The sequence below is a fragment of the Heptranchias perlo genome, chromosome 9 (assembly GCF_035084215.1).
Source record: "Heptranchias perlo isolate sHepPer1 chromosome 9, sHepPer1.hap1, whole genome shotgun sequence".
Lineage (NCBI taxonomy): Eukaryota > Metazoa > Chordata > Chondrichthyes > Hexanchiformes > Hexanchidae > Heptranchias > Heptranchias perlo.
This window is the reverse complement of record NC_090333.1, coordinates 63,274,556-64,427,988: the sequence shown is the minus strand read 5'-3', so window position 1 is coordinate 64,427,988 and position 1,153,433 is coordinate 63,274,556. Positions and strand designations below refer to the sequence as shown.

At 42.9% G+C, this 1,153,433-nt stretch overlaps 4 protein-coding genes and 3 long non-coding RNA genes across 8 annotated transcripts; 4 read left to right on the top strand and 3 right to left on the bottom strand.

Moving 5' to 3' along the window:
- Positions 1-211,737: 211,737 nt before the first annotated feature.
- On the bottom strand, positions 211,738-788,475 carry LOC137325483 (potassium channel subfamily T member 2-like). Its single transcript, XM_067990641.1, has 29 exons — positions 788,148-788,475; positions 613,455-613,534; positions 608,460-608,559; positions 599,856-599,900; positions 599,001-599,049; positions 592,004-592,063; positions 580,979-581,053; positions 578,907-578,990; positions 578,360-578,454; positions 526,557-526,737; positions 510,795-510,959; positions 509,064-509,200; positions 505,503-505,566; positions 490,887-490,995; positions 485,643-485,751; positions 483,126-483,182; positions 482,844-482,993; positions 481,098-481,327; positions 477,116-477,332; positions 475,147-475,252; positions 471,630-471,802; positions 435,479-435,613; positions 420,120-420,231; positions 398,169-398,270; positions 391,502-391,585; positions 364,680-364,808; positions 295,726-296,032; positions 220,588-220,672; positions 211,738-215,916 (listed from the first exon to the last, which is right to left on the bottom strand). The coding sequence occupies exons 1-29, from the start codon at positions 788,240-788,242 to the stop codon at positions 215,799-215,801; spliced, it is 3,453 nt and encodes a 1,150-aa protein (XP_067846742.1). The 5' UTR covers positions 788,243-788,475; the 3' UTR covers positions 211,738-215,798.
- LOC137325048 (uncharacterized) lies at positions 365,562-370,283 on the top strand. The gene is made up of 3 exons (XR_010963791.1): positions 365,562-365,777; positions 366,731-366,984; positions 368,788-370,283. It is a non-coding gene; the product is annotated as an uncharacterized lncRNA (long non-coding RNA).
- On the top strand, positions 682,823-748,580 carry LOC137325484 (uncharacterized). The gene is made up of 3 exons (XR_010963884.1): positions 682,823-682,938; positions 742,614-742,796; positions 748,323-748,580. It is a non-coding gene; the product is annotated as an uncharacterized lncRNA (long non-coding RNA).
- A 48,244-nt stretch (positions 788,476-836,719) lies between the features above and the next one.
- Positions 836,720-931,515, top strand: LOC137325047 (complement factor H-like). Its single transcript, XM_067989747.1, has 17 exons — positions 836,720-836,825; positions 848,666-848,842; positions 857,557-857,662; positions 862,025-862,101; positions 863,598-863,795; positions 867,695-867,862; positions 875,160-875,330; positions 891,442-891,600; positions 896,614-896,793; positions 899,846-900,019; positions 906,110-906,274; positions 908,869-909,051; positions 915,913-916,101; positions 924,703-924,810; positions 926,333-926,550; positions 929,343-929,437; positions 930,847-931,515. The coding sequence occupies exons 1-16, from the start codon at positions 836,753-836,755 to the stop codon at positions 929,412-929,414; spliced, it is 2,418 nt and encodes an 805-aa protein (XP_067845848.1). The 5' UTR covers positions 836,720-836,752; the 3' UTR covers positions 929,415-929,437; positions 930,847-931,515.
- Positions 931,516-958,821: 27,306 nt separating this feature from the next.
- Positions 958,822-964,072, top strand: LOC137325046 (uncharacterized). Its single transcript, XR_010963790.1, has 3 exons — positions 958,822-959,038; positions 961,236-961,328; positions 963,614-964,072. It is a non-coding gene; the product is annotated as an uncharacterized lncRNA (long non-coding RNA).
- Positions 964,073-968,764: 4,692 nt separating this feature from the next.
- Positions 968,765-1,036,893, bottom strand: aspm (assembly factor for spindle microtubules). The gene is made up of 29 exons (XM_067990640.1): positions 1,036,589-1,036,893; positions 1,033,098-1,033,238; positions 1,029,052-1,030,369; positions 1,027,845-1,027,949; positions 1,020,361-1,020,507; positions 1,019,785-1,020,033; positions 1,017,109-1,017,176; positions 1,016,749-1,016,890; positions 1,014,440-1,014,570; positions 1,013,259-1,013,434; positions 1,011,840-1,011,985; positions 1,011,658-1,011,743; positions 1,010,844-1,011,062; positions 1,008,494-1,008,698; positions 1,002,992-1,003,137; positions 1,002,617-1,002,745; positions 1,001,072-1,001,266; positions 991,556-997,999; positions 990,804-990,953; positions 987,865-988,031; positions 986,734-986,893; positions 983,258-983,467; positions 982,187-982,336; positions 981,156-981,347; positions 980,648-980,840; positions 973,680-973,834; positions 971,481-971,657; positions 969,356-969,528; positions 968,765-969,221 (listed from the first exon to the last, which is right to left on the bottom strand). Exons 1-29 carry the CDS (start codon positions 1,036,862-1,036,864, stop codon positions 969,119-969,121), a joined length of 12,153 nt encoding a protein of 4,050 aa, XP_067846741.1. The 5' UTR covers positions 1,036,865-1,036,893; the 3' UTR covers positions 968,765-969,118.
- Positions 1,036,894-1,049,582: 12,689 nt separating this feature from the next.
- Positions 1,049,583-1,087,957, bottom strand: zbtb41 (zinc finger and BTB domain containing 41). Of its 2 annotated transcripts, none has more exons than XM_067990637.1 (11): positions 1,087,901-1,087,957; positions 1,074,339-1,075,663; positions 1,073,572-1,073,779; positions 1,071,140-1,071,209; positions 1,070,831-1,070,978; positions 1,068,175-1,068,304; positions 1,067,701-1,067,796; positions 1,064,815-1,064,921; positions 1,064,260-1,064,365; positions 1,058,078-1,058,166; positions 1,049,583-1,054,291 (listed from the first exon to the last, which is right to left on the bottom strand). In XM_067990637.1, the coding sequence occupies exons 2-11, from the start codon at positions 1,075,477-1,075,479 to the stop codon at positions 1,053,642-1,053,644; spliced, it is 2,745 nt and encodes a 914-aa protein (XP_067846738.1). In that variant the 5' UTR covers positions 1,075,480-1,075,663; positions 1,087,901-1,087,957; the 3' UTR covers positions 1,049,583-1,053,641. The 2 variants fall into 2 exon arrangements, with proteins under 2 accessions (XP_067846738.1, XP_067846740.1); XM_067990639.1 differs by lacking the exon at positions 1,087,901-1,087,957 and adding an exon at positions 1,087,473-1,087,799.
- Between the last annotated feature and the right edge of the window lie 65,476 nt (positions 1,087,958-1,153,433).

The window sequence follows — 1,153,433 nt, the reverse complement described above, 5'->3', positions numbered from 1 at the left end:
AGGAGGCACTACCCTCGCCATAGGGTCTACAGACTGAGGTTCAGCTTCCTGGGCCTCTCTGAGGAGCAGTGCATCCGGAGGCTCAGAGTGAGTCGCCAGGTAGTCGCGGACATCTTGCAGCCTCCTTTATGCCGAGCTGCTCCCGCCTGGCTCGAGTAGCATTTTCTTACCTGTCCCTGTCAAAGTCACCACTGCCCTCAACTTCTTCGCCTCCGGATCGTTCCAGGGTGCCACTGGGGACATTGCCAGGGTCTCTCAGTGGTCTGCACACGAGTGCATATGGCAGGTCATCGACGGCTTGTTTTGCAGGGCCTCGTGTATATCAACTTCCCCATAGATGACCTCAGCCAGACGGAGAGGGCAGTGGGATTCCACGCTGTGGCTGGCTTCCCACAGGTGCAGGATATAATCGATTGCACCCATCTATCAATACGAGCACCTCCACACAAGCCAGGACTGTTCATCAACAGGAAGGGCTATCACTCCATCAACACTCAGCTCATCTGTGACCACCGCAAGAGATTCCTTCACGTGTGCGCCAGAAACCCTGGCAGCTGCCACGATTCCTTCATCCTCCGGGAGTCCAACATCCCGCCCCTCTTCCACTCACCCAACACCCACAAGGGCTGGCTCCTCGGGGACAAGGGATACCCCCTACACACGTTGCTCATGACACCTCTGAGGAACCCCATCACCGAGCAACATCGTCGATATAACGACAGCCACATCACTACCAGGTCTACAATTGAGCATGCTATATAGGGCTGCTCAAGATGCGCTTCAGGTGCCTTGATCATTCTGGGGGAGCGCTTCAATATGCACCAGACAGAGTGGGATGCATTATAGTCGTCTGTTGTGCCCTGCACAACATGGGACAACAGGGAGGGGTGCTGCTGGAGGAGGACCCATCCACATCTGCCACTCATATTGAGGAGGAGGATGAGGAGGAGGAGGCCGAGGCGAAGGAGGCCGAGGAGGAGGAGCAATCCATGGGCAGAACAGTGGCTCAACTGGCTGCTTGTGAGGCCAGGGAGTCACTGATATGTGATCGGTTCTACTAACATCAGACTGTGTGAAGAGTCCAGTCCTCATCACCTGGACAGAGGAGCGGCCACACCAGCCCCCTCCCCCGCCCCCTGCACAAAATAATCGCGCAACTACACCTACACCCACTGTAGAATGACCCAATGGGTGGCATCAAGTGTGGGTGTTCATGGTGAACCTCATGAAAGGGACTTATTACGCAAGCCAGTCAAGAATGGCCAAGACGAGGCAGTAGTGGTGACAATAATATTATTTAATGTGCCATTAACAAAAATCAAATATAAATAAAAAACATGACAAATCGTCAAACACCCTTGTGCATCCCCTTTGTGCTCACAAAACCTTCACCTTACGCTTACTCCTATGTGGTGCATCCCCTGTGGCTGGGGCAGAGGTAGTGGTAGGTTGCTTTTGTTCATGCCCTGACCGATTAGATGCTTTGGGCCTATGCCCTCTGGGTTTCAGTGCCCATGAGGGCCCCTCCAAAGACTGCTCCACCTGCACCTGTGCAGGGGCAGACTCGACCACCTGGAGAGGAGGCAGCATTGTGGCTACTGGTTGAGAGGGGGGCAACGGGTGAGACGTGGGAGTGCTTTGAGTGGCGTCCCCACTTCCATGTCCCCTTTCGCCATCATGCTACTCCTGGGCCAGGCCCACATCACTCCTACCACTCTGCTGGACGACAGTTTGGAGGACATGTGTGAAGCCTTGTAAGGCCAGTGCTAGTGTATCTGCCTGCCTGTTTAAGGTGGCAGAAAGTTACTCACCCTCAGTCCCAACGGCCGTTGTCAGGGCCTCAGTGGCCTCATTGTTGAGCCGTGCTTGAAGCTCGATGGAGGCTAGCCTTCCCTTCATCGCAGACATTCCCGCACTTACCCATGACACTATCTCAGAGATGCCTTCACGTCCTTGTGACAGTATCTCAGAGATCCCCTACTGTACCTGTGCCACCATTCCACTCATGCAGGAGTTGGACTCCTCCATCCTCTGCGCAATTGTGGAGTGCGCGTGGCACCTGTTCCAGCACCTCACAAATGTGCTGCTGCCCCTCGATCATTCTGCTTTTCATGGATGGCCCCCAGGGTTCAGCATCTGTGTCCAGCTGAGCAGAGCCTGGAGAAGAGTGCTCCCACCGATGCGGACTCTCCAAATCTGCCCCTGCCACCAGTGTCCGCTTGTGCTCACGTGTGGTGACTCACCATCTGCAACCCCAACTAAGTGAGGACGGGGTCTCATTGAGGTGTGTGTATCTGCGCAGGTGGATGGCTGGCTCAGATGTGACGGTGCCCCCTCAGAGGCCGGCAGGTCCTCTGAGGTATCGCCCTCCGCCATCACGGCAGTCGCTGAAGGCCCTGTAAGAGAACAGAAGACAACATTAAGCATGATGACAGATGTTGAGGTGCTGAAGATGGCAAGGCATGTTAACATCATTTGCTATTGTGAGTGCTGAATGTTAAAGTTCTGTCACCAGCTGTTTGTCGGGTGGTGGTCTCGGCGTCCCTGACGGACAGGCACTCGAGGGTGCAGCTCAATTCGAGAGCCTCCTGCTCTGTGTCCGTGAGGACGACCTGATGTTGCGGCCCCCCCTCCGGTCCTCGCCCTCTCCCGTGCATTCTGGGCTCTCTTCTCCTATAAGGGGAGAAAGTAGAGAGGCACGAGTGAGGGATGGTGACGTGGCCAACCGCTGAATGCATTGGTTTGGGTGAGGCTGGCCGTGAAAGAGATGCATCAGAGGGTGAGTATGAGACAGAGCCCAGACATTGTATGAGGATTGGGTTGAGTGGTAGTGGTGGGATGAGTACTGGGGAGGTGAATAAGTGCAGGTAAGTTGAGGATGAGGTTTGAGTGGGTGTGAGGAGTGATGTGATAGAGTAGTGTTGGCGGTGCAGAAGGAGATGTGGGGTAAGGGCGGTGATGTGGCAGACGGAGTGTAGGAGAATGAGTAAGTGTACTCACTGTGGCTGACTTAGTTAGGTCATTGAAGTGCTTCCTGCACTGGATCCAGCTGTGGGATACATTGCTGCTGCTGCTGACCTCCTCTGCCACCTCGAGCCAGGCCTTCTTAGTGGCAGAGGCAGTCCACTTCTGCCTGTTCACCTGGTAGAATATCTCTCTCCTGCTCCTCACCCCATCCAGTAGGACCTGGAGTGAGGCATCATTAAACCTGGGAGTAGCCTATCCCCTGGGCTGCTCCACGCTGCTCTTTTGGTTGTTTGCTGCAGGAGCAGCATTGTAGGACTGCCCCTTTAAATAGGACTCCTCCAGCTGACAGACTGTGATGCAGGTGCGCAGTCCGCCCACTGCGCAGGTTTCCAACGGGAAACTTGGAAGCCACGGTAAGTGCCTTCAATTTACCCGTGATCGTGTGGGGAACACACCGACTTTACTGGGCGGGTTACCCACACACCCAGTCGCCTCCCCGCTGCCAATCCGCCTCCCTGGTAATATCGGGGCCTTAATGTCTAATAGGCAAATGGAAAAGTATAGCGATAGGGTTGGAATTGATGCTAGCAATCAAGCAATAGGGTTGGGAGTCTTCAGCATACATTTGGAAGCTGATCCAATGCTTGCAGATGATATGGCTGATTTTAACTTTCAGCGGTGGGGGAAAGCGGGTGGCTGCGGATCGGCTGCCCATTATACAATAACTACAATAGTAAGGAAAATCGTGTGAGCTGTATACGGGTGATCAATCCGCTGCCACCCGCTTTCTGCCACCTCCGAAAATTAAAATCAGCCCTGAGGGTAATACATAGATGATATACATGTTATTCCTCAGCAATGTGCAAGGAGGAAGCACTATGGTTGCCATGTGTAGCACCCAGAATGCATTTTGAATGCATTTATGATGCCACTACACATGGTGATGAAAGCAATTTTTTCCCTCCAGTTTGCAAGTTGCAATTTTGCAATCCTTTGTGTATCCGGTAAATTAACGGGAACGCCTTATACATTGATGTAATGTCTTCTTCAGTGTAGTTGTTTTAGGACACAGTTACACATTCGTGCCTCCCTATGCCCTGAAGCACGGACAGTTGTCAAAGGGCCTTTTTGCTCTGCCCTGTTGATTGAAGACTCACCAACTATTTTTCTCACCCTCCTGAATCAGCCCATTTCTGGCCAAAAGTGCCCTTGCCATCACAAAAAGAGAAAACTGATATAAGGAAGTAAAGGAACATTTGAAGAGGTATGAAATAGAGAGATAGTTGGAGTAATTTGCAGCCAAACAGATCCTGACACATTTATAATTAATTTATTTACTGTAATAAGTAATGTACATCACAGTTACAAATAATGGTTCAAACTACTTGGTCCCAATGCTTCCAATTACTTTGGAGGATGGGTAAACTTCATGTAATCTGGATTTTATTTAAACTGAAAATGTCAGGGGAAAAAAAACTCAGGTTGATGAAAAATTAATATTAAAGGTCATAAACTTATGTACAGATAGTGCATTTTCCTGTAATTCATTGTTAGAAATAACTAGGCAAACTGCATTTATTGGGTCTTAAATTTAGTATGCCATTATATTGTACATTATAAAGCTAACATTCAGGTTATTGGGTGTGCAGTGTATAAGAATGTTGTCCTCTCATCTCTGGGATGTAGGCTCAAATTCAGCTAAGACTGATGGGAAGAATACCTCATTCTGCTGATGTTTTGAAGTAAAGTGAGATTGGGTAACATCAGCCTATGTTAGTGGATGCAGATTCACACGACAACACTGTTCCTAGTTTAATACTAATTAGCACTAAGTTGGGCCTTTCGCTCAGAGATGTGACAAGAAGTGCTGGTGATGAAAATAGAAATGTCACAATGATGTAGTGGTTGGCACTCTTCCGAGTTTAGGATTATGACCCATTGTTACAGGAGAGTAATCTGCACTTAGGGTATAGTAAATCTAACCTGTCAGTGATTGATATGATGCTGTATGCCAAAAGTGGAAAAGGGCAGTATTCCCCTAGAATAATGGCCCTCAACAACCAATGTCAGGGTTTGGGCACGTAGTATGAAACACTTGAGATTGGATTCCAGCCATGTTATTCACCATGAGGCATCTATTACCTTTATATATCATATAGGTGGTCTGGTAACTGTGAAGTTAGTTTTCATGTTTGCATATGATACCGCTAAGATACAACAATGTTTAAAAACTTAATTTTACTCTTTGGCGTAAATAGATTATATGTTGGCTTGCAAAAAAAAAGGGGCCAGATTTTCCTCTGAATATAATTGCAAGGCTAACAGGCCTCATTGTTATTTCTGTGCATCTGGTACAGCAATTTCCAGTGACTGCACATGCTCGGTTAAACATGGAAATCTGGAAGTTGCTGTACCAGGTGCTCTGTTCCTCCGTAAACTCTGTGAGACTGACATCTCGCTGGCTGCCTCACTGTCCAAATGAATGGAACGGCGTGGAGTTCCTCTAGAGCCCTGATGGATACGATGTAATCTCGCCAAAAAAAGGTATGTCGAATCATTTAAGTCTAAGCACACTGTGGTAAGTCTTAATTACTGCCAAACAACCTCTCTGGCACTGAAAATTAACTTTTACAAGTGTGGAGTCTCATTCATTCAGATTTTAATTGTTGTTGGACATTTAAAAAAAAGCTATTTTTTATTTTTTTTTTACTTTTTCTTTCGGTCTCTCATCTCTGTCTCTTAATTCGAAATTTCTTACTCTCTCTTTATTTTGATGACTGTACCTGATCTAACATTGAATTTCATTATTCTAACTTACACTTCTTGGTTCAGACTCTTCGCTGCTCATCAGATGCTTTAATCTGATTGGTTGAGTGGATAGACAGTTGCTTACCCTGTTCACACAGGTCCCAGATGCCGTGTAGAGGGTGCCGTTTTGGATTCAGTGCCCCATGAGAGGAACTTGCCGTGAATAAAACCAAGAAAAGTTTATGGGTAAGTACAAGTCTAATGAGCAGCGACTCACACTTGTAATAGTTAATTTTCAGTGCCAGAGAGGTTGACTGGCAGAAATTAACACGTATCACATTGTTAAAAGGATACTTACACTTGAAATGACAAGACCTAACTTTCTTGGTGGGTTTAGTTCGTATCTACCGTGCAAATACAGGAACTTTACGCCATTCAATGCATTTCAATGGTGAGGCAGACAGCGAGATGCCGTTTTCGCGAAGCTAACGATGGAGCAACGCAACTTGGACAGCAACTTCTGGACATCTGCGTTTAACTGCGCATCTGCCCCTCGCCTGAAGTTGCTATACAATAAATAATGGGGAAGGCCATTAGCCTCACTGTTATTTTAACAGCAAAATCTGGCCCATTATGAGTTACACTGTTACTGCTAACTACAGATCTAGAGAACCATTTAAAATGGTACAAAAATGGTAATGGTCACCCTCATAGCACTGAATTACTCATGTTGTATATGATCAAGTTTTTTTTGTAAAAGTCAGGAAGGAAAGAATATTTTATTTTCACCAGGACACTAAGAGGCAGAGCTCCCTCATGCCATGACCTAACTGAATTCCTGCGTCCAGGAACAAACAATTTGTTTCAGCTCTTAAACCACAATATTTCCAGTGTGAATACAGCCGTGATAAACCCTTAATCTAGCAATGTACTCCTCTCACATGAAATGAAATGACTTCATGAAGTAAATACAGTCTACTCTTCCTAATTCCAATCATCTGATAATTCAATTTTACTAGCCCTAAATTCTCACTTTTCTGTGTTATTTAAGGTGCTTAATTTGAATTATTGGATAATTCAATTTTTTTTTAGTTGAAAAAGAAATAACTTTGAATTATCAGGAGTAGACAAAGTAAATGGAAAAGAAACCTTTAAGAAAGCAAGGAAATGAAAGTCGGTAGAGAAAATGCTGCATTAGTGTCATGAAATGTAACACAACCTGCTACATTATTAAGTAATCGACACCTTGGGAGTAATTTTGACTTTGGGCAATAGTGTAAAACAGGCGATATCGGATCAGCTGCCCGTTATACTTCTCTCCCGATTTTAATTTCCAGTCAGCCAAAGTCAAAATCACCCCCTCGTTTCATAACTCACTGGAAGGTTAGTCACTGTTATACAGCAGAGGAACACACAATGTTGTGTAGCATGAACGTAAAATATTTTCATTTTCAGCAGTGTTAATTAAATATTTACCACTACAATGTTTCCTACATTACAACAATGACTCAGAAGTACTTCATTGGGACGTCCTGAGGTTGTGAAAGGTGCAAAATAAACGCAAGTCTTTCTTTCTATTATTCATGGCTGTGGAACAAAAAGAATACTTAACACGAGGGATACACGCATGCATGTCAGTGAAATACTTCTGGAGAAATTCTAAGTGTAAAGAGATAATAAAATTAGATAACTCCTCGGTAAAGAAGGAAAATGTAGCCAATAAATTTCTGGCAATGTTGTCTTCTGAATAGGTTGCCAGTCTGTTATACTGCAAGCTCACCAAAATTTCGCTGATAAGATTTTGCTTTTTCATTATTTTTAGTCAAAAAGGGATGTGTGCAATTCTCCATGCGTATTCAAAAGCCATGCAAGTATGAGTACAAATAGAATTTTTTTTATTTACTGCAATATTATTGAAATGGTTTTGCATTGAATGTGTGCTTTGACAATCTTAGATTCATTAGCTTTGCTGGATGATTGTCATTTCATTTACACAGAGAATGACAGTGCTGAGAAATATAAGATTCATTTGTCCAAAGCAATAAGTCACAGAAGATGGGACTGCCAGAAGGTATCAAAATTCAGTGTGATATACTAGCTAGGAATTTTGTTCATTACCATGGAATTTCTATTAGCAAATGCCAGGGGATCCTTAGTTATCTGCGTGTTGTAGTTCTTCTTTGTTTTTTTTGTATTTGCTAGAATTATTGGACTGACAAAAATCCCTATTGTTCACTAGTATCCTTGTATGTCCAATATTGTATTTACTGTTCTGAAAATTAAAATGATACTTCACATACATGCCGCATGAAGTGCATGTTTGTCTGCTGTTTAAATAGTTAACCTACTTGGGGGTTAAATTGGATAAGGCAACAAAATGGGCACGGGTACCGCGATCCTCGACTAACCCGCGCCCGGTGCCTCCTGCGCAGGCAGAATGTGAACTTTGTGCTGCCTGCGAATTATAATGATTCCTCCGTGCAGCCAGCGTTGCCCGTGCTGCTGAGACCGCACAGAGAATCAGGAAGCCCGAAATGGGGCGCGGCTAGCGCTCGTCACAGACAGCCTGTACCTCTTAAAGGTGCAGGTGCATATTTTAAAATGATGTGGAGATGCCGGTGATGGACTGGGGTTGACACTCACCTGACGAAGAAGAAAACCTCCGAAAGCTTGTGATTTTCAAATAAAACAGTTGGACTATAACCTGGTGTTGTAAGATTCCTTACATATTTTAAAAGGCAGGTACTCAGTCTACTGGGAGGAGGAAAAGAAAGCAGGAAGGATTGCGGGACTGGTATGAGAGCAGGCTCCACACTTCTCAGACAATGCACTGGAGGCCCTGGTGGAGGGGGTGGATGAAAGGAGGGCCAACCTGTACCGTAGGGTGGCAGGAGACCCTCCAGATTCCAGCTTCGCAGGCATTGGGAGGCTGTGGCCCAGGAAGTCAATGATGGGAGCATGGCACCACGCATGTGGGTGCAGTGCCGAAAGAAGTTCAATGATTTGACACGAGCGGTCAAGGTAAGTGAATGCAAGTGTCAAGTGGCACATCCAACCAACTGCAGCACTGCTGCATGCATGACACCCCCTGTCACCCACTCACCAACAAACACTGCCCATCCATACATATTACTGCACTTGGCATGCTGCATCTCGTTTGCACATAGTACCACACTTGCAGGCCACACAACCATCAGTCACAGGTCACACACACTGGCAGCTATTCAACCATGACCGGCACATCAACCAGACACCTTGCAGGATACTCACTGACACACTGCCCTCTGTCTTGCAGGAGAAGGTGGCGCAAAACAGCCAGCAGCAGAAGGGACCTGAGGATGGACGGGGACGCCTACATGTCCTGACCCCCCCGGAGAAGACCGTGCTTCGGATCATTAGGCAGGCCGTCGCTGCACCCGTGACCACATGCCTTCTGGAGGTCCCGATAAAGAGGTTCTCTGCATATCTAATGCTCCTTCTCGTTTTCCACATCTCCCTCCTCCCATAATCCTTTCTGACTCACGCGCTGCAGATGCTGTCGGCACGCACGTCTTACTTGGTCCTCTCCCCGCTCCACAACTCAACCTGTTTCCCTTTGTCATTGCAGACACCCAAGAACATGTCCCGGCACCGTCACTCGATCTGACACTCGCATCCACCAGCTCAGAGACTGACACTTTAGAGACTAGGAGAGACTCGGGGTCTGCACGTGGTGAGACACTGAGCACAAGTACACAGGAGCTGGGGCGGAGGAACGGATACCACAGGTGCCAGCTCGTCCGAAGGCGAGGTCGCTCACTAATTCTGCTGCAGAGGAGTCGGATGAGGACTTCGATGGGCCAGGCTACAGAAGACGGCTGATGGGTGTACACCACCAAATGCTTTGTACACTGGAAAGTCTGCCAGAAAGCCTGCGCACAATGTCAAGGGGCATGGAGGAGTTCACCTCAAACTTGGCACAGGGCTTTGCGCATGGAACAGGTGGTCACCTCCATCAGCACAACTGTGGAACCCACCATGATGCAGCACCTGATGGCCGATGTCGTGGCTTCCACTGCAGCACAAACAGCTGCCATTGCAGCACCAAGCGATGTGATCAAAGGTCGGCAAGCTACGGTTGAAGCTCCGACTGCTGCTATCGTGGCTTTGGGTGCCCCAGTGGAACGGGGCTCCCAGGGCTTCACAGCGCTCCAGCAATCTGTTCTCCAGCTGATCACCAGAATTGCTGAGGCGCCGCCCTGGGAGAGTGGCAGTGACGCCATGGTAGTCGGACCTGTTATCCTCTCTCTGGATGACAGCATTCCTGCTCTCACCCCTGCCACTCCACCAGTGCCCTTGCTGTTGCCTAGCAGCCAGCCAGGCCAGACTGCTGCAGTCCATGCTGAGATGGTGTAGTCTGAAGCCGGGCCCTCCTGGCCCAGAGCTGCTCGAGGTCGTCCCCCAAGGCCATCTGCACACTTCTCAATTGAAGGCCTTCCACCACCCATGCTCCAGCCACTGGGGATGCACCTCGTAGGAGCACTAGGGAAGGCAAAGGCACACGAACAACAGGCACTAAGGGAATGCTCAAGGGTGAATAGTCTCATTTTGTTTGCATAATTTAATTTGATAATTAATTAATGTGACTTTGAATTTGCATTTGGTGGTGGTTTTTATTTCTGCGATGAGCTGAGGGAGAAAGCAATGTGTAATCAGATGGAGGGCGATTTGATGGACATGAGGGAGAGGACAGGTGGGGAGTGTAGGACTGTTGGTGAATGGGGAGATGTCGCTCACATTATCGATATTGCTCACAGATCAGGTGAGCACGCAGAGCCCTTGCAGACAAGGCGTGTGTACCTTGTTGCCCCCTTGCGTCTTCCTCCACTTCCTCCTCCTCAGCTTCTTCCTCCTCTTCCTCTGGCTCAGGGTCTTGCTGGATAATCGGTGGCAAGGGCTAGTCCCTCATAATGGCGAGGTTATGCAGCATGCAGCATACTACGACGAATCTTCCCACCCACTCAGCAGAGTACTGCAGGGCTCCTCCAGAATGGTCCAGGCAGCGGAGGCGTTGCTTTAGGATGCCTACAGTGTGCTCGATGACGTTTTGTGTGGCCACATGGCTCTCATTATAGGCCTGTTCTGCACATGTACGTGCAACCACACTGGAGTCATGAGCCACCGCATGAGGGGATAGCCCTTGTCACCCAGTAGCCACCTTTGATTTGCCGAGCTGGTTGAAAGATAGCTGGCATGTTGGACTGCCACATAATGAAGGCATTGTGACTGCTCCCAGGATAGCGGGCATTGACCTGCATGATTCAATGTGTGTGGTCGCACACCAGCTGCACATTCAGGGAGTGGGACCTCTTTAGGTTTATGAAGATGGCCGAGTTGATATGTGGAGCGTGCAAGGCACTATGCATGCAGTTAATGGCACCCTGCGCCATGGGGAATCCTGCAATGTGAGCAAACCCTAGTGCTCACTCGTTCTGCTTCTCTTAATCAAGAGGGAACGTGATGAACCTGTTGCGCAGCTCGTAAAGTGCCTCCGTGATCTCCCTTATGCAGCAGTGCACTGCACACTATGAGAAGTGGTACAGATTGCCAGCAGAGGCCTGAAAGGATCCAGAGCCATAGAAGTTCAGCGCCACGATTACCTTCACAGCCACAGGCAATGCTGTCCTTGCCCTGCTCTGAGGCTGTAGTTGTGGCTGCAGCAGTTGACAGATCTCTGTCACTACCTCTTTGGTGAACCTCAGCCATTGTATGCATTGATCGTCACTCATGTTGAGGTAAGAGTATTGTTCCCTGAAGGTCCTAATGGGATATGGCCTCCTGCTCAGTGCCCTGTACCTCCTCCTCCTTTTCCCTCTCCTCATAGCTTGACCTGCTCTGCATGGCGCCTCTGCATGCTCCCAGTCATGTTCAATGCTCGCGGGAGCCCTAGCAGACCACCCATGGTTGCCAGGAATCTTATTCAACCACTGTTTTAACTTCCCAACCGTAAGGCAGTACCTGCCAAACCACTCTCAAATATACTCTAGCAACTCTCAGTAAGTATAGGGAGCTTCAATAAACACTTCCTATTCTACCAGCAGCCAGAAGCAATAATCCAGCAACTAACCTGCAACACCTGCATGATCCTTTTAAATAGCACTGGTGGGGGTCCTTCAGGCACACTAAGACATGTCCAGCTGTGCATGGATAAGTGCAATGAGTGGAGCGTTAAGTCCCAAAATGGTGTCTATCACTTTAAATCAGCGTTGCACACTGATTGTACGCATTTTCTCCTTACTTTAGATGATGCAGGCGTTCGCTCTCTGTGCATGCGCTAATCCCTTTACCAAGATGGTGTCTGGCGCAAATCACGCTAGAAACGTACGTGCGCATCCAAGATGCCATCTTTGAACTCCGGGAGCCGCGTAGCGCCGAAATAATGGCAATTGTGTCAAAACAAAGGCACAATTGCCTTTGTCCCGAAACAAAGGTAATTTAGCGCCCTTTATGTTCTGTGATATGTTATTTTACGTTGAATAATGTTCAGGAAAATAGAATAAAAAGCATATTATAGAAGTAGCAGCACCAGTAATAATATTATCACTCAATGAGTTATTGACTTCTCACAGTTATGTGATAAACCCAGTAGTGAACTGTTACTGATATAATACCTTATAGCTATGTTTAGATTTCTTTTGTATAATGTTAGCAATTTTCCTGTAACCTCATACGGAGAAAAAAAAGCCTGGTAATATTGCAGGATGTTCCTCATAAATCTAATGTACCTTTAGATCGAGCATCAGAATTCCAATATATCTTTAGGTCCTATGCCATAAAATCAATACCACTCTTTGTTCTATGTCACCTACTTCCATCTTCAAAAGGAAGAGAAATATGGAACTAAAATTGTCAAAAAAAAAACAGACAGCCATCTATAAACAATGGATCTTTCTCAGTTAATTTAAGACACCTATCCAATCTCAGGGTTTCAAAATGAAATAATATCAAAGATTCACCATCACTAGTTTAGCTCGTGACATCAACTAAATCACTTTATTCGATTAATTTTTCGTAATTTAAATAAGAGTTACCCATTTTCTTCTATAGCATCGGTTCTGGAGTAAAGTCAAATGTTGAGTGAAAACTGCAATGTCAAACATACTGGGAGAAGTTCTATTCCATTCTGTGCTGCCATGCATGTCATTAGTTTATGTCTGGGAAAAGAAGCTTGCAAATTAGATGCTTAAGTTGAACCAAATTTTAATTTTAATAAACTGCATGCTGAATAGTATTGACCTATGTCTGCACTGCCAGCTTCATTTTTATATTTAAGCATTTCATAAACATTATATTTTGTGATTTAAATAAAAATAGAAGCAGCATTTGAAGGATTCGCCAATAACTAATAAGACAAAAGAAATAATCAGTGGTAAGTTCATTACAAGAACTTCTAAATGCAAGTATTATTGTTTAATTTATGTAATTCCTTATCATATCATGTTCCAAAGCTCTTCATACAATTAATTACTTTCAAAGGGCAATGACTGTTATGTAATTGTTAGGCCATTCTACATCAGTAACATCTCACAAACAGCAATGAAAAAAAGAAAGATTTGCATTTCTATAGCACCTTAGGACATCCCAACGCATTTTAAAGCCAATGACATACTTTTGAAGTGTAGTCACTGTTGTAATGTAGGAAACACAACAAGGTCCCACAAACAGCTATGGGATAATGACCAGATAATCTGATTCAGTGATGTTGGTTGAGGGATAAATATTGGCCTGGATACTGGGGAGAACTCCCCTGCTCTTCTTTGAAATAGTGACATCCACCTGAGTGGGCAGACAGGACCTTAGTTTAATGCCTCCAACAATGTAGCACTCCCTCAGTACTGCACTGTTAGCCTAGATTTTGTGCTTAAGTCACTGGAGTGGGACTTGAACCCACAACCTTCTGACTCACAGGTGAGAGTACTACTAACTGAGCCCATGGCTGAGATGAACATTTGGTGATTTTGGCTAAGCAGGAATGTTGGCCATGACATCAGGCAAACTACCTGCTCTTCTTTGAAAACTGACATGATATCATTTTAAAGCACTGGATTTAATACCTCGTCTTACAATTCAGTAATCCCTCAGCACTGATGTCTGTGATCACTCTGTGTGATCAGATCTGAGTGAAGGAATGATCTGAAATGCATGGTGGAAAACAATTTATGCATTCAAGAATCTCATTTGTAATGTTTGATCTCACACCACTTTTGTTGGTGTGAATGGGAAAAAATGAGCAGCACTGTTACTGATGGGTGTTCCTTGCTATTGCTTTGTTTATTCTTTAGTTATCTATTTTCTGAGAGAAATTATAGTGAATCACATTTTAATAATTAATAAATCAAAACCGTACAAGGCACACGAGGCAACCCAATTCTTCCTCTGCTTTATGTCCAGCAGATTGTGCTCTGGGTCGTTGCTGTGACGAATTCCCTTTTTGTTTATATGTGGACAGGTTGCCAGCCGGACTCATCATCTCCTACCAGGAGAACCGGCCAGCTGCAATGAGGGATCACCACTCCACTTCCATCTGATGGGATTACCCCGCTGGATGCCAACCGCTTAATCATAGGTCAGAGATCTGGTCCCTTGCTCGCTGGGACTATGATGGGGGTGGGGAAGTTTGCCCCCCTCCCTTGGGACGAGATTACCCCACTGGATGTCAACCCAGTATTCATAACCTTCTGACTCAGAGGCAGGAATGCTGCCACGGAGCCAAGTATTGCTCCACGCATGGTGACACACTTGTGGTATAACTTTGGTTGTCGCAGAAAATAAAAAATAATGCTAGAATGGGGAATGATTGAAACGGAAGCTTTCACCCGAGCAGCTGTCTACGGCAAGAAATCAGTCATCAACTCGCTGATATTTCAAAGTTACAGAAGTACACTGGTAGAGAAAATTGGTTATTAGTAGAACTTGCAATAATATATGCTTCAGTATTGTAAATGCTACTTCTGATGAATTCATTTGGGTTATTGTATTGTTAAGGGAGAGGCTGGGCAGCTTATTCTGGTAGTGTAGCAATTCCATTAGAGAGGATAACAGTGAGGATGCATGTGAATAACTTGGAGGAACAAATTGCTTTGGGCAAAACAGAAACTTTGACGTGGGTCCGCACAACATTGTTGAATTCTGCAATTTATTTTAGAAATTGACAAAGATTTTGCAATCTCTCAGTGTGGTAAAACAAAAACACAATGAAGGGACAGCAGATTATTATACTTATAATGTGTTTAAATCCCATCATGGTTTTGCCCCTCACTATCTCTGTAACTTCTTCCAGCTCTGCAATACCCCCCCTGCCCCTGATCTCTCCGTTCCTCTGACTCTGGCCGTCTGTGCATCATTCCCCCCTCCCACCTCGCCCCACCATTGACGGCCGAGCCGTAAGCCGTTTAGACCCCATGCTCTGGAATTCCCTCCATAAACCTCTCCGCCTCTCCACCTCCCTCTCCTCCTTTGAGACCCTCCTTAATGCCCACCTCTTTGACCAAGCTTTTGGTGATCCTTTCCTAATACCTCCTTCTTTGTCTCTGCATCCATTTTTTTCTGGTTACACTCCTGTGAAATGCCTTGGGATTTTATTCTATGTTAATGGTGCTATAAAAATGCAAGTTTTTGTTGTTGCTGTTATTCTGGAGAACATGATGTGCTCAAAATATTATGCCAGGACTGAACTTAAAAACTAATGAAAAGTAGGGAAGCACTACTTATAACTGGCTCAATGTTAAGGATTTACTGCTGGTGGAAAATAGTTGAATTAACTGGCGTAGGTATTCCACTGATGATGGTAAGTCCTCTTTTGCATATTTAAGTTTTGCAAAATCAATATTCTGACATTATTATTGAAAAAAGGAAATACTTCCAACAGAAGGGTGAAAGGGTTAGGGCATCTTTCCCATCAGTGAAATGTGAGCTGGATGTGCTGCAAGTATTTTGCCTGCCTCATGCAAAATATATTATGTAAACAGTGTACTGACAAAGGCCCCACACCTCCCATCTATTCTCTCCACAGATATTGACTGACCTGCTGAGTGTTCTTAGCATTTTCTGTTTTTGACCTGAGTCATAACCTGCTGAAGACCAGATGCCAACCATTACTGAACGAGCTCTTTCTTTAAAGTGCAACCTCTGGTTGGGCTCAATGCTGCTGTTCATGAAACAATCGAAAACTTGCACAAGATTTATCCCAAATACCTATTACTTTCAGCATGGCTGCCAGAGGGAATACGTGTTTACACTATAGATGCTATTACTGCCCAGTAAACCCACTCCAAAATAGGCTAGTTAATGTATCATCCACTGTAAAATGCAGCCCAACGATCTCTCAGCCCCAAGGTTTTGTTAGAAATTCACACGGATTAAAAATGGACTCATAAAGACAGTCTGGTGAAAATAGAGAAAGACCTTGGTTTAAATCTCTTGGTTCTTGTGAAGCTTACCATAGCCTGCTCATAATATGCACAGTGCATCTCAGCTTTTCTCGGCCATATGTATGGGAAAATCAGCAGCTCCATCATCCTATGAAGAGTGAAAAGATGGCTTAATCAAAGACTCATAGAATCATCAATGAAGCCATTCAGCCCATTATGCCTGAGCCGGCAGTCTGAAAGAGCTATCCAATTAGTTCCACTCCCCTACTCTTTCCCCATAGCCCTATAAATTTATCCTTTTTAAGTAGAGATACAATTGCCTTTAAAAAGTTACTATTGAATTTGCTTCCACTACCCTTTCAGGCAGTGCATTCCAGATCATAACAACTCGCTGAGAAAAAATATTTCTCCTCATCTCCCCCCTGGCTTTTTTGCCAATTTGGCTTAAATCTGTGTCCTATGGTTACCAACCCTCCTGCGAGTGGAAACGGTTTCACCCCATTTACTCTATTAACACTTTGGGATCGTCTTTTCTCTCTCCAGATGCTGATGGACCTGTTGTGAATTTGCAGCATTTTCTATTCTTATTTCAGATCTTCAGCATTTGCAGTTTTTTTTCTGTTTATCTCTACACGGTAGAATTTCCCATTAGGAGCAGTATCACTTTGGCTAATGCCAAGTGAATCCATTTTATATTTAGATAGATGTGAGGACATGCCTTCCAGGGTTTCTTGCAGGTTAAGATTCTGTGCAGCCCAGCGATTCTATCTTCTAGCTAGAAATTTTGGAAGATAGATAAAAGAAAGAAAGACTTGCACTTATATAGCGCCTTTCACGACCTCAGGATGTCCCAAACTGCTTTACAGCCAATGAAGTACTTTTGAAGTGAAGTCACTGATGTAATGTCGGAAATGCGGCAGCCAATTTGCACACAGCAATCTCCCACAAACAGCAATGTGATATTGACCAGATAATCTGTTTTAGCAATGTTGGTTATGGGATAAATATTGGCCAGAACACCGGGGAGAACTCTCCTGCTCTTTTTCGAAATAATAAATAGGTTAAGAAAAGTCAGAGTCGCACAGATGGGCTAAAACAGAATGATGTTTCTTTGGCAGGTAGCAATGACTTTTAAAATTGTGACACTCAAAGGAAGCAAATACCAAAACGTTATTTCTTAAAGCTAATTATTTTTCAAGAGAAATGCTTTGTTTAGCTTTGTTTTTGTGGATAGCCCAAATAACAGTCATCTAGTCTTTGAAAATTGCACTGTCGCCCTTTGTGCATTTTTGTACTTATCAAAGTGATGGATGACATTGTTGGAGAATAGAACTTTTTTTTTCACTTTGTGAAAAGTGACAACATCAAGTGTTCCTAGGTTAGATATTGCATACGTCAGAAGCAATTTAGAATTCTCTCGACATTGCCCTGAAAATCCAACCATCCAGAACACCCTTCATGGTGCCAATGTGAAATTCTGCGTTCCATTTTTTTCACTCATACATTCTCCCCATATGTTAGAATAGGTCTGATATCCAATTGAGGTGAAGTCATAGGCATTTCCTTTCCCTAACTTTATGTGAACCATATGATAAAAAGAAAGACTTGTATTTATATGGTGCCTTTCATGACCTCAGGACGCCCCAAAGCACTTTAGAGCCAATGAAATACTTTTTTGCAGTGTAGTCACTGTTGTAATGTAGGAAACACGGCAGCCAATTTGCACACAGCAAGGTCCCACAAATAATAATGACCAGATAATTTGTTTTTAGTGATGTTGGTTGAGGGATAAATGTTGGCCAGTGTTAGCGTGGATTTTGGACTGTTGAATTAAAGGCAACGATGAAGTCAACAGTCCAAAATCCACGCTAACAGCCAGGACACCAGGGAGAACTCCCCTGCTCTTCTTCAAAATAGTGCCATGGGATCTTTTACGTCCACCTGAGAGGGCAGATGGGGCACTGGTTTTAACATCTCATCCGAAAGACAGCACCTCCAACAGTGCAGAACCCCCTCAGTATTGCACTGGAGTATCAGCCTGGATTTTGTGCTCAAGTCCCTGGAGTGGGACTATGAACACACAACCTTCTGAGTCAGAGGCGGGAGTGCTACCCACTGAACCACAGCTGACATCCTGTAACTCAGTGGGTAGCACTCCCCCAATCTAACTGTGACCCCAATCTAATTTCTCTGTTCTTTTTCTTGCCATTGTTTTCTAACTGAAAGAGTGAAAGTGAGAGTTTTTTTCTGCTTTGGAATTGGTCATTCAAATATAGCTTGTAGTTTCTGCATTATTATTCCTAGCACCCTCTCCACCTATACTTGATGGAAGAAGCTTCAGTGTCTATACATTTCTCCACAACAGAGAATTTATTTTACTTTTACAAAATTCCTTCAGTATCCAAATTACAGTTATCTTGGTACATGAACACACCAGGTTAAAGTTCCATATTTTTTGTCATTGAGCCAGCAACGAAGGGCTATCAAAATTTTTCCATTGCCTTTAATGAAGGCTTCAAAGAGTGCACCTTTCTGGAAGGCCACTTTCAGATGAATTAAAGTTTTGCTGCACCCTCATACACTGGGCATCAGCCTTTTGAAATGGGTCTATAGTCCAAATCTAAACAAAAAGCACAAACAATCTAGGTCACAGAGGAGAGAAGGATTTTTTTTAGCAAAAGAGAACATCATGATTGGCTAAGGCAATGGTAAAAAACCAATGATTGTAGTGAGCTGACCAACTCATATGGTATGGGAGAAAAAGTTGGCCTCGTTTACTTGGTCTTCCTTCAGATCTTGCCTTGTCCCTTTGTTTTATCAGACACTGCAGCAGCTCTGATATTATGTGCTGCCAGAAGATTTGCTTCCAAGTCTTCAAGAGAAAGGGTTCAAGTGTCATTCAGGGTGTTACATTTTTGACTTTGGACACTAGATATTTTCCTTGGGTTCATTGTCACTGACCACTCTCATAAGTGGATCTCCATCTCCTATGAGCCAAAGTGTGCCTTTACATACCTAATTTATCCAGGTAAATGTAACAAGACCTAGGGGTGGAATAGGGAACCCTCATCACTGTACCTGGGATTACTGGATTATATTGTGATCTCCTCATCTTCAGTAGGTGGAAGAATATATACTCAATCAGATATTGGCTCAGGTTATAAAGCACTAAACAAATTGTTATGACCTGGAATGCACTGCCTGAAAGGGTGGTGGAAGCAGATTCAGTAGTAACTCTCAAAAGGGAATTGGATAAATATTTGAAGGGGAGAAAATTGCAGGGCTATGGGGAAATAGCAAGGGAGTGGGACTAATTGGATAGCTCTTTCAAAGAGCCGGCACAGGCACGATGGGCCAAATGGCATCTGTCTGTGCTGTAAGATTCTATGATTCTATAAACAGGTAAATGAGTGGTATTCAGTATCAACAGTATATTCAGAATAGTTACAAACTTAACTCATCTCCTCGAAATAACAAAAACAACAAAGATGTTTCTCCTGTCTTAGCCCTCAATATTAAACTGGCCATTAAGTGGTTACTTCTTATGTAGCAAAGTGATGGAAGGTGTCGTCGACAGTGCTTTCAAGCAGCACCTACTCACCAATAACCTGCTCACCGATGCTCAGTTTGGGTTCCGCCAGGACCACTCGGCTCCAGACCTCTTTACAGCCTTGGTCCAAACATGGACAAAAGAGCTGAATTCCAGAGGTGAGGTGAGAGTGACTGCCCTTGACATCAAGGCAGCATTTGACTGAGTGTGGCACCAAGGAGCCCTAGTAAAATTGAAGTCAATGGGAATCAGGGGAAAAACTCTCCAGTGGCTGGAGTCATATCTAGCACAAAGGAAGATGGTAGTGGTTGTTGGAGGCCAATCATCTCAGCCCCAGGACTTTGCTGCAGGAGTTCCTCAGGGCAGTGTCCTAGGCCCAGCCATCTTCAGCTGCCTCATCAATGACCTTCCCTCCATCATAAGGTCAGAAATGGGGATATTCGCTGATGATTGCACAGTGTTCAGTTCCATTCGCAACCCCTCAGATAATGAAGCAGTCCGTGCCCGCATGCAGCAAGACCTGGACAACATCCAGGCTTGGGCTGAGAAGTGGCAAGTAACATTCGTGCCAGGCAATGACCATCTCCAACAAGAGAGAGTCTACCACCTCCCCTTGGCATTCAACGGCATTACCATCGACGAATCCCCCACCATCAACATCCTGGGGGTCACCATTGACCAGAAACTTAACTGGACCAGCCATATAAATACTGTGGCTACGAGAGCAGGTCAGAGGCTGGGTATTCTGCGGCGAGTGACTCACCTCCTGACTCCCCAAAGCCTTTCCACCATCTACAAGGCACAAGTCAGGAGTGTGATAGAATACTGTCCACTTGCCTGGATGAGTGCAGCTCCAACAACACTCAAGAAGCTCAACACCATCCAGGACAAAGCAGCCCGCTTGATTGACACCCATCCACCACCCTAAACATTCACTCTCTTCACCACCGGCGCACCATGGCTGCAGTGTGCACCATCCACAGGATGCACTGCAGCAACTCGCCAAGGCTTCTTTGACAGCACCTCCCAAACCCACGACCTCTACCACCTAGAAGGACAAGGGCAGCAGGCACATGGGAACAACACCACCTGCACGTTCCCCTCCAAGTCACACACCATCCCGACTTGGAAATATATCGCCGTTCCTTCATTGTCGCTGGGTCAAAATCCTGGAGCTCCCTTCCTAACAGCACTGAGGGAGAACCGTTACCACACGGACTGCAGCGGTTCAAGAAGGCGGCTCATCACCACCTTCTCAAGGGCAATTAGGGATGGGCAATAAATGCTGGCCTCGCCAGCGACACCCACATCCCGTGAATGAATTTTTAAAAAAGCTATATGTTACCACAGGACTGATAACCTTCCTCTTCCCTCACCAGATTTCAGGCTGACTACTCTCGTTGTACAACACCGCCTGAGGTATAGTTCCAATTTTTTTTTAAGATAACCCAGAGCAAAAGAAAAAATTAAACTATATTTCCCTTAACAACATTTGATGGTTAGCCATTCACCAAATGCTTGTAATTAGATGGTTTGGCTTCACTCCTGCCTAGGAAACCTATTGATCTGTTCCAAACATTTTGAATGATCTATAAGAATAGTCTCGACCTGAGGGTAATGGCAACTCCATGCATATCAATGCATATTTTATGCAGCTTGCAGAAAAAGCTAGCAGTAACCAATTTTAACCCCGTGTGTGCTATTACCAGCAGGAAAGAATGTTATAAATAGTCTATCATAGACAGAAATGGCTTGTGCCTGGAAAATGGGTGCAGCTGTAGTTGCTCAGGCCTGCAACTGTGTATTGGGCCTTTGAGATCATGGCCTTCTGGCTGCTGATGAAGATCCTAACAATCTGGGAGGGGGGAGGGGGGGAAATCTAAAACTACAAAGTCAGACGCACCTGCCTGTCTTCGGTGTATCTCCAGAATCCCCTGCAGATGCTGCTATTGCTGGGTGTCCAAGGGCAAGGTATAGCACCAGGTTTCACTGGACAGTGCAGGAACATGAGAGGGGAGACCAAGAATGCCCCCTCCCACCTCAATTAAATGTTTGTGAAAGCCCTCTGCTTTCTGCAGACACAGGCTTAGCCCTGCCCTTCCTCCCCTGAGGAAGTCTTGGAAATTCCAGGGCAACATAAGGGGGACTTAGTCCTGGTGAAATGGGCCTCCAGATCTTTAGCTCGACCTTTGTACCTGGGACACAGATATTCCTTAAGGGTAAAGGTCAGGAAAATCAACCACTTCCCCAAAAGTGTCTGACGAAGTCACTTAGAGCTTGGCTGTTGGATCTGTTAGAACTAAACATCAATCAATTCTTTCTCAAAAGTCCAGACCTTCTGTTTTATATGGACAGTTAGATCATGCACACTCCCTTTCAGAACCTGCAACAAAAAGTTCATCTCTTAGAGGGGAAGTCCTCTAACCCTCCATATCGAACTTCTTGGTGTTCAGAAAATGTTCTCTAAATGCCAAATATAATGCCAAATAGAAAAGATTTATTTTCTGGTGTTAGAGAAGCACTTCACTGTTCTAGGTTGAGATGTTCTGACAGCTGTTCTTTATCTGGAATACATATTTGACAGGTGCCTGAAATGAAGGTCATCAGAGTTCATCTGGCAGCTAATGCATTCCACAATCTCTTTATGGATGTGAAAACTTTAGGACAACACCTACTGGTGCCGATGTTTCTAAATAGGGACTGGAAAATCAGGTCTTGTTCTGACTCGCAAAACAAGCATGAAATTTTAAATTCTCTGTAGGCAAACATGTAGATTGGAAATTAAGAAAATACACTGAGATAAAGTTTTTCGTCTATTAAGCCCTTTGCTCCTACATGCTATGTACCATTTGCTTTATCAAGGAACCTGCCAAAGATTGAATCTCCTGAGGGAGGTGACTAACCACAGGTAAAAATTTTAAGACGTTGAGGCTTTGTGAAATATTCTCCAGACTCCCTGCGGTGATCAAGCAAACTCAAAAATGTCAATCTAGCATAGCAGGCTACTTTGTTACAATCCACAGTTGACATTTCAATGGTCCCAACAGCACTGAAACTTGGTCGACATATTGCTGAATTAATACTACTTATTGCAATTTTAGGGCAGTTTTATACTGTGTACCGAGATTGCCCAAACCAATTTTACTTATGACCTTTTACAGCTTTCAGAGAGAGAAGGCCTTTACCCTTGTGTGGGCTGAGTTTAAACCTAGGTCTCAAAGTTAAAGGAACACAATGTTCTAACGCTGAAACACCTAGCTTCTTAATCGACTGCTTTTCGTGCACACTTCAATTCTTTCTGTAACAGTCCGATTTATTTTCAGAGTGGGTTATTTAAATTTGGTGTTTATTATTGGCTTTAAAAATCCAGGACTAGAAGTATAACAATTTTTCACGTTTTGTCATTGTTCGTCTGTGTTGTGCATTTACCTTTTTTTGCCATCAAGTATTGTTTGAACAGAACGTAATCTCCAAAAGCAAACTCATTTCGCAGTCTGATTTTTAACGTGACATTTATAAAAGGTCATTAAACTATATTTCTTTTGTTGTTCCCCATTTTTTGTTTCTGTTCTGTGAACTCATATTCAGATTTACCATGGAAACTTGTAAATAGTGCACTACAGTCAGCTCGCTTTGTCACTAACAGTAAACATATTTTATCTTTATTTTTTGTTGATTAGTATTGAAAGAGACATCCATGATATTGATTGGTAATGTCAGAATAGATCCATTTTACCAAATTATTTGAAATATTTTCACTTCAGTCCTTTTCAGGCTGTGGTCAGACTGTTCAACCATTTGAAAAAGAAAATTAAATTTTATGTTCGTCTGGTAAATATTATCAACCTTTTTGTCAACGCTTTCTTTTTGAGTAAGATGTGTTTTGAAGGGCGTAAATATATGTTTGCCCTGCAGTCTTTCTATGTCATGCCATTGAATTTTTGTGTGAAAAAATGCACATAAACAAATATCAGTATATTTATGTCAGCAAATCAATAAGCTCTAAGAAATATTAAATAAGACAAATTGCAATAATTTCACAGAAGTTTGAACTCAATGCTTTGCAATAAACACTGATAAGACACTGATCAGATTTACAGCTGTGGTTATTCAATGTTGTTGGACTTTCTCCACAGGTAGAGCTAAGGTGATCTCATCACAGATTTTCCTGGTAGCATCTTCTTCCATAAAGATATTCAAGTTTTCTCAGGAGAAAGTTGGTTCCAAGAAGATTCTGTCTGCACGTTTATGGCACAGACATGTGTTCCCCATTCCCGGACTCCTATCAATCACAGAACTCAGCACAGAGAGCAGTAGTCATTACATGAGAATGCAAACTTATGTTTCTGAAACTAAACTCAAAATCTTCAGACTTGGTAGGCTTATTTAGTTTTTATCTATGTGCGATAACTGTGAAGGTTTGAAGGCATCAAAGGTTTATGTAGTCGTGTACAAGTATTGTCATCCTGGTTTACAAATCCCTCCATGGCCTTGCCCTTCCCTATCTCTGTAAACTCCTCCAGCCCTACAACCCTCTGAGATCTCTGCGCTTCTCCAATTCTGGCCTCTTGTGCATCCCTGATTTTAATTGCTCCATTATTGGCAACCGTGCTTTCAGCTACCTAGGCCCGAAGCTTGGGGCACCGCCTCCCTCCCCCCCCAAACCTCTCCGCCTCTCTGCCTCTCTCTCCTCCTTTAAGATACTCCTCAAAATCTATCTCTTCGACCAAGCTTTTGGTCACCTGTCCTAATATCTCCTTATGTGGCTCGGTGGCTAATTTTGTCTGATAACGCTCCGATGAAGCACCTTGGGAAGTTTTACTACATTAAAGGCGCTATATAAATGCAAGTTGTTGTTATTTGGACTGTCCTAGCAGATTGATGATTGGTGAAGTCCTTTTTCATTTCTCACACCTCAAAAGTTCTACAATTTTAGTTCCTTATTTTGTAATTTTGTTTTTAACCAAACATGGGAACATTTGTACAGATTCATCGCTTCTAGTAGAATTCATTATAACATCACTTTAATATCAACATATATCCTTTGATTGCTCTTGAATGTGCTCTGTTGAAAGTTGGAATTACCTTTTGTCCAGTCATCTTTTAGTTATTTACTTGTTGGGCATATACTGCCTTTTAATTTGAGAACCTCTGTCCCTCCCACAAATCTGCAGGTATGTTGGTCAAAATGACTTTATGTGTTATAGTGTCAGCGGTGACTCAGTGGGAACACTCTTGCCTCTGAGTCAGAATGTTGCGAGTTTAAGTCCCACTCCAGGAATTTGAGCATAAAACCTAGGCTGACACTCCAGTGCAATACTGAGGGAATGTTGCACTATCAGAGGTGCTGTCTTTCAGATGAGTCGTTAAACCAAGGCCCATCTGTCCTCTCAGGTGGACATGAAAGATCCAGTTGCACTATTTTGAAGAAGAGCATGGGTGTTCTCCTCGGTGTCCTGGCCAACACATCCCTCAACCAACATCTCTAAAAACAGATTATCTGGTCACAATGACATTGTTTGTGGGACCTTGCTGTGCGCAAATTGACTTCCGCATTTCCTACATTGCAACAGTGACTATACTTCAAAAGTACTTCATTGGCTGTAAAGGCGTTGGGATGTCCTGAGGTTGTGAAAGGCACTATGTTTCTTTCTTTTATGAGAACTTGGACTGTAAACTGACAAAACTCATCATACACACTGCTACTGGATTTATAAATTGAAAGAAAATATATCTGTGTGATGTAGAAGAGATACAGCCAAGAACAAAATAATATAACTGTTCTAAAATGAGGAAATGTATTTAGTGCAACAAAACAAAAGGTTTAATCGAATAAGTAATGCCTTTTCTTTCAGAACAATCTGTAATGTCTGACTGTCTAATAGTATACCTCCTTCCAGGCATCCTCCTGTTGAGCTCAGTTAGAACTGTGATAATGTTATTGATTGTGCAATTAAAACTAGACGTGAAGAAGCTGTTACATTGAAGCATCATATAATATTTATACAAAACCTGATTTCCATCATTTTACAGTCAGCATTAAGAATTAACCTTCAATGTAACATTGCTTACTAAGCTTATTATCTTTTATTAATCTCCAAATGTATTGTTCTATCTTGTAAGGACATGGATTTCCATTAATTTATGTGCATTAATAGGTTTCATTTTGAAGGTAATCCAGCAATCCAGATAGATTTAGTAACACAACCTAGAAAACTTCCATGTTTGAGTATGCAGTTTTGCCCCTTACCTGTGAGCTGGGATAGTTTAAGAGATGATTGTGGCTTGTTAAGGGGGACAGGGATGGATTGTCCACAAGGAGGCCCACTCACAGGAGAGCATCACTTCACTTTGTGCACCGTGAGAGAGATGGGATGTGTTACAACTCGTGCTTAAACTGAACCTGTAATAATGCCTTACTGACCAGGCAATTAATAACCTGGAAAAGTTAAATAAACTAACAGAAGTGTGTCTCCTTTTTTTGTGGGGAACTAAATGTTCTTCAAGTCACTGCATTAACTTACAGTTGTAATGTCAACCATTCTGCTTTTTTCTATTTAAAACATTGCACCCTATGTTAAAAAAAATAATGCTCCTTGTTCTTTTTAGGTACTTGTCATCATCTGCAAAATACACTGACTACTGGAACAGGGCAGTCATTTCTGAATGAGTTCAAATTACATGGCCCAAAGGGAGGTAATTGGTAGGAGTGTAACCTGTTACTCGTACACAGGACATGCAATTATTTAATGTCTGCAATATTGGGCATGCCTTATAAACTTGAATACATAATCATGATATCTGTGAACATATTATTTTGTACTGTCAGTAGCAAAAAAGTGATAAAGCATGCATGTATTTATGAACTTGCAACAGCATTAGCCAGCTCCTGTGCTCAGCTCAGAAAGAGTCATGCTGAAATGTGCAACCTGGGAAAACATCTGATGCTCAGGCATCCTTTTTTTAATTCTTATTTTAAATACCTGTCTCATATCAAGCAGCAAAATTCAGTCCTGCCGCACAAACAGCAGGTTGAACGTCAGCAAGTGTAATAAATTTCAGAAGCATTGATAGTGACATCCCGATCTTCGCTCACAATGCCAAATTAACAATTCAACAGAATTGTGCAAGCCTTCTGTTTAGCTCTATTTTCTCTGGTCATTATCTCATTGTTGTTTTTGAGACCTTGCTGTGTGCAAATAGGCGTTCCCAACATTACATCAGTGACGACACCTCAAAAGTACTTAATTGGCTGTAAGGCACTTTGGGGACATCCTGAGGTTGTGAAAAATGCGATATAAATGCAAGTTCTTTCTTTCTTTCTTGCGTCGATATGCTGTATCACAGAAACATAAATCATGTCTTTAACGTTGTTGTTACCACATACCCTAGGCATCCACTTCTGCCTTAAGAAGCACTTTCCAACAGAGCCCCTAATGATTTTTGTTCACTTGCTGTGTCACTTTATGCATTTATTTTAGCTTCCATACGCTGGCTTTGTCTGTCACTTTACTCACCTGCCTGTTCATTGCAGTGCTTTAACGCAGCTCTGAGCAAACATCATTTATGCTTTTCCATTAAGATTCAAACCTTGGGAAGTTTGGAAGAACATCTTCAATTGCTCCTTGACCTGCCTTTAATGAGCAATAGCACTGTTAATACAGGATCTTTGAGTTAATGTATATTATATCAAGCAATATAGAAAGAAATAGTAAAGTATTCTACAGACACATAAATGACAAAAGAAAATCAGGATAAGGGATAGGGCCACTAAGGGATACACACAGGTAATAACAGCGAAATGGCAGAAATATTAAATAATTACCAGGGAGACTAACATGGTGGGCATGACATTAGAAAGTATAAAGATATTTAAGATAGAAAGGAGGGAGATAATTGATAAACTAATCAAACTTAGAAAATAAAACCCCTGGTCCGGATGGATTGCATCCGCGCATACTAAAAGAAGTTAGGGAAGAGATAGCAGAGGCACGATTACATATATATAAAAATTCATTCGAAAAGGGAATAGTGCCAGAGGACTGGTGAACAGCTAATGTGATTCCTATATTTTAAAAGGGAGATAGAACAAGTCCTGGAAACAATAGACCAATTAGCTTAACGTCAGTGGTAGGAATCCTTACTCAAAGATGTAACAGAAAAACATCTAGAAACTGAAAATATAATAAAGAATATTCAGCACGGATTTCAAAAGAGCATGTGGAGTCAGGGGACAGCTAACAGAATGGATAGCAAGCTGGCTACAAAACAGAAAACAGAGAGTAAGGGTTAAAGATAGTTACTCAGACTGGCAAAAGGTGGGAAGTGGTGTTCCACAAGGATCGGTGCTGGGGCCACGGTTGTTCACCATTTACACAAACGATTTGCACTCGGGAATCGGAAGTACAATTTCAAAATTTGCAGACGACATCAAATTGGGTTGTATAGTTAATACTGAGGAGGACTGCGACAAAATACAGGAAGACATTAATAAACTTGCAGAATGGCGTGTAATTGACAAATGAATTTCAATATAGATAAGTGTGAGGTGGTACATTTTGGTAGGAAGAATAAGGGGGCCACATGCTCCTTGGAAAATAAGAGTCTAAATGAGGTTGAGGAGCAGAGGAATCTGGGGGTACAGATGCACAAATTACTAAAAGTAGCGACGCAGGTTAATAAGGCCTAATAGAAGCAAACAAAGCATTGGGGTTCATTTCTAGAGGGATAGAATTGAAAAGCAGGGAAGTTATGTTAAACTTGCATTAGACCACACTTGGAGTACTGTGCACAATTCTTGCCTCCATATTATAAAAAGGATATAGAGGCACTGGAGAAGGTGCAAAAAAGATTTACTAGGATGATGCCAGAACTGAGAGGTTCTACCTATCAGGAAAGATTGACCGGCTGGGGCTCTTTTCTCTGGAAAAGAGAAGACTGAGGGGTGACCTGATGGAGGTCTTTAAGATTATGAAAGAGTTTCATAGGGTAGACATAGAGAAGATGTTTCCATTTGCAGGGGTGACCAGAACTAGGGGCCATAATTATAAAATAGTTACTAATAAATCCAATAGGGAATTCAGGAAAAACTTCTTCACCCAGAGAGTGGTTAGAATGTAGAACTCGCTACCACAAGGAGTAGTTGAGGCAAATAACATAGATGCATTTAAGGGAAGCTAGATAAACACATGAGGGAGAAAGGAATAGAAGGATATGTTGATGGGATTAGATGAAGATGGGTGGGAGGAGGCTCGTGTGGAATATAAACACCGGCATGGACCTGTTGGGCCGAATGGCCTGTTTCTCTGCTGTACATTCTATGTTGTTCTATGTAATTCTATGTAACACCTGTTAATTCTTAGGAGCAATTTTGGGAGGGTGGGGAAAAGGTAGCATTGGCTCTGTTTTTTTTATTCGTTCATGGGATTTGGGCGTTGCTGGCAAGGTCAGCATTTATTGCCCATCCCTAAATGTTAATGCACCAAATTGATATAGTTTAATGAACACTTAATCCCTTATCCCACACAGAGCAATCTCCCTCCAGTGTTCTTTTGGTACCATACCTAGAGGGGCTCATCTAGCTCTCCTGGGGGGCTGAAATTCTGCTGTGTGATATTTTTAGCGCACTGATTAATGCACTTGTGTAAAATTCTTATATGCTCTATTTTAACAAAGTCACTAACCCATTTAGAATTAATATGAACAAGCACATGAGCCACTGAAAACCATGCACAAGATACAAAAAAAAATCAGCTCCAAATAGACCACGCTTTGTAATTTTCCTGCTTCCTTCATCCTCACTTTGTTGAAATCAAGACTCATCGCAATGTTTCTTACTCTAACCCATTCTTCCCTTGGACATCACAACTGTGTGGGGCAGACTTTCCTGTTCCTTCACCCGGATATATTGGATCACCTGGGCACAGAGGAGAATTAGGCAGGAAGGATTGCACGCCCATAAGGGAGCCTAGCCGATTCATTTAAATGGATGAAAAATCAGGCAGGCTCACTTACCGACATGCGATCCTCCCTGACCAATTTTCCGATCCAATACACTTAAAATCTGCCCTTGTAACTCCTATCTTTTCTGAAAACCACAGCTTTCAAAACCCAAGCTTGGCAGAACCTAATCACTGCTACTTGATTTACCTCAGCTACTTTTCTAATTTCTTCTTTCAACCATGGTAGTGCCATCCTATGGGCCTCAGCCTTTCACTTAGGTTTTTCAATGCAAAAAGATATTCATGTATGAAATCTATATAACGGTGATTTAACTTTAATTACAGAGCACATACTTAAAAGACTTATCACATTTATCCACTCACTCACTTCCACGTATCTGTAAATATAATGAGGTAATTTGAGCAAGCAAATACCCTACAGACCTCATTGCCAGGCTGGAGCATATTGGAATGTTTTTAAAGTGAAGTATGAGCATAAGGTGAAGCAGGAGTCTAATGAATGAAAATATCATGCCGTATAAGAAAAAATTCCTATTAATTGTTTGAGAAGTATGCTATTTCAAAATGATCGTGTGCTAAACTGTCCAAATTTAATCCCTGGAAAGAGATGCTTTCTCCAAATAGACTACGAATAGATTTTACAACCCTATTTGCAGATGAGGAGAAAAAGATTTGATGCTAGGAAGTCATTTGCATTCAAGGCTAACAAAACACTTTGGCCTCAAAATTACACTGTTCTAATATGCACAAAATGTTTAATATGTCTCTATAAAAGTTCTTTGTTATTTTAAGGGAGGTGTTATCTCATTTAAAATAAATGAGCTAATATCTCTACTAAAATGGAAAAGAATTTATTATGAATACATTAAGCATTTGTACAGTAGCCTACTTTTAAGGGCATTGACTTTTGGCACTTAAATGTCCGAGTCAAAGATAAGTACTGATGGGAGAGGCCATTCAGTCCATCTAGCTCATTATTCCATGGCAACCTATCACTACCTCACTACAGGATATAACTGCCTCTGGAATGACTCCAGAGTTTTGTCCTCCACTATTGTATATAGAATCACATATCATACAGCACAGAAGGAGGCCATTCGGCCCATCGTGCCTGTTCCAGCTCTTTGACAGAGCTATCCAATTAGTCATACTCCCCTGCTCTTTCTCCATACTTTTCCCTTTTCAAGTATTTATCCAATTCCCTTGTGAAAGTTACTATTGAATCTGCTTCTACCACCCTTTCAGGCAGTGCATTCCAGATCATAACTCGCTGCGTAAAAAAATTTCTTCTCATCTCCCCTCTGGTTCTTTTGCCAATTACCTTAAATCTGTGTTCTCTGGTTACCGACCCACCTGCCAGTGGAAAAAGTTTCTCCCTAACTACTCCATCAAAACCCTTCATGATTTTGAACACCTCTATTAAATCTCTCCTTAACCTTCTCTGCTCTAAGGAGAACAATCTCAGCTTATTGGCTCTGCAGTACAGCTTTTCTATCTGCTTTCCTCTCCAAGAGACCCTCAGTGAACCCCATATGTTGTGGCATTGAATGATGCAGGAAAGTTCCAGGTCTGCATTGGAGATAAGTCGTTTTAGATCTCAAGAAGCAGTAACAGGAAAGGGTATTCAAACTACCAAGGCCACCCCTTTCACAGACCATATCATCTATTCTATTATGAATTCCATCCCATCTATTTAAGCTCATGAAGGAAATTTCAGCATAAATACTTCCTGGTTCTTAAACATAATCAAATAGAATTCTAGAATAAAAATAGATAATGCTGGAAACACTCAGCAGGTCAGACAACATCTGTGGAAAGAGAAACAGAGTTAATGGCCCCGATATTACCAGGGAGGCGGGATGGCGGGGGCGACAGAGTGCATGGGTAAGCCGCCCAGTGAAATCCATCCGTTCCCCATGCAATCGCGGGTAAATTGAAGCCACTTACCGTGGCTTCCGGGTGTCCCGTCGGAAATCTGCGCAGCAGGCGGACTGCGCACCTGCGTCAGCTGTCAGCTGGAGGAGCCCTATTTAAAGGGGCAGTTCTTCGATGACTGATCCTGCAGCAAACAATGACACAGGATCATGGAGCAGCCCAGGGGAAAGGCTGCTCCCAGATTTACTGATGCCTCACTCCAGGTCCTACTGGATGGGGTGAGGAGGAGGAGGGTTATTTTCTACCCGGCGGACGGGAGGAAGTGGCCTGTCTCTACCACCAATAAAGCCTGGCTCGAGGTGGCAGAGGAGGTCAGCAGCAGCAGCAACGTCTCCCGCACATGGATCCAGTGCAGGAAACGCTTCAATGATCTAACTAGGTCAGCCAAAGTGAGTACACTTACTCATTCTCCTACACTCCGTCTACCACATCACTGCCCCCACCCCACATCTCCTTCTGCACTGCCAACACTACTCCATCACATCATTCCTCACACCCACTCAAAGCTCATCCACAACTTACCTGCACTTACTCACCTCCCAGTACTCATCCCACCACTACCACTCAACCCAATCCTCATACAATGTCATGGTTCTGTCTCATACTCACCCTCTGATGCAACTCTTTCATGGTCATCCTCACCCAAACCAATGCATTCAGTGGTTGGCCACATCACCATCCCTCACTCATGCCTCTCTACTTTCTCCCCTTATATGAGAAGAGAGCCCAGAATGCACGGGAGAGGGCGAAGACCGGAGGGGGGCCACAACATCAGGTCGTCCTCACGGACACGGAGCAGGAGGCTCTTGAATTGAGCCGCACCCTCGAGTGCCTGTCCGTGGGGGACGCCGAGACCACCACCCGACAAACAGCTGGTGACAGAACTTTAACATTCAGCACTCCCAATAGCAAATGATGTTAACATGCCTTGCCATCTTCAGCACCTCAACATCTGTCATCATGCTTAATGTTGTCTTCCGTTCTCTTACAGGGCCTTCAGCGACTGCTGTGATGGCGGAGGGCGATTCCTCAGAGGACCTGCTGGCCTCTGAGGGGGCACTGTCACATCTGAGCGAGCCATCCACCAGCGCAGATACACACACCTCGATGAGACTCCGTCCTCAATTAGTTGAGGTTGCACATGGTGAGTCACCACACACGTGAGCTCGAGCAGACACAGGTGGCAGGGGCAGCTGTGGAGGGTCCGCGTCGGTGAGAGCACTCTTCTCCAGGCTCTGTCAGCTGGACACAGATGCTGAACCCTGGGGGCCATCCTTTAAAAGGAGAATGATCGAGGGGCAGCAGCACATTTGTGAGGTGCTGGAACAGGTGCCACGCGCACTTTCCACAATCGCGCAGAGGATGGAGGAGTCCAACTCCCGCATGAGTGGAATGGTGGCACAGGTACAGGAGGGGATCTCCGACATACTGTCACAGGGATGTGAAGGCATCTCTGAGATAGTGTCGCGGGAATGTCTGCGATGGAGGGAAGGCAAGCCTCCATCTAGCTTCAAGCACAACTCACCAATGAGTCCATTGAGGCCCTGACAACGGCCCTTCGGACTCAGGGTGACAACTTTCTGCCGCCTTAAACAGGCAGGCAGATACACTAGCACTGGCCTTACAAGGCTTCACACATGTCCTCCAAACTGTCGTCCAGCAGAGTGGTAGGAGTGATGTGAGCCTGGCCCAGGAGAGGGATGATGATGAAAGGGGACATGGAAGTGGGGACGCCACTCAAAGCGCTCCCGCGTCTCACCCTTTGCCCCCCTCTCAACCAGTAGCCACAATGCTGCCTCCTCTCCAGGGCCCCATCAGTGAAACCCACATATGGCCTTTTGGAAGTCGACACGTCTCACCTCACTCAACATACTGGCTGTTACTGATAGGCTAGCTTCCCTCCCACGGCCAGGACGTGGAGTGCTGGGCTTTGGGTTTTCTGGCCCCTGGCTCATTTTCCCCGTATGGGTCAGATGGAAGTTCTGCTCCTTACAAAGAAGCCAGGAAGCACTCAAAGACAGCACAGACCTCATATTACTGTGCCTTTACCATTGACAGGGAGGTTCTGCCAGTCTCATGCCAGGGGCACTGCTGGGACTCCATAGGAATTTCCACTATTTCTGCGTACGTTGTCTGCAAGTGAAGCGAGAGGAGATCAACCAATGTTAAAAATACAAAATACAAGCCATGCACTTGCAAAATGTTAACTATTATTTTTTTTAGTAGACTGTATAATGGCAAATTGAATGCAGCAAATATAGTGTGTATATTGATCTGTCATATAATTAAACCTTGTAGTGGATCAGAATATTTGTATACCACTATTAATTTTAATTATTTTTTAATTCAGAGGAGCAGTTGCTCAAATGTTGTATATTGTTGTTCTATGATCTATTATATTTTTACGTTATAGATAGACGTGCACAGCCTGTAATCTTTGATTAGTTGCCTTGCAGCAAGACTATAATATAAATGGAATAGCTTCAACCTTTATCAATGTCAGTAGCCAGAGTCAGTTGCTGTAGAGTCCAATGGATATCAAATTGTATGTTTCATTCTATATAAGCAGGTTCCAGTGGAATTTGTGGAAAATGTCAATAATACATAAATGCGTTCAAATAGTGAGATGGTGCTGATGGAGGCTCCAACACTGCCCTCCAAGCTTCAAAACCGGTGAATCATTTGAAATCTTCTTTATAAGATGCCTGGTCCTCATCAGATGAAGAAATAGCCATAGTTTTTCTCCAGGAGAAGGGGGAGATGCCAGTTGGAAAAGGAAGAGGTCTTAGGAACCCTGGACGAAGATAATTTTCCGTGAATTAATTTAGTATCTGTTTCCCAATGCCACTTCCCTGTGGACAAAGGTAAAAGTACAGATAACTCTCCTGACTATGCTTCAGTCAAGGTATGTAGAAAATGAATGAAATTTTCATCTACTTATCAATTTTCTGACTTTCCTCCCTCCAGGATTTAACTTCAGGCAATCTACACTTCACTTGTTGTTTTATGTACTGGTGGTATCCATATAAGTTTCACAATAATATTTTTTAATTGCTAGTCATGCAGTGTTATGGTAACATTCAGCATGGAGAATATTGATACCTAGTATCTAAAAGTGCAAACATCTTTCAGGACTCAGTGTCAATGCTATAGGAATATTTTAGTGCATGGTGCTCTCCTACTACTGTATTACAACAATAATACGCTTTAAAATAGAAAAACTTCCCAAGGCACTTTATAGAAGCATAAGGAAAAAAATATCTCTAGTATTCCTATTATAACAATTTTCAGAGAAGCCTTCTGGATTTACTTTTATCTTCCTGTTGTTCCACAATAGAATCTTACAGTACAGAAGGAGGCCATTTGGCCCATTGTGTCTGTGCCGGCTCTTTGAAAGAGCTAGCCAATTAGTCCCACTCCCCTGCTCTTTCCCCATAGCTCTGCAAATATTCAATTCCCTTTTGAAAGTTATTATTGAATCTGCTTCCACCACCTTTTCAGGCAGTGCATTCCAGATCATCATAACTTGCTGCATAAATTCTTTTTCCCTCATGTCGCCTCTGGTTCTTTTGCCAATTACCTTATATCTTTGTCCTCTATAATATGAAATGCATAGAACTGGGCTGTCCGTCAAAACATATTTGTGATATTAATTATCAACATTGAATCTGACTGTGTTATACCATTTAATTTGTGGTAGTTCCTGCAAAATAAAGAACATCTTTCTTTTAGCACTGATTGCGCCCAAGGTAATAACGATCCCCCCCAACATAGGCTTTAATAATTGCACTGCTGGATATCAGAGGCAGTTACAGCAGTTCCAGGGAAGCAGTCCTCAGTCTGTTATATTCTTCTAATCTACTCTTCCAGAAAGTTTTAATCTTTGCTCCAATATTTTCAAAGAGATGAGGCCATTTAATCGCTAAATAGGAAATTTTGCGATGGTGCGCGCCAGTTATGCCTGTGTGACCAGCCTGAGGGAAAGAGCAGGTCAATCCTGGCAGTGGGCCTTACGACCTACTCTGCACTGGGATCACTGAAGTGCAGTTTTTATGATGGGGCTGCACTGCTGCTGCTTGAGCTCCCACTGCAGGAACAGCACATTACAGGCGCAGAAAATATGTAAATGAGGATAAGGCTTCCTAACCCCTCATTCTTGTATGGCTTGTTCCTGAGAATTGACGTCTTTGCTTTAGGCAAGTTAGTCTCTACTGGTTTTCTTGACAGGTTTTTTTGACATATTTTGGAGTGACAGATTTTTCATTTTATTTTTTATTTTTTTGGGTTGAGTTAGCTGGATTTTTTTGTAATACACCTTACCCTATTATTTTGCAATTTTAAAAATATTTTCAGTTTCTTCTTACCGCTGGAGGATGAGGGAGGTATTCAACAGGAATGTGCAGAGGCAGGTCTGCCTGTATCTGAAGCGGTCTGTCCTGAGTCCCAGTTATCCAAGTTTGTTGGTTCACAGAACTACTTAAGAGAGATGAGCCTTTGCCACCTACACTTTGTCAGATTATGATTGTCCCCTCGAGATGACATTCTGTTGTACAGGCAGAAAAGTAGCCAGAACATGCTGAAAGCTGAAGGGCCTCATGCACCACGGCAATACATGTACTCAACCTACAGGCCAACCTGGGGGTCTTTTGTTGCACTTAGTTAGCTGCATTTTTTGTAATAATTCTTATCCAGAAACCAACATTGATATACTTGCCACCTGACATTGTAGGGTGACTAGTTACTACAGGAATTACAGAACACAAAGATTTTAAAACAATTTATAATTTTACTGGCATACACAAATGCTATCAAATCTATTTTGCACTCAGGTATGGGCCCATAGTGCCTTTCTTAAGTGATCTCTTACCTACACTACTACTCCTACTCCGTCTTTCGGATAGGGCGTTAAACCGAGGCTCCGTCTGCCCTCTCAGGTGGACGTAAAAGATCCCATGGCACTATTCGAAGAAAAGCAGGGGAGTTCTCCCCGGTGTTCTGGCCAATATTTATCCCTTAATCAACATCACTAAAACAGATTATCTGGTCATCCCACTTATCTTCTGGAGGGCAGACTATAAGACAGCTATGATCGACTGAAGCCCATATCCATTCAGTCTCCCAGCCTGTCCAAGTTGGAGAAGATGATGCAGCCCAGTTCCTGCATGGCCCCAGTATGAGCAGCTCTGAGAAATGCTAGCACAGACTTCTGAAAGGAGGGTCCAGCTGCAGCTTCTATTGAGGCAACCACATGTTCCATGTTTGACTGCAGAGTGTCAATGCCACATAACTGAACCCCACACAAGTTTGATGCAGAATCCTACGCCATCTCCGACATGTGGCAGTAGTTCCCTGGCAGGCTGTTCAATACACTATGCAATTGCTGGCACGCAGAAGACATTTTTCTTTTACAGGCTGGGCCCCTAATGTCTGACTCTCTGTCCTCAACAACAGAGTTAGAACACAAGCTTGCCCCCTGTTGGGCCCTTTCCTGAGCTGTCCTTTTCACCTGCACTTGGTCCTGCTCCCTGTGCTGAATGAATCGCTCTGTGTTGATCCCTCTAATGGACTATCAATATCACCCAGAGTACCGATATCTGTGCTGGTCTTGGGAAGGCCTGAGTGACTGATGGTGTATCCTCAGGATACATTATTTGCATAGCTGCAGGGCCTGAGTTGTCCGAAGGACTTAGGAAAAGGGCAGACACACAAGTGTTAGGATGTACTAACAAGGGCAAGCAGTAGCAGCCCCAGGCTGCTATGCTGTGTGTCTGGGAACCAGAGAGTTAAGTGGAAAAAGACCTCGAGCCCCACCATCTCCAATGCTGCGTGTCTTCCCTCTGCCTATGATGTTGATGGCGGTGTCCTCCATTGGAGTGAGAGTTTGCAATGTGGTTGCACCTCCTCCAGCTCTTCCAGACACCCTGCGTGCAAGCTTGTGCTGTAAGAAAAGTGGGTGTGGCCTATTGTGCTGGCAGCTCACCCCTCCTATTTAAATAAGGCATAATCACCAAAATAAATTCAATCTCCCATCAATATGATTGATATACGCTGCAGATGAAAACTGCCCCCAGTATTTGCCCCTATATGCAACCACTTACCTTTAACTCTATACATTCCTTTAAATTTTGCTAAATTTTGCACATACCCTATTAGGCTAGTTCCTTGGCCAGGACTAAAGCTATACAGGCAACCATAAATAGTTATTCAAATGAACTGACCCCACAAAGGATAACAAAAAAAATAGGAAATGCAGGAAGTTCTTTTTTTACTGAAAGGGTGATAAGCATGTGGAACAGATTAACGGATTAACAAGAAATCTCAATGGATTTCAAGAAGGAATTCGATGGATTCTTGTCAACAAATGGGATTCTGGGCTATTACAAATGCACCAAGGGAATACCGGGGATTGGTGGGCTGGAGGGAGCAGGGATCTCCTATCTGAAGCGGTTACTATGTTATAAAATAGTGGGCAGTCAGCTCACTTCACCATTGGTTGCTTTGCACCAGTAATAAGGCAGAAAAGCCTAAATCAGCTTTATTTTCCTTTTTGTAGATATCCAATCCACTATAAGCCTATTTCTTTCATCTGATTATCGATGTGATTCCTTTTTAGGTTATTTAAATCATTTCCATTTAACTTGCAGTTTGTGTGTAATGTAAGAAGGAAGAGAATCAAATATTGTTACAGTCTGAATTATTTGGCTTTTGGGTGACAAAAAAATGACTGGAATTTCCATCATAAGATTATGTGCTGATAGTCTATATCAAAGTCCCAGGGCTACGTTGCAGATATTCTTTCTATAATATGCAGCCCAGATTTATGCTGAAGGATATTATTTTTACCTATCCCTAAAATATTATCTTAAATTCTCATGCAACAAGAAGAAGGGAACTCATACAGGATTTTTCTGTGAAAAACGATCTAACTTAAGTTGCAGATTTCATCAGATATTAGAGATGCCTGTAATTACTAGACAGGTGTTCAAAGATGTTACATTATACACAGAATTTAGCTAATTAGGACACTAAAGCTTCAGTGAAGCAGTTACAAAGTCATAAAAAATTTAAACTGGCACATCTGCATTCCTTTTGCCCTCTCCAGAGAAAAAATTAAGATGTTTCAGACAATTTAGCATTTTAAAAATAGTTTTCTTGCCAAATGTACAATAGAGAAAAAAATACAAGTGTTCCAAATGTGAATTAGTTCGAATCATAGAATCATAGAAAATTTACGGTTCAGAAGGAGGCCGTTCGGCCCATCGTGTCCGTGCCGGCTGAGAAACGAGCCACCCAGCCTAATCCCACTTTCCCGCATTTGGTCCGTAGCCCTGCAGGTCACGGCTCTTCAGGTGCACATCCAGGTATTTTTTAAATGAGTTGAGGGTTTCTGCATCTACCACCCTCTCAGGCAGTGAGTTCCAGATCCCCACCACCCTTTGGGTGAAAAAAAAATTCCTAATTTCCGCTCTGATCCTTCTACCAATCACTTTAAATCTATGCTCCGTGGTTATTGACCCCTCCGCTAAGGGAAATAGGACCTTCCTATCCACTCTATCTAGGCCCCAGTTAAAAAGGTAAACTGTAGAGACAAGATGGAGGGCTACTAAACTCAGATCTCATTGCAAGCTTCTATAAATCTGATTCTTTGTAGTTTGAGAGGTGAACTACTGATGAAATTCTGATATGCTAGTCTGCCTAATTTCTGGTGCAAAGCAACCAATGGTGAAGTGGTTCTGCCCACTATTTTGCAACATTGTAACAGCTTCAGGAAGGAAAAGATCCTTGAGACCTCCAGCCCACCAATCCCCAGTATTCCCTTAGTGCATTTGTAATAACCCGGAATCCCATTTGTTGACAACAATCAGCTCTAACCAAGAGCTTGGGAGATTTTTTTTGAAGTCTCGTTATTAATGTGCGGGTAATTAGAAATTAGTAATGACAAAATGGATACAGTATGGGTCCTGTTGAGATACCATCTGCATAACAGATGAGCAATAATAGGGGATGAAGTTATGCTTTAGGCGCATTGGTCGTGCGAGCATACTTGTGCTGGTGTATTTTGTACGACCAGCCCACCGAGGGGACACCCCTGGTTTTCCGTTGTCCCCTCATTTATATAAGGCTTGTGTACTCCCAGCATGATTTACATCATGTGCAGGGAGTGCAGAGGCTAGGGGACAGCAGGATATCCTGGGCAGGGGCAAAAGTACGCAGGCACAGCTTCTCATTTGGACACGGAAGCAGTTGGGTACAATTTATATTAAGATTACATTAAGTCAAATTTAACTCTCAACCAGCTAGAACAGTCATGCCACAAGATGTGGATTCCCATTCAGATGAAGAATATATCCAGATTACTTGAGGCAATGGAAGTTCATTTGAAAATTACCAATCATCAGCACCTACTATTGTTGTGATGGTCCTATTTATTTAGGCATAGCAGGAGATAGCTTCGAGGTGGCTTGCACCCAGGAGGATATTTTAATTGGTAATCGATTGGCTGGCCCACAGATAGGGAGTGCATCAGATATCAAGCTCCTGGTTTCCTGTCTAGCTAGAAACACAAAAGGCAGAAGCACACATTTCTTATGGCCAGTTCTAGAAGGTTTACTGAGAGTGACAGACAGGGAATAAGGATTCTTTAAGATAGAGCCATCCTGATCCAGAGGAAACCTTGATCATAAAAGTTAATTTAGCCTGTGGCATGTTTTGTTATTTTCCACACTACAAGAAGATTTATTGAATTAAGTTGAAGTGACGTGAGATTTCCTCTTGTTACTCTCGAATGTTACTCTTCTCATTCACTTAATTGTACTTAAGTAATGTTGATGATTTACATTCAGCCTTCTCCCATGAAAGTGTGAATCAGTCCACCTTTGAGAAGATTGCAGAAATGTACATTGAGGCATGTGTAAGATTACAGTATCCAGTTCATATAACAACAGGTTTTCATTGTTACAATCTCCTGTGTATATGACCAGATATTGGGCAGTAAAGGTAAACTCCTGATCATAAAGGATACAGGATCCACTTACAGTAGTGACCGATGATGCTGAACCCAAGAGAATATCTAGAATAGACCTGAAATTTGTAACACCCTTACTCCCCATATCAGAAGATTTCAAACAGGAGAGTCTCCAGACCCTAAGGCAGGGAGTCCAGGAGATCATTCAGCCACAAGTACAATGCTTTGACAATCTGTCTTCTACATTTTCTAAGAGGGGTTCCATTTCTTGACTTACTAGTGTATAATTTCTGTTGGTATATACTAATAAAAACTTTTTTTTTTACAATAATAGAACGACTTTCCTGTGAGTAGCTGACACTGTTCTTTGGAATTTAGGATTGGGGATCACCAAAGGATGTAAGCTTGGTTAATACTCCTGGCTCTGAGTCAGACATCATGGGTTGAAGCTTCACTCCAGGACTTGAGTACAGAATTTAGGCTGCGGGACTGCTGCATTGTTGGAGGTGTTGACCTTCAGATGAGATGTTAAACCATGGCCCTTTCTTCCTGTAATGGTTCTGCTGGATATTAAAGGCCTCATGGCACTGATTGAGGAAGACCAGGCAATTCTTTTAATGTCCAAGTCAACATTTCTCCCTCAACCAGCACCACCAAAAAAGATTATCTAGTTATTCATCTCATTGCTGTCTGTCGGATCTTGCTGTATGCATAATGGGTTGGAATCTCAACGGGCAGGGCGCACCGATCTCCCACCAGAGCTCTGGTGGACGATTGGCACAAAACGCAAACTGCAAATGGTTGTTTGTGCCGATTCTCTGGGGTTTCTATCTACTGTCCACCAAAGTTGCAGGGAGAACCGCCATGGAAATTACTGGCAAATGTGTTCATCCATAAAACAATAGTGACCACATTTCAAAGTAATTCATTGTGTGTGGAATGTTTGAGATGTGTCAGATGTGAGACAGGATGCTATATACATTCTGTTTTAATGTTTTGCCTTTTTCTGAAATTTGAAAGAGGAGTAACAGCAGCAAGGTTATTCCAGGTCATTTGACACACTGCGTGATGATTGAAAATAGTATTGTGAGAAAATATTATTACATTGCAACCCAGGTTTCACCTTTACTGGAATTTCAAACACTGTGGGGCCGATTTTCAGATGGCCGAGCGGGTGTGTTGGGGGTGGGGGGACTCCGAAAATGGCGGTATCCCAGAGCGGGTTTGGAAACCCGCTCCAATCCGCTCACTTCCGGGTTCCCCAATGACGCGTTCGGATGCGCACGCAGCTCCCGGACGTGGGACTCCCACCGGCATTTAAAGCCGGCGGGCTGATAATTTAGATAGTTATTTAGGTAGTTGAGGTACTTGACAGAGTTAATTGAGTGGAGCTTTTGGCAGGGGTGCAATTTTGAAGGATCCTCAGCATGTTTCCCGTGCTGTGGGAAACACTCCCTGTTGGAGCAGACATGTTTCAGCCAGCAGCCAGTGGGCGATGCAAAGGATTATTTGACAGGTGGGGGGAATACCTCATTTATTGCAGCAGGACACTTTGTCACTTCAGACAAAGTTTTGGCTGCAACACCTTTGTCTTTCCACTCAAAATTATTAATTTATACCCTAAATTCTGCTGTGCTAATTTGCGGACCCCCTCAAACTCACACCATCAGGATGGGGGGACGCCATAGCTGCATTCATCACTTCATCCGAGGACGAGCAACATCACCAGCCTCGCCAGGCATGCCATCCACCTCCGCCATGTGGAGCTCCACAACACACCTGCACAACAGCACGGAGGGCAACAACAGAGAGAGCGGCGTCGCAGGAGGCACTACCCTCGCCACATGGTCTACAGACCGAGGCTCAGCTTCCTGGACCTCTGAGGAGCAGTGCACACGGAGGCTCAGACTCAGTTGCCAGGTAGACGTGGATATCTGCAGCCTCCTTTATGCCGAACTGCTCCTGGCTGGCCCGAGCAGCATCTTCTTACCTGTCGCTGTCAAAGTCACTTCTTCGCCTCCGGATCGTTCCAGGGTGCCACTGGGGACATTGCCGGGGTCTCAGTCATCTGCACACAAGTGCATAAGGCAGGTCACCGACGGCTTGTTTCGCAGGGCCTTGCACGATATCAACTTCCCCATGGTTGACCTCATCCAGACGGAGAGGGCAGTGGGATTCCACGCTGTGGCTGGCTTCCCACGGGTGCAGGGTGTAATCGATTGCACCCATATAACAATACGAGCACCTCCACACGAGACAGGACTGTTTTTTTTTATTTATTCGTTCATGGGATGTGGGCGTCGGTGGCGAGGCCGGCATTTATTGCCCATCCCTAATTGCCCTTGAGAAGGTGGTGGTGAGCCGCCTTCTTGAACCGCTGCAGTCTGTGTGGTGAAGGTTCTCCCACAGTGCTGTTAGGAAGGGAGTTCCAGGATTTTGACCCAGCGACGATGAAGGAACGGCGATATATTGCCAAGTCGGGATGGAGTGTGACTTGGAGGGGAACGTGCAGGTGGTGCAGTTCCCATGTGCCTGCTGCCCTTGTCCTTCTAGGTGGTAGAGGTCGCGGGTTTGGGAGGTACTGTCGAAGAAGCCTTGGCGAGTTGCTGCAGTGCATCCTGTGGATGGTACATACTGCAGCCACTGTGCACCGGTGGTGAAGGGAGTGAATGATTAGGGTGGAGGATGGGGTGCCAATCAAGTGGGCTGCTTTATCTTGGATGGTGTCGAGCTTCTTGAGTATTGTTGGAGCTGCACTCATCCAAGCAAGTGGAGAGTATTCCATCACACTCCTGACTTGTGCCTTGTAGATGGTGGAAAGGCTTTGGGGAGTCAAGAGGTGAGTCACTCGCCGCAGAATACCCAGCCTCTGACCTGCTCTCGTAGCCACAGTATTTATACGGCTGGTCCAGTTAAGTTTCTGGTCAATGGTGACCCCCAGGATGTTGATGGTGGGGGATTCAGCGATGGAAATGCCGTTGAATGTCAAGGGGAGGTGGTTAGACTCTCTCTTGTTGGAGATGGTCATTGCCTGGCACTTATCTGGCGCGAATGTTACTTGCCACTTATGAGCCCAAGCCTGGATGTTGTCCAGATCTTGCTGCATGCAGGCTCGGACTGCTTCATTATTTGAGGGGTTGTGAATGGAACTGAACACTGTGCAATCATCAGCAAACATCCCCATTTCTGACCTTATGATGGAGGGAAGGTCATTGATGAAGCAGCTGAAGATGGTTGGGCCTAGGACACTGCCCTGAGGAACTCCTGCAGCAATATCCTGGGGCTGAGATGATTGGCCTCCAACAACCACTACCATCTTCCTTTGTGCTAGATATGACTCCAGCCACTGGAGAGTTTTCCCCCTGATTCCCATTGACTTCAATTTTACTAGGGCTCCTTGGTGCCACACTTGGTCAAATGCTGCCTTGATGTCAAGGGCAGTCACTCTCACCTCACCTCTGGAATTCAGCTCTTTTGTCCATGTTTGGACCAAGGCTGTAATGAGGTCTGGAGCCAAGTGGTCCTGGCGGAACCCAAACTGAGCATCGGTGAGCAGGTTATTGGTGAGTAAGTGCCGCTTGATAGCACTGTCGACGACACCTTCCATCACTTTGCTGATGATTGAGAGTAGACTGATGGGGCGATAATTGGCTGGATTGGATTTGTCCTGCTTTTTGTGGACAGGACATACTTGTTCAATTTTCCACATTGTCGGGTAGATGCCAGAGTTGTAGCTGTACTGGAACAGCTTGGCTAGAGGTGCAGCTAGTTCTGGAGCACAAGTATTCAGCACTACAGCCGGGATGTTGTCGGGGCCCATAGCCTTTGCTGTATCCAGTGCACTCAGCCGTTTCTTGATATCACGTGGAGTGAATCGAATTGGCTGAAGACTGGCTTCTGTGATGGTGGGGATATCGGGAGGAGGCCGAGATGGATCATCCGCTCGGCACATCTGGCTGAAGATGGTTGCAAACGCTTCAGCCTTGTCTTTTGCACTCACGTGCTGGACTCCGCCATCATTGAGGATGGGGATGTTTGCAGAGCCTCCTCCTCCCGTTAGTTGTTTAATTGTCCACCACCATTTACGACTGGATGTGGCAGGACTGAAGAGCTTTGATCTGATCCGTTGGTTGTGGAATCGCTTAGCTCTGTCTATAACATGCTGCTGCCGCTGTTTAGCATGCATGTAGTCCTGAGTTGTAACTTCACCAGGTTGGCACCTCATTTTTAGGTACGCCTGGTGCTGCTCCTGGCATGCTCTTCTACACTCCTCATTGGACCAGGGTTGATCCCCTGGCTTGTTGATAATGGTAGAGTGAGGAATATGCCGGGCCATGAGGTTACAGATTGTGCTGGAATACAATCTCTGCTGCTGCTGATGGTCCACAGTGCCTCATGGATGCCAGTTTTGAGCTGCTAGATCTGTTCTGAATCTATCCCATTTAGCACGGTGATAGTGCCACACAACACGTTGGATGGTGTCCTCAGTGCGAAGACGGGACTTCGCCTCCACGAGGACTGTGCGGTGGTCACTCCTTCCAATACTTTCATGGACAGATGCATTTGCGACAGGTAGATTGGTGAGGACGACGTCAAGTAAGTTTTTCCCTCGTGTTGGTTCACTCACCACCTGCCGCAGGCCCAGTATGGCAGCTATGTCTTTCAGGACTCGGCCAGTAGTGGTGCTACCGAGCCACTCTTGGTGATGGACATTGAAGTCCCCCACCCAAAGTACATTTTGTGCCCTTGCTACCCTTAGTGCTTTTCAACATGGAGGAGGACTGATTCATCAGCTGAGGGAGGACGGTAGGTGGTAATCAGCAGGAGGTTTCCTTGCTCATGTTTGACCTGATGCCATGAGATTTCATGGGGTCCAGAGTCAATGTTAAGGACTCCCAGGGCCACTCCCTCTTGACTCTATATCACTGTACCGCCACCTCTGGTGGGTCTGTCCTGCCGGTGGGACAGGACATACCCAGGGATGGTGATGGAAGAATCTGGGACATTGGCTGAAAGCTGTCCCACAGACTAGTCAGGCTGTTGCTTGACTAGTCTGTGGGACAGCTCTCCCAATTTTGGCACAAGTCCCCAGATGTTAGTGAGGAGGACTTTGCAGGGTCGATTGGGCTTGGTTTGCCTTTGTCGTGTCCGGTGCGTAATGGTCCGTCCGGTTTTATTCTTATGACTTTTCGTAGCGAGATTTTACAACTGAGTGGCTTGCTAGGCCATTTCAGAGGGCAATTAAGAATCAACCACGTTGCTGTGGGTCTGGAGTCACATATAGACCAGACCGGGTAAGGACGGCAGGTTTCCTTCCCTAAAGGGCATTAGTGAACCAGATGGGTTTTTATGACAATCCGGTAGTTTCATGGTAGTGTGAAGAGTCCAGTCCTCACCACCTGGACAGAGGAGCGGCCAAACCAGCCCCCTCCCCCGCCCCCTGCACAAAATAGTCGTGCAACTACACATTCACCCACAGTAGAGTGATCCAATGGGTGGCATCAAGTGTGGGTGTTCATGGTGAACCTCATGAAAGGGACTTATTACACAAGCGAGTCAAGAATGGCAAAGACATGGCAATAATGGTGGTGATAATATTTAATGTGCCATTAACAAAAATCAAATATAAATAAAAAACATGACAAACCGTCATACACCCTTGTGCATCCCCTTTGTGCTCACAAAACCTTCGCCTTATGCTTCCGACTACTCCTATGTGGTGCTTCCCCTGTGGCTGCAGCAGAGGTAGTGGCAGGTTGCTCTTGGTCATGCCCTGACCGATTAGATGCTTTGGGCCTACGCCCTCTGGGTTTCGGTGCCCGTGAGGGACCCTCCAAAGACTGCTCCGCCTGCACCTGTGCAGGGGCAGACTTGACCATCTGGAGAGGAGGCAGCATTGCGAGTAGTGAGGGGGGCAAGGGGTGAGACGTGGGAACGCTTTGAATGGCGTCCCCACTTCCATGTCCCCTTTCGCCATCATCCCTCTCCTGGGCCAGGCCTACATCAGTCCTACCACCCTGCTGGACGACAGTGTGTGAAGCCTTGTAAGGCCAGTGCTAGTGTGTCTGCCTGCCTGTTTAAGGCGGCAGAAAGTTGCTCAGCCTGAGTCCGAAGGGCCGTTGTCAGGGCCTCAATGGACTCATTGGTGAGCCGTGCTTGAAGCTCGATGGAGGCTAGCCTTCCCTCCATCGCAGACATTTCCACACTTACCCACAACACTATCTCAGAGATCCCCTCCTGTACCTGTGCCACCATTCCACTCATGCAGGAGTTGGACTCCTCCATCCTCTGCGCGATTGTGGAAGGTGCGCATGGCACCTGTTCCAGCACCTCGCAAATGTGCTGCTGCCCCTCGATCATTCTCCTTTTAAAGGATGGCCCCCAGGGTTTGGCATCTGTGTCCAGCTGAGCAAAGCCTGGGGAAGAGTGGACTCTCCACAGCTGCCCCTGCCATCAGTGTCTGCTCGAGCTCACGTGTGTGGTGACTCACCATGTGCAACCCCAACTAAGAGAGGACGGGGACCCACCAAGGTGTGTGTATCTGTGCGGGTGGATGGCTCGCTCAGATGTGATGGTGCCCCCTCAGAGGCCAGCAGGTCCTCTGAAGAATCGCCCTCCGCCGTCACAACAGTCACTGAAGACCCTGTAAGAGAACAGAAGACAACATTAAGCATGATGACAGATGTTGAGGTGCTGAAGATGGCAAGGCATGTTAACATCATTTGCTATTGTGAGTGCTGAATGTTTAATTTCTGTCACCAGCCATTTGTCGGGTGGCAGTCTTGGCGTCCCCGATGGACAGGCACTCGAGGGTACGGCTCACTTCAAGATCCTCCTACTCCGCGTCTGTGAGGACGACCCGATGCTGTGGCCCCCCTCCGGTCCTCGCCCTCTCCCATGCATTCTGTGATCTCTTCTATAACGGGAGAAAGTAGAGAGGCGTGAGTGAGGGATGGTGACGTGGCCAACCGCTGAATGCATTGGTTTGGGTGAGGCTGACCGTGAAAGAGATGCAAAAGAGGGGGAGTATGAGACAGTGCCATGACATTGGATGAGGATTGGGTTGAGTGGTAGTGGTGGGATGAATACTGGGAGGTGAGTAAGTGCAGGTAAGATGAGGATGAGCTTTGAGTGGGTGTGAGGAGTGATGTGATAAGAGTAGTGTTGGCAGTGCAGAAGGAGATGTGGGGTGAGGGCAGTGATGTGCAAGATGGAGTGTAGGAGAATGAGTAAGTGTACTCACTTTGGCTGACCTAGTTAAGTCATTGTAGCGCTTCCTGCACTGTATGCAGGTGCGGGAGACGTTGCTACTGCTGCTGACCTCCTCTGCCACCTCGAGGCAAGCCTTCTTGGTGGCAGAGGCAGGCCACTTCCTCCCGCCCGCCGGGTAGAAAATCTCCCCCCTCCTCCTCCTCTTCCTCACCCCAACCAGTAGGACCTGGAGTGAGGCATCGTTAAACCTGGGAGCAGCCTTTCCCCTGGTCTGCTCCATGCTGCACTTTTGGTTGGTTGCTGCAGGAGCAGCATTGGAGGACTGCCCCTTTAAATAGGGCTCCTCCAGCTGACAGCCTGTGATGCGGGTGTGCAGTCCGCCCGCTGCGCAGGTTGACGATGGGAAACCCGGAAGCCACAGTAAGTGCCTTCAATTTACTCGCGATTGCAAGGGGAACGGACGGATTTTACTGGGTAGGTTACCCGTGCGCCCAGTCGACCCCCTGTGCCATTCCGCCTCCCTGGTAATATCGAGGCCTGTGTGTCCCCTCCCTTGGTGCAAGAGGTGGACAGAAGGAGAGACATCCTATATTCGCGGTGGGGGGGCGGTGGCAAGAGGCCCTCCAGATATATACCCAAAAGGCAGTGGGAGACAGCAGGGGATGAAGTCAATGCCAGGCACACAGCATCATCAACATGAATGCAGTGCAGGAAGAAGTTCAATGCGCTACATGGCCCAATTTAGCACCCATCGTCTTCACCTGGGAGAGATAGAATTGACACATTTCTCAAGCACTCCAAATCTTGTATTTCTAAACTGAATATTTTTTATATGCTTTTTTTAGTTATAAAGCAGCTTAATCACATTTCTGTACAGTATTTCATCTCAAAGTGAATATTGTGCCTCAAATTGAATGTCATGTCTTAGTTTGTGTAGGCCAAAAACCATTACTGCATCCAATAAGCACTGCAACTTCAATTAACATAGGTGCAAATATTGCATTGACTAAATAAATATCCCATTGACTAAATGAGAAATAATCAATAACCTAAGGTATGACTAGCTTACAATCAGCAATTAACAACCCAAACAAAATGAACCAATGAAAACACTCAAGATATTTTGTAATGTTGTTTCGGTGGCCATTTTGGTCTACAGCTCATTGCACTATATACAGCTAACAAGTACATTAAAAACACTACATCAGTTACCAAGCTTTTGCATTTGAACTCCTTGCACCATGTTTTCCACACACAGTCCTACCTCTTGTAGGGATTCCTTATTTTGTGAGATTCTTGGACACTGGACAAATAGTCAAGCAAAGAAAGTCATCCTTACTCATGGTAGTTTCTTTAATCAAAAGTAATTATTTAATGATGCTATCATTCTTATGAGCATTCATGAAGCAAAATCAAACCATACAAATAACTTTCCTTTATAAAATCCCGCTACACACTTAATAATTTGCAACATTATTATGTAGTGACTTAACAATTCATACACACATCAGCTGAATCATTAGTATATATACAATCTTTATACCAAGGCTTTTGCTCAATGGGCCTGAAGGTTGATCAGCTCTTCAGTACTCGAGGTCCTCTTCTTCTTCTTGCATGATGTTCAACTGCAGTGTGCGTTCCTTGTGACTGCCGGGTGGTGAATAGGCTGTATTTCTCTCAAAGTCTTTTTACATTGTTTTACCAATAGGATGTAGGATTGGCAAGGGCAAATTCTTTTTGTCCAATCCCTCCCTGTTGCTCTGCCTCAATTATTAACATACTTCAATGATTGACAGTTTAGGCTTTCATCATGTGACTGGAGACTCTTTGATGTAGACAAGACCATGTGCTCGAACGATGGGTTGTAAAAGGCCCCTTTACATTTCTATGCCCAGACATTCTAAATGGTCCTTGCGTCTCCAATTTTGATTGCTTCAGTGGCTTCAAATCCATTCCTTATACCATTTGACCATATGCTGGGTGCAATACTATTTGATGTTTTACAAATCCCAGTTCTTTTGAACAGATTACCAGATAGGAATGAGAGGCCTATGTTTTTTTCACACCTATCATTGCTTTCCTGATCCGAACCCTTTCATGTATGTCCTTGTTGCCTTTTCTTACATTACCCCCTGCTGTGTTGAAAAGCTTGTGCTTCCAAAAGCCTATGTGTTTTGAAAGCCTGACAAAGCTTTAAGCTCAATATTATCCATCTAGCTTATTTATCTAATAATCTAGATATCTATCTGTAGTACAATGTCTTTGATCCCGAAACTCAGACTTCTCCAATGCCATCAGCGTCAGAGAAAAACAGGATTTGCGAGAACACAGTTTACCATATTACTGTGTTTGCAGGTTTTCAAATGTCTTTGTTTAAAAGGGGTACAAACAACCCTTTCCTTCAAATATCTTTTGTTAAAGGGATTTTGAATCCCACATTTCCTCCTCAAGTGGGTCTGTTGAATCTTTCGGCTGATCCACTTCATATCCTGAGCATTTTCCTTGGTTATTAGGTTTTTATCATTGATTCCCATTTAGGATGGGTTTGCCATGACATATGCAAAAAGAATATTTCTTTTCCATGTTTTCTGATTAGATGCCACATTACACATAAGCAAATTATCATAATAAGCACTAGTATACATTGCATACATATCATAACCATACTAATCATTCTAACCCATGGATGTTATCCCACATTATTCAATGTTTCCCACCGCTCATGGTCTCTGAGCATTTGTACTGTTCGTTCTATAAGCGCATTGGCTTGTTTCATTTCAACCAGGTGGTGAAGTGAGATTAACATGAACCTCCATTGCCTTGTGTGGTCGCATTGGCAAGAGAGTATTCCCTAACCCGAGTAATTTCCGCAGGGGTGAGAAAGTGATAGGATAGATAGTAGTACCATGCCTGAATGTAACGTCATTGGTGGTCATACAATATTAACCTTGGGTTTGATAGGCCACATGGGTTCCACCCACCTCTTGATAACTTTCACCAGGCATTCAGGGTCCTCATTCCCCCTTATCCATCCCTTGTAAAATACCCTTCAGTTTCCGCATTGATCTATCATGTTCCCACATTGATTCAACATCTAATCTATTCAGTGCTGAAGTGCCTGCAGTAGCCCCGATACCTATCCACTCAGCTACACCCCTTTTATGTATTTTATGGCCTGGTTTGTGAGGTTGTGGGGGCCATGCTTGGTTTAAATCCTGTCCTGCATTTCGTTGGTGAAAGTTATGTATTATCTCTTGCAGCATTGCACTATGTAATTTACTGTGGGCCTGATGTCATAGTCCTGGTAGAAAGGCTATCTCTGATAGAGATATCAACACCGGTACCAACTCATAACAGACATAGTTCCCTGTCTAAAAGAAAAATAGGAAATCCATTGTAGCTCCTCTTGAGAGCTCAAGGGGTTAAAAATAACAAATAATTCATTAAATGTCTTCAGTCACCATTTATCCTGGGACCAGAAAGGACTCCAAGCACATTTCTGTGAATTAATCTAATTACCTCACTCCAGAAGGAATAGTCAACAAAGGGAGCACACAAATAATGCCCAATATCACGTGGGGAAATAACCACTTAAATTAAGAAACTTAAAAATCTTATACGCTTATCTAAAGCACGACGACAATAGCACCAAATGAAAAATGTGTCCAGAGGAAGATGGGAGAGACTGGCTAGCTTTTCTGTCACTCCCAAAGTTTCTCTCTCTTAGAACTCATTAAGGGATAATAAAACTGCATATGAGTCAGCAGATGGAGTGGAGGAGGAGTCAATCACAATAGCAATTTTTTTTAGTTGTAATCCCTTTAAAACACAAGTGCTTTAAAGAAGTTCAAGTTGGTCTTTTCCCAAAAAGTCTTTGTGCTTTTATAACACTGAAAACTTGCACAAAAATCCTAATACAGTTAAACGTTGGATAATACATTTCAGCGTCTCTGACATCCAATTTTCAAAACATGAGCCATGAAGGCACAAAAGATTTATCAATTTTATCCATCCGTAGTAATTGAAAATCTGTTAAAACAGCAGAAATCAATAGTATTCCCTGCTATTAACTTTAAACATTCTATGAAACAATTCTGTAGTACAATCTAACCACCCCTCCAGATTGTTATCACAGAGATAGCAGAGATCTTTTAACCATTTGTTTTTCCCCTTCATGGTTACCTTGTTATGACCACCATCAATCACAAGATCAAAGGGTCAGTTTGCTAACAGCTATCACATTTCACAACCAAGATGATTAAACACATAGAATCACTTCAAATGTCTCAATATTTTAACACATCAATTTACGCTCACCAATACTCAACACAACTTAAACTTCAAATCATTAAAGCATTTCAGAAATTCAAAATGTCAGTTTCTCATGTGATAATCTCATGTCCGGAATTTGAGACACTCATTGTTTTATAAGAACCAGAATTTTAAGTGGCCACAATAAAAGTCTGGTTTTCACAATTTAATAGGATAGTTAACCTCGATAATTCAGCAACATCAAAATTAAACACAAGACAGATCAGATAAAGTTATCAATATAGCACGTGCTTAAATTACATCGTCTTTCGTTTAGTTCTTCAGGCATGCCTTTCCAAAAAACTGTAAAAATACTGGAAATAACTGCTTTCACAGCTAAACAAAATCTTTGTTACATTACACAAAAGAAGAAAACACATAACAAGCATTAAAACGGGACCATAGTCCAAAACAGCAAAAAGAAAGCACTTACAATGAGGTCAGGCTTTTTAAAGAGGCAGTATAGCCATGCAAGCTTTTAAAGAAAACAGTACACAGTACACTGAAAACAAGAGAACACATTCTGTAGCTTGTAAAACAGTACAAAAGGGACAGGATTTTCCCCTTTCTCCTTCTCTATTCCATCAGACTAATTTATCCTTGATACAGTTTTTCATGTCTGCCAAACTGGGATAGAACTTGACTAGTTCTTCCCCTGCCCCAGGTCCTGCCTCCTTGCAGTGGTGCTCCACTGTCTCTGGCAAAATGTCCCTGTTTACCACAGTTGTAACATTTCTTATCAGCATAGATGTTTATTCTGGGTCCCTCTTTTTTAGGACCCTTATTTTCCCATGTTGGAGCTTGCATGGTGCTTACTTGCAGGGCTTTTCCTAATTCAGTTATCCTATGTTTACAATGGGAATGAGATATTTCTGGCCCTCTACAGCTTTCTTTGTTGACGCTCATCTGTACTTGCATGGCTGCCTTTAAGTTGTCCCTCTCTAACACTTCCAGTACACTTTGTTTCAATACCTTACAGCTTTGACTTCTTTCTTTCAAAGCCTCCGCATAGATAACATTATTTGCCCTAGCCAATGTAAGATGCTCTAACAGCTGCCCCTTCTCCTCCTGTTCCTTCTTGGAAACATCTTTAAACCTCTTACAATCTTTCTTTAGGTTAGCTACTTCTGTTTCTAACTCTTTTTCTTCTCATCACTTTTGTTTTGTTTGCTGATGGTATGTAGCCATATTTCAGTCTGTTTTGTTAGTTTCCTTGGTAACTCCTGTGCTATGCATTTTTAAATTACCGCTTCCATTGTTATATTTCACCCGTGTCTACCTGTTTCTGATTCTCAAATGTTGTCCTTTAACCTTCCTATTATACCTTCCACCCCTCCCTGCCCAGAAAACTATGTTTCTGTCTAAATGTTAGCTCCAGTACCGTTCTGTAATACCTTCCACCCGTCCCTGCCCAGAAAACCATGTTTCTGTCTAAACGTTAGCTCCAGTATTGTTTTAACTCGTTCTGTTATACCTTCCACCCGTATGTTATCTCCAGTATAACCCCTTATGCTAGTACACAATATTTTCACTTTCGTTGTCTGACTATGTCAGTGTCCCATCTGTGGTGCCATTAATGTAGGGAATCCCTTATTTTGTGTGATTCTTGGACACTGGACAAATAGTCAAGCAAAGAAAGTCACCCTCACTCATGGTAATTTCGTTATTCAAAAGTAATTATTTAATGATTTTATCATTCATACGAGCATTCATGAAGCAAAATCAAACCATACAAATAACTTTCCTTTATAAAATCCCGCTACACACTTAATAATTCACAACATTATTATATAGTGACTTAACAATTCATACACACATCAGCTGAATCATTAGTATATATACAATCTTTATACCAAGGCTTTTGCTCATTGGGCCTGAAGGTTGATCAGCTCTTCAGTACTCGAGGTCCTCTTCTTCTTGCGTGATGTTCAACTGCAGTGTGCGTTCTTTGTGAATGCCGGGTGTTGAAGAAGAGAAGGCCTGTTCTTCGCTTAAAGTCTTTTTATATTGTTTTTTTACCAAAAGGATGTTGGATTGGGGAAGGTCATTCTTTTTGCCCAACTGCTCCCTATTGCTCTGCCTCAATCATTAACATACTTTAATGATTGACAGTTGAGGCTTTGATCATGTGACTGGAGACTCTTTGATGTAGAAAAGACCATGTGCTCGAACGATGGGTTGTAAAAGGCCCAGACATTCTAAATGGTCCTTGCGTCTCCAATTTTGATTGCTTCAGTGGCTTCAAATCCATTCCTTATACCATTTGACCATATGCTGGATGCAATGCTATTTGGTGTTTTACAAATCCCAGTTCTTTTGAACAGATTACCAGATAGGAATGAGAGGCCCATGTTTTTTTCACACCTATCATTGCTTTCCTGATCCGAACCCTTTCATGTATGTCCTTGTTGCCTTTTCTTACATTACCCCCTGCTGTGTTGAAAAGCTTGTGCTTCCAAAATCCTATGTGTTTTGAAAGCCTTACAACACTTTAAGCTCAATATTATCCATGAAGCTTATTTATTTAATAATCTAGATATCTATCTGTAGTACAATGTCTTTGATCCCGAAACTCAGACTTCTCCAATGCCGTCAGCGTCATTGAGGGAAAAACAGGATTTGCGAGAACACAGTTTACCACATTACTGTGTTTGCAGGTTTCCAAATGTCTTTGTTTAAAAGGGGTACAATTAACCCTTTCCTTCAAATATCTTTTGTTAAAGAGGTTTTGAATCCCACACCCTCTTTCTGGGTCATGGAATTTCAGTTCTGCTCTCTTCCTGGAATGAATAGGAACATAGGAGTAGGCCATTCAGCCTCTCAAGCCTGTTCCACCATTCAGTTAGAATATGGCTGATCTGTACCTCAACTCCATCTACCTGCCTTTGATCCATATCCCTTGATACCCTTACCCAATAAAAATCTGTCAATCTCAGTCCTGAAAATTTCAAATGTCCCAGCATAACACAACCTTTTTTGGGGGGGGCGAGGGGGGGATTCCAGATTCCCATTACTCTTTGTGTGAAAAAGTGCTTCCTGATTTCCCTCCTGAATGGCCTAGTTCTAATTTTAAGATTGTGCCCCCTTGTTCTGGATTCTCCCACCGGAGGAAATAGCTCCTCTATATCTGCTTATTGAATCCTTTTATCATGTAGATAAGGTGGTTTAGAAGGCATACGGGATACTTTCCTTTATTAGCCGAGGCATTGAATATAAGAGCAGGGAGGTTATGCTAGAACTGTATCAAACATTGGTTAGGCCACAGCTTGAGGACTGCGTCCAGTTCTGGTCACCACATTACAGGAAAGATGTGATTGCACTACAGAGGGTACAGAGGAGATTTACAAGGATTTTGCCAGGGCAGGAGAATTTTAGCTGTGAGAAAAGATTGGATAGGCTGGGGTTATTTTCTTTGGAACAAAGGAGGCTGAGAGGAGATTTAATTGAGGTATATAAAATTATGACGGGACTAGATAGAGTTGATAGGGAAGATCTATTTCCCTTAGCAGAGGGGTCAGTAACCAGGGGGCATAGATTTAAAGTAATTGGTGGAAGGATTGGAGGGGAGCTGAGGAGAATTTTTTTCACCCAGAGGGTGGTGGGGGTCTGGAACTCACTGGCTAAAAGGGTGGTAGAGGCAGAAACCCTCAACTTATTTAAAAAGTACTTGGATGTTCACTTGAAGTGCTGTTACCTACAGGGCTACGGACCAAGTGCTGAAAAGTGGAATTAAGCTGGATAGCTCCTTTTTGGACGGTTTGGACATGATGGGCCGAATAGCCTCCTTCTGTGCCATAACTTTCTATGATTCTACCTATGTCCCATTGTAACTTCCTGCTCCCATTTACACAATTTACTGTTCCTCCTAACTTAGTGTCATCTACAAACAATCTACAACACTCTATTCCTTCATCCAAGTCATTGATATAGTGGTAAAACTGAGGGTGTGTCATTAATTAAAATGCAACAGGTAAAAGAATAGTTGTTCATTTTATACCTCCAATTGCTAAAGCAATTTGCATGTATTTTTGCTTCTTACATTTTTCATGATTGATGATAGTGACTCATGGTAGGATATGGTTCCACGGGTGTTGGCAAGTCTGGATCAAGTGAATATTCTTAATGTGTAAATCTTGCCAATACATGTTGGTGGGCAATTTGATTGTGGGGTCATCAAAGTTATGGCTAGTCCTGCCTTTAGCTGCATATGCACTTCCAACAGGAGTCACTGTATAAAGGTCAGGAATGGGAAGCTTGGCAATTTTATTTTCCCTCTCCCTAGCACAGAGATATTGAGACCAATTATAGTACTCCACGCTGCCTTGGGGGTGGGTATTCATGAGCGACAAGTTGAAAGACGAGATAATCATTGGTGAGACATAGGAATGTAGGAACAAGAGTCTGTATGCTATTTAATTAGATCATGGCTGATCGGTATCTTAAATCCATCTACCCGCCTTGGCTCTGTAACCCTTCATACCCTTACCGAGCAAAAATCTATCGATCTCAGTTTTGACATGTTCAATTGGCCCAGCCTCAACAGTTTTTTGGTGGAGAGAGTTCCAGATTTCCACTACCCTTCGTGTGAAGAGGAGCTTCCTGACATCACCCCTGAACAGCCTGAGACCACACTTGGGAGTACGGTGCTTAGTTTAGTTCAGTGCAATCATTAAAAAATTTCTGACAGTCAAAAGTGCTCACAAATGGCAACAGAATTGGTGGAAATGAAACACTTTCTTACTTTGGCCACGATGTCAGCACCAAGTCCTCAGATAGAATGTTGTCAGATGGAAATAAAACTTTCCTATACTCTGCCCCAACAATGAGACTTAGCTCCTGAGGCAGAATTATACATCCTGTACTTTTGTGACCTTATTCACTTCCTCTGTGGCCTCTCTAATTGAGACAATCAACTTAGGAACAGTTTGTGCTGTGAGCCATTGCCCATTAGGAACTGAATTGATACAGTGCAACCTCATTTCTACAGATGATGTGGAGATGCCGATGATGGACTGGGGTTGACAATTGTAAACAATTTTACAACACCAAGTTATAGTCCAGCAATTTTATTTTAAATTCACAAGCTTTCGGAGGCTACCTCCTTCGTCAGGTGAACGATGAAGGAGGTAGCCTCCGAAAGCTTGTGAATTTAAAATAAAATTGCTGGACTATAACTTGGTGTTGTAAAATTGTTTACAATCATTTCTACAGGGCAGAGAGAGGAGACCCTCATTCCTTCTGCTCCAGTGACTGTCCTTCACACCTCTTCGGATTGTCCGTGGTTCCTCTTTCATTGACTTGTTATGTACTGCAGCTGTTTCTTGGGTTGCAGGTTGTGGGTGCCATTGGCTAATTCAAGGATTAACTCGTCTGTCTTTTTTGATGGCATTTCCTCCATCAAATGTCCAACTACCCTCCTCCAAGCTTTCATCTGCCCAAAGCCATTGGAACTTTCTGGAGAAAGCCAGGTTGACCAGTCACGGGTAGAACCGTCTACTGTCATTACGGTAGTAGGTTTTAACACATGACCTGAAGTGTTAATTCGCCCTTAATATTTATTGTTTTTATAGGCAATTTCACTTTCAGTTTTACATTTACTTCTCAAATCAATAAAATATTAAGTGAAAGAATAAAGATTGGACTTACTGAAAATTGGAATGAGTAAATTATCTTCTGATGAATATGTTGTCAAATTACTGTTATAATGCATTCAGAGTAGATATTTCCTCCCTTTGTGTTTTCTTCATTGCCAATACAAATTGACAGTCAGTTGGATACACATAAATATTTTAAAACTAGAATTGAACAAATTAGTATTGATCACTCCATTAAGGATCGTGCTATAAGCTGTTAAGAAGTTGTGTTAACAGATACATATGAATTACTTAGGGTGTATACAAACACTCTTTGGTACTTAGCCTGAAACTAGTAATACAGTACAATAATATTAACAGTCAAGCTACTCCCAGGGCCTGGGTTAATAATATTAACTAGTGAAGACCATCACAGCTTCTATAAAATATTCATGCAGTCATGAAGTAAAGTCCAGAATGCCATGTAACATCCTTAATTCTAAACTGTTTGTGTTCTACTCTTGTGCTCCTTAAAACCTACCTCTTTGATCAAGCTTTTGGTCACCTGTCCTAATATCTCCTTTTGTAGCTTGGTGTCAAATTTTGCTTGATAACGCTCCTGTGAAGCGCCTTGGGATGTTTTACTACGTTAAAGGCGCTATATAAATGCAAGTTGTTGTTGTAAATAGGGCATTCCTGCTTTTGTTCAGTCAACTTGAATTTGAACTTACCTTGATTAAATGGCAATTTCCCCTTGTTCCACAGGAGAAAGATGAGTTGAGATCCAAGTGTTTTCTTTTATCTTTATTATGAATAATGCGTTACTCTGCTTTAGTTATTTGTCTAATAAAGAAGAATCAAAGTGTCTGGTGTTTTGTTTTTCTTTCATGTCCAGACTATACCTTTGAAGTTATTATCTAAAATTATAGGACTATCTTAGGAATCTTTTAATCATTGCTAGGATAATTGATGGAAAATGACACTTTCTACAAATATTCTGCTGCTTTCTTCTATGTGTGGTGTGTTTGCTTTTTTTTTATCTAACTCATAATATTTGTAATATCTTTGTTTATCATTTCTATTTCATTTTTATGGCCATGAAATTGATTTATCTGCCCAGATGTTTTGTATCAGAGCATATTTCCCTTCTCTCCAGGGTGAATTATATTAAAACACTAGGCTCTATTAAATTGGATTTGGACAATTGGTTATATGATCCTCTCTCCATGGATGAAAAACAATGAAGCAGTCTTGCTGTCTCTTTGGTATTTTACTATTATATTGACATTTTATGTCTTTGCCAAACTTTTCCTTTTTACATTTTTCCAATATGTTTCTTCATAACCATGTCAAGCCATGTCCTTATTTACTTCTACAGTCCAGCCCAGATACGTTTGCAGTGTGGATATTTTTCCGGTTGAAATTAAAATGAAGATAGCCAAAAACCTATTTTACATGTAATTATATATCACGACTGATCACTGACAGCCTCTGGGCAGGATTTAAACGTTCTACATCTTCGACTCATGTAAGACTATATGGGCACTAAATTGGGCCATGTAGCCTCTGTTGTTTTGGTACTACGCGGCCTCCCTGAGATCCTAGATGGCATCTTGGATGCGCATACACACTTCTAGCATGTGCGCCGGGCCATCTTGGTAAAGGGTATGGCATGTGCAGAGAACGAACGCCGGCATCATGTAAAGTAAGGAGAATATGCATTTGATCAGTGTGCAACGTTGTTTAAAAGTGATACACACCATTTTGGCACTTAACACTCCACTCAACGCACTGTCTTAACCGTGACCTTCTAACCATGTCTTAGAGTGCCTGGAGGACCTCCAAACAGTGCCATTTAAAGGGACCATGCAGGATTTACAGGTTAGTTGATGGGTTATTGCTTCTGGCTGCTGATGCATTTGTACCTGTTTTTGGAGGTCTCCTATACTTGAACACTAAGACCAGGGGACATAGCCTAACATTTAAAGCCGGGATGTGCAGGAGTGAAGTTAGGAAATGCTTCTACATGCAAAGGGTGGGAGAAGTTAGGAATGCTCTTCTGCAAATGGCTGTTGATGCTAGCTCAATTGTGAACTTTAAATCTGAGATTGATAGATTTCTGTGAACCAAGGGTATTAAGGGATACGGGGCTAAGGCGGGTATATGGAGTTAGGTCACAGATCAACCATGATCTCATTGAATGGCAGAACAGGCTCGAGGGGCTAAATACCACCGCGGCTTGCTGCTTCCTGTTATGCGCCATCTTCTCCTGCAAGAAAGCGGGAAGTGTGTCAGGGTGATGTGCCTGGCATGGTTGAATAGCTGCCAGTGTGTGTGGCCTGTGAGTTTTGGGTGGGTGGCGTGCAACACTGGTAATGTACAAGGGTGAGAGGAAGCATCTGATTGGAAGAGTAGCATACTGATGGAAAGTTTTTTTGGTATGAGGGTGATGGGGGGTGTGGTGCATGGAGCAGTGGCTACGCCATTGGTGCAGTTGGTAGGAGACGCCACTTGACAGTTGACCTCACTCACCTTGACCACTCATGTCAGGCCATTGAACTTATTCTGGCACTGTATCCATGTTCGTGGTGCTATGTGCCTGGCATTGACTCTGTCCCCTACTGCCTCCCATTGCCTTTTAAGCATATGTCTGGAAGGCCTCTTGCCCCACCCCCCCTCACCTCCCCTCACCCCCCACTGCAGATATAGGATGGTCCTCCTTCTGTCCGTCTCTTGCACCAAGGCCTCTAGTGCATCAACAGAGAACCTTGGTGCATGCACTCTCGCAGGCCTGGTACCAACTCGGACCGGTAGATTGGTGAGGTGTGGCATGCAGATTGGAGAATGTGGGATTTAGTACTGCATGACCTTTATTCAATGTTTTAACATATCTCAACAGTTTGTAAACATAGGGACAGGACCTGCATCTGTGTTTTACGCGTGCGATGTCTGATCTCCGTTCAGACTCCGTGCAGACAGCAGATTGTTATTTTTAGCAAATAACAAGTACCAGCTACCTTTAAGAGATTTTAAGAGACAGCCTGCCTTTAAGAGATTCAGGCTCCCCCTGCTGTTGGGAAGTGCAAATATCATTAAATCCTTGTGGCAACGCTGGTGTGGAAGGCTGCATTCAGGTGAGTGTTCAGCCTGGACGAATGCCTCGTCCTGCCTGAGGCAGAAGCACTGGGTGCGGGTTAATCGTGGATTGTAATACCCGCGCCCAGTTTAAGGCCTTATTCAATTTAACCCTCCTTGACTGGAATGAAGCTCCTCATTCTATTAATAAACTGGATGGCAATGAAGTTACAGTGGGGTCACTATCTTCGCACTCCTGGTGAGATCAATAAACTTCTACCAGAACACTGCACGGTCGTGTTAGCAATTACATCATCTGCCTAATGTTTTGATCCACTCTTTGGCCCTCCCAACGCCCATCATAAGAGAACCTCCTTACACAGCCATAATTGTTCCGACAAAACTTCCACTATCTCTTCAGAGAACCAGAGGGACTTGCTGCTGCTGCCAAAACTGAGTAAGCATGGCCCATTATAGCACTGGTCCTTCAAGCCACTGCAGGCCCCCTAATGGGTGAGCAACCAGTGGCAGTCATTAACCATCTCTGGTGCTCGCCCATTCTTTGCTAATGTGCTGAACTCAGAAATACAGGAGGTTTTGATGCAGGTCATGTCTGATATGGGCAAATACTAGACTGCCCAATTATAACTGGTCTGCCAGGTGGATAAAACTTAATTTTGATGTCAGTAATGCACCTTTAAGTGTACAATTATACTATCATTTTTTGTCACTGCAAAGCTGATTCTGCTTCACGGCAATGCAAAAAATTGGCAGTATAACTACAGTTGTGACACTGGATACAACCCCGTGGGACTCCCTCAAGAATGTTGACTATGATTGCTGCACAAGTCAATCACTGCTGCTTTTGAGCCACACTGAATCCTACAACACCCCTCACTTGCAGATGCTTTCTGTATCCTTATTAGCTCACAGATTGCTCCTTACTGAGTTATGCATCACCATGTCACGCATCATCATGCACCAACTTGTCACATATAGCTTGCCATTCATCACTTCATTTGCACAGGTTTGTCACGGGCCACAATCTCCTTTCTTCATGCCTCATTCAGAAAATGGCCACACACCATTCCTCAAAAAACCGTATGGAAAAAGATAGGCACTTTTATTTGGATCAACTCTGTAAAGTAGATCATTTTAGATGTAAACAATATCCAATGCTGAGTTTCTGGCAACTTAAATGGTGATTCTACTCCTGCTCAAATGGTTTGTTTAGAAGCAGTTGACAATCATTTCTCGATTATAAATGTGCAGAGGCATTTATTGCTGCAGTGAAAAATGTATTCTGCTCACTAAATGAACCATTTGGTCTTCCGTTATCTTATTTAGGGTGTACTTGGGTGTCGACACTGTACGCCAATCTGTACACGTTTTTATCTCCTTGGGAGGCAACAGCGGATTTGGTGCCTCAAGTAATCTGGCCAGGAAACCCCCGCTGCTCTGCTCCTTGATGATCTTTTCATTGGGGGGTCCCAGCTACAGATCCTACCTGATGCTACTGTTTTGCTCTTGGAGCGACCATGATAGATCGGGAATTCCCGCCCACAGCAGAGTCCACTCCTGGAGTGAAGCAATGGTAGCAGGTGGGAGCTGCAGGCAGGACTTTCAATGAGAAGATCATCAAGGAAGGAAATTACCTCTGAATCGGAGTGGGAGGTAGTTGGGAGAGAGTAGGATGCTCTGCGCATTGCTTTAGGTTGCAGGAGGCAGAGATGAACTGGAGGGTTGGAGTGTGAAGAATGCCATTATGATATGGGGGGAATGCGTCTTCATAAACTGGAGTGTTACAGTGGGACGGTGCCTCTGTGAAGTGGGGAAGGTTATTAGAGGAAAGTGTGCCTCTTTGAACTGGAGGGCAAGGGGATTAGAGGGGAAGAGAGCCTTTGTGAGCTGGAGAGTTTAGAGGAGATGAGTGCCTCTATGAAGGGGAGAGTGACTGCTCAGGTCGCTTTTGAAGAAGTGATGGTTTGGTTAGTATGTCGAATACCGATAAACCCAAATGCCATTTATCTTTTCTATAAATTTTTCTGTCAATCTATCAACTGTGAAGTTAATAAGTTTCTAAAAATAACCGGGATGTACCATTTTTTAATATGGAAAAGTTTCTCGGGAGCATACCCTGGACTCGCCCAGTGTGTTAGTGGGTGTTAGTGGATGTAGCAGAGAGCAGGAGCAGCATTTGGAAGGAGTGAATACAATGTGAAATATACTGCCTGCAGGCTTGATGTTATTATGCACTGCAATTACTAAAGTGTCACAGCATAACAAAGACCAAATTAAATATAGTGAGGATTTTTTGTTTCTAGTTATGTCATCTTAAATAACATGTGCAGCTGAAAGTCAAATCAACAAAATAGTTATTAACGAGGCAGAGATATTTTCAATTTGATTTGATTTGTGATGTGTTTAGTACATTGTGTATCTCCTAATCTTTTCTTAGTATTTCATCCCAAAATAGCATAACTTTATGTGTGAATACATTTTTTTATTATAATGCATCTTTGTTTCTCTTTCAAGCTTTCCTTTGATATGCAAGTCAATTGTTTTGAATGGAAAACAAAATTAAACTATCCATTTGGCATTTAATAAAGTATAAAGTTACAGGAAATGTATTCTTTGAATGAACAGACAAAAGTAAATACTTTTTAATCAGACTGAAGCAAAACAAAGTATTGTGCATGTCTGTACAAATGAGTCAGAATAACAACTTCCTGTATGCAAAGGAATTTGGCTACATTGGCATATAGAAAATGAAGAATCATCACTGTTTCTGCTTATTTTGAATTATTTCTTTCTTTCAATCTTGACTTGTTCACCTAATTTTACCTTCCATGTTAAGCATTCAATTGAATATTAACCTTTCACTGCAACACTATTAAATTACAAAGGAAGTGACAGGGAGGGATTTAATTTCTAAATTGTACATATTTGCCAGTGCTTATTCTTTCCGAGAGAAAATCATTATTTTGGTTAAATAGTTGTTCACTGTATTCTGTAGGCCCATCTTCAGCCAGAAGTGCCGAGTGGATAATCCATCTCAGCCTCCTCCCGATATCCCCACCATCATGGAAGCCAGTCTTCGGCCAATTCGATTCACTCCACGTGATATCAAGAAACGGCTGAGTTCACTGGATACAGCAAAGGCCATGGGCCCCGACAACATCCCAGCTGTAGTGCTGAAGACTTGTGCTCCAGAACTAGCTGCGCCTCTAGCCAAGCTGTTCCAGTACAGCTACAACACTGGCATCCACCCGACAATGTGGAAAATTGCCCAGGTATGTCCTGTCCACAAAAAGCAGGACAATTCCAATCCGGCCAATTACCGCCCCATCAGTCTACTCTCAATCATCAGCAAAGTGATGGAAGGTGTCGTCGACAGTGCTATCAAGCGGCACTTACTCACCAATAACCTGCTCACTGATGCTCAGTTTGGGTTCCGCCAGGACCACTCGGCTCCAGACCTCATTACAGCCTTGGTCCAAACATGGACAAAAGAGCTGAATTCCAGAGGTGAAGCGAGAGTGACTGCCCTTGACATCAAGGCAGCATTTGACCGAGTGTGGCACCAAGGAGCCCTAGTAAAATTGAAGTCAATGGGAATCAGGGGGAAAACACTCCAGTGGCTGGAGTCATACCTAGCACAAAGGAAGATGGTAGTGGTTGTTGGAGGCCAATCATCTCAGCCCCAGGACACTGCTGCAGGAGTTCCTCAGGGCAGTGTCCTAGGCCCAACCATCTTCAGCTGCTTCATCAATGACCTTCCCTCCATCTTCTCGAGGGCAATTAGGGATGGGCAATAAATGCCGGCCTCGCCAGCGACGCCCACATCCCGTGAACGAATAAAAAAAAAGCTCTAAATTCACTGCATCGCCGGGAGTAAGGGTTTTATTAGCACAAAGAGTGAGACAATTACAATCCTGAAACGATCCTTATACCAATAAAAATCTGCACTGATTAGATTCCCTGATTGTCTCTCTGCTCTCTTTCTTTGCACTGTTTATTCAGTATTTGCTGCCACTTACTAATTACAAGCCCATATCACCGATTATTTGTGTTCATAAAAATCTCACTCCTGGCAAAGGGCTGAGGATGGCAGCTGTAACCCAGCAAGACAAATGCACTTTTCAAATAATTTCCCCAGATTGTAACTGCTGCTGTGTGTACATGCATTCTAGATTCTATAGTCAGGAAAGGACTAGTGTCCCTGGTGAGATCTTTTCTTTTGACTCCAATAAATTGCTACCGAAACTATCTTTTAAGAATGCACCTAGGGATTCTTTGGTCTTTATAAGCAATAATTTCAAATAAAACATTTGTTTTTTTGTATCTATTATTGTGTTAAATCACCAAATTATAGGAGAATGCAATTTTAAGTAGTATGCATGTGTCCTTCAGTTCAGTTCTCCATTTTGTTCACTATGGCTTTCAATTTGATTACATTGTAAATATTTACTTTAATTATAAATGAGTTTCTTCAAATGCCCTTCCTGAAATGCTTCCTAGTAAAACGGATTATAACAACAAGAAGTTATTTTTTATATGATAGTTACATTACTAAAAGTTAAAGATACTGAAAGGTAACTCTGAATCCATCCTTGCCAATGTTTGCATTCTATATTTCTCAAAAGATCCCAAATTCTGCCACGCTGTATGACCACATTGGGTGGGAGACAGCATACAATAAGTACCAGGCAGATGTTTTGAGGGGTTACTTAAAGCTTCTCCAAGCCAGCCAAATAGCAGAATCAGAAGTGGACTGCATTAAAAGTCCTTAATGTCACTGATCCTTGATTGAACCTCAGTGTAACTATTCTCTGCAGGAGCTCATAGTTGTACAAAATGGAATCATGAGCTGTGACTGGATGCCTTATCTGTAGTCCACTGAAAGTCAGCCAGAAATTCTATCATTTTTCTTAAATAACCTGGACAAAACTGATTGGATCAGAATGTCGGAGTCATTTCTTAACTGACATAAATAGGCATTCAAAGAGAACAGAAAGATGGTTAGCAGCAAAACAGGTCTGTGCTTTTTTTTTTGCATGAGAGAGACCCTCTGTTGCACCTGGCTCTTACTCCCATCACCAGGCTGTACCCATCCTCCTGGACGTCTTCCTCTGACCCCTTGCCTTCTCTCGATCTTTTTGTTGAGAACTGCTGCTATGATATCAGCCATCTCGGTCTCTTCACTCCTGACCTCATTCTGATCTATCTCCCTCTGAGCTTGCAGCACTCTTTTCCCTTAGTTCTAACCCCATCATCATCAAACCGGCCGACAAAAGGGGCAGTGGTGTTGTATAGGGGAAGGACCTCAATCTTGCTGAGGCCAAACACCAATTCCCTGAGGTCAAGCTCCTGACTCCCATCTGAACCATGACCCCATTATCAACACCAAGCTATTATTTCTCAGGCTGTTACCAGTCTCACCTTTTCCATAGATTGTTCTCCCATTGTTTCTGACCTTATAGTTGTCCAACTCTACACACCTCCCCAACACTGTCCTGGAAACTGATTGTTTCAACCTGTTTGTCCCACCAAACTAATTTCCCCTTATTTTGATGGTCTTCATCCCCTCCCGTCCATTCTCTATCCACCTACATCTGTGACTCTTCCAATGCCCTCTACCATTTGATCAATTTCACATTCTCTGGCCCCAATCACCTCTTTTTCACCATGAGTGCACAGTCTTCTGAACCCCATTCCCTCACCAGGATGGTCCATATGCTCTCCACTTCTTCCTTGAACAATGGTCCAACCAGTTTCCATTCAACACCACCCTCCTCTGCCTGGCGAAACATGTTCTCACCTAGAACAACTTCTCTTTTAACTCCACACACTTCCTTCATATTTTAAGTGTGTCACTATGCAAACCCAGCTATGCCTGTTTCTTCGTAAGATATGTTGAATACTCTTTTTCCAGTCCTTCTCAGCCCCCCCACTCAGACCTCCCATTCCACTACACTGATGACTGTATGGGTGCTGCTTCTTACTCTCGCTGTGATCTTGAGAATTTCGTTAACAGTGCTTCCGCTCTCCACCCACTGCCCACCTTCATGTGGTCCAGCTCCTGACTCTTCCATTCTTTTCCTAGACCGTTTCTGGTAATGGGTTTTCCACAGACATCTATTACTAGCCCATCAACTCCCACACCTACCTGGAGTATGCTTCTTCCCACTCCGCTTGCAGTGAAACTCTTTTCTCCCAGTTTCTCCATCTCCATCCCATCTGTTCCGATGATTCTACCTTCTGATCTACAGCTTCTTAAATGTGTTCCTTTTTCCTCAGTCAAGGATTTCTTTCTTCTCACAACTGTGACAGAAGACTCCAGTCCTCACCTTCTATCCCACTAGCTGCTGCATTCACCAGGTCATCTTCTGCCACCTACAACGTCATCCCACCACTAAGTACACCTTCCACTCCCCTCCCCTCTTTGCTTTCCGAAGGGACCATTCCTTCTGTGATACCCTGGCTCAATCGAGCACCATACCAAATTCCAGCTCCCCTTCCCTGACAAATGTATGGAGTCGTACAACACCAGGTTATAGTCCAACAGCTTTATTTGAAATCACAAGCTTTCGGAGCTTTCCTCCTTCGTCAGGTGAGTGCAGGGTTCCATAAAGGCATAGCATATATAGTCAGAGAACAATGCCTGGTGATTATAGATAATCTTTCCAACTGCCCGTTATCACACCTCGGCAGAGAGATAATCACAGCAATCAAAGGAGTGGATGGTGTTCAGACAGGGGAACATTACATCCAAGAATACTGAATACACAAGCGGTCAGATCACAAAGACAGAGAGAGAGAGAGAGAGAGAGAGAGAGACACCCGAAAGGCAGAGAAAGAGAGAGAATGACCAGTTGTATTAAAACAGATAACTTTTTTTTTGCTGGTGGGGTTACATGTAGCGTGACATGAACCCAAGATCCCGGTTGAGGCCGTCCTCATGGGTGCGGAACTTGGCTATCAATTTCTGCTCGACGATTTTGCGTTGTCGTGTGTCTCGAAGGCCGCCTTGGAGAACGCTTACCCGAAGATTGGAGACTGAATGTCCTTGACCGCTGAAGTGTTCCCCGACTGGGAGGGAACCCTCCTGTCTGGCGATTGTTGTGCGGTGTCCGTTCATCCGTTGTCGCAGCGTCTGCATGGTCTCGCCAATGTACCATGCTCCGGGGCATCCTTTCCTGCAACGTATGAGGTAGACAACGTTGGCCGAGTCACAGGAGTATGAACCATGTACCTGGTAGGTGGTGTCGTCTCATGTGATGGTGTGATGGTGGTATTTTTTGAAAGCTTTTTTTGAAAGCTGCGCTAGTCAATCAGTATTTAGGTGATGAGAACAATTGCTGTGCACCTATGGGAGAGATATTTGAAAAAATAGCAAAAGATTTAAATATGCTACTAACACACTCAGGACTTGCCTAACTATCTATTCAGCTACTGTACTTAGAGGTAACACTATAATGGAGTAATTCAGATGGTTACTGAGTTAAAAATAGAAACAAAAAGTTGGAGGAATTAAGGGCAGCCTCACCAATGACAGATGTTGTATTGGTTGAAGTACAGCTATTGTGTATTAACAGTAGCTGGGAAGGAATTGATAAGAGTTAAAGCCGCAACAGAAAGAAAAAGTTAAATTACGAGACCGAGCTGGAAGAATATTATCAGCAGCAAATTTCATCATTGTTTGATTAACATGTCTCAGTAGTTCTAGGTTGATTCCCCCAAAGTGGTTGTGGATGTGATGGTATGTAATGCACCTTTAATCTGTTAAAAAGACTTGTGAGGATCATGTACAGGTATTGACAGCTTGTCATATGAGTCATTTATACATCCCCCCCCCCCCCACCCCCGGTACTACAGCACTGAAGAACATCTCAACACGACCACTTTGTTACTTTTAACTAATGATCTGGGATTTCGCTGAAAAGTCTCTTGACATAAAGAATCTCTTTGAGAATAAAAATCCTCTAATCTGAGAGCTGCCGTTTCACAATCTTAACTCGGAACGAGGATGAGCGGAACCTCACAAACCCTGCAAAGTCCTCCTCACAAACCCTGCAAAGTCCTCCTCACTAACATCTGGGGACTTGTGCCAAAATTGGGAGAGCTGTCCCATAGACTAGTGAAGCAACAGCCTGACAGCCAAACTCACAGAATCATACCTTTCAGCCAACGTTCCAGACTCTTCCATCACCATCCCTGGGTATGTCCTGTCCCACCGGCAGGACAGACCCACCAGAGGTGGCGGTACAGTGATATACAGTCAGGAGGGAGTGGCCCTGGGAGTCCTTAACATTGACTCTGGGCCCCATGAAATCTCATGGCGTCAGGTCAAACATGGGCAAGGAAACCTCCTGCTGATTACCACCTACTGTCCTTCCTCAGCTGATGAATCAGTCCTCATCCATGTTGAGCACCACTTGGAGGAAGCACTGAGGGTAGCAAGGGCACAGGATGTACTCTGGGTGGGGGACTTCAATGTCCATCACCAAGAGTGGCTCGCTAGCACCACTACTGACTGAGCTGGCCAAGTCCTGAAAGACATAACTGCCAGACTGGGCCTGCGGCAGGTGGTGAACGAACCAACACGAGAGAAAAACCTACTTGACCTCGTCCTCACCAATCTATCTGTCGCAGATGCATCTGTCCATGACAGTATTGGTAGGAGTGACCACCGCACAGTCCTTGTGGAGATGAAGTCCCGTCTTCGCACTGAGGATACCATCCAATGTGCTTGTGCGGCACTACCACCGTGCTAAATGGGATAGATTCAGAACAGATCTAGCAGCTCAAAACTGGGCATCCATGAGGTGCTGTGGGTCATCAGCAGCAGCAGATTTGTATTCCAGCACAATCTGTAACCTCATGGCCCGGCATATTCCTCACTCTACCATTACCAACAAGCCAGGGGATCAACTCTGGTTCAATGAGGAGTGTAGAAGAGCATGCCAGGAGCAACACCAGGCATACCTAAAAATGAGGTGCCAACCTGGTGAAGCTACAACACAGGACTACATGCATGCTAAACAGCGGAAGCAACATGCTATAGACAGAGCTAAGTGATTCCACAACCAACGGATCAGATCAAAGCTCTGCAGTCCTGCCACATCCAGTCATGAATGGTGGTGGACAATTAAACAGGAGGTGGAGGCTCGGTAAACATCCCCATCCTCAATGATGGCGGAGTCCAGCACATGAGTGCAAAAGACAAGGCTGAAGCATTTGCAACCATCTTCAGTCAGAAGTGCCGAGTGGATGATCCATCTCGGCCTCCTCCCATTTTCCCCACCATCACAGAAGCCAGTCTTCAGCCAATTCGATTCACTCCACGTGATATCAAGAAACGGCTGAGTGCACTGAATACAGCAAAGGCTATGGGCCCCGACAACATCCCGGCTGTAGTGCTGAAGACTTGTGCTCCAGAACGAGCCGCGCCTCTAGCCAAACTGTTCCAGTACAGCTACAACACTGGCATCTACCCGACAATGTGGAAAATTGCCCAGGTATGTCCTGTCCACAAAAAGCAGGACAAATCCAATCCGGCCAATTCCCGCCCCATCAGTCTATTCTCAATCATCAGCAAAGTGATGGAAGGTGTCGTCGACAGTGCTATCAAGCGGCACTTACTCACCAATAACCTGCTCACTGATGCTCAGTTTGGGTTCCGCCAGGACCACTCGGCTCCAGACCTCATTATAGACTTGGTCCAAACATGGACAAAAGAGCTGAATTCCAGAGATGAGGCGAGAGTAACTGCCCTTGACATCAAGGCAGCATTTGACCGAGTGTGGCACCAAGGAGCCCTAGTAAAATTGAAGTCAATGGGAATGAGGGGGAAAACTCTCCAGTGGCTGGAGTCATACCTAGCACAAAGGAAGATGGTCGTGGCTGTTGAAGGCCAATCATCTCAGCCCCAGGACACTGCTGCAGGAGGTCCTCAGGGCAGTGTCCTAGGCCCAACCATCTTCAGCTGCTTCATCAATGACCTTCCCTCCATCATAAGGTCAGAAATGGGGATGTTCGCTGATGATTGCACAGTGTTCAGTTCCATTCGCAACCTCTCAGATAATGAAGCAGTCCGTGCCCGCATGCAGCAAGACCTGGACATCCAGGATTGGGCTGATGAGTGGCAAGTAACATTCGTGCCTGGCAAGTGCCAGGCAATGACCATCTCCAACAAGAGAGAGTCTAACCACCTCCCCTTGGCATTCAACGGCATTACCATCACCGAATCCCCCACTATCAACATCCTGGGGGTCACCATTGACCAGAAACTTAACTGGACCAGCCACATAAATACAGTGGCTACACGAGCAGGTCAGAGGCTGGGTATTCTGCGGCGAGTGACTCACCTCCTGACTTCCCAGAGCTTTTCCACTGACTACAAGGCACAAGTCAGGAGTGTGATGGAATACTCTCCACTTGCCTGGATGAGCGCAGCTCCAACAACACTCAAGAAGCTCGACACCATCCAGGACAAAGCAGCCCGCTTGATTGGCACCTCATCTGCCACCCTAATCATTCCCTCCCTTCACCACCGGCGAGCTGTGGCTGCAGTGTGTACCATCCACAGGATGCACTGCAAGTCACACACCATCCCGACTTGGAAATATATCGCCGTTCCTTCATCGTTGCTGGGTCCAAATCCTGGAACTCCCTACCTAACAGCACTGTGGGAGAACCTTCACCACACAGACTGCAGTGGCTCAAGAAGGCGGCTCACCACCACCTTCTCAAGGGCAATTAGGGATGGGCAATAAATGCTGGCCTTGCCAGCGACCCACATCCCATGAACGAATAAAAAAAGAACATGCAGCTATTACATTGGTTTAAACCTTTTCCCTTACTTCACCGGCATGACGGAATTCGGGGGGCTAATCCTCTCAGTTTTGCTTCTTGGTATAATTATAGCATCTCGGAAGCCAAAGTTAAGAAAAAATAATTCTGCTATTAGTCATCCTCGTGATTTTCTTTCCTGAAGCAAGGCTTGAGATAATTTATCATCACACTTCCACTTCATAAAGGATTGCCTGACTCAGCCGTACACTCTGATAGAAGTTTACCTGGCTTTCATTTGGCAAACAATATATTTTAATATAATTTTTCTCTGCTAGGATCTGCTCCTGACATAAAATCTTGTGAAATAATCACCAAGTATATGATTAATATCTATGGGATTTATTATCTATTTTCTGCATCATTTTCAATATTTGATGTGATTGCATTATATATTTTATTTGTACATCATCTGCAATTTCTTTGCCTTATTTCGGTTCCCTTAATAGAATGTATATGTTCTGCAAAGAACAAATTCAGAGGCTGTGGTAAGTTACGGAAATGTGTATTTCTTTACTTTCGAAAAGGATGTATTCAGCACATTAGTTCTTTTATTTCTGCTTCGAGTTGAAACTATACACAAGTGACAATAGCAGATTATTAAATTCTCCACCCCTCACAAAGCAAATATTGTTGGAGGAGGCGGGGAAAGCAGAGCCAGAAGTGGAGACTCCTTAATCTGGGAGTTCCCATATCCCTGGCTCAATCAGGACCCTGAGTAGTCGTGGAGGCTGGGATGCCGAGCGAGATGAGGTATTCTGGTCTCCAGTAAGGTGAAAGAGGGTTCCACCGGGAAAGTCCAGATCAGGCAAGCAAGATCAGCACTGTACCACTCTACCTGATCATGCCGCAAAGATTTTTGGGACCCATTTATTTTCTAATTAACCATCAAAAATTACTTTTTTTATATCTAAGGATACTTTGAATAAACTTATTTCTAAATTCTTTCATTGCAGATGCTCATATCTCCCCCACTTCTCACATCAATACGCCCTGACTTGAATAGAATAATCTCTAACTCACCGTAAGCAACGACACAAGAGATCTACTGATAGTATTATAGAAACAGCATGTTGTCATGTATTTGCTGTTATATCACACCTTCTGAATCAGACTTTGGGCATCACATTTTAACATCACGCCATCACGGCTCACACTTCAGGCACAGGTGTAATTGTTAATTGTTACATTCATAAAACGTCAACAAATCACAACTCAATATGTGGAGAATCGCAAAGGAACGAATCAAGTATAAGCAGGGAGGAAAATCCATCTATAAGTAAAAAGCAGAAACTGAACTAATCAAACCACTCAAAATAATTTTAGACCAGCATTTTTGGTTCTTCAACCAATCTGTATCTTTGGCAATATAAATGCTTTCCTTTTTTTCAGCTGACTCTTCACAAGCAAAAGTCAGTTCAAATAAGATTTGTAGCATTAGAAAGACATAAAAATTTCACAGTAACATGATTAAACTTATCTATAAAATTGTCTTTTGTGCCTTTGGGTATCTTCATTAACATGGTAACTCAAAGTCCACAGCCTCTCTGAAGAGCTTAGGACTTGAATTGATAGTCTTATCACTCTCCAGCTGAAAAGAGGTAACAATTACACCTGTGCCTGTAATTCCCTAAATGCCACAGACTGAGTGCATCAGTATGTTTCTCTCAGTGCAAAAACTGTAAACATACCCTTCATCAGCCTCTAACATAATTATGAGTTTGTTTGTCCAATTACTTTCAAAACAATCTGCATGAACTTGGAACCTTTTTTCGAGATAATAGAGGAGATTTTCCTCTTTGTTGGGCCTGGGGCTGCTCAGTTCCCAGTTGTGTCATGTCATGGCACATGTTCCCAATACGCTGCCCTGGGATTTCTGAGGCTTCCCTCATTGAACAAAACTTATTCTGTGCCTGCAGTCGGCACAGGCCTAGTGTGAGAAGGTTAATCTGGTGGGAGAGTAGGTTCCCGATCTTCCACCTCGTTTCCTCATCGTTGACCCTTTGGATGATAATATGCTGGATGCTTCTGAGCTAGAGACTAAAATTGTCAAGTACATTCCAATTTGCAAAGATCTCGAACCAAACAACATTTAGGCGTAAAACGGGCACAAAGCACATCAATTTAGCAGTGGGATGTCCTGGACCCAATCTGCACAGGCGTTGGTCCCACTGCTAAATTTGTGGGGAACCTTTTTTAGACATCAAGGGGCTAATGCCTATTAAGGACCCCTGTGTAAAATTTGTTCCCGATGAGCAGGGCAGGCCCCCTGGCTGCCGCCGACTAGAGATGAGTTTAATTTTAATATTTTTTAAATGGCATTTTCTGTGGAGCCTGGAGGAGCAAGGTCTTCCTGACTCCACAGTACTGCCGGTCGGCCATCCCGTGACTCGATCCCAACAAACCCCCCTCCTGGGACTTACCTGAGGGCCACAGCTGAAGGCCCGAAATTCAGTTTTCTCATGGGGTGAGCTGCCTGTGGAGGCACCACAGGTGTCGGCAGCTCACCACTAAGAGGCCCGATGCACAATTTCGTGTTCGTGCAGCACCGAGTCTGGGCCTATAAATGGGGCCAGACTGACAAATTTCTACCCCTTAAACTCTGATTCACCTGAATCTATTTTTACTTAACAATAGTTAGAATTTCCGGTCTTAAAAGAATGCAGCTTCACCTAGCAGAATGAGATATTGAACATTACATGATGTAATATTTTTTGTCCTTACAAATCAGCGTAAGATCCAACTTACCATGAGCAACATCACAGGAGATCCACTAGTCTGTGTTTAATGCTTGACTTCCTTAGTTTATAACATGCTCACTCCATTCTCTTCTGCTTTAGCACTAAAGTTCTCTACATTCATTGCACCATTTGCCAACCTGAGCCATGCCTTGCCTTACTATTCATTTCCAATGAGAACAGATTTGAATCCCTAAAATTTTCTTCTATCCTTCTCTTTTGAACTGTTTCCAGTATTTCTGACTTTTCTTATGTCCCTCATATATGATGCGTTTTGTCCCTCAGTGTAAACATGTTGCCTTTTCTTCTAAAGGGAAAGGTGTTTAAATTAGGTAAAATTTAGATTTTCCAATAAATTGAAACAGTTTCCTTTCACACCAGTTCAGATTGGATATAGTACTTTATTCCCAGAAGTCAGTTTCTGTTTTATTTCTTGGGCAGCTTTTGCAATGGCACTATATCAGAGTAAAACAAAAACATAATGAAAATAGTGCTTTGTTATTAAAGGCACTTCCTTACTTACGGAGCAATGAAAAGGAATATTACATTTTGAAAAGGATTGTTTTATGACAGACCAATTACTCCAGTGTTTCTTGTATGTGAAATCTGTTGTTGGATTAAGGCAGATGCTTGAAAGTTGTTCCAGCACTGATCATTTCAATGTTGTCTTTATACTACCAGCTGCCTTCCCATTTTTCAAAGGATTATTAACAAATTCATGTATCTTGAGGGGGCTGAAACAATTCTGACATTAACAATTTGTTTTAATGCCAGTTTGTAGTACATAATTTGTGTGCATTAGGCCAGTGATCTCATAATGTAATTGGGGATGATTTCATGGTTCGGGATGAGATTGGAAGTTTATATTTAGATTTGGATGGTCCAGATTTGAATCTGAATCAAAAAGATAAATGGTCTAGTGGAAAGGAAAATCAGCTGTGAAGAATCATCTTGCATTGTCAGGAAATGCATGGCTTGTTTCTAGAATTGTGCCCTAGATTTCAACTGTACCTCCCTCCCCTACCACCTCCACCTGTAGGCAATGTCATGGGGACACCGTCACCTCCAGGTTCAAGTCACACACCATCATGATTTGGATTTATATTGCTGGGTCAATAACCTGGAATTCCCCACCTAACTCAATTCTGGGAACACGATTACCACAAGGCCCACAGTGGCTCAGGCCCACAGTGGCTCAAGCCCACCACCACCTTCTCGGGACAACTAGGGATGGGCAATAAATGCAGCCCTGCCAACAGAACCCTCATCCTGAGAACAAATATTTATAAGAATAGATACCATATATAAGCCGGTTATAAGCCACAAAATGTGTGGTGTAATTTGAGTTTGAAGTTTTCCAGATTGAATTTAGATGAGCAATATGAGTCTATCTTGAGACATATTGGCTTGGCTTTGTGCCAGTTGCGATAGAGCTGCAACTGGAATGAAGCAAACTTGAAAAAGTTCCCATGTAACCCGTTGAACTACCTGGGAACTTTTAAAATGCCATTTTAATTACTTTGCTGTTTGTCTCACCACTTAACATTAAAATGTAACTGGCATTTGAGTGGAGTTCCCATGCACTGAACTCTGTTGTCCTTGGCCAGAGTGTAATATGGAACCGCCGGTATAGATTGGGGCTGTCAGCCCATCACCATGCTTCAAGCTGGAGCTTGTGGAAAAATAGCTTTCCTCAAAGACAAAAATTGAACAACTTTGATAAACACATAGATCAACAATGAAATGGATACCTCCGGACTTCTTACTGCCAATATAGCATTGTGTACATATACAATGGGTAAAATGAGATAAATTACTTCAACATCTTTTTAAAGAGAGAGATCCAACACAAATATATGAATCAGCATGTATTGAACTTCAAATCTTTATCACAATCAAAACTGATTGGGGCTGACTTTTCTTTCCAACACACCTGGGGAATGGTGGGTCTTTGCCAACCTTTATTGTGCCCTGATATTCCTGGGGATTCGAACTGCAGTGTGCCTGCGTCTAGGGGCGGGTGCAGGCAAAGGGCAGCCATAGAAGTGAGACAGGAGAAGATGTTCCTTGCCCTCCTGCCTCATTTTGAGAGGCACTGGTAGAAGCTCGAAGTAGGCCTTGTGTCTGGCTCACCTCAGATAGGAGGATCTGAGAGGGGCAGTCAGCAAGGCAAGAGAGGCCTTAGAAGGCAAGTAAAACCTTTTTGACATTCTCTCCGTGGATCTTTGTGCCTGAAGGCCTTCTGGCCATTCTTTTTGGCCAGCAGCCAGAAGGCCCCGAAGCTACCAACCATTCCCGATGCTACAGACCTCTCAGACCTGCAGCAGGAGCTCCATTTCTGTCCCTGTTTTTAGGTTCAAGGCCCTGACAGCGGGCAGGCCTGCACCGAAGGCAAGTTGCCTGAACTTGGAAGTACAGGCGGGTTCAGGTCATTACAGATAGAGTGGACTTTGGGAGCTAGGTGCAGGAGGGACAAAATAATTGGTCCTATTGTGCTTACCATCATCAATAACAGAAACAGAATAGAAGGATTTTAGTAAAATGCTTAATCATGTTATCTATTCAGTGGCAGACTGTGCAGTAATGGCTGTTATATATTACATGTAAACAATTGGGTGCTCCCAGCGGGTGCTGGTGCTTGAAGGGACCATGACTTGGCGATAGGGCTAGAATCCTGTAGTGCCAATTCTCTGACCTGCATTCCCTTAGAGCATGGCTTCTTGCTAAAAGCATGGGAACAGTGAATCTACCCTTACATGTTGTGTTATATGTAAGCTAGTTTAGCATTAACCTAAAATCGAGGTAGAGTGCTGATGCCTGTAACAGTTTTTTTTCCACAAGTAAGTAAGTGAAACCCCTCACTATAACATTAGTGTAGATTTTCAGCTTGTGCATAAAATGGGTGCTGTGGACTGCCGCAAATTATAGGAGCAGGAGTAGGCCATGCAGCCCCTTGAGTCTGTTCCACCATTCAATTAGACCATGGGTGGTCTGCACTTCAAGTCCATTTACTCACCTCTGTACCATATCCCTTGGTACCCTTACCTAACAAAAATCTATCAATCTCAGTGTTGAAAATTTCCATTGACCCAGCATCCACAGCCTTTGGAGGAGTGAGTTCTAGGTTCCCACTACCATTTGTGTGAAAAAGTGCTTCTTGATTTCACTCCCAAATGACCTAGCTCAAATTTTAAGATTGTGCCCCCTTTTTCTGGATTTCCCAACCAGAGGAAATAGTTCCTCTGTATCTACCTTATCGAATCCTTTTATCATGTTAAATACCTCGATTAGATCACCCCTCAACCATCTCAACTCAAGGGAATGCAGCCAAGTTAATGCAACCTGTCCTCATAATTTAGCATTTTATGCCCTGGTATCATTCTGGTGAATCTGCGCTGTACCCCCTCCAAGGCCAACATATCCTTCCTGAGGTTCGGTGCCCAAAACTGAACAGAGTAACCAGATGGGGTCTGACCATGGCTCTGTACAGCTGAAGCATCTCCTTTGAGATAAAGGCTAACATTTTTTGTACCTGTAGAGAAACCACCTGATTTTCCTTTTCTTTGATTTCAAAGCTGGGCAGTTTCTATAATGAGCAGCCAAACAGCAACACCAGTTTTACACCTAGGCAGCAAGTTGAAAATTGACCCCACTGTTTCTCCATTAGTTGGGTGTTATAGAGAAATGCTTTTGGGTTTTTCTGCTGGACAGCCTGTAAGTAATGAACATTTTGTTGAATGTCCTGGTATATCAGCAGGCATTTACGGTGAGGTATTACTCCAGTCTAAGACTTACCTTTAATTACAGTATTGTATTAATTTGACTCATTAAAACATTTAATTTTAACATGGATTGAAATGTTCAATGATTTCTCATACTTCTGCCAGGTATCAGATTCAAAAGGTTAGTTGGGTTTAATTAAGCAATAGAAATTCAGAGAGAGTTCCTACAGGACATTTTCTAAAAACATTCATTTAAATGTTGGGCATAAATTCTTTCTTTTGCTGTCAGGCCAGCTGAATAATTTACCTAGCATATGGCAAGAAAATTATGAATCCAAACAACTGTTATGCAAGGATACCAGCTGTCTAGTTGCTGTTTTGTAAAACACCAATCTTTCACAAAATATTTTTATCTTTAATTCTATACAAAGTACGGCACATTGAGGTGTTTGTGTGGTCGACGATATTTCCTAGAGACTGGACCACAGTGGGTTTTTCCAGTCTCATAACTTTCGATGTTCCCATGGAAATATTTACTGGAAAATTTAACGAATATCTGTTGTATAATATATTCACTTTATCCAAAGTCCAATCCTTGATCTTTATACTGGATTGCATGCTAATGTATACTGATGTCATAGCTGGATACTAAAATAAGAAATGAATAATTTTAAAATGCATTTACTGATCGAGCCATTTTCTCAAGATGTGGAGCATATATCTGCCTAAAGTAAAAAGACTAATCTTCCTTGCGCTTGCACACAAAATTGATTCTGTCCTCTGTTTCCTTAGAAACAGCAAGTGGTTAGAGCTGGTTGCCAATATCTTCACTTCAGATTAAACTTTCCAGATTTGTCACCCACCCTCCCCATACTCTGTGCTGCATGTTTGTGAGGAATATTCCTTCTCCACAACTTGATAGGAAGCTTCCATTATATCCTTGTTGTGGAGGAAAGCATTTCATCCATAAACATGACATTTATTTTCCCTTCTTGCCTCTCGCTATTACCCTGGTTCCTCCTTAATGCAGCATGGAGACATTTTCAGAGCTGTAGGGATATTCATGACATCAAAACTGTTATGTGACTATTTGACAGTAAGTGCACTGCTGCAGGCCGCCAATGGTCTTCACAGCTTCTGTTGTTCTTAAGGGAGCACTCCACTGCCACATAGTGCTGCATCTAGCAGCCTGACCGTAAGATCCTGAAATCTGCCTAATGAGGACAAATTAGACTGAATGACATGTAAGGTTAGAATTTAAACTTGTAACCTTTCCAAGCTCGAATTTCTGCTGTTGCCAAGCTACATTTTCAGGTAATTACCGCATATTTCAAGCAGGTTAAAACAACTATTACATCATAGTCATTTTATTTTGGTTTGCAATAATATGATATTTTCATCTAATACTTTTATTAGCAGTAAATTGGGGGTGGAGGTGCGGTGGTAGTGGTGGGGTGTGGTGGGTGGAGGAGGGAGTCAGGGTTTATCAATGACAATACCTGCTCAACCTTCATTCAAATACTATAAGGCCACTGTGCTTTAATTTGCCTCTGCTACAAATGAAATGATAGGATCTTCTACATTTTTGAAAAACACAGACCACAGTGATACAATAATTTGCCCAAAGACACTCATTACAACCCTTTTACTTTCCATTGTAAAACCTATATCAAAAACTAGATCTCATTTGGAAACTTACAATTTATTCAAACTAATATCGCTTTTAGATCCAATATAATGAATTTTAATTGGCAATGAATATAATGTCTCACATAGGTGTCAATGGAGACAAATTGTACATGCCAGCAGTAACTTGGAAATAGTCGTCTGGTTCTTAAATTAAGGGCCAAGAATATAATTGGAACACGATCCAGAAGATCAACTGTGAAAATGTTCAACAGTAGTAGAATGAGGGAGGGTCTTTTCCAGAATATGTAACTGTGAATAAGATGCTAAGCAGCGATCAGAGCAATGCTAAAAAGGAAGGTGAACAGTTTAATTAAAACAGTAAAAATGAGTGTATTTCAACCTCCACACCTGTCCTTGCAATCTCCATTGCTCAGTCTCCTGTCCAACCTCTCAATCACCATATTTTCAGAACTCAACTTTTCACTCCTGTGAATGCCCCTCGGTATCTGTTGTGTCCATTTCGTGTTTTCTCTACCCTACATTTTAAATCATTATATTCCTTGATCTTCTCTGCTTCCCATTTCAGCTTAATTTCACCTCCTATCTTTGTTGTCTGGTTCATGCAGGGTCTCCGTGGTTATGCTTGATAGGTGCCTACTGTATAACAGAGTCCACAATGTATCATTACACAGTCACTTTGTTCTGCTACAGTACATATGTTGAAAATGGACAGTGACTTAAAACAAGCAATTTTTTTTCCAGCTTTTCATAACCTGCAGGGTCACTAAGTTCCTTGGAGCTTCTATTATTGCAACTACTGGTCAAAAGCCACATAATGATGATGTTATGAACAATAACTTTATGAACAGGTGGTCTGCATCACCTTGCTGCACATTAATGTAATAGTTCAAACCCTCAGTATAATACAGTTGAGTACTCTATCACATATGTCAAATGTCCTTATACATTCCTCAGTTATATGCAGTTCAGTAACTATCTACCTTAATTCCAGACCTGGACTAACCTTCTTTTGAACCTACAGATCTCAGAATCTCTCTTCTATCCAAGCACATGATAACCAGGTGTGATTTCCACATCCTCCCCAAACATGGATGAGCTGTGGTAGGCTGGTAGGCCTTCTCACTCAGTACTTCAAGCTGTCAGACTTTGTTCAGGACTGTCTCACTCTCTTTCTTTCTCTCTCTTTTTCTTTTGCTGTTCCTTGCTGACTTTCCTGCGGTAAAATAACATAGGGTTGGATTCTCTTCACCATTGTTGGTATGCAGTGAGGGTGGAGCTTCCACACACCCACATGACTCACTCAAGCTTCTTTACAAGGGTCCCTAATTATGTTGGGCTGAATGTCAGTGTTTAAAGCACTGGCCATTGAGTTAGCTCTGCTGCTTGGTTGTGGGGGAGGGAACAGAAATGGAGTTCTACAGCTGATTAAAGGGCACACCACCTTTACTAACTGGGGGAGCTGGAAAGGCAACAATAACTGAGGGAGGTGCTGCATAGGGTGGGGGGATGTCAGCTTCAGGAAGGGCTCCTAGGTATTTTTGGATTTATCCATTGATAGGTTAATGGAAGAAGTAAGGGTCACATAACACAGACTCCTGGGACTGAGAACAGAAAGCCACATAAGAGGATGGTGGTGGGAGATTGTTGAGTCAATCAGTGCAACTTCTACCACCCCCAAAACTGCTATACAGTGCAGGAAGAAGTTTATAGGATCGGCCAAAGTAAATGAAGGCTCTGTTTCCCATGCACAGTCTATAGCACTTTTATAGACATGTTCCTCTCTCTGACCTGTCATTCCCAACTTAGTGTCATAAACTGGGTGAAAGGAAACCTGCACTGTTCACAGGGAACTATCAACAATTCACCTTGTTAACTCTATATCACTATCTGAAGTCATTTGCCTGCTATGAGGGAGTAGTGATGCTTTGAAAGGAGATGTGCTTAAAGGGAGCCAGCATCTGGAAGCAACTGAATCATTGGATGAATGCAGATACCTGGGTGAAAAGAAGTGTGAGTGGCAATCACATTCTTCTAACTTTGTGTTCTCTCTTTTGCAAAGTTAAAGGTAGCACATAATCAGCTCCAGAGACCTGCAACTGAAGGAGGAACACCAATCCTGAAAGGTTTGAGTGCGCAGGAGGAGGAAGCTTTGGAGCTCGCAGGCAGGCAAATGGGAGAGGCTGTAGGAGATGTGGAAATAGGAGACAAGGTGCCAAGATCAGGTTAGTAAAGGCAAGGCAAAGGGTGTGCAGGCCTTTTCAGCTTCATGTGGACTGTCAAAGTACAGGAATGGCCATGCTGTAATGGCCGCCAGTTCTTCGAACTTTTGTATTTTTTGAATACTAAGTGGTGCCATGATGTTGGAAAAGGCCTGAAGCTCAGGTGAACAGCTGGGCTCATCAAGATCCATAACTTTTGCCCTATCCTAACCAACTCTGTTATGCCATCTTACCTGTCCCAGCAGCAACCTAATACACCCACTTGGGAGGAATTAGTTGGTGAGTCAGTAGGGTTTTCACAGGGTGAGACAGCAATCACTGGTGAGCAGGAGGACCTGGGAGAGTGGAGAAATGACCACCCTTGGCTGAGGAGCCTATGGACTCAGATCTCACTGGGGGGGAAAGGAGAGGTGGGGGGGGGAGGGCAGGGGAGAGGGAGGGTTGGGAGGATGCAGTTTTCAAAAGAAGAATGTTTCAGGAGCATAGATCTCATATGCAGGCAGTGGAGACTGTTTCTGTGCATATGGTCGAGAAGATGGATAAGTGGGAGGAATCCACTGTGTATATCTGCAACGCTTTGCAGGAAATTTCTCTTGACGTGCAAAACAACTGGACAGAGTGAAATTCCAGGAGATTTTAATGGCTGCAAGGCACCAAGAGCAGGTCTAAGGAGTGGAGATGAGATGTTACAGGTTAGTAAAAGCAGGGCAAGGGAGAGCACAGTTAATTTCAGTGGATTGTGGATTGAAGTATAACAATGACTATGCCCAGAAGTTCCTCTGAGCTGCTGGCCTCGTCCCCCAGGATATCCTCTAGGATTTCTTGCAAACACTTGCAAGACCCCTTGAAGAAATAATGGTTCGGAGCTACCACTGCTTCAATAGATGCTTTGAGAGTGAGCCTGAACACAACACTTTCACAAGGCTTCCGAGACTTGATTGGGATTACTTGGTCTTTAATGGCGCTGAGGCTGAGCCCGTGCCCTGCACCAGTGGGCTGCAAAGAGTGATAATAATTCTGTTTCTCATGATAGTGACATTTCTTCAAGGCCCCTTCCAATGTTACCACCGAAAGGAACGTCAGACCTGAGCCCAGCTCCCCTTGACAATGCAAGAGAATCTTAGCCAGAAGTGGGCCCTTCAGGAACAGCAGCTTCACCGAGACAAGAGTCACCTCAGTTCTTGAGAGCTCCAGGAGAGCTTTGCCAGTCACCCACCTCACACCACTCATGGAACACCTGATACAAGTAATAGATTAGGAACTAAGATAGCTAGCTCAAAGGGTATAGACCATAGTAAGAAACAGTTGCAGCTGCAGTATACAAAATTATTTGAAGCTTTTGGTGAATTTTGTTATTTGACCACATTGATTTCAGAGTTCATTCCTGTGGCTGTCTGCAACCTAGTGGACTTGGATGATAACACGATAGTTTGACTTCTCTATTATTGAGGGAGGGCACAGAAGCCTCTGGGAATGCAGCTCCTTGTGAGGCAGTTGGGGTGGGGGCAAGTACAGGCGGGAGGGGGATTTTATTTGGTTTCATGACTTTTAATTACTGAAAGCACTCAGTTATAAGCTGCCTCCTTTCTATGGCAGCAGGCTGATGGCTCTTCTGCTCCATCTCCTCTCCTTCCTTTGTGCCTACCTCCTAGAGTGAGGATAGAGGGCCTTCTCCCTCTTCTTCATTATCATAATCCCTTTCAGCTTCATGAAGTGCTAATCCTTTCTGCATGGTGATATCATGCAGAAAGCCGCAAGTTACAATGATTCTGGAGACTCTTGCTGGACTGTATTGCACTTAAAAAAGCCTGTGGTCTGATCCATTAAATTTCTTATAGTCCCATGGGCCTCATTATTGTTCGGCCTCTCTATCAGCAAATCCCTTATTGGAGTTATAAATCGTAACTGCAGGGGAGATTTCTGATCAGCAATCCACCATCCTGATACAAGGTGCTGAACCATCAAAGCTCATATGGTTGGTGTTGAAGCAGCACGACAGCTTCTTGCATGCATAATAATATGATTGGCATCACATGCTAGCCGTATGTTGATAGAATGAAAGCCTTTTCTGTTCATGAAGTTGAGGGGCTTGTCATATGGAGTTTCAAGGCCATGTGTTGATCCCTACATCTGTGGGAATCCTGCCAGTCGATAGAATTGGACTGTTCTTTCTCTTTCTTTTACAAGTTCCATAAAGAAGGTAATAAACTACAAGACCCACCTTAATAGAGCCTCAGTGACCTTCTTTATACAGTAGTGTGCTGCATTTCCTATAGTTTTCTCTTTGTCTTAAGGATAAAGTTTTGTGGTGCCCCTGACCTCTTGCCCACTACAGGGCCATCCGGCCTCTGTTCCTCTCCCAGGCTGAAGTCCTGAGTGCCTTCCCTCCTGAATCTGCCTGCTGGTCTTTTGCCTCCTGTTGTATCCCCAAGTCTCAAAGCCCGGACCTCTTCAGCTGATCATATTTGAGAAAGTAGAGGGTGATTTTCTGGTCTGATGTTGTAGGGCCCTAGATATCTAAATACAGCCCTAGGTCGGGGCTCGAAGATAAAAAGGAAGCAAACGAGCAATCAAGAAAGAACTTGCATTTATTTAGCGCCTTTCACATCTCCTGCTTCACAGCCTAGGACTTAATTATAAAATGTAATCACCATTTTGTGGATTAAATGTGGCAACCAATTTGTGCACAGCAAAGTCCCACAAACAGCGATGAGATAAATGACTAGTTAGCCGACGTGTCTTTAGAGTTTAAGTAACAATAAGGGAAAAAATATAATTAAAACTTAAATAAAACAAGTCAAAATACTCTGTAGTAAATTACAAAGCCCCGTTGCATATCTTATATTCAAGGTGGAAGGTTCAAAATAAATAGCAAAGGTCAGATACTGGACAGAAAGAAATCTGGACTAACAATCTATTTGAAGTCTGCTTCACCTTTCACCTTTTGAAATAAGGTTAGAGAATTTTTGTCCTGTACTCTGCACAATAAATCTTCTATCATTATGTAACACCATTTTTTGTTGTTGATTTAAGCACTTTAATGAATAAGATATACATGACATAACCAGGTATGGGGAGCAGAGTCTGAAGATGAAGAAAGACTGAACAATAACTAGTATCTTTTTAAGTGCATTGTCTTGAAATCTATTAACTTTTGGTCACCTTTTTGAAATAGTTGAAATTAAGCAGTAAATGCTGATGATACCACTGGCTTGGAAAGGGTTCTGAGCTCAACAATGAGGGTGCTGAATAAACATACAGCGTTAATGTGGAATAATCCCTGAGTGTACCACACCAGGGATCACATAGGGTGCCCACTACCTTCCCCTGTCGATGACAGGTGATAAATACCATAATGTCAGATGGCTACATTAAAGCTAAAACTAAAAATGTTTGTCATTTCTAAATCACGTTTACCCTGTATATCTACGGTCACATAAAACATAATATAGAAGTCTCCCAAATCAGCACACTCAGTATCTAAACAAAAATGTTAAATATGTATGCGTGCACAGAACAAAGCAAAATAATGTTAATGTCAATTATAATTCTTTGCAACTATTTGTTTTTTTTAACAGTCCTGATACTGTGACTCTTTAAATCTGTACTGATAGTATTGAAATATGACGATAAACAAGGACCTATGGAGAAAAAACTCCATTAAAACCATAGTTTATTTATTTAGTTCAAGTTGATTTCAGCATTAAGGTTCCCATGTCATTTCTTGTTTATAAAGGCTTTGTTTGACTCCAGGCTGCAATCTAGATATTACTATTACTCAATCTATAGATAAAGTGTATGTACAGGTTATTGTTTTTTATTGCTACATTTTTAACTTTTAAGATTATACCTTCTGAATAATTCCCTTGAAGAAATGATTCCCGATAACCCTCTAATTTTGAGACTTCAGAGACACTCGCAACTCTTCGATAAGCATTAGCTTAAATCTTGGAACTAGCTGGAGGATGTTCCAAATCCTGTTACCTAGTGATGACAATGGCCACTCGACAATATGTCCGTTGCTGATGCAGCCGAAGCTGCTTAGCATGAGTCATTTGATCAGTGAGAACATATTTAAAGGCACCCCCCTTGTACACAACTTTACCTTTAGCACGGTCACCTCTTCACGTGAATTCAATTGGTGCAATCAGTTCCCAGACAATTTACAGCAAATGGAAGCAAGGTTTATGCATGGATTCTGCTTGTGGTTTCTTTGCACGTAGCCAAGTTAAGGCATTCATATTATTCATTAGGCAGCATGAATGAATGCAGCAGGATCAATACAGTACAGAGCAGTATGCTATATAAATATGTGTTTAAAAAAAACTTGGTCATCAACTCGATAAGAAATTTGACATGTAGAGGAAAAGCGTTGAAGGTGAGAATCCCTACGTGGTCAGTTTTTGGTAAAATATTAAAATGCCTACGTGGCAAAGAAGCAGAATGCAAAATGGTTAGAAAGGGTTAATTAGTTAGTAACTGAGATTGGTACAGGTGGCCTGGCCTCCTGCTGGGCCATATGTTTGCGTAGTCAGCAGGTTTGTATTGTCTTATCAATGTAGAGTCTTTGATGTGATTCAAGGACTGGTCTGAATGTCTCCATGTTTATGGCAGATCAATATAGGCCAGAACAATATAGGTAACGAACTTAGCCAAAGTTGAAAGACATTCCAGGTTGGGAGATAAGGAACAGAAGGAACAGGGAAGAACATTCCAAGTTGGAAGGTGAGGAAGTATCCCCTTTGATGTCTAACAGCAACATGGTCAGCACATGGACGATCTATGATTGGCCGGCAATAATGTAACCTCGCATGGCAACCTGTGCCCAGCTTATGATTGGTGTTGACTCTTGTGTTAATGATGTTCCAACCCCTATCGATCTGTATAAAGGTATGAGTTTTTGTCTTTGTCTTTGTCTGCTTATTCTGTTAGAATCGTTCGGATTCTCTCAGGAATCTGAATTGAAGCTACAGACTAAGACCTGCTATTAAAGTTGTGATGAACTTTAAAATGTATTCGACTTCAGTTTTTACTGAACCAGACTGAGGGGAAAGAATCCAGATCGTCATAGGTAGCCCAGGTTTAGGTCAGGGGAAAAGGCCTGGCAAGCTAGTCATTTGTAGCACAAATAGACTGAAAGTAGTGTTCAAGATAGATTCCAACTTGTACGAGCAAGTTTATCTTACAATCTTACAGCACAGAAGGAGGCCGTTCGACCCATCATACCTGTGTCAGCTCTTTCCCCTTAGCCCTTGCAAATTCTTCCTTTTCAAGTATTTATCCAATTCCCTTTTGTTCTGGCCTCGTTTTGTTGGCCCAAACAAAAAAAGGACGACTAATGCAATCGCGATGAGAATTTGGAAGCACCTAAGAGTTAGTTACTCTGACGGAGGACAGACATAGGAACATAGGAACAGGAGTAGGCCATTCAGCCCCTCGTGCCTGCCCCGCCATTTGATAAGATCATGGCTGATCTGTGATCTAGCTCCATATACCTGCCTTTGGTCCATATCCCTTCATACCTTTGGTTGCCAAAAAGCTATCTATCTCAGATTTAAATTTAGCAATTGAGCTAGTATCAATTGCTGTTTGCGGAAGAGAGTTCCAAACTTCTACCACCCTTTGTGTGTAGAAATGTTTTCTAATCTCGCCCGTGAAATGTCTGGCTCTAATTTTTAGACTGTGCCCCCTACTCCTAGAATCCCCAACCAGCGGAAATAGTTTCTCTCTATCCACCCTATCTGCTCCCCTTAATATCTTATAAACTTCGATCAGATCACCCCTTAACCTTCTAAACTCTAGAGAATACAACCCCAATTTGTGTAATCTCTCCTCGTAACTTAACCCTTGAAGTCCGGGTATCATTCTATCACATTGATTTCAGAAGATCATACAGCAAGTGAGCAGACAGATTGCGTTAATTGGCTGAGATTTGTTATTGGCAGCACTGCGTACTTAAATATATGCTTACTGGGATACCGCCACTATTTTGGTAAAGAAAACAACTCAGGAAAAACCTTGTACATTAAGGTGACTGTCCATATTTGTGAGGCAACAAATTAAATAACGTATTGGGCCAGAATTTACTGTAGCCGGCGAATGAACGGCAGGACTTGCCCTCTCCTGTAGACTTTCCATGAGCTTTTACGCTGCATGTTGCTGTAAGTTAGAGATCCAAACGGTGTAGCGCCCTCTACGGGGCATCTGGGACCTACGTGAACAGGGCAAGCAACTGTGTATCCCCTTAACCAATCAGATTGAAGAATTGTTAACGTGCCGCGCAGAGTCAGAACCAGGAAGTGTAAGTTAGAATAGTGAATTCACTGTCTAATCAGGTACAGAAAGGGAAATAAAGAGAGGGAAAGAAAGATTGGATTAAGTGAGAGAGAAAAAAGAGACAGAAAGAAAAAGTAAAACAAAAAGTTATTTAATTTTTTTTTACATCTCCAACAACAATTAAAAGCTGAAGGAATGAGACTCCGCACTTGAAAAAGTTAATTCTCAGTGCCAGAGAGGTTGTTTGGCAGTAATTAAGACTTATCATGCCGTTAAAAAGGATAATTAGACCGATAAGGACAAGCCCTAACTTTGTGTGGCGAGTTTAGTTTGTATCTACCGCGCAAATACAGCAAGTTCATGCCGTTCAATGCATTTGAATGGTGAGTCAGACAGCGAGATGCTATTTTCACCAACCTGATGGCAGAATGGCGCATCTCAGACAGCGACTCCTGGATTTCCGCATTTAACCTTGCATCTCCGCTCGTCGGAAGTTACTGTCCAGTTTGCGCATAAATAACGGTGAGCGCTGTCAGCCTCACGTTATTTTGACGGTAAATTCTGGCGCAATAGCATTTTGCTAATACAATGATGATGTGAACACAAAGGCCTAGAAATTGAATCAGAGCGCGACCCCAGTGCTGTGCACGTGCCCAAACAGGATGGTGGTGGGACTACAGGAAATAGATCCGCCGGCCTCATCTGTTTATTGTATGTGCTAGTCATGGCCCCAGAGGCTGCTCACTGGTCTCTGGAGGCACCAATATCGAGGTCATTAGGAGACTCCGGGGAGAATGGAGGCAATCGTCAGGGAGGGGGTGGAGCGAGTGACGGCCGGTAGCGGCCCGCAAATTTAATGTGGAGCCGGGAGGAGCCGTCCACCACATTGGATACTTAGGCGCCCGCTTTATGCCTGTAAAACGGGTGCGGCACAATCAAATTTCTAGGCCACTGTTTATTGATGTGAATAAGCTGATAGTGTCATGTATATGCAAAACCAGAAAAGTATGTCAGTGATTTAATGGAAAAGAATCAGCATTTTATTACTGAGACAATACTTGAGGGACCTAACATTCAGAGGTGAGGATTTCTCCAGATATAAAATTATCAACACTTATTTGTTGTAATTAGCATTGAAAAAACATCTGCAGGTTAGAATTTACGCAAATCAAAATGTTAGGATAAGAGGCTTTTAATGAATGATTTAACACTTGGGTGCCCAGCTTGCTTACAGTAGATGAAATATTGCCTCAACAGTGGACAGTTGTTCAATTTACCAATCTAATACGCATCTGTCCTGCAGTTGATAAGCCCAGCGTTACTTCCACAAGTATGAGTTGAAATTACATTGTAGAATACTTGTGTATGAGCACTTGGTATATCCATTTGCAACATAATTTCCAGGCCTCTGCTTATTAAATGTCTAAACTACTGAGCATGAAACATAACCAGCAATCACTGTACAGAAAGCAAGTAGTCAGGAAACCAACAAAAATAATTGGTAATGTGTAAATATATTTTTTCGATGTGATTCATCTGTTTAGGCTTATGTGGAACAATGCTCAAACTAGCATAATTGTGAAGTGATATGAAAAAATACAATTCAAAGTGGTTCTCATCAATGGGGACCAAATTGAAGAACCAATACACCTGCTCACCCCTATAAACCTTATCACAACTGAAGAATCTTAGGGTTATGTGGATGCAGGTGGGGGTGTTCTGTCTATTGGCAGTGATTTCATAATCTCACTGAATGATCAATAGAAACCCGTGAGCTTAATGTGACGTTAATTCCCAGCGCAAAGACAACAAGATGGCCACGATGGCTAACAGGATATGAAAAGGGCAAAGAGAGAGTGTGAGAAAAGATTAGCAGGTAATAAAAGGGAACCCAAAAATCTTTTATAAACATAAACATAAAAAGTAAAAGGATAGTTAAAGGAATGGCGGGGCCAATTAGGGACAAAAAAGGAAATCTTCTTGTGGATTCAGATGGGTTGGCTGAGGTACTAAATGAGTACTTTGTACCTATCTTCACAAAAGAAGAGGATGAAGTTAATGTCGCAGTAGAGGAGGAGGGAGTAGAGACATTGGATAGGATAAAAATAGATAGAAAGGAGGTGCTAAATAGGTTGGCATCATTCAAAGTTAATAAGTCATCCAGTCCAGGTGGGATGAATCCTAGGTTGCTGGTGGCGATAGCAGAAGCTCCAACCACAATCTTTCAATCCTCCTTGGATATGGGAGTGATGCCAAACCACTGGAGGATTGCAAATATTACACCCCTATTCAAAAAAGTGGAGAGGGATAAACCTAGTAACATCAGTGGTGGGAAAACAACTCAAGACCATTACATTGTCAAGGACAAAATTAATTCTCACTTGGAGAAGCATGGGTTAATAAGGGACAACCAGCATGGATTTGTTAAAGGCAAATCATGTCTGACTAACCTGACGGAGTTCTTTGATGAAGTAACAGAGAGGGTTGATGAAGGTAGCACAGTTGATGTTGTATATATGGACTTTCAAAAGGCATTTGATATATACCACATAAAAGACGTATTCAGAAAATTGAAGCACATGGATTAAAGGGACAGTGGTAAGTTGGGTACCTAATTGACTAAGGGATAGGAGGCAGAGAGTAGTGGTGAACGGATGTTTTTCTGAGTGGGGAGAAGTATGCAGTGGGGTCCCCCAGGGTCAATATTAGGACCGCCTGGCTGAACTTGTTCTTACGTTGAACAACTTCTCCTTTGACTCCACTCACTTCCTCCAAATAAAAGGGTCCCAGTTATGCCTGCCTTTTTGTGGGATATGTAGAACATTCCTTGTTCCAGTCCTTCTCAGGTCCCCTCCTTCACCTCTTTTTCTGGTGCTTGATGACTGTATTGGAGCCATTTCCTGCTCTCGCCCCGAACTGGAAAACTTCATTAGCTTTGCTTCCAATTTCCACCTTTCCCTCGCCTTCACATGGTCCATCTCCGACTCGTCCATTCCCTTCCTCGACTTCTCTATCTCCATTTCTGGGGATAGGCTGTCAAACAATATCTATCATAAGCCCACTGACTCTCACAGCTACCTCGATTATACTTCCTCCCACTCCGCTTCCTGTAAGGACTCTATTTCCTTCTCCCAGTTTTTCCGTCTCCATCGCATCTGTTCTGACACTTTCCACACCAGTGCTTCCGATATGTCTTCCTTTTTCCTCAACAGAGGATTCCCCTCCACTGTAGTTGACAGGGCCCTTGACCGCATCCGTCCTATTTCCTGCACTTCTACCCTCACCCCTTCCCTTCCCTCCCAGAACCAAGAGAGGGTCCCCCTTGTCCTCACCTTCCACCCCACCAGCCTCGACATTCAACATATCATCCTCCGCCATTTCTGCCACCTCCAGCGCGATCCCACCACCAAACACATCTTCCCCTCCCCTCCCCTTTCAGCATTCCAAAGGGACTGTTCCCTCCGTGACACCCTGGTCCACTCTTCCATCACTCCCAACACCCACTCTCTTCCCCATTCGAGCGCAGGAGATGCAACACCTGCCCCTTCACCTCCTTCCTTCCCACTGTCCAGGGCCCCAAACACTCCTTCCAGCTGAAACAGTGATTTACTTGTACTTCTTTCAATTTAGTGCACTGTATTCACTGCTCACAATGTGGTCTCCTCTACAATGGGGAGACCAAACGCAGTCTGGGTGATCGCTTTGCTGAACACCTCTGCTCAGTCTGCAAGTGTGACCCTGACCTGCTGGTCGCTTGCCATTTTAATTCTCTGTCCCAGTCCCACTCTGACCTCTCTGTCCTCGGCCTCTTACACTGTTCCAATGAAGCTCAAGGAACAGCACCTCATCTTTTGATTAGGCATTTTATAACCTTCCGGACTCAACATTGATTTCAATATATTCAGACCATAACCACTGCTCCCATTTTTTCGGACAGCAGGTGCCGTTAATGGTTCTGCTGTTGCCATTAACAGCGACTCCTGATCAATCTTTTGTTTCTTTACCTGTCCCATTACCACCTTCCTTGCCTTGCACCATCATCCCTTTTGTCGTTTAATCACTTTTGCCCTCTACCTTATCACAGACCTTCCATTTTGTTCTTTCCTTCCCCCTGCCCTTTCCCTGGCTCTGTACTTGCTTAAAACTTTAACTCTCTATCATCTTCCAGTTCTGTCGAAAGGTCTTCGACCCGAAAAGTCTGTTTCTTTCTCCGCAGATGCTGAGCTTCTCCAGCATTTTCTGTTTTTATTTCAATATTAGGACCATTGCTTTTCTTGGTAGATATAAATGACCTAGTAAAGGTATTCAAAATTATGTGGGGTTTTGTTAGAGCAAGTAAGGAGAAAATGTTTCGTCTGGCGAGTGGGTCGGTAACCAGAGGTCATAGATTTAAAATAATTGGCAGAAAAACTAGAGGGGAAATGAGGCGAAATTTTTTCACACTGATGGTTGTTAAGATCTGGTCCTGCCTGAAAGGGTGGTGAAAGCAGATTCCATAGGAACTTTCAAAATACAATTGGACATGTACTTGAAGAGGACTAATTTGCAGGGTTATGGGGAAAAATCTTGGATATGGGCCTAAATTGGACAGCTTTTTCAAAGGCCCGGCACAGGCACGATGGTCCGAATGGCCTCCTTCTGTGCTGTAAGATTCTATGATTCTATGAATGTTTTGATGTCCATAAGGTGGTACAAAGAAAAAGGGAGTGGGAAAGTAATTCATGTTCTGTCATGGAATTTGAATGGGTAATACTATTCCAGGAAGGCAATTATAAAAGAAGATTTTTTTTTCTCACCAATTTTCTCTTCTCTTCTCTCCCCTTCTCTTCTCTTCTCTTCTCCTGAAGGTGTTGTATTCTTGCTGGGGCACAGTTCCAGGGGCCCTAGTCTCCCTCAGTTACTTTCCCAAGTGGCAATTATTCATTTGTGAACCATGATCAGTTAGTGTTGGCAAATTAGTGGAGGCCTCGCAGCCTGAAATCCATTCCATGCGCATGCACTTCTAATAAGGTTTGCTGGCACAGCGATCATGAATTGGATCTCTGGCCGGCTTTCCACTCCCTCACCCACAGACACTGAGCCCAATTATAACTGCCTTACCCCAGCCCTGGCTGAGATCAGGTAATTCCGCAAAGTCAGGGAGTGGAATCTGGAATCCACCTGGTCTTTTTGGATGTGCAAGTGGGCAGAACAATGGCAGATTAAATTTAATGCAGAGAAGTGTAAAATACGACACATCGAAATGATAAATAGATGACGAGTACTTGGGAAGTGGTGTAGAAATAGGTAAGGGTGAAGCTGAGAGAGACCTAAGAGTCTTAGTAGAGTCAACACTTAACATGTCCAACCAATGCAGAGCAGCAATCAACAAAGTCAATAGGATGTTGAACTATACGGTCATAGCATTAGAATATACGTCAGAGGAGGTAGTGATCAAATTTGATAGAGTTCTGGGTGCTAAGAAACAAGGAAGACATTCAAGTGCTGGAGACAGTGCAGAGAAGAGCAATGAGGCTGATCCTTAATGTCAGGTCAGAGTTATGAGGAAAGACTGAAGAAGCTTGGACTTTTCAGCCTAAAAAGGAGGGGGGTAATTTTGACTTTGTGTGACGGTATAAAACGGGTGATAGCAAATCGGGAGCCCATTTTACACCTCTCTCAATTTTTATTTCCAGTGACTTCCTATCATCTGCTCGATGATATTTCTGGTGGCAGCATAGCTCTCGTTGTAAGCCAGGTCTGCGTATGTGGCCAGGTTCCTAACATGAGTCATAAGCCAAGTTTGAAGGGGCTAGCTCTTGTCGCCTAGTAACCAACCTGTGGCCTGATGGCCTGGTTTGAATAAAGGTAGCACAGAGGACTGGCGCAGGATGAATGAATCATGACTGCTACCAGGAAACCGGGCATAGACCTGCATTATGCACTGCCTGTGGTCACAAACCAGCTGGATATTAAGGGAGTGGAATCCCTTTCTATTGAGAAAGATACCAGGATGGTGATGGGGGAGCACGCAAGGAAATGTGGGTGCAGTTTATGACACCTTGCATCCTGGGGAAGCCTGCAATGTGGGTGAAGCCTAGTGCTCTCTCGTCCTGCTTCAATCTATCAATTGAGGAAGTGATGTAGCTGTCCCTCCTGGTGTAGAGAGCCTCGGTGACCTCCCTGATGCAATGGTGCACAGCAAACTGGGAGATGTCGCTGATGTCACCTGCTGCAGCCTGCAATGAGTTTGTGGCGTAAAAGTTTAGGGTCACAGTGCCCTCGACTTCCACAGGCAGTGCTGTCCATGCCATGGTTTGTGGCTCCAGTTGTGGCTGCAGCAGGTGACATAGCTTGGTGACAGCCTCCTTGGTGAAGTGCAGATGCCTCAAACATTGCTGCTCGGTGAAGCTGAGGTATGAGATGTTCTCCCTTAAGACTCGCTATGGGTATGGCCTCCTGCATGATGCCCTCCTCCCCCTCCCTCCTCACCCAGCTGCCCCTGCTCGCTCCTGTCTTCTTGGCTGCTCCCGCTCGTCCTCCAGCCACAAAGGCAGGCCTATCAGACCACCCATGACTGCAATAAAACTGTATTCAAGGCAGGCAAAAACAGTCCAGCATCAGCAAGAAACTGTTAGCACGAGTCAGAATTCAGTTGTTGAATGCAGAAATTAGGCAAAAAATGCCTGGAATTAACCAGCAGCTGAATAGGACAAACCAGCAACTAACCTGTACACAAGGGATGATCCCTTTCAAAAGCACTCCTGCAGGGTTCAGGCAGCCTGTTAGTGCCGTGATTTGCTGGGCGAGTAAATCACGTGGCAAGTAAGGCGCTGAGGCAGACCAATTTCTCAAAAATGTTCCACAACAAGCATAGGACCGTTATTTATATATTATAATGAGTCTTTTGAATGCTTCTGGTGCGCACCGTGGATGCCTTTAAAGGAGCCTGATCACATATGGCAGGCGATGCAATTCTGGTGCGGAATGTGCGTTCGCACGCCGCCCGCCCTATTGGACCCTTCGGTGCCCACTTTATACCTGCAAAATGGGCACAGCTTGATCGAATCTAAACCGTCCTCTGATAAAAGGCCAACTACTTAGCCTCCTCTTGGTCTGATGGGGGCCTACAAATATAGAACCCTTTCCATCTTTTAAACTGGCTATATTGATAAAATATCATTAAAATTTATGTCTTTCCATGTAACTGTTCTTACTATTAAAATAACTCAAGCTTTAAACTAAATTCCAAGAACTTTGCATGGTTAGTGTACCTTGAACATTATGGGAAACATAAAAGATAATGGTGTGTAAGTTTGTCTGAAGATTGTTTTGATGCTAAAACTGTCTCTATCACCCAAAGCAATAACTTGTTTTTCTTTTTAATAACCTTCCCTTATTTTTCTATGATATTCTATCACATTGTCGCTAACTGTCACTCTGAATATCTTGCCCTAAAAGGATTTCATTATCTGTGCAGTTTCTATAAAGGCAATCAAATGTAATAAGAAATATGGCCGTGCAAAAGGCAAAATGAGAAAACAGATGGGGACTGTGCAGCACAATGAAATAGAACACCGACTTTTTACCATTGGGAGCAATCGGAATGAACGTCGACACTGTCCTGACTGTAAGTGAAATGGGTTTGGTGCAATCTCCACTCAATTCCAAATGGCCATGAATTCACAGCAAAACTGTCCACAATTCCACGCTAATTAGTAAAAGAAATAAAGGACTCTCCTTTCATGACCTCAGGACGTCCCAAAGAACCTTACGGCCAATGAAGCACTTTTGAAGTGTAGTCGCTGTTGTAATATAGGCATGGCAAGCTCCCACAAACAGCAATGTGATAACGACCAGTGTAATTTGTTTGTTTTTTAACAGATGTTGGTTGAGGGATGAGTATTGGCCAGGACATCTAAACTTAATTGTTTCACTCAAGCCACAAGAATGACTTGCGATGAGTGTAAAGAATACATTGAAGAAGCAGCTGCTGTCCTCAGTTAATGCATATTGTTTGGGCAGAGGAGAAAGAATTCTGCTCTGTGTCTGGCCCACACTGTACCTGACCTGCGAGTGCTTGAACCTTGCAGCTGTTCCTTAGAAGCCGCCAGACGGTAAAAGAAATACTTTGAGTAATCAATTAGGTTAAAACATAATCATGTTTTTATACGGATAACAAAATAAAGAGAGGAAGAAAAGCATTTTTATTGTAAAGTGATGATTACTGATCCAGGATTCTTTTTTCTTTCTGACAGTGTTATTTGCCCTTATTATATAGAATTAAACAAGCTCAATTCAAGATGGTGGGCACATGGGATTTTTGCTGCGGATGATTTTGTACAAATCCGGTAGCAAGAATGAATACAAACTGACCAATCCACGTGAATCTGTAATAATCCTCCTTTTATACATCTCAAGTAGTTAAATTGCCTCTTCCCGTGGAGCACATAAATTGTTTGAAAATGAAAATTTTCATGAGTCTGCTGCACCGATCAAATCTAGAGCATTCAGAAAACATGAATTTATTGGGCTGGGCAGGCAGCGCTTAAACATGGGCCAGACACAAGAGACTGGTAATATGTAACAGACTGGTTATACATCTTTCCAGGTTTCCATTTCCATTGACTTCAAGGAAATGAAAATTGAGAGAGATGTAAAGTGGGCGGCTGATCCGATATTGCCTGTTTCACAATATCGCCAAAGATCAAAATTACCCAGTGTTGGCCTAAGGTTTCTCGAATTATAGCAGGATCCAGGAAATGGATAAGGCTGGTATTGACGAGTCTTACAAATAACCATCATGGAGGGATTCAAAGGCCTCATAGAGGCCCACTGTCCTACAATGAGAAACATCAGTGAGTGTCTGAGGGAATAGTTACCCAGTCGATGATGTGTGAGCAGTACAGGAACACCCAAGTGACAATAATCTCCACAACAATTTTGGCCACTATATTACTCTTCATAAGTGGCTAAAGGAACCAGCTCAAAAAGCAATGTGTGTTCATTGAAATCAGGATAGAGAAGACTCATCAACATGAATTGCAGATATTGCAGTGGGCCCCTAAAAACACCGGCAAGTTGCTAGATGGATCTGCAGTTGCCTAACACTGCTAAGCTCTCAGATACGGAAGCAACTTGCGAGTTGGTACCTGACCAAGCAGTACATAGAACTACAATAATCACAAGGAACTGATGCAACAGGAAAACATCATAGGATTGATTTTCCAAGTCCTTGCCACTGACATGGTACCTTGTATGCTGTGAGTGTGCATCAGAAAACTGTGGGCAAAGGGCCTGTGATTTTCCAAAGATTGGTCCTGGCATGCTTTGCACACACCACAAGTGAGGACTAGGAAATGCACCCTCATAAGGCCTCAAATACCACAGGGGCTAAATTGGGCCACATAGCGCCCATTGTGTAGGTGCTATGTGGACTCGTAAGCCTCGAAAATGGCGTCCGAGATGCGCGCGCACACACTTCCGGTGTGACGTGCGCAGGACGTCATCTTGGTAAAGGCATTTGCGTACGTGCACCTAATGAATACCGACAGCATATAAAGTAGGGAGATTATAATGTTAACCAGTGTGCAACGCTGATTTGAAGTAGCCTATAGCATTTTCAAACTCTCCACTCCAGCCAACGCACTGTCCTATCCTTGCACAGCTGAACAGGAGTTAAAGGGCATGAAGGACCCCCCCCCGCCCCCCGACAGCAGTGCTATTTAAAGGGATCATGCAGAAGATACAGGTTAGTTGCTGTATTAGTTATTCTGGCTGCTGGTACAATTGAGGGTGTTTGTGGAAGTTTCCTACACTTGGAGAAAGTTGCAATATTCTATAGAGATTGGTCTGGGTGGTCGTGCAGTACTGTTAGTGGCATTTAAAATAGTGTACTGAACAAGGTACTTCCAGACTTGGGTGGCCTGCTAGGGCTTCATCTGGGAATTGAACATGATTGGGAGCATGCAGAGAGGCCAGGACAAGCTGCAAGAGGAGGGAGGAGGAGGAGGAAGTGCAGCAGGAAGTGGAGGAAGAGGCAGGGAGGCAACAAGGTAGACAGGGCCTGTCTGCCAGGGCTCTGCATGATCAGATTATAAATGCACGATACCAGTAACCTCAATGACACCTCCCCATTCATCAACAATCCCACACTCCTTACCTTTCCGATCCCACGTGACCATCAAATTGTCCTCCTTATGATTACACATTGCTTTCTCCCTCAGCTCATCGCAGAAATGAAAACCAACACCAAATACAAATTCAAATCCAAATTTATAAATGAACACGTAATAATTCAAACAAACTGATACTATTCACCCTTGTGTATTCCCTTAATGCCTGTCGTTCGTTTGCCTTCACCTATCCTTGTGCTCCTACAAGGTGCATTCCCATTGGTTGCAGCATGAGTGGTGGAAGGCTGCTGACCTTCAATTAAGGAGCGTGCAGATGGCCTTGGAGGACAACCTTGAGCAGCTCTGGGCCGGGAGGGCCCGGCTTCAGACTGCACCATCTCGGCCTGGGCTGCAGCAGTCTGGGAGAGAGTGGGAATAAGGTATTGAGATAGAGGATCGGCCATGATCATATTGAATGGCGGAGCAGGCTCGAAGGGCCTACTCCTGCTCCTATTTTCTATGTTTCTATGTTTCTAAGTGTCCTGTTATCACATCCTTTATAATAGACTCTAACATTTTCTACTACTACAGACGTTAGGCTAATCGGTCTGTAGTTTCCTGTTTTCTCTTTCCCTCCTTTTTTAAATAGTGGGGTCACATTTGCCATCCTCTAATCTGCAGGAACTGTTCCATAATCTATAGAATTTTGGAAGATGACAACCAATGAATCCACTATTTCCATGGCTACCTCTTTTAGTACTCTAGGATGCAGATTATCAGGCCCTGGGAATTTATTGGCCTTCAGTCCCATTAATTTCTCCAGCACTATTTTTTTACTAATATTAATTTCCTTTAATTCCTCCTTCTCACTAGACCCTTTGTTCCCTAGCATTTCTGGGAAGTTATTTGTGTCCTCTTCCATGAAGACAGAATCAAAATATTTGTTTAATTGCTCTGCCATTTCTTTGTTCCCCATTATAAATTCTCCCGTTTCTGACTGTAAGGGACCTACATTTGTCTTCACTAATCTTTTCCTTTTATATACTTGTAGAAGCTTTTACAGTCCACTTTTATGTTCCTTACAAGTTTACACTCATACTCTATTTTTCCCCTCTTAATCAATCTCTTGGTCCTTTTTTGCTGAATTCTAAACTATTCCCAATCCTCAGGCTTGCTACTTTTTTCTGGCAACTTTATATGACTCCTCTTTGGATATAATATTATTCTTAATTTCTTTTGTTAAACATTGTTGGGCCACTTTTCCTTTTGTGTTTTTGCACCAGAAAGGAATATATAATTGTTGCAATTCATGCATTCATTCCTTAAATGTTAGCCATTGCCTATCCTCTGTCATGCCTTTTAATGAAGCTCCCCAATCTATCATAGCCAACTCACTCTTCATACCTTCGTAGTTTCCTTTATTTAGATTTAGGACCCTAGTTTTGGATTGGACTACTTTACTTTCCATCTTAATGAAAAATTCTATCATGTTAGGGTCACTCTTTCCTAAAGGACCCCGCACAACAAGATTATTAATTAACCCATTCTCCTTGAACAATACCCAATCTAGGATAGCCTGTTCCCTAGTTGGTTCCTCAATGTACTGGTCTAAAAAACCATCTCATACACACTCCAGGAATTCATCCTCCACAGTATTATTGCTAATTTGGTTTGGCCAGTCTATATGTAGATTAAAGTTACCCATGAATACTGTAGTACCCTTGTTACATGCATCTCTAATTTTCTGTTTGATGCCATCCCCTACATTACCACTACTGTTTGGAGGCCTATAGTCAACTCCCACCAGTGTTTTCAGCCCCTTGGTGCTTCTTAACTCCACCCAGACTGATTCTACTTCTTGATTTTTCTGAGCCAATATCCTTTCTCACTGTTGCTCTGATTTCATCCTTTACTAATAATGCCACCCCACCTCCTTTTCCTTTTTGCCTGTCCTTCCTAAATATCGAATACCCTTGGATATTCAGCTCCCAGCCTTGGTCACCCTGCAGCCATGTCTTCGTAGTCGCAATTATATCATATCCGTTTACATCTATTTGCGCTGTTAATTCGTCTACCTTATTACAAATGCTTTGTGCATTCAGACACTGTCCCTTAGATTTGTCTTTTTAACATTTTTAGACATCTTAACATTTTTTTGTACTATGGCCCTATTTGTCTAATTACCATTTTTTCTTACCCGGACCCTATTTGTGAGTGCACTCTTTTGTTTGTACACTCTGTCCCTTCTTGACACAATCTGGTTATCCTTACCCCGATCACTTTCCTGCACTGCTTCCTTGTCTTTTCTCTTTAGCATTCTAGATTTCTCTCCACCGGGACCCTCCCTCCCCCTTATTTAGTTTAAAGCCCTTTCTACCTCCCTAGTTATTCGATTTGCTAGAACTCTGGTCCCAGCATGGTTCAGGTGTAGACCGTCCCAACGGAACAGCTCTCTCTTTCCCCAGTACTGGTGCCAGTGCCCCACGAATTGAAACTCACTTCTCCCACACCAATCTTTGAGCCACGCATTCATCTCCCTGATCCTATTGACCCTATGCCAATTTGCTCGTGACTCAGGTAATAATCCAGAGATTATTACCTTTGTGGTTCTGCTTTTTAATTTAGTCCCTAGCTGCTCAAACTCTCCCAGCAGAAACTTTTTCTTAGTCGTACCTATGTCGTTGGTACCTACGTGGACCATGACAACTGGATCCTCCCCCTCCCACTCCAAGTTCTTCTCCAGCCCGGAGGAGATGTCCTTAACCCTGGCACCAGGTAGGCAATATCGCCTTTGGGACTCATGTTCCTAGCTGCAGAGAACAGTGTCTATCCCCCTAACTATACTGTCGCCTACAACAACCACCTTCCTTTTTACTCCCCCAACTTGAACGGCTTCCTGTACCACGGTGCTGTGGTCAGTTTGCTCGTCCTCCCCGCTGTCCCCGCACTGTCCACAAAGGTTGCAAGAACCTCGAATCTTTTGGACAAGTGCAGGGACTGAGGCTCCTGCAATACCACCTCCTGGATCCCCGTACCTGCCTCACTCACAGTCACACCCTTCTGTCCCTGACCACGTGTCAGTTCTAAAGTATTTAATCTAAGGGGTGTGGCTGCCTCCTGGAGCAAAAGGTCCAGGTAGCTTTCTCCCTCCCTGATGTCTCGCAATGTCTGCAGCTCGGACTCCAGCTCCTCAAATCGGAGCCGAAGTTCCTCGAGCCACAGACACTTGCTGCAGATGTAGTCGCCCTGGACAAAAATGTCCACAAGCTCCCACATATTGCAGCAGCAACACATCTCCTGTTCTCCCATTATTTTATTTATTTAATTAATTAGTTTAGTGTTAATCAAATTATTTACCTCGGTGCTTTCCAGTACACCGAGCAATTGGTTGTGTACGCCCATCAACCTTCTTCTGTAGCCTGGCCTATTGAAGTCATCATCTGACTCCTCTGCAGCAGAACTAGTGTGCGACCTCGCCCACCAGTGAGCTGGCACCTGTGGCACCCGTTTCCCCCCACCCCGGCTCCTGCGCACTTGTGCCCGGTATCTCTCCACATGCAGATCCCTCCTCTAACCTAGCCTCTAAAGTATGAGTAGTGTCAGTCTCTAAGCTGGTGGCTGTGAGTGTAAGATCAAGTGATGGTGTGTCTGCATTATTACTGTCAACTTCCTCTGCCTCCTCTGATTGGGCAGGTTCCAGTTCTTGGGTATCTGAAATGACAAAGGGACACGGGTTGAGTTGTGGTGCGGGGAGAGGAGAAAGTAAGACGTGTGTGCTTACACCATCTGCGGCACATGAGTCAGAAAAGATTGTGGAATGAGGGAGAAGTAGGAAGTGAGAAAGCGGATTAGGTATGCAGAGACCCTCATCATCAATCCCTCTAGTACCGCCAATGGCCATGGCTACAGCAATGGACCGCCCAATGATGGACAGCACTGTCTCCTCCATGGGGGTGAGGACATGTAGGCGTGTCTGTCCTCCTCCAGTTCTTTCCTGCTGCCTCCTGTTATGCCTCACCTTCTCCTGCAAGAAAGAGGGAAGTTTATCAATGATTGTCCTGCAAGATGTTTGGGTGATGTGGATGTCATATTTGAATAACTGCCAGTGTGTGTGACCTGTGAATTTTGGGTGTGCAGCTTGCAAGAGTGGTACTGTGTGATGGTGAGATACAGCATCTGATTTGAAGAGTTGCGTACTGATTGAACGAGTTTGTTGGTAGGTGGGTGATGGGGGGTGTAGTGCGTGGAGCGGTGGATGAGGCTAGTGGTGCAGTTGGTAGGAGATGCCACTTGACAGTTGACCTCACTCACCTTGACCACTCGTGTCAAATTATTGAACTTCTTCCTGCACTGCATCCATGTTCGTGGTGCAATGCTCCTGGTATTCACTTCATGCATGACTTCCTCCCACTGCCTCTTCAGCCTATGTCTGGAGGGCCTCTTGCCCCTCCTTCTGTCCATCTCTTCCACCAAGGCCTCTAGTGCAGCCTCAGGGGAGTCGGGAGAATGGCAAGTAAACAAAGGAAATTGGGGAGAGCTGGCAGTGACCAAAGTAGAATGGCCAGCAGCCATGGGAGGCCCTCAGTGTCAATTCACTACTTGTCAAAAACTGGGTAGCCCAGTGGTGAAGGATAGAATACTAGAGCCTGGTCTTCAGTTGCTTCCAAGCCTTTATTCACAGAGATCCAGACGGTGCACCCCCTAGATAAGCCCACATTTAAATGGATACAAGAGTCCCCAATTGATACACACTACCTGAATACAATTAACACTAATTGATATGGATACAATTAACACTACATTGCTGATTCCAAAAGAATGTGCAACCACTAAACATCTTCCCCTCTTCTACTGGCAATATGCTTTGGGGAGGCAAATCAGCTTTTGGTGCACCGGCTGATTTTGCTCCCCAAATGGGAAAAAATTATATGCACATTTGCATACAGTGTGTACGCCTATCGACGTGGTGGACAATAAGACCCACTGTCTTCCCATCTATTAATGCTTTGAGTTTTCAAGTGCACATTTTGCTCGCACTCTCTGATAAGTGACAGTTCAATCTGATGTGAAGTGCAGGTTCGAAAACTTGTGCGTAAATCGGTAATTAGCCCGCTTCATCTGACAGGCCAAGCAAATCCATCAGCCAACCTGCTGTACTGATCCTTGGTGGAGACATGGAGGACCATCAGGAAATATTTAGATAAGACCTTGCAAGGAGCAGTATGACTTCCGACCTGATCTAAACTTACCTCTAATTGACTCGATACAACTTTGCTTCCAATTTCCACCCTTCCCTCGCCTTGCACATGATCCATTTCTGACTCTTCCCTTCCCTTCCTCGACTTCTCTATCTACATTTCTGGGAATAGGCTGTCAACCAATATCTATTATAAGCCCACTGACTCTCACAGCTACGTTGATTACACATCCTCCTATCCCACTTCTTGTAAGGACTCTATTCCCTTCACCTAGTTTCTCCGTCTCCGTCGCATCTGTTCTGATGATGCCACCTTCCACACTAGTGCTTCCGATATGTCTTCCTTTTTCCTCAACCAAGGATTCCCCTCCACTGTATTTGACAGGGCCCTCGACCGGGTCCATCCTATTTCCCGCACTTCTGCTCTCACCCCTTCCCTTCTCTCTCAGAACCATGATAGGTTCCCCCTTGTCCTCACTTTCCACCCCACCAGCCTCCACATTTAACGTATCATCCTCCGCCATTTCCACCACCTCCAGCACGATCCCACCAACAAACACACCTTCCCCTCCCCTTTCAGCATTCCGAAGGGACCGTTCCCTACGTGGCACCCTTGTCCACTCTTCCATCACCTCCAGCTCCCGCTCTCCTCCCCACGGCACCTTCCTGTGCGAGCGCAGGAGATGCAACACCTGCCCCTTCACCTCCTCCCTTCCCACTGTCCAGGGCCCCAAACACTCCTTCCAGCTGAAACAGTGGTTTACTTGTACTTCTTTCAATTTAGTGTACTGTATTCACTGCTCACAATGTGGTCTCCTCTACATTGGGGAGACCAAACGCAGACTGGGTGATCGCTTTGCTGAACAACTCTGCTCAGTCTGCAAGTGTGACCCTGACCTGCCAGTCGCTTGCCATTTTAATTCTCCGTCCCACTCCTACTCTGACCTCTCTGTCCACGGCCTCTTACACTGTTCCAATGAAGCTCAATGTAAGCTTGAGGAACAATGCCTCATCTTTCATTTAGGCACTTTACAACTTTCCGGACTCAACACTGATTTCAATAACTTCAGATCATAACCACTGCTCCCATTTTTTTTTGGTCAGCTAGTGCTGGTAATGGTTGAGCTGCTGCCATTTACAGCTACTCCTGACCAATCTTTTGTTTCTTTACTTGTCCCATTACCACTTTCCTTACCTTACACCATCATCCCTTTTTTCATTTAATCACTCGTGCCCTCTATCCTATCACAGACCTGCCTTTTTGTTCTTTCCTCCCCTCCCTCCACCCCGCCCCCTTTCCCTGGCTCTGTATTTGCTCAAAAACTTTAACTCTTTTAACATCTTCCAGTTCTGATGAAAACTCTTCGACCTGAAATGTTAACTCTGTTTCTTTCTCCACAGGTGCTGCCTGACTTGCTGAGCTTCTCCAGCATTTTCTGTTTTTATTTCTAATTGACTCTATACACTGTTAACTACCTGTATTTTGACAGCTGACTGTTAATTTTTCTAGCTGGGTGCACAGTAAGCTCTGGCATCTCCAGGTAAATTTTCCACTGCTGTTTATCCTATAATGCAGTTGCCAAATGTCAAACAGAACAATGGGGGTGAATTTCCTTGTCACTTTCAGGGCATTAATGGTGTATAAATGGCAAAGCCAATTATCTGAATGAGGAAAATGAGTTGGAAATCATTTCTGCCCGTTGTGTGCCTTTATTACACTTCCCCTGAGTTCCCTCACGCATTCTGAACCTTCCCGCGATTCGCCCGCCAGGTCCCCACTAGCCTTTGTGGTGAATCTGTAGTGGGGAGGGAGTAGAAGCTAAGAATGGGTGAGCATTACCACTTGGGACTAAGGAGACAGAAAATGAGCGAGCAAGGTTTGGTCTGTCTGGTGCTTCGCAGGAATGCCGGTATAGGTGTTCAGTCACTAACGTGGCACTGGCAAAATGCTGCTGACCTCATCAGAGCTGAGTGAGTGTCCACCAACTCCATGGTCTGCTCCTTGAAAGGAATGAGGAGTTTAATGGTAGGAACACCCCCTCCAGTGGTCCAGCTTTGATTGGCATTGAATGCCAATTTTGCCTGAAAGAAGGTAGAGTAAATGAGGGTGAGGCTAGCTGTTGGAGAGTATGCGCACGGGAGTAATGAAGTAAGAGATGCAAGGGTATGAGGTGGTGAAAGCGGAGGAAAGGGGTTATTAAGGTTGTGCGTGCAAGTAATTGGTATTTAGAGGAGCTGTGTTGTCATAGTGCAGGCTACTGAGTTACAGTCACCATTAACCATTAGAGCACTTTGAAGGGTTAGTTGTGCAAATGGTGCTGTTAGAGGGTGAAAAGTGTGTTGGTGCCCAGGGTAGGCAAGGAAGGAAAGGGTGAGAGTGCCCAATGTGTTACCTTCCTAGCCCTGGTGAGATTGTTTAACTTTTTGCAGTCCTGTGGGTGAGCGAGTTGGCACTCAAAGCCAGTGCCACCTCCCTCCATGGTAGCATGAGTTATATTCATGGCAGGCTTGGTGACACCTGCCTTCAATCTCTTCGAGGAGGGCTTGGAGGTGTGTATTGGTAAAGTTTTGTGTCCTTCGCCTGGATGAGGCCACGTCATGCTGCCTTCTGGGTACAGAGGGTGCTTGAGTGGTCATTATTCTGTACAAGTATAATAAAAACGATAAGACACATAGTGAAGTTATTTGAGAGTGAAGTGAAAGAGCCAAGTACTGTTCCTCACTTACCCGTCTGACCCCAGTCTGCTGCTGAAGAATTCAGGCTGAAATAATCAAGGCTCAAAGCAAGGTTTCTAGCACCATAAAAAATATGTAAATTACATATTTCACAATAACATGCTCAAACAATTATCCTTAGTATCTAGCGTACTTTTATTAACATTTTGCTAAGATGCCTCAGTCTCTCTGAAAAACCTGGAGTTGGATTTGATATAGTTCCCAGAGGTATCGCTCTGTCATCTACACCTATATCTGAAGTTCCGTGGATGCTGCAGTGTCGGATGGAAAATTTCCCAGCATGATGATTCTCGCTGTGAGTAACTCAAAGCATGTCGTCTTTAAGCTTTAACAGTGTTTAGAAGTTTCTGTTTTTCCAAATGATTTGGAAACAAACTGGAGGGTGAATTTTGAAAGCTTTGAGATTCAGGTGCTTATTTTTATTTCAGTGAGCGAGGTTGGCTCAGAAAGGCAGACAGACAGAGATGAATGATTACCAGTGCTTTGCTTTTGTTTATATTGAGAACTTAAAACCAATTATTGTTTACGTAAACATTTATTTATCCAGTTGCAAATGGGTAAGGAAGATACCAAATTATTTCCGGGAACCAATTAAACCAGTAACCAGTAACATTCGTGCTGCCTGATGATTTCAATGATTGCTGCGTGCAGCCAGCGCTACCTGCACTGTTGATTGGCTGCACGCACCAGCAGGGGGCCCCGATATCAGGAGTGTCTAGCTCTACTTAAAGGCAGTCTGTACCTCTTAAAGGGGAAGTGTATCGTGGCTGCAGGAAGAGCTGGAAATTGTTTGGCAACTAACTCTGTGCTGCAGGATGGTGAGGAATGGCTGCGCTTGCAAGAGAGCGTGCAACAAGGTTCTTGGACGGTGCACTAGAGGCCTTGGTGGAAGAAGTGGACAGAAGGAGGGGCGTCCTTTATCCACAGCAGGGAAAAGGGCCTCCAGACATATGCTGAAGAGGCAGTGGGAGGATGTCGCACACAAGGTCAATGCCAAGAGCATCGCATCATGCATGTGGATGCAGTGCAGGAAGAAGTTCAATGATATGACACAAGTAGCTAAGGTGAGTGAGGTCAACTGTCAAGTAGCATCTCCTACCAACTGCACCACTAGCCTCATCCACTGCTCCATGCACTACACCCCCCATCACCCACCTACCAACAAACTCTTTTAATCAGTTCGCAACTCTTCAAATCCGTTGCTTCCTCTCACCCTCACACATGACCACTGTTGCAAGCCACACACCCACAATTCACAGGTCACACACATTGGCAGCTATTCAACCATGACAGCCACATCATCCAAACATCTTGCAGGACACTCCTGACACACTTCCATCTTTCTTGCAGGAGAAGGCAGCGCATAACAAGAGGCAGCAGGAAAGAACTGGAGGAGGACAGGCACACCTACACATCCTCAGCCCCATGGAGGAGACAGTGCTGTCGATCATTGGACGTAGCCACTGGTGGTGCTGGAGGTATCGATGTTGAGGCTCTCTGCATACCTAATCCTCCTTCTCGCTTCCCACTTCTCCCTCATTCCACAATCTTTTCTGACTCATGTGCTGCAGATGGTGTGAGCACGCACGTTTTACTTTCTCCTCAACCCGTGTCCCGTTATCATTTCAGATATGCAAGAACTGGAACCTGCCCAGTTAGAGGAGGCAGAGGAAAATGTCAGTAATGATGCAGACACACCGTCACTCAATCTTGCAATTGCAGCCACCAGCTCAGAGACTGACACTGCGCGTACTTTAGAGGCTAGGATAGAGGAGGGATCTGCACTTGGTGAGACACCGGGCACAAGTGTCACAGGAGCCGGGGCTGGGGGAATGGGTACCGCAGTTGACAGCTCGCCAGAGGGCGAGGTCGCACACTAGTTCTGCTGCAGAGGATTCAGATGATGACTTCGATGGACCAGGTCACAGAAGAAGGCTGATGGGCGTATACAACCAAATGCTTGGTGCATTGGAAAGCCTGCCAGAAAACTTGCGCACAATGTCAAGGGGCATGGAGGAGTCCAGCTCCAACTTGGCACAGGGCTTTGTGCAGAGCTTGGAGCCCATCCTTTCTCACGTGGAACAGGTGTTCACCTCCATCAGCACAGCTGTGGAACCCACCATGATACAACGTCTGATGACCGATGTCACAGCTTCCATTGCAGCACAAACATCTGCCATCCAAGGTCTGACTGCTGCATTTGGAGCTCAGATTGCTGCTTTAGAATCTTAGACTGCTATTATAGTGGCTCTGAGTTCCACTGTAAAAACAGGGCTTCCAGGGCATCACAGTGGTCCAGCAATCTGTTCTCCAACAGATCACCAGGATTGTTGAGGCGCCGCCCCGGGAGAGTGGCAGTGGGACCATGGAAGATGAATCTGCTGTTCTCTTTCAGGATGACAGCATTCCTGCTCCCACCCCTGCCACTCCACCAGTGCCCTTGCTGTTACCTGTCAGCCAGCTGCAGCCCATAGCGAGATGGTACAGTTGGAAGCTGGGATCTCACGGCTGAGGGCGGCTCGACGTCGTCCTCCAAGGCCATCTGCACTCTTCTCAATTGAAGGTCAGCAGCCTTCCACCACCCATGCTCCAGCCACTGGGGATGCACCTCGTAGGAGCACTAGGAAATGTAAAGGCACACGAAAGACAGGCACTAAGGGAATGCGCAAGGGTGAATAGTCTCAGTTTGTTTGAATCATTTGATGTGTAAATCTATAAATGTGGTTATAGAATTTTTATTTGGTGTTGGTTTTCATTTCTGCGATGAGCTGAGGGAGGAAGCAATGTGTAATCATAAGGAGGATGACTTGATGGTCACGTGAGAGCGGAAAGGCAAGGGGTGTGGGACTGTGGGTGAATGGGGAGGTGTCATTGAGGTTACTGGTATCTCTTATTAATAATCTGATCATGCAGTGCCCTGGCAGACAGGCCATATAAGACCACAAGACCATAAGAGATAGGAGCAGGAGAAGGCCATTCGGCCCCTCGTGACTGCTCCGCCATTTAATGAGATCATGGCTGATCTGATTTTTACCTCAACTCCACTTTCCCGCCCTTTCCTCATATCCTTTGACTCCCTTGCTGATCAAAAATTTGTCTAACTCAGCCTTGAATGTATTCAATGACTCGGTCTCCACAGCTTTTTGGGGTAAAGAATTCCAAAGATTCACGACCCTCTGGGAGGAGAAATTCCTCCTCATTTCCGTCTTAAACGGGCGACCCCTTATTCTGAGACTATGCCCCCTAGTTTTAGATTCCCCCATGAGGGGTAACATCCTCTCAGCATCTACCCTATCGAGTCCCCTCAGAATCTTGTATGTTTCAATAAGATCCCCTCCCAATCTTCTAAACTCCAATGACTTTAGACCCAACCTGTTCAATCTTTCCTCATAAGACAACCCTTCCATACCCGGAATCAACCTAGTGAAACTTCTCTGAACTGCCTCCAATGCAACTATGTCCTTCCTTAAATAAGGGCACCAGAACTGTACGCAGTACTCCAGATGTGGTCTCACCAGCACCCTGTAGATTTATAGCATGACTTCCCTGCTTTTATACTCCATCCCCCTGGAAATAAAGGCCAATATTCCATTTGCCTTCCCGATTACCTGCTGCACCTGTATGTTGACTTTTTGTGTTTCATGTACGAGGACACCCAGATCCCTCTGTACCGCAGCATTTTGTAGTATTTCTCCATTCAAATAATATTTTGCTTTTTTATTTTTCCTCCCAAAGTGGATGACTTCACATTTTCCCACATTCCATCTGCCAAATTTTTGCCCATTCGCTTAACCTGTCAATATCCCTTTGCAGAATTAAGTGCCATGGTTACCTTGACAGCCACAGGCAATGCTGTCATTGCCTTGCTCTGAGGCTGCAGTTATGGCTGCAGCAGTTAACAAATCTCAGTTACGACCTCCTTCATGAACCACAGCCATCGGATGCACCGATCGTCGCTGAAGTTGAGGTAAGAGAATTGTTTCCTGAAGGCCCTCGTTGGATTTAACCTCCTGCTGAGTGCCCCGTTGCGCCTCCTCTTCCTCCTCTTTTAGCATAGAATCATAGAAAGGTTACAGCACAGAAGGAGGCCATTCGGCTCATCACGTCCATGCCGGCTCTATGCAAGAGCAATCCAGCTAGTCCCACTCCCCCCGCCCTATCCCTGTAGCCCTACAAATTTTTTCCCTTCAAGTACTTATCCAGTTCCCTTTTGAAAGCCATGATTGAATCTGCCTCCACCACCCCCTTGGGCAGTGCATTCCAGATCCTAAAAAAGTTTTTCCTCATGTCACCTTTAGTTCTTTTGCCAATCACCTTAATTGTGCTCCTTTCCAAATTTTTTCACCCCTCTCTTATTTTTACACCTGCAACCTTAGCCCAGAAATTGCTTAAAAAAAAACAATGAGCTCAACAGCGCTGACTGCTGTTAGTGGCGAAATCAAGGAGCGTTCGCACATGGGCAGTCAAAAGTGGAAATCCGGAACTTGCTCCTCCTGGCTCGCTTCGAATTAAAGTGATATTGGCGGTTGGAATCAGTGGAATCAACGAACCAGAGCCAACTTGCTCTTCTGCCCAGCTGGATAGTTACTAATATCGCCACAAAACAGGTATGCTTACAATTACCAGGTTTAAATTAAATTTTAACAGCGCTGTAAGTCTTAATGACTGCCAAACAACTAAAAATTAACTTTTAAAAATGTGCTGTCTCATTACTCCTTATTTTAATAGTTTTTGGTCTTTAAAATTTTTTTAAAAAAAGAGTATTATTGGTTCGCAGCTCCGAGCAATTTCTGGGCCAATATAACAGTTGGCTTATCATGAGCATTGCTGTAGGAGATCTGGTAGTACATTATAAAAACAGTGCAACTACATTGCATTCCAGTTTGTCAGTCACACATCTTGTGTCACACTTGGGCATCACATTTTCTCATACACAAACTTCTTCCACCTGCTTCTTATTAACTCATGATCATAAAACAATAACAAATCACAACTCTGTAACTGTGCACAGTGAGGACAGCCTACCATTGAAAAAGCAGAAACCGAACCAATTCACTCAAAAAATGTCAAAATTCTTTTGGCCACCATTTCAGTGTTGAAATTTCTAACGTTAAAAATAAATTTTGTAACATAATAAAAACATAAAAATACATTTTTCACAATAAAACTTACCTATAAAATTGTCTTTTGTGCCTTTGAGTACTTTCATTAGTTTGTTTTACTCAGAAGGTTCAGCCTCTCTGACAGGCCTTGATGTGAAGGTGGTATCCAGGTTGTGAACTTCTAGTCACCATTTTAGTCAAAATGGTTTTGATTTGTATTTCCAATTAAATAGCTTGGACCAAAAGTCCAAATATTCTGATTGGAACTTTTGAATCTGCTACTGAGTTGAGCAGAATTGCAGGATAAAGGTGACCATTACCAAATTCCAATGATGTCTGTAACCAGTCTAAAATATGGGAGGGACTGAAATGAAGGGTAAGAAATAATAATAATTTAGAGGGTTCCAAAAGAGCCTCTTGAAGTCCCCTAATCTCTGTAACAGCTGGAAAGTATTGTTTACTCATTACCAGATATGATATAAATGCTAGGTCTGTAAAAGATGTGCTGCACACTGATCGCACGGAATTCAGATGAGCAAATCAGTCCTTATCCTGTTTAATTAATTAATGAGTTGCAGCTGTGTGGTGGAACATTTCAAGGAAGTTGTATTGTGCCAATATAATCGAAGATAACAGGAAGACTGCAAATAACGGAAATACCAAATCCACTCTCTGCAAAGACTGAAAGTGTTTATTTTTTAGAGTTTACCACGAGTAAGTCTACTATTTTCAATGAGAAAAGGTTATTGACAAAACATACACCTAGCTGTATGCGACATTTGGTTAGTTGTTCATAATTATTAGTGCCTAGTGCCTAATTCTACTTCCATTTGAATGGAATCTCCACAGCAGTCCAGTCCATCTTAGTTTGACTGCTGGCTTTGATTAGCAGTTGGAAGCTATAATGACATGGCCTGAACCAGCTATTGGGTATTTCGAGTGGATTTGAATTCCCTAATTCAATGAGCTGGAATTCTAACCAATTCAAACTTGACGAAACAGAACCAATAAATACTCCATGACATCCCATCACCAACTGATTGGGGTATAATTCTCACGATGTCTGGAACAGCTTAAAGTAGCCCAGGCTGTTTCTAAAAGCATCATGTGGAGTGAGTATGTAGTAAGTAGGTCGGATCAAACAGGGAAAATCTTAAAATAGCAGATGCCTCTAACAGACTAGATCGTCCAGTAAGGGGCATCCCATAAGTATGTGCAGCATGTCCTGATCTCTCTCGCAACTAATGTAATTTTTTAATCAATAACCAAAGGAAATGTTACTATCAACTCTGCCAGTATCTGGCTGATTTACTTTTTAATTCTGATGACCTGGAAATGCAAAGTGGCGGCCTTTTTGTTCCCTAGTTTAACTGTCCCTAGGACAGGACAGAACAAGCCCATTTATTAAACCAGATTCAACCACCCACCCTGGACCCGGCAGGAAATGGTAGCTGGCCAGTGGGCTGGAGCGTTATCTCGTGTGGCAGGAGGCAGCTGTCGAGGACCCAAATGAATGGTCCCCGGCACTCAGGTAAGTGGTTGGGTGGGACCGAGGGGGACTGAAGCCCCAGGGCACGGGAGGCCAAAGGTTTCTTGGAGGGACAAGAGGAGCATTCCAGGACAACAAAAAAATGCACTTACCTTTCTGGGCCCGGCTTCTCTTGCTGCCAGGATGGCCTGGTTGGGAGGACACAGTGCCGTCTCTGCACAGGCCTCCAGTTAAAATTGCAATCGGGTCCAATGATGTCATCGAAGCCCAATGTGCATATTTAAAGAAGGATCCCGCTGCCTTCCGGCGAGTGCCCCTCTCGCCTGCACAGAAGAGCAGGTTAATATCGCAACCTGAGAGAAGGCAGTGGGATCGGGACGGGTAAGTTGCATGGGCCATTTTAACTGCCCGCACGTCCAGTTTCCACTGGCTGGACAGGGTTAAAATTGACCCTTTTGTGCCTGGATGGTGGGAGGGTGGGGGTGAAGCAATTTATTAGGCACCAGAAAAGCAATGGTTCTCAGTACAGCAGTGCCAACAATATGTGTAAATCAGGGCTTATTCAAACAATAAGCAAGAAATTTTGAATAAAATAACCACTATATTACAATGGCTACACAAGAGCCTAGGATAGGGAGGAGACTCAAACTATAGACTGTCAAAAACCCTCCACTATCTATTCCATTACTTGCTTGTTCCCAGCAGTCTAACCTGAAGGTTAGCAAATTGTGAGGACAGCCCCTATTGAGATGATTCCCTATTCAAGCTACTTTTCCAAAATCTACTCCCATGGTAATACTGGGTGGATGAGAACCAGCTATCTGTTTTTAACATTTCTGTATCAAGAGCAATAGGGCTTCTGCACCTCCCCTTTTCCTCCAAACTGCGACATTAACCTGTTTTGCAGTCTCTTCGGGAAAGAGGTGAATAAATTCAAGCTCTTTAGATCACAGCTGTTTTGAGGTATTCCATTTCTTTGAATTATTAGTTTCACAATTGACTATTGTATCTGGACAGAGGATCTCTGTCCTCCAAGGTTACATTATCTAGCTGTAGTGTTTGCAGTTATTTAAATGAAATATGAGGCTATTAGATCAGTTACTAGTGTGCTGCCAAAAGCATTTTGCAGCAGTGTTTTGAGTTTAGCCAGAACATTGAGGGTAAGTAAATACATTTTGGATGTTACAACGATTGGGTGCATTTGCTATCAAGAGAAATGCCTCAAGTGTTTGCCTTTTATTGTAATGTTAGGGTTATTGGAACATACAAACAGGAATAGGCCATTCAGCCCCTCGAGCCTGTTCCACCATTCAATTGAATCATGGCTGCTCTGTATCTTAACTCCATCTACCTGCCTTGGTTTTATAACCCTTAATACCACTGTTCCCTCTAAGCTGCGTGGGTGTGTGGCCACGCAGCAGTCTGTTGTGGGCCACGCATGTAGTAAAAAGTTCAGCTGAATAAATACATAATTATATTAACTGTAGTGTGTTCTGTTGTTTAATATTCAAATGCTGAGTTTGGTTGTTTTTAAAAAAAATTATGCAGCCTGATAAATTAAATTAAATCAAATAAGACTCCAGGTATAACGCAATCAGTTCAATTTGTTGTTTTAATTTATTAGGTTATGAGACCATGATACAGAATCTAGGCGTGCATATTTATGGGTAGTCTGCATTGCACCAGTTAGACCAATCAGAGTAATTATTAAGGCAAGGGGAATCATCATCATCATTTACTCTCTTATAATTGGCAGTCAACTGAACAGCATATCAGAAAAGAATGTGTCACATGCAAGTCAAGGTCATCTGGGGCCATTAGACGTGCTAGTTGATAACGGCTCAGACAAGCCCGTGAGTCACCAACACCACACCATCGTACCCATGTTTAAGTGGAAGGCAATGGCATCAGCCAACAATGGAGCCAGCGCTAAGAAGAAATCCTGTCTCACATTCAAAGAACAGTGGCTAGATGAAATTGTAGAGACAGAATCTCATGAATTAAGAAGCAAGATCTGTGTACAACCGAGGGAGATATTCCAATATAGTGCAGATGTGGGCTTGATCTGCAAAATGTGTGCTGGAGCAAAAAAATATCAGGTGATTTCTCCATTGGCAAGAAATGGGAAGACGGATGGAAGTTAGACTATATGAAGAGACATTTATCAAGCAAATCACATGAATCTGCTGTGGTTGTTCTTCGAGACAGAAATTCTCGCCTACTGGGATTTGGCTTGCGGAAAATGTTAACAGAAACTGCTGCTGACAGAGAGAATAGAATGGACCTGACGGCAAGACAGCAATCGAAGCCAGATAAAATAAAGATTCTCAGACAATGTACTGCTCGGAGTACAAATGAACAACTCCATGCACTCTGTGCAACATATACACGACCACATGGCTAAATATCTCCAGGTACCAGCGAGCTGGCGTAGCAAATACTATGCCTTTGAATTTTTGAAATCAATCAACAGTGTCGTCCATGCAGAAATTATGTCAGAGATTCGCCAGCCTTTATTTCATACACTAATTATTGACACGAGCACGGATATTTCAGTCAGCAAGATGCTTATCATTTTTTCTAAGTTCAGGAAAGCAGCTTCTACAGTGCACAAGACAGTGTTCGGTGGAATTGTTGTTAACTTCTTGCAATGCACCGGCTATTACAACGGCTATTAAGGACTTCTACACTCTGAATCAGCTGGACGTGATGAAAGTGGTGATGTTCACTTCAGTTGGTGCTTCTGTCATGCTGGGAAAAATCAATGGCATTGCCACACGGCTTAAGCAGTCTATTCCACATTTAGTAGAGCAACACTGTGTGGCCCATCAAGAAGATTTGGGAATAGTTGATGCCTGGAACAAAGTACCAATGATAAAGGAAATAGAGTGGAGATGCCGGTGATGGACTGGGGTGGATAAATGTAAGGAAATGGAGACATTGCTGAGAACCATTTATACAGTCTTCTGCAGATCTTCAGTTCGAAAAGGACAATTTGAGGAAATTGCAAATGTCAGAATGTAAAGCTGTGTCCCATTGACCTCTAAATGAAGTGAGATGGTTCTCGAGACATTTTGCTGTTAGTGCTCTGATGTGCAATTACGATGCTCTTCCTCAATACTTTGAGCGTGAAAAAACAGAGGACAATGACCCAGTTGCCAAGAATTGCCTGAAGAAGCTCTCAGACTCTACTTACCCTGTCATCATAGAGGCATTGAATGATATTCTGTGTGAGCTAGCAGAATTGTGCAAATGCTTTCAGAAGAGCTGTTTAACAATATTCGAAGCTGTACAGTTAACAAGAGCCAAGATCTGCAGGATCAGAGGGCAGTATCTCGGCGAGACAGTCTTCTGGTGCAACACAGTGAAAAATCTAATTGCATCATGCACAAAAGATGAACAATTCAAGGGAGATTCCATTCTGACATTTGTATCCCTACTATGTGATCATCTGGAAAAAAGTTTCCCAGAAAATTAACTCAATGCTTTCGATTTTGCTTCACTTGCACCCCAACAAATCAGCTATGAACTTGGCACTGAGAATATTGAAAAGCTGATTGAGAAATACAGACAAATCCTGCATGAAATGGAGCTCATTGTGAGCCAATACAATGACTACAAGTACTTAATTGCAGAGAAGATTAAAACAAAGTCATTGAAAATATTTCAGGGCATGGTGACTTTCACTCTACAAAATTCAGAACGGTACAATGTGCTTTCACAACTAGTGGATATATGTGCAACATTTCAAGCTTCAAGTGCTGATTGTGAGCGTGGCTTCAGCCTTATGAATAATATAAAAATGAAATCACGTAATGGTTTGAAAGAAAATCACCTTGAGATGCTTATGCTGATCAAATCTCATTTGTCAAGTGGTAGAGAAGTAAACCTGGACAAAATATATAAACACTGGAAGAGAGGGAGAGACAGAAGAGAAAAACATCCGAACCAGAGACAGTCACCTTCTTCTCCATCATCTGGCCTGTCATCTACAGACTCTGGGTCTCAATCAGGATGTCCTCATTCCTCTGGTGGTAGTGTTTACTTCTGAAATTTCTATAACCAGTTTTGTTTAATTAAAAATCCGTGACAGCTTGCCTTGTTAGGTGGCGCACACAGCCTTCATATTAGTGCACTAGCCCAAATTCATTCTGCGCATGGCCGAAAAATATTTGTGTGAACATAGCTTAATACCCTTGCCTAACAAAAATCTTTCAATCTCAGTTTTGAAATTTTCAATTGACCCCTGGCCTCAACAGCTTTTTGGGGGAGCGAGTTCCAGATTTCCACTGCCCTTTGTGTGGCGAAGTGCTTTCTGACATCACCCCTGAACGGCCTAGCTCTAATTTTAAGGTTATGCCCCCTTGTTCTGGACTCTCTCACCAGAGGAAATAATTTCCTTCTACCCTTTCAAATCCTTTAATCGTCTTAAACACCTCGATTAGATCACCCCTTAACCTTCTATACTCAAGGGAATACAACCCTTGTCTACGCAACCTGGCCTCATTATTTAACCCTTTTAGCCCCAGTATCATTCTGGTGAATCTGTGCTGCACCCCCTCCAAGGCCACTATATCCTTCCTGAGGTGCGGTGCCCAGAATGGAATGCAATACTCCAGATGGGGTCTAACCAGAGCTCTGTACAGCTGTAACATACCTTCCACCCCTTTGTATTCCAACCCTCTCGAGATAAAGGCCAACATTCCATTAGCCTTTTTAATTATTTTTTTGTACCTTTTCACCGGCTTTTAGTAGTTTCTGTACTTGGACCCCTAAATCTCTCTGCTGATCTACAGTTTCTCATCATTTAGAACATACTCTGATCTATCTTTCTTAGATCTAAAGTGGATGACCTCACACTTCCCCACAATGAGCTCCATCTGCCAATGCTTTGCCCACTAACTTAATCTATCAATGTCCCTTTGCAACCTTCTGCTCCCATGTACACGTTTACTGTGCCACCTAACTTAGTGTCGTCAGCAAACTTAGATATACGGCTCTCTATTCCTTCATCCAAGTCATTTATAAATATAGTGAAAAGCTGAGGCCCCAGTACAGATCGATAGGGGACACCACCAGTCACATCCTGCCAATTTGACCATTATCCGTACACTCTGTCTCCAGCTCCTAACTAATTCCTTATCCAAGTCAATAGGTTACCTCCAATTCTGTGCACTCTTGCAATGTTATTTCGATGAAACTTCTGCAATTTCTTGGACTAACTCACTCTCTCCTGGGTGTTCTGCATGTCCTGAGAAGTTTCCAGCAATGTTTCGTAGATGCCTGTAGTGGAGTCCTCCCACTTCTCCGTCATATTAACCATTTGTATGGAAACCCATTTCCACTGCCGGCACGACATCTATGCTCCCTAATCACTCCTCTCTTGAAGATCCTGAAGGCCCCTGAGATCCTGGTCCCTGGGCTACTCAGCTGAGGGTGGTCCCCTCTCCAACCCTTTGTAGAGGAACAGCTCTTTCCTCCTCTCCCTGCCTTTCATTCCTGGGCCCTCTTGCTCACTAGTGCTTGGAGCTTCACTCAGTAAAAACCCTTCTGAGTCACTAAATGCCTCCTGCCAAGTGAGTATATCTGTGCTGGTGCTGGAGCAGGTAAAGTGGTTATAACTGGGTTGGCGAGGATGGGACAAGAAGTAGGGATCCTGTTGAGATTGGCTGTTTATCTGAACAGCTGGACACTTTCTCCATGACATCCACTCAGGGTTTCAAAAACGCAGAGGTATATAATCTGGGTAAATATTTACATGGCTTCTTGAAGAAATGCTGGCTGAGTACATGGCAACTGCTGTACTTTGACAATCCACATAAAACTGAAATGACCTGCACTCTCCCCTTGCCCAGTCTTTGCCAGCCTGATCTTGGCATTTCATCTTCTGCTTGCACATCTCCTGCAGGCCTCTTCTGTTTGTCTTCCTATGAGCTGAAAACTTCATCCTTGTGCAGACTTTTCAAGTTTGGTGTTCCTCCTCTGATAGCAGTGCTGTGGTGCTGATTTTACCTTTATCCCTTGCGATGAGGTTATGCAGAGTTAAAGGACTCTGACTGGTAGGGATACTTGTTATCACTTATATATCTGCATTTATACCAATATTATTCAATTTCAGGTGTAGACTCCATTTAAATACCTCTCCTTCAAGACTAGCTAGCCCCATTGTAGCAGGCACCCTGAATTCCCACAATGGTTCAGAATTCACAATGTACATTATTGATTCCAGAGATTCCCTGCATATAGGTTAGCTTTCCTGTCACCCAGGATAATGAAACCAAGAGGGTGTGATCGGTAATGTCGTCTGTCATGCCTCTATCAATTCTACAGGATATTGATGAGGTACCTTGATCAACATTGTGAAGTCATTAAACCTCTTCACACATTGTGTAGCGGCTCATGGGGTGGTGGAGGTTGCACTCGCTGCTTCTGCCATCTCCTGACATAAAGTCTAGGCCAACCCTCTTATGGGTCTCCTTGCCCTCAGTCCCCAGGTGACCTTAGGGAAGATTTTTAACTCTTGGTTGGCTGGCTGGTAGAACGCAATGGCTGGAGGCCTGATCTGTCTGGTGGGAGGCCTAGAAAATTTTGAGGGATTGCCTCAGCACTTACACATAGTCATCCCGCCACCATGTCCTAGATCTAATTCCAGCATATCTACAGCGGCTGAAGAATGCATTCGGAATAAATACACTTTGCACTTAGCAGGGTAAATTATCAATGCAACCTTTAATTGGATGAAAGCCTTGTTGCCAGCTCCGTGAAGTAGAGTTCTGCATCACTGCATGGTAGGATATGAGTTCACTCTCATGGTTTTCAGTCTCGTAAGTTCCTGACTTCAGATGTGACACCCTGCAATGGAACCATCTTCACAACGTGCCATGGGCACAGATTTGACAAGAGAGTAAATCCTGCACTCCCGCTGGTCGAACGCTGTGCTTGTGTGGTGTCGGAGAACCTAAATGAATCGGGGAACAATCAACGAAAAGCTCATCACCTGAATGATTTTGCTGGCCATTCTGTATTTCAGTGAAGAGGTTTACACTGAACAAGAGCTCTTTAGATCAAAATACTTGTGCAAGGAAAGGCTGCGCTGCTGCTGTGACGTTTGTTCTGCAGTGGATATACTTTAATCCTGTGTCTGTTCCAGTGGGCTCGATTTTAAAACAAAAATTTGGGGGCGGGGGGGGCAATGAAAATCGGCTTTTCGAGGAGCGGGCAGAAATCCCGGCTCCAAGACACTGAAGAACGCGTACGATCCAAAGCCATCTGGGTCCGCACACCGTTCCCGAATCCGAAAATCCCGCCAGCAATTAAAGCCAGTGGGGCGATATTTAAAGCAGCATTTCACCTAGTTAAAGTCATTAAAAAATGAATAAATGTAGTTTACAATGAAGGCAAGCAATTTCAACACTGTCTCAACGTGTTTCCCGTGCTGTGTGAAACATGGCATTGGGAAGTCGCTGGGTTTCAGTCAGCAGCCATTTGGCCATTTAAATCCTGTTTGACAGATGGGGATAAAAGGTCAGTTATTGCAGCAGGGCACTCCGTTCTCTCAGGCAAACTTTTGGCTGGGAGATCTTTGTGTTTTGACAGAAAATTCTTGGTTTCCACTCAGAATTGTTCTGTTTACACATATTTATCAACTTTTCGGACCCCCTCAAACTGACACCGTCAGAATGGGGGGCGCGATGGCTGCATTCACCAGTACACCCGAGGACGGGGAACATCACCATCCTCACCAGGCACGGCATGCACTTCCGTCACGTGTAGCTCCACAACACAGTGCTGCACCACAAGAGCAGAGAGGGCAACAACAGAGGGAGCGGTGTCGCAGGAGGCACAACCCTCGTCAGTGGGTCTACAGACCGAGGCTGAGCTGCCTGGACCTCGCTGAGAAGCAGAGCTTACGGAGGCTGAGAGTGAGTCGCCAGGTGGTTGCAGACATCTGCAGCCTTCTTCATGCTGAGCTACTCCTGGCTGGGCCTGGCGGTATCTCATTACCTGCCACTGTTAAAGTGACCACTGCTCTCAACTTCTTCACCTCTGGATCGTTCCAGGGTGCCACTGGTGACATTGCCAGGGTCTCTCAGTCGTTTGCACACAAGTGCAAAAGGGGCAGGTCACCGACGGTTTGTTTCACGGGGCCTCGCAATACGTCAACTTCCCCATGGACGGCTTCAGCCAGACAGAGAGGGCAGTGGGATTCCACTCTGTGGCTGGCTTCCCCCGGGTACAGGGTGCAATCGATTGCACCCATATAGCAATCCAAGTACCTCCACACAATCCAGGACTGATCATCAACAGAAAGGGTTATCACTCCATCAACACTCAGCTCATTTGTGACCACCACTAAAGATTTCTTCACATGTGCGCCAGATTCCCTGGCAGCTGCCATGATTCGTTCATTCTGAGGGAATCCAACATCCTGGACCTCTTCCACTCACCAAACAGCCTTAAGGGCTGGCTCCTCGGGGACAAGGGATATCCCCTGATCACGTGGCTCATGACACCTCTGAGGAACCCCATCAGTGAGGAACAGCGTCGATACAACGACAGCCACATCGCCACCAGGTCTGTAATTGAACATGCGATAGGGCTGCTGAAGATGTGATTTCGGTGCCTCGATCGTTCTGGGAGAGTGCTTCAATACGCATCAGCGAGAGTGGATCTCATTATAGTAGTGAGTGTGTCCTGCACAACGTGGTGCAACAGAGAGGGGTGTCGGTTGATGAGGGCCCGTCCCCTCATCCACCATCCACATCTGCCATGAATATTGAGGAGGAGGAGGTGGAGGAGGAGCAGGAGAATAAAACCCATGGGCAGAGCAGCGGCTCACCTGGCTGCTCGTGAGGCCAGGGAGTCCCTCATATGTGAACGGTTCTCATAAGATCAGAAAGTGAGAATAGTCCAGTCCTCACACCACCTGGAAAGACCAGTGCCAACACCAGCTCCCCCCCACCTCCCTGCATAAAGCAGTCCTGCGACTACACATACACCCACTGTAAAGTCACCCACTGGGTGGCATCAAGTATCGCCATTCATGATGACGCACATGAAAGGCGCTATCACAAAAGCCAGTCAAGAATGGGCAAAACGTGGCAGTAGTGGTGAGAATGATAACATTTAATATGAATATAATAAAAACCAAATATAAATGAAAAACATGACCATCTGTCAGACATCCTTGTGCATACCCTTCGTGATCACAAATCCTTAGCCTTTCTCTTCCTACCACTTCTACGTGGTGCATCCCCTATGGCCGCAGCAGAGGTAGTGGCAGGCTGCTCATGTTCATGCCCTGACTGCTTAGATGCTTTGGGCCTACACCCTCTGGGTTCTGGAGCCCGTGAGGGCCCCACCAAAGACTGCTCCACCTGCACCTGTGCGGGGCCACACTCGGCCACGTGGAGAGGAGGCAGCATTGTGGGTACTGGTTGAGAGGGGGGCAACGGGTGAGACATGGGAGCACTTTGAGTGGCATCCCCACTTCTGTGTCCCCTTTCGCCATCATCCCTCTCCTGGACCAGACTCACATCACTCCTACCACCCTGCTGGACAACAGTTTGGAGGACATGTATGATGCCTTGGAAGCCCAATTGTCAAGTTTCGGTCTGCTTGCTTAAGGCGGCAGAATGTTGTTCACTGTGTGTCTGCACGGCTGTTGTCAGAGCCTGAATGGACTCATTTGTGAGCCGTGCTTGAAGCTCAATCGGGCCTAGCCTTCTCTCCATTGCAGACATTCTCATGCTTACCTGCGATACTATCTCAGACATTTCCACAGTTATGTGCGACACTATCTCAGACATTTCCACAGTTATGTGCGACACTATCTCAGAGAGTTGCTCACGTCCCTGTGACACTATCTCAGATACTCCCTCACATACCTGTGCCACCATTCCACTATGCAAGAGTTGGACTCCTCCATCTTCTGCGCTATTGTGGAGAGTGTACGGGGCACCTGTTCCAGTACCTTGCAAATGTGCTGCTGTCCTTCGATCATTCTCCTTTCAAAGGATGGCCCCCGGGGTCAGCATCTGCGTCCAGCTGAGCAGAGCCTGGAGGAGAATGCGCCCACTGACGCGGGCTCTCCACTGCTGCCACTGCCACCAGTGTCTGCTTGTGCTCACATGTGTGTGGTGACTCACCAGGTGCCAACCCAACTAACTGATTACAAGGATCCACCGAGGTGTGAGTATCTGCGCTGGTGGATGGCTCGCTAAGATGTGACGGTCCACCCTCAGAGGCCGGGAACTCCTCTGAGGAATCGCCCTCTCCCGTCACTGTGGTCGTTGAAGGGCCTGTAAGAGAACAGAAGGCAATATTAAGCATCATGTTGTGATGAGCATACTGAGGTGTTCAACATGGCAATCATTGTTAACACCAATTCATGTTGTGTGTGATGAATGTTAAAGTTGTGACACCAGATATTTGTGGGGTGCCAGTCTCGGTGTCCCCGACAGACAGGCACTCGAGGGTGCGGCTGATCTCTAGTGCCTCCTCCTCCGCCTCTGTGAGGGCCACTATTTGTTGTGGCCCCCCTCCAGTCCTCGCCCTCTCGCGTGCATTTTTCGCTCTCTTCTCCTAGAAGGGGAGAAAGTGCAGACGTGTGAGTGAGTGATGGTGAAGTGGTCAGCCGATGAATGCATTGCTTTGGGTGAGGCTGACTGTGAAAGAGGTGCATCAGAGGGTGAGTATGAAACAGAGACATCACATTGGATGAGGATTGGGGTGAGTGGTAGTGGTGGGGTCACAAATGGGGAGGTGAGGAAGTGCTCAGGAAATGCAGGTAAGTTGAGGATGAGCATTAAGTGGGTGTGAGGAGTGATGTGATGGAGTAGTCTTGGCAGTGCAGAATGATGAGGGGGGAGGGAGTGGGTGATGTGCACCATGGAATCCAGGAGAATCAGTAAGTGTACTCACTTTTGCTGACCTAGTTAGGTCATTGAAACCCTTCCTGCACTGGACCCAGGTGCAGGATATGTTGCTCCTGCTGGTGACCTCCTCTGCCACCTCGAGCCAGGCCTTCTTGGTGGCAGAGGCAGGGCGCTTCCTCCTGTCAGTCAGGTAAAATAGTTCCCTCCTCCTCCTCACCCCGGCCAGTAGCAGCTGAAGTGAGGCATCGCTGAATCTTGGAGCAGCCTTGCCCCTGTGCTGCTCCATTGGGTCTTCTGGCTCTTTGCTCCAGCAAAATCCAGTGGAGCAATGGCCCTTTAAATCTAGATGCTCCAGCTGGCAGCAGGTCATACGGATGCGCAGTCCGCCCACTGTGCAGCTTTCAGACGCCAAACCCAGAAACAAGGTTAATGGCCAGCAATTGGGTCGCGATTGCGTGGGGAACGGTAAGTTTTTATTATTTGCATTTGCCGTGTGCCCATTGACTCCCCCCACCCCCGACTGCCATCCCACTGCCCTTTTAAAATCATGCCCAGTGGGATAGAAAATGCAACTCTCCTGACTGGGCATGGAATAATAAATATCAATTTCTATTGGAGTAGTTGTACTTGAAGGAGTAAAGAGATGGAAGAATATAAAGTGTACTTTTTTTATTGGCGGTGGAGGGAACTGGGACTTAATTATCTAAATCAATTAGGAAAGACAAATTACAATCACTTTGAAAGGAATACTTATGATTCCATAACCATCTGGGGCAGCTGCATCTTCTATCCCATTGCAACAGGCAGAGGATTAAAATGTCTCTAATACACAACAAAGGTTGCAGCTGCAGTATCACGTTGTCATACACAAATAGTTTGATTAAAGCAACATCAATTCAATGTTAACTGATGGAGACCAGCCAAGTGTTTCTTATTTTTTAAAAAATATAAAGCAACCATCTTATCGAAATTTGAGCTGCTTTTCATTTACATGTTTATTTTTCCAACGCTTGAAAAAAACCCGTGTCGTTTAATTTGGTTTCTCAGTTTTATTTTGCTCACGTGCTGCAATCATGTCTGGGAAACGCTGGCACCAGACACTTCCAGTGAGTGCCCAAGCAATTACAATGATATAGTTTGTTATGTCAGAGCTAAAATTCATTACAAGTGGTGCAGTGGGACCCTGTTAATCTGCTTGTCATAAGTGTTTGTCATAATGAAGTTTGTCAACTGAATTAAAACTTAAAAGAAACTTTAGAAAGGATGAGGAAAAACTTGCTTGTTAAGAGTCACATGGTGATTTTGAAGTTTGTGAATACTTTGACGCAGAGATTTTAGATTCTCTGCATTTAACTCTGTGCTCTATTTTTTAATCAAATTGTTTTTTTAAAAAACATGTCTACATCATATAGCGATGCCCACTCCAGCCACGGTTCAATAGTAAACCTAGTAAAGGTCAGAAAAGAGTAGTGTCCCACGTGCATGTTTCCCACTCACACTTAGCCCGTGAATTTAGTGTGGATTAGTCACTAATCCTACAAACATGGAAAGACACATATTCTAGCTCGGAAGAAACTGCTCTGTTATCTGTGAGCTCAGGGGGAGAAAGGCCATGCAAAGCAAATGTTGCCAGGGAAAGGAAAACGTTTGGGAGGCTATTGGGAAATAAGAACTGTCTCTGCAGCAGGTAAATTCATTGGTGATTAAAGACATGCTGGAGGAAGCTTAAAAAACAAAGATCACCATAAGTTCCCATAATGCTGAGTTTGAATGGAACAACTCCTCCCTGAAGCAATTTCCCCGTACTTGCTCTATTTATATTATGGAGTGGTTTCTACAGCAGCTACATGGGAATATAGGAATTGCTAGACCAAAAAAGACGAAGGCCCATCTAGTTCACCTTCTACCATCCTGGTAGTCGCAAGATATAATGATCAAGGAGTTGTTGACTAATCATGACAATAAATCTCTATCAATTAGTCTATAACAGACCCCGACATGAGGTGAGGAAAACCCCAGTGGTGGAAACCTTTGGGAACCATGGCCTAGAAATTGTTCCTCACAGCGCCCGTTTTTCAGGTGCTACTAGGACTACTAAGGCTACAATATAGCGAGCAGGAAGCATGCGCACATTTCCATCCGGAAGTGCGCGCCTGCCATATTGGGCAAGGATATCTGGGGAGCCTCGGGCCTCACCATTCGGGCACAGGGAATGCACCCTGCGTCACCCCCCACAGTAGCTAAAAATGGGCTTGTCCGAATTTCTGGACCCATAACTCCAAATGCATCTGTTTCTCCCAAGCTGGATTTGCTTTAACACATCCTCCGCATGGACTGTCATCTCAGGAGTTGCAAACAGCAGTTATTTTGCAGGGACAATGACTTCTCAAATGACTGGGGAAGATCGATCTGCCTTTGGCCATATTTTATGGCAACTTTTTGTAAGCCACTTTGCATTTATCCAGCTGTCAAAGACGTGAATCGAAACCATCAATTCTGGTGGAGTGTCCAGCCTCCAGTCACATCACTGTCCACTTTGTTTATAATTCTTGAAGTTTCTGTCAGCAGCAAACTACAAACATACTGCCTTCATGTTGACGATCCACTTCAGGAAATGGTTCTTCAATACCAATAGCTGCTTCCACTACCCTAGAAATTACCCTGATCCTTTTTTGGGGAGCTGGAGCTTGTTCAGCAGCTGGATCCACTTTAATATGACTGCACACCGTGCAAGCTTCTCTGTGAGCAGTTGAATCAAAATCTCAAATACCGGGGAAGGTCCTTACAGGCCTGGAATTATGAAGTCACTTCAGTGGTCAATACCAAGGCCGGTGGGAACATTTTAGCTGCTTAAACCACTGGCAATCATCACTTTTGACTATGTCTTCCAAGCTGGTTCATGCTCGTGCCATCAATATGATTCTAAACCACACCAGCAGGAGTGCCACACTGTTTATATTCAAAGTTTGAAACCACCTACGGTGATCCTATTATAGCAAACTATGAATATAGATGGGTTATCAGGAACTAGTGGAACAAGAACCTCCTGTGGTTCTTCTTTTAAAAAAAAAGATCATGGGCACAATGCGAAGAAAGATTAAACAGGGCAAGGACCCTATAAACCCCAAATAACAAAGGTGATTAACTTGCTGTGACTGTGTAAGATAAAATATAAGAAACAATTCAGCTGAGGTAAAGTAGAGTCGCCTAAGCAATGCAGGAACATGCACATCATATTAAGGAAATCAAGATATGCTACAGAATAACAAAGTACCATAAGCATCGGTATTCATAGAAAAATACTGTCAAACCATGTTGAACGTGTGTGTTCCATTCTGCTTGTTTTAAAGACTGTATCAACAACCAGAACCTGCTTCACAGATTTCTTCTCCACAGCTCTCTTCCATTCCACTCCCCAGATAGATCAATGAATGTAGCAACACCAACATGGCCCTCAAAAAAGGGATAAACAGCAATATGCCCCCAGTAGCCTCCTCTGCCCATGGTCCGTATCAGTAACATAATCAAATAGTCCATTGGAAAAACAAAACGATAAACAACCTCGAGCAGTGATTCTGATACTTCGAAAGAAAAGGCGGAATGCTGCAGCATTGATCAGGGGAGTGCTACAGTATAAATCTGGGGAGTGCTACAGTTCAGATCAGGGGGAGTGATACAGCACAAATTAGGGGAGTGCTACAGAACAGATCAGAGGAGTGATTCAGCACAGATCGGGGGAGTTTTACAGTGCAGATCAGGGGAGTGATTCAGCACAGATCGGGGGAGTTTTACAGTGCAGATCAGGGGAGTGCTACAATACAGATCAGGGGAATGCTACAGTACAGATCAGGGGAATGCTACAGTACAGATCGGGGAGTGCTACAGTACAGATCAGAGGAGTTGCTACAGCACAGATTAGGGGAGTGCTACAGTAAGATTAGGGGAGTGCTACAGTACAGATCGGGGGAGTGCTATGGTACAGATCGGGGGAGTCCTACAGTACAGATCGGGGGAGTCCTACAGTGCAGATCAGGGGAGTGCTACCGTACAGATCAGGGGAGTGCTACAGTAAGATTAGGGGAGTGCTACAGTAAGATTAGGGGAGTCCTACAGTACAGATCGGGGGAGTGCTATGGTACAGATCGGGGGAGTCCTACAGTACAGATCGGGGGAGTCCTACAGTGCAGATCAGGGGAGTGCTACAGTAAGATTAGGGGAGTGCTACAGTACAGATCAGGGGAGTGCTACAGTAAGATCAGGGGAGTGCTACAGTAAGATCAGGGGAGTGCTACAGTAAGATTAGGGGAGTGCTACAGTACAGATCAGGGGAGAGCTACAGTACAGATCAGGGGAGTGCTACAGTACAGATCAGGGGAGAGCTACAGTGCAGATCAGGGGAGTGCTACAGTACAGATCAGGGGAGTGCTACAGTACAGATCAGGGGAGAGCTACAGTGCAGATCAGGGGAGAGCTACAGTGCAGATCAGGGGAGAGCTACAGTGCAGATCAGGGGAGAGCTACAGTACAGATCAGGGGAGAGCTACAGTACAGATCAGGGGAGAGCTACAGTGCAGATCAGGGGAGAGCTACAGTGCAGATCAGGGGAGAGCTACAGTGCAGATCAGGGGAGTGCTACAGTGCAGATCGGGGGAGTGCCACAGTACAGATCAGGGGAGTGCTACAGTGCAGATCGGGGGAGTGCCACAGTACAGATCAGGGGAGTGCTACAGTGCAGATCGGGGGAGTGCCACAGTACAGATCGGGGAGCAGTACAGCACAGATCAGGGGAGTGTTACAATACAGATCAGGGCAGCGGTACAGTACAGATCGGGGGAGTGCCACAGTACAGATCGGGGAGCAGTACAGCACAGATCAGGGGAGTGTTACAATACAGATCAGGGCAGCGGTACAGTACAGATCGGGGGAGTGTTACAGTACAGATTGAGAGGAGTCCAGTACAGACAGGGGGGGTGCTACAGTATAGATTGAGGAATGCTACAGAATAGATTGGGGAGTGCTACAGTACAGACAGGGGGAGTGCTACAGTACAGACAGGGGGAGTGCTACAGTATAGATCGAGGGATGCTACAGAACAGATTGGGGGAGTGGTAGAGTACAGATCGAGGGAAGTGCTACAGTACAGTAAAGGAGGATGCTACAGTACAGATCAGGGGAGTGGGACAGTACAGATCAGGGGGAGTGCTATAGTACAGATTGGGGGAGTGGTACAGTACAGATCAGGGAGAGTGCTATAGTACAAATCGGGGGAGTGGTACAGTACAGATCAGGGGGAGTGCTATAGTACAGATCGGAGGAGTGGTACAGTACAGATCAGGGGGAGTGCTATAGTACAGATCGGGGGAGTGGTACAGTACAGATCAGGGGGAGTGCTATAGTACAGATCGGGGGAGTGGTACAGTACCGATCAAGGGAGTGCTAGAGTACAGATCAAGGGGAGTGCTAGAGTACAGATCAGGTGAGTGCTGCAGTACAGATGGAGGTAATGCTACTGTACAGATTGAGGGAGTGCCACAGGACAGTACAGGGGAAGTGCTACAGTACAGATCAGGGGAGTGCTACAGGGCAGATTGGGAGAAGTGATACAGCACAGTACAGATCAGAGGAGTGGTACAGTATGGATTGCGGAATTCTAAAGTACAGATCGGGACAGTGCTGCAGTACAGATTAGTGGAGTGGTACAGTACAAATCAGGGAGGTACTACGGTACGGATGAGGGGAGTGCTACATTGCAGACCAGGGGAGTGCTACATTGCAGATCAAGGGAGTGCTACAGTACAGATCAGGGGAGTGGTACAGTACAGATTACAGGATGCTAAAGTACATATCGGGGCAGTGCTAAAGTACAGATTAGTGGAGTGACATGGTATGGAAGAGAGGAATTGTATTGTTACAATTCAGGGGAGAGCTATAGTACGCATCTTGGTGAGTGCTGCAGTACAGATCAGGGGAGTGACACTGTATGGAAGAGAGGAATGCCACATTACAGATCGGGGGAGTGCTACAGTATAGATCAAGGGATGACACAGTACAGTTTGGGGGAGTGGAACAGTATAGATCGAGGGAGTGCTACAGTACAGATCAGGGGAGAGTACAATACAGATAGGGGAATGCTACAGTACAGGTACAGCAAGCAATTAGGAAGGCAAATGGCATGTTGGCCTTTATTGCAAGAGGGTTGGAGTACCAGAGTTAGGAAGTTTTACTACAATTTTACAGGGCTTTGATGAGTCCTCACCTGGAGTACTGTGTACAGTTTTGGTCACTAGATTAATTCCTAGGATGAGAGGGTTACCTTATGTGGAGAGGTGGAGTCGATTGGGCCTATACTTTCTGGAGTTTAGAAGAATGAGAGGTGATCTCATTGAAACTTATAGGATTCTGAGGGGGCTTGACAGGGTAGATGCTGAGAGGTTGTTTCCCCTGACTGGAGAGTCTAGAACTAGAGGGCATAGTCGCAGGATAAGGGGTCGGCCATTTAAGACTGAGATGAGGAGGAATTTCTTCACTCAGAGGATCGTGAATCTTTGGAATTCTCTACACCAGAGGGCTGTGGATGCTGAGTCATTGAATATATTCAAGGCAGAGAGAGACAGATATTTGGACTCTACGGGAATCAAGGGGTATGGGGATCGGGCAGGAAAGTGGAGTTGAGATTAAAGATCAGCCATGAACTGATTGAATGGCGGAGCAGGCTCGAGGGGCCGTGTGGCCTACTCCTGCTCCTATTTCTTATGTTGTTATGTAGGGGAGTGCTACAGTCCAGATTAAGGGAGTGCTACTGTACAGATCGAGAATATTGATTTGATCTTTGTTGTTTAATTGGTGACACTTTGATATGGCAACATTAAAGAGTACCATGGAACAACTTGAGCATACCTCTGCATTTAGAAAGATGAAGAGGTGGCTAAGGACATAGGTATTGTGCACCTGTGATAGTCCACTGAAAGTTTACAGTGAAAATCAATAAAGATACTTTGTAAGACAACCTATTAAGATGTTGTCACATGTTTGCTAACTTACCTTGCGCAACCTTGTGAAGCCCAGAAAATCTCTGCCACATCTGCTCCCAGTTTTGGGCTACAAGTGAGATTGCATTGACACGCTCTATCACCTCCAAACAATCCACTCTCATGGTACTCTTTATCACAGGGTAGCCCTCTCATCCAAATAGGTTCACCTTCCGCTGCAGTACTTCCAGCACTTGACAGCTGAATCAAGCCCATTCTGCCCTTAGTTCTTTTTCAGACTCAGTAGAAGCTCCCTTCTACTTGCTGTCCTTCGGATGAGACGTTAAACAGAGGTCCTGTCTGCCCTCTTAGGTGGACGTAATAGATCCCATAGCACTATTTCGAAGAGGAGCAGGGGAGTTCGCCCTGGTGTCCTGGATAATATTTATCCCTCAATCAATATCACTAAAAAAAACAGATTATCTGGTCATTATCACATTGCTGTTTGTGGGACCATACTGTATGCAAATTGGCTGCCACGTTTCCTACATTTACATCAGTGACTACACTTCAAAAGTATTTCAATGGCTGTAAAGCGCTTTGGGAAGTCCTGAGAACCTAAGAACATAAGAAATAGGAGCAGTAGTAGGCCATACGGCCCCTCGAGCCTGCTCCGCCGTCCAATCAGATCATGGCTGATCTTCGACCTCAACTCCACTTTCCCGCCCGATCCCCATATCCCTTGATTCCCCTAGAGTCCAAAAATCTGTCGCTCTCAGCTTTGAATATATTCAATGACTCAGCATCCACAGCCCTCTGAAGTAGAAAATTCCAAAGATTCACAACCCTCTGCGTGAAGAAATTCCTCTTCATCTCAGTCTTGACTGGCCGACTCCTTATCCTGAGACTATGCCCTCTAGTTCTAGACTCTCCAGCCAGGGGAAACAATCTCTCAGCATCTACCCTGTCAAACCCCCTCATAATCTTATACGTTTCAATGAGAAATTCCTCCTCATCTCAGTCTTGAATGGCCGACCCCTTATCGCTATACCCCTTGTACTCCAACACCCTTGCAATAAAGGCCAACATGCCATTTACTTTCCTAATTGCCTGCTGTACCTGCATACTAACTTTTTGTGTTTCTTGTACGATGACACCCAAGTCTCTCTGAACACCAACATTTAATAGCTTCATACCATTTAAAAATATTCTGTTTTTCTATTCCTCCTACCAAAGTGAATAACCTCACATTTCCCCACATTATACTCCATCTGCCACCTTCTTGCCCACTCATTTAATTTGTCTATATCCTTTTGCAGACTCTTTGTGTCCTCCTCACAGCTTACTTTCCCACCTAGCTTTGTATTGTCAGTAAACTTGGATACATTACACTGGGTCCCTTCATCTAAGTCATTAATATAGATTGTAAATAGCTGAGGCCCAAGCACCGATCCTTGTGGCACCCCATTAGTTACAGCCTGCCAACCTGAGAATGACCCGTTTATCCATACTCTCTGTTTTCTGTCCTTTAACCAATCCTCTATCCATGCTCATATATTACCCCCAACCCCATGAGCCCTTACCTTGTGTAACAACCTTTTATGTGGCACCTTATCGAATGCCTTTTGAAAATCCAAATATACTGGTTCCCCTATATCTATCTACTAGTTACATCCTCAAAAAACTCTAATAAACTTTTTCAAACATGATTTCCCTTTCATAAAACCATGTTGACTCTGCCTAATCATATTATGATTTTCTAAGTGCCCTGTTACCACTTCCTTAATAATGGATTCCAACATTTTCCTGACGACCAATGTCAGGCATACTGGCCTGTTTTCTCTCTGCCTCCTTTCTAGAATAGCGGAGTAACATTTTTAGGCCCATTAGTTTGTCCAGTGCTTTTTCTCTATTGATATTAATTGTTTTAAGTTCCTCACTCTCATTTACCCCTTAGTTTCCACTATTTTTGGTATGCTTTTTGTGTCTTCTACTGTGAAGACAGATACAAAATACTTGCTTAACGCATCTGCCATTTCCTGATTCCCCATTATAATTTCTCCTGTCTCAGCCTCTAAAGGGACCAACGTTTACTTTTGCTACTCTCTTCCTTTTTAAGCTTTTGCAATCCATTTTTATATTTCTTGCTAGTTTACTTTCATATTCCATTTTCTCCCTTCGTATCAATTTTTTGGTCGTCCTTTGATGGCTTCTAAAACTCTCCCAATCACCGGGCTTATTACTCTTCTTGGCAACATTACAGGCCTCTTCTTTCAATCTAATACTCTCCTTAACTTCATTAGTTAGCCACAAATGGATCACTTTTCCTGTGGAGTTTTTATTTCTCAATGGAATGTATATTTGTTGAGAATATTGAAATATTTCTTTAAATGTTTGCCATTGCTTTTCAACTGTCAAGCCCTTTAATTTAGTTTCCCAATTTTACCTTTGACAACTCGCCTCTCAAACCTATGAGGTCGTGAAAGGCATTATATAAATGTAAGCCTTTCTTTCTTTTAAGGGCAGCCAACGCCTTTAAAGATCCGCAGGTGCCAGAAATCTCTGCGCTCCCCCAGTGTATCATGCCCTTAAGTTATTATTGGGTGAGGTCAGCCTGTTGTCCTACGTGCGTGGGCAATTCCCAATGCACAGTGGTCTTGATGCCGTCGTGCTTGGATTGTGACATTGGCACCAAGATCATTGTTAGATTCATACATTGCACATTTTTTCGTTTATCCTTTGATTGCATGTTTCTCAAAATCCTCAAAAAAAAGTGAGATTATGCCGTGGAAAGTATGGAAACAAGGAAATTGTTATGTTGGTTTAATAATAGTAGTACTTGGTTGAGACTAGCATTCCTCTTTAACTCACAGTGCCACTTTCACAATGGGTGCTATGCATTGAAAATGAATGGTTTAAGGCTTGGCTACATCCACATGGAAGATACAGAGACTGTAACATCATGATTATACAATTTACCACAAGCTGCTGTTAATAGGCAACTAATGGCATAACAGTACAAACCCGTTCCTCTTGATTTCCATTTTACTGCTTTCTATTTAGGAAGGTGCATTTTCAAGTAAAATGTACAGATTTCTTTCGATCTGGGAGTACTGTATTTAAAAAAAGGCAAACTCTATCCATTATTGTTCAGATTGCATATATTTAGTTATAATGCACATACCACTTATGAAATAAGCCAGTTGTTTTCAGACAGAGCCCATGCCGTCCTCCAATTAGTCATTTGCATTAATATCATCAGAGAATGAGCACAATCCATAGTTCCCATCAGTGTTTGGTGTAAATTGCACAGTGAGGATAAGGTTTAGTGATTGATACTAATTTTATGGCAATGTTGATGGATCATACAGCTGGATGGAGTCATAATGTTGGAATAAATCCAGTTTTATTACTAAACACATTACCGTAACTCCTCAATTATCATTAACTATTAAAAAAAAATGGCAGTAATAAAGAAATAGCAAAATGTAATATTTCCTTTCAATAGCTGTTTGGACTGTTTAGGGAGTGGTTAGTGTGTTGACAGGTGTGATGATAAATGGCTTTCTATGGTATAATTCTTACAGTTTTGCATTGGGCATTTATTTGCATTATAAAAAACATGATATGATCAAAATTATATGTGTTGCAAGGGACAATGATACATCAAGTTAATGTACCAGGTAGGTCATATGTCATATCTGGGGATAGATTTTCAAAAGACTAGAAATGCCATGAGGCCTTTTGTGACTCACATATAAATCACAGGCCAGCCTTGATCTATTTTGAGATCTGCATCCTAGTTTGAGAGAATGCATTTATGAGCTTACAAGAGATAACTGACATTTTAGATGGGAGTAAGGGGGGTGGAGGGGGGTGGGGGGAAGGAATGCAGCACATTTCTCTCAGCTCCCCACAAGTCACAATTTCATCTGCAATGTGACGAGAATAAGTTGAAGCCTGTGATAAAGGATCTGCCAAAGGGGGAAATATGTTTCTATGACATTGCACTCATTTGAAAGAGACCTCAGGAAATCTCCCTGATTATCCTGGTCCCAGTATGGGAAGCAAGTGCTTAAACCTTATATTGTAGTTAAGGTGTGACTTCTGTATTTTACCACAGTGTATCCAGGGGACAGTAATATTGATGTGTCATGTAATATTTGTTACACTACCACATATTTTATATGGGAGAATGTTAGCATTTGTCTTACGCAAATATTGCAAGTGTACTGAATATACCATTCATTTTAGATTGTAAATCATACTTACTTAAATGTCATGCCCCTGAATTTCTTACTACATAACTGGTTTAAAAAACAACTTATCCCTTTTTATGCCAGCCATATTTGCCATTGCAAATGAAATGTACAATGTTCGGCCTTATCTATCGCTGCTTGAGGTTCCAGCAAAGAATGACACTCAAATATCTCTGCTAGATGTAGAATAAATTTGGTCAGTTTTCAGACAGGCTGCCAGAAGAAAGATGCTTTACTTTACAAGGCTGGAGTGTTCCGTCACAGTGGATCAAGTGCCACTCTGACCCTTTTTCCCTTCAGTAAGCAGATACTCTTGTCTTTTTAGCTGTTTAGTAGCATTTGAATTCATAGTAGAGTCTGTCTGTGGCCTTCTGAGTTAAAGGAAAATGTGATGGGGAAAGGAAGAAATAGTAAAAATACAAATGTATACTCTGCTTACTTTTTAATGGAGATCAGATACTCTGGGTATTTTTCTCAGGTCTGTATAAATAGGATAGAAACCTGGTTTACAGTGCAAGGCTTTGATCATAGGGTGGATTTTCCAATTAGTTGCACAAAAGCAGATTGGAACAGCGGGATCTGAAAATTGGGCTAGCAGGCCTTAGGCATGTCCCTTGCACGATTCCTTCTGCCTGTAATTTTCCGGCAAGCTGCATTTGGTGCTGTCACAAATTTTGGATTAGACTTTACTAATTAGTGGTCCTGGTGCAGAGCCTCATGTAATAGAAGTGCATATTGGGAATTCGTGGTGCAGATCAATTTTTAAAAATGTAATGGATGGGAAATTGTGCAGATTGCACTGACTTCTGCGATTGAATTCCCAATATGTGCTCCCGTCGTGTGAAGGCCAATGCTGGAAGTGCTAATTCATGAAATCTACCCCTTTTTTGCCATTGCCTCATTTAGGCCACAGAATTTGTGCAAAAATATTTAAATTAATACCTGACACAATTTCTCGGTTTTTGCACTGAGATTGCATTGTTTGCCTTCAAATTATTAATGGGCTGTAGGGAAACTCCATTTGCAGTGGAGACCTTAAAGAGGAACAGGCTTTGTATGATTTTTATTCCAATTTTTACAGTACCTTTTTAGTAAAGTGTCGTTTTTACCAGAGAGTTTTAAAAAAATTTTATTCATTCTCCTGATGTGGGCATCACTAGCAAGGCTGACATTTATTGCCCATCCCTAATTGCCCTTGAGAAGGTGGTGGTGAGCCGCCTTCTTGAACCGCTGCAGTCCATGTGGTGAAGGTGCTCCTACATTGCTATTAGATAGGGAGATCCAGGATTTTGACCCAGCGACGATGAAGGAACAGCGATTTTTGTCCATGTCAGGATGGTGTGTGACTTGGAGTTGATGATGTTCCCATTCACCTGCTGCCCTCGTCCTTCTAGGTGCGGGTTTGGGAGGTGCTGCCAAAGAAGCCATGGTGAGTTGCTGCAGTGTATCCTGTAAATAATACACACTGCAGCCATGATACACTGCGGGTGAAGGGAGTGGATGTTTAATTTTTTATTAAAAATATGTCCTTTTGCAATAATATTTTGGGGAGGGGGACAATTTTTATTTACACCTAAAGTAATTTTTTAAAACAATGTTATTAACTACTAAGCCACTGTGGACTGTAAGTAGAACACCCAGAGGATTTTAGCAGAACAGGAATAGGCAAAAAAAAAGCACATTCTTCCAAAACCAACTTTCACAGGATCTCAGGGAGCCGAGCGGCCACAAGGAGAAAATGCCTGAGTTCATATCGTGGCCAGCAAGTGAAAGTAAAGCTAATCATAGGACGTGTTTCGATATGCCTCAAAAGTATATTTCATGGTGAAAATGGTGCAAGATGAGAAAACACATCAGGGAAAACAGCTGGCATCTGAGCACACTGGCTGCCCCTGACATCAACCATCATGGTATGTGGCAGGCTTGATGGACTAGCTGGTCTTTTTCAGCCTGTCAATTCTGTATGTTCAAAGAAAGCTTGCATTGCAAGATGATGTACGTGACATTTGTGAAGTTGCATGTTTACCCATGTAGGATTGGGTGAGAAAGGGACACGAGATGAGGGCAGGAAGATGCTAGCTCCAAGCTTGGGCAAGACCTTCAGCTTCACCTTTTCCTACTTCCTCCATAGGTCAGGATGCCCAAGGTGATCTTTTCAAAGGGAGTCAAGGGTCAATGGACTTCGGAGCCCTCCTTCAGTTCAGGCATGTTCTCTTGAATTATGTGCCATTTTGTTGTGCAAGCAGAGAAACACATATGTAGTGAGGGACGTGTGAGCATCCTGCAGGTGATTCTGTAGGTGACTATGCATCACGCAGCTAGGTTGTATTATAATGATTTTATGTGTGAAGTCCTTGAAGATATGAGTATGACAAGACTTTCAATTGTAAGTTGCATCTTTACTGTGTGCCCTGCTGAGGTATGGGCATGGATGAGATGTAATGAAAAAGCTGTATGGTTATGTGAGGGTTTGGGCAAGCAGTAACGTGGAACAAATGGACAAGTAACATTTTGTGTCATCCAGTCTAGGTCCGCCTACTTGATAAATGGTGATATTGTCTCATCTTATTCCATCAGATTCCTTAAAGTGTGCCATGTTCTCCACATCTGTTCTTAGGCCCTACAGGTAGAGTACGCAGCATTGAGTTTGGCTGTTATCTCTTGCCAGCCATAGTGCATTGCCATGGAATCATTATAATACAACCTAGCTGCACGATGCACAAAATCAGGGTGGAGATCAGAAGGCTATCAAGGAGGGGATTGGAGAAATTGGCCTAGGCTTTCCACTCCCAACCTGGTGGTACTTCTGTACTTCTAGCCGTAGGAGATGGGCTCCCCAGCTTCTGCTGGGGATTTGTGCCAGTCTGAGGATGCAGAGGCTGTGTTTCCCTTATTTTCATGTTATTAACATATGCCCACCCTTATGTGGGTGGGTGTATTGTACCAACATGACCAGCCCCTGGAAAACTGCAGGGTATGCCTCCAAATAATTTTCCACCTTCTTCCGCTTCAGATCCATTGGAAATCAGCAGGGAAAGGCAGAAAGCCTTGGCCATCGAATCTAGAGGTGATAAAAGAATGGGTAAGTAGATGTAAGGTGAATGTGGAGGCAGGCAATGTTATGAAGGTGAAATTAAGCAGTTTTGGTGATGGAGAGGGTATTGGGTTCAGCTCTGGATCAGACAGGTTGTCTACAGCCTGGTTCAGGGAGTCACTGACAAGGGTGGAGAGTTTTTGGCAGGGGCCATAAACAACTTTTTTAATCTCCCTGATATTCAGTTGGAAGAAATTCTGTCTCATTCATGACTCGATGTCAGACAGGCAATCTGCCAGCACAGTGATGGTCATAAGTTTGAGACAAGTGATGGACAGTTAGAGCTGAGTATTTTAAGTTTACATATAGAAGCTAACCCCCCACCTACAGCATGTAGTTGAGGAAGAAGAGAGGGCCAAGTATGGGTCCTTAGGGAATTCCAGCTGTGACTATGCTGAAGTGGGAAGGAAAGCCATTGCTGGGGATGTACTAGCTGCATTGTGACAGGTAGAACCATGTAAGGGAAGTCCCACCCAGGCGAACCACAGAGGAGAGGCAGTGGAGGAGTATGGCATACTGAATTATAACGAATGCCATGGGGAGACTATGGAGGACAAGGAGGAATAATGCTCTGAATTGCAGTTACAGAGGATGCCTTTGGTAGATTTGGGAAAAAAAAAAGAGGATTTGATTCCTCGAGTTTCTTCTGGTCACTCATTGCTCATCAGTACGGTTTTGTTACATTTTGATCTGTTCATGTTTAGTCAACGAGACTTTTAATTGGTAACTTGACAGATAAGTGCTTGTTTGAGCCAATCACAATTTTGTGCCCTACCAGACATGTGAGACTTGGAAGGTGTGGCACTTTCAAGACGTAGCTCCCTGCGACGTGTTACGCCTATGAGGCCACACTTTCACGTGTGACGCCTTTGAGAGTTGTGAGGTAATGGATGCCCATTGGATGCAAGACTGTTAATTATACTGACAGATAAGTAACGGCTTAGAAATCAGTGGGGTTAACAGAAATATAAGCAGTATGGAATTTCTGCCTTTTCTATAAAAGTCACTCAGCTTTACAATCAATGTTCAATGTTCACTTGGGCAAGGGACAGGATGACTGCTGACTCCCAAAGAGCCACATCCCAGCGAACAATCAATGCCTTCAGGAGGGGTGGGGAAGAAAGGCAAGAAGAAAAAATCTACATATTGTTTAAAAAATAACAATTCCTGTATCGAAACAAAAGCTACTAAGCTAAGAATAGTTTTACAGTCTCACATACAATGGCTGGTGCGATAGTTAATCATTTCAGTTCACCCAGTCTTAACTTTAGCCTTCATTTCTATCTAAATTACCAATAAATTGCTTCTAAGATGTAAAATCAGGAACAAAGCATCCTCAACACATTAGGTATGTGCCTTACAATAAGCCTCTAAATTATTTCTGAATAAAATACTCAATTGACTGTTCAATTGCCTTTTAATGGATTTTTATTGATATATAAAGGAGGGGTGGGGCAGATCAGCTATCAAGAAGGAGATCTACTCATGGAGGCAAAGGGCATGACCGAGGTACTAATTGAATACTTTGCATCTGTCTTTACCAAGGAAGAAGATGCTGCCAGAGTCTCAGTAAAGGAAGATTAGTTGAGATACTGGATGGGCTAAACATTGATAAAGAGGAGGTACTAGAAAGGCTAGCTGTACTTAAAGTAGATAAGTCACCCGGTCCAGATGGGATGCATCCTAGGTTGCTGAGGGAAGTAAGGGTGGAAATTGCGGAGGTACTGGCCATAATCTTTCAAACATCCTTAGATATGGGGGTGATGCCAGATGGACTGGAGAATTGCAAATGTTACACCCTTGTTCAAAAATGGGTGTAAGGATAAACCCAGCAACTACAGACCAGTCAGTTTAACCTCGATGGTGGGGAAACTTTTAGAAACGATAATCTGGGACAGAATTAGCCGTCACTTGGACAAGTGTGGATTGATTAGGGAAAGCCAGCACGGATTTGTTAAAGGCAAATCGTGTTTGACTAACTTGATAGAGTTTTTTGATGCGGTAACAGAGAGGGTAGATGAGGGCAATGTAGTTGATGTGGTATATATGGACTTACAAAAGGCTTTTGATAAAGTGCTGCATAATAGGCTTGTCATCAAGATTGAAGCCCATGGACTAAAGGGGGCAGTAGTAGCATGGATACAAAATTGGCTAAGTAACAGGAAGCAGAGAGTAGTTGTTTTTCAGACTGGAGGGAGGTGTACAGTGGTGTTCCCCAGGGGTCGATACTAGGACCTCTGCTTTTTTTGATATATATTAATGACTTGGACTTGGGTGTACAGGGCACAATTTCCAAATTTGCAGATGACACAAAACTTGGAAGTGTAGTGAATAGTGAGGAGGATAGTGATAGACTTCAAGAGTATATATAAACAGGCTGGTGAAATGGGTGGATACGTGGCAGATGAAATTTAACGCAACAAAGTGATACATTTCGGTAGAAAGAATGAGGAGAGGCAATATAAACTAGAGGGCACAATTCTAAAAGGGGTACAGGAAATAAAGGATCTGGGGGTATATGTGCACAAATCGTTGAAGGTGGCAGGGCAGGTTGAGAAAGCGGTTAAGAAAGCATACGGGATCCTGGGCTTTATAAATAGAGGCATAGAGTACAAAAGCAAGGAATTCATGATGATCCTTTATAAAACACTGGTTCGGCCACAACTGGAGTATTGTGTCCAGTTCTGGGCACCTCAATTTAGGAAAGATGTGAAGGTCTTAGAGAGGTGCAGAAGAGATTTACTGGAATGATTCCAGGGATGATGGACTTTAGTTACATGGATAGACTGGAGAAGCTGGGGTCGTTCTCCTTGGAACAGAGCAGATTGAGAGGAAATTTGATAGAGGCATTTAATATCATGAAGGGTCTAGACAGAGTAGATAGAGAGAAACTGTTTCCATTGGCGGAAGGGTCAAGAACCAGAGGACATGGATTTAAGGTGATTGGCAAAAGAACCAAAGGTGACATGAGGAGAAACTTTTTTACACAGCAAGTGGTTGGAATCTGGAATGCACTACCTGAGGGGGTGGTGGAGGCAGATTCATTTGTGGCTTTCAAAAGGGAATTGGATAAGTACTTGAAAGAAAAAAATTTGCTGGGCTACCGAGATAGGGTGGGGGAGTGGAGCTAGCTGGATTTCTCTTGCATAGAGCCGGCACGGACTCGATGGGCCGAATGGCCTCCTTCTGTGCTGTAACCTTTCTATGATTCTATGATATATTTACATAGGAATTTTATTCTTAATAGGTTCACTCAAAACTGTAATCATATTGAACTTAAACTTGAATTCTCAACAGATTACCATTTCCATTACCCTTGCACATCAATATCAGAACTTATTTTGACAATTAACAATACAACTCAAATTAAATCCTACATTCTGTTTCTTTGGGTTATCTTGCTCTTTCTTTCTTGTACAGCAACTTGTAGCTTGTTATGAAAAGCTAATTTGATGGAACCTTTCATTATTTTTGTTGCTCCAGTGTTGCACGCCATGTAGACTGCTGTCCTTCACCCCCACCGCCCCCCCACCCCTGCCGGCTTTCTTGTGTTTGTTAATATCACACGAGATCCAGTCTTCTCGTTTGAGAAATAAATTGTCAGCACAAGACCTTGAGCTTCTGCACTTAAAGCAATGCAAAGGCCTAATTTTACTGCAAGCAATGAGCCCTGGTGATACAAAGATAGAGGAGATTAGAGAAGATGTCCTTGAAAACCGATAATGGAAGTAAGTGAAGTGCAAGGAACCAAGGTTAATCACACCATACGGATAACAATACAAAATCAGTTCCAGAATCATACCGGTGAGCAGAACTCAGCGACTGTTTCAACCACATGGTTAAAGTAGCCCTCTTTTGTAGTTTAAACAAGCGTGTGGTTGCTGTAAAAATCTGTAATACAGTTTAAATATGGATATTCTTTTTTTTAAAGATTGTTTTGTTATCTGATAAGAAGCTGTTTCTGTTTGTCGAGTGGATGCAGTTCTGATTTGGGGTGCTTTATTAGATAGCGACCTTGCCAGACAAAAGTTAGATTTAATTAAGTTCTTCACCAGATGTTGAATATTTACGGGCTACTATCATGTGGATTAGAAGGTAGCAAATTTAACCCCGCTATTCAAGAAAGGAGGGAGAGAGAAAACAGGGAACTATAGGTCAGTTAGCCTCACATCAGTAGTAGGGAAAATGCTAGAGTCTATTATTAAGGATGTAGTAACAGGCACTTAGAAAATCATAATATGATTAGGCAGAGTCAACATGGTTTTATAAAAGGGAAATTGTGTTTGACAAATCTTTTAGAGTTTTGAGGGTGTAACTAGCAGGGTAGATAAGGGGGGACCAGTGAATGTAGTATATTTGGATTTTCAAAAGGCATTCGATAAGGTGCCACACAAGAGGTTGTTACACAAGATAAGGGCTCATGGGGTTGGGGGTAATGGATAGAGGATTGGTTAAAGGACAGAAAACAGAGAGTAGGAATAAACTGGTCATTTTCGGGTTGGCAGGTTGTAACTAATGGAATGCTGCATGGATCAGTACTTGGGCCTCAGCTGTTTACAATATACGTCAATGACTCAGATGAGGGGACCAAGTGTAATGTATCCAAGTTTGCTGACGATACAAAGCTAGGTGAGAAAGTAAGCTGTGAGGAGGACGCAAAGAGACTGAAAAGGGATATAGACAGGTTAAGTGAGTGGGCGGGAAGGTGGCAGATGGAGTATAATGTGGGGAAATGTGAAATTCTGGTCGGAAGAATAGAAAAACAGAATATTTTTTAAAACGTGAGAGACTAAGAAATGTTGATAGTCAAAGGGATTTGGGTGTTCTTGTAGATGAATCACCGAAAGTTAGCATGCAGGTACAACAAACAATTAGGAAGACAAATGGTTTGTTAGCCATTATTGCAAGGCGGTTGGAGTATTAGAGTAAGGAGGTCTTGCTGCAATTATATAGGGCTCTGGTGAGACCACAGTTGGAGCACTGTGTACAGTTTTGGTCTCCTTACCTGAGGAAGAATATACTTGCCTTTAGAAGGGGTGCAACCAAGGTTCACCAGATTGATTCCTGGGATGAGAGGGTTGTTCTATGAGCAGAGATTGAGTGGAATGGGCCTATACTCTCTGGAGTTTAGAAGAATGATATCATTGATACATGTAAAATTCTTAGACGGTTAGATTCTTACAGGGTAGATGCTGAGAGGCTGTTTCCCCTGGCTGGAGAGTCTAGAACTAGGGGTCGTCATCTCAGGATAAGGGGTCGGCCATTTACAACCAAGGTGAGGAAAATTTCTTCACTCAGAGGATTGTGAATCTTTCGAATTCTCTACCCCAGAGGGCTGTGGATGCTCAGTTGTTGTTTATATTCAAGACAGAGATCAATAGATTTTTGGACACTAAGGAAATCAAGGGATATGGGGATAGGAGGGGAAAGTGGAGTTGAAATAAACGATCAGCCATGATCTTATTGAATGGTGGAGCAGGCTCGAGGGGCCATATGGCCTACTCCTGCTCCTATTTCTTATGTCCTTACGTTCTTATGTTACAGACCCACCATTCAATTTGAAAGCTCTGGCCGCACTCTGAGAAACGAGAAGTACATTTTTGATTTGTCATGGATTTCAACGCAGATCTACACAAATCCATGAAAAAGATTGCTGAGCATATTTTTTAACAAATAGTGTTGTGTGTTGCCAAATACTGTGTGTTGAATTGATTTCTGAGGAAACTAATGTATTTGTTCAAATCCTTTGACGGTGGAGTGGTGTTTTCACAAATGTGGTTTTCCTGCACCATATTTTGTTCAAAAAGTGAAAGATAAGCTTTGCTCAACCCTCTTACAATGAAAAATAGCAATTTAAATGAAGATCAATTCAAATTAGTGCCTTGCCTGCGGATGGCATATGCTTACAACAGCACTGCATTAGAGGAATTAACCATTCAAAATTACTCATGCAGTGGAGTACAAAAGGTGATGTCGACAATCATCACTTTTTTTCCCTGATAGCGCACCTTAAACTTTTGGTACAATTTATGCTTTTCAGGGTGGGAAGGAGAATGGAACACTTTCCCCCCCCCACAATTTGCACTCTCAATGGATACATGAAGCACTCCAAGTTAGATGTAGCATGGGTTAAATTGGAAGCAAATCTTCCTCCATTCTGTGTATGCTAAAGTGTACCTTGACCAGCATTATAATAACGGCCATGTGAAATTTCCATTCGCCCCTCCTGGGAGGGCTTGATTCTGACACTGAGTGCTAAAAGTGGAAATGATTGCCAGTATTGACATCCCTTACCTTCCCAAGCACAAAAGTTCACAGAAATAAAATAAAAATATAAGCCCTTCACCAATGATCAGTAGATCAGTAATCCCTCCGTCACATCATGAACTCCACAACCCACAGTCCCATCATCCCTGTCGTTATTAATCTGCCATCATCTCCAGCCCTCAGTCCTAGCACACAGTCTCTACTCTTTTTGAATCTGGTCTACTGTGCCGACTCGGTGACGGTGGTTTCAGCAAGCAGTCCGCTGTATTCTGGTATTCTCCTCCAAAAACTCTCTGCTTTGCTACCTACCTCTCTTCCCACCTCTTGCTTCCCTCCCCAGCTGCTCTTCCCCCCCCCCGTTTGTCTTCCCCCGTTTGTCTTCCCCCGTGTTCCTTCCACCGTGTTCCTTCCCCGTCCTCGTGTTCCTTTCCCCCCCCCCTGTGTTCCTTTCCCCCCCCCGTGTTACTTTCCCCCCCCCACCGTGTTACTTTCCCCCCCCCACCGTGTTCCTTTTCCCCCCCCCCGTGTTCCTTTCCCCCCCGTGTTCCTTTCCCCCCCCGTGTTCCTTTCCCCCCCCGTGTTCCTTTCCCCCCCCGTGTTCCTTTCCCCCCCCGTGTTCCTTTCCCCCCCCGTGTTCCTTTCCCCCCCCGTGTTCCTTTCCCCCCCCGTGTTCCTTTCCCCCCCCCGTGTTCCTTTCCCCCCCCCGTGTTCCTTTCCCCCCCCGTGTTCCTTTCCCCACCCTCGTATTCCTTCCCCACCCCCATGTTCCTTCCCTCCTCCGTGTTCCTTTCCCCACCCCCGTGTTCCTTCCCTCCGTGTTCCTTTCCCCACCCCCGTGTTCCTTCCCTCCGTGTTCCTTTCCCCACCCCAGTGTTCCTTCCCTCCGTGTTCCTTTCCCCACCCCCGTGTTCCTTCCCTCCGTGTTCCTTCCCCACTCCCTAGTTCCTTCCCTCCGTGTTCCTTTCCCCACCCCCGTGTTCCTTCCCCCCCCATATCCCTTCCCCCCGTGTTCCTTTCCCCACCCCCGTGTTCCTTCCCCCCTATGTCCCTTCCCCCCCCGTGTTCGTTCCCCACCCTCGTGTTCCTTCCCCCCCCATGTCCCTTCCCCCCGAGTTCCTTCTCCTTGTTCCTTCCCCCTGCCTTGTTCCTCACCCACGTGCTCAAAAAGCGAAGGACTTGATTGGGTGCAATCAATGTTGTGAAGATTCATCCGATCGAGAATGGCAAACAGTCTGGTCTTGCTTCATACTGGCATTGTGTCTTTTTACAGGCCTCCCTCCAACACAAGTTTGAAAACCTTTAGCAACTTTGTGCAGAATTAAACAGGCACGCAGTTGCGGTGAATCATTTCGTTGCGTACCATTGTCAATATACAGTTGCAGATTCAGTTTGTACATTCTGTGAGGTTGGCTGCAGACAGCTGCCAAGCCGAGTTCAGAGTAAGAGAGCATCACCGGATCTCAATCTACGAGGTTGTCTGCAGCACTCACTCTGATGTACAAGTCTGAGTACGCTACTGCATTCGAGCTGAAAGATTGAAACGTTTGTAAGGAGTGTCACAGTGTTGGGAGAAAAAATTGAAGAAAATATTTTGACTGCATCATTGTGTCATTATACGTTTTAATTATGTATAAAATAATTTGTCAATTAATGTATTGTGAAGCGTACTGAATAATGTGGAGGGAGGGGAATAACAAGGAGATAGCAATATCTAGCAACATTTGAGTACACTAGTGTAAGGTAAATAACATACAAATGGAAATAATGGGGCCAAAATTGCTCAGTAACTCTCACTGTAACTCTGACGAAAGGGCCTGAATGGGTCAGAGCCTGGTGCATGCTGAGGATTCCCACTCGGCCTTGTAAGGGGCAAGCTTATTAAAATTCCAATGCCTGTGAGTCTAATGGTGTATGAATGTAATATTATATGATCGCAGTGTTACAGTGAGCATCTAAAATTGCTGATTGGTCCATGCTAAACATGCAGCCATACCAGTTCCTCATTCCCCCCCAAGGATAATCCTCTAACCCAGTATTTTACCCACTCTTCTTTGCCTCTGCCTCCCTCCAAATGCTCAAGCTCTGTTTTGTTTCCTCCCGCACCTCCCAGACCAACCTTAGTGCTCCATTTCCAGCTCCAGTCTTCTTCCCACCTGAGGCCTTCCCTGAGTGCTACAATCCCTCACTGCTTTCCATCTCCAAGCCCAGCTCCCAATCCCAGGCCAACAACCTCCAACTTAACCCCCTGCCCCCAACACACACTTGCATCCCTCTCCCTGATACTGGGAACATGAAGATTCCCCCTTGTAAAAATGTATTTTAAAATGCCTACTTATATCAATTTAAGAATTTTTTTTATATATCATGGTCAGTAACTGTCATGTGTGTCCTGCAGCCAATTTAAGAACCTGTTGTGATTGTTAATGTATCTGCTTTTATGCAGCCTTATTGAATTACTTCCAAGTGAGGCTTCATTTAATTAACACTAAGGATGAGTGTTTAAAAAAGCATTAAAGGTGCAATCACATCTGCCGTACCAATAACTTAGGAATAACTCGTAATGTGCTTTGGATGATGAACCTTATCACCATTGCAATATAGTAGAAAGACCAAAGTTTCAAAAGGAAATTTACAAAGACTTCTCTTGTGTGACCTTTTAGGAGTAAGACAAAGAGAAGTCTTTTTGGAGGTCCATTTGTGGTTGTTTGTCTGCCCAGGAGATTAAATGGGTTAGGTAGAGTCCAAAATAGAGCAAATTGTATACAATATGTGGAGGGAGGGGGCTTGATGGGTCAAATGGCATTTTTCATTCCATATGTATATTCTTATCAAAGCAGTTTGTGACAGTTTATGGGTTGGAGTATTTCCTGTTCTTGCGGGAAGATCTATGTTTTCCACTACAAACAAAAAAAACTGTTTTTTAGGAACATAGCAACATTAATATCAGGAGTGGGCTATTCAGCCTCTTTGGCCTGCTCCGGCATTCTATTAGGTCGTGGCTGATCTAATTTTAACCTAGCTCATGTATTTTTTTCTATAAAATGAATTAGCGGATTATGTTTGCAGATATTCTAGCAAGTATTTGCTGTATTGCATTAATTTTCTATACGGCAGCTGTAGCAAGTGATAGAATGCATTACACACCAGGGCTTAGAATTTTGGCCGCACAGCACCCATTTTTCAGGCGCTAAACGGCCTTCTAAGCCTCCACTATGGCGGGCAGGTGTCGCAGCGGCCCGATCTTCAGTCCCACTTCGCTGGCGAGCTGCCTGTTGCTGTCTGCAGCTCGCTGACTCGATGGTAATGAGGCCCTAGGCCCAATATCAGGTACACCTCGGGCCTTGCCATTCAGGCGCTGGGATTGTTCCTGCCCGCATACCCAAAACTGAGCGTGCCCAAGTTTCTAGGCCCTCGAGTCCCACGACCTTGTGAGCAAGTTGCAATTCCCCTGAAACTGGTGTGAATTCCATAAACAGTGTATAGTTGGGACATTCTTTCCATTATGCAATAATTTAAATGGTATGTATGCAGGAATGCAGAAGTTCTAACGTTTTCTGGGCACTTTGAAAACGGTAATTTTGCAGATTTCCATGAACGAAACTCCATGCAGATGCATTTTGCAAACAGTGCTGGATTGAAACTGTTACTTTTATCACATTTAGGAGGAGTGAATTCCTTTTTTAAAACAAAAAAAGATGAGTGCCAACACACCTTTAAGAACAGAAACATGTACCATGCAGCAAGCCACCAGAAGCTGTATGATGCTAAATGTTCTCAAGATGATGTCACTGCCGCTATATTCTAGCAAACTGTTATCTCACTGAGATGTTTAACAGGAATTAGATCATTACTAATTTACTTCTGAATAAGGCAGCTCCATCAATATTCACCCCTTTTGTCTGTGCTAGATTTTGAGTCAATGATACTGTCATGACTTTTTTTCTCTCATGACAGTAATTATGTACTCAGGATCGGACTGCTAACTTCACTGAAAAACTGAGCACTCCTCTCCTCCCTTAGCTGCAAATAAATGCATTGCACCACCAACCATATCATTGAGAGGACAGCCTGGAAATTCGATGCACCGTACCCGTTTTTGAGTGAAATTTGGCAGCTACAGGTCGAATATGATGAGTAGTGTATGAGCACCCGTCTCGTGCCGGATGTGTGCCGCCTGCCATATTGGATTGGGCTGGGGAAAAGAGCGTAAGGTATGAAGAAATCCATGACTGACTTTTAGGTTCCCTTGTCCTGCTGGTATTTTGTCCTCTTCCGCCACTATTCATTTAACAAGTCTGCCGTTTTCTTATTGTCCATTAATGTCTCACCTGCATCTGTCTTTAATGGGCCTACATTCCCCTTTACCATGCTCTTTTTCTTAATACATTTATAAAAAAAGTTTTGTGTTAGCTTTGATATCCCTTGAAAGTTTTTTTTCTCATTTTCTCTTTTTGCGCCTCTCCTTACTTTTTTTGTATCCCGTTGTTACTTTTAATAGCTCTCACAGTCCACTAAATGTTCACTTTTCCTTGCATTTGTGTAAGTCTTTTCATTTAGCTTGATACTGTCTCCTACCTCATTTGTTGAACGTGGTTGCTTAACTACACAAGTGGAGTTTTTACCTTTTAGGGGTATGTACTGGTTTTGTATTGTACCAAATACTTCTTTGAATGCTTTCCACTGTTTGTCTGTAGGTTTATCCATTACCAGCTCAGCCCAGTTTACTGTGGTCAATTTATTTCTCACCCTTTCAAAATTTGCCTTACTTAAATTTAAAACCTTGGTTTGTGACTCTCCCTTCTACCTCTCAAACCTACTATCAAATTCAATGATATTCCCGAGGTCTCCCCTTTTCATCAGATTGTTAACTAATTCTGGTTTGTTACTCATCCCTAAATCCAATATGGCCTTATCCCTTGTCAGTTCAAAGAAGAGCAGAAAGTTTACCCAATGTCCTGGTGAACCGTCCTCCCTCAACCAACACCACCAAAAATAGATTTGCTGGTCATTCATTCAGTTGCTATTTGCGTGACCTTGCTGTGTGCAAAAGTTGTGGCTGCATTTGCCCTCATAACGACTGTGACTGCACCTCAAAGTAATTCATTAGTTGTTAAGCCTTTTGGGACATCCTGAGGAAATGATAAGCTGCTTTATAAATTCAAGTCCTCTTATTTTTTACCCTCCAGATATAATTGTTTCATTATGAAATGGAACAAGAATATACTTAGAGGGTTAAACATTTTTTTTGCACTCTCAGGGCATCAATTCCCAGATGGTCAGTAGGCTGCTGCTCTGACCTTAGTTGGGTGGATATAGAAGGCTGTATTGATTAATACACTGGCCCTTGAATGACCTGGTGAGAATTGCATGTCAGTTGATGGTTACTTTGGGATTCATGAGACTTCTGATGGGGCATTTTGGTCTCTGTGTGGGACTACAGAGGTTTATGATGGCCCTGGGGTGTCCGCTGATGGAAGCTATTGATGGAGTAAGTATTTCAAATTCGTACAATCCTGTTGTCTTTACTGTTGCTTGACTAGAGATTGTCATGTAAACTTGGAAACCTGTTCTTGACTGTTTTACTGGGCAAAGTGGTATACTACCTGCCTCTAATTGGTTCCTTGCTTCAGGCAGTGAAAGACGTCTCTTCCTGAGATATTAAGGAGTCACGGCTAGACATTTGTTTGGCTTTACTGATGCTTTTGATTGTTTTCTGACTGGCTGAAAATGTCATAACAGCATTCATTAGGTCCTCCATATGACATTTGCACTAGACCCGTCCAGTTAACCTGTCCAGTAGAGAATATCAGGTTTTTTTTCTTCGTTCTTTTTCAATTGAGTTTGGATTTTCATCTGCCAAATAACTATAACCTGTGAAGTGTGACTTCCCTGAAGAGAATCTTTGTATCATCATAACCAAATCCAGCTTCGTTGCGTTGAATTAACTGGATGAGGTTTTAATTTTCGAAATCACCCAAAGTCGTATAATCTCAGTTGTTTTTCCAGCTTTCTAATATGCTATACAGTTATTCTCTCCTGGTCATAAAATATTTCAAAATAACCACAGTGCATTATGTGTTTGTTTAATAAATTTGTTAAAGGCTGTTGGTTATCATCTGGGCGTTTTTTGTCCTATTTTCTACAACAGTTTTATGACCTCTGCGAAGAAGTTTTTTGTGGTGCTGAACTGCTTTTGTCTGCCTTCAAAACAGTGTCACTGCAGTCATGGGTAGTCTGGTAGGTCTGCCTTTGGGGCTGGAGGATGAGAGGAAGCAGTAAAGAAGACAGGAGAGCTCAGGCGCAGCTTGGAGAAGATGGAGTAGGATGGCCCCCTGTGCAGAAGGACATACTCACAGCACTACTCTTACTTTAACTTCACTGACAAACAATGTGTCAGACGTCTACACTTCACCAAGGAGGCTGTGACATGTGCTACAGCCACAACTTGAGCCTCAAATCAGGGCATGGGCAGCATTGCCTGTGGCTATCGAGGTTGCCATGGCCCTTAACGTTTATGCAACAGGCTCCTTCGAGGTGACATCTCTCAGTTTGCTGTTCACCATTGTCTCAGGGAGGTCACCGAGCTCTCTATGCCAAGAGGAACACCTACATCTCATTCCCAATGGACAGAGCAAAGCAGGACAAGAAAAAACTAGGGTCTGCAGGGTCCAAGATGCCATAGATTGCACCCACTTTGCCTTACCTGCTCCCCATCACCATTCTGGCATCTTTCTGAATAGAATGGGATTCCACTCCCTAAATATGCAGCTTGTTTGTGACCACAGACAATACATCATGCAGGTCCGTGCCAGTCCTATGTGCCACCTTTATTCCAAGCAGGCCATCAGATCACAGGCTTGCTACTGGGCGACAAGGTCTATCCCCTTCAGACATAGCTCATGACTCCTATTAGGTACCCGGGCACAGCTGCAGAGGTGTCCACCACACGAGAGCCAGGCCACCACCAGAAACATCATCGAGCAGTCGGTGTGCTCACGCAACTCTTTCACTGCCTGGGCCATTTGGGAGGAGCTTTGCAGTGCAGCCCTCACCATGTGGTCATCTGATGCATGCTGCATAACTTTGAGATAATGAGAGACCAGCCCTTACCACCACAGCAAGAAGTGACCAGGAGGAGGAGGAGGAGGAAGAGCAGTAGGAGGAAGAGCAGCACTAAGAGGAGGAAGAGCAGGAGCAACATCAACCACCAGTGACCCTAGTTGCCAAAGCTCTTACAGAGCATCTCATTCAAGAATGCTTCACATGAACCATCCATCCCATTTCCATTACGCCAACAATCCTGCAATCCTCATCACCACCATCCTTAGTACGACCATCCAATTGCCTTCCTTCAGTCCAGCCTTACGGGCCTTGCTTTCACTTCACTGCAAATATTAAGCCATAATTTGCTGTCAAAATAACGGTGAGGCAAATGGCACTCGGCGTTACTTATGTGCAAATGTTACAGCAACTTCAGGCGAGGGTAGATGCGCGGTTAAAAGCGGAAATCCAGAAGTTGCTGTCCGAGATGCGTCACTCCACCGTTAGCTTCGTGAAAACGACATCTCGCTGTGTGCCTCACCATGGAAACACATTGAACGGCATAAAGTTGCTGCATTTGCGCGGTACATACAAACTAAACTCGCCATAGAAAGTTAGGGCGTGTCCATTTCAGTCTAAGTACCCTTTTAACAATGTGATGAGTGTTAATTACTGCCAGTCAATCTCTCTGGCACTGAAAATTAACTATTACAAGTGTGGAGTCTCATTCCTTCAGACTTTAATTGTTGTTGGAGATTTTAAATACAAAATTTTAAATTATTTTTTTTTTACTTTTCCTTTCTGTCTTTTTTTTCTCTCTCTCTTAATCCAATCTTTCTTTCCCTCTCTATTTCTTTCTGTACCTGATTTGACATTGAATTCACCCACTTTAATCTACACTTCCTTCTTAGTCCTTGTGCTGTTAATTTCTCACTCCTTCAATCTGATTGATTAAGGAGATACACGGTTGCTTGCCCTGTTCACTCAGGTCCCAGATGCCCTGTTTCCCTCACTGCACCGTTATCAGCTCACACTCTCAGCAACTTGCCACGCAAAAAATTTAAAAGCCTAAGCATGCAAGGGCAAGTCTAACTAATGGCAGATACCATTAGATGCTCTGCCACAACAAATTATGGCCCATTAATACCAACATCAAACCAAGAACAAAAAAAAATTATCCAACAGCTCAATTCCATCTGTGTATAATATTTAAAAGGAATAATTATGAATCACCTTATGCAAGCCCTTAGTGCCTGGCGTCTGTACTACTGCTCCTACGAGGTGTTTCCCCACTGGCTACAGCTTGGGAGGTGGAAGGCTGCTGAGCTTCCATTGAGGACACTTCAGATGGCAGTGTTGGGCGACCTCGAGCAACTCTGGGCCTTGAGGGCCTGGCTACAGACTGCAGCATCTTGGCGTGGGCTGGAGCAATCTGGCCCAGCTGGCTGTGTGGCACTAACAAGGGCACTGGCAGATTGGGTGAGCATACAGGCTGTCATCGTGGGAGAGGACAGCAGGTGTCAAGGCCTCTCTCCTGGGTCTGTGCCTCACCACTCCTATGGCTCTGCACGAGAACAGAGTGTAGGAGTGAAGTGATGCTTTGCAAGCCCCCGTCAACACTGGCCCCCAGACCCAAGAGGGTAACAGTCTGAGTTTCCATGGCAGCAGTGTGAGCTGCCATGGATTCTGTCAGAGTTGTCAGCAGCGGCTCCATCATGGTGGGCACCTCTGTCGTGTTCATGGAGCTGACAACTAGCTCTATATCTGACAGACTGGTATTTATGCTCTTCACAAAGGCCCGACACAAGTTGAAGCTGGACTTCACTATGCTTTGCCTCTTTGTGCAAGCTTGCTGACAAGCTAAGCAGTGCACCAAGCATTTCCTGGTAAATGCTCATCAATCTTCTTCGGTAGGCTGGGCCCTCAAAGTCACCATCTGAGTCCTCTGCAGCATAACTATTATGTGATCTCACCCTCTGGCGAGCTGGCACCTGTGGCATCCTAGCTGCGTACCCTAGTTCCTGCAGACTTGTGGCCAGTGATTCACCAGGTGAGGACCCGTCCTCTAGCCTAGCCTCTAAAGTACACATGGCGCCAGTCTCTGAGCTGGTGCCATTGTTTCCTCTCTTTGGCTGTTCTAAGTGAATTGAGTTTGGGCACTCTCAATCAAGCAGCTTTTAAAATTCAGTACTGACTAATACTAATAAGTGATTATACTCAGAGAGGCCACAAAGGATTGAATATGGGAAAGGAATATCACACTGCGAGAGATTTGGGTGCTTCACATGCTTGGGGCGAACGTACATTGTCAGAGAGAACACCTGGCAACTAACATGGGAGCACTTGATCTTGTCAATGAGTGCAAAGTTGACAATTAATTTGTGGCTGGATAATCCCTTCCCCCTAAAAAAAATCTCCAGTTCACCCATTCCCCCCACTAAACATAAAGTATCATTAATTATATGTTGAAACAGGGATTCATTAAGAGACGCTTAGTGGTGAAATGTTTATCACAAGGTAGTCATGCTGGAAGGGGAAAGTAGCTACCGTGAGAGACCATGCGTATTAGAAGAACTATCAAGGAGCCGAGTGTGATGCTGCTGTTATGGTAATGAACTCTGCTGTACTGAAATCTTCATGTTATGCATTTTTTTGTTGGAGTGCACAGCTGGATATTTAACAACTATCAAGCAGGAAATAATTTTTGAATTTCCCAGCTTCTTAGCAATGAGTCAGTCCGTAAAGTTGGGAGTAGTAGCTCAGAAAATAATCGTTAGTTTTTGTTTATGGCCTTGTATAAGACTACAATCGGCAGCTCACTCATGTACTTTTGTTCTTAATGGAATCCTGGCAGTAACATATGAGAGGAGCAGCAGAGTTGTCCCCAGTAATGAATACCATTGCTATGCTGTTCAACAACTGCCTCATGCACAAAAATGGAAAGAGATAAATTATTGCAACCACATTCTTCCATTGGAATGGTCTGTTCTGGGCCCCTGGGATTGAGTGTGCAATCTGTTGATGTACTCAGCAGGCCCCAGTGCTGCTGGATTCCCGCAGCACGAGTCCAGCGCAGTAAGACTGCAAGGTAAATGTAAAACTGCTGGGAACCTGCGGACCGGATGCCAGGAAGATCCATTTTTAGCCGGTCTTGAGGGCCTTGGTGAGTCCTGGCAGTTTTACACTTGGCTTGCAGCCAGCTGCACCAAAGCCGCATTAGTGCGATGTAAAAGTTCCCATAGCTCATTCACCCAGAAATAGTCTCATCGCTCTCCCACCACAGGATCCAATTGTTTCTTAAATGGTTTTAGGATACACACTGTGAGCTATGTGCTGATGCTTTGGTATTACTGTGGCTGGGGTGAAGGTTTTGCAACACTTAATACTTTGTAGGAGTGATAAACCATGAAATAGAACACCTTTCTGTTCTGATGATGCTTCTGTGAATTACCTTAGGACATTTTTTTTCTATGTTAAAGGCACTATATAAATTCACAGAATCATAGAATCATACAGGACAGAAGGAGACCATTTGGCCCATCGTGCCTGTGCCAGCTCTCTGAAAGAACTAGTCCCATAGCCATGCAATCTTTTCCTTTTTAAGTATTTATCCAATTCCCTTTTGAAAGTTATTATTGAATCTGCTTCCACCACCCTTTCAGGCAGTGCATTTCAGATCATAACAACTTGCTAAGTAAAAAAAATTCTCCTCATCTCCCCTCACCTTGCCAATTATCTTAAATCTGTGTCCTCTGTTTACCGACTCTCCTGCCAGCGGAAACAATTTCGTTATACAAAGTAGTTTTCCGGATCTCCCTTTTTGATGACATTTATAGGGGATCGCCTCTCAGTCACTTCCTTTTCAAGATTGCAGTCATTCCTCAATGCTCAGTCCGTATGTTTCCTCAAACTTTCAATAAGTTAGTATAGTGCAGTACTCACGTCAGAACTCCAAGCAAATGGACTGATTTTAGTGACCATTAACAAAGGTCTCCTTTACGATAAAATTGAAACTGATGCGTAGCTGGTTTTTAAATCATAAAATATAATATTTCAACTGCCAGAAAGCTACAAAGCTGGGGTCAGCTTCATTTGAATAATGCGGGCAAACTCTCAGCACTGAAAAGCCTGTAGCTGGGAGAGCTCTTGTTGGTATGGAGAAAATGGTGGGCTGCTGCATGATTTAAATGTCTGCAGAAGCTTAAAGGGCCAGGCAATGTTGGTTTGGCCAATTTGGAACACAGCATAATTGTTTAAAAAAAGAGCAATGGCTGCAAGGAGTCTGGGAAGTAAGAGAGCATCTCATTTTTCTGATAAGGCCTTTGAAGATTTCCTGAAGGAAATGAGTTAGACAGGCACAGATCCCCGAGAAGTGCAGCCAGGGAGAATGGAAGGAGATGCCCAACAGTGTTAAGAATAACATCTGGCATACCTGAAAGCATTGTAGAAAAAGCTTAATGACACTGCCAAATCAGCCAAGGTGGAAGGCCCATCATTTCCTTCCATTGATGCTGTGTACTAAGCATGTATGGCACTTAAAATTACCTCCCCTTCACATTGTTTCAAAGTACTTTCAAATCTTACCATGGTGTCCATTACGCAACAGGGTGCACTTTGAACTCTGGCCTTCACCTGAGCCCAGTCCTCAGATGAACCCAATCCAGTCCTCACCCAGTAACCACATTTGCAATGATCAGTAGTGAGAATCCTGACCAAGTTTCCCCTCCCACGTCAGGGGCACTGAGACCAATTATGGTGCCGCTATCTCTGCCCAATTGAGATTAGCTAACCCAGCACAAACCAGAGATCAAACCTAAGATCTTCCTGATCTGTATTGCTCAGCTACTCGCTGCTTTATCCCAATTTCATATAATTTTATTGCGAAAGCTTTCAAATGTAAAACTGCATCAGGCAGCTTTCCTTCTGCAAATTTCAAATGATTTCTGTTCGCATGCTGAGTTTTTGCACAGTCAAATGACTCCCTTATTGTTCGGTGTCAGTTAAACAGCGGTGAGGCCATTTCAATGTCCCTATGCAATATTACATTTTTATACTGTCATACTAATGAATGGCAAAGCTTGTTAGATGCATTCTGAGAAGACTAAGTTAAAGAAGAAGGTATTTTTATTCTATCATTAAAGAATTTTCTAGATATTCATTACAGCAGCAGAAGGACCATGAACAGAAATACTTAGCTTCAGAGGCCAAGCCCCTGAGCAGTTTGTTGTATGCCTTGGCTGCTGCAGCTTTCTGCTTGCACTTAGAGATTAGCGTTGCTTAAAAAGAATCTGTCATCATTGTGAATATATTTCAACTGACTGGGCTAAGGAACCTGAAAAAAAATTCCATCAACGTAACTTGAATTGATTGGAATTCTGACCTTGTCCAAAGCAGAATAATCACTTGGATTGCTGAAACACTGACTAGCACGCTGAAGTCTGATTCTGATCAGTGCTCAGCTATCATCAGTTGGCAAGTCGCAGCCAAACTCAATGTAATACAGCAACTGAAGGCACAGAGCACCAGTTGGAATCAAGGTGACTGTGAACAAGTCACACAATATTTAAGCCCAGAATTATTCTTGATTACAAGCTCCTCCTTAACCACAAAAGAAACTTTGGAAACTGTTGGAAGCTGAGAAATGCTGCCTGTTTGTCAGTAGCAGCACATAACAGTAGGCACTTCCTGTCAGTGATGTCAGGCCTTGTACACAGCCGGCAACTGCATTAAATTTACGGCATATGTCAAAAGTAGTCTGGTGTTGTGTAATTTTCTTGCACTTTATCTTTTGCGGTTTTGCAGAGGGTTTTACAAAAAAAAGTGCTGTTTTAATGGTTATACACTGGCAGGATTAATAAAGTGTGCCTCAACTAGAACTGTAAGGTGTCCATTTTGGAAACATCTATGTTTATGTAGTCAAGAACGACAGCTATTCAAGAGTGGTCAAGTATGAATGAGGGCAATGGCAGGGAAATAGCGTTTCGCATAGCTATTGGGCAACATGCTGTTGACAGCTGTGCATGGGATATTGGAGGGACTTAAGTGTAGATATCATCAATGAAAGTATGTTTCTCAAAAGGGTCATTAGCTAGGGCCTTAGTTTTCTAGTAGTTATCCACCCAGTGCTCCTGCCCTTGAAATAATGTTGGCACCATCATTGCCACAAAATGAATGAATCATATAGCAGGCATTAATGTGCGTGATTCCTCTCCTCGTGGTCACATGCCAACTGCATGTAGATGGAATGGAAGTTCATACAGGGGCCAGCAGTGGGATTCCGAACCTATATGGTGATATGAGGGCGATCAATGATGGCCCAGAAATTGCTCCGATCAACGAACCAACACTGCTCGCTGCATCTATACTAACCCACTAACTTACCGCAGTCTTTTCTGCAGGCACTTCCTCTAATAGGAAGCGGAGAAGAGCCCAGCTTTAGCTCCAGTGAAGCTAGGACCCATGGGAGAAGCGAGAGGGTCACCCTCAACCGGTCAGATTGCAGCATTTTTGATAAGCTGCGAAAGGTTTCTGCAAGCTGGAATGTAAAATCCAGGAAGTGAAAGGTACAACATTTGTAAAAGCAATTATAGACGGTGAAAAAAAGAGAGGGTAAGAAATAAACGGATTAAATAAAAGAGACAGAAGGAAAACGTTTTTTGAAAAAATGTTTTAATTTTTTAATTTTTAAAAAACAACTTAATGACCAAAAACTATTTAAGTAAGGAGTAATGAGACTCCACATTTTTAAAAGTTAATTTTTAGTTGTTTGGCAGTCATTAAGACAGTAACAGCTGTGGCTCAGTGGGTAGCACTCTCGTCTCTGAGTCAAAAGGTTGTGAGTTCAAGTCCCACTCCAGAGACTTGAGCGCAAAATCTAATCTGACATTCCAGTACTGTACTTTCGGATGAGATGTTAAACTGAGGCCCTGTCTGCCTCAGGGCAGATGCGGTGGTTGTAACAGATCCCTTCACACTGTCTCGAAGAAGAGCAGGGAAGTTCTCCTTGGTGTCCTTGCCAATATTTATCCCTCAACCAACATTACTAAAACAGATTATCCAGTCATTATCACCTTGCTGTTCATGGGACCTTCCTGTGTGCAAATTGGCTGCTGCATTTCCTACATTACAACAGTGAACACTCTTCAAAAGTACTTCATTGGCTGTAAAGTGCTTTGGGATGTCCTGTGGTTGTAAAAGGTGCTATGTAAATGCAAGTCTTTCTTAAGACTTACCATGCTGTTAAAAGTTAGTTTAGACCTGGTATTTTTAAGTATTCCTGTTTTGTGGTGATATTAGTTATTCTCCACCTGGGTAGAAGAGCAAGTTGGAGCTGGTCTGTTGTTTCCACTGATTCCAGCCTGCACTATCCCTTTAAGGCGAAGCTGTCATATCGCCGGTGAACCTGTGGGAGCAAATTCTGGGTTTCCACTTTTGACTACGCATGTGCGAACGCCGGAACTTGCTCCCTGATTACGCTACTAACAACGGTGAGCCATTATTTTTTAAGTAATTTCTGGCCCAATATCCTGCCCTTTGGGGGAATCCATCCAGATGGTAAAAGTGAAGTGTTCCTTCATGCTTTTAGCTGTTGTCTGTGAATAATTAATGAATAAACAAGGCATCTGTGTTTTGCATGATATACCGATGAATTACAACTTGGGAGCTTAGGCACAGATCTCTTCCTGCCATTGTTTGGAAGGACCCTGTGGCAAAAAATGAATTCAAGGCAGCCTTCACCTTGACAGCTACTGACAGTGCCATCACTACCCTGGAAGTGAATTCCAGGCCTGGCAGCAGAAGATGATACAGTTTAGTCATGGCCTCCATTGGGAATCATAAGGGATGAAGTTCTTTGAGGCTTCTCCCACTCCATCACTGTAGCTTCTGTGGTGGTTCAGCAACAACAACTTGCATTTATATAGCACCTTTAACGTAGTAAAATGTCTCAAGGCGATATACAGGAGCGTTATCAGACAAAAACTGACACCGAGCCACATAAGGAGGTATTAAGACAGGTGACCCAAAGCTTGGTCAAAGAGGTAGGTTTTAAAGAACGAATTGAAGAAGGAGAGAGGGATTGAAAGGCAGAGAGGTTTAGGGAGTGAATTCCAGAGCATAGGTAGCTGAAACACCTTTTATGCACGTAAACAGGGTTTCAGCTGAACCTCTGCCAAAGTTATGGCAGCAGAGAGGAAATTCACCCCATAGTCTCCTAAGGCAGATCTCCGCATCCATTATCCACGTAATTCTTCTTCGGTACGTATAAATGATTGGCATCATAAAGCTAGCTCCTTTAGTGATTGTCTACGATGTCCCTGCTCTAAAATCTGTGGGTACAAAGGGATGCCCCTAACTATTTAGGCAGTAGAACTGTTTTTGCTTAGCACTTACAGGTGGGAGAGAGGTAGCAGTTTTAACCGCCTGAGAAGACGTGCAGTATGGCAAACCAAGTAAAACAACTAACGAGCAGTCACTGAGTCAAAGCACAGCTCCTTCCTATAACAAACGAGTTGAGTATCCCTTATGAAAAGAGGGACACAACATGCAGCACTGGTCAGGTGCTCTGAATGCAGTATTGGGCCATGACTTCATTACATTTTTTCACGGTGTTAATGAGGCTTGTGCATTCCTGGTATAAAGTTCCTCAGCACCACCAACACTCCCCATTGCATTGTACTGGCTGTCTCCACTGCACGCCTCAGTGCCCAATTACGCAGGCTGCCCACCCCCAGTGTACCATCTGCACCCAAACAGCACATTGTTGGTCCCTACATATCCTACTGGAGAATAAAGAAAATAGAGAGGAACATGATCCAAGTACTTAAAATGCTGAGAGACGAAGATAGTGTAAATATCAGCGAGTTTTTTGACTTGGACTGTAAGTGTAGAACTAGAGAACGCAAACATAAAAATAATGGGCAAGATTGGAGATCAAATGAATATTTTTAATTCTTCACTGGATGAACTGAGCAAGAGCCAGCGAAAGCTTTCATGTCGGGATTTTCCTTGTGGGTACTCCCACTTTACCTTCCGCAGAGGATCAGTGGAAAGCCTGCCTACGCCGTGTAAAGAAGAAGAGCAGGGGAGATGTCCTCGGTGTCCTGGTCAATATTTATCCCTCAGCCAACATCACTTAAAAACAGATTATCTGGCCATTATCTCCTTGTTGTTTGTGGAACCTTGCTGTGCATAAATTGGCTGCCACGTTTGCTACATTACAACAGTGACTACACTTCAAAAAAGTACTTAATTGGCTATGAAGCGCTTTGGGATGTCCTGAGGTTGTGAAAGGCGTTATATAAATGCAAGTTCTTTCTTTCTTTCAAGTTTATCCCGTGAGTAGCTGAGCCATATAAATCAGGAAGGTCCCAGGTGAAATATTCAGTCTGTGCTGAGTTAGCTGGTCTCAAGCTGGGTGACAATAGGGGCACTACAATTGGCCGCAGCACCCCTGGGTTAGGGAGGGGAAAGTCATCCACACTTCCCGCTCCTGATTGTTATTCAGCTGGAAATACCTGTGGGCGTGGATAGGGTGAGGCTCAGCTGTGATGCCTCCTGTCCTTGAATAGCTTGCTGATGCTCGCTCACTGTTGTATAAATAAAGACCACCTGGGTGAGGTACCACAGGGCAGCCAGCACTTGTGGAACTAGATGCCATCGAGGAATCAATGCCTTTAGGAGAGTAGGGAAGACTATCGGTGAGATAGAAAAGAGTGCATTGGTATAAACCAACCTCTCTGGAGCTACTTATTCTTAACATTCAAGATATCCATGAAGGCATCTCTGCCCTGTAGACTGGGTAGCTAGGTGTTAGACCGAAACACCTGGACCACCTTCATATTAGTAGAATTGGTCTAAATGGAGCATGGGGGCGAGGTCTAAGTCACCAAATAACAGATGAAGGATGGAAGGGAATAAAGGAACAACCATCACTTACAGTAGAAGATGTAATGATCAAATCAAGCTCTTAAACTGAATGTACCAAGTAACACATAAGCTTTGTAAATTCTAGCAGTGCCAATCGATGATTATGGTGTGGAGATGCCGGTGATGGACTGGGGTTGACAATTGTAAACAATTTTACAACACCAAGTTATAGTCCAGCAATTTTATTTTAAATTCACAAGCTTTCGGAGGCTACCTCCTTCCTCGGGTGAACGATGTGGAAATGAAATCCTCGAAATGAAGTCGCATTTATAATTCACTTGGTGATTACAGACAGTTTTTTCAACTGCCCGTTGCCAAGGCAATCAGTGTGCAGACAGACAGGTGTTACCTGCCAGGTCTCAGAATATACAAATCACCAAAAAAAAACAACAAACAAAAAAAAACAGAGATAGAGAGGTAGAAACATAGAAAAGGCAGCAACTGACCCGTTATATTAAAAACAGATAACATTTGTTCGCTGGTGGGGTAACGTGTAGCGTGACATGAACCCAAGATCCCGGTTGAGGCCGTCCTCATGGGTGCGGAACTTGGCTATCAATTTCTGCTCGACGATTTTGCGTTGTCGTGTGTCTCGAAGGCCGCCTTGGAGTACGCTTACCCGAAGGTCGGTGGCTGAATGTCCAGAATGTCACCCGAGCACAACGCAACGCCATCAACACTCTCAAGACCAACCGGGATCTTGGGTTCATGTCACGCTACACGTTACCCCACCAGCGAACAAATGTTATCTGTTTTTAATATAACGGGTCAGTTGCTGTCTTTTCTATGTTTCTACCTCTCTATCTCTGTTTTTTTTTGTTTGTTGTTTTTTTTGGTGATTTGTATATTCTGAGACCTGGCAGGTAACACCTGTCTGTCTGCACACTGATTGCCTTGGCAACGGGCAGTTGAAAAAACTGTCTGTAATCACCAAGCATTGTTCTGTGAATTATAAATGCGACTTCATTTCGAGGATTTCATTTCCACATCGTTCACCCGAGGAAGGAGGTAGCCTCCGAAAGCTTGTGAATTTAAAATAAAATTGCTGGACTATAACTTGGTGTTGTAAAATTGTTTACAATCGATGATTATGTAGCCAGAGTGACAGGCTGATACACACACCTTCTGGTCCTGCCCCTGCTCAAACCCAACCATTCCAGTCAGCAATCTAGGGTGCCACAAAGACAGTGACCAGCACTGATATTCCTCTCCCTGCCTGCTAGGCCTGTCTTCATGGGTGTGAAATTTGCCTGAGATGCACAGACCGGCAAAACTATCACCAAAAAGCTTGACTAAAATCTTGGTCAAGAGGGCTGAGGAGAAAGAGAAAAGGAACTAGAATTAATGGGCTCGGATCCGGAGTGGTAACCAAAAATGCACACACGAATGAACGCAGCGGAACTTCAGGTTACATAGGCATGGCAAAGATTAGGGCAGAGTGTGAATATACACCAGGGCCTTGAAATTGGATCGTGCCTGAATGGGGGCAGCGTCCCATCGCAGCCCACACTGCACGTGCCTAATGGGGCCTTGGCAGGACCCTGGCAAATTGGTCCACCGGCCTCGATAGGATCGTTCCAGCGAGCTGCGGGTGCCAGACACGGCCCTACAGGCAGCTCGTGCATGGATGGGAAGCAAATTCGGCCTTTGGATGTAAAACGGGCACCCAATCTGATCCAGTCAGTTTCCTGTCGGGTGGGTTAGGTTAAAATTACTCCCGATCAAATACAGCACGGATTGCAGTAGTCAACGTATAGCTGGGAGCGTGGAAGCTTTCAAGATTTGAATAAAGGACGTAAACGTGCTGATGGACACTGTGAAGTTTTGCAAGCGGATTTCTGCAAATCGTTCTGTCGCCAGGTTAAATAATCGGGATAGAATCCACATTAGGACGGATTGTTCATGGTCTGCTTGATGGGCTGAATGGTCTTGTTCCATGATTTCTTATGTACTTATGTTTTCATATTTCAACTTCCAAGACATTAAATGCATAAAAAAATATTGGCACAATGGTTGCGATATGCACATACTTTCTGCATGCTAACTCCACATAAACACTGCAGCAAGAATTTCTGTACTTATTCAGATAAGCTATAATGTGATTGACTCCAAGTTAAGCACATATGTTGGTCTGTGATTGTTTCTGCAGGGTGCATAACTGTGTAACTGTTAGGTAGCAGATCCTGTTGATGTTCTTATTGTCTTCTTCACGTCTCCAACTCCCTGTCAAATTAACACCAAATTACTTGTTGTGCCTCATTTAGTTTCCACTACAAAACAATCATTAACCACAGTGTGAAAGAATCCTTTATCTGATCTTCGAGGATTGCAATTGCATTTCTGCAATATAACTTCCTCATCTTATTTGAAACATGGGAAATACTCTGGTTTAGAAATTCGATCACCCTAAGCCCGTTTTTCAGGTGTAATATGGACACCTAAGGGTCCAATATGGCAGGCGATGCACATATGCCTGTCTGTCCTGTGGTGGAAATGTGTCTCCCAGCAGGTTGGATCGAGCTGCTCCGCAGGCGTCCAGGACACGTGCCGGAACGATTCAGCAAGATAATTATAATATTTAAATAACGGCCCTATGTCTTTTGTTGGACCCATTAATGAAATTGGTCTGCCCCAGCACCGGACCTGCCCCGTGATAAACTCACCTAGCAACTCATGGCGCTCACAGTCAGCAAGGAACCTGCAGGAGCGCACTTTAAAGGGCTCAGCTACTTCATGCAGGTTAGTTGCAGGTTTATTCTCTTAAGTTGCTGATTAACACCTGGGCCTTTTTTTTTGGCTATTTTCTATTTTCTATATTCCACGGTGAGTTCTGACATCTGGGAACAACTTTGTGCTGGTGCTGTACTGCTTTTTGTCTGCTCTACAAACTGTTTATTCCAGTCATGGTTGGTCTGGTATGTCTGCCTTGGGGTTGGAGGATGAGGGGGAGCAGCAAAGAAGGCAAGATTGGCCTTGGAGGGGGTTCAGCACAGAATGATACCGGGGCTAAAAGGGTTAAAATATGAGGACAGGTTGCATAGACTAGGCTTGTATTCCCTTGAGTATGGAAAATTAAGGGGTGATCTAATTGAGGTGTTTAAGATGATTAAAGGATTTGAAAGGGTAGATAGAGAGAAACTATTTCCTCTGGTGGGAGAGTCCAGAACAAGGGAGCAAAATCTTAAAATTAGAGCTCGGCCATTCAAGGGTGATGTTCGGAAGCATTTCTTCACAAAAAGGGGAGTGGAAATCTGGAACTCTCTCCCCCAAAGAGCTGTTGAGGCCAGGGGTCAATTGAAAATTTCAAAACTGAAATTGATAGATTTTTGTTAGACAAGGGTTTTAAGGGTTCAGGCAGGTAAATTTATTTTTTATTCCTTCATGGGATGCGGGCGTCGCTGGCGAGGCCGGCATTTATTGCCCATCCCTAATTGCCCTTGAGAAGGTGGCGGTGAGCCGCCTTCTTGAACCGCTGCAGTCCGTGTGGTGAAGGTTCTCCCACAGTGCTGTTAGGAAGGGAGTTCCAGGATTTTGACCCAGCGACGATGAAGGAATTGCGATATATTTCCAAGTCGGGATGGTGTGTGACTTGGAGGGGAACGTGCAGGTGGTGTTGTTCCCATGTGCCTGCTGCTCTTGTCCTTCTAGGTGGGAGCGATCGCGGGTTTGGGAGGTGCTGAAGAAGAAGCCTTGGCGAGTTGCTGCAGTGCATCCTGTGGATGGTACACACTGCAGCCACTATGCGCCGGTGGTGAAGGGAGTGAATGTTTAGGGTGGTGGATGGGGTGCCAATCAAACGGGCTGCTTTGTCCTGGATGGTGTTGAGCTTCTTGAGTGTTGTTGGAGCTGCACACATCCAGGCAAGTGGAGAGTATTCCATCACACTCCTGACTTGTGCCTTGTAGATGGTGGAAAGGCTTTGGGGAGTCAGGAAGTGAGTCACTCGCCCCAGAATACCCAGCCTCTGACCTGGAGGTGGTTAGACTCTCTCTTGTTGGAGATGGTCATTGCCTGACACTTGTCTGGCACGAATGTTACTTGCCACTTATGAGCCCAAGCCTGGATGTTGTCCAGGTCTTGCTGCATGCAGGCACGGACTACTTCATTATTTGACGGGTTGCGAATGGAGCTGAACACTGTCCAATCATCAGCGAACATCCCCATTTCTGACCTTATGATGGAGGGAAGGTCATTGATGAAGCAGCTGTAGATGGTTGGGCCTAGGACACTGCCCTGAGGAACTCCTGCAGCAATGCCCTGGGGCTGAGAAGATTGGCCTCCAACAACCACTACCATCTTCCTTTGTGCTAGGTATGACTCCAGCCACTGGAGAGTTTTCCCCGATTCCCATTGACTTCAATTTTACTAGGGCTCCTTGGTGCCACACTTGGTCAAATGCTGCCTTGATGTCAAGGGCAGTCACTCTCACCTCACCTCTGAAATTCAGCTCTTTTGTCCATGTTTGGACCAAGGCTGAAATTAGGTCTGGAGCTGAGTGGTCCTGGCGGAACCCAAACTGAGCATCAGTGAGCAGGTTATTGTCGTCGACAGTGCTATCAAAGTGCCGCTTGATAGCACTGTCGACGACACTTTCCATCGCTTTGCTGATGATTGAGAGCAGACTGATGGGGCGGTAATTGGCCGGATTGTATTTGTCCTGCTTTTTGTGGACAGGACACACCTGGGCAATTTTCCACATTGTCGGGTAGATGCCAGTGTTGTAGCTGTACTGGAACAGCTTGGCTAGAGACGCAGCTAGTTCTGGAGCACAAGTCTTCAGCACTACAGCTGGGATGTTGTCGGGGCCCATAGCCTTTGCTGTATCCAGTGCACTCAGCCGTTTCTTGATATCACGTGGAGTGAATCGAATTGGCTGAAGACTGGCTTCTGTGATGGTGGGGATATCGGGAGGAGGCCGAGATGGATCATCCACTTCTGGCTGAAGATGGTTGCAAATGCTTCAGCCTTGTCTTTTGCACTCACGTGCTGGATTCCGCCATCATTGAGGAGGGAATGTTTGCAGAGCCTCCTCCTCCCGAAAGTTGTTTAATTGTCCACCACCATTCACGACTGGATGTGACAGGACTGCAGAGCTTTGATCTGATCCGTTGGTTGTGGAATCGCTTAGCTCTGTCCATAGCATGTTGCTTCCGCTGTTTAGCATGCATGTAGTCCTGAGTTGTAGCTTCACCAGGTTGGCACTTCATTTTTAGGTACGCCTCGTGCTGCTCCTGGCATGCTCTTCTACACTCCTCATTGAACCAGGGTTGATCCTCTGGCTTGTTGGTAATGGTAGAGTGAGGAATACGCGGGCCATGAGGTTACAGATTGTGCTGTAATACAATTCTGCTGCTGCTGATGGCCCTCAGCACCTCATGGATGCCCAGTTTTGAGCTGCTAGATCTGTTCTGGATCTATCCCATTTAGCACGGTGGTAGTGCCACACAACACGTTGGATGGTGTCCTCAGTGTGAAGACGGGACTTCGTCTCCACGAGGACTGTGCGGTGGTCGTTCCTACCAATACTGTCATGGACAGATGCATTTGCGACAGGTAGATTGGTGAGGACGAGGTCAGGTAAGTTTTTCCCTTGTGTTGGTTCGCTCACCACCTGCCGCAGGCCCAGTCTGGCAGCTATATCCTTCAGGACTCGGCCAGCTCGGTCAGTAGTGGTGCTACCGAGCCACTCTTGGTGATGGACATTGAAGTCCCCCACTCAGAGTACATTCTGTGCCCTTGCTACCCTCAGTACTTCCTCCAAGTGGTGTTCAACTTGGAGGAGGACTGATTCATAGGCTGAGGGAGGACGGTAGGTGGTAATCAGCAGGAGGTTTCCTTGCCCATGTTTGACCTGACGCCATGAGATTTCATGGGGTCCAGAGACAATATTGAGGACTCCCAGAGACACTCCCTCCTGACTGTATATCACTGTACCGCCACCTCTGGTGGGACGGGACATACCCATGGATGGTGATGGAAGAGTCTGGGACGTTAGCTGAAAGGTATGATTCTGTGAATATGGCTATGTCAGGCTGTTGCTTGACCAGTCTGTGGGACAGCTCTCACCAATTTTGGCACAAGTCCCCAGATGTTAGTGAGGACGACTTTGCAGGGTCGACTGGGCTTGGTTTGCCTTTGTCGTGTCCGGTGCCTAGTGGTCTGTCCAGTTTTATTCTTATTATGACTTTTTGTAGCGAGATTTTACAACTGAGTAGCTTGCTAGGCCATTTCAAAGGGCAATTAAGAATCAACCACATTGCTGTGGGTCTGGAGTCACATGTAGGCCAGACCGGGTAAGGACCAGATGGGTTTTTACGACAATCTGGTAGTTTTATGGCCACCATTACTGATTCTAGTATTTTCATTCCAGATTTTATTTAATTAATTGAATTTAAATTCCCCAGCTGCCGTAGTGGGATCTTGAACTCAAGACTCTGGATTACTAGTCCAGTAACACAACCACTATGCTACCGTACCCGTATGGAGTTAAGATATGGATCAGCCATGATCTAAGTGAATGGAAGAACAGGTTTGAGGGGCTGAATGGCCTACTCCTGTTCCTATATTTCTGGGAAAGAGCATGAGCAGCTGGGACAAGATGGAGGAGGAGGAGGGCATTGCGCAGGAGGCCATCTGTACAGCCAATCTTCAATGAGTACTTTTCATACCTCAAGTGCACCGAGGAGCAATGTGTGAGGTGTCTGTTCTTCACAAAGAGGGCTACCATTGGACTAGGTCACCTGCTGCAGCCACAACTGGAGCCTCAAACTGGGGCATGGACAGCACTGCCTGCGGCTGTCAAGGTCACCGTCCCGCTAAAGGTTTACTGCATGGGGTTGTTCCCGGCTGCAGCAGGTGGCGTCAGCGATATCTTGCAGTTTGCAGTGCACTGCTGTATCAGGGAGGTCACTGAGGCTCTACGCCAGGAGGAACACCGACATCTCTTTCCCCATGGACAGAGTGAGGTAGGACGAGAGAGCGCCGGGCTTTGCCCACATTGCAGGCTTCCCCAGGGTCCATAGACTGCACCCACATTGCCTTGCATGCTCCCCATTACCAGCTTGACATCTTTCTCAATAGAATGGGATACCACACCGTGAACGTCCAGCTTGTTTGTGACCACAGGCAGTGCATCTTACAGCTCTGTGCCCGGTTTCCTGGCTGCAGTGATTCATTCATCCTGCGCCTGTTCCTCCTTTACTCCTTTACTTAAACCAGGCCATCAGGTCACAGGCTGGTTACTTGGCAACAAGGGCTATCTCCTCCGGACATGGCTCATGACTCCTGTCAAGAACCTGGTCATAGAGGCAGAGCTGGCCTACAATGAGAGCCATGGTGTCACCAGAAACGGCATTGAGCGGGCCATCAGTGTGCTCATGCAATGATTCTCTTGCCTGAACCGTTCGGGAGGAACTCTGCAGTACACCCCTGACTGTGTTTCCGGATTTGTGGTTGTCCGCTGCATGCTGCATAACTTCACTATACTGTGGTACCAGCCCTTACTACCACCTGGGCAGCAAGAAGTGGAGGAAGAGCAGGAGAGCATCAACTACCAGTGCCCCGAGCTGATCCAAGAGTGCTTCACCTGAACCATCCCTTTGATCCCCAATACACCAACAGGCCCGCAATCCTTATAACCACCATCTGATTGCCTCCCTTCAGTCCAGCCCTATAGGTCTTGCTCTCAGTTCACTACAAATATTAACACCAACACCAGATCCAGAACAAAAAAGTTACTCCAACAACTCAATTTATATTTGGTTAACTTGCTGAATTAAGAACACAGCGCCTGTCTTGTGTTTGTTTATCCTCCTTGAGAGGGGAGAAGATGTGCAGACAATGTCTGGCTTTTCCGGTCGCCTTCTGCTGTCTCGTGTTGTGGGCAACATTGCCCCGCAAGAAGGAAGGGAGTGTGTTCGTGACAGTCTTGGGAACTGTTTTGAGAATGTGCCTGTTGTGGTTGAATAGTGAAAATGTTGCATGCAAGATGTGAGGGTTGCCATAGTGTGTGAGTAGGAGGAGAGAGAGGTGGAGTGAAGTGTTGTGTCGTGATTGTAGGAGAGTGAAGGGAAGAGGGTGGGGAGTGTTGTGAGTAATGAGGCTGCAGGTGATGGCGCTGTGAGGAGGAAGTAATTAAGGTGAGAGGTAGGATTCTTACCTTGACAACTCTGCTGAGGTCATTAAACTTCTTTCGACATTGCAGCCATGTGCTGGGAGCTAAGCTCCTTGAATTGACCTCCTCAGTGATCTCTTCACATGGGTGGCAGAGGTGTTGCCTGGAGGGCTTACTGTTCCCCGAGGGGAACAGGATCTCCCTTCCCCTGCCCACTGCCTGGACCAGGGCCTCCAAAGCAGCATCGGAGTATGTGGGGGCCCGTTCTACAGTTATTTCAGCCATTCCTTTGTGTACAAGCGTTCCATCCTGTTTGTAGCCACAGCGCAGGCTGCCTTGTCGTGATGTCAGAGATGTCTGATTTTCTGCCCCTCCCAAAACAGGCTCGCAGCCAATGAGCAGGGCCGGTAGCGCTGGCTGCATGCCTGATCTATGATACTCAGGTCCCAGCGCGAATTTCACATGGTCCGTGCACCCCACCCCCTCATACCCGATCCCCTGCCCACTCCGCCCCCTTTGTACCACATCCCTGCCCACTCCGCCCCTTCGTACCCCACCCCTGCCCACCTCACCCCCTTTGTACCCCACCCCCTTCGTACCCCACCCCTGCACACCCAACCCCCTGCCCACCCAATCCCCTTCATACCCCACCCCCTGCCAACCCCAACCCTTCATACCCCACCCCTGCCAACCCCACCCCCTCGTAACCCAAACCCTGCCCACCCCACCCCCTTCATACCCAACCCCCTGCCCACTCCACCCCCTTCGTAACCTGCCCCCTGCCCGCCCCACCCCCTTCATACCCAACACCCTGCACACCCTACCCCCTCACACCCCAACTCTGCCCACTCCACCCCCTTCGTAACCCACCCCCATCCCCCCCACCCCCTGCCCTCCCCACTCCCTCGTAACCCACCCTCTGCCCACTCCACCCCCTTCGTAACCCACCCCCTGCCTGCCCCACCCCCTTCATACCTAACACCCTGCACACCCTACCCCCTCACACCCCAACTCTGCCCACTCCACCCCCTCGTAACCCACCCCCATCCCCCCCACCCCCTTCGTACCCCACCCCCTGCCCTCCCCACTCCCTCGTAACCCACCCCCTACCCACTCCACTCCCTTTGTATTTCATCCCCTGCCCACCCCACCCCCTGCCCACTCCACCCCTTTCGTACCCCACCCTCTGCCCACTCCACCCCATACGTACCCCACACCCTGCTCACTCCACCCCCTCGCATCCCAGCCCCTGCGCACCCTACTCCCTGCCCACTCCACCCCCTTCGTATCCCACACCCTGCCCACTCCACCCCCTCACACCCCACCCCCTGCCGACCCCACCTCCTTCCTACCCTAGCCCCTTCGTACCCCACCCCCTGTTCACGCTGCCCCCTTCATACCCCGCCCCCTGCGTACCCCTCCCCCTGCCCATCCCACCCCCTGCCCACCCAATCCCCTTCATACCCCACCCCCTGCCAACCCCAACCCTTCATACCCCACCCCTGCCAACCCCACCCCCTCGTAACCCAAACCCTGCCCACCCCACCCCCTTCATACCCAACCCCCTGCCCACTCCACCCCCTTCGTAACCTGCCCCCTGCCCGCCCCACCCCCTTCATACCCAACACCCTGCACACCCTACCCCCTCACACCCCAACTCTGCCCACTCCACCCCCTTCGTAACCCACCCCCATCCCCCCCACCCCCTGCCCTCCCCACTCCCTCGTAACCCACCCTCTGCCCACTCCACCCCCTTCGTAACCCACCCCCTGCCTGCCCCACCCCCTTCATACCTAACACCCTGCACACCCTACCCCCTCACACCCCAACTCTGCCCACTCCACCCCCTCGTAACCCACCCCCATCCCCCCCACCCCCTTCGTACCCCACCCCCTGCCCTCCCCACTCCCTCGTAACCCACCCCCTACCCACTCCACTCCCTTTGTATTTCATCCCCTGCCCACCCCACCCCCTGCCCACTCCACCCCTTTCGTACCCCACCCTCTGCCCACTCCACCCCATACGTACCCCACACCCTGCTCACTCCACCCCCTCGCATCCCAGCCCCTGCGCACCCTACTCCCTGCCCACTCCACCCCCTTCGTATCCCACACCCTGCCCACTCCACCCCCTCACACCCCACCCCCTGCCGACCCCACCTCCTTCCTACCCTAGCCCCTTCGTACCCCACCCCCTGTTCACGCTGCCCCCTTCATACCCCGCCCCCTGCGTACCCCTCCCCCTGCCCATCCCACCCCCTGCCCACCCCGCCCCCTGCGTGCCCCGCCCCTGCCTACCCCTCCCCCTGCCCACCCCACCCCCTGCGTGCCCCGCCCCTGCCTACCCCTCCCCCTGCCCACCCCACCCCCTGAGTACCCCACCACCTGCGAACCCCTGTTTTCGGGCGAGATTGAATTTCCATCCTCTGAGTTTCTTGGATTTTCTCCTTTCAATTCAAATTAACAATTTTCCTTTTGGTCGGTGTTGCACTAAAAATGGAAAGATGTCAGTGTTTTAAAAGCAAAACGATCTTTCAGCAACCAAAAGGGTTAAATTGAGCGTGCATTGGAAAGTAACTTCAAATGATGCAGCCAATTCATTTAAATATTTCATGAAAACCCTAACCTCAGTTTATTAAATAAATATCATTTTTGAAGATTTTTCACCACTGACACACAGCAGTATATAATCCTTAAATATTCAGCTTGAAACATGACTAGTGACAGTTGTGATGTCCTATGATTATAGTTTCATTCTGGCTGACCTTTGGTAGCCGTTCCTGTCATACACTGACAGGATCGGAGTCATCCTCCCAACTTCTCCATATCCCCGCAGCATGTTTATTAGGGTTTTAGTCCAGAAACACCACAAATCCCTTTCTCTCAGATGTCGGTGGTCACAAAGGGGCATTTGTAAGGGAATTAAACCGTATAAATTATTCACTGAAACTGCCACTGCTTATCCACGATGTCAGCTCCTGCCTCTGCCAGGAGCTAAAACTCTGTGACCCAATTCAAATCATTGCTTAAGTTCGATACATGGAAATGCGGAGAAGATTGGTGGTTAGAGCAACTGAATTATTTATAGAAGGTATTTTTCAAGGACTAGGACAAAACATGCACACATAAGATTGCATGCACATGTAAGTAGTTTGATTTGTGTGTAAAAAACCCACAAATGTGATTTTTTTCCCCTCTTTCTTGTTTTAACAACCCGGAGAGACACACAGTGCAGCCGTTTCTTGATCAGAATTAAGTCACAGTGTATGTGAGTGGAAAGCAAAAGCTTCCGATGCAGAGTTTTATTTTTCATCGTATGCTGTGAAGCAACAAAGATTAGAGAAAGAGGAAAACCGTAATTCTGGAGCGTCTTTGGCATCAAACTCTACGAAATATATTAGGTACTCCATCAGAATATCACCAATTGTAATTTCTGCAACAACTACTTGTTGTTTATATAATGTCTTTAATGTTAAAAAAAAGCCCCAAGTTGCTTTAAACCTAAAGAAAATGGGTGTCAACTCAGACAGAGAGAGAGATTAGGAAGGGTCACCGAAAGCTTGGTCGAAGAGATGGGTTTTGAGGAGGTTTTTAAAGGACAAGAGAGTTGGAGAGGTTTAGTGGGGGAGTTTTCTAGAGAGTAGGACCCAGGCAGCTGAAGGTTCTGTGACTGATGGTGAGGTCGAGGGAGATGGGGGATAGAGTGTTCAGGATTTGGGGATAGAGGGCTGATAAAAATAAACATTTCCTCCAACATATATTCTAAAAGCTTCTCCTTGTTAATAGCAAGTTAAAACAAATACTAAAGAGTATAAAATGGGGAACAAGTTACAGAATACCAGCGAACTGTGAAAATGAGGCTGAAATTCTTCAGGAAATAGTTTACATTTCTATTAATTTTATATATCTTTTTTAATTCATTCATAGGATGTGGGCATCACTGGCAAGGCCAGTATTTATTACCCATCCCAAATTGCCCTTGAGAAGGTGGTGGTGAGCCGCCTTCTTGAACCGCTGCAGTCCATGTGGTGAAGGTTCTCCCACAGTGCTGTTCGGTCGGGAGTTCCAGGATTTTGACCCAGCGACGATGAAGGAACGGCGATATATTTCCAAGTGGGAATAGTGTGTGACTTGGAGGGGAACATGTAGGGTGATGGTGTTCCCATGCGCCTGCTGCCCTTGTCCTTCTAGGTGGTAGAGCTCACTGGTTTGGGAGGTGCTGTCGAAGAAGCCTTGGCGAGTTGCTGCAGTGCATCCTGTGGATGGTACACACTGCAGCCATGGTGCACCGGTGGTGGAAGGACTGAATGTTTAAGGTGGTGGATGGGTGCCAGTGAAGCGGGCTGCTTTGTCCTGGATGGTGTCGAGCTTCTTGAGTGTTGTTGGAGCTGCACTCATCCAGGCAAGTGGAGAGTATTCCATCACACTCCTGACTTGTGCCTTGTAGATGGTGGAAAGGCTTTGGGGAGTCAGGAGGAGAGTCACTCGCTGCAGAATACTCAGCCTCTGACCTGCTCTTGTAGCCACAGTATTTATGTGGCTGGTCCAGTTAAGTTTCTGGTCAGTGGTGACCCCCAGGATGGTGATGGTAATGCCGTTGAATGTCAAGGGGAGGTGGTTAGACTCTCCCTTGTTGGAGATGGTCATTGCCTGGCACTTGTGTGGCACAAATGTTACTTGCCACTTCTCAGCCCAAGCCTGGATGTTGTCCAGGTCTTGCTGCATGCGGGCACTGACTGCTTCAATATCTGAGGAATTGCAAATGGAGCTCCAAACTGTGAACATCTCCACTTCTGGCCTTATGATGGAGGGAAGGTCATTGATGAAGCAGCTGAAGATGGTTGGGTCTCGGACACTGCCCTGAGGAACTCCTGCAGCAATGCCCTGGGGCTGAGATGATTGGCCTCCAACAACCACTACCATTGTCCTTTGTGCTAGGTATGACTCCAGCCACTGGAGAGTTTACCCCCTGATTCCCATATACTAATGGGCCAAGCCCATGGTTAAATTACTAATATTGGTCCATGTGTAGAAAAGATTTTAGGTGTCGCAGGATGGAGGTGAAATAATTAATGTAAGCCTGGGGAACTTTCAAGTGACTTCATCCTGTTTTGTAAGACTACAAGAATGTGGCACAGCAAACCATCAGCTCATGTCGGGGTCTGTTGTAGACTAATTGATAGAGATTGATTGCTATGATTAGTCAACAACTCCATTATCGTCATATCATGGGATTACCAGGATGATAGCAGGTGAACAAGACAGACCTCGGTCTTTTTTGTCAAGCAACTCCGATGTTCTTAAATCACTGTTATGGCAGATGTTGGTGTCAACAGGGACAGAACTTGATTGCTGGAATTTTCTCCACTCACTAATATTAGCAAAATGAAGTGGGCATGGATATAAAGTGGGTCACACCAACCTTTTGCACTAACATCAGCAAACGGAGGGGAATATTCCCCGTGTTTTTATTTTCAGATATCAGTTTTTAAAATCATCCATTTTTTAGAAACAGCAGAAATACTCCCAATAACGGTCCAGAAAAAACAGAACCACATAAAGGACTGTCCCTCAGGATCTGTATCTGAGAATTACATTTGTGTGAGAAGCTATCAGAAGCTGCACAGCTTAACCATTGTCCTTTAATGAGTTGACTAATTGTACCAGATGCCATGAGACATATCATTTTTGCAGTTGAATTGAGTGTACTCAACTTTAATTTATTTTGTAGGACTATTATTCCTAGTAATACTGCTATAGATGTATTTATCTGATCAGTACCACCCCTTACTCGTCCCATTTGAGAAGGGTATTTTATGGGGTTCTTCATACAAGATTGAACAATATGAAAATGACAGGTGGTTGTTGGGAGCCCAGAAGATGTGGATAAATTGACTGAGAGACTTCCCATAGCTTTATGTATGCTCCAACAGCCTTGACTCTACAAGAAAATGCTAATTTTGCATTTGAGCAACATCATACAATATACAGAGTTTAAAAGCTTAGCAGACACTGTGAGCAAGGCAGAGGTGTAATGATTTGTCCGGAGGCAGCACACATCTGAAGCAAGAGGCCTGAGGATTAATTGAAATTGGTCCTCGGGTGTCATCTGGATACTTGGGGTGAGCTGCCAGCACTGATCATGCCTCCACAGGTAGCTCGCCCGACGGGAGACCTTAATTTCAGGCCGCCTGCAGCAACCCTCGGGTAAGTCCCGGGAGGGGGGATGGAACGGGCTACGAGATGGCAGCGGGGGGGTTGATTGCGACGCCTGTGGAGTCATGGGAGCAGTCCTGGCTCCATAAGAAGGTGGCTTTTTTTTCATTTAAAATTTAAAACACGTGGGCCACTGAAGAATCCTGAGCAGCACAGGCCCGACTCCTGCCCCAATCATCGGGAACTCATTTCTCAACAGGTCCTTTAACAGGCATTTGGCCCCTGATTAACATATTTAAGGGGCCAGCTGCCTGTTTTAGCTATCTGCCCACCTAAACAATGGGCCCCATGAATTTAGCAGTGGGCCCATCGCCTGGTATTTTCCCCAGAATTCCAGCCAGCAGTTTTCCCTCAACCAACATTACCAAAAATAGATCATCTGGTCATTTATTTATTTGCTCTTTGTAGGACCTTGCTGTGTACATTGATTGCTCTGTTTGCCGACATTACAACAGTGTATTTAAAATGTAATTAATTGCTTGTATAGAGCTCTTTGGACAGCATAAGTATGAGAAAGGGGTTTGACATTTAAATGCAAATCCTTTCCTTTTTTCTTTCTCTCTTTCTCTCGCTCTCTTTCATCTATGTCACTGGGCTTTTCCTTTGTTGTAAGGCCTGAGTCATTCTGGAGTATGAAATACACAAACATCACCGTCAAAGGTTGTGGAAAGATGCTTGGAGACACTTTGAACAGGATTATAAGGTTTATCTTAAATGCTTGCATAAATACCAGGTAAAGATGCCTGGACCATACATATAATTTGATACTGGGATATATTTTAGCATGTGAAATGGCATTTATTTTTGTGGTATCCATATCTTCAATTTATTATGTAGTCTGAGAAGTCATTGAACAAATAACCTACCAGCCTTTAGTCTCACGTCAAAGATACCAAAGAATTAAATATGTATTTGTTTTCTCACGTTCGACATCCTCTGAAGAGATCACTAAGAATCTAACAGAAATGTAACCTATTGATGGGGACTGTCATAGGTTTCATGGACACCAAGCAACAGAGCAACAACAGTAAAGGTTACAGGTTCCCTAGCAGTTAAAGATCAGCTCCAAATTTACTTTTGTCCAAACTCCGTGCTGCTAATCCACGCATTTGTGGCGTAAACTTGAGCTCATCCAAAACTCTGCTGTCGTATCCTAAATCGCACCAAGTCCCGTTCACCCATCACCCCTGTTCTCACTGACCTACATTGTCTCCTGGTCTGGCAATGCCTCGATTTTAAAATTCTCGTCCTTGTGTTCAAATCCCTCCATGGCCTCGCCCTCCCTATTCCTGTGACCTCCTCCAACCCTACAACCCTCCAAGATCTCTGCGCTACTCCAATTCTGGCGTCTTGTGCACCCCCGATTTTAATCGCTCCACCATTGGCGGCTGTGCCTTCAGCTCCCTAGGTCCTAAGCTCTGGAATTCCTTCCCTAAACTTCTCTGCCTTTTAGTCACTCCTTAAAACCTATCTCTTTGACCAAGCTTTTGGTCACCTGTCCTAATATCTCTTTAAGTGGCTCGGTGTCAAATTTTGTCTGGTAACACTCCTGTGAAATGCCTTGGGATGTTTTTACTATGTTAAAGACGCTATATAAATGCAAGTTATTGTTGAAAGAATGGAGACAAGTATGTCAAGGCGCTGACAAGATGCATCCTGCGACTTTCATGTTACATTTCTCTTGAGTTTCAGATCAAGTTGTGCTTTGACTTCCTATCTGTATTAATAATTTTAGCCTTGGGCTGGGTTTCCATGGTTTTAGAAAGTGCTCAAACATTTTTCAGTGATATATCCTTGAATCACTCAGAACTTACAATAAAAGAAATACTCTCTCTTGGCACAAAACTCAAAATGCATTTAAATGGAACACCTAGTGTGTCTCATTCAGTGAGATTTGTCATTAATTTGGTAGAGTACCAGCTGTTTGAAAGTGTACTTTCAGGGACTGGATTGCAATTCTAAATTGGATGTTCTCAAACACACTGAACACAAGGGGTTCAATTTTAAAATCAAATTTTGGGGGCGGGGGGTGGGGGCTGCGAAAATGGCGAAAATCCCAAGCGGGTTCGGAAGTCGACTCCAACCCGCCGATTTCTGGGTTTCCCACAGACCCGCCTGTGTGCGTGCGTGCTTCCTGAATCCGGAAGGCCTGCCAGCAATTAAAGCCAGAGAGATGATAGTTAAAGAACCAATATATCTCATTGAGGTAGTTAAAGTACTTTATTTCTGACATAGTAGATAGTTAAAACGATTTTAAACTTACCTGGGCGGGTTTCCCACGGCTTCCGATTCACACCTGGTGAAACCAGGGTCGGATCAGGCAAAAATAAATGAAATAAATTAAATAGAAAAACCATTGCACAAATTTAAAAAACAAAATATACCTACCTTTCCACCCTGCTCCGATGTCCGATGTCTCCCTCTTCGATGTCCCTCTTAGCCCCCAATGTCACCCTCTCCGATGTCCCCCTCTCCCCCCGATGTCTCCCTTTCCGATGTCCCCCTCTCCCCCCTGATCTCTCCCTCTCCGATGTCCCTCTCGGCCCCCGATGACTCCATCTCTGATCTCCCTCTCCCCCCCAACCTCCCCCTACCCCGCAATCTTCCATTCCCCACCTGATTTTCCATTCTCCCCCCCGATCTTCCATTCTCCCCCCCAATCTTCCCATCTCTGCCTGATCTCCTCCCTCACCCCCCATCTCCCCCTCTCCCCCCTTGATCTTCCCCTCTTCCCCCTTGATCTCCCCCTCTCCCCCCTTGATCTTCCCCTCTTCCCCCTTGATCTTCCCCTCTTCCCCCCAGATCTTCCCCTCTTCCCCCCCCGATCTTCCCCTCTTCCCCCCCCCCTGATCTTCCCCTCTTCCCCCCCCCCTGATCTTCCCCTCACCCCCGCCCCAATCTTCAACGCCCTCCACTCTCTGTTCCAGCGCCGGATGACGTCTCTCTCTCTCTCTCTCTTTCTCTCCCCCCCCACCCCGGCGTTGCAGCTCCTGTTGGCAGCCAGTCTGTCGATCAGGCTGGCTGCCAGGTGTGAAACCCGGAAACAACTTTAATCACCATTAATTACGTCGCGATCACATCGGAAAAGGTAAGTTTTCTTTATTCGGGTTTGCCATGCGCACCTTCACCACCGCCCCCTCCCCCCACCGCTGCCAACCCACCACCATTTCAAAATTGAGCCCAAGGGCTCACTATTAACTGCAGAAGCTCACCAATGAATAGAAGTCCAGCCTCACTTTAAGCTCAATAGTTATTAAATCAAATTTATGAAATGTGCATCAACTAGAGAAATGTATTGTTCCAACTCAATTTAAATAAAAAGCTTATCAGTGCATTTGGTTTGAAACTGTTGGTTGGATTTGAAATACTAATAGTATTCCATACAGCTCTCCGAGATCTCTGTGCTCCTCCAATTGTGCATCCTCAATTTATTTTGCTCCACCATTGACAACCATGCCTTTAGCTACCTAGGCTCTAAGCTCTGGAATTCCTTCCCTTAACTTCTCCGCCTCTTTACCTCTCTCTCTCTTCCTTTAAGTATCTCCTTAAAACCTACCTCTTTGACCAAGCTTTTGGCCACCTGTCTTAATATTTCTTTATGTGGCTCAGTGTTAAATTTTGTCAGATGACTCTCCTGTGAAGCACCTTGGGGTGTTTTACTACCTTAAAGATGCTATATAAATGCATGTAGTTGTTGTTGTTGTTCCATGAGCGACAACCAGATTATTACTCTGAATTTTTTCTGGATATAGCTATTCTGAACCACTTGATACGCTGAGGGCTTTAATTTGCTCTGTAAGTTCGAGCTATCCCATGTGTCCATTGTGCATCATGGGTAGTAATGTTGTGATTTACTATTAACTTTTACCCCCACTCCACATGGTGAAATATTCCGAGTGTACATTAATGCATAAATCTGCCAGTAATGCTTTATTTTGTTTCTTTGTTATTTGCCTGTTAAGTAACAATTGTTGTGAAATGTGTAAAATTACTCTATTCCTACATCGTGTTTCATTTCTCTCATTTAAAACAGGCATTAAAACAGCGGACGGAGTCGCCAAAGTTCCAGTGGTGAGGAGAGCAGAAGATCTATTTATGGAACAGACTCCCTAAGAAGACAGTGGAAGAAGTTAGTATCGATTCATTCAAATGCAAATTGGATAGATTTTTTTACAGAAAATAATATTTCTAAATACAGAATAGGAGTAATTTGAGACATGACATCTGGTAAGTGTAACATGCTTGGGGGGAACAGGTGACTTTGGACCTATGGTTCCCAAAGCTCTCCACCACTGAGGTTTTTCTCACCTCTTGTCTCAGTCTGTTGTAGACTAATTGATAGAGATTAATTGCTATCATTGAAATAAAAGATGGATTGAAATAAAAGATCAGAAGGGATCAATCATGCTAATAGGGGTAAACGACAGACCACATAATAGTGGAAAGGAGGTAGAGGAAGAAATATATAAGCAAACATGTGAAATGAGTAAAGGACATAGAATAACAATCATGGGAGATTTTAATGACCCAAATAAACTGGCAAGAAGAGGTCGGTAAAGGGATACAGGGAATGGCATTTTTGCAATGTGTGCAGGACTCCTTTCTTGCTCAGTATCTAATAGGCCCAACAAGAGAGGAAGCACTGCTGGAATTAATAATAGGAAATGAACCAGAACAGATAAGAAAGGAGAAGTAAGTGTAGGGGAACATCTAGGCAATAGCAATCACTACATAATAAGGTTTAAGAAAAAGATTGAGAAGGACATAAGTAAGACAAAGACCAAAGTAATAAATTGGAAAAAAGCTGATTTTAAGGGGATGAGAATGGAACTCGGAAAAATAAACTGGAAAAATTTACTGATAAACAATGAAATAGAACAGCAGTGGGAAACATTTAAAACTGTGATCAATGGAGTCCAGGAGGAATATATCCCACTAAAAAGCAAGAACAAACTAGCCAGTAATGACACACCATGGATGAATAAAGAAATAAGGGCAAAACTGAAACTACAGAAAAATGCATACACGAAGTACACAGACAACAAAGGAGAGGATGACAAAAGGGAATATGAAAAGTTTAGGAAAGAAGTCAAAAAAATAATAAGGAAGGCAAAAATCAACCACAAAATTAAATTATAAGGAATATCAAAAAAAAATAGTAAAGTGTTCTACAGACACATAAATAACAAAAGAAAATCAGGCTAGGGTCACTAAGGGATACACACGATAAACTGACAGGTAATGACAGCGAAATGGCAGCAATATTAAATAATTACTTTGCCTCAGTATTTATCAGCGAGACTAACATGGTGAGCATGACATTAGAAGAAGAAACCAAAAAAGATACAAAGACATTTAAGATAGAAAGGGGGAGATAATTGATAAACTAATCAAACTTAGAGAATAAAACCCCAGGTCTGGATGGATTGTATCTGCGCATACAAGTTAGGGAAGAGATAGCAGAGGTACTATTACATATATATATAAAATTATTAGAAAAGAGAATAGTGTCAGAGGACTGACGGACAGCTAATGTGATTCCTATATTTAAAAAGGGAGATAGAACCAGTCCAGGGAACAATAGACCAATTAATTTAACGTTGGTGGTAGGAAAGATAATGGAATCCTTACTCAAAGATGTAATAGAAAAACATCTAGAAACTGAAAATATAATGAAGAATAGTGAGCACGAATTTCAAAAGGGAAGGTGACTAACCTTACTGAATTCTTTGAAGAAATAACAGAAAGTGTAGGCAAAGGCAAAGCAGTAGATGTAATATATTTGGATTTTCAAAAGGCCTTCGATAAGGTACCGCATAGTAGACTCATGACTGAGGTCAGAGCATGTGGAGTCAGGGGACAAGTAGCAGAATCGATAGCAAGTTGGCTACAAAACAGAAAACAGAGAGTAGGGGTTAAGGTAATTACTCAAACTGGCAAAAGGTGGGAAGTGGTGTTCCGCAAGGAACGGTGCCAGGACCACTGTTGTTCACCATTTACACAAACGATTTGAACTCAGGAATTGGAAGTACAATTTCAAAATTTGCAGATGACACCAGATTGGGGGGTATAGTTAATACTGAGGAAGACTGTGACAAAATACAGGAAGACATTAATAAACTTGCAGAATGGGTATGTAATTGGCAAATGAGTTTCAATATCGATAAGTGTGAGGTGTACAGAACCTTAGTTAGACCACAATTGGAGTACTGTGAACAGTTCTGGTCTTCACACTATAAAAAAGATATAGAGGCACTGGAGAAGGAGCAGAAAAGATTTACTGGGATGAAACCAGAAATGAGAGGTTATGTTTATTAGGAAAGATTGAATAGGCTGTTTTGGGCTCTTTTCTCCAGAAAAGAGAAGACTGAGGGGTGACCTGATAGAAGTCTTTAAGATTCTGAAAGGATTTGATAGGATAGACGTAGAGAAGATGTTTCCACTTGGGTGGGGGGAGACCAGAACTAGGGGCCATAAATATGATAGGTAGTTGAGGCAACTAGCATTGATGCATTTAAGGGGAAGCTAGATAAGCACATGAGGGAGAAAGGAATAGAAGGATATATTGATAGGGTGAGATAAAGAAGGGTGGGAGAAGGCTCACATGGAGCATAAACGCCGGCATGGACCTATTGGGCCGAATGGCCTGTTTCTGTGCTGTACATTCTTTGTAATTCTTTGTGATTAGTCTACAACTCAATTATCGTTGCATCATGTGACTACCGGGATGGTAAAAGGTGAACTAGATGGGCTTTGGTCTTTTTTTGTCTAGCAATTCTATTGTTCCTATGAGATATTGCCTGAAGGAGCAGTCTTTTGGTGAACGGTGCATCATAGGGGTCTCATCAAGCCCATTAATGTTAAATATTTTCAAGGAGGAGGATAAGGTGGTGGAGGAGTGGAACTACAGGAGATGAGGATATGGGAGGTTTAATGCTGTTGAAAGTGAACATACAGGACTCATTACCACTTGATGCAGTATGAGTGCTGCTGATGCATTTTTATATCATGCCTCTGTGAAACAGCTTGGGACTTTTTCTACATTAAATGCACTAAATAAATGCTTAATGTTCTCGATTCTGTTTCTTTACTTCCCCAGACCTCAGCGAGAAACAATCTGCCAGGAGACTATACCTTGGTATACAGATGTTATCTCAGAACTATGCCTAGAACCAAATCTGCAGTCGTGGAGCAACATACTGAATCATGGAATCATACAGCACAGAAGGAGGCCATTCATCCCATCATGCCTGTGCCAGCTCTTTGAAAGAGCTATCTAATTAGTCCCACTCCACTGCTCTTTCTCGTAGTCCTGTAAAATTTTCCCCTTCAAGTATTTATCCAATTCTCTTTTGAAAGGTGCTATTGAATCTGCTTCCACCACCCTTTCAGGCAGTGCATTCCAGATCATAACAACTCACCGTGTAAAAGAACTTCTCCTCATCTCCCCTCAGGCTCTTTTGCCAATTACATTAAATTTGTGTTCTCTGGCTACTGACCCTTCTGCCAGTGGAAATAAGTTCTCCTTATTTACTCTATCAAAACCCTTCATGACTTAAACACCTCAATTAAATCTTTCAAATATATGGTGTGCGTGAGAGAAGAACAGGATCATTTAAAAAAACACAATTACATTGAGGGCTTGTCATTGCAAATGTTGGAAATTCGGGAGGGGGGTCAGCAATTCATTTCTCCATCTTCAACGATCAGATCCTGTCGCATATGGTGGGTGGTAATTCAATGCATTAATGGCAGTGAGAAAACAATTTTTTCTTTCAGTGGGAGTTACTGCTAAGGTCGTTGAAGAATCAAACGGTTCACTTTATTGACAAGAAACTTCTACTTCTTAGAATTTAAAGAGGGTTTTTCACACAGACGTCGGAGACACAAGAAAGGAATAAATTATACTAATCAGGAAACTTATGGACTGGGTCAAAGGCCAAGTGAAGGAAGGAACATGTCGTTGCTGCCTGATTGCTTGGTGATCATTCCAGTGTAACCGTACTGAAGGTGAAAGGCCAATGATACTGCTGAGATTTGAAAATGCAAATAGTTTCTCCAATCAAGTGCAAAAATAATTTGTGTAACTGATGTGGCAACCATCTGTAACATCATGAAATTAAAAACCACTCTGTGGTAAGGAGGGTAGAGAACCTGAAATGCTATTTCATTCCGTGTTTTTGTTTGAATTAGAATTGCCAACTATTATCTATCTTTTAATCATATTTTAAACATGGTCCAATAAACAATTAACTATCAAGGGCCCCGGATTGAAACGATGAAACAATAAAATCAGCTCTAGGGAGGTAAAAAAATATATATGTAATTATCATCTGAGTCGTTCCGTGAGTACCTGTTATTAGCTGATCGGGGAACTGCAGTGATGTCTGGGCTGGATTCGAATTAAAATTGGCAGAGGCCACAACAAGAACTTGAAAAACTGAGGACCGCATGCCTGGCGCAGGCTCGGCTCAGTGCTGATGAATTTGTGAAAGAAGTCCTGAAACACACTTTGCTCAGAGAGTGATGAGGATGTGGAACTTGCTGCCACGTGGAGTGGTTGAGGTGAATAGCATAGTAGCATTTAAGGAGAAACCAGACAATACATGAGGGAGAAAGGACTAGAAGGATATGCTGATAGGGTAAGATGAAGAGGGGTGGGAGGAGGCTCGTGTGGAGTACAAACACCGGCATAGGGCTGAATGGCCTGTTTCTGTGCTATAAATGCTATTTAATAGAAATAGGTTTTTGGCCCCTCATTAGCATTTGCAAAGGAGGCAGGGATAGCCCCAGGGGACTCCTGCTCTGCCTGGCGGTCACCCATTTCCTTTCTGCCTGCGTAATCTTTACCTGCGGTGTGACCACCTCACTGAACGTGCTATCCACGATAATCTCAGCATCGCGGATGCTCCACAGTGAATCCACCCGCAGCTCCAGCTTTGAAATGCGGTTAGCCAGTATCTGCAGCTGGACACACTTCCTGCACACATGGTCGCCAGGGACGCCTGAACTATCGCCTGAGCCAATATGGCATTGGACATTTTTCAGTCGCCTTTTGAGCGCAGGACATAGCCCCATGAAATTGGTCATTTTTGCCCCCGTTTTATGCCCAAGAGACGGGCGAAACAGATTCCAATTTCTCCCCCAGTCCCTGACTTTTTAGCTCCTTTTCAATTTGTACTACATTAATCTAGGATGTACAACTGAAGACTACACTTAGCAGTAAGTATTATAGAGCCTTTGCAATTTCACCATTCAATCTTAATTTTATCATAGAATCATAGACGTTACAACATGGAAACAGGCCCTTCGGCCCAACATGTCCATGTCGCCCAGTTTATACCACTAAGCTAGTCCCAATTTCCTGCACTTGGCCCATATCCCTCTATACCCATCTTACCCATGTAACTGTCCAAATGCTTTTTAAAAGACAAAATTGTACCTGCCTCTACTACTGCCTCTGGCAGCTCGTTCCAGACACTCACCACCCTTTGAGTGAAAAAATTGCCCCTCTGGACCCTTTTGTATCTCTCCCCTCTCACCTTAAATCTATGCCCCCTCGTTATAGACTCCCCTACCTTTGGGAAAAGATTTTGACTATCTACCTTATCTATGCCCCTCATTATTTTATAGACTTCTATAAGATCACCCCTTAACCTCCTACTCTCCAGGGAAAAAAGTCCCAGTCTGTCTAACCTCTCCCTATAAGTCAAACCATCAAGTCCCGGTAGCATCCTAGTAAATCTTTTCTGCACTCTTTCTAGTTTAATAATATCCTTTCTATAATAGGGTGATCAGAACTGTACACAGTACTCCAAGTGTGTCTTGAAAAAGATACCAGAAGGTGTTTTCATTTGGTTAAGGGTCGGGGTTGGGGGGAAGCGAGGATGGCATTTCCCTTTTGTAATATTTTTGAACTTCATTTCGTTCCATGGTTCCCGTAGGAGTCACCTGTTGTCACCTAGTCTGGGGGGTCCACGGCTAATCTTTTTTATATATTGAGCTGACACTGTGCTATTGGGAGAGGTGAGCGCAGCGTAAAAGGAGAGTCTGAGAGCGGGAGGAGAGTCCGAGAGGTGAGCACAGTGTAAAAGGAGAGTCCAAGAGATGAGCGCAGTGTAAAAGGAGAGTCCAAGAGGTGAGCGTAGTGTAAAAGGAGAGTTCCGAGAGGTGAGCGTAGTGTAAAAGGAGAGTCCGAGAGCGGGAGGAGAGTCCGAGAGGTGAGCGTAGTGTAAAAGGAGAGTTCCGAGAGGTGAGCGAGTGTAAAAGGAGAGTCCAAGAGATGAGCGCAGTGTAAAAGGAGAGTTCCGAGAGGTGAGCGCAGTGCAAAAGGAGAGTCCGAGAGGTGAGCGCAGTGTAAAAGGAGAGTTCCGAGAGGTGAGCGCAGTGTAAAAGGAGAGTCCAAGAGATGAGCGCAGTGCAAAAGGAGAGTCCGAGAGGTGAGCGCAGTGTAAAAGGAGAGTTCCGAGAGGTGAGCGCAGTGTAAAAGGAGAGTCCGAGAGCGGGAGGAGAGTCCGAGAGGTGAGCGTAGTGTAAAAGGAGAGTTCCGAGAGGTGAGCGTAGTGTAAAAGGAGAGTCCAAGAGATGAGCGCAGTGTAAAAGGAGAGTTCCGAGAGGTGAGCGCAGTGCAAAAGGAGAGTCCGAGAGGTGAGCGCAGTGTAAAAGGAGAGTTCCGAGAGGTGAGCGCAGTGTAAAAGGAGAGTCCAAGAGATGAGCGCAGTGCAAAAGGAGAGTCCGAGAGGTGAGCGCAGTGTAAAAGGAGAGTCCGAGAGATGAGCGTAGTGTAAAAGGAGAGTCCAAGAGATGAGCGCAGTGCAAAAGGAGAGTTCCGAGAGGTGAGCGCAGTGCAAAAGGAGAGTCCGAGAGGTGAGCGCAGTGCAAAAGGAGAGTCCGAGAGGTGAGCGCAGTGTAAAAGGAGAGTCCGAGAGGTGAGCGCAGTGTAAAAGGAGAGTCCGAGAGGTGAGCGCAGTGTAAAAGGAGAGTCCGAGAGATGAGCGTAGTGTAAAAGGAGAGTCCAAGAGATGAGCGCAGTGCAAAAGGAGAGTCCGAGAGGTGAGCGCAGTGTAAAAGGAGAGTCCGAGAGATGAGCGTAGTGTAAAAGGAGAGTCCAAGAGATGAGCGCAGTGCAAAAGGAGAGTTCCGAGAGGTGAGCGCAGTGTAAAAGGAGAGTCCGAGAGGTGAGCGCAGTGTAAAAGGAGAGTCCGAGAGGTGAGCGCAGTGTAAAAGGAGAGTCCGAGAGATGAGCGCAGTGCAAAAGGAGAGTTCCGAGAGGTGAGCGCAGTGTAAAAGGAGAGTCCGAGAGATGAGCGCAGTGTAAAAGGAGAGTCCGAGAGATGAGCGCAGTGCAAAAGGAGAGTTCCGAGAGGTGAGCGCAGTGCAAAAGGAGAGTCCGAGAGATGAGCGCAGTGTAAAAGGAGAGCCGAGAGCGGGAGGAGAGTCCGAGAGGTGAGTGCAGTGTAAAAGGAGAGTTCTGAGAGGTGAGCGCAGTGTAAAAGGAGAGTTCTGAGAGGTGAGTGCTGTGTAAAAGGAGAGTCCGAGAGGTGAGCGTAGTGTAAAAGGAGAGTCCGAGAGGTGAGCGCAGTGTAAAAGGAGAGTCCGAGAGCGGGAGGAGAGTCCGAGAGGTGAGCGCAGTGTAAAAGGAGAGTCCGAGAGGTGAGCGCAGTGTAAAAGGAGAGTCCGAGAGGTGAGCGTAGTGTAAAAGGAGAGTCCGAGAGGTGAGCGCAGTGTAAAAGGAGAGTCCAAGAGGTGAGCGCAGTGTAAAAGGAGAGTCCGAGAGCGGGAGGAGAGTCCGAGAGGTGAGCGCAGTGTAAAAGGAGAGTCCAAGAGGTGAGCGCAGTGTAAAAGGAGAGTCCGAGAGCGGGAGGAGAGTCCGAGAGGTGAGCGCAGTGTAAAAGGAGAGTTCCGAGAGGTGAGCGCAGTATAAAAGGAGAGTCTGAGAGCGGGAGGAGAGTCCGAGAGGTGAGCGCAGTGTAAAAGGAGAGTCCGAGAGCGGGAGGAGAGTCCGAGAGGTGAGCGCAGTGTAAAAGGAGAGTCCGAGAGCAGGAGGAGAGTCCGAGAGGTGAGCGCAGTGTAAAAGGAGAGTCCGAGAGGTGAGCGCAGTGTAAAAGGAGAGTTTCGAGAGATGAGCGCAGTGTAAAAGGAGAGTCCGAGAGCAGGAGGAGAGTCCGAGAGGTGATCGCAGTGTAAAAGGAGAGTCCTGAGAGCGGGAAGAGTCTGAGAGGTGAACGCAGTGTAAATCTAAGGCAAGTCAAGGCAGCAGAGCTCGCCCCCATGATATGCTCCTCCTGCACTATGTGGGAAGTCATGGACACTACAGGTGTCCCTGGCGACCATGTGTGCAGGAAGTGTGTCCAGCTGCAGCTACTGGCTAACCGCATTTCGGTGCTGGAGCTGCGGGTGGATTCACTGTGGAGCATCTGCGATGCTGAGATTATCATGGATAGCACGTTCAGTGAGGTGGTCACACCGCAGGTAAAGATTACGCAGGCAGAAAGGAAATGGGTGACCGCCAGGCAGAGTAAAAGGACTAGGCAGGTAGAGCAGGAGTTCTGGGGCCATCTCACTCTCAAACAGATACACCGCTTTGGATACTGTTGGGGGAGATAGCTTATCAGGGGAAAGCAGCAAGAACCAAGTTCGGGGCACCACAGGTGGCTCTGCTGCACAGGAGGGGAGGAATAAGAGTGGCAGGGCTACAGTGATAGGGGATTCAATTGTATGGGGAACAGATAGGCATTTCTGCGGCCGCAAGCGTGACTCCAGGATGGTATGTTGCCTCCCTGGTGCTAGGGTCAAGGATGTCATGGAGTGGCTGCAGGACATTCTGGAAGGGGAGCCAGTAGTCGTGGTCCATATCGGTACCAACGACATGGGTAAAAAAAGGGATGAGGTCCTGCAAGGTGAATTTAAGGAGTTCGGAGATAAATTAAAAAGCAGGACCTCAAAGGTTGTGATCTCAGGATTACTACCAGTGCCAGGTGCTAGTGAGTATAGGAACAGGAGAATAGACCAGATGAATGCGTGGCTGCAGAGATGGTGTAGGAGGGAGCGATTTAGATTCCTGGGACATTGGGACCGGATCTGGGGAAGGTGGGACCTGTACAAGCGAGACGGGTTACACCCGAGCAGGACCGGGACCAATGTCTTCGCGGGAGTGTTTGCTAGTGCTGTTGCGGAAGGCTTAAACTAGAGTGGCAGGGGGATGCGAACATGAGCAGGGAGACAGAGGAGGGGGAAACAAGGATAGAAATAAAAGATAGAAAGGGAAGAAGCAATAGTGGAAGGCAGAGAAAACAAGGGCGAAAAACAAATAAAGCCATAGTGCAAAATAAAACTAAGATGACTAGGAATCTTAAAAAGACAAGTCTAAAGGCATTGTGTCTTAATGCACGGAGCATTCGCAATAAGCTAGATGAATTAACAGCGCAGATAGATATTAACGGTTATGATCTAGTTGCGATTACGGAGACATGGCTGCAGGGTGACCAAGGATGGGAACTGAACATCCAGGGGTATTCAATATTTAGGAAGGACAGGCAAAAGGGGAAAGGAGGTGGGGTAACGTTGTTAGTAAAGGAGGAAATCAATGCAATAGTGAGGAAGGATATTGGCTCGGAAAATCATGATGTGGAATCTGTATGGGTGGAGGTAAGAAATACCAAGGGGCAGAAAATGTTTTTGGGGGTTGTCTATAGGCCCCCAAACAGCAGTGGAGATGTAGGGGAGGGCATTAAACGGGAAATTAGAGACGCATGCAAGAAGGGTACAACTATAATCATGGGTGACTTTAACCTACATATAGATTGGTCAAACCAAATTAGCAATAATACTGTGGGGGAGGAATTCCTGGAGTGTGTATGTGATGGTTTTCTAGACCAATACGTCGAGGAACCAACTAGAGAACAGGCGATTCTAGACTGGGTATTGTGCAATGAGAAAGGATTAATTAACAATCTTGTTGTACGGGGTCCCTAAGGGAAGAGCGACCATAACTTATAGAATTCCTCATTAAGATGGAGAGTGAAGTAGTCGAATCCGAAACTAGGGTCCTGAATCTAAATTAAGGAAATTACGAAAGTATGAGGTGCGAGTTGGCTATGATGGATTGGGGAACTTTACTAAAAGGGATGACGGTGAATAGGCAATGGCTAATATTTAAAGAACGTGTGCAGGAATTACAACAATTATTCATTCCTGTCTGGCACAAAAATAAAACAGGAAAGGTGGCTCAACCGTGGCTTACAAAAGAAATTAGGGATAGTATTAGATCCAAAGAGGAGACATGTAAAATTGCTAGAAAAAGCAGCAAGCCTGAGGATTGGGGACAGTTCAGAATTCAGCAAAGGAGGACATAGAGATTGATTAAGAAGGGAAAAATAGAGTATGAGAGTAAATTAGCAGAGAACATAAAAACTGACTGTAAAAGCGTCTATAAATATGTCAAGAAAAAAAGGTTAGTGAAGACAAATGTAGGTCCCTTACAGTCAGAAATGGGGGAAATTATAATGGGGAACAAAGAAATGACAGAACAATTAAACACATACTTTGGTTCTGTCTTCACAAAGGAGGACACAAATAACCTGCCAGAAATGTTAGGGAACCAAGGATCCAGTGAGAGGGAGGAACTGAAGAAAACGAGTATTAGTAAAAAAAATAATGCTAGGGAAATTAATGGGGCTAAAGGCTGACAAATCCCCAGGGCCTGATAATCTACATCCCAGAGTACTAAAGGAAGTGGCCCTGGAAATAGTGGATGCATTGGTAATCATCTTCCAAAATTCTATAGACTCTGGAATAATTCCTACAGATTGGAGGGTGGCAAATGTAACCCCACTATTTAAAAAAGGAGGGAGAGAAAAAACAGGGAATTACAGGCCAGTTAGCCTAACATCAGTGGTGGGGAAAATGTTAGAGTCCATTATAAAAGATGTGATAACAGAACACTTGGAAGGCATTAACGGGATTGGACAAAGTTAGCATGGGTTTATGAAAGGGAAATCATGCTTAACAAATCTACTGGAGTTTTCTGAGGATGTAACTAGTAGAATAGATAGGGGAGAACCAGTGGATGTGGTGTACTTGGATTTTCAGAAGGCTTTTGATAAGGTCCCACACAAGAGGTTAGTGTGCAAAATTAAAGCACATGAGATTGGGGGGAATATACTGGCATGGATTGAGAATTGGTTGACAGACAGGAAACAGAGAATAGGAATAAACGGGTCTTTTTCCGGGTGGCAGGCAGTGACTAGTGGGGTACCGCAGGGATTAGTGCTTGGGCCCCAGCTATTCACAACATATATCAATGATTTGGATGAGGGAACTAAATGTAACATTTCCAAGTTTGCAGATGACACAAAGCTGGAGTGGAATGTGAACTGTGAGAAGGATGCAAAGAGGCTCCAATGTGATTTAGACAAGTTGGGTGAGTGGGCAAGAACATGGCAGATGCAGTATAACATGGATAAATGTGAGGTTATCCACTTTGGTTGTAAAAACAGAAAGGCAGATTACTATCTGAATGGTGATAGATTGGGAAAAGGGGAGGTGCAACGAGACCTGGGTGTCCTTGTACACCAGTTGCTGGAAGCGAGCATTCAGGTGCAGCAAGCAGTTGGGAAGGCGAATGATATGTTGGCCTTCATTGCAAGAGGATTTGAGTACAGGAACAGGGATGTCTTACTGCAGTTATACAGGGCCTTGGTGAGACCACATCAGGAGTACTGTGTGCAGTTTTGGTCTCCTTATCCGAGGAAGGATGTCCTTGCCATGGAGGGAGTGCAATGAAGTTTTACCAGACTGATTCCTGGGATGGCAGGACTGACGTATGAGGAGAGATTGGGTCGACTAGGCCTATATTCACTAGAGTTTAGAAGAATGAGAGGTGATCTCATCGAAACATATAAAATTCTAACAGGACTAGACAGACTAGATGCAGGGAGGATGTTCCCGATGGCTGGGGAGTCCAGAACCAGGGATCACAGTCTCAGGATACGGGATATGCCATTTAGAACCGAGATGAGGAGAAATTTCTTCACTCAGAGGGTGGTGAACCAGTGGAATTCTCTACAACAGAAGGCAGTGGAGGCCAAGTCATTAGGTGTATTCAAGAAGGAGATAGATATATTTCTTAATGCTAAAGGGATCAAGGGATATGGGGGAAAAGCGGGAACAGGGTACTGAGTTAGACGATCAGCCATGATCATTGTGAATGGCAGAGCAGGCCCGAAGGGCCGAATGGCCTACTTTTGCTCCTATTTTCTATGTTTCTCTGATTCTATTAGGTTTTACAGTAGTGGAGATCTGGAACTGATCCACAAAACTGATGAGCTGATGCAGCAGTTGATTCTGACTATCTTTGTGCCAAAGCTGGAATCATTCATTTGTATACATGGCCCAATATATGGCTGCCCCATAAAATCATAAAAATGACAGCACAGAAGGAGGCTGTTCAGCCCATCGCTCCTGTGTCTGTGCTAGAGCTATGTGTCCTAATCCCATTTCCTTGTTCTTTCCCCAGATCCTTTCGTATTTTCCTTCTCAGATTCTTATCGTTTCAAAATGATGTTATAGCCTCTACCTCAGTAGCCCCTTGTGGTAAGGCATTCCATGTTTTAATGCTCCAATGTGTGAAAAAAAAATGCCGTAACTTTTGCACCGGGGCGAAGAAATCAGTATATGTTGCATCCATTTCTCAGGCGAAAAGCGGGTACAAAACATACCAATTTAGTAGTGGGACGTCCTACACCCAAACTGCGCAGGTGTTGGTCCCACTGATAAAATCGTGGCTGGGAGGCGGGGCGGGGGCACCTAAAACAGGCATTAGGCCCCTTGGATATGTTGATTCGAGGCCTAATGCCTGTTAAAGGACCCCTGTGTAAAATGAGTTAGTGATGAACCGGGGTAGGTGTCGGGTCTGCCCAACTCAGAATTCTTCAGCAACCCTGCGGCCACCAACTAAAGGTAAGTTTCATTTTATATCTTTTTTTTCAAAAAACCTTTCTGTGGAACCAGGAGGAGCAGGAGTGCTCCCCCCGACTCCACAGTCTTGGCGATCAGCCACCAATCCCCATTGCCCACTGTAATCTGCTCCTGGAATTTACCTGAGGACCACTGCCAGTGAGGCGGTTGGTCTAAAGTTGATTTTTCTTGTGAGGCGAGTGGTCTGTGGAGGTGTGCCAGGCTCCGGCAGTTCGCTCCGAATATGTAGATGAGGCCTAAGGACCAACTCCTGGCTATTCTCGGACCTCTTGGTTTGGGCGCGAGCTGCCTCAGCAGCACTGAGTCTGGGCCCAAAATCTACCCCAAGTCTCTTATGTGACATCTTATCAAATGCCTTCTGAAAATCCAGAAAAAAAGACCCGCCACATTCAATTATAGTTAATTGTTCAGTGTTTTTAGTGCTTATTATATAGTGGTTAGTGTCTTTAGTGGTTGGTTAGTGTTCTTTAATGGTTAATGTTTTAGTGTTAGATAAACAGTAAATTATGGGGAATGGAACTATCTGGATTGTTCTTACAAAGAGCTGGCACGGGCTCAATGGGCCGATTGGCCTCCTTCTGTGCTGTAACTATTCTATGATTCCTTTATTCAAATCAGTCTGAGATTTCCTCAAAAAATTTAATTGGATTAGTCAAAACATGAGGCAAGATTTGTCCAGAAATGTATTAAAACTTGATAGCACATTCACAACCTCCAAAGTAGGCAGCTTAATTAATCCAAAAAAGGATGATTCAATGAACAACAAATACTACAGCAATTCCATAACTAATAATGGCACCCCCCTTTAAGAGTGCTATGGCTGAAAGGTTAAGGCAGAACCCATTTTAAATGGGTTTTAAATTACTTCAATGCATTCCTGGTTCTGAACACACATAATTATTTAAAGCTTAATAAAGAGGCCACATGAAAAGCGTGATTGCCCTCTGCTCTCAAATCACAGCCTGGCCATTGACTATTGCTCTATGTGCTTTGGGTGCACCTGATCCCATCATCAACCACATGATGTGAAGACAAGACATTCCCTCATGGGGAGAAGGGAAGATAAATGGGCATCATTCACCTTACTCTCATGGCTGTTACCAGGTAATCTCATCATAGCAGTGACAGTAGGTCTGGGAACGTTTGATTTCCAGATGATCTCAGTTTGGTGCAAAGAGAATGTGCAGTGGTAAATAACTGGCAAAGGGAACATGAGGAAAAAGAACAAGCAGAGATAATACTGTAGTAATAAAACAAGAAATAATATTGTTGAGTATTACAGTGGAATGCTATGGTTACATTCTGAGATTGTCCAAGCAATCGAGATGCAGATCTCCAGTGTGGTAATTTATATGGTAGCCTATCACCAAAAGGGAAGAGAGTTCCAAAGACATATCCTTCAGCTATTGAGAAAAGAAAGGATGCTGCAATTCAGTGATCAAGATAATGCTGTCCTTGCCAGGGAGAAGTGCCAGACTATAAGAAGAAAATTAACCCCACCAGATGCTATGCAGACAATTAGGAGCTGGCAGACATCCGAGGTACCTTATCTATACATCTCCACAGAAGACTGATTGTATATAGCAACAAAACACTTCAGCATTTAGCTGAGTGATGCGTCCGCATCATTGGGATTGTACTGCAACAGCCTTGGCGATTAACTTAACTCTTGGGTTACTTTGTTAAAATGAGGTTTAACAATAAATAATACTATAATTCGCAGTAAATATTTAAAATGTACTAAAACTTTACCAGCAAAACTGTTGAAAAAGTTGCATTACCATCCAAGCACATTAATAAAAAAGTGATGTTTCCTGTTTAATTAGGTAAATGAAGTTAACATGAGGGTGGGGGGGAAACATTGACAGGATCTAAATGAGGCCTTGGAAAGATTTATAAGAGTCCACTAAGTCTGAGGCATGTTTAAATGGGTCTATCAGTCATTTTGTTTAAAAGAATGTCCTGCGTATTATGTCTTAAAAAGAGATAAACCGGCCAAAGAGCTCATTATGAAGGATGAAGTTTTTTTTTACATTGGAGAATAACACCCTTCTATAGTTGTAATAAATAAGGCTGAATCACTGTTTTTCTTTCACTAAAAGCCATATTGTAATAATCTAAAGGCAGGTATTATAGCTTTCTTTGACTTAAATATTGAATTAACTTTAGTTTTCATCCCCATTTTCCCCAGACCTTTCCCACTGAGGCTCTGTCCCACCAGGTAGGGTTTCTTCAGGCAGGAGAATGGAACACTCTGGAGCTCTGGCCATCACCAATGTCGCTATCTTGTCTGACAGTAAGAAGTGCACTTACTGCAAGGGAGATCCAACCATGCCCAATCTTTCTTTCCCTCACATCCTGCCAAGGTGAAGTATCACATTATAATCTGGTTGAAGACCAGCAAACCACACTCTGAAGCCAAGTTTCGAAAATTCAAGTGACATTCACATTGGATTCACACCCATGACTAGCTGGGTGGGAGGCAGGTGACTTACAAGATTAAAGGACATGCCAGATCATCGACACAGATACCACCATCACACGAGAGGACACCACCCACCAGGTGCATGGTTCATACTCCTGTGACTCGGCCAACGTTGTCTACCTCATACGTTGCAGGAAAGGATGCCCCAGAGCATGGTACATTGGCGAGACCATGCAGACGCTGCGACAACGGATGAACGGACACCGTGCAACAATCGCCAAACAGGAGGGTTCCCTCCCAGTCGGGGAACACTTCAGCAGTCATGGACATTCATCCACCGACCTTCGGGTAAGCGTACTCCAAGGCGGCCTTCGAGACACACGACAACGCAAAATCGTCGAGCAGAAATTGATAGCCAAGTTCCGCACCCATGAGGACGGCCTCAACCGGGATCTTGGGTTCATGTCACGCTACACGTTACCCCACCAGCGAACAAATGTTATCTGTTTTTAATATAACGGGTCAGTTGCTGTCTTTTCTATGTTTCTACCTCTCTATCTCTGTTTTTTTTTTGTTTGTTGTTTTTTTTTGGTGATTTGTATATTCTGAGACCTGGCAGGTAACACCTGTCTGTCTGCCAACTGATTGCCTTGGCAACGGGCAGTTGAAAAAACTGTCTGTAATCACCAAACATTGTTCTGTGAATTATAAATGCGATTTCATTTCGAGGATTTCATTTTCACATCGTTCACCTGACGAAGGAGGAAGCCTCCGAAAGCTTGTGAATTTAAAATAAAATTGCTGGACTATAACTTGGTGTTGTAAAATTGTTTACAAAGATTAAAGGACCCACTTGCATTTTTAAATGCTTTAAATCCAGATTTAAATTTTGACAAATCCCCTCTTGACGACACACACACACAAACCTCTATCTTGGTTCTGCGTTGTTATCTTCTCACATTTGTGTAAGCAAAGAAAAAATAAGTAAAATAAAATCTCATCTGGGAGACATACTGTGAATTCAGTGCACGTAGTTTAATAAAAAAGAAATTTCTTCTATTGAAATGTACTAGCCGACAACAAAAGGATGAGATAAAACCTTTTCCTCTATTGCAGGTTAAGGAAAATGTAACTGTAAAGTGAAGCTGCGGTCTGTGTATGAATCATACCTTTACAAAGTAATATCACATGATCATCCTTTATCCTGCACTACACGATGGTCCATGCTGAATAATAAAACAGGCAGTACAAAGTTTCCTGATAATGTGCAATACACATTTATTCACATCTACAATTGCACAGTTAATGTATGACTTGGTGTATGAACGCATATAGATTTATGCTGGAAAGTGAGTAATATATTTAAGAGCAGGGCCAGTTGTATTGGTGGTGATCTAGTCTTAACTTATCAGATGGTCCGACTTGTGTAAAAGTTTTATGAGGATGCAACTTCAGTCATTGACGATGGCTCAAATTTGCTCGGGACTCAGGGAGTCTTTTAGGCCCCAGAGACATTTGGTTGTCGCAAACCCTTCCTTTGTTCTGTTAGATACAAAATAAAGCAGAAAACTCAAGCGATGAGATATGTGCTTGCAGGTTAAACACATGGGCGTGGTGGAAGACCACAGGGTAACTCTTGGGGGGGACTCCAAAGGTGCAGGGGCCTATTTTAGTGTCCAGTATGCCTCATCTGTGCTCGAAAAAAGGCACAAATGGGGTGGTTGCCAAACCGTGCAATCAGGCTGCAATCAATTCCCCATGGATTGCTACCTAATTTGGGCTGCACACCAATTTCCAGTCAGGCCTGGAGGAGGTGTTGGAATTTCCTGAGCAACGAAGACAGAGGTTATATAAGAATTCTGGGAATTCCACCTTTTCCCTGAATAAGTAAAACTTTGGCCATTGACCAAAATCCTAAGATGGAAGGATAGGTGAGAGGTCACCAGACGAATCAACAACACACACTGTGGAATGTGGGAGAATTACTGCTTCAGACATGTCTCTGTTTTAATGCAAAACCTACAGCAGGTGGTCAATGAGAGGCAGTAGGCCATTGAGAGAGGCAACTGCTCCAGACATGGTGGGGCCATGTCTTTGTTTTAAAGCAAGACCGATCAACACCTAGGATGTTGGATATGAAAGGAGCCTTGTGTGGCAAGTGCTCAACAAATCGGAATGAACAATGGCCCATCGAGAGTAGCAATTGCAACATGATGAGAGACCATCAAAAGCCATCAAAGATTCTACAGGACTTTGTAAGAACTGTTTAAACAGGCATGGAAGTGCCTAATTTAAGTGACGAAGACCATTGTAAGAGAGGGGTATATAAGTGGAAACTCAAAACCCCTCTCTCTCTTCTTCTGCTCCTCTTGTTCTGCTCTCTTGTTTTGCAGTCTTGCTTTTGCTCTCTCTTGTTCTGCTCCTTTTGTTCTGTTCTCTTGCTTTTGCTGTCTCTGGTTCTTGTTTCTTATCTCTTTTCCAGCTCTCTCCCTCTCTCTTTCTCTCTCTTCCTCTTAGTTCCTGCTCTTTCTTTTTTTTTCACCCGAGCTCTCCAGGTAGGAGAGCAGCTTCCAGCAAAACCAACGAACCCTACGTGAGAGAACCGGTCAGCCAGAACTGCAAGTGCAAAGGATTGGTGAGCCTCGACCATACGTGTGTGTGTGTGATAGGTGTCTCCAGGGTCCCCACCAACCTCTTAGTTTAGCGGGATAAAGTACTGTAGTGGGTGTGTGTAACTCAATGTACGGTGTAGGACCGTTTGTATCGTTATTTTCTTCGTGTTGACGGTATAATAAAACCAACATTCCAATTCAATTCAAACACCGAGTTCTCTATGCTATTCGGCTACGTGATCCATCACCGGGTGTGTTAGCTTAAGTCCCGTTTTCCTGAACCCCCGATCCGTGAGGTATCAGTGTTCCTTGGCTAGACCGGGGACCAGATATCCGCACGTTTCAATAAGGTGAGAACAACCCCAAAACACCCTACATTACATTAGTTTATTGAAAGGGGATGGAGAAAGGGCATTTTGTGGCTGGCACACATGCTGAATGCCAAGTCCCCAACACACCCAGAAAGCCTGGTGGGAAAGGGCCTTTGGGGTGAGTTGCTGGAACTTAGACTTTGATGAGCCTTTCTGCTACTTAATTCATTATTTTTTTTTCCCTCAGCTCCCTTTCCTGGCAGAAATGACCTGAGTTCACAAACGGTTTTTCATATCGCTTTATTTTGACTGTTCCTGTGCCAATATAATATGAAAAGGCAAGTAGAGTGCAGTTATACTGTCGTTCTTGCTTGGATGCGAAGCAAGTTCTACCACGGGCAGGTGATCTGCTCTGCCAGATTACCACCCAGGCAGTGAAAACATATACTGTAAATATATTTGTGATATGTGAAAAGTCTTGCTTATCACATGCACTTCCTGTAAAAAATGCACTTAATTTCTGTAAAATTTCAGATTTTGCTATTTCCAAATGCAGGAAGGCCTGTAGCTTCCATTTTCCTGTACCCCAGCCTCTTAAATACTGCCAGACTCTGGACCCTCTCCCCCCATAGTACAAGACCCCCCCTTCCAACTCAATGATCCCAGACACCCTTCTCTCTAATCCTCCCCCACCATCAGCCATGCTTGAATACTTTTTTTGCCACTCTCTGTCACCTTTTATCCATCACACTCTTCCGTCACCATTTTCTGTCTATCACTATTTTTAGCCCTATTTCTTCTACTTCCCTCTGATTGGCTCATTCTTCCCATAAAATTCATAAATTGATGCTAAGGTTTTTCATTTATCCAAATTTTTTGCAGTCGATGAGTGATACCTAAATTTATTCCACATCACATAAATTTCTTCCAACCACTCGGATGGCATACAAATTTATTCATTGGGATTTACTCGTATGAATTTATTAGATAGTCAAATCAGCCAATCTGTCAAAAAAATTCCAAGTAATTTTGGCCACCTTCTTTAATCTCAGTAATTGAAATTTCTAATATCCAAAGTAAACTAAACCAAAACATCAACCCCGATTACCAATTTCACAATAACATGAATAAATTTGCCCATAGAATTTTCTCTTGCATCTTTTAATGTCTTATTTCAAGGCCTCAGGTTCTTGCAAACACTTGATTTCAGAGTTTTCACTTTGACATTTTAGTGGCTAACATAAAAGGGAACCCAAAAGTGTTCTTTCGGCATGTAAACAGTAAACGGGTAGTAAGAGGAGGGGTGGGACCAATTACAGACCAAAAAGGAGATCTATGCTTGGAGCCAGAGGGCATGGCTGAGGTACTAAACGAGTACTTTGCATCTGTCTTTACCAAGGAAGATGCTGCCAAAGTCACAGTAAAACAGGAGGTAGTTGAGTTACTCGATGGGCTAAAAATTGATAAAGAGAAGGTACCAGAAAGGCTAGCTGTACTTAAAGTAAATAATTCACCCGGTCCGGATGGGATGCATCCTAGGTTACTGAGGGAAGGGTGGAAATTGCAGAGGTACTGGCCATAATCTTCCAAACATCCGTAGATACGGGGGTGGTGCCAGAGGACTAGAGAATTGCAAATGTTAACACCCTTGTTCAAAAAAGGGTGTAAGGATAAACCCAGCAACTATAGGCCAGTCAGTTTAACCTCGGTGGTGGGGAAACTTTTAGAAATGATAATCCGGTACAGAATTAACAGTCACTTGGACATGTGTGGATTAATTAAGGAAAGCCAGCACCGATTTGTTAAAGGCAAATCGTGTTTAACAACTTGATTGAGTTTTTTGATGAGGTAACATAAAAGGTTGATGAGGGCAATGCGGTTGATGTGTATATGGCCTTCGAAAAGGCGTTTGATAAAGTGCCGCATAATAGGCTTGTCATCAAAATTCAAGCCCATGGAATAAAAGGGGCAGTGGCAGCAGGGATACAAAATTGGCTGAGTGACAGGAAACAGAGAGTAGTGGTGAATGGTTGTTTTTCGGACTGGAGAGAGGCAGACAGTGGTGTTCCCAAGTGGTCGGTGCTGGGACCACTGCTTTTCTTGATATATATTAATGACTTGGTCTTGGGTGTAAAGGGCACAATTTCAAAATTTGCAGATGACACAAAATTTGGAAGGGCAGTTAACAGTGAGGAGGATAGACTTCAGTGCAGTGATAGACTTCAAGAGGACATAGACAGGCTGGTGGAATGGGTGGACACGTGGCAGACGAAATTTAACTCAGAAAAGTGTGAAGTGATACATTTTGGTAAGAAGAACGAGGAGGGGCAATATAAATTAAAGGGTACAATTCTAAAAGTGGTGCAGAAACAGAGAGATCTATATGTGCACAAATTGTTGAAGGTGACAGGGCCGGTTGAGAAAGCGGCCAAGAAAGCATACGGGATGCTGGGCTTTATAAATAGAGGCGTAGAGTTCAAAAGCAAGGAGGCTATGATGAACCTTTATAAAACACTGGTTCGGCCACAACTGGAGTATTGGGTCCAGTTCTGGGCACCGGAAAGATGTGAAGGCCTTAGAAAGGGTACAGACGAGATTTACTAGAATGATTCCAGTGATGAGGGCCTTCAGTTACATGGATAGACTGGAGAAGCTGGGGTTGTTCTCCTTAGAGCAGTGAAGGTTGAGAAGAGATCTGACAAATTTATTAGAGTTCTTTGAGGAAGTAACAAGCAGGGTGGATAAAGGGGAACCAGTAGATGTAGGGTATTTGGATTTCCAAAAGGCGATAAGGTGCTACATAAAAGATTACTGCACAAGGTAAGAGCTCATGGTGTTAGCAGTAATATACTGGCATGGATAGAGGATTGGCTAACTAACAGAAAAGAGAGTCGGGATAAAGGGGTAATTTTCAGGATGGCAATCTGTAACTAGTGGGGTGCCGCAAGGATCATGCTGGGGCCTCAACTATTTACAATCTATATCAATGACTTGGATGAAGGAAGCAAGTGTACTGTGGCCAAATTTGCTGATGATACAAAGATAGGTGGAAAAGTAAGTTGTGAGGAGGACACAAAGGGGTGATTTTAAACCCCAAGAACGGGTGGGTTGAGGGCGGGTGGGAGTTGAAAATAGTTGTTTTGGACTTTGCATTCCCAGTGGGAAGCCTGTACTTTTACACGCCAACATCAAACCCGGAAATAAAGCCAGGTTGTGGTCGCGACCCAAAAAACAAATATTTTCAACTCCCACCCGTCCCCAACCCACCTGTTCTTAGGGTTTAAAATCACCCCCAAGGTGTCTGCAAAGGGATATTGACAGACTAAGCGAGTGGGCAAAAATTTGGCAGATGGAATATAATATGGGAAAATGTGAAGTTTGGGAGGAAAAATAAAAAAGCAAAATATTATATTAATGGAGAAAGACTTCAGAATGCTGCGGTACAGAGGCATTTGGGTGTCCTCGTACATGAAACACAAAAAGTTAGCATACAGATACAGCAGGTAAATGTGAAGGCAAATGGAATATTGGCCTTTATTTCAAGGAAGATGGAGTATAAAAACAGGGAAGTTTTGCTACAACCGTACAGGGTGCTGGTGAGACCACACCTGGAGTACTGCGTACAGTTTTAGTCCCCTTATTTAAGGAAGGATATACTTGCATTGGAGGCGGTTCAGAGAAGGTTCACTAGGTTCATTCTGGGTATGGAAGGCTTTTCTTATGAGGAAAGATTGAGCAGATTGGGTCTATACTCACCAGAGTTTAGAAGAATGAGAGGAGATCTTATTGAAACATATAAGATTCTGAGGGGGCTTGACAGGGTAAATGCTGAGAGGATGTTTCCCCTCATGGGGGAATGTAGAACTAGGGGGCATAGTCTCAGAATAAGGGGTCGCCCATTTAAGACGGAGATGAGGAGAAATTTCTTCTCTCAGAGGGTTGTATACCTTTGGACTTCTTCGCTCCAAAGAGCAGTGGAGGCTGAGTCATTGAATATATTCAAGGCTGAGTTAGATAAATTTTTGAACAGCAAGGGAGTCAAAGGATATGGGGAAAGGGCGGGAAAGTGGAGTTGAGGCCGGAATCAGATCAGTCATGATCTCATTGAATGGCGGAGCAGGTTCGAAGGGCGAAATGGCCTACTCCTGCTCCTATCTCTTATGTTCTTATGTTCTTATTTGATAGAGGTATTCAAAATCATGAAGGGTCTAGGCAGAATAGATAGCGAGAAACTGTTCCTATTGGCGGAAGGGTCAAAAATCAGAGGACACAGATTTAAAGGGATTGGCAAAAGAACCAAAGGCGACATGAGGAAAAACCTTTTTACACAGCGAGTGGCTAGGATCTGGAATGCACTGCCCGAAGGGGTGGTGGAGGCAGATTCAATCGTGGCTTTCAAAAGGGAACTGCATAAGTACTTGAAGGGAAAAAATTTGCAGGGCTACGGGGCTAGGACGAGGGGAAGTGGGACCAGCTGGATTGCTCTTGCATAGAGCCGGTACGGACTCCATGGGCCGAATGGCCTCCTTCTGTGCTGTAACCATTCTATAATTCTATGACCTTGCGCAGTCATTGTGTTAGCTTCAGGGAAGTACCACAGCCTGACTATGTGTGGTGTGAACAAATTTCCACCATGCATCAGTATGATTTCCCCACTGCTGATTATACCGTGAGACGATCTATGACTTTCTTCCTTTAAACGATTCCAAAACACACTGAAGAACAATTTTCAATTTTTATCTTCAGGCAATGTTTACCTTTAGCTGAATAAAACAGTTAAATCTTACCTTTGAGAGATATATACAAACAGCAGTGGCCTTTCTGTTATTTATAGTTAAAGCCAAATAATGAATTTATTTATATTTCTCAGTGGAAAAATCTTTGCCATTGTATTTTAGCTTCACGTATAGTTCTTTTTCTCTTTTCAATTCAGTAAGCACCAACAGTGGAAAAAAACTTGAAAAAAGTGTAAACTGAAGTGTCAGCCGCAGCTCTGTGGGTAGCACTCTCGCCTCTGAGCTTGAGCTATATCTTCAGAAAGGCTGGTCTCCTCTTCCTGAAATAGCACAGGGGCCTCATTATTTTCAGTAGGCTGACTCTCCAGGGAGTGCTGCACTGTCAGAGGTGCCATCTTTCCGATGAAAAGTTAAACCAAGGCCCTGTCTGTCCTCTCAGGTAGAGGTAGAAGATCCCGTGACACTATATTGAAGATCAGGGGAGTTCTCCTGTTGTCCTGGCCGATTTTGATTCCTCGACCAACTCCTAAAAAAGATTATCTGGTCATTATCACATTGCTGTTTGTGGGATCTTGCTGTGCGCAAATTGGTTGCCACATTTCCTACATGACAACAGTGACTACATTTCAAAAGTACTTCATTAGCTGAAAAGCACTTTGGGACTCCTGAGATCGTGAAAGGCACTATATAAATGCAAATTCTTTCTTTTATCGAACAGGCAGGGAGAGAGTCATGGCCGTGGCGAGTGGCAATGTTGGAGGAGATGTCGCGAGGGGTCTCTTCACACCTTATCCCCTTTTCCCTCCTTACTTCTGTCTCACCCTACACATGCTGCATGACAAACCACAGCTGCTCTCTCTCTGCTCTTCCTTCAGATTAAAAGCTAACCCACATCCCTCTCTTTCAATTCAAGTTCTGAAAATAATGAGGCCCCTGTGTCAGTTCAGGAACAGACCAGCCTTTCGAAGATAAAGCGTTACTCGATCTGACTCGAGCACACACCAGCTCAGAGATTGGCACCACACGGACATTAGAGGGTAGGCTAGAGGAGGTGTCTGCATGTGGTGAATCACCCGGGCACATGTGTGCAGAAGCTATGGCAGTATATAGGGCACCACAGGCTCCAGCTCAGCGGAGGGTGAGATCAATTCTTAGCCCATCTGCAATGGACTCAGATTCTGAGTTTGAGGGCCCAGCCTACAGGAGAAGGTTAATGGGCATACATTGGGAAGTGCGTTAGGCAGCCTGCCAATGAGCGTGCACCACATTGTGTCCTGGCTTCGCGCAAAGCATGAAGACCATTGTGTCGAACGTAGAGCGGGCGGTCAGCGCCATGAACACGGCAGTGACGCCGACCATGATGGAGCCTCTGCTGACACGTTCTCATCTTCCTCCTACTATGCTGCCCATTGCTGTAGTGGATCTGCAGCAAAGGAGGACAGAAGTTGAGAGTGGGTGAGCACCACCCCCTTGGGATTAAGGAGATGGAGAAAGGGCTGGAACGCTGTGTCTGTGTGGTGCTTCACGGGGATGCCGCGCGACTATGTAGTGGTGCAGTCGGTAACCTTGTGTGGGCGAGATGCTGCCAATCTTGCCATCTCCCATCGCAAGAGCTGAATGTCTCCACACGAGCTCCATGACCATATCCTCAAAGGGGGTGAGGGGTTTAAAGGTAGGAATGGCTCTCTGGTGGCCTGCATTTGTGGGCCATTTTGTGCCTATTTATTCTGCAAGAAGATAGAGTAAATAAGGGTAAGGCTAGCAGTTGAGGAATGTGCGCCAAGTGGTATGGGAGAGGTAAGGTAATAGATGTGGGGGTATGAAGTTGTTAAAGTGGAGGAAGAGGTTTTAGTTTTGTGTATGTGCAATAGAAAAATTGCAAAGACAATATTTTAAGGTAATTGGCAAAAGAGGTGAGATGAGGAGAATTATTTTTAAGCAGTGAGTTTTTATGATCTGGAATGCACTGCCTGAAAGGGTGGTGGAAGCAGATTCAATAATAACTTTCAAAAGGAAACTGGATAAATACTTGAAGGGGAGAAAATTGCAGGGCTATGGGGAAAGAGCAGGGGGGTGGGACTAATTGGATAGCTCTTTTAAAGAGCTGGCACAGGCACAATGGGCCAAATGGCCTCCTTCCATACTGTATCATTTCTATGATTCTATGGTTTCTATGATTCTACATGCAGGGGCAGTTATTAGAAAGTGAAGTGAAAGTGCCAATTAAGTGCTGTTTCTCTCTCACCTGCTTGCCTCCCCGACCCCCCCCCAAAGTCTGCTGCCAAAGATTTGCAGACTGAACTGTTCCCAAGTAGATCAGCTGCTTACACCTGTTTTACATGGATTTTACACCAGTGCCAACACGAATGGGAATGCAAATGATCAGACCCAGGAAACTCGTGTGACTCTCCCTCGAGAGACTACTGATGAGAACAACACTTTTTTCTAAAAGTGCAACAGTGTAAGTAATTTCAAGGAATTTCTAGGCCTGTTTATCTTTGGTTTATGGCAAGTAAAGATCATGCCAAATTATTAAGGTGCTGATTACCACCTACCGTCCTCCCTCAGTTGATGAATCAGTCCTCCTCCATGTTGAACACCACTTGGAGGAAGCACAGAGGGTAGCAAGGGCACAGAACGTTCTCTGGGTGGGGGACTTCAATGTCCATCACCAAGAGTGGCTCGGTGGCACCACTACTGACCGAGCTGGCCGAGTCCTGAAGGACATAGTTGCCATACTGGGCCTGCGGCAGGTGGTGAGCGAACCAACACGAGGGAAAAACTTACTTGACCTCGTCCTCATCAATCTACCTGTCGCAAATGCATCTGTCCATGACAGCATTGGAAGGAGTGACCACCGCACAGTCCTCGTGGAGACGAAGTCCCGTCTTCGCACTGAGGACACCATCCAACGTGTTGTGTGGCACTACCACCGTGCTAAATGGGATAGATTCAGAACAGTTCGAGCAGCTCAAAACTGGGCATCCACGAGGCGCTGTGGGCCATCAGCAGCAGAATTGTATTCCACCACAATCTGTAACCTCATGGCCCAGCATATTCCTCACTCTACCATTATCAACAAGCCAGGGGATCAACCCTGGTCCAATGAGGAGTGTTTTGAGCATGCCAGGAGCAACGCCAGGCGTACCTAAAAATGAAGTGCCAACCTGGTGAAGTTACAACTCAGGACTACATGCATGCTAAACAGCGGAAGCAACATGCTATAGACAGAGCTAAGCAATTCCACAACCAACGGATCAGATCAAAGCTCTGCAGTCCTGCCACATCCAGTCGTGAATGGTGGTGGACAATTAAACAACTAACGGGAGGAGGAGGCTCTGCAAACATCCCCATTCTCAATGATGGCGGAGTCCAGCATGTGAGTGCAAAAGACAAGGCTGAAGCGTTTGCAACCATCTTCAGCCAGAAGTGCCAAGTGGATGATCCATCTCAGCCTCCTCCCGATATCCCCACCATCACAGAAGCCAGTCTTCAACCATTTCGATTCACTCCACGTGATATCAAGAAACGGCTGAGTGCACTGGATACAGCAAAGGCTATGGGCCCCGACAACATCCCGGCTGTAGTGCTGAAGTGTTGTGCTCCAGAACTAGCTGCGCCTCTCGCCAAGCTGTTCCAGTACAGCTGCAACACTGGCATTTACCCGACAATGTGGAAGATTGCCCAGGTATGTCCTGTCCACAAAAAGCAGGACAAATTCAACCCGGCCAATTACCGCCCCATCAGTCTACTCTCAATCATCAGCAAAGTGATGGAAGGTGTCGTCGACAGTGCTATCAAGCGGTACTTACTCACCAATAACCTGCTCACCGATGCTCAGTTTGGGTTCCGCCAGGACCACTCGTTACAGCCTTGGTCCAAACAGGGACAAAAGAGCTGAATTCCAGAGGTGAGGTGAGAGTGACTGCACTTGACATCAAGGCAGCATTTGACCGAATGTGGCACCAAGGAGCCCTAGTAAAATTGAAGTCAATGGGAATCAGGGGGAAAACTCTCCAGCGGCTGGAGTCATACCTAGCACAAAGGAAGATGGTAGTGGTTGTTGGAGGCCAATCATCTCAGCCCCAGGGCATTGCTGCAGGAGTTCCTCAGGGCAGTGTCCTCGGCCCAACCATCTGCAGCTGCTTCATCAGTGAACTTCCCTTCATCATTAGATCAGAATTGGGGATGTTTGCTGATGATTGCACAGTGTTCAGTCCGAGCCCACAGACCTGGACAGCATCCAGGCTTGGGCTCATAAGTGGCAAGTAACATTCGCGCCAGACAAGTGCCAGGCAATGACCATCTCCAACAAGAGAGAGCCTAACCACCACCCCTTGACATTCAACGGCATTACCATCGCCGAATCCCCCACCATCAACATCCTGGTGGTCACCATTGACCAGAAACTTAACTGGACCAGCCATATAAATACTGTGGCGACGAGAGCAGGTCAGAGGCTGGGTATTCTGTGGCGAGTGACTCACCTCCTGACTCCCCAAAGTCTTTCCACCATCTACAAGGCACAAGTCAGGAGTGTGATGGAATACTCTCCACTTGCCTGGATGAGTGCAGCTCCAACAACACTCAAGAAGCTCGACACCATCCAGGACAAAGCAGCCCGCTTAATTGGCACCCCATCCACCACCCTAAACATTCACTCCCTTCACCATCAGTACACAGTGGCTGCAGTGTTTACCATCCACAGGATGCACTGCAGCAACTTGCCAAGGTTTCTTCGACAGCACCACCCAAAACCGCAACCTGCACGTTCCCCTCCAAGTCACACACCATCCCGACGTGGAAATATATCGCCGTTCCTTCATCGTCGCTGGGTCAAAATCCTGGAACTCCCTTCCTAATATCACTGTGGGAGAACCTTCAGCACATGGACTGCAGCGGTTCAAGAAGGCGGCTCACCACCACCTTCTCAAGGGCAATTAAGGATGGGCAATAAATGCCGGCCTCGCCAGCGACGCCCACACCCCATGAACGTGCAATGGCAAAATTGGCGACAAACGCCATAAATTAGGTGGTTGAGCGCCCAAAACCTCCAGTGGCGAATTTGCACTAATATTTGCTGGAAAACTAATTAGAATATGCAAAGCAGCGAATCAGAAGCGGTGCGGCCAATGGCTAATGTTCAATGTTTATCAGCCTTTAGTACTTGCAAGTTATATCAGCCTTCAATGTGCTAACCTGCTGGTTTATCGCAAGTGTAATTGTTGCACTTGTGTGTATTTTTAAAAAATTATTTATGTATTTTCTCTTCCACGGGATCTCCCTAAAACATGCTTGCAGTGAATAATTTTGTATTTATTAGCTGAGGCGATGGTATCAAGCATCTTGAAAGTTGAGGAACAACGTTATGGACTGATGGAATGTTAAAACATACGCCAAAGTTGTTCCAAGTGTTCAGGAAGCTCAACCCCATTCCACAACCAGGGTTAAACTGGAGCTCGGCAGTCAGAAAGTGTATATAACTTGTTACCTTTTGTTTTCTTTGAAAGCAGTGACAGAGTGATCGCTGGGACATAGAACAGCAGAGTCAGCACAGAACTGAACCATTGGGACCCAGAGGTTCTTTTAACCCTAATAAGGGGGATTGCATTAATTTTTCCTTTTGATGTTCTTTTAAAATCAACTATTCCTTGAGCATTGTTCACTAAATAATTATACTATGTAATTTACATGGCGTTTATGCAAAACAGGTACAAATAAAAAAATAAGGAATTTGGTTAACATATAAAAAGTAGAAATTAACCTTGTGATGGCAGAAAAGGAGAATTGTTGGGGTGGATTTTATGAAGGAGAGCTTGCAACACAGAGCTTCACATGACAAGAGCAAGTACTGGAAATTAAAGCATAGAGTTGAGTTCCTAGCATGATTTTACATTCTTAATGGACTGAAAGTTGTGAGGTGGAGTAGGGGAGGCGTACTAACCTCTGTGTCCTAATTCCCAATTTCGGCTCCCATTGTGCAAATCTCTGTGGCACTAGTACTAATTTGAAAATCTACTCCATTATGCCAATGTCAGGGAATTGTGGTAAGACCATTGGTTGACGGGCCTGGCACTCACCTTCTCATTCACTAAGACTGTTCAGAAAAGAATGGCCTGTGTTATATTTGCCACTACATCTCGAGATATTTTTGAGAAACAAAATTAAGTTGTAGCCTGCCTGCGCTTTCCAGGTCTTTTCTGCATTTTCATATGTTTACCTCCCTTGACAGGAGGTTGAGTTGGCACAATTTATGTTGATGATTTCATTTTTGCCTCTGAAAATTTAAGCCAAAGTTGAAACTCCAGTACAGTTACTATAGTTCAGCGCAAGGGAATCATGTATATTGAAGTCGGATAATCTTGAATGCTTCTCTAATGTAAGTTCAATTTTTTGCTATGGGGATTGTTTTCCATCCTTAACAGAAGTGAGCTGTGACACCCATAATAATCTCGGCTTGAATAGCTTTTCTTGGTAAAAGATGCTTCTCATTGTTAACAGAATGTAAGGTGCAATGCAGACTGGAATTTGCAATATAACCAGTAAAACGGCAACATAATATAGTGGAATAGATTATTACACTATTGTTTCACACGTCCCAGTCTTTGCATTTTGAGGTTAGCCAAATGCAATGATTAGGACACATGAATGACATACTATAATATATTCGTGTATACCCGGATTGGTGGAGAGCGAAGAGTGACTGGAATACTGAGAAGATTTCTCATGGAAAGCATCATCAGGCTTGGGAGAGCTTTTCTCATCTGCAACCCCTTCTCGTGTGGGGGCTTTGGCTATTGTTGAGTTGAAGAATACTGATACGAAGTGTAGATAAAAGAGTCTGTCATACTCTTGAATGATCTTAAAAACTTTTATTTTTATTATGGGGGAGAGGATTTGCTTAATCTGCCGTTTATAGACAAACACAATTCTGATTCAACAGTTTTTGGTAAACTAGTTAATGTTTATCAGTTAAATATATGAGGATTTGATTGCAATTTAGCACATTAATGTGAATTGAAACTTTATTTTCATAGTTACTGAAAATAAAATTCTCACTGCTGGATCAACAATGAAAAGAAAAGCACTACATGAAAAAAATTCTAATTTCTAATACTTGCCCTCTATTTTACAGTCTTCTTGAGGCTGAGATTCTCATTTTAAATTGCAGATAATTGCCAATAAACTTTAACTGGTTTTCCAAAAATATTAGGCCTGATTTTAACCAGGGGCGGAAGTGCGGCAGGAGGAGACCGATGGGGGCGGCAATCCATCTGTCCCCCTGCAGGGTGAGGCCTGGGAGATTTTAACTCCCCCAAGCCTCATTTAAATGTGACTTCCGTCTGAAGCTGGCGGTGATGACATGGAGGCCAATGGACGGGAGTGGGATTTTGGGCAACAGGAGGCCGCCATTAGAGACCCAATGGGACAGTCCCCGGCTGTAAGGTAAGTCAATTGTTTGCGGGGGGGGGGGGGGGGAGGAGAAGGGGGTCCTGAGGTGATCGTGGTCGGGGGAGGAAGGCCCAGGTCAGGGAAAACCCAAGGTTTCCTTGTGGGGCCCAAAGGAGCACTCCTCCCGGCCCACAAGGAAACCTTTTAAAAAAAAAATCAAAAAATAAAACTTACTCGGGCCTATTTTGGCCATAATGCTGCCTGCTGCCAGGTTTTAGGGCAGGTCTGGAACTGGCTGGGCCTTCATCAATCTGGAGTTAAAATGGCGTGCATGTCTGGATGACATCATCGGAGTGTAACTTTACCATTGTAATTCGGCCCCCACTTGCCTCGGACAGGCTTGTCCCGAAGCAAAATTAAATGAATCACCAGTTAAAATAACGGCCGACGTAAACAGTTTGGGAAAGTTCCCAAACCCGATTTTAACCCCCAGCACACAACGTTCTCGCTGGGTAGGCAGGGTTAAAATTGGGACTATTGTGGATAGATCAGAATTGTGCTTGGATCATGATTTCTATAAACTGCAGATCAAGCAAATCGACAAACCTTTTAAGTAGAGCACAGTCTTACCCATTTATTCATTAACAATTCAATCTGAAAACAACAAGAATGTAATTTATCCAAAGATTCCTCGATTAATAAAATGGCCCGCTGTCTCGAGGTGCAGCTTGGTGGTGGATGAACTGTGTAACATTTAGTGTGATGAACATTTTAAGTGGATGTTCAAGAAGCATTGAAAGAATAATCAATCAGGATTTATGATTTGAGCGCTCTACTTTTGCATGAGGATTCTGTACAATAAGAGTGAATTTGAAGTGGTTTGTACATTGGAATTCTATGCAGGAAAGAAAGAAGAATTCACATTTGTATAGCACTTGATCACATCTTTCTAAATGCCCCAAAGCACTTGATTAAATTACTTTGAAGTGCAGTCACTATTGTTATGTAGGAAAATGCAGTAGCTCTTTTGTGCCCAGTGAGGCCCCTGAAGCAGCAATGAGATAAATAACCAGTTATTCCGTTTTTGGTGATTAGGGCCCAGACACCAGGAAAATTCTTTATGCCTTAATGGGATTGATAACATATATTTGAACAGGCAGATGGGGCTTTATTTTAACAACAGAAATTCCAACAATACTGTACTCTCAACATTGAGGTCTCAGGCCAAATGCCAGCAACAGTGCAAACATGAGTGCTACCAAACTTATGTTTTGAACTGAATGCTGAAATCAAGTATGTGTGCATTTGCACTCATCTTGATGAATATCTGCTGATATCCTTCAGGAATTAAACAACTGTAAAAGAACAACAGACTGAATGATTGTATTTGGAGAGGGAGGGTTGGGGAGAAGGATGGTGATGATGGTGTGCAGAAGTTACAGCATCACAGGATGGGACATGCTCGTGTCCCTTTACATAGGTTTGTATTAAGCTCTGTGGATATTGGCAGTACATGTCCAGAGTCTCGTGGCACGGTGCCTATGCATTCATTTTGAATGCCTCACCCTGCCAACGCCCATTTCTTGTGCCATCCAAGATCCATTCCCTTCATTGACCTATGCTTACTCCGAGATCTTTCCACCTACATATTTACACCCCCCCTAAAATTGCCATCTAAAGTTTCATTCTGATATACGTTTTTTTAAGGATTCAATAATGAATATGCATTGAGCTGATCATAAATTTCATTCATTTTGAATTTTAATGGCAAAAAAAAGAAAAACTGATAAACCAGTATACTGAACAAATACAGCAAAAGATGCAATATGTGATAGACACGTGCAGTATAAAATTGCATTCAGTTGCAAAAACAAAACATAAAATAATTTCTACATTTGGCAAATTGAATATCTTCTCAACATATCAATATTTCTTTCACAATAAAAAAGGCCAGAAAAAAAATGACAGACCACAGACACATGTATCAAAACATTATGTCATGAATGAGACAGTACAATCTTTTAGACACCAAAGTTGCATTACTCTTTAGATTCCTTCATAAGACTATAAAAGAGCATTCCAGACAACACCTTGAACTATTGGTGCTTTCACAGAGTCTGACATTGTTTAAACAATTTCATTAATGGACATTTTTGTCAGATATATTTGAATACATTATTGACATCAGTAGAGAAACAACGTATCTTGTAGTAGAGATTTGGGTGCTTTGAAATGGACTTAAAAAGCTACAGTAATGGCTTTAGGGTTCAAAATTAACACTGATCTGCCAGATCAAAGCAGATGTATCCTATAATGGAATGATGACAGTCGGAAGGCGACTGATTCAATAGGCCAGTGAATTCTGTCTGTTGTTCCCATATGCAGCAAGCTTGCTGTGTAGGCTCTCTGATCACAGCCTCCCGTAGACAGCTGTGGGAATGCTAGTCACATTTTTTTAGTTTCTCTATTATCTCATCTCGAGTGCTACTTAATGTGGACCAGTGACTCTTGCCAGCCACTGGTCCTGTTGTCTAATGGCTCTGTTAGCTTTTATTTCCTGAATGATGAGAATTTGAATGCACCCTGTGCTGTTTCATATATAGTTCCATTCATGTTTGAAGGTTGCAGCACATTTCCTGCTTTTCCTCTCTACAACCCATTTGTGTTATCGAGAACACTTGATCTGGTCCGAAACTGCTTTATAAAATTCAAGTGCTATTGTCGCCCATTTATACTGCAAAATGACTGGATATTCCATGACTATCTTTGCCAGTTCCTTTTTTCTGCTCGTGTATGCGACCCCATTTCCTTTTCTTCAAAATTAACTGTATCACATACACTTTGATAAAATCACACACATTTTCAGGCTCTCATTTATAAAATAAATGGGCCAGGCTGAATGCTCTTTATTTTGCAGTGTATCAGGAGGCACAAGCACAGGCATTAAAGATTCTGACATGTTTAGATCAACACCAAAGCACTTTCAGTACACTAACGGAGGGGTAAGTGCCCATTCTGGTTTTACTACATGTATTTCAACTGTGTTGGTGTTTAGAATGTCAAGGTAACAAGCTAACATTCCACCGTTCCCACCCCCCCCCCCCCCACTTCAGCATTACTCACCTGCAAATCCCTACTGGACTTCTACTTTACTAGGCCTATGGCTTTCAAATGTGAACAAGCTTACAATTGTTTTCTTTATTTGGAGTACACTGCAAATTAAAGGTATAGCGCCTTTGTGAAAAAGTGTTTGGCAAACCTTCCTTTACAACATGAATCATGTGTACACTTTGTGTGCTTATAGATAAGTGGAAAATATGATTTGCCTGTCCCCAACCATTTTTTCTGAAGATTGTACAATGGTCCTATTTCTGGAATATTCTGACAGTGCGATTAGGGATTTATCAAAAATAATTTGTAGAAAATATGAATATTTTGAAAACTGCAGTGGCAATTCAGTACTCAAGGGTTAATAATGGGGGACAATAATTAAATCCCTTCCTGACAGCACTGTGGGAGAACCTTCACCACATGGACTGCAGCGGTTCAAGAAGGCGGCTCACCACCACCTTCTCAAGGGCAATTAGGGATGGGCAATAAATGCCGGCCTCGCCAGCGTGCCCACATCCCATGAACGAATAATAAAAAAAAACAATACCATGCTTCTGAAACTAGCACTTTCCAGTTCTTTCTAATCAGACAGTGTACATTCTATGTGGCAGCTATTGAAATGGGATTTAAAAACAACAAAATTTTGCCTATTTTAGAAACCAAATAATCAATTAAAACGAAGAAAGTTTCTTTTCCCCCACTCCTCTCTAAAATTACTCACTCTTGCTCGGGTAAGGTTCCAGGGTTAAAGCGGTCCTGTGTTTCCTTATCCAAGTGGTCATCCTTCATGAGTGAACTTAAACATGTATGTTCAATTGGTTAGTCAACTATGGAAGGCATCACACCCGCGTCTGATCCTGTTTCTACCTGACATACACGTGCTGGTACTTTCCAATAGGGTTACTGGATAACAAATCAGAAGCAGGATTCCTGCCTGATTTTCCCCTCTCTCATCCAGGACCAATGAGGCCAATCGTACTGTCCAAACAACTTTGCTGAGATCAGCTACAGAACCATAGAACTATAGGTCTGACTAGCTCAGTACTGCACCATATCAGTTATCCACTAAGCCATCGGGAAGTTTTAACAATTTACCCATCAGGGGTGGAATCTAGCATGTTCTGTTCTGTATGGTCCACTGCCACACAGTGAGGTGCCTTTACCCACTTAGTCACAATTAGAGTGCATTCTTTTTTAATATTTATACTATAATTTATATTATAGTTTCTCTGCTTTCCTTTTTCATAAATTACATTGTTATTGTATACTTATTGAATAGAAAACATGTTAAAGAGTAGTTCTCTCACAAAGATTAAAAAGAAATACATTTCAAATGCCTATTGTACTTTAGTTAGCCTTGGTTACTCTCTGAGTTCATGGAGATGCATCTAGTTTTATTATGTTAAATTCACCCCATAGCTGTTGTTATTGATAGCTGCTTAATTAGTGGTCACTGTCTTATTAAGGTGTGCCCTTTAGAAACATGAGTGGGCCATATTCTAACCCTGACCAATCAAAAATATGAGGCTCAAATTTGCACTGCTAATGCCCAAGCAAATCAGCATAATTTGGGTGGGCAATGGTGTGAAATGCAAATAGAACATGTAACATTGGGTCCCTGTCCCTTTTTCCATCCACTCAAAATTTGGCCGGAATTGGTGACAGCCACATATGATGTCTGTGTCCCTCGTGTCCAGCACCAGTAATGACTGGGAAGAGGGAGAGAATTTAAATAATAAACGGTTAATTTTGACGATGCAGTGATCGACTGAATTACTGAAACTGGTAGTCAACATCCCGGGGAACTTTGAAACACTTTTTGCAATGTTAATGAAGGACTGTGTGACCAGTTATGCTGTGGCAGGGCCCCATAATGATTTTCACAAACCATTACCTCTCCCAGCTGTGCCGCAAATAGGACCTGACCCTGAGAAATGGGCTGGGATTAGGGAACTGGCAAGATGGGGGGGGTATTAAATTCCAATTCACGCAAGATCTGTCTGCAGGAAGTCCCCTGAGGAGTTTTGACCCCTGAGGTGCTCATCAGTCTAAAATTATATTTCTTTGTATCTTAATCAATAGAATGATAATTGTTTTAGTATGTGTAAATCAGCAAGGCCATAAAACAGAAACCTATATCTTTCAATTGAGTTTTAATTTACTTATCTGTACGGAATCATTTATACATTAACCCTTGAGTACCCTTGAGTACCAATGCATGTTAACCCTAAATTGACTTCCAGTAAACCTACTTTTTTTCCACTAACAGAATTATATTCTCAGTGTATATTAATTGAGGAACTGTTAGGTGTTAGACTTCAATATCTCTGCAACAGATGGACAGCTGGAAGTAGAACTCATTTCTTCTCAATTCTGTGCATTTTCAAAGTCATTATTAATGACGTTTTAGGAAATAGGTCCACACTGATAGCATAAAAGGCTAGGTACTGACGAAAAGCTCCAAGCTTACTTGAATCATTCTGCAATTTCATCAGTGAGTCAGATTGATCGGCACTGCATGATGCCATACATTGATTTAATTGATTTAGTCACAGGTACGGTGTTTCCAACAACTCCCTAACACAAGCGTGTTTGTATCTTAGCCAGTTTCTTAATGTGATGCTGAAAACTGTAATACTTCTTGTTGAAACTTGCGTTGAGGTTTTTTCCTACAGTGTCGAGTGATTAATTAAAGCTGGGTGTCGTCCTTCGTGTCCCGCCCGCCTCCACTATTGTTACAGACATTGCTCTTACGATTGGGGTTACTGTTTGGGACGTAAGCCAGAGGATCAGGCCGGATCAGGTAGCTGTAGACACAGAAAAAAGAGAAATTTAATTGAAAAGGGACAAGGAATAAGAAGGGCAGACTGAGAAAAATACTTTAACAGGAAGAAAGCTGTGAAATTCAATGTAACACTTGATCATGTAGAAACTGAAGATTACTTTAACATTTACTATTCATGCACAAACTAATTCTAGCATCTATTAATAATGCACACCTCCTTGTTCATAGTGGTTAATTGTATTAAACAATATAATTGAAATCTTTATTTGCTCTAGACTAAAATCAATCAAAACTTTGTGATCTTAGGTTTTATGAAACAAGGTAATGTACAGGAACTGGAAGACATGGCTGACTTTTTAATTCTTTTCCTTCCAATAAAAGTAATAATATGATGAAGTTATATTTAGCTCTTAGGATAAGCGCATCATTGGATTCTGAAAAGACCCATAGAAATCATTAATACATTTGCTAAAGTCATTTGCAATCACTTCGCATGCTTCTAATAATTCAATTCAATTCTAAAATTCGATCATTTCAAAAGGCCATTTTCAAAAAAATCTTGTTATTCATTGTCTTTATTACTAGATAAAAACTGTTCAATTAATCCCAAAATTTTAAACCAAACTCAGGTTCCAGTCACAGTAGCAGAGCCGAATGTGCTTGACCATTCCACTAGACTCCCGTATTACTCCAGCGGGATTTGGCAGAATGAATCGGGGAAAGGCCAAGATTCTGTCGTCAGTTGAAAATCCCACTGGGCCTTGTAAGCAACGCAGCCTTTGTCCGACTGTTAGAAGCTAGCCATGTCGGAGGGGGTGGGGATTCCTTACAATGGGAATTCGCACTTCCCAAACCCAGGAAGCCGGTACACCAAGTCAGATGAGGTGTGCTGGCAGAAGTCCTTCCTAACTTAAGGGGGGGGGAGGGGGTTGCGGAAGAGGTGTCCACTTATTAGGGACGCGACCTGGATCCTGAAGATGGGTAATTACAAAAAAAAAGTTTTGCATCAGCCCCCAAAAATGGAAGCTAAAGGCAGCATAGAATGGGATCTTGGGGAGGGGGTGGGTGGGGGTTGTGCAGCGGTCCTGGGCATCACCCCATCTGGCCACCAGAGTTTCTGGCAGTGTGGGACAATGCCCGAGATGCACCCAGGTTACAAGCGGAGGGCGAGTGCCATCCTGGCACAAGGAGTGCTGGAATTATGGTCCATGTATTTTTGGCCTCAGTCCCATGTTGACCCGGAACAATTAGTCATGACCACCAAAGGTCAGAACTAAAATCTCTATTATTCCAATTAGTTTGTTTATTGCTGCAGCTGTTTCTGGCATTTGCTCAGAGTCAGTTTCACTGTCATGAAATCTTTCGTAAAGATGACAACATGTTTCTGGGATTTGTTTTTTAAAATTGAATAATATTTTCAGAGCATAATTATTCAAAATGCTTTTTTGGGATCGTACATTAGAGAAGTTAACATAAACAAAAACCAACGGTGTATCGCAAATCAGGACGAAGAAAATCTTGACCAATTGTTGCAAAGATTTAGAGTTCTTGTCTGCACTTAACTTTGGTAAATCACCAAGACCAAATGAATTCACATTATTTAGGTTTCCTAAAAAACTGTACAACTCCTATCTCAGCATTCAGAGTAAATCTAATGTAACATAACATGACAAGCATATTATACACATGATTTTGTTTCAATATAGCGTGGGTGATTTTCTCAGTACGAGCTGCAGGTACTATTACCCCCACTATTTTGAAACAAAAATTGAAAATAACCTGCAGCGTGTTGCTGAAAAGACCAAGGGGCTGCTTTGCATCCAGGTTATGCTCACTTTCCAGGCACTCCCTCAGTACTGCTTGTAAGTGTCAGCCGAAATTACGTGCTCAGGTCTCTGGAGTGGGGCTTAAACCCACGACCTTCTGACTCTGAGGTGAGAGGGCTACCACTGAGCCAAGGCTGACACCTATAAGTGCAGCGTTGTGCATGTGGGTAAAGTGCTTTGGGACATCCTGAGGTTGTGAAAGGTGCTACATAAATGCAAGTCTTTCTATTTTTTTTGATGGTGCAGCCCTCCTTCAGCCCTGCCCCTAAGTGTCAGCCTAGATTACCTGCTCAGGTCTCTGAGGCGAGGCTTGAATCCATGACCTTCTGATTCAAGGGCTACCACTTAGCTGAGGCTGACACTTTCCAGGGGTATTCCTCTCCTGGGAGGGTGTTGGGGTCTTAAAATGACCTGCCGCTGTAAATATGGGAGTGCACTGCCGAATTGCGCTCATGGGGAGGCAAAGGGAGATAGACTTCCAAGTCACTAGGAAAAGCTTTTTCTTGGAAAAGCTTTGACTGTCCACCCACCTCTCCTTTGATAAAAATGTCCGTCTCTTCACCTTAGTAATCGTACGCAAGCGATGCTGGGGTAAATTGGTGACTAATGAGTTCTTTACCTTGCAGCGCTGTCGCTGATGGTGGCCCTGACTATAGTGGCAGTGCTGTGAGGTAAATGAGATAGAACGGCTGTCTGTGGAGGAGGTGACAGTCACCGTAAGATTTTCCCAGAGGCAGCAGCACTGCTCGTAGTGAATAACAATACTGTTGGTCATTGATTTATCTGGTCTTGGACGAGTTATACGGCCGCTGGAGAAGGATGGCAGCCAGAAATGAAAGCTTTATTGCTACCAGAGCTGTGGAATCCACCTGCAGAGTAAAAGGACCAGATTCCAGGAGCTCCAGCATGTTATAGAACTGCTTCTGCTTGAAGTAGTTCGTTAATATAAAGAGGGTGATAAACACCAGCAGGAATCTCTCATGAAAATTCAACCCTGCTAAACATTGTTAACAATATCAATGTTCTAGAAAGCTTCTGCCTACTGAGTGCTGGGATATCGAAGTCGTGCACGCCAGGCTGCAAAAGGAAATCATCTATTGCTCTTAGACTCGGTAGGGTGGATAATATGCTCGGGGCTGTGTGCACCTGCGCATAAATTAGCTGAGCTCACTGCTTAACATGAGGTTAGCTCATTTACATAATGTTCTGGCACACCAGGGCCATCAGCTCATGACAATCCGGGAGTACCAGGGTCAGAATATCGGGCACCAGTGGCCTGATCTACACTAGATGATTGTACGGCATGGGCAGGGTGGGGGTGGGGGGGGGGGAAGAGGGGAGAAGGGCACCAGGCTCAGGGGTTGAGGTGTGCCACACTTGCTGATTTTCCTCAAACAGGAGCCTCCCATTCAGTGGGGATGCCTAATTTGAATGAAGGTCAGGGGCCGAATGAACTTTGCACACAGGCCTACGGTTGGCCTCGAGCCCCTGTGTATGAAAATATAGGGACCATATACCCAGTGGGCTTTAGACATCATATCAGATAGAATTACACAGAATGTACAGCACAGTAACAGGCCATTCGGCCCATCATCCCAGGCTGAATGAGTTCCGTTGAGTCACTGTCGTGAAAAGTCAGGGTATATCTTCTACAATATGACTGGGCACTCAGTGCGATATAAATTCATAAGCAGAGCATCATCGTAAGCATTTCTAGAATGTGTTTGACTTCTAACTGGATTCCAGGAACTTGGGAGCTACTGCATTAGGGTTAGGGTAAAAAAAAACAATTCTAATAAATTCTGAAAGTGGTTCTGCAACACCAGCATCAGAACTATTTATTCGGGAAGCGACCTGTAATCTGAAGATGGGTAATTTAAAAAAAAGTTTTGTATCAGGTTGATTTCTATTGTTATCGACTCTGCTATAAAACCACTGCGTGGTTTGTGGATGTAGCTGGCCCTGTGCCTGCTCTAGTTGCTGGACAAGATCCATACAGGTCTGTGAGTGCAAAATCAGTTCAATGGTCGGGGTGGGTGGATTGAGATACTCAGCCTTTTGGCGCCTAAAAGCATTGCCCATTCTGTCTCCAAGGTTCGTTCAGTTAAGAGTGTACTGCTGCTGAGTGTAGAAGATTGAGGGGTGATCGGATCGAGGTGATTAACATTTTTAAAGGATTTGATAGGGTAGATACGGGGAAACTATTTCCTCTGGTGGAGGAATCAAGAACAGGAGGACATAAACTTAAAATTAGAACTAGGCCATTCAGGAGCAAAATCAAAGCAGCACTTTTTTTTTTAAACACAAGGGGTAGCAGAGTCCTGGAACACTCTTCCCCCACAAGGCTGTGCATGTTAGGACAATTGGAGCTTTCAAGACTGAGATCGATAGATTTTTTTATTAGGTACAGGTATCAAGGGATATGGGGCAAAGGCGGGTAAATGGAGTTGAAGTGCAGCTCAGCAATGATCTAAGTGAATGGCCAATAGAAATCAGCCCTTTAAATGCTGCGCTTGAACTCCAGAAGCAGCAATACCCCCTCATTTACATTACTGATTTGTTGATGGCAGAGCTGACATGGATGGCTAACTAATAAGGTAAATGAAGAATATACTTCCATGGACCTCTTCTCATCATGTAAGAGTTGAAATATCGAGCTAGCCATTGTCTGCTGGATCATTTTTCTGGAGCACGAACTGGACCAGGAGATGAGTCCAAGTTTGCCCTCTGACACCCCAGCAAAAATCCTCTAACCCTCTTTTGGCACTCAGTTCAATTTTGTAAGATATCTGCCCTTAGTTGATTGGTTGGAACCTGTTGCTATGCCACCTAATATCTTAAAAATCCAAAATATGTGAAATACTCACACAACATCATTCAGTTCCAGTCTTGTATCTGGTGAAGGATTGATGAGAATATACGACAGAGTGTTCTGGTGATCATTCAGTTCATCTAAAAACAAAAGTAAGGACATTTTCAGCTATATATGCTGGTCAAAGTGAGCAGTTCCCCTCGACCTTACTTCAACAGTACCTTCCTCCCCCCTGTGACCTCTACTGCTCAAAAGGACAAGAGCAGCAATGTGGTGGGAACACCATCACTTCCAAATTCCCCTCTAAGTCAAACGAACATCCTGAGCTGGACACATCTCATGTAAAAAGGAAGAGATTAGTGAAAGTAAACATGGGTCCCTTAGAGGCAGAAACAGGAGAAATTATAACGGGGAATAAGGAAATGGCAGAGACTTTAAACAAATGATTTGTACAAAAGTCATACCAGAAATAGTGGTGAACCAAGGGTCTCATGACAGTGAGGAACTTAAAGTATTTAAGATTAGTAAAGAAAAAGTATTGGAGAAATTAATGGGTCTAAAAGCTGACAAATCCCCTGGACCTGATGGCCTACATCCGAGGGTAGGGAAATGCTAAAATCTATTATTAAGGACGTGGTAACAGGGCACTTAGAAAATCATAATATGATTAGGCAGAGTCAATATGGTTTTATGAAAGGGAAATCATGTTTGACAAATCTATTAGAGTTTTTTTGAGGGTGTAACTAGCAGGGTAGATAAGGGGGAACCAGTGGGTGTAGTATATTTGGATTTTCAAAAGGCATTTGATAAAGTGCCATGCAAGGGGTTGTTACACCAGATTAGGGCTTATGGGATTGGGGGTAATATTTTAGCATGGATTGAGGATTGGTTAATGGACAGAAAACAGAGAGTAGGAATAAACGGGATATTTTCGGGTTGGCAGGCTGTAACTAGTGGGGTGCCACAAGGATCAGTGCTTGGGCCTCAGCTGTTTACAATATTTTACAATATGTTTACAATGACTGAGATGAAGGGACCGAGTGAAATGTGTCCAAGTTTGCCGACAATACAAAGCTAGATGGGATAGTAAGCTGTGAGGAGAGCGCAAAGAGTCTGCAAAGGGACATAGACAGTTTAAGTGAGTGGGCGAGAAGGTGGCAGATGGAGTATAATGTGGGGAAATGTGAAATTATCCACTTTGATAGGAAGAATAGAAAAGCAGAATATTTTTTAAAAGGTGAGAGACTAAAATATGTTGGTGTTCAGAGAGATTTGGGCGTCCTTGTACACGAATCACAGAAAGTTAACATGCAGGTACAGCAAGCAATTAGAAAGGCAAATGGTATGTTAGCCTTTATTGCAAGGAGGTTGGAGTACAAGAGTAAGGAGGTCTTGCTTTAATTATATAGGGCTCTGACGAGACCACACCTGGAAACTGTGTACAGTTTTGGTCTCCTTATCTAAGGAAGGATACACTTGCCTTAGGGAAATGCTAGAAATTGCTTAGAGGGGGTGCAATGAAGGTTCACTAGATCGATTCCTGGGATGAGAGGGTTGTCCCATGAGGAGAGATTTAGTGGAATGGGCCTATATTCTCTGGAGTTTAGAAGAATGAGAGGTGATCTCATCGAAATGTATAAAATTCTTAGAGGGCTTGACAGGGTAGATGCTGAGAGGTTGTTTCCCCTGGCTGGAGAGTCTAGAATTAGGGGTCATAGTCTCAAGATAAGGGGTCGCCCATTTAGAACTGAGATGAGGTAAAATTTCTTCACTCTGAGAGTGGTGAATCTTTGGAATTCTCTATCCAAGAGGGTGTGAATGCTCAGTTGTTGAGTATATTCAAGACTGAGATCGATAGATTTTTGGACACTAAGGGAATCAAGATATAGGGATAAGGCAGGAAAGTGGAGTTGAGGTAGAAGTTCAGCCATGATCTTATTGAATGGCGGAGCAGGCTCGAGGGGCCTACTCCTGCTCCTATTTCTTATGTTTTTATGTTCCTTCATCATCATTGGGTCAATATCTGGGAATTCTCTACCTAATACCATTGTGGGAGCATTAACACCACAAGGTTCAATTAAATCAAGTGATTCAAGGGCAAACAGTGATGGAGAATAAATATAGCCCTGCCAACATTGCCCACATCCCGATAACAAATAAAAAAGAAAGACGGTAGTAAATTGCTCCCAAGGCATTCACTTTTAAGATGAGTAATCCATAGAACACTGTACAGTGCAAGAAACTTTAAAAATAAATTAACTTTATTGGATAGCTGTTACACAATTGACACAAAGGGGGAAAAAAAGGTGCTTAAAATTACTTCCTTTTTCTACCAAGGTTTTACAGCTAAAGAAAGAAAAATATTCTTTTTACAAGAGGAACATGTTACTTCTAACTTTGTGTCAAAGTAACAATTAAGAGCTAATCCATGCAAGGAGCAAACGTCTTCATAAAGCTGCGGTCCTTGGTAAATACACATTAGATTTAATTGGCAGCTTCCCTTTCGCTATGGCAACTGCAATTTATGTTAAAAAGTACCTGAAATCCGAATCATGGAGTATTCATCCCCCAGCCCTGGTCACCTGTTCACCATTCTGAGTAAAGTGTCATGGAATGGCAGCTTGTATTACCTCCTTATGACCCTTATGCTGCTGATTAGTATGCACTGATCATCATTTCTCATGTCTAGCTTTTGTGCTCCAATCAGGACAAGAGACACCACACTGCAGATTCATGAATTATAAATTTATGAACTAAATTAAATACTCACCTATTCACACTGAAGGAAATACAAATCTTCATTTGCACTCTTTCATAGAGCCTGTCAGCAGACAAATTTCACAAAAATTCATTTAATTTTTATGTATTTTTAGAACTACCTAGGCGTACTCCTTTCAGTGGAACAGTGAATCTGGGGGAAATTGAATTCCATATTGTAGATATAGACATTAGGTATTCATTACATGCTCTTGCTACAGCAACCTTTTAACTTTTAAAAACAAGTTTGGAATTGAATGTTTATATTATATTACTTAGATTAAAAGGTGCCAGAACCACCTCAATTCATTACATGTGTCAGTATCTGTGGTATCCCAATCTGTTAACAACAAGAACCACCTCAATTCATTACATGTGTCAGTATCTGTGGTATCCCAATCTGTTAACAACAAGATGTGTCGCGACCTTTCCTTGGGCCATTCCTACTGCCTTGTGTTATTTAATACATTTGCAAGTGAGTCCCCAAATCCCACTTAATACATTCCCAGCATCCTCTGCAACAAAGGTCAGGCTATCATCTGCCTCCGAGCAAAGAATCTGCTGAATCAAAGACCCTGCTGTAGGTGCTCAGCAATAAACATACGTGAGCTGGGCTAACAGCACTATTCACAAGAGCCGTTTCTGCTACATCTGCGATAGAGGCTTTGTTACTCCAGTAAAACTGGAACAGTCCTTTAGAAGAGTTAATTTTGGTACGCAGATGAAAGTAAGCAATATAGGCTGTTTTACTTCAAAGTGAATCAGATAAAACCAAGTCAAATTCGTGCAGAAATTTCTTACGTTAATATCGATAGGATTTCATTTCTGTTAAGAGGAAGCTGAACATTTTAGAAATACTTCTTTAATCTGGTGGAGTACACTACAGTAAATTTTGAAGCGTTTTGAGACGTCCTAAGGTTGTGAAAGGTGCTATATAAATGCAAGTTCTTTCATTCGTTTGCTGTTTTTTAAAAAAATTTGGTACCTTTCTTATGGGACACAGTTATACTTCAAGTGTCACAAAATATGTTGGTAGACTACTATTAAGCAGATACAGTCCATATAAAATTTGCATTAAAATCACCAGCACTGAGCAAAAAACAGAAGCTTTAAAATGCGAGACAACAATCTGATTTAGAACAAGTAGGGGGTGAAATTGTTTTTTGGTGGTAATGCAAAACGGGCGATAATGAATCAGCAGCCCATTCTACACCCGCCCGATCTTCTTTCCCATTGACTTCAATGTTAAATGTCTGGCTGTATTATGCTGAAACTTGGCTGCTGGCATTCATTTGGCTCAATTTTAAAAATGGAGCCGGGAAGGGGGCGGGGGGGGGTCAATTTGAGGTCGGGAAAACTATTAGTACGGGTTTCCAGGACGTCCTTACGATTTTGACGTAAGGACATCTTTTATTTTTTTTGTCGGTTTCCCGTCCGACTGACTGGCTGATTGACAGGCTGGTCTCAGTCGGACGGGCGAGGACGTCTTCAGGTAAGTCTGCAGGTAAGTCTTTATTTGTATGGATGGGGGGGTGTGAGAACAGGGGCGGTGGGAGCATGGGTGGGCGGGAGCATGGGTGGGCATAGGGCACAGGTGGACATAGATGGGCACGGGTGGACATTGGTGGGCACGGGTGGACGTTGGTGGGCATATCGCGAGTCACTGGGAATGGGATCAGGGGTCATCGCGGGATCCGTGATCGTTGAGGGGGAGGGTCTAGGGTCGGAATGGTCGGGGGTCGGAGGGGGAGGATCGGGATTGGGGGGGTCGGGTCTGCGATCGGGGGGGAGGGAGTCGATGCAGGTAGGCTTGTTGGGCCTGGGGGAATCACTCCTGCTCCTCCAGGCCCACAAGCTGTGCCTTTCTAGGCACTTACCTGCAGTCTCGGGCCTTCTCGCCCCCTTTCACGAGACATAAAACAGAAGGCCCGGGAATCCTGGCCCCTGGGGTTGAAATCAGGAATTGGTGAAAAATGGAGGCCTGAAGCCTGCTTGAAAGGTTTTAAGGCCCAACCCACCTCCTGGGAGCGGGTTGGCAGCCCGCCCCTCGTCCCGTCCCCGTGAAAACCGGAAACAGGTGGGTTGGAGGCGGGTCTGAAATGGTGGCAATTTTCAGTGCCTCCCTAGCCCCAACCCACCTGTTTTTTACTTTTAAAATCAAGCCCATTGTGTATGAAATGTAGGTGCTTTTTTTTCAGTGGCACTTTAGTGGGTTCTATCTATTTTTCACTGTGGTAAAGCCACTAAGAATTTGTTTGGAGTGGTTTGGGGAGTACGTACCTCTGTTTTCCTGGTGGTCCAGTGTTATACATCTGTCGGAGCAGGCACACTCCACAATGTTAGTTTTAGTTTTAATCTGAAACTGTTTCACACTGTTGCTAAGTTTGGAGTGTGAATCAGGTGCGGAAGCCTGAATGTATTCTGAAGTAAAGGCAGGATTCGGGCTGCGTTCACAGTATAACCATAGTGTCGGTGTTACCAGTGCGACAGATATAGTGCAAATGCTCCATAACTCCCTTGTGCAATGTAAAGTACATTGCTTTATTAAGTCTCCAATTGATTAGTGTGAGATGTCCATGGTTTTGACTGTTGGTGGTCCCTTAGGTGATATAAACTGAAGGTTGCGACAGTCTACTGGAGGCTCTTCCATGCTCAAACACTAGCCTCATTAAATTCAAACTTTGGACTCATATGGTACAATTTTTGCACTCTCTAAATTTGTTATCTGAATTTATTCATATTTTCTTCTTCAACAGCAATCATCATTTGTTACGCAGTTTAGGCAAGTAGGAGGATAATCATTAATGAGGTTACTGCAATTGATGTCATCACACCATCCATTAAGAGCCATTTTGAAGAGAAGCAGTAAACTGCTTTTCTTCTTCCGCTGATCAACCTTGAAGATCCACAACATAAAGTGTTTATAAATAAATTGCAACGTGGGCCTTTGTTGCCACTAATGAGCATTTGTCTTAAAACTCAACAGAAATATAAATTCTGAAAATACAAAAAAGAAGCAACACTACAAATTTTATAAAAATATTTGGCAGAAGTTGCACTCAGTTTCCTGGCACTGATTATACTACAGCCATTATCTCACTGGTAGTTACGACCTGATTCATATTATAACAACCAAGTGAAAGCTTGAAACCAGGTTAGTGTATAAAATTTATCACAGGACCGCTGTGAACAATTTTTTTTAGACATCATGAAAATATTGCATAAAGTTTGTGCCTTAAAAAATGAAAAACTGACTCAGATGTTGAATACCTTTGAAATTCAACTTTTTTCGGTTAGTATTTTAAGCTCAACACATAACTCACTAGACACCTTGCACGTTAAGTAGGCAGCAGACTAACTGACAGCAGCAAAGTCATTACCAAAGAAAGAACATTAGTTTGCTTAGAACGATGGTGAGTCAGGAGTATTTGTCATCCCTAAAGGGAGACCATTTTCAATTGCTTTACAATGAATTATTGTTCAGATGCATATCACTATAGTGCAAATTTGTCCTATGCAGTCTCTAAACAGTAAATACAAATGCACCCTTCGTAAAAGTGATCAATGTTTTAAGTGAGGCGTGCAGCTGAAATCCTTAATTGGGCAAAATAGTTTCATGTCTAGTGTTCAATGACCCAAAATGTATCTTACTGAACATGCCGTGACAACAATGTGAACAAAGAATGTTTGCCTGAAATCATTCAGCTAGTTGAATTTAAGGCAGGAGCAAGCACTGCATTACAATAAAACAAAATCTTCTCAATGTTGCTTGTGTTGCTTGTTTATTCCCACAAATGATAACTGGCATTGTACATGTCTTAAATTTCAGGAAAGGTATGTTTCTATAAATGTAGGAACATTTTTACAGTCCACATAAGGCAGAAAATCAGGTATGGGTTTCTTTGATAGAACGGCACAGAACAAATTAAAGCCTTTGACCTCTTGCTTGAATTCAAGTTCTCAACACATATGAAATTTTAAACACTTTGTCCCCTAACATGAGGTGCCAATGACCCAATGACCCTCTCAAAGAGATACATGTAGAATATGTGAAATTTCAGTACTTTTTTTAGCATTGGAAGCACTGGGATTTCATCGTTGTGAAGTGAATTTAGTAAGTAATTCTGGCAATGGACAAAGACCACTTTATCCTTTTAAGAGTGCTCAGTTGCGACCATTTTCCCTTTGCACTTTGCAATGACAGGTTGAAGTAATGGTGATTAAGAAAGTGTATTATCAGATTCAGGCGAACCAGACATGAGTGAAAGTGAAGCCATGTTCGCAACCATTCTCTATCGATTAACTGGTGGATACTGAGAATCTTTAGAAAATAACACTGCTCTGAAGAATTCAATAACATAGCTACGTCCAATCAGTTTTATTCATAGTCTGTTGTCCAATCTTCAACTGATTCGGTTCGCAGTATCAATGTTGCAATTTGGGTTACTTCCTACTATCTTTACTTGGGCTTAGTGCAACAGAGCTGTCAATCAAACTCAGCCTCAAAGACACAAAGGAGTATTTTGACCATGGCACCAGCTTGATTGAATATTGGTTCACATCTCGTTCTGGTGTAGCATAAACAAGTTGATGAAGCATAATTGGATTAAATATGGAGAACGCTGGCTGACCTGCAGGTCAAAGCAGAACATGCTGGAAGCACTCAGCAGGTCAGGCAGCATCTGCGGAGAAAGGAAGCAGGGTTAATGTTTCAGGTCTTCAAACCTTCAGTACTTGCAACATCTGAGGGTCAAAGCATCTGGCTTTTGGTCTGCAGACCAACACATCTCCAGCATCAAACAGAAGGGCAAGAAAACTTGCACATGACATAGTTAGCTGAAAGTCGTTCACATTTCCTCCAATTAAAGTAGTCATCATTGCCCTTTCAAAAGATGCACCATTTGATTAGCTATAGGTCAAAGATTACTGGAGTCCTGAATCAAACAACCTGGTAGGCATTCTAAAAAGAAAAAATCTGCAAATGCTGGAAAGTGGAAATACACAGCAGGTCAGTCATCATCTGTAAAGAGGAAAGACACGTCATCGATGACTCAAGTGTGCGACCGTTCATCGGAATTCGAAGGCTAAAAGACAAACAGCAGGAAAGGGTGGAAAAAAGTCAAGAGAAAAGGATGAAGGAATATATGATGAGACTAGAGGAGCTGGGATTGTTCTCCTTAAAGCAGAGAAGGTTAAGGGAGGGTTTAATAGGAGCGTTTAAAAATATAAAGTGTTTTCATAGAGAAACTGTTTCCAATGGCGGGTGGGTCGGTAACCAGAGGACACAGATTTAAGATAATCCACAAGAGGAGGGATGAGGAGAGATTTTTTTATGCAGCGGGTAGTTATGATCTGGAATGCACCACCTGAAAGGGCAGTGCAAGCAGATTGAATAGTAACTTTCAAAAGGGAATTGGATAAATACTTGAACAGGAAAAATTTGCAGGGCTATAGGGAAAGAGCGGGGGAGTGGGACTAATTGGACGGCTCTTTCAAAGAGCTGGCGCAGGCACAATGGGCCAAATGGCCTCCTTCAAGCTGCAAGATTCTATGGATTCTATAAAAAAGGGGCAGGAAGTGGGAGAGAATGAATAGATATGGCAATCATAGAGAGAGAGGGTACATGGGTGGAATGAGCTGCAAGCTGCTTCATAAAAAACTATTAGACAATATAAAAGATCATCAGTGAGGTGATACAAAGACATAAAAAGGACAACAGAATGTGCACATAGTGGGCGGCAATGGGGGGAGGATGTTGGTGGGATGACTGAAAAGACATGGGAGAAATAAACAAATAGATGTCAAAATAGGGAACAATAAAAATAGAGAAAAAAAAGCCAAGCTGCAAATGCAGCAGATTTGAAGTTCAAACAGAAAAGGCAAGCAAAACACAGAGGATCCGTCAATCCCAAGAACAGAAAAAACAGATCAATACCATAGGCTCATACCCCTGCCAGCACTGTGTTCTGATGAAAGGTCTTCACCTCGAACATCAGCCTGCCTCCCCCCCTCCACCCACCCCCCCACACCAACTGAGAACTAACCTAACCTAGATCACAAACACACACTGCTGCCAAGAAAATGGAGGCTATAGTTAAGTCTGAAGTTACTAAAGTCAATGTTCAGACTAGAGGACTGCAGAGTGCCCAACAGAAAGATAACAAAACCAAAACAGAACACGTGAACATAAGAACACAAGAAATAGGAGCAGGAGTAGGCCATACAGCCCCTTAAGCCTGCTCCGCCATTCAGTAAGATCATGGCTGATCTTCGACCACAACTCCACTTTCCTGACTGATCCACATATCCCTTGATTCCCTTAGATTCCAAAAATCTGTCCATCTCAGCCTTCAATATAATCAATGACTGAACATCCACAGCCCTCTGGGGTAAAGAATTCCAAAGATTCACAACCCTCTAAGTGAAGAAATTCCTCCTCATCTCAGCCTTAAATGGCAGACCCATTATCCTGAAACTATGACCCCTAGTTCTAGACTCTCCAGCCAGGGGAAACAACCTCTCAGCATCTACCTGTCAAGCCCTCTCAGGATCTTATATGTTTCAATGAGATCACCTCTCATTCTTCTAATCTCCAGAGAGTATAGGCCCATTCTACTCGATCTCTCCTCAGAGGACAACCCTCTCATCCCAGGAATCAATCTAGTGAACCTTCATTGCACCACCTCTGAGGTAAGTATATCCTTCCTTAAATAAGGAGACCAAAACTGTACACAGTTTCCAGGTGTGGTCTCATCAGAGCCCTATATAATTGCAGCAAGACCTCCTTACTCTTGTACTCCAACCTCCTTGCAATAAAGGCTAACATACCATTTGCCTTCCTAATTGCTTGCTGTACCTGCATGTTAACTTTCTGTGTTTCATGTACGAGGACACCCAAGTCCCTCTGGACACCAACATTTAATAGTTTCTCACCATTTAAAAGATATTCTGTTTTTCTATTCTTCCTAACAAAGTGAATAACTTCACATTTCCCCACATTATACTCCATCTGCCACCTTCTTGCCCACTCACTTAACCTGTCTATATCCCTTTGCATTGGTCACTCATTCCATTGCTGTTTATGGGACATTGGAGTGCACAATCTGGCTGCGGTGTTTGTAATAGTGACTGCACTTTAGAAGTGATTCTTTAGCTGTGAAGCACTATGGTACTATCCTGAGCACATGAAAGCACTATATAAATGCAAGTTCTTTCTTCCATTACACTTCCAACAAAGCTCAGTGAAAGGTTCAGGGAAAGTATCTTATCTTTGGACTCGGGAATCAGAAGTGCAATTTCAAAATTTGCGGACGACACCAAATTGGTTGATATGGTCAATACCGAGGAAGACTATGACAAATTACAAGAAGACATTAATAAACTTGCAGAATGGATGTGTAATTGGCAAATTAATTTCAATATAGATAAATGTGAGGTGGTGCATTTTGGTAGGAAGAATAAAGGGACCACATACTGCTTAGAAAATAAGAGTCTAAATGGGATAGAGGAGTAAAGGCTCTAGGGGTACAGATACACAAATGCTAAAAGTAGGTAATAAGGCCATTAAAAAAAAAGCAAAGCACTGGGGTTCATTTTTAGAGGGATAGAATTGAAAAGCAGAGAAGTATGTTAAACTTATATAGAACCTTCGTTAGACCACGCTTGGAGTACCGTGTAGAGATCTGGACTCCATATTATATAAAAAAAAGAGGCACTGGATAAGGTGCAAAAAAGATTTACAGGGATGATATTACAGCTGAGAGGTTATACCTAGCAGGAAAGACTGAACTGGTTGAGGCTCTTTTCTCTGGAAAAGGGAAGATTGAGGGGTGACCTGAAAGAGGTCTTTAAGATGGTGAAAGGGTTTGAGAAAATGTTTCCACTTGTGGGGGAGTCCAAACTCGGGGCCATAAATACAAGGCAGTCATTAATAAATCCAATAGGGAATTCAGGAGAAACCGCTTTACTCAGAGAGTGATTAGAATGTGGAACTCGCTACCATAAGGAGTAGTTGAGGCGAATAGCATAGGTGGATTTAAAGGAAAGCTGGATGAGGGAGAAAGGAATAGAAGAATATGCTGATAGGGTGAGATGTAAAGGGGTGGAAGGAGGCCCATGTGGAGCATAGAAACTGTCATGGAGCAGTTGGGACGAATGGCCTGTTTCTGTGCTGCAAATTCTATATAATTCTTTCTGCTGGGCTCTCTGTAACCTTATGGTCTGAAAATTGACTTTAGTAATTTTGGCCAATAACCTTTTTTTCTCTTTACAGGTGCTCACTGACCTGCTGTGTACTTCCAGTTTTGTCGGTTTTTATTTCAACACTAATTAAAGTCATATAATCTATCCTTATTTTTTTCCTAAAATTCAGTTTCATATTATTACCTGTTCATCTGTTGTACATGGAGAGTCTAGACCAAGTGTAATCTTTAGGTGAAACTGGGTTTGAAGGCAGGGCATAATTGGACCATTTTAAAGTCATGTGCTCTGTTCTGTATAAACATGGTGACAGCCTTGGCTCAGTGGTAGAACTTTCATCTCTGAGTTAGAAGGTTGTGGGTTCAAGTCCCACTCCAGGATCCTGAGCACAAAATCTAGGCTGATACTCTAGTGCAGTACTTAGGGAGCGCTGCACTGTCAGAGGTGCAATATTTCGGATAAGGCATTAAACTGAGGCCCTGTCTGCCCGCTCAGGTAGATTTAAAAGATTCCATGGCACTATTTCAAAGAAGAGCAGGGGAGTCATTATCACATTGTTGTTTGTGGGACCTTGCTGTACACAAATTCACTGCTGTGTTTCCCACATTAAAACAGTGACTACACTTCAAAAAGTATTTGATTGGCTGTAAAGCGCTTTGGGACATTCCTGAGGTCATTAAATGCAAGTCTTTCTTTTATAATATCTATTAATAATATAAAATTAAAGTATCAATAAGGTAAGGCAATTTGAGAAGCAGAGAAGTGGAGTTGGTTGGAGCCGAGGAGTTTCTCTGCAGTACAGACGGAGGAACGGGGAGGTGCAAAACTGAGCAGTGCCTCCACTGGTGGGAGGATATAATTAAATGCCTAACAAGTTTGCTTAGGCAGTTTCCATTATAAATGTTGACATAAGAACTTATAATGGAAAACGTCAATGGGAAGTGCGTGTAGGCATAAGATCCAAGAAATTGGTACCGTGCCAGAAACCGACGCAAAGTGAGCGGTGTGTCTGGAGCGTGCACCTGAAGTTGTCGACCCGAGGCTCGCTGACAATTGGGCCTCATCTACTGCCGCCCGAAATTCATCCACGCCTATAAATCATGCGCGACATGGACCATCTTCCCCTCTTCCTCCATCCACCCCCCACGACTTTTTATATATATAAAAAGGTAAGAAAGACTCGTATTTATGTAGCATCTTTCATGACCTCAGGGCATCCCAAAGAGCTTTAGAGCCAATTTTTGTTTTTGAAATGTAGTCACTGCTGTAATGTAGGAAACACGGAAACAATTTGAGTACAGTAAGGTCCCATAAACAGCAATGAGATAATGACCTGATAATCTGTTTCAGGGATGTTGGTTGAGGGATAAATATTGTCCAAAACATAGTTAAAAAGAAATACTTATGGCAGTTTGGGAAAACAGAAATAGACAGTTTCCTAGAAGTAACGGGAATTAGGGGTTACGGGGAGCGGGCAGGAAATTGGACATGAATTTAGATTTGAGGTTAGGATCAGATCAGCCATGATCTTATTGAATGGCAGAGCAGGCTCGAGGGGCCGATTGGCCTACTCCTGCTCCTATTTCTTATGTTCTTATGTAGGAGTGGAGTTGGTTGGAGCAGAGGAGTCTCTCCACAGTGCAGGTTGAGGAGTGAGGAGAAGCAAAACTGAGGTTCTATACTGCCGCCACTGGCAGAGGAATGTAATTACATTGTGTCAAGTTTGCGTCGGAGAGCTGATTACATTCAGCAGTGGCGGAAAACGGGCAGTAGCGGATTGGCCGCCTGTTTTCCTTCAGTTCACATCAGCCCTGGACAATTTCCATTATAAATGTGGATATAGGAATGTAAAGTTGAAAAAGTTGACGCATTCAAAGAAGGGCAGGGGAGTATTCCCAGTGCCCAGCAAACATTTATCCCTTAAATCGTCATTGACAAAAAGCAGATGAACTGGTCATTTATGTCATTGCTGTTCACGGGATCTGGCTGAATGCAAATTGAGCTGTTGCATTTGTCTACATAACAAGAGCGGCTGCATTTCAAAGTGCTTTGGGCATCCTGAGGACGTGACAGTCGCTAAGTAAACGAGCTCGGTGCAATTCCAAATAAATTGAAAAGTGTTGCAAAAAACATGGCAGCAGGATGTAGGGATTCAGAGTCTGAATGTGCACGTAAATGTAACATTTTTAATATATCGTGAGTCAATTTCCCATGGAGCAAGAAGAGGTGCCTTTTAAAATAAATACAGGGGTGTTACCAATAAAACATGATTGGAAAGTGCCACAGGAAGAGTGACACTTAAAGGAATGCGTATGATATGTCAGACTTTAAAATATGTAAGAATATGTGGTTACCTTTAGTTCTGTTTTTTGTAATGTAGTTGTATTTTTATATAAGTATCTGTAACAATTACGAGGCAAAAAACATTTTTAAAAACCCAAGGTCCATTTAGGGGGAAAAAATCTGCACAATTCCTCTCCATCCCCCTTAGGCGATCAAACTAGTCCAGGAGCCCACATTAACCAGGATTTATATTACTAAGTATCCCACCAATGTTTTGTTTGCTGTAATTTCCACGCCAGCCAGGAACTGGTCCAGTTCCCTTTTGATGGCATGGTGAGTCAGCACTCAGCACGCAATCCTGTTACGGTTTCCTTAAAGTAGCACTCCATATTTATCTTTTCTATATGGTTTATTATCTTATATACCTCAATGAAAGTTTCTTTTTAGTTGCTTCCTTTCAGGGCTAAGGAGCTCAAATTTCTTCAATCTTTCCTCCTGACTCAATCCTCTGACACTAGGGATGAGCTTTGCTGCTCTTCTCTGCACCTGCTCCAGGACATGAAAGTCTCTCATCGTCAAAACTACCCACAGCACCAGAAGAGCAGTCTAACCAGACCATTGTACACATGGAGCATGACAGCAACTTATTTATGTTCTACTGATTCAGCAGTATATTTCAGCATCAATGTTCCCTCTAATTTTTTTTCGGCCATGAATTTGGGTTTGTGCACCGATAGAAATGCTGTTTAGAAAACATTATTCAGGGTAAATAACAAACAGAACAATTGTACAAAATAATGGATAATTGTAACAATTTAATGTTATATTGGCTGATAAATTTATATAATTTATGAAATGGGTTTCTTAAGTTGCACTAGGACTGAGCAGACCAGTCTAATTATTTTGTATTAAAAATTATCTGATCGGTATGATTCCAATCAGCTTTTTGTTGAATCAGCTTAATGACTCTGATTCAAAATGAAATACATCATGTGCAATCAGAATTTTTAAATTGAGTCAGAAATACAAAACAGCTGTCAAATCAATCAGTGTGAATTTGGGAATAGGGAACAGTTTAATTAAAGTTCTCCCCCCTCCACCTCCATTGAATCCTCAGCAGGGTTTAAAAATGATTGCATTATAATTGTACATCTTGTAGGTCTCATTAGTTTTGGCTGCTTCGATGTAAGGCAGGGAGCACTTTGGTTCCCTCATCTGTGATTGGGTGAAGGTGCCTGGTCTGTGATTGGGTGGAGGTATCTGGTCTGTGATTGGGTGGATAGTTCCGGTCTGTGATTGGCCACTGACAAACGCATGGGTTTTGATTTTACTTCCTGGTCTGTTTTCCGTGCAGCCAATCAGCTGCTCGCTGACAGCCTTTCCTACCAACGTGGTAAACAATGTGGTGGCTGGGACCGGAGTCACGGGATCGAACATTCGGATCTCCGGCAACTCGGATACTCCCCAGCACCAGAGGCTCAGCAGCCCGCCTGGGGCTGGAGCACTGGGGATTGGGGAGGCAGAGCTGGAGAAGGGCCTGGGGTCCAGGCACTGGTCAGTGTGAGAGAGCAGCCTGGGGACTAGTCAGTGTGAGGGAGGGGCTGAGAGCACTGGTTTGGTGCGCGGACGGAACGTTTAAGCGCGCGGCCCACAAAAACTGCTGTGCGGCCATGTACGCGTGCAGCTTAGAGGGAACAGTGTTCAGCATTATATTTGTTTCTTTGATTGCTGCTCTGCAGTAACTTGACATATTATTTGCTGTGTCTACAAACAGTCTAAAAAGACCTCTGGCTGTTTTGCTGTCCCTTTGCCATTATTATGTGGAGAAACTGGAATTTGCAAGCAGAGAAAGAATGGAAGCCTCACATTACCATTCACTGTCTTACTATCTTTGGCTGTTCCAGCCAGGGTTCAATACCACATCAAGGCTCGATAATACAGTCACATATAACACGCGCGTCAGTGTTAAGGCGATTAGCCCGCTATAAACATTGGACGGTAAAACGATAATAGGTTGGTTGTAACTATTACCAAGAACAGTCCCCACTATTTATGAGGCCTCCTCACTACTCGTGAAAGGGTCCCTGGGGTAGATTCAGCAACATTTCCTGTGACGGATTCTAGTCTGTCTATCACTCCACTGATCTGAACTCAATTCCCGATCCAAACGGTGTGTCGTCTTTTAGAGACACCGAGAGAGAACGGGAACGGAGAAAACAAACGGCTGTCTGGATTCCAATTCGGTCCCCACGGTTACTCCTTCATCAACTAATTGTAAGGCAGCATCTTCTTCTCTAATCAATGTTTTTTGAACAGACACGGGATGAGCCAGGACACTCCTTTTAAACAGACTACCCAAAATAGAGCACTTAAAATGTTATAAACGGCGCCTTTCTAATTTAAAAAAATTCATTCATGGGATGTGGGCGTCGCTGGCGAGGCCGGCATTTATTGCCCATCCCTAATTGCCCTTGAGAAGGTGGTGATGAGCCGCCTTCTTGAACCACTGCAGTCCATGTGGTGAAGGTTCTCCCACAATGCTGTTAGGAAGGGAGTTCCAGGATTTTGACCCAGCGACAATGAAGGAACGGCGATATATTCCCAAGTCAGGATAGTGTGTGACTTAGAGGGGAACGTGCAGGTGGTGTTGTTCCCATGTACCTTCTGCCCTTGTCCTTCTAGGTGGTAGAGGTTGTGGGTTTGGAAGGTGCTGTCGAAGAAGCCTTGGCGACTTGTTGCAGTGCATCTTGTAGATGGTACACACTCCAGCCACGGTGCGCCGGTGGCGCAGGGAGTGAAAGTTTAAGGTGGTGGATGGGGTGCCAATCAAGCGGGCTGCTTTGTCCTGGATGGTGTCGAGCTTCTTGAGTGTTGTTGGAGCTGCACTCATCCAGGCAAGTGAAGAATATTCCATCACACTCCTGACTTGTGCCTTGTAGATGGTGGAAGGCTTTGGGGAGTTAGGCTTTGGGGAGTCAGGAGGTGAGTCACTCGCCGCAGAGTACCCAGCCTCTGATCTGCTCTTGTAGCCACAGTATTTATATGGCTGGTCCAGTTAAGTTTCTGGTCAATGGTGACCCTCAGGATGTTGATGGAGGGGGATTCCGCAAAGGTAATGCCATTGAATGTCAAGGGGATGTGGTTAGACTCTCTCTTGTTGGAGATGGTCATTGCCTGGCACTTGTCTGACACGAATGTTACTTGCCACTTATCAGCCCAAGCCTGGACATTGTCCAGGTCTTGCCAAATGCGGGCACGGACTGCTTCATTATCTGAGGGGTTGTGAATGGAAATGAACACTGTGCAATCATCAGCGAACATCCCCACTTCTGACCATATGATGGATGGAAGATTATTGATAAAGCAGCTGAAGATGGTTGGGCCTAGGACACTGCCTTGAGGAACTCCTGCAGCAACGTCCTGGGGCTGAGATGATTGGCCTCCAACAACCACTATCAACCTCCTTTGTGCTAGCTATGACTCCAGGCATTGGAGAGATTTCCCCCTGATTCCCATTGACTCCTATGCTATGGTACTGGTAAATGGCCAGCGCTATTTGCCCGATACAAGTGGCTGCTCGTGGTAAGCGTGGACGGCATAAGTGGTGGGGGCTGTGATAGATTTCCTGACTGCCAAACTGATTCTGAACAACATATGTGCTCAATTAGATGTGCTGCATGTGTGCAATTATGCGAGCTGGAAATGGAATTCATGTGGAAGTACAGGCAAGAAGGACTGCTGTCCAAATTAAAGACAGTGATTGTCAACAATAACCTGACAACAAAGGTGGTGCCGGAAATCACAGGTCACATTCCTGTTTGCATTCCCACATTTCATGCAGATTGTTAGCAAGGCCAATGAGTGCGTGGAAAATGGCCTTGTACTTGTGACATTAGTGGTGATTACTGGCAGATCAGCCTTGGCACAGCTACTGGCTTTCTACGCAAGCCATTCCTTTGCAAAGACAGTACCTGTTTGACCAAGCTTTTAGTCACTGCATAGTGTAGCTATACTTTTTCAGAGCCTATTCTCTCAATACCTATGCCAGAACCTCGGAATGGGTACTTTATCCTGCTATTTAAATGGCAAAGAAATGCTGCACGTGGAACCTACATGCTGAATCCTTTGATTTGGTTTCTGTATCACATGCAAGACAATAAGGCACCAGTGACTGTTGCTTGATAGACTTTTATGTTTGATCTCCATTTCTGTGCCTCGAATGATTAAACACCCGGCTCATAAGATACCCAAACGATGCACATGTTTATTAGTGCAGCTGGTTAATCTTTTGATCAATCATCCAATCAGTGGGGAGGACATGGCCCAGCTATGTAAACTGCTTGATCAGTCCAATGGGTTTTGTTAATGGTAAATGACAATAGTGAGTAATCTTAAGGGTTAAGTGTTCATACATTAGAAAATCGTAATTTTCAGCCTCACAGACCTTTGCCATTATCCTGATATTGCAAATATGATTTAATATAATAGACTACATTTAAAAAACTATCATTGAGTGCAGTACATAAAAAGAGTAAAAAGTGAGCAAATCTCAACAAGTTTGATATGGTTGGAAATTGCTCATAAAATAACGGTGAGCCTAACAGTGCTCACCATTATTAATGGGCAAATCGAAGAGCAAGTTCCGGCGACCGCATATGCACAGTCAAACATGGAAATCCAGAACGTGCTCTTCCTGATTCACTGGTGATCTGAAAGCTTTGCGTTAAAGGGACCTTGCCGGCTACAATCAATGGACCAGCGCGGACTTGCTCTCCTGCCCAGCTAGAAACTAACTAACCTTGCAACAAAAAAGGTACGCCGAGTTTTTTTTTAGGATTAAACTAACTTTTAATGGTGTGGTAAGTATTAATGACTGCCAAAGAAACTCTCTGGCATTGAAAATTAACTTTTAAAAATGTGGAGTCTCGTTACTCCTGATTTTTATAGTTTTTGGGCATTCAAATTTGTTTTTTAAACTTTAAAAATTTCAATTTTTTTTAAGAACTTTTCCTTTCTATCTCTTTTATCTTAGTCTTTTAATCTTACCTTCTCTTTATTTTGCTTTCTCTATCTCATTTTGTAGTATATTTACTAACCTTATCGGACACTTCCTGCTTTTTAGTCTGTGCGGTTTGTCAATGAGTTTCACTTCCTGGATCTTAGCATGGCTTGCTTCAAGCTGATATGTTGAGGGACACAGAGCTCCTTTCCACGCTCACACAGCCCGGGAAAGAACACAGCTGTTTTTTGAACAAGGAAGTTGCCACCAAAAAAGAATGCGGTAACTTAGTGAGTGAATATAAATCTAATGAGCGGTGAGCACTGCTGGTTCGCCGCTCAGAGCAATTTACGAGCCAATAAGTTCAACTAAAATTGGTGCACATCAAACAATGCACTGCGTCCTCTGACTGAACAAGCCCCTTTCCTAGATCAGATTTCATTACCAAAGACAAAAGCATAAAATCAAATACCTTTGCCAACGAACTTCTTCGCTGGAGCCAAACTGTCCTTAATGACTCCAGTCATCCTCTGTTCCATCCACAAGCCACTGAATATCTTTGTGGGTCTGGGAGCTGACCTGTGCTTACCGATCTTAGTCACCCTCAGCCACCCACAAACCATCTGGAAGCTCGGGTAGCTGAATTCTAAGCGCAGCTATGGCAGCAGGGACCACAACGAGGGAGTGGAGCTGATGCCACTTAAGGACCAGGACATCGGCTGGGAGAGGCCCAAAAATTGGGAACCGGACAAATGGTGGCTCCAGGCATCATGGGGAAACCTGCAGAGAAACAGTGCATTGGCTGGGGGTGGGGGTGGGGGGGGAGTAGGATGGCCTGAGAGATGGTTAAAAAGACAATATTTAAATTTCAAAAACTTATAATTAATATACATGTAAAGGTACGAAAATGTAAAAAAAAATTTAAAATGTAAAAAAATCAAAAGCCAAATATTTAACATAAAGCTTCAGCAGCCTTAGGAGAAAAACTAGATGGTGGCAGAGCTCTGAGAGAGATCAAAAACTTCCTCCATAACCACCTGCAATTGTGGGCACAGGAATTATAATGGGAAAAAGTTGACATTAAAAGTGTGACAAAACAATGTGCCAATAGGAGGTCAAGTGCTGCAGACAGGAGGTGTGTGCAGACATAAGATTTTTAACATAGCTATAGATGTATGTGTTCACTCAAGGATTCCACCATCCCCCATCCCCCCCCAACCCCCACCCCCAACACACACACACACACAGAAATCTCTTCCAGAAGTCAATCAACAGAAGCCAACTCTAAATTGTTACAGGGCGGATCCTAAATCCATCACAGTCAGTGTCAAGCAAATAAGTTGAAGGCAAAATTGGACTAACACTGATTAAACTCACTGCTCCTACATTTCACAGAAATATTAATCTTAAGTCATTACCATTTTCCATATAGTCTGATTAGTTATGTAAGATACATTGACTTTATCCTGAAGGTGACATAGCTGCATCATTACTATGGACAAGTATCCTATGTTACTGAGAGACCACACAGTTATCATAAACGCGGTATTTGTAGTGTTTATATAGACTATAAATGCTATATTATGATAGCATATAAGGTATTTTCTAGTAATCCATTACTGGGAAAGATTGTCATCTTCAGGTCTATATTACTAGAATGTTTAATACCCACTGCATATGCCATGCTGCTTCAACCTCATTTAATGCAAACTAAAAACTGATGGAGTGTTTGCTTCATTTGATGCCATGGCTGATTTTGCCAGACCAGATGCGATCTCCATGCCTGCCACGGTAATGTTTGGATAAATACAGAAAAGTATGGTGTGCTAAAATAAACTGATCAGAATGTATGCACAGAGAAGGTATCATAAAGAGCTGGAAAACCTACAGTAAGGATGTGATGACACTGCAGTACAGTACAACTCTTCAATAGTGAAATCTTGTTTGCCACAACAGAATGCCACTATATCAGAAACTGGTTGACTGAACATTGCTTCTAGTTTGAGGAAATGAAAAACAGAAAATATAAGTTCAGGTACAGTAAATACTCAGCTCACCTTGAAATTGCTGCATTTTCAACAATGATTCCAAGAAGGATTAAAACACTACTGCTGAGTAGTACTTCAGAGTACTAAAGGAAGTGGCCCTGGAAATAGTGGATGCATTGGTGGTCATCTTCCAAAATTCTATAGATTATGGAACAGTTCCTACAGATTGGAGGGTGGCAAACGTAACCCCACTATTTAAAAAAGGAGGGAGAGAAAAAACAGGGAATTACAGACCAGTTAGCCTAACATCAGTGGTGGGGAAAATGCTAGAGTCTATTGTAAAGGATGTGATAACAGAACACTTGGAAGGCATTAACAGGATTGGACAAAGTCAGCATGGGTTTATGAAAGGGAAATCATGCTTAACAAATCTACTGGAGTTTTTTGAGGAGGCAACTAGTAGAATAGATAGGGGAGAACCAGTGGATGTGGTGTACTTGGATTTTCAGAAGGCTTTTGATAAGGTCCCACGCAAGAGGTTAATGTGCAAAATTAAAGCACATGGGATTGGGGGGAATATACTGGCATGGATTGAGAATTGGTTGACAGACAGGAAACAGAGAGTAGGAATAAACGGGTCTTTTTCCGGGTGGCAGGCAGTGACTAGTGGGGTACCGCAGGGATCAGTGCTTGGGCCCCAGCCATTCATAATATATATCAATGATTTGGATGAGGGAATGGAATGTAACATTTCCAAGTTTGCAGATAACACAAAGCTGGGGTGGAATGTGAGCTGTGAGGAGGATGCAAAGAGGCTCCAATGTGATTTAGACAAGTTGGGTGAGTGGGCAAGAACATGGCAGATGCAGTATAACGTGAATAAATGTGAGGTTTTCCACTTTGGTTGCAAAAACAGAAAGACAGATTATTATCTGAATGGTGATAGATTGGGAAAATGGGAGGTGCAATGAGACCTGGGTGTCGTTGTACACCAGTCGCTGAAAGTGAGCATTCAGGTGCAGCAAGCAGTTAGGAAGGCAAATGGTATGTTGGCGTTCATTGCAAGAGGATTTGAGTACAGGAACAGGGATGTCTTACTGCAGTTGTACAGGGCCTTGGTGAGACCACATCTGGAGTATTGTGTGCGGTTTTGGTCTCTTTATCTGAGGAAGGATGTCATTGCCACGGAGGGAGTGCAACGAAGGTTTACCAGACTGATTCCTGGCGTGGCAGGACTGACGGATGAGGAGAGATTGGGTCGACTAGGCCTATATTCACTAGAGTTTAGAAGAATGAGAGGTGATCTCATCAAAGCATATAAAATTCTAACAGGACTAGACAGACTAGATGCAGGGAGAATGTTCCTGATGGCTGGGGAGTCCAGAATCAGGGGTCACAGTCTCAGGGTACTGGGTATGCCATTTAGAACCGAGATGAGGAGAAATTTCTTCACTCAGAGGGTGGTGAACCTGTGGAATTCTCCACCACAGAAAGCAGTGGAGGCCAAGTCATTAGATGTATTCAAGAAGGAGATAGATATATTTCTTAATGCTAAAGGGATCAAGGGATAGCGGGAAAAAGCAGGAACAGGGTTAGATGATCAGCCATGATCATTTTGAATGGCAGAGCAGGCCCGAAGGGCCGAATGGCCTACTCTTGCTCCTATTTTCTATGTTTCTATGAATGTATATTCTGCTTTCTGGGGTTTTATGTGTATGAATTGAAAAATTTCACTGCATATTTCACCAAAATACTCTAATCCTAAAATTGATTGTCTCCCATGACTGCACTGGACTAAATGATAATTGGCTGCTCAGTGGCATATCACTTTAGTGTACTGAGGTGCTATACCAAAAGGTTGTCGGGTAGAATGTCTCTCCTTCATTCCTTTACAAGCTAAAGCATTCAATCAATCAATCAGTTGAAATGTGACATATGTATCGGCCAAGAAACAGTTTGCACTCCTATCCTCTTGCTTGGGTAATGGTTTGTACCTTGAAATTAAATCCATTAAGTGAAGGATCAACTGGGTAGAATTGGAAAGAAGTTTCAGACATTTTTTTATATTCGTTCATGGGATGTGGGCGTCGCTGGTGAGGCCGGCATTTATTGCCCATCCTTAATTGCCCTTGAGAAGGTGGTGGTGAGCCGCCATCTTTAACCGCTGCAGTCCGTGATGGTTCTCCTACAGTACTGTTAGGAAGGGAGTTCCAGGATTTTGACACAGCGACGATGAAGGAACGGCGATATATTTCCAAGTCGGGATTGTGTGTGACTTGGAGGGGAACGTGCAGGTGGTGTTGTTCCCATGTGCCTGCTGCCCTTGTCCTTCTAGGTGGTAGAGGTCGCGGGTTTGGGAGGTGCTGTCGAAGAAGTCTTGGCGAGTTGCAGCAGTGCATCCTGTGGATGGTACACACTGCAGTCACAGTGCGCCGGTGGTGAAGGGAGTGAATGTTTAGGGTGTCAATCAAGCGGGCTGCTTTGTTCTGGATGGTGTCGAGCTTCTTGAGTGTTGTTGGAGCTGCACTCAAGTTGGATAGGCTTTGGGGAGTCAGGAGGAGAGTCACTCGCCGCAGAATACCCAGCCTCTGACCTGCTCTTATAGCCACAGTATTTATATGGCTGGTCCAGTTAAGTTTCTGGTCAATGGTGATCCCCAGGATGTTGATTGTGGGGGATTCGGCGATGGTAATGCCGTTGAATGTCAAGGGGAAGTAGTTAGACGCTCTCTTGTTGGAGATGGTCATTGCCTGGCACTTGTCTGGCACGAATGTTACTTGCCACTTATCAGCCCAAGCCTGGATGTTGTCTAGGCCTTGCTGCATATGGGCACGGACTGCTTCATTATCTGAGGGGTTGCGAATGGAACTGAACACTGTGCAATCATCAGCGAACATCCCCATTTCTGACCTTATGATGGAGGGAAGGTCATTGATGAAGCAGCTGAAGATGGTTGGGCCTCGGACACTGCCCTGAGGAACTCCTGCAGCAATGTCCTGGGGCTGAGATGATTGGCCTCCAACAACCACTACCACCTTCCTTTGTGCTAGGTATGACTCCAGCCACTGGAGAGTTTTCCCCCTGATTCCCATTGACTTCAATTTTACTAGGGCTCCTTGGTGCCACACTCGGTCAAATGCTGCCTTGATGTCAAGGGCAGTCACTCTCACCTCACATATCTGACACCTATACACCCAGTCAATTAGCAACAAGCCTTACCTAGTTATCTAAGCAGATATTTTCCCTACCCTTTATATGTTTGTTACTTTAGACTGTCAGCAATAACTTGCATTTATATAGCGCCTTTAATATAGAAAAACATCTCAAGGCACTTCACAGAAGCGTAACAAAACAAAAATTGATACTGAGTCAAAGAAAGAGATATTAGGACAAGTGGCTAAAAGCTGGTCAAAGAGGTAGGTTTTAAGGAGGGCCTCAAAGGAGGAGAGATGTAGAGAGACGGAATGGTTTAGGGAGGGAATTTCAGTGCTAGACGGCTGAAGGCATGGCTGCTATTGGTGAGGCGAAGGAAGTGGGGGATGCGCAAGATTCCAGAGTTGGAGGAACACAGAGTTCTCTGTGGGTTGTCGGAAGTTACAGAGATAGAGTGGGGTGAGGCCATGGTGGAATTTGAACAAAAGGATAAGAATTTTAAAATTGAGGCATTGATGGATCAGGAGCCAAAGTAGGTCTGCGAGCACAGGGATGATGAGTGTGCGGGACTTGGTGCAAGTTTGAATACAGGCAACGGATTTTGGAATGAGGTCAAGTTTATGGAGGTGGAAGATGGGATGCTGGCCAGGAGAGCACTAGAACAGTCAAGTCTGGAGGTAACAGAAGCGTTGATGAGGGTTTGAATAGCTGATAAGCTGGAGCAGAGGCAGAGATGGGCAGTTATGGAGGTTGAAGTAGGCAGTCATTGTGATGGATACGATATGTGGTCAGAAGCTCAGCTCAGGGTCAACTAGCATGCCGATGTTGCGAACAGTATAGTTCAGCCTGAGACAGTAGGCAGGGAGGGGGATGGAATCAGTGGCGAGGGAACAGCGTTTGTGGTGCGGGGCCGACCACAATGGCTTTGGTCTTCCCAATGTTTATTGGTGGAAATAGTGGCTCATGCAGGACTGGATGATGGACAAGCACTCTGACAACGCAGAGGCATGGAGGGGTCGAGAGATGTGGTGATGAGGTAGATCTGGGTGTTATCAGCGTACATGTGAAACCTGACATCATGTCTGCAGATGATGTCGTCGAGTGGCAGCATGTAGATGAGAAATAGGAGGGGGTCAAGGATGGATCCTTGAAGGACTCCAGAAGTAATGGTTGTTCTAAACTGGATAGCCCGGTGAAGGATGGAATACTAGAGACTGGTCTTCAGTTACTTCCAAGCCTTTATTCACAGAGCTCCACACAACACACACCACACCCTAGATCAGCTCTCTTATAAATGGATACAAGAGCGTTCCCAACTGATACACATCACCTGATTACAATTAACAATAATTGATATAAATCACATGGATACAATTAACAGTGGAGTGGGGGCAGTAAGAGAAGCCACTGCAGGAGATTTTCTGGCTACAACTGGATAAGTAAAAGTGGAACCAGGTGAGGGCCTTTCTACTCAGCTGGACAACGGAGCAGAGGCGTTGGAGGAGGATGGTTACATCGAGTCTACAGCACAGAAACAGGCCATTCGGCCCAACTGGTCTATGCCGGTATTTATACTCCACACGAGCCTCACCCTCCCTACTTCATCTAACCCTATCAGCATATCCTTCTGCTCCTTTCTCCCTCCTGTACTTATCTATCTTCCCTCTAAATGCATCAATGCTATTTGCCGCAATTACACCTTGCGGCAGCGAGTTCCACATTCTTACCACACTGTGGGTAAAGAAGTTTCTCCTGCATTTCCTATCGGATTTATTAGTAACTATCTCATAACGATGACCTCTAGTTTTGGACTCCCCCACAAGTGGAAACATTTTCTCTACATCTACCCTATCAAACCCTTTCATTATCTTAAAGACCTCTATCAGGTCACCCCTCAGCCTGCTCTTTCTAGAGAAAAGAGCCCCTGCCTGTTCAGCCTTTCCTGATAAGGATATCCTTTCAGTTCTGGTATCACCTTTGTGAATCTTTTTTGCACCTTCTCCAATGCCTCTATATCCTTTTTATAATATGGAGACCAGAACTGTGCACAGTACTCTAAGTGTGCTCTAACCAAGGTTCTATACAAGTTTAACATAAATTCTTTGCTTTTCAGTTCTATCCTTCTAGAAATGAACCCCAGTGCTTGGTTTGCCCTTTTTATGGCCTTATTAATCTGCATCACTACTTTTAGTGATTTATATATCTGTACCCAAAGATCCCTTTGCTCCTCTACCCCATTTTGACTCTTATTATCCAAGCTGTATGTGGCACATTCGTCCTACCAAAATGCATCACCTCACACTTATCTCTATTGAAATTCTTTTGCCAATCACATGCCCATTCTGCAAATTTATTAATGTTTTCCTGCATTTTGATGCACTCTTCCTTTGTATTAACTACACCCCCCTAATTTGGTGTGGTCCACAAATTTTGAAATTATATTTCCGATTCCCGAATCCAAATCGTTAATGTAAATTGTGAACAACAGTGGTCCCAGCACCAATCCCTGTGGAACACCACTTCCCATCTTTTGCCAGTCTGAGTAGCTACCCTTAACCCCTACTCTCTGTTTTCTGTTTTGTAGCGAATGTATGGTCAACTGTGTCAAAGGCTGCAGACAAGTCGAGAAGGATGAGGAATGATAGTGCACCATGCTCACAGTCACAGAGGATATCATTTGTGACTTTGATTAGGGCCATTTCAGTTCTGTGGCAGGTGTGGAAACCTGATTGGAAAGGTTCAAACATGGAGTTATGGGAAAGATGGGCATGGATTTGGGAGGCAACAACACATTCATCGACTCTGGAGAATATGGAGAGGTTGGAGATGGGCTGCTAGTTTGCAAGGACAGAGGGGTTAAAGGTGGGTTTTTTGAGGAGGGGATGATGATGGCAGATTTGGAGATGGACAGTGCCTGATGAGACATTTACAATATCAGCTAGCATGGGGGCCATGAAGGGAAGTTGGGTGGTCATCAATTTAGTGGGAATAGGGTCTTGTGGACAAGATGAGTTCAGAGAGGGCATAATGGGAGATAGGAGAGACAGATGTGTTCAGGGCTAAGGCAGGGGGGAGCTTTGGAGAAAACTTGGCTTTGCGGTCAAGGAGAAGGGAGGGTGCAGCAGGGGCAGTTGAACAGATGGTCTCAATCTTTGTGACAAAGAAGTCCATGAGCTCCTTGCACTTGTTGTTTGAGGTGAAGGTAGAGGGGGCAGGGGAGGGGGGTTTAAGGAGACAGTTGGTGGTGGAGAAAAGAAGCCGAGGGTTATCTTTGCATTGCATGATGATCCTGGAGAAGGGAGCAGTGCAATGCAACAACTCACCAAGGCTTCTTTGGCAGCACCTCCCAAACCAGTGACCTCCACCAGGACAAGGGCTACAGGTGCATGGGAACACCATCACCTCCAGGTTCCCTGCCCAGTCATACACCATCTCGACTTGGACATATATCGCCATTCCTTCATTGTCACTGGGTCAAAATCCTGGAACTCCCTACCTAACAGCATTGTGGGAACACCTTCACCACACAGATTGCATTTGTTGAAGAAGGCTCACCACCACCTTCTCAAGGGTAACTAGAAGTGGGCAATAAATATCAGCATTGCCAGTGATGCTCACATTGGGAAAATGAATTAAAAAAATTAATTTTGCTAAACATTGAAAAATCTTTGTAGTCACTAGTTTTTTATGCAAAATTTTTCATCTTAAATATTTCTATATGCAAAACTATATTGAAGTGAATGTCAGCATGTAGTCTGTCAATTTTTGGTCTGGCAAATTGAAAGTGATAACAACTGGGATCCAATTAACTGATTTCTATAGCAATGGTAGTAATGATTTCTATAGCAATGGTAGGCAGACTCACAATTACAATGCCATGTTATGCACATATGTCTGTACAAAATCCCACAAAAGCTCACGCAAACAGAAGAATCTTGTTAGTGACTGGTGGTCATAAAACAATCAATTTTGTATCTAATTATACACAGTTCTGACATTGGCAATCTTTTTTTTTAAACCGAACTACACAAGTGAAATGCATTGGATATCATATTGTGACGTATGCAGAATGCAAGTATGCACACTACACGCAAAGCCTACGCTTAAACTTACCTACATTGGAAGGTTGGTTTAACTAGTGAGATGACTATTTGAGAAATAAGCAGCTTATACTGTCATACCACTATAAAAAACAAAAATATTAGGGGCCCGGTAAATTAGAGATCTTGAGCGTTAAATTGGGCAGTGTAGCACTCGTTGTTTCGGTGCTACGCGGCCTCTTGAGGTGTCAAGGTGGCATCTTGGCTGCGCATGCACGTTTCCAGCATGATCTGCGCCAGACGCCATCTTGGTATAGGAGTTAGCGCATGCGCAAATACCAAATGCCGACTGCATGTAAAGTAAGGAGAAAATGGATGCAGTCAGTATACAACACTGATTTAAAGTGATAAGTGCCAAAATGGTGTATAACGCTCAACTCAACGCACAGTCTAAATCCCGACCATCTGAACATGTCTTAGAGTGCCTGGAGGACCCCCACCAGCGCTATTTAAAGGGACCATACAGGATTTACAGGTTAGTGGCTGGATTATTGCTTCTGGCTGCCAAAACATTTGTACCTGTTTTTGGAAGTTTTCTATGCTTGAATACTAGGACGCGGGGACATGGCCTAACATTTAGAGCCAGGACGTGCAGGAATGAATTTAGGCAATGCTTCTACACGCAAAGGGTGGGAGAAGTTTGGAACGCTCTTCTGCAAACTGCAGTTGATGCTAGCTCATCTGTGAATTCTAAATCTGAGATTGATAGATTTTTGTGAACCAAGGGTAATAAGGGATATGGGGCTAAGGCGGGTATATAGAGTTAGGTCACAGGTCCTGCCTCCTGATATGCGCCACCTTCTCCTGCAAGAAAGCAGGACGTGTGTCATGGTGATGTGCCTGTTATGGTTGAATAGCTGCCAGTGTGTGTGGCCTGTGAGTTGTGGGTGGGCGGCTTGCAACAGTGGGAATGTGTAAGAGTGAGAGGAAGCATCTGATTTGAAGAGTTTGTTGGTATGTGTGTGATGGGGGGGTGTAGTGCGTGGAGCAGTGGATGTGGCTAGTGGTGCAGTTTGTAGCAGATGCCACTTGACAGTTGACCTCATTCACCTTGACCACTCTTTTCAAAGCATTGAACTTCTTCCTGCACTGCATCCATGTTCGTGGTGCTATGCGCCTGGCACTGACTTCGTCCTCTACTGCCTCCCACTGCCTTTTGGCCATATGTCTGGAAGGCCTCTTGCCCCCACCCCCGTCCCCCTGTGGATATAGGATGTCCCTCCTTCTGTCCACCTCTTGCACCAACGCCTCTAGTGCATCATCAGAGAACCTTGGCGCATGCTCTCTCGCAGGCCTGGTACAAACTCAGATCGGCAAATTGGTGAGGTCTGGCATGCAGATTGGAGGATGTGGGATTTAGTAGTGCGCAACTCTTATTCAATGTTTTAACATAACTCATCAGTGTGTAAACATAGGGACGGGACCTGCATCTGTGTTTTACATGTGCAATGTCTGATTTCCGTTCAGCCAGCAGACTGTTATTTTTAGAAAATAACAGGTACCAGCTACCTTTAAGAAATTTGAAGAGACATCCTCCCTTTAAGAGATTGGGGCTCCCCATGATGGTGGAAAGTGTGAACTGCATTGAATCGATGTGCAAGGCCTGGATTTGAACGCAGCTTGACGATGAGTACTGAGGCCGGACGAAGTTCTTGTCCTGCTTGCGCAGGGGCCATTGGGGGCGGGTTAATAGTGGATCACGCTACTTGCACCCAATAATAGGCCCTATCGAATTTTTCCCCCATATCCTTTATCTTCTAGCTACAGGATTTAAATCCAACTCAAATGGATAGGGTGAAAAACTAATAATTGGTAAATGCCCTGAAGTAAATTTGTTTGGGCACTGAACATAAATCCGCAACACAGAAATGACCCTCAAATCCATATTTGGCACAAAATATGTAACAAAAAATAATTAAGGGGAAAAATATCAATAGTTTGTGATGTTCCCCATGTAATTTGTATTTTAGTTTATTAATGTGACGGATTGGAATAATTCACTTGTGCCTATAATACTAATTAGTTATTCAGCCTTCAAAAATGTAAAGTAAAAGGCCAGATTACACTGCACGTTATCCTCTATGTATTTAACCTCTGGATACCAAGGTACTAAAACAGAATAAAGGAAATATCTGATGTTATCCTTCTCAGTTCTATTAACATATATAAAGCAATAATAGAAAGCAAAATGAGTCCTCAATTCATTTGAAATAGATATTCATTGTTCTAATTAGCATAAATAGATTAACAAGACATCAAAACGCTATGGCAGCCAATACTACTGCATTATGCTGGAAATTATATTGCAGTCAGAAAGCACCGTGGTTTTCCCAGGGTAATGAATCAGATTTAAAAGGAAGATTCAGCAATTAGACAGAACCCAAATGAATTCCTACACCACATCAATCACACTAAATCTCCTGAGTAAGATGCTCACTAAGCATGCCTCAATTAGTGGTGTGCACATTTCCAATTAAGGGTAAAAGGGTGAAAGGGAAATGAGGTATCATGTAAAAAAGCCTCATTATAATTTTGTATATGCTACTTGAATTTAAAGGCACTATAAAGAGGACACATTAAAAATTATAGATGCTGACCAACAGGCAAGACCGATGCTCTTAAGCATTTTTAAATTATCAGCAGAATTTAGTTTAAAAACTTTTTGACAACTCAAGGTCAGAAACATACATGATACGCTGTGTGTTCTTACATTCCATTTGTCAGTAGTAAATGCAAGATTTCAAGAAGGAGAAGGTAGCAATCTTTTGTATTCCTGAAGTAGTGTTTCAGACCATAAGGTACACGAAAGAATATGTATATGAAAGAACACAAAATTTAATCGTGAGAATTTTCTATGAAAAGGTTTTAGTAAGTGAGCTTCACAGCAGCAGGTGAATGTACTTTGAAGGATTCATGCAGTTACTATGACATACAAAAAGAAAGGAGTCTCTGTAAATGTCTAAACTTGAGTATTATATTTTCTGAAAAGCTATCAACCATAGCACATCTCTTTATTCCATTCTGTACCTAGAAATGCTATTCATCTTCATTAACCCAAACTTTTCTATGATTATGTAAATTGTACCTGCATTAATTATCTTAAACTATTTCACATTCAAAGCATTTTGAATAAAAGAAATGAGTGTAGCTGTATTTATAGCTTTTCTTCAGTCCCATTGACCAATGGCCATCTGCATCTGGAATTTTATGATGCCTAACTAGATGTTGGATAATTCTGTAAGAGATGGCATTTCCCATTCATTATGCCTCTCTAAGGATATATATTTATATTTTTACCTATAATTTTATTACAGTAATGCAAAAATTTTAGAAGATTTCATTTCATTTCTGCATTTTCTATTGTTGCTTTACAAAATATTTACCAATGTTATACCAAAGTTAGATTGTTCACAATCATAAGTAGGATATTACTGCCTGTATTGAGAGTACAGAAAGGATTCTGGATATCAATAATTTAAGTCAGAGAAAATGCTTAAGAAGTTGGGATTGCTCTCTTTTGGGGAAAAAAAGGTTTCAAGATGACCTAATTGAATTTTTCAGATTTTGAAGGAAATTTAAGTGATCAATCCAAGAAAATTGTTCACTAGGTGAAGGTTTCAAATACCAGGGAACACAAGATAAAAAAATTAGCAAGTTAGAAGTAAAACGTTAAGTCAGGCAGAACTTTTTCATCCAAAAGGCAATGGACTTGTGGAATCATGTACCAGAAGTGCAATTGCAGCAGGCAATATTTTGGGTTCAACAGAAAATTAGAAGTGTTTCTGGAGAGATAAGGGATTGAGGGACAGAGTGAGAAGGTGGATAGGTGGGACTGATCTATCAAAAAGGGCTGAGCTTGTTGGCCTACTGGATTTGTTTATACTTAAGACTCCTTATATAGCGGACAAGTCAATAAATTAGACAGCAAGCCTATTGGATATATCAACAGTCTAATTCATTTAACTTATTACAGACATGCTCATAGCTTTAACAATGATTCCAGACACATGTACAACCTCAGCATAGTAGAGTTGATTGACTCTACTTCCTCTACGATGCTGATGTCAGCCCCCTGGAATATCAGAGTGGTGAACCTCCATCTGTAGATATGATATCTGTTCAATTTTAGATTGTTCCTGGGGAGATCCATCTTACAAATTGGCAACTATATTTCGACTAGAGCTAGCTCAAATCTCACTTCTCATTCTCAGGGAAACTTCTTGTACATCCAAGTGACCCATTTAATGTCTGCCTGTATCTGGCTTATATAGTCTGTAAGTCTCTAAATTTCTGTAACTTCTATTGCCTTTTTGGAAAACTCTAGGATGCTCACATGCACCCATAAACACCCATAAACACTTTGCATCAAAACACCATCTCATATATCGTTGATACAAGTCAGGGGTGTGATGGAATACTCTCCACTTGCCTGGATGAGTGCAGCTGCAACAACATTCAAGAAGCTCAACACCATCCAGGACAAAGCAGCCCGCTTGACTGGCACCCCATCTACCACCCCAAACATTCACTCCCTTCACCACCAGTGGCTGCAGTGTGTACCATCCACAGGATGCACTGCAGCAACTCGCCAACGCTTCTTCCACAGCACCTCCCAAACCCACGACCTCTACCACCTAGAAGGACAAGGGCAGCAGGCACATGGGAACACCACCACCTGCACGTTCCCCTCCAAGTCACACACCATCCCGACTTGGAAATATATCGCCGTTCCTTCATCGTCGCTGGGTCCAAATCCTGGAACTCCCTACCTAACAGCACTGTGAGAGAACCTTCACCCCTCGGACTGCAGGGGTTCAAGAAGGCAGCTCACCACCACCTTCTCAAGGGCAATTAGGGATGGGCAATAAATGCTGGCCCTACCAGCGATGCCCACATCCCATGAACGAATAAAAAAAACCCAGCCTGTCCCCAGATACTCAAGTGGGGAGCCTGGAAGCCAAATGATTTGCTTCGCAAACTGTGATCGCAACTCAATTGAAGGTGAGTATTTGTGTTTCCAGGTTTCCCATGCGCCAGGCTGCCAAATTGACAGGCTGGCTGCCTGACGGAAGGGACAGGAGTAGCAAATCAGAACGGGGGGAAGGAGGAAGAGAGACAGATATCATGGGCCCTGGATCAAATCGGAGGGGGGAGGTGGGTGGTGAGGCGGGTGGACATGGATGAAATTGGGGGGCCTTGAAGATGGGGGGGGGGGTCCAGCTTCGGAAGATCGGGGGATTGGCCATTCGCGGGGTCATGTTGTGCCAGGTGAGTTTGTTGGGCCTGGAAGAAGCACTCTTGCTCCTCCGGGCCCACAAGAAGTGCAATAGAGGCATTCACCTCATGGATCCGGCCCTTCCCGCCTGCTTTCACCTGACGTGAATCAGAAGCAATGGGAAACCCGAACAGGTAAGGTTAAAGTTGTTTTACTTTTGTAATGCACAAAAAATTAAGTATCTCAAGTATTTCAATGAGGTACATTGCCCCTTTAAGTATCAGCCCACCGGCTTTAAGTGAGGGCAGGACTTCCAGGTGTCTGTTGTATGCACGCATCCAAATGTGCCTGGGTCAAACCCAGAAGTGGGCACATTGGAGCCGGGATGCGGACCGCTCCAAAAAGCTATTATTTTAACCTCCCACCCGCCCCAACCCACCCGTTCATGGGGGTCAAAATGACTCCCCTTGATACTAAATATCTGACATAGGATCAATTTCAGTTACATAAATTGCCTCCTGAAATATGTGTAAGGTTAAGTAGCAATGTCAGTGTTTACTGTAATCCCGTAGTACTACATTTTCACAATAGGGCTGACGTGTTAACAGGATCTGGTAACCAAATTTTATAAATAATTAAAATATCAGTTACCATTTAACCATCTGATTTCCTTTAATTACATTTTTTTTAATTGTTTAAGTCTAATTTTCAAACTTGTTTTAAGCATATATGCTTTTGCTGCCAAGGTTTCGTCAGCTTAAGGACATGCTTTTCTAATATGGATTTCAATTTCAGAATGGTGATAAGTTATATTATGGGGATGATTTTAACCCACTCTGCCCGGTGGGAACGGGGTGATTGCACAGTTAAAATTGCCTCCGAAAACTTACTGCACCGTTATAGCCTGCCTGCCGCCGCCATCTTAACTGGGTCCTTTTTTAGGGTGGCCGAAGCGCTCGCCTGACTCAGGTGGGAACCTCATTAATACATGGGGACCTTTGATGTCATAAGGACCCTGATGGCATTTTAACCGGCGACTGAGCAAGTCGCCCGTCGTGCCACCCTGCTCGGTGAAACCTGGCGGAGAACAAGCGGAGGCCCTAAAAGGTAAGTTTTAAACTAAAACAGGACTGCTCCTCTGGGCTCCACAAGGAAAGTCTGTGCCTCAGCTGCTCCGGACCCCTGCCCACCCCACCGTGAGACCCTGCCGTAACCCCTCTCCTCCCCCCCCCCCACCGTGACTTACCTGCGTTACCATGGCCGCCCGATCTTTGCCTGCAGGAAGCCGGCCAGCTGCCTCTTCACACCCATTTCAGGCAGCCAGCTAGCCGGTGGGATGCAAATGAGGCCCAGGAGTCAGAATAGCCTGGGCCTCAAATTGATGCTATTGGGGGGAGGGAAAATTGATGCTTGTCCCGGCCCCCCAACCGCCCGAGACCCCCTCCCAGTTAAGTTAGGTGACTAACTGCCTCTGTCTCTGGCTAGTGAAGCATTATACTTTTAAAAAGATGTTGCATAACTTCTATCCAACAATAAAAGATCTGCCCATATGAAGACAAATGGCCTGGCATCATTCACAAACTGCAATTCTTCAAAAATAAATACAAGTTATATTCCACTGTTGCCAGTCAACAATAAAAATAACTCACATTTATGTAGTGCATTTAATGTAATAAAATGTTCTAAGGTGATTCATGTAAGAAAGAATGGACATTGAGCATCAGTAGATGAGTTAGGAGAGAAGACTAAATGCATGAGTGAAAAGGCTCTGAAGAAGCTTTTAAAAGCGGGGAGAGAAGTGACAAGGCAGAAAGTTTTATGGCGGGGATACCAGGCAATAAGACCGAGATGGCTAAAGGCTTCAATACCAGAAGAAGAATGGTGGGGGGAGGGGGAGGGAGAGAATGCAAAGATATGCTTGGACTGGGATTTGGGGCTGGAGGTAGTGAAAGGATTTGGAAACAAGGACAAAAATGTTTAATTCAGTACACTGGGGGACAGGGATCCATTTGAGATTAATGAGGGCTGGGGTGATAGGCCACTGGGTTCAGCGTCCCTGAACATGAAATGGATGGCTTTCTTTGCCCCGTGTGTGAGATCCAGAAAAAAGCTATGAAGTGGCTGTGTGACAAAAAAGGCAAAAAGCTATATGGAAGAAGGGTTCGGGTTGCTCAGTTACACTGGAAGGGGAGCGAGCCATGCAGCAAGCATTTCTGTTTGCCACCCAAGCCTCTGGATGAAGCTGTTGACAATAACAAAACCTGGTACACACATTAATCTTGGATGTCTAGAACATCAAGGTGGCTGGCACATTGCAAAGTGTCCTGCAAAAGTATTTCTCTCATGTTGAGATTTGGGATGACAGCTGCTGCAAGGCACCACCTGTTGGCTAGGTATAAGAATATGTACTCATATATCCAGTGCTCAATGCCTATCTACCATGACTGGTTTGCAGAGAGGCAAGCAGATGCTAATAAAGATCTGCACCTCTAACTGGTAGAACCACTGTTCAAATAGGGTATGTTGTCTGTCCATGCTGCAATTTAAAGGATGTTGGCAATATGTTTACAATTTTTATGGTCAGTTGTGCTGTTTACCATGTCACTCTTGAGGAGTTCCTGGTATCTGCTGTCTGCTGAATGAGGGCTTAAACTAATGATTTAATGACCAACTAGTGATAATCCTCCTTGGGTGGGAGGAGGTTGGAGGTAAGTAGGCTCTCTATGGTGTTTAGATAGCACCAAGCCTGCTGAAGGAGCTTTGGAGCCTCGTCAACCCTCTAAGGCGGACTTGACAATCCAATACCTGAAAGAGGCAGCACACTGCTGCTGATTGAAGAGTCGGCCAGGTTCATTAATAGGGCGTGGAGGGATGTGCCCATCACTGGGATTCTTCCTGCTCAGCTCCAGATAATCTTCATTCATAGCACCGGGTAGCTGCACTGGGGAAAAACCCCTGCAAATATTCCCACGATGCACACCCTCTCATCCAGTTTCTCCTCTCATTGGCTAGTTTGTGCTTTCTCCACTGCCACTGTCCAGATTACCAAAGGAAAAAATAAAATTCACGATATATACATCCATAAATGTAATGAATATTCACTTTCAATTCTTTCAATTAGTTAAACTACTTTTTTTCCAGCAAGCTGATGTGGGACAGAACACTAACAACAGAGAAGGGAGGAAACAGCAACTGAGTAGTAACAACGTGGGAGAACTAACTACCCTTTCATACTGGAAGATATTTACAGAACCATCTGAAACCAATTTGGATGTAGAAAATTTGGCACGATTGTAGTGGAGAAAGGAAATTGGTTCAACTTTCCCATTATAAGTGAAGCATGGCAAAAATAATTCTAACTGCATATTGAAGGTTCCATAGATGGGCAAAACTTTGAGACTCTGTGCCATTGACAGGGCCTCACATGGAATGGGTGGCCTATCAGAAAATGCACAACCTGTGATTTCCTGATGAGCTATCCACTCTGTGCGAGGCCTCGCCATGATATGGGGTCTCAGAAAATTATGCCTCAAGTTCCCTGAAGGGAATTCTCACAGTGAGATACTTTAATTAGGTGGAAATGATGATATCAGCACTTTATAGTATGGATTCAAATTATCAATGAAATAGCCACAAGCAATGCAGAAGCTAGTATTATATCTCTTCATCTTTAAAAGCCAGAGAAGTTAGTTCAAAACTTAATAGAAGGGGAGATGGCTAAAAATATTCAACTTTTTTTTTCAACAAAGCCATAAAGGTTATACTGGAATTTATCAGGCAAGTCACTCAGTAAGGAAAAAATATCCTTGTGCAGGAGAAAAGCAGATGAAATGCACAAGTGGGCTGACCTTAACAAAAAAATAAATTATTACCTGAATGCTCAACAGACAAAGCCATGATATCCACTATTTCTCACTCCTTCATTAAAAATTTGTAACTTAATTGGAAGAGATGTATCATATGACATCTGCTTGATAAGCGATAGACTATCAGCCACTAATGACTCAACATCCTATTCAGATAGTATCTCATTTATTTGGCACCAAAGCTGGTTACGATTTGAAACCTTATGCTATGTTTATAACTTGGATACCCCACAGATTCATAATTTTTTTGATCACTTAGGACTGAGTGAACCACACTGACCGAGAAGAGAAAATATGTAGTTTGTTCAACTATTTTGTCAACGTAGAAGACTGTCATATTACTGGTCATAAACTTTTGACATCAGTTTGTTCATCATGCGAATCATATAACATACAGTGCATTTGATTATTGAGGTGCAGGAACAATTTTGAGATAAGTTGCTTTTTGACTATTGGCTTGAATTCTGTTGTATAGAACGTATGATTTGCAAAGACATCTGAACAGCATGTAAATATGCATAGCTCTTCTTTCTACAGTTATTTGATTACATTTTACAATATTATTGCCAAATCAGTAGTATTTGGCACAACTGGGAAAGATATTTGTGATGAAGGACTAAGGTTTTTAATATTTGCTTTTAGTGGGACATATGTGAGAGTGAAATTAATTTTATTTGTAGACCTCAGTTTTGTGATCAAGTGCAGTACCATAATATGTGGCACTTTCCACTCAGCCATGATTATTCATTTCCTTTTTAAACTCATGCAATAGATCACCTCTGAGCAAATAGTAATAAATTTGAGAGGAGGATTCTGCTACTTTTAATAATGATTTTATTTCCATAGTTTCTCAAAATAATTTTTTATCGTAATATTAATCTGAAACATGTTTTTTTGTTGCGGGGGGGGGGGGGAAAGAGGGGAGATAATCTAATTTTGTTGCCGTTAAAGTGAGGGACATTATTGTTGGGATATGGAGCATTGTTCAAAAGTTTTGCACTCAGAATCAGCATCACGCACTTCCAGATCAAATACAGCAAGGACAAATACAAAGTAAGTCGCCCTTTACATTGCCCAATGTAAAATGAGTGAAGGAATGAAGGAATGGTCCGCATCTTAGAAATTTTGGTTTAATTGACACTGCAAGCATAACATCAGTGCGACGCGGTTTCAGCTTTGTACCAACGCTAAACTTCTGAAGTGTAAATCAGGTGTTAAGCCCTCAACTGACTGTGAAGCACAGCACAGTGAGTCTCTCTTCTCCAGGGAGTCTCACTGTGTTTTGCCCGAACAGTAGTTGCATTTACACTATAACTGCAACATCAGTATGAAGCCATACTGCTTACACTGACTACAGTTGTAGTGTAAATGTACCCTAAGAAAAGAAAACTTACTGCATATCAATCCATTTCCCATACAAGTTATCGTGGTGATGTCTGAATAAGATTGCCAATTAGTGCTGAATTGTGACTGTTGACTCATGCCCCTAAAAATTGAGTTCAGAGTACTTAAACCAACATCGCTTAGGACCTTTGCAGCCCGGGGGGAGGTGGGGGGGGGTGGGGGGAGGGGTGCGGGGGAGTCTTTGGTCATATTATTTTGGATGAGATTGATATCCAGAGGTGGAAAGACAATGTTCTATCATGCTGCACTATACCAGTCTCTGGTCATTTAGCATTTATGTGTGAAGAATGTTTCGAAACTCAAATGCAGTAATGGTCAGGAAATTACTTGGAGCTGCTTCCGCTCCGCTGCCATAACTCTGCCGGCTGTGCGGTCGAAACTCTGTTTACGCCCGTAACCATGTTTACGCCCACTTCCGGCAAAGTTACGGTGGAGGAGCGGGACCAGTTCTGAGGAATCATATAGAACAGAAATCACTTCCTGTTTCTAACATTTGTAACTGAGAAATAAAAAAAATAAATATGTACTGACAACAAGAACTTGCACCTTTAACGAGATGAATGTCCCATGCTGCTTCACAGATGGTGGGTCAGACCCAAGCAGGAATAGAGAAATGGGTTTGGGTAGTTGGCCACACTGCCTGAAATTGATTTCCATTTATTTTCTACTTGTCATTCAGCTGCAACTTGGAAATGAGGTTTAGCCAAATCTACTTTCTTTTCATCATCTCCTGAATGCTCCCTCAGTATAAACGTGGTTTAATTGGGTATTGCTGGTACCAATATAAATCACAAACAGCTGTCAATAGTACAGTAATAGATTACAAGTTTAGAACATTGCAATGAAACTTTGTGAGGTTCAAACATTATATGAGCCTTGCCAAACTAATTTCCGGCTTTGATCTTGCATTGATGGTGGTGGGGGGGGTGAGGGGAGAGAGCGGAGTCCAGAACAGGGAAGGCCTGGGGGGTAATTTTAACCTCCAAGAATTGTTGGGTTGGGGCGGTTGGGCAGTGAAAATAGTTATTTATTGGAAGGGGGCCACATCCCAGCTACTTCCTGGTTTAATCCAGGCGCGTTAGGATGCGCACGCACAACAGAAACCCAGAAGTCCCGTCGCCACTTAAAGCTGGAGGGCTGATATTGAAAGGGCCAATTCAGGTAGTTGAAACACTTTAGCTACTTAACTTTTTGTGGATTCTGCAACAGAAACGGATTTAACTTCTCCTGAACGTGTCTCCCGTGGCTTCTGCAACACGCCATTGAAATTGAGGCGAGTTGCAGCCAAAGCTCATTTGGCCCTTTAAACCAATGTTTGACACATCTCAATAAAAGGTCAGGTATTGCAACTGGGCACTCAGTTCTCTCAGACAAACGACTGGCTGGGAGTTCTTTGTGTTTAGACTGAGATTTCTTTGTGTTTAGACAAATTGACCTACATTTTGGAGCCCCACAAACTGACAAGATCAGGATGCGGGGTGGGGGGGGAACAATGGATCTATTCCACAGTACATCTGAGGAGGAGGAAAATCACCATCCGCGCCAGGCATGTCGTGCAGTTCTGGGATCTGCGCATGCACAAGACAGAGGTGCACAACAAGGACCTGGAGAACAGCAGAGAGGGGACCAACGGAGGGGCCGAGGTCACAGGAGGCACTACCCACGCGAGAGGGTGTACAGGCAGAGGCTGAGCTTCCTGGACCTCTCTGAGGAGCAGTGCCTACGCAGGCTGAGATTAAGTCGGCAGGTGGTCAGAGACATCTGGAGGCGCCTTCATGAAGAGTTGCTCCCAGCTGGACCTGGTGGCTACGCAATGCCCGTCGCAGTTAAGTCACCATTGCCCTCAATTTCTTTGCCTTCGGATCCTTTCAGGGCGCCACTGGTGACATCTCCAGGGTCTCTCAGTCATCTGCACATAAGTGTATAAGACGAGCGACGGATGGCTTGTTTACCAGGGCATCCGACTGCGTCAACTTCCCCCGTGATGACATCAGCCAGATTGAGAGGGCAGTGGGTTTCAACTCTCTGGCTGGCTTCCCATGGGTGCAGGGCGAAATTGATCGCGCACACGTAGCAACTTGAGGACCTCCACGTGAGCCAGGACTATTCATAAACTGAAAGTGATATCACTCCATCAATGCGCAGCTGGTGTGTGACCACTGGAAGAGATTTCTGCAGGTGTGCACCAGATTCCCTGGCAACTGTCACGATTCATTCATTTTGTGTGAGTCCAACATCCCAGACCGCTTCCACACAGAAGACAGACTTAGGGGTTGGAGACATGAGATACCCACTTTGGACGTGGCTCATGACTCCTGTGAGAAACCTCACCAACAAGGCACAGCAGCGGTACAACCAGAGCCACATGACCACCAAGTCTGTCACTGAGCAAGCCATGTTGAAGATGCACTTCAGGTACCTGGATCGATCTGGGGGAGCCTTTCAGAATTGCCGGAGCAGCGGCGCACATTGCTGCTCATGATTGCTTCATCCCTAACAGGTTCTCATAATGAGATGAGCAAATTGAAGACTTTGAAATACTCAGGCTGCCTGGAACAACCACCGCCAACCACCACCACCACCCCCCCACTCACCCCGTCTGTCTCAACGCATACACCCATTACACACGCGTCCAATGGGTGGCGGAATGTCTTGACTTTCATGATGAAGCACATGAAAAGGCAAATTCACATTAGGGACTCAACAATGGTCAAGACAGTGGTGGTGATAATTATTAAATTTAATGTGCCATAACAAAAAAAATATATAAATTAACAACATGACAGCTCACCACCCTGGTGCATATGCTTGGTGAATTACAATTGCTTAGCCTTTCCCTTCCTACCACCTCTACATGGCGCATCCCCTGTGGCTTCAGCAGAGGTATTGGCAAGTTACTTAGATCTCTGCCCTGACTGCTGAGATGCTCTCAGCCTACGACCTCTGGGTTTTGGAGCACGTGAGGGCCCTGCCAAAGATTGCTCCACCTGCACCTGTGCAGGGGCAGACTCAGCCATTAGGAGACCAGGTAGCATTGCGGGTACTGGTGAGACAGGGGGGCAACGGATGAGATGTGGGAGTGCTTTGAGTGGAGTTCCCACTTCCATGTTCCCTTTCACCATCGTCCCTCTCCTGGGCCAGGGCCACATCTCTCCTACCACTCTGCTGGAGAGCAGCACTGTGACGCGTTCCAAGGCCACGGCTAAAGTATCTGTCTGCCTGTTTAAGACGGCAGACATATTGGCATCCAGAGTCCGCACGGCCATTGTCGTGGCCCTGAATAGCCTCATTTGAGAGCTGTGCTTGAAGCTCAATGAAGGCTGCTATTCTCTCCCACACTTACCTGCACCACCAGCCCACTAATGCTGGAGTTGGATTCCTCCATCCTCTCCGCTATTGTGGCGAGCGTGCATGACACCTTTCCCAGTACCTCGCAAAGGTGCAGCTGTACCTCGATCATTCTCAACGATGGCCCCCAGGGTTCAGCATCTGTGTCTATCTGAGCAGAACTTGGAGAGGAGTGCACCCCCCCGACATCGACTCTCCACAGCTGTCCCTGCCACCAGCGTCTGCTCGTGCTCACTTGTGAGTGGTGAATCACCAAGTGACAACCCAGCTAACGGTCTAACGGGACCCACTGAAGTGCCAGTATCTGTGCTGCTCCATTGTTGTATGTCATGTGACGGTGCACCCTCAGAAGGAATGAGCTACTCTGAGGAATCGCTTTCTTCCATCACTGCTTCTTCCTCTTGCCCGGGAAGACAACAGAAGCCGATATTAATTATTCATCAGAAAATTGACAATCTTTCCAATGACCATACTGAGGTCAATCATTGATGAAATCAATTCATCGTGTGTGTGAAAGATGATAAAAGTTCTGTCACCAGCTGTCTGCGGGTTGCCAGTCTCTCCATCTCCGACGGCCAGGCATGCGACAGTACAATTAATGTCCATGGCCTCCTCCTCTGCACCTGTCAACTGGACTACTTAAAGGCTGCACCTCTTAAAGGGGAGGAGCACTGAGGCCGAAGGAAGTGCTGGAAGTCAATTGCGAAGTGAATCTTCGCTGCAATATATTGAAGAATGACAGCGCCTGAGAGAGGCCGGCATCAAAGTTCTCAGATGATGCACCAGAGGCCTTGATGGAAGAGGTGGACAGAAGGAGGGGCATCCTATATCCGCAGGGAGGGGGCAAGAGGCCCTCCAGACATATGCTCAAGAGGCAGTGGGAGGAACTAGTGGACGAGGTTAATGCTAGGAGCATAGAGCCATGAACATGGATGCAGTGCAGGAAGAAGATCAATGATCTGACACGAGCGGTCAAGGTAAGCGAGTTCAACTGTGAAGTGGCACATCCTACCAATTGCACCACTAGCCTCATTCACTGCTCCACACACTACACCTCCTATCACCCACGTACCAACAAACTCTTTCAATCAGTACTCAACTCTTCAAATCAGATGCTTCATCTCACCCTCACACGTTACCACTGTTGCAAGCTGCACACCCGCAATTCACAGGTCACACATACTGGCAGCACATTCAACCATGACAGCCATATCACCCAAACATGTTGCAGGACACTCACTGACACACTTCCCTCTTTCTTGCAGGAGAAGGTGGCGCATAACAGGAGGCAGCAAGTGGCAGTGGCTCCATGGAACATGAACCTTCTGTCCTCTCTCAGGATGACAGTATCCCTGCTTCCACCCCTGCCACTCCGCCAGTGCCCTTGCTGTTGCCTGTCAGCTAGCCAGAACACTCCCTGTAGAGTATTGAAACTTGATCCAAGTATAGGAAACCTCCAAAAACACATACAAATACACCAGCAGCAAGAAGAAATAATCCAGCAACTAACCTGTAACTCCTGCATGATCCCTTTAAATAGTGCTGGTTACATCCTGTTAAGCTGTATGAGGTTAATACAGCACATTGTCTGGAGTATGGAGCATTTCACTCCCACTCTCCCTCCTGCTTCTCACTGCAGCCAGGACTGCTCTCCTGGACTCAATTTCTCCTTTCTCCTTCAAAATCTATTCTTGGACTGGCCCTTTAAATAGTGGGCTTTAAATCACGTCATTCGGGTGCACAGTGGGCCCGATGAGCAGCTTGGAGACGCGAAACCTGGAAGCGAAAGTAATTGCCCGCAATCGAGTTGCGATTGCAGATCTAAACGTGTACTCTTGACTTCTGGGTTCTCCACGTGCAAATCCACCCACTCGCTGAGTTCCCGGCTCCAAGTTAAAATCCTGCCTCTATTCTCTCCTTGTAGGGTCTGGGGAGGAAGCTGGGTTTTCTGGCTAAAGATGGGATTCTTTTCTCTGTTGCCACTTTTTTTTAATAGCATTCAGGAAACTAGCTAGGCCCCTATTTCCATGATGGTCCAGTAAGTATACCTGCATCATGCTCACCAGTAAAGAGGGGTGTACAGCCCATGTAACCAGGTGTCCCCCCTCCCTCCCCAGCCCATATATGCTACTGTGTTGCCTTCCCAGGCTCAGGAACTTTGGGGCCCTGTCTGCCTATTCTGATGGCTCAGATGGACATGACGTTTCCACGGCAGTATTCAAATAAGAGTGGGAAATTCTTCCAGTGCCCTGAATAATATTCCTTCCTCAACAAATCCCACCAAAAAAAAAACATTAACTGGCCATTCATCTGATCTCATTGCCATTTCTGGAACATTGCTCGTGCAATCATGGAATGGAAAAGTAATTTGTTGTGCGAAGTTCTTTGAGATGCAAATGTTATTTATTTATTTACAATGTCCAATTTGGAGCAAATGCAATTCGTCACTGCCTCTTGGCCATCTTTGCCACACATGGAAAGATTTCCCTTCCTGCTCTTCAGTTTAATTTGGGAAAGAAAAGCTTTTCACAAATGCCTATATCAAACAGTGGAAATGCAGGGTAGATGATGCAGAAAGGCAAGAGATCTTTCATGTTTCATCTACCAGCTTGGCTTGGCGAAACAGTGATTGATTGTTGCTTGTGAGGTATCCAAAATATTTAGTTATCATCAATTGTTCCATAGTTATTTATTTTAATCTGCTGTGATGGAGGAAGTACATCATCAGTGATGTTCAGAGTACTGCTACGTTCTGTGATGAAGTGTACCTCCACTCCCGTTATTTTAGGGCACCATGTGGAGTGGATGGTGACAGCCAGCAACGCTCCCAATATGTCATCACATGATTAAGTAAAACAAGGAAGGGTGTTATAAAACCCAATAGCCCAGATTTTGCTACTAAAATAACGGCGAGTTTAATACATAGGCTATTACTGATGTGTAAATCGTCCAGCAATTTGTGGCAAGGAAGAGATACCCCGTGAATTGCGATTTGCCACAAGTTGCTGGACGATTTGTGCCGCTTCGCCATTAGCATCACGAAAATGCCAGCTCGCCCTCAACGTCCCTTTGAGCTTCAAGAAATTGCTGCATTACCAATTAAACTCACTGCAGAAAGTTAGGGCTAGTACTTAACAGCATAAGGACCCTTTTAATTAGGAGATTTACGTTCCTGCAAGCCACTCAACCTCTCTGCCCAAAAAGGGAACAATTTAAACTATGGAGTCTCATTCCTACAGGTAGTAAATTGTTGTTAGAGATATTTAAAATTATGTAAAATTTTAAACATTTTTTTTGCTTTTCCTTTTTGTCTCTTTTATCTCTCTCACTTAATCCAATCTTTCTTACCCTCTCCTTATTTCTCTTTCAAATCTTCCTGATTTGAATCTAATTCACCCTATTTCCCTCTGCATCCTTCCTCTTTTTTTTTTCTCAACCCTTAAATCTCATTGCTTAAGGTGATAGACTGTTGACCCCGTTGTTCACCAAGGTCCCAGATGCCCCATTGCCCTTGCAGTTATCAACTCGCACTTCCAGCAATTTGCAGGGCAAAAATTTTTTGAGCTGAAGGAAAATGTCTAACTAACGAGGCACACTGCAAGATGCCCCGCTCCAGCAAATTCTGGGCTAATGTTTCAGATCAGGGGCAGACCTTCAGGGAGGAGAGATAGAGGTCTATGATAATTGTGTTTTTGTCTTTGTGAACCTAACAATAAAAGTACCAGGATCGTTGAACTGCCTTTAGTTGACTAGGTTGAATTGGTGTCGAGATACAAGTGTGGGCCATCCTGATACAAGAAGCACTTGATCACACATCCTTTAAACTTACTGAGACACTAGAAATTTGATTTACATAAACCAACAGTCCTCTCTATAATCATTTTGATGGAAGTATGGTCTTCATTAAATTTGTGCTCTACCTAGAACTGGGGAAAAGTACAGGGATATAATGAAATTCATCAGAGCATATCCACGGTTTCCTACAGGATTGATGAAAGAAATTATGTGCTTGAATTGTCCACTGTACAGTAGGATTTATACCGTATGGAGCTGAATTACTGCACTGCGATTTAAGCTGAACTAAACTCGGGCCACTAAATCCACATCTGAGGTGAATTAATCTGAGCCTGGTATCTTAATGAAAGTGCATGCAGGGGTGAGTTCAATTATTTTGTTAACTATGCCTACCATTGAGTTTCCTGTTATGAATTAAAAGTAAAGTTTCACACACAGCTAAAAGTCACGATTATCTGTGTTGATCTATAATAACACTAATAACTTACATTTACCCAGATAAAAGGAATTATTGGGATATTAAATTATGTTTGCAATTTTTGCTTTTAGCAATAAAACCTAACCCATGGCTATTGAGTTTTTTTTAAAAAAATCAATAAGACATAAAAAATACCCCTCGCATTTCCTCCCTGCATTAGCAATGCTGCAAACCTTCAGAAGGGATGTTAAACAGAGGAACTGTCTGCTTGTTGTGGGAGTTCAGGTGGACATTAAAGTTCCATATATTATTTGAAGAAGAGCAGGGAGTTCTCCCAGTGTCTGGGCCAACATTGTGGGAGAGACTAGAACTAAGGGACACAGTTTAAAAATAAGGGGTCGCCCATTTAAGACAGAGATGAGGAGAATTTTTTTCTCTCAGAGGGTCATGAGTCTGTGGAACTCCCTTCCCTTGAGAGCAGTGGAGGCAGGGTCACTGAATATTTTTAAGGCTGAGTTAGATAGATTCCTGATTAACAAGGGATTCAAAGGTTATGGTAGGTAGATGGGGAAAGTAAGGTTGAGGTCACAATCAGATCAGCCATGATCTCATCAATTGGCAGAGCAGCTCGAGGGGCCGAATGGCCTACTCCTGCTCTTAATTCGTATGTCTGTACATATGTAACATTCTTCCCTCAATCAAAATTGGTAGAAAAAATCACTGGTATTACCTCGTTGTTGTTTGTGGCGCATTTTTGATACAATGAGGGAGAAATTGATCTCAGTCACTTTCATTTTTGGACAAAAAATTAGAGTTGGGAGGACCAAATTCAGGTGCAATCTTTTGTGCCTAATCTCCCCTGGACTGCCAAATTGGAAGCTGCCGACTTCCAGGTGTCCAGAGCAACTGCCTGAAACAGATATCAGGCCCACTGAATATGGTCTTGAGGGTCCCAACGTCTGTTGTAGGACCTCTATCAAATTTGGCTCCACTTCTCCATGTTTACAGCGGCTTAGCCAGCGGTCCTGAAAGAGACTGCTGGAGGCTGCCGATCAAAAGGTAAGTTTACTTTTTATTTACTTACCTTTACATGAAACCAGGAGCAGCGGGAATGCTAATCTTGGCTCCACAACAGTAGTGCAGGCTGCTGCCGGCCTGAGCTTGCCTTCCTCCTGTTCACTTCCCCCCCCACCCCACCCAGGATTTACCTACAGGCCGGCTCAGCATCGGAGCCAGACGAATTTCCCGAGGCCCCAATCGGTAAACTGCATCAGGATGTCTGATTGGCGTCCAATGCGGCTGAATTTTGAGTAAGCCTTGGGCTGATGTCTTTGGACGTACGTTCTAGGCACGTCACCCACTTCCCGCAGGTTTCCAGCGCTACGCGGATTTCTCTCCCATAATGGCCACCAGGTTTGCCTACGTAACAACAGTTACTGGACTTCACATGTAATTAACTGTGTGTGATACTTTTAGCCGTTTCAATGTAATAAGGTGCTATATAACTGCAAGTATACTCCTTTCTTTCCGTAAAGGTTTGTTTGCTTTTTCCTACCCTGATTCTTTGTGTTTCTCTTTCTCTTCAAGTCGTGTTGTCTCTCTGTGTATGGCTGCCACACACTTTTTTCATTGTGGTGCCTGTATCTCTCTGTGTCTGACTCTTTTAGGAACATAGAAACAGGAGTAGGCCATTTAGCCCTTCGAGCCTGTTCCGCCATTCAATGAGATCATGGCTGATCTGTGACCGAACTCCATATACCCGCCCTAGCCCCATATCCCTTAATACCTTTGATAGATTTTTGTTAACCAATCTCAGATTTAAAATTAACAATTGAGCTAGCATCAACTGCAGTTTGCGGAAGAGAGTTCCAAACTTCTACCATCCTTTGCGCGTGGAAATGTTTCTTAACTTCACTCCTGAAAGTCCTGGCTCTAATTTTTATACTATGTCCCCTGGTCCTAGACTCCACAACCAGCGGAAATAATTTCTCTCTTTCGACACTATCAGTTTTCCTTAATATCTTGAAAACTTCGATCAAATCATCTAAATTCCAGGGAATATAACCCTAGTTTGTGTAATTGCTTCTCGTAATTTAACCCTTGGAATCCAGGTATCATTCTAGTAAATCTACGCTGCTCTCTCTCCAAGGCCAATATATCCTTCCTAAAGTGCGGTGCCCAGAACTGAACACAGTACTCCAGATGTGGTCTAACCAGAGCTTTGTATAGCTGTAGCATAACTTCTAACCCCTTGTATTCTAGTCCTCCAGATATAAAGGCCAGCATTCCATTAACCTTTTTGATTATTTTCTGTACCTGTCCATGACATTGTAATCATAGAATCATAGAAAGTTACGGCACAGAAGGAGGCCATTTGGTACATCGTGTCCGTGCCGTTCTATAAAGAGCTATCCAGTTTAATCCCACTTTCCAGCACTTGGTCTGTAGCCCTGTAGGTTACAGCACTTCAAGTGCACATCCAAGTACTTTTTAAATGAGTTGAGGGTTTCTACCTCTACCACCCTTTCGGGCAGTGAGTTCCAGACCCCCACCACCCTCTGGATGAAAAATATTTCTCCTCGGCTCCCCTCTAATCCTTCTACCAATTACTTTAAAACTATGCTCCCGGTCACTGACCACTCAGCTAAGCGAAATAGGTCCTCCTTCTCCACTCCATCTAGTCCCATCATAATTTTATATATCTCAATTAAATCTCCCCTCAGCCTCCTTTGTTCCAAAGAAAACATCCCAGCCTATCCAATCTTTTCTCATAGCCTTTGTTCCTCCCATTTATTGTGAACTCCCTTGCCTTGTTTGCCCCCTCCAAATGCATTACCTCACACTTCTATGGATTGAATTCCATTTGCTACTTTTTTGCCCACCCGACCAGTCCATTGATATCTTCCTGCAGTCCATAGCTTTCCTCCTCATTATCAACCACACAGCCAATCTTTTAATCATCTGCAAACTTCTTGATCAAGCCCACCACATTCAAATCCAAGTCATTAATATATACCACAAAAAGCAAGGGACCCAGTACTGAGCCCCGCAGAACCTCACTGGAAACAACCTTCCAGTCGCAAAAATACCCATCAACCATTAATTTTTGCTTCCGACCACTGAGCCAACTAGCCACTTTCTCTTGGGTCCCCTGGGCTTTTACTTTTTAGGCCAGTCTGCCATGTGAGACCTTGTCAAAAGCCTTGCTAAAATTCATGTACACTACATCAAACGCGTTACCCTTATCGACCCTCCTTGTTACCTCCTCATAAAATTCAATCAAGTTAGTCAGACACGACCTTCCCTTAACAAATCCATGCTGACTGTCCTTGATTAATCCATGTCTTTCTAAATCACGGTTTATGCTGTCCCTCAAAATTGATTCCAATAATTTGCCCACCACCGAGGTTAGACTGATTGGCCTATAATTACTCGGTCTATCTCTTCCTCAACTTTTTAAACAACTGACCTCCACTGTTTTGAGCTTTTCACCATTTAGAAACTACTCTGATCTATCCTTTTTAGGTCCAAAGTGGATGACCTCACACTTGCCTACATTGAAATCCATTTGCCACAGTTTTGCCCATTCTCTTAATCTATTAATATCTCTCTGTAATTTCATGCTTCCATCTACATTGCTTGCAATGCTGCCTATCTTTGTGTCAGCGGCAAACTTGGACATGTGGCTTTCTATCCCGTCATTTAAGTCATTAATAAATGCAGTGAATAGTTGAGGCCCCAACACAGATCCTGTGGGACACCACTACTCACATCCTGCCAATTTGAGTACCTGCCATTATCCATACTCTGTTTCCTGCCGCTCAGCCAATTTCCTAACCAGGTCAATAATTTGCCCTCAATTCCATGAGCTTCAACTTTGTCTAACAGTCTCTTACGAGGGACTTTATTGAATGCCTTCTGGAAGACCGTATAAACAACATCCATAGACATTCCCCTGTCCACTTTAGTCACCTCTTCAAAAAATTCAGTCAGGTTCGTCAGGCACGACCTACCCTTAAAAATCCTTGCTGACTCTCTCTGATCAACTGAAAATTTTCAAGGTGTTCAGTCACTCTATCCTTAATTATAGACTCTAGTAATTTCCCAACAACAGATGTTAGACTAACTGGTTAATAATCCCTTGGTTTCCCCCTCTCACGTTTCTTAAATAGCGGAGTGAAATGAGCAATTTTCCAATCTGAATCGAGAGAACTTTGGAAGATTATATTTAAGGCTTCTGCAATGTTCTCACCTACTTCCTTTAAAACCTTGGGATGGAAACCATCTGGTCCTGGTAATTTGTTACTCTTTAATGTCATTATTTTCTTCTCGACTGTTAATTTGCTTACATTAATAATGGTGAGTCCCTGCCCCGATTCAAAATTATTTTCCTTGGGGTGTCCAACATGCTATCCCCTTCCTCTACTGTAAATACTGATGCAATGTAATTATTTAACATTTCTGTTTCCTTATTTTCATTTACGATACCAACTTTTTGTAAGTCTCTCTTTTCCTCTATCTTCTCTTCTTTCTGTATGTCACCCAGAGACTCACACATGTTCCTTTACTGATGTACTCAATTTTTATGTCTCATCTTTGTTAAAGGCCAGAATATGTAACAGGATTGTAGCCAGGACAAAGCAGCCCGCTTGATTGGCACACCATCCACCACCCTAAACATTCACTCCCTTCACCACCGGCGCACTGTGGCTGCAGTGTGTACCATCCACAGGATGCACTGCAGCAACTCGCCAAGGTTTCGTCGACAGCACCTCCCAAACCCGCGACCTCTACCACCTAGAAGGACAAGAGCAGCAGGCACATGGGAACAACACCACCTGCACGTTCCCCTCCAAGTCACACACCATCCCGACTTGGAAATATATCGCCGTTCCTTCATTGTCGCTGGGTCAAAATCCTGGAACTCCCTACCTAACAGCACTGTGGGAGAACCTTCACCACACGGACTGCAGTGGTTCAAGAAGGCGGCTCACCACCACCTTCTCAAGGGCAATTAGGGATGGGCAATAAATGCCGGCCTCGCCAGCGACACCCACATCCCATGAACGAATAAAAGAAAATATATAGTGGCTTCAAGGTGAGTACCAGGATTTTGTGGGGATGGAATATGCTGCACCTCAGGTAGACCAGAAACTTAGGCGTTGGGACTAGGAGCTGAGACCAGGAGGATGCATGAGGGGATGGGGTCTGGAGTTGACATGCACAATTGAATAGGCAGAAACAGGCAGCTGAAAGGAAATGGCCTGCTGGAGACTCTTGCTCGGATTTGGGACCAGAGTGGGTAGTTTGGGGCTTGGAAGCACATGGGAAGGGCAGAAGGTATTACTGGTATTTGAGAAAGGATCTGGTGCCAGGCAGCCATCAGTTGGCTGGATAGAGAGTTAATTTCGCCATACATAAATATGTATTCTTCTAATTGTCACAGGCTTCAAACAAGGTGGACCATGCTTTGAGCTCAGGAAAGCCAAGCCAAACCATGCAAGCCCTGGAAATGGGTTAGAACTAATGCCCCAGGCCCCAGAGAACATGGAGGACCTGTGTGGAAGAAAGTTGTTGGTATTTCTAGGATGAATTTAATTTTTGAAGTTTGCTTCATATCTAATGCTTTATGTCATCCAATCTAGAAATGAGCTACAATTTCCCCCAGCTAAACATAGGGAAGACAAAGCCATTGGCCCAGATTTTCCTGCAAGGGCGAGATTGGTGATGTACACCATAGCTCTCACCGTCTAGTGCACTGGTATTGCCGTTGCCAACGTGCTCAAAATTCTGCTGGTTTTCTAATTAGAATATGCTGCAGTGAGCTTAGTGGCAAATCAGTGCCAAACTAAGAGCTGAAATGACGGCACATTCACCATCTGGAGCTGCGAGAGGGTTTCAGTGAACGCAAGTGTCACTTCTTCAATAAACTGTCATCTACCATTATTTTAAGCTGTGGCATACCTAGGAGTTCAGGCCACCCCAAGTCGCTACATAATATATTATTAATAATTTAGGAATAAAATAATTAGCGACTTTTATTTTCGTGGAGTACGAGGGCATAAAATGAGCTAAGCAAGCCAACCTTGAATTTTTAGCTTATGGAAAAGTTCTGGGTTTGAATGAGACTGAAGATTGCAAAAGTTTGTGTGAGGATATGCTGACTTTCCTCTGAGTACATGGGCTTGAAATGTTTTTGAGGTATATGTACATTAAGTTACTCATAACTGATTGAAACAACAGAGATTAATAGGCAAATGGAGAGTTATTAGAAGAGTTATGTTTGTTGTGTTAGGGTCTTTAGTGCAGTTGAACACTGAGAAAATAGAGAAAGGGCCATTTAAATTCTAAAAACAATCTCATAAATTGAATGGGCTCCGAACATATGGGGCTCAATTTTCAAATGCAAGTCCGGGTGCATTGGGACGTGAGGGTCAAAGCAAATCGCAAAAATCCGGAGCAATTAAAGCCGGCGGGACAATATTTAAGCAAGCAAATGTACCTCATGGTACTTAAGGTACTTTATTTCTTACATATTGGCCACTTCAAATGATTTTAAACTTACCTGGGCGGCTTTCTGACGGCTTCCGATTCGCGCTCGGTGAGACCTGTGAACCGGTAAAACCAGGCGTGAAGGGCCGGCTCAATGAAAAATAAAGTAAATAATTGAAATAAAATAACATTTCACAATGTAAAAAAAAAAAAAACCTACCTTTCAAACGATGTCACCCGCACCCCTCCTTCTCCAATGTCCAATGTCTCCCCCCCCAATGTCTCTCCGATGTCCCCCACCCATGACTGTGTCTCTCCGACGTCCCCCTCCCCTGACTATGTCTCTCCGACGTCCCCCACCCTCGACGATGTCACTCCGACGTCCCCCACCCTCGACGATGTCACTCCGACGTCCCCCACCCTCGACGATGTCACTCCGACGTCCCCCACCCTCGACGATGTCTCTCCGACGTCCCCCACCCTCGACGATGTCTCTCCGACGTCCCCCACCCTCGACGATGTCTCTCCGACGTCCCCCACCCTCGACGATGTCTCTCCGACGTCCCCCTCCCCTGACGATGTCTCTCCGACGTCCCCCACCCTCGACGATGTCTCTCCGACGTCCCCCACCCTCGACGATGTCTCTCCGACGTCCCCCACCCTCGACGATGTCTCTCCGACGTCCCCCTCCCCTGACGATGTCTCTCCGATGTCCCCCTCCCCTGACGATATCTCTCCGATGTCCCCCACCCTCGACGATGTCTCTCCGATGTCCCCCACCCTCGACGATGTCTCTCCGATGTCCCCCACCCTCGACGATGTCTCTCCGATGTCCCCCACCCTCGACGATGTCTCTCCGATGTCCTGCCCCCTGATCTTTGTCTCCCCCGCCCCCAACACTCTCTTTTGCAACAGCTGATACGCCTCTCTCTCTTTCTCTCCCCCCCACCCCCCGGAGTTGCGATGTCAATTCCATTCAGTTCCATTCGCAACTCCTCAAATAATGAAGCAGTCCGAGCCTGCATGCAGCAAGACCTGGACAACATCCAGGCTTGGGCTCATAAGTGGCAAGTAACATTCACGCCAGACAAGTGCCAGGCAATGACCATCTCCAACAAGAGAGAGTCTAACCACCTCCCCTTGACATTCAACGGCATTACCATCGCCGAATCCCCCACCATCAACATCCTGGGGATCACCATTGACCAGAAACTTAACTGGACCAGCCACATAAATACTGTGGCTACAAGAGCAGGTCAGAGGCTGGGTATTCTGCGGCGAGTGACTCACCTCCTGACTCCCCAAAGCCTTTCCATCATCTACAAGGCACAAGTCAGGAGTGTGATGGAATACTCTCCACTTGCCTGGATGAGTGCAGCTCCAACAACACTCAAGAAGCTCGACACCATCCAGGACAAAATAGCCCGCTTGATTGGCATCCCATCCACCACCCTAAACATTCACTCCCTTCACCACCGGCGCACTGTGGCTGCAGTGTGTACCATCCACAGGATGCACTGCAGCAACTCGCCAAGGTTTCTTCGACAGCACCTCCCAAACCTGCGACCTCTACCACCTAGAAGGACAAGAGCAGCAGGTACATGGGAACAACACCAGTTGCACGTTCCCCTCCAAGTCACACACCATCCTGACATGGAAATATATCGCCGTTCCTTCATCGTCGCTGGGTCAAAATCCTGGAATTCCCTTCCGAACAGCACTGTGGGAGAACCTCCACCACACAGACTGCAGCGGTTCAAAAAGGCGGCTCACCACCACCTTCTCAAGGGCAATTAGGGATGGGCAATAAATGTCGGCCTCGCCAGTGATGCCCACATCCCATGAACGAATAAAAGAAAATTGGCCTCATTAGGGTTGTGATACGCCTACTTGCCTCCCGGGTTTGGCGCCCGCAAATTACCCTCCCCCCCCCACCCCGCTGCCCTTTGAAAATTGACCCCACGGTGTAACAATATTAAAATCGAAGATCCCAGGTGCAGGAAATGGATACTCAAAGATCCTAGTTGTTTAATCTTTGCAATAGTAATACATTTTTCACAGCTGGGAGTTTAAACCCAATCCTGAAGCAATAAATCACGCCACTGCCAGGCTACTTGGACCATTATTTTGCAGTCTAAGTGGAGCTGGGTGAAAACTGGCTTAAATGCAGGAAGATAGTGATCATCGTTGATTTTAATGGGGGTGGAGCTATGACAATTACCATCTAATTGTAGTCAGTGAGGGTAATGGCAGATCTGCGCAAAGGTCCCAGGAAAATATGGAGTGAAGTAATTGAATGCGCAAGTTATTTATTCCATAATTTCCTCTTTGTGTGGTTCCCTACAACATAGTGCAAGTCCCAGGAAAATCTGAACTAGACTGACCACAACTTCGGCACCTTGTTCGACCCTGAGCTGAGCTTTTGACCCCATATCTTCTCCCTCACAATGACTGCCTACTTTCACTTTCCCATGTATTTACCCATGCCCTATGGACATGTTGGACGCAAAGTTTTTAATTATACACTAGTACATTGACTGTGATGTTGCCCATGGTCAGCAGATGAATGTGTTTTTTTATTATAAATTTTATATTATATTTTATATTAAGATGGTGATGGAGTTGGGAGAGAGATAGAGACTTCAGGAGCTTACTTGACAGAAACACCTAGTGGCCAACGGCTGTAACTGCACAGCTGACATAGCAAAATTGAAAGGTAAATGATGATGCATTTTACAATGTTAAGTGACCAAATAATCTTAACAACAGGAAGTATGGTTTGTGGACAGGGACTGTGTGTCCGACACAATGTTTTAGAAATAGAACAATACATAGATGTGCACATGGTCATCAACGCTGTTACTTATCTGATATCAGAAGGCATTGATAACTTCCCCACCCCAATATAGTATTAACAATGTATATCATAGCAATACTAAAATATTATAATTCTGGGGTGTGTATTTCCAAAAAGAAAAATTATGGTTACATAAAATTAGAGTCCATGAAAGTAGAGTAAACCTCTGCATATTTCAGCCATAAGAAACAACAAGCAATTGTGAATAATGTCATGTGAACAGGTCGTCATGGAGATTATGACAAAATCAAATAAACAGCTAAATTACTAATGTTTGGACGAACATATTGTTGCTACGTAAAACCTAAACTCCCTGGTGGGATCACATGAATGAAGCCAAACCAGTATTTCACTCACTCTCATGTGCTGAAAACTAATCTGCATCCCCAAATTTATGTTATGGATTTAACTTTTATTCAGCTGAACTTAAATTAATCTCAATATCTGAACATATATCACCCATAATTAAGTGCCAGCCATAGCTCAGTGGTAACGGTCTCGTCTCTGAGTCAGATGGTGATGGGTTCAAGTCTCACTCCAGAGACTTGAGCACAAAATCTAGGTTGACACTTCAGTGCAGTACTGAGGGAGTGTTGCACCGTCGAAGGTGTTGACTTTCGGATGAGATGTTAAACCAAGGCCCTGTCTGCCCTCTCGGGTGGACATAAAAGATTCCATGGCCCTATTTCGAAGAAGAGCAGGGCAGTTCTTCCTGGTGCCCTGGTCAATATTTTTCCCTCAACCAACATCACTAAAATACAGATTATCTGGTCATTATCACATTCCTGTTTGCGGGACCATGCTATGCGCAAATTGGCTGCCGCGTTTTCTACATCACCAGAGTAACTTCACTTCAAAAATACTTCATTGGCTGTAAAGCACTTTGGGACATCCTGAGGTCATGAAAGGCGCTATATAAATGCAAGTCTTTCTATAAAGTTAATCCTTCTCACATGCTGCTCCTCGCTGAACTGCTCGGATCATGAAAGGTGCAATATAAATGTAAGTCTTTCTTTCCTTTCTTCTTTAATTCCTCTCAGGTTAAATAGTCAAAACTCCCCATAACATGGCACTACTTACTAGTGCAAGTTCAACCCCTTGGGGTTGGCCAATAGATTCATGTTGGCCAGTGAATATACACATGTATGGTCAAGGAACAAGATATAAACTTGCATTTTTCACTCATTTTGGAAGTTCTGGCTTCTTCTGAACCTTACAGTACCACTGCATATGTACAGGCATAATGTGTTTACGCAGTAGCACATGCACATTGAGTTTCAGAGGAAAATAAAATGCCCAATGCGTGCTGAAAGTTCAACTTAGTCCAACATGAATTAGGTGTTGTTATTTATTTTCAGTCATGCTGTTCAAATGATTATTAAAGTACAGACTCAGGCTAAGGTGTGGTCCCACAGGAACTGTCCACCCTTCAGTACTTTGACAAAGAGGCCAATTTTCATGGGTGTTAGTAAACTATACCACAGGGATCGTCAAATTTAAGTCTGATCCTGTCCTCACCTGCCATTCAGATACGTCCTTTCCAACAGAGATCAGTGAATTGCAATCATGATTAGGAAACCAGGTTGATTTCCCCCTCCCTCCCTCAGGAGAATCAATATCAATTATAGTGCCACTAACATTGTCCTGGCAGACTAGATATCTCAGCACCAGTTTTCCTGATCTGCATCGCTCAGTTTCAGTCTGAATGGTGCTGAACCACCTCAGAAGCTGTTTTGGTTTTAACTATGTGGCTGAGCAAATATTAGAATATTAACTGCTAAATAGTTTTACATGATAGTTATAACTGTCAAATCATATACAGGTTGATCATACTTTGATAAAATTCAACACCTTGATAGGGAATTGGATATTAGTGGCATTATTCCACCGCTTATTTAAATCACCTTGGGGACAATGCTATTGTCTGTACATCACAATTTGCAGTGTACTTCAGTGCAAATAAAGACAATGGTACAAGACATTGATTTGCATTCTCTCAGTGGTAGTATGCAAGGTTTGTGTTGCACTGCTAAGGAAGGGAGCAATGTTACTGTGATGTCTAATGGCTAATTATTTCTTCATTGGCCTACGAGCTTCAGTCCCTGCAACATCCTTTTTCACTTAACATCAGTGAAAAGCAGCACACCCTTTTAACTTGCACACATTGGACTTGAAGGGTTCAGAGGTTCTCATCATGAACAATATGATCATGTTCAATTTTTTTTATGCTGGCGGCTCCAGTCCACAGAAAGGGAACATCTTATTTAATCTGATGACACCACAAAAGACAACTTCCTTCTATTGTAATTCTCAAGTACTTATATGAAGGAGTGCTGGGAACGCATTACATGAAGTCATTTACTTTTAACTTACGGTGTGAAACAGCTGTCTTCAGACAATGTTAATCAGGCTAACTGCCAGGGCATGACCATCTCTGCTATGACAGATTCTCTGAATGCTGGAAAAGCATTTCGACCATGTAGGATAGATTTTGACTTTGTGCGATAGTGCAAAATGGGTGATAGCGAATCGGCCGCCCGTTATACATCTCTCCCAATTCGCCATCGCCTGTTTTGCGCTATCGCACAAAGTCGAAATCTACCCCGTAGAGCGAACACTGGGGATAAGGAGAAAAGTCACACCGCGAATCTGAACTGGGCCAATGCAACATGTCTTGTCCAACAGGGCAGAAGGGCTACCTCCTCGCAGGTTTATGCCAAAGCTGCTTTGTAATGTCCTGCTGTGCGATGCCTGCGATAGCTCGATCTCTCCTTTTTACTTCTCTGTCCCCGAGGGTCATGGCACCTTCTCCAAGAAGTGTGGCCAAAATAAGGAATTTGGCATGTGAAGAATCAGAGGAACAAGCACGGATCCCGTGTCACTCCGTGAAACTCCTTATGCCATTTTTATAAAGTGGAGTAAATGTGTCTAAGGTTCCCAGGAGGTCTAGCATGGATATGCATCAATTTGCATTGTAGTCTAGAGATGGGGAGGGATAGTTATTGATTATGTATATAATGAAGCAATTGTGTGTATTTCCTAAATAAAAATAGAAAATGCTGGAAACACTCAGCAGGTCAGGCAGCTTCTCTGGAGAGTGAAAGAGCTTTTGTTTGTCTGTCCTTTCCTCTTGTCTGTTTCATTTCCCACCTCGCACTAGAACATAAGAAGAAACTCCAAAACAAATTTCTGTGTCACAATTGGACCTGATTGGCTACAATTCATAAAAGAGCAACAGATCTCAAATAAAGAGGTAGGGAACAGAAGAATCAAGTGGACGGATAAACTTCCAATAAGGAACTAAGGACATATGAAAACAATAAATCAAGCATGAACAGGTAACAAAAGCCAGTAGTAAAAGTAACATTAATAATAAGAAACCCATAAAAACATGAAATAATTCTAAATAAAATGCTTCTAACTAACTTATGTTTCAGGATTTCAGACTATATCTCCATGGGGGATTCCTGGGTATGTTAAAATTATACTATTGAGCTAACTTAGCTCTCAAGGGGTCAAATTCACAGAACAGCAGGGCCTGTAGGTGTCAATTAGTTTTCAGATGGGACATCCGAACCAGCATGTTGAAGACATAGAAAGATAGTTTGACATTCCAGTGATCGTTCACAGTCATTGCCGCTACGTCAGCTCAGTTTTTTCAAACTCAGCAGGCATCATTGTCAAGTAATGCTGGTGGATTCCACTCTGGAGTGCAGGGTGGGGAATCAGACTGACTAAAAGCTGATGCTGGATTCAGACTTTTTAAAAATATGAGAGGTGCTGGAGCTAGTCAGGCAGCAAAAGGCTGCAAGATGGATGGAATAAAGGAGCAAGCAGTTGGAAAATTAGCTTTAAGTCAAGCAGGACGACCCACTGAAGTGTTCATTATTTTTATACTATTACGTGAAGACAAGTTGTATTGATGGAAATATGTGAATCCATTCGCAACTGTTATTCTGTATGTTTAGCTGATGGGAAATAAAACAGCTCAACGATTCATATCAAGTCTCTCACCAAGCATTTGCCTTCAAAGAGATTGAAGAAATATATGTGCAAAAGACCTGCGTATCTGGGCCAGGTCACAAGGGAATACTACTGTTACGCCTCGAGTTATGCTATTGTACAAGTGGATATAGAGCAATGTGAGTCCACGACCAAAACGGTAAAATGCTCAGGCCATTGAAGGGAGTGATTGATGCTACTGAACCCGAGAAAATATCTACAATGGACCTAAACTTGTATCACCCGGTGGGGGGGCAATATAAACAGCCAGCAGCTTTCCGGCAGGAAACTGCTGGTTTCAGTTAGTTTCCCCGTTGCCTATGGCAGTATATGGCCTCGGCAATTTTAACCACCGGGCCTCATTAATATGATGCCAGCCTCCGGAAAATCAGGCTGCCCTCGACCACCCACGACACTCAGGTAAGTGTGGGAAAGGGGGTTCTGGGGGTCTTGCGATAGGGAAGAGGGTGGGAAGTCCGAGATAGTGGATGCCTAAACTTTCCTTGTGGCGCCTGGGGGAGCACTCCTGCTCCTCCTGGCCCTCCAAAGGAAATTAAATCGCTTTCCAATCCTTTGCACACTGGCCTTCACCTGGTAAGAAAATCACAGTGGCTTCCCTGCTCAGGCCAAAGTTAAAATTGCTGTCGGGGCCTGATGACATCATTTTCATGACCCCAATTAGCATATGTGAATTAGGACCCCAACAGCTTTGGGCAGGCAGCTTAGCCACCTGTCTAAAAGTGTCTGTTAAAAATTGGAAATGCCAGGATCTGGGCATCTTTCCAGCATTGGAGCATTTTAATTACCCAACTGCCTGGTTTCCAGCGGGTGGGTAGGGTAAAAATCACCCACCTAGAGTTGCCTGCTCAGTTATAAATTCCTGGAAATTATTTTCTAGGAATGGGCTACTCCTGTGTCGTGAGTCTGAGGGCTTAACTTGGATTACTTAGCTGCAGATTGAATTCTTAGTTTGGGCTTTCCTCCCCATCATTTCTGTAAATACCTCAGCTCCTGCTGATTGGCTGCTGTCCACGTCAATCATACCAAGTCTCTCCCCTTTTCATTTTGGCTCTAGGAAGTTATCCTTCCCTTCTAAATCTAATGAACATTTGCAAAGTGTGTCAACACTTGCTGTTGGTCAGCTCTGGTGTCCTCTTGCCTAGTGGAAAGACCGGGAAGTCTGTGAAATAACTGAATTTTTTCAGCATAAAATCCTCAAAACAATGTGAACCATGACATTTTGGGCTTTTTCTTAGCTTATGTGAATAACTACACACAAGGTTTTTTTTAAATTTGTTCTCTGGATGTGGTTGACGTTGGCAAGGCTGAATTTATTGCCCTGTGAAGGTGGAGGGGCGTGGGGGAGGAATGGGCCTTCTTGAGTATCAATTGAGTGGCTTACTAGGCTACTTCAGACTACACTAAGAGTCAACAACCTAGCGTGAACTAAGTCACTTGTAGGCTGGAATGAGTAGGGTGACAGGTTCCCTTCGCTAAAGATCCAGTTGGGTTTCTATCACAATCTGGGAGTTTTCGTGGTCATTTTTTCACAATCAAAAAAATCTTGCTTCACTGTTACTGGGAGATCTCTTACAAAATTCTTTGCAAATTCTTTCAAAGCAGGTGCACATCTGCCACCCCATCCCAATTCCAGTCCTCTCCTCCTTTGTAACAGCATAACCTGAACTCAATGTGAGCAATGCCATTGGAGATCTGCCAAAAAAATAACATTTTTGATCCAGGCCATGTTTTGTCCAACACATTCTTTGAAAGTGGCAGAATATCACTCGATGTCTCATTTAAAAAGTTTGAAATAGGAAACAAATAATTCATTAAGTAATAAACAAAGCAAATAATCTAACTTGGATATACTAGTTACAAATTTACCATACACTGTCTTTTATCTACCTCAAGTAATTAAAACATTTTTTAGAGTTGTAATTTTTCATCACTTAGAACTGACATTGAAATACATGTCGTATTGCTCTATCTTTCAGGAATATTGATTTTTTTTCTGATTTCTGTCCAAATTCAAACCAAATTGTCTCTTTTACATCCCTGAAAAAGGTTACGGGGGTAGATCTTGACTTTGTGTGACAGTTTAAAATGAGCAAGAGTCAGCCTCCGTTTTATATCTCTCCCCATTTTTATTTCCATTGAAGCCAATAAAAATAAAAATGGAGAGAGTTGTAAAACGAGCTGTCGATTCACCATCACCCCTTTCACACTAACACACAAAGTCAAAATCTATTCCACTGGCTTATGAATACCTGATTCCCAAATTCAAAAGGGGACTGTCAGTCAAGTACAGACCGCCAATCAGAAAGTTATTTGAAATCAAACCTGTTACTAGGGAGAAAACAATAAATCTTACAACATTGTACCAGTATGAGCATTGGCTGGCTGCTAAACTTCCTTTGCCCAATGATTGAGCTTTAAAGTAACAGCTACCAAATATTAGAGATATTAAACAGTGGAGGGGGGGGGGGAATGAATTTCCATGGGGGTTTCCCGCTCGCCTATTCTAACTTCAGTGGAAGAGCCCCAAAAACCCCAGAACAATGACCCTCGTGGAAATTCACCCTGTCATTTTTGTCACAAGTTCTTTAAAACTTTCTTGTTATATATAGATTCTTTTGCTGTTCGTTCACTCGGTGTACTTCTTTGACCTGGTGTGACTCCTTCCCTCCACTGTTACTTCAACCAGGTTTCTCACAATTAATTTTCCTCTCAGTATTGCACCTTCCTGCACTTTTCCTTTTTTCTGCTCATTAATTACAGTCACTTTCCTCTTAGGCCTTGGCCCTTATACCAGTTCCCTTCTTGTGCACCATCCCACAGAGCTAACGACTTCTATCATTGACTATGTTCCTTTCAGCGGATTTTGCTTTTGATTAAATCATGCATAAAAAAATGTCTTTGGCTAGGTCTCTCAAAGCATTTCTTTTTTGGGCCAGGTTTCTTACAGCAGATTTCTTCTTTGACTAGGGTCTGCACAAGATATTTCTCTTAGATACAGAAAGCTTGCTGCAGTTTCCATCCTCATGATAGATCTAGGTTTGTTCACTGACACAATACAATGATATAAACCACATCAAAATGAATCATTGCTCTAACAAAAATCATGCACAGATCTTTTGAATCATCTGCATCTCCAAATTATAAAAGGCTTGCCAAACATTTTGATGATGACAATGCTTTTTTAAGCAATTGATTATGTATCATGTTATTCATTTACTTTCTGTCTATCCGTATTTTGCCTTCTTTGATGCAAAAGACCAACATGCACTTTCAAACTGTTGCTATGCAACATGCACCATGCACTATTCCTTACCTAAGTAGGTCAAAAACAAATAAATCAATAAATAAATGATTTGATGCTGAAATTATGTTTTAGAAAAGTATTGTGTGGTTAATGAACAGTAACATTCCAAAATGTTGCTTCATAACATCTCTAACATGATTGGACTTTATTGTCATATTCTTCTGCCACATGTCATAAGATAAAATTATGCCACAGGCACAGTTTACTTTATTGATGAATATAATTGCAAACAAAGAAAAACGATCAGGTCTTGGAGGAGACAGGGGCTGTGTGCACAATAACGCACCGACTACACCAACACCTACAACTGCCTAAAGAACAAGCTAAATTATTTCAGTAGCCCTGACTTTTAAATACAATATCAATCTACAGTATTGGTATTAATACTTTTGACTTTATTTCATATTAACTGTTAATTTTAGATAGGATCATCAATAATTGTAGCGGGAGGGGATGAAATGGGATAAAATGAGAATGCCAAAAAAAGGTCGTGACAACCATTAATTATACTTAGTGAAACCATCAGTTGCTGAACATAGTGGTACCTCAAATGCTGAGTAACAGGATGTTATATTCAACAGTATAAAGATTTGACAGGATTGAAACCATGGTCTAAATCTATTACTATTTAAAAGTGCATTTACAATGTTCATACCAGTCTCAGACCAGCAGTTGCAGTTTCAGTTTCAGTTCCAGTATCTCTTTATATTTAACTTAACTTAACTCCAGGTAAGCTTTACAGTGACACTGAAGTTGCTTTATAATCACAAATTATGAATAGGTGTCCTTCATAAAAAGACATGCTGTTAAATAAAATGTAAAAACAATGAATTTGCAGCTAATATAAAACATAGTTAACGCATGTTAAATAAACAAAGAAAAGTACAATGTTTAATAACAGGACAAAGTGTAAACTTATAGTAAATCTAAATGTACTACAAAGAGCTGGACTAATTCTAGCCTATTATGAAACCTATGGCTGCACACACCATTCACCACCTCTCTCTTTTTGTCTCTCACACTCTGGTTCACACAGCTGAGGTTATGCTTCTATTTCCATAGATTCCTCAAATTGTACCCTGCTCTATGTCAAAAATAAATGATCAACTTTTCAACAAAGAAATCACCAACACAGTCACATTCATGCTCACTCAATCATCATCACTGCAACCCATTCCTGCACACAACATTTACTGCTGTTTGTGTCGCTACTTTATGTAACCATAAGTTGAAATGTATCAAAATAGATATTATTTTTATTTTACATCATCTGCACTGAAGAACATTTTGAAGTCATCCCTTTTTTTGCTTTGCAAGGTAAGTACTAAGAGAAATGAAATAATTCCAAATAATTAAGGCAGCCAGGTAGTAAGTTCTTGCTAGCCTCAATAAAAATGTAAAAGAGCAATTCAAATCGTGCTATCTATATTACAAAAAGAAATAACAAAACAGAAACAATCAAAAACAATCTTTCATGAGTGTTAATAAAAAACATAAATTAGGAAGACAAGAAGAGGGAGTTATATGGGTCTTTCACACGGGTAAGGGATTTAACCGTTCCAAATTGTTAAACTATTTTTGATAAATGTGATTGAATTCTTAATTAAAATATGAAAGTGTTAAGTATACATTTTGAGAGTTGTTTAAACCTGTCTCTTACATATCAATAATAGTGTACACATGCAGTTACTAGGGATGAAATCAAAGATCTAATGCCGATCACACCAGATTCCTTAGAGTAATGGTTATTACAGATGCATTCATCTGGCAGCACGTACATAACCAAGATTCAGACATCTTCCTCTCAGTCCAATCAACAACAACTTTGTTTCGGAAAGCAAATGTATACTAAGCTATTAGACCACCAAGGAAAGTGAACAAACGTTTGCTGCCATTGTGCCAGGGATCCAGTTCCTTCCTCCCCATTCCCAGCCCCATTGGGCAGCCAAGGATCAGATGTCTTCCCTCAACCTCTGGAGCAAAATGAAAAATAGATGTAAAATCGTAGACTGCCTTGGGCACCCTCTCCTTCATCTCCCTTCCCCCACCAGCCACACTACCAAAAGAAAAAGGACAGACCTGTAACTTATTAGGTAATAATAAACATTAAAGTTTTAATATAACCATTAAATTATATTTATGCTTTTTGTTATGTTGTCAGTCAGAGAAAACAGATACTTGCTTCACTGCCAAACAGCCATTCACCATATCCTCGCCGTATCAGTTGTAAGTAACATATCTCCCATGATTTTGGAACCCACAACAAGGCTGCCTGTTGGCAGTGTATTGGAGCTCTTCATTTCAGTCCTGCTAGGTCCACATCAGAATATTATGGAAAACAAGTGGATGTTAAAAACCAGAATTATTTTATTATCTAAAAACATTTTAGTGCAGAATAAGGAATTAATTTAGAACCTCCAGGATATGCTATTTTGAATGGCATCCATATTAAGCATAGTTCGGAAGACTTTTTATTCAATTGCTACCAGAATCACCAGCAGTTTTTGCCGTCCATGCTTGGCCTATTGCCTGGCTTTCTCTGCATTCTTTAAAAACTTCCTTCCCTGCACATGGTGATCTTTTCTAGCCCTCATTTTCAGCGTCCCTGGGCTTTCCCCGCTGGAAATCTCTTGCCCTTACCACAAGCACTCCCTTTCTTTCCTACTCGCTAATTATTGGATTTGTGCACTGGTGTGTATTAAGAGACCTGCTCCCTATGTGTGAAACACCTCAGACTTTTCTGCTGTCCCTTTCTTTGTCAGTGGAAGTTGCTGTTTGCTTTCCTGTGATATTGCTGGATGTTCAGTGTTGGGCAGTATCTTTCAATGCCCTTTATTGGAAGACCATGGGCCAGATTTTGCCTTAGGTTGGCATCTAACACCGTCTGCCATTAGTTAGGCTTGGCCATGCACGTTTAGGTTCTTAAATTTTTTTTGCGTGGCAAGTTGTTGGAAGTGTGAGCTGATAACAGCGAGGGAAACAGAGCATTTGGGACCTGAGTGAACACGGCAAGCAACTGTGTATCTCCTTAACCAATCAGATTGAAGGACTGTGAAATTAAGGGCGCAAGGACTGAGAAGGAAGTGTAAGTTAGAGTGGGTAAATTCAATGTCAAATCAGGTACAGAAAGAGAAATAAAGAGAGGGAAAGAAAGATTGGATTAAGAGAGAGAGAAAAAGATACAGAAAGGAAAATCTTTTTAAAATCTTAAATTTTACATTTTTAATATCTCCAACAACAATTAACGCCTCAAGGAATGAGACTCCACACTTGTAATAGTTAATTTTCAGTGCCAGAGAGGTTGATTGGTAGTAATTAACATTTATCACATCATTGAAAGGGTACTTACACTTGAAATGACAAGACTTAATTTTCTGTGGCGAGCTTGGATCGTATTTACCGTGCAAATACAGCAACTTCATGCATTTCAATGGTGAAGCAGACAGTGAGATGTCGTTTTAGTGACGCTAACAACGGAGCGGCACATCTCGGACAGCAACTTTTGGATATTTGCATTTAACCGCGCATCTGCTCCTCGCCTGAAGTTGCTGTACCATTTCCCCATAAATAACGGCGAGTGCCCTTAGCCTCACCATTATTTTGACAGCAAAATCTGGCCCTATTTCCTCTAACGTCTCTGGAGCCAGCCACTTTTGGAATCACTTCAGTTGTACTGTAAGTCCAACCCCTTTAAAAACTGAACTTGTTCTGCTGTTTTATTGTTGGAATAGCTCCTTAAATTCTTCCCAAGTAGTAAAGAAACCTATTTTATAAATAAATAATCCAGATGCTCTATGGAAGCTATCTTTGTCTCAGTTTTCAAATTAATTTTTCTGGATCCTCACGAAGCATTACCGCTGATGAACCTGTGCTGCTTCATAGTTTTTATGACAAACCGCATATTCCCAGGTCTATTCTTATTGTCTGCAGCCGTCTGGTTGGTAAGTCATTACTATGCAACAGTGTTGATGACTTTCAACTCTATTTGACCCCAAGTCTTGGATCCAAAATGACTATTTATATACAGCAGTAAATAGGAAAGAATTACTGGACAAGAGCAAAGTACTGCAGATGCTCGAAATCTGAAACAAAGACAGTAAATACTGAAAACGCACAGCAGGTTAGTCAACAACTATGGAGAGAACAGAAAAAAAGGCAGACAAGTGTATCGATACAATCAGGAAAAGGGAAAAAAAACCACAATCCAGAGAAGAATCATGAGTGGAAAATAGTAATAGATCATCTCAATTAAGCAGTGGACAGAAATATTAAGACATCAAAGATACAAATAGTTAAAGAAGTGGGAGGCCTGGGGAAATTTGAGAAAATGGGAGATATGGGAAAACCTGGGGGGGGTGTGGGGTTAGTTTAAGATTTTGTATACATCCATCTAAATAATTAAAAATCTTGCATCTCTCGCATGTCCACAGTGCACGGGAAAGTGTACGGTATATACTTGTGTGACACCTGCAAAACATTACAGGAGAGGTTTTACCATGCGGAAATGGGGCATTCGCGGAGTTAAAATGGAGGCGGTAGACTTACCATCTCGTTCTCACTCCATCAACATTTTTCCCGGGGCCGAATGCTGGGCGGCCGAGGTGCCCAGGCAAATCAGGTGGGAGCCTCATTAATCTATGCAGATCCGGGTCCCATGACTTACATAGCACCCCAATGCCATTTTAGCTGCCTACTGGGTGGAGCGTCTGCTGTGGAACAGAAGAGGTCCTTGCAGGTGAGTGTAAAAATAATTTTTGTGGGGCTCCAGGAGGAGCAAGGGTGCTCCACCAGGCTCCACAAGAATAATGTGGGCTGCTGCTGCTGCCGCCACAGGCTACCCAATCCCCACCCCCCTGCGATTATGACTCCTCTCTCCCAGACCTACCATTTTCCTGGCCAGGTAGGGCTGTAGGTCGTCTGATACTGCGCTGGCCTGGAGCTGACAAGCTGCATCAGGATGCCCAGTTTGGTGCCTGCAGCATATTTGTTAACGAGGCCCGGCCCTCCTGCCGACGCTATCGGGCGATTGGCCGGCCAGTGGGCTCTGAGAGTTAGAATCTACTCCTACAGATGCAAAGGGGGTGATTTTAGGAGACAAATGCAGGTGCGTTGGGGGCGGGGGGCCTCCAAATATCGTGCAAATCTCGTTCGGGTTCAGAAGCCAGCTCCAACCTGCCAGCTTCAGAGTTTCCCAGGGACCCAACTGTGTACGGGCGGGTGACCCGAAACCGGAAGTCCCGCGGCAATTAAAGCCGGCAGGATGACAGTTAAAGAGCCAAACATGCCTCATTGAGGTACTTAAGGCACTTTACCAGTGACAGATGAAGGGATTAGAAAGATTTTTAAACTCACCTGGGCGGCTTGCCAACCGCTTCTGATTCACGCCTGGTGAAACCAAGCGTGAAGGGATGGATCAGGTAACAAGAAACAAAATAAATTAAATAAAAAAACATGCAATGAAGTGAAAACACTAAATGCACCTACCTTTGAAACCTGCTCCGATGTGCGATGTCTCCCTCTCCGATGTCCCCCTCTTCACCCTCCTGATGTCCTCCCGATCTTCCCCTCTCCCCCCACCTGATCTTCCCCTCTCCCCGGTCTTCCAGTCCAGCACCGGATGACGTCTCACATCTCACGTCTCACATCTCACTCTCTCTCTCTTTCCCCCCCACCCCCCGTTGCAGCTCCTGATGGCAGCCTGCCTGTCAATCAGGCTAGCTGCCAGGCTCGAAACCCGGAGAGGACATAAACCACTATCTATCAACGTGCGATCGCGTCGGAAACGGTAAGTTTGGTTCATGCGGGTTTGCCACGGGCCCAATCGTCCCCCCGCTGCCATCCCGCCTCCCCGCTAATATCGGGGCCAAAGTGTCTGTCACACCTACCTGATTGGCTCCAATACCCACAATGTGCCAAGTCAACCATGCTGATTTACTGAATTACAGCCAGGTAGGAAAAGATACCAATTATTAAGCAGCAACTCTCCCACACATACAATCGTTTTTTAAAAGCTACCAGTCAGGAACCAACAATTGCCACGGAACAAATCAATCAAATTGCTCAAATAATTTGTTCATGCTGTTTTCAGTCTCCATTTCCCTTTTACACTCAGGTCAGTATAAACAGCTAAAAATAACATTTAGAACAGAGCAAACACATTAAATGTTACATAATTTGAAAAAAAGGTTCCCAAACTAACCAAAAAATTAATAATTTAATGCCAGAAGTTTCCCCTGAATACACCCACCCCTCTCCCTGGGGCTAGAGTTCCACGACAGTTCTAGAATTAGAAATTTTACACAGACCTTGAGGACTGGTGATTTCCAGCTCCTGTTAACAAATTCTGCGTTTGTGTGTGTGTGTGTTTGAGACAGAGAGAGATATACATTGTGGGAGTTGCAGTTTTCAATTTGTTTAAATGGGTCTACAACACCCAGAATGCACCATGGTATGTCACATGACAGGTGAAAACTTTACAAAGGACAACTGTGAGGCATAAATGGCGAAAAGAAACATTTTTAAAAATAATTTTTTGTTCATTGTTTTATACACTTATACATAAATAAAAAATCATGATAATTCTGTGGTTGGGGGTGAGAATACTTTCGTGTTACTGAAAGTACTGATGTTGGAACCAAGGCTGGAGAGAAATGTTTATCAGGCACTTTGATACTGAGCTCAGACTCTGTGGCTGAAGTCAGTCAGTCAGGGCCCGTGCATGTTTAAGGTGCTAACATATTGGTGGGCCTCGGGCCTCATTTCCATAAAACTGGCAAGCTACAGACACCAATCAGGTGTCCCAATGAAGCTTGTTGGTCGAGGTTTCGGGAAACGCAGCCAGCTCCAAACCAGCCTGCAAGTAAGTCCTGTGAGGGGAGGCGAGGCCGTCAGCAGCCTGCAGCACTGTTGTGGAACTAGGAGGATCACTCCTGCTGGCTCCACATAAAGGTAAATAATTAAAAAAAGGAAATTTACCTTTAAGTCAGCAACCTCTTAATGGCCCCTTTAAGGGCCACTGGTTAGACCGCTCTAGACCTACAAAAAACTGAGCAGAGCATGCACGGCACATATTCTGGAAGGAAAAGGAAAGGGAAAGATAGATTTGCATTTTTATAGTGCATTTCACAACCTCAGGACATCCCAAAGCACTTTACAGCTAATGAAGTACAAGGTTCCACAAATAGCAATCAGATAATGACCAAATAATCTTTTTTAATGATGTTGGCTGCGGGATAAATATTGGCCAGAACCCCGGGGAGAACTCCTCTGCTCTTTTTCAAATAGTGTCATGGGATCTTTTATGTCCACCTGAGCGGGCAGACGGTGCCTCGGTTTAACCTCTCATCCGAAAGATGGCACCTCCAACAGTGCAGCACTCCCTCAGTACTGTGCTGGACTGTCAGCCTAGATTATGTGCTCTGGAGTGGGACTTGAACCTATAACCTTCCGACATAGAGACGAAAGTGCGACCATTGAGCCACGGCCGACTCCATAGGTAAGGTGTGTAACACTGTTACGTTGCGTCGGTCATGCTATAGTGCTTCATTTAAGAAACTGCACCCCAAATTTTAGATTACCCATCAGCAACACCATGGGAGGTCAATAATTTTGATTGTATGAATATGATAATTAATGTGGCCACTGAAAATTAAGAGCAGGTTTTCCGATCTGTGCAATTTTAACGCTAGCATTAACATGCTTAAAATAAATGGGTTAATACTGGTGTTCAAACAACACTAATTGGAAAGTCTAGGCTATTTTGTTTATGAGTAATATTTTATAATAAATCGTGCATTTTGTATTTTTGGAGAGTTTGGAATGGACGCTGCTCCTACTAAAAACCCTGGCAAGCTGGTCTCTACCCAGTTAGGAACTCAGAAGTTGTCTGCTGCCAGGGTGGGAGCACTCAATTCTCCATAGAATTTGCGTGTGTGCATTGAAATTGAGGGTCTCCTGTGGATTGTGTGTCTCCAGTTCCATTCTGTGACACTAGAGTAACTGACAAGTTATCGACTATGAAGGAAAATTTTTTTAAAAATCGTTGAGACTCCCAACAGAGAAGATGCTTTTCATTTTATAATCTTTCTTACAAGATATAACTGAACAACAATTCTGTTATTTTTCAGATATATCTTCACTAATATTTCTTATTACTTTACAAAAAAACTTTTAAATATATATACATATAAACATATTTAAAATATGCTGAGCTTTGATCCAATTCCAGAAAATTATATCTGTCTCACTGTGACAGGCAATGTACAACCTGTAAGTTATTAAAGGAATCAATATGTGCTTGAAATATGTTTGAGAACCTCACACAATAAATATAGGATAATAGGTGCCTGACAGTGAGTTACAAGGCAGTGATTCAATTGAGTGATTCTGTTGTCATAAACCATGAGATCAACCTCCAGCAGTTTCTGAACATCAGCAGAACTGCTCAACTGAACTCATGGCTTAAGTTTCCTCTGTAATAAATGATCTACACTTTCACTTTATCTTTTTACTTCCTTTTTGACATCATGGGGCAGATGTACTGAACATGGTGGCTAAAGGGTAATAAGCTGACATTGGATTCAACTAAACAATGCAATTCAAGACATACCTGTTTGAGAATGTACTAGTAACTTATATACCTTATTAAAGCCGACAAATAGGAACAGGTGTAGGCCATTCAGACCCTCACGCCTGTTCAGCCATTTAATTAGATCATGGCTGATCTGTACCTCAACTTCCTTCACCCAACTTTGCTCTATGTCCCTTGATATCCTCACCTAGCAAACATCTATTGATCTCAGTCTTGCAAATTTCAGTTGACCCAGTATCCACAGCCTGGGGGGGGGAGATTTCCACAGCCCTTTGTGTGAAAAAGTGCTTCCTGATTTCACTCCGAAATGGCCAGCTCTAATTTTAAGATTAAGCCCCCTTGTTCTGGATTCCCCAACCAGAGATAATAGTTTCTCTGTATCTACCCTATCAAATCCTTTCATAATTTTAAACACCTCAAATAGAACACTCAAAGAAATACAAGCCAAGTTTATGCAACCCCTCCTCGTCATTTAACCCTTTAATAACTTGTTTATATTTGTAGAAAATACCTGAAAATGATCCCGTTATTGTGCATAATCATGACTGTTGGACCATCAATGAGTACAAAATATTTCCAATTAACTATATACACACAACTTTAAAAGACTGCCCCTACGTCTTAAAGACAGATTGATTATATCCTATCAGTGCAGCCTCGACAGCAGCCTTAACCTGGACACAACTCAGACAATATGTTTTCCTGGTACTTCAAAACATGCCAGTCAGTTTCAAAACCTTTTTCGAGGGTGAGAATTCCTCTTTAATAAGTACTTTAAGTTTTTTTTTTATGTTTGTTATAAATTATGGGTCTGCTGCAGATACCTACTCAGGTTCAGTGGTGTCAGTCGTTCCCATGAGCGGATCCCGTGTGAGGGTGATTTCCACCTGCCATCCAACTGTTCCTTGTCTGTAAAACAGGCAGCCAGCAGAGGAAACCTGGGAGAGGAGGGACCTCAGATGTTACTCCGGCTGCCAAAGCCTGCCTGATGCAATTTTCAGGCGGGACTGTAAATGGAGACAGTGTGCCCACCTGTTTTGGGCGGGAATCTATTTAACAATGGAGATCAGGACCCTACGCCACTGTAGGACCCTGATTGCAATTTTGAATTGCAAATGGCGGAGGGTGCACCACACACACTCCATCCATCGGTACCAGGCCTAACCAGCTGTCCTTAAAAGGACAGTCAGTAGTTGCTCCACAAAGGGGGCTCCAAATCATATTTCACCTGACATTGCTGCAGGAGTTCCTCAGGGCAGTGTCCTAGGCCCAACCATCTTCAGCTGCTTCATCAATGACCTTCCCTCCATCATAAGGTCCGAAATGGGGATGTTCGCTGATGATTGCACAGTGTTCAGTTCCATTCGCAACCCCTCAGATAATGAAGCAGTCCGTGCCCACATGCAGCAAGACCTGGACAACGTCCAGGTTTGGACTAATAAGTGGCAAGTAACATTCGTGCCAGACAAGTGCCAGGCAATGACCATCTCCAAGAAGAGAGAGTCTAACCACCTCCCCTTGACATTCAACGGCATTACCATCGCCGAATCCCCCGCCATCAACATCCTGCGGGTTACCACTGACGAGAAACTTAACTGGACCAGCCACATAAATACTGTGGCTACAAGAGCAGGTCAGAGGCTGGGTATTCTGCGACGAGTGACTCACCTCCTGACTCCCCCAAAGCCTTTCCACCATCTACAAGGCACAAGTCAGGAGTGTGATGGAATACTCTCCACTTGCTTGGATGAATGCAGCTCCAACACTCAAGAAGCTTGACATCATCCAGGACAAAGCAGCCCGCTTGATTGGCACCCCATCCACCACCCTAAACATTCACTCCCTTCACCACCGGCGCACCGTGGCTGCAGTGTGTACCATCTACAGGATGCACTGCAGCAACTCGCCAAGGCTTCTTCGACAGCACCTCCCAAACCCACGACCTCTACCACCTAGAAGGTCAAGAGCAGCAGGCACATGGGAACAACACCACCTGCACATTCCCCTCCAAGTCACACACCATCCTGACGTGGAAATATATCGCCGTTCCTTCATCGTCGCTGGGTCAAAATCCTGGAACTCCCTTCCTAACAGCACTGTGGGAGAACCTTCGCCACACAGACTGCAGCAGTTGAAGAAGGCGGCTCACCACCACCTTCTCAAGGGCAATTAGGGATGGGCAATAAATGCTGGCCTCGCCAGCGATGCCCACATCCCATGAATGAATAAAAACAACCTCTCTTTCTTTTAGTCTTGCAGACCCAGGAGTGCTGCCTCCACAGAAATACTCCAGCCTGCTGCCACCCCCTGCTTGGTCCCCTCTGGGATCGGCGGCCCAATCCCCAGGCCCGACCTGCCGGCCAGCTCAGCATGCCAATTTACCGCCCTCCCATAACTGTCGAATCGCAGCAGAGCACCCGCTTGGCACCTGCAGCTCACCGAGTGTATTCGGGCCTTGTGACACCGGCTTTGCGCAGGTAGTGCAGTCACTCAGCCAACTTCACCCCCTCTTTTTAGGTGGAAATTGAAAATCCCCCCCCACCCCGCCCCGCCCCGGCAATGTGTCTTACATTCTGGAGTTGACTCACTCTGCCCAATATCTACTTATACGATAGTGTAACCCAAGGATGTAACAAAACATCCTCCCAGACAAACAAACTGGACACTGTGAACCCACATGTGCCCCCACTTAGAATCATATAGCACAGGAGGAGGCTATTTGGCCCATAGTGTCTGTGCCCCCATTTGTACTACTCAAATCTTTCAATGGGTGGAACTGATGAACACACTGTTAACACAAGGTTGATGACAAATCGAGAAGATGGTTCATTTTGCAGCATAAACCTGGCAGAACAAAAGTAGCAATTCCCAGATATTTTAAACTTCTCCTGCACAGCCTATTACAATAGAAAACAAACAAACATGCTATGCTATACTGAATAATGGATGGAATATTTACTTTTTGTTTCATTTCCTTTTGGGCCAGCATCTGGCTCGGAAAACTGAGCTGCTATATTTTAATTCCCAGCTAAGGCCAAGACCTACCTTCTCCCAGCCTTTGTTGGGCCTGACTGACCCTGAACATCGTGTTTTCTCATCTGCTTGTTAATTGTGATTCCAGGAAGTGGAATGTCACTTTGGCAATTAACCCCTGCTGACCTCAAATGACTCCAGTTATCACAACCTGAATAGACATGAATGATCACTGAAATGTCCTAACTAACTTTCCTTGAAGCATGCTGGTTCCAACACCCCCATCTGAATCTTAACGTACATCATCTCCCAGCCCTACTGCCCTGCAAATTTAACCCCTTGCGAACTGAGTTGAACCCAATAGCAGAAGTTTTAATGTATTACACTAACATTGTCCTGTGGCGGCATAATCAGAAATCCCAAAAGGTGACTGGGGTGGATTTTTATCTTACAATGCTGAGCTGAAAATTACTGGTAGTGGATTAGCCACCCATTGTACACCCCGGCCGATTCTCCTTTCCATTCGAAATTTTAATTTTCCATTAGGTTTGCTAAGTTCACAAAATGAATATTTCCATTTAACTATTTTGCAACATTTATGATGGGAACAGTTCATTGTTCATTTTCTAATATTTTCAGAGAGTGATAGCTCTGTAATTCCCCAAAATGAGTACAAATAGGACAATACGATGTCAACTCCTACAGAACCTGTAACCAAATGTAAACCTTGATTTGTAATGAATCGCCCAATCTCCAGCAGAGCAATAGCACGACTTTGGTCTCAGAATTTCCAGATTAGAGGAAAAAGTTCTTGATTGCCATCCAATGATCCCTGCTGGAAGTGTGCATAGATATCAGGTGAGACCAGGATTGGGCATGGCTGTGACAGTCCCCACAGTTAAGCAGCTTAGACTTGCTGTCCAAGGTCACTGATGAAAAATAGCCACTTGGTCATGGTACCAACCGGCTTTGACCACCCATCAGGACAGGACAGGAAGAGAGAATCAGACAGAAGATTGAATAGAGCGTCATGTCTGGAGTTAAAATGACAAATATAATGAAAATACAACAATATAATTCAAAGTGTGAAAGTGAAACTCTTCACCTAAATATTGTGCTACACCCTCCACTTGGTCCTAAGGATGTATTAATTTCTACAATATAGACTATATTTTTTGCTCAAAGCGTTCAAAGTTGATTGATTTACCATGCTTACCTGTGACTTCATTATTCCTTGATATATATGCCAAGCTGAATGCTATCAATAAAAGGGTATTATAGCTCTTTGTGATGCAAGTAAATTCAGCATTACATTATATGATTGGTAAAGGATATAAACATGTTACATTCTTCAGCATGTTAGCAGGTTATCATGTGCATAATAAATATCATAATAAAACAAAGTAGTAGTAGTAGCAATAGGCCTTACCATAACCAGTCGCTGAAAGGCCTAGATGCTTCATTCGGGTTTTTACTAGTTCAGCCAGTTCTTGTCTCTCTGACCTTTTGCATAACGTCATGCGCTGACGACTAATCCTTTCTGTTACTTTATTGGAGTGTTTTGGGGCTTTTCTGCTAAGCCGCCTTGCCCACTGCATGCTTTTACGCCTCAGTAAGGGATGATCTGATTGGTCACTGGATGTAGAGTTCCGGTGGTAGTGATTGGTGCGGTAACTCATGTGCTCTTTGGTATCTTTCGTATCTTCCCAATCCTCGGCGCTAATGGATACTTGAGACTGAAAGAGAATCAATATTTTAACTAAGTAACATAAAAAAGATATATCTCTACACTTCTCAGAATTTTTAATCTTTGTTAAAAGTGCATACGGGGTGGCAAATCGTGTAGGCCCGTTTTCAGGCCGAGAATAGACATGATGCTGACAGTGTGACCCTAATCATGTGGGCGGGACAAGACTGGCAAATTGGTCGGGGGTCCTCATTATAATTAAGTAGGGGGCTGCCAACGTTAGTCCCATTGTTGATTAGCAGCTCTTCTTCAATTTCCAGCATTCCTGCCACTAATTAAAGGAAGCCCGCACCTCTTAAAGGGGAGGTGCACTTCAGCAGCAGGCAACCTGAAGGCAGCTCAGGAGATAGCAGGAGAAGCAGATACATCAAGGGCCCCTCACTTTTCCAACACTGCAATGGAGGCCCTCGTGGAGAAGGTGGGCAGGAGGAGGGTCATCCTCTTCCCATTAAGCGGCAGGAAATTATCCTGCCAAGGGGCTCGGCAGCAGTGGGCACAGGTGGCGTAGGGCATCAACGCCACGGACCTGGCTCCAATGTAGGAAGAAGTTTAATGACCTGACCAGGGTTGCTAAGGTAAGACTACTAACTCCAATCCAGCATCTCTCTCTGCACAACCCTGCAGTAACTAAAATCCCAGCACTCACCAACCTTCCCTCCCCGAGTACCAGCAAAATCCTCCATTTACTCCACCTCCTTCTGCTCCTAATGCTACACTTTGCACCTCCTACTCTCCTCACTAATACTGCATTCACCTCCTTACACCTCTGCCACCTTTCACACACCAGCACCACTATTCAACCTTGATGTGCACATCCTCAAAGCACCTCACTAGGCGACCAGTAACATGAATCCTACTTTGTTTGCAAACAATAGTAGAGAGGATGTGAGGATAGGAGGAGAGAAGGCATCTATTCAAGCCCTCTCCCCACTCAAGGAGGAAGTAATTCAGAACATGGGGATGAGTCGCGTCAGGGGCGTCACCAACAGCCAGGCTGAGGATGCATCCTGCAGGTTATCTTTCGCTCTGTCCCTTCTCACTGAAATCTCACCCTCACACACTAAGCATCACGAAGTACAGCTGCTTCATGCAGCCACTCATCTGTCTCTGCTTATCCTCCAAAAAAAAACCTAATCCTTGACCGTCTCCTCCCTTTCAGGTTAGGTAGAGCGCCCGGAGGAAGACGAGTGGACACAAAGCATCACCCAAGATGACACTGCGTCACTTGACCTTACTTTACCAAGCACCAGCTCAGTGGCTAGTACTACGCATACAATAGAGTGTAGGCTAGAGAAATCTGCACTGGGGACTCACCAAGCACTAGTGGCAGGACAATGGGCAGAGGCTGGGATGGCCCAGGAAGCAGCTAGCCAGAGGGAGTACACATCCTAGCTCTGTTGCAAAGGGCACAGATGAAGATCTCAAGGGCACAGTCTACATTCAAAAACTGATCCATATACACCAGGACCTTTCAAGTGCAAGGGGCAGCCTGTCAGAGAGCTTGCGTACAATGGCATAGAGCATGGAGTCCAGCTGTAGCTTGTGTGGGGTCGACCAGCAAGGCATTCAGACCATGCAGTCAACCATGGAGCAAGTGGTCGGCTCTATCAACACTGCAGTGGGGCCCACAATGATGGAGCCTCTGGTGACAGCAGTCTGAGCTGGAAGCTCAGACAGCTGCTATTATTGCTCTGGGGTTTAGCATCTCCTCAACCTTTCAATCCATGAGGAGAGCATGGATAGGAGTGTGGAGAGCATGGATAAAGGCCTCCAGAGCATCACAACACTCCTTCACTCTGTTCTCCCACAGAGCAGTGGGAGTGTAGAGACGCATCCCATGATAGTGGCTTTGGCTCCACAGGAGAGGCTTGTGCTGTCCTCTCTCAGGATAACCTCACGCCTGCTCCCCTGACCCAGTGCCTTTATTGGTCCCACCCAGCCAGCTGTCCCAGACTGCACCGGTGACGCTGAGACACAGCAATTTGCAGCCGGGCCCTCAAGACCCTGAACTGATCCACATCAGCCATCACGACCATCTCAAGTGGATGATCAGCAGCCTCCCACCTCCCAGGCTCCTGTGACAGGAGAATCATCTCGGAGAAGCACTAGAATAGGTCACTGAGCACAGAGGCCAGACACTAAGGGATTGCACTAAGGTGATTTAATGTCAATATGAAGGAGGAAAAAGTTGTAAAATACACAATGTGCATGTTGTAACGTTAAGGGTTTTTATTTGCTTGGCTTTGCTGTTGGTCTTCATATCCAGTTATTTAAGAGGGAGATCAACGAGGTAGTAGTGTTGGAGAGAATTCACGTGGCTGGCAAGAGTGGGTCAAATGGTGAAACTGTTGATGCATTGGGTGGAAGGTTTGCTTAGGGGAATCTCTCCTCAATAATTTGCTGCCTTACAGCTCTGGCCGCACTGCTCGGCCTTGTTCTTCCTCTTCTTCTTTCTCGTCCCCTTCCTCCTCTTGCTCCTGCACTTCTTCCTCCTGTGGTGGCTGCAAGACTTGGCCCTTCCGAATGGCATAGTTGAGCAGCATGCATCAAACCACTACAAATCTGGAGACTCTTTCGGAGCTATACTGCAGGACTCCACTGGTACTGGTCCAGGCACCAGAACCTCTGTTTGAGGATGACTATGGTTTGCTCAATGAGAGCTTTGGTTTGTGTGGTTCTCATTGTACCGGTGCTCCATGTCTGTGCCCAGGTTCCTGACAAGACTCATGAGCCAGGTGTGGAGGGAATACCCCCTTTCTCCAAGGAGCCAGCCTGACATCCTCTGGCCTGGGTCAGAGACAGGGTAGAGTGAGGACTGGCATAGTGGCATGAATACTGCCAGGATAGCGGGCACAGTTTAGCATTATTTGCTGCTTGTGGTCACACACCAGCTGAACATTCAAGGAATGGAACCCCTTCCTGTTATAAAACATGGCTGGTTCGTGATGTGGAGAACGCAGGGCAATGTGTGTGCAGTCAATGAGACCTTGCACCTGGGGAAATCCAGTGATGCGGGCAAATCTGAGAGCTCTCTCCCTCTGATATTTCTTATGATCAGAAGCCTCTATGGGGAAGGTGTTATATTGATGTATTCTTGAAAAGAGGGCATCCTTCACCTGCTTGATGGCTGTATGGACAGCAAACTGACTGATTTTGCAGCCTGGAATAAGCCTGTGGCATCGCAGTTGAGAGCCACAGTTACCTTTACAGCAACAGGTAGCACTGTGTGTACTCTGATGTTTGGCTCCAAGTCCTGCTGTAATAAGTGACATAGTTCAATGACTGCCTGCCTGCTTGCTAAAGCATAGCCTCCTCACACACTGCCCCTCTGACACGTTGAGGTACGACATCTTGTTCTGGAAGACCTGCATGCTGGAACACCTCCTTGGCCTTGCCTCCTTCTTTGACCTGCCACAGGTCTTTGCTGCCATGCTTGCTGCCACTGTTGCCATGCAATGGCAGCCTCAATGGTAGTCCTAGCAAGATTCCCATCTTTTCTGGCACTCCTGCAGCCAATGAAGTCAAACAGTGCAGCTGCAGCCAAAAGTCAGCATTCCAATTGCTCTGTAGTCTGAACTGCTGCCAAAACAGCCAAAAAGTGGCTCCAAAAATCCCCAGTAGCCAAAAACGACTTGCCAGCAACTTACCTTAATTGAGGTGGAGATCCCTTTAAATAGCAGTGCTTCTGGCAGCTTTCCATGCCTTTGTTACCTCTAGACTTGACTATTCCAATGCTCTCCTGGCTGGCTTCCCATCTTCCGCCCTCCATAAACTTGACCTCATCCAAAACTCTACTGCCTGTATCCTAACTCGCACTAAGTCCCGTTCACGCACCACCTCTGTGCTCACCGACCTACATTGGCTCCCCGACCGGGATCCCCTCGATTTTAAAATTCCCTTCCTTGTTTTCAAATTTCTCCATGGCCTCGCCCCTCCCTATCTCTGTAACCTCCTCCAGCCCTACAACCCTCCGAGATCTCTGCGCCCCTCCAATTCTTGCCTTTTGCTCATCCCCAATTTTAATCGCTCCGCCATTGGTGGCCGTGCCTTCAGCTGCCTAGGCTCTAAGCTCTGGAATTCCCTCCCTAAATCTCTCCGCCTCTCTCCCCTCCTTAAAACCTACATCTTTGACCAAACTTTTGGTCACCTGTCCTATTATCTCCTTATGTGGCTTGATGTCAAATTTTGTTTGATAACACTCCTGTGAAGCGCCTTGGGACATTTTACTACTTTAAAGGCGCTATAAAAATGCAAGTTTTTGTTGTGATTTTCTGGGCGGGTATCGGAAAATGCGAATGAAAGGCTCCCAGGCACCAATTTCGTAAAGGGTCCTCATTCAAGTGCAGGACCCCATTAACATAATATGACAAGGCCAGCATTCATTTCATGTGGCTGCCAGGGACGGCTAATGTCCACCTTTACCAATATGACAGCAGCCATTTTTGTGCGCACTTCCAGCGCAGATCGTCTGACGGTGAAATTTGTAAGTCTAAAACTCGGCTGGACACAAAAGGATTTCTACCCCTATGTGTCTTACCCCTTTTATTGTTTTTAAACAAATTCTTTATCTGCTTACAGTATAAACAAGTCACATAAAAATGTGTTCCGAAACAGATAAAACACTCCAGATCATTCCTCCACAATTAGGAGATATGTGCATGTAGAACTTTTAATAAGAAACAATGGGGGTAATCTTGACTTTGTATGACAGAGCATCAGCAGCCCGTTATACATCTCTCCCTACTTTTATTTCCATTGAAGTCTATCAGGAGAGATGTAAAACGGGCTGCCAATTTGCTATCACCCATTTTACGCTATTGCGTAAAGTCAATACCTACCCCAATGATTCACTTTCAAAAGTCATAAACTGCAGAGTCCTTCTACCAGATTGAATGGTGAAATGTAACTACGAAGACATTTACCTTATTCACCAACTTGCTGAATTTTTACAAGGAGGGATAGAGGATTCTCCTTCAAAATATATCCTCCTGATTGTATGTAGGAAAACTTTAATAACTTGAGAAGAAGGTGCCATTTTCTAATGTATTCCATCTTGCCTTGCATAACGTAAGCTTTATTTACCAGGGAGACAATTACACTCGAGCTTCACAATGATGTCTCCAACTCCTGTACTGCACAACTCTAATTATTTTTACAGTAGTTTGGATGGTCGGTATAGCAGATTGATAATGGTGGTTGCTGGAATTCATGCTGAACTGGTTCAAAATACAGTCACTAATGTTTAATGTAATGGAACCATTTATGGTTATTGTTTCCTAAAGTCAAAACTGCAATCACTATTTTTCCCATGTGATTTGCCTTCTGGAGAAATGTACAACTTGTGAGGCATTAGATCTTAATTTAGCTGTGGCCTAAAATAAACTTATCATTTCAAATATGACTGTTTGACAATAAAAGAAACGTCTATTCAACAATTTGTGTGTTGTATTATTCATATGTCAAGCAATTACTTTCTATATGTCACAATTGATGTATTATACAACAACACTTGCAAAATCATAACACAATATAATAAATAAAGGTTCATAGCACATTTATCTTTTTCATTCTTTATCAAATTTAGTCAACTTTATTTCCACATAACCTTCTTTTATAATGCCACCCTTACATAACAATGGCCTACTTTTATAGGACTTCACTCTGAATTTCACTCATTAAAGTCAAACCAGAAACAAGATGTGAAAATTACCATTACTGTATTTTCAATTAAAGGTGAATGTAATAAAACCTAAAAAAAATGGTTCTGCAATGTCAGATTTTATGACATATCAACAATCCACTAAAAGTATAGACAGCGCAACATTATTTCTACAGCTATACCAAAACTTCTTATTTCCACCTATCTTTTAAAAGGGATCATTTATTGAACACTATTTGCTGATGTGAATAAAACATTAATCTCTGCCACTGTTGCAACCATGCATCAGGTAATCCAAAACATGAAAATTAAAACTGCTCAATACTGTACCCAAAATGAAATGTAAATTTGTAGTAATAATTTTATTCTTATTAAGAACAAGTTAATTTAATGACATTTTTTGAAGGAGGAAAATCTTAGTTCTCGTGCTCTTGGTGGGTACAATTCGTTTACGTGAGCATTGCCCTCTAGAATTTGTAACTACGTTTTATTACAACAGTGACTACACTTCAAAAGTAATTAATTGGCTATGAAGTGCGAAGGGACATCCTGAGGTTGTGAGGGGTGCTATATAAACGCAAGTTCTTTCTTCTTTCTTTTCATTTCTATGCCAACTCTTTTTTTTTCAGTTTCTGAACTTCGTTCTCCTCTCATGCTGATAGGCACCCGCAGCTTGCTGCATGACGATAAGGCTAGAGGACAAATTTAGGGCGGTCCTCAGGCCTCTCCTTCTGGCGTGCCCTGGCTGTATTCTGCACGGATCACATCTGGTTTGAGGCACTAATGAATTTAGGCCCCTTTTTGTTCAAAGTGTTTCCCCTTTGCTTATTCTTAAAAAAATAAAATGTGCCTTGATTTCTGTTTACATCTTTTTTTACACCTCAATGGACACCAGTCATTCAGAGCCTCCTTGCATCCAGGTTTCTATGATGATATAACTGATGGGGACTATCCTTGGGCATTCCAAAGCAATTCCATTGATTGCATCTGAAGATGTGATCACACCTGTCTGAGAGCCATTACGGAGCCACCTGACTTTGGGAAAATAGGCTACCAACGGGATGCACTCATACCGAATCATGCCATTTTATAGTAAGGTGCTCCAAGCTAAACATAGTATTCTAAATGTAGTCTTGCAAGTTCATTTTACAAGGTTAAGAGGATCATAAAAGTCTTCAATATCTATCTGAATGTTAGAGGATGGGTGTTCTTACTTATAATTTACTCCTCAAAATAATGGGATTCACGGGATTAAATGTCAGATGTTCACCGATTTATTAAGCATACAATAATTAAACATACACTTAACAGCGGCACTTATGACAAAACCTTGCGAGTATTAGCCAGAGAATTCAAACACATTACAATTCCAAGCTCGGCTGATCAGACCTTAATCGAATTCCAAAGTATCTGTTCCAACACCCACTTTTTATACCTTTTTTTCAATGTGACAAACCACACGTTACTGCATTATCTAATATAATTCCATATAAGGTGAATTTTAATGAGCTTCTTCAAGACCTCTCTCCTTATGAATGGACAAAGGGAGCTTTTCTGGCTGTATGTGGTCCCTTCTGCAGAGCTAATTAAAGCTCTCTGCTTTTAATTAGGTTTATTGTATAAACTGACCATTGCTTTAAGGTCAGTCTTAATTCAACAGTTCCGTGGTCACTGTATAAATCAACTGCAGTATATCATTAGTAGACTTCAAGACAGTCTGATTAACCCTCTCCTTGAATGAGTACTTGATTAGTCTTGATAACAACATTTTCAGACAAAATGACTACTTTCAGGGAATGGTCAATTAACACTTCTGAGTTACTTTTCAATAACCGTGATTTCCTTGATTCAAGCATTCATTGTTATTTGATCTTTGTGAGAGAAAAATTAAAGGAATTTGCTCTACTGAATCATTAGGGCCCGGTACAAGGGCTCTGATATCACTGGAGGTGAACGTTACTAAATCTTTCTTGGGCTGGGGTAGAAATGTTTAAGCCAAATGTGAAGGATTCATTATATTGAAAGGGCTAGTTCTTTGATAATATTTTGCAAATGCTGAGGCCTTTGCATAGGTTAACCTTTGTTGTTCAGACTAGAAATAACCTTCATGGTTTGTCTACCACTGTTAAACTTAATTATACTTTTGTTTAAACTGTAACCAATGTCTGGATGTCATTGGATAAGCCAGATATCTGCAGACATGTGCAGCCAGGCATGACAACATTGGGATACTGCAAATCAAATTGTCATGTGTGCAGTGGTAGTTTAACCATCTGAATGACATGTTCTACTTGGGGCATTGTCATCTCATGAGCTACAAGCACTAGTTCTCAGTTGAAAGACAAGTTGCTGAAATCTCATTTGGTGGTAGTTGTCCCAGTATAGCCAGAAATTGGCCATGTGAGTTTCAATCGCAATATATTTTATGCCCCATTGATTGTAGAATATAAGACTCTGATATGCTTTCTAGATATAATTGTGCTTGATATAATGATACATCAGTCGGAGCATGAAAATTTTTAGGAGTATCCTTAATGTTTTAAGCTGAGAATGAGAATTTATAGAGACTTTAATTAAGCACAGCAAGTTAGAATCAAACTGGAGGTTGTTAACAGAGGCTGAGTGTTGAATTTGTGTTTACATTGCTTGGCTCCTTTTTAATAAACTTTAACCGTCTTATTTAGGGTAGAATTCTGTGTGTACTTGGATGCATGTGTCCATAGATTACATTTCTGTGAAGCACCTTGGGATGTTTTTCTACGAAGGCACTATATAAATATAAGTTGTTGTAGTTGTTGGATGTTTCCTGAATGTAAATTTGTTTTCTATCAGATTGACAGGTCACAACCATAAGAATTCATTTATCATTCGATGCGTGATCATTAGGAACTCTGACAATGAAATAACACAAGAACTACACAGTTGCTACGAGATAATAGATTCAGAATTCTTGAAGGCTGGCTTGAACTGGTTTGCCACAAAATCTTAAAACTACTGCCTGTATTTTCTCTACTTTTATGAATGTAGGAGGCATCACTTTGTTCCCTCAGAGATTCTAATATATCAATTAACAGGAACAGAACCACATATTGTCAAAAGTACTTTGTAAACAGGTGTGAAGCATTTGCTGTGATATACAAATTTCGCCCTCTCCTGTGAAAAGAAACATTTTGTAGTCAGTCTCTTCTTCCAACTATCACTCAGACTTTCCTAAACTTGAAAAGTGGGTGGAACTATACACCTGTAACTAATAGCGTGGCCTGGCTCAAGTAAGCCATACTGTGGCTGGATATGGCGCTCAATAGTGAACTTCGGCCTTGGGAGTGAACTAGCTGTGAAACAATATCAGTGGGGGGGGGAAATGACCAAGATAAATTAAGGACTGAGCTATTTGCATCATAAATGTCAATAACTAGATGCATATATTTATGTTTTGGATTTGGTAGCCCTGAAGTCAAATCAAATCCAGAAACTTCAGAAAATGCTTTTTTTCATCCTGCCTCAGATACCAGTCGAATGTTGAGCACCACATGGGGTTTGGTGCATTTCTGGTTGCGTTGTTGATGTGCTTCACCTGAATATTGTCATCCCCAGTTCATTTTGGGAGTATCACCAAAGTCTAGCTCCTTGGTATATGCAATTTTCTACTTGTTGCCGAGAATTCAAGGAAGAACTTGCATTTATATAGTGCCTTTCACAACCTCAGGACGCCCCAAAGCGCATCACAGGCAATAAAGTACTTTTGAAGTGTAGTCACTGTTATAATGTAGGAAACGTGGCAGCCAATTTATGCACAGTAAGATCCCACAAACAGCAATGAAATAAATGACCAGATAATCTATTTTAGTGATGTTGGTTGAGGGATAAATATTGGCCGGGACACCGGAGAGAACTCCCCTGCTCTCTTTTCGAATAGTGCCATGGGATCTTTTACATTCACCTGAGAGGGCAGATCGGGCCTCGGTTTATCACCTCATTTGAAATGCAACATTCTCTGAAGTGTCAGCCTAGATTATGTACTCAAGTCTCTGGAGTGGGACTTGAACCCACGACCTTCTTACTCAGAAGCTACCACTGAGCCAAGGCTGACACTTTTTACAGATGGTGTATCATTGCCTTCTATTTGGAAGAGAAATACGTGGTTTGACTGAAATGATTCTTTAAGTCAGTTCTTTTCATGTGCCATCTCTTCTATGATGAAAGATAACAGTCATAGAACTTTTTTCTTTTCACCTGCTTCTTCAATCTTGCACTGTTCTCCTTTGTTTAATTACTGGTAATGGAGAAGGATTTTCCACAATCAATGCAAATTTCAAACCCAGCACAAATTTAAGAAAAATTTATTGAAAAGAAAGTAGTTTAAAAATAAGTGAGGCTGAAAAGACAGAAAAAAGCAACACTGTTGGAAGAAAGGCATTTCTTTCAACATAGCAATTGTAATCCTTCAAGGATGATCATAGATGAAGCAGGAATAGAAAAGTCACATGGGTCATCTATCTTTAAGGGCCGATCTAACAAAGGAGAACAAATTACAAAATTGCCTCTGCCCAAAATTGTGGTGATGAAACAATTTTCAGGAGCTCTCAAGTGCCATGTTTCTTATCCACCTTTGAATTCAACAGGCTGGGTTCAGTTCGAGTTGAACTATTCTGACAATTTGAATTGAAGCTGACTTGTTCAAGCTTATTGTCTGCCTAAGTGTTCTAGATATAACACTTCAAATGCATCTTCCTGCTAAGTGTTTACTGCATCAAACCAAATAGAAGGCAACGATGCACAAAGTCTGTAAAAAGTGACACTGATCACCAACAACCTGGGGAAATCAGTGTCAAAAGAGGGATATAGTAAATATGCTGTCAAATGCATGACCTGGCTTACACTACACGTTTGGCTGTGGGCAACAGTCCTATCAAACGTGGTTGATAACTAGACTTGAAAAACTTGTCAGTGGATGTGGAGCAATAATTCAGAGTGTATAAAGGTTTTTACTGCTGTGGTTAATCCAATTGATTGGTAGTGAAAAGCAGTTGTCATCAGTCATTTTACTCACCACTTGGGGCTCACGACACTATTATAAAAATGTCAAATGAATCGAATCTTACAGTACTTTGCACATTTAGCGAAGCTTAAAGCCCTCTAATTAGAAATCACTTAAAAGTCAAGAAAAAAGAGCAAGAAAATAAAGCTAGCACTTGAAAGTAAATAATGCAGGCAAATGATGACAGACAGAACAGATTGAAAAGGCGCTATCAAGGTCCGTGGAGTAGAACGAGCAACCAGTAACTGTGCATTGAGGATTTTAAATTATGGCCTGAAGGTTGAGATCAGGCTTCACCAAAAAAGGTCACTTATCTGTATATTAAGGTGTTTAGCATATCCAAGTAATTCCAGTGAGTATACCAAGAACAACATCCATCACTGTTCCCTAAATCTAACTGCACCATTGTTGACATTTCTTCTCTCAGTGGATATTTGAGAAAAGACTGACATTATACGAACACAGATCCAGGCAGCCAGCTATAGCAAAATCAATAGATTCACTATTTAGAATGAGATGCAGTGAACTTTGTCTGCTGACAAATATCAGCTTGAGTTCAGCTTCAGGAAGCGTTCATTTGATTAGCGCCGTGCACTTGCTGAAGCCCTACCAGGCTGAAAAGTCACTGGCTCAAAAAATTACTGTGCTATCTGACACTGTGAGGTGACTGCTTCCATGGGCAATCTGCCAATGGTAGACTTTCTGTCTGCTTGTTTAATTAATATTGGAAGCCTACTCAGCTGCATCCGAAACGTGGCTGTTTGTCATTTAGTCTTTAGCTCTTAAGTAGTTACTATGCAACAATCGACAATAAATGGGATTTTCAAGTTGGCACCAGGCAACATATAATTCCTTAATGCAACATTTTATAAAATTAACTCTGAGGCAAAGAATAAATTAAATTCAATATCTCTTCCAAGTTTGCTAATGCAACAAATGATAATAAATATTTTGTACATTGTGTACACAAATCTGAAAAGCTTTAATTGTCATATATCACTTTCTGCTTTAATGAATCTCCTTTATTATCCTAAAATAATTCTGTCAGTTGGACTAATTCACTGCTTCACTGCAAAATTAAATATGTATTGCTTTTTAATACCACCAGGAAATTTCTTACGTTATCAACTGATAACAAGGGGGGAAAATAATGGTAAATTCTGCAGAGTGTAAACCTTCAGCACAACATTTCTTAGCTGAAATATCTCCACTCCAATAGGTAAACTCTTATGCTAAATGCTGAAATGAATATAGAGACTATGATTATAAGATAAAGTGCAGAATTTTGTAGCAACAAAATAAACATTTCAGCAGTTACAGATATGCAATCACAGCATTGCTAAAAATCCAAGGTTTATAATTGAGTACAGGATTAAAATGATTATTTTTCTGTTTTATTTCATTTGATTATTTTGCTAGAGTGAATTTTAAGATGGTTGGCACTTCTGCTTTTACCCCATCAAGATAGCTGCCAAAATAAAATTTAACACCTCCAGACATGCAGTTTTAAATTGCTAACATTAACAGACACTATCACATTAGATGTATTTCAGCCAGGCATTTTTTACATTACCCTGTGCCATATTAGCCGACAAATGCTTAATGTGTTTGTATGACCTTCCTTTGCTATTTTACCTGAGGTGTTAACCCATAACAATTTACATTTATATAGCTCCTTTAATGTAGAAAAACATTCCAGTGTGCTCCAGAGGCATAATCAAAAAAAGTTAACGCTGAGCCAAAGGAGGAAATATTAGGAAGTTAACCAAAAGACTGATCAAAGAGGTGAGTTTTAAGGAGGATCGAGGAGAGGGAGACGGTTGCAGAGCACGGGATCTAGGTGGCTGAAGGCATGGCCAACAATAGTGAGGCAATGGGAGGGGAGTGGGGGGAGGATGCACAAGAGGGCAGATTCATAGGAGCAAAGAGTTACGGGTGGGGGGTTGTAACACTGGAGGAGGTTACAGAGAAAAGGAAAGATGAAGCCATAAAGAGATTTAAACACACGGATAAGAATTTTAAGGAGGTGTTAGAGGCATTGCAATAGTCGAGCCTGGGGAGATAGTGGCATAGGTGAAGGTTTCAGCGGTAGTTGGGCTGAGGTAATTGTGGAGGCGGGTGATGTTATGGGGGTGGAAGTAGGCAATCTTTAAAATGGAGAGGATATAGGGATGGAAGCTCAGCTCAGGGTTGAACAGAATGCAGAGGTTGTGAACAGTCTGGTTTGTCCTGAGACAGTGGCTTTGGAAGGTGGAATGGAGTCAGTATGGAGGGTATGGGGCATAATTTTAACTTGGAGCCGGGAATGTAGCAGGTGGGTAGATTCTCGCGTGGGAAACCCAAAAATGAAGTGAGTGCGGCAGAATCTGAGACACGATTCAGTTGAAGGCAATTATTTTTGCCTCCGGGTTTCTGGCGTGATAGCCAATCAGATTGCCAGGCGGGAGGGAAAGCAGCCGGGGAGCGGGTCCAGGTAAGTCTGAGATCGGGGGTGTGAGGAGGGGTGTCTCCGCTATCGGGGGTGGCGGGGGGGGGGGGGGGGGGTCTCGGGGTGAACGTTGGTATAAATCCTAACCAGTAATTTCTGAAATGGGGGTGGTTGGGGGTGAATTAGAGTTTGTGATCCTATGCCAAAGTTTCTGCTCAGTGGTGGGGAGGAGATGGTTTGTTGTCCTATCCTGGAATTTCTGCTGTGATTATGGTCCTACGCTGTGGAGCTGCATTTGGCCTTATGGTCATTTTTTGGGGGGTTGTTCTCGGGATATACTCATTGGCTTGGTTCCCAATTTTTGCTCAATGGGTGGGGTTTGATTTGTTTTTTTTTGCTCAGTTGAGTGGGGGACCACGTTTATTATTGTATCGGGCGATGTAGAAAGTGATGCAATGATGGGGTTGCCGGGTAGATATTTCTTTTCATTGGTCGCAGTTCTTGCTAGTTGATCTCCCATGGCATTGCACATGGGGAGTCAAAACCAATGAAACTTTTCATATCAACCAAAGGAGATAATGGAACCAAGACAAGAAGGGAGGGGTGAGAGAAAGGGAGAGGATGAGAGTGAAGGCAGACTGAGTGAGGGGGAGAGGTATGGTCTGGAAGGGAGTGGTAGCAAGGGAGAGGAATGGGGAGGGGTGGGGTGAGGGAGAGATGAGGGGAGAGGAGGAAGATAAGGGAGAGGAGAGAGGGAAAATGAAAGAGGAGGGGAGGAAGAGAAAGGAAGAGAAGGAGGTGAGGTGGAGGAGGAGAGAAGCAGGCGAGGAGGAGAGAGGAACGAGTGCGAGAAGGGACAACGAGGCAGGAGCTTGAGATTCATCTGATTTCTGGATGGGATGTCTTGGTGCTTCCCAAGAACTCAGCAACAAGTCCGATTGGTAGTTTCCTCGGCAGATCGGAAGTTTGCCGAGCTATTTGCAGGACATGTGCACCCGCTGCCAGCCACAAGTATAATTCAAGTAGGTTTATTAACGAACCTTTTCAATCATATTTGATTGGTTTCTGTGTTTCATGTTATTTGGGATTCATTCTTTGGGGTTGCCTATTGCTCTGAGAATTCTACTATTGATTCTGCGTGTGTTTCTACCATCCTGGATTTACACAGATGTTTCCTCTTTGCAGGATACATACCTTGCTGTATTTTTAAGGTACTCTATGCTTCCTTATGTTTACAAACAACTTTTTTTTTTATTACTGACCATATATTGGTGGAGAGAAGCCAGCAGACAACATATACCAATATTAAACAAGGAAAGACCTGCAGCCAACATACTGAAATTGAGCAGGGAGTCAATGGGAGCCACCAGCATCTTGCAGCCATTGCAGTACATGCCAGTCTGCACTGAGGCTGCACTGGGAAGAGGGCATGAAGAGCTGGCTCCAGATTCAGGCCAGGAATAAGGAACATATACCAGGGTGAGTAGGAGAGAAGTGATTTGATCATCACTGCAATATAAGTAACATTCATTTTGCACTAGCATTAGCATTAAAAGATGAAAAGCATAACGGATGTCCCTGGCAGTTATTTTCTGGTGCACATGGGAAATGTGATCGATTCTATCAAAGGGAAGACTCAGCTGAAGAAAAAGAAGGACCTTCAGGAACTCTGGTGTGGAAAGTAAATTTATTAGAGCAGATATGACAGGGAAGGAGAAAATTAGAGAAAGGGATGAAGTCTTTACTGGAAGTAGAGTGGGAAGAAACACAATCCAAATAGTTGTGGGAGTCCGAGCTTGTAATAAATACTTATGGAAAGCCTATTGCCAAAGATGGAGAGAGAAAGCCAGAAAAAGGGAAGAGATGGACCACACAAGAAGTAAAAAATGGATGAGAATTGGAAATACATTTGGAGTGCTATCATTTATATTAGCAAAAGAGCCAAGTTCCTATTAAATGTTATGATTCTTTCAAGTAACTTGACTGCAGATGAATCACGATGAAGGGAAGTGGAGAAGGAGAAGGAGGAAGTTGGGCTAGGCTCTTCTGCTTCAGGGCACAGGCCTGTTGTTTCAGCCACACTGCACTGTTTCTCCCCTCTTCACCCCCATCACCCCACAACTGCAGAATATTCCAATATTTCAGATTTTGTCATCATTCTTAAAAGTATAAGGTTGTGCACGTACTCAAGATTGATTCAGGATGTTAACAGTTGATTATTTTCTGAATATTTAATTTAATTGAGTGATGGCTGGAAGAGTAAATAGAGGCCCAACATGAAGAACTCTCAGCCAAACGTTTGCCTGAGAGAACTGCTGCAATATCTGAGCTTTTATTGATATGTGTCAATCACAGGCTTAAAGGGCCAAATCAACTTCGGCTGCATCTCGCCTCCATTTCAATAGTGAGATCCAGAAGCCATGGGAAACTCATGTAGTTGAGGTAAAATTCGTTTCAGGCTCAGAATCAACAAAAAATTACCTCTCTCAAGTATTTCAAATAGGTAAATTGCCCCGTTAACGATTCGCCCGCTGGAGGCTGCTTTCCCACGCCATACTCCCTGTCTCCCTCATGCCCTATGCAAAATCCTATTATTTTTCTGCCCTTCAGTAATCGTGCCTGAGTTTGGAGGGAGGGGGATGGTGGAGGGGGAGAGAGAGTGCATGTAAGTGAATCACAGCGTGACTAATGCAGAAGAACCTAGCTAATTGGGAACGCAACTTCCGGGTTGTGGCTGCGCGCGCACATCCAAACGCACCTGGTTTAAACCCGGAAGTGGGCGTGTTGGAGCCAGGTTGTGGTCGCGGTGGAAACCTCCCATCTGCCCCCAACCCACACGCTCTTTGGGGTTAAAATTACCTCCATGGAATCTGTAGTGGGGGCTGAAGATGATGGCTTCAGTCTTCCCAGTGTTTAGCTGGATAAAATAGCAGCTCATCCAATACTGGATGTTGGACAAGCAGCCTGACAGCACTGAGGGGCAGTGGAGGGGTCGAGAGAGGTTGTCATCAGCTTATACATGGAAACTGATGCCATGCCTGTGGATGATAGTGCCAAGAGGCAGCATGTAGATAATAAAGAGGAAGATGTATCCTTAAGGGAACTCCCAACATAATAGTGCATGGTGGGAAGAGAAGCCATTGATAGAGATATTCTGGCTATGTTTGGATAGGCAAGAGTGGAACCAAGTGAGAGCAGTCCCAATGAAATGGATAATGGAGAAGAGGCATTGGAGCAAGCAATGGGTTTCCTGAGGAGGAACTCTGTGCTGGCAAGAGGATGAATAGGTTGGTGTGCCTGTAGGTGCATCTTCTCAGTGTCTCACTTTTTCATCTCATGCTGCAGGAGCATATGCTACCTTTCAGCACACCAATTCTTGTTACTCCTGCTTCTGCAGTTCTGTCTTTCTCTGGGTGTGCACAAGCCATTCTAACCCCTCTTCCTTTTCTGCAGATGAATCACAATAAAGGGAAGTGGAGGAGAAGGAGGAAGATAAGCTAGGTTCTTCTGCATTAGTCACGCTGTGATTCACTTACATGCACTCTCTCTCCCCCTCCACCATCCCCCTTCCTCCAAACTCAGGCACGATTACTGAAGGGCAGAAAAATAATAGGATTTTGCATAGGGCATGAGGGAGACAGGGAGTATGGCGTGGGAAAGCAGCCTCCAATTTTGTAAAACAGAGCATCGATGACCTGACAGATGCAGGCACGAGCTGCATCCTGGCTAATATTGCACAGGTCCCTATTTGCTGCCTGAAAGGAGCCAGAATCCTAAAAATTGGTAGCTTTTGAATCTTTGACTGCTACTGGCAGAATGGTGTGTGCATTAGATGTGGACTATGTCCAGAAGGTGGCACAGACCATCCGAGGCTTCCTTGTTGAAGCACAGTCTCCTGAGGCACGACTGTTGAATGCCATTCACAGTGCATAAACTCACACCAGAGGGGTAGGGGTAATGGCGGAAGAGGCTCAGCCTTTGCTCCCTGTGCTATCTTCTTCAAATCACTCCAGAAACAGAGAAATTGCAAGCAAAAGTATAGTCAGGAAAAAGCCTTTAAAACTTACTTGCTTTATACAAGCATATTTTACAATGATTCTAATTGGAGCGGAAATGATGAGAATTATGAAGTATGCCATCTTATTATCGAGTCATTTGACACTGTCTGCTGGAAAACGGGTGGATCCAGCAAGTGCCCATTCCCACTTCTCGTAGAAACTTTGCAGCTGCAAAATGGGATGGAGACCAGGTCCCGCTACAAAATCCACTCGCTGATGTCCACCTGCCTCAATAACGCCCACAGTGCGCCAAAATCTCAGAGGAAATTTGGAGCGTATGCATTCATGATGGTTGCCAACATGGAAATTAGCTGCCACATATCAGATTCTGCAGCTTTCCCAGAGAGGGGTTGTCACACTTCAGTTGGAATATTTGCACAATGATTTTCTCTGGCCTTGCTAGTAATTTCTTTTACAGCCAATTGGTCCAGTTTCGATCTTTCCGCTGTGCTCTAATTTACAGCTTGCAGAATATTTAAGGTTATGAATTTCCTTGCAACAGTCATAAGCATTTCTGTGGATGTTAGAGTAACAATTCATTCTTCTAATGATTCTGGGTCATGCCTTTGCATCGTAATGTGACAGACGGAATAGCTTTGCTGCCTAGTAAAGATTATTTTCCTTTTCTGCATTTGATAATAAATATATAAACTTCCTGTGTTGCTTCTTGCCAATGATGTTTTGCACTAACTGCCACCAGTGTAACAAGAGTTATTTTGCAGATGTCAAATAAATCATTTCAATGGTACAAGTATTTGATTTGCATAATGCTCATTTGCATCCTATTAGATGGATTGAATTTATACCAACATGGTGATGAAGTCCAGGGGAGCGGAAAATAGGGTCTGATCAGTTGGTTACTAACAGAATAGAATTGACAACACAAACTACATAAAATGCCTTTACGTCCAAAGGTCTGATAATAATGTTGTAATTATTTATGCTAAAGCACCCAAATTTATATCTACAAATTACATCAGAAAATATATTCTGAAGAATTCAAAACCTGTTAAAAAATATTGTAGAAAATAAACCCCATTTACAGATACAGGCAAAATCTTATTTAAATGTTTGTTACACAAGTGAAGTAACATGGTGGTCGGTAAGAGGTCCCCTGTTCACTACTTTTAGCCAAATCGTAAATGTGCTCTTTACAAACGGGTTTTTATGATTGCATTATAAATAGTGCTTTAATTGGCTAGGACATCATTTATTTGCAATCCTAAAAGTTGTAGTGTATGTCAGAATATATAGCAGAAGATACTAAATGCATTAACGTGAAATCCCTCTCGGCTATTTTAGAGGATGCTTTAATCCACTTAAAATAAATGGCTTAACGCCTCTGCTAAAACAGCAGACAGAATAAGACAAATGCATCAAATGTTCCTTCAAATACTAGAAATAATGGCATTGGTCAGTAGTGTACCGGTTATGTTACTGGACTACTAATCCAGAGGCCTGGAGTAATAATCCAATTTGAGAATATGAACTCAATTTTAAAAATCTGGAAATTAAAATTTGGTATGTAAAAGTGATCACGAAACTGTCGGATGATCATCAATACCCAACTAGTTTACTAAAGAAATTGGCCGTCCTCATCCGATCTGGCCTATATGTGACTCCAGTACCACACCAACGTGGTTGACTCTTAATTGCCCTCTGAAATAGCCACTTAGTTGTATCAACCTGCTACACAGAACAAGAATAAAACCAGACGGACCACTCGACTGTGATCTAGGCATCACATTGGGACACAATGAAGGCATGCCCAGCAGAGTCGACCCTGCGACGTCCTCCTCATTAATATCTGTGGATTGACGCCGAAGTTGTGAGAGCTGTCCACAGACTAGTCAAGCAACAGTCTGACATAGTCATACTCTCAGAATCATACTTACCAATGTCCCAGACTCCTCCATCACCCTCCCTGGGTATGTCCTGCCCCACCGGGAGGAGAGACCCATCAGAGATGGGGGCACGGTGATATATAGTCGGGTGGGAGTGCCCCTGGGAGTCCTCAAAATTAACTCCGGACACCACGAAGTCTCATGCTTCAGGTCAAACACAGGCAAGGAAACCTTGTGCTCGTTACTACCTACCGCCCTCCCATAGCTGATGAATTAGTACTTCTCCAGGTTGAACACCACTTGAAGGAAGCACTGAGGGTAGCAAGAGCACAGAATGTACTCTGGGTGGGGGACTTCAATGTCCACCACCAAGAGTGGCTTGTATCCAAACATGGACACAAGACCTGAATTCCAGAGGTGAGGTGATAGTGACTGCCCTTGACATCAAGGCAGCATTCTACTGAGTGTGGCATCAGTAAACTCTCCAGTAGCTGGAGTCATACCTGGCACACAGGAAGATGATTGTGGTTGTTGAAGGACAATCATCTCAGCCCCAGGACATCACTGCAGCAGTTCCTCAGGGCAGTGCACAATATTTGTGGTGAGGAAGAGATGCCCTGTGAGTTGCGAATCACCACAAATTGCTGGACAATTTGCACCGCTCTGCCGTTAGCTTTGCAAAAATGGGAGCTCACTGTCAATCTCCCCGTGAGTTTCAAGAAATTGCTGCATTTGTGCAGTAAATAGCAGTTAAACTTGCCACAGAAAGTTAGGGCTAGTACTTAACAATGTAAGGACCCTTTAAAATGATGAGATTTATGTTCCTGCAATGCCACTCAACCTTTCCAGCCCAGATAGGGAACAATTGAACCTGTGAAGTCTGATTCCTGCATGTAGTAAATTGTTCTTAGAGATTTAAAAAATTTTAAACTTTAATTTCTTTTTCTTACTTTTCCTTTGTCTCTTTTTTTTCTCTCTCTTAATCCAATCGTTCTTTCCCTCTCTTTATTTCTCTTTCTGTACCTAATTTGACCCTAATTTACCCTATTTCCCTCTGTTCTGATCCTCTGTTTCTTTCTCAATCTTTAAGTCTCATTGTTTAAGGTGATAGACTGTTGGTCCCGTCATTCACCAAGGTCCCAGATGCCCCGTTGACCATTATCAGCTCGTACTTTCAGCAATTTGCGACGCAAAAGATTTTTGAGCTGAAGGGTAAGTGAAAACGTCTAATGGGGCACGCTGCGAGATTTCCCACTCCAGCAAATTCTGGGCCAATATTATACAATTAGAACTGGGTTACAAGAGACTCACTAGTCCAAAAGCCTGGGGAGCCAAAGGAATTTTCTCTGATTACCTAATCGTTTCCTCATTATAAATATACTTGATAAAACAAATACCTGACATAGTCAGATATAGATATAATCATCAAATCTTATTGTTCTTGGTTTGTTAAACCACTCAATTTTCAGATGGCAAGATGTTGGAGTTTTAAAGCATTTAAAATCCTGCAGTAAAACAGTTTGCTGTATTCAAAAGACAAGTGCTTTTGTTTTGGTAAAAGAGAAGTCTGTCGAAACCTCTAATAGTCCTGCATTTACTAAACACAATAGAAAACACAATTGATATTTACAACATTGCATTTTCTAGCTTGTTTAATGTATTAGGGCACAGAGCACATATTGTTGACAGATACTGTAACTAGCGGGCATTATATTTAGCAACGCACTCCACTCACCAGCACTTTAAGCATTTAGAACTGTTTCTTTCACGAATCTTAGCATTAAAAGCACTGTTTAAAATTAGTACTCCTTTTCAAAATTAAGAGCTCAAAAGTGAGTGGAGCATGCATCGCTGGATGTAACCGCAGCTGCTTATATTTACCAATCCACAACATTTGCTCTGCTACACTACACTTTAACAAACTCGGAGATACAATGCTGTACATACCAAAACTGTTGTCTCATGTTCAATAACTGCTTGACTGCAAGAAAATTTGATAAACAGACTGTATTTAATTTCTTGAACCTGGCTTGAAGTTTGTTCTCTTCTAGCACTATTTTTATTTGATTAATCCGATGATTCACAATCTGTAAGAAAATTGGGCATTATTGACATATTCAGATGAACCAGATCTGACTGTACACAAATGATAATGGCTGGTTTCTACTGTACCTATTTCTCTGAATCATAGTGAATAGCTAGGATACTATGAAAGGCGAATAGCCCTGTTTTTGCACTGAAGAAAATTAGCACCACAGAATCTTATTTTGTATTACTAATGTGTAGATATCTTACATGGCATCCAGAACTATTGCTTCAATGGCACAAGAAAGAAACAGCGATAACAGAACAAAACTGCTGTAACTGGCACCTCCTGCCAACACTTGCACACGTTCTCCTCTTCATAGTACAGCCTTGAGCCAGACCTATACCAAAAAAAAACAAGTGCCAAAGTAGTCTCTCTCACTTATTCTTTTAAAAAAAAGCTTCCTATAAAGATGCATCACAGCCACCATTGGCTTTAAAGAAGTTTCAAAGTACCCAACTCTCCCACTACTGATCTAACTCCAGCTGACACAAACAATACCCACCCTGAGCTTAGACAACTCTGTGCTGCCATGATATGGGATTTGAAGTACCAAAAAATACACCTAAGTTAAAAGAGAAAATACAAAAAATTGAAAGTAATTACTTGATAGGAATCTATCTTTGTTGTACTCATGCAGTAGATATGGATAACATTCATGCAATAAACACATAATCACTCCCGTCCATATCAAGTAACTCTTCTAAACATATGTTAAATACATGACTATATTATTACTGACTATAAATGTCATGAAGTTAAACTTCACTAAGGTTGCAACTGGTGATGGTATCGTCACTGGCAATGCCATTTACCACCTAAAACTGCAATAAAATTCTTCCTCTCTTCATGTGAGGAAAAGGGAGCAACCACTGGCATTCAGAGAAGGAAGTGGGTTCACAACACAGGGGAAGGGACCCATTGCCCAATTCTTCCCTTTAATTGATCACTACCATTAGTAAAGTAAACCTGGAGAAGTGCTGACCTCAATTTACTGCTACCAAATGATGAATGTCTCTAGGCTAAGATCAAAGAAATGTTAGCACAAAAGGAGGCCATTCGGTCCTTCGTCCCTATGCCAATGCAAGCTCTTCAACTGGAGCCTCAAAGACATTTTTTTTTAATAAAAGGCACATTCTTCTGGCTTTTTCCTTTTAAAAACTGCATGGTTTTGAAAATTCATGGTGGGGCACATCTCCGTGTAAGGCCAGGATCAATTTGGCCGTCAATGAGGGATGCTGGTACCAATAAAGGTGCATCTTGGGTGCCCATCCCTCCAGAATGAATAATTTCCTACTCCCTCACCTGCCTCATTTGTAGGAGGCCACTTTTAAAACTGTGAAACAAAATTGTGCTCTTTTTCTTCAAGGCTTCAAGCCGTTATGCCAGATCAACCCCACTTCCACACTGGTCTCACCATACAGCGGGTCCCAATGAGGGCTCAAGACATGGAAATCTCTGATGTAGATGAGTCCACGCTGCTGTCCCCGTCTGCTCCTATGCCAATGGTCATGTTTGGGGCAGGTGGAGGCCCTGCTCCCAAAAGGCCATTGAGCAAGCTTCAATGAAAGGCAGGATCCTGCATAATTTCTGATGGTTACAGCAGGAGTATTTTTCAGGTGCTTATATTCCTCTCGTTTGGGTAGAAGTATTGTAACCCATTCACCAATGTTATTGTAAGGAGTGGCTGAGAAAAAACACATTCAACCAGTGAGAGAAAATATTTGGTGGTGACCCTCTATATTGCAACAATTAGTCTGCATCTGGGCAATGCCAGGAGCTTGCTCATATTGGAATTGTACGAGTGTAGATTTAGCTGTACTCATCCACACAAATTTGTAACAATACTATATGGACACTACTTATATTGGGTCTGCCCATGCCGAGGATGATAAGATTTTAACAGTGACATGAGAAGATCAGTAAACTGTAGAGAGAACTGAACCGCTTACAAAGCACAGAGCCAGCGCTAATGAGATATGCCAGAAACAAGAGTCTACATCATGATTTGACTATGGCTCCAATATTGCAATCGTCTGGTAATATCCCTGGCTATTTAAAATGAGTGAAATGTGGTAGGAATCACTTTAGAATTACTAGTCTCTAATGAGGATAACCTCTGCTTCATTTTCACTCTTAATGGCCTGTTGTTTTGTCAAAAACGTTGACTTTTCTTAATGAAAACTAGTTCTATCACATCTATTTGTATGCATTTATTCAGGAAAGATTGACTGGAAGCTGATTTCTGTGTCTGCATTACTGCTAAGCAGGATTGACAAGCATAGCATTTGAACGATGATTACTACATGCACGGATGTCTATTACTGTTTAAATTAAGATTTTAAAAAAAACTTTTAGTAAGTTCACATTCACCTTAGCTGAGAAAATCCACCAAACCTGAAAGTAAGCCAAACCATTAAATGATTGACTTTCTTAAACAATTATTAGAAAAATATAATTAAAGTCCAGACTAGAATTACCACAGATTTATGAATAATCTACTAATAGTGCACATAATGCTACCAAGTTACAACTAATAAAAATATTAAATTGATAACATTTTTAAAAAAAATGTTATTATTGAACAGCTCAAAAATATATTGACTTCTTGGAATATTGATCTTATTCAGCAATCACACCCTGTACAGCTTGATTACCTATAATTTACTGAGAAAATTATAAACATGCTTTTACAAGACAAAATAAAATGACAAATATGTGCACTTCTTTGTTTTTATTGTAGCTGAGGGAAATAATGAGTAAACATAGCTACCCATGGGCAGGCCACTTTCCATGACAATGATTTTCACAGAGTTCGGTTTTATTTATTGCAAACGAAAGAGTAATTTCTGTGATTTATTTCCCTCCCATCACATTTGTTTCTACGCGTAAAACAAGATCCCGACAGAGCAATAAACTTCATATTTGCTGTCCTGCACTTCACATTTTGTTATACTCCCAAGGTTTACCATTGATCTGGGTCATTATCTTTTCCTTTAATCTTTTTTGATTTGCTGAGGGAAGTCGCTTCTTTGAAATGGTGATGAGCATTAAATATATTGCGGCTCTGTGGGCAGTCAGCTAGCAGACACTCACTTCAGACTCTTTCTCTAATACACACTAGCATTCCCCCACAGACAGGAAGGCCAATTTGTCAGCTCCCTTCTTGCTGTCTCGTTAGTGGTGTTAGGAAATATGCTTAGAAAAAAAATATTTACAAATGAAGCGAGCTAGATGGTGCTTCAAATTGAATACGTTAGCTCAAGTCATAAAAACTATTACTTTTATTCTTTTGTACAAAAGTTAGCTTACGTATGTGTATTATTCTACTTCATAGTATGATAATATGGTACGTGACAGAAGAAGGCCATTCGGCACATTGTGTCTGTGCCGGCTTTTTGAAAGAGTTATCCAATTATTCCCATTCCCCTGCTCTTTCCCCATAGCCCTGTAAATTTTTTCCCTTCAAACATTTATCACTGAATCTGCTTCCACCACCTTTTCAGGCAGTGCATTACAGATGATAACAACTGACTGTGTAAAAAATGTTTCCTCATGTCGGCTCGAGTTTGTTTTGTTGATCACTTTAAATCCATGTCTTCTGGCTACTGACCCTTCTGCCACTGGAAACAGATTATCCTTATTTATTCTATCAAAACCGTTCATGATTTTGAACACTGCTATCAAATCTCCTCTTAAACTTCTTTGCTTTAAGGAGAAAAACTCCAGCTTTTACAGTCTCTTTTTTTAAAAAAACTGCCGTCTCAATTTGTCCTCCCACCTTCAAATATTTGTGTACATACATCCCCAGGTCTCTCTGTTCCTGCACTCCTGATGTGGAGATGCCGGTGATGGACTGGGGTTGACAATTGTAAACAATTTTACAACACCAAGTTATAGTCCAGCAATTTTATTTTAAATTCACAAGCTTTCGGAGGCTTCCTCCTTCCTCATTTACCTGAGGAAGGAGGAAGCCTCCGAAAGCTTGTGAATTTAAAATAAAATTGCTGGACTATAACTTGGTGTTGTAAAATTGTTTACAATTCCTGCACTCCCTTTAAGATTGTACCATTTCGTTTATATTGCCTCGCCTCGTTCTTCCGACCAAAATGTATCACTTTGCACTTCTCTGCATTAAATTTCGTCTGCCACATGTCTGCCCGTTTCACCAGTCTGTCTATGTCCTCCTGAAGTCTGTTTCTATCCTCCACATTGCTTACTACATTTCCCAGTTTCCTGTCATCTGCAAACTTTGAAATTGTACCCTGTACACCCAAGTCCAAGCCATTAATATATATCAAAAAGAGCAGTAGTGCAAATACTGACTCCGGGGAACACCACTGTATACTTCCCTTCAGTCTACCAGGTACGGTAGCATAGTGGTTATGTTACTGGACGAGTAATCCAAAATCATGAGTTCAAATCCCGCCATGGTTGCTGGGGAATTTAAATTCAATTAAATAAAATCTGGAATTTTAAAAAATCAGTAACGGTGGCCATGAAACTACCAGATTGTTGTAAAAACCTATCTGGTTCACTAATGTCCTTTAGGGAAAGAAACTTGCCGTCCTTACCCGGTTTGGCCGATATGTGACTCCAGACCCACAGCAATGTGGTTGATTCTTAATTGCCCTCTGAAATGGCCTATCATGCCACTCAGTTCTACAATCTTGCTAACAAAAAGTCACAACAAGAATAAAACCGGATGGACCACTAGGCACTGGACATGACAAAGGCAAACCAAGCCCAGTCAACCCTGCAAAGTCCTCCTCACTAACATCTGTGGACTTGTGCTAAAATTGGGAGAGCTGTCCCACAGACGAGTCCAGCCACAGCCACACTCACAGAATCATACCTTTCAGCCAACGTCCCAGACACTTCCATCTCCATCCTGAGGTCTTGTCCCACCGGCAGGACAGACCCACCAGAGGTGGTGGTACAGTGATACAGAGTCAAGAGGGAGTGGCCCTGGGAGTCCTTAACATTGACTCTGGACCCCATGAAATCTCATGGCACCAGGTCAAAAATGAGCAAGGAAAACTCCTGCTGATTACCACTGACCATCCTCCCTCAGCTGATGAATCAGTCCTCCTCCATGTTGAGCACCACTTGGAGGAAGCACTGGGGGTAGAAAGGGCACTGAATGTACTCTGGGTGGGGGACTTCAATGTCCATCACCAAGAGTGGCTCGGTAGCACCACTACTGACCAAACTGGCCTAGTCCTGAAGGATATAGCTGCCAGACTGGGCCTGCGGCAGATGGTGAGCAAACCAACACAAGGGAAAAAACGACTTGACCTCGTCCTCACCAATCTACCTGTGACAGATGCATCTGTCCATGACAGTATTGGTAGGAGTGACAACCGCACAGTCTTTGTGGAGATAAAGTCCCGGCTCCACACTGAGGACACCATCCAACGTGTTGTGTGGCACTACCACCGTGCCAAATGGGATAGATTCAGAACAGATCTAGCAGCTCAAAACTGGGCCTCCATGAGGCGCTGTGGGCCATCAGCAGCAGCAGCAGAATTGTATTCCAGCACAATCTGTAACCTCATGGCCTGGTATATTCCTCACTCTACCATTACCAACAAGCCAGGGGATCAACCTTGGTTCAATGAGGAGTGTAGAAGAGCGTGCCAGGAGCAGCACCAGGCGTACCGAAAAATGAGGTGCCAAGCTGGTGAAGCTAAAACTTAGGCGGAAGCAACATGCTATAGACAGAGCTAAGCAGATTCCACAACCAACGGATCAGATCAAAGCTCTGCAGTCCTGCCACATCCAGTCGTGAATGGTGGTGGACAATTAAACAACTAACAGGAGGAGGAGGCTCTGTAAACATCCCCATCCTCAATGATGGCAGAGTCCAGCACGTGAGAGCAAAAGACAATGTTGAAGCGTTTGAAACCATCTTCAGCCAGAAGTGCTGATTGGATGATCCATCTCAGCCTCCTCCCAATATCCCCACCATCACAGAAGCCAGTCTTCAGCCAATTCGATTTACTCCACGTGATATCAAGAAACGGCTGAGTGCACTGGATACAGCAAAGGCTATGGGCCCCGACAACATCCTGGCTGTAGTGCTGAAGACTCGTGCTCCAGAACGAACCACGCCTCTAGCCAAACTGTTCCAGTACAGCTACAACACTGGCATCTATCCGATAATGTGGAAAATTGCCCAGGTCTATCCTGTCCACAAAAAGCAGGACAAATCCTATCGGCCAATTACCGCCCCATCAGTTTACCCTCAATCATCAGCAAAGTGATGGAAGGTGTCATCGACAGTGCTATCAAGCAGCACTTACTCACCAATAACCTGCTCACTGAAGCTCAGTTTGGGTTCCGCCAGGACCACTTGGCTCCCGACCTCATTACAGCCTTGGTCCAAACATGGACAAAAGAGCTGAATTCCAGAGGTGAGGTGAGAGTGACTGCCCTTGACATCAAGGCAGCATTTGACCGAGTGTGGCACCAAGGAGCCCTAGTAAAATTGAAGTCAATGGGAATCGGGGGAAAACTCTCCAGTGGCTGGAGTCATACCTAGCACAAAGGAAGATGGTAGTGGTTGTTGGAGGCCAATCATCTCAGCCCCAGGACATTGCTACAGGAGTTCCTCAGGGCAGTGTCCTGGGCCCAAACATCTTCAGCTGCTTCATCAATGACCTTCCCTCCAGCATAAGGTCAGAAATGGGGATGTTCGTTGATGACTGCACAGTGTTCAGTTCCAGTGGCAACCCCTCAGATAATGAAGCAGTCCGTGCCCTCATGTAGCAAGACCTAGACAACATCCAGGCTTGGGCTCATAAGTGGCAAGTAAAATTCGCGCCAGACAAGTGCCAGGCAATGACCATCTCCAACAAGAGAGAGTCTAACCACCTCCATTTGATGTTCAACGGCATTACCATTGCCAAATCCCCCATCAACATCCTGGGGGTCACCACTGACCAGAAACTTAATTGGACCAGCCACATAAATAATGTGGCTACAAGAGCAGGTCAGAGGCTGGCTATTCTGTGACGAGTGACTCACCTCCTGACTCCCCAAAGCCTTTCCACCATCTACAAGGCACAAGTCAGGAGTGTGATGGAATACTCTCCACTTGCCTGGATGAGTGCAGCCCCAACAACACTCAAGAAGCTCGACACCATCCAGGACAAAGCAGCCCACTTGATTGGCACCCCATCCACCACCCTAAACATTCACTCCCTTCACCACCAGCCCATTGTAGCTGCAGTGTGTACCATCCACAGGATGCATTGCAGCAACTCGCTAAGGCTTCTTCGACAGCACCTCCCAAACCCGCAACCTCTACCACCTAGAAGAACAAGGGCAGCAGGCACATGGGAACAACACCACCTGCACGTTCCCCTCCAAGTCACACACCATCCCGACTTGGAAATATATCGTCGTTCCTTCATCGTCGCTGGGGCAAAATCCTGGAACTCCCTACCTAACAGCACTGTGGGAGAACCTTCACCACACGGACTGCAACAGTTCAAGAAGGCGGCTCACCACCACCTTCTCAAGGGCAATAAATGCTGGCCTTGCCAGCAAGGCCCACATCCCATAAACGAATAAAAAAAAAATCTGCCGATCTGATTTCGCACCATACCTGCGAGAATGTGTGCACCAAGGTTCTCCTGCTGATGCACTAGAGGACTTGGTGCAAGTGGTGGACAGAAGGAGGGACATCCTATATCTGCAAGTGGAGGAGCGGCAAGAGGCCATACGCCCAAAAGGCAGTGGGAGGCAACGGGGGACATTCAATGTCAGGCGCATAGCACCATGAACATGGATGCATTGCATGAAGAAGTTCAGTGCTTTGACACGAGTGGTCAAGGTGAGTGCGGTTAACTGTCAAGTGGCGTCTCCCACCAACTGCACCACTAGCTGCATCCACTGCTCCACGCACTACACCTCCCATCACCCACATACCAAGGAGCCCTAGTAAAATTGAAGTCAATGGGAATCAGGGGGAAAACTCTCCAGTGGCTGGAGTCATACCTCGCACAAAGGAAGATGGTAGTAGTTGTTGGAGGCCAATCATCTCAGCCCCAGGACATTGCTGCAGGAGTTCCTCAGGGCAGTGTCCTAAGTCCAACCATCTTCAGCTGCTTCATCAATGACCTTCCCTCCATCATAAGGTCAGAAATGGGGATGTTCGCAGATGATTGCACAGTGTTCAGTTCCATTCGCAACCCCTCAGATAATGAAGCAGTCCGAGCCCGCGTGCAGCAAGACCTGGACAACATCCAGGCTTGGGCTCATAAGTGGCAAGTAACATTCACGCCAGACAAGTGCCAGGCAATGACCATCTCCAACAAGAGAGAGTCTAACCACCACCCCTTGACATTCAACGGCATTACCATCGCCAAATCCCCCACCATCAATATCCTGGGGGTCACCATTGACCAGAAACTTAACTGTACCAGCCATATAAATACTGTGGCTACAAGAGCAGGTCAGAGGCTGGGTATTCTGCGGCGAGTGACTCATCTCCTGACTCCCAAAAGCCTTTCCACCATCCACAAGGCACAAGTCAGGAGTGTGATGGAATACTCTCCACTTGCCTGGATGAGTGCAGCTCCAACAACACTCAAGAAGCTCGACACCATCCAGGACAAAGCAGCCCGCTTGATTGGCATCCCATCCACCACCCTAATCATTCACTCCCTTAACCACCGGCGCACAGTGGCCGCAGTGTGTACCATCCACAGGATGCACTGCAGCAACTCGCCAAGGCTTCTTCCACAGCACCTCCAAAACCCGCGACCTCTACCACCTAGAAGGACAAGAGCAGCAGGTACATGGGAACAACACCACCTGCACGTTCCCCTCCAAGTCACACACCATCCCGACTTGGAAATATATCGCCATTCCTTCATCGTCGCTGGGTCAAAATCCTGGAACTCCCTTCCTAACAGCACTGTGGGAGAACCGTCACCACACAGACTGCAGAGGTTCAAGAAGGCGGCTCACCACCACCTTCTCAAGGGCAATTAGGGATGGGCAATAAATGCTGGCCTCCCCAGCGACGCCCACATCCCATGAACGAATAAAAAAAAACTCTTTCCATCAGTACTCAACTCTTTAAGTCGGATGCTTCCTCTCACCCTTACACATTACCACTGTTGCAAGCTGCCCCCCACAACTCACAGGCAAAACACACTGGCAGCTATTCAACTATGACAGGCACATCACCCAGACACACATCCCGCTTTCTTGCAGAAGGTGGCACATAACAGGAAGCAGCAAGTGGCAGTGCCACTTGGCTTCTCAAGCCTGTTCCGCCATTCAATGAGATCATGGTGGACTTGTGACCTAACTCCATATACCCGCCTTAGCCCCATATCCCTTAATATCCTTGGTTCACAGAAATCTATCAATCTCAGATTTAGAATTCACAATTGAGCTAGCATCAACTGCCATTTGCAGAAGAGCGTTCTAAATTTCTCCCACCCTTTGCGTGTAGAAGCTTTTCCTAACTTCACTCCTGCACGTCCTGGCTCTAAGTGTTAGGCTATGTCCCCGCGTCCTAGTATTCAAGTCTAGGAGACCTCCAAACAAATGCATCAGCAGCCAGAAGTAATAATCCAGTCACTAATCTGTAAATCCTGCATAATGCCTTTAAATAGCGCTGGAGGGGGTCCTCCAGGCACTCTAAGACACATTCAGATGGTCGTGGTTAAGACTGTGTGTTAAGTCTCAAAATGGTGTCTATCACTTTAAATCAGCGTTGCACGCTGATTGTATCCATTTTCTCCTTACTTTACATGCTGCCGGCGTTCCGTATTTCCACATGCGCTAACTCCTATACCAAGGTGGCGTCCGGCGCACGTCACGCTGGAAACATGCATGCACAGCCAAGATGCCACCTTGGCATTTCGGGAGGCCGCACAGCGCCAAAACATCGGACACTACACGGCCCAATTTCTAGCCCTATATCTTTCGTCATCCAGGGAGCCCGAGCTTTGGATGCCCTTCCTTTCCCCCTTGTGGGAATGTGTCTGCTCTGTACCCGAACCATCTGGGAACATAGGAACAGGAGTAGGCCATTCAGCCCCTCGTGCCTGCTCCGCCATTTGATAAGATCATGGCTGATCTGTGATCTAGCTCCATATACCTGCCTTTGGCCCATATCCCTTAATACCTTTGGTTGCCAAAAAGCTATCTGTCTCAGATTTAAATTTAGCAATTGAGCTAGTATCAATTGCCATTTGCGGAAGAGAGTTCTTCTCCTTGAAGGCCTCCCATTGTTCAATTACTGTTTATCTAATTATTTGGTGGCCTATAGCATACACCCAGCAGCATAATAGCTCCTCTACTGTTCTTAATTCTAATCAAATAGATTCTGTCTTTTATTCCTCAACTACATCATCCCTTTCCAGTGCCATAATAGTTTCGTTGATCAATACTGCCGCCCCCCTCCTTTCTTTCATAGAATCATAGAAAGTTTACAGCACGGGAGATGGTCATTCGGCCCGTCGAGTCCGTACCGGCTCACTGCAAGAGTAATCCAGCTGGTCCCACTCCCCCGCCTGTCCCCGTAGCCCTGCAAATTTTTTCCCAAGTACTTATCCAGTTCCCTTTTGAAGGCCACGTTTGAATCTGCCTCCACTACCCCCTTGGGCAGTGCATTCCAGATCACAACCACTCGCTGTGTAAAAATGATTTTTATCATGCCGCCTTTGGTTCTTTTGCCAATCACCTTAAATCTATGTCCTCTTGTTCTTGATCCCTCTGCTAATGGGAACAGTTTTTCTCTCTCTACCGGAATCATTCTAGTAAATCTCTTCTGCACCCTCTCTATGGCCTTCACATCTTTCCTGAAGTGCAGTGCCCAGAACTGGACACAATACTCCAGTTGTGGCCAAACCAGTGTTTTGTAAAGGGTCACCATAAACCTCCTTGCTTTTGTACTCTATGCCTCTATTTAAAATCCAGGATCCCGTATGCTTTCTTAACTGCTTTCGCAACCTGCCCTGCTACCTTCAACAATTTGTGCACATATACCTCCAGATTTCTATGTTCCTTTTAGAATTGTCCTCTTTATATTGCCTCTCCTCGTTTTTTCCACCGAAGTGTATCACTTCACTCTTTTCCTTCCTTAGCTTTCCTGAATACCTGGTAGCCAGGAATATTAAGTACCCAATCCTCCCCTTCTTCGAGCCAGACTTCTGTTATTGCCACTATATCATTGTTCCATGTGGTGACTTGTGCCTGCAGTTCGCCAACCTTATTCACCAGACTACATGCATTTATGCACATGCACTCCAAACTCATCTTAGACTGCCACAGATTTGCCCCATCGGATACCTCCTTTTCTGAACTATTCTTTACACTAGTGCTATTTGTCTCTCCCAGTCCTCTGTGCACCTTGTTTCTCCTCTCTAATGTTTCATTCCAGTGCCCACCCCCCTGCAAAATTAGTTTAAACCCTCCCCCACAGCACTAGTTAACCTCCCCGCAAGGACATTGGTCTCAGCTCTGTTGAGGTGCAACCCGTCCATCTTCAACAGATCCCTCCCGCCCCAGAACTGGTCCCAGTGCCCCAGGAATCTGAAGCCTTCCCTACTGCACCATATCTCCAGACACGCATTAACCTGTCTTATCCCACTATACCTATACTCACTAGTGCGTGGCACTGGGAGTAATCCAGAGATTACCACCTTTGAGGTCCTGCTTTTTAACTTCCTGCCTAGCTCCTGAAACTCTGACTGCAGGACCTCAACCCTTATCCTTCCTATGTCATTGGTTCCTACATGGAAGGGGGGTGACCACCCCCTGAAACGTGCTATCCATGCAACTCTCAGATTCTTGAAGGCACTGTATTGATGCCAGCTGCCTCTTAAGCTCGAGCAGTTGGTGGCACTTCCTGCACATGTGGTTTTCCAGCACATATTAAGAGTTCTGGAATTCTCATGTGGCTCAGGACGTGCACGCGACGGGCCCAGCTGTCCTGCCATGTTAGCTAACAGTTAATTAAAACTTTTTTTTTAGCTTTAGGACTATTTAACAGTTTAGCTAACAGTAAAACACAAACTCTAACCACTAATAAAAACACTAACCACCAAAAACACTAAGAAATAAACAAAATACTTACCTGTAACTTATCCATGCCGCTCCTCCTTGTGTTGTGATGCCACTTTTTGATTTTTCGGCTCCCGCCCTCGCCCCTCCACCCACCGCAATACGCTCGGGTCCCGCCCTCGCCCCTCCACACTCTCGGGTCCCGCCCTCGCCCCTCCACACTCTCGGGTCCCGCCCTCGCCCCTCCACCCACCGCAATACGCTCGGGTCCCGCCCTCGCCCCTCCACACTCTCGGGTCCCGCCCTCGCCCCTCCACACTCTCGGGTCCCGCCCTCGCCCCTCCACCCACCCCAATACGCTCGGGTCCCGCCCTCGCCCCTCCACCCACCGCAATACGCTCGGGTCCCGCCCTCGCCCCTCCACCCACCGCAATACGCTCGGGTCCCGCCCTCGCCCCTCCACCCACCGCAATACGCTCGGGTCCCGCCCTCGCCCCTCCACCCACCGCAATACGCTCGGGTCCCGCCCTCGCCCCTCCACACTCTCGGGTCCCGCCCTCGCCCCTCCACCCACCGCAATACGCTCGGGTCCCGCCCTCGCCCCTCCACCCACCCCAATACGCTCGGGTCCCGCCCTCGCCCCTCCACACTCTCGGGTCCCGCCCTCGCCCCTCCACACTCTCGGGTCCCGCCCTCGCCCCTCCACACTCTCGGGTCCCGCCCTCGCCCCTCCACCCACCCCAATACGCTCGGGTCCCGCCCTCGCCCCTCCACACTCTCGGGTCCCGCCCTCGCCCCTCCACACTCTCGGGTCCCGCCCTCGCCCCTCCACCCACCGCAATACGCTCGGGTCCCGCCCTCGCCCCTCCACCCACCGCAATACGCTCGGGTCCCGCCCTCGCCCCTCCACCCACCCCAATACGCTCGGGTCCCGCCCTCGCCCCTCCACACGCTCGGGTCCCGCCCTCGCCCCTCCACCCACCCCAATACGCTCGGGTCCCGCCCTCGCCCCTCCACACGCTCGGGTCCCGCCCTCGCCCCTCCACCCACCCCAATACGCTCGGGTCCCGCCCTCGCCCCTCCACACGCTCGGGTCCCGCCCTCGCCCCTCCACCCACCCCAATACGCTCGGGTCCCGCCCTCGCCCCTCCACACGCTCGGGTCCCGCCCTCGCCCCTCCACCCACCCCAATACGCTCGGGTCCCGCCCTCGCCCCTCCACCCACCCCAATACGCTCGGGTCCCGCCCTCGCCCCTCCACACGCTCGGGTCCCGCCCTCGTCCCTTTATGATAAAACACTCATATCACAGGAAGGCTCAGTACACCAATGATCGGGAGATGTTTCGACAGTAGAATCTCTAGCTGTCAGAACTGTTGACTTGTCCTGTTTTTTTTTTAAAAAGAACATTGCTTTTTGGTGTTCTTTAGAGTGAGCGATATGGGCTGCATAGTATAATGGAAAATAACATCAATTCCAAGTTAGTTGCACTGCTAATGCTGCTTAAGTGGTGACATATTATTTTGCAAAAACTGCTGCATTGCTTGTTTTGAGCAACGATACATTTCTATCTCTACTTTAAAGTCTGGATCCAAGACTCAATTTCAAGTGCAAAACATGAACATTGTTAACATGATCTTCCCTCCCTTGTAATGAGTGTCATTGGCCTGAAGTGTGAGTGAGAGAATGTAAGTGAGAGTGTGTAAGTGAGAGTGAGAGTGTGAGAGAGTGAGAATGTGAGTGTGAATGAGAGTGTGAGAGAGGGAGAGAATGTGAGTGTGAGAGTGTGAGAGAGTGTGTGAGAGCATGAGTGTGAGAGGGTGGGTGAGAGTGTATGAGAATGAGTTTGTGAGCATGAGCATGAGAGTGAGAGTGTGAGTGAAAATGTGAGACTGTGAGAGGGTGAGAGAGTGAGAATGAGTTTGTGAGTGTGAATGTGAGTGTGAGTGAGTGCATTTGAGTGAGAGAGTGCGATTGTGAGAGAGAGTGCGATTGTGAGAGAGAGTGCGATTGTGAGAGAGAGTGCGATTGTGAGAGAGAGTGCGAATGTTGCTGACCCTCCCATGTTGTCCAGGAATCTCTAGGAATGGAAGCTTAATCTCCTGGGCACTGCTCATAGCAATCCAGGAAAAAGCAGAGTTTGTGGTTCGCACCTGTACTATCTTTGCCTGCTTGCTGGAGGCCTCTGATGACTTCTCGTGCAACAGCTGCTGGAGCGAAACACTTCAAGGACAAGAAAGCAAGCAGCACAAGAGAGTAGCTGGAAACTGGATTCCACAGATCTCCAGACGTTAATACACTTCTCGAGGGCAATTAGGGATGGGCAATAAATGCTGGCCTCGCCAGCGACGCCCACATCCCGTGAACGAATAAAACAAGCTATCTCGGGACATTGCTGATGACCATGCTGAAGGAGATAAGGAGTCACCCCGTCTCAGGAACAGGGTTTGCCAACCCTTTCGGGTTGTCCTGGAGTCTCCCGGAATGGAAAATTGATTTTCCGGGTACTGCTGCTCATATTTTTACATTCTCAAACTATTTTAGAGCATAGGACATAATTGGGAACCAGCCAGTTACAACAAAGTAGCTCTCTAATCTATGCATATTTGCTGATGGACATGGGCAGATTTCCCAATGATTTTGTTGTTGGCCACTCATATTCTGGCACACATGATAAATGTCTTTATGACATGATTCCACAACATTTCGGTCCAAATTGTGCTTCCCAACCCCCACCCCCCCGGATTTACCTTCAGGCCACTGCCAGCAAAGCAAATGGCCCAACATTCATCCTTTTAAAATGGATGAGCTGCCTGTGTGGCAGTCCCCAGCAGCTCAACCAAATAATGTTAACGAGGCTTGAGGGGAATTTCTGATCCAGAGTCTCCTCAACAACCAAGGTAACTATTTTATGTTTTAGGCTCAGTCCAAGCTGTTTTTGTTTGAACACAGGAGATTACGGTGTTGATAGAAGTATGAGATTGTTTCCAGTAATTAAGATAGTCAAGAATGAAATGCAAGAGATTTAGGGTGAAGAGCATGTGAAACTTTTTACACAGAGTGTGGTTAGGCTGTTAAATACATTACTAGAGTTAGTGATTGAAGCAGAGGCTGTGTCAAAGTACAAGAATAGGTGGTTGAAAGAAAAGGAAATCAAGGGATATGGGACCAGGGTGGATACATGGGAAGAGGATTACTGCTTATGAGGAGAATAAATACTAACACGGACTGGTTGGGCCGATTGGCCTGTTTCCGATTGTAATTTCTATGCCATAGTGGACATTGGTGACAACAGTCAATCTTCAATGCACAGATCCATCAAGCAAGTTGCTGATGTGTTGTGTGCTGAGGCAAACAGCTTCATCATTTTCTCCTAGAGACCCAGCAGCAGACTGAGTGATCCTTGCAATTTTTCTCACATCTCAGGGCTCCCCAATGTCCAGAATGTTATTGACAGCATGAATCAGTATTGTGTTACTGCAGCAATAAAGGGCACTTCACTATTAATTGCCTTATCCTCCGGGTTAATTAGTACACAACATCAATTCAGCCCATTAGCGCTTAAAGTAAAAACTCTTCATTGAACAATTTTGTTACGTCTGAAAACAGGCAGTAAATGAGTACTATATTTCTACCCTTCACATTGCTGACTGCTACCTCACGTTGGCCACCAACATCAAGTTTAATACCAATAATATCTAGGGTATTCTGTGCACTCTGACAATTTTAAGTGGCTAAATTGAGCAGCAAAGAAAGATGATCCCTTTACACAAGTCATTTTTATCCTTGATGAAGTAATATTTAAACTATGACATTCAAGATAGGGAAATAGATGGAAGTTTACAGGGTTATCAACACTGTTGTAAATGTATCGTAGGAATTAAACTGTCAGATACCAAAATTGTGTTATGGAGCACTGTTAAAGTACCTGTGGGGCATGATACGTAGCTGGCAGACCTGAGTAGTGGCATCAGTTATGAGCGGCACCCTGCCTATGGAGCTTGGTGCTTGCGTGCAGACCTCAAGTTACTGGTGGGTTACATTTTAAAGTGAGGAATGAGCAGCTGGAAGGTGGGCCCTCTCCCAACATTAAAAATTAAGCTTAAAAGATTTTGAGGTATCCAAAGGAGATCCTCGCAACTTTTAAAACTGGGCTGAAGTTCGAAGGGCTGATTTTCCTCTCTTGGCACAATGTGAGCACAGCACACCGGAAGTGCGGCACACCTGGAGCATGACCACGGGGCACGAGCTTTCTGTCGGGCACAATGTAGGAGTGCGCACTGCGGGCACTATCAGGGGTAGGCCAAAAGGAAGAGGATTATAAAGGCTAAACGATTGTGTGTTATGAGTTTTCTTAAACCTTTAGTAAGAATAATGTCGGCGATGTGGTGGAAATAGCTACGTAATGTCTTGTGAGATGATAGAAAAGGTGGAGCTGCCACCTGTATTTTGAACTTTCTTTGTTCCTGTATTTTTATTTCTCCATTGCACGAAAACGGGTTGTGCTGATCGGCTCTATTTCAAAATAGTGGAAATGAAGTTATTCAACAAAGGATTTATTGGCCAGCCACAGTTTTATTTTATAAAAATTGTTGGAATCAACTTTTGATAGCCAGAATCTAAAATTTGCATGTGTCTGCTCCTCTTGTGTGTTTTACTGGACCTTCCCCTGTCAACCTGCTCATGCTGCTATACCAGGCTGGGGTGGCAGCAATACGGCCAGCCGGAGTCTGGGAGCTCCTGCAACCTGGCTTAGAGGGAGCTGGTAAGAGGGTGCAACATGGTGACAAGCAGTTGGTGGAGGAGCAGGGGATCCAGGCATGAGGGGGAAGCATGATGGTACCGGAGTAGGAGGAGGGTTCTGGTTTGGCTACGAAGATTCTTTTTTATTCCAGGTGAAATGGAGCAGGTGTACGGTCAGAGAGAGGGGGGATTTCTTCTGCTGTCGTGGGGAAATAGATGTTAGTCACTCAGGAGAGGCCAAAGTGAATTATTTTAGCAGCTGTCAAGGGGGCTTGCAGTTGTTTCCCCTCTTCTGACTCTAAATAAGTCATATTACAAAAGGCGGAAGGGAAAGAGGGTAGCGCAGTGCTCAACATAGCCTCCATCACTAAACAGAAAATACTAATAGCATTCTGCAATGAATCTTGAAGCGACAAATCTATTTTTAATTCAAAAAAATCAAAAATGACTATTTATCTTGACAATATCATCCTGATGCTCAAGACAGATAATGGGCTCGATTTTCGGACCTCCAAGCCGGCGGGTTCGTGGCGGTGGGGCTCCGAAAATCGGGGATTCCTGGGGCGGGTCCGGAGCCCGGCTCCAACTCACCCACTTCCGGGTTCCCCAGTGAAGCGATTAGATGCGCGCGCAGCCCCCGCATGCGGGAATCCCACTGGCAATTGAAGCCGGCGGGATGCCACTTAAACTAATTGAGTAGATAGTTCAGGTCATTTGCAGACCTGATTGACATGATATTTTAGGAGGGGTGGGATTTTCAACTCAACTGAGACTGTTTCTCGTACTGGGGGAAACACTCCCAGTTGAAATGGACGTGTTGCAGCCACCAGCCTGTGGCAGCTGCAAAGGTCCATTTGACAGGTGGGGGGGGGGGGGGGGAGGTGGGGAGACCCTCACTCATTGCAGGAGGCCACTCTGTCACTTTGGACAAAGTTTGGCCTACACCACCCTCCTCCTAACAATAAAATTCACAAACTTGGAACTTCAACCCCGGTGTGCAGACACATGTACCTACCTTGCGGAGCCCCTCAAACGTACATCTTCCGGATGGGGGCCGCCATAGCTGCAGTCATGACCTCCTCGGAGGGTGAACAGCATCACCAGCCTCGCCGGCCACCTCTGACACATGGAACTCCACAACACAGTGCTGTGACACAACCATCTGCACAGCAGGAGGGAGGGCAACCACAGAGAGAGATGCGTCGCTGAAGGCACTACCCTCGCCACAGGGTCCACAGACCGAGGCTCAGCTTCCTGGACCTCTCTGAGCAGCAGTGCATACGGAGGCTCAGAGTCAGTCGACATGTAGTCGTGGACATCTGCAGCCTCCTTCATGCCGAGCTGCTCCCGGCTGGCTCGAGCACCATCTTCTTACCTGTCACTGTCAAAGTTACCACTGCCCTCAACAACTTCTCCTCCGCATCCTTCCAGGGTGCCACCGGGGACATCGCCGACGTCTCTCAGTCGTCTGCACAAAAGAGCCCTGCAAATACACCTACACCCACTCTGCAGTGACACAATGGGTGGCATCAGTTGTGGGTCTTCATAGTGATCCTCAGGAAAGGGCATTATTGCACAAACCAGACAAGATTCGCAAAGATGTGGCAGTACTGGTGACAATATATGTAATGTGAGTTGATCAGAAATCAATTATAAGTAAAAACCATGACAAACCCTCAAACACCCTTGTGCATTCCCTTCATGCTCACGACACCTTTGCCTTACGCTTCCTACTGCACATATGTGATGCATGCCCTGTGGCTGCAGCACAGGTATTGGCAGGTTGAGTGAGGCTGACCATGAAAGAGATGCATGAGAGGGTGAGTATGAGATAGAGCAATGAGATTGTATGAGGGTTGTGTTGAGTGGTAGTGGTGGGATGAGTACTGGTGAGGTGAGTAAGTGCAGGTAAGATGAGGATGAGCTTTGAGTGGGTGTGAGGGGTGATGTGACAGAGTAGTGTTGGCTGTGCAGAAGGAGATGTGGGGTGGGGGTGGTGATGTGGCAGACGGAGTGTAGGGGAATGAGTAAGTGTACTCACTTCGGCTGACCTGCTTAGGTCATTGAAGCGCCTCCTGCACTGTATGCAGGTGCACGATACGTTGGTGGTGCTGGTGACCTCCTCTGCCACCTCGAGCCAGGCCTCCGTGGTGGCAGAGGCAGACCACTTCCTCCCGTCCACCGGGGAGAAGATCTCTGTCCTCCCCTTCCTCCTCACCCCATTCAGTAAGACCTGGAGTGAGGCATTAAACCTGGGAGCAGCCTTTCCCCTGGGTTGCTCCATGCTGTAATTTTGCCTTATTTTCTGCAGCATCAGTCAGTGGAGGACTGCCCCTTTAAATAGGGCTCCTCCAGCTGACAGCCTATGATGCGGCTGCGCAGTCCGCCTGCTGTGCAGCTTTCCAGCGCAAAACCCGGAAGCCAAGGTAAGAACCTTCAATCAGGCTGCGATCGCGTGCGGAGCACCCCAAATTCAATGGGCGCGTAATCCACTCGCCCAGTCGACCCCCCGCTGCCAACCCGCCTCCCTCCTAAAATCAGGCCCAATATCTCAACAGCAGCTTGGGAACCAGTAGAGCCAGGTTTTAATGGAAGCAGTTTGCCCCTGAACTGCACCCAGCGCTATTAGAAGAAATTTGGTGCTAAGCCCCCTGACATTCACTTGCATGCAATTTCCATTGCTGTGCTCTCTTCGGGTGGAGTCAGTTGTAGAAGCCAGAAAAGCGATAGGAGCAGTTCATGTGCTGTTCAGGAGCAAAGGAGTAGCACCCATTTTGCTTCTGTCTTGTACCAACTTTACAGATTCTTTTTGGGACCAGGGCAGAGGAATATTGGCTCTACACTATACCCTGTACAAAATTCAGACTAACATTTAGAAATGGTCTCACACCGCTCAGATCTAGCGTGCGTACGAGTCAAATCAGCTCTTGACGCCTGAGTTACATACTGCATTGGTGCTCTCGCGCATCCAAAACAACTTTGCATAATACAAAAGCATTGTTAATTGTGTGCAGGATCCTTAGCCCAAATTACAATTCCAAACAACTAACTTAATCCAATAAAAACAACTTTGCTTTTCATGGTAATTATAAAAACTTAACTGTAAAGCAATTTTTTGATACTGACATGGGGGGAAAAAAAAGTAGATAAAAGTCACTAAAAACATTAACACTACAGAAGGAATGATGATATTTGCAAACAAAGGCAGTTAATATCTCCTGAATATATCTTTGCCATGATGGTGGTATCACCATAGCACTGAGCGGATTCAACTCACACTCCTTTTGTTTCAGTGAACAGCAGTGTGTGTGTAAAGATCTATAATTGGGGTGAGCCAGAAATTTTACAGAGTTGTGTTCTTGAAAGATTTGTTGTATAGTTATTTACTTCCCTTGGGAAATTAAATCAATTTTGAAGAGTGCACAACAGTTAAAATTATATATGCTTCACTGGTAGGAGTGGGCTCACCAACGCAAATGGCTTTTTCTTGTTCCACACTCTATGCTACAAGGTTTTTAAATATCCGTCAAAATGCCAATACCAATTGCTATTGTAAAGTTCTGTTTGTGCACTGTGATTTCAGTATTTTCTGAATCTTTTGTAAGACAGCTTCTAAACATAGTGAGAAAGGATCTAGACGCAGACGATCAGGAAGTAAAATCAGTACAGGTGGAGATAAGAACTAACAAGGGGTAGAAAACACTGTTGGGAGTAGTTTATAGGCCCCCCTAATAGTAGTTAGACTGTTGGACAGAATATTAATCAAGAAATAAGAGGAGCTTGTAACAAAGGTAATGCAATAATCGTGGGAGACTTTAATCTTCATATAGACTGGGCAAATCAAATTGGCGAAAGTAGTTTGGAGGATGAGTTCATGGAATGCATTTGAGACAGTTTTCTAGAATAATACGTTGTGGAACCAACTAGGGAACAGGTTATTTTAGACCTTAGCCTGTATAATGAGACAGGGTTAATTAGTAATCTCATAGTAAGGGATCCTCTGGGGTAGAGTGATCATAATATGATAGAATTTCACTGAGTTCGAGAATGATGTACTTATGTCCGAAACTAGAGTCTTTAACTTAAACAAAGCCAATTACCTAGGTATGAGGGGCGAGTTGGATAAGGTCGTTGGGAAATTAGATTAAAAGATATGACGGTAGATAAGCAATGGCAAATATACATTCCATTGAGAAATAAAAACTCCAAGGGAAAAGTGATCCATCCGTGAAGTTAAGGATAGTATTGGATTAAAAGAAGAAGCTTACAATATTGCCAAGAAGAGTAGTAAGCCTGAGGATTGGGAGAGTTTTAGAAACCAGGATGAACTGATGAACAAAAAATTGACAGAGGGAGAAAATAGAATATGAGAGTAAACTATCAAGAAATATAAAAACAAACTGTAAGAGCTTCTACAAGTATGTAAAAAGGAAAAGAGTAGCGAAAGTAAACATGGATCTTAGAGGCCGAGACAGGAGAAATTATAATGGGGAATAAGGAAATGGCAGAGACGTTAAACAAATATTTTGTATCTGTCTTCACAGCAGAAGACACAAAAAACATACTGGAAATAGTGGGGAACCAAGGGTCTAATGAGAGTGAGGAACTTAAAATAATTAAGATTAGTAAAGAAAAAGTACTGGAGAAATTAATGGGACAAAAAGCAGACAAATCCCCTGGAGCCGATGGCCTACATCCTAGGGTTCTAAAAGAGGTTGGTGCAGAGATAGTGGATGCATTGGTTGTTATCGCCGAAAATTCCCTCGATTCTAGAACGATCCCAGTGGATTGGAAGGTAGCAAATATGACCCTGCTATTCAAGAAAGGAGGGAAGAGGGAAAATAGGAAACTACAGGCCAGTTAGCCTGATTTCAGTCATCGGGAAAATGCTAGAATCCATTATTAAGGACATGGTAACAGGGCACTTAGAAAATCATAATACGATTAGACAGAATCAACATGGTTTTATGAAAGGGAAATCGTGTTTGACAAATCTATTAGAGTTTTTTGAAGACGTAACTGGTAGAGTAGATAAAGGAGAACCAATGGATGTAGTATATTTGGATTTTCAAAAAGCATTCGATAAGGTGCCACCCGAGAGGTTGTTACACACGATAAGGGCTCATGGGGTTGGGGGTAATATATTAGTATGGATAGAGGATTGGTTAATGGACAGAAAAGAGAGCTGGAATAAATGGGTTACATTCAGGTTGGCAGGCTGTAACTAGTGGGGTGCAGCAAGTATCAGTGCTGGGACCTCAGCTATTCGTATCAATGACTTAGATGAAGGGACCAATAGTGCTGTAAACAAGTTTGCTGACGATACAAAAGCTAGGTGGGAAAGTAAGCTGCGAGAAGGACACAAAGGGGGTGTTTTAAACCACAAGAACGGATGGGTTGGAGGCGGGTGGGAGTTGAAAATATTTTTTTTGGGTCGTAACCTCAAAATTTTCGGACTTTGCATTCCCAGTGGGAAGCCTGTACTTTTACGTGCCAACGTTAAACCCGGAAATAAAGCCAGGTTGCGGTCGCGACCCAAAAAACAACTATTTTCAACTCCCACCTGCCCCCAACCCACCCGTTCTTGGGGTTTAAAATCACCCCCTAAGAGTCTGCAAAAGGATATGGACAGTCTAAGTGAGTGGGCAAGAAGGTTGCAGATCGGGTATAATGTGGGGAAATGTGAGGTTATTCACTTTGGTAGGAAGAATAGAAAAACAGAATATTTTTTAAATGGTGAGAAACTATTAAATGTTGGTGTTCAGAGGGATTTGGGTGTCCTCGTACACGAAACATAGAAAATAAACATGCAGGTGCAGCAAGCAATTAGAACAGCAAATTGTATGTTGGCCTTTATTGCAAGGGGGTTGGAGTACAAGAGTAAGGAAGTCTTGCTTCAATTGTACAGGCTTTGGTGAGACCACACCTGGAGTACCGCGTACAGTATTGGTCTCCTTATCTAAGGAAGGATAAACTTGCCTTAGAGGTGGTGCAACAAAGGTTGACTAGATTGATTCCGGGATGAGAGGGTTGTCATATGAGGAGAGATCGAGTAGAATGGGCGTATACTCTCTGGAGTTTAGAAGAATGAAAGTGATCTCATTGAAACATAAAAGATTCTGAGAGGGCTTGGCAGGGTAGATGCTGAGAGGCTGTTTCCCCTGGCTGGAGAATCCAGAACTAGGGGCATAGTCTCAGGATAAGGGGTCAGCCATTTAGGACTGAGATGAGGAGAAATTTCTTCAGTCAGAGGGCTGTGAATCTTTGGAATTCCCTACCCCGGAGGGCTGTTGGATGCTCAGTCATTGAGTATATTCAAGGCTGAGATCGATAGATTTTTGGACTCTAGGGGAATCAAGGCATATGGGGATCGGGCAGGAAAGTGGAGTTGAGATCGAAAATCAGCCATGATCTTATTGAATGGCGGAGTATGTTCGAGAGGCTAAATGGCCTACTCCTGCTCTTGTTTCTTATGTTCTTATAACACAGTTCAGCTAAAAATTGTTTTAAAGACCATACTAATTTTGAAAAGTAAAAAGTAAAAATGTTTCTATGCATTATGGTAATGGTAATTTTGGTTCCTAATGCACTTGCTGGTTTCTTCATTTGTTTACTTACAAACATTGTTTTTATGTTTGGTCCATCAAGCTGATACATCTGTTTTTATTATATGGAGTCAATAAAAATTGCATAATATGCTGAAGGTCTGAGTGCTTGATTTGTGGAAAAGCAACGACGTATTCAGTTAACAATTTAGACTCAAGATCACATGATAAGGTTACGTGACCTTCATTCAAAGAAGTCATCTCTAAAAATTAACAACTTTATTTCGCATTCTATTATTAAATTCCAACATTCCCAATTTTGGACAGCCCTTCCCGACCGATTCAGTTTAGCTGTATAGTGATAAATTGTTGCATTTACTAAGAAAATTTAGCATGCTGCCAATTATTAACCTACTGTAAAGTTTTAATAAAGAGCAAATCTTTCAACTGTAACAGACATCTATTCTATAAAGCAATGTAAATATTTTGAAGTCAACTTGTGTTTTCCTTATCATTTTAATATATCCATTCTGCTGTACTCTTTAGAACTGCAAAGAATTGTGCTAATTTCACATGCACAGAATAATGCTGTTCATTTTAAAACTGTAACCAGATTTTCCAAGCCAGCTTTCAAACATAAGACACATTGGGCTCGATTTTAGGGTCGGGTTACCTGCGGGTTTCCAGCGGGGGGGCCCCAAAAATCCCGATCTCCGGTCACGTGACTGGATCGCGACGAAATCCCGGCCACTTCCGGGTACCCCGCTGACGTGCGGGGCTGCGCGCGCAAGCCCCGCTGGTGGGAATCCCGCAGGCAATTAAAGCCAGCGGGGTTCCACTTGAGAGTACTTAACTTGCTCGTTGTGGTCAGTTAATGAGCTGAAGCAGCTGTCAAAAGAGGAAGTGTGGGATTTTAGGTTCAACGCAGTCAGTTTCCCACACTGGGGGAAACAGTACCTTTCAAACCAGGCGTGTTGCAGCCAGCAGCCTGTGGCAGGTGCCAAGGTGCGCTCCACGGGGGAGAGCCCTCACCCACGCAGGAGGCCACCGCGTCACATAGGGCAACCCCTGCCCTCCACCACCCCCCGCCAAGCCAGAGGACAGACCGACACGAAACCGCAGCCCCAGTCCGAGGACCCACCCACCTACCCTGCACAACCCCTCAGACCAACACCTGCCAGATGGGTGGTGCGTTGACATCGTCGGAGGACGAACAGGATGACCAGCCCCAGCAGCCTCGCAGTCCACGCCGTCCGCCTCGGAGAGGTGGGGCCGCCCAACACGGTGCTGCAGCACACCCACCTGCACAGCAGGAGGGAGGGCAACCGCAGAGAGAGATGCGTCGCAGGAGGCACTACCCTCCGCACAGGGTGTACAGAGCGAGGCTCAGCTTCATGGACCTCTCCGAGGAGCAGTGCATACGGAGGCTCAGAGTCAATCGCCAGGTAGTCGCCGACATCTGCAGCCTCCTTAACGACGAGCTGCTCCCTGATGGACCAAGCAGCATCTTCTTACCTGTCGCCGTCAAAGTCACCACTGCCCTCAACTTCTTCGCATCCGGTTCCTTCCAGGGTGCCACCGGGGACATCACCGGGGTCTGTCAGTCCTCTGCACACAAGTGCATAAGGCAGGTCACCGATGGGTTGTTCCGCAGGGCCTCCCACTACATCAACTTCGCCATGGACGAGCGCAGCCAGATGGAGAGGGCGGTTGGATTCCATGCCATGGCCGGCTTCCCACGGGTGCAGGGTGTAATCGACTGCACCCACATCGCAATACGGGCACCTCCGCATGAGCCAGGGCTGTTCATCAACAGGAAGGGGTATCACTCCATGAACGCCCAGCTCATCTGTGACCACCGCCAGAGATTCCTACACGTGTGCGCCAGATACCCCGGCAGCTGCCACGATGCCTTCGTCCTCAGGGAGTCCGCCGTCCCGCCCATCCTGCAGGCACCCAACGCCGGCAACGGCTGGCTCCTCGGCGACAAGGGGTATCCCCTCCACACGTGGCTCATGACACCTCTGAGGAACCCCATCACCGAGCCGGAGCGTCGGTACAATGACAGCCACACTGCTACCAGGTCTACTCAAGATGCGCTTCAGGTGCCTTGATCGTTCTGGGGGAGCGCTCCAATACACACCATTCAGAGTGGGACGAATCATAGTTGTCTGCTGTGCCCTGCACAACATGGCCCGACAGAGAGGGGTGCCGCTGGAGGAGGCCCCATCCACACCCGCCACCCACATTGAGGAAGGCGAGGGCGAGGAGGAGGAGGAGGAGGAGGAGGCGGAGGAGGAGGAGGCGGAGGAGGAGGACGCGCCAGAGGATGTTGGACGACCCATGCGCCGAGCCGCGACTCACCGGGATGGTCGCCGGGCCAGGGAGGCACTCATACGTCAACGGTTCTCCTAGAGTCAGACACTGCGAGGCGCTCGCATCTCCTCACCTGCACATGCGAGCGGCCATACCAGCCCCCTCCACTGAAGAGTGCTGCCAGTAATCCTGCACCCACAGCAGTGTGCCCAATGGGTGGCAGCAGGTGTTCGCCGTCATGATGGCCTCCACGGAACGCAACTATTGCACAAGCCGCGGAAGAATGGACGAGAGGTGGCAGGAGTGGTGAGAATAGACTATTTAATATCTGCAATGTGACATTATATAAGAAAAAAAGTACAAAATAATAAACACCCTGGTGTATTCCCTTTGTGATTATAAGGCCTTTGCAATTCTTTTCCGGGAACCCCTACGTGGTGCTACCCCTGTGGCTCCAGCAGAGGTAGTGGCAGGTTGCTCGTCTTCTTGCCTTGACCGGGTAGATGCTTTTGGCGGACGGCCCCTGGGTTTCGGTGCCCGTGACGGCACCTCCACAGACTGCTCCTCCTGCACCGGGGCAGGGGCAGACTCGGCCACCTGGAGAGGAGGCACCATTGCGGGTACTGGTTGAGAGGTGGGCGATGGGTGGGACGTGGGGGCGCCTTGAGAGGCGTCCCCGCTTTCATGTCCCCGGTCACAATCATCCCTCTCTTGGCCTCGGCTCACATCACCCCTTCCACCCTGCTGGACGGCAGTTTGGATGGCATGTGTGAGGCCTTGCAAGGCCACCCCTAGTGTATCCCTCAGCCTGTTGGTGGCGTCGGAATGTTGCTCACCCTGAATCCGTACAGACGTTGTCAGGGCCTGCATGGACTCGATCTGGAGCTGTGCGTGACGCTCGAGGGAGGCCAGCCTGTCCTCCACCGCAGACAGTCCCGCACCTACCCGCGACACTGTGTCGCCGGTACCCTCCTGTGCCTGCGCCACCAATGCCCACATGCAGGAGTTGGACTCCTCCATCGCCTGCGCTATTGTGGACAATGCGCGCGGCATCTCTGCCAGTACCTCAGCAATTAGCTGGTGGCCCTCGACGACTCTCCTTTTCACTGGTGGCCCCCTGGGTTCAGCATCTGGGTCCGGCTGAGCAGAGCCTGGAGATGAGTGCTCCCTCCGTCGCGGACCCTCCGCGGCTGCCCCTGCCACCAGGGTCTGCTCATGCTCACTCGTGCGCGGTGACTCACCAAGTGCTACCCCAACTAGTTGGCGAGGGGGACCCACCGAGGTGCGTGTCTCTGCGCTGGTGGATGGTTGGCTCTGATGTGACGATGCACCCTCAGAGACCGCCATGTCCTCTGAGGAATCGCCCTCCACGCTCGCTTGACCCAAAGACGGACCTGCAAGAGAACAGAGGGCACTTTGAGGCATGTGGACCAACTTGACAGTGCGCCTGATGGCAGGTGATGAGACGGTAACTCGCGATCATGGGTGTTGAGTGTCAGCTTTCCCTTACCGGCCGTTTCGGCAGCGACACACTCGCCATCGGCCACCGACAGGCAATGTCGCGTGCGGGCGAGGTCGAGCGCCTCCACCTCTGCGTCGGTGAGCTCCACCACTTGCGGCGGCCCACCTCCGGTGCGTGCCCTTTCCCTATTGTTCTTGCTTCTCTTCTCCTGTGAAGGCAAAACACAGATGTGTGAGTGGGTGCGTCTTGCATCGTGAGACGCATCGAGCATCGGTGTGGTTGGGTTGAGCGTGGCGCGGAACGGATGGGAGAAAGCGTGGGCCACGTGCCCATCCCATTGCATGGGGATTGGGGTGTGTGGTAGTGTTCGGGTGGGGTCAGGGACGGTGGGTACTTGCGTGCACGGCGAGGATGGTGAATGAGTGGCTGTGAGGATTGCTGATGGAGCGCAGTGGTGGCTGTGCAGGAGGGGGTTGTGATCTGCTTGGCGTGATGGTGGGGACGGGATGTGGGAGGGTGCGTTGGTGTACTCACCTTGCCAGACCTAGTCAGGTCATTGAAGCGCTTGCGGCACTGCTCCCAAGTCCTTGGGGTGTTGCCCCTGCTGCTCACCTCCGCCGCCACCTCTGCCCATGCCTTCCTGGTTGCGGCGGCAGGGAACTTGCGCCCATCTTCTGGGAAGAGTGTTTCCCTCCTCCTCCTCACGCCCTCCAGCATCAGCTGCAGTGCCAGATCTGAAAAACGGGGCGCAGCCTTTCCCCTTTGCTGAGCCATCGTCTCAAACCGCTTGCTTGTAGCAGGAGGGGCTTTGGGAGACTGCTCCTTTAACTGGAGCTCCTACATCGCGTCGACGGTACTGCGCATGCGCAGCCGGCCGGCACGCAGCTGGGGAGCGCAGAACCCGGAAGCAGGGCTTAATCGGTCCAATTATCCCGCGATCGCGTGGGGGACGCACACGATTAGCCGTCCGCGTTTTCCACGCTCCCGGAGGACCACCCGCTGGGAACCCGCAGGCCTGCTAAATTCGAGCCCATTATGTCATTTACATTTAAGTCTATTGCCTAACAAATGTTGTGTGTCCAATCTGATTTTGCAGTCATGCATAATTCAATGTGTAATCGACTTCATAAAATGGGCACAGTACAACTTATAAAAGTGACCTACCACAAAGTATGTATTGGAGAATGTGTTTTGCCATCACAGGTCATGAGAAATTGAACATGAAAGTAGAGACTTTTGGATTTTTTTCAAATGGATTATTTTTGGAATCTAATTTTGCACAGTCAACTGTTAACTCAATGTTATCTTTTAACTCCTGAAGTTTACTCTGTCAACTTCAGAAACTCTTCCTAACAGTATCATAGTAGGTACAGCATAGGAGGAGGCCATTTGCCCCATTGTGGCTGTGCTGGCTCTTTGACAGATCTATCCAATTAGTCCCATTCCCCTGCTCTTTCCCCATAGCCCTGTAAATTTTTTCCTTTCAAGTATTGATCCAATTCTCTTTTGAAAGTTACAATTGAAACTGCTTCCATCACCCTTTCAGGAAGTGCATTCCAGATATTTACAACTTGCTGTGTAAAAAAATGTTTCCTCATGTCGCCTCTGGCTCTTTTGCCGATCACCTTAAATCTGTGTCCTCCAGTTACCGACCCTTCTGCCAATTGAAACAGTTTGTCCTTATTTACTCTATCAAAACCGTTCATGATGTTGAACACCACTATCAAACCTCCCCTTAACCTTCTCTGTTCTAAGGAGAACAATCCCAGCTTCTCTAGTCTCTCCACATAATTGAAGTTCCTCATTCCTGATACTTTAGGAAAGATGTGAAGGCCTTAGAAAGGGTGCAGAAGAGATTTACTAGAATGATTCCAAGGATGAGGAACTTTAGTTACGTGGATACACTGGAGAAGCTGGGGTTGTTCTCCTTGGAACAGAGAAGGTTGCAAGGAGATTTGCTAGGAGTATTAAAAATCATGACGGGTCTGGACAGAGTAGATAGAGAGAAACCGTTCCCATTGGCGGAAGGGTCAAGAATCAGAGGACATAGATTTAAGGTGATTGGCAAAAGAACCAAAGGTGACATGAGGAAAAATTATTTTACACAGCGAGTGGTTAGGATCTGGAATGTACTGCCTGAGGGGGTGGTGGAGGCAGATTCAATCATGGCTTTCAAAAGGGAACTGGATAAGTACATGAAAGGGAAAAATTTGCAGGACTACGGGGATAGGGCGAGAGAGTGGGAATAGCCGGACTGCTCTTGCATAGAGCCCGCACGGACTCGATGAGCTGAATGGCCTCCTTCCGTGCTGTAACATTTCTATGATTCTGATACCATTCTAGTAAATCTCAGCTGCACCCTCTCTAAGGCCTTGACATCCTTCTTAAAGTGTGGTGCCCAGAATTGAACACAATACTCCAGCTGAGGCCTAACCAGTGTTTTCTAAATGTTGCATAACTTCCTTGCTTTTGTACTCTATGCCTCTATTAATAAAGCTCAGGATCCCATATGCTTTTCCAACAGCCTTCTCAACTTGTCCTGCCACCTTCAAAGATTTGTGCATGTGGTCTCTCTGTTCCTGCACCCCTTTTAAAATTGTACCATTTAGTTTATATTGTCTCTCCTCATTCTTCCGACCAAAATGTATCACTTCACACTTCTGTGTTAAATTTCATCTGTCATGTGTTTGCCCATTTCACCAGTATCTCTATATCCTCCTGAAGTCCGTTACTATCTTCCACATTGTTTACTACATTTCCGAGTTTCGTGTCATCTGCAAACTTTGAATTTATAACCTCTATACCCTAGTCCAGGTCATTAATATATATCAAAAAGAGCAGTTGTCCTTAATACTGATCCCTGGGAAACACCACTGTGTACTTCCCTCCAATCATCATTACTCTCTGCTACCTGTCCCCTAGCCAATTTTGTATCCACGCAGCCACTGCCCCTTTAATTCCATGGGCTTTAATTTTGCTAACAAGTCTATTATGTGGTACTTTATCAAATGCCTTTTGAAAGTTCATATACACAACATTAATCTCACTACCCTCATCAACCCTCTCCGTCACTTCATCAAAGAACTCAATCAAGTTAGTCAAACATGATTTTCCTTTAACAAATCCGTGCTGACTTTCATTTATTAGCCCGTACTTTTCCAAGAGCCAATTAATTTGGTCCCGGATTATTGTCTCAAAGTTTCCCCACCACTGGCCTGGATGGAGCATTGTTAACACCAGATCCCCACCCATTTCCATGTGTAATTCCTGTTTTCCAGAAGAGGCTCAAAAACGAGTGGGTGTTTTTAAATAAGGCAATACTGACGATGTTACATCACACATAAAATTTTCTGTCATAACTGCCTCAGTAATGCTGAACGTTATTTCTGCCTATGCACAACAGGGCCCCGGTGTTGCTAGGCAATGTGGAACACATAAAAATGTAAATGTCCACACCAGGAAGTTAAATTGATAGAGGGTGCATATATTGCTAGTCCCAAATTGGCAGCAACATTGGTTTCTTCTTGAAGGCCTTTAAGCTACTGCAGTGTCCAAATCTAGCAACAGCCATTTTCCACCCCCCTCCCCCAGTGGTAAGCTCCCAAGGGAATCCAACAAAAATATGTAAACGCAGATGACTCAGGAAAATTCACTGGGGTCATTCGGACGACTTCAGACAGAAAGTCCAAATGACTACAATTATACCATGGATCGCGATAGGGAGGAAATCTCCAGTTATATCCAGGAAGAAAGACCATAGTCTATTGTTATGCAATGATTAATCTTACTGATGATTGGAATTTTTTTTTAAAGTCTGCACAGAATGAAATCTGAGATCCCAATGAAAAACAAGCTACGTCGAGTTACAGTGAAACTACAGCACAGAAACAGGACATCCGGCCCAGCTGGTCTATGTCAGCGTTTATGCTCCACACAAGCCTCCTCCCTCCCACTTCATCTAACCCTATCAGCATATCCTTCTATTCCTTTCTCCCCCATACATTTATCTAGCTTCCCCTTAAATGCATCTATGCTATTTGCCTCAACTACTCCTTGTGGTAGCGCATTTCAAATTCTTACCACTCTTTGGGTAAGGAAGATTCTCCTGAATTCCCTATTAGATTTATTAGTAACTATCTTATATTGATGACCTCTAGTTTTGGACTCCCCCACAAGTGGAAACATTTTCTCGACGTCTACCCTATCAAACTCTTTCATTATCTTAAAGGTCACCCCTCAGCCTTCTTTTCTAGAGAAAAGAGGCCCTGCTTGTTCAGCCTTTCCTGATAAGTATATCCTCTCAGTTCAGGTATCATCCTTGTGAATCTTTTTTGCACCTTCTCCAACGCCTCTATATCCTTTCTATAATATGGAGACCAGGACTGTGCACAGTACTCCAAGTATGAGCTGAAGGGTCCTTTGTTAGATCAAAGGGAAAATGGTTTGAAAAAGGTGAAATAAACCATTGTTTCACAATGGAGGAACATGAAAAGAAGGTCCCTTCACTAGTGATAAATGCATGACTAACTTGCTAAAAAAAAAATATGCTTATATCAGGAGCTCCACATATCCTTGATTACAAAAAGCTAATTTGCACATCTATGTTCTATAGCTTATTTAATTATTCATTCAACAATTCAATTTGAATGAAAACAACAGACAACACTTAGCACAAAGATATTTTGTATGAAAGGAATTAAGGCTTTTAGATTATGCTATTATTTCTAGGCAAAATTTGGCAGTGGGTTGACTTTATTTAGTATGCTGAGCACCACAAAGCAGATAATTGGGGGAAGATTTTATGCTTGGTTCAGGATTTTATATTTAAATGCAATGCTTGAATCAAGAATTCCATGCGATTGGAATAAATGGAGAATAATTAAATATATTGGAACCCTACGCATGTTTTCGAAAGTATGCTCGGATTAAGTCCGTAAATATTTGGAGCCAACTATATTACTTACAACATTTCTTTGGTAAACTTTACAGCCTTGAATTTGCTGTGGAGAAAGACACAATTAAAACATGGAAATTGAAGTTTTGATAAAGGAAAGGAAGACCCTGTTGTGAAAGGTGACACACTGACTCAGCCTGAAAGGGCAGCCATGCTACGGGTTAGTGCCAGCACTATTTTATTTATAAAACCCACACTTAATACCACATCATGGATTCACTTTCAGTGTAGCTGCAAAAATATAAATAAAAAACACACATTCATAACAAAGAGACACTCAGTGGTAGTCAATGCATGAAAATAACAAAGAGTGCGTCCTGTTGCCTGAAGGACAGTCATCTCTTTTAGATCTGAAACTTGTCTTGTGAAGTCAGCTTTGTGGCATTTTCTCCATTTTTGTGGACCAATTATACAGAAATATTGTACACTCCGCAGTAGTATTACACAACTATATATCAATTATACCTGTTAAGTGGCTATTGGCGAACAGTTTTTCCTGTCCATTTACTATGAAATCTGAGTTTCACAAAATCACGAGAAAAATCGTAACTTGCTGTCATTTTGATTGACAGTCGTTAAATTCACAAAAAAAAGGCATTTAACCCGTTTTCAGAAAAAGAGGACAATGCAGCCATGAATTAATTCTTTTAAATGTACTACACTTTCTCACCTCTGGGACCTGAATTGAATCCAGCTCAAACAGATGGGATTAAACTCTCCTCTCTCTGATAAGCTGTACAGGACCAGTCTGAAATGCGGGCAGCCTTAACTCTGTCTCTGTTAGACAAAACTGCCTATAGATCAGCGTTAAATGGCAATCTCACTGAAAGGAGCCAGTTGTTATGGAAAAGGCTACACTGTGCGGTGTGAATGCTATTCTGGGGCTTATTGATGGGATAAAGGAAGAAGCTTCACTTTGCATCTACGCTATATTACACCAAGCTTGGAAGCTCTTGGTCATAACACTAGGATATGGAAAATTGCTCCATTTCCAAGCACTAAAATTTCTCACAACAACTGATCAAAAAAATTAAATGTTAAAATCACTGTGTTAAGTGTCAAACAATTGCTTTTCTCAACTAAATGGTATGACTAGATCTACTCTTAAATGAGTAGGCTCTTCAAATTCCCTACACTTTTCATCACAGCAGCAGAAATTATATTTGGTTTTATCAGCAATAATAATCTAATGAACATCATTTTGTGCAACAAAAATTCTTTTCTTAAAAATCTAAAAATGAAAGACAACTGTTGGAAATCTTCTTTAGCTATCTTGGTTCTCAACTTTAAAATCCACAAATATAAACTGAGTATAATCAAAAACTCTAATGGAGTTTATCTGGTGGATGGCTGAACCATTAAGGTCTTCAATCCCACTCTGTGCTGAGATAGTCTCAGTCCGGGTGGCGGTAGTGGCACAATTGACCTCAGTGGTTATGTTTAGGAAAGGAATAAAATCTGCCAGCGTTCCTGCTCCTGATCCCTATTGATTGAACCTTGGAGGTGTGCATGTGTTGACATCAGGTGAGAACAGAATTGGACTCACTGTGCAGGCTCACACACAACTAAAAGCCACTTAGGCAAGTTATGGGAGGGCATTCAGCACCACTGGAACTGTAACCCAGCAAAAAGTCAACATTGTGATGAATAAATACAACAGAAAAATATGTCCACTTTGAACAAATTTTGCCAGTGATTTTTGAAGATATTCATTTCTCAAACTTTTGTATTAAAATATTTGAGAATTAGTTCAATCTTTTTGCCTCCACCAATCTGAACATCCTGCAAAAACTTTACATCTTTCAATCAGAAGAACGACACATGAAGTATTTTGCCATTAATCATCTTATTCCATGTTCATAAAGCTACATTTCTTAAATTTAAACCTTACTGGAGTTTTTTGACACAAGCTACAACAATGAATAAATTGTTTCAAAGCTAAAAATACAAATTACATTCTTTACCCATATGGGTAGAACTGAAAAATAAGAAGGGAGAGATCACTTTGATAGGATTGTACTACAGACCCCCAAATAGTCAACGGGAAATTGAGGAGCAAATATGTAAGGAGATTACAGACAGCTGCAAGAAAAATAGGGTGGTAATAGTAGGGGACTTTAACTTTCCCAACATTGACTGGGACAGCCATAGCATTAGGGGCTTGGATGGAGAGAAATTTGTTGAGTGTATTCAGGAGGAATTTCTCATTCAGTATGTGGATGGCCCGACTAGAGAGGGGGCAAAACTTGACCTCCTCTTGGGAAATAAGGAAGGGCAGGTGACAGAAGTGTTAGTGAGGGATCACTTTGGGACCAGTGATCATAATTCCATTAGTTTTAAGATAGCTATGGAGAAGGATAGGTCTGGCCCAAAAGTTAAAATTCTAAATTGGGGAAAGGCCAATTTTGATGGTATTAGACAGGAACTTTCAGAAGTTGATTGGGAGAGTCTGTTGGCAGGCAAAGGGACGTCTGGTAAGTGGGAGGCTTTCAAAAGTGTGTTAACCAGGGTTCAGGGTAAGCACATTCCTTATAAAGTGAAGGGCAAGGCTGGTAGAAGTAGGGAACCTTGGATGACTCGGGAGATTGAGGCACTAGTCAAAAATAAGAAGGAGGCATATGACATGCATAGGCAGCTGGGATCAAGTGGATCCCTTGAAGAGTATAGAGATTGCCGGAGTAGAGTTAAGAGAGAAATCAGGAGGGCAAAAAGGGGATATGAGATTGCTTTGGCAGATCAGGCAAAGGTGAATCCAAAGAGCTTCTACAAATACATAAAGGGCAAAAGGGTAACTAGGGAGAGAGTAGGGCCTCTTAAGGATCAACAAGGTCATCTAAGTGCGGAACCACAAGAGATGGGTGAGATCCTGAATGAATATTTCACATCGGTATTTACGGTTGAGAAAGGCATGGATGTTAGGGAACTTGGGGAAATAAATAGTGATGTCTTGAGGAGTGTACATATTACAGAGAGGGAGGTGCTGGAAGTCTTAACGCGCATCAAGGTAGATAAATCTCCGGGACCTGATGAAATGTATCCCAGGACGTTATGGGAGGTTAGGGAGGAAATTGCGGGTCCCCTAGCAGAGATATTTGAATCATCCACCGCTACAGGTGAGGTGCCTGAAGATTGGAGGGTAGCAAATGTTGTGCCTTTGTTTAAGAAGGGCGGCAGGGAAAAGCCTGGGAACTACAGACCAGTGAGCCTGACATCTGTAGTGGGTAAGTTGTTAGAGGGTATTCTGAGGGACAGAATCTACAGGCATTTGGAGAGGCAGGGACTAATTAGGAACAGTCAGCATGGTTTTGTGAGAGGAAAATCATGTCTCACGAATTTGATTGAGTTTTTTGAAGGGGTAACCAAGAAGATAGATGAGGGCTGTGCAGTAGACGTGGTCTACATGGACTTCAGCAAAGCATTTGACAAGGTACCGCATGGTAGGTTGTTACATAAGGTTAAATCTCATGGGATCCAAGGTGAGGTAGCCAATTGGATACAAAATTGGCTTGACGACAGAAGACAGAGGGTGGTTGTCGAGGGTTGTTTTTCAAACTGGATGCCTGTGTCCAGCGGTGTGCCTCAGGGATCGGTGCTGGGTCCGCTGTTATTTGTTATTTATATTAATGATTTGGATGAGAATTTAGGAGGCATGGTTAGTAAGTTTGCAGATGACACCAAGATTGGTGGCATTGTGGACAGTGAAGAAGGTTATCTAGGATTGCAACGGGATCTTGATAAATTGGGCCAGTGGGCCGATGAATGGCAGATGGAGTTTAATTTAGATAAATGTGAGGTGATGCATTTTGGTAGATCGAATCGGGCCAGGACCTACTCCGTTAATGGTAGGGCGTTGGGGAGAGTTATAGAACAAAGAGATCTAGGAGTACAGATTCATAGCTCCTTGAAAGTGGAGTCACAGGTGGATAGGGTGGTGAAGAAGGCATTCAGCATGCTTGGTTTCATTGGTCAGAACATTGAATGCAGGAGTTGGGATGTCTTGTTGAAGTTGTACAGGGCATTGGTGAGGCCACACTTGGAGTACTGTGTACAGTTCTGGTCACCCTATTATAGAAAGGATATTATTAAACTAGAAAGAGTGCAGAAAAGATTTACTAGGATGCTACCGGGACTTGATGGTTTGACTTACAGGGAGAGGTTAGACAGACTGGGACTTTATTCCCTGGAGAGTAGGAGGTTAAGGGGTGATCTTATAGAAGTCTATAAAATAATGAGGGGCATAGATAAGGTCGATAGTCAAAATCTTTTCCCAAAGGTAGGGGAGTCTATAACGAGGGGGCACAGATTTAAGGTGAGAGGGGAGAGATACAAAAGGATCCAGAGGGGCAATTTTTTCACTCAAAGGGTGGTGAGTGTCTGGAACGAGCTGCCAGAGGCAGTAGTAGAGGCGGGTACAATTTTGTCTTTTAAAAAGCATTTGGACAGTTACATGGGGAAGATGGGTATCGAGGGATATGGGCCAAGTGCAGGCAATTGGGACTAGCTTAGTGGTATAAACTGGGCGACATGGACATGTTGGGCCGAAGGGCCTGTTTCCATGTTGTAACTTCTATGATTCTATGACTTCTATGATTGCAGACTTGTTCTCTTAACACTCCCCTGGAGTTTTCTATTTAATTTCCATAAAACTTGTTGTTATTTATCCTGGTTTTAAAAAACAAATGTAAGTTGTGTTGACATTCCTTCTCCTAGCACTGGATCTCGCATGATTGGTTGGAGCACATTTTGGATTAAAAATATTCAAAACAATATTTAGAGTGCAATTTACAGTGATGTAGTCTCAGATGTTGATTGATCTGATTCTTTAATTTCCTTTTTATTTTACTGATGCAACATTTAATTGGAGAAGATGGCTGTGTTGTTAATCAAGATTATTAGCAAGCAACTTTAATGGATAATGTCAATTGAACATTGCCCATGAACTGGATTGTAGGAACATTAATACTGGAAGTTTTGCAGCCGGTTATCCATCAAAAACACTCTCAATAATGTTCATGGCTTTACAAAACCACTTCTGAATAATGATTCTTGCCATTTTTTTTAATATTCTATTCATCAGAAAATAGGAGTACTGAAACAGATAAATTAAAAATTTACCCAGTTTATTTCATGAAATGATTTCAGTTCCACTTGAAAGAAGAGCAGAGGCTCGTATCAGGTCACCCTGGTGTAGGTGCTCACATGGATTAGGCAAAAAAGCCACAGACCTGTTCAGACCATAAGGTTGTTTGAAAGAGTTAGGCTGCTCCAAGTATTGTATTAGAATTCCATACAAAGTGAAACGTGAGAATAGACATTGGTATTCCAGTGCTGGTAACTAAATCCACGTGTGTCAAAATTGAAATACATTAGGATCAATAAATTGATCGATATTGTAAATTTAGCTAATTCAATGCAGAAATTGTTAAAAGCCTTATTTCCTAAAATGCTGTATTTTGTTAAAATTTAGAATTCATTTACTTCCCACTACACGCGGAAGACAGTCAGGAATAACCATCCAAATTTCTCTCTACATTAACTCCAACTCAATCAGAATTCCACCTCTGCATCTTATCCCGCACAAAATCAAACCCATCATCCTGATCCTTGTCGACCTTCATTGGTTCTAAAATCCTCATCTTCCATCTTCAAATCTGTCCTCGCTTCTTCCCATCTTCTCGAGTCTCATATCCTTCCTGACAGGCTGTGCTCTTCTGTGTTATCCCCCTCCCTCTGCAGCAAAACTTGATCTATCTTTCCCCTGTACTCTAGAACTCTCTCCCTAAACCCTCCACTTTATTACTTCTCTCCCTTCCTTCAATAGCCTCCTTAAAAATTACCTCAAGTGATTAACATCTTTGGCTGCCTCTCTAAACGAGTTGACATTTCAGGTATCAACCTTTCCTCAGAACTGAGAGAGGAAGGGTTATATCTGAAATGTCAAATTGATTGGTGTTCTTTTGACAGATGCTGTCTGACGTGCTGAGTGTCTCCAATGTTTTCTGTTTTTGTTTTGGAGCCTTGATTAGGTTATTTCTCACCTTCACTCATTTGAGGAAATGTTGGTGCGAGAGTCACATTAATGTTAATCATATTACATTATCAGCAATTGTATGGATCAAAGCCCAGGGCAAAAGGAAAAGATATACAAATAAATTTAGATCTGTAGTGAGTTCCAAGATTATTCGAAGGAAACAAAATGTTGGCAACTTAATTTGAATATTGGCTTCTCTTACTGAACTCCATGAATGCACAATTTTTAAAAAATTCGTTCATGGGATGCGGGCATCGCTGGCGAGGCCAGCATTTATTACCCACCCCTAATTGCCCTTGAGAAGGTGGTGGTGATCCGCCTTCTTGAACCGCTGCAGTCTGTGTGATGAAGGTTCTCCCACAGTGCTGTTAGGTAGGGAGTTCCAGGATTTTGACCCAACGACGATGAAGGAACAGCGATATATTTCCAAGTCGGGATGGTGTGTGACTTGGAGGGGAACATGCAGGCGGTGATGTTCCCATGTGCCTGCTGTCCTTGTTCTTCTAGGTGGTAGAGGTCGCGGGTTTGGGAGGTGCTATCGAAGAAGCCTTGGCGAGTTGCTGCAGTGCATCCTTTGGTTGGTACACACTGCAGCCACAGTGTGTCGGTGGTGAAGGGAGTGAGTGTTTAGGGTGGTGGATGGGGTGCCAATCAAGCGGGCTGCTTTGTCCTGGATGGTGTCGAGCTTCTTGAGTGTTGTTGGAGCTGCACTCATCCAGACAAGGGGAGAGTATTCCATCACACTCCTGACTTGTGCCTTGTAGATGGTGGAAAGGCTTTGGGGAGTCAGGAGGTGAATCACTCGCTGCAGAATACCCAGCCTCTGACCTTCCCTTGTAGCCACAGTATTTATGTGGCTGGTCCAGTTAAGTTTCTGGTCAATGGTGACCCCCAAGGATGTTTCACACCCTGTCAAATGCTGCCTTGATGTCAAGGGCAGTCACTCTCACCTCACCTCTGGAATTCAGCTCTTTTGTCCATGTTTGGACCAAGGCTGTAATGAGGTCTGGAGCCGAGTGGTCCTGGCCGAACCCAAACTGAACATCGGTCAGCAGGTTATTGGTGAGTAAGTGCCGCTTGATAGCACTGTCGACGACACCTTCCATCACTTTGCTGATGATTGAGAGTAGACTGATGGGGCGGTAATTGGCCGGATTGGATTTGTCCTGCTTTTTGTGGACAGGACATACCTGGGCAATTTTCCACATTGTCGGGTAGATGCCAACGTTGTAGCTGTACTGGAACAGTTTGGCTAGAGGTGCAGCTAGTTCTGGAGCACAAGTCTTCAGCACTACAGCCGGGATGTTGTTGGGGCCCATAGCCTTTGTTGTATCCAGTGCATGCAGCCGTTTTTTGATATCACGTGGAGTGAATCGAATTGGCTGAAGACTGGCTTCTGTGATGGTGGGGATACAATACTAACTTTAGATGTGTGACTATATTGATAATGTGTCCAGAATGCATCTTCCATATGGTTTTTATCCATTGATTTTCCAAGCAGTTATATCCATATTTGCCTTTATTCCAATTCTACCGTAAGGCAATATGAAGTCAGAAAGACGAAACATTTAGTAGACATTATCAAGCATTATACATTAAGTTTTAACAGTTTTTGCTATTTTATAGCCCTATTGATGTTAGTTTGGTTTCAAAAATAAATAATTAAATAACAACAGGGTTCCACTGCAACATAATGTAACTTTCCTATAAAGATAAGTTTTAGTGTTCTATGTTTTGTGATAAAATCACTATTTACATTTTAAAAAATCCTTTTTAGTTTGATGAATGAGTTTGGCGGGGGGTGGGGGGGAATTGGTTGTAATACATTATTGATTGTGATGCAACTGTCAACATTCTTAACAAGACAACAGTATGCTCCATGAAATTCCAGGCCTCCTAAGTAAATCAGGATTTCCTCAATCTTCATTGAGCTATTTTGCATAAAATTATGGACTCTAAAGATGGATTCATGAACTTTTTGAGATATATTCTGTTTAAGCATCTCATTTACAAGTTTCAAACTGTGTATTTGTACAATTTTATTCATGTACAGTAAATGATGATGAAATACAGGCATTTGTTAGTTTTTCTAACAATGAAATTATAGCCTTTAGAGACTTGCATAGGGTTTTTCCTGCCATTTATCTCTATACCTGTGGGATTAATTGCAGTTTAACTAAGAAAATCAGTTGATGTTTGTCACTTTTAGATCTTTTTTTCCATAGAAAGGATTTGAAAAATGACTTTTAATGTTGGGTTTTTAGGAAGAGTGCATCCAGATAAATTTTAAAATGGCTCATGGGTAGTTAAGATGTTAATGAGGTAGTTGTGATACTGTTCCCTCATAGACTGTAAAAAAAGGAATTTGTTAGCCTGTATTGGCAATTGGAAAACAGCACATTCCCATTATATTACAAAGTTTTTTATTTTCTTAAATTTCTGCCTGTATGCATGAGGCCTTAAATCATAAGCCCCGAGAATAACATTTTTTTCCAATATCATAGTCCATATTATTGGCAGGATTGACACAAGAAAATGCTGAGACGCTTTTCCGCTTAATGACATTACAGGTCAGCGGATATAATCACTTTTGTCTCATGTGTGGTGAATGGATATCAATTTAAATGCCCAGATAAAATTATCAATATCAACCCCCTTTTTAAAATTTGGAAGAAGATTTGATTTAATAAAAAGATGGGCCCTGCGTTCTACCAGGCTTGCTGCTGATGTGTATCTCACTACTAGTTTCAGATCATGATGTCACGCTTTCTCTCTGATGCGGTTTCCCCTTGTACTGATATTATTTCTCCTTCTCGCTGATCCTGAATTCACATTGTTCCCTTTCTTCCTGCATTCCTCATTCCTCTCATTCTCACTCTTCTTCTTACCTTCATTGATCTTATTACTGTCTACATCAAACTTTAATTGAAATTCACACTCTTTTAGCTGAAACTCTCTTTTGTTCACTTACTCTTTGGCCTCAGGTTGGCACCATTTCTCCTCGATTGCCAATCATGTTATATCAATTTCTGCCTATTTTGATCTGGTCTACATTTTGAGATATTGCAGATTTTGTTTTCATTCACTTTTAAATTTTAAACTTTGAATCATCTTCATCACCATACACAGACATAGTATCCAACTGCTGTTATTAATTGTTACAAATTTGGGTCTGCCATAGGTACCTTCTCGGGTACAGTGGCATCAGTCAGTCCGTTAATGGTTTTAAGTATCTTACTTTTTGTGGGTTCTGACTCATACTTACCTATATTTACTTGTATGATGGCATATCCTAGGGGTGTAACAATAATACCCACTTGTGACCCAAACCAGATATTCATGGTTCTTGCACATGTACTACAATCTCTCCAAAGACGGACTTAGTTAACATTAGGTGAGCTGAGGCTTCATACAAATCATTAAGCTACTTTATTTCATAGTAAGGTGAACATGGCAAGGCAATAGTGTTGATCAGATTCATTTGGAATAAGTTATCTTCACATAATACTACCAAATAAACATCATGCCATGTTTCCCAGCTTTAATGGGTCATTTAACATGACTTAAACAAGAGGTTTTCTGACCATTCTCCAGCACTTCTGACCTCTTTGCCTCAGTTTCCCATTTATCAAACCTGACTGCCTGTTTAAAAAAAAACCTCTCAGCCTCTAAATCATGTCTCTTTGTTTAAAGCCAAAAAGAAGGGATCAAAGACTTTGCAATATTATGATGTGGAGATGCCGGTGATGGACTGGGGTTGACAATTGTAAACAATTTTACAACACCAAGTTATAGTCCAGCAATTTTATTTTAAATTCACAAGCTTTCGGAGATTTTCTCCTTCCTCAGGCAAATGTTTCAAGATCTCCTTGAAGCCTACGCATTTATGCGTAGGCTTCAAGGAGATCTTGAAACATTTGCCTGAGGAAGGAGAAAATCTCCGAAAGCTTGTGAATTTAAAATAAAATTGCTGGACTATAACTTGGTGTTGTAAAATTGTTTACAATTGCAATATTATGGGTGTGAGGTGTTTCCTGATTGCTGAAAGAGGCTATTTAATTGCTTATTTACTGTTTATGACTAACAAATTAATTTGCACCTTAGCTACCTATTGTCTCAGGCTTAAACTGTGAAAATACACTTTTGTTTAAAAGAAATTGAAAATATTTTTTTCTCAAATCCTTTCTATGGAAAATGATTAAAACATTCTGAAATGTGACAATTCTATTTTAGAGTTCCAGCTAAATCTGTGCTTTGTTTAATTTATTGTTCAATAAATGTGTTTTACTTTCTTTTCTTAAACCCAAGAGCTGCTTTCACTTGTCTACAGCAGCTCAGACACACGATTAAGCTTCTTTGTACAGGGTAATAAAGCAGTTATTTGCGTGTGACTGTTTCAAAAAATATATAAATAGTGGTTTGTTTCCCTAATATGCATCTCATTAGATTGCTGAATGACTCTTGTGCAGTCTGGTAAATTAGGTGGAATGCAGTAAGATAGTCACAATTAATAGGGATTTGCTATTGTATCCAATGGAAGTTATACCACTGTTGTCAAAACCCTCTTCATATTTCAATTCATATTGCTAATGATAAAATTATTTATAATTGAAAGAAATATTTATAATATGAAATTGTAAAACAAAAACATTGTAATTTCATACATTTTTTTATGTTAACAAGTACTTTTTTTTAAAAAAGCAATGTTTTACCAAGCATATTGATTGTTTTGCTTCCATGCAAGGGAAAATAAATATTTGACACTGGACAAGGACATGCATACTGAAGGCCAAATTGCTGCCAAGCAAATTGTGTATAAACTGGAAGGTTGCCAAGGAGGATCCTGTTGCAGCACTTGCTGCAGTTAACCAACTCAAACGGTGACATTTTAAAATGTTAAATTAGCTCTTTTTGTTCACAAATGATTGCACAAAATTTATATTGAACAAGTTGGGTAAGCGAGTCAATTAGTGTACCCCTTGTCTGTCTTTCACTATTCTCTCAGTTTCTGTCTGACTTTTGCTCTCCTTGAATATCTATCACTCTCACACTGCCTTGGTGTCTCCAGCACAGTTTCTTGCAGATGTGCTACCGTTAACAACTTTCAGGTAGCCCATATGACATATAACATTAGCAATGTAATAGAAAAATGCTTTTTTGGGCCATCTAGGAACATTACTACAAAGTTCAGTGTGCTGAGGCATGAATATTGGATCATCGGCCTTTACTGTCCAAACATTCACATATTTCTAAGCTTGGCAGTATCATGCTTGATTAATGTGCATCATCTCACTTCTAAGCTGATTGAATTGTTATCCTTTACTGCTCTTCATTAATATCAACAAGCACTATAATTTGCAATTTAATACATTGAGTCCTGGCCAGAACTCAAATAGCCCAAACCAAGGTTGGCAGCCAGGACATAAACATCAAGAGAAAAAGCCAGCTGTGCAAAATTGCATACAAAAGTAAAAGGCAGCCGCTAAATCTGATAGCTGTCAATGTGTCATACTGTGTACATAATATGAAATATATGCACGCAGTACAGCTAATAGATGCCTATAAACTCACACAGACGCACACCTTTTCCCCATATTGCAATTAGGCACAAACACACACTATAAAATGAAAACAGTTCAAACATGAAAAGTAATTACTTGATTTGCATCCAAATTTTAATCAGATCTGCAGTCAATTCACCTCAATATGAAATGTTAGTATAAACACAGAAAGTCCGGAGAACCTATCATGTTAACAAGAACTTGTGTATTCACACAGAAGCGCACATCAAGCGATCATATACAAATGATCCTCGTTTGGAAGAGTCTCGATACAAAGTGGGAGAAATTACTGGAACAGGACTTCCCATGCACAAGAAGTGATACTGAAGGGAAAAGAAAAGCAAAAACCTGCAGATGCTAGATATCGGAAAAGAACAGAAATTGCTGGAAACACTCAGCAAGTCAGGCAGCATCTGTGAAGAGAACAAATGAATGCAGGAGTTAACCTGTCGGGTGTGGTCCCTTTTTGTAAAACTGGAGGATATTACAGATGAACAGCATTTAAAAAGCCAAGTGAATATTGACACTACTGTCAGCCAATGAGTTGGAGGTGAGGTGAGGCGGGACTTCAGAGTCTCCAGACTCAGGATCAAAACTACAGCAAACAGAGTCTCCCGAGTACAGCAGGATTATTTCTCTTCACTCTGAAAATTAAAGTCCTCCTCTCAGTACTGTTTGTTATTCATATGCCAGCCTGGTTTCAGCAGTTTATGTTGCTTAAAGTATTAATGACTGTCCTGTAACCTCATGACTGAAACTACAGTAGAGTCTCCCAAGTACAGCAGGATTATTTCTCCAGCAAAATGCAGTGAGTGGAGGATAGTTACATAATACAAATTATGTGCATAAACTCAGTCCCAGTTAGTTACTGCGTGATTAATGGGGGATTTTCCCAATCATCTCCATTCTGGCTGGAACTTGTGGTGTTACTATATGCAGCCCTTGTATATGTCTTTTATTTCTCTCACTATGCCTACTATTTTCCAATGTTAAAATCACTTCTGCCACTTAACCATCTCCTGTCTTCCACTTAACAGGTCATCCTGTTTCTTTTATCGTGTGCGTGTTTTTTTTTCCGCCTTCCTTTTCTTCTGTTCCTTTTTTAAAGGCTGCATATAGTGCCAAAGTGGAAAACAGGAGATGGTTAAGTGGCAGAAATGATATTAGCATAGGAAAATAGGAGGCATAGTGAGAAAAATCAAAGAAATGAAAGACATAGAGAATGTGTGAATAGCAGACAGAGGTGGAGGATGAGGCAAGTGGAGCTGAAAGCACAAAAACTGTTCTTGTTTAAGAAGTGACACAGATATTCTAGATAGAACTACATCACCAAGATTTCTTATTTTCAGTTTTCAATCTGCTTTAGGCTCTTGTGTTGCTGTGAAGTAGATTCCATAGTGCATTAAAGTAGCAGGGACTGCGTGTTTCAAAGCCCCTTTGCAATTCTCAGGTGGCAGTAGAACTTTGGTTTCCAGAGTTTGAATGTACAGTAGGACATGGAATGAACACACTGTCATGACATCAGAATGTGATCTCATAATATAAGAAGCACTGCCCAGCAAGTTATAGATTTTTGTATCTATAAATCCATATGTCAGTAAGTTTCTTCCTTAAAAGTATTCACTTTAACTTTCTATTCTTGCATTTGTAATGAACTGCCAATTGTGTGTGTTCACATGCAGATGCCCATAGCATGTGCATTACCTGGAGCCCAGAATCAACTTTGAAATGCAGGAAAAATTCAACAAATCTGAGCAGCCGTATAACTCTGGTCTATGCTGTCAACAACAACAACTTGCATTTATATCGTGCCTTTAATGTAGTAAAACATCCCAAGGCGTTTCACCGGAACGTTATCAAACAAAATCTCACACCAAGCCACATAAAGGAGATACTAGGACAGGTGACCAAAAGCTTTGTCAAAGAGGTAGGTTTTAAGGAGAGTCTTAAAAGAGGAGAGAGAGATACAGAGACTGAGAAGTCTAGGGAGAGAATTCCAGAGCTTAGGGCCTAGGCAGCTGAAGGCATGGCCGCCAATGGTGGAGCGATTAAAATCGAGGATATGAAAGAGGCCTGAATTGGAGGAGCGCAAAGATCTCAGAGTTTGTAGAGCTGGAAGAGGTTAGAAGTAGGGAGGGGTGAGGCCATGGAGGGATTTGAAAACAAGGATGAGAATTTTAAAATCGAGGCAATGCCAGACCGGGAGCCAATGTAGATCAGTGAGTACAGGGGTGATGGGTGAAAGTGACTTGGTGCGAGTTAGGATACAGGTAGCATAGTTTTGGATAAGTTCAAGTTTATGGAAGGTGGAAGATGGGAGGCCGGCCAGAAGAGCATTGGAATAGTCAAGTCTAGAGGTAACAAAGGCATGGACGAGGGATTCAGCAGATGACCTGAGGCAGGGATGGTGATGTTATGGAGGTGGAAGCAAGCGGTCTTGGTGATGGATATGTGGTCAGAAGCTCATCAAGGTCAAATAGGACACCAAGGTGGTGAACGGTCTGGCTCAGCCTCAGACAGTGGCCGGGGGGAGGGATGGAGTTGGTGGCTCGAGAATGGAGTTTGTGCCGGGGACCAAAGACAATGGCTTCGGTCTTCCTGATATCTAGTTGGAGAAAATTTCTGCTCATCCAGCAATGGATGTTGGACAAGCAGCGTGACTGTAGCTTCAAACTTTCTGTTTGTGTGGTGTTTTGCTGCAGGGCATCAGCCTTCTGCAGCCTAGCATTGAGCACAGCCGGGACCTCACACCAGGACTCGTCACCGTCTCTTGCAGGTTTGATCGAAGCTCAACCTGGTGCCATTCAGATTCTAGGTTACACAGTCGCCACCGCCTTTGAAAGACTGGGGGATCACCTGGATAGGGACCGCAATTGCGTTGTTGATCTCCTGCAGCCTACTCCCCAGCAGATCGGTGGAAGTGATGAGCCACATGTTGCTATCTCTCAGAATGACAGTACATCTGCTCTCTTGCCACCCCTCTCAACCAAGGCCTGAAAGCCAACTGTGCCAGATTGCCCCCTGTGCCCCAGAGATTAAATAGCTGACCAATCTTCACCATCCTAGCTCACAGATGAAGAATGGCTACTTTGATGAGGTGCTGGACAGCCCCTATCTCCAGTGTGTGCCTGAGTGGTGCATGTTCATTCATTTTAAAATCCAGCCCGTATGGGCATGTACAAGGAATGCACTCTCATCTGCTCATTTTGTTATACCTTTTCTTCTGACCATTGAATAGCTTTGTGTCCAACAATTATCAATCCTGGTTAATGCCTGATGAAAAAACAGTTATCTAATTGAATTTCTTTTTACTGCTGTTAAGATGCTAATAAAAACATCAAGACATTACTGTGCATGCCTCGGCCCCAGGATATATATATTTTTTTAAGATGAGCTGAAGTAAAATATTAATCCTGATGATATATCTTCTGTGAAACGCAAATTCCACCTGGATTTTTCTATAATCTAATTTCAACAGTAAATAAAATGGATTCTACCATTTAGACCCAATGATTCACCTTTCAAATGGATTAAAACAGATGTTATTGTTTAGTACAGAAACACACAGAATGCTGCCTTTATTTTATAGTTTCTTTTAACTTCAGAAATGTTGTTCAGTTATCTCAATAAGTATGCTGCCAGAGATTGCTGAGTTATCACTGCAACGATATTCAAGGTTTAAAAATAACAAAATAATATATAATTGCAATCTATTCCTGTTAATTCAAGTTCTTTTGCTGGAAATAAAATAAAATAATTCAGCAGTTTGAATTAAACAATTTTAATAAAACAGACTTTTTTGCACACTTTCAATTTGTAGTAACAGATAATTTGAATTAAGAGTTGACTGTACAAATTAATAGATGCACAGCTGAAGCCATACCTCTGATGTTGTGAGTTTTTGTGATTCTGTCCGATAAATACCAATGGGAATGTCTCCTGATGAGGAGCAAAGCTTCTGATAAAGCCGCCCATATGTCCTGATCCATAGATCATCCTCTATGATTTTCATCTGTAATAGAACAAGAGATGAGACTGTTCAGAAACATGATCTTGACATTAGCCTGCAGACTTTTCTGCACTTGTCTAGATGCATTGTTTCTACAGAGTCTAATTAGATATAATGATGGTTTAAGCAGAATCAGAACTAGGGTAAAGGTAGATTAGTGAATAATCATCACTAGGTTACTACATTGCTTAGGTACTTAAATCTGATGATACCTTTTACTTCTGCACAATCACAAGATTGTTTTCTTTGCAAATTACAATTAAACAAACATTGAGGTTTTCTTCCACAATATACCAAAATTTGACCATTCTTAAAACAGCTGCCGACCCGGACTCTTTTTAGAGGATAACTTGGGTTTAGTGGCATCACTTGGATGAATAATTTACAAATATACAATGCTGGAAGGCTTAGCACAATTTTCAATTGATCAACTGTGATTCTCTTCAATCAAACTTTTAATAGTATTATAGTGTAGCCACACAGGAGCTGGACCGAGGGCACACTATTGCATTATTGCAGCTCCAGCCCTGGAGTTCTCTCTTCATTCTTTGAAGATTCAGACCGCAGTAATTCAATAATAAAGATGGAAAAAATGAGCCATTTACTGTAATTCATATTTCAGACAGACTGACAGATCATCAACCAGATAACTATGATTAGTAGCCCGGCTGTTAACTGAAAAGCGGAACAGATATGTCAAGTCATCTCAATCAGCATATTAGCTTGGCGACACTATTTTTCCTATTAAGGCAGTTCACAGCTTCACCCTGGCAGGCCTTCGCTTTGACGTAGGGAGCTACGATAACTTATTTGTTCCAGTTTTTTTATTCTGCACAGCACATAAAATAAAACAGTTTGATCAGGCTGCTGTGTATTAATTGTTGCCAGCTTCAAAACTTAAACTTTACACCGTTCTAGAAGAGGAAACAGGCGACTGTTGCTGTGGGTCTCAGCACCAGCAGTGCTTTGCGGGTAAATTAATAATTTGTTTTCTGCTGCCATTCAGTCTTTTCCTACCACAATTGTGTAGTCCACACTTGGACAAAGGAACCTTGATGTTTAATACCAGTTAAATGACTCAGCAGCTGCTTGAGAAACACTGAAGAAACATTCGGGGGATTCTGCAATCCGGCACTACCAATGGAGAGCAGCGCTCACAGGGAGAGCATCTCAGGAAATTGTAGGCAAGACAGCTCACAAATGTGTCTGCACATTTCAGGATTTATCTTATGCATCGCCTTTTTGGGAAGTTTTGCGCGGGGCATGACGGAGTGAATGGTGTGCAAATGTCCAGTTTGGATGGATTCACTTTTTGAATGAATTGGTTTAAGTCAGTTGGGTTGGGCAGAATAAAACCTAATTTTAACACGGGGCGGGAATCGGGGGCTAAAGTGGGCGGCAAAGCGTCTCTGGAGCTTGAGGCCAGTGAGATTTTAACTCCCGAGCCTAATTAGCATTTCTTCACATTGACTCCTGCCGGCAATGACGTCACTGCCAGTGGGTGGGAGTCAAAATGTGTGTCTGGGGAGGGTGGTGGATCAGGCTATCACTGGGGATCACTGAAAAGTGAGTAAGGAACGATGGGGGGGGATCGGGAAAGTTTGAGACCATGTGGCCCTTAGTCAGGCCCGAGGTTAAAATGGTGTGTGTCCCAATAATTTCATTGGGAAGTGTCTTTGCCATTTACTTTAGGCTCCCGTTGCTCTGGGCCAGGCAGCCTTCCTGTGCTTGAGTTCAGTCTCGTTAAAATGGCCAGGAACATAAGGGGAACGCGGCTTGAACACCCCGCCATCTTAACCCTCCCAGCCCTCACCGTTCCCACTGGGCGGGAAGAATTAAAATTCCCCATAAGTGTCTGTTTTGTGATCAGCAGTGATACTCTATAATAACTTGCTTAGTTGAGATTTCTTTTTCTCTCATTTCAGCTGATTTGGAAGAAAAACGTAGTCAAACCATTTCCTCATCTTTTGTAGGGGAAGATGACCTTAGGCAAAAGCCAGAGAGATCGCACAAGAATTTACTCTGAACTACAGAGTTACTTGAAATCTTGCTTGGCAGCTGCAAACTCAGCTCAAATTCAGACACTTTTAATTAACTACAGCAACATTAAGTATCGAAGAATCTCCTGTCAGAAGAGGTAGCATGGAAAAATGCACCATGGAGAAAGAAACAAGGCAAGGTAACCCTAAATAGTTCATTTTGGACATTATAAACATAAATTTTAAAATGTTTTGGCAAGATGGTATGTGAACTGAAAAATTGATGTGATATGCAGACCCTCCACTGATCATATACTGTATAGTAAAATGGTTGACACAAGAGCTTTAACTGTTAAGCTAAAGATCTTGCCGTTTAACGCATAGAGTAAAACAGGGGATATCTTTGTTGCAGAAAAGGATACTGATGACAGGTTTCGTAAGTAATACACTTCTAAAGGAACCAGATGGCCTTTAATAGCTCACACACTAAAGGCGATTCTGTAATGGATTCTCTAGTACATGAAAAATCCACTATGACTTATTTATTTGACAGTTTATTAATATCTTACTGAAATAGACTATTGCGGAAATGTGGCAAGAACAAAACCATAAATAATTAAACCCTGTGTAGCAAAATGGATATCTGTCCACAGTTTCTATCTTATTTCAAACTAAAGCTGCTGTCATGTGTTTTGTTGCTGCAGCTCTAAGAACAACTGAGGACTTGTTCAGAATTGAGGTGGCTGAGTGCAGTGTCCCAATATAATTGTAGCAATGATGAGGACTCTTGTACAAGACATGTATTTTATCAATTATATCCCCTACAAATAAACTTGAAAAAATGCTTTTTTTTGAGTCTATAAAGTACAATTATATCCAGAATATTTTAGCTAAAAAATTATATGCCCCAGCAATCATGTCAGCTTGGCGCAGTTGGTAAGATTTCTAACTGAGAATCTGAAGGTTGTGTGTTCAAGCCGCACACCAGAACTTAAGCACTCAACTTAGTCTTTACCACAACAATGAAGGAGTGCTGATTCTCTACTGTGGAACTGAAGGAGCGCTGATTTAGAACTGGAGCGCTGATTTAGAACTGAAGGAGCGCTGATTTAGAACTGGAGTGCTGATTTCGAACTGGAGTGCTGATTTCGAACTGAAGGAGCACTGATTTAGAACTGGAGTGCTGATTTCGAACTGGAGTGCTGATTTCGAACTGAAGGAGCGCTGATTTCGAACTGAAGGAGCGCTGATTTCGAACTGGAGGAGCGCTGATTTCGAACTGGAGGAGCGCTGATTTCGAACTGGAGGAGCGCTGATTTCGAACTGGAGGAGCGCTGATTTCGAACTGGAGGAGCGCTGATTTCGAACTGGAGGAGCGCTGATTTCGAACTGGAGGAGCGCTGATTTCGAACTGGAGGAGCGCTGATTTCGAACTGGAGGAGCGCTGATTTCGAACTGGAGGAGCGCTGATTTCGAACTGGAGGAGCGCTGATTTCGAACTGAAGGAGTGCTGATTCTCTACTGTGATACAGAAGGAGAGCTGAACAATATGACGGCTTACAATTGGGGAACTGTTGTAAACAGTTTTTGGTTATTTTAGCTAGTAGATATCGGCTCTTCAATGGCTCAGGGAGTTTTAACAAGTGAGAAGCTAAACCATACAGACCCAGAGAGGTCTCGGGTTTGATCCCTGGTCCGAGCTGAACTGGCTGATTTCAGTCAGGGCAGTAGTTGAGTGCTACAATTTAACTCTGCACCCATAGTTACAGAGAGATAATTGGCCAGAGTTCCTGACTATTATCTAATGACTCGTGCTAGAAGTATTCATATGAATTCTGTGTAAGGATAGGATTAGGCCCCAGCTGTAATTCAATAGCCTGTTGACAATCACTGTCGGGGTTCACATATGGTCTTATGAGATAGAAACAGCCAATTCAAAAAATAAATCTTTGTTTTTCTCCTTCGCATGCTGCCCTAAATAACATTCTCTCTTCCTGTTCCAGACCGATCACAAACCTGGGTCTCTATTCCGCCAGCACTGTCACAGCTGAAAATGTTCTCCTCCTGGTTGTGGACGTCTCTGCTTTGAGCCATTATTATCCCCCATTACCATAATCATTACATTTGGGCTCTGCCATAATCACAACTCCCAACTTATCACAATTATTTCTTCCAGTTCACCGCCACAACTTCCTGACAACCACATGGAGCTCCACCTGCTTTCGGCATAGGATACTCATGCCTTCTTTCATCATTACCAACTGGGAACATCATATCAAATGCACACTGTACCATTTTTCTCTGTCACCATGTCCCAGTGAGTGTTCTATATCTCAGTGTACAAAATTTACAAAAAAATTTAAAATAATTTATCTTAAACAATTTCTTCAAATTTACATTTGTTGTATCAGCATCATGTTGTATTTTATCTCATATTCCTTGATTAATTTTTGAAACTGACTTTCATAACTCATTCATTAATAAATGGTTTTGGAGTTTATTGTGGGGAAGAAGAGAGATGTCCTGTTTGCTATTTGTAGTGAAATCAAAAACACATCTTTTATATAGGCTTTTGCAACTTTGATACACATAGAAAACAGAAAACCTTCCCCCTAAGTTATGAGCTTCTCTCATGGAGTAACAGTTATTTTCAAAAGGATTCCTCAACATATATAATCACAAAGAAATGTTACAATAATCCTTTCTTTTTACAAATGCAAACATTCAATTACAAAATGACATGCTGAGTGGTGGATTTAACAGATATTACTTGACTCAGCATATGATAAGGGCAGAAATTGGTCTCGGCTGGTGGCGCACAACGGGCGGTATTGCATTGGCCACCTGCTGCACGCCTAGCCTGCTATTTAGCTCTACTGAAGTCAAAGGACATGAAAAACGGGCAGGGCATATAACGTGCGTGGCATATAACGTGCGCTGATGCGATACCCTCCGTTTTACGCCACTACCTGAGACGAATTTCTACCCCACAATTTAGGGACAGCAGGAGAAAGGTTCAGCAGCAGAAAGGTTCAGTACGGTCGACTGATGTATGTGAGGATGTCAAAAAATAGAAAGTACATTTGCAAACTGAAATAATGTTGTCTGGATAGTTTGCTATTTAATACATTTAAAGAGTTGTAATATATGGAGCTAGTAGTATTAATATCTATTCTTGTGGGACATGAGTTAAGCTCCATTTTCTTACAAAGAATAATTACTCAGCCAGTAAGTGCCATTCATATTGATTTCACTCTACATTGTATAACTTTATCAAGTACTATCACATTAAAATAATGGACAAACTAATCAATGTAGTAAACTGGCAGCATACAGATTTGCATTCAGTTTTAATAGTGGCACGCTCATCTTAGGCCAGTGTGGTGTCCAATAACGAATGTAGTCTTCTAAGATTAAACACAATGTTATAAATTTATAATAAATATTTGAATGCTATAGAAAAAGCAGCCAAGCATTCAGCATTGTAAATGAACAGCATTGTGAATGCATTTTCCGGGTGCCATTCTTGTACAAGTTGAACAAATTAAAGCTATACTGTCTGTTGATGTAGTTATAGGGGTTGATAATCTCCCAAAGATTGGGCACAAAGGAGTAAGAGCTACAGTATTACCAAGGTGCCTAGCACGCTGCAATGCATGTGCCCAGTGCAAAGAGGGATGGATGCATGTGTGCAAGTTGTGCGCAAGGGTCATTAGGCCCCAACTTCTATTCAAATTCACTCCACAATGTGCCTGAAACACCTGAGCAGCATTCCATTTGCATAGTACCCATTTGGAATGGGAACTGAATGCAAGGCTACCATAAAGATCCCATGGCATCCATGTTGAGTGCTCCCCAGAAACCATTGCTCATGGTTCCCTTGCTCCCCCGCCCCTCTCTGCCATGCCGGATAATTATCCAGTACAGGTGGCCAGCCAGCAGGACTTTAGTGGAGACAATGTGGCCTAAGTCATGTGTAATTTCAAATAATTCGGCTGCTGTTCTCCAAATAAGCATACTGTTTAACTGCTTCTTTCAGTTATTCCCATATGCTTTGTCCACTTGATTATAAGTGATGTGTAGATGTAGCATGTTGAATGAGTGTGAATGGATTTTCTTTACTTAGGCCATGTACTCTCCAATATCACACTTATCTGCCTGTACCTTGATAACAACCTTAATACGCATCCAAGAATTTAATTATTATCAATGGAGAATTGCAAATGTTACACCCTTGTTCAAAAAAGGGTGTAGGGATAAACCCAGCAACTACAGGCCAGTCAGTTTAACCTCAGTGGTGGGGAAACTTTTAGAAACGATAATCTGGGACAGAATTAACAGTCACTTGGATGAGTGTGGATTGATTAAGGAAAGCCAGCACGGATTTGTTAAAGGCAAATCGTGTTTAACTAACCTGATAGAGTTTTTTGATGAGGTAACACAGAGGGTAGATGAGGGCAATGCAGTTGATGTAGAGTATATAGACTTTCATAAGGCGTTTGATAAAGTGCTGCACGGTAGGCTTATCATCAAGATTGCGGCCCATGGAATAAAGGGGGCAGTAGCAACATGGATACAGAATTGGCTAAGGGGCAGGAGACAGACAGTAGTGGTGAACGGTTGTTTTTCGGACCGGAGGGAGGTATACAGCGGTGTTCCCCAGGGGTCGGTGCTGGGACCACTGCTTTTCTTGATATATATTAATGACTTGGACTTGGGTGTACAAGGCACAATTTCAAAATTTGCAGATGACACAAAACTTAGAAGGGTAGTAAACAGTGAGGAGGATAGTGATAGACTTCAAGAGGATATAGACAGGCTGGTGGCATGGGCAGACACGTGGCAGATGAAAGTTAACACAGAAAATTGCGAAGTGATACATTTTGGTAGGAAGAACAAGGAAAGGCAATATAAACTAGAGGGCACAACTCTAAAGGGGGTACAGGAACAGAGAGATCTGGGGGTATATGTGCACAAATCGTTGAAGGTGGCAGGGCAGGTTGAGAAAGAGGTTAAAACAGCATTCGGGATCCTGGGCGTTATAAATAGAGGCATAGAATACAAAAGTATGGAAGTCAGGATGAACCTTGATAAAACACTGGTTCGGCCACAACTGGAGTATTGTGTCCAGTTCTGCGCACCGCACTTCAGGAAAGATGTGAAAGCCTTAGGGAGGGTGCAGAAGAGATTTACTAGAATGATTCCAGTGATGAGAGGCTTTAGTTACGTAGATAGACTGGAGAAGCTGGGGCTGTTCTCCTTGGAACAGAGAAGGTTGCAAGGAGATTTGATAGAGGTATTCAAAATCATGAAGGGTCTATGCAGAGTAGATGGAGAGAAACTGTTCCAATTGGCGGAAGGGTCAAGAACCAAAGGACATAGATTTAAGGTTATTGGCAAAAGAATCAAAGGTGACATGAGAAAAAACTTTTTTACACAGTGAGTGGTTAGGATCTGGAATGCACTGCCCAAGGGGGTGGTGGAGGCAGATTCAATCATGGCCTTCAAAAAGGAACTGGACAAGTACTTGAAAGGAAAACATTTGCAGGGGTATGGGGATAGGGCGGGGGAGTGAGACTAGCTGGATTGCTCTTGCATAGAGCTGGCGGGGGACTCAATGGGCCGAATGGCCTCCTTCCGTGCTGTAACCTTTCTATGATTCTATTCTACGCAGTTGAGGCATATTGATTCTATTTCATGCTTAGGATATTAGCTCATTATTTCTGTATCACATTAGAAAATATATTACTGATTTTAAATTCTCTTAACACATCATCCAAAATATAACAAGTAGAATACTAAAAATGAAAAAAAAAGTTTTGTCTATGATCAGTAGTTTTGCACTAAAGTAAATGTCACACTAGAGCTGCACTGTTTATATACAAATGTTCTCTTTCTTACGTTGCTTTTAAAATATTAGCTGTTCCTCAATGAGATTACTGACCCGCAATTGCTTTTAGTATCCATTATTTTTTTTAAAATCACAAATACTGCCACTAAGCTTAAAAACCTCTGAGCTCCTTCCCCATCAACCTACAAGTAGAGTGGTTCTCCTGGGGTACTGGTTAGTCAGAGAGTATGAGCCAGACAGTTAGTTAGAAAGTATGAGAACAAACAATGGGCCAGAAATCGCTCCCGGAATAACAGAGGAGCTCAACAGCCCTCTCCGTTGTTAGTGATGAATTGAGGGAGCAAGTTCCCGTGTTTGCACATGCGCAGTAAAACGCAGAAATCATGAACTTGCTCCTGATGGTTTGCCAGTGGTATGACAGCTTCGAATTAAAGGGCCATCACACGCTGCAATCAGAGAAATCACTGAAAAAGAGCAAACTTGCTTATCTGCCCAGCTGGTAAGTGACTAATTACGCCACCGAACAGATATGCTTAAAAATACCAGATCTAAACTAAGTTTCAACTAAGTCTTAATGACTGCCAAACAACTAAAAATTAGCTTTTAAAAAGGTGGAGTCTCATATTACTCCTTATTTTAATAGTTTTTGGTCATTATAAAAAATGTAAATTAAAAAATGAAAACTATTATTTTCTAACTTTTCCCTTCGGTCTAAAATTCAATTCAATTATTTGTTTGGCTTTTTATAATTTAAAAAAAATATAGAATGACATCTAGAATACTGCCTTTAAATGAATGAAGTCTGCTTGCCTGCTTGAGCAATGCAGCCAGAATCTGTGGGCGTGACTTCTCTTCCTGACAGATTTTGTGGGCGTGTCTTCTCCTCACAGACGTTTCCAGCCGCACGACAACTCACGCTGCTCAGAGGATGGGTTGATGGCACACATTGTGTTTAAAGTTCAAATTCAAGCAATTCAACGCCACAGAGCCCGCAGTAAGTATTTTCAATAATTAAATTCGCAGGAACTGCGACGAGCGTTGCTGGCCCAATGTATTATTATATAATAGAAGAAACTAACTCACCTCCATGTGTGCTTGGGATATGTTGTGCAGAACTGCTAGAAATCAATAAAAATAACACCCACACACACAAAAGAAATCTAGACAATCCTCCTGTATATGGACCTCATTTATCCACTTGAATTATATGACTGAGCACAAGAAGTGTTTTTCTCTCCTTTGAAAAGATTCCTGGACCTGCTTGCAAAAGCAACAGCAAAAAATAAAACAAATGAGAAACACCGAACTAAAATAATTTTCTCACTAAAAATAAAAACGTGACATTTTATTTTGGTGCTGCAACTGTAGCTTTAATCGAAGAAAACGTGAAAATGTTGAATAGTGGGCTAACCATGAGGATATAATGTTGTGTACCTCCAAGAGCAGTATCATGGCTTTGCAAAGTTCCTGAGGGGATCTCAAAAGTATTGATTGGTTGCTGATTCATTGGGCTATAAATTGGGCCGTGTAGCATCCGTTTTTTTTTTAAGCGCTACGCGGCCTCTTAAGGTCCCAAGATGGCGTCCGGAATGCATGCGCACGCTTCTAGCGGACGCCATGTAACGTAAGGAGAATATTTGTTAGATCAGTGTGCAACGCTGATTTAAAGGGATAGGTACTATTTTGGCACTCAACGCACCAGCCAGCACACTGTCTTAACCACAAGCAGCTGAACATATCGTAGACGGCCTGGAGGACCCCCCCACCAGCACTATTTAAAGGGACCATGCAGAATTTACAGGTTAGTTGCTGGATTATTGCTTCTGGCTGCTGATGCATTTGAAACTGTTTTTGGAGGTCTCCTATACTTGAATACTAGGACTAGGGGACACAGCCTAACATTTAGAGTCAGGACTTGCAGGAGTGAAGTTAGGGAACGCTTCTACACGCAAAGGGTGGGAGAAGTTTGGAACGCTCTTCCGCAAACAGCAGTTGATGCTAGCTCAAATGTGAATTTTAAATCTGAGATTGATAGACGTTTGTTAACCAAGAGTATTAAGGTATATGGGGCATACGGCGGGTATATGGAGTTAGGTCACAGATCAACATTATCTCATTGAAAACAGACTCGAGTGGCTAAATGCCACTGCCACTTGTTGCCTCCTATTGCGCGCCAGTTCCTCCTGCAAGAAAGCGGGACGTGTGTCGGTAAGTGTCCTGCAGGATGTTTGGGTGATGTGCCTGTCATGGTTGGATAGCTGCCAGCATGGGTGACCTGAGTTGTGGGTGTGCGGCTTGAAACAGTGGTAATGTGTCAGGGTGAAATGAAGCATCTGATTTGAAGTGTTGAGTACTGATTGAAAGAGTTTGTTGGTAGGTGGGTGATGGGTGGTGTAGTGCATTGAGCAATGGATGCGGCTAGTGGTGCAGTTGGTAGGAGATGCCACTTGACAGTTGACCTCACTCACCTTGACCACTCGTGTCAAAGCATTGAATTTCTTCCTGAATTGTATCCATGCTCGTGGTGTTATGTGCCTGGCATTGACTTCATCCCCTACTGCCTCGAGAGCATGTCTGGAGGGCCTCTTGCCCCCCCCCACCCCCATGGATATAGGATGCCCTTCCTTCTATCCACCTCTTGCACCAAGGCCTCTAGTGCATCATCAGAGAACCTTGGTGCACGCACTCTCGCAGGCCTGGTACAAACTCAGATCGGCAAATTGGTGAAGTCTGGCGTGCAGATTGGAGGATGTGGGATTTAATAGTGCGCAACTTTTATTCAATGTTTTAACATATCACAAGTTTGTAAACATAGGGACGGGACCTGCTTCTGTGTTTTAGGTGTGCAATGTCTGATCTCCGTTCAAACTCTGTGTGGACCTGTATGTTATTTTTCGCAGAGGTTCAGGCTGCCTTTAAGAGGTACGAGTCACTCACATGACATCTAGGCTCCCCTGCTGGTGAGATGTCACTGAACAATGCAGCTAGGCCTGGCTGCTTGCGCTGGAAGCAGGTAAGTGAGCAGGCAGCATGAATTTCACATGCTACCTCCATCTGAATGACTGGGCACGGGCTAATCGCGCACCGCAACCCCCGTGCCCAGTTTCGGGGGTTATCGAATTTAACCCCCTTTCAGACCTTGAATCAGCCACTGGGAGGTGGTAGTCAGATGTAGAAATGTAAATGCTGGGAGCAGGCTCAGGGAAGCTGGGTTCCCAGAACAGCAACAATATAAAATGTTATCAGGTAATAAGGACATGTATATTGTTGTATGGTTATTTCCACATATTTAACCATGCTGGTTTACTCCTTATCTTTGGAGATCTGAAGTAACAGTCCCGATATAAAGTTTCAAAAAAAATGCAGGACTCCTTATTCCATGTGGTAGACTACAATTTTCAGCTGCCACCATATGGCTAAGTTTCTTGCTCACGTGCAAAGGAATAGGAACTTAACGGTCCTGTCTACAATGCATTCAGGAGAAATAGGGAAGAAAAAAAAGGAGGGGAGTGGCAGTATTGATCATAGATACTGTTACTACCTTGGAAAGGGATGATATGCTTGAGGGTTCAAAGACAGAATCTGTTTGGTTAGAGTTAAGGAGCAGAAGAGGAGTGGTTACGTTGCTGGGTGTACACTATAGACCAACAAATAGTGGGGAGGAAATGGAGGAGCAAATTTGTAGGCAAATTTCAGAAAGATGTAAAAAAATCGAGTAGTAATGATGGGGGAACAATTATCCTAATATAGACTGGGGGATAAAAACAGTTTAAGGAACAAGGAGGGGGAGAAAGGTGGACAGGAGAACTTTTTTTGATCAGTATGATTCCAGCCCAATGAGGAAGGAAGCAGTGCTGGATCTAGTTCTGGAGATTGAAATGGGGCAAGTGGTGCATGCTTCAGTGGGTGAGCATTTGGGAAACAGTGATCACAATGTAGCAATTTGGATAAAGATAAGCAGAGTGTGAGAGGAAGGGACAGAGAGATTAACGTTAATAGTACATCAGTGAATAAGGTCAAACCAGGGAAAAATAGTAAAAAGTAAAAATTAAAGGCGCTTTATCTGAATGCACGAAGCATTCATAACAAGAGAAGGTGAATTATTGGCACAAAATAGAAGTAAATGGGTTTGATCTAATAGCCATTACTGAGATGTGGTTGCAAGGTGACCAAGGTTGGGAACTAAATATCCCAGGATACTTGACTTTTCAAAAAGACAGACAAAATGGAAAAGGAGGGGGGGGGGGGTGGGGGTGGTGGTGGAGACCCGATAATAAAGGATGACGTAAAGACAGTAGTGAGAAAGGATCTTGGCCCGGAAGATCAGGAAGTAGAATTAGTATGGATGGAAATAATGAAATAACAAGGGGCAGAAAACACTGGTGGGAGTACTTCATAGGCCCTCTAACAGTTGTTATACTGTTGGACAGAGTATAAATCAAGAAATAATAGGAACTTGTAACAAAGGTAATGTAATAATCATGGGGAACTTTAATCTTCCTATAGACTGGGCAAATCAAATTGGCAAATGTAGTTTGGAGGATGAGTTCATGGAATGCATTTGAGACAGTTTCCTAGAACAATACATCGTGGAACCAACCAGGGAAACTGGCTATTTTAGATCTTGTCTTGTATAATGAGACAGGGTTAATTAGTAATATCACTGTAAGGGATCCTCTGGGGAAGAGTGATCATATTATGATAGAATTTCACATCGAGTCGGAGAGTGACGTACTTAAGTCTTAAACTTAAACAAAGCCAATTACATAGGTATGAGGAGCAAGTTGGTTAAGGTTGATTGGAAAATTAGATTAAAAGATATGACGCAATGGTGAACATTTAAAGAAATAATTCATAATTCTCAACTAATATACATTCCATTGAGAAATAAAAACTCCATGAGAAAAGTGAGCCATCCATGGCTAACTATAGAAGTTAAGGATAGTATTACATTAAAAGAGGCTTATAATGTCACCAAGAAGAGCCTGATATAAAAACAGAAAATATTGGAGAAGTTCAGCAAGTCAGGCAGCATCTGTGGAGAAAGAAACAAAATTAACGTATCAGGTCGAAGACCTTGTGTCAGAACTGAAAGGTGTTGAGAGTTTTAAAATTTTTGACCAAGTACAGAGCCAGGGAAAGGGGGTTGGGGGTTGAGGGGGGGTGGTGGAGAGAACAAAAGGGAAGGTCTGTGATAGGATAGAGGGCACGAGTGATTAAATGACAAAAGGGATGATGGTGTAAGGCAGGGAAGGTGGAACTGGGACAGGTTAAGAAACAAAAGATTGATCAGGAGCAGCTGTAAATGACAGCAGCAGAACCATTACCAACACTAGCTGACCGAAAAAATGGGAGTAGTGGTTATGGTCTGAAGTTATTGAAATCAGTGTTGAGTCCAGAAGGTTGTAAAGTGCCTAAACGAAAGATGAGGTGCTGTACCTCGAGCTTACGTTGAGCTTCATTGGAACGGTGTAAGAGGCCGAGGACAGAGAGGTCAGAGTGGGAGTGGGAAGGGGAATTAAAATGGCTAGCGATTGGCAGGTCAGGGTCACGCTTGCAGACTGAGCAGAGTTGTTCAGCAAAGCGATCACCCAGTCTGCGTTTGGTCTCCCCATTGTAGAGGAGATCACATTGTGAGCAGTGAATACAGTATACTAAATTGAAAGAAATACAAGTAAACCACTGTTTCACCTGGAAGGAATGTTTGGGGCCCCGGATGGTGGGAAGGGAGGAGGTGAAGGGGCAGGTGTTGCATTTCCTGCGCTCGCATGGGAAGGTGCCGTGGGGAGGAGAGTGGGTGTTGGAAGAGTGGACTAGGGTATCGTGGAGGGAGCGGTCCCTTCGGAAAGCTGAGAGGGGAGGGGAAGATGTGATTTTTGATGGGATCGCGCTGGAGGTGGCGGAAGTGGGAGGATGATACGTTGAATGTGGAGGCTGTTGGGGTGGAAGGTGAGGACAAGGGGGACCCTATCACGATTCTGGGACGAAAGGGAGGGGTGAGGGCAGAAGTGCAGGAAATAGGACGGACACGGTCGAGGGCCCTGTCAACTACAGTGGAGGGGAATCCTCGGTTGAGGAAAAAGAAAGGCATATCGGAAGCACTGGTGCGGGAGGTAGTATCGTCAGAACAGATGCAACGGAGGTGGAGAAACTGGGGGAAGGGAATAGAGTCCTTACAGGAAGCAGGGTGGGAGGAAGTGTAATCAAGGCAGCTGTTCTTTCCTCCCCTCCCCCCTTTCCCTGGCTCTGTACTTGCTCAAAAACTTTAACTCTTTCAACATCTTTCAGTTCTAACGAAAGGTCTTCGACCTGAAACGTTAACTCTGTTTCTTTCTTCACAGATGCTGCCTCACTTGCTGAGCTGTTTCAGCATTTTCTGTTTTTATTTCAGATCTGCAGTATTTTGCTTTTGACTTAGTAAGCCTGAGGATTGGGAGAATTTTAGAAACCAGCAAAGCATGACCAAAAAATTGATAAAGAGGGAGAAAATAGAATATGAGAGTAAATAGCAAGAAATATAAAAATGGATTGTAAGAGCTTCGACAAGTATGTAAAAAGGAATAGAGTAGTGAAAGTAAACGTGGGTCCCTTAGAGGCTGAGACAGGAGAAATTATAACATGAAATCAGGAAATGTCAGAGACGCTAAACAAGTATTTTGTATCTGTCTTCACAGTAGAAGACATGAAAAACATACCAGAAATAGTGGGGAACTAAGAGTCTCAAAAAAGTGAGGAACTTAAAGTAATTAAGATTAGGAAAGGAAAAGTACTGGAGAAATTAATGGGGCTAAAAGCCAACAAATCCCCTGGAACTGATGGCCTACATCCTAGGGTTCTAAAAGAGGTGGCTGCAGAGATAGTGGATGCATTGGTTATGATCTTCCAAAATTCCCTAGATTCTAGAACGGCCCCAGTGATTGGAAGGTAACAAATGTGACCCTGCTATTCAAGAAAGGAGGGAGAGAGAAATCATATTCTATTTTCTCCCTCTTTATCAATTTTTTGGTCATCCTTTGCTGGTTTCTAAAATTCTCCCAATCCTCAGGCTTACTAAGTCAAAAGCAAAATACTGCAGATCTGAAATAAAAACAGAAAATGCTGAAGAAGCTCAGGAAACTACAGGCCAGTTAGTCTGATATCAGTTGTCAGGAAAATGTTGGAATCCATTATTAAGGACATGCTAACAGGGCACTCTCAAAAATCATAATATGATTAGGCAGAATCAAACATGGTTTTATGAAAGGGAAATCATGTTTGATAAATCCATTATAGTTTTTTGAGGATATAACTAGCAGGGTAGGTAAAGGGGAACCAGTGGATGTAGTATATTTGGATTTTCAAAAGGCATTTGATAAGGTGCCAAATAAAAGGTTGTTACACAAGATAAGGGCTCATGGGGTTGGGGGTAATATATTAGCATGGATAGAGGATTGGTTAATGGATAGAAAACAGAGAGTCGGAATAAACAGATCACTTTCAGGATGACAGGCTGTAACTAATGGGGTGCCGCAAGGATCAGTGCTGGGGCCTCAGCTATTTATAATCTACATTAATGACTTAGATGAAGGGACCGAGTGTACTGTAAATGAGTTTGCTGACGATACAATGTTAGGTGGGAAAGTAAGCTGTGAGGAGGACACAAGGAGTTTGCAAAGGGAGATAGACAGGTTAAGTGAGTGGGCAAGAAGGTGGCAGGTGGAGTATAATGTGGGGAAATGTGATGTTGTACACTTCGGCAAAAAGACTAGAAAAACAGAATATTTTTTAAATAGGGAGAAACTACTAAATGTTGGTGTTCAGAGGGATTTGGGTGTCCTTGCACATGAAACACAGAAAGTTAACATGCAGGTACAGCAAGCAATTGGGAAAGCAAATGGTATGTTGGCCTTTATTGCAAGGGGGTTGGAGTACAAGAGTAAGGAAGTCTTGCTGCAATTGTACAGGGCTTTGGTGAGACCACACCTGGAGTGCAGTTCTGGTCTCCTTACCTAAGGAAGGATATAATTGCCTTAGAAGCAGTGCAATGAAGGTTCACTAGATTGATTCCTGGGATGAGAGGGTGGTCCTTTGAGGAGAGATTGAGTAGAATGGGCCTATACCTTCTGGACTTTAGAAGAATGAGAAGTGAAACATATAAAATTCTGAGAGGGCTTGACAGGGTAGATGCTGAGAGGCTGTTTCCCCTGGCTGGAGAGTCTTGAACTAGGGGGCATTGTCTCAGGATAAGGGGTCGGCCATTTAGGACTGAGATGAGGAGAAATTTCTTCACTCAGAGGGTTGTGAATCTTTGGAATTCTCTACCCCAGAGGCTCTGGATGCTCAGTTGTTGAGTGTATTCAAGGTTGAGATTGATAGATTTTTGGACTCGAAGGGGATCAAGGGATATGGGGATTGGGCTGGAAAGTAAAGCTGAGGTCGAAGATCAGCCATGATCTTATTGAATGGCGGAGCAGGCTCGAGGGGCCATATGGCCTACTCCTGCTCCTGTTTCTTATGTTCTTATATCATTAGGTAGTTATGGAAAAGGCCAAGGAACAATCAAATGTGAAGATACTCAGCTGGGAGAGGGCTAATTTCAATGATTTGAAAAGGGATCTGGTCCAGGTGGATTGAAAACAAAGATTGGCAGGCAAGACAATAAATGAACAACAGGAGGCCTTTAAGGAGGAGATAATTCAGGTACAGACTAAACACATTCCTATGAGGGGTGGGGAAAGAAGGACATCCAAAGCTGGAGCTCCCTGGATGACTAAAGGAGGTTTATCATAAATGTCAGATTCATAATACACTAGAGAATCAAACAAAATACAGAAAGTGCAGAGGAGAACTGAAAAAGGAAATAAGAGGAGCTAAGAGAGTGTCTGTAAAAAGATTACTGGGTAACGCAAAAGAGAACACTAAAGTCTTTTATAAACATATAAAGAGTAAAAGGATAGTCAATGGAAGGATGGGGCCGATAAGGAAATCTTCTTGCAGAGGCAGAGGTACTAAGTGAGATCTTTGCATCTGTCTTCACAAAAGAAGAGGATGCTGCCATAGTCACAGTAAAGGAGGAGGGTGTAGAGAAATTGAATAGGATAAAAATAGATAAGGAGGAGGTACTTAAAAGGTTGGCAGTGCTCAAAGTAGAAAAGCCACCCAGTCTGGATGGGATGCATCCTAAGTTGCTGAGGGGAGTAAGGGTGGAAATAGCACAGGCTCTGGCCACAATCTTCCAATCCTCCTTGGATATGGGAGTGGTGCCAGAGGACTAGAGGATTGCAAATGTTACAAATGTTCAAAAAAGGCGAGAGGAATAAACCCAGTAACTATCGACCACTCAGCCTAACGTGGATGGTGGGGAAACTTCTAGAGACATAATCCAGGACAAAACGAATTGTCACTTGGAAGAACATGGGTTAATAAATGACAGCCAACATGGATTTGTTAAAGGCAAAGCGTGTCTGACAAACTTAATTGAGGTATTACATGAAATAACAGAGAGGGTTGATAAAGGTAGTGCAGTTGATGTTGTGTATATAGATTTTCAGAAGGCGTTTGATAAAGTATCACATAATAGACTTGTTAGCAAAATTGAAGCTCAGGGGATTCAAGGGATAGTGGCAGCATGGATACAAAATTGGCTGAGGGACAGAAATTAGAGAGTAATGGTGAACGGTTGTTTATCAGACTGGAGGGAAGTATACAGTGGTGTCCCCCAGCAGTATTTGGCCCACAGCTCTTTCTGGGGTGCAGTGACAGGGAGACATGGGGGCTCATATACCCAAATCTTTAAAGGTGGCAGAACAAGTTGATAAAACTATTAGAAATGCATACAGGATCCCTGGCTTTATAAACAGAGGCAAAAGTAAGGAAGTTATGATAAACCTTTATAAATCACTGGTTAGACCTCAGCTGGAGTACAGTGTCCAATTGCGGGCACCACACTTTAGGAAGGATGTCAAGGCCTTGGAGAGGGTGCAGAGGAGATTTACTAAAATGATCCCAGGGATGAGGGATTTCAGTTATGTGCAGAAACCAGAGAAGCTGGGGTTTTTCTGCTTAGAGCAGAGACGGTTAAGGGGAGTACCCTCTGGTTTATACTGCCTCTTCTCATTCTTCTTCCCAAAATATGTTATGACATACCAAAAAAATGACAGTGCCAGAACATTTGACATAAAGCTTCCTGAGCAACTAAAGAGAAGGAGGAAAGGATTTTTTTTAAAAAAGCAAGAAAGGTTCAGAAATATCCTCAAAGTGCTGCCACAAATCTGACCATAAAGCTCTTTAACAGCACATTTGTAAGCAGCACACTCTAGCAGCCCTGGATGCCCATTCCATACAGGCAAATGGATAATTGAGTGCTATACTGGTGTAATTTTGAGGAAAATGTACACATATCTCAATACATCTTTAATACACTTATCTGCAAAATGGTGAGCCCTTCTGGTGCCAGTACAAAACCTGACTGGAAAATTGGACTGAGTGCTAATTGGATGGCAATTTGATGTAATGGGCATCTGCCAATTTTTCAATCAATTATGTCCACTTTAAGGGGTGGATATCACCACCCCTCCCCCCCAACCTCAAGCAGGCTTCGGGTGGATTACCCAGTATTCCCGGAGGGCAGTCCAGTCCATTTTTGAGGGCCGGGTCTCATTTGCATCAGGACGTGGGGCTGTAGCCAACAATGGAACTTCCGAGGGCAGCCTGCCGACTCCAGGCCACAGCAATATGGGGCAGGAAGATGGTAGGTTAGTGTGGGGGGGGGCCTATATCCGGCCAGGAGCAGGGGAAGCAACAGCACAGCAGGCTAGGATGGTTTTGTGGAGCCTGCAGGAGCACTCCTATGAAAGTAAAGAGGAACTTACCTTCAGGATCCTTTTTGGCCGGTCTGCTGGCTGATACCTGGGGAACATTGCCGGGGCCACAGCAATGGTGGCAATGGGCGGTAGATCATCGCTCACCATTAGAATAATTGGCAAAAAGTCAGGGGTGAGATGAGGAGAAATCTTTTTACGCAGTGAGTTGTTATGACCTGGCATGCACTGCCTGAAAGGGTGGTGGAAGCAGAATCAATAATAACTTTCAAAAGGTAATTGGAAATATACAGTATTTGAAAAGGAAAAATTTGCAGGGCAATGGGGTAAAAGCAGGGGATTGGGACTAATTGGATAGCTCTTTCAAAGAGCCGGCACAGGCATGATGGTCCGAATGGCCTCCTTCCGTGCTGTATGATTCTATGTTTTTCGGGGGGCGGTGTGGCCACTGCCCCATTTCCGCCGGGCGAGAGGCCTGAAAATTCACCCCTATGTTCATTAATGTGCTATAACCAATTACAACATCTACTCCACGACAAATGTTTGTGTATTTTTGAGTGGTTGATGTGAAGTTTGAGCCAAACGGCATTCTCTGTGAGCTTTGAACAGATCGGATGCACGACACATGACTATTAATATATTTTCAAACTATTGACTGGGGAGGAGGAGTTGGCTGTTTCAATTCCAGCGCTACTTACAACCATCCTCCCTGACCCTTCAGACAAGACATATTGGGACATAAAAGCACGGAAGAGATGCATTTAAATTAAATGCTGTACATAAATCCAGAGGCACTGACCTCTGCCTCATGCTGCTGAATAAAATCAATTTTTACACCATGGTGCTGTGGACCCAACTTAGTTTTATTGCTGCTGCAAACAACACAGTTGAAATCCTGCCCTAACAATGAATAAAATTGAATTAATTTCCTTAACATTTGCAGCATATTGCACTAAAATGAGATGACTTGAAATATTATTTCACATTACGTAAGCCAAAAAACACAGCATTGTTACAGGGAATGCATATTGTAATTGACATACTGTTTGCTTCCCATTTTTATGCCACTGGAACAGAATTCTACTCACTGCAAGTTTGCAGTGTCATATGTATGTGAGCAGCTCCTGCCAAGGATGCAGTGCAAAAATCTCAGGAACTGATTGTTCTAATTAATTGACAATTAAGTATATTCACCACTAAATATATCTACATCCAAACTGTTTTATACATATATCCTGCAATAGTGTCAGGAAATTTCACTAGCCTGTGGCATGTTAGATTCCAGCTTGGTGAGGGGAAAAACAAAATTAATCTTGTACAGAACATTCATATATTTATTCTACCATCTATAATCCTTCAGTATTTCTCTGCCCTTTCCTACTGCATTTGATTTGTTTTAGTCTGTAGCAGCTCTGCTATACTTAACTGATGAGCTACTTGTCTATTTCACACATGTAATGCTTTGCTTTCTTTTTGGATTCCTCTTATTTGGTTAAAGTTCAAGTCTTTGATGAGTGAAAAGCTTACTTTGATGCCTTCAATAAAGCCCTACCTGCTGAACAGTGAACGCCACAGAATTTTTTTCCATCCAGCACTGTCAAATACAAACCTAAGTCAATTGTTTATAATAAAGATTCACAATTAAAATGCCCCTTTTTGCATTTGTGCATCCCCAGTTGATAGCGGTAATAGATGTGGGTCTGCAAAACCTGTGAGCTGCATCCCCATGTGGTTAACAGCAGGATTGTGCCTGCTGGCGCCCTACAACGCTGACCCCACTGGAGTTTGCGGAGGTCAGCAGGAGGGCCCTTAATTTGCATGGGGTCAGTGAGTGCTCACGGCACGACGAGTGCAACTCTGGTACCTGCCTATCTCTTATGGCCAGAAAATTACCTACCTGCCTGTCATCGGGGAGGGTTCCGCACCCTCTCAAGATTCCAGCTATCTTCCCATTAACCCCTCATGTAAAAGGGCTGATACAGTTTTAAAAACATTTTTCCTCAATGGGATATATATTTGAAGGGGAAAGAATTGTAGGGCTATGGGGAAAGAGCAGGGGAGTGGGACTAATTGAATAGCTCGATCAAAGATCGCAGGCACGGTGGGCCAAATGGCCTCCGTCTGTGCCATATGTTTCAATGATTCTATGAACCTTTGGGGTGCAGACCGCTCCCACTGGCCTGGAAGCTCCTCCCGCTGGGGCCCATTTGAGTCCATCCTTAGGCCGATATGTCTCATCTGATTTGGTGTACTGACCTCCAGTCTAATGCCGGATCCTCAACTGAGCCAGGGAAGTGGGAACCCTTGGCATAACCCCACCTCCCCCAGCTCCGTCCATGGGGGTCACCTCCAGACACCATTGTCTTTGTCACGGGTGCATGGAAGTCCCACTCCATACCAAGCCGAATGGAAAATACCAGAAATGGTGGGGAGCTGGTGCAACTGGCTCCCTGCTGTTTTCCAGTGGGTTCCACCCGACTCCCACTGCAGTTACGGTAGGAGTCCAGCAGAGCTCCTGAGAAAATTCAGGGCCATGATACCTAATCTACGGGAAGAGAATACGATAAAATGGCACATAATACAACTAAAAATCAATTTCAGAGTTCAGAGCAACTGGATAATGGTAACAAGGTATAAAAAAAATCATTCATAGATTTATAATGGTATCCTGGCCATTATGACAAACACAATCAGCAGACAAATTCTAAGCAATAAAGAGTGAGCTATTGTGGCAGAATTTACTTAGCAACAGTGAAAAGACCTACTAGGACATACTGTTGCTTAGTTACCATAAAAGGCTTACCACCGATTGCTATTGAACCCAATTTCTTATGAGATTAGATCTGCAAAAAGCCATGTTTTGCAATTGCACAAACATTAACACTGAAGGTTTAATAAAGGGACAAGATTTGCCTTTGGTGGTTCTTTCCTTTAAAATTAAGAAACCAAGCTGAAGGGCCAAGACCCGTTGCTTAGTGTGCCACCAGGATTGAAAAGAGTAAAAGAGAAGGTGAGATAAATCAGCAAGTGGTGATAAGATGATGCCAAATTTAAGAGTTTAAGGGGAGATTTTCCACTTCATACTGAAGTGCATTTTGGAAAATTAGGTGTCCTCAGCCTGTGAATTTCCATCCATAATATAGACGGATATCTATCCTTTAATTCCTGAATAAACCAAGTGAAGGGAAAGATCGAGAAAAATTAGGAGTTCCACGGTTTTGATATCCTGGGAAAGACAGAGTTAGATTAAGAGATAGCAATGTGGCTTGATTTCAACACTCTATAGATTCAAAGGAACAAGAGGAAAGGGCAGTGGAGCATCGGCCATAGCAGTATTGATAAAACAGAAGTACAAAAAAGTTGCAATGGAGAGAGAGGTTGGAGGATGGCAAATATTTTCCTATATTCTGTGCAGAAGTGTAAGAGCCTCACCAAATATAGAAATAGCAGCCAAGTCTTGGAGAGACTTGGGATCCATAGAGAGTTGTAGAGGAGAAAAAGACTGGAACAATTGGGTGGTAATCTCAGGATTACTACCCGAGCTACATGCTAATTGGTACAGGGTAGGCCAATCAGAGAGGTGAATGAGTGGCTGAAAGAGTGGTGTGGGAAGGAGGGGTTCCATTTCATGGGATACTGGCACCAGTACTGGGACAGGAAGGAGCTGTACCATTGGGATGGGCTCCACCTGAACTGGAATGGAACCAGTGTCCCAGCAGAAAGGATATAGGGTGGTAGATAAGGCTTTAAACTAGCAAGATCGGGGGAGGGATCTGGTAGCAATAACAAAAACCTAATGATAAAAGAAACAGAAGATGAGTGTAAAGATCAGTCTAGGGTAAGAAGTAAAGATAACATAAACAGCCAAGGAACAAATACAGAAGTATATAAAGACTGTTAAAAATAAAGTAAAACGACCAACAATTAAAGACAAATTAAATTGTCTGTACAGAAATGTACATAGTGTCCAAAATAAAAACGGGACACTGGAGGCAATATTCAGTAGCAAGGAACCAGATGTTGTAGGAATAACTGAAACATGGCTACATAAAGAACAGGACTGGCAACTAAATGTTGCAGGCTATAATATAATCAGAAAGGATAGGGAGGGAAGAAGGGGGGGGATGGAGCAGCTGCACTAATTAGAGATAACATAACGGCAGTGGAGAAAAAGGACACAAATAATAGAAGGATAGAAACAGAATCCATATGGATTGAAATACAAGATAAGAAGGGATCGATCACGCTAATAGGGGTATACGGCATACCAAATAACATTGGAAAGGAGGCAGAGGAAGAAATATATAAGCAAATATATTGGGGCCTCAATTATTCACAATATTTATTAACGACTTAGATGAAGGCATAGAAAGTCTCATATCTAAGTTTGCTGATGACACAAAGATTGGTGGCACATAAAATTACAAAGCGATATTGATAGATTAGGTGAATGGGCAAAACTGTGGCAAATGGAATTCAATGTAGACAAATGTGAGGTCATCCACTTTGGATCCAAAAAGGATAGAACAGGGTACTTTCTAAATGGTAAAAAGTTAAAAACAGTGAATGCCCAAAGGGACTTAGGGGTACAGGTACACAGATCATTGAAGTGTCATGAACAGGCGCAGAAAATAATCAAGAAGGCTAATGAAATGCTGGCCTTTATATCTAGAGGACTAGAGTACAAGCGGGCAGAAGTTATGCTGCAGCTATACAAAACCCTGGTTAGACCGCACCTGGAGTACTGTGAGCAGTTCTGGGCACCGCACCTTCGGAAGGACATAATGGCCTTGGAGGGAGTGCAGCGTAGGTTTACTAAAATGATACCCGGACTTCAAGGGTTAAGTTACGAGGAGAGATTACACAAATTGGGGTTGTATTCGCTGGAGTTTCGAAGGTTAAGGGGTGATCTGATCGAAGTTTATAAGATATTAAGGGGAACAGATAGGGTGGATAGAGAGAAACTATTTCCTCTGGTTGGGGATTTTAGGAGTAGGGGGCACAGTCTAAAAATTAGAGCCAGACCTTTCAGGAGCGAGATTAGAAAACATTTCTACACACAAAGGGTTGTAGAAGTTTGGAACTCTCTTCCGCAAACGGCAATTGAAACTAGCTCAATTTAAATCTGAGATAGATAGCTTTTTGGCAACCAAAGGTATTAAGGGATATGGGCCAAAGGCGGGTATATGGAGTTAGATCACAGATCAGCCATGCTGGCACGAGGGGCTGAATGGCCTACTCCTGTTCCTATGTTCCTAAATATGTGAAATGAGTAAAGGACAAGGAATAATAATCATGTGAGATTTTTAACTACCCCCAAATAAACTGGCAAGAAGAGATAGGTAAAGGGGTACATGGAATGGAGTTTTTACAATGTGTGCAGGACTCCTTTCTTACCCGGTGTGTAATAAATCCAACAAGAGAGGAAGCACTGCTGGATCTAGAAATGGGAAATGAGCCAGAACAGATAAAAGAGAAGTAAGCATCAGGGAACATCTAGGCAATAATGATTACAACATAACAAGGTTTAAGACAAAGATTGAGAAGGACATAAATAAGACAAAGACCAAAGTAATAAATTGGAAAAAAGCTGATTATAAGGGGATGAGAATAGAACTAGGGAAAATAAACTGAAAAAGTTTACTGACAAACAAAGAAATAGAACAGCAGTGGGAAACATTTAAAACGGTGATCAAGAGAGTCCAGGAGAAATATATCCCACTAAAATGCAAGAACAAACGAGCCAGTAATGACACACCATGGATGAATAAAGAAATAAGGGCAAAACTGAAACTACAGAAAAAGTAATTCACTAAGTACACAGACAACAAAGGAGAGGATGACAAAAGGGAATATGAAAAGTTTAGGAAAGAAGTCAAAAAAACAATTAGGAAGGCAAAGTGAAACTACAGAATTAAATTATCAATTAATATGAAAAGTATTCTACAGACACATAAATAACAAAAGAAAAATCAGGATAGGGATACTAAGGGATTCACATGATAAACTCATAGGTAATGACAGCAAAATTTGAGAAATGTTAAATAATTACTTTGCCTCAGTATTTACCAGTGAGACTAACATGGTGGACATGACATTCGAAGATGAAATCAAAAAAGATATAAAGACATTTAAGATAGAAAGCAGGGAGATAATTGATAAACTAATCAAACTTAGAGAAGATAAAACCCGTGTCCAGATGGATTGCTTCCGTGCATTTTAAAAGAAGTTAGGGAAGAGATAGCAGAGGCACTATTACATATACATAAAAATTCATTAGAAAAGGGGATAATGCGAGAGGACTGACAGACAGCTAGTGTGATTCCTTTATTTAAAAAGGCAGATAGAACAAGTCTAGGGAACTATAGACCAATTATCTTAACATCGGTGGTAGGTAAGATATTGGAATCCTTAATCAAAGAAGATAATAGAAAAACATCTATAAACCAAAATTATAATAAAGAATAGTCAGCATGGATTTAAAATGGGAAGATCATGCATAACACATCTTGTTGAATTCTTTGAAGGAGTATCAGAAAAGGTAGACAAGGGTAATGCAGTAGATGTAATATATTTGGATTTTCAAAAGGCCTTCAATAAGGCACAACATATTAGATTCAGGACTATGGTCAGAGCATGTGGAGTCAGGGGACAAGTAGCAGAATGGATAGCAAGCTGGCTACAAAACAGAAAACCAAGAGTAGGGGTTAATGGTAGTTACTTAGACTGGCAAAAGGTGGGAAGTGGTGTTCCACAAGGATCATTGCTGGGACCACCGTTCAAAATTTTGATGAACGATTTGGAATTGGAAGTACCATTTCAAAATTTGTGGCCAACACGAAATTGGTGGAATAGATAATACAGAGGAGGACTGCAACAAAATACAGGAAGACATTAATAAACTTGGGCATGTAATTAACAAATGAATTTCAATATAGATGTGTGAGGTGGTACATTTTGGAAGGAAGAACAAGGAGGCCACATACTCCTCCTTGCAAAATAAGAGTCTAAATGGGATAGAGGAGCAAAGGGATCTGGGGATACAGTTACACAAATTACTAACAAGGCCATAAAAAAGAAAACAAAGCACTGGAGTTCATTTCTAGACAGCTAGAATTGAAAAGCAGAGAAGTTATGTTAAACTTGTATAGAACTTTAGTTAGATCACACTTGGAATACTATGCAGTTCTGGTCTCCATGTTATAAAAAGCCATGATGTTATAAAAAGCCATGAAGCCTGACGAAGGAGAAAGCCTCCGAAAGCTTGTGATTTTCAAATAAAACTGTTGGACTATAACCTGGTGTTGTAAGATTCCTTACATTTGTTATAAAAAGGGTATAGATGCATTGGAGAAAATTTAAAAAAGATTCACAAGGATGATATCAGAACTGAGAGAATATACTTATTGGGAAAAATTGAATAGGCTGGAGCTCTTTTCTCTAGAAAAGAGAAGGCTGAGGGATTACCTAATAGAGGTCTTTAAGATAATGACAGGGTTTGATAGGGAAGACATAGAGAAAATGTTTCCACTTGTGGGGGAGTCCAAAACTAGAGGTCATCAATATAAAATAGTCACTAATAAATCCACTAGGAAATTCAGGAGAAACTTTACCCAAAGAATGGTAAGAATGTGGAACACACTACCACGAGGAGTAGTTGAGGCAAATAGCATAGATACATTTAAGGGGAACCTAGATAAGCACATAAAAAAGAAAAGAATAGAAGGGTATGCTGATAGTGTTGGATGAGGTTGGGAGGGAGGAGGCTCGTGTGGAACATAAACACTGGCATAGACCAGTTGGGCAGAACGGCATGTTTCAGTGCTGTAGACTCGATGTAACACCTGCTTCTGATTGCGATCAAGTCAAAAATCCAGATAATGGTATGCTCAGAAACGGATACTAGACAGGGAACAACCTGTGCCTTGGCTTAGGGACATTTTGAATCATGTAAAGGATTATGACAAAAAGATGTTTTCGACAATAAAATATTACAAATAAGACAAAACAATTTTTAAGGAACCATTTATGCTTCAAGGTTTGTAAGAATGGAAAAACATAACTTACTGCACAGAGAAATCCAGAACCTGGTGTGGTATCCAGCCCTAGAAGCAGCCTTGTGATAGAGATCATATAGTCCTTCACAAATGACTGCAAGCAAAAAAATTGCCATTAAAATAATTCAAAAAATGGATGAAAATGTGTACCACAGCAAAAGTTTACGCTGGAACAAACACATTAATATAAAACCATCGAACAGGCCCCATAAAAATCTCTTAGTGTGAAAAGATAATTGAAGTTCCTCAATGTGCCACTGTCCATGTACACTCATATATCTATAATAGCAAACTGTGGACCCTGGACACAAATGAATTCACCAAGGCATCCCAATGGGTTCGTGAAGTTAGCCAGATTTCAGTGTTTGTTGCCTCACTAGCGTGTTATTTCTGTATACTAATAAAAATGATTTCTGCAGTGATAGCAATTTTCCTTTGAGCAACCAACACTGTTCAAAGTTAGAACGAGAGGGCCAAGGGAGTGCATCATTATTAATTATTTTTACCATAAATTTCCATATTTTTAAATGAGGCATATACACATGCTGCACTCATACACTGTGGCCTGAGGGTCAGTAACCATGTTAACTGACTGATGCTCTCGAAGAGCAGTATTTTGTGCAATTGCTACAAAAAGTGAGAGCACTTTCTGTTATTGTAATAGTCGAATTGTTTACGTTTTTACATTGGGCCTACAGCACAGAAATGGGCCATTCAGCCCAACTGGTCTATTTCAGTGTTTATGCTCCACGCAAGCCCCCTCCCTCCCTACTTCATATTCCTATCAGCATACCCTTCTATTCCTTTTTCCTTCATGTGCCTCCTTAAATGCATCTAAGCTATGTGCCTCATCTTCTCCTTGTGGTAATGCATTCCACATTCTTACCACTCTTTGGGTAAAGAAGTTTCTCCTGATTTCCCTGTTGGATTTATTAGTGACTATCTTATATTGATGACCTCTAGTTTTGGACTCCCCAAGTGGAAACATTTTCTCTTCATCTTCCCTATCAAACCCTTTCATTATCTTAAAGACCTCTATTAAGTCATCCCCTCAGCCTTCACTTTTCTAGAGAAAAGAGCCCCAGCCTGTTTAATCTTTTCAGGTAATTCTATCCTCTCAGTTCTGGTGTCATCCTTGTGATTTTTTTTTGCACCTTCTCCAATTCTTCTATATCCCTTGTATAATATGGAGAACAGAACAGTGCACAGTACTCCAAGTGTGGTCTAACCAAGCTTCTATACAAGTTTAACATAACTTCTCTGCTTTTCAATTCTATCCATCTAGAAATGAACCCCAGTGTTTGATTTGCCTTTTTTATGGCCTTATTAACCTGCGTCACTACTTTTAGTGATTTGTGTATCTGTATCCAGAGATCCCTTAGCTAGCCTACCCCATTTAGACTCTTATTATCCAAGCAATATGTGGCCTTCTTATTCTTCCTGCACCACCTCACACTTATCTATATTGAAATTCACTTGCCAATTACACACCCATTCTGCAAGTTTATTAATGTCTTCTTGCATTTTAACTTGCATTCTTCCTTTGTATTAACTACACCCACCCAATATCATGTCATCTGCAAATTTTGAAATTGTACTTCCCATTCCAGGGTCCAAATCGTTGATGTGAATTGTGAACAACAGTAGTCTCAGCACCGATCCCTGTGGAACACCACTTCCCACCTTTTGCTAGTCTGAGTAGCTGCCCTTAACCCCATCTCTCTTTTCTGTTTTGTAGCCAGCTTGCTATCCATTCTGCTACATGTCCCAACTCCACATGCTCTGACTTTAGTCATGAGTCTACAACACAGTACGTTATTGAAGGTCTTTGAAAATCCAGATATATCACATCTACTACATTACCTTTGTCTACACTTTCTGTTACTTCTTCAAAGAATTTAATAAGGTTGGTCAAGCATGACTTTCCCTTCAGAAATCCGTGCTGACTACTTAGTATATTTTCGTTTTCTGGATGTTTTTCTATTACTTGTTTGAGTAAAGATTCCATTATCTTTCTTACAACTGATGATAAGCTAACTGGTCTATAATTCCCTGGACTTGTTCTATCTCCCTTTTTAAATATAGGAATAACATTGGCTGTCCATCAGCCTTCTGGCACTATTCCCTTTTCTAATGAATTTTTAGATATATGTAATAGTACCTCTGCTATCTCTTCCCTAATGTCTTTTAAATATGCGTGGATGCAATCCATCTGGTTTTATCCTCTCTAAATTTGATAAGTTTATCAATTATCTCCCCTCTTTCTATCTTAAATGCCCTTGTACCTTTTTAAATCTCCTCTTCTAATGTCACCTTGTTAGTCTCTCTGATAAATACTGAGGCAAAGTAAACTATTCAATATTTCTGTCATTTCGAGGTCATTATCTGTGAGTTTATCTTGTGCACCCCTTAGTGACCCTATCCCTATCCTAATTTTTCTTTTGTTATTTATGTGTCTGCAGAATACTTTACTATTTCTTGTTATATTCCTTGATAATTTAATTTTGTAGTTCCTCTTTGCTTTTCTAATTGTTTTTTTGACATCCTTCCTAACCTCTTCATATTCCCTTTTATCATTCTCTCCTTTATTGTCTATGTACTTAGTGTGTGCCCTTTCTTTAGTTTCAATTTTACCCTTATCTCTTTATTCATCCAAGGTGTTTCGTTATTGGCTAGTTTATTCTTGTTTTTTTTTTAGAAGAGGAATATATTTCTCCTGAGCTCTATTGTTCATCATTTTAAATATTTCCCACTGCTGTTCTAACTCTGTCAAAAAAATTTTCCAGTTTACCTTCCCCAGTTCCATTCTCATCCCCTCAAAATTAGCTTTTCTCCAATCTATTACTTTGGTCTTTGTCTTACTTATATCTTTCTCAATCATTATTTTAAATCTTATTATGTTATGATCACTATTGCCTAGATGTTCCCCTACTGTTACTTCTCTTATCTGCTCTGGTTCATTTTCCATTACTGGATCCAGCAGTGATTCCTCTCTTGTTGGGCTTCTCACATACTGGGTAAGAAAGGACACACTGTAAAAACTCTATTCCCCTTTTCCCCCTTCCCTATGTCTTCTTGCGAGTTTATTTGGGGATAGTTGAAATCTCCTATGATTATTATTCAATTTTTTAAAATTCATTTTATAGATTTGCCCACATTTCTTCCTCCACTTCCCTTCCACTATTAGGTGGTCTGTACAATATACCTATTAATGTGATCGATCCCTTCTTATCCTTTATCTCAATCCATATGGATTCTGTTTCTATCTTAATATTAGTTATGTCCCTTTTTTCTATTGCCATTATGTTGTCTCTTTATTTCTTTCAGTCATTTTGGTCCTCAGCTTGGTGGGAACTGAAACACCAAATTGCCAACATGCATAATGATTAGTGAAGGTTCTCTAAGACGAGTGCCAAGTTGGATCATGTCCCATAATTAAGGAAACTTTGATACTGTTATCATGGGCTCGATTTTAGCGTCGGGTTTCCTGCGGGTTTCCAGCAGGGGGGCCCCGAAAATCCCGATATTTGGTCACGTGACCGGATCGCGCCGCGATCCCGACCACTTCCGGGTTCCCCGATGACGTGCGGGGCTGCGTGCGTGGCCCCCGCTGGTGGGAATCCCGCAGGCAATTAAAGCCAGCGGGGTTCCACTTGAGAGTACTTACCTTGCTTGTTGAGGTCATTTAATGAGCTGAATCAGCTGTCAAAAGAGGAAGTGTGGGATTTTACCTTCATCACAGAGTGTTTCACACACTGGGGGAAACAGTCTCCCTCCAACCAGGCGTGTTGCAGCCAGCAGCCTGTGGCAGGTGACAAGGTGCACTCCACGGGGGAGAGCCCTCACCCATGCAGGAGGCCACCGCGTCACATAGGGCAACCCCTGCCCCCCACCACCCCCGGCCAAGCCAGAGGACAGACCGACACAAAACCGCAGCCCCAGTCCGGGGAACCACCCACCTACCCTGCACAACCCCTCAGACCAACACCTGCCAGGTGGGTGGTGCGTGGACACCCTCGGAGGACGAACAGCATGACCAGCCCCAGCAGCCTCGCAGTCCACGCCGTCCGCCGCAGAGACGTGGAGCCCCCCCAACACGGTGTTGTTGCACGCCCACCTGCACAGCAGGAGGTAGGGCTACCGCAGAGAGAGACGCATCGCAGAGGGCACTACCCTCGCCACAAGGTCCATAGACCGAGGCGCAGCTCCCAGGACCTCTCCGAGCAGCAGTGCACACGGAGGCACAGATTCGCTCGACATGTAGTCGTGGAGATCTGCAGGCTCTTTCATGCCGAGCTGCTCCTGGCTGGCCCCAGCACCAACTGCCTACCTGTCGCTGTCAAAGTCACCACTGCCCTCCACAACCTCTCCTCCGCATCCTTCCAGGGTGCAGCCGGGTACACCGCCGATGTCTCTCAGTCGTCTGCGCGGAAGAGCCCTGCAAATACACCTGCACCTACTCTGCAGTAACACGATGGGTGGCATCAGTGGTGGGTCCTCATAGTGATACCCAGGAGCGGGCATTATTGGACACAACGGACAGGATTCGCGGAGACATGGCAGTGGTGGTGCCAATATAATGTGTGATGTTTGTTGCTCTGAAATTCAATATAGGTAACACCCATGGCAAACCCTCAGACACCCTTGTGCACCCCCTTCATGCTCACGACACGTTTGCCTTACGCTGCCTACTGCACATATGTGATGCATGCCCTGTGGCTGCAGCACAGGTGGTGGCAGGTTGAGTGAGGCTCGCCGTGAGGGAGATGCACGAGAGGGTGAGTATGGGATGGAGCCATGAGATTGTATGAGGATTGAGTTGCGTGTTAGTGGCGGGATGAGTACTGGCGAGGTGAGTAGGTGGAGGTAAGATGAGGATGGGGTTTGAGTGGGTATGAAGGGTGATGTGACAGAGTAGTGTTGGCGGTGCCGAAGGAGATGTGGGGTGGGGGCAGTGTTGTGGCAGACGGAGTGTAGGGGAAAGACTTCGTGTTCTCACTGTGGCTGACCTACTGCGGTCATTGCAGCGCCTCCTGCACTGTATGCAGGTGGGCGATATGTTGGTGGCGCAGGTGACCCCCTCTGCCACCTCGAGCCAGGCCTTCTTGGTGGCAGAGGCAGGCCGCTTCCTCCCGCCCGCCGGGGGGAAGATCTCTGTCCTCCCCCTCCTCCTCACCCCATCTGATGATACCTGGGGTGAGGCATCATTAAACTGGGAGCAGCCTTCCCCCTGGGCTGCTCCATGCTGTAATTTGTTCCATTGGTTGCAGCATCTGTCAGTGGAGGACTGCCCCTTTAACTAGAGAGCCTCCAGCTGACAGATCGTACTGCGCATGCGCAGCCCGCCCGACGCGCAGACCAGCGGCGCGGACCCTGGAGGAGCAGGTAATTGATTCCTATTAGTGTGTTGCCTGCTACGATCGCGCGGGCAACCCACTAATTTCACCGAGCGTGTTGACCACGCTCCCGAAACCCAACCCGCCGGAAACCCGCAGGCCTGGTAAAATCGAGCCCCATGTCTTTCCTGCATGGTCGAGTCAAGGTTTGGTGTGGGATGCAGTAAAGAAATGTACTGTCCACTCACCTGGCCTCCTATCTGGGGAGGATGGCAAGAAACGATTAAAAAAATATAGTGGTATGTGGAAATATAGTTAAAAAGCTCAACACTTCCTAGAGTTGTTCCATGTTATCAAATGCTGCTATGTAGAAAATGGCTTAGACAGGGCTTTGTTAGCATGATGTGAGTGCTAATTTAAATGTCAAATGACAAAATTGCAGTTTTTTTTGTGTAATTGACTAAAGCTCAGTGGGGTTTATTAATTTCAACAATTTCCTTTAATGTACCTACATGTTATTATTTTCCTCCCCAATTTTCCCATCAAAAAACCCATGGCATTTGCTGGAGTGTACTGGAAGGACCAGAAATTAAACCTGGACCCAGATATGCTGAGTCCTGGCCTTATTTTGGGGATTCCAAGATGGCCAACTGGAGGTTCAAAATCAATGTGTGACTGATTGTGGAAACTGCTGCCCAAGGTGGTCTCACAGTAAGAAGCCCCAACATGTGTCACTTCAGGACTATAAAATACAATACCGTTTGCAAATTTCTACTATGGAAAACTTCAAAAATGAACTGAAAACCAAAGCCCTTTCCCCATCCTCCAAAAGATACGGAAACAGTACGTCACAGATATATTTTCATAGGGAGTTTGGAAAAAGAGGTGAAAAGAATTATCAATATTTAAGTAGCTCTTTAGCAGCTTAGACAGAGCAACAATAATGACTCTCTGTCTAAATACAGGCACATGTAATATTTATTTGCTCTTTTTGTCTGTAGAAGCTGAAATAAACTCAGATCAAATCAAGCCTTGTTAGGAAGTTATTTTGGTAAGAGTCAAACGCCTTAATCCATTACTTGGATAACTTGATTATATTCAACAGAGCAACAACATTTTGCAGAGTTTGATTTACTAGATGAATGTTAAATCAATATAAATGTCAATCAGCCTGCTTAAAAGAACAGATACTAATTTGCAGAACAGGTAGACATATATTTTAATCCCCGACTTGGCAACATTCCAGGACACATTAGGCTGGTGCCATTATGTATTAAGTTTGATGACAGTCTATTGGAGTTGTGGATTTATTTTATTAATAATAATGAAGAAAAGCACTACCTGGTACAACAATGTATCCAGCATGCTGATGCTGAAGACTCTTCCAGCAGCAAATGGTTGACGGAACATGAATGCCAGATTTGAACCTTTTTCACGTTCTTTCTGTTAGGAGAAACAGATTAGACTTTGTTTTGAATTTCAGCAGAGCAACACTGCCTCTATCTGGGTAGTGTGAGAATTAAACAAAGTGGATCTCAACACAAAGGCTGATAGTTATTACATTTTATTTATAAGCTACAAGAATTACACAAGAGTTGACAGAACCTTAAAGAAAAAAGATAATTTGGTAGAATCTTGCTGATTTATTAGTCATACTTTGATACACATCATATTTTGAATTGTTTTTAAAAAAGATAGCTATAAAATCAATTTGATGCTTTAGTCAAAAATGGTGATTACTGTACTTAAATACAGCAGCTGAGATAGTAAAGGATCTTTTGTTTTTACAGTAGATCTTCAACATGTCATACAATTCATTTTAGCATTGTCACATAGAATAAAGATAGTTGAGTACATTTTTTTTGCAACAAGGCTGCAGTTCAGCGCTCCGATGCTGTGGAAGGGGCAGTATAATGACAGCATTAGTTTGCATCAATACTACTGTATTTAAAGAAAAACATTACTGAAGATACTTTGACTGAACTGCACAGATAAGGTCACCTTGGGGTGGTGTGAAGTCACTGCAACATTTAAAAAAATGTTTTTTTTAAAATGGCAAACACAAGTCTATTTACATTGCACATGACAATTCTATTAAACAATTCCCTTTCATTATCCATTCTTTGCTATTGGTCCTTAAAAAATTCACCAGAGATGCTACAACTGGTGAAATCAAAATAATAAATTGGAAATTCATATCTGCATTATTTTTGATGTAATAGTATTGACCAAGATAAGTTTTTATATAACAGCAAAATAGTTAAATATGATGAGAATATAAAAGATGGTCCTAAAATATTAATGTTAAATATAAAATTGAATATATGAAGCTTAAAAATTAAAAAATGACAAAAACTGACGCTACTTTTATTTACAATATATAAGAAAAATCACAAATGAGCTCTCCTGATGGTTCAGATAGTTATTTCAATGATTAGCTGAGCTGCATAGAGTAGCAGGATCCCAGATTTGATCTCCAGTCTATGAGTTGACTGATCTTAGCTGGGATAAGGGGAAACGTGCTACGATTAGCCATGGCAGAATATTGAACCATATAGCTAAACCAGGAGAAGACAATTCAGAGGAAGTTGTGATCAAACTGTATTGTGCTGACCACATCATGAATACTGTGTCCCGTTCTGGTCACAGGGGAGACATTCATGGGCTGGAGACAGTGCAGAGAGGAGCCATGAGGCTGATCCTTGGTGACAAAGATCAGGTTTCTACCAGAAGGCTGAAGAAACATCAGCGGGGATTTGAACTCTCCCCGATCAGCGGGAAAGGAGCAGTTAAAATGGAGTGGCTCCATATCCTGCTCCATTCTTCTTTAAGTTCTTTACCCAGAGAGTGGTTAGAATGTGGAACTCACTTCCACATGGAGTGGGTTGAGACGAATAGCATAGATGCATTTAAGTTGAAGCTAGATAAGTATATGAGGGGGAAAAGGAATAGAAGGATATGCTGATAGGGTGAGATGAAGCAGGGTGGGAGGAGGCTGGTGTGAAGTATAAACACCAGCATAGACAGTTGGGCCGAATGGCTTGTTTCTGCATTGTAAATTCTGTGTAATCCCCGCCAATGTATGATTTTAACGACACTGGTTTAGGCGGTGGATGAGGCTTTTGTCGGACTCCAGCAGAAGCCTAATTAATAAATGCAAATTGGGGTCCCAGATCATATATGGGGCCCCGATGGCTTTTCAACCTGCGCTGCATCCGCCCCATCAGGTAAAGCTGTTGGGAAGCCAGCGAGGCCACTGAGGTTAAGTGAAAAAGCTTTCATTAGTGGGGCCAGGAAGAGCAGGAATGCCCATCCAGGCCTCACAAGGAAAGTCCAGACCAATGCTTCCCCGCGCACCCCCCGCCCCCCACCCCCGTCCCCTCCAGCCACGAGACCCTCGGAACACTCCCCTTCCGCAACTTACACTGCTGCCGGAAGCCTTCTCCTGGTGCTGGCGAGTGGCCTCCTGATCTTTGTCGCCCAAGGCAAGCTGACACTTTCTGCCTAAAACGGGCGAGCAGCTGAGCAGCAACATTGAAATGAGGGCTGGTATTTAATATCTGCCGGACCTCTGGCTCAAACCCGCGGGCGGGATTGCCGTCCACTCCCACCAGGAGTTAAAATCGCCCCTATGGTCGTTTCCGCTTTAAAAAAAGGGTGCTGAGAGGCAATCATAGGAGTATATATAATAGTTCATGGCATGGAAAAAGTATAGCCAGAAAAGTATATTAAATTAAATTGTGAGACTAGGACAAGGGGGCAGAGATTCAAACAAGTCAAAAGCAAATTTATGACTGACGTCAGGAAATTAATCTTCACACACAGAGTCATCAATACATGGAATCGTCTCCCGGATAAGTAGTGGAAGCAGCACTCAGCATCAAAGGCACATAGATGAATGATTTATGAATATTCAAATACAGCTGTTGTGCTGAATACTATTCCTTTAATGGGAAAGATATCATTTTAAATCTACCTATTTATCTACTTCAATCTTCTTTCAATTAATTCATTTAAAGCAGTTGATTGTGCAGGAGATACAGAACAACTTGGGGAGTGGCATGATCAGTGCTTCCAACAAGAGGCTTCACTTATATTAATTATTAAAGCAGTTCTGAATGAGATTCTGAACATTTTCTCCTTCCACTCATATCTAATTATGAAGTTCATTATTCATCCATGCATTGGTCACGGCATTATAATAATCAGAATTTATCCATGAATTGATACCACAAAAGATGGCAGTTCATTGAAACAGTAAGAAGTGGTCTTCAGTACAAACACATGTTCATGAAGAGAGATAATTTGGCAGCAATTGTGCATATGTAAAACACAATACTGTGTGATTCAGTAACCAGGCAATCTAACAGCAACACGCTGTTCTTGCATTTATGGAATGTATCCATTCAACAGGGGAAATCCTCAAACACCTACACTGCAGGAGATAACAAGATATCACATCCCAGAGAAGGAAACTAAGATGGTTAGGAAGAAAAACCCTGTTGTTAGGAGGAAAAATAACGGTCTAGAAATTTGATGACACTTTCCGTTTTACAGGGCTATAGTGGCCGCCAAAGCATCCAATATGGTGGACGGCATGCGCGCACGCACTCTGAACCAGAAGTGGACCGTCCGCCATATTGGCATAGGCAACAAAAGAGGCGACCAAGGCCCGCACCTGAAACAGGCATTAGTCCATTTGTATGCGCAAGTAAGAGTCCAAACACCTGTTTGATGCCTCCTTTACCATATTGGTTTGCTCTGAACATAGCCGCACCAAGCCAGCTGTGTTTAAGAAAACCAGGTCTACATGCAGCCGATCTAGCAGTCACCAAAAAGGTGAGATTTTTAAAAAATATTTATCGGAATGTGGAGCTGAGGGGGACAGGAGTGCTCCTCCCGGTGCCATATTAAAACCACGGGCTACTGCATGCCGCCACTCACCCACCCTCTTGATAGTTGCCACCCACCGTCTCCCTCTTCCCCCCCGGTCAGCCCCTCCCTGCAGGATTGTTCCCTGCACCCAATTTCTAGGCCAATGTCCCTGTGCAACCACGAGGAGAGTCAGGGGAACCAGAGAAGATCCACCATCTTATCTATATAAATAAAAGACATGCATCTAGTGCATTCCCATACTTTTCTCAAAGTGTGGCATCAGAGGCATCAAAGCTCAAAAATGTCTAACCTCCAAAGAGTAGGGCAACAAATCATTATTTACTTAAATTACTACCTATTTGTTAAGTTATCAAACATCCGATTGACTAAACGTGAATGAATCATAAATAGCAAGAAGTTCCAGCAGAAAACAAACAATTCAATCCCTCAATTCATAAACCAACAACTGCCCCAAAACCAACCAACCAAATCGGGCAAATAATTTCTTCACACTGTTTTCAACTGCTGTTATTTTTCTGCACTTAGGTCAGCGTAAAGGGTTAAAATGAACAATTATTACATAGCATATAAAACTGCATGAATCTGAAAAACACATTATTAAGCTTGCCCATAAAATATGAGCTAATGTTAGAATGGCCTGCAAGATGTTTCCCCAACACTGACTTTTACAAGGGCAGGGGTTTTAGGTGGATATTTCACCTGGGTCTTGGATACTGTGACAATCAGGCAGAAAATTTATAAATAACAACCATGAAGCATAGATGGTGGGAGGGGGAAGAAAACATGAAAAATAATTAATTTTCATTTTTACAGTTTAAGAAAGCTAATAACTCTGATGAGTGTTGGTTCGGAATGAGTTATTTTTTGTGAAGCTGAATTTGACTGAAGTTTCCTTAGTTTGGGGGATGATTATGAGGCAATATGGCACTGACTGCAAACATTGTAGTTGCAGTCATTCAGCCAGCCAGGCCTGAACCACGGTGAATGGCCACCTGTTCAGATGCTGGTCACTGGAGTCTCAGTGATGAGGAAAAACCATCACAAACAATAGCTTCAGCAAGAACTAGGAATTCAGCATGGGAAGTAAAGAGAATTTTTAAAAACTTTAATAATCACGTAAATAACTGAAGAAAAGGAGGAAGAAGGGAAGAGATTGCAATGGTTTTGTTTGTTGGTGCATGTCAGGGGTGTAACAGTCTATCGAAACACTAGGAAATGAATTATTAACTTAATTTGTTTGGCAGATGCAATTTTTACAATGTTACATAGAATGTACAGCACAGAAATAGGCCATTTGCCCCAACTGGTCCATGCTGGTGTTTATGCTCTACACGAGCCTCCTCCCACTCCTATTCATCTGACCCCATGAACATATCCTTCTATTCCTTTCTGCCTCATGTGTTTATCTAGCTTCCTGTTAAATGCATCTATGCTATTTTCCTCAATGACTCCTTGCGGAGGAGAGTTCCACATTCTAACAACTCTCTGGGTAAAGAAATTTCTCCTGAATTCCCCTGGAATTTGCACAAGGTTTCCTCGTTTATCCCACTGTAACCTCAGTGGAAGATCAGCATGGTTTCTATGGGGTTTCCGTTGATCTTCTGCCAAAGTTGTGATGGGAGATCGGGGAACACACCCCATGGAAATTTTACTCCTTTATTTCACCCTGCAGACATTCCTATTGTTCTCTCCCTCCCTCCGGCTCTGGGTCTGCAATCTACCATTGCACCTGGTCCCATTGCATTCTTGGCCTGGAACCTACTCTTCCCTCACCTACTCTTCCCTCCAAGCCTCAGATACCTACTAAATGCTGCCAGATGGCAGGCTGCTCCCCCCACTAAAGATGCCAGCCCCCAGCCCCCAATGAGTGCTGCCAAGCCCTCTTGCTTATTGGCAAACCCTCCCCCCTGCAAATGTTGCAAGGCCCAGTCTCTCCCAATGCTCCCAGGCCATATTCCTCCCTTTCATTAAGTGCTACCATATGCTACCAAGCCATTCTCATCTATGGGTATTTGATTTGGCAGCTAGATGCTGAAAGAAAAATGATTTCCTTTCCTTACACCATCCCTCAGCTCGATAAGCATAAATTCACAAGCATGATCAGAGGAAAAAAATACCATCCTGTTTGCTGAGCCACATTAACTTTGCACATTACATTGGTTCTCCCAGACAGGGCATTTAGACAGAGTTTGAGGCTAGCAATGTGTAAAACCTAAAACTGCTGCAGTCCCTGTGCATTCTTATTGGTTTGCAAGCTGATTTATTGCAATGGTCGTGTTTATTAGAGCATGTTAGTGGTGTGACAATCTATCAAAATACTAGGAAATTAATTCTTGACTTCAGTTGCAATTTGTATTTTTTGAGTCTACAACCACATTAATAGGTCTGAAGTATGGCTTGTATCATAGATTCGGAAGAAAGGCATCATAACTTGTCTTTATTTTCCTCTGCTTCTCATTGTAGAATTTAGGATTCAGACTTATCACTAATAAGGTTCTATCTAAAGTTGTGGCAAATATAATAAACAAACAGCAGAATGCCTGACATTGTGATGCTCTTAGTTACTAGATTCATTTGTGCTTAATTACCACAGGCAATAAAGAATTCCACTGCTGATACCATTTCTCGTTTTGAATTTGAAAGTTTAAAAGCATAACATCAATGGCAAATTCACAGCTGTGGAACTTCGGGCATCTGATGTACCACAAAAAATTCTGAGCTCATTAGCTCCTTGCACATCTTTTACCATTGAAGAGAGCAGAGAGGCTTTTGAAAAATGTTGTAATCAAGAGCATTTTCCACCTCCCTAACCGGACCCAAAAATGTGCAGAGTGCAGGTTATATGCACAACAGTGAGCCACCAGTTTTTCAATTCCAGAGTACGCCTGATACTAGTAAGTAGAACTAAGAAAATGAAACCTAAAAATGATTCTTGGCGCTATCATTAAACAAACACTATAAGTGTTTATATGACATTTCTCTGTCTGCTATTTTAATACATGTGTTAACTTATTTATTTTAATTGGGATATGGTGTCTGCCAAAATAATGGCCAAAGAAATATCATATAGACAAATAAGCATTCGTCAGTTAATATTGCCAACAGTAATGTCTAGGTTTATATATTTGCAAGATGACACCAAAATAATGATTGTACAGCACATATTAGGATCCATGATTAGCTGGAAGGGAAAAAAAAGGCATCATATCTCTATCACATCACACCTGTTATTAGATCTAAATAATACATACAAGACCTATCAGGACTGTCAGAATCTGTTGGCCTAGCTTATGTCTTCATCTTTCTCCACACCCTCAATATGCAGGGATGCCTTCAAAGATGGCTGGAATAAGTAGCATATAAAAATCTTCCACAGAAAGTAGAATTGAATACTATTAATTTGTATGTCCAAGTCTCCAGATTATTCCAAAGAAAAAACTTAAGATCAACTGTTATTAAAATATCAGATAATTCTCTACTGCCTTGGCACCACCTCAGTTTGTATATTAGGCCACAAAGATTGGATTTCACTCCATGTCTCTCTTTTAGTTTATCACTAACCAACTTTGACCTAAAAAGGGGATTTTCCATGATTAGCAGTACTTAGCACTGCACAGAAATTCTTACACAACATTTTGATTTATGGCCTTAGCTTTCTCTGCATTTTACTGACTTTCAATCTTACTTGGTAGCAACAAGATTACCCGATACAGGCATAAGTGAGAAGATAGGAGAGGCAGGTGAAATAACCATGACCAGGAATCCACTTAACAAAACTGTTCACACACCGCCAGCAGGATGATTAGGTACCCTGAAGAGATTTAGAAAGATAAATGGGTGAAAGAAAATCATGAGCAACTCAGCCTATACTGAAAGGGCAAACAGGCACAGTAACAAGATAAGGACATCTTCCCAATAACAGTGTAATAGCACCCACAGATAGCACTCAACATGGAAGACGACCTTTCAAGTTAGAGAAAACTAGTCTGATACAAGATTAAGAAATGCAAAACAAAGAAAGAAAATGCACTTCATGAAAATTAGGATGAGAAAAAAAATCAATGCAAATAAGCACAATAGATTCAAATCAGAAACGCTCACAGCACCTCACAATATTAACAAGAGAATGACTGATATTAATCCATACCTCTCCTATCCAACTTTCCACACCTCATTCAGGACTAATAACGTGCAGTAGATGTATATTTAGACCAGACAAGAAAGTTATTTATCAGAAATGAATACATCACACATGAGTACCTATTCATAATGGAAAGCTCATAAAATAGATAATTGAATCAGACCTACTGTTAGAACTGAAAAAGCTGAAAAATACCTGGAAGAATTTTCCCTGCAGCGCTAAAGATAGAAATGAGGAGGAAATCTAATTACCCATATAAATTCCAAACTGGTTATCTTGTGTGGCCAAGACAGTAACACCACATGTGGACAAGATCGTTAGTTCTGTCACTTGGATATCAATTAGAAATTGAACCTCATTGCGGCGGCCAACCTCATCCGCCCGAACAGCGTTGGAAACACAATAAATTACGTATATTGGTTTGGGCACTGTAAAGGCAGTAAATGGCAGCTGACTAAAACAGGTGTTTTGCCCCTTGAATATGCAAATAAAGGATCTAGGGGGAAAAATTGGTTAAGGGTCCATTCTGGGCAATGTTAGCACAATGCGCTAACACCCCGCGCCCGACAGACCCTGGGCAAACAAGACGCAAGTTTGGTCCCATGGGAGCATTTACCTGCAATCGGCGTTCCTTTCCAGGCCTTGCACGTGAAATGAATTTAATTCACACTTTCCACCACCAGAGGGAGCTCCATCTCTTAAAGGGAAGATGTTTCTTAGAAATCTCTTAAAGGTAGCTGGTACCTGTTATTTGCTGAAAATAACAGTTTACTGTCTGCATGGAGTCTGAACAGAGATCAGACATCACACACATAAAACACAGATGCAGGTCCCATCCCTATGTTTACACATTAATGAGTTATGTTAAAACATTGAATGAAGGTTGTGCATTACTAAATCCCACACCCTCCAATCTGCCGATCTGAGTTGGTACCAGGCCTGCGAGAATGCATGCACCAAGGTTCTCTCCTGATGCACTAGAGACCTTGGGTGCAAGAGGTGGATAGAAGGAGGGTCATCCTATATCTGCAGTGGTGGCGGGGGGGGGGGGCGGTGCTCAAGAGGCCCTCCAGACATAAATTCAAAAGACAGTGGGAGGCAGCGGGGGACGAAGTCAATGTCAGGCGCACAGCATCATGAACATTGATGCAGTGCAGGAAGAAGTTCAATGCTTTGACATGAGTGGGCAAGGTGAGTGAGGTCAACTGTCAAGTGGCGTCTCCTACCAACTGCACCACTAGCCGCATCCACTGCTCCACAAACTACACCCCCCCCATCACCCACATCCCAACAAATACGTTCCATCAGTATGCAACTCTTCCAATCAAATGCTTCCTCTCACCCTTACACATTTACCACTGTTTCAAGCCGCCCACCCACAACTCACAGGCCACATGCACTGGCAGCTATTCAACCGTGACAGGCACATCACCCAGACACACATCCTGCTTTCTTGCAGGAGAAGGTGGCGCATATCAAGAGGCAGCAAGTGGCAGTGGCATTTAGCCCCTCGAGCCTGTTCCACCATTCAATGAGATCATGGTTGATCTGTGACCTAACTCCATATACCCGCCTTAGCCCCATATGCCTTAATACCCTTGGTTCACAGAAATCTATCAATCTTAGATTTAACATTCACAAGTGAGCTAGCATCAACTGCCGTCTGTAGAAGAGCGTTCCAAACGTCTCCCACCCTTTGCGCGTAGAAACATTTGCTAACTTCACTCCTGCACGTCCTGGCTCTAAATGTTAGGCTATGTCCCCACGTCCTAGTATTGAAGTCTAGGAGACCTCCAAAACAGTTACAAATGTCTCGGCAGCCAGAGGCAATAATCCAGCCACTAACCTGTAAATCCTGCATGGTCACTTTAAATAGCGCCGGTGGGGAGGTCCTCCAGGCACTCTAAGACACGTTCAGATGGTCGGGGTTAAGACTGTGCGTTGAGTTGAGCGTTAGACACCATTTTGGGACTTATCACTTTAAATCAGCGTTGCACACTGATTGAAGCCATTTTCTCCCTACTTTACATTATTCCAATGTTTCTTATCTGGGCGCCTGCGCAAATTCCTATACCAAGATGGCGTCTGGTGCATGTCACGCAGGAAACATCGGGCGCTACACGGCCCACTTTAGTGCCTCTAATGCCTATTTTAGGACCCAAACCAGAACTTAGTTTACCTGAACATAGCAGGCGTTGGACTGAGTTATCTGGTCTAGATGAGACCTAACCAGCCATCCTAAAAGGGACTGCTAGAGCCCGCCAACAAAAAGGTACTTTTTTAAAAATGTGTTTACCTGAACATGGAGCCAGGAGGAGCACGAGGCTCACAGTTGGCGTTCCAGCCGGCCAAATGCACTCCTCGCCCCACCCTCCTCCCACAACCAGCAAGCTACCTCGGAGGCCTTGACTGATGGCCACAGCTTGCCGGTACTTTCCAAATGAAGGTAGAGGACTAATTTGCCATGGCCCTGCTGTCGGCCTCATTAGGCACTGGGATGGTGCCCCGATTTAGGCCCAATCCAATGCCTTGGCCTAAAATCTTTAATTGAGGGGAATTGGGACCTAGTGCACTTGAGAACAGTATTGCCAAATTTTACTCTTACAATCAACTGTTATCATAATTTTAATGCAAAGATGTAATAAAGAAAGGATACAAATAAAGTCTCACGTGGTACATTTATGTTCTACAAGTTGACTGACTTCATTACACAGGGATAATTTACAACTTTACCAGTTGGGTGGTAACCTGGCAGTGCCAATCGCCTACCCACTGATTTCAATGGCATGCAAATTGGGCCGGTTCTACAATGGACAGGTGATCCGCTCCACCAGTTTACCACCCATCACAACAAGGTAGCATGCCTGTTAACGTATGAAGTGTTTCAAATGTTGTCGTTGCGTAAGCCTAAATGTGGCTTCATAAGAACTAGTGGCTTGGTCTACATATTGTTAGGTGTGCACAAGTGATTGAGTAATTAACTGTAATTTTTGAAAAAACAAAGGTCTGACCTATTCAGCGCCGATGATAATGATGCACTATGTCATTACGTGATAACAATTGGGAAGTAATCACTGAATTATCAACAACTGATAGGAGGAGAAAAATAACTGAGAAAGTAGCAATAAAAATTTTGGGCACCAAACCTCAGGAACGATACACTAGCCCCTGATGCAGCGCAGATTTACCAGAAAAACACCAAGGCTTAAGGGCTTAAAATATGAGGACAGGTTGCATAAACGTGGCTTGCATTCCCTTGGGTTTAGAAGGTTGAGGAGTGATCTAATCGAAGAATTTAAAATTATAAAGGGATTTGATGGGGTAGATATCGAGAAACTATATCCCCTGGTGGGGGAATTAAGAACGAGAGGTCATAATCTTAAAATTGGAGTTATGCCATTTAGGAGTGAAATCAGGAGGCACGTCTTCACACAAAGGGTAGAGGAAATCCAGCACTCACTCCCCGAAAAGGCTGTGGATGCTGGGTCAATTGAAACTGTCAAGACTGAGATCGATAGATTTTAATTAGGCGAGGGTATCAAGGGATATAGAACAAAGGATGGTAAATGGAGTTGAAGTAAATATCAGCCATCATCTAATAAAATGGTGGAACAGGCTCGAGGGGCTGAATGGCCTACTCCTGTTCCTATGTAACCAGCTTAGCTAAGGGCTAATGGGGCCAACATTCATTTATTCAGAAAATGAACATGAGTTGACCATCTTATGACCATTTTTTAAGAAATATTGTCAAAATCATAAGTGTGTCAGACGGTGTGAGAAAGACTATTTTATTAGCAGGAATCCAAGGCAGCAGCGAATCAATACACATCTGCAGTCATGCTTCAAAGCAGCTTTTGTTCCAATTGATCACTATAAATTTACCAAAAGTCTGAGAGTCTAGGTGGGGATGTACAATTGTGCAGTTAAATGGCTGACTTAACAGCTTAAAGTTGCCGTTGTAAAATATAAATGCAAAAGAAGCTAAAAGGGTTAAATTATGATGACAGGTTGCATAGACTAGGCTTGTATTCTTTGAATATAGAAGATTAAGGGGTGACCTAACTGAAGTGTTTAAGATGATTAAAGGATTTGATAGGGTAGAGAGAGAAAAACTATTTCCTCTAGTGGGACAGTCCAGAACAAGGGGCATAACCTTACAATTAGAGCTCGGCCATTCAGGGGTGATGTCAGGAAGCACTTCTTCAAACAAAGCGCAGTGGAAATCTGGAACTTTCTCCCCAAAAAGAGCTGTTGAGGCCAGGTCAATTGAAAATTTCAAAACTGAGATTTTTGATAGGCAAGGATATTAAGGGTTACGGAATCAAGATGGGTAGGTGGAGTTAAGATCAGCCATGATCTAATTGAATGGTGGAACAGGCTCAAGGGGCTGAATGGCCTACTCCTGTTCCTATGTTCCACTGACACACAGAAATGTTAGCGAGCAGGTTAGCAAGTAAAAGTAGAGTTGAAAATAGCAGGGTTATCCAAATCACATAATAAATGCCATGATGGAAGAGCGAATATACCACAAAAAGGCATTTCCAACAGCCAAATCACTTTCAAGGAAATTTTATGAATTTATGCATCCGGGGCAGAGCTTAACCCACTGGGGGTGCTTATTCGATGGTTGGGAAAGTGACCTCCATGATTTTCCATCACGATTAGCCACAAGCGCATATCAGGAATTAATAAAATGACCCCTTATGTATGAATTCTCACTCCTTTTACGTTTAAAGAAAAAAATGTGCATAATGGATATGCACACATGCAGCAGGTAGTGGGCCCCTTAGACCTAACAGAATCAATCCCACATAAAGAAAAAAATGATGGCATTTTTCCGATAGGAATTTGGAATGTGTTGTTGGATCTGTAGAATACCACAAAGAACTATGGGTAAATACCATATTTAATAATTTATTTGGTACCATATTTAACCAGATATTGTATGATTTGCATAATATGGTACATTCACAGGTCCATATAGGCGGAATACGTACAAATACACAATAGTACACGTAATGATTCATTTAGGGAGGAAGGTGAAATATATGTTAAATGGTGAAACTTTAGAAAGAGTAGAGGAACAGCGACATTTCGGGGTTTAGATATACAAACTTTTGAAAGTAGGAGGTCAAATTGAAACTGCACAGAGCACAAAAGCAAAGAAGCAAAACAGGCAGTTTTAGGGGCACAGGCCAGGGCTACAAGACTAACCCAGGTTCTTGTTGTAGGGAACTCGATAGTCAGGGTGATAGACAGGTCGGCCGTTGCAGAAACGCCTAAGTCCTACATGGTGTGTTGCCTCTCTGGTGCCAGGGTAAAGGACATCACTGAGAGGGTGCAGAAAATTTTGAGGCGGGGGGGGGGGGGGGAGGGGGAGGGGAACAGCAAGAAGTCATGGTCCATGAGGGAACCAATGACAGAGGAAGGAAAAGGATCGAGGTCCTGCAGTCAGAGTTTCAGGAGCTTCAAGTTAAAAAGCAGGACCTCAAAAGGTAGTAATCTCTGGATTACTCCCAGTGCCACGCGCTAGTGAGTATAGGAATAGTAGAAAACAACAGATTAATGCGTGGCTGGATCAATGGTGCAGGAGGGAGGGCTTCAGATTCCTGAGGAATTGGGACCAGTTCTGGGGCAGTAGAGGTCTGTTCAAGATGGACAGGTTGCACCTCAACAGAGCTGGGACCAATGTCCTCACGGGGAGTTTAACTAGTGCTGTGGGGGAGCATTTAAACAAATTTGGCAGGAGGAATCGGCACCAGGGTGAAACATTAGAGAGGAGAAGCAAGATGCAAAGAGGACTGGGAGGGACATGTAGCACTTGAATAAAGAATAGTTCACAAATAGGAGGGATCAGACAGGGAGCAAATGCGAAGCAGTCTATGAGATTGGAATGCATAATGCATAAATGCACATGGCGTAGTAAATAAGGTTGGTAACCTGCAAGCTTAAGTCGCCACATGGGACTATGATAGAGTGGCAATAACAGAGACTTGGCTCAAAGAAAGGGAGCATTGGGTACTTAATATTCCTGGCTACAGGATATTCAGGAAAGATAGAGAAGGAAAGAAAGTGTGTGTGTGGTGGCAATATTGATCAAAGAAACAATTTTAGCACTGAAAAGGGATGATGTAACTGAGGGGTCAAAGACAGAATCTATTTGGTTAAAGTTAAGGAACAGAGGAGCTATTACACTAGTGGGTGTATATTATAGGCCACCAAATAGTGGGAAGGAGATAGAGGAGAACATTTGCAGGCAAATTACAGAAAGATGCAAGAACTACAGAGTAGTGATAATGGGGGATTTATTATCCCAATATAAACTGGGCCAGGAACAGTCTAAAGGGCAAAGAGGGGGAGGAATTCCTGAAATGCGTTCAAGAAAGCTTTCTGGAACATTGTGTTTCCAGCCCAACCAGGAATGAAGCAGTGCTGGATCTAGTTCTGGAGAATGAAGTGGGGCAAGTGGAGCATGTTTCAGTGGGGGAGCATTTGGGGAAGAGTGATCATAATATCATTAGATTTAGAGTAGTTATAGAAAAGGACAAGGAACAATCAAGTGCAAAAATACTTAACTGGAGGAGAGCAAATTTCAATAAGTTAAAAAGTGGATCTTACCCAGGTGGATTGAAATCAAAAATTGGTAAACAAAACAATAATTGGACAATAGGATGCCTTTAAGGAGGAGTTGGTTCGGGTACAAAGTAGACATATTCCTACGAGAGGGAAAGGAAGGGCATCCAAAACTAGAGCTCCCTGGATGAGTAAAGATATAGTGATTAAAATGAAACTGAAAAGGGAGGCTTATGAAGAATGTAAGGTTCATAATACAGTAGAGAACCAGGCTGAATACAGAAGAGATCCAAAAAAGGGAAGAAGAGAGGCAAAGAGAGAGTATGAGAATAGATTAGCGCTAACATAAAAGGGAACCTAAAAGTCTTTTATAAACACATAAATAGTAAAAGGATAGTCAAAGGAAGCGTGGGACTGATTATGGACAAAAAAGTTGATCTTCTTGTGGAGGCAGAGGGCTTGGCTGAAGCACCAAATTAATACTTCGCATCCATCTTCACTGGAGAAGAGGATGCTGCCATTGTAGCAGTAAAGGAGGAGGGAGTAGTGATATTGGATAGGATAAAAATAGATAAAGAGGAGGTAATTAAAAGATTGGCAGAATTCAAAGTAGAAAAGTCACCCAGACCAGATGGGATGCATCTTAGGTTACTGAGGGAAGTAAGGGTGGAAATTGCAGAAGCTCTGGCCACAATCTTCCGATCCTCCTTAGATATGGGGATGGGGCCGGAGGACTGGAGGATTGCAAATGGTACACCCCTGTTCAAAATTGGGGAGAGGAATAAACCTGGCAATTACAGGCCAGTCTGCCTAACGTCAGTGGTGGGGAAACTTTTAGAGACAGTAATCCAGGACAAAATAAATTGGCACATGGCAAAGTATGGGTTAATAAATAAAAGTCAGCACGGATTTGCTAAAGGAAAATTATGCTTGACTAACTTGATTAAGTTCTTTGCTAAAGTAACGGAGAGGGTTGATGGGGGTAGTGAGGTTGATGTGTTTATGGACTTTCAAAAGGCATTTGATAAAGTACCACTTGATGGACTTGTTAGCAAAATTAAAGCCCATGAGATTAAAGGAACAGTGGCAGTGTGGATGCAAAATTGACTAAGAGACAGAATGCCGAGAGTAGTGGTGAACGGTTGTTTTTCAGACTGGAGGGAAGTATATAGTGGTGTTCCCCAGGGGTCAGTATTAGGACCACTGCTCTTTTTGATATATATTAATGTCCTGGACTCTGGTACAGAGGGTATAATTTCAAAGTTTGCAGATGACAGGAAACTCGGAAATGTAGTAAACAATGTGGAGGATAGTAACAGACTTCAGGAAGACATAGACAGACTGGTGAAATGGACAGACACGTGGCAGATGAAATTTAATGCAGAGAAGTGTGAAATGATACATTTGGTAGGAAGAATGAGGAGAGGCAATATAAACTAAATGGTACAATTTTAAAGAGGCTGCAGGAAAAGGCCTGGGAGTACACATATATAAATCTTTGAAGGTGGCAGGACAAGTTGAGAAGGCTGTTAAAAAAGCATAAGGAATCCTGGACATTATTAATAGAAGCATAGAGTACAAAAGCAAGGAAGTTTTGCTAAACCTTTATAAAACACTAATTAGGCCTCAGTTGGAGTATTGTGTTCAATTCTGGGTACCACACTTTAGGAAGGATGTCAAGGCCTTAGAGAGGGTACAGAAGAGATTTACTAGAATGGTACCAGGGATGAGGGACTTCATTTAAGTGGAGAGATTGGAGAAGCTGGAGTTGTTCTCCTTAGAACAGAGAAGGCTAAGGGGATATTTAATTGAGGTGTTCAAAATCATGAATTGTTTTGACACAGTAAACAAGAAGAAACCGTTTCCAGTGGCAGAGGGGTCAGTAACCAGAGGACACAGATTTAAGGTGATCAGCAAAAGAGCCAGAGGCAACATGAGGAAACATTTTTTTGCGCAACCAGTTGCAATGATCTGGAATGCACTGCCTGAAAGGGTGGTGGAAGCAGATTCAATGGTAACTTTCAAAAGGGAATTGGATAAATACTTTAAGGCAGAAAATTTACAGGGCTATGGGGAAAGAGCAGGGACTGCGACTAATTGAATGGCTCTGTCAAAGAGCAAGCACAGGCATGATGGCTGAATGGACTCCTCCTATGCTAGACCTACTATGATACTATGATAAAGGCAGTAACAATATTTGTCACTATATGCAGCCACTTATCGTTAAGTGCACATATCCCTTTAATTGATTGATAATGTGATGAATTATGCTTCATGTAAGAGGTGTGGAGGCTCGAAGCCTGTGACACATCTGGAGCACACATCCCTTTAAGGGACTGATAATGTGATGGTTCCCCATATTATCTGGCATAGAGGTTAAGGCCTGGAATTTGGCCAGTTGCAAAGCCCCCCAAAATGGAGCCAACGATGGTAAAGCATGCTGGAAGCATTCGATTTCTTGATATGCGCCTCTGGGAGGGGGAGGGGGAGGGGGGTGGCGAGGCTCCCCACTGAAAGCACACAAGTGGAAGATTTACAGTTATGTTCCCTGTGCAGCACCCAGTCTGTGTGAGGAATACAATAATATTTGAATGAGCAGAGCCTGTAAGATACTGAGCGGTTCATGATTTATAACCTGCGCATGAGCTGCTGTAGCTTGCCTTTGGTCTAATCCCCATTGCAGCTGATGTACAAATTGTAGCTTCTGTTTCTAATAGAAATGTTATGGATGCCACGTGTGTGGTCATGGTGCACAGCATAATTTCAGCAGTCATGTGATGATCTGTGCATAGCCTGCAAAGGGTGCATCAAGATTCAGACCAATCACAAAAATGTGGCAGTGTTGTGTAAGTTGTCATAATACCTAACCTCACATCCATATTCACATTTATTATCAGAGATCTGGTTTATATATACTGTTATAGACTGAGAGATTGCTGTGTTTCAGGAGCTCTAATCTCATCTCAGGATCTAACTGTGAAGAGCTTAATGCAGATTGTTATAGCCTGTGAGATTGTTGTGTTTGCTTCGACTAAACAAACACAACAATGTTCAAATCAATATTGAGGAAATTGAAAACAGAGAGAGGGTGGTGGGGCTTGGAGATTAGGAGCAGCGATTGGAGACACAGAGTGTGTGTGGCGAGAGAATTAGGTCAAGCTGATGATGGTACAGGGGTTGGAGATGACAGAAGTCATTTGTTCTTTTCTTCTTGACTATGATGTTTATACAATTGAAAAAAAAACAAGAATATATTTAATACAGCTATAAGGTAAAATTTGCTTCATAATTGGTTGACAAGCACCAGGAATTTCCTTGGGGCTTCTCCTGCTCCACTGCCATAGAGGCTCACTCACTTCAGTTAAGTAACATTGTCAAACCAGCCTATTCATGGCCTTGCCCCTCCCCATCTCTGTAATCTCCTCCAGCCCTACAACCACCACCACCCACCGAACTCTTTGTTCCTCTGACTCTGGTCTCTTATGCGCTGTCCTTCATTTGTCTCACCATTGGCAGCTGTGTGTACAGTCGTCTAGGCCCTACACTCTGGCATTCCCCCCCTAAACCTTTCCACCTTCCCCCACCTTCTTTAAAACCCACCTTAAATCTCACTTTTTTGATCAAGTTTTTGGTCACCCCTCCTAATATCTCCTACTTTGGCTTGATGTCCATTTTTGTCCGATTATACGTCTGTGAAGAGCCTTGGCATATTTTTCTACATTAAAGGCACAACATAAATAAAAATTGTTGTTTTTGTTGTATTTTTATCTAAGTCTGCAAGAGCAGTTAAACTACTTTATTTAAAATAACATACTCAAATAAGCATAATTCCAAAAGGCTAATAATGAAATAATATTCCTGTTTATGCTTAAAGAAGATAATCAGTACGTGTTCCAAAGCAGACAGAGCTTTATACTCCTTTATCGGAAATAACCAAAGGAAAAAAAAGAGAACCCCCAATCTTTTAGACCAGATAAAATTAAACGCAGCAGTCACCAAGTTCAATGTATAATAGTTAAGCCCTGTGAATGGACAAAAACAGCCAGTTTCCTTGACAACATTGTCTCACTTCACTCAGTAAACCAATGCACTCTATACATGTTATTAATGCTATTTAAAGAAACAAAAGTAAGTAAAAGTAAAGTCTCTTATAGGTACAATTTCTGTCTAAATTTTGATTAAATGTAAGGTGTCAGAACTAAGGGTTTTTCAAAGCTACATAAAATAGTTTGGTTCAATCAGTTATTGGGAATAAGAATACCTTTGGGAGGTGGCTTGTTATATCTAAAAACTGTTGCAAAAAGAACGTAATACAAAAGATCTTTATAACATAAAGCCTGACTAAGATGATAAAATAAAGCCAATATAGTCCCCATTCTTTTTCTTATTGCCAACTCTGCAGGACAGGGCAGCCTTCATTGTTTGCTGATCATCTTAGAAGGTGGCCAACATTTCCTTATCTGCTTTCTGCTGCTTAGTGTAGAATTATAGTTCTACCATTAAATCTGGATATTGTCAGATAACCCAGAATTCACGAGTAAACTAACATGATAATATGTAAAATGGGGAGAGGAACGATCTTACTCTGACAACTATGCCGCATTACAACAACGATGTTAATTATAACAGGTTTCCAGTACAGCAGAAACATCATTGAAACACTAACTGTAGGTGGAATGAGTGGAGTAAGTGAAAACCAAAGTGTCTAAAACTCAAAGTACAACTGCATGTGGAAAAAAAAATGCTCCTTTAATAGGTTGGATGTCAGTGATTTTAGGAAATGTACATCAATCTCCTGTTTTTTCCATGTGAGGCATGACTGTCCTGTGTAGTAAGGGGAGTGATATTTGCAAAACCTTTTATTTCAGATCATTAGTGGACAAGTCCTTAATCAACAACGCTTATATTCTGAATATATCTCAGAAAAGCTGGCGAGAGGTTTCTCATTCTTTAGGAGCAATATAATCAAGATAGTCTCAATGTTGGACAATTCCAGAGGTAACATTGGCTTTATAGGAGTTTTGTCTTTTACTTGAGTAACTTTGGTTTATAGCAAGTTTGAATATTTTCATTAGTTAGGTCACAAGGGGGCAGATTTTCCACTTCAGTGCTGGTGTTAGCGCTTAGATGGAAAATTGTGAGCAACTTGTGCTAAGTGCTTCTGCCCTATCAAGCTCTTATGCTTGGGTGCTGAAGAATCCTTGACATTGCATATATTACAACAGTGACCAATCTTCAAAAGTACCTCATTGGCTGTGAAACTGTTTGGGACATCTTGAGGATGTGAGAAGCACATTCTTTCTGTCCTTATTTGAGCTTTGTTCACAAAGGGGCATTTTTCAGAGGTGGAACCCAATTAATATTAATGTGCATGCAATAGAGGGCACTTTACTCTGATCCAGGTGAGCCACACTGTTATGAATTTGGGTCTACAATAGACACCTTCTCAGTTCAGTGGTGTCAGTCTCTCCTGCAAATGGTCTGAACATCTTACTTTTATGGGAATTGACTCACACTGCCCTGTATCTACTTGTACAATAGTGGGACCCAGGGCTGTAACAATAAAACCCACATGTCCTGAACTGGATATTCGTGTCTTCTATATATGTATTCCTTCAATCTCTCCGCAGGTGGACCTAATTAACGCTGGATGAGGCGAGGTTTGCTTGAATTATTAAGCTGCTTTATTGCACAGTAAGGTGAATGTACAAAACAGTTACAATCGGATGCACTTGCTTCAACCGATACAACTTATCTCCACATAATAGCATTAAAAAAAATGCTACGCTATCCCACTTCAGTGGGGCATCTTGCTTGACTTAAACAGACTAACTCCAATTCTTCTGCATTTTGTCTTACAGCCTAGGACAGAACCTAGTCTCCCGGCTTCACAGCTTTTAGCTGCCTGATTGTGCAGTACCCTGTTTCCAGAAGCCAGAATGCCCTGTTTGGGACTGTGTCTCTCTTCTTAACCCTCGCTTCACAGAGATGAGAAGGTTTTCCAACACAACAGATGAGGTCTTTCTGATTACCCAAACAAACAAATCATTTATTGTTTAGTCTCTTGAGAAAGACACCTTCCATTTAGCATACTAACTACCCTTCCTCTTGGTGCCCCTCTTTTAAACTCGTGAGAATGCACAGCTTTTTTTTTTAAAAAGCACTAAAAGTAAATCTTTTCAAGCCAATTCTGTGGAAAAATGGTCAACAAGAATCCTGAAATGTGACACACAACCCGATGTTGAGGCTAGGCCTAGGCCTGAATCTGAGCTGTGGCCTGAACCGATACCGAAGCTCTGAGGAGGAATAGTGCTTTGTCAAGGTTGAGCAAAGAGGATTATCATTAGGGAAGCTTGTTTAGTCTTGCACTGAACAATGATGTCATTTGCTGGAGAAAGGGACAAATTCTTCATGTGCTTTAACTATCCATTTTACCTGAGCTTTTCTGTAATTCTCAAAGGAGATTGAAATGAAGAAAAAGGCTATGCCCAGGTTTTCATGGTTAAATCTGAATCTATTAATGACTTCTTCTTAGCTATTGTCACATTCATGAAATCTCATCGTGATTGAAACCCTTCTTATTTTTCTGTCTTTTTAAAACTTGGAATAATCTCATATTCCGCAAAGTTGTGATTAGGAATGAGGCATTGGTGGCAATTGGTGTAGCCACTGAAAATAGAGAGGTGTTCTGCAAATAACCCACAACATAAGATTCACTAATAACTGTAAAATTCTCAAATACAACTTCTACAATCATTTTGCAAAAACCTATGGCTGACAAGTTTGAAACAGGTTAAATTAGAAGTACAAAAAAATCTCCAGTGGCAGTCACAATGGAACTGGTAATGATGGTGGGAGATGTCCAAAAAGGGTGCACTTCTTTAGTGGAAGTGGTTATAAACTCACCACAAAGGTGTTGTCCATCCACAGTCAAACAGGCAGTGGACAATACTCTGAAACAAATGCAATGCTAGTCATATAAAAGTAAATTCGGCGATATTGTGCTCCCGGCAGACAGCTACTTTCCAGGGGAGTGTGAATTGGTGGTAGGGCTACTGTGCTGATTCTCTGAACTGCGTTCCTTTTGAATGCTGAATTTACACTATAATTCCCAGTTCCAATGTGCTTATAGGACATTTTGAATCGAAGTCCATAGGCCTTGTTCTAATTTGGTTTTGAGATGCAAACCAGCGAGGCATTGGTCATTAGTCATTGGTGGAGCCGGAAATAGCAACTTCTACCCACAAGTACACAGATCCTCTTAGAACTACAAACTAATCACTATTGCAAAGTTCTGCTCTATCTACATCTTGTGGATATATGTCCAGGAGCTTAATGTTCAAGGATGTTTAACTGATAAAGGGTCTGAGATCTGAATCACAAAGATGGCAGGCAGCATCCATTTCTAGGATACACATAAAGCAGTTACTAAAATATTTCATCCTTCTTTTATGACCCTAAGCGAGTGCGGAGGTAAGTTTGTCACTTCTTATTGCTGTTTGGAAACAGGCACCCATGAGGGTGATGCATTAAAAAAATAAAAATAGTTATATCAAGAACTGCTATTAAATTAGTGATCTATTCATGTTTTTAAAAACACATCTGTGTTCACTCTTCATTAATGTTTAAAAGTAAAATGAAGATTGCACAAAACATAACAACTTAGAAAAAAAAATCCTCACCTTCTCAAGTTTAGACAAAGCCAGCGAATAGCAGTCTTTGGCCCTGAATTGCATGAATCTCATATTAGCTGGGTGAGTCAGTTCTGTGATAATACTGAGACTGGAGAATAACCTACATGTAGAAGAAAAATGGAGATAGCATAATTGGCAATTGTAGAGTTTCACACATATCAGCAATACCAAAATTCAAATGCAGGTTTCTCTATTAAAGTCTCTTAAAGTGATTCAAACCTTAATTCTGGTGTTACCCGAAGAAACAAAATACTACTGTACCCCAACTATTTATCTAGGTTTGATCAATAATTGAAACTGATAATAGCCATAAATATGCCCTTTATATCAATAACATTTACCTAAGTTGATTATCAAAGTTAACTTCAACAACAACTTGCACATCCTTAGCAATCTTCTGCACAGAAAGATGTCTCACAGCACTTTACAAGGCAAGAGACAAAAAAGGATGGAGTTCACAGAAATGTTGTGGCAAAAATACAATTGAAGAGAATGGCTGTTTGCAGGTTTCTGAAGCAAGAAGGTAGGTTTTTAAGGATGGGGTTCCAGATGGCAGGAGCACAGTGACTGAAGGACCAGCTACTGATAGTGGAACAGAAGGGATAGAAAGCAAAGAATAAACTGCTGTCTTAAGTGTGAAGGGTGTGTTGGGGATGTATGAATGGAGGCCATCAACAAAGTAGAATAGGGTGAAGCTATTAACGGAATTGAAGGTGTATATAGAACCTTGAAATCAATTCATTGGGGCTTGGGGAGCCAATGGAATTTGGCAAGAATGGGGGAGGGGGAAAGAGGGGGTATAGAGTAGGGGTGATAGTAGTGCCGGATTTAGTGCAAGTAAGGGCATAGCTTTATGAATAATTTGTAATTTATGGAGGGCGGAGGCTGGCAATGAAATTGTTGGATAAGTACAATATTGAGGTGATAAAGGTATGGATTAGAGTTGTGAGTGCAATGAGAGAGAGGTATAGAAGCAGAGGTGAAAAATATTTCAGATGGGTAAGAAAGCAATCTTTGTAACTGATTCGATGCGAGAAAGAAAGCTGAGCTTGAGGTTGAGCAGTATACTACAGTTAACTTGAGGTGACAGCCGAAAGTTTGATGTAGTCAAGACTGGAGCGGGGAAGCCACGCTGGCAAGGAGCTTGGGCCCAAGGTAGAGCTACAGCATTGTAACTCTGATCCGCAATCTCTGTAAACATGGCTCCTTGTTGAAAACAAGTGGTTGTGGAGTGACCCCTGTAATGTCTACAATGTGACAAGTATGAAGGGAAAGCAGGTCAGGGCAGTGTCACAAAGATGGACTGTAGAGGAGAGATGTTGGAGGACGACAGTATTGAAGGCAGCATAAAGGTCAAGGAGAATGAGAAGAAATTTTACAGAATCCTGTCTGCAACAAAATCAATCTGTAAAAGATTTATATTTCTATAGTGGTTTTCTTCATGAGTATAATGGTTAAGAAAATCCAGAAATTAGTGTTTTTGATGTCTCTGGCTTGGTAACAGCCTTCAGTCTATAGAATGGGAGATTAGCCTATAAATAAGTCTCTTGCTTTTTATTCAAGAAGGGGAGTAGGGAAAAACCGGGGAACTACAGGCCAGTGAGCCTAACATCAGTGGTAGGAAAATTATTTGAAAAAATTCTGAAGGACAAAATTAGTCTCCACTTGGAGAAGCAAGGATTAATCAGGGATAGTCAACATGGCTTTGTCAAGGGAAGATCATGTCTGACTAATTTGATTGAATTTTTTGAGGGGGTGACTAGGCGTGTGGATGAGGGTAACGCAGTGGATGTGGTATACATGGATTTCAGTAAGGCCTTCGATAAAGTCCCCCACAGGAGACTGGTCAAGAAGGTACGAGCCCATGGAATCCAGGGTGCCTTGGCACTTTGGATACAAAACTGGCTTAGTGGCAGAAGGCAGAGGGTGATGGTCGAAGGTTGTTTTTGTGACTGGAAGCCTGTGGCCAGTGGGGTACCACAGGGATCGGTGCTGTGTCCCTTGCTGTTTGTGGTCTACATTAATGACTTGGATATGAATGTAAAAGGTATGATCAGTAAGTTCGCTGATGATACAAAAATTGGTAGGGTGGTAAATAGCGAGGAGGATAGCCTCAGTCTGCAGGACGATATAGATGGGTTGGTCAGATGGGCGGAACAGTGACAAATGGAATTTAACCCGGAAAAGTGCGAGGTGATGCACTTTGGAGGGACTAACAAGGCAAGGGAATACACAATGAATGGGAGGACCCTAGGCAAGACAGAGGGTCAGAGGGATCTTGGTGTGCAAGTTCACAGATCCCTGAAGGCGGCGGAACAGGTAGATAAGGTGGTAAAGAAGGCATATGGGATACTTGCCTTTATTAGCCGAGGCATAGAATATAAGAGCAAGGAGGTTATGATGGAGCTGTATAAAACACTGGTTAGGCCACAGCTGGAGTACTGTGTGCAGTTCTGGTCGCCACACTACAGGAAGGATGTGATCGCTTTGGAGAGGGTGCAGAGGAGATTCACCAGGATGCTACCAGGGCTGGAGCGCTTCAGCTATGAAGAGAGACTGGGAAGATTGGGTTTGTTTTCCTTGGAGCAGAGGAGGCTGAGGGGGGACATGATTGAGGTGTACAAAATTATGAGGGGCACAGATAGGATGGATACTAAGGAGCTTTTTCCCTTCATTGAGGGTTCTATAACAAGGGGACATAGATTCAAGGTAAAAGGCAGGAGGTTTAGAGGGGATTTGAGAAAGAACTTTTTCACCCAGAGGGTGGTTGGAGTCTGGAACTCACTGCCTGAAAGGGTTGTGGAGGCAGGAACCCTCACAACATTCAAGAAGCATTTGGATGAGCACTTGAAATGCCATAGCATACAAGGCTACGGACCAAATGCTGGAATATGGGATTAGAGTAGACAGGGCTGATGGCCGGCGCGGACACGATGGGCCGAAGGGCCTCTATCCGTGCTGTATGACTCTATGACTCTAAAAAAAAAAATTGAGGCTTGTCATGTCTTTTTTTAATCCAGTACTCAATAACATTGGGCCAGATCTTGCTGGAGTGGGGCATCTCGCGGCATGCCCAGTTAGACTTCTTTTCTGCACCCTTCAGCTCAAAGTGTTTTTGCACTGTAACTTGCTGGAAGTGCAAGCTGATAGTGACACGGCAAGGGCAACAGGGCCTCTGGGACCTCAGTGAACGATGGGACCAACAGCGTATCTCCTAAACTAATGAGATGTAAGGATTGAGAAAGAAACAGAGAAACGATTGAGAAGGAAGGTGAATTAAGAGACAAGTCAGGTACAGAAAGGGAAATAGAGATGGAAAGAACGATTAGAATAAGAGAGAGAAAGGGACAGAAAGGAAATGAAAAAAAAGTTAAATTTAAAATTGATAGTTTTAAAATCTCTAAGAACAATTTACCAGCTGAAGGAATGAGACTCCACAATTTGAACTGTTCAATTTCTGGGCCAGAGAGTTGCTTGGCATTTCATTAACAATTATCACGTCGTTAAAAAGGTACTTATGCTCTTCATTACCAGACTTAACTTTGTGGCAAGTTTAATGGGCAATTAATGTGCTAATCCGGCAAGTTCTTAAAAATAATGGACAGGCTAAGGGCGAGATGCCGTTTGTGTGAAGCTAATGGCGGAGCAGTGTAAAGCGACCAGTAAGTTCTGGAACGCACAGCTTATTTCTTATTAATAACTGTGTGCGTTGTTAACATGCTGTTATTTTTACAGCAAGATCTGGCCCATAATGTTTGATAGAATAGCCACAGCTGCACAGAGAAAGTTCCCACTGTTTAATGGTACCTGGATCAAGAATTATGGTGATCTTGTGACTCTCTATGAAGACCTAACTCACCAAAGGTTAAAACCCTTTATCTCAGAAGTGAAGTTTTGTTAAACTGGAGTTATAATCCCTTCCCCCCTATAGAGTCTGATGGTTCCACAGCGCATACTATGAAAAATGGCTAAAGCTTTTGTTGTATTTAGTTGGTTATTATAAGTGGTCAAAACCATCTATGTAGTAATGGTCCACAGTAGTTTTGTAGCCTACATAGTCAATTTAGTTCATTTCATTTATTTATTTTACAGATTTTTATGTAAAAATGAATTTTAAGGGAAGGTGGGTTGAAATCTTTGCAGAATTGTCTTTTTTTTGACACACTGATAAAATGTAATAACAACTTATACAAGGCAGATAGAGTTGTAAAACAAATTAATCAGGTATTGTGCTACAAAGATTAATCTGTTATAAAGACAAAAGAAAATTCAGCCATCCATCCAATGTTAAAATAAAATATCTTGTTAAGATTTATCAACCTGCTGTGAAGTAAATTAAAACGCCCTTCAAAATAAATTCCTTCTTTTTTTTCCTTAATGCTTCACTTCCAAATACAGAAAGGTTAAGAATGACGTCTCTTTCAAAGCCTGTAACCTACTGCAAGGGACACCATGGTTTCCAAATGCTTGGAGGACAGTGGGTGGTTGACAGTGCAACACAAGGTAATAATCCATTTAGGGCTTCAGATGATACCATAAAATTCAAGCCCAAAACTCTTCGCTCTCAAGGCTTTTCTGATTTCTTGTAGAGTTTTACTGAAGTTAATTATTTTTTTTATTTTCAAATATTAAAGAACATATTATTTTTGCAGTGGGAGTAGCTTTAGACAGCTATATGATAAAACATATCACAGGACATTAGGTTTGTGATGTAGGGCCTCGCTTGATATTGTGCTTTTTGGATGGTAAATTCTACAAAATTTATCTTTACATTACTTTAATATGCTGTTTGCATGAGGCCATGTCAATTAGAAGTTAGAGCAAATGCAACTTCAATAGTAACAATGCAATCCCAAAGCAGTGCTATGTTACAGACTGTAGATTGAGTTGCCATAGCTATTATAAATAATTAAAAACTGTACTATTGAAATATGTAAACTTCACACTGGATGTGTACATTAGGCATGCAAACTCTGTGTGCAATGCAGGCAAAGTACATATGGTTTGGGTGGTTAATATGTAATCACAGCATGAAAGACCATTGAAGACTTATGCTGTACCATCTTGGTTATTATAGCTCATTTAATTCACATCATACTGGTCTAAGAGACTGTATCAACAGTAGTTCCTTGATGTGTTATTAATTTCTGCAATTTTAAGATGAAAAGTTTTGCATCTGAAGTGTATTTGTCTTGATAACTTTACAAATGAAAATATGGCAGGTCATTATAACTGAAGTCTTCAAAACGATTCAATTAAAGATTCCTTTTAGAAATGAAACCAAGAGCATCAATTGCATTGTGTTCTAAATTAAGCACTTTAAAGGTTTCACTTCATCTTTACTCTGTCCTGACTTAGCTGAGTAATTTTGCAGCAATTTGAAACAAGGATATTGTAAATTCACCTTTCCATTTTTGATAAGCAGTGAACCTTAGGCCATTCATTTCATACATTATTAAGTCTCATTTTGTGAGTGACCCATCTTTATGCTTATTGTACAATTTATTACATTATCCCTTTTTACATATTGAATAGGGCTGCTACCAATCTTCTCTAATTAATTCAACAAAGGTTTTCATCATTGTAGCTTGACCTGAACAGTTTGTAAAGGAAATAACAGTTTCAGGTTCAATGAAATTCCTCATGCATTTGGCCAATTTCTAACTCATTTCCCATAAAAGTCTGAAATCTCTCTGTATTTGTAGTTGTACATGATGTACTTAAGGTGATGCATTCAAAGAAACTGCAGTCTGTCCACTGGCCCAAAGTCGTTTAGTGCCTATCATTCTTCTGTTGCAATGGTTTGTGATAAGATTTTTTTAAAAAGGAGAATGATAGGCTATGGGAATACTTTCAATGTGAAGTACTCTCCACTTGCTCTGTTTTAAAAAAAAACTGAAGTAGATGTAGAAAGGATTTTCAATTTAGTGAATCATTGCCCTCCCATGGAGACCTGCCATTTTAGATCTCCACTTACATCTGGAATTGCTATCTATTACACTATGGGGGCAGAATTGATTTTTCCTGGTCTGGACAGAAAGACAAAATGGCAGGTCTCCACGGGAGGGAAAATAATTCACAATAAACCAATAGCTCGAGAAAAGTTCTTCAGTTTTTTTTTCCAAGGCAATACATTTGGGGAGCATATAACAACTTTAAGTATTATGGGGATTTATATGACTTTCCTTTTGATCAGTTTCTGTATGCATAACAATGTAACATTTTGACAATTACCTGTCTATATCAATCACTCCAACCTCAGATTTAGCATGAGCTATATGCACGGTAAAGTTCCTTCTATTACCCCTACCCAATAATATGCCTTAAAGCTAAGCTCAGAACACCTGGTGCACCAGTGTGAATCTTTACATTTGCTCCACAAGGCATTTTAATAGTCTATGAGTGAGATTTTCAACTTAATCCTTATTTGTATCAAATTAAGGATAGCATTGTCCTGTGGACATGTACCTTCTAGGGGCCAGGTTGAGATGGCCCAAATGCAATTCATGTTGGACCTTTATACCCAGCAAGGAACAGTGGCTTTCAGTCCATCAAAACTCAAACTCAGGTGCCAGAGACAAAAGAACAGTCTTACGTTATTTCATAGAATCATAGAAAGGTTACAGCGTGGAAGGAGGCCATTTGACCCATCGAGTCAGTGCCGGCTCTATGCAAGAGCAAACTAGCTAGTCCCACTCCCCCGCCATATCCCCGTAGCCCTGCAATTTTTTTCCTTTCAAGTACTGATCCAGATCCCTTTTGAAGGCTACAATTGAATCTGGCTCCACCACCATCCCTCCCCCCCACCCCCCGGCAGTACATTCCAGATCCTAACCACTCACTGCGTAAAAAAGTTTTTCCTCATATCACCTTTGGTTCTTTTGCCAATCACCTTACATCTATGTCCTTCGGTTCGTGACCCTTCCACCAATGGAAACAGTTTCTCTCTATCTATTCTGTCTAGATCCTTCATGATTTTAAATACCATTTCATGTTACTGTATATTATATAACACCATGAAGAACATTTTCATAATTTCCTGCACTCTAATTTACATTCCAATAAAATCTCTTCTTTCCATTATACAACCCTATTATCAAGCACTTTTGTTGTATCGCCCATTCCCGACATCACCCAGACTGTTCAGTGACTTCTAGGTGTCAGCCGTGTCTCAGTTATAGTACTCTCGCCTCTGAGTCAGAAGGAAGTGGGTTCAAGTCCCACTCCAGAGACTCAAGCATATAATTGACACTTCAATGCAGTAATGAGGGAATGCTGCACTGTTGGAGGTGCTGCCTTTCAGATGAGTCATTAAACCAAGGCCCTGTCTGTCCTCAGGTGAACGTGAAAGATCCCATGGCACTATTTGAAAAAGAACAGGGGAGTTCAATATTTCTCACACAGATTAGCTGGTCATTATCACATTGCTGTTTGAGGGACCATGTTTCCTATATTACAACAGTGACTATACTTTAAAAGTACTTCATTGGCTGTAAAATACTTTGGGAGGTGGAAGGCACTATATAAATGCAAGTCTTTCTTTTTTCAACATGTTGTAGCAGCAACCAGAAAACATAGGTGCACACAAACAATATCTAGAGTATATGTGGTATATAAAGTGAGGAATAATGTTCATGATTCTATAATTTCAAGAATTTTGAAACTGTAAACCGCTCATTCTCCTGGTTTATAAACCTATGTTTTGTGCTATATATTCAAAAGAAAAAGACCTAGGGATATATTTTGCTCTTCTAAGTAAAAGTGTTTTCTTGTGGTATTTTATTCTAGATTTAAAAGCCAAAAATCAAAATGAATTGAATAGTGAGAATGGTAGAATACTGGCCATTCACAAGGCACTTGTAATAATACAACAACTTGCATTTATATAGAGTCTTTAACATAGTAAAATGTCCCAAGGCTCTTTATAGGTGCGTAAGCAGACAAATATTGACACCGAGCCAAAGGAGGAGACATTAGGACAAATAATCAAAAGCTTAATCAAAGAGGTAGCTTTTAAGGAGCGTTTTAAAGGAGGAGAGAGAGGTGGAGATGCAGATAAGTTTAGGGAGAGAATTCTAGAGCTTAGAACCACCAAAGATGGGGCAAAGAAAGTGGGGGATGCACAAGAAGCCAGTGTTAGAGAAACGCAGAGTTCTCGGAGAGTTGTAGGGCTGGAAGATGTTAAAGATAGAGCAGGGCGAGGCCATGGAGAGATTTGAACAAAAGGATGAGAAATTTAAAATCGAGGAGTTGCCGGACCGGGGGCCAATGTAGGTCAGCGAGCACAGGGTGAACGCGACTTGATGAGAGTTAGGATATGGGCAGCAGAGGTTTGGATGAGCTCAAGTTTATGGAGGGTAGAAGACGTAAGGCTGGCCAGCAGATCATTGCAATAGTCGAGTCTGGAGGTAAAAGAAACATGGATGAGGGTTTCAGCAGCAGATGGGCTGAGGCGGGGTGGAGACGGGCGATATTACGGATGGAGAGGATTATGAAGTTGGAAGCTCAGTTCAGGGTCAAATAGGACGCCGAGGTTGTGAATAGTGTGCAACTTAATCACCCAAGTTGCTCGTTAATTTGTATAAACAGCAAACATTTCAGTTATTGGGTGTACAGGGCTAAGTAAAACTTTGTTTTTATGGCTGGCTGCCAAATTCCAAATTTGCAGACTTGAATATGATGGAGATAGCAGATGGCATCATGGTTCTACTCGTCGTGATAAATGAATCAATGAATAACCCTCCTGTCTTCATATGAAGATAAAGGCAATATATGGACATGTATCTCAGTCTTTTCTGTTCATTCTTTTTCTTAAATAAAAGCAACTCCGTACATTTAAATAACATATTTGTTCTTAAAATCCCAAAATGCCATTTTAAAAACATATGTCATTACAGCTAGTACCAGAAACAAAATAGACTATTTTTTAATAATCTACTGGTATCAAAGTATAGTGTTAATATTCATATAAACCATGTCATATTTTTAATTTAACAAAATTAACTGAAGTGCAATAATCGCATTCAAGTATATTTAATTGTAGCTGAAAATCTGTGAGTATTTCAAGCAAAACATACATAACATTTATAGCACTTTTTTTGCATTGCTCTTCAAACCTATTTTAGGCTGTGAGAAAAATTGAGATTGGTGGAAATGACCGAAGGAAAGTCGGTTGCCACTTTTCCTCAATAACTTACATATATCAATTGTTTCATTTCTACTAACACCCAGAGAAAAATATACTTCCTATTGTTTTTAATTCATAGGGGACTGAAGAGTACGCCATATTGAATTACCATTTTCACAAGGGGTGTGGGACCAGAGCATAGCAGTCTTAATAATACTTAACCCAGATTTTCTACCATTAATTACGAATGGGCAGACAATCTAGCTCTATAGATGATAATTGGAAATCTCAAAGCACTTCAGTAAATTCCATGCAGGTGCAGAAGTAAAATTGGTTTAGGTACCTGTGCCTGATAGAGGGCTGTCTGGCCAAAACAAGTTGGTTCCCCTCATGAACTAAGGAAGGGATGTTATCAAGGCATGTTAATCGAATTTCAGTGAAATCTCTTGCTGCTCTCAAACTTCAGAGCCAGGCTCGTAGCAGTACGTCAATTTATAAAAAAATGAATGAAATATTTAAGTTTACTAATTGGTCTGCTGGAGGTAACAAGCAGTCCTTCCTTACCTATTGAAAAAGGCATGGTAGCAGGCAGCAGTTGTGGGGAAACTAATTAGGAAAACAGGTTCACAAATGTAAAAAAAATGAAGAAATTTATAGGCACCCAGTCTTGGAGACTTACACTTATAATTTTTGCTTTTAACAAGAGCTTACGTGCGTAGAATGATAATGATCAATTTTGGAGATTAAAGCCCCTAGATTTACATACAGGCTAGACAGATGGCCTGAAAGTCTACGGTCTCTTAAGGGCCATGAGTAAAATGAGTTTGATCAGTCGTAATGCAATGACTCATCTTAAAACATAGTATAAAATCTGGCAATCCCTGCAGTGATTGCCAATTTTTTCTCACATAAATCACAAGAATACAGCATTTGGGAAATATAAAATCTGCATTTAGTACAGTGGGAGTGTTTTTCTCATTCTCTGGTTGAGGAGCATCACTGGGACAAAGTAAGGAGAGCCATGGACTCCACATGATCCATGACATAAGATGATTCGATTTGAAAAATAAATGTGCATAATTAAAAGCACTTTTCATTAGTGGTGAAATAAACTAAATATCCAGTAAAATGAACAATTTACTAATTAGTTTTAAATCCAGCTCCTGCCAACAAAACACCCGTTAGTATAAATGGATTCAGGAAAAAAAAATAGCTTATGTTACAGTGGGTAATTATTCAATTTCATTTTGAAATATATAATACTTAAAAAAGTTTCCTAAATATCACAATTACTTGGGTTTTACCATTATCTTCGTTTTTTTTTCAAAAAGGTGGAATTTTACATTTAATGCACACTATTAACGAGTGTTAAATTCTCTTCATATTTTCTCAAGAGTTCAGAAACAGTGAAGAATAATTAAAAGCTCTTAACTAGAAGGGGAACTGTAACAGTCAAAAAGTACAACGCAAGAAAAGGTGGAAGTCAAAAACAAAATTCCACTGACACTTTCATGCCAATTTACCAATTGTTGAAAGAGTTATGGAAAAACTTGTTTCCATTATAAGAGGTTCAAGATACAAATTAAATGTAACTCTGGAGAGAAAATGGATGAAGGTATATGGTGAACATACAAACATATGAAAAGATGGGTAGGTGGAGTTGACCCATGAGAAAGGTACAGACATATTGGGCCTAGTGACCTCTTCCTATTCCTAACAATTATATTCTTTGGCCTTTATGTGAATGGAGTACAGTATTGAATATGGCACAAACACATTGGTTTTGAACAAAACAATGCTAAGGAATTAGTGATTATTCACTGCTGATGTGATAGTGTAAATTTTAACTCTTAAAGAATTTAAAAGAATATCTGGGTATTATTATAAAGACTTTTTTTTTGTAATATCCTGTGTTCATCAAGGTGAGGAATATTAATGGTGGGGAATGGAACACCTTCCATTTTAGGCACCCAGTGCCAGCATCAAGCATTTCCAGGTCAGGTATAGCATTGTCAAATACAGCATAAAGCTCCCTCTACTCTGTCCCAACAATGTGTCTCAGGCCCATTGCAGTTATATTGCAACTTCCAGTCTCATGTGACATGTTTTTTCCCCACACTGTGGCCTCTCTGAATGACAGTTCCAAGTTAGGGACAGTTTTACATTGTCAGCCTAGACCCATGAGGAACTGGACTGATGCTGCCCCAATTCATCTCACATAGGCCAACAGAGGAGACTTATCCCATTACACTGTGCTGGATTTGAACTCAATCCTACAGGTGAAAAGCCAGTGAACTACACAGTCGTCTTCATATATATTTTTCAATAAATAGAAAAAACTTCTCTATTTCCACCCTTTATTTACCTGAAGACCTTCTTTAACATTAGAAATAAGAAAATTATTTCTGCAGAGGTAAAGAAACATGCAGACTTTAAAGCTGCAAATGGACATTAAATACTTAAAGTAGTAGGTTTGCATATTTGTATCTAGAAGCCTTTGTGATGGTATGAAGTGTATTAAAAAGGATTAACTAATGAATTACATTGAAGGGGCATATAGGGAGGAGGCCTTTGTGCCAGATCGTTGCTGGAGGAATCCAACACTAATTCCAATCGACTGCTCTTCTCTAAATCGCTGTTGGGCAGATTAATTGCCCAATGCAAACTGAGTGTCTTAGGTGTGGTTTAGGCTGCAGTTATACTGCAACTTCCAGTCTCAAACTGTGGACCGTGAAACCAATAATCCAGTCATCAGACGTGTATTATACAGCCAATTATAGATTGCACTGAGGTCTGTCACAATGGAGCTCTGAATGTGTGCACTTGGATGCACAAGTAAAGCTTTAATCCCTGGGTGGACGATCTTCAAAGTTGGAAGAACACAGCTGGGGACATATTCTTTCCCCTAACATCAAAGGTATTGAAAAGAAAGTTTATAAAGTGCCCAGAAACACCAATGGATGAAATGGGATTTTTAAAAAACAGTTTTGAACTGGAATTATACTGCACACAGTACAAATTCAAACCAATGAAAGTGTCTCCTGGAGGGAAAGGCTATATAGTACACTCAGGAGTCAAATTGGGAACTGGTCATTATCACATTGCTGTTTGTGGGACCTTGCTGTGCGCAAATTAGCTGCCACATTGCCTACATTACAACAGTGACTACACTTCAAAAGTATTTAGTTGGCTATAAAGCATTTTGGGATGTCCTTAGGTTGTTAAAGATGCCAAATAAATGCAAGTTTTTTCTTTATTCTAACATTTCTTCTATGTGCCACCTGAGGGCCAGGGGTCTGAGATGTAGATGGCTGGTGGAAATGACCCTTCTGTCAGGGCCCCCAAGTCCTGGGATGGACAGGGGACAGGCTGACTCTTTGTCATGGGCTCCTTGTTAGCCTGGTTCTGCAAAGATGAAGGGCTCTGCGGGGAGCTGCTGGAGTGCTCCATGTTCAGCTGCCATGGGGGGAAAAGCAGCCTCTAAGGTACGCACACCAGTTCCTCGACTGGTACTGGGAACAGAGTTCTAGTTACTGGTGATCAGTGGGAGAATGGACCTCACTGAATCAGAAAGATCCTTAAATCCTTGAGAGAAAGTCAACTGAATATCCTTTAATCCCTGAGATGCTGCCACAGACACTTTGCAATCTAGTTGACATTGACCCCTCCAGACAGTCCATATTCATTCAGTGTTTCCACATTGAGTTGGCTGACTTAGATCTCTCATGAAGCAGAGCAAGTTTGCAGATGCTCCTGCAGCTGCCAATTTCTGCAGGTTGCCCTGCAATGAGCTGAAACCTTCTCAGATGTTGGTGCACAGGGCAGTGGATTGCACCACTCTCCCGGCCATCTGCTACACACATTGGGAGAGGCCATACACAACCTCCATATATGTTTAATGCTGTGCTAGCATCCTTCACTTCACGGCAGGACCCCCAGATCATCATCCGTGGGTTCTGCAGCCAGGGGCTGACATATCTTATGCCTCTGCTCAACTACATCAGGCTCCACTTCCACATCTGCATCCTCTGGCTTCCTTGTGCTCTGCATCTCACCATGTCAATTGCTTGTTTACACCTTGTACCCCTTAGAGTGGGTGTCTCTGGGCTGCTGAGTACAAGGGCGGGAGTGAATGATAGTGTGGGTGAGTGGTCAACTGTGTTGCGAGAGGTAGAGGAGACTGCAAGCCATTGATCTTCAGCATCTGTATGTCTCCAGTCTTGCAGCATCTGGAGGAACAAACAGTACTGTTAACTTTAGTCTGCTTGAGCAGCAATCTATCTTAATCGGCTACTTTGTGAATTTCTTATGAGGAAATTGATAGCTGGAGAGATTGAAGAATGCATAAAAACATTAAATAAGAAAAGGTATACATTCTTACAAACTCACAGTGATTCCCACATCTCCAACCCCAGCTGCCAGGCCAAAGTTGTGCTAATGGTTGCCACTGTTTCCTCTTGAAACGGTGTTAAATGTCAGATTAGTGTACTTTTTCCCCAGCGGCCTGAGATTCCCTGGCATTGTGTGCAGTATTTTCCTACAAGAGGGATACATAGTGTTAACTGGCTGCTGAGGTCTACATATCCTGCAGTCACAATCAATCAAGATTCAGGGAATGGATGGTACTAATAGTAGGAGTAAGGGAATAAGGACCTAGGATGTGAGACTTCAATGTGCTAGCATGCATTACAGGATGTGATACAATTGACATGAGTCATGCTGAGTGACTTTGCTTCTGGAACAAGGAACATGATGCCATGTTATAGTCCAAAGAGAAATGCTTGACTATTGCGCCAGGCGATATTCATTTCCTTTTCTATGATTCAATTCACTGCTCTCTTATTCATCTGAAAACACCCTTACCTTTGCTGACTTAATGAGGTCATTAAACTTCTTCCAACACTGTAAGGAGGAGGGGTCCTTGGGGTTCTAGAGGTTCCACTCATAGCTACAGCCACCTACTTCCACATGGCCCATGCTGTTACATTCAATGGCTTCTTCATGGCACTCCAAAAATGGCATCCCTCCCTTCTATAACTTGGGACAGCAACACTCCCATATCAGCCTCAGGGAATTTAGATGCTGGCCATTTCCTTCTGTCACAGCAGCCATTTCAGTTTGTCTTCCAAGAGCTCAACCTGTTAACCTGCAGACCTTTAAATAAGGAAGTTGTGCACTTGCTCTTCCCCTTCCTGAATTCTCCACCCCACCCTCCCCGGCATATCTGGGGCCTGCTGCTGATGGGACTCACATCCTTGTCCCGCCATCATTATTGAAATTAGCTGATATCTAGGTCTCTGATGGGGCCAGCTTCCTTGGATTTCAGAGGGCATTAGTCCCACCCCACCTCCACATTGGGCACCCAGGAATTTCCAGACCAATGTATCTTCATTTTATAGGTGCTGAAAGAATCCATGTGGTGGTATAAATAGTTTATTGGTGCCAAAAAATCTTGAATACAAGAAGCCAGCTGTTCATTCTAAAATAGATTTCTTGTCAGATCTACTGACATTTTTAGCAGAAAGGACATTTTCTGTTTACAATGATGCAAGAATGTCAGCTCAAATTTTACAAATGATGTTTCTTGTTTGTCCAAATATTTTATTGATTTGATTCATCCCCTCCCCAACCCGAACTTTGCTTTTATTCAGTTCGCATTTAGCTACTTATGTTGCTTTACACGTTCACTGTACCAAATACAATCAAGGTAAAATTAGACTTATTGCACACCAGTTCCATCAAAATGAAAAAAGAAAATACAGAGCAAGTCCGGCAGCACCTGGATAAAATGTTTCCACTTGAAACATTAACCTATCTTTTTTAGTTTCAGGTTATAACACAACTTCTGTGCATTTCCAGGTCTTTATTTTTGTTTCTGCTTTCCAGCATTTGGGTGTTACTTCTTTCTTTTTACCCTATTTTGGTACCACTACTTTTATCACCTGAATAAATAAATGTTTATGGCTTTGAATATCAAATGCTTTACATTACACAAATTGTAACCTAAAACTACACCTTTATATAACATAAGAACATAAGAAATAGGAGCAGGAGTAGGCCAATCGGCCCCTCGAGCCTGCTCCGCCATTCAATAAGATCATGGCTGATCTGATCCTAACCTCAAATCTGAATTCATGTCCAATTTCCTGCCCGCTCCCCGTAACCCCTAATTCCCTTTACTTCTAGGAAACTGTCCATTTCTTAACAATTTATCACTTACCTAAAAAGCGTTTGTACATTTACTATAGTTTTGGCATCCGCCATGTAATCCTCCTCCGCACTCATTGTGCTTTCTTTGTCCACCACAACCATATTGGCAGCAAATGTCACCCCACACCTTAGCAGATCATCTAGACTTTTGGACAGGAAACAGTTGAAAATTAGAGCAATATATTAACAGTGCCCTGGATTGGTCATGAACCAATATGCAACAGAGAACACTTCAGCTTAAATAAAGTAGTTAAATGAAGGCTAATGACCATTGGAAAGGTATTAGCTTAGTATTTGAACAATATTTATAAACACTTAAAACAATGACCTAATGTGACGATGATACAGCACTGCAATTATGACATTATTTTACACCTTCATGATATAAATGATTATTCCTTCCATGTTCTTTCCTTCAAAAAAAATGTGACAATTGAAAGTTCTATTTTCTGCAATTATTTTATCTTTACTAAATTTAGTTGAATGGAATGTTAAAACCACAGATTTTCTGCACCCACACCATACAATAGTAGACTAACTAGCAATCATAGAAAATGCTGGAAAGACTCAGCAGGTTAGTCAGCATCTGTGGAGAGAACAGACAGGTTAATGTTTCAGGTGTAGACCCTGCATTTGGCCAGGGAATTCAAGGAAATCTGGGACTGAGCAAGCAAAGTTTCAAGTGGATCTGGGTAAATTTGGATGCATTTGGTTCTTTGATCTGGTTTTGATACTGCTCCATACCAAAGACAAATGGGAAGAACTTACAGAAGCGGACACAGTGTAGTAGGATTTTAACTACTGGGCAGCCGACCAGCAGAATGCGTCATTTTGAAGGCAGGGCTCAATATCATGCCACAGGCGGCAGCTGCAACTCGCTGGCTCCAGGCCAGCACGATATCAGGTGGCTCGGAGGCCAACAGAAAGTTAGGTCTGGGAGCGGGTGCCAATTGCGGAGGGGGAGGAACCCAGGGCAGCAGCAGCCCATATTATTCCTAAGGAGCCCAGAGAAACACTCCTACTCCTCCTGGCCCCGTTAAAATAATTTTAAAACTTACCTTTGTGGTCCGCTGTACCGTCAGGTAAGGCTGGACGGAGAGTGCATGGCACAAGCTCTGACCAGTTGTCTCACCAAATGGCAATCGCAGTCCGATGCACAACATAGCACCCCAATTAGCATATTAAAAGGTCCTGAAACAGGTGGGCACTCTGGCCATCCGTTGTAGGCCCCTTTCAGGATGGTGTCAGTCAGATTGGGAGTGATGATGTGGAGATGCCGGTGATGGACTGGGGTGGACAAATGTAAGGAGTCTTATAACACCAGGTTATAGTCCAACAGCTTTATTTGAAATCACAAGCTTTCGGAGGCTTCCTCCTTCGTCAGGTGAGTGTGGGATTCCATAAAGGTACAGCATATATAGTCAGAGATTAATGCCTGGTGATTACAGATAATCTTTCCAGCTTCCATGACACCACACAACCCTGCCACAGCAACCTCTGCAAGACATGCCAGATCATCGACACAGATGCCACCATCACACGAGAGGACACCACCTACCAGGTACATGGTGGATACTCCTGTGACTCGGCCAACGTTGTCTACCTCATATGTTGCAGGAAAGGATGCCCTGGAGCATGGTACATTGGCGAGACCATGCAGACACTGCGACAACGGATGAACGGACACCGCGCAACAATCACCAGACAGGAGGGTTCCCTCCCAGTCGGGGAACACTTCAGCAGTCAAGGACATTCAGCCTCCGATCTTCGGGTAAGCGTTCTCCAAGGTGGCCTTCGAGACACACGATAACACAAAATCGTCAAGCAGAAATTGATAGCCAAGTTCCGCACCCATGAGGATGGCCTCAACCGGGATCTTGGGTTCATGTCACGCTACATGTAACCCCAGCAGTGAAAAAAAGTTATCTGTTTTTACTACAACTGGTCATTCTCTCTCTTTCTCTGCCTTTCGGTTGTCTCTCTCTCTGTCTTTGTGTTCTGACCGTTTGTGTATTCAGTAGTCTTGTATGTAATGTTTCTCTGTCTGACCACTATTCAACTCCTTTGATTGCCTTGCAAACGGGCAGTTGGAAAGATTATCTGTAATCACCAGGCATTGTTCTCTGACTATATATGCTGTACCTTTATGGAATCCCACCTGACGAAGGAGAAAGCCTCCGAAAGCTTGTGATTTCAAATAAAGCTGTTGGACTATAACCTGGTGTTGTAAGACTCCTTAGATTGGGAGTGGGAATGGGAAAGGGGCAGTAAGTTTTTCCTTGTGATTTTCGGGGCACTAATGCCGCATTTCCACTTGGTGGAGCCAATGAAAATATCCCCCAGCAACTGATATTGTTAGAGAGTCAGTGTCACCATCAATGTGCTTCTTGTAATACCATTAGTTCTCTTTGAATCTATTTTTAGTTATGGTTAAACAGTGAAGTCTGAGGACATAATTGGGGAGAATAGTTACTGTGCCTGCTGGTGGGAAGGAGCTTGATTAACAGCAGTAGATATAGTCATTAACCCACAGTGCTTTAGTCATCATGTCATTTTAACTGAATTTGTTAATTAAGCTCCATTGAACTGTCAGGCTCATTAACTCCTCCAAGTCACATCTTCTCATATGTTCAACATTCATTGTTCAAGTAAAAAATAGTAAATAGAGAGAAAACTTGAAAATCAACATTGGACAGAGATATTTGTACATTTTTGAAAGTGATGTTAATGACAAATAAATCAGTATATATGCAGAATGGTTATTGTACAAATCACTAACATAAAATTTCTACACCAGGTCATGTAAAATTAATTTCCCATGCTCCTTTTTTTAATCTTAATAACAAAATAAGTAACAATCTGTAGAAAATCATGGGAACATTATTGATGGAAATAGTCAACAATTGAATCAAATTATTCTCTTCCAAAAGTTGAGAAGTAACTATGAAATTGGTCTTTTCCAAGATTCATGTAGTGTGTAACATATCCTGAATAAATATTTTTTTTAAAAAGCTCTATTAAAAATTAAAACATTTAATATTTAAAAAGCAACTTAGGCCTGGAATTTTCTTGGAGCTGCTCCCACTCCGCTGCCGTTAATTCACTGGAAGTGATCATCGAGGTGAGGAATGTCAGTGCTAGGAATATTTTTCCCACCTAGTATCAGCATTAATGCAGAGTCAGGTACAGCATAGGCCGAATAGAGCTTTCCATACTCTGCTCTAACAGTATGCTTTATTTCCAAACTTGAAATATCATCAATTGCCAGCTGCACCTAGTGTAAATGTTCCCATTTTCCACACCAGCCATCCATGTGGCTTGTTTCAGATTGCTAATTCATGCTGAATTATGGGCAGTATTTGTGCCAGTGACCCACAATCATTTCATATGGCACTCATAACTGGCAGAAAGAAACTTTCATTTTTTCGTTCTGGCCTGCATTTAAACGTGGGTTTCAAAGTTGAAAAGATAGTGTAATAGCCAAATGTGCCACCCACTCCTGAAAAGTATTATTTTTCAAAATATTTATTATTCTATGTCTCTTCTCTGATGCCCTGAAAGCTCATCACTTGCCAAACATGAGATGCATTAGGGTAATGTCAACCATGGCACAGACTTTGGAGTGGAGACTGAACGTGGGCCCACTGGGTTTTCAGCACAGTAAGTCAAGAATAAATATGCAAGAGACAATGCACAAACACAGAACAAAAATACACTGACCCACATGCAGTTCATGCCACAATGTACTTAACCCTTTTTCAAACAAAACTTTTGAAAGAAAGAAATAAAAGGAAACAATGCTCATGCCAAAAATAAAAGGATAAACTATCGCTGTGCACAGATCACACAAAGCTTTTATCATTTTGCCAGCCATGCCTCATAATCTTACATACTTGTCAATAGAGCCAACCATGTAGTAAACCATAGGAAACCAGCAGATTGCTTCCAGAAAATGTACATCTGGCCTGGAGGGAAAGCCATAATTTAGAAAATGTGCTTTATATACATTGTAACTGTGAGACAAGCATTTCTGCAACTAAATGATAACTGTGAGCAAGGATGTGAGTGAAGATTTTGAGAGAGGTTTGAATGCATGAGGGCTGCCTGAGGCATAAATGATACTTGCACAAATATTTATAATGCAAACATTGTATGATTCTTTTTTAAAAACAAGCAGCTTCTGAGAAATATATTTTCAGGAAGAAATGTTGGGAAAGTCAGACTCCTCTTATCCCAATGCTTTATTGAGCGCTTCATATACATGAGGCTGCCACAAAGCAAAGAGCACAGCATGATGATCACAGTGGGTCTACATGGTCCATACAATTTAGCAAATGGTTACCGTATTATAAAAAATACAAGACACATTCTTTTGTATACAACAGAAATATCACTACGGAGCAGAATTTCCTCAAAAGTTTCATCGTAACTATTTCATGGGAGCGCCATTCCGATAAAAATTCATACGAAACTGATTTACGCCAGTTTTGCACTGAAGCAGATTTCCTTGATTGCGCTGCTTCCTAATGATTTCCCACTTCTTTCCCACTTTGTCCACTGAAACTCTCCACTGCTCATTTACAGGGCCCCACCTCCATGCAATAGACCAGCTCACACAAGTTTCTTGATTTGCACAAATGATGCACTGCCATAAATCCACGCCCTAAAATTTAGGCGCAGCACAGCCCAAAGCCATCTGATATCAGCGTAACTGAGATTTCTGGAATCTGATTCGATTTTCTTCGCACTTTATTTGCGAACTATTCCTACCGAGACCTGAACTATACTTAACTAACGTGCTGTCAGTCTCAGTGCACCCAATATTTTTTGGACCCCATCTCATCTGCCCAATGTATTTAGAAGGACTAAGCAACTGTGATGACCTTCCCAATGGATATATCCCTGTTCGACATAATAATGTAACAGGAAGAGGAGTAGAAGAGGCAAGAGGCTCTGAGAGTCAGGCGCTATGGCAGAAGGTGCTGGCAGGGTAAAAGCACCAGCACAGCAACACAATGGCCAGGATTCCTCCATGCTGCTCCCACTATGCTGGCATTACTTTGCCAGAAGTATGGAGCAAACCCTGTTTACGCAAGTCTGGGCAAAGTAGTGCCGATGGTGTGGGAGCATCCCTGAGGAATTTCCCAGCCAATATCTCTCAAAAGTTAAACTACATATGGTTTTCGGAGGGTAATTATGAATAATTCAAACTTTAACTATGTTAACAACGGCTTTTTGACACGAGTGTTGGATGCTGCCCAAATTGACACTACAGTGAACATGTTCAAATTATTTTTTGTTACTGGACATAGCAATGGAGCCACTGCCTTTTAAGTTGCAAGTAGAAATGGGAGGCTAAATCAGAAATAGGTTCCTCTCCAGAAGGTCTGGTGGTAGAATGTCAGGGATCTCAAATGGACACAGTTGAAAAGAAATGTTGGACCAAATTGTTTTTGATGGGCATTTTGGTAATTAGACTTTTTAAATAGCTAGTATGACAATACTGGGGTGTTTTCGGGCAGGCTGAATTCCTAGCCCATGTGGAGTAATGACATACTGTAGATCCTCCAGTGCATTACTGACTTCTTGGTCAACAGGCAACAAATGCAGCATATTCTACAATGTTTATTCCCACTTATGTATACAGTACTGCCTTCAATAATGTACATGCCACCACTGTAATATAAATGAGATAGGATGCGTGCCCCCAGAGGTAGGCAGCACCCACGTGCAGCTGTTCCGATTTACCACCTCATATATCGCTAAATATACCGTTGGACATACCTGTGTCACACAGATGTCACTGCATAATTGATCACATCATTGGTCTATCTTCTTCATATAAATATGGTAAAATGCTCAAGACATATTACTAACAAGACATTGCCCCTTTAGACTGATAAATCATGTTGACACCTTCATCTTTCACTTCACATTAATAGGTTAGTTCTAGGATTTTTTTGTATAAAGATGTGTTTCTCATTTCTGATTTTGAGACGATTGTTTGGGGAGTTCCTACACGCCACCTAACAAATGTAGTTGTGATAAAATACTTCAAATCATGTATCCTAGCCAGGAAGATTCTTTTCGCTAGCAAATTTGTTCTTGATGGAGTAACAAAAAGAAATCAAAATAATGCCCATAAAAAAATGGGTATTCCATGTTTTCAGAACACACACTTCAATTTCAGAACATTGTCATAGAAGTTGACTTGTAATTACATTTGGTACTTTTAAAAAGGCTAGAACTCTCTTTTAGAACAGTGGCCTAAAAACTGGTGTGCATCGGCCTGCTGTTCCCTGCGCCGGAATGGGTAGGCCCAAGGCCCACCCAATATTGGGCCTCAGGCGTCACTTACATCATACCGGCGAGCTACAAACACCTGCTTGGTGTCCCCAGACAGCTTGCCAGCAAAGAAATTACAGTGACCCTCAGGTAGGTCTTGGAGGAGGGGGGGGGAGAAAGAGGAGTGACCGGGAGAGGTGGGCAGGCAGCAACTGAGGGAGGGAGGGAAGCAGTGACCGGGAGAGGGAGTAAGCATTGGCCCGTAGTTTTAATATGGAGCCAGGAGGAGCAGGATTGCTCCGAATCTCTGTTCACCCTCTATCAGTCCAGCCCAACCCTGCACTTTGCCCCGCTCCATTTCTCTCTCCCCTATACCAGCCAGTCCTGTTTCTGGTCACCCCTAAGCGGGTGCTGATGTCACGGAGATGGGGGCTGCTGCTGCGGCACGAAATTTAAAAGGTGCAGTTCTCCCGAACTGTTGAAAGCAGTGCCCAAGTGATTCATGTCCCATTCCAGGAGACTCAGCATTCCTAAGCTTCGAACACCACAGGCCAGATGAAACTGTTCCATAGGCTGGATTCAGCCCGTGGGCTGTATATTTGACACCCCTGGTCTGGACCAGCTGGTTTAGTTAGAAAAGTGGGCCAGTACCTAGAGAGATGGTAAGGAGGATAAGAAGTTGATTGTTCACACTGTGAAAGCAATAGACTGTTCATTGACATATTTTATGTATAATAAACCCATCTGAAGTCATGCTTTGTCTCAACAGTGCTTTTTAGCCTACCTTCTATAAAGAGAACATAAGAAATAGGAGCAGGAGTCGGCCAATCGGCCCCTCAAGCCTGCTCCGCCATTCAATAAGATCATGGCTGATCTGATCCTCACCTCAAATCTAAATTCATGTCCAATTTCCTGCCCGCTCCCCGTAACCCCTAATTCCCTTTACTTCTAGGAAACTGTCTATTTCTGTTTTAAATTTATTTAATGATGTCGCTTCCACAGCTTCCTGGGGCAGCAAATTCCACAGACCTACTACCCTCTGAGTGAAGAAGTTTCTCCTCATCTCAGTTTTGAAAGAGCAGCCCCTTATTCTAAAATTATTACCCCTAGTTCTCGTTTCACCCATCCTTGGGAACATCCTTACCACATCCACCCGATCAAGCCCCTTCACAATCTTATATGTTTCAATAAGATCGCCTCTCATTCTTCTGAACTCCAATGAGTAGAGTCCCAATCTACTCAACCTCTCCTCATATGTCCACCCCCTCATCCCCGGGATTAACCGAGTGAACCTTCTTTGTACTGCCTCGAGAGCAAGTATGTCTTTTCTTAAGTATGGACACCAAAACTGTATGCAGTATTCCAGGTGCGGTCTCACCAATACCTTATGTAATTGCAGCAATACCTCCCTGTTTTTATATTCTATCCCCCTAGCAATAAAAGCCAACATTGCGTTGGCCTTCTTGATCTCCTGCTGCACCTGCATACTAACTTTTTGATTTTCTTGCACTAGGACCCCCAGATCCCTTTGCACTGCAGTACTTTCCAGTTTCTCGCCTAGAAGAGAAACTAGGAGGCAGCATATGCAACATTTCAATGCTGCTTTACAAAGCATGTGTTCTCTGTTGCGATCCCTGGCTCATGTTATTATTTGACGAGATATTGGGCAATAAAAGGTACACTCTAGATCGTAGGGGTGCCAGGTCGGTTTACAGGACTGAACCTAAGGAATATCTGGTCCAAAAACCCAGACACTGTGACACTTGCATTTATATAATGCCCTGTTGCATCAATATGTCTCAAAGCACTTCACACAATGAATTACTTTGGAAATACAGTGATCTGTTTTTGTCTTGAGGACACACAGAGCAACCATTCTGGGTAGCACTGTCCCACAAACAGCAATGAGAGGAATGACCAGTTGAGCATTCTGGACCCCCAGAGAACACACTGCTCTTCTTTGAATAGTGACATGGGTTCTTCTGCATTTACCTGAGCCACTGGAACAGGAAGACTAAGCTTCAATATAATGTGCCATCCCTAATGATAACCTTTCCAACAATGCAGCACTCTCTCAGTATTGCACTGGATTGTCAGCATAGATTCTAAACTCAAACCACAATATAAGGCTTGAATCCACAACCTTAGCCTGGGGTGACAGTGCTACCAAATACAAAAAAAATTTACTTTACATAGCTCCTTATTTCATGGAGTAAATTTTAACCCCCAAGATCGGGTGATTTGGAGGCAGGTGGGCAGTGAAAATGCTAAATTTTCGGAGCGGGACTGCATCCCGGCTCCAACGCACTCCCGGGTTTGACCCAGACACGTTTGGATGCACGCGAGCTTCCGACACCCGGAAGTCCTACCGGCACTTAAAGCCAGTGGGCCGATATTTAAAGGGCCAATTTAGGCATTTAAACACTTAAGGCGATTAACTCTGTGTATTGACTTACAGAAACCATTTTAACTTCTCCTGAACGTGTCCCCCGTGGCCTCTGAAACACGCCATGGAAATGGAGGTGAGTTGCAGTCATTTAGATCTTTAAACCAGTGATTGACACACATGAATAAAAGGTGAGTTTTTGCAGCAGGGCAATCAGTTCTCTCAGACTAACCTTTGGCTGGGAGTCCTTTATGTTTAGACTGAGATTTCTTTGTTCGCAGAGAATTCTTGTGTTCACACATATTCGCCTACATTTTGAACTCCCTCAAACTGACATCAGGATGGGGGATCTATTCCACAGTACATCCGAAGAGGAGGCACATCACCAGGCACGCGTGCAGTTCAGGGAGTTGCAGCTCCACAAGACAGAAGTGCACTACAAAGACCTGCAGAGTAGCAGAAAGGGAACCAATGGAGGGGTTGAGGGCGCAGGAGGCACTACCCACATGAGAGGGTGTACAGACAGAGGCTGAGCTTCCTGGACCTCTCTGAGGAGCAGTGCCTACGCAGGCTCAAATTGAGTCGCCAGGTGTTCGCAGACATCTGCACGCTCATTCATGAAGAGCTGCTCCCGGCTGGGCCTGATGGCCATGCATTGCTCATCACAGTTAATGTAACCACTGCCCTCAATTTCTTTGCCTCCGGATCCTTCCAGGGCGCCACCAGTGACATCTCCAGGGTCTCTCGGTCGTCTGCACATAAGTGTATACGACAGGTTACAGATGGCTTGTTTGCCAGGGCATCCGACTACGTCAACTTCCCCTGCGACATCATCAGCCAGGCTGAGGGGCAGTGGGATTCCACTCTCTGGCTGGTTTTCCACGAGTGCAGGGCGCAATTGATTGCACACACATAGCAATCCAAGGACCTCAACATCAGTCAGGACTGTTCATCAACTGAAATGGATATCACTCCATCAATGTGCAGCTGGTTTGCGATCACCGGACGAGGTTTCTGCAGATGTGCGCCAGATTCCCTGGCAGCGGCCATGGTTCCTTCATTTTGAGCGAGTGCATCATCCTGGTTCTCTTCCATGCACAAAACAGACATAAAAGCTGGGTCCTTGGAGACAAGGGATATTCCCTGCAGACATGGCTCATGTGAGAAATCCCACCGAGGCACAGTACGGTACAATGACAGTAACATCACCACCAGGTCTGTCATTGAACAAGCCATAGGAATGCTGAAGAGGTACCTGGATCGATCTGGGGGAGCCCTTCAGTACTCACCAGTGAGGGTGTGCAGAACAATAGTCTGAGGGATGAGGTCCTGCAGGCAGATTTTAAAGAGCTAGGAAAGAAATTAATAAGCAGGACCTCAAAAGGTAGTAATCTCCGGATTACTCCTGGTTCCACGTGTTAGTGAGTACAGAAATAGGAGGATAGTGCAGATGGATGCTTGGCTGGAGAGATGGTGCAGGTAGGAGGCATTGGGACCAGTTCTGGGAGAGGCGAGACTTGTACAAGCCTGACGGGTTGCACCCCAACAGGGCCGGAACCAATATCCTCGTGGTGAGGTTGGTAGTGCTGTTGGGGAGGGTTTAAACTAGCTTGGTGCGGGGATGGGAACCTGAGCATAGATTCATGAGGGACAGAAACAGGGCTGGAAATGGAAGGCAGAAAATTAGTAAGCGAGTTTGGAAGGCAGAGGAAACAAAGGTTAGAAAACAGACAACGAAGGAGTTTGGCAGTGCTTACTGGTATATACCTCAAGGCAAAGAGTACACTGAATAAGGCAGATGAGCTGAGAGCACAGATAGACACGTGGAAGTATGATATCTTAGCTATTACTGAAACATGGCTTAAAGAGGGGCAGGAATGGCAGCTCAACGTTCCTGGTCACAGGGTTTTCAGACGAGAGAGAGAGCGGGGGGGTTAAAAAAAAGGAGGGGTGGGGGCAATATTGGTTAAAAAAAATTACAGCTGTGAGGAGGGATGATATGTTAGAAGGATAATCAAATGAGGCCATATGGTTGAGCTAAAGAACAAAAAAGGGGCAATAACACTGCTGGGAGTGTACTCCAGACCCCCAAATAGTTAGAGGGAGATAGAAGAGCAAATATGGAGGCAAATTTCTGAGAAGTGCAAAAACAATAGGGCAGTAATAGTAGGGGATTTCAACTACCCTACTATGAACTGGGATACAATCAGCATAAAAGGTATAGAGGGTGCAGAATTCTTAATTTGCATTCAGAAGAACTTTTTTAGCCAATACGTAGCAGGCCCAACAAGAGGGGGACAGTTCTGGATTAGGCAATGAAGCAGGGCAGATGGAAGGAATATCAGTGGGAGAGCATTTTGGTGGCAGTGATCATAATTCAGTTAGATGGAGCATAGTTATAGGAAAGATAGAACAGGAGTAAAAGTTCTAAATTGGGGAAAGGCCAATTTTACTAAGCTGAGAAGTGATTTAGCAGAAGTGGACTGGAAACAGCTACTTGAAGGTAAATCAGTATCAGAGCAGTGGGAGGCATTCAAGGGGTTCAGAGTAAACATATTCCCACAAAGAAAAAGGGTGGGACGGCCAAATCTAGAGCCCCCTGAATGACAAGGGGCATATAGGGTAAGATAAGACAAAAAAGGGAAGCTTATGTCAGACACAGAGAGCTCAATACCGGAGAAAACTTAGAAGAGTATAGAACGTGCAGGGGTGAAATTAAAAAGGAAATTAGGAAAGCAAAGTGTGGACATGAAAAATACTGGCAAGTAAAATTAAGGAAAACCCAAAAATGTTTTATAAATACATAAAGAGCAAGAGGATAACTAAGGAAAGAGTAGGGCCTATTTGAGATCGAAAAGGTAATCTATGTGGAGGCGGAAGATGTGGGTATGGTTCTTAATGAATACTTTACGTCTGTCTTCACAAAGGAGGGGGATCGATCAGAGATTGTAGTTAAGGAGGAGTGTGAAATATTGGATGGGTTAAACATAGTGAGAGAGGAAGTATTAAGGGGTTTAGCATCTTTGAAAGTAGATAAATCGTCAGGCCCGGATGAAATGTATCCTAGGCTGTTAAAAGAAGCAAGGGAGGAAATAGCGGAAGCTCTGACCATCATTTTCCGATCCTCTCTGGATACAGGCATGGTGCGGGAGGATTGGAGGACTGTTAACATTGTACCATTGTTTAAAAAGGGAGAAAAGGATAGACCAGTAATTACAGGCCAGTCAGTCTAACCTTGGTGGTGGGTAAATTATTAGAATCAATTCTGAGGGACAGCATAAATCGTCATTTAGAAAGGCACGGATTAATCAAGGACAATCAGCATGGATTTGTTAAGTGAAAATCATATCTGATTAACTTGATTGAATTTTTTTGAGGAGATAACAAGGAGGGTCGATGAGAGTAGTGCGTTTGATGTAGCTGCTTGGATTTTAGCAAGGTTTTTGACAAGGTCCCACATAGCAGACTGGTCAAAAAATTACAAGCCCATGGGATCCAAGGGAAAGTGGCAAACTGGATGCAAAATTGGCTCATTGGCAAGAAGCAAAGGGTAATGGTCGACAGTTGTTTTTGTGACTGGAATGCTGTTTCCAGTGGGGTTCCACGGGGCTCAGTACTAGGTCCCTTGCTTTTTGTGGTATATATTCATGATTTAGAGTTAAATGTAAGGGGCATAATTAAGAAGTTTGCAGATGATACAAAAATTGACCGTGTGGTTGATAGTGAGGAAGAAAGCTGTGGACTGCAGGACAATATCAATGGACTGGTCAGGTGGGCAGAAAAGTGGCAAATGGAATTCAATCCAGAGAAGTGTGAGGTAATGCATTTGGGGAGGTCAAACAATGCAAGGGAGTTCACAATAAATGGGAGGATACTGAGAGGTGTAGAGGAAGAGAGGGATCTTGGAGTGCATGTCCACAGATCCCTGAAGGTAGCAGGACAGGTAAATAAGGTGGTTAAGAAGGCATATGGGATACTTGCCTTTATCAGCCGAGGCACAGACTATAAAAGCAGGGAGGTTATGCTAGAACTGTATAAAACACTAGTTAGGCCAAAGCTTGAGTACTGTGTACAGTTCTTGTCACCACTTACAGGAAAGATGTGATTGCACTCGACAGGGTACAGAGGAGATTTACAAGAATGTTGCCAGGACTTGAGAATTTTAGCTATGAGAAAAGATTGGATAGGCTGGTTGTTTTCTTTGGAACAGAGGAGGCTGAGGGGTGATTTAATTGAGGTGTATAAAATTATGAGGGGACTAGATAGAGTGGACAGGAAGGACCTTTTTCCCTTAGCAGAAAGGTCAATAACCAAGAGGCATAGATTTAAAGTACTTGGTAGAAGGATTAGACGGGAGCTGAGGAAAAACTTTTTCTCCCAGAAGGTGGTAGGGGCCTGGAACTCACTGCCTGAAAGGGTGGTAGAGGCAGAAACCCTCAGCTCATTTAAAAAGTACTTGGATGTGTACTTGAAATGCCGTAACCTACAAGGCGACAGACCAAGAGTTGAAAAGTGGGATTAGGCTGGGTAGCTCTTTTCCGACCGGCACACACACGATGGGCTGAATGGCCTCCTTCTGTGCCTCACATTTTTCTATGTTTTAATGTGTTGCATCATGCATAACATCGCTCAGCAGAGAGGGTTACTGGTGGAGGAGCTCGAATGAGCTCATGAAGCATCCTCATCTGCCGGCAACATTATGGAGGTGGAGGAGAAGGAGGAGGACAAAGCAGCGGCTGCTCGTGGTGCCAGGGATTCGCTCATATCTAACAGGTTCTTATAATGAGATCTACAAACTGAAGATAATGAACTACTCAGACCGCCTGGAACAACCACCACTAATGCCAGCAACCCCCCATGTCCCCGCTTGCACAATACTGTCCTTCAACCACGCATACACTCATGTACACGTACCCAATGGGTGGCATCAAGTCTTGGCATTCATGATGAAGCACACTAAAGGGTGCTTTCACAAAAGGGACTCAAGAATGGGCAAGATGTGTGAGTGGTGGTGAGAATCATAATATTTAATGTGCATTTAACAAAAACCAAATATAAATGAAAAGCATGACATTCCATCAGACACCCTTGTGCATACCCTTGGTGATTACAAAACCTTCACCTTCCTCTTCCAGCGCTTTTACATGGTGCATCCCCTGTGACTTCAGCAGAGGTAGTGGCAGGTTGCTTGGATTCATGCCCTGACTATTTCAGCCTACCACCTCTGGGTTTTGGAGCTCGTGAGGGCCCCACCAAAGACTGCTCCACCTACACCTGTGCAGGAACAGACTCGGACGTCAGGAGAGGAGGCAGCATTGAGGGTACTGGTTGAGAGGGGGGCAACGGGTAAGAAGTGAGAGCGTTTTGAGTGGAGTCCCACTTCCACGTCCCCTTTCGCCATCATCCCTCTCCCGGGCCAGTGCAACATCACTCCCACCACTGTTGGACAGCAGGCTGGTGAGGAGATATGGCGCTTTATAAGGCGACAGATGAAGTTTCTGTCTGCCTGTTTAAGATGGCAGATATGTTGGCATCTAGAGTCCGCATGGCCATTGTCATGGCCTGCATGGACTCATTGAAGAGCCGTGCTTGAAGCTCAATGGAGGCTGCTACTCTCTCCATCGCAGACATTCCCACATTTACCTGCGCCACCAATCCACTAGCGATGGAGTTGGACTCCTCCATCCCATCCGCTATTGTGGAGAGTGCGCCTGACATCTTTCCCATTACCTTGCAAAGGTGCAGCTGTACCTCTATCATTCTCATTTTCAATGATGGCCCCCAGGGTTCAGCGTCTGTGTCCAGCTGAGCAGTGCTTGGAGAGGAGTGCGCCCCCCAACACGGACTCCCCACAGCTTCCTCTGCTACCAGTGTCTGCTCGTGCTCACTTGTGAGTGTTGAATCACCAGGTGAAAACCCAGCTATCTGCCTAACAGGACCCACCGAAGTGCCAGTATCTCTGCTGGTGCGTGGCTGGATATGATGTGACGATGTGCCCTCAGAGGAATGGAGTTCCTCCAAGGAATCACCTTCTTCTAAGGCGCCTGCCTCCTCATCAATCCTTGAATACCCTGGAAGAGAACATAAAGCAATATTAACAATCATCGCAGAAGTTAGTTTGCAATGAGCATACTGAGGTGTGCAACAGGTCAATCATTGATAACATCAATTCATGATGTGTATGAAGGATGTTAAAGTTCTGTCACCAGCCGTTTGTGGTTTGCCAGTCTCGTCATCTCCGACAGACAGGCCTTCAACCGTGCGGCTGAGATCCAATGCCTCCTCCTCCGCATCGGTCAGGGGCACTATTTGAGGTGGCCCCCTCCAATCCTACTCTTCTCCTGTGCATTTTGCGCTTTCTTCTACAAGGGGAGAAAGAACAGACGTGTGAGTGTGTGAGGGTGACAGGGTCACCCAATGGATGCATTGCTTTGGGGGAGGCTGCCCATGAAAGTGATGCTTTAGAGGATAATTATCAAACAGATTCATCACATTGCATCAGGATTGGGGTGAGTGGGAGTGGTGGATTCACAAAAGGGGAGGGGAGGAAGTGCACAGAAAGTGAACGCAAGTTGACAGTGAGACTTAAGTGGGTGTGAGGAGTGATGTGATGGAGTAGGCTTGGCAAGACAGAGTGAGGCGGGGGGGGGGGGGGTAATGTACACCACAGAATAATGGTGAATCAGTAACTGTACTCACATTTCCTGACCTGTTAAGGTCATTAAAGCATGTCCTGCACTGCACCCATGACCTTGCCACCGTGCTCCTGCTGCTCAGCTCCTCTGCCACTTCCAGCCAAGCCTTCGTGGTGGCAGAAGCAGGGCGCTTCCACCGGTGAGCCAGGTACAGTATCTCCCTCCTGCTCCTGACACCAGCCAGTAGCAACTCTAGAGGAGTCGTTAGAATGAGGAGCTGCCTTACTCCTGCGATGCTGCATCTCTGAACATTCCTCCTTTCTCTCTCAAAATCCATGCTTGCAATGGCCCTTTAAATACTCCAGTTCACAGCACGTCATTCAGGTGCGCAGTACACCTGCTGCGCAGCTTGGAGATGCGAAACCCGGAAGTTACATTAAGGGCCTTCAATTCAGTTGCGATTGCTCATGGTGACGTCCAGAAATTTTTTCTGGGTTTCCCACACGACTATTCACACCACTTCCCTTCCACCCCCACCCCCCCACCGCTGAGTTCCCGCCACCATGTTAAAATTATGCCCCATGTCTCTCAGAAATATCTCAAAGCATCCATGTACAATTAATTACCTTTACAGCTATGCTAATCTAACAGTTCAATTATTGTCAAACTCTGACCCTGATCAGCCACTGAGTCATAGAGCAAGTGTTCAAAGCAAGCTTTTTTTTTGCTGGGCACTCCTCTTTTCCCCCCTGTGCGACATACCTTGGCTATGTTCAGTTAAGTGTCCTGGACTGCAATTGGTTTTCACCACTGGTTTGCATGCAGTGGGGCAACTTTTGTGCAGAGACAATTGAATATTTTTTCAAAGTTTCATTTTAGTTTCCTTCAGCACACTTTTTTCTAATCAGTCTATTTCCTGCCCAGCCTGTTCTGTTCAAGAGGCAGTGCCATGACATGCTCACGGCAGGGTTGTTTCTATTTGGTGCTAATGGCTCATCCACAATGCACCACCATGTTGACGTACTAAGCATATCCATACTGTCTTAGATTTCAATTTAAAAAAAATAAATGTTAGTTTCTGCTACACTATTAGCAATGGAATAGTCAGTAATAGGCTCTTATGAGTTGATTGGTACTAGTCAAGGAACAATTGGAGAGATTGCCTGAAAGGGAAATTACCCACTATGAAGCAACTGGTAATTGTGCCTGAAAGCACAGTTCCCCCACCTTTCAGTGAATGAGAATAAATGAAGGAATATAAATTATACAAGCTCAGATTTGTTAAATGCAATGATCTAATTTACTGCATGAAAAGATCACAAGAAAGTAACACTACTTGTGAAATTAATCGACTGTGGCCACCTGGTGACAAAGAATTAATTGGTTTGGAATAGAAATTTCTCTGGAGTGAATCCACGGATGGACCTTTAGGTGTCAAATTTTGTTTGATAACGCTCCTGTGAAGCGCCTTGGGACATTTTACTATTTTAAAGGCACTATATAAATCCAAGTTGTTGTTATAAAAAGCACAATTAATGTGTTTAAAAGAAAATTTTACAAAGTTTAATGAAAGCAAAACAAAAAAAAACAAAATTAACTTTCGGCAACTCATATGACAAAACGTTAAAGGTTTTGCACAGCCACTTAGATTTAAAAATGAGTGACTATGATGTGGTCTGAAATAGCTAACGTAGATAAATTCAACTTAAAACATTAGATTTTCTTTTTATCATAAATTTAGGAACAGAGGAATGCTTTGAAGAAGTGCTTGCATTTCAGAAGTTGAGCAATTTTAACTGATATTAGTGCAGATTTTAAAGTGCCTAAATGGTTACTTCTCCACACTTATCTTCCTGCTTCTCTGGGTCCAGTTCACTGTTTCTAACCCCTTCATAGACCTCAGGAGATTGAAAGCTGGGTGAGTCATCCAGAGATATTGAGGCTTGCTCCAATTTTGTTCACTGAATGCTTTGCAAGTGTTATGTTTTTCTTTCCCTTTCCTTCTTGTATAAGGGCAGAATTTAGTTTATCTACTATCTTTCCTCCAGGAGTTATTTCATTCAGTGAGGACTGAAAGTTGATGTTTAGTCCCAAATATGTTTGAAGAGATAGACATACAAAGAAGGAAGTGAAAAAATGAGTCTTTTTTTGTTAAAGCAACATGGATTATGGAACAAAATGATATGTGTTTAAAATTTAAATTATTAAAAGATGGGGCAGGGTAGATAGTAGCAGACTGTTCCCAGCAATTGAGAGGTCAAGAATGGGGTGTCACAGATACAAGATTAATTGTAAGAGATTTAGAAGTGAGCACAAGCAACTTCTTTACACAGATTTGTGAGGTGTGGAATTCACTTCCAGGAGTAGTGGCTGAGGCAGAAACCATGTCAACATTAAAGGATAGATGGATGAAGGAAATGGGGTTGAAGGGATAAGGGAACAGGATGGGTAAATGATATTAGAACTATTTGCTCACATGGAGGGTAAACACTGAGATTGTTTCAGCCGAATGGCCTGTTTCCGTGTTGTAACTTCTATGTATTCCATGCAAAAGGTTGCCCTTTAGTTTTGGTGGTTTTTGTCTGTTACCAGAAGAAACTATCTTAGGATCCTTATTTGCTAGTCTGTTGGGTCTTTGCACCAACTTCATTGCTTTGACTGCAGTATAGGGGTTATGGCTCATCTTTATATTGTCCTTATTATTTGCTTCTTATTCTTGCTAATGTGACAATCATTTACATATTAACATTTAAGATCTGCTTACAAAATACTGCTACCTCACTGAAACATTTCACCAGGATAGAAACATAAAATTTCATGTATACTATCTCAAATGACATAACAGTATTTATACTACTTAAATGGTCATGATGGTCTTCTAAATAACATCCCATGACAGATTTGTATCAATATATGTTGAAGTATCAGTAATCTTTGCAATCATCACCCTAGGATCTATTTTGGAGATGGAGCCTCCGAATTTCCATGTGGGTTCTTCCAGATTCCAGCAGAAGCCACCAAAGATCCTAGTTGGCATTGTAAGGGGAGAAATGTCCGCCCTGCCCCTTACAAGGCCAATGACACCAAGGGGGCAGAGCTGGGGCGGGGACTCTCTATGCTACAATCACAGTCTTACTGTAGATGTTGTGGAGGGTGAGCTCCAGAATGGAATAGGCCATCCTAATCAAGTCTACAAGGCTGTAACCTGTATTGCTTCTGGGAGGCTTTCTCTATAACCTATCCAACAGGATGACAAAATCCCATCACTTGGCAGTCAGAGGCAGACGTAGCTTCCTTGAGGATTCCTATTTTTCTAAAAGCTTTCTAACTATCTTCACCAATTGGTCAATCTTTTGCGCTAAGGTTACTGATTTCAACTTCTCAGCACCTAGGGTAACACCCAGTTGTGTATATCACCCAACTGTCCATTTTTAGCTGTATCTGCCTTCAGTTATTTTCTCACTGCTTGTCTCTCAGATGGGGATAAAACATGAATGAACCAGTTTCAACTTCAGTTTACAAACCAGTTGCTGGGACTTATCTTGTTGCTAAGCCAGTTACATTCAGAAGTATTTTGAAAAGTAGATTAATAAGCATAAGTTAATAATGGAATAAAACACATTATTATAGAGTAGTGGTGAACGTTTTTTTTCCGAACTGAAGGAAGACATACAGTGTTGTTACCCATGAGTCGGTACTAGGACCACTGCTTTTTTTTATATATATATTAATGACTTAGACTTGGGTGTACAGGGCACATTTTCAAAATCTGTCGATGATACAAAACTTGGAAGTGTAGTAAACAGTGAGGAGGATAGTAATAGACTTCAAGAAGACACAGACAGGCTGGTGGAATGGGCAGACATATGCCAGATGGAATTTAACGCAGAGAAGTGCAAAGTGATACATTTTGGTAGGAAGAATGAGGAGAGGCAATATAAACTAAATGGTACAATTCTAAAGGAGGTGCAGGAAAATAGGAACAGGAGTAGGCCATTTAGCTCCTCGAGCCTGTTCCGCCATTCAATGAGATCATGACTGATCTGTGACCTAACTCCATATACCCCATTTCCCTTAATACCTTTGGTTAACAAAATCTATCAATCTCGGATTTAAAAATTAACAACTGAGCTAGCATCAACTGCCATTTGCGGAACGGAGTTCCAAACTCTAATGTGGGAAAATGTGAACTTGTCCACTTTAGCAGGAGGAATAGAAAAGCAGTATATTATTTAAATGGAGAGAGATTGGAGAACTCTGAGGTACAGAGGGATCTGGGTGTCCTAGTACATGAATCACAAAAAGTTAGTATGCAGGTACAGCAAGTGATTAGGAAGGCAAATGGAATGGAACATAAAAGTAGAGATATTTTGCTACAGTTGTACAGGGCATTGGTGAGACCACATCTCGAATACTGTGTGCAGTTTTGGTCTCCTTATTTAAGAAAGGACATAATTGCTTTAGAGGCGGTTCAGAGAAGGTTCACACGACTGATTTCTGGGATGAAAGGGTTATCTTATGAGGAAAGGTTGGACAAGTTGGGCCTGTATACACTGGAGTTTAGAAGAGTGAGAGGTGATCTTAATGAAACATATAAGATCCTAAGGGACTAGAAAGGGTAGATGCTGAAAGGATGTTTCCCCTTGTGGGAGAGCTAGAACTAGGGGACACAGTTTAAAAATAAGGGGTCTCCCATTTAAGACAGAGATGAGGAGAATTTTTTCTCTCAGAGGGTCACGAGTCTGTAGAACTCCCTTCCCCAGAGAGCAGTGGAGGCAGGGTCATTGAATATTTTTAAGGCTGAGTTAGATAGATTCCTGATTAACGAGGGAGTCAAAGGTTATAGTAGGTAGACAGGAAAGTAGGGTTGAGATCAGCCATGATCTTACGAAATGGCAGAGCAGGCTTGAGGGGCCGAATGGCCTACTCCTGCTCTTAATTCGTATGTTCGCATGTAAACTTGTACCATCCTTTGAGTGTAGATGTGTTTCCTAACTTCACTCCTGAAAGTCCTGGCTCTAATTTTTAGGCCATGTCCCCTAATCCTAAACTCCTCAACCAACGGAAATACTTTCTTCTCTATCTACCCTATCTTAAAAAATTCAATCAAATCACCCCTTAATCTTCTAAATTTCAGGGAATACTCTCCTGGTTTGTGTCATTTCTCCTCGTAAGTTAACCCTCGGAGTCCAGGTATCATTCTAGTAAATCTATATTGCACTCCCTCCAAGGCCAATATATCCTTCCGAAGGTGCGGTGCCCAGAACTGAACACAGTACTCCAGGTGTTGTCTAACCAGGGCTTTGTAAAGCTGTTGCATAACTTCTACCCCCTTGTATTCTAGTCCTCTAGATATAAAGGCCACCATTCCATTAGCCTTTGTAATTATTTTCTGTGCTTGTCCATGACACTTTGATGATCTATGTACATGGACCCCTAGATCTCTTTGGAACAGAGACACCTGGGGATATATGTGCACAAATCTTTGAAGGTGGCAGGATAGGTTGAGAAAGTGGTTTAAAAAAAAGCATACAGGATCCTGGGCTTTATAAATAGAGGCATAGAGTACTAAAGCAAGGAAGTTATGTTGAACCTTTATAAAACACTGGCTCAGCCGCAGCTGGAGTATTGTGTCCAATTCTGGGCACTGCACTTTAGGAAGGACGTGAAGGCTTTGGAGAGGGTGCAGAAAAGATTTACTAGAATGGTTCCAGGGATGAGGGACTTCAGTTACATGGACAGAATGGAAAAGCTGGGATTGTTCTCCTTAGAGCAGAGAAGGTTAAGAGGAGATTTGATAGAAGTGTTCAAAATCATGAAGGGTTTAGATGAAGTAAATAAACAGAAACTGTTCCCATTGGTGGAAGGGTCAATAACCAGAGGACATAGATTTAAGGTGATTGGAAAAAGAACCAAAGGCGACATGAGGAAAAACTTTTTTACACAGCGAGTGGTTAGGATCTGGAATGCACTGCCTGAGGGGGTGGTGGAGGCAGATTCAATTATGGCCTTCAAAGGGAACTGGATAATTACTTGAAAGGAAATAAATTGCAGGGCTACAAGGATAGGGTGGGGGAGTGGGACTAGCTGGATTGCTCTTGCATTTAGCCAGCATGGACTCGATGAGCCGAATGGCTTCCTTCTGTGCTGTAACATTTCTATGAGTCTATGATTCTATTGGATTAAAATGCCATCTGTATTAGTTTCCCCTGAAATTTCAGTCATAAACTTAAACAAATAATTGCAACGAATAACTAACTTTGGATCTTAGGCTCTGAAGCAGCTTTTGACACTTTGAATGAAACATGAGACAAAATTAACACAGATAATGGCGTAATTCCTCATGTCATACCCCTAAGGGATCTTCAATTATCCCCATGTCACTAAAAGTCTATTTCTATCACTGATACAGCTGTTCAGCAATAAAAATTACACAATGTAATTAATGACAATGGCAACTTGCTCCACCTTTAGTAAATAGATGGCAGAGTTAAATAACAGTTTTTGAAAAAATAGTTTTACTGAGGAGTAAGTTGCTGAAATGACAAAGCATCATATGTGATGCAAGGATAACACTGGACAAACTGAGTCTAGCGGTGACGAATGTGGATAAATTGGATAAAGGTTTCACTGGCAGTCACAGGGTGAAGTAGATGATGTTGTGACAGTAGAAGCAGACTTGGTGAGAGGTGGCATTGGGTGAGGTAGAGATTGAGACAGATGATGTTGTGACAATAGGAGCAGACTTGGTGAGCGGAGGCATTTGAAGCTCAGTTCTGGATTGAATAGGAGGCCGAGGATGCATACAGTCTGGTTCAGCCTAAACGAGCAAACAAGGATGGGGGTGAACTCAGTGATTAGGGAGCATATTTTTGGTGAGGGGCTGAAAATTATTGCTCCAATCTTCCTGATGTTCAATTTGAAGACATTTTTGCAACTTAATGACAGATAATCCCTACGAATGATGACAGCCCTTCTGACGCACTCCCACTATACTCCTGGCTGGCACCTCGGTGCAGTACTGAGGGAATACTGCACTGTTGGAGGTGCCGTTTTTCAGATGAGACGTTAAACCGAGACCCTGTCTGCCCTCTCTGGTGGATGTAGACGATCCTATGACACCATTCGGAGAAGAGCAAGGGAGTTCTCCCGGTGTCCTGACCAATATTCATCCCTCAACCAACATCACTAAAACAGATTATCTGGTCATGTATATCATTGTTGTTTGTGGGATCTTGCTGTGTGCAAATTGGCTACCACGTTTCCTACATTACAACAATGACTACACTTTAAAAGTACTTCATTGGCTGTCAAGCACTTTGGAACATCCCAAGGCTGTGAAAGGCGCTATATAAATGCAAGTCCTTTCCTTTCACCTGCTGTTTTGAACACGTGTTTTACCAATTGAGCACTTTGATATATTATGAAGGCAGAAACTGTGAGAAAAGTGAGTGTCACATTTCTGGGTTTTGTTTAATCATTTTTCCACAGAAAGGATTTTCAAAAAGAGTTGCTATTAACATCAGATTTTTAAAAGCAATGTGTAGTCTCTTGAATTTAAACAAGGGTACCGAGATGAAAATGCTAATCAGAAGTTGTTTTGCCCAGAGATTAAAGAAATAGTGATGCATTACCTTATCTGGGTACTTGGAAAACACCTCCAACCCTTGTATTGGAAAACCTTTTGATTTCTGTCCATCTGTGAGAGGGGGAGTAGAAGAGAGACAGGCTTTTTGACAAAGAGAGAGACTTTTGAAAGAGGATGGCTGCAAGGGCAGTCAATTTTTTGTTAAACAGAAATCTGCGAGGGCCATTGCTAAGGCAAAGAGGTTAGAAATGCCGAAGGATAGTTAGAAGACCCCAGCCCTGAAATTCTCTAGTGGTTCTCCCAATCTCCCACCATTACTTCAGTGTGAGACTTGCAGAACCCCTGGAAAAGTGATGTAAACAGCTGTCACGTACTCCATTTCTCTGGGGGTTCTTCTGGTTTCCCACCAAAGTTATGGTGGGAGACCATCAGAACTTCTGTGGAATTTCAGAGCCCTCTTGTTCAGTTAAGTAAGGTGAAATAGTGGGAAAAAGTGTTGTGTTTTTTTAATGTTGTATCATGTGAATGTAAGTTATACCGATTGAACTAAGGGATTCTGATCATAACTGTTGCTCAGTACGTTTCACCCTACTGTGGAATAAAGCAGTTTAACAATTTGAATCAAGCTTCACCTCATCTCATTTAACTCATTCAACCTTCAGGGAGATTGATGAAATATATATGTGTAAGACACGAGTATCCAGTCCAGTTCACAAGGGAAAGATTTTGTTATGTGCCAGGGTTATTCTCTTTGTACGAGTAGATATGGGGCAATGCGAGTCAACTCCCACAGAACTAAGATGCAACTGACACCACTGAACCTGAGAAAGTAGCCATGGCAGACCCGAATTCGTAACAGTAAAAAACTGGATTGTTACACGGTTCAAGTTTATTTTGAGAATATTAAGGACGAAGACATTTGTTGATTTTATTTTCACAGTGGAATTAGTCAAATATTGACTAGCAATTTTTACAGATGCTCTATGATGAAAATGTGATTCCGTGTTCTCTTTCCGAGGTACTTTGCTGGCATTTTGAAAGCTTCAAAGGACATTTTAACAGTCAATGGATTTGACATGCAGCAGAACAAAATCATAGACTACTACAGCACAGGAGGTCGTCATTCGGCCCATCGTGCCTGTGCTCTGAAAGAGCTACCAATTAGTTCCACTCCCCTGCTCTTTCCCCATAGCCCTACAAATGCTTCACTTATTTTGCTTATCATTATTCTTAAAGATCTCAGAAAGGCCTAGGAAATGTGTTGGTGTGCAAATCGTCCTGTAGTGCTACTTTTTGTCAGTAGATGGTGTCTGCTGCCTGTAAACCAAAGATAACAAAGAGATACATTGTTTTCTCCAAGTAAACATAACTGCATTTTTTGTTCAGAAACTATTCCATCGTTGCTTATAGTATCAATCAACAGATTTAAATAACTAACAAATTTTGCAATAGTTTTATAAAAGGTTCTATTTTATAAATTTCTGATAATGAAGAGGATAATTCAGAAAGATTTACACAGAACAGTTTAAGAAGGCAAGACATTCAGATTTGCAATGGTTCATGTTCCTTTCATTCAGCCTCTAATGAAATTTCTTCCAACAGCATGATCTGTTGATTTGTAAACACTGTATAGATTTTTTTTTCAACAACTGAGAAAATGAATGTAACATTTAATCAAAATTTGTGGCTTGAGCACAGAGGTTGGCAAGGTTAGAGAGTGAAGTGCTAACAGAGTGAGCACTTTCAACTGGAAATTTGGTGAGTGTGGGAATTAGGTGCTAAGTGATATAAATCAAGGAACTATAAACTAATCGACCAACTTTTAAAATTTAATTTGAAAAATGCATAACATTTTTTAAAAAAAGACTAAGACTGAGCGGAGCTTAAAGGGAGCCGCGCGAGGAATCAAAAATCAAGAAGTCGTCCAAAAGTGATGTCACAAGACAAGGAGGAGTGCCGAGGGTAAGTCAGTAAATATTTAGTTCATTGGTTAGTGTTTTAATGGCAATTGTTTTTAGTGGGTTAGTGTCTTTAGTGGTTGGTTTGTGTTTTAGTGTTAGATAAATGGTAAATTGCCTTAAAGCTAAACAAACAGTTTAAATAATTGTAGTTAACATGGCAAGGCAGCTAGGGCCCGTCGCAGGCACATCCTGTACCAAGGGAGGACTCCAGAACACTTCATGTGTCCTGGAAAGCCACATGTGCAGGAAGTGCCGCCAACTGCTCGAACTCAGAGTTTGAGTTTGAGGGGCAGCTGGCGTCACTACAGCGCGTACGGGAAGCTGAGAGTTTTGTGGATAGCGCGTTTCAGGAGGTGGCCACCCCGCAGCTACAGAGAGTTCAGGCGGAGAGGGAGTGGGTGACGAATCCCCTGGGAGTGTAGCACTGACAAAACGGTGAATACCAATAAGGGTGCTGACACCTCAGGGGAGTGCAGTCAGGAGGAAATCCACGGCACCGTGGGAGACTCAACTGCACAGGGGGGGCAAAAGAAATGCAGTTGTTGTGTGGGATTCGACAGTCAGGGTGACAGACAGGTGTTTCTGCCACCACCGACGTGAGTCCCGCATGGTGTGTTGCCTCTCTGGTGCCAGGGGAAAGGACATCACAGAGGCTGCAGAACATTTTTTTTTTGGGGGGGGGGGGGGGGGGAAAGAAGGGGAACAGCCAGAAATCATGGTCCAGGTGGGAATCAATGACAGAAGAAAGGAAAATGGTCGAGGTCCTGCAGTCAGAGTTTCGGGAGCTCGGAAGGAAGGTAAAAAGCAGGACAATAAAGGTAGTAATCTGTGGATTACTCCCAGTGCCACGTGCTTATGAGTATAAGGAATAGCAGAATAAGACAGGTTAATGCATGGCTGGAGCAATGGTGCAGGGGGGAGGGCTTCAGATTCCTGGGGCATTGGGATCAGTTCTGCGGCAGGAAGGATCTGTTCAAGATGGACGGGTTGCACCTCAATAGAGCTGGGACCAATGTTCTTGCGAGGAGGTTAACTCGTGCTGTGGGGGAAGGTTTAAACTAAGTTGGCAGGGGGATGGGCACCAGGATGAAACATTAGAGAGGAGAAACAAGGGGCTCGATTTTAGGGTCGGGTTTCCGGCGGGTTTCCAGCGGGGGGGCCCCGAAAATCCCGATCTCCGATCACGTGACCGGATTCGGACGAAATCCCGGCCACTTCCGGGTACCGCGCTGACGTGCGGGGCTGCGCGCGCAAGCCCCGCTGGTGGGAATCCCGCAGGCAATTAAAGCCAGCGGGGTTCCACTTGAGAGCACTTAACTTGCTCGTTGTGGTCAGTTAATGAGCTGAAGCAGCTGTCAAAAGAGGAAGTGTGGGATTTTACGGTCAAAGCAGTCAGTTTCCCACACTGGGGGAAACAGGACCCTTCAAACCAGGCGTGTTGCAGCCAGCAGCCTGTGCCAGGTGCCAAGGTGCGCTCCACGGGGGAGCGCCCTCACCCACGCAGGAGGCCACCGCGTCACATAGGGCAACCCCTGCCCTCCACCAACCCCCGCCAAGCCAGAGGACAGACCGACACGAAACCGCAGCCCCAGTCCGAGGACCCACCCACCTACCCTGCACAACCCCTCACACCAACACCTGCCAGATGGGTGGTGCGTTGACATCGTCGGAGGACGAACAGGATGACCAGCCCCAGCAGCCTCACAGTCCACGCCGTCCGCCTCGGAGAGGTGGGGCCCCCCAACACGGTGCTGCGGCACACCCACCTGCACAGCAGGAGGGAGGGCAACCGCAGAGAGAGATGCGTCGCAGGAGGCACTACCCTCCGCACAGGGTGTACAGAGCGAGGCTCAGCTTCATGGACCTCTCCGAGGAGCAGTGCATACGGAGGCTCAGAGTCAATCGCCAGGTAGTCGCCGACATCTGCAGCCTCCTTAACGACGAGCTGCTCCCTGATGGACCAAGCAGCATCTTCTTACCTGTCGCCGTCAAAGTCACCACTGCCCTCAACTTCTTCGCATCTGGTTCCTTCCAGGGTGCCACCGGGGACATCACCGGGGTCTGTCAGTCCTCTGCACACAAGTGCATAAGGCAGGTCACCGATGGGTTGTTCCGCAGGGCCTCCCACTACATCAACTTCGCCATGGACGAGCGCAGCCAGATGGAGAGGGCGGTTGGATTCCATGCCATGGCCGGCTTCCCACGGGTGCAGGGTGTAATCGACTGCACCCACATCGCAATACGGGCACCTCCGCATGAGCCAGGGCTGTTCATCAACAGGAAGGGGTATCACTCCATGAACGCCCAGCTCATCTGTGACCACCGCCAGAGATTCCTACACGTGTGCGCCAGATACCCCGGCAGCTGCCACGATGCCTTCGTCCTCAGGGAGTCCGCCGTCCCGCCCATCCTGCAGGCACCCAACGCCGGCAACGGCTGGCTCCTCGGCGACAAGGGGTATCCCCTCCACACGTGGCTCATGACACCTCTGAGGAACCCCATCACCGAGCCGGAGCGTCGGTACAATGACAGCCACACTGCTACCAGGTCTACAATTGAGCAGACCATAGGGCTTCTCAAGATGCGCTTCAGGTGCCTTGATCGTTCTGGGGGAGCGCTCCAATACACACCATTCAGAGTGGGACGAATCATAGTTGTCTGCTGTGCCCTGCACAACATGGCCCAACAGAGAGGGGTGCCGCTGGAGGAGGCCCCATCCACACCCGCCACCCACATTGAGGAAGGCGAGGGCGAGGAGGAGGAGGAGGAGGAGGAGGAGGAGGCGGAGGAGGAGGAGGAGGACGCGCCCGAGGATGTTGGACGACCCATGCGCCGAGCCGCGACTCACCGGGATGGTCGCCGGGCCAGGGACGCACTCATACGTCAACGGTTCTCCTAGAGTCAGACACTGCGAGGCGCTCGCATCTCCTCACCTGCACATGCGAGCGGCCATACCAGCCCCCTCCACTGAAGAGTGCTGCCAGTAATCCTGCACCCACAGCAGTGTGCCCAATGGGTGGCAGCAGGTGTTCGCCGTCATGATGGCCTCCACGGAACGCAACTACTGCACAACCGCGGAAGAATGGACGAGAGGTGGCAGGAGTGGTGAGAATAGACTATTTAATATGTGGAATGTGACATCATTTAAGAAACAAAGTACAAAATAATAAACACCCTGGTGTATTCCCTTTGTGATTATAAGGCCTTTGGAATTCTTCTCCGGGAACCCCTACGTGGTGCTACCCCTGTGGCTCCAGCAGAGGTAGTGGCAGGTTGCTCGTCTTCTTGCCTTGACCGGGTAGATGCTTTTGGCGGACGGCCCCTGGGTTTCGGTGCCCGTGAGGGCACCTCCACAGACTGCTCCTCCTGCACCGGGGCAGGGGCAGACTCGGCCACCTGGAGAGGAGGCACCATTGCGGGTGCTGGTTGAGAGGTGGGCGACGGGTGGGACGTGGGGACGCCTTGAGAGGCGTCCCCGCTTCCATGTCCCCGGTCACCATCATCCCTCTCTTGGCCTCGGCCCACATCACCCCTTCCACCCTGCTGGACGGCAGTTTGGATGGCATGTGTGAGGCCTTGCAAGGCCACCCCTAGTGTATCCCTCAGCCTGTTGGTGGCGTCGGAATGTTGCTCACCCTGAATCCGTACAGACGTTGTGAGGGCCTGCAAGGACTCGAAGTGGAGCTGTGCGTGACGCTCGAGGGAGGCCAGCCTGTCCTCCACCGCAGACAGTCCCGCACCTACCCGCGACACTGTGTCGCCGGTACCCTCCTGTGCCTGCGCCACCAATGCCCACATGCAGGAGGTGGACTCCTCCATCGCCTGCGCTATTGTGGACAATGCGCGCGGCACCTCTGCCAGCACCTCAGCAATTAGCTGGTGGCCCTCGACGACTCTCCTTTTCTCTGGTGGCCCCCTGGGTTCAGCATCTGGGTCCGGCTGAGCAGAGCCTGGAGATGAGTGCTCCCTCCGTCGCGGACCCTCCGCGGCTGCCCCTGCCACCAGGGTCTGCTCATGCTCACTCGTGCGCAGTGACTCACCAAGTGCTACCCCAACTAGTTGGCGAGGGGGACCCACCGAGGTGCGTGTCTCTGCGCTGGTGGATGGTTGGCTCTGATGTGACGATGCACCCTCAGAGACCGCCATGTCCTCTGAGGAATCGCCCTCCATGCTCGCTTGATCCAAAGACGCACCTGCAAGAGAACAGAGGGCACTTTGAGGCATGTGGACCAACTTGACAGTGCGCCTGATGGCAGGTGATGATACGGTCACTCGCGATCATGGGTGTTGAGTGTCAGCTTTCCCTTACCGCCCATTTCGGCAGCGACACACTCGCCATCGGCCACCGACAGGCAATGTCGCGTGCGGGCGAGGTCGAGCGCCTCCACCTCTGCGTCGGTGAGCTCCACCACTTGCGGCGGCCCACCTCCGGTGCGTGCCCTTTCGCGGTTGTTCTTGCTCCTCTTCTCCTGTGAAGGCAAAACACAGATGTGTGAGTGGGTGCGTCTTGCATCGTGAGACGCATCGAGCATCGGTGTGGTTGGGTTGAGCGTGGCGCGGAACGGATGGGAGGAAGTGTGGGCCACGTGCCCATCCCATTGCATGGGGATTGGGGTGTGTGGTAGTGTTCGGGTGGGGTCAGGGACGGTGGGTACTTGCGTGCACGGCGAGGATGGTGAATGAGTGGCTGTGAGGATTGCTGATGGAGCGCAGTGGTGGCTGTGCAGGAGGGGGTTGTGATCTGCTTGGCGTGATGGTGGGGACGGGATGTGGGAGGGTGCGTTGGTGTACTCACCTTGCCAGACCTAGTCAGGTCATTGAAGCGCTTGCGGCACTGCTCCCAAGTCCTTGGGGTGTTGCCCCTGCTGCTCACCTCCGCCGCCACCTCTGCCCATGCCTTCCTGGTTGCGGCGGCAGGGAACTTGCGCCCATCCTCAGGGAAGAGTGTTTCCCTCCTCCTCCTCACGCCCTCCAGCATCAGCTGCAGTGCCAGATCTGAAAAACGGGGCGCAGCCTTTCCCCTTGGTTGAGCCATTCTCCCAGACCTCTTGCTTGCAGCAGGAGGGGCTTTGGGAGACTGCCCCTTTAACTGGAGCTCCTACATCGCGTCGACGGTACTGCGCATGCGCAGCCGGCCGGCACGCAGCTGGGGAGCGCAGAACCCGGAAGCAGGCCTTAATGGGTCCAATTATCCCGCGATCGCGTGGGGGACGCGAACAATTACCCGTCCGCGTTTTCGACGCTCCCGGAGGACCACCCGCTGGGAACCCGCAGGCCTGCTAAATTCGAGCCCAAGGTGTACAGAGGACTGGAAGGGACAAGTAGCACTAGTGTAAAGAATAGTTCAGAAATAGGAGAGATCAGACAAGGGGCAAATGCGAGGCAGTCTAAAATTAGATTGGAGTGTATGTGCGTAAATGCATGTAGTGTGGTAAATAAGGTTGGTGAGCTGCAGGCACAAGTAGCCAAACGGGACTATGATATAATGGCAATAATAGAAACCTGGTTCAAAGTAGGGGAGGATTGGGTACTTAATATTCCTGGCTACAGGGTATTCGGGAAAGATTGTGAAGGAAAGAAAGGAGGGGTTGTGGTGGCAGTATTGATCAAAGAATCTATTATAGCTCTGGAAAGGGATGATGGGGTCAAAGAATCTATTTGGTTAAAATTAAGGAACAATAGAGGAGCTATTACGCTACTGGGTGTACACAATAGGCCACCAAATAGTGGGAAGGAAATAGAGGAGCAAATTTGCAGGCAAATTACAGAAAGATGCAAGAAATATAGAGTAGTGATAATGGGGGACTTCAGTTATCCCAAAAAAGACTGGGACAGTAAAAGTGTAAAAGGCAAAGAGGGGGAGGGATTTTGGAAGGAAACAGCACTGGATCTAGTTCTGGGAAATGAAGTGGGGGCAGCTGGAGCATGTTTCACTGGGGGAGCATTTGGGGAACATTGAGCATAATATCATCAGGTTCAGAATAGTTATGGAAAAGGACAAGGAACAATCAAATGCAAAAATGCTTAGCTGGAGGACAGTGAAAAAGGAATCTTGCCCAGGTGGATTGCAATCAAAAATTGGTAGCAAAACAGTAATTGAACAATGGGAAGCCTTCAAGGAGGGGGAAAGGAAGGGCATCCAAAGCTAGAGCTCCCTGGATAACAAAAGATATAGAGATTAAAATGAAACTGAAAAAGGAGGCTTATGACAAATGTAAAGCTTATAATGCAGTAGAGAACCAGGCTGAATACAGGCAGTACAGAGGGGATCTAAAATTGGGAATAAGAGGGGCAAAGAGAGAGTATGGGAATAGATTAGTGGCTAACATAAAAGGGAACTCAAAAGCCCTTTATAAACATATAAATATAAAATAGGAGTCAAAGGAAGGGTGGGACCGATTAGGGATAAAAAAAAGAGATCTTGTGTAGAAATCGCAGAAGCTCTGGCCACAATCTTCCAATCCTCCTTAGATATGGGAACGGTGCCGGAGGACTAGAGAATTGCAAATGTTACGCCCCTGTTCAAAAATGAGGGATAAACCCAACAATTACAGACCAGTCAGCCTAACGTTGGTGATGGGAAAACTTTTAGAAACAATAATCCGGGACAAAATAAATTGGCACTTGGAAAAGTATGGGTTAATAAATGTAAGTCAGCAGGGATCTGTTAAAGGAAAATCGTGTTTCACTAACGTGATTGATAAAGTAACGAAGAGGGTTGATGAGGATAGTGCGGTTGATGTGTTTATGGACTTTCAAAAGGCATTTGATAAAGTACCACATAATAGACTTGTAAGCAATATTAAAGCCCATGCGATTAAAAGGGACAGTGGCAGCATGGATACAAAATTGACTAAGGAACAGAAAGCAGAGAGTAGTGGTGAACATTTGTTTTTCAGACTGGAGGAAAAGTATGCAGTGGTGTTCCCCAGGGGTCAGTTTAGGACCACTGCTCTTTTTGATACATATTAATGACCTGGTCTCTGATACAGAGGGTATAATTTCAAAGTTTGCAGATGATACGAAACTCGGAAATGTAGTCATCAATGTGGAGGATAGTAACAGACTTCAGGAGGACATAGACAGACTGGTGAAATGGGCAGACATGACAGATGAAATTTAATGCAGAGAAGTGCATTTTGGTAGGAAGAATGAGGAGAGGCAATATAAACTAAATGGTGCAATTTTAAACGGGGTGCAGGAACAGAGACACATGGGGTGCACTTACACAAATCTTTGAAGGTGACAGGACAAGTTGAGAAGGCTGTTAAATCATATGGGATCCTGAGCTTTATTAATAGAGGCATAGAGTACAAAAGCAAGGAAGTTGTCCTAAACCTTTATAAAACACTGGTTAGGCCTCAGCTGGAATAGTGTGTTCAATTCTGGGAACCGCAATTTAGGAAGGATGCCAAGGCCTTAGAGAGGGTGCAGAAGAGGTGTATTAGAATGGTCCTTGGGATGAGAGACTGGAGACGCTGGGGTTGTTCTCCTTAGAACAGAGAAGGTTAAGGGGAGATTTGATAGAGGTGTTCAAAATCATAAATGGTTTTGATAGAGTAAATAAGGAGAAACTGTTTCCAGTGGCAGGCGGGTCGGAAACCAAAGGCCACAGATTTAAGGTGATCGGCAAAAGAACCAGAGGCGACATGAGGAAACATTTTTTTACGCAGCGAGTTGTAATGATCTGGAATGCACTGCCTGAAAGGGTGGTGGAAGCAGATTCAATTGTAATTTTCAAAAGGGAATTACATAAATACTTGACGGGAAAAAATTTACAGGGGAAAAAGCAGGGCAATGGAACTATTTGGATAGCTCTTTCAAAGAGCCAGCGCAGGCATGATGGGCCGAATGGCCGCCTTCTGTGCTGTACCTACTATGATACTATGAACAATTGAGGTTCATGATATTTAAATTTCTCTTAATAACTCTGTTGGTTATGTGCTGATTTGCAGCAGATATCTGCTATGAGAAAAACTATTTCCACATTCACCTGAGGAAGGAGGAAGCCTCCGAAAGCTTGTGGATTTTAAAATAAAATTGTTGGACTACAACTTGGTGTTGTAAAATTGTTTACAATTGTTGGAGAATTGTGTGAGGTGAGAAAAAAAGCATCTGATCTGGCTAGATAATCAGAATTGTAAGTCCAGTCCTCAGCGCTTATAGCTGGCGTGTTGGTGTTAAGGCAATTTGCCTGCTATAAGCAGTGGATGGTAAAACTAAGAAGTGCAGACTAAAGACAGTGGGCCGGATTTTGCTCTAAAAGTATCAGTGAGGCTAACAGTGCTCACCATTACTTATGTGCAAATCGAACAGTAACTTCTGGCGACCGCACATGTGCAGTTAAACGCAGAAATCAGGAAGTTGCTGTTGAAGATGCGATGCTCCTCCAAAAGCTGCGTGAAAACAGCATCTTGCCATCTGACTCACCAATCAAATATATTGACGAGTGTGAAATTCCTGTACTTATAGATGTACCTCATAGATGCGGACTAAACTCGCCACAGAAAGTTAAGTCACGTCATTTCAATTCTAAGTACCCTTTTAACGGCATGGTAAGTCTTAATTACCGCCAAACAACCGCTCTGGCACTAAAAATTTACTATTACAAGTGTGGAGTCTCATTCCTTCAGCTTTTAACCATTGTTGGACATTTAAAAAAGAAAAAAAAAATTAAATAATTTTTTTTAACAAGCTTTTTCTTTCTGTCTCTTATCTCTGTCTTAATTCAATCTTTCTTGCCCTCTTTATTTTGCTTTCTGTACCTGATTTGACATTGAATTCACTATTCTACACTTCCTGGTTCTGACTCTGCATTGTTATTAACGATTCTTCAATCTGATTGGTTAAGGAGATACACAGTTGCTTGCCCTGTTCACACAGGTCCCAGATGCTCTGTAGAGGATGCCACGTCCCACTGACAGTAACTTGCCGTGCAAAAGCTCATAGAAAATCTATGGGCAAGTGCAAGTCTAACGACGGCTAGTGTCGTTCATTCACTGCTCACAGCAGACTCTGGCCCATTGTCAGTAGCGCTCCAGTACCTGGCCTAAAATTGTATCCTGGCACAATTTTCCAGCTCTACCATGTTCACGCAGGAGTCACGAGTATCCCAAAGATGAGAGTCAGGACAATAAAACTCAAGCCCCTACAATGAGTAATCTCATCACTCGGCCACTATTTCACCAAGTTCCCGACACAAACAATGGTAACATCTGACTACACTGCAGTACTGAGGCACTCAGCTCCTACATGCCAGGCGAATAGTTAGGTACTAGCTGAAAGACATTTAATAAACACATAAATTTGCCTGAAATCAGCACAGCTTTCAAAATGGTAAGTAGGTAGGATTAAGTAATTAAGGTCATTACACTTTAACGAGGTGCGAAAAGCTTACTGAATTGCCCAAAATAGCTGACGCGCTTGATATGTTGTAAATGGCACCTTCATAATTGACCTCTTTGTTGTTGGAAAATAGTTATGGGAAATTTCCCGGTATAGATGGTTGCCTGCCATAAGTGTGTGCGGTATCAGTGGTGGGGACTGCATGTGGTGGTGCAGGGCTTTCATACTCCAATACGGTCCACTACAGAAAAAGTAGGAGGCAGGCCTGAAACCATAATCCCTCACTGTGCACTCTTTGTCTCAACCACGCTGTCCCACAAAACAGTAATGCTTCTTCATAGAGAAGAAAAGAAAATGTAGTGGTTGGCCCCTCTCTTGCACCTTCGAACATCCAGTTGCAGAATACATTGGTATCTAAGGTTGCCTACATGCTCCCCTGGATAGGGAATGGTACATAATATGGACAGGCCTGAGAAAGGGGTAGAAAAGAAACTGCAAAATGATTCCTTCCCTAAATAAGTGTAAAACTGTAACCCCCACTGAAAATCGTTTCCACTGTTATGTCAAAGACAAACTAAACTTTATCCAAAATATAAAAGCTAAAAATGAACTTGCATCACAATTGGATGGATAAAAGCTTGTTTGTCAGCATGAATAGGAATTTCAATATGTGTACATTGCTTGAACATTTACTTTGGTTTATAAACTTTAATTGTGTAAATAGTGACTTATTCAACTTTGTCTGTCTGGCAGAACAGATCTACCAAGTTACATCACTTTAAATGCAAGTTGTTTTTATATAAAAACAGTAAGTGGACAAGCACACAAGGTCAACATATCCCTTTCTGCATCTGCTACATTACTGCTTCCTCTTCTTGCAAACAGAGACATAAGAGCTGATTTTAATTTAGTCCGCTGGGTGGGAATGGGACGGTAGCAGCCCTAAAGTCCGAGTGCTGCACTCAACCCCCCATTCCTGCTCCGAATAACGCCTGTCGCCATGATCCGCAGGGCAGTCAAGGCGTCCGCCTAAATCAGGTGTGAACCTCATTAAATTATGCAAATTGGGGTCCTACTACGTCCATGGGACCTCGACTGCAATTTTGAGGTACAAATGGGACTGCTGAAGGCCGCTTACAAAACAGCCCAGGAAATCTCTCTATTTTGGTGGGGTCATAAGGAGCAGCAGTACTCCACCTGGGCTCACAAAAAAAATCCACTGCCCCTCCACACCCACCACCCAAGGTTGTGACTGTCAACCAGTTCAGCATGGGAGCCAGACGATTTCCCACCCTCCCAGAACAGCAGAGAACTTGTTTGGTGCCCTTAGCTCATCAGCGAAATGCAAATGAGGCCTGGGCCTCTAAATGGCTCAGGCCTTCCACTGTCAGGAACAGGCTTTGCGGTGGGCATTAAAATTAATCCTATAATCCTTGGATACTGCACTTAGCTTTCATGATGCGCGTAATGTTCTTACATAGCAGATTTTGTACAACAGTAACATAATTCATAAATAGTGCTTTTATTCCTCAGACTCAAAGTATATCAGTCCTGAAATGGTTAATCAGTTATGTATTACTGAAAGCAAGTTTTCATCAAGTACAAAATTGAATAAGCAAGCTGTCACCAACTATAGGAGATATTTACAAGTTGCACCATACATGATACAAAATTCAAGCAACATTTAAGCTCACATAAATGATTGAACAGTTTTACTCCCTACCGCAAAACATCTTCCTTTATTACCTTAAAATTTGGATGACACATATAATGGTGTTACATAGCAATATGTGCAAATGTCATCTTTCTTTACACAGCATTTGCAAGTCCATTAAATGTTACTGATACTTGAAGAAACCAGTTTTACATGATGAATGCTAAGGTGATTATTCTGATCAAGCTTGAAACTATTGAATTTCGGCAAACCATTAAACAGTGAGAAAACAAGTGTAAGAACTTACGGATTATCCAGAAGTAGTACAATGGGATTTAACTCTTTCTTTGGTCTGTAGTAAGCTCTAAGAGGAACAATAAAGTTGTACAATCCATTTCCAGCAGTTTCTGCAGAAACAATGATAAGTTTGTTCCTGAAACCATATGCTTTTGCATCTTCATAATAATTATGTTGGCACCCCTGGAGGAAAAAAAGATGAAATTCAATTATTTATATCTTTAAATAAGAACATACTTGAAGATGCCCAACATCAAATGAATTTAGTCTGTCATCACTGATGGCCACTTTATTCACTCTTTTAAAAAATAATCTTTTACTGGAGGTTCTCTTTTCAAAACATAAAAATAATACAGGAAGAAAAGAAAAATATAAAATGCCTACATGCATTGTGCGCTTGTAGGAACTGATCATTTCTGACCTGCGGCAGGTGGTGAGCGAAACAACGAGGGAAAAACCTTCTTGACCTCGTCCTCACCAATCTACCTGTCGCAGATGCATCTGTCCATGACAGTATTGGTAGGAGTGACCACCGCACAGTCCTCGTGGAGATGAAGTCCCATCTTCGCACTGAGGACACCATCCAACGTGTTGTGTGGCACTATCACCGTGCTAAATGGGATAGATTCAGAACAGATCTAGCAGCTCAAAACTGGGCACCCATGAGGTGCTGTGGGCCATCAGCAGCAGCAGAATTGTATTCCACCACAATCTGTAACCTCATGGACCGGCATATTCCTCATTCTACCATTACCAACAAGGCAGGGGACCAACCCCAGTTCAATGAGGAGTGTGGAAGAGCATGCCAGGAGCAGCACCAGGCATACCTAAAAATGAGGTGCCAACCTGGTGAAGCTACAACACAGGACTACATGCATGCTAAACAGCAGAAGCAACATGCTATAGACAGAGCTAAGCTATTCCACAACCAACGGATCAGATCAAAGCTCTGCAGTCCTGCCACATCCAGTCGTGAATGGTGGTGGACAATTAAACAATTAACAGGAGGAGGAGGCTCTGTAAACATCCCCATCCTCAACGATGGCGGAGTCCAGCACGTTAGTGCAAAAGACAAGGCTGAAGTGTTTGCAACCATCTTCAGCCAGAAGCGCTGAGTGGATGATCCATCTCGGCCTCCTCCCGATATCCCCACCACCACAGAAGCCAGTCTTCAGCCAATTCGATTCACTCTATGTGATATCAAGAAACAGCTGAGTGCCCTGGATACAGCAAAGGCAAAGGGCCCCGACAACATCCCAGCTATAGTGCTGAAGATTTGTGCTCCAGAACTAGCCACGCCTCAAACCAAATTGTTCCAGTACAGCTACAACACTGGCATCCACCCGACAATGTGGAAAATTGCCCAGGTATGTCCTGGCCACAAAAAGCAGGACAAATCCAATCTGGCCAATTACTGCCCCATCAGTCTACTCTACTTTGCTGATAATCAGCAAAGTGATGGAAGGTGTCATCGACAGTGCTATCAAGTGGCACTTACTCACCAATAACCTGTTCACGATGCTCAGTTTGAGTTTGGCAAGGACCATTCGGCTCCAGACCTCATTACAGCCTTGGTCCAAACATGGACAAAAGAGCTGAATTCCAGAAGTGAGGTGAGAGTGACTGCCCTTGACATCAAGGCAACATTTGACCGAGTGTGGCACCAAGGAGCCCTAATAAAATTGAAGTCAATGGGAATGAGGGGGAAAACTCTCCAGTGGCTGGAGTCATACCTAGCACAAAGGAAGATGGTAGTGGTTGTTGGAGGCCAATCATCTCAGCCCCAGGACACTGCTGCAGAAGTTCCTCAGGGCAGTGTCCTAGGCCCAACCATCTTCATCTGTTTCATCGATGACCTTCCCTCCATCATAAGGTCAGAAATGGGGATGTTCGCTGCTGATTGCACAGTGTTCAGTTCCATTCGCAACCCCTCAGAAAATGAAGCAGTCCATGCCAGACAAATGCCAGGCAATGACCATCTCCAACAAGAGAGAGTAACCACCTCCCCTTGACATTCAACGGCATTACCATCGCCGAATCCCCCACCATCAACATCCTGGAGGTCACCACTGACCAGAAACTTAACTGGACCAGCCACATAAATACTGTGGCTACAAGAGCAGGTCAGAGGCTGGGTATTTTGCGGCGAGTGAATCACCTCCTGACTCCCCAAAGCCTTTCCACCATCTACAAGGCACAAGTCAGGAGTGTGATGGAATACTCTCCCCTTGCCTGGATGAGTGCAGCTCCAACAACACTCAAGAAGCTCGACACCATCCAGGACAAAGCAGCCCACTTGATTGGCACCCCATCCACCACCCTAAACATTAATTCCCTTTGCCACCGGCGCACTGTGGCTGCAGTGTGTACCATCCACAGGATGCACTGCAGCAACTCGTCAAGGCTTCTTCGACAGCACCTCCCAAACCCGGAACCTCTACCACCTAGAAGGACAAGGGTAGCAGGCACATGGGAACAACACCACCTGCACGTTCCCCTCCAAGTCACACACCATCCCAACTTGGAAATATATCGCCGTTCCTTCATTGTCGCTGGGTCAAAATCCTGGAACTCCCTACCTAACAGCTCAGTGGGAGAACCTTCACCACACAGACTGCAGCAGTTGAAGAAGTCGGCTCACCGCCACCTTCTCAAGGGCAATAAATACTGGCCTTGCCAGCGACGCCCACACACCATGAACGAATACAAAAAATCTGTACACTATAAACTATACATAAATCAGAGCCATTGAGTTAACATAGTATCCAGGGAACCAACATCAAATCAGGATTATGAAACTGGACCATTGGAGGGTCCAAAAAAATATTGCTGGGGTATATTCTGCATTTTGACAAGGACCCACGAGTAGCCTGCATTTGACTTCCGTTGGATGGAAATGGCCTTTTTAATCTCAAGAGTCTTGCTACTCGCATCGAGAAACCTATAGTTCACAAATTCTGAGGATATTTTGCATATTTGGTCATAAGTGTGGAAGAGATTTTTTTAAAATTAGTTAATTTGTGTCAGAGTATCTTCATGGTTTTTGCTGAGTTCCAATGTTGCTCTCGAGATGGTTACTAGAAGGTATGACAGAGAGATCAATTTCTCTTTGATTTTCCCTCATTCCATGTGGGAATGCAGATGAAGTAGGATAATATCAGATGAGAGGATATAGTTATGGTGAGACTTTAAAAAAAAACTAAGACACTATTCACCAGAGCGGAGATGGTTCTAATACGGGGATCTAATAGAAAGGTTCAAAGTTTTCAAAGGGTCTGAGGGGATAAATAATGAAAGATTATTTTCACATGCTGCTAAATTGTTAACAAAGGTGGATAAATGGTTGTGATTATAAAAAAAACTGTTACTTTGTTTTTACGGCTATTTCAAACCGGCAGGTCCGTGTCTTGGCAACTGCCTGGGTTGAATATATTTCTCAAGAGCAAACATTCCTGATGCCCTTTTTGTAGAATAAATATGTTCCACATTGGCGTTGTCGAGTTGAAAATCAACACCTGAATTCATACCTTATCTAGTCTAAGACAGCAGAATGGGACTTTCTCCTGCAGTAGATGGCACAAGGTTGGAGAACTTCCAATGTAAGGCAAATTTGGAGGATAGCCTTTAACATACCTAAAACAAATAAAACCAATCATTTTAAATTGGAAAACTAAAACATTTCTAAGCTTTTGAGAAACAAATTTTCCTTTATCATTTTTTCTAGAAATATATTTTACCAAATCAATGTGCGAAGCATAAGTGAATAAACAAGTGGCACTCCTCCTCATCTTCGAGCACTGTTGTATCAAGTAAATAAAAAAACTGTTTTGTATGTGCAGCATAATACTGATACTTAAAATATATATTGCAAGTAATATACTTATGGTATACTTAACAAAAATGCACACAAGAAATGGTTGTGGAGCAGTTACTAAAAAGTCAATTAGTAACCATTAAGTTTAATTTTCTTTTTGAAAAGAATCAGATATATTATTTTGAAGGATGAGGTGCTTTGTCACAAGGAGGGAAGGAAAATTAGAAGAGTCAACCCATACGTTGCAACAGCAACCACGTTTCAAAAAGTACTTGAAGCGCTTTGGGACGTTCTGAGGTCGTGAAAAGTGCTATATAAATGCAATCTCTCTCTTTCATACAGGTTATAGATTGGCATTGATACAAGCCGGAGAATAGTTTGTTTGCTAACTTTTTTTTAAAAATAGTAAACAACAGTGCTTGCATTTCTAAGTATCTATGACACAGAAACATCTCAAAGTGCTTGACACAACAAACTACTTTTGAGATTTTTTTTATTCGTTCATGGGATGTGGGCGTCGCTGGCGAGGCTGGCATTTATTGCCCATTCCTAATTGCCCTTATTATTGGTCAGTTGAGGATTTAAGGTGAATTAAAAGGAGGGTAAGGCATAAATTAAAAAAAACAAATGAATCCCAATAAGAACTTGAGCCAGGTTATCAGTTTTCTGTTCACTATAAATTGCTAATCACTCTTGCTCACAAGTAAAAATAATTTTCTCTGTTGTCTTAAATGTGCATACTGTTGTTTCCTTTGCTTTTGCATCAAAGGGGAAAATGGCTCATCAGGATGCCAAAGACACAGTCAAGTCACTGGTTTGGAGTGAAACAAGACTCCCCGAGAGGAAAAGCTTTCCTTACCATGGCTCCCCAGCTTGCCTGACAATTTAGTTAATGACTGTAATGGCTTTGATACCCTTTGTTGAAATGTTGAAAGGCTTTAACTGTTCAATCCATCTGAGTGAGAAGATCACATGAACACAAGAAGCTAAATTTTGTAATTGGAAACAAACTGTGACTCTAAACAAGATGCATCCTTGTGTTTAAAGTAATCCAGTGGTCAGTTTACCAAACTATGTGCCCCTAAAACTGGGCACATGCCTAATTAGGAGCAACACTATACTATCAGTGCTAAAGGGTTACGGATGTATTTGTTAATCATTGCCTTCTAATCTCTACAAATGGCAGCATGCAGAATAGTATGCCCAGTTCTATTTGAACATGTCTACATTTATTTGCATGGGTAGCTGATTATTTGAAGTGCATTAGATATTTGTAAACAGATGATGCACCAGTGTATTCAGTATTTCCACATCGTAGACCTCTCTACGTAGGTTCAAAGTATGGAAGAACTGAATACGCTCAGGCAGTGGACTAGCTACTTATGAATAACAGAAGAGGAATTAGTGAAGGAACGTTTGAGGAATTATTATTTCTTTTAAAAACAGCAGTATGCACAAAAGAACTTACAAATGCATCCGAAGTAACTTTTTATGGGAGTGTCAGGTAATTAGGTCAGGTTACCCATTCCAAGGTGCCAAAAAGTCAAAATTTCATGTACATAGGTCTCTATTTCCTCTAAATACATCTTTATCCTTCGATTAAATAAATCTAATTATAAAATTGTCTCAAATAAAATTAGTACAACCTTTCCCACATACATCAGAACTCTGTAGAACCTTACTCAGGTGCTGATGATGCTTCCTCATCAGAATGATTTGCTTCATCCTCTGACTGGTCACTTAGAAGGTCACAGGCTTGAATAGATGAAACATCTGCTACTTCTAAAACAGGAGCAATACTGGACCTCCTACTTTCTTTACCTCCATCTGAAGGAAGGGTCAAGGTAGGGCCAGTTGGAGGCCTACACCTTGTATCTTGCAGGTCTATGGCTACTGTGCCTAAAGGAAAATAAGTAATATTAAAACAAATGACAAATAAATTAATATTGGCTATTAATGCTTTTGTATAGTGTACAAATGTTGATTTTATAATCGTCTTAAAACTGTTACCTTAATATAGCAATCTTGTCAGATTTGTAAAGTAATACACTAATAATATTGTTCTTTTGAGCAAAAATACTTAAACTGTAGGATTGCAACTCAAAGGTGGTAATTTAATTCATGTATATATCAGGTTGGTGTTCCAATTATGTAAATGTTTAGTATTAACAGTCTATTACTTAATGCAACATTTAGAAACATTTGTATGGATTTTCCAATTGGGCCTCTGATCTGGTGCAAGTCAGGTAGCCTGTAATTAGCATGGGCCCTGACCATCAACATACCCACTCCACCTGGGATCAATCTAATTAACATTCTATGGTTGAGTTCCTGGCATGATCAGGAAATTGAATGCTGCAGTTCAAAGGGATGGTCTATTTTTGTATATGGTCTATATCGCATGACAAAGCACAAGGAGAATTTTCGAAAGGACTGCTTCTAGTCCTGCTTGTTACAAGATTCCCCTTTTCTTCAGATGTAGCCATTGAAATATTAGTGGAGCAAATATTCCAGAGAAGGTTGTTGAATACCCAGATGAACTGCTCAGGGTATATGAAAGGAGGCGGGCACCAATGTAAATGCACTGTGTACCATTCACCAGATCTGGCTGCAATGCCACAACGACCTCACAAGGTCAAGCTAGGTAGGATAACCTATCATAACGTTGCATGAATACTATGCACTAAACATGCATGGCACAGAGATAATTCTTTCCTCCCCCTGCACCAAGCATCTTGAATGTTGACCATGAATGTTCATTATAGCTATAGTGTGTAATAGCCTTTCCTGATTCCTATTTGTTCACTGGCTCCAAAGCATACACTGAAGCCCAAAACTATATAATGTGAGTATGGAAGTGTAGTGGTCACGTTACTGGACTAGTAATCCAGAGGCCTGGACTAATAATCCAGCGAATGAGTCCAAATCCCATCATGGCAGTTTGAGAATTTGAATTCAATTTTTAAAATCTGGAAATAAAAAAGCTATTTTGCTATCAGTAAAAGTGACCATGAAGCTGTTGGGATTGTCATAAAAATCCAACTGGTTCACTCTTATCCCTTAGCAAAGGAAACCTGCCATTCTTAACAGTCCCACACCAATGTGGCTGACTCGTAACTGCTCTTTCAAGTGGCACAGCAAGTAACATAACTACTGTACCCACAAATAAAAGATGAAAAATCCATGTAGTTGGCCAAAAAGAACAGCAAAGAGGCTTGAAAATAACAATCAAAAAACATACACTTAACTTACTGGCTGTTCTTTTCCATTCAAAGGTACAGCCTGGTAACTCTGGATGCCAAATTTATCTGGACAAAATTGTGAAGGAATGTACTTTGACAACCTAGTGTAATATTAAAATGTAGCTCCCAGCTGTTTGTGGCAGGAGCTCCCTTCACCAATCCAAACGCCCCCCCAGAAATGCACTTTATAAACATAAATCCAGTGTAAACTATTTCCATCCATACTTTGGTTGGTTATGCCCCAATTGCACACATTCATGAGGCATTCCTGAGCTGAAAATCAACATTAATGTGTCTTTCTTTGATCTACTGTTTTCATATTTTTTTTATTATTTATTGTTAAGTTTCTAATTTGTCATAGAATTGTCCCCAGTACAATTGTATATATTCACATATATGCCACAAATCCAATTTATATGAAAAATTATACCTATGCTACTGGGATTAGAGAATAGCTATTCCATTAAATACTGTTACTGCATTTATATTGGAATTTAGGTTTGTTTTTGGGGGACGGCAACAGTAGTTTCAAGCAGAGTCAGTATTTCTGCTACATTGAATCAACCCCGTGGCTGGCCAATCAACCCGGTCTATACAATTACTACCTAGTAAAACCATTGGCACAGAAATAGACAGTAGAATCCCATCAACAGCCTCTACCTGCTTGCTGGGGATTGTAACCAAAGAAGTTCTCCTACTGAGTGATCTATAATTTGCAATTTTCTGTATTTCAATTGACACCAGGCAGGATACCTGCTAAGTTTCAGAAATGGCAAATCTAGAGACTATGATAGAAAATTGTCTGCAAGACCCCTAGACATATGTTTGGTATGAAGAAAAATCAAGGATTTTTTTTTTTACAAATAATATACTGTTTATGTGTGATCCATCAAACGTTAAGTATAGTTACTTCATCATGTGCTTTTAAAAACAAATTTCTCCCCTCTCCGAGGGCGCCAATCCCTGCTTGGCGTCCATTCCATGGGCACCAGCAATCCTCCACCCATATCGTCCAAGTAACCACTTGGCAGGTTATTTACCAGGAAGAGCATCACAGCCAACATCTGCACATTTAGGCAGGGATCATTGAATAGCAATCACGAGAAGGAATCCTGTTTCTCCACCTCCATTTCTGGCCCAGTACAGTGGCACTGAAGCCAACTGTAGTGTTCCAATTGCTGCCTTGGCTGATATTTACTAACTTAGCACAGGTGGAGGGTCAAACCATACTCCTTCTAATCGATATGGCTTAATACCACACCACCGCAGTGCAGTTACCCAATGAGCAATTTACACACTAAAATCTTCACCAATAGCTAGTAGATTCTCTTTAAATCTAAGTTTTAAATGTCTTTTTTCAACCTATCATCTAATGGGATGAGGGCAATGCAAATATTTTAATAATTTAGATATATATGGGCTCATTTTCAACTCACCGCTGTAAGTTCATTTACAATGCAGCACACAATGGATGACTAGCAAAAGTATTCTCCAAAGCTACCGAATATATCCATAAAAACATTGAGAAAATAAGCACTTGTGTCCAAATGTAGAAGTTGGGCGTTTGTTTAAAACCTATTGTATTATCATAGAACCAGGGCCTAAAGGGATGAATTCTTAACGAGACATTTTTGTATCATTCACAAATTGAAAATAGGCACAGTTATTTGGGTAGAACGTTCTAACTGCTCTTAAGATTTTGGATTTATTGATTTCTTTCTTTTTACCAGCAATTCTTCTCCCCTTCCTTCTACTCCTGAAAGCACTGACTCTTTTGCTGAGGTTTGGTTACATGGGTGTCAGTTGAGATCCTCTATCTCATGTGAGTATCTATCCTTCTTGTGAGAGACTAGACAATGAAGGAGTGAAATTCAAATTGGGCAGGGACGCAAAACAGGCGGAAGCGGATCACCTGCCCGTGATACACCTCACCTGCCCGTGATACACCTCACCTGCCCGTGATACACCTCACCTGATTTTCCTTTCCTTTGAAAATAATGGAAAGGAAAATTGGGCGGGGGGAACATAATGGGCAACTAATCCTCTACCAGCCATTTTGCGCCCTCCGCTGAAGTTGAATTTCACCCCCAGCGTTTGAGCTGGGGGCTACATTGCAGCCAAGACCTGTTCTGACCTCAGCAAACATAACATACATGAATACCTCCAGCAAGGGTTGTTGGATAGTGGTCAGAAGTGGGAGCCTTGGTCAATTTTCCCCAATCCAAGAGTGCCAAGGGCAATTGTAATGTCCCGATGCCACCCGAGGAGGGATCAGTTAATTGAACACAGACCGTGGATGAAACCTTCCTGATCTGTATGGCTCCGCTGCTTACTTCCTCAACCAGGTGAGCCACCAAGGGAGCTCAGGTCTTGCATTTATAACAATCAATCAACAGTGATTTGCATTGCCCGTTATGCTTACCCATGCTAGCAATGATGCTGTGAACAGGTAATCTGGAAGTTCCGTGATATATAGTATTTGATATACTATTTATGCTTTGTTCATTTTGCTTTACAAAAGCTGAGTTTTCTTCCTTGGTAATGTTAATATAAAAACAGATGTCTGTAGAACTCATGATATATCGAGGACCTAGATTGAGTAAAATATTTTTGTTTTCTTCCCTCTTCACACCAATCAAACAGGCTCCATACCTAAAGAAGATCATAAAAGGAGTTTCAATACTTCATGTTCACAGGTTTAACTTCCAGTATCTGAAAAATCTTAGTACAAGTATAAACTTATTTCCTGTTCACATTCTAACTACTTTTGCTATTTTCTCCAAAAGATCTGAAACAATGAACCCCAAGATTAGGGTAAAAAGCAAACTTACACCTGTTAAACAAAGGGCATGACTAAAAGGTTAAATGCCTTGTCCGTTACAGCTAGTTTGTTTAAAGCATTATAGAATTTGACGCTAGAGATAATTTTTTTGTAATTAAATTCAAGATGTTGTCAAAAGGCAGAGGACCACATTAGTTCTGGAGGTAATGAGAAATTGCATCCCACGCCATGAACTTTCATAGGGAATTACGTATAAAGGAATATTCTTATACACAGTGGGATGGATGGACAAAAAAGCTTTATGTAAGAAAGAGTAGGATCAGAGGGAAACCAAACTGGAGGGCTCAATTAACCTAAATTAGATCACATGGGTCTACTTAAAAAAATATATCAACTTCAGGTATACTTGACTTTCAGGTATACTTTGAGTGGTGAAACTGATAGTACACATATGCACACGGGTCAAGATGTCTCTCTGTTCATGTACCTGATAACATTATGTTCCATTATTTTCTCAGCTGCATACAATGCTTTCACATAGCAAGTAGGTGGCTACTACCTATTTTTTCATATACACTTTTGTAGTACCTGGTAATCTAGTAAAAGATTACTGGTTTTCTATCGAGTATGGATTGCTTTTATCAGGGTATTATTTGATCAGTGTCTGTATTTGGAGCACACTTTTCCTGTTGGTGATCATGTTCAGGGGCAGTACTACTGATGGAATTTTCCTCCTGGTGGTAGTCGTAAAGAGCAGCAACTACAAGGTATTTTTCTCTGAAAACCATCAACAGCAAGCTCAGAGGAGGCAGCTGGCAGTCAACAATGAGGGCGAGTCAGTGGTATATCCCTCCTGCTGTCTGATTTACTTTTTAAAAATGTATTATACAACCAGATGGAATATGACCTTGATGGAAGTCTATATTCTATATATAGTTAAAGTCTGAAGCACTCGTTTACTATCACTATTCCATATTAGAATAATGGTTCTGTAAATACTTTGGGAAGGGCTGTTTAAAAAATAGCAAAGGCATTATAAATATATACATAAATAAGATGTAATCTAACAATTATCAGTGAGAATTCGGCTGCTTGCTGATTCCCAACACTTTTATTAACCTGTAAAAATGGACACCAATCATAATTTCAAAAATACACATTTAAATGAATCCAGTAATAAATCTAGTTAAATCTGGTTTGAAAACTTTAAAGATTATTAAAGCGTTATTATTTTTCTTAAGGAGTGCCACAATTCAACATTTTTTAAAGTGTCACCAAAAGAAACATTAAAAAATTGGAAATATGCATCGATTGACAACAGCTATATTAACCATCCAAAACAAATACCGCACTTTTAACAGTCAGCGCAATGATTAAAATTCTCACTTTTTATGTGCATGAAAGGAGGTATAGGTAAAGCTCTTCCCCTCATACTCTGCGAAGAACGTGCTTTCTTCCATTTTAACGTGATAGACTTCGTTTCCTGAGCACTTGCCATACATCTTTTGCCACTGTTCATGGGATTGTTGGCCATCCCTGAAAAAATAACACCAGCAAAAATATTTGAAAATAGTTAATAATTTATTATAAATGTAAATTGTTAGCAGCTTCCAGATACGTTAACACACACACACACACACACACACACACACAAAATTTATATTTCACCTGGTTATAGTCTGCTTAGTTCCAGTTAGTTGTCTAAATGCCTCCCATGGTGCTGATCTGAAAATGATCACATGAAGTCCATCAGTCCACTTCTGATACTTGTTCATCTGAATTGAATGGAACTACATCCTAATTATCTAAAGCAAAATAATTCAGATAACCAGTAATCATACTTTTAAAATACATTTTAAGCACTATTAATTATAGATCAATATGAAAGAATAAATGACATACTTTCCAGTTTGTGCATCACTATCCATCAAGAACCATGTTAGGTTTCCAGCAGTCATTTCTTCACTTTCAGTAGATTTTGATTTTACAGCACATACTATGATGTCCTATTTTACCCGTGACCAGGATCAATGGAAATCGCAGCTTGATATTTTTGCATAGTCCAAGCCTTGGAATTCCACATTTGATCACGATCCAATGACCCTCCTGGAAAGTGCATCCTTTGGTCACTTCATATATTCATATTTATGATCTTACAATGGCCCAATTGTTACCTTTTCTCCTGTTATCTGTGGATACATTTATTGAAATGCTTGACTGTCTTTTTAATACTCCCTGCTGTCCTAACCTAATTTTAAGCTCTCCTGGACAGTTTTTAACCTCCTATCTCTTTTCTATTGGTCTCAGTCCAATATGCTACACGCAGCAGTATAATTCAGAAACAATCTTTTTTTGCCACTTATTCCCTAATTACTTGCGCTGTTGCCGACGTAAGTCTTTTCCTTCTGTTACTCTTCGTCCCTAATGGTATGTCTGTTCTGTACTCTGTATGTAGTATTTAAACCAAGCACTGGCGTTCAAAACCAAGCACTGGGGTTCATTTCTAGAGGGATAGAATTGAAAAGCAGAAGTTATGTTAAACTGGAATAGAAGCTTGGTTAGACCACACTTGGAGTACTGTCTCTCTATTATAAAAAGGATATAGAGGCGTTGGAGAAGGTGCAAAAAAGATTCACAAGGATGATACCAGAACTGAGATGATATACATATCAGGAAAGGCTAAACAAGCTGGGCACTTTTCTCTAGAAAAGAGAAGGCTGAGGGGTGACTTGATAGATGTCTTTAAGATAATGAAAGTGTTTGATAGGGCAGAGAAAATGTTTCCAAAACTAGAGGTCATCTCTATAAGATATTCACTAATAAATCCAAAGGGAATTCAGGAGAAAGTTCTTTACCCAGAGAGTGGTTAGAATGTGGAACTCGCTACCACAAGGAGTATTTCAGGCGAATAGCATAGATGCATTTAAGGGGAAGCTAGAAAAACACATGAGGGAGAAAGGAATAGAAGGATATGCTGATAGGGTTAGATAAAGAGGGGTGGGAGGAGGCTCATATGGAGCATAAACACCGGCATAGACAAGTTGAGCCGAATGGCCTGTTTCTATGCTGTAGACTCTATGTAATTCTATTTGTAAAGATGATCCACTTTTCTTAGATGTTTTTCCCCCTCCCACAGTACTGTCCAGTTTCCTTATGTCACCCACCAATCCCTTTAAATCTGCCTTTCTAAAGTTAAATGTTTCTATTGGAACTTTTAACATTTTTATAGATCTCTTCATGTCCTCTGAATGTTCCAGAGCACTTCACAGCCAATGAATTACTTTGAAGAAATGTAGTCGCTGTTGTTTTCTCGGCAAAAGTGGCAGCCAATTTGCACACAGCAAGCTCCCACAAACAGCAATGAGATAAATGATCAGATAATCTGTTTTCAGTGATGTTGGTTGAGGGATAAATCTTGGCCAGGACAATGGGAGAACTCCAATGCTCTTCTTTGAATAGTGCCATGGGATTTTTTATGTCCACTTGTGACAGCAGATAAGGCCTCGGTTTAATGTCTCATCTGAAAGACGGCAATTTCAACAGTACAGCACTCCCTCAGTACTGTACTGAAGTGTCAGCCTAGATTATGTGCTCAAGTCTCTGAAGTGGGACCTAAACACATAACCTTCTGACTCAGAGGCAAGAGTGCGACCACGAAGCCACGGGTGACGGGGTTTGGGCAGTTATAAACTCACAAAGTGAAAGGGCCATAAAAACTCAAAAGACCTCACCAAAAAGATGTGCATTTTGAAAGCTACAAAAAGGAATTTATAATGTAAATCATGCTATAACATATCAATGTACATCACACTACTAAGTATTTTTTTTAAAAAGAGTGCAGTGACTATTGTTATGTAGGAAGATACAGCAGAAATTCTGCACCAACAACAAATGCTAATAAGATGAATGACCATTTAATCTAATTTTAATGTTGTTGGTTAAGGGAGGAGATAGTGCCAAGGGATCTTTAACATCCACCTGAATATGCAAACACAACCTCAGTTTAGTGTCTCATTTGAAAGATGACAACACTGACAATTCAACACTCCCTCCCAGAGTGCCTAGATTCTGCACTCATGCCTGGATGCGGAACTCAAATAAGCTGACACAAACCTTGTGTACTCAAAAGCATAAATTGACTGTTATTTACAAAATATTTGAATATTTCAAAAAAAAAACACTTACTGTCCCCTGGAAGTATGGACAAGCAGAGTAATCAGTGTTGACGTGGCTGGACAGATGCAATTTAGGGCCAGCATGGCATATTTGACTTCCTCTTCACATACGACGTGATCTAAACAAAAGCGCACGTACAGATAACTAAAGTGATGCAACTAAAACTGTATGGATCTGTGTTTTAACAAATCAGTGAAATGCCTATACATTATATTAAGGATGCGTGTACACAACAACTTTGGCATCTCAGCAAGGCAGTTTCCACTTCACTGAAATGCTGATGTGTAAACAGGGATTTACCCAAGTGATCTCATTACTGACTGCACTGGAGCAGTAAAAGTGAAATTCCCAGTAGCCAGGTGTTTTGCCTGCAAAGTACAGAGCTCAGACTGTAGCTTAACATGGGGGGCGATTTTAACCGTACTCGCTCAGCAGAAACCCGACAGATGGGCAGTTAAGATCACCCAGGTTACTTGCCCACACTTGACTCACCCGGATCCCGCTGACTGCGATTTTTACGCAGGCTTCATGGACGGGTGGCTAAGCCACTCTCCCGATGCCAGCTAGGCCTTTCTTTAAATATGCGGATCGGGGTCCGACGACGTCATCGGGCCCTGGCTGCAATTTTAACTCAGGCCTGAGCAGGGAAGTTGCTGTGGCCTTCCCGCCAGGCTGAAGAGAGTTGGGAAGATGAAGAGGCCTAAACAGGTACGTTTTTTTAAAAAAAACTTTTCTTTGTGGAGCAAGGAGGACCAGTACTGTTCTTCCGGGCCCCACAAAGAAATTTTAGGCTTTCTCTCCCCAGACTCCTACAAGACTCTCCCAGAACCCCCTTCTTCACACTTACCCAAGTGCTGGCAGACGTTCATCGGCCGCCAGCCACTTCTTTCGCATATCCCACTCGTTGTAGGCTGGATGTGGACTGGAGGCATGTTAATGAAGTCCAGTAGTTAAAATAGCCAGAACATTCAGTAGCCATGTGCGATGAGACAGTTTGCTTCATATGTTAATGGCCTAAATGCAACTATCTTTACTTGCTTTGTTATGGTTAAATGGAGTCAGAAGCAACAGCAACTTGCATTTATATAGCGCCTTTAACGTAGTAAAACATTCCAAGGTACTTCATAGGAGTGCAAACAGTCACAAATTGACACAGAGCCAAAAGAGACATTCGTAGAGGTGAAAGCAGTCGGACTGGAGGAGGTTACAGAGCAGTCTAAATGGTCGCAATAGGCAGAATTTTAACTTTGAAAAATGGGTGGGTTGGGGGCGGGGTGGGGGGGGGGACATTGAAAACCATACCAATTTCACACCCTCCCCCAAGCTGCCTCCAACCCGCCCATTTCCGGCTTTCACCGGGCGGGACGAGGAGGTGGGTTGGTCACTCAGACCTTCCAAGGAGGCTGCCGGCCTCCATTTTCAAAAGGTTTTTCGATTTCAACTCCTGGGGGCTGGGATTCCCGGGCATTCTCCTTCACGCCGCGCGAAAGGAGTGCTTCTCCCAGCAAGGCGACCCCCCGACGATTGCGGACCTCCCCCCCCCCCCCCCGATCTCCGATTCCCCCCCCCCAATAATTGCGGACCTCCCCCCGATATCAGATTCCCCCCAACAATCGCGACCCCCAATTTCCCCCCACAACGATCGTGCACCCCCGTGATGACCCCCGATCCCCCCAACAATCGCAGATCCCCGCGATGACCCCCAATCCCTCCTCCCTCAAACGATCATGGACCCCCCCATTCTCCGTTCACCCCCACAAAACGATTGCGGAACCCCATGACGACCCCCGATCCCCCCCCAATGATTGCGGAGCACAGTGATGACCCCCGATCCCCCCTCCCCACCCCAGTGACTGACCCCTAATCCACCCCCCCCCACCAAATGACTGACTCCCTCCCACTCCACAAGCCCCCCCCAATCCATACAATGAAAAACTTACCTGAACACTTACCTTTTCACATCATCTTCCTTGCTCTACTCCTATCCAACTGAGGCCAGCCTGTCAATCAGGACAGCCAGTCAGACGGCAAACTGACAAAAAAAAAAGACGTCCTTACGGCAAAATGGTAAGGACGTCCGAGAATCCCGTACTTCCAGGTTTCCGTCCCGATTCGACCCCCGCCCCGCTCCTTCCCAGCTGCCGGTTAAAATTACCCACAATGTGTTTAAAGCTTCTTAATTGCAATGCCTGTAGATTTGATCTTACAGAAGCACTTCCTGATAAATATCTGCATAGTTATCTCTGGAAAATTGGTCATTTATCACCAGTTCTGACAAGAGGTCATTGAATTGAAACGTTAACCCTTCCTTCCTCTCGCCACAGGTGCTGCCTGACCTCCTGTGTGTTTCCAGCATTTTCTGTTCTCATTTCAGATTTCCAACATCTGCAGTATTTTTTTTAAGCTTGTCACCTTGTTTGCCTGGAGACATTGGTCTGAGAGGCTGACCGTATGTCTAATGAACCCCACTGCGTTTGTGTAAATATAGTCTTGATCCTCTTTGGGAATAGATGAAAGATTTGAATTTTCTTCAGGTAACCCAGTTATTGTGGGGCAGGGAGGTCCCACAGGGTAGTTTTGAGAGAGAGGGATTGATTGACAGTTCCATGCCATCAGTCTCAGTTCACCAGTTACTCCTGTACCACTGTACTGCAGCTCTTGTGCAAATAATCTTGTGGAGCTTCAGGGGCCATTCCTTTCCCCACATATACAAGTTACAGCACTTCGCTACTCTGTTACTTTTACTGAACCTGCTCAATAGTCTAATAGCCTAAACCATGGTCTCACAGGATATTCCTTCTTCTATTATCTTAAATCCAGGTTGTTATGAGAGGACTTGTCATATCCAGTAAGCTAAATACAGTTAAAATGGTTTCTATTTGAACCCTAGGCAATGTTACAATATCACTTTGTATGTTGATGGCATCTCATTAACAAAATCTCTTAGAAGACAGCAGTGAAATTTTGACCCTTGCCATCCAGCTACTCGTGCTGCTGTCATGTCTGCTTTGGTGGATGACTGGAATTTAATTGCTATTTATGGCAGACTTTCAGCTTGGTGCATCGCTGCCCAGCTGCTAAAGAGCGTGTGTGCGTGCCTGAGGGAGGTTCCTCTTTTCAGCCTTCCAATGCTACTGCCCAAGTTTACTCCTGGAAGACTCCAAACTGCTGTCTATATCCACATGTGGTGACCCAGGCACTGTATCATACAGAAAATTTGAAAAAAAAGACTGTGTAAGCTGTGGGTATCTGAAGAGACTTGTTCTCCATCAGGTTGACTCTGGCATTTAAGGTTTGGTTATGGCCTGCTCATTCCTCCATGAGGTGGAAGAATTTTACTCCAGCTGATTCCCAACAGCGTGCTCCCATCGCTCAGCCCGTTAACCATCTGAGAGTCAGCGAGAAAGGCTGCATTAAAAGAGCTAACACAAGATAAACGTTAAAACAAAAAGCCTGGGTGAACGGGACTTGGGAGGTTTGACGTACAGACCCCACCTCAAACCAAGCAGATGGGACCTGCTTTCGGCCTCACTGCAGACACAGTGATCAAGCTATGTTGTCTGCTGCAGCTTAATTTACCGATAACATCAAGGACTGGGACAGCCCTTCCTGTTACTATGGCATTAAGCTTCTATACAACAGAATGCTTCATGGCCACTGTAGGGAACATCTACCAGATAAGTCAGTCTGTGGATTATTTCTGCATAAAGCAAGTGACTGTTATCATTGTTTGCCAGGGGAAACAGCGTTAACAGTTTCCCTGTGAAAAGGAGACACCAGCTGGAGAGCGCACAGAATTTTTAACTACCTTGACAGCTTCTCAAGAGTCCAGGGCATCATAGATGTGGCCATCAGGGCTTCCCGTGATAACCCCAATGCATTCACATTCAGGAAGGAATACCACTCCATTAATGAATGGGAATATTATCCTGTATATAAATGCTCATTATCCAAGGACCACCCACAATGCTTAGGATATGCTAACAAATGCAGATGTAAAGAAATATGCTTTGAAATAACTCAACGTTATAAACAGGAATGTTTAAAAATATTTTTCTTGATGCTTCACAGTTGAATCATCAGTGTAACTCAGAAAAATATTTGTATTCTTAACATATATTATACACCTCTAACAAATAAATGTGGGCCAAGAAGATTAACACTGAATTGTTGATAGTTTTTGTTAGTAATATTACAAACAATGAATTTCAATGAGCACTCTTAATTGGGTCACTACTGTTGCATGTAAACTTTGTATGTCTGATATGTAGATATGAAATATTATTTTACTTTGTACTCTCCTTACGTAGTCTCTAAATATATAATATAATTGGAAAATCAATTACAAATATACACTTTTTAAGAGTCATTGCACAAACTGTTCATTTTGTTATCTCACAACATGATTGTACAACAACTGCTTAATGGCAGTTTCTTTATCATGCCATAACAGCACCTTTAATATCCTAATAGTTTCTTTATGTAATCACACACAAGCATGACTGCCTTCTGTGTGTCTGCTCCCAATTGTGATTGTATTAATTTCTGTGCCTAAATGTTTATTTGTAATATAAACAGAATACACAGTGGCTATCAGTAGCTCATGGTGTTAATTTTGCTTTTCAATAAAATCCTCATAACTCACTTTTTACAGTTGTTGGTTATTAAGTCTTGCGTATTCATAGAATAATTGGTTACCCACTGTTGCCCAATGTGTACTCATTATCTACGTACTATACTTGATGTCACAACTTATTTTGATCAAAACAGACCGACAGGAAGCAGGAAATTGCCTTTACTTTTAAGTTAAATGACTACGTTCTTTATGAAGAAGTATTTGGAAACCTTTTTTGTCTTGTTCACAAAAAGATGATGCAATGACAAAATCACAGAGGAATACATATTGCATTACTTACATATGATATGACAAAAAATAAAACAGCTCTTTTCCATACAAGAATTTAAAAAGTTGGCCAAATACAATTTCATGAACAGTGATCCTTTAAAATATTCATATTATGTCACATTTATCATTTAAATACTTAGTTGCAGTAATTTGAAATGGCATTATAACTGAAAAAGGTACATTATGTGTCAAAGTCTAGCAACAATGCTAAAATTATACCATCATTTCTGTAAGTGAAAAGGTAAAACAAATTGTTTACTGAATTAAGAGAATCAACTAAACTAACAGAATTAATATGCTAATAAATTTGTAGCAACTTACTGTTTAGCATCTCTGAACTAAGTTACCTGCAAATTTGACATGGAATTTATTCTCAGGTTTCAATATCTGAACGTAGAGGGGGCACTTTGGTGCAAAGTCTTTAACAGCCCATGCCCTCAGGATAGTTTGGTGATCCTGGTTTAAAAAAAATGCAAAGAAAGTAAGTCTTATTCAGTATTGTGAACAGAGCTGGGAAGATGAAATGGAAGATGATTATGGTGAATGTAGCAATACCAATAGCCAGCTAAAAATACACACACACACTCCTGTGGCATTCCACACAGGGAGTTACGACTAAGTATAGTCTTCTGGTGAAGCGGGGTTACGAGATAATTGGACCAGGGCGCGCTGATGTTAACCAGTCCCCATTATAAAGTTATACATTTTGTCCTTATTTTTCTTTGATTGATAGATGTTTATTCAGAGTGCTTTTCAAGATTCTTCCTTCTAAAATCCAAATGGACTATCCTTTATGCTCTTCCCCTTCCTTGCATCCTCAGTATAGAAATCAAGACTTGATCAGACTGTCTTCTGCTCCATTCAATACAGGCTTTTAAACCCCACCTACTACTACTTGCTTAATCCCATCACTCCTCTTATTCTTTTCAATCTTGGTGGTGTCCTGCACGATAGCCTCTTATCCAGGTTTATCAATATTAAAGATAGAACCCCTGACACTTCTATTGCTAACCTGATGCGCATTCAGCTCTTTTATTAAAGGAATTAATTTACACAGCATTTATTGCTTTTGTTGGGAGTCTGTTACTCATTACTCTGTGGGATAATAAAAAAAATCTCTAATCTCAAGAGCTCGTAAACTATTGGAACCATACCAATATCTTGATATGGAAAGTAATCAGTGAAAGGGAAATAACGCAGGTTTTAAGTAAATACATATTCTAAAATTCCACTTGATTAATTTTGAAAGGGCGCCCATCAGGAGATTAAATAAATTGGAGTTCATGACAAACCAAACTGTACCTTGGCTTGGGGAGCCAAAAGGGCTTTTCTTATTGCACTATTTCTTATGTTCTGACATTTCTTAAAACACCCAGGATGCTTAGCGGTGGCTACTGCACTTCTGTTGATTTCTCCTCAGATTTAAAAGCCTGATTCTGCTACATCTATGGAAAAGAGGTTGGGGGGGGTGGTGGCAAGGGATAATCTCCTGTTTAGAAATAATAAAAACATCTTCATATCACACCAACATCTTCCCATCACTACTTTTTTTTTTATTCGTTCACGGGATGTGGGCGTCGCTGGCGAGGCCAGCATTTTATTGCCCATCCCTAATTGCCCTCGAGAAGGTGGTGGTGAGCCGCCTTCTTGAACCGCTGCAGTCCGTGTGGTGACGGTTCTCCCACAGTGCTGTTAGGAAGGGAGTTCCAGGATTTTGACCCAGCGACAATGAAGGAACGGCGATATATTTCCAAGTCGGGATGGTGTGTGACTTGGAGGGGAACGTGTAGGTGGTGTTGTTCCCATGCGCCTGCTGCTCTTGTCCTTCTAGGTGGTAGAGGTCGCGGGTTTGGGTGGTGCTGTCGAAGAAGCCTTGGCGAGTTGCTGCAGTGCATCCTGTGGATGGTGCACACTGCAGCCACAGTGCGCCGGTGGTGAAGGGAGTGAATGTTTAGGGTGGTGGATGGGGTGCTAATCAAGCAGGCTGCTTTATCTTGGATGGTGTCGAGCTTCTTGAGTGTTGTTGGAGCTGCACTCATCCAGGCAAGTGGAGAGTATTCCATCACACTCCTGACTTGTGCCTTGTAGATGGTGGAAAGGCTTTGGGGAGTCAGGAGGTGAGTCACTCGCTGCAGAATGCACAGTCTCTGACCTGCTCTCGTAGCCACAGTATTTATATAGCTGGTCCAGTTCAGTTTCTGGTCAATGGTGACCCCCAGGATGTTGATGGTGGCGGATTCGGTGATGGTAATGCCGTTGAATGTCAAGGGGAGGTGGTTAGACTCTCTCTTGTTGGAGATGGTCATTGCCTGGCACTTATCTGGCGCGAATGTTACTTGCCACTTATGAGCCCAAGCCTGGATGTTGTCCAGGTCTTGCTGCTGTCCAGGTCTTGCTGCATGCGGGCTCGGACTGCTTCATTATCTGAGGGGTTGCGAATGGAACTGAACACTGTGCAGTCATCAGTGAACATCCCCATTTCTGACCTTATGATGGAGGGAAGGTCATTGATGAAGCAGCTGAAGATGGTTGGGCCCAGGACACTGCCCTGAGGAACTCCTGCAGCAATGCCCTGGGGCTGAGATGATTGGCCTCCAACAACCACTACCATCTTCCTTTGTGCTAGGTATGACTCCAGCCACTGGAGAGTTTTCCCCCTGATTCCCATGGACTTCAATTTTACTAGGGCTCCTTGGTGCCACACTCGGTCAAATGCTGCCTTGATGTCAAGGGCAGTCACTCTCACCTCACCTCTGGAATTCAGCTCTTTTGTCCATGTTTGGACCAAGGCTGTAATGAGGTCTGGAGCCGAGTGGTCCTGGCGGAACCCAAACTGAGCATCGGTGAGCAGGTTATTGGTGAGTAAGTGCCGCTTGATAGCACTGTCGACGACACCTTCCATCACTTTGCTGATGATTGAGAGTAGACTGATGGGGCGGTAATTGGCCGGATTGGATTTGTCCTGCTTTTTGTGGACAGGACATACTTGGGCAATTTTCCACATTGTCGGGTAGATGCCAGTGTTGTAGCAGTACTGGAACAGCTTGGCGAGAGGCGCAGCTAGTTCTGGAGCACAAGTCTTCAGCACTACAGCTGGGATGTTGTCGGTTACAATCTGGTGGGAAAAAACCCTCAAGCACAGGGATACAATTCTGAAAATATGGTGTAAGTGAAGAAATCTTTTGAAGATTCGGGGGGGGGCGGGGGAGGGGGGGGGAGGCGAAGTGAGAAGTGGATAAAACTTTGGAAAAGCTACTTCCAGTCCTGCAATAGTCATCTGGCAAAATAGGTCCCAATTATTTGACATTTGCCAATTCTCTAACCAGTAACAAATCAATAACTCGTTTAAAAAAAATGTTAATTTGATTTGTTGTTTTTAACATGTAACTGTGATTTGGAGACTTGCTTTGCAGCCGTTAAATTCCTGTCATACATTGGGCCAGAAATTGCTCCGAGCGGCGAAGCAAAGCTCACCGCAGCTCCTGCGAATTTAATTAATGAAAATACTTACTGCGGGCTCTGTGGCGTCCAACTGCTTGAATTTGAACTTTAAACAAAATGTCCGCTATCAACCCAGCCTCTGAGCAGCGTGAGTTGCCACTCAGCTGGAAACTGAGGAGAAGACACGCCCACAAAATCTGTCAGGAAGGGAAGTCACACCCACAGATTCCGGGAGCTGCATATCGATAAACCTGGATAAGAGGCTATCGTGCAGGATACCACCAAGATTGAACAGAAGCAGGCAAGCAGACTTCATTCATTTAAAGTTAGTATTCTGTATGTCATTGTAAACAAAAATTTTATTTTTTTGTTACAAAAAGCCAAATAAATAACTGAATTAAATTAAAGAGACAGAAGGGAAAAGTAAAAAAAAATTAACTTAATTTTTTTTTTAAATGACCATGAACTATTAAAATAAGGAGTAATATGAAACTCCACATCTTTAAAAGTTAATTTTTAGTTGTTTGGCAGTCATTAAGACTAACTGCTTTTTAAAAAACTTAGTTTAGACCTGTATTTTTAAGCGTGCCTGTTTGGTGGCGTAATTAGTCACTTTCCAGCTGGGCAGATAAGCAAATTGGCACTTTTTCAATGATTTCTCCGATTGCAGCATGCGATGTCCCTTTAATTCAAAACTGTCATATCGCCGGCGAACCATTCGGAGCGAGTTTCCGATTTCCGCATTTTACTGCGCATGTGTGAACGCGGGAACTTGCTCCCTCAATTCACCATTAAAAATGGAGAGGGCTGTTGAGCTCCTCCATTATTTCGGAAGCGATTTCTGGCCCATAATGTCAAATGTAACTTACACATTGATGAATGAGAAGGAGGTCATGGAACTGGACTTTAAATTATTACATTTATGGTCTTCACTTTTTGATCCTAAGTAATTGACCTTGATTGTAAATGATTATGCCTTACATTGCCATGAACAGAAAGGGGTGCATAGATGAAAGAAAATGATCTTAAGTTGTTTTTTTTTGTTGTGGAATTGTCTATTCAACAATGTAATGTGCCTACTTTACTGGTACCAGATTAGTGCAACATATGAATCCATGTGGAACAGCACATATGAACGGTGAAATAGCTAAGGACATTAATTTGATCCAGATATAATCACATCTGAAAAGGAGGGCTTGATGCCTCAGCAGCATAATATTTATTCCCAGCAAACTTAAAGTAGCTCATGCACTAAAAAGTTGTTTAACATGAATTACACAGGAAAGTTCAAAGACCAAAATGCATGTTTTTAACAGCGCTAGAAAAAAGATTTCCTATTAGAAGAAAAATGTCACTTTTGAGCTGATTAGCTGACTATTGCACCTTCCGTTTTTCTATCTTGCAGTTGCTGATTTATGAGGATTGTCAGCTCTCAGGACTGGCAATATACTGATATCAGAGAGAAAGACACGACCCGCCTGACAGGAATGAAGAGAACTGTTGCAGCACAATGGGCTGTGAAGGCACAGAAGCAGGGGTGGGGTTGGAGACTGGGAATGGAACAAAGGGCTGTGCATCTCACTTAGAGAATAGTAGCAACGCAAAATAAGCCCGTGGCAAGTACAGGCAAGTGGTCAAAGCGGACAACACAACTTGCATTTATATAGTGCCTTCAACGTAGTAAAACGCCCCAAGGCGCTTCACAGGAGCGTTACCAGAAAAAATTAGACATTGAGCCACATAAGGAGATACTGTGGGAAACCTTCACCACATGGACTGCAGAGATTCAAGAAGGCGGCTCACCATCACCTTCTCAAGGGCAATTAGGGAAGGGCAATAAATGCTGGCCTTGCCAGCGACACCCACATCCCATGAACGAATAAACAAAAAAATATTAGGACAGGTGACCAAAAGCTTGGTCAAAGAGGTAGGTTTTAAGGAGAGGTTTTAAGGAGCAGCACAAAGGAGGAGAGAGAGGAAGGGAGGAAGAAAGGTTTGGGGAGGGAATTCCAGAGTTTTGGGGTAGGTAGCTGAAGGCACGGCCACCAACGGTGGAGCAATTAAAGTCGGGGATGCGCAAGAGGCCAGAATTGGCAGAGCACAGTGATCTTGGAAAGTGGTAGGGCTGGAGAAGGTTACAGAGATAGGGAGGGGTGAGGACATGGAGGGATCTGAAAACAAGGAAGAGACTTTTAAAATCAAGGCGTGCCAGACCAGGAGCCAATGTAGATCAGCGAGCACTGCGGTGATGGGTAAACCGGGCTTGGTGCGAGTTAAGATACGGGCAGCAGAGTTTTGGATGAGTTCAAGTTTACAAAGGGTTCGAGGTGGGAGGCCGGCCAGGTATGCATTGAAATAATTGAGTCCAGAAGTAACAAAGGCATGGATGAGGGTTTCAGCAGATCAGCTGAGCCAATGACGGAGACGGGCAATGTTACGGAGGTGGAAATCGGCGGTCATGGTGATGGAGAGGATATGGGGTCAGGAGATCAGCTCAGGGTCAAATAGGTCATCAAGGTTGCGAACGGTCTAGTTCAGCCTCAGGCAGTGGCCAGGGAGAGGGATGGAGTCGGTGGCTGGAGAGCGGAGTTTGTGGCGGGGACCGAAGACAACAGCTTCGGTCTTCCCAATTTTTAGTTGGTGGAAATTTCTGCTCATCTAATACTGGATGTTGGATGAAAAGTATGACAAATCAGAGGCTGTGGAAGGATCAAGGGAGGTGGTGGTGAGGTAGAGCTGGGGGTCATCAGTGTACATGTGGAACCTGATGTGTTTTCCAATGATGTCGCCATGGGGCAGCATGTAAATGAGAAATAGAAGGGGGCCAAGGATAGATTCTTAGGGGGTCTCCAGGGGTAACAGTGTGGGAGCAAGATAGTAAAGATGGCATGGAACAGGCCCATGGCAGCAATGGGAACAGCAAGGACGTGAAAGCTAGTGCAGTGTGCTGCTAGGACTGCATGGAGCACTTGAATTCTCCTTTTAATAACTATAGGGAAGAAACAAAATATGAATAAATAAAAATAAAAGACAAAAGTATGACATTTAAACATTTCAAACAAATTTAACTGAGTAAAGAAATCACTTTCAGAGAAACCAAGATGGTGTCGGAGCTGGGAGCAATAGTTTAGAAATTTGTCTGAGCAATCCAGTGGTCAAATTGTGTAATTACAAATTATGACACATTTACACAGACAAATCCCATTATAAATGTGGGCATAGGAAATTATAATGGTTAAAATATTCATACAAAAATGTGACAACAGGAAGTGTGCAGATGCACAACTTTAGATTGGAAACTACCAATGTAAACGTGTCACACTGTAATTCCATCCTGCGACCCTGGAGCACCTTGGTTTTGCATCTCCTAGCTTCTCAGCCTGCACTGCTGAGAAACCTTTATGCTCCACCCAACTCTACTTCTCCCTTTCCCAGATTGCAGTCATTTTCTTATTTCAATATAATTAATATTACAAAATTAAAGTATTATATAAAAAAGTAATCCTGCCAAATTTAAAAAAGTGGCCCCAAAAATCTGCAATGCTTTAAACAATTTGGGGAGCAATTAGTGTGGGTGAGACCCAGTTATGCTGAGTCTCCGACCTATTTGTGCAGTGCTGGGGTTTCATAAGCTGTTGGAGACAAGAACTTCTTATGTCGGGTGTGATTTGCTGGTGACATCAGGAAGAGGGAGGACTGATGGGATGACATCATCCAGTGGAATTTCTGCCAGTTCTGCCTCTGTTGCCCCCACTGTAATATATCCTTGCACAAAGCAGAAATTATTACATGTCTTGCCAGGATCACAGTCTGGCAGTAGTGGGGACCAATATCGTCAAAACACTGGTTACCTGACAGCAGCAAAATGATTGGCAGTTGATACAGTCAACGGAAAAGTCTTTTTGTATGGCCTTGCCAGCACGCCTGTCCAGTCACTGGCCTTGGCTGCCCCATTTCCTTCCCCCCCCACATATTGGGCACCACTACTGGCAGGGGGGCCAATCCACTTTACGTAAATGCCCATGATCCGAGGAACACAGACGGGGTCAGGAGAGCAAGTTGTCAGTGGACACAAATCCCGATCTGCCTTGGTTTTGGCGTCGGACTAGGGTCCGCAGGATTCCAAGCTCAGTTACTCCAGATATTCATTGTAATGCACTGGAATAGTTACTTTGTTTTCCCAAGAGTTTAAAAGGAAGTTTTACTCTTCAATGTTTGAAAAGGACAGAGATAGAACAGGAGTAAAAGTTCTAAATTGGGGAAAGGCCAATTTTACTAAGCTGAGAAGTGATTTAGCAAAAGTGGACTGGAAACAGCTACATGAAGGTAAATCAGTGTCAGAGCAGTGGGAGGCATTCAAGGGGTTCAGAGTAAATATGTTCCCACAAAGAAAAAGGGTGGCACTGCCAAATCTAGAGCACCCTGGATGACGAGGAGCATATAGGGTAAGATAAGGCAAAAAAGGGAAGCTTATGTCAAAAACCGAGAGCTCAATACTGCAGAAAGCTTAGAGGAGTATAGAAAGCGCAGGAATGAAATTAAAAAGGAAATTAGGAAAGGAAATTAGGAAAGCAAACAGAGGGCATGAAAAAGTATTGGTAAGTAAATTTAAGGAAAACCCAAAAATGTTTTATGAATACATAAAGATCAAGAGGATAACTAAGGAAAGAGTAGGGCCTATTAGAGGCCAAAAGGTAACCGATGTGTGGAGGCAGAAGATGTGGGTATGGTTCTTAATGAATACTTTGCGTCTGTCTTCACAGAAGAGGGGGACGATACAGACATTGTAGTTAAGGGGGAGTGTGAAATATTGGCTGGGATAAACATCGAGGGAGAGGAAGTATTAAGGGGTTTAGCATCTTTGAAAGTAGATAAATCGCCAGGCCCGGATGAAATGTATCCCATGCTACTAAGAGAAGCAATGGAGAAATAGTGGAGGCTCTGACCATCATCTTCCAATCCTCCCTGTCTACAGGCGTGGTGCTGGAGGGTTGGAGGACTGCTAACGTTGTACCGTTGTTTAAAAAGGGAGAAAAAGATAAACCGAGTAATTATAGGCCAGTCAGTCTAACCTCGGTGGTGGGGCAAATTATTGGAATCGATTCTGAGGGACAGCATAAATCGTCATTTAGAAAGGCATGGGTTAATCAAGGACATTCAGCATGGATTTGTTAAGGGAAGGTCGTGTCTGACTAACTTGATTGAATTTTTTGAGCAGGTAACAAGGAGGGTCAATGAGGGTAATGCGTTTGATGTAGTGTGCATAGATTTTAGCAAAGTTTTTGACAAGGTCCCACGTGGCAAACTGGTCAAAAAAAGTAAAAGCCCATGGGATCCAAGGGAAAGTGGCTAGTTGGATCCAAAATTGGCTCAGCGGCAGGAAGCAAAGGGTAATGGGTAATTGACGGGTGTGTTTTTGTGACTGGAAGGCTGTTTCCAGTAGGGGCCCGCAAGGCTCAGGACTTGGTCCCTTGTTTTTTGTGGTATATATTAATGATTTGGACTTGAATGTGGGGGACTTGATCAAGAAGTTTGCAAATGATACAAAAATTGGCCATGTGGTTAATAGTGAGGAGGAAAACTGTAGACTGCAGGAAGATATCAACGGATTGGTCAGGTGGGCAGAAAAGTGGCAACTAGAATTCAATCCAGATAAGTGTGAGGTAATGCATATGGGGAGAGCAAACAAGGCAAGGGAGTACACAATAAATGGGAGGATACTGAGAGGTGTAGAGGAACAAAGGGACCTTGGAGTGCATGTCCACAGATCCCTAAAGGTAGCACGACAGGTAGATAAGATGATTAAAAAGGCATACGGGATACTTTCCTTTATTAGCCAAGGCATAGAATATAAGAGGAGGGAGGTTATGCTGGAACTGTATAAAACACAAGATGGTATGAGTACTGCATACAGTTCTGGTCACTACATTACAGGGGGATTTTAACTATCATATTAACTGGACAAATCAAATTGGGCAGGGCAGCCTTGAGGAAGAGTTTATTGAGTGTATTAGGGATGGATTTCTTGAGCAGTATGTAACTGATCCTACAAGGGGGCAGGCAACCTTGGACCTGGTCCTGTGTAATGAGCCAGGATTAATTAATAATGTCCTAGTTAAGGATCCCCTTGGAATGAGTGACCATAACATGGTTACATTCCATATCCAATTCGAGGGTGAGAAGGTTGGTTCTCAAACAAGCGTACTGAGCTTGAATAAAGGAGACTATGATGGTATGAGAGCGGAATTGATTAAACTGGACTGGGAAAATAGATTAAAGGGTAAGATGGTACATGAGTAGTGGTGTTCATTTAAGGAGTTATTTTACAACTTTCAAAAAATATATATTCCACTGAGGATAAAAGGGTGTAAAAGAAATGACAGCCATCCGTGGCTAAATAAAGAAATTAAGGATAGTATCTGACTAAAAACAAGGACATAGAAGGTAGCCAAACTTAGTGGGAGGATAGAAGATTGGGAAGTCTTCAAAAGACAGCAAAAAGTAACGAAAGGATTGATTAAGAAAGGGAAGATAGATTATGAAAATAAATTAGCAAAAAATATAAAAACAGATAGCAAGAGTTTCTATAGTTATATAAAAAGGGTGGCGAAGGCAAACGTAGGTCCCTTAGAGGATGAGACCGGGAAATTAATGGTGGGAAACATGGAGATGGCAAAAATGCTGAACAAATATTTTGTTTCAGTCTTTACGGTAGAGGACACTAAGAATATCCCAACACTGGACAAACAGGGGGCTCTGGGGGGGAGGAGCTAAATACGATTAAAATCACTAAGGAATTGGTACTCAGTAAATTAATGGGACTCAAGGCGGATAAATCCCCTGGACCTGATGGCTTACATCCTCGGGTCTTGAGGGAAGTGGCAGTAGGGATTGTGGATGCTTTGGTAATAATTTTCCAAAATTCTCTGGACTCAGCAAAGGTCCTGGCAGATTGGAAAACTGCTAATGTAACACCCTTATTTAAAAAGGGTAGTAGGCAGAAGGCTGGAAATTACAGACCAGTTAGCCTAACATCTGTGGTGGGTAAAATTTTGGAGTCTATTATTAAGGAGACAGTAACGGAACATTTGGATAAACATAATTTAATAGGACAAAGTCAGCATGGCTTTATGAAGGGGAAGTCATGTCTGACAAATTTGCTTGAGTTCTTTGAGGACATAACGTACAGGGTGGATAAAGGGGAACCAGTGGACGTAGTATATTTAGACTTCCAGAAGGCATTCGACAAGGTGCCACATAAAAGATTATTGCTCAAGATAAAGAATCACTGGATTGGGGGTAATATTCTGGCATGGGTGGAGGATTGGTTATCTAACAGGAAGCAGAGAGTTGGGATAAATGGTTCATTCTCGGACTGGCAACCAGTAGCCAGTGGTGTTCCGCAGGGGTCGGTGCTGGGTCCCCAACTCTTTACAATCTATAGTAATGATTTGGAGGAGGGGACCGAGTGTAACATATCAAAGTTTGCAGATGATACAAAGATGGGAGGGAAAGTAGAGAGTGAGGAGGACATAAAAAACCTACAAGGGGATATAGACAGGCTGGGTGAGTGGGCGGAGATTTGGCAGATGCAATACAATATTGGAAAATGTGAGGTTATGCACTTTGGCAGGAAAAATCAGAGAGCAAGTTATTATCTTAATGGCGAGAAACTGGAAAGTACTGCAGTACAAAGGGATCTGGGGGTCCTAGTGCAAGAAGATCAAAACGTTAGTATGCAGGTGATCAGGAAGGCCGACGGAATGTTGGCTTTTATTGCTAGGGGGATAGAATATAAAAACAGGGAGGTATTGCTGCAGTTATATAAGGTATTGGTGAGACCGCACCTGGAATACTGCATACAGTTTTGGTCTCCATACTTAAGAAAAGACATACTTGCTCTCGAGGCAGTACAAAGAAGGTTCACTCGGTTAATCCTGGGGATGAGGGGGCAGACATATGAGGAGAGGTTGAGTAGATTGGGACTCAACTCATTGGAGTTCAGAACAATGAGAGGCGATCTTATTGAAACATATAAGATTGTGAAGGGGCTTGATCAGGTGGATGCGGTAAGGATGTTCCCAAGGATGGGTGAAACTAGAACTAGGGGGCATAATCTTAGAATAAGGGGCTGCTCTTTCAAAACTGGGATGAGGAGAAACTTCTTCATTCAGAGGGTAGTAGGTCTGTGGAATTTGCTGCCCCAGGAAGCTACATCATTAAATAAATTTAAAACAGAAATAGACAGTTTCCTAGAAGTAAAGGGAATTAGGGGTTACGGGGAGCGGGCAGGAAATTGGACATGAATTTAGATTTGAGGTTAGGATCAGATCAGCCATGATCTTATTGAATGGTGGAGCAGGCTCGAGGGGCCGATTGGCCGACTCCTGCTCCTATTTCTTATATTCTTATGTGATTGCACTAGAGAGGGTACAGAGGAGCTTTACGAGGATGTTGCCAGGGCTGGAGAATTTTAGCTTGAGAAAAGATTGGATAGGCTGAGGTTGTTTTCTTTTGAACAAAGGAGGCTGAGGGCAGATTTAATTGAGGTATATAAAATTATGACAGGACTAGTTAGAGTAAATAGGGAAGACCTATTTCCCTTTGCAGATGGGTCAGTGACCAGGGGGCATGGGTTTAAAGTAATTGGTGGAAGGATTCGAGGGGAGCTGAGGAGAAATCTTTTCTCCCAGAGGGTGGTGGGGGTCTGGAACTCACTGCCTGAAAGGGTGGTAGAGGCAGGAACCCTCAACTCATTTAAAAAGTACTTGGATGTGCACTTGAAGTGCCGTAACCTTCAGGGCTACAGACCAAGTGCTGGAAAGTGGGATTAAGCTGGATAGCCCTTTCTTGGGCAGCACGGACACGATGAGCCGAATGGCCTCCTTCTATGCTGTAACTTTCTATGATTCTAGAATTTAATTCATTTGCTATCAGTAACTATTCTTCTACCACAATAAAATGGTAGCAGCACATATAACTGCAAGGAAGCTTTTCTTCATGCCATCATCTGTTGGTTATTCATATTTTTTAACTCTCAGTGGTTTATGTAATTATGTCAGAATTGCATCTGAAAAAGTGCATGGTAGGTATGTTTCTTTTTCAATTGAAAAGGAGTGATCTGTCTCTTACAAACGAAGGAAGTCGATGGAAGTTGATGTCATTCTCTTAAAAACATAACTGGGAGATTTAAGTATGCAGGATGTTTTATTTTTATTTCAGATTAAAATACAAGTAACTAGGGCTGAACTACTGCAGTGTTTCCTGTTATAATTAATGCGTACGATCCTTTTTGTACAACAGAATCTGAATAAGATGAATAACTGAGAAATCAATAAACAGGTTTCCGCTTTATCACTTCAGTTACATTTCAGACTGCAAATGAGATTTCCCAACACTAAAGTAAATAGGTAGTGATTATTGACCAAGAGATAGAATATTACCCAATGCTCATTCCTTGAATCAAATCAATTGGAAATTACCCTGGAACACAGGCCCCTCTTCATGAATATAAATAACAATGTGGGAATTACTGCAAATATGTAAACAATGTTTACTTTTCCATCGGGAAATAAAGCTGCCTGTGTTCAACTTGAGCAGGTTTTGTTAGCTAGTGTAATTCTGCAATAATCAAAATGAGACTCTCTCATTAAGTGTCATTAGACATGTTCATTTGCCAAATTTGCTGGTATTATAAAACAAAAATGTTAGCCTGGAATTTACTCGAACTTTATGGTGCAACCACATTGGGGTTTTTTGCCCCCAAGAAATTTGCATGTAACTGATTCACGCCAGTTTTACACTGAAACACCATCATGCACACACACACAGATTTTCTCAATTGTTTGTGCCGCTTCCAAGATACGTCTGCCAAAACACTGCCGCTCATTTACACAGCTCCACCCACCACACAAAAGACCACTTACGCAAGTTCCTGCATTTATGCTAGTAATGCGCTGACAAAGATTTACGCCTATAAACTTAGGCCAGAGGTTACCTGATATCAGCGTAACTGAAATTTCCGAGGTTTGATAGGAGTTTTTCTTGGCGATTTGTTTTTGAATTTTTCTTACTGAGACTTGCACTATATTTAACTAAAGTCAGTGTCACTGCACCTGAAATTTTTTGGGTGCTTACCTCACCCCTATGCGCTCAGAATGAAATGACCTTCCCAATACCCCTGTTCTGTATATTAATGGAGAGGAAAAGCAGAGGCAAGAGGCTCCAAGAGTAAGGTGCCATAGCATGAGACAGCAGATCACTCGCTGTTACCCCTATTGGTGGCACTACATTTGAGCTTCCTTTTACTGGTTTTTACAAATGAGCTCTGTAGGAAATTTCAGTGTAAGTTCCCATCGGCAAGAAGACATAGGAAGAGTCAAAATTTCTGTAATTTCTGCATAATACAATTCAGGGAATTGCAGACCAACGTGGCTTGAATAGGTCGCACTGGCCTTTAAGACGACCCATAGGGAACTGATTTCTCAGAATGCTTTATCATTTTGAAATAAAAAGTTAAGCCATATCAAATGTAATTAGAATAACGGATGTCATTTTACAATAATTTAATCTCAATGCTTCATTATTTGCAGTTTCATATCTGGGTAAACAGTCAAATCATCAAGCAATACCAAGACAGGTGAATAGTTTACGTTTGCATTTCCTGTAAGCAAAGATATCATAAATTATAACCATTAAACCATTTCAGAAGATAATAAAATATTTTCTTCTTATACTTTTACTCACTTAGCTTAATTAAGAGAAATACCAATTTCCTTTACAGGGTGCAGTAATTTGTTTTGTTTCAAAAGAAGTTACAATTCATCATAAACGTAACCAAAGATAATTATCCAACGTTATTCATTCCAGTCACAACATGACATTATGTATGCTAACAATAATAAATTAAGCAAAGTTATGCCAATATAATCAAATTTATGCATAGTTTTTTATTGGCATGAAAATAAATAGTTTGGAAAGTGATTTTCAAGTAATAATTCAGTAAAAGTCCAAATTTGTTTTGAAAATAGTCTGCAGTGGTGTTATAGAGCCGTGAAGAGCACACCTGCTCCTCCCAGCTCCACAATGAGATGTGCAAAAAAAAAACTTATAATCACAGATTAGGCCACATGTAGAGCAGATAACGGTGAACCGAACAGACCTGGCACCTGCTCCACATAATTTCATGGTGGGGTCAGAAACATACCTAAGGGGCTTAAGGCCAGCTTCAGGCAGACACCACTGATACCTGGAAAGCCATTTTCACCAATATTGCACTGCCCGCACCCCAGCCACAGATCAGGCATGGGACGTTGCGCCTCAAAATTGGTCCTTGTAGCCCCGTGTTTTGTCCAGAAAACAGGCGCAAGGACCAATTTCTCCTCATGTATTTTTTTATCTTCAGAAATGGTTTAATACTTGTATTTACTTTATTATATCTTGGTTAGGGATGTCCAAAAAACATTTCTTCAATAGGAGTACAATGGCATGATAAATTTCAAACTTATATAAATACAACTTACAGCAGCTGTCCTGTCAACTTCATATCGACTGCTAAGGATAAAACAGGCTTCAGCATCATCCATTCTGAATCAAGTCATGGGAAGATCCAGTTGTAAAGGAAGGCAGTATTTAAGGACATGGGTTGGCGATTGAAAGACAAATATTTGAGAATTATTAGTGTATTCACTGGCATATTTGCAAATAATACTGGCAGCAAAAATGCATGCAGACCTCAATGTGCAAAATACAAACACTAACATAAATCATGTTACTCTCGCTGTCCAATTATTACGTTAATGACAGTTTCAACTAGTGTGTGTAATGTACAGAGTAATAAACACATGGAAGTGATACACAGCAGAGATATCATTAGGGGGTTTCAGTTGCTGTTATAAACCATGACAACAAAGCTTCTGTAGTTTATAGCCATCGGCTGAATCTGGAAATGAAAACTCACTGAATATCACTCCTATGAATCAGTTATTTATCCTAGATTAATCAATGTGGTATTTGTGAGGGAAGCTTTATTCCATTTTCACACATTTTTCACATGAAATGACAGTTGATATCTGTCACCAGAATGTTTCAATGCAGCCGATGCATGATGGCTTTATAGTTCAAGGATTAATGATTATAAAACAACTGCTGAGGGCGTATTGTGGCTTGCAGTCAGAAGAATAACAGAGTTAGGAGTATATACCATGGAATTGTAAATAACACTATTGGATTATAACCCGCCACAAACTCCGTGCCATAGCTAACAACTCCGTCCCTCTCCCTGGCCACTATCTGAGGCTGAACCAGGCTGTTCGCAGCATGTTCTTGCAGATTTCTAGAAATAGCTTTTATAGACAACTCTTTGTTGTGCCAGATGCAGCCGAGAAAGATGGAAAACGGAGTATAATTATTTATGTATACAGTTGCCTAATTCCAGCCAGCACTGAAAACATTTTCACAAAGTTTCTATAAGTTAGCTACTTTTTATTCGGGTAAGCTACGCACAAGACCATAAAACCGAGCTGCTTCCTAAAATACACAGAACAAAATAGATTTGACAGAACCCCATGTGAAGGCTTTCATACATGGGGCTGGGATGTAGGCTGCTGTGTCTCAGAGTTTTCATTGTCTGAAAGCATCCATTGGACCAGTCTTTCCGCTGATCAGCAGATTATCAGATTCAGGCCCCAGTACAATAATGATGGCTGGAGTTTACTCACGAGGCTGCCGCTTCTCAGCACAGCAGCACATGCCAGGCATCCACCCTATCCGATCAGCGCACCATGCAAGTGGCATGTCGGAGGTGAGACCAGGCTGATCAGGCAATGGGTCCTTCTCAGAACCAAGCTACCTCGAGGGCCTTCTGTACCTCAAGATCTACCTCTCAAGATACTGGTCTACAGGTTGCACCTGGGATAAGCACTAGAATAGGAAAAAGAAAGGCACCCACAGAAAATACAGTGTGAAGAAGGAGTAAGATGGCTATTGATCACTTGAGAATTATTAAATGCCGTGGTGGCTTTCGGAGCCACAGGCAGAGCTGTCCGGGAAGATGTTCTATGTAGAAGGTGGCAAAGCTCCCCTCCAATGTCTTTGGTAAAGCACACTCTTCTCAGGCAAGCTCCTCACTGAGATCTTCATAAAATCTGAATGGCCTGTAAATCCTTTGGGGGTGGGGGTGAGGGTGGGGGAGGGGTGTTGGGGTAATATCTTATAGTGCACATCTTCCTCAAATGTTACCTCACTCTCATTTCCTCCATCCTCTACTGCTCCTACTCTGACATTAAAATAGAGAACAGGGGATGGCCCATTGGGAATCACATGACTTTAACTCAGAATCTCTGTGGTTGGTGGGAAAAATATCCTGGTGGTCTAAGAGCTTCTCAGGCTGTTTGAGAAGAGGTCAGTTCTCTTTAGGTATTACACAAAAAATTGAGTAACTGCTCTTCAAAGCTTCTCCAGGCTGCAGGCTCCAAAGTAAAACACTTCCGCATTAGGCTTCTTTTCATTCATTCTAAGTCTTTCTTTGTGGATTGGGAGTACAGGTCATGGGTTCAGCCACTCCCACACCAGTCTTCCTCACTAGCATTTTTTGAAATGAGCTTCAGGCAGCATTGGCACATGCACCGTGGACAAGCCACAGACCCGATCGGAGGAAACAACAACGCAGCCATTGTGGGATGGAAACAAGATATGAACAGGTTCCGCCCGAAATTTGCAGTCCTCAAAAAGTTAAAACATCATTCCAGTTCCAATGATGTTCTGAAAATGGCATGTAAAGTCAGGGGCAAAATCACAAATGATCATAGAGTCAGTGTGGGAGGTCATGCTTGACTAATTTATTGGATTTCCTTGAAATGACAGACCTAGTAGATAGGGGAGAGAAAGTGGATGCCATCTACCTGGATTTCAGGAAGGCATTTGACACTGTCCTACATAATAGGCCACTACACAAGGTCCAAGCCCATTGAGATAGATGGGAATGTATTAAAATGGATTGGCAAATGGTTGGTTAGTAGACAACAATACAGAGTAGTGCATGGGGAGGTATCTGCTTGGCAGACAGTTAGCAGTGGAGTTTCACAAGTTCCAATGTTGGGACTGCTATTGTTTATCATTTTGATAAATGATTTAGAAGGAATTGTGTCCAACATATCCAAATTGGCAGGCATTATCAAATTGGGAACAGTGGCAATTGTTAAATATCAATGTACACAAATGCAAAAGGATCTTGACAAGCAGGTGGAGAAATGCCAGATGCAATTTAATACAGGGAAATGTAAAGTTACGAGATTTGGCAGAGGCAAGGTTGATGCGTATTATGTGCTAAATGGGAGTGTACCAGCGGTGTTAGAACAGGAACGAGATCTTGGGATTTTAGTGGACAGGTCACTAAAACCATCAGTACAATGTTCTCAGGCTGTTTAAAAAAAGTGAACAGAATTTTGGGATGCATATCATGAGGTATGAGATATAAATCGAGAAAGGGCATTTTAAAACAGTATCTGGCCCTGGTGAAACCACATCTGGACTGTTGTGTGCAGTTTTCATCTCCCTATTTCAAAATTTATATTCAGTTATTGGAGGGGGTACAAAAGAAGGGCTACACAGTTGGTTCCAAAACTTAAGTGAATGATGAATTCACCCTGGGTCTTTCTCTCTTGAAAAGAGACTGAGAGAGTATGTGACCAAAGTTTTTAAAATTAGGAAAGGTTTGGACAAATTCAATCCAAGTAAGCTTTTTAGACTGTGAAGAGAATTTTAGCACAAGTGGTCATATTTACAAATTAAAGACAATAAAAGAAAATGAGATATGCAGGAGGTCCTTTTTATTAAACCAGAAGGGTGGTTAAGTATGTGAAACAGATTGCCAACACAGTTGGTGCTACAAGAAACATTAATGAGTTTCAAGAAGGAACTAGACTGGTTCTAGTCAACAAATAGGATTCAAGGTTATTAGAAATGTACCAAGGGAATACTGTGGATAGGTGGATGAGATGGACAGAAGGTCTTCCCCCGCCTGAAACTGTTACTATGTTATTTTAGGTTTTGGTAGCACAAAGGAAAAGTCACTGTACACCTACTTAGCTCTCAGAAGGTCTTGGTCCTTCAATGCTGATCCCTGTAGGTAAATTACTCTTTGTGCCCACATTGGAATTTGCAACACCCTCCGAACCTGTAAATCCATTTCATTAGGACAAAGGATCACTACATAGTAATCCTGGAAGAAAAATGAAAGGTTACAAATACAATTAGTAGAATATGGGGTGTATTTTCTTCCATTTTCTAACATAAGCAAAATAAAAAGGGGAAATCCTCTTTATACTCATGATTTTTTTTTACTGACATTAGCAAATGAAAGTAATATATCTTCATACCTTTTCTCTGTTACTATTGATTCACCTATCAATGTGCATTCATAATTGATATATTAGTTAATTATTTTGCATTTGGAGTTTAACAACATTTTTAATTTGTCTTGTACAATATTTTTAGTACAGAGATATTGTCATAACAACAATTTAAATATTGTTTTATAATATATGCCAGGCTAAAGCTAACAATAATCTTACAGCTGGTAATGTATGGCTCGTGTATGTCATAGCATCTACTCCTTTATATCTATGTTGTAAACTGGATAAGCGTTATGCTACCATTACAAAACAGTAATTTTGTACGGGAAAAAGCCTGGTTAGTAATGGAAGAACTGATAATCATTCGTCTTGCATCTCAGAAAATGTTTAGCTGCCATACATCTCACAAAAATAGCAAATGACTCCTCAAAAGACTGCATACATTCATGTATCCTACATATCATGTGAGTACTGAGCTAGTTTTTTTTTAAGATGTGCTGTTGTGCAATAGAATTGGATGTCCAATGCAAAGCTATATGTTGTCAGTATTCTGGAAAGTAAGTTTAAAATGTTAAAAAAACATTTATTTTTGTTGATATATTTCTTGTACAATTTCTACAGAATTAATTGCAGATAAAGCAGTGCTCAACGTCATGTTTGGCATTCACCTATATTGATTCATGTTGCCAACCAAACCCATTTTCAGTAATATATTTTTGATAATAAAAGTTGAATTTTATTGCACTAACTGTTCACTACTGATGGAGAGGTTCTGATTTGAGTGTGACTTACACCCCAGATTCATACATCACAAAACTATTTGGAAAATGCAGCATTACTGAAATGAATTAGATCCACCCTCCTATTAATTGGCCAGTGTAAAAAATTTACTGTCCTTCAAAATCCAACAGACAATACCAACTGTGTAAACATTGTAAAATTATATTTAAAGCCTAGATAGCTATTCCTCTTATGGCAGTAAATCAGTGTAAAAATTGCCGCTAAATGGAAAATCACCCACATGATCTTTAATCCTGATATGAGGTGAAAATATTACTGAACTCAATGTATAATTGTGCAATATTTTATTTAGTGGTTTGGTGAATTGATTAGTAACAATTGCAGAATCTGATGTACTGTTAAAAGTTCCCATAGAAACACGAATGGCTTAATGAAGTTTAGTAAATTCAAATACTGACATGCCAAAATTAAAATACAAAAATATTTTCTCCCTCATCTAACATTTAAATGCAGTTCTGCTGACTTAATACATTAAAACAGTGAATTCCTTAACTACTATTAGTAAAATAAGCTAGTGCTGGTAAGTGTGGTTGCAAGGGGACATCATAGCAGAAAGCAGTTGTACTGTACTAAACTTATAATGAAAGGTTCAACTGTACATGTTTTAAACTGTTCCCTTTAATAGACAACTATATGATTAGTACATATATTCTTTATAACCTGCAGCCGGGGATGAGCATAGAATTCATTCAAAAAATCCATTAGCAGGTCAATCTTCAAAGCGGTGACACACAGCACAACATGTTTCTCTGTCTGAGCTCTGTGGCGACTGTAGTTTCCTCCAGATTTCTGTCTCTCCATCCAAAGATAGGCCAGTTGTTCAAACTACAGGACAGGACATTATTTACCAACTTGCACAAGCAAAGTAGGAAGATACAGCACATGATTAATGAAGACAGAAAGGCCAGATTTTTTTTATTACTGTAACTAGTCCAGATTACAATACTGTTCATTTATTGATGTGCATTATCAAATCCAAAATTTGTAGTTTCTATACAGATTGCATAAAGGGAATTATGAAGTCTTGTAAGGTTATATTTATTAATTTCTACAGAGCAGAAGGTACATAAGGATAGATTTTCCAATCAGCTATGTCCAATTAATGAGAGTAAAGTGTGTGTAATCAATGGAAATAATGGGCGAATGATCAGTTATACCCAATTCTTACCCATATAGCGACCCATCCAATTTGCTGGTTGGGCTTTATATTGGTGGCAAAGTTTGTGGTTAATTGTAATAAAATTAGCCTCTGGAGAGGTTACTTACATGCCAATATAATGTCCTAGTGTTTATGCCAGTAGAGAGATCAGTCATCTACCTGCCTATTTAAAGTGGGCAACCAGACCTGTTAGGGTGTGCTGATTACAGAACTGCATTTGAAGAGCCCTATGGAAAGATTTGTAGCAGTATTTTGATGAATTTTTGTTCTCTGCTCCTCTCGTTTTCACTTCATTGTTCAGGAGGCTGCCTGCCAAGTACTCTGGCAATAGTACTTTTTTTGGTATACCACAATCTGGGAGCAATGGGTTTCCGAATGGGAATTCCCCTTTACTTTTTTTTGGAGGAATAAGTGGAGAAGCAATGGAAGGATGCCAGAGACAGACTGCATCCACTTGCCAATAGCCTCCCACCCACACTTACAGACAACAACCATACATAATTGGCTCCACTGGTTCCAGGTCAGGAGACAGCTAGATGCAGAGCTGCACTGTTTGCTGCAAGGACACCTGCAACTAACATGCATCATTGGTCTGGGGGGAGGGGGGGGCTCAGTGACTATGATAATTAATTGCAAAAATCAAGCTGCCTTTCTCAGCCTCCTTCCAGGCATGTTGCAATCATGTCCTGTGGGGATGGTGCCCTGGAGTGGAAAGCAGAGCTCCACTCCTTGATGTGATGAGATTCTGCACCACTTCCACTTCCCATCCAACATGAGCTTTGGAGGGTTGCACTACTCCATCACATCACCACAGACTCAGTTTTCTGCCTCCACATTTATCGTACCAGCTACTGGGTTTTGACAAACATTTTTGTTACCTGAATAATCTTTGTAAAGGCTTAAATAGATACATCAAAAATATCAGCAGCGTTCACTATTGCTACTAAAATTTTTATCCCCATATGCAGCCTCTTATCATTAAATTTGCCCATCACCCTTGTAAGCAGCCATCTTCTGAGTTCCCAATGTCAGGCCCAATATCGTCTGGGAACTCGCCCATACTATGTAAATGAAGTTTATTCTGTAAAATCAGGTGGGGTGCTAATAATGCCAGATAATGTCCAATCAGCAGTCTTATTGGAAATCTCTGATCTGTATCAAAGTTTATGTATACATCAAACTTACCACACTGAACGAAGAGAAATACAATACGGCTTACGCAACAATGGAGCAATGAAGGGGTGAAATCCATCCTGTTTAAGTGGAAAAGTCCATGGATTTCCCATGTTGTACTGATACCAACTTCTTAAGTAAAATTATTAATAGGAGGGATTTCATCTCATCAGACTTTTACACTTATTTTGCTGAACATGGATATTAGAGAGTTGCTGTGTATTTTTAAATGTTTTTTTTTGGTGAATTTTTTGTTCTCAACAAGGTGAAGAATGTCACTGCTGAGAAACAGGTTTCCATTTTTGTACCCAGTATAAACATCAAGCACCAACAGTTCAGGTACATTATGGGTTAGATGCAAAATAAAACTCCTGCTATTTTCCCCAATGTCTTCATTTAAAGAGTACATAGAGCACCGACTGCACCAGCGTGGCATTTCCCATTTCTCCCAACAACCATCCTTGAGGCCTCTCTAAATTAGACTGTCAATTTAGTAGTAGTCAGTACCAAATTAGGGCAGTTTTGCACATTAAGAACTAGCTTGAAACTGTCTAAACCCATTTCACCTGGCAAACCTGTAGCCAGCAGATAGGTAACATTCTGGGCTGAATTAAAATCCATAACTAGGTACGGTAGCCCTAGTGGTCGCAGTGCTGCATGAGCAGCCCAGACAGAGGTTGTGATTTCAAATCTCACTAAGGCAAGGTGTAAAATTGAATTCATATTGCCAGAACTTGCGCAGAGCAGTGTGGCAACGCTTGCTGCAGCTCCTGCAAATTAAATTAACGAGTCTGTTTACTGCGGGCTCAGTGGCGTCGACTTGGTTGATTTTGAACTTTTAAAAAAAAACGTGCGCTATCAACTCAGCCTCTGAGCAGGGTAAGTCGATGCGCATGGAACAGTCTGTGACAATAGAAGACATGCCCACAAAATCTGGCAGGAAAAGAAGTCACGCCCATATGCAGGCAAGCAGACTTCATTCATTTTTTTTTAATAAAAAGCCAAAGAAATAATTGAATTAAAGAGACAGAAGGGAAAAGTAAAAAAAAATAATTCTTCAAATTTTTTTTTTAAATGGCTAAAAACTATTAAAATGAGTAAATGAGACTCCACATTTTTTTAATTTAATTTGTAGTTGTTTGGCAGTCATAAACAGTTAACATGCTTTTAAAACTTAGTTTTGGTGATGTAATTAGTTACTTTCCAGCTGGACGAATGAGAAGTTTGAGCTTTTTCAGTGATTTCAATGATTGTAGCATGCGATGGCCCTTTAATTCACAGCTGTCAAATCACGGGCGGACAAATAGGAGCAAGTTCACAATTTTGGCGTTTTAGTGCACAAGTGCAAACGCAGGAACTTGCTCCTTCGATTTGCCATTAAAAATGGAGAGTGCAGTCGAGCTTCTCTGTCATTTCAGGAGCAATTTCTGCCCCAATATATCTTGTCATTTTGTGGGCTAGCTTGTTGTAAAAACCAAACTGGTTCACTAATGTCCTTCAGGGCAAGGACTCGTCACCCTACCTGGGCTTGCCTAAATGTGACTCGAGTTCTACATTATATGGTTGACTCTCAATGGCCTCAGAGCAAATAGAATGAGCAATTAGTGCCTTGGCCAGATTCCAAGAAGAAAAATATACCAGGGGCAAATTAACAGTGAGATCATCCACAGTACCTCCCAATACCAATCATAAGAGATTTGAGTAACTAAAGCTGTAACTCTTTTCCTTGTAACCTACAGCCACAGTAATTAAGATTAGATTGTAATGAGCATTTTTCTTGCATCAATTTTATTAATTAAAAAATTCCACTCTGTCAGTTATTTGATTTCCGGTGCTCCAAAATAATAAATAATTTTTGCTAAAAAAAACAGCTGGTAGGCAATATTTCTACATTTCAATCCATTGTACCCTGCACAATAATGTAACCAATGCCAGCTGCACTTAGTCAAGTGAGTGGGTGTAACCAGCACCACAGAACACATGGGCCTAGAAATTCGACTGCGCAGCACACATTTTATAGGCGCTAAACGGCCTCCTAAGCCTCCAATATGGCGGGCAGGAAACGCACATTCATTACGAGCCAAAAGTATGCCTCCCTCTATATTGATATAGGCAAAAAAAGAATTGTCTCCCGGGCCCACGCCTGGAACAGGCATTAGGCCTTTTGCCTATGCAAATAATACCTGTTTGAAGCTCCCTCTGCAATACTGTTTTGCCCTGAGGGAAACCAGGTTTCCATGCTTCCCCCTTACCCCCACCGATCGCCACCGCTAACCCCTACGATCACCTCCACTACTCCCCCCTACTCCTAGCCTCAGCTCGCCCTGATCAGATACCCTCCCGACCCCAGTCCCCTACCCTCCCAGTTGTCTTTAACCACTTAACATTCCTCTTCACCGATAAGCTGCCTGGGGACACCAACAGGTGTCCACAGCTTGCCAACTCAATGATAACGAGGCCTGAGGCCCGAGGCCCAATATAGGGTGCTCCTCAGGCCCACCATTCAGGCACAAGGGGTCTTTTGGTCAAGTGGAATGCTTAGAGTGTGTCTTTTCTGATTATGTTCAGCCTTCCAGAAACTAGAGAAGATGTGTAAATTGCTGAATGAAATCTGGTGGAAGGGATTATATAAAAATCAATAAGAAAGAAAAACAGAGAAACCAAGACAGAAGGGCAAACGGGGAGAAAATTGGAAATAAAAACATGAAGGAAACCAGGGTAAAAAAAAAAGAAAACAAAGAATAGAAGATAAGAAAAGAAAATATACAAAGAAAAAGAAAAATGAAAAGCAAGAGAGACACAGGCTAATAGTTACTGTTATGGCACAATTTAGGCAGGAATGACACACTGCAGGAGATCCCATTTACTTCTCATTTCGCTGTTCCTGCCCCATATTTGCTATTAGTATAAATTAGCTAATCCATGCATACGCCCACCCACGCAGCAGGCTGACAGGAATTTAAAGATCCACAACAGCCCTTTAAAATGTTGCACTAGCCATTTAAAGGGATGAATTCTCACTTGCAAGTCAAGAGATAGAAATTAAAACTGCAATATTCTAATACAATGGAAAGTTGTTATCCATGCATGTCAAGTTTCACTGAAGCTATGCTGGAACTCATGCTGGATGGAGTGAGGCAAGGGAGGGCTGCCTTCTTTGACACCTTCCCCAGAAAAGCACAGTCCAAAACACCTGGCAAGTGATAGCTGACAGGATGGATGCTATCAGCAACACCCAGGGGGCTTGGATACAAATGAGGAAGAAGATGTTCACATGTTCTTTTACCTATAAAGCTTAAGTTGTCTATAAACTTGAATGCCAGGATGCAACAGAGTTATACATTTGAGATTACTGACCCATCAGTAGTGTAACATTGTTGCAGCTGGCATTTCAGCCTGGCTGTTTGGGGCTGGTGTTGATAGTTCAATATCCAGAGCCCATTTGAAGGACAGATAGAAACAGGGGCCTTCTCTTAGCTCATGAGTTCCCCTTTTTTCTGTACTGCCATTCAAGTGGATGCAAATGGAAGACTTCAGGAGCTATTTTTTCTCATATATAATGTTTTATCATCCGAAATTATACTGCAGAGAACAGATAAAGGATTCTCGATATTTATTGTTTTGCAGAAGACATTGTGGGATCACGTTAGGTATTCTAATTTAGTGAAATCTGCCTAGTTTACTCTTGCTTCTTTTCAAATTAATTTCTTGATAAACCTAATTCATCATTTATAGTCTGATATGTGACCTATTAGAGTGCTATATGTCTGTCTATCAAAGCGATAGAGAGGCATTTCATCATATATTCAATAAATTTATTAGCAAAATAAAGGGTTTATTGCTACCTCTGAGATTACTTTGTACATAGATTATATTTAGTTCATAAGAAGCAAGGGTTTCCCTTTGGAAGCCTTACTTTGTGCTGGGCATGAGAAAAGATGACTTGCAGAAAAATGAAAATGAGCAGTGCAGCTTCAAAGGATTCATTCCCAGTAGGCAAGAACACACCGACCTTTAATATTCATTTTGAGTGGGCAAGCTTAGAACACTGCAGGAGTGGGGCAAAAAAAACAGCAACTTGACTGCATCCCTCATTATCAGGTTATTTGTATGGAATTAGTCTGGGAAATGAAGGTCTCAGACACTCAGATTGAGAGAGTGCACCACCGACAGGAAACTAGCACAGTGTATGGAGTGGGCCGGAAGCAGACAAATTCCTGAACGTGTGATTTTCTAGCCTCCCACTTGGACAATTCCCATCGACCGAAGACCTTTCAATGGCAGAATGTTTGGATAGTAAGGATGTAAAACAGCAGGAGGGTGAGACAAGAGACACATTTTTAGTTATTATTCACCAGTCTGTGTCAGGGATAACAGGAGCACAACGTGAGGGAATGCATCAGAAAATACACTACCCTGCTCCAATGGGATCAGTTAATTTTTCGAGTTTATATACAGGTTATTATGGCCCAACATTCCTGCCTTCCTCTCTTTTGGCAAAATAAAGCATACATGAGTACAAAATAGTGCAATTAGGAAGAGAAGCTGAACCAGCCTTTCTTGGCCTTATTCTATCCATGGCTAAACGCAGACAATAGAAGAGGTCCGAGAGCTTCAACACCTTGAGAGAGTAGAGAAAATAGATCGATTTAATTATCTTTTATGTGGCAATAACAGGAGGAAGAAAAGAAATCTGAAAAATAGTTTTACACTTCCAGTGTCATAATGAATTTCATTTCAAATAGCTAATTTAAAAAACGAATCAAACTTGACAGATAATAGTTACTTTTTAAAAAATTAATTCATACTCGGATTGTGGGCGTCGCTGGCAAGGCTGACATTTATTGCTCATCCCTAGTTTTCCTGGGAAGGTGGTGTGGGCCTTCTTGAATCAATGGTAGCTGGTTTGATACAATTGAGTGATTTGCTAGTCCGCTTCAGAGGACAGTTAATAGTCAATTACATAAGTGTGGACCTGGAGTCACTTATAGGCCAGACTGGGTAAGAACAGTCGGTTTCCTTCCCTAAAGGACATTAGTGAACCAGTTGGGTTTTTATGATAATCCGACAGCTTTACTGATACCAGGGGCTCAATTTTGAAATTGTGGCGGGTTGGCAGCAGGGGGGGGGGTGGGGGGAGAAGGTGCGAGTGGCAAACTCAAATAAAAAAAACTTACCTTTTCCGATGCGATCGGGATGTAGTTGATGGTGATTAAAGTTGTTCCCGGGTTTCATGTCCGGCAGTCAGCCTGAGGCGGCTGACAGGAGCTGCAACGCAGAGAGGGGCTGGGCGAGAGAGCGAGAGAGAGAAGAGAGACCCAGAACCATCCGGCACTGGAACAGAGAGTTGAGGGCGCTGAAGATCAGGGTAGGTGGGGGGGGGAGAGAAAGAGAGAGAGATGGGGGGGGGGGGGGGGGGGGGAAGAGGGAGAGGGGAAGATCGGGGGGGGGAAGAGAGAGGTGAAGATCGGGGGGGGGAAAGAGAGAGGGGAAGATCGGGGGGGGAAAGAGAGAGGGGAAGGTCGGGGGGGGGAAAGAGAGAGGGGAAGGTCGGGGGGGGGGAAAAGAGAGAGGGGAAGGTCGGGGGGGGGAAGAGAGAGGGGAAGGTCGGGGGGGGAAAGAGAGAGGGGAAGATCGGGAGGGGGAAAAGAGAGAGGGGAAGATCGGGAGGGGGAAAAGAGAGAGGGGAAGATCGGGAGGGGGAAAGAGAGAGGGGAAGATCGGGAGGGGGAAAGAGAGAGGGGAAGATCGGGGGGGGGGGGGAAGAGAGAGGGGAAGGTCGGGGGGGGGAAAGAGAGGGGGGAAGATCGGGAGGGGGAAAGAGAGAGGGGAAGATCGGGGGGGAAAGAGAGAGGGGAAGATCGGGGGGAAAGAGAGAGGGGAAGATCGGGGGGGAAGAGAGAGGGGAAGATCGGGGGGGAAGAGAGAGGGGAAGATCGGGGGGGAAGAGAGAGGGGAAGATCGGGGGGGAAGAGAGAGGGGAAGATCGGGGGGGGGGGGAAGAGAGAGGGGAAGATCGGGGGGGGGGGGGGGAAGAGAGAGGGGAAGATCGGGGGGGGGAAGAGAGAGGGGAAGATCGGGGGGGGGGAAGAGAGAGGGGAAGATCGGGGGGGGAAAGAGAGAGGGGAAGATCGTGGGGGGGAAGAGAGAGGGGAAGATCGGGGGGGGAAGAGAGAGGGGAAGATCGGGGGGGGGAAGAGAGAGGGGAAGATCGGGAGGGGGATGAGAGAGGGGAAGATCGGGGGGGGGAAGAGAGAGGGGAAGATCGGGGGGGGAAGAGAGAGGGGAAGATCGGGGGGGGAAGAGAGAGGGGAAGATCGGGGGGGGAAGAGAGAGGGGAAGATCGGGGGGGGAAGAGAGAGGGGAAGATCGGGGGGGGGAAGAGAGAGGGGAAGATCGGGGGGGGGGGAAGAGAGAGGGGAAGATCGGGGGGGGAAAGAGAGAGGGGAAGATCGGGGGGGGGGAAGAGAGAGGGGAAGATCAGGGGGGGAAGAGAGAGGGGAAGATCGGGGGGGGAAAGAGAGAGGGGAAGATCGGGGGGGGAAAGAGAGAGGGGAAGATCGGGGGGGGGAAAGAGAGAGGGGAAGATCGGGGGGGGAAAGAGAGAGGGGAAGATCGGGGGGGGGGAAGAGAGAGGGGAAGATCAGGGGGGGAAGAGAGAGGGGAAGATCGGGGGGGGGAAGAGAGAGGGGAAGATCGGGGGGGGGGGGGGAGAGAGAGGGGAAGATCGGGGGGGGGGAAAGAGAGAGGGGAAGATCGTGGGGGGGAAGAGAGAGGGGAAGATCGGGGGGGGGAAGAGAGAGGGGAAGATCGGGGGGGGGAGGGGAGAGGGGTAGATCGGGGGGGGGGGAAGAGAGAGGGGAAGATCGGGGGGGGGGGAAGAGAGAGGGGAAGATCGGTGGGGGGAGAGAGAGAGAGGGGAAGATCGGGGGGTGAAGAGAGAGGGGAAGATCGGGGGGGGGGAAGAGAGAGGGGAAGATCGGGGGGGGAAGAGAGAGGGGAAGATCGGGGGGGGAAGAGAGAGGGGAAGATCGGGGGGGGGAAGAGAGAGGGGAAGATCGGGGGGGGGAAGAGAGAGGGGAAGATCGGGGGGGGGAAGAGAGAGGGGAAGATCGGGGGGGGGAAGAGAGAGGGGAAGATCGGGGGGGGGGGAAGAGAGAGGGGAAGATCGGGGGGGGGGAAGAGAGAGGGGAAGATCGGGGGGGGGGAAAGAGAGAGGGGAAGATCGTGGGGGGGAAGAGAGAGGGGAAGATCGGGGGGGGGGAAGAGAGAGGGGAAGATCGGGGGGGGAAGAGAGAGGGGAAGATCGGGAGGGGGAAGAGAGAGGGGAAGATCAGGGGGGGGGGGAAGAGAGAGGGGAAGATCGGGGGGGGAAAGAGAGAGGGGAAGATCGGGGGGGGAAAGAGAGAGGGGAAGATCGGGGGGGGGGGAAGAGAGAGGGGAAGATCGGGGGGGGAAAGAGAGAGGGGAAGATCGGGGGGGGAAAGAGAGAGGGGAAGATCGGGGGGGGGAAAGAGAGAGGGGAAGATCGGGGGGGGAAGAAAGAGGGGAAGATCGGGGGGGGAAGAGAGAGGGGAAGATCGGGGGGGAAAGAGAGAGGGGAAGATCGGGGGGGGAAAGAGAGAGGGGAAGATCGGGGGGGGAAAGAGAGAGGGGAAGATCGGGGGGGAAAGAGAGAGAGGAAGATCGGGGGGGAAAGAGAGAGAGGAAGATCGGGGGGGGAAGGGAGAGGGGAAGATCGGGGGGGGGGGAAGAGAGAGGGGAAGATCGGGGGGGGAAAGAGAGAGGGGAAGATCGGGGGGGGGAAAGAGAGAGGGGAAGATCGGGGGGGGGAAAGAGAGAGGGGAAGATCGGGGGGGGAAAGAGAGAGGGGAAGATCGGGGGGGGAAAGAGAGAGGGGAAGATCGGGGGGGGAAGAGAGAGGGGAAGATCGGGGGGGGAAGAGAGAGGGGAAGATCGGGGGGGGAAGAGAGAGGGGAAGATCGGGGGGGGGAAGAGAGAGGGGAAGATCGGGGGGGGAAAGAGAGAGGGGAAGATCGGGGGGGGAAGAGAGAGGGGAAGATCGGGGGGGGAAGAGAGAGGGGAAGATCGGGGGGGGGAAGAGAGAGGGGAAGATCGGGGGGGGAAGAGAGAGGGGCAGATCGGGGGGGGGGAAGAGAGAGGGGAAGATCGGGGGGGGGAAGAGAGAGGCGAAGATCGGGGGGGGAAGAGAGAGGGGAAGATCGGGAGGGGGAAGAGAGAGGGGAAGATCAGGGGGGGGGGGGAAGAGAGAGGGGAAGATCGGGGGGGGAAGAGAGAGGGGAAGATCGGGGGGGGAAGAGAGAGGGGAAGATCGGGGGGGGGAAGAGAGAGAGGAAGATCGGGGGGGGGGGAAGAGAGAGGGGAAGATCGGGGGGGGGGGGGAGAGAGAGAGAGAGAGAGAGAGAGAGGAAGTTCGGTGGGGGGAGAGAGAGAGAGGGGGGGGAAGATCGGTGGGGGGAGAGAGGGGAAGATCGGTGAGGGGAGAGAGAGAGGGGATGATCGGTGGGGGAGAGAGAGAGAGTCGGGGAAATTCAGGGGAGGGAGAGGGAGAGGGGAAGATCGGGGGGGAGAGAGAGAGAGAGAGGAGAAGATCGGTGGGGGGAAAGAGAGAGAGAGAGAGGGGAAGATCGGTGGGGAGGAGAGAGAGAAAGAGAGAGAGAGGAGAAGATCGGTGGGGGGAGAGAGAGAGAGGGGAAGATCGGTGGGGGGGAGAGAGAGAAAGAGAGAGAGAGGAGAAGATCGGTGGGGGGAGAGAGAGAGGGGAAGATCGTTGGCGGGAGAGAGAGAGAGAGAGGGGAAGATCGGTGGGGGAGAGAGAGAGGGGATGATCGGTGGGGGGAGAGAGAGAGGGGATGATCGGTGGGGGGAGAGAGAGAGAGGGGGGAGGATCTGTGGGGGAGAGGGAGAGGGGAAGATCGGGGTGAGAGAGAGAGAAAGATCGTGGGGGAGAGAGAGAGAGAAAGATCGTGGGGGAGAGAGAGAGAGAGAGAGAGAGAGGAGAAGATCGGTGGGGGGAGAGAGAGAGGGGATGATCGGTGGGGGGAGAGAGAGGGGGGAAGATCGGTGGGGGGAGAGAGAGAAAGAGAGAGAGAGGAGAAGATCGGTGGGGGGGGGGGAAGAGAGAGAGAGAGAGAGGAGAAGATCGGTGGGGGGAGAGAGAGAGGGGAAGATCGTTGGCGGGAGAGAGAGAGAGAGAGGGGCAGATCGGTGGTAGAGAGAGAGAGGGGATGATCGGTGGGGGGAGAGAGAGAGAGAGGGGGGAGGATCAGTGGGGGAGAGGGAGAGGGGAAGATCGGGGGGGGAGAGAGGGGAAGATCGGGGGGGGAGAGAGGGGAAGATCGGGGGGGAGAGAGGGGAAGATCGGGGGGGAGAGAGGGGAAGATCGGGGGGGAGAGAGGGGAAGATCGGGGGGGAGAGAGGGGAAGATCGGGGGGGGAGAGAGGGGAAGATCGGGGGGGGGAGAGAGAGAAAGATCGGGGGGGGAGAGAGAGAGAGAGAGAGAGAGATCGGTGGGGAGAGAGAGAGAGAGAGGGGAAGATCGGTGGGGGGGCAGAGAGAGAGAGAGAGAGAGAGAGAGAAGAAGATCGGTGGGGGGAGAGAGGGGAAGATCGGGGGGGGGAAAGAGAGAGGGGAAGATCGGGGGGGGAAAGAGAGAGGGGAAGATCGGGGGGGGGGAAAGAGAGAGGGGAAGATCGGGGGGGGGAAGATCGGGGGGGGAAGAGAGAGGGGAAGATCGGGGGGGGAAGAGAGAGGGGAAGATCGGGGGGGAAAGAGAGAGGGGAAGATCGGGGGGGAAAGAGAGAGGGGAAGATCGGGGGGGAAAGAGAGAGGGGAAGATCGGGGGGGAAAGAGAGAGGGGAAGATCGGGGGGGGAAAGAGAGAGAGGAGGTTCGGGGGGGGGAAGAGAGAGAGGAAGATCGGGGGGGGAAGAGAGAGAGAGAGAGAGAGGAAGATCGGTGGGGGGGGAGAGAGAGAGAGAGAGAGAGAGAGAGAGTGAGAGAGAGGAAGATCGGTGGGGTGGGGGGAGAGGGAGAGAGAGAGAGAGAGAGAGAGGGGAAGATCGGTGGGGGGAGAGAGAGAGAGGGGAAGATCGGTGGGGGGAGAGAGAGAGGGGGGAAGATCGGTGGGGGGAGAGAGAGAGAGGGGGGAGAGAGAGAGGGGGGAAGATCGGTGGGGGGAGAGAGAGAGAGGGGGGAAGATCGGTGGGGGGAGAGAGAGAGGGGAAGATCGGTGGGGGGAGAGAGAGAGAGAGAGGGGAGAAGATCGATGGGGGAGAGAGAGAGGGGATGATCGGTGGGGGGAGAGAGAGAGAGAGAGGAAGATCGGTGGGGGGAGAGAGAGAGAGAGAGGGAGAGAGGGGAAGATCAGTGGGGGGAGAGAGAGAGAGAGAGAGGGGAAGATCGGTTGGGGAGAGAGAGAGAGAGAGAGAGAGGGGAAGATCGGTGGGGGGAGAGAGAGAGAGAGAGAGGGGAAGATCAGTGGGGGGAGAGAGAGAGAGAGAGAGAGAGGGGAAGATCGGTGAGGGGAGAGAGAGAGGGGAAGATCGGTGGGGGGAGAGAGAGAGAGAGAAAGGGGAAGATCGGTGGGGGGAGAGAGAGAGGGGAAGATCAGTGGGGGGAGAGAGAGAGAGAGAGAGAGAGGGGAAGATCGGTGGGGGGAGAGAGAGGGGATGATTGGTGGGGGGGGAGAGAGAGAGAGAGGGGAAGATCGGTGGGGGGAGAGAGAGAGAGAGAGGGGAAGATCGGTGGGGGGAGAGAGAGAGAGAGGGGAAGATCGGTGGGGGGAGAGAGAGAGAGGGGAAGATCGTTGGGGGGAGAGAGAGAGAGAGAGAGGGGAAGATCGGTGGGGGAGAGAGAGAGAGAGGGGAAGATCGGTGGGGGGGGGAGAGAGAGAGGGGGAAGATCGGGGGGGAAGAGAGAGGGGGGGAAGATCGGGGGGAGAGAGAGAAAGAGAGAGGGGGGGAAGATCGGGGGGGAGAGAGAGAAAGAGAGAGGAAGATCGGGGGGGAGAGAGAGAGGGGAAGATCGGAGGGGGGAGAGAAAGAGGGGAAGATCGGAGGGGGGAGATCGGAGGGGGGAGAGAGAGGGGGGAAGATCGGAGGGGGGAGAGAGAGAGAGGGGAAAATCGGAGGGGGGAGAGAGGGAGTGGAAGATCGGAGGGGGGAGAGAGAGAGGGGAAGATCGGAGGGAGGAGAGAGAGAGGTGGGTGGGGGGGAAGGGGGAACATCAGAGAGGGAGACATCGGGGGCTGAGAGGGATATTGGAGAGGAGTGAATCAGAAGATGTGGGAAAGCCACCCAGGTCAGTATAAAATCGTTTTAACTAACTACTATGTCAGAAATAAAAGTACCTTAAGTACTTCAATGAGCTATATTTGGTTCTTTAACTATCATCCCACCGGCTTTAATCGGCATTAATGAGGTGCGCGTGCACTATGGGGAACCTGGAAGTTGGCGGGTTGGAGTCGGCGTCCTCACCCACTTGGGATTTCCCCGATTTTTGCTGCGCACGCGCAATTTCCTTTGAAAATCGGGGCCCAGATCTTTATTTCCAGATATTTTAAGATGAATTATAATCCTCAAACTGCCATGGTGGGATTTGAACTCACGTTCTCTGGATTATTGGTCCAGACCTCTGATAACCATTACACTACCGGACCCAGACTTACCAGTTACTCAGCTGGTATTATTAAAATAAATACTTTTAACTCTTCTTTCAATCGCAACAGTAAGTTCGAAAAACTAATCAAATTATTTATGCTCCTCTCTGAAACTTCAAATTTGTTTCCATAGCGCTACTAAACGGAGTGGGAAGCAATGTTTGCAAATCACGACTGGGTTTTCCTATCGTCGATTCATATTTTCCTCTTTTTCTTTGTATATTTCTCTGCATGCTCACGAAATTAAAAGTAAAGCAGAAAACAGATGGAAAGAATGAAAATGTTGTAACTTGTTGAACAGTAAATAAATACAATTGCCTGATTGAAGGGACTGCAAATGACATATTCTCCTTCAATGTACCATAGATTAACAGCCTTCATTAATTCTTCTTGCACATCTGTATTTAGCGTTGTTTCCTATAAGACACTGCCTGAGATATAGGAGCAATGGTGACAATTGGAAATCATAATTCAGTCTACTGAAAACAATAAGTACATCATGGAAGTGTAAGTAAGCAGCGCAGTTCAACTTGAGATTATAAAGATGATTAATTATGCAGTTTAGTCTCATTATAGTGAATTATCAAACTTAGAGCTTTGAGGAAGCTCAACAATAGCACTTTCAACCTGCAGCCGAAGTCCAGTTATATGAATCAAAGGAAAGCGTTCTATATATACTACAAATTTTCTATTGTATTTCTTAAGGAGTTGTTCAAACTTAGTTAAGAAAATGCACAAATGGCATGATTAAAATAATTATATTAGTAATTAGCAAGCAGAATACATGAATTTCTAAGTAGATAGATTTTGGGGAAAGTGAAATTATAGGGCATTATATCTTTACAGTAAATTATTTCAGTCATTGTACTGGAAACACTATATAAAATCTGTGCAGAAATCTCTATACCAGCAATAAATTAATCTGTAGAGGATAATTGTACTCCTTGGGTACATAAATGGCTACAGTGGATGTTAATCCCCTCTTCTGGCCTCATACATGCTCCTCATATGTCATGATTAACATTTACTTTTGAAAATGGGAACACAGCTGAGAACTTTCAGTTAACAGTGCAACATGCGATCTATAATCTATGGAATTACACAATTATTTGAAATAAATAGTGAGCCATTTAAAAGTAGATCATGGTAAGTACAGCACAGGAGGAGGCCATTCAGATCATCCTGCCTATGCTGGCTCTTTAACAGAGCTATCCAATTAGTCCCATTCCCCTGCTCTTTCCCCATAGCCCTATAAACTTTTTCCCTTCAAGTATTTATCCAGTTCCCTTATGAAAGTTACTATTGAATCTGCTTCCACCACCCTTTCAGGCAATGCATTCCAGGCCATTACAACTTGCTGCGTAAAAAAATGTTTCCTCATGTCGCCTCTGGCTCTTTTGCCGATCACCTTAAATCTTTGTCCTCTGGTTACCGACCTGCCTGCCACTGGAAACAGTTTCTCCTTGTTTACTCTGTCAAAACAGTTCATAATTTTGAACACCTCTATCAAATCTCCCCTTAACCTTCTCTGTTCTAAGGAGAACAACCTTCTCCAGTCTCTCCATGCAACTGAAGTCCCTCATCCCTGGCACCATTCTAGTAAATCTCCTCTGCACCTTCTCTAGGGCCTTGACATCCTTCCTGAAGTGTGGTGTCCAGAATTGAACACAATACTCCAGCTGAGGCCTAACCAGTGTTTTATAAAGGTTTAGCATAACTTCTTTGCTTTTGTACTCTATACCTCTATTAATAAAGCCCAGGAACCCATATGCTTTTTTAAACAGCCTTCTCAACTTGTCCTGCCACCTGCAAAGATTTGTGCATGTGCACCCCCAGGTCTCTGTTCCTCCACCCCCTTTAAAATTGTACCATTTAGTTTTTATTGCCTCTCCTCATTCTTCCTGTCAAAATGCATCACTTCACACTTCTCGAAGTTAAATTTCATCCACCATGCATCTGCCCATGTCAGCAGTCTGTCTATGTCCTCCTGAAGTCTGTTACTATCCCCCACATTGCTTACTACATTTCCAAGTTTCGTGTCATCTGCAAATTTGAAATGATACCCTCTATATCCAAGTCTGGGTCATTAATATATAATCAAAAAGAGCAGTGGTCCTAATACTGACCCCTGGGGAACACCACTCTATACTTCCCTCCAGTCTGGAAAACAACTGTTCACCACTACTCTCTGCTTTCTGTCCCCTAGCCAATTTTGTATCCGTGCTGCCACTGTCCCTTTAATCCCATGGGCTTTAATTTTGCTAACAAGTCTATTATGATCATACCAGAAATAAAAGGTTTAAACAACAGTAATCATTAAAAATACTTTTTAAATCAGCTTTTTAAATACACACAACATTGAAGGCTATGGATATCATTTTCAAACATACTTCATGCATTCCACTGCTTACCTGTATAGGCAACACTACAAGGGCAACGCAGATCATGATGACTACTAACAATTTGGAGGGCCAGATCTTGGGTGTGACATCACCAAACCCCACAGTAGAGAAGGTGACAATGCAGAAGTAAAGGGAATCAAACAGGGTCAGGTTATTCCCTGCTCTTTCCAAATGTTGTATTCCACAGATGCTTAAAATTTAAAGAACATTAAAGGGTTAAAAAATATTACAGAACACTATTACCACACAACCTAACAGCTACCTTCAGAACAGGAGAATATTTCCATTCTGTATTCCTTAGTTGTTCAACAATCTCTCAAGTTTTTGAAGGTGCATCATCATTTAGGCAATTTTTTTTGCTAATCTCCTGGAGGTTAGCTGGTTCTGTTATTTAAAAGTCATAGGATTGATTTGAAAAGTAAACCTTTTGTACTTTCATGCATTCTCCAAGAGAAAAACATTTTAATGCTTCAACTCTGTGACATCTGTATGTGAAAACAAGGTGACTCAAAAAGGCATTTTCTGGCCAAAATATACCCTGTTTGTTATTCAGAATATTATAATTTAAACAGCTAAATAATTAGCTAAATATAAATAAAAACAAACTTTTTTCAGTGTTAGATGCAAAATTATTCAACAGATCTTCGATAATATTGGAATCAGGATTGCATTTGGTCATGTTTCCACCAATCAAAACATTTGAACATTTGGAGGCTCTATTTGACTTCTGGTCTGAAATTAAATTCAATGAGAGCGCTTTGCTAGCTAGCTCTTGACTAAGCTTCCAGATAAAGCAATTTATGGTAGTGAAAAATTGAAGCCGAGGGAAAAGATCACAAACCAGCAACATATCTACTTTTGGTTGATTAAGGAGTGGCATTGTTGATGGTCACTGAAAATCACTTTGGATATTATACAGTGTTCTGGAGATATGAAGTGTAATACAAAGTGACCCACCATGTTAAAAGTTAAGTGGTCAGGCAAAGGACAAATCTCGCAGCCCAAAATTGGGCATCCATGAGGCACTATGGGCCATCAGCAGAATTATATATGATAACAATATGCAATCTCATGGCCTGACACAACCTTCAATTCTGCATAAGAACGTAAAAAATAGAAGCAGGAGTAGATTATATGGCCCCTCGAGCCTGCACCGCCGTTCAATCAGATCATGGTTGATCTTCACTCCAACCCCACTTTCCTGCCCGATCCCCATATCCCTTGATTTCCCTAGAGTCCAAACAGATAAGAGGTTTTGGATATGGGTCACTTCCTCAAGTAACCCATATCCGAAACCTCTTATCTGTTTTCTTCATCCTTGCTGCCTGACTTGCTGAGTGTTTCCACCAATTCCTGTTTTTCATTCAGGCTATAGATTAGAACTAAGCAGTTCCACACTCAAAGAATCAGACCAAAGTTCTACCATATCCAGTCAAAAATGGTGATTGAGAATCAGGCAACTAACATGACAAAGAGGCTCCAAGAATGAACCCTATGTTGGAACCCATCATGCAAGTGCAAAAGGTGAGACTGAAATGCTTGCAAGAGTCTTCAGCCAATAGTGCAAGTGAATGATGCCACTTGGCCTCCTCCCGTGATTCCCACCATCTTAGATGCCAATGTCCAGTAAATTCAGTTCACTACATGTGAAATTAAGAAGCAGCTGAGTGCACTGGACACAGCAAAGACTATGGGCCCTGCCATCATCCCAGCACTCCAGTCCCAGCTGCTCCCCAGGCCAAGCTATTGCAACTGCAATGCTGGCATCTACACAACAATGGGGAAGATTACTCAGGTTTATCCAGCACAAATCTAGCCCAGTCTCCTCTCAATCATCAAGAATGTACTGGGTGGAGCCATCAATAGTGCCATCAAATGAAACCTACTCAGCAAGAATGTGCTCAGTGCTCAGTGCTCAGTTTGGGTTCCGTCAGAACTACTCAGCTCCAAATCTCGCCACTGCTTTGATCGAGGAATGGGCACAAAAACTAAATGCCAGAGGAGAGGTAAAAGTAACTGTCCTCAAGGCAGCATTCAACCAAGTATGGCACCAAGGAGTCCAAGCATAGAAACAGAGAAACAAAGAAAATAGGTGCGAGAGTAGGCCATTCGGCCCTTCAGGCCTGCTCCGCCATTCAAAATAATCATGGCTTATTGTCCAACTCAGTACCCTGTTCCCGCTTTTTCCCCACAACCCTTGATCCCTTTAGCATTAATATATCTATCTCCTTCTTGAATACATCTCATGACTTGGCCTCCACTGCCTTCTGTGGTGGAGAATTCCACAGGTTCACCACCCTCAGTGAAGAAATTTCTCCTCATCTCGGTTCAAAATGGCATACCCTGTATCCTGAGACTGTGACCCCTGGTTCTGGACTCTCCAGCCATCGGGAACATCCTCCCTGCATCTAATCTGTCTCGTCCTGTTAGAATTTTATATGTTTCAATGAGATCACCTCTCATTCTTCTAAACTCTAGTGAATATAGGCCTAGTTGACCCAATCTCTCCTCATACGTCAGTCCTGCCATCCCAGGAATCAGTCTGGTAAACCTTCGTTTCACTCCCTCCATGGCAAAGACATCCTTCCTCAGATAAGACAAACAAAACTGCACACAATCCTCCAGATGTGGTCTCACCAAGGCCTTGTACAACTGCAGTAAGACATCCCTGCTCCTGTACTCAAATCCTCTTGCAATGAAGACCAACATACCATTCGCCTTCCTAACTGCTTGCTGCACCCGAATGCTCGCTTTCAGCGACTAGTGTACAACGACACCCAGGTCTCATTGCACCTCCCCTTTTCCCAATCTATCACCATTCAAATAATCTGCCTTTCTGTTTTTACAACCAAAGTGGATAACCTCACATTTATCCACGTTATACTGCATCTGCCATGTTCTTGCCCACTCACCCAACTTGTCTAAATCATATTGGAGCCTCTTTGCATCCTCCTCACAGCTCACATTCCACCCCAGCTTTGTCTCATCTGCAAACTTGGAAATGTTACATTCAGTTCCCTCATCCAAATCATTGATATATATTGTGAATAGCTGGGGCCCAAGCACTGATCGCTGCGGTACCCCACTAGTCACTGCCTGCCACCTGGAAAAATACCCGTTTATTCCTACACTCTGTTTCCTGTCTGTCAACCAATTCTCAATCCATGCCAGTATATTTCCCCCCAATCCCATGTGCTTTAATTTTGCACACTAACCTCTTGTGTGGGACCTTATCAAAAGCCTTCTGAAAATCCAAATACACCACATCCACTGGTTCTCCCCTATCTATTCTACTAGTTACATCCTCAAAAAACTCCAGTAGATTTGTTAAGCATGATTTCCCTTTCATAAACCCATGCTGATGTTGTCCAATCCTGTTAATGCCTTCCAAGTGTTCTGTTATCACATCTTTTATAATAGACTCTAGCATTTTCCCCACCACTGATGTTAGGCTAACTGGCCTGTAATTCCCTGTTTTTTCTCTCCCTCCTTTTTTAAATAGTGGGATTACATTTGCCACCCTCCAATCTGTAGGAACTGTTCCAGAGTCTATAGAATTTTGGAAGATGATTACCAGTGCATCCACTATTTCCAGGGCCACTTCCTTTAGTACTCTGGGATGTAGATTATCAGGCCCTGGGGATTTGTTAGCCTTTAGCCCCATTAATTTCCCTAGCACTATTTTTTTTTACTAATATTGGTTTCCTTCAGTTCCTCCCTCTCGCCCCTTCGTTCCCTAACATTTCTGGGAGGTTATTTGTGTCCTCCTTTGTGGAGACAGAACCAAAGTGTGCGTTTAATTGTTCTACCATTTCTTTGTTCCCCATTATAATTTCCCCCATTTCTGACTGTATGGGACCTACATTTGTCTTCATTAATCTTTTTCCCTTGACATATTTATAGAAGCTTTTACAATCAGTTTTTATGTTCCCTGCTAATTTACTCTCATACTCTATTTTTCCCTTCTTAATCAATCTCTTTGTCCTCCTTTGCTGAATTCTGAACTGCTCCCAATCCTCAAGCTTGCCACTTTTTCTGGCAATTTTATATGTCTCCTCTTTGGATCTAATACTATCCTTAATTTCTTTTGTAAGCCACGGTTGAGCCACCTTTCCTGTTTTATTTTTGCGCCAGACAGGAAGGAATAATTCTTGTAATTCCTGCACACGTTCTTTAAATATTAGCCATTGCCTATCCACCATCATCCCTTTTAGTAAAGTTCCCCAATCCATCATAGCCAACTCGCACCTCATACTTTCGTAATTTCCTTTATTTAGATTCAGGACCCTAGTTTCGGATTCTACTACTTCACTCTCCATCTTAATGAGGAATTCTATCATGTTATGGACGCTCTTCCCTAAGGGACCACGCACAATAAGATTGTTAATTAATCCTTTCTCATTGCACAATACCCAGTCTAGGATTGCCTGTTCTCTAGTTAGTTCTTCAACGTATTGGTTTAAAAAAAACCCATTATGTACACACTCCAGGAATTCCTCCCCCCACAGTATTATTGCTAATTTGGTTTGGCCAATCTATATGTAGATTAAAGTCACCCAGGATTATAGTTGTACCCTTCTTGCATGCGTCTCTAATTTCCTGTTTAATGCCCTCCCCTACATCTCCACCACCATTTGAGGGCCTAGAGACAACCCGCACCAACGTTTTCTGCCCCTTGGTGTTTCTTAGCTCCACCCACACAGATTCCAAAATTAAGGTCATCTGGTGGGGCAGGGTCAAGAGGAAATCCCTCCAGTGACAAGAGTCATGCCTAAAACAAAGGAAGATGGTCATGACTGTTGGAGGTCATAAGAACATAAGAACATAAGAAAATAAGAAATTGGAGCAGGAGTAGGCCAATCGGCCCCTCGAGCCTGCTCCGCCATTCAATAAGATCATGGCTGATCTGATCCCAACCACAAATCTAAAGAACACAAGAAGTAGGAGCAGGACCCGGCCACACAGCCCCTGGGCCCTCTCCGCCACCCACAGGGCATTGACCGATCCGAACTCAGCTTCATGTCCAATTTCCTGCCCGCTCCCCATAACCCCTAATTCCCTTTACTTCTAGAAAACTGTCTATTTCTGTTTTAAATTTATTTAATGATGTAGCTTCCACAGCTTCCTGGGGCAGCAAATTCCACAGACCTACCACCCTCTGAGTGAAGAAGTTTCTCCTCATCCCAGTTTTGAAAGAGCAGCCCCTTATTCTAAGATTATGCCCCCTAGTTCTAGTTTCACCCATCTTTGGGAACATCCTTACTACATCCACCCGATCAAGCCCCTTCACAATCTTATATGTTTCAATAAGATCGCCTCTCATTCTTCTGAACTCCAATGAGTAGAGTCCCAATCTACTCAACCTCTCCTCATATGTCCGCCCCCTCATCCCCGGGATTAACCGAGTGAACCTTCTTTGTACTGCCTCGAGAGCAAGTATGTCTTTTCTTAAGTATGGAGACCAAAACTGTATGCAGTATTCCAGGTGCGGTCTCACCAATACCCTATATAACTGCAGCAATACCTCCCTGTTTTTATATTCTATCCCCCTAGCAATAAAAACCAACATTCCGTTGGCTTTCTTGATCACCTGCTGCACCTGCATACCAACTTTTTGATTTTCTTGCACTAGGACCCCCAGATCCCTTTGTACTGCAGTACTTTCCAGTCTCTCGCCATTAAGAAAATAACTTGATCTCTGATTTTTCCTGCCAAAGTGCATAACCTCACATTTTCCAATATTATATTGCATCTGCCAAATCTCTGCCCACTCACCCAGCTTGTCTATATCCCCCTGCAGGTTTTTTATGTCCTCCTCACTCTCTACTTTCCCTCCCATCTTTGTATCATCTGCAAATTTTGATATGTTGCACTCGGTCCCCTCCTCCAAATCGTTAATATAGATTGTAAAGAGTTGGGGACCCAGCACCGACCCCTGTGGAACACCATTGGTTACTGGTTGCCAGTCCGAAAATGAACCATTTATCCCAACTCTCTGCTTCCTGTTCGATAACCAATCCTCCACCCATGCCAGAATGTTACCCCCAATCCCGTGATTTTTTATCTTAAGTAATAATCTTTTATGTGGCACCTTGTCGAATGCCTTCTGGAAGTCTAAATACACTATGTCCACTGGTTCCCCTTTATCCACCCTGTACGTTATATCAATCAATACATCCCCAGGGCACCGCTGCTGGAGGTCCTCAGGATGGCATCCTTAGCTCAACCAACCAGCTTCACCAAAGACCTTCCCTCCATCATAAGATCAGAGGTGGAGATATTCATTTATTATTCTTCAGTTTTCAGCTCCATTCACAACTCCTCTAATAATAAAGCCACCCATGCCAGCCTACAGCAAGAACTGGACAACACTCAGCTTTGGGCTGACAAATGGCAGGTATTGTTTATGCCACATAAGTGTCAGGCAATGACCATCTCCAACAAGAAATGCCCCAAACAGCTACACTGATCTACAATTGCATTAGGATTGCCGAGTGTCCCACCATCAACATACTGAGAGACCCACTGACCAGAGCTTAAATAGACCAGCCATGTCAATACTGCGGGCTACAAGTACAGGCCTGGATACTGTGAGAAGTGGCTCACCTCCTGACTTCTCAAAGACTCCCTATCAGCAAGGCTCAAATCAAGAGCGTGATGAAATAGTCACCACTCACCAGTGGGTGCAGCTGCAACAACACTCAAGAAGCTGTTAGCCTCACCGTTAATTTTACAACAAAATCCAGCCCATTGTGTTCCTTCTCACCCCCTAGATTGTTACAGGATAGTCATAAACAAATATTTGTCTCTCTCCATAAAGTTAACTTTAAAATAAATTTATGCCCCAAGGTAATGGCCCAGATTTTTCTGGAGACTTCTGCCATTTTAATGATACATATCTGTCGTCGGGAACCTTGAACGGTGCAAAAGGAGGAAATTATGGAGTAAGTGACTGATAATGTTTACCATCAGAGGCCTGTACCTATGTCAGAAGTCTCAGCTTGGATTTCAAGTATGTTCCCTGAATAATTACTCTCAGCTGAAGAGAAATATGCAGGTCTTTATATTTTGTAATAAGGACATTCTTCTAATTACAAACATGTTGCAGCCTTTGTCTTGTGTTCTCTAAACTTTAGAAAGTGAAAAAAAGATTAAGATCCAGGAGAGGGGTGCGCAGGCATGAGAGGGGGAGAGGGGTGCGCGGGCGTGAGAGGGGGGTGTAGTGCATGGGAGCGAGAGAGGGGGAGGGGTTGTGTGTGGGCACGAGAGAGGGAGAGGTGTGTGTGAGTGGCAAAAAGTAAAGATGTGTGGGGGAGGGGGAGAGGGAGAGGGAGCTTGTTTGCGTGAGAGAGGAGAGAAAGGAGGGTGCGTGCATTTGTGAGAGAGAAAAGAGTGAAAGAAGGGTGCGTGTGTGTGTGCAGGCGTACGAGTGACAGAGTGAGAGAAAGAAAAAGAGGGCTAGATTTTCAACTCGTCACCCGAGCGTAAAACTGGCTTTATGGATTGGCTGCCTGAAATAGAAACCACCCAATCTGCAAATTAAAAATCTACTCCCAAGATTTTTTTCTTCATTTAATGTTATTACAATTTAAAAATACACCAGCTACTTACCTTTCTTATGTTTTGTTAAGTTAGAAAAAGTCAATGCTAATGGCTTATAGCTGAGACAGAGGTTTCAATGTCTAACTCACATGATACGGAGAGAGAAAGAGAGTGAGACAGAGATAAACCTAAATAGAGAGCAAGGCAGAGAAGTAAATTCTTTCATCATTCTAATTTGATTTAAAAAAACACAACTTGAATTTTGAAAGCAAACAAAGCCTCGGAGAATGAGAATTGAAGGTAAGGTGGTAGGATAGACTCCACCTGCTGAAGACCTCATTATACCCAGCATGGAAAAGCAAAATTGTGCTATGCATCAGGGGGTAGGTCTTGGTGTTGTGACTCAGAAAGGTACCCTTCTTCACATATTGTGGCATTGGCCCTTCTGGGGGACTGTGCCTTTGTCATTAATAATGAACCTAACATATGTTTGTTGGAATTAACACTGGAATGTCAAGTTGAACGGTGTATTAGAATGGTTTTATTTTTGGTACTTTTGGTAGCAACGGAGGTGCTGCATATTCTCACCTATTCTTTGAGAGTATGCAACAGGGAGATTGGCATTTTGTAATGCAGGAAGGTAGAATTGTAGCACCAGATCTGTAAAGGGATGATAATGGCCTTTGGGGCAGAAGATTAATGTTATAAATTGGATAGCCAGGCAATGAAGGATAGAATACTAGAGCCTGGTCTTCAGTTGCTTCCAAGCTTTTATTCACAGAGCTCCACATTACATTTACACCACACTCTAGATCAGCTCTCTCATAAATGGATACAACTGATACACTCCAACTGTATACAATTAACACTAATTGATATAAATCACATGGATACAATTAACAGATTCCTTTCTCTCGCTAAATAAAAATATTAAACTTTATATATACACAATACAAACAAAAATCAAAAACTCCCATACTCTGTACAACTTATACTATACAAAGCATTACATTGTGAGGCGACCCCTAATAATTTCTTCGTACGTGTACTTCTTTTAGTAAACAATCCGACAGTTGATGGCTTGAATCCATGCATTTAATTTTAGAGATTTCCTTTCTCTCCAGCACTTGTTTCAAGCCAGCGAGGTCAATCCGTAATCTTTTCTCACTCGCATTTTTTGTAGAGTGTACATTATCCCACAATGAACGATTGTCTGCATTCAATGGGTATACTATCTTCAGTACTCCCATTGTACAGGATGTCACTCAAAATATTTGCCAAATCGAATCCCATATCCATTGCATTGACAAGAGCCAGTGTTTCAGCAGCCAGAGTACTTTTAACAACCCGTTTTCTTTTCTTAGCTTCCCAAGCTGAAGGACAACTTTTCCCATTCTCACCCATAAGAAACACTATGAAACCAGCTGCACTAGAATACCCATCAGCAAGATTAGCATGTGAAGCATCACTGAAGATCACTAGTTTCATTTTCTTTGGGTCACCTAAGGATGGGAACTTAAGTACACATTTATCTATATATTTTTTTGTAATGTTTTATTTGCCCTCTAAATATTCTCTACGATGGGGTGTTTTGTTGAAGCACTTAATTCCAACACATCAAAACTAACATCTGGTCTAGTCTGAGTGCATAACCAGTTCAACTGATCGATCAAGCTTTGTAATTGCTCGGTCTCTTCTTTAGATATAATATCACCTTTCTGTGATGACCTAGTAAGATTCACCAGGACGGGAGTAACATTCTCATGAATATGTTGCCAAAAGAGCTAAAAAGATTTAACATTATCTTTCCAGCAGTGGGAGAATCCACTCGGACATCTGTATCACCCAGTTTCTCTTCAAAACCCCTAGCTACAAACCTCGCTTTAGCCTTATAAGTCCCATCTGCCGAGACTTTTTCAGTACAAACCCATCCATGCGACAAAGCTGGTTGACCCTTATCTGTTACCTCAGAATGAACTCCAAATTCTTTCCAATTATCTAATTCCCTTTGTTTTGCCTCTTACTCGTTTATCCTCAAGTTTATTGGCAGCCACCAAAACTTCACGATCATGAGGACTTCTGCTTCTAGTTCTATTACGTGGTCTTTGTTTCATTGTCTGACCTAGTCAAGCTACGTACTCCACTTCCACTTCTATGTCTGTAGGGACTACTACTGCGAGATCTCCCTCTTTCATCTCCAGTTCACGATCATTTTCTGATGTGAGATTCACTTCCAGACTTCCTATCACTACTTGTACCCTGCTTTCGTACTCTCCACTCTTCTACCCAATTCTACCAGTCCATGGACCTCGCTGCATGGCCATCATCCTGAACATTCAACTAAAATTTAAACCTACCAGTAGCTTTGCCTGCACGTCCCAAAATTGTCACATCCCTCCATTCATTTGACCCTCTGGAACATATGTCACCCATGTACCCACTTTAGGCAATTGTTCTGTGGGTGTGATAGCTCTGTCTTGTGTTTCTTGATCACTGACATTACCACTGTCCAGCCTTTGATCTACCTCAATCTATACCTCAGGAATCTCATCAAAAGAATCATGAACATCTGAGGCACAAGGTACCTCGTTCACTTCTATCAACTGCTCAGAGACGGAGATTTTATAATTAATTCCAATTAATCGTGAGGAATAAACCTCAGCAGGTTGATTGCCATGTTGGACAAGTACGGTCTTACCATCACGACCTATTACCTTTCCATTCCCTATGACCCTCTCTTTTATAGTATACCAAATCTCCTTAATTAAACTCTATCTCAGATGGTCTAATACAATGCCTCAGTGCTCGACGAATTTTCTCTGATACCTCAACCTTGATAAAAGCTTGTCTCCCTGCATGCATAGCATTTAAATGATCAGAAAAAATGGCACTAATTGTAGTACCTTCTAGAGCAGGAGGATTATCATAAACAATGGAAGGTAATTTGGGATTGCGCCCATAGACTCCTCCAACCATCTGAAGAGAATTCTTTGCATGAACTGCCCATGCTAGGGCAGTTGACAATTTATACTCTGTGCGATCAGCCAAAATTTTATGCACTATGCTATCAATCACAGCATGATTCCTTTCACAAAGACCATTACTAAAAGGGCTCTCAGCTGCTATATTCATGACAATTATATTCATATTCTCACACATATCTCTGAACTCTGCATTAGCAAATTCAACTCCATTATCAGTCAAAAATTTTGCTGGTGTCTCAAGTCCAGTCCCTATCCATTTTTCCATAATTTTATCTAGAATAACCTTCTTCTCCTTACTATATATTAGTGTAGAAATACTAAATCTCATAGCCAGATCAATAACATTTAAGATGAAAACATTTCTGTCTTTGTCCCATACCTATAGATCCATAGCAACTACCTCGTTAAAGTCACGTGCTAATGGAACAGTTACAATAGGATGTGGGGGCGTCCATCTATACTTTTTACAGATTTCACAGTTCTCACTAATCTCTTCTGTGAGCTTCGTATATTCCTCATCTACTACACCTACGTCTTTTAGCAGGATCTTTAAATGTTGACAAGTAGGGTGGGCAAATTGTCTGTAACTTGAAGACACTTGTTTTTTTTCTCTCTTACTCTTATCACCTGATGCCATTTATACTTGCCTAACATGCTGATGAGAAACATTAGGTTTTATTAAGGGGATACAATAATGCCCTGACTGAGTAAACTGCAAATCAACTGATTTCCCAAAAATCATTGCCTCATCGTGTTCCATGCCAAGTTTCATTTTTGCCTTTTTCATGGAAGGTTCACCCAAGAGCATAGGTATCTCACTAGAGACTACATCCATACTTAAAAAGTGGCTTACTCCAGCGAGCTATCTTACATGGAATTACCACACTTGAGTGACCTCAAGGTGTTGTCGTCTCCAAACCTAAAACATGTGGAACTTGTATATTCCTTAACCTTGCATCGATCCTCACTACATAGTGAATCAAGATAACATTTTAACCAATCTACCCCACATACAGTTGAAGTACATGCACTAACACCGCACCACTAAAGGAATCCGCGACTAATACATTCAAAACAGTATAATCTGTTCATATTCATTATCATCATCAAACTCTTCCGCATTATCTTTATCCTCTTCCTCAGAGCTACTTTCTTCGTGCATCATTTCAAAGACCCTGCATCTTCGCTCTGGGCAATTCACCTCATAACGATACTTAGAGTCACATCTAAAGCATCTACTGATTTTTCCTTGGGCATTCCTGGGATTCAATTGCCCGTTATTACTGTCCCAATTTTGTCTTCTGTTGATATAACTGGATTTGCTGTACCTGCTTTCATCACCAATCTGGCTGTCTTTAATCCTTCCGTCATATTGACTCCTACATCCGGTCTCTTGAAAATTTTGAAACCGGGACTGGGGCATGCGTTTAGTATCTGGAACATTTCAAAACCTGGTAATCATCAAATCTTTCATTCTTTGTGTCACAGCTGAAGACCCCATTTGTTGCAGGAAGGGAATGACTGTTACCCCAGGATTTTTTTTTAAGGCAGCAGACATTTGATTCAACTAAGTCTCCTTTTCCGAGAACTGGACGCCAGTTAGGACCAGTTGACTGCCCATATGAGACACCTTCGCACAATCTAGTAATTTAAACGCTAGTACAAATCCAGGGATTCCCAACTGGAACATTATCAATCTTTTGTACAATTTGTTCAAGTCCATGATATACTCTTCCACTGAATGACCATCCGTTTTCCTAAATCTATCAAATGCTGACCAGGCCTCGTAGGCACTTAATAAGTCATCTTTCTTGTAGATTTGATCCAGAAATTCTCTTAGAAAGGTAAAACCTTCATCATTATCCAAAAGATCTGCATCCATCTCAGAAAATACCTTACTTCTGATTTTACCTCGCTCAGGAAGTGACAACACCAAGGCCATGCCTTGTTTTCTCTTTGGCAGAGTAGTAACCCGTGTACACATAATCAACCTAATTCTTCCACTGGTCATACGGTTCAAACTCTGAGAACATCGGAGGGAAATCGTACCTTGATGATGTAAACTTGCTTTCTGCCACTTTCCACAATGGCCACTAAGCTTTCAAGGTTTGTTTTAAGTCCAAAAAAAAATCATAGTTTCCAACCTCCACCTTTAGGCAACCATTCTCTGCTACCATGTTATAAATTGGATAGCCAGGTGGTGAAGGATAGAATACTAGAGCCTGGTCTTCAGTTGCTTCCAAGCCTTTTTCACAGAGCTCCACATTACACCCTAGATCAGCTCTCTTATAAATGGATACAAGAGTTCCCAATTGATACGCACCACCTGAATACAATTAATACTAATTGATATAAATCACATGAATACAATTAACAACTAGGAGGTGGAGTTATTGAGGAGTAGGGTAGGACTTCCTTCTATTATGTTGTTCAGGAACAGATCTTTCTCCTGAGCTCAAGGAACAGGAGAGAGATATGATGGAGGATGCTGTGCCTGTCCTGAGATGGAGCAGAGCATCTGGCTTTTTAAACATTTTGTCCACTTTCATTCACTGTTTTTTTTATTTCTGTTTGATAGGTTAATTATAAAAGGGGAAGTCAAAGGTATGATAGGAGTTCATTGGAATATTTGTACCACATTTTAATGAGGTTAATGTTTTACACGTTGGGCTGGATGTCAGCTTATGTTACAATTATTAATTGTTCCTTATTTTAGTTTCTGCTTCATTATAAAATAAATAGAATTTTATTCACAAAAAATCGGAATGTTGAGAAAATTCATTAAAAAAAATTGACATAACTGTGTTTTAGTACTTTCAAAATGTACCAAAAGTTACATTTTTAGTGTATTCAATTGTTTGGTTTTACAAAGGTTAAAGACATGATGATTCTTCTGCGTAAGCAAATAAAGAACTATTTACTCATCCAGTTGCATAACATTAACATTGCCAGAATGTTAACAGTTTAATCTGTATTTATCAGACTAGGCAATATTGACTTAATCTTCAAGAGGTTTAAACACTTGCTTTACGGTAATATACAGGTTAGTTTCTGTAAATCACGCCATAATATGATATTTATTGCCAATGTTTCAACATGTTTCTGTGAAACATGTTACTGAACAAAGATCTTGAACTATGATTAAGCAAAATCTGAACTTTTTAAAATTCCAATTACCCAATATTACAGATCATTTCTGTTCAGCTTATATTCAAATCAGACTAGCTACTAAATAATTTATAAAAGAAGTTGAAAAGCATACAACATTTCACTTTACAAATTAGGATTTCTTTAAGAGCACAAAAACGTCATCAGCTAATTAAATGCAAAAACAGTGCCTTTTTCTCTTCTTTTGCAGTACCGCATAGCATAACTAATATAAACTTTACATCTTTATAGCTTTGCTTGATAATACAGAACGTGAGAATTTAATGGAGCCACATTATATTTAAGGTTAAGGTTTAGGAGAGTAACCAAGTAAAATATGGTAGTTAAGCCCAACAGAGGTCACTCTATCCTGTTCAAAAACAGCACTCTAGCTTGGTCAAAAACAGAATACAGTGCAGTTGTTACTTTGCTCGGTCATCTTTGGAAACATTCCCAAGACCATAGACAATACCAGAATCTAACTGGAAAATGTGGGAAGTTGCATGGAGGTATAGATGTGGTGGACTGTGTCCATGAGCATGTTTCCACCCTACCTCTCCTAGATCTGCTGGAACAACAGCCGGGGGTGGGGGCGGGGGTTGGATGGTGGAGGCAGAAAGCTGAGGCCTGTGTCTCAGTTTAATAACTTGGTTCCTTTTAATTCTTTTAGTAACAGTAGATACAGTCTTTTTGTCCTTAAGGTGCCCTTTGTAATAATTGACATACGCAGAACCTCTGTGCAGTGTCATCTCGGCTGCTATTCTGTCCCCATACAAGAAACTGCCTTCCTCTGAATGTCTCTACAGTTACAAGCAATATTAAATGGTCATTGTGCTACCAGCATAATGATTTCATAATTATACTGGAGGACCCTATGCAGCACCAGCCTCATTTGTGCTTTTTCCTTCCCAAGAACACTTGATTTTTTTCCTTTCTGTTCTGCTTAGTACCTCCCTGCAGGAGCTCAAATGAGACTGGGATCTCAGTAACACAGTTGTAAACTCATGTTCCACTATTCTTTGATGGAGCATTGGGATTCCAAAGTGTTGCTTCAGTACACTGTTCTAAGTTGAGCTGCTATTGCTTAAATATGGCACATACAGTTTTGACTTTATGCAAACTTAATTGGACTAATAATAGATATTCAATTTCTTGAAAAAGGTTTAACCAGTACAATTACAGCTTAGTTCATGATATTTTTGTTAGAATCTGTCAGCAGACCTCAACAGACTTGTTATGGCTTTTGATTCATTATTGTTACACTCTATGATCCCGATGGATTGAGAGTCTAAGGAAGGCAATCATTTTGTTTTCTAGGGAGACAGAATGAACAAAATAGACAATTATTGAAGCATTGAGAAAAGAATCGTATACATTGAAAAGGTCATAAGTGAAAAATTGGGAAGCTTGAAAGAGAGCATTTCAACGTGAAAGAACGGCTGCAAAGATAGGGGTGAAAATGCTCTCACCTAAGAAAGGTACTCTAACTGAACATTTTAATGTGGGAAGGAAAAAGTGGATGAAAGAAAGAAAAAAAATCTGGACATGCTTTTAGTTACTAAAGAGATTTTTAAAAATGTTAATGAAGTATTATTTCAAATAACAGATGATTAAACTGGAACATTTGAACTGCGTGCTTTGAACAGAACTAAAGTGATAAGCCATGGCAATAAGAATCGATCATCTGAGGCATACAGATGCCCTATAGATTTTGCTAAATCCAGAGAATTCATCTTTCTATAATCTCAAGATACAGGCATTCATTTGGGTACTTCTGTGCATCCTAAAATTGTACTTACCCAGTGGAGCATAACCATTTAGCACATGATGGTTATCTAAAAATGCTATTTGCTCCTGTTCAAAATGGTTGATCGTCCAGGTTATTGTTATTGACAATTGAGTTCAAATAAAATTGAAGAGAAACCACTCTCTTTGCAGGATCACTACCTATGCATTTATAACTTCAACAGCCGTGTTGTAATTGCGACACTGCCCTTTAATTATCTCCATCCCTTTAAATTTCACTTAGGTGCAATTTTCCATTCTAACCACTAGTGTGCCTCCCAAACCTGTCTGAGTCTGCACCTGAAACTATGCTAACGAGCTGACTTCAGAAAATTGAGTGCAAACAGCAAACAGTCAATTGAGTCTGTCTAAAATACACCAGTCACCATCATGGTGTAAATTACACCCAGGTGAGAAAATCCAGGTTTTATGCTCCTGTGAATGTGCACTACAACAAAAATAACACTTCCTATCCAGTACGGTTGTGCCCTTTTGTTTTGGTTTCCATTGCTTAACGTTTAGTTTCTTGACCATGAACTTTGGTTCATTTTCCGTAACTTCTGCACTACTTGCTGATAGCTCATATAACTCCTTAGATCACACTCTCGCTTTAGTGTACATCCAATGCATCTTCTTTGAAGCACAGCCTACGAGAATCTGCATTAGAACCTCACAAGGCACAGTCTGGACCTCTCGCCTCACTGTTTACCTTAATCATGAAAAAAACTGGTCTATTACATCTCCTACATTTTGTTGAATCCAAAGGAATTGGCACTCAGTTCGGAGTCTAGTGCTCTTATTTGGATCATTGTGAGCATATCTTTATTCCAATTCCTGTATTCAAAGTGCCCACATGGAAAAATTCTACAAGGTGGAATTGCTCAGCTATGTCAAAATCAGGTGATGAAGGCCGTGCTGTGCCTCTTATATCCGTGCGCAAAGCTACTTTCGTGCATTGGTGACATTAAAGTAGGAAACTTGTATGAGCTATGCCGTCAGTTGGAGCAGCGCAGAGCCACGGGAATTAGCGGTACAGGATTTCAATGGGTGGATGGTGGAAGCGGCCAAGTAGAGCGAGGGACCTCACGTGGTGATTTCTCAGTCCAAACGTGGCAATAATCACTTGCACGCGCGTTTCCTTGCTAAAAATCAGCACTATGCCATTCATACGGCATATTTATGGTGAAAAATACAAGGAAAGTCCTGGCCATTATTCACATTTCTTAAAACAGAAAAGGAGTAGCCAAAAAAGATTTGTAAAAAAATAGCAGAAATCATAATTTACAGTGTTTGAAAGTTCTAAAAATAGCAACTGTAGCAAAATTTCCAAACCAAATTAAACCTGACTTTATGTAACTGCTGCAATTCAGCACATTCTGCTGCAAACCAAATGCAGAAAATATGTTCTAAATGAAAATGGTTCAACAATTCACTAATAATAGATTTAACAGCAATGCAAGAGGCCCTCTTCTGTTCAAATTTCTGTGCAAGATTAAAGTTCTTAATTAGCAAGATTAAGATGAATGAGTATTATACTTCCTTTGGTAAGTAATGCATTAAAGGCCAGACACTGATGCCTTAAGGTATAAACAGATTTTCATTTGGTATAGGAAAAAGAAATTCAAATAATATTGAATAGACATTTTAAAATTAAATAAAAAACTCAAAAGTACTGAGCAATTTTATTCCCAGCACACATTAACTAACCGAATGAATCTTCACTTATTAGAGACATGAATCTGGTTCTGTTTAATTCATTCATTATTGTAAACAATTAATAGGTTAGAAGATGACTTTTCTTTAGTTGAAATTCATAACATCACTGTGTTAAGATATGGCTTGACAATTGTTAGTTATCAATCACCTGTAGCACATAGTGATCTGCATCCGTTGTCTACAGTGCTTGATTAAACATTTCCCTTGTATATTTGCATTATGCAACAGCCAGTCACCACAACAACCATAGGATTTTAAAACCCTCATCAAGTATAAATTGGTCTCCGGTAATAAAACATTTAAAACTAATTTAGTATTCATCACACCCTCAAACATTAACTACGTTGATACACAGATTTACCTGTTAAACTAAGCTCACTGGATACACAAGTATATTAATAAACATCTTACTATGTTCATATTATGTAAACCTGTTTCTATTTAATACAGCAGCCACATTTTAATCAATAGTCAGAATGGATTGAAAGATGGACAGTTTTCTGGTTTCAACTTATAATTTGTTTGCAACATTTAGTTTTTTGTTTAAATGAGAAAAAAACTGCTGCACTTCCACATATTTTAAAAGCTGTAGATTGTTTTTTGCACAAGTCTTTTCCTTTACTATTAGAGTTAAACATTTTTCCTCCATTACCTCAAGCACAAGTTCAGATCAGAGAGATGTGTGATAAAGGTCAGCTCTCCTAGTTGACAATAAGATAAGTATTGATTTGACAGCACCAGTCTCGATCCCAAGAAACACAAGTCTAAATTATGAAACTGTCCATAAGTCAAAAGCCTTAAGTGAGTAAGAGAGACATACCAGAGTACAGAGTTTATTTTGCACTGCTAAGAGAGGCAGTGATGCCCATTAATGTCATGGAAGTGCAATATACAAAGATTTGGTTCCATGACGCTCTCAACTTGTGCTAAGCACAAATGGAAAAGCAATAGTTCTCTTTTATCAAAGGTGGTGAAGAAAAGCAGATGTGTGCAAGACTTACATACCAGTAAAATCCTCTGATTTATAGGTTCTATCTAAAACTGTGATCCTGCCCAACTAATGATCTGAATTCCACCTGTTCAAGACATTAACAGTTCACATGTTGTTGTTTACTGGAGAAATACCCCCAGCAGTCGGAGCCCTTTACTGAAAGCCCAACCAATTCCCATTCACCAACATCAGAACATTTCCCTGCAGAAGGACAGCGGAGCTGAAGCAAGAGATGAGCCGAGACCACACCACAATCACCATCTGCTCCCAAAAGCACAAGGAAAAGGGACTCAACCAGAAAATACAGAATAGTCGTTGTACATCCATGTCCAACTAGCCCCCCACCCCTACTGTGGCCTCTCTGATTGGAAGCTGATTAAACAACTGTACTGAGATGCTGAATTTTGCAGTCAAACTTGTTATATTGAAGGTATTCTTTAAATGTCATTTCAAGAAAATGTATTATTACATTATCATGAAAACCAACAGATTGTTTTTTTCTTTTAATTGAGAAATGGTGGGTGGAGGGGGGGTTTAAACTCCCAGGTGGGAAACCATGGGCTGACCAGCTGCCTGCTTGAAATGGGCATCCAGAGGCAGCTCGCAAACTTTGAGCTCATGAAAATTGGGCGGCCAGGCCGACAGGTAAGTTGGGAGTGGGTGGGGTGAGGCGAATGAGTTTGGTGGGTTTCATGGATGACTAGAGGAGGGGGGAGCCTGGGGTGGCAGCACTCTTGTTCCTCTGGGCCCCATGAAGATAAGTTTTACATTTTCCTAGCAGGGTCTCCGTTGAGTGCCCTCCAGGTTTTACTGAGTGAGGTAGACGACCCGCTCAGTAGGCAGTTAAAATAGCATCGGGGTCCTATCTGAATGATGGGACCCTGATTCGCATATATTTATGAGGTTCCTGCCTTCGTCAGGAGGGCACCTCACCCTCTCAAGAAAACAGCAGCGTTAAAATAGCTGTAGGGGAGGAAACAAGTGGTAAATGCACAGCTTGGTTTCCGCCAGGTGAAGGGAGTTAAAATTCCCCCTCTGATTTCACTTTATTTGTGGAAATTTGATATTGGCCCAATTTGGACCACTTCAATGTTAAAATGTATTCTATGTTAATTTATTTTTAAAGTGAGTAGAATGCTGCTTGTTCATAGATTGACTAACTATAGTGTGGATTTTAACTCCCAGATGGAAAGCCGAGCGGAGCAGAGTGAATTTCCCACCCAGAAGTAATGGCCGGGCCTCATTAAAATCTCACTGATCAGCTGCCCACCCAAAACAAGTGTAAAGAGGCAGATGGTGAGCTGTTGGCAAATGAATATTGGGCTTCCCAGAGACCACCCGATGGCACTCAGATAAGTTATATGGGTGAGGGTTCCACAGGGTTTCACAAGTGGGGAGTTGGGGGAAGGGTTGTCCAGGATGGCAAAAACCCAAACTTTCCTTGTGGGGTCCAGAGGAACAAATTTTGAAGTCTGGGCCTCATTTAAATCAAACCGGTGAGCTGTCCTGCCCAAATGGGTGTCCCGATGCAGCTCCCCAGATTCAGGCCAGCGTATTATCGAGCGGCCTGGTTTCAAGATAAGTCCAGGAGGATTGTCACGATTGTGAAGGGGAGAGCCTGGGGCGTCAGCAGCCGAGATTATATTTGTGGGCCTCAGAGGAGCACCTTCCCTAAACTCTTCTGCCTTTGCACCACCCTCTCCTCCATTAAGCTACTCCTTGAAACCCAGCTGTTTGACGAAACTGTTGGTCACAGTTCCTTTTTCTGGGCCCCAGAGGGGCACTCCTGCTCCTCCTGGCCCCACAAAAATAATAGAAACCGTACTCAGCTGCATTGCCAGTACAACTGATAGGAGAGTGCATGGCAGAGAGTGGACATCATCGGGCCCTATTTGCATATTAAAATAGGCCTACTGCCCGAGACAAGCCGGCAGATCATTGGCATTAACGGAGTGGTAATTCTAGCGACCCCATTTTGAGGCTACTACCGTTATCTGCCAATTTTGGCAGGTTAAAATTGGCCCCCCCATGAGTGCAGATAAATGAAGTTCTACGTTAACAAAGCCTGTGCAATAAAGCAGAATGCATCCGTGCTGCACAAAAGTATTTTTCATATACTTATGTGCAAAGGGACAGAATGTTTCCCCCTCTATTGTTCCGGTTTCTGTGACTGGAGCAGTATCAAGATAAGCAAAGGATTGATTAAACCTCCAGCTGAAATCAGGAAATTCTACTGCAATGATGAAGGGTTATTTTAAAAACTACCCAGGCATATAACTTCTGTTGATTCCAGCTTATCTCTGAATAGTTGAATGCATATGCATAACTTTAATTGAAAAAATATTCAAAGAATTTGTCAGCAAAACCATGCTAAACGAAAACAAGTTACATTTATATACAGGCCTCTAACATAGTAAATGATCCAAAGGAGCTTCACAGAGGCACAATCAGATAAAACTGGACACCAAGACAAAGATGGAGATGTAAGGGAAGGAATTACAGAGCGTGGAGCCTAAATGGCTGAAGGCAAGGCTGCCAATGGTGGGTCGAAGGGAATGGACGATGCACAAATGGCCAGCATCAGATGAAGTGAGGAGGGGTATAGGGCTGGAGGAAATGATATAGATGGGGAGGGCAAGGCCATGAAAGGATTTAAACATAAGGATGAGAATTTTAAATTTGAGGCATTCGGGGACCAGGAGCCAATTTTGGCCACCAAGGGCAGGAGTGATAGATGAGCGAGACTTGGTGCAGGGTAGGATACAAGCAGCAGAGTTTTGGATGAGCTGAAGTTTACAGAGGATTCAGAATGGAAGGCCGGCCAGGAGAACATTGGAATAGTCAAGTCTGGAGGTGACAAAGGCATGGATGAGGGTTTCAGTGGCAGATGGGTTGAGGCAGGGACAGAGGCAGGCAATGTTAAGGAGATGGAAGTAGGCAGTCATTATGATGGAGAATATATGGCGTCAGAACCTCAGCTGAGTTGGACAACAAAGTGGGGCTGCGCTCGCTTGGTTCCATTCTTAGATATCCGATCGTAGCCAGAACCTCAGAGCAATGGCTTTTCTTCCTGTCCCTATACAGTTGCCTCCAGAGTCCCCCAAGGATCTCTCCTCGTTACCCTCCTCTTTCTAATCTATATGCTGCCCCTTGGTAACTTCAACCACCAACATGGGGTCAGCTTCCACATGTTCGCTAATACCCAGCTGTAACTCTGCACCATCGGCAGAGGATTGCAGTCTGTTTCCTATTCGACCCCGAGGAGCATGGTGTGGTCGACTATATTTAAAGGCTGCAGAGAGTTCAAGGAGGGATAATGTACCACAATCACAGTCAGCTGTGACTTTGGTTTGGGGCGTTTCAGTGCTGTGGCTAGGACGGAAAACTGATTGGAGAGATTTAAGCATGGAGTTTCAGGAAAGATGGGCATTGATTAGAGAGGTCAAAACATGTTCAAGAACTTTGGAGATGAAAAGGATGTTGGAGATAGGATGGTGGTTTGCAAAACCAAAGGGCTTAAGGGTGGGTTTTTTGAAAAAGGGATTGATGACTGTGGTTTTGAAAGCGAGAGGAATAGTACGCGATGAGAGCAATGGTACCCGACAAGAAGAAATCATTTACGTCAGGTAGCTTGGGGGTTGAAAAGTATCTCTTTGAATACTATATTTAGCTGCCCTGCCTACACATTTGGTACTGATGGGAGAAGTGCAGAATAACAAAGGACACGATGAGTCAAAGAAAAACAGACCATCATATTCTTCCATTCTGATTTGGCTAACCTAAACATTCTGAATTTATTGCAATATATTAACTATTTACGGCCAAGTGTGCAGGAAGTGCCCTTTTCGCCGACGTTACAACACTTCTGAAGATAAGTACACCTAACAAAAATGAAGCATTCTTGTCTGTGTTAGGTTACACATTTTTTTTTTGTCGCTGGCCGTAATACGCATGGGGTTAACACTGATTTCTGCTGGGTTTTTCTGCAAATTGTAGGATATACGTTACAGTCTGGGATGTAAAGTTAAAGGTCACTTTGAATGCATTCTTTAAAAGCATTTCCTGACATCTTTCTGTCTAAGATCTCATTCTCGTCAATTTGGTCAGGTACAGACAGGCTGAGTGGTGTCATTGCACATGGATGGGGACTGGCATAGCAGATAATTGAGATCAGTGAATCAAGCCATTTCATTCAATGTCAAACATCCTTAGCGATTGACATTCTGGGATAGTGATTTTCAATGTCAGCTGTATCTGAGGTGAAGACATGGGTCATGTTTGCGAGAAGGCCAAGGCCTCTGATGGACCAAGAGCTTCCAATTGTGGCCAAAAAGTAGGCCACTTGGGCTTAGCTCAGCAATCAGTCTGTAGCCAGCAGAAAGAATGAGCTAAATCAGTAACTCTAGTAGCATTTTGCCACATAAGAAATGAATGATTGTGTTTCAATAATTAATGTTAGAAGAAATGCAGGAGAACATCTTTGTTGTTTTGATATTTTGACAAGTAAAGGTTGCAGCTTATATATATAGGAACAAGTCTCATGGTGCCCTTGCACAGCAGAAGTGTGATATGGTGAAACTTTCACCCACCACTTTGACCTGTTGGAGACCCCATGCCAAGTCCAAGGGATGCAGAAGTCAATGCCCAAACCTGTAATTGCAGTCATGCCAGACTGACGGAAACAGCAAATCTCAGAATGACACCCTGCCACTCAGAGGGGGAGCCAGGGGCCAGGGTTGGGCTGAAGAAAAAGGCAAGAACAATTTTTAAAATATTTTTCCCCCAGGGTAATCAGTCCCTCTGGGATCAGTTGCCATTGGACTGCGCACTTTTGGGTTCTTCACTAGGCCTCGATTGGGACCTACACTTGTTCTCAGCAGATCTAACCCCTGCCAGAGATGTTGGAATGCTTCTTCTGGAATTTCCAGAGTAGCCCAGTAATGCTCCCAGACACGTTCTCAAAATGCAGGAGCTGCGTATGGGGGACAGGCAGACTCTCCCACAGTGCAATTTCCTTCCAAGTTCTCAATGGGAACAACCTGGTGGATCTGGGTTCTGCCCCAAGTTATGTTCTCTCTGCTACAAATAACCCAGAACCGCACTACCCAGATCTCACAATCTTCGGGCTATACTGCTCGTACTGAGTATTGTTCATTTACCTATTTAATATTAAATAATCATATCTATTTGTTTACTGCCTGAAACTTGGTCTGATGGAATGTATATTAATCCACCTACTGAAAACAAAGAGACATGCCAACACTTTGTATATTTCAGAGTGCTGCAGGACCCCAGGTTCTCTGTTCGAACCTGGGGTCCTACTACATTTAGCTTGATAATGGGCTGATAAGGACATCTTTGCTTCATAGGGGGCATGAGGTCTGCTTACAGGAGTGGTCATTGATGCTAACCCCCAAGTAGTATACCTAGCATAAAACCCCTAAAAACATAAAAAGAAGCTTTAAATCCTAAACTGGGCTTTACCTTAAAAATGAAGCTCATCTTTTTGTGATGAATATACAATTTTGTGAAATAGACTTCACATGATTCTGGACCTACCCCTTCCACCACTATTGGTGTTGAATTAAATAGTTTTTTTTAAAATTAAAAGAGTTTAATGCAATAGTTTGATCTCAAATACAGGAGGTCATTTCTTGATTTCAGCAGTGTTGCATGATCCACTTGTAGGATGCAGTAAATAAACAGTTTGCTAAATGGTTCTTTCAAGCGATTCTTTTCTAGGGATAGGATCAATAAATAAGACTTTTTATAGCATCCAATGTACAGTTATTGAACTTTAATGCTCAGCAATTACTGCACATGGATCATGGTTTTATTTATGAACTTAAAATGATTGTGGAATCAATTTTTAGCCTAAATGTCCAGAAGGGAGGGAAACTACACAAAGAATCAAACAGGAAATATTCAGCAATATGGGTTTTTGAAACATAAAAGAAGCCAGATGGGCATTACTTAGAATGAAGGCACAACTCAGGTTTATGACACAAAGACTCAATGCTGGTAACTATGTGAGACAGAGGGAATGAGGAAGGGAGAAGAAAGAAGATTAAAGACGGGGAGGAAAAGTGGAAATGAGAGAATGAAAGAGATGGAATGAAAGAAAGGAGCGAGGGAAAGAAGACAGACTGATAGGGGTGAAATATGGAATTAGAGAGAAGGAACAGAGGACTGAAAGGAGGTAAGAGGGGGAATAAAAGGAACAAATAAAAGAAAGGGAATAAGAAAAAGTTGAAAGGAACTGATAGAGGGGCAGGGAGTGAGGTATCATGAAAGGGAGTCATGAGGAAATAGGGAATGAGCAAGAGTGAGAAAAAAAATGAGAGAAACAGGGACAGAAGAGTGTGAAACTGCGAGTCAGGCAGGTATGGGGACGCAGGATCGAGTGATGGAGGAGTCTCAGCCCTTGACCTTGTCCAACAGGTACGAGATACTTGCTAACTGTATGAATGAGAGCAAAGACTGCAGGGAGGATGGGTAAACTGACCACGGCACTGTGGTACAGGAGGCCATTCAAGTGGGGGGAGTAAAAAGGAATGTGGTAGTGGCAGGGGATAATACAGTCGGGGGATAGACACTGTTCTCTGCAGCCATGACCGAGAGTCCCGAAGGCTGTGTAGCCTGCCCAGTGCCAGGGTTAAGGACATCTCCTCACAACTGGAAAAGAATTTGGAGCAAGAGAGGGAGGATCCAGTTGTCGTGGTCCACGTAGGAAGAAATGACATTCTGGGTGGAAAGAAGAAATAACAAGGGGCAGAAAACACTGGTGGGAGTAGTTTATAGGCCCCCTAATAGTAGCTATACCGTTGGACAGAGTATTAATCATGAAATAATAGGAGCTTGTAACAAATGTAATGCAGTAATCATGGGGGAATTTAATCATCATCTTGACTGGGCAAATCAAATTGACAAAGGTAGTTTGGAGGACGAGTTCGAGACGGTTTCCGAGAGCAATATGTCATGGAATCAACCAGGGAACAGCCTATTTTAGATCTTGTATTGTGTAATGAGACAGGGTTAATTAGTAATCTCACAGTAAAGGATCCTCTGGGGAAGAATGATCATAATATCATCGAATTTCACATTGAGTTTGAGAGTGACGTACTTAAGTCTGAAGCTAGAGTCTTCAACTTAAATAAAGCCAGTTACAAAGGAATGAGGGACGAGTTGGCTAAGGTAGATTGGGAAATTAAATTAAAGGGAATGACAGTTGAAAAGCAATGGCAAACATTGAAAGAAATATTTCAATATTCTCAACAAATATACATTCCATTGATAAATAAAAACTCCACAGGAAAAGTGATCCACCCATGGCTAACTGAAGAAGTTAAGGATAGTATTAGATTAAAAGAAAAGGCCTCTAATGTTGCTAAGAAGAATAATAAACTTGAGGATTGGGAGAGTTTTAGAAACCAGCAAAGGACGACCAAAAAATTGACAAAAAGGGGGAAAATAGATTATGAAATTAAACTAGCAAGAAATATAAAAACGGATTGTAAGAGCTTTTATGAGTATATAAAAAGGAAGAGAGTAGCAAAAGTAAACATTGGTCCACTATAGGCTGAGACAGGCAAAATTATAATGGGGAATCAGGAAATGGCAGATGCATTAAACAAATATTTTGTATCTGTCTTCACAGTAGAAGACACAAAAAGCATACCAGAAGTAATGGGGAACCAAGGGGTAAATGAGAGAGAGGAACTTAAAGTAATTATCAGTCAAGAAAAAGTACTTGAGAAACTAATGGGACTAAAAGCCGATAAATCCCCTGGACCTGATGGCCTAAATCCGAGGGTTCTAAAAGAGGTGGCTGCAGAGATAGTGGATGCGTTGGTTATGATCTTCCAAAATGCCCTAGATTCTAGAACTGTCCCAGCAGATTGGAAGATATCAAATGTAACCCCGCTATTCAAGAAAGACGAGAGAGAGAAAGCAGGGAACTACAGGCCAATTAGCCTGACATCAGTCATCAGGAAAATGCTGGAATCCATTATTAAGGAAGTGGTAACAGGGCATTTAGAACATCATAATATGATTAGGCAGAATCAACATGGTTTTATCAAAGGGAAATAGTGTTTGACAAATTTATTAGAGTTTTTTTGAGGATGTAACTAGCAGGGTAGATAAAGGGGAACCAATGGTTGTAGTATGTTTGGATTTTCAAAAGCCATTCGATAAGGTGCCACATAAAGGTTGTTACACAAGGTAAGGGCTCATGGCTTTGGGGGTAATATATTAGCATGGATAGAGGATTGGTTAACAGGCAGAAAATAGAGAATAGGGATAAACGGGTCATTTTCAGGTTGGCAGGCTGTTAATAGTAGGGTACCACAAGGATCGATGCTTGGGCCTCAGCTATTTACAATCTATATTAATGACTTAGATGAAGGGACTGAGTGTAATGTATCAAAGTTTGCTGACGATACAAAGCTAGGTGCGAAAGTAAGCAGTGAGGAGGACACAACGAGTCTGCAAAGGGATATAGACAGGTTAAGTGAGTGGGCAAGAAGGTAGCAGATGGAGTATAATGTGGGGAAATGTGAGGTTGTTCACTTTGGTAGGAAGTATAGAAAAACAGAATATTTTTTAAATGGTGAGAAACTATTAAATGTTGGTAGTCAGAGAGACTTGAGTGCCCTAGTACAAGAAACACAAAAAGTTAGCATGCAGGTACAGCAGGTAATTAGGAAAGCAAATGGCATGTCGGCCTTTATTGCAAGAGGGTTGGAGTACAAGAGTAAGAAAGTCTTATTACAATTGTACAGGACTTTGGTGAGACCTCACCTGGAGTACTGTGTACAATTTTGGTCTCCTTGTCGAAGGAAGGATCATAGAATCATAGAAGTTACAACATGGAAACAGGCGCTTCGGCCCAACATGTCCATGTCGCCCAGTTTATACCACTAAGCTAGTCCCAATTGCCTGCACTTGGCCCATATCCCTCTATACCCATCTTACCCATGTAACTGTCCAAATGCTTTTTAAAAGACAAAATTGTACCCGCCTCTACTACTGCCTCTGGCAGCTCGTTCCAGACACTCACCACCCTTTGAGTGAAAAAATTGCCCCTCTGGACCCTTTTGTATCTCTCCCCTCTCACCTTAAATCTGTGCCCCCTCGTTATAGACTCCCCTACCTTTGGGAAAAGATTTTGACTATCGACCTTATCTATGCCCCTCATTATTTTATAGACTTCTATAAGATCACCCCTTAACCTCCTACTCTCCAGGGAAAAAAGTCCCAGTCTGTCTAACCTCTCCCTGTAAGTCAAACCATCAAGTCCCGGTAGCATCCTAGTAAATCTTTTCTGCACTCTTTCTAGTTTAATAATATCCTTTCTATAATAGGGTGACCAGAACTGTACACAGTACTCCAAGTGTGGCCTCACCAATGCCCTGTACAACTTCAACAAGACATCCCAACTCCTGCATTCAATGTTCTGACCAATGAAACCAAGCATGCCGAATGCCTTCTTCACCACCCTATCCACCTGTGACTCCACTTTCAAGGAGCTATGAATCTGTACTCCTAGATCTCTTTGTTCTATAACTCTCCCCAACGCCCTACCATTAACGGAGTAGGTCCTGGCCCGATTCGATCTACCAAAATGCATCACCTCACATTTATCTAAATTAAACTGCATCTGCCATTCATCGGCCCACTGGCCCAATTGATCAAGATCCCGTTGCAATCCCAGATAACCTTCTTCACTGTCCACAATGCCACCAATCTTGGTGTCATCTGCAAACTTACTAACCATGCCTCCTAAATTCTCATCCAAATCATTAATATAAATAACAAATAACAGCGGACCCAGCACCGATCCCTGAGGCACACCGCTGGACACAGGCATCCAGTTTGAAAAACAACCCTCTACAACCACCCTCTGTCTTCTGTCGTCAAGCCAATTTTGTATCCAATTGGCTACCTCACCTTGGATCCCATGAGATTTAACCTTATGTAACAACCTACCATGCGGTACCTTGTCAAATGCTTTGCTGAAGTCCATGTAGACCACGTCTACTGCACAGCCCTCATCTATCTTCTTGGTTACCCCTTCAAAAAACTCAATCAAATTCGTGAGACATGATTTTCCTCTCACAAAACCATGCTGACTGTTCCTAATTAGTCCCTGCCTCTCCAAATGCCTGTAGATCCTGTCCCTCAGAATACCCTCTAACAACTTACCCACTACAGATGTCAGGCTCACTGGTCTGTAGTTCCCAGGCTTTTCCCTGCCGCCCTTCTTAAACAAAGGCACAACATTTGCTACCCTCCAATCTTCAGGCACCTCACCTGTAGCGGTGGATGATTCAAATATCTCTGCTAGGAGACCCGCAATTTCCTCCCTAACCTCCCATAACGTCCTGGGATACATTTCATCAGGTCCCGGAGATTTATCTACCTTGCTTTAGAGGTGGTGCAACAGAGGTTCACTAGATTAATTCCTGGGATGAGAGGGTTGTCCTATGAGGAGAGGTTGAATAGAATGGGCCTATACTCTCTGGAGTTTAGAAGAATGAGAGGTGATCTCATTGAAACATATAAGATTCTGAGGGGGCTTGACAGGGTAGAGGCTGAGAGGTAGTTTCCCCTGGCTACAGAGTCTAGAACTAGAGGGCATAGTTGCAGGATAAGGGGTCGGCCATTTAAGACTGAGATGAGGAGGAATTTCTTCACTCAGAGGGTTGTGAATCTTTGGAATTCTCTACCCCAGATGGCTGTGGATGTTGAGTCGCTGAGTGTATTCAAGGCTGAAAGAGTTAAATTTTTGGACTCTAGGGGAATCAAGGGATATGGGATCGGGCAGGAAAGTGGAGTTGAGGTTGAAGATCAGCCATGATCCTATCGAATGGTGGAGCAGACTTCAGGGGCCGTATGGCCTACTCCTGCTCCTATTTCTTATGTTCTTATATTCTTATTTAAATTTCAAAAGGGAGAGAAGATGGGGAACGGGAAAGAAGGTAGAGAGATTGGGGAGAAGGGTGACTAAAATAGACGAAGCAAGTAATCTACAATTACAGCATCGGTCATGAAAATCTGATATATTCCCACTCCTGTTTCAATATCATCTTGTTTGCTAAACAGTTACAGAACAATATTCTTTACTATAGTGATCAAGTAGTAATGTTTTAGTAATCAAAAATATTATATCTGTAAAGCATAGATACATTTTAGGAATAATTAAAATCGTCCAATAATTAATTATGCTTGACTAACAATCCTTGCAACCTATAACACATTTATCCAGATTAACAATACATGATCACTCTGTCACTATTTGCACACTGTGATTTAGGTAGCACTGACAGAAGTGATAATATAAATACTTGCACAAGGAAAATTTGTACCTGCGAATATTTTGGAAAGATCATTAACTTAATATTTCAGACTATTTCAGTGTTAACACTGAATTGTCTATTAAACTCGGTTGCAGGAAAAGCAACAATTCTGATGGATGAATAATCCACAAGTAATTTTGGAGTTAGGGAAAGAAAAAGAGGAGCCAGTTTCCAGGAACTGGTAAATTTTGCAAATACTAAGAAACAAAAGTGCAATGCACTATGAAGCAGCTGTCTCGTGTGAATGAGGTTTCCAGTTTTGAAATTTAAGTTTAAAAAATCAGCTGAAGGAGTTTTCAACAATACCAAGAAAACATCAACTAAATGAGTTTCGACAATCTCAAGAAAAGATCTATTAAGGCAATTAATTAGTGGGTTGATTCAATTAAACAGTTAAAATTTCTAATTTCTTAAGTAGTCTGCATACATGCCAGCTGTACGACAAGTCTCAAAACTGTCGCAAATGGACAAGTGCTTTATCAAATTCAGCAAGAGAACAGCAACGTGAGACTTGCTCCTTCCCTGCCTGCCATCATTTTGTGGAGATGCCGGTGATGGACTGGGGTTGACAATTGTAAACAATTTTACAACACCAAGTTATAGTCCAGCAATTTTATTTTAAATTCACAAGCTTTCGGAGATTTTCTCCTTCCTCAGGCAAATGTTTCAAGATCTCCTTGAAGCCTACGCATTTATACATATTGAACAATAAAACATGGTGTTTACAGACTGCCCCTGCAACTGCCCGTTGCCAAGGCAATCACCGTGTTCAGACAGAGAGGTGTTACCTGCAGAACCCCCGAATACACATTCAACAAAAAAACAAACAGGGAAAAAAAACAGAGAAAAAAAAACACAGAGAGAGGCAGAAACATCCGGAAGGCAGAGAGAGCCAGCAAATGACCCATTATATTAAAAACAGATAACATTTGTTCGCTGGTGGGGTAACGTGTAGCGTGACATGAACCCAAGATCCCGGTTGAGGCCGTCCTCATGGGTGCGGAACTTGGCTATCAATTTCTGCTCGACAATTTTGCGTTGTCGTGTGTCTCGAAGGCCGCCTTGGAGTACGCTTACCCGAAGGTCGGTGGATGAATGTCCATGACTGCTGAAGTGTTCCCCGACTGGGAGGGAACCCTCCTGTTTGGCGATTGTTGCGCGGTGTCCGTTCATCCGTTGTCGCAGCGTCTGCATGGTCTCGCCAATGTACCATGCTCTGGGGCATCCTTTCCTGCAACGTATGAGGTAGACAACGTTGGCTGAGTCACAGGAGTATGAACCATGCACCTGGTGGGTGGTGTCATCTCGTGTGATGGTGGTATCTGTGTCGATGATCTGGCATGTCTTGCAGAGGTTACCGTGGCAGGGTTGTGTGGCGTCGTGGACGCTGTTCTCTTGAAAGCTAGGTAGTTTGCTGCGAACGATGGTCTGTTTGAGGTTGGGTGGCTGTTTAAAGGCGAGTAGTGGAGGTGTGGGGATGGCCATAGCGAGGTGTTTGTCCTCATTGATGACATGTTGAAGGCTGCGGAGAACATGGCGTAGTTTCTCCGCTCCGGGGAAGTACTGGACGACAAAGGGTACTCTGTTGGTTGCGTCCCGTGTTAGTCTCCTGAGGAGGTCTATGCGATTTTTTGCTGTGGCCCGTCGGAACTGTCGATCGATGAGTCGAGCGTCATATCCCGTTCTTACTAGGGCGTCTTTCAGCGTCTGTAGGTGTCCATCGCGTTCCTCCTCGTCTGAGCAGACCCTGTGTATTCGCAGGGCCTGTCCATAGGGGATGGCCTCTTTGACGTGGTTAGGGTGGAAGCTGGAAAAGTGGAGCATCGTGAGGTTGTCCGTGGGCTTGCGGTAGAGTGAGGTGCTGAGGTGCCCGTCTTTGATGGAGATTCGTGTGTCCAAGAAAGAAACTGATTCTGAGGAGTAGTCCATGGTGAGCTTGATGGTGGGATGGAACTTGTTGATGTTATCGTGTAGTCTCTTTAGTGATTCCTTGCCGTGGGTCCATAGAAAGAAAATGTCGTCGATGTATCTGGTGTATAGTGTTGGTTGGAGGTCTTGTGCAGTGAAGAAGTCCTGCTCGAACTTGTGCATGAAAATGTTGGCGTATTGGGGTGCGAATTTGGTCCCCATGGCTGTTCCGTGTGTTTGGGTAAAGAACTGGTTATCGAAGGTGAAGACATTGTGATCCAGGATGAAGCGGATGAGTTGTAGGATGGCTTCCGGAGATTGGCTGTTGTTGGTGTTGAGTATTGATGCTGTCGCAGCGATGCCGTCATCGTGGGGGATACTGGTGTATAGTGCCGAGACGTCCATCGTGGTGAGAAGTGTTCCTGGTTCAACTGGTCCGTGGGTACTGAGTTTTTGTAGGAAGTCTGTAGTGTCACGACAGAAGCTGGGGGTTCCCTGTACGATGGGTTTCAGGATGCCCTCGATGTATCCAGAGAGGTTCTCACACAGGGTTCCGTTGCCTGATACGATGGGACGTCCGGGTGTGTTGGCTTTGTGTATCTTTGGGAGGCAGTAGAAGTCTCCCACGCGGGGATTACGTGGGATGAGAATGCGTAGGATGCTTTGAAGGTCTGGATCGAAGGTCTTGATCAGTTTGTTGAGCTGGTGGGTGTGTTCTTTGGTCGGATCTGCGGGTAACCGTCTGTAGTGTTCCTGGTTGTCCAGTTGTCGGTATGCTTCTTTGCAATAGTCTGTTCTGTTCTGTATGACTATGGCTCCTCCTTTGTCCGCTGGTTTGATGACGATGTTGCGGTTGGTCTTGAGAGCGTTGATGGCGTTGCGTTGTGCTCGGGTGACATTCTGGACTGTCTTCTGAGTGCGGCTGATGAATCTGGCATTGACGCATTTCCTGACAGCTTGAGCATACATGTCCAGCTGAGGGCAGCGACCCTCCGGAGGAGTCCAGTTTGACTCTTTCCTCTTCGGTTGCTGTACCGCGGATCCCTCTGTCTGCTGTTCCGGATCGTCGATTGTCTCATTGGGTTCGCTGCTGAAATCTTGGGGTTTGTGGTAGAATTCCCGGAGCCTCATTCTCCTGATGAATTCCTCTGTGTCCGCCGCGAGACTAGTGGGGTCCATTTTGGTAGTGGGGCAGAAATTGAGCCCTCGGCTGAGAACTTCGATTTCGTCTGGTTGAAGGGTGTGGTCGGATAAATTGACAATAGACTTTCCTGTGGTTGCAACCGTGGTACCAGGGGAAGCTTGGTCGTTGCTGGTGGTGATGCCGAGTTTCTCAAGCTTCCTGCTCTTGGTTTTCATGTAGGCAGCGTAGTTCCGTTGCCTCGTCTGTTTGGCGGTATAACGTAGCTGGTCTGCTGTGTCCTGAGTACAGGTTGAGAGTATGGACTCTATCTTGGTTTCGAGGTTGTGGCGTCTGCTGTAGAGTTGGTGTATGAGATGGTTGCGGAGTGTGCGAGAGGTACGGCGGCAGAGTCTCTCAGCGTAATCCGAGTTGTATGTGGACTTGAGTGGGTTCGTGATCTGGAGTCCTTTCGGGATCTTGTCTGCTTTCTTGCAGCTCTGTAAAAACTTGATGTCTGTGTCTAAATGCGCGATCTTCTTGGATATCCTTTCCACTGTGAGCCGGCAGTTTGTGGTGTCGATGGTAGTCATGATGTGGAGATGCCGGTGAACACCATGTAAACACCATGGTGTTTACATGGTGTAAACACCATGTTTTATTGTTCAATATGTATAAATGCGTAGGCTTCAAGGAGATCTTGAAACATTTGCCTGAGGAAGGAGAAAATCTCCGAAAGCTTGTGAATTTAAAATAAAATTGCTGGACTATAACTTGGTGTTGTAAAATTGTTTACAATTGTCAACCCCAGTCCATCACCGGCATCTCCACATCATGACTACCATCGACACCACAAACTGCCGGCTCACAGTGGAAAGGATATCCAAGAAGATCGCGCATTTAGACACAGACATCAAGTTTTTACAGAGCTGCAAGAAAGCAGACAAGATCCCGAAAGGACTCCAGATCACGAACCCACTCAAGTCCACATACAACTCGGATTACGCTGAGAGACTCTGCCGCCGTACCTCTCGCACACTCCGCAACCATCTCATACACCAACTCTACAGCAGACGCCACAACCTCGAAACCAAGATAGAGTCCATACTCTCAACCTGTACTCAGGACACAGCAGACCAGCTACGTTATACCGCCAAACAGACGAGGCAACGGAACTACGCTGCCTACATGAAAACCAAGAGCAGGAAGCTTGAGAAACTCGGCATCACCACCAGCAACGACCAAGCTTCCCCTGGTACCACGGTTGCAACCACAGGAAAGTCTATTGTCAATTTATCCGACCACACCCTTCAACCAGACGAAATCGAAGTTCTCAGCCGAGGGCTCAATTTCTGCCCCACTACCAAAATGGACCCCACTAGTCTCGCGGCGGACACAGAGGAATTCATCAGGAGAATGAGGCTCCGGGAATTCTACCACAAACCCCAAGATTTCAGCAGCGAACCCAATGAGACAATCGACGATCCGGAACAGCAGACAGAGGGATCCGCGGTACAGCAACCGAAGAGGAAAGAGTCAAACTGGACTCCTCCGGAGGGTCGCTGCCCTCAGCTGGACATGTATGCTCAAGCTGTCAGGAAATGCGTCAATGCCAGATTCATCAGCCGCACTCAGAAGACAGTCCAGAATGTCACCCGAGCACAACGCAACGCCATCAACGCTCTCAAGACCAACCGCAACATCGTCATCAAACCAGCGGACAAAGGAGGAGCCATAGTCATACAGAACAGAACAGACTATTGCAAAGAAGCATACCGACAACTGGACAACCAGGAACACTACAGACGGTTACCCGCAGATCCGACCAAAGAACACACCCACCAGCTCAACAAACTGATCAAGACCTTCGATCCAGACCTTCAAAGCATCCTACGCATTCTCATCCCACGTAATCCCCGCGTGGGAGACTTCTACTGCCTCCCAAAGATACACAAAGCCAACACACCCGGACGTCCCATCGTATCAGGCAACGGAACCCTGTGTGAGAACCTCTCTGGATACATCGAGGGCATCCTGAAACCCATCGTACAGGGAACCCCCAGCTTCTGTCGTGACACTACAGACTTCCTACAAAAACTCAGTACCCACGGACCAGTTGAACCAGGAACACTTCTCACCACGATGGACGTCTCGGCACTATACACCAGTATCCCCCACGATGACGGCATCGCTGCGACAGCATCAATACTCAACACCAACAACAGCCAATCTCCGGAAGCCATCCTACAACTCATCCGCTTCATCCTGGATCACAATGTCTTCACCTTCGATAACCAGTTCTTTACCCAAACACACGGAACAGCCATGGGGACCAAATTCGCACCCCAATACGCCAACATTTTCATGCACAAGTTCGAGCAGGACTTCTTCACTGCACAAGACCTCCAACCAACACTATACACCAGATACATCGACGACATTTTCTTTCTATGGACCCACGGCAAGGAATCACTAAAGAGACTACACGATAACATCAACAAGTTCCATCCCACCATCAAGCTCACCATGGACTACTCCTCAGAATCAGTTTCTTTCTTGGACACACGAATCTCCATCAAAGACGGGCACCTCAGCACCTCACTCTACCGCAAGCCCACGGACAACCTCACGATGCTCCACTTTTCCAGCTTCCACCCTAACCACGTCAAAGAGGCCATCCCCTATGGACAGGCCCTGCGAATACACAGGGTCTGCTCAGACGAGGAGGAACGCGATGGACACCTACAGACGCTGAAAGACGCCCTAGTAAGAACGGGATATGACGCTCGACTCATCGATCGACAGTTCCGACGGGCCACAGCAAAAAATCGCATAGACCTCCTCAGGAGACTAACACGGGACGCAACCAACAGAGTACCCTTTGTCGTCCAGTACTTCCCCGGAGCGGAGAAACTACGCCATGTTCTCCGCAGCCTTCAACATGTCATCAATGAGGACAAACACCTCGCTATGGCCATCCCCACACCTCCACTACTCGCCTTTAAACAGCCACCCAACCTCAAACAGACCATCGTTCGCAGCAAACTACCTAGCTTTCAAGAGAACAGCGTCCACGACGCCACACAACCCTGCCACGGTAACCTCTGCAAGACATGCCAGATCATCGACACAGATACCACTATCACACGAGATGACACCACCCACCAGGTGCATGGTTCATACTCCTGTGACTCAGCCAACGTTGTCTACCTCATACGTTGCAGGAAAGGATGCCCCAGAGCATGGTACATTGGCGAGACCATGCAGACGCTGCGACAACGGATGAACGGACACCGCGCAACAATCGCCAAACAGGAGGGTTCCCTCCCAGTCGGGGAACACTTCAGCAGTCATGGACATTCATCCACCGACCTTCGGGTAAGCGTACTCCAAGGCGGCCTTCGAGACACACGACAACGCAAAATTGTCGAGCAGAAATTGATAGCCAAGTTCCGCACCCATGAGGACGGCCTCAACCGGGATCTTGGGTTCATGTCACGCTACACGTTACCCCACCAGCGAACAAATGTTATCTGTTTTTAATATAATGGGTCATTTGCTGGCTCTCTCTGCCTTCCGGATGTTTCTGCCTCTCTCTGTGTTTTTTTTTCTCTGTTTTTTTTCCCTGTTTGTTTTTTTGTTGAATGTGTATTCGGGGGTTCTGCAGGTAACACCTCTCTGTCTGAACACGGTGATTGCCTTGGCAACGGGCAGTTGCAGGGGCAGTCTGTAAACACCATGTTTTATTGTTCAATATGTATAAATGCGTAGGCTTCAAGGAGATCTTGAAACATTTGCCTGAGGAAGGAGAAAATCTCCGAAAGCTTGTGAATTTAAAATAAAATTGCTGGACTATAACTTGGTGTTGTAAAATTGTTTACAATTGCCATCATTTTATTCAGGGGAAATGAAAGGTTAAGGCGCACAATTGGAGGACTCTCAGGTGAAGATCATAAACAAGGTGGAGGGTCTACAGGACAGAATATCAAACCTTGCACTAACAAGGAGAAGTGCTGAAGGAGAATGAGGCTCTCCAGGGAAGTAATTACTTGAAGTTTGTCAAATGGTAACACGGTGTCCTCTGTGGGTAGAGCTGCTCTGCCTGTGCCTGTGAAGGTCATGGTAATCCTATTGTTTTTCAGTACTGGATCAATCCAATCACTGGGAAGGAGGAGGTTCTCAGGCATTAGCTAAGGAATGTTATCCATCTCAATTCACTAGATCAATGATGCAATGTTACTAAGGGATCAGAGCCTCATGCGTTTCCACATTAATACAAGTCAACAACTAAAAAAACAGCAACAAACGTAAACGATTCTTGACTTCTCCAAGATCTTGGTTGTGTCTGACTGCACACAGAAAGATAAGGGTGCCCAATTAATCTGATGGCCCATAAAAACCTTGTGCTGATGGTTTGTGATTCACAATGGTTCTTAGACATGAATGAACAAAACCCAGAAATATTCATCCTCAGCCAGTCACCACTGGCTACAGTATTTTAATGCAATGACCAGCTCTAAGGCGAATTGTTATGGGAGTTGCTCTACTACCTGAAATTGTATTTCATGAAACTAATGAATAACCTACAGATACTGCTGCGAGCTGCACTTGAAGGGAGTGCTGGTCAGAAAACCAGTGTTTTGTGTTGTAGCCTACCTACGACCCGTGCTTCCTTTTAGTGCAGCTCCCTGCTGGGAGCGCTAGATTGGTGAATTTACACAGTGGAGTTGTGCACTCCATATAGTTGAGTCCTTTTAAGATTATTCCTTATTTGCAAGAGAAAAGTTTAATTTATGAGGATTTAATCAACATATTCTATATTTTAGTATAATAATGAAAAGAAATATTGTCATTTATATTTAATCTTCAGTCTGATTCTTTAAACTAAAAATTTATGCTAATTTCTCACTATAAATGATTGACATATTTCACTGTATAATTTTATACAGTATTTTCAAAAAGTGTATTAATTAATTTGGGTGGGGTAACACTGCACTCACTTTTTAAAAAAATTCCCATTATGGTGTTGAAAATAAAGCATTAAGTCAGCAATATTTTTTCCGGGATATCATATGATCTCGACACTGAGATTGGCCAGAAAGACTGCAATGTTTTTTTACTTGTCAATAAATTTCTACTTCAAAGTTATGTTCACAATACAAAGTATCTAAAAAGATCAGTTTTACTCTTCAGTAGAGGAAACTAATCTCAGCTGATAACTTCAGTACAAATGATCCCCTGTCGATAGAAAATGTAATGGCCCCCACTGCAATTTCTCCAACGGCAGGTGGTTTAACAGCTTGAAGTCAATGTTATTAAGATATTTTTTTATTTTTCCTTGCGGATCACTTGCACATAATTCTTTTCTACTTATCTGTTTAAAATGGAGAAAATTTAAATCCCTTTCTGAATTGTTAGCAGTTTATTATTGTGTGACTGCTTTTATAAATGAATGCTAGCAGGCCATTATTTATATTTACATTTCTTATTCGTTTGAATCACCATGCCTATGACACTCAGAAAATGGATTTTTTTTTGTGTAAACCACTTGGGGAAAGCCTAATAGAATAACTGCAATCATTACCTTTAAGTAAATTGTGCTTGGCTATAACTTTCAACCTACATAGGAGTATAGGTTTGCTTCAATTTTAGAAATGTATATGTTCACTTGAGATAGTTAAAAAAAAATCCCAATATCGTCCTACAAATATATCCTTTAATAATTTCTATCAGGCTACTGGTTATAATAATTACCTTTCATTGTTAACAACAGTCTTTCTGTACCACAAGAATCCACCAATCAACATATTTATTTGCAAGTTGCTTGTTTTTTTTAAAAAAACTGTTCCATACTTAAATTATTAAATGATGTATTTTTGTTAATTATTATTGGTGACTGGATGGCACACTTGATATCCTTTGCATCTGTCTTCACAAAAGAGGGGAATGATGCAGAGACTGTAGTTAAGGAGCAGGAGTGTGAAATAGTGGATGGGATCAACATAGTGAGAGAGGAAGTATTAAGGGGATTAGCATCTTTGAAATTGGATAAATCGCCAGGCCCGGATGAAATGTATCCCAGGCTGCTAAGAGAAGCAAGGGAGGAAATAGTGGAGGCTCTGACCATCATTTTCCAATCCTCCCTGGCTACAGGCATGGTGCCAGAGGATTGGAGGACTGCTAACATTGGACCGTTGTTTAAAAAGGGAGAAAGAGGTAGACAGAATAATTATAGGTCAGTCAGTCTAACCACGGTGGTGGGCAAATTATTGGAATCGATTCTGAGGGACAGCATAAATCGTCATTTAGAAGGGCACGGGTTAATCAAGGACAGTCAGCATGGATTTGTTAAGGGAAGGTCGTGTCTGACTAACTTCAGTGAATTTTTTGAGTAGGTAACAAGGAGGGTCGATGAGGGTAACGTGTTTGATGTTGTGTACATGGATTTTAGCACGGCTTTTGACAAGATCCCACATGGCAGACTGATCAAAAAAGTAAAAGCCCATGGGATCCCAGGGAAAGTGGCTAGTTGGATCCAAAATTGGCTCTGTGGCAAGAAGCAAAGAGTAATGGTTGACGGGTGTTCTTGCGACTGGAAAGCTGTTTCCAGTAGGGTCCCACATGGCTCAGTACTAGGTCCCTTGCTTTTTGTGGTATATATTAATGATTTGGACTTGAATGTGGGGGACTTGATCAAGAAGTTTGCAGATGATACAAAAATTAGCCATGTGGTTGATAGTGAGGAAGAAAGCTGCAGACTGCAGGAAGATATCCATGGACTAGTCAGGTGGGCAGAAAAGGCAAATGGAATTCAATCCAGAGAAGTGTGAGGTAATGCATTTGGGGAAGGCAAACAAGGCAAGGGAGTACACAATAAATGGGAGGATACTGAGAGGTGTAGAGAAACAAAGGGACCTTGGAGTGCATGTCCACAGATCCCTAAAGGTTGCAGGACAGGTAGACAAGGTGGTTAAAAAGGCATACGGGATACTTCCGAGGCATAGACTATAAGAGCAGGGAGGTTATGCTAGAACTGTATAAAACATTGGTTAGGCCACAACTTGAGTTCTGCATACAGTTCTGGTCACCACATTACAGGAAAGATGTGATTGCACCAGAGAGGGTACAGAGGAAATTTACGAGGATGTTGCCAGGGCTGGAGAATTTTAGCTATGAGAATAGATTGGATAGGCTGGGTTTTTTTCCTTTGGAACAAAGGAGGCTGAGGGCAGATTTAATTGAGGTATATAAAATTATGAGGGGCCTGGATAGAGTGGATAGGGAGGACTTATATCCCTTAGCAGAGGGATCAGTGATCAGGGGGCATAGATTTAAAGTAATTGGTAGAAGGATTAGAGGGGAACTGAGGAGAATTTTTTTCACCCAGAGGGTGGTGGGGGTCTGGAACTCACTGCCTGAAAGGGTGGTAGAGGCAGAAACCCTCAACTCATTTTAAAAGTACTTGGATGTGCACTTGAAGTGCCGTAACCTACAGGGCTATGGACCAAGTACTGGAAAGTGGGATTAAGCTGGATAGCTTTTTTGGGCAGCGTGGAGACGATGAGCCGAATGGCCTCCTTCTGTGCCTTACTTTTCTATGATTCCCTTTCACCTCTTTTTATGTTTCCATCAGCCATGTGTCTGACCCACGCAGAAATCCATCGCTATATTGAAGAATGTCCAAACCAAGCTACTGAGAACTTGACACAGGTTCCCTGGTTCTGCATTTACTTAAAAGTTATTCATCTCTAACATCATCCAGTTCTGATGAAAGGTCATTGACCTGAAACATTAACTCTGTTTCTCTCACCACAGATCTGCTGTGTTTCCAACATTTTCTGTTTTTATTACTGAGAAATCTACGTGTATAAAATGTCTGTTTGCCCCATAATCTAAGTCAAGAGAACTCAATTGCAAGTTAGCAGAGCTGGGAATTAAAGGCCTTTGAATATGTGCTTGGGTATTCCTGGAGTTTAATCAGCCATAACTGCACAACCTAACAGCACAGAGTAACAGAAGCATCCTGTTGCTTATCCAACTAAGGCATAGGCTGCATCAATCCTTTTCATCTTTCACATATCTAAGGCTTTGGTTATCCACCAGGCATACGTGTCTTTCAACTGTTTAAACTAGGCCCTCATTTGAGGGGCTTTGGCAAAGAGATGAGGGAGAGCCCGCTCCAGAGTGCTCAGGACTGATTGGTGTGGGCCAAAGCCTTCCCTCCATGTACTGGCTTCCCCTTTTTACTGCAAATCCATTTTATAGTTTGGTCCTGGACCACCTGTAGTATCCTTGGGAAATGTTTAGAAGTACATGCCAAGGCAAACAAGCTATTCATCTCATTTTTTACATGATGGGATGTCTGCAAAAGGAATTTACATGGCTCCAAATATTATCCAACCAGTCAAACCAGGTGTCCGCACTTTTATAGGGTTTTCCCATGCAACTGAAGACTTGCAACTTGGTTTGCTATGCAACTGAAACCTTTACAATAGCTGACCCAGACAGGGCTCCCTTTTAGTCAGCTGTTGAATAAGATGATGTCTTACTATTTTCAAAAAACACTTAGAAACTTTCTTATAGTTTTTTTCTTGACTTCAGTCTGCCTTTCCTGTTACACATGAATGCCTCATACTCAGCAATAGGCAGCTGTCCGTGATAACCGAGGATGGTGTAACTGGTGAGGACTGTACCAAAGCAAGGCAGAAAGTCATTGTCTGCAACGGCCATAACCAGATCAGAACAAGCAGCAATGACTAAGAAACTTCCATAATTTTGTGATCCATTACATGCTTTTGACATAATTCACAAGGTAATTTTTCAAAGGATCGCAAACCACTTGTGGACTCTGCAAGCTGTCTGTTGATGATGACCCTAATGGTAGCTAAGGACAATCAACGGGCACTATGATAAAGAATAATATGGAAGAAGTTGTTTCAGCTAATTAAAATCACCTTTTCCAACCAACTATGTTCTACTGGAAATTTTATAAACTCTCCCAAACATATCCAATTTCTTCAGGGTTAAAATAATTGATTAGATTAATCGCATAAGAGAAAACTTACTGAAATTGCTCCCTGGTGCATTAAGACAATCCAAGATGCTCGGGCATCATTTTGATATTATAGTCTACAGTGTTTAACCTTTATTTGTTGCCACATGTGCTTATCCAGACGCCACATACATCTCAGCTTTCTGGCATAGTTTAGTGCAACCAAATAGCCATTCCAAATGTTAACTGTGGACTGGACTGACTTTTACTTCCTTCGGTCAGTTTGGCACACTCTTGCCTCTGAGTCAGAAGATCATGGGTTAAAGTCCCACTCCAAGACTTGAGCACAACATCTAAGCTGACACTCAAATGCAGTACTGAGGGAATGCTGCACTGTTAGAGGTGCCATCTTTCAGATGAGATGTTAAACTGAGGCTCTGTCTGCCTATTCAGGTGGATGTAAAGATCCCATAACACTATATGAAGAAAAGGAGAGTTCTCCTGATGTCCTGGCCAACATTTATCCTTCAGCCAACGCCACAGACAACAGATTAACTGGTCATTTACCTCACTTGCTGTTTGTGACACTGCAATATGAAAAGTGGCTGCTGACTTTGCCTAATTAACAACAGTGAATAGACTTCCAAGTAGTTAGTTGAATGTGACGTGCTTTGGTGAGTACATGAAAGATGCTACATACACATCCTTAGATACAGGGGTGGTTGCACAGGACTGGAGAATTGCAAATGTGACGCCGTTGTTTAAAAAAGGGTGTAAGGATAAACCCAGCAACTACAGGCCAGTCAGCTTAACTTTTAGAAACAATAATCCAGGACAAAATTAACAGTCACTTGGACAAGTGTGGATTAATTAAGGAAAGTCAGCTTGGATTTGTAAAAGGGAAATCCTGTTTAACTAACTTGATTGAGTTTTTTGAGGAGGTAACAGGGAGAGTTGATGAGGGCAATGTGGTTCAAGTGGTGCATATGGACTTTCAAAAGGCGTTTGATAAAGTGCCACGTAATAAGCTTGTCATCAAAGTTGAAGCCCATATAATAAAAGGGGCAGTGGCAGCATGGATACGAAATTGGCTAAGTGACAGGAAACAGAAAGCGAACTACTCGGATTTTCATTTATTTGGATTTTCAGAAGGTTTATTTGGATTTCCAGAAGGCCTTTGATAAAGTCCCACATAAGAGATTAGGGTGCAAAATTAAAGCACATGGGATCATGGGTAATACACTGGCATGGATTGAAAATTCGTTAACAGTCAGGAAACAGAGAGTCGGAATAAATGGGTCTTTTTCGGGGTGGCAGGCAGTGACTAGTGGGGCACCACAGGGATCAGTGCTTGGGGCCCAGCCATTCACAATGTATATCAATGATTTGGATGAGAGAACCAAATGTAATATTTCCAAGTTTGCTGACGACACAAAACTAGGTGGGATCGTGAGTTGTGAGGAGGATGCAAAGAGGCTTCAAGGCCATTTAGACAAGTTGAGTGAGTGGGCAAATACATGGCAGACGCAGTATAATGTGGATAAATGTGAAGTTATCCACTTTCGGAAGGAAAAACAGAAAGGCAGAGTATTATTTAAATTGTGATAGATTGGGGAATGTTGATGTACAAAGGGACCTGGGTGTCCTTGTACACCAGTCACTGAAAGCAAACATGCAGGTGCAGCAAGCAGTTAGGAAGGAAAATGGTATGTTGGTCTTCATTGCAAGAGGATTTGAGTACAGGAGCAAGGATGTCTTACTGCAGTTATACAAGCCCTTGGTGAGACCACACCTGGAGTATTGTGTGCGGTTTTGGTCTCCTTACTTAAGAAAGGATATACTTGCCTTAGAGGGAGTGCAGCGAAGGTTCACCAAACTGATTCCTGGGATGGCAGGACAGTCGTATAGGGAGAGATTGGGTCGACTTGGCCTGTATTCACTCGAGTTTAGAAGAATGAGAGGGGATCGCATTGAAAAATATGACATTCTGACAGGGCTAGATGCAGGGAGGATGTTTCCCCTGGCTGGGGGTTCCAGAATGAGGGGTCACAGTCTTGGGATACAGGGTAGGACATTTAGGAATGAGATGAGGAGAAATTTCTTCACTCAGAGGGTGGTGAACCTGTGGAATTCTCTACCACAGAAGGCTGTGGAGGCCAAGTCACTGAATATATTTAAGAAGGAGCTAGATAGATTTCTAGACACAAAAGGCATCAAGGGGTATGGGGAGAGAGCGGGAATATGGTATTGAGATAGAGGATCAGCCACGATCATATTGAATGGTGGAACAGACTCGAAGGGCAGAATGGCCTACTCCTCCTATTTTCGGACTGGAGGAAAGCACACATTGGTGTTCCCCAGGGGTCGGTACTAGGACCACTGCTTTTCTTGATATATATTAATGACTTGGACTTGGGTGTACAGGACACAATTTCAAAATTTGCAGACGACACAAAACTTGGAAGGGTAATAAACAGTGAGGAGGCTCGTGATAGACTTCAAGAGGATATAGACAGGCTGGTGGAATGGGCTGACACGTGGCAGATAAAATTTAACGCAGAGAAGTGCGAAGTGATACAATTTGGTAGAAAGAACAAAGAATGGAATTATAAACTAAAGTGTAGAATTCTAAAGGGAACAGAGAGACCCGGGGGTATATGTGCACAAATTGTCAAAGGTGATGGGGCAGGTTGGGGAAGCGGTTAAAAAGGCATATGGAATCCTAGGCTTTATAAATAGAGGCATATAGTACAAAAGCAAGGAGGTTATGATGAACCTTTATAAAAAAACTGGTTCGGCCATAACTGGAGTAGTGTGTCTAGTTCTGGGCACCACATTTTAGGAAGGATGTGAAGGCCTTAGAGAGGGTGCAGAAAAGGTTCACTAGAATGGTTCCAGTGATGAAGGACTTCAGTTACATGAATAGACTGGAGAAGCTGGGGCTGTTCTCCATGGAGCAGAGAAGGTTGCGAGGAGATTTGATAGAGGTATTCAAAATCACATAAATAGAGAGAAACTGTTCCCATTGGTGGAAGGGTCAACAACCAGAGGACATAGATTTAAAGGTGATTGGCTAAAGAACCAAAGGTGACATGAGGAAAAACTTGTTTTTTAAACACAGCAAGTGGTTATGATCTGGAATGCACTGCCTGAGGGGGTGGCGGAGGCAGACTCAATCATGGCTTTCAAAAGGGAATTGGACAAATACTTGAAGGGAAAAAATTTGCAGCGCTATGGGGAAAGTGCGGGGAAACGGGACTTTTTTTTTATTTGTTCATGGGATTTGGGCATCGCTGGCAAGGCCAGAATTTATTGCCCATCCCTAATTGCCCTTGAGAAGGTGGTGGTGAGCCGCCTTCTTGAACCGCTGCAGTCCGTGTGGTGAAGGTTCTCCCACAGTGTTGTTAGGAAGGGAGTTCCAGGATTTTGACCCAGCGACGATGAAGGAACGGCGATATATTTCCAAGTCGGGATGGAGTGTGACTTGGAGGGGAACGTGCAGGTGGTGTTGTTCCCATATGCTTGCTGCCCTTGTCCTTCTAGGTGGTAGAGGTCGCGGGTTTGGGAGGTGCTGTCGAAGAAGTCTTGGCGAGTTGCTGCAATGCATCCTGTGGATGGAACACACTGCAGCCACAGTGCGCCGGTGGTGAAGGGAGTGAATGTTTAGGGTGGCGGATGGGGTGCCAATCAAGCGGGCTGCTTTGTCCTGGATGGTGTCGAGCTTCTTGAATGTTGTTGGAGCTGCACTCATCCAGGCAAGTGGAGAGTATTCCATCACACTCCTGACTTGTGCCTTGTAGATGGTTGAAAGGCTTTGGGGAGTCAGGAGGTGAGTCACTCGCCGCAGAATACCCAGCCTCTGACCTGCTCTTGTAGCCACAGTATTTATATGGCTGGTCCAGTTCAGTTTCTGGTCAATGGTGACCCCCTAGGATATTGATTGTGGGGGATTCGGCGATGGTAATGCCATTGAATGTCAAGGGGAGGTGGTTAGACTCTCTCTTTTTGGAGATGGTCACTGCCTGGCGCGAATGTTACTTGCCACTTATCAGCCCAAGCCTGGATGTTGTCCAGGTCTTGCTGCATGCGGGCACGGACTGCTTCATTATCTGAGGGGTTGCGAATGGAACTCAACGCTGTGCAATCATCAGCAAACATCCCCATTTCTGACCTTATGATGGAGAGAAGGTCATTGATGAAGCAGATGAAGATGGTTGGGCCGAGGACACTGCCCTGAGGAACTCCTGCAGCAAAGTCCTCCAACAACCACTACCGTCTTCCTTTGTGCTAGGTATGACTCCAACCACTGGAGAGTTTTCCCCCTGTTTCCCATTGACTTCAATTTTACTAGGGCTCCTTAGTGCCACACTCGGTCAAATGCTGCCTTGATGTCAAGGGCAGTCACTCTCACCTCACCTCTGGAATTCAGCTCTTTTGTCCATGTTTGGACCAAGGCTGTAATGAGGTCTGGAGCCGAGTGGTCCCAGCGGAACCCAAACTGAGCATCGGTGAGCAAGTGCAACTTGATAGCACTGTCGACGACACCTTCCATCACTTTGCTGATGATTGAGAGTAGACTGATGGGGCGGTAATTGGCCGGATTGGATTTGTCCTGCTTTTTGTGGACAGGACATACCTGGGCAATTTTCCATATTGTCGGGTAATGCCAGTGTTGTAGCTGGATTGCTCTTACAAAGAGCCGGCGGAGGCTCGATGGGCTGAATGGCCACGTTCTATGCTGTAACCAGTCTATGATTCTATAAATACAATTTATTTCTTGGGTTATTGCTATATGTTGCGCAGAACTCCATGCAAATCTGTACCCAACGAAGAATCAGAATGGCGTTGCGCACTATTAAAGCAAGCTTATGTTTGAGGATTCATTACACAGTGACTAGGGGAGACAAATTGAAGCAATTTTCATAATGGAATTATGCCAATTCATGAGGATTTTACAAAGGTTCATATGCACAGCCTTATTTCCCTTCACTATCATGTTGGAAACTTTCATAAAGATATCAAGAATCACTTCAGCGACAGCACATGCCATAAGGTTAAAGGACAAACTGCCATCAGCATTGCAAACAGGTAGCATAACAATGATGTGATGCTTTGTTTGTTGGAATGACCCAAGTACAGGTGGATAATCCTCTTAATAGCTACCTCTTCATTTGAAAGAACATTATATCATCCTGCACCAAATGAATTTGGATGCCTGTGATTCTAATCATAGAAATCATAAAAAGTAAGAATCTACCCAGCACCTGGTGCTGCTTTACACTCAGGTGAAGCTCCATGCTTCTGTGCCCTTTAATTCTTCAACTGCCACCAACAGTTCCCAGAATCTGCCTTTCAAGACAGTGCTCACTGCAATACTGGAATCCTTGGTCCCTTTACCTTTTGCATTCTTGTAGTCCTTTTGCACAACTGGTGCTTGATCTCTGGGTGATTTAACTGATAATTGGATTCAAATTTATTTACTGGTTCCAGACAGGAAGGTGCCAATGATGGATACTTGAGGCATGTCAGAGGTGACTATTCAGGCCGGTAAAACAGTGTAAAGGAGCAGTTGACATTATAAAGGCACTATTGTAATGAGTAAAGGTCAGAAAAATAGGGTTTCAGAACATAACAAGAAACCTGTAGCTTACTGGAATTATTTGTAGGACACCAAAGCCAAGCAGGAAGAAAAAATATAGACTGAGCTAGCTGATACACAGAGGTCAAGTTGGTAAGAACTGTATGGCATCTTTTATTAATTTGCTTCGCACATATGACTAAGTTCTAAGCTTCTCATGTCAGGAATGATGAGTAATATTCTGAAAGAGTTCCTATATAATTCTGACAACAACAGGTTTTGTAAAAAAAAGTATTTCTTTTCCATTTCATCATCAGCTGGCTTAACTTATAGAATCACAGGAACAGGAGTAGATCATTTGGCCTATTAAGCCTGCTCCACCATTTTGTTACCATGGCAGCTCTTATCTGCTTAATCCCAATTCTCCATTCTTTCTCTATATTCCCCAATACCATTACTTCCCAAATACTTACCTCGATTGATTCTGCATCTAAGACCTACTGGGACAGTGTGTCCCATATTCTCATAGCCTATTGTATGAAAAACTTTTTTCTGGATTTGTTCTTAGTCCAAATTTTAAGATTATTTTCCTTTGTTTTAGATTCTCCAGAAGAAAGAGTCATTTCCCATCTATCCTCTCAATTCCCTCCAGTATTTTAAACCCCTTTTTTAGATTAATCCTTAACGTTCTCACCTTCAGGAATATAACCCAAGTTTACCCATTCTTATCATAGCGAAGTCCCTTTATCAATCATCCTGGTCAATCATTATTGGACTTCCTCGAAGACCAGTACATCCTTCTTAATGTGAACGCCATAAGGTGAACAAAATATTCCAAATGAGGTCTGACCAGTACTCTGTATAGTTGCAGTGACACTTCCTTGTTTTATATTCCATACCTCCAATGACAAAGCCCAGTTATCTATTTAGCCCTTTATGCATCCTGAGCTAGTTTTAAATTACTTTTGTACTTGGTCCCCTCAATCCATTTGTTCATCTACCTCTCATAAGTGCTTCCCCATTTAGACTGCATTCCCCATCAGTCAATCCTGTTTCCAAAGTGTACTATCTCACACCTCATCACATTAAACTGGATCTGCCATTATTTTTCCCAATCTATGTTCTTTTACAATTCTCCTGCTCTCTTTATGATTTAGTATGCCAAAGGTATAGATAGCATCCTCTGCAAACTTGGATTATACTCTCCTCCACAACCCAATGCAGTTCAGCCTCAGCATCGATCCCGGGGGAAGGGGAGGCCAAAGCACCACGGGGTAAATTTTAACCCCACGTACGGGTGGACTGGGGGCGGGTGGGAAGGTAAAAATTGTAAAAAAAACTAAAACCCGACCCCAACTCGCCTCCAACGCGCCCACCTCCAGTTTTAACGGAGGCAGGTCGAGGGGCGGGTGACCAACCCGCTCTCAGGAGGCGGGTCGGTTAGTGAAAGTTTTTAAGGAGGCTGCGGGCCTCCATTTTGACAGCTTTTTTATTTTTCAACTCCTGGGGGCCAGGATTCCCGGGCCTTCTGCTTCACGCCACGTAAGGAGGTGAGAAGGCCCAGATCAACAGGTAAGTGCCTTTATTGCACTGCTTGTCAGCCTGGAGGAGCAGGAGTGCTTCCCCCAGGCCCAACAAGCCTACCTGCCGTGACCCCACACACCTGATCAACTGACCGCGCGCCCCCCCCCCGCCATGATCTCCGACCAATCCCTCCCCAATGACTCTCCCTCTCTTTCCCCTCCCCCCAACCCCCCACTATCTAAGACTTACTGCTTCCTGGCTCTTCTCCCGTCCGACTGACAGCCAGCCTGTTAATCTGGCTGGCCTGTCAGGTGGGAAACCCAGAGAAAAAAAATTAAAAGACGCCCTTACGTCAAAATCATAAGGACGTCCGGGATACCCGCACTTCCGAGTTTCCAGTCAGGAATTACTCCCACCCCCCCATCCACACCACCCTCTTCCGGCTCCTAGTTAAAATTTACCCCCACTTGTCACAGTCAATCTGAGAATGTTTCTTTTATCCCAGCTCTCTGCCTCCTACTTGCAACCAATTTCCAATCCATATCACGAAGCTGCCTCCAGCTCCATGTGCCTAAAGTTTAACAAGCAGTCTTGCGTGGAACCTTATCAAATGCCTACTGTACATCTATGCATATAAAATCCATTAATTCTCTTCAATTTACTTTGTCAAAAACCTTTTGTTAGTTGAGTTAAACATGACCTACCCTCCACAAAATCACACTGACTTTCCCTAATCAGCTGATACTTTCCGAAGTGTTCACTTACTCAGTCCCAGATAATGGATTTTTGTAATTTTCATAGTTCTGACATTAAAATGCAGAGGACAGTAAGCTCTTGGTTTGTCTCTTCCTCTTCAATTGAATACCTTGATTTAAGAATACCTTGCCGCGTGACCCTCATTTCTCCCCTGCAAGCCTGATATGAATTCAATCATATTATGGTCACAATTCTCAAGATACTCACTTGCTTCCATTTTACTAACTATTTCTGATTTGTTATTCATAATTAAATCATTCACTTTATAAAAATGTTTGCATCTTCTTCAGTTAGATTCATCTTGACAAAAGACATATCGACAGGGTTTAAATTTTGGTAGATCATTTTGAAAAATTTCAACTAATTCATTTGCCACAGTTGAGAAGCAACTCAAGGCATGGATAAAATGCATGAAAAGACTATTTCATAGAAAGGTTACAGTACAAAAGGAGGTCATTCGGCCCATCGAGTCTGTGCCAGCTCTCTGCAAGAGCAATCCAGCTAGTCCCACTCCCCCGCCCTAGCTCCATAGCCCTGTAAATTTTTTTCCCCTCAAGTACTTATCCAATTCCCTTTTGAAAGCCACAAATGAATCTGCCTCCACCACCCCCTCAGGTAGTGCATTTCAGATCCTAACCACTCGCTGTGTAAAAAAGTTTTTCCCTCATGTCGCCTTTGGTTCTTTTGCCAATCACCTTAAATCTATGACCTCTGGTTCTTGACCCTTCCGCCAACGGCAACAGTTTCTCTCTATCTACTCTGTCTGCACCCTTCATGATTTTGAATATCTCTATCAAATCTCCTCACAACCTTCTCGGTTCCAAGGAGAACAACCCAGCTTCTCCAATCTATCCACGTAACTAAAGTTCCTCATCCCTGGAATCATTCTAGTAAAACTCTTCTGCACCCTCTCTAAGGCCTTCACATCCTTCCTAAAGTGCAGTGCCCAGAACTGGACACAATATTCCAGTTGTGGCCGAACCAGTGTTCTATAAAGATTCATTTGTTTATATAAATACATCAAACTTACTCCAAATAAGAAGAAATAGCAGGCTGAGCAGGCCATACAGCCCCTCGAGCCTGCTCAGCCATGCAATAAGATCATGGCTGATCATCGACCTCAACTCCACTTTCCCACCCGATCTCCATATCCTTTGATTCCCCTCGAGTCCAAAAATCTATCTATCTCAGCCTTGAATACACTCAACGACTCAGCATCCACAACACGCTGGGGTAGAGAATTCCAAAGATTCACAACTCAGTGAATAAATTCCTCCTCACCTCTGTCTTAAACTGCTGACCTCTTATCCTAGACTATGCCCCCTAGTTCTAGGTTCTCCAGCCAGGGGAAACCTCTCAGCATCTACCCTGACAAGGTAGGAAAAGTGGAATCTTAAGCTGCACAAACCAGGATTAGGAAAGCTTGAGCTGCTGACTGTGGGAGTATGGGAGATCGGCAAGTCAAGACTCAGGAATCAGCACTTACACTAAGGAAAAGCTTGCAGAGAGATGGAGTGCCACACCACTGTTAAGCTGAGCCAGAGTATTGATCGGAAATACAGAACCATACATGGGTTGCGCATTCAAATCAAAGAATGCAAGTTAAGCAAATCTAGAAGTTTTAAAATTTCACAATCCCCAAATTTTATATCAGTATCACAAAATTGTGAGAGTCTAGTTAATAAGACTGACAAAATCGCATCACCGAAAATTGTGCAGTTGGCAGAACAAAGTTGATTTCTACAGATTTGAAGAACAAAAGCCATGATTTTTTTTAAAAAAAATTCTCCTTCCTTTCTCTAGGCCATCATGCAATACACAAATTTCCAGGCAACAGGAATTCCTAACAACCTGCTCCTTGGCCACTGCCAATCAATGCCACTTGAAAATCAACCACTGGGAGGTGCATGAGAGCAGCTCACCATAAAGGCCCTAAAACATTATATGCAATGAAATATATATATATATATATATATATATTTATATTTATATGTGTTACATAATAAATATGTACATTTTCCAGCAAAAGGCAAGCATCCTCTATAAGAAGTTTAAGCATATTTCCAAGTGAAATGCATGCACCATAAGATTAAGATTAATTATTCTGATAGCACTAAACATAGCAGTGTAAAGGTTTTAATATTAAAGAGAAAATAATTAAATAACTGAAAATTCTGTTAGAGGCAAGAGCAGCATTTATAATTTGGACCATGAAATAAGGCTATTTACATAGCTCTTAAAAAACTATTGCTGTACATTCTCATTACTGAAACAGAATAGTTTAAGGAATTCAAGTGGGTAAATTAGATGTTTTTGACTTTATTCATGTCTATAAAAGTGTAACAGTAAGTTTTCAATCATATAGCTAAAAGCACCTTTCATCAAACAAGTTGACCCAATATTACTTACCAAGTAAAAATGAGGCACAGCAAAATGGATATAAGAATAAGAACCTGGTTGAACATTGCAGATTGGGTTCGCTGGATAGCTCTGTGAAGATCATTCTAAATGAATGAAAAGAGAATTAAAAATTCCAACTCATGTTCAAAACAAAAATAAGGACAATGGCCTGTTTCTTTTTAATCTGAATGCAATATTTTTCTTTTTTACAAAGATGTTTCATGTGTTATTGACATTTAGAGGCTTAACTACCTAGGAGAAGTTACATATAACAATGCTAAGCGTAAACAAAAAATGAACATGATGTTTGTACTTCTACAAAATTGGATTGGGCAAATTAGTTGAAGCCAAGTATTAAAACGACCCTAGTTTGCATAATTTAGAAAATAATACAACTTTGGGATAATTATCGCCATTAGATTATGAGTTTCTAAATTCTGGTTATTGGGTGTTAAATTTACCTGCACAGATGGATGTAAACGAACTTATGGCATTATTCGAAGATAAGCAGGGGAAATTGGAATGACTATTTCCTTTTTTAGGTTCTTATACTCACAATCATATTCTCCAGGGCATGCTTTGCTAACCAGCAGTTCAAAAACACTGGGATGAATAGATTCCTTAATGGAGACCAAAATATCTGAAAATGAAAACACAGTTTGGTTGAATGTGTGATTTCAGAGAACTTCAAAACAAAACAAAATTAAAATACTGTAATAACATGTTGCAAAATAAACGACATCCCATTGCTGCTTGTGGGACCTTGTTGTGCACAAATTGACTGCCACAAAACAGTGACTACACTTCAAAAGTAATTCACTGATTGTAAAGCATTTTGGAACATCCTAAGGATGTGAAACAAACTATATAAATGCAAATTCTCTCTTTCTTTCTAGAGACAAGTAGATAAGTTGTCTGCTGGAAACAAAGATGATGAATATTTTTGTCTTTAATGCTATTACAAAATGTCATTTCCTTACTTCAAGTTTTTTTTTAAAAATACTACTGCTGCTGGATGTGGGATAATAATTATTTTCTATTCTTGACCCAGAGGGATGTATTTCGAAGAAAAATGTTTTATTTCTCCAAACACAATATCAGGATATGTCTTCAAAGTAACAGATTTTTTTAATATAAGACAGTCCATTATTGTTTACAGTAAACTAGTCCCTTCTCCTATACTATACTCGACTTTAAAAGATGGCAGGTGTAAGCTGGTTCCAGGGACTGGTAGTCAATCAGAATGACACTGGTGCACTTTGAGAATCTGCTCATTTGCTGGCTCTCCTCATTTAAGCAAGGCTTTGGTATACAATGAAACTGGGGAAAGCAGCAATACTCAAGCTCTAGCCTCCAGAGACAGGATCAGACCTACGCGGGGGAAACTTTTTGAAAAAACATTTCCCACTGACACATTCAGCCTGACCAGAAATTATAATGGTGGCTGAAACCAGCTTGAAAACAAAACTGAACAATTTGATTGGTTCATTCTGTAGTGAGTGCTGCTATCATATTGGTTTTGTTAGAAAAAAATAATAATTGAATTGCTTGTTTTTATACAGGTTCCTTGTTCCTGATAGACAGCTTTTTGTACCTGTCTGCATTTGATTAAGAGTTAACTTAACAGACAGTAGTTATTTGAGCCAGAAAATCATGGCCAATGATTTTTCATGCTTTAATTTGCCACCCTATGCATTTAACGTGCGATACCCCTTATGTGCAAAACTTTGAATTATATGTAACGCATAGAGCTATGAAAAGTCCACACAAAGTTATTTGGATAAGATAGTTCACAAAGTAGGAACAAGTTTTACCAGCCTATTATTAAGTATATTACTTTCAAAAATTAATCAAATCAGCCTCTCACCATTGGTCAGTAAATACATTTCTGCCAATTTTGACAATGTTTTAAATTAAAAGTTTAATTGTAAGCACTCGGTTTTCATGTTCCTCAACCTTCAGTGTACCACCTTCACTGAGCTAAAAAAAACAGGATAGAAATATACACCAATTATCCATTACGTCTAATGGGGAGCAGAAAGGAGGATAATTCTGTTGTCACATTTAAGCAGTTTGATACTATCCTGTTTTAATTAAATTCATCATCGGCATCATGCTGCTGAAAATGAATTTGAACTCTGCTTAGCAAACACAGAGTACATTAATTCACTGTGGTAAATAAAATGAACCCTGTCACCTTATTTTACAGCGCATCAGAAGTATGCAAGCTCTCTGGACGTGAATTTATTAATATTTGAAACCTATCCTTTTCTTGTTATGAGCATTCTTAATTTTTGAATTACAGCTTGAACACTTTATAAGACACGCACCACAGGTCTAATTAAAAGTCTTATCAAAATATTACAGAAGAAGCCTTCAATCAGCCAGATGTGACCTTCAAACAACTTGTAGGTAGTAGGCAGCATGGGTTTATTCTCCCTGTGCTTCAAAAAAAAACAAAAGTGATTTTGTTAAAATAGCCATTTGCTATTTTTGGGATGCAGTCCCAGTGAAAAAAAAAGTCACCAGCAATCCGTGAAAAATGCTGCTCACGTTTGAAAGATCTTAACATAATAATCGCTGCCAGCCAGACCTCCACTGAACATTTGATACCACGGACAGACTTACTGTGATGATAAAGGGCAGGGTGTTGATCATCTCCAGGATGAAGGGTATTCGTAGAATTTGTTCCCAAATGTTCCCCTTTGAGAAGGAAATAACCACAGGTAAAAGGTCAGTGACGTCAATGACTTCAGTATAAAACAAACCAAGAAAGTTACTCAATATGAATAATTTAAAAATCCAACGTGGCTATTCTATTTTTCAATATTTTGATTCAATATTGGGTGGGGGGGGTCTATAATCTGCTGATGCCCATTAAGTGTGGTATCCTCATAAAATTGGGCACAGAGTCCTGTGTTCACTTCCATGCCCAATGTGCTTAGGAATTCATAATGCAGTGGACATGTACAGCATGAATACATACAGATTGTGCAAGAGACTCATTATAGTTTACAATTTACAATTGTGAGGTACAAATGGGTGGAGCATGCACAGCACACACTCCGCCCATTTGTACCGGGCATTGAGCGGCCTAACCAGCAGTCCTAAAGGGGCCGCTCCCAAATGGTCCAGGAAATATCTAACTTTGCTTTGTGGGGCCAGGAGGAACTTGCAAGCAGAATGGAAATGAAGGCCAGGCCTTTAGAGAGCTCAGGCCACACATCACACAGCCGTTCTCCACCGGTAGTTAAAATCGACCCTACTGTTTCTACAGCCATAGGTGTTAGAGAGCTCTAAACCTTACAAGCATGGATGTTCCTGTGGGCATAACTCCATATTTGTATGTTGTGGAGGAGTACGTGGACCAGAGGAGGTATGAAAGTCAGGTAAGATTGTACCTTAGATGCGACCTGTGGCCACATCCTTGTGCTGACACCCGTGTGTACAGGACTTCAATTCCTGAAGGATGTCATCACCAAATCTGCAGTCAGACTTAAGAGACGGACTCCTTCCAGGCAAATGCAGGAGATTTCTGTCACATCTACTCACCTTCAATCACAATTACATCAAGTAGATAACTGGCACACTGTTTTCCAGGGATTTCATTACAGTTTCCATGGAAGGCAACCAGCCTTAGAAAGAAGCCTTCACTTCTGCCATCTGGCAGAATTCCTTCAAATGCAGGCCATTGCTGATTGAACTCATATGGCTAAACGTGCCCCTTGGCCAAACGCTGTGCCTTGATGAGTTGGAAGGGCTACCATTCCTTCAAAATACAGGTGGTCCGTGACCACAGCAAGAAAATAATTCATCTAAATGTGTGTTTCCTTGGCAGCTCCCATGTTCATTCATCCTGTGGCAGTCAACAGTGCCAGCCTTATTTGGATGACCAGTATGATTTGTTGGGGGACCAATAACACTACACAGCTTTGGATCATGATAACAGTGTGGTACCCAATGACAAGAGTGCAGGAATGATGCAATATGGTCCACAAATCCAGCAGAGTCATAATGGAACACATCTTTGGCATCCTCACACAGCAATTCCTAGTGCTTGGACCAATTGGTGGAGTTCTACAAGATTGCTCAGTCAAGGTCAGTAAAACTACTGTTAGCTGCTGTGCCCCCTCCACCCCCCTCCAAAATCTTATCCTGCGAGGGGGCCTAACAATGGAGCCAGGAGAAAAAAGATAGCTGAAGAAGACAAGGCCAAGCACGAGAGAGCAGGACTGCCTGCTGAATGGGCTGCTGACACTGCTGCAGTCACTAGACCAGATCTAATAGCACAGACATTCCAAAGTAGCCTTCTCCTATCAGCAACCCACCCCCACCCCCCCACCCCAACCACTAAAATGAGCTCAGTTCCCCATCCAAAAAAAAATTTCCTTCCATTGGGCCCATCTATGTATACAACCTCATTTCTCCCCAACAACCTGAACGGGTCTCAGAACAAAAGTACTGTCAAGTCACATTCCAGTATCAGCCAATGCAACTTATATTAATCCTTATTATGTGCGGTGCAGGTGCATTCAATGTGTTTTACCCCAGTACTTCCCTTCAGTCAAAGTGTATGGGGTGTGTCTTCTACTTCCTAACCTTTTGTTCCTTCTAAATGATCTCCCGGTAGGGGGAGGAAGTGAGATGGATAGCTGTGGGGTTTTAATAGTTGCCACAAGGGATAGAAGTCACACAGTCCCTCCTTCTGCTGGGTCAGAAGATGGTTCTGTAAGTGAAAGTGCTGAAGTATTCTGAAGTGGCTGCCTGGGTTTGTACATTGGGTAACTCTTCCATAGTCTTTTAAATGGGGTGACAGGGAGTTACGGATATGCCATTACCGAGAGACAACGCCATCATCTATACCAATTACTACCATTCCTTTGCTGCTGGGCACTCCTGCTGCATGGGCTAAAGATCTGTCTGAGAACATGTCTTTCGGCATGAATGAGGGAGCTGAAGCCCTGCACTATGACTGTTTCAATCTGATTTTCCAGTCTGATTAATCCAGTCTGCTGTAGACTTGAACGCAAGATCACCATGGCACCAGTCCAACCACTCCTGAGAAAAGCCAAAGCTGAGCTCGGAACCTCTGCTGCTGGGGGCCGTGGAGTGGCTGCACGCTTCATGGTGTTCTGTAACTCATGGAGAGTTAAGCAGCACTGCACAAATGCAGATTGTGGACTTGTCCATGCATGCTACAAACTGTACAGGCTGTGTGGCACAATCTCAAATGACTTCAAGTTGTGCTAATAAAGAACATTTGTAGGCAGGAACTGCGAGATCTGAATCTCTGGATGCAACAGCTAAAGGAGGATTCGTGGCCACCCCTCTGACCAACAGGTTATGTCTCCTGCGATTCCACTAGCACTTTCTACTCCTTACTCATGCTCAGTGCTTCACCAACTGCTTCCTCCTGCAACTCACATGAATAGTAATAATAATTCATGCTTAAGAAGCTGTTAGCACCACAATTCCTACCCTGTGACCTCAAGTGTGCACCCAGCACATCATGCAATATGCAGTGGGAACACCATGAAATTATATAAGTTCGCTGACCTTGCATTATTATGCGAGGTCAGCTGTTGCATGTATGGACGCGCAGAGCCCCTGAACAGCACGAGCCCCTTAGTCTACATTCTGCAAATGGATAATGATACTCCTATCTTCCTCTCAACAGAAACTAATCTGCACAAGTTTACATACCATGGTTTCAGTAAAGCCATCAATATTTTGATTGTGCAAAAATTAGGTTGGACATGTATTTCTGACAATTTAAAAAAACATATCACCCTCCAGAAAAGAGATTCCAATGGTGGAACTACCAACTGATTGATGCTGCAATACGTGTCGTGCTTTATATTGAAATTTAACTCATGGTAATAGCTGTTCACTGTCAAACTGATTATGACTGAATACAATTTTACTTTGATATCCCTGTCTGCAAATAATGTATAATTGAATAGCTGAATTCAGAGCTGGGCCCTATTTATTGGATTTTCTGCTATACAGAGGAGTAAGATAATTGCGTCACATGCCGAAATTCAATTTAGCTTTAATTTTTCATCATACAATTTCCCATTATGTCTGTGCGAATCCTCTCTCTTCCAATAAAATTTTATTGCAATCTCTCTATATTAATGTATTTGACAAATGCACGACAGCATAATTACATTATGGCTTTATATAGTAATTCTGCAGAGAGGCTGACCTCAAAAACAAGACAGTACACTGATAATGTATTTAAGGCTTTCGTTTTTAAAAAAATATTTCCATTCCAAGTTTTTAAAAAAATCCTCCTTCCTTTTGTCATATTTCCCAACAAGGATAAATAAAGACTCAGTATTAACCACTGCTTTGATAGACTGAATCAGATCTGACACTGGTTTTACCTGTTGCAAAATTGCGACTATCTTTCTCGCTTATTAAAATATTCCGAAATCCAGCGAGATGGCCTCATAAAACTGGAGAATACCAGGAAGCCGTGAGTGCTACTTCTGCCTGTGGAGTAACTAGATTTAACAAAAAAAATGTGTGCCATGCATGATTGCCATCCTATGCCACTGAGAACAGGGACTCTGTAATCATATCTGCTGTAACCCAGGAAGCACACTGTTCAGTGGCAGTAAAGACAAGACCAGCTTCTATTAGGCTATGAATCAAATTATGAGCTTAGCCCCTTGTAATTTAATGCTGCATCAAATTATGAATTAAAAATAAAAGTTGCCATAAATCTTGTGACTCCGCAAGACCACTTGTGAAATACTTTGTTCTGTGTTTCAACACTTGGAAGTTGGTGGCCATAATGCAGCCACATTTTACATTGTAGTTAAGGACAAAGTGAAGAAAACATTCCTCGGTAATTTCAAAATCCTTCAGCTGCTGCAACCCAAAGGAAGTGACACACAGTTAGAAGTCTGGCACCTGTCCAGAGTTGCACTACTACCTCTATCACTCTGAGGGAAAATTAAGTTCTCTGCACATATAGAGCTCCATTCACTAGTATCCAAATGCCAGTTCAATTGAGACAGGCAACTCTATTCAAACAATAAAAAGAGGAAAAAATGAAGTTAAAAGGATCCCAGAGTGACTGTTGTTAATTTGAAACATTGCTTCACACCAGTAGTAGTTCCACATGCAGCCAATGCAAAGACAATGCAGAAGTAATTTCAGACTGCTTTCTCACTGCTTACCTAAATTTGATTTAAATGACAGGAGTTATGCCAAAACTGCCTTACACAAGATGAAATGTGTAGTCTATCTGTCCTATTTAACTTCAGTTTGCTGAAAGAAAACACCACATACAATTCTTAGTATTTTTTGACTATTGCCTTAGCCCTGGGAACAATTTGCTACCCATTCTAACAGGCATGATGTGCGACCAGGATTAAAAAAAAGTGACTTTACCCTTAAAAAAAACCTTTCCGTCCTTGATTGCTAATTTCGAACCTCTGCAATGAACTGTTTCCAGAAACCCAAGATGATGTTTGAGACACAGATGAGATGATCTTGTAGCAGTCTCACGATTTAAATACAATTTACATGAATTAATTCAACATGCATGGATAAATTCCCATTATGTTGTTCTAAAACTGAAAATGATTCTTTTGCTTTTGCAATTAATATGCACAGCAAGTTAGGAGTTGCAATTGCAAACCATCATTTTTGAAAATCAGGACTTGCATCTCTGTAAAATTAACATGTTATGTCACAGTATGAAGGTAATCTTACTGTAGTTTTGCAGACGCAACATAAGATGTGAATTTTATTAAACTATATTGCAAAAGAAACTCATGTTTGCTGTGCTATGGGGATTTTTTTTGCTTTCAGGAACAGGGGTGTAAATCTTGCCATTTTTCTTTTATTCAGCATTCCAAATGGGTATACCAATTATTTACACTTCCTGCTGGGTGAATCTGTTCTACACAATTTTGTTAGCCTCAAGGCAGAAACCTGGCCAATCAGGATTTGCCTGCAATAATGGTCACTTGTGTGTGTCTCAAGTGGTTCAACAGCCACTTAACTAGTTAAGCAATGGCCAAGGACATTAGTCCAGCACTGGAGTGGGAAACTGTAAAAACAAAAATTAGGCAAAGCAGCAAATCTGTCAGCCCATTTCACTGACACAATCATTTCTGGATTTGAAGGACATGTAGATCTAAAAGCATTCGAATCAAAGGGATAATTTTAACCCTTGATGCCCAGCAGCAGTTGAGCAGTTAAAATGGCCCGGGTTACTTCCCCACCGGAAAGCCACCCGGATCCGGCTGGTTCTGATTTTTAACGGGCGTTTCTGGACAGGTGGCTAAGCCGCCTCCCCAAAGCCAGCAGGGTCCTAATTCCCAAATGCAAATTGGGGTCCGATGATGTGATTGGGCAATGGTATAGTTTCTAGCTTCAGCAACCACCACTTTTCTGCCAGGTGAAGGCGAGTGTGAAGAGGTTTGGGAAGGAGTTTCTGATCCTGTTAAGTTTTTTTATTTTCTTTTGCAACAGCAGGCGTGCTTCTTTGAGCCCCAGAAGGAATTTTTACGCCTCCCTAGCCTTAGACTCCCCAGTCCCATCCCCTACCTCAGGATCCCAAGAACCCCCTTGCCTGCACTTACCCGAGTGACGGTGGGGTGGCCTCGGGCCATCTGACTTTTCAGAGGTCGGCAGCCTCTTCCTGTCCACTCCCTGCTTGCTCCAGGTAAGAAGTGGGCTGCCAGCATGTTATTGGGGTGGTTAAAATTGCCGTGACCTCCTTCTGCCGTGGGAAAGCGGGAAACTAACTGAAACCAGCAGTTCCCACTGGAAACCTGCTGGCAGTTAAAATCCACCCTCATCCCCAAAACTATCTGCGCTCCAGTTTGCAATCAGCCTCCAAGATCAGAAATGGCAACTTAAATTTAAACTACAATTCAAGTTTTAAAAATTGTGTCCATTGACTTGCTTGTGCAATATGTATTGAATATTACATTTCAATTGATTGCTTGTCCAGTCCTGGCCTTCTTTATACTTGTAGTGGTTTACTTAAGCAACATAACTTTTAACATTTTCAGTTATCCAGCGGACGCCCACAGCCTAAAAGCGAGAGCAGCGAGAGCGAAATCAAGAAATAAATTTTTTTTTAAATCAAAAAGTGACGTCACAACACAAAGAGGAGCGCCGAGGGTAACTCAGCATGTGTTTAATTTATCGATTAATATCTCTACTGGTTGGTTAGTGTTTTCAGTGGTTAGTGTTTTGGTACTAGCTAAACAGTTATATAGCCTTAAAGCTAAACAAACACTTAAGTAACTGTTAGCTCACATGGAAGGACAGCTGGAGCCCATCGCATGCACATCCTGTGCCATGTGGGAACTCCAGAACACTTTGTACATCCTGGAAAACCATATGTGCCGCCAAATGCCCAAGCTCGAGCTCAGAGTTTCTGAGCTAGATGGGCGGCTGGGGTCACTACAGTGAATATGGGAAGCTGAGAGTTTTGTGGATAGCGCGTTTCAGGAGGTGGTTACCCCACAGAAACAGAGTTCAGGGCGAAAGGGAGTGGATGACCACCAGACAGATTAGGAGGAACAGGAAGGCAGTGTAGGAATCCCCTGGGAGAGTGGCGCTCACAAATATTCAGTGTTGGATACCAGTGAGGATGATGAAACCTCGGGGGAGTGTAGTCAGGAGCAAATCCACAGCATTGTGGGAGACTCGGCTGCATAGGGGGGCACAAGTATAGAAAAGCAATTGTTATAAGGGATTCGATATTCAGGGGGACAGTCGTTTCTGCAACCGCTGATGTTAGTCCTGCATGATGGGTTACCTCCCTGGTGCCAGGGTAAAGGACATCACAGAGGGTGCAGAATATTTTGGGGGTGGGAAGAAGGGGAACAGCCAGAAGTCATTGTCCATGTAGGGACCAATGGCATAGGAAGGAAAAAGGTCGAGGTTCTGCAGTCAGAGTTTCAGGAGCTAGGGAGGAAGTTAAAAAGCAAGACCCTAAAAGTAGTAAGCTCTGGATTACTTCTAGTGCCACGCACTAGTCATTGGAGGAATAGCAGGATAACACAGATTAATGCGTGTCTGGAGCAATGGTGCAGGAGGGAGGGTTTCAGATTCCTGAGGCATTGGGACCAGTTCTGGGGCAGTAGAGATCTGTTCAAGATGGATGGGTTGCACCTCAACAGAGCTGGGACCAATGTCCTTGTGGGGAGGTTAACTAGTGCTGTGGGGGAGAGTTTATACTAATTTGGCAGGGGGGGGTGAGCATCAGGCTAAACCTTGAGAGAGGAGAAACAAGGTACTTAGGACTGGGAGAGACAAATAACACCAGAGTTAAGAATAATTCAGAAATCAGACGGATCAGCCGGAGAGAAATGTGAGGCAGTCTCAGATGAGTTTAGAGTGCATGTGCGTAAATGCACATAGCGTGATAAATAAGGTTGGTGAGCTGCAGGAACAAGTAGCCATATGGGACTATGATATAGTGGCAATAACAGAGACCTGGTTCAAAGAAGGGGATGATTGGGTACTTAATATTCCTGACTACAAGGTATTCAGGAAAAAAAGTAGGGGAGGCGGTGGGAGTATTGATCAAAGAAACTGTAATAGCACTGGAAAAGGATGATGTAGTTGAGGAATAAAAGACAAAATCTATTTGGTTAGAATTAAGAAATAAGGGAGCTATTATGCTATTGGGTGTATACTATAGGCCACCAAATAGTGGGAAGGAGATAGAAAAGCAAATTTGCAGGCAAATTACAGAGAGATGCAAGAACTATAGAGTAGTGTTAATGGGGACGTCAATTATCTCAATATAGACTGGAACAGTAATGGTGTAAAAGGCAAAGAGGGGGAGGAATTCCTGAAATCTGTACAAGAGAACTTTCTTGATCAATGTGTTTTCAGCCCAATGAGGAAGGAAGCAGTGCTGGATCTAGTTCTGGAGAATGAAGTGGGGCAAGTGGAGCATGTTTTAGTAGGGGAGCATTTGGAGAACAGTGATCACAATATCATCTGGGTTAGAATAGTTGTAGAAAAGGACAAGGAACAATCAAGCGTAAAAATACTTAACTGGAGGAGGGCTAATTTCAGTGAGTTAGAAAGGTATCTTGCCCACGAGGATTAGAATCAAAAATTGGTAGGCAAACAGTAATTGAACAGTGGGAGGCCTTCAAGGAGGAGATGGTTCGGGTACAGATTAGACACATTCCCACGACAGGGAAAGGAAGGCCTTCCAAAGCTTGGGCTCCTTAGATGACTAAAGATAGAGGGGTAAATTTTAACGTCGAGCAGGGAAGGGAGTGGGGCGGGGGAGAGATAGATTTCTGGGTGCGAAACCAAGAGCTAGCCCGGTTGACAAGCTAGCTAGCTGTTGGGCAAGAAGACCTGTTACAGCAAGCTGCAGCTGGGGATCGGAGGGAGGGAGGGAGGGAGGGATGGACCATGGATCGAGGAACAGATGGCGGCAGGTGGGGGTGGGGGGGGGGGGGGAGGGCCTGAGGAACAGATCGAGGGCCAGGAAGAAGATCGGAGGTAAATGAAAGTCAGTACGGATTGGTTAAAGGAAAATAGTGTTTGACTAACTTGATGGAGTTCTTTGATAAAGTAACGAAGGGTTGATGTTAGTAGTGCAATTGATATGTATAGGGACTTTCAAAAGGCATTTGATAAAGTACCACATGATACACTTGTTAGTAAAATTGAAGCCCATGGGATTAAAGGGACAGTGGCAGCGTGGATACAAAATTGGCTAGGGGACAGAAAGCAGAGAGTAGTGGTGAACAGTTGTTTTTCAGACTGGAGGGAAGTATACAGTGGTGTTCCCAGGGGTCAGTATTAGGACCACTGCTCTTTTTGATATATATTAATGACCTGGACTTGGCTATAGAGGATATAATTTCAAAGTTTGCAGATGATAGAAAACTGGGAAATGTAGTAAACAATTTGGAGAATAGTAACAGCCTTCAGGTGGACGTAGTCAGACTGGTGAAATGGGCAGACACATAGCAAATGAAATTTAACGTAGAGAAGTGTGAAGTGATATATTTTGGTAGAAAGAATGAGGAGAGGCAATATAAACTAAATGGTACAATTTTAAAGGGAATACAGGAACAGAGAGACCTGTGGGTGTATGTACACAACTCATTGAGGGTGGCAAGACAAGTTGAGTAAGCTGTTCAAAAAGCAAATGGGATTCTGGGCTTTATTAATAGAGGTGTAGAGTATAAAAGCAAGGAAGTTATGCTAAACCTTTATAGAACACCGGTGAGGCCTCAGCTGAAGTATCGTGTTTAATTCTGGGCACCACACTTTAGGAAGGATGTCAAGGCCTTAGAGAGGGTGCAGAAGAGATTTACTAGAATGGTACCAGGGATGAGGGACTTCGGTTATGTGAAGAGACTGGAGAAGCTGGGGTTCTTCTCCTTAGGGGAGAGAATGTTAGCAGGAGATTTGATAGAGGTGTTCATCATTAAAGGTTTTGATAGAATAAATAAGGAGAAACTGTTTTCAGTGGCAGAAGGGTCAGTAATCAGAGGACACAGATTTAAGGTGATTGACAAAAGAACCAGAGGCAACAAGAGGAAACTTTTTTTTTTCCCGCAGTGAGTTATGATGATCTGAAGTGCACTGCCCGAAAGTAACTTTCAAAAGGGAATTGGATAAATACTCGAAGGCAAAAAATTTACAGGGCTACGGGGAAAGAGCAGGGGAATGGGACTAATTGGATAGCTCTTTCAAAGAGCCAGCATAGACATGATGGGCCGAATGGCCTCCTCCTGTGCTGTACCATTCTACGATACTATAAGAGAGAAGAAATATACAGCTGAGAAGTGCATTAGGCTGTTAATCATTTTACTGCTCATCTGTTTCGAGTGCTCATGTACAGTGCAGCTCAGCTGGCTGAAGTGCCAGTCTGTGCAGTGAGCTGCTTAAAAAAATCTTAGTGTTAGTAGCTGGGGTGGGGATACGTAGTCTTTGGTGCAACCTATGTTCCCAGTCAGCTCTTTCCTGCCAGTGTGGACATGGAAACCGTTAATGTAACACTCACAGCAAACAAATAACTTGACCCATCATTAAGTTCACTCCAGCTCTGCAAGTGAGCCAATTCCTATCTGGTTGCTTTAATTGCCCCTAGTGGGAAACAGCTGCATCTTAACAAGGTTCACTATCAAAGGCTTAACAGGGTCTTGACATTCTTGTTAGGTTACAAATTTCATTTCCCTTTTTTTGCCCAGAAAAGAATGAAGCTGGCAATTTTAGTTTATCTTCTAGTTTCCCACTAGTTCTTATGTTCATTTCTGAGATGATTGCTGTTAAAAGATAAACAGTGGAAAACATGCCCCTAAATGTGTTTAACAATTTATTGATCTATTCACCAGGACAAGAATTAACATTCATTTTAAACAGTACTAATATATTTTTGTATTGTTTAGAAGTAATGATTTAATCCACTGTAATCCAGCTATTCATAAATCTTGGTGATCTGAGCAAGTGCATCTACTAGTTTAACAGCAGAACTGGAAAAGGCTCTGTTACCACATGTCCATTCATTGTATGCTAATTCCCCTGACCTTTGTTTCATGACCAGCATGGCAAAACCAATCTGACAGATTCTCTGGATGTGCAGAGTTCATGCAAGCAATGGGTTGCCAAGCAACCATTTCAAATGAAAAAGCTTACCTTATAGCTGAGATAAGCCAGCAACATTGTTTCGAAGAAACTTATCAAGGCCACTGTAACCTGAAAGGAAATGATAGAAATTCACACAACTGGTGAAATTAGCCTGGGGATTTTCAACAAGAATTAAATAACCTTTTGGGGCTTTGCAGAATATATTGGCAACTCATTCTAAAACATGCGTTAAATTAGGGCAGAAACATCAGCTTTTCTGTGGTTCTGCTATTTTTTAGTCAAATAAGTAAAATCATTTGCATTGTTGATGCCCATATTTTGGGACCTTGTTAGAAAAACAGTAACTTCCTTCATTTTTTGTTTTCAGCAAGAGAAGGATGCAGATTTGTAGTCCATTTCCCCCACCTCCCCCAGAAATCCGAGTATGGATCTTATTTTTTTAAAGGCTATTTTTTCGATAAATAATAGTTTTCTTTTAGCCGTGCAGATCTACTTGTGTACTGCACTATTTAGGACTTACAGTGTAACAGATGTATGAATGTGTTATATCCAGTGAGCTCCATGGTTGAATAAAGATGTCATTACATAGATGAGCTTGGGGGTTTATCTGTATGTACAGTGAAATATATCAGTGCGTTCAGGCTTTTTAAAAATCAAACTCCTCTCTTGTGTCTAGTTATAATGAGCCATTTTTCTGCAAATTCCTATTGTTGTCTTCCGGCCCTAATAAAAGCTTATTTATGTAATACATTGTGAATCATTCCTGCACGTATCTTTGCAGATTTTAATGAGAGCTGGGGTGGCCAACCAATGTCTCACGGGTTGCATGTGGCTCTTCTGTGCTCTTCTGTGGCTCAAGCCCAACTCTTGAAATGCTTTGCTTATCTGGCCCTCATACACCTCGTCTCGACATCAGAGATGTAAAATACAAAAGAACTAGGATCTGTTGCAACAACAAAAAAAATGTCCTCCTTTCATTCTGACCGACCTATATTTTTGGAATTAATTGAAACATGTTAACTATTTACTGATGGGTGTGCAGTAAGAACTGCTGCCACCTTCAGCCATGTCTCAACATACAAATGGAGACGGAGACCTTGAACTCAGATTTCACCTTTCTGAAAAATATAGCTTATGCACATAACATCCTGCCCCTCAAATGTTAATGTCAAATGAATTTGATAGTTTTGAAGAGTTTGTCGTAATTGCAATATTTATATCTCAAATATGGACACTCGTCTTCCTGATTTCAATAAAGTTCCATGAACTGCTCATACGTTGTAGTAAACTCTTTGCAACTATTTTTTTTGAAGTTTATTCTTTTCAGGGGAGGGAATGTGAATAGATTTTCTGTAGTGGATAAATATTTGAAGTCCTGTGTGCTCCTCTGCTTCAAATTCTAATCCACTTTTCCCTTAAAAGATGCAATGATCTCCACAGCAAAGCATTCCATGCTCCTAACAATCCACTGCATAAAGAAACAACTCCTAACCTCTCTCCTAGTGACAATTTTAAATTGATGACCCACTCGTCATTGACTGCCCAACCAAAGGAACTAGTCTATCCCTGTTCAGCCTATCAAAACCGTTCATAAATTAAAAAAGCAAAATCTCCATTAAATCTACTCCAGGTGAAACAGTCCCAGTGTCTCAAGCCTTTTCTTGTAATTTCAGTTTCCAATCTGTAGCATAATTCTGGTGTATCTACACTGCATGTTCCCTGTAACTTTAATGTCTTTCTATAACGTTAAAAATGTGAATACAGAAAAATATTTTTTGTTGCACTCAAGGCAAACAAGTAGGTGGGGTGGGAGAGCGGGGGGGAGGGGGGGGTGGGGGTCGTCTTCATCAAAACCCAAGTACATCAAGAACAACAATGTTTAATGTGGCATGCGCCAGAAAGGTGGAAAATCAAAAATGGCTGAAGAAAGTTGAAAGGCAAAAGCAAACAGTATCAAAGGGGAGAAAAAAAACCTGTATCGAGCAGCAGTGCTAAAGATATGACAGAGAGCAGATGTTCCTTATGCAAGTGTCAGCATGAGGCTGAAATAATTTTATCCGGGTATTCACATTTTATACATAACCAGCTGTTAGCAAACACTTTAAACAATCCTGATTCAGGATATGCCAGCCTGGTTGCTTTTATTCTGCACATCAAATTGAGTTCTTATGCAATAATATGTTCCATAGGGAAACAATTCAGCATATATTGGTTTCATAGTAATAAATCACTACTTGCTCTGAACTTATCCCTGCTACCCTGATGGCTCAGCAAGTTTATCCAGGAGCTGTGACATACTTACCAGGGAGACCCCAGGCTTAATTCCCAATCTGTGCAGAGTTAGCTCATCTCAGGTGGTGCGATAATTGAGCTCAGTGACCCTGGGTTAGGGAGGAGGAAACTGATTGATAGCCAGCGATCCTTACTGGAAGTGCATGTGTGCAGATGTTAAATGAGGACAGGATCAGGTTGCTAACCACAGCCAAAAAATTGCTGACACTCACCATCAAGGCTTACACATGAATAATGGCAAGTTGAGCTCAGTACAGGATGACAACCAGCATCCGTGGAACTTTCCTTAAGTGAGGAATTAATGCATTCAGGGGAACCAGGGAGGGGAGGAAAAAATGACGGAGAAAATTGTTGAGGGGAAAAAAAAAGCACAAAAACACTCTCAACCATCAGCGACTCCAATTAAATAATCCTTCAATAAGTCCTGCTAATAGTTATATAATTAAAGCCAAAAAACAAACTGTTTTGACCAGGTACTGTTAAGCTGCTCAGTATATTTTGCATGCCCAAGTGCCCATCTTACCTGTCCAAATTACTAATTGGGATGTTGTCTGCTTTTAAAAAAAATTTCCCAAATTATTTAAATTCCAAAATTCTTCCATAGTCTCCTGTAACAGCTATCCAGGAACTGAAGTATCTGAACAACTTGGTAGTGCAGTAACAAGACACAATGTGCTAACCCGAGGAGGTAATTCACTGGGGGATTAAAAAAAAGATAAGCCCCCTATCTGCATGCCTATGTGTTGCTTCCTCCTGATCCATCATTAAGTCAAGGGACACAGTTGTAAAATGGACCTATGCCAACATCTCTTGCACTGTGAAACTGGTATTCTCACTATAGACAATATACTGGCAGAGTATTATGAAATGACAGGGCCAGGTTAAGCGGGGGAGGGTGGACAGGTAAGTCAAAGTTTGGGAGAATTTATAGGGAGACGGAGGAAGAGCAATTATGTTCATCCTGCTGCCAAAAAAAAATTCCTCCCTAAATCGTTAATTGAATTTTTTTTCATGGCCTCCGGTGATCTCTAAGGGATGTTGATTTGGCTACTTTCCACTCAGGAAGCAGAACCCATATTTCAGAGGCGTCATGTATTGGAGAGCTTAAATGGCATTGCGTTCCTATCAACCTTATAGGATCCTGATCTGTAAGGCCCAATGAGGGTCCCGTCAATTTCTGGCGGGAGTGCTGGTTGCCTATTTTGAGGTTACTCGAACAAGGCGGTGGGTGGACCGCAGGGCGGGAAGACAGTGGTAAGCTTTTGTTTTAAGATTTTAGTCTCACTACCGCCCATCCCCATTGGAAAACAGGGCTTCAATATATTTAATGAAAGTCTGCTTTGCCGACATAACAACAGTAACTACACTTCAAAAGATATTCATTGCCTTTGAAGCACTTTGGAGCATTCTGAGGAAATGAAAGGCACCACAGAAAGGCAGGAAGTGAAAGCTGCTAAATAAATGCAACAAGTGAAAGGCACTATATAAACGCAAGTTTTTCTTTCTTTCTAGGCACTAGTATATCAGCATTCAAATAGCAAAATTGCATGGTGGTTTCATAATGATTTAGTTTGGTTAAAGCTGCATCAAGACAAGTCAGACTGGCATCACAGTGATAATATATTACCACTATGAGGCCAGAGTGATGTACCTTGATGAAGACCCATCAACTTCAGCCAAGTTTATTCATAAGAAATGACCTTTTGGGAAGCATCACTGAATATTTGTTTTGTTTCTCTTTCTTGCAATAGAGAAAAGGGAGGGGTGTTGCCAACAGGCCAAGTTATATTTTCCTTACACATAGTTGCTCAGTTTGTTCCCCAATGTGCAGTGTCTGTTTTGTGTCTCATTGGAATGCTAGTGCTATAGCTGACAGGATAGCTTTTATCTGTTGAGGTACTAGGAATAAAGTATAGACTGATCGTTCATTAATTCTGTGCAGGGCTCAGGATAGAGACTCAGCAGTTATAACCCTAGGCTACACAGCCTAATAACAAAAACAAATGGCTAACTGAGGGACAAAAACATTCCCTGATGTTTTTTTGCAGACAGCATAAACGACTTTCAAATTCCAGACAGTAATAATCTGTCTGTGTAGCCACATGCAAGTCAGAGAAAAAAAGAACAGTGAGCCACATTAGATTTGTCTGCTAGCTTTCAAAATTCTGTGAAGTCTGACCTTATCTGCACAGCAGTCAAAAATAAGAGCAAGCAAATGGATAAGAGCTGGTATGTTGCAAGTATCAGTATAATGTTGCCACAAAGCTACAGAAAGTCAGAGAGAATTTATGCTTCCAATAATTTTAAGAAACACTTGTAAAAGGCAATAGCAAGTTGCTTGTAGGTGTGATACCTGTCTTATATATTTTGTGTACTATAATGATTACTTATCCATAATAAATAATGCATTAAGTTCCCTGCAGAACATGGCAAGAATGTGGGAATCATAGAAAATTGCAGCACAGAAGGAGGCCATTCGGTTTCCATGCTACCCAAAAAAGAGCTATCCAGCTTAATCCCACTTTCCAGCACTTGGTCCGTAGCCCTGTGGGTTACGGCATTTCAAGTGCACATCCAAGTACTTTTTAAATGAGTTGAGGGTTTCCGCCTCTACCACCCTTTCAGGCAGCGAGTTCCAGACCCCACCACCCTCTGGGTGAAAAATTTCTCAACTCCCCTCTAATCCTTCTACCAATTACTTTAAATCTATGCCTCCTGGTCACTGACCCCACTGCTAAGGGAAATAGGTCCTCCCTATGCATCGTTTCCAGTCCCGTCATAATTTTATATACCTCAATTAAATCTCTCCTCAGCCTCCTTTGTTCCAAAGAAGACAACCGAGCCTATCCAATCTTTTCTCATAGCTAAAATTCTCCAGTCCTGGCAACATCCTCGTAAATCTCCTCTGTACCCTCTCTAGTCAAATGACATCTTTCCTGTAATGTAGTGACCAGAACTGTACACAGTACTCAAGCTGTGGCCTAACCAATGTTTTATACAGTCCCAGCATAACCTGCATGTTCTTATATTCTATGACTTGGCAAATAAAGAAAAGTATCCCGTATGCCTTTTTAACCACCTTATCTACCTGTCCTCTATCTTGGACATGCACGCCAAGGTCCCTTTGTTCCTCTACACCTCTCAGTGTCCTCCCATTTATTGTGTACTCCCTTGCCTTGTTTGCCCTCCCCAAATGCATTACCTCACACTTCTCTGGATTGAATTCCATTTGCCACTTTTCTGCCCACCTGACCAGTCCATTGATATCTTCCTGTAGTCTACAGCTTTCTTCCTCACCATCAACAACATGGCTAATTTTTGTATCATCAAGCCCCCACATTCAAGTCCAAATCATTAATATATATCACAAAAAGCAAGGGACATAGTACTGAGCCTTGTGGGACCTCACTGGAAACAGCCTTCCAGTCACAAAAACACCCCTCAATCATTACCCTTTGCTTCCTGCCGCTGAGCCAATTTTATATCCAACTAGCCACTTTCCCTTGGATCCCATGGGCTTTTACTTTTTTGACCAGTCTGCCATGTGGGTCCTTGTCAAAAGCCTTCTAAAATCCATGTACACAACATCAAACACGTTACCGTCATCGACCCTCCTTGTTACCTACTCAAAAAATTCAATCAAGTTAGTTAGACATGACCTTCCCTTAACAAATCCATGCTGACTGTCCTTGATTAACCCGTGCCTTTCCAAATGACGATTTATGCTGTCCCTCAGAATCGATTCCAATAATTTGCCCACCACCGAGATTAGACTGATTGGCCTATAATTACTCTGTCTAGTTCTTTCTCTCTTTTCAAACAACGGTACAACATTAGCAATCCTCCAATCCTCTGGCATCACACCTGTAGCCAGGGAGGATTGGAAAATGATGGTCAGAGCCTCCACCATTTCCTCCCTTGCTTCTCTTAACAGCCTGGGATAACCCTTGAATCTCCCCCTGGAATGCCTCCCACTGATCTGACACTGATTTACCTTCAAGAAGCTGTTTACAGTCCACTTTTGCTGAGCCACTTCTCAGCTTAGTAAAATTGGCCTTTCCCCAATTTAGAACTTTTACTCCTGTTCTCTCTTTCCTATAACTTTACTAAATCTAACTGATTTATGATCACTGCCACCAAAATGCTCTCCCACTGATACTCCTTCCACCTGCCCAGCTTCATTCCCTAAAATTAAATCCAGAACTGCCCCCACCGCCGATTCCACCCCCCCACCCCGCCATCTTTGTTGGGCTTGCTATGTACTGGCTAAAAAAGTTTGCCTGAATGCAATATAAGAGTTCTGTGCACTCTATACCTTTTGCACTGATTGTATCCCAGTTAATATTAGGGCAGTTGAAATCCCCTACTATTACCACCCTATTGCTTTTACACTTCTCAGAAATTTGCCTACATATTTGCTCTTCTATCGCCCTCTGACTGTTTGGGGGTCTATAGTATACTCCCAGCAGTGTGACTGCCCCTTTATTGTTCTTTAGCTCAACCCATATGGCCTCATTTGATGATCCTTCTAACATACCATCCCTCCTCTCAGCTGTAATTGTTTCTTTAACCAATGCTGCCACCCCCTCCTTTTTTTTGAAAATGAGGGAAAGTAGCTATGCCAGTCATTTCATTCTGTCATCCAGATCTAACTTCAGCACTCCAGCTCATGATTTTCATCTTATTTCTAATGATCTGAATAGTTTTCTTAACATATAATATAGTTTAATTTGTTGAATTGGTCATATCTTACCTGCAAACCCCATAAGGGAAGACTTCTATCTACCCAAATTATAGGAGACCTGATGGTAAATTAATATGGTAACATTGGTTAGTTTATATTTCAAATATATTTGTTGTAATGTACATATTCACTTGTTTTGAGTATATATGATGGGCAAGGCATTTATGGAAAATTTTCAGAATTACAGAATATGATCCACAAAAAACATTCTGAAAAGTTCTGTAATCCATGTAATAAGAGTACAAATTGACTATTTCAGTCAGCATAAACCCACAGATCAAATTCGGAATTGCCATAAATCATCAATTGCAATACACGAAGTACCAGTAAAAAAAATCCCTGAATCTCATGTTATAATGATTCAGGCATGCAGCTAGTGTTACCTGCGCTATTCGTTGGTTGGGGGTGGGGGTGGGGGAGGGTGGTGGCAGGGGTGAAGAGAGTGGAAATCGGGCACCATTGCAAATGAGCACATTTTGCATAGGAAATTGAGGCAGGTGGGCCACGAATGCTCTTTACCACCTCATTAATGTGAGTATATTCTGCTTGTATTAATTGCCAGCACAGATCCAGGTCCATCCTTTTGGGAAAGCCTCAGAAATTCCATGGCAATATAAGGGGTGCGGAGGCCGGTCATCATGGGTTATGCCCCTTTTTCCTGATCCTTGTGCTCAGGGAATAGGTGTCCTCCTGGCCCTAGGAAAATGATCCCCATTATCTGCTCACAGCCATTTGAAAAAAAAATTGCATTAACATAGCATAATTTTTATGGAGCTTTATGTATTATAAACAATGAAAGACGATGTTTCTTTGCAGTTTAAAAGAGGCATTTAATATATTATTTTACACAATTCCAAAACTTACCTGTCAATCTTGGTGAGGTTGTGGTTTTGATTGGAACAGCCCCAACTTTAAAAAAAACAAATAAAGTATTAACTTCACACCAATCTGTTGGATTTAACTTTATGTGTACACATCAACATATTGTAAACTTTTTTTGTTAAATATATATTGTGCAACTTTTGCTTTCATTGTAATTGTTATTCAAGTAAATGTATACGACACTTATCATGTGCAGTCAACTGATAAAAATTGCAGGGCATCTGTTCTCAAGGAGATATTTAAGTGGACCAACATACTTATTCCCTTGGCTGAACTACATAAACAGAATGCAGGTAACTATAGACCAGTTAGCCTAACATCTGTCATTCGGAAAATGCTCAAATCCATTATCAAGGAAGTAGTAGCAGGACATTTGGAGGCTCATAATGCAATCAAGGAGAGTCATCATGGTTTTATGAAGGGGAAATCATGTCTGACAAATTTATTAGAGTTCTTTGAGGAAGTAACGGGCAGAATGGATAAAGGGGAACCAATGGATGCAGTATATTTGGATTTCCAAAAGGCATTCGATAAGGTGCCACATAAAAGATTACTGCACAAGATAAGAGCTCATGGTATTGGGGGTAATATACTGGCATGGATAGAGGATTGGCTAACTAACAGAAAACAAAGAGTCGGGATAAAAGGGTCATTTTCAAAATAGCAATCTGTAACTAGTGGGGTGCTGCAGGGATCAGTGCCGGGGCCTCAACTGTTTACAATATATATCAATGACTTGGATGAAGGAACAGAGTGTCTTCTGGCCAAATTTGCTGATGATACAAAGATAGGTGGAAAAACAAGTTGCGATGAGGACACAAAGTGTCTGCAAAGGGATATTGACAGGTTAAGTGAATGGACAAAAATTTGGTAGATGGAATATAATGTGGGAAAATGTGAAGTCATCCACTTTGGGAGGAAAAATAAAAAAGCAAAATATTATTTGAATGGAGCAATACTACAAAATGCTGCGATACAGAGGGATCTGGGTGTCCTCGTACATGAAACACAAGAAATCAACATACAGGTGTAGCAGGTAATCCGTATAGCAAACGAAATATTGGCCTTTATTTCTAGGGGGATGGAGTATAAAAGCAGGGAAGTCATGCTACAACTGTACAGGGTCCTGGTGAGACCACACCTGGAGTACTGCATACAGTTCTAGTGCCCTTATTTAAGGAAGGATATACTTGCATTGGAGGCGGTTCAGAGAAGTTTCACTAGGTTGATTCTGGGTATGGAAGGGTTGTCTTATGAGGAAAGATTGAACAGGTTGGGTCTATACTCATTGGAGTTTAGAAGAATGAGAGGAGATCTTATTGAAACATATAAGATTCTGAGGGGACTCGATCGGGTAGATGCTGAGAGGATGTTACCCCTCATGGGGGAATCTAAAACTAGGGGGCATAGTCTCAGAATAAGGGTCGCCCGTTCAAGATGGAAATTAGGAGGAATTTCTTCTCCCAGAGGGTCATGAATCTTTGGAATTCTTTACCCCAAAAAGCTGTGGAGGCTGAGTCATTGAATATATTCAAGGCTGAGTTAGACAAATTTTTGATCAGCAAGGGAGTCAAAGGATATGGGGAAAGGGCAGGAAAGTGGAGTTGAGGTAAAAATCAGATCAGCCATGATCTCATTAAATGGCGGAGCAGGCTCGAGGGGCTGAATGGCCTACTCCTGCTCCTATCTCTTATGGTCTATAAAGGCTGCTATCAACAGTCGTGGGATTCCACATGCCCTGATGCAAAGCCATTATTGGTAGGTTTTCTTCTTAGGGATGAGCACAAGTTTTTCTCTATGGATGCAATATCTGATCATCTTCTCCGAACCAAGCACGTCATCTAGTTTTCTTTTGCAGCTGCTTCTATTGACGCGTGGTCCAACTATAGCTATTGGTGAGGGAATGAGTGCATCTTATCAAGGATTCTTCCACCTGGTACAAAATAGTCATTTGCTTTGTGCTGTTCGGTTTCCAGAACTGTGGGAGCTCATAGATTAACCGCTTAACTTTTGATTCCTTTAACTGAACCACTCCTACTACAATTTGATCAGATAAATTAATCAATTTTAGAGAGGATAAGATCCTTGGGCCTGATGGATTGCATCTGCGCAAGTTAAAAGAAGTTAGGGAAGAGAGGGCAGAGGCACTATTACAAATATATAAAAATTCATTCGAAAATGGAAGAGTGCCAGAGAACTGGCAGGAGCTTGTAACAAAGGTAATGCAGTAATCACGGGGGACTTCAATCTTCATATAGACTGGGCAAATCAAATTGGCAAACATAGTTTGGAGGACGGGCTCATGGAATGCATTCGAGGCGGTTTCCTAGAGCAATATATCATGGAACCACCCAGGGAACAGGCTATTTTAGATCTTGTATTAGTAATGAGACAGGGTTAATTAGTAATTTCACAGTAAGGGATCCTCTGTGGAAGAGTGATCATAACATGATGAACGTCACGTTGAGTTTGAGAGTGACGTACTCAAGTCAGAAATTAGAGTCTTAAACTTAAATAAAGTCAATTACATAGTGTGAGGGACTTGGCTAAGGTAGATTGGGAAACCAAATTAAAGGATATGATGATTGAAAACCAATAGAAACATGGAAAATAGGAGCAGGAGTAGGCCATTCAGCCCTTCGAGCCTGCTCCGTGATACAATATGATCATGGCTCATTCTCGATCTCAATACCATATTTCAGCTCTCTCCCCATACCCCTTGATGCCATTTGTGTCTAGAAATTTATCTATCTCCTTCTTAAATATATTCAGTGACTTGGCCTCCACAGCCTTCTGTGGTAGAGAATTTCACAGGTTCACCACCCTCTGAGTGAAGAGGGCAAACATTTGAAGAAATATTTCAATAGTCTCAACAAATATACATTCCTTTGAGAAATAAAAACTCCACACAAAAAGTGATCCACCCGTGGCTAACGAAAGAAGATAAGGATAGTATTAGATTAAAAGAAGAGGCCTATAATGTTGCCAAGAGTAGTAAGCCTGAGTGTTGGGAGAGTTTTGGAAACCAGCAAAGGACGACCAAAAATTTGATTAAAGAGAAAATAGAATATGAAAGTGAATTAGCAAGAAATATAAAAATGGATTGGAAGAGCTTCTACAAGTATGTAAAAAGGAAGAAAGTAGCAAAAGTAAACGTTGGTCCCCTATAGGCTGAGACAGGAGAAATTATAATGGGGAATAAGGAAATGGCAGAGACGTTAAACAAATATTTTGTATCTGTCTTCACAGTAGAAGACACAAAAAACATACCAGAAATAGTGGGGAACCAAGGGTCTAATGAGAGTGGGGACATTAAAGTAATTAATATCAGTAAACAAAAAGTACTTGAGAAACTAATGGGACTAAAAGCTGACGAATCCCCTGGACCTGATGGCCGACATCAGAGGGTTCCAAAAGAGGTGGCTGCAGAGATAGTGGATGCATTGGTAATGATCTTCCAAAATTCCCGAGATTCTAGAACGGTCCCAGTGGATTGGATGGTAGCAAATGTGACCCTGCTATTCAAGAAAGGAGGGAGAATGAACTACAGGTCAGTTAGCCTGACATCAGTCGTCAGGAAAATGCTGAAATCCATTATTAAGGAAGTGGTAACAGGGCATTTAGAAAATCATAATATGATTAGGCAGAGTCAACATGGTTTTATCAAAGGGAAATCATGTTTGACAAATCTATTAGAATTTTTGGAGGGTGTAACTAGCAGGGTAGATGAAGAGGAACCAGTAGATGTCACATATTTGAATTTTAAAAAGTCATTCGATAAGGTGCCACATAAAAGGTTGCTACACGAGATAAGGGCTCATGGGGTTGGGGGTAATATATTAGCATGGATAGAGGATTGGTTAACAGACAGAAAACAGAGTAGGGATAAACGGGTCATTTTCAGGCTTGCAAGCTGTAACTGGTAGGGTTCCGCAAGGATCGGGGCTTGGGCCTCAGCTATTTACAATCTATATTAATGACTTAGATGAAGGGACCGAGTGTAATGTATCCAAGTTTGCTGACAATACACAGCTAGGTGGGAAAGTAAGCTGTGAGGAGGATACAAAGAATCTGCAAAGATATACAGACAGGTTAAGTGAGTGGGCAAGAGGTGGCAGATGGAGTATAATGTGGGGAAATGTGAGGTTATTCACTTTGGTAGGAGGAATAGAAAAACAGAATATTTTTTTTAAATGGTGAGAAACTATTAAGTGTTGGTGTTCAGAGAGACTTGGATGTCCTCATAGAAGAAACACAGAAAGTTAACATGCAGGTACAGCAAGCAATTAGGAAAGCAAGATTATGAGGGGCTTGACAGGGTAGAGCTTAGCGGTAAATTCCCCGGCTGGAGAGTCTAGAACTAGGTGGCATAGTCGCAGGATAAGGCATCAGCCATTTAAAACTGTGACGAGGAGGAATTTCTTCACTCAGAGGGTTGTGAATCTTTGGAATTCTCTACCCCAGAGAGCTGTGGGTGCTAAGTCGTTGAATATATTCAAGGCTGAGATAGACAGATTCCTGGACTCTAAGGGAATCAAGGGATATGGGGATCGGGCAGTTAAGTGGAGCTGAAGTCGAAGATCAGCCATTATCTGACTGATACTCCTGCTCTTATTTCTTATGTTCTTATCTTCTAATGTTGTTCCTATATTTAAAAAGAGAGAGATAGAACAAATCCAGGGAACTATAGACCAGTTAGCTTAATACCAGTGGTAGGAAAGATAATGGAATCTTTACTCAAAGATGTAATAGAAAGACATCTAGAAACTGAAAATATAATAAAGAATAGTCTGCAGGGATTTCAGAAGGGAAAGTCATGCTTGACCAACCTTATTGAATTCTTTGAAGTAACAAAGAGTAGACAAGGGTAATGCAGTAGATGTAATATATTTGGATTTTCAAAAGGCCTTTGATAAGGTAGAACATTACAGACTCATGGCTAAGGTCAGAGCATGTGTCAGGGGACAGGTAGCAGAATGGAGAGCAAGTTGGCTACAAAACAGGAGAGAGAGACTAGGGGTTAAGGGTAGCTACTCAGGATAGCAAAGGGTCTAACCCTAACCCACTGTTGTTCACAAATTACATCAATGATTTGGACTTGGGAATTGGAAGTACAATTTCAAAATTTGAGGATGACACGAAATTGGGGCGTGTAGTTAATACAAAAGAAGAATGCGTCAAAATGCAGGAAGACATTAATAAATTTGCAGAATCGATATGTAGTTGGCAAATTAATTTCAATATAGATAAGTGTTAGGTAGTGGATTTTGGTAGGAAGAATATGGTGGCCACATATTGCTTGGATAATAAGGGCACAAATTTTAACATTGAAAAACAGGTGGGTTGAAGTGGCATTCAAAATCACAACCATTTCAGACCCACCCACTTCCGGTTTTCACGGAGGCAGGTTGGTGATTAAAACCTTTCAAGGAGGCCTTGGGCCTCCATTTTTGCAGAGTTTCTGATTTCAACCTCTGGGGGCCGGGATTCCCAGGCCTTCTCCTTCACGCCACATGAAAGGCGGCAAGAAGGCCTGATACTAACAGCTAAGTGCCTTTCTGGCACAGCTTGTGGGCCTGGAAGATCAGGAGTGCTTCCCCCGGGCCCAACAAGCCTACCTGCAGCGACCCCCAAACGATCGCAGACCCGCCTCCCCCAATGATTGCGGACACCCCCCCACCAATGACTGCAGACCCCCACAATGACCCCCACCCCCCAAACAATCCCGTCCGACTGAGACCAGCCTGTCAATCAGGCCGGTCAGTTGGAAGGCAAACCGACAAAAAAAAATAAAAGATGTCCTTACGCCAAAATCGTAAGGACGTCTGGGAAACCCATACTTCCAGGTTTCCCATCTGCAATTTGACCCCCCCCCCCTCCCCTTTCTGGTTCATGGTCAAAATCGTGCCCTAAGAGTCTAAATGGGGTAGAGGAACAAAGGGATCTCGGGGCACAGATTCACAGATCGCTAAAAGTAGCGATGCAGGTTAATATGGCCATAAAAAAGGTAGACCAAGCACTGGGGTTCATTCCAAAGGGATAAAATTGAAAAACAGAGAAGTTATGTTAAACTTGTATATAACCTTGGTGAGACCACACTTGGGACTACTGTTCACAGTTCTGGTCTCCATATTATAAAAAAGGATAAGGAGCATTGGAGAAGGTGAAAAAAAAGATTTACAATGATGCTACCAAAACTGAGGATATACTGATCAGGAAACACTAAACAGGCTGGGGCTCTTTCCTCGAGAAAAGAGAAGGCTGAGGGGATGACCCGATAGAGATCTTTAATATAATGAAAGGGTTTGATGGGGTAAACGTAGAGAAAATATTTCCACTTATGGGGAGTCCAAAACTGGAGGTCATCAATATAAGATAGTCACTAATAAATCCAATAGGGAATTCAAGGAGAAACTTCTTTACCCAAAGAGTGGTAAGAATGTGGAATGTGCTACCACAAGGAGTAGTTGAGGCCAATAGCATTGATCATAGAATCATAGAAAGCTTACATTGATGTATTTAAGAGGAAGCGAGGTAAGCATATGAAGGAGAAAGGAATAGAAGGGTATGAATTTAGATTTGAGGTTAGGATCAGATCAGCCATGATCTTATTGAATGGCGGAGCAGGCTCGAGGGGCCGATTGGCCTACTTCTGCTCCTATTTCTTATGTTCTTTGCTTATAGGGTTAGATGAAGTAGGGAAGGAGGATATACACCGCATGGACCAGTTGGGCCGAACAGCCTGTTTCTGTGATTGTAGACTCAATGTAACAATGTAATTAATAATGTTAATTATTGATGCCGTCTCCCCGCACTTTGGGGAGATTTTGAAGCCTAAACAGGGAGGGGGAGGAAAAGAGAGGCACTGTTATTTACCACCCCTTTCCTGCCGATGGTATGGCTGAGGCTATATTCCCAAGGGCCTCCTGCTGGGCAGTCAGAACGCAAACCTGAGTCAGGTAGTAGGCCCTTTTAATATGCAAATCGGACATTGAGCTGAAACTGGGTGAAGCATTTCTGCTCAGTTGAGTCCTAAAATGACAATGGACCCCGATTTGCATATGGATGTGTGTTTTAAAGCACCAAATATTTTCTTCAACAACAATCAAAACTGCTTTCACAAGAAATTCCCCCTGTCATCTTTGATTCATGGGTTTCCAACAGTTATGGCAAGTTTGAGAAAGGCCAAATGGCTAATTTTGAAGGTAATAAAGCTGATTAATTTGTATGATTTAAGACTGCATTTGGTTTAAGTTATTAAAACTATTGCTATACGACAAAGCAGTCAATACCATGTTCACGGTAAATTTACAGCCAAGAGAAAAGGTCTCCCAGGAAAAAAAATCCCGATCGATATGTTCTCAAACTGTACCGAAGGAAATGGTATTCAAAAAACAGTACATAAATTGTACCTATTAGTTCCTGCATTGTGACGCACTTTGAAGTTATTTGGTTTCAAAATTCAAACTAATATAGCGCAGTGGATGAGTCTGGCACAAGAACTATCATTTCAATTTTTTTTCTTTTTAAATGATCATTCAAACACAGAAACCAAATTGATTCTTTTTAACTTGTTCTTTGGCTATTTGGAACACTTCCACAATGATTATTTTATTTGAAATTATCAGACGCACTGAGCATCTGATCATTAATTTTCCTGAAGTTACAATAAGTTCGCAAGTTAAGCATGATGTTTAAAAATACATACTGTACACTTTAACAATATGATGGATTGACTGACTACGAAAAGTATTTATCATTTCCTACAATCCTCATTTTTGATGGTGTGTAAAAAGATTATGTAACGCAAGAGTTGGAGACAGAATTTTAGTCAGAAATGGAGAACATATAAAGATAATACCAGTGTTTCATTTCTTCCTCATAACATGTACTAACTATAATAGTGGAACGTTGTGAATCTGATCCTGTTGTAGATGTGTTTTTCATTCAAACTAAACGTTAGTCAAATTTTTGAAAAAAATCCATAAATTCTTACTCAATGAATGTTACAGAACAGAAACACATATCCAGGAAACAAAAAGATAAATAAAACGTCAAAACAAGCAGTGTGCTGTCAAAACGCAGTACAAAAGGATTATAGACCAATGGGACAAGAGACTGTTGAATAGATGTAGAAAGTACCGACTTCAATAATTTGACAGTGTCTGCGGTTGATTTTGTACAAATGGTGTTCCTGGTGGACAGCCTCCCCCCACCCCCACTCCCCACCATGGTGTGCTCATGACTTTCTATCCATGAACAGAAAATGATCTGGAGCGTGCCTGTGATTTCCCGACATACACTACCTGCCCACAAAGCTCCATGTCAGGAGTCTGATCTTGTACAATTGGCTGTCAAATGTCCAGAATTCTACAATCAAACATGTGTTGCTTACACTTCAGTGCATGATGTAGAATCGTTGTGATAGCGTTTTTACCTAGGGCAGCGTTACATGAAGAAATACAAGCTGGGTTTTGGTTTTCTAGGCAACAAATGTCCATACTTACAGATGTCCTTAGTATAGTTTTTATATACTGTAATCATGTACCTTTTTGAGTGAGAGTGAAGCTTTGTTTTTGCACTTACCATCCATTCCTTTTTGTGGGATCATCAAGTAATACACGAATAATGTACAACAAGCAGCTCAGTAGCTTGAGAGAAAAGTTGAACAGACGTATCCTTAGGCCTGGAATGATTCAAATTAGAATCTCTCATTTTAATTGCAGTCATTATTTTTGTTCCAAGTCATAGATATAAACTAACCTCACAATTCAATGTTCTGAGCACGATAGTTGATAAAGCCGTATGAGTAAAAATAAAGTAAACATATAGAATTACATTCATTATATCTAATGCAGACACTGTTTTTCATAAATATTTTACAATAAACATATAACTTTAAATATAATGATAATCTTAGTTAACTGAAATGAACTGCTTTGTTTTAATATTTTAATCACATAACCAATAATATTTAACTTAAATCAAAGTAATAGACAGGGATAACTTCTTTCCCTCCAAGTAAAATTCTTAAAATAAAAATACTTTTCCAGTACCTTCCCAAAGATAAAAACATATTAAATAAATATTAAAGTCAGGAGCTGATCCTATCTGAATTTAACTTAACTCTTTTTTTTGAGTACAAGTGTTAGGTTACTTGAAGCCAATGCCTTTAATGTCATTTGCAGGTTTTCAGTGCCTGTGGGCCAATGTGGAGAACTTCAAATCTGAATACTACTAATGTTCAGTTATAAAGTAACTTGCATAGTCTAGGAGCGACACCTATGGAAGGGTTGTAAGCATTCCCATGGAGAGAAGCTCAACAGGTAAAAATCAGAGGACAAGTAACTACGGCCTATCTCATCCTCCTCATAAAAGCCCAGGTTGAATGACATTGTCCAGAAGCCTGGGAGGAGATTATGGCTCCGATATTACCAGGGAGACGGGATGGCAGCAGGGGAGGCGTCTGCGCGCATGGGTAACCCGCCCAGTAAAATCGGTCCGTTCCCCACGCGATCACTTACCGTGGCTTCCGGGTTTCCCATCATCAACCTGCGCAGCAGGCGGACTGCACACCCGCATCACAGGCTGTCAGCTGGAGGAGCCCTATTTAAAGGGGCAGTCCTCCAATGCTGCTCCTGCAGCAAACAACCAAAATTATACAGTGGAGCAGACCAGGAGAAAGGCTGCTCCCAGATTTACTGATGCCTCACTCCAGGTCCTACTGGATGGGGTGAGGAGGAGAAGGGATATTTTCTACCCGGCGGACGGGAGGAAGTGGCCTGTCTCTGCCACCAAGAAGGCCTGACTCGAGGTGGCAGAGGAGGTCACCAGCAGCAGCAATGTCTCCCGCACATGGATACAGTGCAGGAAGCGCTTCAATGACCTAACTAGGTCAGCCAAAGTGAGTAAACTTACTCATTCTCCTACACTCTGTCTTCCACATCACCGCCCCCACAACTCCTTCTGCACCGCCAACATTACTCGATCACATCACTCCTCACACCCACTCAAACCTCATCCTCAACTTACCTGCACTTCTTCACCTCCCCAGCACTCATCCCACCACTACCACTCAACCCAATCCTCATACAATCTCATGGCTCTGTCTCATTCTCACCCTCTGATGCATCTCTTTCACGGTCAGCCTCACCCAAACCAATGCATTCAGAGGTTGGCCACGTCACCATCCATTTTTGGAGAAGAGAGCCCAGAATGCACGGGAGAGGGCGAAGACCAGAGGCGGGCCACAACATCTGGTTGTCCTCACAGACGCAGAGCAGGAGGCCTGGAACTAAGCCGCACCCTCGAGTGCCTGTCCGTCAAGGACACCAAGACTGCCACCCGATAAACAGCTGGTGACAGAACTTTAACATTCAGCACTCTCAATAGCAAACGAAGTTAACATGCCTTGCCATCTTCAGCACCTCAACATCTGTCATCATGCTTAACATTGCCTTCTGTTCTCTTACAGGGCCTTTAGCGACCGCCGTGATGGCGGAGGGCGATTCCTCAGAAGACCAGCCGGCCTCTGAGGGAGTACCGTCACATCTGAACAAGCCATCCACCAGCGCAGATACACATACCTCGGTGGGTCCCCATCTTCACTTAGTTGGGGTCGCACATGGTGAGTCACCACACGTGAGCACAAGCAGACACTGGTAGCAGGGGCAGCTGTGGAGAGTCCGCTTCGGTGGGCACATTCCTCTCCAGGCTCTGCTTAGCTGGACACAGATGCTGAACCCTGGGGGCTATCCATGAAAAGGAGAATGATCGAGGGGCAGCAGTGCATTTGCGAGGTGCTGGAACAGGTGCTACGCGCACTCTCCACAATCGCGCAGAGGATGGAGGAGTCCAACTCCTGCATGAGCGGAATGGTGGTACAGGAGGGAATCTCTTGAGATACTGTCACAGGGACGTGAGGGCATCTCTGAGATAGTGTCGCGGGTAAGTGTGGGAATGTCTGCGATGAAGGAAAGGCTAGCCTCCATGGAGCTTCAAGCACGGCTCACCAATGACTCCATTGAGGCCCTGACAACGGCCCTTCGGACTCAGGGTGAGCAACATTCTGCCGCATTAAACAGGCAGGCAGATACTCTGGCACTGGCCTTACAAGGCTTCACATATGTCCTCCAAACTGTCGTCCAGCAGGGTGTTAGGAGTGATGTGGGCCTGGCCCAGGAGAGGGATGATGGCGAAAGGGGACATGGAAGTGGGGACGCCACTCACAGCGCCACCACATCTCACCCGTTGCCCCCCCTCGACCAGTACCCACAATGCTACCTCCTCTTCAGGTGGCCGAGTCTGCCCCTGCACAGGTGCAGGTGGAGCAGTCTTTGGAGGGGCCCTCATGGGCATTGAAACCCAGAGGGCGACGGCCCAAAGCATCTAATCGGTCAGGGCATGAATAAGAGCAACCTGCCACTACCTCTGCTGCAACCACAGGGGAGGCACCACATAGGAGTACGCGTAAGCATAAGGCGAAGGTTTTGTGAGCACAAAGGGAATGCACAAGGGTGTTTAACGGTTTGTCATGTTTTTTTTATTTATATTTGATTTTTGTTAATGGCACATTAAATATTATTATTGTCACCACTACAGCCTCGTCTTGGCCATCCTTGACTGGCTTGTGTAATAAGTCCCTTTCATGAGGTTCACCATGAACACCCACACTGGATGCCACCCATTGGGTCACCCCACAGTGGGTGTATGTGTAGTTGCATGACTATTTTGTGCAGGTGCCTGTGGCGCAGCACTGTGTTATGGAGCTCCACGTGGCGGAGGTGGACGGCATGCCTGGCGAGGCTGGTGATGTTGCTCATCCTCGGATGAAGTGATGAATGCAGCTATGGCGCCCCCCCCACCCCCATCCTGACGGTGTGAGTTTGAGGGGGTCCGCAAAGTAGGTAAATGTGTTTGCACAGCAGAGTTTAGGGTATAAATTAAGAATTTTGAGTGGAAAGACAAAGGTGTTGCAGCCAAAACTTTGTCTGAAGTGACAGAGTGCCCTGCTGCAATAAATGAGGTTTTCCCTCCAACTGTCAAATAATCCTTTGCATCTCCCACTGGCTGCTGGCTGAAACACGTCTGCTCCAACAGGGAATGTTTCCCACAGCACGGGAAACACGCTGAGGATCCTTCAAAATTGCACCGCTGCCAAAATCTCCACTCAATGAGGTCTGTCAAGTACCTCAAGTATTTGACTAACTATCTAAAGCAGCATCCCGCCAGCTTTAATTGCCAGTGGGAGTCCCGCATTCGGGAGCTGCGCGCGCACCTGAACACAACACTGGGGAACCCGGAAGTCAGTGGGTTGGCTCCGAACCCGCTCCAGGATTCCGCCATTTTAGGAGCCCCCCCGCCCCCAACGCACCTGCTCGACCGTCCGCAAATCAGCCCCTACCTGTCTGCCTGCTCTTTTGGGTGAAAAATAATGTAGTGAGGAATTAAAAATGAATAAAAATACATGAAGCCCAAGCTGTGATACTGTGCAACACAATGAAGGATATATAGTTTGGTTCTAACATCTTAGTTTTAAAATTGATGAATGATAAAATTAGAACTTCAAAAATGATTATTCTGAAAACTAAATTAAACATTTGCCTTAAATCATAAAGATACATTCTCCTCTCATATCAGGAAATAGCTAAAAGATCATAATTTCAACATTATTAAAAACAATAAAAGCGAAAGTAGCCAACTATTTCCATTTTAATGTTGTTCCCCAAAGTGATTTAAAATGCACACCGTTTGCAAAAGCAACAGTAATATTTGGGCATCAGGTTGGTGATTTGATCCCAAAGGGTCAAAAAAGTTAACTGGTGTGAGACCACCTCCATTTGAATGTTATTAGTGTTAAACAAATGCAGACACTTCCACCAAGGATCTCGTAACATGAAAATTCAACTAGCCGGTGACTAGAGCCCTGTGCAGGCATGCTTGTATTTACATACAAAGTTCCTTTATTGCTTAGTAGAGTGCGAGTTGCAGTCTAGTTCATGTTTGCTGGCTGCGTATTGCACTCTACATGACACTGGTCCCTGCAGTATAATGGCACCATTATTTTAAACTGGAAGACACAATTATCTTAATGATGGAACAGTTCAATAAGCTTTTATGGATAAAAAATAACGACAAATATAAGAAATCTGAAATGAATAACAAAGATACTGAAAATGCACAGCAGATCTGAACGAAAAGACAGGTTAATCTCTCAGGTGGAAGCTTTCATCAGAGCCGATAAAGCCTCTTGATAGAATTGATCAAAACAAAAAGAAAGAAGAGAGAACAAATTACGAGCAGCTAGAGTTTAAATGTGCAAGGTAATTTGAAAAACAGGCAGCTAATAAGTTTAAGTAGATTTCCATCAAGTAGAATGTAAATGGGAGAATTAAACAGCAAGATCTCGGAGACGGGCGAGGTCTGAAAATGCTTAAGTCAATATGCACAGCAACTGAAGAGGAAGATGTTTTACTGCAGCTCCTGAAGTTCCTTTTTCTCCTTTCTTGAGCAAAAATCTACTTATGAGACAATTTTTTCAAGTTTAGTTGTAGAAATGAAATAATCATGGAAGGTACTTACTTGACCTTTGGTTTTTGATGAAAAACAGCTTTAGACGCTCTTTGAATGTATTTTCATTCACATAAAATTCAACTTGTACCCTGTGAATGAACAAAAAAAATGCAACCAAATTTCAGATTCTTGTAATTAGTCTCATAATATATTAAGAAACAATAAAAATAATGACAAATAGTGCTCACAGATTTGCGGTGGGATTTATAATAATGCAAAGAATTAAAGGATTGCATTTTAATGCAAAGGGAGGTTTTTGCCTTGTAAAAATTCTGAACAATCAACAGTAAAAATAGCATGTGTTATGATCTAATGGAGCAACATCATGACCGAACATCATGATTCACTTATACGGCTCCGGGAAGTGGGAGAAAGGAGGGTTGCCTTGTTTGGTCCACAGGAAATCATTACAGAGTGCCTGGGAGGAGGTAGTGCATAGGGTAAATGCAGCATCAACCATTTACAGGATTTAGGAGTAGATAAGAAAGTTTGCCAACCTGGAAACATCTTAAGATATTAGATGCAGCTTTATATCACAAGTAGATGGGCACAGTCAGCATGCCATAAAGTTATCCTCACACATAGGAACAGGAGTAGGCCATTCAGCTCCTCGAGCATGTTCCACTATTAAATTCGGTCATGGTTGATCTGTACCTCAACTCCATTTAGATAATGTCACACTCTGTCAGACATTGGCTGCTGTTCCATGCAAAGCACTCAGACTATCCTACAACTCTTAAAATGCTTGTAATACATTTGCATGCTATGGCAGAGAACAAATTCAAAGCTGCAACTTACAAGTAGAACTCTTCACACATTCATTTATGAAAAAGGACTTCACAAAGGATTCTTCTAACACAACAGTAACATTCTGAGGTTTTTACCTATCCCTCTGAATTAGACGGGACTTCGGTTTAATTTATATTGCAATGTTGCTATGAATATAGATTCTGTTCATAAAAGATTAACTCCCAGAGAGAGACATAAGTTACCACAGATGTTGTTTGGGACAAATTGTTTGGATTACCAGCCAACTCTGTTTCTCACATACCACATGTGTTTGAGAACAGCAGATCGTCCAACACCTCCCAGAGACCCTTACACTTCAAATGTTGGATTGGTTTATTATCGAGATGCCTGCAGGGGGCTTAGCCGAACAGGTAATGCAGTTGCTATTGCTCCCACACCAAAGGGTAAGTTTCTCATTCAAGGTGGTAGATTTGATTGGCAGCTCGGCTGACCAAGCCTTTACTTACCTAGCTCAGGGAGTGGCCAGAGATCAAATGCCTGTCTGTCTCTCTCTGTAAGAGGCAATCTACAGTTTGAGTCTGGATAGTGAGAGTCAGATAGCAAGGTCTTGCTTTCTAAAGATGGGTACCAGTCAGTTTAGAGGTTGCTGACTTGCTAAGTGAGTTAGACCCATGTTAAATTGCATAATATTTTCTATGATACCAGGAGTAATAGGAAAATAATTGAATCTCATAGTGAAAGCTGTATTCTGTTCTTTCATATATTATATCTTAAATGAATCAGTTAATTTAGAATTGACATCATCTCAGTAGGTTACTTTTTCAGTCCATCTTTAAAAAGGGATGAGAAATGCACATGGTGGTACATGCAAGTTCACAGTATCCAATGCATGAGAAGTCTTATTGTTCTGGGTCACTCAATTGTTCAATTAGATATTGGGTGGAAAACGTAATCTCTAAATTGTAGGGGATGCAGAATCCATTTACAGGAATGACCAGTGACTCTGAATCAGAGAGAAATATCAAGTGCAGACTTGAAATCTATAACAGCAACCTAATTGCATGATGGATGCATTTTCAATCTGAACCCCCTTTCTCCTCCCCATATCAAAAGATTGGTGTTATGTTGGGATAGCTCATCAATTAGTTCCTTTGTTCTCATCCAGCACTACAATTAATCAAAATATTCAGCTAACATAGAATCTTCAACTATGCTGTGTTTGTGGTTTATGATATAGTAAATGGTTCCCATTCCTCAGGTACTGTCCCTTCCCTTTCAAAGCTACCATCACCCCCTCATCTTTGCAGCCTTTGACATGATCGACCACACCATTCTCCATCTACACCTCTCATCCAATGTCCAGCTCAGTGCGACTATCCTCACGTGGTTCCATTCTTACCTATCCTGTCATGGCGGTGCTTCTCCACCGGTCGCTTCTTTTTCTGCCTCTGCCCTATGACCTCTGGAGTCCTCCAAGGATCTATCCTTGGCTCTTCCTTTTCCTCATTTACAAGCAGCTGTTGGTGACATCATCCAAAGACATGATCAGCTTCCACATGTATGCTGATTACATCCAGCTCTACCTCTCCATCAACTCTACTGACCTCTCCATGTCTCTGTGCTGCCAGACTGCTTGACTGACATCCAGTCTTGAATAAGCCATAATTTCCTCCAGCTAAACATTGGGAAGACTGAAGCCATCATCTTTGGCCCCTACCACAAACTCCATATCCATGTCACTGATTTCATCCCGCTCCACAGTCTCTCAGGTTGAACCAGTCTATTCACAATCTCAGTGTCCTATTCAACCCCAAGCTGAGCTCACGTCCCCATATCATCTCCATCACAAACACCACCTAATTCCACCTCCATAACATCACCCGCCTCTGCCCCTATTTCAGTCCATCTGTTGCTGAAACTCTCATTGATGTCTTTTATCACCTCCAAACTTGACTATTCCAATACTCTCCTGGCTGGCCTCCTATCCGCCATGCTCTGTATACTACAATTCATCCAAAACTCCGCTGTATGTATCTTATCCTGCACCAAATTTCGCTCACTGATCACCCCTGTCCTTTCTGACCTATGTTGGTACCCAGTTCCTCACTGCCTCCAATTTAAAATTCTCATTCTTGTGTTTAAATCCCTTCCTAGCCTCACCCCTCCCTATCTCTGAACTCCGCCTTACAATCTCCCAGAACTCTGATGTTGGCCTTTTGGGCATCCTTCACTCCCTATACCTTACCATTGATGGCCGTGCCTGTAGCCACCTAGGCCTCACACTCGAATTCCTTGCCTAATCCTTTCCACCTCCCTCTCCGTTTAAAAGCCTCTTTAAAACCCAGCTCTCATCCATCCTAATATAGCTTCTTCTTTGACTCAGTACCCACTTTTGTCTGCTTACGCCTCTGTGAAGTGCCTTGAGATATGTTTCTATGTTAAAGGTGCTACATAAATGCAAGTGTTGTTGTTCATACAATGGCAAGTATCACGACTTTTAAAAATGTAAACTGCAAGAGATTGTTTACATAGCTAGCCCTTTGAATTGCAAGCACCTCTTGCTTTTTTGATCATGATTTCATTGTGAAATACCTTAATTAGTTACTCCTGTCACTACTGAAACATCACTTCTTGATTGTTCTACAAACATACAAAAATGACTGACACGAAAAGGCCAACTGGTCCATCTATCCTGTACCATATAATTGTGATGCCTTATGCACCATGATACAGGTGCTCCCTACCCACCTGGAGCCAAGCTAGGTTCTATTTAGCTCCTCTTAATATCCTGGTGAGTTCTAAGTAGGAGACAGCTGTGATGAAGTAAAAGATAATGGAATGCTGAGCGGTGAGACTTCAATAATTTGGTGTTTTTGATATAAATTGACTGAAATTTGATGCCTGAACCTGAGTCTAAACATATATTTATGCTTGCAACCTTGCAATATTTTCCTTGTGAAAAAGCATTTCCATCAATATCATCAGATCTCCTGTGGTATTGTTGACAGTGAGTCAGCGGATATACTCTTTTATCCCATCTAACAGAATATATAATCAGGAAAACTGATTTACGGTGGTTGAATTAGTCAAAATGCATTTTTAGTACACAGTATTGTGGGACTGTTAGTATTTATTTAGATCAAATTTCATAATTACGTACATATATGCATGAGATTTATTGTGGGATATCACGTTAAAAAAGATTCAATTAAATTAAGGTCACACTTTGATAATAATAAGGGAAGGAAATATACCTTCAATAGTAAGGTTTGGCAATGTGTAGAGTAGAGATCTGCCATCTTTTGGAGCAAGGTGCCAGATACATAGGGTGCCTTGGCTTGTTTTAAAAGTTTTCAAATGATTTTAGAAAATTCATGAATTTCTGAGTGTTTGAAATTGGTGTTTACCAAAAGAATTAATAATCTAAAATGCTGGATGCACAATGAGATTTATTTTTGTGTTCCTATTGTCCAGACCATGGTGGATATTTTAATCTTTGCCTGCTCAGCGGGATTGAAGCGGACGAGCAGTTAAATGGAGCGGCTCAATTTCCTGCTCCGTTCCCGCTGATTTTTAGATTTTAACACTATCTGTTTGGCGATGGAAGAGTCGCCCGCCGGACTCAGGTTGGTGCCTCATGATTTAATGTGAATCGGGGGCCCAAGACATCAATGGGACCCCGACTGTATTTTAACCCAGGCCTGAGCGGGGAAGCCAACGTGGCTCTCATCAGGTCAAACCAGGTCGACAGCTGACAGGAGGACGAAGAATCTCTCCAAGGTAAGTTAAAAACTTTCATTTGTGAGGCCAGGCGGCCTCCCCTGCCTCGGATTCTCCCTATCCCTCCCGTCAGCACCCCCCACCCCGAAATCCGCTCCCTGCAAATTACCTGCTTACCGGCGAACCTTCCTTTGGTGCCTCCGGTGTTAATTGTATCGTGATTTATAGTGTTAATTGTATTCAGGTGGTGTGTGTCAATTGGGGACTCTCTTGTATCCTTTTTATGAGAGTTTATCGAGGGTATAGTGTCTGTGTAAGGGGAATCTCTGTGAATAAAGGCTTGAAAGCAATTAAAGACCAGGCTCTCGCATTCTATCCTTCACCACTTGGCTATCCAATTGATAACATCCGGTCCCCCGAACATCGGCTCCTCCCCACCAGCCAGCTGCCTCCTTCTGCTTGTTCTGGGTGGGCAACTGACTGGTGACATGCAGAAAGTTAAAATACACCGGGCTTCAAACTTAGGCATGCAAGTGCATTTCGCACCTGCCCCCGGCCACCCAAAACCCGCTGAGCATTAAAGTCCTTCCCCATATGTAAACATATGTGGTGAAAAGAAAACATTCACATCTTTCTCTCTGATTACCAGCAGCCGAGCCTGGCTTTATTGACATCTACATTTTGAACCCATCAGTAACTGATGTGCTAGCAAGAATTGGCAAAACCATTATGACATACATTCCTGCAAATGCGAAAAAGATCTGAATAATTCCTTTGCTCAGTCTGAGATAAACTGTCATTAGGGATATTCTGGCAGCAGAAGTATTTTCTCCCAATTCTCATCAGTCAAAACCATCTGCACTCAGCCTCCATCCATAAAATAAATAACCACTGGAAAAATAAGACCGTCAACCATAGGTCGTCTAATCCAAATATGATAGTTTTACTTTGCTTTTGCACTGTTGTGTTACATTTAGTGAGGACTTCTTTTAGCAAGTATATGTTAATATAAAATAAAGGCTGTAAGATGAATGTCAAATCAGAGATAGATGTCATTTTCTGTCATGTGCAAGTGATGTAGTCATATTCTCTGAAGAATTAACTGATATTTGGTTACAACAGCACAAATATATTACCTAAAACTATTTTAATCACTGACCACACCCTCTTAGTGAAATTACGTTGCGAGTTTTTGCTGTAATATATGGAAAAGGCAAACTTATCAGTTAATAGAAACCAACTTTTTTCTAAAAGCCTTGCTGGTAGAAAAAAAACTTTTGAACAACTGCTAATTGGGAGAGGTAAAAATAAAAGGGGTTGTGAGATGTTCTGTTTCATGGCTGATTGGACTATTGAGCCCTTTAGAATCTGCCCCATTTATCGAGTGAGCTATCCATTTAAAGCCCATTCTGGCTGGCTTTAATATCACCTCTTCATTTGATGTGATCTGAAGGCAAGCTATTCTAATTTGCTACTTGAAGTGTTGTAAGAATTGAATGCTGCAGTTTTGGTTGGCTCCTTTATAAAGTTTCTGAAATAGTAAACAAATAAGCCATTTTTTCTGTAATATAGCTTTTACCAACCACTGCATAACCTAAGCATTGAATTTTGTGTCAATATAGCTTTGAAGCATGAGTAAAGATGAAAAACTTGTATATATAGTCTCACTGGTATGAGTGAGTTTGGGTATTATCTTCTGGAATCAATTGCGCCTCATTAAAAACCACTTTTCATATAAATATATATCTATCTCTCAGAGAGATAATTATTGGCTTCAGAAACTGAAATCACAATACAATTTAAAATCCTGGAAAATGCACCGAAGGAATGTTGAAAGTCACTACAATTGTAGTATTTTGTACAATTTGGAGAACTCCATTATAAAAGCAATGGAAAAGGTGCAGTGTAGATTCACTAGGACAAGGGGTTACAATTATGATGAGAGACTGAGAGTTGAGAAGTTAGAGCTTTTGTCATCACAGCTGAGAAGGTTAAGGGGTGACCTAAAAGAGTTCTTCAAGATTATGAAGGATTATGAAAAAGTAAATAGTGATTGATAACTTCCACTGGAAGAGGAGAGGTTAAAAAATAGCTGTTTACACAGACGGTGGTTAGGATGTCAAATTTTCTGCCACAAACCATTGTTGAAGTGGAATCCATCAATTCTTTTAAAAGAGAATTAGATGGATTACTTGGGGAAAAAAGGATTATTAATGGATTTGGTGAGCCAGCAGAAGAATGGGATCAGACTAGATGGATCACAGAGAAAAGACGTTGTACATGACCAAATGGTCCATTTCGGTGCTGTAACCTTCCATGATTCATTTAGGCCAAGAAAATCAGGCCTGGTAAAATTCAGCGCACAACAAATTGGACGCATGAGGTTGCACACTCGCAACTAGCAAAGCTCTGTGCTGTCAGCGGAACATGTGTATCATATGATCATGTGATCCACACTCTGTACCTGGGATTCACTGACGCTGCTGCTGAATGCAAAACTGGAATTTGTTCCATTCTCAGCGCTGTACTCCTGAACTTTGATCAACTTAACATTTATGTATTTTTCTTAAACTACAGTCAATAGCCAATTTTCTTCAGCAATCACACTTTCACTGAACCATTTGATTGTTGCTTCTTGGCAGGAAAAAGTACATCAATTACAAAATGAAGAACTGAAGCTGAACATGTAGTAATTTAATGCAAACACTGAGAACAGAAATGATTCCATCATCACTTCGCTCACCTTCTATTATATCTGCTTCTAAGCTGCTGGCTGTTAATTTTAATTCTAGCTCCCCTAGCAACAGAAGCTCAGTCTGGGATTCTACCATCTTAGTAGTGGTTTGTAGGGAAAGAGAAATAAGAAATTAAATGAGGGGTCCAGAAATCCACACACTCATACCATTCTGGTTCTATGTCATAAAGCTCTGCATACAGACAGATGGAATTGCTGCAAGGTTTAGTATGCCAGTCAAATTGCCATTTTCAAATGTCCCATCACTTTCCAGGAGTAGCCAAGCGAACTTCACAGCAGCCATTAGAATGTGTTGACTTTGCTCCTACAGCCATTAGAAATCGCTAATGTTTCCCGAATAACTTCTCAGATAGGATGCTTTCTATTTTTCTTCAAATCATCTTCTCTGACACAATTGTGCCAATGGCAGTCAGCAAATATTGGCAAAGTCGTAGCACGTAACGGACATTTTCCTACCACAGACTTGAGCATTAAGCTACCATAAATATGCTGCTGTATTTATGTCACAAGAATCAGTTCTATAATACTCTTAGCTGTGAAACCCACCTACTTGTGCGGTGTTGTAGACTTCATTGTACCAGAACAACAATAATGTTTAGATCACACAGGTAATTCCCTTAAGTGGTGTTTTTTTTAATATAATCTGGGCTTCTGTAGAATATCCTTACTCAGGACAAAATGGTTGCTGCAAACAATTTAAAGTGTTAGAATGCTGCAGGGTCCACCTGAAATATTTTGTTTGCTTCAACATTCCATAATGATTCTGGATGTTCCAAGATATTTTTACTTTCTCATTTGATCCAGGAATGCTCTAACTTCTAACAATATCCCAAAAGATTCATAGGGATATTAAAAGTGGATTAAACACTGTGACTGAAATTACAATAAAACATTAAAATCACTTCTTATTTCTAATATAATTTCACTTTTCAACCCACTCCACTTTCATTTGTTATAATAGTTATATGGACTGGTACTAAACAGCATCAACCTTTGCTTTGTTTCTATGTTTTATAACGCACTCTTAATGGCAGAAAGCCACACAGTGTGTAGGGATACTTCACTGAAACTTGTTCCAAAGATAATTAGGTTTTGTAAATGTGATTTTTACAATATCCCTTCACAAAGCACTTCACTTGCTTTGATGTACTTCGATAAATTGAGGGCAGATGCTTTGATTTGCCTTTTTAGTAGCTGACAACATTATGTCATTGATGTTTGTACTGTATTACGCCTGTATGAATAACAACATGAATAATACTTTGATGTATCTTACTTAAGAGCTGTATGTATTGATGGAAGCCACTTTCCCATGATATTGCACGCAGAGGGGTTGAGTTTGAATGTGGCCACCTGGCGTAAACAGGATGGTAGCAATCTGAAAATGGCACCAGGGCACTTACCACCCCATTCACACTGGCACTCCGGCTGCCGCCATCTTGGTAGGAGGGGCCTTTAGATGAACAGCTGGAGCGCGCGCCTGCTTCAAGTGGGAGGCCACTTTTAATATGTGAATTAGATTCTAACGATTTATATAGGACCCCGATTTCAATTTTGAGGTACAAATGGGTGCAGCGTGTGTTGGACATGCTCTGCCCATTAGTACTGATATTGTGCTGCCTAACCAGCAAACTTTCAAAGGACTGCTGGAGGCCGCTCAAGGAACGGCCCAAAACCATTTTCATCCTTTATTTTTGTGGGGCCGGGGGGAGCAGGAATGCTTGTCCAGGCCCGACAGAAATACTGCGTCTCGCTTCCCGCTTTCGCACAGTTCCCCTGGGGTCATCTTCCCCGCCCCCAACCAGGACTGCTTGGAACTGGCCGACTTCCCACCCTCCCTAACCAGCGTGCTCAATCATAATGGGAAAAATTTGACAAAACAATGTGCCAACAGGAGGTCAAGTGCTGCAGACAGGAAGTGTGTGCGGATAAAAGATTTTTAATATAGCTATAGATGTGCGTGTCCGCTCAAGAACACCATCCCCCCTCCCCCCCAACCCATCACAACTGGCAGACAACTAATGTTATTTCTGTATTTAAAAAGGGAGATAGAACCAATCCAGGGAACTATTGACCAATTAGCTTAACGTTGGTGGTAGGAAAGATAATGGAATCTTCACTCAAAGATGTAATAGAGAAACATCTAGAAACTGAAAATATAATAGAGTAGTCAGCATGGATTTCAGAAGGGAAAGTCATGCTTGACCAACCTTAGTGAATTCTTTGAAGAAGTAACAGAAAGAGTAGACAAGTGCAGTGCAGATGTAATATATTTGGATTTTCAAAAGGCCTTCGATAAGGTACTACATTATAGACTCACGACTATGGCCAGAGCATATGGAGTCAGGGGACAGGTAGCAGAATGGACAGCAAGCTGGCTACAAAACAGAAAACAGAGAGTAGGGGTTAAGGGTAGCTACTCAGACTGGCAAAAGGTGGGAAGTGGTGTTCCACAGGGATTGGTGCTGGGACCACCGTTATTCACAATTTATATTAATGATTTGGACTCGGGAATTGAAGAACAATTTGAAAATTTGTGGACGACACCAAATTTGGGGGGGGGGGGGTGGTGGGGGTGTCGTTAATACAAGGGAAGAATGCGTCAAAATGCAAGACTACATAATAAACTTGCAGAATGGGCATGTAATTGGCAAATTCATTTCAATATAGATAAGTGTGAGGTGGTGCATTTTGGCAGGAAGAATAAGGCCACATACGACTTGGATAATAAGTCTAAATGGGGTAGAGGAGCAAAGGAATTTAGGGGTACAGATACACAAATCACTAAAAGTAACAACACAGGCTAATATGGCCATAAAAAAGGTCAACCAAGTATGGGGTTCATTTCTAGGGGAATAGAATTGAAAAGCAAAGAAGTTATGTTAAACTTGTATAGAAGCTTGGTTAGACCACCCTTGAAGTAGTGTGCACAGTTCTGGTCTCCATATTATAAAAAGGATATGGAGGCATTGGAGAAGGTGCAAAAAAGATTCACAAGGATGATACCAAAACTGAGAGGATATACTTATCAGGAAAGGCTGAACAGGCAGGGGCTCTTTTCACTAGAAAAAAAGAGAAGGCTGAGGGGTGACTTGATCGGGGTCTTTAAGATAATGAAAGAGTTCGATAGGTTAGACAGAGAAAATGTTTCCACTTGTGGGGGAGTCCAAAACTAGAGGTCATCAATATAAGATAGTCACTAATAAATCCAATAGGGAATGCAGGAGAAACTTCTTTACCCAAAGAGTGGTAAGAATGTGGAACTCACTACCACAAGGAATAGTTGAAGCAAATAGCATAGATACATTTACGGGGAAGCTATATAAGCAAACGAGGGAGAAAGGAATAGAAGGGTATGCTGATAGGGTTAAATGAAGTAGGGAGGGAGGAGGTTCGTGTGCAGCATAAGCACCGGCATAGAGTAGTTGGGCCGAATGGCCTGTTTCTGTGCTGTAGGCTCGATGAAACTTGACCTTAGACACCATCTAGAACTTAGCAATTCGGTTGATTGGCACCACTGGCACTTGACTCAATATCCACCACCTGCACCACGGTCTACAGGATGCAATACAGCAACTTGAGCACAGAGGTTGGAAAATACAGAGAGTGAACCTCTAATGGAGCAAAGTGCTAACAGAATGAGGACTTTTAACTGGGAATTTGGTGAGTGTGGGAATTAGGTGCAGAGGGAGAAGGAGGTGCTAAGTAATTTAAACTAAAGAACTATAGACAAAGAGTGAGCGGAGCATAAGGGGAGCCGCATGAGGAATCAAAACAAGGCAAGGAGAATTGCCAAGGTTAAGTCAGTAAGTATTTAGTTCATTAGTTAGTGTTTTTAGCGATTGCTGTTCTTCATGGTTAGTGTTTTTTTTTAAGTGGTTAGCGTTTTAGTAAACAGATAAACAGTAAAGTGCCTTGAAGCTAAACAAAGTTTAAATAACTGTAGCTAACACGGCAGGACAGCTGGAGCCCGTCGCAGGCACATCCTGTACCATGAGGGAACTCCAGAACACTTTGTGTGTCCTGGAAAGCCACATGTGCAGGAAGTGCCGCCAACTGCTCGAACTCAGAGTTTGAGTTTGAGGGGCAGCTGGCGTCACTACAGCACGTACGGGAAGCTGAGAGTTTTGTGGATAGCGCGTTTCAGGAGGTGGCCACCCCGCAGCTACAGAGAGTTCAGGCGGAGAGGGAGTGGGTGACGAATCCCCTGGGAGTGTAGCACTGACAAAACGGTGAATACCAATAAGGGTGCTGACACCTCAGGGGAGTGCAGTCAGGAGGAAATCCACGGCACCGTGGGAGGCTCAACTGCACAGGGGGGGCAAAAGAAATGCAGTTGTTGTGTGGGATTCGACAGTCAGGGTGACAGACAGGTGTTTCTGCCACCACCGACGTGAGTCCCGCATGGTGTGTTGCCTCTCTGGTGCCAGGGGAAAGGACATCACAGAGGCTGCAGAACATTTTGGGGGGGTGGGGCGGAAGGGAAACAACCAGAAGTCATGGTCCACATGGGAACTAATGACAGAGGAAGGAAAAGGTTCGAGGTCCTGCAGTCAGAGTTTCAGGAGCTAGGAAGGAAGTTAAAATGCAGGTCCTCAAAAGGTAGTAATCTCTCGATTACTCCCAGTGCCATGCACTAGTGAGTATAGGAACAGTAGGATCAGACAGGTTAATGTGTAGCTGGAGCAATAGTGCAGGAGGGAGGCCTTCAGATTCCTGGGGCATTGGGACCAGTTCTGGGGCAGAAGGGATCTGTTCAAGATGGACGGGTTGCACCTCAACACAGCTGGGACCAATGTCCTCGTGGGGAGGTTAACTAATGCAGTGGGGAAGGGTTTAAACTAATTTGGCAGGGGGACCAGCACCAGGATGAAACATTAGAGAGGAGAAACAAGGTGTACGGAGGGACAATTAGCATTAGTGTAAAGAATAGTTCAGAAATAGGAGGGATCAAACAGGGGGCAAATGCGAGGCAGTCTAAAAATAGATTGGAGTGTATGTATGTAAATGCACAGTGTGGTAAATAAGGTTGGTGAGCTGCAGGCTCAAGTCCCCACATGGAACTATAATATAATGGCAATAACAGAGACTTGGCTCAAAGAAAGGGAGCATTGGGTACTTAATATTCCTGGCGACAGGGTATTCGGGAAAGATAGGGAAGGAAAGAAAGAAGGGTGTATGGTGGCAGTATTGATCAAAGGAACAATTTTAGCACTGGAAAAGGATGATGTAGTTGAAGGGTCAAAGGTAGAATCTATTTGGTTAGAATTAAGGAATAGAAGAGCTATTACACTGCTGGGTATATACTATAGGCTACGAAATAATGGGAAGGAGATAGGAGAGCAAATTTGTCGACAAATTACAGAAAGATGCAAGAACTATAGAGTAGTGATAATGGGGGACTTCAATTATCCCAATATGGACTGGGACAGTGACAGTCTGAAGGGCAAAGAGGTGGGGGGGGGGGAATTCCTGAAATGTGTTCAAGAGAATTTTCTGGAACATTGTGTTTCCAGGAAGGAAACAGTACTGGATCTAGTTCTAGGGAAGTGGGGCAGTGGAGTATGTTTCAGTGGGGGAGCATTTGGGGAACAGTGATCATACTATCATTACGTTTAGAATAGTGATGGAAAAGGAAAAATCAAATAGAAAAATGCTGAACTGGGTGAGGGCTAATTTCAGTGAGTTAAAAAGGGATCTTGACCAGGTGAATTGAAATCAAATATTTGGTAGGCAAAACAGTAATTGAACACCGTGATGCCTTCAAGGAGGAGTTGGTTCAGGTACAGAGTAGACACATTCCTACGAGGGGGAAAGAAAGCGCATCCAAAGCTAGAACTTCCAGGATAACTAAAGATATAGAGACTAAAATGAAACAGAAAAAGAAGGCTTATGATAAATGTAAGGTTCATAATACAGTAGCGAACCAGGCTGAATACAGGAAGTACAGAGGAGATCTTTTTTTTTTATTCGTTCACGGGATGTGGGCGTCGCTGGCAAGGCCGGCATTTATTGCCCATCCCTAATTGCCCTCGAGAAGGTGGTGGTGAGCCACCTTCTTGAACCGCTGCAGTCCGTGTGGTGACGGTTCTCCCACAGTGCTGTTAGGAAGGGAGTCCCAGGATTTTGACCCAGCGACAATGAAGGAACGGCGATATATTTCCAAGTCGGGATGGTGTGTGACTTGGAGGGGAACGTGCAGGTGGTGTTGTTCCCACGCGCCTGCTGCTCTTGTCCTTCTAGGTGGTAGAGGTCGCAGGTTTGGGAGGTGCTGTCGAAGAAGCCTTGGCGAGTTGCTGCAGTGCATCCTGTGGATGGTGCACACTGCAGCCACAGTGCGCCGGTGGTGAAGGGAGTGAATATTTAGGGTGGTGGATGGGGTGCCAATCAAGCGGGCTGCTTTATCTTGGATGGTGTCGAGCTTCTTGAGTGTTGTTGGAGCTGCACTCATCCAGGCAAGTGGAGAGTATTCCATCACACTCCTGACTTGTGCCTTGTAGATGGTGGAAAGGCTTTGGGGAGTCAGGAGGTGAGTCACTCGCTGCAGAATACCCAGCCTCTGACCTGCTCTCGTAGCCACAGTATTTATATGGCTGGTCCAGTTAAGTTTCTGGTCAATGGTGACCCCCAGGATGTTGATGGTGGGGGATTCGGCGATGGTAATGCCGTTGAATGTCAAGGGGAGGTGGTTAGACTCTCTCTTGTTGGAGATGGTCATTGCCTGGCACTTATCTGGCGCGAATGTTACTTGCCACTTATCAGCCCAAGCCTGGATGTTGTCCAGGTCTTGCTGCATGCAGGCTCGGACTGCTTCATTATCTGAGGGGTTGCGAATGGAACTGAACACTGTGCAGTCATCAGCGAACATCCCCATTTCTGACCTTATGATGGAGGGAAGGTCATTGATGAAGCTGCTGAAGATGGTTGGGCCTAGGACACTGCCCTGAGGAACTCCTGCAGCAATGCCCTGGGGCTGAGATGATTGGCCTCCAACAACCACTATCATCTTCTTTTGTGCTAGGTATGACTCCAGCCACTGGAGAGTTTTCCCCCTGATTCCCATTGACTTCAATTTTACTAGGGCTCCTTGGTGCCACACTCGGTCAAATGCTGCCTTGATGTCAAGGGCAGTCACTCTCACCTCACCTCTGGAATTCAGCTCTTTTGTCCATGTTTGGACCAAGGCTGTAATGAGGTCTGGAGCCGAGTGGTCCTGGCGGAACCCAAACTGAGCATCGGTGAGCAGGTTATTGGTGAGTAAGTGCCGCTTGATAGCACTGTCGACGACACCTTCCATCACTTTGCTGATGATTGAGAGTAGACTGATGGGGCGGTAATTGGCCGGATTGGATTTGTCCTGCTTTTTGTGGACAGGACATACCTGGGCAATTTTCCACATTGTCGGGTGGATGCCAGTGTTGTAGCTGTACTGGAACAGCATGGCTCGAGGCGCAGCTAGTTCTGGAGCACAAGTCTTCAGCACTAGAGCTGGGATGTTGTCGGGGCCCATAGCCTTTGCTGTATCCAGTGCACTCAGCCGTTTCTTGATATCACGTGGAGTGAATCGAATTGGCCGAAGTCTGGCTTCCGTGATGGTGGGGATATCAGGAGGAGGCTGAGATGGATCATCCACTCGGCACTTCTGGCTGAAGATGGTTGCAAACGCTTCAGCCTTGTCTTTTGCACTCACGTGCTGGACTCCGCCATCATTGAGAATGGGGATGTTTGCAGAGCCTCCTCCTCCCGTTAGTTGTTTAATTGTCCACCACCATTCACGACTGGATGTGGCAGGACTGCAGAGCTTTGATCTGATCCGTTGGTTGTGGAATCGCTTAGCTCTGTCTATAGCATGTTGCTTCCGCTGTTTAGCATGCATGTGGTCCTGAGTTGTAGCTTCACCAGGTTGGCACCTCATTTTTAGGTACGCCTGGTGCTGCTCCTGGCATGCTCTTCTACACTCCTCATTGAACCAGGGTTGATCCCCTGGCTTGTTGGTAATGGTAGAGTGAGGAATATGCCGGGCCATGAGGTTACAGATTGTGCTGGAATACAATTCTGCTGCTGCTGATGGCACACAGCGCCTCATGGATGCCCAGTTTTGAGCTGCTAGATCTGTTCTGAATCTATCCCATTTAGCACGGTGGTAGTGCCACACAACACGTTGGATGGTGTCCTCAGTGCGAAGACGGGACTTCATCTCCACAAGGACTGTGCGGTGGTCACTCCTTCCAATACTGTCATGGACAGATGCATTTGCGACAGGTAGATTGGTGAGGACGAGGTCAAGTAAGTTTTTCCCTCGTGTTGGTTCGCTCACCACCTGCCGCAGTCCCAGTCTAGCAGCTATGTCCTTCAGGACTCGGCCAGCTCGGTCAGTAGTGGTGCTACCGAGCCACTCTTGGTGATGGACATTGAAGTCCCCCACCCAAAGTACATTTTGTGCCCTTGCTACCCTCAGTGCTTCCTCCAAGTGGTGCTCAACATGGAGGAGGACTGATTCATCAGCTGAGGGAGGACGGTAGGTGGTAATCAGCAGGAGGTTTCCTTGCCCATGTTTGACCTGATGCCATGAGATTTCATGGGGTCCAGAGTCAATGTTGAGGACTCCCAGGGCCACTCCCTCCTGACTGTATATCACTGTACCGCCACCTCTGGTGGGTCTGTCCTGCCGGTGGGACAGGACATACCCAGGGATGGTGATGGAAGAGTCTGGGACGTTGGCTGAAAGATATGATTCTGTGAGTATGGCTATGTCAGGCTGTTGCTTGACTAGTCTGCGGGACAGCTCTCCCAATTTTGGCACAAGTCCCCAGATGTTAGTAAGGAGGACCTTGCAGGGTCGACTGGGCTTGGTGTTTTGCCGTTGTCGTGTCCGGTGCCTAGTGGTCCGATGCCGGGTGGTCCGTCCGGTTTTATTCTTATTATGACTTTTCGTAGCGAGATTTTACAACTGAGTGGCTTGCTAGGCCATTTCAGAGGGCAATTAAGAATCAACCACATTGCTGTGGGTCTGGAGTCACATATTGGCCAGACCGGGTAAGGGCGGCAGGCTTCCTTCCCTAAAGGACATTAGTGAACCAGATGGGTTTTTACGACAATCCGGTAGTTTCATGGCCATCATTACTGATACTAGTATTTTAATTCCAGATTTTTATTTAATTAATTGAATTAATTAATTGAATTTAAATTCGCCAGCTGCCGTGGCGGGATTTGAACTCATGACTCTGGATTTTAGTCCAGGCCTCTGGATTACTAGCCCAGTAACATAACCACTATGCTACCGTACCCGAATCTAAAAAAAGGGACTAAGCGGAACAAAGAGAACGTATGGGAGTAGATTAGCGGCTAACATAAAATGGAACCCAAAAGTCATTTATAAACATATAAATAGTAAAAGGATAGTCGAAGGAAGGGTGAGATCGATTAGGGACAAAAAATATCTTCTTGTGAAGGCAGAGGGCATTACTGAGGTACTAAATGAATCCTTCGTATCGGTCGTCACTAGAGAAGAGGATGCTGCCATTGTAGCAGTAAAGGAGGAGGTAGGAGCAATACTGGATAGGATAAAAATAGATAAAGAGGAGGTACTTAAGATTGGCAGTACTCAAAGTAGAAAAGTCACTCAGTCCAGATGGAAAGCATCCAAAGTTACTGAAAGAAGTAAGGGTGGAAGTTGCAGAAGCTCTGGCCACAATCTTCCAATCCTCCTTAGATATGGGGATAGTGTCGGCGGACTGGAGAATTGCAAATGTTACACCCCTGTTCAAAAAAGGGGAGAGGGATAAACCCGGCAATTGCAGGCCAGTCAGCCTAAATTCAGTGGTGAGGAAACTTTTAGAGACAATGATCCAGGACAAAATGAATTGGTACTTGGAAAAGTATGGTTTAATAAATAAAAGTCAGCACGGATTTGTTAAAAGAAAATCGTGTTTGACTTACTTGATGGAGTTCTTTGATGAGGTAACAGAGAGGGTTGATGGGGGTCGTTCGGTTGATGTGTATATGGACTTTCAAAAAGCATTTGATAAAGTACCACATAATAGACTTGTTAGCAAAATTAAAGCCCATGAGATTAAAGGGACAGTGGCAGTATGGATGCAAAATTGGCTAGAGGACAAAAAGCAGAGAGCAGTGATGAACAGTTGTTTTTCAGACTGGAGGGAAGTATCGAGTGATGCTCCCTCGGGGTCGGTATTAGGACCACTGCTCTTTTTGGTATATATTAATGACCTGGACTTGGGTATACAGGGTATAATTTCAAGTATGCAGATAACACGAAAGTCAGAAATGTAGTAAACAATGTGGAAGATAGCAACGGCCTTCGGGAGGACATGGACAGACTGGTGAAATGGGCAGCCACATAGCAAATGAAATGTAACACAGAAGTGTGAGGTGATACATTTTGGTAGAATGAGGAGAGGCAATATAAACTAAATGGTACAATTTTAAAGAGAGCGCAGGAACAGAGAGACCTGGGGATGTCTTTGAAGGTGGCACAGCAAGTTGAGAAGGCTGTTAAAAAAGCATATGGTATCCTGGGCTTTATTAATAGAGGCATAGAGTACAAAAGCAAGGAAGTTATGCTAAACCTTTGTAAAATATTGGTTAGGCCTCAGCTGGAGTATTGTGTTCAATTCTGGACACTACACTTTAAGAAGGATGTCAAGGCCTTAGAGATGCTGCACAAGAGATTTACTGGAATGGTGCCAGGGATGAGGGATTTCAGTTAAGTGGAGAGATTGGAGAAGCTGGGGTTGTTCTCCTTAGGGGAGAGAAGGTTAGCAGGAGATTTGATAGAGGTGTATAAAGCTCTGGTTGGACCGCACCTGGAGTACTATGTTCAGTTCTGGGAACCGCACCTCAGGAAGGAGATATTAGCCTTGGAGGAGATACAGCGCATGTGCACCAGAGTGATATCAGGGCTAAAAGGGTTAAATTATGAGGATAGGTTGCATAGACAAGGCTTGTAATCCCTTGACTGTAGTAGATCTAATTGAGGTGTTTAAGAAAGTTGATAAAGTAGTCAGAGAGAGACTATTTTTTCTCTGCTGGGGGAGTCCCAGAACAAGGGGGCATAACCTTAAAATTACAGCTTGGCCATTCAGGGGTGAAGTCAGGAAGGACTTCATCACACAAAGGGTGTGAAAATCTGGAACTCTTACCAAAAAAGCTGTTGAGGCTAGGTCAATTGAACATTTCAAAACTGAGATTGATAGGCTTTTGTTAGGCAAGGCTATTGAGATATGGAACCAAGTGGAGTTAAGGTACAGATCAACCAGGATCTAATTGAATGGTGGAGCCGGCTAGAAGGGCTGAATGGCCTATTCCGATTCCTATGTTCCTAGAAGAAGATGGAGGAATTTTGTGAATTCCAGAGCAGAGCGCCTAGGCAGCTGAAAGCATGGCTGCCAATGGTGGGGTGAAGGGCGGGGGAGGGGTTGGATGTGCTAAAGATTTGGGAATGGAAATTTCAGGTGAAGGGTCTGTAGGGCAGGTGGGGGTTACGGAGACAGGAAGGGCTGAGGTCATAGAGATTTAGAGATGAGGATGAGAATTTTAAATTAGAGTCATTAGGAGTCTGGAAGCCAATGAAGATCACAGATGATGATAGGCGAGCAGGACTTGTTGCAGGATAGGATACAGGCAGCAGAGTCTTGAATAAGCTGGTTTGCAGACGGTAGAGGATGGGAAGACAGCCAGGAAAGCATTGGAATAGTCGCGTCCTGGAGGTGACATTGGCATGGATGAGGCTTTCAGCAGCAGATGGGCTGAGGTCGGAGTGCAAGCGAGCAATGTTATAGAGGTGGAAGAACGTGTTCTTTGCAATGGAGAGTACATGGGGTCGGAAGCTCAACTCAGGGTTGACCAGGATGCTGAGCTTGAACAACCGCCTTATGAGGCAAGACAGATTCAAAACTCTCAATCGAAATCATCGCATTCAAATAGTCATAAAACCACATTTCCCGGACGTAACAGGTCACTTTTCATTTTAAGTCATATACCTGACACAGAGAATGTTATGAACAAAACCGTTGGGAAAATGAATTAAGTCTGCAAACTGTTGAATCAAATTCTTGTAGACCTGCTAGTGTTTTGTTATATTTATTAATGTCAAACACATTCATCCTTTTTTAATCAGTTCAGAAATTGGTGCAACAAGATTAGCTTAAACTAAGGGCAGCCTAGACATGTTATTCTATACTTATTGTTGACAGAGTTTAATAATAAATGACTTCTGTTTTGCTTTCTTGTTCCTGCAAGTCTGAACACAGTTGTCAGCTGTTGTATATTTCATTTAACCCTTTATAATGGATTTTCCCATTGGACAATTTTAATCATTAAGTAATAAGACAAAATTTTCTGTCCACTGCTAATATCATCAACAATAATTTCTAGGCTAGATTGTTTTTTCAGGCGAGTGGGCGGGAAGGGAAGAGAAGAGAAACAATCTCTGGTGCTACCCTGACCAGATTATCCTCTCTGCTGCATCCGAGTAATGGTGCTGGTGGAGAGGAGTGGGTTGGTGGGGGGAAGCAAAGAAATACCCTTATTCTGCTGGAGCAAATGCTCTTCTGTTAGGGGCCAAAAGCGGGTTTGAGTTGGAGTAAAACGTGCACTCTCATCTCAACATTTTAGCCCCGATTTTAACCCGAGACGCGAGTGGAGGTGGACAGCAAACCATCCCGAACTTGGCAGCATGAGGCCCGGGAGATTTTAACCCCTGGACCGCATCTGCATAGCACAACAGGAGGGGTGGGGGGAGGGAGGGGAGTCTGTGGAGTACACGACAGCAGAGGGGAGGGGGGATGCATAGAGACAAATATGGTTTGATGTAGCATATTATTGCTGAGTCCCAGACACTACCTATAAAATTGCATCATGTGAATATTACCAAACAGAAAAAATACAGGAAATATACAATGAGTGGTTGAATTTTTTTTCATTTACTTTTGTTGCTTTGATATTTGATATTTAACTCCAAAGATAAGGGATAGAGTTTTATGATAGCTATTACCCCCGGAAACAATAGTGATGCTAAGTCATCTAATTCACCATGATGTCTTATTTTCTATTTTTGTTTTTAAACCGGGAATACAACTTTGATATTGTTCTTTTAATTTAGAACCTCTGTGCCAGCTCCTGATGTTTCTACTGTTAAGTCTGTTTTCCGTACCCTCGTGGTAGACTCACTGGGCATGATTTTAACATGGAAGCAGGAAGTCAGCAGATGGATAAATAATCACGTGGGAAACCTGGAAGTAATTGGAGCGTGTCAGATTGTCCAATCACAATTCAATTGAAGGCACTTAATTTTACTTCTCGGTTTCGCATCTCCAAGCTGCACAGCTGGCGTGTTGCGGACCCACACGACGCGATTTTAAAGCCCACTATTTAAAGGGCCAATGCAAGAATGGATTTTGAAGGAGAAAGGAGGAAAAACAAAGATATGGAAGGACATAAAGGGAAGGCAGCACTCAGGTTTTCAGACGCATCCCTTGAGGTACTACTGGCTGCTGTGAGAAGAAGGGAGGTGTTATATCACCAGGAAGGTGTGGCTGGAGGTGGCAAAAGGGTCAGCAGCAGGAGCACGGAGCCCAGGTCTTGGATGCAGTGCAAGAAGTGTTTTAATGACCTAACCGGGTCAGGAAACGTGAGTACATTTGATGTTTCACCCACATCCTGTGTCGTGCAACACCCCCTCTCACCCTCACTCTGTGTTGGCATGCCTACCCCATCACATCACTCCTCACACGGAGTTAAGTTTCAGCATTAACCATCCTTCACTTTCTATGCACTTCCTCACCTTCCCATTTATGAACCCGCCACTGCCACTCACCCCAATCCTGTGGCAATGTGATGCATCTGTCTGATAGTCACCCTCTGATGAATCTATTTCATAGTTAGCCTCACCCAGAGCCATCATTCATCGGGTGAATGCTTCAGTCACTCACAGGTCTGTTGTTTCTCATGTTGTAGAAGAGCGTGCAAAACGCAAAGGAGATGACAAGAACTGGAGGTGGTCCACCACAGATAGTCCAGCTCACAGATGCAGAGAAGGCAGCAATAGAAAACGTGGGACAGTTGATCCCTATCCATCAGAGATGGAGAGACTGGGAACCCGCAGATGGCTGGTGACAGAATTTAAAGTCTTTCATGCACATGATGAATTTATCAACTGTGACAGACCTCAGTATGCTCATTGGATAGATTGTCACTTTTCTGAATAATTAATATCACTTTCTGTTGTCTTCCAGGGCCTTCAAGAAGAAATGGGCGAGATGGAAGACATCGATTCGTCAGAGGACCTCCTTCCTTCTGAGGGCGCACTGTCACAGGACATACAACTATGCACCAGCGCAGATACTGGCACTTCGGTGGGTCCTATTAGACAGTTAGTTGGGTTGTCACCCGGTGATTCACCACTCACAAGTGAGCATGAGCAGACACTGGTGGGTCTGCATCAGAGGGTGCACTCTTCTCCAAAAACATCTCCTCACCAACCTGCTGTCCAGCAGAGTGGTGGAAGTGATGTTGTGCTGGCCCAGGAGAGGGACGATGGCAAAAGGGGATATGGAAGTGGGGACTCCACTCAAAACATTCCCATGTCTCGGCCGTTGCAACCCCCCCATCCCCACTCCTCTCAACCAGTACCCAAAATGCTGCCTCCTCTCCTGATGGCCAAGTCTGTCCCTGCACAGTACAGGTGGAGCATTCTTTGGCAGGGCCCTCAAGGGTTCCAAAACCCAGAAGGTGTAGGCAGAGACTATCTCAGCAGTCAGGGCAGGGACCTGAGCAACCTTCTACTAACTTTGCTAAAGCCACAGGGGATACACTATGTAGAAGAGGTAGAAAGCATAAGGTTAGCAACTGTAGTTCACCAAGCGTATGCACAATGGTGCTTGACGAAATGCCATGATGTTCTTTTTTTTGTATAGGCACATTAAATTAATTTATTATCATCACATCCACGTTTTGGCCATTATTGTATCCCGAGTGGGAAGTTGCCCTTTCGTTTGCTTCATCATGAATGCCACGACATGACGACACCCATTGGGCGGATGTGCAGTGGGTGTATGTGCAGTTGAAGGACTGTTTTGTGCAAAGGGAGGTGGCCGAGGTGGGTTTGGTGGTGATGATGATTGTTCCAGTTGGCCCAAGTGTCTCGAGTTCTTAAATTTGCACATATGATTATGAGAACCTGTTAGAGATGAGGGCATCCCTGGCAACAATGTGCACAGCTGCTCTGACAATGGGTTGTCCATCTTCATTCTCCTCCTCCTCATCCTCAATGTTGCCGCCAGAAGAGGATGCTTGATGAGCGCATTTGACCTCCTCCACCTGTCTCTGCTGCGCTATGTTGTGCAGGACGCAGCACACGACGATTATTCTGCACACCCTTGCTGGCGAGTACTGAAGGACTCCCTCAGATCTATTCAGGCACCCGAAACGCATCTTCAACATGCCTATGGCTTGCTCAATGACACACCTGGTGGTCATGTGACTGACGCTGGACCATTGCTGTGCCTTGTTGGTGGGGTTTCTCACAGGTGCCGTGAGCCACATTTTGCAGGGGGCATCTCGTCTTCCCACGAGCCAGCCCTTAAATCTGTCTCCTGTCTGGAAGAGGTCTGAGATGTTGGATTGGTGCAAAATGAATGAACCATAATAGCTGCCAGGGAATTTGGTGCACACCGACAAAAATCTCTTCAGGTGGTCGCACACTAGGTGTGCATTGATGAAGTGATATCCCTTTCGGTTGATGAACAGCCCTGGCTCACGTGCAGGTCCTCGAATTGCTACTTGCACGCAATCGATTGCACTCTGCACCCATGGGAAGCCAGCCAGAGAGCTGAAACTCACTGCCTGTTCATTCTGGCTGATATTGTCGAGGGGGAAGTTGATTTAGTTGGACGCCCTGGCAAACAAGCAATCTGTCACCTGTCATATACACTTACACGCACATGACTGAGACAACCTGGAGATGTCACTGGTGGCGCCCTGGAAGGATCCTGGTGAAGAAATTGAGGGCAGTGGTGACTAACTTCCACAGGCAATGCGGGCCACTAGGTCCAGCTGGGAGTAGCTCTTCCTGAAGGAGGCTGCAGATGTCTGCGACCACCTGCCAACTCAATCTGAGCCTGCATCGGCATTGCTGCTCAGAGGGGGCCAGGAAGCTCAGCCTCTGCCTGTAGACCCTATCATGTGGGTAGTGCCTCCTGCGACATCAGCCCCTGTGTTGGTCCCCTCTCTGCTCTTCTACAGTTCCTTGTTGCGCACCTCAGTCTCATGCACTTGCAGATCCCAGGACTGCACGCCATGCCTACCAGGGATGATGATGTTCCTCCTCCTCAGGTGTACTGTGTAATAGATATATTGCACTCCCCATCCTTCCCTTGCCAGTTTCAGGGCCTCCAAAGTGCTGGTAAAATTGTCTGCGTGCAAGAATTCTCAGTCTCAACAAATAACTCTCAGTCTAAACACAAAGGACTCCCAGCCAAGTGTTTGCCCAACAGAACTGAGTGATCAGGTGCAATACCTGACCTTTTGTCAAGATGTATCAATCACAAGTTTAAAGGGCCAAATGAGCTTCGGCTGCATCTCGCCTCCGTTTCAATGGCGTGTTTTCAAAGCCATGGGAAACCTGTGCAGGAGAAGTTAAATCCGTTTCTGTTGCAGAATCCGCAAAAAATTAAGTAGCTCAACTGTTTAAATTACCTACGTTTTCCCTTTAATAAGCCAGCCACTGGCATTAAGTGGGGATGGGACTCTGGGCTTAGGAGCATCCTAATGTGCCTGGGTTAAACCCGGAAGTGGACGCTTTGGAGTCGGGTTGCAGTTCCGCTGAAGAAATCAACGATTTTTACGACCCACCCAACCCAGCCCACCCATTCTTGGGAGTTAAAATTACCCCCATAGACTCGGGTAACTTAATTTGTGAGTCTGATACAGGTTATGGAAAATGAATGTGACAGCATAAATAGGGAGAGCCAATTCATGGATCCCAGAATCCAAGTTGAAAGGATATGAAAGGTTCGTTGGGTGAATTTTTACATCATCATTTAGATTTCTGTCAAGCAAACTCGTGGTTCCACAGAAGCAATGATGTGTCGGGGTGGAATGGCCACAAGCTGGTAGTTAGAGCAGTTATTCCAACGGGACCATAATGTGCAATGGGTCAGAATTTCAGCTCTGTGAATTCAGCCTAGGTTATGGAATAAAAGTTTCCTTTCTGGTGGTTAAGAGCTCAATGTGAAATTACTTCCAGCAGCCTTAATGCAGTTTTCAATGGACACAGTTGACAGAGCAAAGCGAACTTTCATTTGCCAGCAATCGGCACTAAACTTCCAATCTCACTCATGGTCGCAAAAAAAGGATTGCTGATCTTAGAAATGAAAATGGCACTTCAGTATGGTAGAAGGTTCTCTTCAATAGATTGTTAGTGCAGAGATTCAATCCGTATCTAACAGTGTGGAGCTTTACTGGGATTGCTTGATGTTGATAATCAGTGCAAAATAAATGGAAATGGTCTTCAGTGTATCCGTCACTATGTTAAAGACAAAATTCCTCCTTTCCTAGAAAGAACAATTTATTACCTGCATATAAGATGAGCCAACATTCTTAAAATCACTGCCCGGCTAAGTTTACACACAATTCCCTCTTTACTGGTCATTGATGATGATTTATTTTGACAGCTTTTCAATGTAAAAAAAACAACATCCATTCCTCCATCAGATAGAACCCAATCCAAACCTACTCTCAGGGACAGCTCAACAAAACCCCACCACCAGCAAGAAATGCTGCATAATCATAAAAAATGTTTCATGGCCAGCTGACCCTGCCAGCAGGAGTTGGGCCCACTGAAAACCATGGTCGAGAAATTGGTCTTGCGCCCAAAACGGGAGGCAAGCCAGCATAGCAACTACTTCACACCAGTTCCCGGTGGTTTGAGGCCAATCAAAATTGGGCGTCAGACCTCAATTGCATTAAACAGGCGACCTGATCAAATCCGGCCGGCTCAAACGCCAAGGTAGGTCCTGGGAGGGGGAACATAGGAACAGGAGTAGACCATTCAGTCCCTCGAGCATGTGTCATTCAATTAGATCATGGCTGATCAGTACCTCAACTCCATTTACCCACCTTTGTGGCGTATCCTTTGATAACCTTACTTAATAAAAATCTCAGTCTTAAAAATTTAAATTCACACAGCATCCACAAACCTTTCGGGGGAGCGAGACTTCCACTGCTCTTTGTGTGAAAAGTGCTTCCTGATTTCACTCCTATATGACCAAGCTCTAACTTTATTATGCCCTCCGGTTCTGTATTCACCCACCAGAAGAAATAATTCCTCTGTATCTATCCTATCAAATGCCTTTAAAATTAAGACCTTGATTAAATTACCCCTCAACCTTCTAAACTCACGTGAATACAAACCAGCTTTATACACCTTGTCCTCATAATTTAAACCTTTAAGCCTTGGTATTATTCTGGTGAATCTGCACTGTACTCCCTCCAAAGCCAATATATATGGGCTAGTCTGACTTACATTATGTAAATATTACATTATGTAAATACCTTTGCAACTGGAATGGTAACATTTGGCATAAAAGACATTTAACCCAAAATTGTAAACTTGGTTCTGACTAAAGGTCATCAACCTGAAACATTAACCCTACCTTCCTCTCTCCGCAGATGTAGTATGACCTGTTGTTTCCAGCATTTTCCGTTCTAATTTCAAATTTCCAGCATCTGCAGTATTTTGCTTACTGTAAAATTGAATTTTATTTCTATTGTTTCAATTGGATAGCAACATTAAAATACTCGATCAATATTTAAGTCACATTCAATCTATGTGATTTGTGTTGCTCTGTGAAGCACATCCACATTTTGCAGAGCTCATTTTGTTTTATTTTATTCCCACTATATCTCCTACAAAAGTCAACAAGATGCATGCAAATTAAACCAGCAATGTTTGCTTCAAATTCCTAAACAGAGAATTTGTGTAGGCAGAATGCTGTATATCATGTGGAGATTAGTTACATGGGATCAATTTTAAAGGTGGGTGCAGACAGACACATTAGGGATTCTACCAATCTCTCATGTATCAGGACACTAGCATGGAGTTTGCATTACATTTGACTGAATATCCTCCAAACAACAAAACTAACCAACATGCCAACCTAGGAAACTAGTGGAAGTTGAGAAACAACGCCAAAAATACTGACACCTTAAGAAGGACCCCGATTATAAGTGTATGACACAAAAGCTTGTGTAACTACATGTTTTCATTAACTTAAACAATGTGCTTTCACTTGTATTGTAGGAAAACAAACAAAAATATGAAAGTGTGAAGGAGTAAATCCAAATGTTGAAGACATAAAATTGGTAGGGCATTTCTGGGGAGATCTGGCGGCATGCTCTCCTGTAAAGTTTTGAATTTTTACATTAAAAATGTATTCTGGTTAATTTTAAGCACTTATATTTCACAATTTGATTTTTAAATCTAAAAAAGTGATATTTGGATTTTTCACACCCCAACCAGATTAACAATTTCCCAAAAGCTGCCTCAACAATCACACTCCCACATTCAACCGCTTCCCTGTCCCAGTTCATGGAGGCATTCTACCGTCTCCAAACCGCTTGTTTCATGCTTGCACTCTTATCTCGCACCCACTCAATTCATAGAAACAGGAGTAAGCCATTCAATGGCTGATCTGTGTCTTAACTCCATCTACCCCCCTTGGTTCCTTAACCCTTAATACTCTTGCCTAGCAAAAATTTATCAATCTCAGTTTTGAAATTTTCAATTGACCCCCAGCCTCAACAGCATTTTTTTGCGGGGGTGGGGGGAGAAAAAGAGAATTCCAGATTTCCACTGCCCTTTGTGTGAAGAAGTGCTTCCTGACATCATCCCTGAACTGCCGAGCTCTAATTTTAAGGTTATGCTCCCTTGTTATGGACTCCCCCATCAGAGGAAACAGTTTCTCTCTATCTACCCTATCAAATTGTTTAATCATCTTAAACACCTCAATTAGATCCAACTCAATTTGTACTGGTACACTTCCGCCTCTCTTCCCCTCCCCCCCCCCCCCCACCGCCATTAATGCTCGTAATGGCATTCTGCTTTCCCCTCCCCCCTCAGTTAATGCTGGTATTCTCCTGACCACATCCCAAAGCATTGTTCCAACTTCTGCTCCTTCCCACAGCCTCAACGATGGCATCCATTGCCCTTTTCAATGCCACCTGTTTCCCCCTAATCACAATTTATTCCCCCTTGATTGTCATCCATTCCCCTCCCTTCAATGTCATTCATTCTGGGTTCCCTGTTCCTATCCAAGTCCGGCTGCTAATGGAATGGGTAAATGGAGTTAAGATACAGTTCAGCCATGATCTAATTGAATGGTGGAACAAGTTCAAGGGGCTGAATGGCCTACTCCTGTTCCGATGCTCCTATGCACCGTGGGTCTTTCTCCTCAACCCCACTAATGTCAGTGATTCCGGCTGCTGTACATTCCAGGCAGGAACTTCAGTTCTCATGAGAGTTCCAGCCTACAGTATACAGTGACTGGGATCATTGCCATTAGAGGCATTGAGGTGAGTGGGGCCCAATGCAGTCCACGAGCACTCGGACTCAGGTAGGAGCAGGAGAGCCTGCGTGGGGAGCAAGAAACAGAAGAGCAGCGGTAGGACAAAGAGGAGAGGGGCCCTGTCTAAATTGATTATTGCCTGAAAACACTGACATGCTGATCGGGCCCCCAAAATACTGGCTTGTCAGCATAAAACACCAATGGTTGGTGTGTTTGCTTAACCCTCATGAGACAATTTTTTGATGCTAGTTATAAATGTGGAAAGTGCAGCACAGAAGCAACTATATTAGTCAATATTAGTTAGCGGTGAAATAATACCAATTCAAACCAGCATTACATTGCCAGCGTAAACAGTAGTTAATTCACAGATTTTATACTGACAGCTCAAATTCCTATGCAATCAAGCACAACAGTATTTGCATGAACCCCACAACTACAGCCAAAAGTATCTGTGCATGATAGACATGCTCCTACTGCACAGGAGTGCTCTTTTCAGCTGGCAGCAATTATTTGGGATATAGGAATATCCTCAATTACCTAGTCAGGGCCTTGCAATAACGAATGATCCCCAAGTTAGAGTGGTGGACATACATGCCAACCATTAACTTTTTAAGATTAACAATTTTAAAGATGGGTGTAAACAGATACGTGTCAGCTATGGTTCAGTGGTAGCACTTTCGCCTCTGAGTCGGATGGTTGAGAGTTCAATCCTAAATCAGCCAATTGTAAATCCAACATTGCCTTAAGCTGCACTTTTGGCTTTTTCTCCAGCAATAAAAATGTTAGAACGTTAAGTATACCGGCAGCTTAACTTATGACAAGCCCATGTCCCATTGCACTTGATCTATCTTCTCATTCTCACATGTAATAAGGCCTATATTTAGGGCTAGTTTTGACGTGTCAGCTATTTTGAGGTTGTCCGTCAGCTTTCTAGGTTGGCATGCATGAATTGATTGCCTGGACATGATTAATCATAATGCAGAGGCAGTCAGCCACAAGAAGATGAAATGAACATGACCATGAAAACATAAGAAATAGGCGCAGGAGTAGTCCATACGGCCCCCCGAGCCTGCTCCACCATTCAATAAGACCATGGCTGATCTTCAACCATGCAGTGCATGTGTGTAAATGCACCAAGTGTGACAAACAAGGTTGGTGAGCTGCAGGTGCAAACAGCCACATGGGAATACAATGTCATGGTGATAATGGAGACCTGGCTCAAGAAAGGGCAGGATTGGGTACTAAATATTCCTGGATACAAGGTATTCAGCAAAGATAGGGAAGGAAAGAAAGGGGGGGAAGAGGTGGCAGTATTGATTAAGGAGAATATTGCAGTACTGGAGAGAGAGGATGTCCTGGAGGGGTCAAGGACAGAATCTATTTGGTGAGAGTTAAGAAATAAAAAAGGTGCCATTACACTACTGGGTGTATTCTATAGGCCACCAACTCGTGGGAAGGATATAGTGAAGCAAATTTGCAGGGAAATTACAGGGAGATGCAAAAGCTATAGAGTAGTGATAACTGGGAAGTTCAACCATCCTAATATAGACTGGGATAATAAATAATAAGGGGCACAGAGGGGGAGGAATTTTGAAATGGTTCCAGGATAACTTTCTTAACCAATACATTTCTGGCCCAACGAGGAAGGAGGCATTGCTGGACTTGGTTCTAGGAATGAGATGGGCCAAGTGAAGCAAGTGTCAGTGGGAGAGCATTTAGGGAGCAGTGATCATAGTATCAAAAGGTTTAGAATAGCTATGGAAAAGAACACAGACCACCCCAAATAAAAATACTCAATTGGAGAAGGGTGCGGGTAAATTGGAATCAATGATTGGCAGGCAAACTGTAATTGAACAGTGGGCGGCCTTTAAGGAGGAGATGGTTCGGGTACAGTCCAGGCACATTCCCACGAGACCGGAAAGTACAGCAACATGGGTACGGTAGCATAGCAGTTATGTTACTGGGCTAGTAATCCAGAGACCTGGACTGAAATCCAGAGTCATGAGTTCAAATCCCGCCACGGCAGCTGGCGAATTTAAATTCAATTAATTAATTAAATTAAATTAATTAAATAAATAAATCTGGAATTAAAATACGAGTATCAGTAATGATGGCCATGAAACTACCGGATTGTCGTAAAAACCCATCTGGTTCACTAATGTCCTTTAGGGAAGGAAGCCTGCCGCCCTTACCCGGTCTGGCCGATATGTGACTCCAGACCCACAGCAATGTGGTTGATTCTTAATTGCCCTCTGAAATGGCCTAGCAAGCCACTCAGTTGTAAAATCTCGCTACGAAAAGTCATAATAAGAATAAAACCGGACGGACCACCCGGCATCAGACCACTAGGCACCGGACACGACAACGGCAAAACACCAAGCCCAGTCGACCCTGCAAGGTCCTCCTTACTAACATCTGGGGACTTGTGCCAAAATTGGGAGAGCTGTCCCACAGACTAGTCAAGCAACAGCCTGACATAGCCATACTCACAGAATCATATCTTTCAGCCAACGTCCCAGACTCTTCCATCACCATCCCTGGGTATGTCCTGTCCCACCGGCAGGACAGACCCACCAGAGGTGGCGGTACAGTGGTATACAGTCAGGAGGGAGTGGCCCTGGGAGTCCTCAACATTGACTCTGGACCCCATGAAATCTCATGGCATCAGGTCAAACATGGGCAAGGAAACCTCCTGCTGATTACCACCTACCGTCCTCCCTCAGCTGATGAATCAGTCCTCCTCCAATGTTGAACACCACTTGGAGGAAGCACTGAGGGTAGCAAGGGCACAAAATGTACTCTGGGTGGGGGACTTCAATGTCCATCACCAAGAGTGGCTCGGAAGCACCACTACTGACCGAGCTGGCCGAGTCCTGAAGGACATAGCTGCTAGACTGGGCCTGCGGCAGGTGGTGAGCGAACCAACACGAGGGAAAAACTTACTTGACCTCGTCCTCACCAATCTACCTGTCGCAAATGCATCTGTCCATGACAGTATTGGTAGGAGTGACCACCGCATAGTCCTCGTGGAGATGAAGTCCCGTCTTCGCACTGAGGACACCATCAACCGTGTTATGTGGCACTACCACCGTGTTAAATGGGATAGATTCAGAACAGATCTAGCAGCTCAAAACTGGGCATCCATGAGGCGCTGTGGGCCATCAGCAGCAGCAGAATTGTATTCCAGCACAATCTGTAACCTCATGGCCCGGCATATTCCTCACTCTACCATTACCAACAAGCCAGGGGATCAACCCTGGTTCAATGAGGAGTGTAAAAGAGCATGCCAGGAGCAGCACCAGGCGTACCTAAAAATGAGGTGCCAACCTGGTGAAGCTGCAACTCAGGACTACATGCATGCTAAACAGCGGAAGCAACATGCTATAGACAGAGCTAAGCGATTCCACAACCAACGGATCAGATCAAAGCTCTGCAGTCCTGCCACATCCAGTCGTGAATGGTGGTGGACAATTAAACAACTAACGGGAGGAGGAGGCTCTGCAAACATCCCCATTCTCAATGATGGCGGAGTCCAGCATGTGAGTGCAAAAGACAAGGCTGAAGCGTTTGCAACCATCTTCAGCCACAAGTGCCGAGTGGTTAATCCATCTCAGCCTCCTCCCGATATCCCCACCATCACGGAAGCCAGTCTTCGGCCAATTCGATTCACTCCACGTGATATCAAGAAACGGCTGAGTGCACTGGATACAGCAAAGGCTATGGGCCCCGACAACATCCCAGCTGTCGTGCTGAAGACTTGTGCTCCAGAACTAGCTGCGCCTCTAGCCAAGCTGTTCCAGTACAGCTACAACACTGGCATCCACCCGACAATGTGGAAAATTGCCCAGGTATGTCCTGTCCACAAAAAGCAGGACAAATCCAATCCGGCCAATTACCGCCCCATCAGTCTACTCTCAATCATCAGCAAAGTGATGGAAGGTGTCGTCGACAGTGCTATCAAGCGGCACTTGCTCACCAATAACCTGCTCACCGATGCTCAGTTTGGGTTCCGCCAGGACCACTCGGCTCCAGACCTCATTACAGCCTTGGTCCAAACATGGACAAAAGAGCTGAATTCCAGAGGTGAGGTGAGAGTGACTGCCCTTGACATCAAGGCAGCATTTGACCGAGTGTGGCACCAAGGAGCCCTAGTAAAATTGAAGTCAATGGGAATCAGGGGGAAAACTCTCCAGTGGCTGGAGTCATACCTAGCACAAAGGAAGATGGTAGTGGTTGTTGGAGGCCAATCATCTCAGCCCCAGGGCATTGCTGCAGAAGTTCCTCAGGGTAGTGTCCTAGGCCCAACCATCTTCAGCTGCTTCATCAATGACCTTCCCTCCATCATAAGGTCAGAAATGGGGATGTTCGCTGATGACTGCACAGTGTTCAGTTCCATTCGCAACCCCTCAGATAATGAAGCAGTCCGAGCCTGCATGCAGCAAGACCTGGACAACATCCAGGCTTGGGCTGTTAAGTGGCAAGTAACATTCGCGCCAGATAAGTGCCAGGCAATGACCATCTCCAACAAGAGAGAGTCTAACCACCTCCCCTTGACATTCAACGGCATTACCATCGCCGAATCCCCCACCATCAACATCCTGGGGGTCACCATTGACCAGAAACTTAACTGGACCAGCCATATAAATACCGTGGCTACAAGAGCAGGTCAGAGGCTGGGTATTCTGCGGCGAGTGACTCACCTCCTGACTCCCCAAGGCACAAGTCAGGAGTGTGATGGAATACTCTCCACTTGCCTGGATGAGTGCAGCTCCAACAACACTTAAGAAACTCAACACTATCCAGGACAAAGCAGCCCGCTTGATTGGCATCCCATCCACCACCCTAAATATTCACTCCCTTCACCATCGGCGCACCGTGGCTGCAGTGTGTACCATCCACAGGATGCACTGCAGCAACTCGCCAAGGCTTCTTCGACAGCACCTCCCAAACCCGCGACCTCTACCACCTAGAAGGACAAGGGCAGCAGGCGCATGGGAACAACACCATCTGCACGTTCCCCTCCAAGTCACACACCATCCCGACTTGGAAATATATCGCCGTTCCTTCATTGTCGCTGGGTCAAAATCCCTTCCACACGGGCTGCAGCGGTTCAAGAAGGCGGCTCACCACCACCTTCTCGAGGGCAATTAGGGATGGGCAATAAATGCCGGCCTTGCCAGCGACGCCCACATCCCGTGAACGAATAAAAAAAAAAACTAAAGCCAGAGCTCCCAGTATGACAAAAAAGAGACAGTGAGTAAGATCACTAAAAAGGGGCGTACGACAGATGTCAGGTTGATAACACAAGTGAGAACCAGGCAGAATATAGAAAGTTCAGAGGGGAAGTGAGAAAGGAAATAAGAGGGGCAAAGAGAGAGTATGAGAATGGACTGGCGGCCAACATAAAAGGGAATCCAAAAGTCTTCTACAGGCATGTAACAGTAAACGATTAGTAAGAGGAGGGGTGGGGCTGATCAGGGACCAAAAAGGAGATCGACTCATGGAGGCAGAGGTACGAAATGAGTAGTTTGCATCTGTCTTTACCAAGGAAGAAGATCCTGCCACGGTCTCAGTAAAGGAAGATATAGTTGAGAAATTGGATGGGCTAAAAATTGATAAAGAAGTAATTGAAAGGCTAACTGTACTTAAAGTAGATAAGTCACCCGGTCCAGATGGGATGCATCCTAGGTTGCTGAGGGAAGTAAGGGTGGAAATTGCAGAGGTACTGGCCATAATCTTCCAAACATCCGTAGATACGGGGGTGGTGATGGAGGACTGGAGAATTGCAAATGTTAACACCCTTCTTCAAAAAAGGGTGTAAGGATAAACCCAGCAACTATAGGCCAGTCAGTTTAACCTCAGTGGTGGGGAAATTTTTAGAAATGATAATCCAGGACAGAATTGACAGTCACTTGGATGAGTTGGATTGATTAGGGAAAGCCAGCACAGATTTGTTAAAGGCAAATCATGTTTAACTAACCTGATAGAGTTTTTTTTGATGAGGTAACAGAGAGGGTTGATGAGGGCAATGCAGCTGATGTGGTGTATATGGACTTTCAAAAGGCGTTTGATAAAGTGCCGCATGGTAAGCTTATCATCAAGATTGCGGCCCATGCAATAAAGGGGGCAGTAACAACACAGATACAGAATTGGCTAAGGGACAGGAAGCAGAGAGTAGTGGTGAACTGTTGTTTTTTGGACTGGAGGGAGGGGTGCAGTGGTGTTCCACCAAGGATCAGTGCTGGGACCACTGCTTTTCTTGATATATATTAATGACTTGGACTTGGGTGTACAGGGCACAATTTCAAAATGTGCAGATGACACAAAACTTGGAAGGGTAGTAAACAGTGAGGAGGATAGTGGCAGACTTCAAGAGGATATAGACAGGCTGGTGGCATGGGCAGACACGTGGCAGATGAAATTTAACACAGAAAAATGCGAAGTGATAAATCTCGGTAGGAAGAACAAAGAGAGGCAATATAAAAGGGGCACAACTCTAAAAGGGGTACAGGAACAGAGAGATCTGGGGGTATATGTATACGAATCGATGAAGATGGCAGGGCAGGTTGAGAAAGTGGTTTTAAAAGCATACGGGATCCTGAGCTTTGTAAATAGAGGCAGAGAGTACAAAAGTATGGAAGTCATGATGAACCTTTCTAAAACAGTGGTTTGGCCACAACTGGTGCATTGTGTCCAGTTCTGGGCACCGCACTTCCGGAAAGTCATGAAGGTCTTGGAAAGGGTGCAGAAAAGGTTTACTCGAATGATTCCAAGGATGAGAAACTTTAGTTATGTGGATAGACGAGAGAAGCTGGGGTTTTTCTCCTTGGAACAGAGATGGTTGCAAGGAGATTTGATAGAGGTATTCAAAATCATGAAAGGTCGAGGCAGAGTAAAGAGAGAGAAACTGTTCCCATTGGCGGAAGGGTCAAGGACCAGAGGACATAGATTTAAGGTGATTGGCAAAAGAACCAAAGGTGACATGAAGAAAAAATTTTTTACACAGCGAGTGGTTAGGATCTGGAATGCACTGCCCGAGGGGGTGGTGGAGGCAGATTCAATCATGGCCTTCAAAAGGGAACTATACAAGCACTTGAAAGGAAAAAAATTTGCAGGGCTATGGAGGAGCGCGGGGAGCGGGACTAGCTGGATTGCTCTTGCAGAGAACCGGCGCAGACTCAATGGGCCGAATGGCCTCCTTCCGTGCTGTAACCTTTCTATGATTTTCAACTCCACTTTCCTGCCCGATCCCCATATCCTTTGATTCACCTAGAGTCCAAAAATCTATCTATCTCAGCCTTGAATATACTCAACGACTAAGCATCCACAGCCCTCTGTGGTAGAGAATTCCAAAGATTCACAACCCTGAGTGAAGAAATTCCTCCTCATCTCAGTCTTAAATGGCCCACCCCTTATCCTGCAACTATGCCCCCTAGTTCTAGACTATGTAGCCAGAGGAAACAACCTCTCAGCCTCTACCCTGTCAAGCCCTCTCAGAATCTTATATGTTTCAATGAGATCACCTCTTTCTTTTGAGCTCCAGAGATTTTAGGCCCATTCTACTCAACCTCTCCTTTTAGGACAACCCTCTCATCCCAGGAATTAATCTAGTGAACATCCGTCGCACTTCCTCTAAGGCAAGTATATCCTTCCTCAGATAAGGAGACCAAAACTGTATTCAGTACTCCAGGTGAGGTCTCACCAAAGCCCTGTAAAATTGTAGTAAGACTTCCTTACTCTTGTACTCCAACCCGCTTGCAATGAAAGCCAACATGCTATTTGCTTTCCCAATTGCTTGCTGTACCTGCATGGTATCTTTTTGTGTTTCTTGTACCAGGACACCCAAGTCTCTCTGGACATCAACATTTAATAGTTTCTCACCATTTAAAAAACTTCTGCTTTTCTACTGGACAATACTGTGTGTCTGCCAAGTGGGTTGACTCAATTGCAGATCATGTGCCCAATGATGTTCTTGTCTCTGTCTGAAATCATGAATGCCTGTCAGTTGTTCATTCACTAAACAGGACCTTGTTAAGGTAGCAGTGAAGGAAGGATTGTTGCTGGGCAAAAGTAGAGATCCTTTCATGTGGTACGTGAAGACTCTTTGGAGCAACAACAGTGATTGGAAAATCCAGAATTTTGGTTGATTGAAGCACCAGACAGTGGCCTTCATTATGTAGTGCATTGCAGGCTGCAAGGGTCTTTGGAAAGATGAAATGGGATCAATGAGTTGCGTTCATCCACAAGAGCTTGCAATTACTCAAAAATGATATTAAAGTCTGTCGTCGGTCATAGGCAAAAGAGCTCCTCTGGGCTAATGCCAATGGCTGATAAATCTGGTGCTTTTTAACAATATAAAGATATCCAAGGGTCTGGCAAGGGTATTATACTGAATTGGCATTCAACCTAATGGACTGTAGTAGGGCTGGAACTAAGGTCGGAAGAGTCAGCTACCATGCTGTGCAGCTAGGAAGTCTTAATGAACCAGTTCATAGGGAGGAAGTAGACTGAGCTATGTCACTAGCTAAAGGCAGGGCAGCAGCCATGATTGTTAAATTCCTAAAAGGTGCTCGAGCTGAAAGGAACAAAAATAAATGCACTGTACTTGTATTTATATAGTGCCATATCACATTCACTAGCATGCCAGCTTTCTTTTTTTTAATTTGTTCATGGGATGTGGGCATCGCCGGCAAGGCCAGCATTTATTGCCCATCCCTAATTGCCCTTGAGAAGGTGGTGGTGAGCCGCCTTCTTGAACCGCTGCAGTCCGTGTGGTGAAGGTTCTCCCACAGTGCTGTTAGGAAGGGAGTTCCAGGATTGTGACCCAGCGACGATGAAGGAACGGAGATATATTTCCAAGTCGGGATGGTGTGTGACTTGAAGGGGAACGTGCAGGTGGTGTTGTTCCCATGTACCTGCTGCTCTTGTCCTTCCAGGTGGTAGAGGTCGCGGGTTTGGAAGGTGCTGTCGAAGAAGCCTTGGCGAGTTGCTGAAGTGCATCCTGTGGATGGTACACACTGCAGCCACAGTGCACCGATGGCGAAGGGAGTGAATGTTTAAGGTGGTGGACGGGGTGCCAATCAAGCAGGCTGCTTTGTCCTGGATGGTGTCGAGCTTCTTGAGTGTTGCTGGAGCTGCACTCATCCAGGCAAGTGGAGAGTATTTCATCACACTCCTGACTTGTGCCTTGTAGATGGTGGAAAGGCTTTGGGGAGTCAGGAGGTGAGTCACTTGCCGCAGAATACCCAGCCTCTGACCTGCTCTCGTAGCCACAGTATTTCTGTGGCTGGTCCAGTTAAGTTTCTGGTCAATGGTGACCCCCAGGATGTTGATGGTGGGGGATTCGGCGATGGTAATGCCGTTGAATGTCAAGGGGAGGTGGTTAGACCCTCTCTTGTTGGAGATGGTCATTGCCTGGCACTTGTCTGGCGCGAATATTACTTGCCACTTATGAGCCCAAGCCTGAATGTTGTCCAGGTCTTGCTGCATGCGGGCTCAGACTGCTTCATTATCTGAGGGGTTGCGAATGGAACTGTGACAGCAGAAAGTCAGTTTCCACAAGCAGACCGAGTCCCCTGTAAACAGATACCTGCATCCTTCCGTATGATGTGAGTGAGATTTCCTCCATCAATGTCGCCAAATCTCACAAGCCCCACCCACCCATCCAAACTCCAGGAATAGCCCTCTTCAGTATTCAAAAAACTAAATGTATCCCCTTCCGCACTGCTGCCAAACCACAAGATTTTCTTCCTTCCCAGTGCGAGAGTATTCTCTAATTCACCATGCATACTGACACTGGAGATCTGCTATTTACTATTATACAAACAGTACATCTAAATGATTCCTTTACACCTCTTGTCACACTTTAGCATCAGAACTCATCATCACATCTTCTTGCATGAAAATTTCTCAAACCCTGTAAGTCAGTTTTCGCTACTATATGCACTGATATACGCTTTCTGTTTACAGCCAACAAATACAGAATTAAAGTGTAAAAAGCCCTGAAAAGCGACTGGCACAGGCCAGGGATGGGGCTTCTGAGAATGGAGTGTGGTTCCAAAACCTCAGGACCTCCTTCGCTAGTGCTCCAACATCCCACGACCCTATGTTCACAGTATTGGGACAACAAAGTCTTTCCTCTCACCACTATCAGCGTATGTGATCCCATCCCCCCACTAATGCTAACCACACCTGGGGACCACCCCCCACAGCTGCTAGTTTTGGAAGCTTCACAATGCTCCCAGACCTAAAGACACCTGTTGAAGTATATATATATATTTTGTCTTTGTAATTTTATTCTGAAATCAAGGCAGAATGGCTAATGTAAGAATTGTGAGTAGGATGAAATGTAGCAATATGGGTAAGTGAAGTGGGTCTTTCTGAAATTCTTGACTCAGGATAAAAACATCTTAAGTCTAACTGGAAGCAGAAGTTTCTTACTTTGCTAACATACACAAAGGCACACCACCAGAGACATGTGTAATGAAAGATAGTTAATCACTACCTATACCTTCAGACAATGGAACAGGATATTGGGGAGGTCAGAGCCCTAGAATCGTTTATGTTCTGCCATCTGTTCGATAACTGAAAGGTCATAAAATGTCCAGAAAGTTTAGACTTGATGACCTAAGGGTCACAAGCTGAAACTTATGGACAAGTGAATTGTACAAGTCGCAAGTATGACCAATGAAATGGGTATAAATAAGGGAAAAACTCTTGAAATTTTCTCGGGAGAACAAGAGAAGCATTCAAAGCCAGCCAAGTGTCCCAAGCACGAGTATGCAGTCAACTAGTTAATTACATCTTGATTTAGAATAGACTCTTGTTAACTGTCTCTTAATATTGTGTCTAATTAAGTTTGCATGAACTTTTGACTAAAAGTAATATGTTGAACTGACATTCATGAGTTAATTAGAACCAGAACCTAACAACACCTTCTCAGTATTTCCAGATCCCAGAACACTATATCAATGTTGCCAGACCCCAAGGCATCCCTCCCAGCGTTGCCAGATGCCAGTAACCCATACCACAATGCTACCCTTGGACCCCCTGCCTTTTGAAATGAGTCCCTGGGATCCATCCCTTCCCTGTGTTCCATACCTCAATTGCCTTTCCAATTCACCCACCTTCTGAGATTTGTTTACCACAGTGCTGCAAGATCCTGGTGGTACTTCTCCAATGCAGAGACTCCTCTGAACAGATTTGCAATACTCCAAAACTTCATTTTCATTTCTGCTAGACCTGGGTGTAAAATGGTCTGGGAGCATTAGGAGGTGTCCAAGTTCGAGCAGCAGTAAGATGTTCCCAGCAGTTTGGTAGCACTGTGGGTAAAGGTGGTCCCAGGGCCCAGTACTATTGGTGAGAACCTGGGATCTGTTAGCATTGAGAGAGGAATGGGACCAAACGAATGTGGCCTGATCCTGTTTAAGCCATCAAGCACCCCCTTTCTGCTGCATTCCCAGATCAGCAGCCCAGTTCCTTGCATGAAACTCGTTTTCAGTGTGAAACACACTTTAATATTTGCTGACTATGGTTTTCTGGAGATTTTACTGGTATTTTAGAAATAAAATTCTGTGATTCTGTTTATTTTTAATGAAAACTATAAATCAGTGGACTTGATTATATTTATCTATTCCTTTACTTGTGTACTTGGCAGGAATAGTCCAGTAAACCAAACATCACACTGCCCTTTCCCAGGCTACTAAATCCCCAGATTCTCCCTTTGCTAAATGTTGCTTACCACATTTCTTTCCTGTGTGTCCTGGCCTTAAAAGGGCCAAGAAATAAACATTAAATACATAAAGGAATGTATAATAATTATAGCCACTCATTTATGGTTTTCATGAACAGACAGCTGACCTTCAAAACACCAATAAAAATCCGAGAATATCACACTGAAAACAGCATTTGATTTTTTCAGTCATCGTAAATCAGTAGCCCTTGAAAAATAGTACATGTTACATGGCAAAGCATCTCTGTTGTCACAAAACAGCGTCTCCTCCAACTCACCAGAAGCAACACTATGGGAGATTGCTACTACATATGTGACACACACACACACACACACACACACACAGTAGATGTCACACATTCTATTTAACACCAATGAGTGACTACTGAACAAGGGACTTCAACTGCTTGCAGTGATGGTGCTCCCACAATGGTATTAGGTAGGGAATTCCTGGATATTGACCCAGCGATGTTGACTGGAGGGCCATCTGCATCACTTGGACGAACACCAGACACAAACCCAACTCCTGGCTGGACCATGCGTCTAAAAATCGGAGGATATAGGAACACAGCTGGAGGCCTCCAAGTTCTGTGCCTGCAAAGCTGGTCACCGAGATCGGGGCCCTCTGGCTACTGCAAAAGCAACAGCTAGAAGGCCCAAGTCCTTTAGATCGTCTTGGTGAGGGAAGTGGGGGGGGGTCTGAAGAAATGTTGAAATTTGCCAGTCGTGTCTTCAACCTGCCCAAAGGACCCTCAGATTCTATGGTCTGTGGGCTCCAGAGCAAGCACTATCCCACCATTCTTCAGGTACCCCTCCACGAAGGTGCCCAACAAGCTCTCTGGAGCAACAATGAGGTAGGAGGAAAGCAATGCATCCACTCACCTCATTACAACGGTGTTGATGGAAGACCACAAGAAATTCTCGCGCAGTGCAATGGGATGGAGACCGGGCTGAGTATGTCTCTGCTCCAACTCTCCTCTTCGCTGCTCTTGGGAAATGTCAATTCCTCACATGAAGAAAATCTACCCTCATATCAGCAACAGTAAGCATAACTCCAGAAGAAGGAATGGGAGGGCTTTGTTCCATTTGGTGGTAGCCATGCATTCCTTGTTATCCACTTTCATCCTTCTGCCAAGCAAGCTATCCCACTATTTAATCAGCACGAGGGTGCAAACCACAGAGGTGTTGAGTCACTTTTGAAAGCAATTCCTTCCTGAAATCTGGGATGTGGCGTACTCAGAACGGTCACTCACCAAGCTACCTCAAGTATAATATTTTAATAGATGCATATTGGTGAAAAAAAAGACAAAGATAAACACACGAAGTACAGATATGTACAATGCCAATGACTCAGCACACAAAACTAGAATGCAATATCATTATGGCATGAATTCTCTCCTACCACGCTTTCCATTCAAACACAAACAAAGCCAGCTACCATTTCATTTGAACAAATTACTATTCTTCCATGAGACAAAGCGCAGCCCAGGAACTGAGATGCAATAGCTATAGTAACTTCAAACTGTGAATGTAAGTCAAAAGCAAAATACTGCAGATGCTGGAAATCTGAAATAAAAACAGAAAATGCTGGAGAAACTTTGCAAGTCAGGCAGCATCTGTGGAGAAAGAAACAGAGTTAACATTTCAGGTCGAAGACCTGTTGTCAGAACTGGAAGACGTTGAAAGAGTTAAAGTTTTTGAGCAAGTAGAGCCAGGAAAGGGGGGGAAGGAGGGGAAGGGAAGAAAGATCAAAAGGAATTAAAATGGTAAGCGACCAGCAGGTCAGGATCACGCTACTGTACACAATGTGGTCTCCCTCTATATGGGGAGACCAAAGGCAGACTGGGTGATTGCTTTGCTGAACACCTCCGCTATGTCCATAAGCGTGACCCTGACCTGCCGGTTGCTGCCATTTTAATTCCCCTTCCCACTCCTACTCTGACCTCGGCCTCTTACACTGTTCCAATGAAGCTCAACGTAAGCTCAAAGGACAGCACCTCATCTTTCGTTTAGGCACTTTACAACCTTCCAGACTCAACACTGATTTCGGTAACTTCAGATCATAACCACTGCTCCCATTTTTTTTTCGGTCAGCTAGTGCTAGTAATGGTTCTGCTGCTGTCATTTACAGCTACTCCTGATCAATCTTTTGTTTCTTAACCTGTCCCATTACCGCCTTTCTTGCCTTGCACCATCATCCCTTTTGTCATTTAATCACTCGTGCCCTCTATCCTATCACAGACCTTCCCTTTTGTTCTTTCCTCTCCTCCCTCTCCCTAGCTCTGTACTTGCTCAAAAACTTCAACTCTTTTAACATCTTCCAGTTCTGAGGAGAGGTCTTCGACCTGAAACGTTAACTTTGTTTCTTTCTCCACAGATGCTGCCCGACTTGCTGAGCTTCTCCAGCATTTTCTCTTTTTATTATAAGAACATAAGAACATAAGAAATAGGAGCAGGAGTAGGCCAATCGGCCCTTCGAGCCTGCTCCGCCATTTAATAAGATCATGGCTGATCTGATCCTAACCTCAAATCTAAATTCATGTCCAATTTCCTGCCCACTCCCCGTAACCCCTAATTCCCTTTACTTCTAGGAAACTGTCTATTTCTGCTTTGAATTTATTCAATGATGTAGCTTCCACAGCTTCCTGGGGCAGCGAATTCCACAGACCTACCACCCTCTGAGTGAAGAAGTTTCCCCTCATCTCAGTTTTGAAGGAGCAGCCCCTTATTCTAAGATTATGCCCCCTAGTTCTAGTTTCACCCATCCTTGGGAACATCCTTACCGCATCCACCCGATCAAGCCCCTTCACAATCTTATATGTTTCAATAAGATCGCCTCTCATTCTTCTGAACTCCAATGAGTAGAGTCCCAATCTACTCAACCTCTCCTCATATGTCCGCCCCCTCATCCCCGGGATTAAATGAGTGAACCTTCTTTGTACTGCCTCGAGAGCAAGTATGTCTTTTCTTAAGTATGGAGACCAAAACTGTATGCAGTATTCCAGGTGCGGTCTCACCAATACCTTATATAACTGCAGCAATATCTCCCTGTTTTTATATTCTATCCCCCTAGCAATAAACGCCAACATTCCATTGGCCTTCTTGATCACCTGCTGCACCTGCATACTAACTTTTTGATTTTCTTACACTAGGACCCCCAGATCCTTTTGTACTGCAGTACTTTCCAGTCTCTTGCCATCAAGATAATAACTTGCTATCTGTGATTGTAAGTTGACAATTGAATTTTCTTTTATGTTTCTATCATTTCCTTTTATATTTATATTTTTCTTATCACAGCTATAGTATTTAAATACTTTTTTTATTAAATCAGATGCTCTATTATTAAAATGGAACTATTTATTTTTATATTCATGATATACATTTTCAGTGCCAATTCTGAAAAACCTGGAGCTATAAAGAATAAAAGATAAACGTTTCAATGGCTCACATTTTGAGTGAAAGAGATTTTAATTATGAGATTATAGTCTTCTAACATTCATTATGTGTGACAGGCTTTTGGAACAATTCGTAACATTCTGTCACTAGGCAAGGCTTCAGTGAGTGCGTGACCAAAATTAAATCTTTACTTAAAAATTGAACTGGAGCACTGTGTAGCACAATAGATTAGATTAGTACACTGCCTTTTTACCTGGGTTCTGTCTAGTTCAAGCTGATGGGATGAAAATGTCTTTTGCTAGCTGCAAAGGTATTACAAGTAATGAGTTTAGTGAGTCTCAACCCAGTTGCCAGTGGTTGTCAGGCCACAGCACAAAATTGCAAATGTCACCCAGAAAGGCTATATATATGGGTGCTAGAAAAATAGAAATGTCACATTGGTACAATAGTGGGTTCCCTTTGTGTGATTAGAGTTGACACACGATTGGGGCAGATCAAAGCAAGCTTTACTCCACACCAAATCCATGTCATGTCTGAACTAGGGGTGCTTAATGTTAACCCCTAGAGTTTGAAATTCCTATCTTTGCTAACTTCAGCCAAAAATATGAGCTGAATATAAAGTGGTGAAATACCATGCTTCATTAATATATTCTCTCTTGGATTCAATGTCAATCAGCACTCCTAGAAGTGGACATCAGTCTCCTGTGATCAGGAGTTAACCTAAATTACCCACATCCAGTTATACTTAAGCGTGACCCAGGGGTCATAGCTTTGAAACCCTTCATTATATGTACTGGATACTGCAATCTCGCATATGCATTTCCCTATCTTCCAGAAGGCAGACTGATCAGCATTTCTAATGTCATGGAGGATGTAATTTGTGATTTTGATTCGAGCCGATTCAGTGCTGTGGCAGGAGCGGGAACCTGATTGGAGAGATTCAAACCTTCAGTTGCGGGAAAGATGGGCACAGATTTAAGGATGTGAGTGTAAAGGGAGCTGAGTCCTAAAATTACCTTATAATAGTTCAAACCTGTGCTGCTTTGTTCTACTCCCACAATTTAAAGTAATATTCCAAGTTTACTATTCCCATCCCTCAACTATCTTGTATATCTCCATTAGATCACTCTCCGATGCCTCCTTTATAGACTGAAAAGCCTAACCTTCTCCAGTCTTTCTTCATAACTCAACCTCCTGGCACTAGAGACCAGCCTCATGGCTCTTCTCTTACTGCCTCCAGTGCTTAAATATTTGCTTTGTCTCGTGTTGACCAGAATTGTGTGCAGTATTCAAGGTGCAATCTGACCAGTATAATAATATAAAGTTTGATCACTACCTTCTTTAACTTACATTCTACTGCTTTGGCTACGTAGTTCAACACTGTTGGCTTTGGTTGGACATGTTTAGGGTCGAGTCTATTAAGATTCCCAAGTCTTTTTCAGCTTCATCCTCTTAGGTGTCAGTTTTGGGTAAGTGGTAGAACTCGCCTCAGAATCAAAAGGTTGCGGGTTTAAGTCCCACTCCAGAGACCTGAGCACGTAATCTAGGCTGACACTTCAGTGCAGTACCGAGGGAATGCTGCACCAAAAATAGATTATCTGGTCATTTATCTTATTGCTGTTTGTCGGACCTTGCTGATTGCAAATCAGCTGCTGCGTTTTCCTTACATTACAACAGTGACGACACTTCAAAATACATCATTGGCTGTGAAGTGCTTTCAGACATGATGACATCATGAAAGGCACTATATAAATACAAGTTCTTTCTTTAGCTATTTTAACACCATTCATAGAATACATATGTCACCTATTTTCCTTCCGATATACAGTATTTCACACTTGCCTGCATTAAAATTAATTTGCCAATATTCTGCCCACACACTTAGTTTGCCCAACTCATTCTGTATTTTGAGCTCCCTCTTCTGATTCCACTGCCCTTCCTTGTTTGGTATCATCTGCAAATTTGACCTCTTTCCATTTGAGTTTCTAAATTCAGATAATTTATGTAAATCAGAAACAGTAGTGACCCCACACTAAGCCCTGAGGTACCCCGTTCAATACTTTTCCCTTCCTCCAACATAATTCATCTTACAATTACTCATCGTTTTCTACCCTTTCGTCAGTTTCTTCTCCATTCCCAAGGTTCACCCTAAATACCCACAGCTTTGAGTCTAACTAATAGCCTTTAATGTGGGACTTTATCAAAAGCCTTTTGAAAGTCAAGGTAAACCACGTTACTGGGCTGTCCACAGCCTGCTTGGGCTGTCATTTTCACAAAAGACAAGGAGGTTGGTCAAGCAGGATCTTTCCCTACTGAATCCATGTTGACTGCTGTTTACTAGATTATTATTGTACAAATAATTCTCACGTTTTCTCCCGATAATCTATTTCATTATTTTACGCAGAATGGAAGCATGACACATGAGTCTTTTTGAATATGAACACTATGTTAACCTGTTTCCAATCTACCGTAACTCCCCATTGTCCACTGACTCCTTCATAATGATGACAGCATCTTTCACAAATCTCTCCCCTTAATCTCTCTTTGCACTCAGATAATTATTATCTCTCTGTCAGGATTTATTTATTTTGAGCCCTTTTAGCCTTTCTAAGAGTTCCATCTCATTGGCCCAGAAATTGCTGGAGTGTGGCATCTCATGGCAAGCGGCATGAATTGGATTTTTTACCTTACCCTTCAGATCGTATTATTTTTGCGCCACAAATTGCTGGAAGTGCGAGCTGATAAAGGTGTGGCAATGTCAACGGGGCATCTGGGACCTCCTGAATGGCATGTCCAATGGTCTCTCTCCTTAACCAATGAAATCTAAAGATAGAGAAAGAAACAGAGCGAATGGCAGGAGGAAATAGGGTGAATTAGAGTCAAATTAAATACAGAAAGAGAAATAAAGAGAGGGGAAAGAGAGTGGATTGAGAGAGAGAGAGAGAGAGAAAGAAAAAGAAAGAAAGAAAGAAAAAGGAAAAGTAAAAAAAAAATCAAATTTAAAAAACTTCGAGGAACAATTTACCATCTGTGGGAGTGATACTTCACGGTTTCATTTTCCCCTTTCTAGGTCTCCAAGGTTGATTGCTGTGTCAGGACCATAAATCACATCATTAACAGGGTCCTTGCGAAATGAATTACCAGCCCTAAATGGCCGCAGCGAGATTAATTTGTACCAACAGCGCAAATGCAGCAATTTAATGACACACAATGGGGAGGCTCACGACGAGAGAGTCATTTTTTCGGTTTTGGCGAGGCTAACGGCTGAGTGGCACAAATCGTCCAGCAATTTGTGGCGAATCAGAACTCATGGCGGATAACTCTTCTTTGCCACATTCTGCTGTTTTTTTTTAAAACGCACTAATAATGGTGGACGTCGTGAACTCGCCGTTATTTTTCCAGCTATTCATGGACCAATTATATTAAAGCCATTGATTTCACCAGGGATATCTTTATTTGGATAGGGCATGATGCTCAAATCTTCCCTTGTGAATACTTGGACCAGGTAATCATTCAGAATATTTACTGTCTTATGCTCATCCTCAGTTTCAAGCCTGTTTCCATCTTTTATGTTTTTTACCTCTTCTCGGACTGCCATTTTACAGTTGCAGTATAAAAATTATTTATTTTATTATGTTTAGCCTCAGCTATTATGTTTTTGTATATGTCCCTCTTTGCCCTTCTGATTACCTTTCCATCATGTTTCTGCATTTTTTGTATTCATCCCAGTAAATCCCTTTCCCTTTCTCCCTGCAGGATTTGTAGAGGTCATTTTTCCTCCTCTTCACGCTTTTAATGTGTTTATTTAATCATTTAGAGTCACATTAATTTGTTTCTTTTCAGTATGTACTTATCCTGCAAGGTCAGCATTATATCTTTAAAGGTGATCCACTTGTCTACTACTGAAGTGTTGTTGAACATCTCGCTCAATTCTCTGGTTTAGTTGTTCGCTCATTTGATTGGATTTAGCCCTTTTAAAGTTATGTATCCTGGTTTTAGGTACTTTTGATCATGTTAAACTGGATCATTTTGTGGTCACTGTCCTCCATAATGAAAGAGAAAGAAAAAATTGGGAATGGATTTATGGAGAACTGTACTGCACGGGAAGGACATTTAGTTATTTCAATAAATCAAATATTTTCATGTGAACCACTGAATGATGCAACCATTAGGGAGAATCGATGCAAAGCTGATGCCCAAACAGCCACCCAAGATATATAACCGATCAAAAACTAGTGCTACATAAGATCAAACATACATCAGACATCATAAAACACACCACATAAGCTTATAAGTATGTCCATCTGTTATTCCACAAAGATCTAAATTTGCCATCGAATGCAGAAACACTCCATTAAATGGATAATAAAAACTAACTGAAATTCAGACAGGAGCTTACTGAAGAAATCAACCAACAACAAAAAAACAGAAAAATAAACTATAATAACCACCTCGTATGCTTTTCTTTCTGTATTTTGAAGTCAGCCTTAAAGGAAAACTGCCATGTCTCAACACGAAAATGATTTTGTTCAGCATTCCAACAACTCTCTCAAATAGCACCAAAAGCCATTGTAGTTAGTAGGAAATTGCCAGCGCAGAATGACTGCTGGGTATATCTACATGACAAGAGCCGCTGCTCTTCAAAGTAATTAATTAGATGAATTGCTTTGAGATAGTGACATGATAAGACACCATATAAACGCAAGAGTTATTAATATGTAACTGGCATATACTCATCCTGTTCAGAAGGGCTGCAAAAGTGCTTCCTGAGGTGATCTAAAATTTACATAAAGCATATATGCAGCTCTTCATCTGTTGAGACAAAATCAGCTGTATCTCTTGTGCTGTTCATTGAAAAGAAAGATATCAGTTACGATTGTGGTAATTCTTTAACTCAGGGCATCATGATATAAATTGATGTACAAAAAGAACGCACGGCAGAGAAAACTATGAGCAGCCAATATGAACTTAGTGCTTAAGGAATGGACAAAATCAGTTCATTACAATTTAGTGAAACCCACGCAGCTGGAATCCTACTCCCAGCACAGTTGAGATTTTTATGCCACATTGCCCAGTGGAGCAGTATGCTAACTGCCCTGAATCTTACACTCCAGCTTATTTGAATAATCGCGCATAGCTTCCAATACAGTTTTGCCCTTGTTACAAGAGCTCCCCCAATGGAGCAAGAGAAATTCTGGTAATCTAGTCCAAGTTATAGAGATGTGCGAACTTAAAAGTGCTTGCATATGGGGACCAATATTTACTTCAGCTATATTCAGCTTCACAACAGTTTTCAAATATTTGTAAGCCATGGCCAAGACTGGCAGAGTGAGCGAAGTGTCAAGCATAAATTAAGTGAAAAGAAATTAAGTGAAAAAACTAATTCTGTGGGCAAGTCACTGAGTGGCACAGCACCTGCTCACTTGTTTTAGGAATGGCTAGGTGAACATGCAACTGCAAGGAGAGTTGCCCAATTTGGCACTTCAGGGCACCTTCACTAAATGACAGCAGGGACCATTCTTGGTCAGATGGTCAACACTGTGTACACTCCCTGCAGGACCTGGGAACAGATGGCACACACAAAAAATTGGTAGGAAACAGCATCCAATAGTACCAATGTATGTCATGGACAGCCCACAATTTACTTGCCACAAACATTTGTCTGTTTTACATGTACTCTTCACCTATGCCAAGCTCTCATGCAACCTTACAGCTTGTTCTTTGCATCTCATAACATACTCATACCTCAGGAGCGCATAATTTCAAGATGTAATGTTGAATTGTAAACCTTGCCTCAGCACCAATCTACAAGTGAAGGAAACACTAAGATTCCTTGTTCCCCTAAAGTAACTTCTGATGAATCTAAATGCATGATGACTGACCCCCAGGTTGGCATGCTAGTTGTGTACAATTGTGTGACTGTGCATGGGCTCCTTCAACTTCCAATCTCGAGACCCCAACAGGATGCCACCTTGAGGTCTCAATCTCAACCTGGATGGTGGCATCCTGAGGTCTCCTGTGACATACTCAGGAAGATCCAGTTGGACCTGTGAACCAGCCTACCTAGATGATGGCAGGTTTTGCAACACACCTCAGGTACAGGCATATATCCCTATGATGAATCCTCTGGACATCCTCCTTGTTCGCCAGCTCCGAAAGGGCAAGAGGAAATCTAAAGGAATGCCCATCCTACCAATGGGCTGTTGCAAACCCATGACCCATCACCCAATAGCTGAACAAAACCAAAATAATTAGCGCTTCAAAAATCAATCTAACGGACTAAAGTCACAAAAAAAAAACACACTAATCCGAGGGCTAAAAAGATTTAAGAGGTGCAGGGAGATACTTCCATGCATTTTCGCCAATGACATAAAACACCATAATTTCCGAGGCATGGAGGGCACATCCACAGAATAGTAAATGCATATGTTAATGAGGCTCGCACCAAAGAACAGCACAAGCCTCTTGTGCTCCCAGCAGAAAACCTGGGACTAGCACAAAACTGGTGCAAGGACAAAATCCCAGATTTCAAGCCCCTTCTGAGCCACCAACGCACAGGAGCCGAATTTCAGCCCCCAAGTTCGAAGTCAGACTGGTGGTAAAGGGTAACAGTAATGTTTCCATCTGCACCAGCGGTTCATGTAATGTATATCACCAACTTGATTAGTTATCCTCACTGTGACTTAACATTGGAAATTTTGTAGGTGTCTCTGCTATACAGTGGCAACTGGAATTTTCTGTCCATTGTGATAGCACTACCGATCCAAATGATAAATGAACTGCTGGTTAATTTTGTTTCTGCTTATATTTATGTTTGACCTCGCACCTTTCTGGTTATCGGAATACGATGTCAGCACCAGAGGCTGACCAATATAATAGTTGAGGATTGAGGTGCATAAATGATTGTCCTGGCCGCAAATTAAGCTCGATTATTCAGGGAAGTCCTCCATTGTGATAATGGACATGGTCGTTTAGATTCTCCATCTGTCATTATTTTACCACTGGTGACCTATTTATTTTAAATGGGATAGTACCAGTTTCAAAATAATGGCAGTTGGAAAATCTAGGCGCATAACAGGAAGCTGGAAAGGTATATACCAACCTTCAAAAGAAGTACCTTGGATGCAGTGCTAGTAAAGACAACAGACACTGAGCTACAAAGATAAAGAGCTTTTCCATAAATAAATATTAGAAAAAGTAAACATTTTTTTCTGCTGAGCTGTAAGCTACTCTCTATCTTCTTCAAACAGATGTTAATATAAATCACCTCCAGCTATAGAACAGTTACAACAGAGAATTCATCTGCTACTGAAAGATAGCTATTCTGAAATCAAGCAGCTATTGCATGCACTCACAATGAATGTAGTCACTATGCAAGTTATTTAATGATATACTTCTTTAAGACATGGAGCACATAGATCTTCAGATAATTGATGATTAGATGGAGTTACAGCTTGTAAACGTTTTATATTTTACTGATAGATCTTGCGTGTTGGTACTCACAGATGGTCTGGGAACTGGAGTGCGATTAAATCCAAGGGTCACAGACTTGAACATAAATGGCACGCAACTGGTTTAGCCATTCATCACCAGATCTGGCTGAATCACATCAAGCACTACTGGGGCCCTGCTCTTGTCTGCCAAAACTGCTCACTACTCCAGGATCATCCTGAAATGAAAAGATAACCTCTGACTTCTGTTCTCCACTAATAACCATTTCCTTGAACCCCTCCCCCTGCCCCTTCCACTCTCACCTCCAACGAAGTATGAGGATCTTATGCACTTCTTTGTCACTAAGAATGAGACCATCTGGTTAGCTGCCCCGACTGCACCCTTCCCTTCCCTTGGCCACCAAGCCAAACTTCCCAAGGTTCCGCCCTACCCTAGCTCTGAACTCGCATCTTTCTCTAGTTTCTCTCCCATCTCCCCTCATGCCCTCTCTGAGCTCATCTTGAGACCCAGCTTCTGTTCCCTTGACTCTATTCCCACGAAACTGCTGACCAACTTCCCTTCCTGATATTGTAAATGGTTCCCTTTCCTCAGGTATTAACCCCCTTCTTTTCAGATCTGCATTCATCACCACTCCCCTCAAAAATCCCACCCTTGACCTCTCTGCCCTTGCAAACTACCACCCCATCGCCAACCTCCCTTTCCTCTCCAAAGTCGTTGAATGTATTGTCATCGCCCACAACTTCTCCAATCAAGTTTCTGCTCCTGGCACAGCACTGCACTGGCCCTCATCAAAGTCACAAATGACATCCTCTGTGACTGACCGTGGTGCATTATCCCTCCTCAACTTTCTTGACCTCTCTTTGAGATGGTTGACCACACCATCCTCCTCCATTGTCTAGCTGAGTAAGACTGCCCTCTCCTCGTTCCGCTCTTACCCATCCATTTGTAGCCAAAGAATCTCCTGCAATGACTTCTCTTCTCGCCCCCACACCATTACGTCTGGAGTCCCTCGAGGATCTATCCTTGGCCCCTTATGTCTTATCTCGGTGACATCAACCGAAGACATGACGTCAGGTTCCACATGTTTTTTTTTATTCGTTCACGGGATGTGGGCGTCGCCGGCAATGCCGGCATTTATTGCCCATCCCTAATTGCCCTCGAGAAGGTGGTGGTGAGCCGCCTTCTTGAACCGCTGCAGTCCGTGTGGTGACGGTTCTCCCACAGTGCTGTTAGGAAGGGAGTTCCAGGATTTTGACCCAGCGACAATGAAGGAACGGCGATATATTTCCAAGTCGGGATGGTGTGTGACTTGGAGGGGAACGTGCAGGTGGTGTTGTTCCCATGCGCCTGCTGCCCTTGTCCTTCTAGGTGGTAGAGGTCACGGGTTTGGGAGGTGCTGTCGAAGAAGCCTTGGCGAGTTGCTGCAGTGCATCCTGTGGATGGTGCACACTGCAGCCACAGTGCGCCGGTGGTGAAGGGAGTGAATGTTTAGGGTGGTGGATGGGGTGCCAATCAAGCGGGCTGCTTTATCTTGGATGGTGTCGAGCTTCTTGAGTGTTGTTGGAGCTGCACTCATCCAGGCAAGTGGAGAGTATTCCATCACACTCCTGACTTGTGCCTTGTAGATGGTGGAAAGGCTTTGGGGAGTCAGGAGGTGAGTCACTCGCCGCAGAATACCCAGCCTCTGACCTGCTCTTGTAGCCACAGTATTTATATGGCTGGTCCAGTTAAGTTTCTGGTCAATGGTGACCCCCAGGATGTTGATGGTGGGGAATTCGGCGATGGTAATGCCGTTGAAAGTCAAGGGGAGGTGGTTAGACTCTCTCTTGTTGGAGATGGTCATTGCCTGGCACTAATTTGGCGCGAATGTTACTTGCCACTTATGAGCCCAAGCCTGGATGTTGTCCAGGTCTTGCTGCATGCAGGCTCAGACTGCTTCATTATCTGAGGGGTTGCGAATGGAACTGAACACTGTGCAGTCATCAGCGAACATCCCCATTTCTGACCTTATGATGGAGGGAAGGTCATTGATGAAGCAGCTGAAGATGGTTGGGCCTAGGACACTGCCCTGAGGAACTCCTGCAGCAATGCCCTGGGGCTGAGATGATTGGCCTCCAACAACCACTACCATCTTCCTTTGTGCTAGGTATGACTCCAGCCACTGGAGAGTTTTCCCCCTGATTCCCATTGACTTCAATTTTAATAGGGCTCCTTGGTGCCACACTCGGTCAAATGCTGCCTTGATGTCAAGGGCAGTCACTCTCACCTCACCTCTGGAATTCAGCTCTTTTGTCCATGTTTGGACCAAGGCTGTAATGAGGTCTGGAGCCGAGTGGTCCTGGCGGAACCCAAACTGAGCATCGGTGAGCAGGTTATTGGTGAGTAAGTGCCGCTTGAAAGCACTGTCGACGACACCTTCCATCACTTTGCTGATGATTGAGAATAGACTGATGGGGCGGTAATTGGCCGGATTGGATTTGTCCTGCTTTTTGTGGACAGGACATACCTGGGCAATTTTCCACATTGTCGGGTGGATGCCAGTGTTGTAGCTGTACTGGAACAGCTTGGCTAGAGGCGCAGCTAGTTCTGGAGCACAAGACTTCAGCACTACAGCTGCGATGTTGTCAGGGCCCATAGCCTTTGCTGTATCCAGTGCTGATCCCCTGGCTTGTTGGTAATGGTGGAGTGAGGAATATGCCGGGCCATGAGGTTACAGATTGTGCTGGAATACAATTCTGCTGCTGCTGACGGCCCACAGCGCCTCATGGATGCCCAGTTTTGAGCTGCTAGATCTGTTCTGAATCTATCCCATTTAGCATGGTGGTAGTGCCACACAACACGATGGACGGTGTCCTCAGTGCGACGACGGGACTTCATCTCCACGAGGACTGTGCGGTGGTCACTCCTACCAATACTGTCATGGACAGATGCATTTGCGACAGGTAGATTGGTGAGGACGAGGTCAAGTAAGTTTTTCCCTCGAGTTGGTTCGCTCACCACCTGCCGCAGGCCCAGTCTAGCAGCTATGTCCTTCAGGACTCGGCCAGCTCGGTCAGTAGTGGTGCTACCGAGCCACTCTTGGTGATGGACATTGAAGTCCCCCACCCAGAGTACATTTTGTGCCCTTGCTGCCCTCAGTGCTTCCTCCAAGAGGTGTTCAACATGGAGGAGGACTGATTCATCAGCTGAGGGAGGACGGTAGGTGGTAATCAGCAGGAGGTTTCCTTGCCCATGTTTGACCTGATGCCATGAGATTTCATGGGGTCCAGAGTCAATGTTGAGGACTCCCAGGGCCACTCCCTCCTGACTGTATATCACTGTACCGCCACCTCTGGTGGGTCTGTCCTGCCGGTGGGACAGGACATACCCAGGGATGGTGATGGAAGAGTCTGGGACGTTGGCTGAAAGATATGATTCTGTGAGTATGGCTATGTCAGGCTGTTGCTTGACTAGTCTGTGGGACAGCTCTCCCAATTTTGGCACAAGTCCCCAGATGTTAGTAAGGAGGACCTTGCAGGGTCGACTGGGCTTGGTGTTTTGCCGTTGTCGTGTCCGGTGCCTAGTGGTCCGATGCCGGGTGGTCCGTCTGGTTTTATTCTTATTATGACTTTTCGTAGCGAGATTTTACAACTGAGTGGCTTGCTAGGCCATTTCAGAGGGCAATTAAGAATCAACCACATTGCTGTGGGTCTGGAGTCACATATAGGCCAGACCGGGTAAGGGCGGCAGGCTTCCTTCCCTAAAGGACATTAGTGAACCAGATGGGTTTTTACGACAATCCGGTAGTTTCATGGCCATCATTACTGATACTAGTATTTTAATTCCAGATTTTTTTTTAAATTTAATTAATTGAATTTAATTAATTGAATTTAAATTCGCCAGCTGCCGTTGCGGGATTTGAACTCATGACTCTGGATTTTAGTCCAGGCCTCTGGATTACTCGCCCAGTAACATAACCACTATGCTACCGTACTAGTTCCCTGTCCATCCATCACGCTTGTACTCACTGACCAATATTAGTTCCCTGTCCCTCCATTACTCCTACACTGACTACACCCAGCTCCACCTTACCAACACATCTCTCGATCTCACCACTGCTTCTGTGTTGTCAGACTGCTTGTCCAACATCCAGTCCTGGATGAAATGTAATTTCTTCCAATTAAACATGGGGAGGACTGAAGCCATTGTCTTCAGCTCCCACCACAAACCCTGTTCCCTTACCGCTGATTCCATCCCTCTTCCTGGCAACTGTCTCTCAGGCCGAACCAGACCACTCTAAACCTCAGTTTCCTATTTGACCCTGAACTCAGATTCCAACCACATATCCTCTCCATCACAAAGACTACCTACTTCTACGCCACAATATAGCCAGTCTCCGCCCCTGCCCCAGTCTCTGCCCCTGCCTCAACTTATCTTCTGCTGAAACTCTCATCCATGGTTTTGTTACCTCCAGGTTCAGTTATTCTAATACTTTCATGACCAACTGCCCATCTTCCACCCTCCATAAACTTGAGCTCATCTAAAACTTTGCTGCCCGTATTCTAACCCGCTTATCCATCACGCTTGTGCTCGCTGACCTTCGTTAGTTCCTTGTCTCTCCACCACTCCTGTGCTCGCTGACCTACATTAGTTCCCTGTCCATCCATCACGCTTGTACTCACTGACCAATATTAGTTCCCTGTCCCTCCATTACTCCTGTGCTCGCTGACCTACATTAGTTCTCTGTCCATCCATCACGCCATGTAGAGGGGTCAAGGTGTTCTTTGGGATAAGTTTTTTTTTGTGTTGCTGTGAGGCACTGATGTTTGCAGTGGGGCCAGAGGGGAATGTTTATGAAATGTTTTGATGTTGATCTCAGACAATGTGACTGAACTTGTTCAGCCAGCCAGCCAGCCAGAGAACCAGACCCACACCATGGCGAATGGTCACCTTCGTCAAGTGCTGGCCATTGGAAACTCACCAGTGGCAAAAAAAACACTTCCTCTGGCATTGCTACCCCAATAACAGTTTCAGCAGGAAATGGAAATCCACTGTGGGAAGTGAGGGAGAGAAAAAATATATATTATAATCATGTAAATAACTGTTTAAAAAAAGGAAGGAGAATGAGGAAATTAATAAATAAAATACTTGACCATAAATACTGCAAATCTTCCAATTAAAGTACAGCAATAAAGATTTTTTAATAATATAAGTTAATGAGAACTTACTTGTCCCTTAAGCAACTTTTCTAAAGTGAAAAGTAATTAATATTGCTAATTATCTGTGAGGACCATGTTTGTATCCGTAAGGTATGTAGTATTTTTCATGAGTCAGTCGTGTAAATTTGCTCCAGAAAAGCTTCTATATTACAGCAATGGTGAACTGCTTAGGCTGTGGCAGGACAGCAGTTTACACACAAGAACTTGAATTTATATAGCACCTTTTAGCATTCGAAAATGTCCCAAGGCGCTTCACAGGAGCATAAGACAAAAATTGATACTGAGCCAAAGAAGATAATAACGGGATGGGTGACTAAAAGCTTGTTCAAAGAAGTAAGTTATAAGAGGTTCTTAAATGAGGAGAGAGAGGTGGAGAGACAGGGAATTCAAAAGCTTAGGGCCTAGATGGTTGAAGGCACGGCCACTAATGGTGGGGAGAAGGGAGTGGGCATTGCACAAGAGTCCAGAGATGGAGGACTGTCGGGCTGAAGGAGGTTATAGCGATAGGGAGAATTTTAAATTGAGATGTCGTGGACAGGGAATTAATGTAGGTCAGCGAGCACAGGCGTAATGGATGGACAGGCTACTAATGCCACAGTTCACACTGTCATCACAATTTTCTGAAGATGACAGAAGCTACAGTGTCAGACAATAGGATGAGGTGTGCAGCAATATCATGGTGACCATTTCAGATATATCATATATCATAACAGGAAAGAATATAATACAACAGCATTTTTGCTGCCCTGATATTGCATAGCCATGATCAAAATTTGATTAACAAAAAAATGAATTAGCAACTATCCTTGAGAAAGTCAGCCTGTAAGTTAAGGAGCCCTAATATATTTGCATCAAGAGATTTTTAAACAGGGGTTTAAAAGAGAGTACACTTTTGGCGTTTACAAATCTTCGGATTTTGCTGTGAGCGGCAAACAAACGCGCCCACCATTCATTAGTCTTGCGGTTGCCCATAGATTTTCTATGAGCTTTTGCAAGGCAACTTCCTCTAAGTTAGAGCCAAAATGAACGGTGCCCTCTACAGGGCATCTGGGACCTGTGTGAACGAGACAAGCAACTGTCTATCCACTTAGTCAATCAGATTGAAGCATGTTAACAAGCCACGCGGAAACTGAACCAGGAAGTGTAAGTTTGAATAGTAAATTCACTGTCAAATCAGGTACAGAAAGAAAAAGAGAGGGAAAGAAAGATTGGATTGAGAGAGAGAGAGCAAAAAGAGACAGGTAGAAAAAGTAAAAAAACATATTTAATTTTTTTTAAATGTCTAACAATTAAAATCTGAAGGAATGAGAATCCACATGTGTAAAAGTTAATTTTCAGTGCCAGAGAGGTTGTTTGGCAGTAATTACAACTTACCTCGCCGTTAAAAGGGTACTTATATCAGAATGAACAAGTCTTAACTTTTTCTAGTGAGATTAGTCCGTATGTACAGCATCAGTGCAGGAATTTTATGCTGTTCCATTCATTTGAATGGGGAGTCAGCTGCTGAGGTGCCTTGCTCGTGAAGCTTATGGAGGAATGATGTATCTCGTTCAGCAACTTCTGGATTTTCACGTTTAACTGTACATGTGCGGTCGCCGGAAGTTGCTGACCAATTGCACTGAATTAACAGTGAGTGCTGTTCGCCTCGCAGTTATTCTCATAGCAAAATCCAGCCCAACAATTATGGGCAAATTGTAACTTAACATGCCCGGTGGGAAACGGACACGATCCAGATCGACCACTCGTTTTACACCCCCAACCTCCACATTTTTCTTTCCATTCAAGACAACAGAACATAAAATCAAGAAGAACAAGGAGAGGCAATATAAACGAAATTGTACAATTTTAAAGGGGGTGCAGGAACAGAGACCTAGGGGTTTTTATGCTCAAATCTTTGAAGGCGGCAGGACTTGAGAAAGTGGTTTAAAAAAGCATAAGGGATCCTGGACTTTATTAATAGAGGCATAGAGTACAAAAGCAAGGAAGTTACGTTGAACTTCTATAAAACATTGGTTCGGCCACAACTGGAGCATTGTGTCCAATTCTGGGCACCGCACTTTAGGAAGGATGTCATGGCCTTAGCAAGGGTGCAGAAAAGACTTAGTTGAATGGTTCCAGGGATGAGGGACTTCAGTAACACGGATAGACTAGAGAAGCTGGGTTGTTCTCCTTAGAGCAGAGAAGGTTAGTGTTCAACATCATGAAGGGTCTAGATTAAGTAAATAAAGAGAAACTGGTCCCATAGGCAGAAGGGTCGAGAACCAGAGGGCACAGATTTAAGGTAATTTAAGGAGAAAAAGTACTGGAGAAACTAATGGGACTAAGAGCCGAAAAATCCCCTGGACCCAATGGCCTACATCCTAAGGTTCTCAAAGAGGTGGCTGCAGAGATAGCGGATGCATTGGTTGTGATCTTCCAAAATTCCCTAGATTCTAGAACTGTCCCAGCGGATTGGAAGGAAGCAAATGTAACCCTGCTATTCAAGGATGGACAAAGAACGAAAATAGGAAACTACAGACCAGTTGCCTGACATCAGTCATTGGGAAAATGCTGGAATCCATTATTAAAGAATTGGTAACAGGGCACTTAGAAAATCATAATATGACTAGGCAAAGTCAACATGGTTTTATGAAAGGGAAATTGTGTTTGACAAATTTATTAGAGTTTTTTGAGGATGTAACTAGCAGGGTAGATAAAGAGAAACCAGTGGATGAAGAATATTTAGAATTTCAAAAGGCATTCAATAAGGTGCCACACAAAAGGTTGTTGCACAAGATAAGGGCTCATGGGGTTGGGGATAATATATTAGCATGGATAGAGGATTGGTTAATGGACAGAAAAGAGAGCAGGGATAAACAGGTCATTCTCGGGTTGGCAGGCTGTAACTAGTGGAGTGCTGCAAGATCGGTGCTTGGGCCTCAGCTATTTACAATCTATATTAATGACTTAGATGAAGGGTCTGAGTGTAATGTATCCAAGTTTACTGACAATACAAAGGTAGATGGGAAAGTAGCTGTGAGGAGGACACAGAGTCTGCAAAGGAATATAAACAGGTTAAGTGAGTGGGCAAGAAGGTGGCAGATGGAGTATAATGTGAGGAAATGTGAGGTTATTCACTTTGGTAGGAAGAATAGAAAAACAGAATATTTTTAAATGGTGAGAAACTATTAAATGTTGGTGTTCAGAGAGATTTGGGTGTCTTCATACAAGGAACACAAAAGTTCGTGTGCAGGTACAGCAAGCAATTAGGAAGGCAAATGGCACGTTGGCTTTTATTGCAAGGGGGTTGGAGTACAAGAGTAAGGAAGTCTTACTACAATTGTACAGGGTTTTGGTGATACCTCACCTGGAGTGCTGTATACAATTTTGGTCTCCTTTTCTAAGGAAAGATAAACTTGCCTTAGAGGTGGTGCAACAAAAGTTCACGAGATTGAATCTTGGGATGAGAGGGTTGTCCTATGAGGAGAGAATGAGTAGAATGGGTCTGTACTCTCTGGAGTTTAGAAAAATGATAGATGATCTCATTGAAACATACAAGATACTGAGGGGGCTTGACAGGGTAGATGCTGAGAGATTGTTTTCCCTCGCTGGAGAGTCAAGAACTAGGGGCCATAGTCTCAGGATAAGGGGTTGGCCATTTAAGACTGAGATGAGGAGGAATTTCTTCACTCAGAGGGTTGTGAATCTTTGGAATTCTCTACTCCAGTGGGCTGTGGCTGCTGAGTCATTGAGTGTATTCAAGGCAGAAAGAGATACATTTTTGGACTCTAAGGGAATCAAGGGATATGGGGATCGGGCGGAGAAGTGGAGTTGAGGTCATAGGTCAGCCACGATCTTATTAAATGGCAGAGCAGGCTCGAGGGGCCGTATGACCGACTCCTGTTCCTGTTTCTTATGTTCTAAGGTGATTGGCAAAGGAACCAAATGCGACGTGAGGAAAAACTTTTTTTACGCAGCGAGTAGTTATGATCTGGAATGCTCTGCCTGAAAAGGTGGTGAAAGAGATTTATTGGATGAATACTTGAAGGGAAAAAATTTGCAGGACTACGGGGAAAGGAGCAGGGAATGGGACTGACTAGATTGATCTTACAAAGAGCAGGCACAGGCTCGATGGGCCAAATGGCCTCCTTCTGTGCTGTAACCATTCAATGATTCTGTGTGTAAAACGTGCAGCCGATCTGAACACATCATTTATTCACTGAGCAGGGTAAGTTGAAATTACCCCCTAAACATACACAAACAGCAGTAGACACAAATGGCTGCAGAGTTTAAAATGGCTGATGTGATGTCCTTATTGCCCCCTATTCCAATGGTAAAATTTAAGTTCAGACAAATGTGAAATTAATTCAATAAAGGGATCAGCAACAAAAAGAATACTCTTTTAAACACAAAGTTCACAATGCTGCTTTACAACTGAAAAAATAAACAATGGAATTGCGGTGAAAATTCCACAACTATACTGTCAAACGTCATGATTAGTGGGCAAAGGTGGTGGTGAAGACTGTTGACATTTCTTTGTAGCTATGATTACTGTAAGTGAGGACTTTAGGATCTTTCTGTTCATTTTTTTATGCAAGATGTAGAACAACATCTCACTTTATACAACCAATGAAGCATTAATCAACAGTGAATGTTTCTGCTTTATTTTATCACTTCAGGACATGATGTCCTCACGGTATTTTAACAATAACTTTATTTCCACTGCATCATTAAATAGTATGAAGAAAAGTAAACATTAAATGCACTAACTCAATGCTTGAATGGGTCTCCAATAGTTCAGCTTCAGCTTTTTATTTTTAAAAAAGGAAACTGGCTTCTGCCAAAGTGAACAAATATTTTCCCCAAGTGTGCAATTTCTTCATCAGCTTGCTCAATTCAAAATTGAGCATACAATAATTAAGCAAAAAATAAGATATTACCTGTGTTTGAACAAATTATGCCCAACATTATCCAAGTGCCGCACTCGAAGGGCTGCGTGGCCTACTCCTGCTCCTATTTGCTACATTCTTATGTTACAATGCCATTGATGTTAAAATGACATGTCGTTTATTACCATTAATATCTACCCATCATCTCCAGATCCAGAAACATCTGGAAGTACAGCATAATGCACAGCCTCGATATACCAGCGCCAGAACTGTCCCATGCGGCAGCACAAAAGCTAAGGCAGCTCATAATCGTAGAAAGGTTACAGCATGGAAGGAGGCCTTTCGGCCCATCGGGTCCGTGCCAACTCTATGCAAGAGCAATCCAGCTAGTCCCACTCCCCCACCCTATCCCCGTAGCCCTGCAAATCTTTTCCTTTCAAATACTTATCCAGTTCCCTTTTAAAGGCCATGATTGAATCTGCCTCCACCACCCCCTCCGGCAGTGCATTCCAGATCCTAACCACTCGCTGTGTAAAAAAGTTTTTCCTCATGTCACCTTTGGTTCTTTTGCCAATCACCTTAAATCTATGTCCTCTGGTTCTTGACCCTTCCGCCAATGGGAACAGTTTCTCTCTATCTGGACCCTTCATGATTTTGACCACCTCTATCAAATCTCCTCGCAACCTTCTCTGTTCTAAGGAAAACAACCCCAGCTTCTCCAGTCTATCCACGTAACTAAAGTCCCTCATCCCTGGAATCATTCTAGTAAATCTCTTCTGCACCCTCTCCAAGGCCTTCACATCTTTCCTAAAGTGTGGTGCCCAGAATTGGGCACAATACTCCAGTTGTGGTCGAATTTGTGTTTTATAAAGGTTCAACATAACTTCCTTACTTTTGTACTCAAGCCCAGGATCCCAGAACACTCTTCAAGCACAAATTGTTTAAACTGGTAAAAGTTGAACTAGAAAGGCCAGTAATGGGTCACAAGTGTCCCAAACCAAAGGTCCCAGCAGAGTGACAAGTAGGGATAATGGGCCAACCTTCATTAATACTGCGTTGAACAAATTAGCAAAGTATACAGTGTCCTACATGACTTAATGGCACAATATGATGGATTGGAACGTAATGCTCCAATTTAAAAACAACGCCTATCTCAATGATGAATATCACACCCACTGAGATATTGGCCTCGATTTTTACAAGGGGCAGGTCGGGGTGGGTACGGTGAGCGAGCCTTTTAGCCGGCAGCACACCTTAACAGCAGGGCCTCATTTAAATAAAAGTTCCCGGAGTCCCGCCTGACACCTGGCCAGATTCACCACCTGATCGGAGGGAAGGGCAGAACTGGGGATTTAGCGGGGGTGGACGCAGGGGCTCCTGCACAGTCAGCAGTAGGCCAGGGCTGAGGTGGCCCTTGGACTCCTTGAGTGGTCTGGGGTGGGGGTGGGGGGGGGGGGGGGGCGGAAACTGCCCTGCTCCTCCTGCCCAACAAGTTCAAACAAAAGGAAATTTCTTACACTCACCGTGACCTCTTCTGGCCAGTCGGCTCCTCCCACATGGGACTCCCCCCCCCGTTTTGATGTTAATATTACATCGTGGCGTCGTTGACATTATCAGGCCGTGACTTTTACGTGTTAAGTCGGCCCCCACCTGCCTTTAGCAGGAGTCTCAGGAATGGCCTGAATTGACTCCGTTAATATTATGGCGGCCGGGAATCCAGTGGGTTGGAGGCGGGATCGCGATTTTCAAGATTTTAAACCCACGTGGGGGGTTAAAATCAAGGCTATTGTGCTGGAGCACCACATTATACTATAGAGAAATAACAACCTACACACTGACTGCAAGAGAACGCTCAGTGACCCAGGGACACAAGACATCAGAACCAAGATATTGGGTCATTAGCTAGCATGTCTCCGAGCTTTAATATCACAGGCAACATATTTCCACAAACCTCATGAAGTGGTGAGCCCTGAAGTGACATTTAGAAACAATCTATGACCCGGTGATTTATTCTTCCATCATCTCCACACCCCCCAACTGAATGTCCCCAGTTCAAATGTCACATTCCACCAATAGCATTATTACAATAAGGATGTTCAACTTACGACCCAGGCGTAAAACCGGTATTTTTAAAAATTCGTTCTTGGGATGTGGGCGTCGCTGGCGAGGCCAGCATTTATTGCCCATCCCTAATTGCCCTTGAGAAGGTGGTGGTGAGCCGTCTTCTTGAACCGCTGCAGTCCATGTGGTTAAGGTTCTCCCACAGTGCTTTCAGGAAGGGAGTTCCAGGATTTTGACCCAGCGACGATGAAGGAACGGCGATATATTTCCAAGTCGGGATGGTGTGAGACTTGGAGGGGAACGTGCAGGTGGTGTTGTTCCCACGTACCTGCTGCTCTTGTCCTTCTAGGTGGCAAAGGTCGTGGGTTTGGGAGGTGCTGTCGAAGAAGCCTTGGCGAGTGCATCCTGTGGATGGTACACACTGCAGCCACAGTGCGCCGGTGAAGGGAGTGAATGTTTAGGGTGGTGGATGGGGTGCCAATCAAGCGGGCTGCTTTGTCCTGGATGGTGTTGAGCTTCTTGAGTGTTGTTGGAGCTGCACTCATCCAGGCAAGTGAAGAATATTCCATCACAATCCTGGCTTGTGCTTGTAGATGGTGGAAAGGCTTTGAGGAGTCAGGAGGTGAGTCACTTGCCACAGGATACCAAGCCTCTGACTGGTCTTGTAGCCACAGTATTTATATGGCTGGTCCAGTTAAGTTTCTGGTCAATGGTGACCCCCAGGATGTTGATGGTGGGGGATTCAGCAATGGTAATGCCATGGGGAGGTGGTTAGACTCTCTCTTGTTGGAGATGGTCATTGCCTGGCGCGAATGTTACTTGCCACATATCAGCCCAAGCCTGGATGTTGTATCACGGATAAGCCGCCCATTATAGAAACTGCACAATTTTTATTCCCATTGACATGAATTGAAATTAAAATCAGCTGGTTTCTGTAACGTCAATTTTACACCCCAGAAAATCTGCCCCAATATATCCACAGACACATAGGGCTAGATTTTTGGACGTCCGACACATGGAGCTCCACAGCACAGTGCTGTGACACAACCAACTGCACAGCAGGAGGGAGGGCAACCACAGAGAGAGATGCGTCGCAGAGGGCACTACCCTCACCACAGATCGAGGCTCAGCTTCCTGGACCTCTCTGAGCAGCAGCACACACGGAGGCTCAGAGTCACTCGACAGGTAGTCGTGGACATCTGCAGCCTCCTTCATGCCGAGCTGCTCCCGGCTGGCCCGAGCACCATCTTCTTAACTGTTGCTGTCAAAGTCACCACTGCCCTCAACAACTTCTCCTCCACATCCTTCCAGGGTGCCACCGGGGACATCGCCGACGTGTCTCAGTCGTCTGCACAAAAGAGCCCTGCAAATACATCTACACCCACTCTGCAGTGACACAATGGGTGGCATCAGGTGTGGGTCTTCATGGTGATCCTCAGGAAAGGGCATTATTGTGCAAACCAGACAATATTTGCAAAGACGTGGCAGTAGTGGTGACAATATAATATGTTATGTGAGTTGATCAGAAATCAAAATATAAATTAAAACCATGACAAGCCCTCAAACACCCTTGTGCATCCCCTTCATGCTCACGACACGTTTGCCTTACGCTTCCTACTACACGTATGTGATGCATGCCCTGTAGCTGCAGCACAGGTAGTGGCAGGTTTGGTGTGGCTGACCATGAAAGGGATGCATGAGAGGGTGAGTATAAGACAGAGCCATGAGATTGTATGAGGATTGGGTTGAGTGGTAGTGGTGGGATGAGTAGTGGCGAGGTGAGTAAGTGCAGGTAATATGAGGATGAGCTTTGAGTGGGTGTGAGGAGTGATGTGATAGAGTAGTGTTGGCAGTGAAGAAGGAGATGTGGGGTGGGGGCGGTGATGTGGCAGACGGAGTGTAGGGGAATGAGTAAATGTACTCACTTCGGCTGACCTACTTAGGTCATTGAAGTGCCTCCTACACTGTATGCAGGTGCGTGATATGTTGGTGGTGTTGGTGACCTCCTCTGCCACCTCGAGCCAGGCCTTTGTGGTTGTAGAGGCAGGCCGCTTCCTCCCATCCGCCGGGGAGAAGATCTGTCCTCCCCCTCCTGCTCACCCCATCCAGTAGGACCTGGAGTGAGGGATCAGTAAACCTGGGAGCAGCCTTCCCCCTGGGCTGCTCCATGCTGTAATTTTGGCTCCTTTCTGCAGCATCAGTCAGTGGAGGACTGCCCCTTTAAATAGGGCTCCTCCAGCTGACAGCCTATGATGCGCCTGCGCAGTCCGCCCGCTGCGCAGCTTTCCAGCACAAAACCCAGAAGCCAAGGTAGGTGGCTTCAATTAGGCTGCGATCGCATGCGAAGCACCCCGAATTCACTGGGCGGGATACCCACGCGTCCAGTCAACCCCCCGCTGCCAACCCGCCTCTCTCCTAATATCGGGCCCATAGGATGGAACATTCTATGGTCTCATTGGGAAAGGCCACAAAGTCCACGCACGTTAGGCACGTATAACATGCATTTTATCTTCATAATTATTTGAAACAGTCGTTTTATTTTAAATTTACCATTCTAGAGAGGCTAATATGGGTAATGGTAGTGGCTGAGGGGATCATACAATCCTGACAACCTGTCTCAGAGAGGTGAATATGCTAAACCATTGAATGGCAGTCCTCTCATTATCATTGTAGATTTCTGTTAGCCAAAATGAGTGAGAATAAAGGTTGTCTGGAAACTCCCATGCTATACTACTGGTATTGTATTGTAATACCAATGGTACATAAGCATAGCATGAGTCCATTTCCCAATGATTTGACTTTACTGATGGTGGCAAGTTGGCATAAAAATTACTGCTCACCGGAGTATCACTTAATCAGTCCAACCAGCAGTAGGTTTAAATTCTCCTGTTTCAGACCATAATGACATGCAATAGCTTGAATAGAGAACCCTTAACAGTGTCTGCTACAATAAGTCCTTTTCATCCTCAATTGCCAATTACTCTATAAGGAATGCCTATTTAACATTAAACGTGGGCTAAAGGAAACACAGTAAGATGATGACAACGATGATATTGTTGATGGAGGAAAGTGTTGAAAGGGGTCTGCATTGCAAGTGGCAGTCATCAGTGAGATTGCTGAGTGCCTTCAATAGCTTAAGTTTCAAACAGCTGCATGACTGTCTTTTTAATGTTGTTAATGATATCATAAAGAGACTGCCACTATCACTGTACAACTGCCTATTTTAGAAATCATAGAAATGTCCATATAAGCCTATAAGTATCTTTGCTGCTGCTTTAAATTAAAGCACGGAATACTAATATTCCGTTCTTATTCACTTCTATTGTATGCAAGAGGCTTTTTGACAAGTTATGTGTTTAGTGGGACTCAGCTGCATAATGGTTTTATTCTGCTTCTATGTACTGAGAAGTTCAATCCAAAAGCACCTTGGAGCAGAAAAATGTTCAAATTGCCTTTCATGGCCTGTGACAGATGTTAAGGATTCCCCTCAAGAGCTCTTTGCTCTTCAGATAAACAAGTCTGACAAAGCTAGTAAACCAAAGATAAGATATTGTTCAGACACACTCAAGGTTTATTTGTTGCAGTATAAAATTAACCTTTTGCTCTCCCTGCTTATATAATCAAGATTACATAATCCTCATTTTATTATTTTTAATATGTCATGATACAATGAAATCTGCATCTCACTGGAGTAGCATCAACTAGCTGCTAATAGAGTAGTGCTGTAACCTCTCTTTAATGACCAGAATTATAAACTTAGGAGGCATAAATACTGTACCTTTAATTGTTTATGCATTTCTTTATTGATGACTTCCAATTGACTGTCACCAGCTTGATAGCTTCTGCTGAAAATTTTAGTTCACTCATTCTGTTATGTGCATGCCAACTGTTCTTAATGGAAGACTTGCATTTTTGAGGGGGCAGTAACTACTAATCATGTTGCTTCCAGTGATTTTGTAATCCATTATTCTGGTAGAAGCAGTATCAGCGGAGTTGCTAGCAGGTATCAGATTTTTTCCTTTTCTCCACAAGGCTCAGGAGAGGGCAGTTAAACAGTCTAATCAAGGCATAACTGCTCAAGTGTTGATCTACCACCACCAGTCTAAGTGGCATAATTGTTTGCATTGGCAAAGGAGAATCAGATTATTATTGAAGCACAGGCATGTCCACAGGTATGTATTCCAATTACAGGACACTGATAGTAGCCTCATACCGCAAATACCCATGCCACTAGGCAACGTGTAAAAGGAGTACTGTATTGGGTTCTGGAGCACACCAGTTGCACACTATCACCAAGGGGAAGCACTAGGGTAGCAAACAGTAACAATATACATTGGGCAATAAAATTTGCAGTTGTACCATGTCCAGAGTTATCATGCTGGATATGATGTCAGCAAATGATAGCAATATTATTTTTGACAGTTCAGCAGGAAATTAAATCATTGTAAATTAATGTTGCTGATATCCTTTGTGACAGCCTGGAATGAGCCTGAGGCAAAAACATTGACAACCATTGGCAGGAAGATGCACGCCCTCGAGTTTGACTGCAGCTCAGCTTGCAACATATGACAATATTCAGTCACAACCTCCCTGGGCAATTCTAGCCTCCATATCCATTGTTCCTAAGACAAGTGCACCTTTGCCTATAGTTGGGAGGGTAATGGCAGGTGGGGATAGTCCTCTTATGATGTAATCTGATATGCTTGGCATCCCCCATAACTCCTCCTCCTTCGAACAGTGTAAATAAAGAGGGAACACCATAGAGATGCCCATTGCCTGGAGTAGCTAGTTATCACAAAACTCATCTTACAAAGCACCCACCACAACAACACCGTCAGCCAGTTAGTCAAAAAAATTGCAGCAAAAGTATCAAAACCTAATCTAAGAGCACACTTAAAACTTGCAGACCATCCCCTTAAATAATTTTGTACTTAAAAGCAGCCTAGCAACCCTGTATGCCCAATTTATATGGGTGAAATTAAGAAGTGAACACCAGATTAAAGGCCAGGAAGTGACATTGGTGTCTAAATGATGTCACTTCTACTGCATTACCAAGTTAAAATGAAGCTCCCACCTATTTTACATTGCCTGCTGAAAATTTGTGCTATGCACATCATGCATCATGCTGATCACTGCAGATATTAAGGTGCCATAAGGCACAGATTGCATACATTTATGATTCTAAATTTCATGTTTCTATTGTTTTAGACATGAACCTAAATTGACCTGTTCTCAGGTCACCTTTTTAGTCTCACAGTTTACACTCTTCACTTCATGCTTCTAGCTACAGAACTTGCTCAATGTCCAGGAAGGTCCACACAGCAATGGGATAAACGCATTGCTGACCTATATGGAGCTGAGGTCAGCTGCGCATGTCAGAACAAAATGGCAGTCCCGACAGTAAAAGTCAGCAATATCAGTGATCTACATTTGTTGCCAGTAGCCTTCAAAGGCAGGGAAAAAAGCCTGAGCTGCACTTCTCTGGTCCCAGAAGTATGCACATTGTCTCAATTATACGACAGCCTTGCTTTCAAAGGATATCAGAATGCATTGCCGACAGATTCAGTGGAAGTATGCCAAGCTGTAGAAAACGGTGGTCATTCATTTTAATACCACTGGGTTCATGCAAGCGGATAAATGGTAAAGCACTTACCAAATTTATGACTGCAAAATTACTTGTGCTTTACAGGAATGTAGTTTGTTAAATAGTCATATCACAATAATGCCAAATATTATTTATTTTGTGACACATTTAAAATGGACAGATATGTAGGTAGTTTGCTACTTCATTGCATTTTATGCTTATTTAACCAACCAATTTATTTCACACTCATTTATAGGCCCAATATAATTAGCTAAGCTGTAAAGAATCATTCATTACAATAAGTTATACTAAGGATCATGAAGTTAGCTAAAAACTAAGTGAAAATTGCCATGAAAATCATGATACATTTCCTTTATTTGCAGTGAAGGTCGACAGATATTTTTGAACACTTTGAGTAGGAAATTCCTATCAAAAAGACATTAGCCCAAAAATTACTGTCATCAATATTAGTGCACAAATCCATAACACATTCTATTACATTCCCATGTCTGTTATTTTAACATAGGCATTAGTCTGTTTGTTTTAAATGAGCTAATGCCTCCACTAAAATGAAAGATTGGGTCACATGAATGTATTCCTCCGCTAATATGACTGTCACTTGTCCGTGGTGTTTTTACCATTTATCCACAGAAGGAATGTGAAAATATGAATTACTTCTAATGTTTCTTTAAGGAAAAGTGCCTTTCTCAAGTTTTTTTTAAAAAAGACTCCTGGACGAAAGGTGGTTCATATGCTAAAGGAAGTTGATTTCCCTCCGAGACTAAGCCAGATCTTCAAAGAAGAATGTTCCTAATTTCTGCCTTTTCATCTGCAAGGTAATGTGAACATAAAAACATGTATCTTCACCTCCAATACAATTCAAAACCAGCCATATTACCACACAGGGATGTTCTTAAGCTGACAGGTAATTACATGGAGTCATTCTTCATCTGCCTCAGGGTAAAGAAAGAACAAAAAGCAACTATGCTATTACTTCTTTCTTTCAAAATGCTGACCACTGTGACTGAGAGAACATTACTTTAGCTTATGGCCAAGTTTAAATAAGGAAATATTTTCTGAGTCTTTGCTTTTCATCCACATTCCTCAATAACTAGAAAAAAATCAAACATTATTCACAGACATGGTTGGTTGCTACAGTAATGCTTGATAAAAAGGCAAAGGTTGAAAATACACGTCAAAAGCAGCTAACCAACACATTAATATTAACTAGAGATAGAAATGGCAAAAGGCAAGAGAAATAAAGAGAAAGAGAGAAGACAAAATATACGCATGTTCAAGGACTTACGATGTTCAAGCTGGAAATTTTCGAAGCCGCTAAAAATATGATGAGCCAACTTTATAAATTTCCCATCAGCCTGAATTTCAAGAAGAGGTAACTCCACTCAAAAAAAAGTCATCAATTTTATATTTTAATGACTTTTCTTTAAAAAATATAAATATATAAGGATCAATTTCCTTCTTTTGTACTGGAGGATAAATCATTTAAATCATTATTTTTATGAACAAAGGTTTTAGTAAAAAGTTGGTTGCTATTACTGATGCCTTACAGCAAAAATATGCAATTGATTTTATTAAGAGGGTACCACCATTGATAGAAAGTTGTTAGGCAATATATTTGGGCTATTCTGTAATCAAATATCAGCTAATTCTTGGAGAAAATATGACTATCGCTTACACACAACATAAAATTACATTTGTCTCCGATTTGACATTCCACTTAAAATGTTTATTTTACATTATCAAACCAGAACTCGTTACCCAACTTTCCCTATCCCAGTTTTTAACATTTCCCCTAGTGTGAACATACTTTGTATCCTTTCTACATCTACCGTTCTGTTTCTCTCTTATCCCTTCTAATATTCCTTTTAGTTATTCTCAGCATCAAGGCAAAGGAAAAGTCACGGTAATCTGCTATATAAGATTCAAGAATAGAAACATAGGAATAGGAGTAGGCCATTCAGCCCCTCAAGCTTTCTTCCCAAGCTGTTCTGAATTTGTTAATTTGTTAACCACATGATCAATTGAAATAATGGCCCGGCATTTGCTGAAAAAATAACGGCGTGTGACTGACGCACACTGTTATTAATGTGCAAATCGGCCAGCAACTTGTGGCGAGGAAGAGATACCCCATCAATTGCGAATTGCCACAAGCTTCTGCACGGAAACGGCATCTCACCCTTAACCTCACCGTGATTTTCAAGAAGTTGCTGCATTTGCACGTTAATTGCCCATTAAACTCACCACAGAAAGTTAAGGCTAGTAATTAATAGTGTAAGTACCCTTTTAACAACGTGATAATTGTTAATGACTGCCAATCAGCCTCTCTGGCCCAGAAAGTGAACTATTAAAAAAGTGTGGAGTCTCATTCCTTCAGGTAGTGAATTGTTGTTGGAGATTTTAAAAATGTCAAATTTAAAATGTTCAAACTTTTTTTCCTTACTTTTCCTTTATCACTTTTTTCTCTCTCTTCTAATCCAATCTTTCTTTCCCTCTCTATTTCTCTTTCTGTACCTGATTTGACATTGAATTCACCCACTCCAATTTACCCTCCTTCTCAGTCCTTCCTCTGTTTATTTCTCAATCCTTAAATCTCATTGAGGTTTAGGAGATACACTATTGATCCCGTCATTCACCAAGGTCCCAGATGCCCCGTTGCCCTCGCTGTGCCGTTATCAGCTCGCACTTCCAGCAACTTACAGGGCAAAACATTTTTGAGCTGAAGGGTGCAGGAAAAAATCAACTAACCAAGCATGCCACGAGATGCCCCACTCCAGCAAATTCTGGGCCATTATATATATGATCTTTGGGGGTTTAGATCTGAGAGTTGACCTCAGGCATCCTCTGCTGCAAAAGAAACCAACGCAAATTATTGGCACTATTTGAAGCTCGGCAACTTCTAAGTTTCAGCTGGTACAATTAAGCCATTAGCATTTGACAAGCATCTGTGCATGTAATTAGAGATGGAGATAGTGCAGGAAAGTGGAATTGAGGAGGAAGATCAGCCATGATCTTACTGAATAGCGAAACAGGCTCGAGGGGCCGTATGGCCTACTCCTGCTCCTATTTCTTGTGTAGTGCTATATGTACTGATATGGCATGGGGTTGGGTGGGGGTAGGGGTTCGAAAAATTTCAGTTGTGCTGAGACGGAGACTGATAGCACTTTAGTTAAGTATCGTGCAGGTTTTAGTAAGAACATTTTTTAACGCAGCTGTGTGTTTCCAAAGCTGCTTTATTGTCAGCCTGAGGATACGACATAGAGTGATGTATTATAGGACATTTCATAAAACGCTTATCTTTTGTTTCTGTGGGATTTCTACTTAAAATTAACAAATTTAATGAGAATATAAATTATAAAGAATGTAAAGGGTATACAATTGGGGACTGTAATGTCTTTTGTGTGACAATGATTATTGCACGCCCGCCTGGAGCAGTTTGAAAAAAAAACTTAGCAATTGCCTTTTCTTGCCTCAGAGGATAATAAACTAGATATTTAGAAATTAATTTCTATGCGAACAAGGATGTTAGAAGTATATATGTAGGTGAGAACAATCGGTGCATTTACATTGAAAGAAATCAAACTCAGTGAACTGTCACAACAGCACAGAATTATGCGCATTAACATGAATGAGGTAACACTGGTACATCCCACTACTCAACATATCAGCCCTGTTAAAAAGTTAGAACACTTCCCTCTGTTCCCAACCCCCGTTCACACTGTCCAGTGGCATCATAGCCCCTCACCTCTTCAGCATGAGCACAAGTAAGTTACAATGCTTTATGAGGAGATTTCATTCGAGAGCCAGAAAAGTTGTTTTAGTTGCCAATCCAACAGCTGAAAATGCTGACCACCTACTTGGAAAGTGACGCTTGGGAACTATGGCTGGAATTTCTGGAAATTTGAGGAAACTACGGCGCAAGATCGGAGTTGCGTCATTTTCTTCCAAGGAAATTCGCATTTAATTGATTCACAGCAAAACATCGCCACTCAAGTATTTCCTCGATTGTTTGCGTACTTCCCAGGTACATCCACCAAAACCCTCCACCGCTTAGTTACATAGCTCCACCCCCATGCAAATGAACAGCTTTGCACAAGTTTCCTGGATTAATGCACTGGTGTAGATTTAGGTCACCTGAAATCAGCATAACTGAGATTTATGGAGTGTTACTGAGATTTTCTTTGTGATTTTAACAAAATTTTCTTAATAAAACCTGCACTATACTTAACTAAGTGCTATCAGTCTCAGTACACCTGAAATTTTTCGAAACCCCTCCCCCGCCCCCCACCTTCAAAAGGACTAAGCAGCTGGAACAAACTTTTCAATGGGCATACCCCTGTTCTGCATAATAATGGAAAAGGAAGAGAAGCAGCAGAGACAAGAGGCTCAGAGTGTGAGGCACCCTGGCAAAGGACAGAAGCCCGATATATCTCCCCAATTTGTGACATTGCATTTGCGATTGTTTTACGCCGGTTTTTATGTTCCAGCGCAGACAAACGAGCTCTGCAGGAAATTTGGGCACAAGTTCCCGTGGGCAAGATCAGCACAGAAATTAGCATTCATTTCAGCGTAATTGCGATCCAGGAAATTCCAGCCATATATGTATAAATGTGATACTTATAGAGTATGTTTGAGTAGGGTGCCCTATAAAAACCCAATACAGATGGGCTAAAGATCACCTAAAATACAGCATGAAGTTACTTTTGATGCAAAAAGACAGGTATGTTTCTGTTGAAGTCAAACCGAATTGGGAATTACTCCTTTTTTGCAAATAATTAATCAAGGCAAGAACACTATAGAACCTTTATCGAATAATAATTCATGCTGTTTACAGAAATAGAACTAAACTGTGTAAATAAATGGCAATATAAATGTATACTGTAGCAGACAAAATAATACTTTGTCATTTCTAAACCCATTTTTCTTAAATGAGAAATATATTCTTAATGATTTGCTAGAAAATCCTATATATTATAAAGGAAGATTGCCAGATATTGAATGATGCCTCTCAGTTTTGTTCCAGTGTTTTATACTTCACAATTGCTGGTCAGGTGGAGCAGGGGCGTGGACATTGCATACAGAATCCTCTCTTCAGTTAAAAAGAAGCTGGATAAATATTTGATCGTGGAAGGGATTGATTCCTCCTGGATGTCAATCACACCCATCACTTCTCATGACCACTTCAATATTTTCAGATTGCCTGTCCCACATCAAGTATTGGATGACTCACAATTTCCTTCAGGAAGATCAAAATCATCATTTCAGCGCCCATCATGAACTCCGTTCCCTTGCTACTAAAACTGTCCCCTTCCTATCAACTCGCTTAAGCTGAACAAAACCTTATTGTGTTCAACCCTCAGTCACCAAGTCTATTTACTTCCACTGTCACAATACTGCCCACCTCTATCCCTAACTTAGCCTCCACCCCAATGTCGAAACAATTATTAATGCTTTTGTTAACTCAAGATTCAATTACTCCAATGCTATCCTTGCTGGCCTTCCATCCTGCAACCTGTGCAAACACCAACTTGTCCAAAACACAACTGCGTGCATCCTGTCCCACACTAAGTCCTGCTTGCCCATCAATCTCACCCTTGCTGACCGACACTGGCCTCCCCTTTGGACTCTTTGTCCTTGACAGAAGAACTTTCCTAGATCCAAATTCTCCATACCCATGAAAATCTTAAAGACCTTTAGCATGTCCACCCTCATTATTCTCTTCTCGAGAAAGTGAAGTCTTAGGTTAAACAACCTTTCCTCACAATTCAGCCCACTAAGTTCAGGAATCAGCCTTATAGCCCTCCTCTGGTTTCATTAATAATCATATATCTTTCCTGTAACATGGGTCCCAAAACTGAACATCATACTCCAGATGCAGCTTCACCAAGGCAAGATACAACTTCAACATCACCTGTCAGATTTATAGGTTTAGCTACACATCCTAATATTTTATTTGTTTTCTTCAACATTGACAAACATTGAATCAATAGTTTATACAACTTATCCACTAAAACCCCTGGATCTCGTTCCAGCTCTGTTAACTTAAAGATGTTACCATTTAATACATAATCCACATCTTCACTTCTTTTATCTAATTTTATGACTTCACACATAATCTTGTTGAACTCCATCTGCTTCCTTTTTGCCCATCGATCCACCTTGTCCAGATCCCTTAGTTAGGATTATTGGCCACTGCACCAATTTGCTGACATATTCAAACCTAGACAACTTGGGACAATATTGTGTCCTCTAAGTCATCTACCCCAAGACTAACCCCCATGGAACTCCACTGACAACTAGTATCCACTACCCATTTACCATTGCTTTTGCTGCCTACCTTTTAGCCACATACCAATAGAGTCTGATACTTTGGTAACAAACCTAGCGAATTGTTATATGGAACAGTGTCAAATCCCCTCTTGAAATCTAGATAGATAATATCCATTGCCTTCTTTATCCACCAGATCTACAGTCTTCTCAAAGAAATCCAGTAAATTGGTCAGACACAATCTACATCTTCTGAATCTATGCTGGCTGTCTCTAATCAGATCCTGTCTTTTCAAATGATCCCCTATGCTTCCCTCAATGTCTCAAATGTTTTCCCCACAAATGAGATAAGGCTCACAGGACTTTAATTTAAGGGTGTTTGGCCTTTTTCTAAAAAAAGGTCTTCATGTTTTTATCCAATTGCAATAAGCTTTGAAAGATATCAGTGAGGGGATTTGCAATATCCTCAGCCAAACCTGCCTGCATCTGTGGATTGATGTTTTAAGAGCCTGATGGAGCCTTTAGCTTCCTAAAACTTTCTACAATGCCTTTGCTTGTTATGCAAAAGGTTGAGATTTTTTCCCCTCTCATGCACTCCCTTCTCAACTCAGGCATCTTTCTTTCCCCAACCCATGGTAAAAACAGTCCCAAAATTATGGGTTAGCAATTCCGACATTTTCCTGTGCTCAGACACCACCTCTCCATTGCCGCTGGTAAATGGGGAAATGTCCCTTTGCATCCTTCTCTTGCTCCTGATATACTTAAAGAATGCTTTATTATTGTCTTTTATATTTTCTGCTATATTCCTTCTATGTTTTATAAATTTCATAGCCTATCTCTGCTCAACTCAGTTTTCATCTGCCATTTTTCTTGTTTAGTGAAGTGGTGATAATGAACTAGAAATGACTGTGTAACACATAAAATTACACAATTCTGAAAAAATAAGTAAAAACTTACCAATAAAATTGATTAAAGTTAGAAAATCCCATAAGAAGTTTCCCCCAGGTAGGCCTACTCTTCTGTCTGAACTTTGCCAATTGTTTTGGAAATTTTGGCTTGGGTGCTAAACTTTCCACCTACTTTTGACAAATTTTGTGTATGTACAAAGAGTGAGTGTGTACATATATGTGTGTGCAAAATGCACCATGGGAGTTGAGGTTTGCTCCTGGCTCCTGTAGAAGTTCAATGCCCTGAGTGCACAAGGACAATTCCCATCACATGATACCCAAGTAGAACAGGGCTGCAGAGTTCCAGCTCCTGTGGAGAAATCTGTGTGAGGGAGAGAAAACGTGCATCAAGTGATTTGCAGTTTTCATCCTGCTCCTGTAAAATAAAAAAAAGCGTCCATTTAAATAATGTCTTTCAAGTCATTAGGATGTCCAAAAGTGCTTCACAGCTAATTAATTACTTTTGAAGTATAGTCACTGTCGATATATAAGCAAATGCAGCAGCAAGGTCCCAAAAACTGCAAATGAAATAAATGACCTGATAATCTGCTTTTGAGGTATTCACTGAGGGATGGAACTGTAAGAACTCCCTGCTCTTCTTGGAATACTGCAATGGCATTTTTTTTTTACATTCACCTGAACCAGACGTGCCTCGATTTAACGTCTCGTCTGAAAAACGGCATCTCTGACAGTTGTAAGAATGTGATCAGTTTAAGAATTCCTCAAATATGATGAATTTAGAATGGGCTAATTCAGGAGGAGATGAACTCTGGTAGTAAGAGGTTTAAAGTTTAATAAAATGGAAAGATACTAATCTTTCTAAGTCTTTCTGACCCTTTTGACCTTTAGGGCTCTTTGAATTAAATCATGCAGCTGAATAGACAAGAAGGCTGTAAACCTTGGGAGAGGGTCATCAACTAATTTAGTGACTTTTGTCGTGCTTCTGTGACTATTGGGGTATCTTCACAGGATATAGAAACTGACACATAATTAACTCACCATTTATGAGACCTTTGTTAAACAGTACGTGCAGAGCAGCACATCTTTTCAGATAAAAGTATAAGAGGCTGGCTTTTTGGCAGCAGAAACACAATCAGAAGAGGAACAGATAGTTAGACACATACAGCGGATCGATGCTGGCCTTTGGCCTAATGCTGTGTAACTATCAGGAAGATCACCATCAATGAGCCAAGCATGCCAATTGTCCAATCGCGAGACGCGGGTAATATGAATCTATTATTGCACTGTTAAAGCGATTGTTAATTACTGCTAACAGACTGTAATATAATATAGTCTGAACTACCTTACACAATAAAGTCTGAACAACCTCTAACCAACATGGTGTCAAGTCGAAGCATTGAATAGTGGGAGAGACAAACGTCCCCGCTCCAGAAATTATTACACAGTGAGCACTCTCTCAGTACTGTACTGAAGTGTCAGCCTAAATGATGTGGTTAAATGCTGAAGTGGGTCTCATACCCATAACTTTGAGTCATAGGCTACCACTGAGCTGACACAGTAAAACTACAATACAGCGTGTACTGTGACCTAGTAAGCAATTTACCAACAGCTGTGAAGTGCAAGTGATGCTTAAAAAAACATCCATTTCTGCAGTAATTTGTGTGATTAAACAAAAGCTTTAAGTTTGTATAAGCATGATTTCTGCCCATCTAAATGGAATGTCAATGAGATTTAAAAACTTGACCTAATCTATTCATTAATAAGAAATAACTTCCAGTTACAATGGGTTATCTATTGCACAGTAAAATAACTAAGTTTTTTTTTAAATTATTGTCCTAGGAGTTTCATCATCTAATTTGAAAGCCTTCACCAAGAATAATAATTTGTACATGACAATTAGGAATCAGTTACTGTCATGAAATTATAAAATACTGGATACGTTGACAGAAATGTAATTAATTGCAGTCTGCATAAACCACTTCAGTTTAATCTCTGTTGTGCTGTCATGATTTTATTCCTCAAATCTAACCAATATAACTGTATGTCATTTTAAAAAATAATTTGGCATGAACTCAACATTTACTAGTTGATTTTGAAGGCCTCAGTTGGATCACCAAACTAATCACTTCCCAATATTGGAGCAGTCCGTGTTAAAGAAAATACAAGCAGGACCTGTCTTGTCTATTGAAACCATGGGCCAGAACTTGCGCAGAGCGGCATGGCAACTATCACTGCAGCTCATGCGAATTAAATTAATGAACGTACTTACTGCGGGCTCTGCCCCAATTTTAAAAAATTGTGCGTTATCAACTCAGCCTCTGAGCAGGGTAAGTCGATGCGCATGGAACAATCTGTGAGAATAGAAGACACGCCCACAAAATCTGTCAGGAAGAGAAGTCACACCCAAGTCACAAGCAGGCAAGCAGACTTCATTCATTTAAAGTTAGCATTCTGGAAGTCAATGGAAATAAAAATTTCAATTTTTTTTAATAAAAAGCCAAAGAAATAATTGAATTAAATTAAAGAGACAGAATGGGAAAGTAAAAAAATTAATCTTAATTTTTTTTAATGACCAAAAACTATTAAAATGAGTAACATGAGACTCCACATTTTTTTAATTTTTTAGTTGTTTGGCAGTCATTAAGACTTACTGCGCTTTTAAAGCTTAGTTTAGATCTGATATTTTTAAGCGTACCTTTTGCTGGCGTAATTACTTTCCAGCAGGGCAGATGAGCAAGTTTGCAATTTTTCAGTGATTTCAATGATTGTAGCGTGCAATGGCCCTTTAATTCGTAGCTGTCAAATCGCCAGCGAACCAATAGGAGCAAGTTCACAATTTCCATGTTTTAGTGCGCATGTGCAAACACGGGAACTTGCTCCTTCGATTCGCCACTAAAAATGGAAAGCCCTGCTGAGTTCCTCTGTTATTTTGGGAGCAAGTTCTGTTCCCATTTTTTGTGTCAATGGAGTGACATGGATAAGACTGTGGAGACGTCCTTGATCCTGAAACTACATTGGGAAACTTGATTAGAACAATTACCACATTCACCAAAAATTCTTCTCTCCGCTATTTTGGCATTTAAAATAAATGGGCCGAATGCCTCTGTTAAAATAGTAGAGACAGAGGCACTTCATGCAGACATATTCAGCATTTGTGTGCAAGTCACCCATGTGGTAATTTCAGGGCACTTGCCCCAGACAATATTAAGCTGCTAGCTAACGAATATGTGGAAGTAGAAGACAGCAGTAGAGAACATAAATGAGAAAAATATATAAATAACAATTATGTAAAATTGTATTACACACCAGATATTTCTGCTCAACCATCTCGAGATCTTGTATACTGTTGCACCCATTTCATAACTCTACTAAGTATGACCCAAACCTCTCCACTCAACCCATGCAAACAATAAGTTACTCTCTTCCCAGAGGCTCTATATAGTTTTCCTCTCCTGCATGCATGTCCCTTTCTTCAGGTCTGTATTTTTCTCATTTTGGCTGTCTTGTTTGCCTTTGCTGTAACTCTAATTCCCAATAGTTTTCAATTCTGTTTATTAGATGTGAACAAGACGACCTGTAATTCCAATAACACTGGCAACAGGCCACAGGTTACCAACAACCCCGCTACATGCAACAAAAAAGAAACTTCAAAATAAGGAAAAGTAAACCAAATAAGAACATAAGAAATAGGAGCAGGAGTAGGCCATACGGCACCTCAAGCCTGCTCCACCATTTAATAAGATCATGGCTGATCTTCGACCTCAACTCCACTTTCCCGCCCGATCCCCATATCCTTTGATTCCCTTAAGAGTCCAAAAAATCTATCGATCTCAGTCTTCAATAAACTCAACGACTAAGCATCCACAGCCACTTGGGGTACAGAATTCCAAAGATTCACCACCAAGTGAAGAAATGCCTCCTCATCTCAGTCCTAAATTGCCCACCCCTTATCCTGAGACCATGACCCCTAGTTCTAGACTCTCCAGCCAGGGACAACAGCCTCTCCGCATCTACCCTGTCAAACCTTCTCAGAATTTTATGTTTCAATGAGATCACATTCTTCTAAATTCCATAGAATATAGGCCCATTTTACTCAATCTCTCCTCATAGGTCAACCCTCTCATCCCAGGAATTAATCTAGTCAACCTTCGTTGCACTGCCTCTAAGGCAAGTTTATCTTTCCTTCGGTAAGGAGACCAAAACTGTACACAGTACTCTAGGTGAGGTCTCACCAAAGCCCTATACAATTGTAGTAAGACTTCCTTACTCTTGTACTCCATCCCCTTGCAATAAAGGTCAACATGCCATTTGTCTTCCTAATTGCTAACTGTACCTGCATGCTGACTTTTTGTGTTTCTTGTACGAGGACACCCAAATCTCTCTGAACATCATTTAAGAATTTCTCATCATTTAAAAAATATTGTTTTTCCATTCTTCCTACCAAAGTGAATAACCTCACATTTCTCCACATTATCGTCCATCTGCCACCTTCTTGCCCATTCACATAACCTGTCTATATCCCTTTGCAGACTCTGTCCTCCTCACAGCTTACTTTCCCCCCTAGCTTTGTATTGTCAGCAAACTTGGATACATTACACTCGGTCCCTTCATCTAAGTCATTAATACAGATTGTAAATAGCTGAGGCCCAAGCACTGATCCTTGCGGCACCTTTTGAATGTGCATCATAACTCATTCGTACCTGTGGGGTACTGATGAATCATGCATCTGTGTTGTTCTGCAACCTGATCTGTATCCTTTCTTTATTTCACCTGAAAACAAATGCATCTTATGTGCAAATTCTAACTTATTTTGACTTGAGAATCAATTCTGGTGATAAAGCCAAGCTTCTCTCTTTTTAACTGATTTGCCTTGGCCATTCAAGCTTGATCGTTCCAATAATGGGAGACTTACTAAATTGAAACTGAAGTTTTAGTGAAGTGTTTATCAATCCTGTTCTTCTCTAAAGAGTTAAAGATACAAGGCTGATCATTTGGGCTCCTCACAGCGGAACTATTTGTGACTACTGTGAATATTCTAAGCTAAGCTAATTACAAAACAGCATTCCTACTTATTGCTCCTATCTGAAATCTTTTAATTAGATTATGCTATGCGAATCATCTTTGCAAGGTTTATTATTCCGAAAACACAGGATTGTGACCACACTTTTTTTCCCTCTGGAACATATCTAACTCCAGCCCAGATTTCTGGGCTGAAAGTCGGAACAAAAAAAAAAAAAAAATCGCACACTACGTTGGGTACTCAGTGCAACACAAGCTTCACCTCACCCCTACATTGGGTTGTCAATACAATGTTGGATTCAGCCACACATTGTAAAGTATCAATGCAATATGAATTTTTCTATCATGTGCTGAGTAACAATTTAATCCTATTCCTTTTATATTTGCTGCAGTTACATGATTAAAACTAGCAAACCACTTTAGCCTGTTAGCCAGGACCAAGTTGAATTCTCAGTCTCAATTGACAGCCACAGACCTTGAAGGAGCATTTTTGTCCATCTTTGCGGATCTGAAATAGAGGGGCTCCTTTCCCACAGCACCACTGAGAGATATTTGAAGAAATGCACTGATAAAGACTAACTGTCGAGTTGTCCACTGTCTATTCATTCCTGATTTTCCTACTAAGCAGGGTAACATGAATGCAACAAAGTGAGAAGAAATTAGAAAAGGATGTTAAGTACATAATTGAAAATATACCATTTGTCTTACTATATTAGGTTATGTTGCATGCATGTTTCAGTAAATGGAAAAAATGTATTTGTAATTGTCCCTCATATTGAAGACGGCTGGATTATTAAAATTGCATCCTGCAATGCATCCATTAGTAACAGATAATGTCTATGTGACAATGACAGCAGTTAGGACTGGGAGCCAGAGTTGATTTTCCCCTTCCTGTGGCCAATTACAGCACTTTTAATGCTGCCATGGCTAAGAGTAACTTACTCAGCTAAGACCAGTAAAAATAATTTGAAGAAAACCTGTGAAGTATTTATACCATTAAATAGAAATTAGGAGTGTAATATTCTATAATATTAAAATACACAAAGGTAAATTAGAGAACTTAGCTAATAAATGTGAAAACAGTATACCAACTGAGAAAGTATTCTTCACACAATATTTGGTGGGATGGAAGTTTTGTTTTCCACATTTTGGTGGAGGATCCTCTCCACTGCCCACAAAATAAAAAAATGTTAATTGACACAAGTTCAAATATCTTTTGCTATATTATTTAATCCAATAACTATGAAGTAACAGTTAGATAATGAATGTTGTATCTTAAATGCCACTGTTCAATTGATCAATTGTTTTGTTTAAAGGCATTTTAATATTCAATAGTCCTCACATTTGCAATACCCATCAGTGCAGGTTCACAAAAGTATAGAAAAATCAGCAACAGGCTTCACAGACTAGGCTTGTATTCCCTTGAGTATAGAAGATTAAGGGGTGATCTAATTAAGGTGTTTAAGATGATTAAAGGATTTGATAGGGTAGATAGGGAGAAACTATTTCCAGAGTGGGAGTCCAGAGCAAGGGGGCATTACCTTAAAATTAGAGCTAGGCCATTCGGGGGGAGATGTCAGGAAGCACTTTCTCACACAAAGGCTAGTGGAAATCTGGAACTCTCTCCCCCAAAAAGCTGTTGAGGCTAGATCAATTGAAAATTTCGAAACTGAGATTGATAGATTTTTGTTAGGCAAGGAAATTAAGGGCTACAGAACCATGGCAAGTAGATGGAGTTAAGATACAGATCAGTCATGATCTAATTGAATGGCAAAACAGGCTTGAAAAGCTGAATGGCCTACTCCTGTTCCCATATATTGTCTGGAATGGGAGGATGCGCAGACACCTCGAGAGGATGCCATCTCACTACAACCCCTCCAGATGACTGACTCACAATCTGCACAAGAACAGCCCATAAGTTGTAGCGGATGACATGTAAAGCCTTCGGTTACGGCACTTTCTAAACAATCTGCCAGTCAGTCAAATCTGGCAGCAATAGACTATCAGTAAGTTGTTGAACAAAGTCTCAACTGCGTCAGTCACAGTGCTCGAAGGGGAACATTGTTCTTTGCTTGTTCTGTTCCTGCTCTCGGGCTACCCTGCAGATGCCACTCACTTTCTGTTCTCTGCATCTGAGTAAGTCCCTCTTGCAGATCTTCAGTGATTCTGTAAGCTGCTCATGCCAGCCACAAAGTATGTGGAAAATCCTTTCCGTCTTGCATTAACTCCAGTCTGAAGGTTGGCCCAATATGATAATAATCCCTTGCCCATCCAGTTGTCAGCTGGCATGGGCTCTGCTTGGCCATATCTTTCCTTTTCCTCTCCTTCCATCTTCACTGGCTCTACTTCATGTTGGCTTGTGCTGCACCCAGTGACCAATATAAAAAGACCTGGCTCAGCAAGGGAGTTGGTCAGGACAAAAAGGTGCTGCCTTGGGCACTCAGGCACTTGTTAGCTTTTTCATTAACATTCTCCACATACAGATGAAGGCTGCTCACAAACATCAGAAGTGAGCAAGGATAGTGCTGAAGCAACTGTCCAACTTGGAGATGATCCTCATCCTTTTTGGATGCAAATCTGCAGAGGGCATTGGTGAGGGTGAATTTGAAGGTGTGGTGCCACCACTGAGCAACTATCCTCCAATTTTTATGTTTTTTTATGCACTCACTCCCTATCTAAATCCAGGGGCTAACATTTGCTAAGCAGCTGCATGGAACAACAAATCTTATGACCGTACCTACCATGGAAGCCACTACCTGGGGGATGCATTGTAAATTTTATTCCTTTACTCTTCTCATTTAGATTCTTTCCAAGACTAGGAGCCCAGACGAAGTGCTTTTGTGGCTTCAGGCATTTCACAGCACATTGTGTCAATCACTCTCCCTGCCCCCAGCACCAGCACAGATACTAGTACACCTGAGAGTATAGTTTCTGAGATGGAGGAAGAATCTTTGGGTCAACTACAAATTGTAAGATTTGGTGCTCAGATCACGACTTTCAAATAACTGCCTAATTTTTTTTATTGTGTTGTGCTTCTGAAGGTGCTGTGCAATTCACTGCAGTGTAAATGGACATATTCTACAGCATAAGCACCCCACCATATTACAGAGCATCTACTTCACATTACCATTAGTTCCTTTCACAAACATGTAGAATATAAAGCATTTAATAAAAAGGGCGGTTAAACCTATTTCAGCTGTCCTTCAATGATCCAAATTATTTGATCAATAGACAAACAATTTTCTATGTACCCTCTTGGTTTCAATTTGAAATCCATTAGCTTTAAGTGACTTTCCATAATTGTCTATTTCCCCCCCCTTCCTAGAGCAAAAATATGCCCAACTGTCTTTTAAGTTACACAACCTTGGTGTCTAGTTTGATCCTGAGATGAGCTTCTAGCCATATATCCTACCTATCACAAAGACAGGAGGCTTCCACTTCTGTAACAGTGTCTGCTTTAGCCCCACCTCAACCCCTCTGCTGTTGAAACTCTGTTCAATGTATTTGTTTTAAACTGAAGGCTTGATTTCTCAAACATCCCTCTCGCTGCCTCCCAACTTGCTCCCTATATAAATTTCAATGTATCCCCTCCACAGCCTTGTTTCATCTATTGCTGCACCTTTCTCCAGCCCTACATCCCTGCCTGTGTCCTTCCGTCTTCCAACTCTGGACTTCAGTGCAGCTCCTCTCCCTCTTATTTCCTTTTTCACTTCTCCTTTGTACTTTCTATGTTCAGCCTGGTTCTCACTTGTGTTATCAACCTGACATCTGTCATACACCCCCTTTTTCGACTTCATCTTTCTCTCTCTTTTGTCATCCAGAGAACTATGGCTTTGGTTGCTCTACCCTTCCCCCTCATGGGAATGTACCTATACTGTACCCGAATCATCTCCTCCTTAAAGGCCACCTATTGTTCAATTACAGTTTTGCCCGCCAATCTTTGATTCCAATTTACCCGGGGAGGTCCCTTCTCAACCCACTGAAATTGGCCCACCTCCAATTAAGTATCTTTACTCTAGATTGCTCCTTGTCCTTTTCCATAGCTAAACCTTAGGATACTATGATCACTGTTCCCTAAATGTTCCCCCAATGACACTTACACCATTTCATTCCCCAGAACTAGATCCAGCAATGCTTCCTTCCTTGTTGGGCCGGAAACATACTGATCAAGAAAGTTATCCTGAACACACTTCAGAAATTCCTCCCCCTCTTTGCCCTTTACACTATTTCTGTCCCAGTCTATATTAGAATAGTTAAAATCCCCCATTATCACTATTGTATAGTTCTTGCAGCTCTCCGTAATTTCCCTGCAAATTTGCTCCTTTATATCCTTCTCACTAGTTGGTGGCCTATAGAATACACCCAGCAGTGCAATGGCACCTCTATTGTTTCTGAATTCTAACCAAATAGATCCTGTCCTTGACCCCTCAAGGACATCCTCTCTGCAATATTCTCCTTAATCAATACTGCCATCTCCCCCCCCCACTTTTTCCTTCCCTATCTTTCCTGAACACCTTGTATCCAGGAATATTTAGTACCCAATCCTGCCCTTTTTTGAGCCATGTCTCCATTATCACTGCGACATCATATTTCCATGCGGCTATTTGCGCCTGCAGCTCACCAACCTTATTTACTGCGCTTCATGCATTTACACACATGGGGCTCTATTTTAGCACCTGCTATCGGGTGCATTCCTGGCAGGGGGGGGCTCCGAAAATCGGAGAATCCCGGCGCGGTACCGGTGCCCGCCCCGAACCCGCGCACTTCCTGGTTCCCCGCTGACGCACCGGCGTGCGCGCGCAGCCCCCGCTGGTGGGAATCCCGCAGGCAATTAATGCCAGCAGGGTTCCACTTGACAATATTTATTTACGTATTTCAGGTCATTAACAGACCTGATTAAGGGACTATGTGGGATTTTAGAACAAAGTGGGACTGTTTCCCACACTGGGGGAAACACTCCCAGGTCAAATGGACGTGTTGCAGCCATCAGCCTGTGGCAGCTGCAAAGAAGGTCCATTTGACAGGTGTGGGGGGGAGACCTTCACCCATTGCAGGAGGCCACTCTGTCCCTTGGGACAAAGTTTGGCCTCCACCACCCTCCTCCTGACAGTCAAAGTCACCAACCTGCACACTTACCCCGGGGTCCAGAGATATGTACCTACCTTGCGGGCCCCCTCAGATGTACATCTTGCGGATGGGGGCTGCCGTAGCTGCAGTCATGACCTCCTCGGAGGGCGAACAGCATCACCAGCCTCGCCATCCACGCTGTCCACCTCTGACACGTGGAGCTCCACAACACAGTGCTGTGACACATCCACCTGTACAGCAGGAGGGAGGGCTACCGCAGAGAGAGATGCGTTGCAGAGGGCACTACCCTCGCCACAGGGTCGACAGACTGAGGCTCAGCTTCCTGGACCTCTCTGAGCAGCAGTGCACACGGAGGCTCAGAGTCACTCGACATGTAGTCGTGGACATCTGCAGCCTCTTTCATGCCGAGCTGCTCCTGGCTGGCCCGAGCACCATCTTCTTACCTGTCGCTCTCAAAGTCATCACTGCCCTCAACAACTTCTCCTCCGCATCCTTCCAGGGTGCAACCGGGGACATCGCCGATGTCTCTCAGTCGTCTGCGCAAAAGAGCCCTGCAAATACACCGACACCCACTCTGCAGTGACACAGTGGGTGGCATCAGTTGTGGGTCTTCATAGTGATCCTCAGGAGAGGGCATTATTGCACAAACCAGACAGGATTCGCGAAGACATGGCAGTAGTGGTGCCAATATATGTAAGGTGAGTTGGTCAGAAATTCAATATAAGTAACACCCATGACAAACCCTCAGACACCCTTGTGCATCCCCTTCATGCTCACGACACGTTTGCCTTACGCTGCCTGCTGCACATATGTGATGCATGCCCTGTGGCTGCAGCACAGGTAGTGGCAGGTTGAGTGAGGCTGGCCGTGAAAGAGATGCACAAGAGGGTGAGTATGAGAGAGAGCCACGAGATTGTATGAGGATTGGGTTGAGTGGTAGTGGCGGGATGTGTACTGGCGAGGTGAGTAGGTGCAGGTAAGATGAGGATGAGCTTTGAGTGGGTGATGTGACAGAGTTGTGTTGGCAGTGCTGAAGGAGATGTGGGGTGGGGGCAGTGATGTGGCAGACGGAGTGTAGGGGAAAGACTACATGTACTCAGTTTGGCTGACCTACTGAGGTCATTGGAGCGCCTCCTGCACTGTATGCAGGTGGGAGATATGTTGGTTGCGCTGGTGACCTCCTCTGCACCTCGAGCCAGGCCTTCCTGGTGGCAGAGGCAGGCCGCTTCCTCCCGCACGCCGGGAGGAAGATCTCTGTCCTCCCCCTCCTCCTCACCCCATGTATTGATACCTGGAGTGAGGCATCATTAAACTGGGAGCAGCCTTCCCCCTGGCCTGCTCCTTGCTGTAATTTTTGCTATTTGTTGCCGCATCAGTCAGTGGAGGACTGCCCCTTTAAATAGAGCGCCTCCAGCTGACAGATCGTACTGCGCATGCGCAGCCCGCCCGACGCGCAGATCAGCAGTGGGGAACCCAGAGGAGCAGGTAAGTGGATCCAATTAGTGGATTGGATCCTACAATCGTGCGGGAAACTGACTAATTTCACCGGGCGCTTTACCCACACGCCCTATAGCCCCCCCCCCCGCCGAGAACCCGCAGCCCTGCTAACATCGGGCCCATGCACTCTAAACCTATCTTAGACCTTCTCGTATTCTCTCTGTCTGATCCCACTTAATACTGTACTATTTCTTACTCTAGTGCTAACTGTCTCTCCCAATCCTTTGTATACCTTGTTTCTCCTTTCTAATGCTACGTCCTGGTGCCCATCCCCTTGCCAAATTAGTTTAAACCCTCCTCCACCGCACCAGTGAACCTTCCCTGCTTGAACCTTCATCTAGTTTTGAAAGTGAAGTTCATGTCTATCTATGGATCCTACAAAAATCTATAGTTAAACAATAGAATACGAGATTAAAACGCATTTAGTGTTTGTTTGTTGCTCAAAGTACAGCCATCACTACTCACAGGTACTGTCAAACTGTTCTGGCAATCACATAGCAAAAGTAATATTTGTATGGAATTCAAAGGCATGTTCTGCTTACTATGATCCAAGTACTCAATCATTTTACTTTTAAATGCTCTATCACTTAAGTTCTAAATGAGCTCCGAGAGTCCTGTATTTTATGTGCTGTCATTATCTGCATTCAACTGGATAAACAGAAAATCACCGATAAAGAATATTACTTTCATAAAAGATGGATGAGTTACAATATTTTCTGTTTTCAAGCTGCACTGCTCCGCTTACATATTACATTCTTAATGGAACTGCAGAAGTACAAGCAAGATTACCAAAATCAAACGATGGGCTAGAATTTGCTGTCAAAATAACGGCAAGTCTAATGGTGTTTTCCATTATTTTATGGGTAAATGGAACGGCAATTTCAGGTGAGGAGCAGATGCGCAGTTAAATGTAAATATCCAAAAGTTGCTGTCCCGATTTGCGCCGCTCTACCGTTAGCTTTGCAAAAACCGCATCTCGCCCTTTTTTTTGTTTTCGGAACTTGCTGTATTTTCCCATTAATTGCCCATTAAATGCGCCACAGAAAGTTAAGTCTTGTCATTACAAGCATAAGTACCCTTTTAATGACCTAAGTGTTAATGACTGCCAATCAAACTCTCTGGCACTGAAAATTAACTATTACAAGTGGAGTCTCAATCCTTCAGGTTTTGAATTTTTCAGGGAGATTTTAAAAATGTCAATTTTTTTTTTCTTACTTCGCCTTTGTCTCTTTTTTTCCTGTCTCCAAACTTTCTTTTCCCTCTCTGTACCTGATTTAACATTGAATTCACCCCCTTTAATTCACCCTCCTTCTCAGTCATTCCTGTGTTTATTTCCCAATCCTTCAACCTGATTGATTAAGGAGATACACAGTTGCTCGACCTGTTCACTCAGGTCCCAGATGCCCTGTTTCCCTCGCTGCACCGTTATCAGCTCACACTTTCAGCAACTTTGTGAGCAAAAATTTTTTGAGCTGAAGGTTGCAGGGGCAAGTCTAACTAACAGCAGGTGCTATTAGACACCCTGCTACAGCAAATTTTAGAACAATATCTGCATCATCAGAAATAATCATATGGGATAGTAATGAGGTAATTGCAACTATAGAGTACATGGAGCTCCTAATAATGAGCTGAATAAATTTTGCATGACAATTTCCTGCCAAGCCCATGGGTTGGTTTTCAAGGTAGTTTAAGGTAATAGCAATAAGCAATATAAAGAATCTATAATTCTCTTACAAGATTTTTCCTAAAAATTCATACTATAAAGTATATGTTGTATAGATAAAAATATATTCACTTTAGTGCATTATGTTTGTATCATGGTTTAAACCAAAACTTCATCTCATACTGCTTTTTTTCCAATTTTGCTGAAATGTTACTACAGAATATATGAACACAATTACACTTTCAGGATGGTTTGGTTCACAAGATATAAACAATAACCTGAAGTAAATGCAATAACCATCTTGTTGTATCTTAATTAGAATGTAAATAGTCAAACGAATGACTATTTCCTTGCATCATCAAGCAAGACATAATTCCAAATGGAAAATAAATGTCAGTTCCTTGTGTAACGCTATAGCATCTCTGAAGCTAAACAGAACTAAGAATGCTAATTTTAATCTGCTTGAGGCAGAAAAACGATGTGATTACTAGGTACAATTCATAGTTCATGCATATTTGGATGTTGCTGTGTATCATGCACACTTTTTTTAAAAACATATGTGTCTCCAAACTAATAAGCTGTTATAGGGATTTGTATGACATTGTTGAAAGTATTTTGAACTCTACCGCATGGGTCCTAACTCTACTCCCACTGGCCCAATAATCGTATTCACATCCCTTCCCAGATAGTTCTCTCCCAACATTTGCTGGTCCATTCCCCCTTATCACTTTTCTGATTATCTTTCCCATCAGTTCTTCCTCCTGAACGATCTTCATTCCAAGACCATATTACAAAACAACGCGATGTGAAGCGGTCTAGTAACAACAGACTGCATCCAATGAAAGAGGCCTCCAGCAACATTTAAAAACAATATCAACTTGACAATCATCAAACTCTATTCAACACACCATAAGACACCACAAAAATCTGGAGCAGAGTTACAGTTCAAGTAAAATGATGGAGAGAACAGCAAAAACCGGCACAACAAATTTTCCAGTATCTGTTGCTAGGCAGCCAGCATTGATCGATAACCATTACTGTCAAACAGCCACAGCACAAAACACAATACCTGAATTAGCCAGAATACAGGCGCATGAATTCAAACAAAAAAAATCACTGCAGAAACTATTGATAGCATGCCTACCAGGCACCAAATACCGGGCCTTTTAATTCCACTGCACCTTTAAGGGCCTGACCACAGCCTCAATTTCCTCCTCAATGTGAGCAAGCACCAAATAGAGGGCCTTCATGAGCACGCAGTGTACAACAACTCAATGCTAATGACCCTAACTGGAAATTTGGATTCAAAGGCCAAGGACGGGGCAGAGTGCTGCACACTTGGGGAATGTTCCAAGAGGAAAATGGTCCAATATTAATATTATATATATATTATTATAAACACGTAGCCTTATTATGAACATGGTGCAGGAAGAGGTTAATCTCAAGACTTATTGCAACAGAAGGTCTAAGGAAAATATAGTGAAATCTTTACAAAGAAATTATCCAAGATTTTTGGACTCTAAAGGAATCGAGGGATATGGGGATCGGGCAGGAACGAGGAGTTGAGGTCGAAGATCAGCCACAATCTTAGTGAATGGCGGAGCAGGCTCGAAGGGCCGTATGGCCTGCTCCTATTTCTTATGTTCTTATGTTAAGAAATATCTGCCAAATGGCTGATTACAAAGAACATACCATGTGCAGTTAACACTGACTAATTGGAAGCATTTAATTGGGAATTGGATCAATTTCTAATTCAACAGAGTAGCAGAATATGATTTTGCATAAGGAAAAAAAATGACAAAAAATTCAGCTTGCTCTTTCTCATGTGTACAGTCTTATCCTCTTATACACAATATTTATTGTATGCTTACATGTTTCTACATATTGAAGCATAGATATCCACAAGTTTCCGTTGATATTTGCAATGCATGATACTGGTACTTAGTTATACAGACCCGAGTAGTTTCAGAATCAGTGGGTTACCTGATCTTAGCCAGGTTTGCAGTTAGGTTGATGCAAAAAGATTTACGGTCCTCTAACATAGGAGCATGGAAAATCAGCTTGGTGTTTACCCATCTGATTACTAACTGTTGGAAGCACATAAATGTGGATGGCAGGGACAGACTTGTTGGCAATGACTGAAAAGCCTGCTGATACCGAGGCCTAGAAATTCGATTGCACACAAAAACAGGCATGCAGGGTGCAGGGCGTGCCCGTTAGTCTTGTGCTCCCAGGCAGCATGTGACACCCATGTCTGCAGTCAAACTGTTTATAAGGTAGCCAAAAACAGTGCAATATCTGCAAAATCATCTTCTTAGCAGTCAAATTTAACTTTCCAGAGTCAGAAAACAGGCCAATAAACACCCAGAGGTTAACTAGCAACCTGAAATTAGAAACCAGCAACTAACCTATAAGTACTGCATGATCCCTTTAGATAGTGTCGCTGAAGGGTCATTCCTGCCTGCTGGCACCACGAGTTGCTGGGCAAGTTTAGCACGTGGTGAGTCAGTCGCCGGGGTATGCCAAAATCAGAACAGGGTCCTCCAACAAGCATTATTTACACAAGTTATACATTCCTTTAAAATAGTTCTGGCACGTGAAGAAGCCGGATCCACTTCCAGTTCAAAATGAGCACACGCTTCCTGCCCACCATATTGGAGGCTTATGCACCCGTTTAAAGGGAGGGCGCGATCAAATTTCTAGGCCTGACCGAGCAGGCCCACGCTTGAAATGTGACCACAAGACCGGGGAAAAAAACAAGGGGGTGGGTCATAACTTATTTTACACAACACAGGATTCTTCTGAATAACAGTGTTTTCTAACAACAGGAATCACAAAAACCATGCCTGAAACTGAATCTTTCCATTCAAGTAAATATTGAATAGATACATTATTTCCAAACTAAATGTTGACAGCAACAATATCAATTAGCACAATTAAATGAAAAGACTTTTATTGCTTTATAATAAATATAAAATAGACATCAATTAAGCCTGGTCTAACATGAACGTTCAAGTAAGCTTTAAGCTCTTCTTTTATATAATTATAATGGGCAGAAAAAAAAGCACTTCTGTGGAAAAACAAAAAAATGCATTTTAAATGCCCACTGAAAACTACATAACCTCTGGATAAGGGACAAGCTTTTTCATTGCATCACTGCTCTAGCATCAGAAAATGAAACACTGAAATGTATCTGAATATTAGAAAAGAAACAAAATACATTATATATCTCTCACATACTGATTAAATTAATTTCCAATATGTACAGATGTAAAACATTTAAAGAAATATGCTTTCCTGGTAAACATCAATGACACAATTTACTGTCACTTCGAATATAAAACTATGCAAAGTACAGACAATAATTTCCCACTGCTTAGATGCAGATGGTCATAGTCAGATATGCTTTGGTACATGATGCTGTTTGTGTGGTTTACCTTTGTCCTGCGTCAGTTGCTTTCAAATCATGGCCTTGAAATGCCACAAAGGTAGAACCACAGTGAATAAGATTTTGTGGTTTGCTGGCACTGTGCTGACCAGCATTCTCCTGAGCTGACTCTACCTTGCTCAGAGCCATTTAGTACTATTCAGTCCAGTTTGACAAACAAAAAAATGTGCATATTCCAACCATCTATAGGCATGATACAAATTCCTGTTCTTTGCTCATGCTTTACTACATCCTCTCTAGGTGCTTGAATGATCACTGGTGCATAATTTTATAGGCATTTTTGGCTGAAAGCAGGAAAACCAAAGGTCTAACTAACATAATTATGATACAGCACCACACAATAATTACTATCAAGCAACCTGTCGTACACAGTTTGGAGTTCTCCATTACCACTGTCAAAAAGATTGCTTAAGCCTAATAGAAGTCTCAGTGATCATTCTACATTTTTCTTTACAGCAATATACATATTTTCACTAACAGTGGCAAAATTAAGTGATTTTTTTTAAAAAAGCATAATACCAGTTACTAGGACAAAATGTAAGAGTCATTTTGTTTTCTTCGCATAAGGAACCGATACCAAAAGGAAGCCTCTATACTGCAGCACTAGGAATAGGAAATTAAATCACAGCTATAAATTGGTAAGAGGCAGGAAAGTACTACCACATAAAAAATATAAATGATTAGACAAAATGATGACAAAGAGGGAAGATGATGTATCCAGGAAAGCACAGTACTTACAAAGTTAACCATTCCCTAGCCGTGACAAACAACAGCTTATTAGGAAACAGTAGCGACCATTCGTCCTCTGGCTCTATTATACAGATTATGAAGTCACCTCATTCTCTCATTATCTAGCTACTTACAGTACAAAGAATACGTGGCACAGAGTGTGAGGACTAATTCATTCTATACCCAGAAATTCTTGTACCTAGTTGTTCAACTTGTCGATTTAAATGTAAGAGGAATATCAATAGGGCCCAATGGAAATATTTTATTTTTTAGCAATGTGCATTGCAATATTAGGCTGATATACTTGAGGAAAGGCAGTACGCAATACAGAATATATTCTTACCACCCTATCATTTAATAAAAATGGTACAAAGGCTATTTGGAACTGTTGAATCATCAATGTCAGAGAAACTAAACTTTTTCATCACTTCTGCTGCTATATACACATCAGGATTTTAGGATCTTACTTTCCACCCCTCCCCCCCACCTCGGGTTCAGCATGTGAGACCACTCCTATAGAGGTGCTCTCACTTCCTGTGGCCCAGAGTGTGCCTTTACCTGCACAATATCTGGGTAATTTGTAGCGTGTGCAGGAATTAAACAGAAAACCCACATCACTGTATTTTGGCTTACTGGTATTATCATGTGCCCTCATAAGATATTCTTTGACTTCAGAAGGCGGTTAAATGAACACATAATTAGGCTGTGGTTTAAACTGTATCTACCAATCCAATTTATTAAACAGCAAATGGATACGTAAACAGTACTAATGACACAGTAGATTTTACAATAGTTAGAAGCTTAACTTATTTCTCCTCAAATTGGTCTGCTGCATTGAACTGCAATATAAATATTAATCTTGCATGGCAATTCTTTTCGCTGGCCATCCATGGAGTCTCCCCGCCATATGTCTATCTCTCTCCAATGGCTTCAGACTGACTATTCAAACTTTCAAGACAGGCTGAGGTTGAGAAATGCTTTACAAAAAATGACCCTAAAAGCAATGACAATTAAACATAGGTTTAGACAAAACCAACAATATGCTAGGATTTAAATTGAATGGCTATTCCCCTCCTTCAGATAAACTGGCTCAGACAATAGCACCTGGTTATGTACCAAAATAAATATTTCTGTGAGCAAACCTCCATATGTACCAGGACAGAAAGAAAGAAATCAATACCATGATATCTCAGACAAAAAAATATTTTTTTTGTCACAGCTGCATTATGAATGATTTGGTGATCCCTCCCACAAATGTGTGGCACAGAAATCCTGTATTATGGGTAATAGGGTGGATTCAATTATGAACCTTGCATGCAGCTAAATAGTATTATTGCTGCATACTGTGGCACCAATACAATTTAGCAATATGCAGGCAGTGATATATGCCCTTGCTCATCTTTGCAGGGGAAAAGGCTTTTACTTAAGCACAGAAGACTCCAGTCACTTCCACTGGGTATGAAGAAGAGCTTGTCCCAACTGGTTTGAAGCACAACTCGATTGGCAAGTTTCTTTGGGGAACAATATATTTGGAAAACTGCTTGCAAACTCATGTTGGGCTGCTTTGGGAAGATTTCTGCACACATTATTTTTACAATGATAGAAAATAATTGGTTGCAGGGAGACACAGTGCTTAGCAAGGAGGAAACTCGAACAGACTAAAGATAAGAGAGGTCTAGGCTGGAAGGTTGGTAGCTGAATAAACTACTTGTGGGTAATGTTGCTATGAAAACTATCACAATGAACAGCCCTCTGCAGGGCACTGAAGTTTCAAACACTAAACCAAGGCTTCAAAAGATGTCAAAAAATGACAAAAGAAAAGACAAACACATTTTATTTCAATATTATCCTTTTAAATTCATATTAATTCACATGAAATAGCAAAATGCTCGTCGTCAGAGGTAGCACCACATGCAATATGGGGCCAAAAATCACTCGGGGACGCTCACCGCCGCTCTTGCAAACTAAATTAACGAAATTACTTACTGCGGGCTCTGTGGCATCGAATTGCTTGAATTTGAACTTTAAAAAAAATTGTGCGCTATCAACTCAGCCTCTGAGCAGCGTGAGCTGCCACGGCTGGAAAAGTCTGAGAAGACACGCCTGCAAAATCTGTCAGGAATTCAGGCTGCATTGCTCAAACAGGTAAGCAGGCTTCATTTATTGAAAAAATTAGTATTCTGTATGTAATTGTAAATTAAAAGTAATTTTTTTATAAAAAGCCAAAGAAATAATTGAATTAAAGAGAGTAGGTAAAAGTTAAAAAAATATTTAATTTTTTAAAAAATTTGAAATAACCAGAGACTATTAAAATAAGGAGTAAAGAGACTCTACCTTTTTTAAAGTTGATTTTTAGTTGTTTAGCAGTCATTAAGACTTACTGCGCTGTTGAAACTTACTTTAGACCTTTATTTTTAAGTGTACCCGTTCAGTTACATTCCAGCTGGGCAGATAAGCAAGTTTGCACTTTTTCAATGATTTCTCCAATTGCAGCGTGTGATGTCCATTTAATTCGAAGGTGTCATACCGCCGGTGAACCACTAGGAGCGAGTTCCAGATTTCTGCGTTTCACTGCACATGTGCAAACGCCGGAACTTGCTCCTCCATTTCGCCACCAACAGAGAGCACTGTTGAGCTCCTCCGTTATTTCAGGAGCGATTTCTGCCGCATAATAACGACCCAGAAAAGTAAACATAATAGAGATAGCACCACTTGCAACAACAGGCTTGAAATGTGCTCCTGGTATGCCCTGGTACAATAGCACTTGATGCAGTGCACTGCTGTCCACTTATTACCAAATGGATTTGCACTCCCAGCATACACTGCCTGGCTCAGAGAGGTATGGGTAAATTGCAACTCGTGGAGAAGTGCCTTAAAAGTGTGGATGCTGTGGCACACCATGCGGGGCACAGGAAGTGTCGTTTGGAGAGCTGCTTTGGTGCAAGTGTTGGAAAATGGGTGGAAGTCTGCACCCAGGAATGTTCCCTTTACTGAGAGCCTTGGAAGTTGTGTTGCAGGAGAAGGATTTGTGGGGCACTCTCTTCAACCAAATGCAGTGAGAGCTGCATAGGAAGAGGTGACAGAGCAGGTGAATGCAGTCTCTGAAGTTAGAGGTTAGCCTTCCAGATGAGGAAGAACAAACCTGAAGCAGCTTGCCAAGGTACACAAGTCCTCAAATTATTCGGTTTGTATTGGACTGCAATAACATGCCTGTAACACACACATACACTTTCTCATTTATCAGATACATACTTAACTGGAATGCTTTCTTTTCTTTACACACCCCTTGCCTAGATCCCTTACAATGTTTGTAGGAAGAACCATTGAACACTCTCTCACTAATCTTTTTCATGGGACACCCAATCCAGAAATGCTTCTGCAGGAAGCAATATTTGAAATGGGTTTGGATTCATCTTTGTCTTGTTGCTCAAAAGGTGGTGTGACAAGTCCACGTGCTGTGGTTCTCTTTCTGCCTCATCTGCGTCCCTTTCCTCCGCTGCAGCAGGTCTACTTCCTCCTCAACCTCCATCATGGAAAAAGTGGGTATTGCCGAAGGGATGCCCATGGTGTGAGTCAGTTGCCTTGACCAGGAAAAGTAGCTGGCTTTTCTGAGGTGGGGGAAGTTAACTTCCCAAAAATATGTCTAGAAATGGCAGCTCGACTCAACATTAAAATGGACACAGAAATTTCAAGACCTAGAAATTTGGGCGCGGAGGCACACCGAACAATCTCTGCACCTGAATGGTGAGGCCCGAAGTACACCCGATATTAGGCCTTGGGCCTAATTACCATCGAGCCAGCAAGCTGCAGACACTAAATGGCAGCTCGCCGATGAAACAGAATGGCAGATTGGACTGCTGCGACACCAGGGAGTCGGGTGACGATGGGGGCACTGAGGCCCCATCAGTTCAGAGCATATTCTGTTCTTTTTGTCCAATGAATAAGCTTGTGGGATTGAGCACGTGAAAAAAAGAGCATTCACTTTCGCCCTAGAAACCAAGTGCACTGTAGTGTGAAAAACAACATCTGAAGTGAGATATTTGAGTTGTTCAATCAGATTATTAAATTGCCCATGATTCATTCAGTGCAACAATTTCAATTTAGTTCACAATTCCAAAAATGATCTTCATTATGTTCTTCAAATTCAGATGTTTAGACACCCGCTGCTCACGATAAATGATGCAATGAAACTGGAAAAACTATCAGCTTTACAAAGTCCACGAACCCTCTTAATGACCCTAACATTGCCGATGCCTGAACCGTAACAATGGAAAAAAGTTTGTGAAATTAGCTTGGCTTTCTGAATCAGGGGTCATTTTGATCTTTTAGTGACACAGTGCAATTCTCACACACTATTCACAAACACTGCTAGCTGAGGGTGGGCTTGAAGAGCACAAGACGTATGCAATGCCAGCCAAATACGTACAGCTATAAGGATGTTTGAATGCAGTTCTGCTTCAACACTGCTATTTAAATCAAGTCTCTGTCCTATGTGATTCAATAATTACACATTTGTTTTCACAGTTGATTCTTATCTGGGCTTAGGACAGCAACATCACAAAATGACTCTTGGAGTGAAGCATTTTTGTATGGATCTTGCTCCACATGGCTTTACACAAGACTATAGTCATAATCTCTACTTGTTCAATACATGTATTGAAAACCTCTATTTAGAGTTGATTTTTTAAAGTCTTAACTTTTGAAGAACAAAGTTCAAAAACTTCAGAAAGTCTTGGTCAATGTACTTATAGGTATACCGATGACAAAAAAGATTTGAGTATTTGAACAAAGGGTTCATTTGAACATTGGTATTAGGATCACTGCTCTTCTTGATAATATATTAATGACCTGGATTTGGGTATAGAGGGTATAATTTCAAAGTTTGCAGATGACACGGAACTCGGAAATGTAGTAAACAATGTGGAGGATAGTAACAGACTTCAGAAGAACATAGATGGACTGGTGAAATGGGCAAGCACATGGCAGATGAAATTTAGTGTAGGCAAGTGTGAAGTGATACATTTTGGTGGGAAGAATGAGGAGGCAATATAAACTAAATGGTACAATTTTAAAGGGAGTGAGACCTGGGTACTTAACCTTTTTGATGCCTGCCCTTATTCAGATCCTTCAATCCGAATTGGCTGGGCAAAGCATATGAAGATCATGAAACTCTTTCTCCTCAGCTTTCTGGAAAAAAATCGGTCCTGAGAAGTTTTTGGATAGTGTGCACTACATATAATATTTGCCCCTCACAAGTTGTTGATAACACTGCTATTTTTATAAAACAGAGTGCCTTCCAACTCATCATAAGCAATAACACTGGAGATCTGCTGGTATGAACATTTTAAATGATGTTTGTTACAGATTGTAATAGACTTTCTGTTCTAATGACTTTATAACAGCTCAAATCTCATTTTCATTATCTATAAACAATTAAAATTCCTCAATCATGCCACAGCTTCATATTACTCTTTAGAATATTATACTATCTCCATGAAATCTACATCTGTGCATTGGTTATTTTAATTAATCATTTTCAGGAGTTCTTCTTTAAATGATGTTGGCATGGATGGTGAGCTGCACGGAGCACATTAAATATTGAGCACTTGGAAAGTCATACTGAAGAATCCCTGGAAGAGAGGGAATCAATCAAATTTACTCGTTTTATTATACTGTAGTCATTTTGTTGTACAAAACACATTATAAGTTGTGAATAAACATTTACTAGGAATCATAATATCTACACTTTGCAGCACTTTACAAAACTCATTTTTTCTTCAACAGATTTAGCAAACAACTTCCTTGGGTTTATGTTAAAATTCCAATCAATTCCAGCTTGTAACTTGCTTTCATTTCACCTCCTGAAATCCAAAAGGTGTGACTTTACTGCATGGAAAAAATATTCCACATCACCAAGCTTCAAGGAATCAGAATCCACTGGAAACGCACATTTGATTGTTCAGCCAACAATTAGGATCGGAAATTGCAGTATTTTTCTTGGAAATTACAATTGGATCTTACTTGAAACAAGGTCAAATAAACATCTGTTATGGCTATGCAGTTAATGACAAGGGAATAGCCGCAAAACCAGGTGCAAATCGAGGGTGGATAATTAGTCCTCAAAGGGTACACTTGAATGGACTGTGATATGAGCTGGAGGGTGTCCAGCACTTCTTTACAGATTAACCATCAGAGACATTGCTAGCAACGAGTTACTCATACGACAAAATAGAAATTGCATCTTTTTCAAAAAAACAGAATACAGTAAATTATTTGGTGAAATCACTCGTTGAGTTGATCTGAGTATTGGAATATCACTGCTGATTTTAAGATTGCTAACTGTATATGCTTAGGTCTTGAGATTAGAAAAAAATAACTGCATTTAAATGTTGACAATGATAAAACAGCTCTGAATAAACCTTCACAATCAATTTTAATAATAAGCTATAAAAGGTCAGTTGGAACGATCAACAATTTTCATTTAAATAGTGTCTTTAACAGACATGATGGGCTGAATGAATCTTACAGTGCAGAAGGAAGCCAACGAACATAGATAAACACATCCCAAGGAACTTCTCAGAAGAGTAAGGAAAATAATTGGATGCTAAGCCAAAAAGGAGGTATTAGGAAAGGTGACCAAAAGCTCAGTCAAAAAGGTTAGCTATACGAAGGTTCTTAAGAGGAGAGTGAGGTGAAGCAGTTTAGGGAGGGAAATCCAGAACATGACACTTAGGCCGCTGAAGCAACAGCCACCAAAGGCACAAATGGCTAGAGTCAGAGGAATGGAGAGTTTGAGGATGAGAATTGTAGTACTAGAGGAGGTTACAAAGATAGGGAGGGCATGGAGGATTTAAATTCAAGGATGAGAATTTTAAATTTGTGGCATTGGAGAATCGGGAGCCAATGTAGGTCAGTGAAGACAGAGATGATGGGTGAGCAGGACTCGGTGCGAGATAGAATAAGAGCAGTAGAGTTTAGGATAACCTGAAGTTTATGGAGGATGGAGAATGGGAGGCCAGCCAGAAGAGCTTTGGAATAATTGAGTTTGGAGGTGGCAAAGGCATGGATGAGGGTTTCAGTGGCAGATGGAATAATATGGGGTGAAGGCAGGCGACGATACAAAGGTGGAAGTAGGTAATCTTTCTCAGAGAGGACATGGGATTGGAAACTTGGCTCTGGGTTGAACAGGACACTGAGAGTATGTAGTGTGATTCAGCCTGAGACAGTGGCTATGGAGGAGGATGGAGTTGGTTTTAAGAGTAGAGAGTTTGTGGTGGTGATCAAAGACAATGGCTTCAGACTTCCCAATGTAGAGTTGGTGGAAACTACAGCTCATCTAAGACTGAATGCACAGAGGCAGTGAAGGGGCCAAGTGACGCCACAGAGAGGTAGATCTGGGTGTTATCAGCATACATGTAGAAGCATATCTGTGAATGATGTCACTAAGGATGAATCCTTGGGGACTCGTGAGGTGCAGGGGTGAGAAGAGATGGTCTGACTACCATCCACTAGCTAAGAGGGGAACCAAGCAAGGGCAATCCCACTGAGCTGGACAACAGAGGAGAGGCATTGGAGGAGGATAGTATGGTCAACAATCAATACGTTTTTTGCACTAGAAGGTTAAAAAAACATGAAACCATCAGAGCAACATCTCTGCTTTAATATTTTAGAAATCAATGAGCAGTGCACAATTAGAAGGGTCTTTTACCAGATATGCTGTAAAATTTGCTCTTTTCAGAAGATAGCAAGGATAAAAATCATGGCATTTAAGTTTTCAGTGATGGATGTTTACACATCACTGGCTGTTATTTTATTACTGGTGATTGTGATAAATTGCAACAGTTTCCTCCATCCCAATTGCAACAGTTTCCTCCATCCCAATTCCAACAGGAGCTCAACATTTCCTTCTTCTGTTCCTCTTGATGTATTCCACAACTGCATACAAATAGTATTTTGTGTAATGAAAATGTTGACAACCACCTTCCCACTGTGCAAAACTGTACAGATTTCGTAACACTGGCCTTTAACAAAGCCTCCACTAGGCATTAACAAGTCCTTAATGCTCTCCTCGCACCCATTTTAAGCCATGAGCAAAAATGAGACTGTTGGTAATATTGTAAAAGCTTTGGCTACTATTTACCAATTTAGTTATAGCTACTTTATTGTCATTAACATCCAATGCAAAACACTGCACAGATTTTGAAAAATACTTTTTTCATATTTCTTTTCCATTTCTTCTTCCAAGATTGTTTTGCAAGCATGTTTGTTACCAGTCACTGAATTGAGGAGGGAGTATTTTTGCCCTCCATGAGCAAAGGAAATAAGTTTTCCCTTGTCCTTTACAAAGAAAAGCCAGATACAGACCAGAAAATAACAGGAATAAAAAACACTTGGAATGAGAAACAGCCAATAAGTCCATCAAGTTTACTTCTTCCACATACTACGTTCATATCACCTTGTGGACTCTCGTTCTGCATAAATACTTCATAATTCTAAAAGATAATCAAGCAGAACCATAGAGGTTTACCATATAGAAGGCGGCCATGCAGTACATCGTGTCTGTGTCCGCCCTTTGCTGGAGCAAACTAAAGCTAATCCCAGTGTTCTGTGCTCTCCCAATAGCCCTGTATCGTTCTCTGCTTCAAATATTTATCCAATTTTTCCTTAAAAAGGTGCAATGGTCTCTACCTCAGCCACTCATTGCGGCAAAGCGTTCTACGCTCCAACAAACCACTGCGTAAATAAATTTCTCCGAACACCTCTCATCACTCTCTATGATAATTGTTCATGAATGGTCACCCCAAACCAATGAGAATAATCTTTGCTTTATTCACCATCAAAACCCTTCATAATTTTAAAAATCTCCTAGAATCATAGAATCGCTACAGCACAGAAGGCGGCCATTCGGCCCATCCTGGCTCTTTGTAAGAACAATCCAGTTAGTCCCACTCCCCTGCTCTTTCCCCGTAGCCCTGCAAATTTTTTTCCTTCAAGTATTTAGCCAATTCCTTTTTGAATACCTTAATTGAATCTGCTTCCAACACCCTTTCAGGCAGCGTATTCCAGATCATAACTACTTGCTGCGTAAAAAAGTTTTCCCTCACATCACCTTTGGTTCTTTTGCCAATCACCTTAAATCTGTGTCCTCTGGTTCTCGACCCTTCCAACAATGGCAACAGTCTCTTTTTATTTACTTAATTTAAACTCATGATTTTGAACATTTCTATCAAATCTCCTCTAAACCTTCTCTGCTCCAAGGAGAACAACCCCAGCTTCTCCTGTCTATCCACGTAACTGAAGTCCCTCATCCCTGGAACCATTCTAGTAAATCTTTTCTGCACCCTCTCTAAGGCCTTCACATCCTTCCTAAAATGTGGTGCCCAGAATTGGATGCAATACTCCAGTTGTGGCCGAACCAGTGTTTTATAAAGGCTCATCAGAACTTCCTTGCTTTTATACTCTTATGCCTCTATTTATATAAACCCCAGGATCCCGTATGCTTTTTTAACCACTTTCTCAACCTGCCACCTTCAAGGATTTGTGCACATATACCCCGAGATCTCTCTGGTCCAATTCTAAACAGGGTGGAGGAACATTTAGTTTATATTGTCTCCCCTCATTCTTCCTGCCAAAATGCATCACTTTGCACTTCTCTGCATTTAATTTCATCTGCCATGCGTTGGCCCATTCCACCAGCCTGTCTATGTCCTCTTGAAGTCTATCATTATCCTCCTCACTGTTAACTACATTTCCAAGTTTTGTGTCATCTGCAAATTTTGAAATTGTGCCCTATACCCCCAAGTCCAAGTTATTAATATATATCAAAAAAAAAGCAGTGGTCCCATTACCGACCCCTGGGGAACACCACTGTACACCTTCCTGCAGTCCGAAAAACAGCCATTCTCCACTACTCTCTGTTTCCTGTCACTTGGCCAGTTTCGTATCCATTCTTCCACTGCCCCTTTTATTCCATTGGCTTCAGCTTTGATGACAAGCCTATTATGTTGCACTTTATCAAACACCTTTTGAAAGTCCATATATATATTAACCACATCTTCCTCTGAACCTTCGCTATTCCATGTAAATAGTTCCAATATCTCAAGTCTCTTGTCGTAACTACAGTTTCCTTTACTTTGCATCATCTTGGTAAATCTACACTATGCTCCCTGTGGCTTTAATGCCCTTTCAATAAAGGGGCTCAAAAAACTACACATGGCATAACTATTGCTTTGTACAAATTTATCATTACTTCTTCCCTCTTGTTGTCTATGCCCCTATTTATAAAACCTAAAATGTTCTTGGCCTTTTTTTTTTTAACATTGCTTTATCTACCACACTTTCAGGGTATAATGTATTTGAAGCCCTTGGTCTCGATGTTCACCCACACCCTTCAGTGTCTTTCCATTGAGTGTACACTCCCTTCCTTTGTTTTTCCTCACATTTATCCATGTTAATTTGCATTTGCCATTAGTCTGCCCAGTCCTCTAACCTGTCTACATCTTCCTAAAGCCTGTTACAATCCTCCATGCTGTTTGCATAACCTCCTACTTTTGTGTCATAAGCAAATTTTAAGATTGTAGCCCTATGCCAAGTCCAAATAATTTATATGATAGATCCAGCACTGATCTCTGTGGTATACCACTCCAAATTATTTATCCATCCCCACATCTACTCAACCACATTCTGCTATGCTCCATTAATACCCCCCACAACCCCAACTGTACAAAAATCTTCATTTCTCATTTAAACATTTACGTCTTTGCTCATCGCTATAACTTCCAATTGCATTCCCAACCAAATATTTATCTAGTGTCTCTCAGAAGTATTTAATCAATACAGCATCAATTACTTTTCCTGTGATCCACTACTCTGCGGGGATAAAAATTCTAATCGCAACTCTTACACAGATTCACGGTCATGATTGCGTACACAAAGTATTCCCTGTTTGACCAAGCTTTCAGAGGAGATGCCCAGTGGAGCCTGTGCTATTTGCGAAAGGGATTAGCAATTGCTAGCCAGCTTTGGCTACGAGTGCTGACTTCCTAATGTTTACAGATAGCATTAAGGGAAGCTGAAAACAGTTTGCCTGCTCACCCTCTGTTAGGGAATATCACTGTTGCTATTGGGAGTCAGAAGTGCCAGTGAATGGCAGTTGGCAGCAATATCAGTGACAACATATCAGAAAGTTGTCCATGTACTGTCACAGCTTTACCGCAGTGATACAATGAAATGTGACTCATACTAGATTAACACACTTTTATCACGTGTCTACTAAATATAGAATATATTTATAAAGAAAACACATGGAAAATATTTTTGAAAACTCATCAATAGGTAGAGGATACATTTTTTTTTTAAGTAAGACAACGAGAGACTTCATTATGCTGGGAACAAATTACAGCAAAGAAGGAAGAGTGAATGTGTAAATAATTACCTACAGGGAATATTGACTGCTTCTTCCAATTTGGGTCACAATCCAGTACTATTGCTGTATTAAAATTTAATATTCACCCGCTCACTAGAAATGATTAGTAATCTGGAAGTGATGAACACCCAAGGTGAAGTAATCACTGAATAGCTTTGTTTGATATTATAATTAATGTTTCAGGGTAAAAATAGTGAGACAGATGTGCAACCATTCAGAAGAACAAACACTGGGATATAAGGAGCATCAGAACAAAAGAAATAAGAGCAGGAGTAGACCATACGGCCCGTCGAGCCTGTTCTGCTATTCAATAAGATCATGGCTGATCTTCGATCTCAACTCCACTTTCCCGACCGATCCCCATATCCCTCGATTCCAAAAATCTATCTCAGCCTTGAACATATTCAACGATACTGCATCCACAGCCCTCTGGGGCAAAGAATTCCAAAGATTCACAACTCTCAGTGAAGAAATTCATCTTCAGCTCAGTCCTAAATGGCTGACCCCTTATCCTGAGACTATGCCCCCGAGTTCTAGACTCTCCAGTCAGGGACAACAGCCTCTCAGCATCTATCCTGTCAAGCCCTCAGAATCTTATCTGTTTCAATGAGATCACCTCTCATTCTTCTAAATTCCAGAGAGTACAGGCCCATTCTATTCAATCTCTCTTCATAGGAGAACCCTCTCACCCCAGGAATCAATCTAGTGAACCCCACTAGTTACAACCTGTCAACCTGAAAATGACTAGTTTATTCCTATTCTCTGTTTTCTGTCTGTAACCATTCCTCTATCCGTACTAATATATTACCCCCAACCCCATGAGCCCATATCTTGTGTAACAACCTCTCATGTGGCACCTTATCGAGTGCCTTTTGAAAATCCATAATATACAATATTCCCTGGTTCCCCTTTATCTACCCTGCTAGTTACATCCTCAAAAAACCACAACAGATTTGTCAAACATGATTTCTCTTTCATAAAACCATGCTGACTCAACCTAATCATATTATGATTTTCTAAGTGCCCTGTTACCACTTCCTTATTAATGGATTCCAGCATTTTCCCAACTACTGATGTCAGGCTAGCTGGCCTGTAGTTCCCTGTTTTCTCTCTCCCTCCTTTCTTGAAGGCAGCGTTACATTTGCTACCTTCTAATCCACTGGACCATTCTAGAATCACGAGAATTTTAGAAGATCATAACCAATGCATCCACTATCTCTGCAGCCACCTCTTTTAGAACCCTAGGATGTAGGCCATCAGGTCCAGGGGATTTGTCGGCTTTTAGTCCCATTAATTTCTCCAGTACTTTTTCTTTATTAATCTTAATTACTTTAAGTTCCTCACTCTCATTAGACCCTTGGGTCCCTACTATTTCTGGTATGTTTTTTGGGTCTTCTGCTGTGAAGACAGATACAAAATATTTGTTTGACGTCTCTGGCATTTCCTTATTCCCCATTACAATTTCTCCTGTCTCAGCCTCTAAGGGACCCACGTTTACTTTCACTACTCTCTTCCTTTTTACATACTTATAGGAGCTCTTAAAATCGGTTTGTATATTTCTTGCTAGTTTACTCTCATATTCTATTTTCTCCGTCCATCAATTTTCGGGTCATCCTTCGCTGGTTTCTAAAACTCTCCCAATCATCAGACTTTCTCCTCTTCTTGGCAACACTATAAGCTTCTTCTTTTAATCTAATACTATCCTTAACTTCTTTAGTTAGCCACAGGTGGATCACTTTTCCAGTGAAGTTTTTATTCCTCAATGGAGTGTATATTCATTGAGAATTATTAAATATTTCTTTATATGTTCACCATTGCTTATCTACCATCATATCTTTTCACCTAATATCCCAATCAACATTAGCCAACTCGTCCTCATACCTATGTAATTGTCATTGTTTAAGTTTAAGACTCTAGTTTTGGACTTAAGTATGTCACTCTCCAACTCAATCAGATTGAAGCATTGTGAAATTCTATCATATTATAATTACTCTCCCCCACAGGATCCCTTACACTGAGATTACTAAATAATTCTGTCTCATTACACAAGACTAGATCTAAAATAGCATGTTTCCTTGTTGGTTCCACAATGTATTGTTCTAGGAAACTGTCTCGAATGCATTCCATGAACTCGTCCTCCAAACTACTTTTGCCAATTTGATTTGCCAAGTCTATATGAAAATTAAAGACCCCATGGTCTTTGTTACAAGCTCCTCTCATTTCCTGATTAATACTCTGTCCAACAGAATAACTACTGTTAGGGGGCCTATAAACTACTCCCACCAGTGTTTTCCGCCCTGCGTTTTTCTTATCTCCACCTGAACCGAAAGTACTTCCTGATCTTCTGAGCCAAAATCCTTTCTCACTACTGTCTTTATGTCATCCTTTATTATCAAGGCTACCCCGCTCCCCTTTTCCATTTTGTCTGTCTGGAAGATCAAGCAGGAGTCTTAATGAAAAATATAATGATGGTGGAAAAATTGAAGTTTTTGCAGATTACACTAAGACATGTGAAATGGAAACACAGCACAACTGCTGAGTTCAGAGATAACTGAAAAGGTAAGTTTAAAAAAAAATTACAATTTTCTTTAATACTTCGTCATTTGTTGCACCCACAAGGCGTATATAAATCTTACTGGACTGTGGAACGAACTTTGTTTTGAAACTAACTGTGACATGATGGCAGGTTCAGTTGGCCAGACATTTCAATTAACCATCACGGTGCCAATAATGACTAACCTAACCCCATAAGCTCATATACCAGGTCTACAATCAGGTGTGTTACCTAACATTTTCTTTTGTACATTAGTTTAAAGAATAAATATGTTGTTTGTAAATGCACTTAGATATTAACTACAGCTAAAGTACGTATGGAAAATATCTGGGCTAGTCAGTTTACCCATCAATCACCACTTAAGCAAAAAAAAATTAACATAAGCAAATGAAAGGACACTAACATTTATAATTCTTTGCATTTGTTTGTTTTTTTTTAAAAAGGGATATCGACACAATACCCACTTTTTGATCTTCAGTTTATGCAAAAATTATTAAAACTAGTAAGAATACGATCAGACTTGTGGAACAAAGCAGCTGTTTTGCATTATCCTTGAGTAGGCTTAACTAAACATTGCAATTAATTTTTCCAGTTATGACTACACCCATAAATCTGATTAATAATCTTGTAATTTGATGCTATGAACTTATATCATCGATTTGTCAAGTCACAGAGCAACAATGGTATGAGCAACAAGGATCTCAAGATCCTTTATGCACAATTAGGTTCATTAGTGAAAAGCTGTGAATGCACAGGGTACGGCATAGAGGAGGAAATAATTCAATTAAAATACTTTATACATACTGGGCCATAATTTGCTGTGGCAGGGCATCGAACGGTGTCTGCCGTTAGTTAGACTTGCCCTTGCACATTTAGTTTTTAAAAATTTTTTTGCATGACAAGTTGCTGAAAGTGCGAGCTGATAACGGTGCAGCGAGGGAAACAGGGCAAGCAACTGTGTATCACCTTAACCAATCAGATTGAAGCATTGTGAAATTAACAGCAGAAGGACTGAGAAGGAAGTGTAAATTAGAATAGGTGAAGTTAGTGTCAAATCAGGTATAGAAAGAGAAATAGAGTGGGAAAGATTGGATTGAGAGAGAGACAAAAAAAAGAGGTTGGGGTTACAGTTCAAATTTTCGATAAAATTCATTTGTATAACCACAAATGTAAAATCTTCAATAATTTTACCGGTGCAATGAGGCAGCATAATAGAACGTAATTGTTTCTTTTCTTTCCATTCAAAATATTCCTTGATGTATTTAAGAGTGGTAACCTGATGCAATTTTATTAATATAGCAGAAAATTGCTTTATCACCAAAAATAACCATTTTTAATAAGTGTCCAGTCCTCCACCTGCCCATAACCTGATTTAAAATTGCTGAAAATGACTTTTAAAAACCATTTAATCATTTCATTGGTGTACACTAGTCAGTTTCTTAGTAAATTAAATATTTTTTGATATGAAAAAACTTTTAAAACTTGCCTACTTGTGTCTGTGCACCTAAGAAAATAATGCAATTTGAAGAGCCTTCCATAACCAGTGCAATTGGCGGAATCTTGCAATGTCGACCTGGGGGTGTGGCCAGTTTTGTGGGCGTGGCCTGATCCGGGCAAATTGAATCTTAAACCAGCATAAAAGATTGTGGAAAACACTGGCACAAGTAGTTTTGGGCATAACTCACGTTTCAAATTCCCCAATCTTTTGCGCTAGTTTGGCAGATTTCACCCGGATTGTGCTGATATTACGAGCGGAAACTCTACCCCAATGTATGTGTCTTTTCAAACTGTGGTTTATGACTAGTAATGAAAAAGTCGAGATGTGTAAACAGGTGAGTAAGTGCAGCAATAAATGGAAACAGGCCAAAAGTACAATTACTCGTGTTATTCTGAGTCCTTTGCCTATAATAAGGGACTAAAAGGCAATTAATGGTGGTTTGGGGTGGGGGGGGGGGCAGCCAGTTAATGATGGCGAAGCCTTTGTTAAAGGCCAATTATGCTTAAATTGTGCATCTTGTGTAGGGGAAAAATAGAAACAAAAATTGTGTTCTCTAACTCAGAATAGGAGCTGGCCATATGAACAAAGCTGGAGATTTGGTTGCGTCAACACAACCGGCTAATTATTGAAAATGATCAACCCTGTTATTAAGCCGGCTCCTGTTGACAGTCTTAGCCTGACTCAGCACCTGCTGGCAGCCCTGAACTGCCATAACCCAACTTCTCCTCACTCAACTTGACTCCTATTGGCATAAACCACAAGTTAATTCATTTCAGTTCTAACCGTTCTTTAAAAAAAGGGGAAATTGAAATAAAATAAACTCTTAGAAGTTCATCCTTCACATATGCAATCCTCTTCATATTTAGAGTGGTCGACTTTCAGTTGTAAGTTCATTCATTTGACTACTTGAGATATTACTGGAAGGTTGTGATACATAGCTTGACAAACACAGGGTAACAGGATCACTATGTCCCAGTCTGTAAAATGGGTTTTGCAAAATTTTTGTTAAGCATTTGTGCACTGTGCAGCTTGGTGAAATATTTCTCTTTTATGCCTGTTCTGTTCCAAGTTAGCTGCTTCTGTGGTGTGCAATTAGCATTATTACATTTTGAATATTTTTTGCAATCCCTGTTTTTTAAATTTGTGTTGGATGAAGTAAAATTGTGAAGATATTCATTCTATCAAAACCTCTCATAAATTTGAACACCTCTTATTAAATCTCCCATTAACCTTCTCTCCTTGAAGGAGAACAATCCTTGCTGTCTCGTCTTTCCACTTAACTGAAGTCCCTTATCCCTGGTATCATGAATTCTTCAACTTCAGCACAACACATGGTTTATTTGATTTGTAAGAAATATTTCAGAATTTGCTTCTTTGCAAAACTCATGAAATTAATCCAGATGTGCCAGATTTTTTTTGTGTCTCAATTTTTCCCCCTTCCATTCCTTAAAGTGCAGATTTGTGCTTGAATAGAGTTCACGGGTGGGGGTAATCTTCAATAACATTTAGTGTCGAACTTTAGTGATAGATGTGTTCAGGCAATGAGCTGTTGCGCGTATATTTTTTTAAAATGGACCTCTCAATCACTGCGTGATGTTGGAAGTCACTGAGCAATCGAACAGGAACAATTGCTTGTTGGTTTAAAAATATGTTTATTGGATATTCAGCACTGATACTGACGAATAAGTAATAGAATAGGAAAATAGTGATTTTAAGAAAAAAAGTGAAAATTGAGTTCTAGGTGATGGGAGGCATGTGACGAAGTGAATGAGGTGAAAGAGAAGCAGTGCTACTGCTAAGTGCAATATAAAATTGTGTCTCTATATTCTGGTATAAACACAGTGGCACAAAGTTCTTCATACATGTTTACAGTATCTCATCACTGGGCTGATAAATGCTTGAATGTTAAGTGCCATTCGCGAACCAATAATTGTGCAGTGGTAGAACTCAAATGCATGGCAACGAATGGCTGTCAATTATAAAAGTCTATGAACATTCATGAACTACCATGTGCTACCTGCCTGCCTGAATGATAGAGGAACCATTCTTGGAATTCATCAAAATTATTAGGAGCAATGTATCTCCATGTGTCCCTTCTGACATCAAATAATAAAACATTTTTAAAAAAAATTCTGATAGTTTTCCTTGACAAGTTGAGCCTTAACCAGTTTTTTTAAAAATAGCATTTTTCACTTTTCCCTAACATTAATATATTTAGGAGGATTATGATTGTTTGGAGCAGCGCTAAGCATGGATGTTTTTTATTCATACTTGGGATGTGGGCGTTGCTGGCAAAGCCGGCATTTATTGCGCACCCCCAAGTTGACCTTGATAAAGTGGTGGTGGGCCTTCTGCTTGAGCTACTGAAGCCCGTGTGGTGAAGGTGCTATCACAATGCTGTTAGGTAGGGAGTTCCAGGATTTTGATCCAGTGACGATGAAGGAACGGCGATATACGTCCATGTCAGGATGGGTGTGACTTGGAAGAGAACTTGTAGCTGATGTTCTCGTGCACCTGCTGCCCTTGCCCTTGTCCTTCTAGGTCACAGGTTTGGGAGGTGGTGCCGAAGAAGTCTTGGCAAGTTGGTGCAGTGCATCCTGTCAGTAGTACATGCAGCAGCTATGGTACACCAGTGGTGAAGGCGGTGCAGGTTTAAGCTAATGGACGAGCTGCCGATCAAGCAGACTGCATTTATGTGGTTCTGGAAATCCTAGGGCAAAGGTCAAGAAAGTTGGGTCCTTGTTTTAGCTCAGTGGCTATGGAGAGAAAAAGAGGTGCTGTATTTGTCCTTATGGAGGAAGATAACATAAGATATAAGAGGAGTAGGTCACACGGCCCCTCGAGCCAATAACTAGCACAGCCATGCACCATCTTCATTGCAGTAACATCGTCTGTAAGTGACGTTTTTGGGATTATAGTAATGCACTTTGAGTAGTGTTTGACAAACACCTTATTATTTAAAAAACATTTTCCATCACCTCATTCATAGCTTGTTGTTTTGGTTGCCTCTTTTCAGTAAAATGGCAATTACATCTAAGATTGCACAGACAACAGGAGCCTGTTTGGTTGAAAGATACTTAAGGTAAAGTGTATAATTTCAGCTAAGATGCTTTCTTCAGAGTTCTGTTGGTGGCAAAACTTCCGGAAGCTTCAAATTATATGAAATACACATTCTTATGTCTTTTTTTCCACTCCCCCTCAGCCCTGAGGCGGTGACTCAGGCTGGGATAAGGTCCAGGATGTCAGCAGCCCTTATTTGTCATGTGTGAGTTAAGACATTGAGTGCCCTGTGGCTACTTGATTGTGGTAGGCATCAAGGCCAACCCCAGTTCTGCCTTAGCTAATATCGTGACACAGACTTTCCAGAGGGCTGCAGGATATCAATCAGGAGTCAAACCCCGGATAGTTTTTTTTTCTCCTCTAGCTGAGATTGGTTAACTTGAAACAGACAAGGATCAAACTTGGAATCTTGCTGTCAGTTTGGCTCAGTTAAATGTAGTCTTTACCCTGAGTCAGAAGATTGTGATTGAATAATCACTCCACAACTTGTGCATATAATGTAGGGTGACGCTTTAGTGCAGTACTTGAGGGAGTGCTGCATTGTCAAAGCTGCTTTTGGGTTTGGCATCTAACGAAGACCCCATCTGCTTGTTCAGATGGATGTAAAAGACCTTTTCGCCCTATTCCTGGCCAGCATTCCTCCCTGAACCAATACCACATAAAACAGATTAACTGGTCATTCATCTCATTTGATGTTTGTGCGGCTTTCCTATGCACAAATTAACTGCCACACTTGCCTATACAACAACAGTAATTACATTTCAAAAGTAAGTCATTGGCTGCAAAGTGCTAAAGGGTATCCTGAGGATGTGATAAGGTACTATGTAAATACAAGTGCTTTCTTCTTTCCCGGTCAGTATTGATCAGTGTCACACCAAGCATTCAGTGGCGTGAAGTTGCTGTATTTGCGCGGTAGATACAAACTAAACTCGCCACAAAAAGTTAAGTCTTGTCCATTTCAGTCTAAGTACCCCTTTAACGATGAGTGTTAATTACTGCCAGTCAACGTGCCTGGCACTGAAAATTAACTATTACAAGTGTGGAGTCTCATTCCTTCGAGTTTTAATTGTTGTTGGGAGATTTAAAAATTATTTTTTTTTTTGTCAAGCGCATTTAGGCACAATTTCCCAATTGCACCCAAAGCGGAAACTCTACCCCATTTTATAAGTACTGGTAAATTCGTGTGAATTTCAGAGGAATTTTCTAAAAATCGCAAAGTACCAAGTAAATCATGCAGAACAGACACTTCAGTGCTAAGCACCATATAGGGCTATGGAAAAACTAATCTGATGGTTTTCCTGTTGGATACATCACTTAGATATTTTGAAATATAGCTCCATTGAAAGGCCTATTCTTACTAAATCAGAAAAGGTTAAGCTTGAGGAAATGTCACCAAAATGTAAAGACGTTTTCCGAATAAAGAATTTAATATATGCTTACAACTTTTTTTTTACTAGCAATCCTGCACATAGTAAGATTAAGGATTTGTTCAAAACAAACTAGCAGTTTTGGTCTCCTTACTTAAGGAAGGATATACTTGCCTTAGAGGCGGTGCAATGAAGGTTCACTAGATTGATTCCAGAGACGAGAGGGTTGTCCTGCGAGGAGAGATTGAGTAGAATGGGCCTATACCCTCTTGAGTTTAGAAGAATGAGAGGTGATCTCATAGAAACATATAAAATTCTGAGGTTGTTGTCTGTGGCTGGAGAGTCCAGAACTCGGAAGCATGGTCTCAGGATAAGGGGTTGGCCTTTTAGGACTGAGATGAGGATGAATTTTTTCACTCAGAGGGTTGTGAATCTTTGGAATTCTCTACCCTAGAGGGCTGTGGATGCTCATATTGAGTACATTCAAGACTGAGATGGATAGATTTTTGAACTCTAAGGGAATCAAGGAATATGGGGATCGGATGGGAAAGTGGAGTTCAGGTCGACAATCAGCCATGACCTGAGTGAATGGTGCAGCAGGCTCAAGGGGGCGTATGGCCTACTCCTGTTCCTATTTCTTATGTTTTTATGTCCCGTGCTTTATTCATGGCTAGTCACATGACATGCTATTTTATAATGACAGGAGCATTATATCATATAATGCACAATGTATTATTCTGTTGTCGGGATGCAGTTGTGTTTAACCTGGCCTGTGCCATAAGGATGCATTCTGATGTTAATGGCGATTTAATTCGGTGGGGTCGGTTTGCAAATTTGGAAATTCATGGCTCTCCGTCTCTTTCTTTTAATGCTTTGAAAAGAAAGACAGACTTGCATTTATATAGTGCCATTCACAACCCCTCACAATCCCAAAGTGCTTTACAGCCAACAAAGTACTTTTGCAGAGCAGTCACTGTTGTAATGTAAGAAATGCAACAGCCGATTTGCACACAGCAAGATCCCATAAACAACAATGAGATAATAACTAGATAATCTGTTTTAGTGATGGTGGTTGGGGAAGAAATATTGATCAGGACATCAGGGAGAACTCCTCTGCTCTTTTTCAAAATAGTGCCATGAGATCTTTTACGCCCAGCTGAGAGGGCAGATGTCTCAGTTTAACGTCTCATCTGAAAGACGGCACCTCTGACAATGCAGCACTCCCTCAGTACGGCACTGGAGTGTCGGCTGGATTTTGTGATCAAGTCTCTGGAGTGGGGCTTGAACTGACCGCCTTCTGATTCAGATGCGAGTGTGCTACCATTGAGCCACAGTTCATGTGATGCCTGATGTGTAATGAACTCAAAACGTTATTATATATGCTCGTGGATCTCCTGTGGTATTGCACACAGTAAGTCAGAGAAGAATCTGTTTTATTACACAATGTACAATTTTGCTGCTGAGGTAGAACCGTGCTAGTTTCAGGCCACAAGATCTAATTGCTGTAAACAGGCACATCTTGCAGTCAGTTGGCCTCGTACAGACCAGGGGTCAATTAGAGGATACTGTTTCTCTGTAGATTGGTGGGTGATTATCAGGAAAAATCAGTAGGAAATGACTGTCTTTTTTTAAAAAAAAAGATTGCTTCAAATGTATAATGAAGTGTGACAGGCTCAAAACTGTATAAATTGTGGTAGTTTGAAAATTCAAAATAAAAAAGTTTAAATCTGAATATGAGAATAAACCAATGCTGTGATGAATTTATCTTGACTAAAAAAGTTGCAAAATGACGAAAAATCATTTTGATTGCAATCAAGAACTACTGACTAATAATAATGACTCAAACTCTGCACATTATACATAAAATCCAGATATGAAATGATTACCTTGCAGTAAGCAAATTTATATGCTGATTAGAAAATATGCTTTGCCTCACTGAGTTTAATAATTCCATTTTTCAAGTTCCTCTGTAACCTCCTTGAAGTATTTCATTTGAAAAAGAAGTGAAAATTTAGTTTCCCAGACTGACCGCCATGGGAAACTTTGACATTGTTTTTTTAAACCACTAGTGAAAATGTGTCCAAAGAAACTATCCATAAAGTTGTAAACAATTTTACAACACCAAGTTATAGTCCAGCAATTTTATTTTAAATTCACAAGCTTTCGGAGGCTTCCCCCTTCGTCGTGAACGATGTGAAAAAAAATTGTATTTTTTTTTCACATCGTTCACCTGACGAAGGGGGAAGCCTCCGAAAGCTTGTGAATTTAAAATAAAATTGCTGGACTATAACTTGGTGTTGTAAAATTGTTTACAATTGTCAACCCCAGTCCATCACCGGCATCTCCACATCATCCATAAAGTTGGCATTTTACAGACAAATAGTCATTGTCAGCTGTGGCTCAGTGGTAGCACTCTCGACTCTGAAGGTTGCAGGTTTAAGTCCCACACCACTGTGACCACAGCCCTTTTTCCTAGGCGATTTATTTATACAAGGTGACTTCCCGGTGAGATTCTAGCCACCAAGAGGGAGCCCACTTCTACCAGGAGACATTCCAGTGATGCTTCAGCACTAGAAGGTTCAGCCAGCCACGTAAAGGCGGCCGAAGTACCCAACCAAGAATTCCAAGACAAAGGCCCAAAATGATACTGCATTAGGGCCAAAATGGAGGGAAGAGAGGCCTCTATTACAGTCTCACCCTCCGTAAAAAAAAAATTCAGATTCTTACTGCCATTTTCTCCGGGCAGTGCCAAGAAGCAACAGTAACAAAGGCTGACAGAAGCAAAATCACCTGGAAAGCCAAGGCCCCAACCGGGCAGGAGCAAGGAAAGGAAAGAATCTTGGTGTGGGAATGCAATGGTACGCATTAGCTTCCAATTTTGCCCCCCTTTTCCACCACTATCTTAACCGATTTCGGATGAAACAGCGGGGAAAAATCCAGCTCCTTGTATCTCCGCACATGTACATTTCACACATAGTGGTCTCCTGTTGTTACTTGGAGTTAATTATTCCCCACAAAAACATTGTGTACAATTGGGGAAGGAGGGAATAGGCTGTGCCCTAAGATCTTTCCAAAAATACCATTCCAAAAAAGTCTGGAATATACAATGCCAGCGCTACTTAAAGGCAGCATGCACCTCTTCAGATCAGCCATGATCTTATCAAATGGCAGAGCAGGCTCGAGGGGCCAAATGGCCTACTCCTGCTCTTAATTCGTATTTTTGTATGTTCATATGTATCTCTTAAACTGGAGGTGCACTATGGCTGATGGAATTGTTGTCAGGAAGTGGATTGCTTTGGAAGACATTTTGTGAAGATGTCTCAACCAGCGATAGAGCGTGCACCAAGGTTGTCTGATAATGCACTGGAGGCCTTGGTGTAAGAGGTGGAGAGAAGGAGGGACATCTTGTATCCACAGGGGGGCAGGAGGTCCTCCAGACATATGCTCAGCAGTAAGAGGAAGAGGCTGATGAGGTCAATGTAAGGAGCAAAATTCCAAGAACATGGATACAGTGCAGGAAGAAGTTCAATTATCTGACACGAGTTGTCAAGGTGAGCGAGTTCAATCTTCAAATGGCATATCCTACCAACTGCACTACTAGCCTCATCCATTGCTTAATTCACTATACCCCCATTACCCACCTACCAACAATCTCTATTAATCAGTGCTCAACCCTTCAATTCATATAGTTTACCTCATCCTCACACATTTATCACTGTTGCAAGCCTCACACACTGGCAACTATTCAACCATGACAGCCACATCACCCAAACATCTTTCAGGACACTCACTGACACACTTCCCTCTTTCTTACAGGAGGAGGTCACACATAAGAGGCAGCAACAAACAACTGGAGGAGGACAAGCTTGCCTACACTTTTCAACCCCCCACGGAGGAGACAGTGCTGGCTATCATGGGAAGGGACATCGCTGAGGCCGTGGCCACTGGCAGCACTGGAGGGATCGATGAGGAGAGTCTCTGCAGGCCTAATCCTCCTTCTCTCTTCCCACTTTTCCTTCATCCCACAATCTTTTCTGACTCACAAGCTGCATATGGTGTAAGCATGCACTTCTGACTTTCTCCTCTCCCCTCACCACAACCCAACCTTTATCCCTTTTTCATTTCAGGTACCCAAGAATTGTAACATTCCCAGTCAGAGGAAGAAGACAGTGATAATGAAGACACACCATCACTCAATCTTACACTCAGTCACCACCTCAGAGACTGACACTGCGCGTACTTTAGAGACTAGGATAGAGGAGGGATCTGCACATGGTGAGACACCAGGCACAGGTACGCTGGATCCACGGCACGGCAGGGGGAATGATATTGCAGGTGGCAACTCGCCAGAGGGCGAGGTCGCACACTAGTTCTGCTGTAGAGGATTCAGATGATGACTTTGATGGACCAGGCTAGAGAAGGCTGATGAGCGTACGCAACCAAATGCTTGGTGCACGGGAAAACCTGCGCACAATGTCAAGGAGCATGGAGGATTCCAGCTCCAACTTTTGCGTTGGTGTATTGTGTCCAGTTCTGGGCGCCACACTTTAGAAAAGATGTGAAGGCCTTAAGGGAGGCTGCAGAAGAGATTTAGTAAAATGATTCCAGGGATGAGGGACTTTAGTTACGTGGATAGGCTGGAGAAGCTGGGGTTGTTCTCCTTGGAACAGAGGTGTTTGCGAGGAGATTTGATAAAGGTATTTAAAATCATGAAGGGTCCCAACAGAGTAGATAGAGAGAAACTGTTCCCATTGGCGGAAGGGCCAAGGACCAAAGGACATAAATTTAAGGTGATTGGCAAAAGAACCAAAGGTGACATGAGGAAAAGCTTTTTTATACAGCGAGTGGTTAGGATCTGGAATGCACTGCCTGGGGGTGGGGGGGGGGGGGGGGGTGGTGGAGGCAGATTCAATCATGGCCTTCAAAAGGGAACTGGATAAGTACTTGAAAGCAAAAAATTTGCAGGGCTACGGGGATAGGGCAAGGGAGTGAGACTAGCTGGATTGCTCTTGCATAGAGCCAGTGCAGATTCAATGGGCTGAAAGGCCTCCTTCCGTGCTGTAACGTTTCTATGGTTCTATGAACTGGCACAGGGCTTTGCGCAGAGCTTGGAGCCCATCCTTTCCAACATGGAATGGGTGGTCACCTCCATCAGCGCACCTGTGGAACCCACCATGAAACTGCATCTGATGACGGATGTAACATCTTCCATCAAAGTTCTGACTGCTGCTATCATGACTCTGGGTACCACTGTGGAACGGGGCATCCAGAGCATCACAGCAGTCCAGCAATCTGTTCTCCAGCAGATCACCAGGATTGCTGAGGTGCTGCTGCTGCAGAAGTGGCAGCGGCTCCATGGGACAGGAACCTACTGTCCTCGCTCAGAATGACGGCATTCCTGCTCCCACCGCTGCCACTGTGCCTGTGCCCTTGCTGTTGCCTGTCAGCTAGCCAGCCCGCCCACTCCCTGTAGAGTATTAAAACTTTATCAAAGTATAGGAAATCTCCAAAAACACATATAAATGCACCAGCAGCCAGGAGAAATAATCCAGCAACTAATCAGTAACTCCTGCTTCATTCCTTTAAACAATGCTAGTGGGCATGGAGTGTGGAGTTCCAAAATAGCAGCATTGACTTCAAATCAGCGTTACACGCTGATTCGCTTCATATTCTCCCCATTCTGCCTGCTGCCAGCGGTCGTTAGGTATGTGTGCGCAAACCCCTTTACAAATTTGGCACCCTGCACACTTCCCTTCGGAAGTATGCGTGTGCATCTAAGACCCCATTTTCGAGGCTTAGTTGTCCACGTAGGGCCTAAAAGATGGGCACTACGTGGCCCAATTTCACTCCCAATGTGTCAGATATCTCTGGGCTGTTCAGAGCTATGTGCCCTGTCAAATAGATTGTACAGGAGGAATTGTCTTGGTGACGCTCCTCTATATTTAGTCACTCTGTGGTACTTGCTGTTACACTTTGATATTTTTGTAACAGACCTCAGATCTCCTGTGGTGTTTCTTACCATGAGTTGGAGGATATACTTTTAGAATAAGTGATATTTATGCCACATAGGATAATATGGTCATTGATTTACAGAGACTGAATAAGTCAAATTCCATTTTTATTAAATGGTATTTTTTTTTTTAAAAACTGATACTTTGGAGATTCAGTTCCATGACTGCCCATTATTATGTAAAAATCATAAATTAGCGGCCTTTATTTGATATATATTCCTTTAGTTATCCGTTTAATTTTTTTTAATCCCTTACCAGTTTTAAAGCTAAGAGTGCAGAGCAAGATGGTATTCAAGATGCACCAGTTGAAGGTTCGTATCTGTCAAAGGTATGCAAATTGTGGGAGTTCCCCCGATCCTGCCAACTTTGTCAGGGTCCACAACGGAGGGCCAGGGCACTTACGCCAATATATGCCATCCCACAGATTTACAGGGTCTTAGTAGTAAATATTTTGTCTGCTGCAAAGCTTTAGGTATAACTATCTTTTAAATTATTATATTGCAAAACTTCTATTTGAAAACAGCCATCCTTGCTGAATCCTTGCATCTATTCCCATTGCCAGATATCGGGTTAGGCCTGACTGGAACTCAAAATAATGAATGAATCAGAGGTTCCCAAACTTTTTTTTTGCCAAGCCCCTTTTCAGAGATTCACATCCAAAGCACTACCCCCTCTTTCTAAGGAACAGTGGCTCGGAATTTCCTACAATAGTGATATTGGCGATGAAGTTAGACCATTATGCACCCCGATCCTCCAGTGATAAATTTACACTAAAATTTGGTGGAAAACTGATGAGAATACATCGCAGCGAGCATAGCGATGAATCAGAAGCGGTGCAGCCAATGTGCAGGGAAACGGAAACCAGCATTCCCCACCACACGCACTGTGGTTAGGGATCTGTACCTATTTTAGAGAATAATCTCCCTATTAATAAATGAAGCTGCCACCGTGGGAGCTGAAAAATGCCACTGTTTAATTAGTTTGGATTTGACGTGTCCAAATTGGAAATCAAGAACCAAGATCTATGTCTGCAGGGCAGCACGCAGTTAAGTACTGTCCAAGCTAAATGCCACATTTGGTTTTTAGCACTTACAATAGCAAATGCTATTAAAGTGACATCTCATTTAACATATGCCTCTTATACTCCACGTAGATATAAACAATAAGAGACAAACACACATTTGTAGATACGCAGCTTCTGGATGGTTCATTTTATTAAGTGTACACTATGACATCAAGCTGAATTTGATACTTAATGTGCTGCAATTTATCTCATTTGAATTTAATTGTTTTTTAAAAAACCTTATGCAGCTATCACAAAATCAATCCATAACAAATGTCACAAAATAAATTTAATAAAATTCTCCTATAAAGGTAACTTTACACGCTTAAAAAAAGAATTTAGTTTGGAGCTGTATTCCATGCATTCCGACATCGGAATTATTCCCAACAGATTCCAATAATGCATCCACATGATTTCATACATTGTCATTGGTTGTGAGCTAAAAGCAATTAATAAATAAATCAGTGAATGGGAACTATGTATTTCATTTAGTTAAATTGGTCCTGGATGATTGGAATAAATGGTCAAGAAATGGTTAAAAAAATGTGTGCCAGTATGTGTGTTTTTGATAAAATTGATGTTTTTCCTACCAATGGAAGTATTATTAGCACTGGGACAACAATTTTAACATGCATTGCTTCAAAATTAATGTAATTTAGCTTTAAGGTTTATTCTTTAGAATGGTAATAGCCAAAGAATCTTTGGTTTCCAAGACTGTGCAAACATACAGAAATCAACCAGAACTAATAACATTTACAAAAAATAATTATGTAATTTACTTTTATCATCATCACTGGGAGAAATAACCACATGTTTTATTTTTTAAAATCTGTACATTTTGCACAAAGATTACTGTGATTATACCACCAGTGCCATTCTGCAACATTCTAAGTGACAGCTGTGATAACAATGACACTAATTCTGCAAATTCTCAATCGCCATCAATTTTAATGGGGAGCAGAGCTATGATAATTAACTGTTTCAGCAAGAGAAACGGCGGAGCGGCACAAAAGTCCCAGGAAATGATGGCGTGGCATAAGTAATGGCATCACTTATGCCAAAACTTCCTTGGACTTTTGTGCTGTAAGCCCTGTGACATAGATACACCATTACAATGGTATGAGTCTCCAGGCAATTCTGGGCCGGTATTTTTGTATTAATGTTAATATAGATATAGTTGGTAACCCAGAATACCTCAGAGGTTTTGTCACTTTAGCTGTTTTAATTCTGCTCCCTTACACTTTTGGGTTTTTAATAGGGTCCAATCATTCATTGGAACTCACTCTAGTACAGCTACAACACTGGCATCTACCCAACAAAGTGAAAAATTGCCCAAGTATGCCCTGTCCACAAAAAGCAGGACAAATCCAATTCGACCAATTACCGCCCAGTCTACTCTCAATCATCAGCAAAGTGATGGAAGGTATCGTCGACAGTGCTATCAAGCGGCACTTACTCACCAATGCTCAGTTTGGGTTCCGCCAGGACCACTTGGCTCCAGACCTCATTACAGCCTTAGCCCAAACATGGACAAAAGAGCTGAATTCCAGAGGTGAAGCGAGAGCGACTACCCTTACAATCAAGGCAGCATTTGACCCAGTGTGGCATCAAGGAGCCCGAGTAAAATTGAAGTCAATGGGAATCAGGGGGAAAATTCTCCAGTGGCTGGAGTCATACCTAACACAAAGGAAGATGGTAGTGGTTGTTGGAGGCTAATCATCTCAGTCCCAGGACATTGCTGCAGGAGTTCCTCAGGGCAGTGTCCTAGGCTCAACCATCTTCAGCTACTTCATCAATGATCTTCCCTCCAACATAAGTTCAGAAGTGGGGATGTTTGCACAGTGTTCAGTTCCATTCGCAACCACTCAGATAATGAAGCAGTCCATGCCTGCATGCAGCAAGACCTGGACAACATCCAGGCTTGGGCTAATAAGTGGCAAGTAACATTCGTGCCAGACAACTGCCAGGCAATGACCATCACCATCAAGGGAGAGTCTAACCACCTCCCCATGACATTCAACGGCATTACCATCGCGAATCCCCCACCAACATCTTGGGGGTCACCACTGACCAGAAACTAAACTGGACCAGCCACAGATACTGTGGCTACTAGAGCAGGTCAGAGGCTGGGTATTTTGCAGCGGGTTACTCACCTTCTGACTCCCCAAAGCCTTTCCACCATCTACAAGGCACAAGTCAGGAGTGTGATGGAATACTCTCCACTTGCCTGGATGAGTGCAGCTCCAACAATACTCAAGAAGCTAAAAACCATCCAGGACAAAGCAGCCCACTTGATTGGCACCCCAACCACCACCCTAAACATTCACTCCCTTCACCACCCGCGCACCGTGGCTACAGTGTGTACCATTTACAAGATGCACTGCAGCAACTTGCCAAGACTTCGTCGACAGCACCTCCCAAACCCGCGACCTCTACCACCTAGAAGGACAAGAACAGCAGGCTCATGGGAACACCACCACCTACACATTCCCCTCCAAGTCACACACCATCCCGACTTGGAAATATATCGCCGTTCCTTTATCGTTGCTGGGTCAAAATCCTGGAACTCACTTCCTAACAGCACTGTGGGAGAACCTTCACCATACAGACTGCAGCGGCTCACCACCACCTTCTCAAGGACAATTAGGGATGGACAATAAATGTTGGCCTTGCCAGCGATGCCTGCATCTCATGAATAAAGAAAAACCGCCCAGGAAATTCCTTGGATCTGTTTCTGCTTCGCTGGCATTATTTTGCCAGAAGTGCGGTAGAAATTCTATTTACATGAATTTCCCAGCCATTTGGTCCGGCGTTCTCCTTATGCCCCCATGCCCCCATAACCTCGTCGCGCCCCCCCCGCCCCAGTTTGAGAATCTCTGGACTAAATCATTATTGCAGATCAGCTAAGACTTAGTGTCATTGTGTTGCTGTCTTTAAATCCAGGTCTTCATTCTGAAGCAAGTCATCAGATTTCAAAATAGTTAATGTGCTTCACGGAATAAATGGGTTTTCCTTTAATCAGTCAGTTCTCATTTAGCTGTCCTTCTCAGGATTGGCTTGCCAGCTTGTCCAGAAAAAAAACCTTTTCTATTTTATCCTAGCTAAAAGTTGACACTAAACTATGCTGTGCTTCAAACTACCACAGTGTGGCCATGGTCTTCCCACCACCAGCTCAGTTAACCTCTAGTTTGCCATCAAGTGGCAGAACTGCTCAAGAATTTGGTGCCTCTCAACAAGTTAAAATGGACAATGCTTCTGTTAGGACTTCATTTAATTTTAATAGATTTTTCTCCCTGTTAGTTTGCTTCAGATCTCATCATTTTGGTGCTTTCTGAACTGAAATTAACTGAACTGGTAACAGTGTTGTCCCTCCTATCTGTTAGGTAACCAAAGAGATATCATTCTTTATGGAAACGCTAAGAACCATACATGTGTTACCACTCACTAAAACACTCAATGCTAGACAAGGCCATTATTTTAATTTTAAGCATTGTTAAAAACTATGACAATACAAAACTTGGGAATATAATTAACAATGTGGAACACAGTAACAGACTTCAGGAGGACATAGACAGACTGGTAAAATGGGCAGGCACATGGCAGATTAATTTTTACACAGAGAAGTGTGAAGTGATACATTTTGGTAGGAAGAATGAGGAGAGGCAATGTAAGCTAAATGGTACAATTTTAAAGGGGGTGCAGGAGCAGAGATACCTGGGGGTGCACATACACATATCTTTGAAGGTGGCAGGACAAGTTGAGAAGGCAGTTAAAAAAGCATATGGGATCCTGGGCTTTATTAATAGAAGCATAGAATACAAAAGTAAGGAAGTTATGCTAAACCTTTATAAAACACTGGTTAGGCCTCAGAGTATTGTGTTCAATTCTGGACACCACACTTTAGGGAGGATGTCAAGCCTTGAAAAGGATGCTGAAGAGATTTACTAGAATAGTACCAGGAATGAGGTTACTTCAATTGTGTGGAGAGACAGGAGAATCTTGAGTTGTTCTCCTTACAGCAGAGAATGTTAAGAGGAGATTTGATAGAGGTGTTCAAAATCATGAACGGTTTTGATAGAGTAAATAAGGAGAAACTGTTTCCAGTGGCAGAGAGACCAGTAACCAGAGGACACAGATTTACGGTGATGGACAGAAAAACCAGAGGCAACATGAGGCAACATTTTTTTAAACGCAGTGAGTAGTTATGATCTGGAATGCACTGCCTTAAGGGATGGTGGAAGCAGATTCAATAGTAACTTTCAAAAGGGAAACGGATAAATACTTGAAGGGAAAAAATTTACAGGGCTGAGAAAAGAGCACAAGAGTGGGAATAATTGGTTAGTTCTTTCAAAGACACGGCATAAGCACAATGGGCCAAATGGCCTCCTACTGTGCTGGAACAAACTAAGATACTACGAATAAGTATATGTACCGAAAAAATTGACTAAATTTTTCTTTTGGCTTTTTCAACATCGTTATTAGAAGGACTTAGCAGTAAGAATTAAATTACTACTAAGACAAAGTAATGTAACAAGATAAAAAAAAAATCACTTGTGCTGTAGCTGGGTTCTTTTGTAAATAATCTTTTGTCTCAACCAAGATATAGTCCAACTGTTTTATTTGAAAATCACAAGCTTTCGGAGGCTTCCTCCTTCGTCAGGTGAGCGAGTCAGGTCACACTCGCTCACCTGACAAAGGAGGAAGCCTCCGAAAGCTTGTGATTTTCAAATAAAACAGTTGGACTATAACCTGGTGTTGTAAGATTCCTTACATTTGTCAACCCCAGTCCATCACCGGCATCTCCACATCAACCAAGATGAGCAGTATCAAGAGTACCAGTTTGGAGGAATTATTGAATTAGTATTCACAGTTAAAAGTGAGTGCCCCGGGTTTATTAAACAGTCAAACGGATAACTAGTAGGGAAGATCCTGGCTTTGGGGAGGGAACAGAGGAGGACAACTTAATGAATAATGATTATGCATCTGAACTATGAGGAGAGCCGAAAGAAACTGGGAACATGGGACTGGGATGTTATAGCTATCACTGAAACATGGCTAAGGGAGGGGCAGGACTGGCAGCTCAATGTTCCAGGGTACAGATGCTACAGGAAAGATAGAGCAGGAGGTAAGAGAGGAGGGGGAGTTGCGTTCTTGATTAGGGAGAACATCACGGCAGTAGTGAAAGGGGATATATCCGAGGGTTCGCCCACTGAGTCTATATGGGTAGAACTGAAAAATAAGAAGGGAGAGATCACTTTGATAGGATTGTACGACAGACCCCCAAATAGTCAACGGGAAATTGAGGAGCAAATATGTAAGGAGATTACAGACAGCTGCAAGAAAAATAGGGTGGTAATAGTAGGGGACTTTAACTTTCCCAACATTGACTGGGACAGCCATAGCATTAGGGGCTTGGATGGAGAGAAATTTGTTGAGTGTATTCAGGAGGAATTTCTCATTCAGTATGTGGATGGCCCGACTAGAGAGGGGGCAAAACTTGACCTCCTCTTGGGAAATAAGGAAGGGCAGGTGACAGAAGTGTTAGTGAGGGATCACTTTGGGACCAGTGATCATAATTCCATTAGTTTTAAGATAGCTATGGAGAAGGATAGGTCTGGCTCAAAAGTTAAAATTCTAAATTGGGGAAAGGCCAATTTTGATGGTATTAGACTGGAACTTTCAGAAGTTGATTGGGAGAGTCTGTTGGCAGGCAAAGGGACGTCTGGTAAGTGGGAGGCTTTCAAAAGTGTGTTAACCAGGGTTCAGGGTAAGCACATTCCTTATAAAGTGAAGGGCAAGGCTGGTAGAAGTAGGGAACCTTGGATGACTCGGGAGATTGAGGCCCTAGTCAAAAAGAAGAAGGAGGCATATGACATGCATAGGCAGCTGGGATCAAGTGGATCCCTTGAAGAGTATAGAGATTGCCGGAGTAGAGTTAAGAGAGAAATCAGGAGAGCAAAAAGGGGACATGAGATTGCTTTGGCAGATAAGGCAAAGGAGAATCCAAAGAGCTTCTACAAATACATAAAGGGCAAAAGAGTAACAAGGGAGAGAGTAGGGCCTCTTAAGGATCAACAAGGTCATCTATGTGCGGAACCACAAGAGATGGGTGAGATCTTAAATGAGTATTTCACATCGGTATTTACGGTTGAGAAAGGCATGGATGTTAGGGAACTTGGGGAAATAAATAGTGATGTCTTGAGGAGTGTACATATTACAGAGAGGGAGGTGCTGGAAGTCTTAACGCGCATCAAGGTAGATAAATCTCCGGGACCTGATGAAATGTATCCCAGGACGTTATGGGAGGTTAGGGAGGAAATTGCGGGTCCCCTAGCAGAGATATTTGAATCATCCACCGCTACAGGTGAGGTGCCTGAAGATTGGAGGGTAGCAAATGTTGTGCCTTTGTTTAAGAAGGGCGGCAGGGAAAAGTCTGGGAACTACAGACCGGTGAGCCTGACATCTGTAGTGGGTAAGTTGTTAGAGGGTATTCTGAGGGACAGGATCTACAGGCATTTGGAGAGGCAGGGACTAATTAGGAACAGTCAGCATGGTTTTGTGAGAGGAAAATCATGTCTCACGAATTTGAATGAGTTTTTTGAAGGGGTAACCAAGAAGATGGATGAGGGCTGTGCAGTGGACGTGGTCTACATAGACTTCAGCAAAGCCTTTGACAAGGTACCGCATGGTAGGTTGTTGCATAAGGTTAAATCTCATGGGATCCAAGGTGAGGTAGCCAATTGGATACAAAATTGGATTGACGACAGAAGACAGAGGGTGGTTGTAGAGGGTTGTTTTTCAAACTGGATGCCTGTGTCCAGCGGTGTGCCTCAGGGATCGTTGCTGGGTCCGCTGTTATTTGTTATTTATATTAATGATTTGGATGAGAATTTAGGAGGCATGGTTAGTAAGTTTGCAGATGACACCAAGATTGGTGGCATTGTGGACAGTGAAGAAGGTTATCTAGGATTGCAACGGGATCTTGATAAATTGGGTCAGTGGGCCGATGAATGGCAGATGGAGTTTAATTTAGATAAATGTGAGGTGATGCATTTTGGTAGATTGAATCGGGCCAGGACCTACTCCGTTAATGGTAGGGCGTTGGGGAGAGTTATAGAACAAAGAGATCTAGGAGTACAGATTCATAGCTCCTTGAAAGTGGAGTCACAGGTGGATAGGGTGGTGAAGAAGGCATTCGGCATGCTTGGTTTCATTGGTCAGAACATTGAATGCAGGAGTTGGGATGTCTTGTTGAAGTTGTACAGGGCATTGGTGAGGCCACACTTGGAGTACTGTGTACAGTTCTGGTCACCCTATTATAGAAAGGATATTATTAAACTAGAAAGAGTGCAGAAAAGATTTACTAGGATGCTACCGGGACTTGATGGTTTGACTTATAGGGAGAGGTTAGACAGACTGAGACTTTTTTCCCTGGAGAGTAGGAGGTTAAGGGGTGATCTCATAGAAGTCTATAAAATAATGAGGGGCATAGATAAGGTCGATAGTCAAAATCTTTTCCCAAAGGTAGGGGAGTCTATAACGAGTGGGCATAGATTTAAGGTGAGAGGGGAGAGATACAAAAGGGTCCAGAGGGGCAATTTTTTCACTCAAAGGGTGGTGAGTGTCTGGAACGAGCTGCCAGAGGCAGTAGTAGAGGCGGGTACAATTTTGTCTATTAAAAAGCATTTGGACAGTTACATGGGTAAGATGGGTATAGAGGGATATGGGCCAAGTGCAGGAAATTGGGACTAGCTTAGTGCTATAAACTGGGCGACATGGACATGTTGGGCCAAAGGGCCTGTTTCCATGTTGTAACTTCTATGATTCTATGATTCTATGAATGTTTACACTGGAAAAGAGGCAACTCAGGGGAAACCTCAGTTTTCAAGATTACAAGGCATATATATTCTATATATAACATAAAAACGAAATAAATTGCTTTACAGAGTCATAAACTCTGACTGGAAGGCATGGGTTCAGCCCAGAATAGGGACTGTGAAGAGATACTTTACATTTAATACTTCACACAGCAGGTGGTCAATGTGTAGAACAGATAGCCAAGAGAGTCAGTAGAGGAAGGTAGTGTTGGCTAATTCAAGAGGGAGTTGAGTAGTTTATTTGGCAAAAAATTTTTGAATTTTGGGGCCAATAAAAGGAAACACATTTGTCTCCTGGTTAAGTACATTCTTATTATCTTGACAATATTGTGCCACCCCTTTGCGCAAAGAAGTTCGTGACTATGCCCTGTAACAAGCTAAACTGCCACTGGACAACCTCCTTTTCAGATTACAAATATCCAATAAGATCAATGGATTTTGGGGTTCAACAATTTGACTCACACTACCCAGTATTTCCTTATACAATAGTGTAACCCAGCAGTGTAACAATAGTATCCCTCTTGTGAACTGAACTGAATATTCGCATCTTTCACACAGATGCTTCTGCAATCTTTTGGAAAGCAGACTGAGAAAACACTCAGGAAAATGATGCCAGATACAAATCATTAAGCTACTTCATTTCACAGCAAATGAACATATATAGATAGCAACACCTACGATCAGACTCACTTAGTTGAATTATTATGTGGACGACCCTCAACTTCCACCCAAAACGGACAAAAAGTCCCATTAATCAGTCTGTCTTCCTCAGGATTGGCTTGTCTCATTGGACTGCCACAAATAGGCGCCCAACTGCAGCTCACTGGTTGCAGGAGGGCAGGAAATTGGCCAGTTCCAAAGCTGAGCTAGCCATCTCCTCCTGTTCCCAGCAAAAAAAAGTTTTGTGGGCCATATTGAAAATTGTAATTGGTATCCTATGACTGATAAAGGATCCCAATTTTCATATTTAAGCAACCTTCTGTCTATTTCAGGGAGGTGGGCTGCTCGTTCATTTACAGGCCCACTTGAAAATTGCATCATGCGAACCTTGGGCATCAATGGGGCAGCGGATGTTCCAAAACCTCACCCCCCAGATTTTCAATTGCCGGCTACCCATTTCTCAGGCGCCTTCTACAACTTGCCTTTGAGTAATATTACAAATAATGAACATGCCATGCCTTCCCACATTTGTGGGTTGCCTTACTTGACTTGAACAAAATAACTCTTACCTAACATCCTACATTCTCCTTCTGAGCCTGGTCAAAGCTTGCTGTCACAGCTTTCTGTTTTCAAAATCTGACTGTCTGTTTTTGTCTGCCTCTTTTTTTTTTAAATCACCCTCTGTTGACAGCCAGAAGGGATCGTTTACAACACAATAAGTATGAGGTGTTTATCGAGTGTGGAGGCAGGCTAATGAATTGCTTATTATTTACAGTCTATGGGGAAACAACATCAAAACTTAGCTCATTAGCATGTTAAACATCTATCGCCTCAGTGCCTTTTTCAAGCTTGTGTGAATACATTTTTCTTTTAAAACCCATTGAAAAGTAACTATTTTTTCCAAATCCTATTGCAGAAAAATCCTGAAATGTGACAAGAGGCTGGGATGGGAAGCCAAGCACAATCAAAAAGAAGGATTTTCAGCTGATGTGAGAGCAAGGAGAGAAGTGGCAAGGTGGAGGGAACTTGTTACAAAATTCCAGATGCATTGCTGTGGAACAATCGGCCACCGAGCCAGATGACCAGATTCTCACACCAGGTTAGATTGGAACTTTAATGACACCACCGGTTATACACAGTAAAATAACTTGAAAATTAAAAAAGGAATTGTTCTGGCTTTAATTATGATTTTGTGGAAGCATCTAAGTTAACAGTAACAAAGGGCCCAAATGTCCCAGTGATACACTTAACAGTTGCTTCCCCAATAAGCCACTAACTATACCATGAGTCATTGGGGAATAGGAATCATCAAGTTCAAGCATACAATTATTGTACAGAACTTTTAAGTGCAATCGTTAATCTCTTGACTTCTGTCTCTAGTACAAAACAACTGTCACTAACAACTACCTATTTTTCCCTCCCTTAAATGAATGATAATAATGTTAAGAACACAAGAATAAATAAACCTTATCCAAGGCATGAAGAAAACTACTGAGAAAAGATACACTTAATTCAAACTGAAGAACTATATAAAATGTAAATTTCACCCCTCCCAACAATTGAGGATGAGTTTTAATCAACCAGTACATTACAAAACTCCTCAGGTTCTTCACAGCCACAAATAGGCAGCAGTCCAATTGATTTTTAATCCTAATTAATCAGATTGAACAATTATTTCAGATGGATTTAATTTGATAAATTACATGACCAAAACATTAAGAATAGTGCTTACTTCTTAGATGTTATTTTAATTGACATCCTAAAAAAGTGCACTGTTTTCTGCAGGAATTTTACAATAGCTAAGTAAAATATCCCTACATATATTTTAAAATCACTACCAACTGCTCACAAAATGCTTTCTCGTTAAGTATGTGCATAGGTTAAATAGGAGGGTGCATTCCTTTTGAAATTACAATTGAGCAATTATTTCCCTATCTCATACTGTGACAGATGAAATGACTGCTAAAGTGAATTTTTGAATATACATTATGGTGCTGCACTGAAAGCAACTGACAGCTTGCTGTGCCACTGTCCAACTGATGTACGGAGGTGTTATAAATTATCAAAGTCTTCCTTTCCCTGCCTTTTTCCAGACAGGAGGCACTGCACACTTTAGAAAGTAAATGATGGTGAATCATATTTTTATCAATGATCTTTGAGATTCCCTAAACAACATTAATGAGCAATTTATGAATGAGTTCAACTTTTTTTTGTTAATGACAAGGTGATTCATCATGCGCATTTTCGCTGCATGGTCATTATTAGCAATAAGATATCTCAAATAAAGTTTACCAAAAGGAATCCTATTAGATTTAATGGAAAATACTACTAGGTGTCACATGGTAGTGAATATTTGAAAGACTAACACAAGCTACCTACTGGGCAATGTTAAAATAACCCAGTAATTATGCAAATTTAAATTTATTTTACAAATAAAAAACTATCATACAAATGATCTATGTGAGCACTGTATCGGAGTAAATCACACCAAATTTTCTGGTTCAATAAAAAAGTAAAATCTCACATACATTGTCAAGCAAAACTAAGTTAAAATGCAGTAAGCAAATGTTGCCGTTCAAATAATAACATTTGTAAAATTTGCCTATGTTTATCATACCATCTGAAGTTCTCTCGCGTTGCCACTTTGTATTCAAGTATTGCTACTTTTGTAATCTGGAAACAATCTTTCTTGTAACTATACAAAAGGACAGGCAACACATTGTGGTAGTTTCTGCAAAATAAATCTGAGGGCACAAGGGAACTCACAATGGGAGAATTTCCTGGAATGGCGCGACCATTGACATGCACCGTAGATTATGCTTATTTTATGCTTCAATCTTCCGGTTGTGAATTTACCCTGTAATTTCCGAGAAAAGTTATTTGAATATGCTGCAGCAAGCACAATGGCGAATCAGGGACCTCAGAAGTGGCACAGCCAATGGCTTCCCTATCTGTAACAGTGAACTTATATAGCAGATCAATATGGGCATGACCTGAGTCATAGGATTTCAAATTCAGAATTCTTTCACTACGCTGAACTTGATCACTTGATTTATGAACACGTTGAGTTTTCAGTTGGAGATTTATTTTTTTAACCATTTATTTAGTAGATGACATTAGTAATTTAGACTACCTAAAAAGTCTCAGATTAAATAAACTCTCACTTTTATCAATGGCATGTGCAGGTGCTTTAGTGCCCTATCCCATGCACACAATATACAGTAAACCTAACTCACAATGACAAAGAAGTGTTTTGATAGGTTTTAGCTTATAATTAAATACTTCAAGGTTTTATTTTACTTTAATCAATTATTCTGATCCTGTGAATTTAAATACATTCATAGATCAAATAAATTGATTGAATGGTTTTTGCATTTACCTCGAGAGCTCTGCTTCAGAATGAGCACGATAACTTATTTTTGATGGTGAAATGTCAAAGCCTATTTTTATTATATATACACAAAAGTCCATTCACATGATTCCAGTCGGCACCACTGCTGAGAATCATGTCTGAGCCACAAATCACATCATTACCAGGCGACCAAGGGCCCACTTGAGCTATTATTTTTCAGTCTAAGTGGCTGCGATGAGAAATCTAGCATAAATCCAGAAAATTCACGATCACCATTTCATTGAATGGGGTAGGGGGGGGGGGGGGGAAGAGGGGGAAAGGGAAGAGGGGAGGGGAGCTATTCAACTTTTCACGGGTTCTGCAAGGGTGTCGGCGGAGCAATGCAAAAGTCCCAGCAAATTATGTTGCAGTGTGAATAATGACATAATTCACATACACCATAATTTCCTGGAACATTTGTGCTGGAAAACAGACCCAACATTGTAGTTATGCCATTCCAAAGGCGCAAGTCTCCAGGAAATTCTGGGCCATTATATATGATTGCTGAACAGCATCAGGAGAACCTCATTCACTAAAAGCTGCGTGTCTTCACGATTTTTATTCATAAATACTATTCTTCCCAAATTAGTCTTCCAATTGTTTTACAGGATATTAGAGGAAGATTTCCTCTGTGTGCTATGTGCAACAAAAATAGTAACCCATTTATAAATTGGTTTATGATATTACAAATATCTAACAGAGAAACTCCTCTCCTTATGTCATTAAATATATAGTCACAATTATTTAAGTTTTAACTTGTATTCCAATTATTCATCCCATTAGTCCTCACAGACCCCATCATCAACAGAAAATAAAAATAATAACATTGCAAAGGTAAGATTTGTTTCTAAGTGGACACTTCGATTGTAGTACATGAATTTACCAAATTAGATTGCTCACCCTGGAGTAATTTGCCCAGTTCAATTACTAATTGAGACAATTATTAAGAGCACAAATGGTAAGAAACGGGAAATCGGTTTGAAACATCACAATGGTGTTCCATACCTAAGGAGATTAGCATGGTTATTTAAAACAATCAAGAGCAATAAGTTCAAGATAAATATTCAAATGGTTTTAGATTTGGTTAAGTCTGGATTTTGAGAAGTAAGGGTTAAAGTCCAAAACACTAACGTATGTATTGGTAAGAGGCTATCCTTGCTACCATGTAAAACCAACACATACCACACTAGACCACCAGCAACCATAAGGTGGATCACCAGAGACACACTCCCTCCATAGCAAGCTTGTACTTTGATGAATCACTACCACCCCAGCAGGGCACATGTACACGGAGAACATACCATGTACATGACAACTACAGACCGATTTGTCTTACTACAATCCTATATAAAACAATGGAACTGATAAGGGGTAAGTCTGATTATTTGTACAATACTAACATCTAAAAGCAGTCAACAAGGATTCAGAAGGAGAAGATCTTACCTGACCCAACTTCCTTGGCTTCTTTCAAGAAGTAATATCCCAAATGGATTGTGGTATGCCCTACAATATATCGTACCGACACTTCCAGAAGGCAGTGACAAAGCTCTACACAAAAGGCTATTTGTTAATCTCAAGGGAGTCAGGATTAATCCAGGGTGTAGAAGACAAATTGGCAGAAGGATAGAAATCAACAAGTAGTTACTGGAGGGGCTATGTCAGGGTGCAGTGGCGAGGTTATTGAGTGGGATGCCCCAGGAATCAGTGTTTGAACCACTGCTGTTTCTGATTTTAATTAATAATTTGGACTCAGAAACCGAATGCAAATTTACAGATATGAAATTAGGACCGTCAGTGGAAGTGGAGGCAGCTCAGAAATTACAGAATAAGCTGGACAAAATATGTAAGTGGGCAGAATAATGGCAAATTAAGTTTAATACAGGCAAATATAAAGTACTACATATTGGATGGAAAGATGGGCAACACAAGTATTCCATGAATGGTACTGAAATCACTAAAGGATGAAGTAGAAAAAGACCAAGGGTCCCAAAATTCCTGGGGGTCATTCTGCCAGTACAGATGCAGAAAAGCAGAACCCCTGCCCACTCTCGCTCCAAGCCAGAGACCGTCCCAAATCCCAGGGATGATATCGTTGTCATGGCTTTGCTGCAGAAGCACCGGCATGAACATCAGAGGATTATCATGCCACTCTGACAATGAATAGGAGGCTGAGCAAGAGCCTAAAGAAAATCCGCTTCTTCAGATCGTCTGCTCCTAAAGGATTAAACGAGGCTCTCTGAGGAGGTAATCAGTCCCCTTTGGGATGAACTGCCTTTTCCTAGAAAAAAGTCTGAGGCTTTCTTTAAAAAATAACAGGCCTCAATGGGTTTCACGCTAGGTTCTACCCCAAATTCCTGGTTTCCTCGAGTAGAAATCAGGCTTTCTGCCCTCTCGGACGCCAGGAATTTCAGTTCCTAGGATGGTTGGTAACTCGAATTCACAACATCCACCCAATGCAGAGCAGCAATCCGCAAACCCAATAGAATGTTGAACTACATAGCCAAAACTGTAGAATCCCAGTCTGTCAATCAGGACCCCAGAACTCTTCAATTTTCTATACACATTATTTTCCTTCCATTTAAGTAATTGTCCCATCCTGGATTTTTTATCCCCACGTGAAGCACTTTGCATCTCTACATTTCATCTGCCACCTGTCTGCCTAATTCCCCAAGTATATTCAAATCATCCTGCAGCTTATCCTGTTCAGCTTTGCACTCGACCAACGCACTGGCTACTAGCTCCAGATCAATTTTAAAAGGTATTAAACAAAAGAGGCCCCAAAATCAGACTCGTTTGGGATGCCACTGGTAGCATTCTCCCAGGCTGATGATAATCCCTCTATACCGCCACCCTCTGTGTTCCATCAGTCAACCAGTTATGTATTCATTGTGAAATATTTCCACTGATTCCCACCTTCTTTATTTTCAACCAATTGGATGCTGAGATGAGGGGACTTTGGGGTCTATCTAGATGGATGAGCTGAGATGTGCCACAAGGCCTCCCTCACCTCTAACTATCTTGTGATCGTAAAGAGGCTGCATGACAGGTTATGGGAAAAAGGCACAGATTGGTTCCTCGTGTAACACAGGAACAACATTTTCTTTTTCATAATTTACTTCTTTTCCAAATAAGTATTTTGTTTGTACCACAGTTTAGAGTATTTTCCTGGAGTTCTACATTTGTAGGTTTATATCATCATTACTGCAGTCCAATAACAGCGTCATCTGATTACAGGAATCGCTGTTCACATCAGGAAGTCCTGAACAAAGAGCAGCTGGCAAAATCAAATGGAGATAAATAAAGCATTAAGAATGAAAGGCCCTCCCGCACCCAAAGAAAAACAGATGCAAGAACCGGAAAGTGGTAGAGAAAAATCATTACTACCAGAGCACAGTCAAAGAAGCAGAGGTTGGAGCATTTAACAATTTTTAAAATATTTGTATCAAACAACATCTGTAACCCCAAGCTGTGAACAGAATATGCTGTATGAACACGAGTCTAATTATATAAATTACATTATATAAACATACATTTTATGCTCAATGTGAGTCAGAGGATAGGCTGCTTTGCAACAATAGTGGTGTTTATGTCATGTACAAGATAACATTAGGACTAACAATTTACAGTGAATGAATAATTCAAATTCTATTTTTAATTCCATTATTCTGTTAAAAAAATATATAACTGAGCCTTCTTTATTTATTATGTACATCTGTTATCTTAGTATTTAGTTTTAATCAATTACCAGTTTTAAAGGTGAAAATACAAAGCAAGACAGCATAAAATATGAGTTAGATATCTACGGCTAAAAAAAATCCAAGATCCGGGGATGGGCAGGGAGGGAGGTTGGTGGGGGCTTGCAGTGCAATTCCGGTGGGAGCAACACAATTTTGGATGGAACCTGCATCTACCAGCTTTTCACTGCATTAAAGATATGGTAAGAAACTGCACGCCTGAGGCAGGCGCAGCTTAGTCCTGCCTTCATAGCATTGCAGAGTATGTTTGGCAGCGTGTCTGGGGAGAGGAGTGGGGGCGATCTCCAGCTACCCTAGGAATTCCGCTCAGATTTCCTCATAAGCCCAAGACCTATGCCTTCTGTTATGGGCCTTAAGACTCCCTCAAAGTTGAAAACAAATACCAGTCTCAGAGGAGAAAAAAGAAAAAGGAAGATTTAAAGAAAGAACTTGCATTTATATAGCACTTCTCATGACTTCAGGACATCCCAAAGTTCTTTGCAGCCAATGAAGTACTTTAGAAGTGTAGTCATTGTTGGAATATAGGAAACGCGGCAGCCAATTTGGGAACAGCAAGCTCCCACAAACAGCAATGTGATAATGACCAGGTAATCTGTTTTGGTAGTGTTGGTTGAGGGATAAATATTGGCCAGGACACTTGGGGGAACTCCACTGCTCTTCTTCGAAAAGTGGCACGTGATCTTTTACATCCACCTGAAAGGGCAGACACAAACATATGTTTGAGCATTATAGGCTTTATTTAAATATTTTAAAATGTAATTTTGTAAACCTATCATAAAACTAAGATATACAGTTGTCCGTTAACCCTTGTAAGAAAAAGATAGCTCTGTAGGTGAAGGCAGGATCTCAACCATGTTTTTGCACGAAATATCTCATTTACGGATCATGTCCATGGAGACTGATACGCAACTATTTGCTGCAACAGAGGGTAGAAAGTATGTGTTGCTGTGACATCAGGTATGGGGATCCCTTTGCAATGTTCTCCTCAGAGACCAATAACAAGCAGCTTGTTTGTTTTTCTTTGTTTCAGTCTCCACCTAGTATTTGCTCAGACTTGTTGGAGACGAGGGGAAAATAACTACAAGAGTAGTCTCCATAGGCACCAATGTATCTGCCTGAATGCAAGAGGATCACCAAGCCCTACCTCACTATGCAAAATCTACTCCATGCTGCGCTGCAGAAATGGGTCCAAGCAAATTGATGTATTTTGCAACAAGAAGGACAGGGAAGCATATCCTCATGGCATATTCTCCTCAGACCAGAGAAGGTTAAGGGGAAATTTGATTAAGGGGAGATTTGATGAAGGTGTTCAAAATTATGAATGGTTTTGATAGAGTAAATAAAGAGAAATTGAATCCAGTGGCAGAAGGGTTGGTAACCAGATTTAAGGTGATCGGCAAAAGACCCAGAGGTGACATGAGGAAATAATTTTTTAAACACAGCAAGTTGTTATGATTTGGAATGCACTGCCTGAAAGGGTGGTGGAAGCAGATTCAATAATAACTTTCAAAAAGGGAATTGGATAAATACTTGGAGGGAAAAAATTTACAGGGCTACGGGAAAAGAGAAGGTGAATGGGACTAATTGGATAGCTCTGTCAAAGAGCCGGCACAGGTGAGATTGGCTGAATGGCCTCCTCCTGTGCTGTGCCATACTATGATACTATGTCCAAGTATCAAACCACCCTGGCAGCTGCATCATCAAGTAACAAAGAGAAAAGAAGACTTGGATGCTATCACAAATCAAACTCCACCTGAGGTTGCCAACTCATGTTGGACATATTCCTTGAGGTGTCATCACATGACTTCCTGCCTCCAACCACCCGTCCCCACACTCCTGCCATTAGTTGACTAAAATGACCATACTTGCAGCATCAGCCTTCCCATGCCAATCAGAAAGCGAATAGACTCATTACCCGATTGGATATTTGACTGTCAGTAAAACAGCCTTTTCCCCAGCTCAGATATTTTTATAACTAAAACCAAAGTGCTCAAAGAATTTTTTTTTAAACAAACAACTTTTTATTGCCCCTATGAATTTTCTCCTGGGTAGTTCACAGCAATGTCCTGGAGATTAGTCTTTAATTCCTGGAGCATCCAGGGCAATAATGGAGAGTTGGCAACCCTAACTCCACCCAGCATTCCTCACCGTATCATCTGCCAGAAGTTGTTATAAAACAAATTTTAAAATGAAACTTATTTTTAGGCACCATCAAATAAATTCCATACCATCACAAGTCGACATTATTGCCAAAAATTGAGTAAAGTCTCAGGAGTCATAGGCAGAGTAGCTGAGGGCCTACAAAGATCACCAGTGATGCATTGCCTTACAAAAGATGATTTTTTTTTATTTAAGATTGCAAAAATGCAAGACACTGTTAAGCCCACGAGGATCTCAATGTTTTCATGAACAGAAAAAGCCTTGCTCTCTATAAATGACCAAAGAAAGTCCTGCACGTCAAAGCCCGTTTCCCGTGGAGCGACGGTGATTTATTTATTCTCTAGCAGCTTGTGCCACAACTGTGTTGGCTCTGCAGATTGAATGGCTGGCTTTTTAGGAGATCAGAGTCATCGTTTGCTACCCTGCCATGATACCAATCAGGAAGTCACATGCAAGAGTGTTCATTAAATGAGGCTCATGACACCACCCAAATTAGAGTTGAGCATATCATGGGGACCTTGCAGCAATGCTTGATTGACACCCCATCCACCACCTTAAACATTCACTCCCTTCACCACCCGCGCACAGTGGCTGCAGTGTGTAACATCTACAAGATGTACTGCAGCAACTCGCCAAGGCTTTTTCGACAGCACCTCCCAAACCGGTGACCTCTACCACCGAGAAGGACAAGGGCAGCAGGCGCATGGGACCACCACCACCTGCACATTCCCCTCCAAGTCACACACCATCCTGACTTGGAAATATATCGCCGTTCCTTCATCGTCGCTGGGTCAAAATCCTGGAACTCCCTTCCTAACAGCATTGTGGGAGCACCTTTACCACACGGACTGCAGCGGTTCAAGAAGGTGGGTCACCACCACCTTCTCAAGGGCAATTAGGGATGGGCAATAAATACCAGCCTTGCTGGGAGGGGAGAAAATACAGACAGAAATTACATTCTTCAAGGGCATTCCTCTGGGTGGAGAAAAAATCCTCTAACCTCTGCTTTTGTTCTTTTTGATAATCTTTTGTGTCTACTCCACTTGAACAAGTATGGTTAATCTCTGTAAATATCAAAACTTCCAGGTGGAATGTATGCATGCCAGAAACAGGAGTTCCTAGAACACATAAAACATATTTCTTCCACACTGTCTACTATGCAAAATAAAAAGTCACAGCTGCAGCAACAATTGCTGTCTTTTAGCTAACACTTCTTTGCATGGACAGACTGTAGTTCAAATTCTGTCCACATCTGGGGGTGCTATTTGTCTAAAATATTTCACAATTGTCTCCATGATATGGAGGTCCATATGCACCCTTCATTTCATATAAAAATAGGAGAATCATTTGCCACAGAAATCCGTTCATTCTCTACGTGGATACAGCACCCCCATGATGCTGTCATACTTCACAGCTGAATTAAATACATTTTCATGTGCGGATATTACACAGTGTGCTGAGAGTTCGGTACGTGTGGGAGTTAGGTGAAGTGGGGGAAGGAGGTGCTGCTTTGCCTTGCTTTTCTTGCAGAGCGGTAGTGGACCTGAGAGCGGTGAGCGGCGGGAGAGAGCGAGACCAGAGCGGGGATAAAAACAGCACGGAGAGAGCGAGACCAGAGCGGAGATATAAACAGCGCGGAGAGAGCGAGACCAGAGCTTACTCTGAGAGCGAGACTCTGAGACCAGCGGCAGTTCGGGGTGACGTCACCAGTCAGAAAGTGACGCGGCACAGGGGAGGCAGCTGATTGGTGAGTAGGTTCAGGTGAGTATTTCTACCATTTTACTGTAAGTAAAGTAATAAGAAAGGGAAGATCTGCAGGTTTTATAGCAGATAGTGTTTTTTTTTAGTGAACCTAGGTCCCTAGTATAGTTAACATTTTCTAATTTCAACGTAATTTAAAAGGGGTAACTCAGCTAAGGCAAGTCATGGCAGCAGACCTCGCACCCGTGATATGCTCCTCCTGCAAGATGTGGGAAGTCATGGACACTACCAGTGTCCCTGCCGACCATGTGTGCGGGAAGTGTGTCCACCTGCAGCTACTGACCGATCGTATCTCGGAGCTGGAGCTGCGGGTGGACTCACTGTGGAGCATCCGCGATGCAGAGAAACTCGTGGATAGCACGTTTAGCGAGTTGGTCACACCGCAGGTAAAGGGTATACAGGCAGGAAGTGAATGGGTGACCACCAGGAAGAGTAAGAGATGCAGGCAGGTAGTGCAGGGGTCCCCTGTGTCCATCCCCCTCTCAAACAGATATGCCACTTTGGATGCTGTTGGGGGGGATGACTTATCAGGGGAAGGCAGCAGCAGCCAACTTCCTGGCACCACGGGTAGCTCTGCTGCACAGGCTGGGAGGAAAAAGAGTGGCAGAGCTATAGTGATAGGGGACTCAATTGTAAGGGGAATAGACAGGCGTTTCTGCGGCCGCAACCGAGACTCCAGGATGGTGTGTTGCCTCCCTGGTGCAAGGATCAAGGATGTCTCGGAGCGGCTACAGAACATTTTGGAGGGGGAGGGCGAACAGCCAGCTGTCGTGGTGCACATAGGCACCAACGATATAGGTAAAAAAGGGGATGAGGTCCTAAAAGCAGAATATAGGGAGTTAGGAGGTAAATTAAAAAATAGGACCTCAAAGGTAGTAATCTCAGGATTGCTGCCAGTGCCACGTGCTAGTCAGAGTAGAAATAGGAGGATATTTCAAATGAATACGTGGCTAGAGGAATGGTGCAAGGGGGAGGGATTCAAATTCCTGGGACACTGGAAACGGTTCTGGGGGAGGTGGGACCAGTACAAACCGGACGGTCTGCACCTGGGCAGGGCCGGGACCGCTGTCCTAGGAGGAGTGTTTGCTAGTGCTGTTGGGGAGGGTTTAAACTAAAGTGGCAGGGGGTTGGGAACCTGAGCAGGGAGAGAGAGGAAAGCGTAACAGGAAGGGACAGAAGGTATGGAGTAATAGGTAAAGTGTTAAAAAAGGAAAAAGCAGGAACTAAGCGTCACAAAACAGATTTGAAAGTTCTTTATCTGAATGCACGTAGCATTCGTAATAAAATGGACGAGTTAACGGCACAAATAACTACGTATGGGTATGATCTTGTGGCCATTACAGAAACATGGTTGCAGGGTGACAACGACTGGGAATTAAATATGCCAGGGTATTTAACAATCAGGAAGGACAGGCAGGAAGGAAGGGGAGGTGGGGTGGCTATGTTAATAAAGGAAGGAATCACTGTAATACAGAGAAATGATATTGGGACAAAGCATCAAGATAATGATACAGTTTGGGTGGAGATAAGGAATAATAAGGGAAAAAAAACATTAGTGGGCGTAGTATATAGGCCTCCTAATAGTTGCAACTCTGCTGGAAGAAGTATTAATCAGGAGATAGTTGGGGCATGTAATAAGGGAACAGCCATAATTATGGGGGATTTTAATTATCATATTAACTGGACAAATCAAATTGGGCAGAGCAGCCTTGAGGACGAGTTCATTGAGTGCATCAGGGATGGATTTCTTGAGCAGTATGTAACTGATCCTACAAGGGGGCAGGCAACCTTGGACCTGGTCCTGTGTAATGAGTCAGGATTAATTAATAATGTCCTAGTTAAGGATCCCCTTGGAACGAGCGACCACAACATGGTTGAATTCCATATCCAATTAGAGGGTGAGAAGGTTGATTCTCAAACAAGCGTACTGAGCTTGAATAAAGGAGACTATGATGGTATGAGAGCGGAATTGATTAAAGTGGACTGGGAAAATAGATTAAAGGGTAAGACGGTACATGAGCAGTGGTGTTCATTTAGGGAGTTATTTTACAACTTTCAAAATAAATATATTCCACTGAGGAAAAAAGGGTGTAAAAGAAATGACAGCCACCCGTGGCTAAGTAAAGAAATCAAGGATAGTATCCGACTAAAAACAAGGACATATAAGGTAGCCAAACTTAGTGGGAGGATAGAAGATTGGGAATTCTTCAAAAGACAGCAAAAAGTAACTAAAGGATTGATTAAGAAAGGGAAGTTAGATTATGAAAAGAAATTAGCAAAAAATATAAAAACAAATAGCAAGAGTTTCTATAGTTATATAAAAAGAAAAAGGGTGGCTAAGGCAAACATAGGTCCCTTAGAGGATGAGACCGGGAAATTAATGGTGGGAAACATGGAGATGGCAAAAATGCTGAACAAATATTTTGTTTCAGTCTTTACAGTAGAGGACACTAAGAATATCCCAACACTGGACAAACAGGGGACTCTCGGGGGGGAGGAGCTAAATACGATTAAAATCACTCAAGAGATGGTACTCAGTAAAATAATGGGACTCAAGGCGGATAAATCCCCTGGACCTGATGGCTTCCATCCTAGGGTCTTGAGGGAAGTGGCAGTAGGGATTGTGGATGCTTTGGTGATAGTTTTCCAAAATTCCCTGGACTCAGGAGAGGTCCCGGCAGATTGGAAAACTGCTAATGTAACACCGTTATTTAAAAAGGGTAGTAGGCAGAAGGCTGGAAATTATAGGCCAGTTAGCTTAACATCTGTGGTGGGTAAAATTTTGGAGTCTATTATTAAGGAGACAGTAACGGAACATTTAGATAAGCATAATTTAATAGGACAAAGTCAGCATGGCTTTATGAAGGGGAAGTCATGTCTGACAAATTTGCTTGAGTTCTTCGAGGATATAACGTATAGGGTGGATAAAGGGGAACCAGTGGACGTAGTGTATTTAGACTTCCAGAAGGCATTCGACAAGGTGCCACATAAAAGATTATTACTTAAGATAAAAAATCACGGGATTGGGGGTAATATTCTGGCATGGGTGGAGGATTGGTTATCAAACAGGAAGCAGAGAGTTGGGATAAATGGTTCATTTTCGGACTGGCAACCAGTAACCAGTGGTGTTCCACAGGGGTCGGTGCTGGGTCCCCAACTCTTTACAATCTATATTAACGATTTGGAGGAGGGGACCGAGTGCAACATATCAAAATTTGCAGATGATACAAAGATGGGAGGGAAAGTAGAGAGTGAGGAGGACATAAAAAACCTGCAAGGGGATATAGACAGGCTGGGTGAGTGGGCGGAGATTTGGCAGATGCAATATAATATTGGAAAATGTGAGGTTATGCACTTTGGCAGGAAAAATCAGAGAGCAAGTTATTTTCTTAATGGCGAGAGACTGGAAAGTACTGCAGTACAAAGGGATCTGGGGGTCCTAGTGCAAGAAAATCAAAAAGTTGGTATGCAGGTGCAGCAGGTGATCAAGAAAGCCAACGGAATGTTGGCTTTTATTGCTAGGGGGATAGAATATAAAAACAAGGAGGTATTGCTGCAGTTATATAAGGTATTGGTGAGACCGCACCTGGAATACTGCATACAGTTTTGGTCTCCATACTTAAGAAAAGACATACTTGCTCTCGAGGCAGTACAAAGAAGGTTCACTCGGTTAATCCCGGGGATGAGGGGGCGGACATATGAGGAGAGGTTGAGTAGATTGGGACTCTACTCATTGGAGTTCAGAAGAATGAGAGGCGATCTTATTGAAACATATAAGATTGTGAAGGGTCTTGATCGGGTGGATGCAGTAAGGATGTTCCCAAAGATGGGTGAAACTAGAACTAGGGGGCATAATCTTAGAATAAGGGGCTGCTCTTTCAAAACTGAGATGAGGAGAAACTTCTTCACTCAGAGGGTGGTAGGTCTGTGGAATTTGCTGCCCCAGGAAGCTGTGGAAGCTACATCATTAGATAAATTTAAAACAGAAATAGACAGTTTCCTAGAAGTAAAGGGAATTAGGGGTAATGGGGACCGGGCAGGAAATTGGACATGAAGCTGAGTTCGGATCGGTCAATGCCCTGTGGGTGGCGGAGAGGGCCCAGGGGCTATGTGGCCGGGTCCTGCTCCGACTTCTTGTGTTCTTTAGATTTGTGGTTGGGATCAGATCAGCCATGATCTTATTGAATGGCGGAGCAGGCTCGAGGGGCCGATTGGCCTACTCCTGCTCCAATTTCTTATGTTCTTATGATATCAGTTTTTAAGCAGTTTGTTAGATACTTAAAAAACTGTGCAAGCAACATTATAGGTGCACAATTAGTATCGGTGCACAATGAATACTATCTCTGCTGATACCCCTCCCTCTCTGCCAGCAAAAATGCAAATAAGTATTTTTTTTCTCCCTCTTCATTTCTACTTTTTCATCTGATTGCTCCTTTTCTGTGTCTTTCCTTCACTTAATTTCTTTCTTCCTTTACGTATCTGTGCTTTCACTTACCAGTTCACTGTCCTTTTTCTGTGTCTTATTTCTCCCCATTTCTCCTTCTGAATGTTTTTTTTCCTCTCTTATTTATCACCATGTCCATTTGGAATATATTTAGTGAATAAGATGTTAAATGCAGTTATACTTCAGCATAGAACCTGCTAACTTTTAGTGAATGGTTAATTCAATAGAAGATAAGAAAGTATAAAAGCACTCACTCTTAGCTAGTCATAAAGCCCAGCATAGAGGATATTGCACGGATTTACATATCCTGTTAAGTTATTATAAATTGCACAAGAAATTAACTATGATTTTGTCAAGTTATAGGCACATTGGAACAGGAGTAGGCCATTTAGCCCTTCGAGTCTGTTCCCCCATTCAATGAGATCATGGCTGATCTGTGACCTAACTCCATATATCCGCCCTAGCCCCATATCCCTTAATACCTTAATACCTTTAGTTAACAAAAATCTATCAATCTCAGCTGCCATTTGAGGAAGAGTGTTCCAAACTTCTACCACCCTTTGCGTGTAGAAGTGTTTCCTAACTTCACTCCTGGCTCTAATTTTTAAGGCTATGTCCCTAAGTCCTAGATGCCCCAACCAGCGGAAATAGTTTCTCTCTGTCTACCCTATCAGTTCCCCTTAATATCTTGAGCTTCGATCAAACCAACCTTTAATCATCTAAATACCAGGGAATACAACCCTAGTTTGTGTAATCTCTCCTCATAATTGAACCCTCAGAGTCCAGGTATCATTCCAGTAAATCTACCCTGCACTCCCTCCAAGGCCAATATATCCTTCCTAAGGTGCGGTGCCCAGGACTGAACACAATACTCCAGCTGTGGTCTAACCAGGGCTTTGTATAGCTGTAGCATAACTTCTACCCCCTTGTATTCTAGTTCTCTAGATATAAAGGCCAGCATTCGATTAGCCATTTTGATTAATTTCTGTACCTTTCCATGACATTTTGATGATCGATGTACATGGGCCCCTAAGTCTCTTTGGACCGCCATTGTATTGAGCTTTTCACCATTTAGAAAGTACTCTGATCTATCCTTCTTCGGTCCAAAGTGGATGACCTCACACTTGTCGACAATGAGATCCATTTGCCACAGTTTTGCCCATTCACTTAATCTATTAATATCTCTCTAATTTTATGCTTCCATCTACACTGTTTACAATGCTGCCTATCTTTGTCATTGGCAAACTTGGTTATGTGGTTCTCCATCGCGTCATCTAAGTTGTTAATAAATAGTGACTAGTTGAGGCCCCAAAACAGATCACTGTGGGACGCCACTAGTCACATCCTGCTAATTTGAGAACCTGCCCATTATCCCTACTATCTGTCTTGTAAGAATATAAGACATAAGAACATAAGAAATAGCAGCAGGAGTAGGTCATACGGCCCCTTGAGCCTGCTCCGCCATTCAATAAGATCGTGGCTGATCTTCGAACTCAACTCCACTTTCCCGCCAATCCCCATATCCCTTGATTTCCCTAGAGTCCAAAAATCTATCCATCTCAGCCTTGAATATACTCAACAACTGAGCATCCACAGCCCTCTGGGGTAGAGAATTCCAAAGATTCACAACCCTTTGAGTGGAGAAATTTCTCCTCATCTCAGTCCTAAATGGCCAATCCCTTATCCTGAGATTATGTCTCCTAGTTCTAGACTCTCCAGTCAGGGGAAACAGCCTCTCCGCATCTACCCTGTCAAACCCTCTCAGAATCCAATATGTTTCAATGAGATCACCTCTCATTCTTCTAAACTCCTGAGAGTATAGGCCTATTCTACTCAACCTCTCCTCATAGGACAACCCTCTAATCCTAGGAATCAATCTAATCAACTTTTGTTGTACTGCCTCTAAGGCAAGTATATCCTTCCTTAGATAAGGAGACCAAAACTGTACACAGTACTCCAGGTGTAGTCTTAACAAAGCCCTGTACAATCGCAGCAAGTCTTCCTTACTCTTGTACTCCAACCCCCTTGCAATAAAGGCCAACATACCATTTGCCTTCCTAATTGTTTGCTGTACCTGCTTGTTAACTTCCTGTGTTTCAAGTACAAGGTCACCCAAATCCCTCTGAACCAACATTTAATAGTTTCTCACCATTTAAAAAAATATTCTGCTTTTCTATTCTTCCTACCAAAGTGAACAAGCTCACATTTCCACACATTATACTCCATCTGCCCACTCACTTAACCTGTCTATATCCCTTTGCAGACTCTGTCCTCCTCACAGCTTACTTTCCCACCCGGCTTTGTATCATCAGCAAACTTGGAAACATTACACTTGGTCGCTTCATCTAAGTCATTAATATAGATTGTAAATAGCTGAGGCCCAAGAACCGATCTTTGCGGCACCCCACTAGTCACAGCCTGTCAACCTGAAAATGACCCGTTTATCACAACTCTGTTTTCAGTCTGTTAAGCAATCCTCTATCCATGCTAAAATATTACCCCCAACCCCATGAGCCCTTATCTTGTGTAACAACCTTTTATGTGGCACCTTTTTGAATGCCTTTTGAAAATCGAAAAATACTACATCCACTGGTTCCCCTTTATCTACCTGGTATTTACATCCTCAGAAAACTATAATGGATTTATCAAACACAATTTCCCTTTCATAAAACCATGCTGACTCAACCTAATCACATGATTTTCTAAATGCCCCGTTACTACGTACCTTAATAAAGGCTTCCAGCATTTTCCTGACTACTGATGTCGAGCTAACTGGCCTGTAGTTCCAGTTTTCTCCCTCCCTCCTTTTTTGAAAGTGGTGTTACATTTGCTACCTTCTAATCGACTGGAGTCGCTCTAGAATCTAAGGAATTTTGGAAGATCACAACCAATGCATCCACTAACTCTGCAGCCACCTCTTTTAGAACCCTAGGATGTAGGCCATCAGGTCCAGGGATTTGTCTGCTTTTAGTCCCATTAATTTCTCCAATACTTTTTCTTTACTAATCTTAATTACTTTAAGTTCCTCACTTTCATTATCCCCTTGGTTCCCCACTTTTCTGGTATTTTTTGTGTCTTCTACTGTGAAGACAGGTGCAAAACATTTGTTTGACATCTCTGCCATTTCCTTATTCCCCATTATAATTTCTCCTGTCTCAGCCTCTAATGGACCCATGTTTATTTTGGCTACTCTCTTCCTTTTTATGCACTTGTAGAAGCTCTTACAATCTGTTTTTATATTTCTTGCTAGTTTATTCTCATATTCCATTTTCTCCCTCCATCAATTTTTTGGTCATCCTTTGCAGGTTTCTAAAACTCTCCCAACCTCAGGTTTACTGCTCTTCTTGGCAACACTATAAGCCTCTTCTTTTAATCTAATACTATCCTTAACTTCTTTAGTTAGCCGCGGATGGATCACTTTTCCTGTGGAGTTTTTATTTCTCAATGGAATATATATCCATTGAGAATTATGAAATATTTCTTTAAATGTTCACCATTGCTTATTTACCATCATATCTTTTAATCTAATTTCCCAATCAACCTTAGCCAACTTGCCCTCATACCTATGTAATTAGCTTTGTTTAAGTTTAAGACTCTAGTTTCGGACTTAAGTACGTCTCTCAAACTCAATGTGAAATTCTATCATATTATGATCACTCTTCGCCAGAGGATCCCTTACTATGAAATTACTAATTAACCCTGTCTCATTACATCAGACCAGATCTAAAATAACCAGTTACATGGTTGGTTCCACAATGAATTGTTCTAGGAAACTGTCTTGAATACATTCCATGAAATCGTCCTCCAAACTACTTTTGCCAATTTGATTTATCCAATCTAAATGAAGATTAAAGCCCCCCAGGATTACTGCATTACTTTTGTTACAAGCTCCTCTTATGTCTTGATTAATATTCTGTCCAACAGTGTTAATACTGTTAGGGGGCCTATAAACTACTAACCACCAGTGTTTTCTGCCCCTTGTTATTTCTTATCTCCACCCGTACTGATTCTATTTCCTGATCTTCCGAGCCAAGATCCTTTCTCACAACTGTCTTTATGTCATCCTTTTTTTTTAAATCAGGGCTAGGCTACCCCCCGTCCTTTTCCATTTGTCTGTCTTTTCAAAAAGTCAAGTACCCTGGGATATTTAGCTCCCAACCTTGGGCACCTTGCAACCACATCCCAGTAATGGCAACTGGATCAAACCCATTTATCTCGATTTATGCTATTAATTCATTCATCTTGTTAAGAACGCTTCGTGCATTCAGATAAAGCACCTTTAATTTTAACTTTTTACTATTTTTCCCTGATTTGAACTTGTTCACTCATGCACTATTACCATTGAACTCCCTGTTCCCTTCCTGACACAGTTTGTTTATCTTTACCCAAATCACTATACTGCTCTATGGACTTGACTTTTCTCTTTAGAAATTTATAAATTTAGAAAATTTACCCTTACCTGAACCCTCCCCCTTTCTAGTTTAAAGTCCTTTCCACCACCTTAATCATTCGATTCACCAGGACACTGGTCCCAACCCAGTTCAAGTGGAGCCCGTCCCAACGGAATAGCTCCCTCTTTCCCCAGTACAGGTGCCAGTATCCCATGAATCGAAACCCGTCTCCCTTACCACTCTGAGCCACGCATTTAACTCTCTGATCTGTTAGACCCTATGCCAATTTGTGCGTGGCTCAGGTAGTAATCCAAAGATTACAACCTTTGAGGTTCCACTTTTTAATTTAGAATGTAACTCCTCAAACTCCCTCAGCATAACCTCATTCCTAGTTCTACCTATGTCGTATGGTTCTGATGTGGACCACGACAGCTGGATCCTCCCCCTCATGCTCCGAGGAGTTATTAACCCTGGCACCGGGCAGGCAATACAGCCTTTGGGGCTCCCAGTCATTGCTGCAGAGAACTGCATCTATTCCCCTGACTATACCAACCCCTACCACATTCCTTTTTACTCCCCACACTTCAATGGCCTCCTTTACCACAGTGCCGTAGTCAAATTGCCCATCCTCCCTGCAGTCTTTGTTCTCATCCACATAGGTAGCAAGTACCTCGTACTTGTTGGACAAGGTCAAAGGCTGAGGCTCCTCCATCACTGCATCTGGGGTCTCCTTACTTGCCTGGCTCACAGTCACATCCTCCTTTCCCTGACCATATCTAAACTACTACCTAACCTAAGGGGTGTGACTGCCTCCTGGATCAAAGTGTCCAGATAACTCCCCACACCCCTCCCTGATGCATCGCAATGCCTGCAGCTCCGACTCCAGCTCATAAACTCTGAGCTGAAGTTCCTTGAGCTGCAGATACTTATTGCAGATGTGGCTCCTCAGGATCTCGCTGGTCTCCACCAACTCCCACCTGCTGCACTAAAGACACACCACCTGCCCTGCCATCCCAATCTAACCTTGTTTTATATATTTAATTAGTTAAAGTTTTTATGTAATAAATTGATGGTTTACTTTTAGTTTTAAAAAACTAATTAATTTATCTAGTTTAAACTAGTTTCTTGCTCTAACTCTTTAGTTTTAAGGCTTTTTAATTAATACTAACTGACTAACCACAACAAACACTAATGACACTAAACATACTTACCAATAAACTAAATACTTACAATGACTTACCCTCAGTACTCCTCTGTGACGTCACTTTTTGTCTTGTCTTGATTTTTTTTTATTTCACCGCACAGGTCCTCTCTCCCCGCTCCTTTTATTGGCCCCTCAGGTCCACTCTCCCCACTCCTGTTATTGGCCCCTCAGGTCCACTCTCCCCGCTCCTTTTATTGGCCCCTCAGGTCCACTCTCCCCACTCCTGTTATTGGCCCCTCAGGTCCACTCTCCCCGCTCCTTTTATTGACCCCTCAGGTCCGCTCTCCCCGCTCCTTTTATTGGCCCCTCAGGTCCACTCTCCCCACTCCTGTTATTGGCCCCTCAGGTCCACTCTCCCCGCTCCTTTTATTGGCCCCTCAGGTCCACTCTCCCCACTCCTTTTATTGGCCCCTCAGGTCCTCTCTCCCCGCTCCTTTTATTGGCCCCTCAGGTCCACTCTCCCCGCTCCTTTTATTGGCCCCTCAGGTCCACTCTCCCCGCTCCTTTTATTGGCCCCTCAGGTCCACTCTCCCCACTCCTTTTATTGGCCCCTCAGGTCCACTCTCCCCGCTCCTTTTATTGGCCCCTCAGGTCCACTCTCCCCGCTCCTTTTATTGGCCCCTCAGGTCCACTCTCCCCACTCCTTTTATTGGCCCCTCAGGTCCACTCTCCCCACTCCTTTTATTGGCCCCTCAGGTCCACTCTCCCCACTCCTGTTATTGGCCCCTCAGGTCCACTCTCCCCGCTCCTGTTATTGGCCCCTCAGGTCCACTCTCCCCGCTCCTTTTATTGGCCCCTCAGGTCCACTCTCCCCGCTCCTTTTATTGGCCCCTCAGGTCCACTCTCCCCGCTCCTTTTATTGGCCTCTCAGGTCCACTCTCCCCGCTCCTGTTATTGGCCCCTCAGGTCCACTCTCCCCGCTCCTGTCATTGGCCCCTCAGGTCCTCTCTCCCCACTCCTTTTATTGGCCTCTCAGGTCCACTCTCCCCGCTCCTTTTATTGGCCCCTCAGGTCCACTCTCCCCACTCCTGTTATTGGCCCCTCAGGTCCACTCTCCCCACTCCTGTTATTGGCCCCTCAGGTCCACTCTCCCCACTCCTTTTATTGGCCTCTCAGGTCCACTCTCCCCGCTCCTTTTATTGGCCTCTCAGGTCCACTCTCCCCGCTCCTTTTATTCACCCCTCAGGTCCACTCTCCCCGCTCCTTTTATTGGCCCCTCAGGTCCACTCTCCCCACTCCTTTTATTGGCCTCTCAGGTCCACTCTCCCCGCTCCTTTTATTGGCCCCTCAGGTCCACTCTCCCCACTCCTTTTATTGGCCTCTCAGGTCCACTCTCCCCGCTCCTTTTATTGGCCCCCTCAGGTCCACTCTCCCCGCTCCTGTCATTGGCCCCTCAGGTCCACTCTCCCCGCTCCTTTTATTGGCCCCTCAGGTCCACTCTCCCCGCTCCTTTTATTGGCCCCTCAGGTCCACTCTCCCCGCTCCTTTTATTGGCCCCTCAGGTCCTCTCTCCCCACTCCTTTTATTGGCCCCTCAGGTCCACTCTCCCAGCTCCTTTTATTGGCCCCTCAGGTCCACTCTCCCCGCTCCTTTTATTGGCCCCTCAGGTCCACTCTCCCCACTCCTTTTATTGGCCCCTCAGGTCCACTCTCCCCGCTCCTTTTATTGGCCCCTCAGGTCCACTCTCCCCGCTCCTTTTATTGGCCCCTCAGGTCCACTCTCCCCGCTCCTTTTATTGGCCCCTCAGGTCCACTTTCCCTGCTCAGCCAATCTCCCAACCAGGGCACTAATTCCATGAGCTTCACCTTTAGCTAACAGTCTCTTATGAGGGACTTTATCGAATGCCTTCTGGAATTCCATATAAACAACATCCATAGACATTCCCCTGTCCATTACTTTAGTCACCTCTTCAAAAAATTCAATCATGTTCGTCAGGCATTACCTACCCTTTACAAATCCATGCTGGCTCTCTCTGATCAGCTGAAAATTTTCCAAGGTGATCAGTCACTATCCTGAATTATAGGCTCTAGTAATTCCCCAAAGCAGATGTTAGACTAACTGGTCAATAATTTCCTGGTTTCCCTCTCTCTCCTTTCTGAAGTAGCAGAGTGACATGTGCAATTTTCCAACCCAAAGGAATGGTTCCTGAATCGAGAGAACTTTGGAAGATTATAGTTAGGGCATCTGCAATGTTCTCACCTACTTCCTTTAAAACCCTGGGATGGAAACCATCTGGTCCTGGAGATTTGTCACTCTTTAGTGCCATTATTTTCATTGCTGTTAATTTGCTACGTTAAATTCCTAATTGACCTGTCCCTGATTCAAAATTAGCTTCCTTGGGGTATCTGGCATGCCATCCTCTTTTTCTACTGTAAATACTGACACACAGCAATTATTTAACATGTCCATTTCCTTAAGTAACATTATTTATCATTTCCATTTATTAATTATTGCTTTTCATGTTGTCTTTTGCCCTTTCTGTTTAACTAATGTCACAACTCCGCACTCTGCATTTGCTGCCTCCATCCTTGTGACCTATTGACTTAAATCAGTTCACCAACAGAAGAGCATACAGTTTGTTGTTATAAAAACAGAAAATGCTGAAGAAGCTCAGCAAATCAGGCAGCATCTGTGGAGAAGGAAACAGAGTTAACGTTTCAGGTCAAAGACCTTTCGTCAGAATTGGACGATGTTAAAAGGGTTACGTTTTTCAGCAAGTACAGAGCCGGGGGGGGGGGGGGGGAAGGAAGGGGAGGAAAGAACAAAAGGGAAGGTCTGTGATAGAGTAGAGGGCACCAGTTTGTTATGATTTTTTTTTTATTCGTTCATGGGATGTGGGCGTTGCTGGCGAGGCCAGCATTTATTGCCCATCCCTAATTGCCCTTGAGAAGGTGGTGGTGAGCCGCCTTCTTCAACCGCTGCAGTCTGTGTGGTGAAGGTTCTCCCACAGTGCTGTTAGGAAGGGAGTTCCAGGATTTTGACCTGGGATTTGATGATTGTGATAACCACAAGAGCCACTGCTCATCCCACATTGTCACTGGGTATATTTTTAAAATCGATCTGTATAATTAAAAGTCTGAAATTGAAGTCCAAAGTGTGTGGGAAAATTTACACCACATTTCAAAGCACCTCACATGCAAAGTATCCATCACACTTGCATCCAATTGGCTCAAGTAACCAGTTGCTCTTAAGTGATTTGCTCTATTGCATACAGATAGGAAAGGTTGCCAATTACAAACCAATCATCAGGTAGGAAAAGCTATTAATCCCAAACAACCAACCTACACAAAACCAATGAAATAACAGATTTCCCCCCAATTAGGAACCGCCAGCTGCTAAAAAACTAATCAAATTGCTCAAACAAATTTTTCTGGTTTCTTTCAGCAGCCAAATTGTTTCCTCAACCAGCCAACTGTAAACATACCTAAAAACACAAATTAGAACATAACAAGTATAGTAAAAATTAAATAATTCACAAAAATATTTAAACTTAATGCATCAAATTGTTCAAGATCTGTTGGAAATCTGTTCACTATGTTTTGGCTCCAGATCTATGCTTTCTCAGATACCTGGGACACAACTTGCTCCTTTCCCTGAATTTCCTTTGTACAGCTGGACCTTCTTGATATTTTTTGGGCCACAGCGCACGCAATGCACCTCGGTAACCAGCAATCTCATATGAGCCATTATAGTTTATATTCAACATTAAATTCACAACAACTATTTTCCAGAACATTACAAGTTCACACTTTTCCAGCTGTAACATTCATGGTTTACACCAGGGACATTGTTCAAGAAATCTTGGGAGCTGCTGGAAATTTTGCTTCAAATGAAGTGGATTCATCCTTCTTCATTTCTTTAATATATGCACAACTCATATTTCCTCCCTCCCTGAAAGACATGAACAACTCAGTGTATTGTTTAAAGCACTTTTTGAGAAAAAAAAAACAAGTAATGGACTGCTCTTTATTCAATTTTTAACCTGGTTCCATTCTCTTCAGGCTCCAGATGGGCAAATAACTGAATACAGCCATGTGCAGGGCAGCAGCAAGGCTAAGTCCTAACGCTCAGAGTTGTGTGATAGACTTGGCGTTGCTGCAAGGTACTTGGTGTTGATACGCACTGTTTTCTGCTCAACACAGAGCCAATGAACCAGTTAAAGCATTGTCAACCCAGAAGACTTCTCCTTTTAACAGAAAACAAAAAAACGTCAGAATATTACAGGTCAGTTATAACTACATTGCATTTACAGCAAGATATCACAACAATATTGGAAATCATTTTCATGGAGTCTGAGTAAAAATATTCACTACATACCCTCCACATAAAATTCAATAAGTGGGACCAATGTTTGCTAAAATTTAGAGAAACCTTATCATCTATCAAACCCCACTGTAATGAGAAGGATAAAACAGCTTCATGCCATTGTCTGACCACCTGACATTCATTAGCAAGTTTCGTATTCATCCAACAATCCTCGGCATCTTTAGGTAGTCTAACCCTACCTTCCCCCACACCAATAGTGCGTCAGAGATTCTAAAGGGTCACTGTTAAAATACAATAACTCTTAAGAAAAAACAAAGATATATACACACTATATCTATATGATTTCAAAAGATACATTTATGCTTTTTATGAAGTATACAATAAAAAAAGTCTATAGCACATTGGCTGTTACACGGTATGAAAGGTCATGTCATTACAAAAAAGTGCATCCTCCAACATACCACGAAGATGCCATGGGAGGTCCACTCGTAGATTTAAAACTTGACTTTTACAATGTTGATGAAAATTAGCTGACTATCAAAATATAGTTTTCCATTTCCACCAATGAAACACATTATCAAATAATTCTCTGTATAAGATGGAAGTCATTCTGAATTGTCACAGACAAGAGAACTCCCCTGTGCTTCTTCAAAATAGTGCCATGGGATCTTTAACGTCCATCTGAGAGGGCCGATTAAGCCTCGGTTTAAGGTCTCATCTGAAAGATGGATCCTCCGACAGTGCAGCACTCCCTCAGTACTGCACTGGAGTGTATGCTGCTTAGTTAAAGCATTAGTTTCTAAGGGAGGCAGAACATTAAAACTTGGGCGAGAGGTTAAAAAATATCATATGTATGAAAGAAACCTATCTGACGGTACTGGAGTTGATATTCAAAAAGATTGAAGAAGTATAATCCTCATTATTACACAAACAATAATGGATCTTTGTTTATCTCATTAAAAAGTGGTCTGTAATGTGGTAAACCCCAGAATAGAACTCTTATTCATTTTTATCTAATTAGATCATCCACCCAATTATACAGTACTATCTCAGCATAAGCACTTTCACATTCCTCCAAATAATTTTAGATTAGATTTTCCTCCATTTTATTTCCTTTTCTATAGTGGTATCTTTACAGTTACTTATTATACCACCAATAAATGCTACTGAAATCATATTTACTGCAATGTGACGCAAACACACTACATCAACTATATTACTGTCTATGGTACAAAAATAGATTTAAGACTTACAAAAACAAGAGGTAAAAACAGCACAATGAATATGAATTAAATTTGTCGATTTGAATGACTGTGTAAATTTGTAGTGCATGGCAGACATTTCCAGTCCCACTCGGATGTCTAAATGGAGCTGGCTAATTAGAATATCTCGCTCATTATATCATCAAAAAATAACCGTTGATTGCCTGGAAGTATAATGACAGAGGACATAGGCGAGTAAAACATGGAAAAGTTGAGAGCTTAGCCAAGAAAAACTGTAAACTTTATGATTTAAGATATGGTACCGTTCTATCATAATTGTGAAGAAATAAAGTGACAAATGAGAAAGGCGAGAAAGTTTAACTCCTGACAGCAATTCTAGTTGGGAAAGCCAAGGGGGCACTTTAAACGTCCGCCCAAAACAGGCCTGACATCAGCATTGTGAGGCCAGGTCCATTTTTAGGTTCAGGCCTCATTTGCGGGCAGAAACTTAAATATGCTGCAGTTTGCTGTTCGCGCGAGGGCAGAATATTGGCTGGCTCCTACATTGAGTGTTGCTCTGAGTTTCTGGGGGCAGGGGCGGGGGGGGGGGGGGGGAGAAGAGAGGAGAGGGGGAGGTGTCAATCATAGAAACATAGAAAATAGAAACATGAGTAGGCTATTCGGCCCTTCGAGCCTGCTCCGCCATTCAATATGGTCATGGCTGATCCTCCATCTCAATACCATATTCCCGCTCTCTCCCCATACCCCTTGATGCCTTTTGTGTCTAGAAATCTATCTAGCTCCTTCTTAAGTCTATTCAGTGACTTGGCCGTCACAGCCTTCTGTGGTAGAGAATTCCACAGGTTCACCATCCTCAGTGAAGAAATTTCTCCTCATCTCAGTCCTAAATGTCCCACCCTGTATCCTGAGACTGTGACCCCTCGTTCTGGACCCGCCCCAGCCAGGAGAAACATCCTCCCTGCATCCAGTCTGTCTAGCCCTGTCAGAATTTTATTTGTTTCAATGAGATCCCTTCTCATTCTTCTAAACTCGAGTGAATACAGGCTGAGTCGACCCAATCTCTCCTCATACGACTGTCCTGCCATCCCAGGAATCAGTCTGGTGAATCTTCGCTGCACTCCCTCTATGGCAAGTATATCCTTTCTTAGGTAAGGAGAGCAAAGCTGCACACAATACTCCAGGTGTGGTCTCGCCAAGGCCCTGTATAACTGCAGTAAGACATCCTTGCTCCTGTACTCAAATCCTCTTGCAGTGAAGGCCAACATACCATTTGTCTTCCTAACTGCTTGCTGCACCTGCATGTTTGCTTTCAGTGACTGGTGTACAAGGACACCCAGGTCCCTTTGTACATCAACATTCCCCAATCTATCACCATTTAAATAATACTCTGCCTTTCTGTTTTTCCTTCCAAAGTGGATAACTTCGCATTTATTCACATCATACTGCATCTGCCATGTATTTGCCCACTCACTCAACTTGTCTAAATCGCCTTGAAGCCTCTTTGCATCCTCCTCACAACTCACTATTCCACCTAGTTTTGTGTCATCAGCAAACTTGGAAATATTACATTTGGTTCCCTCATCCAAATCATTGATATATATTGTGAATAGCTGGGGCCCAAGCACTGATCCCTGTGGTACCCCACTAGTCACCGCCTGCCACCCCAAAAAAGACCCATTTATTCCTACTCCGTGTTTCCTGTCTGTTAACCAATTTTCAATCCATGCCAGTATATTACCACCAATCCCATGTGCTTTAATTTTACACACTAACCTCTTAAGCGGAACTTTATCAAAGGCCTTCTGAAAATCCAAATAAACCACCATCCACTGGTTCTCCCTTATCTATTCTACCAGTTACATCCTCAAAAAACTCCAGTCGGTTTGTCAAACACGATTTCCCTTTCATAAATCCATGCTGACTTTGTCCAATCCCATTGATATTTTCTAAGTGTCCTGTTATCACATCCTTTATAATAGACTCTAGCATTTTCCCTACTACTGATGTTAGGCTAACCGGTCTGTAGTTCCCTGTTTTCTCTCTCCCTCCTTTTTTAAATAGTGGGGTTACATTTGCCACCCTCCAATCTGCAGGAACTGTTCCATGATCTATAGAATTTTGGAAGATGACAACTAATGCATCCACTATTTCCATGGCTACCTCTTGGCAGTCTAGGATGCAGATTATCAGGCCCTGGGGATTTATTAGCTTTCAGTCCTATTAATTTTTCCAGCACTATTTTTTTTTACTGATACTAATTTCCTTTAATTCCTCCTTCTTATTAGACCCTTGGTTCCCTAGCATTTCTGGGAAGTTATTTGTGCCCTCTTCAGTGAAGACAGAATCAAAGTATTTGTTTTATCCTTGAGGGGGGCTAGTACGGGCCAGCAGCGGATCGCATTATTTTTGTGGAACCAGGAGGAGCATTCCTGCTCCACCTCACTTCACAAAAATTAAACATACAGAGGGGTCTGGTGCCCTTTTATGGATTGGTCACCAGTGATCCCTGGTTTGGTCACTCACCGGCGTAGGACCTCATTTTTAAACAGCCTCCTACCCGAAGCAGGTAAAACTGTATCAGGCAGGACTTAGACATCCAAGGGGCAACCAAAGTATCCCCTTCCCCCAAGTTTCTTCTGGTGAGAAACGGGCATGGTAGTTGAAAATCACCATATCAGACGACCTGCACCTTAACCAAAATAAAGAAAAAACTGAAAGAACACCTGGGTTAAGCTGAAGCAATTGGTGAGAAAACAGCTGAGAAAGTTAAGACCTTACCCTTGGATCCAATTAGGGAAAGCTTATACTTTTAATAGCCAGGAGCAGATATAGGTGCACCTGCATTGTAGAACGGCTCAGCAGACAAGTACCCACCTAAGCAACTATGTGCATAGATCATGACATAGCTTGCTGGGCGTGTCAAAAAAAACTGTGCCTTCAATGCTTATGTTTCAACATGGAGGCCATCATGGAACGTTGCCATCTCCTGCAGTGGGACCTCCAAACCTCCTCTATAACTGGCACCGCTCTGCCCATGTGCATGAACGTTTTACTGTCTTGAACTTTTAGATCACTGATTCCTTTCAGGGTGCCAGAGGTAACGTATGCCAGCTTCTTAGGTACTTGACATGTACCTGTGTGATACAGCTCTGATGATCACGTGTACATTTAGGCATGGTAGCATAGTGGTTATGTTACTGGACTAGTAATCCAAAGGCCTGCACAAATAATCTCGAGTCATGAGTTCAAATCCTGCAATGGCAGCTGGGGAATTTAAATTCAATTAATTAAATAAAATCTGGGGGAAAAAAACGAGTATCAGTAATGGTGGCCATGAAACTACCGGATTGTCGTAAAAACCCATCTCATTCACTACTGTCCTTTGGGGAAGGAAACCTGCCGTCCTTACCCGGTCTGGCCAATATGTGACTCCAGGCCCACAACAATGTGGTTGATTCTTAATTGCCCTCTGAAATGGCCTATCAAGCCACTCAGCTGTACAATCTCGCTACAAAAAGTCATAATGAGAATAAAAATAGATGGGCCACCCGGCATCGGACCACTGGACACCGGACATGACAAAGGCAAACCAGTCGACCCTGCAAAGTCCTCCTCACTAACATCTGGGGACTTGTGCCAAAATTGAGAGAGCTGTCCCACAGACTAGTCTAGCAACAGCCTGACAGACCCATACTCACAGAATCATACCTCTCAGCCAAGATCCCAGACTCTTTCATTACCATCTCTGGGTAGGTCCTGTCCCACCGGCAGGACAGACCCATCAGAGGTGGCTGTACAGTGATATACAGTCAGGAGGGAGTGGCCCTGAGAGTTGTCAACATTGACTCCGGATCGCATGAAATCTCATGGCATCAGGTCAAACATGGGCAAGGAAACCTCCTGCTGATTACCACCGACCGCACTCCCTCAGCTGATGAATCAGTCCTCCTCCATGTTGAGCACCACTTGGAGGAAGCACTGAAGGTAGCAAGGGCACAGAACGTGCTCTGGGTGGGGGACTTCAATGTCCATTACCAAGAGTGGCTCGGTATCACCACTACAGACCAAACTGGCCGAGTCCTGAAGGACCCAGCTGCCAGACTGGGCCTGTGGCAGGTGGTGAGTGAACCAACACGAGGGAAAAACCTACTTGACCTAGTCATCAAAAATCTACCTGTTGCAGATGCATCTGTCCATGACAGTATTGGTAGAAGTGACCACTGCACAGTCCTTGTGGAGACGAAGTCCCGTCTTCATACTGAGGACACCATCCAACGTGGCACTACCACTATGCTAAATGGGATAGATTCAGAACAGATTTAGCAGCTCAAGACTGGGCATCCATGAGGTAGTGTGGGCCATCAGCAGCAGTAGAATTGTATTCCAGCACAATCTGTAACTTCATGGCTCGGCATATTCCTCACTCTACCATTACCAACAAGCCAAGGGATCAATCCTGGTTCAATGAGGAGTGTCGAAGAGCATGCCGGGAGCAGCACCAAGTGTACCTAAAAATGAGGTGCCAACCTGGTGAAACTACAACACAGGACTACATGCATGCTAAACAGTGGAAGCAACATGCTGCAGACAGAGCTAAGCGATTCCACAAACAACGGATCAGATCAAAGCTCTGCAGTCCTGCCACATCCAGTCGTGAATGGTGGTAGACAATTCAACAACTAACGGGAGGAGGCGGCTCTGTAAACGCCCCCATCCTCAATGATGGCAGAGTCCAGCACGAGTGCAAAAGACAAGGCTGAAGCATTTGCACCCATCTTCAGCCAGAAGTGCCAAGTGGATGATCCATTTTGGCCTCCTCCCGATATCCCCACCATCTCAGAAGCCAGTCTTCAGCCAATTTGATTCACTCCACGTGATATCAAGAAACAGCTGAGTGCACTGGATACAGCAAAGGCTATGGGCCCCGACAACATCCCAGCTGTAGTGCTGAAGACTTGTGCTCCAGAACTAGCTGCGCTTCTAGCCAAGCTGTTCCAGTACAGCTACAACACTGGCATCTACCTGACAATGTGGAAAATTGCCCAAGTATGTCCTGTCCACAAAAAGCAGGACAAATCCAATCTGGCCAATTACCGCCCCATCAACCAACTCTCAATCATCAGCAAAGTGATGGAAGGTGTCGTCAACAGTGCTATCAAGCGGCACTTACTCACCAATAACCTGCTCACCGATGCTCAGTTTGCGTTCCGCCAGGACCACTCGGCTCCAGACCTCATTACAGCCTTGGTCCAAACATGGACAAAAGAGCTGAATTCCAGAGGTGAGGTGAGAGTGACTGCCCTTGACATCAAGGCAGCATTTGACCGAGTGTGGCACCAAGGAGCCCGAGTAAAATTGAAGTCAATGGGAATCAGGGGGAAAACTCTCCAGTGGCTGGAGTCATACCTAGCACAAAGGAAGATGGTTGTGGTTGTTGGAGGCCAATCATCTCAGCCCCAGGACATTGCTGCAGGAGTTCCACAGAGCAGTGTCCTAGGCCCAACCATCTTCAGTTGCTTCATCAATGACCTTCCCTCCATCATAAGGTCAGAAATGGGAATGTTCGCTGATGATTGCACAGGTTCAGTTCCATTCGCAACCCCTCAGATAATGAAACAGTCCGTGCCCGCATGCAGCAGGACCTGGACAATATCCAGGCTTGGGCTGATAAGTGGCAAGTAACATTCGTGCCAGACAATTGCCAGGCATTGACCATCTCCAACAAGAGAGTGTCTAACCACCCTCCCTTGACATTCAACGGCATTACCATCGCCGAATCCCCCAGCATCAACATCCTGGGGATCACCATTGACCAGAGACTTAACTGGACCAGCCACATAAATACTGTGGCTACAAGAGCAGGTCAGAGGCTGTGTATTCTGTGGCGAGTGACTCACCTCCTGACTCCCCAAAGCTTTTCCACCATCTACAAGGCACAAGTCAGGAGTGTGATGGAATACTCTCCACTTGCCTGGATGAGTGCAGCTCCAACAACACTCAAGAAGCTCGACCCCATCCAGGACAAAGCAGCCCGCTTGATTGACAGCCCATCCACCACCTTAAACATTCACTCCCTTCACCACCGGCGCACAGTGGCTGCAGTGTGTACCACCTACAGGATGCACTGCAGCAACTCGCCAAGACTTCTTCGACAACACCTCCCAAACATGCGACCTCTACCACCTAGAAGAACAAGGGCAGCAGGCACATGGGAACAACACCACCTGCACGTTCCCCTCCAAGTCACACACCACCCTGACTTGGAAATATATCTCCATTCCTTCATTGTCACTGGGTCAAAATCCTGGAACTCCGTACCTAACAGCACTGTGGGAGAAACTTCATCACACAGACTGCAGTGGTTCAAGGCGGTGGCTCACCACCACCTTCTCAAGGGCAATTAGGGATGGGCAATAAATGCTGGCCTTGCCAGCGACGCCCACATCCCATGAACGAATAAGAAAAAATGTAACATACATGCTTATAGATTGGAATCCCTTCACGTTCAAAAATGGAGTGGCCTTGGTGAAAGGCTGCATGGTGGCATCGATGAGGTTTTCCCGACAGTATAACTTTCGTCCAGATTGGCAGTATGCCATTTCAGCCAGAATGCAGCACACCACTGCACACAAGCAGCAAACAGTGTATTGTTTGCTGGAACAAATGAGTTCATAAGTTTCCCAAAGAATGAGGAACATCAGCAGGAGAATGCTCTTCACTTTTTCAGAGCAACAGGAAAACCTCATTGTTGTCACCCATATGATCATATGGGCTCCTTTCACCAATGCCACTCTACCACCTGTTACTTCACCTGCCTTCACCCCTTTCTCAGCCCATCTGCCGCTGAAACCCTCATACATTCTTTTTTACTTCCAGGGTGGACTATTCCAATGCTCCCCTGGCTAGCCTCCTACGCTCCACCCTCCATGAACTTCAATTCATCCAAAATTCTGTTGCTCATATCCTATCTTGCACCCATCACCCCTATCCTTGCTAACTTACATTGGCTCCCATTCCCCAATGCCTCAAATTTAAAATTCTCATCTTCGTATTTAAATCTCTTGATGGCCTTGCCGCTCCCTACCTCCTAACTTCTCCAGCCCTACAATGCCCCTCCCCCAAATGCTTTGTTCCTCCGACTCTGGCCTTTTGTGCGTTCCTCTCCTTTTGCCCCACCATTGGCAGCCATGTCGTCAGCCATCTCGGACCCACGCTCTGGAATTCCCTCCCTAAACTTATCACCAGCCCCTTTTCCTCCTTTAAGATCCTCCTTAAAACCCACCTCTTTGACCAAGCTTGTATCAGTTCCATTTCTTTACCCAAAATGACCTTGCTCAGCTTTACTGATCAGTTAAAGCTGCTGCTTGGACAATAAAAACTATATTTCTCCAGCGTCAGCTTGGCTAAGTGAGGCAGTCTTGTGTAGATCAAAAGGTCATGGGTTCAAGCCCCACTCCAGGTATTGGCCTTAAAATCTGCAGTCATGACAGACTTTAAAACCTTATACTCAGAATAGACCTCAATCTGTACGTACAGGACATTATGATATAGGGAAAATGTTGCAGCATTCTATGACCAACAATTTCTACATTGAGTTATCTCTGCAAGATTGAGAGAGTAAACAGAAATATCATTTTTTTTTAAGTTGTACTTTTTGGTTTCATTGTAAATTTCTGTACAATGTTATATTTGGTATTTATGCTCGAGGTTAGTTACTTAATTTAATTTATACGTTTTATATTTTTTTTCTTTGCTGTCTAAAAAGGTATGCAATTGAGACAACCAAGATGAATGATAAAGAATTTTTCCATTTCAAATTATGGTGACTTGTTTTTCTTATACATCTACTTACTTAGGTTCCAACCCATCTGTGGCTTGACACATTTGCCAGGAGCATTAGTTAAAGACAGTTGCAAAAGCTAGTGGGGAGCAGATAGGTGAACACTGGCCCAAGTGTATATGATCTACCTGTGATTCAACAAGATAAGTTTAGAACTGTTAATGAAGCAATGTTTTATTAGCTGACTATAATGAAGGTATAAATGACTATATGCAACTGGCAAGATCTTATAGGGGTGACATATGAAGTTGATGCAGACTGTTATGAATTTGCTCTGGTCAAAAAAAAAACTGCAAGATTGTGCTGCACTCAGACCACTGCCTCTATTTAGAGCAGCAGGAGTTATATCAATGGTTACCTGAAGGACACACAAACTGTCCTCTGAAATGGTGACGAGAATCTCACTCTGCAAGACCAATGTAAAACCGAAAAGTCATGAATAACTAGCAGAGATATTGGGCCATAATTTTGTCAAAATAACAGTGAGGCTATTGGCGCTCACCGTTATTTATGCGCAAATGATACATCTGCCCTCGCCTGAAGTTGCTGTAACTCAACATGGAAATCCAAAAGTTCTTGGTGGAGTAGTGCATCTTGGACGTTAGCTTTGCGAAAACGGCATCTCGCTGTCTGCCTCACCATTGAAATCTACTGAAGTTCCTACGTTTGCACGATAGATACGAACTAAACTCGCCATAGAAAGTCAAGTCTTTTCCATTTCAGTCTAAGTACCCCTTTAACGATGTGATAAGTGTTAATTACTGCCAGTGAACCTGCCTGGCACTGAAAATTGACTATTGCAAGTGTGCAGTCTCATTCCTTCAGGTTATAATTGTTGTTGGAGATTTTTAAAATGTAAAGTTTTAAATTAAACCTTTTTTTTTTACTTTTCCTTTGTCTCTGTTTTTCTCTCTCAATCCAATATTTCTTTCCCTCTCTTTATTTCTCTTTCCGTACCTGATTTTACATTGAATTCGCCCCCTCTAACTTATACTTCTTTCTTCGTCCTTGTGCTGTTAATTTCACAATCCATCAATCTGGTTGGTTAAGGAGAGACACAGTTGCTTGCCCTACTCATTCTGGTCCCAGATACCTGGTTTCCCTCGCTGTGACGTTATCACCTCGCACTTTAGGCAACTTGCCACACTAAACATTTAAAAAACCTAAACTTGCAAGGACAAGTCTAAATAACGGCAAACGCCATTAGATTCTCTGCCACAGTAAATTATAGTCCACTGTCAGACTTCCCAGGATGCTAAGCCACACCATTAGTGCACCCACTGCCTGCTCAATGCTGTTGAGAGATGCAATGCATTTGACTACACTAACCACATACGCCAAATTTCTCTTCACTAATCATCTCCTTTTACTTATGCAGTGCTTTAAATCACTTGTGGTACAATAACAGACAGAATGAAGAATTAGACTGTAGTTAAGAAAAAGAAAACATGCGATAATGTAGTCATCAACCAAACTGATGTTCACCGAGTGAAACCACACTTTAGGAAAGATATCAAGGCCTTGGTAAGGGTGCAGACGAGATTTACTAGAGTGGTATCAGGCATGCGGGACTTCAGTTACGTGGGTAGACTGGAGAAGCTAGGGTTGTTCTCCTTAGAGCAGAGAAGGTTAAGGGGAGATTTAATAGAGCTGTTCAAAATCATGAAGGGTTTTGGTAGAGTAAATAAGGAGAAACTGTTTCCAGTGGCAGAAGGGTCGGTAACCAGAGGACACATATTTAAGGTGTGGGATTCAAAACCCCTTTAACAAAAGATATTTGAAGGAAAGGGTTAATTGTACCCCTTTTAAACAAAGACATTTGAAAACCTGCGAACACAGTAATGTGGTAAACTGTGTTCTCGCAAATCCTGTTTTTCTCTCACTGACGCTGTATGAGTTTTGGGATCGAAGACATTGTACTGCGGATAGATATCTAGGTTATTAAATAAATAAGCTAGATGGATAATATTGAGCTTAAAGTGTTGTAAGGCTTTCAAAACACATAGGATTTTGGAAGCACAAGCTTTTCAACACAGCAGGGGGTAATGTAAGAAAAGGCAACAAAGACATACATCAAAGGCTTCGGATCAGGAAAGCAATGATAGGTGTGAAAAAAACATAGGCCTCTCATTCCTATCTGGTAATCTGTTCAAAAGAACTGGGATTTGTAAAGCATCAAATAGCATTGCATCCAGCATATGGTCAAATGGTATAAGGAATGGATTTGAAGCCACTGAAGCAATCAAAATTGGAGACGCAAGGACCATTTAGAATGTCTGGGCATAGAAATGTAAAGGGGCCTTTTACAACCCATCGTTCGAGCACATGGTCTTGTCTACATCAAAGAGTCTCCAGTCACATGATCAAAGCTTAAACTGTCAATCATTGAAGTATGTTAATGACTGAAGCATAGCAATTGGGAGCGATTGGACAAAAAGAATAACCTTCCCCAATCCTACGGCTTATTGGATAAAAAAAACAATATAAAAAGACTTTGAGAGACGCGCAGCCTCTTTTCTTCACCACCCAGCAGTCACAAGAAACGCACACTGCAGTTGAACATCACGCAAGAGCATCTTGAGTTCTGAAGAACTGATCAACCTTCAGGCCCAATGAGCAAAATCCTTGGTTTAAAAGTTGTATATGTATTAATGATTTGCCTGGTGTGTGTATGAATTGTTAAGTCATTACAAAATAACATTGCAAATTATTAAGTGTATAGCAGGATTTTTTAAAGGAAAGTCATTTGTATGGTTTGATTTTGCTTCATGAATGCTCGTATGAATGATAGCATCATTAAATAATTACTTTTGATTGACGAAACTACCATGAGTGAGGATACTTTCTTTGCTTGACTAGTCATCCAGTGTCCAAGAATCACACAAAATAAGGGATTCCCTACAAAACGTAATTGGCAAAAGAACCACAGGCAAGATGAGGAGAATTTTTTTTAGGCAGCAAGTTGTTATGATCTGGAATGCACTGCCTGAAAGGGTGGTCGAAGCAGATTCAATAATAACTTTCAAATGGGAACTGGATATATACTTGAAGGGGGAAAAAATTGCATGGCTATGGGAAAAGGGCAGGGAGTGGGACCAATTAGAACGCTCAGAGTTGGCACAGCCTCGATGGGCCAAACAGCCTCCTTCTGAGCTATATCATTCTATGATTCTAGGCAGCAAACATAAATTTGCTTACACTCTTCCCAAATAACCCCCAGCTGCATAACCTTGAATTTTTATTGAAAATTATCCATTCTACTTTTAGAATCTTTTAACCTTGCAGTTGATCGAAGACAATTTATGAGAGGTTGGTTTCTGAAGTACATTAAATCATTCAGGGTTATGAGAAGACAGGGCCTATTTATCAATAGTTTGAAAATAAGTAGGGACATAATACACCATAGGCACAACTAATATGAAATCAGAGACTGAATTTGTTGCAAATTTCCTTTAATGATTAAAAAGTGCAGGCAGCTCGACAATTCGAATGGATGGGAGATCGGCAGCTCAGCCATGGAGTTAATCTGGAAGTTTTATCTGCAGGTACGGGGCTGGTAGCACTTGTCACAATGTTTGGTGGCCTGCAACAGTCCCTTTTAAGAACCATTGGTTAGGCTGCTCAATGCCTGGTACCAATGGGCAGAGCGTACACGGTGCCAAGGGAAGCCAATCATGGAGGGTACAAGTACAGCTGGCAACAGGCCACAATATTTTTGTGTTCCTTTCCTGCTCCTCCTGCCCCCACAAAAAATTCTCCCAAAAACTTTTCGGGCCTTTGCTTCAGCGACCACCGGATTTGTATATTTAAGCAGCCTCCTGCCAGAAACAGGCAGGTATGCTACTCGCTTATTTGCATCAGGCAGGCCTGATGCAAATGGGGTGGCTGAAGTAACTTCCCTCTTAAGTTTTAACTGCTGGCCACCCATTTATCAGACGAAAAATGGACAGCGACCAGTTCAAAATCGCCTCAATGTTTTATATTATTTACTGTTCATTTCTCCATTTCATTTAAATAATCCTGTTGGTTTCCAACCAACATCTCAGTCCACTCTTTAGAGAGAGGAGAATCACATGACAGCACGTGATGCCGTCCAGTAGCTGGTATACAGAGTAAGGATTCTGTAAAAAATAAATCCTTGGGTCACAATATCATTTACCTTGATATTGGGCAGGACAAGATACACTCCGGATTGTAGGAAACATGAAGTCAGCTTATGGAAGTGGTCGGTGACACAGAATCCAAGAAAGTACCTAGTGTTAAAATCAAATGTTCAAAAAAACTAAAATAATCTTGCTTTTATTTTTTAAAGTTAAATTTTATACCTCAAGAACAACATTTCGGTGCCTTTCTTTTCTAATACATTGAGTTTAAAAAGGATCCCCAAATGGAAAAGGAGCATTGTGTCACCATGGGGAGATTATTTGAAAATCTTACACTAATGCGGTTGTCAGTTTTTAAAAAATGATTTGTTGCCTTCCATTTTACAGAAGGTCCCTCTCGAGTAGGGACCAGGTCAGCAAGAGAGCAGTGAGAGTAGCCAGAAATTGCGGGGCAGTAGGTAGAGTGACAAAAAAGCACGGGAGGGAGGAGGCTGGAACAAACCAGGGAAAGTGCAGAAGACTGAGGAAAGTGGTGAGAAGGCATCGAAAGAGGGGAGCAGAAAGAAAAATCAATGAGGAGCCACAGGAGAGCAGGGAGAGTAGACACCAGTCATGGGAGTGGAGTGCAGTTGCAGGAGAGTCAGTGCCAGACCATACCATCACTGATTCTTAAAGATGAGGAGAAGAAAATATCTTCCCTACCACCTTTGCAGTCACCAAGATTCCTTGAGGAGGCACTTCAGCTGGTGCAGCATGCATCCATTTGCTGACCTAAAGGAAAACGTTTACACATATTTGCACAGTATGTTCATCTGTCTAAACTAGTGAGTGAAACCCTCCCTTCCTACCAAAATCAATTTCATTCAATAATGGCTTATGATTCTACATAAATGCTATCAATTGCTTTTTGGAGCTTCACAAAATCAGCTAAATTATTGAACTGTCATTTTAGTTGCTCTAGGGTCATAGTTATGCTTGATTGTCCAATGCAGGAGTAATCTGGGTAATACTGTAACATATGGCATGCCGGCTGCTCTCTGCAAAAACCGAGTGGGTAACTGGTATAAGTCTAACATAAAAGTTGAGTGCTTCAATGGATAGTTTCAAAATGAATGAAGGTAATGGAATGTGTTAAAACAGCAATATCAGAGGTGCAAAAATAACTTGAGATTAAGCACAAAAAGTTATTTCATATAACAGTAAAAGAATGGTCAAGGAGGAAGTTAGAATTTACAGAAGCTAACCCCTAGAGTAGTACTAATTTAAGAAAAGTTCATGTGTTTTCCCCCTGCCTGCTTATACTATTCAACATGGTTTACTTTTTTAATTAAACTTTAGTTAAAGCAAATATAGCCTTAAAAATGAAAAGTGACAATAAAATGGAAGAGGATGGAATAGTTGAAATATTAAAAAAAAATTTAAGTACTGGTCAGAGAGGACAGTACTAACTTCTTTAATTTCTGTAACACGCCAACTTTGACATCAGCAAAGCAGAGGTGTTTGACGTTGGATGAAATGTATTCAATGTGAAATAATCTAGGGAGGAAATTTTTCTGGCACTGGCTAGCGTGATGGAGGTAATGCTGGGAATTACTGAGGTTCTACAGGACTGCAACGACATGCTCCTTCTAAATGATTGCCTAGTGGAAGGTGGAGTGCGATGACTGTCTGCATCTCTCTGGATTCATGCAATATAGTACATCCTTGTGCTCGGTCAATGGATATCCCTGCAACTTCTGACCCCATGTGATAATAGTAGTGGTTGCCTGGTCCTACATGTGGTCACATCTGGAGTCATTTGAGTGGAGCAACTGGGTAGCACAGATTATGGCATCATCCTGAGACAAATTCATCATTGTGTCAACTCTTGCATTCCTTGGTGCTCGCATTCTCTAAACATGTCTCATAATTGTGAAGAGAGATCAGTGGGATTCATTTTAGATTGCTTTTTTAAAAAGTGGCATAGCATGATGGGCCAAAAGGCCGCCTTCTGTGCTGTAAACTTCTATGATTGAGAGAACACAAATCATTGAGCAGTTATGAGGTCAATGTAACCCTGCATTCTGGCTCTCAATCTGATTTGCCAGCATGTTGAATCTGGACATGACAGACTACTGTACATTGATGCCCAAGGTTTCCATAATCCTAGTCAGGTGATTTGTTGGTCAAACTATGCTTGCACTCGGGACCTTGGTTAATGGGATCCCATTAAAGCAAAGCCAGGAGTAGCTGCATTTTTCTTAGTACTCTGCAGCTCAGTTAGGCATTCATGCAAAGTTGCACAGATGCAGGTATTGGACTCCCCCAGACTCACCCACAAATGTTGCAAGTTGCTTGGCATACTTTCAAATGTCTCCATGAACTGTTCATAATCACATATCAAACTTAGTTTGTGTGCAAACCCAATATGAGTACTTCAGCTGGACTTCATCCACCAATCTCTCTTCCATTCGTTCCTCTTTGCTAATGCTCCGTAATTCACTAAGTGCTCCCAACTGTAACTCACTAACAGAACTCCATAGAGTGGATATACTTGTGTTGGTGTTTGCCATGGTTGAAATGAGTGAAGACTTCTTGGAAAGGGTAGATAGTGGCTTTGGCAGATAGGACAATGTAGACAAAAACAGTAGGGTTGTTTGTTATGGGAGATGCTGGGGGGATAAGTTTCAATGACCCATCATCCCTGACTTTTCTTTTCCTCTTATTAGAAAAACAGTATTACTATTGGACTAATCCTCTACTTATGTACAATGCCACATTTAGCTTGACAATAGTTTTCACATTGAAGTGAAATCAAATAGCATTGTTGATTAGAATGATGCACCATTTCTGTACACAGCCTCTGTTGCCTTTATTACCTTTTCCACTCCATCCATAACATGACAGCATACCTTGAGGTCATATTGTTGTATGTGATGAGCCATTGAATTGTTTGTTTGTTTTTATATAGTTTGATTCACATTACCACCAGCCTCCAGCTGGTATTAACCACACTAATCATTTGCTACAACCAAAGAAAAAAATAAGGACATTTTCCACCAAATTTCTATTATCGTATTCAGAGAGAAAGATTACAAAAAGTGAGCAATGTCTTAGCTCCAGGGAAACTTTTGGAGATGAAACTAAGACACACAGCAAACACTAGCACAAACACAGTTTGAACAAAACAAAATTAATAAAAAATGGCACTTGTTAGATTTGGTTTCTATGCCCGAGTGAAAGCTTTGACAATTATATTTTCATAATTTATTTTGAACAGCAATGCAGAAGAAGGAGTAAAACTAATTTATTCCAACATACTATATTGATGAGTTGGTAAATTTTTGTGGCATCAGCAAAACTTATTGCACTTATACAGAGCCATTAAAATCTGTAACAACATACTGCTGTCTTATCTTTAGTTTCCACTATAGTTATCCACATTAAAGGGTACTGAATTTTATTAAGATTAATGGTAGTTTAAAACAAGGACAGAACTACGGTTATAGACTTCAACACTTTAAACAAATGTTTCCATGTGTTTGCGGACAACAACTTGCATTTATATACCGCCTTTAATGTAGTAAAGTATCCCAAGGCACTTCACAGGAGCCATGTCCAGACAGCAGCACGCTTCAGCATGCCAATTTTTGTGTTCTACCAGAATTCAGGTAGAGCCATTAGCCTAATCAGAGTTCCATGCCCCTCTGTTTGGGGGTTCCTCAATGGTAGTTTCCAGGGAGTAGCCTTAGTCACCTGGTAGACAACCATCCTGTCTGCCTTGCCTTTCAAATAGTGATGGCTCAGTGGACTGCCACCAAGTACAAGCATCATGGCTGCTGATTGAGTTTTGTGCATTGACTTGCATTACCCTGTTCCTGTGGTTAGACACCATCTGCACATTGAGTTGAAAACCTGAGTCATTTTTGCCACTAGGTTGTGGTTAGGGGCTTTAATTGATACAAATGTGTTATCAATAAGGTCCTGCACTTTTGGAAAGGCTGCCACCTGGTAAAAGTGATGCACTGTCTTCTATTATTGCTCCTTTCCAGGAGAAAATGATAAAAATGTTTGACCTACAAAACAAGGTTCTATGACTTGCTTAATGCATCAGTGAACTAAAGACTGACTACTGTGGCAAATATACTGGCTAGTGTTGGCTTGGAAAGATGTGGTCATGTAATGGGATTACTTTTACAACAATGGGCAGGGCTATCTCAGTGGTAGATCTTCTCTCAAGGTCAGTCTAAAGTAGACAGCATAACTTCATCACAGTCTCCCTCATGTAGCATATACAGTGAAGGCAGGTCACCTCAGACACCCCCAAGTAGATTTGTCTGGGTCTGACAACTTGGACCCAAATCAAGGCAAAGTCAATGCCAGATGCCTGAAGTGCAAGTGCATCTGTCTTTGTTCTCTGGCTGAACTCCTCGCCCTCCTTCAAACCCATCAGTTCCATTGGAAAGCCCACTGGAATCCACATGCTGAGTAGTGTAGTTACTAAAAAGGAAGCCGCTGCTGTCAAGAACTGTGCTGTGGTAATCTCTGCAAAAGGAACCTTGCAATACAAAAATACAGCAGCAAAAAATAATGCTCCAAAGATACTACAGTATGAAAGGTCCAAGAAAATTACAACTTACAATTGGTAATTTGTCACTCTCACATTTTAAGAATCCAAGTGTTGAAAGACAGAGCAGGAAAGCCCAGAACATGGGGAAGCAGCACTAAAGTAGCAAGGAGAGCAAAAAAAAACTTGGAATTTGTCATATGATCAATTTACATACTATGGACTACAATTAGGAGTTTTAATGGAGCCTACAAAATCTGCTTACAAACCCGGCATTTGGGAATACTGGTCTGATACAGTGGAATGTGTGGGTACCCTTTACAAGCACATCATTATGGAATCAGCTTTTAAATCCCCAGGTGATAACAAATGCTCAAAAGAGTGTTTGACAATAATCAAAGCAAACTTGTTTAACCATTTATAGGTCTCACAAACAGCAAATTAATGAATGACTAGACAATTTGTTTTTTTGGTGATGTTGATCAAGACAGATAACTATAGAAAGGAAAACTGAATAGAGTTTCAAATATGACCTTTCTTGAGGTGTTAGGACCATTGGAATTTACTTCCATGGAGGCAAGTGACAGGCCCTATGGTGTAACATGGGAAGTTAGAAAGGTACTCTGGAGCTACACTTGTTTTACCTTGATAAGTAGGGAGAAATTTGGCTGAAATTTTTCTCAGGAAATGTGCTGAGTTACATTGAGTCCATGGTATTGTGGATTGCACATGGGTCTGTTGAAAGAATGGGCTCAAATGGATGAATAGCCTTTTCTCATTCCATGCCCTCTTATGTTCTTATTTCCTATTGACAGAGTAAAATGGTTGGATTACATTTTTATTTTTTATTTCTTAGCTCTTCTTTAGTGACAAACATTAATCCTTTCAACTTCAAGCATGATGGAAATAGACAGACATGCTAGACAGACCACATATTGTTAATGAATAAAGTCCCATTGCTACAAGAGGAATGTAATAATGTCTCCTGATAATCTCCTTTATAATTTTCAATGTCATAACAAATGTTGAATAAGCTAAATTAATGCATACGGCTAACATTTATACACATTCAACTTGCTACTATGATATCATTTCATCTTTACACGTCTGCAATAGAGGCAATTTACATGTTACTGGGATCAGAAACAGAAGTGGTCACATTGATGTAAGTAGCAGTTAATTCAGTAATGTACATTTTTCCATATTTTAAAGAATCAACCATCTTAGGTGAGAAGATTTTGAAAGCAAGCAATACAAACAAGATGCTTTTACAAAGATCTATGAGCCTGCAATTCACTTGGAACTGTTGGAATATGCTTGTCAAAAACATGTCTTACATTTAAAACTAATGTTTTTTTTCAAACTATTATTAGTTTTACAAATTCAAACTCGGGTTGCTGGAGATCTGATATCTTTTTAAAAAGTAGGCATATCAGAAAAGCGACTGATGGTCCAATTTTATTTTATTAAATTAACACATTATTGTACTTGGAAAAAGAACAATAGTTTTAAAGTAGAAAGCTTATTTTAACATGGAGCAAATCAATTTAGAAATTTGAAAATCCATCATATATTAAACATCTTACATCAGCATGCACTTCCCATCAACTTTTTCCATTATCAATTCCTGTGTCCACATTTTTATGTAAACTACCTCTAAACTTGTCATACTGTAATTACACTGCACCAATGGCAGGGTGTAATTACATGACAAGTATACATAGACAGTCGTAAATTTCCATTATAAGTATAGGCATAAGTATTTCTAATAGAAATATAAAAATAAGGACTGAATGTATGACTTTAAAGTGGGGACTGAATTACTTCTGCATGACCAGGTCAAATTACAGCCACCCCGGTCTTTTCAACCGCACTTAGTCCCGACTCCCTATGTACAATACCACAGGACATCAACTGGTCTCCTATATAATTAAAAGTCTTCAGTTCAGTGCATGTCTATATAAATCATACCAGTCTTTTAAGCAAAAAATTAAGATCGGATCAACCACGATCAGGTAAGTTAACCATGCTTGTTAGCTTAAATAATCAACAGACTATATGTGAACCAAGTAAAAACAAGTTCCAATCAGGGACGAGTTCCATTTATTAGACTCCTAGAAAAGCTACTAAATGACCAGCAAACACAACAAAACCATTTTTTTTTCAAAGCTACTATTCACAAACCAGCAAAAGTGTTACAAGACCAACCAATCAATCAAATCACTCAAGCAATTTTACTCCAAACTCATTGGGCAACAATGTTGCTTTACAAGCAATTGACTTGGTACGTCAGAATTAAATTTATAATGTAACAAAAAAATCAAATAAATAATTAAATGTACCCATAAACACAACCATTCTATCTTAGAAATCTCTAAAAAAAAACTTTCCTCCAGACAAATCTACCCCTTTTTTTCTCGGAGGCTTGGGTCTGGAGTTCTAATAGGTTTCCAGTGATTCCCTTACCTTCCTGTGAAAATTTGGAGCATGCTTCATCTCAGTTAGCTGCCTGGGATCAAAAATTCCAGTCTTCCACTGCTGCAATAAATAAACCTCAGGAATTGTGCCTATTTATTTATTTCAATAGTAATAAACTTAGGACTTAGTATTGAAGAATAAGGATAATATGCTGTCAGAGATTTTGCAGTGAAATTAATGTTTCACATCAAAAAGCTCAAAACCTGCAAAAAAATTCCGTACATTGTTGTCTGCACATAAATACAATCCCTTCTTTCTATTGCTATACAAAACAATTAAAGCTAGCTTACATATGGTGTTCGCATAGTTTTCAAAATGATATTTTAGTAAACGTTATTAGGTAAGAATTGCAATTTTTTTTATATACTGTGCGTATTCGTGAATGACTTTACAGTGAGAACACAGACGTAGATACACTCGAGGTGCAGAGATACTTTGATCAGCCGGACAGAGTTTGGATTCTAAATTTTAATTTCTGAAGTATGCTTTTCTAATGTTAATGTATTGGTGAAAGTAATCGTACATTATCGAAACTATTGCCTTCATAAAAGCACATATAAAATAATAACCATCTACGGCAGGTTAACATGAATATGCGGCAAAAAAGGGAAACGATAAACATTCTACTGACAGCTCCGTTAATCAAACCATATTATGAATCTAAATGATTTTTTTTTCTTGGTATCGAAGGTCGAGCTCCTGGTCACCTGAACTGTATAAGCACCTACACATCGGTATTGTATTTAACAATATTTCATCAAAGCAAAGAAACAAACTTTTCAATGTGCGTAACAAGTTGCATTTATATTAAAATTACGCGTCTTCTCCAAGCAACCACAAGCACTGAAATGCCTATTTTTTTAAAAAGAAATCGCCAACTGGACTGACCTGTCATCTGCCTGCCAACCTTGATCTCCAAGGAGCAAGTCACGAAATCTGTACCTTGGAGGAAGAGGAGGCACTTCATTTTCCAAATCCACCATTCTTTCAAGCTATGTAGTGTACTTGCATCAGACGAATATATATATATATATATGTACTTTTTTTTCCCCCCCACAATGTGTGTGGACTCAATGAAAGCAAGGGAGCAAAGTGGACGGGACGTTCACCTCTTTTTTTTTCAAAACAAAAAGGACACACAACGGTTGACTTTAGTTGGCTGTGGGAAGCCTGTCACGCACACGGCACACGGCGCTGAGGAGACGCTGCTCGCTCTTTTGCCCGTCACACTAATAGGAAAGCGCTGAGCGCGAGGCGACACCAGCCGGCAACCCCGGGGCAATCCAAAGATAGAACGTCGCCCGGAGCGCGTGCCCTCGTCAGCTGGAGGAGAACCAGAATCTCCCCGCACCTGTGGGCGCGGCCGCCGCCGGAAACTACCGCATCGGTCTCGGTGATGAGGGAAAATCCCTCCCTCGGGCTGTTTACTGGTTGGCTTTCGTGCACGCGCGTTCCCAGACAAGTCGGTCAGGGAACATCCTCTAATGTCGAGTCGTGTGATTATCGTGGGTGAGGGATGTCCTCACTCCGTGTCCGTCCAATAGGGCAGACAAAGCAACATCTCACACACAAGGACGGCGGATTCCAACCCACCCACCCACCCACCCCGGGAAGTGTCTTTGTGGAGACAGCAAGTTTTATTCATAGTTATGTATTTGAAAATGTCGCAAAGCTTAGCTGTTTATTTTTAATTCATTCTCAGTTTGTGGGCACCACTGGCATTTGTTGCCCATCCCTAGTTGTCCTTGAGAAGGTGGTGAGTGTTGACCAGGGAACAATGAAGGAACCTGTGATACATGTCCAACTCAGGATGATGGGTGACTTGGAGGTGATGGCCCTTGACTTCTAGGTGGAGGTTGTGGGTTTGGGAGGTACTGCTGAAGAAGCATTGGCAAGTTGCTACAGTGCAATGCATCCTGTATGTAGGACACATTACAGCCATGATATGATGATGGAGGGAGTGCATATTTAAGCCAGTGGATGGAGTGCCAGTTTAGCGGACGGCTTTGTTCTGGATAGTGTTAAGCTTCTAGAGTGTTCTTGCACTCATCCAAGCAAGTGGAGAGTATTCCATGACACTCCTGACTTGTGCCTTGTAGGTGGTAGAGAGACTTGGGGCGTCAGGAAGTAAGCCACTGGCTGCAGAATATCCAGCCTCTGACCTGCTGTAGTAGCCATGGCATTTATGTGGCTGGTCCAGAAGTGTTTCTGGTCAATGGTAACACCATTGAATGGTCAAGGGGAGGTGGTTATGCTCTCTCTTGTTGGAGATGGTTGTTGTGTGGCGTGAATGTTAATTGCCACTTGTCAGCCCAAACCTGGATGTTGTCCAGGTCTTGCTGTATGCGGGCAGGGATTACTTCTTTACCTGAGGAATTGCGAATGGAACTGAACACTGTGCAATCATCAGTGAATAGCCCACTTCTAACCTGATGATGGAGGGAAGGTCATTAACGAAGCAGCTGAAGATAGTTGGGCCTAAAACTTTGACCTGAGGAACTCCTGCCGCAACGTCCTGCGGCTGAGTTGATTGGCCTCCAACAACCACAATTATATTCATTTGTGCTAGGTATGACTCCAGCCACTGGAGAGTTTCCCCCCCTGATCCCCATTGACTTCAGTTTTACTAGGGCTCCTTGGTGCCGCACTCAGTCAAATGCGGCTATGATCTCAAGGGCAATCACTCTCACCTCACCTCGGGAATTCAGTTCTTATGTCTATATTTGGACCGAGGCTGTAATGAGGTCTGAACCCAAACTGAGCATTGATGAGCAGGTTATTGGTGAGGTTGTTATTAAGTGCCATTTGATAGCACTGTTGACAACTGCTTCATCACTTTGCTGATGATTGCGAATAGGCTGATGGGATGGTAATTTGTCCTGCTTTTTCTGGACAGGACATACCTGGGCAATTTTCCACATTGTTGGGTAGATGCCAGTGATAAATTAGTATCATAAAAAGAAATCTAAAGACAAAATGTAGGTTGTTTTCCTCATCCGACATGTAAAGAAAGCAGGTAAATGAAGAAATACGATATTGCAATAATATTTATATAAATTATACTTGAGGGTTACATGAACACGTTTTTAACTTTACACACCATTACAGTTGTACCACAAATACTTCCCATAAAGATTTTAGGAGGCGGTGGGGGGGTGGGCTCCGAAAATCGTGGAAATCCCGTTTGGGTTCGGAAGCCGGCTCCAACCTGCCGAACTCTGAGTTTCCCAGGGACCCACCTGCGTGTGCACGGGCGACCCGAAAACGGAAGTCCTGCCGGCAATTAAAGCCGGCGGGATGACAGTTAAAGAGCCAAATGTACCTCACTGAGGTACTTAAGGCACTTTACCTGTGACAGATTAAGTACTTAGAAAGATTTTTAACTTACCTGGACGGCTTGCCCACCGCTTCTGATTCGAAGGGCCAGATCAAGGAATAAGAAACTAAATAAATTAAATAAAAAACCGTGGAAGGAAGTGAAAACATTAAATGAACCTACCTTTGCACCCTGCTCTGATGTCCGATGTCTCCCGCTCTGATGTCCCCTTCTTCAGCTCTCCCCCCGATGTTCCCCTCTGATTTCCCCCCACATGTGCCTGTCAATCAGGCTGGCTGCCGGGCGCGAAGTAGAGGAAGTTAATGATCATCAATCAACATGCAATCGCGTCGGAAACGGTAAGCTTTGTTCATGTGGGTTTGCCACGTGCACCTTCACCACCACCCCCCAACCCACGCTGCCAACCCGCCACCATTGTAAAATCGAGCCCATTGTTTCAACAAGGGTTGCCTACTCTGGCAGGACATATTCCTGGAAGTTTCATCACATGGCCTCCCACTTCCAACCACAGGGCCCAGTCAAATGTTTTACAATATTTTTATAACTAACAAACCAAAGTGTTAAAAGAAAATAAAAAAACACAGTTTTTCTAATGCCCCTATGATTTTTCTCTCGGGTTGCTCACAGCAGTTTCCAGGAGATTAATCGTTAATTCATGGAGACTCCAGAACAATTTTGAAAGGTTGGCAATCCTAGTTCCAACTGAAGTATATATATAAAAAAATTACAATTTGCTTGCAACCCCACCCATGGTCAGAGATGAATCCAAGCTTTCACATACAAATTGGCCAGAGTTGGGAGATACTTCAATTCCCTCCACAGCTCCACCTACTGGTCAGAGCCTGCAACTACACCATTATTGGCGATTGTTTACATACATTAGTTCCATTCTAAATGTTTACGTACAGTTTCAATGATAAATGTTGACATTAAAGCATAATCAAAAATAATGACAACAGAATGCTGGACAGGTAGTGTGTACATATGCAATGAGCCAGAACTTGCTCAGAGCGGCGTGGTAACGTTCACAGCAGCCTCTGTGAATTAAAAGTACAAATTTACTCACTGCTTGTTCCATGGCGTAGACTTACGTGATTTGGAAGTTTTCAAAAAATGAATATCAACCTGGCCTCTGAACAGCGTGGGTTGATTCGCGTGGGAAATGTCTCTGAGCATGGAAGACACGCCCACAAAATCTGTCAAGAAGAGAAGTCACACCCACAAGCAGGCAAGCAAAGTTCATTCATTTAAGGTAATATTCTGCAAGTCATTGTATAAATAAAAATTTTATTTTTTTTAATAAAAAGCCAAATACATAATTTAATTAAAGAGACAGAAGTGAATTTTTTTTTAAATTAACTTTTTTAATTAAATTTTTTTTAATGACCAAAAAATATTACAATAAGGAGTAATATGAGACTCCACATTTTTAAAATTTAATTTTTAGTTGTTTGGCAGTCATTAAGAGACATCGCATTTTTTAAAAGTAGTGTAGACCTGGAATTTTTCAGCGTACCTTTTGGTGCCGTAAGTAGTGACGTTCCAGCTTGGCAGATGGGTAAGTTTGCGATTTTTCTGTGATTTCAATGATTACGGCATGTGATTCCCCTTTAACTCGCAGCTGTCAAATCGCCAGCGAACCAAAAGGAACAAGTTCACGATTTCTGGGTTTTAGTGCACATGCGCAAATGCGTGAACTTGCTCCTTTGATTGGCCGGCAGAGACGGGCGCCATTGAGGAACGGCGTTCACGTGAGTAATTTCTGCCCCAATATTTTTAATAATATACTAATTGATCTCCCATAGCACTTTGGAAGTCAAGGCCAAGTATAGTCTTCAGGGTTAGTGAGTGGAGGATAATTAGACCAGGGTGAAAACATGTAATTTAGTCCCCATTTTAAAGTCATATACATTCTGCCCTTATTTTTATATAATACTTTAATTCTATGTTATGATTTATTTATGCACCTCATGACTTATATCATTATTGTTCTCATTTTGACAAAAGTTGAATCTTGTGTGACTAAAACTGATGTTATAGTCAATAGAAAAGTGGGGAAAAGAACTTGTTAAATATTAGCTGTGATACAGGATGATGCCAACGAACACCCCAATTTACCTAATGTGAGCAACTCTGAACCAAAATTTGCACTGAAATATAGAGAAAACAAAGATACCCACCACATCTCCTAAGGTGGGTTGTTACTATAATATTAGTGTCACTGAGAAGTCGAACTCTGGAATCAGGTCTCAGTCTGGCTCAGAAGCTCAATGGAGTAAAACCACCTCAAGGTGCATAAATTCAAGCTAGATTTAAAAATGCATAGGATTTCCTTTGGACCAGCTGTCACTTTATAAACTGAAACAGAGTTTTTAAAAGGAAGTTTTAACTGCAGGCACTGTTGCCTGCACCCCATAATATTTAACATTTACTAGCAGGAGCAGAGCTCCGAGCCTGCATTCAGCTCTCGAGGCGTTGAGACTGCAGACTGGCAGCCTGGAGCATAAATGCAGTACTGTGAGCTGCAGTTCACTCACTGCAGCTACTGGTCTCGCACCCATATAACAGCAACCTATATCAATCTCAAACATGTAATCTTATTAAGGACAGGATTCCAAATCACACTAAGGGTGTATTTTAACTGCAGCTGCACCAGTCTGAGGCTGGTACCCACTGTTTATGTTCTAGCCAAGCAGAGCTGTGTTTGCATTGCTTGGCTTCTGCCTGGCTGGAACTCTAACTGTCCTGATTGGGAGAGGCCTTTAGCTTGCGTGGATACACGCATACGCAGACCTCTCTTCCAACAGTTGGAAATTTAAATGTTTACAGCGCAGGGAAGGGAGGAACTGATTTCTGCAACCAGCAAGAAATATAATTTCACATTCTGCACATCAAAAGATAAAGCAGCAGACAAATATTTGCACAGGAGAAAAATGGAAGTCTCATTTGCAACTGCTCTCAACTTTTAAGAAATTATTCTGAGCAAGCAGATTCAGCTCCATTAGCCTGTTCTGCCATTTAGTTAGATCATTGCTGATCTGTACCTCAACGCTATTTACTCACCTTTGCTCCATAACCCTTGATACCCTTACCTAACAGACTTGAACATTTCAATTGACCCAGCATTCACAGCCTTTTGGGTTAGAGAGTTCCAGATTTCCACTATCCTTCAGGGTTAGAGGAAGTGACGTTCAGAGGTGTTTGCTTTCACTGGCTCTTCAAAGAGGAGCAAGGGTAATGATGCTACTTAGATGACAACTTGGTGACATGTTATGTTTTGCAGAATGATTGATGAGGAATTGTTCCTCATTGTCTGCTTTGGTTCCAATGAATGACTATATAAATAGGATGAGAAAGAATGAGCACAAAAATGTAGACACAAACCATGAGCAGGAATAGCCTTCTGCTTCCCTCTCCGCTGTTTGCTCTGTGGTCTCTGCAACTTTGGTTCTCTTGTGCCACATCCTAAAATGGTTTGAGAGGATGGAGGCTGAGGATGCTTCTTTGCATTTGGCTTCTCCTCATTTTGTGAAATATTCTTCTGAAAACAGGGTAGAAGTGGTTGAATAATTGACATTTGATGGAGGACATGTAGGGATGCCCATGTATCAGCCATAGTGGATATGGTTAGAGGAACAAACACAATGGAAGGAAAGTCAGGGGGAACAATAGTTCAGGTTGTGAAGAAAGGAGTTGTTAATGGAAAAGGGACGTGTAGCAAAGTTTTTCGAGGTGTATAATGGACACCTTTCATGGGAAGCTTTCAAGGTAGCATAAGACTGTGAGTAAGAGGGTATTGGTCATGCCATTCATATTAGTACATTGCATTGGTATGAGGTTTTGATGGGGTCTTCTACTTTGGAGCACCTGGTAAGGTCATTAATTATTTTGTGCAACTGCAGCCAAGTCCAAAGAACAATGCTGTTACAAATTATATATGTTATTACCTCCAGCCAGGTAACCTGATCCACTCAGCTCAACACTCAATGTCCATCGGTTGGAAAGAGGACCGCTCTGCTCTGTAGCAGTGGCTCCAATAAAATTTCAAGAGCCCTAGCTGAAAACAAGGGTCCCCTGCTGCTCTTGTGACTGCTAATTGACATGACAATCTATAAGTTCACAATCATGCTTTCTTAGGGGGAGAAACTGATTTTTGCCTGCTTTCAGGCATGAGATTGCGCCAGAAGCCAAAGGCCCGAGGCCTCATCACTATAATTCCGGTGAGCTGTAGATGCCAATTGGGCCAGCTGCAATGCCAGCAGTAGCGCTTAGGTAAGTCCTGGAGGGCAGGCAAACAGGAGGGGGACAGCGCAGGCTGGCAACGCAGTATAGCTGTGGAACCAGGAGGAGTACTCCTGCAAGCGGCCTAACGGCTATTTGAGGCAGTCGCCAGGGATACATAAATATCACCCAATTCATCATGGCGTTGCACTTAATTCCCCACGAAAATTTTGCTTTTTGCCAATTTTGCACCCAAAAAACGAGCACAACGGGGTCCAGTTTTGCCCCCCTTATTTTTCCACACAACTGCAGCAATGCCCCTTGAAAGTCTTTCCTGCACACCAATGGTAAATTGAGCTTTGCAAATTTGTTGCTGAACCATAATGACACAGTTTTGTACACTCTGCAGCTGGAGGAACTTTCATTATTTATATCTCTAGGTGAAAAATTAGCTGATTAAGAAGCGTGAAAGGATTTTATTGCATATGCGTTGCGATTGGTTACTTTCATAAAATCAACTTCAGGGCAATTATGCCCAGCCATCATTTTACTTGGCAACTATTAAAATCTAAACAAAACACGTCATTAAGCCTTTCCCAACAAGATGTTATGTAAAGTTATACTCTCAACAAGCTGGTGTTATAATATATTTACTTCTGGATGCTTATCTCGTATAATGCTGCTATACTTCTTTAAAATGATCTAGACTAGTATAGATGCCAGCATTCATTTTTAATTTCTTTCTCTACTTAGATTATTTCAGACCTGTTACCTCACAAAGATACAATTGAGGTACACACTTCAGGTACAATCTGAATACATGCATAAAATTTTGCATCTATTTTGTGTCGATCACGCTTCGAAGTGTCTAAAGTATGCAAAAATGAAAAAAAGATGGTCATTCCCTGCTGTACATTTTCACTTTGATAATTTAGCCCCGCTCAAGGGCAACAGCCACAAAGATGTACAAGCAGCTAACAATCTACAAACACTTTCCTCAACAATTAGCCTCGAATTTACTTACTTACATCAAAAGATCTTCCCCAAATGAACAACATGAGCAGTAACTTTAAAGAAACAAGCCAGGTTAAAACAGTTCTATTTTGGTTTCTGTGAAGCACCTCGGGATCTTTTTCTACGTTAAAGGTACCCTATGTAAATGCAATTTGTTGTTGCTGTCAGAGATTTACTTTTAAAAGTTGCCTGTGAGACCACATGCTTATGGAACACTCTAATAGTTTCATTTATGAATTGCCCGGCAAAGTAGAAATACAATAAAGAATATTGCTACTGGCCACAGTTATGACTATCTCTTCAATTTGAAGCCTATACTGCGGCAAAGGAAGATCAAAAGGAAATCCTTCCCCGGAGCAGGCTCGAGGGGCCATGTGGCCTACTCTTGCTCCAATTTCTTATGTTCCTTCACAATTTAATAAAGCAATCAAATACAAATAGACTTCAATTTCTTAACATAGTGAGAGAGGAAATATTAAGAGGTTTAGTATCTTTGAAAGTAGATAGATCACCCAGGCCTGGATGAGATGTATCCCGAACTGTTAAAAGAAGCAAGGGAGGAAATAACGGAGGGCTCTGACCATCATTTTCCAATCCTGTCTGGCTACAGGCGTGGTGCTGGAGGACTGCTAACATTGTACTGTTGTTTAAAAAGGGAGAAAGGGATAGACCGAGTAATTACAGTCCAGTCAGCCTAACCTCGGTGGTGGGCAAATTATTGGATAAAGTACTGAGGGACAGTATTGTCATTTAAAAAGGCATGGATTAATCAAGGGCAGTCAGCATAGATTTGTTAAGGGAAGGTCGTGTCTGACTAACTTGATTGAATTTTTTGAGGAGGTAACAAGGAGGGTGGATGAAGGTAGAGTGTTTGATGTAGTCTACATGGATTTTAGCAAGGCTTTTGACAAGGTCCCACATGGCAGACTGGTCAGAAATGTAAAAGCCCCACAGGATTCAAGGGAAAGTAGCAAGTTGGATCCAAAATTGGCTCAGTGGCAGAGAGCAAAGGGTAATGGTCAATGGGCGTTTTTGTGACTGGGAGGCTGTTTCCAGTGGGGTTCCACGGGGCTCAGTACTAGGTCCCTTGCTTTTTGTAGTATATATCAATGATTTAGACTTAAATATTGGGGGCATGATAAAGAAGTGTGCAGATGATACAAAAATTGGCTGTGTGGTTGATAGTGAGGAAGAAAGCTGTAGACTGCAGGAAGATATCAATGGACTGGTCAGGTGGGCAGAAAAGGCAAATGGAATTCAATCCGGATAAGTGTGAAGTAATGCATTTGGGAAGGGCAAACAAAGCAAAGTAATTCACAATAAATGGTAAGATACTGAGAAGTGTAGAGGAAGTGAGGGACCTTGGAGTGCATGTCCACAGATCACTGAAGGTAGCAGGACAGGTAGATAAGGTGGTTAAGAAGGCATACAGGATACTTTCCTTTATTAGCCAAGGTGTAGAATATAAGAGCTGGGAGGTTATGCTAGAACTGTATAAAACACAAGATGGGCCACAGCTAAAGTACTGCATACAGTTCTGCTCACCACATTACAGGAAAGATGTGATTGCACTAGAGAGGTACAGAGGAGATTTACGAGGATGTTGCCAGGACTGGAGAATTTTAGCTATGAGGAAAGATTGGATAGGCTGGGGTCATTTTCATTGGAACAGAGGAGATTTAATTGAAGTGTATAAAATTATGAGTGGTCGAGATAGTGTGGATAGGAAGGAACTATTTCCCTTAGAGAGGTCAAAAACCAGGGGACATAGATTTAAAGTAATTGGTAGAAAGATTAGAAGGGAGTTGAAGAGAAATTTTTTCACCCAGAGGGCGGTAGGGGTCTGGAACTCACTGCCTGAAAGGTAGAGGCAGATATCCTCATTGCATTTAAAAAGTGCTTGGATATGCATTTGAAGTGCCGTGACCTACAAGGCTACGGACCAAGAGCTGGAAAGTGGGATTAGGCTGGGTAGCTCTTTTTCGGCCGGCACAGACACTATGGGCCGAATGGCCGCCTTCTGTGTCGTAAATTTCTATGATTCAAAGGTACAGAGATTGCCTGACAGATACCAGCCAAGCAACCCACACTCCTTCAAGACATAGCCAGACTGTGTCAAGACTGGATGTTCAGAAAAGATCTGTCTTTCCGAAACAAGTTCCAAGGTGAAGTGGCCCCTTCCTCTGCTTCATTTCCCCCAGTAGAATTCATGTACCCAATTAGGAAACTGGCCACTTTCTGGCTCCTGCATTTCTTACAGACATTTTTCTAGAGAAGCATTCAAATTTGGAAATCACCACACCTGCCCCTTTAAGCAGCTGCAGGCCTTTGAATCCTGTTGTGATGCTAAGACTGGCCCCAGAAAGTTGCATGTAGTCAGTGCACTAAAGATGCTCTTCACGCACCCCCTGCCCCAACTTCCATTCAAAATATGGCCAATTGGAAAAGCTAGGCTGGAATCTCGTGAAATGAAACAGGACAAATCTCCAATCTGTCACACAACACCTCATTTCTTTTACCACAAGAAAACGAATTTGTGCAGAATTGTATAGATTAAAGTGAATGATACTTTGAAAGTAGGTTTGTAAAATTGATTAAAAGTTTTAAAAATGGAAAGTGATTATTCGGCTTTTTAGTCATATTCAATCAGTGCTTCTGTACTTGTACTTGTATGTTTTACTGTGCTGATTTGTAACTAATCTAAATCAAATGAATAGCAAATAACTACTTATGAAACTTTGGACATGAAATATTTGTTTATATTTTAATAAAACAATATCTTAATTTTAATGTTTCTGTATATTTTGGATCTACGTTGCTGTTGATAGTGAATTTCCTGCATGCTAAGACCTGGAAAGCCCTGGGTTATTGAAATAGCAACATAAGTGTGGCGAGGAGATCAAAAATCTCAGGGTCAACTAATTTAAATAATGTTAGTGGGACAAAGGTGAGAGTCCTGGCAACAGGGGCCCAGAAAGGCTGGGGCAGAGGCGAGAGACCAGAACATTTTGGGAGGGGGCCGAGCAAGGGCATAATTTGTGTACTTAAAGGGTTGCATGCAGTGAAAGGGCTGAGCAGGCTCTTAGAGGAGGGACTGAAATGGTTCATGCAACAGAAGGGAAAAGGCAAGCATTTAACATTTCTGAGGCCAATATAGAATTGCTGCTGTCCCAAATTAGAGTAAGGTGCGATGCAATTGTTGGAGTCCCAGGGAAAAAAGCCATCACATACAACAGCGCAGGCCATATGGAAGGAGGTGGCTGTTAGTGGGACCTCTAATCCAAAGGATCCCCCCTTGCAATGTTGAAAGAAGTCCAATGACCTCACTGGGCCAGCAAAGGTAAGAGTGTTTTCAGACGATTAACAGGGTAGATAACTGAATCAGAGAAGCATATGGATATCCCCGAGCATAATAATCTGATCTCTGACCGATCTTACTCGCTATACCGGGCCACTATCTATGCCTATTGGGATGTCACATGACACCACTTTACTTGTCTCAGAAGCAAAGTCTTGTCAAGTGTCTCATATTCTGTAACGCATGCTAGCACATTGAAGTCTTGTATCCTAGGTCCTTGTTCCCTTACACCTACTATTGCTACCATCCATTCCACAAATTCTGATTGATTGTGACTGCAGGATCTGGAGACTGCAGGATCTGGAGACTGCAGCAGCCAATTAACACTGAATTCCTCCTGCAGATGGAATTGCACACAATGCCAGGGGATACCAAGCCACTAGGGGAAAATGTTCCAACACTCAACATTTAACAGGACATGAAGAGGAAGCAGTGTGAATAATTGGCGTCAACTCTTGCCTGGCAGATGGAGATAGAGACATGGGTGTCCCTGTGCTTCAATGGGTTTGTGAGAACATATACTTCACCTTATTTAATATTCATACGTGTTCTTCAACCTCTTCACCAGCTACCATTTTCATCACAAGGGATCCACAAAGTAGCTGATTAAAATGGAATGCTACTCAAATAGACCAAAGTTAACAGTACTGTTTTTTGCCCCTCCATGCGCTGAAAGCCAAGGGACAACCGAGAAGGATGCTGCAGAGTAAAATCTTGCAGTCCCCTCTACCTCTGGCAACACTGACCCACGCACCCTCTCCATTGTACTCAGTAGCCCAGATACACCTATTCGAGGCAGTACAGATAGTGTAGGTGAGGAATTAACAAGTAGTGAGACACAGAACATAAGGAAGCCAGAAGATACAGATGTAGAAGTGGAGCCTATTCTAGTTCAGCTGAGATGTAAGACATTTCAGCCTCTGGCTGCAGAGCAAGCGGATGATGCTCTCAGGGGTCCAGCTATGCAGAGAAGGATGCCAGCAGACCATCAGACACATATGGAGGTTCTGCGTGGCCACTCCCAAGACATGCGACAAATGCCTAGGATATCAGTGGAGTCCACTGTCCTGCTGTATGCCATAATCTGTGGGAGGTTCAACTCATTGCAGGGCAACTTGGAGAAACTTCATGAGAGAACCAGGCAAGTCAGTCCACTCAATGTGGAAGTCAGCGGATCTTGGGTGACTGGGAAAATCAATGTCAACTGGATTGCAAAGTATACAGAGAGCAGCAGCTCAGAGTGACTAAAGAATATTCGGTTGACTCTTAAGGACTTAAGGATCTTTCTAATTCAATAAAGTCCATTCTCCCACTGATCAGTGGTAAACAGAATCCTGTTCCCAGCACCAGTGGAAAAGCTGGTGTGCGTGCCTCAAAGACTGCTTCCCATCATGGATCTCCGCCAAAGCCTTCATTTTTTTCAGGACTAGGCTGCAAAGGAACTTATGACAAAGAGTCAGCCTGACCCACGTCCATGTCAGGACTTAGAGCCCTGACTGAAGGGTCACCTCAATCCCAAGAGACTCCTAATATTTTTCAGCAGCGGTCTCGATCTGAGACCAGGCCCTCAAGTGACATATAGAAGAAGTGTTAGAACAGGGCAGAAAAAGCTCTCGTGGTCACAAGAGGTGTGCACGGTTACAAAGCCGAGTAATACGTTTCACAGTATGTTACAGCACAGAAGGAAGCCATTCAGCCCATCATGCCTGTGCCAGCTCTTTGAAAGAGCTATCCAATTAGTCCCACTTCCCTGCTCTTTCCCCATAGCCCTGTAATTTTTTTCCCTTCAAGTATTTATCCAATTCCCTTTTGAAAGTTATTATTGAATCTGCTTCCACCACCCTTTCAGGCAGTGCATTTCAGATCATAACAACTCTCTGCGTAAAAAGTTTTGCGAATAGTTTCAATAAATCAACGGAATATTTGATATAAGGACTGCTTCATGTTTGGTTCTCTTGTACAACAATGGGGAACAGGTAATGTGCTGATGTGAAGGCTCAGTATTAGGATGTAATGGCTAAACATAATGAGCAAGGTTTTTACTAAGATCATGGAGGGTTGTTGAGAGGATACGGATCTTTAATGGGTAGAGACTTCCAAATAATGATGCTCTATTAATCTGTGAAGGTGTGCCTAAAAGTCTGTCTTATCGGCTGTCTAGCAGCCGTTATCACTGCATCTGCTTCCTGTCATCGAGGTCTGAGTCTTCAGAATGAGCAGTGTAATCATCAGGCTCTCTGGCACCCTATGGGACATCTAGTATCAGGCCTTTCCCAATTACAAAGTTGTGAAGCACACAATGCACTGCCACAATTCGTAAGACAGTACCGGGCGCATACTGCAAGGCACCTCCAGACCTATCCAGACCTCGGAACCTGCCTTTGAGTTTTCCAATGGCTTGATCATTTCTTATCCTTGTCTTCATGTGTTTCATTGTAATCCTATGAACCATGGGAGTAGCCAACCTTTGTTCCTGCTCTTGGAATGGAGCTGTGACACTATGAAAGCATCATGACAGCTCCCACCATGTCATGAATACACATGCAAATAGCATGCCTGTCATTGCAAATGAATTGCACATTTATGGAAGTTTTGCAGTTCATATGAATATGGAGGTTTACATTTGGGGCATGTAATGCCACATGGATGCAATCAGTGGCTTCCACAAACCTTGTTGGATAGATGGTGCTGGGTTGGTCTGGCTTTCCTCTGGTGTCACCTAATTAATCTGGCTTCCCTTATAGCCTGTTGCTGCTCCCTTTGCTCCAGCATATAAGTCATGTTAAGCAGCCAATTCCCATTGGCTCCACAAAAATTCTCCCAAAAAACATTTTTGGATTTTTACCCGAGAGGCCACCAGCAGTCCCTTTAAGAACGTGTGATTAGGCCGCTGACTGTCTGGTGAAAATGGGAGGAACATGCACGGTGCACGCTTGAAAATTGCAGTCGGGGTTCTACAAGTGATGTGGGACCCCAACTTGCATATTTAGCCAGCCTTACGCCCGAAACAGGCAGGGTTGCTGCTCAGCTATTTACAGGCCTGGCCGAAAATTGCGTCAAACTGGACATGGATGTAATTGGGACAGATGAGGTTCCCACTGGTTTTCAACTGCCAGCCGTTCGTTTTTTAGGCATTGAATGTCAGCAGTTGAAAATCGCTCCTACTAAGTTTTCATTTGACTTTTTGATGAATATTAACAGATTAACATTTGCAAAATATGAGAATGGAGGACAATTAATCTAGCGTGTCAGTGTTCCTTCTATACACAAACTGAAAAGTTGTGTGAAAAGTATCCAATTGCTTTACATGTAACTTCCATAAAAGTAAATGAGAAAATGGTGATTTTATTTTTAACAAAAGAAACTATACCCATAAATAACAGTGGGCGGTAATAGGAAACAAGGCCATGTCAATGCTAAAGCCTTATGGCTCAGGGTTTCGTAAAAATAAAGCCCCTGTTATCCTTTACCAAAAGAAGCTGTCATTTGTTCTGACTTTAATCCACTCTTTTTACACTGGCAACATAGTGTGACAAGTTAGCAAACTAAACTTCAGCAAGATGAACAAGAATGCACAAATATGAAGTTAGAAAGTGATTTAGGCATACCACAAGAAATTATCCCACTACGGATTCATTTGCCTATTAATACATGCTGGAGGGGTGAATTTTTGTACCAGCTTTGCATCAACATGATTTATTTACTTTGTAAAGGCATAAAGTCTTCAATTAAACAATGCGGTTGTGGGTGCAAACAATGAGCATTAGGGATTACTAAGCAGGTGTGCTTACTTTCAACAGTATAAAGGAGAGCATTCAAAGAGATTTGCACCAATTAAATAAATGAAAAAGGATTGTCAATGGATTATAATATAGACAAATGTAAACGTACATACATTTGAATAGGACACATGAACTATGTATCCACCATCCATTTTGAGGACACAGAGCCATAGAAATTACAGTACAGAAGGGGTCCATTTAGTCCAATGCATCTACATCTGTGCTAATTCTTCAACTGGAACTATCTACTCTAATCCCATTTCTCTGCCCTATACCTGTATACTTTTCTATTCTTTCTTTCAAATACTTACCTTGTTCTCTTTTAAATAATATTACAATCTCTGTATCAATGGCTACATGTGGTAAAGCATTCCCTGCTCTAAAACTCTGTGGGGATAATTTTAATGTTTATCACTGGGCAGAAAAACAGGTGATATTGAATCAGCTGCCCAGTTTACACCCTGCCTGATTAGAAAATTGGATGGGATGTAAAATGAGAGGACGATTTGCTATCGCCCGTTTTCCGCCCTGCGATAAAAATTAAAATTAACCCCCCGCCCCCTCGTGTGTGAAAAAAGGTCTAACTTTCCCGTTCATTATTCAAATGATAATTACGAATCTATGCACCGTTGTTACTGATTTTCCAGCCAATAGTAACAATCTTTCACCATTTACTCCCTCAAGACCTTTCATGATCTTGAAAAACTCTGATGTGGAGATGCCGGTGATGGACTGGGGTTGACAATTGTAAACAATTTTACAACACCAAGTTATAGTCCAGCAATTTTATTTTAAATTCACAAGCTTTCGGAGGCTTCCTCCTTCCTCAGGTGAACGTTGTTGGAAATGAAATCCTCGAAATGAAATCGCATTTATAATTCACAGAACAATGCTTGATGATTACAGACAGTTTTTTCAACTGCCCGTTGCCAAGGCAATCAGTGTGCAGACAGACAGGTGTTACCTGCAAGGTCTCCGAATATACAAATCACCAAAAAAAACCCCAAAAAAACAAAAAAAAACAGATAGAGAGGTAGAAACATAGAAAAGACAGCAACTGACCCGTTATATTAAAAACAGATAACATTTGTTCGCTGGTGGGGTAACGTGTAGCGTGACATGAACCCAAGATCCCGGTTGAGGCCGTCCTCATGGGTGCGGAACTTGGCTATCAATTTCTGCTCGACGATTTTGCGTTGTCGTGTGTCTCGAAGGCCGCCTTGGAGTACGCTTACCCGAAGGTCGGTGGCTGAATGTCCTTGACTGCTGAAGTGTTCCCCGACTGGGAGGGAACCTTCCTGTTTGGTGATTGTTGCGCGGTGTCCGTTCATCCGTTGTCGCAGCGTCTGCATGGTCTCGCCAATGTACCATGCTCTGGGGCATCCTTTCCTGCAACGTATGAGGTAGACAACGTTGGCCGAGTCATAGGAGTATGAACCATGCACCTGGTGGGTGGTGTCCTCTCGTGTGATGGTGGTATCTGTGTCGATGATCTGGCATGTCTTGCAGAGGTTACCGTGGCAGGGTTGTGTGGTGTCGTGGACGCTGTTCTCTTGAAAGCTAGATAATTTGCTGCGAACGATGGTCTGTTTGAGGTTGGGTGGCTGTTTAAAGGCGAGTAGTGGAGGTGTGGGGATGGCCATAGCGAGGTGTTCGTCGTCATTGATGACATGTTGAAGGCTGCGGAGAACATGACGTAGTTTCTCCGCTCCGGGGAAGTACTGGACGACAAAGGGTACTCTGCTGGTTGCGTCCCGTGTTAGTCTCCTGAGGAGGTCTATGCGATTTTTCGCTGTGGCCCGTCGGAACTGTCGATCGATGAGTCGAGCGTCATATCCCGTTCTTACTAGGGCGTCTTTCAGCGTCTGTAGGTGTCCATCGCGTTCCTCCTCGTCTGAGCAGACCCTGTGTATTCGCAGGGCCTGTCCATAGGGGATGGCCTCTTTGACGTGGTTAGGGTGGAAGCTGGAAAAGTGGAGCATCGTGAGGTTGTCCGTGGGCTTGCGGTAGAGTGAGGTGCTGAGGTGCCCGTCTTTGATGGAGATTCGTGTGTCCAAGAAAGAAACTGATTCTGAGGAGTAGTCCATGGTGAGCTTGATGGTGGGATGGAACTTGTTGATGTTATCGTGTAGTCTCTTTAGTGGTTCCTCCCACGGCGAGGAACCACTAAAGAGACTACACGATAACATCAACAAGTTCCATCCCACCATCAAGCTCACCATGGACTACTCCTCAGAATCAGTTTCTTTCTTGGACACACGAATCTCCATCAAAGACGGGCACCTCAGCACCTCACTCTACCGCAAGCCCACGGACAACCTCACGATGCTCCACTTTTCCAGCTTCCACCCTAACCACGTCAAAGAGGCCATCCCCTATGGACAGGCCCTGCGAATACACAGGGTCTGCTCAGACGAGGAGGAACGCGATGGACACCTACAGACGCTGAAAGACGCCCTAGTAAGAACGGGATATGACGCTCGACTCATCGATCGACAGTTCCGACGGGCCACAGCGAAAAATCGCATAGACCTCCTCAGGAGACTAACACGGGACGCAACCAGCAGAGTACCCTTTGTCGTCCAGTACTTCCCCGGAGCGGAGAAACTACGTCATGTTCTCCGCAGCCTTCAACATGTCATCAATGACGACGAACACCTCGCTATGGCCATCCCCACACCTCCACTACTCGCCTTTAAACAGCCACCCAACCTCAAACAGACCATCGTTCGCAGCAAATTATCTAGCTTTCAAGAGAACAGCGTCCACGACACCACACAACCCTGCCACGGTAACCTCTGCAAGACATCCCAGATCATCGACACAGATACCACCATCACACGAGAGGACACCACCCACCAGGTGCATGGTTCATACTCCTATGACTCGGCCAACGTTGTCTACCTCATACGTTGCAGGAAAGGATGCCCCAGAGCATGGTACATTGGCGAGACCATGCAGACGCTGCGACAACGGATGAACGGACACCGCGCAACAATCACCAAACAGGAAGGTTCCCTCCCAGTCGGGGAACACTTCAGCAGTCAAGGACATTCAGCCACCGACCTTCGGGTAAGCGTACTCCAAGGCGGCCTTCGAGACACACGACAACGCAAAATCGTCGAGCAGAAATTGATAGCCAAGTTCCGCACCCATGAGGACGGCCTCAACCGGGATCTTGGGTTCATGTCACGCTACACGTTACCCCACCAGCGAACAAATGTTATCTGTTTTTAATATAACGGGTCAGTTGCTGTCTTTTCTATGTTTCTACCTCTCTATCTCTGTTTTTTTTTGTTTTTTGGGGTTTTTTTTTGGTGATTTGTATATTCGGAGACCTTGCAGGTAACACCTGTCTGTCTGCACACTGATTGCCTTGGCAACGGGCAGTTGAAAAAACTGTCTGTAATCACCAAGCATTGTTCTGTGAATTATAAATGCGATTTCATTTCGAGGATTTCATTTTCAACAACGTTCACCTGAGGAAGGAGGAAGCCTCCGAAAGCTTGTGAATTTAAAAAAAAATTGCTGGAATATAACTTGGTGTTGTAAAATTGTTTACAATTGAAAAAAACTATTAGATTCACCTTTAGGTTCCATGAAAAAAATAACTTTGAAGCCTTTCTTCATAACTATAACCTTTCCTTTCTGTTATCATTCTATAACACTGTAGGTTTAGCAGTCTAACATCAGTCATGGGTAAAGTATGAGAAGGCATTCTGAGACAGGGGATTATTAATCATGTAGATAGGTATGATATGGTATGGTATGACATAGTATGGTAAATGGGAGTCAGCATAGATTCATTGGAGGGAAATCTTACCTAACAAATTTACTGGAGTTATTCAAAGAAATTATGGACCATGTTGACATTGGAAATTCTGTAGATGTGATATATTTAGATTTCAGCAAGGCTTTCATTGGGCTGCACACAGTGATTGGTCCACAAGGCAGGTATGCATGGAATATAAGGTAAGATTTTGTGGTACTGTGAAAATTGACTAAATTAGAGTTACACGAATGGAGTTAAATCAATATGGCAAGGGATCGCTACCGGGGTCAGTGCTGGGGACTTTGCTGTTATTGAGTATAGAAATTATTTGAAGCTGGGGACATGAACAAAGGTGTCTAGGTTTGCAGATGACATGAAATTTGGAGTGCAGGATTGGAGGGTATTCCAGCAATAGGTAAGAGGCAGAGTAAATACAAAGGGTGGGTAGGTGGGCTGATGAGTGGAAAATGGCATTTAATGTGGACAAATGCAGGGTAATGAGACTAGGAAAGGGAGATAAAGAGTAGGAACATAAACTAAATAGCTTTAGGCTACAGAACAGGACACAAACACAGGTGAGAGATCTGAGGGTACTGGTGGATATCTCACTGAAACCAAAAAAGTACAGTGTGAGCAGTAAGAAAAGCTAATTGATTCTTGGCATTTATAATCAGATAGAACATAAATCCCACAAAGCAAGAATGAATTCTATAGTTACTAATAGGGTCACACCTGGAACACTATGGTACAATTTGGTTGCTTTACTGTAGCAGGATATCCAGACATTAGAAGCAGTGCAGAAAAGCAAACAGATACTTAGTTTAAGGCATCTGAACTATAAAGAGAGTTTGAAGAGCCTGGGATTGTTTACTCGGAGATGAGAAGGCTCAGTGGAGATACTATTCAAATATTCAAGATTTGTAGGGGAATGGATGAATTGAACTTCAATAATATGTTTGAGACTGTCACAACTTTGAGAAGCAGAGGACACGGACTCAAGCTTAGAAGAGGGAATGCATCCACACAGTTTAGATCGAACTACTTTATGCAGAGGATATGAAGTACAAGTGTTTTCTTCTTCACTGATTGTAGAAAACTTTTCATTTGTCCACGTGAGTATAAATTTCAATTTTATTATAAATCATTATTATTCCATCCCACCTAATCGGAAGTAGCATTTAGTTGTGCAAAAAGGCATAATGAAATTATAGTGTACGGAGCTCACACCCTTCGTCTAAAATACATTCAGTAATCCAAGCACCCATTATATTTGGATTTTGCCTCTCCAATCAGGCACAGATTGTTATTAAAATTGTCCATGGTTCATAATGCTTAGACTAGTAGTCAGAGGTTCTTGCAAACTCTTATCTCTGGAAATGCTTTGTTAGTGCATAACAGAATCAACAATATCAAAAGGTAGATAAGAACCTGAGAGTCTATTAGGCATATTATCACTCATAGTTTTGTATTAATTATAACTTAATATATATAAAAGTTAAAGTAATCATTTGGAAAAGTACTTCAATAGGTATCTCTGAACTTGCACTTGAAAGGATATGAATTAAAGGATCTTTTTACATAGAATTACAAAGACAAAGAAACAGGCCATTCAACCCAACAGGTGCATGCCGGTTTTAATGCTCCACACGAGCCTCCTCCCACACTTCTTCATCTAACCCCATCAACATATCCTTCTATTCCTTTCTCCCTCATATGTTTATCTAGCTTCCCCTCAAATGCATCTATGCTTGTCATCTCAACTACTGCTTGTGGTAGCGAGTTCCACATTCTAATCACACTCTGGGTAAAGAAGTTTCTCCTGAATTCCCTATTGGATTTATTAGTGACCATCTTATATTTATGGCCCCTAGGTCTGGTCTCCCCGCAAGTGGAAACATCTTCTCTATGTCTACCCTATCAAACCCTTTCATAATCTTAAGGAGCTCTATCAGTACACCCCTCAGTCTTCTCTTTTCGACAAAGAAGAGCCCCAGCCTGTTCAATCTTTCCTGGTAGGTATAACCTCTCAGTTCTGGTATCGTCCTCATAAATCTTTTTTGCACCTTCCCCAGTGCCTCTATATCCTTTTTATAATATGAAGACCAGAACTGTTCATAGTACTCCAAGTGTGGTCTTTCCAAGATTCCATACAAGTTTGTGGCCTCCTTATTCTTCCTACCAAAATCTACCATCTCAAACTTATATTGAAATTCATTTGCCAATTACATGCCCATTCTGCAAGTTTATTAATGTCTTCCTGAATTTTGTCACAGTCCTTCTCAGTATTAACTATACCCCCCAATTTGGTGTTAGTTTGTTAGTTAAAATCTCGCATGATTATTATTGTACGTCCTTTACTCATTTCACATATTTGCTTACATATTTCTTCCTCCATCTCCTTTCCACTATTAGGTGGACCGTAGTATACCCCTATTGGCGTGATCGATCTCCTTCTTGTCTTTTATTTCAATCCATACAGATTCTGTTTCTATCCTTTTGTTAGTTATGTCCCTTGTTTCTACTGCTATTATGTTATCGTAATTAGCATAGCTACTCCACCACCGCCGTCCCCTTCCTTCCATATCCTTTGTGATTATGTTACAACCTGCACATTTAGTTAACCAGTCCTGATCTTTATGTAGCCATGTTTCAGTTGTTCCGACTACATTTGGTTCCTCGCAAATAATTATTGCCTCCAGTTCCCCTGATTTATTTTGGACACTGTGTACATTGCTGTACTGGCAGTTTAATTCGTCTTTAATATTTATTCCTTTTACTTTATTTTCAACAGTCCTTTTCTACTTATGTTCCACCACTGTATTTGTTCCTTGGCCGTTTATGTTATCTTTATTCCTTACTCTGGTCTGGCTTTTACACTCATCTTCTGTTTCTTTTATCTTTAGGTTTTTGTCATTGCTACCAGATCCACCCCCCAACCTTGCTAGTTTAAAGCCTTATCCACCGCCCTATTTATTCTTTCCGCTAGGTCTCTGGTCCCATTCCAGTTCAGGTGGAGCCCATCCCAGCGGTACAGCTCCTTCCAGTCCCAGTCCTGTCCATGAAATGGAACCCCTCCTTCCCACACCAGTCTTTCAGCCACACATTCACCTTTCTGATCTGTCTATCCCGATGCCAATTAGCACGTGGCTCAGATAGTAATCCTGAGATTACCACCTGTGTGGTCCTGCTTTTTAATTTAGTTCCTTGCTTCTGATATTCCCTTAGCAGGACCTCCTCCATGTTCTTCTTTATGTCATTGGAGCCGACATGAACCACGACAACTGGATCCTCCCCCTCCCTTTTCAAGTTCTTCTCCAGTTGCTCCGAGGTGTCCTTTACCCTTGTACCAAGTAGGCAACACACCCTCATGGAGTCCCGGTCGCGACTGCTTAGGACGCTATCTATCTCCCTGATCTTAGAATCCCCAATGAGTACAACCTTTGTATTCTGATCCTCCACGGTGCCATGGTTAGCATTATGGGTAGCCTCCCTGCGGCCTTCATCCTTATCATCACAGGTATCAAGTACCTTGTACCTGTTGGATAGGACCAGTGACTGCGGGATCTCTTTCCCTACCTCTCCTAGGCCCCCACTATCCTGCTGACCAACAGTCACACTCTCCCCTTCCTGCACCTATGCTTTCCTGAGGTGTGACTGTACTCTGCAGAAAACAATCTGGATATTCCGCCCCCTCCCTTATGTGTCGGAGTGTCTTTAACTCGCACTCCAGCTCAAGACTCTGAGCCGGAGTGTCTCAAGCCAGAGACATTTACTGCAGATGTGGTAATCCGGGATAGTCTCGCTGTCCACAAACCCCCACATATTACAATCCTGACACACAGCCTATACTGCCATTTCTAGTTTATATTTATTTATTTAATATTAGTAATTTATTTCTAGGACTAATAGAATCACTTGAGATCTAGATTATATTTAGTAAATGGATTTAGCTAGACTTTCAAATAATTGGTAATTACTTAGTCTTTTTTTATGTATTTTTTTTAATTAAATTTTAAAAGTTGATAGATTAGTTTATAGTCCCTTGGTTTAAATTACATAGCGCCTCCTCCCCCCTCTGCACCTAATTCCCACACTCACCAAATTCCCAGTTGAAAGTCCTCACTCTGTTAACAATTCACGCTGTTAGAAGTTCACTCTCAGACCTTATCAACCTCTGATGGTACGTCTATATTGAGTGGACGAGCAACTTGATAAGTGCAGTTTATCATTCAATGGAGAACAAATAGAAAAACCGTGTTATTTTGTGTTTGGTTGTAAATTTTCCCACAACAAAAACTCTGCAGATCTTGGTCTTCAAAGTGCCTTTTATCAAGATATTGCACAGTGTTGTTTTTTTTTATTCGTTCATGGGATGTGAGCGTCGTTGGCAAGACCAGCATTTATTGCCCATCCCGAATTGCCCTTGAGAAGGTGGTGGTGAGCCGCCTTTTTGAACCGCCGTGATCCATGAAGTGAAGTTTCTCCCACGGTGCTGTTAGGAAGGGAGTACCAGGATTTTGACCCAGCGACGAGGAAGGAACGGCGATATATGTCCAAGTGGGATGGTGTGTGACTTGGAGGGGAACGTGCAGGTGGTGTTGTTCCCATGTGCCTGCTGCCCTTGTCCTTCTAGGTGGTAGAAGTTGCGCGTTTGGGAGATGCTGTCGAAGAAGCCTTGGCGAGTTGCTGCAGTGCATCCTGTGGATGGTACACACTGCAGCCACAGTGCGCCGGTGATGAAGTGAGTGAATGTTTAGGTTGGTGGATGGGGTACCAATCAAGTGGGCTGCTTTGTCCTGGATGGTGTCGAGCTTCTTGAGTGTTGTTGGAGCTGCACTCATCCAGGCAAGTGGAGAGTATTCCATCACACACCTGACCTGTGCCTCAGAGACGGTGGAAAGGCTTTGGGTAGTTAGGAGGTGAGTCAATCGCCGCAGAATACCCAGTATCTGACCTGCTCTTGTAGCCACAGTACTTATGTGGCTGGTCCAGTTAAGTTTCTGGTCAATGGTGACCCCCATGATGTTGATGGTGGGGGATTTGCAATGGTAAAGCCGTTGAATGTCAAGGGGAGGTGGTTAGACACTCTCTTGGTGGAGATGGTCATTGCCTGGCACTTGTCTGGCACGAATGTTACTTGCCACTTATCAGCCCAATCCTGGGTGTTGTCCAGGTCTTGCTGCATGCAGGCACGGACTGCTCCATTATCTGAGAGGTTGTGAATGGAACTGAACCTTGTGCAATCATCAGCGAACATCCCCATTTCTGACCTTATGATGGAAGTAAGATCATTGATGAAGCAGCTGAAGATGGTTGGGCCAAGGACACTGCCCTGAGGAATTCCTGCAGCAATGTCCTGGGGCTGAGATGATTGGCCTCCAACAACCACTACCATCTTCCTTTGTGCTAGGTATGACTCCAGCCACTGGAGAGTTTTCCCCCTGATTCCCATTGACGTCAATTTTACTAGGGCTCCTTGTTGCCACACTCGGTCAAATGCTGCCTTGATGTCAAAGCCAGTCACTCTCACCTCACCTCTGAAATTCAGCTCTTTTGTCCATGTTTGGACCAAGGCTGTAATGAGGTCTGGAGCCGAGTGGTCCTGGCGGAACCCAAACTGAGCATCGGTGAGCAGGTTATTGGTAAGTAAGTGCCGCTTGATAGCACTGTCGACGACACCCTCCATCACTTTGCTGATGATTGAGAGTAGACTGATGGGGCGGTAATTGGCCGGATTGGATTTGTCCTGATTTTTGTGGACAGGACATACCTGGGCAATTTTCCACATTGTCGGGTAGATGCCAGTATTGTAGCTGTATTGGAACAGTTTGGCTAGAGACGCGGCTAGTTCTGGAGCACAAGTCTTCAGCACTACAGCCGGGATGTTGTCAGGGCCCATAGCCTTTGTTGTATCCAGTGCACTCAGCCATTTCTTAATATCATGTGGAGAGAATCGAATTGGCTGAAGACTGGCTTCTGTGATGATGGGGATATTGGGAGGAGGCCGAGATGGATCATCCACTCGGCACTTCTGGCTGAAGAAGGCTGCAAACGCTTCAGCCTTGTCTTTTGCACTCATGTGCTGGACTCTGCCATCATTGAGGATAGGGATTTCACGGAGTCTCCTCCTCCCATTAGTTGTTTAGTTGTCCACCACTATTCATGACTGGATGTGGCAGGACTGCAGAGCTTTGATCTGATCCGTTGGTTGTGGACTCGCTTAGCTCTGTCTAAAGCATGTTGCTTCCGCTGTTTAGCATACATGTAGTCCTCTGTTGTAGCTTCAACAGGTTGGCATCTCATTTTTAGGTACGCCTGGTGCTGCTCCTGGCATGCTCTTCTACACTCTTCAGTGAACCAGGGTTGATCCCCTGCCTTGTTGGTAATGGTAGAGTGAGGAATATGCCGGGCCATGAGGTTACAGATTGTGCTGGAATACAATTCTGCTGCTGCTGCTGATGGCCCACAGCATCTCGTGGATGCCCAGTTTTGAGCTGCTAGATCTGTTCTGAATCTATTCCATTTAGCACGGTGGTAGTGCCACACAACACATTGGATGGTGACCTCAGTGTGAAGAAGGCGCTTGGTCTCCACAAGGACCGTGCGGTCGTCACTCCTACCAATACTGTCATGGACAGATGCATCTGCGACAGGCAGATTGGTGAGGACGAGGTCAAGTAGGTTTTTCCCTCGTGTTGGTTCATTCACCACCTGCATCAGGCCCAGTCTGGCAGCTATGTCCTTCGGGACTCGGCCAGCTCGGTGAGTAGTGGTGCTACCAAGATACTCTTGGTGATGGACATCAAAGTCCCCCACCCAGAGTACATTCTGTGCCCTTGCTACCCTCAGTGCTTCCTCCAAGTTGTGCTCAACATGGAGGAGGACTGATTCATCAGCTGAGGGAGGGCGTTGGTGGTGATAAAGGAGGTTTCCTTGCCCATGTTTGACCTGATGCCATGAGATTTCATTGGGTCCAGATTCAATGTTGAGGACTCCCAGGGCCACTCCTTCTTGACTGTATATCACTGTATCGCCAGCTCTGGTGGGTCTGTCCTGCCGGTGGGACAGGACATACCCAGGGATGGTGATGGAAGAGTCTGGGACATTGACTGAAAGGTATGATTCCGTGAGTATGGCTATGTCAGGCTGTTGCTTGACTAATCTGTAGAACAGCTCTCCCAATTTTGTTCGTGGGGAGGACTTTGCAGGTTCGACTGGGCTTGGTTTGCCTTTGTCGTGTCCGGTGCCTAGTGGTCCAATGCCGGGTGGTGCGTCCAGTTTTATTCTTATTATGACTTTTTGTAGCGAGATTGTACAACTGAGTGGCTTGCTAGGCCATTTCAGAGGGCGATTAAGAATCAACCACATTGCTGTGGGTCTGGAGTCACATTTAGGCCAGACCGGGTAAGGACGGCAGGCTTCCTTCCCTAAAGGACATTAGTGAACCAGATGGGTTTTTATGACGATCTAATAGTTTCATGGCCACCATTACTGATACTAGTTTTTTTATTCGAGATTTTTATTTAATTAATTGAATTTAAATTCCCCAGCTGGCAGGATTTGAACTCGTTACTCCGGATTATTAGTCCAGGCTTCTGGATTACTCGGACCAGTAAAATAACCACTATGCTACCATACCGGGGGTACCCTGCCTCTGTTGTGGAGCTAGTGGGAGAGTATAATTACAACATAGCAAGTTTGCACGACCAGTTTCTATTATAAACTTCGACATAACAATTTATAATTGAAATATAAAAGTAAGGACTGAAGGTACAACTTTAAAATGGGGCTGAATTACATCTCCATGCCTGGATCGAATTATCCACAAGCCTCTAATTCTGCTTCCCCTGGAGACTACAGTTGATCTTGACTCCCCGTGCCCATCACCACAAGAGATCAACTAGTAATATATTAAAAATCTTGCCTCCGTACATACTTCTTGTCAATTTTTTTCCATTATAAATTCCTATGTCCTCACTTATAATGGGAACTGCCTATGTAAACTTGTCACGCTGTAATTATACCCTCCCTCCAGTGGATATGCTCAAGCATCACCACTGGTGGGAGGATATAATTACAACATTACACATTTACACAGGGACTTACCATTATAAATGTGGACATAGGAATATATATTGGAAATATACAAATAAGGACAGAATATATCACTTTAAAGTGGTAACAAAATACATCTCTTGTGCCCTGATCCAATTATCCCTCGGCCTACATCTCCACTTCACCTGAAGACTACACTTGGTCTTGATTCTCTATGTGCAATGCCATGGGAGATTGACTAGTTTTTCCATTTTATATAGATTCTTCAATAAGGTGACGATTTTTTAAAAGTCATTAAATGGTTTTAACTTGAATTTATTTCTTATTAAATGCCAGTAGGACACCTTGATTATTTAAAAAATCTTGTCTCCTTGACTTATCACTGTTATTCAGGAAAAAAAAGTTAAGTGCTCAATCTAAGGCTGGAAGAGGGGGTATGAAGTATGTATTTGACACAATTATTAATTGTATTTTATTCAGTTAAACAGAAGTACTGTCTTGAGTGTTTATTCACACATCAAATGTCCAACATCCCCAACTTCTCACATTTGCTAAGCCATTTAATTATAATAATCTGCCACTTTCTCCATCTGTCTTCACATCTGTTCTAATCTCATTCATATTCCCTGGACACGACTGTATCAGGCATGTTCTCTCTCCCTTTTTTATTTGTTTTTCCTCTCCTCTGCTCCACTTATTCCCAGCTCCCATTTCACAAGCACATTGGTAGTTTTCTTCCTTGACTACTTATACACATGCATATAGCTGTAGCTTACTGAAACTTCTGTATGCTAATGGAATACATTCAGAGTTTTAGAAGTATACCTATGAAGTGATGAGTATTAAATGATAGCAATAAATGAAATACTTTAGCCAATTGGACCAGGAATCTAGGGCTGTCATAAAATAAATCATCATAATGTAATTACACCCATATATTTTATGAAATGAAATATTTTTGAAGATACCTGCAAGTGGAAAACAGTGAACAAAAATTACCAACACCTTGTTTCAGAAGTTGAATGGACATCATAAAAGCTTCCCCTAGGTGAGAAAGAGGGAAAATAAATTCAATGAAGTGTTCAGAGGCTACTTTCTGTCACAAAATGCGAATGAATGAATCGGAGTTTGTGTTGTACTTAAGCTGGTGTTTAGCAACAAATAGATAACAATAATTAAGCTAACAATGAAAAAGCCGTTAGGTTATCAGAGATCAGAACATACTTACACTTGACGTTAAATTGAGGCCGAGCACCAAAAAAGATGCCAGATTTTAGAATTTGTTTTTGCGCCAAGAGAAAGGACCATGAGAAGATTAATCAGGAAACTTTCACTGCATTGTAAAACTGAAGAGAAATAGTTCTCGTGTTAAAGAAAAGTTTGAAGAGTTGGAGTTAAACTATATTGGATTATCAAACAAGAGATTAATATAAAATTCAAGAACCACAATTGAATTTAGAGGTCAAGAGAATAATAAACGGGGAATAAGTGTGTTTTAAAAGATGCAATGAGTAGGGAAGGGATGAAAACAATGGATTGGGATTCAGGTTTATGCCTAAGACTTTTATACTTGATGCCCAATTAGCTCTCAAATCAGCCTACATAAAAGTGACTCAATTAACAAGATCCAGCTGAAAATCAGACATTAGCATAAACGAAGTACAGTATTGATTGAAATGCCATTTAACCTTTCGCTCACATTTTTTTTATTCGTTCATGGAATGTGGGCATCGGTGGCAAGGCCAGCATTTATTGCCCATCCCTAATTGCCCTTGAGAAGGTGGTGGTGAGCCGCCTTCTTCAACCGCCGCAGTCTGTGTGGTGAAGGTTCTCCCAAAGTGCTGTTAGGAAGGGAGTTCCAGGATTTTGACCCAGCGACGATGAAGGAACGGTGATATATTTCCAAGTCGGGATGGTGTGTGACTTGAAGGGGAATGTGCAGGTGGTGTTATTCCCATGTACCTGCTGCCCTTGTCCTTCTCGGTGGTAGAGGTCGCGTGTTTTAGATGTGCTGTCAAAGAAGCCTTGGCAAGTTGCTGCAGTGCATCCTGTAGGTGGTACACACTGCAGCCACAGTGTGCCGATGATGAAGGAAGTGAATGTTTAGGGTGGTGGATGGGCTGCCAATCAAGCAGGCTGCTTTGCCCTGGATCACATCAAAGATAAAGGACTGAATTGGACATAATTTTATGTATTACAACCAACTATTTTATTTCATAATTTTAGCCAGGCAAGGATAATACAATGGTCAATATAATCGCCATAAACAGAACAATAACCTGGTTTCAGATTTACAACAGCTACAACAAAACAGTAACGCTTAATTCTGAGAATTATAATATATCTTTGGCAAAGTTAATTGTTGCACTGATTCAGTAACATAACTGACAGCAATCATGTACTTTCCATTTCAAGTCTCTCGCCTAGATATCACTAGTATAAAGACAGATGAACTCTTTGATCAGGTAGCAGTTAAACTGCTACATTAAAACAAGAACAGAGAAATTATCCTGGGAACAAGAAGAACATGAGAATATAGGGGATGAATTTCTGCCTGCTGGTACTCTTTATGCTGATTTATTGGGCTCGATTTTCGCACCCCCGATCGGGTGCGTTCGTGGCGGGGGGGCTGCGAAAATCGCGGATACCCGGGGCGGGTCGGAGCCGGGCTCCAACCCGCCCACTTCCAGGTTCCCCAGTGACGCGCTGATATATGCACGCAGCCCCCGCATGTGGGACTCCCACCGGCAATTAAAGCCGGCAGGGTGCCACTTAAAGTACTTAAACAGGTACTTCAGGTAGTTTACAGACCTGATTGACCTAATATTTTAGGAGGGCTAGGATTTTGAAATTAACTGAGACTGTTTCCTGTACTGGGGGAAAAACTCCCAGTTCAAATGGACGTGTTGCAACCATCAGCCTGTGGCAGCTGCAAAGGTCCATTTGACAGGTTGGGGGGGGAGATCCTCACTCGTTGCAGAAAGCCACTCTGTCACTTCGGACAAAGTTTGGCCTCCACCACCCTCATCCTAACAATTAAATTCACCAACTTGCACACTTACCCCGGCGTCCAGACACATTTACCTACCTTGCGGACCCCCTCGGATGTACATCTTCCGGATGGGGGCCACCGTAGCTGCAGTCATGACCTCCTCGGAGGGCGAACAGCATCACCAGCCTCACCGGCCACGCCGTCCACCTCTGACACATGGAGCTCCACAAAACAGTGCTGTGTCACATCCACCTGCACAGCAGGAGGGAGGGCAATGGCAGAGAGAGATGCATCGCAGAGGGCACTACCCTCGGCACAGGGTCTACAGACTGAGGCTCAGCTTCCTGGACCTCTCTGAGCAACAGTGCACATGGAGGCTCAGAGTCACTCGACATGTAGTCGTGGACATCTGCAGCCTCCTTCATGCCGAGCTGCTCCCGGCTGGCCCGAGCACCATCTTCTTACCTGTCGCTGTCAAAGTCACCACTGCCCTCAACAACTTCTCCTCCGCATCCTTCCAGGGTGCCACCGGGGACATCGCCGATGTCTCTCAGTCGTCTGCACAAAAGAGCCCTGCAAATACACCTACACCCACTCTGCAGTGACACAATGGGTGGCATCAGTTGTGGGTCTTCGTAGTGATCCTCAGGAAAGGGCATTATTGCACAAACCAAACAAGATTCGCAAAGACGTGGCAGTAGTGGTGACAATATAATATGTAATGTGAGTTGGTCAGAAATTAAACATAAGTAACAACCATGACAAACCCTCAAACACCCTTGTGCATCCCCTTCATGCTCACGACATGTTTGCCTTACGCTTCCTACTGCACAGATGTGATGCATGCCCTGTGGCTGCAGCACAGGTAGTGGCAGGTTGAGTGAGGCTGACCGTGAAAGAGATGCACGAGAGGGTGAGTATGAGATAGAGCCATGACATTGTATGAGGATTGGGTTCAGTTGTAGTGGTGGGATGAGTACTGGCGAGGTGAGTAAGTGCAGGTAAGATGAGGATGAGCTTTGAGTGGGTGTGAGGAGTGATGTGATAGAGTAGTGTTGGCAGTGCAGAAGGAGATGTGGGGTGGGGGCGGTGATGTGGCAGACGGAGTGTAGGGGAAAGAGTAAGTGTACTCACTTCGGCTGACCTACTTAGGTCATTGCAGCGCCTCCTGCACTGTATGCCGGTGCGCGATATGTTGGTGGTGCAGGTGAGCTCCTCTGCCACCTCGAGCCAGGCCTTCTTGGTGGCAGAGGCAGGCCGCTTCCTCCTGCCCGCCAGGGGGAAGATCTTTGTCCACCCCCTCCTCCTCACCCCATCCAATAAGATCTAGAGTGAGGCATCATTAAACCTGGGAGCAGCCTTCCCCCTGGGCTGCTCCATCATGTAATTTTGCCTATTTTCTGCAGCAACAGTCAGTGGAGGACTGCCCCTTTAAATAGGGCTCGTCCAGCTGACAGCCTATGCTGCGCATGCGCAGTCCGACCACTGCACAGCTTACCAGTGGGAAACCCGGAAGCACGGGTAAGTGGCTCCAATCAGGCTGCAATCGTGTGCGGAGCACCCCAATTTACCCACGCGCCCAGTCAACCCCCCACTGCGAACCCGCTGCCCTGCTAATATCGAGCCCATTGTCATTTGGACAAGACCGTCTCGACATTAAAATTCATTTGGGTGGTATTTATGCCAATTCACAAATGCCAACATCGCTTTAATGTTTATTTTAAGCTATTGGGCCAGATCTTGCCGGAGTGGGGTATCTCGTGGTGTACGCCATTGGTTAGACTTTCTCCTGCACCCTACAGCTTGAAAAATGTTTGCACTGTAACTTGCTGGAAGTGCAAGCTCATAACGGAGCATCTGGGATCTTAGTGAACGGTGGGACCAACAGTGTATCTCCTTAACCAATGAGATTTAAGGATTAACAAAAAAGAGGAATGATGGAGAAGGATGGTGAAATAGAGTGGGTGAATTAGAGTCAAATCAGGTACAGAAAGAGAAATAAAGAGAGAGAAAGATAGATTGGATTAAGAGAGAGAGAAAAAAAAGAGACAGAAAGGAAAAGAAAAAAAAATGTAAAATTGATCTTTTTAAAATCTCTAACTACAATTTACTACATGCAGGAATGAGATTGAACAGTTTAAATTGTTCAGTTTCTGGGCCAAAGAGGTTGATTGGCATTGCATTAACAATTATCACGTCGCTAAAAAGTTACGTAGCTATTAAGTTCCAGCCCTAACTTTCTGTGGCGAGAAAATGGGCAACTAATGTGCAAATCCACAACATTCTTATAAATAACAAGAAGGCTGTTTATGCAAAGCAAATAGCGGAGCGGTGTAAATCGACCAGCATGTTTTGGAGATTTGCAACTCATGGTACATCTCTTAATTCCTTGAACTTGATGGCCGATTTGTGCATTAATAACACCATGCATCATTAACATGCTATTATTTTTCCAGCAAGATTCAACCCATTATGTTGTTGAAGTAAAAGGATCAATTAAGCGAATTATTTGGGGTGGATGCAGTGAGATTCAGTAACACTGCAAATTCCAATGAGTTATATCGTATAGTCACCTGGGGAATGTGGTGGAGGTTGTGCGATATTTTAACATGCTGTTTAGTGCATTCAGATCAATTTCCTGCCTATGCTGTTTTAAGTAACTAGTTAACGTGTTGAAAATAAACTGGTTAACAACCTTATAAAACAAAGCACGGGAATTTGATGTAAACATGTTAACCAGTGTGCTGAAAACAGTGCTGAACTTGACGTTATGTTATTCACACCAAGCCTTAAAATATACCAGTGCAGGAAAGTCAATGCAATGAAAGTCAGTGTTCTACCATATTTTACACTTATGTAAGTGAAGACACTGTAAACCAAGACTGTTGAATGTTAAACATATTGATGTTCACCGCTTTTAGTGCAACAAACTTACTGTTCATCACATTATAGCAGTGCAATATTCTGAATGCACACTTACAGAATGGTTATGTGTATGGCATGTACGTGGAGGAAATAATTGTGCTTTTGCAATTGGCACCAGACAAGACATCCCTTTCACATGAACTTTATAATATCATCTTAGCCCCTCAGATAAAAGAGCACTGTTGGTCTGAACATTCCAGAAAGAGTTACAGTTCCAACAGGGGGAGAATAGCAACCATGTTGAACGATATCCATCTTGTGTGGCCGACCTACCCCTTGCCAACTGTTGCAGACCCCTCTATATCTTTGAAACACCTCTAAGCATACACTGTGAAATCGTGATGACACCTCAACATCCCTCACCCTCTTGTACCTCATCAAGCCTTTAGAAATGGTTATGGCCTCCAGGAAGAAGGCATCGGAGCTGGAAGAAAACAAGAACTTCAATATGGCCTCAGCGCCCCTGGGTGAGGGTGAGGAAAAGGAAGGAGTATTCCACTCATGGCCACTATTTAGCCACGTCTGCTAGAATTGCATGCAGGAGGAAGCTGAATGAGAACAGGATCAGGCTTGGTTGTGCTGCTCTCCATGGTAAAATAATCTATAACAATCATAGTCAATGCTCATCCATGAACAATGGCACTTGGGTGAGGTAGCAAAGAGAACCTGGCATTTGTATCCCAGCAAGCAGTCAAAAGAACACATATACTCTTCTGCAAGACCACAGGATGTGTCTGTGCAAATCATACCTCTATCTTCTGTGGTTGACATATCCCTTTGTCTGCTACTGCTGACCCTCCTCTATCTTTGAAGCACCATTAGGCAAATGCTGTGAAATTGAAGAAAGACTGCTGCAGATGCCATACTGGCAGACATTTCTGTATGTAGGTGAAATGCAGCCACAGATTACACTACCAAGGACTTTGTGTATTTATACCGATAACTTTAGAGACTGGTTGATATAGATATGCTACTTAAGATAGTTCATGCACAGTGCTTACCAACTACTTTCATTGTACTGACTGATTATCTCGTTTGAGAAAATGAATTGTTAATGAACAATATAACAAATGTGATTGCTTAGAGACTTTATCCAATTGTAGCTGGGTATACAGACCAAGAAGGTTCTAAGTTTGATCACCAGTTCATGTTGAGTTAGTTGATTTTAGTTAGGACAGTGGTAGGGCCCTCAGTATCCCAGGGTGAGGGAGAGGAAATGCATCAAGGATTTCCACTTGTGGTTGTTATCTAGAGACCTCTGTTAGAAATGCATGTGGGTGGAAGTTTGACAAAGGCAGGAATACACTTGGTTGTATTGCTCCTTGTAGTCAAACACCCTCCTGACAAACATGGTCAGTGCTCAGGCATAAACAATATCACTTGGGCAAGATATCAAAGGACACCTAGAGCTTGTGGAACTGTACGCTAACAAGAAGTCAATATCTTCAGGACAAGAATGGAGGGGATAAAATTGGTGAAAAATAAACTTGCCAGACATTGGGAACTGTGAGAATTAGGTTTCTCCCTTTGTGCCTAATTTTAAAAAAATTTCTATCCTGTTTTCTATCAAATTAGGTTTTTTTTGACAGAACTGAACCTCCATAATACGCTTTAAACCTTTGTGCATTGAGATCAATATTTTTTGCTGTCTTTTTAATGTTATTAATACTGTTGAAGCCAAGATTCGTACAAGAAGTTTTTAGTATGTTAAATTACTTTGGGGAAAAATTCCATCTTTTGGATGAGATGTTAAACAGAACCTCTTCTGCTCTCCCAGGTGTATGTAAAAGATCCCATGGCACTATTCGAAGAAGAGCAGGCTAGATATCCTGGTGTCCTGGCCAATATTTATCCCTCAACCAATATCACTGAAACAGATTATCTGGTCATTTATCTCATTGCTGTTTGTGGGACCTTGCTGTGCGCAAATTGGCTGCCACATTTCGATAAAACCATAAGAAATAGGAGCAGGAGAAGGCCATTTGGCCCTTCGAGCCTGCTCCGCCATTTAATGGGATCATGGCTGATCTGATTTTTACCTCAACTCCAATTTCCCGCCATTTCCCCATGTCCTTTGACTCCCTTGCTGATCAAAAATTTGTCCAACTCAGCCTTGAATGTATTCAACGACTCAGCATCCACAGCTTTTTGGGGTAAAGAATTCCAAAGATTCATGACCCTCTGGAAGAAATTCCTCCTCATTTCTGTCTTAAACCGGTAACCCCTTATTCTGAGACTATGCCCCCTAGTTTGAGATTCCCCCATGAGGGGTAACATCCTCTCAGCATCTACCCTATCGAGTCCCCTCAGAATCTTATGTTTCAATAAGATCTCCTCTCATTCTTCTAAACTCCAATGAGTATAGACCAAACCCGTTCAATCTTTTCTCATAAGACAACCCTTCCATACCCAGAATCAACCGAACGAACCTTCTCTGAACTTCCTCCAATGCAAGTGTATCCTTCCTTAAATAAGGGCACCAGAACTGTACACAATACTCCAGGTGTGGTCTCACCAGCACCCTGTACAGTTGTAGCATGACTTTCCTGCTTTTATACCCCATCCCCCGAGAAATAAAGGCCAATATTCCGTTTGCCTTCCTGATTACCTGCTGCACCTGTATGTTGACTTTTTGTGTTTCATGTACGAGGACCCCAGATCCCTCTGTACCGCGGCATTTTGTAGTATTTCTCCATTCAAATAATATTTTGCTTTTTTATTTTCCCACCCAAAGTGGATGGCTTCACATTTTTCCACATTATATTCCATCTGCCAAATTTTTGCCCATTCACTTAACCTGTCAATATCCCTTTGCAGACACTTTGGGCCCGATTTTAGCAGGGCTGCGGGTTCTCGGCGGATGGGCAAGCGGGCGCGTGGGTAACGCGCCCGGTGAAATTAGTGGGTTTCCCGCGCGATCGCAGCAGGCAAACCACGAATTGGAGCCACTTACCTGCACATGCGCAGTAAGATCTGTCAGCTGGAGGCGCTCTATTTAAAGGGGCAGTCCTCCACTGAAAGATGCTGCAACCAATAGCAAAGATGACTGCATGGAGCAGCCCAGGGGGAAGGCTGCTCCCAGTTTGATGATGCCTCACCCCAGGTATCAATACATGGGGTGAGGAGGAGGGGGAGGACAGAGATCTTCCACCCGGCGGGCGGGAGGAAGCGGCCCGCCTCCGCCACCAGGAAGGCCTGGCTCGAGGTGGCAGAGGGGGTCACCTGCGCCACCAACATATCGCCCACCTGCACACAGTGCAGGAGGTACTCCAATGACCTCAGTAGGTCAGCCACAGTGAGTACACGTAGTCCTTCCATCTACACTCCGTCTGCCACATCACTGCCCCCACCCCACATCTCCTTCGGCACTGCCAACACTACTCTGTCACATTACCCCTCATACCCACTCAAACCCCATCCTCATCTTACCTGCACCTACTCACCTCGCCAGTACTCACCCCGCCACTACCACGCAACCCAATCCTCATACAATCTCATTGCTCCATCCCATACTCACCCTCTCGTGCATCTCTCTCACGGCCAGCCTCACTCAACCTGCCACCACCTGTGCTGCAGCCACAGGGCATGCATCACATATGTGCAGTAGGCAGCGTAAGGCAAACGTGTCGTGAGCATGAAGGGGATGCACAAGGGTGTTTGAGGGTTTGTCATGGTTGTTACTTATATTGAATTTCAGAACAACTCACATCACACATTATATTGGCACCACTACTGCCATGTCTTCACGAATCCTGTCCGGTTTGTGCAATAATGCCCGCTCCTGGGTATCACTATGAGGACCCACCACTGATGCCACCCATTGTGTCACTGCAGAGTGGGTGTAGGTGTATTTGCAGGGCTCTTCTGCGCAGACAACTAGAGACATCGGCGATGTCCCCGGTGGCACCCTGGAAGGCTGCGGAGGAGACGTTTGGGAGGGCAGTGGTGACTTTGACAGCGACAGGTAGGAAGATGGTGCACGGGCCAGCCAGGAGCAGCTCCGCATAAAAGAGGCTGCAGATGTCCACGGCTACATGTCGAGTGACTCTGAGCCTCCGTGTGCACTGCTGCTCAGAGAGGTTAAGGAGGCTGAGCCTCGGTCTGTGGACCCTGTGGCGAGGGTAGTGCCCTCTGCGACGCATCTCTCTCTGTGGTAGCCCTCCCTCCTGCTGTACAGGTGGATGTGTCACAGCACTGTGTTGTGGAGCTCCACGTGTCAGAGGTGGACGGCGTGGATGGCGAGGCTGGTGAGGCTGGTGATGCTGTTCGCCCTCCGAGGAGATCATGACTGCAGCTACGGTGGCCCCCATCCGCAAGATGTACATCTGAGGGGGTCCGCAAGGTAGGTACATGTCTCCGGACCCCGGGGTAAGTGTGCAGGTTGGTGACTTTGACCGTCAGGAGGAGGGTGGTGGAGGCCAAACTTTGTCCCAAGTGACAGAGTGGCCTCCTGCAATGGGTGAGGGTCTCCCCCCCCAACCTGTCAAATGGACACCTTTGCAGCTGCCACAAGCTGACAGCTGCAACACGTCCATTCGAGCTGGGAGTGTTTCCCCCAGTGTGGGAAACAGTCCCATGTTGTTCAAAAATCCCACCTAGTCCCTTAATCAGGTCAGTTAATGACCTGAAATACCTAACTAAATATTGTCAAGTGGCATCCCGCTGGCTTTAATTGCCTGCGGGATTCCCACCAGCGGGGGCTGCGCGCGCACGCCGGCGGGTCAGCGGGGAACCCAGAAGTGGGCGGGATCGAGGCGGGATCCGGTCCTGCTCCTGGATTTCCCAATTTTCGGGGCCCCCCCCGCCGAGAACGCACCCGATAGCGGGTGGTAAAATCGTGCCCTTTGAGTCCTCCTCGCAACTTGTTTTTCCACCTATCTTTGTATCATCAGTAAATTTGGCCACAAGACACTCTCTGTTCCTTCATCCAAGTCATTGATATATATTGTAAATAGTTGAGGACCCAGCACTGATCCCTGTGGCACCCCACTAGTTACAGATTGCCATTTTGAAAATGGCCCTTTTATCCCGACTCTTTGTTTTCTGTTAGTTAGCCAATCCTCTATCATTGCCAGTATATTACTCCCAACACCATGAGGTCTTATCTTGTGCAGTAATCTTTTATGTGGCACCTTATTGAATGCCATTTGGAAATCCAAATATTCTGCATCCATTGGTTCCTCTTTATCCACCCTGCCTGTTACTTCCTCAAAGAACTCTAATAAATTTGTCAGACACGATTTCCCCTTCATAAAACCATGTTGACTCTCCTTGATTGTATTATGAGTCTCCAAATGTCCTGCTGCTACTTCCTTAACAATGGATTCAAGCATTTTCTCAATGACAGATGTTAGGCTAACTGGTCTATAGTTACCTGCTTTCTGTCTCACTCCCCTCTTGAATAGGGGTGTTAAGTTCACGGCTTTCCAATCCGCTGGGACCTTGCCAGAATCTAGTGAATTCTGGAAAATTACAACCAATGTACCCACTATCTCTGTAGCCACTTCCTTTAAGACCCTCGGATGCAAGCCATCAGTCCAGGGGACTTGTCAGCCTTTAGGCCCATTAGTTTACCCGGTACTTCTTCTCTTATGATAGTGATTGTTTTTAGTTCCTTTCCTCCCCTTTGCCCATTGATCATCTATTATTATTGGTATGTTTTTAGTGTCTTCTACTGTGAAGACAGATACAAAGGGCCTGATATTAGGAGGGTGGCGGGTTGGCATCGGGGGGTCGACTGGGTGCTTGGATAACGCGCCCAGTGAAATCAGGGTGCTCCGCACGCGATCGCAGCCGAATTGAAGGTACTTACGCGTGCTTCCGGGTTCCAGACCTGCGCAGCGGACGCATTGCGCACCCGCATCACAGGCTGTCAGCAGGAGGAGCCCTGTTTAAAGGGACAGTCCTCCAATGCTCCGCCTGCAGCAAAGAACCAAAATAATAGAATGGAGCAGGCCAGAGGCAAGGCTGCTCCAAGGTTTTCTGACTCCTCCCTCCAGGTTCTGCTCGATGGGGTGAGGAGGAGGAGGGAAACTTTTTTCCCATCTGATGGGAGGAGGTGGCCGCCCTCTGCCACCAAGAAGGCCTGGCTCGAGGTGGCCGAGGAGGTCATCAGCAGCAGCAATGTCGTCCGAACCTGGGTCCAGTGCAGGAAGCGCTTTAATGACCGAACCAGGTCAGCCAAAGTGAGTATACTTACGCATTCTCCCACACTCCGTCTTCCACATCACCTCCACCACCACACAACTCCTTCTGCACTGCCACAACAACCCTCTCGCATAACTCCTCACATCCACTCAACTATCATCCTCACCTTGCCTGCACTTACTCACCGCCCCAGTTCCCATTCGAACACTGCCATGCAACCTAATCCTCATACAATCTCATGGCTATGTCTCAAACGCACCCTCCTATGCATCTCCCGCACGGTTACTCCCACCCACACCAATGCATGCAGAGGGTCACTATGCAACCATCACTCAATCACGCCTCTGTGAGTTTTGCCTTGATAGGAGAAGAGATGCCAGAATGCCCGGGAGAGGGCAAGGACCGGAGGGGGCCTGCCACACCAGGTGGTCCTAACGGACGCGGAGCAGCAGGCAATGGAAATAAGCCGGACGCTGGAGTGCCTGTCCATGGCGGACGCCGAGACTGGGATTGCACAAACGGCTGGTGACAGAAATCTAACACTCAGCACTCATGATAGCGAATGATCTTAACATCACTTGGCATCTGCAGCACCTCAACATCTATCCACTTGCTTAATATTGCATTCTGTTCTCTTGCAGGGCCATCTGCGACCGCCGTGACTGTGGAGGGCGATTCCTCAGAGGACCTGCCGGCCTCTGAGGGTGCATCATCACATCTGAGCCATCCATCCACCAGCGCAGATACACACACCTCGGTGGGTCCCTGACCTCACTTAGTTGGGCTTGCACATGATGAGTCACCACGCACATGTGAACACGAGCAGACCCTGGTAGCAGGAGTAGCCGTGGAGAGTCTGCGTCGGTGGGAGCACTCTTCTCCAGGCTCTGCTCAGCTGGATGCAGATGCTGAACCCAGGGGTCCAGCTATGAAAAGGAGAGTCATCGAGGGCCAGCAGCACATTGCCGAGGTACTGGAACAGTTGCCATGCGCACTCTCCACAATCGCACAGAGGATGGAGGAGTCCAACTCCTGCATGAGTGGAATATTGTCACAGGGATGTGAAGGCATCTCTGAGATAGTGTCGTGGGTAGGTGTGGGAATGTCTGCGATGGAGGGAAGGCTAGCCTCCATCGAACTTCAAGCACAGCTCAACAATGAGTCCATTCAGGCCCTGACAACGGCCGTTCGGATTCAGGGTGAGCAACATTCTGCCACCTTAAACAGGCTGACATATACATTACAACTGGCCCTCAAAACTGTCGTCCAGCAGGGTGGAAGGAGTGATGTGGGCCTGGCCCAGGAGAGGGATGATGGTGAAAGGGGACACGGAAGTAGGGACGCCACTCAAAGCGTCTCACGTTCCATGTCTCACCCGTTGCCCCCCTCTCAACCAGTACCCACAATGCTGCCTCCTCTCCAGGTGGCTGAGTCTGCCCCTGCACAGGTGCAGGTGGAGCAGTCTTTGGAGGGGCCCTCACGGGCACCGAAACCCAGAGGGCATCCGCGCAAAGCATCTCATCGGTCAGGGCATGGACAAGAGCAACCTGCCACTACCTCTGCTGAAGCCACAGGGGTAGCACCACGTAAGGGTTCCCGTAAATGTAAGGCCAAGGTTTTGTGAGCACAAAGGGGATGCACAAGGGTGTATGACAGAATGTCATGTTTTTGATTTAGTTTTGTTTGATTTGCCAAGCACATTAAAATTTGTTATCACCACTACTGCCACGTCTTTGCAAATCTTGTGTGGTTTGTGCAATAATTCCCTTTCCTGAGGATCACCATGAAGACCCACACCTGATGCCACCCATTGTGTCACTGCAGAGTGGGTGTAAGTGTATTTGCAGGGCTCTTTTGTGCAGACGACTGAGAGACGCCGGCAATGTCCCCGGTGGCACCCTGGAAGGATGCGGAGGAGAAGTTGTTGAGGGCAGTGATGACTTAGACAGTGACAGGTAAGAAGATGGTACTCGGGCCAGCCAGGAGCAGCTTGGCATCAAGGAGGCTGCAGATCTCCACGACTACATGTCGAGTGACTCTGAGCCTCCGTGTGCACTGCTCCTCAGAGAGGTCCAGGAAGCTCCACGTGTCAGAGGTGGACGGCGTGGCCGGCGAGGCTGGTGATGCTGTTTGTCCTCCGATGAGGTCACGACTTTTTTTTTATTCGTTCACGGGATGTGGGCGTCGCTGGCAAGGCCGGCATTTATTGCCCATCCCTAATTGCCCTCGAGAAGGTGGTGGTGAGCCGCCTTCTTGACCCGCTGCAGTCCGTGTGGTGACGGTTCTCCCACAGTGCTGTTAGGAAGGGAGTTCCAGGATTTTGACCCAGCGACAATGAAGGAACGGCGATATATTTCCAAGTCGGGATGGTGTGTGACTTGGAGGGGAACGTGCAGGTGGTGTTGTTCCCATGCGCCTGCTGCTCTCGTCTTTCTAGGTGGTAGAGGTCGCGGGTTTGGGAGGTGCTGTCGAAGAAGCCTTGGCGAGTTGCTGCAGTGCATCCTGTGGATGGTGCACACTGCAGCCACAGTGCGCCGGTGGTGAAGGGAGTGAATGTTTAGGGTGGTGGATGGGGTGCCATTCAAGCGGGCTGCTTTATCTTGGATGGTGTCGAGCTTCTTGAGTGTTGTTGGAGCTGCACTCATCCAGGCAAGTGGAGAGTATTCCATCACACTCCTGACTTGTGCCTTGTAGATGGTGGAAAGGCTTTGGGGAGTCAGGAGGTGAGTCACTCGCCGCAGAATACCCAGCCTCTGACCTGCTCTCGTAGCCACAGTATTTATATGGCTGGTCCAGTTCAGTTTCTGGTCAATGGTGACCCCCAGGATGTTGATGGTGGGGGATTCGGCGATGGTAATGCCGTTGAATGTCAAGGGGAGGTGGTTAGACTCTCTCTTGTTGGAGATGGTCATTGCCTGGCACTTATCTGGCGCGAATGTTACTTGCCACTTATGAGCCCAAGCCTGGATGTTGTCCAGGTCTTGCTGCATGCGGGCTCGAACTGCTTCATTATCTGAGGGGTAGTGAATGGAACTGAACACTGTGCAGTCATCAGCGAACATCCCCATTTCTGACCTTATGATGGAGGGAAGGTCATTGATGAAGCAGCTGAAGATGGTTGGGCCTAGGACACTGCCCTGAGGAACTCCTGCAGCAATGCCCTGGAGCTGAGATGCTTGGCCTCCAACAACCACTACCATCTTCCTTTGTGCTAGGTATGACTCCAGCCACTGGAGAGTTTTCCCCCTGATTCCCATTGACTTCAATTTTACTAGGGCTCCTTGGTGCCACACTCGGTCAAATGCTGCCTTGGTGTCAAGGGCAGTCACTCTCACCTCACCTCTGGAATTCAGCTCTTTTGTCCATGTTTGGACCAAGGCTGTAATGAGGACTGGAGCCGAGTGGTCCTGGCGGAACCCAAACTGAGCATCGGTGAGCAGGTTATTGGTGAGTAAGTGCCGCTTGATAGCACTGTCGACGACACCTTCCATCACTTTGCTGATGATTGAGAGTAGACTGATGGGGCGGTAATTGGCCGGATTGGATTGCAGCTATGGCGGCCCCCATCCGCAAGATGTACGTTTGAGGGGGTCCGCAAGGTAGGTAAATGTGTCTGCACACCGGGGTTGAGATTCCAAGCTTGTGAATTTTTGTGTTAGGAGGAGGGTGGTGGAGGCCAAACTTTGTCCAAAGTGACAGATTGGCCTCCTGCAATGAGTGAGGGTCTCCCCCGAACCCCACCGCCCCCCCCGCCACCACCTGTCAAATGGACCTTTGCAGCTTCCACAGGCTGGTGGCTGCAACACGTCTGTTTCAACTGGGAATATTTCCCCCGGTACGGGAAATACGCTCAGTTGAGATGAAAATCCCACCCCTCCTAAAATATCCTCCCAATCAGGTCTGCAAATGACCTGAACTATCTAATTAATTGGTTTATGTGGGATCCCGCTGGCTTTAATTGCCGGTGGGAGTCCCGCATGCGGGAGCTGCGCGCGCATCTAAGCGCGTCATTGGGGAACCTGGAAGTGGGCGAGTTGGAGCCGGGCTCTGGACCTGCCCCGGGAATCCCGAATTTTAACAGCCCCCCCCCCCCCCCCCCCCCCCGCCATGAATGCACCCGTTCGGACATCCGAAAATCGACCCCAAAATATCTGTTCAATTCCTCTGCCATTTCCTTGTTTTCCATTATTATTTCCCCAGTCTCATCCTCGAAAGGACCAATGTTTACTTTAGCTACCCTCTTCCTTTTTATATACTTGTCGAAGCTTTTACTGTCAGTTTTTATATTTCTTGCTGGTTTACTCTCAGAATTTATTTTATCCCTCTTTATTATTCTTTTAGTCATCCTTTGCTGGTTTTTAAAGTTTTCCCAATCTTCGGGCTTACCAGTAATCTTTGCCACGTTGTATGCTTTTCCTTTTAACCTGAAACCATCCTTGACTTCCTTAGTTAGCCATGGTTGGTTCACCCTTTTTGTGGAGTCTTTCCTCCTCATAGGGATATATTTTTGTTGCGAGCCATAAAATATCTTTTTAAATGTTTGCCACTGCTTATCCACCATCATACCATCTAATCTGTTTATCCGGTCCACTTTAGCCAATTCCACCCTCATTCCTTTGTAATTGCCCTTATTTAAGTTTAGTATAGTAGTTTCAGACCCAAGATCCTCATTCTCAAGCTGGATGTGAAATTCTATCATGTTATAATCACTGCTTCCCAAGGGATCCTTTACTTTGAGATCATTAATTAATCCTGTTTTGTTACCCATTACCAGATCCAAAATGGCCTATTCCCTGGTTGGTTCCCCAATGTATTGGTCTAAGAAACAGTCCTGAATATACTCTATGAACTCCTCCTCAGGGCTACTTTTGCCAACTTGATTTGTCCAATCTATGTGAAAATTAAAATCGCCCATGATTATTGCATTACCTTTTTTTACAAGCCCCCCCTTATTTCCTGATTTATATTTTGCCCGACAGCATAGCTACTGTTTCCCTACATTAAAACAGTGACTGTACTTCAAAAGTACTTAATTAGCTGTAATGTACTTTGGCACATCCTGAGATCATGAAAGGCACTATATAAATGAAAATTTGTTCTTTCTTTCTTTCCCATGTATTGTCTAAAGAGAAAGCCACAATAAAACTGACATTCCTATAAATAAATTTATCCTGAATTCGTTTTCAATATGTCAAGTGGTTTTACAAGGAGAAAATGGGGGCCATCTTATTTGGTAAGAATCACGAATGGCTCTCATGCTGAGAAAACTAAATTTCATTATTATATTCTGATGTCATATAAATCAGAAAGAAGGTTCATAGAATTACATAGAAATTGCAGCACAGAAACAGGCCATTCGGCCCAACTGGTCTATGCCCGTATTTATGCTCCACACTCTACTGCATCTAACCTTATCAGCATATTTTTCTAGATATCCTTCTATCCTTCAGAATATATGTCAATTCTACTTCCATTATTTTGATTTAAAAAAGCAATGTCTAATAACTGGCAAAGGTCTGGGGATAGAACTATTTGAAACCATGTAGTTCCATAATTCATTTCTTCCTCCATTTCTTCTCTCTAGTGACTATTGCTGGAAGGCTGGGGGAGAGAGGTGAGGAGGGGGGAGGGAGGTGGGGAGCGGTGGGTAAAGGAAGGTAGAAATTTGCATTTCTATGATGAATACCTCCTGTATAAAGGGAAGGATCCAATTGGTGATTTGGTTAAATGGCTTTGTTATTTTTTAATCCACAATGGAGTATAATTTATCACGTGCTGAGTGTGCGGCTTATTTTGCCAAATTGTAAACTGTTAACCTTTGACTAGTGACTGATCCGTGTCACCCTCATTGTGAGGCAAGGCAGCTATCTGGTAAAAGAGGAACAATGACCCAAAAAGCAGAACAATAATCCAAAGATAGCGATAAGGCCAGGACCATGAACATGTTAGGATAGCTAGATAAGTGTGGTCGAACAAACTGGTCACCTTGAAAAAACAACCTTGTAAACGGTCTTGTGGTTAAATGAGTAATGTTAAAACAAGCTGACCATCTTGAATTCTTTGAAAAACAACTTTGTTAATCTATAAGGCTCTTATAGAGTGTTTTTCTATATATGGTGTGAGTTTCCTGCCAGGGGGAGATAAAAACCCAATGTCTTTTGAGCTCAGGGGAGAGGAATCAGCAAAGTCAACCCAACTGTCAGAAGAACACCTCGCTCTCTGAAGACGACACCGCTGTCAGAAGGACACCTGACTATCAGAAGACTGCCTCACGGTTGGAAAACTTGAAATGACCCACTTAATTACAACCTCTGCCCAGAGATCTAACGGGGTAATATTGTTTTGATCTTTGTTGTCTAAATATTTGATAACTTTATATGTTTCATTTGACTATTAATAAATGAGACATTGATTACCGATTGGTGTCACCTCCGAATCTGTTGCAAGGTTGATCAACAACAACAACTTGCGCCTTGAACGTGGTAAAACGTCCCAGGGCGCTGCACAGGATCGTAAGCAGACAAAAATTGACACTGAGCCAAAGAAGGAGACATTGGGACAGGAGACCAAAATAAGACACAACTTATTTTCTCATTAAGTTGGGATAGAACACTTAACACAATAGGGTTGGTTTTCCATCCAGTGGATATCTACCACTGGTGAAATTCAGACAAACAGGGAAGTTGGAATATGTGCCCAGTTGGGTATTCTGCTCGACTTTACACTTAGGTTCTTCAAGTTTCATTCATTTTGAGTGGGAGCCTAATTAATCATGCATTCAATAAGTTCCTTCTTTGTTTTTCTGCTGTTTGAGCCTTGGTTCCACCTTGCAGAAAATCTGACTGTGAAAACCGACCTCAAGGACAAGAGAGCAGGTTTTCTTCAGAAATTACATCGGCACCCTGTCATAACTGCAGTTGGGGGGTCGTGCAAAACTGGGTGCAGAGCCATTCCGTTGGTTCCCCAGCTGCCATGTCATTTGGGCAGGCATATGAAACTGAAGTGCAAATGAGAGGAATACATGAGATGATGTATTGTCTGTCAATTGCGCCATAGCAACTCAAAGCGTTAGCGACGCTGGCATATTCCTGGCACGCAGGGGTACTACGATGTGGCAATGGGGGATTTAAATTTCAAAAGCCCTAAGGGAGTGTAAGATCGCAATTGCTTACATTTCAGGTCCCAACTATTAAAACTTTTAAATAATGAATAATAATGTCATCGGATCCTCCTGAGGCCACCAGCAATGGTAGTTGCTGCAGGTCCCCAAGATCCACAGCAATCATTTCCTTCACTCCCAGGCTCTCCAGAACAGGTGACAATCCAGCTGGAGACTGACCAATGATTTCAAATGATCCTGACCCTGGGAAATCAGCTAGGGTCAGAGGCACAGGCGTGAGACGGGGGGAGGTCCTGTCCCAATTCAATAACATTAAGTGCCAGGAGGAAAATGGGCCACAACCTCTCTAAAGTCTCAATCTAAAGAGCAGAATGAAACTAATTTCAATATATTATTTTCCAATCTTTCTTCTTGTTCAGCTAATTTTTTTAATTAAACTTTCAGGATGTGGACGTCGCTGGCAAGGCCGGCATTTATTGTTCATCTCTAGTTGCTGTTGAGGTGGTGATTGTGGGCCTGCGTCTTGAACCATTGGTAGTGGTTTGATACAACTGGCTCGCTAGACCACTTCAGAGCCAACCACATTGGCATGGGACTGGAGGCGCATATAGACCAGGCCAGGTAAGGATGGCAAGGGTTGTAGGAAAGAGGGTAGTGGGAAGGTGAAGGACTACGGGATGTGATGTGATGGGAGTGAGAGGGTGAGGGGAATTGTGACCGATTGGGGGTGGGCATGGAAAGGGAGCCACTGAAGGCTACAATTTCCCCACGACTTCCCAGCCCAAATTCAGCTTGCAGCAATTGGTGGCTCCTTTCCCTGCCACGTGACACCACAACAACCACCAGCCCCCATCATCCGCCCCCTCCCCAAACATGAAAGAAAAGAAGAAAAGAAAAAGATAGAGAGAAGCAAAAAGAAAAATTCGGGAGAGAAAAGCCAAAGAGAAAAGAAACACAGAGATAGAAGCAGAAGAGAAGAGAGAAGCAGCAATATGAAGACAACAGAGACACCATATTCTTCAAATTACTGTGTGCAATATCATGGGAGATCGACGATAGTCATGTATATAGCGTGTGTTTGTCATACATATATATTGCAATAATCAGATTCAAAATGTATTCTCAAAATGCTTCAGTGTTTCTAAATAAAAAGACTGACATCTTGTGGTTATTATGGTACATCATTTTCTGTTGATGAAAAATAAGACTTCCCTTTTTCTTCTGCTCGGCAAATCATTCTATAATATAGTTCTATGGGTCCTGGCGGCCATGCAGTATCTTTCACAGCTGATCATTGTTCACTGTGAGTCTAGGCAGAAAGTATCAGCAGGCTACTTGATCATGCCTGTTTCTGCCCTCATCAGATATCCACTTTGCAGGAGAAGTCACTAAATAGCAATCAGTTGTAATAACACTAGCTGATTTGCCTCCTCTCAAGCCCGGGACACCTGGCCGAGACCAGCTAATTCAACGCACACCAGGGATCCAATTTGGGATCTTCCTGGTTATGTAGCACAATACCACAACTTACGGCGTGTTTACCTATTGAGCTATCAATTCAGATTTTCACATTCCAGATTTTAGTTTCAAATACCTTAGAAATGCATAATAGCCTTGATCCAGACATGGACGCAAAAGCTTAAAGTCAGAAAAGAGGAGACATTAACTGCTCTCAACATCAAAGCAGCAGTCGACCAATATGGTACCAAGGAGACATAAAATCACTGAAGTCAATGGGGTTCAAAGGGAAAACCCTCCATTGGCTAGAGTCATACTTGACAGAAAGGAAAATGGTTGTGGTTGTCAAGAGGCCAATCATCGCAGCTTCAACGGCACCAACATCACTATGTCACTCACCATCAACATCTTGGGAGTCACCATTATCACCATATCAACAGCATGGCTACAAGAGCAGGGCATAGGCTGGGTGCTCTGTGATGAATGGCTCACCTAATGACCTCTCAAAGCCTCTCCACCTTCTAGGCTCAAGTCAGGCGTGTGATGAAATATTCAAAACTCGCCTGGATAAGTGCAGCCACAGTAACAGGACAGAGCAGTTTACTTGATCAGCCCTCCTGCCACTGCACTCAATATCCATCCCCTCCACCACCAGCATATTGTAGCTGCAATATGTATGATTTACAGGGTCCACTGCAACAACTCATTAAGGGTACTTCAACGACACCTCCCTCCCCTGCTACCTCAACCACCAAGAAGGACAAGCAGCAATCTTATGTGAATACTTTCACCTCCAAGTTCCTCTTTAATTCACTTACCATCCTGACTTGGACAAATGTTGCCATTCTTTCATCGTCACTGGTTCAATATCCTGTATGTTCTCTACCTAACACCGTTGTGGGAACACCATCACCACAAGGGTTACAGAGATTCAAGGGAAAGGCACACCACCTTCTCAGAGGGTGGGCAGTAAATGCATCCTTGTCAATACCACCCATGTCCCAATTTAAATAAATGTTTTTGAAAATCATAATCCACATTTTTTCTTTTAATGAAGTGTACAACTAAAATTAATACATCCACAATGATGCATGCTGACAAAGTAAAAATTATTTCATTTGAAATCTACCAGTAACCGAAACATATACTGTTGACATAATTTTGAGTTCAGTCAACTAAAATGTCACAATCCAAACAGACAAGGAATTGGATATTGACATTTATAGTAAAACTTTAACAGGTTTGTTTCAGTCTGTATTTCAATAATAAATCAGAAGGCTACAGATTCAAAAGTCTTAGTTCTTCTGCTAAAATGAAATTAACTGCTTTTGTTTATCTTCTTGTCATTTTTGATAGTTGTACAGGTGCTTTCTTAAATAAAAGAGGTGAGTACATCTATTTTTTCATTATTATATCTTTTCAAATTGGCATAAGTGACGGTGAAGTATGCAGCAACATGCTAACCTGGCTTGTATAAATTGCATGATACTGTGCATGATAATAAATTGCAATTCCTGTTCATAGAAATATTTGTACTTGATTGATTCTCTTTCTCCACACATTTTACAATATTTGTTCAATTGGAATGTTTAAAATAAAAAGATCAATTATCTTGCCATCGGGATATTCCCTTTGAAAGGTTTCCACTGTGCAGTATTATTACTTTATGAGTCAGAGGTATATCTTTGGACAAAAAGGATACAGCTTTGGGAAAAAATAGATTTTACACTTTCGGCTCATTATGGCATAAGTGCTTCCAAGTCAGCTATGGCACAGATCAGTTATGATACTGAACTCCCCATTTTAACAAACTCAAAAGGATATTCCTAGGAGGATAGTGTTTATTACAGCTGTCAACTAGTATTTCAACCAAAACTACATAAATCTATCCACTTTTACTCTACATTACAATAGTGACTACATTTCAAAAGTATGTAATTGGCTGTAAAGCACTTTGGGATGTCCTGAGGTTGTGAAAGTCTTTCTTTTCTTCCTCTCTTACAAACTAAACATGATTGGGAGTGAATTGCACTGAAACTTGTATAATCCTGGTGTACAATAATGTGCTAAAGGGCAGAAGCATTTTAATGGAAGTAATTTAGGGAAAAAAGAAAGTTTTTTTAATAATAGGAATATCCATGGTACAAGACTAACATAGGGATAAATGAAATAAATCACAGCAGGCTAGTACAGAATAAGCACTGGAATTAAAATAGCACTGTGCTATAAAAACTCAAATATAAAATAGTCACTAATAAATCCAATTGGGAATTCAAGCGGAACTTCTTTACCCAAAGAGTGGTAAGAATGTGGAATGTGCTACCACTAGGAGTAGTTGAAGCAAATAGCATAGATGCATGTGAGGGGAAGCTAGATAAGCACACAAGGGAGAAAGGAATAGAAGGTTATGCTGATAGGGTTAGATGAAGTAGGGAGGGAGGAGGCTTATGTGAAGTATAAACACCAGCATAGACCAGTTGGGTTGAATGCCCTGTATCTGTGCTGTAGTTTCGATGTAACACTGCCTTCACAAAAAAAGCCACAGTAACAAGAAAAAAACTGGAAAAAACATAGAAATTCTCAAATAATAACAGAAAATGTTGGAAACATGCAATAGCTCAATCAGCATCTGTAGGAGAAAATATAGGTTAACATTTTGGGTGTCGATCCCTTGTCATCCAGATTTGAAAGATCTGTTGTGCATTTCCAGTATTTTCTGTTTTTTCTTCGTGAAAAGTGTTTGGCAAATCTTTCCTTTGTTTAGGGAGGGAAATCTGCCAAAGGAGTGGTGCATCATTTTCATTATGATGATATCACACACAATGATACAGGGTGTTGTTACAAAAATTGCATGATATGTGACATGTCCATGACCAATAGATGGTAAACAAAAATTTGCCAAACATGTATCGATGAAAAGTTGGCAAAACATCATGAAAAGAAAACAGCATGGGAAGTTGTGAGGAGTGTGTGAAATAAAACAAATATGACATATATATTGCCAACAAAGCTGGCAGAGGCAGGGCTGAACCCAGAGAATAGTGTTAGAATGAGCGGAAAGAGATGAATTTTCAATGAAGCAGTGGTGGCCCAGTGGATGGCGCTGTTTTTTTGTCTATGAAACAATTTTATAAATTATTTATAGTACAACATTACCATCTGCTGGCCCAAAACATATCTACATCAATGAAAGAAAAGTACTTTTTAGCTGAACAAGTTTTTAAAAAAGACAATGAGCCCGAATTTCTATCCTGAAATCGGCATAAAATTACCATTATCTGGGCAGGCAGGGGTGGAAATTGTTTCACCGTCAGAATTTGCACAGGATTTGGGGTGAGCATATTAGGAACAAGGAATGAGGGAATGATGTTATGCAACATCATTCTCACCATTTGTACCCAAGCAATGCTGGCCGGCACTTGTACATCCCTGGCATCTAGGGTGCTAAGGGTGTCAAGTGAATTTAAAAGGTTGAGGTTTCACTATTGCAATCAATTACAGAGTAATCAATTGCAGTACAGGAACTGCCCTTTTAATAAAAAAAGGGACCTTTTTTTGACAATCTTCAGGTACACAGCTGGCCCACTTACTTGCAGCAACGCACCACTATGAGTTTCCTCCTGCAACCTGAAGCACAGCACACACCTAAAATATGTAAAGGCTCCTTAGCCTGGAAAGTGGGCCAGAAAGTCCCGTCCCAGGAAGGGCTGTGAAGAAATTCAGGGCCATTGAACCTAATCTGAAAAATTGGCTTTTCACTAATTATCTAATTGTCTGATTTCAACAAGTTTGATATGAATTGGGGCCCAATTAATGCACCAAGTTGTAAGTGGACTGTAATAGAATCATAGAATGGTTACTGCACAGAAGGAGGCCATTCAGCCCATCGAGCCTGTGCCGGCTCTTTTTAAGTGCAGTCCTGTTAGTCCCATTCTCCTGCTCTTTCCCCATAGCCCTGCAAATTTTTTCCCTTCAAGTATTTATTAATATATGATTGTTTCCCAATGTAGACTATTTCACAGCCTACAAAGATAATCTAGATGCAGCACTTAGCAATGAAACAGATTAGATAGACATTTAAATGTGGAAAACTACTCTACACATCATTTAATATTTTGCTTACAATTAAAGCAAAAAAAAAGTAATTTGAATTAAAATACCTGATATTAAAAGAATAAACCTTTTCAAAAGGGGTCAAGAGCTGAAAAACATTAATTAATTGGAAGTGTTAATCAGAAATAGTCAGATGCAAAGATTTTACATGCAAAGTAGAATCAAGTATCAAGAAAAGTTCAAGGTCTAGACCTATGTGATTTAATTGGAAGATAAAACGTAAGAAAACATGGAATGAGAAAACACCATTTGGCTCACTAAGCTGTTCTTTCTGTAGACCACGTACAATTCACCCTCCATGGACTGTAACAAATTACTCTCCTGAGAAAAGATTTTGCAAAGTTTCTCCCTAACCCCTCACTCCAAAAGATAAATGAACATTTACTTAGCTTCACATCCTACATTATTCATCTTTGACCCCTTTTGTCTTCCTCGACATGACATTTTCATGGTTTCAACAACTGAACAACTATCATGTCTGAATCTTAATCTACATTTCCCAGCCCTGTCATCCTGTGAATTTAACACCTAGAGAGCTACCTTTATCTCAATAGAAGCATTTTTCACATATATTACACCAAGGTTCCATGGTGGCAGCAGTCAGAAATCCTGTAACGTGACAGGTTCCAATCTGCAAGACTCTCCCAGGTGTGACTTCAACTTTTTGGGGGATTGGATTGAGATAACATTCAGAAAGGGATTCAGAAAACTTAATAATCTTACACAGATCAGAGGACATGTTGAGGCTAGTGCCCAGCAGTAGAGGCATGGTTGGAATAGCCACGAATAAGGCTGCTGCCTCTCAGAGTGATATCAGGCCCATTCTGCATTCTTATGCACATGACAGTAGACATGCCAGAAGTGGGCAGAACCAGCCAGCCACAGCAGCAGCAGACATGGCTGAATCTGTAGCAGTGCTATCTCAGGAACCAGCAAAAGGTCACCTAAATACTAGTCATCTCCATCTGAAATTCTGCAGCCAACCAGCAGATTTAATTTTTCAATAGCGGAATCACTTAGAAAAAAATATCACAGGTGAGGGGTTTAAATGGCACAGACAGCATGCAAACACTAAAGGGAAACACTGGCATCATTTCTACATGGCACAAAGAAAAGCAATAAATTGCTTGCACAGTATATGAGCTTCTGATTGTTTAGGGTTAGAACAACAAAGGATGGCCACTGATATTAGCTAAGGAAATGCAGGGGATAATGCCAGAAGATGGTTTGAACCACTTTCATGGTTACATGTGGATAGGGAAATTTTTTTAAAGGGGCAGCTCTGGCATTAAATCTATCTTGAATAAGCTCCAGTATTCCTGACTCCACTGATGTTTCTGCAGCTACACCCTTATGGTCAGTGTCTGGCATCAATTCCCTATTGTACACCTCCTCCTCTTTATTTAGCCAAGTTAGGTAGCGTGCAACAAATGACAATGATCGTGGCATTCTTGGGTTGGGGCACTGTAGTGTAAAGCTACATCTGTAAAAACATCAGTGTTTTATGACAGCAAATGCATTGTTGGGTTTTGTTGTATCTGCATTCTGCTTCTGTTTTTGGCAAGGGTATCATTAGCCAAGATTAAGAGGATAGCCTTGATCTCTGAGGAATCATCCTTTCAATCTCCCTTTACTTCATGTAAATCTGACATAGATGATCAATACAAAATGAAAGCATTGTGAATGCTACCTGGGAAATGAGTGTTGACGTGCATGATAAGGAGCTGGTGGTCACTAATCAGCTGCGCGCTGATTGAGTAGAATCCCTTTTGGTTCATGTAGGCCATTACATTGCACCAGGACCCAGTTGGATACATCTCCACCTCTTTATGCCCCACCATTGGCAGTCTTATCTTCAGCTACCTCTCTCCCTTCCTTTAAGATCCTCCTTAAAACGCACATCTCTAACCAAGCTTTTGATCGTCCCCTCCTAATGGTTCCTTTTTTGACTCGGTGTCCACTTTTCCTTATGCTTCTGTGAAGCACCTTGGGACACTTTTCTGCATTAAAGAGGCTTTATAAATGCAAGTTGTTGCTGTTGTGGTCTCCATCACCAAGACCGCTTACTTCCACCTGCTTAACGTCGCCTGTCTCCGCCCCTGCCTTAGCTCATCCATTGCTAAAACCTTCAGCCGTACCTTTGTTACCTCTAGACTTGACTATTCCAATGCTCTCCTGGCCAGCCTCCCATCTTCCACCCTCCATAAATTTGAGCTCATCCAAAACTCTGCTGCCCGTATCCTAACTTGCACTAAATCGTGTTCACCCATCACCCCTGTGCTCGCTGACCTACATTGGCTCCCGGTCCGGGAACGCCTCGATTTTAAAATTCTCATCCTTGTTTTCAAATCCCTCCATGGCCTCACCCCTCCCTATCTCTGTAACCTCCTCCAGCCCTACAACCCTCCGAGATCGCTGAGCTCCTCCAATTCTTGCCTCTTGCGCATCCCGATTTTAATTGCTCCTCCATTGGCAGCCGTGCCTTCAGCTGCCTAGGTCCTAAGCTCTGGAATTCCCTTCTTAAACCTCTCCGCCTCTCTATCTCTCTCTCCTCCCTTAAGACGCTCCTTAAATCCCATTTCTTTTGACCAAGCTTTTGGTCACCTGTGTTAATAACTCCTAATGTGGTGTCAAATTTTGCTTGATAATCGCTCCTGTGAAGTGCCTTGGGATGTTTTACCACGTTAAAGGTGCTATATAAATGCAAGTTGTTGTTGTGAGAAAGTACCTGACAGAAAACATTCATTTCACATGAGTGAGAATAGTGCCTCGTACATATGATGCATGGAGACGGCAATTTGGTGCGCTTTCCCCCGTAAAAACCAATAACCTCACAACTTGCATAAAGAACAGCTTAATAGTCAGTGCATGCACTATAGCACAACATCAACTTGAGAGCCCTGTGGTAATTTCATGACAGGCTTTCAGCAGACGGAGCCACATCCTGCCCGACACTAAATCCTGCTTGCCCATCAACCTCCATCTTTGTCGATCTCCATTAGCTCTTTCCCCTCATCACATCAAATTGAAATTCTTTGCTCTCATTTACAAATCTATCCATGGCCTCACCCCATCCTACTTCTGCAACCTCCTCCAGCTCTATGTCCCAACTCTTGCCCTTTGGTCCTCCGACTTTGGATTCACATGCATTACAAACTCCATCTGCTTCATCCTCGACAGCAGAGTCTTCCACCGTTTCAGCCTTGCTCGCCAGAATTTTCTTTCTCTACCTTTAATAACCACCTCAAAGCCTATCTTTTCAGCCATGCTTTCAGTCATCTCTCCCATTAATGTTTGGTATCTGTTTCTCCTCTGTGAAGCATTTTGTATGCTTTCTATGTTGAAGATGTCACAGGGGAGAAGGCACTTCAATTTTCCACTATGAATCTGACCGATTCCAAATGATGAGTTATGTTCTGCATAAAGTCGACTACTCCTCTCTCCCTCCTCCGCACCCACCCCCCACCGACCCCTCTCAGAACCTAGAACTACAGAGTCGCTACTGCAGTCTGCAACTTTTAAAAACCATTTTTACTCACCACAGAATGGGCTTCATCAATGCCGCACCACACTACAATTATTAAATAAACAGATTATTAGAAAATTGGCATTTTATCAGCAAACCGATAAATCACAGATTTTAAATAATCTGGCTTACAATTCCTTCCATTCTTCCTGCGTGACTAGAAGCACAAAATATAGGGGATAATTTTCTTCTTTCCCTTTTGTCTGAGTGTAAGTGATGAAATGCGTTTCATCTGAACTGACCTGAATCTGCCCATATTTCTGGGTTCAGGTCATTCCCATGCCCTGGGCACTCCCATGGTGCAAAGGTGCCCCTTGGAATCATCAAATCTGAGGAGGAAACTCGGCCACTGCTGCAGGCCATCGGTTGCAGTAATGCCCCCCTGGCTTCGGGACTCCATAGAATCATTCAATCATAGAGCACTGAAGGAGACCATTTGGCCCATCTTGCCTTTGTCAGCTCTTTGAAAGAACTATCCAATTAGTCCCACTCCCCTGTTCTTTCCCCATAGCCCTCCAAATTTCTCCTTTTTGAGTCAAATTCCCTTTTGAAAGTTACACTTGAATCTGCTTCCACTACCCTTTCAGGTAGTGCATTCCAGATCATAACAACTCGCAGCATAAAAAAAATCTGCTCATTTACCCTCTGGATTTTTTGCCAATTATCTTAAATCAATGTCCTTTGCCAGTGGAAACAATTTCTCCCTATCTACTCGAGCAAAACCCTTCATAATTTTAGGAATCTTATAACACCAGGTTACAGTCCAACAATTTTATTTTAAAATCACAAGCTTTCGGAGATTATCTCCTTCGTCAGGTGAGTGACTCACTCACCTGACGTAGGAGATAATCTCCGAAAGCTTGTGATTTTAAAATAAAATTGTTGGACTATAACCTGGTGTTGTAAGATTCTTTACATTTGTCCACCCCAGTCCATCACCGGCATCTCCACATCATGGCTTCATAATTTTGAACAACTCTATTAAGTCTCCCCTTAACCTTCTCTGCTCTAAGGAGAACAATCCCAGCTTCTCTAGTCTCTCTTATGTCTGTTTTCCAACATAAATAACTCATTTATTTCTTTTTAATCTCTCTCCATTGGCTGCTTTTTTTCCAGTGAAAATAAGCTATTGAACTTTTCCTTATAAATGACTCCCCTTAGGCCTGCAATCATCTTGTCATTCTTCACTAAATCCTTTCTAATACATCAAAGCTCTTTTTGAGATAGAGTGAACTAAAACTGCACGCCATTCTCCAAAATTGGCTTTACCCTCAAACTGGGCAATGTCAGTATAACTACCATCTTCAGCCAGAAGTGCCGAGTGGATGATCCATCTCGGCCTCCTCCCGATATCCCCACCATCACAGAAGCCAGTCTTCAGCTAATTCGATTCACTCCACATGATATCAAGAAACGGCTGAGTGCACTGGATACAACAAAGGCTATGGGCCCCGACAAGCTCCTGGCTGTAGTGCTGAAGACTTGTGCTCCAGAACTAGCCGCACCTCTAGCCAAACTGTTCCAGTACAGCTACAACACTGGCATCTACCCGACAATGTGGAAAATTGCCCAGGTATATCCTGTCCACAAAAAGCAGGACAAATCCAATCCGGCCAATTGCCACCCCATCTTTCTACTCTCAATCATCAGCAAAGTGATGGAAGGGGTCGTCGACAGTGCTATCAAGCAGCACTTACTCACCAATAACCTGCTCACCGATGCTCAGTTTGGGTTCTGCCAGGACCAATTGGCTCCAGCCTTGGTCCAAACATGGACAAAAGAGCTGAATTCCAGAGGTGAGGTGAGAGTGACTGCCCTTGACATCAAGGCCCCAATATTACCAGGGAGGCGGGTTGGCGGCGGGGGGTCGACTGGGCACGTGGGTAACCCGCCCAGTAAAATCGGAGGGTTCCCCATGTGATCGCAAGTAAATTTAAGCCACATACCGTGGCTTCCAAGTTTCCCGTTGGAAACCTGCGCAGTGGGCGAACTGCGCACCCGCATCACAGGCTGTCAGCTGGAGGAGCCCGATTTAAAGGGGCAGTCCTCCAATGCTGCTCCTGCAGCAAACAGCCAAAATTACAGCATGGACCAGCCCAGGGGAAAAGCTGCGCTCAGGTTTAATGATGCCTCACTCCAGGTCTTACTGGATGGGGTGAGGAGGAGGGGGGAGATTTTCTACCCGGCAGGAAGAAGTGGCCTGTCTCTGCCACCAAGAAGGCCTGGCTCGAGGTGGCAGAGGAAGCCAGCAGCACCAGCAACATATCCTGCACCTGGATACAGTGCAGAAAGCATTTCAATGACCTAACTAGGTCAGCCAAAGTGAGCACACTTACTCATTCTCCTACACTCCGTCTTCCACATCACCGCCCCAACCCACAACTCCTTCTGCACCACCAACATTACTCTATCACATCACTCCTCACACCCAATCAAACCTCATCCTCAACTTACCTGCACTTCCTCACCTCCCCAGTACTCATCCCACCACTACCACTCAACCCAATCCCCATACAATCTCATGGCTCTGTCTCATACTCACCCTCTGATGCATCTCTTTCACGGTCAGCCTCACCCAACCTGCCACTACCTCTGCTGCAGCCACAGGGCATGCATCATGTATAAATAGCAGGAAGCGTAAGGCAAAGGTTTCGTGAGCACAAAGGGGATGCACAAGGGTGTTTGAGGGTTTGTCAGGTTTTTTATTTATATTTGATATTTGATTTTGGTTCAACTCACATTAAATATTACATTGTCACCACTACTGCCACATCTTAGCCACTCTTGAATGGCTTGTGTAATAAGACCCTTTCATGAGGTTCTCCATGAACACCCACACTTGATGCCACCCATTGGGTCACCCTACACTGGGTGTATGTGTAGTTGCATGACTATTTTGTGCAGGTGCCTGTTGTGCAGCACTGTGTTGTGGAGCTCCACGTGGCGGAGGTGGACGGCATGCCTGGCGAGGCTGGTGATGTTGCTCGTCCTTGGTTGAAGTGATGAATGCAGCTATGGCACCCCCCAACCTGACGGTGTGAGTTTGAGGGGGTCCGCAAAGTAGGTAAATGTGTTTGCACAGCAGAGTTTAGGGTATAAATTAATAACTTTGAGTGGAAAGACAAAGGTGTTGCAGGCAAAACTTTGTCTGAAGTGACAGAGTGCCCTGCTGCAATAAATGAGGTATTCACCCAACTGTCAAAAAATCCTTTGCATCTCCCACTGGCTGCTGACTGAAATGCATCTGGTCTAACAGGGAGTGTTTCCCACAGCACGGGAAACACGCTGAGAATCCATGAAAATTGCACCCCTGCCAAAATCTCCTGTCAATGAGGTCTATCAAGTACCTCAACTAGGTAAGTAAGCATTTAAATTATCATCCCGCCAGCTTTAATTGCCGGTGGGAGTCCTGCATGCGGAAGCTGCGTGCGCACCCAAACGCGTCACTGGGGAACCCGGAAGTGGGCGGGTTGGAGCCGGGCTCCGGACCCGCTCTGGGATTCCCCGATTTTACGAGCCCCCCCACCACCAATGCACCTGCTCAGCCATCCTAAAATCGACCCCAAAGGCAGCATTTGACCGAATGTGGCACCAAAGAGCCCTAGTAAAATTGAAGTCAATGGGAATCAGGGGCAAAACTCTCCAGTGGCTGGAGTCATACCTAGCACGAAGGAAGATGGTAGTGGTTGTTGGAGGCCAATCATCTCAGCCCCAGGTCATTGCTGCAGGAGTTCCTCAGGGCAGTGTCCTCGGCCCAACTATCTTCAGCTGCTTCATCAATCACCTTCCCTCCATCATAAGGTCAGAAATGGGGATGTTCGCTGATGATTGCACAGTGTTCAGTTCCATTTGCAACCCCTCAGATAATGAAGCAGTCCGTGCCCGCATGCAGCAAGACCTGGACAACATCCAGGCTTGAGCTCATAAGTGGCAAGTAACATTTGCGCCAGACAAGTGCCAGGCAATGACCATCTCCAACAAGAGAGAGTCTAACCACCTCCCCTTGACATACAACGGCATTACCATCGCCGAATCCCCCACCATCAACATCCTGGGGGTCACCATTGACTGGAAACTTAACTGGACCAGCCACATAAATACTGTGGCTACAAGAGCAGGTCAGAGGCTGGGTATTCTGCGGCGAGTGACTCACCTCCTGACTCTCAAAAGCCTTTCCACCATCTACAAGGCACAAGTCAAGAGTGTGATGGAATACTCTCCACGTGCCTGGATGAGTGCAGCTCCAACAACACTCAAGAAGCCCGACACCATCCAGGACAAAGCAGCCCGCTTGATTGGCACCCCATCCACCACCCTAAACATTCACTCCCTTCACTATCGGTGCACTGTGGCTGCAGTGCGTACCATCTACAGAACTCGCCAAGGTTTCTTCGACAGCACCTTGCAAACCCATGACCTCTACCACCTAGAAGGACAAGGACAACAGGCTCATGGGAACAGCGCCACCTGCACGTTCCCCTCCAATTCACACACCATCCCGACTTATATCGCCGTTCCTTCATCGTCGCTGGGTCAAAATCCTGGAACTCCCTTCCTAACAGCACTGTGGGAGAACCTTCACCAAACAGACTGCAGCGGTTCAAGAAGGCGGCTCACCACCACCTTCTCAAGGGCAATTGGGGATGGGCAATAAATGCTGGCCTTGCCAGCGAAGCCCACATCCCATCAACGAATAAAAAAAACTTCTTCTGACTTCTATTAGTGTCTCCCTGATGCGCCCCAAAATACAAGTTCCTGTATTAATCACTGACTCACACTCGGTACTTTCTGAATAAGATCAATTAATACTCTCAAATTTAAAACAGTGGAAGAGAAGATGAGGTAAGTTGTGAGGTAATGGTTAATGATGCCAAGCTTTGATTTTAACAGATTGTAGATTGTAAGAGGAAGGGGAAATTGAGGGAACTAAAGATCAGCCTTTAATAGCTACATATATTTTTGGTAATGTCGTACCGTAAATCAGATCAAAGGTTATGTACGATATTATTATGTAATTGCATCTTTTTAACTCCCAGACGGTTTCTGGAGGCATGCAGGTAGGTGTGGGGAAGGGGAATCCACGAGGGGCTCACAGGAGGAAAGGGGGAAGAGTCCGGGGCAGGAAAGGCTTAAACTTTCCTTGTGATATCTGGAAGACCACTCTTGCTCCTCCTGGCCCCACAAAGAAAAGTGAAAAATGTACTTTTCAGGACCTCTTCACGTCACAATCCTCTCCTGGCCTGATTCAGCCTGATGGGAATGCCAATGCGGCTTCTCCACCCAGGCTGGAGTTAAAATTGCAGCTGGGGCCCGATGAGGTCATCGTACCCCAATCTGAAAATTTTAAGAATTTGGGTGGACGGCTTAGCCACCTTTCCAGAAGGTTCAGTAAAAATTAGAAACAGTGGGATCCGGGCAGGACATTGGTGGGTAAGTCATCCTATGGATATAACTGCTTACCTGCTTATCTTTTTATGAATTAGTGCAGACACTAATTTAGAAGAAATACTTTACGATTAATTGGTAAATTCAGTACCAATTTTATCCAACCAATAATAACTTTGAACTTGTTATTTCTTATTGTAGATTGTGAACCACCTCTCAATATTGACAATGCATGGCCTGTGTTAACATCCGCCGCTGAATCATATCCTAATGGAACTGAAATAAATTACAACTGCGAACCAGGATATGTGGGTCGTTTACGGTACAAGTGTATTGATGGAGAATGGAAAAATACACACAGAAAATTTTATTGCAAACGTAAGTGAAGCTACAGCTGTTCCTTTCATACATAAATTAATTTTAATTCATAATTCCAATTTTAAAATCCTTTATTACAAGATGTAATAGTACTTTCCACAGTTGGTAATTTAAATGAGCTTTGTTGAAGAGGATTAAAAAAAAAATTAAATTTGGGATTGGCACTTTTGTGTAATTGTAAATATCCACTGATGCACTCAGCCAGGCAAATTAATAGGAACTTTGCATAAAAGGCTAAAAACCAAAAGCATGTCGGAAGATGCAATAAACCGCAAGCACTATCTCAATTATTTTAAATAGAAATGTATCCCGAGTCCTTTAATCACAACAGGTACTCTGGTATAAGGTAAACATTTAATTCATCCCAAAAATAGACTTTTTCATCTTACGCAGCAGCACTGATACTGTGTGAATGGTTGCTGCTGTGCTTTCAGGTTTAGTACTGGAGCAATGGAAATTTTTCTCATAATGGAACAAACTGCCTATTGGTCTAACACCAGCTGAATGCTGGGCGATCTAGGTGAATCTCCAAGCCTGCACACTGCTGTTCTGGGCCCTGCTCTGAGTCAGTATCAGTCATCACTTCGCAGAGGTCTCATTTTTCCATGCATGCATCCAAGACATAAAGCAAATAGTTAGACAAGATCACATTAGATGGGGTAGCATCCAAAGGTGTGATCTTTATCAACTAAATGCTCAAAACAGATATTGATTTCCATTTCTTTTGTCTTAACACCAAATGATGCCAAAGTGTCTGCGCTAGATGGTGCTAATGGTCAGGCACTTCCAAATCCTCAAGTGAGGAACGAGCCATGGGTACCAATCAGTGTGGTGGTCTGGCACATCCTAACTTCAAAGCATCGTACAGGGACTGCATTTGGGGAGAATAGTTTGATCTTTTAATGTGGTGTAGAAGCCCATCTCAATTATGAGGGTTGGAGATGCTTTCACAGCTGATGTACAGCACTAGTTGTAATACCTCCACATTAACCTCCTCAGTTGGGTCCGAGGAGCCTCCATGACTCACACAACCTAGGCCCCATATTTGAATAGTTCACATTTCTTTGAGGTTTCTTCTCACTTCCATCTCAGCAGCAAGCCAGTGTCACTGATCAACTAGTGTTTTTATATCAAGGATTTTTAGGGCTGTGGTGTCTTAATAGGACACCATCCCTGATTTTAATCGCTCCACCATTGGAAGCAGTATCTTCAGTTGCCAAGGCCCTAAACTCTGGAATTCCCTCTCTAAAACTCTCTGCCTCTGCACCTCTCTTTCCAACTTTAAGTTGCTTCTTAAAACCTACCTCTTTGACCAAGCTTTTGGTCACTTGTCCTAATATCTCCTTATGTGGCTTGGTGTCAAATTTTGTCTGATAACCCTCCTGTGAAGCACCTTTACTACATTAAAGGTGCTGTATACATGCAAGTTGCTGTTGTTGATAAGTAGAAGGGCGTGGTAAATTTGTCTTCTTTCAACACTGATCCCTCAAAGTATCGCATTTGGCCTCATTCTGTTTCTTCAATGACCTCTTGGATGTAATCAAATGTATTGTTCTATTTTCTGATAACATCACTCTATAAAGATCATTTAACTCGCAATCTGAAAGACAGGTAACTATTGACAACATGTAACGGGAAGCGAGACAAATGGTCATTTTTTTTCTCTTCTTCTATCAATTTCTTCCTCTTCATCTTCACTGCAGGCTCCTAGCTGGATAAAGTTTCATGGGTGCCATGCATCCTTTGGTACCTTGCTGGAATGGTTATTCCTCATGTGAAAACCTGGACAGTAATTGGGAATCCTGTCCTTGGCCAAAATCCACACATGTGCACCTCCAAGAGGAGTCAGCGGATAGATTTTGGGAGTAGGAACTGTGGTTAATTTGCCCTCCTAAGACATTACGGGGGCAAAATTGGGCTGTGTAGCGCCCATTTTGTAGGCGCGACTGTCGAAAACTTAATTACCTATTATACACAATGCATTAACTCCAAACACTTAATTCAGACAAGTAAGAATTTATTAAGAAACTTGTACAAGTTGGAAGCTGTGTCCAAGCAATGGTTGGAACCACCTCTTCGCTGAGCAGATGAAATGGTTAACTTTTATACGGTTCAATTAGTAATGTCTGTCCATCATAGAATATGGGCGTACATGTACACTCTCATTGGTCAAGTGGTTAGTCAATCAAAAATAGGGAACCTAACCTTTTTGGTTCCCATGCCTGTTCAACATCACGAGACAATGTCTAGGGGAAAGTGGCTTTTATTATCAGTTTTGTACTCAGTCTCAAGGCTATATGGTCATTCATTTCTGCTAGTCAGACAGTTATCTCATAAGCAGACAATAGCTCTTCTGTGTGTCTTTGCTGGGAACCGAACATAAGCGTTCTATTGTATTCAGCTGGTCAGCTAACATGGTCAACTTATTCCATCATGCTTTGCTTCTTTTATGGTTCAGTATTTCTACATTAATATGGTCAGCTTTATGGTTTAAGTGTATTAGAAAGTCAATTTAGTAAGGCAAAGCTTATAGTTTTCCACACTACACTAACACCTAGGTCCCAAAAATGGCATCCAAGATGCGCGCGCACACTTCCAGCATGACGCAGGACCCCATCTTGGTAAAGGGGTTTGCGTGCACGCGCCTAACAGCCGCCAACAACACATACAGTAGGGAGATGATGGCCCGTGTCAGTGTGCAATGCTGATTTGAAACAGCCGGAGACATTTTGGAACTCCACACTCCAGCCAACGCAAGGTCTTAACCTCGCACAGCTGAACAGGACTTAAACGGCATTAAGGACATAACACCAGTGCTATTTAAAGGGATCAGGAGTTACAAGTTAGTTGCTGGGTTATTTATTCTGGCTGCTGGTGCAATTGTACGTGTTTTTGGAAGTTTCCTATACTTGGCTAAAGTTTCAATACTCTACAGGGAGTTGTCTGGCTGGTTTTGCAGAATATTTAGTGGCATTTAAAATATAGTGCTGAAAAAAAGTTGCTACCAGACATCGGTGGTCTGGTAGGACTTCCTCTGGAAATTGAACTTGACTGGGAGAATGAAGAGAAGCCACGCAGAGCAGGACAAGCTGCTAGAAGAGGGAGCAGGAGGAGGAGGAGCAGGGCACTCAGCAGGAGGCCATATCCAAGGAGGGTCTTCAGGGACCAATGTGGTCGCAAGGAGGGTCTTCAGGGACCAATTCTCTTGCCTCAACTTCAGTGACGACCAGTGCACCCGACGTCTGCGATTCAGTAAAGAGGTCATGACTGAAATTTGTCAACTGCTGCAGCCACAACTGCAACCTCAGAGCAGGGCAAGGACAGCATTGCCTGTGGTTGTCAAGGTAACCATGATGCTTAACTTTTATGGTTCTGGCTCCTTACAGGCTGCTGCTGGAGATATAAACAACACCTCACAATTTGCAGTGCACTGCAGTATAAGGGAGGTCACTGAGGCTCTGTACACACTCAGATACATCTCATTCCCTCTTGCCAGAGACAAGCAGCAGGAGCAAGCACGAGGGATGGCTCGCATTGCAGGCTTCCCCATGGTGCGGGGTACCTTTGATTGCACATGTATTACCATGCATGCTCGACAACTGAACTCGGCCATATTCATGAACAGAAAGGGATTCCACTCCCTCAATGTACAGCTGGTGTGCGACCACATGCAGCGCATCATGCAGGTCAATGCCCGCTATCCTGGCAGCTGTTATGATTCCTTCATCCTGCAGCAGTCCTCCGTGCCACCTATATTTCAACCAGCACGGCAAGTCAAAGGCTGGTTACTGGGTGACAAGGGTAATCCCCTCATGAAATGGCTCATGACTCTGGTCCGGAACACATGCACATGTGCACAACAGACCTACAATGAGAGCTATGCTGCCACATGGAACATCATTGAGCACACCATCGGTGACCTCAAACAACGTTTCCGCTGCCTGGACCATTCTAGAGGAGCCCTGCAGTACTCAGCTGAGCGGGTATCAAGACTTGTCATTCTATGCTGCACAAACTTGCCATTATCAGGGGACAGCCCTTGCCATCGCCTATCAGGCAAGAACCTGAGCAACAGGCAGAGGAAGAGAAGGAAGAGGCAGAGAAGGAGAAAGTGGAAGAGATGGAGGAGGAAATGGAGGAGGAGGAGGAGAAGGAGGAAGTGCAGCAGGAAGTGGAGGAAGAGACAGAGGAGGAAGTGGAGGAAGAGGCAGGGAGGCAACAAAGTAGCCAGGCTCTATCTACCAGGGCTCTGTGTGATCAGATTATTAATGAACTATACCAGTAACCTCAACGACACCTCCCCATTCACCCACAGTCCCACACTCCTTACCTTTCCTCTTTCACATGAACAACAAATCGTCCTCCTTATGATTACACATTGCTTCTTCTCAGCTCATCACAGAAATAAAAACCACCACCAAATGCAAATTCAAATCCACATTTATAAATTAGCACATGAAATGATGCAAACAAACTGATACTATTCACCCTTGTGCATTCCCTTAGTGCCTTTCGTTCGTGTGCCTTTACATTTCCTAGTGCTCCTACGAGGTGCATTCTCAGTGGCTGGAGCATGGGTGGTGGAAGACTGCTGACCTTCAATTGAGGAGTGTGCAAATGGCCTTGGAGGACGACCTCGAGCAGATCTGGGCCGGGAGGGCCCGGCTTCAGACTGTACCATCTCAGCCTGGGCTGCGGCTCTCTGAGCTGGCTGGCAGACAGACAACAGCAAGGGCACTGGCGGAGTGGCAGGGGTGGGAATAAGAATGCTGTCATCCTGAGAGAGGACAACAGGCTCATCTTCCATGGCGCCACAGCCACTGTCCCAGGGCAGCGCCTCAGCAATCCTGGTGATCTGTTGGAGTACAGATTGCTGAACTGCTGTGATGCCCTGGAAGCCCCTTTCAACAGTGATCCCAGAGCCATGATAGCAGCAGTATGAGCTCCCGAGGCAGCAGCCTGAGCTCCAAATGCAGCAGTCAGACCTTTGATAGCAGATGTTTGTGCTGCAATGGAAGCTGTGACATCGGTCATCAGACGATGCATCATGGTGGGTTCCACAGATGTGCTGATGCAGGTGACCATCCATTCCATGTGAGAAAGGATGGACTCCAACCTTTGCGCAAAGCCCTGTGCCAAGTTGGAACTGGACTCCCCTATGCCCCATCTGACGTTGTGCGCAGGCTTTCTGGCAGGCTTTCCAGTGCACCACGCATTTGGTTTTATATGCCCATCAGCCTTCTTCTGTCGCCTGGCCCATCGAAGTCATCATCTGACTCCTCGGCAGCAGAACTAGTGTGCGACCTCACCCTCGGCCAGCTGGCATCTGTGGTATCCATCCCCCCGCTCCCCGCTCCCCCCCCACCCCGGCTCCTGCACACTTGTGCCCAGTGTCTCACCACGTGCAGTTCCCTCCACCCTAACCTCCAAACAACCCGCAGTACCAGTCTCTGAGCTGGTTACTACGAGTATAAGATCGAGTGACGGTGTGTCTTTTCATCATCACTGTTGTCTTCCTCTGCCTCCTCTGACTGGACAGGTTCCTATTCTTGCATGTCTGAAATGATAAAGGGACACGGGTTGAGTTGTGGTGCGGGCGAGGAGAAAGTAAGACGTGCGTGCTCACACCATCTGCAGCATGTGAGTCAGAAAAGATTGTGGGATGAGGGAGCAGTGGGAAGCGAGGAGGAGGATTCGGTATGCAGAGACCCTCATCATCGATACCTCCGGCACCGCCAGTGGCCACGGCCTCAGCGATGGGCCGCCCAATGATCGACAGCACTGTCTCCTCCATGGGGCTGAGGATGTGTAGGTGTGCCTGTCCTCCCCCAGGTCATTCCTGTTGCCTACTGTTGTGCGCCACCTTCTCCTGCAAGAAAGAGGGAAGTGTGTCATTGAGTGTCCTGCAAGATGTTCGGGTGCTGTGGCTGTCATGGTTGAATAGCTGCCATTGTGTGTGACCTGTGAGTAGTGGGTGTGCGGCTTGCAACAGTGGTGATGTGTGAAGGTGAGAGGAAGTATCTGATTTGATGAGTTGAGTACTGATTGAAAGAGTTTGTAGGTAGGTGGGTGATGGGGGGTGTAGAGCATTGAGCAGTGGATGAGGCGAGTGGTGCAGTTGGTAGGATGTGCCACTTGACAGTTGAACTCACTCACCTTGACCACTCGTGTCAAATCATTGAACTTCTTCCAGGCACTACGCTACAGGCATTGACCTTGTCCGCTATTTCCTCCCGCTGCCTCTTGAGCCTATGTCTATAGGGCCTCTTGTCCTTCTGTGGATAAAGGACGCCTCTCCTTCTGTCCACGTCTTCCACCAAGGCCTCTAGTGCACCATCCGAGAACCTTGGTGCTGCTCTCTCGCAGACACTGCCATTCTTCACCATATTCCACCACAGATTTACTTCCTAATGGACTTCCAGCACTTCCAGCAGCCACACTGCACCTCCCCTTTAAGAGGGGCAGGCTGCCTTTAAGTGGAGCTAGCCATTCCCAATATCGGGCCCCCTGCTGATGCGTGCAGCCAATCAACAGCGCAGATAGCAGCAATCATTGAAATCATCAGGCAGCATGACTGTTACGTGTTGCCTGCATCGCAATCAACTGGCACAGGTTAATCGTGCACCGTGATCTCAGCACCCGTTTTAGGGGGTTATCCAATATAACCCCCTAGGACTTTGTCAGGCTTAGCTATTGAGATACTCAATTAATAAAGAAGGAAAGCTACAGATAACCAGTGCACATTATCTGTACTCTAACAATAGTCGTCAGCACTAAAGGAAAAGCGTTTGGTGGTTGCCCATACAAATTTGCAATACGTCTTTTTTTTATTTGTTCATTGGATGTGGGCATTGCTGGCAAGGCCAGCATTTATTGCCCATCCCTAATTGCCCTTGAGAAGGTGGTGGTGAGCCGCCTTTTTGAACCGCTGCAGTCTGTGTGGTGACGGTTCTCCCACTGTGCTGTTGGAAAGGGAGTTCCAGTATTTTGCCCCAGCGACGATGAAGGAACGACGATATATTTCCAAGTCGGGATGGTGTGTGACTTGGAGGGGAACATGCAGGTGGTGTTGTTCCCACGTGCCTGCTGCCCTTGTCCTTCTAGGTGGTAGAGGTCGCGGGTTTGGGAGGTGCTGTCGAAGAAGCATTGGCGAGTTGCTGCAGTGCATCCTGTGGATGGTACACACTGCAGCCACAGTGCGTCGGTGGTGAAGGGAATGAATGTTTAGGGTGGTGGATGGGGTGCCAATCAAGCGGGCTGCTTTGTCCTGGATGGTGTCGAGCTTCTTGAGTGTTGTTGGAGCTGCACTCGCCAAGTCAAGTGGAGAGTATTCCATTACAATCCTGACTTGTGCCTTGTAGATGGTGGAAAGGCTTTGGGCAGTCAGGAGGTGAATCACCCGCCGCAGAATACCCAGCCTCTGACCTGCTCTTGTAGCCACAGTATTTATGTGGCTGGTCCAGTTCTGATCAATGGTGACCCCCAGGATGTTGATGGTGGGGGATTCGGCGATGGTAATGCCGTTGAATGTCAAGTGGAGGTGGTTAGACTCTCTCTTGTTGGAGATGGTCATTGCCTGGCACGAGTGTTACTTGCCACTTGTCAGCCCAAACCTGGATGTTGTCCAGGTCTTGCTGCATGCGGGCATGGACTGCTTCATTATCTGAGGGGTTGCGAATGGAACTGAACCTGTGCAATCATCAGCGAACATCCCCATTTCTGACCTTATGATGGAGGGAAGGTCATTGATGAAGCAGCTGAAGATGGTTGGGCCCAGGACACTGCCCTGAGGAACTCCTGCAGCAATGTCCTGGGGCTGAGATGATTGGCCTCCAACAACCACCACCATCTTCCTTTGTGCTAGGTATGACTCCAGCCACTGGAGAGTTTTCCCCCTCATTCCCATTGACTTCAATTTTACTAGGGCTCCTTGGTGCCACACTCGGTCAAATGCTGCCTTGATGTCAAGAGCAGTCACTCTCACCTCACCTCTGGAATTCAGCTCTTTTGTCCATGTTTGGACCAAGGCTGTAATGAGACCAGGAGCCGAGTGGTCCTGGCGGAACCCAAACTGAGCATCGGTGAGCAGGTTATTGGTGAGTAAGTGTCGCTTGATAGCACTGTCGATGACACCTTCCATCACTTTGCTTATGATTGAGAGTAAGCTGATGGGGCGGTAATTGGCCGGATTGGATTTGTCCTGCTTTTTGTGGACAGGACATACCTGGGCAATTTTCCACATTGCCGGGTAGATGCCAGTGTTGTAGCTGTACTGGAACAGCTTGGCTTGAGGCACAGCTTGTTCTGGAGCACAAGTCTTCAACACTTCAGCTGGAATGCTGTTGGGTCCCATAGCCTTTGCTGTATCCAGTGCACTCAACCGTTTCTTGATATCACGTGGAGTGAATCAAGTGAATAGTCTACAACTCTATTCAAATGTATGTTATTATTTTAAAACACACAAATATGTAATAGCTATTAATAAATAATGCTGATATACTATAATTTACACATGGAGAAGTCAGTATGTTTGATCATTATATAAACAATAAAAATTAGAACACAGAAGTCACTGGAATGATGAAATATGAATTTTTTTTGTAACCAATCAGCATTGATATTAGACAATAAGCATAGAGTATAGTGCTGATTATTTTTTATTGGTAAAACCATAAATTAATTTTTAATACTATTTTAACCAATGTTAATATTAGCAAAGCCTTGTGGAAGTCCTGGAGACACTATGCATGGAACATTTCAGCTGGTAAAAGGTGATGACTTGGTGTTTGGTGCACGCATTGAATACACTTGTGATGAAGGGTAAGAATTGCAGTACAATAATCTGTTTCTTTTTCTTGTCAGGAGAGAAATTATTAATGTCATGAAGTATTTCTTTCTCTAATCAATAATTTTAGATTCAATCAATGAAAATATTAATTGTTCAATAAATCAGCTTGATCTTCTATACAGAAAGTTTTTTCTGCTGCTGTTACATACATCCATATATTATACATAATTATATTATTAAATGTCATGCATATAGTACGCACTTCCAGTCCACAAACCCTACTTCCTGCCTCACAATTTTGAGTAATACTTTTTACGTCAACATTTATTATGGATGTGGCCTATTTTAACATTTATAATAGGACTGCATGTGTAAAAAATTATAATGAAAACTCCCTATTTCAATGTTTATAATGGGAATCCATATGTAAATATTTTTGCCATCACACTCTGTTGAATAATCAATCAAATTGCTCATAATGCTTTTTGAAAAAAAATCATTGCCTTTTTTCCAGTAACTATAATTTTTAATTCTAAAATAATGGTTTAAACAATTTATTTTAAAAAATTAATGATTACATATTTCACAGTAACTTATCCAATAAATTATCTTTTGTCTCTTTTAATACCTTCAGTAAAGTTTTTACTTGAAGGTTTCACCCCCATCTAAAAGTCTGGGCTTGATACTTTGCCGAAAGCTGTGACTTTAAGCTGAAGGTACATCCTGCAGTTCAGCATGTGCATGTGCACAATTTTGGTTCCATTTATTCCAGTCCAATTGCCAGAAAGTTTCTGTTCAGCTTCCAGCAATTTTTGCTTGGATGTTTTTCAAAATCATTTGAAGAACAGCTGGAGGACAGATTTCAAAAACTATACTGAGGTAAAATTTATATTGTGCATTTTTTTTTTAATAGAGGGATGTGTGTGCAAGTGTGAGCGAGAGAACAGATCATATTGATTATACACCTGATGTAGCTTTTATTTATGTTCTATACACTTCAGAAAGTATGTTAAGCAGAGAGAGCCCCATTGCAGTGCTGCCAAACTCCAGGAACCCCTCCCCAGTTCTGCCAAAGCACAGGAGCATCTTCCAGTACTATGAAAGCTCAATACTAACCACAGTGGTTTCAAAGGCCAAGCAATTCTTCAAATGCTAGTAAAGCCCTAAACTAACACTCCACCCCCCCAACATGTAGTTAAATCCCTTTTCACCTCCCTATTACAGCCAAATACTAGGACTCCAAATATCCATGAAGGGGTGCATCAGTGCCAATAAAAAGCCACATTGGATTTCTGCCATTGACCCTGTCGAAGTTTGTGGGGATAGTGGTAGGTCCCTTAACTTGAAGGGCACTGGCATGCACCCGCACCACTAGGGGCACATCTGTGGCAATAATGTAGCATGGCATTAGTAACTCTGCAGTCTACCTTGGCGCATGTGGCCAACGCTAGGGGCACTGTAGCCGAGCCTTCACACCAGGAATCTAGGCAGACTGTAGGCTCCAACGTGTGCTCTGCCTTGGAGAGACTGGTGGACCACATGGATAGAAGGCTTTCAATGCCTCACTCATCTCCTGTAGTCTTCACTCCTGCAGGTCAGTGGCAGTGATGAGCCACAGCCCCATGGGAGTGGCAGTGGCACAATGGGAATGGCAACTGATGCCCTCTCTCTGGATGTCGGCACATCTGCTCCTTTGCTACCCTTTCAACCAATACACTCCATGGTGCCAGCAAGTGAGCTGGGCCAGACTGCATTGGGAGCAGCCAAGTGCATCAGTCTGTAACTGCGCCCTCACAGGCATGAACATCCATAAGTCATTGGCTACCAGCATCTCAAGGGTCCCAACATGAGCAATAGCAGCCTTCCACCAGCTTTGATGAAGCCACTGGGGGAGCACCTTGTATGAGTAGCTGAGTTAGTAAACCTTCTTTTAAGAAAAGCAGTATGGGTTGACACTTGGGTGAGAAATGAATTCAAGGCATTAAATTAATCACCTTTTCACATTTGACAATTTGGTCTGCAATGTGGTTTTGTAGCAGCTTATGAGTCAGTATTGTCAGTATGTCATTGATATGGTTGTTGGCTGAATCGTTTAAATGTTAATTAACGCTAGATTAAGGATATAACAAGGACTGCTAACACGTGGAGAGGCTTTGTGTAACTTTTCAGGAGAGGTGAATGAGCAGGTCACTCACAGCGTTGTACTCGTAACTCATCCCTGGCTGCAAGGTGTTGTGGTGACCCTCCTTCTTCTGATGCTTCCTCACCTTCGCCCAAGTCTTCCTAATCAGACGATGACTGTCACTGTTGCTCTGCTTCTTCCAAATCCAGTCCTCTCTGGATTGCCAGGTTGTGCAAGATGCAGCACACTACGATGATGCAGGAGAATCTCTCTGGGGTATATTGTAGGGAGCACCAAGACCTATCCAGCCACCTTACCCTTTGGTTTAAAAACTCTATAGGGATGTTTAATGATTATCCCATGGCTCTGGTTATACTTCAGCTGTTTAGACTTGGTGGAGGATGCTGAAGTAGTCATCAGCCAGGTGTGACTGGGGTAGCTGTTAAAATTGGATAGCCATGTGCTGAAGCATATTAGAGAAATGGGGGAAGAGGATTAGAGAATACGAGAGCCTGGTCTTTAGTTGTTTCCAAGCCTTTATACACAGACACACCCTCACTCACTCCTCACTCCCCACACCCCCTAGCTAAGCTCACCTATAAAAAGGATACAAGAGAATCCCCAATTGAAACCCACCACCTGAATACAATTAACACTAATTGATATAAATCATACAATTAAAGTAGCCCTTGTCCCCAGCAGCCATCCTCTAATGTTCCTGGAAGGGTGGAATAGTGGGGGGGATGGTTGACCATCAGAGGATAAAGGTGTCGTGACAGCTGCCCGCAAATCTGGCACAAATTTGCATGATCCCGTTATGATCACAGACCAGAAGCAAGTTAATGGAATGAAATCTATTAACATCCTGGCTGGTCTTCTGATGCCTTGAATGCTATGTGTGTACTCTATAATCTCCTGCACGTAAGGGAAACCAACCTCTGCTGCAAATCTCAAAGCTCTATCATTTTGACTGTTGGCATCCATAGGGAAGGTAACGTATTACTGGCCCTGGCAAATAGGGCATTGGTGACCTGCTCAATGCACTTGTGCAATCCAGACTAGGAAATATGGGAAATGGCCCCATTTACACTCTGGAACGAGCCTGAGGCAAAGAAGTTAAGGGCAGTGGTGACTTTCACAGCCACTGGTAAAACATGGTCACTTGGTCCAGCAGGCAGCAGATCTTCTTGCAAGAGGCTGCAGTAATCAGTGACAGACTGCCTGGAGAAGCACAGCCTCCTAATGCACTGCTCCTCAGACAGATCCAGGAAACTCACTCTTGGCCTATAGACCCTGTGGGCTAGATAAGGCTTTCTTAGGAGCAGCCCCCACCCCTACTGTCTTCTAACAGGCCAAACTGCTGCACTTCCTGGTTGTTCAGCCTGCTGCTGCTACTGTTGTTCATTCTGCTCCTCCTCTTCCTCCATCCAAATCAAAGCAGCAAGTGTGGCACTGATCATAAGCTGTGAGTGCTTATTCAGGGTAAGGCAAAAACAAGCAATCTTTAAGTTCAACTATCCATTGGAAATCCAAAAAGCACAATAGTACACAGATCCCAATGATCTGAGTACCTGCAGCTGTGTCCCTTTAAATACTGATTCCAGTGGCCCTCTGAAACCAATTCTGCTAACTTTTACTCAGTATATCATGTTAATATTGCATTGTCATCATAAGACCCCGATTTGTCTACATTCATGAGGTGCCTACCTGCTTCTGGCAGGTGCCTCAGCCGCCTAAAAAAGTGCAGAGTTAATATGCCAGCAGGAGGGAATTGAGGAGTAGGTCAGTAAGTACTCCCAGGTTATTTTAACTGTGTGCCCACCCGGATCTCGCCGAGCAGGTGTTGGTTAAAATCCACCGCCCCCCCCCAAAAAAATTATTTCTCCATCTGTACAAGTAATATGATGATGGGCCAGCAGAGGGAGTGTTGAGTCACCAGAAGGATCTTTAAAAACGTACAAGCCCAGTTCTTATTGTGTCCTAAGTTTGAATCCATTCTAAAAAAAAACATGATACAAGCAATCATTGCTCTTTGTTGAAAGAGACTGGAAAACCGATCGAACAAGTTTGCCAGTGGTCAGACAGGAGAAAGATTTTGAAAGCGTATATATCACTTCTTTCTGCATGAACCTACCTGAAAAGTTTGGTGTAAGTAAGCCAGCAGAATGGCCTTGATAGAAAAAGCGATTGAAAGCTTTCGAGTTGCTTCAGGCTTAGATAAGAAAGAACTAAAGAAAATGATTTTCATTCTTTATATTGCTTTCTTTTAAAGATATCAGCTTGTCGGTACGAAAAATTACCGTGAATGTAAAGCAACTGGGTGGAGTGGTCTTGTTCCATTCTGTGAAGGTAAAGAAAGAAAATAAAAAGCAAGCTTTATCACCACGGATAATTGTAAGATAATAATCATGGACAACAGAAACTCGTTTTGCTGATCCTCAAAGTACAACATATCCAGAACGCAGCAGCTTATGTTCTCAGCTGTACCAAAATCCATGAACCTTTGCTGGGCTCCACAGGCTCGCCATTTTCCAGAGAATCGACATCAAAAATATTGTGCTCGCCTTCAAATCTCTCCACATTTCCCCTCCCTACCCGTTGCAATTTCCTTCAACTGCATATCCCCGTCAATACCCTCCACTCCTCGTTCCTCGCTTCCTTTGTATCTCCATCATCAACTGTTCTTTCCACCACTTGCCTCCATGCTGTCAGCACGTCCACTTCACCAACTCCCTCTCTGCCATCCGAAGAATTCGAAAGCCCCTCTTCTTTGATCATGCTTTCACTCATTTCAAACTGGTCTCGCAAGCTCTCTGCCCCCCTCCCCCTGTTATCCACCACCCTTCAAAGTGCACAGAGAGGTACCTCTCTGTAATAGTTTTTCGAGAAAAAAACAAATTGAATTGTCAGCCAAGCAGGTCTAAAGCGCAGTGGGCAGTCAAGAGACCACTATCTTAACCTGGAAAAATGGTTTAACAAATATAAAATTCTTAATCCTTTACTATTTGCTTAGTCCTCATGCTGTACTTTAAGGCTCCGTCATATCCGAGATTCATACCAATAATTCCCCCGTTTCACGAGTGTATAAATATAGTGATGCAGAGGCACCATCTACACGAACACGCTGCTGGCTTTTTTTTTGTTAAAAGATACATTCGCCTGGAATTTCCATGGGGGTTTTGCGATCTCCCACCGTAACTCAGCCGGGAGCTGGACTGTAACACTGGAGTAACAATATGAATGGCATTTCTGGACGGTTTCCGCCGAAGTTACGGTGGGAGATTCGGAGAGGTCGTGGAAATTCCACTCCATTCTGTTTATAGAAAGTACAGGTTTCAGGAAGGTTTCAACGGTTCGAAAACTGCATTCTACACCAACAGAGTTAATTGGTGATGCCGTGGCAATTTGTAACCGTGCAAGATATACCAGATCAAGATATGTTGCCAGATGAAAGTATCAAATAAATAAAGCATCTTTCAGCAAATCAAATGAACAAAATGTGATTTCTTACTCATGTGCCGGATAGCGTCAATCAGGAGTAATTTTCACCCGAGTAATGTGGCAGAGCGGATCACTCGCCTGTTGTAAAAGCCGTCTGATTTTCATTCCAAATTCTACAACGGGCGGGTGATCCACTCCCCCAGGTTACCGTCCAGACGGCGAAGTTGAAAACCATCCCCATTGTGTCTCTTCTATTGGATAACTATTCAATCAGATAAGATCAGTTGGAAAGTAATGAGTTAGCATGCTAACATTCCAGATGAAATGGCAAACAGCACACACGTTGGAACGCAACATTGCAGATTCAATGTTACAATAAGTGCAACATTCAATTTGTTTTACAGTAAAGACCTGTTCCCCAGTGAAGGAACCAGAAAATGGAAAGATCATTGTGTCAGGGATGTTTGACCTCGACCAAGATTTTCCTTATGGCTCTGCCTTGCAATTTGAATGCAATTCCCCAAAACTGGAAATTCAAGGTGCAAAAGAAATTCACTGCTTAGCAAACAGAACATGGAGTGATGCAGTTCCTAAATGTATAGGTAAGGTTTAATATCCATAACCTGCACAGAAAGTTTTACTAAATGTTTTTCATTTGAAATTCTTTTGAGTACATTTCAGGCACTTGGGGGAGAAATCTTCAAAGTCTTGTCGACCTTCAGAATCTCATATAAATGTCATTCTTCATAGGGAAAATTCAATAATCATGTGCTCCCAGCTAAGAGCATGCTAGAAGGGAGCGTAGATCAAAGATATGGGTATAACAGCATAGCATTGGCTCTCTGACCCATTATCCCTTTGAGCATGGTTCCCCAAATTTAACTTCATACATGAACCACAGATAGTGAGCATTAGTTGGCTATTTAATCACAGCTGAGTTTGATTCTTTACTCACCTAGCGAAAAGGACAAGATCCCCGTTTGTTTTTTCCCTTCTTTCTAGCCTGGGGATGTTGCAAGCAACTTTAGTGTCCCATTGCCTCCCTGTCTGAGAACAGCTAACTCAGTATAGACCAGGCATCAAATCTGGAACCATTGTGATCTGTGTGGCTCAGCACCACACTATGTAGTGCCTTTATTCACAGAGCAATTGAGGAGCTGAAGTCTGCACTATATTTAACCTATTTTTTTCCCCTCATGCAGCATCAAATGTTGCTAATTTAATCAATTATTCAGAAATAGAAACAACCTAATCAACAGTTAGTATGAATGTTTGCCAGATTTAGAATTTAGACCTACTAGGAGTGGATTTAGCATTGCACAGAATTTTCTAACTGTGTCATTTTGCAACGGGCCTTTGCGTGACATAACTGAAGTAGCTTATCTCTGAGAAGTAGAATCATAGAAAGGTTACAGCATGGAAGGAGGCCATTCGGCCCATCGAGTCCATGCCGATTCTATGCATGAGCAATCTAGCTAGTCCCACTCCCCTGCCCTTTTCAGGTAGCCCTGCAATTTTTTTCCTTTCGAGTACTTATCCAGTTCCCTTTTGAAGGCTATGATTGAATCTGCTTCCACCACCCCCTCCGGCAGTGCATTCCAGATCCTAACCACTCGCTGTGTAAAAAAAGTTTTTCCTCATGTCACCTTTGGTTCTTTTGCCAATCACCTTAAATCTATGCCCTCTGGTCCTTGACCTTTCGGCCAATGGGAACAGTTTCTCTCTATCTACTCTGCCCAGACCCTTCATGATTTTGAACACCTCTGTCAAATCTCCTCGCAACCGTCTCTGTTCCCAGGAGAACAACCCCCAGCTTCTCCAGTCTATCCACGTAACTAAAGTCCCTCATCCCTGGAATCATTCCAGTAAATCTCTTCTGCACCATTTCTAAGACCTTCACATCTTTCCTAAAGTGCGGTGCCCAGAACTGGACCCAATACTCCAGTTGTGGCCGAACATCAGTATGAGCTGATTTAGATGAGGAGAAAGATATATAGGACTTAAGGATGAATTATCTTAGTCTCTTTGAAGGGCATTATTTAAGGAGATTCTAACTCAGCAGGAAAACCTCACAAGAGAGCAGAACATTGATCATTCCAGACAATGTAAGCAATGTTTCATCCAATGCCACCATTCTGTGTATGGCAGCTGAAATTATACTTGGCTTGATTTTTCTTTAGCCAAAGAATCTTACCAAACTCCGAACAAAGATCCTAGTGCAAAGTGCAGTTGCACTCAGGAGCCATTGAGATGTTCATGGTACACTTTTCATGCTTCATTAATTTCATCAAAGTCCAGTTATCTCCATGGTGTTGTGGCAAGAGTGAGGAATGGACAGGGAACATGTTGGAAAAGCTTTGGCAATTTAATGCATTTAACTCTCCTGACAAATGATAGTTTATATTCAAGAGCACTTTTACAACAGTTCTATTTCATTATCAAAACCAACCGGTACCAAGTTTAGTATTTGGTAATAAAACTATTTGGGGGAGAAATTGAACTTCATCGTGCTCACTTTATGGGTGAAAATGGGGGCAACGAGCGCCAATTTCTGGGAGTAATGTCCTGTGCTCGCTCCGCGCCAGGGATAAAGGCGCAGTCATATTGCTATAGGTGGCTGCCCAGGCACTTATAGCGCCCACCTGAAACAGGCGTTAGACTCCTTACTTACTTATAAATGAGGAGCCTAATGCCTGTTTCAGGACTGCTGCACTAAATTGGTCAGGGATGATCGGCACGCTCTGGACCTGCTCCGTTCAGGATTTTCCAGCGGTCGCTGCAGCCAAAATAGTGACTGCCACCAAAAGTGTAAGTTTTTGAAATAAGAAACGCGTTCCAGTGGAGCCGGAGGCACGAGTGCGGAGCGCCTCCCGGCTCGACAGCACTTCTGAGGGTTGCTGCCAGCCTGCGATCATCCCCACCACCGTTACAATGTCCTTCTACCCCGCCTAGAACGTACCATAGTGCTGCTGCCGGCGAGGAAGGCTGACAAAATTGATATCTTTGCAATGGACGAGTTGCCTCTGGAGTCATGGCAAATACTGGCAGCTCATCCAAATCATTACAAGGAGCTTCAAGGCCCAATTTCGGGTGAGCCTCTGGCCTCCTGGTTGGGGTCTGCGCTGTCTGTGTGCCCTTGATTATGTGCCCAAAAATGGGACCTAACCAATTTTTACACCTTTGTGTTTATTTTTTGATAAACTGATAAGCGCAACATTTTTTATACATTAAAAATTTTATTTAACACTTTTTTATTCGTTCATGGGATGTGGGTGTCGCTGGCAAGGCCAGCATTGATTGCCCATCCCTAATTGCCCTTGAGAAGGTGGTGGTGAGCCGCCTTCTTGAACCGCTGCAGTCTGTGTGGTGAAGGTTCTCCCACAGTGCTGTTAGGAAGGGAGTTCCAGGATTTTGACCCAGCGACGATGAAGGAACGGCGATATATTTCCAAGTCGGGATGGTGTGTGACTTGGAGGGGAACATGCAGGTGGTGTTGTTCCCACGTGCCTGCTGCTCTTGTCCTTCTTGGTGGTAGAGGTCGCGGGTTTGGGAGGTGCTGTCGAAGAAGCCTTGGCGAGTTGCTGCAATGCGTCCTGTGGATGGTACACACTGCAGCCATAGTGCGCCGGTGGTGAAGGGAGTGAATGTTTAGGGTGGTGGATGGGGTGCCAATCAAGTGGGCTGCTTTGTCCTGGATGGTGTCGAGCTTCTTGAGTGTTGTTGGAGCTGCACTCATCCAGGCAAGTGGAGAGTACTCCATCACACTCTTGACTTGTGCCTTGTAGATGGTGGAAAAGCTTTGGGTAGCCAGGAGGTGAGTCACTCGTTGCAGAATACCCAGCCTCTGACCTGCTCTTGTAGCCACAGTATTTATATAGCTGATCCAGTTAAGTTTCTGGTCAATGGTGACCCCCAGGATGTTGATGGTGGGGGATTTGGCGATGGCAATGCTGTTGAATGTCAAGGGGAGGTGGTTAGACTCTCTCTTGTTGGAGATGGTCATTGCCTGGTACTTGTCTAGCGCGAATGTTACTTGCCACTTATGAGCCCAAGCCTGGATGTTGTCCAGGTCTTGCTGCATGCGGGCTCGGACTGCTTCATTATCTGAGGGGTTGCGAATGGAACTGAACACTGTACAATCATCAGCGAACATCCCCATTTCTGATCTTATGATGGAGGGAAGGTCATTGATGAAGCAGCTGAAGATGGTTGGGCCTAGGACACTGCCCTGAGGAACTCCTGCAGCAATGTCAAAATTTTATCACAAAATGATCTCAAAATTGTCATGAAGTAGTTTTTTTTAAGTGCAGTAACCGTTGTTATATGGGTAAAATTAATTACATTCAGCACTGAGACAGATTGATATCTTTTGGTATACAGCTAAGATTACTTGCTAATTCTTAAAGATTGTCCCTGTCAGTGGGTTTTATTGTACTTTAAAGAAAAATTGTAATGAGTTTGAAAACTAGATCAAAGCATTTTCAGGAATTTTCTCTTTCAGAATTCGAATGCAAGAAGCCAACTATAACCAATGGGCAAGTGTTAAATGAAGGAGTTTTCAAATATTCTCAAAATCTGGAGTATAAGTGCAATAGGAATTTTAGACCTGGAGGCACTCAACTAGCTACGTGCACTAAATTTGGATGGAGTCCATTACCAATTTGCTCATGTAAGCAGAGTATTTTATTTCATTAGGTATTTGTTTCAATTATTTTATTAGCTAAGAGACATGTTTTTTTGGACCATATATTACATCTTGGCTCTGACCTGGCCCATAGCTTTAGTCTCTATGCTTACTAGCTAGAAGAAAACTTCATTCTTAAACTACACCTAGGTATGGCTTGAATCTACTTTCCTGTTATCTTGGCTCCAGCTGCTACCCTGCAACTACCCACCGTTCAATGGTGTAATTAAACAAGGAGTGTGCTTAAACTTAATGCCAATGTTGCCTTAACAGTTGACATTTTTCTGTTCCTTCCTGAGTTGCTGGTGTTGGCAGAGGTTTCTCCTTCTTTCCTTCAGGTGAATCTTCAGAGTGAGAGAGGACTATCTGTTCCCTTTCAAACACGGGTGGGGGAAGGGGGAATATCACTCTGGAATTATCCCATACATTCCATTTCCTGTCATTTATATCATAGCAATGCTGGACACCATGAGCAAACACCTGCATTCCTGGTGTACAACATTGTTGTGATATGTAGAGGGGAGATTGAAATTTAAAATGCCCTGAAGGGAGTTGAAATGATTGCATGGCGATCAATTCAATTCCTCATTGGTGATCAATTTCAATTCCCCATCCATGTGAAATTTAATTTTTTTTATTTAAAAAAAAAAGTCTGACTGCTTTTTAAGAAAGCAGGCCATCTTGCACTGTGGCTGGCAACCAAGGCATCCTACTGCAATTCCCCTTCGCTGGGCTCCCAACGCAGGTGAGAGTCCTGTCCTGAGCCAGCATGAAACCAGCCAGGGTTAAGGGAATAGACATAAGGCAGGCCGAATCCTACCCTGTCAAAGTTGTGCCATCATTCTGCTGGGAGAAAAATCATCCCCAGAGAATCTAAATTTGGAGTATGATTACTCACAGCATCAATTCCTGGGAGAATGACTGACACATATTTTATCTCTGCCTCCCAAGTTTCCACTTGTGGTGTGAGTTCTCTGTGCAAGTGTCCTGACTCCAGGTACATCACTTCCAATGTAATGTGATCCAATGTAAAAGATTACAACTATTTTGTTTATAAAAGTTTCCTGTTAAATAAAATATGAATAAGTCATGGTAAATATATGGTAGTTATTGGTAAAACAGAATCAGCTGAGAGCAAAATAGCCATTAGTATGAGCAAGATCCATGACAAGCCCCGAGGTTTCCCTCAGCCCTTAAGGAAATGTTAATGCAGCTACTTTATTGATTTAATTGTGGCGATTAAGGGTAATTTGGTTGTAATCTTCCAGAATTCAGTAGATTCTGGAAAGGTCCAGCGGATTGGAAAACCGCAAACATAACACCCCTATTCAAGAAGGGAGTGAGACAGAAAGCAGGTAACTATAGACCAGTTAGCCTAACATCTGTCATTGGGAAAATGCTAGAATCCATTATTAAGGAAGTAGTAGCAGGACATTTGGAGACTCATAATGCAATCAAGGAGAATCAACATGGTTTTATGAAGGGGAAATCGTGTCTGATTTATTAGAGTTCTTTGAGGAAGTAATGGGCAGGGTGGATAAAGGGGAACCAATGGATGCAGTTTATTTGGATTTCCAAAAGGCATTCGATAAGGTGCCACATAAAAGATTACTGCACAAGATAAGAACTCATGGTGTTGGGGGTAATATACTGGCATGGATAGAGGATTGGCTAACTAACAGAAAACAAAGAGTCGGGATTAAAGGGTCAAAATGGCAATCTGTAACTAGTGGAGTGCCGCAGGGCTCAGTGCTGGGGCCTCAATTATATACAATATATATCAATGACTTGGATGAAGGAACAGAGTGTCTTGTGGCCAATTTTGCTGATGATGGAAAAACAAGTTGCGAGGAGGACACAAAGAGCCTGATTTTACCAGGGGTGCGGGTTGGCAGCGGGTGGTCAGTCGGGCTCGAGGAAAACGCGCCGGCCAAATTGAGTGCGTTGCGCGCGCGATCGCGGGATGATTGATGTAATTAGCCGGCAGTTACGGGTTCCGCGCTTCTCAGCTGCATGCCGGCGGCCTGCGCATGCGCATTGACGTCTGAGCGATGTTGGAGCTCTATTTAAAGGGGCAGTGCATCAAAGCCCCTCCAGCCACAACCTACAGTCCATGAAGGATGGAGGAGCGCAGGGGTAAGGCTGCTCCCCGCTTCACGGACCACACCCTCCAGGTGCTGGTGGACAGGGTCCGCATGAGGAGGGAGACGCTGTTCCCCACGGATGGAAGGAGGTGCCCTGGCAGCGCCACCAAGAGGGCATGGGAGGAGGTGGCCGTGGAGGTCACACGCAGGGGCAACACCACCCGCACTTGGATGCAGTGCCGCAAGAGATTCAATGACCTCACCAGGTCCGGGAAAGTGAGTACACTAACGCACTCTGCGTCACTCCGTCTTCCACATCACCTCAAACACCTCACAACCCCATCTCCACTGACAGCACTGCGCTCCCGCACCAATCCTCACAGCCACCCAACTATCAGCCTCACAGTGCCTGCACGTACCCACCGTCCCTGTCCCCACTCGACCACTACCACACACCCCAATGCCCATACAATGGGATGGCCATGTGGCACACGCATCCTCCCATCCATCTGCCACACGCTCAACCCACTCACACCAATGCTTGAACCGTCTCACATTGTAATCATCACTCAATAACGTTTTTGTGTTTTGCCCTCACAGGAGAAGAGGTGCAGGAACGCACGCAATAGGGCACGCACCGGAGGGGGCTCGCCACACGAGGTGGCTCTGACAGACGCCGAGGTCGAGGCACTGGAGATCAGCCGCACGCTGCATTGCCTGTCGGTGGCGGATGGCGAGTCAGGTTCAGTCGAAACGGCCGGTAAGGGAAAGCTGACACTCATCACTCATGAGCGCGAATGATCTTAGCATCACATGGCATATGCCGCACCGCCACATTTGGACACATGCCTGATATTGCCCTCTGTTCTCTTGCAGGGCCGTCTGCGATCGACGTTTCGGTTGAGGGCGATTCCTCAGAGGACATGCCCGTCTCTGAGGGTGCATCGTCACACATGAGCCTTGCATCCACCAGCGCAGATACACACACCTCGGTGGGTCACCCCCCTCAGTTAGTTGGGATTGCACATGGTGAGTCACCGCGCACACGTGAGCATGAGCAGACCCTGGTGGCAGGGTCAGCCTCGGAGGGTCCGCGTCGGTGGGAGCACTCTTCTCCAGGCTTTGCTCAGCCGGACCCAGATGCTGAACCCAGGGGGCCACCAGTCAAAAGGAGAGTCGTCGAGGGGCACCAGCACATTGCTGAGGTACTGGGAGAGGTGCCACGCGCACTCTCCACAATCGCACGGAGGATGGAGTCCAACTCCTGCATGAGGGGAATGGTGGCACAGGTGCAGGAGGGTATTGCCGAGATAGTGTCGCAGGGACGTGAAGGCATCTCTGAGATAGTGTCGCGGGTAGGTGTGGGAACGTCTGCGGTGGAGGACAGGCTAGCCTCCCTCGAGCGTCACGCACAGCTCACCAATAAGTCCATCCAGGCCCTCACAACGGCTGTTCGGATTCAGGGTGAGCAACATTCTGCCGCCATCAACAGGTTGACAGATACATTGGAGGTGGCCTTGCAAGGTCTCACCCAAGTCATCCAAACTGCCGTCCAGCAGGGTGGAAGGGGTGATGTGGGCCTTGGCCATGAGAGGGAAGATGGTGAACGGGGAAATGGAAGTGTGGACGCTACTCAAGGCGCCCCCACGTCTCACCCGTTGCCCCCCTCTCAACCAGTGCCCGCAATAGTCCATCCTCTCCAGGTGGCCGAGTCTGCCCCTGCACAGGTGCAGGAGGAGCAGTCTGTGGAGGTGCCCTCAAGGGCACCGAAACCCAGGGGGCGTCGGCCCAAAGCATCTACCAGGTCAGGGCACGAACAGGAGCAACCTGCCACCACCTCTGCTGGAGCCACAGGGGTAGCACCACGGAGGGGGTCCCGAAAACGAAAGCCCAAAGTTCCGTGAGCACACAGGGATTGCACCAGGGTGTTTGTCTATTTGTTTTTTTTTTATTTCCACTATTTGAATGTCAACACCAAATAAACTCACTTTTTCTCACCAATGCAGCCACCTCTTGTCCATAATTCTGCGGCTTGTGCAATATGTCCCTTCCGTGCGCCTCATCATGACGACGACCACCCCGTCCCACCCATTGGGCATAATACAGTGGGTGCAGGTGTACAGGCACCACTCTTCTGTGGAGGGAGCCTGTATGGACCCTCGTCTGTGCACGTTATGGCATGTGAACGCCTCACACAGTGTGATGTTAGGAGAACCGTTGGCATATGAGTGCCTCCCTGGCCTGACGAGCACGCAGGTGAGCCGGTGTTCGGCCCATGGGTCGTTCCTCCTCCTCCTCCTCCTCCTCCTCCTCATTGTCGTCCTCAATGTGGGTGGCGGGTGTGCATGGGGCCTCCTCCAGTGGCACCCCTCTGTAGTGCCATGTTATGCAGGGCACAGCAGACAACTATAATTCGTCCCACTCTGAATGGCGTGTATTGGAGCGCTCCCCCGGAACGATCAAGGCACCTGAAGCGCATCTTGAGCAGCCCTATAGCCTGCTCAATTGTAGACCTGGTAGCAATGTGGCTGTCGTTATATCGACGCTGCGGCTCGGTAATGGGGTTCCTCAGAGGTGTCATAAGCCACGTGTGCAGGGGATATCCCTTGTCGCCGAGGAGCCAGCCGTTGCCGGTGTTGGGTGCGTGGAAGAGGGGCGGGACGGTGGACTCCCTGAGGACGAAGGCATCGTGGCAGCTGCCAGGGTATCTGGCGCACACGTGTAGGAATCTCTGGCGGTGGTCACAAATGAGCTGGGCGTTCATGGAGTGATACCCTTTCCTGTTGATGAACAGCCCTGGCTCATGTGGAGGTGCCCGTATCGCTATATGGGTACAATCGATTACACCCTGCACCCGTGGGAAGCCAGCCACAGCATGGAATCCAACCACCCTCTCCGTCTGGCTGCGCTCATCCATGGTGAAGTTGATGTAGTTCGAGGCCCTGCGGAACAACCCATCGGTGACCTGCCTTATGCACTTGTGTGCAGATGACTGACAGACCCCGGTGATGTCCCCCGTGGCACCCTGGAAGGATCCGGAGGCAAAGAAGTTGAGGGCAGTGGTGACTTTGACGGCGACGGGTAAGAAGATGCTGCTTGGTCCATCCGGGAGCAGCTCGTCATTAAGGAGGCTGCAGATGTCGGCAACTACCTGGCGAGTGACTCTGAGCCTATGTATGCACTGCTGCTCAGAGAGGTCCATGAAGCTGAGCCTCGGTCTGTAGACCCTGTGCGGAGGGTAGTGCCTCCTGCGACGCATCTCTCTCTCCGGATGCCCTCCCTCCTGCTGTGCAGGTGGATGTGCCACAGCACCGTGTTATGGGGATGCACGTCTCTGAGGCGGACGGTGTGGACTGCGAGGCTGCTGAGGCTGGTCATGCTGTTCGTCCTCCGAGGATGTCAACGCAGCACCCATCTGGCAGGTGTAGGTCTGCGGGGTTGTGCACGCTAGAAAAGTGTGTCCTCGCACAGGGGTTGCCCTTCCACGCCGGTAAATCTTCTTTCTTGGAGGAGGGTGGTGTAGGGCAGGCGTTTCCCAATGTTACGGAGTGTCCTCCTGCGTTGGTGAAGGCTCTCCCCCCCCCCACCTGTGGAATGCACCTTGGCAGCTGCCACAGGCTGCTGGCTGCAACACGTCCGCTGGGAGTGTGAGTGTTTCCCCCAGTATGGGAAACAGTCTCATCTCACCGTAAAATCCCACACTTGTTAAATAAACAGCTCAATCAGGTCATTTAATGACCTGAAATACCGAGATAAATACACTCAAGTGGAACCCCGCTGGCTTTAATTGCCTGCGGGATTCCCACCAGCGGGGGCTACGCACGCACCCCCGCACGTCAGCGCGGAACCCGGAAGTGGGCGGGATCGAGGCGCGATCCGGTCCCGCTCCTCGATTTCAGGATTTTAGAGGCCCCCCCCGCCGAGAACGCACCCAAGACCGGGTGTTAAAATCGGGCCCAAAGTGTCTGCAAAGGGATATTGACAGGTTAAGCGAATCGGCAAAAATTTGGCAGATGGAATATAATGTGGGAAAATGTGAAGTCATCCACTTTGGGAGGAAAAATAAAAAAGCAAAATATTATTTGAATGGAGAAATACTACAAAATGCTGCGGTTCAGAGGGATCTGGGTGTCCTCGTACATGAAACGCAAAAGGTCAACATACAGGTGCAGCAGGTAATCCGGAAGGCAAACAGAATATTGGTTTTTATTTCTAGGGGGATGGAGTATAAATGCAGGGAATTCATGCTACAACTGTACAGGGTGCTGGTGAGACCACACCTGGAGAACTGCATACAGTTCCGGTGCCCTTATTTAAGGAAGGATATGCTTGCAATGGAGGCAGTTCAGAGAAGGTTCACTAGGTTGATTCTGGGTATGTCTTATGAGGAAAGATTGAACAGGTTGGGTCTATACTCATTGTAGTTTAGAAGAATGAGAGGAGACCTTATTGAAACATACAAGATTCTGAGGGGACTCGATAGGGTAGATGCTGAGAGGATGTTACCCCTCATGGGGGAATCTCAAACCAGGGGGCATAGTCTCAGAATAAGGGGTCACCCGTTCAAGACGGAAATGAGGAGGAATTTCTTCTCCCAGAGTGAATCTTTGGAATTTTTTACCCCAAAAAGCTGTGGAGGCTGAGTCGTTGAGTACATTCAAGGCTGAGTTAGACAAATTTTTGATCAGCAAGGAAGTCAAAGGATATGGGGAAAAGGTGGGAAAGTGGACTTGAGGTAAAAATCAGATCAGTCATGATCTCATTAAATAGCGGAGCAGGCTCGAAGGGTCAAATGGCCTACTGCTGCTCTTATCTCTTATGGTCTTATTCTCATGTTAACAATTAATATTGCTGACTTAAATGCAAATAAAAATCGGGAGAGATGTAAAACTGGCTGCCGGTTCACTATCACCCATTTTACACTATCGCACAAAGTCAAAATTACCCGCACAAGTTCTGTAAAAAAAGAATTTAGAATATTTTATGACTATTCGTATTGTTAATTTAAATATTCAGTCATTAAAATCAATTATTTTACTCATTCTTCTCATTGCCTCAGGTAGCAATGAAGGTAACCCAGATATCACCATGTTCACATCCTTCATATTAATTGTAACTTTTTTCATGTAGATAGTCTGAAATGCGCAATTATTACTACCAATCACCTTACCAAAACCTATCATTCTGTGTTTTTTCAGCAATAACATGTACAATTACACAAATAGAGCATGGTAAGTTCCTATCTACCAAGTGGATGTATTCCCACGGAGAAACAGTGAAATACTCTTGTGATACAAATCACAAACCTTTAGGATCAGCTACAGTAGAGTGTCAAGCATCTGGATGGACCCCAAATCCAAGCTGCATTGGTAAGTGATTTTTTTTTCTCTATTCTGTTGACAATAAGTAGAAATCATGACAGATAATCATGCATTACAATGTTCCATGAAATACATTGCATTATTAAAGCAATTTTGTGTACTATTTGTGTATATTTCATTAGATTAATGATAAAAAGATAAATATCCTCATTTCTCATAGGATACTCACTGTACAGTATAATAACTCAAATCATATTTAGTGAAATATGCTGAAGAAAGTGCTTTTAATAAAAGAATGGTAAAAGCAGAATGACATCAGTATCTATATCATGTCATCTACATCAGTAAATGTCTTAAAGGTTTAGTACCCTTGATAGTTTTCTCCATTATTGGCTTTGGGTTTATCCAAATGGATACATGAGTGATGTTCTCATTTGAAGAATGAAAATATCCTACAAGGCAAGACCTTGTATCAGGATGTCCTGATTTACTGTCCGAAAATCATCCTCAGGATTCGACTGAGTTTCCTGGTGCATGAAGAAACTCTTTTACCACGTTTATTGTATAAAATATTAGGTTGGGCGCAGTCCCAACAGGAGTAATATACTCCTTGGTTGAAAAACTAATTGATATCTGCAGTAATTAAAAGTCTTCGTCTGAATTAATCTATCATGGCACACTTTTCAAAGGCATCATACCTAAAGTGTGGCCTCGGAGTTATCACAACTCAATCGGCCACACTTCTAGATTTCACCTCTCAATTCCTCGGATGCCTGCAGGGCAAAAGTGAGTGACTGAACACTTCTTTGTTAAGTTACTAAATGCCCAACTGACTAGACATGAACAAATCAGCTCAATTGGTAGGCGCTTTGAAGAACATTAAGTAGGCATCAGAATAATTAGGAATCCAATTCTTTGGCGGGAATGGAGCAGTAACAAGATGAAAATCACGGAAAAACTGCCTTTGCACCCGCTGCAATTTTAGTGGGGGCTTTGAAATAGGTGGCCAGTGCTACCACCTGAAACAGGCAGGAGTCTTATTCATATATTTAAATCGGGGTCCTATGACGTATTTAGGACCCTGATGCAACTTTGGTCTTCCACCTAGTGGAACTGAACGTAAAGTGGCCTAACCAGGGGTCTTGAAACACTCCAAAAAGCAATAAGGGTAAGTTTTTTTTTATAAATTGATTTTTGTGGGGCCATGCATGCTCCTCCTAGCTGCTCAAAAATCATCCCGCTAACTGTTGGTTCCTCCGTGGACCCCCAGTATTCTTGACCCCTCTGTTAAGGTGTCCATGCTGCTGGATTTCCACCCACCCCACCACAGGCGAGTTGTCTATCAGAATTCATTTAGCGCTGGCAGATCGCCAATTTTATAATAAGTTCAGGCCACCCGTTCACTCGATGTCTATCCAAATCGAAAATCACTCCCAGTGTCTGTTCTGTATAATTTCTTCAAAAGCAATTATTTAGATAGACAAAATGTACCCAAGTTTTTTCTTCAAAATAGTTTTCTGGATGAACATTTTGCTGTCCTATGTACAATGCTTGGATAACCATAAAAGTACTTTTAGGAGTGCCAAACTCCTTGGTATTTTTTTAAAGAATAAATAGTATACTCATGAAAATGTCGAGTGGATTGATATATTCTGGGACATGTAATTTAACATGTATGATCTTGTGGCCATTACAGAAACATGGCTGCAGGGTAACAACGACTGGGAATTAAATATGCCAGGGTATTTAACAATCAGGAAGGACAGGCAGGAAGGAAGGGGAGGTGGGGTGGCTATGTTAATAAAGGAAGGAATCACTGTAATACTGAGAAATGATACTGGGACAAAGGATCAGGATAATGAAACAGTTTGGGTAGAGATAAGGAATAATAAGGGGAAAAAAACACTAGTGGGCGTAGTATATAGGCCTCCTAATAGTTGCAACTCTGCTGGAAGAAGTATTAATCAGGAAATAGTCGGGGCATGTAATAAGGGAACAGCTATAATTATGGGGGATTTTAACGATCATATTAACTGGACAAATCAAATTGGGCAAGACAGCCTTGAGGAAGAGTTTATTGAGTGTATTAGGGATAGATTTCTTGAGCAGTATGTAACTGATCCTACAAGGGGGCAGGCAACCTTGGACCTGGTCCTGTGTAATGAGCCAGGATTAATTAATAATGTCCTAGTTAAGGATCCCCTTGGAATGAGTGACCATAACATGGTTACATTCCATATCCAATTAGAGGGTGAGAAGGTTGGTTCTCAAACAAACGTACTGAGCTTGAATAAAGGAGACTATGATGGTATGAGAGCGGAATTGATTAAAGTGGACTGGGAAAATAGATTAAAGGGTAAGACGGTACATGAGCAGTGGTGTTCATTTAAGGAGTTATTTTACAACTTTCAAAAAATATATATTCCACTGAGGATAAAAGGGTGTAAAAGAAATGACAGCCATCCGTGGCTAAGTAAAGAAATTAAGGATAGTATCCGACTAAAAACAAGGACATAGAAGGTAGCCAAACTTAGTGGGAGGATAGAAGATTGGGAAGTCTTCAAAAGACAGCAAAAAGTAACTAAAGGATTGATTAAGAAAGGGAAGATAGATTATGAAAATAAATTAGCAAAAAATATAAAAACAGATAGCAAGAGTTTCTATAGTTATATAAAAACTATAGAAAACTATGGTGTTGTAAGATTCCTTACATTTGTCCACCCCAGTCCATCACCGGCATCTCCACATATAAAAAGAAGAAGGGTGGCTAAGGCAAACATAGGTCCCTTAGAGGATGAGACCGGGAAATTAATGGTGGGAAACATGGAGATGGCAAAAATGCTGAACAAATATTTTGTTTCAGTCTTTACGGTAGAGGACACTAAGAATATCCCAACACTGGACAAACAGGGGGCTCCAGGGGGGGAGCAGCTCAATACGATTAAAATCACTAAGGAATTGGTACTCAGTAAAATAATGGGACTCAAGGCGGATAAATCCCCTGGACCTGATGGCTTACATCCTAGGGTCTTGAGGGAAGTGGCAGTAGGGATTGTGGATGCTTTGGTAATAATTTTCCAAAATTCTCTGGACTCAGCAAAGGTCCTGGCAGATTGGAAAACTGCTAATGTAACACCCTTATTTAAAAAGGGTAGTAGGCAGAAAGCTGGAAATTATAGACCAGTTAGCCTAACATCTGTGGTGGGTAAAATTTTGGAGTCTATTATTAAGGAGACAGTAACGGAACATTTAGATAAACATAATTTAATAGGACAAAGTCAGCATGGCTTTATGAAGGGGAAGTCATGTCTGACAAATTTGTTTGAGTTCTTTGATGACATAACGTACAGGGTGGATAAAGGGGAACCAGTGGACGTAGTGTATTTAGACTTCCAGAAGGCATTCGACAAGGTGCCACATAAAAGATTATTGCTCAAGATAAAGAATCACTGGATTGGGGGTAATATTCTGGCATGGGTGGAGGATTGGTTATCTAACAGGAAGCAGAGAGTTGGGATAAATGGTTCATTCTCGGACTGGCAACCAGTAGCCAGTGGTGTTCCGCAGGGGTCGGTGCTGGGTCCCCAACTCTTTACAATCTATAGTAACGATTTGGAGGAGGGGACCGAGTGTAACATATCAAAGTTTGCAGATGATACAAAGATGGGAGGGAAAGTGGAGAGTGAGGAGGACATAAAAAACCTACAAGGGGATATAGACAGGCTGGGTGAGTGGGTGGAGATTTGGCAGATGCAATACAATATTGGAAAATGTGAGGTTATGCACTTTGGCAGGAAAAATCAGAGAGCAAGTTATTATCTCAATGGTGAGAAACTGGAAAGTACTGCAGTACAAAGGGATCTGGGGGTCCTAGTGCAAGAAAATCAAAAAGTTAGTGTGCAGGTGCAGCAGGTGATCAAGAAGGCCAACAGAATGTTGGCTTTTATTGCTAGGGGGATAGAATATAAAAACAGGGAGGTATTGCTGCAGTTATATAAGGTATTGGTGAGACCGCACCTGGAATACTGCATACAGTTTTGGTCTCCATACTTAAGAAAAGACATACTTGCTCTCGAGGCAGTGCAAAGAAGGTTCACTCGGCTAATCCCGGGGATGAGGGGGTGGACATATGAGGAGAGGTTGAGTAGATTGGGACTCTACTCATTGGAGTACAGAGGAATGAGAGGCGATCTTATTGAAACATATAAGATTGTGAAGGGGCTTGATCGGGTGGATGTGGTAAGGATGTTCCCAAGGATGGGTGAAACTAGAACTAGGGGGCATAATCTTAGAATAAGGGGCTGCTCTTTCAAAACTGAGATGAGGAGAAACTTCTTCACTCAGAGGGTGGTAGGTCTGTGGAATTTGCTGCCCCAGGAAGCTGTGGAAGCTACATCATTAAATAAATTTAAAACAGAAATAGACAGTTTCCTAGATGTAAAGGGAATTAGGGGTTACGGGGAGCGGGCAGGAAATTGGACATGAAGCTGAGTTCGGATCGGTCAAGGCCCTGTGGGTGGCGGAGCGGGCCCAGGGGCTGAGTGGCCGGGTCCTGCTCATACTTCTTGTGTTCTTTAGATTTGAGGTTAGGATCAGATCAGCCATGATCTTATTGAATGGCAGAGCAGGCTCGAGGGACGGATTGGCCTACTCCTGCTCCTATTTCTTATGTTAACTGTGGCTAGCTTTTAAACTTCCTGTTGTGACTGGATTTAAAAGGAGCCACCAAAACAAAACTAAATTAAAAAAATTACTTTTTTGTCGCATTTGAACTTGATACTCATGAGTGCCACCAATGCCACAGCCATGCTGATTTTACGGGGTAGAATGTCCACAACATTCTCGCGATCTCCCACCGTAACTTCGATGGAAACCATGCAGAAACGGCATAAACCGCTGAAGTTACAACAGGAGATTGGGAGAACCCCGGCAGAAATTCCAGGTGTACATTTTTTTACCTTAACTGTCAACTCCGCTCGACTTAACCCAGTTAACATGACGGTGGCAGAAAAGGTATTTTTCCCATGCCCGATTAAGACCAGCTACATCATCAATGGGCATAATCCCACCCTTTGCCAGAACGAAACCCACCAGCCACTGAATGTGGTGGGTGCATTCTTCATTCTGATTGTAAGTTGATATAGCCCTGATGGTGTGACAAGTGTGGAGTATTACGGGGTCTCAGTGCTAAATGGCATCGGCCAATAACCTTTCATCAAGTCTGGAATCATCAAATACTTCGCACCCCCTAGTTTGTCCAAGGTCTCCTCCGTATGAGGCAATGGATAGGTGTCAACCTAGATCAAGTCATTTAGTTTACAATAATCTGCAGAGAACCATGTGGTCTATGTATATTTTGAATATTTTAGACAAATTTCTAAATTTTATTCTAATAGTGCATTAATAAATATAAATGATCTGTAGTGGTACTTGGACATGGAAGACTTGAATTGCTTGTTAAAGCCTCATTAACTCTGTGGGAAATCCATGAGAAAAGTGGTGTGAATTCTCAAATAGTTGTCAAATTCAACAGTCTATGACTGACAATAACAATTCTTTTATCATGCAAGAAAAGATTCTGCACAATTCCTGAGGAGGACAGGTTACAGGAGGAGGGACAGTAAATCCTGGGAACTCACTCAACTAATACGGTCGAGGATGGAAATGTGGAAAGGAAGAGTTTGTAGCCACAGATGTTTTTTGCCGGTTAAGTGTTAATAGTCAAAGATCAGAAATGGTGAATATTTTTTGAGGCTTTTACTCTGAGTAGGCTCTTACATGAGCCTAACAAGTAGGAAAAACTGAGCAGTAGGAATCTCATTACATTTATCATTCTCCTCATCTCTAATGAAGCCAGAAGCAAGAAAGATGTGTAGAGAGAGAAAGAACCAATGGCAGGATCTTCAATGCCTGGCACTGCCAACTGAAATTGGCCCACTCCAACTTGAACTCTATTTCTTACACTCAAACACCCAGATAAGTTAACTTGGGGTGATACAGATAGTCTAGATGAGGAATTAACATAAGGGTACTTCACAACTCATAAGAAAGCCAAAGGATGAGGTACTGGATGTGGGGCGTGATGTACCTGAGTGGAAGCTTAAGAAATGTAAGATCACGCCTGTTGAGCATTCAGACGATGATCTCAGGGGTCGTGCCATGAAAAGACATATGCTTGCAGAGCATTAGGACCACATTCAGGCATTAAAAAAGCTCTCCAAAGATACCCGGCAGATGGCAGCAGAGGCCAATGCCGTCCACTGCGACACTGTCAGAGAGAGCATCTCTACAATACAGGACATCCTGGAGTGAGTGGCAGCTCCTTCAGGAACTTCTACACACAGAGCACAGAATACAAAAGCCTCCTGATACATGACTCCATGGGTATATTGAGGAATCATCTTTTAGGATTATACACTCTGGTCATTGGGTATTTGAAGGAGGGTCTGGGCCTCCTGTAGTGCTGCCTTATAAGCCTGGCTTCCTGGTTTGAAGTGCCTTCTCACCTCCATCCTCCAGCAAAGAAATGATAAAGATGAGAATTCCCACGGGGTAAAATATTTTGCAGCTATCCCCTTCATTTTAGAGAAATTTCCCAAACAAGAACCAGTCTTGAGCAAGACTTCCAAGTGATGTTAGGAGCCTCCAAAGTAAAGAACAAAATAATTTTGACAAAAGACGAGTCCAAAGGAAAGTTGTGAGCCTCCATCTAACAGCACAATGAAACATAGCAATTCATCTTAAAGCTCCCAGCGTTCGCCTTCCACAGCTGCTGTTCGAAGTTACCCCTGCTTTATTGTAGCACAAGTTTGATCGACAGATCCTAGGGCATAAATTGTTGAATTTAGGACTTAAGATGTCTTCCTGATCTAAGCCCATCACTTGAATGCTTGCATCTTAGCTCAGATGGAACTATCTTACACCTTCCCTCTTTTCCAATGGAATTTACAGCGGAATTTAAAGGTAGTGTGAAACTGATGTATCCTATCTAAGTCGCAAATTCTGACTTCCCCAGGTTAGATCTGCTGGGTTAATGCCCTATCAAACCATCGAAATTTCAGGGCCATTGTTCTTAAAGCGCTATTTGAACTTCCGATAGTATTTAACTCTTTGTTTTCTCAGTGTGCAGAAGGGTGTTTACAATACTGGGCTGGAATTTGCTGGAAACTTGCACTATAGTAATGATGCAGTAATGACATGCGCCATTAAGGAAACGTAAAAGTTCCAGGAAATAATGGAGTAAGTGAGTTATGCCATTAGATGCACTGTGCTATAATTTGCTGGAACATTTGTGCCGTACAGCCGATACCTTCACCTAAGCTGATAAAAATGAGTCCTCATTGCTCAGCTTACCATTGCAGTCAAAGGAGATTGCAAATTTCATGGATTTACGCTGGTCTTTGCACCGCAGGCACTTAGACTAGAAACGAATGGCGTGGTTGACCTGTTATTTACGTGATTTATAGCCCTCACTTGACTCTCAGCCTGGGAGGCCAACAAAGGAACCATGAAAACTGTGGGGCCTCATGCCAGCAGTCTGGAAACTGTCCTCAGAGAGTTTGGCAGACATTTCATGCCAGTTTTGCTGTCTTGTCTGAAGGCAATCACTTTGAGGACCCCCAATTCTTTCTACGCATGAAGAAGGTGAAAGCATTGCAATTGCCTATCCACTGGGCATTTCTCTGTTCTTGATTATCATGACGACCTCAAGGAGGAACAGAGGGAGGAGCCGTGTCACTTGAGGCATCATGGCTGGATACTGAACTAAACTCGCTCCTACCACCCGCCCCCCCCAACCCCAACCCCTGCCGCCCTACAGAGAATGTACAGGGAGTGAATGTCATTTGAGGCACTGTTGGAGGAGCTGTGCATGTGCAGACTGCACTTCACCAATTGGACACCCTCTGCGAAATGCTCCGTGAAGACGTGAAGCCATGGTCCATCTCCCGCAGGGCCTCGACAGCGGGAACAAAGGTGACGACAGCCCTCAATTTTTACAGCTCTGGTTCCTTCCAGTCAGACACTGGAAATCTCTAACATCAACCAAGGAGCCGCGAGGACCTGCATTCAACAGGTGACAGATGTCCTCTTCCGCAGGACATCTGACTTTATTAAGTACAACATGTCCCCAGCGCACCAAACAGACAAGGTCATCAACTTCCATGAGCTTGCTGGCACTCAGCACATCAGTCACCTCCCTGCATGTCATCTGGCTCACCGGATGGGGAGCCCTTACCCTAGGAGTCCCCAGCAACCGATCTCACTGACGTGGACTTCATCCAATAGGGCACGCAGATCCTCGTCCCCCAAATTCTGCCACTTTTTCTTTGCAGCTTCTTGTGACATCTTATGGAAAAGTGGATGTGCAGACACTGGAAATTACTTTTTTTTAAACAGCATTTTACAAAGTTTTTAAAAAATTGAAATTGACTTTTTAATAGTTGATTTATGGTGAAGTTGCAGCTCACTTACCTTCCAGTGCCGAGCCTAAATCTGGGTTTATGGCGTCTATTCTCAGTTTTTGTATAGTGCCATGTGGCTGGTCTATTGGCTGCACCACAAATGAGGTCCTTAACTCATCATTCATGCTGCACCATAGCCAGATCGATTTTTCCAGCAAATTTTGGCATAAGTACAGTGCAAGATAAACAGAGAATGCAAATGTCCGATTAATGGCGAACATCACACATCACGCCGTTCCAGCAAATTCCCGCCCAATATTTTTAAGGCTACTTTCCCTACTACTGGGCTTTGTTATTGCTTGACATTTAGCAAGATTTGCACATCCTTTACATAGAATTAATCCTGTTCCCTTAAGATAGAATTCAAAGTGCCATTACAATTGGGTTTTAGTAAATTAGTTTGAGAGTTTTAATCAAGTATTTGTAGTTCCATATTTCATTATCTACATCTAATCTGTTATACTTAGATTTCCACTAGAGTTAAGCAAAATTGCAATCATCTCAAGTTTTCTTATTAATTTTTCAAAGATCACATATCATTTGAATAAAAATCTAAGCAAAGGCACGTTTTTGATTACATTAAAGAATAATGTTTACCCCCTCCCCCTGCCCCCATAGGCCGGCTCAGGTAATCAATTAAGCTGATCATTCACAGGTTAGGGTTTAAACTAATTTGGCAGGGGGATGGGCACCAGAATGAAACATTAGAGAGGAGAAATAAGGTGCACAGAGGACAAATAGCACTAAAGTAAAGAATAGTTCAGAAATAGGAGGGATCAAACGGGGACCAAATGCGAGGCAATCTAAGATGAGATTGGAGTGCATATGCGTAAATGCACGTAGGGTGGTAAATAAGGTTGGTGAGCTGCAGGCTCAAGTCACCACATTCGGACTATGACATAGTGGCAATAACAGATACCTAGTTCAAAGAAGGGGAGGATGGGGCACTGAATATTCCTGGCTACAAGGTATTCAGAAAAGATAGGGAAGGAAAGAAAGGGGGGGCGCTGCAGTATTGATCAAAGTAACTATTATAGCACTGGAAAGTGATGATGTATTTGAAGGGTCAAAGACAGATTTGATTTGGTTAGAATTAAGGGACAATAGAGGAGCTAATGCGCTATTGGGCATATACTATGGGCCACCAAATATGGGAAGGAGATAGAAGAGCAAATTTGTAGGCAAATTACAGAAAGTTGCAATAACTATAGAGCAGTGATAATGAGGGACTTCAATTATCCCAATACAGACTGGGATAGTAGCAGAGTAAAGCGCAGAGAGAGGGAGGAATTCCTGAAATGTATACAAGAAAATTTTTTTAATCAGTGTGTTTTTAGCCCAATGAGGAAAGAAGCAGTGTTGGATCTAGTTCTGGGGAATGAAGTGGGACAAATGGAGCATGTTTCAGTGGGGGAGCATTTGGAGAACAGTGATCATAATATCATTAGGTTGAGAATACTTATGGAAAAACTCAGCAATTACAGACGAGTCTGCCTAAAGTCAGTGGTGGGGAAAATTTAGAGACGAAAGGGACAAAATAAATTGGCACTTGGAAAAGTATGGGCTAATAAATGAAAGTCAGCATGGATTTGTTAAAGGAAGCTAGTTTGACTAACTTGATTGAGTTCTTTGATGAAGTAATGGAGAGGGTTGATGAGGGTAGTATGGCTGATGTGTATATGGACTTTCAAAAGGCATTTGATAAAGTAGCACATGATAGACTTGTAAGCAAAGTTAAAGCCCATGGGATAAAAGGAACAGTGACAGCGTGGATACAAAATTGGCTAAGGGACAGAAAGCAGAGAGCAGCGGTGAATGGTTTTTCAGACTGGAGGGAAGTATATAGTGGTGTTCCCCAGGGGATTAGTATTAGGTCCATTGCTCTTTTTGATATATATTAATGATCTGGACTTGGGTATAGAGAGTATAATTTCAAAGTTTGCAGATGACATGAAACTCAGGAATACAATGAACAATGTGGAGGATAGCAACCGACTTCAGGAGGACATAGGCAGACACATGGCAGATGAAATTTAACGCAGAGAAGTGTGAAGTGATGCATTTTGGTAGGAAGAATGAGGAGAGACATTATAAACTAAATGGTACAATTTTAAAGGGAGTCCAGGAACATAGAGACCTGGGGGTGCACTCTTTGAAGGTTTGAAGGAAATCTTTGAAGGTGGCAGGACAAGTTGAGAAGGCTGTTTAAAAAAAGCACATGGGATCCCGGGCCTTAGTAATAGAGGCGTAGAGTACAAAAGCACGGAAGTTATGCTAAACCTTTATAAAACACTGGTTAGACCTCGGCTGGAGTATTGTGTTCAATTCTGGACACCACACTTTAGGAAGGATGTCAAGGCCATAGCGAGGGTGCAGAGGAGATTTACTAGAATGGTACCAGGGAAGTGGGGAGTTATGTGGCGAGATTGGGGTTGTTCTCCTTAGAGCGGAGAAGGTTAAGAGGATATTTGATCGAGGTTTTCAAAATCATGAACAGTTTTGATAGAGTAAATAAGGAGAAACTGTTTCCAGTGGCTGAAGGATTGGTAACCAGAGGACACAGCTTTAAAATGATTAGCAAAAAACAACAGAGGCAACATGAGGAAACATTTTTTTACGCAGAGAGTTACGATGATCTGGAATGCACTGCAAGATAGGATGGTGGAAGCAAATTCACTAATAACTTTCAAAAGGGAATTGGATAAATACTTGAAGGGAAAAAGCTTACAGGGCTATGGGGAAAGAGCAGGGAAGTGAGACTAATTGGATAGCTCTTTTAAAGAGCCGCAAAGGCACGAAGGGTCGAATGGCGGCCTTCTGTGCTATAACATACTATGATACTATCATATTACTATGAAACTAACTTAAAGGAGCTCTGTGATAGATTCACGGAGGTAGTGGAGAGAGGAGCATCAGTGGACGTTGTATAGATTTCAGCAAACACTTGCTAAGGTTCCACATAAGAATCCTAAATCTAGCTAAAACAGGTTTATGCAATTGGAGATAGACTCATAGCATGGATAGGCAACTGGTTGGGAGATAAATTGCAGAGAGTTCAGATAGAAGGGACAATCTCAAATTAATTGGATATATATAAGATATATATCTTATTAAAAATCCAACATCAGCATACTTCTTGTCCATGCAACTTGACTCCTCTCTCACATTTTTGTGATGACATTTTTCCACTACAAATTCCAATGTCCACAATTGTGATGGGTTTTGGCTATGTAAACCCATTACTCTGATTATGCAACCCAGCCACTGGGTTCCTAGAAATCGTTCAAAATGGTTTCTGAAAAAATTTCCAGTGCCATTTTTTCCCCAGCACCTGAAATTTCTAATAAAATGAACATTTTTTTGAATTGCATTTTTTACAATAATGCAAATAAAAGCAAATGAGTAGAATTTTGAAAGCTTTATTTGCCTCCTGTGTTTGGTTGATTATAATTAGAATGTGAGAGAAAGAGACAGAGACAGATATAGAGATACACGTCCAGGAATCAAGCACAAAACACCAAATTCAATGTTTACAGATATCTCTTAAATTCACACAGATGGTATTCCTCCCTCTCCCCAACTAGTGCCATTGGGCCCATACCCTGGCCCTCCCTTCACTGCTGACAGACATCGAGGAACCACCAATGAGTTAAACTTTTACATTCACCCCAGTTCTGTAGACCTCAGCTCCACCTTCCACTGTTCTGCCAAACCCGAGGTTCCCCATCCATAGCGATGCAAGATTAAAGAACACATCAAAGCTACCAAACTCCAGCAGATCCACAGCAGTCCTGTCTAACTGCAGGACTCCCACTCCAGTTCTGCCAAACCCCTGGTCAGTGCTACCAGAGCCCAGGACCATCACCCAGTTCTACCAGAGCCCAGGAACGTCCAAATTGCTGAAAAAGCACAGGTACAGCCTCCAAGTGCAGCAAAACCCGATTTTCCCACCCTAGCACTGCTAAATACCATTTGGTGTATCTTGCTTACCATCTTGCTGTGTATTCTCAGTATTAAAATGGTAAGGGATAAAAAAATTAAATACATATAGGTAAAGTTTAGCTACTTGCTGCTTGGTGTGCTCTTTACATTTCCCTGCTGCTTAAATCTGCTGCTCTGTTGACCCCTCTGGTTTTTACAGCCCTCCGCAGAGCCACATCAGTCTATGCTCTGCCGAATTTTCCCAAATGGCGAGCTGCCTATTAGCAGGAATCAGTGCTGGCAGCTTGCCTGTTCTATTTAAATGAGTCCCCACCATGATCGGGTCTCCCGATATGAAAATTGAATCCACTGAGTGCCACGTATTCCTGCAACTCCCAACTCAAATAGAGCCTGCAGTCATTGGTGGCTTTTTTCCCTGTCATACCACGCAACACCGTACCTGCCCACTCTCCACTCAACAGGAAAGAACAAAGGAAGAAAAAGACAGAGAGAAGCAGAAGAGAACAGAGATAGATGCAAAAAAAAATAGCTTAGGAGAAGGAAGCAGAAGATAAGAGACAGGGAAAGAAACAAGAACATAGCACAGACAAGTAAAAAAGTGATCATATTTTCCAACTTACTGTGTGCAATCTGCTGTGGGAGATTGACTAGTATTATATTAAATATTTTATGCCTGCGTGCACTTCCTATCAACTTTTTGTTATAAATTCCTATGTCCACATTTATAATGGAAACTGTAATTACACCCTCCCGTCACCAGTGGCACTGTCTCAGTTTGATGTCTCACAGCTCCTCAGCTTGTACTGCAGAGATGTTCCAACCAACCAAGTTGCCATAAGTTTTGTGAAAGTACAATAAAAAATAAGGACAGAATGTATGACTTTAAAATGGGGACTAAATTATGCCTGTGCATCCTTTAAAATTTTTAAAAATCAAGTTATATTGAGGGGAGATGCTCTGTCTGTCCAACTGTCTCATTGGTGTTAGCAATTAGAATCTCTTACTCACTGGCATCAACAATTAGCAATTACCTTTTCTGTCAACAAATGCAGATAAGATAAATAATTGGTTTTGAAACTCAAGTAGTGCGTTTAAAAAAAAAGAAATAGCATTTACCTGAAGAAATTTCACACACTGTGTCAGTTTAATGCAGAGTAATTAGTACACTGTCATTTTCTAAATTCTCTTTTACAAACACACATGCACAGCCTCTGTTTTAAAAAAAAAACTGAACATAAACTTTACTTCAATAAGGCTCTTGGAATTTGACCAAATGATTTTCAAAGTTATTTGAAGAAAATCTACTGATCAGAAACTGGTAGAAGTTAAAGAAAATATTCCATCAGTACAGCTGAGTGAATGGTACTGATACATCCTGGGAAATTAGGTGCATTGCAGACAGCACAACTCAAATGCAGCTCTGTGTAAAAAATTCAAGGCCAAGCCTCGGCTTTTGGGAGGGGCTGAGGCTTTCAAATCAAAATGTCAATGAAGACATTAAAAGACACAAAAGAGAATTCACTTGAGAAATGTAATCATGTTACTGTGAAATATATCATTTTTGAATTTATCATTGTTTAAATTCTCATTTTGGGCAGTAGCAAGTTCAGTTACTGTTAAAAGAAATGGCAGATGAACAATTTTCAGATAAAAATTGCTCAGAAAGCATTTCGTGCAATTTGTACAAAAAAGCCACCTGGTGACCGAATTGTGCCAGGGTCACAAATTTGCACACGTGATTTCCATTATAAATGTGATGATAGAAATTTATAATGGAAAAAGTTGCCACAACTGCAGGAAGTAAGGTTTTTGGACAAAGATTTTGAATAAGATGTAGATACTAAGCTAGGAGAAATGGGGTGATTTTCATTTGTTTGTACTGTCCTTCCCTGTTTATACTGGAAAACGGGGCAGCCAGCAGTTGTAACCACAAACCCACTGAAGTCCACCCAACACGATTTTCAGGCGGGTCTCAGAATCAGCAACGAGCGTTCCCACCCAAACAAGCGGGAACCTGATTAAAATGTTTAAGTTGGGGTCTTGTGCCAGTTGTAGGATCCCAACGCCATTTTTGTGCACCAGTAGGTGGATCGTGTGTGGCACGCGCTCCGCTTATTGGCATCAGACATTGAGAGGTCTAAATGACAGTCCTTAGAGGGATGGCTGAAGTTCGCTCACAAAGCGGTCCCCAAAACACTGCTTACACTGATTCTTGTGGGGCCGGGAGGAGCATGATGTTTGCCGGCTATTCAGTGTCAGACACCCCAGGTTGCGTCCCCCACCCCACCCTCTTCAGGGCTTGACTTCCAACTCGGCTCCACGGAAGGGCTGCCTGATTCTCTACCTCGCAACCCACCCCCCACCCCTTTCCCAGCGGCGAGCTGCCTGTGTGTGTGCTGACTGAGAATTGGTAGCTCGCCCAAAATAATTCGATAAGGCTCAATCACCCGCTGGACCCATCAAATGAACATAGCGCACACCCCGCCCTCCACCCTTTCGATGAACGCTCCAGTTGAAAATTCCCCTCATAGTGCATTGTGAACAGAGCAGAAAATTCCAAAAGTACATAGATAGATTAAGCCAGTGGGTCGAACAATGACAGGTGTAGTTTCATTGAATATAGAGGGAAGTAGTATACTTTGGATGCAAAAAAAGCAGAGAGAAGTATAATCTAAATCAGGATGTCATGGAAATCAGGAACTCAAGGAATGATCTTATTGAGGGTATCACAAAAGGATTTCAGAGAATATTTATTAAGGAAAACTGATATGGACTATAAAGGCAAGGAAATATTACAGCAATTATACGAAGCATTGATCCAGACCTTGTTTGGAATATTGTGCTCAATTTTGGAGACCCTAAATAATCACAAATATACTAGCCTTGGAGAAAGTTCAGTGATAATTCACCAGAATGATACCCAGATGCAGGGAATTGCAGGGTAAGCTTTTGTTATATTCACTTTAATTGGTCAGCACAAATAACTAATTTGATCAGTGCTACTCCTGCTGCTTCTAAAATTTAAAGTGGAGAAGCCACAGGATCAGCACTCAGGAAATCTGCTGCTCCAGATGCTGGTTGATCTGTGTGCCCATATAAAACTGACCAATGTTTCTGACTGAGACACTGGCAATTGATGTCACTGATCCTCAAAGAGAAAAGCTGCACAAAATCCCCCACGCTTTTAATGGAAATCAGGAACTTAAGGCGTGATCTGAATGAAATGTTACAAATCATAAAAGGGGCTACACAGACCAGATGAGAAATGGCTCTTCCCTTTCATAGAGAAATCCAGAACAAAGGGACACAATCTTAGGATTCATGCTGACCAGTTGAAAATGAATATGGACAAAACTTCTGCTAAAAAACAATGATGAGAATGTGGAACACACAGCGTCAAAAATGAATGGATGTAAAGTCAAATGAAATGTTTAAAAGGAAATAGATATTTACTTGGGAAGTAAGGGTATTATTGGATATAGAGAAAGGCAGTGAATTTGGAACGATTGCTAGCAAAAATTGGCTGGTTTTGTTTCTATTTTTCCATGTACTCTAATTGCATAGAATTGTTGTAGCATTTGTAAAGAAATATTAAGGTATTCTAAAGTCTTAATTTATAATTTCATCCATAAGTTAGAAGCATTGTTTATGATATTTAGAAGACAATTCAATTATTAGCCTTGTTCTGTGTGTTACAGTGTGATAATATTAATAATGACAAGTATGACATTTAATAGTTAATTTATCTCTCTCAGAAATCATGTGTTTCCCACCAAACATCGATGCAACTTTCGATTCGAGAAGGTGGTCATTCAGGATTTGGGAACAAGTAACTTACCATTGCAGAACTTCTGGGGGAAGACAGCAATCTACATGTCTGGCAGGTGGATGGTCTCCCCCTATAAAATGCCATGGTACGAGTTCTATTTTTTTTATTAGTCTAAAGGAAAGCATAAAATGAAACCAACTGTTATTTCATTTTGTATATATTCCAAATAATACTTAGGTAATGTTTCACTAAATTGAAGAGAAAACCTCAAGCAGGTTATTAATGTAAAACTGCTAAAATATTTTTCAAATAATCAGGATAATTAACACATTGTTGTGAAAAAGGTTACGCATAACCAAATCATAGAATAATTCTAATAATAAAAAACCTTTTCAAACGGACATCATATGTGGAAAAAAATCACACCGTTTAATTATAATAAAATGTACAGTCCCAGCATTAGCTTGATTCGGATTGCTGTACCAAGTTGTTGCTATATTAGGAGTCATTGTTATCACCTGGGGGTGGGGGGGGAGATTTCTTCTGTGCAAAGTGTGTAATAAAATCAAATACCTATTTGAAAAGAACACGATTATGATGATGTTTCACACAGCACACAAAGGAAACCTTCTCCATAGAATTCAGATGTTACAAAGTGACACCATGCATGAGCAGGGCACTAAATGCAAAAGGGGCAACTGGAGGCAGGAGGGGTGATCACAGGCAGAAAGGATGACTGAAGGCAGGAGGGAAGTTTGAAGGCAGGAGGTGCAACCGGAGGGAAGACAGGTTTTGGATGAATGGGGATCTTAAATGTAGATCATAGAATGGGGACGGATTGGTAAATGGACAAAGGGTGGGAATGTGGATAGAGTCCCAAAGAAAAGAGCTTCACAAAACTTCCCTTCCCAGCAGCTTTGGTTCTTGTCCACTGTGCTTCTTCTGCACTCTTGACGTTAGGCCTCAGTATCAGCTGAGCTTCCTCCCCAATCTGGCTTCAAACCTCAGGTCCCACTTACTGGACGACCTGTCTGCTCCAGCATGAGGCCCTACTATGCTTTCTGCTGCTCCAGCTTTACGTCTAGGCCTTACCCTGGCACCACAGCCTCTGGGCCCATTCCTTGCCCGGGCCCATTCCTTGCCCAAGCCCATGGAATCGAGGAAAAAGTACGGACTTGGTTAGGAAGTTGGCTGAGCGAAAGGCGACAGAGAGTAGGGATAATGGGTAGGTACTCACATTGGCAGGATGTGACTAGTGGAGTCCCGCAGGATCTGTCTTGGGGCCTCAATTATTCACAATATTTATTAACGACTTAGATGAAGGCATAGAAAGTCTCATATCTAAGTTTGCCAATGACGCAAAGATTGGTGGCATTGTAAGCAGTGTAGATGGAAACATAAAATGACAAAGCGATATTGATAGATTAGGTGAATGGGCAAAACTGTGACAAATGGAATTCAATGTAGACAAATGTGAGGTCATCCACTTTGGATCAAAAAAGGATAGAACAGGGTACTTTCTAAATGATAAAAAGTTAAAAAACGGTGGATGTCCAAAGGGACCTAGGGGTTCAGGTACACAGATCATTGAAGTGTAATGAACAGGTGCAGAAAATAATCAATAAGGCTAATGGAATGCACTGTGGGCCATCAGCAGCAGCAGAATTGTATTCCAACACAATCTGTAACCTCATGGCCCGGCATATTCCTCACTCTACCATTACCAACAAGCCAGGGGATCAGCCCTGGTTCAATGAGGAGTGTAGAAGAGCATGCCAGGAGCAGCACCAAGTGTACCTAAAAATGAGGAGCCAACCTGGTGAAGTAGAAAACTCAGGACTACATGCATGCTAAACAGCGGAAGCAACATGCTATAGACAGAGCTAAGCGATTCCACAACCAACGGATCAGATCAAAGCTCTGCAGTCCTGCCACATCCAGTCGTGAATGGTGGTGGACAATTAAACAACTAATGGGAGGAGGAGGCTCTGTAAACATCCCCATCCTCAACGATGGTGGAGTCCAGCACGTGAGTGCAAAAGACAAGGCTGAAGCATTTGCAACCATCTTCAGCCAGAAGTGCCGAGTGGATGATCCATCTCGGCCGCCTCCCGATATCCCCACCATCACAGAAGCCAGTCTTCAGCCAATTCGATTCACTCCACGTGATATCAAGAAACGGCTGAGTGCACTGGATACAGCAAAGGCTATGGGCCCCGACAACATCCCGGCTGTAGTGCTGAAGACTTGTGCTCCAGAACTAGCTGCGCCTCTAGCCAAGCCGATTCCAGTACAGCTACAACACTGGCATCTACCCGACAACGTGGAAAATTGCCCAGGTACGTCCTGGCCACAAAAAGCAGGACAAATCCAATCCGGCCAATTACCGCCCCATCAGTCTACTCTCAATCATCAGCAAAGTGATGGAAGGTGTCGTCGACAGTGCTATCAAGCGGCACTTACTCACCACTAACCTGCTCACCGATGCTCAGTTTGGGTTCCGCCAGGACCACTCGGCTCCAGACCTCATTACAGCCTTGGTCCAAACATGGACAAAAGAGCTGAATTCCAGAGGTGAGGTGAGAGTGACTGCCCTTGACATCAAGGCAGCATTTGACCGAGTGTGGCACCAAGGAGCCCTAGTAAAATTGAAGTCAATGGGAATGAGGGGGAAAACTCTCCAGTGGCTGGAGTCATACCTAGCACAAAGGAAGATGGTGGTGGTTGTTGGAGGCCAATCATCTCAGCCCCAGGACATTGCTGCAGGAGTTCCTCAAGGCAGTGTCCGAGGCCCAACCGTCTTCAGCTGCTTCATCAATGACCTTCTCTCCATCATCAGATCAGAAATGGGGATGTTCGCTAATGATTGCACAGTGTTCAGTTCCATTTGTAACCCTTCAGATAGTGAAGCAGTCCAAGCCCTCATGCAGCAAGACCTGGACAACATCCAGGCTCGGGCTCATAAATGGCAAGTAACATTCGTGCCAGGCAATGACCATCTCCAACAAGAGAGAGTCTAACCACCTCCCCTTGACATTCAACTGCATTACCATCGCCTTCGAGGGAGTGCAGCGTAGGTTTACTAGAATCATACCCGGGCTTCAAGGGTTAAGTTACGAGGAGAGATTACACAAATTGGGGTTGTATTCTCTGGAGTTTCAAAGGTTAAGGGGTGATCTGATCGAAGTTTATCAGATATTAAGGGGAACGGATAGGGTGGATAGAGAGAAACTATTTCCGCTGGTTGGGGATTCTAGGAGTCGGGGGCACAGTCTAAAAATTAGAGCCAGACCTTTCAGGAGCGAGAATAGAAAACATTTCTTCACACAAAGGGTGGTAGAAGTTTGGAACTCTCTTCCGCAAATGGCAATTGATACTAGCTCAATTGCTAAATTTAAATCTGAGATAGATAGCTTTTTGGCAACCAAAGGTATTAAGGGATATGGGCCAAAGGCGGCTATATGGAGTTAGATCACAGATCAGCCATGATCTTATCAAATGGTGGAGCAGGCACGAAGGGCTGAATGGCCTACTCCTGTTCCTATGTTCCTACCCATCACTCCAAGCTCCAGGCTCTAGCTCCTAACTAAGGCAATGACCCCAATTTTTCTCTCACCGACATTTTGCAGCGGTTCGCAAACATGTCAGTACTGTTCAGGAACACAACTCCAGATTCTGTCACACTCTCCTTTGCATTAGATCAACCCCCCACCCCTCTCCACACAATGCGTCCTGACGTTAACCCTTCCACTTCAATCCCCAATTTCTCTTACTGCACCTGAGCAACCTTTCCTAGACTGCACCTCACCCCCCTTCCCTCCTGACGCAGATCACCACTTCTCAACAGGTGCATATTCAAGTCATAGAAATGTAAAATCGGTAAAGCAACATTGCGATGCATGCAGACACAATGGGAAATGTGCAGAAGAGAGAGGCAGCAGACAGTAGAAAAGAGTGGAGAAAATTTGGAGACAGAGTTACAGAGATGACAAAGTAATAAAATGTGAGGAAGCCATACAGAAAGGGAGAAAGAGTGGAAGACAAACAAAGACACAGAAAAGGGCCGTTAACCACTAATTACAAATTGTACCTCAAAACTGCAATCTGGATCCTATGCACATCACATCATAGGACCCCGCTTTGAAATGGGGGGCCGCTCTGGTCACCCATCTCAGCATTGTATCCAAGATGACAGCAACTGGAGCACCAGCGTAAATGGAGTGGGAAGTGACCCAATGCCATTTTCGACCCATTACGACCCGCAGAGTTCTGTCATTTTTTGTTTTTGTTTCTGTCCATGAGTAATACCAGGAGAAATCAACTGGTCCAAATAAATACTGCACTTCTTAGAATTTTAACGGTTTGAAATTGTTTTTGTAAATTGTCAGAGATCATATATACTTTAGGCTATTATAATGTTTCTTAACATAATGCTATTGTGCTTATAAACCATAAATTTTATTCAGGTGCTAATATTAGATAAAATCAGTGATCAAATAACTCACACTTTTCAAATATCAAGAAGAATTTTTTTTAAAAAATTCATTCATGGGATGTGGGCGTCGCTGGCGAGGCCTGCATTTATTGCCCATCCCTAATTGCCCTTGAGAAGGTGGTGGTGAGCCGCCGTCTTGAACCACTGCAGTCCGTTTAGGGAAGGTACTGCCACAGTGCTGTTTGGAAGGGAGTTCCAGGATTTTGACCCAGCGACAATAAAGGAACGGTGATATATTTCCAAGTTAGGATGGTGTGTGACTTGGAGGGGAACGTGCAGGTGATGTTGTTCCCATGCACCTGCTGCCCTTGTCCTTCTAGGTTATAGAAGTCGCGGGTTTAGGAGATGCTGTCGAAGAAACCTTGGCAAGTTGCTGCAATGCATCTTGTAGATGGCACACACTGCAGCCACAGTGTGCCATTGGTGGAGGGAGTGAATGTTTAAGGTGGTAGATGGGGTGTCAGTGTATTTTTCCTAAGTATATTCTGATGGCAAATAATTATATTTGTGTTCATCCAAATGTCGAATCAACTACTATCCAGCATTTCGCTGATCATGAGTAAACCATTTCCAGCTAAATGTACAAAGTGATGGTAACCAAGAACCAACTGAATAACCAAAGATGTGTGCATATGGAAATGTAAGTTATCACTGTTTCAACAGATTCATGCTCACGACCTTCAAATATTCCCAACGGTTATTTTCTACATTCAAAAACTTCATACAGAAGTGGTGAAAAAGTGCGATATAGGTGCCACGATTGGTATGCATTACAAGGAGGAGAAGAAATAGAATGCATTGACGGGCTATGGTATATCAAGGGTTCTGTTCCAGTCTGCATTGGTAACCTATTTTCATCATTACTAGAATCAAATGGAAATGATAATAGAATTATGTCAATTGGCAAACATATGCTTTCTCTTTCAATTTTTTCACAACTCTCACATGAAAACAACAACCTGTGGTCGGATATGGTCTCACAGCTGGCAGTGGCTCTCTGAGATCTTATTCCTATCATTATTCTTCACGAGTGAATCCAGAGGCTATTTGGAGCCTGTTATAGTCCTCACCCAATGTTCACGTCCACATACCTTCAGCAGGGATTATTGAATAGGTATTAATGCAAACCCAGATCATGTTCTTTGTTTCTCTTTCTCTTCAGCCCAGGGTCATAGGTGTTGACTGCAGTGTTCTACTGTGGCCCCGAGCTCTGATTGACTAACTGAGCTCAGACTAGAGACTTCGACCTCCCTGGTCCATCTGGCGTAATGCCACAACATGTGATGCAAATGCCTACTGAGCAAACAGTGGAGGGTCATGAGCTAACTCATAACCATTTATTTCTCCCACTAACTAGGGTTCTGAGGACTAATTTGCAGCTATTTATTTTGGAGAAATTTGTTTTTGTGGTTTAAACCAAATCAGGAGGTCAGCAGTTACAGTTCATCTCAATCTGCACAATGATAAAAGTAGAGCTTACAGTTGAGTTACCTATTGATGTTATCCAATTTCTTCTCTCCATGAAATGTCTTGGAATGTTTTACCATAGTAAAGGCATTATAGAACTGCAAGTTCTTGTTCTTAATATAAATGTTTCTAAAATATGGATGATGCCATATTTGTCCATAATCCTCATGTAATGTCACACATAAAAAAGTAATAGTTTGTCATAATTGGGAATCATTATATATTATTACAAAGACCCAAAGGAAAAAATGTCAGCCAACTCAACAGGCTTGGAGAACATACAAACATACGAATTAAGAGCAGGAGGCCATTCGGTCCCTCGAGCCTGCTCTGCCATTTGATAAGATCATGGCTGATCTGATTGTGACCTCAACCATTCTTTCCCATCTACCTACTATAACCTTTGACGCCCTTGTTAATCAGGAATCTATCTAACTCCGCCTTAAAAATATTCAATGACCCTGCCTCCACCGCTCTCTGGGGAAGGGAGTTCCAGACTTACGACCCTCTGAGAGAAAAATTTCTCCTCATCTCCGTCTTAAATGGGAGATCCCTTATTTTTAAACTGTGGCCCTTAGTTCTAGTCTCTCCCACAAGGAGAAACATCCTCTCAGCATCTACCCCTTCTAGTCCCCTCAGGATCTTATATGTTTCAGTAAGTTCACCTCTCATTCTTCTAAACTCCAGTGTATACAGGCCCAACTTGTCCAAACTTTCCTCATAAGATAACCCCCTCATCCCAGGAATCAGTCGAGTGAACCTTCTCTGAACCGCCTCCAAAGCAATTATGTCGTTTCCTAAATAAGGAGACCAAAACTGCACACAGTATTCTAGATCTGGTCTCACCAATGCCCTGTACAACTGTAGTAAAACATCTCTACTTTTATATTCCATTCCCCTTGCAATAAATGATAACATTCTATTTGCCTTCCGAAACACTTGCTGTACCCGCATACTAACTTTTTGTGATTCTTGTACTAGGACACCCAAGTCCCTCTACCTCAGAGTTCTGCAATTTCTCTCCATTTAAACAATATACTGCTTTTCTATTCCTCCTGCCAAAGTGGACAAGTTCACATTTTCCCACATTATACTCCATCTGCCAAATTTTTGCACACTCGCTTAACCTATCTATATCCCTTTGCAGACTCCTTATGTCCTCTTCACAACTTACTTTCCTACCTACCTTTGTGTCATCAGTAAATTTAGCAACCATACATTCGGTCCCTTCATCCAAGTCATTGATATAGATTGTAAATAGTTGAGGCCCAAGCACTGATCCCTGTGGCACTCCACTCGTTACATCTTGCCAACCTTAAAATGACCCATTTATGCCTACTCTCTGTTTCCGGTTAGCTAACCAATCCTTTATCCATGCTAATACGTTACCCTCTACACCATGAGCTTTTATTTTGTGGAGTAGCCTTTGATGGGGCACCTTGTCAAAAGCCTTCTGGAAATCCAAGTACACCACATCCACAGGATCCCCTTTATCCACGTTGCTTGTTACTTCCTCAAAGAACTCTAATAAATTTGTCAAACCTGATTTCCCTTTCACAAAGCCGTTTTGATGCTGCCTGATTGCATTGAGATTTTCTAAGTGCCCTGCTATAACGTCCTTAATAATAGATTCTAGTATTTTCCCGCTGACGGATGTTAAGCTAACTGGCCTGTAATTTCCTGCTTTCTGTCTCCCTCCTTTCTTGGAATAGAGGAGATACATTCGCTATTTTCATAACATAAGAAGACAGGAAGGAGAAAACGTAATTTAGTCAATGTAGCTTCTCCAACTGTTTCAATTGATGTAAAGGAACTACCAAGGTCAGTCTCATCTCTTGCTGCATTGGTGAGCAACCCATATTTCTATTCCATAATCAAGAAGCTGACCATTTCTTGGAATATTTCAACCAGTTCAACAATCACCATCAAAGATGTATATTTCCACATATTGATTATAAAGGGGTGGAAAAGTTAGCCCTACTACTTGGTAGTTTGTTCTTAGGTTAACAACCCTCACGTTAACAAAGTACTGAAGAGAGATCAGAGTCATCATAACACATGCATACTGATGAATCAATCAGGCTGCAACTGCTATAATGCTGCTGAGCCCCCTCCTCAGGGCTGTTAATGAGCTGAAAACTGCAAAACCTTGCTAATGTGGTGCAGTACACCTGCAAGCTGCTTAGTTGAAAACAGAAGGAAGCAGTAGGCGAAAGCACACAGTTGGAGGTAGGTGATGACCTGGCAGAAAGTGGGATGTGCCTTAAGAAGGGACATTAACAACTATTCAATGGAAAAATAAAGGGACATAGAGGTAAATACTATAATTTGGTTTGACCGCAATCAACTATTATGTTCTAGTTGTACTCTGTGTAAAACTAATCCAATTTAGTAATATCCAAGTTTGATCCAAACATTTACTTTACAGAAACTGGATGTAAAAAACCACCAGCAGTAAGAAATGTCAATTTTTCTCCTGATCGAGAGAGATATCAGGAAGGGCAGTGGTTGACTTACTCATGTGTTCGTGGCTATGAGCTTCATGGAAAACAACATGTGCAATGTGGTTCCAAAGGTTGGCTAGAGACATCAGTTTGCATTGGTAAGCACAGGTTTTTCATTCTTTAGATATCAACGCCTTTATAAGATGTGTCAATGGAGAATTACATAGAGTTATATCAAAACTACAGCACAGAAACAGGCCATTCAGCCCAATTGGTCTGTGCCGCCGTTCATGCTCCACACGAGCCTCCTCCCTCCCTATTTCATCTAACCCTATCAGGATATCCTTCTATTCCTTTCTCCCTCATGTGCTTATCTAGCTTCCCCTTAATTGCATCTATGCTATTTGTCTCAACTACTCCTTGTGGTAGCACGTTCCACATTCTTACCACTCTTTGGGTAAAGAAGTTTCTCCTGAATTCCCTATTGGATTTATTAGTGACTATCTTATATTGATGACCTCTAGTTTTGGACTCCCCCACAAGTGGAAACATTTTCTCTACGTCTACTGTATCAAATACTTTCATTATCTTAAAGACCTCTATCGGGTCACCCTCAGCCTTCTCTTTTCTAGAGAGAAGAGACCTAGCCTATTCAGCCTTTCCTAATAAGGATATCCTCTCAGTTCTGGTATCATCCTTGTGAATCTTTTTTGCACCCTCTCCAATGCCTCTACATCATTTCTATAATATGGAGACTGGAACTGTGCTGTTGAACCTTTTCGTCATAAAGTACTTGTTTACAAAATGTACGATTTAAGTATTTGCTTGGGGCCTATTGTCTTGAAAGGGCAGTTAATTAGAGGAATACAGCTGACTGTTATTAAAATACCTGCAGAAACCACAATATCAAGGTTACATCCTAAAAAGATGATTGCTACCATCTAGTAGTATATTAGTAAAGTTTTGCAAATGCCCACACTTGCATGTTACTTCCTGTGTCCTGATTTTTCAGTAATATTTTTATGTCAACATCTTTAATATGCCAAATGCTTTGTAAGCATTTTCAATGGCAATTTCCCTTTTAACACGCGCCTATCGTAATGCAAATAGACCTCCCCCTGCCACTAGGTGGCACTGTGGAGCCTCCCCAGTAATATATCCCACATAAAAATAGAAAATGCTGGAAAAGCTCAAAGTCAGGCAGCATCTGTGGAGAAAGAAACAGAGTTAACGTTTCAGGTCGAAGACCCCTTTCGTCAGAACTCCTTCGACCTGAAACGTTAACTCTGTTTCTTTCTCCACAGGTGCTGCCTGACTTTCTGAGCTTTTCCAACATTTTCTGTTTTTATTCCAGATTTCCAGCATCCACAGTAGTGTGCTTGTGAATATATCCCACATGCTTTCACCAGCCCAATCATCATAACCTCTGCCTGGCCAGAACAGAGCGATCGAGGGCCAAAAATGGCAGTGCAGCACTTATTGCTCTGTTCCTGCAACCAATATGGCTACTGCCATTTCTGACCTGGTGTTGAAATGTCTGGGCAGAACACACAACTGTTTCAGGCAGGAGCTAACTTGTCATTTGAGGCAGGGTACGCTAGCTTAGTGGTTATGTTACTGGACTAATAATCAAGAGAACATGAGTTCAAAACCCATGTTTGAGAATTTGAATTCAGTTAAAAAACAAAATCTGGAAGTAAAAAGCTGGTATCAGTAAAAGTGACAAGAGACTGTCAGATTGTTGTAGAAACCCAACTGGTTCACTAATATCCTTCAGGGAAGGAAACCTGCTGTCCTTACCCGGTCTGGCCTATCTGTAATTTCAATCCCACATCAATGTGGTTGACTCTTGACTCTGTAGTGGCCACTCAGTTCAAGAAAACAACAATCTGACAGTCTCATGTCACTTTTACTGATACCAACTTTTTACTTCCAGATTTTGTTTTTTAACTGAATTCAAATTCTCAAACGTGGGTTTTGAACTCACGTTCTCTTGATTAATGAATAAAACCGGATGGACCACTCGGCTGAGACCTAGACATTGAATCAGAATATGTCAACGCAGACCCAGTGCTGTCAACCCTGTGGAGTCCTCCTCACTGGGGACTGGTGCCAAAGTTAGGAGCGCTATCTCACTAATTAGTCAAGCAAGAGCCTGACATAGTCATACTTACAGAATCGTAGCTATCAGGCAACATTCCATACTGCTCCATCACTATCCCTGGGTATGTCCTGTCTCACCAGCAGGACAAACTCACCAGAGGTGGGGACACAATGGGATACAGTTGGGGGGAGGGGGGGGGCATGGGGAGTGGCCCAGAGAATCCTCAACGTGGACACCAGACCCCGTGATGTCTCATGGCTTTAGATCAAACAGAGGCAAGGAAACCTTCTGCTGATTACCACCTGCTGCCCTCCCTCAGATGATGAAACGGTGCTCATCCACTTGGAGGAAGATCGAAGGTAACCAGGTCATAGGATGTACTCTGGGTGGGGCACTACAATGTCCATCACTGAGTGACTCGTAGTACCACCACAGATCGAGCTGGCTGAGTCCTGAAAGACGTAGTTGCCAGACTGGCCTTGCAACAGGTGGTAAGAGAACCAACACGAGGGAATAACCTACTTGGCCTCGTCCTCACCAATCTACCGGTCGCCGATGCATCTATCCATGAAAGCATTAATAGGAGTGAGCACCGCAGAGTCCTCAAGGAGACCTAGTCCTGTCTTCACACTGAGGACGCCCTCCATCATGTTGTGTGGCACTACCATCGTGCTAAGTGGGCTAGATTAAGAACAAAACTGGGCATCCATGTGCTGCTTTGGGCCATTTGCTACAGCAGAATTTTATACCAGCACAATCTGTAACCTCATGGCCCATTATATCCCTCACTCCTCCATCACCATTAAGCCAGATGACCAACCCTGGTTCAATAAGGAATGTAGAAGAGCATGTTGGGAGCAGCACCAGGCGTACCTGAAAATGAGGTGCCTACCTGCTGAAGCTACAACACAGGACTACATGCAATGATGCACAATGGAAGAAGCATGTTATAGACAGTGATCCAACAACCAACAGATCAGGTCAAAGTTCTGCAGTGCTGCCACATTCAGTCATGAATGGGTGGTGGACAATTAAGTAACTAACGGCAGGAGGCAGCTCCATGAATATCCCCTTCTGCAATGATGGCAGAGCCCAGCACATGAGTGCAAAAGACAAGGCTGAAGCATTTGCAACCATCTTCAGGCAGAAGTGCCAAGAGAATGATCCTTCTCGGCCTCCTCCTGAAGTCTCCACCATCACAGATGCCAGTTTTCAGCTAATTCGATTCATTCCGCAAGACATCAAGAAACAACTGAGTGCACTGGACACAGCAAAGGCTATGGGCCCCAACAACATCCCAGCTGAAGTGCTGAAGACCTGTGCTCCAGAACAAGCCGTGCCTGTAGCCAAGCTGTTCCAGTACAGCTACAACACCGGCATCTACCTACTGTGAAAAATTGCCCAGGTACATCCTCCAAGCTGGCCAGTTATTGCCCTATCAGCTTCCTTGCAATCATCAAAGTGATGGAAGGAGTCGTCAACAGTGCTATCAAGTGGCACTGGCACATCAATAACCTGCTCACCAATGCTCAATTTGGGTTCTCACAAGACCATTCGGCTCCAAATCTCATTAAAGCCTTGCTCCAAACACGAACATAAGAGCTGAATTCCAGAGGTGAGGTGAGAGTGACTGCCCTTGACCTCAAGGCAGCATTCAACCAAGTGTAACATCAAGGAGCCCGAATAAAACTGAAGTCATTAGTAATCAGGGGAAAATTCTCCATTGCCTGGAGTCATACCTGGCTCAAAGGAAGGTGGTTGTGGTTGTTGGAGGTCAATCATCTCAGCCCCAAAATACTACTGCAGGACTTCCTCAGGGTAGCACCCTAGGCCCTTACTATCGTCAGCTGCTTCTTCAATAACCATCTCTCCATCATAAATTTGATTACTGCACAGTGTTCAGCTCCATTTGCAATGCCTCAGATAGTGAAGCAGTCCATGCCTGCATGCAGGATGGGCTGATAAGTGGCAAGTAACATCTGCGTCACGCGAGTGCCAGGCAATAACCGTCTCCAACATGAGGGTGCCTAACCATCTCCCCTTGAGATTTAATGGCATTACCATCATTGAGTCCCTCACATCAACATCCTGGGCCTCACCATTGACCAGAAACTCACCAACCAGATAAATGCTGTGGCCATTAGAGCAGGTCAGAGGCTGGATATTCTGCAGTGAGCGTTTCGCCTCCTGACTCCCCAATGCCTCTCCACCACCTACGTGGCACAAGTCAGGAGGTGTGATGGAATACTCTCCACTTGCATGGATGGGTGCAGCTGCAACAAGTCAAGAAGCTCGACACCATCCAGAAAAAAGTAGTCCACTTGATCGGCACGTCATCCACTAGCTTAAACCTCCACCCAACCCACCACTGGCGCACTGTGGCTGCAGTGACTACGATTTACAGGATGCACAGCAGTAACTCGCCAAGGATTCTTCAGTAGCATCTCCCAAACCCATGACCTCCACCACCTAGAGGGACAAGGGCAGCAGATACAAAGGAGCATTATTACCTCAAGTCGCACACCATCCTGACTTGGACATATATTGCCATTCCTTCACTGTTGTTGGGTCAAAATGATACAACCTAACAGCATTGTGGAACCACCTTCACCACACAGACTACAGTGGTTCAAGAAGAAGGACCACCACCACCTACTCAAGTGAAACTTGGGATGGGCAATAAATGCCAGCATTGCCAGCAGTGTCCAAAACCCAAGAAATATTTTTTTTAAATCACACAATAACTTTGATTCAAATTTTCCACTGAATTATCATTTCTGTCTTTTAATGCTCTCCTTTAAATGTTTACTTTTACTTCATTTATGTCTCACAAATCTGGGCTTGGATTAGACATTTTTCCAGGGACAGTTGAGAGAAGTTCCAACCACATCCATGCATTCTGAGCATTTGCAGATTCCAGAATTTCCCCAACATTAATAGATTTCTATGCGGTCTTAAACAAACTGGAGATTGAATCCTCAAAGCTTTACTTCAGGCAAATCTGACATTTAAATTGTTAACAGATGTTCCTGTATTCTTCTCTTCTGACCTGCAGACAAGCGCAGTGATTAGCGGCATCTGCGATTGTGGTTTCTTTGTTAACAGAAAATAAAATAAAGATTGTTTATTTTCTTTTTGTGTCAAAAGCTTGAAAACCTAAGCTTGTTCCCACCCCCCGCCACCAACACAAGTGATTTAAACCTAGCTATGTTTACATTATTGGATTCATTATAATTGGTTTGTTGCCCATGTCAGTCACAGCAAGCCACTCCCTTCTGTATGTTGGTTGAAGATTCAGTTGAACAAATCTCTCCTGAAACATTTTTAGAGCCGGAGGCTTAATTATTTCTACATGACCTCCAGTGGTCGATGCCACAGTCAGGGGTAATCGTTAATCTCTATGGCACACTATCCCAGTCACGGGACATATAAGGGTACAGGATTTGGCTCATAGGAGACCAGGTTGCTTAGGAATCCGTCTTTTCATAATAAGCACAAAGCAGAAGTGTTGGGAAGAAGTTTGAACTGTAACTTCCAGTCTGAACAATGCTTGCTGGTTTGGTAAGTAATCATGTCATTTATGCCGTTTCTCTGGGAGTTCTGCCGATCTCCACAGGAATTATGATGGGAGACAGGAGGAACCCCCAAAGAATTTCAGGGCCAAAGTCTTCAAGTAACATCACCATCATCATTTCCTTTTTGTTTGGCCAATCATGTTTTCTTTCTAGGCTAGGGCTGTAATTATACAATGTGAAAACCCACTTAAATCCCATTCTTTTCATATTATATTTACACAGAACTAATCACCTGAATTTGGGTCATTTTGTACATTTTACTTACACTTATATATTCAGTGTACTTTTGTCCACTTTCTGATTTAATTCTTATATTGGAAAGAGAGCATTTCTTAGTCCAGATAATAATGTAAGCCTAATCTACCATGTACAAAGGATTCTTTTATTTGGATTTGCATTGTATTATTTTAATTCTTTGGTTTTCCAAACCCAACATTTCTAACATGTCTGGCTGCCTAATTTGATTAGTTACTTCCAGAAAAACAAAGGAATCTCCAATAGTTTAAAAGCAAATACTAATAAATTTATTATTTTGGAGGACTATTTGGAAACATTTTCATGTTTTCTAGATAAGAAATCAGTGTGCATGGCTCCACCAGAAGTATACAATGCATACATTCGTGACAAGAAGAACAGCAAAGTACGTTATAGATGTAATGATGGATACGAGATGGAAGGATTAAGTGAAATAGTTTGCATTAATGGAAATTGGTCACTAGCACCAACATGCAATGGTAAGTGTTCTGTAGTTGTTATAAATGTTGTACTTCTAATTTATGTATCAACTACTATGAGCAAAAGAAGATTAGAACCTGGAAAATAATTAATTACTAATTTGTGTTCAAGATGCTACAATATAGTCAGATTATTTAATTTTGCAAGAACAATTATCAATGTGAAATAAATAGGCATATTACTGATTTGAGTTCTATGCCAGTACATTGGAGATGATGGAACTTTTGGGTCCAAATGAGTATTTTTCAATTTAATTCTTTCAATCAGATCCAAGGTTTCCTTTCAAAAGCTTTACTGATAGAGATGTGAAGAAAAGACTAGTGAATCGCAGAGCCTGAGGGTGGGCTTTGGGTCAGGTGGGATAAAGTGTGCAGGAGGTGGGTCTAGAGGTAGATTACAGCTTAGGCGGAGGCTTACATTGAGATGGGCCATGGGTGAGGAGGGAAGGAAGAGTCCTGGATGAACCACAATTTCCTCTAGTTAAACATTGGGAAAACTGAAGCCATCGCCACAATTATATATCCTCCCCACTGATTCCATCCCCCTCTCCGAGCATTGTTTCAGGCTGAAGCAGACTGTTCGCAATCTCTGGGTCATATTTGACGCAAAACTGAGCTTCCGACCCCATATCCACTCCATCACAAAGACGCCTACCTCCATCTCCGTAACATTGCCCGCCTCTGCCCCTGTCTCTGTCCATCTGCTGCCGAAACCCTCATCCATGCCTTTGTTACCTCCAGACCCGACTATTCCATTGCTCTCCTGTCCAGCCTCCCATCTTCCACTCTCTATAAATTTCAGCTCATCCAAAACTCTACTGCCAATATCCTAAACCACATCAAGTCCCACTCACCCATTACCCCTGTGCGCGCTAATCTACATTGGCTCCCTGTCAACCACCACCTCAAATGTAAAATGCTTATCCTTGTGTTCAAATTCCTTGATGGTCTTGCTCCTCCCTATCTCTGTTACCTGCTCCAGCCCTACAACCATCCGAGAACTCTGCATTTCTCCAACTCTGGCCTCTTACACATCCCCCATTCCCTTCATCCCACCATTGGCAGCTGTGCCTTCAGCCATCTAGGCCCAATGCTTTGGAATTCCCTCCCTAAACCTCACTGCTTCTCCATCTCCCTCTGCTTTTAAGACCGACTTTAAAACCCACCTCTTTGATCAAGCTTTTATAGTCACCCGTCCTTTGGCACAGCATCCATTTTTTTGTCTGATTATGCTTTTGTGAAGCATTTTGAGATATTTTCCTATGTTAAAGGAGGACTGGTGGTATTTTCTACAGGAAATAAACTCAGAACAGTTAGTGGGTGAGATCTAGTTTCTCAACATTGAGAAGTTAGGGACATCTGCTCAAGAAGATTTTTGAACCCTTGGGGACATTGGGTGCAGGCAGCACCAGAGTTACCAGAGTTGGCTATGATGCCCCCAATCATTAAATAGCTTGCCAATACTCACTATGTAGGATCATACATGAAGGGGGGTAATTCTTAACCTAATTCGCTTGGTGGGAAACGTATAGGATCAGATCGGCTTCCTGTTTTACAATACGCCCAAGTTTACTTTCAGTAACATCTGTAAAATTGTTGGATGATCCAATCCGGTCAGATTGTCGCTGGGCGGGTTAGATTAAAATTACTCCCCAAGAGTCACCACTTGAGCAAGGTACTGGAGAACATGCAGCACTTATAGGCCTATACCCCAACAACAGTTAATGTTTCCAGAAGAAAAGGGGACAAAACTTGAAAAAAAAATTTAAAATATGAATGATAGATAAACGTTGCCAGTAAATATTATATCAAAAAGTGTGATGTTTTCATTTTAAATAAAACTCTTTTCATCCCTGTTGGAATGCATAATTCCAAATAAGGCACAGACATGGAGAGGGTCTTTCATTAGTACTTTATTAGTAGTTCAGTAACAAAACATTTGCAAGCATGGCCTATTGACTTACAGAAGGAATTCCCAGCAGGGTTCTGGGAAATGACCCTGCGATGCACATGTCTACGACGGTCTGCTAAGAACCTCTTCGCATGTAGCTGCAAGAGTCGTTGGAATAGGGAACTCACAGCCCCTCGGGCGCTCCCACATTTATAGTTAGTACGAGAATACATACATTAGAATAATACATTAGCTCTTATCAATGTTAGCTCTCCACCTACAACCTATACCAATCTTCACCAGTTTTATCCATTCGGATTTCTACACTCTTCTGTTCTCTTGTCATTCACTCATTTAATCCTTCCTCATTGGTGTATCTTTCTCCACCCCTCTGATATTAAATATTCTTTGCTCTCTTTGCTCATTCTCATTGTAATAGATGAGAGTTAACCGTTTCTACCTTGAACTACAGCTATAGTCGTCTGGTCAATTTCCCATCATGTATCCAGTGCAAGTGCCGTATAAATAGCCCTATAGCAGGCCCCCTGATCACATCGCAATTGAAATATTCCACCATTCTCGTGGCTACTTAAGTAGAACTATGAATGTTTTGTTTTTGAATCAAAACACTGTTCTGTTTAGTTGCAACACAGATTGGAAAATTAACAAAAATGAATGTACGTTTTTGTATCTTGTTCACTAGATCCAATGATACCCTGTGACCGTCCACCTGCTGTAGCGAACGGAGACACAATTGATATAACTAGATCCACTTATAAGCATGGTGATAAAGTAACATATCAATGTCAGAATTACTATGTTTTGAAAGGAGCAAGTGAAGTTAAGTGTATTGGTGGGGAATGGTCGACACCTCCAGACTGCATTGGTAAGCAATTTTTTTTACATTTGTTATAACACTCAATCATTAAGGGGATATTTCAGCCATTTGCTAATTATTCACTCATTTACAATTCCTTAATAAACATCAAACTGTGGAAATCATTCCCACAATAGTTATTTTTAGCCAGTAGCTCTCCCATTGTGTGTCCACAGGGTGTCAAATATGATGTTTTGTAATGTAGGCCCATTAAGCTTCAACCCCTGCTCCCAGCAAAGTCAGAGATGTGTGCTCCACAATAGGATTTCTTATTGCCTCTCTTCTCTTCCTGGTTTTAGGAAGGATATCAAAGCCATGGAGAAGGCCTAGAATTCAATAATATGATTCCAGGGATGAGAAGTCCGAGTTATGAGGAGCGACCAGAGACACTGGGGCTCTTTTCAATGTTGCAAATCAGGTTAAGAGGAGATCGAATAGTGGCATTCAAAATTATGAGCGGTTATGCTGGAGTAAATCAGAAAACTAGAGGAGATACATTTAAAATAATCACAAGAACGAAGGGAGAGGTTGGGAGAAAGTTTTTTTTTTACATACACACTAGGTCATTATGACTTGGTGTCCAGAAAGAGTGGTGGAAGCAGGATCCATAATTGTTTTTAAAAGGAAAGTTAATAGATATTTGATAAAGAAAAATTTAAAAGAGCATGGTGAAAGGATAGAGGAATTAAGCTAAGTAGATAGGTCTTTCAGAGAGCTGGCACAGGTATAGTGGGCTGAATGACCTCCGTCTGTGGTGCAAAATTCTATAATTCTATAAGAACCCATTCCCATATTGACTCCAAGGTAGTTCAGAGAGTGTAAGAGTTCTACAAGCCTTTCAATATGAAATGTTACCAAATGAGAGGGCAGAACTTTGGCTAGAACTAAGATGAATTAAACCCTTTTACTATAGAGATGTGTGCATTCATTGTTATATTGATTGTCAATCGTTGATCATTAGACAACTGACAAAAGTGGGCATGAGGTCTTGCTTGGCAGACAAGCAGGTATCAGAAACTCTTCATGAATTTCATAGTGAGCTGCACAACTCACCATAAAATATATACGCGCAATGCCACAAACCTCTTGACCACAGCATGCAAATATACCGTATCCCATTGAACAGTAATTCCACTGGTTAGAGATTGCAGAGCTTTTGCAGTGTCTACTTGTTTCTCTGTAATCCATTCATGGTAGGCACTGAACCCTGGACATGTGAGCATATGTTCTCACACCTTGCCTCCAAGTAACATCCTCCAGCACCTATCTTCCTAAGTCTCAGATTTACTGTCTTATCAAGTCTCAGAATTTGCCTCATAAGTTATACCACAGATATCTGCCTTCAGCATAATGGAATGACCTATGCAGGGCAGTTTGTGAAGTGTCAGCCATCTTGCTCTTCTAAACATCCAAGCCCAATGTTGTATACCAGGCTTACTCATTACTAACTGCTTAATACATGTGAGGGGCTTTGGTAAAGAGATAACTGAGGTTGATGTCCAGGTTGCCCTGCCTTGAGGTGGATTCCTTCTCCCATGTACTACTTGGTAGGTATAGGCTTAAGCCCTCCCTCTCTGCTTTTCCGCTTTTTGCTGTAAATCCATTCAGCAGTTTGGTCCTGGGTCTCATATATAAGCCAGAAGCCCTTCCATTGCATATCTTGGGCGACAAAAATTATTTGCACACATATTCCATACACCACAAACTTAACCTGCATTGGTACCTTGATGACGGATGAGGAAGAAACAAAATCTTTGACCCCTCTTAATGCTGTGTCTAGGCTGAAATTTGCATCTGCCAACATGCCTGTGTACTGATAAATCAGCAATTGGCACAGATGACCCTTCTATCTTCCAGTTCATACTGTTGAAATCCTCTCTTAAGATGTGTAAAGACATAATTCCACACTTGGACACTTCCACACCAGAATATCCCTCTAGTTAGCACATTATTCAAGATGTTGAGTTAAGCATAAAAGATTCCCAGGTTAGTCCACCCTCAACAAAGTATCATTTGTGAAATGGAGCTCCATAATTTTTTCAGAAATGCTTAGAACAGACATTCTGAGGCCATCCCTTATGATGCCAGCCAACAATTTATCCTGAAAACTAAATGTGAAGTTTCATTCACTAGACAGATAATAAAACTTTCATGGTCACTTTTACTGATACCAGTTTTTTATTTCGAAACTTTCTTTTAAACTGAATTCAAATTCTCAAACTGCCATGATGGGATTTGAACTCGTTCTCTGGATTATTAGTCTAGGCTTCATGATTACCACTCGAGTAACATAACCACTGCACTACTGTACCCACTTGTACCTGCCCCGCCATCACTTTGCTTCATTATTCTTGGTTTCTGCTGGCTTTGATGTTGCACATTACAAAAAAGGCGAAGATGTATATTCCTTTAAACATAGAAACATAGAAAATAGGAGCAGGAGTAGGCCATTCGGCCCTTAGAGCCTGCTCCGCCATTCAGTATGATCATGGCTGATCCTCTATCTCAATACCATATTCCCGCGCTCTCCACATACCCCTTGATGCCTTTTGTGTCTAGAAAGCTATCTAGCTCCCTCTTAAATATATTCAGTGACTTGGCCTCCACAGCCTTCTGTGGTAGAAAATTCCACACGTTCACCACCCTCTGAGTGAAGAAATTTCTCCTCATCTCAGTCTTAAATGTCCTACCCCGTATCCTGAGACTGTGACCCCTCGTTCTAGACCCCCCAGCCAGGGGAATGAGAACACATTGCATAATTGAGATGAGGAAGGAAAGAAATAACTTGCACTTCTATAACGCCTTTCACAACTGCAGAGCATCCTAAAGCGCTTTACATCCAATTAAGTACTTTTGAAATATAGTCACTGTTGTAATGTCGGGAAATACAACAGCCAATTTGCACACAGTGAGGCTACACAAACAGCAATGAGATAAATGAACAGATAATCTGTTTTAGTGGTGTTGGTTGAAGGAGAAACGTTGGCCAGAACACAGGGAGAACTCCCCTGCTTTTTTTCGAATAGTGCCATGAGATCTTTTGCATCCACCTAAGAGGGCAGATGGGACCTCAGTTTAACGTTTGATCTGAAAGACGGCACCTCTGACAGCGAAGGGCTCTCTCAGTACGACACTGAACGGTCAGCCTAGATTATGTGCTCATGTCTTTGGAGTGGGGCTTCAATCCATGACCTTCTGACTCAGGTGAGAGTGCTACCACTGAGCCATGGCTGACATCTTCGGAGAGAAGTTCATGAGGGGGAAATAAATGCAGGGACAATGACCTCACATATTTGGGCAACATCCATCACGCCCCCAGGATGTGTACCTGGACATACTGTCTTCAGCCAGATTTGTTAAACAGTGACCTGCACACAACATGTGAAAAAGGGACGCCTTTTACCAATGTGAGCATTAGCACTCTCCATATCAATCGCAAGGCCATCATGAACAGAAAGAGTTCGCACTCAATTAATGTTCAAGTGACACCTGACGATTATTGCGCACATTATTGGGCATTATCTGGGAAACAGCCATGATGCCTTCATTGTGTAGGATTCTATCCAGGCACCATTATTTGATGGAGAAACATTGATGGCAATGGCTCTTCAGAGAACAGGGCAGTCCTCTGTATCTGTGGCTGCTGACTCACTGAGCAACCATCTATCAGCAGAGAGGCGGCCTTAGCATCTGTTTGCTGTTTCCCCACTGTCACCTCCACTTTCCAGAAAAGTGTGCCATGCAGCTTGGGCAAAAAGAAAGAATATGTGCTAAAGGGCAATGGTGCTGCACAATACTTAAAATTGTACCTTCAAGAGGATGTAGCAGTTCCCATCTAAGTTTTGTACAGTACTTAATGGAATGAACAAGAAATGTGTACAAAAGGCAGGAGCACACTCCCCTTCACCTTGCTCCAGGTGCCAGCACATTACTTTCCCTTTGCAGCCAGGTATGAAGGATCTGGGTTAATGCATCGACTCTATTGGTGACCTCCCTTCATCTCCAGTGTGCTATTCTGAACAATTAGTCCATCTCTCTGCCACCACAAAACTTCCCCTTTTATGCTGAGCTGTAACCTTTGAAGTAGTGCTGCCGCCTCAGCAGACTTTGCATTGCAGTACCTGTGGCTTATTCAGTGTACCTTAGATTACAATATTCAGTGCAGCTCACTCCATACATTATGGGCACAGGTGTAGAATGGGCAGGAGCCAGAATTGCAAAATTGGTATTACAGTGTAAATAACTGAGAATAAGAGGTTTTGGGGATAGAAGAACAAGATGCATTAGCATCTTTAGTCAGTTTTGTAAAGTAGTAGGTAAACAAAATTACAAGTATTATGTCTGAGCACTGTATCTTCCAATATCGATAAGGTGTGTAGTACTTTTTAAACTCAAGTCAAGGGTGTGATATATTACATCAGTTGTACTACAGCAACAGGTGTTGTGTTTACGGTGGAGCAAGATTGGGGTAAACATCAGAGATACATTCCTTGTTCTGGACAACCTGTGAGCAATGCTATGAGAGACTTACTAGTATATAATTAAAATTCTTGCATCTAATGCACATCACACCTTAAATGTATACATCAACCCATACCTTCTGTTACATCACATCTTATATATGTACATCACACAAAAATGTTGTTTTTGTATCTCCACACACTATAGTGGAAGGATTTGCATGCTGATTAACAGTCTGACAGGCAGCGACATGAGTGTTTCTTCCATGGCCATAACCATCTTTGTAGTAGCAGATAGGGTGATCAGTCCGATACAGCAGGAGGGTTCCCACAACCCATGCAATGAGAGGGGGTGTGGGGGAGGGGGAGGCCACCCACACCCACCGGACATGAATATCCTGCCGGATGTCAACCCAGAATTCAGAACCAGATCTCCGGTTTCTACTCACTGGGACTGTCTGGAGCAGGATTTGAACCCTGCACCTCCTGACTCAGAGGGAATGCCACCGCTAAGCCAAAGCTTACACCATAGACAGAGTGCTACACTTAAATGTGTATATAAACATCACCTATTCAATGAACCATGTTTATTTGCTCCGATAGCTGATTGTCACTGGACAGGTATATTAAAAAAAAGCCATCAATGTCAATCAGGAACCAGCAACCCCCACAACTTAAATCAATCAAATGCTTCAAGATTTTTTCAAAGTTACAGCAAATACCACAAAACCAACTAATCAAATACCTCAAAAAAATGTCTCCAGCTACTTTATGCAGCTAAAAATAACATAAAATTAAGACTGAGGAAAACAATCTGACCCATTAAGTTAGCTCTTGTATGTTAGAATTTTCCCCTATACAGGCCTGCCCCCTCTCTGGGACCTGAAGGTTGAGTTCTGCTATATTCCTTGTATTGCGTTTCATACTTAGGCCTTGAATGAAGAGGCTCAGCCAAGTAGTTCATTCCCAGAATGCCCCAGTGTGAATCTGTGCATGTCATACTGGTAGACTATAACTCCCAGAATTCATTGGTGTCACTCTGCTGAACTATAACTCCCAGAATGCAACTTAAGACTATTACCTTCCAATGAGTCTAATACTGGATTGGAGAGTGGAGAGGGGGGTGCTTACAAGTCATAGCATGCTCTGTGAATGGTCAGTCTTGCAATCCATCCTAAAAAATCTGATCGTTTAAAGATAAATCCCAATTGCAATGAAAAAATTCTCCACATTCAGGGGGAAAAAAATCTTTCAGAGCAGATGCTGATACCATCAATCATGGCTTCTACTTCTATTGAGAGCCCCCTCCTAATCTTTCCTTTTTTAGCTTGGTGTCCATTTCTCCTTATGTCTCAGTGAAGCCCCTTGGGAAAGGCACTATATGTAAATGTAATTTCTAGTTGTTGTTATAACCCATATCTCTGAGAAACCATCCACCCATCCTTCTCCTTCAAATAATTGCAGCACATCAAGTTTCCTGAGAATCTAAGACTCATTTATACTCCCAGGAATGTGTGCCGTGGCATGCATGACTTTTTGCAGTGGCCACATACCATTTCTACATTGGTGGAATAACCCTTACTATTTAGGTATGTCATTTTTTGTTGTTGGGTATCTGAATAGCTATAATCATATCTTCAAGAAGCCTGCAAATGTGAGGGAGAAATAGCTTCTGCCTTTGCTGCTGCTGGTCACTGTTGAAGTGCATGTAAGTTGGTGCCTGGTGAGTATCAGTAACCTCCTTAATGGGGCAGTTCACAGAAAAGAGGCTGATCCTTTGATGTCCCTGGAGATGCCTGAAAAATTACTGTACCATAAAAGTTCAGGACAGTGTGGATGGTTGACTATCTCTACAGTTCTTCATGGAAGTACAGATAGTACTGCTCAAACACAGCCTCCTGGTGAACTTAAGCCTCCACAGGCACAGGCCTCTATCATGAACAGACACTGTTCCAGAAGACTCACTGACTGGGATAGTTCCTTATATGAATGGTGCCCTCAGCTCCCCTGGGATGTCCTTGTCCTCCATGCTTTGGGACTGAAAAGTCTTCTTTCCAACTTCTGTGACTGAGAAGTCTTTTATACCATCAGTCTGAGCTGAATTTAAACACTTGTCCAGAAATGAAAGGCCACTCCACCACCCAGTCCCCCTGCGTTTTTTTTTAAGTTTCATTTTTCAGTTCCTCTTTGGTGACTGAAATTTGACTATGTGATTTCAATATCTGTGATTTCAATATTTCTATTGAAGGATTTGTTGTAAAAACAGGAAATATTATTTCAGGTGAGGAATAAAAAAAGTGAACAGGTTTGAATCAATTTAAATCTTTTTTTTAGGAAATTAATCTTTATTGATATTGAAAAATGTCAGCCCCAAGCATAACTGTTTCAATGATACTTTTCTCTGCTTTAGCACCATGTACTGTGACAGAGGAAGATTTTACAAATAATGGAATCCTCTTAAGGTGGTCATTAGAGAGGTTTTTATATGTGAAACATGGAGATGTTCTTGAATTTGTCTGTCCTAACGGTTTTGAAATTGAGACTCCTGCAAAACGATTTTGCCAGAATGGACGCATGCAAATTCCCAAATGCATCAACAGTGAGTAAAACTGATGAATAATCCAGTAAAGTGATTGATCTGAATTGCTGTTTAACTGTATGTTTACTGCTACTGGCAATACCTTAACAAAAGAGCTTAATTTATAATATGTTAAAGAAAATTATGGAAGATTATACTTTTTTAAAAAGGAAAAATATTTTTGTGTGCAGTAAGTAGCATAAGGATATTGTAGAGCTGTGATTTCTCAGGAATTTGGCTCTGGTGATTTGAGAAAATGGAAATATTGAGATATTATTCCAGAGTGCCAATAGACAAATCAAAACCTTGCCATGGTCTAATATATGCTCCAAAACCAGCCAGTGGAGAAACCCAGAGCTTTTCAATGGCCTAGCCAATGGGCAAACCCAGAGCCTACCTCTGGCCTAATACCTACATCAACAAATCATACGCAGGACAGAATTTCAGGTAATCGTATTATCTAGGAGAAAGTTCCATAACAAGGGAAATTTTTCCCATTAAAATTCAGTGGTTTTTGGATTGATGCATCGTTGGAGTGCAGCTCTTGCTTGTTTCCAGCGTGATGTGCGCCGGACTTGGTATAGGAGTTAGCACATGCGCAAATATCAAACACCGGAGACAATGGATACAATCAGCGGGCAATGCTGATTTAAAGTGATAGACACGATTTTGGGACTTAACGCTCAACTCAACACACAGTCTTAACCGCGACCATCTGAACATGTCTTAGTGGGCCTGGAGGACCCCCCCACCAAAGGGACCATGCAGGATTTATAGGTTAGTTGCTGGATAATTGCTTCTGGCTGCCCTTATACTTGAATACTAGGATGCGGGAACATAGCCTAACATTTAGAGCCAGGACGTGCAGGAGTGAAGTTAGGAAACGCTTCTACACGCAAAGGGTGGGAGAAGTTTCGAACACTCTTCTGCAAACGGCAGCTGATGCTAGCTCAATTGTGAATTCTAAATCTGAGATTGATAGATTTCTGTGAACCAAAGGTATTAAGGGATATGGGGCTAAGGCGGGTTTATGGAGTTAGGTCACAGATCAGCCATGATCTCATTGAATGGCGGAACAGGCTCGAGGGACTAAATGCCACTGCCGCTTGCTGCCTCCTGTTATGCGCCACCTTCTCCTGCAAGAAAGCAGGATGTGTGTCTGGGTGATGTGCCTGTCATGGTTGAATAGCTGCCAGTATGTGTGGCCTGTGAGTTGTGGGTGGGCGGCTTGCAACAGTGGTAATGTGTAAGGGTGAGAGGAAGCATCTGTTTGGAAGAGTTGAGTACCGATTGAAAGAGTTTTTTGGTATGTGGGTGATGGGAGGTATAGTGCATGGAGCAGTGGATGCGGCTAGTGGTGTAGTTGGAGGAGACAGCACTGGACAGTTGACCTCACTTACCTTGATCACTCGTGTCAAAGCATTGAACTTCTTCCTGCACTATATCCATGTTCGTGGTGCTACGCGCCTGGCATTGACTTCGTCCACCGCTGTCTCCCGCTGCCTTTTAGGTATAAGTCTGGAGGGCCTCTTGCCCCCCACCCCTCGGATATAGGATGTCCCTCCTGTCCACTTCTTGCACCAAGGCCTCTAGTGCATCATCAGAGAACCTTGGTGCACGCACTCTCGCAGGCCTGGTGCAAACTCAGATCGGCAGATTGATGAGGTCTGGCGTGCGGATTGGAGGATGTGGGATTTAATGGTGCGCAACCTTTATTCAATGTTTTAACGTAACTCATCAGCTTTTAAACATAGGGACGGGACCTGCATCTGTGTTTTACGTGTGTGATGTCTGATCTCCGTTCAGACAGCAGACTGTTATTTTTAGCAAACAACAGGTACCAGCTACCTTTAAGAGAATTTAAGATACATGCTCCCTTTAAGAGATTGGGGCTCCCCTGCAGGTGGAAACTGTGCATTTACTTATATCGTAGTGTAAGGCCTACTTTTCAATGCTGCTTGAAGGTATGTACTCAGGCCGGACAAACGTCTCGCCCTGCCTGCGCAGGGGCCATCGGGCATGGGTTAATAGCGGATCGAGCTACCCCCGCCCAACAATAGGCTTTATCCAATTTTCCCCCCCCCCCACTATAAATCTACACATTGCATTTTAATAATATCAGGCATTTTTTTCACTTATGCAGCATTTCTTAAATGTTCTTTTTTCAAGCAGTATCACCTCTGGGGTATTTTGGTTGCTATTCATTTTTTCAGTGCTGATACTGCAACAACCACAATTTCCTCCAATTTAATATTAATCACTTCAAAATGGAAAAGTAATTGGCCTCCTGTTTTAATTTATGATCAGTGCCAGGCTGCAAGGAATTAGTTGGCATCACTTTGTACTCTAACTCTATTTAAAAAAACCTAGGACCCTGGATGCTCTTTTACAGCTTTATCAACTTGACCTTCAACTTTTAAAGATTGATGTATCTGAATCCCTAAATCTCTCAGCTTCTCTACTTCTTCCAAAGTTTCACATTTAATGTATACACTGGCCCATTATTCATCCCAAAATGTATCATCTCACATTTCTCAGCATTGAATTTCATTTAATATCAATCTGCCTAGTCTCCTAACCTGTGTATGTCTTCTTACAGTCCTCTTCACATTTAACCATGCTCTCTATTTTTATAAAAACACACACATACATATAATATATATTCTATATTTATAAAATTTGGACTTAAATATAGGGGAGAAAGATCACCATTGATCCCAACACTGACCCTGACACTGATGACTGGGGGCGGTGGGTAAGCAAGATCAGCCATCTGGGATGCTGACCAGGGACCTAAGGTGCGTCACCTTTTTGGTGGCAGCCTCCAGTCCCTTTCAGGACTGCTGGTCAGACCACATGTAGACAAGTTGCGTTCAGGGCAAACCAGTTTCCAATTTGGGTCCTAAAACAGCTGTTGGGCCCCTTATTAGCATATTCAAGGAGCCTAATGCCAGTTTTAGGGGCCGCCAGGGACACCTGTACGACACCCAAACCAATGTGGCGTCAGATGTGTTTCCGACACTATTTGGGTGTGGGAGGTTGCCCGCCCCCCCCCTACATTGGACCTCTTTGCAATTGTTTGCACCATTATTGAGGTTTTGAGGGAGGGTCTGAATAAAAGTCCTGATTTAAACATGTATATTTAAGTAGGACTTTTGGTAACACTATTGCAGAGATATTTGGTAAAGAAAGAAAAATGCAAATCAGTTTCATCTTTTGTGAAGGTTTTATATATTTCGTAGCATTTTCCTGCTGCTCCAGACCTGAGTCCATCATTTGTACTCCCCTTATTCTTCTCTTTACCCCTCTTAGGTCCTTCTTTCCTGTTATCATGCCTCCTTTTATTTCTCCCCTCTCAGGTACTCGGCCACCCCCACCCCTGCAAATACCCACCCCAACCTTTCTTTACTCCTCGATCTTCCTACTCTCAGCTGCCTAAGCCCTAAGCTCTGGAATTCCTTCCCTAAGCCTCTCTGCCTCTCTCTCCTCCTTAAAACCTATCTCTTTAACCAAGCTTTTGGTCACCAGTCCTAATATCTCTATGTGGCTCGGTGTCAAATTTTGTCTGATAACGCTCCTGTGAAGCACCTTGTTTTACTACATTAAAGACGCTATATAAATGCAAGTGACGATCCGGATTCTTTCCCCTCAGTCTGGTTCAGTAATAACTGAAGTCGAATACATTTTAAAGTTCAACACATCTTTAATAGCAGGGTTCTTAGTCTGCAGCATTGACTTGGACTCCTGATAGAGTCCCTCTATGCTGGCAGAGCAAGAACAAAAACATACAGAAATCCACACGTTTTTATACAGATGAATAGGGTTGGAACATACTTAACGAGGGTCAACACCAATCATAAGCCGGGCATAGGTTGCCATGCGAGGTTACATTATTTCCGACCAATCATAAATCGTCCATGTGCTGATCATGCTGCTGTTAGACATCAAAGGGGATAACTTCCTCACTTTCCAACTTGGAAGGTTCTTCCCTGTTCCTTCTGTTCCTTATCTCCCAACCTGGAATGTCTTTCAACTTTGGCTAAGCTCGTTACCTATATTGATCTGCCATAAACATGGAGACATTCAGACCAGTCCTTGACTCACATCAAAGACCTATCATTGATAAGACAATGCAGGCCTGCTGACTAAGCAAACATATGGCCCAGCAGGAGGGCCAGGCCACTTGTATCAATCTCAGTTACTAACTAATTAACCCTTTCTAACCATTTTGCATTCTGCTTCTTTGCCACGTAGGCATTTTAATATTTTACTAAAAACTGACCACGTAGGGATTCTCACAAGTTGTTGTTTGTTTCTAAAAAGCCATACACTAAACCAATGGACTATAAAGGTAAAGAACCTCTCCACCATACTACGCGTGGAGATTTATTTATGCAACTGTGACAGTTGTCTACCTGCATTGGATACAGTGTTACTTCATTTTCCAGAAACATGTCACAGTCCCTGGGGAGAGCTCTTACAGTCTTTTTTTGAAATTCTTTCACAGGAGAAGTGCACCCCTCCCCTACTTTAAAACCCCCTTACAACTGTATAACTCTGACTTACCATGAACTATAAGAGTTCATGAGATCTGTTAGTATTAAAAACATCTCATGCTTCTTCCCCAATAGCATTTACGAAAATCATCTCACTTTTTTCATCTGTCTCATAGTTGATAGATCTAATTATTTTTTTCCAATTTTTTGCAAACCTCCAGTCACTTGAAGGCCAGGTGGTGGTTATGGTTTACCCTTTTTAATAGCTCTCAACTTTACTGCATGAGGCTGCTTTTTTTTCTTCAATTACTGAGGGCCTGATATTAGGAGGGAGGCGGGTTGGCAGCGGGGGGGCTGACTGGGCATGTGGGTAACGCGCCCAGTGAAATCGGGGTGCTCCGCACGCGATCGCAGCCTAATTAAAGGTACTTACGCGTGCTTCCGGGTTTCCCGTTCTAGACCTGCGCAGCGGACGCATTGCGCACCCGCATCACAGGCTGTCAGCAGGAGGAGCCCTATTTAAAGGGGCAGTCCTCCAATGCTCCTCCTGCAGCAAAGAACCAAAATAATAGAATGGAGCAGCCCAAAGGCAAGGCTGCTCCAAGGTTTTCTGACTCCTCATTCCAGGTGCTGCTCGATGGGGTGAGGAGGAGGAGGGAAACGTTTTTCTCATCAGATGGGAGGAGGTGGCCACCAAGAAGGCCTGGCTCGAGGTGGCCGAGGAGGTCAGCAGCAGCAGCAATGTCGGCTGAACCTGGGTCCAGTGCAGGAAGCGCTTTAATAACCTAACCAGGTCAGCCAAAGTGAGTATACTTACACATTCTCCCACACTCCGTCTTCCACATCACCTCCACCACCACTATACAACTTCTTCTGCACTGCCACCACAACGCTCTCGTGTCACTCCTCACATCCACTCAACTATCATCCTCACCTTGCCTGCACTTACACACCGCCTCAGTTCCCATTCGAGCACAACCATGCAACCCAATCCTCATACAATCTCATGGCTATGTCTCAAACGCACCCTCCCATGCATCTCCCTCACGGTCACCCCCACCCACACCAATGCATGCAGCGGGTCACCATGCAACCATCACTCAATCACGCCTCTCTGTGTTTTGCCTTGATAGGAGAAGAGATGCCAGAATGCCCGGGAGAGGGCAAGGACCGGAGGGGGCCCACCACACCAGGTGGTCCTAACGGACGCAGAGCAGCAGGCAATGGAAATAAGCTGGAGTGCCTGTCCGTGGCGGACGCCGAGACTGGGAGCGCACAAACGGCTGGTGACAGAAATCTAACACTCAGCACTCATGATAGCAAATGATCTTAACATTACTTGGCATCTGGAGCACCTCAACATCTGTCCACATGCTTAATATTGCATTCTGTTCTCTTGCAGGGCCATCTGCGACCGCCATGACTGAGGAGGGCGATTCCTCAGGACCTGCCGGCCTCTGAGGGGGCATCATCACATCTGAGCCAGCCATCCACCAGCGCAGATACACACACCTCGGTGGATCCCCGTCCTTAGTTGGGCTTGCACATGGTGAGTCACCACGCACATGTGAGCACGAGCAAACCCTGGTGGCAGGAGTAGCCGTGGAGAGTCCGCGTCGGTGGGAGCACTTTTCTCCAGGCTCTGCTCAGCTGGACCCAGATGCTGAACCCTGGGGGCCAGTCATGAAAAGGAGAGTCATCGAGGGCCAGCAGCACATTGCCGAGGTACTGGAACAGTTGCCACGCGCACTCTCCACAATCGCACAGAGGATGGAGGAGTCCAACTCCTGCATGAGTGGAATATTGTCACAGGGACGTGAAGGCATCTCTGAGATAGTGTCGCAGGTAGGTGCGGGAATGTCTGCGATGGAGGAAAGGCTAACCTCCATCGAGCTTCAAGCACAACTCAACAATGAATCCATTCACGCCCTGACAGCGGCCGTTCGGATTCAGGGTGAGCAACATTCTGGCATCTTAAGCAGGCTGACAGATACATTACAACTGCCCTTCCAAGGCTTCACACAAGTCCTCCAAACTGTCGTCCAGCAGGGTGGAAGGAGTGATGTGGGCCTGGCCCAGGAGAGGGATGATGGCGAAAGGGGACGTGGAAGTGGGGACGCCACTCAAATTGCTCCCACATCTCACCTATTGCCCCCCTCTCAACCAGTACCCGCAATGCTGCCTCCTCTCCAGGTGGTCGAGTCTGCCCCTGCACAGGTGCAGGTGGAGCAGTCTTTGGAGGGGCCCTCATGGGCATTGAAACCCAGAGGTCGTCTTCACAAAGCATCTCATCAGTCAGGGCATGGACAAGAGCAAACTGCCACTACCTCTGCTGAAGCCACAGGGGTAGCACCAAGTAGGGGTTCCCGTAAACGTACAGCTAAGGTTTTGTGAGCACAAAGGGGATGCACAAGGATGTATGACAGAATGTCATGTTTTTGATTTAGTTTTGTTTGTTTTGCCAAGCACATTAAAATTTGTTATCACCACTACTGCCACGTCTTTGCAAATCTTGTCTGGTTTGTGCAATAATTCCCTTTCCTGAGGATCACCATGAAGACCCATACCTGATGCCACCCATTGTGTCACTGCAGAGTGGGTGTCGGTGTATTTGCAGGGCTCTTTTGTGCAGATGACCGAGAGACGCCAGCGATGTCCCCAGTGGCACCCTGGAAGGATCCGGAGGAGAAGTTGTTGAGGGCAGTGGTGACTTTGACAGCGACAGGTAAGAAGATGGTGCTTGGGCCAGTTGGGAGCAGCTCGGCATCAAGGAGGCTGCTGATGTCCACGACTACATGTCGAGTGACTCTGAGCCTCCGTGTGCACTGCTCCTCAGAGACGTCCAGGAAGCTGAGCCTTGGTCTGTAGATCCTGTGGCGAGGGTAGTGCCTTCTGCGACACATCTCTCTCTGCGATTGCCCTCCCTCCTGCTGTGCAGGTGGATGTGTCACAGCACTGTGTTGTTGAGCTCCACGTGTCAGAGGTGGACGGCGTGGCCGGCGAGGCTGGTGATGCTGTTCATCCTCCGATGAGGTCGTGACTGCAGCTACAGCGGCCCCCATCCAGAAGATGTACATTTGAGGGGGTCCGCAAGGTAGGTAAATGTGTCTGCACACCGGGGTTGAGGTTCTAAGTTGGTGAATTTTAGTGTTAGGAGGAGGGTGATGCAGGCCAAACTTTGTTCAAAGTGATTGAGAGGCCTCCTGCAATGAGTGAGGGTCTCCCCCCAACCTGTCAAATGGACCTTTGCAGCTCCCACAGGCTGGTGGCTGCAACACGTCTGTTTCAACTGGGAGTGTTTCCCCCGGTACAGGAAACGTGCTCAGTTGATATGAAAATCCCACCTCTCCTAAAATATCCTCCCAATCAGGTCTGCAAACGACCTGAACTATCTAATTAATTGGTTTAAGTGGGATACCGCCGGCTTTAATTGCCAGTGGGAGTCCTGAATGCGGGGGCTGCGCGCGCATTTAACCACGTCATTGGGGAACCTGGAAGTGGGCGGGTTGGAGCCGGACTCTGGACCCACCCCGGGAATCCCGAATTTTAGCAGCCCCCCCCTCCCCCGCCCGCCATGAACGCACCTGCTCGGCCATCTGAAAATCGACCCCTTAGTGATTCTTCACTTTTTCACTCTTCTTTTCTCCATTCATCGTTTCTAACCACAAATGTTGCTGCTATATTATTGTTGTTAAGCTTCCTAATAATCCAGTTTTGAATAATAAAAAGGTAAAAAAAAGCTATACCTATTAATGCTTAAAACCTACAGCAGTATTCCGCAACTCCTGCTAATTTGCAAACTCTTGAACCTCAGCTTCAGTTTGGATCTAACCAGTAGCCCAATTGCAACATTGATGCGGCATTTACTGATGTTAAGCAAATGTCTCTAAATTCTCATATTGAAATCAATATGCCACTGAACAGTGGATTCTTATTGGGGTAGTTTGTACCTGTTATTATATTTGACTATTGTGTTTCCCAAGTTACCTGAACCGTACTGTGTTAAATATCTCATTTTAGAACTTCTAAAAACATTTTTTTTGAAAATAATTAGCTTTTTGTTGCATGTTCAAGACTCTTCCACGCGTCATCTGTAACAGTGAATGTTCATTCAATTTTTTTGCAGATGAGAGGAAATACTGCACTGAATTACGATATTTTGAATGCCCATTGTGTGCAAGCAGTGAAATTTGTGTTGAATTTCATATTCAAAGAATCTCATCAACACAACCAAGTAAGATAATTCTCAATGTATTGCCTGGAAAAATATCCTGCGAATGATTAAGATGCACAACATAAATACATGATTAGCGCTATGATAGAGCTGATAATCCAGTTTTGAACAATAAAAGATAATAAAAGGTAGAGATCTGCCCCAGATCTTGTCTAATCTGGGGCAGCCTGGTTGCAGCTGGCAGACAGCAGGGTAATGCCCCTCACCTGCAGCCCAGCAACAGAAGATACCTTCCATCTTAACCCATAGTTAATTAAAAAGAACATTAATCTGTAGGTCTGTAGTCATATGTAAAAAAGATATAATAAACATTTTCCCTATTTTAAATTAAAAATTCTCAGAGACATTTCATCTGACTCATAGCTAGGAAACTCTTTTTGATCTAAAGAGATTGGTTACCTGCATCTCTCCTGGCATGAGGCAGCAGATGAAAATGTGCCTTCCAATTACTGTCATAAATACCCAGTGAGAATACATTTCATAATTTACAATGTGAGGCACCATAACCTTTTTGGCCTATGTTTCTTGTGTTTTGAAAAGTTAGTCCAGGTTATCTATAGAGGTAGTTTTGTAATTGTACTGTGTTAGTACTTTGCCAGCTTTTCTGTTTTTGTACAGAATTTTATCTAGGAACATTAGGAACAGGAGTAGGCCATTCAGCCCCTCAAGCCTGCTCCCCCATTCAATTAGATCATGGCTGATCTGCACCTCAATTCCATTTACCTGCCTTTGCTTCACATCCCTTGATAACTGTACCTCACAAACATCTGTCTATCTCAACCTTGAAAGATCCAATTGTCCACATCCTTTTGGGGGTGGGGGGTGGGGGGGAGAAAGAGAGTTCCAGATTTCTACTATTCTTTGTGTGAAAAAGTGCTTCCTGATTTCACTTCTGGATGATCTAGCTCTAATTTTAAGATTATGTCCCCTTGTTCTTGATTCCCCCACCAGAAGAAATAATTACTTCATATCAAATCCTTTTAATATTTTAAACACCTCAATCAGTTCACCCTTTAATCTGCTACACTCAATAGGAATACAAGCCAAGTTTATATAACCTGTCCTCATAATTTAACCCTCTAATCCCCAGTATTATTCTGGTGAATCTGCACTGCAACCCCTATCCGGATGGGGAAAATATGCCCGGGGTCCACAGGTTCTTTCACAATGGAGCTGGACAGATTTCTGTTTTGACAGGTGTAAGTTGCAAAGTAGACCAAGACTGTGACAGGCTTGTAGGATTGGAGGATTGGAGGATGTGGAATCTGGATGGGGTTTCCTTGCAGCACCAATCCACTGGACAGAAAGTGTAACATGGCTTGAATGACCTTTTTAAGTTCTGCACGTTCAGCAGTTCCAATGTCATAAGTTTTGGTATATTCTGGATTTGATCTGTAAATGATGTTCTTTGATAGTTAGATCCCTGCACACAGTGCGTTATTGGTTAAACAACCTTTTTTGATTCTGCAGATTTCTTGCATTTTCTGTGATTTCCCTGTAAACATTATGCTTTGATGCTTAGATCCCAGCACACTGATGTTGACGGCTCAAAGTGGAACGAGCAATGCTTTATTTAAAGTGCAAAACATCAGAGAAAGAAATGGTAATATTTTAAAGTTTTCCATAAAAGAATCCAGCGATACAAAAATGAATATAAGATTCAGCAATGAACCGAGAAGTATACAATTTGATAATCCTGCAATTGGGGATTATTGTTTAACATTCCCCACAGGTAATTCTGTAAGTATAATGATCTGTGTTTCTCTCTATATAAAATCATAGCCTTTGAAAAATAACATAAATGAGAGTTCAGAAAATAATTAAGCTATATTTTATAGAGGTAAAAATGTCCCATTTGAAAAGTTCTTACTTGAAGACTGCTATTCCACTGACCTTGGCCATGTGTTTCAGAACATTAGAATTTTAAACATCTTTTGCCACTAACAGTAAAATCTATAGTGTTACACATGAAGCTTTTAAGGAAAGTTAACAGTTATAGAATTATTGGTAGAAACTACTATTTTGTATATATCTATAATATATTAAAACCCTTGAATGTTCCATGATTGTTACACTTAGTAATGCCCCTCCAAATAGTGCCTCACCCCCTCCTTATCTCTGTAACTTCCTCCAGCCCCACAACCCTCCAAGAACTCTGCAATCCTCCCACTTCCTTCGCCCCACCATTGGCGGCCGTGCCTTCAGCTGTCTAGGCCTTAAGCTCTGGAGTTCCCTCCCAAAGCCTCTTCACCTCTCTCTCCTCCTTTAAGACGTTCCTTACAACCTACCCCTCTGACCAAGCGTTTGGTCACCTGTCCTAATGTTTCCATTTTTGGCTCGGTGTCTCCTGTGAAGTAATTTGGGACGTTTTATCGTTTTAACGGCGCTATGTAAATGCACGTTGTTGTTGTTATCAAGAAGTAAGGTGCCAGAGATGGGCAAAGCCTGCAATGCCGCTTTCTCCACTGGTGGTCCTGTTGTATTCCTACTATTTTCAGTGCAGCCTTAAACCTGCCTCTGTCTGTTTTCTCATTCCAAGAAATTCTCAGTGGGGTATTTTGCTGTCACACCATTTGTTATTCATTAGATTTAGCATAGGAAAGAAGTATATCTGTTGAACTATTTTTTCCTCCTCTCAGCTCTCTCCTTGGAAAATTAATAACGAATTCACCCCTGTAGAAATAAATAAATTGGAAATCTCCTGCTTTGAACTTCACAGCTCCAAAGTTGAAGATTTCACCATTTAATTTTCATTACATTTAACATTGGAAAGAAGTTTGTGTGTTAAACTATTTTTTTCTCCCCTGGCCCCACCCCACCCCCGTGGAAAATAAATAATTAAATTGCACCCTTAGAACTCGATCTCTGCTTCCATGCTTTGAACTATGGAGCTCCAAAACTGGAGGGTTTTTTGCTGCTCACCATTTAGATTTCATTAGATTTTACATCGGAAACAAATTAAACTATCCCTACTTCTGTTATTTCCTTTTTACGGTGCTGATTTTATTGACACTGATGTCCAGTTCATTTAATTTCTTTTCAATCAATGGATTTTGTTCTCTGTAGTTTTTGTGGTTCAAAAATGTAACAAAAGTTCTTCAGCCTAAATTTAATATATTTTTGAGTTAACCATATCCTTCAACTTACCATGGGCAACGCCACATGAGATTTATTACTATTATAATATAATTTTGCTACCACACCTAGCCATGTGATAAGGATGATTGGCAGCATTCAAAGAAACTGAACCAATTTAGTAATTGGATTGAAAAATTGGATTTGAATGTTTGAAAGAAATACTTAAACAAAGTAAATCTGTCCATAGTTATTCTCGAGTATACACAAACCATAAAAAGAAACGGGGTGACTATTGACAACGTGCATCATCGATGACGTCACAATGACAGTCAACACCGCTGCCCGCCCTGCATTGCACTATTGACATCGCACAGTTTAGGGTTTAGTAGTTAGTGGTTAGGGTTAGAAATCTTTTTTATTAGTATTATTGACAGCAGGTTGTCAATAGCAGTAACAGCTATTGGAAACGCCATTGTGACTGGACGCATCTAAAAGAAAACAGATTGGAGTAAATTCAAGTCTAGAAATCCACTGGAATGTTCAGACAATGATTGTAAACCTATGTCAGTTACAGAGCAATTCAGTGTAACCTCAAGGATGATTAATAAACCACCTCTTACACCATAAACCTAAGTTTCTCTTGTTTGAAAATGTAGCAGAGAACAAGACAGAGGACTATCAAAATGAGGGAGCATGAGCAAGATAAAAGTCCAGAAGGAATCTGAGGGAGAGATTGAACAACCTAGAAAGAGAATTAGGAAGAGGCAAGGTTGCAACAGCCCAAAAAATGTATCTTCTATTTCGTGTATGACGGTGCTTTCGAATAAGCGGAACTGTTATTTCTAACGGGGATTACAGATGATGGTTAAGTTCAGGCCTCAAGTCCAGTTCTGAGAGAATTCTGGTCTGCAGCTTGAATCTTTCTTCCACCTACAGCCATGAGAAGGCTTCTCTTTGGGCATAATCTGCAGTTTGGTTGTCAGAGAGGAAGGTTGGACATGTCTATCTGGGTGCGTTTGTTGGAGATGCCATCTTTCAAGTGAGATGTTAAACCGAGGCCCTGTCTGCTCGCTCACGTAGACATAAGAGATCCTGTGGCACTATTCAAAAAAGAGCAGGGGAGTTCTCTCAGTGTCCTGGCCAATATTTATCCTTCAACCATCACTAAAACAGATTATCTGGTCAGTCATCTCATTGCTGTTTGTGGGACCTTACCATGTGCAATTTTGGCTGCCACATTTGCCGACATAACAACAATGATTACACTTGAAAAGTAATTCATTGGCTGTAAAGCACTTTGGGCTATCTTAAGGACATGAAAAGCACTATAAAATTCAAGTTCTTTCTTTCTTTGACAGCCTGTGTATTCCTCTCATGTACCTTATACCTGTTTTGGCATTTTGTATATGTACAAAGAATGCTGTTTGTATTAATTTATATCTGTTATCTTATAGATCATGTTTAATGTTACATTCAGTGGAAATTTCAGCATTAGATTTAATAGCATCAGTCAAAATCTAGGATAAAAAAATAACAGAAAACTAGAAAGGTAAGTGACTGTAAAGAAATGATAATGTCCCTGTACAAATCACTTTCTTAAAAGATTCAAAATATGTATTGGTGACTGCATAATCTAGTATTCCATGGCTAATGCATGAATTACTCTTCAGGTTTATTATGTTAATTAAACTTAACAAACTCCAAACCAGTTTAGAACTGCTTTTCATTGAAACCATGAAACATTACTCATCAATTGCAGATCTATCTACTCATGCCAAGAATGTATAGGACAAATTGCAGGTCAGGTTACACATTATCAGACCTACAGGTTATATATATTGTGAAATTTATTGGGAAATGTATATGTTTGTAATGTTAATGGGGAGGTGGCATTCCGAATTTCACTAGACTTTTTTGTCAGATCCACTTTAACAGACTTAGCAAATTTATTGGCAGCAACCTTCATTTTGTTTACATAACTCATTATGCATGATCCTATCAAATTTTATTGATGTTGACTGTGATTATGAAAGGCATCAAAGATTAGGGGGATAAGTGGGAGGCAGTCCTGGCTGCAATCGTATTGAGAGTGTTGTTTATGGAATGCAACTGTTCAGAGTTGACTTTTTTTTAAAATTCATTCTCAGATGTGGGTGGCACTGGCAAAATTGGCGTTTATTGCCCATCCCCAGTTACCGTTGAGAAGGTGATGGTGTGCCACCTTCTTGAACCACTGAAGTCCGTATAGTAAAGCTACACACGCATTGCTGTTAGGTAGAGAGTCCAGGACTTTGACCCAGTGACAATGAAGGAACAGCAATATATGTCCAAGTCAGGATGCTGTGTGATATGGAGGGGAATTTAGAGGTGATGGTGCCCCATGCACCTGCTGCCTTGTCCTTTTAGGTGGTGGTGGTCACGGAGTTTGGAGGGGCTGCTGAAGAAGCTGCAGTGCATCCTTTAGATAGTTCACACTGCAGCCACTTTACGCCAATGGTGGAGGCAGTTCTGCTGTAGTGACTCTTCGTTATCCGGCCCCTGCAATGGTAGGCTCCCTCTTATGGCCAGCATCCTGCCTTGATGCGGCAAATGAACTCTGACCTAGGAAAATGGGTTGGGGCATTCTCGGGGTGGTGGGCAGAAGCCCTGCCACACTGTGACCCCTCCATAAAGAAGAGAATCCAGCTCTATAATGCACTAATGAGTTTTGGTAAGTACAAAAGAGTGGGACGTACAATGCATCCAGCAGCTCCTCACTATTCATTCTGATCATTCCAAGTATTTGAAATTTAAAAAATAATACTTATCTATGTAATTTTTTATTTGAAATGGAACTAAACTACACAAATTGTAGTAGTTCTGGTAGCATCACTCTGTTTAGTTGTGGAATCCTCTCTAAATATATAAAACAATAAATGTGGTATATTTATTACAATATATTGTTTATTTCAATAACAGGCACAAGATGTGGTGGCACAAGGTCTGAGAAATGGCGACTAACTGCTCACAAAGAATTAAAGATTCAGTTACTGAATGAGTGACATTTACAGGATAGGTTCTTCTATAACTGTTAAATATTACTTATTTTGTTTTAGAATTAATGTAAACATGATTACCTAATCCAATTATACTGCAACATCTTAAGACTATTTTTAGAATAATCAACTGCATATTATAATTTGTATAATTCAAATTACTTTTAGAATATTTTAGGGAATTTTTTTTCATTTTTAAATAATTGTGTTAATTGCTAATGATGGAAAATGTTATTCTTCAAAGCACTGTGAAATGCTCAAATGCTCAAGTCGCTTTCTCGGTCATATTTCCTTTAACTGTGTCCTGCAGTGTTACTACTTTTATTGTGAGTCAGTGATTAGTATATTGTGTGTTCGGCATTGTATCTGCAATGCATGAACAGGATCATTTAATATCTAATTAGAAATAGCAATTATAATGTATAAGAGTGTTAATGAGGATAACATTCACAGCAGTGGAATTAGTTTCAATACAATAGACATAGAAATGGTACAATAGGATATTATTTTATGCTGCAATTATTTTTTCTGGGATTCAATTCATGTTATTGCATGTGAAATCACTGCACACAATTGATTTTATTGCAACACTGCAATAAATAAATATATATTAAAATACAGCAAACAAATGGCTGGAGTCTGAATGTTTTGTTGAAAATAGTAATCGGACTGTTACTATGTTAGTGCCTAGTGTTCAATAACTGCTATCTTGAGGGTTGTAGCTTTGAAAAGATCATTGCCCTGGCCCAGAATAGATGTAGATGGTTTGGATTAGACATTTATAACGACAACAACTTGCATTTATATAGCACCTTTAACGTAGTAAAACATCCCAAGGCGCTTCACAGGAGGGTTATAAAACAAATTTTGACACCGCCACATAAGGAGATATTAGAACAAATGCTTGGTTGAAGAGGTAGGTTTTAAGGAGCATCTTAATGTAGAAGGGAAAGTTAGAGAGGAGGAGACACTTAGCCAGGGAATTCCAGAGCTTAGGGCCTAGGCAGCTGAAGGCACGGCCACCAATGAAAATTGGAGGATTGGAGGAGCCCAGTGATCTCGGAGGGTTGGAGGGCTGGGGGAGGTTACAGAGATAGGAAGGCACAAGTCCATGGAGGGATTTGAAAACAAGGATGAGAATTTTAAAATCAAGGCATTGCAGGACAGGGAGCCAATCTGGGTCAGCGAGCTCAGCGGTGATGGGTGAACAGGACTTGATGTGAGTTCGGACACAGTTATAAACTTGAGCTCATCCAACAGTTTTGGATGAGCTCAAGTTTATAACAACGTGGAAGGTCGGCCACGAGAGCACTGGAATAGTCGGAGGTAGGACTATTCAGAGGACAATTAAAGTAGTCCCAATACAGAAATAAATTATAACTTCTCAAACAATTTAAATTTCCACAGTGATTGTCCCGATCATCTGCTGTAACTTCAGTGGATGATCTACAGAAACTCCAGAGAAATAATGTCAACACCGTTTCTATGGATTTTCCGCCGAAAATATGGCAGATAATTGGGAGAACCCCATGGAAATTCAACCCCTATGTGTGGTATAAACCTGGACAGTTACTTTCCGATTCCTTTCTAACATTGAATTTCAATGGTCTTTCACTTAACAACAATCAGATCAATATTGGTACAGGTCACACTCTTCAATCCCATCTGAGGGTCACAATCTCCAACATGTATGCACTGTACTGCACTAAAAGTAAATTTGACTCACTTCATGGGCCATTGCCAAACCATATGATTTGAACAAGAGATGACTTAAAAGTTGTTGAACTGCATTATGTAAATAGTGCATACTGCAGCCACAGTGCACCAATGGTGGAGTGGATGGATGTTACTCCAGTAGCAGGGGAACCAATCATGCAGAATGCTGTGTCCTGGATTGGGTAGACCTTTAGTGTTGTTTCAACCTGCACCTATCCAGGTGAGTGATGAGCATTCCATCACATTCCTGAGCCTTGTAGAGGTGGAGAGGCTTTGAGAGGTTAAAAGGTGAGCTACTCATTTCAGAGTGCCTGTCCTCTGCCCTGCTCTTGTAGCCATGTTGTTGATATAGCTGGTCCAGTTAAGCTTCTGGTCAATGGTGACTCAGGATTTTGATAGTGGGGTCTCGGCATCGGTGGTGCTGTTGAATGTCAGGGGAAGGTGTTAAGGCCCTTATTCAAAATGGTGATTGCCTTGTGCTAATGTGGTCTGAATATTACCTCCCACTTGTCAGCTCAAGCCGAGATGTTGACTGGGTCCTGCTGTGGGCTGCTTCATTATTGTTGGAATTGTGAATAGAGCTAAACACTATGGAGCCATCAGCAAACAGCTGCACTCCTGACATTACGATGGAGGGAAGGTTATTGATGAAGCAGCTGAAGATAGTTGTGCTGAGGAATTCTTGCAGTGATGTCCCGGGGCTGCGATGATTGGCCTCCACTAACCATTCACATCTTCCTTTGTGACAGGTAAGTCTCCAGCCACAAGAGAGTTCTCCCCTTGCCCTCTGATAACCTCAGTTTTATGAGGGCTCCTTGATACTATAGTCAGTCGACTGCCTTGATTTTGAGGGTAATTACTTCACCTTTCCTCTGGCATTCAGCTCTTGTATCAGTGCTTGGATCAAGACTGTGATGAGGTCACGTTCAGGCATCTAATATCATCAATGGGAAGTACTGGGACAAGAAAAAAATAGACTACACAAAAAGCACGGTTGACCCATCAATAAATCTGGCAGCAGTTGTAATTGGTTTTATTCAGCATTTTATACTGGAGTATACGTCTGGCTGTGCATTCACAGTGAGTCGGGGATAGTGTAGACTCAGTATATATGGGGCTGGCATGTCAGTCCAGTGTTTTGGGTGGCACCGATGAGGCCTTGAATTTGGAGGATTCCTGCCACTCTGTAAAAGTGCTGGGCCCGCCACTGCTGCTCTTCATTTGAGCATGCAATGTATTCGTTCACTCATGCAAACATTTACCGGCTGGCTTCAGAGGTGCAACGCAAAATGACTCTAACAGTTGACATCCATGGCACCCTGAAAGAAGCCAATGTGTTAGAATTGTAACACAGTAGTCACTTCCACCACTGGCAGGGCAGTGCCAGTCCGAGAGGTCATTTGGAGGTCTTCTTACAGGATGTGACACAGATCTGCTACCATCTCCCTGGTGAACTGTAATCTCCTGAGACAAAGCTCATCTAACATTACTAGGGAAATGATAGGGTCAATTTTGACTGTTCCTGCCAGGTGGGAAACAGTCAGCAATGGCACTGCCACCCGTTTTACACCTGCTCAATTTTCCTTTCCATTGAAGCCATCATCTTCGGGCCCTGCCACAAACTCCGTGCCCTTGCCGCTGATTCCATCCCATTCCCCGGCCACTATCTCAGGCTGAACCAGACTGTTCACAACCTTGGTGTCCTATTTGAGCTGAGCTTCCGGCCCTATATCCTCTCCAAAAACAAAGACCTCCTGCTTCCATCTCCATAACACTGCTTGCCTCCGCCCTACCTCACACCGTCTGCTGCTGAAACACTCATTGATGCCTTTGTCACCTCAAGAACTGACTCTCCTGGCCAGCCGACCTCCCATCATCCACCCTTTGTAAACTTCAGCTCATCCAAAATTGTGCTGCTCAGAATCTATCTCGCGCCAAGTCCCACTCACTGTTCTGCATTGGCTCCCAGTCCCCCAGCACCTCAAATGTAAAATTCTCACCCTCCTAGTTAAAGCTGTTCATGATCTCGCCCCTCCCTATCTCTGTAACCTCCTCCAGCCCTGCAACCACCCCCACCCCAAAACTCACCATTCACCTGACTCTGGCCTCTGGGACATCCCCGCTCCCCCTTCCGACATACCTTTGTGCCTTCAGCCAACATTTTGCAATTCTCTCCATAAACCCTTCTTTCTCTCCACCTCCTTTTTAATCTGCCTTTTTAAGATCCTCCTTAAAAGGCTGTTTTGGTCACCCCTCACAATGTCCCCTTCTTTGGCTCAGCATCCATTTATTTGATCATGCCTTTGTGAAGCACCTTAGGACGTTTTTCTGTGTTAAAGGTACTATATAACTACAAGTCGATGTTGTTGAAAACCTTTTTAACTTTGATCGTACTCAAGGCATCAAGACTACCAGGACACAAAGGTGCTTCAGTTTCACAAAGATTTCACCACTTCACAACATGCAATAATATAATTCTCAAAGTAAACATCACAAACAAAACAACAGCTTGTAGCAAAATCACAACTGCACAACACACATTTGTGTGCAGCTGCTGCCACATCTCTCAGTTCCAACTCAGAGGCCCCGGTATTAATGGGGAGGTGGGAGAGCGCGGGGGGAAGCCCAGCAAGGCCAGGGACGCGGAGGTCCTGCCAAATTTAATGGCAGGACCACATTATAATTTCTTTTCTTCCATTTGCCGCCCAGCAGCCGGACAAATTGACAGGCTGGCTGGCTGCCAGGGGGGAAAACCAGCGGCAGGGGCCTTCAGCCAGGGACCCTTGGGGCCGGTTATCGGCATTGGCAATCGCGGGCCAGGCATCAGATCGGGGGTAGGGGGGCGGGGGGGCTGGGGGGGAGATCGCCGGGCGTGGCAGAGACTAGAAAGAGACCACATTTGGCAGGAGGGAGGTTTACTCAAGGAGCCGGGGGGAACACTCCTGCTCCTCCTGGCCCACAAGGAGTGCTAGAAAAAGCACGTACCTTGTGGATCCGGCCGCTCCCGCCTTTCTTTCGCTGCTGGGTTTCCCGAGCCCTCAGAAACCCAGCCGGCAGCAATTAATTTTACCCAATTGCACTGTAGGAGCCTGATTTAAATACGATAATGAAGTTTCGTTCCTCTGAAAGACGGGACACTCACATGCCTCGTTACCCGCTGCCATAAAAATGGCAACGGGCACGGACTTGTCAGATTGGGGGCATATTCCCCATTTTTTAGGGTTTAACCCCCCCTCCCCCGACCTCCTCCCACCCGTTGTGGGGGTGTGTTAATATCGAGGCCAGAATCTCAGAGTCTTTTGTAATATGGCATTACTCAGTGCAGCTTTGAAGATTTCAGTACATGAAACTTATACAATGAAATAATAGTCGGCAACCTAACGTTTCCAGTTGTGCAAAGCATCGAGGAGCAGATCTGACCTCTATCCTGACAAACTCACTACAACTCTCCTACAAAATTAGAAAATTAGTATTGGTAGCATCAGGAACACAATCTTCATTAGTGATTTCATGCTATCAGGTTACAAGTTTTTGCTTTGGGAAAATATGGTTTCTTTTTTTCAGATTCTGTTAACAGATATGAACATATTTCACATTTAAAATCGCACAATCCAAACCAGTGAAGTGTTTCCTCCCTTTGCGTTACAATTGAGTCAGAGCAGATTTGCCTATGAAGTAATTGGTCAACATTTTTTCGTAACATCACAAAATCCAATACTAAACAAGCACAGAGCTGAATAACTAGTTAAAAAATGATTTGAAATATTGGGCCAGAATTTGCTGGAGTGGGGCATCTCGCGGCCTGGCTCATTAGTTCGACTTTTTCCCTCACCCTGCAGCTCGAAACATTTTTGCACTGCAAGTTGCTGGAAGTGCGAGTTGATAAAAGGTGTGGCGAAGGCAAACAGGGGATCGACGGAGAAGGAAAGAGTGTGAATTAGAGTCAAATCAGGGGCAGAAAGAGAAATAAAGAGAGAGAAAAAAAAGACAGAAAAGTATGAAAAAAATTATAACATTTTAAATTTAAAATTCAAAAATCTTTAACAACAATTTACTACACGCAAGAATCAGACTCTACAGTTTCAATTGTTCCCTTTCTGGGCCGAAGAGGTCGAGTGGCATTGCAGGAACATAAATCTCCTCCTTAAAAAAGGTACTTACGTTGTTAATTACCAGCACTATCTGCGGCGAGTTTAATTGGTAATTAACGTGCAAATGCAGCAATTTCTTGAAACTCACTGGGAGTTTGAGGGCGAGCTGCCGTTTTCAAGAGGCTAACGGCGGAGCAGCACAAATCGTCCAGCAACTTGTGGCAATTCCCAATTCATGGGGTATCTCTTCCTCGCCACAAGTTGCTGGATGATTTGCACGTTAATAACGGCATTAAACTCGCCATTATTTTGGCAGCAAATTCTGGCCCAAAATCTTTTTCCTTCTTCAGAGCCCATTAACTGCTTCAAATCGATTTCTTACCAGTTCCAGCAGTGTAAATGAGGAAACAACTAAATTATCTGAAATGGATTTAGCAGTAAATTATTAACCAAATGTCAGCTTAAAGTCGTATTTAAACTGTGCTTAGTCGAGACAGTGGAGGTTGGAAACTCTAAAACCAGTTGTATTATTCTGTGTACACAGTTTCACATTCAGTCATTTATGTTTCAGGCATTTTGAGTTGTTCAAAAACTTTAGCACAAAATGTCACGGTGGGAATGATATTGTTGAAAAAAATTACAGCAAAATGTTTCTGTAGTCTGTAAGTTCAAAGCCATTTTTGACGTGGTCTGTGCAGTTAGTACCCGATATAAAAATGTAATAAAAATGGAAAGGGCTAAAATCACTCAGCAGGTCAGAGAGCACCTGTGGAGAGAACAGACAAAGTTTACCGTTTCAGACTTGCACCCTTCCTCAGAACAGGAAGATATTACAGAATAATAGGATTTAAAAAGAAACAGAATAAAGGGAAGGGGGAAGAAGAAGAAAAAAAGGACACAGGAAAAGGAATAAAATGACCTGTAAAATGCTTAAGTGGAAAATAGGAGCTGGTTAAATGGCAGAAGTGATATTAGCATGAGACAGTCGGGGGCATAATGAGAGAAACCAAAGGAGCTCTGGAGCCCCAACAGTTTTTACTCTGTGGAGATCCAACTGTCTCTCAGAGCTCTGATTGCTGAAAAATTGAAGGCCTGTGAGGAAGAAGGGAGGATGGGAAGAAGAGAAAGATTGACTCAGATTAGAGACTGATGAGAAACAGCAGCAGTGTTGCGTTCTTGAACTGGCAGAAAAACACATATCAGCAAGTCGCTAAGTGTGGGGACAGATCATTTAGACCATAATATGGCTGGAAAAAAATTGTTAAATCTAATTTGAAATCAGATTTAAATTAAGAAGATTGTATTGATTATATTACTAGAACTTCTCCGTTAATGGAGCAAAGAAATTTGGACCGAACATCCAACATCAACACTGGGTGGTAAAGCATCACAGCTTTGATGGAGCGTGCACACTGATGGTGCGTGCACACTGATAGAGAGTGCACACCGATGGAGAGTGCTCACCAATGGAGCGTGCACACTGATGGTGCGTGCACACTGATAGAGAGTGCACACCGGTGGAGAGTGCTCCACTGATGGAGAGTGCACACCGGTGGAGAGTGCTCACCGGTGGAGAGTGCACACTGATAGAGAGTGCACACCGGTGGAGAGTGCTCCACTGATGGAGAGTGCACACCGGTGGAGAGTGCTCCACTGATAGAGAGTGCTCACCGGTGGAGAGTGCACACTGATAGAGAGTGCTCACCGGTGGAGAGTGCACACTGATAGAGAGTGCACACCGGTGGAGAGTGCTCCACTGATGGAGAGTGCACACCGGTGGAGAGTGCTCCACTGATAGAGAGTGCTCACCGGTGGAGAGTGCACACTGATAGAGAGTGCTCACCGGTGGAGAGTGCACACTGATAGAGAGTGCTCACCGGTGGAGAGTGCACACTGATAGAGAGTGCACACCGGTGGAGAGTGCTCCACTGATGGAGAGTGCACACCGGTGGAGAGTGCTCCACTGATAGAGAGTGCTCACCGGTGGAGAGTGCTCCACTGATAGAGAGTGCTCACCGGTGGAGAGTGCACACTGATAGAGAGTGCCCACCGATGGAGAGTGCACACTGATAGAGAGTGCACACCGGTGGAGAGTGCTCCACTGATGGAGAGTGCACACCGGTGGAGAGTGCTCCACTGATGGAGAGTGCTCACCGATGGAGAGTGCACACTGATAGAGAGTGCACACCGGTGGAGAGTGCCCACTGATAGAGAGTGCACATTGATAGAGAGTGCCCACCGATGGAGAGTGCCCACTGATAGAGAGTGCACACCGGTGGAGAGTGCCCACCGATGGAGAGTGCCCACCGATGGAGAGTGCACACCGATGGAGAGTGCACACCGGTGGAGAGTGCTCCACTGATAGAGAGTGCTCACCGGTGGACAGTGCACACTGATAGAGAGTGCACACCGATGGAGAGTGCTCACCGATGGAGAGTGCTCCACTGATAGAGAGTGCACACCGGTGGAGAGTGCTCCACTGATGGAGAGTGCACACCGGTGGAGAGTGCCCACTGATAGAGAGTGCTCACCGATGGAGAGTGCACACTGATAGAGAGTGCTCACCGGTGGAGAGTGCACACTGATAGAGAGTGCCCACCGATGGAGAGTGCCCACTGATAGAGAGTGCCCACCGATGGAGAGTGCCCACCGATGGAGAGTGCCCACCGATGGAGAGTGCACACTGATAGAGAGTGCACACTGATAGAGAGTGCTCACCGGTGGAGAGTGCACACTGATAGAGAGTGCCCACCGATGGAGAGTGCCCACTGATAGAGAGTGCCCACCGATGGAGAGTGCCCACCGATGGAGAGTGCACACCGATGGAGAGTGCTCCACTGATAGAGAGTGCTCCACTGATAGAGAGTGCTCACCGGTGGAGAGTGCCCACTGATAGAGAGTGCCCACCGATGGAGAGTGCCCACCGATGGAGAGTGCACACCGATGGAGAGTGCTCCACTGATAGAGAGTGCTCCACTGATAGAGAGTGCTCACCGGTGGAGAGTGCACACTGATAGAGAGTGCACACCGATGGAGAGTGCTCACCGATGGAGAGTGCACACCGGTGGAGAGTGCACACCGATAGAGAGTGCACACCGATGGAGAGTGCTCACCGATGGAGAGTGCACACCGGTGGAGAGTGCTCACCGATGGAGAGTGCACACCGATGGAGAGTGCACACCGATGGAGAGTGCTCACCGATGGAGAGTGCACACCGATGGAGAGTGCACACCGATGGAGAGTGCACACCGATGGAGAGTGCACACCGATGGAGAGTGCACACCGATGGAGAGTGCACACCGATGGAGAGTGCACACCGATGGAGAGTGCACACCGATGGAGAGTGCTCACCGATGGAGAGTGCACACCGATGGAGAGTGCACACCGATGGAGAGTGCACACCGATGGAGAGTGCACACAGATGGAGAGTGCATACAGATGGAGAGTGCACACAGATGGAGAGTGCTCACTGATGGAGAGTGCACACTGATGGAGAGTGCTCACAGATGGAGAGTGCACACTGATGGAGAGTGCTCACCGATGGAGCGTGCACACAGATGGAGAGTGCTCCACTGATGGAGAGTGCCCACCGATGGAGAGTGCCCACAGATGGAGAGTGCTCACCGATGGAGAGTGCCCACCGATGGAGAGTGCCCACCGATGGAGAGTGCCCACAGATGGAGAGTGCTCACCGATGGAGAGTGCCCACCGATGGAGAGTGCCCACCGATGGAGAGTGCCCACCGATGGAGAGTGCCCACCGATGGAGAGTGCTCACCGATGGAGAGTGCCCACAGATGGAGAGTGCTCACTGATGGAGAGTGCACACCGATGGAGAGTGCCCACCGATGGAGAGTGCCCACCGATGGAGAGTGCTCACCGATGGAGCGTGCTCACCGATGGAGAGTGCCCACAGATGGAGAGTGCCCACCGATGGAGAGTGCACACCGATGGAGAGTGCCCACCGATGGAGAGTGCACACCGATGGAGAGTGCACACCGATGGAGAGTGCACACCGATGGAGAGTGCTCACCGATGGAGAGTGCCCACAGATGGAGAGTGCCCACAGATGGACAGTGCTCACAGATGGAGAGTGCTCACTGATGGAGAGTGCTCACCGATGGAGAGTGCACACCGATGGAGAGTGCTCACCGATGGAGAGTGCCCACCGATGGAGAGTGCACACCGATGGAGAGTGCACACCGATGGAGAGTGCTCACCGATGGAGAGTGCACACCGATGGAGAGTGCTCACCGATGGAGAGTGCCCACCGATGGAGAGTGCCCACCGATGGAGAGTGCACACTGATGGAGAGTGCCCACCGATGGAGAGTGCTCACAGATGGAGAGTGCTCACCGATGGAGAGTGCTCACAGATGGAGAGTGCCCACCGATGGAGAGTGCCCACCGATGGAGAGTGCCCACCGATGGAGAGTGCCAACTTCGAAATTGTAAAACATTCTCATTTGGAATTTCCACAACAGTTTGCGCCATTTCTCCAGCTGATCAAAGCTGTCCTTAAAAGGGACAGCTGCAGGCTGCTGTGGAAACAGATATGTCTTTGTTTTGCTTCATATTTTGTGGGCACAGGAGTTGCCCACAGCCAGCCTGTATGTGCCCCCTCTCCCCAGCCTGTCTATCGCCTCACTTCCCATTTATCATTGAGCTTCAGATTGTCAGAGTCTGGACTTCCCGCCATTTCTGCCCACCTGGGAGCTTCCTGTGAGCGCTGGTTTAGCGTTCGCAGTTTGGTGGGAATATGCAGATGAGGCCTGGCCATCAAAATGGCTCCGTGCTTTCACCAGGGACATGGACAAGTGGTGCAATATCACCATCTGCCCAATGTTAAATCGCCTTCCTCATCTCTACACATAACTCAAGGCCACAAATTAGGAAGACAAACATACATTATTGCCTCTGGCCCACTGCCCAAATTTTAAAAATCCCTCCAAACTAGTTCCACTCCCATTCAAAGTTCCTGCCAGCCCAGCCCACTCAACTCCTCCTATATTTATTTATCTCTACGAGTCTGGCCCTCAGCCTAAGTTATATTTATTTGAATTAATTAATTCTTTTTATAATTTGCTCTTGAAACACCAGTCACATTTATTGCCTTTCATAATAGAGGTTTCTATTCTGATCAACAAGGATCAAAGCAATTTGTGCTCCTTGATTAGGCCCAAAGCTTCTCCATCATCTACAAGGTTCAAACCAGGAGTGTGATATGATGCTCACCACTGGCCTGGAAGCATACAGTCACAACAACACCCAAGACGCTTGTTTGGCGCTCTTGCCACTGGATTCATTATTCACCCCCTCCACCACCGGCATGTTGTGGCTGCAGTATGTACGATCCGCAGTATGTACGATCCACAGGATGCACTGCAGGAACTCACCAAACTTTCTTCAAATTGGCTGCCGCGTTTCCTACATTACAACAGCGACTACACTTCAAAAGTACTTTGTTGGCTGTAAAGCACTTTGGGACGTCCTGTGGTAGTGAAAAGCACTATATAAATGCAAGTTTTTCTTTCTTTGAATATACTCAATGACTGAGCATCCATAGCCCTCTGGGGTTGAGAATTCCAAGGATTTACAACCCTCTGTGTGAAGAAATTTATTCTCATCTCGGTCCTAAATGGCCGACCCCTTATCTTGAGACTATGACCTCTAGTTCTAGACTCTCCAGCCAGGGGAAACAGCCTCTCAGCATCTACCCTGTCAATCCCTCTAAAAATCTTATACATTTCAATGAGATCACCTCTCATTCTTCTAAACTCCGGAGAGTATAGGCCCATTCTACTCAATACATTATCAGTGAAGTGTTGGAAGGGTCAGGAGGTGAGCCAATCATTGCAGGGTACTCAGATTGTGCCCCGGTCTTGGAGCCACGATGTTGATATGACTGGAATATGGGATTAGAGTAGACAGGGCTTGATGGCCGGCGCGGACATGATGGGCCGAAGGGCCTCTATCCGTGCCGTATAACTCTATGACTCTATGACTGGTCCAGTTCAGCTTCTGTTCAATGGTGACCCTCAAGATATGGATGATGGGAGACCTGATAAAAGTGGTGTTGTTGTAAATCAGGGGGCGTGGTTGGACTTCATTTAGTTGGAGACAGTTATTGCTGGGCATTTATGTGATAAGCTGCTGAATAATCGGAGGGGTTATAAATAAGCCTGAACACTGTGGAATCATCAGCTAACAGTCCCTGTCCAGACGGAGGCCCATTGATGAAGCAGCTATAGATAGGCCAAAGACACCGCAGTGAATAACTCCTGGGGGTGCAATGATTGGCCTCCAACAACTAACCCCACCTTCCTGTGTGTCAGAAATGACTCCAGCCACTTAAGGGTTTTCTCCTTGATTTCAACCTAGGGCTTCTTGGTGTCATTCGCAATCAATGCTGCCTTAATGTCGAGGGCCATTACTCTCACCCACGTCCTGAGAACAACTAAAAAATATTAGGGATGGACATAAATACACATTTGTTACCAACTCACCAAAGAACAGAAACAAACTCTCACTATTTACAGTGAAAACCTTCCTTAATCTTGAAAACCTTCTTTACCTACTCCATTTCAATGAGTAAATTCTTAATTTTTCCAAGCCTTTCTTTATAACTACAACCTCTCATTCCCAATATTATTCTCATGAATCTTCAGTGTACTGTTTCAATGGCACAAATATTAATACTTTAATGGGGTTCCCAGAACTACTTGCAATACAACTGTGGCCTAAACACTGTCTTGTACAAATTAATCATCACTTGCTTGCTTTTACGTTCACTGCAACTCTATATAGAACCAATATTCCCATTAGTGTTGTGGCTGATGTCCAACCTGTATGAAATTTTAAAAATAGGTTCTTTAAAGTGAAGAAAAAATACAAACACCATGCCCAGATATGCAACTAACTCAAGTCACTGTACACGAAAACAAGAGAAACAAGCTATATTTATATTTCAAATTCAGTTTATTTTGCTGTTTCATTGATGACAGTCTGATGAGTTCCTAAGTTAGACAAGATTTTTATGCTGAAGTGATTCACGACACCAGCTTACACATCTGAAAAATGCCAGCACTGTCAAGTTTACTCAATTATAATCATGACACAGTAATCTATTTAAAAAGGGAAAAAAAATCTGTTCTCTTCAGTTGTAAAACAGATAAGCAAACTAACAAAAAAATTAAATTTATGCTTCCATATCTCGTTCACTAGATGCAATGCTAACCTGTGGTTGTCCATCTGTTGTAGAGAATGGAGACACAATTGCTAAGGTTAGACATGAGTATAGGCACGGTGATAAAGATACATGTCATTGTCAGAGTTTGTGGGCTAGAAATTGAGCCGTCTAGCGGCCGTTGTGTCAGCGTTACGCAGCCCCTTGAAGTGCCAAGGTGGTTTCTTGACTGCACACGCTTGTTGCTAGCGTGACATGCGCCAGACGCCATCTTGGTATAGGTATTAGAGCGTGCACAAATACTGAACACCGGCTGCATGTAAAGTGAGGAGAAAATGGATACAATCAGTGTGCAATGCTGATTTAAAGTGATAGACACCATTTTGGGACTTAACGTTCAGTCTTAACCACGGCCATCTGAACATGTCTTAGAGTGCCTGGAGGACCCCAGAGCAGCACTATTTAAAGGTACCACGCAGGATTTACAGGTTAGTTGCTGGATTATTGCTTTTGGCTGCTGATGCATTTGTAACTGTTTTTGGAGGTCTCTTATACTTGAATACTATGACGAGGGGACATAGCCTAACATTTGGAGCCAGGACGTGCAGGAATGAAGGTAGGAAACGCTTCTACATGCAAAGGATGGTAGAAGTTAGGAATGCTCTTCTGTAAATGGCAGTTGATGCTAGCTCAATTGTGAATTCTAAATCTGAGATTGATAGATTTCTGTGAACCAAGGGTATTAAGTGATATGGAGCTGAGGCTGGTATATGGAGTTAGGTCACAGATCAACCATGATCTCATTGAATGGCAGAACAGGCTCGAGGCGTTAAATGCCACTGCCACTTGTTGCCTCCTGTTATGCGCCACCTTCTCCTGCAAGCAAGCGGGACGTGTGTGTGGGTGATGTGCCTGTCATGGTTGAATAGCTGCCAGTGTGTGTGGCCTGTGACTTGTGGGTGTAACAGTGGTAATGTGTAAGGGTGAGAGGAGGCATCTGATTGGAAGAGTTGAGTACTGATTGAAAGAGTTTGTTGGTATGTGGGTGATGGGGGGTGTAGTGCATGGATCAGTGGATGCGGCTAGTGGTGTAGTTGGTCGGAGGTGCCACTTGACAGTTGACCTCACTCACCTGTCAGGTAAGTACTCAGGTCGGACGAATGTCTCGTCCTGCCTGCACAGGAAGCACCAGGCGCGGGTTAATCACGGATCGCAATACTCGCGCCTGGTTTTGGGGGCTAACCGATTTAACCTGCGTTATGTTTTGAGAGGAGCAAGTGAAGTTAAGTGTATTAGTGGGAGAATACTATACAACGGCAGATTGCTCCATCTCTGGGGATTAGGGTGGATCTCAGTCCTGCCATGAAGAGCATGTGGCTCCTTGTGGCTAACCAAGGATTGGTTTGGATATTGGTAATGTACAGTTCCTTCCTGGTTTTCTGGCAGAAGGAAAAATGTAGCAACAGTAGCATTAGGAAATGGGAAAAAAAGTTCTTTGCTTGCTTTTTCCCTTGGAAGCTGTGCATATGCTACTAATTGCATCATCACAAGCATGATAATAAATCAAACAACAGCGCTAATAGACAACAAGGTGAAAACCACCATAATTTTGAATCTATTTGTTTTCTAGTTCCATAATTTTTGTGATCATTTCAGAACCATAAAACTAAAGTGGTGGCTATATAAAATATTTGCAATTTATATGTAGTGTGAATGTCATTAAACTCCATTGTGAAGATGAATAAACTGTATCGGAGAGCAGTCCAAGATATTATTGCAGACACAAGCCCACCTACCTGGAAAAGAAAATAGCTCAATGTAAACTGGAAATGGGTGTGGTTTTAGGTGCCGTCTTATGAAAACAGCAAAAGACTCATTCAGCTGAGAACCTTTTACTCTCATTATTAAACATGATTGTATATTTAAAACATTTGCCTATTACCTGCTGGTAGCAATGACATTATGACAGCAGCGATTATAAAACTCATTAGCAGTCATATCTTCTTCTGCTGCCAAGGAATTGAGCATGACTATGATTTTCATGTCATTTAAAACTATATTCAATGCCCATTTTCTCCTGTTGTATTGGGACTTGTGATAATGTATAATTTTTCAATGAAATCTCAAGTTACATTTTCTACAACAAAATACTTGCACCAATCATAAATGTATCGACGATGACGAACACCTCGCTAAGGCCATCCCCACGCCTCCACTACTCGCCTTCAAACAGCCGCCTAACCTCAAACAGACCATTGTTTGCAGCAAATTACCCAGCTTTCAGGAGAGCAGCGTCCACGACACCACACAACCCTGCCACAGCAACCTTTGCAAGACATGCCAGATCATCGACACAGATACCACCATCACACAAGAGGACACCACCCACCAGGTGCATGGTTCATACTCCTGCAACTCGGCCAACGTTGTCGACCTCATATGTTGCAGGAAAGGATGCCCCGGAGCATGGTACATTGGCGAGACCATGCAGACACTGCGACAACAGATGAACGGACACCACGCAACAATCGCCAGACAGGAGGGTTCCCTCCCAGTCGGGGTACACTTCAGCAGTCAAGGATATTCAGCCTCCGATCTTCGGGTAAGCGTTCTCCAAGGCGGCCTTCGAGACACACAACAACGCAAAATCGTCGAGCAGAAATTGATAGCCAAGTTCCGCATCCATGAGGACGGCCTCAACCGGGATCTTGGGTTCATGTCACGCTACATGTAACCCCACCAGCGAAAAAAAGTTATCTGTTTTTAATACAACTGGTCATTCTCTCTCTTTCTCTGCCTTTCGGGTGTCTCTCTCTCTCTCTCTCTCTGTCTTTGTGTTCTGACCGTTTGTGTATTCAGTAGTCTTGTATGTAATGTTTCTCTGTCTGAACACCATTCAACTCCTTTGATTGCTTTGATAACGGGCAGTTAGAAAGATTATCTGTAATCATCAGGCATTGTTCTCTGACTATATATGCTGTACCTTTATGAAATCGCACACTCACCTGACGAAGGAGGAAGCTCCGAAAGCTTGTGATTTCAAATAAAGCTGTTGGACTATAACCTGGTGTTGTAAGACTCCTTACATTAGAAGGACAAGGGCAGCAGGCACATGGGAACAACACCACCTGCACATTCCCCTCCAAGTCACACACCATCCCGACTTGGAAATATATCGCCGTTCCTTCATTGTCGCTGGGTCAAAATCCTGGAACTCCCTACCTAACAGCACTGTGGGAGAACCTTCACCACACAGACTGCAGCGGTTCAAGAAGGCGGCTCATCACCACCTTCTCAAGGGCAATTAGGGATGGGCAATAAATGCTGGCCTCGCCAGCGACGCCCACATCCCATGAACGAATAATTTTTAAAAATCATAATGCATTATTCAATTCAATAACAGGAAGATGATGGGGTGGCACAAAAGCCTGAGAAATGTTGGTTATCACCTCAAAAGGATGAACAGCGTGAACACCTATAATAGGAGATTCACCTCCCAATAATGCAAGTAATCCCAACACAAAAATAAATCAGCATTTCTGAGACCACATGTGTGGTATGAAGGTCACAAAAATAAGTACATATGAAGGGAGCATAGCTAACTCATCCTTCCATAGAAACCTGTGGTCACCACATCATACCAAGCTTTTAAATGATTTCAGAGGTTTTGTCTGCACTACCCTACCCAGATCACCATTAAATCACTCAGTACATTAAGAAATGAGTTCAACTTGCTGTTTATCAGTTATAGCTATGTCATTTGTCCTGCTATTGTGGTTTAACTTGAACTAGTGTTCATGAATAACTTTTTCTATTCCACTTAGTATCTTATATACATCTATAAGGCTTCTATTACAGTTCAGATGCTCCTCAGCTACCTCTTTTCGTGAATAGTGTAATGGGCCGATTCTACAGACAAACTCACATTTTCCACTAACCAAAATTATAACCTTATGTGCGAAGTAATCCACGAGACATTATGTTCCTGGTGAACAACAAATCTATTTACCATCAATATGTAACTGGAAACTGACTCCAGATCTTTCCGACTAACAAAGAAATAGTGCTCAGACAAATCATGTATGTCAGGCTACAAACTACAAATCAGTTTTATTAAGGAGTATAATTAAATTGAAGCAAAAGGCAAAAAACAATAGATTTCACTGGATCACAGTACAAATGATTTGATTTCTTATCAGCACTCTACATCCATTTCAAAATTGTAAACATTTCAAAACTTCAATAATTCTTGTATCTAGGAATGCGCAACTATGAGGAAAAGCTTAAATGTGAAATTCAATATTCACAGAGTGTTTACACTAGCCCCAGCTTATTCAATAGCCACATGACGTGACGATTCATGAAAGAATTTTGATTTCGGGCAATGGTTATACTCACACTTTGCTTTAAAACTTGAATTGAGACATGGACTATCAAAAGGTATCTTTCACATTGATCAAAAACTGTGACAAAAGATATGACACATGTATCGCTCACAAATAATCAAAGATGACCCATTTTAAAACACTTCTGGCAGTGGCAGACCAATCAATTAAATAAAGTTTCACAGGCATCAAGCAAACTGCTCAAGTATCATCATCAAGACATTCACCATCTTCAGAACAAAGCAGAGCCAAATGTCTGGTAAACAATTAAAACAATCACAATTAATGGCTCCCCAAAGGTCTAGTACCATAGTACCTAAAATAGACTGGGCCGATCACAGCTCAGTGATCCATATTAATTGCAGACCCCACCACTTATACATACTTATAGCAGGCAACTGTCTATACCGGGCAATTAACGCTAACCGTTTGCCATCACTATTGGAGTCACTTATCCATCTAATCAGAGGCATATCATATGTCTTTGAAGCGACCTGTCTGTTGCATGTAAATAAAACCACTCGTTGTTTCAGAGCCTGAGTTTTGGTCTGTTATGGTTAGCAGAATAGCAGATAGTTGGAAGATGCAATTTTTGGATAAGTGTGAGGTAATACATTTCGGGAGGAAAAACAAGGAATGGGATTATACTCTCAATGGAGAGATGAGGGTGTGGATGAACAGAGTGCAGGTAGATGAAACCATAAAAGAAAGGCCAACAGCATTTTGGATTTTGGAATTTGGGCAGAGTATAAGAGTAATAATAAATTTGCACAAAACATTTGTTGGGCCACAGTTAGAGAGTACTGTGTGCAGTTTTGGGCACCGCATTATAGAAAGAAAATTAAAGTCATAGAAAAGATACAGCATAAAATTCACCAGGATAATGCTAGGAATGGGAAACTATAGTTATGAGGTGACATTTGAGAGGCCCAGAGCATTTCCATTGGAGCAGAAAAGACTAAGAAAAGATTTAATACAAATTTCCAAAATTATGAAGGGTTTTCATAAGGTGAATAGGGAAAGACTATTTCCTCTGGCTGGAAATCAATCCTTTTCTCCATAATCTTCCAAGTACAGATACAATATACTGCTACTGGATGCTTTATAAAATATTGAAACTGTGAAGGATTAGCTGGTACTCAGTTGATATGGTCAATAACAGGCTATTACAAATAAACTAATATTGGCTTTGTTGATTAAACCACCCTCTCTGGCTGAAAACCAGCCTTGGTTAATAATAACTTTCAAAAGAGAATTGGATAAATACTTGAAGGGAAAAAAATGAAAGGGCTATGGGGAAAGAGCAGGGGGGTGGGACTAATTGGATAGCTCTACCAAAGAGCCAGCACAGGCATGATGGGCATATGGAGTATTCTTGAGGATTTGGGAGTATGGGAATAGGAGTACGCTAATCAAACCTACTCTACAATTTTATTTGTCGTGGTAGTTATTTACTTCTCATTCAAATCCTCTGCTCTTTCTCTATACCCCTTAATAACCCTACTTCTCAAATGTTGTCCTTTTAAACATTTCAATCAATTCGCATAAGTGGCCTTCTGACACAGTGCATTCCACATTCTTGTCACCTTTTCTATGAAGAAGCTTTTCCCATATTTGTGTAATTTTCATAAGATGAACAAGCCAAGGAATGGAACATTTGAAGTTGATTATAATTTGGTAACCTTGTGTGGCATGGGAGATGGGCAACAGCAATCATAGTATCATACAGCGCAAAAGGAGGCCATTCAGCCCATCATGCCTGTGCTGGCTCTTTGGTAGAGCTATCCAATTAGTCCCATTCCCCTGCTTTTTCCCCATAGCCCTTTAATTTTTTTCCCTTCAATTATTTATCCAATTCTCTTTTGAAAGTTATTATTAACCAAGGCTGATTTTCAACCAGAGAGGGTGGTTTAATCAACAAAGCTAACATTAGTTTATTTGTAACAGCCTGTTATTGACCATATCAACTGAGCACCAACTAATCCTTCTCCAACTCATGATTCTCTCTATCTACTGTTCTGCAATGTTGTATCATCTGTCCTCTCCCTCTGAACATTGCTTTCCTATTAAGAATGTTTGTCACATTTTACAATAAATATCTACCTTATGTTACTAGTATAATAGTAAACAAGCACATAGCTGAATGACTATGTAAAAACCAAGTAGAAACAATTTTTTTATGCTCACAGTCTGTTTACTGATTTTGCATTGATCTCCTTCCATTGCACAGAGTAAACAAGAGAAACAGAAAGCTTATACGAAATTGATTTTGCAATGAATTATTAATCAAATGCAAACTAACAGCTATGTCTAAACTCTGTTATTTTGCTGTGTGGTGAATCAGTGGATTACTAAAACTCTAAGATCAGCTGCATTATCCTGTAAAAATGAAACTTCCTTCAATCATTTCCCTTTTGGCCATTCTGAATTGTTCAAAATGTCAAGGTGGGTATGGTGTTGCTCTTTAAGATAATGTCACGTGAAAATTTCAGTAAGGCACCAGCTTAATATGTTAAGATATGTTACTGTGGTCTGTGCAGTTAGTACTTCAGTTTAAATTTAATTCACCATTTTTGAAAAGCGTGACATTTAGGAAAAACATGCTAAGGTATGACAATTAAACTAGTTGTGTGGCTCTTGGCATCTAACTTAGTCACTATTGGAATATAAATTAAATCAGCCCAAAGAAAGGAATCCACAAGAATGTTCAGGCCCTGAAAAATGAACGTTTGGGAAGAAGTAAGTAAATATTTTCTTTAAAGCTTTGGCTTTAGTGAAATAGGACTGGGAAATAAATTGCTATGCATTAGCCAATGTCTGGGAGTGTGTTTAGATCCAAATAAATATTTTACTTATAGCATTGGTTTCACTGACTAGCAGTTTAACAGAAACTACTTTCTTGTGAAAAGACTCCATCTATAGTAATAGTATGAAAATGATTAGATTAGATATGACATTGTAAATGTAATTGGAAGCTGTAAACAAAATAACAAAAATGATCCCAACTATAAAGGTATATGTGTAAAGATTAGAGAAATTTAAGCTTTTGAGAGAGAAGTTAAGGCCCCTAATTAACTAGATAGGTAAATCCGACCAGTAGAACAAAAGAAAAAACTTAAGTTAGCAAAAAGTAAACTTAAAACAGATCTTAGTTATAAAAACAATTCTCAAAAGTTGATAAACATTTGAAACAATCTGTTTGATGAGGTAGTGGAATCAAATATGTTGGGAGAATTCAAAATGCAGTTGGAAGCATGGCAGATTCAGCTGAAGTACCAGTAGGAAATGCTCGATGGGCCAAACTGCTTTTTCTTGTCCTTCACCTTTTCGTATGAGAACCTAAACTATTTCAAAATGTACTATTGATTAGGTCCTCCACAAAAATGTGGATATCCACCTGCTGTTGAAAATGGAGACATCACTACTTTGGCATTACCTGAATACAACATTCATGCTTCGCTAAAATATAGATGTCAAGATAGTTATGTAATGGAAGGAAAGCAAAAAATAAGTTGTCTTGGTGGAGTATGGTCATCACCACCAAAATGCATCCGTAAGTATATTTTCTGCATTTGTTTAAAGATTAATTTATTTACAAGTGCATTTCAAATAAAAAGTACAGAAAGTATTCCTTTCTACGAGCATGGAAAATACAAGATGATAATTATTAAGGACCATATCTTCCAGGTGTCAGTAAGTTTCCTGATTTCCGTCAGATGGAAATTTGGAGTCCAGGAGGTATTTTCAAGGGTTATTTTTCACTATATAAATTATTATGACAGAATTGTTTTCCCACACAGTTTTGAACCCTGGCAGTTTATATCATTGTTTGGGTCTAGAAAACCTATTTTAAACTTATGTTTTTTTAAAAAATAATTGCAATATTGTGTCACTTGTAGAATTAGCTGAACATGGTTTCTGACCAAGTGTAGTAATAAATTTGTGTCAGCCAATACAATGAATCGTTTTCAAAACCCAAATATTCCACCAACTACTTCCTTACTACTCTCCCCATGACATTCAAGACAATGAGGGCAATCAAAATGAAGCATTACCTCTGCCTGATAATGAGGAAAAGATTTCCTTCGCTATTCAGAATGAAATCATAAACAGATTCTTTATAAATGTGTTTACAAATTTGCGACAAATGGCACACAGAGATAAATCTTCCTTCTATTCTGAAGACCAAAACCATGTTTCAAAATAGTACACTTTTGCAATAAATGATCAAGAGTGAGACTAGAAATCCATAGAGAGCCTTTTTCAAGGTCAACTTGTCCACTACATAATTGTCTTTTGCCCAAGTTTAATTTGTATAAATTGAAGTGCAGCTTTACTAGAACTAAAGGATTATCTGTAACCTAATGACTGCTAATTTTAGCGAAAGGAAAAGGTGACAAAACAGTTCCTTTATTTTGCATATTAAATGGGATAACAGGACACACCAGGTTCGACTGTAATAAGGTTAGATGTTACATAAATTTGCCCCAGATGGTTATATTTCAATGACCTTTGAGTTCTCAGTCCTTATATATATGACAGATTTAGTTTACATGAGTAACATTTTATTCATTTTTGAACAAGACTAAATAAGACTTAAAAAAGCAATAGGGATAATTTTTTACTTTTTATAATAATTAGATCAACTTTCCATACATACCTGGAGTTATTTAATGTTTCATTTAAAAAAAAAATTCCTTCAATGTCAAAATCCCCAAAGTAAATTGTTTGAGAAAATAAAGCTCTTTTTTATCAAGTTGTAAAGGCATTTTTTTTTCTTCTACCTCAAAACTCTATTTTAAAAGTGCAGTGGTGCTTTCTAGCACAGAGCACACTATAGAGAAGGGAAAGATGCATATCGGATTCCTGCTCTGGTCAGTCCCTGCTTGAGCCACATTGAGCATGGATGCACCAAACAAAGGCTGTGGAGAGGGAAAAGTCACACATTACCAGCCTTTGATGTAAACAAAGGTGTCCCCCAAAAAAGTGCAATCTGCCACTGTTGCCAAGAATCAGACCCTACCCCACCGGGTATTTGTGAATTAGACGCCACCAAGGCAAGACAAGGAACATTAAAAATATATCAAACATATATTAAACATAAATGTCAGCCACCACAACAGGAAAATGTGGTGGAAATTTGAAAATTGTCATGTGCACAGTACAGAAATGAATTTTATCCGATAGTTTTGTGCTGTTGCCATTGCATTATAAACGTAAAAATTAACTGAACGTGAATTCGTTCAGTTCCGATTACATGGATTTTGGAATTCAAGTTCATGCTTATTCTTTGGAGTGGTTTCTGAAAAGAAATTCTCTTTATTCAAAATTCTGAAAGTAGTATTTGAAAATGTAATGGTTTTGCTCTCTGTTGATCAATTTTTGATTCCATCATGTATATCATAAGATGCTATGTTACGTACTGAATAGTTATTCTTTTCCATTTTTTACGTTCACTTGTGTTTCCCTTCAGAACCGTGTATTATAACTCTAGATGACATGTCAACACGCAATGTGCTTTTGAGAAGAATAATTATATCAAAACATTATGTTCGACATAAACAATGTTTAACATTCACTTGTGCAAGAGGATATCAACTAGAACCCCCTGGAGGAAAACAATGTTGTTTCCAAGGAAACATATTTATTCCACAATGTCTTAAGAGTAAGTAACATGAGTTATTACAAAGTGGGATAAAATATTTCTCCACTGGAAATCTCCCTATAACCATAAAGATGGATATAGGGAGAATTACTAACCAATGACTTTATAATATTTAATCCAGTACAAAGTGCAAAAATCAACATTATTGGAATTTACCAAACTTCTGCATCTTGCAGATAAACCGTTGTGCAAATAAATAAATGAAGTGCAAATGTATGAAGTTACTAGAGTTTGGGACTTTATTAAAAAAAATGTATTCTCAATGAGTGTAGGTTTTTTCCAGTTTCTGTACAACAAATATGTTCCAGACAAGAAATAATGTACTGGATAATTCCTATGCATTTGAAACATGACATTAATCCACCGCAATCCACAAAACAAGTATGAATTTTGTACCACACTATTTCAATAGCCAAAGCTATGCCTTGTGCCTTGTTGGTTAATGGCCAACATTTCACTTTAACAAAATCAGTTAAGGCAGTTAAGCTGCAAGTTTGATTAGATTTTTCCATTTAATCTGTAATTTATAAAAATCACAGAATAATAACATGAATCAACCTGAAATGCAAGTTCTTTTTGCCTTTTCTGTAGGGGCCTATAGTCCTGTATATTTAAGAGATAAATTAACTTTAATACAGAATTATGTTGCGGTACTGATTCTGGAGCCTTCCTTAAATCAAATGGAGCTCAGAAGCTCAGTTGCCTTTCACTGATGTCATTATCAATTCAAAACCACAACATGTTATCATAACAGATGGTATTAAAAGCTGTGAATCCATTCTTGGGATTGGATCACCTTCATGTATAGCCTGAATTGCAGTGTTATAGTTTATGACATCATCTGAAGCCCTTGATTGAGATACAGCATTTCATCTCCCTCTACAATGGAAATTTTCCACCTATTTCTTCAATACATTCTCTGTATCAGATTGTAATTGGACTGAATATTTGGGATAAGCAAGCCAATAAACCAAAAATGTAATATGGACTTTACATAGATTTGCAGCACACATTCAGCTACCTCATGATCAAGCAAGCCGTTACTCCAGCTTTGATGGGAGGGTAGAGTGATGCAAATAACAGCAGCACATCACTCTCATTACATCAGATAAAAACAGAAAATACTGGAAATGCAGAGTTAGCATTTGAAATGCTAGAGGCATTCAGTTGGTCAGGCAGCATCTGTTGAACGAGAAACACAGGGTTAACCTTTCGCCAACAGTAAACTGATCCTGGAATGGTGACTGTATGAAATCCACAGCCAGAGTGGCGAAATCTTTTGTTGCCATGAACCTAGTATAGACGGAGGGGAGTAAACCAGAGTTCGCTCATGCATATTGTTCCTCAGTCCAGCAAAAACACTGTGATATAATCAGGGTTTTAAATTCTATTTACCAAGCATTTATAAATCGAGGTTAAATTCCTCATGAAACCATAACCATCCATGATGGCTGATCAATACAATCCACAAGTACAACATTGTTGCCATAATGCGACAACGATTGTCTAAATAATCTGTTAGATGATATGGAGAATGATGAATGTTACACTTTTGCTGAAGACATTCTCGATTGCAACCAATTCTGTCTTTTTAGCCATTTTATGATTGCTGCTACGGTCATTGTTCTCTGAACTTTCCTTTCTTGTCCCTACCAAGTCCCAAATGCATCAACCTGCATCCTCTTCCCCTCTGCACATCCTCACTGCGTTGAAATCAAGATTCATCACAGAGTGTCCTACTCTCATGCTATCCCAGGGTATCAAACCCATGAAACTTCTTACCTCTTTCAGACTTTTCTTCCTCCAACCGTCTTCAGGTTTTTAAAACCCAATATCAGCATCACGAAATCACACCTTCCTGATTTACTTAACCTTTTCTTTGTAACCATGGTGTTGTCCCATTGTATCTACCTTCGCCCTTCAGTTAGGTTTCTGAATTTTAAAAAAAATTAAAATATTGCATAAGTTAGTGTGCATTGGTTAACAATTGATCAAATAAATGTGTGTTTTACAGCATTTTCTACAATGGAATGTATTGAATGAAGATCCCTATTAATGCTTTGTATTTTATAGGAGGAGTCAAACATCCACAGGTTAATATGACCGCAGGTAATGCCAAATCCATCAAAGTGTGACTTTTAAATTTAATTTGTTTTTTCAGTATCTTCAGAGCATGGTTTTGTTACATGTGTGGTTTTGAGCAATTTGTTAAACGTTTTAAAAAGATGGTTGTGACAGATTTCCTTTTGTACATAGGAACTCTCGATACATTTAGTCTGATGACACTGGGTTTTGAGTTAAAATCAAAACTAGTTCATCCAGACAAGCAAAGAGCATCTCAATGCACAATACTACATTTACCATAAGAGATGGAAAAGTTTTCAAAAAATAGGACTGCGGTTTTTAAAAAAAATCTGTGAATTGTTTTAATGATTGCTTAATTTTTGGTAGCGATTTTATAAACTGATTACAATTCACCAGGAAAGTACTTAGAAACTTAAAAAAATAATTTTAACCTGTTATGCTGTTAAAAACACATTTGTAGTATGTTCTAATATAGTTATCATTGTGTGATTCTACCATTGTACTGTCAGATGGTCCTTTTGACTTTAAAGTCTGTTATTTAATCCTAGGACTAAACTGTACATTGGTATATTTAAGATGTATAACTAGAAATTTTGTAATTAAGAACACCTACATTTAAAAGTATTCAAGCAGTTAATGATTGGTTATCAGCAACATAATTAAGCCTGGAATTGGGACTATTATTCCATTATTCTATACTTTTGCCATAATACAAGTGTACTTCAATGGCAACACTCTGAAAGACAAACAGTCCAGTAATGCTGCAGCTGAAGTACTTGAATTACATTTATGTATCATTGCTCTCATGGTGGTTTTCATCATTCTCAGGTTGCCATTAGGTGTAAGAGAGCATATGGGACCTGACATGGAAAAGAAAACCAAATTAGTTTTACATCATACCCAGTGTCATGACAAGATAGCACTTGTGAACGACTGAGAATAGTGAGGCAATAGAATTTGTGGGAGATTAATGAGATAGTTAAGAAAAAAAAATCAGCCCATGTTATATGTTGAATTGTTGTGTTCCAATAAAAACATTTGAACTTCATAAATAGTTTTATCAATGTAATAATCCTTGAAATATGAAAAGACCATTTGGTCTTTCAAACTCATTTAATTAAGTTTTGGGCTGTCCTTTAATTTCCTCAGCCCCAAACTATAACCCTTCTGGCATATTATTTCATAGACTTTATTATTTCAAAGAATTTACTAGCTTTCACTTCATTATTTTAAATGTTTGAATTATATCACTTCTCATTTTAATCTTGTGAAAGATAATATACTGATTTTCCCAAAGGTTCCTCTCTTGACAGTGCACGGAGTATTGGAACGTGCTTGGTCCCAGTACAGTCTCTGTAAACCAACAAATTAGATGAGAATGGCCTGCTCGATACTAGTGTCTACCCTCAATAACACAGAGATGTAAACATACTGTCCCACCCTCCTCAAGGCTATGATCAGAGCAACAACTATGTCCCTGGAGATATCAGAAACTAGAACTCCTTCCTTTGTACAGTCTATTCCTGATAATTTACAGCTAATTTTGCTCCGGAAAATTGAATGATCCAAAAGTTTGAATTAAGAAAGATTAACATAATTTGAATTATCCGATAATTTGAATTAAGCAACTTTGAATTATAAGAAGTTGTGTCTATTCAAAAGTTCAAAGTGGACTATCATGTCCCCACATCTCCAAGACTTTCTGTGTTCTAAACAGTCACATTTAAATCTGCACAATATCTGTCCTCCTTACAGTTGGCTCTGGCTACACCTTGTTATGCCATGTAGGAAAAGAGATCACATTGCACTATGCACATGAATCAATCCCTTTGAATGGGAACATCTACAATTATTATCAATATTTGTGCCACTGCAGTTTAAAGATTGTTGTTGTTTTCCATTGTTACAGAGAATGCTAAAGACTGTTTTGAGTTGCAATACAGGAACTGTCCAGATTGTGCCCACAGTGAAATTTGTGTTGAATATAAAAGCAGAGATATAACCGTTTCAAAACCCGGTAAGATGTCATACAAACTGAACTTGTGCAGAAAACATATCTGTTAATGGACGGCTGGAGCTTAGATTCGACTGAAAAGCTGAAAGGTCGCTAACCATTACAGATGTTGTCATGCTGCTGGCATCATACATTCTTGTGTGGGCAGCTGTAGTGAATAGAGGACACAAGATGGTCTACTGTACAAAACAGTTCAAGTATAACTTGTCCATTGTACTAAATTCTTCAGCCATATGGCTCTCTGTCATACAGGCTTCTCTGTGATCCTTCCTGTTTGTGAACTAGCTATTAGACACAGTAAAGTAGAATATATAGCAAATCTACAACAACATAAAATGTTAGATAATATGAAAACTAAAGGAAATGTTGAACAGCGACTTGGACGATGAAAACTCAACAGACTAAATAAGGGATATCCAACATCACTGTGATAATACATCCGAAGATACAATCCTATGTTAAGAATACTCTAAAACATTATCGCAGTTGATAATTACTTGATAAACACTGATATTTTATTCTATGCAGCATTTACAGTCAGGTCAGTAATACTGCAATGTATTGTAATGTTATATTTAAAGCTATATTTTATATGCTACATGGGAACAAAAAAAATCTTAATTAACATGTATAGTGGCTGTGACATGATTAATAAACTCTATTGCTCATTTATATGCAGCAATTTCAGTTTAATATTTCATTGCTATTCTAAGGTTGAATTAGTGTTTTTTCTGAATAGATCTCAGCTCAGTGACATTAACACCTCAAAAATATAATCAACATAAAGCCATGATTAAATTACAACGTTTTGGTAACACCCAAGGCAATCATCTAAGCTTCTCTCTCAGAACAACTGAACGAACTTCACTTGAAATTATATGGTTAGACGCAATTTTCAGAAATGAAAGAATATACTACAGGGCTCCATTGAGTGGAACATACTGCATTCCATTTCCAAACAGAGAGGTTAACTCGGTAAGTATGAATGATTTATTATTAAATATGCTGAATTGATATAGTTTAGGAGCAAAAAAATTCGCAATTCCTCATTTAGCACCAGAAAAGGAATTGTTATTACGATATATCTATATGTGTATGCAAACAAGTTATGAAGCAGTATGTTTTTGTTAATGGAGAATTATATTCCTTGTGTCATCCTGAAGTACTCCAGGTCAGATATGATGTAAATCGGTTGCAATGCTAGGAATCTTCTCTACTGGCCCAATTACTCTCATGACTGAATGAGTTAGCACCTGAATGATCGATTAGTATTAGGGGTGAGCTTTTAGTCCATTAACTGAAATGAAACCTGTAATATTAAGCCTCCCGCCTCTCTATCCTGTATTTTTATTCTAACACTAATTTGACTATTTTCTATTTATTCTAAATCTGTTTTCCTACTTTTTAGTTTCTGGGTTATATTTTCCGCTCATTAACTATGAATGAGCAGTAAACTTAGCTTTTATGTCCACTTACCTTGCTTCTGCATCCCTGTTGCTAGCATCCATACTGGAGATGGTAACAACTTCTCCAACAAGGATTTTCATTGGGTAAAAGCTAGCTTGACAGGGTGGTATTCCAGCCAATCAAAAACACAGAAGTTTGGTGGTGCAGGCAATCAAATTCATTGGGAGGGCTCCATAATCTCTCCATGGTGCTCCAAGGGTTCAAATGCTGAAAAGTATAGAAAATGATTATTTAATCAGATTATTTGACTTGAATTTGGGGACATGAGTAAAAGAATTGGCAAATCTCAAGCAAAACTAGAGATATGAAGAATTTTTCCCCATTGACACCTAAAATACTTCATCCTGTGCCCAATAACTCCCTTATAAAGTAGCTAAATGAGTATCTAGTTATGAAAGAAATTGAAGATTATAGGAAAAAGCATAGTCGTAGATGATTGATCACACTATGGAACACTATGAGCAAGACTTTTCTACCCAATTAGAGTGTTTATGGGATGGGTGAGGGTGGAACAGAGACAGGAACCTGTTACAACAAATCCCCATCCATTTCTGTGCCGGATATATTTTCCGCTGGAAGTGACGTCCTGCGTCACCAGCAGCTAACCCAAATAAGCATGTGTGCATTCAAATGAGATGATAATGACCGAATTACATATGACACATTTCCCGGCATTATCACATTAGCAATGTTGCACACTATTGCAGGTAATTTCCTTGGGGAGTTCTCCCTATTAACTTCGGCGGTAACCCTGGAAAAACTGCACGAATGGAGTTTCCGCCGATCTTGCGATGGCGGAACGGGAAAACCCCTGAGGAAATTACGGATGTAGAAACACCAGGGCAGAACAGCTTTTCATTGTTGGTAGGGAAAGCGTTGCCTGTTGAAACATTTAAATAGAAGCACCAGTGAATGGGGCTGACTTTGGGGTGACTGACCTAGAAATCCAGAGTGAAAGAAAAAAGAAAGACTTGCATTTATATAGCGCTTTTCATGACCTCAGGAGGCCCCAAAGCACTTTACAGCCATGGAATTACTTTGAAGTGTAGTCACTGTTGTAATGTACGAAATGCGGCAGCCAATTTGCGCACAGCAAGGTCCCACAAACAGCAATGTGACAAAGACCAGATAATCTGTTTTTTTTAGTGATGTTGGTTGAGGGATAAATATTGGCCAGGACACCAGGGAGAACTCCCCTGCTCTTCTTCAAAATAGTGCCATGGGATCTTTTCCAGGTTTCCTGCCCCATTAAGCTGCTGCAGGCAACCCCCACCCCCCACCTCCCCAAGGAGGCAAGATCCCAAATGCAGGTAGGAATATTGCCGGGATTGCCAATTGAAAAAAAATATAAATGAGGGACAGGGGCAATGGCAAGTCAGTCAGGTGGGTGTAAAGCCCGTCCCATCACTCCAACACCACAGATTCTCCAGGACAGGAAAATCCCCATTGGAATACTGTAGGCCTCGTTTAAATCCTGGAATAGTTCTCTTAATTGACTTTACGGCCGGGGAGGAATTTCAAGGGTCTGTTGTCTGCAATTATTTGCTTCCCTCAGGAGACTAAATAAGCAGAATACATAACTATGAATTTTTTTTTTTTTTCTAAGCTTAACTGCAGTAGTTTTTTTTATTAATACTAGACACTGTACTTTGATCTTCCAACTATACATTGAAATGGAATAACGTTTATTGTCTCTTTCTTAAAGGTCAATTTCAGTGTTAAACTGACTGCGAACGTTACTGTTACATTTAACAGTATCAGACCAAACCTATGCAAGATAATAGGCATTTCTGAAGTTGTAAGTATTTTGCATTACACGATGTTAAATACATTTGTATTACTAAACATTAAGCATCACAATTTTAATTAAGTTGATCTTCCGTGACACTGCATACACGGAGTCAAGGCCAAGTGTAGTCTTCATGTGAAGCAGTTACAGGCTGGGGGTGATTGGGCCATGGTGTGCAGATGTAATTTAGTCCCCATCTTAAAATCATACATTGTCATTATTTTTAGATTACCATTATAAATTCCTATGCCAACATTTGGAATGGATACGGCTTCTGCAAATCTGCTGTAATTACACTCTCCTGCCAGTAGTGGCACTGCAGTACTTATTGTTGGGCAGGGTATAATTACAACATGGCAAGTTTACATCGGCAGTTCCCATTCTAAACATGCGCAAAACAATTCATAATGGAAAAAGTTGATAGGGAGGGCTTAACATTTTTAATATATTACTAGTCCATCTCTTGGGGTGTGGCACACAGGGAGTCAAAGATCAAGTGCAGTTTTCAGGTGAATTGGGTTAGGCGACAAGGGATAATTGGACTGGGGCATGCAGAGATATATCAGTCTTCATTTTAAAATCATATATTTGGTCCTTATATTATTTTCATTATAAATTCTTATGTTCACATTTAGAATGGAAACTGCCTATGTAAACTTGACATGCTGTATTTTCACCATCCTGAAGGATTGGGGTCGCAGAGAGGGAGAGACAAGAGGGGAGGGAAGAGATGGGAACGAGGGGAGGTGGAGAGGAGGGAGCAGTTGGGGGATGGGGATGGAGGCATGTCAGATGAGGTGGGATTAGAAGGGAAAGAAAGGAGAGGGGGAAGAAGGGAAGGGGAATGGGTACAGTGGGATGGGGAGAAGGTGGAGGGAGAAGGTCATGAGCTAGGAAAGGAAGGAGGGGTGGGGAAAATGATGAAGAGGGCAGGAGAAGGGAGGAACGGAGGGAGGAAGGGAAGGGGAAGAGGATAGGGGAGAAGAGAGAAGGGAAGGAAACTATCAAGATAAATGAAATTTAAGTTAAATTTTAACATTAGATAGATGATCTTTAGTTGCGCAAGTTTTTTCTAAAATGAGGACGAAGTCAAAAAATGTTAGTGTTTTAAAAAACTGGTATATTATGTCATTATCTGATAGAAAACCTAACCTGGCGATTGATCAAGATTGTGGATGAAGGGTATGAAAATTTCCTGAGAGACTCTGAACAAGCCATATGGCAGCCAAGTGGCCAGTCCACGAAAGTACAATGTGACATATTTATGTAGGCAAAAACCATAGTGTGGACTTGGAAATTACAATGGGAAAAAGTTGAAACAGAAAGTGCAACAAAAATAGAAAAAGTCAAATGGCACAGGGAGGATTTTTAATATACATAATTATCTACAAAGCAAAATGTGCAAAAATCCACTGTTTCCCAAATTATTTTTTGTGTCTTATTTTAAAAGATTTAAATTTTGCAGTACAAGTGAGCATCTATGATCATCAGGGAGAAATCAGTTATACATTAAAATAATTTGTTTCAATTATAAGTTTATTTAATGTAAGTAACTGTAATTAGTGTTTTTACTAATCACCCATTAAACCAAAGCTTAAAAATACTATGCAGTTCAATGTGTAAGGTGTAGTAATATATAAATTGCAAATATATTTAGAGGATCTTAGTATCTAAACTGCATTTAGAGGACATCAAAGTATGTGTGAATCAGATTTAATGATGAACGTATTTTGCATAAATAGTTTAAGATGATTAATAGTAAATTGTAGAAATGCACACACCTCTCAAATATTGACTGCACTTGGAGGCAGTAAATTGACTTGAATCATACAGAAGTGACCTTGTCAGTTATAATACACATAATTTGACACTGAGAACATAATTGGACACAGGGTGTATTTACATAACTGTAGCATCAATGCAAAGCCTCAGTGATAGTGTTAATGCTGCCTGAATCAAGCGTCAGGGCCCAACCGATACTGGAACAAAGTGGAGTAGAACTCACTGGAGAAGGTCACCTCACTCCCCTTCACTTCAGAACCAGTTCAGGACTTAACTGATTTATACTACATAAATCTAGCATCTGTAGGTTACACAACTGACTCGAAGGTACACTTACTTGACAAGTTTAGCTTCAATGCAAAGCAGTTTTGGCTTCACACCGGCATCAAACATGTAGTGTAAATACATCTTAGGGTCAATTGTGTAACCTAAAGTAAAGAAAATTAGTTTTCTTTCGTGCACCAAAAGTCAAGCAAGTGTAAAATAATGTTTGTGTTGTTCTATAACACTAGGAAAAGGATGAGAATGCACAGAACTGTTGAACATCAAGGAAACTACAATTTTATCCATTCAATATGACATATCAAGGAATTTATAAAAACCTGAAAATTGTTTATTATAATTATTCATTTCTAATGGATTATATATTACTTTGAGTCTGCTACTGTTTAAAATATATATGAGGTCATGCAGATATGCAACAATATTTCAGTATTTATATCTTTGCTTTTGTACCAGGGCACCAAAAGCAGCTACAACTTAAACAATCAAATCTGCCTTACATTTAATGAATCTTAATTGTTTGCATTCTGTACCAAATGTCAATTGTAAAGGGCACTGAGTTTTTAAAAATGTATGTTTCCTATCTGCAAATACAAACATATGCAACAGTTTCATTAATAAACATTAATAATTTTAACAGCTGTTTAAATTGCAGCATAGAATTCGCGTTATATTTGCATCAACTTTATTTCTCTATAGAAAGATGTTAAATAGGGCAAATAATTCACTTAATGCATTATATAAGAATGTTAGAAAGCTAATGAAGTGTTGTTTTTCAGCTTGCTTAAAATAAATGCTTTTGATGCTCAAGGGTCATTCAAAATGTCATGAATACAATAAACAGACTGAGATTGAAGTGTTTTGGGGCTATTTTATATTATTTAAGTCTGAATATAATGTTTTCCGTAGCGTTTCAATGGCACTGATCCAAGTCAGACCGAGTATTATTCATTCTATGTATATGCCAGAATTTATTAAAAATTCATGCTTGGGATGTGGGCATTGCTGGTCAGGCCGGCATTTATTGCCCATTCCTACTTGCCCTTGAGAAGGTGGTGGGGGGCTGCCTTCTTGAGCTGCTGCAGTCCGTGTGGTGAAGTTGCTCCCGCAATGCTGTTAGGTAGGGAGTTCCAGGATTTTGACCCAGCAACAACGAAGGAATGCGATATATTTCCAAGTTGGGATGGTGTGTGGCATGGAAGGGAATTTGGAGGTGATGGTGTTCCCATGCATCTGCTGCCCTTGTCCTTCCAGGTGGTTGAGTTTGTGGGTTTAGGAGGAGCAACCAAAGAAGTCTTGGCAAGTTGCTGCAGTGCATCCTGTAGATAGTACACACTGCAGCCATGGTATGGCGGAGGGAATGGATGTTTAAGCCAGTAGATGGGGTGCAGATCAAACGGACTGCTATGTCCTGGATAGGGTTGAGTTTCTTGAGTGTTGTTGGAGCTACACCCATCCAAGCAAGTGGAGAGTATTCACACTCCTGACTTGTGCCTTCCAGGTGATAGAGGGGGTTTGGGGAGTTAGGTGAGCCACTTGCCGCAGAATACCCAGCCTCTGACATGCTCTAATAACCACAGTATTTAAGTGGCTGGTCGAGTTTTGTTTCTGGTCAATGGTGACCCCCAGGATGTTGATGGTGGGGGATTCGGTGATGATAATGCCATTGAATATCAAGGGGAAGTGGTTATGCGCTCTCTTATTGGAGACTGTCATTGTCTGACACTTAAGTGGCAAATAACATTTGCGCTATACACCAGACCAAGCCTCGATGTTGTCCAGGTCTTGCTGCATGCAAGCATTGACAGCTTCATTACCTGAGGCATTGTGAAGGGAGATGAATACTGTAATCATCAGAGAACAGCCACACTTCTGACCTTATGATGGAGGGAAGGTCATTGATGAAACAGCTTAAGATAGTTGTTCCTAGGATGCTGCCCTGAGGAACTCCTACATGTCCTGGGACTGAGATGATTGGCCTCCAATGACCACAACCATCATCCTTTGTGCCAGGTATGACTCCAGCTGCTGGAGAGTTTACTCCTGATCCCCACTGACTTCAGTTTTACTCAGGCTCCTTGATGCGACACTCGGTCAAATGCTGCCTTGATGTCAAGGGCAGTCACTCTCATCCCACTCCTGGAATTCAAATCATGTCTATGTTTGGACTAAGGCTGTAATGAGGCCTGGAGATGATTGTTTCTTGCAGAATCCAAACTGAGCATCGGTTTGCAGGTTATTGGTGAGTGAAGCTTTACAGCGCTGTTGATGATCACTTTGCTGATGATTGCAAGTAGGCGGATTGGCCGGGTTGGATTTGTCCTGCTTCTTGTGGACAGGACAAACCTGGACAATTTTCCACATTATCGGGTAGATATCACTATTATGGCCGCATTGGAACAGCCTAGTTAAGGGCGCAGCTAGTTTTGGAGCACAGGTCTTCAGCACTACAGCTGGGATGTTGTTGGGACCCATAGCCTTTGCTGTGTCCAGTGCTCTTAGCTGCTTCTTGATATCGCATGGAGTGCATCTAATTGGCTGAAGGCTGGCATCAGCAATGGTGGGGACTTCAGGAGGCAGAGAGGGATCATCCACTCAGCACTTCTGGCTGAAGATGATTGCAAACTCTTCAGCCTTGTCTTTTGCACTCACGTGCTGGGTTCCGCCATCATTGAGGATGTTCACGGAGCCTCCTCCTCCAGTTAGTTACTTGATTGTCCACCATTGTTCATGAATGGATGTGGCAGGAATGCAGAGCCGTCACCTAATCCGATGCTTGTGGGATCAGTTAGCTCTGACTACCATATGCTGCTTCTGCTGTTTAGCATGCATCATGCATTTTGTCCTGTGTTGTAGCTTCACCAAGTTGGCCCTTCATTTTCAGGTACACCTGGCATGCTCTTCTACACTTCTCATTGAACCAGGGCTGGTCATCTGGCTTGATGGTAATGGAGGAGTGAAGGATCTAGTGAATTTTGACTCTCTGTTCAATGTTTGAGACTGACATCATAATGGTTAATAGCCATATGACTTTATTTAGCACAAATAAGAATCAATACATTACAGTATTGAAGCAGCAGTTTACAAAGCACAACTGAGAATTATATTACCCCGTTGTCCTTTGGGTAGAGGCTGCAACTCCGTTCCACGTTCCCTCATGTACGTACTCTAGTTCTCGTTTACTAGTTCTCTTTTCTGTGCTCTACAAGCATGAGCTTTGGTCTCTTTATAGTAGAAACAATGCCTGATGATTAGGTTAATTGCTGCCATTCAGGTTACTTTCCCTTACCTCTTATTTGCTCAGTGGGCAAATGGGGGCCTGCCATCAGTGGGCCCTGGGCTGGTGATGTTCATATACCCAAGGGTTACCCCCTTCTAAGTTGGAGACCTTTGATAAATCACCCTATAGGCTCCAAAAGTTACAAGACATACCGAGTTTCAGCATTCCAGGGTGTCAAGATTCTAATGACTTTTATTGCCTGCAGTTGCAGTAAGTTAATTTAAAAGCAGACTGTTATAGGAAGTACCTTCAACTAAAGCTTTAACTAATTAACCCTTTTTGAGCCTAGTTCCCCTAAATACCTTTTAAAACCTAAAAATCTATTTTTCTGTAAAAAGATATACTGAACCATGAGGTTACAGATTGTGCTGGTATACAATTCTGCTGCTGCTGATGGCCCACAGCCTGATGGATGCCCAATTTTGAGCTGAAAGATCTGTTCTTAATCTATTGCACTTAGCCCGGTGGTAGTAGCACACAACCTGATGGACGCATCTGCAACAGGGAGGTTATTGAGAACGAGATCAAATAGGTTATTCCCTCATGTTGGTTCTCTCACCACCTGCTGCAAACCAAGTCTGGCAGCTATGTCCTTCAAGACTCAGCCAGCTTGGTCAGTGGTGATATTTCCAAGCTACTCTTGGTGGTGGACATTGAAGTTCCACCACTCAGAGTACAGTTTGTAGCCTTGCTATCCTCTGTTCTTCCTGCAAGTGGTGTTCAACATGGAGGAGTAGTGATTCATCAGCTAAGAGGGCAATAGGGGGTAATCAGCAAGAGGTTTCCTTGCCCTTGTTTGACCTGAAGCCATGAGACTTCATGGGGTCAGGCATCAACATTGAGGACTCCCAGGGCTACTCCCCCCCCCACCCCCAACTGTATACCACTGTATGTTACCAAGTAACTGGAATGTTCCAGTCCAGTTATTTGTATGAAGTTGAATCTTCTATACATAATGTCTATTACTGATTAAAGAAAGGAAACATGCAAATACATCATGATACAATATTGAGACAAACTTACTTTACAACTTCATCAAAAAAATTTTGAATTACAACCTATTACACAACTGTAAATATGACACTATCAACCCACTTCTGAATGTTCTTGTGTTAGCCAACAATGATACTGGTTCAAATAGGAGGTGCTGTTTTGTGGATGGGGTTATGGTTAAAGGCAAAAGTGATACTCTGCATCTTGTCCAAATGGATCAAAATCCTAGCATTCGCTAGCTAACACCATTGTGCGAATGCCATTTGCACGACTGCAGCGGTTGAGTGAAGACCATAACCACCTTCTCAGAGCAACTTTGGATGGGCAATAAATGCAGCCTTGCTGATGTCCCACATCCCATTTTGTCCAGTTGTGTAACCTACCCAACCAACTCCATTTTTGTTCGCTTGAATGATGTGCAGCTCCCTCCCATTCATTTCTTGAAGCAGAGATCATTAACTGCTCATTGTTTGCCAGCAAGGAAAATCCCTCCGCCAGTGTTGGGTTTCCTTGCCTTTCTACAGGCAGTCGCCAGGACTTGTTCTCAGATTTTCTCACATCAGGAGATTCCATTCAAGCAGTGCCATCACCTATCAAAGCTGCCGGACATCATTTGTGATGTAAAAAAAAACCTCTAATATTTGATCCGACTTGTACCTTTTTCTAGATTGCTTAATTGTTTTGAGTCAGAGCCAGGATTCAGCACTGCCCTTTTTACAGAGAAGCAAGGAAACAGGCAGGAAGACTGTCCAAGTGCAATGAAAAAGCAATACCAACAATAAATTATTTTCATTGTGTAATATTCTAGAGAGTGACTGAGCACAAGCAGAGATAGCACTGAACCCCAGTTCCAACAATGGACAGCCCAAAAGGAGTTGTGATTATTCAGCTAATCTATTATTACAAAGCGCATGGTACTTGCTAAAGTAACCCTTGTAATGGGAATGCAATGAAGTTGTTGATGAGATTGGGGAAAAGGTCTGATGAGATTCTTGTGTATAGTGTTTTCTTTCCCTTCCCCAAACTGTTAATCAACATCATTTGGCAATATAGCCAGCAAAAAGATTGATATTACACAATAAAACATTTCTATATTGGTAACTACATGTTGTATTATGAAAATGTATTTATTTTTCCTAAATTGCAATAAAAGGCAAGCTTTGTAAATAAACTGTACAAAAATACTTCCACAAATTCAACTAATGCAGCATATAAAAAGTCCACAGAAATAATTTCATCCCCACATCATTTATCAGATTAAATATGGAGGATAACCTTTCACCATGATGTTTGACATACATAGGAAAGATGCATGTGAAGCCAACCCAAATTTAACCAACGTTGACAAACAATATACAAGTAATACAAATTGGGTAGGTTTCAAGAATTTTTTTTGCATACACATTTACAGGAATGTTGCATTTATCAAAAAATTCAACTATCATTTTTCATTATTAACAGTTTATGGAGAAATTCCAAGTGTATCCACAACTAGCTGAATGGCTTTTAGAGGATCCACAATTTCTTTCATATTGTCTCTCCTTAAGACCCAGTCTGGATTTAGTCTGTAACACAGAAAAAGGACAACAGCTCAGCAAAGTGTTATAGAAACAGTGAAAAGGGAAGAGAGAGTTGGGGAGTGCAAAAGAATGAGGAGGATGGTGACAAACAATTAGGTGGTGAGAAAATGGGTTCTTACTTGGAAACTACTCTTGTTCGCACAGGAGTAGCTGGAATATATAAAACACCATTGCGAGGGACATTCATCCTCTGTTTAACATTTATTCTATCTGTATCCATCTTATGTTTTCTCACAGTTAGCTCGTAAATGCTACGGATACGATCCATTGCTCGAGGCAAGCTTCGGACCTCCTGGAAACAAAAACTGCCATTTAGATAATGCATCAGATTCATCCAAAACCACATTTTATTTTTTCTGTTTTGGTGGGAACGGGTGGGGAAAGAGGAGAGATCAATATAACTTGGAACTAACTGTGACCCAATTACCTGCAACATAAAGAGGAAAATATTTATTCTCTGTCTTGTTCAGGAAAATAACATTTAGCTAACAGAACTGCTACTCTGCTTAGACAAAGCAAACCATAAACACTGCATTCTGAGATTGATGTGAAGTCATTTTTTTTTAAAAACTACCTTTTGTGTTACAGGCTGGTTTATTCATTTTAAATACAGTAATAATTCTAAGTTCTTCATTTAACAGTAAATTACTAAATCAAAGAATGGCAAAACATGAGCTAGCATAATGATGTGATCCCTCTCCTTCCTCCTATGCAAGTCGCATATAACACTTTCGACCGAAGACCTAGGGCAGCATGATATACCTGCACCTCAATGAATAAGATTTACTGTATTCATGACAAACAAGTCAGTATTAGCAATCTCATTTGATTGGCTTTTGCAAAAGCCAGAGATCAGATTGAATCTTACAGATCCCCATTTCATTAGAAGTTGTCAGCAGCCCTCTTTTAAAAGTGACACTCAAAGCTTGCTTAAGGACAGGTAAGTTATCACAGACATGCATAACCTTGAGGACTTAAGTCCTATGCTCCAGCAACATAAGGCACCAGAACTGCTTTGGGCCTGTTAATATTGAAGTATTAGGTTGTGAGTTGGATAAGGTGTCTTGGATCTCAGATTATCCTCTTTGCCACCTGTGCAAGGTGGGATAGAACTTGCCACGCTCATGTGTTAACATAACTAATTCTTGGATACGAGAGTCCCACTGATCTGGAACATGTGTATTTTAAAATTAAATTTTCCTAGACAGCATTGCTTAGAGCTGGAATTCACATGTCAACCTGAATCTTGCCACTTACAGTGTAGCCTTTATTAACCCTCATAGTTAGTCATTCCCATTATAAGCAAAAAAACCTCCACCTTCCAGCACTTAACCCAGCAGGGAATAGTTTTCTGAGATGAGCTTGGCAAATGAGCTGAATGACAGTTTCTTTCAAGTACTTATCTTCAAGTTTGCTGTAATTCATTTGTCACAGGAATGAAGCTCACAATTACAAGGGAGAAGGGGACATGGAATTTGTGCAGTGACTCTTCACTAGGGTTGTGTACCTTCCTCTAATGTTTTAGGATTTGTTACAAAATTTTAAAAAATGTTTACAGCAATTCACATCACTTTTTCTCAAAAAACTGCACACTTGTCAACTCTCAACTTCCTTAAGCATAGCCAGTAAGTGTGGGTCCATATTGACCAGGAGGTTCCCAAGTTTGATCCCCAGTGTGTGGTGACTTCATCAATCACAGCTGGGAGAGCAGCAGGGGTGCTACATTTGGCTTCAGTATCTTCGGTCTGGAAGAGCGAGCAGTTGTGGGGAGGGGTGGTATTTAAAAAAAAAAAAGCTCCTTATCACTATCCAGTGGCCCTTCCAGAAGTGCATGTGTGGCATCAGACAGAAGCAGGTAGGACATTAAATCGGATGACCCTCCCTCAGGCAGGATAACATGCCAACATTCAAAGTTGAGGCACATACAAAGATTAGCCACTTTGATTATGTACAAGAGGGTAGCTGGCACCATACCCAAGAGTCAGTGCATTCAAGAAATGAGGCGGCAAAGCAGGAGAAAAACAATTAAAATAGAAGCCTATTGCATAAATTCTTGTGCCTAACGACTACTCTTTTTGCAGTCTATTTGGATTTATTGTTCGACAGCGCACGTTTTTGTATTAAATATCCATCAAGAAGTAGGACAGCCAATGACCAAAATAAAACATCTTATTCAAACTGGTGTACAACTTTGTCAATACCAATTAAAAATTTTACAACATATACTTAAATAAATATACTCACGCGAGCCTTCTGTGAATCCCGTGATAGAATGGCAAGTAAACAACAAACTTTTGTAAAAATGCTGCCACACTTGTCTGACGTCTTGTCACCAGCTTTGCCTCGATACATGTGCAACAGGTCGAGTAGTGTATTAATGGAATTGTCCACTTCATACACCACTGCAGATGTTTTCTCATACTGGAGGTCATAAAAATCAAAATGCAATTTTATTAATTCATAGGTAAAATTATAAGCTAAATCGTTATCCTGAAAACAGAGAAAGGAAAGAAAACATAAAAGGATAACAGCCAATCACTTGGCAACTTTACAATTACTTCTTTAACCATAAATTTCCCACATGATGTTCTGTAAAATCAGTGATAACAAAAACAAATTATATAATCACAAAACAGCAAAACAATCCATTATTTCGTTTGTGGAGGTGGGGGTGGGGGGGGGGGGGGGGAAAGAGAGGGGAAACACACACCAAGAGAAGAGATTGGGTGATGCAGTGATCAATCTCTGTTTACCATTGAGACCATATTGAATACACACTGCCCAATCGAATCCTGCAATATCAGTCCAGTGAAATGAGTGAATTTCCACCCAGGTCTTTGTGGGGCCAAATCCACAACATAAAACTGTTTTGAATAAGCCTGTCTTTTCCCATGGGAATTGTGCTCAAATGTCACGTCAGAGGGGAAATATTAAATGTGATCTGTGATTGGACCTTCCTGCAGTTAAAGACAGGACTCAACAAAGAAATCACATCGACTAGAAAAGTAGGACCATGTGTCAGACCAACATGTTCAAGGGCATATACCTGAAGTACTAATGGACATAATGCAATAAGTGCTGTCAAGAGCAGAAATCAAAGGCATTGAGAGTACCTTACGAGAAGGCTCCCATGGAAGGTGAAACAGACTAGATAATAGACCATGATAAGCTGTTTCACCTTGCCCAGAACAGTAGAACCAGAGGGCACGCCCTGCGCTTGAAGTGGGTAAATTCTAAAATAATCTGCGAAAAATATTTCAGTGAGTGAGCAGTCAATCGATGGACCAGGTTCCCTTGGGAGATGGTGGAAGCATATAGTATCGATTTATTCAAATGCAAATTAGATTAATTTCTTTCAGAAAAGAATATGAGTAATATGAGACATGACGTGTGGTAAGTGTAGTATACTTGGGAACAGGTGACTTAGGAGCTATGATTCCCAAAGCTTTCCACCACTCGGGTTCCCTCGCCTCATGTCTGGGTCTGTTGTAGACTAATTGATAGAAATTGATTACTATAATTCGTCAACAACTCCATTATCGTTGGATCATGCAACTACCAGGGTAGTAAAAGGTGGACCATGGTCTTCTTCCGTCTAGCAATTCTTATGTTACTAGCTTCCCTGCTTACATGCTTTACTTTAATCAATGGAGAACTTCCATAAAATTGAGGTGTATAACCGAGAAAATGGTTGCCTGTTTAAAATATTAAGAAATTTGTATCCAAGCTCCTCTGAAACAAAACATAAATGACAACTCCGATCAGGAGGCTAGCTACAGTTAAATAATGTTTAAGTACATGGAACAATTCAAATATTTGAGTGGCAGGGTGTACACAGCGAATCAACTGTACAACCACATCTCAAGTACTGCTTTGAGTTTAATACACTTATTTCTTTACATCTGCTACAGAATATTGTGGCATTTAATATTTATTTTGTTACAAAAGAGTCAGAATAGGAGGCTATGTGGAAAAGAGCAATGGACAAGAACAGCACCAAATAATCATACTGCCAATCATCATTCCCACACCAACCACCCTGAAGAACTTCCACACATCGTTGCCATTTTTTAATAAAAAAGGAATTTCATAATGGGTTAATGCTACTTAAAACCACAGGCAAAGGAATTCACACAAATGCAATGTGAACTTATATGCCAACATTGGCACTGTGCAATTTCAAGGCACGTTCTTAAGCCATATTACAACTAAATACATACAATTAAGTATTTGAATTCTAAGCAATTTAGATTATCAAGGATAATTTATAACATGCTGCTCGTTCAAAGGCAACATGTACTGTATAAAATGTTACGAAAAGGAGAGATCTATACAATTATTTGTTCCATTGAAAATATCAATTGGACAAGAACCAAACTGCTTGTGGTACATACAAAACAGAACTTTAATGGGACATCTGTGAAAATAGACTTCAAGCAGTACCTTTGAAAGATTGAGGAGAACTTGAACTGCAGACTTAATGACATCCATAGAAGGCACACTGCGGTTACAACTCCTGATCAAAATTAAAATAATAGGTGTCGCTCCACTTTGGGCAAGATTTTCACAACAAATGGAAGACAGCCTGGTTGCAACCTCTGAAAAGAAATTAACTGTTAAAAATTATCTGAGATCTTTTGTGGTTAGAATTAGCAGATACCTTTTGAAATGAGCAACAAAGACAATCAACCTTCACTTAGAGAACAGTTTTAAACATAGGAAAACATCTCAAAGCATTTCAGAGGAGAAAATGAGTGGACATTCCACTACCAACCTTTTCGTTAAACCCCTCTCCCCTATGCCTCCTCCACCTCACCTCCAACAAGCGCGAGCAGCTCATGAACTTCTTCGTCACTAAGATTAAAACCATCTGTTCTACTGCATCCCGCCCTTCCCTTGCCCACCAACCCAAGCTTCCCCCAATGTTCCCACCTCCCGTAGCCCTGAACTCTCATCTTTCTCTAGTTTCTCTCCTATCTCCCCCTCTGAGCTCATCTTGTCCATGAGACCCACTCCTACTCTCTCGACCCCATCACCACTAAACTGCTGACCACCCAACTTCCCTTCCTGGCCCCCATGCTAGCAGATATTATAAAGGGCTCCCCCGTCTCAGGTACTGCCCCTCCCCCTTTCAAATCAGCTGTCATCACCCCCATCTAAAAAAAACCCCACACTTGACCCCTCTATCCGTATAAACTACAGCCCCATCTCCAACCTCCCTTTCCTCTCCAAAGTCCTTGAACACTTCCCAAATTCGTACCCATCTTTCCAGCAACTACACGTTTGAATCTCTTCGATCAGGTTTCTGCCCCTGCCATAGCGTTGAAACAGCCCTAATCAATGTCACAAATGACATCCTCTGTGACTGTGATCATGGTGTATTATCATTCTTCATCCTTCTTGACCTCACTGAAGCCTTTGACACAGTTGACCACATCATCCCCCTCCAATAACTTTCCTCCGATGTCCAGTTGAGTGGGACAATCCTCACCTGGTTCCACTATTATCCATCGAGTCGTAGCCAGAGAATCTCCTGCAATGGCTTCGCTTCCCACTCCCACACCGTTACCTCTCGAGTTCACCCAAGGATCTATCCTTGGCCCCTCTTATTTCTCATTTACATGCTGCCTCCTGGCAACATCATCTGACATCCAGATCTGTATGAGTTGCAATTTCCCCCAATGAAACATAGTCTTCGGCCCATGTCTCTAACTCCGTTCCCGAGCCACCAACTCCACCCCCCTCCCGGGCCAGTGTCTCAGGCTGAACCAGCCTGAGCTGAGCTTCTGACCCCATATTCTCTCAGTCACAAAGGCAGCCGACTTCCAGCTCTAATATCATCCATCTTCACCCCTGCCTCAGCTCACCTGCTGCTGAAACCCTCCATGCCTTTAGTGCCTCCAGCCTCGACAAGTCCAAAGAGCTCCTGGCCGGCCTCTCATCTTCCACCCTTCATAAATTTGAGCTCATCCAAAATTCTGCTGCTCATTTCCTAACTTGCACCAAGTCTCATTCACCTATCACCCACGTGCTCGCTGACCTACATCAGCTCCCAGTCCAGCAACACCTTGATTTTAAATTTGCATCCTCATTTTCAAATCCCTCTATGGCCTCACCCACATCTCTCTCTCTGTTAACTCCTGCAGCCCTATAACCCTCAGAGAACTCTACGTTCCTCCACCTCTGGCCTCTTGTGCATCCCCAACTGCCTTGGTCCCACCACTGGTGGGTGTGCCTTCAGACATCGAGGCGCCACGCTCTGGAATTCCCTCCCTGAACCCCTCAGTCTCTTCTTCCTCCTTTAAGATGTTCTTTAAAACCTCCCTCTTTAACCACCCATCCTGATATCTCCTTCTTTGACTCTGTCAATTATTGTCTGATTACGCTCATATAAAAGCGCCCCCATTAGAATGTTCTACTATGTTAAAGGTGCTATATAAATGCAAGTTGTTGTTGACAAAGCCATTTGTGGAAATATTAGAAGAGGTGACCAAAAGCTGGAGAAGGTTGCAGAAGTTCAAAACATGACCGGACAGATGGTCTGAGAAAGCAGGGCAAAGACCAAGGGAAGTCTAGATTAAACTGCATTTATTTCAATGCAAGAAGTCTGATGGGCAAGGCAGATGAACTCAGGGCATGGATGGGTACATGGGACTGGGATGTTATAGCTATTACTGAAACATGGCTAAGGGAGGGGCAGGACTGGCAGCTCAATGTTCCAGGGTACAGATGCTATAGGAAAGATAGAGCAGGAGGTAAGAGAGGAGGGGGAGTTGCGTTCTTGATTAGGGAGAACATCACGGCAGTAGTGAGAGGGGATATATCAGAGGGTTCGCCCACTGAGTCTATATGGGTAGAACTGAAAAATAAGAAGGGAGAGATCACTTTGATAGGATTGTACTACAGACCCCCAAATAGTCAACGGGAAATTGAGGAGCAAATATGTAAGGAGATTACAGACAGCTGCAAGAAAAATAGGGTGGTAATAGTAGGGAACTTTAACTTTCCCAACATTGACTGGGACAGCCATAGCATTAGGGGCTTGGATGGAGAGAAATTTGTTGAGTGTATTCAGGAGGAATTTCTCATTCAGTATGTGGATGGCCCGACTAGAGAGGGGGCAAAACTTGACCTCCTCTTGGGAAGTAAGGAAGGGCAGGTGACAGAAGTGTTAGTGAGGGATCACTTTGGGACCAGTGATCATAATTCCATTAGTTTTAAGATAGCTATGGAGAATGATAGGTCTGGCCCAAAAGTTAAAATTCTAAATTGGGGAAAGGCCAATTTTGATGGTATTAGACAGGAACTTTCAGAAGTTGATTGGGAGAGTCTGTTGGCAGGCAAAGGGATGTCTGGTAAGTGGGAGGCCTTCAAAAGTGTGCTAACTAGAGTTCAGGGTAAGCACATTCCTTATAAAGTGAAGGGCAAGGCTGGTAGAAGTAGGGAACCTTGGATGACTCGGGAGATTAAGGCCCGAGTCAAAAAGAAGAAGGAGGCATATGACATGCGTAGGCAGCTGGGATCAAGTGGATTCCTTGAAGAGTATAGTGATTGCCGGAGTAGAGTTAAGAGAGAAATCAGGAGGGCAAAAAGGGGACATGAGATTGCTTTGGCAGATAAGGCAAAGGAGAATCCAAAGAGCTTCTACAAATACATAAAGGGCAAAAGAGTAACTAGGGAGAGAGTAGGGCCTCTTAAGGATCAACAAGGTCATCTATGTGCGGAACCACAAGAGATGGGTGAGATCCTAAATGAATATTTCACATCGGTATTTACGGTAGAGAAAGGCATGGATGTTAGGGAACTTGGGGGAAATAAATAGTGATGTCTTGAGGAGTGTACATATTACAGAGAGGGAGGTGCTGGAAGTCTTAACGCGCATCAAGGTAGATAAATCTCCGGGACCTGATGAAATGTATCCCAGGACGTTATGGGAGGTTAGGGAGGAAATTGCAGGTCCCCTAGCAGAGATATTTGAATCATCGACAGCTACAGGTGAGGTGCCTGAAGATTGGAGGGTAGCAAATGTTGTGCCTTTGTTTAAGAAGGGCGGCAGGGAAAAGCCTGGGAACTACAGACCGGTGAGCCTGACATCTGTAGTGGGTAAGTTGTTAGAGGGTATTCTGAGAGACAGGATCTACAGGCATTTGGAGAGGCAGGGACTGATTAGGAACAGTCAGCATGGTTTTGTGAGAGGAAAATCATGTCTCATGAATTTGATTGAGTTTTTTGAAGGGGTAACCAAGAAGATAGATGAGGGCTGTGCAGTGGACGTGTTCTACATGGACTTTAGCAAAGCCTTTGACAAGGTACCACATGGTAGGTTGTTACATAAGGTTAAATCTCACGGGATCCAAGGTGAGGTAGCCAATTGGATACAAAATTGGATTGACGACAGAAGACAGAGGGCGGTTGTAGAGGGTTGTTTTTCAAACTGGAGGCCTGTGACCAGCGGTGTGCCTCAGGGATCGGTGCTGGGTCCGCTGTTATTTGTTATTTATATTAATGATTTGGATGAGAATTTAGGAGGCATGGTTCGTAAGTTTGCAGATGACACCAAGATTGGTGGCATTGTGGACAGTGAAGAAGGTTATCTCGGATTGCAACGGGATTTTGATAAATTGGGCCAGTGGGCCGATGAATGGCAGATGGAGTTTAATTTAGATAAATGTGAGGTGATGCATTTTGGTAGATCAAATCGGGCCAGGACCTACTCCGTTAATGGTCGGGCGTTGGGGAGAGTTATAGAACAAAGAGATCGAGGAGTACAGGTTCATAGCTCCTTGAAAGTGGAGTCACAGGTGGATAGGGTGGTGAAGAAGGCATTCAGCATGCTTGGTTTCATTGGTCAGAACATTGAATACAGGAGTTGGGATGTCTTGTTGAAGTTCTACAAGACATTAGTAAGGCCACACTTGGAATACTGTGTACAGTTCTGGTCACCCTATTATAGAAAGGATATTATTAAACTAGAAAGAGTGCAGAAAAGATTTACTAGGATGCTACTGGGACTTGATGGTTTGACTTATCGGGAGAGGTTGGATAGACTGAGACTTTTTTCCCTGGAGAGTAGGAGGTTTAGGGGTGATCTTATAGAAGTCTATAAAATAATGAGGGGCATAGATAAGGTCGATAGTCAAAATCTTTTCCCAAAGGTAGGGGAGTCTATAACGAGGGGGCACAGATTTAAGGTGAGAGGGGAGAGATACAAAAGGGTCCAGAGGGGCAATTTTTTCACTCAAAGGGTGGTGAGTGTCTGGAACGAGCTGCCAGAGGCAGTAGTAGTGGCGGATACAATTTTGTCTTTTAAAAAGCATTTGGACAGTTACATGGGTAAGATGGGTATAGAGGGATATGGGCCAAGTGCAGGCAATTGGGACTAGCTTAGTGGCATAAACTGGGCGACATGGACATGTTGGGCTGAAGGGCCTGTTTCCATGTTGTAAACTTCTATGATTCTAAGTAGGGGAGAATGAAGCCATGGAGCAATCTGTAAATAAGGACAAGGATTATAGTTTTATACACTGAGGGAGGGGGCAGTGAGGAGACAGTATTGGTCAGTTAGAATGGGCATGATGGGCTTAATGTGAGACGTATGCAGGTGGTGGAGTTTTGTTAGGGAAAAGCATTATGTTAGTTTTCTCTGTGAATAAAGGCTTTATGTTCATCCAAAACAAGCTTTTTGATGACCTAGTGCAGCGAGGGCCTCTGAGAAATGAGCATCTGGTGTCATTCTCATCTCCTGTTTATGAGATGGGAAAGGGGAGTTTTCTCTAGTTTGTGTAAAGATGAAGAGTTCTTGATAACTCAGAGGAAACTAATCTTGTGGGAGGTAGCAATATCAAATATTGTGTGTATAAGGGAGTAGGACATGGCAGCCCCACGAGACAGGAAGGATGATTGATGGGAGGCCCATACAGAGCTTCGTATTGTTTGGAACATCCTTGGAACGACGCTGGACCACTCAACTAATATGAAAGACCTTCGAGATGTGCACCTCGGAGCTTTGTACAATGATAAACTTTGTCATGTTGTATTCATCTTATTAGTATGTTTAATTACGATCGTGTATTTTAACATCTTTGTTACTTATTATAACTTCTGAATTAAGCTATTATACTTCGGATCAAAACACCTTGCAGCCTTTTTGATTGAAGACTAAACCTGTAAAATAGATAGCTCACAGATAGGAATGAGGGGTTGGAAATGGGACAGTAGCTAGGGACGACAGTGAAGGGTAGTCTTTTAGGGGCCGGGGATGAAAGCAGTTTTGAAAGGGAGGGAGACAGTATCTAAATAAAAGAGAGCCATTTACACTAACAGTGAGTATTGGGGAATTTGAACAGTCAATTGCTCCAAACCAGTGCTATATGCCAGAGCTTTGGCAACATGGAAAACAGTGCTGAATTAGGATACATGAAATGATGTTAAATTTGTAACTGTTTTACAAAAAGTAGGACTTGTGGATGTAATATTGAGAACATTTTTTTTAAAGTGACGAACAACTAGTGTAAAGCACATTAATGTGGTTTAGTCGTCGGATCAGGGTTTTCACCCGACGCAGACAACAAAGGAGTTTGTAGTAAAAGCAAATTCAAATTAAAAAAAAACTTAATAAATCTCCCCCAGCATAATAAAACATACAATGCAGTGCGTGGTGAAGATAGGACAAAACAAAGTGATGTGTCACAAGACAGTAGCATAAAGGGTTCAGGTGAAAATGAAGCATAAGTGATTAACTTCATCTGAACACTGCTGTTTGTTACAGGTGGAGTGTGTTTCATCAATGTAACTAATATGTACAAGTGGAGTTCATTTATCAAACTTTCCATGAAAGGGGTATGGTCACATAATGGTTATGTTACTGTACTGGTAACTAGGCCTGGGCTAATAATCTAAGAACACAAATTCAAACCCAACATGGCAGTTGAGAATTTGATTTCATTTTTTTTTAAATCTGGAAATAAAAACTGGTAGCAGTAAAAATAACCATGAAGTTGATGGAATGTCATAAAAACCCAACTGGTTCATTAATGTCCTTTAGAGAAGGAAATCTGATCAGGCCTACACGTGGCTCCAGTCCCACATCAACGTGGTTGATTCTTAACTGCCCTCTGGCCTAGCAATCCATTACCAACAATTCAATAAGGCGGCCTACTATCACCATCTCAGAGCAACCAGGGATGGGCAATAAATGCCGGCATTGCCAGCGACACCTATATCTTTTCTATTTATGCCCTGGCCAAGCCACATTCCCAAAATATAAAAATGAAACAGATATTGTTGCAGTTAACCTTCCTCACTACCCCAGTGAAAGACTCAATTAAGACTAATTTTAATAAATAAAGTGCATTTTCAGGTAATCTTATTGTATTACACAAATAGTTTGTAGAAAATGGAAATATACAAACCTAAATGCTGTAAAGCTGCAAGAATGTAAGAGAAATGTTTGTACTTAAGAATGTAATCTAGAGCTACAGCTGTTCTGTTGCATAATTTCTGCTCCTCAGTGCTGTTTTGATTTGCCTGTTGAATGCGGCGTCTGATAGCAGTTACTTGAAGATTGTTGGTTTTCTTGCGCAAGCAATATCCTTTCCACAAAGCCTACAAAATTAGAAATTCATTTTGATATTTTCTTTGACAAGATCAAACTAAAGTGCATTTATAAAGCACAATGTTTCAAGTGTACCACGAGAAATCAGCATTACAGCCTCCCTGCAATTGATTTTAATCAATTTATATGACCATTTAAATAAAGTTTAATTGGGTACAGTACACATTATTTTGCAAACTCCAAAAATAAACAGAAAACTAAATTATATAAATGCACATTTTCTTTCTCACTTATGATGCTCATATGCAACAAATACTTCAAATGACATCAATAAACAACCACAATTAAAGTTAAAGTTAGAGTACCTGTATTTTGATAATTCCACAATAAAATCTTTTTTTCCGGGTTTGAAAAATAAACCTTCGAACAGCTTTTTGAATGACAACAGCAGCTCTGTGACGTTGCATGAGCCAGACTTTCACAGTTCGCTGTGCTACAACGATCTTCTGACGTTGATCGAGATATCTGCGGCGCTGAAGACAAGTCCTGAACCATCTCTATAATGAAAGATTTGCAATAAATCAACAGATAAGCACCTTAAAAAAAAATTAAATTTCTAATGAGCAGGGCAAGCAATGTGACTTTTAATCCTCACTCACTCAGTAATGGATAATGCAATTGGTATCAGTTTGACAAAGAAATTGTGAGTTAAATAGTTCAAGTAGGCTGGGTGGACAAGTAGTAGTTCAAGGTAATGCTGTGACAGGGGTGGACCGAATTACTATTTACAAATCAGTAAACTTTCTGCAGAAGCATTCCTATCTCAACAATAGCAACAAGTTTGAGATTGGCTCATTTGATAGCAGTGTCACTAACTCAGAAGGCCGTGGGCTCAAGTCCCACTCTAAGTGGTACTCTTCAATGTCTTGGCCAACACTTCTTCCTCAAGCATCACGACCAAAAACAGATTTTCTGGTTATCCGTTCATTTCCTGTTTTGGAACCTTGCTGTGTACTGTGGGCTGCCACATTCACTTCATAGCAGTGGCTATACTTAAAAAGAAATCAATCAGATGTGAAGTGCTTTGGACATTTGGAGGATGTGCTAAGATGCCATATGAATGAAAGTTCCATTCAAAATTGTTACAATCATAGAAGAACATTTAACGGGGTGAAATGACTTGTAAAGACTCAAGTCGTAATAAACCACAGTGGGGGGGGATAATTCCTCCAGTCAGCATGTGCAGAGATATTGTAAACAAATTCTTTCAGGATAAATCTACAATATTGTTACACGTAGTAACTAGATGAATTTTCCCCCCAGCATATCTAAACTTACTAATGCTGTTTTAAAATTTTGATCATCTGGATTGAAGTTCACCTCTTTAATTTTTTACCTGGATACAGATGACAGAATTAATCGTGCCTTTTGCAAGTTTAAGAGCCACGTAACCTCTGTATGTTCTTTGAATCTTAATGGCACAAAGGTGGTAATAGACGGCAGCAGTAAAACGAAGCTTTTTTTCTGCCAATTTTTGCTCCGCATGCTGTGAATGAAAAGGAAAAATAAATAAACCAGGATTTAATATGGCAACATCATTGCACTGTAAAATCGGCATTTCAGTTATTGGGGATAATTCAGTTCTCTAAATTTGAATACAACATGATAGACAAGCTACAGCTTTGACACAGACTATCACACATGCTCCTGATGCAACAAAATATCTTCAAGTTTTTAAAAGAACATTTTTCCTGAAACTTATATTAATATCACTTCTTTGTTCTTCCTACATTTTAACTTGTTACACAGGCAAATTAAATACACTAAGCTCTACTTATCCACAAGGACCTTGTGGTTTAAGAGTCGAGGGCATTTGTGACTTTCACAGGCACTCTCCACTCCCAGCAGCCCTACCTTGTTGGCCTGAATGCAGACAATTGCAGCTGCATCCTTGCTGTTGGGTTCAAAACACTTGTACTCATTCCTTTAGTCAGTGCTGTGGGAAAGTAGTGAAATATTGCCCTTCATTCAGCTAACACCAGTTCCGAGTTTGAGCTCAAGAATCACCTTTCATTTAGATTCTTCTTCTCTCCCCCATCTAGCAATTCTGCGCGATCGGCCTTTAACAAGATCTTAATAATCCTTAACTGAAATTAGGAGCAAAATTTGCTCAAAAAGATGGCAGCAAGACTCATAATTCCTCGACAAACTAAGTCTGTTACCGATTTCTCCAAGTCTTGCTCCCTATTTATGCACATCTAATTTTTCCTATTAATTTCAGTGAGCAGAGAAAAACGTGGATCCAAGTCATAATTTTATTCATGATGCTCCTTGTAGAAGTATAACAATATTTATTTTCAGTAGAGAACCAAACAATTGGGAGGTTTGCAGAGACCTAATTCTGTTTATGGTGAGCTTTGAAAAATTAGTATTTATTCAAAACTTTCACTCGTGATTAAAATCATACCTTCTTACGAACTAGCCACCCACGACATACAGCTTGCAAGAGAATTACAGCCTTTCTGGTTTTTTTGTATTTCATGTTTTCAGTTTTTGCAAGCTGCCATGCTCTGTAAAGTCCCTGTATAACCAATGCAGCCGATCTTTGCTGAAGGAACTTCTTTCTTTGATTATAACCTCTGTACATCAACTGAATTTGAGAGGCAGCTTCATGTTTCTGTAATTCCAACAATGGACAATAAATCTGGTGGTATATTAGTTTTGCAAGATGTTATTTGCTCCAGCTACTTAACTTTGACACTCAATTTCAAACATTATCTGAAAAACACTTTGATATAGAACAGTTTCACAAGTAATTTATCAGTATTTTGAATAGGATCAATGGATCATGCTTTGTAAACCTACTGAAATTCTTTGAAGAAGGAATTAAATTATTGGATGGGGGTAATCCAGTCGTGTGTGGAGGATGGTGTTAAACAAAAAGTGTTCAATCTGGGAAGAAGTAACCAGTTGTGTTTCAGAGATCTGTTCTGGTACCCCAGTTGTTCACAATATTAAAAGGCAACAGGGTAGCTACAGGATCATTAAATTTGCTGATGACATGAAGCTATGTGCAGAGGTAATGAGTAGAAAGGAAAGTTAATTCAAGAGACTTTAACCAATTATGCTGACTGACATATATTTTAACATGCATAAACACAGAGGAATGCATGGGAGAGACCAAAATTGAGGGCGGGGGGTGTGGAATGAAAGGTTTGAAATGAAAATAGATAGTGCTGAAAAAACACAGTAGAAACATAAAAAAATAGGAGCAGGAGTAGGCCATTTGGCCCTTCGAGACTGCTCCGCCATTCAATATGATCATGGCTGATTCTTTATCTCAGTACCATATTCCCGCTCTCTCCCCATACCCCATGATGCCTTTTGTGTCTAGAAATCTATCTAGCTCCTTCTTAAATATATTCAGTGACTTGGCCTCCACAGCCTTCTGTGGTAGAGAATTCCACAGGTTCACCACCCACTGAATGAAGAAATTTCTCCTCATCTCAGTCCTAAATGTCCTACCCCATATCCTGAGACAGTGACCCCTCGTTCTGGACCCCCCAGCCAGGAGAAACATCCTCCCTGCATCCAGTCTGTCTAGCCCTGTCAGAATTTTATACATTTCAATGAGAGCCCCTCTCATTCTTCTAAACTCGAGTGAATACAGGCTGAGTTGACCCAATCTCTCCTCATAAGACAGTCCTGCCATCCCAGGAATCAGTCTGGTGAACCTTCGCTGCACTCCCTTTATGGCAAGGATGTGGAGATGCCGGTGATGGACTGGGGTTGACAATTGTAAACAATTTTACAACACCAAGTTATAGTCCAGCAATTTTATTTTAAATTCACAAGCTTTCGGAGGCTTCCTCCTTCCTCAGGTGAACGAAATGAAAACGATTTCATTTCGAGGATTTCATTTCGTTCACCTGAGGAAGGAGGAAGCCTCCGAAAGCTTGTGAATTTAAAATAAAATTGCTGGACTATAACTTGGTGTTGTAAAATTGTTTACAATTTATGGCAAGTGTATCCTTTCTTAGATAAGGAGACCAAAACTGCATGCAATACACCAGGTGTGGTCTCACCAAGGCCCTGTATAACTCAAATCCTCTTGCAATGAATGCCAACATACCATTTGCCTTCCTAACTGCTTGCTGCACCTGCATGTTTGCTTTCAGTGACTGGTGTGCAAGGACACCCAGGTCCCTTTGTACATCAACATTCCCCAATCTATCACCATTCAAATAATACTCTGCCTTTCTGTTTTTACAACCAAAGTGGATAACCTCACATTTATCCACGTTATACTGCATCTGCCATGTTCTTGCCCACTCACCCAACTTATCTAAATCATACTGGAGCCTCTTTGCATCCTCCTCACAGCTCACATTCCACCCCAGCTTTGTGTCGTCTGCAAACTTGGAAATGTCACATTCCGTTCCCTCATCCAAATTACTGATATATATTGTGAATAGCTGGGGCCCAAGCACTGATCCCTGCGGTACCCCACTAGTCACTCCTGCCACCCCGAAAAAGACCCATATATTTCTATTCTCTGTTTCCTGTCTGTTAACCAATTTTCAATCCGTGCCAGTATGTTACCACCAATCCCATGTGCTTTAATTTTGCAAACTAACCTCTTATGTGGGACTTCATCAAAGGCCGTCAGAAAATCCAAATAAACAACATCTACTGGTTCTCCCTTATCTATTCTACCAGTTACATCCTCAAAAAACTCCAGTAGGTTTGTCAAACACGATTTCCCTTTCATAAATCCATGTTGACTTTGTCTAATCCTGTTGATATTTTCTAAGTGTCAAATTATGACATCCTTTACATAGACTCTAGCATTTTCCCTGCTACTGATGTTCGGCTAACCGGTCTGTAGTTTCCTGTTTTCTCTCTCCCTCCTTTTTTAAATAGTGGGGTTACATTTGCCACCCTCCAATCTGCAGGAACTGTTCCATAATCTATAGAATTTTGGAAGATGACAACTAATGCACCCACTATTTCCATGGCTACCTCTTTTAGTACTCTGGGATGCAGATTATCAGGCCCTAGTCCCATTAATTTCTCCAGCACTATTTTTTTTTTACTAATACTAATTTCCTTTAATTCCTCCTTCTCACTAGTCCCTTGGTTCCCTAGCATTTCTGAGAAGTTATTTGTGTCCTCTTTCATGAAGACAGAACCAAGGTATTTGTTTAATTGCTCTGCCATTTCCTTGTTCCCCATTATAAATGCTCCTGTTTCTGACTGTAAGGGACCTCCATTTGTCTTCACTAATCTTTTTCTTTTTACATGGGAATGTATGACCTACTGGTCTACCTAAGAGAAACTACAGGCCAATACTCTGGCACAGGTACCCCTCGCCCCCACCCCACCAGGAATATGTTCTAACAAAGGATCTCCGCTCAAAATGTCACCCTGCCTCTCCTCCCCACACTCAAAAAGACCAAACCCAATCAACAGCACCCCTGCCGGAAGAAAATGGGGGATATAGTAATAGTCTGAAGTTACTAAAGTCAGCATTCAAACCATAGGGCTGCAGACAAAAACATAGATATTGTTCCCAGTTTTGATCTTTGTTGACCAGTGTTTGTGTATCTTTCCATTCAGATGAAGGGTTACATTCAAAACATTAACCTGTCTTTTCCTTTTACCGACGCTGACTGACTCACTGTTTTTGTTTCAGAAACTGAGTCACAACTGTTCAAACTCACTTTACCTAAACCCGCAGCTGGCAGAAAAGAAAGGAGACTTTAATCCCATCAGTTTAGTCTGGATTTGAACATGGCATGTTAACACTAAACACCAGAATGCATGGCTGAGCAGCAATCAAATTAAATCAAAAGGACAAAGAAAATGTAAGCGATCAATTCCTTTCTCTTCTCCCTGCCAGTAATTTCTTTAAATTTAAAATCATTCTTGCAAATGGGGTACCTTGATCATTTGTTTTCTGGTTTTAAGTCCTTTCCAAATGGCCTGGATTTTGATTGCTGCCATTGTTTTTCTTAAGTTTTCATGCTGCAATCGCCTTGTCGCAATACTCATTCTCCATCTTTGCTGAATAACAATTGTGGCAGCCCGAATCTTTAAGAACCTACAGTCATGAAATATATAAAAAAAATAAATTAATTAATTTAACCAAAATAATTTCAAAAATGGGCACATTTAAAACAGGACCCATAACTGTACTTACAGCAATGCAAGGATTTTTTTTCCCTTTTGTACTCATCAATGTGGCAAGGGAGCACTTTCCATTTCAGGGACTGTGAGTCAGCAAACACCATCTACTCTGGCCCAAATTCTGAAGAGCATCCCCTACTGCATGAGTGTAGCATTTGTTTCATTTCCAATACTCGCTATGATATATACTCAGAGTGAAATTGCTAATTGGTATGGTGTTTGTGCACAGTTTTGTGCTGTATACCTAAACCACTAGGACCTGGATTGAAACTACCTAAACTCATTTTACATCGGACCCTTACAGTCAGAGAGATGAGATTTTCATCTCAAGGACTGTTAAATTGGTTTGAAGGATATTACTAATTTTTAAAAAAACACATTCACTGGCCATTTGTTATCAGAAACATAAGAAATAGGAGCAGGAGTAGGCCATACGGCCCCTCGAGCCTGCTCCGCCATTCAATAGATCGTGGCTGATCTTCTACCTCAAATCCACTTTCCCAGCCGATCCCCATATCCTTTGATTCCCTAAGTGTCCAAAAATCTATCGATCTCAGTCTTAAATATACTCAACGACTGAGCATCCACAGCCCTCTGGGGTTATCAATAGTAATGTTTTAAATTAATTTTCTTTACAGCACTGGCGCAGTTTCTGCACTTTCCCCTCTCCCTCGTGCCTCAACACAAATTAGTCTGGCATTTTTGTTGCAAAATTGCAACTATTTTTCTTTCTTGCTACTTAGGAGTGAACAAACTGCATTTAGACAATTTGAATTGTGCTTTGGGAAACATGGCAAATATTGCAATCAGTTTGATCTGAAACTCACATTTTAAGAGAAAAAGTGTAAAGAATAACCTCACACAACTTCCTTTACTTAAAGTTACCTGAATCTTTCCTGTTTTGCTCTCAATTGCCCTTGGATGAATATAACTGAATTAAGTATGGACTTGTACTGCCGACGTACAACTTGAGCCTTAAACCAGGCCTGGATTTTTTGTGCAGCTCTCATTTTTTTAACTAGTTGTCTTGCTTGGTGCCTACGGAATGTAGTCTGAAACAAAATTAAAATACAGAATAAGGTTTACGGAGAATGAGTGTCAAGGTGGAGTCAAGAAGAACAGAAAACAATTTAAATTAAAATGATGCATTTCAACTACAAAAGTAGCATATTGAGGTCACAATATTCCTGCACTTAAGATTTTTAGACTAGTGGATATGGAAAAAATTGTTTGGACCCAAAACGAGTCTGCCCATGCTTAAAAACCTTTTCCACATGGTGGGAGAACCTTCACCACATGGACTGCAGCGGTTCAAGAAGGTGGCTCACCACCACCTTCTCAAAGGCAATTAGGGATGGGAAATAAATGCTGGCCTTGCCAGTGACGCCCACATCCCATGAACGAATAAAAAAAAGTTAGTGAAAATGTGAGGGAAGACAAAAAAAAGTAATAAAACAAAATTAAATGCTCAAATAAATATCAATGTTGAAAACACAAGCAACACAATTGCAGAGCTGGAAGCATGCTTGCTAAGGAAGATAAACTGAAATTGAAGTAACAGAGCTAGTTAAACCAAGATATCTACAATTTAAATGCATACTATAGTTTACAGGAGGTGCGAGACACAACAAAGCAAGAAATGGTGCTGCATAAGGGAAGATTTTGTATCAACAGCAAGAAATTATGTAAGTGTTTGACCAATAGAATAGAGCTCGTATTCAAGTTCAGGATAAAAAAGGAAAGGCAGCAATAGAGGAAGGAACGTTTTGTAATAAAGGAGATCGGAAAGACCAGAATGGTGATTATGGTGATCTCAATAATCCAGGTAATAATTGATGCAAAAACAATTCAAAATCTAAAGAAGGGCAGCATTTATTAAAGGCACTGTAAGACGACTGCCTTAAAGATTGTTAAAGAGTCAGTAAGGTCCAAGGCTATTCTGCATTTAGTCTTGACCAGTGAGCCTATGGTCGATAAGGCTGAAGATGAGAAGAATAGTAAGGTATGTAAATAGGCAGCATCAAAAAATAAATTGCTGGATTTTAAAAAAAAATCAGACAGTGAGGAAGTGTAAAATAAGTTAAGATTACCACACTCTAAGTGTATGGTAAATCTACAGATAAATAAATATTCAAGAAACATTTGGAAAGACTTACAATTGAAATTTACCCAACTAAAGTCAAAACACTGACTGGGTAAAAAGGCAGCAACACGATTAAGTAGGGAAAGAACTGCGCAAGGGACAAGTTACATGCATTTGAAACATAAAAAATCTGATAGAGATAATGGGAAAAATTATAAAGTAAACAAACAAACAATTAGAGAAGCAAAGAGAAAACAAATAACAAATGCAGAAAACATTACAAGTGTCATTCAAGGATTGTTCAACTATACATACAGTGGACAAAGAGCAAAATAAAGTACAGATCTACTGTTAATCTAGCTATTCATTTTGCATCAATGTCATGCAACAAAATCTGGTGCAATTACTGAGTGAAATTGAAAACTGACAGTACATCGCATTTTGGTGTGATGAGACTGGCAGCCAGTGCAAAGCTGAACAAATCTTTTGGATGGCCTTGGAACATTTCACCAATGGTGGTAGATTGATTTAGCCGTTGAGTACAACTCTGCACATGCAAGAATAAACGTACAAAGCTCTGTCTACTCGACCAGCAAGTGACACCAAGTCAGCAGTATAACTCTATGTTGCCAGGTCTCACTGCTTTAAGCAGGTATCAACTTCATATCAGTATATAATAGCACCAATAAAGAGGATATCGGGGATTAAAATTGGAGGATAAGAAAACAGTTTGCAAACCAGTGTTAAAGTTATTAAATTACTTTGCAGAGTCTTTAAAAGGGAAGAGAAAAGCAATTTGCCAAAGTCAGAGATCAAACGTTCAAAGTCATCAGAAGAGCAGCCCGGCAGTATGTTGACAGAAACAAATGGACATTATAATGGCTAAGTACTTTTAAAGCAAAAGCACCTGGTCCAGAAAATATATACTTCCACAGGCTTCAAAACAAAATAGAATAGCAAATCCTATGAACATTTTTCTTTTTAAAAACGATTACTTTCTGGAACTTTCCAGTCATAAGTAAAAGTATTATTTTAAAAAAGGGTCACAAGACATGCCTCAAAAACATGACATCAATTGTAGGGGAAACTGCTGAACTCTTAGAAGGGTCTAGTAGGGGAATATCTGGATCATCACAGCTTCTTAAAGGACAATCATAGGAACAGGAGTAGGCTATTTAGCTCCTCGAGCCTGTTCGCCATTCAATGAGATCATGGCTGATCTGTGACCTAACTCCATGTACCCGCCTTAGCCCCATATCCCTTAATACCTTTGGTTAACAAAAATCTATCAATCTCAGATTTAAAATTAACAATTGAGCTAGCATCAACTGCCATTTGCAGAAGAGAGTTCCAAACTTCTACCACCCCTTGCGTGTAGAAGTGTTTCCTAACTTCACTCCTGAAAGTCTTGGCTCTAATTTTTAGGCTATGTGCTCTGGTCCTAGACTCCCTGAGCAGCAAAAATAGTTTCTATCGACCTGATCAGTTCCCCTTAATATCTTGAAACTTCGATCAAATCATCTTCGAAATTCCAGGGAATACAACCCTAGTTTGTGTAACCTTGCCTCGCAATTTAACCCTTGGAGTCCAGGTATCATTCTAGTAAAACTACGCTGCACTCCCTCCAAGGCCAATATATCCTTCCTAAGGTGCAGTGCCCAGAACTGAACACAGTGCTCCAGGTGAATCAGCATGGATTCAGGGAGGAAGATTACCTTGTTACAGTTTTCCAAAGAAATACCTGTATTATGACAGCAGCATGCTTCATCTGAAAGTATTTTTGTTGTTCAACCTTTCTTTGACAATAAGCTCTGTAATGTTGCTGTATCACACAAGTAGCTTTCTTGTAGACAAGGAATCTTTGCCTCTGTTTCTTTCTACGATAACAAGCCTGCAAGGATTTTTAAAAAAATTGAAGTAAACTACTGTAATTAAAGACAGAATGAAAACAGACCACACATATTGGTAATATTTGAATACATTCCATGGCAATTTGTACTTTGTCCTACTGTCTCCAACCCCTGGTCTGATCCCTTCTTAATCAACCCCCGACATTCGCTACCTGAATATATAGCCAGTGGTCTGGGTGCCTTTCCTTGCCGAATCACTCCTCCATTTGGCAACATAAAACATCCCACTTGAGAGGCGGACAGAGAGAGCAAGAGTGAGTGAGAAAGAGAGGAAGATAAACGTGAGAAAAAGAGGAGAGAGCGAGAGGAGAGAAAAACAGAGGGAAATGGGAAAGAACCCGAAAAGAGATGAACGAGAAGCAGTAGAGACAGGCAAGAGAGAACCTGTATCCTCTGATTACCGTGAATACCACAGGAGAATCAATCTATATGGCTTGCCATGTACTTTATTAAAGACACTGTCTATGAAAAAGTCAGGAGCTTTTTATTTCTGTTTACAAATTTAACTTTGAATTGTATTCAAACTGTAATGCTGCGATAGGACACATTATAGCCAATTTAAATTTACCATCTGAAATATTACCTGAATTTTTGTGGTGCTCTGTTGAAGCTTTTTATAACTTCTTTGGGCAATAAATCCTCGTATTCTGGCTTGAAGGGTGATGATTGTCTGTTGGAATGTCAAGTAAGCTGATCTCTGTTGCTTCATTAGGAGGTAAGATCTATAACGTCCTTGCAATACAACAGCTGCTGCTTTGTATGTTCTGTATAGTTTTCTAGCTTCATAAGCACGATAGCAAGACTGCATTACAATTGCTGCAGATTTTATTCTGAGGAAAGCCCTCCTATACAGAATCATACGGAGTACTGACTGAATTTTAACAGCAGCATGTTTCTGCTTAACCCACTGTCGAACAACCATGCCTTTGTAGGCAGCCTGAATTGTGATTGCTGCATGCCTCATGGATTGATATTTCACAAGCTGTGAACGACCCATTTTGCAGGCTCTGTACCAAATTTGAATTGAAACGGCTGCAAGCCACATAGCTCTGTACCGTACCCTCGCTCGATAGCCACGGAATGCAGCTTGGAGTCTTACTGCAGCTGACTTCTGATTCAAGAATAACTTCCTGGTAATGCACATCTGCAAGAATGACTTAATCCTACGGGCTGCCTTAATTTTTTTAACCAAATCTCGAACTTTTTTCCCACGGTAAAAAGCCTGAAAACTAATTGTTGCTTTCTTCACATCATTGTACTGTTTCACATGGGCATCTCTGATTTTGCAAGCTTGGTATCTTCGCTGTACCTGAGTTGCTGCCCACCTGAGTCTCCTGTAGCATTGGCACTGCTTGTGCATTCGATAATAAGTCTGTATCAGTGTTGCAGACTTGTGCATGCTTCTCAAATGCTTTCGAACACACATTCCTCGGTAGGCAGCCTGAATAAGCAGAACACTGTTGCGAATCCTCATATAATTGTCACGATCAGTTTTCCTTTTAAGGTGAGCTCGATAGTGGCTTTGTATTATCGTAGCTGCCAGTCTCATTGCCCGATAAGGAAGGCAAACCTTGTGCATCCTAAAAGCAGCTTGTATCACTGCAGCTGCCTTGTGCTTGCAGTGGAGCTCACGTCTTACTTTCATGCCCCTGTAAGCAGCTTGTATAGATAAAGTTGCATTACGGACAGAACAATATTGCTGTTGATGAATCCTGCTAAGCACGAGTGCACGGTATCGTTGTTGGATTATAGTAGCAGCAGCTCTAAGAGACAGGTATTTTTTCCGATCATTATAGGCCCTAAATCTTCTCTGGATGATTACTGCAGCTTGACCAATTCTCTGAATTTCTTGCCTTGTTTTCATACCACGGAAAACAGCCTGAATACGAACTGTTGCTTTCTTCACATCATTGTACTGTTTCACATGGGCATCTCTGATTTTGCAAGCTCGGTATCTTCGCTGTACCTGAGTTGCTGCCCACCTGAGTCTCCTGTAGCATTGGCACTGCTTGTGCATTCGATAATAAGTCTGTATCAGTGTTGCAGACTTGTGCATGCTTCTCACATGCTTTCGAACACTCATTCCTCGGTAGGCAGCCTGTATAAGCAGAGCACTGTTGCGAATCCTCATATAATTGTCACGATCAGTTTTCCTTTTAAGGTGAGCTCGAAAATGCCTTTGTATTATCGTAGCTGCCAGTCTCATTGCCCGATAGGGAAGGCAAACCTTGTGCATCCTAAATGCAGCTTGTATCACTACAGCTGCCTTATGCTTGCGGTGAATTTCTCGTCTTACCTTCATGCCCCTGTAAGCAGCTTGTATAGATAAAGTTGCATTACGGACAGAACAATATTGCTGTTGATGAATCCTGCTAAGCACGAGTGCACGGTATCGCTGTTGGATTATAGTAGCAGCAGCTCGAAGAGACAGGTATTTCTTACGATCATTATAGGCTCTAAATCTTCTCTGGATGATTATGGCAGCTTGACCAATTCTCTGAATTTCTAGCCTTGTTTTCATACCACGGAAAACAGCCTGAATACGAACTGTTGCTTTCTTCACATCATTATACTGTTTCACATGGGCATCTCTGATTTTGCAAGCTCGGTATCTTCGCTGAACGACTGCTGCTGCCCAACAGAGTCTCCTGTAGCATTGGCACTGCTTGTGCATTCGATAATAAGTCTGTATCAGTGTTGCAGACTTGTGCATGCTTCTCATATGCTTTCGAACACTCATTCCTCGGTAGGCAGCCTGTATAAGCAGAGCACTGTTGCGAATCCTCATATAATTGTCACGATCAGTTTTCCTTTTAAGGTGAGCTCGAAAATGCCTTTGTATTATCGTAGCTGCCAGTCTCATTGCCCGATAGGGAAGGCAAACCTTGTGCATCCTAAATGCAGCTTGTATCACTACAGCTGCCTTATGCTTGCGGTGAATTTCTCGTCTTACCTTCATGCCCCTGTAAGCAGCTTGTATAGATAAAGTTGCATTACGGACAGAACAATATTGCTGTTGATGAATCCTGCTAAGCACGAGTGCACGGTATCGCTGTTGGATTATAGTAGCAGCAGCTCGAAGAGACAGGTATTTCTTACGATCATTATAGGCTCTAAATCTTCTCTGGATGATTATGGCAGCTTGACCAATTCTCTGAATTTCTAGCCTTGTTTTCATACCACGGAAAACAGCCTGAATACGAACTGTTGCTTTCTTCACATCATTATACTGTTTCACATGGGCATCTCTGATTTTGCAAGCTCGGTATCTTCGCTGAACGACTGCTGCTGCCCAACAGAGTCTCCTGTAGCATTGGCACTGCTTGTGCATTCGATAATAAGTCTGTATCAGTGTTGCAGACTTGTGCATGCTTCTCATATGCTTTCGAACACTCATTCCTCGGTAGGCAGCCTGAATAAGCAGAACACTGTTGCGAATCTTCATATAATTGTCACGATCAGTTTTCCTTTTAAGGTGAGCTCGATAGTGGCTTTGTATTATCATAGCCGCCAGTCTCATTGCCCGATAAGGAAGGCAAACCTTGTGCATCCTAAACGCAGCTTGTATCACTGCAGCTGCCTTGTGCTTGCAGTGGAGCTCTCGTCTTACTTTCAAGCCCCGATAAGCAGCTTGTATAATTAAAGTTGCATTACGGACAGAACAATATTGCTGTTGATGAATCCTGCTAAGCACGAGTGCACGGTATCGTTGTTGGATTATAGTAGCAGCAGCTCTAAGAGACAGGTATTTCTTTCGATCATTATAGGCCCTAAATCTTCTCTGGATGATTATGGCAGCTTGACCAATTCTCTGAATTTCTTGCCTTGTTTTCATACCACGGAAAACAGCCTGAATACGAACTGTTGCTTTCTTCACATCATTATACTGTTTCACATGGGCATCTCTGATTTTGCAAGCTCGGTATCTTCGCTGTACCTGAGTTGCTGCCCACCTGAGTCTCCTGTAGCATTGGCACTGCTTGTGCATTCGATAATAAGTCTGTATCAGTGTTGCAGACTTGTGCATGCTTCTCACATGCTTTCGAACACCCATTCCTCGGTAGGCAGCCTGAATAAGCAGAACACTGTTGCGAATCTTCATATAATTGTCACGATCAATTCTCCTTTTAAGGTGAGCGCGATAATGGTTTTGTATTATCATAGCTGCCAGTCTCATTGCCCGGTACGGAAGGCATACTTTGCGCATCCTAAATGCGGCTTGTATCACTGCAGCTGCCTTGTGCTTGCAGCGAATGTCTCGCCTTACTTTCATGCCTCTGTAAGCCGCTTGTATAGATAAAGTTGCGTTATGGACAGATAGATAAATTTCTCGCTGCTTTCTGGTCAACACCAATGCTCTGTATTGCCTTTGCAGTAGAATTGAAGCAGCTTTAAGAGAGGTGTAACGCTTCTTGGCTGAGTAAGATTTAACCATTGCTTGGATAACTGTAGCAGCTTTGTGAATTTCTTTCAACTTTTTTCGGGTTTTCATGGCACGAAATGCAGCTTGCAACACTATGGCAGCAGTCCTCATTTTTTGATAGTTTTGTTCTTGACATTTTCTTTGCACATGAGCCCTGAATCTATTCTGTATTATTAACGTTGCTAGTCTCCTTGTCTTAAATTTTGCATGCATTTTGTGCATTCTGAAATAAGACTGTATCGCAATACAAGCTTGCCGTTTTCTTCTAAATTCTTTCCTTGCAATCATACCTTTATAAGCTGCCTGAAGTGTCGTTGCTGATTGGCACATTGTCAGATATGCTTGATGTTGTTTTCTCCCCATCAACTTTGCTTTATAACGGCATTGAACAGTTACCACAACATTCTTTAACACTCTAAACTGGTGCTGCGCTCTAAACCTTCGGAAAGCAGTTTGCACAATCACTGCAGCCTTATGTTGCATTTTAAATTTTTCCCTTGCAGAAAATCCACGGCATACTGCTTGAAGAATAATTGCTGCTGCCCTAATTTTAAGGTACTTAAGTCGCTGCTGCTGCCCAACTTTGCAATTCCTGTACCATCTCTGAATTGCAATAGCAACGTTTTGCATTGCCAAGTATTTGACCCTTGAAGCATGCCCCCTGAAAGCTGCCTGGATTTTGATGGCTGCTTTATGTTGAAGCTGGATCATTTTGCGCACGCTGTAACTTTTGTAGACTGCCTGCAAACATATTACTGCTTCTTTGATTCTTAGGAAGTTCTGCCTTTGATAAATTCCTTTATTGTATGCACGGAATCCTCTTTGAATTATGACTGCGGCATAACGGATCCTAAGATACTGACTCCTTAGTCTATGCATTCTGAACGTGGACTGAATTTTAACAGCAGCTTGCCTCCACAAATGTAACTGTTTTTGAATTAAGTACAGTCTAACAGCAGACTGAAGACGTATACAAGCTTCCCTTTTCTTCAGATATTCTTTTCGCTTTTCCAAACAAAGTTTGTTCGCCCGGTAACGCCTCTGGACATAAGTTGTGGTCTTTTGAAGGGATCTGTAATACTTCTGTACTTGGATCATTTTCACAGAGGCCTGAATTTTGATGGTAGCATTTTTAATTTGTATGAATCTCTTTCGTGCAACAGATGCACGAAACGTAGACTGGATCTTCACAACTGACCGTAACATACAAAATTGCCTTCTTGCTTGTAACCCTCTGTATGCAGACTGCAAAACAACAGCTGCAGACCTTAATGCCTTGTACTCAGACTGAGCTTTCTTTTGAGCTGAAATGGCTCTGAAACGGGCTTGTAATGTACAAGCTGCAATTTTCATTGAATGGTATCTTTGCTGGGTTTGCCATCTTCTCACATGGGCCTGCAGTGCAACGATACATTGTTTATAATGCAAAAACTTGAATCTTTCTTTTCTCATTTGCCAATACGACTGAATGATACACGCAGCTTTCACTTTTCTGGCAAGCTGCCGAGCCAGCATACCTCGAAAGTAAGCCTGTATAGTTATTGCTGCCTTGAGCATTAATAGATGCTTCTCACGTTGAGCTTTTCCTTCTCTGTAAGCTCTATAATATTTTTGGATGATCAGCATTGCAGTTTTCATAGTGCGAAAAGCACGTTGAGCCATGTAGCATCGATACCATGACTGGATTTGAATGCAACTTTCTTTTTGATGTAAATATTTTTGTTTTTCTATATACATTCGGTACCAAGACTGTATTGTAATTGCAGCTTGATTTTCTCTAATCTCCTTTTGTGCTCGCCATCTCCGAAAAGCTACTTGCATCTTTACAGCTGCCTGTCGAAGTGCTAGGTAATGCTGCATCTGTTTCCTCCCCTGTTGCTTAGCTCTGAAACGCCGTTGTAAAGTAATGGCAGCCTGGCGATATTTTAGGAACCTAATTTGAGCCAACTGCATTCTTACTAAAGTCTGCATGGTGACGACCACTTTCCGAATAGCAATGAACCTCTTTCGCTGCAGGTACATTCTAAAAGTGGATTGGATTACTATAGCTGACTTAGTTTGGCAATAGAGCTTCCTCACTTTTAAACCACGATAAGCAGCTTGAATTACTACTGCAGCCCATTTGAGTCTCTGATAAGAAACATATTCATGCTTTCCTGTCACATAAGCCTTTATGTACTTCTGTAGCGTAATAGCAGCATTTCTCCTCTTGCTCATTTCAGTTCTTACTAGATATCCTTTAGCATATGCTTGAATCAAGGATATGGACCGCTGAAAACTTTTGTATTGGTATCGACAGAGGAAACCCCTTATGTATTTTTGTACTACTATTGCAGCCTTGGTCTGCTTTTCTAGTTTGCAAGCTTTCCACCATCTAAATGCAGACTGTATCATAACAGCTGATAGTTTCAATTTCAAATAATCCCTTCGCTCAGCTAAAGCTAGCCGATGTGCTCTGAAATGCCTCTGAAGAGTAACAGTGGCCCATACAGTATGTCTGTAAGAGGTGACTGCGATTTTCATCCTGATGTGACTTTGTATGAGAATGCAATAGTGGCGTGCTCTCTGAAACTGTCTTCTACCAGCATATCCTCTCCAATAAGCCTGTTACACAAATAAAGAGAAAAAAACATTACAATACTCAGAAGAATATCTTGCATCAAAACAAAAAGAGAACGATACCATTTTTTAAAAATTAAAACAGCACTCAAAAAACAATCTCCATAGTCAAAGTGAATCTGTGTCACAATCCCACTCAGTGAATAGATTACTGCTAGGGTTCCATGGTTGGGCCTTCAAAACAGTTTTCAGAAAACTACGACCATGGACAAATCTCTAAATACTTGCCTCTAAAGTTTGTTTTAAATTACCTCCCAAGTGACTACTTGACATTCAAATTCAGCAGGTCAGAAAGCCCAACTTTACCTTGACCAGTATGTACTTATTAGAATCAAAATCAGATAGTCAATTCAATCTCATGAAGGACCCTTGCCTTGAAATTAGAGATGGCAACGTGTCAAGACCTATCCTTTCGCAAGATATTGAGAGTAGATTGAAACCCATTGTGCAACTTTTGAAGTTACTGAAGAACCTGGCCAACTTCTTGTGGCCTGGAGATCTACATATGGAAAACCCCAAAATGGCAAATACCGAACTGGAAATGGAGCAGTACTCTGTCCCTATTCAGTTTCATGCAGGACAAGATTTGGGAATCAAGACTTTAATCATGCCAACATGGGTGTCAGATTTTCAGTGCATTGCTGGAAAGAACAATGGTTCAAATCTCAACAAGCTTACATCATGCTTCTAGATAGAAAGCTCTGTCTTTGAATGTGATCCCTGAATTATAGCCACACTGCTAAAAACTTGAACCAGTTTATATACCAGATTCTGTTTAGCCAACTCTACACTTTGCAGAGGAGCACCAGAGCCAGTGAAGAAAACAGGGCATGATCTGATTACAGGCATGCAATTGTAACCTATGGTAACAAATTCAGAGCCATTGCCAGCTCCTGGACAATTTCCATGTTCTGAAAGAAAGGAGAACAATTTAGACTGTTGATCAAGAAAGCTTAATCACAACTGTCACATGAAACCCTGACATCTACAACTACAAAAACTGCTACTGGAATTCAACAACTCTTTGAAACGGTTGAGCGTTCCAGTGATATGGTGCTGAAATAGTCAAGTGGCACAGGAGATTTTGCCCATACATGACTGAAACTAAGGGCCAAAAAAAATCCTAAAGGCTCTAGAGGGATTTCTCTAGGGTGATAAAAAAACCTTCAATTAAGGACTTAATCTGCAAATCACCTCAGATAAATCAATCCTGTAAACATAGGTAATTGTGAAGGTACTGCAATAGAAAACCACAGCTATTCAAGCATTGGACAAAACTCTCTAGTTACTGCTGTCAGCCCAAACAGAAATAATTTCTGTTGGTAGTTTACTCCTCCTACATTGAGCATCAAGGATTTAATGTTGTAAATGCTGTTATGGTCCCTTTAAAGAAATACCAAATAGGGCTTCAGGGTGTATGGAAGGACAAAATAAAACTAGGAACACTATACTCAAGTTATACACGGTCTTGGTACAGCTGTGTTTAGAGTACAGAGTCTAGTTTTGGTCCCTACGAGTGGTGGGGGATATTTGAGGCCCAGCAGGGAGTCCAGAGGAGGAAAATCAAAATGGCACCCAATCTTAGGACTGTTAGCTTTCAGTATAAGTTCAAGGAATTGGGGTGTCTGACATGAGAAAGGTAGATTTAGAGATTATATGACTGAGATGTTTAAAATGATGGGAATGGATTTCATCCAGTTGGAAATATTATTTAAGCTAGATTAGGGTGGAAGAGCTAATGGAAAAATGACAAAATACAAAGCAAAAGAATTAAGTTAAATGCCCAGAAGTATTTCCATTCAGAATCATCGACCTCCGGTTCCCTGCAGTACTTAAAAACGAAGCTAGATGAGAGAGGAGGATATCTGGAGTCATGGGAAAGTACGTCCAAAGTAGTTGAAATTATTGACACTCATGAGTTACTGTGGTTTTCGGAGCTTGCATGATTGCATTTGGAGCTAGAAGAATTTTCCATTTTTCTTTGCTCTCTAAATTGGACTCATCTTTTTCACAATTTTATTTGCCTCTTCCAGGAGGTTGCACAAAGAGGTGGAGAGTGGAAGGAACAGGCCATCAATTGCTGAGCATGTAGCATTAGATGTGTTTTTAAAAAAAAAAGAGTTCTAGGAAGGAATGAGGTGCAACTCCCAACAGATGCGTTGCTCTGAAAGCTGAAATTGATAGCAATTGGTGCAATAACAAACTGCTCATGGTGGAAAACAGATCACTGGAAACAATAGAGCAGTAAGAGTGTGTCTATGTAATGGGAGAGGTGTGGCAGAAAAGGTGGGAAATTACTTTTGAAAGGATCGAATTCAAGGCATTCCCCCTCCCCTGCACCCCCCCCCCCCCACCCCGGTAGGATGACAGCAATCTGTGGATGTTAAACAAGAACAAATAAAGTTTCACTGCAGGAAAATTTGTTAGGCTCAACCAAAATAATTATTTTAACAGTTGTAAGAGAAAAATAGTATTACTTGCTATTTAAAACCCACAAATAATTACTCACATTTTTCCATTTGAGCTATTTTTCTTTTGGGGGTGGGGGGGGGGGGGGGGAGGCACGTTGTGCTCAGTCATGTCAGTCTTTATAATTGAATCCTAACCTCACAAGAGCACCCATACTCCCATCAATGAGTGAAATTTCCATTTCTCATGTTAATCGCCGGTACACACTTTCAGAGTGGGTACCAATCAGTACTGAAATCTGTACCAGGTTCTCTAGGATCAACAGATTCTAAATCGGCTCCTGGAAATGTACAAATCCATTTATCTTGCACACTTTTCTGCCAACAAATATAAGGAATTCTTATACTCTGTTGAAAGTTTTGAATAACTTGACTAGTTTGTTAGGTCTGATAACTAGTGGGGAAAAAAAAACTTGCAGAAATTTGTGTAGCTCAAGTAATTAAAACTCAGTTACTCCTGCTTGAAGCTAAATTCAGTGTAAAGTAGAAAGACAGCAGACATAACAAGAGTATATTCCAAAATGGATGCGGTAAATGATGTGGCATTTTAACCTTAAATTGCTCTTGTAGGGTAAAATATAAGTCTAACCTGAATAAGTGTTGCTGCTTCATTCTGCACTACTTGCACCTTCTTCATCACCAATGCTTTAGTTTTCCTTCTTGCCACATGGCCACGCCAAAGAGTTTGTATAATAATAGAAGCATTTATTTTCTTCTTGACGTGCTGTTGATGGAGGAATCTACGCACAGCTGCTTGAATGACACAGGCAGCACGGTCTTTTTCCTATAACACAATTCAATTGTTAAATTTCTAAGAACAAACTTGCATTTTATATAGTGCCTTTCATGGCCTCAGGACATCCCAAAGTGGTTCACAGCCAATCTTCTTGCAATACAACAAATATCTATACAGTATATGTTTTTGGTATGCCAATCTAATATTGACACAGGGGAAGAAAAGGAAGACAAACGGCGCCAGTTCAATTCTTTGCGCCCTTCATGACACATCTACCTTTAGCTCTTCCCAACAAAAGATGGCTAGCTGATTTAAGATTAAATGTAGAAACCAACCTGAGCCCACTATACTTGCTTTTGTGCTAATAATAAAGTTGTATAACACATAAATGGGGAAGGAAAATTCAGAGGAAGCACTTTTTCTTTCAAGCATTCCGTCTTTTAATGGAACATTAAAAAGCCTAATACATTTCAGGAAAGAATTAATAGTATGTAGGGCAGCTTGTTTCACAAAGCCAACATGATAGATTGTCAAAGCGGGACTTCATCAGCTGCCAATGAAGTAGTCACATCATGTTCTTTGTTTGAAAAGTCTAAACAGTTAGTTGTTTCCTGATTTCTCAGTTGTATATTTTGCACTACCTAGCATACATTGTGTACAAGCAACTTTCAGGGTTAAAGAAAAGTGTTTCTCCTTGATCAGAAATTCTTTCTCGTCTCAGGCCGAGCAGCATGAATGGCATCTTATTCATGTAATCACCTATTTGACATTCAATGAGAGGCTGGTAAGCTTGGGCCAAAACAAAAATAGATTTCTTATCATTGCAGTTGAAGGGAAAAAAGCCTTCTCCCAGTTATTCAATTTGAAATTCGGTGTCAATTAAAAATACACTCGCTATACAGGTATCATTCCAAACTTGATGAATACAAAGATACAGAGATATAGAAGTCATACAATTTCTTTAATCATCTGGCCATCTCTTTCGCAGGAGTTGTTTAGTTGCATGGATTTTAACCAAAAGTTAAGACATTCAACATTTGCATAGACGTCAGTGATATATTACCCTGGCTTCCATGAAACTCTATTGCACATTACTGTATGAAGAGCTCAAGCCTCACGAAAACTAACTACATTGCACTCCCAAACATTTGAGATTATGAGGTCTGACTAGAGACCATTGTAAAATGCCCATCTTTCCATTTCATCAGGATACAAGCGTTGAGCAATTGATTATTAAAGTGCATGTTCCTAAAAATTCAGCTTGTTCCAACATACACCATTGTGCAATATTCATTCATGCCCAACCAAAGGCAAGATGCACTGCAAAGTTCTCACTTTACATAATCCTGCAAAGAAAGGACAACTTAGGCAGCAATGGATATAGTGCAAGATTATTACCTGTAAAAGCTGAAGCTCATAGTTTAACTTGTACTTCCTCCAAGCAGCCTGTATGATCCTGGCAGCTCTTGCTTCTTTTCGAAGATCCAGAAGACGTGCACAAAGAAATGAAATGTAGGTAATAACAACCTGTAAAGAATTTTTGAAAGTTAAAGTAACAGTGAGCATACTGGCCATAGCATTACCGAAATTGAGCAACAGTCTAGAAAAAAAGGGAAATTTTAAAAACTGAATCACATAGACAACTTATTAAAAGTGCAGTCTGATAAATCGTCACATGAAATACTCTGTTGCATATGGCTCTATGCAGAATGAAGAAATTACATAGTGAACTATTTAACGCTTTCACCTGAAGGTGAGTGTCTTAAATCTTACCTTCTCATCTGGGATCGTATTCGACATATCCACATGGCGAATCATAGCTGGAACACCACCGAGTTCCGCAACTGCAGTCGTCACCAAATTGAAATTATTTTTTTCATTCTCCAGGAGCTCTTCATAGAGTGTGGCTGATGGTGAATCTTAAACACGAAAATAATACATTATTCTGTGAAATTTGAACAGCAATATTAAAAGCAACAGGCAGATCAAATACCTATCTAACCATAAGCTTTGCTTAATTATAATAAGTCAGCATTTTACTTTAATACCGCAGAATGTTAAAACGTTTACACCACAGACAGAGGCCATTTGGCCCATCGTATCTCTGTTGCCTCTTTGCTAGAACAATCCAAAAATAGTCCGACTGCCCTGCTGTCTCCCCATAACCCCATATTTTTCTCGGCTTCAAATATTTATCCACTTTGCCTTAAAAGAATCAATGGTCTCTGCAACCGTTCCCTTCAGCAACGCAATCCATACTCCAACTCTGCATAAAAGTTCTCCTAATCTCCCTCCTTTGTAATGATTTTAAACTGATGACTCCTCGTCACTGACTCGGCAACCAGAGGAAATAGCCTTTTCCTGTTCACCACATCGAAACCCATCATAAATTTAAAAACCTCTATTAAATCCCCCCTTGGTCTTCTTTGCTACAGTTGAAACAGTCCAAGTATCTAAAGTATCTCCACATAGCTAGTTTCCTATCCCTGGCATCATCCTAGAAAATCTGTGCCATATGCTTTCTTCGGCTTTAATCTCCTTTCTATAAAGCAGTGCCCAAAACTGCACAGTACGCTGACTGTGGCCGAACCACTGCCGTGCACACATTTGTCATTATCTCTGTACTCTATGTCCTTATTTATGAAATCTGAAATGTTATTGGACATATTTATGGCTTCATCTACCAGCACTCACTCTTTCAGGGAAAGAGGCATGTTTGTCATTATCTTATTTAGTTCAAAATTTATTTTACAGAATACGACCTAGGGACTATGTTGAAACATAGTTTGAGTTTCCTGAACAACTACATTGTAAAAATTTCTTCCCTCTGAAATAATTTGAAGTTCAGAATTTGTAATGTATAGTGTTATTTCCCGGTAATCTACTGAGCAACAACTTGCATTTATATAGCGCCGTTAATGTAGTAAAACGTTCCAAGGCCCTTCATTGGAGCGTTATTAAAAAAAATGACACCGAGCCACATAGGAGATATTAGGCTCGATATTAGGAGGGAGGCGGGTTGGCAGCGGGGGGTCGACTGGGCACTGGAAAGCTGCACAGCGGACGGACTGCGCAGCCGCATCATTGGCTGTCAGCTGGAGGAGGCCTATTTAAAGGGGCAGTCCTCCACTGACTGATGCTGCAGAAAGGACGCAAAATTACAGCATGGAGCAGCCCCCTACACTCTGTCTGCCACATCACCGCCCCCACCCCACATCTCCTTCTGCACTGCCAACACTACTCTATCACATCACTCCTCACACCCACTCAAAGCTCATCCTCATCTTACCTGCACTTACTCACCTCGCCAGTACTCATCCCACCACTACCACTCAACCCAATCCTCATACAATCTCATGGCTCTGTCTCATACTCACCCTCTCATGCATCTCTTTCATGGTCAGCCTCACCCAACCTGCCACTACCTGTGCTGCAGCCACAGGGCATGCATCACATATGTGCAGTAGGAAGCGTAAGGCAAACGTGTCGTGAGCATGAAGGGGATGCACAAGGGTGTCTAAGGTTTTGTCATGGTTTTTATTTATATTTAATTTCTGATCAACTCACATTACATATTATATTGCCACGTCTTTGCAAATATTGTCTGGTTTGTGCAATAATGCCCTTTCCTGAGGATCACTATGAAGACCCACAACCGATGCCACCCATTGTGTCACTGCAGAGAGGCTGTAGGTGTATTTGCAGGGCTCTTTTGTGCAGACAACAGAGACGTCGGCGATGTCCCCGGTGGCACCCTGGAAGGATGAGGAGAAGTTGTTGAGGGCAGTGGTGACTTTGACAGCGACAGGTAAGAAGATGGTGCTCGGGCCAGCCGGGAGCAGCTCGGCATGAAGGAGGCCGCAGATATCCACGACTACATGTTGAGTGACTCTGAGCCTCTGTGTGCACTGCTCCTCAGAGAGGTCCAGGAAGCTGAGCCTTGGTCTGTAGACCCTGTGGCGAGGGTAGTGCCTTCTGCGACGCATCTCTCTCTGTGGTTGCCCTCCCTCCTGCTGTTCAGGTGGATGTGTCACAGCACTGTGTTGTGGAGCTCCACGTGTCAGAGATGGACGGCAAGGCCGGTGATGCTGTTCGCCCTCCGAGGAAGTCATGACTGCAGCTATGGCGGCCCCCATCCAGAAGATGTACGTTTGAGGGGGTCCGCAAGGTTGGTAAATGTGTCTGCACACCGGGGTTGGAGGTTCCAAGTTGAACTTTATTGTTAGGAGGAGGGTGGTGAAGGCCAAACTCTGTCCAAAGTGACAGAGTGGCCTCCTGCAATGAGTGAGGGTCTCCCCCCTCAAATGGACCTTTGCAGCTGCCACAGGCTGATGGCTGCAACACGTCCATTTCAACTGGGAGTGTTTCCCCCAGTAGGGAAAACACGCTCAGTTGAGATGAAAATCCCACACCTCCTAAAATATCCTACAAATCAGGTCTGCTAACGACCTGAATTATCACATTAATTGCCGTAAGTGGGATCCCGCTGGCTTTAATTGCCGGCGGGAGTCCCGCATGTGGGGGCTGCGTGCGCGTCTAAGCGAGTCACTGGGGAACCCGTAAGTGGGCGGGTTGGAGCCGGGCTCTGGACCCGCCCCAGGAATCCCCCGGCACGAACCCGCTGGTTCAGACGTCCAAAAATCGTGAGATGGATTTTAAGGAGCATCTTAAAGGAGAGAGAGGTCGACAGGTGGAGAGGTTGAGGGAAGGAATTCCAGCGATTAGGACCTGGGCAGCTGAAGGCACAGCCACCAATGGTGGAGCAATGAAAATTGGGGATGTGCAAGAGGCCAGAATTGGCGGAGCACAGAGATCTCAGAAAGTTGTAGGGCTGGAGGAGTTTACAGAGATAGGGAGGAGCACAGCCACAGAGGGAATTGAAAACAAGGTTGAGAATTTTTCGAGGTTGCCAGACCAGGAGCCAATATAGGTCAGCGAGCACAAGGGTGATGGGTCAACAGGACTTGGTGCGAGTTAGGATATGGGCAGTAGAGTTTTGGGTGAGCTCAAGTTTACGGAGCGTGCAACGCTGGCCAGGAGAATATTGGAATAGTCGTCCCGCAACGGGTGGGAGGAGGGATGGGCGGGGATTAAACCCTAAAAAGGACCGCATCCCCAACCTGACACATATGCGCTCGTTGCCGTTTTTTACTGCCATGCAAGTGTTCCGTCATGTAGAGGCCGGCACTCTATTATCATATTCAAATCAGGCTCCCACAGTGCAATTGAGAGCCTGATTTAAATTTAATTGCTGCCGCGCGTGTTTCCCAGGGCTCGGGAAATTCAACTGCGAAAGGGAGGCGAGTGCTGCCGGCTCCAGAAGCTAACTGCTTTATATTGCACTCCTGTGGGCCAGGAGCAGGAGTGTTTCTCCCCAGCCCCTCAAGCAAGCCTCCGGCCTCCCTTCTGCCGATTGCGGCCTCTCCCTAGTTCCTGCTGCGATTGGCGCCCCCCCACCCCACAACTAACGACACCCCTCCCCTCCACAACTGATGGCTGACCCATGGCTGCGGACCCCTTGCCACTGGTTTTACTGCCCAGCTGCCGGCCAGCCTGTCAACTTGGCCGGCTGCCGGGTGGGAAGCGGGAAAAAAAATTATAATGAGGTCCTGCCTTAAATTCAGCAGGACTTCGGCATCCCCCAGCCTTCCCCCGTGCTACCTCCCCGCAAATATCGGGGTCATCGAGTCTAGAGGTAACAAAGGCATGGGTGAGGTTTCAGCAACAGATGAGATGGAAGTAGGCGGTCTTGGTGATGGTGCGTATATGGGGTCAGAAGCTCAGTTCAGGTTCAAACAGGATGCCAAGGTTGCGAACAGTCTGGTTCAGCCTCAGACTGTGGCCAGGGAGAGGGATGGAGTCGGTGGCTAGCGAATGGAGTCTTGCGGCAGGGACCAAAGACAATGGCTTCGGTCTTCCCAACATTTAGTTGGAGGAAATTTCTGCTCATCCAATACAGGATGTCGGACAAGCATCATGATAAAGCAGAGGCAGTGGAGGGGTCGAGAGAGGTGGTGGTGAGGTAGAGCTGGATGTCACGTGGAACCAGACATTGTCTTTTTGGATGATGTCGCCAAGGGGCAGCATGTATATGTGAAATAGGAGGGGGCCAAAGACAGATCCTTGGGGGACTCCAGTGCTAACGGAGCCGTAGCAGGAAGAGAAGCCATTGGAGGAGATTCTCTGGCTAAGACTGGATAGGTAAGAGTGGAACCAGGCGAGGGCAGTCGTACCCAGCAGGACATCGGAGGAGAGGTATTGGAGCAGGATGTTCTGGTCATCTATGTCAAAGGTAGTAGACAGGTCGAGATGGATGAGGGATAGTTTACCATGGTCACATAGGATGTCAATTGTGACTTTGATAAGGGCCATTTCAGTGCTGTGGCAGGGGCGGAAACTTGAAATTCCAGTGATGTCACCCCTCCCAACATTGGGGTGCTCATGTCGAAATATGGTTCCATGGAGTATCCATAGTCTTTTGATACCTAGCCCAAATGGCCACACCTTGAGCACGAACAGAGACAATGGGGTCGTTCTTAACCAACCCCCCCCATCCCCGGGCAGGAATGGTGCAGGAAGGGGTTAAAACAGGTTAGTTAACCAGTGCATTGCAGCTAGGAGCCAAAAAACATATTTTTTAGGTATGTGTTCCTAAACTTAATCAAATATAGTGCCATACTACATGTGTGAAGTGCAAAACCAGGAAGCTGCATTGTTAAAGTCAAATCAATTAACATTTCAGCCATATAGCTAGTTAGCCCAGTGTTGTACATTTTTAAAAAAAAGTATAAGAGCCCATCCCACCCAACGAAGTGGCATGGTTATGCTGACAAGTTTCTGGCTCCCTACGGGACAGACACGAAAGGAACATTGGATATGCAAATGACCCTGGGATTTGAGATTAAGGTCAGGGATGGGGCAGATCGGCAGGCAGAAGCAGGACAGGTCTCCAAGAATTTTATGGCTGATGCGTTTAAGTGTATAACTTTGCATTGTAGTGACACTGCAGTTAAGATGGTTGGAATATAGCGCGACAGTTAATTAAGAGGCTACAGACATCATTTTTCAACGATTTTACATCATGTGAAAGAACAAACTATTTGTACGCGACCAGATAAAGGTACAGATCAGGTTTAGGGAGCTGGGGGGGCGGGGGTCGTGCGGGTGGAATGATGTATTTCTAATGTAATATGTATATTCTACAAATACCATGGACAATTTAGCATTTTTATGCACAACTGCCACTGCAGTCTTCGAAACAGCGACCATACTTACTGAGGTTTGTTGGCATGACGTCAACAGAGCTTTCGTCAGAATCGCTGGTCGATGTATCAATTGCCACTGTACCATGCTGCGCACATTCTACTGTCTGTGTGGTTCGCTGATAGATATTATCTACAGCCAATAGGCCAGGGTGATAATGATGAATAAGGTAACATAAAACTCTGCCATCAGAAAAGGGTACTGTGAAGTTCTCAACCTGAAACAAGAAATGAAATGAAATCATTGCATTTCATTATTACCTGGAATATTTATTACTGCGTTTCTCAGACATTACTCACCAAAATGGCAGTTTCTCAATACCACATTTCAGAATATTCTCACTCGAAAAGGTACGTTTCTTCAGAAATGGTGTCAGCCATTTCTTCACATTTTGTCTCAGTTTGCCTTGCCTTTAGGTTTGGGTCTATCCTGACTTAGCTTTCAACAATATTCAGCTCTGCGTGACTGGGGGTGGAGGAGGAAGATTTCCAGGTGCGAAACCCAGATGGTCAATGGGTGGGTTGCGATCTGCAATTGCAGCAGGCCGCAGCCAGGGATCAGAGGGAAGGAGTATATTTTCAGTATATTTTCCTATTGAGCCATTCTTCCCTTCAAAAGGAGCTAAACTGAGTCCTCATACTTTTCCCCTATTTCTTTAAAATTAAAAATGAATACGATGGTGGACAAAAAGACAATGGTTGTTTCATATCACGTTACGAATTAGGGCAATGCTAAATATGTATGAGAGATGGTGAAAGGGCAAAAAATTTAAATAGCAATTAACAGGTGGGAAGGATTACAGAACAATGATTTGACTGAAAAGATTAATACAGTGTACCTCAAGTGCTTTGTCATCTGAACTCATGATTTTTATAGTTAGTCTTTGCACTAATTTTAATCTCTATGTAAGCAGCTATTTATGAAATGACTACTAAAGGATTAAATTTATATCGACACTAGAAGCTTACAAGAATTAATCTTCGATGAATTACTGGAGAATAACACTGGTCTACATATATCATTATGTCAATATGAATCAATGGTTTGCATGCAAATATCATGGTTATGTTGAGGGGTTGATTCCATCATTTCCATTATTGTAGAATTTGAACTTTTTTGTTCCCCATCTGGCAGCATACTGCAGAAATTTCACATTTCCTCTTTTTATGCCTCTTTGGTTTGCCTTGCTCTCAGCATTTCTCCAGATCATGATTTTTAAAAATACAGAGTAGGACCAATAACGGACAAATGCATCAAGTATAGTTTCATTTAAAAAGACATTGGGTGGACTAAAAGATGGACACTTGCAGGACCCCACACATTCAAACTTTTACTGAAACAAACGCAATAAATAAATAAATAACATAAAATTGCAGGACTCCAATTAAGAGAATTTGTATTAATGTGAATCTATCCCTTCCTGTGATATTTCAGCATCACAATGTTCCTGCTGATTTGGGAAACACTTAAGAATTTCAAAAGCAAATATTAGAACTCTCTGCTCACAACCCAGTCTACTTACAGCTCCTTACAAGACTTCCTGGATTTGAACAGCTGTCAGCCACATTTGAAAATAATTGGCTACCATGCACAGACTGTTTGAAAGCAGCTTGGCTCTTCCCTCAAGCTTTACAGATAACTGTTGAAACTTACAACTTTTGCATCAAGCTAGAATCTTGTCCCTAGTTTAATTGTAGCTTTTTAAAAAAAAACACCGTATGACCAGCAACTGAACTTATTGAACCTCTACAAACCTAAAACTAGACAAAACTGCTTAACTGTTATTGGTGACTGTACTGAACTCTTCAAGGTAGCTACCACCAATTTCTCATAATAGCTTTCTAGAGATTCAAACCACCAAATGTGATATTGCCAATTTTATCTGGAATACTTATAACCAAATACAATGCATTAAGTTTATTTGGGATTTAGATGGTTGCATAGTGAAACCAAGCTCAGAAGACTTCAATATCATTCTGAAATGAAATTAGCTGTAGAAGGTATTTGTGTAGATCGTTGCCAGTGTCATGCACATATCAAGAACAATTAAAAAATTGAGTCTGTTTAGGCATGGGGTGGAAGTAGGAATAGATTCGGCTATGGATATGATCACAATGGCCGAAGAGCCTGCCAACGCTCACTGTCTAGTCTCGCACATAAAGTATAGTCACATGGACAAGGCAATGAAAGGTGACCCACACCTGGAAACCAACAAGGAGTCAACATCTTCAGGAGGGGAGAAAACTGGCCAAAAAATGAGGGGCTGGGGAAATCTAAGTAACATATACATTTTAAAGACACATATAAAAGCATAATTTGATCAATTTTGTGTGGTTAAAATAAACTAACAAAATGTACATACTTTGACACCATAATATGCACAAACAGCATTAACCCAACTCATCAGCAACGTGATCCGTGGGCTATATTTTTCAGGCACAATTTTGAGGTCTTGATCTTTTGCTGCATGGGACAGAACAGACATGGAGCGCAAAGCAGCCAGTTTATGCCATGTATGCAAAGTTTTTTGCAGGAATTCAATTTCTTCTTGTAACTGATCTTCATTTAGCAAAATCTCCACCTGGAGGATAAAAACAGTCAAACCTTAAGAAGTAGTACACACATACACTAAAAGCGCAACTTAGATTACATTTTAGCATTAACAGCGACATTCAACAGTATATTTTTCTACTTTAATCCGACTTGCTTCCAACAGCAAGTCTACTAGAAAACTAAACATAACTTGATCAAACAGACAGTAGCAAATGGGGGAGGAAAGAGAGGGGGGGTTTGGCTTTTATAATAATTTGGTTACTTTTTGTATTCTCAATTCATTTTTCAGTTCATTAGCATATATAGTTTTATTCATAACCAAAACCCTTTCTTCATCCACCAGGTGACCACATGAATGTTACAAGGCTGCCACAGGCTAAAACCCAAAGCAACAGAGCCAGGTGGTCCCCCCCACCCTCCAGACAGAAATATCCCAAATGGCGGTGAAAGCAAATAAATGAAGTAAGTCATATGCCATTTCCCAATATGAATCCTGTATAATTTCAATTCTACCCAGCAACTCTTCCCTTAAACATCAAAAAAATATTAACATATCATCTTTGAAGGTTGACAACTCGATATTTTTTAAAAACACAATTAAGTCTCCATAGTCTATACAGTACCTGAAAGGCAAAGATGATTCTCCACAGCAATGCCAAAGTTCTTTCCCGATGTCCATCAACAATATCTCTAGGATCTATTATGTTGCCTAGTGCACAAAAAGCAAAACTGTACTCAAAAGCAATTACATTATTAAAATGCTATGCTTTCTGTTCAAGTTAAAATCACAGAATTTCAATTTTACCCTGTTCATCTTTCAGATCAACTCCTCGAGTTTTAAGGACATTCAACGCAACATCCACATTGTGCAGCTTTTGAAGACGGCTAATTGCTGGGACTCTTAGCTGTTTTGACAGTTTCCAGTTTTGAGTGAGAAGTTCCACTGCTCGGCTGCAAAAAGTTATCCAAACCAAATATAAAACCACATTGTACTGAACATATGAATCTGAAATGCATACATTAGCAATTCTTAACACCATTCTAATTTCCAACTCGCAATTTCACTGCATGGATTTTCTTGTTCACAGAATACTTCACTTCATTAAGTTAAAAGGAAAGGAAATTCTTCCAAAATACCTGTCCTTGACATACCATGGGCAGATCAAAAGGTCCAGCTGGGCAAATTACAAAATGATGTATCCATTAAGATATTTAAATTGTGTACATGTGATTTCCTCTTCCTATTTTCTTTGTTTAATGCCAAGTGATCGGTCAATGCCCTGTGGGTGGCGGAGAGGGCCCAGGGGCTATGTGGCCGGGTCCTGCTCCGACTTCTTGTGTTCTTTAGATTTGTGGTTGGGATCAGATCAGCCATGATCTTATTGAATGGCGGAGCAGGCTCGAGGGGCCGATTGGCCTACTCCTGCTCCAATTTCTTATGTTCTTATGTTCTTATGTGATTAAACAGTGACATCTAGTAGAATGTACTATAATAGTTAAGTATTTATTCCAGCATGTCCCAAACTAATCAACCTAAAATTGATAAAACGTTTAATGGTCTCCATGAAGCTCTGTGATCACCTATTTGTGGGTTCCTTATACAATAGCAATGCCATGTCATTACTGTCAGTGATGTGTGTACAGCCCATTCACAGATAGAGTGGAATTTTTATTAATCTGCATTTTAAATCTACAATCCAGAGCCAAATTGACTCTTCGATGGCAGAGTACACCGCTTTTTCCCAGGGTCAGGTGGCTCTGGCTCAGTTCCTGGAGGAAGAAATTTGGATAAATGATAAAACATATGTTAGCTTATATTTTCTCTGTTAGGAAGATGTGTGAAGTGGGGGAGGGTGGGGGGTGAAAGAGGTGGATGAGGAGGAAGGGTGCACTGTGAGCTGAAAGTAATTTGTTTGAACTTTCTTTCCCTTCAAGGCATCAAAATAACCAGTTGGTTAAAAGTCAAAACATGCAAAGAAATGTATTGCATTGCAGGCTTCACGAACAATTACAAAATTGGGCCTTCTTTTAAAAAAGGGAAAAAAATTAGTAGGGATCATCTGGACTTCAAGTAACCTTTTGACCTACAAAATATTTTAAACTTTTTGACTCAGTTTTGCACAAACAGTTTAACTTTATCACAATTCAATTATTTGGAACACATCTGATTTAAGAGTAAATTCAGAAGCATCTTAATTCAGTTGGATGACTAAAATATACTTACACCAAACGAATACCACATCGAAGATCTGCAGCTATGTTGGCGACAGCAAAATTAAATTCATGAAGCGGTGTCTGAGAATGGCTAACAGTCAACCCTAGGTAACCAAGATGACGAGAAATGTCTCCTTCACCACTGAGAAAGTCTCTAGAGAAGGCAAGTAATAGATCTTTGCTCATCTAAATGAGAAAGACAAATTAAAATTAGAAAGTTTACTAGTAAACAAAATCACACTGCACACTGGTCCTTTGATCCTGGATGCACCATCTTAGCCTGACGAGATTTTCACAGAACTCAAAAGGTTTTGTCAGATTACATTAAGTAATTTTTGCTTCAATATTGGCATCTGTGTCAATATTTAATGGAAAGAATCAAAAAAAGTTCTATTGTTATAGTACCCATGTTAGGCACTGTAATCAGTTACCAACTGAGTTTAGAGGTCTTTAACAAGTACACTGTCAGCCTCAATACACAATGCCACAGACTGTTGAGTCACCAATTCAATCCTCTCGCTCCAATCTTGGTGTGCCTCACCCTAATGGCTTCTCTGCTTAACCCAATTGTTCAGCATTCCAAAGTAAATCCACTTACTCATCACATTCACCTTGATATAGTGTGGGACAAGATCAAATTATTCTTGTTCAGAATGCCTGCCTACACAGACAATATAGTCCCATCAGGTGCAAATTGACAACTTATTTTTTTAAAATGGATTAATGGCAATTGGCTTAAGTAATAAAATGATCACAAACTTCATATTTAAAAAGGCAATTTCAAATAAAAATTATATTGCACGAGAAATAAAAGTTATGAAATTATGCAGTGTAATTCTAGGTATGAATGCTTAACGAGTTAGCCCGAAATCCTCTCTCTACTATCTTAGTGAGCTGTTGACCCATTTATTACAGAGATTAACACTTTCACTAAAATAGCGGAGAGAGAAATTTCAGTCATATGTTATGCATTTTCATGTTGGCCCACAGAATAATCTCAGGGGCCTATCCATTTTCTGACCTAATTTGTTCATCGTTCAAAAGGTAATTACACTTCTAAAAAATTGTTATGCTTTTAGTACTTTATTGTTTTAAAAAAAGACAAATGACCAGAGAAAGCTTTGTACATCTAATATCTATTGTAAAACCCAATGAGGACATCAAGAAAAATAGTGTCTGCACACACATTACCTTAAACTCAGCATCTTTGCAGAAAAGGCATGGATCGTGATCTATCAATCTAGACTGTTTAGCACAGTCAAGAAACCAAACCAGAAGCAGAAATTTCTTCAGGGTGAATTGTGCCAAAACTTCCTGGTGTTCTAGAAAATCAAAAACACATTACAATAGCTATACCATTATTTAAATCTAGTCTCCAGCTGAGCTTTAATGCAGGCAATCATTGGAGATGTTAGGAATGCAGTTTAAATAGTTAAATAAATTTCAGCTTTAAAAAAAAAATTAACTCTAGAACCTCCAAATCGCAAGTCATATCATTCTAACCTGACTACAGATGTTATTTAAAGATACACCGGTTTACAATACACTGGAACAGATCTATTACAAGACCAGAACATGCAAATACAAGTACACATTAAATTAAGTAAAGAGTGCTTGTGCTTGCATAACACCGTATTGTGTCTCTTAAAAATGCCCCAAAGGATTTCACACAGAATAAATTGGTAGTCTTGGTAATCAATATAGCAACAAAAGTAGAAACAATGATGGCTATTTTAAGAAGCCACCCCTGGTTCACTTGTACTGTAGACCAATATTTGTATGAACGCATTAACCAGTCTCAGAAACAGATAGCTAAAGGAGACAAAATATTAATTACGATCCTTTTTGAGAGACTGATTTAATGCCTTGAAGGAAAAATTACAATGCACCCAATAATATAGGATTAAAAATGTTCTACTTGATTTTCTTTACAGGCTTTGGCATCCCAAATAACTTGCTCAAGATGACTATGACTTGAACCCTATATTGAAAGTGGCCAGAAGTAAAAAAAATGCTTTTCCTTTCAGTCAGCAAGGAACTGGAATAAATTATTGGAGATAAAATGGATCTTGTTAAATTTAATGAGATGTAGTTAATTAGAATCTGTTTATTGAGGAGACACTGAAGGAAAGCAGGTTTGTCCAGAATCTTGAACTCGAACAAAGCATGCAAATTGATTCACAGGTTAGTGCTTGGAAATTAAGGTATAAAAAAGGGAAAAGTTTGTCTCAGAAATCAGATAGGATTCAAAAAATCAGTTCTAAAAAAAGGTGCAGATCAGCTTTAAAGGGGTTATTGCTTTAAAAAAAAGCTCAACAATGCAAGTGGCAGAGAAGACCAGTTTCAAGGAATTTTGAGACCTCAGAAATAGAGGTTGTTTGCAAGACAAAAATCATAATTGTCTTTAATGTCCTATAGACAGAATTCAAAAGAACACTGTTCAGCAAATAAAAAGATCAAACAAATACTTTGGCAAGTTACTCAACAGCACAACTCAAGAAGCAGTGTTTCATTTCAAGGATGTGCAAAAGGCTTGCTGGAACAAAACAAAGGTGTACTGACAAACCAAGGAATAAGCTTGCAGATGACTGACTGCAGGTATAACCCAGAAGACTGGATAAGCACATTGCTGAGAAAATAGAAGCAGCGCTCCACAAACAGGGCTGTCTATGGTTTGGTATATGACAAAAGAAGCAATATGTCTTGACTATTTTATTCCAAATGAGACTGTAGTTTAAAGCAATCATGACCTGTGAAGAGAATCATAGAAATACCAGTACAGGAGGTGGCCATCCAGCTCATTATGCTTCTGCAAGCTCCTCCACTGGAGTCATCTATCCTTGCATAGTGGTTATGGTACTGGACTAGTAACCTGGAGGTTGCAAGTTGAAATCTCACCATGACAAACTGAATTCAATAGATCTGGTCATTTTTGGGCTGGCATTCAGGAAAAAAAGTGAAAGCTGCCGCTGGTCATAAAAGCGTAGCTGTTTCATTGTCACTCAGGAAAGGGAACCGGCCACACCTACCTGGTCTGGCATGTGACTCCAGTCTCAATGTGATCGAGTTGTAACGCCCCCTGAAGTAGACTAGTAAGCCACCTCAGTTGTAAAAAGAATCAAGAAAGCAGCATCAATAGTGGAAGCAGAATCCATAACAGCTTTTGAAAGGAAGTGGATAAACATTAAAAAAATTAAGAGGGTATGGGGAAAGCATAGGGAAATGGGGCTAAGTGGAAAGCTTGTCCTAGAGATGGCACATGCACAATGCACTGAATAGTCTCCTATTGTGCTGTAAAATTCTATGATTCCAATCAATGTTAACTGAATAAGCAAAATTATTCACAGAAAACTAAATTATGCACATATTAAATTCTAGACAAAGTCCATTTTTTCCTAAACACTGGTGGAGGCCCTTCAGTCAACACATTAGTCCTGCAGCCAACGTGTCAAACTTACATTTAAAAACACTATCCATAAATTTAAAGCAAAACTGCTTACCATCACGATATAAATGTGGCACTGTTGGGTGTCTATATTCTGCTGCTATATCAGAATTCCAAAGTAGGCGATTTAAAATAAATCTGGCCAAGCCAATCACATCACTGTTGCTTTCCAATGGAATCAGTTCACCAAAAACACTCTAAAATGTGACACAAGATCAAAATTTCAGCCAATGCACTAAAATGCATTCATCTTCACAGTAAATAAAAACAGAATTGTATTTCATTGTAAAGCTGTTACATTTGTTTATCCCAAATACAATTTTTATTTTCTTTGCATTGTATGGTTTGGAACCTGATGAAAGAGGAAATATGACATGACTATTTTAATTCTTATTTGTACCAAATAAAAACTTACTTCCAGTCCTATTCGCAGCCACAGAGGATTATATGACAAAAGCCATTTGAGGATCTTCTGTCGCTCTCCTTTAGTAGAGAAAAAAACATCACTGTTAACATAATAGCGAGTACCGACTGAAAAGGTTTTCAATACTAAAATTCAAGATGACAAACTAAAGTTTAGTAGTGACCATGTGTGAAAACCAAATTTATTTAGAAATGGAGAGAAGTACCTCTCATGCAGCCTCACCACCAAATATGTTACTTTCAGCACAAATTGAACCTTTGACTATAGCTAATTTCTTCCTAATTAAACCTTTATCTAAATGCTGGGAAGTTTACTGTGATAAGAGTTAATCTCGTTAACCATCCCCACCCTCCTCTTGGTGGAGTAGGATTTGCTGTCCACTCAACAATACGAGTGATCAAACCTATGCCTCATCAATACATAGTACAAATGCACTTTGCTACCATAAAAAGGCAAGTTGTGAACCCATCGAGGTAACATCTTCAGATTCCATTTTACTTGTCATCAAACCACTGAATGCATACAACTTTACTACAGTCAGGTCCATCGAGGGAATTTGGGGGACCCGTATATCACCTTCGTTGGGGGTCCAATGCCATATGCCCGGGCAGTGCAGGGTTATCTATTTCTTGCCTTTCCCGGGGGATTGCATAGTTAAATGGTGGGTAAACAGTGTACATTTGTATCTGGGCATGGCACATTTGATGATATTTTCCCATCTTTTTTGTATGTTTGTAAATCCCCTGCTTCCCTTCCATTCGTTACGAGCTTTGGGGAACGTCTCCCTTTCTGCTGACAATTCTGTGCCAAGCACTCAGGAAATCATATTGGAAGGGCTTCCTGACCTCGTTTCCAGAAAATGGAGAAGCCATGGGTCATGCATCACTTAATAGCACTCCAGAAATTCAAATGCTGTTGCTTCAGTTAATACTATGGGAAGATGAGAACTTGTATGGGAAAACCACAACCAATGCTGTTAAAAACACATTTCATACTCCTCTGCTATCTTGTGGTTTGGGGGGGGGGGGGGGGGGGAGGGGTGGGAAGAGAGGCGAGGAAGGAGATAATTAGCCATCTTTGAACTTTTGACTGCGAGCAGAAGCAAGAGTACATCACATCTTCAGCTTAAATTCTATTCAAATTGAAACATGAAATCCTTCAATTTGGGGAAATATTGTCAGTGATAAATACTATACTTTAAATCATAGCATATTTTAAATTGTACCTACATGGAGCAAGACACTTCAATAAGCAGCTCTGGACATTAATAGAATTAAAGAAATTGACATCTCAATGGCACTATTTTCGGTTCAGAAAAGGGATGAAGCAGTAAAATGGCAGTTCACTGCAAAAAAAACGTACTTGTGCATCTCCTACCAGCCAATTAGAGTACCTATGGGCAAGGTCTGGGAACAGATTTCTAAATCTTTCCTATTGTGCAAGGAATAAAGGTTATTATTAGGAGACCAAGATGAGAGAAAGGGAAGATGTTTTGCAACGAGGAAAAAAAGGGGGCTCTTGAATATCATAAGAGTCTCCTGACAACATAATGAACCTTCTCCTTGTCCACCGTCTGAGGCTGAACCAGATCATTTGCAACTGTGGCGTCCTATATGACCCGGAGATGAGCTTCCAACCATGTATCGGCTCCATCACCAAGATTGTCTACTTCCACCTCCGTAACATTGCCCACCTCCATTCCTGCCTCGACTCATCTGCTGCTGAAACCCTCATCCACGTTACTCTAGACTCGACTATTCCAATGCTCTTCTGGTCAGCCTCCCATCTTGCACATAAATTTGAGCTGATCCAAACCTCTGCCACCTGTATCCTAAATTGCACCAAGTCCCGTTCACACATTATTGCTGACCTACATTGGCTCCTAGTCCAACAATGCCTCGATTTCAAAATTCTCATTCTGGTTTTCAAATTCCTCCATGACCTCGCCCCTCCCTATCTCTGTAACCTCCTCCAGCCCTACGATCCTCTAAAATCTCTGCGCTCCTCCAATTCTGGCCTCTTGCACGTCCCTGATTTTAATTGCTCCACCATTGGCGGCCGTGCTTTCAGCTGCCTAGGCCCTAAGCTCTGGAATTCCCGCCCCAAACCTCTCCCTTAAAGGCGCACCTTAAAACCTACCTCTTTGACCAAGCTTTTGGCCCCTGTCCTAATATTTCACGTGGCTCCGACAACGCTTCTATGAAGTGCCTTGGGACATTTTCCTAAGTTAAAGACGCTATATAAATGCAAGTTGTTATTGTTCTTTGCTTATTGAGTTTTCAGTAACAAATGGTATATCAGTTTGTGTGTCAGACTACAAAAGTAAATGCGACGAGTTTGTCCCAAACGAAAAGTTTCAAACCCCACTCAAGATTGTGATTTTTCACTTCCAAGAATGTACATCATGCTTTCCTCCCTTCCCCCTCCCACTGTGTATACAGGGGATGTAGGCAGGGCATGATACTGCATCTTTCATGTAGGCCCACCTCACATGTGCAATGAACAGGATTCCACACGAATCCTAATCAAGCACTTTCTTTATACAACAACATGTTTTACAAATTGCAGAGCAGATCAGACTCAATAGTTATTTGGCTGCATCTAAACCTTGCACAGGTTTCCAAATAGCATAACAAAGGTACAAGAATTAAACACTTGAAAGATTACCAAAGTCTTTCCAGAGATATCTGTCTTTCCGCACAAGCAGACGTTTAGCCTCAATGGCTGCTTCCAGCTTCTGTATAACTTTGACCATCCCTTCAGATGTAAATAGTCTGCAGGCTGCACGGCGGAGACGATTGAGTCTACATTTTGCAGTATATGCTTTCAGTGACATTTCTTCTTTGGTTGGTGCTGCAGGAACACTAATTTTGTGGTGCTGTGTCTCAGAACCCAAAAACAGTGTAGCAGCATGTACTGGAAAGCAAAGTCAAACATTTACAAAAAGTTAACATAACAGCAGGAAAATAGGTTAGCAGCAATTTTCTCCGACACTATTAGGTGTCCAGAATGGAACTTTTAAATTGATTATCTAACAAGTTACCGAATGTAGTTAAAAAGAAAACTATTGCAAAAAATGAAATTCATAGTATATATCAGAAAAGTTTACACACAATCTCAATATTCAGCTTTTTGGGACGTAGTGAACTACATAAGTTATAAAATGTCTACTAGTTTAAGATGTACTTCATACATGAGAATAGTAAATACTAAGTGTAGCATACGTTAACCATGATAGCTCACCTCTGGAAGACTCAGTGTTCACTTTAAAGTCATCAGGAGTAAGAATAAAATTCAACCACCACACGAAGCCCCTTTCCTGCTTCTCTTTCCATCGTTCATCATAAAACATGTTTTTTGCAGCAAATGGCATTGGATGCCTAGGAATAACTGAAAATACAAGTTAAATGCTTATGAATGGAAATGACTCACAATTCAACACAGAGTATGGCAACAACGACAGTAGTCTTCACTATACAACGTATTCTGTATAGCAGTCTTGTCCAATACGTTATCCATTAACCGCATGCGGCTAATTGGGATTCTAGATGTGGTTAATCGCATTTCTGATTAGTAAATAAAAAGTAAGTACTCATTACCATCGAAGTGATCTCAATACTCATTCACACAACACGCTTATGTACTTCAACCTTCACGTGCATTTGTTGGTAACATGGTGAGACAAAAAAAAAGTGGGGGTGTTTTTTTGATCGTCGCAAGTGCTTTACTTCCTTGGTTATTGAATAGTGGTAGACGCTTGTTAAGTAAATACACACGAGGTTCATTTATCTGTATTGTGGGAGTGTACTTAAGGCATTTTCTACTAAAATTAATGCATGTGGCCAAAAGTCTTGCCGTAGCCACACATGGCTAATCAGAACTGCTTTACAGTTTACTTCAACAATTAAAGAATATTATCCAGTCACTTAAATGCAATTCTTTAACAGCTCCCAAATCCCATGGTGAACTGCAGCAGTCTATTTTTTTTAAAAATCCAACATAATATCTTATTCAAACTTTCCTCTACAAGTACTAGCAATTAAGTGCTTTAAATAAATGATGCCAGCTATTTAAGGCAAGCAACGAACAAGTTCTGCGTAAAAAAGATTTTCCTCACATCGCTTTTGGTTCTTTTGCCAATCACCTTAAATCTGTGTCCTCTGGTTTTCGACTCTTCCACCAATGGGAACAGTTTATCTTTATTTACTTTATCTAAACCGGTCATGATTTCTATCAAATCTTCTCTGCTCTAAGGAGAACAACCCCAGCTCCTCCAGTCTATCCACGTAACTGAAGTCCCTCATCCCTGGAACCATTCTTCCTAAAGTGCAGTGCCCAGAATTGGGCACAATGCTCCAGTCGTGGCCGAACCAGTGTTTTATAAAGGTTCAACATAACTTCCTTGCTTTTGTACTCTGCCTCTATTTATAAATGTAAGGAATCTTACAACACCAGGTTATAGTCCAACAAATTTATTTTAAAATCACAAGCTTTCGGAGATTATCCCCTTCGCCAGGTGAATGAGTGAAAAGGTTCTCAAATCGCATATCTTATACTAGGCTGGGACAGCATCACACCAATCAAAAGGTGTCGTTGTTATTCAAACAGGCCAGTCATGGAGAACTGCACGTCCCAGTACACTGGATATACATTGTCATGGAGATTCGTGTGTCCAACAAAGAAACCGATTCTGAGAAGTAGTCCATGGTGAGTTTGATGGTGGGATAGAACTTGTTGATGTTATCGTGTAGTCTCTTCAGTGATTCTTCGCCGTGGGTCCATAGGAAGAAAATGTTGTCGATGTATCTGGTGTATAGCATTGGTTGGAGGTCCTGTGCAGTGAAGAAGTCGTGCTCGAACTTGTGCATGAAGATGTTGGCGTATTGGGGTGCGAATTTGGTCCCCATGGCTGTTCCGTGTGTTTGGGTAAAGAACTGGTTATCGAAGGTGAAGACATTGTGATCCAGGATGAAGCGGATGAGTTGTAGGATGGCGTCTGGAGATTGGCTGTTGTTGGTGTTGAGTACTGAGGCTGTTGCAGCGATGCCGTCATCGTGGGGGATACTGGTGTAGAGTGCCGAGACGTCCATCGTGGTGAGAAGTGTTCCTGGTTCAACTGGTCCGTGGGTGCTGAGTTTTTGTAGGAAGTCCACATACAACTCAGATTACGCTGAGAGACTTTGCCGTCGTACTTCTCGCACACTCTGCAACCATCTCGTACACCAACTCTACAGCAGACGCCGCAACCTCGAAACCAAGATAGAGTCCATACTCTCAACCTGTACTCAGGACACAGCAGACCAGCTACGAGACACCGCCAAACAGACGAGGCAACGAAACTACACTGCCGACATGAAAACCAAGAGCAGGAAGCTTGAGAAACTCGGCATCACCACCAGCATCAACCAAGCCTCCCCCGGTACCACGGTTACAACCACAGGGAAGTCTATCGTCAATTTGTCCGACCACACCCTTCAACCAGACGAAATCGAGGTTCTCGGCCGAGGGCTCAATTTCTGCCCCACCACCAAAATGGACTGCATCGGTCTCGCGGCGGACACAGAGGAATTCATCAGGAGAATGAGGCTCCGGGAATTCTACCACAAACCCCAAGATTTCAACAGCGAACCCAATGAGACAATCAATGATCCGGAACAGCAGACAGAGGGATCCGCGGTACAGCAACCGAAGAGGAAAGAGTCAAACTGGACTCCTCCGGAGGGTTGCTGCCCTCAGCTTGACATGTATGCCCAAGCTGTCAGGAAATGCCAGATTCATCAGGCGCACTCAGAAGACAGTCCAGAATGTCACCCGAGCACAACGCAACGCCATCAACGCTCTCAAGACCAACCGCAACATCGTCATCAAACCAGCGGACAAAGGAGGAGCCATTGTCATACAGAACAGAACGGACTATTGCAAAGAAGCATACCGACAACTGGACAACCAGGAACACTACAGACAGTTACCCGCAGATCCAACCAAAGAACACACCCACCAGCTCAACAAACTGATCAAGACCTTCGATCCAGACCTTCAAAGCATCCTACGTGCTCTCATCCCACGTACTCCCCGCGTGGGAGACTTCTACTGCCTGCCAAAGATACACAAAGCCAACACACCCGGCTTTGTGTATCTTTGGGAGGCAGTAGAAGTCTCCCACGCGGGGAGTACGTGGGATGAGAGCACGTAGGATGAGAGCACGTGGGATGAGAGCACGTGGGATGAGAGCACGTGGGATGAGAGCACGTGGGATGAGAGCACGTGGGATGAGAGCACGTGGGATGAGAGCACGTGGGATGAGAGCACAGGGTTCCGTTGCCTATCGTATCAGGCAACGGAACCTTGTGTGAGAACCTCTCTGGATACGTCGAGGGCATCCTGAAACCCATCGTACAGGGAACCCCCAGCTTCTGTCGCGACACTACAGACTTCCTACAAAAACTCAGCACCCACGGACCAGTTGAACCAGGAACACTTCTCACCACGATGGACGTCTCTGCACTCTACACCAGTATCCCCCGCGATGATGGCATCGCTGCAACAGCATCAATACTCAACACTAACAACAGCCAATCTCCAGACGCCATCCTACAACTCATCCGCTTCATCCTGGATCACAATGTCTTCACCTTCGATAACCAGTTCTTTACCCAAACACACAGAACAGCCATGGGGACCAAATTCGCACCCCAATACGCCAACTTTTTCATGCACAAGTTCGAGCACGACTTCTTCACTGCACAGGACCTCCAACCAACGCTACACACCAGATACATCGACGACATTTTCTTCCTATGGACCCACGGCGAAGAATCACTGAAGAGACTACACGATAACATCAACAAGTTCTATCCCACCATCAAACTCACCATGGACTACTTCTCAGAATCGGTTTCTTTGTTGGACACACGAATCTCCATCAAAGACGGGCACCTCAGCACCTCACTGTACCGCAAGCCCACGGACAACCTCACGATGCTCCACTTTTCCAGCTTCCACCCCAACCACGTCAAAGAGGCCATCCCCTATGGACAGGCCCTACGAATACACAGGATCTGCTCAGACGAGGAGGAACGCGATGGACACCTACAGACGCTGAAAGACGCCCTCGTAAGAACGGGATATGACGCTCGACAGTTCCGACGGGCCACAGCGAAGAATCGCATCGACCTCCTCAGAAGATAAACACGGGACGCAACCAACAGAGTACCCTTCGTCGTCCAGTACTTCCCCGGAGCGGAGAAACTACACCATGTTCTCCGCAGCCTTCAACATGTCATCGATGATGACGAACACCTCGCTAAGGCCATTCCCACGCCTCCACTACTCGCCTTTAAACAGCCACCCAACCTCAAACAGACCATCGTTCGCAGCAAGTTACCCAGTTTTCAGGAGAACAGCGTCCACAACACCACACAACCCTGCCACGGCAACCTCTGCAAGACATGCCAGATCATCGACACGGATACCACCATCACACGAGAGGACACCACCCACCAGGTACATGGTTCATACTCCTGTGACTCGGCCAACGTTGTCTACCTCATACTTTAGCAGTCAAGGACATTCAGCCACCGATCTTCGGGTAAGCGTTCTCCAAGGTGGCCTTCGAGACACACGACAACGCAAAATCGTCGAGCAGAAGTTGATAGCCAAGTTCCGCACCCATGAGGATGGCCTCAACCGGGATCTTGGGTTCATGTCACGCTACACGTAACCCCACCAGCAAAAAGGGGGAAAAAAAGTTTTGTTTTTAATATTCTCTCTCTGCCATTTGGGTTTCTTTCTGTCTGTCTGTGTAATTGACACAATGTATATCCAGTGTACTGGGACGTGCTGTTCTCCGTGACTGGCCTGTTTGAATAACGACACCTTTTGATTGGTGTGATGCTGTCCCAGCCTAGTATAAGATATGCGATTTGAGAACCTTTTCACTCATTCACCTGACGAAGGGGATAATCTCCGAAAGCTTGTGATTTTAAAATAAATTTGTTGGACTATAACCTGGTGTTGTAAGATTCCTTACATTTGTCCACCCCAGTCCATCACCGGCATCTCCACATCATGGCTTCTATTTATAAAGCCCAGGATCCTATATACTTTTTTTAACCGCTTTCTCAACCTGTCCTGTCACCTTCAAGGATCTATGCACATATACCCCCAGGTCTCTCTGTTCCTGCACCCCCTTTAGAATTGTATAATTTAGTTTATATGGCCTCTCCTCGTTCTTCCTGCCAAAATGTATCACTTTGCACTTCTCTGCATTAAATTTCATCTGCCATGTGTCTGCCCATTCCACCAGCCTGTCTACGTCCTCTTGAAGTCTATCACTATCCTCCTCATGGTTTACTATACTTCCAAGTTTTGTGTCATCTGCAAATTTTGAAACTGTGCTCCGTACACCCAAGTCCAAGTCATTAATATATAGCAAAAAAAAGCAGCAGTCCTAGTACCGACCCCTGGGGACCACCACTGAATACCTTCCTCCAGTCCAAAAAACAACCGTTCACCACTACTCTCTGTTTCCTGTCACTTAGCCAATTTCATATCCATGCTGCCACTGTCCCTTTTATTCCATGGGCTTCAATTTTGCTGACAAGCCTATTATGTGGCACTTCATCAAACGCCTTTTGAAAGTCCATATACACATCAACCACATTGCCCTCATCAACCCTCTCTGTAACCTCATCAAAAAACTCACTCAAGTTAATTAAACTCAATTGGCCTTTAACAAATCCGTGCTGGCTTTCCTTTATTAATCCACACTCATCCAAGTGACTATTAATTTTGTCCCGGATTATCGTTTCCAAAAGCTTCCCTACCACCGAGGTTAAGCTGACTGGCCTATAGTTGCTGGGTTTAGACTTACACCCTTTTTTGAAGAAGGGTGTTAACATTTGCAATTCTCCAGTCCTCTGGCACAACCCACGTATCGAAGGGTGTTTGGATGATTATGGCCAGTACCTCTGCAATTTGAACCCTTACTTCCCTCAGCAACCAAGGATGCATCCCATCTGGACGGGGTGACTTATCTACTTTAAGCATAGCCAGCTTTTCTAATACCTCCTCTATCAGTTTTCACCCCATCCAGTATATCAACTACCTCCCCTTTTACTGTGACTTTGCCAGCATCTTCTTCCTTGGTAAAGATAGATGCAAAGTACTCATTTAGTACCTCAGCCATGTCCTCTGCCTCCATGCCTAGATCTCTTTTTTGGGCCCTAATCAGCCCCACCCTTCCTCTTACTATCCGTTTATATGCCAAGAGAAGACTTTTGGATTCCCTTTTATGTTAGCCACCAGTCGATTCTCTGAAGTCCCTAATCCCTGGTATCATTCATTTGCGTTTTCATGCCTGGGTGCAAAGAACTTCACCATCCCATGTCCAATGGCAGTGCAAAGCCAGCAATATGACCTAGGTCCATTGATCTCACTTCTTTGAAAGCAGATACCTTATACACACAACTTTTTGCATGCACAACAGTTTACACTGGCAACAAGTAGATATCCACTGGCACTTTGCACCAGATATACTTTCAGCAATTTTAATTGTTTTGCCCAGCCGCAGTGCACCAGCTCAGAATAGTTGTCAAATTTCATAGTACAAGCCCTTGTACAACATAAGAAATGGCTGATACAACAAATTTCTAGTACTGCATCACTCCCAGCCATAACTTTAAATGTATAAGAAACTGCAATTAAAAAAATTATGGTCTTGTTTTAAAATGTTTTTTTTTTATTTGTTCATGGGATGTGGGCGTCGCTGGCTGGGCCAGCATTTATTGCCCATCCCCAATTGCCCTTGAGAAGGTGGTGGTGAGCCGCCTTCTTGAACCGCTGCAGTCCGCGTGGTGAAGGTTCTCCCACAGTGCTGTTAGGAAGGGAGTTCCAGGATTTTGACCCAGCGACGATGAAGGAACGGCGATATATTTCCAAGTCGGGATGGCGTGTGACTTGGAGGGGAACGTGCAGGTGGTGTTGTTCCCATGTGCCTGCTGCTTTAGTCCTTCTAGGTGGCAGAGGTCGCGGATTTGGGAGGTGCTGTCGAAGAAGCCTTCGCGAGTTGCTAGAGTGCATCCTGTGGATGGTACACACTGCAGCCGGTGGTGAAGGGAGTGAACGTTTAGGGTGGTGGATGGGATGCCAATCAAGTGGGCTGCTTTGTCCTGGATGGTGTCGAGCTTCTTGAGTGTTGTTGGAGCTGCACTCATCCAGGCAAGTGGAGAGTATTCCATCACACTCTTGATTTGTGCCTTGGAGATGGTGGAAAGGCTTTTGGGGAGTCAGGAGGTGAGTCACTTGCCGCAGAATACTTAGCCTCTGACCTGCTCTTGTAGCCACAGTATTTATATGGCTGGTCCAGTTAAGTTTCTGGTCAATGGTGACCCCCAGGATGTTGACGGTAGCGAGATTGTACAACTGAGTGGCTTGTTAGGCCATTTCAGAGGGCAATTAAGAATCAACCACATTGCTGTGGGTCTGGAGTCACATATAGGCCAGACTGGGTAAGGAGGCAGGTTTCCTTCCCGAAAGGACATTAGTGAACCAGATGTATTGGAAAGAATAAAAACATTTCAACAAAAGAGCTAACATGATCTTCAAGATATTGAGAAGTTGCTTCTATGATCTTCAGAAAGCAATTATATATTTGCTCGGTTTACAATTTTTTTACAAAATATGTAGCAAGCTCTTACAAGTGCTATACACTTCAACCATTTACCTACCTGTCTTAGTCAATTTTCTAAAAGTAAATTGTGACAGCGCAACCCCAGGCATAAGCTTTCCAGTTTTTATTTGAGCAGTCGAGGAGGACTTGATAACTTGAGAAACTGTAGATTTCAATAAAAATAGAATATTTTATTCCATAACCTATTAAAACCTACACTACCTAAAGCAAGCCTCTTAAAGCTACTGAAACATAAATGCTATCTATATACTTTATATGAACATTTCTAGTAATTGATTATGCATAGATGACCTTGGTTTGGAGTTACTAGCTATTAATACACCAGTGACAATTTTGCATCCAAATCTTGACTCCATTGTTAAAAAAAAGTTATCCCACATCCAATGTACATGCAGAATTTGAAAAAGGTAAGAAACTGTGCAGCACCCCTTTTTTGCCTTATTCGCAAGATGTATTCCTCATTTGCAGTGTAAATTGGGCATTATACCCACTGGTAAAATGCAACCTGTCTATTAGTCATCCAGGGGATAGCCTAATTGGGCATAATACACAGCTGGCCTGTCTATGTGGGGATCTTTACAGCACTGTTTCGGAAACATTCAGGGAAAGCTGAACTCTTCAGTGATTGATCGACCTCCCATTGCTAGGTGCTAAGTTAATATATTTAAACACAACTATGAACACACAACAATTTTGTAACAGTAGTAATATCTCTGCCGCCATTATATTGAGCTTCTGGTGAGTGCAGGAGTGTGAATTGCTCAATTTTAATGCCATTCACTATCAGAAAAGTTCTGTTCTCTCCGAGCTTTATGGTGACAAACAGATCAATTTCAATACTACAGAAGCATTATTTCTGGTTATACATTAGTATATTCATATTAAATGTATTAACTGTTTCTAGCCACAAGAGTTTGAATTGCTTTCCTATTTTTAATGTCCAACTGGGCTCCAGTATTGTAGCTGTTCCTATGTTCCATGCTCAGCCCCCTTCAGTCCAATCAGAAATAGACTGGTGGGACATAGTGGAATACATAGACAGGTGGGACATAGTGGAATACATAGACAAACATATAAATGAAACGATCAAGTATGTTGGTGATCTGTATCTTCCTTGGTTTCAAATATCGCTGTCCAAGTTTTACACCCATTAATTAGCCACAGTAAATATATAGTTATGGTTTTTACTCCTTATAAATCCCCCATATTCTCTGCAAACAAACCCAAAGTACATAAATTCATACCAGATTTTCTTTTCTGGAGTCGTTTTCCTCCTCCACTCAAACGCCTCGAAGTGGTCTTTTTCACAATATTTGATTTTCTAATAAGCTGTTCCACATTTAGGGACTTCCTTTTGTTGGTATCAATATCCTTTTCATCTGTATCATTTGACAAGTATTCTGAACTTTTTCTCTTTCTGCATATAAAGGACGATTTAATTGCAAGACTTTCAATTTTGTTTTCAGCTTCAGTCTCTACAACAATAACAGACCTTGAACTGGAACTAGTTTTGACTTCAGCAAATTGCCTCCTTGAAAGTTTAACTTTTCTCTCCAGTTCATATTGCCCTACAGATTTACTTTTGGTTTTTGTAGCAGTGCAAACAGGGCGATTCGTGGTTTGAGCAATGGATTGATGTACTGGTTGGCGACGTGACTGTGAACTCTGATGCTGATTAGAAGTTTTGGACGTTACAAAAAAGGTTAACCTCGACTTAGCTGGCTCCAGTTCTTTCACATTTATAACAGGAAGAGTACCCTGCACTGGCCCTGGTGATCTAAGCTTCGCAGCAAAGCCCAACTGTTCATTGCTCCTTTCCTGTATTGAAGAATTTCCAGACTGCAATGAATTTGCAGTGGAGGAGGTTTCAACAGCTTTTTCTTGACTTAAGCTTGACAAAGGCTGGTTCGTAGCTCCCAATGCATCCATCAGAAACTGATCCGGTGACAGCACCGATGGCTGAACAATCGGTTCAGGGTCGCCATCAGGGACATAACTGTCATTTACAAAAGAATCAGGGCTTAAGATCCGACGTACATTAATGGGAGTATGAGAAGCAGAAATACAAGAAATATTTTGTGGTGTTTCAGTGGAAAACGCTTTCAATGACTGACATACCAAATTCACTCCAGATTCCATACAAGGCTCAGCTGTACACGATTCATCAGGCTTTTCCTCATTATCCAGTCTCCCCTCAATTTGCAATGATACTCCATTACTTTGAAGGACAGAGTAAGTAGCAAACCTTTTAAGTGACCGTGGAGTGCAATTTTCAAGTTCTTGTTTTATTTGACCTGGAGCAAATATCGGAGATAGATGCATCACCTCATGACTGTCATACTCTAAAACATCCACAGGGTGGTGAAGAGGAGGAACTCTTTCTCCAACTGGACTGAGATTTTCACATGACTGAAGAGGACTTGGAGATCCCTGGGTTTTCAGAATATCCATCTTTTGTGAAATGATGATTGTTTTGCTGGCAATTGATACACTTCTTTTTGGTTTCAACAGAACAGAACCTTCTGAAGCCCTCTTCCTTTTAATTGATTCCCATAGGCTTCGCTATGGAAGTAAATTAAATATTTAGACTGTACACAAGGTTACACAGCTTCAAACTATTTTGTACAAGACACCTGTAACAAACTCTTAAACAATTAACATCAGAACTTTCACGGTTGATTGCATTGTACAAAGCTGGGAATTGCAATCAAAAATATAATTCAAAACAATGACCAACCTTGAAAAGTACCATTTAAGAGTTTTAGTACATAAATACTGCAATTCTGAAATTTTACTCCAAATCCTTTTCACTGCATTTCTGCAGGTCTGACCAAAGAGATTTTTCTGTAATTGGCACTGATGGTATTTTATAAATGATATAGTGCCTGTTGCAAGGTGGCTGCAGAAAATAACATTGAGACACAGTATACAAGTAATTTGAGACATGACAATGTAGCAAGAGTAGCATACTTGGGAGGAAAAAAGTGACTGAGGACCTATCGTTCCCAAATTTTCCTCATGTTATTTCTGGGTCTGTTGCAGAATAATTGATAGCTATGATCAGTCAACAGCTCCATTATCGTTGTATTATGGGACTACCAGGATGGTAGAAGGCGAACCAGGTGGACCTTTGTCTTTTATCGCCCACCAATTCCTAGATTTCTACATAAAACCTGGCCCATCGAATTTAGAGGGCATATCATGCCCATGGCGGTATCAAAATAAACCAAGAATCTGTTGAAAAAGTTTTCAGGTAGTTCAGGAAACAGTTAAGTTCCATAGTTAAGTTAAGTTACATAGGCATGGCAAGGAATTGGAACTAAAATGTCCTGGTCAACATACATAAATGATTTGGATTTTGGGATAGGAAATACAACATCAAAAGTTGTTGCCAATACAAAAGCAGAGGGCTTGGCAAACAGTGAGGACCAAAATATTTCAGAGGACAGTTTAGTAGAATGGGCAGAGAAGCAGAAAATGCGACTTAATGCAGAGAACTGCAAGATAATGCATTTGGAGGAAAAAAGGAAGGGAAACAAAGAAAAGACGCTGCAGAATGTAGGGGAACAGAGAAGCCTGGGGCACAAAGACATAATTCCTTAAAAAGAGTGCAGACACATGAAGCCATAAAAAAGGCCTTTTTATAAATAGCTGTGAGGGGAAACTTGACGTACTAGGACTATGTCTATTGAAGCAGAGACGGTTAAGAGGAGATTTAATAGCATTTTATAATTTTATAAAGGGGTTTGATGATCTCTTTCTTTTGGTTAGTCAGTGACAACAGGTCATTATTTTGTCAGGAAAATGTCTTTATGTGGAACTGGTAAAGCATGGAATGCTATGCCACAGAGACTAGTTGAGGCAGAGACCATTGCATCTTCTATGGGATTAGATATATATTTGAAAGAAAAGAATCAGGGCAATGGGACAAGTACAGGGCAGTAGGATTAGCTTTACTCCAGCAAAGAGTCAGCACAGACATGACTGATCCAATGGCTTTCTGTACATTAAGTTTCTATTGTAATCCCATGTCCACTTCTCCCACCACTATATGTTCCAATCTCCCCCTCATGGGTTCCACTCAACCTACAACACCAAGAACATTTTGGTCAAATTTAAAAAAGTGACACTCCAAATGATTACAGCCATGGTCCATTATCCCTCCTGGCCCTCTTCACATCGTTCAACACATTTGACCACTCCATCCTCCTCCACTGTCTCTCCTCCATTATACTGCCCTTGCAATTTCATTTCTACCTGTCCTAGGACAGCCAGCATGTTTCCTGCAATGGGTTTTCCACCTGTGCCCAAGATTCCATGACTTGAGCCCATTCCATTCCTCACCTACAAGCTACCCCCTCAATGACATTATCAGTGAGCAGAGTTAGCTCCTGCCGTATGGTGTCATCAACACCCTGCTTTGTCTCTCTACCTTACTCTTAATTCCATAACGGCCAGTGTCACAGACAAATCAAAACTTTCTCCAGCTCAACTCAAAGCAATTCCGATTTGTTCCCAACAGAAACACTGCGTATTAAACCAGATTACATCATACTTCTCAACCGCTTGCTTCGAGTGATCCCAATGGCATGTAGCCTCAGTGTCCTGTTTGCCCAAGTTGAGCTTCAACCCCACATCCAGCCCATCACCAAGACTGCCTATTTCCTCCAGCGGTCACCTCTTCCTCAATCTAGTGAGGTTGAAACTCATATCCACACCTTCACCTCCAAGCTCAATTTAACACATCTCATCAGTTTTCCAAGCTTCATCCAAAACAAACTCGAATTTGTCCAGAATTCCACCATCCACATCCTATCCTGTCCTAAGCTCCACATAACTATTACCGCTGCCCTGCCAACTCCATTGGCTCCCGATCCTCCAGTGCATTGATTTCAAAATCCTGGTTTCTACAGATCCCAAGGCTTTGCAGCACCCTTATTCTACAGCCTCTTCCAACCCTATGTACAAGCTCATACGTTCCTCGCTTCCAGTTTGCTGCCTCACACCATTTACCATAAGTGGCAAAGCTTCAGCCATGCGCCATCATGCCTCTGTACTCTAAATTTCCTTCCCAAACTTATTATTGACCACACTTTGATCAGCTTCCTAACTTTCACCAACTGCTCCTTGGCATCTGACCCGTCTCTTCATGTAGCACCGTGGAACATTTGCTACTTTAAAAGGCATTACATTAAGTGCTGGTTGTTACAATTCTTTGGATATGCAGTACATTTTCGACCCAGAATACCATGTACAGTGTTAATTGTGAAACAGAAACAAATTCTCTCACCTTTTTTTTGGGTGGGTCCTCTGCCTTGCCCAGAAGAATACAAAGGACTTTCACACAGCCAACGTTAAATGTCACGGTTTCTCGGACCCCTCCAGCATCTACTGGTGTCCAAGTTATGGAAAGATGATACTTTTCTGCTGGCTGTGAAAGGAAGCACACGTTTCAAAAGACAGAGTTACAACTTGCACAATTAAAATAAATTAGGAAAAGCGCAGTTAGGAGTAAGGTACCAACCCTAATTTCAGGACCTGTTCAACAAATGTAAGTACATATTGGGTCTAGAGTTCTGTCAGGATGCAGCCAAAGCTACAAATCATTGTCAATGTTTCTATATGCCTTTTTCTAACACACAGCTGTAAGAATGACAGCACAGTAACACATTGCTCAGCATCATGGGATTCTGGGAACCAACCATCTTCAGCCAGAAGTGCCGAGTGGATGATCCGTCTCGGCCTCCTCCCGATATCTCCACCATCACAGAAGCCAGTCTTCAACCATTTCGATTCACTCCACGCAATATCAAGAAACGGCTGAGTGCACTGGATACAGCAAAGGCTATGGGCCTCGACATCATCCTGGCTGTCGTGCTGAAGACTTGTGCTCCAGAACTAGCTGCGCCTCTAGCCAAACTGTTCCAGTATAGCTACAACACTGGCATCTACCAGACAATGTGGAAAATTGCCCAGATATGTGTTGTCCACAAAAAGCAGGACAAATCCAATCCGGCCAATTACCGCCCCATCAGCCTACTCTCAATCATCAGCAAAGTGATGGAAGGTGTCGTCGACAGTGCTATCAAGCGCCACTTACTCACCAATAACCTGCTCACCGATGCTCAGTTTGGGTTCCGCCAGGACGACTCAGTTTGGACCAGCCTTGGTCCAAACATGGACAAAAAAAGAGCTGAATTCCAGAGGTGAGGAGAGTGACTGGCCTTGACATCAAGGCGGCATTTGACCAAGTATGGCACCAGAAGCCCTAGTAAAACTGAAGTCAATGGGAATCAGAGGGAAAACTCTCCGGTGGCTGGAGTCATACCTAGCACAAAGGAGGATGGTAGTGGTTGTTGGAGGCCAATCATCTCAGCCCCAGGACATTGCTGCAGGAGTTCCTCAGGGCAGTGTCCTAGGCCCAACCATCTTCAGCTGCTTCATCAATGACCTTCACTCCATCATAAGGTCAGAAATGGGGATGTTTGCTGATGATTGCACAGTGTTCATTTCCATTCGCAACTCCTCAGATAATGAAGCAGTCCGTGCCTGCATGCAGCAAGGGCTGATAAGTGGCAAGGAACGTTCGCGCCAGACAAGTGCCAGGCAATGACCATCTCCAACAAGAGAAAGTCTAACCACCTCCCTTTGACATTCAACGGCATTACCATCGCCGAATCCCCCACCATCAACATCCTGGGAGTCACCATTGGCCAGAAACTTAACTGGGCCAGCCACAGAAATACTGTGGCTACAAGAGCAGGTCAGAGGCTGGGTATTCTGTAGCGAGTGACTCAGCTCCTGACTCCCCAGAGACCATCTCCAAGGCACAGGTCAGGAGCGTGATGAAATACTCTCCACTTGCCTGGATGAGTGCAGCTCCAACAACACTCAAGAAGCTCGACACCATCCAGGACAAAGCAGCCCACTTGATTGGCACCCCATCCACCATCCTAAACATTCACTCCCTTCACCACCGACGCACAGTGGCTGCAGTGTGTACCATCCACAGGATGCACTGCACCAACTCGCCAAGGCTTCTTCGACAGCACCTCCCAAACCCATGACCTCTACCACCTAGGACAAGGGTAGCAGGTACATGGGAATAACACCACCTGCACGTGCCCCTCCAAGTCACACACCATCCCGGCTGTGAAATATATCGCTGTTCCTTCATCGTCGCTGGGTCAAAATCCTGGAACTCCCTACCTAACAGCACTGTGGGAGAAACTTCACCACATGGACTGCAGCGGTTCAAGAAGGCGGCTCACCACCACCTTCTCAAGGGCAATTAGGGATGGGCAGTAAATGCCGGCCTTGCCAGCGACGCCCAAAAATTCTGCTGGAGCCATTAAAGAATACAGGAGAGTGGAAATCAAGCCATACAATACTGAAGCAAAGTGTATGCATAAAGTGTTGTGTAAAACACTTAAGATATTGATCGCATTTTGGAGCCAGTAAGGGAGTTTCCCATCCCCTTTTCAGAAATGGTACGGGAAGGTTTTGTTGCCTTGTTCGTATAAAAATTAAAGCAGATGTACATCAATACAAGACCAGAACTATATCTTGCATTAGCAATCCAAGTGTGAACCCCATTATGGTAAGAGGTGTTCTACCACCCCAAGTTAGTAAACTCACAACTGGGGCTTTACAGTGGTCAGTGATAAATTTATTTAATCTTTCTCCATGTTGTCCAGTATACCGTGCTTCCCTACGTTGTAACAGTGACCACACTGCAGAAGTACTTAATTGGCTGTATAGCATGTCCTGAGGTCCTAAAAAGGCTCCATATAAAAGCAAGATTTTTTCTTTTTTACTGATGACAATAATCGGAGTCAACTGCTGGATTAGTTTGCCGTTGCGGAAAGCAACGTCAATCTGATATTAAACAAATCTTTGACACTGAAGTGAAACCAGTCATTTAACAACTTGATTTTTATTCTTTTTTATTTGTTGAAGCCTGCAGCAAGTCTATAAAACAAGAAAGATATGTTCAATTAGGTTATTTTCATATTACTTAAGAAGAAAAGAGCAGCATCAGACATAGTTGGTTAGTGGAGATCTGGTTTGGTATTTTACCATTATGAAAAATTTTGTGAAAGTGCATAATGCTAACTTCAATTCTTAATTTGTTTCGTGGGGCGATGTCGATAATTGCAACTTTTGTTCTAGAAATTAAGTTTCAGAAGCAGATTTACCTTAGTATTTAAAGTCATCTTATGGGACAATCACAATTTTCCAGAAAACAACTCGAAGCTGATTTTTTTTTAAAACCAAAGAATTTGGTATTAAGATGGTTTATATGCTTGCAGTTTATGAACAAAGTTCCAGTCTATTATAAACTGAAAATAATGGTCAAGTATGATCAGACACGAACCTTGGAAAAGCAAATGGTAAAAAGGACATGGCAATCAGCCCTTTAACTGACATGCAGCACACACTGCTTTCAAATGAAGCTATGTTTTGTGAACTGGCAAATCAGACGAATGCAACAGTACACAGCCAGCATTTGGTCTATTCTACAATTTGTTACTCCAACTTGATTCTCCTGCTCCATTACATACACTAAGATATTTTAGCATAATTTGGTCATTTTGTTTAAATAGTTATATAGTGAGTAGGCACAGGAGGGAGAGGGGGGGCAGGGGAGGAGAGGTGACCCAAATGTACTACACCCGTTGACCCAAGAACTCAAAACACCAGTAACTCCACAGACTTAATCCAGCGTTCTCAAAATAAGATCTGCGGGCAATGTGACCCAAAAGGAGAGACTGGCCTTACCTCGACCACAAATTCCCGTTCGTGGACTGCAAATCCCTTGGAGGCTGGAAACTTGTCGATCGCCACCAGGACCGGGGAACTCTCGGGGTTTTCGATGGCCACGGTCTCGGTTTTCGAGCAGCCAATCCTCACCGTGTTGAAGCAGACGAAGGGCGTTCGGGCGAAGTGAGTGAGCGTGAGGACGGGGACATCTTCCCCGCTTCTGCTACTTGTCGCCGTGGCCCCACCGTGCGGACGGTGGGTCGGATTCACGTCCATGGAGATGACTGGATCCATCGGTCGCGGAGATTCAAAATGGGGGGGGGGGGGGGGAAGAGGGGGCAGATAGACACCCCCTCCAGCGAGGCTCTGCCTCTGTCCCGGGCTAATTCGGTCTCCGGTGCCTCTGTCCCGGGCTAATTCGGTCTCCGGTGCCTCTGTCCCGGGCGAATTCGGTCTCCGGTGCCTCTGTCCCGGGCGAATTCGGTCTCCGGTGCCTCTGTCCCGGGCGAATTCGGTCTCCGGTGCCTCTGTCCTTTGCCCCTGTTGGGGACACAGCCGTTACCACAATCGCCTCGATTGGCAAAACGACAACCTCCGTCTCCAACCGCCAACACAAGATTCAAACTGCCAGCTCCAGCCAATCGCCGCCCAGTGTTCACGCCCCAATCACACGCCCTGAAACCTGATCACCCAATCAGGAACCGACTTCTCAAAACATTCCGACCAATCGCACGCAGCTACTCCAAAACAATTTTTTTTTACGCACACGGAACCTGTTTAAACTTCACGGCGGGTGACGGTTGGTGGGGAGGGAGGGGTGAACCAGGGGGGGGCCCGGAGTGAGGCAGATGTTCGGGGTGATCACACTATCATAGATGTGGAGATGCCGGTGATGGACTGGGGTTGACAATTGTAAACAATTTTACAACACTAAGTTATAGTCCAGCAATTTTATTTTAAATTCACAAGCTTTCGGAGGCTTCCTCCTTCCTCAGGTGAACGATGTGAACGATTTTCACATCGTTCACCTGACGAAGGAGGAAGCCTCCGAAAGCTTGTGAATTTAAAATAAAATTGCTGGACTATAACTTGGTGTTGTAAAATTGTTTACACTATCATATGGTGAGGGGTGATCACACAACCTTAGAGTGAGGGGTGATCACACTATCATATAGTGAGGGGCGTTCACACTATCATATAGTGAGGTGTTCACACTATCATAGAGTGAGGGGTGGTCACACTATCATATAGTGAGGGGTGATCACACTGTCATAGAGTGAGGGGTGTTCCCACTATCATAGTGAGGGGTGTTCACACTTTCATAGGGTGAGGGGTGTTCACACTTTCATAGGGTGAGGGGTGATCACACTATCATATAGTGAGGGGTGTTCACACTATCATATAGTGAGGGGTGATCACACTATCATAGAGTGAGGGGTGATTACACTATCATAGTGAGGGGTGGTCACACCATCATAGAGTGAGGGGTGGTCACACTATCAGAGTGAGGAGTGGTCACACTATCATAGAGTGAGGGGTGATTACACTATCATATAGTGAGGGGTGTCCACACTATCATAGAGTGAGGGGGGATAACACTATCATAGAGTGAGGGGTGGTCACACTATCAGAGTGAGGGGTGATCACACTATCATAGAGTGATGGGTGGTCACACTATCATAGAGTGAGGGGTGGTCACACTGTCATAGAGTGAGGGGTGGTCACACTATCATAGAGTGAGGGGTGGTCACACTATCATAGAGTGAGGGGTGATCATACTTTCATTCAGTGAGGGATGGTCACACTATCATAGAGTGAGGGGTGATTACACTATCATATAGTGAGGGGTGGTCACACTATCATAGAGTGAGGGGTGGTCACACTATCATAGAGTGAGGGGTGATTACACTATCATATAGTGAGGGGTGGTCACACTATCATAGAGTGAGGGGTGGTCACACTATCATAGAGTGAGGGGTGATCATACTTTCATTCAGTGAGGGATGGTCACACTATCATAGAGTGAGGGGTGATTACACTATCATATAGTGAGGGGTGGTCACACTATCATAGAGTGAGGGGTGATTACACTATCATAGAGTGAGGGGTGGTCACACTATCATAGAGTGAGGGGTGATTACACTATCATAGAGTGAGGGGTGATCACACTATCATAGAGTGAGGGGTGATTACACTATCATAGAGTGAGGGGTGGTCACACTATCATAGAGTGAGGGGTGATCACACTATCATATAGTGAGGGGTGATTACACTATCATAGAGTGAGGGGTGATTACATTACCATACAATAAGAAATATTATATGGGCAGATGGTATTAGGACTACTCCTCGTGAAGTATAAACACTAACACGGACTGGTTGGGCCAAATTGCCTGTGCCTGTGTAATGCACCAACCACTTCCCATGTGTAGTGGGTTTTGTTAAGTCTTAGACAGCAGTTGACAGGCAGGGATCTGCAGGTAGTGTTTTTTGTAGTGAACCGAGGTCCCTAGTATAGTTAACATTTTCTAATTTCAACGTAATTTAAAAGGGGTAACTAAGCTAAGGCAAGTCGTGGCAGCAGACCTCGCACCCGTGATATGCCCCTCCTGCAAGATGTGGGAAGTCATGGACACTACCAGTGTCCCTGCTGACCATGTGTGCAGGAAGTGTGTCCACCTGCAGCTACTGACCGATCATATCTCGGAGCTGGAGCTGCGGGTGGATTCACTGTGGGGCATCCGCGATGCAGAGAAACTCGTGGATAGCACGTTTAGCGAGTTGGTCACACCGCAGGTAAAGGGTGTACAGGCAGGAAGTGAATGGGTGACCACCAGGCAGAGTAAGAGGTGCAGGCAGGTAGTGCAGGGGTCCCCTGTGGCCATCCCCCTCTCAAACAGGTATACCGTTTTGGATACTGTTGGGGGAGATGGCTCACCAGGGGAAGGTGACAGCGGCCAGGTTCATGGCACCGTGGCTGGCTCTGCTGCACAGGAGGGCAGGAAAAAGAGTGGCAGAGCTATAGTGATAGGGGACTCGATTGTAAGGGGAATAGACAGGCGTTTCTGCGGACGCAACCGAGACTCCAGGATGGTATGTTGCCTCGCTGGTGCAAGGGTCAGGGATGTCTCCAGGCGGCTGCAGGCCATTCTGGAGGGGGAGGGTGAACAGCCAGTTGTCGTGGTACATATAGGTACCAACAATATAGGTAAAAAACGGGATGAGGTCCTACAAGCTGAATTTAGGGAGTTAGGAGTTAAACTAAAAAGTAGGACCTCAAAGGTAGTAATCTCAGGATTGCTACCAGTGCCACGGGCTAGTCAGAGTAGGAATGACAGGATAGCTAGGATGAATACGTGGCTTGAGAGATGGTGCAAGAGGGAGGGATTCAAATTCCTGGGACATTGGAACCGGTTCTGGGGGAGGTGGGACCAGTACAAATTGGACGGTCTGCATCTGGGCAGGACTGGAACCAATGTCCTAGGGGGAGTGTTTGCAAGTGCTGTTGGGGAGGGTTTAAACTAATGTGGCAGGGGGATGGGAACCGATGCAGGAAGTCAGTGGGAAGTAAAGTGGTGACAGAAACAAAAGGCAGTAAGGGAGAGTGTACAAAACATGACCGGACAGATGGTCTGAGAAAGCAGGGCAAAGACCAAGGGAAGTCTAGATTAAACTGCATTTATTTCAATGCAAGAAGTCTGATGGGCAAGGCAGATGAACTCAGGGCATGGATGGGTACATGGGACTGGGATGTTATAGCTATTACTGAAACATGGCTAAGGGAGGGGCAGGACTGGCAGCTCAATGTTCCAGGGTACAGATGCTATAGGAAAGATAGAGCAGGAGGTAAGAGAGGAGGGGGAGTTGCGTTCTTGATTAGGGAGAACATCACAGCAGTAGTGAGAGGGGATATATCCGAGGGTTTGCCCACTGAGTCTATATGGGTAGAACTGAAAAATAAGAAGGGAGAGCTCACTTTGATAGGATTGTACGACAGACCCCCAAATAGTCAACGGGAAATTGAGGAGCAAATATGTAAGGAGATTACAGACAGCTGCAAGAAAAATAGGGTGGTAATAGTAGGGGACTTTAACTTTCCCAACGTTGACTGGGACAGCCATAGCATTAGGGGCTTGGATGGAGAGAAATTTGTTGAGTGTATTCAGGAGGAATTTCTCATTCAGTATGTGGATGGCCCGACTAGAGAGGGGGCAAAACTTGACCTCCTCTTGGGAAATAAGGAAGGGCAGGTGACAGAAGTGTTAGTGAGGGATCACTTTGGGACAAGTGATCATAATTCCATTAGTTTTAAGATAGCTATGGAGAATGATAAGTCTGGCCCAAAAGTTAAAATTCTAAATTGGGAAGGCCAATTTTGATGGTATTAGACAGGAACTTTCAGAAGTTGATTGGGAGAGTCTGTTGGCAGGCAAAGGGACGTCTGGTAAGTGGGAGGCTTTCAAAAGTGTGTTAACCAGGGTTCAGGGTAAGCACATTCCTTATAAAGTGAAGGGCAAGGCTGGTAGAAGTAGGGAACCTTGGATGACTCGGGAGATTGAGGCCCGAGACAAAAAGAAGAAGGAGGCATATGACATGCATAGGCAGCTGGGATCAAGTGGATCCCTTGAAGAGTATAGAGATTGCCGGAGTAGAGTTAAGAGAGAAATCAGGAGGGCAAAAAGGGGACATGAGATTGCTTTGGCAGATAAGGCAAAGGAGAATCCAAAGAGCTTCTACAAATACATAAAGGGCAAAAGAGTAACTAGGGAGAGAGTAGGGCCTCTTAAGGATCAACAAGGTCATCTATGTGCGGAACCACAAGAGATGGGTGAGATCCTAAATGAATATTTCACATCGGTATTTACGGTTCAGAAAGGCATGGATGTTAGGGAACTTGGGGAAATAAATAGTGACGTCTTGAGGAGTGTACTTATTACAGAGAGGGAGGTGCTGGAAGTCTTAACGCGCATCAAGGTAGATAAATCTCCGGGACCTGATGAAATGTATGCCAGGACGTTATGGGAGGTTGGGGAGGAAATTGCGGGTCCCCTAGCAGAGATATTTGAATCATTGACAGCTACAGGTGAGGTGCCTGAAGATTGGAGGGTAGCAAATGTTGTGCCTTTGTTTAAGAAGGGCGGCAGGGAAAAGCCTGGGAACTACAGACCGGTGAGCCTGACATCTGTAGTGGGTAAGTTGTTAGAGGGTATTCTGAGAGACAGGATCTACAGGCATTTGGAGAGGCAGGGACTGATTAGGAACAGTCAGCATGGTTTTGTGAGTGGAAGGTCATGTCTCATGAATTTGATTGAGTTTTTTGAAGGGGTAACCAAGAAGATGAGGGCTGTGCAGTAGACGTGGTCGACATGGACTTTAGCAAAGCCTTTGACAAGGTACCGCATGGTAGGTTGTTACATAAGGTTAAATCTCACGGGATCCAAGGTGAGGTAGCCAATTGGATACAAAATTGGATTGACGACAGAAGACAGAGGGTGGTTGTAGAGGGTTGTTTTTCAAACTGGATGCCTGTGTCCAGCGGTGTGCCTCAGGGATCGGTGCTGGGTCCGCTGTTATTTGTTATTTATATTAATGATTTGGATGAGAATTTAGGAGGCATGGTTCGTAAGTTTGCAGATGACACCAAGATTGGTGGCATTGTGGACAGTGAAGAAGGTTATCTAGGATTGCAACGGGATCTTGATAAATTGGGCCAGTGGACCGATGAATGGCAGATGGAGTTTAATTTAGATAAATGTGAGGTGATGCATTTTGGGAGATCGAATCGGGCCAGGACCTACTCCGTTAATGGTCGGGCGTTGGGGAGAGTTATAGAACAAAGAGATCGAGGAGTACAGTTCATAGCTCCTTGAAAGTGGAGTCACAGGTGGATAGGGTGGTGAAGAAGGCATTCAGCATGCTTGGTTTCATTGGTCAGAACATTGAATACAGGAGTTGGGATGTCTTGTTGAAGTTCTACAAGACATTAGTAAGGCCACGCTTGGAATACTGTGTACAGTTCTGGTCATCCTATTATAGAAAGGATATTATTAAACTAGAAAGAGTGCAGAAAAGATTTACTCGGATGCTACTGGGACTTGATGGTTTGACTTATAGGGAAAGGTTGGATAGACTGAGACTTTTTACCCTGGAGAGTAGGAGGTTTAGGGGTGATCTTATAGAAGTCTATAAAATAATGAGGGGCATAGATAAGGTCGATAGTCAAAATCTTTTCCCAAAGGTAGGGGAGTCTATAACGAGGGGGCATAGATTTAAGGTGAGAGGGGAGAGATACAAAAGGGTCCAGAGGGGCAATTTTTTCACTCAAAGGGTGGTGAGTGTCTGGAACGAGCTGCCAGAGGCAGTAGTAGAGGCAGGTACAATTTTGTCTTTTAAAAAGCATTTGGACAGTTACATGGGTAAGATGGGTATCAAGGGATATGGGCCAAGTGCAGGCAATTGGGACTAGCTTAGTGGTATAAACTGGGCGACATGGACATGTTGGGCCGAAGGGCTTGTTTCCATGTTGTAAACGTCTATGATTCTATGATTCGGTTCTTAGGCTGCATTTTCTGCTGGGGGTTGCAGTGCCCCATTTATGGAAGGGATCGGCCAAGGACACAGGCTGGCAGCTAGCAAGGGCCTTTGGGGCTAAGAGGTGCGAGGAGGGCTCAGGAACACAGACTGCATTTTCTGGTGGTGGAAGTAGGAAGCTGGATCAATCATAACCACAGACAATCACAACCAGTGGGTAGATAGATAATTGCTTGGATGAACATGCACAAGCAACAGGAGCTTGAAGTATTCTAATTATACCCCTGTGCATAAAGATAACAAAATAAAATATTTGTTAAAACAAAATGTGCCCAATTTCACAAATGTACACATACTAACCAAAACACATCCTCCTTATGGAAAGCATGTTTTCTTATGTGAAAACTGTTTCAGCAAATACAGTATGATCTTTCAATTTATATTATGTTCATAATCATTCTGTTTATGATCTAGGAGATCCCTTTGGCTGTGAGGCTTGGAGTGGGTGGGCTTGTAGGAAGCAAGCTCATACCTTTTGGCATTTACCTACAACCAGGCAGAATGTGTGCATCACTTTTTGTTTGGTAGATATCATAGAATCATATAGGACAGGAGGAGGCCATTTGGCTCATTGTGCCTGTGCCGGATATGTGAAAGAACTATCCAATGAGTCCCACTTCCTTGCTTTTTCCCTATAGCCCTGAACGTTTTTCCTTTTCAAGTATTTATCCAATTCCCTTTTGAAAGTTACTATTGAATCTGCTTCCACCACCCTTTCAGGCAGTGCATTCCAGATCATAACAACTTACTATGTAAAAAATGTTCTCATCTCCCATCTAGTTCTTTTGACAATTATCTTAAATCTGTGTCCTATGGTTACCGACCCTCTTGCCAATGGAAACAGTTTCTCCTTATTTACTCTATCAAAACCTGTCATAATTTTGAACACCTCTATTAAATCTTCCCTTAAGCTTTCTGCTCTAAAGGAGAACAATCCCAGCTTCTCTCGTCTCTCCACATAACTGAAAACCCTCATATCATTGTACTATATCTCCTTTCCAAGGCCTTGACATTCTTCCGAAATTACGGTGCCCAGAATTGGTTCTTTGTCCAGCTTTGTCGTGGGGTGTGTCAGGTTGTGCCAGGGCTGAGATTTGCACTTTTCTGTTGCCATGAATAAAATCTGGGCGAGTTTGATAGTGGCAGGGGCCCAAGTAGACGCAAGGTCAGGTTGAATGGCAGAGCTTCATGGCCTCTAGGATCTCGGTCAAGAAGGTCTAGAGACAGGGCCAGAATGTGTGTTGAATGGCACCTTCATGTGATAGGGTGGACTGAAAATTATAGGTTGAGGTATGTGATCCTGGCAATTAGTAACCACATTCAAATGTGAGGAACTGTAGAGCTGTATTGGGTCTCCAGTATGCATGTATGTATAGCCTACAAAGCAGTCCATTCTTTGATACTGTCTGTTGACCAGGACATGAGAAAGCATGTCAGTTCTTATGCAAACTGAACAAGGGAAAAAAGAACATCTTCACAGTCATTGACTTAGTCAAAGACTGTCACCTAGTGTTTACTGCATGAACTGCTGAAGCAGTCAAAAGGGAATTTGATCAATATATCTTCTTCAACAAGTAGAGATACAGGTTGGAGGTAGGTAAAAGACTTTTTCAAATGGTTAAATCAGATACTGAGTTGGATGATCGAACAAGCTCAATGGGCTCTCATTACTATACTCTAATGAAAGCAATTGTGGGGTCACTAGAAAAATTATTGTGCCATAGAATTGTAGGAAATTGCTGTGTCGTTGTGTCACTACTTGTTGACTGCAAAGCAACAGGTGTGAATTTAATTTGGCACCTTTTCGAAACTAAAATTTTATAAACTATTCGGTCAATCTATTATTTGGGAGGAGGGGGCGACAATTGTAATAGTTCTTTTCTGTTTTGAAAATAGCCATAATAATGCACTAGAAGAATAAAAACTGACGTAGCTGTGGAAATCATTATAAAGCAGTCCAAGTTCAATGTGCTATCAGGGAAACAGTAGATGAGTAAAAGGTTTGCATTATTTAAAAAATCAAAATGCAAGTGCAAACAAATGTCATGGGAATATGGGATGCTCAATACAACAATGGTCACTAAATGGTATGTCTATAAAGAATCCTTCCCTTACAGTATAGCATACATGAGCAAACTTCCCTAACTCACCGTACCTGTGATTTCTGGCTTTTAGCCCTCCAAATATCCTGACGTGCCTTCATTGCTATACTCTTATATGTCTGATTTTTTTCTCTAGAGAAAGTGGCCCATAACCACCTGGAATCTCAGGCCATTGTCTTCGGTCCCCGCCACAAATTCCGTTCCCTATCTACCGCCTTCATCCCTCTCCCTGGCTGCTGTCCACTGACAGCCGACTTCCACCTCCGTAACATTGCCCATCTCCACCCCTGCCTCAGCTCATCTGTTGCTAAAACCCTCATCCATGCTGTTGTTACCTCCAGATGGACTATTCCAATGCTCTCATAGCTGGCCTCCCATCTTCCACCCTCCATAAACTTGAGCTCATCCAAAAGTCTGCTGCTCGAATGCTAACTCACACCAAATCCTGTCCTCCCTTCACCTGTGCTCCCAGTCCGGGAATGTCTCAATTTTAAAATTCTCATCCTTGTTTTCAAATCCCTCCATGGCCTCGCCCCTCCCTATCTCTGTAACCTCCTCCTGCCCTACAACCCTCCGAGATATCTGCGCTCCTCCAATTCTTGCCTCTTGCACATCGCCAATTTTAATCACTCTACCATTGGCAAACGTGCCTTCAGCTGCCTCGGCCCTAAGCTCTGGCATTCCTTCTTTAAACCTCTCTGCCTCTCTCTCCTCCTTTAAGACGCTCCTTAAAACCTACCTCTTTGACCGAGCTTTTGGTCACCTGTCCTAATACCTTCTTATGTGGCTCAGTGTCAGATTTTGTTTGATAATGCTCCTTGAAGTGCCTTGGGATGTTTTACTACATTAAAGGCGCTATATAAATGCAAATTGTTGTTGTCGTCGTCTGAGGCTGAACTAGACTGCTCGTAACCTCGGCATCCTATTTGACTCCAAGATGAGCTTCCGACCCCATATCCGCTTCATCACCAAGACTGCCTACTTCCACCTCCTTAACATTGCCTGTCTCCGCCCCTGCCTCAGCTCATCTGCTACTCAAATCCCCATCCATGCCTTTGTTACCTCTAGACTTGACGACTCCAGTGATATCCTGGCCGGCCTCCTCTCTTCCACCATCCATAAACTCGAGCTCATCCAACAGTCTGCTGCCCATATCCTAACTCGCACCAAGTCCCGTTCACTCATCACTCCTGTACTCGATGACTTACACTGGCTCCCGGTCCAGCAACGCCTCAATTTTAAAATTCTCATCCTTGTTTTCAAATCCCTCCATGGCCTCACCCCTCCCTATCTCTGTCACCTCTTCCAGCCCTACAACCCTCCGAATTTCCTCCATTTCTGACCTCTTGCGCATCCCCGATTTTAATCATACTCCCATTGGCGGCTTTGCCTTCAGCTGCCTAGGCCCTAAGCTCTGACATTTCCTCCCTAAACCTCTCCACCTCTATCTTCCTTTAATGCATTCCTTAAAACCAACCTCTTTGACCAAGCTTAAGGTCACCTGTCTCAATATCTCCTTATATGGCTCAGTGTCAAATTTTGTTTGATAATGCTCCTGTGAAACGCCTTGGGTCATTTTACTACATTAAAGGCATTACATAAATGCAAGTTGTTGTGGTGGTGATGGTCCCCGCAACAATAGACCTCTGACCCTGTACATGGAATAAGTCTTAGAGATCCTGCAGAGCCTTTTGGGGACAGAGTTGGAGGAGGGTCAGTGACAGTTGCAAGTGTGTGTGGACCATATGGATCATGCCTGTATAATGGTTTGGGAGTGCAAACACTAACTAGAAAAATTATCAGGGATCTTCAAAACTTACAAAGAAACTGTCATGGTAGCTACCTAATATAACATCTCTTCATTTTCATTTCCTCTAGATATACCAAACCAAGTTGCCAGGGGAGGCAGAGGAAGAAAGAGGCAAGCAGGCATTCACATCTGCCCACGAACCACATCTTCACCCAAGCCATCATTCACCCTGTCTCCCTCATTCAACAGCCTATGGTGTGAATGGCAGGATTTGTGAGCGAGCAGGTTTTGCCCTCATTATCCTTTCATTTGGGGGGACAAACGCATCTTCTGCCAGCACCCATTTCCTCTGGAATTTACAATAACTTGCATTTATATAACAACTTTAATATAGAAAAACATTCCAAGATGCTGCAAAGAGGCCTAATCAGACAAAAATGAAGACTGAGCCAAAGGAGGAGATATTAAAAGGGGTGACCAAAAGCTTGGTCAAAAAGGTGGGTTCTCAAGATGATCTTAAAAGGAGAGGGAGATAGAGAGGTTTAGGGAGGAAATTCCAGAGCGTAACTCTTATATGGCTGAAGCCACAGCTGCCAATGGCAGGGTGAAGACGAGGCCGGGGGTGGGGGTGGGGGGGGGGGGGGGGGGAATTCACTGAGTTGGACAACACAGTAGAGGCATTGGACGAGGATGATGTGGTCGATCATGTCAAAGGAAGTAGTGGGATTGAGGAGAGATGATGCCCCCAAGGTCACAGTCACAGTGGATTTCATTTGCATCTTTGATTAGGACCATTTCAGGGCTGTGATAGAGATAGGAATCTGATGGGAACGATTTAAACATGGAATTGTGGGAAAGTTGGGCATGGATTTGGGAGGTGACAAGTTCAAAGACTTTGGAGGAGTGGAAAGCGAGGTTGGAGATGGGGCAGTAGTTTGTAAGGAAAGATGGGTCGAGGGTGGTGTTATTTTTTTTTGAGGAAAGGGGTGATGATGGTGGTTTTGAAAGGAGGGGCAGTACCTGAGGAAAAGGAGCCATTTACAATGTCAGCTAGCAACGGAGCCCAGAGGGAAGTTGGGTGGTCAGCAGCTACGTGTGGATGGGGTTAAGGGTGCAGGAGGTGAGTCTGGAGCTTGGAGAGGGCATGAAAGGAGATAGAAGAGAAACTAGAGAAAGACATGCGTTAAGGACTAGAGCAGGGGAAGGGTGGAAAGTAGCAGACGCAGCTGAACAGATGGTCTCAATCTTAATGAGAAATAAGTCCACGAGCTTCACGCACTTGTTGGAGGTAAGGATGGAGGGGGAAAGGGACTGGGTTTAAAGAGTTGCTTAGTAGTGGAGAAAAGAAGCCAGGTTATGTTTGCTCTCCCAGATGATCCTTGAGTAGTGAGTGGTTTCATCAGATTTTGGCGTGATTTAGCACGTATTTTAGAATGGGCACAACTGTGGCATAACTAACCTGCACCCCATATTCCAAGCTCCTTTGCCAGAACTATTCCATTTTTGAGCCCCCAAAAATCGCAGAATTGCGAGCTTAAAGTATCAATTATATCCATTTTTGAAAGAAACTAACAAGGTAAAATAAGAAATCACAAAATCTTTCACTGGATTTTCTCAGAAGTTTTTAAGTTATCGATGCAAGACCTTAATATTCAAAAAGCCAGACTATTCACATTTGTACAGATAGATGCACAGATGGCTCCCTGGATCTACATTTTCTGTAGAAGCCCCACAATTTCTTGATAATTCATCATTGTTTAATCTGAAAGAACTTTAAGAATATTGAGGTGATATAATTTAGAGAGCTAATACAAAATATGGTCAATATTAACTTTTCAAAAGAAGTTCATTACTGTAGAGCAAGTCAATTATATTCAATAGTTTGGTTATAATAAGTTAGAGAGAAACAAGTTGAGGTTCTCAGACAGACAAATGGACAACACTGTTGATTAATACTGCTAGAGAGACCAGCTTGGAGCTGTTATCTGTGCCAGAGTCTTCGCATATAGAATTTATTAGAGGGAATGATACACTCAAGACAACAACCACGACAATGCAAAGATTTCAGGGTACCTCGTGTTACCGTTGCTGAGTACGATCGCAGGGCAATTAACCCTCCGGGTCTTCCCTAACTTCCTTAAAATGGTCTCACTTTTTAAGCTCAGTTAAACGGCCATTACATCATAACTTCTCCATAACCTTCACTCTTGGTTTTACACCAACTTACATTAGCTCAGCACTCGACAGTGCGTCTCACAACAAAGGCTGCCATCAAAAGTACACAAAACATAGACAAATAGATGTAAAGATTATAATATTAGAACTGCCCAAGACTATCTTGTATGACAATTGCTACAGCCTTGGAGATTTGTTGATATTCTACAAATATTGCGTGGTTCAAAAGATTCTGCAAAAAATTTTAATTACAAAATGGAGTCCTAAACATAAAATGGATTCTTTAATAAAACCTTTTCTGCTGGAGTTCCTAACAAACATGATATTACTCATGTATTTGTGGTGACAATTAAAAATGCAGTGTAATCAACATTAATTTTTCAAGAAATATATCTAATATATAAACATGTTTTTATTCAGAAACAGTTGACTGATTGCAAACTTGAAGCTGTACTGAAGTACACAGTACATGCACAAATTATTTAAAATTATGATATCTGATATTCTGTGACTGAACTACAGAAGTAAAAAATATTGATTCAGGTTAATACTTTTCTTCAATAGTTTTCACATAATTTCCTTAGAACCATAGAAAAAATACAGCACAGAAGGGGGCCATTTGGCCCATCGTGTCCGCGCCGGCTCAAAGAACAACCAGGTGCCCATTCTAATCCCACCTTCCAGCACCCAGTCCGTAGCCCTGCAGCTTACAGCACTTTAGGTGCAGGTCCAGGTACTTTTAAAAAGAGTTGAGGGTCCTTGCCTCTACCACCAATTCGGGCAGCAAATTCCATACACCCACCACCCTCTGGGTAAAAAGGATTTTCCTCATGTCCCCTCTAATCCTTCCGCCAATCATCTTAAATCTATGTCCTCTAGTTCTTGAACTCTCCGCTAGGGGGAACAGGTACTTCCTGTCTACTCTATCTAGGCCCCTCATAATTTTGTACACCTCAATCAAGTCTCCCCTCAGCCTCCTCTGCTGCAAGGAAAACAACCCCAGCCTATCCAATCTCTCCTCATAGCTGCAATTTTCAAGCCCTGGCAACATTCTTGTAAATCTTCTCTGCACTCTCTCCAGAGCAATTACATCCTTCCTGTAATGCAGTGACCAGAACTGCCCACAATACTCCAGCTGTGGCCTTACCAGCGTTTTATACAGTTCCATCATTTCATCCCTGCTTTTGTATTCTATACCTCGGCTAATAACGGAGAGCATTCTGTATGCCTTCTTCACAACTTTACCTACCTGTACTGCCACCTTCAGCGACCTGTGCACATGCACTCCAAGGTCTCTCACTTCCTCTACCCCTCTCAATATATTCCCATTTACTGCGTATTCCCTTTTACTGTTTTCCCTCCCTAAGTGCATTACCTCACACTTCTCCAGGTTGAACGCCATTTGCCACTTTTCTGCCCACTCCACCAAACATTTGCTATCTTCTTGGAGTCTACAGGTATCCTCTTCAGTATCAACACTGAGTCCTGTGGCACACCGCTAGAAACGGATTTCCATTCACAAAGACGTCCAATGACTTTAACCCTATGTTTCCTATTACTGAGCCAATTTTGGATCCAATTTGCCACATTTCCCTGTATCCCATGGGCTTTAACTTTTCTGACCAGTCTGCCACGTGGCACCTTGTCAAATGCCGTACTAATATCCACGTAGACAACATCCACTGCACTACCCTCATCAATCCCCCTTGTCACTTCCTCAAAGAATTCAATCAGATTTGTAAGGCATGACCTTCCCTGAACACATCCATGCTGACTATCCCTGATTAAACCATGCCTTTCCAAGTGACAGTTTATCCTATCTCTCAGTATTGATTCTAATAGTTTGCCCACCACCGAGGTAAGACTGACCGGCCTATCATTGTTCGGCCTTTCCCTCGTACCCTTTTTAAACAATGGTACTATGTTTGCAGTCTTCCAGTCCTCCGATACCTCCTCTGTATCTAGTGAGGATTGGAAAATGATCCTCAGAGCATCCGGTTTCCTCCCTGGCTTCCTTCAATAGCCTAGGAAACAATCCATCCGGCCCTGGTGACTTATCAACTTTCAAGGATTCCAGCTCCTCTAGTACTTCCGCTCTCGTTATGTTTGCCTTATCCAATATTTCACACCTCTACTCTTTTAACTACTACGTCCAGATCATCCCTTTCCTTGTGAATACGGAGACAAAATATTCATTTAAAACCCTACCCACATCCTCTGCTTCTACACACAAGTTACCCTTGTTTGATTTTTTAAAAAAATCTTTATTTAGCAGAAAAACTTAAAACATTGCATTGGTTGCATACTTCAGAGGTTTGTTAGATTCACTTTAATTTGACAATAAAATGTGACAGGTAGCTTTACTTGACATTCTCCATTTATTATATATAAAATCTATCATGTCTGGCAATTTTTTTCAACTGGAGAAACTCAGGATGCCTGTGCCTTTAAGACATTAAGTATTTACTGCCTTGATTTTCCTTTACTGCACATAAATTCATCGCTTCTATGGGTCAGTTGAGTTCCTTTTTTCCTGCGATTGGCACCAGTCACAAAAGCAAGTTAATATTGTGTACAAAGCAAATGGAATTTCTTTTCCCTAAAAGTTTAAATTTATATCCAAGTCTTTGGAAATGTTTTTATGGATATTATCTGAGTCTCCATTTTTGAATTCTACACATAATCTGCAGCAAACTATTATAAGTACCTCTGGTGTCTCCCCTGAACATCTCTAAAGTTTGGGAAAGGAATAAAAATAGAGAACACATGGTCAGCAGTGTTATAAATGACTGATGCAAATTAAAATAAAAATATAGCTGTTTTTCCTCCCCAGTCTCTGCTGAAATATCAAAACTCAGCAGAGGCCAAGAAGGGGGAATAATTCTAAAAACAGGCCAAACCTACTTTATAACCGAGAAGCAAATATTCTCCAGGGCAACATCCTTAACTCACCATCAATGTGCCACTTCACTGTTTTTGCAGAACAAGTAGAGGATTTAGGTGTGGTAATGAGCCCTGGAAAAGTGATCTCCAAAATTAGTGGCAGGAAAAAGTTATTGCAGGCTAAATACTCAGCATTCATAGGAAATTATATGAATGTAAATATACTGAGGGATACTTTTTAATATAAAGTACTCCTTCCAAAAATATTTAAAATATCTACTTTGTAGAACATATCTAAAATATTTTTTTCCTTTCTCCCCCCCCACCCGCCATTTCAGTTCTCAGCTGACCCATGAAATTGAAGCAAATCGCATTGATCATCATCTTTCATAATCTAGAAGCAAGGATTTAAGCGAGAAACTACAGCATATGGGCAACTAAGACCATCAATTATAGAGGAAAGATTGCTCTTGTAACTGATATCAGTTTGAGTGATTACTTAAGACAGGCATGTAAATTTTGTAGAGCTACCCTCAACTCTGCAAGTTGGCAGGACCTTGTATTCATGATGTATGAAGTAAAATCAAAAAGGTAGATTTTCCACATTTTGGATGATAGTTACAACTCCTCAAATTAAAGTTTTATTCTCAATACTGTAATTCTTTCTATGGGTTTTCTTGCATTTTTCCTTCTGTGCTTGTCTCTATTGCAGATGGTTAATTTTTCTTGGAGACGGAAGAATGCTCATCTTTAAAGGCATCATTTGGTCTATTTTATTTTCACTTTCTTGATGGTTTAATACTAAAATTTCTTATTCCTGGTTTTCAAGTTATTTTGATATCTAGTAGTTTCTCATAGCAGAAAATATGACATTTTTAATGGTGTACGTTTCTCATATCAATGCTTAAATTTCTTTCCAGTGTAAGAAAAATGTTTCTACTTTCCTTTCAATGGGACTGAAGGGATTGGATCTTTACTATTACTGAAACTGATGCCAAGATATTTCCGCCAGTCAAAAGAACTAAAGCAGCTACATGAAGCAGGTTGTCTTAGGTGAAAATTTGGGAAACTTAGGTAATTACTAAAATGCTTCTTAAAGAATCAGGCATCCCTCAGATTTTTCAAGCTGCATATTTAACTAATTAACAGTGTGTAGAATATAACCTTCAGCAGTCTATCTTTTTATCCTCCTACAAGAATAAAGACATTATGGTCAAACAATAAATATTAGTTTAATATTAATCTTTGGATTTGAATTGTTTAATGTTTAAAATCATTCAAGTCATCTTATAACTGGTGCTGAAGCATAATTTCAGTTATATACAATAACCAAGTCTTGCACTGTCACTCAGAATAGTCCGGAAGTAAATGCAAACATGACAAATACCCCCTTTTTAAAATACATTATAACATACCCAGGGGTACCAAAATGTGGATAATTGGAGTAATTCATACCAATTTACTAACATAATTTGTAATTTATATCAAATTAGTTTTGACTTAAAAATGTTAATTTTTTACTTTTCTGTATAAGACTATGACTCTACAGAGGGTGAATTGTTCATCACAATTAATGCTCTGCATTGGAAATACTTTGTACTGGTGTACCCGTGTCAAGTCCAAGTAAAGTTCCAAGATATGATTGGTCTCTGGGATCTAACATTTGATCAGCACGAACCGGATGCACAATATTGGCAGGTTGTGGTGTGAGAGTGTACTTCTCCAGAAATGCAAGGTCTGTAGCTCTTTGATAATCAGTCTGCTGAGGAGGCTGTTGGGAGTGAAGTAGGCTGTGAGGTTGTGAAGCCAAAGTTGCAGCATGTTGGGTTGCATCAGCTTGGACAGTAGCATCAGTAATCCGTACTGGTACAAGTGTTACATCTCCATGAACGTTCTGAATTGCTGTTTTGCTCTCTGAGTAAACCTTATTCTGATCCAAATATGGTTTAGCTTCTGTTTGGTACATTTTGCCATCTTGTGCATATAGCAATTGCTGTGATACCATTTTCATTTCAGAAGCAGCCACAATTGACTGTTCTATAGACTTAGTGCCATGTACATGATCCATATGATACTTCAGCTTGTCTTTCCGTTTGAATGTTGCATTGCAATGATGACAGTTGAAGGGACGGGCATCAGAATGAATAACCATGTGTTTTGTTAAAGTCTTCTTAATTCGAAATGCTTGGTTACAAACTTGGCATTTATAGGGCTTTTCACCTGTGGTAAAGAAAACACCTTGGCTATGTTTTAATTTGAGTCTTAAAAGGTTTCTGACATACTTAGATCAATTTGTCATCACTAACCTATCCAGCATTAGTGTTTTCCAAAAAGGAAGTCATCACTAGCACTATAGAGGATATCTGGAATAAGATTATGTAATCAAGCCCAAATCAAATTAACTCAATTGTGCAGGATTAGAAGAATTCAATGTAAATTTCTCAGGACTCTCACTAAAATCTTTGAGGATTCTACACTGTTGAAAACAGAGCCAGAGACTTTCCAGAAGTGAAGGCAAACAGCTCTGCATGAAAGCACCAATTCCTCCTTAGATGTCACAGGAATTTGATCTTAAAAATCTAAATGGACTCTGTACCCCCAAGGCAGTAGAAATACCAACTTGACTTTTTCAGAATTAGTAATTGACAAGATATATATACCACACTTCTGCCAGTATATACACTGTATAGTGAAACTTGTAAAGACAACCTGAGTATGTGATTGTACAATCTTTTGTAATGCTAAACAAAACAAAAAGCTATTACATGCTTTCTAAGGTCATGATGCATAACAGGATTCATTCTGTATCACAAGTTGCAAGGTAATTGCAAATGCTGGTCATGTATTTGACAGTTTTTCACATTTCAGTGATATTACTCATTGGCAGGGCCTTGTGTTATGCAGATGAGTCAAGGGGCTTATTAAGATTTGGATTCAGCTAGTACATGGTCCTGTGAGGTGCTCCATGAGATATGAAGGTGCAAGGAGCCCTTGTCAATGCTCTTAGGCTCCCTTCAGTTGAGAGTGAGGGGGTAATATTGAGGGTCTGCAGGGGACTGGGCAAAGTGTGACTGCAAAAAGGGTCCCTACATCTTCTGGTGCCTTTCCATCTACAGGTATAAACCATGTATCAATCACTGAGTGGAAAATGGTCCACAGATAGGTGCCCTGCACTATGGGACAGCTCCGATACGGTTAGTCTACACTGGAGCTTTTGGTGAAAAGCAGGGTCTTAGAAGCAGCGTCAGATATGAATATAGCAAAAGAAATCATGTGTGATCTGGAACATACCCATCAGGTTGCTGGAAGGACGTCATTAACCCTTGTGGAGCAATTTGCCCATCCAGTCAAGACCCTTCTCATGCTAAGAGCTGAAGTCACACACAATCAGCATGTCTGGGAGGTTGAAGCTACAACACTGTGGTGAGAGGGCTGGTGGGTCCAATGACAGATCCTTCATCTACAACACCTTACAATCAATGCTGAATCTCAACATACTCAACCTGACAATTGAACAGGGCCCCTAGGAAACTTGCTGCTAAGCAACAATAAGCCAAAATATGTCAGGGCTTCGTCGTTATTAGTCCACAATCTCCAGACCAAATAAACCATTATAGCCTTGGTGAAGCCAAAGAAGAGGTGAATCTCCAAGAGCACTACATTCTAATCTTTGCTGGCCTTGGTTTTGCACTGCTACAGAGACGCTAAGCATCCAATGACAATGTCTATCCTCCAGAACAAGGACATTAAATATAAGCCATTATATTCCAACAAACTAAAAGGCAAAGGGAAATACATTCCTTACTAGGTGCAGAGCACAATGTATGTCTAAGTAGCCAGGTGACTGAAACAGGGCTTACGGATCACAGTAGCTGCCTTTCTAGAACATCCCATTTCAGCAGGTAGCTGTCCAGGCATGTTAAGAGAACTCATTTAAAAGTGTCATCCTACTATCATTGAGTTTTCCATGAAAGGGGGAGAACAATGTTATGGAAAGCCACTGTTGGAAACGTAGAAGAGTCTGTGTTTAGGGCATAAATGTTAGGGAACCTGACAACCAGCTCCGTATGGAGGGTAAGTGTCTGCTGATTAAAATGGCCACACTTCTGCTCTTGGATGAGAATAAGGCCATCAAGGTTGAATCAAGGAAATGTAGCAGCATGGAGATACAGATCATTTGGACTTGGGCATAGGGAGCATAATATCAAATGTTGCTGCCAACACAAAAGTTGAGGGTTTGGAAAACAAAGAGGAACAGACTTCAAGAAGATACAGACCGATACACAGAATAGGCAGACAGGTGGCTAATGTAATTCAATGCAGAGTGCGGTATGCACTCTGGGAATATGCGGTATGCACGCTGGGAGAAAAAAAACAGGAATGGGAGAATATACTCAATGGAAGGATGTTGAAGAGAGAGACCTAAAGGTACAAATACTTAATTCATTGAAAATGACAGTGCAGGGGGATAAGCCATAAAAAGGCCAATAGCATTTTCGATTTTATAAGTAGGAGCACAGAGTTCAAGAGCAAAGAGATTATGACAAATTAGTACAAATCAATGGTTAGATCACAGTTAGAGTACTGTATGTAGTTTTGGGCAATAAAGCTGTAAAGTGCACAAAACATAGATTCGCCAATGTGATACAGGGGATAAGAAACTATAGTTATGAGTAGGGACTTGAAATACTAGGACTATTTCAACGGGCATGATGTGGAGATGCCGGTGATGGACTGGGGTGGACAAATGTAAGGAATCTTACAACACCAGGTTATAGTCCAACAGTTGGACTATAACTTGGTGTTGTAAGATTCCTTACATATTTCAACGGGAGCAGAGAGGACTAAGAGGTGTCTTAATTGAGGTTTTGAAAATTGTGAAAAGTTTTGATAGGATGAATAGGCAAAGACTAATTTCTCTGGTAGGAGAGTTAGTGATGAGGGGTCATCAAATTAAAATGGTAAAAAATTTGAGAGGTTGGGAAAAAATTCTTTACACACAAAGAGCTGTCAGTGCATGGATTGGTTTGCCATAGAGAGTAGTTGAGACAGAGACCACTTCATCTTTTAGGGGAAGAGTACATAAATATTTGTGGCAGAAGGAGATAGAGCTATGGGGACAGAGCAGGGCAGTGGGTTTAGTTTTGGATGGCTCATGCAGATTCGGCACACACAGGATAGGCCAAATGGCATCCTTCTGTGCCATAAGTTTCTTTGGTTCTATAGTTTACCTAATCTCTCAGAACCTTTGCATACTATTTTGGGGGGGGGGGGGGCGCGGAGCAAGTTCCTTTGTAGGCGGCCACATGTGCCCCATATTCCATTAAGTCAGAACTCCTTTTGACTGGATGGTTGAGCTTCTTGAAGTTCAAGGATATTATTTGCCAACATCTATAGTGAGGGTTAGTTTTATTTATTAAGTACTTAGTATCGTGAGCATACCAATGTAGGCTGCCCTGTGGGCTGGATGTTTACATTGGTCCTTCCGTTTGGTTTAATATGTACATGGTACCCAAGAACGTCGTGATGCTGGTGAGTTTGTGTCAGGGTGTACTAGGTTTCTCCCTTAGGGGATACCACCACCAGGCTGAGGCAGATTCTGCGTGCTGTAAAATCTTTGGCTTTTGCCCATATGAACATTTTGGTGGCTTCAAGAAGTCATTCCTTTTAGCAACATTTATTACGTCGTCATGGTTTTCTTGCTTTAATTAATATTGTTGCAGAGTGGACACAATGCAACTGAGGGTCTGATCATCTGAGGTATTATTTTGTCCACTCTAGAAGCTGTAATTCACACTTGAATTTTTATTTATATAGATATATTACTTCAACAATTCTATTGATATTTTTCACAAGAAATATTACAATTGTACGAGTCTCTAATGTAGACAAGAGAATTTATGTGGTGAGTCCACAATGATATCGATAAAATAATAGAGGGAGAGAGAGAAAAAGATTAAACTGATTACAGCTGCACTGGATGTCACAAACATATTATCAGGATACCTGAATGTGTCCTAAAATGCATATCCAAGCTTGATTTCCCTTTAAATTCTTTTTTGCATACTTCACACTGGTGAAGAGTAGCTTTGTACCTGTAATTGGTATAGAAAAATGTTAGAGATATTTTTGTTGCCTTTGTTAAAAAAACACTTTTGTTAAAACTCAATTGCCATTAAAAAAAAGTTTAATCCAGGTCAATTATAATTTGCATCACTTTTACAAATTATCCACCTACTTTAAAGGAAATGATGGAAGATGTATCAAAATGGTCTCCATTAACAGTATTGATGCTGAGGAGAGTCAGTGCTCGAAAAATATTTTTTTCCCTTGCATTTTATTTTTTTCCCCAAAAGCTATGTGAAAATTACCACAGCAACATTCAAGGAATTGTATCAACAAATTTATTAGCTTATCAGGAATACGACATAGCAATTCAGCACTCTTTGACATCTCCAAATTCTCTAATTACAACATAGAGTTTCACCCACTAAATGTTTGCTTCATCATTGGTCTGCCAAAGGTACGCCCATGCTAGATTGGATCTAGCTTCCACGTGCATGCCGACGACACGCAGCTTTGCCTATCAAACCCTTCATTTCCTCAGTATTGTTAGACTCCTTGTCTGCCATCTAGTCTTGGATGAGACATTCCTTCCTCCAGCTAAGGATGCCACTGTCTTTGGCTCTGACCCAAAACTCCTTATCACCACCAATTCCATTCCCCTACCCAGCCATTGCCTCAGGCGAAATCAGACTGCTTGACTCCAAGCTAAGCTATATCCTCTCCATCAAAAAGGTCATCTACTTCCACCTCCATAACATCTCCCACTTCCACCCCTACCTCAGCCCATATGCTGCTGAAACTCTCATGCATGATTTTGTCACCTCCAATGCTCTCCTGGCATGCCTCCCACTCTCCACAAGCTGCAGCTCATCCAAAACTCTGCTGCCGCATCCTATCCCACACTAAGTCCAAATCACCATGCCCCAGTATTCGCTGACCTACACTGACTGAGCTTTTGGTCACTCCTCCTTTGGCTCAGTGTCCCTTTTATAAAATTTTATGCTCACGTTTGTTGTACATAACTTAGCCTAAAGGTGGCAGTTAGGGAAATTGAGAGTGAAAAGAGAGACATGTAAGAGCTGAGAGGGGCAAAACTGAAACCATCATATTATGCTTATGTTAAGCTGAAGAAAATTTTGACTCATCCAAGACTTATTGTTGGAAAGGCAATTGGAGGTGGTGCAAAGGTAAGGCTGTCTATGAACAGCATAAATACAGAAGCTGGTCCTATACATTTGGATGATGTTACCAAAGGGTAGCTTATAGATGAAGAGAAGGAGGACGGCTTGACAGTGTGAGGGCAGAAGGAGAAATCATGAACGAATATATTGTCAATGTTGGGACATGTACAAATGGAACCAAGAAAAAAGTGTCAAGAAGGTGGACTTCTGAGACGAGATACTGGAGGAGGACAGAATGATCAATAGCAAAGACAGCAGAAGTTCCAAGACAATGAGATCACAGAGGATGCTGTTAGTGACTTTGACAAGACTAGTCTCTGTGCTGTGATGGGGCAGAAATCAGATTGCAGGGTCTCAGACAGTGGTAGGAGAGGTGGGCACGTGATTGTGAAGCAATAATGTGTTCCAAGACTTTGGGGAGAAAGGAAATATTTGAGATAGGGCAGTAATTAAGAAAGGTTTGAGGGTTTGAAGATTTTATTTTTGAGGAGGTTGACTGGTTTGACAGCTGTTTGAAGGAATTTGGGATGATGCCAGAGGATCGAGATATTGCAATCTTGGACACACAGAAATCCGTAAGTTCCCTACATTTAAAATGTGAAGGAAAGATGGAGATGGCAGTGGGGGAGGAATGGAAGGGATGACTGGTCATGCAGAATACGAGTTCAGTTACTTCTACTGTCTAAAATAAATTTTGTAGTAGCTCTATTTAGCCAGGGAGGAGTGACAGGGTTCAAGCCATACTCTGTGAGCCCCTTGCCCATATCTTTAATAGTTCAATAGAGTCAGGGATCGTTCCCTTAGACTGGAAGCTAGCTCATGTAGTTCCTATTTTCATAAAAAGGGGACAAATCAGAGCCGGGGAACTGCAGGCCTATCAGCCTGACATGAATTATTGGGAAGATGCTAGGAGGGATCGTAAGAGATGCCATTTATGATCACTGGGAAAGGGATGGGGCCATTAGAAATACACAACACGGCTTCTGAAAGAATAGGTCATGCCTAACAAATTTTTGATAAGAGTTTTTTTGTGGAAGTCATTGGGGTAGTAGATGAGGGTAATCCGGTAGGCATAGTCTACCTGGACTTTCAGAAAACCTTTGATAAGGTACTTCCAGATAGAATCTTGTATCAGTAGAAATTTGACAAGTTGGATTAGGAATTGGCTCCAATCCCGCAGCCAAAAAGTTGTAGTTAACGGATGTGCTTCAGCTTGGAGACACGTTACTAGTGGTGTCCCCCAGGGATCGGTCCTAGGCCCACTACTCTTCACAATCTTTATTAATGACCTGGACAATGGTGTTGGGAGTACGGTAAGTAAGTTTGCAGATGACACCAAAATCTGTGCAAGGGTTAAGACAGTAAAGAAGTGCAATCAAATCCAAAAAGATTTAGATGTGCTAGGGGAGTGGACCACACATCGGCAAATGGCATTTCATTTAGATAAATATAGTGTTATGCATGTTGGTAGGGTCAACCCAGAATACACGTATCTTTTACAGGGAACAATACTGAAAGAGGTTGAGCAACAACAAGATCTTGGTGTTATCGTGCACAGATCATTAAAGGTTCATGACCAGTGTAGAGAAACTGTAGCTAAAGTTAACAAAGTATTGGATTGTATTAATAGAACCATTCAGCATAAATTAAAGGACACCATTTTGACACTTCACAGGTCGCTGGTCATGCATCTAGAATACTGTGCCCACTTTTGGTCCCCGGATATGGTGCTTTGGAAAAGGTCCAGAGTAGAGCTATAAAAATGATTCCTAGCTTAAAGAACCTAAGCTACTCAGATAGGCTCAAGGACCTTAGTCTATTTACTTTAGAGAAGCATAGACTTAGAGGTGACCTGATAGAGGTCTATAAAATAATTAATGGGCTGGATAGCATCCCCACTGATAGATAATTCCAGTTTAACAGGTTGGGGAGGACCATAAGAAATGAGTTTAAGCTTTGTAAGAGTAGGAATAGACTGGATGTTAGGCGGTTCTTCTTTTCCCAGAGAATTGTGAGCCTCTGGAATATATTGCCGGCTGGTGTAGTTGGTGCTGACACTCTGCATACCTTCAAGACAGAGCTGGAATGGTTTCTGACTGGGGCAGAGATCGCATCATATGGAAGGTAAGTGTCTTTATAGATAACGCTTGGTCCATGTGATCTCCTGGAATGGTTTCGATCACCTGAGGGGGCTGGAGAGGAATTTTACAGAGTATACTTTCCCTTATTGGTCCTGGGTTTTTCTGTTTTTTTGCCTCTCCCAGGAGATTACATGGCTGCAGGGGTGGGTGTGAGGTCGGGGAAGGGAAGAAGTATTTATCCATGATGGCCTGGCCATCATGGTGTGGGGCAGGGTTGATGGACCAGCTGGTCTTTCCCTGCCCATCAATTTAAGAACAAAAGAAATAGGACCAGGAGTAGGCCATACAGCCCCTCGAGCCTGCTCCACCATTCAATAAGATCATGGCCGACCTTCTACCTCAAATCCACTTTTCTGCCCTATCCCCATATCCCTTGATTCCCTTAGTGTCCAAATATACATCGATTTCAGTCTTCAATATACTCAACGACTGAGCATCCACAGCCCTCTAGGGTAGAGAATTCCAAAGATTCACAACCCTCAGTGAAGAAATTTTTCCTCATCTTGGTCCTAAATGGCCGACCCCTTATCTTGAGACTATGACCCCTAGACTCTTAGTCTAGTTATCAAATTATCTAGTAATTTGAATTTTGTATGTTCATACATCTTGTGGTAAACTAACAGGCCTGTAGCATGTCAGGTATGTTCGAGCTTAAAACCCGCAGATTTGAGGTTGCTATTCTACTGGGGACCAACAAGTTTGAAACACTGTCCAAGATCCAGTGAGGATGAGGACATTAAAGGTGGAGGCGAGGCAATTATGAGAATTAGTGGAGGTGTCAATATCATCACATATGGCAGACCAGAGAAGGTAAATAATAAAACTTGCGAGAGCATTAGGGAGGGAGTTAGGGGCATTTTTGTTGGAAGTTGGAAAATTAAAATAGTCAACAACAAGGCAAGAGAAGGAGGGGGGAAAAGGAAGAAATGGGCAGGAGAAATGAGGAATTAGGGGGAAAATGGAGCAAGAGAGAGAGAGGCAGGAGGGAAAAGGAAGGGGTGGAAGGAAAAAGAGGGGAAAGGTAGTTTTTGCTGGGGAAAAAAAATAAATTATCTAGTAATTTGAATTATGCAATTTAGGAACATAGGAACAGGAGTAGGCCATTCAGCCCTTCAAGCCTGTTCCACCATTCAATGAGATCATGGCTGATCTGGATCAGTATCCATCCACCCACCTTGGCTCAATATTCCTTAATACCCTTGGCTAACAAAAATCTATTGATGTCAGATTTAAAATTATTAATTGAACTAATATCTACTGCTTTGTGTGGGAGAGCTTTCCACACTTCTGCCACCCTTTGCGTGAAGAAGTGTTTCCTAACTTCTCTCCTCAATGGTCTGGCTCTGATTATAAGGTTATGTCCCTTTATCCTAGACTCCCCCGCCAGTGGAAAAAGTTTCTCTTTATCACCCTATTAATTCCTTTCAAAATCCTAAAAACCTCAACCAAATCACCCCTTAGCCTCCAATATCCCAGGGAATACACGTCTAGTTTATGTAATCTCTCCAAATAATCTAACCCTTGGAGCCCTGGTAACATTCTGGTGTATCTGCGCTGCACTCCTTCCAAAGCCAATATATCTTTTTGAAGATGTGGTGCCCAGAACTGAGCACAGTACTCCAGATGTGGTCTAACCAGGGCTTTGTATAGCTGTAGCAAAACTTCCTCCCCTTTATATTCTAGCCCTCTAGTTCTAAAGGCTAACATTCCATTAGCCTTTTTGATTATTTTTTGTACCTAACTACTACATTTTAGTGATCTATGTACATGGACCCCATAACCTCTTTGGACCTCCACTGCTCCTAGCTTTTTACCTTTTAAAAAACTCAGATCTATCTTTTTTTGGTCCAAAATGGATGACCTCACACTTGCGTTAAAATCCATCTGCCACAGTTTTTCAATGTCTCTTTGTAATTTTATTCTCCCGTCTACACTATTTACTATGCTACCAATCTGTGTGTCATCGGCAAACTTGGATATATGGCTCTCTATTGTGTTATCCAAGTCATTAATACATATAGTGAATAGTTGAGGCCCCAGCACAGATCCTTGTGGGACACCACTAGTCACTTCCTTCCAATTCAAGTGTATACCATTATCCCTATTCTCCGTCTTCTACCGCCTAACCAATCTCCTAATCAGGTCAATAATTTGCCTTCAATTCCATGAGCTTTAATTTTAGCTAACAGTCTCTTACGTAGAACCTTATCGAATACCTTCTGGAAGTCCATATAAACTGTATCTATAGACATTCCCCTATCCACTACTTTAGTTACTTCCTCAAAAACTTCAATTAGGTTCATTAGACATGACCTACTCTTTACAAATCCATGTTGGCTCTCTTTAATCAGATTAAATTTCTCTAAGTGCTCAGCCACACTTTCCTTAATTATAGATTCCCAATAACTTCCCCACAACAGATGTTAGACTAACAGGTCTATAATTTCCTGGTTTCTCTCTTTCACCTTTCTTAAATAATGGAGTTACATTTATAATTTTCCAAGCTAAAGGGACAATTCCTGAAGCGAGAGAGCTTTGGAAGATTATGGCTAAAGCATTTGCAATTTCCTCACCTACCTCCTCTAAAACCCTGGGGTAGAAACCATCAGGTCCTGGGGATTTGTCAGTCTTTAGTGCCATTATTTTTTCTAATACTGTTTTCTTGCTTACATTAACTTTAGTGAGTTCCAGTCCTTGATTCATTATTTAAATAACATCACAGGAGGTTTCTTCCCCTAAAAAAAAATCAACAGACGATTTAAATTGAGCAACTTCAAATTAAGAGGAGTACTCGACTTACTTCTGCCAAACTTTTTCTCCCAAATGAACACTTCTGTAATGAACACTGAGATGGTCCCTACGGCCAAAACACTTTCCACATTCTTCACACTGATGAGCTTTTTCTCCTTTGGAGAGAAAACAAAAAGAAAGTTGATTATCATTATACAGAAATGGGTTGCTGGTAACAAAGCTGCATCTTCTTTACATACTGAACAAATACTTAATGCAGCAGAATTTTTTTTATATAAAGGCAGCAAAAATATTCTTAGGGAAACCAACAAGGGCAGAGATGTTAAAGCAGGTCGTGAATTCAGAAAATGAAAGGGTTTCTTTATGTGAACTCAATATGTGCTGCAGGAATTAGACATTTGAAACAGTTTTAAGGGGTGATGATGAGAAATAAAACATCTTACATTAGTGATTTAGTACATCAGTACACAGGGACAGAAAAAATTGTGGAAAGCCACTCTTCAAGGCAGCCAACTAACAACTGTAAAGATGCTGGCCTGGAGCCAACAAGACACCCATTTCTCCTTTTGACAACACAATGTACATGAGATATTAAGCGCTTTACCTGAATGAGTTTTTCTGTGTTTTGTGAGATGGTCATGGCGAATAAAGGTTTTCCCACATTCTTCACATTCATAGCGCTTGTCATCATGGTGCACACGGAGATGTAGTCTAGTAAAAAAGAAAAGCAAATTTGTAAAAATTTCAAGTAACATTTCTTGCTACTCCATTGACTTTATGAATGTCAATATGTCACAAACATATAATTAAAGCTGGTCAAAAAAACTAATTTGGGAGCATCAGATGCATTTATCATCATTGTAAGTAAATTCTTTTTCTCCCCCATAAAGGTTTCAAGAAAGCTATTATTAATTTCTGGGACAAAGTTAAGGTACACATACAGATCTAACTGCAGAAAATAATTAATGGCCCTTCTAATAAAGACGATCAACATTAGATATTTGCCTATACCACTAAAGGTTTATAGAAAGCAATCTGATGCCACTACACAAGACCATGAGGCAACTATGAATGCAAACAAACCGCAAACTTAGAACAAAAAAAACTCAATACATATTTAAACATGTGCAGTTACACACTTCCTGCAACACTTCTGTGTCACTCTTAATTATAGACAAATTTATTCTAAACTAGGTAAATTCACTCTACTAATCTGATTTGGTCATTCTTCCTCTATGATTGACTCCCCAGCCTGCCTGCCACTTTATTAAGACTATTGAGAAGTAAGTTAAATTACAAAGGATAACCAAAAAACTTCAAGGCAGGTGCAAAAGTGCAAAAGTTTAAGATTTTTCAACGATGACTACTACAACTAGCATTTCATACATATGCTCAGCTCTCTTTTTTACAGATGCAAAACAATCCTTCTCTCCATCATTCTGATTTCAGTCTCCCACCTTGTTAATTGGAAAAGCCAGGGTTCTCCTCTGCAACGTGACCTCCAGTGAACCAACATTCATTTCAAGAATACAGAACAATTACACCTTCCAACCTTAAAAAGGACACAAGCCTACATTTAATTTTTAGTATAATAATGTTCCTATCCATACAAAAGAGCACATCCTCGGAGAAACACAGGAAATTTGCAGTTATAATCTAGTGCACGTTTCCTGTTTTTTTCAAACTCTGAACAAATTAAATATTACTAGCATTCAGTTGGCTTAATCCACCATCAACCTCTGAGCAATCATGTCCAGTAACTGTACAAAACTCTCAAATACATGCCGGAATGTTAACGAGCCAACCCCCTAAAACCACGTGGCCACACCCAAAGTTGTCCCTGACTATGTTAAAAAAAAATTAAATAGACATTCCCCATGTACTTTGGGGAGAATAAAATTTGATAAATTATTCAATAAACAAAATTGCAGATGAGTCTTATCAGTCAAAGATCCACACTCAATTCCTACTACAGTAGATGGAGATCTTTTTATTCCAATGGGCCAGGAGGGAAACTCACAAGGAGAGTTCACTGTGAGGCCAGGCCTCATTTAAATAAATCAGCAGTGTTCCCCCCCCCCAAAAAAAAGGAGGGACTGATGTCTGGGCCGGTGGGTGGGAGCAGAAATTAGGTCGGGAGCCAGCGGATGCTAGGAACACAGGGGAACAATCCCCATCATGAGGTTAGTGCTGGGGAGGCCCAAGGGATCCTTGCTGGGCTTGGGGGAGCACTCCTGGCCCACTAGGATGCCACAGAAATGTAAAATTAAACTCCTTACCCTGACCGCGTCGCTGATTCCTGCCACGGTGTAGCTGTCGGGTTTAGCCCCATGTGGGCCTTCTGAATCAATGAGTACAAATGGCATCTCAGCACCAATGATCAGGTCATGACTTTTGACTGTCAAATAGGCCCCCAACTGCCTGGGGGGGGCAACCCTCCCATGCTAAATCTGAGGTTAGTTAAATGATGATGGGCAGGAACACCTTGGGAACACTGCGCATTTCCCCACCCGCACCCCCTCATCTTAACCTCAGGGATGCACCGTTCCCGCTGGGCTGGGAGGGTTTACAACCGACATGTGAAAGTCTTTTGCTTTTCTTTTTAATTTGCATTTTCAGAACAAAAATGTACAATTCATTTCCAATTACAAACAAGTATTACAATATTCAGTAATTTAGCAGGAAAAGCTAAGCATGATACGTTTCAAGTACTCCCAAATTTAAGAATATAAACTTAATCTGCAAAATGGTATGGTGTATTGAAATACCAAGATGCAGTGCTCCAGAGTGGTAGGACATCAGTTTGTATCCACGATGCCATACACACAAAGTCCAATCACAGTCATAACACTGTGAACCAAGGGTGAGTCATGCTGGGTCACTTTCACATACCTCCTATTTGCAGCCTGTATTCAGGTTACATATTGCTTTCTTGGCCAGGGATTGTTCGCATTGTAAGTAGATCGTGAAAGGGGAAGGAGAGAAAATATCTTTTAAAAAATAGTAATGTATGAAAAATTACCTTGAAATTATTTTTAAATGTACTCGGTAAGACCCAGAATACGTCACAGGACACATTTAAAATAAAATGGAGAGCACAGTGCATAACATCTAACTTAATCAGCTTCTGATGGCATTTAACAAAGTTTCTAACACTCATGCAGAAAGTCTTTTTGTAACTATTCCACAGCTGCATTGCACTACACATATAATTCTTATGTGGATGGATTGCCACATGGATTGCCACCCATGTCAAAATAATGCTGAGAGGAAAATGTAGGCCTATAACGTGTGTGTGTGTTTTGGGGTCATGGGGTGTTGTCTTTCGTGGGCAGCAGGTCAGAGTAGAATAGAAGAAATTGAAGATGGATGAATATTCTGGAGTTTTGTTGGATAACATTTGTAAATCAGGAAGTGATTAAGGAAGGAGGATAGATTGTACAGAGCCTGAGGAAGGACCTTTTCTTGTTCCATACTTTAATGTTTTTACCTGTATGAACTACCATGGCGGAAACTCTGTCCACAAATGCTGCACAGATGTGGCTTTTCCCCACTATGGATCCGAAGATGTTCTTTTAACGTAGTTCTGTTTTTAAAAAATATAAAAAGGGCAAATAAATTAAGGGTCTCAAAATATATATTTTCTTGACTTCTATTTTATCAATTAGTGCCAAATTATGGGCACTATTATGAAGGCATAAGATTTCAGACTCATAAAGCTAGCAGAAAAATAAAATAAGACTAACCCCTCACCAGCATGTATAGTAAATGAAAATTGCCTTTTGAATGCCACCATGTTTTTAAATGCATCATGCAGTATTGATAAAACAGTCTATTGGTGTTAAAATAGTTTTAAAAATACCGGTTTTATTTTTAATATTTAGTGAAAAAATTAAGAAAATACATCATATCCTCCTCGAACAGAGCCCAAAAATTGCAACTAATTTAGCACAACTAGTTTTACCTTTCCCTTACAGACTTCCCACAAATAAAACAAGTCCACTTTCTTTTTCCTCCATGAGTGCATTCAATATGTCGTTTGAGGTTCCCAGTATCATTAAACTGGCGACCACAAATATCACATGGAAAAGGCCCTGAAACGTAAGAAATAAAATTAGTACAGTGTTAGTTTCAAGTTACAACTCTTAGATCATTAGTCTGAAGTTCTGTACCACCAAATGGTCAAAATTATTCTGGATTACATTTAACCCCATTCATCAAATCGAAAAAATAGCAACTGGTCCTGACGCAAAGATCTAGGCTAGATCACACACTGCAGTGCATCATTCTGAACATAAAATATTTATGCTTTTCAATATATAATGACGTGTTATTTTCTTGTGGTGGGGGGGGGGGTGTCATAAATTAACCTTTATTTTGGAGTGGGGGTGAGAAAGGAAGATTAAAAGCAAAACTGTATTTATTTTAATTACTGCATAATCTTGAATGTTTTCAACACTCACTGGTATCTCAAACATCATTTGTTGTGTGTCATGCTTTAAATCTGCTATCCAAGGGTACCCTGAGAACAACCAAATATTTTGTATAGAATATCTTTTCCAATAAGTTATGCTCTGTACATTATTAATGTGGAGTGCTGCCCACAGTCCACTTCATATCAGTGAAGCAGAACTTCACGTCACTGAAAGTCATTTCATGCAAAATGTCTACCCCACGCTGTTTTTGATTTATTTTTTGATAAGCTTTCGTGTTCATTTTTTCTGATTTTCCCCCAATTAGATTGCTAAGTTCTATACAACATCCCTACCCAAGTTGGTTGGTAATCTACTCCCAGACCTCCAGATCAACCATTATCTATGGTGGAACAGGCTTGAGGGGCTGAATGGCCTACTCCTGTTCCTAAGTACTTATGTTCCTATGCTGTTCTGTAACAAGGGTGGTGAGCAAATACAAACTGGAGTGATTCTTTAAAGGAGATGACTGGCTTCAACTTACTGTCTTCCACACCAGCAAAACTGAGATTAAGTTGCCCAACTATGCAGTATTAAAAAAAACATAAAATATAGGAACCAAAAAGGGAAGAAAGGCATAGGTATCTTCCTTTACAATTGGGATTGTGACATTTAAAACTAAGCTTTTTTTAAAAAGGCAAATGTCAATATTCCTGTTACAAATATGTGGATTTTGAATTTTGTTTTAAAAAGTATTCTTCAAACAATGGCTGTTGATCAAGAGAATGAAGAGAATCCTTTGATCCCAGACTAGACTAGAATGAAGAGAGTCCTTTGATCCCAGACTAGACTGGTTTGCTGATGTAAATTGCTAATGGCTACAACAGAAACAAATGTAGTTTTCTGCTGATTCGATCATGTGAATCTGTTCAAGCTCCACTTCCATATGTATAAGTTCAGATTGATACTTTTGTATTTATAATTTTTTTGTTGTCAAGTTACCTAGGAACATGATTTCAAAAGAATCCAATGCTGAAGCCAGTACATTAAAAAAGGCAATTCTGATGATGTCTGCTGTTTCACTAGTCAGAAGGCTTACGCATTAATTCCTTTCTTGAGGGAGATATTTCAATTTGCTTTACACAGATACCAAAAATGGTACAAGATGTCTTAAGGCTGAATTTACTTTGTTAATAAGGAAGAACTTGGAATTAAGAAATGCCGTTTACATCTCCCAGATGTCCCAAACGCTTTGCAACTAATGGATTTTTTTTTGAAGTGCAGCCACTTCTTGTTATGCAGCCAAATACGGCAATATTTGCTGTCAGTAAGGTCCTCCAAATAGCAAAATTAATGAATGACCAGATCATTTGTATCTGGTTGTGTTGGGGGAGGGATGTCCAGGACACACCTCGCTCTTTTTCAAATAGCGTCATTGGATCTTTTACATCCAACTGAGCAGGCAAACAGGGCCTTAGTTGAACATCTCATCTGAAAAAGGCACCTTCAACAATGCAGCACTCTCTCAGTATTGCACTGAAGTGTAAACTTAGATTATTGCTCAAATCCATTGTGGGACTTGAACCCACAATCGTCCGACTTAGAAACAAAAGTGCTACCAACTGAAACAAGCTGACACAATTATACTCAAACAATACAGCTGGCAGGAAACTGCAATTGCATCTGCTAGGATTCACTCTATACTCTGCTTTCCAATACGCAGACAACTTTCATTTTTTGTGAAGTATAATTAAGCTATTATGGAGTTTTCTCATATGTATGTTTCATGTTGTGGTTCATATTTCTATTTAACAATAAATATTAGTTAATCTAGTCCTTCTGTCGAGTTTAATAAATGACAATCCAAAGTGAGTGTGTAGTGCAGCACAAGACTACATTTAATCTAGTAAACATATTAATGCACGTAGGGCAACTGTTGACCCACAGGTTGCATAATGCTGAAGGGTAGAATTAAAATAAATTTCTAATTGCAAGAGACAAGATGCACGTACACACACGGTAAATCCAGAGAGGAAAAGGTCTATAAAAACCTGAAATTGTAAAATTACCAAAAAAAAACTGCACTCATGCTGAAGTACAAAACTAGATTATAAATGCCAATACAATCAAAACTAGTACTGAATTAAATGATATTAAGTTCTTGGACTTTTTCTATTTTCATATTTTATTTTATGGACTTATCCATACCCAGATGAAACTTTTCCTGATGTTTAAGTCTTGCAAATCTTGATTTGAAATGTTCCTCACAGTAACTACATTTGAAAGGTTTATCCTGTGTGTGAAGAATCATGTGCTCCTCAAGATGAGGTCTCCGTGTAAAGGTTTTGTTACATACCTATGGCAAAAAAAAATAGCAATTGAAAATCATCACAAAAAGTACCAATACTTCAAATACTGCAAACTGCTGACAGAGGGGTGAGAGCAGTTTAACTCAACTACTGCTTATGTATGTTATTTGGGGGGGGGGGGGGGGAAAGAAATCAGAAAAGAACTTACATCACACCTCCACGCTTCACTTTTCTTCTTTCTGGCAGCAAAAAACTCTTGTACGTTATCTGGATGGAATCTGGAAAAAATTGTCTATTGTTGCCATTACAAATAAAAATAAGTATGAAAGCACACTTGAAAAGTCAAACAATTTTTGGCAAATACTTCACAGGGAATCTGTTTTCTGCTGAATTACAAATCCTCAACATTATAAAGGTGGATAATCTGTGCATTTTAGTTTCCCCTTCTTGCTGTGTTTGATGCTTTAAAATTTCTTGAGACTCACTGTTAAACATTTATTATATAGACTATTCTTCATTTAGGGAACAATAAAAAAAATACTTTACCACTCCTGTAATTGTTTTCCCACATCATGGCACAGCAATCGTAGCAGTGGTAAAATCATAACATGCACATCCTCTGTTATTCAATATTGCCATAAAATGAGGGCTTTGGTTGTATTATGTAACTACAGACCAGTTAGCCTCATGTCACTCGTTGGGAAAATGCTGGAATCCATTATTAAGGAAGTGGTAACAGGGCACTTAGAACATCATAATATGAATAGACAGAGTCAACATGTTTTTATGAAAGGAAAATCATGTTTAACAAATTTATTAGAGTTTTTTGCAGATGTAACTAGCAGGATAGATAAAGGGGAACCAGCAGATATAGTATATTTGGATTTTCAAATGGCATTCGATAAGGTGCCACTTAAAAGGTTGTTACGCAAGGTAAGGGCTCATGGGGTTGGGGGTAAGATATTAGCATGGCTAGAGGATTGGTTAACGGACAGAAAACAGAGAGTAGGAATAAACGGGTAATTTTCAGGTTGGTAGGCTGTAACTAGTGGGGTGCCGCAAGGATCGGTGCTTGGGCCTCAGCTATTTATGATCTATATCACGACTTAGATGAAAGGACCGAGTGTAATGTATCCAAGTTTGCTGACAACAGAAAGCTAGGTGGGAAAGTAAGCTGTGAGGAGGACACAGAGTCTGCAAAGGGATATAGACAGATTAAGTGAATGGGCAAGAATGTGGCAGATGGAGTATAATGTGGGGAAATGTGAGGCTATTCACTTTACTAGGAAGAATAGAGAAACAGAATATTCTTTAAATGATGAGAAACTATTAAATGTTGGTGTCCAGAGAGATTTGGGTGTCCTTCTACAAGAAACACAGAAAGTTGACATGCAGGTGCAGCAAGCAATTAGGAACGCAAATGGCATGTTGGCCTTTATTGCAAGGGGGTTGGAGTACAAGAGTAAGGAAGTCTTATTGCAATTGTACAGGGCTTTGATTGAATGGCAGAGCAGGCTCGAGGGGCCGTATGGCCTACTCCTGCTCCTATTTCCTATTTCTTATGTATGGAAGCTCTTTATATACGTGACAATCGTTGACTGAAATACCTTTTTATGCTTTTCTAGTCTCTCCCAAATTTTTCATATTGTCTTGCTTATGAACATGAACAAGCTAATATTGAATCATGCAGGGAGAGAAGAAACATGCAGTTTGCAATTACTTTTAAAGACATACTGAACTGTGTATCAATTTTAAAGTCCTTCAGAAAAGCAAAGATGTTGAGGCAAATAATGAATGAAGATAAACTACTATGTATTTTTTGGCAATACAAAAAAAACTTCAGATGATTATTACTGCCTACACACTTAGTTTCAAATGGAGATCAATGTGACTAAAGCTGAATCAAAAAGCATATAGAGAGATCTATTCTATATCTGATTTTAACCGTCAGAATGAATGGTCCAAATGTGCATACTGGGGGCTTTACAATGCTTTCAATCACAGCATTACTACTGACTCAGAAGGGATTAATCCTGTTTTCACCAGACATCCACACACAGTTACTGAATAGTGATCAGGAACATGAGCTCTGACTGATCTTTTCCCCTCCATAGCCAGTCAGTATTTCATTTCTGTTTTTTCCTTGAGTCTTGAAGCCAACTTAAATCCCCCACAACCTGGCTGAGATCAGCAAATTCAACATAGTCCACAAATTAAATCGGGACTGTTATATATGACAAAACAGGATCCCAATGACTGAATTTAAAGTACCTTGCCTGCTCTTTTATTACAAGTGAATTACGTAAATAACTTTCTGTTGATTTAAGAGATTCGCTCAACAGCTGCAGCCTTGTGGCAGTCAAAACTGTGCCAAAATAAGGGCAATTTTCTAGCAACATTTAATAATTTGATTTTAATGTTGCAGTTTATTTAGTACTTTTATTTTGTTCAAACTGACCAATATGGCCATATAATGTGACTCCATTACTAAAATTTGTCAACAGGCCAAGAAAAATGCAAAAAAAAGAAAATACTGATTCACTTTTTTCAATCCAAATACAATTTGGCTACAATAACAATGCAGAAAACGGAGGGACATACAAATACTATTACAGGATATGATCAACAGTTTGCACTTACCTCCTCACATGTTTTGCTAAAGTTTTTTTGCTGGCATGTAGCTTGTTACAGAATGGGCATTTTTGTTCCTTTCTTTGAATAGCAGCTTGTGCATTATGCTTCTTCCTGTGAGCAGTTAAGTTGGATTTGGTGGAGTAACGCTGATTACAAATATCACACTCAAAAGGTTTTTCCCCTGTATGCACACGAGTGTGGCATTCATACTTTCCTATAAAATCCAATATGCAATTAGGAAGGTCAGGATACAAGATTAGTTACAGAAAGTTTGCAGTAAACTACTGGATTATGGCAGCATAGTGTATAATTGCATCCAACATAATGTGTCACAGAGAGGCAGCACATAGATTTCCTCAGGAATGCCATCACAGGGAAATTCAGGCACCCCTTCACAAAAAAAATGGAAGGAAGCAAGCAAGAGTTTGGGGGAAGAATTAGTATTAATGCAGAGGCCTATGCTTGCACACCCAGCCGCTCAACTGGAGAATAGGGCATGAAGCAAAAAAAAGTGTATTCCAGTTATGATTATATTCAAACTGAATACTGTGGAATGCAATTATGTTCTAATAAATACATGTGAAATGTTAGTTTTTAAGTCACAATTACAAATATTTACATATGGTAAATAAAATTGAAAACACCTATTTTAAATCAAATTTAAAATAATTTTAATCTCTGATTTTGTTTCTACAAGAGAATCATGTCCTACTAAATGGAAACAATAGGCAACACAACTACCCAAAAGAAGAAGCACTGTTTGTCTTACCAACCTATTCGATCAAAACTTTTATCACATTTAGGGCACTGGAGTGTTTTCTTGCTCCCAGTCTGTAAAATGACTGGAGCTAGTTCCTTAGGAATATTTTGCTCAATTTCATCTGCATCCAGAGCCTCATCCTCATCAGTTTCTTCACCATTCTCATCCTCCCTTTCAAATTCTTCCTCCCTTTCCATTTCTTCCTCAAACTTTACTTCAACTCCTTCCATTTCATCTTCACTTTCTATACCTTCACAATCATCATGTTTCTCCGTGTCACTACCATTTTTACTGGAATATTCATCTTCAGAGACTTCTGTGTTTTCATCATTACTTTTACTCTCAAACTTCGCTGGACACTTGCGAGTTCGAGTTGACCACCTTCTTTTAGAAAGTTCCATCTTTGTGACATCGGCATTTTCTTCTTGTACCACAGAGTTGGCATTGTGAGCTTTAGCTATATGGTTTTCTAAGGATTTTTTATAACAGAAACTTTTATTGCAAAAGGTACACAAATTGCTATGTTGTAATTTGGCAGTGGGTTCAAGAGAATCCTTTTCTTCCAAACACTGGTTGTTTTGAGTTAACAATTCTGTTTGAGTTGACCTAGACACATTTTCATTACCAGTCAACAATTTAACTGCATCTATAATGTCTAGAAATTGTGCCGCTTCCAAAACTGAAGGGATTTCATTTTCCTGTATGAAGAATTCAGAGGTGTATAGAAACTCCAACAAGTGATGGAAAACATAGTAACTTACATGGTCCAATTGGATACTATCCATGTTTGGGTTTTTGCTTAAGCAAGCATGGAAATAACTGCTACCCACAGCAACAACCACCTTATGGGCACAAAAATGCTTTCCTTCCACCATGATAACCAAGTCACAGAAAGGTGACTGCTTGAGTCGATCATCGTTCATATATTTCAATAAATTTTTGTTATGCAGCAGTGATCTCAGATGTACAATTGGTGATGATGGTCCTAAAGGAAGATCCAGATTGTCTGTAACATTTGAAAGGCCTTGTATTGATCTGGGACCATAGTACAGATTTTCAAATTTTGCTGTCTGTAAATCTAAGAAAACGTCTTTGCAGGGAGTTCCACTTAAACTTGAATCAGTTTTATAAGAACTGTCAATATTCTGAGACATGGTGTTTATGAAAATTGCAGTGGCTGTACACTAACTTTTTGTCAGTACGCTGATAAGACACTGGAACATCATTCTAGAACAGAAATATGTTCTTTCAATATAAAATTTCCTTGTAATTTTCACTGATACTAGACGATCTCGTACTGCACAATCTTCTTAGTAAGGCTGCAATATTCATCAGGCCCTGCAAGAAGATCATCCAAATAGATTATATAAGAATAAAAAAATTCCAACATGCTTCAGCTTTAAGAAAAGGATCATGCAGTACATGAATGCCGCAATTAATACTGGTTAATTGAATTAACATATTTGTGCTCCTACCAAGTTGGCAACTGGTGCAGTATTTTCAGAGTTGTTGTGCAAGATACACAGTAATAATTAATATCCTTCACTCACCCATCTTAATACAGTGAAACAAGCAAAATTAGCTTTTTTTCCAGTTATTCCTCCCATTTTAATACAATGCACCCATATCTATATTCTAAAAGAAAGTTGGCCTATATGTTTAAAGCTCAATATGTAGTCTTGCACAATAATTTTACAAGATTCTTAGAGAGCAGTGAGTTTAAAATGTGAGTACAAATAGAACTGAAAGAAAAAGCTACAGCCTTCATTCATAACTAAAGTCAAAAATATCCAATGTCACGAGTTAATTAAATGGCAAAGTTCTCTTTGGAACAATATCATTTATTTTTAATGCTAAACATTTTTCACTTGGCCTGCCAGAAATGTAAATTCTTATTGACTACAAACATATTCAGAGGACATACCTTGAATAACAAAATGCTAGGTCTGGTCAGGTTTTAAATGAAAGATGCATTCCTTAAATACCACAATGGGCCGGATTCTGCTGTGAAAATAACGGCGAGGCTAACAGTGCTCACCGTTATTTCTGTGCAAATCGGACAGTAACTTCCCGCAACCACACATGCACAGTTAAGCACAGAAATCCAGAAGTTGCTGAACGAGATACACTGCTCCTCTGTAAGCTCCGCAAAAACGACATCTCACCGGCTGGCTGTCCATTCAAATGAATGGAACAGCATGATGCACTGACGCTGTAAATACGGACTAATCTTGCCAGAAAAAGTTAGGGCTTGTTCATTCTGATATAAGTACCCTTTTAATGGCGTGATTAGTCTTAATGACTGGCAAATAACCTCTCTGGCACTGAAAATTTAACAAGTGTGGAGTCTCATTCCATCAGATTTTAATTGCTGCTGGACATTTAAAAAAATATGTAAATAAATTTTTATTCTTTTACTTTTTCTTTCTGACTCTTTTATCTCTGTCTCTTCATTCAATCTTTATTACCCTCTCTTCAGATCGCTTTCTGAATTCACTATTCTAACTTACAATTCCTGGTTCAGTCTCTGCGCGGCTTATTAACATGCTTCAATCTGATTGGTTAAGGGGATAACAGTTGCTTGCCCTGTTCACACAGGTCCGAGATGCCCTGTAGAGGGTGCTGCGTTGTTTGTCTCTCTAATTTAGAGAAAGTTACCATGCAAAAGCTCATAGCAAGTCTATGGGCAAGTGCAAGTCTAACGAATGGCAGGTGCTGTTTAAACAACTTATTACAATGGTCATCTGACAATTTACAGTGGCTATTATAATCTCCTTTAGCCTGTGCAAAGAATTAGTACTCCTCTGTAAAATCTGGTTGTAATGTAGAATTCAGAAAAGTTATAGCTTGTTAGTATGTATCCTATTGGTAAGTACTTAAAAATAAGGTGAATTATCAAAATAATGTTTTAAATCTCCTTAAAATAGTACTGTAGCAGTGTCAGTAACATATTCTGGTGGTAGAAGTTGGTTTATTGGGCACATGTCTGTGCTGAACAAAACGGTGAATAAAATTTAGTTTGTGGCAATTAGAGAACAAGAAACAAAATAAGTATAAAAATCACTGCAAATTCATTAAAGGCTGCATTAGTCCAACTTATTTGGCAATACGAAAATGTTTCAATTCTTCTCATTATTGATACTAGGAACATAGGAACAGGAGTAGGCCATTCAGCCCCTCGTGCCTGCTCCGTCATTTGATAAGATCATGGCAGATCTGTGATCTAACTCCATATACCTGCCTTTGGCCCATATCCCTTAATACCTTTGGTTGCCAAAAAGCTATGAGCAGACCTAATTAATGATCAACAACAACTTGCATTTATATAGTGTCTTTCACATAGTAAAATGCCTGCAGTAAGGTTGTGATGTTCAGATGGCAATCCAGTCTGTCCCTTTAAGACCACTGCTCAAATACTCCCCATCAGAATCCAGATAATAGTTGCTTGTAAATTGATGAGGTCAATTAGATGTCAGTAAACTTTTGTACATTTCACGCTCCAGGTTAGAACCCAGGATGAAATGTTTGTCTTTTTTTAAAGATTGTTTTGCACCTATAAGGAATTACAATACTTTAAGGTGTAGCATTGAGTGTGATAGATGCAAAACTTTACATATACAAACAGGAAGCTTTCCTGTGACACGATTCACAGTAAGTCAGGTGATGTGCTGTTTTATTTGGACAAAAGTGAATTTACCATGTAATATATAATGCATTATTTTTTACCATCGTGAAGGCGTGTCCCTTTAAGGCCACGTGTAATTGTTACCGAGTGAATCATAGAGGGAGAACTGGAGGTAATAATCTGTAGCGAAGAACTAGATGTAGTAGGAATAATTGAAATATGGCTACATAAAGAACAGGACTGGCAACTAAATATTGCAGGCTATAACAGTCAGAAAGGACAGGGAAGGAATAAGTTTGGGCGGGGGGGGGGGTTGAAGTAGCTGTACTAATTAGAGATAACAATGGTAGTAGAAAAATGGGACATAACTAACAGAAAGATAGAAACAGAATCCATATGGATTGAAATAAAAGAAAAGGGATCAATCACGCTAATAGGGGTATACTACAGACCATCTAATAGTGGAAAGGAGGTGGAGGAAGAAATACGTAAGCAAATATGTTAAATGAGTAAAGGACATGGAATAATCATGAGAGATTTTAACTATCCCTAAATAAACTGGCAAGAGGTAGGAAAAAGGGGTACAGGGAATGGAGTTTTTACAATGTGTGCAGGATTCCTTTCTTACCCAGTATATAAAAAGCCCAACAAGAGAGGAAGCACTGCTGGATCTAGTAATGGGAAATGAAACAGAACAGAGAAGAAAAGTAAGCTCAAGGGATCACTACATCATAAGGTTTAAGATAAAAATTAAGAAGGACGGACATAAGTAAGACAAAGACCAAAGTAATAAATTGAAAAAAGCTGATTTTCAGGGGATGAGAATGGAATTACGAAAAATAAACTGGAAAAATTTACTGACAAAGATATAGAACTGCAGTGGGAAACATTTAAAACAGTGATCAAGAAAGTCCAGGAGAAATATATCCCACTAAAAAGCAAGAACAAACTAGCCAGAAATGACACATCATGGATGAATAAAGAAAATGGCATACACTAAGTACATACACAAAGGGAATACGAAAAGGTTAGGAAAGAAGCTTAAAAAAACAATTAGGAAGGCAAAGGAAAACTATGAAATTAAATTATCAAGGAATATAAAGAGATAGTCAAGCATTCTACAGACACATAACTAACAAAAGAAAAACCAGGCTAGGGCCACTAAGGGATACACACGATAAACCCACAGGTAATGACAACAAAATGGCAGAAATATTAAATAATTACTTTGCCTCAGTATTTATCAGGGAGACTAAAACGGTGAGCATGACATTAGAACAAGAGATCAAAAAAGATATAAAGAGACTTAAAATAGAAAGGCGGTAGATAATTGATAAACTAATCAAACTTAAGAAAGGATAAAACCCCTGGTCTGGAAGGCTTCCATCCGTGCATATTAAAAGAAGGTAGGTAAGAAATCGTAAAGGTACTATTACATATATATAAAAATTCATTAGAAAACGGAATAGTGCCAGAGGACTGGTGAACAGCTAATGTGATTCCTATATTTAAAAAGGGAGATAGAACCAGTCCAGGGAACTACAGACCAATTAGCTTAATGTCGGTGGTAGGAAAGATAATGGAATCCTTACTCAAAGATGTAATAGAAAAACATCTAGAAAACAAAAATATAATAAAGAATAGTCAGCACGGATTTCAAAAGGAAAGATAATGCATGGCCAACCTTAATGAATTCTTTGAAGAACTAACAGAAAGGGTTGACAAGGGAAATGCAGCAGATGTAATATATTTGGATTTTCAAAAGGCCTTTGCATAGTGGACTCATGACTAAGGTCAGAGCATGTGGAGTCAGGGGACAAGTAGCAGAATCGATAGCAAGCTGGCTACAAAATAGAAAACAGAGAGTAGGGTTTAAAGGTAATTACTCAGACTGGCAAAAGGTGGGAAGTGGTGTTCCACAAGGATCAATGCTGGGACCAGTGTTGTTCACAATTTGCATGAACGATTAGGACTCGGGAATCCAAAGTACAATTTCGAAATTTGCAGACGACACCAAATTGGAGGAATACTGAGGAGGACAGCGACAAAATACAGGAAGACATTACCACGATAAAGGCGCTATATAAATGCAAATTGTTGTTGGAAAATAAGAGTCTAAATGGGGTAGAGGAGCAGAGGGATCTGGGGGTAGAGATACACAAATCACTAAAAGTAGCGACGCTTGTTAATAAGGCCATAAAAAAAGCAAAGCATTGGGGTTCTCCTCTAGAGGGATAGAATTGAAAAGCAAAGAAGTTATGTTAAACTTGTATAGAACCTTGGTAAGGTCACACTTGGAGTACTGTGAACAGTTCTGGTCTCCATATTATAAAAAGGATATAGAGGCACTGGAGAAGGTGCAAAAAAGTTTTGCTTGGATGATATCAGAACTGAGAGGTTATACATATCAGGAAAGATTTAACTGGCTGGGGCTCTTTAGAAAAAAGACTGAGAAGTGACCTGATAGAGCTCTTTAAGATTATGAAAGGGTTTCATAGGGTAGACATAGAGATGATGTTTCTACTTGCAGGGGAGACCAGAACTAGGGGCCATAATTATAAAATAGTCACTAATAAATCCAATAGGGAATACAGGAGAAACTTCTTTACCCAGAGAATGGTTGGAATGTGGAACTGGCTACCACAAAGGAGCGGTTGAGGCGACTAGCATAGATGCATTTAAGGGGAAGCTAGATAAACACATGAGGGAGAAAGGAATAGAATGATATGCTGATGGGGTTAGATGAAATAGGGGGGAGGAGGCTCGTGTGGAGAGGGAACTATGTAAAGCGGGCAGTTTCAGGCAGCAGCATTGTGACTGAATTTCTCTTTTGTTAGACACTTTCATAATTAAACATTTTCCAATTTGGTTTATTCTTTACTCAGTAGTATAAAAGTTTGGGATAATCTTCCATGCAGGGCAATAGAGGCAAAAAGTGTTAATACAAATTGAATGTAATGATGGGAGTGCTACAGTACTAGAGGGAGGAACTTTGCTGGGCTAAATGTCCCTTTCTCATCCCCCAATCCTACTGTGCACTCTCATGTTATTTCTTTGCAATTTTTTGCCACCAAAAATATCTTCACTACTTTGGTTAAGGTTTTGACTGGGATTGGTTCCAAGTATCACACACCCTGCGGTACCCTGCCCAAGTGGCAATTCTTCACATGGAAAACTAGACAGTGAACACAGCAGGCCATTCAACCATGCGGGGCATCACAGCCAAGCCCGATCCTGTCCTCACTAAACATCCACAAGTGTGCATTTCAAGTCGCAGTCACTTGATGGCAACCAGGAGTATAAACCCAGTCCAATTTTCGCTTCCCTAATTCAGTGCCTCTAAGACCGATTGCAGTAACTCTACCACTACCCTGTCTGAGACCAGCAAACTCAGCACATGCCAGGGATCAAATCTGGAAAGTTTGTGGTCTAATTGGCTGAGTAATGCACCATCTTAACCAGCTGAGCCATTCGTGGAGACCATCCTCGGCAATACTCATCATCATTCTTGTTTCAATAAGACAGGAAAATTCAGCATTCAGGTTAATATTTGCTGAAAAGACTCATTAATTCATTTGTTATCTGAAATAACTGGTTCAAACGAAATAGGCAATTACTTACATGCCCTTCAATTTAAGTTGTTTGGTTTAGAATGCCAGATTCTAAGACTGTGCTTGAGAAGAAACACTGCTAAATTTATAGCAATAATGCTTCTTTCCAGCATTCTGAATTAACATTTAGATTTTCAACACGTACAGTAACTGATGAAGATACACATACATTGATACACCGGCATCAATCTTGCCCAACTAGTCTAGAACATAAGCTAGTCTAGAACATAGAAGCTAAGAACCAGGAACGTGCCAGAACAATTGATACTAAATTCTCAATCACTGAAGTACACCATATAGCAACTGTCATGCCTTATTCAATGGCATCCCCAAAATGAAGTTATAATTAGCAGTTTTGGAATACTGGGAAATGTGCAACAGCCTGATCAATGGCTTTCCCTGAACATCTCATCGTGGGAGTAAGAGGTAACAGGGCAATTTAATGCAGGCAAATGGAATGCAGCAGTGAATTTGAAGTATAAAGGACAGGGGGAAATCATACATCAAAAAAACAGGAAGCGGCACCATCGGGGAAAGGAGTGGCTAGGGAGCAGAAAAGTGACACATTCCATGTTGGCTGTTATTTTACCCAAGTTTTTTTAAATCACAACATTCAAACTCCTGTTTCCAAGGATGCGTACCTTGACAGAAGGCTGCATTTGAACCCTCGGATTTAACTGGGAAAATTCAGAAACGCAAAAGGATGCTCACTCATTCATTCAGTAGGTAATAGAGGAAATTGCAATATGCTCAAAAAAAGTTATCATTGTCCTTTCCAAATCATTTAAATATCTTCCAAGCAGATGGTGGGTTGTTTGAGAAAATAAGAATCCATGAACTGCACTCAATATTGTTTAATGCTTTACATATCTTGGTCATTTTTTTGTATTCAAAGTTTGGGATGTAAGGAATTAAAGAATTTTGCTACCTAATATCAGCATCAAGCACTCCAAGGTCAGGCATTGCACAATCAGCCTGATGGCCCAACAACATCTTGCATTGATACAGTGCCTTTAACGTAGTAAAATTTCCCAAGGCACTTCACAGGAGCAATTTTCAAACAAAATTTGACACCAAGTCACACAAGGAGGTATTAGAACAGGTGACCAAAAGCTTGGTCAAAGAGACAGGTTTTAAGGAGCGCCTTAGAGGAGGAGAGGTAGATAGGCAGAGTGGTTTAGGGAGGGAATTCCAGAGCCCAGGACCTAGGGAGCTGAAGGCACGGCCGGCAATGGTGGAGCGATTAAAATTGGGGATGGCCAAGAGGCAAGAATTGGAGGAGCACAGAGAGGGTTGTAGAGCTGGAGGCAGTTACAGAGATAGGGAGGGGCGAGGCCATGGAGGGATTTGAAAACAAGGATGAGCATTTTAAAATTGAGGCATTTCCAGACCGGGGGCCTGTATAGTTCAGCAGGCACAAGGGTGATGGGTGAATGGGAATTGGTGTGAGTTAGGCTATGGGCAACAGAGTTTTGGATGAGCTCAAGTTTATGGAGGGTGGAAGATGGGAGCCCGGCCAGGAGAGCACTGGAATAGTCATGTCTAGAGGTAACAAAGGCATGGATAAGGGTTTCAGCAGCAGATGAGCTGAGGCAGGGGCGGAGACGGGCGACGTTACAGGGGTGGAAGTAGGCAGTCTTGGTGATGGAGCAGATATGTGGTTGAAAGAGTCAAATATGACGCCATGGTTGCGAATGGTCTGGTTCAGCCTCAGACAGTGGCCAGGGAAAGGGATGGAGTCGGTGGCGAGGGAACAGAGTTTGAGGCAGGGACCAAAGACAATGGCTTCGGTCTTCCCGATAATTAGTTGGAGGAAATTTTTGCTCATCCAGGGCTGGATGTCGGATTTGGGAGGCGACAACACATTCAAGGACTTTGGAGAGGAAATGAAGGTTGAAGATGGGGCGGTAGTTTGCAAGTACAGAGGGATCAAGGGTGGATTTTTTTTTGAGGGGGGTGATGACGGCAGATTTGAAGGGCCAGAGGACAGTACCTGAGGAGAGGGAACCATTAGCAATATCAGCTAACATGGGGGCTAGGAAGGGAAGTTGGGTGGTCAGCAGTTTGGTGGGAATAGGGTCGAGGGAGCAGGAGGTGAGTCTCATGGTCAAGATGAGCTCAGAGGGGGCATGAGGGGAGATAGGAGAGAAACTAGAGGAAGATGCGAGTTCAGGGCAAAAGCAGGGAGGAACCGTAGGGGAAGTTTGGCTTGATGGGCTAGGAAAGGAGGGAAGCGGCAGAGGCAGCTGAACGGATGGTCTCAATCTTAGTGACAAAGAAATCCATGAACTCCTCGCACCTGTTGTTGGAGGTGGAGGTGGAGGAGGCAGGGAGAGGGGTTTAAGAAGACGGTTTGTCGTGGAGAAGCCGGGTGTTATCTTTGCATTCCAGGATGATCCTGGAATAGTGAGCCGTTTTGACAGAGGAGAGCAGGACCAATAGTACTTTATCTGGTCCAGCCAGATCTGACGATGAATGGCTAAACCATAAACGTTTAAGTCTGCGTCCCTTGAAAGTAAGGGAGCGGAGATAAAGGCCATACCAGGGGGAACAACCAGGGAGAGAGTAATGGTTTTAATGGGGATATGGGCATCAAAGATGGAGGTGAGGGTGTGATTGAGCAGATAAGTAGCTGCAGAAATGTCATGGTGAATGGAGGGCCAAAGGCTAGACAGTTGGAAATTTGAAAGTGCCGTTGTAAGTGACTTGGGGAGACAATGTACCTTTGTCTCAACTTCAACAAAGCATCAGTTTTTGCAATAAAAATGAATTATCCAATAATTTGATTTAAACAACTTTGAATTAAGAGTATGCTATACAGCAGCAGAGTACTCTTTTCTAATCCAGTCACCTCTCACAATTTCTGCTTAGTTTAGCACTGCAAACTCACAACCAGTAGAAATTGGATTTTGATCTCCCACTCTCATTTCAGGCACCCAAGAGTGAGGACTTTCATCCCATCACTTTGGGCTGGATTCAAACCAAGTTTAGAGAAATAAGAGCAGTTTGCTAACTCATTATAGAATCATAGAAAGGTTACAGCACAGGAGGCCATTCGTCCCATCAAGTCTGCACCAACTCGATGCAAGAGCAATCCAGCTCGTCCCACTCCCCCGCCCTATCCTTGTAGCCCTGCAATTTTTTTCCTTTCAAGTACTTATCCAGATCCCTGTTCAAAGCCACGATTAAATCTGCCTCAACCACCCCCTCGGGCAGTGCATTCCAGATCCTAACCACTTGCTGTGTAAAAAAGTTTTCCCCTATGTCACCTTTGGTTCCTTTGCCAATCACCTTAAATCTACGTCCTCTGGTTCTTGACCCTTCCGCCAATCGGAACAGTTTCTCTCTATCTACTCTGTCTGGACCCTTCATGATGTGGAGATGCCGGTGATGGACTGGGGTTGACAATTGTAAACAATTTTACAACACCAAGTTATAGTCCAGCAATTTTATTTTAAATTCACAAGCTTTCGGAGGCTTCCTCCTTCCTCATTTACCTGAGGAAGGAGGAAGCCTCCGAAAGCTTGTGAATTTAAAATAAAATTGCTGGACTATAACTTGGTGTTGTAAAATTGTTTACAATTGTGGACCCTTCATGATTTTAAATACCTCTATCAAATTATTTTTTAATTCGTTCATGGGATATGGGTGTCGCTGGCAAGGCCAGAATTTATTGCCCATCCCTAACTGCCCTTGAGAAGGTGATGAGCTGCCTTCTTGAACCGCTGCAGTCCATGTGGTGAAGGTTCTCCCATAGTGCTGTTAGGTCGGGAGTTCCAGGATTTTGACCCAGCGACAATGAAGGAACGGCGATATATTTCCAAGTCGGGATGGTGTGTGACTTGGAGGGGAACGTGCAGGTGTTGTTCCCATGTGCCTGCTGCCCTTGTCCTTCTAGGTGGTAGAAGTCGTGGGATTGGGAGATGCTGTCGAAGAAGCCTTGGTGAGTTGCTGCAGTGCATCCTGTGGATGGCACACACTGCAGCCACAGTGCGCCGGTGGTGAAGGGAGTGAATGTTTAGGGTGGTGGATGGGGTGCCAATCAAGCAGGCTGCTTTGTCCTGGATGGTGTTGAGCTTCTTGAGTGTTGTTAGACTCATCCAGGCAAGTGGAGAGTATTCCATCACACTCCTGACTTGTGCCTTGTAGATGGTGGAAAGGCTTTGGGGAGTCAGGGGGTGAGTCACTCGCCGCAGAATACCCAGCCTCTGACCTGCTCTTGTAGCCACAGTATTTCTGTGGATGGTCGAGTTAAGTTTTTGGTCAATGGTGACCCCCAGGATGTTGATGGTGGGGGATTCAACGATGGTAATGCCGTTGAATGTCAAGGGGAGGTGGTTAGACTCTCTCTTGTTGGAGATGGTCATTGTCTGGCACTTGTCTAGCACGAATATTACTTGCCACTTATCAGCACAAGCCTGGATGTTGTCCAGGTCTTGCTGCATGCGGGCACGGACTGCTTCATTATCTGAGGGGTTGCGAATGGAACTGAACACTGTGCAATCATCAGCGAACATCCCCATTTCTGACCTTATGATGGAGGGAAGGTCATTGATGAAGCAGCTCGCAAGAAGGAGATTGTTCCTGTTTCAAGGAGAGCAATCCCAGCTTCCCAGTCTATCCACATAACTAAAGTCCCTCATCCCTGGAATCATTCTAGTAAATTTCTTCTGCACCCTCTCTAATGCCCTCAGATCTTATCTAGAATGCGGTGCCAGTTGTCGTTGAATCAGTGTTTTTTTTCATCATGACTTCCTTGCTTTTATACTCTATGCTTCTATTTATAAAGCCCAGGATTCCATATGCTTTCTTAAGTGCTTTCTCAACCAGCCCTGCCACCTTCAACGATTTGTGCACATATACCCCCAGATCTCTCTGTTCCTGTACCCCTTTTAGAATTGTGCCCACTAGTTTATGTTGCCTCTCCTTGTTCTTCCTTCCAAAATGTATCACTTCGCATTTTTCTGTGTTAAATTTCATCTGCCATGTGTGCGCCCATTTCACCAGCCTGTCGACATCCTCTTGAAGTCTATCACTATACTCCTCACTGTTCATTACACTTCCACGTTTTGTATCATCTGTAAAGTTGGAAACTGTGCTCTGTACACCCAAGTTCAAGTCATTAATATGTATCAAGAAAAGCAGTGGTCCTAGTACCAATCCCTGGGGAACACCACTGTACACCTCTCTTCCAGTCCGAAAAACAATCATTCACTACTACTCTCTGCTTCCTGTTACTTAGCCAATTTTGTATCCATACTTTATTCCATGGGCTTCAACCTTGATGACAAACCGACTATGTGGCACTTTATCAAACGCCTTTTCATTGAGCCAGCAAGTCCAAGCTCAATACTTTTCAACTTCCCTCCCATTATAGCAACAGAAAATATGACACAATTGTCTTCTGATATGCATTTGTTATCAATCCCCTGCCTCGGATTGACCCGCCCCCCCCCCCAAATACATCATCTTTGCCCATGAATATACAACCCCCTTTCGTAGCCACTTTCGAAAGGATTGTAATAGGTTGAAGGGTGCACTTGTCCTCTAAATGACTCGAAATAATTGAGAACGAGCGGATTTAGGGGGTGCAATATCCTGTCAAAAACTATGATTGTACCACTGACAATTAGACAGACGACAGACAGGCAGCGTGCCAGACCCACAGAGAGCCGGACAGGCAGACTGATGGATCGATCCCACCCCATACCTGGCAGGTTTTGTTTTGTACATTTAGTCACACGGATACTCCTCTCATCGACATGGGGGTGATCGGGGTGAAGGGGAGAGCACCCAGATCCCTTCACTGCCCATGGAGACACTATCCCAGCTCCGCAGCTCCGGTTCAGGAGCTCCTGTTCACTGCAGCTGGTTCAGGTGCCGCGGGCGACAACTCCAAGGTGACACTTACTTACTAGACCTCCCGGCCCAGGGAGGGGGCCTCGTCCAGCAGGAGAGAAGGGGATGGGGGGGGGGGCGGCCGACAACACAAGACAGGGCCGAGCCGGAGCCGGAGCGGAGCCGCCGAGCCCCTGCACTTCACCGCCTGGAACCTTCCATCTCCTTCCCGCGACGGATCGGATCGGATCGGATCAAAGCCCCCTGAATTCAGAAAGGAAGCGGCCAGCGGGCCGAGCTCCCAGTTCCGGGCGCCTCTCGCTCTCAGCCCGCCGGCCCAGGCTCCGTCTCCCGGGCCGCGCTGTCTGTGTCTCTCTCTCTCTCTCTCCCCCCCCGCCACCACCACCAGCTGCTGATGGTGCCGAGATTCCCACTGCGCTTGTCCCCGGAGAGCCCGGCCCCCCGCCGCTCGCGCTCCTTTTACTGGTTTTAATTTCAAACCTTTGTTTTCGTTCCCGACCAAAAAAAAAAGAAACCAACTGAGAGGCCGGGTGCCCGCACATGCGCACTGGCTCGCTGTCGCCGCGCACTGAACGCTGGGAGTGCTTTAGAATGTGCCCCGGGAAAGAAGCCTCGCCGTGAGGTGCAGTCAGCCCCCCGCCGCCCCTTCACCCAGGTGCATTTGGGTTGCAGCTTTGCGGCGACAAAAATTACTCGGTTATAGAAATTCCTCCGATGGCTGCGTTGGGAGCACTTTGTATACCGAGGGGCTGCAATCAGGGAACCCCCGCCCCCCCCCTCCTGCAGAATGTACAATTCAAATTGATGTAATATATCTGTAATCAATAATCTGTATTGAGTGTAATGAAAGCAATGAGGCACCCCTAAAGTGTCATAAACTGTAATTATGTACAATGTGTTCATTGAACTGTACTTGATGTAACCTGCACATTGTATAATCTGTTGTGTACGTTTGGAATGTGATATGAGGACTGTATTGTATGTATTGCTGCAAATTTTATGAATAAAGTATATTTTAATTAAAAAAACGAATGCAGTGAAGCCAGGGCATTGAGGGAGCTTGCCCAGGTTTGCCACTGTACTCTCATTTAAATACGTGATGTGGAGATGCCGGTGATGGACTGGGGTTGACAATTGAAAACAATTTTACAACACCAAGTTACAGTCCAACAAATTTATTTTAAATTCCACAAGCTTTCGGAGGCTTCGAAAGCTTGTGGAATTTAAAATAAATTTGTTGAACTATAACTTGGTGTTGTAAAATTGTTTACAATCATTTAAATACAGCATCCAACCACTGGAAGCACGAGTCAAGGTTGCCAGAACTTAAAATGTTTGTAGCCCAAAAGTCAACCAAATTCTTACCCAGTATTACATAAAATAATAATAGAAAATGCTGGCAGGCAAGGCAGCATCTGCGGAGAGAAGAAACAAAGTAAAAGTTTCAGGTCGACGACTTTTCATCAGAACTGGAAGATGTCAGAGATGAACAGCTTTTAAGCAAGTGCAGGGCCAGGGAACATCACAGATGCTGCCTGACCAGTTTTTCCAGTATTTGTTTTTATTTCAGATTTCCAGCATCGGCAGAATTTTGCATTTTTTGGCCCAATATTATGTTGCCTAACGAGCTCAAAAGAAGCCCAATAGCCATGATATTTTCAAGTTTCTTTGTATATTTTTATCTTAAGTTATTAGAATGATCAGATCTCAGTGCAAGCACACACACACATTGTAGAGCAAAGGATAGCAGAGTGATCAATTTAGGTTCGTGAGTTTGAAACTGAGAAAAGAATTGATAAAGAGGGAGAAAATTAATTATGAGAGTTAATTGGCAAGAAATATAAAAACAGATTGTAAGAGCTATTGCAAGTATATAAAAAGGAAGAGATTAGTGAAGGTAAACATGGGTCCCTTAGAGGTAGAGACAAGAAAAAATATAAAGGGAAATAAGGAAATGGATGAGACGTTAAACAAATATTTTGTATCTGTGTTCACAGTAGAAGACACAAAAAACGTATCAGGAATAGTGGGGAACCAAGGGTCTAATGAAAGGGAGGAACATAAAGTAATTAAGATTATAAAGAAAATGTTTTGGAAAAATTAATGGGACTAAAAGCCGACAAATCCCTGGACCTGATTGCCTGAGGGTTCTAAAAGAGGTGGCTGCAGAGATAATGGATGCATTGGTTTTGATCTTCCAGAATTCCCTAGATTCTAGAACAGTCCCAGTGGATTGGAAGGAGCAAATGTAACCCCACTATTCAAGTAAGCAGGGAGAGAGAAAACAGGCCAGATAGCCTGACATTAGTAGGGAAAATGCTAGAATCTATTATTAAGGACGTAGTAATACGACACTTAGAAAATCATAATATGATTAGGCAGAGTCAACACGGTTTTATGAATGGGAAATCGTGTTTGACAAATCTATTAGAGTTTTTTGAGGATATAACTAGCAGGGTAGATAAAGGGGAACCAGTGGATGTAGTATATTTGGATTTTCAAAAGACATTAGATAAGGTGCCCCATAAGAGGTTGTTAATCAAAATACAATCCCTATTGTAACTTATACTATATATCAATAAACCTTTGAATTCAAAATGTAAAAAATATCTAACTTACTTGAATTCTGATGACAGGTCTGTGTACCGGCTATAGCCAAAAATTAAAAACTTCAAATCTGGCTGAATTTTCTGCGCAGGAGCATAACTCTGGAGTTTTTAAAGTGCCATCTGCATTTTCTGTTGGTGGCAAAGTTTGAAACTGAACATTTTACACTGTGCACTGTGCGAGATAAGATACGAGTCTGCTAAAGTCTGGGGCAGGAGAATGGCTTCTGTCAGGCCAAATGTTTTGAGTGGGAGTATTGCTGCAGGAAAGGTAAAACCAAACAAAAGGAAACAAAGTTATCCAATTAAAAGAAACAAGCAAAAGTGCAATGCAAAGAAACCAAAATACGAGCAGTTTCTCATGACTGCACCTGCAGGAGTGTGTTTCGCTCCAGTTTTTAAAGGTGCTGACATCATGCCAACAAAGAAATTCAATGGAATTCCCAGGGCAACAAGGACATGTTTCCAAGCGAATGCACTAATGAGGCTGGTGCCATGGAGCAGCACAAGCCTCCTAAGGCTCCAGTGCATGCCCATCAGAAAACCCAGGGCAAGGACAAATCCAGCGCATGGAGTCAAACACAGATCTATTTTTAGAGACAGGGAAGTTTCATAAAGCATATCACCTGTGGATAAAATTCTAATGTACTTAGATTGAAAGACTTTTGATTCTTAGTCATAGAGATCAAGAATCAGAAACTCATATGTTGTTTAGCTTCAGAACTGACCTTCACTGTTGCCCCGATTCCTGGTTGTGAATGACACTAATTAATGACAAAGTGAAGCAGCCAAAATCATAGGGCAGAAATTCCAAAATTCAAGTATGAAATTCAACATTTGTTACAATATTCCCGTGTGTGCTGTTTTTACGTAGGCATTAACTGATTTACATGACGTTCACCAATAGGAATTTCTACTCATAATTAATATACAATTTCTATATGTCTGGTTATCAATTTCAATGAATAAAAGACAAGCAGCGCATTATGAACATGATTTTTTTGCTGCTAGGAAGTTGATTTACATGCTTTATGAACAGGAAAAAAAAGTTCAATTAATGGGCATTTTAACAAAGGCGAAATCATTGTTAGAAAATATATTTGTTTCAATGGAGAGTTAATCAAATTGTTCAAAATCATTGCAGTAGCATGTCATGCCATGAGAGAGCACTGTTATCACAATATAGAACATTCCAACTACTGTGCCACTTTCAACAGGGCACTCTTCAAAATAATGCATGGTTCAAAATGAAGTACTGTATTTCAGTTTCATACATCGAATGGGGTCCACTATTATTTTAGCCGATAAAGTAATTGTAGTTTTAGTTGTGGCTTTCACAAGAAATTTAGTTTCTATAATAATATAATCTTTTCGGCGCAAATTTTATTTATATTTAGGTCCTTGGAAAAAAAATAGTTTCTGCTTTCCATATTTTAGTTCTGGAGTTTTAGGATTTCTTTTTCAAAATTCAGGCTTCAAAAAAATGTCATACTTGTCGTTTCACTTCTTACACGACTCAGTGGGCAGCTAAAAATGTTGGGAAATAATAAACTGACACTTGAATGAAAAATAAATCTTCATTCAGTTGTTTCAGTTTCCAGCATCTTTAGTGGGATGCTGATCCGAGTCATTGTCGTCCTAGGAATTATTTTAGATTTAGTTTAAGTCTCATCTCTTGATCTTGAATTAGTTTCCATGTTAGTTAGAGTCCCAGTTTTAGTCTCATTGATGAAAGTGCAATAATTTTGGTTGATCTCCATTTTACTTGATGAAAACAATGTTGACAGAGTGATTATGCTTAAAACCTCCCTGAAAGTTTAATGTAGTTTGCTTGATATATTTTTAACTTGTCAGCTACACTGAGATTTAATATTTAATGTATTTGATTGACAAATGTATTTTTTTCCCAAAGGGGAGCATATTTAAATACAACTTTGATCCAAAGTTTTATGATACTTCAGGGTAATAAATAGAACCAATCATGTACCTTTGATTTGATGGTCCCATAATAACCCAATACAGAGTAGTTGGTGTCAATTTAAAAATATTAATAATATTTTCGAAGCCAATTATGATCAGAATACAACAAATTATGTACTATTCTCTTCAGCTGGATTTGCTCCCTAAATTAATGGCAGGTAATAACTCCCAAGAAGTGAAAAATTATGAAATTCCTATATAACCCCAGCAGTAATGAAGGAAAGACACTCCATAATATCAATTGAACATTTTTTTTTAAGTATTTAACCTATATTGTCGCAATCCACAGATGCCATTGCTATGCGGGGAATACAAATGGAAGCATGTGCTTTGTTTGGTACATATTAATCATTTGTTCCCTATGCAGCCCGATAATCCTGAATCTCTTTCATAAAAAGGTATTCATCCAGATCCATTTCAAAAGGTGATAATTAACATAACATTGATTGGTTTAGATAGAGGTCTATCCTTACCCTTAGCATTCTTATTTCCTCTCATCCTTATTTCCTCTCATCCTATATTCACACAGGAAAAAATAATCTGCTTTGTGAAAATTATGCCTGCCTTTCTTCCTTTTAAAGATCTGGATCACATCTCTTCTCGGTTGTTTCCTCATAAAAATCAAGGATATTTTAGGAACAGGAAAGGCCTCTAGGCCCAACAACCCTGTCCTTGTTGATGGATCTGAATGCCAGCTTCTTACCCTATCCCTCACTCTTTCCAGAAATGTGGTGAATTGAGTTTTTAACCCATTAATACTGTCCACATTAAGGGGCCTCCCTGGTAACTTATCTCCAAGCTCCATTGCACTTTTTGTAAAAAAGTTATGCCCGACTTCCTTTCTTACTCTTAACTTTTAAAATTTTAATTCCTATATCTTAGAATTTGATACTTTTACGTTAGTTCAAAATTTATATGGATCAGCATTGTCAATCCCCCTTATAATCTTTGAAACATCGATTGGATCATCTTGAAGATTTCTCTTGCCTAACTTTCATATCTTTTCTTCATAACTTCAGTATCTAATAAACAAACTCATTTTAGTTGTTTGCCTCTGTCTCCTTAAAGGGTAATAATGTTTTTGCCAACAAGAAAACAATTGTGTGAGAACAACAGATTGTGTTCGTCTGTCCTCATAACTTAGCATTTGGATCTGTGAGAAGAGTTCGAGGGAACATTAGAGGAAAAAGCATAATTAGAAAATAAAACACAACAATTAAAAAAAATACACAAAATAGATTTGCAAATGAAGTTTATTCCTATGAAGAAAATGAAAAGCATAGCAAGAACCAAGCATCTGAATCAAGAAGTCAGAGATAACCAAAAGGGTAAGAAAAATTACTCTAAAAAGACAACAAGAATCAAAAAAAAATTAGCATTAGGAGCTGTAGAAGAATCAATTGAAGATAACTAAATGAACTACTGGAAGGGCCAATAGACATCAGTCTACTCTCAATCATCAGCAAAGTGATGGAAGGTGTCGTCGACAGTGCTATCAAGCGGCACTTACTCACCAATAACCTGCTCACCGATGCTCAGTTTGGGTTCCGCCAGGACCACTCGGCTCCAGACCTCATTACAGCCTTGGTCCAAACATGGACAAAAGAGCTGAATTCCAGAGGTGAGGTGAGAGTAACTGCCCTTGACATCAAGGCAGCATTTGACCGAGTGTGGCACCAAGGAGCCCTAGTAAAATTGAAGTCAATGGGAATGAGGGGGAAAACTCTCCAGTGGCTGGAGTCATACCTAGCACAAAGGAAGATGGTAGTGGTTGTTGGAGGCCAATCAGCTCAGCCCCAGGACATTGCTGCAGGAGTTCCTCAGGGCAGTGTCCTAGGCCCAACCATCTTCAGCTGCTTCATCAATGACCTTCCCTCCATCATCAGGTCAGAAATGGGGATGTTCGCTGATGACTGCACAGTGTTCAGTTCCATTCGCAACCCCTCAAATAATGAAGCAGTCCGTGCCCGCATGCAGCAAGACCTGGACAACATCCAGGCTTGGGCTGATAAGTGGCAAGTAACATTCGCGCCAGATAAGTGCCAGGCAATGACCATCTCCAACAAGAGAGAGTCTAACCACCTCCCCTTGACATTCAACGGCATTATCATCGCCGAATCCCCCACCATCAACATCCTGGGGGTCACCATTGACCAGAAACTTAACTGGACCAGCCATATAAATACTGTGGCTACGAGAGCAGGTCAGAGGCTGGGTATTCTGCGGCGAGTGACTCACCTCCTGACTCCCCAAAGCCTTTCCACCATCTACAAGGCACAAGTCAGGAGTGTGATGGAATACTCTCCACTTGCTTGGATGAGTGCAGCTCCAACAACACTCAAGAAGCTCGACACCATCCAAGATAAAGCAGCCCGCTTGATTGACACCCCATCCACCACCCTAAACATTCACTCCCTTCACCACAGGCGCACTGTGGCTGCAGTGTGTGCCATCCACAGGATGCATTGCAGCAACTCGCCAAGGCTTCTTTGACAGCACCTCCCAAACCCGCGACCTCTACCACCTAGAAGGACAAGAGCAGCAGGCACATGGGAACAACACCACCTGCACGTTCCCCTCCAAGTCACACATCATCCCGACTTGGAAATATATCGCCGTTCCTTCATTGTCGCTGGGTCAAAATCCTGGAACTCCCTTCCTAACAGCACTGTGGGAGAACCGTCACCACACGGAATGCAGCGGTTCAAGAAGGCGGCTCACCACCACCTTCTCGAGGGCAATTAGGGATGGGCAATAAATGCTGGCCTCGCCAGCGACGCCAACATCCCATGAACGAATAAAAAAAATAGCAGCAAAATGGATACAAAGAAATATGTTGTATATTAAAGGCCAGATGTGTCTCTTAAAGCGCAATATGGGTAGAAATATTAAACAATAAATCACAAAATGGGAGATATGGGGCAAAGGGGAGGGAGGAACTAAAAACAATCACTATCACTCGAGAAAAAGTACTAGGTAAACTAATGGGTCTGAAGGCTGACAAGTCCCCTGGACCTGCTGGCTTGCATCGAAGGGTTTTAAAGGAAGTAGCTACAGAGATAGTGGATGCATTGGTTGTAATCTTCCAGAATTCACTAGATTTTGGAACGGTCTCAGCGGATTGGAAAACCGCAAATGTAATGCCCCTATTCAAGAAGGGAGTGAGACTGAAAGCAGGTAACTATAGACCAGTTAGCCTAACATCTGTCATTGGGAAAATGCTCGAATCCATTATTAAGGAAGTAGTAGCAGGAGATTTGGAGACTCATAATACAATCAAGGAGAGTCAACATGGTTTTATGAAGGGGAAATTGTGTCTGACAAATTCATTAGAGTTCTTCAAGGAAGTAACGGGCAGGGTGGATAAAGGGGAACCAATGAATGCAGTATATTTGGATTTCCAAAAGGCATTCGATAAGGTGCCACATAAAAGATTACTGCACAAGATAAGAGCTCATGGTGTTGGGGGTAATATATTGGCATGGATAGAGGATTGGCTAACTAACAGAAAACAAAGAGTCGGGATAAAAGGGTCATTTTCAAAATGGCAATCTGTAACTAGTGGGGTGCCGCAGGGATCAGTGCTGGTGCTTCAACTATTTACAATATATATCAATGACTTGGATGAAGGAACAGAGAGTGTCTTGTGGCCAAATTTGCTGATGATACAAAGATAGGTGGAAAAACAAGTTGCGATGAGGACACAAAGTGTCTGCAAAGGGATATTGACAGGTTAAGCGAATGGGCAAAAATTTGGCAGTTGGAATATAATGTGGGAAAATGTGAAGTCATCCACTTTGGGAGCAAAAATAAAAAAGCAAAATATTATTTGAATGGAGAAATACTACAAAAAGCTGCGGTACAGAGGGATCTGGGTGTCCTCATACATGAAACACAAAAAGTCAACATACAGGTGCAGCAGGTAATTCAGAAGGCAAACGGAATGTTGGCCTTTATTTCTGGGGGATGGAGTATAAAAGCAGGGAAGTCATGCTACAACTGTACAGGGTGCTGGTGCGACCACACCTGGAGCGCTGCGTACAGTTCTGGCGCTCTTATTTAAGGAAGGACATACTTGCATTGGAGGCAGTTCAGAGAAGTTTCACTAGGTTGATTCCGGGTATGGAAGGGTTGTCTTATGAGGAAAGATTGAACAGATTGGGTCTATACTCATTGTAGTTTAGAAGAATGAGAGGAGACCTTATTGAAACATACAAGATTCTGAGGGGACTCGATCTGGTAGATGCTGAGAGGATGTTACCCCTCATGGGGGAATCTAAAACTAGGGAGCATAGTTTTAGAATATGGGGTCACCCGTTTAAGATGGAAATGAGGAGGAATTTCTTCTCCCAGAGGGTCGTGAATCTTTGGAATTCTTTACCCCAAAAAGCTGTGAAGGCTGAGTCATTGAATACATTCAAGGCTGAGTTAGACAAATTTTTGATCAGCAAGGGAGTCAAAGGATATGGGGAAAAGGCAGGAAAGTGGAGTTGAGGTAAAAATCAGATCAGCCATGATCTCATTGAATGGCGGAGCAGGCTCGAAGGGCCGAATGGCCTACTCCTGCTCCTATCTCTTATGGTCTTATGTTAAATTCCAAGTCCAGTCAACTGTCTCAGGAATGAATTTATAACATATATAGAAGTAAATGAGCATCTGTTGTGAATAAACTAAAGCAATAATATTTACAGGCCACCTGGATTGGACGAGTTAAACCTTAAGATCCTAAAGGAAGTGCATGAGGAAATAAGTGACGTACTGGTTAATATTTTTAAGAGGACTTGAGGCTGGCTAATTTAGTTGTGTTGTGTTCTTTTTCCTCGTTCAAGGATCCTGAAACTAGTTATACTGCTCCCACCCCCAGCCCAACCAAGATCAACTTTCACAGCATCGACCAAGCATCGAACCAAGGACTTTTCTGGTTGTATGGCTCAGTTACTGCAGCATATGGTGGATTTACTCAATAAGCATCACAGGCCAAAATGTGCATTTTAACCACCACCGAAGAAACAAAATGCTCCATTGCCCTCTTTTAATGTGAAAATATAAAATTGAAGAGATCGTTGCTTTTAAAAACATACAAACTATTGCTTATAATTCAAATTGCAGTCTCATTACAAACATAAATTAATCAGATTTTTGTAAAAGAGTATTGCAATGATAACAAACACTGCCCAGAAGCAAATACATTGTTAGCAGGGTCAAAGATCAGAAATATTTTAATTCATGAGTTGCGACTTCTCTTGATGGCAAATACAGTTAACATATATTCAGGTTCAGTAAATTTATCAACCCATATTTTCTTGCTCACTAAGCAATCCAACATCTCAAAGGAACTTAAATTAATTTAATACATGATTGAAAATGAGGCTAACACAAACAAAAAATACATTTACAAAAAGCTTGATTGATAGGTGGAGATTTGAAATGAAGAAACTATAACTTCTCTTCATAATGCCTCTATTTTTCTAAATATTTTTGAAATTATTTACAACCATGGCAACTAAACTGTATTTTTTTCTACTTCAACCGTAGAATATAGGCAATTATCACTGTTCGTTGCTGGATTAGGTGTTTTTTCCCTCTACACAGTTCATGACATAACCTGTGCTGCAAAGAATTTTCTCCTGGTAACAGTTGTCAAGGCAATCAGAGCAAAGCTCTCTTCAGCTTTGTCAAGGGTCTCAAGGTTTGTCTATACAACAATAAAAAAATCTATGCCGTATTTTCTAACTCATGGCAGTTTTTGAAAGATTCACAAATAAATTAATTAATGGCACAGTATTGTTGTGTTTAAACATTCTAGTTTTGCATATAACCATTTTATATGAAATAAAACCAAAATAAGCATTAACCGCTTGTTGCATATTATGTGAATCTACTGAGGCTGAAGGATTGAACTCTTCAAATTATAAACAAGAACTTCAGATTTTATCATTGCACAGACTTTTTATATTAATCTACTTAATTAAGTTCAATGTGTCAGTTAAAAACTTCAAACTACAGTCTTCTTTTTTATTCGTTCACGGGATGTGGGCGCCGCTGGCAAGGCCAGCATTTATTGCCCATCCCTAATTGCCCTTGATCATTTGGCATCAAAAATTTTACAGAGTTCCACAGCTTCCCTTCCCCACAGGAAGTGCATGTTGAGACATCAGACATGTGCAACCCATGATTATCTGTGCTCTTGATTTCTCAAAATGTGCTTCCAGTAGGACATGGCTCTGGTCTGGTAGAGAGAAAGGTGGGAAAGTTTCCCTTGAATATAATTATTCAATTCCCAGTTAACTTAATTTCTCTTGTGTAGTAATTCATCTCAATCCAATGAAATTTAGACATTTTTTAATCTGAATATTATAGAATCAAACAGCACAGAAGGAGGCCATTTGGCCTATCATGCCTGTGCCAGCTCTTTGAAAGAGCTTTCCAATTAGTTATTCATTTGTTGGCTGAAAAAAATAATAAAATATTCTGTGATTACTTATTTGATATTCTTTTCTTATCTACTTAAAATAATTTACCCCTTGTTCAGGTTCTCCTGTGCTATGCACCTTGCCCAACCATAAGGGTGATGGGTGATTTGCTTCCAAATGCAGTTTGTTGTTGATTGTACCGTTCACCCACCCAATTCTTTTCCCTTACCTTTCCCAGCTGCCCAGTCCAATTCTGGTAATCTGTATTTTACCACTCTGTGGCCTCCTAAGTTAGTGCTCCTACACATTATTCCAAAAGGATCTTTTAGAAGATGATAATGTGCACAAAATTAGGATTTTATTGTATTATACTGCTCTACAGTCCGTGTTATGCAATGAAGTGCTAATATTCATTTGCAATGAAACGCATGATTGACAGAAAGTGTTATTCATGGCTCCAGAGTTTAAGTATTTGTCCCTTGTCCATGGATTCCCCAGCAGTTTCATGGCATTGTGTAATACTGACAATGTAAACAGGAGTTCCAAATATATACAATGAGATTTTGTACGTTTAAACATTATATATTTGGATCAGAGTATGCATGGAGCAGGTATGCACTTATCGTACCTTAAATTAATGACACCAACTTTGTGGTGCAAATCACAAAATGGGCAGGACCTGAAAGGCATGCCTATAATAATTAAGCAAACAGGCATCTGTGAACCCTGACCTAACTGATTACATAAACTCAAAAGAATGCTGTATTTGCTGCAGTGGGTTTAAAGTTATGATTTAATCACAGTGATTGAGATCGTACTCAAAATGATTGTGACATTAATTTCAATTCAGCCCACACAGAATGAAATGGACAGAATGCAAGATTATTATCCACCAGCATACCAGTTTCCATAGTGACTCTCCATAGCAGGGATGACTTTGCCCTCTCAAGTCTGCTTTTATTGGCTGGTTCAAGAGGTTTATTTTACAAAAGCAGCCGATGCTGTTAAGGAAAGCAGACAGTGAGTTTAAGGAAGAAAAGAGAAGTTAAGAAATCCAGCATTTAGTTTGCATTATTCTCAAAAGGTGAGGAATTAGTGCTGGGCAGTTGAACACTTTCTCTTTTGGAACCCAATACCATCTGTGACAGATCCATCCATCCAGTTTCAGATTATAAGAATTTCTACATTATCTATGTATTGTTAGCAACTTATAACTTACCAGTACTGTAACAAGTTTAGATGTCTTCTGGGACTGTTTTTGGGGCAGCTGTCTTTCACATCGTTCACCTGACGAAGGGGGAAGCCTCCGAAAGCTTGTGAATTTAAAATAAAATTGCTGGACTATAACTTGGTGTTGTAAAATTGTTTACAATTGTATGGGAGAAGGTATCAAATGCATAAGCAGCTGTCTGGCTTCCCAAACCTCTAACTATTCGAATAGTGAAATTCTGACCCTTTTTGTTCTTCTCCAGTGTGTCTAATTATGTTTTGAGAAATCATGTATGTCTACGGACTAGCTATGTGAACTACAGGTTTCTCACTCCGTTGTGTACATTGTATGCTGGAAACATGTGACCTGAATGAATGAGGCCAGGTTGTCTGATCATGTCATTAATCAGACAAAGAGTGGAGGGCAAACAAATGACCATTTTCTACTCTCTTTCTACCCAGAATGATGTTACTGTTCAAAAGCTTAAGGGAGAAGAGAATAGAGGGATACAGAGGCAGGGTATGTAGAGATAATTAGTGTGGAGTATAAACACCGGCATAGACTAGTTAGGCCAAATGGCCTGTTCCTGTGGTGTAGATTCTATGTAATTCTATAAAAAAACTTAATCACGCCTGTCAATGGCCGATTTCCTACAGTCTGTGGTTTTAAGGCTTTAAACTCTATTTTGATTTGGCAGATTTGAGTAATTGCCTTTTGCATCAACATGAGTTCAGAGGGAAGAAAACGGTATAATCAGGCTGGAGTCTGGGTTCTACAGGGATTTCCTACCTTGTTACTCCACTATCCATGCCGAGGGCTGGCGGAGTACTCCTTGAGATTTTGGTCCCATGTAAAGCTTTACATCATGGATATATGGTCCAAAGTTACTGAAGAGAACAGTGAAGATTTGAAGAGCTTTTATTATTTTGAAGCAGAGACGGCAAGTTATATCTTGCTAAATCTGCTTTTGTGGCTCTTGCGTCGATTTAATAATTTGCAGTTTATAGCCTGAGTCACGTAGTCTATGACTGTGGTAGTTACCATCAATTGGAGAGATCAGGAGTACATGATATGCAAACCATGCCCCAAGTGGTAACAGGGTTCAAAGGGAGCCCATTATCACAGTTATAAAGTCACATTTCAGTTCTCATAGAGTGAGAGCTTGTATCTAAGTGTACTTTTGCTTTGGGCAAGAGTAAAACGTATTGGGAAGTAGACTGAATCTTAATACCAGTATCAAGTAATCCCAGGTCAGCCAGAGGCGCATAAAGCTCCCTCTGCTCTGCCCCAACAATGTGCCACAACCATACTTCAAAAGAGTACCTGCTGTCTTACAAATGTGAATTTTCCATTTCACTCCCCAGCTCGCCTTGTTGTCCTGCTGTGGAAGATTGCAAGTTCAGAGCCACAACCACTGGGAAATGGATTGAGAATGGTAAAACCTATTTCATAAGGGATTTTTACAGCCAGCAAATAGAAGAAACTTTCATTCCCATCAATCTTAGCTGCATTCAAGCCTAGAGATTAAAGGATAGTTTGCTGACGTACTCTTCCAGTCTCATTCAATGCTCTTTTCAACATTTTGCAATCATTCTAGAAATTCTAGGCTAGAACTTCCACAGACCCTGTTGAGGAGGCACAAGGGAGGCAGGGTGGGTGACTTTATCCCAAATCCTGGAGATGGGGGTCATTTAAACATTCGGGGTGGGCGTCCTGCACCTGTAGAGGCACCTGTCCCGCATTGGAGTGGCACACAGCACTGAAGCCTGATTTGGGCCAAAGACTAGGCACTAAAAAATATTAACGCCTCCAGACAGGAGGCAAAGGGGCACCTTGGAAACAGCAATCATTCCTTCCGGGATTGATTGCCATTCTGCCTTCCTCACTTTAAGTCACACTTAAGGCTCACAGTGGGACCTATGTCTGCTCTCACAATTCTCAGGGTAGCCGAAGAATGCCCTCAACTGCTGCCAGGGGGTAGGAGAAGTCAACTGAAAAGTACCCATTTTATCTTAAATGGGGCAGAAACCCATGCCTCTGGGTTCTGCTCCAAATTGTGATGTCCTTCCAGGAATAAGCAAGACTTGAATTAATGGTTTTCTTGCTTGTTAAGCAACAATTAACTAAATTTGAGCCAAATGTCTCGGGGTTAACTGCAAGCACACTTTGCACTAAATGATGCTCAAATAAAATCTTCTGTTGTGAGGTTTGCTGTCCCAAGCTATTACTTGCTACTCTTGGGGCTCGAGCATATCTAAGGAAACATAATGATGATGAGTTAGGTATATTGTTTTTTGCCCAAAGCAGTACATTTTATTTTTCATGATACATCATAATCAATATTTTACAAGCTGAAACTCAATCATTAGCACAATAAACGTTTGCAAGTATAATTGTAAAAACCAGTGGGAACATAGTCATCTCTCCAAACAGGGCGTCTAACAAACTCCAACTCTACAATCTCCATTATTAATTACTCAAAGCAGGAATGATAAAAATGAAGCATTTTCATCGATGGTGTATTTTTTTTTGCGGTTGTAGCATTGCCAACTGATTACTTCCAAACTGAAGAGAATATACATTACAGTCTGGTATGTAGAAGACATTAATGGGCATCTAAGGTTTGCTCCTGTCAAACAAATGGGGGTCTGATGCATCAATATTCATTGAGTGCAGAACCATTGCTACCATTCTTTCCAGTAGTGACCTGATGCTTGGCTGGACAAGATATTAATTTTCATCAATCACGGATCAGTCAAAGTGCTTGGGACTGACATCCTATATAATTAATAACCTGTCAATTGCTGATGTCCTCATGTAGTTAAAAGAAATACAGCTTATAATATCCTTTGTTCTAGTTTATCTTCAAAGGGCTTCGGGCTATATATATGCTAAACTGCAGCCAAATGGGCACTCAGTCTGAGGTTTTCAGGTGGATGAAGCTATTCAGAGGCTCCATGGTAACGTTGGCCACATCAGAAGTGAGCAACTATTTCACAGATCAGATTTATTTTGAGGGTGAGTGCAGAAGTGTTTACTGTTGTTTTGACATGAAGAACAATATAATTTGTAAATACTCTAAATATACTGCCTGTATGAGTACTGTCCATTTACCTGTTTAATGTTCAATAAATTTGTTGGTTTGTAGTCTGAGCTGCAGTCTGATAGAGTTAAATTCTTTCATTTGATTCTTTCATTTTTCATAGTTGAAGAGATCATGTGGCAGCACTTGAAACATCCAATAAGCTGAAGTTCGATGGAAAGGAAAACTGAGCGGGCTGCTGATCCGACACCGCCCCTGCTGAAGTTAAAAATTCCACCCAGGAAGTTTCCACAAGTGGCAATGTGATGAATGACCAGTTAGTCTACATTTTTGATTGAGGGAGAAATGTCAGGCCCGAAGTCCAGGAGAACTCATTGCTCTTCTTCGAATAATGCCATGGATTCTGAAGGTGATAATGACAAACAGACTATGGCTCCTCAGTTTATTATCTTAACTGAGGGAGTGCACCTGAAACAATGCAACTTTTCCTCAGTGCTGCAAAGACTTCCAGCCTAAAATACAAGAGTGGGGCTTCAACTCACAGCCTTCCACTGACTGGCCCAAGCTGACGTTTTAGCAGACCCTCACTACATATGTATTTTACTATCCATTATAACACAAATTTGAGCAGTCTACACCTGTACTGCCCCACAGTCTGCGACTTATACCAATTAGAGTGCCTCGGTGTCATTATTGCAGGCATATTTTGATTATAGAATCATAGAATCATAGAAGTTACAACATGGAAACAGGCCCTTCGGCCCAACATGTCCATGTCGCCCAGTTTATACCACTAAGCTAGTCCCAATTGCCTGCACTTGGCCCATATCCCTTGATACCCATCTTACCCATGTAACTGTCCAAATGCTTTTTAAAAGACAAAATTGTACCCGCCTCTACTACTGCCTCTGGCAGCTCGTTCCAGACACTCACCACCCTTTGAGTGAAAAAATTGCCCCTCTGGACCCTTTTGTATCTCTCCCCTCTCACCTTAAATCTATGCCCCCTCGTTATAGACTCCCCTACCTTTGGGAAAAGATTTTGACTGTCGACCTTATCTATGCCCCTCATTATTTTATAGACTTCTATAAGATCACCCCTTAACCTCCTACTCTCCAGGGAAAAAAGTCCCAGTCTGTCTAACCTCTCCCTGTAAGTCAAACCATCAAGTCCCGGTAGCATCCTAGTAAATCTTTTCTGCACTCTTTCTAGTTTAATAATATCCTTTCTATAATAGGGTGACCAGAACTGTACACAGTACTCCAAGTGTGGCCTCACCAATGCCCTGTACAACTTCAACAAGACATCCCAACTCCTGCATTCAATGTTCTGACCAATGAAACCAAGCATGCCGAATGCCTTCTTCACCACCCTATCCACCTGTGACTCCACTTTCAAGGAGCTATGAATCTGTACTCCTAGATCTCTTTGTTCCATAACTCTCCCCAACGCCCTACCATTAACGGAGTAGGTCCTGGCCCGATTCGATCTACCAAAATGCATCACCTCACATTTATCTAAATTAAACTCCATCTGCCATTCATCGGCCCACTGGCCCAATTGATCAAGATCCCGTTGCAATCCCAGATAACCTTCTTCACTGTCCACAATGCCACCAATCTTGGTGTCATCTGCAAACTTACTAACCATGCCTCCTAAATTCTCATCCAAATCATTAATATAAATAACAAATAAATATAAATAACATTAGCTACTCATTAATTCTTATAAGGCACCTGATCTCATACAAAGTAAACTTGTGCATTAAAAATGGGCAGAAACAAACTCAGGCATTCTCTTTGCGGAGTAACTTCACTTCCAGAGCCGTTAAATTTGTTGAAATCTGTTAGAACAAATGACACATTCAAGAGAAATTAAGGCATTGCACAGGCTGTTGCAGTTCCTCTCCAAACCTGGTAACATCTGCTGACAATATTATTCCCATTTAGCAGAACATATGTCACGAAGAATAAAAAGGCTAGTGGTATCACCCGATACTAGTAATCACTTGCTGGTTTTATTTAATGAGGCTGTTAAGTAGATTTAACGGAAGCAATTAAAATACCTATCTAAACAAATAAGAGGTCGCATTTTTCGGTTGCACTGGGTAATAAAACAATAGGACATTTTATTGGGATTGTATGGTCTACGACCGCTTAGGGAGCTCCTGCTCCGCTACTCACCTCCCTGTTCCAAAAGATTCGAGTCAACCCCAATTGGTTACGGTGGCATGTACTTCATAACGAAGAACAGTTTAATACTCAGTATTTAAGCAGCAGTTTACAGGACGGAAACTGGAGATATATTACCCGCTTCCACTTTGGGTAGAGCTCGTGCCTTGGCCTCTTGCCTCTTGCGGTCCCCATGGCCCCCACCCTCTTGGATCCCGCAGATCGTGCCTTCTGCAGATTTCTTTCCTTCTTCCGACACGGGCGTTGGGCTCTTGCCAGCACGTCCACCTTAACGACGTTAGTCTATTACTCCTAAAGGATCCTGCATGTTGAATCTCTATTTGAGCTGTGTCTTTATACACTGTTAGCTGAAGATCATGTGGTGAGCTGACTCAACGTCATCAAAATAGATGGTGATGCCAGACGTAGCCCATCAGCTTAAAGGATCCCGGCTGGGCGGCACCTGACCTGACATCATCAATTTGCTGAGACAATGGCAAGACACTTAACCTCATCAAGAGGAGATGGGGCTGGTGATACTAACGTGCTCTGGACAATGGTAAGGCACTCAACCTCATCAATATTGATGACCTCTTATCTCTCTGGGGGAATGTGGCCCGCCCATTCCCAGACATGATGCATTCTTTCTACATCTCAAACAAAGGGTGAACTGTGAGTTTAAAATACCCATTCTCCAAGCTAACCACCTTAATATACTGAGTAACTGTGGCTATTCCCAGTAACCTTAATATTAACTGGGATACAAACAGTGTGAATGGTATAGAGCACACAGAATTCTTAAATTGCATACAGGAGAATTTTTTCAGCCAGTAAAAAGCAAGCTCAACGAGAGGGAGGCAGTTCTGGATTTAGTTCTAGGAAATCAAGAGGGGTAGGTGGAAGAAGTAGCAGTGGGAGAGTATTTTGGTGTAGTGATCATAATACAGTTAGTTTTAGCATATTTATGGAAAAGGACAAAGACAGAGCAGGAGCTAAAGTTTTCAATTGGGGAAAGGCCAATTTTACTAAACTGAGAAGTGACTTAGCAGAAGTAAACTGGAAACAGCTACTTGAAAATAAATCAGTGTCAGAGCAGTGGGAGACATTCAAAGGGGTGATTCAAGGGGTTCAGGGTAAACATGTTCCCACAAAGAAAAAGGGAGGGGCTGTCAAACCAAGAGCCCCCTGGATGTCAAGAAGCATTCAGGGTAAGATAAGGCAGAAAAAGAAAGCCAATGATAGACACCGGGAAGCTTAGTGGAGTATACAAAGTGCAGGGGTGAAGTTAAAAAGGAAATTAGGAAAGCAAAGAGAGGGCATGAAAAAATATTAGCAGGTAAAATCAAAGAAAACCCAAAGATGTTTTATAAATACATTAAGAGCAAGAGGATAACTAAGGAAAGAGTAGGGCCTATAAGAGACCAAAAAGGCAAACTATGTGTGGAGCCGGAAGATGTGGGTATGGTTCTTAATGAATACTTTGCATCTGTCTTCACAAAGGAGAGGGATGATGCAGGGATTGAAGTTAAGGAGGAGGAGTGTGAAATATTGGATGGGATAAACATAGTGAGAGAGGAAGTATTAAGGGGATTAGCATCTTTGAATATGGATAAATCACCAGGGCCGGATGAAATGTATCCCAGGCTGTTGAAAGAAACCAGGGAGGAAATAACGGTGGCTTTAACAATCATTTTCCAAACTTCACTGGATACTGGCGTTGTGCCGGAGGATTGGAGGACTGCTAACATTGTACTGTTGTTGAAAAAGGTTTTTTTTTATTCGTTCATGGGATGTGGGCGTCGCTGGCGAGGCCAGCATTTATTGCCCATCCCTAATTGCCCTTGAGAAGGTGGTGGTGAGCCGCCTTCTTGAACCACTGCAGTCTGTGTGGTGAAGGTTCTCCCACAGTGCTGTTAGGAAGGGAGTTCCAGGATTTTGACCCAGCGATGATGAAGGAACGGCGATATATTTCCAAGTTGGGATGGTGTGTGACTTGGAGGGGAACGTGCAGGTGGTGGTGTTCCCATGTGCCTGCTTCTCTTGTCCTTCTAGGTGGTAGAGGTCGCGGGTTTGGGAGGTGCTGTCGAAGAAGCCTTGGCGAGTTGCTGCAGTGCATCCTGTGGATGGTACACACTGCAGCCACATTGCGCCGGTGGTGAAGGGAGTGAATGTTTAGGGTGGTGGATGGGGTGCCAATCAAGCGGGCTGCTTTGTCCTGGATGGTGTCAAGCTTCTTGAGTGTTGGAGCTGCATTCATCCAAGCAAGTGGAGAGTATTCCATCACACTCCTGACTTGTGCCTTGTAGATGGTGGAAAGGCTTTGGGGGAGTCAGGAGGTGAGTCACTCGCCACAGAATACCCAGCCTCTGACCTGCTCTCGTAGCCACAGTATTTATATGGCTGGTCCAGTTGAGTTTCTGGTCAAAGCTGACCCCCAGGATGTAGATGGTGGGGGATTCGGCGATGGTAATGCCGTTGAATGTCAAGGGGAGGTGGTTAGACTCTCTCTTGTTGAAGATGGTCATTGCCTGGCACTTGTCAGCCCAAGCCTGAATGTTGTCCAGGTCTTGCTGCATGCAGGCACGGACTGCTTCATTATCTGAGGGGTTGCAAATGGAACTGAACACTGTGCAATCATCAGCGAACATCCCTATTTCTGACCTTATGATGGAGAGAAGGGCATTGATGAAGCAGTTGAAGATGGTTGGGCCAAGGACACTGTCCTCAGGAAATCCTGCAGCAATGACCTGGGGCTGAGATGAGTGGCCAACAACCACTACCATCTTAACTTTGTGCTAGGCATGACTCCAGCCACTGGAGAGTTTTCCCCCTGATTGCCATTGACTTGAATTTTACTAGGGCTCCTTGGTGCCACACTCGGTCAAATGCTGCCTTGATGTCAAGGGCATGCACTCTCACCTCTGGAATTCAGCTCTTTTGTCCATGTTTGGACCAAGGCTGTAATGAGGTCTGGAGCCGAGTGGTCCTGGCGGAACCCAAACTGAGCATCGGTGAGCAGGTTATTGGTGAGTAAGTGCCGTTTGATAGCACTGTCAACGACACCTTCCATCACTTTGCTGATGATTGAGAGTAGACTGATGGGGCAATAATTGGCCGGATTGGATTTGTCCTGCTTTTTGTGGACAGGACATACCTGAGCAATTTTCCACATTGTCGGGTAGATGCCAGTGTTGTAGCTGTACTGAAACTGCTTGGCTAGAGGCGTGGCTAGTTCTGGAGCACAAGTCTTCAGCACTACAGCCGGGATGTTGTCGGGGCCCATAGCCTTTGCTGTATCCAGTGCACTCAGCCATTTGTTGATATCACGTGGAGTGAATCGAATTGGCTGAAGACTGGCTTCTGTGACGGTGGGGATATCAGGACGAGGCCGAGATGGATCATCCACTCGGCACTTCTGGCTGAAGATGGTTGCAAACGCTTCAGCCTTGTCTTTTGCACTCACGTGCTGGACTCCGCCATCATTAAGGATGGGACGAGAAAGGGAAGGGACGGAGGGGTGAAAGGGAAGCGAAGGAGGGGGAAAGGGAAGGGAAGGAGAGAGGAATGGGAAGGAGAGGGGGAAATGGGAAGGAGAGGGGGAAATGGGAAGGAGAGGGGGAAATGGGAAGGAGAGGGGGAAATGGGAAGGAGAGGGGGAAAGGGAAGGAGAGGGGGAAAGGGAAGGAGAGGGGGAAAGGGAAGGAGAGCGGGTAAGGGTAGGGTGAGGAGCGGGGAACTGCACATAGGATTCAATCCAGAAACTTAGTGCTCTGAAAAGATTCTATGTCAGCAAGTTATGCACTTGTACTAACTTTTTATTAACAATTTAGCTGTCTGACGGCTTGCTTTGACAATTATTGAAGATATGTTCTTTCATACCCAAAAAGTCATGTGCAGTTACAGTGTGTAAGGTTTTCATTGATCCACACAGATTCTACATACTATCCACAGGAAATCAAACTTTATTTGCAAGGAAAACTATTTGATCAAGACAGGTGCAACTAATGGATCTATTGCATCTTCTACCTGCACTTGAGTTTGAATAGATGGATATCATCTTAACTCAGCTGTCACTGCATTTCTTTCAGGTATTTTGATTTCGTACTTTTCCTGTTCAAACATGAATGTGAAGCTACTCATGCTGGTGGCATGATTCAATAACTAAATATATTTCAACAAGCATATTAAACATCCATTTATAGTATGGTAGCCAGATTCTCCACGGCATGTTAAAATATGCAAATTAGTTATTCATAGTTTTCCTTTAACTATGCAAAATCACTTTGTGATGTAATTGTTCAAGAGTTTGGGTTTTAGCTCACCCACATTTAATATATATTGATTGTCCAATGTTCTTCGGTCCAGCTTGATACATTGGTTGTTTTGGGTGTCTGAATTCCATTGGTGGCTGGATGCCAGGTCAACACTGGTTGGTGAGCCCACTCCAGCATGAGTGGGCTCACACTGTCTGGATTGATAAGGAACAGTTAGGAGTGTCCTGAGGAAGGACATTTACTGTCTTATTGTAATTTATGGCTAAGAAAAGAAGGGGAATTCGCATCAAGAAGCAGCCTGGTTTACTGACTAATTAAAGTTTGACTGTTATAAATCCCCCCTACTATGTGCCTCACACCTGAACATGAGATCACATGATCAAATGGAATTCCTTGGTTTGTTCTATAATGAAATAAGTGGAACAGGGATCATACTTTGTGAAATGAAGTGTTTTAAAGATCATGGTTTTGACACGCAAACCAGAGAGTTTTTAGATGTTAGCGGAAGTTTTTGGAAGTTTAAGCAAAATGTCAGAGCATAAGAAGCAGCTCTTCCAAACCAAGAAAATGTTGAGTAAAAGTTAGAAGGTTTAAAAAAAAATTAACTCTGCAGAGGTGAACATTTGAAGTGTATCATCCCATATGGCAACAACTTAATCTATGATAATGGAGAGATAGAGAGTGACCGAATAACAATACAGTCAGATATTATATTTGCAAGGTTGGTTGAGCTAGCAAAGACAAGGAGAAAGGCAACTGGTTGCAGGCATCCCATAAGCAAATCTGAGTATTGCGGAAGAAGCCAAAAATCACCCAACCGTACTGCAACAACTTACATTAATACAGCGCCGTTAACATAGAAAAACGTCCCAAAGTTCTTCACAGAGGCATAATCAAAAATGGAATGTCAAGCCAAAGCAGGGGATATCAGGAGCAGTGACAAAAGCTTGGTCAAAGAGATTTTAAGAAGGGTCTTAAGGAGGAGGAGGTGAAGAGACAGAGGGGTTTACGGAAGGAATTTTACCTAGACAGCTGAAGGCAAGGCTATTCAAGGTAGAGCAAAGGGGGTGGGGAGGTTGTAGAAAAAGCCAGAGTCAGAGGGGTGGAGAGTTCGGTGGGGTGAGGCAATTCTTCAGATTTAGATAAATAAAGTTTCACTTGAGTACAGCAATAGGAACCTTTGTCAACACTTAGCCCACATATCAGGACACCCTGACTCACCTGCAGCCCTTCTGGCTTTGTCTTTGCTGATTGATGCTTATACAGTCTTTTATTTAAACCATGTTTCCTGAGAAACCTTTAGCTGCTTAGATAACCAGTTTTCTTTTGTTTTCAGTGGATAAGATCCAATTTTTGATAGCATATTTAGTTTTACAGTAACCTCTGCACTGGCAGATGCCACATAACAAGGCAACAGGAACTCCAACTTTATTTACAAGGAGAACTAATCAATTAAGAGACAGTTAAAGCTTTTGGATCACACAAAATATAGATTCATACAGAGAAGTCCATTGCACAGGATTCTCTGTGCCAGTTTTGAATTTAAAAATGGAGTATTTTTGTACATAGTTTATGTCTTCTGTACTATGCCACTTAGCTTAAAAGCTATGTTTTTATTCTCCAGCGAGGTACCGCATTCAAAATGGCTTCTGCCACTGCATGCTCGCAAATTTGCTGTTTTTATGGCCCTCCCCGAACCATTTCAGAAAGATACCAATCAAGCTACTGATTACTAATGGGCCTCAGGTGAAGAGACAGAGGGGTTTACGGAAGGAATTTTACCTAGACAGCTGAAGGCAAGGCTATTCAAGGTAGAGCAAAGGGGGTGGGGAGGTTGTAGAAAAAGCCAGAGTCAGAGGGGTGGAGAGTTCGGTGGGGTGAGGCAATGGGAGCACTGAGGTTTTCCACCTCAGTGCTCCCAGCTCCCCTGTAGTGTCTGAGGAAAAACAATGACCCAAGTTCAGAAGTACTTAACATGCTTCACCGAAAAATTAATCAATGTCACATTATATTCAGGACAACCTCAGCTTAGACAGCCCTCATCAACCGTCAGGTGGTCTTTCACAGATCTTTGTAATTAGTTTAGTTTCAGATTGGCAACTCACTGGAAAGACTGAATATCAACAAGTGCTGGTATAAGGTTTGGACATTTCTGATATTGTAGTTAGTTATTATTTTGACCGCGCCACTATGGGCACGGAGGCCGGACTCGAACTCCATAGATCGGAAAACCTATGGAATTACGAATGTGATTAAAACGGGTAAGGATTAGCGGGCTACTAACCTACTGAGAGGAGTCTACTATCTGTTGTTTGAAAAGTCCACAAAAACACCAAAGGAACTCAACTGGCTGGTTGTCTGTTTAACTCATTCATGAAATGGTAAAAAAACTACTGCATTATTCAAGCTGACTTCCACAACTGGCTGTATTTTCTGCTACTGTAAAAGACTCTTTGTGAATAAACCTTATCGATATTTCAGTTTGATACACGAGTGTCTGTCATGACTGATTAATCATACAATGAAACAGCAAAATAAAAGTCCATTCGACCCATTGGGGGTAATTTTAATCCCCTATGATGGGTGGGGGGGGGCAGAGTGGGAGAAGGTTAAAATTTCAAAAATCTGAAACCGGACTCCAACCCGCCTCGAACGCGCCCACTTCTGGTTTTAACAGAGGTGGGTTGGTAGTGGGTTGGTAGTTGGTGGCCCTTCTCTTGAGATCAGGTTGGTAGGCAGCCAACCTGATCTCAAGAGAACGGCCAGTTATTTAAATATGTTAATAAGGCTGCGCATCTCAAATTTTAACAAATGTACAGAGTCGTACAACACCAGGTTATAGTCCAACAGCTTTATTTTAAATCACAAGCTTTCGGAGCTTAGCTCCTTCGTCAGGTGAGTGAAGAAGGGTTTCCATAAAAGCATCGCATATATAGTCAGAGAACAATGTCTGATGATTACAGATAATCTTTCCAACTGCCCGTTATCACCCCTCGGCAGAGAGATAATCACAGTAATCAAAGGAGTGGATGGTGTTCAGACAGGTTTAGTCTGGAACACCTTACATTCAAGAATACTGAATACATATGGGGTCAGATAACATAGACAGAGAGAGAGAGAGAGAGGAACCCGAAAGGCAGAGAGAGAGAGAGAATGACCCGTTGTATTAAAAACAGATAACTTTTTTTCGCTGGTGGGGTTGCATGTAGCGTGACATGAACCCAAGATCCCGGCTGAGGCCGTCCTCATGGGTGTGGAACTTGGCTATCAATTTCTGCTCGACGATTTTGCGTTGTCGTGTGTCTCGAAGGCCGCCTTGGAGAACGCTTACCCGAAGACCGGAGGCTGAATGTCCTTGACTGCTGAAGTGTTTTGCATTTAGCAATGATGAAGGCAAATGGTCTGTTGGCCTTTATTGCAAAAGGGTTGGAGTACAAGAGTAAGGAAGTCTTGCTGCAACTATACAGGGCTTTGGTATGACCTCACCTGGAGTACTGTGTGCAGTTTTGGTCTGCTTACCTTAGGAAGTCATGATGTGGAGATGCCGGTGATGGACTGGGGTTGACAATTGTAAACAATTTTACAACACCAAGTTATAGTCCAGCAATTTTATTTTAAATTCACAAGCTTTCAGAGGCTACCTCCTTCCTCAGGTGAACGATTTTCCACATCGTTCACCTGAGGAAGGAGGTAGCCTCCGAAAGCTTGTGAATTTAAAATAAAATTGCTGGACTATAACTTGGTGTTGTAAAATTGTTTACCTTAGGAAGGATATGAATCAAGGGATATGGGGATCGGGTAGGAAAGTTGAATTGAGGTCGAAGATCAGCCATGATCTTAATGAATGGCGGAGCAGGCTCGAGGGGCCATATGGCCTACTCCTGCTCCTATTTCTTATTTTTCTTATTTAATGGCTGTGGACTGGGTTTCCCAGGGCTCGGTGGGGAGAGGGTGTTGGTTGAAATAAGTAAAAATTACAAAATTAGATTGATGGAATATTCTCCAGCAACTGCAAACCATAAACAGCCCATTTTCAATGGCTCCTTGTTCTGTTTAGAATTCATTTTTCCATCACTGATCTATACATCCATTGTCAAGTGCTGTTAAAGTGAATTATTTTAACTTAATACTGAATCAAACATATACCTCCCTTTTTATTGTTTAGTAATATGTCTATCATTGTGTGTGAATTCTAAGGAATAGATACTAGTTTTAATATAACTTTTAAAATATCAATGTTTGATCGAAACATATAAAACTCTAACAGGACTAGACAGACTAGATGCAGGAAGGATATTCCTGATGGCTGGGGCGTCCACAACTAGGGGTCACAGTCTCAGGATACGGGGTATGCCATTTAGAACCGAGATGAGGAGAAATTTCTTCGCTCAGAGGGTGGTGAACCTGTGGAATTCTCTACCACAGAAGGCAGTGGAGGCCAAGTTATTAGATGTATTCAAGAAGGAGATAGATATATTTCTTAATGCTAAAGGGATCAAGGGATATGGGGGAAAAGCGGGAACAGGGTACTGAGTTAGACGATCAGCCATAATCATTTTGAATGCGGAGCAGGCCTGAAGGGCCGAATGAACTACTCTTGCTCCTATTTTCTATGTTTCTATGAAAGGATAAAAGGAAAAGAATACATTTGGGCTGCACTGTGAATCAGAACCACCTATCATTTTGATTTCTGTCTGAAATGGCTGAGTGTGAACCAGTTTTGTAAATGCTTCTCAATACCTATGCTACATTTAAGAAAAAATACCAGTTCCATTTGCGACATAGAATGCATTTTTAATTCCACAACAGTAGATTATCACTTAATTTGGTAGCAGAATGATAAACAGTGTCACTGGAGTAAATATTTTTAGTAGATTCAATGATTATTTTAATTACAAATAATTGAATGAAATGTACAATATGCACAGTCAAGTTTATTTGCCAAAGGCTTTGCAGCAACTATTAACACTATCCATTATAATCAACAAGGATGGATTACTACAGTTAAAAAGGTTTTCTTTTTTGCTATTTAGCAATCCTGCAGGATGATTTAATTCAAGTTCCAGTCACAACGAGAAGCAACAAAGCCTTTCAAAACAGTGACAGTTGAAATTATAGCAGAGAATGTAATCTGAAAAATATTCCTGTCCACTTGGAAACAAATCAATAAGCAATTTGTTGCTCTGAACATCATTAACACTCACCACTTCAGAGCAGGAGGACAAGGTTTGATCCTCTTCCTGCCCTCCCTACTGAGCTGAAGCTAAAGTAGAGGTTGTCGTGTCTTCTTGAATCATAGAATGTTACAGTACAGAAATAGGCCAGCTAATCTATCAAGTCTGCGATGATGTTTCTGTGCACGAGCAACTTACGAGCATATGGCATACGAACAATGAAGGCAGGAATAGATCCTCTGGTCCATCCGCCTATGCCAATCTAATATAATCCCACTCGCCTGCTCACTCCCTATACTCAAGCAACTATCAAATTTTCTTTTTCGAAGGACTCGATTTTAACAGTGAACAACGGGTGGGTTGGGGACGGGAGGATTCAAAATTTCAACCATTTCAGACCTGCCCCAAACCCTCCCATTTCTAGTTTTCACCGGGATGGGACAAGGGGCGGGCAACCAACTTGCTCCAAGGAGGCGGGTCGGGCCTTAAAATCTTTCAAGGAGGTTTCGCGCCTCCATTTTCCCACACTTTCTGATTTCAACCCTGGGGGGCCGGAATTCTCGGGCCTTCTCTTTTACACCTCGTAAAAGGAGGCGAGAAAGCCCGAGACTAACAGGTAGATGCCTTTCTGGCTCAGCTTGTGGGCCAGGGGGAACAGGAGTCCTTCCCCCAGGCGTAACAAGCCTACCTGCAGCAACCCCCCAATGATCGCGGACCCCCACCACCGGTCCCCGATCATGGACCCCTGACACCGATCGCGGACCGCGGACCCCCAATCACAATCCCCGATCCTCCCCCTCAACGATCGCAGACACCCGACCCCGATCGCGAAACCCCGACCCCAATCCCCCCCAACGATCGCAGACCCCCAGGATGACCCCTAATCCCGACAACCCCACCTGTGACTGACCCCTGATCCCTCCCCCCATGACTGATAACCTATGTGCCAACCTATGCCTATGCCAACCTATGCCCCATGCCAACCCAAGCCCCCATGCCCACCATGCCTCCCCCACATCCATACAAACAAAGGCTTACCTGAAGATGTCCTCTCCCTGGCTGGTCTCTCGTCTGACTGAGACCAGCCTGTCAATCAGGCCGGTCAGTCGGATGGCAAACCAACAAAAAAAAAATTAAAGACGTCCTTACGTCAAAATCGTAAGGACGTTCGGGAAACCTGTACTTCCGGGTTTCCTGTCCACAATTTGACCCCCTCGCCCCCTTCCCGACTTGGGGTCAAAATCATGCCCATGATCTCTACTTCAACTGCAGTTTATGACAGAGAATTTTACCACACTCTAATTTCCTCCTTAATTCTTTTTGTAATTATCTTAAATTTGTGGCCCCCGTCTGGCCGACCAGTGGAAACAATCTGTCACTATTTACCTTATCATAGTCCATCACAACCTTCAGCATGTCACCCCAACCCTCTCAGCTCGAGTGAAAAAAGACCTAACTTCTCAAATTTCTCTTAATCCACCATCCCTGTTAGTGAATCCACATTGCATCTTTTCCATCCTTCCTGCCCAAAACTGTACCCAGTACTGTAACTGCAGCCTAATTAAGGTCTTAAACAAGTTCAACATTAACTTTTTATTTTTGTATTCCATGGCTCTATATGCAAAATGAAGGGTTTTATTGCTCTTATGGCCTGATCTACTTGAGCTGCCACCTCTAATGGCATGTGTATCTACATAGCAAAGTTCCTCTGCTCCTGTATTCCCTTTAAAACCTTACCATTTAAGGTGTATTTCATTTTCCTATATTTCAAAAATGTATTACTTTACATTTCTCCACATTGAACTGCATTTGCCATCCATTTGCCCATCCTGCTAAGTTAACTACGTCTTCCTGCAATCGTTCACAATCCTCTCCACAGTTTGCCATACCCCTCAACTTGGTGTCGTCAACACATTTGGATATTGTTCCTTCAATTCCTAAGCCCAATACATTTATATCTAACAGTAAATAAGAGCAGCCCCAACACCGACTCCTGTAGAACATTATATACAGCATCTTTTCAGTTCAAGAAGCTGCCTTTGTTTTCTGCCCTCCAACCATCTCTCTATCGACATGGCACAATCCTATTAAATTAATGTGCCATTATCACTGTTAAAATCTGGACAAATTGGGCTCGATTTTTGGATGTCCGAGCGGGTGGGTATGTGGTGGGGGGGGGGCTTCGAAAATCGGAGATTCCCGGGGCGGGTCCGGAGCTCGGCTCCAACCCGCCCACTTCCGGGTTCTTCAGTGATGCGCTTAGATGCGGGCGCAGCCCCCGCATGCGGCACACCTGCCGACAATTAAAGCCGGCAGGATCCTACTTAAGGTAATTAATTAGATAGTTCAGGTCATTAGCAGACCTGATTTGTCGGATATTTTAAGAGAGGTGGGATTTTCAACTAAACTGAGAGTGTTTCCCCTAATGGGGAACACTCCCTGTTGAAATGGACATGTTGCAGCCACCAGCCTGTGGCAGCTGCAAAGGTCCATTTGACAGGTGAGGGGGAGACCCTCACTAATTGCAGGAGGCCACTCTGTCACTTTGGACAAAGTTGGCCTCCACCACCCTCCTCCTAACAATAAAATTCACAAACGTGCAATCTCAACCCCGGTGTGCAGACACATTTACTTACCTTGCGGACCCCCTCAAATGTACATCTTCTGGATGGGGGCCGCCGTAGCTGCAGTCATGACCTTCTCGGAGGGCGAACAGCATCACCAGCCTTGCCAGCCACGCCGTCCACCTCTGACACGTGGAGCTCCACAACACAGTGCTGTGACACATCCACCTGCACAGCAGGAGGGAGGGCAACCGCAGAGAGAGATGCGTCGCAAAAGACATTACCCTCGCCACAGGGTCTACAGACCGAGGCTCACCTTCCTGGACCTCTCTGAGCAGCAGTGCACAGGGAGGCTCAGATTCACTCGACATGAGGAACACATTTGCAGCCTCCTTCATGCCGAGCTGCTCCCGGCTGGCCCGAGCACCATCTTCTTATTTGTTGCTGTCAAAGTCACCACTGCCCTCAACAACTTCTCCTCCGCATCCTTTCAGTGTGCCACTGGTGACATCACCGGCGTCTCTCAGTCATCTGCATAAAAGAGCCCTGCAAATACACCTACACCCAATCTGCAGTGACACAATGGGTGGCATCAGGTGTGGGTCTTCATGGTGATCCTCAGGAAAGGGCATTATTGCACAAACCAGACAAGATTTGCAAAGACGTGGCAGTAGTGGTGATAACAATTTTTTACGATTTTTTGCAAAACAAAGCAAAATAAATCAAAAACATGACATTTTGTCTTACACCCTTGTGCATCCCCTTTTGCTCACAAATCGTTTACGGGAACCCCCATGTGATGCTATCCCTGTGGCTTCAGCAGAGGTAGTGACAGGTTGCTCTTGTCCATGCCCTGACCGATGAGATGCTTTGCGCAGACGTCCTCTGGGTTTCGGTGCCCATGAGGGCCCCTCCAAAGACTGCTCCACCTGCACCTGTGCGGGGGCAGACTCGGCTACCTGGAGAGGGGGCAGCATTGTGGGTACTGGTTGAAAGGAGGGCATCGGGTGAGATGTGGGAGCGCTTTGAGTGGCGTCCCCACTTCCATGTCCCCTTTCACCATCATCCCTCTCCTGGCCCAGGCCCACATCACTCCTTCCACCCTGCTGGATGACAGTTTGGAGGACTTGTGTGAAGCCTTGAAAGGCCAGTTGTAATGTATCTGTCAGCCTGTTTAAGGCGGCAGAATGTTGCTCACCCTGAATCCGAATGGCCGTTGTCAGAGACTGAATGGACTCATTGTTGAGCTGTGCTTGAAGCTCGACGGAGGCTAGCCTTCCCTCCATTGCAGACATTCCCGCACCTACCCACGACACTATCTCAGAGATGCCTTCACGTCCCTGTGACAGTATTCCACTCATGCAGGAGTTGGACTCCTCCATCCTCTGCGCGATTGTGGAGAGTGTGCGTGGCAACTGTTCCAGTACCTCGGCAAAGTGCTGCTGCCCCTCGGTGACTGTCCTTTTCACGGCTGGCCCCCAGGGTTCAGCATCTGGGTCCAGCTGAGCAGAGCCTGGAGAAGAGTGCTCCCACCAACGCGGACTCTCCAAGGCTGCCTCTGCCACCAGGGTCTGCTCGTGCTCACATGTGCGTGGTGACTCACCATGTGTAAGCCCAACTAAGTGAGGACGGGAACCCATCGAGGTGTGTGTATCTGCGCTGGTGGATGGCTGGCTCAGATGTGACGATGCCCCCTCAGAGGCCTGCAGGTCCTCTGAGGAATCGCCCTCCTCAGTCACAGCGGACAGATATTGAGGTGCTGCAGATGCCAAGTGATGCTAAGATCATTCGCTATCATGAGTGCTGAGTGTTAGATTTCTGTCACCAGCCGCTTGTGCACTCCCAGTCTCAGTGTCCGCCACGGACAGGCACTCCAGCGTCCGGCTTACTTTGAGCGCCTGCTGCTGCGCATCTGTTAAGGTCACCTGGTGTGGCGGGCCCCCTCCGGTCCTTGCCCTCTCCCAGGCATTCTGGCATCTCTTCTCCTATCAAGGCAAAACGCAGAGGCATGATTAAGTGATGGTTGCATGGTGACCCGCTGCATGCATTGGTGTGGGTGGGGGTGAGCGTGAGGGAGATGCCTGGGAGAGTGCGTGTGAGACATAGCCATGAGATTGTATGAGGATTGGGTTGCATGGTAGTGTTCGAATGGGAACTGGGGCGGTGAGTATGTGCAGGCAAGGTGAGGATGATAATTGAGTGGATGTGAGGAGTGATGCGAGAGCGTTGTGGTGGCAGTGCAGAAGGAGTTGTGTGGTGGTGGAGGTGATGTGGAAGACGGAGTGTGGGAGAATGCGTAAGTATACTCACTTTGCCTGACCTGATTAGGTCATTAAATCTCTTCCTGCACTGGACCCAGGTTCTGGACACATTGCCGCTGCTGCTGACCTCCTCGGCCACCTCCAGCCAGGCCTTCTTGGTGGTGGAGGGAGGACACTTCCTCCCATCCGATGGGACAAAAATTTCCCTCCTCCTCCTCACCCCATCGAGCAGCACCTGGAGTGAGGAGTCTGAGAACCTTGGAGCAGCCTTGCCTCTGGCCTGCTCCATGATCCTAAATTGGTTCTTTGCTGCAGGAGCAGCATTGGAGGACTGCCCCTTTAAATAGGGCTCCTCCTGCTGACCGCCTGTGATGCGGGTGCGCAGCGCGCCTGCTGCGCAGGTCTAGAACGGGAAACCCGGAAACCAAGGTAAGTGCCTTCAATTAGGCTGTGATCACGTGCAGAGCACCCCAAATTCACTGGGTGCGTTACCCACGCGCCCAGTCGACCCCCCGCTGCCAACCCGCCTCCCTCCTAATATTGAGCCCATTATGTCCACTGCTTTTCCTTTATCTATCCTTTCTGTTATTTCTTGAAAGAATCCTGTAAGCTTGGTCAAGCACAATCTTCCTTTAGAAATTTGTAGGGCAGAGGTATAAAAATAAAATCAGATTGGATAGTCCAACCTGGCAAGTATCTCATACCTCCAAGCAGTTGGCCAAAGACAGGGATTTGGTTGTGCTGGGAGCAAGCTGCTCACCTATCACCTTGGCTGCAAAAGGCGTGAAACTAGGCGGTCTGAAGAATGAAAAATGGGAATAGCTTACCTAAAAGAAAATAGTAAAACATGATCATACCTTCTTCCGGAAAATCATCCATACCATCATAGATGAATCATCTATTTAGACATAAAAATATGATTTATGAATATATTGCATTGGGCATTGCATCATTAAAAAAGACTATTGTATAAGACATTGAACTGTATTTTTGCTTACAAAATTTGATGGAACACTGGTAAAAATGGACATATACTTATTTTATATATTCTGTAATGCTATTAGCATCCAAGTCATATTTCTCTAAATTATATACAATAGATTTTTAATATAGTAAATAGCACAATCTAGTGTATGCTATATGGTAAGTGACATGAATTTGTATCGACTTGGAGAAATCTCCTCTTATGGGGCAGCAAACCACAGCCATTTTTCTTTCTGTAGGAGATAGGGATTTTCTTTGGTGGCACACCACACTCTTGTCTTAGTTATAGGCCATCTTCATCCTTCCCACTCTTCAGGTGGTTCAGTTGTTTTCTGCTATCCGCTGCATACCTCTTGGTTTTTGAGACATTGTCCATTTCTTGAGAAATTTTAGCAAGTAGTTTGACACTTACATGTTGTAGCTAAATTACTTATTATGAGCTCATAATTCCCTCCTTCCTTTATAAAGCTCTTGCTTGCTGAAAGATGGCTTTTACCTTCGTACAGTTTGGAAAGTCATTTTGCTTCTGCACAAAATAAATCACATTTATTAGCAACGGTCAAGTGGCTCATTTCTAAGATGTGTAATTTGCATTATTGCTCATATTCCATTGGTTGTCTTACTGTCAGCAGCAATTTAGCATGAGAAAAAGTGAGAATGGTGTTCTAATGGTTCAGCAGTAATACCATGAAATTACTATTGATACCAAAAAAGCATTCACAGCTGCAGATAGGATGATTTTGGTGCATAATGTAAATAAATGTAATTGGAATGGTAGACTGTAGTCTCCTACTGAAACATTATTACTGCTACCATCAACATCTTTAAACAAAAGAAACGCACAGTGATGTGTAGAAAGGCTGCAGGATTTTGCAATGATTTTAAAACTTATTATCCCTTGGCCCCCTGCTCAAATGGTTGGCGCATCAGTTGGTATATCACTGTGGAGAGCGGCTATTTGGAATTCTACATTTAGCCTCAGTACCCCAGGGTATACACAGGGTATAAGTTCCATTGTTCTTGCTTCTCATTCTGATCTCTATTATGTTGGATGCAAGGTCAGACTCAACTGTGATGGCTCCTATGGTTTATAGCACCCTGACACTCACTGAACATACTTACAAATGAAGAATGGCCCTGATGGAGAACTGCTGCCAACTGTGAGTCAATGTCACAGCAAAAGTCACTACCTTTGTGAGAGAAGGGTAAAAGCGAAAGGATAGAAGGAAGAAATAAATAGAGATATCATAGAATCATAGAATGATACAGCAGAGAAGACGGCCATTCGGCCCATTGTGCCTGTGCCGACTCTTTGAAAGAGCTATCCAATTATTCCCATTCCCCTGCTCTTTCCCCATAGCCCTGTACATTTTTCCACTTCAAGTATTTATCCAATTCCCCTTTGAAAGTTATCATTGAATCTGCTTCCACCACCCTTTCAGGCAGTGCTTTCCAGATCATAACACTGTATAAAATAAATTTCCCTCATGCCGCCTCTGGCTTTTTTGCCAATTATCTTAAATCTGAATCCTTTGGTTACCGACCCTTCTGCCACTGGAAACCGTTTCTCCTTATTGACTCTATCAATACCCTTCATGATTTTGAACACATCTATCAAATCACCCCTTAACCTTCTCTACTCTAGGGAAAACAACCCTAGTTTCTCCAGTCTCTCCACATAAATGAAGTCTTTCATCCCTGGTACCATTCTAGTAAATCTCCTCTGCACCCTCTCTAAGGCCCTGACATCCTTCCTAAAGTGTGGTGCCCAGAATTGACACAATACCCCAGCTGGGGCCGAACCAGTGATTTATAAAAGTTTTGCATTACTTCCTTGCTTTTTTACTCTTTGCCTCTATTTATAAAGCCAAGGATCCTGTATGCCTTTTTAACAGCCTTCTCAACTCATCCTACCAGCTTCAAAGACTTGTGTACGTATACCCCTAAGTCTCTCTGTTCCTACACCCCCCTTTAAAATTGTCTTCCTTGTTGGCTTTAATATGCCAGAAATAGGTCAGAAATGACAGATCTGGGAATTGAGGTTTGAATTCTGCTGTCTTTCTGGAGCATTTTTACTTTTTTCGGGTTCTTCCCTCCTGATGCTTTTCAGGTTCGATTTGTGTACAAGGTCTCCCTTAACAGCAATCACCAGTATTTTTCCAAATACACTCTGCTGACAGAAGGAGATGAAGCCAATAATTGTCAGAATCCTCTGTGTTTCCATTCTGAATTGTACTTGGGTTGTTTAGGATTTCTCCAAAAGATCATCCTGTATTGTTTTACAGTGTTAGCACTCTGCTCTCATTCAGAGTTGACAGGAGCCAATGGCAAGGGCACCCCATCTCAGCACTGATCTAATGTGGCAGACTCTGCTTGGACATCAAAAATACCACTACTTGTTCTTCCTCTCTGAGGCCTGTGACTCATCCAGTGTTACCTCCTCAAGCTCACCAATTGGAGTCTGCTGCTTTCAAAGCTTGGTGAGAGGGTTGGAACTTGCTATGAGGTGTTATTTTATCCTGGCCTGGTCATTTTGAAGACTGCTATTCCAAACCTACAATGACAGAAAAGTCCTTAATGTTACAATTTTGCCTCCATGTGATGCCTTTCAACAAAGCTCGCACTGTAAAATATTAACCGTGTATGTTGTTAATGTCACTGATTTATGCCAGTGTATGAGCGAATGAGAAGGGGGGCCAAAACATAAAACATGGGTGGGACTGGGCCATAACTTGGGGGAGCCCTGTGGCTTCACCGGCTCTTATCCTTTCACCACTCTTGTAAACAAAATAGTCCAGAGTGGCCTCTCCCAAATGAGTTAAGGGCTGGTAATTTCTGAGCCCTCCTTCAGTTCAGATCTAAAACTAGGTATTATATTGTCATGCAAGCATAGAGATGTTAGAGCTTGAAGGAGCACGTGCACAGTGACAGACATGTGGAATATCATAGGAGATCGACTAGTATTCTATGGCAATTAAGCATAGCAGACATGAAATACATTTTGGTGAGAAAGTAATTGTTAACACAAATCCGTTTAAATATACTTTGTCAAATATGAGAACTGTAACAATGAATTGTGCTGCAATATTCAACATACTCTTACACATATTTCTCCACACATACTCTTTACATTTTATTACTGTAACACCTGCAACATGAAAGCATTTTTCTAAAATATTATTTGTATACTTTAAAAGGATTCTTCCATCTTGTTAACTCAGTTTGAACAATAGTTGTCAAACATTTGGCAAAAGTATAAAGAAGCAGCTGTTTGACAATTTAAAGGTTATTCACCAAGGTTTCAGCCATGGCTCAATGATAACACTCCCTCAGAGTCAGAAGGTTGTGGGTTCAAATCCCACTCCAGTGTAGTACTGAGGGAGTGCTGCATTGTTGAAGGTACCATCTTTCGGATGAAACATTCAACCGAGGCCTCAGGTGGATGTAAAAGATCCCAAGGCACTATTTTGAAGAAAAGAAGGGAAGTTCTCCCCAGTGTCCTGGCCAATACTTATCCCTCAACCAACACTATTAAAACAGAATATCTGGTCAGTATCACATGGCTGTTTGTGGGACCTTGCTGTGTGCAAATTGGCTGCCGCATTTCCTACATTATAACAGTGACTACACTTCAAACGTATTTAATTGGCTGTAAAAAAGCTTTAGGATGTCCTGAGGTCATGAAAGGCACTATATAAATGCAAGTCTTTTTTTCCTTCGTTCTGTTCAAATGCTTTCATTATATAGAGCCGATTTTCCATTTCCTTAATATATAGACATTAACACACACAATGCCATTGTAGATATTTAATTGTCATTGTTTGAAAGGAATATTTTTTAAGAATCTGTACCAATATTTTTGACCAGAAACTTAACTGGACCAGCCACATAAATACTGTGGCCACAAGAGCAGGTCAGAGGCTGGGTATTTTGCGGCAAGTAACTCATCTCTTGACTCCCCAAAGCCTTTCCAACATCCACATGGCACAAGTCAGGAGTGTGATGGAATACTCTCCACTTGCCTGGATGAGTGCAGCTCCAACAACACTCAAGAAACTTGACACCATCCAGGACAAAGCAGCCTGCTTGACTGGCACCCCATCCACCACCCTAAACATTCACTCCCTCCACCAATGGCGCGCAGTGGCTGCAGTGTGTACCATCCACAGGATGCACTGCAGCAACTCGCCAAGGCTTCTTTGACAGCACCTCCACAACCTCTACCACCTAGAAGGACAAGGACAGTAGGCACAAGGGAACAACACCACCTGCACGTGCCCCTCCAAGTCACACACCATCCCGACTTGGAAATATATCGCCGTTCCTTCATCGTTGCTAGGTCAAAATCCTGGAACTCCCTACCTAACAGCACTGTGGGAGAACCTTCACCACACGGACTGCAGCTCACCGCCACCTTCTCAAGGGCAATTAGGGATGGGCAATAAATGCTGGCCTTGCCAGTGACGCCCACATTCCATGAACGAATAAAAAAAAGATACACAGTTTATTATAATTGGTTTTGTAATTTTTAATAACACGATCAATTCAGAAAGATCGGCATGCAACGAGCTTTGTATTTATTTGGCTTTGTTGCTCTGCACCCTGAAAGAAACACAGAATGTGTAAACTACAGCAACAAAACTAATAATTGTTAGAGATCAAATAATGATTACCTGGGAGTAATTACAGGACTGTAATATAATTGTGGTCTTCGTAACAACTGGAACACGGGTTCAAACGAGTAAAAGGTCATTTTAGAACAGGAAATTATTCTTCACACAAAGACAGATCAGTGCGCCAATTAAATTCCAGGTAGCCCAGTGGAGGCAAAATCCCTGGAATCCATTTAAGAAACTACACTGGGGAAATGTTAGCATCTCTCTGGATGGGTTAATTAAGATGGGTCAAATGGCCTTTTTCATCTGTAATTATAAGAAACAAACTGAAATCTATAACCACTATCTGAAGTTCAAGATCAGATTAGTCCTGAAGAAAATCACTCCCAATTGTCTTTTATGAGATTTTAATATTATGGGGGGCTCATTTTCTGGTGGTGGTGGTGGTGAGGTCTTTGAGTATCTATCCCATCTCCTAGTGATGCATTCCACATTAGTTTTTGTGAGGCAATTAGAGCATGTTTACAGTTAATTAGTCAAGAGTTCTATATCTACTAAACATCATTATTCGACGGCAACGGTATGGGCAATAATGTTCCAACTCCAAATTCACATTTAAATAACTCAGGTTTTCATCAGTTTGAAAATATATGGAAGAAGAAATGTCTTTATCTCCCGAACGGTACCCACTCCCATTTAGTGCTGAGCGAAAATAGCAGATGATTAAATAGGCATTGCACCCAAATGTTAATAATGCGGATCCTCCAATACAAACTATTTTAAAACTGAATTTGCACGGTCATCAATTCGGCATCTCTTTCGGGGTTGAAGGGTACCAATAAGTTAGTGAAACAAACACACGATTTTTGTTTATAGTGAACATAGCAACAAGCTATCTGCTGAATGGGCCGTTTTCTATCTCCTCACATTTATATTGCGCGATGGGGAAACAAGGATGTTTCCCCAATAATAGTGACTGTGGATAGAAAGCGTAAGCTGGAGCAAACTCCAATCCAATGAACATTCAGATCTGTAGCGGGTTTGAAAAATCGCCCAAGCCCTTGCAGTAAACTCCGAGAAGGTACTGACTGCTTCCTCTGGGGTGACATCTACACAGCGTCACCCCCTGAAAGAGCGGAGAAGCTGCGTGCAGATGGCATTCAGCAAGTCCGGTGCCTTGGATGCGTTACAGCGCCGGTGGTGTGGGAAGCACCGAGAGCGGTAAAACCTTACACACCAAAGCTGCAGGATGGTTTCTTTTCAAAATCATGGCTTTCTGTAACACTTCAAGAGTGGGTACAAAGCCCATCCGTGTCCTGCGTTGGCTGCTGTTCATCGTTGCCCAAAGTAAGTTCCCTGCTGCAATATTTACTGTATTTCTAATACTCTGTAGGTCCGATCCGTCCTTTGTAGACATCAAAACAAATTTTGAGTCTTGAAATCCTCACTTCGGACCAATTCCTCAACATTAGTTCAAAACATAATTTAGTGTGAAACGATTACACCGGATTAATTATCATTGATTGACCAGAACACTAAAATAAATAACTTCTGACATGTAATGAAGGCGATGTTCATGAAGTGATTTTGTGTGTAGTTAAGGTTTGATTTTAAATCTCAGCCAGGACGGATTGGGAATGTACCCGAGCCTGGCTGAATGGATGGCAGGAGACAACAAAAGATCGGAGAGACATGTCTTCGGGACACTTTACGTGTGAACAATTGCGAATTGGCCTTGAGTTCTGGACCCCATAGGATGTTTAAAAATGTTTGCATAGATGAAGTTTGTGCAGGTTAAAACATGTTATTCTTGCCACTTCGGCCAAGTGAAGTTTGAATTCGGCCAAATCCATATGAATATCAATTGGAGACAGCTTACGAGCCAGCTGCTGTTAGACTGGAGGATTTAGCGTAGGTTGTGCGTACAGTTTTTGTGTAATCTGGGTCACCTTATGCTGTGCGGATCAAATAGACGGTTTCCAAATAGAAATCCAGTAATAGCGTTATCACTGTCCATTCTACCCTGAGTAGACTAATTGTCCAAAACAAAAACAGATACAGTTTCTGCAAAAATAGCAGATGATAGTAAAATGCTGGACCGTTAGTTTGGTTCATTTACATTATAATGTCACTATTTTGCCTGCAATCGTTGCCAATTGAGACTTGAGTCTACGGGCAGTGTAAAAAAAAACGTTTTCTTGTGCCAGTTATATTTATCGTTGAACGAGAGGAAGAATGTGACTGACGTTCGTTGCAGGGAAGTTTGTACAATGCGAGTGGAGATAATGAAGAGGTCTGTTTGGGATGCATTCTGCATTATAAAGAAGTTCGTTTCATATTCAAAAAAAACTCCTCTGTATCAATTTTCTAATAATGACACAAAATTAAAGTTAGACGTAAATTATTTCCGTGCACTCGATACAAGTAGTATCTTACGAAGTGTTGACTTTCTACCGGACTCTCGTTCTTGAGTCTAGTGTAATACTTGTCTAAGTTTGATTCTTCAGGGCCAGACGGATATAATTTCTCGTGATTCAATAATACGGTTAAACACATGGCCGTAAATAGACACATTTCCCTCCTCTCAGTTTAACATAATTTATATTCAAACACTGTCTAATTTATTTACCAAAGTGCTTAAATTATCAACAACTATTGCAGAGTGTATAAGAGCTGGAAAAGCCTTTTCTACGTTAAAGAAATATGTTTTTTGACGAAAACAAAATCACATCAGGTAGTGAAATTTTATTGGGACTTCGCCCATAATTTTGGCAGAAGTTTGGCTGAAACGAAAGAAAGATTTGCATTTACTGTTATGATGTCGAAAACACAAACAGCAACGTGATAATGACCAGATATTCCCTTTTGGTGATGTTGGTTGAGGGATAAATATTGGCCCAGGACATCAGGGAGAACTCCGCTGCTCTTCTTTGAAATAGTGCCATGGGATCTTTTGCATCCACCTGAGAGGGCAGACTAGGTCTTAGTTTAAAGTTTCATCTGAATGACAGCACCTCTATCAGTGCATCCTCCCTCAGTGCTGCACTGAAATGCCAGCCTAGATTATGTGCTTAAGTCTCTGGAGTACGACTTGAACCCACAACCTTCTGACTCGGAGGTGAGGGTGCTACCGCTGATCCACGGCTGACATCAGAAACCAACGGTGTTTTTGCAAACATCCACTAAAGTTCTGGTGGTGGAGTGGGAACAGCCCCAAGGAAATTCTCCCTAGTCAGCAGGTGCAACTTTCTGAAACAAATCAAATGAAAAAGTTACTTTTTGCTTTCTGTTGCAAAATGTATACTTCCCATTTTATTTTTTCTCCCTTCCTTGCTTTTCATTCATATTACATTTTCTTTTTCATTATTTTTCAAATGTTAATATTCCTTTCTGGTGTCTCCTGCTTTACCTTGCTTCTTTGCTTTATTGTCTGTTCCTCCTCCGCATTTCCCTAACACCATACTTTCTGCTGTCCCTTCATCATTTTCATCTCTACTGCATTGTTACATCTGTGTTTTCCCTTTTTCCTTTCTTCGCTTATTTTCAGAATTCATCTTTGCTGTCTGCATCTCCCACATTATTTGTCACACTTTCGTTTCCTTATATGTCTAATCTCAGGATCTATAAATAAGATGCTACCTCTAACCTCTGAGTAGCCTCAAAAGTTAACAAGGTGCAGAGTACTTAAAATGCCAGGTTCAAGTTTGAACATTATAACACAAGGAACTTCAATCAAAACTCTCCACTGGCATATGTTTGGTATTTATATGAGTCAGTCTGTATTCATTTTAGAAGGGTCCAATCTGCTTAAACTGCTCCATGGAAATTAGGCCCAATTTTTGATCATCTTTTATGAAAGCACAAGACTTAACAATAGATTTAAAATGTATTTGCCATATCTTGAAGTCAATCATGTAGCCAAGTAAGTATATATTATATATTAAATTGTTTTAACTATACTAAGAATTTTCTTTGCTGCTCTTTCCACTTGTAAATATATAAAGGTATTGAACAAAAAGTTTATGTTCATAGTTGTCAGTTCAAATACTTCTGTTTTCTTGGACGGTTATTCCTAACTTCAGCAATACAAATTTCACAGTCACTGAAAGGTACAAGGCTAAAAAGAAAAAATAATAATGCTGGAAATCTGAAAGAAATATAAACAATGGTGGAACTGGCAATTGGTTGATCAATGTCTGAAAAGGGAAGTTGAGTTTCAACTTTTCAAGAGCCAAAAAGTTCTCATGAAAGGATCTACCTGAAACATTAACTGATCTTTCTCTTTCAAATGCTTACTGCATAACCTGCTGGTTATTCCCATAATTTTTCAGTTTTTATGACAGGTTTTTGTATTATCTTATTGGATTTTTGTATTTAAATAAACTTATGAAAACTACCTTATATATTTTGTAAAATTGCTGTAAGAACCAGAGAATTATAATGAGAATCATACTAAAAGTAAATGTTTGAGAATAGAATATAATTGGAAAGTAACCTTTGATCAAATTAAAAATGCTAACAAATGTCTTTGTTCATTTTTTTGGGGTTATGGACAGTTTCCTGCAAAGCAAAAATTTACACCTACTTCAGAAGAAAATGTTCATGTTTCCCTCACCCTCCCCAATTTACACCTTTATTGTTAAATAACTTCAATGCAAACAACCAGAGGTTTATAGATAATTAGACACTACAATAAACCGCCATTTATTTTAACACAGCTGTCTAGAATAGTGTACTGTGTAGATTGTTACGGTCTAGAATTCTAGATATTAATATTCATTACATATTCTGTCTTCACTTAACCAAAATAGTTGATCCAAAGTAAATCGGTCACCTTTAATCCATCATTTTAAACATTCTGTTTCAATTAACAATGTTATATCAATTGATATTAAACTTTTGACTTCTACACCTTAGTCTTTGAAAGGATAATTAAAAAGTGCAAGTGCAGCTCGATAATTGTAGTTTGGTCAATGATTCTATTTGCAACAATTCATCAACACGAAGGTCATAGTAACGTCAAAAGCCTTTTCGGGAATAAACAAGCTATCTTCGGTACAGATAAGACCCCCAAACTTGACTTTGCAGTTTATAGATTAGCAGACGACAACTGCTTTGCTTTAATCAATCTGCTCAATATACCTTGTGGTTGATTAACCTGTATCCCAGCCTTTGAGAAAATGAATAGAGACCAATAGACTTTGAAGCTTATATGCACATACTACATATGAACTGGCATTGCTCTGATCATTTCCCCAAGATAACAATTGTATTGATCATTCGTGCTTCATAATATGTACCGGATCAACAGATTAATATATCACAACAAAGTAGTAAACATTTATATGCGGTGAAAAGTGTTACTTAAATCATTAAATAAATCAGTTTTTTTGTGCATGCATCTTCGTCCTTAAAAAGTTACATAATACGAATAAGCCTGAAGTACTTCAGTGCCTAAACAAAACTGACTATATCAGCACTTATCCAATTTATCAAAAGGTGTTTCAGAACCCAATCACAACTTCCTGGCAAAAGATGTTTTAAAGTTAATTAATCCTGTAAGTTTGTACTTCCAATTTGTAAAAGGCTACTGTGCAGAGCAAATAATAGTTATTCTTATACCTTTCAGACCTGTTATATGTGGAATATATTGCATCATTTCAGACTAAACTTTTCCATTTAAACATTTTCAATCATGAGCACCCATTTTGAAATGTGCGAGGGTGCTTGATTTTCCTGGACAGTCGTTCTAAATCAACACTTTGTATAAAGTGAATTAACTTTAAACACCCAGAGGACTTTTCCAGTTGCTGTATTGTTACAGGAAACAACTTCAACTTTTTACAGTATTTTTATACATTAAGTTTTTATTTGCCTCCTTATTTCCCTCATCAGGTCCTCTGTACTTCACATCATTATTCCACTAAGAAGCCTCTTTCAGTGTTATTTTTGACGCAGCCACTGGGAGAAGCACCAAAGCAGCAGAGGTTGACTTACCCTTTGATTCTGCCCACTCTTACCCGAGGGAAGCACCTCGGTACCTCTTCCAGATAGCCCAGTTGAGATCAGCAGTTCAAACTATGGGGGAGTGCAGGCCAGAGGTGTGGCCCTGTTTCTCACGACATAATGCATTTGTGCAACGTGTAGGGTTGCCTACTCTGGTTGTACATATTCCTGAAGGTTTCATCACATGACCTCTCGCCGCCCCATCCAGTTAAACAGCCTGTCTTTACATCTCCAATATTTTTATAACTAATAAACAAAAGTGTTCAATGAAAAAAATACACAATTTTTAATGCACCTATAAATTTTCTCCCAGGTTGTTCGCAGCAGTATCCAGGAGATTAATCTTTAATTCCTGGAGAATTCAGGGCAATCCTAGAGGGTTGGCAATCCTAGCAACGCGTTGTGCCAATGAGGTGCTTTTAGGAACTTACATATTTGGAAACGATATGTCAGAGATTTCATTTAAAAATAGATTGTCACGTCTCTCTCAATACACATGCGATATAGAACTTCTTAGCTGATACTTTTAAGTCCTCTAAACACAGGAAAAACTATCAGAGGACTCGTTATAAGTGGAAGCAAGCACAATAACATACCAAGAATATTTATAATAGAACCTGACAACTAAATATTGCAGAAATTTGTAACATTATAAAAACTGGTGCTGGGAATCTTTGAGGCTGGCTGGAAATCTGCAGTGATTGGGATGTTTGTGCTCTGCTTTCATGGTCATGCCTCTTACCAGCCATTACATGCCTAATTTCTATTAATCTGTTTCAATTTGTTCTGCCATTTTAGTGATGTTAGAACAGTAGGAATTCTTCAGACTGTTTCCTGCTGTTATAGCCAAGGTTTCTCTTTGATGTCTTTTTTTCATCCATTAAAGTCTGAGGAATAATCTTTTATACAGCACATGCTTAATGTTTTTACACTTTTCACATGTTCAAAAGGTATAACAGAAGTTTTTACCTCTATTACATATGAGAAAAACAGCTATCACTACAAATATGTGTTTAACTATGGAAAGTTAGTTAGAATGGTACTTTGTAGTATTTTTCCCTTTCAATCACCCATTTCCTTAGGTGTGATACATCTTCCGCTCCCTGAAGGATCCTAGGGAGAGTTAAAACTGGTCTGATTTCATGCTCGAAATGCAGTTCAATTAGACCAGAAAGCTAGTGCAGTAGTTGAAAAAATATTATCCCTTTAGATGCATTATATTTTATATATCATTTGATTCACGTGGTTCAGAAGCAGCATGATGAGGTACAGGGAGGGTCACTAATTTATTACATCACTTTATTTTTACTTTTTAAAAGTATGAGCTTCGAAAATGTGCCAGCCTTTTAGTTCGGGTTTCCCATCAACAGAATCCAGCTGAAAGTTCTGGGAGCTCCACATTTGTTTAACCCTTTCACTACTCGAGGAACTTCATGGCATTTAAAATATGTACATTTTATGTTGCATAAAATTTGAAAAATATTTTCCGTAGAGTTTTAATGTAATATTATAAAGCAGAAATAATGAAAGGTAATGACATAGAACATTAATTACTTTGCACCATTGAAAGTCCACAAAATGCAGCACTCTTATTACAATGTAATGAAGCCAGTTTGTTAGATCTACAATTAGTTTTCCACTGATTCAACAGTTCAGTTTTAATAATCGCGGTAGTTGGTTGTCGTAGTAATTCTTGTAATGGATCAATTTAGAAGCGTACCAAAAGCTATATTATGCAGTCTGCTTGTGTTTTGCTTATAAGACTAAATTAATTCTGTGGTTTTCATGTTTAAGAAAATATGGCGTTGTTACGGCAACAAATTCTTGTTAAAAGAATAAATTAGTGACACAATAATGGCTGTGGTAACTGACTGCATGTTGGAAATGGACACAATAGAGACCTTGCGATCAATCTGCAAATGATGGCTGAGCTTGTCTGTGCACGCAGGCACATGTATGTGCTGCTTGTGGTGTGACAGTTCAACCTTACTTTGCATATTCTGGAGAACCATTTCAGAATGTTAGTGTTGAAATATGGCTTTAGTACTCAATGGACACAGATCTGTTTGTGTGTACAATTGAATCATAGAATTTTACAGCACAGGAGGAGGCCATTCAGTCAATTCTGCCTGTGCCAGCGCTCTGAAAGGGCTTTACATTTAAAGGAAGAAAAGGAAAGAACTTGCATTTATATAGTGCCTTTCATGACCTCAGGATGTCCCAAAGGGCTTTACAGCCAATGAAGTACTTTTGAAGAGTAGTCACTGTTGAAATGTAGGGAACACTGCAGTCAATTTGCACACAGCAAGGTCCCACAAACAGCATTGAGATAATGAACAGATAATCTGTTTCAGTAATGTTGTTTGAGGGATAAATGTTGGCCAGGATACCGGGGAGAACTCCCCTGCTCTTAGAAATAGTGCCATGGAATTTTTTACGTCCCCCTGAGAGGGCAGATGGGCCTTGGTTTAATGTCTCATCTGAAAGACAGCACCTCCGACAGTGCAGCACTCCTTCAGTACTGCACTGGAGTGTCAGCCTGGATCTTGTGCTCAAGTCTCTGGAGTGGGATGTGAACCCACAACCTTCTGACTCAGAGGTGAGAGTGCTACCAAAATGCCCTTTCCCCATAATTGCAATATTTGGGGTTTTTTGTTGATCAATGATACATTGGCTGGTATTAGTTGAAGAGTGATTAAGTGCAGGTTTTGCAGCTCTACCATGATACTTATATTGTAAACAATTTTACAACACCAAGTTATAGTCCAACGATTTTATTTGAAATCTACAAGCTTTCGGAGGCTTCCTCCTTCCTCAGGTAAATGTCAGGAATTCCTCGAAGCCTACGCATTTATAAATCAGAGAACAATCCATGGTGATTACAGACTGCCCCTGCAACTGCCCGTTGCCAAGGCAATCACCGTGTTCAGACAGAGAGGTGTCACCTACAGAACCCCCGAATATACATTCAACAAAAAAAACAAACAGGAGAAAAAAGCAGAGAGAGAGAGAGGCAGAAACATCCGGAAGGCAGAGAAAGCCAGCAAATGACCCGTTATATTAAAAACAGATAGCTTTTGTTCGCTGGTGGGCTTATGTGTAGCGTGACATGAACCCAAGATCCCGGTTGAGGCCGTCCTCATGGGTGCGGAACTTGGCTATCAATTTCTGCTCGAGAATTTTGCGTTGTCGTGTGTCTTGAAGGCTGCCTTGGAGTACGCTTAACCAGTTCTTTACCCAAACACACGGAACAGCCATGGGGACCAAATTTGCACCCCAATACGCCAACATTTTCATGCACAAGTTCGAGCAGGACTTCTTCACTGCACAGGACCTCCAACCAACGCTATACACCAGATACATCGATGACATTTTCTTTCTATGGACCCACGGCGAAGAATCACTAAAGAGACTACACGATAACATCAACAAGTTCCATCCCACCATCAAGCTCACCATGGACTACTCCTCAGAATCAGTTTCTTTCTTGGACACACGAATCTCCATCAAAGACGGGCACCTCAGCACCTCACTCTACTGCAAGCCCACGGACAACCTCACGATGCTCCACTTTTCCAGCTTCCACCCTAACCACGTCAAAGAGGCCATCCCCTATGGACAGGCCCTGCGAATACACAGGTCTGCTCAGACGAGGAGGAACGGGATGGACACCTACAGACTCTGAAAGACGCCTTGGTAAGAACGGGATATGACGCTCGACTCATCGATCGACAGTTCCGACGGGCCACAGCGAAAAATCACATAGACCTCCTCAGAAGACTAACACGGGACGCAACCAACAGAGTACCCTTCGTCGTCCAGTACTTCCCCGGAGCGGAGAAACTACGCCATGTTCTCTGCAGCCTTCAACATGTCATCAATGACGACGAACACCTCGCTATGGCCATCCCCACACCTCCACTACTCGCCTTTAAACAGCCACCCAACCTCAAACAGACTATCGTTCGCAGCAAATTACCCAGCTTTCAGGAGAACAGCGTCCACGACACCACACAACCCTGCCACGGTAACCTCTGCAAGACATGCCAGATCATCGACACAGATACCACCATCACACGAGAGGACACCACCCACCAGGTGCATGGTTCATACTCCTATGACTCGGCCAACGTTGTCTACCTCATACGTTGCAGGAAAGGATGCCCCAGAGCATGGTACATTGGCGAGACCATGCAGACACCGTGACAACGGATGAACGGACACCATGCAACAATCGCCAAACAGGAGGGTTCCCTCCCAGTCGGGGAACACTTCAGCAGTCAGGGACATTCAGCCACCGATCTTCGGGTAAGCGTACTCCAAGGCGGCCTTCGAGACACACGACAACACAAAATTGTCGAGCAGAAATTGATAGCCAAGTTCCGCACCCATGAGGACGGCCTCAACCGGGATCTTGGGTTCATGTCACGCTACACGTAAGCCCACCAGCGAACAAAAGCTATCTGTTTTTAATATAACGGGTCATTTGCTGGCTTTCTCTGCCTTCCGGATGTTTCTGCCTCTCTCTCTCTCTCTCTGCTTTTTTTCCTGTTTGTTTTTTTGTTGAATGTATATTCGGGGGTTCTGTAGGTGACACCTCTCTGTCTGAACACGGTGATTGCCTTGGCAACGGGCAGTTGCAGGGGCAGTCTGTAATCACCATGTATTGTTCTCTGATTTATAAATGCGTAGGCTTCGAGGAATTCCTGACATTTACCTGAGGAAGGAGGAAGCCTCCGAAAGCTTGTAGATTTCAAATAAAATCGTTGGACTATAACTTGGTGTTGTAAAATTGTTTACAATTGTCAACCCCAGTCCATCACCGGCATCTCCACATCATGATACTTATATGGATACAGATACAGGCCTAACATGGAAAAACTGCAACCATGACCCAAATGTTTCAATGGGGCGCTCTCTCCATGGTAAAAATGTCCTGCAAAACACTTCAGGAGAGGAACTGCAAAAGTGACCAAATTATAGCATTGTGTTGCCAATTGTTTCCTGTGAAAAATTACTTAAACCATAGTAAAAATGCAGTTACTGATATCACATTGGAAAAAATTACACTACAGCAAACATAGGCTTTCTGCACTGCACACTTTTCCCAACGCACAGAAAGTTCTGGGAAACCACGGTCAATTAAACAAATTTAGGGTACTTTTCAATTTTATCTCCTCTGAGAAATATTTCAATGTTCAATAGTTTTAAATTAACCTGTAATAAAGTAATAGACTTTTTTCATTGACAGTCACACTTCCTTGAATGTCATTATGTTTTCTATTCTCATCACATTTTGAACATTGCTTTTCCCAGAAGCCCACCTTATTAACTTTTTTTTAATATTCATTCTCGGGATGTGGGTGTCATCGGCAAGGCCGACATTTATTGCCCATTGTCAGTTGTCCTTGAGGTGTTGGTGGTGGTGGGCCTGTTTCTTGAACCTCTACAGTCTATTACATGGAGTTACATCAAAACTACAGCACAGAAACAGGCCATTCGGCCCAACTGGTTTATGCCGGCGTTTATACTCCACACGAGCCTCCTCCCTCCCTACTTCATCTAAACCTATTAGGAAACCTCTTCCATTCCTTTCTCTCCCCTTCTTAAGGGGAGGCTTATCTAGCTTCCCCTTAAATGCATCTATGCTATTTGCCTCAACTACTCCTTGTCGTAGCGTGTTCCACATTCTTACCACTCTTTGGGTAAAGAAGTTTCTCCTGAATTCTCTATTGGATTTATTAGTGACTATTTTATAATTATGGCCCCTAGTTCTGGACTCTCCTGCAAGTGGAAACATTTTCTCTATGTCTACCCTATCAAACCCTTTCATTATCTTAAAGATCTCTATCAGGTCAACCCTCAGCCTTCTCTTTTCTAGGGAAAAGAGCTCCAGCCTGTTCAGCCTTTCCTGATAAGGATATTCTGTCAGTTCTGTTTTCTGTTTTGTAGCCAACTTGCTATCTATTCTGCTACCTGTCCCCTGACTCTACATGCTCTGACCTTAGCCATGAGTCTACAATGTGGTACCTCATCAAAGGCCTTTTGAAAATCTAAATATATTACATTTACTGCATTACCCTATGCGGTGAAGGTACTCCCACAGTGTTGTTAGTTAGGAAGTTCCAGGATTTTGACCCAGCGTCGAGGAAGGAACAACGACATATGTCCAAGTTAAATGTCTGACTTGGAGGGAAACTCAGAGATGATGGTGTTCCCATGCATCTATTGCCCTTGTCTTTCTAGGTGGTGGAGGTCACGAGTTTGGGAGGTGCTGCCGGAGAAGCCTTGGTGAGTTCTTCACACACAGAGTTTTGAGATAATTTTTCTGTTGGTTGCCGTTCAGATCACAGACAGCATTGTTAACTTCAAATTTTTTTCAGGAAGTTGTTACTTTGTAGTATTAGGATGGAGATTTTACCCCAAACGCCAATTTAAAAAGACGTGCAATTCTCTAAATGTTGCTTCTCCACAGTTACAATTCATTAATGCTTTGTTAATTAGTGAGTGGAACGCAAATTCAAAATTGGTGAGTTCTGAATGTTTTTAGGGAATCCGCCTAAAAGCACGATGACCACCTCCCCCCACCCCCCCACCCAACAAAATGAATTATTGGTCTTATTTGTAAATTTTGAGGAATGATATTTGAGACTGAAAAAAGTGACCTGTTGCTGGTTACTTAGCTAATACAACAAAAACAAATGCAATTTTAATTAGAGAATAAGAGCTGATTTTCCTCAGACCAGGTAGTAATGTATATATAATATGCAACAAGGCCAAGCTGGTAGATATGCAAAGATGAACTTCCTTTTTCAATTGTTGATAAATTTTCAGAAGCCAGTACTGCAGAAAACTTTTAGTCACGCACTTGTTCATCTTGAAGCTGTAAAGGACAGAAAATCACTGCTTGTAGGCAATCACCATCAATTGCAATCTTCTTTGCACATGCACCATATGACCATGCATGTGATGGAGGATGACAATTGTAATATTATCCTCCACACTTTATTAATATGAATGCAGAGAGTGAAACTAGCCTTATGGTAGTCTAGATCAGTGTCAACAATTTAAATCTTGGCTGCATTTTTTTCAAAGGAATATTAATATGAAGAACACAGCTCATAATATACTGACTGCAGTAAAATATTCTCAGTTGAATGGCATATGAGTGTTATACAAAATCAGCTTCTGCTTTTTAAAAAACTGATTTACATCAAGCATCAGCCTGCTATAAAAGTTAATGGGAAAAAAGAACCCATTAGCAGACAAGTGCACAACAAATTGTGAATTGTGAGCAGAATACTTAAGTGAAGATTAAATCAGAGAATTCAATACAATATCAGTTCAACAGAGCACTAACTGTATTTTTAAAGGATAATATTGGCTGTGGTTTGTAACAGTGAGAGCTTTCCAAGTCCCTTACCCCAAGTAAATGATGTATTGAAAACAGTTCAATGTTTGCACTCCAATAATTGGAAACTTGATATTATAATCTTATGTTCACACATAACAGATTATAAATGCATATAACTTTACTTACATTTTCTTAAATATAAAATCCACATCATATTACCTCTTTTTAAAATAAATAATGTGATTTCCATAAATATGAAAGCATTTAAGAATAATACAATAAATTCAACCAGTCAACCAATGATCTGTTACTTTTTTCCCCCTATGTGCTTGCAATGCCATTTATGAAATATGGAGATGGTTTTGTGTTTTTGTTCTGTGTCCGTTTCAAATGGGATTAAGATTGTCCAAATCTTTTCATCTGGGTCTCATTATCTTTGAAACAGATGGATGGTACATGGTTTTTATGTAGGCTAGTATATTTTAAAAATATCTTCCAATTTGTGAAATGTAAGCCATGGGGAAAAAGATCCTCTCCTAAAAACAATTACATTAACATTTGAGCGAATTCATCAACTACACCGCTGTTAAAGGAAATGTTCTTTCTGAAACAGACTGGATTTCTCTTCAAAATAACTTTAGAAAGGCAGTCAACAGTAACTGCAGTTGAGTAGACTAATTTATGTCTTAAGAATGACAAACTAGCTTCCAGTATTTTAGGCAGGACAGTAATTTGAAATCTAGCATTTCTTCTGAATTTACTTAATTCTACTGTTAATTTTCTTCAGGGTAATTGTCTTGAGCTATAGGTTAAAGTGGAGTTATATAATTAAAAGAATAGCTGTCAGGTCAACATGGTCATATAAATTCTTTGAATTATTTTACATTCTAGTTAAATAGATGTAATAGCTTTTGAATAAACATGGCAGATGCCTTCCACTATATAATGATCACCGTAGCTAATTCATTAAAAATATCTTTTAATGCTATATATGCTTTAAATTCTTGCTATTACTATCTGCATTACATTGACCAAAGGGATGTTCCTTCTGAGATTACATCAAAACACTTAAATCATAAGTGGATCATAAAAACCTATTTATTAATACTTAAAAATCTGCATTACTTGTAGAATCTCTTCATGGACCTGACTTCAATTGACACCCCTGTTAGTCCTTGCTGTTACTGATCTGTCTCACCTGGATTTTTAGCTGTCACATATATTCGTAAAATCTAAATCACATATATTCACAAAATCAAAATTTTACAATTTTCCTGTGAGTAGCTTCAGACAAACTTAAAGAATGTTGCAAAAAAGCATTAAGGTTTATTTTATCTGACAAAGTTAATGGAATCTACCAATAGTTGTTTCAAAGTGTGCCTTTAGTACGAGTGATTTGAATTCATAGGATTCAATTCATCATTTCCTCCACAAGCTGGATTCAAATAGGTCCCTAGGAAATTTTCTTCTGTACAGAAGATTGCTTTTTAGACCTTAAGCAGCGTGTGAATTGCTCAAGCCTTTCATGCAGCTTTGCAACTGCTAAGAAATCACATATTGCTTCCCATGGGAAAGTGCAACACAAGTGGTGCAAAAGCCAAGAATATTTAAGATGAGCTGACACTACAGAGTATTTAAGGTAGAATTTGGATATCAGTTTTCATGACATCTGAAATGCAGTCTAAATTAGTCATAAATAAATAAAAGTTTCTTTACAACTGATACACCACTATGTTCAATCCAATACTGGTGACTGGTGCCCGAATTTCCGTTCCCTCTTCCAGGGAGAGTAAACAGGGCACATTCAGCGCAATGGGAAGCAGATCATATTACGGAACAGCTTCCATTGATTTCTTTTTGTAACATAAACGGGATCTTTCAAACGGGAGTGTGCAATTGACACACTTATGGAATAAGTAACCTGTCTAAGGTTGAGGTTATCATTAGACCAATAAAGGCTACAGAGTTTGTTTTATGCAACTACATGTCCATGTGGTAAATTTATAGTGAAGTAATTTTAAGGTCCTTTCTGATCAAATTAGCGTTTACTTTGGTGAAAATGATTTTGGTCATTGGGACCTCTGTGTTAGCCTTGCAGTCTGTTGTGCTGAAGCAGCATATAAATCCATAACTTGACTTGAATTGTGTGAATTATGTAATAGAGTTTAAAATGCATGATATAAGTCAAATTTAAATTTAAAGTAAATAAGGTAAACACCGTGTGCAGCATATATGGCTTCATTGAAGTTAATGAATTCGTTTTTGGTAACTGGTTTCTGTGAATTGACCCAACATGCGTTAACATGAGAAATGCCAATGATTAGAAATGGCCAGTCAGCCTATCAATGTTCCATGATCCTTCTTGAATCCTGTGACAAAAATGTTGTATTGTTGTCTAATTTTAGTTAGTGGCTGCCCCTTTAAATCCAGTCAGTGCACATAAGGATTGTTTTAGAATGACCACAGTTGAGGTCCCTGTACCAAATTTATTTTGATACATGTGATACAACCTGGCTTTCAAACTGTAAGGTTGAGGGAAGCTACCAAGTTAGGTTTGAACAAACACACAATGTTCAGATAAATACAGGACAGAAAATTCTTTTGAATCCAACTGTCATTACAATACATAAACACCGGCATAGACCAATTGGGCCGAATGGCTTGTTTCTGTGCTGTCGACATTTTGGGCATGATTTTGATCTCGAGCGGACGGGGAAAGGGGCGGGGGGCAAATTGCAGACGGGAAACCCGGAAGTACTAAAGGACGTCTTTTTTTTGTCGGTTTGCCGTCCGACTGACCGGCCTGATTGACAGGCTGGTCTCAGTCGGACAGCAGACCAGCCAGGGAGAGGACGTCTTCAGGTAAACCTTCAGTTATGGATGGGGGGGGGGGGCCATGGGGGACATGGGGCCATGGGTGGGCAAGGGGGCACAGGAGCATGGAGGCATGGGTTGGCACGGGGGCACCGGTGGGCATGGGGTCACGGCGGGGGAGTTAGCTATGGGAGGAGGGACCGAGGTCAGCTATGGAGGATGGGGGGTGTCAGGGTCGGGGGTCATCGCGGGGGCCTGCAATTGTTGGGGTGGATTCGGGGGTCATTGCTGTGGGATGCGATCATTGAGGGAATCGGGAATCATCGCTGGGGTCCGCAATCATTGAAGGGGTTGGAGATTGGTGGGGTCCGCGATCATTGGGGGGGTGTCGGAGATCATGGTGGGGTCTGCAATTGTTGGGGAGGGGTCGCTGCAGGTAGGCTTGTTGGGTCTGGGGGAAGCACTCCTGCTCCTCCAAGCCCACAAGTTGTGCAAGAAAGGCACATACCTGTTAGTTTCAGACCTTCTCACCTCCTTTCAAGTGGCATAAAAGAGAAGGCTCGAGAATCCCGGCCCCCAGAAATTGGAAACTCTGGAAAAATGGAGGCCCACAGTCTCCCTGAATGGTTTTAATCACCAACTTACCTCCTAGGAGCAAGTTGGTCACCTGCCCCTCTTCCTGCCCCAGTGAAAACCGGAAGTGGGCGGATTGGGGGCGAGTCCGAAATGGTTGCAATTTTGAATGCCCCCAACCCACCCATTTTACCCTTTTAAAATCGTGCCCTATGTAATTCTGTGTAATTCTATGTAGACTTGTTAACTCGAGTCATTAGAAAAGACTAAGAAAGAAAAGGACTGTGTTTATAAAAGCTATCTAGTAAAGACTAGCTGGATATTATTTTGTCTACGCAAGGATATAGATAAAAGACTTTATACTTTAAATATATAACTATTAATCAGTTAGAGCAATGGCTTGTTTATTGTTTGTTTCATAATTTTTGGTATCTTTACTAAAAAAAATATTAGGTCTGAGGTGAAGCTCTATTACTTTCAAAGATTGAACTGAGATTTTATGGAGTCAAAACATAGCTCAGCACCTAAGAGATATCCTGTTCATTTTCTTGGATATATTATCGAAAGCTTATCTAGATCTCAAGGCATTTTTGAAGGTATGGGGGGTTGAGATTCACCTAGGAGCTTGATGTTTGATACAAAAGCCAAAAGAATCTAGGGTCAGAAGATTTGAAAAGATCTGAAAATGTAACATACGCTTAACTCACCGTCACACTTCAGGATTCTTTGACTACTTTTCTGTAAAAAGAGTTACACTTAAATGAGATAAATGTAAGGAATCTTACAACACCAGGTTACAGTCCAACAATTTTATTTTAAAATCACAAGCTTTTGGAGATTATCCCCTTCGTCAGGTGAATGAGTGGAAGGTTCTCAAATCGCATATCTTATATTAGGCTGGGACAGCATCACACCAATCAAAAGGTGTCGTTGTTGTTCAAACAGGCCAGTCACGGAGAACAGCACGTCCCAGTACACTGGATATACATTGTGTCAATTACACAGACAGAAAGAAAGAGACCCAAATGGCAGAGAGAGAGAGAGAATATTAAAACACATAACTTTTTTTTTCCCTTTTTGCTGGTGGGGTTACGTGTAGCGTGACATGAACCCAAGATCCTGGTTGAGGCCGTCCTCATGGGTGCGGAACTTGGCTATCAACTTCTGCTCGACGATTTTGCATTGTCGTGTGTCTCGAAGGCCGCCTTGGAGAACGCTGACCTGAAGATCGGTGGCTGAATGTGGCTGAACGGGTCAGCGTTCTCCAAGGCGGCCTTCGAGACATGCAACAACGCAGAATCGTCGAGCAGAAGTTGATAGCCAAGTTCCGCACCCATGAGGACGGCCTCAACCGTGATCTTGGGTTCATGTCACGCTACACGTAACCCCACCAGCAAAAAGGGAAAAAAAAAAGTTGTGTGTTTTAATATTCTCTCTCTCTCTCTACCATTTGGGTCTCTTTCTTTCTGTCTGTGTAATTGACACAATGTATATCCAGTGTACTGGGACGTGCTGATCTCCGTGACTGGCCTGTTTGAACAACAACGACACCTTTTGATTGGTGTGATGCTGTCCCAGCCTAATATAAGATATGCGATTTGAGAACCTTCCACTCATTCACCTGACGAAGGGGATAATCTCCGAAAGCTTGTGATTTTAAAATAAAATTGTTGGACTATAACCTGGTGTTGTAAGATTCCTTACATTTGTCCACCCCAGTCCATCACCGGCATCTCCACATTAAATGAGATAGGCATTGAAGTTGCCTTCTGCAAAGAACAAAAAACAATAAGCCATTCATTAGTCTGTCGTATAAATATATATTGGGCAATGTGGGTGAACTCCGGAATGTAGGGGACATGGGATCCACTTACAGGAACGACTCATGCCACTGAACCCAAGAAGGTTTCTAGGAAAACACTCACCACAGGAAAATGAGATAATACAGTTAAAGAACTTTACAGCAAAGGAAGGAAAGTTCTAAACAACACCCTGCTTACCATGCCAGGACTACACAACTACTTCATAGCGTTGGCTGAGTTTTGTAATAGAAATGTTACTTTAGTGATCTCGTTTTAGAAGCTCCCTAGCCCATATTAATCATCCAAGATATCTTTTGAGGAAATCTAAGTTTTGTGGTGTTCAGGTGGGTGGCTCACCATTATTTCTACTATTTCATACCATTGTTAGTGTTTGATGGCTAGTATATCACTTGTTATGCTGAAAGAAATTGTACCGTAGTTGCAGAGAGGACATAATAAATCATCTGCTTTTTTCTGCCTTTTATCTCTGCTATTTCAGTTTCTTTTTCTTGTCTCTTATGCTGTCCTTTTTTATTTATACTCGTTCTTTCACTCCAATTTCTCAATTGTGTTGTTCCACCTTATCTTCACATAACCTCTTTCATGCTTGCACCTGTGACTTCTCTTTCTATTTTATTTATGCATGATCCCTTTACCCCTGCTGCCCATTTCCTTTTAAGATTAAAAAAAAACTCTAAAAATCGAACAATAGCTAAAGAAAAATAGATTTTGGTTAATGAAAGGGGAAAACACAGAAAACCCAGAAAGTGATTAACAGGTGGAAATCCAGGGAAAGCATGAAAAGGAAAAGCAGAGCATTCTTAAATGAAATGAAAAGAGCAGCTACAAGAAATATCAACTAATGACGAATATAAGACAAAGTATCAAATGGAAATTTCAGTCATCTGCATCTTATTCATGTCATTTTATTTAGAATTGATCTTAATAATTAATTATTTAATAATCTTTAGACCAGTTGGGCTGAATGACCTGTTTCTGTGCTGTAAATTCTATGTAAAAAATCATTTTGGAAAATGTCGGGAAGCGTTCAGAGAATCGGAGTCAGAAGTCCATGTAATTGGAAATTGCAGGATCCATTTTTCCATTCTGTTATTAGTGGATTCCTGGAGACAGCTAACGAGGTTAGGGTTATAGTGTCCCTCAGTCTGGCTTCGATGATAACTAATTGTCCAAGGTGTTTGTTGATGCATCTTAGAGGCAGAGGAGGAGGGAGCTCGTCAGTGTCAATTCCAGGATTTGGAATGGGTGTATAATGTATGCCAAATAAAAGGGGAGGGGGAGGGTACACATCCCCTTTATTCTTCCTCCTGCCCCGGTGGCTGAGGCTGTGCTGTATCCCTTCTGGATGATGGGCTCAGAATAGCAATTGCCCTGACTGAGTCAGGATATATAACAATAATTTTGCAAGTATCTGGTATAAAACCTAATTAAAAGTTTCACTTAAATAAGAATAAATATAGTCAGTCATTAATTTTTTTTTCATACTTACATGTAAAACAAGGAACATAGCTGAGTCTAATCAGGCCAGGCTGCATTAACTTCTGACCCAGTCCTTCAAATCCAGTTCTATACATGTATCACTTGCTGTTCCAAAGCTATTTTATTAATAATTACATTTTCAAAACCATTTATGAATAAAATTCATAACTATTTTAACATTTAGGAACTGAAATGTTATGGATGTCTAGATAAATAAAACTACCATTCCAATTGCCTTGACAATTAAAGTATGAATACTATTTGTTGCAAGAGGCTATTAGAGCACGACAAAGTAATTGACCTTGGACAGCCCATCTTCTGACTCATACTAACAGTGCATTCACACTATAATTGTAGCACAGATAAACTGACACTGCAGTCATAGTGTAAGGTGTAAACAATTTTACAACACCAAGTTATAGTCCAGCAATTTTATTTTAAATTCACAAGCTTTCGGAGATTTCCTCCTTCCTCAGGCAAATGTTTCAAGAGCTCCTTGAAGCCTACGCATTTATACATATAGAACAATACATGGTGTTTACAGACTGCCCCTGCAACTGCCCGTTGCCAAGGCAATCACCGTGTTCAGACAGAGAGGTGTCACCTGCAGAACCCCCGAATACACATTCAACAAAAAAACAAACAGGGAAAAAAAACAGAGAAAAAAAACAGAGAGAGGCAGAAACATCCGGAAGGCAGAGAGAGCCAGCAAATGACCCATTATATTAAAAACAGATAACATTTGTTCGCTGGTGGGGTAACGTGTAGCGTGACATGAACCCAAGATCCCGGTTGAGGCCGTCCTCATGGGTGCGGAACTTGGCTATCAATTTCTGCTCGACGATTTTGCGTTGTCGTGTGTCTCGAAGGCCGCCTTGGAGTACGCTTACCCGAAGGTCGGTGGATGAATGTCCATGACTGCTGAAGTGTTCCCCGACTGGGAGGGAACCCTCCTGTTTGGCGATTGTTGCGCGGTGTCCGTTCATCCGTTGTCGCAGCGTCTGCATGGTCTCGCCAATGTACCATGCTCTGGGGCATCCTTTCCTGCAACGTATGAGGTAGACAACGTTGGCCGAGTCACAGGAGTATGAACCATGCACCTGGTGGGTGGTGTCCTCTCGTGTGATGGTGGTATCTGTGTCGATGATCTGGCATGTCTTGCAGAGGTTACCGTGGCAGGGTTGTGTGGCGTCGTGGACGCTGTTCTCTTGAAAGCTGGGTAATTTGCTGCGAACGATGGTCTGTTTGAGGTTGGGTGGCTGTTTAAAGGCGAGTAGTGGAGGTGTGGGGATGGCCATAGCGAGGTGTTTGTCCTCATTGATGACATGTTGAAGGTGACACCTCTCTGTCTGAACACGGTGATTGCCTTGGCAACGGGCAGTTGCAGGGGCAGTCTGTAAACACCATGTATTGTTCTATATGTATAAATGCGTAGGCTTCAAGGAGCTCTTGAAACATTTGCCTGAGGAAGGAGGAAATCTCCGAAAGCTTGTGAATTTAAAATAAAATTGCTGGACTATAACTTGGTGTTGTAAAATTGTTTACAATTGTCAACCCCAGTCCATCACCGGCATCTCCACATCATAGTGTAAGGTGTTAGCTGTGGCTCAGTGGTACCATTCTCACCTCTGAGTTAGAAGGTCATGGGTTCAAGTTGCACTCCAGGGACTTGAGCATAAAATCTAGGCTGACACTCCAGCGTAATGCTGAGGGAATGCTGCACTGTCGGAGGTGCCTTCTTTCGGATGAGACGTTAAACCGAGGCCCTGTCTCACTCCACTTTGTTTCAGAGTCAGTTTGTGTCTCCAATCCCAATTTACCTTCTACAAGTTTGGTGTCATTGTGAAGCTGAAACTGCTCCACACCAATGCTAAATTTGTAGTGTGAATGAATTGTCAAACATGGCTTGCGAGATTACCTCTGGTTTGTAGTACCGCATTGCATAGAACGTGCATCAGGTGTCGATAACTTCAGCCTGGTACAACGTCCCATTTTAAAAGCACCCAGGCATTCCTATAGCTTTCCTGGAAACTTTATAATTAGACTTTTGATTCATTTTTATTCCCCAGAGAAGCATGTTTCCTATCCTGCTCACTTAACGTCAAATAATTAGGATTTTTTTTAATGGAATGGCTATGGATGGACAGTTGTCTCAGTTGGCATTCTCCTGGTTTTCAAAGAAAGGCAACAAAAAGAATCCATCATGGAAGTGACACTTGAAAATGACTTGAGCATTTACTAATGGTTTTCCCATGCTGGATTTTTGTCAAGAATAATTTGACACAGTCCCAAAACCAGCATCTAATTGTTTTTTTTTCCAGGATTATCTGACATGTCAGATTAGTTTTATTTAATTCAACAAGAAATAATCCATCTGAAAAAAATTCAGCCCGACAAGCTAACAGGATTTTTTTCCCTGCACTAATACAATAAGAGGATTAATCAAATTCGGAACAACAAATGAGGCAACTTCTACGCAGACCTGCAACTAAAGCTGTAGCACGAATTGTATGAAGTTGTATAACTGAATTACATTACATTTTGATCTGCGAGTGAAACTAAAGAAGAGAATGTATGCACAGGCAGAGCGTGAACAATATGCATGCTGAATCTCCCACCACAACGCAAGGAGCACAGTCACTTCACACAGGTCTTGCTGTGATCTGGCACCAGTCCAGCTCATTATTTTTGAGTTTTAAGAGAAATTTCAATCTCCAACTCAAGTTACATTTAATACACAGAGCACTCCTCCAATCTTCAGTTCTCATCACAAATGCATTTTTTACCATTTCATCAGCACGGTGAAAATCGGTATTAAACTGCTTATTTTCCAGACTGGATTGCATTATTTCTTTCAAATCAATCCGTAAGAGAGTTTTTATTAAATATGCTTTGTGAATTAAAAATGTTTAAAGTTTATTTAAAACTCTATTTGCAGCTACACTTCAATTATTCCATTCAGAATAAGATTCAAAGGAAAACTAGGCTTCGACCCAACTTCTGTTTAATGTATGATATTCTAATATCTAGTTTCTGGCACTAATTATATTTGTCATCTACATGCAAAAACAAACTGTTAAATGAATGTTTTCCACTTATTAAAAACGATAACAATCTTTATTCATTTATTAAGATTACTTATGATCTTTTATTCTCAGATAATGTTACAGTAAATGCCTCTGATGAATACAGAGGAAAGTTACCAGAGGCGGATAATGTGATCTGGATTCAGCAATGCCAGGACTGCTGCTTTTTGGGCATTGTGCTTGTCTGTGGTGCTTCCTGCTGACCTTGTGCTGTAATGCAAGGTCACCTCATTGTAATAAGCATTCAGCGCTTCCAACACTCAGCACAGAATGTGCTGGGAGCCCCACAGCAGATTATCTGGAGCCAGAAGCTCTTAAAGGAGTTGCTGGTCATCCTTAAAGCTAATCTGCAACTGAGAGGGAGGTGGGGGGGGGGGCTGGTGGGGGGAAGTTTTGAGGCAGACAAGGGTTGTGAACCATAGCATTTGATGACAACATTTTAGATGTCCTGTTGAAGGACATCCTTCAGGGAAGGGTGGCTCTTTTTGGAGATAGGGATAAATCTGCAGAGCAGCATGGATGGAGGTGACAGAGCGAGTAAATTCTGTCTCACTTAAGGCCAGAATCTATGGGAAGATGAGGAAGATATTTAAGGGGCTAACATGGCTTCATCTTACAATGTTGCCTACAATATATCTTAACTGCACTTCTTTCTAAACTTGGTACACCCTGGTACAGAGGGATAATGTACTGCACTGTACCAGCTGTTCATCCTTCTAAATGGGCAGGCGTGCACGTGACATTCCTGAGCGCTGTGTAATGTTACCGTATCAATGTGTTGACCATGTGCCCCATTGAACATGGCAAAGAACAAGCACCAAGTATGTTGCCACCACAGGGTGTCAGAACATTGGTGAGAAAGGATCTTAGTTCAGAAGATCAGGAAGTTGAATCAGCATGGATAGAAATAAGAAATAACAAGGGGCAGAAAACACTGGTGGGAGTAGTTTATCAGCCCCCTAACAGTTGATATACCGTTGGACAGAGTATTAATCATGAAATAATAGGAGCTTGTAACAAAGGTAATGCAGTAATCATGGGGGACTTTAATCTTCATATAGGCTGGGCAAATCAAATTGGTAAAGGTAGTTTGGAGGACGAGTTCATGGAATGCATTTGAGACAGTTTCCTCGAGCAATACATCATGGAACCAACCAGGGAACAGGCTATTTTAGATCTTGTATTATGCAATGAGGCAGGGTTAATTAGTAATCTCATGGTAAAGGATCCTCTGGGGAAGAGTGATCATAATATGATAGAATTTCACATTGAGTTTGAGAGTGACGTACTTAAGTCCGAAACTAGAGTCTTAAACTTAAACAAAGCCAATTATATAGGTATGCGGGGCGAGTTGGCTAAGGTAGATTGAGAAATTAAAGTAAAGGGTTTGACGGTTGTAAAGCAATGGCAAACATTTAAGGAAATATTTAAATATTCTCAACAAATATACATTCCATTGAGAAATAAAAACTCCATGGGAAAAGTGATCCGCCCGTGGCTAACTGAAGAAGTTAAGGATAGTATTAGATTAAAATAAAAGTCCTATAATGTTGATAAGAAGAGTAGGAAATCTGAGGATTGGGGGAGCTTTAGAAACCATCAAAGGACGACCAAAAAATTGATTAAAAGGGAGAAAATAGAATATGAAAGTAAACTAGCAAGAAATATAAAAACGGATTGTAAGAGCTTCTACAAGTATGTAAAAAGGAAGAGAGTAGCAAAAGTAAATGTTGGTCCTCTAGAGGTTGAGACAGGAGAAATTATAATGGGGAATCAGGAAATGGCAGATGCATTAAACAAATATTTTGTATCTGTCTTCACAGTAGAAAACACAAAAAGTAAACCAAAATAGTGGGGTGTCAAGGGGCTAATGAGAGTGAGGAACTTAAAGTAATTATTATCAATAGAGAAAAAGTACTGGAGAAATTAATGGGACAAAAGCCGATAAATCCCCTGGACCTGATGGCCCACATCCAAGGGTTCTAAAAGAGGTGGTTGCAGAGATAGTGGATGCATTGGTTTGATCTTCCAAAATTCCCAAGATTCTAGAATGATCCCAGCGGATTGGAAGGTAGCAAATGTAACCCCGCTATTCAAGAAAGGAGGGAGAGAGAAAACAGGCCCAACAAGCCTACCTGCACCGACCCCCCAACGATCGCAGACCCCCGATCACGGAACCCCCCCCCAATCACAACCCCCTATCGTGGACCCCCTGACTCCAACCCTTGACCCCAAACCTCCCCCCGACTCCAATCCCCCGACCCCCGATCTTCCCCCTCTGAACCCCGACCCCGATCCTCCCCACCCAACCCTCACCCTCAACGATCGCGGATCCCCGCGATGACCCCCGATCCCGACACTCCCCCGTGACTGACCCCTGATCCCATCCCCCATGACTCATGACCCCTGTGCCAACCCGTGCCCACCTATGCCGACCCATGCCCACCCATGCTCCCCGTGCTCACCCATGCCCCCCTTCCCATCCAAAGTCATACCTACAGACTTCTGTGAACACATTCTCTCCCTGGCTGATCTCCCTTCCGTCTGAGACCAGCCTGTCAATCAGCCGGTAAGTCGGAAGTGAAGCCAACAAAAAAAAAAATAGGTCCTTACGGCAAAATCGTAAGGACATTCTGGAAACCCATTTTAATGTTTCCATTTTAATGGGTTTCCTGTCCTCAATTTGACCCTCCCACCCTCTTCCCGGCTCCGTTTTAAAATTACCCCCAAAGAGTCTGCAAAGGGATATAGGCAGGTTAAGGGAGTGGGCAAGAAGGTGGCAGATGGAGTATAATGTGGAGAAATGTGAGGTTATTCACTTTGGTAGGAAGAATAGAAAAACAGAATATTTTTAAATGTTGAGAAACTAGTAAATGTTTGTGTTCAGACAGACTTGGGTGTCCTCGTACAAGAAACACGAAAAGTCAATATGCGGGTACAGTAGGCAATTAGGAAGGCAAATGGCATGTCGGTCTTTATTGCAAGGGGGTTGGAGTACAAGAGTAAGGAAGTCTTATTACAGTTGTACAGTTGACCTACTGATCAAGCTGCAGACCACAATGGAGAAGATGGCCATTTTGGGACCCTCTGCAATGGGACCCTCCTGGGCAGAGATCCTAATTACAGTTTTACTTCGATCACAAATGCTTTGACTGGAGACTTTTTGTCCCAATCTACAACAGGAGCATCTTGTCTGGATTCACCATGTTAGGGAACCAGATAACGTACAACAACTCACAGCTGCCCGGCTTTTGGCTCAGACACAGATCTCTGGTCATACTGAGGGAGGGCTCAACAGCAAGGAAACAGCAGGAGTAGGCACGGCTGATGATGAAGTCTCTCAAGGCAATGACACATCTGTACCATCCAGCCACTCCACACAAATGCCTCCACTTGTTGGATAGCATGCAGGCCCAGGCAGTTCGAATCATAGATAATTTACAGCACAGAAGGAGGCCATTTGGCCCATCGTATCTGCGCCCGCTGAGAAACAAGCCACCCAGCCTAATCCCACTTTCCCGCATTTGGTCTGTAGCCCTGCAGGTCACGGCTCTTCAGGTGCACATCCAGGTATTTTTTTTTTAATGAGTTGAGGGTTTCTGCCTCTACCAACCTCTCAGGCAGTGAATTCCAGACCCCCACCACCCTCTGGGTGAAATTTTTTTTCCTCATTTCTGCCCTAATCCTTCTACCAATCACTTTAAATCTATGCCCCCTGATTATTGACCCCTCCGCTAAGGGAAATAGGTCCTTCCTATCCACTCTATCTAGGCCCCTCATAATTTTGTACACCTCAATCAAATCACCCCTCAGCCTCCTCTGTTCCAAGGAAAACAACCCCAGCCTATCCACTCTGTCATCATAGCTAAAATTCTCCAGTCCTGGCAACATCCTTGTAAATCTCCTCTGCACCCTCTCTAGTGCAATTACATCATTCCTGTAATATGGTGACCGGAACTGTGCGCAGTACTCAAGCTGTGGCCTAACTAGTATTTTATACAGTTCCAGCATAACATCCCTGCTTTTATATTCCATGACTCGGCTAATAAAGGAAAGTATCCCGTATGCCTTCTTAACCACCTTATCTACCTGTCCTGCTACCTTCAGGGATCTGTGGATGTGCACTCCAAAGTCCCTCACGTACTTTACACCTTTTCGTATCCTCCCATTTATCGAGTACTCCCTTGCCTTGTTTGCTCTCCCCAAATGCATTACCTCACACTTCTCCAGATTGAACTCCATTTGCCACTTTTCTGCACATCTGACCAGTCCATTGATATTTTCCTGCAGTCTACAGCTTTCCTCCTCACTATCAACCACACGGCTTATCTTTATGTCATCCGCAAATTTCTTAATCATGCCCCCTACGTTTAAGTCCAAATTGTTAATGTATACCACAAAAAGCAAAGGACCTAGTACCGAGCCCTGCGGCACCCCACTGGAAACAGCCTTCCAGTCGCAAAAACACCCGTCGACCATGACCCTTTGCTTCCTGCCACTGAGCCAGTTTTGGATCCAATTTGCCACATTCCCTTGGATCCCATGGGCCTTTACCTTTTTGACCAATCTGCCATGTGGGATCTTGTCAAAAGCCTTGCTAAAATCCATGTAGACTACATCTATTACGCTAACCTCATCGATCCTCCTTGTCACCTCCTCGAAAAATTCAGTCAAGTTAGTCAGACACGACCTCCCCTTCACAAATCCGTGCTGACTGTCCTTGATTAGTCCATGCCTTTTGAAGTGACAGTTTATCCTGTCCCTCAGAATTGATTCCAATAATTCGCCCACCACCGAAGTTAGTTACCACAGCAATACCTCTGGTCCATGCAGTTGTAGGGACTTCCACTGACCCAGCACAAGATGAGGCAGATACTGAGATCAAGAAGCCATCCAGCTTGTCGCTGCCACTGGGGAACCACTTAGAAAGCTGCGTGGCTACAGAGTAGAAGACACATTTACACCAAGCTGTGACCCATGCCCCACACTGTACGAGTTAATAAAAGTTGGGTTTGCTAATGGAATATGTCCTGACAGTTTTCTTGGTATGCCACTGATTAAGGTTTCTGGGGGAAAATGATGTGGTGTTTATGAGCCTTGATACATGGTTGGGCATCAAGAAGATGACCCGTTATTTAGCAAGGGCATTTGGCACATGGGGCATTAAATGTTGTGCATTGAAGCTGTAAGGCATTTAACAAAAGGTTTGTTTGATTAGACCCTGCTGATTGAGCTGTTTGTTGTATCGGCAAAGTATCTGTCTCTTGGTAGAACTCATCTTTTTCCTATTGTGCGTTCGACTAAAACCATGGTGGAAGTGTGTGCTGCATTGTGCTGTTCTTCGGGTTTTGCCCTTGGGCTAGGCAACAGTGTCATCAGCTACAGCTGCAGTGTGTAATGTTGGTCCCTGGCAGCCATCGCTGCAGTCTTAAAGGCCCTTCAAATAACACTGGCACTATACACTGCCATAGGACAAAATGAATTATGGAAGTTGCCAGGGTAACAAGCATTCTTGTGTATAATTCTGTTCCATTGGCCGTAGATCAGCTGCACATTCATGGAATGGTTGCCCTTTCTACTCG

What these genes read in the sequence shown, in the direction of transcription:
- zbtb41 (XM_067990637.1), bottom strand. Translation starts at nt 1,075,479, where the DNA reads ATGTCTCAGAATATTGACAGTTCTTATAAAACTGATTCAAGTTTAAGT. An exon ending in TTAGCAAAACATGTGAGGAG is followed by an intron (nt 1,071,210 to 1,073,571) that starts GTAAGTGCAAAC and finishes AATTTTTTCCAG; the next exon opens with ATTCCATCCAGATAACGTAC. An exon ending in ACACAGAAAAACTCATTCAG is followed by an intron (nt 1,064,366 to 1,064,814) that starts GTAAAGCGCTTA and finishes TTCTCTCCAAAG; the next exon opens with GAGAAAAAGCTCATCAGTGT.
- LOC137325483 (XM_067990641.1), bottom strand. Translation starts at nt 788,242, where the DNA reads ATGGTGGATTTGGAAAATGAAGTGCCTCCTCTTCCTCCAAGGTACAGA. An exon ending in GGTTGGCAGGCAGATGACAG is followed by an intron (nt 613,535 to 788,147) that starts GTCAGTCCAGTT and finishes GTTCATTCACAG; the next exon opens with GGTACAAGTTGAATTTTATG. An exon ending in CAAGACCTTCTGAGAGCTAA is followed by an intron (nt 505,567 to 509,063) that starts GTAGGTGTACAG and finishes GACTTGATTCAG; the next exon opens with AATGGATGATGCTGAAGCCT.
- aspm (XM_067990640.1), bottom strand. Translation starts at nt 1,036,864, where the DNA reads ATGGATCCAGTCATCTCCATGGACGTGAATCCGACCCACCGTCCGCAC. An exon ending in AAGCAGCAACACTTATTCAG is followed by an intron (nt 998,000 to 1,001,071) that starts GTTAGACTTATA and finishes TTTGTGTAACAG; the next exon opens with GCTTATTGGAGAGGATATGC. An exon ending in ATGCTGCTGTCATAATACAG is followed by an intron (nt 988,032 to 990,803) that starts GTATTTCTTTGG and finishes ATTTTGTTTCAG; the next exon opens with ACTACATTCCGTAGGCACCA.
- LOC137325047 (XM_067989747.1), top strand. Translation starts at nt 836,753, where the DNA reads ATGAAATTAACTGCTTTTGTTTATCTTCTTGTCATTTTTGATAGTTGT. An exon ending in CAGAAAATTTTATTGCAAAC is followed by an intron (nt 848,843 to 857,556) that starts GTAAGTGAAGCT and finishes TGTTAATATTAG; the next exon opens with CAAAGCCTTGTGGAAGTCCT. An exon ending in GACACCTCCAGACTGCATTG is followed by an intron (nt 909,052 to 915,912) that starts GTAAGCAATTTT and finishes TCTCTGCTTTAG; the next exon opens with CACCATGTACTGTGACAGAG.